Source organism: Hyperolius riggenbachi, chromosome 5 (assembly GCF_040937935.1).
Source record: "Hyperolius riggenbachi isolate aHypRig1 chromosome 5, aHypRig1.pri, whole genome shotgun sequence".
Taxonomy (NCBI): Eukaryota; Metazoa; Chordata; class Amphibia; order Anura; family Hyperoliidae; genus Hyperolius; species Hyperolius riggenbachi.
Window position 1 is genome coordinate 188,928,100 of NC_090650.1, and position 1,153,433 is coordinate 190,081,532.

Here is a 1,153,433-nt window from a genome sequence, read left to right on the forward strand (position 1 = left end):
AGTGCAAACAATACACTCGTAAACAATAACCAACTCTTCTCTGATACTTTCTATTCTTGCTAACAACACTATAGTAGTGTAAAATACGTGCAATTTGTTTTTCAGTAGTAAGTTTGTAAAGTGCAAAAATAATCAACTGTAAAACACTCACAAAAACAAACATTGTTTTCATAAAGTTTTTTTTTTCTTTAAGTTTTGATAGACCCCTTCTTTGATGATATTTGAACCACATTTATAAAACATGTGACTTTTGGCTGCCATGGTGAAGGTGAACAATATCCCAGCGCCAACATGTGAAACAAAAGTGTACTGCATGTGAAAACAGTGTTCATGAACAGCATAAACATGCTCTATTCTGCACTGTTTCCACATGTAGTACAGTGTTGTTTCTGCATGCTGACACCTGGATAATGCTCCTCTTCACCATGGCAGCAGATGGATACACACGTTTCATCAATGCATAGTGAATCTATCCAAAGTGCTTAGTGTTTGGCGTTAATTTTGAACTAAACTAAAAATGTGTAAACATGTTTTAGAACTGTTATAATTTAAGTAGGCCTCAGTTATTTGGACTGAGTTAGTCAAAAAGGCTTGATGAGCAGACCTGCCCTTTAAGGGGATTTTCTCTGAAGAGAGAAAATCTGCAGTTCTGTCAGCAGAACTAGAACATACCAAGAAGCTGTTCTGATCAAGGCCGCAGGTCTCCCTGACCTGGGCCTGGAACAATAAACATCAGTCATGTTTTGTAAATATTCACATTCCTGCATGTATGTCAAATGTCTCATCGATTATTAATCGAGTAGGCGGGTATGATGACACCATGAGTGGGTCCACCAATAGACTGATATAGGGGGTGGCGAAGATGATGTCATATTTAACTCTTTCCTAGCCGGTATTAAAGCTGGAGCAAGCAATGGAGAACTCACTTCTGCTTCTTCCTTCTGCACTAGCTCGCAAGGCCGACTGGGACCTAAGCATGTTCGTCCTTTCTGTAATCTGATATAATGTATGCTGTACATATGTAGTTTAGTGTAACGTAGTTAGGAAGAAGGTACCTGATTGACTTCAAGAGGGAGTCTAATCATGAGCTTATAACGCAACATGAAGATTGGCATGGCTAGGATATGATGAATGTATCTATCTGTATTCCTGTGACTTGAATAAATAACGGAAACATTGAAAGAAGCCTGAGCAAGTCTATATCCTGTTTGCTGTGTGGAGAGTCAAGTGATCTCACAGTCTGTGAGACGATGGTGTCGAAGCAAGGTGATAAGAACAGTTTATAACAAGAACAATCTTTTTCTTTAGAAAAATCAAAATCTAAATAATGTAAATATTTTTATTAAGCAAATTATTCTATATTTTCGGACAGCATGCCAACAATTTACTGTATCCAGTTGTTGATCATTTGGGTTTGGATTCCTAACTATAGGTTGCAAAATGTTGTAGGAAGTTAAATTTGAATTTTCGGTATTTGATCGGATTGATGTGGCTTGAGTGCTGGTGTAGAGTGTTTGAGTACTGACCATTGGCCTTGAGGGCATGAAATTACCTCTTTCTGACCCTAAGTTTGCATCGAATTGAGATTGGTACTGAAAGTTACCTTCATGCAGTTGAGGAATGCTGGATACATAGTAGGGATTATGTATTTGTTGTGGTCTTGGTGGCATGACCTGCTGAGAATAACCACCAAACATATCACTAGAACTTTCATTGGGAATATATTTATCTATTACATCAAGGATTGCCTTTCTGCACGATAAATTTAGACCTGAAGGTACCTTCTCTAAATATGGATGTAAACTAATCAAAAATTGCAAATTTGGACTCTCTTTGGCCCTTTCCTCTGTTGACTGCTGCTGCTCTCTTTTTTTTTATCCTCAACTTTTTCTTCAAAGTTTTGCACAGAGCTCAACATTTGCTTTTCATAGTCCTGCTTCAGGGTTTTACCTATTCTTTTTGTGGGAACGGTACAGGTAGATGTAGTAGGTCTTGGTCGGACTGTTTCTTGCTGTGAACTTGATTCAATGCTCACAGATGATCCAGGGGACTGTGTATCTTGAATTTCTATCATGTCTCCATCGGAAGCTTCTTGTATTGTATATTCTATTGTGAAATTCTGCAAAGTGTTCTCCACTTCTAGAGGGCTACATTCTGTACTGTACACAATACTATTCTTTGTGCGATTTGATTACGATTCTATTTACGATCCGATTAAATCCAACATGTCTAATCGGGATTTGATTCGATTCAATTTGATTTGCCATTGTTTTGCAATGGCAAATCCAATTGAATAGAATCGAATCCCGATCGGACATGTCGGATTTAATCGGATCGTAAATAGAATCGTAATCGAATCGCACAAAGAATAGTATCGTGTAGATTGGGCTTTATACTTAACGTACAGGAGGCAGTGTAGATTTTTTTTAATGGAAGAAACTGATTAAAGTTGTTCAAGTTTTATTGGAATCTAATATGGTGAGTTGCTTCTGCGTTTCTTTCTCTCTGTGTATAATGTTGTGATTGCCACTATTTGTTCTATTCGGCAGTTGCACCGCTGTTGGAAGTAAGTATCATGCATTGAAACATAGGTGCACATTCGCTCTGTTTTCTCTCTACCGTGTACATTTTTTTAATTAAGCTGCTGAAGTTACCCATCTGAATAAGGGCTCTATGTTCTCATTCAGATAGGTAACTACACCGTAGTTTAGTGAATCAAGTACAGATAATTATTCTAAACTTACGGTCCACTTTCAGTTGATGCTCTATAGCAGTGCTGTCCAACTGGCGGTCCATGGGCCGCATCCGGCCCACCAGGCCTCCTGCTGCGGCCCCCCTGCCATGCTGTGGCAGCGCAACTTTTTTTTTTTAAACAAAACCTTTCCCCTATGCTGCGGATTATAAATATTTACAGCCTCTCCCCTCTTTGTCCCCCGTGCTACCGCCTCTAACACACCACAGATCGGCGGCGGCGGCGGCAGCAGAAGATAGGAACCAGCCACACCAGTGTATGGCAGCCGCACAGGGGTCTTTAAGTGCTGGACGTGACCGATGATGTCACTTTCTCCATTCAAATTCACCGCGCGGCTGCCATGAGTGGCTCCGATCTCCTGCCCGCCGCTGCCGATCTGAGGTGAGTTACAGGCGGCAGCACGGGGGACAACGAGGGGGGCAGAGGGGGTGTAAATATTTTACCTCTGCGGCCAATCTGAGTATATTTTGTGGGCACATCTGCGGCCAATCTGAGTGCATTTTACCTCTGCGGCCAATCTGAGTATATTTTGTGGGCACATCTGCGGCCAATCTGAGTGCATTTTGTGGGCACATCTGCGGCCAATCTGAGTGCATTTTGTGGGCATATCTGCGGCCAATCTGAATGCATTTTGTGGGCACATCTGCGGCCAATCTGAGTGCAGGGGTCGACGGGTTTGAGGGATTGTGTCGGTCTGCCGGCCCTCCACCATGTGGTCTGAAAAAAAAACGGCCCTCCATGCCCGCGAAGTTGGACAGCACTGCTCTATAGAATTCCATCATTTTTGTATATTTGTATTTGTTTCTCTTCGAAGCGCCAGATCCACTTTTCGCTTCTTCTCTTTGTTTTTCAAATTCACGTTTATAGTTGTCGCGGACTGACTTCCATCTTCTCCTTAGATCTGCAACTGAAATTAAAAAATGTAATTACTACATTGCAAATACTATGTTAAAAATGCCATGTTGCAACACAGGGGATCAGGCCATGTGGCAGAATAAGGGAGCAGGCCATGTGGCAGCACAGGGGAGCAGGCCATGTGGCAGCACAGGGGAGCAGGCCATGTGGCAGCACAGGGGAGCAGGCCATATGGCAGCACAGGGGAGCAGGCCATGTGGCAGCACAGGGGAGCAGGCCATGTGGCAGCACAGGGGAGCAGGCCAGGGGAGCAGGCCATGTGGCAGCACAGGGGAGCAGGCCATGTGACAGCACAGGGGAGCAGGCCAGGGGAGCAGGCCATGTGGCAGCACAGGGGAGCAGGCCATGTGGCAGCACACAGGAGAAGGCCATGTGGCAGCACAGAGTAGGGTGGCCACTTGCAGAACCCCAAAAAGGAGGACATCACACCCTGAATAGGAGGACATCGTACTGAGCTCGATTCACAAAGCGGTGCTAACCCAGTTAGACACTTTAGGCGTGATAACCATTGCACCACGCTGGTGAAAAGCCAGTTAAGGCGTGATAAGTTTAGGTGTGATAAGTTTAGGTGTGATAAGTTTAGGCGTGATAAGTTTAGATAAGTGTAGATAGCGCGCAAAGTCCCGCACGCAAAGCAGCACCATTAAACTCTATTCGAAGTGCACCAGACTTTGCTAGCACAAAACTTTTGATCAGTTGTGCACTGCGGTGCTAACCCAGTTGGTGCTTAAACTTATCACGCCTAAACCTATCACACCTAAACTTATTATGCCTAAACTTATCACACCTAAACTTATCACACCTAAACTTATCATGCCTAAACTGAGTTTAGGCATGATAAAGGGCTTTTCACCAGCGTGCTAACTGTTAGCACCGCTTTGTGAATCAGGCCCTTAATCTGTTAACAGCGGTTCCCCATAAATACAGATAATCTGTATCAGCAACCCCAAAATAGGTACACCCAGCATAGGTAGCCAGGTCTATAGGTGTCCCCAGTATAAGTAGTCATGAGTATAGGTGTCCCCGGAATAGTTAGGCAGGTCTATAGGTGTCCCCAGTATATGTAGCCAAGTCTTTAGGTTCCCCCAGAATAGTTAGCCAAGTGCATAGGCATCTCTTGTACAGATAGCCAGGTGTATAGTGTTCCCAGTATATATAGCCAGGTCTATAGGCGTCCCCAGTATATTTAGCCAGGTCTATGGGTGTCCCAAGTATATGTAGCCAGGTCTGTAGGTGTCCCCAGAATAGTTACCTAGGTGTCCCCCGGCAGGAGGGGCGAGCTCAGTGAAGGGAGAGCGGTTTGTACAGCAGTGTGAAAGGGGGGACATCTCCCCCCCCCCTTTCCTCACCCTTGGGCTCCCCTTCCTCGCTCTACCCTCTAGAACTAAAGTTTTGGGGTGGCTGGCAGCGGGGAATTTACCTCTGCCTCCTTCCAAGGCAAAGCAGTAGTGATGTCCGGTTCATGAGTCATTTGAGCCTGTTCTTTCCTGTGAGTTTAATGATCCGACTCATCCACTGAACCGAATCAGTTCAGTGGATGAGACAGGAACTGCAGCTGATCACAGTGTGCACCTGCAGTTCCTGTCTCATCCACTGAACTGATTCGGTTCAGTGGATGAGTCGGATCATTAAACTCACAGGAAAGAACAGGCTCAAATGACTCATGAATAGAGTGACCAGATTTTTGTGGGTCCAACCTGGGACAGGGAGGGGGGCGCAGGGGGGAAGGGGGGCGGCGCACACAGCGGCGAAAAGTGGGGAGGACTGAGGAGTGCGCAGTGTTGAAGACCGGGGGGGGGGGGGACCGAAAAATGGGTGTGGCCATGACATTGTATGGGCGGAGCTAACATAATGATGTAACAGCGAGGCATAAGAAAGCAGTGTTTACGCCATGATGTGGACAAACGAGACTTTGCATCATAGGTGTGCAGAAACTGTGTGATGCTAATAGTATAACGTAACCACAAAGCAGCAAACATAGCCATCTTTAACCATTAAATAATAAATGCAGTAACAGTTATCCTGGACACCAGAAAATAAACGCAATGGGCAACATGTCAGTACAAAATAAACGCAATGCGGGCAAACATGTCAGTACAAAATAAACGCAATGTGGGCAACATGTCAGTACAAAATAAACGCAATGCGGGCAACATGTCAGTACAAAATAAACGCAATGCGGGCAAACATGGCAGTACAAAATAAACGCAATGCGGGCAACATGTCAGTACAAAATAAATGCAATGCGGGCAACATGTCAGTACAAAATAAACGCAATGCGGGCAAACATTTCACCCGAAAATTAACGCAATGCGGGCAAACATTTCACCAGAAAATTAACGCAATGCGGGCAAACATTTCCCCAGAAAATAAACGCAACGTGGGCAAACATTTCCTCAGAAAATAAACGCAATGCGGGCAAACATGTCAGTACAAAATAAACAGTACTTATCAAGTGAGACTGCGCTCAGTGTCCTATAATCACCGCTGCTCCAGGTGGCACACTATAAAGGAGAAAGATAATTCCCGCAATATTACAGTACAAAATAAACGCAATGCGGGCAACATGTCAGTACAAAATAAACCCCCCTCCCTGTCCCAGAAAATTAATGCAATGCAGGCAAACATTTCACCAGAAAATTAACGCAATGCGGGCAAACATTTCACCAGAAAATTAACGCAATGCGGGCAAACATTTCACCAGAAAATTAACGCAATGCGGGCAAACATTTCTCCAGAAAATAAACGCAATGCGGGCAAACATTTCCCCAGAAAAGAAACGCAATGCGGGGAAACATTTCCCCAGAAAAGACACGCAATGCGGGCAAACATTTCACCAGAAAAAAAATGCAATGCTGACAAACATTTCACCAGAAAAGAAACGCAATACGGGCAAACATTTCACCACAAAAGAAACGCAATGCGGGCAAAAATTTCACCACAAAAGAAACGTATTGGGAGCAAATTTCACCTGGAAAAGAAAGCATTTACTCACCTGGCAGAAGTCTCCGGCCTCTGGAGCGCTGCTCCCGGGACCACCTTCCTCCTGCTCGTCTCCCGCGCTGACAGGGCTACGGCAAGATGGCGCCCGAAGCCCTGTACTGGAGACACAAATAGTCTCCAGCACAGGGCTTCGGCAGCCATCTTGCCATAGCCCTGCTCGCCTGCCGGTGTCGGAACAGACACTGGAAGACTAAGGAGGCTGGAGCGGGGCTGCGGGCAATGAACTGGCACGGCGTCCATAGACGCCGCTGCCAGTACATGAGGATAGTAGAGTGGCCAGAGTCCCGAGGCCAGGATGTCCCGCTGCTGAAAGCGGGACGTTTCCCAGGACTTCATGCAGCCTGGGACAGCGGACCTACTCATGAACTGGACATCACTAGTACACAGCACTTGGAGCAAGGCAGAGGTAAGTCCTGCCCACTGCCAGTCACCCCAAAACTTTAGTTCTAGAAGGTAGAGCGAGGCAGGGGGAGCCCAAAGGTGAGGAAAGGGGGGGGGGGGAGATGTCCCCCCTTTCCCACTGTGCCCAGTGCTCTTCTCTGCACTCTCTCCCTCCAAACACACAGCCCAGCATCCAAAAAGGAGGACATCTGGCCGTCCTTCCTTGCCTTGCGCCGGACGGAGGACAAGCACTCCAAAATCCGGACTGTCCGGCCTAAATCCGGACGGATGGCCACCCTAACACAGAGGAGCAGGCCATGTGGCAGCACAGGGGAGCAGGCCATGTGGTAGCGCATGCAGATTACAGTATTAAAAAGGCAAGGCATATAAAATAGCATGGTATTTACACAAAACAACATGTATATTCTTACTTTTAGAATCCTTAGCTTTTTTTGTGAGATCATCCCAGCATCCTTCAAACTATTCAGTGGCAATCTCGATCCAGGCAATGTGTGCATTCTTGTTGTCCTTGTACTCCTCACTCCCCTTCCGATAAAGGCATGGATGGGCCTGGATTTGGGTTAAGAGCCCGTCAGTGGTGAACCACGCCATGCTGCTTCTTCTGTGGGCGTGAACAGGAAGAGAAAGAAAAGAAAAGAAATTGCTTCTGGGTAAAAAAACGCATTAAAATCACTTTCTATAGCAATTGGCACAGCGATTTTCATGCGTTCTTATCTTTTTCATTGAATCACAATCGCGGCAAAAATCGCTCCGCTGTGCAAACGCGCTTTTATAAAAATCGCATCGCGGTAGTGGAAAAGACCTACCGCGATTCCTATGTTATTTAGCAAACCCTAACAATTTTAAAATCGCTAGCGGTTTGCGATTTTGTGATTCTGCAAACGCAATCGCGCTAGTGGAAAAGGGCCCTTATTGACTGCAAAAGGCAACAATGATGACAGTGATTTAGGGGCATAGCAATAGGGGGTGCAGAGGTTGCGACAGCATCGGGGCCCTTGGGCCAGAGGGGCCCCGAAGGGCCCTCCCTGAACTTCAGTTTTAGCTCTCTATTGGTCCTGTGTTCATAATAATCACTTCTATAGATACTTTGAATAGTGGTAATCATTAAAGGATACCCGAAGTGACATGTGACATGATGAGATAGACATGTGTATTTACTAGCACACAATTAACTATGCTGTGTTCCTTTTTTTCTTTATCTGCCTGAAAGAGTTAAATATCAGGTATGTAAGTGGCTGACTCAGTCCTGACTCAGACAGGAAGTGACTACAGTGTGACCCTAACTGATAAGAAATTCCCCTTTTTATCTCTTTCTTGCTCTCAGAAGCCATTTTCTGTTAGAAAAAGTTTTATAGTTGGAATTTCTTATCAGTGAGGGTCACACTGTAGTCACTTCCTGTCTGAGTCAGGACTGAGTCAGCCACTTACATACCTGATATTCAACTCTTTCAGACAGAGAAAGAAAATAAGGAACACAGTATAGTTATTTGTGTGCTAGGCACTGTACATACACATGTCTATCTCATCATGTCACATGTGTTACGCTTGGTGGTATATTCTCCACAGTCAGCACGTGGTGTATATCCTGACGTGAAGGAGGTACACACGCTAGCACAAGGAACCAGGATATCCCCAGTTTAGTGAAGGAGAGGACTGACTGACAGGAGATGTGGCGCACAGAGCAGGCGTAGATCCGAACAGCCACAAACAATCCTTTTACTATAGTGGCTCAGCGCAAGGTAGCGCTGAGCGCATAAACCAGAACTCAGAAGATCAGGACAGGTAACAGAGTGAACACTTGCTGGACTAATCACTGCTTAAGTGACAGCAAGCGTCCATAACAAGAGAGACTGGAATGAGGCAGCTAATGCGATTGCAGTGGTGGCGTGCCTCACAAGGACAGGGCAGAATAGTTGGGAAATAGAGTCAAAGAAGGCAGACGTAATACCCACAAATATACAATAGGTATGATTCCCTAGCGTACTACGATTACAGCTATCAATAAAACTACAAACGACTGACTGACATATGTATATATCGGCAATAAACCGAAATATGACATAAGCAAGGAACACAAACTAAGAACTGGAGCAGGACAAGGAACAAGACTAAACTAGCTAAGCACGGGTGATCACGATACGCGCAACCAGTGCCGGCCCTAGACTTTTTGCCGCCTGAGGCAAAAAAAAAATTTCCGCCGCCACCCCCCCCCCCGTTTTGGGCGCTCTGGGGGGCCGCCGAGCTGGAGGGGTAGCTGGCAGGACGGGGGTATTGGGCCTAGCGGCGGGGAGGGGGTCGTACCCCCCCTCCCTCGCCTGGGTCCCCCGAACTGCGCTCCCCTCCAGCCTTACATAGAAGAAGCAGCCGCTATTTGTAAGATGCACGGGCGGGGAGGACTCACCTCTTCCCAGCGTGCGCTCCACTGACGTCACTTCCTGCAGCGTTGCAGGAAGTGACGTCAGTGGAGCGCACGCTGGATCGAGGAAGAGGTGAGTCCTCCCCGCCCGTGCCTCTTACAAATAGCGGCTGCTTCTATGTAAGGCTGGAGGGGAGCGGAGGACGGGGGACCCAGGCGAGGGAGGGGGGGGTCCGACCCCCCCTCCCCGCCGCTAGGCCCAATACCCCCGTCCTGCCAGCTACCCCTCCAGCTCTGCGGCCGGCTCCCCGCACGGACGGGCGGATGCCGCCCCTGGAAATTTTCCGCCTGAGGCAAAAGTTTCACCCCGCCTCATGAGCGGGCCGGCCCTGCGCGCAACCTACCAAAACGTGCTGGAAACTGACTGACTAAACACAGGATATAAACAGTTCGAGTACGTATATATCAGCGACACTGATGTATTAACGTAACACGAATACAAGGAAAATAACAAACACGCTAGTATGCGTATATATTGGCGATGAACCGATATATGATGCAAGACTAGCAAAGTAACAATTACTGATAAACAGAACAGGACTTAGAAGGACTCACTGACCCCTTTGCAGGAGTCAGTGCAGTCCACACGACATCTAGGAGTGAAGGGGGCCCAGGCAGAGTAACAGACTGATCTGAAACTATGATAGCCTGAGGAGCCCTGCAGGAAGCAGATCTTTATACTGAGGTCATCCAATGGGAGTAGACATGCAGATTCCCACACAGGTGAATGGTAATTATTCAATCCTGAGCTGGCCAGAACTGCAGAGCCACTGCAGATGGAATCAGCAACTAGTTTGAGTGCAAACCAAACTATGCAAGCAAATGCATGTAATGACATCAAAAACTGCTTGTCTTCAGTAAAACTGCAGCCAGCAGTACATGCTGCAGACGTGATCATAACAACATGTCACTTCTGGTATCCTTTAACAAACTGCTTCCCATTCCCTTCTTGCACCTCTGACACTGTAGTTGCCATTGGCAGGTTTTAGTGCGCCGTATCAATTGTTATGTACAGAGTGCTTGGGGGTCTCCAATGTAAAACTTGCATCGGGGCCCACAGCTCCTAAGTTACGCCACTGCAGGGATTGTATTATAAAGAAGACAGTATGCACCTGTGCAGGCTGTGGATCTTTTATGGCATCATAAACAACAAAAAAATAATGGTAAGTGTTTAGCGACACAGGCTGTACACTATCATTGATAATCCTACATTAACAAAAAGCCTCTGCACCCAATTACACACACACACCAGCAGCAGAAACAATGACCTGTTTACTAGAACATGGTAAAGTGAAATGGCTTCTAGCTCAGTGGACTGCCTTTTAGATAGAGCCTGTGTGGTCATTATGGGATAGCCCATGGAGCTCTCCAATTTTTTCTCAAATATTACTATTACTTGGTTCTGCCTGAACCAAACCAAACATATTTTTCAGACCATAAATATGCTCCTGACCATAAGATGCAACTAGGTTAGGACAAAAACCAGGAAAAAAAATATACTAAACCTGGTGCGTCCATAGTGCAGGGGCGTCTTGTGCATCTTCTCCCCCCAAATCCCCCCCATTAATATGTTCCTCTTGTACCTTATGTCCCCCTTGTGTACCTCTTCTGTCCCCCCTTTATACCTTTTGTGTCCCCCTGTGTCGCCTTTGTGTCCTCCTGTGTCCCTCTTGTGTCCTCCTCTGCCCCCTTGTGTCCTCCTCTATCCGCCTGGGTCCTCTGACCTCCTTTCATCCTCCTCTGTCCCCCTTGTGTGCTCCTCTGTCCCCATGCTCCGTATGGCTGGCTGTGTGCAGCAATGTCCTCAGTCTAGGCTTTCCTCCCTCCCTTTCCCTTTTATCCTAATGTATCATCCATTCTCTGGTGTGCTAATGTGCTCCATATGGCTGTCCGTGTGTGGCAATTTCCCCAGTCTAGCCTCTCCTTCTTCTGCCTGAGTGCCTGGGGATTGAGGAATGGAACTACCATTCCCAAACTCAATCACAGTGCACTTTGCACACCCCTCTGCCCAGTGATTGGGGAATGGGAAGAACTCTTCCCAAAACCAATTACAGTGCCCGATTGCTGAATGACACCTGCCAAAGCCAATGGCAGTTGTCATTCATTAAAAGTTTTTAAATAAAGACACTTACTATCTTTACAATTGCTACTTTACCTCAGATCAGTGATTCTGCTCATCTGAGGTGACAGCAGCAATTGATCTTAATTGTGCTGTGAGTTTTGATCACTTTTGATTAGAGATGGCCCGAACCTCCGATTTTCGGTTCAAGAACCAGGTTCGCGAACTTCCGCAAAAGTTCGGTTCATGCAAACTTTTGCAAACCGCAATAGACTTCAATGGGGAGGCGAACTTTGAAAACTAGAAACACTTATGCTGGCCACAAAAGTGATGGAAAAGATGTTTCAAGGGGTCTAACACCTGGAGGGGGGCATGGCAGAGTGGGATAGATGCCAATGCGCACCATGTCTAGAGTGCAGGCCGTGGCGGTTTTCAAGCCTATATGGTCGCCGGGCTGTGGTAGCTCAAGCTCAACGATAGAACAACAGTCACTGTCCAGCTGATCAAATTTGGTCTGTCCACAATGCAGCAAAACCCTTATTATCTTGGGTGTGCGACCCCCCCCCCTCCCCCGAGACACTCATATAGCCATCGGTCATTGCTTCATTGTGATACGCAAGCCCCTTCACCGCGGCAAGGCGGCAAGGTAATGATCACGAAGGGGAACTGGCACATGTACATGCCTTTTGTTTTGTTGTTGCAGCTGCAGTGCAGCCACAAAAATTACGCAGGCATGTACACGCACCAGAAAAATTATTATAGCGGCCGCTGCTACCAGCGGCCTTAAAAATTCAGGAATCCATCTGGAGTCCTGGACCCTGTTGGTGGTGGTGGAGAAGGCAGTCAAGCAGCCTGCGGGCAGAGGTGCTGTGTGGGGAGCGACTTAGTCTTGGGGAAGGCAGTCACACAGCGTGGGGGCAGAGATGCTGTGTGTGGGGACTGACTTAGTCTTGGGGCGGGCAGTAGGCCTCTGGGATCCATGCCTCATTCATTTTGATAAAGGTGAGGTCCTGAACACTTTTGTGACATAGATGACTTCTCTTCTCAGTGACAATGCCTCCAGCTGCACTGAAGGTCCTTTCTGAAAGGACGCTTGAGGCAGGGCAAGACAGAAGTTGCTTTTTTCTCCCCTGATGACGCAAGACTGCGAAACCGGTCGGGTAGGTAACAGGCGGCACCATTGTCTATTGATCTACGATTGACCATTACATGCGCGCTAATCTTCCGGGGTTCCCTGTTTATGGGCCCCGTATGTGAGTTATTGTTTTTATATCTACTGCCTTTTAAAGAAATGTTATCTAAATAAACGGGTTACGCTTAGATATTGCCATTTTTGTTTTCCTATATAAATTCCTGAAACTTTACCTCCATACAGATGTCCACTGGATCTTCATGACGTCTGATGTTCCCTGGACGTTATCTGTGACCTGAGCCATTTTAAAACCTTATAATGTGGGTTGTTGGGAGCTGGTAAGCCTTTTCTAGTTTTGATGTTTGGCGGATACCTACCTCTGAGCATTTGATATATTGTGGTGAAGAATTTATCATTCCCTACATATAATGACTTTCTAAACCTGCGCTGACCTTTGATGTATGCCTGACTTCTGAACTTTTGGACATTGTTCTTCTCATTCTTCTCAGCGGCGGTTCCATTGTCCCTTGGCGCCGTTATATTTGCTATTATACAAGACAGAAGTTGGATGGCAAATTGGGACAGCTCTGGCCACAGGTCAAGCTTGCGCACCCAGTAGTCCAAGGGTTCATCGCTGCTCACAGTGTCTACATCCACACTTAAGGCCAGGTAATCAGCTACCTGCCGATCCAGGCGTTGGTGGAGGGTGGATCCGGAAGGGCTAAGGTGAGGCGTTTGACTAAAGAATGTCCACATGTCCGACATCAAATTCCAGCGAGTCGGGCTATCGCAAATCAGGCGTCTCACCGGCAACTTGTTTCTACGCTGAATGACCGCAAAGCATGCCATGGCCGTGTAAGACCACCTGAAATGCCCACACAACTTCCTGGCCTGCTTCAGGACATCCTCTAAGCCTGGGTACTTTGACACAAATCTTTGAATGACTAGATTCAGCACATGTGCCATGCAGGGTACATGTGTCAGCTTTCCCAAATTCAAGGTGGAAATGAGATTGCTGCCATTGTCACACACCACGTTGCCCATCTCCAGCTGGTGCGGGGTCAGCCACTGATCCACCTGTTTGTTAAGAGCAGCCAGGAGAGTTGCTCCAGTGTGACTCTCCGCTTTGAGGCAAGACATGTCTAAGATGGCGTGACACCGTTGTACCTGGCATGCAGCATAGGCCCTGGGGAGCTGGGGCTGTGTAGCTGGAGAGGAGATCGCAGCACCAGTAGAGTTGAACTGCCACTCAGCCAAAGAGGAGGAGAATGACGACAGCGAAGAGGATGTAGCAGGAGGAGAGGAGGTGGCAGGAGGCCTGCCTGCAAGCCGTGGAGGTGTCACAAGTTGATCCGCTGCACAGCCACATACTCCCTGCTTGCCATCGGTCACCAGGTTGACTCAATGGCCTGTGTAAGTAATGTACCTGCCCTGACCGTGCTTGGCAGACCAGGCATCCATGGTCAGGTGGACCCTTGACCCAACTCTGTATGCCAGAGATGACACCAGTTGCCTCTCAACTTCACGGTACAGTTTGGGAATCGCCTTTTTAGAGAAATAATTGCGGCCTGGTATCTTCTACTGCGGTGTCCCAATCGCCACAAATTTTCGGAAGGCCTCAGAGTCCACCAGCTGGTAGGGTAACAGCTGGCGAGATAACAGTTCCGCCACGCCAGCTGTCAGACACCAGGCAAGGGGGTGACTGGCAGAAATTGGCTTCTTCCGCTCAAAGATTTCCTTCACAGACACCTGGCTGCTATGGGCACAGGAGCAGGAACCGCTCAAGGTCAGAGGTGGAGTGTGAGGAGGGTGGCTGTGAAAGTGCAAGGGATAAAGCGGCTGAAGATGCTGCACCTGAAGGAGGAAGAGGAGAAGGAGGGTGGCTTTTCTTTTGTGTGCTGCTTTTCCTCTGGTGCTCTTCCCATTGCAGTTTGTGCTTTTTCTCCATGTGCCTTAGTAAGGCAGTTGTCCCTACCCGGGTGTTGGCCTTTCCACGGCTCAATTTTTGGAGGCAGAGACAACAGATGGCATTGCTCCATTCTGAGGCAGACACATGAAAAAATGTACACACCGCTGAGCCCCCCTGGGGCGATGGCAATATGGTGTCATCAGCAGCTGACGTTGAAGGGCATGTTGACTGGTTGTCCATAGGTGGCGATACATGGTGCCGGACACTGCCACCAGCTGTTTCTGATGACGAGCTCCCCCTGCTTCTTTCAGCAACTCGTCTCCTCCTACTCCTCTCTGACTCCCCCTCTGAACTGTCCCCCTGTTCATCTCCTCTATTGGGAACATACGTGGGATCCGTATCATCGTCATCATCATAATCATCCTGCCCAGCTTCGCTTCCCTCAGACACCTCATAAACTGCACCAACAGCAGGTACTTCATCATCTTCACACGTTACGTCCATAGTGTCGCTGCCTAACTCAGACATATGAGGTGGTGTAACTTTCTTAGCGCCTTCATCTGGTTGTAACAATAATGGCTGTGAATCAGTTAATTCCCCACCAACTAACTCCTGCGAAGTGTCAAATGCAACTGCGCTGGTGGCTGCGGAAGATGAGGTATTCTGTGTTAAATAGTCAACCACGTCCTGACAATCTTGGGAGTTGATGGGACGTGCCTTCTTCTGAGCACTGTGCTTTGGTCGAGGGCCACATGAAATCACATCAACACGACCTCGCACAGACCTGCCGGGTGGCCTTCCTTTGGGTCTGCCTCTACCTCTGCCTGTTTTGTCCGTTGTGTCAATATCGGGGAGGATGAAGTAAAAGGTATGCACTGACTTGACTAATACAATGTGCAGTCACACAGGTGCAGTTAACAGGTATGCATGGAGTGGTATATCACAGTACGTGCACTCACGTAGGTAGGTAGGTGCACTGAAACAACAGGTAGGTATATGCAGTGATGAGGTGGGTGCACTGAACACAACAGGTAGGTAAATGCAGTGATGTGTATTACAATGTGCACCTGTCACACACAGACAGGTAGCGGTCAGGCACAGTGACACTGAATGCGCTCAACTCACGTAGGTAGGTGGGTGCACTGTGAACAACAGGTAGGTAGTTATATGCAGTGATGGGTGTCATGAATGATACCGAAATCAAGACGATTAGCAATTCTGTATCGTTCCGCAAAGCAGAGCGGAACGACATTTTTTCTTTTTAAATGTACAACAGATGTCTTTTCCTTCTCTTTGAGTGAAAGCAAACCCATCACCCACAATTAACTTGTTCAAAAGAATTCCTTGCTGGCCAGGGACTTAGAGGTGTGAAACCTAGCCAGAATCTGGGTGCAATACATCAAAGGGTGTTGTAGCTTGTCACTCTCAGCTGCTAACTGAGCACCAACAGGTCATTTCATCCAGGGGAAGCTAGCTCCACAGGGGTCCATTGAAGGGCTCAGACACAGAGGCACCGCTGGGGAACAGGTTTAAATGCATATGAGTTTTGATTTCAGTCTGTTAAATGAAAACCGTGTATAGCACAGCTATGAAATTAATATAGTCTTATTCGTTAAAATCTGCCCAATGTGCTGATATAAAATTCATAACAATAACTTGTCCGGTTATTGGTGTACGACCCTCCTTGGGGCCCGGTCAGCCTAACGCACTCATGCGAGATGTCATATTAATCGGTATTTTCTGACAATTATGAATCTGCTATCCACCCAAATATGACATGCATAGTTTATAAGTTACAGTATTTTACCATTTAAAGGATACCCCAACTGAAATGTGACATAATGAGATAGACATGTGTATGTACAGTGCCTAGTACACAAATAACTATGCTGTGTTCCTTTTTTTCTTTCTCTGTCTGAAAGAGTTAAATATAAGGTATGCAAGTGGCTGACTCAGTCCTGACTCAGACAGGAAGTGACTACAGTGTGACCCTCACTGATAAGAAATTACAACTATAAAACACTTTTCTAGCAGAAAATGGCTTCTGAGAGCAAGAAAGAGATAAAAAAGGGGAATTTCTTATCAGTGAGGGTCACACTGTAGTCACTTCCTGTCTGAGTCAGGACTGAGTCAGCCACTTACATACCTGATATTTAGCTCTTTCAGGCAGAGAAAGAAAAAAAGGAACACAGCATAGTTATTTGTGTACTAGGACTGTAAATACACATGTCTATCTCATTATGTCACATTTCAGTTGGGGTATCCTTTAAGGTCAAAATCCTCCTAGGAGGAGGTGGACTGTCATTGGTGGGTAATTCAGAGGGGGCAGGCGTTGCCACACCCCCAAACCAGCTTCATCAAAAGCACATTGCCAGCAGGCGGACTTCAGTCCTCCAAATCCCATCTTCACGAGAGCCTGCTGCTAACCAGAGGACCATGTGGTTAGTAGCCATCTTGGGACTGTAACATCTGCTTGGATTACAAAATACACCTAAAGGCCTATGATTCTGAACTAAGGAGTTTGAATTTATTTTCCCAGAAGGAAATATCCCCACACAGACTGCATTTCGGCTAAGTAAACCTTTCACAATTATTCTCTTTTATTTTAAGGTTTATGTGGATATGTTAATTAGTGTATGTAAATGTGTGTAATGCATTTTTATTATTAAACGTTTAACAATCGTTTAGCGGTTATGACCGGTTGCTAAACATACACAATCGTACTTACTCCTCTGAAAACGTTACCTTGTGTTCTAGAGTACCTTGTATTTATAACTCGTATGCTTGAATGGGGCACAGATAAAAAGGTCTGGCGCCAATCCCTGCATACAGCTAAGGCCCCGTTTACACTTAATCAGTTGGTACAAGTTTTTTTTTTCTTCTCCATAGCAGTGCATTGTGAAAAAGATTTCAGTTAAAACGTGTTAAGTGTGAAAGGTGCCATAGGAAAACATACTTACTTTGAAAATCAGTTGACATTTTGCTTATAACTGAGAGCAACTGATTAAGTGTAAACAGGGCCTAAGCGTTAACTTACATTGTTCGCAGTGTGCTAAAATATTTACAGTCCTGTGCTGACTCACAGGTTGTGGCAAGCTTTTAAATTGTACATATGTGGTGAATCCTTTGGAGTCAGGACGCTCCTCTCGGCTAGTCGGTTCATAGACTGCGAATCCACATATGGACATCTATGCGCAAAGCGACAATGAGACCGAGGTTCTGACTCTGAGTGATTTACCCGATCAAGGACCGGCCCGTGCGGTCTATGACAATGGGTGTTACAATGTGCACCTATCACACAGACAGACAGGCACAGTGACACTGCGTGCGCTCACGTAGGTAGGTGGGTGTACTGTGAACAACATGTAGGTAGGTATATGCAGTAATGGGTATTACAATGTGCACCTGTCGCACACACACAGACAGGTAGCGGACAGGCACAATGACACTGCGTGCGGTCAACTCACATAGGTAGGTAGGTGCACTGTGAACAACAGGTAGGTAGGTATATGCAGTGATGAATATTACAATGTGCACCTGTCACACACAGACAGGTAGCGGACAGGCACAGTGACATTGCGTGCTCTCAACTCACGTAGGTAGGTGGGTGGGTGCACTGTGAACAATAGGTAGGTAGGTATATGCAGTACTGGTAGAGAACAAAACAGGAAAAGGAAAGGAGCGCTCTCTGGTGCATTAACCTTTTTAATCACTCTTTCGCAAGATATAAAATAAACGTACACAATATAAATGTCAATAAAACTTGTCACACTCTAGGTGTATGTCACCATGTCCTGGAGATGGTATCTCTGCTTAAACGCCTCCACGCTATGGCCAGTAGTAGCAGGAATCCGGAATTCCGGTAGCGTCAGCGGGGCCAGGAGCACAAGTGATGTTGTTGTTGTTTGTTGTTGTTTCCCTTTACTCAAATCACTTCCTTTTCTTTCTATGTGGACCTGCCTCTTCCAATGACTCAGGCAATGTTATTGCAACCTGATATATAAGTCAACGATGCTTGGATTGGCGTGGATGAAGGATAGATGGGTGTGGATTGCAACAATATGCAGTACTGGGTATTGCAATGTGCACCTGTCACACACAGACAGGCAGCGGACAGGCGCAGTGACACTGTATGCGCTCACGTAGGTAGGTGGGTGCACTGTAAACAACAGGTAGGTAGGTAGGTATATGCAGTTAAGGGTATTTCAATGTCATCCTGTCACACAAAGACAGGTAATAGACAGGCACAGTGACACTGCGTGCGCTCACGTAGGTAGGTGGGTGCACTGTGAACAACAGGTAGGTAGGTATATGCAATGATGGGTATTACAATGTGCACCTGTCACACACAGACAGGTAGCGGACAGGCACAGTGACACTGCGTGCGCGCAACTCACGTAGGTAAGTGGGTGCACTGTGAACAACAGGTAGGTAGGTATATGCAGTACTGGGTATTACAATGCGCAGCTGCCTTTCACACACACAGGTAGTCACTGAATGTGCTGGGCCTGGCTGGCAGTGGCACACACACAGTATGAATTATCAAGACTGTCTATGAAACACAAGTGTCAGTGGGACACACACAGAAAAAAAAATAGATCACAAGAACAAGATTAGCCCTCAAAAGAGCTGTTGTGGGGTGCTATTTTAGCAATAAGGCTCCGTTTACACTTAATCAGTTGGTATGCGTTAGTATGCGATAGTATGTGTTAGTGCGCTTTGGTACGCGTTTTTCAATAGCAGTGCATTTGGAAGAAGATTTCAGTTAAAACGTGTTAAGTGTGAAAGGTGCCATAGGGAAACATGGGCATTACTTTGAAAATCAGTTTTCTTTCTGTTTTAACTGAGTGCAACTTATTAAGTGTAAAAGGGCCCTAAGAATCTGCAAGGAGCAAGCTAAGAAGCCTACAAGAGCCTAACTAATCTTTCCCTATGAGAGTCTGCTCTGTCTGCAGCAGCTGTCCCTTCTCTATTTACTGCAGGCACACGAGTGAGTATAATGGCTTTTATAAGGGTGGGAGTGGCTCCAGGAGGGAGTGTAGCCTGATTGGCTACAATGTGCCTGCTGACTGTGATGTAGAGGGTCAAAGTTGACCCTAATGGTGCACTATGGGGGCGAACTGAACTTCCGGAAAGTTCCCGGTTCGCCGCGATCGCGAACCACGGAAGTGGCCATTTGGGCCATCTCTACTGATTCATAGCCATTATTGTTACAACAAGATGAAGGCGCTAAGCAAGTTACACCACCTCATATGTCTGAGTTAGGATGAGGATGATGAAGTACCTGTTGTTGGTGCAGTTTTTGAGGTGTCTGATACAAGCAAAGCTGTGGAGGATGATTATGATGATGATTATGATGATACTGCCATGGATGTCACGTGGGTTCCCAATAGAGGAAATGAACAGGGGGACAGTTCAGAGAGGGGAGTCAGAGAGGAGTAGGAGGAGACGAGTTGCTGAAAGAAGCAGGGGGAGCTCGTCATCTCGTGGCAGTGTCCAGCGGCATGTATCGCTACCTATGAACAGCCAGCCAACATGCCCTTCAATGTCAGCTGCTGACGCCACCACCACAGTGCTATCATCCCAGGGCTCAGCGGTGTGTAAATTTTTTTGTGTTTCTGCCTCAGATGACAGCGATGCCATCTGTACTCTCTGCCACCAAAAACTGAGCCGTGGAAAGGACAACACCCGCGTAGGGACAACTGCCTTATGAAGGCACATGATGAAAAAGCACAAACGGCAATGGGATGACCACCTGAGGAAAATCAGCACACAACAGCAAAGCCACCCTCCGCCTCCTCTTCCTCCTTCAGGTGCAGCATCTTCAGCCGCTTTATCCCTTGCACCTTCACAGTCACCTTCCTCCACTCCGCCTCTCACCTTGAGCGGTTCCTGCTCCTCTGCCCACAGCAGCCAGGTGTCAGTGAAGGAAATATTTGAGCGGAAGAATCCAATGTCTACCAGTCACCCCCTGACAGCTGGCTTGGCGGAACTGTTAGCTCACCAGCAGTTACCATACCAGCTGGTGGACTCTGAGGCCTTCCGAAAATTTGTGGCGATTGGGACACCGCAGTGGAAGATACCAGGCCGCAATTATTTCTCAAAAAAGGCGATACCCAAACTGTACCATGATGTTGAAAGGCAAGTGGTGCTATCTCTGGCACACAGCGTTAGGTCAATGGTCCATCTGACCACGGATGCCTGGTCTGCAAAGCACGGTCAGGGCAGGTACATTACTTATATGGCACATTGGGACCTAGTTGTGACACCTCCATGGCTTACAGGCAGGCCTGCTGCAACCTCTTCTCCTTCTCCTCCTCCTCCTGCTACATCCTCTTCGCTGTCGCCCTCCTCCTTCTTGGCTCAGTGGTAGTGCTACTGTACTGGTGCTGCGATCTCCTCTCCAACTACACACCCCCAGCTCCCCAGGGCCTATGTTACATGCCAGGTACGACGGTGTCACGCCATCTTGGACATGTCTTGCCTCCAAACCGAAAGTCACACTGGAGCAGCTCTCCTGGCTGCTGTTAACAAACAGGTGGATTAGTGGCTGACCCCACACCAACTGGAGATCGGCAACGTTTTGTGTGACTATAGCAGCAATCTCATTTTGGCTTTGAGTTTGGGAAAGTTGACACATGTACCCTGAATGGCACATGTGCTGAATCTAATGTCTAAGTACCCAGGCTTATAGGAGGTCCTAAAGCAGTCCAGGAAGGTGTGTGGGCATTTCAGGCGTTCCTACACTGCCATGGAGCGCTTGGCTGATATTTAGTGGAAAAACAACTTGCAGGTGAGACGTTCGATTTGCGATAGCCCGACTCGCTGGAATTCAACGCTCCTCATGTTTGACCGCCTGCTACAACAGGAGAAAGCCATCAACAACTATCTGTACACCTACGGTCAAAGGTCAGGCTCTGGGGAGCTGGGGATTTCATTGTCAAGGTACTGGACACTCATGCACAATGCCTGCATGCTCATGCATCCGTTTGAGGAGGTGACAAACCTGGTGAGTCGCAGTGAAGGCCATCAGCAACTTGATCCCATATGCTTTCTTCCTGGAGTGTGCCGTGTGTAGAGTGGTGGATCAAGCTGTAGAGGAGCGTGAACAGGAAGAGGGGGAACAGTTGTTGGAACCATCACAACCAGAACAAGATTTGTCATCAACACCTGCAGCAGCACAGCGGAGGGGGGAGGAGGGGCAGGAGGATGAGTCTTCTGGGGAAGAGGAGTCAGATGAGGAAGGTATTTTTTTTTTATGAGGAGGCGGAAGAACAACCGCAGCAGGCATCGCAGGGGGTTTGTTCTGCTTACATTTCCCATGGTATTGTTTGTGGCTGTGCGGAGGAGGAGAACTTACCTGACATCACTGAGGAAGAGCAAGAGGAGATGGAGAGTAGGTTGGCATTCAACTTTGTGCAGATGGGGTCTTTCATGCTGTCCAGCCTGTTGAGGGACCCCCGTATAAAAAAACTCAAGGGAAATAACCTGTACTGGGTGGCAATGCTACTAGACCCTCGGTATAAGCACAAAGTTGCGGAAATGTTACCAAATTTCCAGAAGGCAGAAAGGACGCAGCACTTGCACAACAAGCTGGCAAGTATGCTTTACAGTGCATTTAAGGGTGATGTCACAGCACAACGGAATAAAGGTGCCACTGCCAGTAATCTTCCTCCTCCTCCCATGTCCATGCAGGCAAGGACAGGACACTCTAGCGATCTCATGGTGATGTCGGACATGCAGACATTCTTTAGTCTAATGCCTCACCTTAGCCCTTCCGGATCCACCCTCCACCAATGCCTCGACCAGCAGGTAGCCAACTACCTGGCCTAAAGTATGGATATAGACACTCTGAGCAACGTTGAACCCCTGGATTACTGGGTGCGCAGGCTTGACCTGTGGCCAGAGCTGTCGTAATTTGCCATCCAACTTCTGTCTTGCCCTGCCTTAAGCGTCCTGTCAGAAAGGACCTTCAGCGCAGCTGGACGTATTGTCAGTTAGAATAGAAGTCGCCTAGGTCAAAAAAGTGTTCATTACCTCACCTTTATCAAAATGAATGAGGCATGGATCCCGGAGGGCTACTGCCCGCCCGAAGACTAAGTTAGTCCCCACACAGCATCTCCACCTGCCTGCTGGCCGCTGCTGCCTACCTCAAGACTAAGACAGCATCTCTGCCTGCAGGCCGCTTGACTGCCTTCTCCGCCACCACCAACAGGGTCCAGGACTCCAGGTGGATTCCTGAACTTTTAAGACAAAACCAATATTTTTTTCTGGTGTGTGTACATGCCTGCCTAATTTTTCTGGCTGCACTGCGGCTGCAACAACAAAACAATAGGCATGTACATGTGTCAATTCCCCTTCGTGATCATTACCTTGCCGTGGTGAAGGGGCTTGCGTATCACAATGAAGAAATGCCTGGCTATATGAGTGTGTTCTGGGGCACACCTGACCCAAGATAATAAGGTTTTTGCTTCATTGTGGACAGACCAATTTCGATCAGCTGGACAGTCACTGATGTTCTGTCATTGAGCTACCTAAGCCCGACCATATGAGCTTGAAAACCGCCATCGCCTGCACTCTCGCCATGGTGCACACCAGTTCAGCTTGGCCATCGCTACACAAACAGCTGTTTACGGTGCATTACACAGTGAGTTTGGTCTGTCAGTGTGAAGCAGTACACTAATTACAGTACCTGATTGATGTATACACACGCAAGATGTTTTAAAGCACTTTATGCCTCCAATTTAGCAATGCAATGTGATTTCTGCCCTTAAAACCCTGCTGTGTGTCAAATCCGTAATTTTCCCTGGAACTTTTGGTGTGTATCCCACTTTGCCATGCCCCCCTCCAGGTGTTAGACACCTTGAAACATCTTTTCCATCACTTTTGTGGCCAGAATTAGTGTTTGTAGTTTTGAAAGTTCGCCTGCCCAATGAAGTCTATTGCAGTTCGCATGGTTCGCGCAAATGCAAACTTTTGTGGAAGTTTGTGTTCGATGTAAGCGAACCTAAAATCGGAGGTTTGAGCCATCTCTAGTCACATGTCCATAGTCAGAATATGACCAACAGAACACTCAGCGCAGCAGAGGGCAAGTGGGTTATCCTCCCCGGTGTCACAGCATAACAAAAGAACTGTCCCAGCAGGCCAACTTATCAGAGGTAGCTAGCCAACAGTGCTCATTCCCAATAGCAAACATGGTATAACAATAATGAATAGTACTTATCGTAGGGCCTTCAACCATGAAGCAGCCTCCTCTGGAGTAGAGAAGAAGCAGGTGGTTTCGCCATCCTGCACTCTCAATCTTGCCTGGAAAATAGTAGCATATTTAATTCCTTTGTCCTGCAGCTTTGCTCTGACAGCTTCGAAAGATTTGTGGAGGCGCTGGGTTTCAGCTGTAAAATCTGGGAAAATAATGAGCTTCCCGTTGTACAGCTTTAGATTCCCCACACGGTGGGCTTCTCGCAGCACCAGGTCACGGTCACAGAAATTGAGGAACCTGAAGGTGAAAGGCCTCAGCCATTCTCCAGATGGGAGCTTCCCTGGTGGCATTCTATGGGCCCACTGCACTACACACTGCTGAGAAAAGTTGGCCTCCGAGAGCAGCTTCCAAAGTAGGGCCTCAATGTATGCAGTTGTATCTGCCCCCTCTAGGAGTCCGATGATTCGGAGGTTGTTGCGCCGACAACGGGTTTCGGCATCCTCCGCCCAGGTCTCCAGACTGCGCATTCTTTACATCAGCATGTGGATGTTAGTGGAGTGAGAGGCCACATCATCAGCCGTTCTCTCCTCAAACTCTGTCAGGTGGCTTCAGATCTTTATGAAGGTCTTGCCGGATCAGGCCAGTGTCCGAGTGGATCTTGTCAATCTTGGCAGAAAGTTTGGCATCAAGTTTTGTGAGGACTTCAAGGAGGGAAGCATGATTCTCCTCTCTCTGCACTGCCATTGTCTGCACTCGCCTGCTACGCTTCTTTGTAATGGCTGCAGTCTGAGCTTCAGTTGCAGCAGTGGCGGAATCTCCAGTCTCCTTAAGATGTTTACTCTGCATCATGCAGGAGCCTTGCAGGGGCCCAGCCAGGGGCATAACTAAGACCCACTGGGGCCCCTTGAGTGCCCCCCCTGGGGCCCGCTCAGGGCCATTTTGGGGGGCTGAAGGGGTCACAGCATGAGGGGAAAGCCATGGCCACACTCGGCGGAGAGGGGGGACGGTCCCCCTCTCCCTCACCTCGGGCTCTGCGCTCCCCTCCAGCTTCAATAACAGTGTGTGTGCAGCGGCGGGCAGGGGAAGATCCACATACCTTCCGTGCCAGCTTCATACCCTAACTTTTTCTTGCTCACAAACTACATTTTGCTTGCTGCCTGCCATGACCTCTGCCTGCCGTGACCTCCGCCTGCCCATCAACTATGCGTCTGCCTTTTCCTGTCCACAGCCTGCTCTCTGCCTCCATCTATAAGTTGCAGTAAGGATCTGCACCTAAAAAAAGTATCTAAAATGATAATCTTTATTTATCTTTTCTTCAAATCATGTGCAATAATTGACTTCTTCAGGATACAATTGAAAGCATGGTATAGTATGCCGGGTGAGAGAGATGCACGGTATTGTGCCTGGCATACCGGCCATGCATTTAATTGTATCCTGAAGATGTCAATCATTTTGCATGCTTTTAAGAAGAATTAAATTAAGATTATGGTTTTGGGGTAGATACTTCCTGCATCTGATGGACTGTGACCAACCCCTGTGGCTTCAGGGTGGATCCAGCATGTCACACTTTCCATTGGTGCGGACCAAATCTGATTCTATTGTGCTTTGTCTCCATAGCATGCTCATTTGATCCCTCTACTTCTGGCAGGGTAAGCCCATGGGCTACAATCTGGTCTCTTTTTGTAGCAAAGAGTCCATGATTTCTTGTGGGTTACCTAGGTGAACACCAGATACCTGTCAGTATTAACTTCCACAACTTAGCTAATCGCATTCTTTCCACAGGTATCACAGCTAACAACATGCTAGACAAGTCACTTTAGTCACTCTAATAATCCACTCATTAGAGTCACTCTAATACTGCACAGCATGCTGTTCATAACTATCAAAATGTATTCTGTACCTGGGCACTGTGCTTTATAAAGGTAGGGATATACACAATAAGACATGTATCATAGATTAGATGTTACATTTTATTTTTAAAAAAGTTGTATTTAACAAAATTTACTAAAAACTTGGTAAACTTCTGAATTGATGTGTGATTATTTTGTCTGAAAAAGGCTGTTCTCTCTTTGGAGAATGACATTGGTGGGGGGCAGGCTGATGTGTGACTCAATTCAATAATCACCTTGGAATTCAGTCCAGCCACCTAAATAAGGTAGCACTTGCCGGTGCACTTTTCCTGTAGGTACACCACTCCTGCTATCCATCAAACTCCAACAATGTAGAAAAGGCACTCCATAGGCTTCAAACTTTCGTTTGTAGTTTATTCGAGCTTGGACACATACATGTTACGGGTCACCTGACTTGAGGAAGGGTCTGGTGACCCGTAACATGTATGTGTCCAAGCTCGAATAAACTACAAACGAAAGTTTGAAGCCTGTGGAGTTCCTTTTCTACATTGTTGATGTGTGACTCAAGCCTTGGCTGCAATACTTCATCCTGCACTGAGACATTGAAAGCTAATGGGGTGACAGTGCAGTGGACAGAACTAGGCCTGCTAAGATTTGATCTAATATTCAATGGTGCTAGGTGGCAGGGATCGATTACTATATCTTATATTGTATGTCTGACTTAAGTCCCATCTCAATAGCCAGTATGGTTAACTTATTTTTAATAGTACTTTTTCAGTCCTGTTAGGCCTCAATTCACTAAGCTTTATCAAACCCTTTATCGAACATTTGACAATTTACCAAATGAGTAAAATCTAATTTTGAATTCACTAAGGTGTTAGTATATTTATCGAATGTTTTATCGATAAAATGTTCAATAAATCTAGAACACCTTAGTGAATTGAAAATTAGATTTTACTCATGAGGTAAATTATCAAACGTTTGATAAAGTGTTTGATAAAGCTTAGTGAATTGAGGCCTTAGTGTAATTATTATTGGATGACTAAACTTGTTGCAAATAATATAAATTAATAGGAAGCATCTGTTGCTAGCAACATTGTTGCTGGCACAGAATGTTGATAGCATAACAGTTGCTAGTAACGTTAATAACTAATAGATTATAATAAAATAAACTTGGAATACAGCAGTGATTACTTAGGTGCTAAGGTATCGATGACAACAAATTACAGTGAAATTGGAGCCCATATAACAAGGAATCAGAATCTTATTTAATAAATAAGACAACATATATGTCTGTACAAGGAATACTAAATAACAGAAATGTAATCATCTAGCTGAAAACCTTGACAATGTACATTTTTTTTAATTTTATTTTTTTCTCCAGACTCCAGAGTACACCTGTTTTACATGACTATTACACATTAACACTTCAGTTACGTAGGAAGATTAGGAAAGAATTTGCAGTTGGCCAAAACAAGTTAATACAGCAGCCGGACGTCATATGTTTATTATCTATTCATGCCACTTCAAACACATCCTCTGAAGAAAAAAAAAAAAACTTTAGCTTGAAACCAGTGCCCTTTCTTATCTAAAGCAGATCTAGCCTGTCATTGCCTGGATAAGGTGACTTTGGAACATTTGTAAGGGGGGCTAAGGTTGATGGAATGTAATTTCCTTGTTATTCAGGAAGTTGTAAATCAAACTAAGTTCGTTACATTTTTTCTCAGGCTTTGTTTTGACAACTAAACTTGCTGTGTGCAGATATGGGCAGTTACGTGTCACTGTTAGGCAACAGTATAAAGGGAAGGTTACAGGGGGCGTAGTGACCACCCAAAGCAAAGACATTGCAGTTACAATCACAGTGTGTTTTACAAATAATTCTTCAGGCTAATTATTAATCTGAGGTAAAAGATTAATGCTTTTGGGCCCCCGGATATGCATTGTATATATGAAGAGAGGAGCTGACACACAACTATTTAGGAAGCTTTCTTGAGAGAGTTTCAGAGACTTCTCATCACCTAGCTATTTTAACAGTCTTAGGCAAAGCTCACTGAGTATACAGCTGTAAAAGAAGTCATCCCATCAGGCTAATGGCTAGAGAAGTCAATCCTTGTGCTTGGCTGTTACCAGCCTCCCTGCTTTTTATAGCAGTAGTCATTGCAGTGGCAGAACCATTGCACTGTGCTCAGTGTACGGAAGAAAAATTAGCTCTCTGTCCACAAGTACCTGCTGAATGCCCAGAGCTGGCACGAGAACCAGGCTGTGGGTGCTGTTTAACTTGTGCACTGAAACGTGGAGAGCAGTGTGGAGTATACACTGCAAGGTGTGGAAAAGGACTCAGTTGCCAAGTAAAACCAGGAGAGCCCAGACCCCTCCATGCACTTACAAGAGGACAAGGAATCTGCATGGATGCAGAAGAATTGGAGAAGCTAAGATCGAGTGATGCTACAGGTAAGCACATACAAGTTCAAAAACTTGTCAGATAAATATGACCGAGGTACTTTTAGTATGTAAAGGTAATTCTGTAGACATTTTTCTGCTATTTGTTAAATACTGATATGATAAATTCAAGAATAGTATAACATTGTGTTGAAATGCCTATATATCTTTAATGATAAATATCAGGTCAGTTTATGGTAATATGTTTGTTTCATACAGCTTAAAATACCTTTACGATGACTGCAGGAATCCACGTGCCTCTTCTGAATAATTTTTAGTATTACAAATAATGTATTTATAGCATACCAATATAATATCCAATATATTTATTACAGAAAAAAATAAACAAAGGTGTACATATATCAGTAAATAAAATGGTAATGTATCACTGTATGTAAAGCACTCTTAGGGATTATTAGATATATATCATGTTTCATATGTGTAAAATTAAGCTAAATATAAATGTGATGTACAATTCTTCACAAAAACATTTTTCGTGTATTAATTTTTGGTATACTTTTTTTGGCATGCTTTGCGAATTGCACATGCGTTTTCCATAGCATATATGCGATTCTGTGTAGTGTGTTCTTACCCAATAATGTAAGTTAATATCTCTGTCAATACATAAATACATTTTCACACACACACACACACCCCCCCCACACACACACACACACACACACACACACACACACACACACACACACACACACACACACACACACACACACACACACACACACACACACACACACACACACACACACACACACACACACACACACACACACACACACACACACACACACACACACACCTGTTTATCTTTTCTCATTTTGATGTGGGTAACAGTTATGTTTTTGCTTATTTATATGATAATATTCAAATTGTGGGCTTAACATTCTCAGAGAATGCAAGGTATTTTTTATTATTTCTCCCTAGCCACCTTATCAGAATAGCTTTATGATGAATAATAATGTTTTGAAACACAGGGTAAACTTTGAAGAGCTGGAGATAAAAGAGATCATGGGATATAGAGGAGGTTGCAAACTGTTCTATTTGAATTTAAAACAATTTACAGATGGTGTAGAGAGAGAAAAAAATTCCAAATACTCACAATCCTTGTAAATTGAGCCGTGTGAGTTAAGTGAGAGTTGAAGACTTTTTGATTTTGAATATTTGTGGCTAGGAGTAAACTATTTGCACTGTTATATGATCATTGTGAACTTCAAATTTCTGGACACTGCTCCTTGTTTTTTTGACCTATGCTCTACCTCATTGCATCAGTGAGGGAAAAGATCAATGTGTCATAACAGGTCCACCCCCCATCCCCTTACATACTTGTCTCAAGTTACAAATCCCTGTAAATGATGCATTTAAACATACACACATAATAGCATCATCATCGTTTAATCTCTAACACTTGTATACCTGCTTAAATGAATTAGTCAGCCCAATGCAAATCAAAATGAAATTCTCTTCTAAGTTTATTACTACATGGGTTAGTTCAAGTTCACACTGACATTCTCAGATGTTTTCCTCTGTTCCTATTGTGCCTGTAGATGAAGGTGATTGAAGAATGCGCTATTTTGTGCCAAGTAAAAAATGTCACTGGAAAACAATGAAGTTTTAGAATGACTGAGTAATACACTAGTTAAGAAGCTTTATCTGCTTACATTTAAGTAAGGCTCACATATTATGTACAATAACTATCAGAAGCTACATTCTTCCACAGAAGGTTTTTTTGTTAATTACTTTCTACCCCGGAGGAAGAGATGACAATTGAATACACTGCTAGGCACAGTTTATGGAAAGTTGAAACATTAGAATAATTTAATGCTGCCGGACACTTACAATCTCTGAATATTCATAATATAATATTTAGACTTTAATGGAGTAGCACAGGTTTATGTTACAGGAATCCTTCACCTGTATTTAATTTTCTCGTTATTTAAACTTTTTTGCAGAAGTAAAGGACTACCCAGAACATGAAAACACTGCTCCAGATGGACCTCACACAAGTGACCTCACACAAGACCAGCTTCCACCATTCCTTCGCCTTTTTCCTGATGGCTACGATAAACTTGATCCCTGGAATGCAATTACAGTATATGAACGAATGAAGGCTAAAAAGCTCTTTGAAAGGAAAAAACTAAAGGATCAGTACCAGGTCAGCTTTTAAATATCAGTGCTATCTCCTTGACATAAAAATGAGTGTATGTATTCTCGGGTTAGGTTCACAGTGGGACATTGCAGTGCAACTTTATGGGGGCAACTTAAAGCAGAAAGTCACACCGCAACAGTAAATCTATGGAACGTGTTCACAGTGCATGCGGTGTGTTGGGATTCAACGCACAACAGTATCCCAACACACTGCATGCAGTGCATTACTGCATAACACATGCATTAACAGAGGTAGTGAAGCATACTTTTTTCATTGACTGTATGCTTCACTGTATGCCACCTAAATGTTGCAGTATGTACGGTGCGACTTTTTCATTCCATTGTATCGCAGTCCTGTTGTACAGGGAACCCAACACAATGTCCCACTGTGAACCTAGCCTCAAACTCATTAAAACCTAGTGTGTTATTTTAATGTAGTAGGTTTAAAAAAAATAATAATTGCTTAATTCTTAGTGCCGTGATTCAGTGCTCAGGTTTCTTGCTTATCTTATGTGCAATATATATATTAAACACTTAGCAAGTGATAAAATACTAAAAAGTAGTTTAGAAAATTAATTTTACACAATTTATCTTGAGTACCGTGTCACTTGCTGTGTGTTGAATAAGTATTTAATTTATAAGAGAAAACTCAGGAAAATTGAAGGGTTAAGTAAAAGCAAAGAGCAGTCACTACGTGCATTACATAATTTCCAAGTAATAAGGGAAATATAATGTATTTAAAACTTCAGTAATATCAATGAAAACTGCATAGATTTGGCAGTAGTTCTGTATATGAATAGTTTAATAGCCTCATGTTTACAAACTTGCTGAAATCTTGCTGTGGTACCTAACTGGTGACCTGTCACATGTTATGACATTATTTTCTCAATAACTGGAGGAAGCAGAGAGCACACTGAAACCAAATTATTATTATAGATTTATAAAACAATGATATCTCCCATAGACTTTTATGCTGGGAATACTCGGTTTGTTTCTGGCGCTCAATTCTGCTCTCAATCGTTTTTGCCGCTCGATTCTGCAGTCGATTCTTTTATCTTCCGCTCGTTTTTCTTATCTTTTTCCATTCACTTCTATCAGAAATCGAGCGGCGAAAGGATTGAAAGGGAGATCGGACATGTCGCAAATGATCTATCGAACCATCTAATCACCTCAAAAACTAACCGTGTATTCCCAGCATTACAGAGAATTTAATAATGTTACTATCTCTCCCTCAAAGGTGCTCATAATCCAATCCCTACCATTGTTATAGTCTACAATAGTCAATAGCCAATTTTAGTGGTGAAAACTGACATCTCAGTGTATTTTTGGAAGGTGAGAAGGAACTGGAGTGCCTGCGGAAACCCACATAAACACAGATTCCATGCAGACAGTGTTCTGGCCAAGGTTTAAATCTGGGATTCTGGAATTTTGAGCACTGAATTTACTTTACTTCACTCAAGCAGCCGTATTAGAATATACATTTCTTGATTTTTTAAATTATAATAACTATATTATATTGAAATTTCTTTAGTAAAAATATTGCTTTATATTGACATCACCATTTTTTATCTTTGTTTACAGGGGCCTTGCCAGAAAGAACTTTACAAAGCAATGGACAGACTTGCAAAAGTGCAACAAACAACCGGAGAAGACTTGTATAGGTTTCACATCCCCAACTGTAACAGAAATGGTTTTTACCATAGCAAACAGGTACAATTCTTGAATTTATTTGCAACAAAGCCAACACATTTTTGTACAATAGAATTTATTTTTGTATAGCAAAGAAGAAATATGCAATTATATTTATTTCCATCTACCGGTATATTAAATTGTATTTGTTTACTACAAGTTTTTGTGATAAATAAATAAATATATATATCTATGTTTTATTTAGTGTGAGACTGCTTTAGATGGAGAACCAAGAAAATGCTGGTGTGTGTATCCATTAACTGGGAAGAAGATACCAGGTTCTCCCGAATTCAGAGGTGATCTTAACTGCCAACAGTACCTGAATGTACAAGAATAGGTGCGGGGAAGTTCTGCCAATGTACATATTCACAATTTGTGAACAACTACTGAACTATTTATTCAGACATATATTTTTCCTCAGACACTTTGTATTATGTATTTTTTCATACCTATTTATGAAACTTATTATGATCTATATATTTACATTATTTTTTACAAAAATGTAAATCAAACTTTTTATTTAACACATAAATTATGGTTTCATAATTGTAAATTGTTGATTGCTGTAATCTAATTTGTTATGACAAAAATGCAAACCGTTTTTTTTTTCATACGCACATACTTAACTTTGTATTTTTGTCATTAGGGACAGTTTTTAAAGAGTTCTAGGTTCTGCAGATTTGCCAATTTGCCACATTGCTTTGTGCAAAGACTTATGTATGTATGCAAATGCAGGTAACTGGACAATGTGTGGATGAATCAGCTTTGGTTTAGACTTATATCCCAGAAAAATCTGCAATGAATTTGAACTCAAACATTTTTCAGAAAATGGTCATCATAGGAGGAATATTGCAGTGGAGAATAAGAGGCATATCAAGGGTAATTACTTGGTGAGTTCACCATTAACCCTTTAAGAAACTGACCCAGTATCTTCTTTCTACATTTACTGTTTAAATTGTGTACACTAGAGCATACATTAGTATTTTATTTTTGGTATTTGGACTTGCTATTTATGCTTTTTTATGTGTTTTTTAGATACATAGTAATGACATTTTTTTTAATACTAATTAGTTGTTTCTGAGGTGTGCATTACAACTCCATTGTAAAACTATTTATTGCTATCATTAAGTTCAGTTTTAAACACACAATTAACAGTACAGATAAATTACAATTTTATCAAAGGACAACACCCTATCAAGTTAAGATAAACAGGTTTTCTCACAACAACTGGATATTTAAGAAAATACATAAATTATTAATTCAGTTTATCAGCCCAAAAGTGTTCAAATATTCCACAGCATGCACAATAATAAAAAAACTTCTAAAAGGGTTTGTTCCCGGCTCAAAATTATCATCTAGATCGCTTACAATAGAACTCTAGGCAAACGATAGAAACAGATAGGCTCTGTTCACTCTGGGAATTGCAAAATGCTAGCAAAATCACAAGCTTTTTGCAAAGCAATTTTCCTGTGATTTTTCATTGTACAGGAAAGTGATTTTGGATCGGTTGCATTTTGTGATTATTTAACATTGAAATGCAATCACTCCAAAATCGCTAAAAATTGCTGCATGAACCAAGTTTGAGATTTCAGCAAATCACTCATCGCTGGCGATCGCTACAGTGTGGACACTACCATTGATTTACATTCCCATAGTGCTTTTTTTAGTGCTAGTGATGTCAAGACAAGCTGAAATCACTATTGAAATGTTCTAGTGTAAGTGTGAAAGAGGCCTATGAGCTAATTGCAAAGAGCTGGGGAGGAGAGTTGGTGAGGGTGGGGGCCCAGTTCCTATTTCCATGTCAGGATCTAGAGGTCTTTATTCACTTTTCTTGAATGTCATTCACTAATGTACGTATTACTTTGCTAACATGTCAGCCATCATGGATACATTATCTTAACTGAATATAGTGTCCAGATCCTCAGCACCCCCCCCCCCCCCCCACACACACACACACACACACATTCCAAAAACATAATGATAGAATGTATCTGGCTAAGTCAGCTTTGGTATATAGTTTGTTGTACCAATGGATGTTCCTATGTCCATCTCCAAGAGAAGTTTTGCGTGTAGAACTTTTAACCTCCAAAACAGTTACTGAAAGAGACACTGAAGCGGAAAAAAAATATGATATAATGAATTGGTTGTGTACTACGAATAATTACTAGAAGATTAGCAGCAAAGAAAATATTCTCATATTTTTATTTTCAGGTATATAGTGTTTTTTCTAACATTGCATCATTCTCTAATATGTGCAGATTACACAACACTCAGCATTCAAAATGATTCTTTCAGAACAGTCTGTGAACTAATGACCTCTCCTCTAGCAGATAAAAAGAAAACAGTTGAGATAATAAAAGTCAGCAGACTGCCCTCTCCACGACTAAAAAAAGTCGTAGAGATTAATGGCTTTTTTGCATAGAGATAACAACTGGAGTTTCTTAACTCTTCCTGTACTGGAAACAATTAGACTGCTGTATCTGATCTTAATGTTTTATTTTTTAGCTGTACTACACATACAAATCATAATATCATAATTTTTTTTTCGCTTCAGTGTCTCTTTAAGTGTCTCTTTAAATAGCAGAATTACTACATGATATAAGTGACAATGTGCAAAGAAACTCACAGGAAACTGTAATAAATCCACCCCTTTTGTAATCATAATGTATACATGTATACATTCAGCAGGTTTAAGGTTTTTCATTAATAAAAATACTCCAGCAAGTAGATTAATGGCTTAATACATACACTCCCATATACTTAACACTTCCTACAGAACCTCCAGTGTTTCTTTTAGTATATTCTATACTGTTCTGTTAATGAGCAAATCAAAATAATATGGCAGTTTTTACATTTGACTACTTAAATATGTTAGTGCTAAAGAAAATTAATTAAGGTACATACACACGTCAGATTTTTCCAAATGACCAGTCATTTGGACGTCTGAACGACCAGTCATTTGGACGTCAAATCGGGCATGTGTACAAATGGTCGTTCAGCTGATAACACTGGTTTTGACCGATCCGCTTGGCAGGTCGGTCAAATCCAGCGTTATCAGCTGAACGACCGTTTGTACACACCCTGATTTGACGTCCAAACGACCGGTCGTTCGGACATCCAAATGACCGGTCGTTTGGAAAAATCCGACATGTGTACGCACCTTTAATTTATATCTTGGACTGTATTAATTTAAAGGATAAGTAGACTCATGAAATAGATCTAGTTAATTATTGTCAAACTGTGCAGTAAGGACAATGAGGTCTTGGTATAGTAGTGATGAAAAGGCACTGCACCGTGCAGTGTGCATAGTATTGAAGGGGAAGCACATGTAATCATAGCACAACTGGCCAGACCCAAATCATCCACAAGACAACCTAGATAGATGCATTAGACCTGCTAAACACCTTCTCTGAACCCTCTCTGCCACTTCTCTCCTTATCAAAACAATAGACAGGTGGCAGGCACAAGGAGCATAAAGGTAGCCATACATCTAGCGATGATGGGCAGATTTCACCAAGAAACAAATCTCTCTCTAATCAAATCTGATTAGAGATATGTCTGTTGGCTGCCCCCGCAGGCCGATTCCCAATTAATTTAAGGCATGAAATCTCTCGGGAATCAACCGAGCCCGCCACCTCACCGCAGTTGCCCTAATGTATGAATGTATGTAATATGTGCATTTGTACATTGCTTCTCCCGTGTCGCAGTGCCCGTCCTTCTTCTGAATCCTCCTCCGCTATTCCATAGCCGCATACACACTGCCGGCGTGGTGTGTGATGGCACACACGCTGGCCTGCTATGCACCAGCAGTGTGTATGGGGCTAACAGAAGAGCGGGGATTTAGAAGACGGATGGTTACTGCGACATGGGATAGGTAATGTATAAATGCACATATTACACACATTTATACATTGCGGGAACAGCAGCGGGGGTTTTATCGCATTCGTTGCTCGTCCCTGTATTGCTCGCCGTTACTGCCACGCACCCGACTGACCATGATGGCCCTACATATTGCAACATGCACGACCGACATAAGCGACCAAATTTGGGCCCAAATTATTTTTCATCCATTTCTGATTATAATAAACGATTTCGATGGTCAATCGGCTGCCAAGTCGCCTGATGTATGGCCACCTTAATTGATTATCTTTGTTAGGGTTCCCTTTCAGCTTCAAGGACAACTGAAGTAAGATGAATATAGAGGCTACCATATTGATTGTTGCCTGGCAGCCCTGCTGATCTATTGCCTGGCAGCCCTGCTGATCTATTCGGCTGCAGTAATGTCTTATTAACATCAGAAACAACCATGCCGCTAATCTTGTCAGATCTGACAACAAAGTCAGAAACACCTGATCTGCATATGTTTGTTCAGGGTCTATGGCTAAAAGTGTAAAAATATGGCAGCCTCCATATCCCTCTTGCTTCAGTTGTCTTTTAATTTATTTGTGCTGCTGCTTTTCCATTATAGTGATGTACATATTTTTTTCCTAACATGTAAATCTCCACTGACCCAGAGAGATAATTATAGTTTGCTAACCAACCAGCCAACCACTGTCATACTCAGTGGCTATGGATCAACTAGCTGAAAAGTAGATTTTCAGCTAGTTGATCAATAGCCGCTGAGTATGACAGTTTCATTTTTTCTCTCTTGCTGGGTACCCCAAGCGTAGAAAAAAATTGTACATTCATTTTTATCATTATTTCACTAATGAATATTGTTTTTACTTAGAAAATCCCCAATTACATACCTGAGGATTAAAGCAATGCTAATTGGGAAAGTATGTAAGTTGCTTCCTGGTAGAAAAAAGGTGCACAGTTTGTTTGAAAGCATCATAGAGGCTAGGTTCACAATGGGACATTTCGGAACTGTGTTTTAAAATTTTATAACGCAGCTTACCGCAATACAATAAAAAGTCTATGCGACATTCACAGTGCGATGTTAGCATTGCATGGTAACGTGTTGTGTTATGGTGATACACTGTTGCAGTGCGTTACCTCTAAACACACTTTACTAGGTACAGGAAAGCATACTTTTCATGCACTGCATGCTTTACTGTACCTACTTAATGCAACGGTAACGCAGCATTAATCTGCGTTACCACTGTTTTGTTGCGTTGTGATGTTGCATTTCAACTTTATAACGTCCCACTGTGAACCTAGCCTGATGCTTTTGACAATACAGGCTCCTATTCAATTACCTTTTCTCCTGAGTATTCTCTCAAGTATTCTATCAAGAGATAATTTTATTTTGTCTAGAAAATAACTTTTCAGCACATAAGAATTGAACAAGTTAGTAAAAAAGTAGTATCACGCTTATTTTGAGTATTTTCTTGCTGCTGTGAAGATATCTCCTGGGAGAATATGTAGGAGGAAGGTTTATTGAATATTGCCCATATAATTCTGCTTACTGCATTGGCTGCTTAAAGCCTGTAGTGAAATGGACATGGGGGCTGCCATTTCAATTTTCTGCCATTGACTATTACCTGGCTCTCTTGCTCATCTTCCTGGATTCAGTGGTGTCTGAATGACACACCTGTATGCAGCAGGAATGCAGCCTCAGGCCTAGTGCACACCAGAGCGGTTCGGTTGCGTTTTCAGATCCGATTGCCGATGTGGAAACGCTAGGGTAATGTATTTCAATGGGGTGGTGCACACCAGAGCGGCAGGCATTTTGCAGAAACGCATATTCCCGGGCTGCTGCAGATTTTGGATTGCCGAGGCGTTTCTGCCTCCAATGTATAGTATAGGAAAACCGCAAACCGCTCTGAAAAACGGCAGTTCAGAGTGGTTTTGCAGGCATTTTTGTTACAGAAGCTGTTCAGTAACAGCTTTACTGTAACAATATCTGAAATCTACTACACCAAAAACGCTTCGCAAAACCGCAAAATGCTAGGTGAAACGCTACAGAAAAATAAGAAAAAGCGTTTCAAAATCTGCTAGCATTTTGCGGATCTGCTAGCGGGTTTTGGTGTGCACTAGGCCTCCGTGGTTAGACATTGGTCAGAACACCTTATCTGTATACTGGTTTTAGGGCAGAGGCTTAAATTATAAGTAGCAAAGGATCAGGAGGGCAGCTAGCATAGTTTAAACGGAAATAAATATGGCAGCCTTAATATTCCTCCTACTAGAGTCACTTTAAGAATACATCTGCATTCATGAGCTCCAGTAGGTCCCTATAACATCAGAGAATTGGAGGGTTCAAATCCATTGATGTTGGATCTGCTTCCTTCCAACAAGATATTTTAGCGCAAAGCAGGTCATTTGGGCAACTGCGGCACTTTGGTAAAATGGGAGGCACATAGATCACAATGTTTATGAAAATTTGGTATGCAAATATATGCAGCTTAAAAACAAAACAATGAAATCCCTGGTCAACTAAATTCGATTGGTCCATTTTCAAACTGCATTCCTTTGCATACAAAATTTACATAATACTGCATCAACTCAGAATTACTTGCATCTCATTGGTTATCTGTAGTTTAGAGATCTTTGCTCTATGAAAGATGAAACATCTTTGCAAATGATCAGTTAGCAGTTAGAAATATACAGAAATAAACTGCCATGCGGCTTGGCATTATTTTTTAGAATGAAAACTGAAACTTAATACATATTTTTATTTTGTTTATATATATGTTTTATTGTTGATCAGAATTTATGAGAAAATGTACTTATGTGAACAATTTTTCTACATTCATAAACTTGTTGTTTATTTGACTTCCAGTCAGGTAACACATATTGCTGCTACTTTAATATATTTTATCCATAAAAATGTATTTTATTTTTGACACGATGCTGCTAATGATTTATTGTGCTCTTTTTATTAAATTATTGATATCTGTTTTGATCATTGAATTACTTTTTGCAACACAATAAAATATTTCACACAAGCAAGGATGGTGTGTTTTTGTCTGAATGCAAACCTTAATAATTTGCTTATAACCTGTTGTCATTGTTATATAGCATAAACAGATATAATTGGAATGGATCACAAGCTCCCATTACTCGCACCTGTGATTTCTATTCCCTCCTTTAGTTTTCTTCTTACTTCACTATCCTGAATACAGGGCCGGTTTAAGCAACAATGGGGCTCCAGGGCAAAATAAACCTGGGGGTCCCCCAACAGATACCCCAGAACAAAAATCTGCATTTAGGGTCCTTTTTTGCAGCTGGTATAGTCAGGGTGTGAAGCCCCAATTGGTCGGAGCTCCACATTCTGACTATCCCAGGCTGCATGGGGGACAAGGGGTTGAAAAGTTTCAGGAGGGGGGACCCCACAATTTAAAAAAAAAAAATTCCCACACTCTATAAATAAAAAAAAAAATTGGGAAAATAGGAAAAAATGCCAGGGATCTTCACACAGCCATATTGTGGCTATATAGCGATCCCTGGCCAAAGCGCTGCGTATGGACCCCCTGAAAACCCTGTCAGGAAATGTATTGCTCTTTCTTTTGATGCATGTAAAATTACACTACCGTTAGGTTTGCTACTAAAAGTGACATTTACCGCATTTAAAAGTATACTTTTTTCCTTCAAAACTTTAAAATCGATTTTCTCAAAAACTATAAGGAATTTTTGAAAAATTGTATTTCCCTCTTATTTCCAATGATCTCCTTAACATATCCTGCAAATTTAGGGTTTCTAGAATTTAAGGTGGATTTGCTATTAACCGTTAAATTTGGCGGGTTTTTAAACGTGAATTTTTTTCCTTTGAAAATTTAAAATCAATTTTCTCAAAAACTATAAGGTCTTTTAGAAAAAATGTTTTCCCTCTTGTAGCCACTGGGGGCCCCTACAGGCTCTGGGGCCCTGGGGCAATTGCCTCCTTTGCCTCTATGATAGCGCCGGCCCTGCCTGAATAACTGCTTAGACTATGTGACCTGGATTTAAATGGTTACAGCCACTTTATTAAAATCTATTAGCATATGCATGAATAATATAGCAGCATTGTTAAAATACTGTAATAACAGCAGACATAAAGCACAGCAAAATGAGCCTACATTTCAATAGTAGAGTCAAAATAAAGGAGGTGAAGAGGAAAAGAGCCTAAACCCCTGTGTTGGACAGAGGGAGCGATCTTGACAATACTGTGCAAGTCTGTGTAGTTGTCATCGAAGGGTGCTGCTCTCTTGGGTGCCACTCTAGGTGGTATATAATCTGCAGTAGACAGTGGGATGTGGGGGGATGGGTGGAAAAACAAGGGGTGGGGGAGAGCGCACTCAGGTTGTCATTCAATAAAAATGGCCAGCCGGCCGTGGAATATTCTCACCTGGATCTGTGGCTGACTGTCCCATACGGGGTGGCCAGCAGAAAGGCTTTGTCCCACTTGGACCGGGGACCAAGTCTTGGCAGAAGTCCTCCTCCACAAGGCATGAAGACGATAGCCTCCTTCAGAGCTGTAGTAGCAGGCTGCTGTTCTGGTATATTTTCCACCTAGCCTGAGTGCTGTGATGCCACTATAGGCGGCTGCACTGTCAGGCAGTCGTGGGTGGATTAAGAAATTTGAGTTTAAGCGATTTGCCAGTGCAAGTGTATGCAAGTAGGAAATAGACGGCGGCTGCCGTGTGAATCAAAAGTAAAAACTTTTATTGTAGCTAAGCAACGCTTTTCAGAGGGCTCAACCCTCTTTCATCAGGCTAAAATATTGTTACAATTGAGATGGGTTTATATACTATGCACTCTTCATTGATTGGTGTGACATGGAGTGGGAGATTATCCAATCCCACGTCAGTATGCTGATATGCTGGTGGACCATGATGCATTGTAGTTAAAATGAAGTCGCTGTGAGTGGGTTATTCTCATCGCAAGAAGGGTTTAAAAGGAAAGGAAGGGATGCTCTCAAATAGAGATCCATGGGTAAATGGATGCTTTGAATACTTAATTAGATAATTGAGGAACGTCCCACTTTATATGGATTATGTCATGTGTTAGTGCCACATCATTAAACTGTATAATAATATATCTATGGCTCATAATACATATGTATAATAATATATCTATGGCTCATAATACATATGTATTATGAGCCATAGATATATTATTATACAGTTTAATGATGTGGCACTAACACATGACATAATCCATATAAAGTGGGACGTTCCTTGCGATGAGAATAACCCACTCACAGCGACTTCATTTTAACTACAATGCATCATGGTCCACCAGCATATCAGCATACTGACGTGGGATTGGATAATCTCCCACTCCATGTCACACCAATCAATGAAGAGTGCATAGTATATAAACCCATCTCAATTGTAACAATATTTTAGCCTGATGAAAGAGGGTTGAGCCCTCTGAAACGCGTTGCTTAGCTACAATAAAAGTTTTTACTTTTGATTCACACGGCAGCCGCCGTCTATTTCCTACTTGCATACACTTGCACTGGCAAATCGCTTAAAGTGAACCAGAGACGAAGCACCCTTGTGTATTTTACCATAGAAATCAGTGGGAACATTAGAGAAAACATTTACCCTGCTCGCTGTTCAATCCTCACTGCTAAAAGTGTCTGTTATCTAGCTGAGATAAGAATCCCGGACTGAGCATTGAGTCTGGCTTTGCTATAATGACTCAGCTATAATGATTCCTGAGCAAAGCCAGCAGGGGGCAGGCTTGGACTTGAAGACACCAAAGAGAACACAGTCTCAGCTATAATTATTCTGTAGCAAAGCCAGACTGACTGCTTAGTCGGGATTCTTATCTTAGAGGTGATAACAGGCAAATTAAACAGAGAACAATGTAAGAGCAGATTAGGTGTTTACTGTCATGTTCCCACTGATTTATAAGGTAAAATACATGAGGTTGCTTCATCTCTGGTTCTCTTTAAACTCAAATTTCTTAATCCACCCACGACTGCCTGACAGTGCAGCCGCCTATAGTGGCATCACAGCACTCAGGCTATGTGGAAAATATACCAGAACAGCAGCCTGCTACTACAGCTCTGAAGGAGGCTATCGTCTTCACGCCTTGTGGAGGAGGACTTCTGCCAAGACTTGGTCCCCGGTCCAAGTGGGACAAAGCCTTTCTGCTGGCCACCCCGTATGGGACAGTCAGCCACAGATCCAGGTGAGAATATTCCACGGCCGGCTGGCCATTTTTATTGAATGACAACCTGAGTGCGCTCTCCCCCACCCCTTGTTTTTCCACCCATCCCCCCACATCCCACTGTCTACTGCAGAAAATAAAGGAGGGACCTCTGCAACCAGCAAACACTTGTCTCAAAGCTGCACTTCTCCACCTGCTCAACAACATCATGAAACCAAGTTCAGAAATGTTTTTGTATAGCAGAGATGGATGCACTGTTTTTTTTCCCACTCCTCCCTTACCAGTCAGCCATCTTTAGTTCAATCTACCTCCCGGAAAAGCCACCTCCTCACTTCCTATGTCTCCTTTTATTGACCAGCTGCTAAGACTATGCCACATTTACTCCTCCCCAGCTGCCCTGGCCTCGTGCTATTTATGTGCCTTAGAAGAGGGTGGGTGAGTGTTTCAGTTTTGCTTCTTGGAAATTTGCACTTGCTGCTTAAAGGGACACTTAAGTCAAACAAAAAAAATGAGTTTTACTCACCTGGGGCTTCCAATAGCCCCCTGCAGCTGTCCGGTGCCCTCGCTGTCGCCCTCCAATCCTCCTGGCCCCGCCGGCAGCCACTTCCTGTTTCGGTGACAGAAGCTGACAGGCTGGGGACGCGAGTGATTCTTCACGTTCCCAGACACATTAGCACCCTCTATGCTGCTATATGGTATATGATATATGCTATAGCAGCATAGAAGGCGCTATTGTGGCCAGGAATGCGAAGAATCACTCGCGTCCCCATCCTGTCAGCTCCTGTCACCGAAACAGGAAGTGGCTGCCGGTGGGGCCAGGAGGATCGGAGGGAGACTGCGAGGGCACCGGACAGCTGCAGGGGGCTATTGGAAGCCCCAGGTGAGTAAAACTCATTTTTTTTGTTTGACTTAAGTGTCCCTTTAAAGAAAACCTGAACTGAAAATTAAAAGTCAAAATAAACATACACAAGTCATACTTACCTCCTGTGTAGTCTTCTCCTCAATCTGTTTTTCCTCTCCTGCGTCCTGTTTGTCCACTGTGATCAATGAAATTCTCCGTCCTCCATTTTGAAAATGGCTATTACACCATAACAGCTTTCTGGTCAGCACACAGTTAAACTGTAACATCGCCCACTTGAGCCATGGGGAAGCATGGACCCATCAGTTCTACTCTCAGCTGTAACTGACAGCAACTGATATATTTCAGTTCTGACAAAATGTTGTCAGAACTGGAAGGGATCATTGTCAGAAGAAAATGGTGAGCTTCTGAGAGGAACTGATGGCAAAGTAACTATGTAATGTTCATTTGAAATTACTTCTTGTGTTTATTTTAAATAATTTTACTCAGTACAGGTTCCCTTTAAGCTACACTATATTTACATGTTTTCTGGTACCTGATTTGGCAGAAAGATGTGAATGAGTCTGCAGCTTTTGAAGTGATTACTATGACCTAACTTTTCCCTACTCTCACACAGAACCCTCCCCTGGTGGTTCCTAACTCTAAAGGGGCCCATACACCTAACGATTTTCCCGCCGATATACAGTCGATTCGATCACAGTGATCGAATTGGCTGTAAAATCGCAGCGCACACCGCTGACAGATTTCCGTCCGAAATCGATCGTTCCCGTTGATTCCACACAATCCGTCCGTGCGGAAGATTTTTCTCGATCGCCAGCGGGTCGGGAGTGCATCGATTGCGGCATTCGAATCACCGACGCAATACAGCGGGTATACATTACCTGTTCCAGCCGGCGTGAGTCCCCGCTGTCACTGCTGTCTTCTCCGCTCTGCTCTGGTCTGGTCTCCGGCATGCTTCACTTCTTCCTGCCTGGCAGGAAGTTTAAACAGTAGAGGGCGCTCTACTGTTCAAACTTCCTGCCGGGCAGGAAAAAGTGAAGCATGCCGGAGACCAGACCAGAGCGGAGAAGAAGACAGCAGTGACAGCGGGGATTCGCGCTGGCCGGAGCAGGTAATGTATACTTGGGGGGAGGGGGCAGGGGGGAGTGGCGGCAGCACCACCACCACCACAGATTATGAACGGTTTCAGGCTGAAATCGGTTCACAATCTGTTTGCAGTAAAGCTGGCCATACGATCCCTCTCTGATCAGATTCGATCAGAGAGGGATCTATCTGTTGGTCGAATCTGATGGCAAATCGACCAGTGTATGGCCACCTTAAGACCCCCTGGTGGTGCTTAACCCTAAGACCCGTGATGGTGCCTAACCCTAAGACCCCCGCGGTGGTGCCTGACTCTAAGAACCCCCCTGGTAGTGCCTTTCCTGAAGACCCCCCTGGTGGTGCCTGCCTAACCCTAATGCCCCCTGGTGGTGCCTAACCTTAATTCCCCATGGGGGTGCCCAATCTCTACCGCATTTCATGTCAATCATATATGTTATTTTGAACTGATATAACAGAATTAACTGATATAACCAAACCTGCTGTATAGCTGATCTTTAGACATCCTCGTTGTAGCCACATTTTACATTGTAAAGCAAAAGATTGTGTGCCGCACTATCCACCCAGCATGTGCACTGACCACAATATAAATCATAGATCCAGAGGAAAGAATGGTCAAATCACAGCACCATCTGTTGGAAAGTATTTCAACTACAGCTTTATTTCAAGATATTTCAACCACATAAAACCATTTAAAAAAAGGAATAATAATCCTCCTCTTTGGCAATCCTTATCAAAATATAAATATATATAATATATCTATAAACACGTGCTGCACACCCCAATATGGTTACAAATGTATGAACTTTTAATAGCAATTTAATAAAAATTCAGTGTTGCATGCAATTTAAACATAATAACGTTCCTGCTTGTATCTCACACACACGCACACCACATGCACTCACAGAAGGGCCCTTCTGATCTATAATGCGGGGATTTCTAAAATTTTAATAGTTTCCTTAGAGATATTGTCGTGTTTGTATTTGTATTAGTCTTCCCACTGTTAGGGGTTGGCTAATAGAAAATCCCCTGCTGCTATGCAAGTTCTCTGTAATTAATTCAATCAAGCTTGCTTCCACATAGAGATCCTGATGTTAATCAATATCACCATCGAACTCACAGTTAGTATGATCATACTAGAGCACTTTCCAAGTCCAGTCTCTTGTTATAAAAGACCAAACACTCACTGCTGGATCATTCTAATATAATCCTGCATTTTACAGTTTAGTACTTCTCCGATCCTCGCCCTGCCTCCCTCTCGCGTGTTTCCCTGGTCGTGTGTTAATCCCAGAGTCCCGCTGCTTAGACTTCTGCTCAGCTGGTTCCGGTCAGTGCTTTGTTCAGGTGACGTCACCCCTCTCAGGTTGTTGGATCTTTTTCTCTCCAGATTGCCGCAGCGCACTATGCGGCTGTATTGATCCCAACCTGCAACGGATCGTTTAGACTCATATACATGCAACCTTAACGCGTTTCAACCGTTAAACGACGGTCTTTATCAGAAGGATTTGGCATTACAAATGTCCGACTGGTCTTTCCTCTATATAGACTCCTAAGTGATCTCCGCCTCTATGTAAATTTTTTTCAAGCTTTGTTTTATTTAAAGTGACCTTGCTCCTATTTTTCTGCCACAGCCCACACATATTAAATCAATCTTCCACACCCAACAATCTATGCATTCATTCACATTTCTTTTAAAACTCAATAAAATTAAATTAAAATTAAAATAAAAGAACAGAATACAATGATATGGTGTCACTTAAAGAGGAACACCAGTGAAAATAATGTAATAAAAAAGTGCTTCATTTTTACAATAATTATGTATAAATGATTTAGTCAGTGTTTGCCCATTGTAAAATCTTTTAAATCCCTGATTTACATTCTGACATTTATTGCATGGTGGCATTTTTACTGTTGGCAGGTGATGTAGCTGCTGCATGCTTTTTTGGCAGTTGGAAACAGCTGTAAACAGCTATTTCCCACAATGCAGCAAGGTTCACAGACAGGAAACTGCCAGGAGTACGTACTCAGAGTTTCTTGTGGAAGGGGTTTCACCACAATATCAGTCATACAGCGCCCCCTGATGGTCTGTTAGTGAAATGGAATAGATTTCTCATGTAAAAGGGGGTATCAGCTACTGATTGGGATAAAGTTCAATTCTTGGTCTGAGTTTCTCTTTAAGGAAACCAAAAATTTCCATTTCACTATTCAAGCCTTTTGGTATTATTGTATCCAATTGAAATATCCATTTAGATTCAGTTTGTGACATTTTTTGTATGTAGTCACCTCCCCTCTCACTTTTCTTAACCAACCCCAACCCAAAGAAAACAGTACCTTTCAAACTTCCCCCATATATATATATAGGGTTTTGATAATGGGTGGCCCTCATTCTTCTTCTCGATATTTACTAAAGTGTTCACCGACTCTCTCCTGTAATGATCGTTTAGTTCTCCCAACATAACGTTTTTGGCACGGGCACTGGATACAATAAATAACACCATAAGTGGTACATGTGATACTGTCCCTGATCCTATAACTTGTTTGATCCAGTTACTCTTCCTCCACCACTCTACCCATATTCACTGTCTTTTTACAATCATTGCATAGACCACACCTTACAAAACCTCCCCTCCCTTCCTGTTTCATGGATGCGCCCCTTTTAGTCTCTGTAGCTGCTGTTGCAATCGACAATCCTATATTTGGGGCTTTTTTGAAGATAAGCTTAGGTCTATTTGGCAGTAATTCCCCAAAAACGTTATCCTCCTTTAACACATCCCAATGTTTTCGAATCGTTAGCAACTTTTGGGGAATGTGAGGAGTATTGTAACACCATGTTGAATTAATTACTATCTTGTGCATTCTTAACCATAGGTTCCAACAATTCCTCCCATGCTGTCTGTCTCACCTCCAATTTTGATTTATCCACCTGGTCTACAGGATAGCCTTTTTCTAAAAAACACTTTTTAAGGGCCTCTGCCTCCCTATCGTATTCCTCCAACATTGTGCAGTTACAGCGCAGTCTGGTAAACTGCCCCTTAGGTATATTGTCTAACCATCTAGGGAGGTGACAGCTTGTGTACAGAATGTAGCTGTTCACATCTACAGGTTTTTGGAATGTTCTTGTGTACAGATCACCTTCACATACATACAATTCCAAATCCAGAAAGCTGATAGTACTTTTACTTATATAAGCAGTAAATTGGATTCTCCAATCATTATCGTTTAATCTTCCAATATATTCCCTCGGTGATTGTTCATCACCCCTCCAGATCAACAACACGTCGTTAATGAAACGCCGCCATAGGACCAGATTCGCACCTGGAGGCCGATCACCATATCAGAACTCCTCTTACCAACGGGACATAAATAAATTTGCATAAGCAGGTGCGAACCTGGTCCCCATCAACGTTCCACTGACATGCAGATACCATTTTCCTTCAAATGCAAAATAATTGTGGTTTAAAATAAACCAAATGGAATCCAGCATAAAATGTCTATGTGTCTCATTTATCACATCACTTTTCTCAAGATAATATTCCACCACATCAAGACCTCTCTGGTGGTCTAGGATTGTGTACAAGGAGGTCACGTCCAAAGTACACAATATTAATTCACTGTCCCACCGCAAAACTCCCAAGACATTCAGCATATGTTTAGTATCTTTAATATAGGAATTAGTGTTTTTCATAATTTTTTAAAGAAAATAATCCACATAGCGTGAGAGATTCGTGGTGAGCGACCCCACCCCTGAAACTATTGGTCTCCCGAGTAGGTTTTTCAATTTTATATATATATATACATATATGTATATATATATATATATATATATATATATATATATATATATATATATATATATATACAGGTCCTTCTCAAAAAATTAGCATATTGTGATAAAGTTCATTATTTTCTGTAATGTACTGATAAACATTAGACTTTCATATATTTTAGATTCAAATACACACAACTGAAGTAGTTCAAGCCTTTTATTGTTTTAATATTGATGATCTTGGCATACAGCTCATGAAAACCCAAAATTCCTATCTCAAAAAATTAGCATATTTCATCCGACCAATAAAAAAAAAGTGTTTTTAAAACAAAAAAAGTAAACCTTCAAATAATTATGTTCAGTTATGTACTCAATACTTGGTCGGGAATCCTTTTGCAGAAATGACTGCTTCAATGCGGCGTGGCATGGAGGCAATCAACCTGTGGCACTGCTCAGGTGTTTGGAGGCCCAGGATGCTTCGATAGCGGCCTTAAGCTCATCCAGAGTGTTGGGTCTTGCGTCTTTCAACTTTCTCTTTACAATATCCCACAGGTTCTCTATGGGGTTCAGGTCAGGAGAGTTGGGAGGCCAATTGAGCACAGTAATACCATGGTCAGTAAACCATTTACCCGTGGTTTTGGCACTGTGAGCAGGTGCCAGGTCGTGCTGAAAAATGAAATCTTCATCTCCATAAAGCTTTTCAGCAGATGGAAGCATGAACCCACTTTTGAACCAGAAACAGCGGCAGAAGCGCCTGACCTGGGCTACAGAGAAGCAGCACTGGACTGTTGCTCAGTGGTCCAAAGTACTTTTTTCGGATGAAAGCAACTTTTACATGTCATTCGGAAATCAAGGTGCCAGAGTCTGGAGGAAGACTGGGGAAAGGGAAATGCCAAAATGCCTGAAGTCCAGTGTCAAGTACCCACAGTCAGTGATGGTATGGGGTGCCATGTCAGTTGCTGGTGTTGGTCCACTGTGTTTTATCAAGGGCAGGGTCAATGCAGCTAGCTATCAGGAGATTTTGGAGCACTTCATGCTTCCATCTGCTGAAAAGCTTTATGGAGATGAAGATTTCATTTTTTAGCACAACCTGGCACCTGCTCACAGTGCCAAAACCACTAGCAAATGGTTTACTGACCATGGTATTACTGTGCTCAATTGGCCTGCCAACTCTCCTGACCTGAACCCAATAGAGAATCTGTGGGATATTGTGAAGAGAAAGTTGAGAGACGCAAGGCCCAACACTCTGGATGAGCTTAAGGCCGCTATCGAAGCATCCTGGGCCTCCATAAAACCTGAGCAGTGCCACAGGCTGATTGCCTCCATGCCACGCCGCATTGAAGCAGTCATTTGTGCAAAAGGATTCCCGACCAAGTATTGAGTGCATAACTGAACATAAGTATTTGAAGGTTGACTTTTTTGTTTTAAAAACACTTTTCTTTTATTGGTCGGATGAAATATGCTAATTTTTTGAGATAGGAAATTTGGGTTTTTATGAGCTGTATGCCAAAATCATCAATATTAAAACAATAAAAGGCTTGAACTACTTCAGTTGTGTGTATTTGAATCTAAAATATATGAAAGTCTAATGTTTATCAGTACATTACAGAAAATAATGAACTTTATCACAATATGCTAATTTTTTGAGAAGATCCTGTATATATATATATATATATATATATATATATATATATATATATATATATATATATCATATCCATGGTTCAATAAGAACCGCTTCAATTATAGAACCCGGGTTCAAAGTGCATAAATTAGGAGGTAATGAAACTGATAGAGCCCAAGAAGTGCTTAGTGCAGACCGTAAAAAAAAAAATTTGTGCAAAGGGGAAATCACCAAATACATATACTGTAATCCTTAAACATACAACCGAAACCCACTAAAGTACATATCAGAATGGAGCAGCAAATGTACTAGACAATAGCACAATAGTGCAATGGACTGTGGAATACAGGGGCGTTGCTAGCCCCAAAGATCAGTGGCAAGTGCCCCGGATCTATTCTGGGGTGCCCCGGATGTCCCCCAGGCAGTACCCATCTCTGGCCACTTGGTCTCCAAACTCTGCAGACGTCACTTCTGGGCTTCTCCCCTTAGTGCCTGAGAAGGAATCAGAAGCTACAGCTCATAGCGTCTGATTCTCGAATGCTAGGGGGAGAATACCCAGCTACAAAAGATCTCTCCAGACTGGGAGACTAGATGGAGGAGATGAGTAGGTTCCCCCGCTGTGCTACTCTGCTGGGAAGGGGGGTTTGGGGGAAGTAATAGTGAGGACACACACAACAATGCTGCTCCACAGCTTCCAGCATGTCACTACAACACCCGGCATGCCCCATAGAGGCGCCACAGCACCCAGTATGCTCTATAAAGGCACCACAGCACCCAGCATGGCGCTACACAGCACCCAGCATGCTTTTTTTGTATTAAAAGGAGAGGGGGCTTCATCCAACATTTTTCTAGGCAGGCCTACTTAGACCACTGTTGAGTTCATGTAAATTTGGCCCCACCCATGACCACACCCACATTCTGGTGCATGGCCACACCGATTTTTGGCTGGAGTGCCCAAAAGTGCCCCAGATCTCTTAGGATCCTAGCAACACACCTGAGTGATACTACATTGGGTCTGTAGTAAAGTGAATGCCAGGTTTTTAGTCATCAGAGGAGGCCCAGGAAACATCCCCAGGATTGTCCCACAAGTATTGCGGGAGTCCACACCCGCTTTTGCAAGGGCTTTTACATTGTGCTAAAAATATAACCAACTTTGTGATATAACCAAATTTGTGACCTGTTGATATAAGGTTTGGTTCACATTAGCATTTGCCAACAGAACCGGCCGTACGGTTCCACTGTCCGTTCCGCTGAATGGACTAAGGAGTGCAGCAGGACCCAATTTTCATGACCGTTTCGCTCAGTGGAACGGAAACGAAGGGTTTTGCAGCACAATAGGAACTTATGGAAAACGGGAATTTTACACCACACTGGCTATAAAAACAGACCGTTCTCCAGGATCCAGATGGCCGAATCCATAACGCTCCGGAAAAAAAAGCAGATGTGAACAAGGCCTAACTGATCTTTACATGTCTTCTTTGTAGCCATCTTTATATAGCTGTAAAAATTCTTGGCTTCATCCAATGCCCTTTTATAGCCGAAAAAACTTGGGCACCCTTTTCACCAGCTTCTAGTCGCGCTACATGGCAAATAACTTTGAAGTCTATGGCGGTGCCCTTTTTACACAGACAACTCAGGCTCCCTTTTCAATCGATACCATTGATAATAGCAAAACACTAGATGTGGATCCACACAACTTAACCACCTCTGCAGGATTTATACATAGGCAAACTAAAAAAAGGAGGGCAAGTACAGTATGTGTAGGAACTGCATCAGGATATGGATGTCACACAATTACTATTGCAATGTATGTGTATTAGTGGGACGCATCCCCAAACAACAGTAAAAACAATAAAAACTGTGTAAAAGGGAGGGCAAACCATAAGGGCCTATTTCCACTAGTTCTACATCAGTTCTGCAGCAGTTTTTCAGCATCCAGAATCTGTGCTAATGCAAACAGGCCCGAAAGGCCTGTTTCCACTACAAGTGGATTCTGGATGCAGAAAAACTGACTCCAATGAATGCCTAGGGGCCTGTTTCTACTAAACGCTGACATGCTGCAGATTTCTGCATCACTATATGCGGATTCTGAATGCAGAAAACTGACTCCAATTAACGTCTATGGGCCTGTTTCCACTAACATGGTCATTGTTTGGGAAACAATGCATGAAATGCATGATGCAGAAATCTGCAAATCGTGTTTAGTGGATCAGGCCTATAGGCAGTGGCGTAGCATTCACTATAGCCACCATAGCGTTGCTATGGGGCCCCTACGCCACAGGGGCCCGTGCGAGTCAGGGGACTTTTTTTTATTATTATTATGCCGCCCGGGCCCCCCTCTGGGCCCCCCTCCCCCCGACCAATTCTGGAATAGCGCCAGGCTCCCCCGGCCCCCCTCTTCTGATAAGGTGGCTGGTGTGGAGGGGACTATGTGGCGGTGCATTGATCCTCCCTGGCGGCTGGGCCGACACTTACTGCATAGTTCCGGCTAGCCAGGGAGGGAGAAGGAGGACTTTCAGATGACGTGCGACCAGGAAAGCTGCGAGGAGGCTGCGAGGAGCGCCGACCTGAGCCCACACGCAAGGCATTGTAAGTATGTTGTGCTGAGCAGAGCTGCCTCAGTCACGGTGCCTGCAGCAGTGGACGGAGGTGGGTGGAAAAGGGGGCTGCCCGGCCCTGGGGACTTGGTGGCTGCTGCCACGTGCCACCTGACTACATATACTGGGCACATATAACACTGACTACATATACTGGGCACATATACCCTGACTACATATACTGGGCACATATAACCCTCACTACATATACTGGGCACATATAACCCTGGCTACATATACTGGGCACATATACCCCTGCCTACATATACTGGGCACATTTGATTTTTTTACACACAATTGACCATTTACAGAGATATTTCTCCCACCCAGCAGGGGTATGTGTAAAAATATACCCCAAAAAACATTGTACTACTTCTCCCGAGTATGGTGATACCGCATGTGTGACACTTTTTTGCAGCCTAGGAAGGCTAAGGGGCCCAACGTGCAATGACTACCTTTAGGATTTCACAGGTCATATTGAGACATTTGGTTTCTAGACTACTCCTCACGGTTTAGGGCCCCTAAAATGCCAGGGCAGTATAGGAACCCCACAAATGACCCCATTTTACAAAGAGAACATCCCAAGGTATTCTGTTAGGAGTATGGTGAGTTCATAGAAGATTTTATTTTTTGTCACAAGTTAGTGGAAAATGATTTTTATTGTTTTTTTTTTTTTTTACAAAGTGTCATTTTCCACTAACTTGTGACAAAAAATTAAATCTTCTATGAACTCACCATACTCCTAATGGAGTACCTTGGGGTGTCTTCTTTCTAAAATGGGGTCATTTGTGGGGTTCCTATACTGCCCTGGCATTTTAGGGGCCCTAAACTGTGAGGAGTAGTCTAGAAACCAAATGTCTCAAAATGACCTGTGAAATCCTAAAGGTACTCATTGGACTCTGGGCCCCTTAGCGCAGTTAGGGTGCAAAAAAGTGCCACACATGTGGTATCGCCGTACTCAGGAGAAGTAGTACAATGTGTTTTGGGGTGTATTTTTACACATACCGATGCTGGGTGGGAGAAATCTCTCTGTAAATGGACAATTGTGTGTGAAAAAAAATCAAAAAATTGTGATTTACAGAGATATTTCTCCCACCAAGCATGGGTATGTGTAAAAATACACCCTAAAACACATGGGGCTTGATTCACAAAGCGGTGCTAACAGTTAGCACAACGATAAGAAAAAATCCCTTGCGCTCCAATGCGAGGGGTATAGTCACATGCACAATTCCTCCCCACTCCTTGGTATGCTGTACTGTGCTGCTCCAAAGGATCAAGGCAATGTAAATCTGAAGGAAGAAATGGAGCGCACTATAGTGCATTACCAGGGTTGGGCTTTATTCGCAAATAGAATGATTATACTCACAAGATAAAAGTGTACAAAACGCCTCTCAGCGGTACAGCCAACCGCTTCACTCACTGGCAGTATGGCGGCGGCGCGCTGTGGCCAGCAGCGCGATCTCCGGTGGACAGGGACGCCGTTTCTTGAGAGTGGGCGTGGCTTGAGGTCAGCGTGCGTAAGACGTCATGACGCGTTTCGGCGCTCTGCGCCTTCGTCAGATGACGTCTATACGCACAGCACGCTATTTAACTAAGTCCCTGAGCCGTAGTCATGGCTCCAGGGAAGCTCTTGAATGTTAAATCTTTATTCAAAACGGAGACAATACTAAAAAAACCCAGGGTGGGCGGAAGTGGAGCTGTATGGAGGAATTTCTCCATACTTCGAAATACATGTTTATATAAATCGTTCAAGCAAGGAAATGTTAAAATTAAAATTAAAGGTTGGATGGGAGATATACTGGCTCACAGCGCGCCCTCCGTATCCTCAATAGATTATTCTATGTAAAAATTGTGTACAAATAATATATATATGCATATATATATATAAAAGAAGAAACTACAACAACATATACATTATACAAATTAGGAAGCAAATAAGGAGAATAATAAAAGCAATAAGAACAATAAAAGGCACACATTACAAGCCACAAATTAAAACTCAAATATGAATGAACATAATTAGATATGTCAATATTATGATGAATAAAACAAAACAGAGAGGCTAGCATAACAATCCAGGTATCATATCGACCTGGACATGCTCACCGATATAACCAGTAGTATCTAACCCAAAACGGTATATATAATATGAGCTTTTTCAAGAAAGAATGAATGAAGGTGTGTGACCAAATACATAAACAATATATATACATATACATACAACTAAGTCACCTAGATCGATGTATAAACATATAAATATACTACTGGACCCCACCTTTAGGATGGTCATAATGTGAATTGCGGGTTCAGATACACAACATGATATAAATGACAGGAATATTAGTGAAAGTCCTGATGTTATTGATATAAAAAGAGCAACAGGAGGCAGTGATACTGACCACACATGGTTGAAGGTGTCTAGTTATTCAGATGCGGGACCACTTCTTTTGCTCATACCCAATGGAATGGACTGGGGTGGTAAGGGATACCCTTGTGGGTGGGAGTGGATTTGACATAAAGGGGGGGGGGGGGAAAGCAAGGGGAAATGGGGAAGGGGAGGGGAAAACGACACAGAGGGTGGGGAAAGGGACAAACGGCATGGTGGGTCCGGAAAGGAAATATGGGAAGGGGGGAAAAAGGAAAAAGGGTAAACGTCCCCTCTGGGGACGTTTACCCTTTTTCCTTTTTCCCCCCCTTCCCATATTTCCTTTCCGGACCCACCATGCCGTTTGTCCCTTTCCCCACCCTCTGTGTCGTTTTCCCCTCCCCTTCCCCATTACCCCTTGCTTTCCCCCCCCCCCCCCTTTATGTCAAATCCACTCCCACCCACAAGGGTATCCCTTACCACCCCAGTCCATTCCATTGGGTATGAGCAAAAGAAGTGGTCCCGCATCTGAATAACTAGACACCTTCAACCATGTGTGGTCAGTATCACTGCCTCCTGTTGCTCTTTTTATATCAACAACATCAGGACTTTCACTAATATTCCTGTCATTTATATCATGTTGTGTATCTGAACCCGCAATTCACATTATGACCATCCTAAAGGTGGGGTCCAGTAGTATATTTATATGTTTATACATCGATCTAGGTGACTTAGTTGTATGTATATGTATATATATTGTTTATGTATTTGGTCACACACCTTCATTCATTCTTTCTTGAAAAAGCTCATATTATATATACCGTTTTGGGTTAGATACTACTGGTTATATCGGTGAGCATGTCCAGGTCGATATGATACCTGGATTGTTATGCTAGCCTCTCTGTTTTGTTTTATTCATCATAATATTGACATATCTAATTATGTTCATTCATATTTGAGTTTTAATTTGTGGCTTGTAATGTGTGCCTTTTATTGTTCTTATTGCTTTTATTATTCTCCTTATTTGCTTCCTAATTTGTATAATGTATATGTTGTTGTAGTTTCTTCTTTTATATATATATGCATATATATATTTTATGTACACAATTTTTACATAGAATAATCTATTGAGGATACGGAGGGCGCGCTGTGAGCCAGTATATCTCCCATCCAACCTTTAATTTTAATTTTAACATTTCCTTGCTTGAACGATTTATATAAACATGTATTTCGAAGTATGGAGAAATTCCTCCATACAGCTCCACTTCCGCCCACCCTGGGTTTTTTTAGTATTGTCTCCGTTTTGAATAAAGATTTAACATTCAAGAGCTTCCCTGGAGCCATGACTACGGCTCAGGGACTTAGTTAAATAGCGTGCTGTGCGTATAGACGTCATCTGACGAAGGCGCAGAGCGCCGAAACGCGTCATGACGTCTTACGCACGCTGACCTCAAGCCACGCCCACTCTCAAGCAACGGCGTCCCTGTCCACCGGAGATCGCGCTGCTGGCCACAGCGCGCCGCCGCCATACTGCCAGTGAGTGAAGCGGTTGGCTGTACCGCTGAGAGGCGTTTTGTACACTTTTATCTTGTGAGTATAATCATTCTATTTGCGAATAAAGCCCAACCCTGGTAATGCACTATAGTGCGCTCCATTTCTTCCTTCAGACTAACAGTTAGCACGCTGGTGAAAAGCCCTTTATCATGCCTAAACTCAGTTTAGGCATGATAAGTTTAGGTGTGATAAGTTTAGGTGTGATAAGTTTAGGCATGATAAGTTTAGGTGTGATAAGTTTAGGCATGCTAAGTTTAAGCGCCAACTGCGTTAGCACCGCAGTGCACAGCTGATCAAAAGTTTTACGCTAGCAAAGACTGGTGCACTTTGTATAAAGTTTAATGGCGCTGCTTTGCGTGTGGGACTTTGCAAGCGATCTAAACTTATCTAAACTTAGCATGCCTAAACTTATCACACCTAAACTTATCACACCTAAACTTATCACGCCTAAACTGGCTTTTCACCAGCATGGTGCAATGGTTATCATGCCTAAAGTCTTTTAGGCATGCTAACTGGGTTAGCACCGCTTTGTGAATCGAGCCCATTGGGCTCGATTCACAAAGCGGTGCTAACCCAGTTAGAGACTTTAGGCGTGATAACCATTGCACCACGCTGGTGAAAAGCCAGTTTAGGCGTGATAAGTTTAGGTGTGATAAGTTTAGGTGTGATAAGTTTAGGCATGCTAAGTTTAGATAAGTGTAGATAGCGTGCAAAGTCCCGCATGCAAAGCATCGCCATTAAACTCTATGCGATGTGCACCAGACTTTGCTAGCGCAAAACTTTTGATCAGCTGTGCACTGCGGTGCTAACGCAGTTGGTGCTTAAACTTATCATGCCTAAACTTATCACACCTAAACTTATCATGCCTAAACTTATCATACCTAAACTTATCACACCTAAACTTATCATGCCTAAACTGAGTTTAGGCATGATAAAGGTCTTTTCACCAGCGTGCTAACTGTTAGCACTGCTTTGTGAATCAGGCCCATTGTACTACTTCTCCCGAGTACGGCGATACCACATGTGTGACACTTTTTTGCAGCCAAACTGCGCTAAGGGGCAATGACTACCTTTAGGCTTTACAGGGGTGCTTACAATTCAGCACCCCCCAAAATGCCAGGACAGTAAACACACCCCACAAATGACCCCATTTTGAAAAGTAGACACTTCAAGGTATTCATTGAGGGGCATGTGAGTCCATGGCAGATTTCATTGTTTTTTTTTGTTACAAGTTAGCTGTAATGGAAACTTTTTATTTTTTGTCACAAAGTTTCATTTTCTGCTAACTTGTGACAAAAAATTAAATCTTCTATGAACTCACCATGCCTCTTAGTGAATACTTTGGGATGTCTTCTTTCCAAAATGGGGTCATTTGTGGGGTATTTATACTATCCTGGAATTTTAGCACCTCATGAAACAACAGAGATGCTTCAAAATGGGAAAATTCACTTTTTGCACCATAGTTTGTAAACGCTATAACTTTTACCCAATCCAATAAATATACACTGAATGTTTTTTGTTTTTTTTATCAAAGACATGTAGCACAATAAATTTGGACAAAAATGTATACAGAAATGTTACTTTATTTGACAAATTTTAGCACAGAAAGTTAAAAAAGTCATTTTTTTGACAAAATTCATGTCTTTTTTGATGAATATAATAAAAACTAAAAATCGCAGCGGCAATCATATAGCACCAAAAGAAAGCTGTATTAGTGACAACAAAAGTAGGTAAATTTCATTTAGATAGTAGGTTGTATGACCGAGCAATAAACCGTTAAAGCTGCAGTGGTCTGAATGGAAAAAACAACGCTGGTTCTTAAGGGGGGGGGGGGGGGGGGGTATAGGCTGAGTCCTTTAGTGGTTAATATCAACACATGTGCAAAAAAATTAAATAATTTTAAAGCAAATCTGAAGCAAAAATAAAGTTATGAGATGAATTGTATGTGTAGTATGGGTAATAAATAGAACGTAATTCGTAGATACAGAGCTGGCACTGCAGTGCACGTGCTAATTGAGCTGTAGCATTATTGAGTGTTTTTTGGGGTCGGTTGCATTGGTAGTGAAGAGTTAGCATTCAGGTGTGCTCAGGACATCAAGTTAGCAAGTATATTGAATCCAGTGGCAGGGGCGTCGCTAGAGCAAAAGATCCGAAGCACGTGCTACGGATCCCGCCCACGGTGCCACGAACCTCAGGGCACAGCACATAGTGCGCATTGTGCTGCTCCTAACCAAAGCGGTGGAGTATATTGACAAGCCGCTCCGGCTCTGCCCCTTCTCACTGTCGCCTGCTGCTGATGCGGCAGCTGTAGCTCCACCCCCCAGCAGTGTTTGAATGGCGCACGATATTACTGGGGCTGATGGGGAGCAACAGCATGCCGCTGGAAAAGAGAAGTGAGCTGCGTGGAGCAAGGAGGGAACGAGGAGAAGAGACTTGCAGCCAGAGCCTGCAGGAAGCCGTCACGGAGGATCAAAGGAGCAGCTAATTAAGCCAGCAGACTGCAGAGAGTCCGTGCAAATGATGAGGGGAGGAGGTGTGTGTGATGTCTATTTTAGTTCTCGTGTGTGTGTGTGTGTGTGTGTGTGTGCTGTGTGTGTCCCATAGTTCTTTCTCTGCTGCCTTAGTGTCTCTCTCTCTCTCTCTCTCTCTTTCTCTCTCTCTGTGTCCCTTGGTGTGTGTGTGTGTGTGTGTGTGTGTGTGTGTGTGTTTGTGTGTCTCCCTTAGTTGTTTTTTCTCTGTGCCTTAGTGTCTCTCTGTTGTATGGGTGAGTTGTGTATTGTTAATGGTTTTATGCATTCAAAATCTGTGGTGTACTGTTTTATGCAATCCAAATCTGTGGCGTACAGTTTTATGCAGTCTAAATCTGTGGTGTACCATTTGATGCAATCCAAATCTGTGGTGTACCGTTTTATGCTTTGCAAATCTGTGGCATACCATTTTATGCAATCTAAATCTGTGGTGTAACATTCTATGCTTTCCAAATCTGCGTTATACCATTTGATGCAATCCAAATCTGTCGTGTACCGTTTTAAGCTTTCCAAATCTGGGGCATACCGTTTTATGCAATCCAAATCTGTGTCATACTGTTTTATGCTTTGCAAATCTGTGGCATACCGTTTTATGCAATCCAAATATGTAGCGTAATGTTTTATGCAATCTAAATCTGTGGTGTATTGTTTGATGCGATCCAAATCTGTGGTGTACCGTTTTATGCTTTGCAAATCTGTGGCATACCGTTTTATGCAATCCAAATATGTAGCGTAATGTTTTATGCAATCTAAATCTGTGGTGTATTGTTTGATGCGATCCAAATCTGTGGTGTACCGTTTTATGCTTTCCAAATCTGTGGCATACCGTTTTATGCAATCCAAATCTGTGACGTACTGCTTTATGCAACCTAAATCTGTGGCATACCGTTTCATGCAATCCAAATCTGTGGTGTACCGTTTTATGCTTTCCAAATCTGTGGCATACCGTTTTAGGCAATCCAAATCTGTGACGTACTGCTTTATGCAATCTAAATCTGTGGCATACCGTATGATGCAATCCAAATCTGTGGTGTACCGCTTTATGCTTTCCAAATCTGTGGCATACCGTTTTATGCAATCCAAATCTGTGACGTACTGCTTTATGCAATCTAAATCTGTGGCATACCGTTTGATGCAATCCAAATCTGTGGTGTACCGTTTTTATGCTTTCCAAATCTGTGGCATACCATTTTATGCAATCCAAATCTGTGGCGTACTGTTTTATGCATTCCAGATCTGTAGTGTATGGTTTTTTTCAAGCATTCCATATCTGTGAAGTACTGTTTTATGCATTTCCTGTATGTTGTGAAACACTTTTTTGGCATGTGTATTTTAATTTTCAGGGGGAATGCTGCCTTATACAGTATGTGTGCGTTTGGAGGGAAAAATGTGTCTAATTGCTTTTAGAGTCACTTAGCCTAACTGTGTTTTATGAAAAAACTCTGGGCCTTTTTGAGTTTCTCTTATATTACAGTTGGCTATGCCCACTTCATAGCCACGCCCATTTTCTGGCGTGATATGGCCACGCCCATTTTTTTTTTGCCACGGCGTGCGATTCTCTCTAACCTTAGTGCCCCAAGGTGCCCCCGATCTTTTAGGAACCTAGCAACGCCCCTGTCCAGTGGTAAGAGATATGCCGTATTTTTCGGAAAATATAAGACGCTCCGGCATATAAGACGCACCTAGATTTAGAGGGCAAAAATCAGGGAAAAAATAAATAAACTAAACCTATGTGCGTCTATGGTGCAGGGGCGTCTTATGGACCTTTAACCCCCCCCAAACTATCTCTAGCTAAGCTACACTGCCCATCTAAACTAAATCCTGCTATACTACACTTTACTTACCCCTGCTGCACCCAACAACACTTTATTTCACTAACCCCTGCTACCGCTACCAACTACACCTCCCTAACTGACCCCTGCATCCAACCCAAACTACACTACACTTCACTAACTAACCCCTGCATCCAACCCAAACTACACTACACTTCACTAACTAACCCCTGCATCCAACCCAAACTACACTACACTTCACTTCACTAACTAACCCCTGCATCCAACTCAAACTAGACTACACTTCACACCCTTGCAGCATCTCACCTGATCCTGTCGCGGTGATCCTCCCTCGACTGCCATCACCGAGGGTCCCAGCAGCCATCATCCGAGGGTGCCAGGCTCCCAGCAGCCGTCATCGAGGGGAGGGTCATCCAGCCTTTCCTTCCAGGATCCCCCGCTTGTGTGTCCCAGCTGCCGGATGATCTTCGCTGCAGTCATGCGTGACCCGGCGCACGTGCGCCGCTCATCACACAGAAGGGGACACTGTAACTAAGAAGGGGACTCCGTTACTATGCAGGATGTCGGCGGGAGGGCAGTGCGTGTTTACCGAAAGGCTGCAGTCTGCATAGGAGACTGCAAAAAACCATGGGAAAGAGGCCCTCACTGGAGATAAAACTAATAACATATCACCCCTCACATCCAGATATGATGCAAAAAAATATAAATTTATTGAGGAATTATCCAAAAAAACATCATCAATTAACCACCCTGGCGTTCTATTAAGATCGCCAGGGTGGCTGCGGGAGGGTTTTTTTTTAAATAAAAAAAAAACTATTTCATGCAGCCAACTGAAAGCCCACTAGAGGGCGCTCCGGAGGCGTTCTTCTCATCGCCTCCGGCGGCCAAAAGTGACACGGAAGGCCGCAATGAGCCAGTATACATCATACCATAGCTGGGAATACATCATACCATAGCTGGGGATACATACATGAGTATACATCATACCATAGCTGGGAATCAAACCCAGATCTCACTGTGTGGTGGGCACGTCACCCTAAGCACTGTACCACTACAGAAGTAAGTGAAGCTAGCCTAAAATTTAACATTTATGCTCAATGCAATAGAACCATTAGGTTGCTTAAAGGAGAACTGTAGTGAGAGGTATATGGAGGCTGCCATATTGATTTCCTTTTAAGCTATACCAGTTGCCTGGCAGCCCTGCTGATCTATTTGGCTGCAGTAGTGTGAATCACACCAGAAACAAGCATGCAGCTAATCTTGTCAGATCTTACAAAAATGTCAAACACTAGATCATACCATAGCTGGGAATCGAACCCAGATCTCACTGTGTGGTGGGCACATCACCCTAAGCACTGTACCACTACAGAAGTAAGTGAAACTAGCCTAAAATTTAACATTTATGCTCAATGCAATAGAACCATTAGGTTGCTTAAAGGAGAACTGTAGTGAGAGGTATATGGAGGCTGCCATATTGATTTCCTTTTAAGCTATACCAGTTGCCTGGCAGCCCTGCTGATCTATTTGGCTGCAGTAGTGTGAATCACACCAGAAACAAGCATGCAGCTAATCTTGTCAGATCTTACAAAAATGTCAAACACCAGATCATACCATAGCTGGGAATCGAACCCAGATCTCAATGTGTGGTGGGCACATCACCCTAAGCACTGTACCACTACAGAAGTAAGTGAAGCTAGCCTAAAATTTAACATTTATGCTCAATGCAATAGAACCATTAGGTTGCTTAAAGGAGAACTGTAGTGAGAGGTATATGGAGGCTGCCATATTGATTTTAAAGAATAATTACATTTACTGACAAAACTGTTACTGTTTGTAAAATTCTGCTGAATCCAACAATACCAGATATGTATTGATATCCCACTTTTCCTGTCCTGGAATAGGTGCACCAATACAGGTAGCCAGATATAGGTGCAGCCAGTATAGGTAGCTAGGTATATGTGCCGCCAGTACAGGTGGCCAGATATTGCTGCAGGCAGTATAGGTAGCCAGGAATAGGTGCCACAGTATAGGTAGCAGGTATAGGTGCTCCAGTATAGGTAGCTGGTATAGGTGCTCCAGTATAAGAAGTAGGTATAGGTGCACCATGTATAGCTAGCAGGTATAGGTAGCAGGTATAGTTGCCCCAGCATAGGTATTAGGTTGAGGAGCCCCCAGTATAAGTAACAGATATGGGGGGCCACTGCAAGAAGGAGGCAGACATCATTCCTCCCTCCACATGCCCCCCCCCCCCCCCTCCTGTGGCCCCCCTGTATGGCTGGAGCAGCATGGGTGTGTAATCAACTCACCCGATTGCTGGCTCGATGAGGTGTTCCCGGCAGCTACAGAGTAGAGATGTCAGTGATGTGCTGACAGGGTTACTGTATAAACTAAATTGTGGCCCACAATATCAACACCAGCTTGAGGGAGCAGGATGGTGTTGTACTTTATTTTCTGGTTGAACTGGATGGATGGATGTCTTTTTTCAACCCAAATAACTATGTAACTGTAACAATAGTAAAAGCTAAGCATCCTAGTCTTAAGTTAACTGATGCCATACATGTGTTACATTTTCCACATTTTATACACATGTAGAATGAGCTGACATTTGCACAAGTAGATTTATGATACTAAAAAAGCTTTGCAGAAAACGTTTAACATGGTGTTTAGTTACTGTAATAGACTGACACCTTGTGGTCACAGTGTAGATAGACCACAAATAAAGCAACAGTGAATCAATTGTATCAATGCATATATTGGTAAAATCCAGCCCATAAACTTGAAAAGAAGAAGGAAGGAAATCCTGATACAGGTCTAATATGGGTCAGATGTCAAGTACAACCAAGAAAATGTATCTATCTATACACAATCACTCACAAACGCAAAGAATAGTGAGGATTGTGGGTTACTCCTCACAAAGAACTATTGGCCTTCAATAACAATCTCGGAACAATAAGTTAAAGAACGCAGAGTAAAAAAAACCCACAAAACAAGGACCATACAGTTTGAACAAGTAGTGCAACTGAACATCGGACCTGTACTTACTCAGGTCAGTAAAAAGTGAAAGGTGCAAAAGAGAGAATGAAGTGGCGATCAAAGATATATTAATTTGTCAACTTTAAAAAATATATATTAATATGAATGTAAAAATGAGAATTACTCATGCATATTCCATAGATTGTTTCGTCTTTGTTATCTCGTCCCCAGGACTAAGCTTGACTTTACAAACCCCACAAAATGTCCAATTTTCCACAGAGCCACCATGATACATAATTGCATGATGACACAGTTTACCTTCTAGATGATCTCTTGCTGAAAATGTAATTGTGGAAATATATTTTTGTAGACTTTTACGTCTTTTATGGTTTTTTTTTTTTTTTTTTTTGCCTGTCCTACATATTTTATTCCACAGGAACATCCCTAAGCAGAAATAACACCTGTACCTCTGTAATTCTCATTGGTACAACTGGTCATTTCTTTAACAGGAATCATGTATTTACATGTTGAACAATGTCTACAACTCTCGCTGAATTATTTGGTGAGGTCCTACTAAAATTACTGGAACATAACTAGCCTAGTGTCATTGAAGCCCTCTTCGCTGTAATGCTGGCTTTATTAGTAATATACTTTTTACTCATTGACGGTACAGTTTACATATACATGGAACAGATTTCTAATTACATTTCACATTACACATTAGGGATTGCTGAATCGGGTGGGGGCTGAGTTGAGGTCCAGAGCAGCTTAGGGGAAGAAAGCGTACCTGTATATATATATACAGGGCCGGATTTATCATAAGGCACTGTAGGCATGTGCCTACAGGCGCCTGATAATGGAAAGGTGGCTCACTCTCTCCCTGAGCCCCTCCCTCCTTCCCTATATCCAGTGTCCTGATGAGAGTGTAAATGAGAGGTTACTCGCCCTGCTCTCTGCATTCCACTGATGAGATCTCCCTTCAGTCACGGGCACCTCTAGCTACATAATACTGAGGATAGCTCTGGCTACCTAATACTAAGGGGCACCTGTAGCTACTTATGACGGGCAATGCAAGTAAGAGAGAATTGACAGCTGGGCCAGCCAGCACACTTGTGGTGCAGTTTGATAGGGGTTTGTAGGTTCATAGAGAGTGAAGTCAAAGGTGCCAAAACATCCGTGCCTATAGGCTCCTGTGAGGTAAATCCGGGCCTGTATATATATATACATATATATATATATATTATTTATTAGATTTATATAGCGCCAACATATTACGCAGCACTGTACAATAAATATATACAGTGGTTTGCAAAAGTATTCGGCCCCTTGAAGTATTCCACATTTTGTCATATTACTGCCACAAACATGAATCAATTTTATTGGAATTCCACGTGAAAGACGAATACAAAGTGGTGTACATGTGAGAAGTGGAACGAAAATCATACATGATTCCAAACATTTTAAAAAAAAAAAATAACTGCAAAGTGGGGTGTGCGTAATTATTCAGTCCCCTGAGTCAATACTTTGTACAACCACCTTTTCAGAATCAGAATCAGAATCAGAATGACTTTATTCGCCAAGTGCGACAGGCGCCGCCCTCGGAATTATTTGTGGACACAAGGCATATTGACAATGACAACAGTGCGAATAACACTACACATAGTACAATTTATAACGAAACATTACAGCATATTGGCAAGTGACAACAGTTCAAGTAGCACTACACATAGCACAATTTATAGAAAACATTACAACATACTGGCCAGTGACGACAGTGCAAGTAACCCTACACGTGGTACAGTTTATAAGGAGAACATTGCACCATAGCAGTGACACATCGAGCGGTTGTCACCATATAATGCAATGGTGTATACAGTGTTATGCAAAGATGACCATGTCATCCTATGGGCGCTCGTTCGTGCCCCTGGGTGCTGGAGGGGCTTAGGAGATGAAATTTGGGAGAGGGTCTGAGTTAAGGAGAGTGATCGCTTGAGGGAAGAAAGTATTCCTACGCCTGGTGGTTTTGGTGTAGATGGACCTATAGCGGCGTCCCGAGCGTAGGGGACTGAAGAAGTGATTACCAGGGTGGGAGGGGTCGAGTGTGATTCTATTTGCCCTAGACCTCATTCTGGATGCATGGAGAAGGTCCAGGGGTGGCAGGGGCGACCCAATGATCCTCGCAGCCACATTGATGACTCTCTGGAGTTTGAGCCTGTCCTTTGCATTTGCCCCCGAGTACCAGACAATGATGGCGGAGCAAAGGACAGATTCGATGGTCGCCGTATAAAAACTGGTCAGTAGCTCCCTGGGCATTCCAAACTTCCTCAGTTGCCTCAGGAAGAACAGTCTCTGCTGGGCCTTCTTTTGGGTTGTGGAGGTGTTCTCGTCCCATCTCAAGTTCTCCGTGATGGTGGTGCCTAGGAACCGTGCGCTGTGTACCCTGGTGACTTCGGTACCATCTATGATGACTGGGCTGGGTGGTGGGGCGTTCCTTCTGAAGTCCACTATCAGTTCCACCGTTTTCGCTGTGTTTAGTACAAGTTTGTTGTCTGAGCACTACCTGAGAATCCGCTCGATCTCACTGTGGTATTCCCGCTCCGATTTATCACCTATGAGTCCTACGATGGTGGTATCGTCCGCAAACTTGATGACCTTGACAGTGTCCACAGAGGAGGTGCAGCTGTTTGTATACAGGGAGAAGAGCATCGGTGACAGCACACACCCTTGCGGGGCGCCTGTGTTTGTGGTTCTCACACTGGAGGAGCAGTCTCCGAGTCTCACTAGCTGTGTCCTGTTCGTAAGGAAGTCCTTGACCAGGTGCAAAGGGTTGGGTCAACACCAAGCTTTTGCTGCAATTACAGTTGCCAGTCTTTTAGGGTATGTCTCTACCAGTTTTGCACATCTAGAGACTGAAATCCTTGCCCATTCTTCTTTGCAAAACAGCTCCAGCTCAGTCAGATTAGATGGACAGCGTTTGTGAACCGCAGTTTTCAGATCTTGCCACCGATTCTCGTTTGGATTTAGATCTGAACTTTGACTGGGCCATTCTAACACATGGATATGTTTTGTTTTAAACCATTCCATTGTTGCCCTGGCTTTATGTTTAGGGTCCTGCTGAAAGGTGAACCTCAGCCCCAATCTCAAGTCTTTTGCAGACTCCAAGAGGTTTTCTTCCAAGATTGCTCTGTATTTGGCTCCATCCATCTTCCCATCAACTCTGACCAGCTTCCTTGTCCCTGCTGAAGAGAAGCACCCCCAGAGCATGATGCTGCCACCACTATATTTGACAGTGGGGATGGTGTGTTCCGAGTGATGTGCAGTGTTAGTTTTCCGCCACACATAGTGTTTTGCATTTTGGCCAAAAAGTTCCATTTTGGTCTCATCTGACCAGAGCAGACATACTTACACCACTGCTAAGTTTATCTATATGTAGCTACACTAATGGCCTTGCTCACATTCGGTTGAATGGCCATGCCCATTTTGGCACAATGCACGTTGTGCTGCGCAGGCATCCCCACAGGGGCGCAAAAATTGTCTTTGTCCCTAACTGCTGAAAACCCTAGCTATGCCTCTGCTGACGTCACATGACGTCACTGTAATTAAAAGGCCTACCTGTGTGCAGGCATGGGCTTTTGAGTCTAGACGGACTCGAATTCTTAACTCAAATGAAGTCTAATGACTTCAGGTGTGAAGGGGGGGTTAAGTTACCCAGAAGTCTTTGGGACGTCGGCATTTCATTACGCGTCATAGGCGTAATGAAAGCCATGTTGCATGACTCACTACCGCGCTTCCTCTTTCAAACCGGAAGGAGAAAGTGCAGAAGTGAGTGGTGGAATGCAGCTTTCATTACGCATACGAGGTGTAATGGAACGCTGACGTCCCAAAGACTTCTGGGTAAGTTAACCCCTCCATCCTGCGGTCACACCTGAAGTAGTTAGAATTCTGAATTTGAGTCCATCTGGACTCGAAAGCCCATGCCTACTCACGTGGGCAAACAGCAAATTCCTTTCGGGTGATTGGCTAGTGCTCCAACTAGCTCTGATCCTGTGGACGTTATCTTCCTTCCAGTCCTGTCAGTCTAGACATAGCCATTACTGTGTAGTGATTGGCTAGCGATCCTGCTAGTTCTGTTTCTGTGGACATGACTATAGCAGTGGTTGCTATTAGTTACGCTCCTTCCTGTTCTGTCTTGTTTGTGCCTGTGTGAATGTTTGCTATCTCTAGGGCCGGATTTACCATAAGGCACGCGCCTACAGGCGCCTGATGATGAAGGGGCGGCTCACTCATCCTCCCCTAGCACCTCCCTCCTTCTCTATGCAGAGTCCTGAGTAGAGCTTAAAGGACAACTGAAACGAGAAGGATATAAAGGCTGTCATATTTATGTCCTTTTAAGCAATACCAGTTGCCTGGCTATCCTGCTGATCCTCTGCCTCTAATACTTTTAGCCATACACTGAACAAGCATATGCAGATCACATGTTTCTGACATTATTGTCAGATCTGACAAGGTAAATGGACAATTGTGTGTAAAAAAAAATCAAACAATTGTCATTTACAGAGATATTTCTCCCACCCAGCATGGGTATGTGTAAAAATACACCCCAAAACACATTATACTACTTCTCCTGAGTACGGCAATACCACATGTGTGGCACTTTTTTGCAGCCTAACTGCGCTAAGGGGCCCAAAGTCCAATGAGCACCTTTAGGCTTTACAGGGGTGCTTACAATTTAGCACCCCCCAAAATGTCAGGACAGTGAACACACCCCACAAATGACCCCATTTTGGAAAGTAGACACTTCAAGGTATTCAGAGAGGGGCATGGTGAGTCCGTGGAAGATTTCATTTTTTTTGTCGTAAGTTAGAAGAAATGGAAACTTTTTTTTTTTTTGTCACAAAGTGTCATTTTCCGCTTACTTGTGACAAAAAATAATATCTTCTATGAACTCACTATGCCTCTCAGTGAATACTTTGGGATGTCTTCTTTCCAAAATGGGGTCATTTGGGAGGTATTTATACTATCCTGGAATTCTAGCCCCTCATGAAACATGACAGGTGGTCAGAATAGTCAGAGATGCTTGAAAATGGGAAAATTCACTTTTTGCACCATAGTTTGTAAACGCTATAACTTTTACCCAAACCAATAAATATAGGCTGAATGTTTTTGTTTTTTTTTATCAAAAACATGTTTGTCCACATTTTTCGCGCTGCATGTATGCAGAAATTTTACTTTATTTGAAAAATGTCAGCACAGAAAGTTAAAAAAATAATTTTTTTGACAAAATTCATGTCTTTTTTGATGAATATAATAAAAAGTAAAAATCGCAGCAGCAATCAAATAGCACCAAAAGAAAGCTTTATTAGTGACAAGAAAAGGAGCCAAAATTCATTTAGGTGGTAGGTTGTATGAGCGAGCAATAAACCATAAAAGCTGCAGTGGTCTGAATGGAAAAAAAGTGTATGGTCCTTAAAGAGAACCCGAGGTGTGTTTAAAGAATGTTATCTGCATACAGAGGCTGGATCTGCCTATACAGCCCAGCCTCTGTTGCTATCCCAAACCCCACTAAGCTCCCCCTGCACTCTGCAATCCCTCATAAATCACAGCCATGCTGTGAGGCTGTGTTTACATCTGTAGTGTCAGTCTCAGCTGCTCTCCCGCCTCCTGCATAGCTCCGGTCCCTGCCCCTGTCTCTTCCCTCCAATCAGCAGGGAGGGAAGGGATGCAGGCGGGGACTGGAGTTCTGCAGGAGGCGGGGAGAGCAGCAGACTGACACTATAGAGATAAACACAGCCAGCTCTGACAAGCTGTTTGTCAGCAGCATGGCTGTGATTTATGAGGGATTGCAGAGTGCAGGGGGACCTTAGGGGGGTTTGGGATAGCAACAGAGGCTGGGCTGTATAGGCAGATCCAGCCTCTGTATGCAGATAATATTCTTCAAACCCACCTCGGGTTCTCTTTAAGGGGGGTAAAGCCCACGGTCCTCAAGTGGTTAAACAATGCCTGTTTTCTGGCAGCCCTGCTGATCTATCTGGCTGCAGTAGTGTTTGAATAACACCAAAAACAAGCATGCTGCTAATATTTCTCCCACTCAGCATAGGTATGTGTAAAAATACACCCCAAAACACATTATACTACTTCTCCTGAGTACGGCGATACCACATGTGTGACACTTTTTTGCACCCTAACTGCGCTAAGGGGCCCAAAGTCCAATGAGTACCTTTAGGATTTCACAGGTCATTTTTGTTTCAAGACTACTCCTCACGGTTTAGGGCCCCTAAAATGCCAGGGCAGTATAGGAACCCCACTAATGACCCCATTTTAGAAAGAAGACACCCCAAGGTATTCCGTTAGGAGTATGGTGAGTTCATAGAAGTTTTTATTTTTTTGTCACAAGTCAGCGGAAATTGATTTTAATTGTTTTTTTTCACAAAGTGTCATTTTCCGCTAACTTGTGACAAAAAAATTAAATCTTCTATGAACTCACCATACTCCTAACGGAATACCTTTGGGTGTCTTCTTTCTAGAATGGGGTCATTTGTGGGGCTCCTATACTGCCCTGGCATTTTAGGGGCCCTAAACCGTGAGGAGTAGTCTTGAAACCAAATGTCGCAAAATGACCTGTGAAATCCTAAAGGTACTTATTGGACTTTGGGCCCCTTAGCGTACTTAGGGAGTGATTGATGGGTGATTAGGGGGGTGATTAGGTGCAAACAGGGGCCTGGGGGGTGGGCAGGGAGGGGTCTGAGGGGTGCTGTGGGCGATCAGGGGGCGGGGGGGGGGAAATCAGTGTGCTTGGGTGCGACATAGGGTGGCTGCAGCCTGCCCTGGTGGTCCCTCGGACACTGGGACCACCAGGGCAGGAGGCAGCCTGTATAATACACTTTGTATACAATACAAAGTGTATTATACACTTTGTATCCGGCGATCTGGGTGCTAGTAACCCGCCGGCGCTTCCGAACGGCCGGCGGGTTACAGCACGAGGTGGGCGAAGCCAGTCCCCAGCGGCCGATCGCAACACGAATGACGCGATCGCGCCGCCCATGCCCGTAAAAGGACCGCCGCCATTTGTCTATACGCCGGTCCTTGCGGGGTCCACTTCCCGGCCACCAATTGTATATACGGCGGTCGGGAAGTGGTTAAAAGGAAATAAATGTCAGCCTCCATATTCTTCTCACTTCAGTTGTCCTTTAAATTAGAGTTTAGTCATGTGGCTCTCAGCATTCCACTGACAAGATCTCCCTTCATTCAGGGCACCACTAGCTGGCTACCTAATGCTAAGGGACACCTGTAGTTACCTATGACTGCTATGGAAGAAGTCACAGCTGTGGCAGCCAGCACACTTGTGGTGCGGTTCAGTGGGGGTTTCTGGGTTTCTGGAGGGCGAAGCTTAGGGTGCCAGGACATCTGTGCCTATAGGCTCCTGTGATGTAAATCCGGGCCTGGCTATTGCTGTGGCAGTGATTATATTGGCAAGCATTCCTTCCTGTCTGTCTGTCTGTCTGTTTGTCTGTCCTTGCCTATTCAGTGTGGCGGACATCAGATGCTCAGCGCTGTGGTTACGCTGAGCAACCATTGTGTCTCTTTTACTGTGGTGGTTATGAGAAGCTCAGAGCTGCGGTCACTCTGAGCAATCTAGTCCCCTGTCTCTAGTCTACTACTCCTGCTGTGATCTGTGTTGTCTCCTCCACAAGTGCATCCCGCACTATTGCCTGATTTTACCCAGCCTCTTGTACCTTACTTAATGTGATCTGGTAGAGTTCCTGTCTTCCTTTATACCTTGCACGCTGAAGTCTTGTGGGGTAACCGTAGTCGGGTAGGCGTACCGGTCTCCAGTTCGCGTGGGGGCATGGAGTATAGGTGAGGAGTGTGGTATTAGATTGGGGTATAGAGGCTGAAGGAAGGCGAGAGATCTGCCAGGCCTAACATTATAAAACATTTTTTTTAAAGCATCATAATGCATTTCCATACACTTCCTCAGTTGGCAGAAACTGCCTGTGCTATAGTGTTAGAATGAGCATTTTACATTCATACCTCCTAAATGCGTGTATGTTTGTCCCAGAGTAAATTGCACTGCAAATTACTTATTTCTTACATATCTGTCAATTTGACAGCTCTGAAACTGTTTCTGACAGCTTTTGGACTCGCTCATCTCACAGCTAATATTGGTGGTGCACCACATTGGCCAGCACCACATCACACCACAGAAATCAGCTTTCATATGACCCTGCGCCAGGTTGCAGTGACAAGGTCATATGCATAGAGCCATCCTGGATAGTGACGTACTCTCTGCTGGGCAGGAAGTACATCACTAGGATTCCTGCCATCCCGCTCATGCACGCATGTGCACCGCGTCGCACCGTGCTCCTGCTGAGCACACTGCCTGCATTGCCTCTTGACTGCATTACTGCATAATCCATGCGGTAATGTGCTGCAGCATTTGTGTTGGCATTGAAATCAGGGCCGGATTTGTACTTTTTACCGCCCTAGGCCACTGTCACCGGCCGCCCCCTTCAGTATAGGTAGCAAGATGACCCCTCCCCCTTCCCTCTAGCATAGGTAGCCTTATGACCCCACCCCTTCCCTCTAGTATATGTAGCTAGATGACTCCTCCCCCCTTTCCCTCCAGTATAGGTAGCCAGATGACTCCCTTAATCCCTCTTTTTCCCACTCCCCCCTTTCAGTATAGGTAGCCAGCTCACCTTCACATCGCAGCAGCCATCAGTGTCACGCATTTCTCTGCTTGTCTCCAGTGCAAAAGCTTCCTCTTCCCTTCCATCTCCAGTGCTGCCCAAGTCCACAGCCACCGGCCCCAATGCAAATGTGCACATAGAGCAAGGTGGCTGCTGCACAGGCGGCTTGCAGCAGAGTACCTGGCATTGCAGCAGTTGCAAACCTGAAAATGCTGCACCAGTTAGCCTGCTGCTTTGGTGCCCCTGCTAGTGTGGTGCCCTAGGCCATGGCCTAGGTGGCCTTGTCCTAAATCCGGCCCTGATTGCAATGATTGGTATACTTCCGGTGCACCACGTGGCATTGCGTGAAGTGCATCACGTGAGGTGTGCAAATCTACATAGACTTGCATGGTACATGTGGCAGGGAAGCATTGAGTGTGCAGGTGTGCAAGGTGCCTCAGGGTTTCCATTATACTTTTCAAAAGCACTCCCTGGCAAAGAATTGTACAAAGATGCTGTCTGGCCTGCCTACTCATGCCACACTGTTATGGCCATGTGACTGTGTCACTGCCTTTCAGCAAAACCTGGAAAATCGTGTGTAAATGTACTAATGAAACTGGGGCAAATACATGTCCTTGCAGTTTTACTCTGAGAAGTCTTGTCCACTTTAAAAAAGGTTGGGTCCTGGCTGCCACAATCCCTGCTTACAACAAGTAATGTGGGATGTGAAAGCAGGGTCAACCTTCTTGGCGCACTGTGCTTGCGCATCATAGCACATTAGCCGTGCTTTGCACAGGTACTGAACCTAGTGGTGCAGCAGCTCTTCCAAGCATACCCCGGATAAGAGAATTTACTGAGACATGCTCACTTCATTGGCAGCCATTTCCACCAATAGCCTACTGCCACCACCAGTAGGGGAAAGCTAGCCATTCAGCATGGTCAGCGTTATGCATGGAGGTACAGTTATACAGTTGTCCTATTTTTCCAGAGAGCAGTGGCTGCAGATGAAGACACTGTGCAAGGTACTAACCCCCTTTCAGCAAGACACAGAACACCAAAGTGTCATCTTTTTGCTTGATGATACCCTGTGTGGCCTAATGGAAAGTGGCAATCTCAGAGAAGGGGATTAGATGGGTGAGGAGGAAGAAGATAAGAGTGACATTCCATCAGCAGCATAAAGGGACAGTGACCAGCATCAGGAGTTGGGAGAGGAGGATGGAGGAAGAACATCATGATGATGATGATGATGAAAAAGACTGTTTTTTGGGATGCTAGACCTCCGCTCCCCCCCCCCCCCCCCCCCCGAGGCATTGTATGGGCGAGAGAAGAACAGGAAATGATGCAGCTTGAACAGGAGATGATGGATGCGAATGAGGTGGAGGAAGATGATTTGGCACCTACTAAGGAACAGGAGGAGGATGAACCCAGGGGACCCCTCATTCATATGTGAGTGTACATGTTGCAATGCCTACAGAAGGACCCTCACATTTGCAGCATCGCAAAAGCGAGATGATTACCAGATGGCCAAATATCAAAATTTTGCAGTTCTTACCCAACCCGACACAAGGAAAAAAAAACTCACCCATTTGAGCAAAGTACTATGCAACTGGCTGCATGAATAGTTTTCCCATCACAATCCACACAGAGATCTAATTATGGCAGACACTGCCTCCTGTAGCAGCAGCAGCAGTAGTAGCAGCAGGATTTGTACATCTAACACTTAGGCCAAGGCAGGGATGATTTTTCTGGATGCCTGACAAAACCTAATACAACCATCTCAAACCAGTAAAGTGCAGGGTCATAGCCATCGAGAATAGAGGAAGCACATGGTGCACAATTACGCTGGTTCTTTTCTGGCTTGTCCTGACAGTAGTGATGCTGTGGCTTGAAATCTACCTGCAGTTGTCATTGTATACCATCAAGCTTCTTTCACGTATATAGTGTTCTATCCTAAAGAACCCTCTGGCACTGGCAAAGTTGTCATGAACAGCTGATGATGACTTTTGCCTGAAAATTTCAATTGCCTCGTGTTTTTGAAACAATACAATAGGTGCGTTACTAGCAGTTATCATCCCCCCACTGCAGATGTCACTGATGGACTGGCACAAGGACTCTTGCCAACCAAAATGCCTCTGACTGTGAACCCGCACTGCTCCTGTGTGGAGTCTGTGGCTACCACCAACACAGTGTCTGATGACATTTTAATTTTTCTGCTAGTCAGCAACGTAGAGGGGTTGTTTTTCATCACCAATGTCATGCTTTCCATAATGCCAGATAGAAACCTACTTTACATTTCTGCTGTTTCAGAAGGCCAGGCAACTTCAGAAGAAAACCTCCAACACCTTCATTCTGAGAGGTAGTGTTGCCTTTGTCTAATTTTTATGCCAGGCATTGTAAGATTGATGGGTGGCATTCATGTCATCCAGTTCATGATGCAAACTAGTAATATTGATTAGCTTCATACCATGTCCTGGAGCAAAGACTACAGCAGTAGTGTTGGTGTGCACCATCTAGGTCTGGCACACATCCTTTTTGTGTAGTATTTCTGCTATTTGTATGTTCACTTCTGGTTGGTGTTGCTGATTCACTCCACCTAGATCATGCTGCCAGATAGCAATGCAGTACGTGGTCCATCTCAGAGCCCAACACTTACTCCTCCTGCTGCCACCACCTTTCAGCATTGACGCTACTTGTATGTACACTTATGGGTGGTATTGCTAATGCAATTCACCCAGCTTGAGCTGCAGCCTAGCAATGTGGTCCATACTACGCCTCCTCTTGCCACGTTTCAGTACTCCATAGATGCAATTTATTTATACATTTTTTTGGTGGCATTGCCAATTAGAGATGGCCCGAACGGTTTGCCGGTGAACGGTTGGGTGGTTCGCGTTCGCAGTGAACCAGGAACTTTTTTTCAAAAAAGTTCGGTTCGCCCATAGACTTGAATGCCCGCCGACTTTAGCAGTTAATAGCAAAGTCCCCTTACATAGTAAAAACACCAAATGTGCAGGGTATGTAGAGGAGGGCAGTGACTACAAGAGGAGAAATATTTTTTTCAAAAAGACCTTATACTTTTTGAGAAAATCGATTTTAAAGTTTCAAACAAGAAAGAGTCGATTCATTAAAAAAAAGAACTGATTCATTAAAAAGAACCGGATAATTCATGAACCGTTAGTATAACTTAGAATGCGTCCTGAGCAGGACATATAGGTGCCGGCTCCTGCTGTCTCTCCCCACCTGCCTTCACCTGTCACCCTCACCGAGGCTGGCACCCAGTGCATGGGTGCACCGGGTGCCAGGCTCGGTGAGGGTGACAGGTGAGGAGGTGGGGAGAGACAGCAGGAGCCGGCAGCTATGCGTCCAAAAGGACGCATTCTCTGCTATGTGGGAGGTGTCGGAGATCTTCACTCAGCTTTATTGAAGATCGCAAGATAAGAGGATACTGTATTCGTTGGATTGTTTACCGAGGATATTGGCGTGGGAATTTTTTTTTAAAGGTACAGGTAAGCATTTATGGTTAATTTAGAATAATAAAATACTTTTCTTGTGGTTGTGTTTTTATTTCATTTAACCCTTTGTGGAAATGGGTAAGGGGTACTTTGTACCCCTATACTAATTTCTCCTGGGAGGGGGGTGGGCATCTGGGGTCCCCTTCTTAAAGGGGACTCCCAGATGCCACCATGAACTCCCCCCCAGGGAGTCATCGCCCCACCTCCTCCTGGGGCACCTTAGGTGGGGAAGAGCCCCTTGCTTGGCCACCCCTCCCCCCCCCCCCCGGAGCCCTCCCATACCATGGACCATGCGGGCTGGTATATCTCAGGGTGCAAAGCCCCAGTCAGCTGGGGCTCCGCATTCTGGCTATCCCAGCCTGCATGGGGGACGAGGGGTTACAGAGGCTCGGGAGGGGGGACCCCACGCCATTTTTTTTTTCAGATTTCCCACACACAGCACATAAAATTAATTAAAAAAAATTTTTTTAAAGGACTTCTGAGGCCACAAATGTGAAAAAAGTTAAATACCTTTTCATAATTCAGATCCATGGAGGACGCCATCCGCGCCCTCCCGTTCATTCTGCCATGGCTCCCACAGTAATACCGGCCCCGGTCGGGTCCCGACCCGTTCAGAGCGGGTTCTCATTCCCCCCTCAATATGGCCGCCACAGATTGCCGCGACTGCGCAGTCCGCATAGACGCGATTGCGGCTGCGCAACTCTAGGACCTCCTCCCAATGCGTCCGATGTATGCACGCATATTGATGACGCAGCGGGAGGAGGCCCTAGAGCTGCGCAGCCGCAATCGCACCTATGCGGACTGCACAGCCACGTCAATCTGTGGCAGCCATATTGAGGGGGAAATGAGAACCTGACCTGTTCAGAGGGGTCGGGACCCGACCGGGGCCGGCATTACTGCGGGAGCCATGGCGGAATGAACGGGAGGGCGCGGATTGCGTCCTCCATGGATCTGGATTATGAAAAGGTATTTCACTTTTTTCACATTTGTGGCCTAGGAAGTCCTTTAAATATTGTTTCCTGCTATCCTTTTAACATATCTTGCAAAGATGGTGTTGCTAGGATGTAAGGGGCCTTTGCTATTAACTGTTAAAGTCGGCGGGTGATAAAAGTGCAGAATTCTGCCATTGGCTTTTATTGGACTTCCTATTTGACTTTCAAAAATCCCAAATCTTTTCAAAGGATGATGGCTCAGCAGTGGCGCATTTTCTAATATTGTAGAGACTCTTAGGGGGATCATGACTGGTGAGTTTCGGGCCCCTAGGCCAAAGACGTCATAGCCTAGGGTCACAAAAACTTGTTCATTTTGGCAATGTTAATGGTTCTGATGAACATAAATCGCAGCCATGGCCATTAGCAAAGTCAGAATCTCACGACATGTCTCACGCAGGTAGAAGGCATATTGTTGTACATGCACTCTAATGCTGGGTTCCCTACATCTCTGCAAACCAGAGTTACGGGGGTGCAAAAGTGCTAAATTCCCCCATAGGCTTTCATTGGGCCTACTACTCCACTTTCCAAAATCTCACATTTTTTCAAAGGGCGATGGCTCAGCAGTGGCACATTTTCTAGCATTGTAGGGACTCTTAGGAGGATCATGACTGGTGAGTTTCGGACCCCTAGGCCAAAGAGGTCATAGCTAGGGTCACAAAAACCTGTTCATGCTGGGTTCCCTACATCTCTGCAAACCCCAGAGTTACGGGGGTGCAAAAGTGCTAAAATCTCCCATAGGCTTTCATTGGGGCCCAGGTTTTGAGGGTACTAAAGCGCAGGTTTCTGCAAAACAGTATGGCTGAGCAGCCCCAAATTTTCAGGCTTTGTAGGGAGTTTAAGGGGGCTCAGGGCTGTTGAGTTTCGGGCCCTTACCTTACCGTTCGGCAGAAACCTGCGCTTTTGTTCCCTCAAAACCTAGGCCCCAATGAAAGCCTATGGGGGAATTTAGCACTTTTGCACCCCCGTAACTCTGGTTTGCAGAGATGTAGGGGACCCAGCATTGGAGTGCAAGTACAACAATATGCCTTCTACCTGCGTGAGACATGTCGTGAGATTCAGACTTTGCTAATGGCCATGGCTGCGATTTATGTTTGTCAGAATCGCCACCATTAACATTGCCAAAATGAAAAGGGTTTTGTGACCCTAGGCTATGACCTCTTTGGCCTAGGGGCCCGAAACTCACCAGTCATGATCCCCCTAAGAGTCCCTACAATGCTAGAAAATGTGACAATGCTAAGCCATTGCCCTATGAAAAAATGTGAGATTTTGGAAAGTGAAATAGGAGGCCCAATGAAAGCCTATGGGGGAGTTTAGCACTTTTGCACCCCAGTAACTCTGGTTTGCAGAGATGTAGGGAACCCAGCATTGGATCGCAAGTACAACAATATGCCTTCTACCTGCGTGAGACATGTCATGAGATTCAGACTTTGCTAACGGCCGTGGCTGCGATTTATATTTGTCAGAATCACCACCATTAACATTGCCAAAATGAACAGGTTTTTGTGACCCTAAACTATGACCTCTTTGGCCTAGGGTCCCGAAACTCACCAGTCATGATCCCCCTAAGAGTCCCTACAATGCTAGAAAATGTGCCACTGCTGAGCCATCGCCCTTTGAAAAAATGTGAGTTTTTGGAAAGTGAATTAGGAGGCCCAATGAAAGCCTATGGGGAAATTTAGCACATTTGAACCCCTATAACTCTGGTTTGTAGAGATGTAGGGAACCCAGCATTGGAGTGCAAGTACAACAATATGCCTTCTACCTGCGTGAGACATGTCGTGAGATTCAGACTTTGCTAACGGCCATGGCTGCAATTAATGTTCGTCAGAATCACCACCGTTAACATTGCCAAAATGAACAAGTTTTTGTGAGTCTAAGAGTCCCTACAATGCTAGAAAATGTGCCACTGCTGAGCCATCAACCTTTGCAAAGATTTGGGATTTTTGAAAGTGAAATAGGGAGCCCAATAAAAGCCAATGGCAGAATTCAGCACTTTTGCACCCCTATAACTCTGGTTGGTTATCACTAGTGTTGGGCGAACAGTGTTCGCCACTGTTCGGGTTCTGCAGAACATCACCCTGTTCGGGTGATGTTCGAGTTCGGCCGAACACCTGACGGTGCTCGGCCAAACCGTTCGGCCATATGGCCGAACTAAGAGCGCATGGCCGAACGTTCCCCGAACGTTCGGCTAGCGCTGTGATTGGCCGAACGGGTCACGTGGTTCGGACCCGAACGCGCTCTGATTGGCCGAACTGTCACGTGGTTCGGGTAAATAAATACCCGAACCACGTCATATCTCCGCCATTTGTCTGTGGGTTTAGCTTTGGGTAGGCAGGCAGGGTAGTTCGCGCTCCAGCCACGCTAGCCAGGGTCCCCCCCAGTCATTGTGTGTCGCTGCTGGGAACAGTAGTACACCGCTCGTTCAGCCACACTATATAGCATTCTGTGTACTGTTCTGTGTCTGCTGGGAACAGTAGTACACCGCTCGTTCAGCCACACTATATAGCATTCTGTGTACTGTTCTGTGTCTGCTGGGAACAGTAGTACACCGCTCGTTCAGCCACACTATATAGCATTCTGTGTACTGTTCTGTGTCTGCTGGGAACAGTAGTACACCGCTCGTTCAGCCACACTATATAGCATTCTGTGTACTGTTCTGTGTCTGCTGGGAACAGTAGTACACCGCTCGTTCAGCCACACTATATAGCATTCTGTGTACTGTTCTGTGTCTGCTGGGAACAGTAGTACACCGCTCGTTCAGCCACACTATATAGCATTCTGTGTACTGTTCTGTGTCTGCTGGGAACAGTAGTACACCGCTCGTTCAGCCACACTATATAGCATTCTGTGTACTGTTCTGTGTCTGCTGGGAACAGTGGTACACCGCTCGTTCAGCCACACTATATAGCATTCTGTGTACTGTTCTGTGTCTGCTGGGAACAGTGGTACACCGCTCGTTCAGCCACACTATATAGCATTCTGTGTACTGTTCTGTGTCTGCTGGGAACAGTAGTACACCGCTCGTTCAGCCAGACTATATACCATTGTTTACTGACACTATATAGCAGACTATATAGCATTGTGTGTACACCGCTCAGCCAGACTATATACCATTGTTTACTGACACTCTGTGTACACCGCTCAGCCAGACTATATACCATTGTTTACTGCCACTCTGATTCTGCTGGGAACAGTAGTACACCGCTCGTTCAGCCACACTATATAGCATTCTGTGTACTGTTCTGTGTCTGCTGGGAACAGTAGTACACCGCTCGTTCAGCCACACTATATAGCATTCTGTGTACTGTTCTGTGTCTGCTGGGAACAGTAGTACACCGCTCGTTCAGCCACACTATATAGCATTCTGTGTACTGTTCTGTGTCTGCTGGGAACAGTAATACACCGCTCGTTCAGCCACACTATATAGCATTCTGTGTACTGTTCTGTGTCTGCTGGGAACAGTGGTACACCGCTCGTTCAGCCACACTATATAGCATTCTGTGTACTGTTCTGTGTCTGCTGGGAACAGTAGTACACCGCTCGTTCAGCCACACTATATAGCATTCTGTGTACTGTTCTGTGTCTGCTGGGAATAGTGGTACACCGCTCGTTCAGCCACACTATATAGCATTCTGTGTACTGTTCTGTGTCTGCTGGGAACAGTAGTACACCGCTCGTTCAGCCACACTATATAGCATTCTGTGTACTGTTCTGTGTCTGCTGGGAATAGTGGTACACCGCTCGTTCAGCCACACTATATAGCATTCTGTGTACTGTTCTGTGTCTGCTGGGAACAGTAGTACACCGCTCGTTCAGCCACACTATATAGCATTCTGTGTACTGTTCTGTGTCTGCTGGGAACAGTAGTACACCGCTCGTTCAGCCACACTATATAGCATTCTGTGTACTGTTCTGTGTCTGCTGGGAACAGTAGTACACCGCTCGTTCAGCCACACTATATAGCATTCTGTGTACTGTTCTGTGTCTGCTGGGAACAGTAGTACACCGCTCGTTCAGCCACACTATATAGCATTCTGTGTACTGTTCTGTGTCTGCTGGGAATAGTGGTACACCGCTCGTTCAGCCACACTATATAGCATTCTGTGTACTGTTCTGTGTCTGCTGGGAATAGTGGTACACCGCTCACCCGTCACTGTATAGCATTGTGCTCTGTGTCGCTGCTGGGAATAGTGGTACTGTATAGCATTTCTGTACTGCCACTGTACTGCTGCCAGTCAGCGTGTACTGTAAGGATAAGTGAAATGAGGAAGAAATCCGGTGAAAGAGGGAGGGGCAAGGGAAGAGGTGTTTCCCCTGACGGTTCACGTACAGGCCACAGGGGAGCACCCAAGAAAACCCACTCAATACCGCCCATGTTGTCCAGGACAACAACCCTCACAAATCCAAAAGAACAGGACCAGATAATTACTTGGATGACCTCTCAAGCGTCCAGCAGTGGGTTAAGCAGCACCAGCACATCACGCACGAGGTCCGAGTCCTCAGCCAGTTACAAGGAGCCAGTGGGCACAAAGCTGACACAACCGGCAGCGACACCACGCACACAACTGCCAGATAACCAGTCCGATGAATTACCTCAGGACACAATGGGGTATTCGCAGGAGCTATTCCCAGCCCAACAAACTTCCACCTTTCAAAGGTCAATGGAGGAACAGCCAGAAATGTTGTGCCTGGATTCACAACCGTTAACTGTGGGAAATGCACCGCGCACTGAAATACAAGGCGAGTCCGAAGAGGACTCGGAAACCCAAATCCCAGAGCAATTTGGGCAGGAGGGGTTGCAATTGCAGGAGGTCGGCCGACAAGATCTGGAAGACGACGTTGGAGTGTGCTGCGCAGAGGTTGTTGTGGGGAGCTCTACTCCACGGCGGTGGCCCACAATGACATATGACGAGTTTGAGGAGATGGAAGAGGAGGGTATGGACAATGTGGACAGAGACCCAGATTTTGTTTGTGAACGAGAACATCGCCGTCGTAGCAGCAGCACAGATGAGTCTGTTGAAGAACACACTGCTGCACGAGTTCGCCTTGTGCCACAAGGTAGGCGGCGCGCAATTTCAGGCACCACAAGCGTGGAAGTTCAAGTGAGAGGCAAAAGAGGAGCAAACAGAAATCGCCAGCAAGGAGGCAGGTGCTCCAAAGTCTGGGCTTTCTTTGAAGACTGCACTGAGGATGTTACCATGGCGATTTGCAAGGTGTGCAAGACCCGCCTGAGCAGGGGGAAAAATATTAACAACCTCTCCACCACCAGCATGAGCCGTCACATGCTATCCAAACATCCCACTCTTTGGGCAAACGCGTCAGGACAGGGTACCAGAAACAACACTGCCTCCCTTGGGTTCACCAGACCCGCCTCAGCAGCAGCAGTAGCCCAGCCATTGCGTGGTTCACAACATTCACAAACATCAGACGACGCTGACACTGTCACTTTCCGGAGTAGTGCTCTTGAGGTCTCCCAGTGTTCATCAAACACAACAACCAACAGCCCTTCCGTGTGCAGCGCTACGGTTCAGTTGTCTGTGTCGGAGATGTTTGAGCGCAAGAGGAAATTGCCAGCAAATGACCCCCGGGCCGTGGCAGTAACAGCCAGCATAGCCAAGCTTCTGGCCTGCGAAATGCTGCCATATCGATTGGTGGAGACAAACAGCTTCAAGGGCATGATGTCAGTGGCCATCCCACGTTACGTGGTTCCCAGCCGCTACCACTTTGCACGCTCTGCAGTGCCTGAGTTGCATGAGCACGTGGTCAGCAAAATAACCCGAAGCTTGAAGAATGCCGTTGCCTGCAAGGTTCACCTCACCACTGACACCTGGACGAGTGCGTTCGGCCAGGGTCGATACATCTCCCTTACCGCGCACTGGGTGAACCTTGTGGAGCCTGGCAGCGATTCCTCACCTGCTACGGCACGGGTGTTGCCCACGCCACAAACAGCTGCACCGCCGTCCCTCCCACTGGATAACAACAGCAGCACCTACCTCTCTGACTCCTTCTCCTCCAACGCATCTCAAAGCTGTACCTCATCCGGAAACGCTAACCCAGCAGCAGTAGGATCGTGGAAGCAGTGCAGCACAGCTGTTGGCATGCGTCAGCAAGCGTTGCTGAAGCTAATCTGCCTTGGGGATAAGCAGCACACAGGGGAGGAAATTTGGAGGGGAATAAAGGAACAGACGGATTTGTGGCTGGCACCGCTGGACCTGAAACCGGGCATGGTTGTGTGTGATAATGGGAGTAATCTCATTCGCGCTTTAAGGTTGGCTAAGCTGACACACATCCCTTGCCTGGCGCACGTGATGAACCTAGTAGTTCAGCGGTTCCTGAGGACATACCCAGGCGTGCCCGATCTGCTGTTGAAGGTGCGTCGAGTGTCCAAACATTGTAGAAATTCCAGTACTGCTTCGGGGGCACTCGCCAAGATGCAGGAGCGCTTCAATCTCCCCCACCATCGCTTGCTGTGTGATGTCCCTACGCGCTGGAATTCTACGCTGCACATGCTAGCCCGCTTTTGCGAGCAGAAGAGTGCAGTGGTCCAGTACATGACGGCGCAGTACCGAGGCGCATCCGGCCAGCTGCCAAGCTTCTGTGGATCCGATTGGGCCAACATGTTGGACCTCTGCCAAGTCCTCCAAAATTTTGAGCAATCCACGTTGCTTGTGAGCAGTGACAACTCTTCAGTCAGCATTACCATACCACTGCTGTGTTTACTGAAGAGGTCGATGTTAAAAATCAAGGAAACAGCTGTCATGATGCAACTGGGGGAATCTGAAGGAGAAAACGATCAGCGTGATGGTACCAACATCAGGCCATCCGCCTCAGGGAACGCTGGCCCCAGCAGCTATGACGAAGAAGAGGAGGAGGAACAGCTGGAGTTGGAGCAGGAATTTCATGCCACCACTGACGAGGGCCAGAGCGGTGCACGTTGGACTTCCACAATTCAACGCGAATGGTCAGCAGAAGCAGACCAGGAGGAAGGTGACGACTATGATGCATCACAACAACTATCACAACGCTCACAAGAGGATGATGAGGATTCTGGTAGGACTCTGGCACACATGGCTCAATTCATGCTAGACTGCATTGAACGTGACCCACGCATTGTGCGCATTCTGGACAACACCAATTACTGGGTTTATACCCTTCTGGATCCACGGTACAAACACAATGTTCCAAAACTGCTTGAAGAAAGAGTCAGACAGGTCAAAATGGAAGAATACCAGCAGGCCCTTGTGGAGACTTTAGAGAGGAGATTGACATCCTCCCCCTCCTCTAGCCAGTTGTACGCAGACAGACTGACTTCCGCAAACCCAGGACGACCAGGAGGGCAGCAAACAACGCAAGCCGCAGCTAGTACCCAAAAGGGAATGGTATCGGCAGTGTCCTTGGAGTGGGAAAATTTTCTGACACCCATGCAGCCGCAGCCCACTGAACAGCAAGCGTGCAGATCCACCTCCAACACCGATCGCCTGGAGAAGATGGTCAAGGACTACATGTCAGATGGCGTAGCTGTGTCGAACCATCCATCTGCACCCTTCAACTATTGGGTATCGAAGCTAGACACCTGGCACGAACTGGCAATGTACGCAATAGAGGTGCTGGCTTGCCCGGCAGCCAGCGTTATGTCGGAACGCTGTTTCAGTGCTGCCGGAGGCATCGTCACAGATCGGCGTATCCGCCTCTCTACAGAAAATGCAGACCGTCTGACTCAAATTAAAATGAATCAATCCTGGATTGGAAATGACTACGCAACACTCCAGGACCCCAACCAAGTAACATGACCAATGAACATCTGGGATGGTGTTGCGTTTCCGGGCCCTGTTTATTGAACCTCTCATCTGTATTACATTTATGACTGCATGGCGGTACAAAGCCTGCTATCCGCACGCTTCTTGCCCTCATGCAAGGCCGGGGTTGTTGTGTCTCACAAAGCGTGGCCTTCTTCTCCTCCTGCGCCACCCTCCTCCTGTTCCATCACGTGTGCTACTGCTGGGTTAGCGTTGCCGCGTGGTCCCTGTTTATTGAACCACTTATCTTTATTACATTTATGACTGCATGGCGGTACAAAGCATGCTATCCGCACGCTTCTTGCCCTCATGCAAGGCCTGGGTTGTTGTGTCTCACAAAGCGTGGCCTTCTCCTCCTGCGCCTCCTCCTGTTCCATCACGTCTGCTGCTGCTGGGTTAGCGTTGCCGCGTGGTCCCTGTTTATTGAACCACTTATCTTTATTACATTTATGACTGCATGGCGGTACAAAGCCTGCTATCCGCACGCTTCTTGCCCTCATGCAAGGCCGGGGTTGTTGTGTCTCACAAAGCGTGGCCTTCTTCTCCTCCTGCGCCACCCTCCTCCTGTTCCATCACGTGTGCTGCTGCTGGGTTAGCGTTACCGGTCCCTTTTCCTGGAACCTCTTATATGTATTACATTTATGACTGCATGCCGACAAAAAACATGTTACCTGTGCAAAGAAAACAGACATTTCCCGCATTTAAAAGACAGTTTTCCCTTTGAAACTTTAAAATCGATTTTCTCAAAAACTATAAGCTCTTTTTGCTAATTTTTTTTTCCTCTTGTACCCACTCCCAAGGTGCACATACCCTGTAAATTTGGGGTATGTGGCATGTAAGGAGGCTTTACAAACCACAAAAGTTCGGGTCCCCATTGACTTCCATTATGTTCGGAGTTCGGGTCGAACACCCGAACATCGCGGCCATGTTCGGCCTGTTCGGCCCGAACCCGAACATCTAGATGTTCGCCCAACACAAGTTATCACCCGCCGACTTTAGCAGTTAATAGCAAAGGCCCCTTACAGCCTAGCAACACCAAATTTGCAAGGTATGTTAAAAAGATAGCAGGAAACAATATTTAAAGGACTTCCTAGGCCACAAATGGCAAAAAAGTTAAATGCCTTTTCATAGTCCAGATCCATGGAGAACGCCATCCGTGCCCTCCCGTTCATTCCGCCATGGCTCCCGCAGTAATACCGGCCCCGGTCGGGTCCTGACCCCTCCGAACAGGTTGGGTTCTCATTCCCCCCTCAATATGGCCACCACAGATGGCCGCGGCTGTGCAGTCCGCATAGACACAATTGCGGCTGCCCAACTCTAGACCCTCCTACCGATGCGTCCGATGTATGCACACATATTGATGACACGGCGGAAGGAGGCCCTAGAGCTGCACAGCCGCAATCGTGTCTATGCGGACTGCGCAGCCGCGGCAATCTGTGGTGGTCATATTGAGGGGGAATAAGAACCCGACCCGTTCGGAGGGGTCGGGACCCGACCAGGGCCGGTATTACTGCTGGAGCCATGGTGAAATGAACGGGAGGGCGTGGTTGGCATCCTCCATGGATCTCGATTATGAAAAGGTATTTAACTTTTTTCACATTTGTGGCCTCGGAAGTCCTTTAAAAAAAAATAAATATTATTTTTATGTGCTGAGTGTGGGAAATCTGAAAAAAAAATGGCGTGGGGTCCCCCCTCCCGAGCCTCTGTAACCCCTTGTCCCCCATGCAGGCCGGGATAGCCAGAATGCGGAGCCCCAGCCGACTGGGGCTTCGTACCCTGACCTATACCAGCCTGCATGGTCCATGGTATCGGGGGGGGGGGGGGCTCCGGGGGGAGGAGCGGCCAAGCCTCCCCTCCCCCCCGGAGCCCTTGTCAAATCCATGGACAAGGGGCTCTTCCCCACCTCCGGTGCCCCAGGAGGAGGTGGGGGGCGACAACTCCCGGGGGGGTTCATGGTGGCATCTGGGAGTCCCCGTTAAGAAGGGGAACCCAGATGCCCACCCCCCTCCCAGGAGAAATGAGTATAGGGGCACAAAGTACCCCTTACCCATTTCCACAAAGGGTTAAATGAAATAAAAACACAACCACGAGAAAAGTATTTTATTATTCTAAATCAACCATAAATACTTACCTGTACTTTTAAAAAAATTCCCACGCCAATATCCTCGGTAAACAATCCAACTAATACAGTATCCTCTTATCTTGCGATCTTCAATTAAGTTGATTGATCTCCGACGCCCCCCACATAGCATAGAATGCGTCCTTTGGGACACATAAGGACGCATAGCTGCCGGCTCCTGCTGTCTCTCCCCACCGGGTGCCATGCTAGGTGAGGGTGACAGGTGAAGGCAGGTGGGGAGAGACAGCAAAAAGTATAAGGTCCCACTATTCCACTTAAAATTCCCAGCAATTTTGGTGTTTATAGCTTTTAAAGGAGAGAACAGAGGTGCCAAAAGGATAAAAGGGGTTTTAAATGAGCTTAAAAGCCAAAAATTTGGTAATTAGAGGAGGCAGTGGTGGACTTACCTCCTCCAAGCAGACACAACACGACTGTACATTCAGTCTATTTATTAACGAACTCTAGATAAAACAAAGCAACGCGTTTCACGGGTCAGTGCCCGCTTCCTCAGGCAATAGAAATTTAATAAATAGACTGAATGTACAGTCGTGTTGTGTCTGCTTGGAGGAGGTAAGTCCACCACTGCCTCCTCTAATTACCAAATTTTTGGCTTTTAAGCTCATTCAAAACCCCTTTTATTATTTTGGCGCCTCTGTTCTCTCCTATATAATATTGTATCCACCCTGGGTGGAGGGTTGCGACCCTTTTCTACTATCTACAGAGAGCGACTTCTTATTCCTGAGTGTGGTCAGGATAATCTCCCTACCTGCCTTTACAGTGGTTGCCTATTGGTGACCCATGCTTGTGAGTATAACAACTATTACTCTTTGTCATTATCCCCTTTGTCAATACATACTACACTATTGGGGCTCTTGGTGTTCCTCTGTTTATCTCGCTAGCTTTTAAAGGGGCTTTGCTATTAACCGTTAAAGTCGACGGGGGTTTATTTTCCCACGTTCAGAAGGAGAATTTACATTGCAACTTTAAAATCGATTTTCTCTAAAACTATAAGGTATTTTTGAAATAATTTTTTTCCTCTTGTTCCCACTGCTCTACTTAACATTCCCAGCAATTTTGGTGTTTCTAGCTTTTAAAGGGGCTTTGTTATTAACCGCTAAAGTCAGCGGGCGTTTAATTTTCCCACGGTCAGAAGGAGATCTTTAAAATCAATTACTTTTGTGGCCAGCATAACTGTTTCTAGTTTTCAAAGTTCGTATCCCCATTGAAGTCTATTGCGGTTTGCGGAAGGTCACGCGAACCAAACCTTTTGTGCAAGTACGCGAACCTAAAATCGGAGGTTCGGGCCATCTCTATTGCCGATGCACTCCACCCAGCTCATGCTTCCAACTAGCAATTCGGTCCACTGCTTCCTCTTCTTGCTGCTCCCACTTTTCAGTACTCCATTGATGGAACTTGTTTGTATACTTCTGGGTGCCATTGCTGATGCACTCCACTCAGCTCACACTGCCAGCTAGCAATGTGGTCTGTGCTCCATCTCAGAGCCTAAAGCCTCTTTCTCCTGCTGCTGCCACCATTTCGTACATCATTGATGCAACTTAGTTCATAATAAATTGGAGCAAAGCTAGATGGTTAGCAGGCAGGCCATAGTAAAGGGAGTTGCAGTAGTGAGATAATTGTTGTGGCATATACAAGGATTTTTGTGCCATTCTTGGTGAGAAAGTAGTGAATACAGGAAATGTTCTTTAGCTGGACACAACAGGAGGTAGATAATGAGTCGATGGGGGGGTTTGAACAAGAGAGCTGTGCTAGTTAGTACACCAAGGCAGCATGCATGGGTTACAGTATTAGAGTGCTATCAACATTGATAGTTACAAGTGGGACTCATAATGGCCGATTTCAACTTCATTGTAATGTTCCATAATTTTGATTACGATCGTAATTGAATTTCAATTTGAATCACAATTTTGTTTATGCGTAATTAATAATTTCGAAAGCAGTTTTACTTGAAATGTACATTGTCATATTCATGCATGTATATATATATATATATATCTATATATATATATATATATAGATATATATATATATATATACACTCTGCAGCTTTCACAATTTGCTGCACGGCCATACAACTTAGCACACAAATAAATGCCTCCTTTCTTGCCACCAACAGAGCTTTCTGTTGGTGGCACCTGATTGCTGCTGTGTTTTTTTTAATTAATTTTATTAATTTTTTTAAAATTAAAATGCCTTCTTTAAAAAAAATTATCCCTCCCCCTTCCCTACCCCCCGAGATCCAATCATTGAGTGGCTCACAAATCATAAGTTTGTGAGCCACTTAAGGAGACAGCTCAGTGACAGAGCTGTCCCCCATACAGCACTGCAGGAGATCGCAGCGCTGTACATATAAATAATGGCTTTTTTTTCTTAAACAGCCTGCCAGCCGCGACCGCAATTGGAAGAATTGGAGGCCTAAAATTCTTGAAAAATGTTACTGCTTTTGGACTAAATCCAGACAGAATTGAACCACCAGGGAGGTTAAATGATGGTGTATCTGGGCCTATAGAGCTTTTTCATAAAGTTATTTTTCTATTTCTTATTTTCAAATTTTCTGATATTTTTATAAATGAAGACTCATGCCCTGCTTTTAGTTACAGCGATATGATAAAACCAAAATCCACCAAAAGCAGTATTCCAGCAGCATACAAAGTTCCAATTCATAGAGATCACTAAAGCAGGGGTTAAATAGAATGTATTCCAGTGTGTAAGGGCTGGTTCAGACGGGCGTTTTTGTGGCGTTTAACGCAGCGTTTCAGAAGCAGCGTTTTTTGGGATCTACTGCCATCCCATGCAAGTGAATGGGAGCGTTTAGAGCTGGCTTTTGCAGGCTTTCATGAAAGCCTGGCAGTAGATCCCAGCGTTGCGTCTAGTCTCAAAAGCAACATGCTGCTTTCAGAGGCAGTAAACGCGAGGAAACAATAGCAGAGACCAGAACTGCTAGCCTTGAACGCTTTTCAAAAGCTTTCAAAAGCTAGCTTTTAAACGCTGGCGTTTAAACACTGGCGTTTGAACGCAATGCCAAGCAAAAGCTCAGCAGACGCCCTTGTGAACCAGCCCTAATTTTATTTTCAGTTTATTATCAGAAAATAAAGACAACTAGTAACATTATCTTACCACACCCAAACTTTGCATCAGGCTTTGATAAGTATTTCATGAGTTAACAGTGAACATTTAAACACTAGCTAATTACAATCCTTTGTTTTTATAAAATGTGTTTATTGTGTATTTTTGTAAAGTTGTATATTTCATTTAAATTTAAAGAAATAAAAATAATATTACATAGCCATAAAAAGTATTTTCTTCAAATTAGAATCAACTAAAAACATTTTTGAAAACTCATCAGAAATGGCAGTAAAGTATAGTTTAATGTCTGTGTCAGCCTAAATTATTGCTTTTAAGACAAACATTTTATGCCATTTATTTTAAACATTTTTTTTTACATTTGTCAGCTAGTTAAAAAAATTGTAATGATTTATTACAATTTTTTTGCTTAGTTTCCCTGATAATTGTATTCATATTACATAGAAAAATTGTTAATGTGGCATTAGAAGTTTTCCTTTTGTTTTTCATGCCAGTGTCAGTGTTTAAAGTGCAATATTAAGGCTAGGTTCACAGTGGTCAGTTGCATAACATGCTTTAAAATGTGTGTGAACTGCAATGGAGACTGGCCATAGACTTTAATGCAAAGCCTGCATGCAGCGAGTTAAAATAACGTGATCAGTTACAACGCAGTACTGTGAACAGGCCCATAGAATTGTATGGGCAGTGAGTTGACATGCAGAATTATTCTGCAACACAACTGAGCACTGTGAACTAGAAGTAAAATACATAAATTTCTAAAATGTATAAGTTATCCATTCATGTGTAAATAATCTATAAACAAAACATGATGCTATGAAAGTGTTTTGTTTTTGGATTAATACTAGTATCCTCACTATTGCCTTTACTATAATTTTGTGTATTAAATGCACATGCAGTAATCTGTTGAAGATAAATGTAAAAAAGATATTTGAAACGTTACTTGTAAGTGAATTTGACATAAAGGCCAACATTGTTAATAATGTATAAAATCTAAAATAAGGCAATTTAATCACATATTAAAAATAGGGACATTTTTTACAAACTGATAAAAAAAAGAAAAATACCAAATAATATGGCTACATTGCTCCCTTATTTTCAGGGTACAAATTCCTAAATACAGTAAACAAAACATATTAAATGTATATTTAAAAGAATCTGACAGTAAAATGTACATTGCTTTACATGGTACAGCAATCAAATAATAGAGCACTGTGAAATGCACGTGCTTAAAGATTTTTATAGGTTTAAGTTTCTACACAAGAAAAATGTTGGTCCATGCATCATACAGAGGTGTGAAAGTGCAAAACAATTCAGCATATTTATATATGTCTTCAGTGTGATTTAACAATATGGACTATGATGAATTAACGTCAATGAAAAGTTAACAACATGGCAAATCCATATACCACAGTTCAATGTATAAACACAAACATACAGCTTTTTGAAAAATCTTTTAGCATGCATTTAAACCTGAATAAAAATTTGCAAATAGCATTTATATCACATGTAATACTTTTATTATAGGTGAATGTGCAAATTTGTATCAAACATTGTGCTTGGTAACAAAATACATAGACAATCATTGCAATAACTGGTTCAAATCAAAACACCATAAATCATCGGAAATTGAATTTTCATATTTACAAAGACAATTGAGTAGCTCTGCTTTTATTTAATTATGTTTGAACATAGTGAAAAATGTACAAAATATTAAAACATGCTGATTGGGGTATATGCATAGTGAAACTTAACCATTTCGCATGTCAGTGCATACATACCCAATGGATATTTTCTTGTTAATTATGTACCTATTAAGAAATTATAAAACAATAAGAAATATATATTTATATATATATACAAATTGTTTATGGTATGTAAAAGTTTTTACAATATCTCAAATTATTAAACCATAATAATTATGAATATGAACAATGATGTTGATTTATCTTGCCATTCAATAGTACGTATTTGGAAGTAAAAAATAACACAAATAAAGGTTTAAAGGAAGAAGTTGTGCAGTTAAACGACAATTTAGGTATGAATTGCCAGCAGAACAATCTAAACTATTGCCTTTTTTATTGCTTGTCACTTGTAGTGGAGTGATCCTGAGGAAGTAGTAGAAATTTGCAAGTATCAAACACTGGTATGTGTATCTTTCTTTTGATAAACACATATTTTTATAACAAATACATTTTGAATAGCACAATGGAGATTATGATAATCTGTTTTGTTTCGTTTCCTCCAAATTGTTGATAATATGCGGCAAACTTGTTAAAGCTCTCTGAATATCTTTTACATTTTGACTGGTGTACTCCTTCATATAGATTTCAGTTCTCAATGTAAGGCATTTTAAACAAAGACAGTTTTCCTCTTTCTGCACCATTTCAAAATTTAATTTACTTTAAACAGAACATAGGATTTGGCTCCCAAAAACCCAAATGCTTCCCAATCATTTCACAAACATTTGTTAAATTCCAAATGATTGCTACAGCTATTATTCAAGTTACAGCAATTCAGATATGAAAAGGAGACAAATTATTATAGTTTTGGGGACATCTCACTGTGAACTGAGCAATAAGTGGGTAGCCCAATCCAGGTGCTGCGCCTGTGTATTAATTTAACCACATTGCTTATGTAGGTAGAAAAATACAAAGTATTGTAAAAGTAATACCTTTTAATGGCTAACTGATAAAGTAAAATAATGCAAGCTTTCTGGGATCTAGTCCCCTTCTTCATACATATTTCCAGATGTAAGCCAGAAAGCTTGCATTATTTAACTTTATCAGTTAGCCATTAAAAGGTATTACTTTTACAAGTTTTTTTTTCCCACCTACATAATTTGTTTGACTAACATGGTACAGAACCATTTTTACTACTACCACATTGCTTACAAATATATAAATATCCTCTGGGTGCTTGGTAACCAGGTATACTTTCACTCTTAGACAGAGGTAAATGTATGTCTTATGCCTGTTATTCCCACCTACACCTTTTGAACGAGGACCACCAAAATCCTGGGTGGTTGCTAATTATTCATGAAAGTAGGAAGACAATCAATCAGGAAAATCTGTTCATTAGAAGTGTTTAGTGAGGGTTGAACAGAATAAATGTCATTCTTTAAGCCGCATCTACACGAGTAGATGTGGCCGCGATGCTCCTTATCAATCGAGCCGCTGATGCGGCTCAATTGATAAGATCCAACAGGACGGATCTTCGCACCGCCGATTCCCTGCTCGCTCCCCGCGAGGGGACAATGGCAGGGAATCGAGCGGAAGATAAGCGGCGCCGGCGGGGACAAGCGGGCACTAGCGGGGAATCGAATGCGGCGCACGCGCAGCGAGCGGGGGCGCGGCGGGCACGCGGAAGAGGCGATCCGACGGCTAATCGAGCCGCCGGATCACTGCCTCATCTACCCGTGTAGATGAGGCTTTAGGCAAGTTAAATCCACACTAACACATGATACTAGCTATTCATCATTTAGTCACTGGTGAGAAACTCTCACAGTTACAAAATATCTAATTAGCAGCTATTGCCTTTTAACTTGCTAGGACAGTGTAAACTTTCTGAATGAATGAGAACTGCATGTTGAGAGAATATTGTGCTTATTGTTGATCTTAAATGGGAAGGAATCATTACCATTGATAATTAGGACAACTTTTTACACCTTCAATCTCAATGTAAGGCTCATAGTGATACCTATAAAAATAGTAATGTCTCCTCAATCATAGTTACAATGGGCCCAATGCATGAACTACCAGTAATATTGTTGTGTGCCAGCAGAGTAATGCACACTGCACAATTAGCCCTACCCACAATAAATGGGTAATGCAAGCATTGCAATGGTAATGGGCATTACCTTAGCAATGCCTGCGCTACCCATGTAAGGCAAGTCACACTAATTGCTCAATGTGCGGTACTCTGCTCATGTCAGTACCAGTAATATTGACCTGTGCTTTCTGCACATGGAAATATCACTAGTGGTTCATGTATCAGGCTAAAAATAAGGAGGTATAGAAATGAATTATAGGTCAGAAAGTGTCTCAGCTCAGCTACCATCCATTCTTGCAAAGTTTTAGTCTCTAGCCCAGGAAAGGTGATATTACAGCTCTTAAATGTCTTAAATGAACACATATTTCTAAGAATTATTTTCAGAAATACCTCCCTGTGAACATATGCTTTAATTTAATATTACTTTATCATTAGGTTTACTACTGCCATTAAAACATCAGCTCCCATTTAAATGCCAGCTACTTCACATAGCAGCCATACAGCCATCACCAGTTGGATGCACTATATACCAGCTTTTGCTGGAAAAAACAGAGGCCCCTGAGGCGACCAGGCAACGTAGCATCGGCAGAGTTCTGTTCTCCATACTTTGCATGGATGGTGGCAGGCATATGATTTAGAGCTGCTATATACACTGAAAGCGGTAGTAGACCGGAATGTGGCTACAATGTAACCAAACTATGGGCTTTTTAATTACAGGACTGCTGAGGGGTAGGGTGAGTTGACTGGGAGTAGTAGTGCACCAGAGTTTGACGAATTTTGGGCTTTTTAATTACTGCTCTGGCTTTTTGTTTAGTGTTAGGAGTAATTGGGGGTGGTTAGTGTTAGGCATAGATAGGGGAGGGTTAGTGTAAAAAGGGTTAATAGAATATTACTGATGGTCTTCAGATGAGGATACTAGAATATTGGTAAAATTACCGAAACTCTACTATTGTGTATAGTAGAATATCAATACAATTACCTACTTTATTGTATGTACATGAAATACAGACCTCTGCCAAAAAAAGTCAAATTAAAACACTGAGACGTGCTTGCTAAAATACAGATTCTTGTTTAAAGAGGCACTGTATTGACATAGTATTATGCAGTTAATTATTAAGGATACCACATTTTATGGTAATTCTCCTGGTTTCAGCTTCAGAAACACTTCCTATATCTATATAGTGCTGTATATTGGTATGTAAACCCACCCTCCCAGTGTTACTCAGCCTAGGCTGTTCATTATGATCAAACCCCCTCCCCCCAGCATTCTGGGAGACCAGGTATATTTTCTGCTTTAGAACTCTCTTTAGAACTACTACTGGCTTTAGAACTCTCAATAAGCAAACATTTACACCTGCCAGTACTAAAGATGTTGCCACCTGTGATAAATTCCAGAATGTAAATCAGGTGAGGAAGGATTTTACAATGGGCCCGGCAAACACTGACTAGAACATGTATAAATGAATATTGTATTAAAAATAAGCATGTTACTTATCTAAGTAGGCTCATGTTCATATCAACATTGATCTTGTCTTGAAATCTTATTTACGGTCTTATTTCAATATTTGCAGCAATAAAAGATTGTGTTTATTTTCCATTGAATAGTGTGACTACTGATTTTTAGCCATCCTGACTGTCAATATTAAAGAGCTTTTACATTTCAAACCAGATCTTTTTCTAAAATATAAAAAAATCAAGGTCAATAAAATGAATTTACTAAATTGTAAAAGCCAAATCAAGATTCCATTATTGGCCCTCCATGTATATGATTTATTTAATAAATATGATGACACCACGCATTTGGGATATAAAGCTCTTGGCTCCCATAAACACTCTCAGGGTTATAACATTTGTAAACTGAGAAAGAATAATAAAAACTTGAATTTGGCTAAATACTGACAGTGGCACCTAGCAGCATGCTAGCAGTGTGAGGTTTTCTCTTTATGGTTCTATCAGCTATTGCCTCTGCAGCCAGGAGCAGGACACTTAGCTGCCAGAGACTAATGCAGCATTGTTTGTCAGGATGTGTGTGAACCCTACTGTTGACAGGCCGGATTGCCAGGGGCAGTAGAAGTACCACAGGTGATAATAACTGCTATTGCAGGGTGTGAATTCAACCTGCTGTCTTTCAAATAGGAGCTTCAGTGTGCAGGGTATCAAAGACAGTGTTAAAATAGTTAATGCTCGGTTACTACTTTGTATTTTGAATTTATGTGTTGAATCTACGTGTTAAATACAGGGAAACAATCTATTTCTTTGCTTCAAAATCAACCTGCCAGCCTGGATGCCCATTGACCCAATTAGCACTAGTGTAAAAGCTCACTGATACAATGTTTACATACAATATAAATGCTCACAAATGAGCTTTCCGAAGTCTATACAAATGATAAGTCAGCATGACCTTCGCATGGAGGAAATGGGATTATACTATTTGTGTGGTAAGGGTTTTTTTTTTCTTCCAGTAAAAGTGGTTATAATGTGAAATAATTTACCACAGGAAGTAGTTATTTTGAATTCAATACTTCCATTCAAAAAGGATCTGGATGCTTTTTTACCTTTTTAAGAACTAAGCAGTTTTCACCAAATCACCTCTAGTGAATAAATCCCAGCTTAAGAAACAGTTCTAATATCACATCTGATAAGTTTATAACCAGAGTGCCCATATGTTGCCTTTCTGTACCTGCAGCTACTAAAGTATCCCAACTGAAATATTTCACAGCAGACTTTGTGGGTACACCTGCTTGACTGCACATCACTATGCTATCAAACTATTGAGATGACGATTAACAGAGTTGTCAGCCTGCTGTTCCAGATGTCAACATTGTCAGAAACAGCTAGTGAATTGCTAGTAGTTTATTCAACATCAGAAAATCAAGGAGCTGATACACAGTTAAAAACAATATCTAAGTACATACATGGAACTAGAATAGCACTTATGCCTGTAGTTAGGCTTTAAGAAAAACATATCTTAGATTCCTACCTTAATCTGATGTGTATATACTGCCTTTGCAAATGCAAGATGTAACTGTTAAGGTCAGTACAAACACTGGAGTGTTCTCTGCCAAGGCTGCTGGTTGGGAGTATGAGAGGATTCGCTGGCAGGAGACTTGGGCGCAGGATACAGCCGGTACGGCTTATTCTGCTGCTGCACAAGTTCCCGGCGACATTAATTACTATTCCCCCTCTAGGTCAACGTGGATGGTGGGGAATTACAGTGTTTAAAAGTAACTTCAGCTCCGTCTTCTGACGGCACCAATGTTACTTACTTTGCGCCGCCATAGCCGAAATTCCTATTACGGTCTGTGGTGGCGCCAGCTGCACCCAAATCTCCTGCACTGGATTGCGAGTGTTCTGCTGGTTGGGGCCATTTCTGCCACAAATGTAGTGCATGTACTACAGCCCCAGAGATGGATTTACCAAAAGGCACTGTAGGCACGTGCCTACAGGGGCCTAATAATGGAAAGGCGGTTTACTCCTCTCCCCTAGTGTCTCCTTCCTTCCCTATGCAGAGTCCTGAGCAGAGTGCAAATGAGGGCTCATCGTTCACATCTAGGCGATTAATGGGTGACTGCTGATAATCGCCGAAGCGCTAGCACAATTAATATTGCAGTTATCTCACTGATGCAATTGCTGCAGATCGCTGATTAGCGACAATCGCAAACGCGTTACATGCAGCATTTTTTGGTGATCTGGTAGAGATCGTGATTAGCGTGCTATAGAAGTGCTAATAACGATTGCTCATCAAACGCAAATTTGTACTGTAATTTTACTGCGCTAATCGCGGTAAAATTACTGTACACATTTGTTTAACTTTTTAAGTGTGAAAGGGCTCTGAGAGGTTACTCAACCTACTCTTGGCAATCCATTGAGAAGATCTTTCTTTAACTGGGAGCACCTCTAGCTACCTAATACTTGGGAAGACCTCTAGCTACGCCCATAGGCGTCGGCAGGTCTTAAGTGGTTTCCCATGGAAACGGCCGATCGAGCGGCCTTTCCATGTCAGTTCACGGAGGGTGTCTCCGTGAACAGCCGGAGAGCCGCCGATCGCGGCTCGCTGGCAAAATGTAAACATGCGGGGAAGAAATCCCCGCTGTTTACATCATATGGCGCTGCTGCGCTGTAAGGCAGATCGGCGATCCCCGGCCTCTGATTGGCCGGGGATCACCGGCATCTGATAGGCGGAAGCCTATCCTTCAATGCGCAGGACGGAATTCCGTCCTGTGCATTACGTAGGAAGAGGGAGAAGGAGGTAAGGAGCGTGAGGGCGGAATGGCTGCGGAGGGGGGCTTTGAGGAGCCCCCCCCCGCAAAGCGCAGATGGCCGGCGGCGATCAGACTCCCCGGCAGGACATCCCCCTAGTGGGGAAAAAAGGGGGGAAGTCTGATCGCCCTGGCTAAATCCTGATCTGTGCCCACGCAGCACAGATCCTGCAAAACACCCCTGGTCCTTAAGTGGTTAATATTGAGGGTACTTCTGGCTACCTAACACAAAGGGGCTTGCGGTGGGGTTCGTTGGGGGGTTGTAGGTTCATTGAGGGTGAAGTCAAAGCTGCCAGGATATTTGTGTCTATAGGCTCCTGTGAGATACTATACTTTACAGCAAAATAATTTCTGTGTATGGGGACATAAAAATATGGAGCTGTTCTGTACACCAAATGGTGTGATCTATGCAACAAACCCTACCATTTTCCCATGATGGCAAAGAAGTGAAATTTGAATTTTCTGGCAAGGTCAAAAATTAAAAATTAAATAGAAACATAGCTGGATGCAAATTGAAATGGAAAAATCAGTTTTTGTAACACAATACAAAATAGCTTGTTTAACACAATTTTTTTTTTTTTTTGTAAAATGAAGTTTTTAGATTTCAAACAGAGAGAAAAATTATACTGCACAAACTTAGACAGTACCAATGAATGGAGCGCCTCATATTTTGAGTTGAACCAAGATGGAAGCTTCTTCACAGTATTGTTATATTGTTAACAATAATTATATAAATTAAATACACTTATTACTAATTATACAATTGCAATAATCATACTTTTACTTTTGGCCTTTTGAGATACATATACTGTATTTTATCATGTTTACTATATGCCAGTTAGTCCTGATGCCTTAGTTTATACTGTGCTGTGACATCAGATAAGACTAACAAGAGATCAATAAGGACCATTTTTCTATACTCCAGTCCAAGAGAACCACCAGTAGATTACATTTTGAGATTTTCTTTGAGGATAAGCAACTGTAGCAATAAAACAAACTATCAGAGGCACCCAAAGATATACTCTAATCTCTAAATTGTACAGTATAGGAGTAGATAATTCTTAGCTCCATAAAAGAACAAACCACATGGGTAGATATAATGATTTATTGATGCACAATAAGACAATGCGTTTCACGGGTGCTAGTCCGCTTCCTCAGGTCAAAAAAAGTGCCTAAAAAAGAGAGATATACACATATGTTCTAGTAGTCCACTAAAATTGAGACTTAGCTCACACTGTGCTATTATAAAACAACAAATCAATCTTTTAAGAGATATTTTACATAAAAATACATATTTATGTGTAACATGTGTGTCTTTGCAACACATCTTCATGGTACACAAACAGGTAATTATATACATCCAATAATACAATTTCACCACCTATGTGGCTATGCATAGTCCCTAAAAACGATTTATACCTACTAATAACGATTTTCTTGTTGATATATTATGTGAACATCCCTATTTTGTCCTTGTATTGGTATATGAGTTGTCTTATTTTTATGTTTATACATATGATGGTAATTCAATACTGTAAGTATGGTTCATTAATGATTTTAAATTAATATACAGTGGTTTGCAGTTTGAAGTTTTCCACATTTTGTCATATTACTGCCACAAACATGAATCAATTTTATTGGAATTCCACATGAAAGACCAATACAAAGTGGTGTACACATGAGCAGTGGAACGAAAATCATACATGATTCCAAGCATTTAAAAAAAAAAAAAATAACTGCAAAGTGGGGTTACAAAATGTGGAAAACTTCAAGGAGGCCGAATACTTTTGCAAACCACTGTATATGGCCACACAGGTGGCAAAATTGTGTTCTAATGGACTTGGATGTATATAATTACCTGTTTGTGTACCATGAAGATGTGTTGCAAATACACACATGTTATACATTAATATGCATTTTTATGTAAAAGATCTCTTAAAAGATTGATTTATTGTTTTATAATAGCCACTAGAACATATATCTATATGTTTCTTTTTTAGGTACTTGTTATTGACCTGCTGGGCTAGCACCCATGAAATGCGTTGTTTTATTGTGCATCATTAAATCGTTATATCTACCCATGTGGTTTGTTATTTTATGGAGGCAAGAATTATCTACTCCTATACAGTTTAATTTTGAGATTAGAATATATCTTTGGGCATCTCCGATAGTTCATTTTAGCTTTAGTTCCACCCTTCAGGGTTGAGTATTGGACACCTTGCGTCACAATAACCCAAGGAGAGCGATCGACCAGTAGCTGCACAGCAGACCTGGACTACCAAGCGGGAATGGTCAATTTCCCGCAGGCTCTATCGGTGGTTGCAGGAGCGTAACCCACCCTTGTGAGTATAAATCACTACACTATCCTTGGCCATATATCCTAACGATCTACACCATTGGGCCCCTGGTCTCTCTCATTGCAGAATCTTGGCGGTTGGAAGTTCAACCACCAAGAGCCACCTTGAATCTTCAACTGTAGCAATGTACCGGTCAGTAAGCAATTCTGCATAAATTACTAGTGGACAGTAAAGTAACTAATGAACTTAAGGCCTGCTGGGGGTAGTTGAGGGCGGGAGTTGAGAAAGTCTGCACTGTCAGTATACAGATTTTTGTTACTTTGAACACCCTGTTGAGAGCTGTCATTAGCTGTCATTAGTGTGCTTTGCTATTTAGAAACCCCAGAGTCATTGCAAGATAATTAATATTGTTATATCTCGTATTAAGATTAACAAATAGCATAATATAACATAATAGTATTTGAACATTCCCCAAAATAAGTAAATAAAGTGAAAATAAATATTCTTTCTTTTTACCCACACTCAAACAATGGGAATGTGTATCACACAGTAATAGCCATAAAAAGATCCATGTACATAGCCTTATAAATGGTGGTCTACTCAGAATGCTTCATCCAAAACAGAATTTTCAGTTATTAAAATAATCCTTCTACTATAATATAAAATGTAAATGACATAGCTGTTTTATTGGTGCCCAATAAAACATCTCCCAGATAAAGGAAATAGGAGGCATTAGGAAGCTTATGGCTCAACACACACCATACAATCTTGGTTGTACAGATTTACCAAATCTATGTAGTATAAGGGCTTATTGAAAATACATTGAAAGGAGTGTTTCGATAGGCTCTTATACTACATGAAAATGGTAAGATTGAACAACCAAGATGGCATAGTGGCTGTATAGTGTAATTTTCAGGAGACCTGAGTTCAAATCTGTTCAATAAGCCAGCACCTATTTAGTAGGAGACCTTGGGCAAGTCTCCCTAACACTGCTACTGTCTATAGAGCGCGTCATAGTGGCTGCAGCTCTGGCGCTTTGAGTCCGCCAGGGGAAAAGCGCAATATAAATGTTCTGTGTCTGTGTCTTGTATGTATGGTGTGTTGTGAGCCTAAGACAAACTGTATATATCCAGAACAGAGAATATATATTATACCACAAAGAGTGGATACATTATGTGTGTTTGATATTTGTATAAATCATAGATTTATAGAAAGCATCTAACTTTTGTTTACTCTGCCCTGGACTGACATGATTATGTGTTACTGGTGTATTGTCAGACTGGTATTGCTTATTAAAGTACTGTATTTTACCAAAAGCCGCTAAGTCACTTAGCATGTGGCACTTCATTCTCTTTGTTTTCATTAAAGAATTGTAAAGATCAATCACAGTCACATAAAGACATCTGAGGTTTTATTGCTACCCCATTAAAAATATACCTGAAGCTTTGAAAAATAATATATTTATGGACATAGATCAGCCTATTTAATACAAGGGTGTTTATTTTACCGCATCACCACAACTTTCAACCAGTATAAAATAGATTTAAAGGGACAGATGGCAAAGTGCATTAGTCCATAACAAGCTGCTACAATAATGTTACATCAGTTAAATAATGGTTGACTGGTCAACATGGCCTTGATCAAGACTCTCCAACGTACACTGTTCTATCAACCAACTACGCCTGAGAGAAAGTAAGCAGCATATGCATCATAAACCTCAATATACATAATTATTTCATATGATTAGTTATCAATAATAATTACAATACAAAGTTTAAAACCTGATGTATAAAACTATATACCAGACATCCCCCAGTTAAAAAGACAACTGCTGTACTATGCAGGACTACTTTTTTATACTTTCTACTTTGACACTCTTTACAAGACATCTTGTTTAAAATATTTGGATTGTGGGTCAACTGTATCTCTCCTGGGCCATTTCCAGTGTCAGAAGATCTGTACACTGCAAGCTGAAACTCAATGAAATCCTTCTCATAAAGATGTAACTTTCCAAAGAAAGTGGAAAAATTTCCATACAGGCAAGTATAAACTACTCTGCACACACTCACTCCCCCAACTATCACTGAATAATGTTGAGTGTAGGTTTTGATACATAGCAGACCAACCGCATATATTTTAGATTCTAAGCTTTGTACGTTTTATGGAAGCTTCCAAATCCATTTGAAAAACGCCTAATACAGCAAACAGTAGGCTAAGAGAGATCCCACAGGTATGATACTTCAATGGACAAGAATCATTTTATTTTGCTTTCCTCTAAACCAAAATACTGGAGTTGTGAGAGATTGATGTTGACTGACATAGTTTTTTTTCTTTGTATGCAATATAATATTCAGCTTATATATCTAAGACACAAATAAGTGATGCCCAAGACTTATTTTAACCCTAATGTTTCTAAGCAAATGATCTCTGTAAGTGATAGCCAGAATAGTACCAATAGCACAATTAGCCAAATGTAGCCCCTGTGACCATAAAATGAGAATTAATTGTGAATATGAATGAATCGTAAACATTCAAAAATATTCATCTTTCTGAACTACATAAAACATAAATTGAATAGCTAAAACATCACCTAGGCCTCTTTTACACTATACATTGAAAAACTGATAAATTTTAAGTTTCCATAGCAATGCATTGTGAAAAAGCTCTCAGTCAAATGTGTATAGTGGGAACTAAGCCATAAACATGGGCATTACTTTGAAAATCAGTTGTCCTTTCAGTTATAACTGAGAGCAACTGTTTAACTGTAAAAGGACCCTTAGGGTCCTTTTACACTTGATGCGTTGGTATGTGTTAGTACGCGTTAGTGTACGTTAGTATGCGTTTTTTCCATAACAGTGCATTGTGAAAAAGCTTTCAATTAACATGCGTATACTGTGAATTGATGCATAGGAAAACATGAGTATTACTTTGAAAATCAGTGTTCTTTCAGTTATAACTGAGAGCAACTGATTAAGTGTAAAAGGGCCCTAAGGATCATTTTACACTCAATCAGTTGTTCTCAGTTTATAACCGATTCGCCGCTACCCGCCATGCCGCCCCCTCCCCCCCAGACCCCATGCGCTGCCTGGCCAATCAGTGCCAGGCAGTGCTGAGGGGTGGATCAGGTCTCCCTTTGACGTCACAACGTCGATGACGTCATCCCACCTATCGCCATGGCGACGAGGGAAGCCCTAATGGAAATCCCGTTCAGAACGGGATTTCCGGACGGGCTTGATCGCCGGAGGCGATCGAAGAGGGTGGGGTAATGCCGCTGCACAGTGGCTGTCATGTGGCTAGCGCTAGGCTAGCTACATGATTAAAAAAATGTAAAAAAAATAGTGCTGCGCTGCCCCCTGGCGGTTTTAATTGACCGCCAGGAGGGTTAAAGTAATGTCCATGGTTTCCTATGGCTCAGTTCCCACTATACATGGTTTAACTGACAGCTTTTTTCCATTGCATGGAAAGTTAAAATGCATCAGTTTTTAGGCGTATAGTGTAAAGTGGTCTCAGACAAGGGTATATTGTTGTCACAGGAACCATAACCTTTGTTACATACATGGCTAAGAATTATCAAGGTGCAGTAACATCAGGCAGTCACTGATTATCACACTATCTGATCAAAAGATTAACTTTGGCAGATTAAAGGTCCGTACACACGCCGGACTTTAGGCAACGACGGGTCCGTCGTTGCCTCCCGCTGGGTGGGCGTGCCAGCGACAGTCCGGCGTGTGTACGCTCTGTCGTCAGACTGATACGGCTGTTTCTGAGCGATCCGCCGGGCGGATCGCTCAGAAACAGCCGTATCAGTCTGACGACAGAGCGTAAACACACGCCGGACTGTCGCTGGCACGCCCACCCAGCGGGAGGCAACGACGGACCCGTCGTTGCCTAAAGTCCGGCGTGTGTACGGACCTTAAGGAACATTAAAGGATTCAACAGATGCTTACAGTTTAATCTAAGTTACCAGTGTCATCTTTTGACGTGGCTGGCTTAACTTCCAGCATTTAAGGGTCAAGGATCAGGAGGAACAGCTCTAGTGTGGAGGGTTTAATTTTGGACACAAATTCTCTGAACAAGGGTGCCCACCAGCCCTACTGGACAAAAGTTAGTGACCTGGGCAGATCACCAGCTAGTTACAGGGTAATGACTAGGATTTATATTTTGCTCAGTTACATACACCATTTAAGGTGGTTACGTGTGTTCTGAATATTGTGTAATCTATTTGTCCCTGTGATAAGCAGTATAAGGGATAGATGAAAAAATGATCTGTTTGTATGACTCTCTGAGCTGATATAGCAACATTCAGAGCATTTATGATATACACTATTTAATCAGTGGGAAAGGGTTGAAAAGAAGTGGAATACATTAAGTAAATGTCACACTGACTGTCTTACTGGTACACACATAAAGTTTTATTTATTGAGGTATCTTTTTTATGTTTTACTACCTTGCATATTTTTGTATATTTACATTTTTTAGGTGCTTTATTTACATCCATTATTGCAAACGCTCATTGTTAGTTGGAATCTCTGGAAAGCCCTTACCTAATGATCCATGGAAAGAAAAATGCATGTTGTAAACATTGTTTTGAACTTAAGACATAAAGTAGGATATTATCTTCAAAAATAAAGTCAGTAACAGAAAAGTGGACTTCTGTTCTATTGCATGATAAACATCAGTAAACCTCATTACTGGCTCCTCCTTCTAAATACATAATACTCTTCATTAATAATGCACTTAAAATTGACAGAAAATGTGGTACTGGGTTGTGATTGAATTTGTGTAAAATTTTACAGGACAATGATTTCCCTGTCCCTTGTGTCTCCATCTGAACTAGATGGTCCTAGGATATGCAATTATTTTACTCCTGCTCTTGTGGCATCTTCTTGCTTACTCTCTGAAGGAACTGAAAAGACAACTGATTTTCAAAGCAGTTCCAGCTTTACCAACATGGCTTTATAGCCTAGTCCAGCAATCAGACTCACTTTCATTTTCAAGTACAAGAAATCTTGACTACTATAAAATTGTGTTTGAACTAGTGATGAGCTTTGCTTTTGGGCATCATTTATTTTTTTCAATGGAAGGAAAGAGTTTCCTTCTGCAAAATTATTTTCATGAAACTTTTGCTTTACAAGTATTTTACGAATGAAATATAATCACCAAGTAAATAAAAAACCAAACCCCTTTTAATTGTATTGGAAAGTGCTGTTTGTGCTAGTGGCTACTTCACACAAAAAATGCTTTCCTCTTCACTTTCCCAGGGTAGCCCTGACTAAACTGGGTAATTAGAGATAAGCAAATGCCTGACTGGACAGTGTGATATAGAAAAGGTGCTGACTGGAGGATAGTTCTGCCCAGCGAACATCTTTGTGGACATTGGACTGGTCAATGATTTGTTCCGCTGTGACTTGCCCCTTTCACTTCTATATTACAAGGTCAGTAGGCAGAATCAGTGCCACCCAAATGGTGAACAAAGTGCAACTACTGTCTACTGAGCACAATGGCTGAAGAAATGGCAAGTTTGAAGTTTCATTATAGAACCTCAAAAACCCTTATGGATACATATTATGTATTATGTATTTGCCTATAACCTTTTCTAAAATGTATTACTTATAAGAATTAATTCTCTATCTCCACAGCTATCCTGAAAACTAGTAATCAAGTAATCTGCAAGATGACTGTTAAAAATAAGTGACACTGCTGTTTCACCCATTACAGAATACCTGTTTTCTATTATTACTGACAATGTAGACTTATAATTATAAAAATGGTCCAGGGGTAAAATACTTATCTAAGCAGAATGTATAAAAACATAAGCAATGAATATTAGATAGGCAATGATGAATCTGAATAATTAATTATCTGTATATGATAATTACTGGATTACAATAAATATGAACAGGAACATTGCTTATCGTGAAACACTTATTCTGACTGATGGTTATGATGACAATTATTATTTTATTCATAAATCACCAACAAATTAAGCAATGAATAGTGTTCATTGATTATACACTCATCGAACACTTCATTTAGAATGCCTCTGCACCACCTGCCTATTCATGCATTGAACAAATGTGTTAAGCAGACCTTAAAATGTTGTGTTCACACTGGACAAATAGTTCTTCAGCAAGCCTTTGATATAGGAGTGGAGCTGCTACTGTGGAAGTGCCTAGTAAGTCCCTGCAGCTCTGTCCCTGTCATTCTTCTCTGCCCACTAACGTGAATTGTTTCCCCATAACAACATGTCAACATCCAAATATATCAGTGATTTTGACCATGATTGTTGGTGCCAGATGATAGGCTGATATGATTTTTTTCTGAAACCACTGATCTCCAGGCATTCCCATCTATAACACTCCATCTATAACACTCTCCGGAGTTTTCAAATGGCAAAAAATAAATAAGATAGTCAGTTCTGTGGATAGAAACATATTGTTGATAAAAGAAAATTAAAATGGCAATGAATAGACTAGTTTGAGTTAACTGAAACCTGTTAACAGTAAGTGTTATGTAACTACTAAACTACTATATACAACTGTGGTGAGCAGAAAAGCATTTTATAATGCACAATAGGCACACAGGTGAAAGGGTAGGAACTTGGCATCAACAACACAAACCCATAGAGCCAACGTGTCTTATGTCAGCGGCTAAGGCTGTTTTCTTTTTAAATGTGGTGAAATAGGAGATTAGTAGCATGCTATTACAAGAATATGGCAAGTGTATACAGGTAACAAATTTGTAGAAATTGAGTGATACAAATTACAATCACGCCAGAATCTACTATATCCTCAAATTAATGTTTCCAACATCTTGTTCAATTCCATGTCATGTTTTCAAAACATACTAATAAGTTCTCTGGCTTCCCCCTAAATTGGCTTTAACCCTATGATACACATATGACTATGTAAAGAATTAGATTGTGAGCCCATTTGAAAGACAGTTACAGTAAGTGACAAGACTATATACTCTGTACAGAGTTGCGGAAGTTGTTGGTGCTACATAAATACAAAATAATATTAATAATATTGCCATGAAGAATTAAGTCTCTTATGCGCTTTGAGTCGTTCAGGATAAAAGTGATCTACAAATGTTTTGTCATTTTAAAAGTCAAAAGGAAACCCCATCCAGTATTGGCATAGTGTTCCTAATAAAATACTCAATGATTCTATATTATCCCTGGTGCCTGCTTCATAGGATGACATTTTATTAGAAGCATGATTCCTCTTGGGGGTAGGTTTCTATATCTATAACCCTTTCAATTCTACAACCCCTCCAATTGCCCAGACAAAAGCTAAAGTGTAATGTCAAAATTATTTCCTGGTGTTTTCATATAGTGAGCTGTTGTATATAGTATAAAGGAAGCTTCATTAAATAATTCTAATTTTGGAATATTCAAATGAATTTTCTACTTTATGTTATAACTATCTAGTTTCATTGTCTGTATTCCCTGAAAATAATTTGTTATTTTCTGTTCAATATCTTAAATATAAATCTGACTATGCATATATTATTAGTAACACATTTAAAAGGGACAAAAAACTAAAAAAAAAAGCTAAAAGGGACAAAAAACTTAAAAAAACTGAATCACCTGGAGAATCATTCCTTTTTACCATAAAAATAATATGAATACAAATAATACATTATTTACCACATTTATGTTGTTATCTAGATAACATACCGGTGTATAAACAAGAAATGCCAAGGCATTTCAGAAGTCTTTCAGAAAACTTTCCGATTCAAACATATTGAATGCTTCAATTATTTTATGACTTTGGAAGCTCAGGACTTGTAAATCGGACTTGGCAAAAGGTTACACGCTATTTTGTATTTTTGTATTTGTCTATATATACCTTTATGCCAGTTTATTGCCAGCAATGTGTTAATTACATATTTGCCCTTTCTTGTCATTTGTAAATATTACCTTTTTTGTTAAAGGACCTGAGATATTTTCACAACAAATATATACTGTCTATAGTCTCTAAAGCAGTAGCAATATATAAAATAAAGTACCGGATTTATGAGCCATATGTTACCAATTCACCAGCACTCATCTATCCAGAAGAGATGCAGACATCTCTGGTCTACCCATGTTCAATACATTAAATGTTCTCATATTTTCCATGAAGTGCCTTAAGTGTACTGGTTCAGCTGCTTGCTTATTCCTCCTGCCAGGCAAGCTTCTAATACATACAGCTTTAGGTCCATCCCTGATTTTGCAATATTGTTCAAAGATAAAAAAAGCAAGCTGCATGAAGAATTAACTGAAACCATAGGCATTCTCAGCAGGTCACATCTCTGTCTGGATTTAATCATTACTAGATATGTTACATAAAGGTGGAAATGTTGGGAGTTTGTGTTTGCTCATAACAATGTCTGGGTGTCATTTGCAACATACTGAACTTTGTCTCATAATGAAATACTTTCAAAAACAAACCCAAAAATCAAGTGGTACCACTGCTTGCGATAATTTTTACCTAAATTATAAGATTAATTAGTGTACGCTCTTTTCGGTTATCTGTGTTTCCCCTGAGTCCAGTCTTTGTGTTCCTCATTTTCTGCTGCAGGTATATAATATACATTTTCATGCAAAGGTATAGGTTATGTGCAAAAAACAAGGATTCATGTATCACTGGAATTATCAGTTCATATCTGGACAAACTTCATCCAATGTGTGCAAAAGTATCCAATATTAAACATTTCAAGTGATCTAACTTTCAAATATTAGCACCTTCAAAAATGTTAACTTCTAACAAGCCGAAGTGGAAGTCCTAGGGAAATTGTACCAACATGTTGCTATAAAAGTTATGGATATTTAAACATAAGGAGTACATTCAATAAGGGGGATTACTTATCCCATAAGACAAAATACACCTATGACTGAAACACATTTGTTTCCTGCATTTTCATCCTTTCTGAAATAAATAAGTACCCTAAATGAATGTAGCCCAATGTGTATTTAAAAAGATATGTATAACAGACACACTCATTTTCATTATGCAATATCTGAATTTGGTTTTCTTAAATCTCATTACAATTTGGAACATGATGCTTGTTCCCTGAACACCTAACACAATTGTTAGCCCTTGTTTTTTTCCATTCTTATAGTCCCATAGTTCTCTTTGGTTGGATAAAATATCCTTGGTTTTATGACATCTCTTGATCCCATATCTTCTTATTACAAGAACAGGCAATAACATTAAGCTTACTGTAGATGGCGCAAACAATTATTTGTTTTATGCCTCTTCAACTGCAGGCACAGAAGGAAGGTAATGGAGAGTCTGATTTGCATGAGATGTTGTAGCGTGAAGTGAACCCGCAGCTGGGCTAGAAAGACTTGCTGCAGAAGACACAGATGGACAACTAGTACCCAACTTTGTTTGAATGTTTGATCTACCATAAGGGTACATTTTGCGTTCCAAATTAAGAGATCGAGTTTGTGCATTTATTCCATCTACTTTTCCCTCAAGGAAATATGTTAACATCTCTCCTTTGCCTTTAACAGAGACTTTACCTCGACAAACAAATTCATAATTGCATCTCTTTAATATTCGATGGACATCTTCAGTCACCTGAAAAGAAAAGTTCTTTTTCAGTTAATAGATTAAAAACTAGAGACTATTCTTAAAAAACATAAGTATGATAAAAACAACTTTACAGCTTCTAAGACAGGACCATATGGTTCTATAAAAATAATGGATGATCTCTAAATACAATCCCAGTATCAACGGTTATATCCAGAAGTGTTTCATGAAAGGACAATTACTGTTTATCATCCTAAATATCTCCCACTTTCTCTTAAAAAGCCACATAAAAAGGTTTAGGCATGGAACATAAACTGAGCTTTCATGAAACACTTCTGTTTCAGAGTATAACAGTGGATTTATATGCTTATATGCTTGAACTCACTACATGGTCACTGGAAGGCTTCTTGCACACTGCACACGATTCCGATTCCGCTTTTTAATCAGTTTTTACATCCGATTCAGATTCTGATTTGCAGTTTGCTCCTTGCACACTGCAAATCGGAATCTGAATCGGATGTAAAAACTGATTAAAAAGCGGAATCTGAATCGGAATCACGTGCAGTGTGCAAGAGGCCGAAGACTGCATCTCAAAATGTCCCATCAGGGGGTATAATAAGCTGTAAACAGTACCCAAGAAGACATGCAAGTAATAATTAGGAGGAGTAAGCACCTGAGTAAAAGCATGTTTTGAAAATATAGTTATGCATGAAGGAAAGTTTGCAGACTTTCGGAAGTTGCAAAGCAGCAACTCTGTTCAGTGCCTAACCCACTTTTCATTTTTTCTTTTTTTTTACTTCATCAAAATTGACAGCAAGTGACACTTTCTATTGTTAATCAATAAGTGTATTTGAGGTGGTAAAATCACCTGCATAATGAGAATCCATGACAGGAGTTATAGACACAGAAATCAAATCAGGCATAACATTTTTTTTAAAGTGAACCTTAACTGAGTGGGGGGAAAGTTGCACTTACCTGAGGCTTCCACCAGCCCCCTGGAGATGTCCTGTGCCCTCGCTGTCCTGTAACGATGTTCCGGTCCCCCGCCGCCACTAAGTTTCATTTTCGGCGACTGGCCAGTCAGCAGGCCAGTGCCCCTGCATGTCCCTCGATCGTGCTTCTGTCTCCATGGCCATCCTGCACCGCATGCCTGCGCATGTGCAGGATAGCGACCGGAGCACGATTGACGTACACGTGCAGCCATAGACGTGTAAGGGCATTGCTGCCGAAAACAAAACTTTGTGGCGGCGGGGAACTGGAGCATCGTTACAGGACAGTGAGGTCACAGGACGTCTCCAGGGGGTTGGTGGAAGCCCCAGGTAAGTGAAGCTTTCCCCCCCACTTAGTTAAGGTTCACTTTAAGTTTTTATTCTGTACCTTGGAGATATACTTAAACACAACAAGGTAAAATAAAATCATCTTACCTGAATTTTTCCTTGTACACCTGTACTATCCATTCTGCTAGCAACATTGACTGTATTGCCCCAAATATCATACTGAGGACGCCGGGCACCAATGACTCCAGCAACTACAGGACCAACATTTATACCTGAAAAAAATGACACTTTGCTGTGTTTGTCGCATATAAATGGTACCTGTTTTTAACATATGAGTACAAATTTTAGCTACATATCCTTATGGTCCTAGTTCACCTGTCCAGTCCTTACAAAGACCCTGAACTACCTGTATATAATATGCAGTTTCTGCAGTCTTTTCATGTTCTCACTAAACAGTTGAAGGAGTTTGACCTACCCCCCAACTAATTAAAAAGCTGCTTAGATCAATTGAGTCATGTGCAGCTACAATGGAGCTTGGCATAGCTGCAGGCATACTGCATACAACAGAACTACAGCTTGCTTTTTTATATGTATTACTGCCTAGTTAGTTCTAGCCCATGAGGTTGCAATGTGCATAGAAAATAAATGTTACACTGTGAGTAAAATCATTTTATTAGCATATGCATGTCATAAAGAAAATTTCCTACATAGAAAATATTAGTATATGGGAACTTTTGGAAATATTTGGAACTTCCTTAATTTTCAAGAGTGTATTGTTTCAATGGTTGCAAAGAGGCATCATATGAATCATTTAGCATGTTATAGAAATTCATGGCCATCTGGCTTTAACCACTTCACCACTGAGGGGTTTTACCCCCTGACCACCAGAGCAATTTTCACCTTTCAACGCTCCTTCCATTCATTCGTCTATAACTTTATCATTACTTATCACAATTAAACGAACTATATCTTGTTTTTTCCACCACCAATTAGGCTTTCTTTAGGTGGGACATTATGCCAAGAATTATGTTATTCTAAATGTGTTTTAATGGGAAAATAGGAAAAATGTGGGGAAAAAAATTATTATTTTTCAGTTTTCGGCCATTATAGTTTTTAAATAATGCATGCTACTGTAATTAAAACCCATGAAATGTATTTGCCCTTTTGTCCCGGTTATAAAACCGTTTAAATTATGTCCCTATCACAATGTTTGGCGCCAATATTTTATTTGGAAATAAAGGTGCATTTTTTTCAGTTTTGCGTCCATCTCTAATTACAAGCCCATAGTTTATAAAGTAACAGTGTTGTACCCTCCTGACATAAATATTTAAAAGGTTCAGTCCCTAAGGTAACTATTTATGTATTTTTTTTATTGTAAATTAAAAAAAAAATTAATTACAAAAAAAAAAATTGGGAGTGTGGGAGGTAATGAGTTAATTTTTTGTGTAAAAGTAATTTATTTGTATGCGAAAAATGTTTAGGGTGTAGTTTTACTATTTGGCCACAAGATGGCCACAGTAACTTTTTGTTTAATGCGACCTCCAAGCGTCCTTCCGGACTCTTGGAGGAAGTATTAGGAGGCTGGGTAAGTGTTTTTTTTTCACAATGATCGCGCTGCTCATCGGAGAGCAGCGGATCATTGCGGGGCTTAGATCAATGAACAGGAATGGATTTTCCCGTTCATTGATCTCCGGGCGAGCGGCGGGCGGCGTGTTTACGGGGGTAAAGTGGTTAAGGCTGATATAAACATTTTTTAAATAATGGTTTGAAAAATGGGTTGTGTTGCAATCAAAGATAATCTAATATTTTAAGGTTTCAAAATCTTTTTATTAGGATCATAAAGGAAAAAAACATTACAAAGCAATTATATAGACAAAACGCATATGAAGAGAGGGTCCAGTGACCCAATAGTCCTAACTAGGACTGCCGAAACATGCATTAAAACACATAAAGATACATCTCTAAAAAGGACATTGTGAACAGGTTCATATTGATAAATCGTGGATCAGAGAGATAAGCAAATCGAATGCACCAGTGTCGATTATAATGACAGTGATAGAGCCAGCCAGCTTAGAGAATGAAATGCATATCAATGGGGTATAGCCTACTAGAAAGCGAGAGTTTTAATATTTTTAATAAAGTGTACAAGCCCTTCACATAATAATATTTATAAAAAAACTCAGGCCCAGTTGGAGGAGGGTTTACATGGCATAATTAGTTCTAACTGCAAGACTGAATTTCATGGCCTTGATTCACTAACTGGCACTAAGCCGGTTAGTTTGCCTTATCACTTAGTAGGCACAAACTACAGCGCTAACCTTATCTGAGGTTAGTGTGCCTTATCTGAGGTTAGTGTGCCTTATATGAACTTAGTGCCCCTTAAGTAGATTTGTGCACACTAAAAGATGCACAAAGCTACATCGCGCACTGCACAGCGTAATGCGTCGATATTTGCGCGCTGTGCGATGATAATGTCGCACCCGCTACACCGTACATGATGCGACCTTAAAGTCGCATAGGATGCGACCTAAACGGCGCATCAGTGCACCATTATCATAGCATCCTATGCGGCCTTATGGTCGCATCATGTACAGTATAGCGGGTGAGATGTTATCGTGCAGTGCGTGATGTAGCTTTGTGCATCATTTAGTGTGCACAAAGCTACTTAAGGGGCACTAAGTTAAGATAAGGCACACTAACTCAGATAAGGCACACTAACTCAGATAAGGCACACTAACTCAGATAATCCACACTAACCTCAGATAAGGCACACTAACCTCAGATAAGGCACACTAACTCAGATAAGGCACACTAACCTCAGATAAGGCACACTAACTCAGATACTGCACACTAACCTCAGATAAGGCACACTAACCAGCTTAGCGCCGGTTAGTGAATCAAGCCCCATGGATGTTATTGAAGCTCCATTCCAAGCACTTTTTGCACAGCTTTTTGCATGTGTACACACTTAGTCACAACGTCTTGGTCAGAAGCAGAGATGCTGTTCACTAAGTTCCAATACAGGAACAGACTGTCAGTGTCATGGACTGCAGTCTTCTTAGGTGGACTGGATCAACTTAGCTATGTAAGGGTTCAGGAGAGAAAGGTACCTAATATTTACTTTTTCTCTTTCCTCTTGCAGTCTGAACAGTGGAAATGATGTACTAAAAAATAGCTGCAGCAGCACACCCATAGAGCATGAAAACTAACTAACCTGGTCATTTGATCAACATTTCAAAACATCAGTTTTAGCTGTAGAAGGTAAAAATATAAGATCTGAGAGAACTGATAGCTAGAGATGGTCCGAACCTCCGATATTCGGTTCGCAAACCGCAAACATGCACTTCTGCAAAAGTTCAGTTCACACGAACTTTCACTAACCGCAATAGACTTCAATGGAGAGGCGAACTTTGAAAACTAAAAACACTTATGCTGGCCACAAAAGTGATGGAAAAGATGTTTGAAGAGGTCGAAAATCTGAGTTTTTGCATGGATGAGTGGGATAGATGCCAAAAGTCCAGGGAAAAAAAATCTGGATTTGATGCAAAGCAGCGTTTTAAGGGCAGAAATCACATTGCATGCTAAATTGCAGGCCTAAAGTGCTTTAAAACATCTTGCATGTGTATACATCATTCAGGGAGTGTAATTAGAGTACTGCTTTACACTGACACACCAAACTCACTGTGTAACGCACCGCAAACAGCTGTTTGTCCAGCCGTGCTGGACTGGTGCGCACCATGGCCAGAGTGCAGGCCGTGGTGGTTTTCAAGCCCATATGGTCGCCGGGCTGTGGTAGCTCAATGATAGAACAACAGTGACTGTCCAGCTGATCAAATTTGGTCTGTCCACAATGAAGCAATGACCTTATTATCTTTGGTGTGCCCCCCCCCCCCCCCGAGACACTCATATAGCCGTCGGTCATTGCTTCATTGTGATACGCAAACCCCTTCACCGCGGCAAGGTAATGATCACGAAGGGGAATTAGCACATGTACATGCCTTTGGTTTTGTTGTTTCAGCTGCAGTGCAGCCAGAAAAATTAGGCAGGCATGTACATGCACCAGAAAAACTAGTATAGCTGCTGCTGCTAGCAGGGCCTTAAAAATTCAGGAATCCACCTGGAGTCCTGGACCCTGTTGGTGGTGGCGGAGAAGGCAGTCAAGATGCCTGCGGACAGAGGTGCTGTGTGGGGAGCGACTTAGTCTTAGGGCAGGCAGTCACATGGCGTGCAGGCAGAGATGCTATGTTCGGGGACTGACTTAGTCTTCAGGCAGGCAGTAGCCCTCCAGAATCCATGCCTCATTCATTTTGATAAAGGTGTGGTACTAAACACTTTTGTGACTTAGGCGACTTCTCTTCTCAGTGGCAATGCCTCCAGCTGCGCTGAAGGTCTTTTCTGACAGGACGCTTGAGGCAGGGCAAGACAGAAGTTGGATGGCAAATTGGGACAGCTCTGGCCACAGGTCAAGCCTGCGCACCCAGTAGTCCAAGGGTTCATCGCTGCTTATAGTGTCTACATCCACATTTAAGGCCAGGTAGTCGGCTACCTGCCGGTCCAGGCGTTGGTGGAGGGTGGATCCGGAATGGCTAAGGCGAGGCATTTGACTAATGAATGTCCGCATGTCCGACATCACCATGAAATCGCTGGAGCATCCTGTCCTTGCCTGCGTGGACATGGGAGAAGGATTACTGGCAGTGGTACCTTTATTGCGTTGTGTTGTGACATCACCCTTAAACGCATTGTAAAGCATAGTTGCCATCTTGTTCTGCAAGTGCTGCATCCTTTCTGCCTTCAGGTGAGTTGGTAACATCTCCACCACTTTGTGCCTATACCGAGGGTCTAGTAGCGTGGCCACCCAGCACAGCTCATTCCCCTTGAGTTTTTTTATACGGGGGTCCCTCAACAGGTTGGACAGCATGAAAGACGCCATCTGCACAAAGTTGGATCCAGATGCACTATCCATCTCCTCTTGCTCTTCCTCAGTGACGTCAGGTAAGTCCTCCTCCTCCCCCAGCCACGGGAATGTTGAGCAGCACAAGCCTGCTGCGGTTGTTCTTCTGCCACCACCTCCTCCTCCTCCAAAGAAACACCTTCCTCATCCTCCGACTCTGACTCCTCTTACCCACACAACTCTTCCGACTCCTCCTCCCCCCTCTGTGCTGCCGCAGGTGTTGAGGAAACATCTGGTTCTGATGAGAATTGATCCCACAACGCTTCCTCCTGTAACTGTTCCTGTTCACGCTCCTCCACAGCTTGATCCACCACTCTACGCACGGCACGCTCCAGGAAGTAAGCGTACAGGATCAAGTCGCTGATGGTGCCTTCCCTGCGACCCACCAGGTTTGTCACCTCCTCAAACAGCCGCATGAGCCTGCATGCATTTCGCATGAGTGTCCAGTTGTTGGGCCACAACATCCCCATCTCCCCAGAGTGTGTCCTTCTACTGTAGTTGTAGAGGTACTGGCTGACGGCTTTCTCCTGTTCTAGCAGGTGAGCGAACATAAGCAGGGTCGAATTCCTGCGAGTCGGGCTATCGCAAATCAGGCGTCTCACTGGCAACTTGTTTCTCTGCTGAATATCGGCAAAGTGTGCCATGGCCGTGTAAGACCACCTGAAATGCTTACACAACTTCCTGGCCTGCTTCAGGATGTCCTCTAAGCCTGGGTACTTTGACACAAACCTTTGAATGACTAGATTCAGCACATGTGCCATGCAGGGTACATGTGTCAGCTTTCCCAAATTCAAAGCGAAAATGAGACTGCTGCCGTTGTCACACACCATGTTGCCGATCTCCAGCTGGTGTGGGGTCAGCCACTGATCCACCTGTTTGTTAAGAGCAGCCAGGAGAGCTGCTCCAGTGTGACTCTCCGCTTTGAGGCAAGACATGTCTAAGATGGCGTGACACTGTTGTATCTGGCATGCAGCATAGGCCCTGGGGAGCTGGAGCTGTGTAGCTGGAGAGGAGATCGCAGCACCAGTAGAGCTGAAGTGCCACTCAGCCAAGGAGAAGGAGGAGGATGACAGTGAAGATGTAGCAGGAGGAGAGGAGGTGGCAGCAGGCCTGCCTGCAAGCCGTGGAGGTGTCACTAGGTCCGCTGCACAGCCACATACTCCCTGCATGCCAGCGGTCACCAGGTTGACCCAATGGGCTGTGTAAGTAATGTACTAGCCCTGACCGTGCTTGGCAGACCAGGCATCCGTGGTCAAATGGACCCTTGACCCAACACTGTGTGCCAGAGATGACACCACTTGCCTCTCAACTTCACAGTACAGTTTGAGTATCGCCTTTTTAGAGAAATAATTGCAGCCTGGTATCTTCCACTGCGGTGTCCCAATGGCCACAAATTTATGGAAGGCCTCAGAGTCCACCAGCTGGTATAGTAACAGCTGGCGAGCTAACAGTTCCGCCAAGCCAGCTGGCAGAAATTGGCTTCTTCCACTCAAAGATTTCCTTCACAGACACCTGGCTGCTGTGGGCAGAGGAGCAGGAACCGCTCAAGGTCAATGGAGGAGTGGAGGAGGGTGGCTGTGAAGGTGCAAGGCAGAAAGCGGCTGAAGATGCTGCACCTGAAGGAGGAAGAGGAGAAGGAGGATGGCTTTTCTTTTGTGTGCTGCTTTTGCTCAGGTGCTCTTCCCATTGTAGTTTGTGCCTTTTCTGCATGTGTCTTCGTAAGGCAGTTGTCCCTACGTGGGTGTTGGCCTTTCCACAGCTCAATTTTTGGAGGCAGAGAGAACAGATGGCATTGCTCTGATCTGAGGCAGACACATTCAAACATTTCCAAACCGCTGAGCCCACCTGGGGTGATGGCACTATGGTGGCATCAGCAGCTGACATTGAAGGGCATGTTGGCTGGCTGTCCATAGGTGGTGCTACATGCCACCAGACACTGCCACCAGCTGTTTCTGATGACGATCTCCCCCTGCTTCTTTCAGGAACTCTTCTCCTCCTACTCCTCTCTGAATCCCCCTTTGAACTGTCCCTCTGTTCATCTCCTCTATTGGGAACTCACGTGGCATCCGTATCATCATCATCGTCATCATCATCATCATCATAATCATCCTGCCCAGCTTCGCTTGCCTCAGACACCTCCAAAACTGCACCAACAGCAGATACTTCATCCTCCTCCTCCTCACACTAACTCAGACATTTGAGGGGGTGTAACTTGCTTAGCGCCTTCATCTGGTTGTAACAATAATGGCTGTGCATCAGTGATTTCCCTACCAAATAACTCATGCGAACTGTCAAATGCTGCCGATGTGGTGCTTGTAGTAGCGCTGGTGGCTGCGGAAGATGAGGTGTTCTGTGGTAAATAGTCAACCACGTCCTGACAATCTTGGGAATTGATGGGACGTGCCTTCTTCTGAGCACTGCACTTTGATCCAGGGCCGCACAAAATCACATCAGTAAAACCTCGCACAGACCTGCTGAGTGGCCTTCCTCTGGATCTGCCTCTACCTCTGCCTCTACCTGTTTTGTCCGTTTTGTCTACTAGTTCCTCTGGGGGAGTTGGTATCTCTATCTGTATTACTGTTGCACCAAACACCTATCTTTACATCTGGTGGTCCTGTGTCTCGCTATACTCGCATTATTGGTGATTCTGCAGATCACTACATAATCAGGTATAGCATCTGTATTATTGGTGATACTGCAGATCACCAATAATCAGAAAATCTGTTCTTGCTGACACCAATCGTTACAAAACAGCAGACCAAACATTATGGACGCACTGCATAGTCAGGTTGAAGTCCTGACCACCGCGGTAAACAATCTTACCGGGGTGATCAATACCCAACAGACTCACTCAACTGTCTGGGACAGTACAGGAACTTTAAACGACTATTGATACAGTGCGATCCCCTTCAGTCACAGACCTTCGTATGTCCGTACCCGAAAAGTTTTCTGGGCATTGATCTGACTTTCAGAATTTCAGAAACCGTGTGCTATCCTATTTTGAGTTGAGGCCCAATCTGTCAGGATCTGAGAACCAGAGGGTAACCTTTATAAAGACACTTTTGTCAGGAGATTCACAAACATGGGCATATAGTCTTCACACAGGGCATGAGGCATTATCCTCAGTTCAGGAGTTTTTTAAGGCTATGGCCGTTATATACGATGATCCGGATATTGCTATCATGGCTGAGAGGAAACTAAAGACTCTCAGGCAGGGTCGTAATCCAGTGGAGGTTTATGCCGCAGAATTTAGAAGGTGGGCTGTATCTGCTAGATGGGGAATGTATGCTTTATTACACTGTTTCCTGTCAGGACTATCCGATGCAGTTTCTGATTTGATGTTAGGTCATCCTGAGCCTAAATCTCTAGACGAAGCAATTTCATTGGCGTTGCGGGTTGATCGCCGCCTTCGCTATCAAAAACAAACCTGTGGGAGAAATGCTGTAAGATCTGTTTCCTACGCCCCTTCTCCACTATCGTCACCTCAGGACGAACCAATGCAGAGCGGTCAGTCTAGGTTAACACAAGTGGAGAAGAATCGCAGATGGTGAGAAAGAGGAGGGTCACATTGTGCAGAATTGCCCTAAAAAGTCGGGAAACGCTGCCGCCTAGGTGTAGTCAGAGGTAATACCCTAGGCGAGCCGTGTTTACCTCTAGATAATAACCGCTTACTCATCCCTTGCTCCATTACCTGGGAGGGGAGGGCCACGGCCACAGAAGCATTCGTGGACTCCAGGCTCTGCAGCTAATTTTATAGATTATGACTTTGTAAAAAAAATTGAGGATTCCCTTACTTCCTTTAGACCGTGTAGACAGCCTCTCTCCCAGACCCCTTATTGTTGTGTAATATAGGGGTTCTACATAAGGAGAAACTACAGTTCTTTGTCCTGCAAATGGCAACCTCTACCATAATCCTCGGTATGCCTTGGTTGCAACTACACTCCCCTTAGATCGACTGGGCTTCGGGTCAGCTACAGAGCTGGTCAGCCCATTGTCATCATCATTGTTTGGAGAAAGTTGCTGTTTGCACCACCAAGGTTCAGGTGAAAGGGTGCCAGTGCAGTATGCAGAATTTTCTGACGTGTTTTGTCCAAAATCAGCAGAGAAACTCCCACCACACCGGAGCTTCGACTGTCCCATAGAGTTAAGATCAGGTTGTATGCCCCCTAGAGGCCATCTCTATAATCTGTCGGGGCCAGAGAAGCTGGCTATGCAGGAATACATTAAAGAGAATTTGGCCAAGGGCTTTATCCGTCCTTCCCGGTCACCAGCAGGAGCTGGGTTCTTTTTTGTACAGAAAAAGGACGGTGGGCTTCGACCCTGTATTGACTATCGGGGTTTAAATAAGATCGCAGCGAAAAATCGCTATCCACTGCCTTTGATTGACAATTTGTTTGCTCAGGTGACTAATGCCAGTATCTTCTCTAAGCTAGACCTACGAGGAGCATACAACCTGGTACGCATTAGGGACGGTGATGAATGGAAGACGGCATTCAACACGCCCGATGGGCACTACGAGTATCTGGTCATGCCCTTCGGGTTACGTAATGCTCCTGCCGTCTTCCAGGAGTTGATCAATGATGTCTTTAGGGAAGTTCTGGGAAAATTTGTGCTAGTGTATCTGGATGATATACTGATTTTCTCACCCAATCTAACAGAACATCGGAAACATGTGAAGTTCGTTTTATGAAAATTGAGGAAGAACTCGTTGTATGCGAAGTTAGACAAATGCCTCTTTGAAGTCACTAAGGTCCCTTTTTTGGGATATATCATTTCCACTTCAGGTCTCTCCATGGATCCTGAAAAAGTCTCTGCTGTATTGGAGTGGCCTCAACCTGTAGGATTGAAGGCACTACAAAGATTTCTTGGCTTCGCTAATTACTACAGGAAGTTCATCAGAGGGTTTTCTTCTGTAGTGTCACCCCTCACCAAGCTTACCAAGAAGGGGGCTGACACTTACTATTGGACAGTAGAGGCACAGTCTGCCTTCGCTACATTGAAAAAGTTATTTTGTTCTGCTCCCATTTTGAGACACGTGGATGTCACCTTCCCCTTCATTGTTAAAGGGGAACTGAAGAGAGAGGTATATGGAGGTTGTCATGTTTATTTCCTTTTAGACAATACCAGTTGCCTGGCAGCCCTGCTGATCCTCTGCCTCTAATACTATTAGCCATAGCCCCTGAACAAGCATGCAGCAGATCAGGTGTTTCAGTGGTTCAGACTTATAAGTCTGATCTGACAAGACTAGCTGCATGCTTGTTTCTGGTTTTAATCAGATACTACTGCACAGAAATAGACCAGCAGGGCTGCCAGGCAACTGGTATTGATTAAAAGGAAATAAACATGACAGCCTCCATATACCTCTCTCTTCAGTTCCCCTTTAAGGTGGATGCATCGGAGATTGGGGTTGGGGCTGTGCTGTCTCAACGTTCTGGCCTTCAAGGCAAACTACATCCCTGTGCCTTCTTTTCTCGTAGGTTCTCTCCAGTCGAGAGGAGCTACGATATTGGCAATAGGGAGCTCTTGGCCATTAAGTTAACCTTTGAAAAATGGCCCATTGGCTGGAAGGGGCAGAACATACGATCACGGTCTATACTGATCATAAAAATTTGGAGTACATCGAAGGGGCCAAAAGACTTAGCCCCAGACAGGCTCGCTGGTCCTTGTTCTTTTTAAGGTTTAGGTTTGTCATCACGTATACACCGGGAAGTAAAAATGTCAAAGCAGATGCATTATCTAGGTGTTTTGAGCCTGAGACAGTTCAGCCATCAACCCCTGAGACCATCTTACCTCAAAGACTGGTAGTAGCAGCCACGGAAACCTGGGAAGACTGGGCGCTTACCCTAGGGCCTTACCAGCAAGATATTCCAGAAGGGAAGAACGAGGGGGTTCTGTTTGTGCCACTTCCTTTTCGCCTACAACTCTTGCAATTGTTCCATGCCCATAAGAATGCAGCGCATTCCGGGGCTGCTCGAACTCAGGACCTACTGGCCAGATGTGTATGGTGGCCTTCGTTGGCTCTTGATTGCAAAGAGTTTGTGAGAGAGTGCTCTGTGTGTGCCAGAAATAAGCCCTCTCGTCAAGCACCAGTAGGTACGCTACAACCTTCACCGGTGCCAAATGAACCATGGATTCACTTGTCTATTGACTTTGTAGGAGAACTCCCCAGGTCTGAGGGCAAGTCGGTCATCTGGGTGGTAGTTGATAGGTTCAGTAAAATGGCTCATTTTGTCCCTCTGAAGGGACTCCCCTCGGCCCAGGAATTGGCTGATCTCTTCATCCAGCACATTTTCCGGCTGCATGGCATTCCGGAGAATGTGGTGTCAGATAGGGGAGTCCAGTTTGTGTCTAAATTCTGGAGAGCCTTTTGCCACCAGCTCGGTATGGACCTGTCATTTTCATCTGGCTACCACCCACAGACCAGTGGACAGACCGAAAGAGTTAACCAGTCCTTGGAGAAATTTCTCAGGTGTTATGTGGCAGATGCGCAGTCAGATTGGGTAAAGTTCCTGCCATTTGCGGAATTTGAGCATAACAATCTGAAGAGTTCCTCTTCAGGTTTTTCTCCTTTCCAGGTGGTTTCGGGGAGATCTCCCAAATTCTCTCCTGTACCATACCTAGGCAGTCTATGTGCAACTGAAGGACCAGCGGTGAGCGGCATGGCGGCTGTCTCCGTGTCTCAGCCGGCGGCCTCCGCCGCGCAATTACATGGTGGAGTTTTGCCTGGTCCTTCAGTTGCACATAGACTGAGGGCTACGCGTGCACGCGCACCAGGCGACAGGACCTTTATGCAAATAGAAGGGGAGTCAGCTGATCGGCCGGTCAGCTGACTCCAGCAGTGCTTCTGATTGGCTGAGTGACTGGGGCGGCGCTGTGGGGCGCTCTCAGTATATATAGGACCTGCCTGTCAGTAGCTCCTCGTCTGCTGTTGCAAATGCTACGTGTTAGCACTCAGACCTTAGTCAGATCCCAAAGTGTGCTAGAACCAGCAGGAGCTGGGGATCCACACTTAGTCAGATTCTGTTGATAGTTAAAGTACTAATTGAATTGTATTATTTGTTATGACCTTCTGCTAGCCTTGACTACTCTTCTGCCTACTAATTCTGTGCTTCTGCCTGTCTGATCCTGTTGCCGACTCAGCCTAAACACTACTCTGATTTAGCCTTCTGTCTTTGTACCGTATCTGTCCGTTTGTTGCCGAATCTGCTTGTCTGACTCTCCTGCCCTCACCAGTGAGCCTAGTCCCTGGTGAGGGATTCTCTGTACAGCTTAATCACCTGCTCCTCAGGTGACCAGTAGCTGCAGTACAGTCTTAATCACCTGCTCCTCAGGTGACCAGTAGCTGCAGTACAGTCTTAATCACCTGCTCCTCAGGTGACTAGTAACCACGGTACTGTCCTCATCACCTGCTCCTCAGGTGATTAGGAGCTGCAGTACAGTCTTGATCTCCTGCCCCTCAGGTGATCACCTGCTGCAGTGCAGTCTGAATCACCCGCTCCACGGGTGATCAGTACACGTTGTCTTACTGTGCACCACTCGCTCCTTGGGTGAACTGATTACTAGTTCATCTGCATCTCCGGCTTGCTGGAGTGCTGATCCCTGTGTTCTATAGAGATATCTCCCTCTACTAGCTCCTCTGGGGGAGTTGGTATCTCTATCTGTAATCCTGTTGCACCAAACACCTATCTTTACATCTGGTGGTCCTGTGTCTCGCTATACTTGCATTATTGGTGATTCTGCAGATCACCAATAATCAGAAAATCTGTTCTTGCTGACACCAATCGTTACAAGGAGGAAGTATTGGTGATGGTGAAAAGATTCGACCAGGATATGGAGCCTGCATCACTTTCCACCACTTGCACAAACTTCTGTTTCCTCTTATTGAAGGGGTTTCCACTTTTTGGGGGTGCTTCACCTGCTTGTGATTCCCTTCTACCAGCTGCAAGGGAAGATGATTGGTGCCCAGAGCATGATGAAGCATTTTTGGAACTTTGATGTTCCCTGGGGTGCTGCCTCCATATCTTTATCCTGATCACATGCCAATTCTAAACACATGCTGGGTGCGCTGGAGGGTGCTGTAGATGTTCCCTTGCCGGTGGTAGATGACAAATGTGCTGTCTGCTACACAGATGGATGTGGATCCTCCATGTGTTCCTCCCCAGAAGCCATCTTTCATGTCTTCTGTCCTTGCACTGGGAGTAATCAGGAACAGGAAGTGATGTCACCCTTTGCATTTACCCCACGTCACGAGATTCCGATCGGGTTAAAAAAAACGTTTTAAAATAATGCAATCTTCCCTTTTGGGGAGCAAACAAGTTTGGAAACAAGAGTAGGTGACCATTTTTTATTAAAAACCAAAAGAAAATAAATTTGCGAATCACTCCGACATTTGCCAAGCCTGCCCACTACTTCAAACTAAACTACCACATTTATGGAAATTACTTGAGGGCAGGAACGCAGAATCTACGGCATAAACGAATGTAGACTCGATCACGATAGTGATCAAGACTACCAACGGTTCGATTAGATGGATAAAGCGAGATTATATCCAACATGTTCGATCCCATGTCGACTGTTTTTGAGATCTGGTAATCAAATCGAAGGTTAAAAAATTACTTTTCTTCCATCTGATTCTACACTCGATTCAATTATTTCAATCGATCGAAAGTGAAATCGAGAGCGTAAACTAAACGTGTACTCCCAGCATACCTTTTGGCTTTCTCAAGGAGGCGTGGTCACCTTTCACACAGCTCAGCACACACATCAGCCCACTGTAGCTAATCACCTTGCAATGGGCTCACAGCCAATAACTCCACTCACAAACAGGAGGTAGAGAAAAGTGATCTAGATGTAAACAGACACTCTTTCACATCTGAGTGTGTCAGAGTGAGTGAAGCACAGGGGAATCGACATAGGGACCAGAAACCTAAACCTAAGTTATTTATCTCATCAGAATTAAATCTATGTCAACGCATCTAAATATAAGCCAATCAAAGTGTGCAATTCATCTACCCCTCAATGAAGATATCAAGTATTTTCATAATAATTGCAGAAGTATTTATCCCAAACAGGGTCATACCCCCCCCCCCCACAAAAAAAAAAGAAAGAGAAATGGAGGAGGTATGCCAGCTGGGCCCCAGCAGTTCCCTCTGCATCAATCTAAAATGAAGAAAACAACCATCAACAAACACAAAACAAAACACTCATGAAATGTCTAAGCTATTAGACTTCAAAGGATGAAGGGGGCAGAAAAAGGCTATAGACCAGTACATTACTTTGTTTGTTACATAACATCTTTAGCATGCCCATGTTAATAATCATTCTGATTCAATGCCCATGTTTCCCACACTCCTTAATATCTATCCAAGGTGTTATTTAGTTTTCCAGTCAATAAGCCAATATTCCGCACCTCACATATATGTTTATATAAATGTATGTATACATGAGGAGAAGTTTGTTTCCATTAACCTGCTATTGAGCGTCTAGCAGCTTTTAGAATATGGGATATCAATTCATTATTTACAGTACAGATAGATACTGTAAATGGAAAAAGACCAAATTTCTCTTTTACACCTCCAGCATATACTTGATACTGTCAGGTATACTTGATTCAGATACTTAGGTCTAAAATACCATGGGTACATTATTTTGCACTGGTTCTTTTTAAGTTGAATACAGCTCTTTTTGGTAGCTCAGCAGATACACCAGGTCACTGGATGTACGTCCCTCCCTAAGAACTGTTCCCATTTTGACATACATACAGTACATGTTTAGGGTCTTGTTCATCTAAGGGGTTAACTAGAATTTGACAAATATCTGAAGTAAGACCCTTACAAGCAAATCATTCTCTGCACAACAATTGAAATCTATTCAGTTCATCAAAAATCAATGTTTTGTGCTTTTTATAAGCAAAAATGTTCATCTGAAATTAGCCAAAGTAACCCCTAGATGCCAAATAATTAATCTAGTTTGATACGCTACGATGAAAGTAATTTTCAGGTAGCTAATAATTAATTATAAAAGGATGTTGCTTATAGCTTTCTGAAAAAATAATTCCCTCTGCTGAGCTTATTTTTTTTTTTTTGAAGTTACTATTAACCACTTAAGGACCACAGTCTTTTCGCCCCTTAAGGACCAGAGCCTTTTTCTCCATTCAGACCACTGCAGCTTTCACGGTTTATTGCTCGGTCATACAACCTACCACCTAAAGGAATTTTCCCTTCTTTTCTTGTCACTAATACAGCTTTCTTTTGCTGCTATTTGATTGCTGCTGCGAGTTTTAGTTTTTATTATATTCATCAAAAAAGACATGAATTTTGGCAAAAAAATGATTTTTTTAACTTGCTGTGCTGACATTTTTCAAATAAAGTAAAATTTCCTATACATTTGAGCGCGAAAGTTATTCTGCTACATGTCTTTGATAAAAAAAAACATTCAGTGTATATTTATTGGATTGGGTAAAAGTTATAGCGTTTACAAACTATGGTGCCAAAAGTGAATTTTCCCATTTTCAAGCATCTCTGACTTTTCTGCGCACCTGTCAGGTTTCATGAGGGGCTAAAATTCCAGGATAGTACAAATACCCCCCAAATGACCCCATTTTGGAAAGAAGACATCCCAAAGTATTCAGTGAGAGGCATGGTGAGTTCATAGAAGATTTTATTTTTTGTCACAAGTTAGCGGAAAATGACACTTTGTGACAAAAAAAAAAAAAAGTTTCCATTTCTTCGAACTTGCGACAAAAAAAAAATTAAATCTGTCACGGACTCACTATGCTCCTCTCTGAATACCTTGAAGTGTCTACTTTCCAAAATGGGGTCATTTGTGGGGTGTGTTCACTCTCCTGGCATTTTGGCGGGTGCCTAATTGTAAGCACCCCTGTAAAGCCTAAAGATGCTCATTGGACTTTGGGCCCCTTAGCGCAGTTAGACTGCAAAAAAGTGCCACACATGTGGTATTGCCGTACTCAGGAGAAGTAGTATAATGTGTTTTGGGGTGTATTTTTACACATACCCATGCTGGGTGGGAGAAATATCTCCGTAAATGACAATTGTTTTATTTTTTTTACACACAATTGTCTATTTATAGAGATATTTCTCCCACTCAGCATGGGTATGTGGAAAAATACACCCCAAAACACATTATACTACTTCTCCTGAGTATGGTGATACCACATGTGTGGCACTTTTTTGCACCCTAACTGCGCTAAGGGGCCCAAAGTTCAATGAGTACCTTTAGGATTTCACAGGTCATTTTGAGAAATTTCGTTTTAAGACTACTCCTCACGGTTTAGGGCACCTAAAATGCCAGGACAGTATAGGAACCCCACAAATTACCCCATTTTAGAAAGAAGACACCCCAAGGTATTCCGTTAGGAGGATGGTGAGTTCATAGAAGATTTTTTTTTTTGTCACAAGTTAGCGGAAATTGATTTTAATTGTTTTTTTCACAAAGTGTCATTTTCCGCTAACTTGTGACAAAAAATAAAATCTTCTATGAACTCATCATACACCTAACAGAATACCTTGGGGTGTCTTCTTTCTAAAATGGGGTCACTTGTGGGGTTTCTATACTGCCCTGGCATTTTAGGGGCCCTAAACCGTGAGGAGTAGTCTTGAACCCAAATGTCTCAAAATGACCTGTGAAATCCTAAAGGTACTCATTGGACTTTGGGCCCCTTAGCACAGTTAGGCTGCAAAAAATTGTCACACATGTGGTATCGCCGTACTCAGAAGAAGTAGTATAATGTGTTTTGTGGTGTATTTTTACATATAACCATGCTGGGTGGGAGAAATATCTCTGTAAATGACACATTTTTGATTTTTTTTTACACACAATTGTCCATTTACAGAGAGATTTCTCCCACCCAGCATGGGTATGTGTAAAAATACACCACAAAACACATTATACTACTTCTCCTGAGTATGGCGATACCACATGTGTGACACTTTTTTGCAGCCTAGGTGCGCTAAGGGGCCCAACGTCCTATTCACAGGTCATTTTGAGGCATTTGTTTTCTAGACTACTCCTCACGGTTTAGGGCCCCTAAAATGCCAGGGCAGTATAGGAACCCCACAAGTGACTCCATTTTAGAAAGAAGACACCCCAAGGTATTCCGTTAGGGGTATGGTGAGTTCATAGAAGATTTAATTTTTTGTCACAAGTTAGTGAAAAATGACACTTTGTGAAAAAAACAATAAAAATTCAATTTCCGCTAACTTTTGACAAAAAATAAAATTTTCTATGAACTCATCATACACCTAACAGAATACCTTGGGGTGTCTTCTTTCTAAAATGGGATCACTTGTGGGGTTCCTATACTGCCCTGGCATTTTACGGGCCCAAAACTGTGAGTAGTCTGGAAACCAAATTTCTCAAAATGACTGTTCAGGGGTATAAGCATCTGCAAATTTTGATGACAGGTGGTCTATGAGGGGGCAAATTTTGTGGAACCGGTCATAAGCAGGGTGGCCTCTTAGATGACAGGATGTTTTGGGCCTGATCTGATGGATAGGAGTGCTAGGGGGGTGACAGGAGGTGATTGATGGGTGTCTCAGGGGGCGGTTAGAGGGGAAAATAGATGCAATCAATGCACTGGGGAGGTGATCGGAAGGGGGTCTGAGGGGGATCTGAGGGTTTGGCCGAGTGATCAGGAGCCCACACGGGGCAAATTAGGGCCTGATCTGATGGGTAGGTGTGCTAGGGGGTGACAGGAGGTGATTGATGGGTGTCTCAAGGTGTGATTAGAGGGGGGAAATAGATGCAAGCAATGCACTAGCGAGGTGATCAGGGCTGGGGTCTGAGGGCGTTCTGAGGTGTGGTGCGGGTGATTGGGTCCCCGCAAGGGGCAGATTAGGGTCTAATCTGATGGGTAACAGTGACAGGTGGTGATAGGGGGTGATTGATGGGTAATTAGTGGGTGTTTAGAGGAGAGAAGAGATGTAAACACTGCACTTGGGAGGTGATCTGATGTCGGATCTGCGGGCGATCTATTGGTGTGGGTGGGTGATCAGATTGCCCGCAAGGGGCAGGTTAGGGGCTGATTGATGGGTGGCAGTGACAGGGGGTGATTGATGGGTGGCAGTGACAGGGGGTGATTGATAGGTGATTGACAGGTGATCAGTGGGTTATTACAGGGAATAACAGATGTAAATATTGCACTGGCGAATTGATAAGGGGGGGTCTGAGGGCAATCTGAGCGTGTGGGCGGGTGTTTGGGTGCCTGCAAGGGGCAGATTAGGGTCTAATCTGATGGGTAACAGTGACAGGTGGTGATAGGGGGTGATTGATGGGTAATTAGTGGGTGTTTAGACAAGACAAGACAAGACAAATAACATTTATATTGCGCTTTTCTCCTTGCGGACTCAAAGCGGCAGAGCAGAGCAGCAGCCACTAGGGCGCGCTCTATTGGCAGTAGCAGTGTAAGGGAGACTTGCCAAAGGTCTCCTACTGTTTAGAGGAGAGAAGAGATGTAAACACTGCACTTGGGAGGTGATCTGATGTCGGATCTGCGGGCGATCTATTGGTGTGGGTGGGTGATCAGATTGCCCGCAAGGGGCAGGTTAGGGGCTGATTGATGGGTGGCAGTGACAGGGGGTGATTGATGTGTGATTGATAGGTGATTGACAGGTGATCAGTGGGTTATTACAGGGAATAACAGATGTAAATATTGCACTGGTGAATTGATAAGGCGGGGTCTGAGGGCAATCTGAGCATGTGGGCGGGTGATTGGGTGCCCGCAAGGGGCAGATTAGGGTCTAATCTGATGGGTAACAGTGACAGGTGGTGATAGGGGGTGATTGATGGGAAATTAGTGGGTGTTTAGAGGAGAGAAGAGATGTAAACACTGCACTTGGGAGGTGATCTGATGTCGGATCTGCGGGCGATCTATTGGTGTGGGTGGGTGATCAGATTGCCCACAAGGGGCAGGTTAGGGGCTGATTGATGGGTAGCAGTGACAGGGGGTGATTGACAGGTGATTGACAGGTGATTGACAGGTGATCAGGGGGGATAGATGCATACAGTACAGGGGGGGGGTCTGGGGGGGGGGGTCTGGGGAGAATCTGAGGGGTGGGGGGGTGATCAGGAGGGAGTAGGGGCAGATTAGGGACTAAAAAAAAATAGCGTTGACAGATAGTGACAGGGAGTGATTGATGGGTGATTAGGGGGGTGACTGGGTGCAAACAGTGGTCTGGGAGGTGGGCAGGGGGGGTCTGAGGGGTGCTGTGGGCGATCAGGGGGCAGGGGGGGAGAAATCAGTGTGCTTGGGTACAGACTAGGGTGGCTGCAGCCTGCCCTGGTGGTCCCTCGGACACTGGGACCACCAGGGCAGGAGGCAGCCAGTATAATAGGCTTTGTATACATTACAAAGCCTATTATACATACGTGCAGCGGCGATCCGGGTGGTAGTAACCCGCCGGCGCTTCCGAATGGCCGGCGGGTTACAGCGAATGGTGGGCGGAGCCAGTCCCCGGCGGCTGATCGCGTCACGAATGACGCGATCGCCGCATAGCCACTCCCGCAGCCACCCCCGCCGATGGGCGTATTGCGGTCGTTTGGGCCCGGACTTTGCCGCCGCTCATCGGCTGGGGGCGGTCCTCAAGTGGTTAAGACCAAAAAAAAAAACAATAACAGAGATTGTCACAGCCTCATATTATAATTGAGATATATAGCCCAAGAACAATACTGAACAGTATTTCTTTTTCTGCATTTTAACAACAAAAAGGAAATGTATTCTACTGACAGCCCATGTTAATCAAGGGCTTTGTTTACCTGATGCATTTTTGTGCTTGCAATAAAAAACAAAACAACAAAAGAAAATTGTCCACTTGCTGCATTATTAGGACAATGGGCCATATCCTATTCCAGGTGAAAAGTAGCTTGCAGATGCGAGCTACTTATCACCTTGCCATCCAATGAGGATTTGCGGGAAATCCTTTTGCCGGTTTCCTTCGTGCGATGGCCGGTCGTTAGAGAGCATTACTCAGGCGAAAGCCTGAGCGATGCCCCCTTTTACTGGACCATGGGGAGTGAGGTTTACGCTGTGGTGCTGTCTTTCAGCACCACAGCCTCACTCCCCACACATGCGCAAAGATGCTGCCATCTTCTGCAGCTGCATCTGGGGGTCTCCTTTAATAAGATAGTGCACCAATGGGGAGCCCCGGCTGCAGATTCAAAGATGCTTTGCCTGGGCTCCTATGCGCTAAGTAATTACAGTGACAGGTGCACTGTAATTATGCAACGGAACTTGCGGTGAGAGGCGGCGGGTAATTAGCGGCGGTATGTAGAATGACAGGGATGCCTGGTGCAGCTATCTGGGGGGCTTTAAAGATGTGTGGCGACCTGACGGGGAGCTCTGGCGGTCTCCTTATTAAAGCGGAATATAACCCTGCATTTCAACTTTGCTCTAAAACATTATTTACAGCATATTATATGCAAAAAGCATTTTTTTTTTACTAGACCAGCATTGAAAGGGTTAAACACAGAGGTTTTAAGTTCCGTGGAGAGATATGCAGACGTTCAGATAGTTACATTCTATTTAGTTATATGTATCTATTTAGAAATGTTACACACTCTTTGGCTGTCCTCCAACTCCTTCTCAGTGAGAGAGATGAGTCACATTCAACACTTAGATACATTTATGTAAACAAAATGTATCTATCTCAAGTTCGGATGCGTCTGCAGAAATCTCCAGGAACTTTAAAGCCCTGTGTAACCCTTCCAATGCTGGTCTAGTAAAAAAAAATGCTGGTTGCATATAATATACTGTAAATAATGTTTTAGAGCAAAGTTGAAATGCAGGGTTATATTCTGCTTTAAATGAGACCGCCAGATGCTGTGGTGATGACGTGCATTAGCTGTTTTAGACCTGTTTTTTTGCAGGTCTAAGCTAACGCTCATGTCTGCCGCCCAAGTGAGTTCTTTTCCTCCTGGGGTGGTCTTAAATTGAATAGGATTAGGCGATGACCCTATAGGCCCATACACACGTCGGATTTTAGCGAACGACCCGTCGTTTGAACGTTCCGTCGTTCGGACGTTTTCGCGTCAAATCCGACGTGTGTACAGACTATCGTTCGGGTGATAAGACTGGTTACCAACGATCCGCCGGGCGGATCGCTGGTAACCAGTCTTATCACCCGAACGATAGTCTGTACACACGTCGGATTTGACGCGAAAACGTCAGAACGACGGAACGTTCAAACGACGGGTCGTTCGCTAAAATCCGACGTGTGTATGGGCCTTATTGCTTAAATTAAGAACTCGCCAGTGCTTAACACTGGCGGCCCCATGTGTGTGATGAACTGTTCAGAGAATTGCATCGGGCTAATGTTTGCCTCTAAGATGTGAGTTTAGACAGGTATGTAAGCACAAAACAAAAACAGCATATTATGGTGCCTGCACAAGTTCTAGTTGATTTTATTATTTTATCTAATCAATTGGGAATAAAAAAATGTTAATATAGGTTATCAATTTACATTTTCATAATCTATTGAAACATAAATAATTGAGCTATATGTAAATATTTAAATTGCTTTTAATCAATTTGGCACATTTGTGTATGTTTTCATTTGAAGTCAATATAATTACTTTTAATAACTTTTTTTTATTAAAAACTGCTATGTTTGGCCATACCACTCCATATGATCGGTCAGACATGGTAAAAGCCACGGTAAAGTGTACCCGGGGCAGTGCAGGAGGGGCAGATGGGACACAGAGGCATGTTCCCTGCTGCATAACATGCCTCTGTGTGCCGCATAACCCCCCCCCCCCCCCCCCCCGCGCGATGCTCTCTGCTTCCCCAGCACTGCGCTATCACCCTCCCAAATTACCGACAAGCAACAAGTCAACATCTCGAGGGAGTAAGGGCGTTTTGTGAAGGAGAAGAACTTCCTGCTAAACGCTCTGTGAGATGGAGTTTCCAACGTCGTGATCCCAGGGGATTGCTGACCACAGAAGCAGCGAAGAGGATTGCGGGTACCTGATCCGCCCAGCCCCCTTCCCCTTCCCCCCCAGATCAGATAGTGTGTTCTTTTTTAGGAAAATTTGCCACCTCAGGTTCCCTTTAAGGTCACCCATGGTAAAGCATAAAGTATGTAGGGATTCATTGCAATGTCTTACTAATGCCATTATTATGTTTTTTAATGTTTTACTTACCCACTCTTAGAACAAAGTCATTGTAGGACTGATAGTTGATTTCATCAAGAACATCAAACATTTCAATTGAAAAATCTGCTAGTGTGCTTAAGTGGGAATAAATAGATTTTTTTGCCTGTTAAAGAAAAATTGTATTAGTCAAACCCATTTTTATGATGTAGGTACTATAAAATGTACAATATGTTTTATGTTCAAAATTTTTTATAAATAATATTTTGGCATAAATTATACATTGCACTGTGCTGTATATTATGCTTTGAGACTTACAAAAGAAGGCTGTGTGCATTCTTGATTAATAATTACAATAACTCAGTAACTTTTATTAAAGTCTAAGTTTGCCCAAAAGGATGAGGAGCCCCTTAGTAATGCTATGTCAGCCAATTCCTTTTAAAGTTTTTAGGGTATAACTTTACTTCAGTTCTGGCATTCAGTTCAGCATTAATCCTGGAGTCTATATGAGAACATAACTCCACATAGTGTAAACCAAGCTTTAATAGTATTCACTGTACTAAAAATTGCATGGACATAAATAAAAAGTTCACAGTGGCATACAAAAATAATCTATTACGACCTGGCGATCCTCCACCTATGCTGGAAGCCATAAATCAGGTATTCCAAACTTGCGTACGTCCTAGCTCTGCCCAACGTCTTTTGTCACCTGGACGTGACTAATCAGGGGCTGCAGTGTAAATGGAGGAATGCCAGGCCAGGGTGTGAACAGAAAAAGCTTTCTGCACAATTGTTCTAATGAATGTGCCTACTGAGCCACTAATAAGGAATCATACAAAGGTTTGTAGAAAAAGATTTGTAGACAGTCCCTATTCAGTGTGCATTAGGGTCTTGTGTACAGAGCCCTTCCCCCAGCTCCAATGAGAGGCTGGAGGCTCTACACAGCACAGCACCCGAGAGATACAGACAGCAGATTGACTGGCTGGCTCTGCTTCCCCCCTGCACTTGTCTCTACATGTGGGATTCTGCCATGTGGGATTCTTTTTTTTTTTATCCGATTATATTGACATAACACAACTAAAACAAACAAACAAAAAAAAAATCAAATCACATGAAACAAAAACACAAAAAGAAAGAAAAAGAAAAAGAAAAAAAGAGAAGAGAAGAGAGAAAAAAGAAAATGCCTTCACTGGTCTTACAGGCGTACGAAACGAAAAGTTAACAGAAATGGGTGCAAATCCAGCCGCTAAAGGCGATACCTGAAAGATTGACCCAGTACACCACTTATCAATGCTGTGCTGTGAATTCCTTTCCCCCTTTCTCCCTTTCTCTTCCTCCTCCCCTACGATTAAAGCAATTATGTCATAAGCGATAGTCATTGAAACCTAATACTGGTAGCCGCTACTATAACTGCTAAATAGCTGTGCCGCACCCAATTTTACATCTTGAGCTCAGCAAGTAACACCTAAAGGGACTCCGAGCACCCCCCACGGGCACACCCCCAAGACCTCGACTAGCACCGCAAAGTACCCAAAGATGCACACCAGTGGTGGGTTGAAATTTCGCACATGTTAAATTTTGCATTGAAATTTGCAATTACGCATCGTAATCGTAATGCGAAATTTTAGACAAAATCGTAATTCATTTTGAATGTATTAGTACTATTTCAAAATTTTGCGTAATGTAGTGGTTAGAGGTTAATAGCAAAGCCCCCATATATGCTATTGCTACTAATATTGCTACATATGTTAAGCAGAATAGTGGGTATAAGTCACACAAATAATTTTTCAAAAAGACCTTGTAGTTTTTGAGAAACTCGATTTTAAAAATACAAAGAAAAATGTTTTTTAAACTGTCCTTTTTCTAAGTTTAAAAAACATTTTTTACTTGCATTTTTAAAATCGAGTTTCTCAAAAACTATAAGGTCTTTTTGCAAAACTTTGACTTGTACCCACGATTCTCCTTAACATATGTAGCAATTTTGGTGTCAATAGCATGTATGGGGTCTTTGATATTCACTGCTAAATTCGGCACAAAATTACATGAAATTTCATGAAAGTTTATGCGAAATCACAAATGACTACACAAAATCAATTGAATTTGCAAATCGTAATTGCGTATAAGCGTAATTGCAAAAATTTACGTGAAATTTTGCGAAATCGTAATTTGTTGATTACGATCATCACTAATGCACACCCCTCTGCAGCCCACGCTCCCCTCCCTCACCCGACGCCCGAATCACCATCCCACACCAAACAGCCTTCATCCGATTCCAATCCAAAAATCGTGGCTGCCATCCTGACCATGCTACAACCTCCGGGCCACCTATGTCCCCCATAATAGAGAAGTGCATCACTGAACGAAGCAGGAAGAGGAGGAAGCGACACCCACGGCCACCGCAAGAGGTTCCTCCAGAGGGGCCAAAGCACGATCCTGCCGGAAGTCGTCCGGCTCAAAGGCACGCCCACAAAAGGGCACCCGGAGCCCCCCCAAGAGGGAGAAAGAAAAAAAAACACAAGGAGCAAGGTATCTGCCTCCTTAATGGCCTCCTTACTAGCAGCACAGTAATATATAAGAATAGCAAACCCTCTAAACATCAGTTTCTAAATTGTCCCGTAATTCCTTTATCGCCAGCAACTCATTATCTCTTTCCGGTTCTACGTCCTTGTCCGATTCTACATTCAAGAAAGATAAAATTTTACAGCGCCATTCTGCAAAACAGGGAAGTGTATCATCTTTCCATCTATCTACTATCATTTTCCTGGCAACCAATGAGCAAATGTATAAAATATTATTTAGGTTGTTCTCTATATTCAATCTTGTCTAACCAAATAAGGCCAAAATCTCATCATTCACAAAGTCTGGGCTGTAATATTTCTTGATAAAGGCTTCTATCTCTCTCCAAAAACCACAACGTTTATGACATTCCCATAACCAGTGTTTATAAGATGGGCTGGGGGCTCCACATCTCCAACAACCACTCTTTTCCCAGCTTCCTTGTACATCCATTTTTCTGGGAATACAATACCATCTGGAGACCAGCTTATATTGGGTTAACTGGACATTAGTGCTAGCTGGTAACCAGATGTCTTTATATACTCTATTCCAGTCTATATCACCCATCCTGCGCACTACTGCACATACGCTGGACTGGTAGATTACCTCCTTGATCACAATCTTTTTTCCAGAAGCACTGAGTCTCAATGTGTTGCGTATGTGCAGAACACTCCTGGCCATGGGAGTGTGGTCAAGGAGGCATGCCGCAGGCCAGCATGTGCCCAGTAGTTATAGACAATGAAAAACAGACCAAAGCGTTTTTTTTCTGTAGATTGATTTGGCATGGGGGAGATGGGGGGCACAGCCAGTTTGCCCAGTATGGGGCCCAGAAACTTCTGAAGGTGGCCCTGGTAGGTGGCTATTAGTAATGTACATGAACTTTTTTTTATTTCTTTTTGTTTTATAGGTGTAAATATCTCTACATGAATTTATGTTGATGTTGATGGTTGTGGTATTGTAGTCTATATGTTTATTTCTACCTTCTAGGTCAAAACATTTTAAATGGTATGTGTTGGCCTGGCTAGGAATGATAGTTTGCAAAGTGGGCAAAGTGAAAGCTGTTGTTGTATAGATACATGTATTTGTAAGTTAGCTTTCTGTACACTGATATGTGCTGTTTGTCATTTTTAATGGACACAGTTTTTGAAGTATTATTATTGATTTATTGATTTATAAAGCGCCAACTTATTCTGTGGCGCTGTACAAAGTAAGAAACAAACATGGGGTACATAATAATACAGACAATGGTGTACACCAATATACAAGATACATAATTAGTGACAAAATACAAAGAATGATACAAAATACAAATTATCGAATTGGTAATGACAGTGATAAAATTAACATGATGAATAAAATGTATAATGGTTACCAAGACACAAAAGGGGGAGAGAGCCCTGCCCTTGCGAGCTTACAATCTAAAGGGAACATTTTTTAAAGTAGTTATTGTGAGAAAACGCGGAAGAGCCGCCGCAAATACTCAGAGTGAGGCGGCTGATTCCGCGTCTAGCATGGCATCTGGAGTGTTTAGGCACGCATCCACTAGCGGGACGGAACGCGGAGAAACCGCCGCATGCCCAGCGGTCAGGGCGGCGGAGTCCGCGTCCGACGCGGCAGTCGGTACGCATAGGCCTACTACTGACACAGTGGCTGAGCGCGGGGAAACAGCCGCATGCTCGGTTGGCGGTGCGGCTGCCCCCGCGCTCGAACAGGCTGACACATTACAACACATGTCTGGTGTGGCTGGGACTGATAGTCCACACTGGTTCAGGAGGACGCGCGCGCGCGCAGAGAGGCAGGGCCTTTATGACAGTCAGAAGGGAGTCAGCTGACCAAGCCGGTCAGCTGACAATTTCAGCAACTTCCATTGGTCCAGCACTTAGGGGAGGCGCTAGTGAGCGCTGGTTTATATATACTGGGTGCTGGTCATTTCTCTGGTGTCTGGCGTTGCGATCACTACGTGGTAGCACTCAGACCTTGTCAGTATCTGTGTTATTAGACAGTTTCCAAGGTGTTGATGGCCAAGGATCTCACACCTTAGTCTAGGAAGTCTGTTATTATCTGTATTATATTCTAGATCAGTTTCCAAGGTGTTGACGGCCAAGGAACTCACACCTTAGCTTAGGCATTGTTGATTATTTGTTATGACCTTCTGCTTTCCTGACCATTCTTCTGATCTCTGATTTTGTACCTTTATCATTCTGATACTCTGTTGCCAAACCTCGGCTAGTCTCTGGATTCTGCACCTGCCTCCTGTCTCTGTACCTTATCTGTCCGTGTGTTTACGACCTGGCTTGTCCGACCTCGAGAACTATCTCTCCTGTTAGGAGATAGCTCGTAGATCTGTCAGTGACACTTCTCCATTGGTGTCACTCACGTTCTGTCCTTCCCACTGTCAGTCTGACTCCTCCCTGTGGAAAGTCCAGACTACGGAAGGAACCAGTTGTCGAGCAGTATTCCTATCTGCTCTTGCACCTGTCTTCCAGGTGCGATCCTCAAAGTATTACTGTTGTACCAAAACACTCTTATCACTCAGGTGTCCAGAGGTTAGAGATATATCTGATTATCGGTGATACTGCAGATCATCAATAATCTGGTATATATCTGCATTCTCGGTGATACTGCAGATCACCGGTAATCAGATCCTCTTTGTTTTACACCAATCATTACAGTCATTTTTTAAAGTGGAAATGAGCACAGAACTTCTAAAAGATCAGCAACAGCATAATAACCTTTTCAGAAAAACATTTCTTTGTTACAGCTGATACAAATCCTGGAATAAATCTGCAGTGTTTCTACTTCCTGATTCATGGAAGCAGACATATTGTTAACATCCTGTGCTTTCAAATGAGCTTATCTGTCTTATCTGCTAGGTGACACAGGGGAGAGATAAAATTACAACTTGTGATTAGACACAAATGAGGGGGAATTAGAAAGGCTAAACTCTCTAAATACATGAAGGGTGCATTTCTCTCTGTTTTCCTTCTCTCTAGTGCAAGAGTTCAGGTCCACTTTAAAGGACCACTACCATGAAACATTACATTTTGAAACACCCCCACAGTAGTTATATCAATCATACAGAATATTTACAGTGTCATTTACAGCAGGGGTCCCCAACCTTTCCTGGCCCGGGGACCACTTTCTGACCAAACATTTTTTCCGGGGACGACCCCGGGGGGGGGGGGGGGGGATTGTTGGGGGGGAGCGGGGGAGGGTGGACGTTGTGTGGACAGTGGAGTGGGTCACGGGGGGGGGGTGAGGGGGGGTTTGGTGAGGGTGCAGTGGCATAGCTAGCATAGTTGCCCCAGTATAGAGAGTTTAGTTGCCTCAGTATAGCTAGTATAGTGCCCCAGTATAGCCAGCATTGTGCTCCAGTATAGCCAGTATAGTGCCCCAGTATATCCAGTATAGTGCCCCAGTATAGCCAGTATAGTGCCCCAGTATAGCCAGAATAGTGCCCCAGTATAGCCAGAATAGTGCCCCAGTATAGCCAGAATAGTGCCCCAGTATAGCTAGTATAGTGACCCAGTATAGCCAGTATAGTGCCCCAGTATAGCCAGTATAGTGCCCCAGTATAGTGCCCAGTATAGCGCCCCAGTATAGCCAGTATGGGTAGGTGGTGCTTCCCGCCCGTCCCCGCGGCCACCGCTGTTATTACCTTAGCAGCGGCCGCTCTCCCCTCTCCGGCGTATGTATTTATTCAAGCAGCGTATCTCCCGGTTGCTCTGTGTGTGATGCGCAGGAAGCAGGGCAGTGGCTTCCTGTAGCGGCGATATGTATCGCCGTTACTATGGTAACCAAGCCCTGCTTCCTGCGCATCACACACAGAGCAGCCGGAAGATACGCTGCTTGAATAAATACATGCGCCGGAGAGGGGAGAGCGGCCGCTGCTAAGGTAATAACAGCGGCGGCCGTGGGGACGGGGGACGGGCGGGGGGAAGAGGACAGTCCTGCGGCCCAACTGGGAGCGTCCTGCGGACCACCAGTGGGCCGCGGACCACAGGTTGGGGATCCCCGATTTACAGTATTTCAATCTCTAACATGGCCCTTTAAAGATCCATATGACACTGTATACTGTATACGTCAGTCCCTGCATTCACACTGACGGATTTCTGTATCTATAAACTCATCATATGGGAAGACTTGTTGGTGGTTGTAAATAAAATAAATAACTGATGGTATAATCCTTTTTTTCCCCCTCGGCCCCAGTCTTTCTCAACTGCCATAAATTCTCGTGCAAACTCACTAGCTGACAAGGTCCCCGCAGCCCCCACCCTCTGCCCTCCAAGTATTCAGTGAGACAGCTATCAGCACAGCACGGACACGGCTGCGCAATAAGATACTCGAGCTGCTCTCCCCTGTTCAGTCTACTCAATCACCTCTGCTCTGCCTGCATGTAATGACACGCAGGCTGCGCAGGGACCTTGTCAGCTCGTGAGTTTGTAGGACATTTATGGCAGTGGGGAAGACTGGGGTCGAGAGGAAAAAAAAGGATTATACCATCAGTTATTCAGTTAATTTACAACCACTGGCTTACTCTATGATGAGTTATAGATACAGAAGTCCGTCAGCATGAATGCAGGGACTGATGTATACAGTATATAGAACTGCGCAGTAAGCTGCGCAGCAAGCCGCGGATAACGGGACGTTGATTGACAGCCGCACTTGATGCAGGCGCAGTAAGGGTGACCTCGCGGTCGTCCTCTGCAACGTGCGGCGAGAGCGGGACAGCGGCAGGAAGCGGAGGTGACAGCGTGGGACAGTCGGCTGCAAGGGGCTAGAGAAAGCCCGAGGTGAGTAAAGCAGATTTTTTTCAATTTACCTGTTAACTCATTTAAAGGGCCATGCTAGAGATTGAAATAAATCAAACGTGAGAATATTCTGTATGATTTATATAACTACTGTAGGGGTGTTTCAAAATGTAATGCTTCGTGGTAGTGGTCCTTTAAGTGAGACGTGAGCCTTTATTCAATTCACTTTTTGGCCCGCCCTGTTTCAGGAGGACAGCGGCGCAGTGGAGGAAGAGCTGTTGGCAGCGGTGGAGAAGGGGGGCAATCTTCCCCCCTTCTCTCACCTTTGAGCTCTCCCTCCCTCGCTGACTGTCCCCCTCCTAGGTGACTGGCAGTGGTGCTTGGCAGCGGGCGGGACTTACCTTCCGTCTCGCTCCTGCGCCGGAAGTTCTGCTGCTCTGGTCTGGACCAGACCAGAGTAGCGGCAGATCATCCCACGCCGGCGACAAGAGAAGACGCAGGTAAGTTCCGCTTACTGCCGCCTGCCACTGCGCTACATCTACTGGGGACATATACCTCTGGCTACATCTACTGGGCACATATATACCTCTGGCTACATCTACTGGGCACATATACATCTGGCTACATCTACTGGGCACATATAAATCTGGCTACATCTACTGGGCACATATAACCCTGGCTACATCTACTGGGCACATATACATCTGGCTACATCTACTGGGCACATATAACCCTGGCTACATCTACTGGGCACATATAACCCTGGCTACATCTACTGAGCACATATACCTCTGGCTACATCTACTGGGCACATATAACCCTGGCTACATCTACTGGGCACATATACATCTGGCTACATCTACTGGGCACATATACATCTGGCTACATCTACTGGGCACATATACCCCCTGGCTACATCTACTGGGCACATATACCCCCTGGCTACATCTACTGGGCACATATACCTCTGGCTACATCTACTGGGCACATATACCTCTGGCTACATCTACTGGGGACATATTACATCTACTGGGCACATATAACCCTGGCTACATCTACTGGGCACATATACATCTGGCTACATCTACTGGGCACATATACATCTGGCTACATCTACTGGGCACATATAACCCTGGCTACATCTACTGGGGACATATACCTCTGGCAACATCTACTGGGCACATACATACCTTTGGCTACATCTACTGGGCACATATACATCTGGCTACATCTACTGGGCACATATACCCCCTGGCTACATCTACTGGGCACATATACCTCTGGCTACATCTACTGGGCACATATACCTCTGGCTACATCTACTGGGGACATATACCTCTGGCTACATCTACTGGGCACATATAACCCTGGCTACATCTACTGGGCACATATACATCTGGCTACATCTACTGGGCACATATACATCTGGCTACATCTACTGGGCACATATAACCCTGGCTACATCTACTGGGGACATATACCTCTGGCTACATCTACTGGGCACATATATACCTCTGGCTACATCTACTGGGCACATATACATCTGGCTACATCTACTGGGCACATATACCCTCTGGCTACATCTACTGGGCACATATATCTCTGGCTACATCTACTGGGCACATATACCTCTGGCTACATCTACTGGGGACATATACCTCTGGCTATATCTACTGGGCACATATAACCCTGGCTACATCTACTGGGCACATATAAGCCTGGCTACATCTACTGGGGACATATACCTCTGGCTACATCTACTGGGCACATATAACCCTGGCTACATCTACTGGGCACATATAACCCTGGCTACATCTACTGGGCACATATAACCCTGGCTACATCTACTGGGCACATATAACCCTGGCTACATCTACTGGGCACATATAACCCTGGCTACATCTACTGGGCACATATACCTCTGGCTACATCTACTGGGCACATATAACCCTGGCTACATCTACTGGGCACATATAACCCTGGCTACATCTACTGAGCACATATAACCCTGGCTACATCTACTGGGCACATATACCTCTGGCTACATCTACTGGGCACATATACCTCTGGCTACATCTAATGGGCACATATACCTCTGGCTACATCTACTGGGCACATATAACCCTGGATACATCTACTGGGCACATATACATCTGGCTACATCTACTGGGCACATATAACCCTGGCTACATCTACTGGGCACATATACCTCTGGCTACATCTACTGGGCACATATACCTCTGGCTACATCTACTGGGCACATATACCTCTGGCTACATCTACTGGGCACATATAACCATGGATACATCTACTGGGCACATATACCTCTGGCTACATCTACTGGGCACATATAACCCTGGCTACATCTACTGGGCACATATACCTCTGGCTACATTTACTGGGCACATATAACCCTGGCTATATCTACTGGGCACATATAACCCTGGCTACATCTACTGGGCACATATAACCCTGGCTACATCTACTGGGCACATATACCTCTGGCTACATCTACTGGGCACATAAAAACCTGGATACATCTACTGGGCACATATACCTCTGGCTACATCTACTGGGCACATATAACCCTGGCTACATCTACTGGGCACATATACCTCTGGCTACATCTACTGGGCACATATAACCCTGGCTACATCTACTGGGCACATATAACCCTGGCTACATCTACTGGGCACATATAACCCTGGCTACATATACTGGGCACATATACCCCTGCCTACATATACTGGGGACATATACCTCTGGCTACATATACTGGGCACATATATCTGCTGGCTACATATACTGAGGACACTGGCTGTTTGCCATTATGTGCATTTACTGGTGAAAAGCTGTCTCTTATTATGTGCATTTACTGGTGAAATGCTGTCTCTTATTATGTGCATTTACTGGTGCAAAGCTGTCTCTTATTATGTGCATTTACTGGCGAAAAGCTGTCTCTTATGTTCATTTACTGGTGAAAAGCTGTCTCTCATTACGTGCATTTACTGGTGAAAAGCTGTCTCTCATTATGTGCATTTACTGGTGAAAAGCTGTCTCTCATTACGTGCATTCACTGGTGAAAAGCTGTCTGTCATTACGTGCATTTACTGGTGAAAGGCGGTCTCTTATGTGCATTTACTGGTGAAAAGCTGTCTGTCATTACATGCATTTACTGGTGAAACGCTGTCTCTCATTATGTGTATTTACTTGCCATGCCCACTTTAGTCGCCGCAAATTTCCTCAAACATGTTGCCCCCTACCCATTTGACTGCCCCCTCATATGTGCCAGTCTAGAACCGGCCCTGTACCCCTGCCTACATATACTGGGCACATATACCCCTGGCTACCTGTTCTGGGGACATCTCTCCCCCTGGCTACCTGTTCTGGGGACATCTATACCCCTGGCCACCAATTCTGGGGACACCTATAGACCTTGGGCTACCTATTTTTGGGGAACCACTGCTGTCAGATTAAATGTATTTTGGGGAACTGCTGCCAGATTATGTGTATGTTGGGGGAATCGCTGCTGCCAGATTACATCTATTTTTTGGGAACCACTGCCATATTATCTGTATTTTGGAAGAACCTCTGCCAGATTACGTGGATTTTTGGTGAAATGCTGTAAGATTACATGTATTTTGGGGGAAGGGGGGTAAACACTATGGCAGAGCTCAAACTTCCCTGGCAGACCTTTCACAGCAATATTAAAATCATGTATATTTGGCTCCACCCATGACCACGCCCACATTCTGGTTTGTGGCCACGCCCATTTTTTCGGCGCGGCGCAGGGGGTTTTGTCAGTAAAAAAAAATCTTTTGTCAGTAAATTTTTAGGTATTTGTCAGTAAAAAATAACGTGAAAGGTTGGCAACACTGCCTGCATGGGGGACAAGAGGTTACAGAGAGCTCGGTAGGGGGGACCCCACGTCATTTTTTTTCAGATTTCCCACACTCAACACATGAAAATAATAAAAAAAGTTTTTTTTTTTTTTTAAATATTGTTTCCTGCTATCTTTTTAACATATCCTGCAAATCTGGTGTTGCTAGGATGTAAGGGGCCTTTGCTATTAACCTCCTTAGCAGTATGCCTGACACTGTGTCGGGCATACCGCTTCCTGGCCCCAGGAGTTCCACATGTAAAATTAATGTGATCCAATGACTGAAAGCCCTTTAGCTAGCACTAGGCTAGCTAGTACAAGTCCCAGGAACCCCCCGATCCCCGCCGATTGCCGCCGATCCCCCCATTAATACTTTACCCCCCCTGGATCCAGCGATCGCGCAGCCTCCCTGCACAGCTTCGGTCTCTCTATGGGCTGGTGAGTTTCGGGCCCTTAACCCAAAGCGATCATATCCTAGGGTCACAAAAACCTGTTTATTTTTGCAATGGTACTGGTGACAAACGTAAATCCCTGCCATGGCCGTCAGCAAAGTCTGAAGCTCACGACATGTCGCATACAGGTAGAAGGCATATTGTTGTACTTGCACTCCAACTTTGGGTTCCCTACATCTCTGCAAACTAGAGTTATGCGGGTGCAAAAGTGCTAAAATCTCCCATAGGCTTTCATGGGGCCTAGGTTTTGAGGGTACAAAAGCGCAGGTTTATGCCGAACGGTACGGCTGAGCAGCCCCAAATTTTCAGGCTTTGTACGGAGTTTAAGTTGGCTCAAGGCTGGTGAGTTTGGGGCCCCTAAATCAAAGAGATCATATCCTAGGGTCACAAAAACCTGTTTATTTTTGCAATGGTACTGGTGACAAATGTAAATCCCTGCCATGGCCGTCAGCAAAGTCTGAAGCTCACGACATGTCGCATACAGGTAGAAGGCATATTGTTGTACTTGCACTCCAACTTTGGGTTCCCTACATCTCTGCAAGATATGGGGGTGCAAAAGTGCTGAATTTTGCCATTGGCTTTATTGAGCTTCCTATTTAACTTTCAAAAATCTCAAATCTTTTCAAAGGACGGTGGCTCAGCCGTGTCAAATTTTTTAGCATTGTAGGGACTTTTAGGGGGCTCAGGACTGGTGAGTTTGGGGCCTCTAGGCCAAAGAGGTCATAGCCTAGGGTCCCAAAAGCTTTTTTTTTTGGCAATGATGCTGGTGACGAATGTAAATCCCCTCCATTGCCGTTAGCAACGTCTGAAGCTCACAACATGTCGCATGCAGGTAGAAGGCAGGCATATTGTTGTACTTGCACTCCAATTTTGGGTTTCCTACATTTCTTCAAACCAGAGTTTGAAAAGCCAATGGCAAAATTCAGCACTTTGGCACCCCCATAACTCTGGACAAGTCGTAAACTTCAGACTTTGCTGAAGGCCATGGCGGGGATTTGCGTTTGTCACCAGTACCATAGCAAAAATAAAAAAAGGTTTTTGTGACCCTAGGATATATATATATATATATATATATATATATATATATATATATATATATATATATATATGTTTTTATTCAAATCAAATGTAATGCATACAAAGCAATAATAGGCTACATACATTCTCGGTACTGACAGGTGGAAAAGCCGATATGATTCGATCATAGTGAAATAATCTGTCAGTGAAAATTGATGCATGTATGGCCAGCTTTAGATTAGGGTTACTAATAACAAGATCGGGGTGAATAAATTGTGTGGGTAAGATGAGGACACAAAGTCACTATTTACAGAGGAGAGAAAAAGCAAGAGGCAGAGAGGGGAGAAAAGCTGAAAGAGAGGAAAGAAGATATTTGCCTCACCTGGGTTGCATTTATTTAGCTTTCCTGTATGACAAGAAGACACAGCCAGCCAGCACTATGGGTAGGGGGGAAACAAAGGTGAATGAGGGAGGGAGGCTGAGAATAGCCTGAAATTGAGCAGAGATCCTATCTGTATTGCAGCCACATCACACAGAGGCTACTTGCATGTAATATGACTCCTGTCCATGCCAATCTCTCACCCAAGTCCCGCAAGCAGCCCTTCTGGAGTCTAGGGACTGTCTGCCAGCAGCCCTCCTGGAGTCTAGAAACTGCAAGCAGCACTCCTGCAGTCTAGGGACTGTCTGCAAGCAGCTCTTCTAGAGTCTAGGGATTGTTGAAAACTTTTCAACCTAGACAATATCTTAAGTAGATGTGCAAATGCAGTAATTTTAACAATGGTGAGAGACCAGACAGATTTCCCACGAACCCTGCAGGCAAGCCTCTGCTCTGTATCATGCTGTGTATATTTACCAACTTGCCCACCCTCTAAGTGCTCTGTAATTTGTAAAAATTATTTCCCTCAGCCAGTCTAGTGGTTCACATTGCCTTATACAAAAACATGAATGCACCAGGCACTGTACCAGCCCTAAATCATTAAATGAGAGGCAGCCTGGGGGGAAATCTGCCCCCTTCCCCCCTGCCCATTCGTCCCCTGGAACAAGGGCCAAGGTACAGTATTTTATAATGGATAAACCTCACAAAAACTACAGAAGACAATGGGCCTGATCCAATTCATTTTTTCTCCTAACTTTTCTTCTAGGAGATCATATTTCATCTTCTGTTTAAAACTGTTCAGCACTCAGCAATTGAAAAGAACCAAACAAGAAGGTGAAAAAGTGCTGTCAACATTATTCTGAGTATTTTCTTGCTTGCTGGTGGCTTAAAAGGCATTTTACTGATAAGATGTAAAAACACCAAAGGAGAAAAAGTGAATAGGATTAGCACCAATGTATCTAAACAGGCAAACTGCAGCAGGTCACAGAAAATATGATTACTGTTTTATTGTTAAAGTGTACCTGAGACACAAATATAGAAAGATTTGATATTTACTCGGGGCTTCCTCCATTCCCATAAGCACCATTGAGTCCCTTGCTGTCCTCCCGACTGCCTCTGTTCTCCATCTATCGGTCCCAGTAATCTTGCTCAGTCGCATCAGTTGGGGTCTTCTATGCATGCACGGCCCACTGTGCATGCGCAGCAGAGCCCAACTGGCGCAGTTGAGACAGTTACCATGACTGACTGCAGCCGAATGGAGGCACTCAGGAGGACGGCAAGGCCCTGGGTACATATCAAATCTTTCTATATTTGCATCTCATGTTTACTTTAACCACTTGAGGACCCACCCTTTACCCCCCCTTAAGGACCAGCGTTATTTTTTGTGATCTGTGCTGGGTGGGCTCTGCAGCCCCCAGCACAGATCAGGTTTCATGCAGAGCGATCAGATCGCCCCCCCTTTTTCCCCCCTATGGGGATGGTGTGCAGGGGGGGGTCTGATCGCTCTGGTGGGCAGGCTAGTTGCGGGGGGGGGCACCTCAAAGCCCCCCTCCGCTGCAAAATTCCCCCCTCCCTCTCCTACCTGCTCATCCCCGGTGATCGGGGCTGCACAGGACGCTATCCGTCCTGTGCAGCCAGTGACAGGACGTCCCCTGTCACATGGCGGCGATCCCCGGCCGCTGATTGCCCGGGGATCGCCGATCTGCCTTACGGCACTGCTGCACAGCAGCGCCGTACAATGTAAACAAAGTGGATTATTTCCGCTTGTGTTTACATTTAGCCTGCGAGCCGCCATCGGCGGCCCGCAGGCTATTCACGGAGCCCCCCGCCGTGAATTGACAGGAAGCAGCCGCTCGCGCGAGCGGCTGTTTCCTGATTAATCAGCCTGCAGCTGGCGACGGACGCAGTACTGCGTCGCTGGTCCTGCAGCTGCCACTTTGCCGACGCACGGTATAAGCGTGCGGTCGGCAAGTGGTTAAAGTGAAACAGAGATGAAGCGCCTCATGTATTTTACCATATATTTCAGTGGGAACATTAGAGAAAAGACCTACCCTGCTCTATGTTTCATCCTTCACTGCTCAGCCTGCTTGTTATCACCCCTGATAAAATTCCCGACTGAACATTCAGTCTGGCATTGCTCAGGAATCATTATAGCTGAGTCTTCTCTGTCTTTTCAAGCCTATGCCTGCCTCCTTCTGGCTCTGCTTTCCTGTTCTGTTTATTTGCAGCATCACAGAGATGGGAGGAGCTGCTAATGTAAGGGAATATTGAAAAACTTTTTTTAATCTATATGTGTTAGTCATAAGAGGTTTTTAGAAATGGTGATTTCATTTTGCACACAGCCCACTAAATAATATGCTTTTCTGATGAACTGTGTTTTGCATGGAGTTTTAGTAAAAAAAGCACCAAAAAACGCCACACCAGAGCGGCGAAAATACCAGGTACAGTATTTATTTTGTAAAATCTATTGGAGGGTATGTTTATTTTGTGCCAAAGCTTTCATCTCTGGTTTCCTTTAAGTACATTTTCCCAATTAAAACATTTAATTGAAAATCTAACTGCTATGGTTTTGAAAGACAATTTTAGTTGTGGGTACAGTAAGAGAGTCTTTGAACTTAACCTTGGTCTGGGATTTTTTAGGTTCATATACAAGATCTTTTCTGTTAATCACTGACACCACTTTGGGATTCTTCCTCATCACATTCCTGAACTGTGAAGGATTGCGGAAAAGCCGCCGCGTGCTCTGACGGCGCGGCAGCTAGTTCCGCGTTCAGCCCAGCGGTTTCTGCGCGGCGACATGTGTCTGATGTGGTTCAGCCTTCCTGTGCACATGGGCTGAGGAATACGCGCGCGCGCGCCGAGAGGCAGAAGCTTTATGGGAAACAGAAAGGGGTCAGCTGACTCTACTGGTCAGCTGTTTCCAGGTCGAACGGCGGTTGGCTGAAGGGGACTGGGCGGCGCTGATCTGCGCTGCACTATATAGCTGCTTGTCCTTCAGTCTCACGTTGTCTGCCGTTGCGAATGCTTATGTGTTGGCACACAGACCACAGTCGGATCCTACAGTGTGTTAAGAGCCAGGTGGACCTGAGGATTCACACTGAGCTAGATTACTCTTGTGGCTTTACTGTTATGCTTTAGACCAGTTCCAGGGTGTTGTGACTACGGACCTCACACCCAAGACTAGGATCCAGTGTCAGTTCTATGTTATGCTTTAGACCAGTTCCAGGGTGTTGTGACTACGGACCTCACACCCAAGACTAGGATACTGTGTCAGTTCTATGTTATGCTTTAGACCAGTTCCAGGGTGTTGTGACTAAGGACCTCACACCCAAGACTAGGATACTGTGTCATTCCTATGTTATGCTCTAGACTAGTTCCGGGGTGTTGTGATCACGGACCTCACACCCAAGACTAGGGTATTCGGTAGGCTAATTCCAGGGTGTTGTGATCACGGACCTCACACCCAGAGCTAGGATTGTATTGTATGTGTATTTGCCTTAGCCCGGGTCCAGGGCATAGAGAATAGGCACTCACGCCAAGTTAGGGCAAGTCTTTTCATATTAGCAGCAGGGCTTCCTGCAACCCAGCCTGGGTCCCTCTCCTAGGGAGTCCTCAGGCTACAGGAATATTCCCCACAGTCAGGGGAGTATTCCTCAAGTCACTCAGGCCACCGGGGTCCCTGGTGGTCTATGCTCAGAGTTGTACTGTTACACCAAACCCTCACATTATACTGGTGTCCAGAGGTTATACATACCCGGGTTATTGGTGATACTGCAGATCATCCATAATCTGGTGTATATCTGCATTACGGGTGATTCTGCAGATCACCAGTAATCAGATTCTCTCTGCGTGTTGACACCCATCGTTACATGAACATTTATTTATGATTATCTATCTATCTATCTATCTATCTATCTATCTATCTATCTATCTGTCTATATACAGTATTGTACAATGCATTTTCACATTAAGTGACAGAGCTGCCTTTTTATATTTGAACATTCATGTATCATAACCAGGTTCTAATTCTGGTGGTGTAATAAAAGTGCTGTCTTCTAAAAGTGAATCCTAACTAATGCAAATAAAAAAAAAGAGTATTACATACACTGGGCAGCCTTTTTTTAATTACTGGATGAATCAATGTACAGAGGCGCCAGTAGGATAAAAGATACTAAAAGGTTTAAAACATCTAGGTGGCGGTGGTGGACCGACCGACCCAAAACAGACACGATGCTGTCAATTAAAGTCAACGAAAATTTATTCACATACTCCAACAAACACTGCGACGCGTCGCAGTGTTTGTTGGAGTATGTGAATAAATTTTCGTTGACTTTAATTGACAGCATCGTGTCTGTTTTGGATCGGTCGGTCCACCACCGCCACCTAGATGTTTTAAACCTTTTAGTATCTTTTATCCTACTGGCGCCTCTGTACATTGATTCATCCAGTGAACCACCCTTGGTGGAAGGGTGTTGTACCCTCCTTTTCTTCTATCACAGAGAGCGACATCTTAATCCTGAGTGGGGACAGGTTTATACTCCCCACCTGCCTATACAGTGGTTGCCTCAGCGGTAACCCTTGTTTGTAAGTATAATACTTACCTTTCATTTCTTCCATTCGGGCTAATACCTACTACACTATATTGGGCTCTCGGTTTATCTGCTTATATTTTTTTAATTACTGTGGGTGAACTAACATGGCACCAATTATCATAATTTTTGAGTTTTCCTTAGGCTCTGTTTTCCTATAATATGGCTGCTGAAACTTACTGCAGTAGATACCATCATGATAATCCATATAACCACAATGCAAAAGTACAGATCTTTGACTGCTCAGTATTATAATGGATTCTCTACACTTATCCCTGAATTGTATCCGACACTGACTTCAAACAAGAACATTCAACAATTATGCTGCATTAATTAGATGCTGCTATAATCCACTTCTGAGACAGGGTCATTTTTTAAAAATAGAAAAATAAAATGCGCAATAGATTCAGTTGTTACAGATACAACTTTTAGTCTTATTTGCTGGCGAGAAAGCAATATAAAGCAGCAGTCAAAAAGAAAAGAAAGAAAAGAAACCACAGTAAGAAACCGTCACCACAGTCCATACACTAACACAAATAGCAACAAGCACCATATGAAACAAAAAGGTTTTCAGTAAGAAATGTAAATAAAATAACATAAAACAGATATACTTGTTTCTTGTACCTTAGTTCCAGTTGTTGGGACAAGTCCTACTGCTCCCATATATGTGCTTCCAATTGTTTTTATTTTTTCAATATCTCGGTAGCATTCTTTTTCCATAAGCTGTGGACAAGCCAATATAATAAACATTTCAAAGCCATGTAATTTTTACTAAAATAGCTAAACTGTTACACTTAAAGTGATACTCCACACTTATTGATAGAAAAGCAACTGCCTCAGTTCAAATCTGTGCATCTAAAAAGATTAAAGATTAAGGTGCGCAAGTGAATAGTTTTAAAATAATGTATCTTTATTTTGCTTTCTCTCAAGAAGTATGTACATCATACATCTAACCTTCATACAAAACACACACCATTCATACATGGGAGTCTAGGTGGTGCCCATAAAAAGAAATAAGTTGCTCTTCTAAAAAATTGCTAAAAGAGCATACGGTAACTATAAATCGTACAGTCCTCTCCTTAAAAAATAAGCATATTCCAGTATATATAACAGAAAGGAGTTTCCGTTCAAAATTGCATTAAACAATACCACAGTTCCAATTGGCATATGTCAGAGACAAGGTATCAGTATTTTCCAACCAAGAGTGTAATGAGTATTGTCACCTGTATGACAGGTTCCTTCCTCCTGAATATTCCCACAGATGTCTCACTTACTTAACAGAAGTAGTCCACCCTCCACGGGATGACTCCAGGATTAACTCTACCGCTATGTCCGTATATGCAGCAAGCGACCCACATGCCGCTGCTGAAGCTGGAGCCGGCGGAGTATAGGTCCGTGACCGTGATCGATGCGTCCAGCTTCTACTGTGACGTCACTATTCTCAGTTACCTCGTACTTCTCGCGATAGTTCCCTTTCCGAGTTGCCTTCACTGCGGCTTGTCTAAAGGCGGAAACTCTGCACTTTTTTGCATTCCACAATACTCCTCACGTCTTCCTGGTTTAGTTGGGCAGCGGAAATAAGGCGGATAAAGCAGATAACCACGGGTACCAACCGAGAGTAGTCTCAATCACTGGATAGGTACTTAGATAGTCCTTGGGGCGCCCCTCCAGACCTAGATTGACATGTTTCGACAGCTACTGCTGTCTTCATCAGAATCAGTACCTTAGCTTAGCTTCAGTGGACTCCATCTTTATATCCCATACTTGCACCTCCCCTTCCTCCTCCGCCATTTTTATTATTCCATCCATTCTCAAAAATGTTTAGATAAGTATTATTCCTGTTGATTTCATATTGTGTATCAAAAACAAGAGGCAAAGATAAATAAACTATGTATGTATATACAAAAATATATGCAATAAAAAAGGATATAAAACTATAAAAAAATAAAAATCCAATCTTCTTTAATAAAGGGCACCACCCATACCCTAAGGGTTACCACCTAGTCTCCCCATACATACTATATATTGTTACATTCAGCCCTCTTATAAGAACCCAAAAATCTCCATATCTTCATTTAATCCTTTCGGGGCCTGAGTGTCAAGGTTGAAAATCCACCTACTTTCACTCCTTGACATCTTTGCTATAAAATTCCCACCCCTTGGGTCCCGTTCGATTATCTCTATTCCAAAAAAGACAGTACTATATACATTACATGCATGAAATTGTTTATAATGTTTTGATAAGGGGTGTTCCTCCCAACCCTTACGTATATTGTTAAAATGTTCCCCAATTCTACTACGAAGATCCCTTTTTGTGCGTCCTATATACTTTTTTCCACAGGGACATATTAAACAATAAATAACCCCTCTACTGTCACAAGTAATTAATTGATCAATTGTATAATCCCCATGTGGTCCCTCTACTAATTTTATTTTCGAATACCCCCTAGAGGAACGACAGTTCTTACATCTACCACATCTCACAAAACCCCCAGATGGGTCTTTATCTGGCCTACCCTGACCCACTGCCGCAGTTGCTATTTTGAGGCCCACATTTCCAGGTTTCCTAAAAACAAATTCTGGATATTCAGGTAATAACTCATTCAACACCTTATCCTCCCTCAGTACATTCCAATGTTTGGTAATCAATTTCTTCACTAGATGGCTTTGTGCACAATATTTTAAATTAATTTTTAGCGAATGATTATCAATTTTATCCTTCTGTCTTTTAACCAGTAGATCTTCCCTTTTCACTTGGTCTACAGCACACATCGCATCTTCAATTATGTTTTCCCCATATCCTTTTTCCCTAAATTTTTCACATAATTCATCCCTCTCCACCCTGTAGTTATTATCATCAGTACAGTTACATTTTAATCGAATGAACTGCCCTTTAGGGATATTATTAAGCCAGGCAGGTCGGTGGCAGCTTGTGGCAAGTTTGTAGCCGTTAACATCTGTAGGTTTCCTGTATGTGCATGTTTTTATTTCAGAATTTTCTATATATATATTTTCAAATCCAAAAAAATAACCGACTCCCGACTAGTAACAGAGGTAAAATGAATATTTCTACTATTTACATTAATATCTAGCAGGAACTTCTGAAGGGTCTCCTCCGTGCCCCTCCAGACGAATAGGACGTCATCTATAAATCTTTTCCAGAGGACCAGGTTCGCCCTGGGGCCACACGGACCCTGGATGTTAACCATCTCCCAGTGGGCCATGAATAAATTAGCATAACCCGGGGCGAACCTGGTCCCCATCGCCGTCCCACCCGTCTGGAGGAACCACTCCCCTCCAAACTGAAAAAAATTATGTTCCAATATAAAGCGAATTGCGTCTATAATAAACTGTTTCTGTTCCACCTTCAAACTAGGATCTCCCATGAGATAGTATTCCACGGCCTCAATTCCCTGGTCATGCCGAATAATAGTGTATAACGCTGTGACATCCATAGTCCCCAGTATCCAACCATCCTCCCACTCCAACTCCCCAAGGAGGCTGAGAACATGTCTTGAATAGTGTTGGGCGAACACCTAGATGTTCGGGTTCGCGAACGTTCGCCGAACATCGCCGCGATGTTCGGGTGTTCGCGCAGAACTCCGAACATAATGGAAGTCAATGGGGACCCGAACTTTCGTGCTTTGTAAAGCTTCCTTACATGCTACATACCCCAAATTTGCAGGGTATGTGCACCTTGGGAGTGGGTACAAGAGGAAAAAAAATATTTGAAAAAAAACTTATAGTTTTTGAGAAAATTGATTGTAAAATTTCAAAGGAAAAACTGTCTTTTAAATGTGGAAAATGTCATGTTTCTTTGCACAGGTAACATGCTTTTTGTCGCCATGCAGTCATAAATGTAATACAAAGAAGAGGTTCCAGGAAAAGGGACCGGTAACGCTAACCCAGCACAAGCAGCAGAACACGTGATGGAACAGGAGGAGGCGCAGGAGGAGAAGGCCACGCTTTTTGAGACACAACATCCCAGGCCTTGCATGAGGACAAATAGCGTGCGGATATAGCAATGCTTTTTGCCGCCATGCAGTCATAAATGTAATAAAGATGAGAGGTTCAATAAACAGGGACCGGAAACGCTAACCCAGCAGCAGCAGCAGCAGCACACGTGATGGAACAGGAGGAGGCAAAGGAGGAAAAGGCCACGCTTTTTGAGACACAGCATCCCAGGCCTTGCATGAGGACAAATAGCGTGCGGATATAGCAATGCTTTTTGCCGCCATGCAGTCATAAATGTAACAAAGATGAGAGGTTCAATAAACAGGGACCGGAAACGCTAACCCAGCAGCAGCAGCAGCAGCACACGTGAGGGAACAGGAGGAGCCGCAGGAGGAGAAGGCCACGCTTTTTGAGACACAACATCCCAGGCCTAACATGAGGACAAATAGCGTGCGGATATAGCAATGCTTTTTGCCGCCATGCAGTCATAAATGTAATAAAGATGAGAGGTTCAATAAACAGGGACCGGAAACGCTAACCCATCACAGATGGTCATTGTTCATGTTACTTGGTTGGGGTCCAGGAGTGTTGCATAGTCATTTCCAATCCAGGATTGATTCATTTTAATTTGAGTCAGACGGTCTGCATTTTCTGTGGAGAGGCGGATACGCCGATCTGTGACGATGCCTCCGGCAGCACTGAAACAGCGTTCTGACATAACGCTGGCTGCCGGGCAAGCCAGCACCTCTATTGCGTACATTGCCAGTTCGTGCCAGGTGTCTAGCTTCGATACCCAATAGTTGAAGGGTGCAGATGGATTGTTCAACACAGCTACGTCATCTGACATGTAGTCCTTGACCATCTTCTCCAGGCGATCGGTGTTGGAGGTGGATCTGCACGCTTGCTGTTCTGTGGGCTGCTGCTGCATGGGTGTCATAAAATTTTCCCACTCCAAGGACACTGCCGATACCATTCCCTTTTGGGCACTAGCTGCGGCTTGTGTTGTTTGCTGCCCTCCTGGTCGTCCTGGGTTTGCGGAAGTCAGTCTGTCGGCGTACAACTGGCTAGAGGAGGGGGAGGATGTCAATCTCCTCTCTAAAGTCTCCACAAGGGCCTGCTGGTATTCTTCCATTTTGACCTGTCTGACTCTTTCTTCAAGCAGTTTTGGAACATTGTGTTTGTACCGTGGATCCAGAAGGGTATAAACCCAGTAATTGGTGTTGTCCAGAATGCGCACAATGCGTGGGTCGCGTTCAATGCAGTCTAGCATGAATTGAGCCATGTGTGCCAGAGTCCTGCCAGAATCCTCATCATCCTCTTGTGAGCATTGTGATAGTTGTTGTGATGCATCATAGTCGTCACCTTCTTTCTGGTCTGCTTCTGCTGACCATTCGTGCTGAATTGTGGAAGTCCAACGTGCACCGCTCTGGCCCTCGTCAGTGGTGGCATGAAATTCCTGCTCCAACTCCAGCTGTTCCTCCTCCTCTTCTTCGTCATAGCTGCTGGGGCCAGCGTTTCCTGATGCGGATGGCCTGATGTTGGTACTATCACGCTGATCGTTTTCTCCTTCAGATTCCCCCAGTTGCATCATGACAGCTGTTTCCTTGATTTTCAACATTGACCTCTTCAGTAAACACAGCAGTGGTATGGTAATGCTGACTGAAGAGTTGTCACTGCTCACAAGCAACGTGGATTGCTCAAAATTTTGGAGGACTTGGCAGAGGTCCAACATGTTGGCCCAATCGGATCCACAGAAGCTTGGCAGCTGTCCGGATGCGCCTCGGTACTGCGCCGTCATGTACTGGACCACTGCACTCTTCTGCTCGCAAAAGCGGGCTAGCATGTGCAGCGTAGAATTCCAGCGCGTAGGGACATCACACAGCAAGCGATGGTGGGGGAGATTGAAGCGCTCCTGCATCTTGGCGAGTGCCCCCGAAGCAGTACTGGAATTTCTGCAATGTTTGGCCACTCTTCGCACCTTCAACAGAAGATCGGCCACGCCTGGGTATGTCCTCAGGAACCGCTGAACTACTAGGTTCATCACGTGCGCCAGGCAAGGGATGTGTGTCAGCTTAGCCAACCTTAAAGCGCGAATGAGATTACTCCCATTATCACACACAACCATGCCCGGTTTCAGGTCCAGCGGTGCCAGCCACAAATCCGTCTGTTCCTTTATTCCCCTCCAAATTTCCTCCCCTGTGTGCTGCTTATCCCCAAGGCAGATCAGCTTCAGCAACGCTTGCTGACGCATGCCAACAGCTGTGCTGCACTGCTTCCACGATCCTACTGCTGCTGGGTTAGCGTTTCCGGATGAGGTACAGCTTTGAGATGCGTTGGAGGAGAAGGAGTCAGAGAGGTAGGTGCTGCTGTTGTTATCCAGTGGGAGGGACGGCGGTGCAGCTGTTTGCGGCGTGGGCAACACCCGCGCCGTAGCAGGTGAGGAATCGCTGCCAGGCTCCACAATGTTCACCCAGTGCGTGGTAAGGGAGATGTATCGACCCTGGCCGAACGCACTCGTCCAGGTGTCAGTGGTGAGGTGAACCTTGCAGGCAACGGCATTCTTCAAGCTTCGGGTTATTTTGCTGACCACGTGCTCATGCAACTCAGGCACTGCAGAGCGCGCAAAGTGGTAGTGGCTGGGAACCACGTAACGTGGGATGGCCACTGACATCATGCCCTTGAAGCTGTTTGTCTCCACTCGATATGGCAGCATTTCGCAGGCCAGAAGCTTGGCTATGCTGGCTGTTACTGCCACGGCCCGGGGGTCATTTGCTGGCAATTTCCTCTTGCGATCAAACATCTCCGAGACAGACAACTGAATCGTAGGGCTGCACACTGAAGGGCTGTTGGTTGTTGTGTTTGATGAACACTGGGAGACCTCAAGAGCACTACTCCGGAAAGTGACAGTGTCAGCGTCTGATGTTTGTGAATGTTGTGAACCACGCAATGGCTGGGCTACTGCTGCTGCTGAGGCGGGTCTGGTGGTGAGTCTGGTGACCCCAAGGGAGGCAGTGTTGCTGGTACCCTGTCCTGCTGCGTTTGCCCACAGAGTGGGATGTTTGGATAGCATGTGGCGGCTCATGCTGGTGGTGGAGAGGTTGTTAATACTTTTCCCCCTGCTCAGGCGGGTCTTGCACACCTTGCAAATCGCCATAGTACCATCCTCAGTGCAGTCTTCAAAGAAAGCCCAGACTTTGGAGCACCTGCCTTGCTGGCAATTTCTGTTTGTGCCTCTTTTGCCTCTCACTTGAACTTCCACGCTTGTGGTGCCTGAAATTGCGCGCCGCCTACCTTGTGGCACAAGGCGAACTCGTGCAGCAGTGGGTTCTTCAACAGACTCATCTGTGCTGCTGCGACGACGGCGATGTTCTCGTTCACAAACAAAATCTGGGTCTCTGTCCACATTGTCCATACCCTCCTCTTCCATCTCCTGAAACTCGTCATATGTCATTGTGGGGGGCCGCCGCCGTGGAGTAGAGCTCCCCAGAACAACCTCTGCGCAGCTCACTCCAACGTCGTCTTCCAGATCTTGTCGGCCGACCTCCTGCAATTGCAACCCCTCCTGCCCAACTTGCTCTGGGATTTGGGTTTCCGAGTCCTCCTCGGACTCGCCTTGTATTTCAGTGCGCGGTCCATTTCCCACAGTTAATGGTTGTGAATCCGGGCACAACATTTCTGGCTGTTCCTCCATTGACCTTTGAAAGGTGGAAGTTTGTTGGGCTGGGAATAGCTCCTGCGAATACCCCATTGTGTCCTGAGGTAATTCATCGGACTGGTTATCTGGCAGATGTGTGCGTGGTGTCGCTGCCGGTTGTGTCAGCTTTGTGCCCACTGGCTCCTTGTAACTGGCTGAGGACTCAGACCTCGTGCGTGATGTGCTGGTGCTGCTTAACCCACTGCTGGATGCTTGAGAGGTCATCCAAGTAATTATCTGGTCCTGTTCTTTTGGATTTGTGAGGGTTGTTGTCCTGGACAACATGGGCGGTATTGAGTGGGTTTTCTTGGGTGCTCCCCTGTGGCCTGTACGTGAACCGTCAGGGGAAACACCTCTTCCCTTGCCCCTCCCTCTTTCACCGGATTTCTTCCTCATTTCACTTATCCTTAAAGTACACGCTGACTGGCAGCAGTACAGTGGCAGTACAGAAATGCTATACAGTGGTGGGTGAGCGGTGTACCACTATTCCCAGCAGCGACACAGAGCACAATGCTATACAGTGGCGGGTGAGCGGTGTACCACTATTTCCAGCAGCGACACAGAGCACAATGCTATACAGTGGCGGGTGAGCGGTGTACTACTATTCCCAGCAGACACAGAGTGGCAGTAAACAGAATGCTATATAGTGTGGCTGAGCGAGGTACACAGAGTGGCAGTAAACAGAATGCTATATAGTGTGGCTGAGCGAGCGGTGTACTACTATTCCCAGCAGACACAGAACAGTAAACAGAATGCTATATAGTGTGGCTGAGTGGTGTACCACTATTCCCAGCAGCGACACAGAGCACAATGCTATACAGTGGCGGGTGAGCGGTGTACCACTATTCCCAGCAGCGACACAGAGCACAATGCTATACAGTGGCGGGTGAGCGGTGTACTACTATTCCCAGCAGACACAGAGTGGCAGTAAACAGAATGCTATATAGTGTGGCTGAGCGAGGTACACAGAGTGGCAGTAAACAGAATGCTATATAGTGTGGCTAAGCGAGCGGTGTACTACTATTCCCAGCAGACACAGAACAGTAAACAGAATGCTATATAGTGTGGCTGAGCGGTGTACCACTATTCCCAGCAGCGACACAGAGCACAATGCTATACAGTGGCGGGTGAGCGGTGTACCACTATTCCCAGCAGCAACACAGAGCACAATCCTATACAGTGGCGGGTGAGCGGTGTACCACTATTCCCAGCAGCGACACAGAGCACAATGCTATACAGTGGCGGGTGAGCGGTGTTCTACTATTCCCAGCAGACACAGAGTGGCAGTAAACAGAATGCTATATAGTGTGGCTGAGCGAGGTACACAGAGTGGCAGTAAACAGAATGCTATATAGTGTGGCTGAGCGAGCGGTGTACTACTATTCCCAGCAGACACAGAACAGTAAACAGAATGCTATATAGTGTGGCTGAGCGGTGTACCACTATTCCCAGCAGCGACACAGAGCACAATGCTATACAGTGGCGGGTGAGCGGTGTACCACTATTCCCAGCAGCGACACAGAGCACAATGCTATACAGTGGCGGGTGAGCAGTGTACCACTATTCCCAGCAGCGACACAGAGCACAATGCTATACAGTGGCGGGTGAGCGGTGTACCACTATTCCCAGCAGCGACACAGAGCACAATGCTATACAGTGGCGGGTGAGCGGTGTTCTACTATTCCCAGCAGACACAGAGTGGTAGTAAACAGAATGCTATATAGTGTGGCTGAGCGAGGTACACAGAGTGGCAGTAAACAGAATGCTATATAGTGTGGCTGAGCGAGCGGTGTACTACTATTCCCAGCAGACACAGAACAGTAAACAGAATGCTATATAGTGTGGCTGAGCGGTGTACCACTATTCCCAGCAGCGACACAGAGCACAATGCTATACAGTGGCGGGTGAGCGGTGTACTACTATTCCCAGCAGACACAGAGTGGCAGTAAACAGAATGCTATATAGTGTGGCTGAGCGAGGTACACAGAGTGGCAGTAAACAGAATGCTATATAGTGTGGCTGAGCGAGCGGTGTACTACTATTTCCAGCAGCGACACAATGACTGGGGGGACCCTGGCTAGCGTGGCTGGAGCGCGAACTACCCTGCCTGCCTACCCAAAGCTAAACCCACAGACAAATGGCGGAGATATGACGTGGTTCGGGTATTTATTTACCCGAACCACGTGACAGTTCGGCCAATCAGAGCGCGTTCGGGTCCGAACCACGTGACCAGTTCGGCCAATCACAGCGCTAGCCGAACGTTCGGGGAACGTTCGGCCATGCGCTCTTAGTTCGGCCATGTGGCCGACCGGTTTGGCCGAACACCATCATGTGTTCGGCCGAACTCGAACATCACCCGAACAGGGTGATGTTCTGCAGAACCCGAACAGTGGCGAACACTGTTCGCCCAACACTAGTCTTGAATTCTCCAGGTAGGCTGGTGTGTCTCTAACATATTTCTGTAAGAATGTGTCCACGTACCTTGATAGATTAGAGGTAAGGGACCCAATACCTGACACAATCGGCCTACCCGGAGGATCCACCAGGGACTTGTGAACCTTCGGTAAATGATAAAAAATAGCCGTTCTGGGGTATGCAATATTAATAAATTCTAATTCTTTATCATTAATTATCCCATCTTGTTTAGCCTCCTTGAGCATAACCTCCAGCTGTTTACAAAAGGTGGCACTGGGGTCGCATCTCAACCGATTAATTTTACCTCTGTTACTAGTCAGGAGTCAGTTAATTTTTTGGATTTGAAAATATATATAGAAAATTCTGAAATAAAAACATGCACATACAGGAAACCTACAGATGTTAACGGCTACAAGCTGCCACCGACCTGCCTGGCTTAATAATATCCCTAAAGGGCAGTTCATTCGATTAAAACGTAACTGTACTGATGATAATAACTACAGGGTGGAGAGGGATGAATTATGTGAAAAATTTAGGGAAAAAGGATATGGGGAAAACATAATTGAAGATGCGATGTGTGCTGTAGACCAAGTGAAAAGGGAAGATCTACTGGTTAAAAGACAGAAGGATAAAATTGATAATCATTCGCTAAAAATTAATTTAAAATATTGTGCACAAAGCCATCTAGTGAAGAAATTGATTACCAAACATTGGAATGTACTGAGGGAGGATAAGGTGTTGAATGAGTTATTACCTGAATATCCAGAATTTGTTTTTAGGAAACCTGGAAATGTGGGCCTCAAAATAGCAACTGCGGCAGTGGGTCAGGGTAGGCCAGATAAAGACCCATCTGGGGGTTTTGTGAGATGTGGCAGATGTAAGAACTGTCGTTCCTCTAGGGGGTATTCAAAAATAAAATTAATAGAGGGACCACATGGGGATTATACAATTGATCAATTAATTACTTGTGACAGTAGAGGGGTTATTTATTGTTTAATATGTCCCTGTGGAAAAAAGTATATAGGACGCACAAAAAGGGATCTTCGTAGTAGAATTGGGGAACATTTTAACAATATACGTAAGGGTTGGGAGGAACACCCCTTATCAAAACATTATAAACAATTTCATGCATGTAATGTATATAGTACTGTCTTTTTTGGAATAGAGATAATCGAACGGGACCCAAGGGGTGGGAATTTTATAGCAAAGATGTCAAGGAGTGAAAGTAGGTGGATTTTTAACCTTGACACTCGGGCCCCGAAAGGATTAAATGAAGATATGGAGATTTTTGGGTTCTTATAAGAGGGCTGAATGTAACAATATATAGTATGTATGGGGAGACTAGGTGGTAACCTTAGGGTATGGGTGGTGCCCTTTATTAAAGAAGTTTGGATTTTTATTTTTTTATAGTTTTATATCCTTTTTATTGCATATATTTTTGTATATACATACATAGTTTATTTATCTTTGCCTCTTGTTTTTGATACACAATATGAAATCAACAGGAATAATACTTATTTAAAATTTTTTGAGAATGGATGGAATAATAAAAATGGCGGAGGAGGAAGGGGAGGTGCAAGTATGGGATATAAAGATGGAGTCCACTGAAGCTAAGTTAAGGTACTGATTCTGATGAAGACAGCAGTAGCTGTCGAAACATGTCAATCTAGGTCTGGAGGGGCGCCCCAAGGACTATCTAAGTACCTATCCAGTGATTGAAACTACTCTCGGTTGGTACCCGTGGTTATCTGCTTTATCCGCCTTATTTCCGCTGCCCAACTAAACCAGGAAGAGGTGAGGCGTATTGTGGAACGCAAAAAAGTGCAGAGTTTCCGCCTTTAGACAAGCCGCAGTGAAGGCAACTCGGAAAGGGAACTATCGCGAGAAGTACGAGGTAACTGAGAATAGTGACGTCACAGTAGAAGCTGGACGCATCGATCACGGTCACGGACCTATACTCCGCCGGCTCCAGCTTCAGCAGCGGCATGTGGGTCGCTTGCTGCATATACGGACATAGCGGTAGAGTTAATCCTGTAGTCATCCCATGAAGGGTGGACTACTTCTGTTAAGTAAGTGAGACATCTGTGGGAATATTCAGGAGGAAGGAACCTGTCATACAGGTGACAATACTCATTACACTCTCGGTTGGAAAATACTGATACCTTGTCTCTGACATATGCCAATTGGAACTGTGGTATTGTTTAATGCAATTTTGAACGGAAACTCCTTTCTGTTATATATACTGGAATATGCTTATTTTTTAAGGAGAGGACTGTACGATTTATAGTTACCATATATGCTCTTTTAGCAATTTTTTAGAAGAGCAACTTATTTCTTTTTATGGGCACCACCTAGACTCCCATGTATGAATGGTGTGTGTTTTGTATGAAGGTTAGATGTATGATGTACATACTTCTTGAGAGAAAGCAAAATAAAGATACATTATTTTAAAACTATTCACTTGCGCACCTTAATCTTTAATCTTTTTTGTGTAAACTATTGGTAGTGGGGTTTAGGGGCACACCCACTGTGTAATAGGTAGCTGCAGGTGGGAAGACGAACATTTAGGAGTTATAGATTAACAATCCAGAGCAGCAGCGCCATCTAGTTCTTCTATAAAAATCTGTGCATCTGTACATCATGCATATCTCACCTTACTTATCTTGAACCTTAACTGGAAAGAGAGCTAATGCATGGCATAAACATATAAGGAGAGATAATTCATGAGACAAATAAGGAGAGAGAAATCATGAGTTAAGCCAAATAAGGAGAGATAAACCATGAATTAAATAAGTTAAGAAGAGATTCAGTATTAACCTCCCTGGCGGTAATCCTGAGCTATACTTGGGCTAGCCGCGAGGAGCTCTAAGCAGAGTGGGCCTTTTTACTCACCTCCCGGGGGATCCAAACATTGGTAGCCGTTCTCCTTCCTCTCCTCCGAGGCTCTGAATCACTCTGGGGAGATTGCCGTCATCGATCTAACTATTCATTTACAGCACCATCCGAAGGACTGAGGTAAAATTGCAGTGCTGGAGCACAGGGAGGTGAGTGAAAGCAGGGGCAGCTGCAGGCATGATTTTGTTCTAATTTTGGGGTCTGAAAGGTTTCAAAAAGACCGTCAGGGGAGTTAAGTAAGGTGGGATAATTCTTAAGATAAGTTTTGAGATCAACCTGAAATATTTCAAACCTGTACCTTTTGTTTTATGTCCAGACATCCACATGCACAACTTAGATTCAATTTCCACCAGGGCTGAATTCGGCCCTAATCTGCAGTGTTTCCCCGTAGGTGAGTTGCACAGAGAAACACTGCCTATATGGCCAATGACTTACCATCCAGATCGCATGTTGTTGCGAATGCTGCAGATTTTCAGCATGCACCCGAATCTTGAACTGTGCATGGCACTGGTAAGCGATCTGGATGTGTGCTCGCATTACTTCAAATGCTGGCATACGAACTGCAAGATGCATGCTGGATAGTGGAAACTGGCCCTTAGTCTTCCTGCAAGCAAAGTGAGTACTGGGTGTGACAGTGTACTCCTTTGGGTGTTTCCCACAGGATTGGAGTCACTCAGGATTGAACAGAAAGATAGGTAAGGCTCTGAACACATGCCCACACCTGTGTATGGATTCATTTTCCCCATCACTGTACACTTCCGAAGTAGTGACGGTCACTGCGGGCAAACCATGGTAGCCTGTGTAACAAAGACGAGACCAGGAGCCAAATGATGCAGTATAATAGGATAAAATTGGCTCAATGATACAAGAGTAGTTATACAGTACTCACAAAGGTGGGTTGCAGAACCTGCAATCACCATGTATCGCCTATGGGGAAATCACAGTTCCCACTCCGTACTCCAGGACCTGCCGGAACTTGGTGGTTGCTTTCCTGGGGTCCTTACTAGCTGTGGATGGCACCCTACTAGTGGGAAGGACACTCCAAAGGAGGTGTAGTGGGCAATGAAAACCGTGGAGGTGCCCAAAAATAAATATCTCTTAGAGTATATGTTACAAAGACATATGTAAATACATGAGGTACCTCTCCAGATGAACCAACCCAGAAAAACAAGGGTTTAGATAAGGTAAGGTTTGTTCAAGCACAATTAAAACTAAAATGTATATAATAAAAAGCTATAAAAAGAGTGCAAGAAATAAACAATATTGAACTTATCCTTAAATAAAATGGGTGGCAGGATATGCCATAAATTATCGTTTATAATACTGATATTCTACTATTCCCCACTTTAACCTTTATTTTTACGTTTAGTAAAATAGACATCAGTAAAAGTAATAAAATATTAAATTTACCGATATTGTACTACTTCATTCATAGAGTAAAATATCTTTAATACATACTAATATTTTACTACAACCTAATCACTCCCTACTCTTACTCAGAACCCTCCCATGTTGGTGCCTTACCTTAACCCCTCTGGTGGTGCCTAACCCTAAGACCCTCCTGGTAGTACCTAACCCTAAGACCCACTGGTGGTGCTAAACTCTAAGACCCCCCTGGTGGTGCCTAACTTTAACCCCCCTTTGTGGTGCCTATCCTTATCCCCCCTGATGGTATCAAACTTACAAAGCAGGTTATTTTGGCGCTCAGCAGTCAGCTGAAGCTGGGAAACCCATAGCACTAATGTTATAGTCAGCAAACCGCGCAGGTGTAATTACGTGTTCTGGCAATTGCCGGACCCGGAATTACTACCGGAAATTTGAGCGGCAGCAGGGTGAGCCATCATTTGGCTCACCCTGCGCCCAACTCACCCAGCACCTTTATAATACATACGCCGAACTTTACCCCCCCCCCCCCCCGCTGTTGTTGCCTAACCTTAACCCCCCCTCTGGTGGTGCCTAACCTTAACCTCCCCGGAGGATGCCTAACCTTAATCCCCCATTTTGTTTGTGCAATATAAATTAGTATAGGATTGTTTATGGTTTTATTCAACAAAGAATTAAAAAAAATAATGGAGTAGTCAAAACGTAAAAATAAACTTTTTTTAATATATAAATTTAAGTAAGTTTGTTAAAAAAAGATAATTTGAAACATAGGTGAGAGTCACAAAAACTGCTCATTGTGGGGCAAAAAGTTGAAATGAAATATAAACTTTTTTTTTCTGAGAAAGCATAGGGAAAAGTAATAGATACAAATATACAGTTTTAGAAACAATTATAAGTGAAATCATTTGTTATTGTAATCGATAACTTTGGTATGGAAATGAAAGTTAAAGCTAACAAGCAATATAGTTGTTCTATATTTAGACAGTGCCCTTTTTGACACTTGGCGTCAATAGAGAAAATATTTCCACTGATGTAAAACTTCAGACAGCAGGGTTGAGAAAGGAGGGTGTCCAGCGATGTGACATAGTTCTCTACCTTTCACTCTGCTGCTGAATGGTATACTTCACAGGAATCAAATATAGCGGACTGCTACTGCATATAGAAGGGACAGAACAATGAATGTTTTGCTACACGGCCATTAGCTCAGTAATCTTGTGAGACGTGGACAATTCTCACGCTCCTTCTGTTAGAAAAAAAGGGCTCCTACTATTAGGGATGGTCAATAAGATGCAAATATTTTGAGCTGATTTAGGATTATGCAAAGTTTGTATGCAAATTTATGCAGCTTGAATATGGACCAATCAAATTTCACCTCAGCAGGATTTGATTTTTTTTTTATTTTCAAGCTGCATAAATTTGCATACAAAGTTTGTATAATGCTGCATCAACTCGAAATGATTTGCATCTCATTGACCTTTCATACCCACTATGCCTTGCAAACTGAAAGCTTCCTCTAAAGGTTCATTTCCACGGACAGTTGAACTGTGTGCTCAGCAAGCAGTTACCAGGCAACATTGAGAAGTTACTAGGCAGCAGCAAGCAGTTGCCAGGCAGCAGCATGCAGTTGTGAGAGTTTGAGAGGCATTTCGCTGCCTATCAACTGTCTGTGGAAAAAAGGCATTAGGGCCCTTTTCCACTAGCAGTCGCTAGCGTTCACGCTGAACGCTAGCGATTGCTGAATTGAAAAGCTAAAAATTTACCAGGGATTTCCCGATGTTTGTGGCCGCGATTTTGCTATGCTATGCACTGCATAGCAAAATCGCGGCAATAATCGTTCTGCCGCGCGTTCGCGTTCCTGTAAAAAACGAATCGCGGTAGTGGAAATGACCTACCGCGATTCCTATGTTAAAAAGCAAACCGTAGCGATTGTAAAATCGCTAGCGGTTTGCGACTTTCCGATTAAGCCAGCGCAAACGCGCTAGTGGAAAAGGGCCCTTACTCAGATGTGGCACCAAGGAGAGATAAAGAGAGCTGGCAGATACAGTGGAATGAGAAAGTTTGGGCAACCTTGTTAATGGTCATGATTTTCCTGTATAAATCATTGGTTGTTACGATAAAAAATGTCAGTTAAATATATCATATAGGAGACACACACACTGATATTTGAGAAGTGAAATGAAGTTTATTGGATTTACAGAAAGTGTGCAATAATTGTTTAAACAAAATTAGGCAGTTGCATACATTTGGGAACCACAAAAAATAAATGAAATCAATATTGATTAGATCCTCCTTTTGCATAAATTACAGCCTCTAATTGCTTCCTGTAGGTTCCAATGAGAGTCTGGATTCTGGTTGAAGGTATTTTGGACCATTCCTCTTTACAAAACATCTCTAGTTCATTCAGGTTTGATGGCTTCTGAGCATGGACAGCTTTCTTTAACTCACCCCACAGATTTTCAATTATATTCAGGTCTGGAGACTGAGATGGCCATTCCAAAACGTTGTACTTGTTCCTCTCCATGAGTGCCTTAGTGGATTTTGAGCAGTGTTTAGGATGATTGTCTTGCTGAAAGATCCAGCCAAAGCGCAGCTTCAGCTTTGTCACTGATTCCTAGACATTGGTCTCCAGAATCTGCTGATACTGAGTGGAATCCATGCGCCCCTCAACTTTGACAAGAATCCCAGTCCCTGCACTGGTCACAAAGCCCCCAACATGATGGAACCACCACCATATTTTACTGTAGGTGTTTTTCTTGGAGCGCTGTGTTCTTTTTCCTCCATGCATAATGACTCTTGTTATGCCCAAATAACTCAATTTTAGTTTCCTCAGTCCACAGCACCTTATTCCAAAATGAAGCTGGCTTATCCAAATGTGCTTTAGCATACCCCAAGTGGCTCTCTTTGTGCTGTGGGTGGAGAAAAAGCTTTCTCTGCATCACTCTCGCGTACAGCATCTCCTTGTGTAAAGTGTGCCGAATGGTTGAGCGATGCACAGTGACTACATCTGCAGCAAGATGATGTTATAGGTCTTTGGTGCTGGTCTGTGGGTTGACTCTGACTGTTCTCACCATTCGTCACTTCTGTCTATCAGAGATTTGTCTTGGTCTGCCACTTTGAGCCTTAACTTGAACTGAACCTATTTCCTCAATATGTTCCATAGCTGTCGAAACAGACAGCTGAAATCTCAAAGACAGCTTTCTGTATCCTTCCCCTAAATCATGATGGTGAACATTATTTGTCTTCAGATCATTTGAGAGTTGTTTTGAGACCCCCAAGTTGCTACTCTTCAGAGAAAATGAAAAGAGGAGGGAAACTTACAATTGACCCCCTTAAATACTCTTTCTCATAATTTGATTCACCTGTGTATGTAGGTCAGGGGTCACTGAGCTTACCAAGCCAATTTAAGTTCCAATAATTAGTTCTAAAGGTTTTGCAATCAATACAATGACAAATGTATGCACCTGCCTAATTTTATTTAAATAATTATTGCTCACTTTCTGTAAATCAAATACATTTAATTTCTCTTCTCAAATATCACTGTGTGTCTGTCTTATATGATATCAAATGGTAGCTGAACCAACTAAGGGGAATGCGTTACTGGATTTGATCATTTAAAATAGTCCAGATAATGTATCAAATGTATCAAATGTGCAGGTTCAAGAACATTTGGGAAATAGTGATCACAACATGATAACGTTTGATCTAGTGACTTATAGGCCGCGGGGCAGCGGGACAACTAAAACTATGAATTTTAGAAAAGCAAAGTTCAATCAACTAAGGCAGGCACTAAGTTTGGTGAACTAGGATAATGTAGTACAAGGGAGGGAAAATGAAGGGAAATGGCAAGCTTTTAAAATTATTCTCAATCAATATTGTAGTAAATATATCCCAATCGCTAGGGATATCAAATCTAACTCAAAGAAGTTTTACAAGTACATCAACTCTAAAAAAAGAAAGGTTGACTGTATTGGACTCCTAAAGGATGAGGGTGGGAACTAAATGGTGGATGATCAAGGTAAGGCAGTTATTAAATGCTTTCTTTGCTTCTGTCTTCACAAGGGAAACATCACTGTTGCAAATTACAGATGCAGAAGAGTCTCAATTTTCCATTTGTAATATTAAATACTTAACGCAGGAAGAAGTGAAGGCAAGACTAAATACATTAAAAATAGACAAGGCACCTGGACTGGATGGCATACATCCTCGGATCCTAAGGGAATTAAGTTCCGTTATCAAAAAACCTTTATCTTATCTTTTTTAGATTGGCGTACAGCCCACGTTTTCCCATTATTTAAGAAGGGCAAAAAATCAGATCCGGGGAAATTATAGACCTGTAAGCTTAAAGGAAACCTGAACGGAGTCAAATTATTAAAAATAAACACATGAGGTAACTTCAAATGAATATTACATAGTTACCGGGCCATCAGTTCCTCTCAGAAGCTCACCATTTTCTTCTTACAGTGATCTTTTTGCAGTTCTGACAACATTTTGTCACAACTGAAATATATCAGTTGCTGTCAGTTATAGATGATAGGACAACTGATGTGCTAGGTAATGTCCATGTTTCCCTATGGCTCAAGTGGGCAATGTTACAGTTTAACAGTGTGCTGACCAGGAAGCTGTTATGGGTTAATGACCATTTTCAAAATGGAGGACGGAGAATTCCCTTGATCACAGTGGACAAATGGGGCGCAGGAGTGGAGAAAAAGATTGAGGAGTTGATTACACGGAAGGTAAGTATGCTCGAGTCTATTTTGACTTTTAATTTTCAGTTCAGGTTCTCTTTAACATCAGTTGTATGAGGAGGGTTACTAAGAGATACTATACAAGACTTCATAGTAGAAAATAATCTTATTTCTCAGCATCAGCATGGGCTTACTAAAGACAGGTCATGTTTAACTAACATGCTCAGCTTTTATGAGGTAGTGAATGCTAATGTGGATATTGGGAATGCTGTAGATGTGATATACTTGGACTTTGCAAAGGCCTTCGACACTGTTCCCCACAAAAGTCTGGTGCAAAAGTTGAGGATACAAGGACTGGGGAAGAGTCTGTGTGCATGGATAGGGAACTGGCTATTGGACAGAAAATTCAGATATCTGGATAGAAAAAACAGAAGTGGCCTTTAAATTGCTTTAAAAACTTTTTTTTAGGGTAAATGAGGCATGTAGCATAATTATTTAAAGGGGAACACTAATTGATGATGTGGGGACTTAAAATCCCCCCCCCCCAAAAAAAGGCTGTCAATTAACATCAGGACTAGGTTCCAGACAGCAGTCGTGCAGCCCACATTGTGTCCAAAGTCCAACCGTACTACTGGGACGTGGCAGTTTTCAGCCCAACAACCTCCAAAAAATTCCGCAGCAATTGTGTTTTGAGTTAAATATAGGTGGTATCAGCACAGCAGCAGTGGCCTGTGGCACACTGGTGGTGGGAGCAGCAAAGGCAGCAGGAGCAGGGCAATGCAGCAGCAGCAGCAGCAGGTGTAACGTCTGCCAGGAGCATGCCACACGTGGTACTTGGCAGTGGCACGTGGCACTTGGCATGTGGCACGTGGCACTTTGCACTTGGTACGTGGCACTTTGCACGTGGCACTTTGCACTGGCAGGTGGCACTTTGCACGTGGCACTTTGCACTTGGCACTTTGCACTTTGCACGTGACACTTTGCACGTGGCAGGTGGCACTTTGCACGTGGCACTTTGCACGTGGGACTTTGCACTTGGCACTTTGCACGTGGCAGGTGGCACTTTGCACGTGGCACTGTGCACTTGGCACTTTGCACATGGCACTTTGCACGTGGCACTTTGCACGTGGCACTTTGCACGTGCCACGTGACACGTACCACGTGCAAAGTGCCCCTGCAAAGTGCCATGTGCCAAGTGCAAAGTGCCACGCGCCAAGTACAAAGTGCCAAGTGCAAAGTGCCACGTGCAAAGTGCCACGTGCCAAGGGCCCTGTGCCAAGTGCTAAGGGCTACGTGCCAAGTGCCGAGTGACAGTCAGACAGCAGAGGAGAAGACACTAACTGTCACACTGGCACTGCTCAGCAGCACAGCAGTTCTGTAGTAAACTAACACAGTAGTACTACTACTCTAACAACTACTAGCACTGACTGCAGTACTACAGTACTAACTACACAATAGCACAGTAATCCTATCCCCTAATCCCTAACCTAACCTATACTGTAGCTAGCTAAGGCTAATAGCTAGCCAGCAGGCAGCTGGCCTGGTCTGTGCACAGCACACACACAGACACATAGCAGCCTCAGCAGTCCTGCAGCACACACTCTGACTGTCACACAATGAAATCAAGCTAATTAACAATACAACAATAGTGTAGTGATAGTGAAGGGGTTAATCACTGAACAGCTTTAGGTTTATCACTGTGTACAGCACTTGCTAGGCCAGCAGCACTGGAGCATGTCTCTCAGTGAGCATTCACAAGCAAGGACGATATTTCTCATCATGGCAGCCCTCCTTATTATACAGGGGGGCCTTTCCAGGGTTCCTTTCTGTGATTGGGTGCCAGGGCTTAGGCTGGGAGCCGTCTGATTGGCTCAATGAGGTCAGATGGGGCTGCCCAGGGTTCCCCTCTGTGATTGGTTGCTAGGGCTTCTGCTGCGAGCCCTCTGATTGGCTCAATGACGTCCTGGACGTCATCTACTTACTTACAGTATCTTAATAGTCAGATTTCTGCGGATATCCGCGGATATCCGCATTGCCAGCCAACTATCCACAGATAGCTATCCGGATTTCTACAGAAATCTGGAATCTGAATCCGAATCGGATAGCAGAAAAAAGGTTGGATATCCGGGTTACCCAGATATCCGGAATCTGGATGAGCAGCACTGTTGAAAAATGTAAAGTCATGCATTTTAGTCGTACCAATGGTCTAACACCATACAAAATAAACGGGATACAAATGGGGACATCAAACCTGGAGAAGGACTTATGAGTACTCATCGACAATAAGTTAAAAATAATCATATTCAATGCCAAGCCGCTGCAGCTAAAGCTAATAACATTTTGGGATGCATTAAAAGGGAAATAAAAACTTGAGATGCTAACATAATATTGTCCCTGTTTAACTCTCTAGTAAGGCCACATCTGGAATATGGAATTCAGTTTTGGGCACCACATTACAGGAAGGATATTGCAGATTTAGAGCAGGTGCAGCAGAGACGGGCAACAAAATTGATATGAGGGATGTAAGGTCTCACTTACCAAGAAAGGTTAGATAAACTGGGTTTATTTAGTTTAGAGAAAAGACGCCTTAGAGGGGACCTATTTAACATGTATAAATACATCAGAGGGCAATATAAAAGCTTGGCGGATGAGTTTTTTGTCCCTAGGCCTTCACAAAGGACTAGAGGACATGATCTGCGCATGGAGGAAAAACGTTTCAGCCATTTATTTAGGAAAGGGTTCTTTACAGTAAGAGTGATTAAGATGTGGAATGCATTGCCACAGGAAGTAGTTACAGTATGGCAAATTCTACATCTGCATTTAAAGGGGGCTTAGATACGTTCCTTGCGTTGAAAGACATCCATGGCTATAATTACTTGGTAATGCCCAGTGATGTTGATCCAGGGATTTTATCTGATTGCCATCTGGAGTCGGGAAGGAATTTTTCTCCCTTTTGGGGCTAACTGGACCATGCCTTGTAAGGGTTTTTCGCCTTCCCCTGGATCAACAGGGATATGTGAGGGAGCAGGCTGGTGTTGTACTTTGTTTTCTGGTTGAACTCGATGGACGTATCTCTTTTTTCTTTTTTTTTTTTTTGCAATCAAAGTTTATCGAAGCATAATAAAACAGAGGGTATAAACAGGTAAAGGAATGAAATAAGTCATTCAATAAGGTAGCTGAGTTAACTTGGATAAAAAACCAAAGTATAATAATCCAGAGAATACAACGTTCAGTAAAGTGTAATACATAATAAGGATGTTAACATCATCTTGTAGATTCATAAGCATTGGAAATATTTCCTGTATCAAAACAAAATGAAACATATTACATGACTATGTTGCATAAAAATATAACACTGCTCCATACTCCATACTCCCGCACCAGAAAAGGAGGTGTTTACAGAGAACACAACAAAAGGATAGAAAAGAGAGAAGAGAGAGAGTTAGAAAGAGAAATAAGAAAGAGAAGGAATATATAAATCCCTTCTCTCTAGCTGTTGTTGTTCATGAATTGTTTGCATTCATCAGTGTTGAAAGTCATTCCAGATTGACCACGTCAGTGTATATGTCCTGATCTGTCCTGGGATTTAAGGATCATATGTTCCATTGTTTCAATCTGTTCTATTCTCTTAAAGTGGATCCGAGATGAACTTTTACTCATTGCATACTCTAAATTCCCTATAAACTAAACAAGCCACGCCCACAGGTTTTCAGAGAGCCAAGGCACTTTCAGACAGTAGCAAGGGCTCATGGGAGCTCAGTCTGGGCAGGAGGAGGGGGAGGTATTACTAGCCAGAGATTTCAGAGGCAGAGGGGAGGGGGAGGGGGGATTAGGTTTTTTTGTTCAAGATGCAGATAAGCCTGCCTCTGTGTATTGTTTACAAACAACATGGCTGCTGTCATTGTATCACAGGAAGAAATAATTATATTCTATTAAAGCTGTTTGCAGCTAGATTTGATGTGTAAACTATCAAAACTTTAGATAAGATATATATACAAGTTACTTGCTATAGTTAGTTTTTTATCTCGGATCCGCTTTAAGCCAAGAATGGATTGAAGGGGCCATTTGGGATTTCCAGTGTAAGGGGATCATAGCTCTGGCAGCGTTAATAAGGTGTATAGTAGCCGATTTCTTGTAAGATTTTAAGGATTCAAGTGTATTATGCAGCAGGAAATAACTGGGATTAAAAGGGATATGATACCCTGTGATTTTACCAATGATGCGATGGACTGTGGACCAAAATTGTGTGATAGATGGACAGGCCAAAAAGATGTGATACATGTCACTTCCGCTGGCTCCACACAGCTAACAGGAGTCTGAAAAAGCAGGGAAGATCTTATGCAATGCAAGGGGGGTCCTGTACCACCTAGTCAAAATATTAAACCCCAGTTCCTGGATGTTAACATTCAATGACCCTTTGTGGTAAGAATAAGTAAGAATATTTTATGCCATTGCTCTTCCTCAATTTCTTCCCCAAGATCCTTTTCCCATAACTCTGGATATTTAATCTTAGTCAGGATTGAAGGTGCCAGAAGCATTCGGTACAACGTAGAGATTAAGTGTCTGTGCTGAGTGAGACTTGTAATTAGATTTTCAAACGGTGATAATGGGGACGTACAGGCATTCATTTTCAAGATAGATTGTAGAAAATGCCTGATTTGAAAATATTGCCAGTTCGAAATTGAGCTGTTCTCTCTCAGCAAGGACATCTCCTGAATAGTCTTGACCCTACCCCGTATCACAAAATCTTTCACTCTAGGGTATGTTCTTCCTTTTCATTCCTTTTCCCATGACTTGTTTAGGGAACATAAAAAACTTTTGATTAAGTCATTGAGGCGAAAATGGGATATTTCGACATTGAAGTTCTATATTAAGGAAAAGGTAGTGCCCTGGGGCCTAAGAGAGCGGATAGTGCCGGCAGAACATCTACAGACAGAGCGGTTTATGATCATATGGAAGGAAGATTGTATTAGAAGAGGTATAGAAATCATGAATAGGATAGTAGATGAGGAGGAATTACAATTGGATGAACTAAATGAGGAGATTGAGGCAAGTAAGGATAAGTTGGATGTATATCAAAACAACCCCAAATTTGAGAAACTGAATAAACAACTGAAAGTAGATGTTGAAAAAAATCAAGAAAAAATAAAGAGGGAAAAGTTACAGAAGTTCCATGAGGATGTAAAATCCTGGAACAAAGGAGAATTTTATGAATGTCAGAGAGGGAGACCCAGGAGTAGATCGAGGAGTAGACAGTGGAGGAAGAAAAAGGAAGAGGAGGGTAAGGGGGAGGCAGGTGCAGGAAAAGGTGGGGCGGTGGTTTTTTTAGAACAGGAGACAGAAATAGAAGACGAAGAGGAAGAAGACGGGGTGATAGAAAAGGAAGGAATAGGGGTAAAGATTATCTTGAAAACACAGAAAGAGAACCAGAAGGAAGTGAAAAAGAGAGTCCAACCAGTGAGGGGACAGAAGTAACAGACGAACTAATGATGAATAATGATGTCATTAACTTGACGGATTTGGTTCTCACTGAGGACTGTTACAGTTTACTTAAAAAAGGTCTGTCTTTTGCACCATTCACTGGTGGGGATGAGTTTGATGTGTTTAAAGACCTAACATTCTTCTTAAAGAGAATCTGTATTGTTAAAATCGCACAAAAGTAAACATACCAGTGCGTTAGGGGACATCTCCTATTACCCTCTGTCACAATTTTGCCGCTCCTCGCCGCATTAAAAGTGGTTAAAAACAGTTTTAAAAAGTTTGTTTATAAACAAACAAAATGGCCACCAAAACAGGAAGTAGATTGATGTACAGTATGTCCACACATAGAAAATACATCCATACACAAGCAGGCTGTATACAGCCTTCCTTTTGAATCTCAAGAGATCATTTGTGTGTTTCTTTCCCCCTGCAGCTATCTTCCACTGAAGTGTCAGGCTGTTTCTTCCTGCAGAGTGCAGACAGCGCTGCCTGTATGTAATTCCTCAGTATGTGAAATCCCAGCCAGCTCAGAGGAGGATTTATCCAGCTTGTAAAAGATAAGAGAGCAGAGAGAAGCTGCCCTAATCTAAATATCACACAGGCAGTGTGCATAGAGGGGCCTGGATGGGGGAGATGCATCACAGAACCACAACACTGAAGAACTTGGCAGCCTTCCAGACACAGGCTGACAAGTCTGACAAGAGAGAGATAAGTTGATTTATTACAGAGACTGTAATAGTAGAAAGTGCTGCAGTAAGCCAGAACACATTAGAATAGCTTTTGGAACTTGTAGGATGATAAAAAACAGGATGCAATTTTTGTTACGGAGTCTCTTTAAGAAGAGTGGCCCTTAAGTTAATGTTCGATGAACAAGGAGACTTGGAAATGAATGAGGGAAATATTCAGGATTTGAGCCATGTGGTGGGTCAAATGTCAATCCAGGATCGGAGTGCCCTTAGAGATCTTGAATCCCTCTGGGATGAGGGAAAAGTTGAGGAAGGTAGTATTAAGGAATGGAGGGAACATCTGAACCCATGTCCCCAAAAGGTTCGAAAGAAATCGCGTTTTATGCCCCAATTGAATTATAAACTAAAAACTTTCCGGGATCTTGTACAGAAAGATATGGAAAAGATAAATTGGACCCCCCAAAAAACCCCCAAAAATGACAACTTAACTCCTGGGGAGAGACAAGCATTGGATTGGTTGAAAGAAAGGGATGACATTGTCATTCGTGGTAGTGACAAAGGAGGGAATGTTGTTCTCCTTAGTTCTGAGTTTTATAAAAAAGAATGTCTAAGACTGTTAAAAGATGAAAATACTTATTTAAGATTGAGAGAGAATCCATTTTTGACAATTAAGACCAAGGTGAATCTGTTGGTGGATGGAGGGAGAGATTTGGGGGTGCTCACGAAGAGGGAGGCGGAGTTCTGCAGCGTGACGACTTTTAGAGCCCCCATTTTCTACATAATACCTAAGATCCACAAGGATAGGATGAAACCCCCGGGGCGGCCGATAGTATCGGGAATTGGTGGACCATTGGAGAAACTGGGAAAGTTTCTTGATGGCAAATTAAAACCTTTGGTAGAGACTCTGCCTTCGTTTGTAAGGGATACTGGCGATGTGTTGGCCGTCCTGGGGGGCCTACCTGTTGGTGATGAAGATTTAATTGTAAGTGTGGACGTCGAAGGCCTATATACGTCGATACCCCATCAGGTGGGTTTGGCAGCTACGGCCTTCTTTCTCCGTGAGCGCTTCCCGGATTCCCCACTCCACAATGAGTTCATAGTGGAGGCGTTGCAGTTGGTCCTTGAGTACAACTGCTTCTGCTTCGATGGCCGCTACTACCGCCAGACCAGGGGCACGTCGATGGGGGCATCCTGCGCCCCGGCCTACGCTTGTCTCCACCTGGGGCTATGGGAGCGGCAGGATGTCTATCCCTCTGGGCTCTTCCAGAGGCATGTGCGCCTCTGGTTGAGGTTCATAGACGACGTGCTCTTGGTCTGGAGAGGCACAGGTGAACAATTGGGGCGCTTTATTGAAGAGTTGAATGTGAATGAAAGAAATTTGAAATTCACCTATGATTGGTGTCAAAGTGAACTGTCGTTTTTAGATCTAAAAATACGTAAGGAAAGAGGGGTTCTGGTAACCTCTACTTTTAGGAAACCTACGGCTGGGAATACTTTGTTGCATTACTCGAGCCATCATTTGGAATCACAGAAAAGGGCAGTACCAAGAGGGCAGTTCCATAGACATAGGAGGAACTGTACCAGTGATGAGGACTTCATGAGGGAGGGTTATGAGCTGAGTAGGAGATTAGTAGAAAGAGGGTACCCAGAGGAGTTGGTGGACCAGGAGTTTCAGAGGATGATGGAGAAAAAAAGAGAGGAGTTGCAAAAGGGTCGTTCACCTCGTAAAAAAATGAAAGATGGGCAAAACAAGAAAGATCCCCTAAGATTTGTGACAACATATGGGGCTCATTTGTATTCATTGCAAAGGATTTTACAGAAGCATTGGGGAATTTTAACACTCGATAAGAGAATAAAGAACTTTGTAGGTGAGAGACCCTATATGACAGCGAGGAAAGCCCCTAATTTGAAGAATAAATTAGTGAGATCGGAATTTGTGAGCAGAGACAGGGAAACTTGGCTTAATAAATTTCCACAAAAATTTGGGATGTCCAGCTGTGGCGATTGCAATGTGTGTAGTTTGGTGGAGAGAACAAAAACGTTTATGAATGCTAAGGGCACTAGATCATTTGAGATCAGAGATAACATCAACTGTAACTCAGAAAGAGTGGTCTATTGTATCAGGTGTCCCTGTAACCTACTGTACATACGGAAAACAAAACGGCGTCTGGGTACCCGAATTGGGGAGCATGTGAAGAATATCGAGAAAGCGGAAAAAGATAGCCCCTTGGGGACCCATTTTGCACGCTTTCATAACAGGGACCCCAGTAAGCTGAGATATAAGGGGATTGTGAAGCAAAAAGTGTCTCATAGAGGGGGTGACATAGAGAATGAACTTTACAAGATTGAGGCAACCTGGATCTATCGTCTGGGGACCAGAATACCAGATGGACTGAACTCTGATTTAAATATGGTCTATTTTCTGGAATAATTTGTTGGGGGTATAGTGAAGATTAAGAATATGACTCATGATGGTCAATGGATGTGAGAAAAGATATATTGTGACGGAGAGACAAGAATAATAAATGGTTAAATAAGAGAATTGTATGTGCTCTAGAGGAATCCCGCTTTGCCCTTCAGTATGACCACAAGAAAGATGGCTGAGATGAAGTGGGCGGAAACTGCCAGCGGAGGATGGTGTAGCTATAAAGGATGGAGAGCTACAGGAAAAGCCAACCCCTATTCACTTTGAGAAAGCCCCGTGGGCGGGGCGAAACGCGTCAGTGGGCGGGGACTGACCAGCACACGTGAGCGCTCACGAAGCCCGGGACGCCGGGCCACACCATGCAACTTCACGGCGGAAGATGATGGCAGCAGCAGGAAGCGGATTGGAGTGAGGTGACGCGGAATCGCGTCGGGCATTCATTGGAGCCCTGAGCTTTGCTCCCTCATGTATGCTGAGAAGCCAGAGATGTGTCCGTGAGTAGTGGGATGTTATCCCAGCCAGTATCAATGCAACCCTTGAAAGCGGAAGAACTGTATGCTCTTAGCCAGGCAAAGTGGCAGTTTGGACAGACATCCAACAAACGGGCAGCGATATAGCAAGTAATGAAGATAATGTCCATCTGTTAAGTGGAGAGAGGGTTAGAAACTCGTGCTATACCCCCATTACAGTGTGCCCAATCGGGTGTCAGTAAGTGGATAACACTACATGCAATTAGGGATAAGCCGGCCAACATTGAGCGACAGGACGCTGCAGCAGGGGGGTGCATGTTGAGGCCTCATGGTGTGCGCCTGGTGGTGGGCCCACTATTGTCACAATGTGAGTGTTAACCGATTGGCATGCATAGGCTGAGGCTGGGCGGCCAATTTGGTATTATATTATCACAGTGACAGTGGGATTCAAGTAAGAGGCAGTTCAAGTGCAGGTCTTTACTGTTTTTAGGATGTTTTAAAAATGTTTTTGTGATTCACCTTTTTATGACGTTTTTGCAAGTTGAAATTAAACAAATTTAAGCACATGAAGACTATCTGGTTTACTAAATTGGTAGGAAACAGTGTTTTGAGCAACCAGAGTGTCTCCTCCTTGGAGTGGTGCAAAATTTCTAAACATGAGGCCGCTGAATAAATTAGTGGGTTTGAAAGGAAGGGAATGTTTTTAGCTGGAGTAAAGTCTGGATTGGCGTTAAGAGGGGTAAGTATAAGCAGGCCCGGAAATTTAGTTAAGGCTAAAGCTGGTAGCCATCTTCTCATGGTTTTCACTGAGGCAGCAATGAGGGGATTTTGCCAGGAAGCCTGAGTCTTTGCAGGACAGCTGAACCATCCTAAAGATGCTGCTGAACAGTTAACAGTCTCCTGTTCTATCCCAACCCACAGTTTGGGATTCTCAGGGAGTGCCCATTCCACTACCCTAGGAAGCTGAGAAGCCATGTGATATTTCTGCAGGTCTGGAAGCCCCGTACCTCCTAAATCTTTTGGAATGTATAAGATAGTTCTCTTGACTCTGGGAGGTTTATCTCCCCAAATAAACCTATTGATCTTTGTCTGAAGATTCTTTAAAAAGCTGGGTGGGAGATCAATAGGAATACACTGACTGATATATAAGAACCTGGGGAGCAAATTCATTTTAACTGAGTCCATTCTGCCAAACCACAACATATAAGATTGTTTTCCTCAGTTTAATAAATCTGACTCAAGCGTCTTCCCAATTTTCCCAAAGTTTGTTGCGAAGAGATCTTTCAGATCTGGAGTGATATAAATTCCCAAATATTTGAATGAGTTCTCAGCCCATTGGAATGAGAAGTTCTCTTTACAGATTTTAACCGTCCCAGAATCAAGAAAGAGATTTAATGCTTGGGATTTATGAAAGTTGATTTTCAAGTTAGAGATGTGACCGAACTTTTGTATCAAATTTGGTAAAGAGATTAAGGGGTTTTGGAGAAAAAACAACAGATCGTCTGTGAAAGCAGCCACAACATGATGGGATGATCCCACTGTAATTCCCTGGATGTTAGGGTCTGATCTAATAGCATTTAAGAAGGGCTCCATCATAAGTATATAAATTAAAGGAGATAGGGGACAGCCCTGTCTCATCCCGTTCATGATGCAGAATGGCCTACATAACACCCCATTGATCTTTACACGGGCTGAGGGATTTGTGTACAGAAAACTAATCCATCGACACATAGCTTCTCCAATCCCCAGGCGTGACAGGGTGACATGGATATAATCCCACACCACCCTGTCAAACGCCTTTTCTGCATCAGTCGAGAGCATAAAAGCTTTCAAGCCCTTATTTTTAACAAACGCAATTATATCAATTGATCTCATGACATTGTCTTTTGCTTCACGTCCTGGGACAAACCCTGCCTGGTCTGTGTTTATATGGGCTGGTATAAATGGGAGTAGACGATTTGCCAGTATTTTTGCCAGAAGTTTAGCGTCAAGGTTTAACAGCGAGATGGGTCTAAGTATACTTAGGAGTAACAGCAATATGTTTCCTCTTGTTTCCACCCCATTCCTTGAGATTGTAAGCTCGCAAGGGCAGGGCTCTCACCCTTTTGTGTCATGGAATGTTATTAATTTAATTGCTTGCACTCTGTTAGACATTTATACATTTTAGTCATCATGTTAAATCAAATTGTAATCAGCAGTGCTGTATTTTGTATCAGTGTTCATACTGTATATCATTGTCTGTATCATTATGTATCCCTTGTTTGTTTTCTTACATTGTACAGCGCCAATGGGTTTTTTCGGCAATTTTCGGCAATTTTTGGAATAATTTATGGGATGTATCTAGTATTTATATTCTGAGATAACATTTTTCTTAAGGTTGTTCCTGTACTTTTCTATATTTTATGTGATTAAGGTTCTTTATATTTATGCATGAGCGGTGACCAATCAGAGCATATCAATATTTGTACATTTTTGCATATGTATATTTTACTGGTTTTTGTATTTTTTTACATATAGTGTTATGCACAGTTTACTTTAACTACTTGCGTATGTTGATACGCCACTCCCATCTTTTTACGCGTACGCTTTGTTAGCATTTATTCAGAGGTTTTTACGCGTTATTCTTCCACGCGTCCCTAGACTTTTGCGTATATTTTTACGCGTCTTCTCTTGTTGGCATTCATTGCGGATGCCTTTAGCATACTGTTTTCATGCGTTTTCGCGTTCGGGGTTTATGCGTACATTTTTACGCATCAGGTGATTTTTTCGCGTACATGGCAGTTCCCCATCAGGTCTGTTTTGGGTGTGGCTTAGCAGCCGTTTTTCTTATGGGAGTGTTTTCTTTCAGTGAGGTCACTTGTGGGTTGAACTTCCTGTGTACTGAAGTTCCCCATCAGGTCCTCCATTCCCTTGGTCTGCTCTGATTGGTCACTTCTCAAGTCTCATTTGTGGATTGGCTGACATTTAAATGTGTGGCCATATTTAAGAAGGTATGAGAACATTGTTTGTTATTATGAGCTTGCAACTTGAAGAAGAAGCATGTCGCTTCGAAACAGCGGGCTGTAGTTGCCTCCAGCTCTATCTTTGCCACATGATTTTACTGCACTAATAAAGAGCTAACTTTTTCACTGTAGCGGTGCTGCTGATATCTCTTTTTTCGCTATCTTTGAACTTGATGAGCAACAAGTTCTGATCAGCTATAGCACGCTTGTCTCCATTGAGAGTGCTGGGTCGAACCACTTGTTTGCATTGTACAGCGCCACGGAATATGTTGGCGCTTTATAAATAAATAATAATAATAATAAATAATAATAATAATATGTGCCTCCAGAAATTGGGGAGATGGGGTAGAGTCATCCGAGATTGCATTACATTCTGCAACAAAAGCTGGGGCCAGTTTTCCTGCGTATGATTTATACTTGTAAAACCGTCTGGGCCAGGTACTTTCCCTGACTTCAGAACCTTGACTGCCAGAAGAAATTCATCTTTGTGATCTGATTGTTCTAACTGAAGAGGATGCATACAGACACAAATTCTTGTATGCATTTTTATCTAGAGGGTCCTGGTGTAGAAGCCAGACCTTTTTCTTTTAAATTATATAGGGACTCATAAAATTGTCGAAACCCCTCTGCTATATCCTCAGATCTGTACAACTTATTTTGTTTGCTATCTACCAGTGATGTAATATGGGTACGGAGGGTCTGTTTCTTAAAGGGAACCAGAGAGGAACGGGGGGTTGAAAAAAGAAAATGATTTTATACATACCTGGGGCTTCTTCCAGCTCCATAAGCCTGAATCGCTCCCACGCCGCCGTCCTCAGCTTCCTGGATCCGCCGGTACCGGGCCCGTCACTTCCGGCGGACGCGGCCAATTGTCCGCATCACAGGGGCTCCCTCCATACATGTACGCATGCGGCAGCGCAGTAAGCAGCCACATGCGTATCTGTATGGAGAGAGAGCACCCTGTAATGCGGAGAATTGGCCGCGTCCACCGGCCGACTTGCCGACTCACGGCAATGACGGGACCCGGTGGCGGTGGATCCAGGCAGCGGAGGACGGCGGCGTGGGAGCGATCCGTGCGTATGGGGCTGGAGGAAGCCCCAGGTATGTATATTGAATCCTCTCTGGTTCCCTTTAAGGGCCTGTGCCAGGTATTTCCCGCTCTTGTTACCATGTTCATAAAAGATCCTTTTATATGATAACAATTTACGTCTCGCATCTGTATAGAGCAGTTTCTCCAGATTAGAGCGAGCCTTGTTTAGTTCCTCTAAATTAGAAACAGCCAAGGATCTCTTATGAACACGTTCCAGACGTTTTATCTCTTCCATCAGTTTCATGCTTCCCTCTTCTCTCTCCTTTTTCAATTGAGAGCCCACCCTTATAAAGTGTCCCCTCATTACTGCCTTGTGAGCTTCCCATATGGATATTTTAGATGATTGAGAACCATTGTTCAACTGAAAATAGTCATCAAGGACTTCTGCACTTTTCTGGGCTCTAGCTTTGTCAGAAAGGATGTAATCTGAATGACCATGTCGTATGTGTTTTGTCAGGGATTGAAAGGGTCAAGAACATCGGGGCGTGGTCTGATATTGATCTAGCACCGATTGTGGAACTTTTAACAAGGTTTAGATCTCTTTGTGTAATGATCTGGGGTAGATTTCCAGAGTCAGCGCACGCCGTGTGCGCTGAGCAGAGGAGAATCTCCACAATCACGGAAGCAGAGTACCCAGTAGATAGATGTATATATATATGGAGAGGAATTCCAACCAGCAGGTGGTGTTGTGGAGCACAGAGAACCAAAGTCTCTGCACATCCACAGATGTCAGATTGGAATTGTATGACTTGAGACAGAACAGAGCAAACAGAAACAAGACAGCAAGACAGAAGAGGCGTACGTTAAAAAGGGCCGCTGGGAAAAAAGGGCGCCGGGTTTTTAACGATAAGCATGGATAACGTTTAAAAATGTATTGTACTGTATTTCGTTTAAAATTAATGTTTTTTAAAGTTATAAATCATTAAATAATGTGCATTAAATCGGCAATTGTAAAAACGTTAATCTTTCGTTTAAATAGTGAAACGTATAATAACGTTTAAAAAAAATTACTAAGTAACCCTCCCTGTACCTACCCCTAACCCCTAGACCCCCCTGTTGATGCCTAAACCTAAGACCCCCCCCTGTTGGTGCCTAAGTAACCCTCCCTGTACCTACCCCTAACCCCTAGACCCCCCTGTTAGTGCCTAAACCTAAGACCCCCCTGTTGGTGCCTAAACCTAAGACCCCCCTGTTAGTGCCTAAACCTAAGACCCCCCTGTTGGTGCCTAAACCTAAGACCCCCCTGTTGGTGCCTAAACCTAAGACCCCCTGTTGGTGCCTAAACCTAAGACCCCCCTGTTGGTGCCTAAACCTAAGACCCCCCTTTTGGTGCCTAAACCTAAGACCCCCTGTTGGTGCCTAAACCTAAGACCCCCCTGTTGGTGCCTAAACCTAAGACCCCCCTGTTGGTTTTTTCGTTTAAAAATAATGTAAAAAAAAAAAAAAAAAAAAGTACTGTTTTTCGTTTAAAAATAATGTAAAAAAAAAAATATTGTACTGTTTTTCGTTTAAAAATAATATTTTAAAATGTATAAATCATTAAATAATGTGTAATCATGAGAAACAGTAATAAAACATTAAGTCTCCGGGCGCCGCTTTTAAAACGTTAGTTTTCTCCGGCACCCTTTTTTCCTATCGGGCGCCCATTAAACGATATTTATTATAGGAGTGAATGGCGGCGCCCGATTTGTCCATTAGCCTCAGGCGCCCGAATTTACTGTTACCCAGAAGAGAACTGGAACAGAAAGAGACTATGTGAATGTCTACCAATCTAGTCGCCGCCCAGCGACGGTAGATACTACACATCAGAACAGGCCAGAGTGAGCACACCAATCGCAGGAGAGGCGATTGTAACAGAGACACAAGACTGAGTAAAGACAGAACATAGGTGTAGTAAGAAAGACACAGCAAACCATTACAATCAGAACGCCAATGAAAATAACAAACGCGGTCGCCACACGAGAAGCGCAACAGCGACAAAACATGTTAATGGCGCGGTCTCCGCACGATAAGCGCAACAGAGACAAAAACGCGCCAACCCTGACTAACAAATGAACACAGAAAACACAAACAAACAAATAACAGAAACGCTTGCTAATCGGTTGCCTTACCTCAGGCAACAGCAAGTGTTTGCTCCAGACCGACAGACAAACAGACAACAGGAACAGATCAGATAGGATCCACTAGTCTTCTGCAAGAGCGAGTGCGATCTGCACACAGAAACAAGACTGAAAGGATCCACTGCTCTGCCGCAAGAGCGAGTGCAATCCGCACAACAAGACAGACAGAAGGAGTAACCAGTAGCAACCATAGCCGAGGTTATACTCCAAGATCCAGACTAGAAAGATCCACCGCCTCTAACGCTAGGGCGAATGCGATCTATGTTCAGGAAAGAACGATTCACTATCGCCAACCGCTGGCGACAGTACAATCGCAAGGACAAGACAAGACAGAATAGTCAATACAAATAATGTATAATACTAGCACACTAATAGGAATGCCGAATGCAATCCTCAATATTAACTTTACTAGAATGTCGAGAATATGATCCAAACAGAGTCAGGCTCAAGGTAGACTAACAAACAGTAACCTGATGACGAGCAAGGAATTCTGGGAGGAAGTGACATTTATACTCAAAACCCTCCAAGGAAGCCAGCAAGCAATTTGCATGACAAGTGGATGCAAATCCATCCACAGCAGCGAGCTGACAGAAAAGGCCTGTTTCCCCCGGACTTGCATTATGCAAGCTGCATAAGAAACTATCCAAATGTCCAGGGAAACAAGGCCAGCAGAGCAGATCGTGACAGTACCTCCCCCTTTAAAGACGGCTTCCAGATGTCTTTCAACATCAAGGAGTCTCCTTGTCACAAAACAACAATAACAAAAAAAAAAATTCAGCACGGCCGGGGCAGGCCTCCCGAACTGACCAAACCATGACGGAAACAGTCAGCCCCAGAACCCCAAAAACCATGCTCAGCAGTACACCAAGTTCCAAAGTGATACCCATGAGCACCGTGCCTATCAGAACAATGCCCACCGAGAGCCTTGGCATGACACACCCAATCCCCCACTTCAAGTCCAAAGAACCTAAGACCTTCAACCCTGTGCCCACTACAACGGTCTTCTCCAGCATAATACTCATTATTGGACCAGTCCAAAGTACCAAGGCAAGAACTCCCAGGAATCTCCCAGAATGACTCACAATTCCAAAGAGACCCCAAGAGATTAGAAGATCCCATAGAGCCACCTGGCGATCCAACAGGACCCCCCGCATGACTCAAGGAAATTCCCAAGCCAAAGTCACAAGGACAGCTGTCACAAACAGAGATTTTAGGAATCAGAACCGTATTGAGGCATGTGGCGCCACCGACGCCTTCTGGACAAGACACCACCAGGGGGACATCAGAGCACACAAGCACAGAGGGCACCTCCGGACACTCTGGGTCACGGAAAACATCTGGGCACACTGGAACAGGAGCAGCCACTGGGCAGGCTGAGGAACTGTAGACCTCAGAAACTGACACAGCCAGACCAGATTCAGAGCAAGACAAAAAACCATCACAACCAGTGGTCACCGGTACCGGACTTTCAAAAGGAAATTTGGATTCAGAGTTAGAAGTCTCTGAGGCTACACATGATTGAAGCTCCAAATGAGCCACAAAAGTAGTAGCATAATAGCGCTGTCCACTGAAGTGGACACTACTTCAGTGGGACTTAGGGCGCAAGAAGCAGATCCCAAAAGTGCTGCACCCTTAGGCAGGAACTTAGGGATCCCCAGAACCTCACATGAAATTTCAGGAGCACCCATTTCTAAATCTCCTGGTGAACTCAGTGATTCTGAACTATCCATGTCACAAGGCAGAACATCAAAAACTGCTTGACTTGCCAAAGGTCTCCTACTGAATAGGTGCTGGCTTACTAAACAGGCAGAGCCGAGATTCGAACCCTGGTCTCCTGTGTCAGAGGCAGAGCCCTTAACCATTACACCATCCAGCCACCAGTAATGAAAGTGCTAAGTCGATGTGACTTGATACATACGACCTGCACTCCAGGATTCAACTACACACCATCTACCTAATAAATGCTTAGGTACAGAGATAAACGTGGTGCTATTTACATAGTGCTATTTACATAGTGCTTGCATACTGGATATTACTTTCAAAGTTTGCTGTACATATATACAATGCAATAAAGTGCACCCCCCACCAACAAAGTTTCCCCCAGCAACACGCCTCTATCAGAGCCGTAATATCCAAAGACTTCCATGAGACACAGTATGTACACAATTCAGTGTCTAACCTGTGCTTAGAAGCACTGTACCCCGGTGCTCTTTTTAATTACTCAATTATTAAAATTGTACTTTTATGAGCGACCGACTTTTACCTCTATACCTATAGGGACTGTCCTTATGGAGTGAGTGTGCGAGAAAACAAATAAGCAAGAAATCTGCGAGGGTTATGTCTCAGATTCCTGTGTCTAGCATACTCAGCAGCCCACACAAACAGATCTTCTTGGAGAAGATTGTAAGCAATCTGAGCACTCCAAGTGGAAATTTTGGTGGCCTGGAATTCAGGATTCGCCAAGAATCTGGAACACTCTGATATAAAGTCATCTCTGATTTCAGAGTTCAGTGTCTTAAATCTTTTAAAGACACTAGTCCCATAGGAAACAAAATCGTACAATTCAGAAATTCCCTCTACACTGGGAATTTCGGTTTGGCTCCTCATACTGTAATGATCTGGGGTAGATTTCCAGAGTCAGCGCATGCCGTGTGCGCTGAGCAGAGGAGAATCTCCACAATCACGGAAGCAGAGTACCCAGTAGATAGATGTATATATATGTGGAGAGGAATTCCAACCAGCAGGTGGTGTTGTGAAGCACAGAGAAACAAAGTATCTGCACATCCACAGATGTCAGATTGGAATTGTATGACTTGAGACAGAACAGAGCAAACAGAAACAAGACAGCAAGACAGAAGAGAACTGGAACAGAAAGAGACTATGTGAATGTCTACCAATCTAGTCGCCGCCCAGCGATGGTAGATACAGCACATCAGAACAGGCCAGAGTGAGAACACCAATCTCAGGAGAGGCGATTGTAACAGAGACACAAGACTGAGTAAACACAGAACATAGGTGTAGTAAGAAAGACACAGCAAACCATTACAATCAGAATGGCAAGAAAAATACCAAACGCCCTAGCTAAACGCGGTCGCCGCACGAGAAGCGCAACAGAAACAAAACACGTTAATGGCGCGGTCTCCGCATGATAAGCGCAACAGAGACAAAAACGCACCAACCCTGACTAACAAATGAACACAGAAAACACAAACAAACAAATAACAGAAATGCTTGCTAATCAGTTGCCTTACCTCAGGCAACAGCAAGCGTTTGCTCCAGACCGACAGACAAACAGACAACAGGAACAGATCAGATAGGATCCACTACTCTTCCGCAAGAGCGAGTGCGATCCGCACACAGAAACAGGACTGAAAGGATCCACTGCTCTTCTGCAAGAGCGAGTGCGATCCCCACAAAAAGACAGACAGAAGGAGTAACCAGTAGCAACCGTAGCTAAGGTTATACTCCAAGATCCAGACTAGAAAGATCCACCGCCTCTAACACTAGGGCGAATGCGATCTATGTTCAGGAAAGAACGATTCACTATCGCCAACCGCTGGCGACAGTACAATCGCAAGGACAAGACAAGACAGAATAGGCAATATAAATAATGTACAATACTAGCACACTAATAGGAATGCCGAATGCAATCCTCAATATTAACTTCACTAGAATGTTGAGAATATGATCCAAACCGAGCCAGGCTCAAGGTAGACTAACAAACAGTAAACTGATGACGAGCAAGGAATTCTGGGAGGAAGTGACATTTATACTCAAAACCCTCCAAGGAAGCCAGCAAGCAATTTGCATGACAAGTGGATGCAAATCCATGCACAGCAGTGAGCTGACAGAAAAGGCCTGTTTCCCCTGGACTTGCATTATGCAAGCTGCATAAGAAACTATCCAAATGTCCAGGGAAACAAGGCCAGCAGAGCAGATCGTGACACTTTGTGACACAAAGAAGTAATCAATTCTGGAGTATTTTCAGTGGATAGAGGAGAAATAGGTATAGTCCTTTTCATTATGATGGGAAATTCTCCAAGGGTCCATCAATGTCATATTCTGTAATTTAGTTTTAATAAATTTTAGGGCTCTATAAGAGAGTGTTGATGAACCACCATTGGAGCAATCTTATAAGGGGTTCAGTGGTAGATTGAAGTCCCCTCCTAAAATAATAATGCCCCTGCTGAAATTAGATAATTTTGTTAACATTGAAGCCATAAAGGATGGCTTCATATTGGGAACGTACATATTAGCTAATGTGACCTCTTTGTTTGCTATTTTCCCTCTCACAAATAGATAGTGCCCTTCAGGGTCCTCCTCTATCCCCTCCTCTGCAAATGGGACATCTCTGTGGAGGAAGATGGACACTCCCTTTGTTTTGGATGTAGGAGAGGTTGCGTGAAATGCTAGTGGAAATTTGTAATTAAACTTCGTTGGCATATGGTTAGTGCGTAAATGCGTTTCCTGTAGGAACGCAAATTGAATCTTTTCCTTTCGTAAATAATCAAATACAATTGTACGCTTTTCCAACGTATTATGGCCATTAACATTGAGTTACATCATCCTCCACAGAGACTGACCTCCTGAATTCATATGCTTTACATTGTCAGATGTTATTTTGCTGGTACATGCAGGGTTCACAAGAGGAGAGAGGAGACCTGGACAGTCAAAGAAAGAATTAGCAGCAACGATAAGAAGTGGAAGTAGGAAAGAAAAGAAAGAAAAAAAATCTCTGGTGCGGGAGTAGGTGTGACCCAGACATATATACAGTATAGGTAGGCTGAAAAATCTGTTAGAGAGTATCCCACTTGAGTACGATTTGGAGAATCGCACTCACCACCTAAGTGGGTTATAAAAAGTCAGTGTATTTATAACACACTGTGTGGGGGGTTCGGAAGACGTGCCGAGACCTAGTCAACTATAAATTAACAATAATAACAGAGACAAAATTGTTGTATTATATTTAACAAATATCACAACCAATAAAAAAAAAGAGAAAGAAAGCTCAAAAACAAGTCTCTTGTCTTAAAGTTAGATCATAATTAATTGAACCGCTGTGTCTGCTGATAGTATGTGTACTTTTGAATCTAAGTCTAATACCGAGCGATAACCAGGCACTATGCTACATCAGTTCAGCTTACCCCTGCAAAGTAAGCAGGGCCCTGGAAACTGGTGCAGCCGAGAATTACCAGGATCATTAACGATTATTAATGTTATATATTTATAGAGGAGAAATAGGGGAGAGAAAATCTCCATAATTAAGTTATTGATCCCCCAAAACTATCCATGGCCAGAGCGGCTGGACTACGTCCTTATCAAGATCTTATCACCCTTGCATCTCTATAACAAAGATATGAAAAAGCATATAATGTACACCAAAATTAGGAGGAAAGGAGTAAGAAAGTTAAAGAAGAGGGAGAAGTAGAGAAGCAGAGCCTAAATGCATCAGAGTATTCCTATTTTAGTGTTATAGGCATATAGTTTCAATATCTACCTTTTTAATAGAATACTCTGTGATAGGATGCATAAGAGTACAGGAGAGATAGAAAGCAAAGATGATTGTATAGTTATTAGAAAAGACTCAGTACAGTCATATATCACATGATAAGAACATAGGTACAGCCTCACTATGACTCTTGTATACAGCAATGATAGCAAGAGGGGGCCTTTTGCTACCATTCACGTATATGTATGTTGCCTGCGGTAACTGCATGAGACTTTCCTTCCTGGTTTCATCTCCATTCCTACTTAACTAGGTGCTATGTGTAACAAGATATAACCTGAAGATATATAAACATAATACAGTCTCCCCTTTCTACTTATACCTCAGAGTCCGTATAACCTATAATAAACTCGTTATAACAAAAGGTTAGACTTATCCCTAAAATCTCCTGGTGTAGGCATAAAAAAAAAGTGGTCCAACATGGACAGAGAAGCATAAATATGAAGCATCTTCTAGGTGGCACCCGGATAGTGAAGGGGATATGAACATAGTTACCACCTCCTCAGTTGGAGAGACTCGTCCCGTGAGATTGATGCGTGTGTTCATGAAGGCATCGAAGAAAAAATACAAGAGTAGTGAGCACACCTCACTTGTGACTGATTGGAAACCTTAAGAGCTAGTCCTCTTCTTCCGAGGTGTCTGAATCCTGTTGCGAACGATCTGGGGTATCTTGAGATCTTGACTCTCTGCTTCTGGATCGGTGGCCTACGCTGGCCGATTCGGGTTGTGATCGGCGAGCACTAAAGGGTGCAATAGCCTCTATTCTTTGAAATGGAGAAGTATAGTCCCAGTTCGGAATATCTAGTGTTGGTAAATCCAGGTCTTTACAGAAATATTTGGTGTCTGCAGCAGATTTTAGCACGTGCATTTTACCTCCAACCATCACTGAAAGTGAAAATGGGAAATGCCAGCGGTACATTAAGCCTTTGTCTCATACCGCTTGCAGAAGAGGTTAAAGCATACGTCTTTTCACCAGGGTTAGCGGGGAGAGGTCTTGGTATAGTTGAATGGAGACCTCATTAAAAAGGATTGCATCTTGTGATCATGTCACCTTCATGATAGCTTTCTTTAGTGGAAAGGACTCCAGACAGCATATTATATCTCGTGCTTTTTCAGTGTCTGAACCTCGTGGGTGAAGAGCTCGATGTGCCCGGATAAAGGCAATCTCTGTGTCTGTAGGTCTCCCCAACAAGTTATTAAAGATAGATGTTAAGGCCTCCTGTAATTTCTCCGACGTCACCCCCTCGGGAACCCCCTTCACCCGAATGTTACATCTTCTCCCTCTATTGTCTAGATCAGCCTTTCTCAACCTTTTTTGGGCCGAGGAACCCTTAAAAATGTTTTCAAATCTCAGGGAACCCCTGCATGAAAATGATGCAGAGAAACATCGCCATTTTGATTGCAAACTTAAAATGTTTACTAATTAGCATTCTATCACCACTAATGTCATGTATTATGTACAGTAATGTTGCACATATAAATTGCACCAATTTACTACCATAGCCCATGCAGTAATCATCTCACATAATAAATTCATTAATAACCCCACATATAAATTGCACCAATCTACTATCATAGCAAATGCAGTAACCATCTCACATAATAAATGCATTAATTACCCCTGTATACAATGTAGCAATCAATCCACATATAAATTGCACCAATCTACTATCATAGCAAATGCAGTAACCATCTCACATAATAAATGCATTAATTACCCCTGTATACAATGTAGCAATCAATCCACATATAAATTGCACCAATCTACTATCACAGCAAATGCAGTAACCATCTCACATAATAAAATGCATTAATTACCCCTGTATACAATGTAGCAATCAATCCACATTTAAATTCCACCAATCCACTACCATAGCAAATGAAAAAATCATCATCTCACATAATAAATGCATTAATCACCCCCGTATACAAGTGGCAATCACCCCACATATAAATTGCACCAATCTACTACCATAGCAAATGCAGAAATCATCATCTCACATAATAAATGCATTAATCACCCCCATATACAATGTAGCAATCCATTTTACATATAAATGGCACCAATCAACAGGGGGCCTCCAGTATAGGTAACCAGGCAAAGGTGTCCCCAGTAAAGGTAACAGGCATAGGTGTTCCCATTATAGATAGGCAGCAATAGGGACCCCCAATATAGGTAAACAGACATAGGTGTTCCCAGTATAGACAGGCAGGAATGGGGGCCCCCAGTATAGGTAATCAGACATAGTTGTTCCTAGTATAGATAAGCAGGAATAGGGATCCCTAATATAGGAACAAAGGCGCAGGTGTTTTCAGTATAGGTAGGAAGGAATAGGGACCCCCAATATAGGTAAACAGATATAGGTGTTTTCAGTATAGATAGGCAGAAATGGGGGCCCCCAGTATAGGTAATCAGACATAGGTGTTCCCATTATAGGTAGGCAGCAATAGGGACCCCCAATATAGGTAAACAAGCAATCTGATTCACGGTTAGTGCAATAATGTTGTCTCTGCTCTTCATGATTAGCCTGCTTTACCCTGCTATTCTCAAATCTGTACACTCACTGCATCCTCCTGCTGTCAGCAACACGCTCTACAGTTCTCCCTCTCTTTTATCATCTCCACAGGTTGCTTCCCATGAAACTTTCTTATTTATACAACCGCGCTATACATTTCATACTCCAACTACCCATAAATCTAAATCCCACCCTATCCTTCGCTCTCTCTGCCTCCTATTACTCCTTGCTGCAGGTGACATTTCACCAAACCCCGGACCCTCTCTGCCGGCTCGCTCCTCACTCTTGCACACTAATCGCACTGCTAACAGCCAACCACATGCACACCGAAACTGCCACAACCTTATTAATATTCCTCTTCTCCCCCCTCCTCCCCCACCTATCTCTGCTGCTCTCTGGAATGCCCGCTCAGTCTGCAACAAACTTCCTTTCATCCATGACCTTTTCAATTCCAACGCCTTCACCTTCTTTGGGGTCACAGAAACATGGCTGACGCCTTCTGGCACGGTCTCACCTGCCGCCCTCTCTTATGGGGGATTCCACTTTAGTCACACGCCTAGAAGTGGGAATAAACATGGCGGTGGTGTGGGCATTCTTTTCTCTGATAGATGCTCCTTCAAGCCACTCACCCCCATTCCTTCTCTTTCTCTACCTTCCTTTGAAGTCCATGCAGTCCGTCTATACTCTCCCTCTAACCTCCAGATCGCAATAATCTACCGCCCTCCTGGCCCTCCTTCCTTCTTCCTAGATCACTTCTCTGCATGGCTCCTCCAGTTCCTGTCCTCCGATATCCCTACCATCATTATGGGCGACTTTAACATTCATGTTGACACCAACAATTCTGCCGCCACTAAACTTCTGTCACTTACTTCCTCCTACGGCCTGTCTCAGTGGTCCACTGCTCCAACTCACTCTAATGGTCATACACTTGACCTCATATTCACTCGTCTCTGTTCTATCACTGATTTCACTAATTCTCCTCTCCCGCTCTCTGATCATAACCTACTAAACTTCTCTCTCTCCTCCTCTCTTCCTACCACCCTGCCTCAAGCACGCTCATATACACGCAGGAACTACCGCAACATAGACATGCAATCTGTCTCTGATGCCTTGGCACCTCTCCTCACACATCCATTCACTGACCCTGACTCAGCAGCTGCACACTATCATTGCTCAATCACGCAAGTCATGGATAAAATCGCACCCCTCACCAATGTCCGCCCGCACCGTGTCAGTCGCCAACCCTGGCTGACCAAAGCTACTAAACAGCTAAAGGGGTGCTCTAGGGTAGCTGAACGCCGTTGGAGAAAAACTAATACTAATGAGGATTTCATTACTTACAAAAAAGAGTTGAACAAGTTTAGCCTGCTTTACCCTGCTATTCTCAAATCTGTACACTCACTGCATCCTCCTGCTGTCAGCAACACGCTCCACATTTCTCCCTCTCTTTTATCATCTCCACAGGTTGCTTCCCACGAAACTTTCTTATTTATACAACCGCGCTATACATTTCATACTCCAACTACCCATAAATCTAAATCCCACCCTATCCTTCGCTCTCTCTGCCTCCTATTACTCCTTGCTGCAGGTGACATTTCACCAAACCCCGGACCCTCTCTGCCGGCTCGCTCCTCACTCTTGCACACTAATCGCACTGCTAACAGCCAACCACATGCACACCGAAACTGCCACAACCTTATTAATATTCCTCTTCTCCCCCCTCCTCCCCCACCTATCTCTGCTGCTCTCTGGAATGCCCGCTCAGTCTGCAACAAACTTCCTTTCATCCATGACCTTTTCAATTCCAACGCCTTCACCTTCTTTGGGGTCACAGAAACATGGCTGACGCCTTCTGGCACGGTCTCACCTGCCGCCCTCTCTTATGGGGGATTCCACTTTAGTCACACGCCTAGAAGTGGGAATAAACATGGCGGTGGTGTGGGCATTCTTTTCTCTGATAGATGCTCCTTCAAGCCACTCACCCCCATTCCTTCTCTTTCTCTACCTTCCTTTGAAGTCCATGCAGTCCGTCTATACTCTCCCTCTTACCTCCAGATCGCAATAATCTACCGCCCTCCTGGCCCTCCTTCCTTCTTCCTAGATCACTTCTCTGCATGGCTCCTCCAGTTCCTGTCCTCCGATATCCCTACCATCATTATGGGCGACTTTAACATTCATGTTGACACCAACAATTCTGCCGCCACTAAACTTCTGTCACTTACTTCCTCCTACGGCCTGTCTCAGTGGTCCACTGCTCCAACTCACTCTAATGGTCATACACTTGACCTCATATTCACTCGTCTCTGTTCTATCACTGATTTCACTAATTCTCCTCTCCCGCTCTCTGATCATAACCTACTAAACTTCTCTCTCTCCTCCTCTCTTCCTACCACCCTGCCTCAAGCACGCTCATATACACGCAGGAACTACCGCAACATAGACATGCAATCTGTCTCTGATGCCTTGGCACCTCTCCTCATACATCCATTCACTGACCCTGACTCAGCAGCTGCACACTATCATTGCTCAATCACGCAAGTCATGGATGAAATCGCACCCCTCACCAATGTCCGCCCGCACCGTGTCAGTCGCCAACCCTGGCTGACCAAAGCTACTAAACAGCTAAAGGGGTGCTCTAGGGTAGCTGAACGCCGTTGGAGAAAAACTAATACTAATGAGGATTTCATTACTTACAAAAAAGAGTTGAACAAGTTTAAAACCGCTCTCTCTTCTGCAAAACAATCATACTTCTCCTCCCTCATATCCTCCCACTTGCACAATCCAAAGCGCCTGTTCAGTACTTTCAACTCCCTTCTCCGTCCACCCCCTCCTCCTCCTTCTTCATGCTTATCAGCTGAAGAATTTGCAACATACTTTACAGATAAAATTGCAAAAATCCGTAGTGTGTTTTCCACGCAGACATCAAACTCCATCTCCACTCCTCTTGTTGACTGCTCTCTTTCCAGTTTCTCTCCACTCTCTGAACATTCGCTCTCTTCCCTTATCTCCAAATCCCATCTAACCACCTGTTCTTTGGATCCTATCCCATCACATCTCATTCCACAGCTATCCACATCCCTCATCCCTGCCCTAACATCGCTGTTTAACCTATCCCTCTCCTCCGGAATTTTTCCATCCTCACTCAAGAGGGCTGTTGTAACACCACTACTTAAAAAACCATCTCTAGACCCCACCGAACTTGCTTACTACCGCCCAGTGTCACTTCTTCCATTTGCATCTAAATTACTTGAACGCCACATCCATGCTGAACTAAGTCAGTATTTATCTGCAAATTCCTTGCTCGATCAGTTCCAATCTGGCTTCCGGCCAAATCACTCCACAGAAACAGCACTCACCAAAGTAGCTAATGATCTCCTCACAGCTAAATCCAAAGGCTATTATTCCATACTCATCCTTCTAGATCTGTCATCAGCATTCGACACTGTCGACCACACTCTACTCCTACAGATCCTTTCATCTATAGGAATAAAGGACCTCTCTCTCTCCTGGATATCTTCCTACCTGTCTGGAAGGTCTTTCACTGTTTCCTATTCAGATCAGGCCTCCTCTTCACATCCTCTGTCTGTAGGGGTACCTCAAGGCTCTGTCCTCGGTCCCCTCCTCTTCTCCATCTACATGCACGGTCTTGGTAACTTAATCAGCTCATTCGGTTTCCAATACCACCTATATGCAGACGATACACAACTGTACCTCTCGGCCCCAGACCTTAACTCCCTCCTCACACGGGTTCCCGACTGCCTGTCCGCTATCTCCTCTTTCATGTCCTCTCGCTTCTTAAAACTCAATATGAATAAAACTGAACTAATAGTCTTTCCACCATCCCTGTCCACCCCTTTGCCTGATATTACAATAAATGTTAACAACACGTCTATAACATCAGTTCCCAAAGCACGGTGCCTGGGGGTAATATTTGATTCTTCTCTCTCATTTACTCCTCACATTAACTCCCTAACCAGCTCCTGCCATTTCCAACTGAAAAACATAGCACGTATCCGACCTTTTCTCTCCCATGACACAACCAAAATGTTAGTACATGCTCTTATTATATCTCGATTGGACTATTGCAATATATTGCTTGGTGGACTTCCAACTAACCGACTATCACCGCTCAATTCTGTACTGAACTCTGCTGCTCGACTCATTCATCTCTCCTCTCGCTCTTCCTCTGCTGACCCTCTCTGTCAAGCTCTTCACTGGCTACCAATTAATGAGAGGATTCAGTTCAAACTCTTAACCATAACCTACAAAGCTCTCCACAATCTCTCTCCCCTGTACATCTCCTCACTAGTCTCCAGATACCAACCCAACCGCAATCTCAGATCTGCACACGAGCTTCTTCTATCCTCTTCTACAATTACCTCCTCACATTCACGTGTACAAGACTTCTCACGTGCCTCACTCCTCCTCTGGAATGCCCTTCCACAACACATCCGCCACTCTCCCACCTTTGAAATCTTTAAACGCTCCCTCAAAACCCACCTTTTCCGACAAGCATATTCTCTAGCTTAGGCCATGCACCCACTAAATAACCTAATTACGCACTGCCTGTACATATACTGTATACTTCCCCCACCTCTTGTCTCCACCCCATTCCTTCAGATTGTAAGCTCGCAAGGGCAGGGCTCTCACCCTTTTGTGTCATGGAATGTTATTAATTCAATTGCTTGCACACTGTTAGAAATTTATACATTTTAGTCATCCTGTTAAATCAAATTGTAATCAGCAGTGCTGTATCTTGTATCAGTGTTCATATTTCCATGTATATCATTGTCTGTATCATTATGTATCCCTTGTTTGTTTTCTTACATTGTACAGCGCCACGGAATATGTTGGCGCTTTATAAATAAATAAATAATAATAATAAACAGACATAGGTGTTCCCATTATAGGTAGGCAGCAATAGGGACCCCCAATATAGGTAAACAGACATAGGTGTTCCCATTATAGGTAGGCAGCAATAGGGACCCCCAATATAGGTAAACAGACATAGGTGTTCCCATTATAGGCAGGCAGCAATAGGGACCCCCAATATAGGTAAACAGACATAGGTGTTCCCAGTATAGATAGGCAGAAATGGGGGCCCCCAGTATAGGTAATCAGACATAGTTGTTCCCAGTATAGATAGGTAGTAATAGGGACCCCCAATATAGGTAACAAGGCATAGGTGTTTTCAATATAGTTAGGAATGAATAGGGACCACTAATACACATAACAAGGCGGACACGCTACAGTGCACGCTGTCCCCCCTATTATACTCACCCAGTTACTGCTTCGTTCCTCAGCCATCTCCTGTTCACTTGCCGTCTCGCTCGCTTTCCCCGTCCACCACGCTGCTCTTCCGCATCACTGAAGGGCGTCCGCATGCTATTTCATCAGCGGTGGAATCCAGGCGATTCTGCACCGCAATAGTGGAAACAAGCCCTGACTCTTTCTAGTCCATTAAAAAGAAAGTCTGCAGGAATGCTCTCTGTAACACAGTTAAGATACATACAGACAGTGTATCTCTCACTCCTGCATCCACCTCCCTCTTCTTAGCTTGCAAAGTTGTCAGACACAGGCTGGGGCTGTAATGACGAATGTTATCTGTGTGATTTCTATTCAGCATCAAAACAGCAGAAGCTGCTTTCTAGCAGGGAAGGAATGAAGTGTACAGGTACATCTGTAGTTAACTTTTCTTCCATGATAGCATCATCATTTAAACAAACTTCTCTGCTAAAAAGCCTTTGGCTGGGAGAACACTTGTCTGTCAGTTTTCTGTGTGCGCTTTTCTGCATGCGATTTTTTACACACCATGGGCTTGATTCACAAAGCCGTGCTAACTGTTTAGCACGGGTGTGCTAGACAGTTAGCACGTGAAGTGCCGTTTGCAGACTTTTGCATGCACACGTCCGCGATCGCGCAAATCGCGGCACTTTGCGTGCGTAAAAGTCCGCAAACGGCACTTCACGTGCTAACTGTTTAGCTCACCCGTACTAAACAGTTAGCACGGCTTTGTGAATCAAGCCCCATGTGTGTCTGTATGTGGGAAAACGCAGGCATTTTTTCACAGAAGGTACTTAAATTAATACAGAAAATCCACACTCTGGATAGGAAAAACACCTTGAAGTATGTACTGGGCCGCCATTGATTTACATTGGTTCTCAGTTTTCTTGGGCAGAAAACACAGACAAGTGTGATCCCAGTCTAGAGTTCTGTTTGTGCTGTTTACTATTGGTTCCTGTCATTGCTGAGCTAATTTGCCTTAAGGTGCGTACACACGCACTACTATAAGGAACGATGGGTTCGTCAGACCCTCCTGCTGGGCGGGCGTTCCAGCGATAGTAGAGCGTGTGTACAGCCTGTTGGCAGACTGATAACACTGTTTCTGAACGATCCACTCAGTGGATCATTCAGAAACAGTGTTATCAGTCTGCCGACAGACTGTACACACGCTCTACTATCGCTGGAACACCCGCCCAGCGGGAGGGTCCGACGGACCCGTCGTTCTTTATAGTAGTGCGTGTGTACGCACCTTTAGTTTTATCACCCGAGTTATACCTGAACGTGGCCACAGCCGTGGTCAGACGGGAATCTTGTTAGTTTGACACATTGTGGCATTACCCGGCAGCAAAAAAAGATGCAATTCGCAGAGTGTGAGCAGGGAGGAGTAAAGTGTCTATTATCTTCAGGTTCACGTGCCGCATCTTCGGTGCAGGTTCTCGTCAGTGCTTCTTAGCGTCTGTTCTCCGTGGCGACAGCAAGGGTTTCTTATAATGTGGCCCATCAGTGAGACACTGGCTCGGAGAAATTTGGATTACTGGGGGGGTCGTCTGGCTATCCATACTGAGCGGGTATCTGGCTACCTGTACTGTGGAAATAGTGGTCTGTCTGGGTGGGGTGACACCTGGCTACCTGTTGGGGGGGGGGGGGGTCATCTGGCTACCTATACGGGGAGGGGGGGGGGTGACAGCTGGCTATATATACTGGGGGGTCACCTGGCTACCTATAGTGGGAGGATCACTTGGCTATCTACACTGGGGGAACATCTGGCTACCTTTACTGGGGGGTTATTTCACTATCTATACTGCAGGGACATTCGGTCACCTATACTGGGGGGACATACTTTCAACAGGGTTGCTGAGGAGGGGGGCCCTAAATTTATTGCTCTGATTGGGGCCCTGTGTGGTCTTAATCCGGCTTTGATTCGAGCTGGTTAACACACAGGGAACACATAGTAGCTGCTGCTTTAACAGGCAGAACTTGGGATCAATCAGAGGGCTACATTACATCTCCGTCTTAGTCACCTGGTAAATTTGAATGGGGATAGTGTGCGCACTGGGGCTTATTAACTTTGAAGCTAGTACTGAATTTAAGTTGCGCTTTAGCAGCGCAGCTTAATCTGACATCAGCATTTAAACATTGGGCTTGTCCACCATTTTGTCTGTGGCCCCTGGAGGACCCCCTGACAAGAGCTGGACCCCAGGTTGAGAACCACTGGTATAATACATACTTTGTTAGAGGGGTAAGTAACAGTTATCACCCATGGCAATTTTACCACTATTTACGGATTATGGTCTATTGTCTTTAAATTTCATACACTGTATTTTATAGCTTGTGACAATGTATCAGTGATTATCTGAGCTTAATACTATTACAAAGAAATACATTTGATATGCAGTTTACATATTATATCAAAATAATTTACAAAATCTCACCTCATCAAAATCAGCAATAATTTCATTTAAAAGTCGCAAACATTCCACTCCCATATTATTGCCATCAAGTTCAATGTAAAAATCATTAAAATTAGGAATGGAAGCAAACATCACACCAACTTGTGAATAGGATTGATAATAAAGATCCTGTAAGAAAAAAATGAACTGTGTTAGGAGTCACCATTAGATTGCCATTGTCTCATTTATGTATTATTAGGTGGGCAGACATCATAATCTGTCAAAGGTATCACACATGCGAGACAGTATGTTGTCTCCCAGGTGCTTGAATTCAGCACGTAGTGGATTGCATTGACAGATTGATAGATGATGCTGCAGAGGACACAGCTGTCATGGTACACATTGGCACCAATACCAAACTTGTGAAAGATGGAAGGTCAGAAAAAATGATTTCAGGGAACTAGGAGATAAACTCAGGGCAAGGACCACCAAGGTGGTGTTTTCTGAAATGCTGCCAGTATCACGTGCTTCGCCTGAAAGGCAGCAGGAGCTTAGGTAGTTTAACAAGTGAGTGAGAAGTTGGTGCAGGAATAAAGGGTTTGGGCTCTTGGAGCACTCAGAAGACTTTTCTGTCGGCTACAGACCCTACAGTAAAGTTACTCTGCACATCAATGGGGAGGTGCAGCTGTGCTGGAGGAGAGGATGGTTGGAGGACATTTTAATTTCAAATTTATTTTGTAAGGATAAATCAAAACTTATAAAGTACAGGTATTACAAAGTTGTTACGGATAAATAATCATACATTTTTCTAAATAAATCATAAGTTATAACAAGTCATACAATTAGTATAAACATGACAATAAAGTAGTGCTAGGCGTAATGGAAAAAACTACGCTTATGGATCATTACGCGTAATTTTACACTATTACGCATTACGGAATTACGGTTACGGCGTAGACATTTATCTACGTTTCGTGTCTGTAATTACGCATGGTCCTTACGCAATTACGCGTAAGAATACCGTAATGCAGGTTGTTACGGTACGGTCTTACGCGTAATTTCCTACTAGCAATTAATGCGTAAGGCCATGCTCCCAAGCGGAAAAGTTGACGCATGGATCAATGTTAGGTAGCCGCCGACTTTAAGGGTTAATAGCAAAGCCCCCTTAACCACTTGAGGACCTAGGGCTTTCTATCCCTTAAGGACCGGCCACTTTTTTTCCATTCAGACCACTGCAGCTTTCACGGTTTATTGCTCGCTCATACAACCTACCACCTAAATGAATTTTGGCTCCTTTTCTTGTCACTAATAAAGCTTTCTTTTGGTGCTATTTGATTGCTCCTGCGATTTTTACTTTTTATTATATTCATCAAAAAAGACATGAATTTTGGCAAAAAAATGATTTTTTTAACTTTCTGTGCTGACATTTTTCAAATAAAGTAAAATTTCTGTGTACATGCAGCGCGAAAAATGTGGACAAACATTTCTTCTAACTTGCGACAAAAAAAAAATGAAATCTGCCACGGCCCCTCTCTGAATACCTTGAAGGGTCTACTTTCCAAAATGGGTCATTTGTGGGGTGTGTTTACTGTCCTGACATTTTGGGGGGTGCTAAATTGTAAGCACCCCTGTAAAGCCTAAAGGTGCTCATTGGACTTTGGACCCCTTAGCGCAGTTAGGCTGCAAAAAAGTGCCACACATGTGGTATTGCCATACTCAGGAGAAGTAGTATAATGTGTTTTGGGGTGTATTTTTACACATACCCATGCTGGGTGGGAGAAATATCTCTGTAAATGACAATTTTTTAATTTTTTTTACACACAATTGTCCATTTACAGAGATCTTTCTCCCACTCAGCATGGGTATGTGTAAAAATACACCCCAAAACACATTATACTACTTCTCCTGAGTACGGCGATACCACATGTGTGGCACTTTTTTACACCCTAACTGCACTAAAGGGCCCAAAGTCCAATGAGTACCTTTAGGATTTCACAGGTCATTTTGAGAAATTTCGTTTCAAGACTACTCCTCACGGTTTAGGGCCCCTAAAATGCCAGGGCAGTATAGGAACCCTACAAATGACCCCATTTTAGAAAGAAGACACCCCAAGGTATTCCGTTAGTAGTATGGTGAGTTCGTAGAAGATTTTATTTTTTGTCACAAGTTAGCGGAAAATGACACTTTGTGAAAAAACACAATTAAAATCAATTTCCGCTAACTTGTGACAAAAAATAAAATCTTCTATGAACTCGCTATACTACTAACGGAATACCTTGGGGTGTCTTCTTTCTAAAATGGGGTCATTTGTGGGGTTCCTATACTGCCCTGGCATTTTAGGGGCCCTAAACCGTGAGGAGTAGTCTTGAAACGAAATTTCTCAAAATGACCTGTGAAATCCTAAAGGTACTCATTGGACTTTGGACCCTTTAGCGCAGTTAGGGTGCAAAAAAGTGCCACACATGTGGTATCGCCGTACTCGGGAGAAGTAGTACAATGTGTTTTGGGGTGTATTTTTACACATACCCATGCTGGGTGGGCGAAATACCTCTGTAAATGGACAATTGTGTGTAAAAAAATCAAAAGATTGTCATTTACAGAGGTATTTCTCCCACCCAGCATGGGTATGTGTAAAAATACACCCCAAAACACATTATACTACTTCTCCCGAGTACGGCAATACCACATGTGTGGCACTTTTTTGCACCCTAACTGCACTAAGGGGCCCAAAGTCCAATGAGTACCTTTAGGATTTCACAGGTCCTCACGGTTTAGGGCCCCTAAAATGCCAGGGCAGTATAGGAACCCCACTAATGACCCCATTTTAGAAATAAGACACCCCAAGGTATTCCGTTAGGAGTATGGTGAGTTCATAGAAGTTTTTTTTTTTTTGTCACAAGTTAGCGGAAATTGATTTTAATTGTTTTTTTTTCACAGAGTGTCATTTTCCGCTAACTTGTGACAAAAAATAAAATCTTCTATGAACTCACCATACTCCGTACGGAATACCTTTGGGTGTCTTCTTTCTAAAATGGGGTCATTTGTGGGGTTCCTATACTGCCCTGGCATTTTAGGGGCCCTAAACCGTGAGGAGTAGTCTTGAAACCAAATGTCGCAAAATGACCTGTGAAATCCTAAAGGTACTCATTGGACTTTGGGCCCCTTAGCGTACTTAGGGTGTAAAAAAGTGCCACACATGTGGTACCCGCCATACTCAGGAGAAGTAGTATAATGCGTTTTGGGGTGTATTTTTACACATACCCGTGCTAAGTGGGAGAAATATCTCTGTACATGACAATTGTTTGATTTTTTTTACACACAATTGTCCATTTACATAGAAATTTCTCCCACCCAGCATGGGTATGTGTAAAAATACACCACAAAACACATTATACTACTTTTCCTGAGTACGGCGAAACCACATGTGTGACACTTTTTTGCAGCCTAGGTGCGCTAAGGGGCCCAACGTCCTATTCACAGGTCATTTTGAGGCATTTGTTTTCTAGACTACTCCTCGCGGTTTAGGGCCCCTAAAATGCCAGGGCAGTATAGGAACCCCACAAGTGACCCCATTTTAGAAAGAAGACACCCCAAGGTATTCCGTTAGGTGTATGGCGAGTTCATAGATGATTTTATTTTTTTGTCACAAGTTAGTGAAAAATGACACTTTGTGAAAAAAAAAAACAATAAAAATCAATTTCCGCTAACTTTTGACAAAAAATAAAATCTTCTATGAACTCATCATACACCTAACAGAATACCTTGGGGTGTCTTTTTTTCTAAAATGGGGTCACTTGTGGGGTTCCTATACCGCCCTGGCATTTTACGGGCCCAAAACCGTGAGTAGTCTGGAAACCAAATGTCTCAAAATGACTGTTCAGGGGTATAAGCATCTGCAAATTTTGATGACAGGTGGTCTATGAGGGGGCGAATTTTGTGGAACCGGTCATAAGCAGGGTGGCCTTTTAGATGACAGGTTGTATTGGGCCTGATCTGATGGATAGGAGTGCTAGGGGGTTGACAGGAGGTGATTGATGGGTGTCTCAGGGGGTGGTTAGAGGGGAAAATAGATGCAATCAATGCACTGGGGAGGTGATCGGAAGGGGGTCTGAGGGGGATCTGAGGGTTTGGCCGAGTGATCAGGAGCCCACACGGGGCAAATTAGGGCCTGATCTGATGGGTAGGTGTGCTAGGGGGTGACAGGAGGTGATTGATGGGTGTCGCAAGGTGTGATTAGAGGGGGGAATAGATGCAAGCAATGCACTGGCGAGGTGATCAGGGCTGGGGTCTGAGGGCATTCTGAGGGTGTGGGCGGGTGATTGAGTGCCCTAGGGGCAGATAGGGGTCTAATCTGATAGGTAGCAGTGACAGGGGGTGATTGATGGGTAATTAGTGGGTGTTTAGGGTAGAGAACAGATGTAAACACTGCACTTGGGAGGTGATCGGACGTCGGATCTGCGGGTGATCTATTGGTGTGGGTGGGTGATCAGATTGCCCGCAAGGGGCAGGTTAGGGGCTGATTGATGGGTGGCAGTGACAGCGGGTGATTGATGGGTGGCAGTGACAGGGGGTGATTGATGGGCGGCAGTGACAGGGGGTGATTGATAGGTGATTGATAGGTGATTGACAGGTAATCAGTGGGTTATTACAGGGGAGAACAGATGTAAATATTGCACTGACGAATTGATAAGGGGGGGTCTGAGGGCAATCTGAGCGTGTAGGCGGGTGATTGGGTGCCCGCAAGGGGCAGATTAGGGTCTGATCTGATGGGTAACAGTGACAGGTGGTGATAGGGGGTGATTGATGGGTGATTGATGGGTAATTAGTGGGTGTTTAGAGGAGAGAATAGATGGAAACACTGCGCTTGGGTGGTGATCTGATGTCGGATCTGCAGGCGATCTATTGGTGTGGGTGGGTGATCAGTTTGCCCGCAAGGGGCAGGTTAGGGGCTGATTGATGGGTGGCAGTGACAGGGGGTGATTGATGGGTGATTGACAGGTGATTGACAGGTGATCAGTGGGTTATTACAGGGAAGGACAGATGTAAATAAAGCCCTGGCGAATTGATAAGGGGGGGTCTGAGGGCAATCTGAGCGTGTAGGCAGGTGATTGGGTGCCCACAAAGGGGCAGATTAGGGTCTGATCTGATGGGTAACAGTGACAGGTGGTGATAGGGGGTGATTGATGCTTGATTGATGGGTAATAAGTGGGTGTTTAGAGGAGAGAATAGATTTAAACGCTGCGCTTGGGTGGTGATCTGATGTTGGATCTGCGGGCGATCTATTGGTGTGGGTGGGTGATCAGATTGCCCGCAAGGGGCAGGTTAGGGGCTGATTGTTGGGTGGCAGTGACAGGGGGTGATTTATGGGTGATAGGTGATTGGCAGGTGATTGACAGGTGATCAGTGGGTTATTACAGGGAAGGACAGATGTAATTAATGCACTGGCGAATTGATAAGGGGGGGGGGGTCTGAGGGCAATCTGAGCATGTGGGCGGGTGATTGGGTGCCCACAAGGGGCAGATTAGGGTCTGATCTGATAGGTAACAGTGACAGGTGGTGATAGGGGGTGATTGATGGGTGATTGATGGGTAATTAGTGGGTGTTTAGAGAAGATAACAGATGTAAACAATACATTTGGGAGGTAATCTGACGGCGGGTTTGCGGGCGATCTAATGGTGTGGGTGGGTGATCAGATTGCCCGCAAGGGGCAGGTTAGGGGCTGATTGATGGGTGGCAGTGACAGGGGGTGACAGGGGGTGATTGATGGGTGATGGGTGATAGGCAGGTGATTGACAGGTGATCAGTGGGTTATTACAGGGAAGAACAGATGTAATTAATGCACTGGTGAATTGATAAGGGGGGGTCAGAGGGCAATCTGAGCGTATGGGCGGGTGATTGGGTGCCCGCAAGGGGCAGATTAGGGTCTGATCTGATAGGTAAAAGTGACAGGTGGTGATAGGGTGTGATTGATGGGTGATTGATGGGTAATTAGTGGGTGTTTAGAGGAGAGAATAGATGTAAACAATGGATTTGGGAGGTGATCTGATGTCGGATCTGCGGGCGATCTATTGGTGTGGGGGGGGGGGTGATCAGATTGCCCGCAAGGGGCAGGTTAGGGGCTGATTGATGGGTGGCAGTGACAGGGGGTGATTGATGGGTGATTGACAGGTGATTGACAGGTGATCAGGGGGGATAGATGCATACAGTACATGGGGGGGGGGGGGTCTGGGGGGGAGGTCTGGGGAGAATCTGAGGGGTGGGGGGGTGATCAGGAGGGAGCAGGGGGCAGGGGGGGGATAAAAAAAATAGCGTTGACAGATAGTGACAGGGAGTGATTGATGGGTGATTAGGGGGGTGATTGGGTGCAAACAGGGGTCTGGGGGGTGGGCAGGGGGGGTCTGATGGGTGCTGTGGGCGATCTGGGGCGGGGGGGGGAAATCAGTGTGATTGGTGCAGACTAGGGTGGCTGCAGCCTGCCCTGGTGGTCCCTCGGACACTGGGTCCACCAGGGCAAGAGGCAGCCTGTATAATACACTTTGTAAACATTACAAAGTGTATTATACACTTTGTATGCGGCGATCGTCGGGTTAACATCCCGCCGGCGCTTCCGTATGGCCGGCGGGATGTTGCGGCGGGTGAGCGGCGCCAGGCGGAGACGGATGACGCGATCGCTCCGCCCATGCCCCTACAAGGACCGCCACCATTTGTCTATACGGCGGTCCTTGCGGGGTGCACTTCCCGGCCGCCAATTGTATATACGGCGGTCGGGAAGTGGTTAATTGCTAAGAGTCTCAAATTTGGAGAATATATTAAGGAGATCAAAAGGAATAAGAGGAATTTTTTTTTTTTTTTTAAAAGACCTTATAGTTTTTCAGAAAATCGATTTTAAAGTTTCAAAGGAAAAATGTATACATTTAAAATCCGCCGACTTTAACGGTTAATAGCAAAGCCTGCTTAAAATTTAGGAACACCAAATTCCCAGGGTATATTAAGGGGTTCAGTGGGAATAAGAGGAAAATTTTTTTTCAAAAAGACCTTATAGTTTTTGAGAAAATCGATTTTTAAGTTTCAAGGGGAAAAATGTCTTTCAAATGCGGATCATTTATTTAAAGGGACAGGTAAGTATTAATGGTTAATTAAGAATATTAAAGGACTTTTTTCGTGGTTATGTTTTTTGTTCAATTAAAATACTTTTTCTAAGTGTTTGTGTGTTTATTTACTTTTAACTCTTAAAGGAAATGGGTAAGGGGTACAAGTACCCCTATACTCATTTCTCCTGGGAGGGGGTGGGCATCTGGGGGACCCCTTTTTAAAGGGGACTCCCAGATGCCACCATGAACCCCCACCCCCCAGGAAATCGCGGCCTCCACCTACACCGCCCATCGGAAGTGGAGAAGAGCCCCTTGTCCTTGGATTGGACAAGGGCTCGGAGGGGGAGGGGAAAGCTTGGCTGCCCCTCCCCTTCCGAGACCCCGCAATCCATGGACCATGCGGGCTGGTATAGTCAGGGTGCGGAGCCCCACGCGGCCGGTGCTCCGCATTCTGGCTATCCCAGCCTGCATGGGGGACAAGGGGTTAAAGAGGTCTGGGAGGGGGGACCCCACGTCATTTTTTTTTTATTTCCCACACTCAGAACGAAGTAAGTAAAACTCTTTCCACTTGGGTGAATCTATGAAAATAATACACTATTGTTACCTGTGCAAAAAAACCTGACATTTTCCGCATTTGAAAGACATTTTTCCCCTTGAAACTTAAAAATCGATTTTCTCAAAAACTATAAGGTCTTTTTGAAAAAAAAAATGTCCTCTTATTCCCACTGATCCCCTTAATATACCCTGGGAATTTGGTGTTCCTAAATTTTAAGCAGGCTTTGCTATTAACCGTTAAAGTCGGCGGGTTTTTAAATGTATACATTTTTCCTTTGAAACTTTAAAATGGATTTTCTGAAAAACTATAAGGTCTTTTTGAAAAAAAAAATGTCCTCTTATTCATTCTGATCTACTTAATATATTCTCCAAATTTGAGGCTCTTAGCATTTAAGGCGGCTTTGCTATTAACCCTTAGAGTCGGCGGCTTTTTTATATTATACGGGAGCGTAATATTACGCGATTACGGCAGACTGTGTAATTTCAATAGGAGTTTACGGTCTTACGCGTAATTTGTTATGCGTAATAACGTAACTTATGGTCTACGCGTAATTAATTACGTGTAATACTGTAACCTTACACGTAACGCTTACGGTGCATTTGTAGTGAATTACGATGCGTAATTACGCTAATGCGTAATTTCAGCACAGCACTACAATAAAGTGTACTTTCAAAAGAGTATGGATTAATTATTCTTATGTACTATAGCTGTTCTACTTACAGTATATCTATAAGTATTATTGTCTAGTTGTATATCCTATATAAATTTAAAAAAGAAAGGAAAATATAACATGGCTGGTAGGAACGTACAGCCAAAATAACAAACAATATTCGGTAGGCTCTCAAACGCAATGCTATCTCATACAATGATAATTGTTGTGGGTTGCATGTAAAATGTAATGGTTTGCTTAATGAACATCTATACTTTAATAGGCAGTTGGGTGAGGCGGAATCCTCATAATCTAGTTAAAGCATAATTCAAACATGTAGCTGATAGATTAGCTATCTAGGGTGACCAAACTCAGTGAAAAGGTGTCAAATTATCATTTAATATTGCATTTTTTTTTCTTTAGAGATATATGTACTCAATAGTTTGTTAATCTTTTTATTTATATGATTCCAGAATCTGGCCACCACTAGCCACCAAATATGCATAATATCTCCTCTACCTCCACAACCGCTAAAACAGGAGCCTGGAATATCACCATTGGCATGTAGTCTACTAGGTGTCATGTATGTCCTATGTAAAAGTGTAAAAGGAGTTTCTATGAGTGAGTAATATAAACTGTTTCTAGATAGACTGTCACATAGATCATACCATTCTTCAACAGTTAAAAGTAGATCGCAGGTTGGAGGACATTTTAAACTAGGACCTGGGGGGAGGAGGGAGAATTTAGAGAGTGCATGGGAACTAGCTAGAGTAGACAGACAATGGAAACCTGGGATTAGGGTCTGGAGAGGGAGGTGACTAAAAGAAGAATGAGGTGACTAAAAATAAGCAGGTAAGTGAGGGGTGACCATAGGATGAAAGTCACTTGATGAATCTCAGAAACTGGGAGGGGAAAAAAGAAACAAAAAACCACCAGGAGCACCAGATAGTGTATTATTTTCAGACATTTAATTAATTATTATTATTATTATTATTTAGTATTTATATAGCGCCAACATATTACGCAGCGCTGTACAGTGTATATATATATATATATATATATTGTCTTGTCACTAACTGTCCCTCAAAGGAGCTCACAATCGAATCCCTACCATTGCCATATGTCTATATTATGTAGTGTAAGTACTGTGGTTTAGGGCCAATTTTTAGGGGGCAGCCAATTAACTTATCCGTATGTTTTTGGAATGTGGGAGGAAACCTGAGTGCCCGGAGGAAACCCACGCAGACACGGAGAGAACATACAAACTCTTTGCAGATAGTGCCCTGGCTGGGATTCGAACCAGGGACCCAGTGCTGCAAGGCGAGAGCGCTAACCACTACGCCACTGTGCTGCCCACTACGGCACGGTGTGAAATATTAGGCAATCACAGTATAAGGCAGATGGAGAATTCCATCTCCATGCAGATTGGGTATCCTCTTCGGGATAGATTGATTTGCATACCAGAAAAAGGACCACTGGGTATTATTTTGTACACAAATTGTACACAAATGGAAAGAGGCACCCCAATGTTGTATGCAATGGGTAAACTTGGGTAATGAAACCATCTTACGTCAGGGGGGTGGTTTAAAGATAATTTTATTGGACACAGGGAAAGGCTACATGTTTTGACAGACCTGCCCGCTTACTTATGCAGCTAGACTGGGAGCTCCTAGGCTTTTTATTAAGGGAGTTGAGTTCAATTATCAATTAGACGCTTTATTTAATTTTCTACAGTTCTCTTTCAAGTGTTCAGTTCCCTATGACTGGCATGTAGCTGATGTTTTTCCAGAACCAAGAAACTACAGACCTGTAAGCTTAACATCAGTTATGTGAAAACTGTTTCAAAGGTATCCTAAGGGATACTATACAAAACCTTATAGCACAGAATAATCTCATTTGAATGTATCGACGTGTTTTCTAAATACAAGTCTTGTCTCACTAACATGCTCAGCTTTTATGAAGTAGTACTTAGCAGTGTACTTAGACTTTACAAAGGCTTTTGACACAGTTCCCCACAATAGCCTGGTGCAGAAGTTGAGAATACAGGACTAGGAGAAAATGTGTGTGTGGGGATAGAGAACTGGTTAAGGGACAGAAGGCATAAGAATGGTGGTAAACTGGTCATATTCAAAATGGGAAACTGTTAGTAGTGGGGTCCCGTAAGGGTCAGTACTAGGTCCAACCTTTTTAAATCTCCTAATGATCTAGCAGATGGAATATAGAGCAATATGGTAATATTTTACCTGATCATGCACCTCCATTACTGTGAACCCATGCTATGCACTTGAGTGAACCTAGCTTGCATAATCTCTATGCTCCATCCAGTGAGTGACTAAGCATTACCTTATGCTCATACTGTGCTGTGTGATCTGGTTTTCTTGTATTCCTGTACTGTCATATTGCTGTATGTCACCCCTAAATATTGTCTGTAACCTAATCTAATGCCCAGCGCTGCGTAATATGTTGGCACTTTATAAATACAATAAATAATATTAATATTTGCAGATAATACACAATTTTGCAGAATTATAAAAACTAAGCAGGATAGTGACATTTTACAACAGGATCTTGACAGGATGGCCATATTGGCAGAAAGATGGCAGGTGAAATTGAATGTAGATAAATGTAAGGTCATTGCACTTCAGCCGTACCAATCGTAGAGCACCACATAAGATAAATGACAGTTGGAAACATCAGACCTGGAAAATTACTTGGGAATACTGATTGCTAACAAGTTAAACTTCCATATTAAATGTCATGCAGCAACAACTTATTACATTCTGAGATGCATAAAACAGAAAACAAAATCACGAGATGATAGTATACTATTTTCTCTGTATAAACACTTGTGAGGCCACATCTGGAGTATGGGACAGTTTTAGGCATCACACTATAGGAAGGACATTGACATACTAGAAGAAGTACAAAGACAGGCAATTAAATTAATCAGAGGCTTGAAAGGTTTCACTTAAGGGTTGGACAAACTGGGTTTGTTTAGCTTGGAAAAAGGGCAGCTAAGGGGTGACCTGATTAACATGTATATATACATCAGCGGTTAATGCAGACGCTTGGCAGATAAGCTTTTTGTCCATAGGCTTGTACAAAGGACAAAGGGGCATGATCTGTGTATGGATGAATAAAGGTGTAATGCTCGGGGGTTATACTTTCTGACCACCCAGCGCAACAAGGCTAAGTAGCTGGATAATGGAAGAGGCTACACAGGCTGCCCAGCGCAACTGCAGCTCTGGGCTTCTGATATTGCTACAAATAAAACAAATGGCAGCATAGTGCGATGTTGCGCTGCCTTAGTTCGCACTGTGCTGCCTTAGCAATGGCAAGCATTCAGACAGGTACAAGACAGGACTATAGATTGGAACATAACTAGTAGCAACCGCAGCTCACAGTCACATCCACAGAAGTAGAGCAAGCAGGCTAACAACAGTCACCAGCAAGCATCCACCCAGGCAAGACTACAGGATAGAAAGTAACTAATAGCAACTGCAGCCTATAGTTACGTTCCCAGAAACTAGAGTAGCAGGAATACTACCAGTCACCAACGTGGCGATGGCAGAATCCAAGCTATCTGGATAATGGACTTCACTGATCCACCACGGATGCAGCGAATGTCCATCAAGCATGGAACTAGGCAATACACAATAATAAGAATAATAAGAAAAATAACAAACGACTCAACTAACAGATACATATATATTAGCAAGTCTGCATACATATTTATCAAAAAACTAGCTAAAGCACAAGTAATAAGGTCGCATAGAACTACAATAACAGAACTATAAAGAGTAACAAGGTGCCCAGCAGACCAGCGTACTGACCGCTATGACGGGCAGGGTCTAAAATGGGAGGCAGGCTTTTAAACCGGCATCAGCCAATGGATGCAAGTATGCAAATTTCCACACAGCTGAATGGTAATCATTCAATCCTGAGCTGGCTTGATTACCATTTGCTAGCTGGCTGTGAATGCAAAGGACTCCCATAAGAAATACATGCAGTATTATGTAACAACATGCATGCAGGAAATCCAGGGCTATCTGGTGGAATGATGACAGCATCCTGAGCTGCCCAGAACTGCAGAGTGATTGCAAATGACAATAAGACTTATTGCGAATGCACAACCGAATGCAAGCAGATAAGCCAAAACTGTTTGTTTGCAGCTCCACTGCCTCAGACAGAACACGCTACAGGAGGGATCCTTACAAAAGGTTTTGCCATCTATTTAGGAAGGGATTCTTTACAGTGGTTAAAATGTATAACAGTATTTTACCATATGAACTAGTGAAGGCAAATTCTATATAAGCATTCAAAAGCAAAAGAGGCTTGGACGCTTTCCTTGCATTTAAAGGGGTTCTTTCGCGAATGAGAATAAAAAATAAAAAGTGGTTTATGCATAAACTATTAAACATCCTTCTAAAATAGTGTAAAAAGTTTTTTTTAAAAATGAATGGTTCCATCAATACAACATGTAATGTAAACAGTGACGGATGACGGACTGGGAGGCTAATCCATTTGTTAGGGGTGTTTTTTTTTACTTTCATTTCACAACCATAACTCCTGCCTACCTAGATTTCAGTGGTATAATCTACTGCTAGCAGGAACCGCTGCCGTTATAACTGCAACAGCTGAGCTCTGCTGAGCTCCTCAATATGTGTTTACATTGTTGCTAGACAACCAGACGGCCTGTGCTGGGAGTCTTTTGTGCAAAGAGTCATAAGCTGCTTGCAGAATCAGCCAGAATCAGTCCCATCTACAGCATATGATTTTTTTTTGTCAGATTCGATTCAATTTGATTTGATTCATTGATTGGATTTGATTTAATCTGACATGTCCGATTCATGATTCGATTCAATTGGAACCATGAATCGAACATGTCGAATCATGAATTGAATCATGAATCGGACATGTCAGATTGAATAAAAAATGCAAAAATCTTGCATGTGTATACATCAATCAGGGAGTGTAATTAGAGCACTGCTTCACTCTGACACACCAAACTCACTGTGTAACGCACCGCAAACAGCTGTTTGTGTAGTGACGGCCGTGTTGGACTGGTGCGCACGATGGCGAGAGTGCAGGCTGTGGCGGTTTTCGAGCCCATATGGTCGCCGGGCTGTGGTAGCTCAATGATAGAACAACAATGACTGTCCAGCTGATCAAATTTGGTCTGTCCACAATGAAGCAACGACCTTATTATCTTCGGTGTGCCACCCCCCGAGACACTCATATAGCCGGTGGACATTGCTTCATTGTGATACGCAAGCCCCTTCACCGCGGCAAGGTAACGATCACGAGGTGGAATTGACACATGTACATGCCTTTTTCAGGAATAAAAATTCAAAACTCAGGAAACCGCCTGGAGTGGTGGCGGAGAAGGCAGTCAAGCGGCCTGCAGGCAGAGATGCTGTGTGGGGAGCGACTTAGTCATGGGGCAGGCAGTCACACGGCATGCAGGCAGAGATGCTGTGTGCGGGGACTGACTTAGTCTTCGGGCGGGCAGTAGCCCTCCGGGATCCATGCTTCATTTATTTTGATAAAGGTGAGGTACTGAACACTTTTTTGACTTTTTTAAGGCAGGGCAAGACAGAAGTTGGATGGCAAATTGGGACAGCTCTGGCCACAGGTCAAGCCTGCGCACCCAGTAGTCCAAGGGTCCATCGCTGCTCACCGTGTCTACATCCACACTTAAGGCCAGGTAGTCAGCTAACTGCCGGTCCAGGCATTGGTGGAGGGGGAATCCGGAAGTGCTAAGGCGAGGCGTTGGACTAAAGAATGTCTGCATGTCCATCATCACCATGAGATCGCTGGAGCGTCCAGTCCTTGCCTGCATGGACATGGGAGGATTACCGGCAGTGGTACCTTTATTGCATTGTGCTGTGACATCACCCTTAAATGCATTGTAAAGCATAGTTGCCAGCTTGTTCTGCGAGTGCTGCATCCTTTCTGCCTTCATGTGATTTGGAAATATCTCTGCTACTTTTTGCCTATACCGAGGGTCTAGTAAAGTGGCCACCCAGTACAGCTCATTCCCCTTGAGTTTTTTTATACGGGGGTCCCTCAACAGGCTGGACAGCATGAAAAACGCCATCTGCACAAAGTTGGATGCAGACGTACTATCCATCTCCTCTTGCTCTTCCCCAGTGATGTCAGCTAAGTTCTCCTCCTACCCCCAGCCACGAACAATACCACGGGAAAGGTGAGGAGCACAAGCCCCCTGCGACACCTGCTGCGGTTGTTCTTCCGCCTCATCCTCCTCCTCCAAAACAACACCTTCCTCATCATCTGACTCCTCTTCCCCAAACAACTCTTCCTCCTCCTCCCCCCCTCTGTGCTGCTGCAGGTGTTGAGGAATCATCTGCTTCTGCTGAGAATTGATCCCACAACTCTTCCTCCCGTTCCAGTTCCTGTTCACGCTCCTCCACAGCTTGATCCACCACTCTATGCATGTCACGCTCCAGGAAGAAGGCATATGGGATCAAGTCGCTGATGGTGCCTTCACTGCGACTCACCAGGTTTTTCATCTCCTCAAACGGCCACATGAGCCTGCAGGCATTTCGCATCAGTGTCCAGTACTTCGGCCAGAACATCCCAATCTCCCCAGACTGTGTCCTTTGACTGTAGTTGTAGAGATACTGTTTGACGGCTTTCTCCTGTTGTAGCAGGCGGTCGAACATCAGGAGGGTCGAATTCCAGTGAGTCGAGCTATCGCAAATCAAGCGTCTCACCGGCAAGTTGTTTCACCGCTGAATATCGGCAAAGTGTGCCATGGCCGTGTAAGACCGCCTGAAATGCCCAAACACCTTCCTGGACTGCTTCAGGACATCCTGTAAGCCTGGGTACTTAGGCACAAATCTATGAATTACGAGCACATGTGCCATGCAGGGTACATGTGTCAACTTTCCCAAATTCAAAGCCGAAATGAGATTGCTGCCATTGTCACACACCACGTTGCCGATCTTCAGTTGGTGCGGAGTCAGCCACTGATCCACCTGTTTGTTAAGAGCAGCCAGGAGAGCCGCTCCAGTGTGACTCTCCGCTTTGAGGCAAGACAAGTCTAAGATGGCATGACACCATTGTACCTGACATGCAGCATAGGCCCTGGGGAGCTGGGGCTGTGTAGCTGGAGAGGAGATCGCAGCACCAGTAGAGTTGAACTGCCATTCAGCCAAGGAGGAGGAGGAGGACGACAGCGAAGAGGATGTAGCAGGAGGAGAGGAGGTGGCAGCAGGCCTGCCTGCAAGCCGTGGAGGTGTCACTAGGTCCGCTGCACAGTCACGTACTCCCTGCTTGCCAGCGGTCACCAGGTTGACCCAATGGGCTGTGTAAGTAATGTACCTGCCCTGACCATGCTTGGCAGACCAGGCATCCGTGGTCAGATGGACCCTTGACCCAACGCTGTGTGCCAGAGGTGATACCACTTGCCTTTCAACTTCATGGTACAGTTTGGGTATCGCCTTTTTGGAGAAATAATTGCAGCCTGGTATCTTCCACTGCGATGTCCCAATGGCCACACATTTTTGGAAGGCCTCAGAGTCCACCAGCTGGTATGGGGTGTGGGCACTATGGTGGCGTTAGCAGCTGACGTTGAAGGGCATGATGGCTGGCTGTACATAGGTGGCGATACATGGCGCTGGACACTGCCACCAGCTGTTTCTGATGATGAGCTCACCCTGCTTCTTTCAGCAACTCGTCTCCTCCTACTCCTCTCTCACTCCCCCTCTGAACTGTCCCCTTGGTCATCGTGTCTCTTAGGATCCCACATAGCATCCATGGCAGTATCATCATCATACTCATCCTCCAAAGCTTTGCTTGTATCAGACACCTCCAAAACTGCACCAACAGCAGGTACTTCATCCTCCGTCTCCTTACACCTTACGTCCCTAGTGTCACCTAACTCAGACATATGAGGTGGTGTAACTTGCGCCTTCATCTTGTTGTAACAATAATGGCTGTGAATCAGTGATTTCCCCACCAAATAAGTTCTGCAAAGTGTCAAATGTAGTGGATGTGGTACTTGAAGTAGCGCTGGTGGCTGCGGAAGATGAGGAGTTCTGTGTTAAATTGTCTACCACGTCCTGACAATCTTGGGAGTTGATGGGACGTGCCTTCTTTTAAGCACTGTACTTTGGGCCAGGGCCACACGAAATCAGGTCAGCACGGGCTCTAACAGACCTGCTGGGTGGCCTGCCTCTGGGTCTGCCCCTGCCTCTGCCTCTACCTGTTTTGTCCATATCAGGGGGATGAAGTCAAAGTTATGCACTGACTTGACTAATACAATGTGCAGTTACACAGGTGCAGTGAAAGGTAGCAGTGACTGGTATTACAATACAATGTGCAGCTGTCACACAGGTGCAGTTAACAGGTATGCACGGACTTGTATACTAAACAGCATGCGGTCACACAGGTGCAGTGAACAGGTGCAGGGATTGGTATTACAAATGTGCAGCTGTCACACACAGGTACCGTGAACAGGTGCAATGACTGATGGTATTAACAATGCGTGCGCTCAGGTAGGTATAGGTAGGTAGGTGCACTGAACAGTGAACAGGTGCAGTGATTGGAATTACAAATGTGCAGCTGCCTGTCACACACACACACAAGTACCCTGAACAGGTGCAATGACTGGTGGTATTAACAATGCGTGCGCTCACGTAGGTATAGGTAGGTAGGTGCACTGAACAGTGAACAGGTGCAGTGATTGGAATTACAAATGTGCAGCTGCCTGTCACACACACACAGGCAGGTACCCTGAACAGGTGCAATGACTGGTGGTATTAACAATGCGTGCACTCACGTAGATATAGGTAGGTAGGTGCACTGAACAGTGAACAGGTGCAGTGATTGGGATTACAAATGTGCAGCTGCCTGTCACACACACAGGTAGTCACTGAATGTGCTGGGCCTGGCAGTGGCACAGTAGAAATTACCAAGGCTGTCTATGCAACACAAGTGTCTGTGGGACATAAAAAAAAATAGATCATCATAAGAACAAGATTAGCTCTCAAAAGAGCTGTTGAGGGGTGCTTTTTTTAGCAATAAGAATCAGCAAGGAGCAAGCTAACAAGCCTACAAGAGCCTAACTAAGCTTTCGCTATAGCTCTCTCTGCAGCAGCTCTCCCTTCTCTAATTACTGCAGGCACACAAGTGAGTCCAATGCCTGACACTGCCTGCCTTTTATAAGGGGGGAGTGGGGCTCCAGGAAGGAGTGTAGCCTGATTGGCTACAATGTGCCTGCTGACTCTGATGTAGAGGGTCAAAGTTGACCCTAATGATGCACTATGGGGGCGAATCGAACTTCCGGAAAAGTTTGCGGGTCTCCGCGATCGCGAACCACGGAAGTTCGCCGGTTCCCGTTCGCCAGCGAACAGTTCGGGCCATCACTAATTATAACAAATCTGATCTAAACCACATTAATGCCCATCTCTTTCAAACAGTTCATTCAAATATCACCTTTATACAGTTTTAATTGCCTTGTAAGGATCCCTCCTGTTGTGTATTCTGTCTGCTTATCTGCTTGCATTCGGTTGTGCATTTGCAATGGGTCTCAATGTAATTTGCAATCGCCTAGTTCCATGCTTGATGGACGTTCGCTGCATCCGCGGTGGATCAGTGAAGTCCATTATCCAGATAGCTTGGATTCTGCCTTTACCACGTTGGTGACTGGTAGTATTCCTGCTACTCTAGTTTCTGGGAATGTAACTGTAGGCTGCAGTTGCTATTAGTTACGTTCTATCCTGTAGTCTTGCCTAGGTGGATTCTTGCTGGTGACTGTTGTTACCCTGCTTGCTCTTCTTCTGTGGACGTGACTGTGAGCTGCGGTTGCTACTAGTTACGGTCCAATCTATAGTCCTGTCTTGTTCCTGTCTGAATGCTTGCCATCACTAAGGCAGCACAGTGCGAACTAAGGCAGCGCAACATCGCACTGTGCTGCCATTGAGTTATCGGAAGCCCAGAGCTGCAGTTGTTCTGGGCAGCTTGTGTAACCTCTTCCATTATCCAGCTCTTAGCCTTGTTGCGCTGAGTGGTCAGAAAGTATGACCCCCCCAGCATTACATGCCTAAATGTGCCCATTAATGATATAATTTCAGTAAATCATTGTATTGCATAAAAAAAGAAAAGCTGATGGGTCCAATTCATCCTGAACGATCACATTATTGATGATTTCCTTAACCACTTAAGCCCACAGGGTTGTAATTTTTTTGCATCTGAGTATCTTTCACTTCCCCTTCATTTGTCAATAACTTTATCACTACTCATCACAATGAATTGATCTATATCTTGTTTTTTTCGCCACCAATTAGGCTTTCTTTGGGTGATACATTTTGCTAAGAATTAATTTATTCTAAATCCATTTTAACAGGAATATTAAGAAAGAAATGGAGCAAATTCATTATTTCTCAGTTTTTGGCCATCATAGTTTGAAATGAATACATGTTACCGTGATTAAAACCCATGTATTTTATTTGCCTATTTGTCCCGCTTAAATCACGATTAAATCATGTCCCTATCACAATGTATGGCGCCGATATTTTATTTGGAAATAAAGGTGCATTTTTTCAATTTGCGTCCATTACTATTTACAAGCCTATAATTTAAAAACGTATAGTAATCCTTTGATATGCATATTTAAAAAGTTCAGACCCTTAGGTAACTATTTTTTTTTATTAGAATTTTTTTTTTGTTTATTAAAAATTTTATTTTGGTAACTTTTGGTGTGGGGAAGAAAACAGCTAATTTTTAACTGTAATTTAATGTATTTTTTTTTATTAAAGAATATATGTGGGTGTAGTTTACTATTTGGCCACAAGATGGCCACAGTCGAAAAAGTCCTGGAAGCATACAATGACGCTTCTAGGAACAAGAATTAAGACGGTGAACTTTTTTTTTGCAGAAATACCGCTGATGAGACATAGATCGGTGAATGGGAAGTATATTTCCATTCACTGATCGGGGGGCTAACGGCGGGCGGCGCCATCACGCGCACCACACACTGGAACGTGCACAGCCTATCTGGACGAACATATTCACCCAGGTAGGCTTAAGTGGTTAAAGAAGTGATTGTTCCGCTTGTCATGTTTTTTCATAGATGATTGCAAATTGGATTATTTATTGGTGCGAATAGATTAAATACAAACTTTTTTTTTTCAATCTAAATCTTCTCTCGCATTGATTCCTCTCTCACAGAAAAGCAAAAGAAAATACAGGGCTATTGTTAAATCCAAATTGTCAGTTATGCATATCAGAACAGTCTAATGCTAGGTACACACTATGCAATTTTCTGACAGATTTACTTTCAGATCGATTATTTCCAACAGGTCTGATCTGATTTACAGTGAAGAGAAAATCGATCGTAAAATCAATTGGAAATCAGATTGGATCTGTCGAAAACAATCAATCTGACAGTAAATTTGTCAGAAAATTGTCTCGTGTGTTCCTAGCATTAGAGTCAAAAGCTGTTCATCTATTAATTCTGAACTAAACTTTTAGGGTGCAAGAACAAACATGTTTGTGTACTAGCAAAAGCCTGTGGACAATAGAACCATTGTACAGCTACTGAATGGAACTTGTCAATCTACATGAAGCATTGAAGTAGTGATGAAAGATAAAGTATGCTTTTATTATGACATTTAGGGCTCTTTCACACTTGGACATTGCATTAGATGCGACGTTAAGGTCGCATAATGTGCCCCTAACGCAACGCATGTTAGCTTTGAAGTTGGACGTTATATAGAGCCGCATTATGCGTCTCTTCATGCGTCCGTGATGCATACTTTTTGACGCATACTATCGGACGAAAACGGCGCATGCGGCAAAAAAAAACAAAAACAACAGTACTGAGCATGTGCAAACATCCAAAAGCAGCCACATACGAGTATAATGCACAGCACACTGCACTTTCATTTATCCTGCTGCGTTATACTCCAACGCAATGTGGGCAGTGCACTGTGAACAGCCCATTGATATTTCATTGCTGTGAATTGGGCTGCGTTACAGGCTGCTCTAACGTGCGCCTGTAACGTCCCACTGTGAAAGCAGCCTTAACCTATAAATGCAGAAGGAGCTGGAAAAGTAAATTCCTAGCTCAGACATGGAGCTGGGTATCATGGGAATTAGTGATGATCTAAACAGTTTGCCGGTGGGTCAGTTCCTGGCGAATAATGTCCATTTGCCTGGTCGCTTTAAAGCCAAGATGGGAATCGGTCCAAAAAACCCCCCCAAACACTTACCTAAGGAGAGGGAAGGTTCTGAGTCCTACAGAGCCTTCCCGCTCCTTTCATGGTCCCCTCCCTTAAGTGCTGGCTGTCCCGTTTGAATCCCCCACCGTGGGGGACTTCAGAAGTCTTCAGGTGCCGAGTCCTCCCAAAGACAGGCAGCTCTATACTGTGCACATGCAAGAGAAGGCGCTCGCTTGTGTGCAGTATGGAGTGCCCCTTCTTCGGACAGATTCCCACTGACATTAATGCACACATATTCTGCAGGAGTACACCACCAGCTGTTTCCTGTCTCTAATTACTTGGACTAGTTAAGGCTGCCTTCTGCTCCAGTGAGTTGCCAGAACTTTGTAGTATCTTGCTGACCCGAGTCTCTAGAAAAATCCTTGTACCTGTAACCTGATCTGTTCCTGTTCCTTGCCCTGAGATTTGCCTTCCTGTTGCCTCTGTATATTCTGTCTGACCCTGATTCCTGCCTGCTCCTTTGTACTTTATTAATCGTTTCAGTGTCTGTATTGCTGCACACTGTGGTCATCACCTGTTCCTCCGTTCAGGTTTGTAACACGCTCTCCTTCCTACAGCGGCTACAGCACCTATCATGCACACTCACGCCAGCACCCTGCAGCACCCTGAATGCTGTGGGTGCTCCAGGGTGCCTGCATGAATGGGCATGATAAGTGTGGTGGGGGAAGGAGAGCCTCCCTAACATACCCTGCAAATTTGGAGTTTCTAGCACATACAGGGCTTTGCCTCCTAATTTACCACACTCAGTACATGAACTTTAAAATCGATTTTATCAAAAACTACAAGGTCTTTAAAAAAAAAAAATACCCCTTGTTCCTACTGTCCTCCTTAAAGGGAACCTGAACTGAGTAAAATTATTTAAAATAAACACATGACGTAGCTTTAAATAAATATTACATACTAACCTCACCGCCGGTTCCTTTTAGAAGCTCACCATTTTCTTCTTACAGTGATCCCTTCCAGTTCTGACAATATTTTGTCAGAACTGAAATATACCAGTTGCTGTCAGTTATATATCAGCAGCTGTCAGTTACAACTGAATGTGCAAGGTAATGTCCATGTTTGCCTTATGACTCAAGTGGATGATATTACAGTTTAACTGTGTGCTAACCAGGAAGCTTTTATGGGGTAATGGCCATTTTTAAAATGGAGGACGGAGAAATCCATTGATCACAGTGGACAAATGGGATGCAGGAGAGGAGAAAGAGATTAAGGAGTAGATTACATGGGAGGCAAGTATGATCTGTGTATGGTTATTTTGACTTTTTATTTTCAGTTCAGGTTCTCTTTAACATACCCTAACAATTTGGTGTTTCTAGCATGTGTGGGGGCTTTGCTATTAAGCTATCGGCAGCAGAGTCAGCAGCTATTAAACTTTAAAAATAACCATTAAAAAAGCGTTTGCACAAAATACGTATTTTTGGGAAACTATTTTGCACTTGATCCTCCTTCGCCATGCCACTGTTTTGGTACACAGGTTTTGGTACACTTTTTCTTACCTTTTTTAAAGAAATTGTGGCCGCAGAGATGCTCTGAAAGTTTTAGATGTTCGCCTGCCATATAAAACCTGTAAGATGAGGAAGTCAGCCCCCCCCCCCCCCCCAAAGAAATGAATTGTTGGTGGGGCTCTGTCCCTTTATTTTGGATAAAATGCCTTTAATTTGCATGATGAAATTTAAAATGTAAAGTTTCATCATCTACTATTACTACCACCCTACCACCACATTATACTTTTTCAAAAATACTATTTTATGAACATATGACATTTTAACAATATCATTTCTTTTTATACTAGCCTTTACTCTATAGTTAACTGATTTAATCCCAGACTTCCAATGCCTGCATAATCTGCTTTGTCTATCTTCTCTTTTGACTTTTTATTTTCAATTCAGGTTCTCTTTAACATACCCTGACAATTTGGGGTTTCTAGCATGTGTGGGGTCTTTGCTATTAAGCTATCGGCAGCAGAGTAGGCAACAATTAAACTTTAAAAATAACCATTAAAAAAAGTTTGCGTAAAATACGTATTTTTTGGCGACTATTATGCACTTGATTCTCCTCCGTCATGCCACTGCCCAGGTTTTGGTACACTTTTTTCACCTTTTTTTTTAAAGAAATTGTGGCTGCAGAGATGCCCTGAAAGTTTTAGATGTTTGCATGCCATTAAAGGCTATGGAGCTCATTGTGAGCGCAAAATTTGATGTTCGCCCCATTACTAATGGGAATACTTGTTACATTCCCAGCACGAAGCTGTCTGCAAACATCCAAAAGCAGCCACATACGAGTATAATGCACAGCACACTGCACTTTCATTTATCCTGCTGCGTTATACTCCAACGCAATGTGGGCAGTGCACTGTGAACAGCCCATTGATATTTCATTGCTGTGAATTGGGCTGCGTTACAGGCTGCTCTAACGTGCGCCTGTAACGTCCCACTGTGAAAGCAGCCTTAACCTATAAATGCAGAAGGAGCTGGAAAAGTAAATTCCTAGCTCAGACATGGAGCTGGGTATCATGGGAATTAGTGATGATCTAAACAGTTTGCCGGTGGGTCAGTTCCTGGCGAATAATGTCCATTTGCCTGGTCGCTTTAAAGCCAAGATGGGAATCGGTCCAAAAAACCCCCCCAAACACTTACCTAAGGAGAGGGAAGGTTCTGAGTCCTACAGAGCCTTCCCGCTCCTTTCATGGTCCCCTCCCTTAAGTGCTGGCTGTCCCGTTTGAATCCCCCACCGTGGGGGACTTCAGAAGTCTTCAGGTGCCGAGTCCTCCCAAAGACAGGCAGCTCTATACTGTGCACATGCAAGAGAAGGCGCTCGCTTGTGTGCAGTATGGAGTGCCCCTTCTTCGGACAGATTCCCACTGACATTAATGCACACATATTCTGCAGGAGTACACCACCAGCTGTTTCCTGTCTCTAATTACTTGGACTAGTTAAGGCTGCCTTCTGCTCCAGTGAGTTGCCAGAACTTTGTAGTATCTTGCTGACCCGAGTCTCTAGAAAAATCCTTGTACCTGTAACCTGATCTGTTCCTGTTCCTTGCCCTGAGATCTTTATTTGCCTTCCTGTTGCCTCTGTATATTCTGTCTGACCCTGATTCCTGCCTGCTCCTTTGTACTTTATTAATCGTTTCAGTGTCTGTATTGCTGCACACTGTGGTCATCACCTGTTCCTCCGTTCAGGTTTGTAACACGCTCTCCTTCCTACAGCGGCTACAGCACCTATCATGCACACTCACGCCAGCACCCTGCAGCACCCTGAATGCTGTGGGTGCTCCAGGGTGCCTGCATGAATGGGCATGATAAGTGTGGTGGGGGAAGGAGAGCCTCCCTAACATACCCTGCAAATTTGGAGTTTCTAGCACATACAGGGCTTTGCCTCCTAATTTACCACACTCAGTACATGAACTTTAAAATCGATTTTATCAAAAACTACAAGGTCTTTAAAAAAAAAAAATACCCCTTGTTCCTACTGTCCTCCTTAAAGGGAACCTGAACTGAGTAAAATTATTTAAAATAAACACATGACGTAGCTTTAAATAAATATTACATACTAACCTCACCGCCGGTTCCTTTTAGAAGCTCACCATTTTCTTCTTACAGTGATCCCTTCCAGTTCTGACAATATTTTGATTAAGGAGTAGATTACATGGGAGGCAAGTATGATCTGTGTATGGTTATTTTGACTTTTTATTTTCAGTTCAGGTTCTCTTTAACATACCCTAACAATTTGGTGTTTCTAGCATGTGTGGGGGCTTTGCTATTAAGCTATCGGCAGCAGAGTCAGCAGCTATTAAACTTTAAAAATAACCATTAAAAAGCGTTTGCACAAAATACGTATTTTTGGGAAACTATTTTGCACTTGATCCTCCTTCGCCATGCCACTGTTTTGGTACACAGGTTTTGGTACACTTTTTCTTACCTTTTTTAAAGAAATTGTGGCCGCAGAGATGCTCTGAAAGTTTTAGATGTTCGCCTGCCATATAAAACCTGTAAGATGAGGAAGTCAGCCCCCCCCCCCCCAAAGAAATGAATTGTTGGTGGGGCTCTGTCCCTTTATTTTGGATAAAATGCCTTTAATTTGCATGATGAAATTTAAAATGTAAAGTTTCATCATCTACTATTACTACCACCCTACCACCACATTATACTTTTTCAAAAACACTATTTTATGAACATATGACATTTTAACAATATCATTTGTTTTTATACTAGCCTTTACTCTATAGTTAACTGATTTAATCCCAGACTTCCAATGCCTGCATAATCTGTTTTGTCTATCTTCTCTTTTGACTTTTTATTTTCAATTCAGGTTCTCTTTAACATACCCTGACAATTTGGTGTTTCTAGCATGTGTGGGGTCTTTGCTATTAAGCTATCGGCAGCAGAGTAGGCAACAATTAAACTTTAAAAATAACCATTAAAAAAAGTTTGCGTAAAATACGTATTTTTTGGCGACTATTATGCACTTGATTCTCCTCCGTCATGCCACTGCCCAGGTTTTGGTACACTTTTTTCACCTTTTTTTTTAAAGAAATTGTGGCTGCAGAGATGCCCTGAAAGTTTTAGATGTTTGCATGCCATTAAAGGCTATGGAGCTCATTGTGAGCGCAAAATTTGATGTTCGCCCCATTACTAATGGGAATACTTGTTACATTCCCAGCACGAAGCTGTCTGGAAAGTGGTACACATTAGGGTAAAACACACAAAAAAATCAGTCAATTCTATTTGCAGACTGGTCATCTTTACTTAAAACATTAGTACCGTATAACCTTGAATATAAGTCGACCTCGTGTAAAAGTCGACTCCAATATTTAGGCCTCTTAAGCTGCAATTTTTCATTGACTCAAGTATAAGTTTACCCTGCAAAGTTAATAGCTGCACTTGGTGCAGAGGAAGAATTAGCAGCTGCACTTGGGGACCAGGAGGGGTTAATTACTGCATTGCATACAGTATTGCAGCCATTAACCCCTCCTGTCTCTTAAATGCCACCAATAACTCCTCCAGGCCCCCACATGCAGTAATTATTCACTCCCCTTCCTGCAGCCCAGTATTCCCCCATTCCCCTTTTCCTTGTAAATTGTTGTGGCCAGGACTTTCAGACCTGTGTTTTCTTACCATTTCCTTTATCAAGAAAGTGTTACTTACCACTGGGTAAATTGGAATGTCACTAACTTAGTGTTGCTCGTGACTCGTGTATAAGTTGACCCCTACACTTTTAATTAGTGAGTAAGGCCTAAATTTCTAGACATATAGCCAAGTTTATACAGTATTTACCATTTGTTCACAAAACATCATTGGAAAGCTAGAGTGATGCTGGAGATTTTTTTGTAATGATTACTACTGCAAATCAAGCACAGACGAAAGTGGTACACAGATTCAGGTGTCTGAAAATGAAAGCATCAATTAGCAGTACTTCAATACAGTGGCGTAGCAATAGGGGGTGCAAAGGTAGCGACCAAATCGGGGCCCTTGGGCCAGAGGGGACCTGAGAGGCCCACCCTCAAACACAGTATTAGCTCTCTATTGGCCCTGTGCTGGTAATAATCATTTCTATAGGTGCTTTTATTAGTAGTAATCATTAACAAACTGTTCCCCATCCCCTTCTTGCACCTCTGACACTGGTGTTGTCCTCGGCAGGTTTTGGTGTGCCTTATCAATTGTTATGTATAGATTGCTTGGGGGGGGGGGGAGGGGGGCAATGTAAACCTTGCACAGGGGCCCATAGCTCCTAAGCTACACCACTGCTTCAATATACTATTGATTATGATGTTCCTTTATTTGTGCTTGGAAGAATTAATTTACAGTACCTCAGAGACTTCAAAATTTACTTACCATGTTTCTTGGATTTGACATAAGAAAGTGCTGTGCAACGTGTGCTGGCAGAAGATTGAAGAGAATTCTTTTATTATCTAGTTTGACTCTCTCCATGTCATCTCTTTCCTCTTCTGCCTATAAAAACATTTCCACATCAAGATAGTTCAGCTAAATATAAAAGATACTGTTAATAAAAAAAGTCAAAGAAAATAAACATTCCATCTGTTTTGATGTCAAAATTTGACTACAAGTAATTATGATACACCACTAAGCATTTATTCTTGCAGCTAACACTGCTATATAAGCTATATTATAATTGTATGCAGCATAGAGGTGATTAAAGTTACTCTTGCATTTTACACACATAGGAAATGATTCATTAATCTTCCCTACTTCATTTAAAGGGTCTTTTAAGTCACGTAACACAATGAGAAAAACAAATATAGGATTCCAGGAAAGTCCTATTAAAGGATTAGGACTATAGATACAGATGTATGAAAATAAGGTTACTTTTACTTCTGGTATACTTGAAGTTCTGTTTCACCCTATATTTTTTATATTTGTAAACTTTTGAATTCATTAACTTTTGAATTCATTACTGGGAACGGGAAATTGGAATAAATCCCACTGAAGCTTTCTTGAGTTCTCTTGTGTCACTGACATAATCCAGTTGTATCACTCTGCATCATAATCCTTCCAAGGCTATAGATATACTGTATCCCTATATTGAACCAAGCTGTGGTGTGGCTTTTTTTGTAAAGATGTTGGTTACTAGCAGGAGTTATATGCTAGTGGAAATAGTTTTTACATTTGAAAGAGACTTATTTTGGGATGAGGGATTACATTAGGGTGGATATGGGAGGGAGGTCATGCAGGAAAATATGTTAGAGGAAATTGCTAGGCTATATAGAGGGAATACTGATTTATTTTGAGGGGGTAGGGGAGGAATAGAAGGGGAATTTTAGTAGATATGCAGATAAAAGCTAATTGACAGCTTTCACAAATAATACTCTAAGCAGTGGACAGATAGCTCCAGAAGCAAAACTAAAAAGTACCCTTGCTGTCAGAGGACAGATTTGCATATATCATTCCTGCTTGCTGGGATTTATTATCTTTATCCTCTTTATCCTTCAGCAGTGGTGTGTCTCTGCTAAACCTAGCTATTCATCCTTCTGGCAAGAAGTAGTTTGTTTTATGATTTTTTTTATTAGCTGTGCATAATTACATATTTGCTATAAATTTCCATCTTAAAAATAATCTTGTACAGTTTACAGTTATTTGAATCAATAATTAGATATTTTAATTTGAAGAATATTAACTCTGACAGCAAGGGGAGACCTAATAAACTGGTAATTAAAAATAATGTTATGCAAAACTGTGTCCTGGTTTAACTGTGTCTAATACAAGTGAATGCATATATGAAACATAATTTATGACACTTCTGTACTTGCCATGTATATTGCACTTTCATATTTTATGTGAATGTGATCATACTTTTACCTTTCAGGCAAAAGCAGTTTAGGCATATTAAAGTGTGATGTCCAGGGTTATCTCTTGTGCAGACAAAACATTCTGTTTGTTGTGAAACAGATTTTTTTAGCTTTACAACATCAGTGTGCTTACTGGCTGTCTTAAGTCAATCATTGTTAAAAAAAAAATAGAAAGTGGTGAGTTGTGTGGAACCGTGCTACATCACACTCAGAAGGTCTAATAATGTCTTTTATGGATTACAGCCCTACTAATTAGACTCCCTGAATAGTAAAAACTCACACCCCTTTTAATTATAGGCATTCCCAGGACCAGTGCACATTTTGGAAAACCCAGTTAGCTAAGGAAGGAAATTCAGCAGTATGCATCATAATTAACGCTTCAGACTGTTTACTTAGGGTCCAATCACAGCAGTTGTTAAAAGGTGTGTTTAACATTTATGAAGATACAAATTGCCCCCTTATTATCCAGGTTATATTTTGAAACTTTACATAATTCATGTATTCACTATATTAAATGTATGACAATCTTAAACCAATTATTATTAAAAAACAAACAGGGAGATGGTGAGTCATGTGGACCCCTGCTGTGTCAGAGGGAATAAGTCTAACAGACTGTGAATTGCACAGATGGTTTAAAAATTGAAGGAGATTTTAACTAGGAAATAGGGGTGAGGAGGGAAGATATAAAGAGAAGATATAGACAAAACAGATTATGTAAACATTGGACGTCTGGGATTAAATCAGTTAAATATAGAGTAAATGCTAGTATAAAAAGAAATTATATTGTTAAAATGTCATATGTTCATAAAATAGTGTTTTTGAAAAAGTAAAATGTGGCAGTAGTAATAGTAGATGATGAAACTTTACTAAGTTTCATCATGCAAATCAAAGGAATTTTATTCAAAATAAAGGGACAGAGCCCCCCCCCCCCCAACATTTCATATTTTTCTTTAGCTAACTGCCTCATCTTATAGGTTTTATATAAATTATGACGATGATGCTCTCTTCTGCTCTGTATTTGTATAGTCATAATATTCAGTGCCACTTTAAAGGTTGTAAACCCTTTGGCACTGGCTGGATAGTGTAATGTTTAACCACTTCAGGATCACAGTTTTTTTTTCCCTAAAAACCAAAACAACCAAAACAATTTTCACATTTTAGCACTCCTCCCATTCATTCAGCGATAACTTTATTGTTACTTATCACACTGAAATGATCTATATATTTTTTTCACCACAAATTAGGCTTTCTTTGAGTGTTACTTTTTGCTAACAATTATTTTATTTTATATGCATTGTAAAGGGAATAATAAAAAAAGTGAAAAATAATATTATTTCTCAGTTTTCAGCCATTATAGTTTTAAAATAAAATGTGGTTCGATACATAAAACCCACATTTTTTATTTGCCCAATTGTCTTGGAATTTAAAAAATTTTTTACACGTGTTTTATTTTGGGAACTATGGGGAAGGGGTGGAAGGGGTTAAAAAATAATAAATTGAGGAAACTAATAATAATTTTTTCTATGTAAAGTGTAATTATTATTTCATTATTATTAATATTATTATGGTGTAATTGGATGTATTTTTATTTTTTGCCCACAAGATGGCGCTACTGAAACTGTGTTCTCAAAGCGGATCTGAGATGAACTAACTATAACAAGTAACTTGTCTATATATCTTATCTAAAGTTTAGATAGTTTACACAGCAAATCTAGCTGCAAACAGCTTTAATAGAAAATGATTATTTCTTCCTATGATACAATGACAGCAGCCATGTTGTTTGTAAACATTACACATAGGCAGGCTTATCTGTATCTTGAGCACTCAGCCTGTGAAAAAAAACCGAATCCCCCCTCCTCCCCTCTGTCTCTGAAATCAATGGCTAGTAACACCTCCTCCTCCTCCTGCCCAGACTAAGCTCCCATGAGCCCTTGCTACTGCCAAGGCTCTCTGAAAACCTGTTTATAGGGAATTAGAGTATTAAAACAAAAACAAAAAAGTGTTTGGATTGAGGAAAGCCCTATAAACAATAGGAAAGGAACACAATTATGCAATGAGTAAAAGTTTGCCTCGGATCCACTTTAATAGAAACGTGGAAATGTCCGGTGCTTTTTTTCACTGTGACCTTGCAGCTCATTGCTGCAGGCTCTCAGAAATCACAGGCACGGTGATTGGGGTTGGGAACAGCTGATTCTCATACTCCAATCACAGAAGGAGGGGATTGTGATGGTGAGGCAAATGGAAACAGTGTGGGGATCGCGAACGTGGTGGTAAGTAAACAGTACGCATATCTAAGCCACTGATCTGCACATGAATTATACAGGAGCGTAGATATGCGTACCAAAGATACTGAAGTAGTTAAGGGCTCTGCCTCTGACACAGGCGACTCGGGGTTGAATCTTGGCTCTGCCTGTTCAGTAAGCCAGCAACTATTCAGTAGGAGACTTTGGGCAAGACTCCCTAACACTGCTACTGCCTATAGAGACTAGTTTCTGCAACTCTGGTGCTTTGAGTCCGCTAGGAGAAAAGTGCAACATAAATGTGATTTGTCTTGTCTTTAAAACTTTCTATATATTTATGAATGTGACCTGAAACATTACATTTTCAAACAAGTCCTGAAAGTAGATGAAGAAATCCTAGTTAAACAAATCAACCAATATTTGGTCATGTATGTATTAAAACAATGATTTAAAGGAATCCTGACCCCAGGCAAAACTAAGTTAAGCACAGGATCCATGCACCTCTGTGCATAGTCCTTTCCTCTCCTTGTTTCCACCCAGTTACTGTAAACATTACTTTAAAAAATGTATTTTCTTCTAAAGTCAAATTTTCAGACCGCAAGAGGCATTATTTTAACAAGTGGCTGAGTTGATGCAAATTTTATGTTAATTTTGTACAAAATCTTTGCAGGTTGGAATCGAGCCTGTCAAAATAATCAACTATTGCATTTAGCTTTTCCAATTCTAAGCTGCCAGCCAACATTTGCCTAAAATTAACATAAAATCTGCAATGATTGAAAATGATTAGCATCTCATTGAACAGCTTTACTTGAAAGGGTGCTCAGCCTCACAGCCCAGGTATTGGGAGACAAAGTGGTCTCCTACAGCTTATAAAATACCCACGTACTGTAGATGTCCACATATTTCACTGATCATGAAAACATGCAAAAACATACAGTGGGAAAGTTTGGGCAACGTTGTTAATCGTCATGATTTTCCTGTATAAATCGTTGGTTGTTACAATAAAAAATGTCAGGTAAATATATCATATAGGAGACACACCAGTGATATTTGAGAAGTGAAATGAAGTTTATTGCATTTACAGAAAATGCGCAATAATGGTTTATACAAAATTAGGCAGGTGTATACATTTGGGCACCACAAAAAAGAAATGAAATCAATATTTAGTAGATCCTCCTTTTGCAGAAATTACAGCCTCTAAACGCTTCCTGTAGGTTCCAATGAGAGTCTGGATTCTGGTTGAAGGTATTTTGGACCATTCCTCTTTACAAAACATCTCCTAGTTCATTCAGGTTTGATGACTTCCTAGCATGGACAGCTCTCTTTAACTCACACCACAGATTTTCAATTATATTCAGGTCTGGGGACTGAGATGGCCATTCCAGAACATTGTACTTGTTCCTCTGCATGAATGCCTTAGTGGATTTTGAGCAGTGTTTAGGGTCCTCGTCTTGTTGAAACATCCAGCCCCGACGCAGCGTCAGCTTTGTCACTGATTCCTGGACATTGGTCTCCAGAATCTTCTGATACTGAGTGGAATCCATGCGTCCCTCAACTTTAGCAAGATTCCCAGTCCCTGCACTGGCCACACAGCCCCACAGCATGATGGAACCACCACCATATGTTACTGTAGGTAGCAGGTATTTTTCTTGAAATGCTGTGTTGTTTTTCCTCCATGCATAACGCCCCTTGTTATGCCCAAATAACTGAATTTTAGTTTCATCAGTCCACAGCACCTTATACCAAAATGAAGCTGGCTTGTCCAAATGTGCTTTAACATACCTCAAGTGGCCCTGTTTGAGCTGAGGGCGGAGAAAAGGCTTCTTCTGCATACAGCATCTCCTTGTGTAACGTGTGCAGAATGGTTTAACGATGCACTGTGATTCCATCTGCAGCAAGATTATGTTGTAGGCCTTTGGTGCCGGTCTGTGGGTTGACTCTGACTGTTCTCACCATTCGTCGCTTTTGTTTATCCGAGATTTTTCTTGGTCTGCCACTTCGAGCCTTACCTTGAACTGTGGTCTTTCATTTCCTCAATATGTTCCTAACTGTGGAAACAGACAGCTGAAATCTCTGAGACAGATTTCTGTATCCTTCCCCTAAATCATGATGGTGAACAATATTCATCTTCAGGTCATTTGAGAGTTGTTTTGAGACCCCCATGTTGCTACTCTTCAGAGAAATTTAAAAGAGGAGGGAAACTTACAATTGACCCCCTTAAATACTCTTTCTTATAATTGCATTCACCTGTGTATGTAGGTCAGGGGTCACTGAGCTTACCAAGCCAATCTGAGTTCCAATAATTAGTTCTAAAGGTTTTGGAATCAATAACATGACAACAGTGCCCAAATGTATGCACCTGCCTAATTTTATTTTAACAATTATTGCGCACTGAAATATTATATTTTGATAAAGTTTAATTGACAAGGATCCTGTTGATTAGACTTGTCTGAGGTTGTTAAATTAGTGGAAGTAATCTCCCATTTGGAAATATTGGAAATGGTGAAGAAGGGATTTGTGGAGATGCGTCTTGTTTCTATTTAAGAACAGAAGTCTTTGACCATCATTTCTCTCTTTTAAAAGTTACTTGGTGGAGAACAGAGATTGGTATACACATGCTACCATCCCCCACTGAAATAGTAGCCAGCTTCTCCCCCACAAGGTAGCTAACCATCTGGTTCCTATTATTGAGAGTTGGGGGAGGACATTCCTAAGTACAAGGGAGCTATAGCAATGCTCTTTCAAAACACTGTATTGAAGATATATAGGAATTCTAACAGGATGGTATCTGTAAGACAACTATAGTATTTTTAGATTAGTGAGATATATGTGAGAACATATATATGTATATTAATGAGAAGATAGATTTTCATATTAACCTGCCTGGCGTTCTATTAAGATCGCCAGGCTGGCAACCGGACGTTTTTTTTTTAATTAAAAAAAAAAACTATTTCATGCAGCCAACTGAAAGTTGGCTGCATGAAAGCCCACTAGAGGGTGCTCCTAATCCGCACTTCTGATCGCCAGAGGCGATCAGAAGTAACAAGAAGGGCCGCAATGAGCGGCCCTTCTTGTTTTGCTTTCCATGGCGACGAGCGGAGTGACGTCATGGACGTCAGCCGACGTCCTGACGTCAGCCGCCTCAGATCCAGCCCTTAGCCCTTAGCGCTGGCCGGAACTGTTTGGTCCGGCTGCGCTGGGCTCGGGCGGCTGGGGGGACCCTCTTTCACCGCTGCATGCGGCGGATCGCCGCACTGCGGCGGCGATCAGGTAGCACACGCGGCTGGCAAAGTGCCGGCTGCGTATGCTCCTTTTTATTTCATTGAAATCGGCCCAGCAGGGCCTGAGCGGCACCCTCCGGCGTCTCTGGACGAGCTCAGCTTGTCCAGAACGCTCAGGAGGTTAATGAGTAAATTTGTTTAGTAGATAAGTTTAAATATGTTAGCAGATAGAAGTAGAAGTTAGTATCATTTGAATTAACCAATCAAAGGCAGCTTGGAACCTGAGACGTCAGGAACTCAGTGTTTATTTAAATTAAGGAAGAGGGGGGTTGAGACACACATGCTGGACATTCATACACTGACTGAAGACTCAGGGCACACATACAGACATTTGAGTCCTGATACTTTTACAGACATTTCAAGACAAAGAAACTTTATTTTATCCTTATTTTATTTTGAAATCTTTGATAACTATTTTTATTTTATTTAAAAGAATTGTACTATGGACTTTGTATTTTTATAATCTGATACAATAAACCTCACTTAAAGGTTACTTTTGCTCATCGCCTATTTGTCTGGAGAACAAAGACATTTGCTGAAAATATTCATAAAAGCTTCTACTATATTACATATTGGCGAGCCAGAACGACTTGGAAAACGATATTTTCACTTTCATCACGGGGGAAGATTGATATTTTGAAGAATTTTTATTCATTTTTGAACTTTGGTTTTGGCGGGAAAAATCTTCCTATCTCTGAAAGTGTTGGATGTTTTCCAAGAAGATCTACTGAAGCTTGAAGTAACGGTTGCAGAGGAGTGACGTTTTTTCCAGTGGCGGTTGAGAAGTCTACCAACTAGAGTCTGATAAGTATGGATTTTATTAATTTTTCCGCAGAGAAGAGTGATTTGATGTTTAAGGATTTAGGGACATTTACTAAAGATTCTGAGTTGTGGATTTCTATGTATAGCCAATGCATGGCTGCAAATGAAGAAATAGATTCTCCTAGATTTACTTTGTGTAAGATTAAAAAGAAGACGAAAAATGTAATGAAGTTAGTACAGATGTTTAATTCTTTGATTATTGGTGAGGCAAATGTGTCACAAGTTACCACAGACGTGCAATCTGCATCTCAGATCTGTACGGTTCAGCAGGAGTCAGAGGGCTGTCCAAATTGTGACATTTTAGCAGCATATTTAGAAGAGTTGGAGAGGCAAATATAATTTAGAACACAGCAAATGCTAGAAATACAGAGGAAAAATGTGATTTCTGTGATAACGAAATCTGGGACAGATACAGGCATTACTCCATTAAGGGCTCCACCTAGTGGGTGTCCTAGTAAACTGCATGTATTTCCAGATCCACTGACATGTATTGAGGGTGACAGCAGCGTGAATGCTGAGAATAAGGAGGATGAAGAAGAAGATTTTACTCCCAGGGAACTAATTAAGAAAGAAATGTTAGATAGAGCTAGAAAATTAAAATTAAAAATACATGATCAGTTGATGAAGATATTTAGGATGCTTCCAGCTTTTAATAAAAGTTTGGATGCAGTTGAATTGATGACAATATTTGAAGATTTCACCGACAGATTCAATTTATCTGAATTATAAAAGAACACTGTGTTCCGTTTGTGGTTACCTAGTCACATGAGTAAACGATTAGAACCAAGCGTTATTTTATCAGCTGGAGGTGAAGAAAGGCACCACAGTGAGGATGATAGACTAAGACAGTTATTAAAGTTCATGACTGGAGATGAAGTTCCAAATTTGGATTTGTTAGAGTCATTAAAGGTGACTCTTGAAACTGATCCTTTTGAATACAAACAGAAATTCTTAAAGATATATAACATGCTGTTTACAGTAGAGGATGAGTCATATTCGGCTTTAAGAAAAGCTTTTGTTAAGAAATTTCAATATTTGGATCCTATCTCAGCTACCATTGCTGTAGAAAAAGAGAATCGGAATCAAATAGCTGCGTTCACTGACAAAATTCGCAGGCAGATCAGAACTAAGAATATCAAAGCTAAAATTTCTGCTAATAAAAATGTTGAAATGCAGGGAGGAGACTTAGGTAAGGTCTCTTTTTCAAAACCAGCTGATGCTGCCCCCTGCACGAATGAGAAGGAGAAGCTGGTATACCAGAAATCTCCAATGGTTTGCTATTATTGCAATTAGCCTGGACACACCAAATGGAAGTGTTATAGGTTTTTCAGATATGTGCAAATGAGGAAGAATTTGGGTAAAGAGAATGGATTGGTCAATTCTCAATCCAAGCCTTCTGCACCAGCTGCAGAGGTAGAAGTTCATGCATATTCACCATGTGCACCTCTGATCAAACAGTTACATGAAATCAAGATCAGCTATGATGGTAATGATGATAATGACAGGTTTGAATCAGTGGGGCTGCTAAAAACTCCATGACTAGCAGAGGTTAAACCAATCAGGAACTTGGAATTTGTGGCACCTTTGTTTTTAGACAATTGCGGAAGACCATTTGTAAAAGGCATTTTACAAGGTGAGGAATTTTTATTTTTGCTAGACACAGGCGCTCAGATCAGTGTCACAACAAAAGATTTGCCATTGCAGCCTGGGGCACATACATGCGCAGTTGTGGGTTTTGACGGGAAGACAGAAAACAGAGCTACTTTGTGCAAAAATGTGTCTTTTGAAATTCCAGGTTATTTGCAGACTGAAATTGATATTTGGCATTATAAAGGGGCGTAGTCGATAATTGGTTCAGTTGAGATGACGAAAAGAGGCTGGGTTCTGGATCTGGGTAATGCAGTAATTTGGAAAGATTCTATCAATCGTAAACCAGTGTTGATAGACCCTAACGATTTCCATGAAGTGAGTAGCATTTGCATGACAGAAGTCAAAAACACCTGTTGTAAATGGCCTGAGGTTGATGACAATCCAAGTTTGACAGCTGTCATACAAAAGTATCCACAGCTATGGGCTCAGTTTCGAAGTGAAGTGGGAACTATGAAAGATGTTGTAGTCAACATTGAGGGCAAAGACCCTCCCCCACAAAGACAATACAAGCTGTCGCCAGATGCGATTGAACAATCGGTAAATTAATCAAAGATTTATTAGATCAAGGTGTTATAAGAAAGGCAAATTCTTTATGTAATGTGCCGATTTGGAGTGTAATCAAGCGCGATCAAACTTATCGTTTTTTGTTGGACTTACGTATGATTAATAAATATACTCCAAATATCACACAGATTGTGTCAAGTACGCCAGATGTCATGTCAAAATTGTCAGCTAATGCCAAATATTTTTTGAGTCTGGACATAGCCAACGGATACTTCTCCATTAAATTGGCAAGAAGTTGTCAATAAAAATTCGCCTTTACCTATAATGAACAATTTTTATTTACTCGTTTGCTTCAGGGTTTTCATTCTTCAAGTTCAATTTTCTGTCAAGCTATGACAAAGGTGTTATCAAAATTCTCGAGACCAGATTGTATTATATCGTACATCGATGAGGTTTTGCTGTTCACTGAAACAGAGAGTGAGCATTTGCAACTGCTAGATGAATTGTTCATGATTTTGTCAGAAGCAGGTCTGAAATTAAATACCAACAAGGTAAAACTTTTGAAAACTGAAGTGGAATTCTTGGGAGTGAAAATAGCCCATGGTGTAAGACAGACATTGCAAGAAAGGGTTAAAGCTGTCATGTCTCTTCCCATTCCAACCAGTCACAAAGCACTGAGACAATTCCTTGGTCTTGTAAATTACTCGCGAGAATTCATAGAAGGCTTTGCTGAAAAAGCAATCAATGAATTGTTGCAAGGAGAAAGTAAAGATTGTTTTGGTCCATGGGAAGACCGACATATGCAGGCATTTGAAATTTTGAAAAAGGCTTTGCAAAATGCACCAGCATTAGCAACAATTGATAAGTCACCAGAAGCTAGTTTTGCTATTCAAGTGCATGTTTCAGATGTGTCCATTTCAGTGGTTCTTTTGCAAAAACAAAGTGGAAATTGGAGAATATTGGGATATTTTTCTAGACTGTTGACACCTGTGGAAAAAGGATTTGATGTTTGTGTCAGACATCTGCTGGGAGTTTATTATGCAGTGAAAGCAACTGAACACATTGTGGGTTTTAATAACATCATTTTGCAGACTCCCCATTCTACTTTCAAACTTTTGCTAGAAAGGAATTTGCCAGGCGTGACTAACCAAAGATTCAATCAGTGGTTATTAGCTTTGTTGACAAAACAAATCCAGGTAGATCACAATGCTAAATACATTCTTCCTCAACTAATGGATTACCAAGGGCAAGAACATACATGTCCTAGTGAGAGTTTGGAAACGTTTGTCCCTCTCTTCCGGCGGGAAGGCCAAACGTTTGACGAGCCAGTGTTTGTAGATGGTTCTAGATATCAAGTTGATGGAAAATACTGTACAGGCTATGCGATCTGGTATCCTAAAAGAGGTTATGTGATCCAGCATAAATTACCTGGTCATTATTCAGCACAAAGAGTAGAATTGCAAGCTGTCAAAACAGTGCTGGAATTGGATGAAAATATGAATAAAAATAGTTTAGTGATTTACACTGATTGTTCTTGGTTGACACGTTCATTGCTAGACTATTTGCCAATTTGGAAGAGAAGAGGTTTTGTAGATTCATCTAACAATGCTCTTGTGTATAAAGACATGTTACAATCGATTATTGAAATTGCAGAAAGAAATCCTTTAGCTTATGCGATTATAAAGGTTCCCGCTCACAGAAAAGATGATAGTGAGTTGTCTGAAGGTAATAATTTGGCAGATATGTTGGCCAAGGAAGCAGCAATGAGAGGAGAAGAGATAGAACAGGGAAAGTCTAAATTGATTGTTGCAGCTGCAAGAAAAGATGATGATGTCACAAAGGTATCTTTTGCAGCAGAGCAGGCTAAAGATCCTTTTTTGGTAGCTCAAATGACAGATCCTAAATCTCCTTTTGTTTGCAAGGATCAAATGTTGTTTACGAACTGAGAGGAATTCTGTATCCAGTAATTCCTAAACATTTGCAAGTGGAATTTGTTAAATTCAATCATAATAGTTTGGGACATTTGGGCCAGGAAAAGTTGCTAGAAGTTTTGAAGGAGAAGTTCTATTGGGAGAAAATGGAAGAGACAGTGCAGAATGTAGTTAAATCATGTTTGATTTGTGCGCAGATAAATCCCAGGCCAAAAGGACAGAAACCACCTTTGCAGAGAACTCCACCTGCAGATGGTCCTTGGTCTGCATTGCAAATTGATTTTATAGGTCCATTGCCTATGGGTAAACAAGGTTTAAGATACGCGTTAGTTGTGGTTGATGTTTTTTCAAAATGGGTAGAAGTTATTCCCTTGAGGAAAGATGATGCATTGAGTACTGCTAGGGCTCTAGTCAGTCATGTGTTTGCAACATGGGGAATTCCACAAAATTTATCTAGTGATAGAGGAACACATTTTACCGGAAAAGTAATGCAAGCAATGTGTAATATCATGGGAATTAAGCAGCAGTTTCATGTGCCTTATCGTCCACAGTCAGCAGGCATTGTGGAAAGGATGAATAGGACAATGAAACAAAGAATTGCTAAAATGCTAATGGAAAAAGGAAATACTTGGGTAGATGCCATTCCTTTTGTTTTGATGGGTATTAGGAGCACTCCCAATGCAACTACTAAATACACTCCTTTTGAGTTGATGACAGGAAGGAAAATGCCACTTTTATTTCCTCAGGAACCAAGATTGTCTACTCCACAGAGAGAGGCTATAGAAAAAACAAAATGGTTACAGTTGTTGCAGGAAAATTTGAATGCAATTTTGCCACATGCTGCATCTCATATGCAGAAATTGGTGCCACCTCATTATTCAAAATTTGTGAAAGGGGCATTAGTGATGGTCAAAATGTTTAAAAAACCAGGACCATGGCATAGTAATTGGGAAGGCCCTTTTGAAATTATTGATACATTTGGCCAAGTGATGATTAAAATTAAGAGATCTCAAATCTTTGCGAAAAATGTTCGTAGGCAGCAAGAAATGTGGATTCATGTAGATCAATGCAAATTATATGTTCCAAAATAATGATGCTGCATTTGTTTGACAGGTATCATGTCTGGGCATAAATCCAAATGGAAGAAGATTGATCCAAAGAATGGATTAAAGGGGGATGCCATGAGAGACAAAGCAACAGACGTTTTCCTGATGTTTATTTTTTATGTGACTTTGATTACTTCAGTGATCCATTGTTTGACAGTGACTGTGAAAGCTGAAGAAACAAACTTAAGTTCTGAAGTTTCGATAAAGGACAATACACTATCCAGAGGAAAAGGCTATTCTTATGAAGAATTTTTTAAATAAAGTACTGTAGATACCAAAAATGACATTGTAGGATGTTTTTGCCTACGTTCGGATAATGATTGTTGTTTACCACTGTTTTTCCAACATACTACAAATATAGGTGTCCAAGCAGTGATAGAATCAAGAAATGTATTCACTAAATTGACAGGACAATATATCCATAATGATATAACAGGAAATATAAGTTGTAGTTTAACTGAATTTAATTTTTGGTACGTACAAATCAAGGGCAATGACACAGCAAGTTGGTCTGGAAATTGTACCAAAGGAACTGGGAGTGGGTATATGAAAGGGAGAAAAGGGGAAAAGGATGTTTTTTTGTCCCAAGGTGTAATGGTATTCTTATTTCCTGATAGTAATGCAATTAAAAGTGATGTTGAAGGAGATATCAATAGATTTTGGGAATTTCAAATATGTAAAGGAGATGTAGTAGCAAATATAAAAATTAATTTGACTGTGAAAAATATAGTGTATCCGGAGATTAAAGTTATGCCACGTTCTTTAGAAATCAAAGAAGGATATAAGGATATACAATTGATATGCAATACTAGTGTATTGTTACCTCCAAATGCGACTTTAACATGCAGTAAAAATAATGAATTTTTAGGAAATTTTTACAAGGGTAATATCCATGTAATTAATCAAGGTACTAAAGGGAGTGTAAAATGGATAGCATCTAAACTGATTTATTCTTTAAATGAAGTGGCTATGGAAGATGATGGAATTTATAAATGTTGTATTAGTCTACTAGGATTCCCTACTAAATGTGATATGACTCAAATCACAGTCAAATCTCCTGAAAGGACCATTTGTAATGATACAAAATTTTACAAGGCAAGTCCTTTCCAATTCAATCATTTCCAGACCAAACCACTGTTAAGAGAAGGAAGATTTGTGATATTGGAAGTGTAATATTTCAAGTTGGAAAATTTCCACAAGATATCCAATATGCCAAAATTATCTTGCAAATTCGATACATGGAATGGAACAATGGTTTGAAAATAGTTTTGAAACTTTTCCTAGGAACAAACGAGGCATTATAGAAGGTATTTTAGGAGGTGCAGGAACCATTGGTGCCATAACTAACAGCTTGGATGTAAATACTTTGAAATCTGATTTAGAAACAGTGGGTTTGTTGGGAGGTAAAGGATTAAAGGTGCAAAGGAATATAAACCAATTGATGGAGCATATGATAATACAAACTGCATCTGTTTTAGGTCCTTCTGTATCACATTTGCAAGATATAGCTTTAATATTGATTGATAGTGAACAAAAATCACAGTTGGCAAGGATATGTTTGGAAACCCAAACTGAATATTCAACAAATTTTAAAATTATAGCACAGGCTTTCCAAGGAGGAATAACACCTCTAGGAATATTACGAAATTTACCTAAGAAATATAAATATGCATTGAATCATATAGATTTGTGGATTAATAAATGGTATGGATGCAATCAGAATGAATGCATTAGTACATCAATGATACCAATAGCGGGTATTATTATTATTATTATTTATTGTATTTATATAGCGCCAACATATTACGCAGCGCTGCACAATAGATAAAAGGATTAACATACAAGGTAGGACATACAGGAAACTCACAACAAAACAAGATCATGCAAATGATTTGATAATAGTGTCATAGGTCAAAATAGAGACTGTTCTAGTCCACAAGAGGGGTGATTGTCAGTAAGATTGCATAATCAAGCTGGAAACACTAAGGGAGATAGCCCTGCCAGAGGCTTACAATCTAAAGGGTGGGGGTGGAGACAATAGGTGTGTCTGCGAGAGGGTGTCTAACAGAACATATTATGGTGCTGGTGTAGGGGGGTATGCGAGCATGAAAGGATGAGTCTTGAGAGCTTGTGTGAAGGTATTAAAGGTTGGGGCAAGTCTGGTGGCTGGAGGGAGCGAGTTCCAGAGAGCAGCTTATTGAGGGTGGGCCTGGCATTCCAGAGGCCACAGGAAACACGGAGCAAATGCCTAGGGGTAGGATGGATAGGAATAAGGTTATGCCGAGGGGGTGTGTGGGTAGAGTTTGGGGGGGAGGGAAGGGAGGTGCATGGGGGTTGAGGACCAAAAGGGAGTCTAAGGACAAAAGGGGAGAGGGTGCGGGGAAACAGAAAGGGGACAAGGTGTAGAAGGAGGTGGAGGTACAGCATGGGGTGATGGGGGAGAGCGAGATGGGGAGGGAGATAGCTTGGAAATGGTGGAGGGGTAAGGGAGTGAATAGGAGGGATCATTTTGTACTGATGGGATAAGGTAGGATGGGGTGTGGAGAGTGGAAGTATAGACGGGGGACAGCAGTTAGACCAAGATGAGATAAATGTCACCAATGATGTGGCTGAAGGGGTTCAGCAAAGTTGCATCAGTAATTAATCTGGTAAGGAGCAGTCCACAGGAGATCAGCAGTGAAGTTGGCAGATCATCATTGATGGCAAAAAAAAACAAAAAACAAATTATAGTGCCTGTGACTATATTAGGGGTTCCAGTTAGTGATACACAATTACTATATTATAAAATGTTTTATAATGATTTTGCCATGGATGAAGGAAGTAATACTGTTGATCAATTAGATTTATCATCATGTTTACATTTTCAATCAAAGGTTATTTGTCTGCCTAATCAGGGAAAACCTATTTATCATTCATGTTATCACAATCAAAGTCTGTGCACTGCAAGGATTGAAAGGATTAACACTCACACTGATTTAGTCACACACGTAGAACAAAGAAAGATTTGTTTTCAAGTAATGTCCAGTGAAGAAATGGTTAAAGGGCATTTTAAATCATGTGTTCATTCAGAAAAGTTAGTTAGAGGTTTGTATTGTGTAGAAGGGGATATAAATGCAGTTAGTTTAAATGATTTAATAATTAACATCACATCTTCGATATCTGAAGATGTTGATAGTCTCCCTATACAATATAATGTTTTACAAATAAATGAATTTCCCTGGGATAAATGGACAAAAGAAATAATTAAAGACAAAGGATTATTGTTAACCCTAACTAAAGAGTTGCATGCAGCAGAAATTAGATTTAACCATCAGCAAGGAATATTGGAAAATGTAGAACATGATTTTATTACATTTTCTAGTACGTCTTTCTGGAATAGTTTAAAAAAATCGATAAGAACTTTAGGAAAAACTTCAGTGTTATCAGCTGCAGGAAATTTATTATTACATCCTATATTCCTTTTGTTTATAATAATAGTATTTTGTATTATATGTCAAATAATTTTAGCGTTTAGAATTAGGAAATTTTATAGATTAATTAAAATAGAAATTAGGGAAATAGAATTATATATCAGAACTATGATTCAAAGGAAATTAAGACAATTGATTAATGTGGACAAAGATTAATGTGATTAATGTGGACAAAGATTCTGGAGAAAGAGGAGCTTTGACAAATCTTCATAGACCAGTATGAATGGATACGAATGTGATGTGAATGTGAGTAATGAATGATTTTATAATAAAAATATTGTAATATTTTCAAGGGGGAGATATGAAATATTATATTTTGATAAAGTTTAATTGACAAGGATCCTGTTGATTAGACTTGTCTGAGGTTGTTAAATTAGTGGAAGTAATCTCTCATTTGGAAATATTGGAAAAGGTGAATAGGAATTGTGGAGATGCGTCTTGTTTCTATTTACGAACAGAAGTCTTTGACCATCATTTCTCTCTTTTAAAAGTTACTTGATGGAGAAGAGATTGGTATACACATGCTACCATCCCCCACTGAAATAGTAGCCAGCTTCTCCCCCACAAGGTAGCTAACCATCTGGTTCCTATTATTGAGAGTTGGGGGAGGACATTCCTAAGTACAAGAGAGCTATAGCAATGCTCTTTCAAAACACTGTATTGAAGATATATAGGAATTCTAACAGGATGGTAGCTATAAGACAACTATAGTATTTTTAGATTAGTGAGATATATGTGAGAACATATATATGTATATTAATGAGTAGATAGATTTTCATATTAATGAGTAATTTTGTTTAGTAGATAAGTTTAAATATGTTAGCAGATAGAAGTAGAAGTTAGTATCATTTGAATTAACCAATCAAAGGCAGCTTGGAACCTTAGACGTCAGGAACTCAGTCTTTATTTAAATTAAGGAAGAGGGGGGTTGAGACACACATGCTGGACATTCATACACTGACTGAAGACTCAGGGCACACATACAGACATTTGAGTCCTGATACTTTTACAGACATTTCAAGACAAAGAAACTTTATTTTATCCTTATTTTATTTTGAAATCTTTGGTAACTATTTTTATTTTATTTAGAAAAATTGTACTATGGACTTTGTATTTTTATAATCTGATACAATAAATCTCACTTAAAGGTTACTTTTGCTCATCGCCTATTTGTCTGGAGAACAAAGACATTTGCTGAAAATATTCATAAAAGCTTCTACTATATTACACACACTTTCTTTAAATGCAGTAAACTTCATTTTACTTCTCAAATATCACTGTGTGTATCTCCTATATGATATATTTAACTGACATTTTTTTATGGTAACAACCAACAATTTATACAGGAAAATCATGACGATTAACAACGTTGCCCAAACTTTCTCACCCCACTGTATATTTTACCAAAGATTTTAGTCTGCAGTGGCAGTTCATCTGATGAGTAACAGGTAGCCAGTGCCACCCGTGTATAATATATCTCTATTCAGTACTGAAAATAAGGAATAATAAATACAAAAATACTTTGCATTATCTTTAAATACTGTGATAAAAATTACCTGAACAGCCCAGAGGTAATCTAGGCGTAGTTTCAAGTCCACCTGTCTAGAGTGGAGGGCTAAAGCACAAGAAAATAGCAAAATGGCTAGAATAGGTTCATAGCCTCGCATATAAAATGATCCCCGTCTGAATATATGAAAACAAGAAAAGAAAACAAAGTTTTATTCCAGATATCAATAAAAAGAGACATAATGAACATTCATCACAGGATTATAGATTAGCATGAACCTCTCTACAAGTAACTGAAAGTCTAATGGATAAGAATGTACAGTAAGTCCATCTCTTTTTATTGCATTTCTTTCTAACTAAACCATCTCCATGGCCTGCTTTACTGAGGGCCTGAGCCCACTAACGCAGTTGTGCGCAGTTGTATCCGCTTCTGTCCACTTTTCAGCATCTGTAACATTGATGTGTTGCTGAAAAGCGGACACAACTGCGCACAACTGCATTAGTGGGCTCAGGCCCTAATGCTAGGTACACACCATACAATTTTCTGTTAGATTCTTCTGTTAGATTTACCTACAACATGGAAAAAAGCTATCTGGCAGGTAAATCTATGAGAAAATCTAACAGAAAATTGTATGGTGTGTACCTAGCATAAGGGTTTCCAGTGGCATGTGATGATCTCCCCTCCAAAGGATTCATAACAGTATTTGAGCTGTTGAATTAGGTTTCTATGGTTGCATGTGGTGAATTGGAAGGCGGTCATTTGAAACAGTTACCTGCTCCCTCAGTGTAAATGACAAATATAAATGCAATCAATGTAACTTAAAAATATTTTTGGATAATATTCTGCATGTTGGTGCAATGCCACTGCAACTGAGATGCACAGACTGCTTCAATTAATAGGGAAGAGTAGAACATTCTTAAAAGATGCACAAGATGCAAATCTATGTTTACTGGGAGGTAAGATAGCAAATAAAAACCTAGTATCTGTCATTGGCTAGCATAGCTTCCACTTCCTGGGTGAGTTGTAATTTAATTTACATTTAAAATCAAATGTAAGTCTGCAGGTAAAGATCAGATGGCTAATGGTTCTAAGGTAAGTTCCTGTACATTTTGACGAAGGCAGACTATAGATATTGTAAAAAGGAATGCATTGGAACAAAGAGACATGATTTATTTGAGTTTTGGATGAAATAAAGAGAGGTTAAAAGGTTTGAACCTACAGTATGTTCATTTTTTTAGTACTGTATCTGTATCCATTGTTTAGATATTAATCCTTTTAATTAAATAGCACCAAGTTCTTCAGTGGTGCTGTACACACATTTTACAAGTGTCATATAAACAAACACGGGCAGTGCAAATAATATACTGTACAGTTGTATATCCCACCTTATATTTCTATACAAATGGGACAGAACAGCAATACTAAGATTAAGCATGAAAGAGAGCTACTAAATGAAAAAACTACTCTAGAGTATTATGGAAATAATCACTTAATTTGCTATTTTGCCAACATCATTCAGCCAGCCGAGACTGTCATTTCAGCAGTTTAATCTGACGGGTGAACCCTGGTTGTCAGCTGGCACACTAAGACCAGTAGCTTATGAAGAGAGCATCTAAGCTAGGACTGACGTAACTGTACAGTAGTATACCAATAAAATGCAGCAGATTTAGCGTCATGAAGAAAGGCATAGTGGGTACAAGTTTTAGAGTCTGAGACTGACATGCAGGTCCAAATAGTGGGCTGAATGTATGTGTGGGATGGAGTACTAGATAATACTGAGAGATCTGGGCGTATGGAGGTGGAGAAGGGGGATGGTGGCTGGGGGTGAGTTTTAAGACATGGGGCCTGATTTACAAAGCGGTGCAAAGTGTTTGCACGCGAGTGAAAACCCCTTTATCACGCCTAAACTCAGTTTAGGCATGATAAGAAGAAACTCGCGCGAATTTTCCGCGCGCAGGCGCGCACGCAGCACCCGGCGCTTCGCGCGAAGCTCCCATTAAGCCCTATGCGGTAGCTTCGCGCGAGTTAGAGCACAAAGCGGTGATAACTTTGCTAGTGCAAAGGTTATCACGCCTAAAGTCTTTTAGGCGTGATAACTGAGTTATCACCGCTTTGTGAATCAGGCCCCTGGTGTTGTGAGGAATTTGTTTTAGAAGTGGGTTTAAAGGATATGTAAAATATTAGAGAGAGTCTAGAGCAGGGGAGTCAAACTCAATCTCATAAGGGGCTAAAATCTAAAACATGGTCGTGGGCCAAACATTTATTAAGATATAACACTTATTGATATATAACACTTATCATATACTAAGTGGCATAACTATAGTGACTGGGGGGGGCCTGCTCCTCTCCATTCTGCAGAGTAACGCAGCAGTGGAGCAGTGTAATATTTACCTGCTCCAGTGTTGCTTCAGATCACCTCTGATCTTCCTGGCAGCCATCCACATGCTGCATACATCAGGCTCCTGAGACATGTCATATGATCGGTAGGAGGTATAGAAGCACTGAGTGTGCCACTGGCAGGAAGAGCAGAAGAGACATGACACATCGCTGGAGCAGGTAAATATTACACTGTCGGAGGGAGGGTGTATAGGTGTTGTGTATAATTTACCAGTACGCGTATAGGGGGTTGTTAACCTAAAGAAGGAGGCCATGCTAATTTCTTTGGGGTGTGTCCCGTGGGTCATTGCTGCACTTGGCTCAAGCTGACAATGTTTCAATCAGAAATACTGTCACCTGTGTGCTCCTTTGAGCAGGAAGGCACTGTGCTGCCTTTCTTTTGCTGCCTACTATGATGGACATTGGAAGCTCTTGAGGGACACATAAAATGGCAAGGAAGGCCACATTTGACCTGCGGGCCTTGTGTTTGACACCTGTGGTCTAGAGGATATATAAAAAGCAGCAAGCAGGAGGAGGAAAGAATGTGACTGATTGTGAGGGGGAAGGGATTTAAAGGACTCCTCCAGGCACTATTTTTTCCTATACCTTTGTAGGTGCTCAGTTGTAGAGCTTGTTTTGTCTATGTAAAACCAGTGGTGGCTCCAGCGTCAGATTATTATTATTTTTTTTGGGTGGGGGAGGGGGGAGAGGGGGTGGCACAAAGCGAGCACAATGGCAGGCTGATGGGACCCAGTGCAGCAGAGGACAAGAAAAATATATATCCAGTAATAATCTATTACATTATATAAAGTTTATGGAACAGTTATTACACTCCATGCACCATGTGGCCTCAGCGATTGGGGTGGGGAGGGGAGCATGGCAGCAGTTAATGGGCTGGGAATGGACAGCCCAGCAGAATTATTTATGCCCCCCTTGTACATGGTCAGAGACAGATTAAGACTGAATGGGACCCCAAGAAGAGCATAATTTCCTTACTTATAGTTTATCAGGTGAAAAGGTGCTCAAGGAAGTTGAAAGATCCCAGTCCATGGAAATGGGAGACTGCAATTCATTATACTGCCACAGAAGCAGTCTACCTTTTATCTGCAGGCCACCCCAATATTATTGAATCAGAATCAGAATCAGAATCTTTATTATCGCCAAGCACGACTGGGTCGTGCCCGGAATTGGTCTTGGCACGTACAGGGTACTGATACAGGATATGGGTACAGATAACAGGACAAGATAAGCAGTCAGAAAGGAACAGAACATTATACCAGATGCAGAGAAAGACAATGTAGCATAAGTTATAACACAAAGAAACACTCAAAAGCGCCCAAAAAGAGTCAGCTTGAGCTAGGGCGCGTCTATCCACGTGCAGAGTGCCTCAGTGCAGACATGGTGTTGTGGTGTGGGGATAGGCAGTTACGTGGAGAGAGTTCAGAAGGTTGACAGCCGAGGGAAAGAAACTGTTTTTATGCCTTGAGGTCTTGGTGAAGATGGACCGGAACCGGAGCCTCCGGCTCGAGGGGAGCTGACTAAAGAAGCGGTGGCCTGGGTGTGAGGGATCGCTGGTGATCTTTAATGCTCTGGAGTCAGAAGTTTTTGGGCCATACCAAACTTTTTTAGTTGGCGGAGAAAGAAAATTCTCTGTTGGGCTTTCCTCTGTGTGGAGGCAGTGTTGGCCTTCCACCTCAGGTCATTGGAGATGGTTGTGCCCAGAAGGCGGACGCTGGTGACTCTTTCCACCTCCTTGCCATCGATGCAGATTGGGGGCAGGGTGGGGGCGCATCTCCTGAAATCAACAATCATCTCCACAGTTTTCGCTGTATTTAGAACCAATCCGTTCTCTCTGCACCAGTGACAGACGCCTTTGACCTGGTGGCGGTACTCCTTCTCATCGTTATTGGTGATGAGACCGACAATGGTCGTGTCGTCAGCGAATTTGATTACTTTTACAGAGTCCGACGTGGATTTGCAGTTGTTCGTATATAGAGAGAACAGAAACGGCGACAGGACGCAGCCTTGTGGGGCTCCTGTGTTGGTGATCCTAGGTTGTGAGGAGATAGTGCCCAGCCTGACAACCTGGGACCTATTGGAGAGGAAGTCTGTGATCCACAGGAGTAGGGTGGGGTGGACTCCTATCGTGGCAAGATTGTCTTGCAGTATTCTGGGGCTGATGGTATTGAATGCAGAGCTGAAGTCCAGTAGGAGGATCCTGGCGTAGGAGTCTGATCTGTCCAGGTGATCATAGACGAGCTCCAAGCAGATGTTAATGGCATCGTCAGTGGACCTGTTCGCTCTGTACGCGAACTGGTGTGGGTCTAGCAGTCCCACTGTGGAGTGCTTAAGGAGGGGGAGCACCATGCTTTCAAAAGCTTTCATGATCACGAATGTAAGTGCCACGGGCCTGAAGTTGTTGAGGTCGAGGATTCCCTGCTTTTTGGGGACAGGGATAATGGTGGACCTCTTGAAGCACGCAGGTACTTTGCCTCCCTGGAGGGACCTCGTGAAGATGGAAGAGAGGGTGGGAGCAAGCTGACGAGCGCAAGTTTTCAGGCAGGCTGGTGACACTCCGTCCGGACCAGAGGCTTTCCTAGCATTTAATCTTAGCAAGTGTTTCAGCACATCCGCCTCTCTCACTGATGGTGGGGGCGAGTTTGGGCCCAGGGCGTCAATGTCAGAGGAATGTGCAGGCGGCTGTGGGAGTCCTGCAGGTGTTGGCTGATTCTCAAATCTGCAGTAGAAGTCGCTGAGACTCTCTGCCAGCTCATTGCTGGGTGTAGCATGCTGAGGGGGAGGCTTGTGATTGGTGGCAGCCTTAAGCCCTTTACATACAGCTCGTGAGTCATTTGAGGAGAGGTTTTGTTCCAGATTTTCTGCATAGTCCTTCTTTGCAGACCTCAGTGCCCTGTTTAGGTCATTTCTTGCCCTCTTGTAGTCCTCCTGGTTGCCGGACTTGTGTGCGGCTTCTTTGCTGCGTCACAGTTGTCGTAGTCTTTTTGAGAACCACGGTTTGTCGTTTGGATATAGTTTGAAGGATTTTGTGGGGATGCAGGAATACTCGCAGAAGCCAATGTACGACGATACGTTGTCTGCCCACTCGTCCAGGTTAGGCGATTCCAGAGCCTCCCAGTCTGTGCAGTCAAAGCAGGCCTGAAGTTGCAGTTTAGCCTCACTTGACCACACTTTGGAGGACTTAGTGACCGGTTTTGAGGTTTCCAGGCGCCTTTTGTAAGTAGGTACCAGGTGGATGATGCAGTGGTCAGATGAGCCTAGGGCTGACCACGGTGTCGCTTTGTATGCATCTTTCAGGGCCGTGTAGAAGTGGTCGAGGGTGTTGGCACTCCTGGTGGGGCAGGTGATGTGCTGGTGGAAGCGGGGCAGTTCATTACGGAGGTTAGCCTTATTGGACAGCTTTGTGATTCCCAAATCCCAGAATTGAATAGCTGAGTTTCCCCAAGTATCAGAATTTAAGTCACTATGCCCCTAGATGTACTTGAAGAAAAAAATGATATGAGCGCCACAAAGGAAACAAGATAGTCCGCTGCTAGAGGTATTCAAATCCACAATGGAATAACGTGGTCAAATATATAAAATCCTCAGCGCTGTAAATCACACCCTTCTGTTAAAACCTGGAGCAACCTAGTGCTCAAACAGGGGCAAGTCAGGGGCGTAGCAACAGGGGTTGTAGAGGTAGCGACCACATCGAGGCCCTTGGGCCATAGGGGCCCCATGGGGCCCTTCCTAAACCAAAGTATAAGCTGTTTATTGCTCCTGTGGTGGTAATAATCACTTCTATAGATGCTTTGAATGGTAGTAATCATTAACACACTGTCCCCATCCCCTTCTTGCACCTCTTATACTGTAGATAATAAATTGCTTTTAGATTTTGGGATACTGTGTTTGTTAGTCTCCAAATAAAGTTTTGCACTTATATATGGATCATTGAGGCCTCTGGAAGCTTTTCTTCTTCTTTTCTTTTTGATTGACTGTAGATGACCTTGGCAGGTTTTGTTGCGCCATATCAAGTGTTACGTATAGATTGCTTGGGGAGGCCCAATGTAAAATGTGCACTAGGGCACCGAGCTCCATAGCTACGTCACTGGGACAAGTGTTGCCACCACCAGGGCATAAACCACAGTACAGACTGTTAGTTGAAACAACAGGGGTTAACCATTTATTAAACTTACAATAAAAGAAGTTAAAACCATATAACTCACATTGAGGGCTCATGCACACTGGACCCTTTTTGCATAAAATCACTCCTCGGGTTTTTGTATGGACTCGGCAGTCACATACACCTTATACATGTAACCACTTTTCAGGTCAATCAGAGTAGCCCGTTCTCCTACCCTTTTTAACTTATTTTTTTGTGCTTTTAATAAATGGTTACCCCTGTTTAAACTAACAGCCTGCACTGTGGTTTATGCCCTGATGATGGCAACACTTGTCCCTGTTTGAGCACTGGGTTGCTGAAGGTCTTAACAGGAGGGTGTGATTTACAGCACTCAGCAGGGCCGGATTTACAGTTCAGGAGCCTATAGGCACAGACGCTCTGGCACCTTAAACCCCGCCCTTCACTACAAGCCACACCCCAAAGTCACGCTCCCATTTCTTACCAGCCAGCGTCTGCCTGTGAACTCGCACACATGACAGGACCAGTCTTTCATATGTACCCTTGTAAAAAAGACAACTTGCAGCCTAGACATGACCTCACCCCCTAATAAAACATTCCCCCTGTGCTGGAATTGGGCGGGGGAACTACCATTGCTTAACTATGGGAGGCTGCTTCTCTTGCCTCCCATCTATGTGGACTGCATAATGGGAGTCCGCTGTGACCAGGAGTTTAAAGATTCCACCTGTAGAATGTGCTTCTGGCTGTTGCAATGCATGCTGGGAGCTGTAGTTTGTAGATGCGAGTACATCTCCCAACATGCATAGCGACAGCTGGAAGCATGCTCCATGGGTGGAATCTTTGAACTCCAAATAATCGCTCTGGACTCTCATGTCACACTCCACATGGATGGAAGGGCTAGAGGACAGCCCCCCCATAAGCAATGGCGCTCCCCTCAACGGCACACTGCATTACAAACCTCCCTCATGGGGAGAATTAAACAAAAAAAAGTCCAGAGTCCAGTACACTTGAACACACACACACACACACACACACACACACACACACACACACACACACACACACACACACACACACACACACAGGATTCAGCGCAAGTTAACACACACAAACACACACACACACACACACTCCAGTACAAAGTAGCACACAAATGCGCCCACACACAGGATCCAGCGCAAGTTAACACACATGTTCCAGTACAAAGTAACACAAACATACAGGATCCAGTGCAAAGTTAACACACACACCACACACACAGAGGATTCAGTACAAAGTAACACACACACACACATACACACTGTACACACACACACACACACCACACAATCCAGTGCAAAGGTAAGACACACAGCAGACACACAGGATTCAGTGCAAGATCACACACACGCGATCCAGTACAAAGTAATACACATGCACACACTCTAAAACACCCTCCCCTCCCCAACAACTACAGGGGAAAGCAAAGTACTTCACCACAGTCCACAGATCTGCTCTCTCCGCATGAAGGTCCATCAAGAAGGCGGCGGCAGCATCAGGAAACACTCGCCCGACATGGCAGATTGACAAGCCCGTTGGCTGCAGTAAATGTGCCGCCGAATCTCCTGTACTAGTGGTGGCAGCCAGCAGGAGGGATTTCACGTTACATTGCCGGATGCGACAGAGTAGTTTGGCAGGCGCAATGCTCTGCAGAGTGGGGCGCGCCGGGTGGCCGTAGTGACCCCCTTTGATGACAGTGTGGCCACATGTGACAGGAAGGGCGCCGCTGTCGGGAACTGTCACTTCAAGACAGCGGGTGGGTGGAGAGGAATGCGTTCCACGGAGCTGCGCATCTCCAGGCTGTGCTTCTGCGTGCGCTAACGGCGCTCTGCTCTCTGCAGAGGGAGAGAGACAAGGGGACACTTCAGGCGGCTACTGACCCGCCTTTCACAAACGGGCTGCCTATAGGCACGCGCCTAGTGTGCCTTATGGTAAATCCGGCCCTGGCACTCAGAATTTTACATATATGCCCCTAGATGTGTAAACTAAATAGTCACATGCCTGCAGATAAAATAATCACATAGTCACGTGCCACTGCCTGCAGATAAAAGAATCAAGTTGTCACCCCTGCCTCCAGATAAAAGAATCAAATAGTCACATGCCTCCAGATAAAAGAATCAAATAGTCACACCACATGCCTCCAAATAAAAGAATAAAGTCACATGCCTATATACAGGCACGTTGTTGGGGCTAAAGATATGGGGCTCTAGCCCCAAATCTCCGCCCACTGTGCCCCATATGTTCAGGGCCATAGCTGGCCTTTGATATGAGCGACCGGAGTGGTCGCTCAGGGCGCCAGCTTCCAAGGGGGCGCCTATAGCTGGTTGCCTATACTGAGGGCACCTACACCTGATTTCCTATACTGAGGGCACCTATAGCTGAGGGCTTCCTATACTGAGGGCTCCAACACCTGGCTACCTATACTGGAAGCACCTACGCCTGGCTACCTATGGGGGGATGGAGACCTTCAACTGACTTCCTATACTGGGGGCACCTATGCTTGGCAACCTATATTGAGGGCACCTACACATGAGATCCTATACTGGGGGCACCTATACCTGGCTATCTACCTATACTGAGTCTGAGGGCGTTGGGTGGGGGACGCACTGCAGCTATAACACGTGGTGCAAATTGTCAGTGCTGTACTATCATTCTAAATTGGGGGGGGGGAGGCGGCTAACTGTCCCATTGATTGTTTTTATTAATATTCCTGAAAGGTTCTAGCCTTCATTTTTAAGTGTATTCAGGATAATGCACTCTTTCCATCCATGTGTGGTTATTAATAGTATTTTTTCTATTATACATATGTGACGTGTCATAGAGATCTGAGCATTTGGCATGATGTGTCACAACGTCAAAACGGTTGGGACCCACTGTTCTAGGAGATATCTCAGGAGAAATGGGGAATTGCATATGGGCATGTGTGTGTATACATGCGTGCGTGTGTGTATATGCACATGGGAAGAGGATGAAGGGGGGGGGGGCACAAAAATCAGGTTTTGCTCAGGGCACTGTGAAACCTAAGACCGGCCCAGTTCAGGGCAGGCAAAATGCTCATCATGCCTGGTTCTCATGTGGCGCCGGTGTTGTGTCTGATTACGCTGCCTGTTAATTTGCGCTGCCCCGCATGCGCAGTAGGAGACTGTGCGGCCACAGTTCCTATTTAATTATCCTGCTGGTGGTAAAATAATAAATATCTCCGCTTCCTCACACCCTACACTCCCCAAATTTTCAGGGTATGGAGGGGACCCCCTGAACTACCTCTGTGCCAAATTGCAGCCCCCGAGCCCCGCTAGTTCCCGAGATAGGTTTCTCTAATCTATCTCCTGCACCAGCGGGGCTCGGGGGCTGCAATTTGGCATAGTGGTCGTGCGGGGAATCCTCTCCCTACCCTGAAAATTTGAGGAGTGTATGATGTGCGGAAGCGGAGATATTTATTATTTTACCATCAGCAGCATAATTAACTTTACACTGAATATGCATGCTACTCAGTGTGGAAGGGAGCTTCCGGGTAGCGTGATCAGACACAACATTACCTGCGCTTCTGTACCCTCAAAACTTAGGCCCCACTGTAAGCCGATGGGGGATTTTAACACATTTGCACCCTCGTAACTCTGGTTTGCAGAGATGTAGGGAACCCAACATTGGAGTGCAAGTACAACAATATGCCTTCTACCTGCATGAGATATGTCGTGAGATTCAGACTTTGCTAACGGCCATGGCTGCGATTTATGTTCAACCAATACATATACATATATCCGCGCCAAGGATCTATGATAATCCAAAAAGCCGCCAAGAAGTTTAAAGTCTTTAGATAAACTTCCTTGACATACACTTCTGAATAAACTTCAGCGCTGATCGGCATCACAATTTCAATTCCACCACCATACACCCTTTAAAATGCAGGCTTACCAAGTGGATGAAAGACACAGATTATAAAGTCTAAGCGTTTGTAGTAACCATCCAACGATCATTGCTTCTCCAATATAAGTCAGAAGGATCCAGCCTTATTCATCCGTCAAAATAGTCCTCAGTGTAAAACCATAATAAAAAAATAGATCTAAGTGTACTCTGTTTAAAATACAACTTTTAATTGCTTCAACAAATACCAATAAAATACTCACATCCGGGCCCTTGTAACAGGGACCCACAATGTACAAGCACGTTTCTAAACATAAGGTGCCGTTCCTACCGTTCTTACATCAACCATTTGACAGATGAAGAAGGCTGGTTCCTTCTGACTTATATTGGAGAAGCAATGAGCTTTGGATGGTTACTACAAATGCTTAGACCTTATAATCTGGGTCTTTAATCCACTTGGTAAGCCTGCATTTTAAAGGGTGTCTGGTGGTGGAATTGAAATTGTGATGCCAATCAGCGCTGAAGTTTATTGAGAGGTGCGATTTATGTTCGTCAGAATCGCCACCAGTACCTGTTACGCTCGGTGGTATATTCTCCACAGTCAGCACGTAATGCATAACCTGAAGTGAAGGAGACACACACACGCAAGCACAAAGAACCAGGATATCCCCAGTTGTAGTGGAGGAGAGGACTGACTCCCATAGGAGATGTGGCGCACAGAGCAGGCGTGGATCTGAGCAACCACAAACAATACATAATATACAATAGATATGATATTCCTAGCGTATTATAATTACAGCTATCAATGAAACTACAAACGACTGACTAACATATGTATATATCGGCGATGAACCGATATATAACATAAGCAAAGAACACTAGCTAGGAACTGGAGCAATACAAGGAACAGGACTAGGAAGGATTCGCTACTTCTACGCAGAAGTGAGCGCAATCCACGCAAGGTAACAGGAACAGGACTGAACTAACTAAGCAAGGAGCAATACAAGGAACAGGACTAGGAAGGATTCACTACTTTTACGCAGAAGTGAGCGCAATCCACGCAAGGTAACAGGAAGAGGACTGAACTAACTAAGCATGGGTGATCACGATAAGCGCAACCTACCGAAACGTGCTGGAAACTGACTGACTGAACACAGGATATAAACAGTTCGAGTACATATATATCAGCGACACTGATGTATTAACGTAACACGAATACAAGGAAAATAACAAACGCGCTAGTATGCGTATATATCGGCGATGAACCAATATATGATGCAAGACCAGCAAAGTAACAAATACTGATAAGCAGGAACAGGAACTAGAAGGACTCACTGACTCCTATGCAGGAGATCAGTGCAGTCCACATGAATTAACATTAGAACTAGAAACACGATCTGGGGCCAAAGTGACAGCAAGACAGGCTGGTGCTGCTGAGACTATGATAGCCCATGGAGCACTGCAGGAAGCAGTCCTTTATATTGAGGTCATCCAATGGGAGCAGACATGCAGATTCCCACACAGGTGAATGATAATCAATCACAGGCTGACAGCAGGAAAGGGCAGACAAAGCTATGCAACCTGCAAGAAAGGGATTGCAGCTCCACTGCAACAGACAATGTTTGACTTCACAAGAGCATCTTAAACTGTCATTAACTTCAGATGGAATCAACACTCAGTGTGAGCGCAAGCAAAACTATGCGAGCAAATGCACGCAAAGAAATCAAAAACTGCTTGTCTACAGTAAAACTGCAGCCAGCAGTACATGCTGCAGAAGTGATCATAACAGTACCATTGCAAAAATAAACAGGTTTTTGTGACCCTAGGCTATGACCTCTTTGGCCTAGGGGCCCCAAACTCACCAGTCATGAGCCCCCTAAGAGTCCCTACAATGCTAGAAAATTTGCCACTGCTGAGCCATCGTCATTTGAAAAGATTTGGGATTTTTGAAAGTGAAACAGGGAGTCCAATAAAAGCCAATGGCAGAATTCAGCACTTTTGCACCCCTATAACTCTGGTTGGTTATCACCCGACTTTAGCAGTTAATAGCAAAGGCCTCTTACATCCTAGCATTAGCAACAACAATTTTGCAGGATTTGTTAAAAAGATAGCAGGAAACAGTATTTAAAGGACTTCCGAGGCCACAAATAGGAAAAAAGTTAAATACCTTTTCATAATCCAGATCCATGGAGGACATCATCCGCGCCCTCCCGTTAATTCCGCCATTGCTCCTGCAGTAATACGGGCCCCAGTTGGGTCCCGACCCCACCGAACGCCTTTAGGCATGCTAATTAGGTTAGCACCAAATAGTGAATCAGGCCCATATTGCGCTATGATCATTGTTATTGTTCTGAGGTAAATCACTGGTATGTCATGACAAGAGGAAGAAAGTACAGCAAGTGATACTGGTCGAGTGGCAAGGGGAGCCCAGTGAATGCCCCACAGGTCTGAGCAGGCTACTGTAGGGGTAGCCCAGCTGACTCGGTGAGTCGTGTACAATACGGGTGTCGGTGGAGGTTTACTCATGTAAAGTTGTTGATGCACTGATGTGATATAAAGGACTTTGTGAATTACTTGAGGCGGAACTCGGCCATCAATATATTAGCGAACCAAATTTTTCACCAAATCCCCGTTTAGTACATTTCAGCAGGATTTTGCTGTGCATATACTCTGTTTATTGATTTGTAACAAAGACTGTAACTGCATGCTGAATTACCTCCATATAAAAACATACAAAAAGTGTGGGTTTGATATTATAGGCCCCTTAATTGGTGTGAGCGCTTGAATGATAATATAAGCATGTTGTTTCTCTGCCTGCCAGCAGAGGACCCATTCCTCCAGAACTTGTATTCCTCTACAGATGGTCACCTGATATCTCAGCACTAGGATTTAAAGCAAGCCTAAGCACTAATCCAGTGCTAGTTCATCGTTTCTGTGTCCTGGCCCTCCTAGCCTGAGTTACCGGCCCTTGTTACCCGTGTCCTGAATATCCTGTATTCTTGCTTCTTGTTGTTATCCTGTGTATGACCTATGGCTTATCTTTTGACAATTCTTTGCCAAAGCGACTAAATTGTGTGGTTTGATCTCCTGGTTTATGACTTGCTTGTATGACTACCTATTAGTCTGTTCCTTGTGACCTGCGAATTGTCTTGTATACATATCTGTTACCGGCCCTTGTTATCCGTGTCCTGAATAGCCTGTATTCTTGTTTCTTGTTGCTATCCTGTGTATGACCTATGGCTTATCTCTTGACAATTCTTTGCCAAAGCGACTAAATTGTGTGGTTTGATCTCCTGGTTTATGACTTGCTTGTATGACTACCTATTAATCTGTTCCTTGTGACCTGCGAATTGTCTTGTATATATATCTGTAAATATCTCTTGAATATATTTACCAGGTTTCAGCGTTTGTGTGCACACTATTGTATATACACCAGGTTGCTCTGCATTGCTCCTTATACAGGGAGATCTATTGTGTATATACTCCGTTTGGCATCTGTATGCCTATTTGAAAACACCTGCCTGCAGGGTTATTATCTTGTGTTTATACCTGGATATTATTACATTGATTTCTGTTGCCGTGCATGAGGTTTAATGTATGCTGCTGATTACGTTTATTTATGTTATTTTGCCTTTGTTAATAAACTCTCATTATTCATTTATTCCTTGCCTTGGTATTTCAGTTATTTCCTCAACAGTGATATTTCCATTTGGTTGACATTTCATGCAGTGCTCATAAAGTGCTATGCAGGATGTGAAATGCATGATTCGTATGCAATCTTAACATGCCCAGATGGCATCTACCCCAGGGTATTAAAGAGAACGTGAGACATGGATAATGGTGGTATTTATACTTACCTGGGGCTTCCTCCAGCCAAGTTGTATTAGCTCTCGGTATTCAAGCCGGCCGTGCTCTTCTGCACCTGTGCGGCCCGGCTGCGCATTTTGTGCCTGTGCATCCAGAATACTGGGAGCTATTACTAATGAACAGAGCCACCAGAGAGGACAGTGAGGGAACCCTCGGACCTCATAGGGCTGGAGGAAGCCTCAGGTATAAATACTTCCATTATCCCCATCTCCCTTTAAAGGAGTTGAGTTATCAATAAGCCACTTTATCTTATTTTCTGTGATTCTCTTTCAAGTGGGTCAATTCCTTATGGCTGGCATACAGCGGATGTTTTCCCCTTATTCAAGAAAGGAAAAAAATCAGAACCAGGAGACTATAGACCTGCAAGGTTAACATCTGTTGTGTAAATTGTTTGAAGGTATCTTAAAGAGACACTGTAACATCAAAAAGATCCCCTGTGGGGTACTCACCTCGAGAGGGGGAAGCCTCAGGGTCCCAATGAGGCTTTCCACGCCATCCTCTGTCCCACGGGGGTCTCGCTGCAGCCCTCCGAACAGCGGCGCGACAGATCCGACAGCTTGTTCAATAGTTACCTTTCCAGGCTCCAGCGGGGGCGCTGTTGCGGCTTTCGGCTCCGAAGCTCTACTCCGCAGGCGCCGGAGACTTGCGCCTGCACAGTAGAGCAGACCCGACGGCAATCGGGTATTTCTTCCTATTTCGGAGCCGAGAGCCGCCACAGCTCCTGCGCAGGAGACGGGAAGGTAAGTATTTACATCACCACTGTTCGGAGGGCTGCAGCGAGACCCCCGAGGGACGGAGGATGGCGTGGGAAGCCTCATTGGGACCCTGAGACTTCCCCCTCCCGAGGTGAGTAGCCCACAGGGGAACTTTTTGATGTTACAGGTTTTCTTTAAGGGACGCTATACACAATTATGTAGCACAGAATAATTTTATTTCAGTTCGACAGCATGGTTTTACTAAAGACAGGTCCTGTCTCACCAACATGCTCAGCTTTTTTGAAGTGGCAAATTAATATTTAGATCTTCGGAAAGCTATCGATGAAGTGTACTTGGACTTTGCAAAGGCTTTTGACACTGTTCCCCACAATAGCCTGGTGGAGAAGATGAGGATACAGGGACTAGGAAGAAATGTGTGTATGTGGATAGAGAACTGGTTAAGGGATAGAAGGCAAAGAGTAGTGATAAAAGGAACATACTCAAAATGGGAAACTGTTAGCAGTGGGGTATTGCAGGAAGCCCGTACTAAGTTGGTCCAATTATTTTCAATTTATTTATCAATGACTTAGTACACAGCATACAGCGCAATGAAGCAATCTTTGCAGTTAATACAAAATTATATGCAGAATTATCAACACCAAGACCGATAGTAACATATTACAAAAGGAGCTTGACAACATGGCCATATTATAAGGCATGTGGCAGATGAAATGCACCTTGGATGTACAAATGGTAGATCACCAAGTTAAGTCATCGTATGCAATGCCAAGTGTGTAGATAAAGCATTTAAAGTTTTGGGATGCATAAAACAGGAAATAATATCTTGAGATGCTAGTATACTACTTCCTCTGTATAAATAACTTGTGAGGCTACTTCTGGAGTATGGGATACAGTTTTGGGCATCACATTATAGAAAGGAAGATCTCACTTACCAAGAAAGGGTAAACAAGGTGGGCTTATTAAGCTTGGAAAAAATGTTGAGGGTGACCTGATTAACATGTACTATATTAATACATCAGAGGGCAATACAAAAGCTTGGCGTAAAAAAAAATAGCTTTTCATCCCTAGGATTGTACAATGGAGAAGAGGACATAATCTGCGTATGGAGGAAAAAAGTTTTTACCATGGCATTTACTTAGACAGGGGTCCTACACAGTGAGTGTAGATAGAATCTGGAATATCTTACCTCAGGAAGTAGTTATGGCAAACTCTATCTATCTATCTATCTATCTATCTATCTATCTATCTATCTATCTATCTATCTATCTATCTATCTATCTATCTATCTACATTTAACAAGGCTTTCCTTGCATTGAATGACATCCATGACTATAATTACTAGGTCATTCCCTGGAGAATTGATGATTCAGGGATTTATCTGACTGCCATCTTTTAACTTTGCTTAGGCCTTGTAAGGTTTTTTCCTTCCCCTGGATCAACTGGGATATGTGTGGGTTCAGGATGGTGTTTTTTGTTTTGTTGAGTTTTATTTTTCTGGTTGAACTTGATAGACGGATGTCTTTTTTTTAAACAAACGAACTTTTTAACTATGTAATAAAAAATACTAATTTCTATTAATTAAAGTATACTTTAAATGAGACGCATATAGTGGCCGCCATATTTATTTCCTTTTAAACAATACCACTTGCCTGGTAGTGTTGCTGATCTTTTTGGTTGCAGTAGTATCTGAATCACACACCTGAAGCAAGCATGGGGCTAATCCAGTCACACTTCAGCCAGAGCACCTGATGTCTATGCGTGTTCAGGGTCTATGGCTAACAATATTAAGGTGGCCAATGGCCATAAAGCAGGTGACTTGGCGTAAGATCGACCATCCGATTTTATAATCGAATCTGATGAAAATCGGTGCCGCCAAGTGTATGCCTGATTGACAATGCAACCAATTTCGGTTACACTTCCTGTACATGCTGCTGGTGCAGAGCATGCCGATGCGCATGTGACATTGCATTTATAGGGAAAAGTGGTGCATTTGAAGACTGACAGGTACCGAAGACAGACATAGGTAATTGATAAATGCACATACATATAAATACACATTTATACATAGGTAAACCGTGGCAAGGGGGCGAGTACGGCAGGCGCGTTGGGCTCGGGTGATTCCGGAGAGATTGCAAGCTGAAATTGATCCAGAATCATCCTGCGGTGAATGGGCAGATGACAAATCTCTCTCTAATCAGATTCGATTAAGAGGAGTAGCAGGATAGTCAGACAGTATGCATAGTTTAAAAGGAAATAAGGAAATACATATGTCACCCTCAATATTCCTCTTACTTCAGGTGTGCTGTAATATATTTAGAAAAGTTCTTACCCTGTTGCTTTTCTGTATCCACTGAGTTCCAACACTACTATATATAAAATAGTAACAAAAAGTAGTAAAATCATTTTTGTCAATGAGGAAATGCGTAAAAAAATTGCCAGGGTTAAGGTGCCCACCACACAGGATAAGAAGGCATAGTGAGCAGTTTCACATGGGCGTTCCTCCATGGTTTTATTTTCTCCATTTGGAGAGATAATTACAATGGAGCTGCTGGAATTTGTTCTCCATGACCAAGACATGCAGCCAACCTGAAACAAATAGAAATGTTAGGAGTTGAATTCTACAAAACGTGTTATAAAATAGGAAACTAACTTCCTTCAAGAAATGTCTGATTATTCATAATGTCAGACTATAACTAATTAAATCATTGTTAAAATCACATTAAAGTAAAACATATTGGCCATAGTGTGCTAAGGAGGTAGACTGCACACTGCCCGAGCCTCAGTGCTACTTTGATGGCCTGCATTGAGTGTGTGGCAACAGGCACCAACAAAGTGCAAGCTAATGCAGTTTGAAACAGTGGCTGGTTGGTACTACAGTGGCTAGCATGGTTACATTATTGGCCATTAATGTATCTCTATATATCTAATACGCAGTAGTAACTATGTAGTTGAACTCTGTCCACTGTTGACCAAAACTTGAATGTCACCACACGGTGATGGTGGGGGGCATTAGGCAGCACTGGTGGGAGGCATCAAGGGGTAATCACCCGCCCACCGCGGCACACAGGAAGCAGTGGAGGGATTTGGGGGGAAATTAGTGGAGAGAGAGAAGATGTGAGGAACATATTTCTCTAAAGAATCGCACACATAGATGCACTGCTGCTCACACACCACAATCCCAGGCTTTGGATGGTAGTGGCATTTGCATTGTAGGCAGAGGTTGAGGTGTGTGCTTCAGGTGTATCCGTTCATGTGATTCTGTAGTGTAAGCGTGCAGGTGCGTCTATGCATGTGATTCTTGAAGGTGCCTATTAACGATACAATTTTTTCACTAAATACGAACTTTCAATGCGATTTTTACAAACGAATTGTACAGAAAATTCACCGTTTGTAAACGCAATTGATAGTGAATAATTCTTTGGTTGATTGCTTTATAGGATAAAATTGATCTGAAAGTTGGAAAATATGATCGAATTTGAAGAAAGAATCGTTCAGTAAATGTGAACATTCGATAACTGCATTCAGATTACTTACAATCATTCAAATTGCATCAAAAGATCACATTAGTAAAACATTGTACCATTAATGGGCACCTTTAGAGAAATGGGGGTTTACTGGTTATTAAATAAATGAGTGGAGGCTGGGCAATGCATTGGCTAGTACCACAGATTAATAGGAAGCCTCAGTGAGACATTTAAATGGCCACTGACAGGGCCCCTGATCATTTCAGCAGTGGGTTGCAGACGAGGCAGATGAGGCTTAGCAGCTGCAAGCAATGTGATAGAAGAGCAGAAGAAAAGGTTTATAGGAACTTGGCAGAACAGACTTAAAGAGACACTGGAGCGAAAAAAAAAATGATGATATAATTAATTGGTTGTGTAGTACAGATAATTCCTAGAACATTAGTAGCAAAGACAATATTCTCATATTTTTAGTTTCAAAGGACAGAGGTTGTTCGCAACATTGGCAATATAAATATAGAGTGTGCTAGGGTCCAAAAATGAATGTCAGCAACTTTAGAGAAAGAAGGCCCATATAAGCAGCACCACTCAAATGTACAAAATGTTATTCAAGAATTCACATTTTATATATATAATGACACATATGAAATTCAACAAAAGTTAAAAACAATAAAAACAGACCACATAATCATATATCACTGCTGCAATCAATCATGCCCTTAAACAAATAATATATGCATAAATATGCAATACAAAAGGTACAATAGTGCCTACCTGGTGGGCATCAGATTAGAGCCCACCAGTGGTGGGCTCTACGGGTTCAGTAATGTGCAATTGTGTTTCCGTAGAAGCTCAACAATACAACAATGGTGATCAGAATACAATACAAAAAAAGTGTAATTACAAAACAGTGCTAGTGCAATAAATATTAGTGAAAACAGTAGGTAATAATTAACTGCAATAATCAAATCCAAACAGGAGCAGCCTATGTAGGTAAAGTGCATAATAGGAATAGGTGGTGTTTTCTGAAATACTGCCAGTTCCACGTGCTCAGTGTATGCAAACTATTTGAGGGGTTACTAAGAGATACTATACATTACTTCATAGTAGAAAATAATCTTATTTCTCAGCATCAACATGGGTTTACTAAAGACAGGCCCTGTTTGACTAACATGCTCAGCTTTTATGAGGTAGTGAACGCTAATGTGGATATTGGGAATGCTGTAGATGTGATATACTTGGACTTTGCAAATGCCTTCGACACTGTTCCACACAAAAGTCTGATGCAAAAGTTGAGGCTGCAAGGACTGGAGAAGAGTCTGTGTGCATGGATAGGGAACTGGCTAATGGACAGAAAACAGAGTTATGGATCAAAGGACTAGAGGACATGATCTGCCACCCATCATCCCCCTAAATCCTCACCCAAATAACTATGTAACTATGTAATAGAAGTGTGCAAAAAAACTGAGATAGTTAGCCCAGGACGGTGTGAAGACAGGGCAGTGCTCAGTGTTTTTTAGTGTATTTTATAATATTGCATCATTCTCTAATATTTGCAGTTTACACTCTACTCAGCATACTAAATAATTTTACAGAGCAGGCAAGTAAACTTTTGAACTGTCCTCTGCAGAGAAAACGAAAATATAGTGACTGACAGTTATCCACTTGAGGACCGCAGTGTTAAACCCCCCTAAAGACCAGGCCATTTTTCATTAAATTGGCCACTGCAGCTTTGAGGCCAAGCTGCAGGGCCACACGACACAGCACACAAGTGATTCCCCCCCCCTTTTCTCCCCACCAACAGAGCTTTCTATTGGTGGGGTCTGATCACCCCCAGATTTTTGTTTGTTTATTCATGTTTTTGCGTGTGTTTTTTTTTAATAATTTTTTTTTTAAACTATTATACACCCCCCTCCCTCCCTCCCCCGCCAGCCAATCTCCGTGAACAGCTGTCATAGTGCCTCTGGAGGGGACAGCCGTGTCATACGGCTGTCCCCAGTACAGCGCTGCTGTAGATCACTGCGCTGTATGGGTAATTAGATGGTGGTTTTGCTGTCTAACAGTCTCCAGAGCAGCTATCGCTGCCCGGAGACTGAAGGCGGAGATGCTGCAAAACAGAGCCCAAGGACTTTACGCCGATCGGCGCCAGGCGGTCCTGGGGCTGCCGCCGCGGCCATGCTCATCGGCGTGAGGCGGTCGACTAGAGGTTAAGATAACAAGCTTCAGAAGACAGCAGCTCTCTACGACTTTGAAAGTCGTGGAGCTCAATGGCTCTTTTGCATAGATAACAACTGGAGTTTCTTAACTCTCCCTGTACTGGAAACAATATTAGACTTATGTCTCTGCGCCTGATGTTTTATTTTTTAGCTGTACTACACGTACAAATCATTATATCATAATTTGTTTTCCCTTCAGTGTCTCTTTAGAAAAGAAGAATCTATCGACCAAAAAAAAAAACATACACATAAAAACAACAGAAGAAGATGTAAGTATAAAATAGTTGGCATCACATCATAGACATATAGACATATACAAAGGAAGAAAGAGGGATACAGAATAGAAGAAACAAGAACATAGGTAAAGAAGAGAAAGAATACTGATGAAAACAGAACGGAGAAGATGAAAAAAAAAACAAGGGACATTTTATCTGTAGCCTATCACTGCCGATCACTTCTGTGTCCCCCAGTACAGCGCTGCCTTTGATCACAGCACTGTGCAGGTATATTAGATGGCGATTTTGATATCTAACAGTCTCGAGCGTGGCTGGAAGACTGAAGGTGGAGCGCACGCTCTCCTGCTAGCCCCATAGAATGGCCATTTACGCCAATCGGCGTGGAGCGGTCCTGGGGCTGCCGCTGCGTTCATACCAATTGGCGTGGAGTGGTCAGCAAGAAGTTAATGACCCTAATGAATTAAGTGTATTTTTGAAAAAATATTAATCTTCTTGCATAGTTATTCAACTTGTCTGCTGACTTTGCCTCCTGCCTTCCCTCTTGGTTTGGGTAATCTGTTATTCACTCCCCCTATTTCTTATATGTGCTAATTGATTTTTCTCTTTGGGATCACTACACTTTTCTATAAGGACACCTTTTCCTATGTGCAATTATGCTAGCTTTACATACTTCCTCTGCAGCCATCGGGATATCAAGCATTAGATTATAGCTGTATATCAATATATCTTCTGGCTAAATAAAAGTAACATATTTTCCATCTAGTTAGGCTCGTCCACTGACGTTGTGCCAAAACGTTGTTCCTCATTGTCTATAAGCTGGGATGAATGTTTTTTCATTCCAACATCCTAGGTAACGCACCACGCGTCTGTTTTGATGCGATGAGTGCACCTGGTTACCAGTGTGGACTGCAAAAATCGGAAGTGACTTCGTACGTTCCTGCTTTGGAGTGCAGACGTACTTTCACCTTGGCGCAGTGTGGAGGGGGGGCTGACCAATGGAGGATGGCTTGGTGTTTTACAACACTCGATTGTCAACAGAGGAGGTGAGCTCTCTCCCTGCCATGGAGCAGAGTCTATGAAAAAGTTAAATTAGTGTGAAACAATTGTCGACTACTTGTCCCTGTGACTGACAGCTGCCCCAGAATGGTGATTTATATACAGTATGTGTTTTACCATCTGTAACTACCATCTGTTTATACAACTGGATTAAATAAAAGCTTCTGGTACTGGTGCCCACGTTGTTTCTTTCTAATGATTTGTAGAGATGGCCCGAACGGTTCGCAGGTGAACTTCCGGGGTTCGCGATCGCGGAGAACCGCAAACTTTTCTGGAAGTTCGATTCGCCCCCACAGTACATCATTAGGGTCAAATTTGACCCTCTACATCACAGTCAGCAGGCACATTGTAGCCAATCAGGCTACACTCCCTCCTGGAGGCCCTCCCCCCCCTTATAAAATGCAAGCAGCGTCAGGCTCTCACTCGTGTGCCTGTAGTAATTAGAGAAAGGAGAGCTGCTGTAGACTCTCATAGGGAAAGCTTAGTTAGGCTCTTGTAGGCTTGTTAGCTTGTTGATTCTTATTGCTAAAAAGCACCCCTCAACAGCTCTTTTGAGAGCCAATCTTGTTCTTGTGATATATTTTTTTTTTGTGTGTGTCCCACAGACACTTGTGTTGCATAGACAGCGTTGGTAATTTCCACTGTGCCACTGCCAGGCCCAGCACGTTCAGTGACTACCTGTGTGTGTGACAGGCAGCTGCACATTTGTAATCCCAATCACTGCACCTGTTCACTGATTAGTCCGCCTACCTAGCTACCTACGTGAGCGCACGCATTGTTAATACCATCAGTCATTGCACCTGTTCACGGTATGTGTGTGTGACAGGTGCACATTTGTAATACTCAGCAGCACTGCATATACCTACCTACCTGTTGTTCAGTGCACCCACCTACCCACGTGAGCGCACACAGTGCGATATTTAATACCACCAGTCACTGTACCTGTTCACGGTATGTGTGTTTGACAGGTGCACATTTGTAATACCCAGCAGCACTGCATATACCTACCTGTTGTTTAGGGCACCCACCTACCTACGTGAGTGCATGCAGTGTGATATTTAATATCACCAGTCAGTGTAACTGTTCACGGTACGTGTGTGTGACAGGTGCACATTTGTAATACCCATCACTGCATATACCTACCTGTTGTATCAGTGCACCCACCTACCTATATGAGCGCACGCAGTGTGATATTTAATACCACCAGTCAGTGTAACTGTTCACGATACGTGTGTGTGACAGGTGCACATTTGTAATACCCATCACTGCATATACCTACCTGTTGTATCAGTGCACCCACCTACCTATGTCAGCGCACGCAGTGTGATATACCACTCCATGCATACCTGTTAACTGCACCTGTGTGACTGCACATTGTATTAGTCAAGTCAGTGCATACCTTTCACTACATCCCCCCGATATGGACAAAACAGGTAGAGGCAGAGGCAGACCCAGAGGAAGGCCACCTGGCAGGTCTGTTCGAGGTCATGCTGATGTGATTTCGTGCGGCCCTGGACCAAAGTACAGTGCTCAGAAGAAGGCATGTCCCATCAACTCCCAAGATTGTCAGAAACGTTTGACTATTTAACACAGAACACCTCATCTTTCGCAGCCACCAGCGCTATTACTAGCACCACATCCGTTCCATTTGACACTTCGCAGGAATTATTTGGTGGGGAATTAACTGATTCACAGTAACTACTGTTACAACAAGATGAAGGCGCTAAGCAAGTTACACCACCTCATATGTCTGAGTTAGGTGACACTATGGACGTAAGGTGTGAGGATTAGGATGATGAAGTACCTGCTGTTGGTGCAGTTTTGGAGGTGTCTGAGGCAAGCAAAGCTGGGCAGGATGATTATGATGATGACGATGATACGGATGTCACGTGGGATCCTAAGAGACAAGATGACCAAGGGGACAGTTCAGAGGGGGAGTCAGAGAGGAGTAGGAGGAGACGAGTTCCTTTTACGAAGCAGGGGGAGCTCGTCGTCAGAAACAGCTGGTGGCAGTGTCCAGCTCCATGTATTGCCACCTATGGACAGCCAGCCAACATGCACTTCAATGTCAGCTGCTGATGCCACCATTGTGTCATCACCCCAGGGGGGCTCAGCAGTTTGGACATTTTTTTTGTGTATCTTCCTTAGATCAGAGCAATGCCATCTGTTCTCTCTGCCTCCAAAAATTGAGCCGTGGAAAGGCCAACACCCACGTAGGGACAACTGCCTTACGAAGGCACATGCAGAAAAGCCACCCTACTTCTCCTCTTCCTCCTTCAGGTGCAGCATCTTCAGCTGCTTTCTCCCTTGCACCTTCACAATCACAGCCACCCTCCTCCACTCCGCCTCTCACCTTGAATGGTTCCTGCTCCTCAGCTTATAGCAGCAGTCAGGTGTCCGTGAGGGAAATCTTTGAGCGAAAGAAGCCAATTTCTGCCAGTCACCCCCTTGCCTGGCGTCTGACAGCTGGCTTGGCGGAACCGTTAGCTCGTCAGCTGTTAACATTACCAGCTGGTGGACTCTGAGGCCTTCCATAAATTTGTGGCCATTGTGACACCACAGTGGAAGATACCAGGCCGCAATTATTTCTCCAAAAAGGCGATACCCAAACTGTACCATGAAGTTGAGAGGCAAGTGGTGTCATCTCTGGCACACAGCGTTGGGTCAAGGGTCCATCTGATCACGGACGCCTGGTCTGCCAAGCACGATCAGGGCAGGTACATTACTTACACAGCCCATTGGGTCACCCTGGTGACCGCTGGCAAGCAGGGAGTACGTGGCTGTGCAGTGGACCTAGTGACACCTCCACGGCTGGCAGGCAGGCCTGCTGCCAACTCCTTTCCTCCTGCTACATCCTCTTCGCTGTCGTCCTCCTCCTCTTCCTTGGCTGAGTGGCAGCGCAACTCTACTGGTGCTGCGATCTCCTCTCCAGCTACACAGGCTCAGCTCCCCAGGGCCTATGCTGAATGTCAGGTACAATGGTGTCACGCCATCTTAGACATGTCTTGCTTCAAAGCGGAGAGTCACACTGGAGCAGCTCTCCTGGCTGCTCTGAACAAACAGGAGGATAAGTGGCTGACCCCGCAGCAACTGGAGATCGGCACCGTGGTGTGTGACAATGGCAGCAGTCTCATTTCGGCTTTGAATTTGGGAAAGTTGACATGTACCCTACATGGCACATGTGCTCAATCTCGTAATTCAGAGATTTGTGTCTAAGTACCCAGGCTTACACGACGTCCTAAAGCAGTCCAGGAAGGTGTGTGGGCATTTCAGGCAGTCTTACATGGCCATTGCACGCTTTGCCGATATTCAGCGAAGAAACAACTTGCCAGTGAGACGCTTGATTTACAATAGCCCGACTCGCTGGAATTCGACCCTCCTGATGTTCGACCGCCTGCTACAACAGGAGAAAGCCGTCAAACAGTATCTCTACAATTACAGTCATAGTACACAGTCTGGGGAGATGGGGATGTTCTGGTCGTACTGGACACTGATGCGAAATGCGGCCATTTGAGGAGGTGACAAACCTCGTGAGTCGCAGTGAAGGCGCCATCAGTGACTTGATCCCATATGCCTTCTTCCTGGAGCGTGCCATGCGTAGAGTGGTGGATCAAGCTGTGGAGGAGCGTGAACAGGAACAGGAACGGGAGGAAGAGTTGTGGGATCAATTCTCAGCAGAAGCAGATGATTCCTCAACACCTGCGGCAGCACAGAAGGGGGAGGAGGAGGAGGAGGAAGAGTCGTTTGGGGAAGAGGAGTCAGATGATGAGGAAGGTGTTGTTTTGGAGAAGGAGAATGAGGTGGAAGAACAACCGCAGCAGGTGTCGCAGGGGGCTTGTGATGCTCAACTTTCCCGTGGTATAGTTTGTGGCTGGGGGGAGGAGGAGAACTTAGCTGACTTCACTAAGGAAGAGCAAGAGGAGATGGATAGTACGTCTGCATCCAACTTTGTGCAGATGGCGTCTTTCCTGCTGTCCAGCCTGTTGAGGGACCCCGTATAAAAAAACTCAGGGGGAATGAGCTGTACTGGGTGGCCACGCTACTAGACCCTCGGTATAGGCACAAAGTGGCGGAGATGTTTCCAAATCACCAGAAGGCAGAAAAGATGCAGCACTTGCAGAACAAGCTGGCAACTATGCTTAACAACGTGTTTAAGGGTGATGTCATAGCACAACGCAATAAAGGTACCACTGCCAGTAATCCTTCTCCCATGTCCACGCAGGCAAGGACCAGATGCTCCAGCGATCTCATGGTGATGTCGGACATGTGGACATTCTTTAGTCCAACGCCCCGCCTTACCGCTTCCGGATCAACCCTCCACTAACGCCTCGACCGGCAGGTAGCCGACTACCTGGCCTTAAGTGTGGATGTAGACACTGTGAGCAGCGATGAACTCTTGGACTACTGGGTGCGAGACTTGACCTGTGGCCAGAGCTGTCACAATTTCCAACTTCTGTCTTGCCCTGCCTCAAGCATCCTGTCAGAAAGGACCTTCAGCACAGCTGGAGGCATTGTCACTGAGAAGAGAAGTCGCCTAAGTCACAAAAGTGTTCAGTATCTCACCTTTATCAAAATGAATGAAGCATGGATCCCAGAGGGCTACTGCCCGCCCCAAGATTAAGTCAGCATCTCTGCCTGCAGGCCGCTTGACTGCCTTCTCCGCCACCACCAACAGGGTCCAGGACTCCAGGCGGATTCCTGAATTTTTAAGGCCGCTGCTAGCAGCGGCTGCTATAATAATTTTTCTGGTGCGTGTACATGCCTGCCTAATTTTTCTGGCTGCACTGCGGCTGCAACAACAAAACAAAAGGCATGTACATGTGTCAATTCCCCTTCATGATCGTTACCTTGCCGTGGTGAAGGGGCTTGCGTATCACAATGAAGCAATGACCGCTATATGAGTGTCTCGGGGGGTGGCACACCAAAGATAGGTCGTTGCTTCATTGTGGACAGACCAAATTTGATCAGCTGCACAATCACTGTTGTTCTGTCATTGAGCTACCTCAGCCTGGCGACCATATGGGCTTTAAAACCGATATCGCCTGCACTCTCGCCATGGTGCGCACCAGTCCAGCACGGCCTTCACAACACAAACAGCCGTTTGTGGTGCGTTAGACAGTGAGTTTGGTGTGTCAGTGTGAAGCAGTACTCTAATTACACTCCCTGATTGATGTGTACACATGCAAGATGTTTTAAAGCACTTTAGGCCTCCAATTTAGCATGCAATGTGATTTCTGCCCTTAAAACGCTGCTTTGCGTCAAATCCAATTTTTCCCAGGACTTTTGCCGTCTATCCCACTCATCCATGCAAAAACTCAGATGTTAGACCCCTTGAAACATCTTTTCCATCACTTTTGTGGCCAGCATAAATTTTTCTATTTTTCAAAGTTCGCCTCCCCATTGAAGTCTATTGCAGTTCACGAAAGTTCGCAAGTTCGCATACCTTTGCGAAGGTTCGCAAACCTAAAATTGGAGGTTCGGGCCATCTCTAATGATTTGCAGTTCAAGTTAACTTTTACACGTGGAGGCACAGTGAAGATAAGTGGCTCTCTGGTTGTATCTAGGCACTAGTCTACCCAGAAGGTCATAGAAAGTGTGTATGAAGGTATACCTGTTTTGCTCATGGGTTTTTAACATTTGGGTTGGTATCAGTATTTTTTTTCAAACCTTTTGCTGCATTAGTGTGCAATGAGATTAGAGAGAGAGAAACTATTTTCCTCTCGTTTTTCTTTCTTTTTTTTTCTTTTTTTAAATATGACTATGAGATTTGCAATAAATAAAGGTAGTTTGGAAAAATTGTTTGTGCAATAGAGGCCTCTCTTAGGCCTGGTTCACACTTGCATTACAGTGGCAAACGGATCAGTGGAAACGGATCTCATCAATGGTCGATTGGATCCATTTTCACTCCGCTGCCACTCCGTTTCTGTTCCGCTGCTTCTGTTTCGTTTCCCCACATCCCCCCAAACCCCCATCCCCGAAGTGGGTTTTGCCCCATAGAATGGTCCGTTTTTTTTCACTAGTGTGAAGAAACGTTCCGTTTTCTCATTGCTCCCAGTGCAGCACTTCAGCTTCCGTTTTGTGAAGAACTCAACTATAACCAATAATCTAGGTACAAAATGATTGCATGTAGTTAAAGAGAGTCTGAAGTGAGAATAAATCTCGCTTCAGACCTCATAGATAGCAGGGGCATGTGTGCCCCTGCTAAAACGCCGCTATCCCGCGGCTTAACGGGGGTCCCTGATCCCCCAAATCCCCTCCGTGCTGGGGGGGAGCGCTTCTGCATTGGGGCAGGGCTAACTGCCGCAGCCCTGCCTCCCGCACGTCTAGCAGACGCGTACCTCCGCCTCTCCCCCGCCCCTCTCAGTCTTCCTTCACTGAGAGGGGCGGGGAGAGGCGGTGATACGCGTCTGATAGACGCGCTGTGAGGCAGGGCTGCAGCTGTTAGCCCTGCCTCCAGGAAGAGCAAAATCTACGACCAAGTTGGTCGTTGATTTTTCAGGGGGGGTTTTGGGGCTGAAGGGACCCCCGTTTAGCCGCGGGATAGCGGCATTTTAGCAGGGGCACACATGCCCCTGCTAACTATGAGCTCTGAAGCGAGAAAAAATCAAGAATAAATCTCGCTTCAGAGTCTCTTTAAATATAGCCTTCAATTCTATAAAATACATTATCAATAATATGCTCTTCATTTTAGTGAAAAAACAATGGGAAAACCATAACTAGTAACCAGTACACCAGCTACACCATATTTATATATTGCATTTACTTCTTATAATTCAAACATTATTACATTTTTTGTTGAGTGATTATATAAAAATTCTTTATTTTTATTCTAAACATCCAAAATGTATATCTTACTCACCACATATCCTTGTGCCACGGAATATATTAGAACTACTATGAAAATACACAAAATGGTTCGTATTTGTATTGTTAGGCACCCTGGAAAACACTGCACAAATAAAAGAAAAGTAAAGTATTAATGACAGCAGTGAACTTGAATAAATGGGAGATAAGCATTTGATTCTGTTCATACCGAAATGACGGTGAGTAAACGTAAAATTTATTACATATAAATAAGGGACATGAGCTATAGGCTCGTGAAACGGCTGTTAGACTTCGTTTTTTTCTCCCTCTGCCTGCAATGTCTGTTTGTATCTGTGGAAAATAAACCTTAAGCATCAGCTTGAGTGCCCAGCGCTGTCTTTTCTTCTATTGTCATACCGAAAAAGACCAAGAGACATCAGCTTCTCACCCCCTACTGTGAAGTCACCTTCATTAGCTATACAAGCACACATGGGTTGATCAATGGGGTGGTATTAGACTGAGAGGAGAAATGAGACTAAATTGTATGGCTTATGTTGTGATAAGCATAGTGTTACCTTATGGGCCTATTCACACTGGGGCGATTACTGCTAATCGCCGGCAATCGCTAGCGCTTTTTGAAGCGCTAGTGCAATATTAACTATATGGCTGTGATCTCACTGCTGTGATCATCGACAATTGGCAATCATCGGTGATTGCAAAATGCGCTACATGCTGCATTTTTTTTCCATGATTTGAGAGGGATTGTGCTTACAATGCTAAAAAAGCGATAATCACTATTGCTCAAAAATCGCGAAAGTGTACAGTGATTTTTACGGGTTAATTATGTAAAAATCGCTGGTGCAAAACACCAGCACTAATGGGCCCACTATGTCTGTGATAGGTATGGTGTCACCTTAGATGTCATTGTTAAACTTTGTAAATGTTGATGTGAAGCCCTTGTTAATTTTTAATGCAGATAATACTACATGTTGTATTAATTAGTAAGTATTAATTAGTAGGGTTACAACGTTCCAAGAGTACAAGGTTCTGTGCGCTGCATATTTGTTGTAAATATACATAAAATACTTGGCTGGTTGAGTCCTGTTGTTTCTTTCTATCAGTAAAGTGAGCTTTTCAAACACAGTACAAATCACCTAACTGCTCCCACCTCTTCCCTGATGCTGAGAAAGATTAATTGTATGTGGCCGGAACTGCAGATGCACCTTAGCAATCTGATTACCTTCCTGCCCATTGTTGTTCCTGCTCAGTGTGTAATAAAGCATTTAAAGGACCACAATCGCAAAAAAATGTAAAATTTAAAATACATGTAAACACATACAAATAAGAAGTGCATTTCTTCCAGAGTAAAATGAGCCACAAATTACTTTTCTCCTAGGTTGCTGTCACTTACAGTAGGTATTAGAAATCTGACAAAACTGACAGGTTTTAAACTAGTCCATTTCTTCATGAGGATTCTCAGCAAGTCTTTTATTCTTTATAAAGAGATTACCTGAAAATGATTTATACAATGATACTGGCCAGCTTCCCTGCTCGCTGCACACTTTTTTGGCAGTTTTACATAGCAACTGCCATTAACTAAGTGAGAATCCCCTGATAATCCCCCATGAGGAGGTGGGCTAGTCCAAAACCTGTTGGTTCTGTCAGATTTCTACTACCTATTATAAATGACAGCAACATAGGAGAAAAGTAATTTGTGGCTCTTTTTACTTTGGAAGAAATATATTTCTTATTTGTATGTGTTCACATGTATTTTACATTTTATGATTTTCACGATAGTGGTCCTTTAAGTCTTGCCGCACCTTACAGTGAATATATAAAATTCACACAAGGAGGAGGGACAGGCGATAAGACATTGTAGGAGTTGCAGGAAGTGGTCCCAGGCACAAACTTTCAATATCTTTACTGCAAAAATGTACAGATGTGCAAAGCAAAAATGGGAGGTAGAACTAGGGCTTAAAAGAGAACAAATCATCTTTTTAACATATTTGTTTATTGTGTTTAGTAAAAACAAAGCAAATTTAAAAATAAGCATTTTGTTTTTATGGCGCTCCTCTCCTACCTTCACATGGTAAAGCTTTTAAAGAAGACAGTAGGGCTGATTTCCTGTTGCCATTAACAAGTCTCTAAAACTATCATTAATATTATTATTGTTATTTTTTGAATGTATTTAATGCCAGCTTCGTCCATGGAGACAGGGGGTATTGGTGTGTTATCACACAAGATGCTATGTGATACAATACACAACAGACGTAGTCGGTAACAGGCTAGGGTCATACACGTTAGAGAAGATTGTTTCAGTACAGTGGACTAGACAGAATCAGAGTCGGTAACAGGCTAAGATCATACACGTTAGATCAGATGGCTGCGGTACAATGGACTAGGCAGAATCAGAGTCGGTAACAGGCTAAGGTCATACACGTCAGATCAGATGGCTGCGGTACAAAGGACTAGGCGAGAGAATGGTCAGTAAAGCTAAAGTCGTATCTAAGTCAGTCTGGCAGTCGCATTGAAATACAATAAATGAGTAATGAAAGTCGCATTGAAATCAATACATTTATCACAGAGTGACAAAGTGCACAGCAAAACCAGCGTACTAATTGCTATCACGGGCAACGAGAGACTGCAGCAAGGGAGTTTAAATACAGACAGCAAGGAACATAGACCAACCCCAAGGAATAAACAACCAATCAGATCAGCACACAGAACCCAGTGGACCAAAGGCAATCTCCTAGCAAGGTGTCAGCTGACAAGAATTCCGCAAAGGGCAAAAATTTCAACCATGATTCTTGACAACTGGAGACAAAACAACGCAAGTATTGTTCTAAGGTTTGGTTGGTCCTTTCAGTCTGACCATTGGTTTCGGGGTGAAATCCTGAGGAAAAAGAAAGCGCAATTCCTAAATGGGAGTAGAAGGCCCGCCAAAACTGTGAGACAAACTGAACACCTCTATCCGATACAATATTCTCAGGAATCCCATGTAAGTGGAAGATATTTTTAATAAATAAATCAGCTAGGACTTTAGCACAAGGTAGTTTGCGTAATGGAATGAAATGCGCCATTTTGCTGAATCTGCCGGCCACAACCCAGATCACACTGTTACCCTCAGAGGGTGGCAAATCAGCTATAAAATCCATGGACAAATGAGTCCATGGTTTCAGAGGAATAGGCAGCGGCAGAAAATTACCCCGAGGGGCAACCCTGGAAACTTTATTCCTGGCACAGACATCACAGGCACCGACAAAGGCTTTACAATCTTTCCTCAGAGAAGGCCACCAGACATGTTGGGATAATAACTCAAGAGTCTTAGTTTCACCCTGGTGTCCAGACAGTTTTGAGTCATGGAATTGGTGGATCACTTGCAAACGTAAGTGAAGAGGAACAAACAAAATGTCAGAAGGTACACCAGGAGGAATCTCCTTCTGAAATGGTGATAGGAGATTAGAGAGATCAGGGAATAACCGAGAATCTAAAGCAGCGATCACACAATGTTTAGGCAAAATGGGACACACTGGTTGAGAGGTTTCTGGTTCAAAACATCGAGACAGAGCACCAGCCTTGATGTTTTTGGAACCTGGCTTGTACGTAATGGTAAAATTAAATTGAGAAAAGAACATGGCCCAGCGTGCCTGCCTGGGATTGAGTCTTTTAGCTCCCTCAATATATTCCAGATTTTTATGGTCTCACTTATCAAGAAAGGTTAGACAAACTGGGTTTATTTAGTCTAGAGAAAAGACGCCTTAGAGGAGATCTAATTAACATGTATAAATACATCAGAGGGCAATATAATAGCTTGACAGATGAGCTTTTTGTCCCTAGGCCTTCTCAAAGGACTAGAGGACATGATCTGCACATGGAGGAAAAACGTTTTAGCCATTTATTTAGGAAAGGGTTCTTTACAGTAAGAGTGATTAAGATGTGGAATGCATTGCCACAGGAAGTCATTATGGCAAACTCTATACCTGCATTTAAAGGGGGCTTAGATGCTTTCCTTGAGTTGAATGACATCCATGGCTACAATTACTAGGTAAGGCAGAATGATGTTGATCCAGGGATTTTATCTGATTGCCATCTGGAGTCGGGAAGGAATTTTCCCCTTTAGGGGCTAATTGGACCATGCCTTGTAAGGGTTTTTTCACCTTCCTCTGGATCAACAGGGATATGTGAGGGAGCAGGCTGGTGTTGTACTTTATACTGGTTGAACTCGATGAACGTATGTCTTTTTTCAACCAAAATAACTATGTAACTATGTAACTATGGTCGATATCTACCGTAACTGGGTAATTGACCCCCTCCAACCAGTGCCTCCATTCTTCGAAAGGCCATTTTTACAGCCAGAAGTTCTCTATTCCCTATGTCATAGGGCCTGATTCACAAAGCGGTGCTAACAGTTAGCACCGTGGTGAAAAGCCCTTTATCACGCCTAAACTCTGTTTAGGCATGATAAGTTTAGGTGTGATAAGTTTAGGTGTGATAAGTTTAGGCATGATGGGCCTGATTCACAAAGCGGTGATAACTCAGTTATCACGCCTAAAAGACTTTAGGCGTGATAACCTTTGCACCACACTGGTGAAAAGTCAGTTTAGGCGTGATAAGTTTAGGTGTGATAAGTTTAGGTGTGATAAGTTTAGGTGTGATAAGTTTAGGCATGCTAAGTTTAGATAAGTGTAGATAGTGTGCAAAGTCCCGCACGCAAAGCAGCGCCATTAAACTCTATGCGAAGTGCACCAGACTTTGCTAGCGCAAAACTTTTGATCAGCTGTGCACTGCGGTGCTAACGCAGTTGGTGCTTAAACTTATCATGCCTAAACTTATCACACCTAAACTTATCATGCCTAAACTTATCACACCTAAACTTATCACACCTAAACTTATCATGCCTAAACTGAGTTTAGGCATGATAAAGGGCTTTTCACCAGCGTGCTAACTGTTAGCACCGCTTTGTGAATCAAGCCCGATAAGTTTAGGTGTGATAAGTTTTTAGGCGTGATAAGTTTAAGCACCAACTGGGTTAGCACCGCAGTGCACAGCTGATCAAAAGTTTTGCGCTAGCAAAGTCTGGTGCACTTTGCATAGAGTTTAATGGCGCTGCTTTGCGTGCGGGACTTTGCGCGCGATATAAACTTATCTAAACTTAGCATGCCTAAACTTATCACACCTAAACTTATCATGCCTAAACTTATCATGCCTAAACTTATCATGCCTAAACTGAGTTTAGGCATGATAAAAATGGTTATCACGCCTAAAGTCTTTAACTGGGTTATCACCGCTTTGTGAATCGAGCCCATAGTTGCGTTCAGCTGCAGAGAATTTTTTGGAGAAAAAAGCGCATGGATGAAGATTTTCTGGTTGGCCTTAATACTGAGAAAGCACCGCCCCTACACCAATCTCAAATGCATCTACTTCTATACAAAAAGGTATAATTGAGTAATGAAAGTCGCATTGAAATACAATACGTTTATCACAGAGTGACAAAGTGACAAAGAGAGACTGCAGCAAGGGAGTTTAAATACAGACAGCAAGGAACATAGACCAACCCCCAGGAGTAAACAACCAATCAGATCAGCACACAGAACCCAGCTGACCAAAGGCAATCTCCTAGCAAGGTGTCAGCTGACAAGCATGTCAGCTGACTATAATTACGCGTAGCCCGTCTGAGAGTATAAGAATTTCTCAGAGACGCGCACGTTCGCCTGGGGAGACTGGAGGAGCGCTCAGCCAGGACCGCAGGGGAGTTGGGGATGCGGCTGCAGGAAGAAGACTGCGAAGCGCCATCTTCAGAGCTGGCTGCGACCTCACTGGAGCCGCTGACAGGTAAGATCGTTACATGTGCAACTTTTATGGTTATGTAAGGCAGGGGAAACAAATATCATTATCTAAAATTGACAGTTTTGTCTATACTGCATCTTAGAATGTGACATGAAGGAGGAGGCTATCTCCTAAGAGATTCACTGATGCAAGCTATTAATGTAGTTAGATGAAAACCAGAAAAATGGTTTTGGATGACATCAGCATATAGGTTATACTAGAAATCAAATGAGCTAATTAGCTGACTGAGAACAGTGAATGTGCTTTGATAGTGTGCAACAGCAGCTAGCTTGGGGTGAGAAAAAGAGGATTAAGTTAGCAAGGGTTGCTCATAGGGATATCAAGGTTGCAATTATTTCCATACATGTGTGCAATGAAGCTGTGGATAGAAATTATGAAAGAAGAGTGAATCAGAGTAAGTTGTAGTCAGAGAGTGGAAAAGAGGAGTTTATGAAATTGTACAGGCAGCAGGGAAGATCAAGTCAATTCTGCGGCCATCAATGTGACTCCCTGCAGAGGAGTCGGATCATTGTTTGAGGTCAAAAGGAGGTGAGTGGCAGAAATGTGGAAGCAGCCGCATGGTTAATATAAATGGGAATGTGAGTAGAAATCAGTGGGTAGGATGCAGGATCCAAAATGGTTCAGAAAAAGAGTGGATGGACCATTTCAAACTAGATTTTAGCAGTTTGGAAGAAGTGAGGAGGATAGGCACAGACTGAATTAGTGTTAAGTGTTCTGACAGATGAACATCAGCCCCACCACCATGTTTATTTACTTGTGTGTGTGTGTGTATGTGGCTGAACTGTCACCATAAGTAAAAGCAAAATCCCTAGACTTAGTGATTGATAACTAGGCCCTATTGTTTTCCCTGGACTGTCTATATATACAGCTTCTCTTTCTAATATGTTAGCCTGGCTCACACAGGAGTCTTTAAACTTTTGCCAAGGCAACATTTTTGGTATTTTTGTTTTCTTTGGGTAGCATTCATTTTGAGTACACAAACTAAAATTGTACTTTAGCCTTACATTTCACTGCTTCAGTGAAATAATGAGATTGGGTAGGGTTAGAATTAGAGATATTTAGAAATACAAAAATGCAAAAAGAAAGTATAGATATATCATTTGATACATATACTACCACACAATTGAATTTTATTAAATTGACTTACCCTAACAATATGTTAAAAACAATAAAACATTTGAAAAGCATGAGCTTGGGTGCAATGATGGGAATAACATCTACCCACAATATGGTAATGCTAGAAACAATAATGAAGACTTTGTTTTAAAGGGAAGGTCCGAGCACTTTAAAAATAAAAAAATCCACTTACCTGGGGCTTCCTCCAGCCCCCTGCATCTGCCCTGTGCCTTTGCCGCAGCTCCGATGGCTCACGGTCCCCTGTGGTGGAGATGCCGACCTTGCCAGGTCAGCTTCTGGTCGGCTTCTTCTGCACTCCAGCATGCGGCTCACTAGCTGCACTGACGTCATCCGGACTGTACAGCGCAGGCGCAGAATTACTGCGCCAATGCAGTACAGTCCAGATGATGTCAGCGCAACTCTGAGAGCCGTTCGCGAGCTGTTCGCGAGCACAGTGGACATCCTGCACCGGAGAGGACCCCGGGCCACCAGCGGTGAGTGGAGCTGTGATGAGGGCACAGGATGGCTGTCAGGGGCTGGAGGAAGCCCCAGGTAAGTGGATTTTTTAAATTTTTAAAGTGCTTGGATGTGTCCTTTAACTTGAAAATTCACTTACTAGATCTAAATGTTGCATGATGGAAACATGATCTTTTCACTTTATGATCCAGAATTCATCCCATTACCCAAAGTATTTTGATTGGAATGTACAGTTAAAAAAGTTGTTTTAAATTACGTGGTCCAAGATAGATAATTATAATTTACTTGATGTAATCCCACATCACATGCAAATAGTATTGGTAATTTTTACATTATTATTAACTTGGTTTAACCTATTAACGCAAAACTGACATTTTAAAATGATCATTTTACTTTGAGGGAAAATCAGAGTACACCTGCAGATGTCATGGGGGAAAGAGGGAGAGGTGTGCACACGTGAACGCCCGCCAATGTACATGCATGCGTGCCTGATTTACGCAGCCAATGGGCTGACGCTAAGTGGTTCATTTTATGATATGAAATGAATAAGACTGTTAAGGTCAGTAAATTTTGCGTTCTATTTACCTGTACTCGTGTGACATGTAAGTACATAATACATGACACTAGGAAGCATATGCAGAACACCAGGAGGACAAGTACAATAGTGCTTCTGAAAAAAAATGAAGAACAAATAATCACAAATTTTATATCACTTATACTTTATTTACATGAAAATAAACCACTGTAGAGATATACACCTACTATATAATTGCTCACAAGAATACAATGCAACCAACATTTCTGTAAGTGTTCTCATTTATCTAGGTCATCGTGTATCAAAAGAAAAGGTAAGGCAGCTTCAGTTGGACTCCTTTTTCAAATCAGTCATTGTGGCTGCCATGATTGTTTCTACAATAATTTCATAAATTAATTCAATTCACTCTTTCCTATGTTTTCTCCTAGGTAGGACATGTAAAAAGTCAGCAAAAATTGTATTTAATTTCACTAATTCGGCCCCTAGCACTCTCAAGAATGGCGATAAGGCCCTTGATCTAAAACGTTTGGACACCCCTATCCTAGGCGACATCTTATCAATAAAATGTCCTTTAAGCCACCAGCAAGCTAGAAAATACTCAGAATAATTTCAACAGTACTTTTTAACCTATTTTGTGGTCATGCTTCAATTGCAAAGTTATTTTAAACTGAAAATGAGAAATGATCTCCTAGGAAAAAACTTAGGAGAAAAGGTGAATTGAATAAGACCCACGTTAAGCAGTAAGTACAGAACAGGTACAACAAGCACAGTTTACAGGAAGGACTTCCAGTCCCACTATCCTTTACAGCCAATCATGTTTAGAGATAGACTTCCGCAAAAGTTCGGTTCGCGCGAACTTTCGCGAATTGCAATAGACTTCAATGGGGAGGCGAACTTTGAAAATTAGAAACATTTATGCTGGCCACAAAAGTGATGGAAAAGATGTTTCAAGGGATCTAACATCTGAGTTTTTGCATGGAGAAGTGGGATAGATGACACAAGTCCCGGGAAAAAAATCTGGATTTGACGCAAAGCAGCATTTTAAGGGCCGAAATCACATTGAATGATAAATGACAGGCCTAAAGTGCTTTAAAACATCTTGCATGTGTATACATCAATCAGGGAGTGTAAATAGAGTACTGCTTCACACTGACACACCAAACTCACTGTGTAACGCACCACAAACAGCTGTTTGTGTTGTGACGGCTGTGCTGGACTGGTGCACACCATGGCGAGATTGCCCTTCCTCAGTGATATCTGTTAATGTCTGACTGCCTTATCAACTTTCGATGGTTCTTTCTCTACCATTGTTAAAGCTTACATCTATTTTTTAAATTAAATTTTCTGCTGGCTGTTCAGTACCTGTAATGAGAATCTGTTATGGAGGGCAAGTCTGCCATTGTGAGTGACCATGGGTAATGGCCAGGGAATCAGGATTCGATTCCGGTCCGGAGTGGGAGCCTGAGAACTGACTACCATCACCACACATTCAAGTAAGGACCCATTTGCTGTATAAGTAATGTACCTGCCCTGACCGTGCTTTGCAGACCAGGCATCTGTGGTCAGATGGACCCTTGACCCAACGCTGTGTGCCAGAGATGACACCACTTGCCTTTAACAAGAATCTGTTATGGAGGGCAAGTCTGCCATTCATTCAACTGTGTGAAACTTTCGATGGTACGTCTCAGTAGCATGGTGACCACGGGTAATGGCCAGGGAATCCTGGTTTGATTCCGGTCCGGAGTGGGAGCCTAAGAAACGGCTACCACCACCACACATCCAAGGAAGGCAGCAGGCACGCTGTGGGCAAAGGACCATGAAAGGCTACCACACATCCAAGGAAGGCAGCAGGCATGGCATGCACGTCCCGAGGTAGTGAATAAAAATTACAATACAGGAGGACTTTCGAGGCCCTGCTATATATGAAATCAATCAACTTTAAATCCTTTAATGAGAATCTGTTATGGAGGGCAAGTCTGCCATCCATTCAAGTGAAAGGTATGCACTGACTGCCAGGTATAATACAATGTGCAGTCACAGATGCAGTGAAAGGTATGCAGTGACTGCAAACAGCTGTTTGTGTAGTGAAGGCCGTGCTGGACTGGTGCGCACCATGGCAAGAGTACAGGCCTTGGCGGTTTTCAAGCCCATATGGTCGCCGAACTGTGGTAGCTCAATGATAGAACAACAGTGACTGTCCAGCTGATCGAATTTGGCCTGTCCACAATGAAGCAACGACCTTATTATCTTGGGTGTCCCCCCATCCCCCCCATCCCCCGAGACACTCATATAGCCGGCGGTCATTGCTTCATTATGATACGCAAGCCCCTTCACCGCAGCAAGGTAATGATCATGAAGAAGAATCTGCACATGTACATGCCTTTTGTTTTGTTGTTGTAGCTGCAGTGCAGCCAGAAAAATTAGACAGGCATGTACACGCACCAGAAAAAGTAGTATAGCGGCCTCCGGCCGCTGCTAGCAGCAGCCTTGAAAATTCAGGAATCCACCTGGAGTCCTGGACCCTGTTGGTGGTGGTGGAAAAGGAAGTCAAGCGGCCTGCAGGCAGAGGTGCTGTGTGGGGAGCGACTTAGTCTTGGGGCAGGCAGTCACACGGCGTGCAGAGAGAGATGCTGTTGGTGGGGACTGACTTAGTCTTGAGGCGGGCAGTAGCCCTCCGGGATCAATGCCTCATTCATTTTGATAAAGGTGAGGTACTGAACACTTTTGTGACTTAGGCAACTTCTCTTCTCAGTGACAATGCCTCCAACTGCGCTGAAGGTCCTTTCTGACAGGACGCTTGAGGCAGGGCAAGACAGAAGTTGGATGGCAAATTGTGACAGCTCTGGCCACAGGTCAAGCCTGCGCACCCAGTAGTCCAAGGGTTCATCGCTGCCCACAGTGTCTACATCCACACTTAAGGCCAGGTAGTCGGCTACCTGCCGTTCGAGGCGTTGGTGGAGGGTGGATCCGGAAGGGCTAAGGCGAATGTCCGCATGTCCAACATCCAGGGCTCTTGGAATTATGAGCTAGGTTTCACTTGTACATTGTTACTATCACTGGTCCGTTATATGCTCACAGTTTGTATCATTGCTTCAATTCATGGACTCAGTGTGCATTTACTGCATTCCTTGCTTGTGTGAACCTGTTAAATTCTCTATGTATTTTGTATAACCATTGTGTTAACAGCTGCTGATGCTTACAGGCTATACTAAGCCTTACATGCTTGTAATTTTGTTGTGCTTTATTTTTCTTAACACAATACAATGTTTGAGCAAATCACTACTTAGTGTGCGGATCATTTTGTATAGATTTAGTAAGTTATGGTTGTGGTCCTATCCACGATCCAGCACCCATGTTAAGCCTCATACAAGTTTATTGCTATGTTATGCAATTTTGTGCATCAGGTGTGCAACCTCTTTTTCGATTAAATGCGCATGTCCAACATCACCATGAGATCGCTGGAGCGTCCTGTCCTTGCCTGCGTGGACATGGGAGAAGGATTACTGGCAGTGGTACCTTTATTGCATTGTGCTGAGACATCACCCTTAAACGCATTGTAAAGCATAGTTGCCAGCTTATTCTGCAAGTGCTGCATCTTTTCTACCTTCTGGTGATTTGGAAACATCTCCACCACTTTGTGCCTATACCGAGGGTCTAGTAGCGTGGTCACCCAGTAATTGTCATTCCCCTTGAGTTTTTTTTATACGGGGGTCCCTCAACAGGCTGGACAGCATGAAAGACGCCATCTGCACAAAGTTGGATCCAGACGTACTATCTATCTCCTCCTCCCCCCAGCCACGAACAATGCCACAGGAATGTTGAGCAGCACCAGCCCCCTGCGACGCCTGCTGTGGTAGTTCTTCTGCCTCCTCCTCCAAATAAACACCTTCCTCATCATCCAAGTCTGACTCCTCTTCCCCACATGACTCTTCCTCCTCCTCCTCCTCATCCCCCCTCTGTGCTGCCGCAGGTGTTGAGGATACATATGGTTCTGATGAGAATTGATCCCACAACGCTTTCTCCCATAACTGTTCCTGTTCACGCTCCTCCACAGCTTGGTTCACCACTATACACACGGCACGACCCAGGAAGTAATCATACGGGATCAAGTTGCTGATGGTGCCTTCACTGCGACTCACCAGGTTTGTCACCTCCTCAAATGGCAGCATGAGCCTGCATGCATTTCGCATCAGTGTCCAGTTGTTAGGCCAGAACATCCCCATCTCCCCATACTGTGTCCTTCTACTGTAGTTGTAGAGGTACTGTTTGACGGCTTTTTACTGTTCTAGCAGGCGAGAGAACATAAGGAGGGACGAATTCCAGCGAGTCAGGCTATCGCAAATCAGGTGTCTCACCTGCAACTTGTTTCTCCGCTGAATATCGGCAAAGCGTGCCATGTAAGACCGCCTGAAATGCCCACACACTTTCCTCGACTGCTTCAGGACGTCCTGTAAGCCTGGGTACTTAGACACAAATCTCTGAATTATGAGATTGAGCACATGTGCCATGCAGGGTACATGTGTCAACTTTCCCAAATTCAAAGCCGAAATGAGATTGCTGCCCTTGTCACACACCAAGTTGCTGATCTCCAGTTGGTGCGGGGTCAGCCACTGATCCACCTGTTTGTTCAGCGCAGCCAGGAGAACTGCTTCAGTGTGACTCTCCGCTTTGAGGCAAGACATGTCTAAGATGGCGTGACACTGTCGTACCTGGCATGCAGCATAGGCCCCAGGGAGCTGGGGCTGTGTAGCTGGAGAGGAGATCGCAGCACCAGTAGAGTTGAACTGCCACTCAGCCAAGGAGGAGGAGGAGGACGACAGTGAAGAGGATGTAGCAGGAGGAGAGGAGGTGGCAGCAAGCCTGCCTGCAAGCCGTGGAGGTGTCACAAGTTGGTCCGCTGCACAGCCACGTACTCCCTGCTTGCCATCGGTCACCAGGTTGACCCAATGGGCTGTGTAAGTAATGTACCTGCCCTGACCGTGCTTAGCAGACCAGGCATCCTGGGTCAGGAGGACCCTTTACCCAACGCTTTGGGCCAGAGATGACACCACTTGCCTCTCAACTTCACGGTACAGTTTGGGAATCGCCTTTTTAGAGAAATAATTGCGGCCTGGTATTTCCACTGTGGTGTCCCAATGGCCACAAATTTACGGAAGGCCTCAGAGTCCACCAGCTGGTATGGTAACAGCTGGCGAGCTAACAGTTCTGCCAAGCCAGCTGTCAGACGCCAGGCAAGGGGGTGACTGGCAGAAATTGGCTTCTTCCGCTCAAAGATTTCCTTCACAGACACCTGGCTGCTGGGGGCAGAGGAGCAGGAACAGTTCAAGGTCAGAGGCTGATTCGAGGAGGGTGGCTGTAAAGGTGCAAGGGAGAAAGCGGCTGAAGATGCTGCACCTGAAGGAGGAAGAGGAGATGGAGGATGGCTTTTCTTTTGTGTGCCGCTTTTCCTCAGGTGCTCTTCCCATTGCAGTTTGTGCCTTTTCTGCATGTGCCTTCGTGGGTGTTGGACTTTCCACGGCTCAATTTATGGAGGCAGAGAGAACAGATCGCATTGCTCTGATCTAAGGCAGACACACAAAAAATGTCCAAACTGCTGAGCCCCCTGGGGTGATGGCACTATGGTGGCATCAGCAGCTGACGTTGAAGGGCATTTTGGCTGGCTGTCCATAGGTGGCGATACATGGCGCCGGACACTGCCACCAGTTGTTTCTGATGACGAGCTCCCCCTGCTTCTTTCAGGAAATCGTCTCCTCCTACCCCTCTCTGACTCCCCCTCTGAACTGTCCCCCTGTTCATCTCCTCTATTGGGAACACATGTGGCATCCATATCATTGTCATCATCATAATCATCCTACCCAGCTTCGCTTGCCTCAGACACCTCCAAAACTGCACCAACAGCAGGTACTTCTTCATCCTCCTCCTCACACGTTACGTCCATAGTGTTGCCTAACTCAGACATATGAGGTAGTGTAACTTGCTTAGCGCCTTCATCTTGTTATAACAATAATGGCTGTGCATCACTGATTTCCCCACCAAATAACTCCACGAAGTGTCAAATGCAGCGAATGTGGTGCTTGTAGTAGCACTGGTAGCTGCAGAGGATGAGGTGTTCTGTGTTAAATAGTCAACCACATCCTGACAATCTTGGGAGTTGATGAGACGTGCCTTCTTCTGAGCACTGTACTTTGGTCCAGGGCCGCATGAAATCACATCAGCACGACCTCGCACAGACCTGCCATTTGGCCTTCCTCTGGGTCTGCCTCTACCTTTGCCTCTACCCGTTTTGTCTGTTTTGTCCATATCGGGGGGGATGAAGTGAAAGGTATACACTGACTTGACTAATACAATGTGCAGTCACACAGGTGCAGTTGACAGGTATGCATGGAGTGGTATATCACACTGAGTGCACTCACGTAGGTAGGTGGGTGCACTGTGAACAACAGGTAGGTACATGCAGTGATGGATATTACAATGTGCGCCTGTCACACACAGACAGGTACCAGACAGGCACAGTGACACTGCGTGTGCACACGTAGGTAGGTGGGTGCACTGTGAACAACAGGTAGGTACATGCAGTGATGGGTATTACAATGTGCGCCTGGCACAGTAGTAATAATTATACAACCAAGGGGCCAAAGGCCAGCTGCGACTAACTGACAAGGCTGTATATAATGCAAGTGGGCCACACATAACTAAAAAGAAAAATAGATCACAAAAACAAGATTAGCTCTCAAAAGAGCTGTTGAGGGGTGCTTTTTTAGCAATAAGAATCAGCAAGGAGCAAGCTAAGAAGTCTACAAGAGCCTAACTAAGCTTTCCCTATAGGTCTCTGCACAGCAGCTCTCCCTTCTCTAATTACTGCAGGCACACGAGTGAGTCCAATGCCTGACGCTGCCTGCCTTTTATAGGGGGGGTGGGGCTCCAGGAGGGAGTGTAGCCTGATTGGCTAAAATGTGCCTGCTGACTGTGATGTACAGGGTGAAAGTTGACCCTCATGATGCACTATGGGGGCAAATCGAACGTCTGGAAAAGTTTGCGGTTCTCTGCGAACGCGAAGCACCGAAGTTTGCCGGCGAACCGTTCGGGCCATCTCTAATCATGTTATGCAACCTGCAGAATACAGAGAAAAAGTTGTATGTTAACTAATATCCTGGAACAGATATCCCATAAACAAGCACAGTTTACAGGAAGGACTTCCAGTCCCAGTATCCTTTACAGCCAATCATGTTATGCAACCTGCAGAATACAGAGAAAAGGTTGTATGTAGAGATGGCCTGAACGGTGCGCACGGCAAAAGGTTCCTGGCAAATTTCCGGGGTTCGTGATCGCAGAGAACTGCGAACTTTTCCGGAAGTTAGATTCGCCCCATAGTACATCATTAGGGTCAACTTTGACCCTCTACATCACAGTCAACAGGCACATTGTAGCCAATCAGGCTACAATCCCTCCTGGAGGCCCTCCCCCCCTTATAAAATGCAGGCAGCATCAGGCATTGGACTTACTCATGTGTCTGCAGTAATTAGAGAAGGGAGAGCTGCTGCAGACTCTCATAGGGAAAGCTTAGTTAGGCTCTTGTAGGCTTGTTAGCTTGCTCCTTGCTGATTCTTATTGCTAAAAAAACACTCCTCAACAGCTCTTTTAAGAGCTAATCTTGTTCTTGTGATCTATTGTGTGTGTGTGTGTGTGTGTGTGTGTGTGTGTGTGTGTGTGTGTGTGTGTGTGTGTGTGTGTGTGTGTGTGTGTGTGTGTGTGTGTGTGTGTGTGTGTGTGTGAGTGTGTGTGTGTGTGTGTGTGTGTGTGTGTGTGTGGCCCATCTGCATTATATTTATATACAGCCCTGTCAGTCAGTCGCAGCTGGCCTTTGGCCCCTTAATTCCTACTGTGCCACTGCCAGGCGCAGCACATTTAGTGACTACAAGTGTGTGTGACAAGCAGCTGCACATTTGTAATCCCAATCACTGCACCTGTTCACTGTTTAGTCCACCTACCTACCTACATACCTACCTACCTACATACCTACCTACCTACGTGAGAGCACGCATTGTTAATACCACCAGTCATTGCACCTGTTCACGGTACATGTGTGTGTGTGTAACAGGTGCACATTTGTAATACCCAGCAGCACTGCATATACCTACCTACCTGTTGTTCAGTGCACCCACCTACCCACGTGAGTGCACGCAGTGTGATATTTAATACCACCAGTCACTGTACCTGTTCACAGTACGTGTGTGTGACAGGTGCACATTTGTAATACCCGGCAGCACTGCATATACCTACCTGTTGTTCAGTGCACCTACCTTCCTACGTGAGCGTACGCAGTGTGATATACCACTCCGTGCATACCTGTTCACTGCACCTGTGTAACCGTACATTGTATTAGTCAAGTCAGTGCATACCTTTCACTTCATCCCCCCAATATGGACAAAACAAAAGGCAGAGCCAGAGGCAGGCCACCTGGCAGGTCTGTTCGAGGTCACGCTGTCGTGATTCGTGCGGCCCTCGACCAAAGTACAGTGTTCAGAAGAAGGCACGTGCCATTAACCCCCAATATTTTCAGGACGAAGTTGACTATTTAACACAGAACACCTCATCTTTCTCAGCTTCCGCATAGACATATCTTCCGCCTCCTGCTCTGATTCTGGCACCCCACTTAACACTCAGTCGGCCGCCAACACCAAAGTGCCATAACCCCAGGGCTCAGCGGTGTGGAAATGTTTGTGTGTGTCTGCCTCGGATGAGAGCAATGCCATCTGTACTCTCTGCCACCGAAAATTGAGCCATGGAAAGACCAAGACCGCGTAGGGACAACTACCTTACGAAGGCACATGATTATGAAGCACAAACTGCAATCGGATGACCACCTGAGGAAAAGCAGCACACAAAAGCAAAGCCACACACCACAGCGGAAGATAGCAGGCCACAATTTTTTCTCAAAAAAGGCGATACCTAAACTGTACCATGATGTTCAGGCAAGTGGTGACATCTCTGGCACACAGCGTTGGGTCAAGGGTCCATCTGACCACGGATGCCTGGTCTGCAAAGCACGCTCAGACCTGCCCTAAGACTAAGTCAGTCCCCACACACAGCCTCTCTGCCTGCACGCCATGTGACTGCCTGCCCCAAGACTAAGTCGGTCCCCACACAGTATCTCTGCCTGCTGGCCCCTTGACTGCCTTCTCTGCCCCCACCAACAGGGTCCATCAGTACTCCATGCGGATTCCTGAATTTTTAAGGCTGCTGCTAGCAGCGGCCACTATAATAATTTTTCTGGTGCTTGTACATGCCTGCCTAATTTTTCTGGCTGCAGTGCCGCTGCAACAACAAAACAAAAGGCATGTACATGTGTCAATTCCCCTTCATGATCATTACCTTGCCGCGGTGAAGGGGCTTGCATATCATAATGAAGCAATGACCGCTGGCTATATGAGTTTCTCGGGGTATGGGGGGGATGGGGGGACACCCAAGATAATAAGGTCGTTGCTTCATTGTGGACAGACCAAATTCGATCAGCTGGACAATCACTGTTGTTCTGTCATTGAGCTACCTCAGCCTGGCGACCACATGGGCTTGAAAACTGCTATTGTCTGCACTCTCGCCATGGTGCGCATCAGTCCAGCACGGCCGTCACAACACAAACAGCTGTTTGCGGTGCGTTACACAGTGAGTTTGGTGTGTCAGTGTGAAGCAGTACTCTAATTACACTCCCTGATTGATGTATACACATGCAAGATATTTTAAAGCACTTTAGGCCTCCAATTTAGCATGCAATGTGATTTCTGCCCTTAAAATGCTGCTTTGCGTCAAATCTAGATTTTCCCCCGGGACTTTTGGCATCTATTCCACTCATCCATGCAAAAACTCAGATGTTAGACCCCTTAAAACATATTTTCCATCACTTTTGTGGCCAGCATAAGTGTTTCTAGTTTTCAAAGTTCGCCTCCCCATTGAAGTCTATTGCGGTTCGCGAAAGTTCGCAAGTTCGCGAACGTTTGCGGAGATTTGCGAACCCGGTTCGCGAACCTAAAATCGGAGGTTCGGACCATTTCTAGTTGTATGTTAACTAATATCCCGAAACAGATATCCTGTATTGGGGCTTGTTTCAGGGATGAAGGTCAGCAATACAACTGAATTATGAGGAAAAGGAAGGGTTGTTCCTGGCATAAGCTCACAAGAAACTTTCTGCTAATCGGTCCCTCAGAAGATTTCTATAGCATACTGATATCTGCACATGGGCAGCACACAAATCTGCTAACACACTTTTCATTCACTTATAAGACTGTAGGAACTAACTCACTGATTAATTGTCCTGTATGCAATATCATTTGAAGATTTAAATTACAGAGATGTCTGAGAGGCTGTATAATTATTTTATAGTGAGAGTCTGTATGCATGAAAATGTGCGAGAGTCAACAATACCAGCATGTAAAAACATGATATTGAATACGTAAACTGTAAACATAAGATGGACATACAGTTGTGTTCAAAATTATTCAACCCCCACTGAAATTGAGTGTTTTGGCCAGTTTGACAATGATTTTGATCATTTCAGTCATCTTGTTTACAATTAAATCAAAGAGGCTCTTGTAAGTCAGACAAATATAACATACTGTAACATTTCTAATGAAATAACCACCAATTATCTTGTTTGTGCTCACATCATTATCAGTTTTATTCTACTACCAAGGGACATTCATTCTTAGTACTTAGTACAACATCCTTTTCCAGTTATAACAGCTTTTTACCACTTGCCGACTGGCGCCCACTACCAATAGGCGGCGGCAAAGTGGCACCCCAGGACCGCGTAGCGCCGATCGGCAGCGGCACCTGGGGGACTGATTAGCTGGGGATCGCGCGCATAGATGCGTGTGCATCCGCCGGTATCAGGCTCTGCCCACCCACAACGTCAACCCGACGGCCAATTAGCAGCGCTGGCGGGTTGTTAACCCTGCGATCGCCGCACACAAAGTGTATAATACACTTTGTAATGTATACAAAGTGTATTATACAGGCTGTCTCCTCCCCTGGTGGTCCCAGTGATCGAGGGACCACCAGGGGAGGAGGCAGCTGTGCATGTAAACACACCAGCACACTGATCCTGCCCCCCTGCCCCCTGATCACCCACAGCTCCCCTCAGACCCCCCACCCCCCCTGATCACCTCCTCAGACCACTGTTTGCACCCAATCATCCCCCTAATCACCCATCAATCACTCCCTGTCACTATCTGTCAACGCTATATTTTAGATTAGGCCCCAAACCTAAACTGCCCCCTGGGGGCTCCTGATCACCCTCCCACACCCTCAGATCCTCCCCAGACCCCCCTCCTGTGTACTGTATACATCTATTCTTCCCTGTAATCACCCAATGATCACCTGTCAATCACCCATCAATCACCCCCTGTCACTGCCATCTGATCACCTGCCCACACCCTCAGATCGCCCGCAGACCTGCCCTCAGATCACCTCCCAAGTGCATTGTTTGCATCTGTTATCCCCTCTAATCACCCACTGATCACCCATCAATCACCCATCAATCACCCCCTGTCACCACCTGTCACTGCTACCCATCAGATCAGACCCTAATCTACCCCTTGCAGGGAACCCAATTACCCGCCCACACCCTCAGACCGCCCTCAGACCCCCCCCCCCCCCCCCCCCCGATCACATCGCCAGTGCATTGCTTGCATCTATTCTCCCCTCTAATCACGCCCTGAGACACCCATCAATGACCTCCTGTCACCATCTGTTACCCCCTAGCACTCCTATCCATCAGAACAGGCCCTAATCTGCCCCCTGCAGGCTTCTGATCACCCGGCCAAACCCTCACCCGCCCCACCGCAGTGACAGAATGGTTTTTTTTTTATCACTGCTGGTCTCTATGACTTAACTGTGGCTGAGACCAACCGTTATGCCACACAATACGCAACCGCCAATCCAAGAAGCTACCATGCCCAGCCTTTTCGGTGGAAACCACTCCAAGTTTCCGAATGTAAATTTTTTTGGGGCCTTCTCCTTAACATGGGTCTAGTCAAAAAGAATGTTTTGCGGTCTTATTGGTCTACGCACCCAATACATCACATGCCCATGTTCTCTGCTGCCATGTCCAGGTCACGATTTGAGAACATCCTGCTCTTCCTGCACTTCAGTGCCAATACAACTTGTCATCTAAGAGGCCACCCTGCTTATGACCGGTTTCACACAATTCGGCCCCTCATAGACCACCTGTCATCAAAATGTGCAGATGCTTATACCCCTGAACAGTCATTTTGAGGCATTTGGTTTCCAGACTACTCCTCACGGTTGTGGGCCCCTAAAATGCCAGAGCAGTATAGGAACCCCACAAGTGACCCCATTTTAGAAAGAAGACACCCCAAGGTATTCTGTTAGGTGTATGATGAGTTCATAGAAGATTTTATTTTTTGTCACAAGTTAGTGGAAAATGACACTTTGTGAAGAAAAAAACAATAATGTAAAGATCGGTGTCAGCACACAGAGAGAATCTGATTATTGGTGATCTGCAGTATCACCAAGAATACAGATTTATACCTGATTATTGATGATCTGCAGAATTGCCAATAATACAAGTATAACTAACCTCTGGACACCTGATAAGTGTAAGTGTTTGGTGCAACAGTATAAGAGTCGAGACCACCTGAGGAGCAGATGACCCTAGACCGTATAATGAATATCTCCTGATGGGTTGGAGATACGCAGATAGTCAGTGATTCCCTGGCAGCTGTGAATCAGACTCTACTGCAGTCAAAGGACTCCAATGAGATTGAGTCCCTGACTGGATTGCAGAGAGGTCCCTCTGAGAGACAGGGAGTCCCTGCAGCTACTGGACACCCCACCGGGGGGGTGTCACAGGTAGAAGGGTCGGTCAGGCCGGGTCGGCAACACACGAGCAGATAAAGTACAGAGACAGAAGGCTGATTCGGTAACCAGGGACAGGCAGGGTTGGCAACAGGAAATCAGATGTGCAAAGTTACCGAATCAGAGAGCAGGAGCAGAGTCAAGAGAGCAATAGGTCATAACAGATATCAAGCAGAGGCCTAGTCTGGAGTGTGAGGTCCATGGTCTCAACACTCAGGGACTGATCTACAGAATAACACAGTAAAGACACAGTATCCCTAATCTTGGGTGTGAGGTCCGCGGTCTCAACACCCTGGAACTAGTCTTAAGAATAACACAGCAATAACACAGTAATCTGGCTAAGTGTGAATTCCCAGGTCCACCTGGTTCTAACACACTGAAGGATCTGACTATGGTCTGAGTGCTAACACATAAGCATTCGCAACGGCAGACAACCAGCCACTGACAGACGAGAAGTATATATAGCAGAGCACTCCCCAGCGCCGCCCAGTCCCATTCAACCAATCACCTACTGTGCTGGGATCAGCTGATCGTCCTGATCTGCTGATCCCTCTCCTATTGGTATAAAGGGCCTGCCTGTTAGCGCGCGCGTGCGTAGCTCTCCATCTATGTGCACTACTAGGCTCAGACAAACCAGACGCATGCCGTTGCGGAAAAAACGCCGGTCTGAACGCGGATTCAGCTGCCCCGCTGTCAGACCGCGCGGCGGTGTCTCCGCAATCCATTACAAATAAAAATCAATTTCCGCTAACTTGTCACAAAAATTAAAATCTTCTATGAACTCACCATACTCCTAACAAAATACCTTGGGGTGTCGTCTTTCTAAAATGGGGTTACTTGTGAGGTTCCTATACTGCCCTAGCATTTTAGGGGCCCTAAACCGTGAGGAGTAGTCTGGAAATCAAATGTCTCAAGATGACCTGTGAAATCCTAAAGGTACTCATAGGACTTTGGGCTCCTTAGCGCACCTAGGCTGCAAAAAAGTGTCACACATGTGGTATCGGCGTATTCAGGATTGTGCTTACAATTTAGCAACCCCAAAAATGCCAGGACAGTAAACACGCCCCAAAAATGACCCCATTTTGGAAAGTAGACACCCCAAAGTTTTCAGAGAGGGGCATGGTGAGTCCGTGGCAGATGTCTTTTTTTTGTCACAAGTTAGCAGAAATGAAAACTTTTTTTTAGTTTTTTGTTTTTTTTGGCACAAAGTGTCATTTTCTGCTAACTTGTGATAAAAAAATAAATTCTTCTATGAACTCACCATGCCTCTTAGTGAACACTTTGGGATGTCTTCTTTTCAAAATGGGGTCATTTGGGGGGTATTTATACTATCCTGGAATTCTAGCACCTCATGAAACATGACAAGTGCTCAGAAAAGTCAGAGATGCTTCAAACTGGAGAAATTCACAAACAATAGTTCGCAAACGCTATAACATTTACCCAAACAAAAAAAATCCAATGAGTGTCTATTTATTGATCAAAGACATGTTTTTGTAGCAAAATAAATTGAGACAAAAATGTACATAGAAATTTTACTTTATTTGAAAAATGTCAGCACAGAAAGTTAAAAAAAAATCATTTTTTTGACAAAATTCATGTCTTTTTTGATGAATATAATAAAAACAAAAATCCCAGCAGGAATCAAATAGCAGCAAAAGAAAGCTGTATTAGTGACAAGAAAAGGAGGTAAAATTCATTTAGATAGTATGTTGTATGACTGAGCAATAAACCGTTAAAGCTGCAGTGGTCGGAATGGAAAAAAAGTGTCTGGTCCTTAAAGGGACACTGTAGGGGGGGGGGGGAGGGGGGTGTCAGGGGAAAATGAATTGAAGTTACCCGGGGCTTCTAATGGTCCCCCACAGACATCCTGTGCCCGCACAGCCACTCACCAATGCTCCGGCCCCGCCTCCGGTTCACTTCTGAAATTTCAGACTTTAAAGTCTGAAAACCACTGCGCCTGTGTTGCCGTGTCCTCGCTTCCTCTGATGTCACCAAGAGCACACGGCGCAGACACAGACCATACTGGGCCTGTGCAGTATGCTCCTGGTGCCATCAGCGTAAGCAAGGACACGGCAACGCAGGCGCAGTGGCTTTCAGATTTCAAAGTCTGAAATTCCAGAAGAGAACCAGAGACAGGGCCGGAACATTGGGGAGTGGCTGCACGGGCACAGGATGTCTGTGGGGGACCATTAGAAGCCCCGGGTAACTTCAACTCATTTTTCCCCACCCTTCTACAGTATTCCTTTAAGGGGTTTTAAGACTGCAGTCCTTAAGTGGTTAAACGTGGACTGATGAAACAAAATTAGAACTTTTTGGGCCCTTGGATCAACGCTATGTTTGGAGGAGGAAGAACAAGGCCTATGAAGAAAAGAACACCTTGCCTACTGTGAAGCATGGTGGGGAGTCAATCATGCTTTGGGGCTGTTTTGCTTCTGCAGGTACAGGGAAGCTTCAGCGCATGCAAGGTACCATGAATTCTCTTCAGTACCAGGAGATATTGGATGAAAATGTGATGCAGTCCATCACAAACCTGAGGCTTGGGAGACGTTGGACCTTTCAACAGGACAATGATCCCAAGCATACCTCCAAGTCCACTAGAGCATGGTTGCAGATTAAAGGCTGGAACATTTTGGAGTGGCCATCGCAGTCACCAGACTTAAATCCGATTGAGAACCTCTGGTGGGACTTAAAGTAAGCAGTTGCAGCGCGCAAGCCTAAGAATGTGACTGAACTGGAGACTTTTGCCCATGAAGAATGGGCTAAGATACCCGTAGATTGCTGCAAGCCACTTGTGTCAAGCTATCCTTCACGTTTAAAAGCTGTTATAACTGGAAAAGGATGTTGTACTAAGTACTAAGAATGAATGTCACTTGGGGGTTGAATAAAACTGATAATGATGTGAGCACAGAAAAGACATTTGTGGTTATTTCATTATAAATGTTATGTTATATTTGTTTGACTTACAAGAGCCTCTTTGATTTAATTGTAAACAAGATGACTGAAATGATCAAAATCAATGTCAAACTGGCCAAAACACTCAATTTCAATAATAATAATTTGAATAATTTTGAACACACATGTAGCTGTTAACTAAGAGTCACTAGATCACATGTGTCGAACTCCAGGCCTGGAGGGCCCGATCCATGCCAGTGTTTAGGATGGACTGAAAAAGAGAAATGTGTTCTACCTGATGTACCACACCTTTCCTGATTCAGATCCATCAATTAATTTGAGCTGTACCAAAAATGTGTGAGGACCTCAGCCCGGGTAGGACCAGTTTGACATACCTGCTTTAGATGCAAGCTCTGAATGATTTGTTTCTACTTTGATTCTGAACCTCCCTGGCGTTACGCAGTTTCAATGTCTGCATCTTCGGGAGGATTTTTTCCTATAAAATGTTATTTATAGTGTTCAGCTAGCACTTCGCTAGCTAAGTGTGCCCCCCAAGTGCCTCCGGTACCCTCTGTTCACCCGATCGCTGCCGGTAATATTTACCCGTCCACGAGCCTGCGAGAGCCACAGCTTCTCCATGGCGACGATCGGACACGACGTCATCGACATCATGCGCAGTTCCGATCCTCCCCATAATGAAGCCGGGAGCTGATTGGGAGGCTGCGCCATCGCGTGATCCATGGGGGGTACGTATACCGGCCGGCAATCAGCGGCGATCAGAGGGGACCGGAGGCACTTGGGGGGTACATTTAGCTAGCGAAGTTCTAGCTGAAGACTATAAATAACATTTTATAGCCAAAAATCCTCCCGGGGCCATGCGATCCCCTGCAGCGGCTAGCCCGACACTGTGTCAGGCAAACCGCCAGGGAGGTTAAACAAACAATTAGAACGGATACTTCTATGAATGACGTTATGTCAGGGAGGCAATAGCAGCAATCTGAAATAAAAACAACCCGCCTATTAAGGGGGCCAAGAGATACCCATGACAATGATACAGTCACCTAGTGATATCACAACTGATGAGGTCCACCATTAAAAAATGCCCCTTAGCTTGTCTAGTTCAGCTCTAGCGTTTAATTACCTCCCTTAATTGCAATTTTCATCTGTGGGGCAGGGTGATGACTAACTTTTGCCGCAAAGGTGGCTATTCACCTTCTTCTCATCAGTACACAGCACACCCTCTGTTTCTGGTGGTTCTTCCTGCAATTTCGACTGCCATACACTTTCATGGGGCTGCACAAAGCAAAGAATCTGAGACTGCAAGAAGAGGTACCAGAAGTTGAAGTAAGACTGTGGTCCTAGCTGCAGGGGAGACAGCAATCTTGGATGCCATACACTTACATTGGGCTGCACAAAGCAAAGACTCTGAGACTGCAAGAAGAGGTACCAGAAGTTGAAGTGGGACTGTGATCCTAGCTGCAGGGGAGACAGCAGTCTTGGATGCCATACACTTACATTGGGCTGCACAAAGCAAAGAATCTGAGACTGCAAGAAGAGGTACCAGAAGTTGAAGTGGGACTGTGGTCCTAGCTGCAGGGGGGACATCAATCGTGGATGCCATACACTAACATTAGGCTGCACAAGGAAAATAAAGTGAGACCTCAAGAAGAGGTACCAGAAGTTGAAGTGAGACTGTGGTCCTGGCTGCAGGGGAGATAGATACTTTTGGCGAAAAGATAAGCCCTGTATCCACTCTGTGCATGGAAGCAGCATGGTGGGGGTGGGCAGGATGAGTAATAGCTCTTGCCTTATGCTAGTGCTGAATTAGTTGGCACTGCCCCACGCACTGCTCTTTATATCTTGATACGCTATCTGTATTTTCATGGGATTTGTGACTGCAATGCTGTTATACCATCATTGTCATTATTCCTTCTAACCACTATTTTTCCAAAGAGCTCTAAAATGGTAAAGTGTTATAAAATTACATTCATTACTTACTGTGGGATTATTAAAAGGTAGACGAGCCCAAATAAGGCAGCCAATATTAATGAAAGGACTACTGCACTGGTAAAATATTCATCATGAAGCTCGTGATACTGTTGGGAGAAAAGCAAACAAATTGTTAACAATAAAATTCACATTATTTTTATTGATTTATAAAGCACCAACATATTCTGTGGCACTGTACAGAGTTAGAAAACAAACAAAGGGTTACATAATACTACAGGCAATCGTATGCATCAAATATGGACACTGGTACAAAATACAGAAGGGGTTATTACAGTGACAATTGTAATATGGGGAATAAAATGTATAACAGATTGAAAGATACAGAATGAATAACAAATTCCAAGACACAAAAGGGTGAGAGAGCACATGCAAACACTTTTTCTTTTTGTAATTGGATAATTTGAAATATAAGACTCGTGAGAAGATAACAGAACCGGGGTGGAATTCTTCTTGCTCAGCATGGCTGCAAATCCATCCCATTTTAAAGAACATTTAACCAATGGCTAGATCAGCCTTTCTCAAACTTTTTAAACTGGAGGAACCCTGAAAATAACGTTTGGATCTTAAGGAACCCCTGCAAACAATTTTTTGATCTAGAGGAACCCCTGCATTTATTTTGCAGGAGGCATGGTCTTTAAAAAGTAGGTGAGGCTGTTTATTTCACTACCCCCTATAACACTGCCACTCATTACACTGTCCCCTTATCCTAGTGCTTTTTTTTTTATTAATGTGCTCATTATTATTCTTTGGTACAAAAAGACAGTCCGTGTACCACTTCTATGGTTGCTTTATTCCCTACATTAGCCACATACAGATGTAGACATGTCCAAATAGTGACAATACAATAAGATAAGATAAACCTTAGTCTGGAGTTTGTGCTGGGACGGATGAGGGAGGGTGACCAGGGGGTGATGGGACAGTCCACGGAGGATTGGCTGCATGTTTGAGATTCGCGGGTCTCCTGCATGTCCCCCCCCCCCTCGAGAAGAGGTGGCGATCGTGATCGCAAATTGACTCGACGTGAGTCCCGCGTGATTTTACGTTCAGAAGCAATGAGACCTCTAGCCCTCAATGATAGGCTGGAGTTGTCATGTTTCTTAGAACCTTGCGCCCGTGGGCCCCTCTCTCAGGAGGAATGAATATGATAGGTGTCTCCCTTATGAATAGGATCATAGTGAGTTTGGACCTGTCTAGGGGAAATGTCCATCGCAGAGACATGGTGGGTGCCGTACATGTTTGCCGCCGCTAGTTGGATGCTGACCCGGTGGGGCACCCCTTACGGGACAAAAAGTTGGTCGGAATGGGGAAGGGGGGAGGGTTTTTTTCCCTCTTTCCTCTCCTCCTTGGGCAAATACACCTGACCTTGCCTCCCCTCCGGTCACGCACATTTACTCTTGAAGCGCATCATCCCCAGATTTGGTAACACTAACAGGTCTTTTTTAGGTCCTCGCACTACCTTGCATGGCGGCTGGATGTCTTTGCCTCGGGCAGACGGAAGGCATGATATTTTTGCATGTACCCCCCACTTCCTATATTTTAGAAAATCTCCCTGTGTCCTATCCCCTTCACTCCTTAGTCAGCGGTTCGTATGGTACCGCTGATTATATGTCCTATTTACTCCGTGTGCAGTAGGAGTTTCTGTGGTCAGATTGGTCAGGCCAATCGTGCAAGATTATACCAATTATAAGGTAAATACACCGTGAACTTGGTCCCCTCACCTTCCCGATGTCCCCCAGCCTTCCAAGAGGTTTTTACGAGTAACGGGTTTTTAAAAGTATGTGTTTAAATAAAATAAGATCATTTTGTGCACTAGACAGGAGATAGTTGATACGTTGCTATAGCAACCACAGACGTGGTTGCTATATTTTGATTATACTTCACGGTGTGTATTTACATTAATATTTGCATATGTTGCACTTTCCACTAATCAAGTTATTTAATGTTATAAATGTTTATGCACAGTTTTCACAATCATGTTTATTGGGATCCCCATAAGCAACTTTAATTCACTTCTTCGCCGCTGTGCGGCGATCCTTCGCCCCTTTACCTGTAACCTCTGACACTTTAGCCTTTTGGACCAATGTCGTGCACAATGGGCGAGGTGTCATGTGCCGCCATTGCCCTGGACATACGCATGTGAGCAAGAGCCGCTCCGGCGCGAAACGGCTGTTAGTGCCGTCCCATCACTCCCTGGTCACCCTTCCTCATTCATCTCAGCATGTACTTCAGACTAATGTTTGGCTTACCTTATTGTATTGTCACTATTTGAACATGTCTACATCTGTCTTCGGCTAATATATAGGGAATAAAGCAACCATAGAAGTGGTGCACGGACTATCTTTTGGTACCAATAAATGTCAGTGTGTTTCCTGCCAATCACCGATTGCATGCATTATGCTGAACCCTTAAGCCACCAGTGCTGTCAAGATGGAGTATGTGATTAAGTGCTGAACTAAAGGTGCAGTGGATTACTTCACCCCGTTTGCTGAGTACTCATTATTATTCTGACCCCCAATTTAGTGCTTCTTTTTAAAATACCCCCTATTATAATGTGCTGTATTATACTTCCCCCCACGAAGGAACCCCTGTAGAGTACTCAAGGAACCCTGGTTGAGAAAGCCTGGTCTAGATACAAGGGCTTTCCAATAGCGACACTGTGAAATGAAGGGCTAAATGTTTTTTGCACACTGAGGAGGAACAGTGAGATAAGATTCTGCTCAGATGTAATGCTGGCCACAAAAAGTTAAACAATCAGAAGAGGGAGATGGTTAGCAGAGTCAGATAATCTGGGATGCAACCAGAGACTAGCTCTTTTATTATTATTATTATTATTATAAAGCGCGAATCATATTACGCAGTGCTGGACAATAGATTACAGGCTAACATACAAGGTAGGATATACAAGGAGCTCACAACAAAACAAGATCATGCAAATGATTTGATAACAGAAGTTCAGTTTCTTTGGTCAAAAATAGAGACTGTTCTAGTCCACAAGAGCGGTGATGGACAGTAAGATTGCATATACAAGCTGGAAACACTAAGGAGGAGGGCCCTGCCATCTTGCTCATTTCTATTTTATGTTGGTAAGGGTGGGATAGGGAGGAGTTTGGAAAGTTGCTTCTCCAGTTTAGGATGGCATTATGATCTTAAAATGGACCAAAATGAGTCAGTTAGCCAGGAATTTTAAACATAATTATAGCAACAAGTATAGACATGTGATGTACAAAGCTGTGCCATGCGTATAAATAAAGGTTTATTATTATATACATTAACAATAGTAGGTTGAACTAGGGCTTTAATGTGTCTCACAGAAGACTTTTTGCATATTCTCTATACCTATATATATTAACCACTTAAGGACAAGCAGGTGTATTAGAACGTACTGCTAGAGCCTCTTAACGGCTCCAGGACATTTTTTTAAGTTAGCAGTGCTGTTGCCGCTGTGCGCGTGCACGTGAGATCAGTAAAACAACAAACACAACATAGAAAAAATACACCTTTATTTCAAAATAATATATTGTCACCATACTTTGTACTAGGGACAAGCAGGTGTATTAGAACGTACTGCTAGAGCCTCTTAACGGCTCCAGGACATTTTTTTAAGTTAGCAGTGCTGTTGCCGCTGTGCGCGTGCACGTGAGATCAGTAAAACAACAAACACAACATAGAAAAAATACACCTTTATTTCAAAATAATATATTGTCACCATACTTTGTACTAGGGACATAATTCAAATCTTGTGATAACTAGGACAAATAGGCAGATAAAATGTGTGGGTTTTATGTACAGTAGCAGTGTTTATATTAAAACTTTAGGGTATGACATTGGAGAAATAGTGTATCTTTACATTTTTTTTCCTTGTTTTCCCCTTTAAAATGCATAGAAAATAAAGTAATTACTGCAAACAAATATCCACCCCAAAAAGCCTATTTGGCAGTGAAAAAAACAAGATATACAGATCATTGCATTGTGATTGATTAGTAGTGATTAAGCTATTGGCAAATGAAAGGGATGAACGCTGAAAGGTGAAAATCGCTCTTGTCCGCTAGGGTAAAAACCCCTTTAGGGTGAAGTGGTTAAATAATATCTTATTACTAGTGTAACCAGTTTTTAATCCGCAAACTGTCAAAACTCACCAGACACCGACACAGAGTATTGCATTCCCAAAATTTATTAGGACCAATAAATAAATACAGGTCCAAGTAAAAAGGAACTCTCTCGACCAATGGAAGTTATTACAATATATTTTCTACATATTCCAGATTTTTTTGAAATCTTCATACTTCTTCTTCCATTCTTCCATGGAAACTGAAAAGGAATTCCAGATTAAACACAATATTCTACACCACTGAACTTTTGGTGAGTATTCCAAGTAGATCTAGTTCATAAATTATCCTAAAATAATTGACAGACGTACTAATTTGGTCCCATATCTTCCATGTAGAGTTCAATTAAATTGACAAGCCCCCCCAGAAACAAAGCTAAAATTATAACATTAGAACAGTTTGCTGATCAGCAAAACCCTTATTTTCTTCAAACTCCCATCATCCCAAAATACCCAAACCCAAAATATTCAAGCATTTCTAGCATCTGGGTATTCAGTCTCTTTTTCTGAGCAAAGCCTGTATTAGGCACAGTTCATAATAAATAAAAAATAAGCTCAGAACAGGCCCTGACAGGTAGGTTAGTTGAATTGTAATTTCTAGTGTGTTTAGTCACACACACACAAAAAAAAAACAGTTTATTGCTGACCGTAGTAAATTCTCCTCACAGAGATACACAGTGAAGGAAACTGAGCTCAGTAAAACCTTAATAACAGGCAAGGGAATTTGAATAATAAAAAAAAATACTCTTCCTCAATCCCTTATATATATTGTAGGAAAACTGCTGCTTCTGCTCTGTTATCTGTCACTAAAGTCTATTTCTCTTTCGCATATATGGTGGCCTGTTAATAATAATCAGCTTTTTATACTCATCAGATCTAGCGATTATTCTTGCAGCCTCACTAACACAGAATCCCTGTTTCTTCTTTCTCTCCTGTCCTTTTTAGACATGGACACCTCTCTCAGGATATATTTCTGTCTCTGAATTTAGTTGTGGATAGCTGCAGAGGTCCCCCGAGGGATTTTTGCTGTCTCGCTGTGGCTCTGTCGCCTGCAGACCGCTCTGACCATCTCCGCTATGTCCCTTTTCTGTTCCTCTCATCGCTGCCACACAACAACTACGCAATACCTCAGAGAGACTGGCTATGTCCAGTCTCTCTAACGGCCCCCGTGCGCCGTCCCCTATTGGCTACTCGCGCTGTCAGCGCAAGCAGCTCCCTCCCAGAAATTTTGTATGCACTCGCTCCCTGCTGCGCATCCCCAGTTGCCTGGCACGCACCGAATGAAGTGCGTGCGACCATACCAGCGCACGCACTTCCTCTCTCCTTCTGCAGCCACCACGCTCCCCTGCCTGTCATCCCTCTGAGCCAGCAGCAAAAAAACAAAAACAAATGCTGCTGCTAAGAATACACAGCACACCCCACAGCCAAACCCACTCTCCACCCCATACACATTTCCCCCCATTCTTTAAGGATTGTAGTCCTCTACAATGTAATAAATTTATTAAATACTCTTCAGTACCAAAGAAATTCATCACACATGTACCTATCAGGTAATTTCCCCTGGTTGACTCTATTAGACTGTTGTATATAATCAGAATGTCCCAACCCCTCTACATCAATATCCAATGAGTCAGGAGACGGGTCACAGTCACTGGCAACTTTCTCAGGAGTGGAACACTGATCCTTCTTTGGGGGAGCCCACCACATCTCAGAAATTTCCTCTATTGGAGACACACCAGTCCCAGCTAGAGGTGATTCATTCTCGTTTGTTCATTTGGTAGAAGAGTTGGAAGAGGACTTGTACAACTTCAATAAAGATCGATGGATATGTTTAATTTTTCTAGTTCAATCTACTTGCTGTATCTCAAACATAGGAATATCCCTGTGAAGCTGTCTGGTAACAATTCATGGCTCAAATTGCCATACGGACAATAACTTCTCCCGTTGATGGGCTCCTTTGCGTTGCAATAGAACTTCATCACCCACTTGTATTATTGGGAAATTATTTTTCCTTTCTTCCTGCTCTTGGTGTTGACTTGGTGTTGGTCGACCATAACCAAAATATGATTGTACCCATCTATGGAGGTATCGATGGTTAAAAAAATCCATTGTCAGCACTTCCAATGGAGCAGAAGTATTCCATTTCATAGGAAAGACTTTAGCCTCGGCTCCTTTGTTAACCGCACATTTAGTACATTGTTGACACACCTGCTCTATGAACCATTTAGCATTGTTACAATAAAATCTGGTTTGGAATAGCTGTAAGGTCTTCTCAGTTCCCCAATGACCCAACCATTGATTTAATTGTGGTAAAATTTGTATGGCTAAAGTCTGCGACAATACCACTTGCCTAGTGGTCTGCAATTGGTGTTTCAAGTTTACCTCCCGGTACAATATATTTCCTTTTATGCTCAAACGTGCCCATTGCCTCAACAACTTCACAAGTTCTCGATCCAAAGTTTTCTGTGAGCTTAACAAAGGCTTCTTCTTCTCTTGAACCCAAAGCTTGAGTTGGCTGAGAATTGGATCTTCATCTTGTAGTTTGATCCAATTCCAATAGACTTCCAAGGGAGTTTGGATTTGTTGAAGAATCCCCACTGCAGGCTTTCCTCTCCTTCCTATTGAACTCTACTTCCTCTAATTCCAAATCGATATCAGTATCTGGTATTTCATAGGGATATCTGGATAAGGAATCTGCACACACATTTATTTTGCCCAGCTGATATTTGATGATAAAATCGAACTTAGCTAACCTAGCTACCCATCGCTGCTTAAGAGCTCCCAGTTTGGCCGTTTGTAAATAAGCGACAGGATTGTTATCAGTGTACACCGCAAACTTAGTTCCAGTTAGATATTCCGCAAAGTTCTCAGTTACGGCCCAGACCAATGCTAATAATTCCAGTTTGAATGAACTATAATTCTCCATTTTTTTCTCGGTTTCTCTTACACTTCGAGTTGCAAAGGCAATAACTCTTTCTTTTCCACTTTGAATTTAGGTTAAAATGGCTCCCACTCCTTTCATGCTAGCATCGGTATAAACCTTAAAAGGTTCATCAAAGTCAGCAAAGGATAGAATAGGAGGTGTAATGATCCGTTCTTTCAGCCAATTAAATGTTTTTTCTTGCTCCGGATGCCAAGAAATCAGTTCCTTCCCAGATTTAGCATTGGCTCCCTTCAAAAGTAAATGCAGAGGTCCTGCATGTTGGGCACATTTTGGAATGAATTTCCGATAATAACTAACCATTCCCAAGAAAGATCGTACTTCAGTAACAATGGTGGGAGGTTTCCAATTCCTTATTGCTTCCACCTTATCTGGGCTAGGTTGAACTCCTTTTTCAGTGATTTGATGACCCAAAAAAGAAATTTTACTTTTAAATAGATGACATTTTTGTGGTTTGAGTTTAAATCCAAATTTTTGCAATCTTTGTAATACCAACTGTAAGTGTTGGATATGTTGGGAAAAAGATGATGAGAATACGATAATGTCATCCAAATAGATCAACAAATGCTCATAATTATAATCCCCAAGACATGCTTCCATGGCTCGCTGAAACATTGCAGGGGCATTAGTGAGTCCAAAATGCATTCGATTAAACTGAAATAATCCCATGAGAGTTACAAAAGCAGATTTTCCTTATCTTGTGAATCCATGGAAATCTGCCAATAACCACTGTGTAGATCTAAAATCAGATGCTTGGTTCAAAACTAAAGGTATTGAAGAAGATATTAGAATATATCATCTACACAGTCTATGAGACACAAAAAATAGTAAAAAAAAACAAGCTCTAGATCTGGATATCTGGGTAGACCAGGTATCTGTGGGCTTATACAGCTGCCCCTCTCCTAGACACTACAAAATGGCCCTTGGTTTTTCACCATTTATGGTCCATTAAGAACAGACTGTTAAAAATATTTCAATATAAGATTATGTCCAGGTGATATTTAAACCCTTCTAGCATATAACAGCAACAGTAGGAACTGGGCTTTGCTAGAGATGTAACAGTTCCGACAGTGATCTATTGTGTATGTTCTGCCCCAAGGACATAAAGCTCAGAAATTAAAAGTAAAATGTTCTGCAAAGATGTAATGTGAGTTATTGACATATATGAAAATACGATATATCCTTCATGTATGTTTAGAGTTGATGGTTATAGAGTTATAGCTCACCGAGCCCCCTAGTGGTCAGTCTTTATATTATTAGTAAACTGCAAGGGTTCTTGGGATAGAAAGTTGAACAGCATTGTGGGATTGATTCCACCATTTTAGAACCCTGTCTGTGAACTGTGAGGAAGCACTATCCAGCCTAGGTCGAGCCTCTGTGCATATGGAGCATTGTGAGGGCCATTAATCTGTTCTCTTGCTTTGTGTACTTGTATCAAGTCTCTCCCAAGGAGCAAGATGCTGCCAAGCTTACACTTGAGTGCCTGACTACCTTTATGGCAGAAGTCTCAGCCATCATAAATGCCAGACCTTTAACTCCAGTCCCAAGTGACCCTGATGATCCAGTGATCCTTACTCCTTCAATGCTGTTTACTCAGAAGACTGATATTGTTGGTGTTTGGAGAATTTACTACTAAAGACCTTTACAAACATCAGTGGAGGCAAGTACAATGCGTTGCAATTACCTTCTGTGACAAGTGGAAAAACCAATACATTTCCACTCTGCAACCAAGAAAAAAGTGGCAAACTATTAAACCTAATCTTAAGCCTGGTGATGTTATGCTTGTGAGAGATTGCCAGACATCTATGAATGATTGACCTTTGGGTCTTGTTACAAAAACCTTTCAGAGTGAAGATTACAATGTCCGCAAAGTTGAAGTCAGAATACAACGACAAAAGGAAACCAGATTATTCCTCAGACCAGTAACTGAACTGATCTTACTGTTTTCTTCTGGATACTTTAGTAATTAGTGGCATCAGTAAATGCCAGACGGGGAGTGTTCTGCCCCAAGGACATAAAGCTCAGAAATTAAGAGTAAAATGTTCTGCAAAGATGTAATGTGAGTTATTGACATATATGAAAATACGATATATCCTGCATGTATGTTTAGAGTTGATGGTTATAGAGTTATAGCTCACCGAGCCCCCTAGTGGTCAGTCTTTATATTATTAGTAAACTGCAAGGGTTCTTGGGATAGAAAGTTGAACAGCATTGTGGGATTGATTCCACCATTTTAGAACCCTGTCTGTGAACTGTGAGGAAGCACTATCTACCATCTCTTCTCTTGTGGCAGCATTCTTGGTGAGTGACTTATTGTTTCTCACACCTAGTTATTGCTACAGCATCTACTCATAACAGAGACACTCTGTAGTATGCTTCTGCATTGTTAGATTACCCTGTGCTGTATTCTTATACTGTCTGCCAGGAGCCTGAATGAGCACATGTATAATGCTAAACTGCAATATTGTTTATTCATGCACTAATTGTTGTAATCATTATATCTACTATGAGAGCCTTATTATACATTTATCTGTTTTCTAGTTTCACCGCCTGTGATTTCAATAAATACAAGACTACTTCAATCAGTCTCACTTATTGGGAGCCAGGAAGGTTTAGCTGCATGTCTTAGCTACACATAGGTCACATGTGTAGGGACAGAACAGTGTATGTAGTGGTCATGCCCAGACATCAAATTATTTTGGAATAAAATTGAGAAATTTTGGGACACGCATAAGAGATAGTGCTCAGCTGAATTCGCCCTTAGCTTTGTTTGGGATTCTGAGTATAACCATAAAAGATACTCAGTGCCACTCCCTACTATTTCATTTTAAACTATGCTTTGCTAGAAGGTTGATATTTAAACATTGCCAAGGGCTGATTACTCCTAAGCTGCAGGACTGGGTCTCGGACATGAATAGACTGGTAGGTCTGGAGGACAATGAGGCAGAAGAATACCACCAGTTAATGGGAAACACAACATTAAAAGAACAATGGGGAGGTATATTACAGGGTGGAATATAAGGAGTAATAAGAAAGGGCTTCAAAACTAAAAATTGGAAATGTAAAACTGGCAGAGTCCCAGTGGATTAGCGTACAGCCCATGTTTTCCCATTATTTAAGAAGGGCAAAAAAATCAGATCCAGGAAATTATAGACCTGTAAGCTTAACATCAGTTGTATGCAAACTATATGAGGGGTTACTAACAGATACTATACATGACCGGTCCTGTTTGACTAACATGCTCAGCTTTTATGAGGTAGTGAACGCTAATGTGGATATTGGGAATGCTGTAGATGTGATATACCGTATATACTTTTATATCACACAACTCACAAAAATGGGAAAGAAATGGTCAAATGGGATGACAATTGGCTATAAATTTCACATTAGATTACAATAACAATGTTCTCATGCATCCTGCCAACAGTATTAAATTATTATGAACAAAGAATGAGGATTGGCTATTGGGTGCATGAGAAAATATAAAACAGCTTTATTGAGTATCAAGTCTAAAAACCTTCACATCATACAAATATTATATAATCTAGAGATATAAAACTATGGCTCAATTCCCTCAGGCATCGCCCAATGGAAAAAATAGAGGCTGCAGTCCTCAAAAGATCCCCATGTAGGAGTCCCACTCATAGGACCATGGAAAAAAGCAATACAAATGGATCAATGGATACCCTGGCGCTGGTGTGTTATTGCATATGACTCCAAAGGCAGTGTGGAACAGAACCTCCGCAGACAAATGGGCATTTGGTACCAAATCTTGGAGTAATCCAAAGCATGCAGCTGCAACAGTCTCCAAGCATAAATTGTGTAGATTTATCACATGCAATAGGATGAAGTAAGCCAAACCAATAGACAGCTTCAAGCTTGGCAAGCAAAGATGTTAGTATGCATTAGCATCAGATGTCACGACAGGTCACAATTCATATAGTGTCCACAGTATGGATGCTAGAATATCCCCCAATCGCAGGGACAATAGGAACAAAAAACCGCTTGATGCAGAGCATGACACCTGGATGGTTTGTTGCAAAAGCATGGATAGCGTAGCAATTCAAGCGTAAGCAGCAATACTGATGATAATGCCAAGCAGCTTAAGCACATGTGAGGTGGTGTCCCATAGTTACCATCCTGTTGCTGGGATCCATAGTGTCCATGGAAAGTTAGGTGGCTCCAAAGGTGATGTAAGGGCGATGCCAGGGAGAACTAAAGCTGTCTGGGTTTGCCTGACATGTTTCGCCGCCTCTCGCGGCCTTTTCAAAGGCTGACAGCAAAATACATGGAGTGAACGCCATAATGGCGTATTTAAACCCGTCGCGCGTGTCCTGGTCACGCCTACCCCCGCCTACGTATCAGTCCGCGTCCATCAACGTGTAGCCAGGACGCACGGGGCAATGGGAGGTCACAAACCACGCCCCCAATGTACAGGGGACGTGCGGACGTGCGCCCGCTGGAGCGCACGTGCGTCCCATCATACCCACCAGGAAGCGGTGAGCGTTGCAGCACGAGATGGAGGCAGAGCAGCGCCTAGAGGCAGAACAGAGGCGGGGAGGGGCGGGATACATAGACAAGCGCGAACATATTCAAAAATCTTTTAGAATATCCAGAACAGAATTGCAGCATACATGGCAAAAGGCCAAGTACGCCTTCATATATAAAGGATGTGTACCTGACCATGAATACAGATATACTCCCATATACGAAAACACATAGAAGTACCACGGCACTTCAGAATCAATATTCACACAGCAAAACATGATGCCAAGGTGAAGGGGCAGTCCAAAAAGAAAACCATTTTTACAAAAACAAAGCCAAAACGGCTGGGTCCACGTTGTGGCATACCCAGCAGACCAATAACCAGATTTATACCACAGAGGATGAGGAAGAGTGCAGACAAGATGAGGATGAGGCGCGGAAGCCAAGCAAATCCAACCTAGTTGGGCAGGAAAACCCGATAGTTAATACTATCGTTTAATCCTTTAGGTTCCGTTGCCCTCAAATTATAAATCCATCTGGATTCAAGTTGTAGCAATTTTCTGTCAATATCGCCACCTCTAGGATGTATGTGTATTCTGTCCAAACCCACAAATTTTATGAAACTGGGATTGCCCCTATGTTCAAGGTGTATATGTCTAGAGATGGGGGACTTGAAATTGCAGGTCGTGATGTCACTAACATGGTCCTTAATTCTCTCCTTAAAAGCCCTTGCAGTCTTGCCGATGTAGAAACACCCGCATTTGCAAAAAAGGAGATAGATAACACCTACCGTGTTGCAGTTGACAAAATGTTGCAACCACCATCTGCGGCCATTTGGTAACATCACTGACTTGCCAATTAGAAGATAGCGACAATACACACAACCCCCACATGTATATGTCCCAGTTACTGTACAATGTCTATTGGGCCCATCCTTGCCCCAGAAGTGACTAGAAGTAAGCATATCTCTCAATGTTTGGCTGCGTCTATACGTAATTTGTGGGACAGGAGCTATAAACTCTGAAAGATTTCTATCTGACGTCAGGACATGCCAATGCCGACGGAGAATCCTCTCCACCTCACTTCTCTGATCATTAAATCGAGTAATTAAACGTGTTGTCCCCTTTGTGTCAATTTCCTTAGTTTTTTTGGCAAGCAAGTTGGTACGACTTGCTGACTTAGCACGTTTGTAGGCTTTTTTAAGCCACCTATCCTTATATCCCCGCTCCCTAAAACGGGAGCGTAGTAATTTCGCTTCCTTTTCGAAAGTGAGATCCTCCGTGCAATTCCGACGTAACCTCAGGTATTGACCTGTGGGTATTCCTCGTATCGTGTGCTCAGGATGAGCACTGTTTGCATGTAGATATGCATTGGATGCTGTGGGTTTTCGAAATAGTTGAGTGGACAGGAGTCCCTCGGCACTGACATCAATCCTGACATCCAAAAATGGAATGGAGTGCGAATTGCACTCCATAGTAAACTTTAAATTCCAGTTGTTTCGATTGAGGGTCAGAACAAACTCATCCAAAAGGGTCCTTCCACCCGTCCAGAACATGACCACATCGTCGATGTACCTATGCCATGACAGAGATGGGAGGACAATTTTGAAAACTGTTCTATGGTTATGCTGGGGTTGATGCAGGAATTGGAAAAGGTGGATTTATCTGAGGTTGATCAAAAAATTTCGGATATATTGGATTCTTTAACTGATGTCCGGGAACATCCTCTATTTTTGACAAGGAACAGTAAACTGAAGTCTCATATTGAGAAATATAATAAGGAACTTGTCACCAGAAAGGATAATAAACTTGAACGTGACAAAACCGCTTATAAGCTTGGATACGCCTATAGATGGGGCAAATTGCCCCCTAGGGGCAAAAAACCAATAATTCCAAAAAATCCTCCTAAGAATCCGCCACGTAATCCGCCTGCTGAAACCCCGGCTGACCCTAGCATGGTAGAGGACTCTGATTCATCCGTGGGCGGGGGTAGTGAGGCCTCGGTGTCTTCCAGTGGGCAGGGGCCGCAAGTTCCTGGCCGACCATTGACCAGATCCGTCACGGGCGGCAATCTCCCCAAATCTAGTAAAAATAGGGACAGCAAGAAAAAGAAAGATAAGGATAAGGTTGAGGGTAAGAGCAAACCGAAAACCGGTCCTATTAATAAATACTTGACAACTAGTGCCAGTGATTCACAAGAGGAGGAAAGTGAGTCCAATTTGGGAGCATGTGGGGGTTCGGATTCTCAGTCCTCCTCTGCTGCTTTTTTAGGGGAGGACCGGGAACCGACCATTTAGTCCCCTCGGGGATGAGTCAACCCGGCAACCAATCTAATCTACAAGTTGTAAACATATCAGGCCAAAACTTATCACAGGGGGTTAATGACCTTCTGGCTAAGGGCCTCGGTTTTTGCCCTATCAGCAATTTGGACCGTTTTGAGTTTGTAAAGGACCTACATTTATTCGGACGAAACCTTACTTTGAAAACTTTATGTAAAAGGAAAAGCGAGTCCCCTCTAGGGGGAGCAATTACTGATTGGAAGGATTGGTCCAATCGGGATTATCGGGCCCTGATGGATCTGGTCAAGCTAAGCGAGGAAAATGATGAGATGGAGGATGGGGACCTTTTTGGTCTCAGCCCATCCAGTAATATGGCGAGCGAGCAGATTAACAAACAGCTCCGCCCAGGATCTACCGCGTTCCCCCCCTCCTCTATGTGCCCTAGTGTACATACATTTATTTCTTTGGTGGAAAAAGATATCCAGGGGTTATGGATTGAAAAAAATAAGATGACAAATCTCTCCGAAAGCGAGATCTCAGCACTTGCTGAGTTACGTGAAAAGAAGGATCTTGTCATCAAGCCATCAGATAAGGGGGGGAACGTGGTGGTCATGAGCACGGAGCAATACACTTACATGTGCCAGAGAATTTTGAGCAATGGAGAATGGTATCGGAGGGTCCCCGCATCCAGGGTCATCAGGAATCAACGGGCACTCTTTGACATCATTGATGATGCCATCATGAAAGGGATTATTACAGCCGAGGTTGGTTCATCCCTCAAGGTGGAACACCCGGTTGTACCAACTTTCTACGCTCTACCAAAAGTACACAAAAGCCTTTCTAGACCTCCGGGGCGACCCATTGTGTCTGGCAATGGATCCCTAACCGAAAAGGTTAGTGTGTATGTAGACAAACATCTGCAACCTCATGTGCATCGGTTGCCATCTTTTGTGCGCGACACACTGCACCTCCTGGGGATCCTGGAGGGTTTGCAGTTGCCGAGGGATACACTTCTGGTGACTCTGGATGTGGAGGCCCTCTATTCCAGCATCCCACAGGAAAGAGGAGTCATATCGGTAGGTAAATTCCTGTCCGAGATGGAAATTAGTGAGTTTCCACATAATCAATTCCTTTTAGACCTGCTGTCATTTATTTTGGGAAACAATGTTTTTGTTTTTTATGGGGTCCACTACCTCCAGGTGCAGGGGGCAGCGATGGGGACCACGTGTGCCCTGTCGCTTGCCAACTTGTACCTGGGGGATTGGGAGCGACACCTGTTCGGGGATGACGCCCTTGTCAAGTACCTGTGCCACATCGTGTCATGGCATAGGTACATCGACGATGTGGTCATGTTCTGGACGGGTGGAAGGACCCTTTTGGATGAGTTTGTTCTGACCCTCAATCGAAACAACTGGAATTTAAAGTTTACTATGGAGTGCAATTCGCACTCCATTCCATTTTTGGATGTCAGGATTGATGTCAGTGCCGAGGGACTCCTTTCCACTCAACTATTTCGAAAACCCACAGCATCCAATGCATATCTACATGCAAACAGTGCTCATCCTGAGCACACGATACGAGGAATACCCACAGGTCAATACCTGAGGTTACGTCGGAATTGCACGGAGGATCTCACTTTCGAAAAGGAAGCGAAATTACTACGCTCCCGTTTTAGGGAGCGGGGATATAAGGATAGGTGGCTTAAAAAAGCCTACAAACGTGCTAAGTCAGCAAGTCGTACCGACTTGCTTGCCAAAAAAACTAAGGAAATTGACACAAAGGGGACAACACGTTTAATTACTCGATTTAATGATCAGAGAAGTGAGGTGGAGAGGATTCTCCATCGGCATTGGCATGTCCTGACGTCAGATAGAAATCTTACAGAGTTTATAGCTCCTGTCCCACAAATTACGTATAGACGCAGCCAAACATTGAGAGATATGCTTACTTCTAGTCACTTCTGGGGCAAGGATGGGCCCAATAGACATTGTACAGTAACTGGGACATATACATGTGGGGGTTGTGTGTATTGTCGCTATCTTCTAATTGGCAAGTCAGTGATGTTACCAAATGGCCGCAGATGGTGGTTGCAACATTTTGTCAACTGCAACACGGTAGGTGTTATCTATCTCCTTTTTTGCAAATGCGGGTGTTTCTACATCGGCAAGACTGCAAGGGCTTTTAAGGAGAGAATTAAGGACCATGTTAGTGACATCACGACCTGCAATTTCAAGTCCCCCATCTCTAGACATATACACCTTGAACATAGGGGCAATCCCAGTTTCATAAAATTTGTGGGTTTGGACAGAATACACATACATCCTAGAGGTGGCGATATTGACAGAAAATTGCTACAACTTGAATCCAGATGGATTTATAATTTGAGGGCAACGGAACCTAAAGGATTAAACGATAGTATTAACTATCGGGTTTTCCTGCCCAACTAGGTTGGATTTGCTTGGCTTCCGCGCCTCATCCTCATCTTGTCTGCACTCTTCCTCATCCTCTGTGGTATAAATCTGGTTATTGGTCTGCTGGGTATGCCACAACGTGGACCCAGCCGTTTTGGCTTTGTTTTTGTAAAAATGGTTTTCTTTTTGGACTGCCCCTTCACCTTGGCATCATGTTTTGCTGTGTGAATATTGATTCTGAAGTGCCGTGGTACTTCTATGTGTTTTCGTATATGGGAGTATATCTGTATTCATGGTCAGGTACACATCCTTTATATATGAAGGCGTACTTGGCCTTTTGCCATGTATGCTGCAATTCTGTTCTGGATATTCTAAAAGATTTTTGAATATGTTCGCGCTTGTCTATGTATCCCGCCCCTCCCCGCCTCTGTTCTGCCTCTAGGCGCTGCTCTGCCTCCATCTCGTGCTGCAATGCTCACCGCTTCCTGGTGGGTATGATGGGACGCACGTGCGCTCCAGCGGGCGCACGTCCGCACGTCCCCTGTACGTTGGGGGCGTGGTTTGTGACCTCCCATTGCCCCGTGCGTCCTGGCTACACGTTGATGGACGCGGACTGATACGTAGGCGGGGGTAGGCGTGACCAGGACACGCGCAACGGGTTTAAATACGCCATTATGGCGTTCACTCCATGTATTTTGCTGTCAGCCTTTGAAAAGGCCGCGAGAGGCGGCGAAACATGTCAGGCAAACCCAGACAGCTTTAGCTCTCCCTGGCATCGCCCTTACATCACCTTTGGAGCCACCTAACTTTCCATGGACACTATGGATCCCAGCAACAGGATGGTAACTATGGGACACCACCTCACATGTGCTTAAGCTGCTTGGCATTATCATCAGTATTGCTGCTTACGCTTGAACTGCTACGCTATCCATGCTTTTGCAACAAACCATCCAGGTGTCATGCTCTGCATCAAGCGGTTTTTTGTTCCTATTGTCCCTGCGATTGGGAGATATTCTAGCATCCATACTGTGGACACTATATGAATTGTGACCTGTCGTGACATCTGATGCTAATGCATACTAACATCTTTGCTTGCCAAGCTTGAAGCTGTCTATTGGTTTGGCTTACTTCATCCTATTGCATGTGATAAATCTACACAATTTATGCTTGGAGACTGTTGCAGCTGCATGCTTTAGATTACTCCAAGATTTGGTACCAAATGCCCATTTGTCTGTGGAGGTTCTGTTCCACACTGCCTTTGGAGTCATATGCAATAACACACCAGCGCCAGGGTATCCATTGATCCATTTGTATTGCTTTTTTCCATGGTCCTATGAGTGGGACTCCTACATGGGGATCTTTTGAGGACTGCAGCCTCTATTTTTTCCATTGGGCGATGCCTGAGGGAATTGAGCCATAGTTTTATATCTCTAGATTATATAATATTTGTATGATGTGAAGGTTTTTAGACTTGATACTCAATAAAGCTGTTTTATATTTTCTCATGCACCCAATAGCCAATCCTCATTCTTTGTTCATAATAATACCGTATATACTTGCAAGCAAGCCGACTCGCATATAAGCCGACCCCACAACTTTTACCTGAAAAAAAAAAACAGGAAAAAATGATTGACCCTCATATAAGCCGGGGGTAGGAAATGCTGGCCGCATGATCCCCCCCAGTGTGTCCCAGTATAGCTAGTATAGTGCCCAGTATGGGTAGGTAGTGCCATAGTATAGCTAGTAAAGTGCCCAGTATAGCTAGTATAGTGCCCAGTATGGGTAGGTAGTGCCCCAGTATAGCTAGTATAGTGCTCAGTATAGCTAGTATAGTGCCCAGTATAGCTAGTATATTGCCCAGTATAGCTAGTTAAGTGCCCTGTATAGCTAGTATAGTGCCCCAGTATAGCTAGTATAGTGCCCAGTGTAGCTAGTATAGTGCCCCAGTATAGCTAGTATAGTGCCCAGTATGGGTAGGTAGTGCCACAGTATAGCTAGTATAGTTCCCAGTATAGCTAGTATAGTGCCCCAGTATAGCTAGTATAGTGCCCAGTATGGGTAGGTAATGCCCCAGTTTAGCTAGTATAGTGCCCTATATAGCTAGTATAGTGCCCAGTATAGGTAGGTAGTGCCCAGTATAGCTAGTATAGTGTCCAGTATAGGTAGGTAGGGCCCAGTATAGCGCCCAGTATAGCTAGTATAGTGTCCAGTATAGGTAGGTAGTGCCCAGTATAGCGCCCAGTATAGCTAGTATAGTGCCCAGTATAGGTAGGTAGTGCCCAGTATAGTGCCCCAGTATAGCTAGTATAGTGTACAGTATAGGTAGGTAGTGCCCAGTATAGCGCCCAGTATAGCTAGTATAGTGCCCAGTATAGGTAGGTAGTGCCCAGTATAGCTAGTATAGTGCCCAGTATAGGTAGGTAGTGCCCAGTATAGCGCCCAGTATAGGTAGGTAGTGCCCAGTATAGTGTCCCAGTATAGCTAGTACAGTGCCCATTATAGATCGGTAGTGCCCCCTCCTCTCCCGCCCCCCTGCGGCCGCTGCTATTACCTGAGCCACCGGCGCTGCATCTTCTATTATTCCCCTCTCCGCCCGTAAAAGTAATTCACAGCAGCGCGCCCGTGCTGTGATGACGAGGCAGGAAACCATAGAGAGAGAGAGCGGTTCCCATAGCTACAGGAAGCCGCTCTCTCTCTATGGCTTCCTGCTTCATCATCACAGCAGCCGCCGTGGGGCGCGCTGCTGCGAATTACTTTTCAGAGCGGAGAGGGGATTATTAGAAGATGCGGCGCCAGCTCAAGTAATAGCGGCGGCCGCAGGTTTGGAGCGGGGGGGGGGGGCGAAGACCACAGGTGACTCGCAAGCAAGCCGACCCCCCAACTTTTGACCCCATTTTTGGGGGTCAAAAATTCAGCTTGCTTGCGAGTATATACGGTACTTGGACTTTGCAAAGGCCTTCGACACTGTTCCTCACAAAAGTCTGGTGCAAAAGTTGAGGATGCAAGGACTGGGGAAGAGTCTGTGTGCATGGATAGGGAACTGGCCAATGGACAGAAAACAAAGAGTTGTGGTCAATGGATCATACTCAAAATGGGTGACTGTTAGCAGTGGGCTCCCACAGGGGTGTGTACTGGGTCCAGTGCTCTTCAGTTTATTTATTAATGACCTAGTAGATGCAGTAGTAAGCAATGTTGCTATTTTTGCAGATGATACGAAATTGTGCAGAATCATCAACTCTCAGGAAGATAGGGACATATTGCAACAGAATCTGGATAGGATGGCTATATGGGCACATAAATGGCAGATGAAATACAATGTTGAAAAATGTAAAGTCATGCATTTTGGTCGTACCAATGGTCTAGCACCATACAAAATAAATGGGATACAGTTGGGGACATCAAACTTGGAGAAGGACTTAGGAGTACTCATCGACAACAAGTTAAATAATCGTACTCAATGCCAAGCCGCTGCAGCTAAAGCTAACAAAATTTTGGGATGCATTACAAGGGAAATAAAAACTTGAGATGCTATCATAATATTGCCCCTGTTTAACTCTCTAGTAAGGCCACATCTGGAATATGGAATTCAGTTCTGGGCACCACATTACAGGAAAGATATTGCAGTTTAAGAGCAGGTGCAGAGACAAGCAACAAAATTGATACGTGGGATGGAAGGTCTCACTTACCAAGAAAGATAAACTGGGTTTATATAGTCTAGAGTAAAGACGCCTTAGAGGGGATCTAATTAACATGTATAAATACATCAGAGGGCAATATAAAAGCTTGGCGGATGAATTTTTTGTCCCTAGGTCTTCTCAAAGGACTAGAGGACATGATCTGCGCATGGAGGAAGAACGGTTTAGCCATTTATTTAGGAAAGGGTTCTTTACAGTAAGAGTGATTAAGATATGGAATGCATTGCCACAGGAAAAAGTTATGGCAAATTCTATACCTCCATTTAAAGGGGGCTTAAATGCTTTCCTTGCGTTGAAAGACATCCATGGCTACAATTACTGGGTAATGCCCAATGATGTTGGTCCAGGGATTTTATCTGATTGCCATCTTGAGTCGGGAAGGAATTTTTTCCCTTTTGGGGCTAATTGGACCATGCCTTGTAAGGTTTTTTCGCCTTTCTCTGGATCAACAGGGATATAGTATGTGAGGGAGCAGGCTGGTGTTGTACTTTGTTCTCTGGTTGAACTCGATGGACGTATGTCTTTTTTCAACCCAAATAACTATGTAACTATGTAAAACTGAATATATTGATTCAGGTGTTATTAAGTTTAGTTAAGGGACCGTGATATTTCTGTATCTAAGGAAGAATGGTTACAGACGAATATATGACCTTGTATGTATTTTTTCTTTGTCTTCTTTTTTGTTTAGTTTGTTGTATCTCATCTTCTTTCTTCTTCTTTTTTTTTCTTTTCCCCCCTCTATTTTTCTTTAACTTTTGTTTGATTTTATGTAGTAATATAATTAGCCTTCCTGGAGGAGTTTTGCTGCTTTTTTTTTTTTTTTGTAGTAGTAGTACATGACCTTTTCTACTTTTTTTCAAACAATGATGCAAACTATAGGTCAACAAAGGGGAAGGTCAGTGAAGCTCTTATCCCAGTTGAGCCTAAGGTTGATGAGGTACCGTAAGTTTGAAAAAAATGTAGTTCATAGAAGACAGCAGACAAAGGCAGCATTTTTTAGACAAATGAGATGAGAAATTATTGCTGGCATAGAAAATAAGATAGGCTTGACATTAGAGTAAAATATGACTGAGAGAATGGAAAAACTTTACAGAAACATTAAAATAAAAGGAATCAACATTATTGTAGATGAAAAACATCAAGTGAAAACATGTCCCAGCATTTTATAGTAGAGGTTTATCAGTCTATACAATGAACTGCTGCTCTACTAAGGCAGTGGGTGAGTAAATTAATGACCTGAGCACATCCTTGACTTCTTCATTAGTAAAACCCTTTTGATATTTCAGCCATTGATATTTCAGTTAGTGACCAGAGCTTCAGCTTGTGGTTAGTTCAAGTGCCAGAGACCAATGAGAGAAAAAAGCCATAGCCACAATTATAGAGCAAGTGACTTGTGATATGTAAGGGTTTTTCGCCTTCCTCTGGATCAACAGGGATATGTGAGGGAGCAGGCTGGTGTTGTACTGATTGAACTCAATGGACGTATGTCTTTTTTCAACCCAAATAACTATATGAAATTGTAGTTATCCACCATCAGTTTACCTCCCATTGCTTATGTCTATAGGTAGAGACCAAAGCTCACAAATAACATGTCTGTAAATGCAAGGCAAAGTGAAACCAAGAAAATAAAGTTATGCATAAATGTTCTCACTGAATCATGCTCATACAGAACTACAGTTTTAGTAACTGCTTGTAATTACCATAACTACAGGCTTAATCACACAGGACTGGTACACCCACATGAAGAAACAGCTTTGTTAGACAGAGGTTTCCCTCTCTCTCTCTCTCTCTCTCTCTCTCTCCTTTTTTGTTGCAGCATTCACAGAGATAACAGCAATTGCAACTGAGGTGTTTTAAGAAGAAACCAAATGTGCAGCTGGTTTATTTGAAATAAAGGCTCGTACCCACCTCACAATTTTTTCAGATGACTCTCCCCCACGACCGGCAATTTTTTGAGCGATCTCGCAATGTGGGTCCAGGAGCGCGATCATGCGAATCTCACTTAGCGTCACATGTCACATGTCGATAACGACCATCACGGCAGATCGGATCTTTAAGATTCCCAATGACTCCCACGCAAAGTACCATGATCGCTTCAAGTCTCATTTGCACCTGCCAAACATACCCACTGGCCAAAGATGAAGGAAGATGGATCAGGGGAGTTCTCCTCATCAAGATGTTGCTTGAACCATCTTTCTGCATCATGAGGAGAGTATGTGGCTTAAGGACAGGTCCCATTCTCAAAACTCAGAGTCTAGTTTTACAGTTACTCAATAACATACTGGCAAATGATATCTTAAAGGCAAAGGTCATCCAAATCATGACAGGGACTTTACATACTCTGCCAAGCATATTTTTTTTTAGAGCTTTGGAAGCTGATTTGCCTATCACCTGTTTCAACACTGAGTCCATGCTTCCAGAACAAGCCCAGAATGTTGTAAAAAAACAAATACAAATTGATGTGGACTACATATGCTACAGAGAGATTCTGACACAAATTCAGTACAGGGCCCAGTCTAAAGCCATATTCTTATTTAAGTTTTTCACAACCTAACTCCCTTGCAACATTACAGCAAATGTGAAAATATTACTTCTGTTAAAGTGTCTACATTACTTCCCTAAATAAATATACGTGTGTGGATCACAGAGCAACCATTTGCCCTGGATTCATCTAAAGGTACTGTAAAAGCACACAACTATCTGCAGCCCTGGCAGTCTGACCTGCCGTTCATTCAGGATGTGCTTACCAAAGAACATAGACTGTCTTGTGGACTATGGCAAACTTGCTCTCAACCAGAAGCCAGTAAAGTGTCTAATGTATTACAGAATTTCACTGCACAAAGAAGATATAGCCTTATGTACATACAACTTCCAGCTGCTTACAGTGCTTTGCTCCAAGTGATTGATGTCAAGGAGTTCCAACCCTTTATGGGTTGGGACATATTCTGATCAATCTTAATCTACAAGTAGACATTTTGAATTTCTCTGTGGCCCCTCTCCATGCCATGTTACTAACGAACTGTGGATATCTACTATCACTGACAGCCAAACTGATAACTAAGGAACAGTTAACTGAGGTTAGTTATCTAAAGAGCCAATGGTGGTTTGGCACTGAACCAGCCAATAATCCAGCTGAGTAACTTAATTTCTTAATAACATCTTATAATTGTCTGTAACTGTTATGTACATGCCAACAGCTGTGTTCTCTGTAATTATTCTGATTCACTCTATCTTTCTAACTTCCGCTATAATAAATAGGGTAAACCTCTCAAGTAATTCTTTTCTTGTGATGACGCTTCAGAACATTGTTTGCAGCATCACACTACGACGTAATATACTAAATGGTGACTGATACTATTATATTGTACAATATAGATTTTGGTCATTTACTTATTGCTGACCGTCCTTTAAGTGATTTGAACTGCTTGTGTATCATATATTTTTTTATTTATGAAATTTATCATTTGGACTGTACAGCCTTTTCAACACATCTTTTGATCCTCTTAGAAACTGTATTTTTTGGACTTATAAGAAGCTCCTGACCTTACGACGTACTTATTTTTAGAGGACAAAAACCAGGGGGAAAAATATATATACTAAACCTGGTGCATCCATGGTGAAGGGGCATCTTGTGGATTATGCCCCCTTTGTACCTCATGCCCCCTTGTACCTCTTATGTCTCCCTGTGTCCTCCTCTGTCCCCCTTGTGTCCTCCTGTGTCCCCCTTGTGTCCTCCTGTGTCCCCATGTGTCTGCCTCTGTCCTCCTTGTGACCTCCTCTATGCCCCTTTGTGTCCCCTTGTGTCCTGCTCTGCATGGGCACAGTACAGGGATTCTCCGACATTGGAGGTTCGTATTGGCAAGCATTCACAAGTCAGGAACTACCTGCATTTGGACTATAAGACGCAGTGACTTTTTTCCCCACTTTTTTGGGAAAAAAAGTGAGTCTTATTGTTCAAAAAAACCAGCCCATTAGTTTGAGCAGTCCTTCCTCTTCATCATATTTTATAATGCAGCTATATTACAAAGAGAGTACAATCAATTATTAATATTATTACAAAAATATTTACCGTAATCAACTTACTTTATGCTCACGTTCAATTTGCTTATATTTTAAACTTATAAAATTCAGATCTGACATCTCTGAATCAGTCTGTCGAGCTTCGATCAAACGACTGATATAGCGATTCACCCTTGTTCCTGGGGTATTGTGTATCACATTTGTAGAAAATGAGGAACGGTTCCTGAGTTTCTCAGAGGCTGTTCGTAAAGCTCTCCTCTAAGTCACATGTGAACAAAAAATAAATACATTATTAGTATGAAAGGTAGGAATATGCCAACAAGAATACAATCAACCATGTCTAGATTTGCAGTAGAGCCCGGGGTCGGACTGGGACACCAAGGGCCCACCAAGGAAGTTTCAGCCTGGGGCCCACCCCCTCTCCTCCTCCTCCCTCCCCCCCCCCCCATTTTGGGCTCACATACACACGTACTCTAGACATTTTGCATGACTTTATGGTAGGGAATAGATTGTGAGCAATTCTAAGGACAGTCTCCAATAGGAATATGTCTAAATGCGGCGCGCACTGGAACATCGGCGTGGTCATGATGAGTCATGGACAGACTTAAAAAAAAAAAATACAAAACACAAAATAAGTAGCGGTGTTATTCACAGAGATTAGGTCTGACCAGATACATTTTAGATAAAATATTCAAGTAGTTACATGCCTCATGATAATTCATCAAGTAGTCAAATGGCAGCAGATACCCTCACAAAATGCAATCAGGTTGGCTGCAGATACCCCCACACAATGCAATCAGGTTGGTGGCAGATACCCCCACAAAATGCAATCAGGTTGACGGCAGATACCCCCACAAAATGCAATCAGGTTGGCTGCAGATACCCCCACACAATGCAATCAGGTTGACAGCAGATACCCCCACAAAATGCAATCAGGTTGACGGCAGATACCCCCACAAAATGCAATCAGTTTGGCTGCAGATACCCCCACACAATGCAATCAGGTTGGTGGCAGATACCCCCACACAATGCAATCAGGTTGGCTGCAGATACCCCCACACAATGCAATCAGGTTGGTGGCAGATACCCCCACAAAATGCAATCAGGTTGGCTGCAGATACCCCCACACAATGCAATCAGGTTGGTGGCAGATACCCCCACACAATGCAATCAGGTTGGCTGCAGATACCCCCACACAATGCAATCAGGTTGGTGGCAGATACCCCCACAAAATGCAATCAGGTTGGCTGCAGATACCCCCACAAAATGCAATCAGGTTGGCTGCAGATACCCCCACACAATGCAATCAGGTTGGTGGCAGATACCCCCACAAAATACAATCAGGTTGGCTGCAGATACCCCCACAAAATGCAATCAGGTTGGCTGCAGATACCCCCACACAATGCAAACAGGTTGGCTGCAGATACCCCCACACAATGCAATCAGGTTGGTGGCAGATACCCCCACAAAATGCAATCAGGTTGGCTGCAGATACCCCCACAAAATGCAAACAGGTTGGCTGCAGATACCCCCACAAAATGCAAACAGGTTGGCTGCAGATACCCCCACACAATGCAATTAGGTTGGTGGCAGAGATACCCCCACACAATGCAAGTCCCCCCCAGCTTGGAAGGGGGGGCAGTGGGCACAGATCAGCGGGCACAGATCAGCGGGGAAGCCTCCCTCCCCTCCCTCACCTAGGCCCCCCCCTTCCGTGCACCCCCCTCCTCCAGAAGTGCAGCAAGTAGAGAGCGGAGAATAGCTTACCGAGCTTCAGATGAGTACTGCGAGAGCGTGATTGGACAGCGTCACTACACCAGACAGTGACCAGCAGGGCAGCAGCGGCATGCGGACTCGGAGCGGAGCGGAGCTAGCATCATCTCTGTAGCTATTCTCCGCTCGCTGCTGGCTGCACTTCTGGAGGAGGGGGGTGCGCGGAAGGGGGGGCCCCTAGGTGGGGGAGGGGGGGTTGCTTCCCCCCCTCCCCACCGCTCTGTGCCCAATTCCCCCCCTTCCAAGCTGTGCCCCCCTCCCTCTTAGCTCTGGGGCCCCCAGGAGGAGGGGCAGTCGGGGCCCACCGATGGGACCATCGGTGGTTCGGTGGCTCAGTCCGAGCCTGGTAGAGCCTCACAAGCTCTGTTCTATAGCAGAAATATTTCAAACAGGTGGTTCATGAAGACAAAACTTTGGATTTTTTTAGTGTGTTTGCATGTGTTTTAAAGGAATACTGTAGGGAGGTCGGGGGAAAATGAGATGAACTTACCCAGGGCTTCTAATGGTCCCCCGCAGACATTGTGTGCCCATGCAGCCACTCACCGATGCTCCGGGCCCTGCCTCTTGTTCACTTCTGGAATTTCTGACTTTAAAGTCTGAAAACCACTGCGCCTGCGTTGCCGTGTCCTCGCGCTCGCTGATGTCACCAGGAGCATACTGCACAGGCACAGACCATACTGCATAATAAGTTAATGGAACAGTATTGAGTGTGTGGTTTTGGCAGGTACCAGCTCTGGTAATTAGAAAAGCAAACACACCAAAAGCACAAACAACAGTATATGCTGCTCAAAACTGCACTTTATTGAAAAATATTAAAAAGCACACACACATTGGGCTTGATTCACAAAGCGGTGCTAACTGTTTAGCATGGGTGTTCTAAACAGTTAGCACGTAAAGTGCCGTTCGCGGACTTTTGCGTGCGCAAGTTGCCGCGATTCGCGCGACCCCTGACTTTTGCGTGCGCAATTTGCCACAAATTGCACGCGCAAAAGTCCACAATCGCGTGAATCGCGGCAACTTGCGCGTGCAAAAGTCCGCGAACGGCACTTCACGTGCTAACTGTTTAGAACACCCATGCTAAACAGTTAGCACCGCTTTGTGAATCAAGCCCATTATGTTGAAAATGTCAGAGCATTAAACTGACATTTGAAATTATTGCAATTGCAATACAACGTGCTGCAACTGTCGAGGACAGTAAAATTCCCACTAGAATAGCGTAATTCCCAATCAGACATCTGCTAATACATTGTAAAATTGGTATCTTGGTAAACTCCTGTATTCCATTCCTGTGAGGAGACCAGGTGGAGAAAAATTATATTAAGGTCATAACCACTCACAGAGAGAAAAACAGGCGTGACCAATATGATCAAATAACACCATAAACAACATACAGTTTGTTAAAAGCAGTACATCAACCTGGAAGTGCCAATTGGCCAATCAATCTCTTACCAATCTGTGTGTGATTGGGGATATCGGGGACACCCAATCCAATTACTGTGAGGAAACCAGTGTACTAGTAAGTAATTTGAAGGTTATAACCACTCACAGAGGATAAGTAGGTGTGACCAATATGATCAAAAATACACTATTCATGGAATACATGAAAAACTTGTGAACATATCAAAGCCGTCATAATTATCTGCATAAGTATATAACCAGAGCCAGAGCCACTAATAAACTGAAATAAAGTTGCCACAGATATACGGTTAGAGCCAAAGGAGTAAGCCAACTTATAATGACGCTGAGATTATACGACATCCAATAGTTTCAAGCACAAATGAGTCGATCCATAGTTCATATACATTGCCACAACGTTACTAGATAACAAACGTTGCCTCCATTGTTTCAACAGTGGGGCGTGGCAAACAGTGGCGTAGCTTAGGAGCTTTGGGCCCCGATGCAAGTTTTACATGGGGCCCCCCGAAGCACTCTATACATAACAATTGATACAGCGCGCCAAAACTTGCCAATGGCAACTACAGTGTCAGAGGTGCAAGAAGGGTATGGGGAACTGTTTGTTAATGATTACCACTATTCAAAGTATATATAAAAGTGATTATTATGAGCACAGGACCAATAGAGAGCTAATACTGCAGTTCAGGGAGGGCCCTACGGGGCCCCTCTGGCCCAAGGGCCCCGATGCGGTCGCAACCTCTGCACCCCCTATTGCTACGCCCCTGGTGGCAAAGTCCGGCATCGAGTGTATGATCAATTCAATAAATGCAATCTTGGTTGTCACAGTAGACAGATAATGTATTATAGCCAGTATTTTTCCCATGAACAAAGTTCTTAGTCCAGTGCGCTGATGTTTATCAAAACATAAGGCTCATGGGCGTAGGGCCCGAGGTTGCAGCAGTCGCACCCGCGACTGGGCCCGGCTCCTGCAGCCTGAGGGGAGGGGCCCGTGGCCCCCGCCTGTGCGTGTGTGTATACTGGCAGCGGCCGGCACTTCATTAACCTGGCGGGCTCCATTTCCGGCTCCCAGATACAGTGCGTGCAGACACATCCAGTCTGCCTGCCTGGTCTCCAGAGTAATTATCTCCCCTCCCTCGCTCTCTTCAGACAGCAGCGGCTGCTTCAGTGTGTGTGACTGCTATACGTCACACACACAACAAAGTCACGCTGTCTGGGCTGGCTCTGATCTCTGAGGAGATTACTCGTCATCTCCTCTCTGCAGCTGCTGTCACTCACTCCATCCTGATCTTCCGGACCGCACCCTCCACGCTCCAGTTGGCCCTTCACTGATCTCTGGCTGGCCTGGCTCCTCCCACATCCCTGGAGTGAGCTTCAGGTTCAGCCAGAGTCAGTGTGGGAAAGTCGTGTTTGTCGCCTGCAATTCTGCTGGACTGCTGCCATAGACAGTCAGTGGGGAGGTCGAGGAGTCTGGAGCTTTGTAAGTCCAGGCTGCATTGCCTCTCCTACTGTGTCCCTAGTCCCTATGGCTGTCTCCCCCCCCCCCCGTGTCCCTGTCTCTCCCTATGGCTGTCTCCCCCCCTGTGTCCCTGTCTCTCCCTATGGCTGCCTCCCCCCTGTGTCCCTGTCCCTCCCTATGGCTGTCTCCCCCCCCTCCCCGTGTCCATGTCTCTCTCCCTATGGCTGTCCCCAGTCCCCCCCCCTGTCCCTTTCTCTCCATATGGCTGTCTCCCCCCCTGTGTCCCTGTCTCTCCCTATGGCTGCCCGCCCCCCCCTGTGTCCCTTTCTCTCTCCCTGTGGCTGTCTCCCTACCTATGTCCCTGTGTCTCTCCCTGTGGCTGTCTCTCTCCTTGTGTCCTCGTCTCTCTCCCTGTGTCCCGGTCTCTCACGGTTTCCCTGTGTCTCTCCCTGTGGCTGTCTCTCTTCCTGAGTCCCTGTCTCTCTCTCTGTGGCTGTCTCTCTCCCTGTGTCACTGTCTCTCTCCCTGTGTCCCTTTCTCTATCCCTGTGGCTGTCTCTCTCCCTCTGTCCTTGTCTCTCCCTGTCCTCGTCTCTCTCCCTGTGTCCCTGTCTCTTTCCCTGTGTCCCTGTCTCTCTCCGTGTCCCTGTCTCTCTCCCTGGCTATCTATACTGAGGCACCTACTCTTGGCTACCTATACTGAGGCACCTATTCCTGACTACCTATACTGGGGCACCTATTCCTGGCTATCTATACTGGGGCACCTATTCCTGGCTATCTGTACTGGGAGCACCTTTTATTATTATTTAGTATTTATGTAACGCCAACATCTTGCTCAGCACTTTACAGAGTATGTCTGGTCACCAACTGTCCCTCAGAGGAGCTCACAATCTAATCCCTACCTGGCTACCTGCACTGGGAGCACCTATTCCTGGTTTACCTATACTGGAACACCTATACCTGGCTACCTATACCCTACGTACCTATACCTGGCTATTTATTGTAGGGGGGGGGCCCAGGTCCAAATTCTGCATCGGGGCCCTGAGGCTTGTAGCTACGCCACTGATAAGGCTTGATGCTCAGTTCCTTTGTCACACAAAGCCTCAAATATTAGGACACTCTTAAATCCGTGAGATACAAACGTGACCCCAGGGAGTAGTGTTCAACAGAGTAAAAGAGACTCAGGAAACCTGTAGCGCTGTTCTCATTGCAGTATAAATCAGGCAATGGGAACAATGCTGGTAGTTTTTACATGCTAATCACAGGAGCATATACAGTTCCAGGTGGTATAAGAAGCTGAGAGCACTACTCTTGTTTAGTGCGCAGGCTGTGAGTGCTGAGTTTCAAAAGGTGCCGCGAAAGGCGGCTAACTGACAGCCTCTGCGTATAGGTCATGTAATCACATAAAGTTCCAGATGGCGCAAAAAGAACTTGAAACACTTATCTTGTCTGATGCGCTGGCTTGTAGATGCTAGGCTGCGGAGACTACCACGAATGGCGGCTGATTGGCGGCTCTGTTGTGGCGAAGTATAACGGTGCTCGCAAAGTGGCAATGGCGGCGGCGTACATTAATCAAGTGGTGGCTCCCAGTATAGAGTGAAGCATAGCATGACGTCTACGCGTTTTGCCCAGCCCACCGGAGCTTCATCAGGACGTGCTACGTCATCACGTATGCCGACCCAGTCACCCTGTATTTATATTGCAAGGTGTAACTTGGCATTAAGCCAGCTAGACACCATCTAGTGGGTGAGACTGGATGTAGGCTCGGTGATGATATTTGGAGACATCTTGTGGTCAAATACAGATACTGCACATACATTTAGGTAGAACACTTTCTGAGTCCTGAGTAGACATAAAAAATTACACAGGTAAATGGGAATCACATTGACACTACACAACCCACTGATACCCACAGCTGTGCACAGTACTACAGCTATTGTTGGCCCATTCAGTTACAGGCACAGTAGCACTCCTGTGCATTCGTTTAGACTGTATTCTGATAGTACTATTGCATTTCTCTGAGTGTGACCCTACACAGCCCACTGATACCCACAGCTGTGCACAGTACTACTGCTATTGTTGGCCCATTCAGTTGCAGGAACAGTATCACTCCAATACATTAGTTTAGACTGTATTCTGATAGTACTATTGCATTTCAGTAGCACTCCAGTGCATTAGTGTAGACAGTATTCTGATAGTACTATTGCATTTCTCTGTGTGTGACATTACACAGCCCACTGATACCCACAGCTGTGCACAGTACTACTGCTATTGTTGTCCCATTCAGTTGCAGGCCCAGTAGCACTCCAGTGCATTAGTTTAGACTGTATTCTGATAGTACTAATGCATTTCTCAATGTGTGACACTACACCGCCCACTGATACATAGAGCTGTGCACAGTACTACTGCTATTGTTGGCCCATTGAGTTGCAGGCACAGTAGCACTCCAGTGCATTATTTTTCACTTGTTGCAGACACAATACCCCAAATAAAAAAATGACATGCAGAGGCAGGCCACCCTGCAGGGGTCCTTGAGGTCGTGCTGCTGTGATTTCCTGCGGCTCTGGAAGAATGCTAAGTGTTCAGAGGGCATGTACCATCAACACCCAAAGTTCAGAGGATGTAGTTGACTAGCTTACACAGCACACCCCATCTTCTACAGCTTCCGCACGGAATCTTGATGCACCATCCTCCTCCTGCTCTGATTTTAGCACCCCACAACAACTTATTTCCACTCACCTGGCAGCCACTACCACCACTAGCACCACAGCCGCTCCACCTGATGTGTCAGAGGAATTATTCACACATTCGTGTGATGAATTTATTGATGCACAACCATTATTGGCAGAGGATGAAGGCGATAAGGAAGTTACATAACCTAATATGTCTCAGGCAGGTGTCAATACACACATGGATGTAAGGTGTGAGGTTAATGATGATAATGTAGTACCCGTTGTTGGTGCCTTTTTGTAGGTGTCTGATACAAGTGAAGCAAGTGAAACTGCGATGAACCCCTGGACTACTGGGTGCACAGGCTTGACCTATGGCCTGAGCTCTCACAAGTTGCCATCAAACTTCTGTCTTGCCCCGCCTCAAGCCTTCTGTCAGAAAGCACCTTCAGGGCAGCAGGAGGGATTGTCACTGAGAAGAGATGTCGCCTAGGTCAGAAAACTGTTGACTATCTGACCTTCATCAAAATGAATGAGGCACGGATCCCGGGGGGGGTGTTACTGCTAGAGATGGCCCGAACAGTTCACTGGCGAACTTCCGGAGTTTGCGATAGCGGAGAACCACAAACTTTTCCGAAAGTTCGGTTCGCCCCCATTAGGGTACACTTTGACCCTCTACATCACAGTCAGCAGGCACATTGTAGCCAATCAGGCTACACTTCCTCCTGGAGCCACTCCCCGCCTTATAAAAGGCAGGTAGCGCTGGCCATCTTACTCACTCGTGTGCCTGCAATAGTGAGAGAAGGGAAAGCTGCTGCAGACTCTCTCATAGGGAAAGATTAGTTAGGCTCTTGTAGGCTTCTTAGCTTGTTCCTTGCTGATTCTTATTGCTAAAAAAGCACCCCACAACAGCTCTTTTAAGAGCTAATCTTGTTCTTGTGATCTATTTTTTTTCCTGTGTGTCCCACCGACACTTGTGTTGCATAGACAGCCTTGATAATTCATACTGTGTGTGTGCCACTGCCAGGCCCAGCACATTCAGTGACTACCTGTGTGTGTGACAGGTGCACATTGTAATACCCATTACTGCATATACCTACCTACCTGTTGTTCACAGTGCACCCACCTACCTGCCTGTCCGGTATCTGTCTGTGTGTGACAGGTGCACATTTTAATACTCATCACTGCATATACCTACCTGTTGTGTGCAGTGCACCCACCTCATCACTGCATATACCTACCTGTTGCGCCCCCTCCTACACTGCGCCCTGAAGCTGGAGCCTCTCTCGCCTCTGCCTCGGCCCGGCTCCATACCTACCTGTTGTGTTCAGTGCACCCACCTCATCACTGCAGATACCTACCTGTTGTGTTTAGTGCACCCACCTACCTACGTGAGTGCATGCAGTGTGATATACCACTCGATGCATACCTGTTAACTGCACCTGTGTGACTGCACATTGTATTAGTCAAGTCAGTGCATACCTTTCACTTCATTCCCCCCGATATGGACAAAACGGACAAACCAGGTAGAGGAAGAGGTAGAGGCAGACCAAGAGGAAGGCCACCCAGCATGTCTGTGTGAGGTCGTGTTGATGTGATTTCGTGCGGCCCTGGCCCAAAGTACAGTGCTCAGAAGAAGGCATGTGCCATCAACTCCCAAAATTCTCTTTAAAGGATTTAAAGTTGATTTATCTCATATACAGCAGGGCCTCGAAAGTCCTCCTGTATTGTTATTTTTGGTCACTACCTCAAGACATGCATGCCATGCCTGCTGCCTTCCTTGGATGTGTGGTGGTAGCCGTTTCTCAGGCTCCAACTCCGGACCGGAATCGAACCCTGATTCCCCGGCCATTGCCCGTGGTCACAATGGCAGACTTGCCCTCCATAATAGATTCTCGTTGAAGGTACTGAACAGCAAGTAGAAAATGTAATTTAAAAAAAATAGATCTAAGCTTTAACAATGGTAGAGAAAGAACCATCGAAAGTTGATAAGGCAGTCAGACATTACCTGATATCACTGAGTGAGGAAGAGCAATCTCGAAATGGTGCGCAGTAGTTCAGCACAGCCGTCACTACACAAACAGCTGTTTGAGGTGCGTTACACAGTGAGTTTGGTTTGTCAGTGTGAAGCAGTACACTAATTACACCACCAGATTGATGTATACACATGCAAGATGTTTTAAAGCACTTTAGACCTGCAATTTAGCATTCAGTGTGATTTCTGCCCATAAATCGCTGCTTTGCGTCAAATCCAGATTTTTCCCCGGGACTTTTGGCAAGTATCCCACTCCGCCATGCCCCCTTCCAGGTGTTAGACCCCTTGAAACATCTTTTCCATCACTTTTCTGGCCAGCATAAGTGTTTCTAGTTTTCCAAGTTTGCCTCCCCATTGAAGTCTATTGCGGTTCGCGAACTATCGGAGGTTCGGGCCATCTCTAGTTACTGTCTGCCGGAAGACTTGCAAATCAGTCCCCACACAGCTGTATATCACCTCTGCACGCTGTGGGACTTCTCCACCACCACCAACAGGGTTCAAGTTAATTCAGAATGTTTAAGGCCGCTGCTATAAAACCTAATTTTTCTGGCATGTGACGGTACATGCCTAATTTGGCCTCTGGTGCTACACAGTGGCTGCAACAACCAAAAAAAAAAAAAAGGAATGCACAGTGCTGCCCATAATTATTCATACTCCTGGCAAATTTTGACTTAAAGTTACTTTTATTCAACCAGCAAGTACTTTTTGATGGGAAATGACATAGGTGTCTCCCAAAAGATAATAAGGCTATGTACAAGAGACATTATTGTGGAAAAAAATCTCAAGTTTTATATACATTTGAGCAAAAAGTGTCCAGTCTAAAATTATTCATACCCTTCTCAATAATCAATAGAAAAGCCTTTAATTAGCTATTACAGCAATCAAAGGCTTCCTATAATTGTAGACCAGCTTTTTGCATGTCTCCACAGGTATTTTTGCCCATTCATCTTTAACAATAAGCTCCAAATTGTTTAGGTTGGAGGGTCTTCTTGCCATCACCCTGACTTTTAGCTCCCTCCACAGATTTTCAATTGGATTCAAGTCAATGTTGTCTGTTAACCATTTCTTCACCAATTTTGCTGTGTGTTTTGGGTCATTGTCATGCTGAAAGGTCCACTGGTGGCCAAGGCCAAGTTTCTCTGCAGACTGCCTGATGTTGTCATTGAGAATCCTCATGTATTGCTCTTTTTTTCATGGTGCCGTTTACTCTGTTTAGGTTCCCTGGTCCTTTGGCTAAAAAACACCCCTAAAGCATTAGGTTTCCACCACCTTGTTTGACAGTGGGGATGGTGTTCTTAGAGTTAAAGACTTCTCCTTTTCTTACGCCAAATGAAGGAAACATCATTGTGACCAAACAATTTAATTTTTGTTTCATCTGACCAGAACACAGAAGACCAGAAGTCTTCTTCTATGTCCAGATGAGCATTAGCAAAGGCCAAGTGAATTTTTGTGTGTCTTATCTGGAGAAGGGACATCCTCCTTTGTTCTGCATCCGTGGAATCCAGCAGTGTGCAATGTTTGTTGGATTGTCTGCCTTGAGACATTGCCACCAGCAGAGCCCATATTCACCAGGATGGCCTTGGTTTTGATCCTTGAATTCCTTCACTGTCCTCCTGTCCAGCACAGGTGTTACTTTTGGCTTCCAAACACGTCATCTGAGATTTTCCACAATGTAAAACATCTTGTATTTTTTAATAATACTTTGCACTGTAGCCACTGGAATGTGAAACATTTAGAAATGACCTTGTAGCCCTTCCTTGAGCAGCCACAATGTGCAGCCACAGGTCCTCAACGAGCTGCTTTGTCTTCGCCATGACTGTCCACAAACCAACTGCAGAGAGCTGCTGTTTTTCACCTGCTGAGTTGATTAAAACAGCTGTTCCCAATTAATCAGGGAAATTAGAATGCTTTAGAACAGCTTGGACTATTTGGAATGGTATAGAACTTTGGATTTTCCCACAGACTGTGACAGTTTGTGAAGGGTATAAGTAATCTTAGACTGGACACTTTCTGCTTAAATGTACATAAAAGCTGAGAAATGTTTTTTTCCCCCCACAATAATGCCTCTTGTACATCATCTTGTTATCTTTTGAGAGACACCTATGTCATTTCTTGTCAAAAAATTACTTGCTGTTTGAATAAAAGTAACTTTAAGTCAAAATTTGCCAAGGGTATAAATAATTATGGGCCGCACTGTACATGTCAATTTCCCTTCATGATCGTTACCTTGATGTGGTGAAGGGGCTTGCGTCACTTCAGGCGATCATTTAATAAAGCCTACTAGGCCAGCACTGGGCCCACACTGCAGAACCAATGTTTTTATGTTTTTCTTTACTGTCATTGAACTACCTCAGCCCGACCATAGTGGCTGGAAAACCGCCATCGCCTACACTCTCGCCAACATGCGCACAAGCACGGAGACCACTACACAAAGATTGCGCCGAGAGGACTAACATTTAAGTCTTGAGAGTGTCAACTATTAACAACTCTTTGCGGTTGTTTAAGGTGCGTTAAACTACGAGTTTGGTCTGTCAGAGTTTAGTCTGTCAGTTTGAAGCGGACATAACCCTTACACTATCACTACGTGTACACACTCCAGACATTTTTATGCAGCCCTTTATTCATCAAATGTAAGAATGTACTCTGTGATTTCTGCCCTTTAGGGATTGATACCCGACTGCGTCAACTACGTAATTTTCGGTGGGACTTTTGGCATGGATCCTCCTCTGGCCTGCCACAGTGCAGGTGTTGAACCCCTTGAAACAACTTTTCCATCACTTTTGTGGCCAGAAAGATTCCCTGTAGGTTTTAAAATCCACCTGCCCATTAAAGTCTATAATGGTTCGCACAAACTCAAACTTTTACGGAAGTTCAAGTTTGGTGTCCGCGAACCCAAAATTTGATGTTCGCGGACACTTCTATCTATGATTCACTTTTAGTGTTAAAATTAATAAATAGTTTGTTAATTTTATACTCATACATAATCTTGAGGATTTTTTTACATTTATTATATGTACTAATACTCAGAAGGATCCCACTTTGCAGCTCTTTCTGCTTTCCATTTGATTTTATTTGATAACATTAGGGCACCGGGATTCACTTTTTCATGTTTATTTTTGTCTCTAATCAGTCTGAATGGATCTGAGCTATAAATAAACTGTTTAGTGAATTAGTAAATAATCCCTTAGTAAACTGTCCAGTTCACTTGAAAATGCTTCTATAACTGGGTAGGAAGTAGGATTAAGGAGTGCTCTGTACTGTTTTCAACAGACAACCAAAGTTCTAAGTGGCTTTTCTTTCCCGGTATCTTCTACTGAAATGAAACTAAAATCGTTCGTACTGTGGCTAAGTAAGAGAAAGTAAAGCTTGGTACACACCATGCAATTTCTCGTCAGATAGATGGGTCGAATAGATAATTTCCGACAGCTCAGATCTGATTTCCAATCGTTTTTCCGATCGATTTGAATAGAAGTGATCAGAAAATCGATCAGAAAAATGATCAAAAATCCGATCGGAACTGTCGTAAATGATCTTTCGACCTATCTATCTGATGGGAAATTGTATGGTGTGTACCAGGCATTGCAATATATATTATATTTTTTTATGTGTGAGTGCATGTGTCTGGATGCTAAAGCACTCATGGAATAACAAATAAAAGTGAGTATGTACAGGTAGTATGTACAGGTAGGGGCATGTTCTTTGTTTGTTTTGTGCACAGGCATGGAATCATAGATCAGGGTAGGCGGAGTACAATATTGTGCAGTATGCAGATTGAGTTTTGAGCTATTTGAGGGCTTAAAAAAGTGATAGTGCTTTATAAGGTTGAAAGACATCATTAGCTTGTACTTTCACATTATTTTATACTCACATTGAGCGGCTATGCATTAGCATTATATTGGTGCAACCAAGTACTGCAGTGACTTAAGTGGAGTAGTCGGCAGAGACACCAGATTGAATCTACATCAATATAGTACATTACAAGTACTTTTTTGCTTTACTTTGCCTTGTCACTGATTTAAATATCTTGCACTCGTAACTGTACTTTAAGGTGGAATTGTAGCTGAACTTTTTTAGTTTTGAATTAAGTGGAATATAGGATTAGAGCATATGTCAGATTTTTATTCATAACTGGGATTTAGGGAGACTTAAAAAAAAAATAATTATCACACAAGTTCATTGGAAGCTGGAGGTGTGGTAACATTTCTACAGTACATTAATTATGCAAACAACAATAGTTTGGAAAAGATTTAGAGCATTTTTGATTTGTTTCAATGTCTGTGTCCATGGTGAGATTTCCTTCTTTTCTTGTCCCAGTGATCTATCCTCATATGGCCATAGACAGCAATAAAGACTTGACAGAAGCTCCTCACTCTTTTCAAAGCAAAACATAAAAAGGTTTGGCTGGAGATACACTTTAACTGGGGCACATACAGTACTATTACGTAAAGGGAATCTGAAGTGGAAATAAACCTATGAGACAACGGTCCATATGCAATTTGCTTTTCTCCTGAGTTTTCTCCTAGGTGATGATGTTAAACTTGTCAATAAAATGCCTTTTAAGCCACCAGAAAGCAAGAAAATACTCAAAATAACTTTGATAATGCCCTTTCACCTGCTTTTCAATACTTTTTCAGTTGAAAAGTGCTTAAAAGTTATTTTAAATTGAAGATGAAAAATTATCTCCTGGGAGAAAGCTTAGGAGAAAACGTGAATTGCATATGGCCCTATGAATTGCATGTGCAGTACAGCTAAGGAATAGAACATTAGAAACAAAGAAAAGAGTCTTATATTGTTTCCAGTGCAGGAAGAGTTAAGAAACTTCACTTGTTATCTATGCAAAGAGCTTCTATGATCAACTTTGATCAGCTACAGTGCTATTTTATGTACTTATGCATCAAAGAAACCATGAGAGACAGATTCAGATAAGGTTTTACTGCCAGGAAGTTCTAAGGGTCATTAGCTCTGTTCTGTAAATTGCATACCGGTATGTGACACAATGATGCAACGTTATAAAAAGAAAGCTATATAACTGAAAATAAAAATATGAGACTCTCTTCTTTGCTACTAATGATCTTTTTACTATCCGTACTACACATACAATTCATTATATCATTAGGTTTTTTTCAGTGTCACTTTAAATGTTTACTAATACAAACTAAACACGTTTTAAGTTGTCCAGTAATGCCATTCTAAGCAACCTGTACAGTTGTAAATATAAATGGAAATGCAAGCAGTAAATGTAATTACCTTATCGTCATCCTCACAAGTCATTACATTGGAAAATGGGATTTCCGCTTTAAACATTTTACGGCAATGCATAAGTTGAACTAATAGATAGCAGACAGTCTTGAATTTCATCCTTTTGGCAGGCTTTATATCAGACAGAATTAGTCCAGGAAATATCTAATAAAAATAAGAGAAAAACATAAATGTAATATTTATAGATGACTCATTTAATACAAACAGGATACCAAATATCATGCATACAGTTGAATTCATTTAGCACTTTGTGTCACATTTAACAATGCTATAATTTAACATTACAGTTTTATGTAGGCGAGTTTGAGATCTTCATTTCTCTTCAGCATACTCTACAACTGTGATAGCAAGTTGCATAGTGATGGAAAGGCAACAAAAAGAGTATTTCCCATGATTAAGCGTACTTATAGAAAAGTGCAATGTTTTCCACAACAGACAAATTGGTTTTGATAAGGATTTGTATTGCTAAATCCAATACAATTAGTTCTCACAGATTTATTTTCCCATGCAATTCCTCTGGTCTGCCAGTAGATGTCATCTACGGAGCCACACTTTGTGACCAAACACCTAGAATCTTGTATGCGCTTGACATTACTGCTGCTGGCTTACTAATTATTATTATTATTGATTTATAAAGCTCCAACATATTCTATTGCACTGGAGGGCAATGAAGAACACTATCTAATATCAGCACTTCAGCATACCAGGACTTTTAAAATGCTGTCTTTTAGGTGGCAAACGTTTTCCAAAATTGGTTGGGTCACATCAGACTATGGAGAGGAGTGCTGAAAAAGTTGGTGATTCACAATTTATGCTGATGGGATCATATGCATGCACCCATTTGTGTTTAATACATTTTGGACAGCCTGGGTTTATTTAGAAAAAAAAAACTCTCAGTGTGGCTGCTGCATATGACTGCAGTCTCACAACTGCAAATTTACTAATTATTTAGCAAAACTACAATTTCTAAGGTGAACCAGATGATAGCTTAAAACAGTTTCAACCTGATAGCAGACAGTAAAAAACAAAACAAAAAAAAAAAAACATCCAGGGTCTGCTGAATCACAACCTTAGTAAATCAACCCATTTGGAAGCTCTATAAGTAAATCCTTTTAATACTCAGTCTCTCTGTCTCTGTCTCTTACTATGGCAAAAAAAGGTACCAGTAGTGTCACACACTTCCCAAACATAAGGTCATCTATTACCTTTTCCCTAATCTGGAGGCTGCTAATGGTGAGAGGGGTGGGGATGGGACATAAAGATGGAATGGTAGGGTGGACTGGTAGGCCGAACAAGGTAGGTATAGAAGGAATAGGTGAGTGTTGAAGAGGATGTTATATAGGGGGTAAGAAAACAGATGGCCAGAGAAGAAGTACACAAAGTAAAAGTGGCAGGGCAGATGGGAGTGAGCCAGTGTTGGACTGGGAGGTGGTAAATCTAAGGAAATCTGCTTCCTGGCCAAGCAGCAGTAATCAGGTGTTGCTGCTCACAGTGAAGACTTGCTGCACATTTCTATTTGGAGTGATAATGCAGGGTTTCTGCTTTTGATAATCTATTGATTTATATGTGCAAATGTATACTTTTCTGCATAATTTTGTATCAACATTGTATTAGGTTGTTGCATTTTGTGGTTTTTTGTTATAGTCTATGATGTATTCTAGACAACTGGTCAATCATTGAATAGATAATTCTGACTTCAATCTATTCTGAAACTGACCAACTATCAGTCTCCTATCAATAATTGCCACACGAATCGTACAGAACATTGTGAATAACACTAATACTCTTGCTGACCACTAGATGGCAGCAAACACTTTTTAGTCACAATAACATACATTTGCAGTCTCCGTTCCATATTAAGAACAAGAAAATGATCACAGTATACCACGCTCTACTCAGCGTGCACATAACACGTTGTTGTCAATTATTTTTAATGATTTTTGTCATTATCATCCCCCAGGCCACACCGATATAACAATTATTTTCCTCTTCTTGTGCCCACATGAAACATGGTGGACGGGAGCTTGGCGCATGCGCACTGCGCCCGCATGACGTCAGAGAAGTTTACCTCCACCGCTACCCAGAAGTCCATCGCTCTGGCCTCAGTGCGACGTAAAGGTCGCACTATCACGCTACCATCATGTAATAGGTGCGCCGATAAGGTCGCACGTTGACACATATTGATGATGCAACGTTAGGGTCGCATCCCCGCCAGCCCCGCTCTCCAATTGGCTAGGGGGCGTGTTTACTCGCCTATTTAAACAGCAGTATGGGAACACCTGGGCACTGAGGCGCCAGGTGTGACCCAGACCTTTTGCTGGTGAGTGTTTTCAGATTCTATTTAATTTGATACCTGCCTTTTGCTTTTATACTTGTTGTTCACCTATAGTTTGTATGCACTTTTTGCCTCCCCTAGATGTATTATGCCCCTTTACCTGGACCCATTACAACCCCCCCCCCCGCCCCCCGCTAACACTTGGACACCTTTCAAACCTCCCCTCACCCCCCCCCCCCCCCTCATATATCGACCGACCACCATTATCGCCATTATCCACCCCCACTATTGCTCTGTATGAAAAAATACATACATTTCCTCACATACACTGCACACTAAATACCCATTGCACATCACTTTATATGATCATATTTCCATGCATTTGGTCTAATACACATCAATCTATGCCTTCATCTCCAGTTGTGTGCTCCAATAATCTATTGCCTGAGGAAGCAGGGATAAGCCTGTGAAACGAGTTGCGAACTCCCTGGAGTATACCAATAAACATTATACAGTTTACTGCAGCCAGATAGCTCTGAATTCCCTACATGTATGTTGTTGCTGCATAATATTGCATGCATTTGTAATGAGAGTCCTTTCCATCTGCAGTCAGCCTGCAGTCTTCAATCAGACTAGCACAGGATTGAGTGATTACCATTCAGCTGTGTGGGCATTTGCATGTCTGCTCTCACTGGGTGACGTTCATAGAAAAGTCTTCTCCTCCTCTCACCCCTTGCCTGTCATAGTATTCAGCTTTGTCTTAGCTGCTTGCTGGGGTCCATGTTTGAATCGTGAATTACCTTGTCTTGCCTTGCCTGGTTTAGCCTTGCTTGTGGACATCATTGTCTTTCTAGTCCTGCTAGTCTGGACACAGCCATCACTGCAGAGCAGGATAATCCACCAGACAACAGAGGCAGTTGCTTTGATTTAGTGAAAGGTCAGGGGCCCAGCAGCCCCAATAAAGATGTATTGTCCTTTTTGATGTAACCCTTTATGGTCCCTTAAAAACAAAGTCTTTAGTAATGCTCTCTGTAACATAGATAATAAAACACCCACAGACAGTGTTTCCTCCTGAATCCCCCCTCCCCTCCTTAGTTTAGCTGTCAGACACAGGATGGGGTCTGGAATGACTAATGTTATTTGTGTGATCTCTGTCCAGTGTTCTCCAGTCTCCACTAATAAAAATGTTTTGAAAACAAACAGCAGAAGTTTCTTGCTAGCCCAGGCTGTGGAAAACGCATATGCAATTCTGCCTAGTGTTGTACTATGCTTAGTTTGATCACCCAAATTATACCTGACTCCTGAGCGTGGCCACAGCCATACTCAGATGTGAATCTTGTTAGTTTGACATGCTGTGGCATTACCCTGCAAAATAGATGCAATTTGCAGAGTGTGAGCAGAGAGGAGCAACATATCTATTACAGGGGGGGAAGGGTGATTTAGGGCTGGTCTGGTGTCTGGTGTATTCAGATTTGTTGTTGTAACTAAGGCAATGTGAAACACAAGGCTAGCTGATAAAAGTGCAATTAGAGGGAAGGCAAGCTGGTAAATATACACAGCATGATGCAGAGCTTGCCTGGAGGGTCTGTGGGCAAGAATCTGTCTGGTCTCTGCCCATTGTTATAATGTCTGCATGTGTGGATAAGGTGTTAAACAAGTTGAAACGTTTTTGACAGTCCCTAGACTCCAGGAGGGCTGCTTTCTGACTTGTGAGAGAGACTGGCAGGGACAGGAGTCCTATTACAGGCAAGTAGCCTCTGTGTGACGTGAGACTGCAATACAAATAAGCTCTCTGCTCCATCTCAGGCTATTCTCAATTTCTCTCCACTCCTCCTCTCTCTGCGCTAGCAATTTGCGAGTGCGATTGTGTGAAGTGATTTTCAGATGATTTTGGAATGAATTACTACAAAAATGCTACATGCAGCATGTTTACCATTTTGAAAAAAATCACAACTCTGCTGTGGGAACACCAAAAGCCAATCGCTTTTTGAATCGCTCTTGGTGTGCACCAGCCCTCCCTCATTCACCTTTCTTTCCCTCTTCCCCTAGTGCTGGGTGTTTGTGTCTTCTTGTGTCATACAGGAATGCTAAATAAGGCCCCATTCACACTTAGAAGCGAAAAACGTTTTGCGGGACAGATTTTCCACGATTTCACGCGGAAAAATCACTGGACAATGCAGCGATTTCTCGGCAATCACGATTAGCGCTTCTATAGCACTGAAACGCGATTGCCGTGAAATCGCCTGAAAATGGTGCAGGCTACGCATTTGCGTTTCACGATTTTGGGCGATTTGCGGCAATTAGCGCAAATCGCCCCAAGTAAGAACAGGCCCATAGGGTTTTATTACACTAGCGCTTTCAAAAGCGCTAGCGTTCGAGCGTTTTGCCAAAATCACCAGCAAAACGCTCAAGTGTGAATGGGGCCTGAAAGTGCAATCCTGGTGAGGCAAATACCTTCTTTCCTCTCTTTCAGCTTTTCTCTCCTCACCGTTTCTCCCCTTCTCTGCACAAGGGCTCAGACACACTATACGCACTTTTCTCAGCGATTTTACCACGATCGCAATTTTACCATGATTTTAATGTAAGTCAAGTCAATTTGAGTATTTTTAAAAAGCTCTCAGAAAGCTCTGGTGGCTAAAAGCGCTCAGAAAATAAGCGCTCGCTTATAGTGTGTCTGAGCCCTTAGTATTTGTACGCTGCGGGTGAGTTGGGCGCCGGGATCGCCGAATGAAGGCTCTTCCTGCTGCCACTAAACTCCCTGGTGGCGTTAAATACTATTCCTCCTCCAAGTCATCGCAACTCTGAGGGAGGTGTAATTTGGGGTACGGCGATCACGGCGAATTTTCTTTACACGCCCCACGCAGCATATTATTGCTGCTATGGGGCTCCTGGTTTGAATAACTGGTGCTGAGCGCCGTGCACCAAAACCACCTGCTTTGCCTTCTCTCTCCTTTCTCCAATCTTGTTATTAGAAACCATAATCTAAAGCTGGCCATACATGCATCAATTGTTACAGGCAGATTCTTTCACTATGATCGAATTATAATGGCTTTTCCACCTGTCAGTACTGAGTATGGATGTGGCCTATAGGGTTTCATACTATAGTAAAGTGGGTTGTATACAGGCAGTGCCACTGACCACCAAAAAGGCATGGATGTTGAGGGTGGGGGGGTTGGGGGACAGTAATGGAAGGAGTGGTACCGAAACTTCAGAAATTAGCATTAGCGAGGCAGGGAACATGGTGCCAGGAGGGAGGTCAGTAAAGATGTGTTGCCTGACTGAGGGAGATGGTGGTCTGGTAAAGGGGGAGGGGATATCCAAGATGGAAGAGGGGCATATTTGAGGGATTAGTAGAGATGGTGGCGAAGGGGAGGACATAAGTGAGGAGGGGAGGGGGGAATGAGCCTTGGGTAATTAGTGGCCATACATCGGTTGACATCTGGCTACCTATACTGGGGGGTGACAGCTGGCTATACTGTATATACTGGGCAGGGCAGTTTCTAGGCTAAAATGCACCCAGGGCGAGGGTGTTAAAATTGCGCCCCCCCTGCAGAGCCAGGTATACATGCCCGTAGTATAGGTTAGCCAGGTCTAGTTGCACTCAGTATAGGTAGCCAGCTATAGGTCCCCCCCAGTATAGGTAGCCAGGCATAGTATAGGTAGCCAGGCATAGGTGCCCTAGTATAGTTGCCCCCAGTATAGGTTAGCCAGGTAGGTGCCTCCAGCATAGGTAGCCGGTATGGTTGCCCCCAGTATAGGTTAGATAGGCAGGTGCCCCCGTTATATGTTAGATAGGTAGGTGCCCCCAGTACAGGTTAGCTAGGTGGGTGCCTCTAATAAAGGGAGTCAGAATAGTTGCCCCCAGCATAGGTTAGATAGGTAGGTGCCCCCAGTATAGGTTAGTTAGGTAGGTGCCTCCAATATAGGTAGCCAGTATAGTTGCCACCAGTATAGGCTAGGTAGGTAGGTGCCCCCAATACAGGTTAGATAGGTAGGGGCCCTCCAGTATAGGTTAGATTAGGTAGGTGCCCCCAGTGTGGTTAGATTAGGTAGGTGCCCCCCAGTGTGTTTAGATTAGGTAGGTGCCCCCCCAGTGTGGTTAGATTAGGTAGGTGCCCCCCAGTGTGGTTAGATTAGGTAGGTGCCCCCCAGTATAGGTTAGATTAGGTAGGTGCCCCCCATTATAGGTTAGATTAGGTAGGTGCCCCCCAATGTGGTTAGATTAGGTAGGTGCCCCCCAGTGTGGTTAGATTAGGTAGGTACCCCCCAGTACATTTTAGATTAGGTAGGTGCCCCCCCAGTGTGGTTAGATTAGGTAGGTGCCCCCCAGTGTGGTTAGATAAGGTAGGTGGCTCCCAGTATAGGTTAGATTAGGTAGGTTTCCCCCCTCCCCCCCAGTGTGGTTAGATTAGGTAGGTGCCCCCAGTGTGGTTAGAGTAGGTAGATGTCCCCCAGTATAGGTTAGATAGGTAGGTGCCCCCCAGTATGGAGGGGGGAGGGCAGCCCGACCTCTCCCTCCCTTCCTCTCTGCGGGCCGCCCTCCGTGCTCCCCCCTCCAAGTGTGACTGCAGGGAAGCGCTGTGTACAGAGCGTAACTCACCTCCCTGGTTCCAATCGCCGCCGGTCTCCTCATCTTTTCATAGCCGCTGATACACACGCTGCTTCCTGTTTAGCCGGAAACAGCGTGTGTATCAGCGGCTGTGAGGAGAAGACAGAAGAGGAGACCGTCGGCGATTGGAACCAGGGAGGTGAGTTGAGCTCTGTACACAGCGCTTCCCTGCAGTCACACTCGGAGGGGGGGAGCACGGAGGGCGGCCCGCGGAGAGGAAGGGAGGGAGAGGTCTGCTGCCCTGCCTGCGGCTGACTCCCCCCTCCATTACAGCGCCCACACTCCTTCAGCGCCCAGGGTGCTCGCACGGGCCGCAAGGCCCTAGAAATGGGCCTGATACTGGGGGTCATCTAGCTACCTATAGTGGGGGGTCACATGGCTAACTAAACTGGGGGAACATCTGGCTACGTTTACTGGGGGGTTGTCTTGCTATCTATTTTGGGGGGACATCTGGCTACTACCTATAGTAGGAGGACATCCAACTACCTATACTGCAGGGACATCCGGTCTCCTATACTGGGGGGGGGGGGGCATGCTTTCAACAGGGTGGCTGAGGAGGAGGGGCCCAAATGTATTGCTCTGCTTGGGGCTCTGTGTGGCCTTTAGCATTCCAGCTAGTTCACATCCTTTGGATGTGACTGCTGTGGTTGCTATCAGTTACGCTCCTTCCTGTTTGTCTTGTTTGGGCCTGTGTGGATGTTTGCTGTTGCTGGGGCAGTGATTATGGTGGCCACTAATTATCTAATCTTTTTGATCCAATCTTATCTAATCTATGTAGTAAAAGAGTAAACTTACTGAGTATACTGAGTGAATACTTTAGGCAGACCCTTATATTACATAGAAATGGTAAGATTGGATGAAAAAGATTGGATCATTAGTGGCCACCTTTATGTTGGGTACACACCATGCGTTTTCCTGCTCAATCGGCGGATCAGTTGGGATCGATTCAACTATTTCCGACATGCTCGATTAGGGCTTCGATCATTCCTGCCGTTGATTTTGCATACTTAACATGCAAATCGACGCAGGAACGATCGAAGCCCGAATCGAGCACGTCAGAAATAGTCTAATCAATCCCGATTGACCCGTGGATCGAGCGGGAAAACGCATGGTGTGTACCCAGCATTAGATTGGCAAACATTTCTTCTGTCTATCCATTTGTCTGTCCTTGTTTACTCAGCGCTGCGGTCATGCTGAGCAACCATTGTGTCTCATTTATTGTGGCAGTTATTGGAAGCTCAGAGCTGCGGCCGCTCTGAGCAATCTTGCTCTCTGGTCTATAGCTACTGGAGACTTGACAGCTGCCTGCTCACCACCTTGCTGTATTATCATAGCTCCTGCTGTGATCTGTGTAATCTCCTCCACAAGTGCATTCCGCACTACAGTCTGCTATTACCCTGCCACGTTTGTCTTGCCTAGTGTGTCCTGGTAGTACGCTTCTCTTCCCGACCTAAGTTTCTATACTTTGCACGCTGAAGTCCTGCGGGGTAACCTGGTCAGGTAGACGAACTGGTCTCCCGTTCATGTGGGAGCTTGGCGTATAGGTAAAGAGCATGGTATTAGATTGGGGTATAGACGCTGAAGGAAGACCTGAGATCTGCCAGGCCTTACATTAATACATTCTCTGTCATTTTAGTGCAGTAACTTTGCTACTTTTTTCTCTAACTTTAACATTAATTTCATAAAAACCATAAGGTTTTTTTGGATTTTTTTCCCTTCTTGTACAGTACGCACTGTCTTACTCCACATAACCTGCAAATTTGGTGTTTCTACCACGTAAGGGGGCTTTGATATTAACCACTAAAGTTGGCGGCCTGTCGCCTGCCATTTACTGTAAGTCTATGGAGCCAACTGCGAAGAGCCAGTTCACGAACATTTGCGGTAAATTTGCGTTCGCGAACTGAAAAATTGATGTTCACTACATCACTAGGCACCACCTAGGGTTAGGCTAGGTGTAGGGTTAGGCAAAACCGGGGGCTTAAAGGAGTCATCAGGGAAAATTAATAAAATAAGTGCTACTTACCTGGGGCTTCCTCCAGCCCCAAGCTCCCAGCATGTCCCTCGCCGCAGCTCTCCCCGCAGCCATTCGCCGCAGCTCCGTCCCGGTCCCCGGCAATGACGTCAGGGCAACCTTAAGGTCGGCCTGTACTGCGTCTGTGCGAGCGGCGCTGTCAATCACCGCCACGTGGGCCGGAGCAGACTGCGCAGGCGCAGAACTACTGTGCCTGACGTCATCGCCGGCCTGACGTCATCGTCGGGGACTGGGAGCGAGCTGCGGCGAACGGCTGTAGGGAGAGCTGCGGCGAGGGACATGCTGGGAGCTTGGGGCTGGTGGAAGCCCCCGGAAAGTAGCACTTATTTTATACATTTTTCCTTTGATAACTCCTTTAAGGTTAGGCACCCGAAGGAGGGTCTTAGAGGTAAGCACCACCAGGGGAATTAAGGTTGTGCATGACCAGGGGGGGTTAAGGTTAGGCAACACCAGGGGGGTCTTAGGGTTAGCCACCACCAGGGGAGGGTTCTGTGTGAGAGTAGGAAGAGGTTAGGTTATAGTGAAATATTGGTAAGTAACAAAGATATTTAACTATATGAATGAAATTGTACAATATTGGTAAATTAAAGGATATTTTATCACTTTTACTGGTGCCCAATTTTTACTAAACATAAAAATAGAGGTTACAGTGGGGAATAATAGAATATCACTATTATATTACTGCATAGTATGGCGCCCATTTTACCTAACGATAACTTCAATGTAATTTATATCTGGCACCCTTTTTTACTTTATTATATGCACACGTGTATGGAGCATTTGAAAAGTGATTGTTTGCAAGAGTTGTTTTTGGTCAGTCTTTTGGTCAGTCTTTTTAACTTCAACTCAACCATTGGTTACCTAAACCCAATTCATTAATGAGAAGACTCTAAAACCTCCATTAACATTATCCCTTGTTGTTGCACTGACCACACACCTTGGCACTAACCCTTTCCTGTGCTGCTCTGAGGTGAGCAGGTTGTTTTAAATAACTGGGTAAGATTCCATAGATCACAGCTATATGTGATTAGAGGCATACTGCAGTTCTTGGCTCTGGGACTCCATCATATATTAAATAGCTGGGGAGATTACTGTAACTTGCGGGGGAGACAGCTTGAGGGGAGAAGCTCTACAAGATGCCACTGCACTATAGACGCCCCCTAGTTTTTTTTCCTTGATACCTAAGTTCGTCTTATGGTCAGGACCGAAAGGATGTCCAAAAAACATGGTACTTACTCCATGATACATTTCAAATGCAATTGTTATGCTATTGTAAAACATACCTTCCTTCTATGAGATGGCACAATAAAAAATGTTTCAATATTATGCTTTTTCAAGAAACTGTTTCTTTCATGACCATAACCTGGTTCCACTTCATAATCCCCATTTAGGCACTCTAAGGTAGTTTTTGTTATGTGAACCTTCCTAGAAAACAATAATACAAATTACAAGAATAAGATGTCAAATAACTTACTGTGCATTGATATGTGTATTCAGTATCAAGCAAAGTTTAAATGAGTAACACACTCATATTTGCATGTCATCAGACCAAGCATGTTATAGAGCAGAAATGGTCAATAAGATGCATATACTTTTGACCAGCATGCACATTTTATGTAAATGCTGAATATGATTGGTCCAGTTTCAATCTGCATATGGTTTGCATGAAATCTGCTGAAATCTGCAAGCTGATATTATTTTTATCTTATTGCCCATCTCTGTTATGGAGTAATTAGACAGTAATAAGACAGAAGCGTAGCAATGGGTTTTTTCACAAGCATAGTATTATAGTGAGTTCATAAAGCACTAATACATTTCCCATAGCAGTTTACACACTGCATTGTTCAGTTTATGTCTCTAACTGTTAGGGAGGTAGGAAGAGAATCTACACACTCCATAAGGTGAATATCCAAAATGTATTAGTGACCAAAAGGTTTATTGAATATAAAAGATCAGTACAAAATATACAAATGTATAAAGATACGTTAAGATAAAGAGTACATAACAAAATGTATATCAAAAATCCGTAAAGGATAGAATATAACAAACATAGTGTAAATTGTAATAAAAAGAGCTGATGTAAAACATACCCATGAGTAATGATTATAAGGTTCCGTGGCATGGATGTGCCGCCCGGAAGAAGAGGAGTATAGGTAGAGGAGGAGGAGTTTAAACACCAATTAGTGTGAAGAGAGGTTTGGGGTAAGAGGAAAGAGGGGTAACGGACTAGGGAGGGTAGGTTTTCATATATAAAAAGAAAAAAGGAAAAACAGACCAATTAGCAGTTAGAGTTGGGCCGAACCTCCGATTTTAAGTTCGCGAACCCTGTTCGCGAACTTTCGCAAAAGGTTCGGTTCGCGAAAAAGTTCGCGAACCGCAATAGACTTCAATGGGGAGGCGAACTTTCAAAGTTTAAAAGTTTCTATCAGCTGGAAAAATGATAGAAAACATGTTTCAAAAGCTCTAATACCTGGAGCCACACCTAATTGAGTGAAATACACATCTCTGCTGGAGGACCCCCCCCCCCCCCCCCTCCAAGCAAGGTCCTTTATACCATTTGCCTATCTACACTAATTAGTTATGGGACAGCTGCTACACACTCTGCTAGGAAGATTTTAATCTCCCTCCTCCCTCCTCCCTCCTCCCACCTCCCTCCTCCCTCCTCCCTCCTCCCTCCTCCCACCTCCCTCCTCCCTCCTCCCACCTCCCACCTCCCTCCTTCCTCCTCCCACCTCCCACCTCCCTCCTCCCTCCTCCCACCTCCCTCCCACAGGATCAGCAGGCGATTCAGGCAACTGGTATTATTAGACATTAGTCTATTAGCCGTCTGCCATATTTTAAAGGCCTGAGTTAAGATGGTGTTGGATTGGGTCTGGGTAGTAAGGGTGCCTTTTAATAGAGCAAATGGGAGGTTATTGGTGCTCTCGGTAGAGGAGAATCCCAGTAAGTCTGGAGGTTGCAAGGCGTTTGTTACAAACCAATGTGCTAAATGTTCTAGCTGCGAGACGATATAATATAGGAGGGGAGATGGCAGGGCCACTCCGCCTAATGAAGTGGGGCATTGTAATATTGCATGTCTAAGTTTGGCCCCAGATTTATTCCATACAATAGACAATATGAGGGATCCGAGCTTATTAAAGAAGAGTGCTGGGATATAAACAGGTGAATTATGCAAAATGTAAGAATTTTGGGCATGAGGACCATTTTAATCAAATTTATGCGGCCCATGACAGAAAGTGGCAGTTTTGTCCAGGAGATCAGTTTGTTTTGGGTGAGCGGAAGTAGGTGGGCTACATTGTCTTCATAGTAGCTAGCTGGAGAGGCCAGAACCGTCACCCCTAAGTATTTAAAGGAGGTAACCACTTGAAGGGGACATGGTAACGAGGAGGCCGAGATTTTCAAACCGTATAGGGGAAGGATCGCGGATTTACTCCAATTTATTGACAAGCCTGAATATACACCCATTTCCGTAATTAGATCAAAGGCGGTAGTAAGGGAGACATGGGGGTCTGCAAGGTACAGGATGGTGTCGTCAGCATATTGGCTGCTTTTTTTTCCTCAATAGTGCCTATTTTAAGGCCTATAATCCGTGAGTCTGCATGAATTTTACAGGCGAGTGGTTCAGCTGAAAGTGCATATAGTAAGGGGGAGAGGGGGCAGCCTTGCCTGGTACCCCTGCCTATTGGGAAAGGGTCTGAAATGTTAGAGTTGGTGCATACTTGTGCCATAAGGTCGTTATAAAGAATTTGCACCCATCTAATAAAGTTGTCTCCGAACCCAAACCTGGAAAGTGTTGCGAGTAAAAAGGGCCATTCTACGGCATCAAATGCCTTGGCGGCATCAAGGGAAATTACCACTCTGCTGCCTCTATTGTAGTGGTTAGCTTGAAGATTGGCAAACAATGTTCTAATATTAAGTGAAGTTTTCTTACCAGGCATGAAGGTTATGTATGAGGGATAGTATAACCTTGCTTAGTCTTGTGGCAAGTATTTTAGCAAGAATCTTGACATCTGTTGGAAGTAAAGAGATTGGACGATAAGAGTCACATATTGATAAGTCTTTTCCAGGTTTGGGAATCAGGACTATGAGAGCAGTACGCATGGATACGGGGACGGAGCCCTGCTCGAATGCAAATTGGAAGATTTGGAGGAGATGAGACAATATCGGAGAATTTTTTTAGGACTTCACTGGAAATACCATCCAGTCCAGGGGCTTTTTTATTGGGTAGTGAATTGATGGATAATTCGAGTTCATCCAGACTAATGGGGGCATCAAGTAGCTGAACCTGGTCCGGGGAGAGACGGGGAAGGGAAATCTCGGACAGGAAAATCTCGGCCTCCTCATGGGAAAAGGTGGATTTGGAAGTATATAGTATAATTTCTTAGAAATGTATTAGAAATGGAATCTGCACACTTTGGAAGGGGAACATCTAAAGTTTATTAGGCAACAACAGTATAGTTAAAGATGCTAACATGTTTTAGACCACATTTCCTTAGTCATAGCCCAATGTTTCTGACAAACATTTAAGCAGCTGGACACACTCTTTATAGGCAGGTCTACAAACCTTGCTCATTAATGGCTAAAATATGTTAATGTTTGTCAGTAACGTTGGGCTATGACTAAGGGCATGTGGTCCAAAACATGTCTGCCATCTTTTCCTATCCTGTTGTTGCCAAATACATTTTAGATGTTTACCTTCTGAAGTGTGCATATTCCCTTCCTACAAGTCTTCTGCTACCTACTTTTCTACACCTTGGTGGGAGAGAGGATTCGAGTGGTTCTTTTCAAAAACCTCATTACACTTCCTGTTTAAACTGACCTAATGATTACTAGAAATTTTCTTTGATAAACTTAGAACAGACTCAATTTGTTAAAATGTTTTTTAAAGTAATACTAAAGCCAAGAAAAAAAGCCTCATACTAAACTCTGGATCCTATAGAGCTTTCCCTGCTCTTGCTTGATCCCCTTGTTCCAGCGCTGTCACCCATGTTGCACATATTAAATCAACTGGTTGAAAATGCCTACGGGGATCCTCTGGAGTACTTGCATTTATGAGTGCTTCCAAACACAGGTGTTACATGCAGTACAGAACAGCCCATCTTCAGAAGCACTTGGGGATGCAAGTGCTTCTAAGGGCTCCCAGAGGTGGCAGATTCGAACGGGGGACAGCACTAGAACCTGGACACAGTGAGAGCATCAGGAAGGCTCTTAAGAAACCAGAGCCTTTGCTCTCCTTTAGATGAGTACGTTACTTTTGTCACTACTGATTTATTTTAATAACTGGATGTGTATGGGACTTCACTCATACACCTGCTAATTTACAAGCCTTTCATAAAACCTTACTATAGTATATCACATGAGATTTAAAAGGTAAATCGAATAGAAATAGCAATACCTCAACCTGTCTGTCTGTCTTTAATAATAGCTATGTTATTTTTAATCATTTTAGGTGATCTTCGTGAAATCAAAGCCCATCTCTGCTCTCAAATGCAACCCCCCCCCCCCCCCCCCCATGGCTTGCAGCACCCTCCGCACTTCATTTTATGGTGTACATTTAATAAAGGTGCACAGTAAAAAGGGCACAAGATAAAGCTGATAGTAGGTCTAGCATTTGCCCACATGACTGTGAATATGTAGAACTGACATGTACTGTATACTGTAGGTGTTTGCATGTGCAGGCTTTATGTGAGATTGAGAGCAGGTCCTTTTACATTTTTCTGTATTGTTTTCCTTGCCTCTTGAGTCCCTCCCATTCTAGTTATTAACTAGATGGAGTGGTCTGTCATACCTCTGTTTTAAATGACATGTCCAGGGTAGTAGCAGCAGCACACAAGCATTTTGCTGTGGTAATAACTGCCCCACTATGAGATTCTGGCATTTCCAAAGTGTTAAAGGTCACAACTGTCTGAAAACCTCTGTAAAGCCCCATATGGACACAGGACTTAGTTCCTCCAGATAAAGAGGAACTGTCGCGAAAATCGTAAAAGTTGAAACACATACAAATAAGAGTAAAATGAGCCATAAACTACTTCTCTCCTATGTTGCTGGCATTTACAATAAGTAGTAGAAATCTGACATTACCGACAGATTTTGGGCTAGTCCATCTCTCCATAGGGGATTCTCAGCATGACCTTTATTCTTTATAAAGACACTCCCTGAAAAAGATTTATGCAAATATGTTCGCTGCACACTTTTTTGGCAGTTGGACGGAGCAAATGCCATTTACTAAGTGCATTTTGAAAATGAGGAAATCCCTGTGAACCCCCCATGAGGAGGTGGGCTAGTCCAAAACCTGTTGGTTCTGTCAGATTTCTACTACCTACTGTAAGTGACAGCAACATAGGAATAAAGTAATCTATGGCTCATTTTTCTCTGGCAGAAACGTATTTCTTAATAGTATATGTTTACATATATTTTAAATTTTACGATTTTCGTGACAGAGGTCCTTTAACTACTTGACCACTGAGGGGTTTTTCCCCTTAAGGACCAGAGCAATTTTCACCTGTCAGCGCTTCTCCCTTTCTTTCGCCAATAACTTAATTATGTAATAATATTAATTATCAATAATTATGTGCAATGAGCAACAGTGCAAATGTGATTTGACAGTCACAGCATAGAAGGAGAAGAAATGGCCGGGTGAGTACGTGGGGGCGGACGGTGGCCGCCCACTCCCATTGAATTTTCGTGGCCCTGGGACTTCAAATGAAGTTTCCCAGGGCGTGATTATACTGCACCTGGTGCAGTAAGTAGTTAAACCAGGATTTTTACCAGTTAAACCAAAAGGAATTTGACAAGAAAGTCAAATAAGTTACTGACAGGAATGGAAATGTAATTAATATTAATTCATCTCAGAATCCTATTGGGATCACAAACAATGAGTACACCTACTGTATACTCAGTTTTTGCAGATTTTATCAGCACTTCAACATATATATATATATATATAAAACTAATGAGTTTGGAAAGTCAATTTTACCCTGTAGAAGCAGAGGGTACACCTTTAAAGCAAAGCACATTACTCAAACAGACTTCACTGCAGTCTGCAAGTTTCCTCTATCAGTTTACTGGCAGCAAAACAATTTATGTGCACATACTAGTGTGATATAGCTGTATCTTAGAAAAATGTTGTAAAACCGAATGCAATTTTGCACATTGCTCTGTGCCTCATCAATTTAAGTTATACACACTTAAAGGGGCACTATGGCAAAAAAATGTTATATTTAAAATATGTGCAAACATAGCCAAATAAGAAGAACATTTTTTTCCAGAGAAAAATGAGCAATACATTACTTTTCTCCTATGTTGTTGTCACTTACAGTAGTTAGTAGAAATCTGTCAGAAGCAACAGGTTTTGGACTTTAGGTATATGTACACAAGTATATGTACACTAACACTATTAGGTCCAGTATCTATAAAAAAAATTGAATTATGTATATCTTGTACTGTTGTTTTACTTGTACTGGTTTTTTTTTTTCTTTTAAACAATAAAAAGTTACCTGTAAAAAAAAAAACATTTAAAATACATGTATACATATAAGAAGTACATTTCTCTAAGAGTAAAATACATTGTACATTACTTTTCTCCTACGTTGCTGTCACTTACAGAAGGCAAATCTGACAGGTTTCGGATAAGTCCATTTTCTAATGGAGGATTCTCAGTATTTCCTTTATTCTTAACAAAAGCACTCCCTGCAAAGTATCTATACACAGGTGCCAACCAGCCTCCCTAATCACTTGCACACTATTCTGTTATTTGGACTGAGCAACTGCCAATCACTTAGTGCTTTTTAAAATAAAGAGAACCCTGATAATCCCCTATGAGGAGATGGACTACCTACTGTAAGTGTCAGCAACTTAGGAAAAAGGTAAATTTATAGTGCATTCTACTCTGGGACAAATGTACATTGTATATGTAGGCATACACATGTGTTTAATATTTTTCAATATTCTTGATATTGGTCCTTTTGACTGCAAATTCTCTTCTGCAAATTGGGCAGTTGACTCCTTCACATCTTTTTTTAAGTTCAAAGTTTAAACAGCAGGCAAAACAATGTTACAATGGTTAAAGTAAGGTAAAGAAAACAAAGATGTTGCCTTCTGCTTTATAGCAACTATACAAGGGAAGCAAGCATCAAGTATACTGTACTGTGCACCATTTTATTGCATGCTACTGCATGGGTTACGGCTTCTTATAATAATTGCACTGCATTGTTGAAACATTGCGTACTTGTAAAACAAACATAAATGTGATGAACATACCCAGGTAATCCACCAGCTTCCATTACATTGGCTAATGTAACATCATTTGACCAAACATCGTATTGCCATTTACGAAGCCCAAGGACACCACAAAGAACACGTCCTGTATGCAGTCCAACTCTCATATTGAGATCCACCTCAGTTGCTTCTGCAACAGATCTAAAGTAATTATATTAAATTTCAGTAAAAAAAAAATACACAGTAATACTAATACATTAGCATAGAAATATGATAACTTCACTTTTCTCGGTGCTTTGTGTGTGTCATTTTAGGATCCACTTTGTGTGTGTCAAGGCGTAGGTGTCAAGGAAAGACATGTACTTACTCCACCATGAAATATACTTATTTGAAGCACACACCCATGTCTGTCCAGACACACAAATAATTTGTAGACCTTGAGTTCCATTTATATGTAAATAAATAAAAGGTTATCAACCTACATTCTGCCCCTACGAAAATGTGCATGCTATTTAAAACAAACCTGTGAGGAAGAAAAGGTTTAAAGTTAGATAATTACCTAAGTAGTGGGAAGTCTCTGGATGGCCCAGAGGCTTCTCAGATCCTACTCGAGCCTAATACTGCAGCCGGCCAGGACCATCTTTTTCTTTTGGCTATGTGCATATCTGTGCATATGCGCGTTTGTACTGGGCATGCATGAGTAGGGTTCTACTTGTGCGTGGAGGAAAAAGCTGTGCATGAGTGGCTACGCCCTACTGGGCATATGGGGACTGTACTCGTGCATGCCAACAACAAATGCACTAGTTCATGAAAAGAGGTCGAGGTCGGCCACAAGAATCATATTTGACAAACTCTAACGAAGTATAAAACCTTTCACCTTCCACCCATCTACATTTAAGAGATAAAAAAGAGTGACTTTTTAGTACCAAACATTTGAGTAAAAGACCCACCACACCTATCGTCATTTATACCATAAATATTAAGAACAAATTTATGAACAAAACCCTTATTTAAATTTTTGAAATCCCCTCTTTTATTTTAGTCTTGAGAAAAAGTTTTTCATATCAGGACATAATAAAAAAAATATGACCCTTGACCAGTTTTAAAATTATTTAAATTTGACCTTAGGTGTAAGCCAACACACAACAGATCACGTGTCCTTACTTATTTAAGATTGCTGTGTTTGGTTTCTGTCAAACGTGGTGCTGTGCAAGCAATGTGCAAAGGACATTGTTCTAGAAATCTTGTGGTTTGTTAGATGTAATTTTGCAAACCTAAGCTATGCCATGTTCCTTTTAGAGTCAAGAAGCATTGTTCTGGGAATACTTCAGAATCAGAATCATTTTATTTTGCCAAGCACGACTGGGTCGTGCCCAGATTTGGGCTTGGTACAAACATGACTTAAAGTAGAGTGACCAGATTTTTCTGGGTCCAACCTGGGACAGGGAGAGGGGTCCCGGGGAGGGGGGGGGGGGGCAGCGCGCACAGCGCGCCGCGACGAAAAGTGGGGTGGACTGAGGAGCGCACATTGATGAAGACCGGGGGGGGGGGCTGCGAGGCGTGCAGCGAAAAATGGGCGTGGCCATGACATTGTATGGCCGGAGCTAACGTAATGATGTAACAGCAAGGCATAAGAAAGCAGTGTTTACGCCATGATGTGGACAAACGAGACTTTGCGTCATGGGTGTGCAGAAACTGTGTGATGCTAATAGTATACTGTAACCACAAAGCAGCAAACATAGCCATCTATGACCATTAAATAAATGCAGTAACAGTTACCCCGGAAACCAGAAAATAAACGCAATGGGCAACAACATGTCAGCACAAAATAAACGCAATTCGGGCAACATGTCAGTATAAAAAAAACGCAATTCGGGCAACATGTCAGTACAAAATAAACGCAATGCGGGCAAACATGTCAGTACAAAATAAACGCAATGCGGGCAACATGTCAGTACAAAATAAACGCAATGCGGGCAAACCTTTCACCAGAAAATTAATGCAATGCGGGCAAACATTTCACCAGAAAAGAAATGCAATGCGGGCAAACATTTCACCAGAAAAGAAACGCAATGCGGGCAAACATTTCACCAGAAAAGAAACGCAATGCGGGCAAACATTTCACCAGAAAAGAAACGCAATGCGGGCAAACATTTCACCAGAAAAGAAACGCAATGCGGGCAAACATTTCACTAGAAAGTAAACGCAATGCGGGCAAACATTTCACCAGAAAAAAAACAATGCGGGCAAACATTTCACCAGAAAAGAAACGTAATGGGAGCAAATTTCACCTGGAAAAGAAAGCATTTACTCACCTGGCAGAAGTCTCCGGCCTCTGGCGTGCTGCTCCCGGGACCACCTTCCTCCTGCTCGTCTCCCAAGCTGACAGGGCTACGGCAAGATGGTGCCCGAAGCCCTGTACTGGAGACACAAATAGTCTCCAGTACAGGGCTCCGGCAGCCATCTTGCCGTAGCCCTGCTCGCCTGCCGGTGTCGGAACAGACACCGGAAGAAGGAGGCTGGAGCGGGCCGCGGGCAATGAACTGGCACGGCGTCTATAGACGCCGCTGCCAGTTCATGAGGATAGAGTGGCCAGAGTCCCGAGGCCGGGACGTCCCGCTGCTGAAAGCGGGACGTTTCCCGGGACCTCATGCAGCCTGGGACAGCGGACCCCGAATCCGGGACGCGTCCTGGGCAATCCGGGACGTCTGGTCACTCTACTTAAAGGAGTCATCAGGCAATCTATCCTACCCCCCGATCTACTTACCTGGGGCTTCCTCCAGCCCCTTGCAGCTGACATGTTTCATGCTGCAGCTCCGCTCTCAGCCGCCGGCCCAGGGTCCCCGATGGTGTCTTGCCAGGCCGTCCTCTACTGCGCCTGAGTGAGCGCCACTGTGAATCAAGTCCACGTTGTCCGGACTGTACTGTGCATGCGCAGAACTACTGCACCTTTGCAGCACAGTTCGGACAAAGTGGAGTTGATTGACAGCGGCACTCGTGCAGAGGATGACCTCGAGAACGGTCTCTGCACCAGCAGGGACTATGGGCTGCCAGCTTAGATCGGAGCTGCGGCGTGGGACATGTCAGCTGCAAGGGGCTGGAGGAAGCCCCAGGTAAGTAGATCCGGGGGTAGGATAGATTGCCTGATGACTCTTTTAAAGAGGAACTATCGCAAAATCTTAAAATTAAAACACATACAAATAAGAAGTACATTTCTTCCAGAGTAAAATGAGCCATATATTACTTTTCTCCTATGTTGCTGTCACTTACAGCAGGTAGTAGAAATCTGACACTACCGACAGGTTTTGGGTTAGTCGTTCTCTTGATGGGGGATTCTCAGCATGGCCTTTATTATTTATAAAGACATTCCCTGAAAAAGATTTTGTGATGATCCGCTCAGCTGGCTGCACAGGCAGACAGCTGTTTGTCCATTCCTCTAGTCTGTGGGCTGCAGGTCTTTGGAACAGAGACCTGTCTTTCCATTGCAAGTTTCTGGTCTGTTCTCTTGCTGGGGAATTTGCATACATTCGTTATGCAAATCCCCTACCTGCCTTCTTTGATGACTGGCACTATAAGAGCTTTATGTTTCCCAGAAGGCTTGGCTGGTCATTTCCTTTCCATGGTCTGTTCCTGATGGACACTGCTGGAGTGTCAGCCATTGCTATCTAGTATAGTTAATTCCTGGGGGTTGCTTTAGGCTCCCCTTCTAGCCCAGTCAGGTTGTATTATCTGTATTGCCTGTTCTGTCTTGTCTTGCCTGTTGCCATTGTCCGGTCCCAAAGGTGGTCGACAGGAAATGGTTCTGATCTCTGTTCTTGGAGTATAGCTGGTGCAGCGGTTGCTACCAGCTATCTCTTCTGTTCTGTCTCCTGGGATCGCGCTAGCTACTTTTCGCTAGCGCTGGGGATCCTTCTGTTTTGTCTTCTGGGATCGCGCTAGCTACTTTTCGCTAGCGCTGGGGATCCTTCTGTTCTGCTACTCTGTACCTGGATCACGCTAGCCACTTTTCGGTAGTGCTGTGGATCCTATCTCTCATTTGTCCCTGTTTTCGTGTGTCTGTCTTGTCCGCTACGCTTGCTCGAGGCTCGGTGAGGTAACCGTTAAGCAAGCGCTCGCGTTCTCTGTTTCATGTTTGTCTGTTAATGGTTAGTTAGGCGTGCTTGTCTCTATTGTGCTTATCACGTGGAGATCGCGCATAACCGCGTGCACTGTTGCGAATGAGTGCGGTGTTCGCGGTTAGCTAGCGTTTGTTATTTTCCGTATCTCCTTATTGTATTATTTGCTGTGCCTTTGCTACCCTCGTATTCTATTCTGATCTGCCTTGTGTCACGTCTGGCGATCGCACCTCTCGCGATCGTGTTCCTATTTCATATCTGCTGTTGTGTGTGCGCGGTCGCGGGGTGGCGACTGGATTGGCGCACACACATACAACCTATCCCTTTGCTCAATCTCATTCGCAATCGCCTCTCTTGCGATTGCGTTCTGCGCTTCGTACAATTCCTGTCTGGCACTTGTGGAGGTACAGAGGATTGGTTCCTCTGCACTCCCCAGCGCCATCTGCCGACAGGAATTTCCCTCTACAGGTGCGTAGCACCTTTTGCTGGGTGCCTGCAAATATACGCTTGTGGAGGATTTCCGCCGTGTCAGCGCACGCGTTGTGCGCTGATCACAGAGAAAGTTCCACAATCGTTACAGATTTATACAAAGATGCTGGCCAGCCACCCTATTCACTGTACACTTTTTTGGTAGTTGGACCGACCAACTGCCATTCACTAAGTGCTTTTAAAGAGAAACTCCGACCAAGAATTTAACTTTATCCCAATCAGTAGCTGATACCCCTTTTTACATGAGAAATCTATTCCTTTTCACAAACAGACCATCAGGGGGCGCTGTATGGCTGATATTGTGCTGAAACCCCTCCCACAAAGAAATTCTGAGTACATACTCTTGGCAGTTTCCTGTCTGTGAATTTTGCTGCATTGTGGGAAATAGCTGTTTACAGCTGTTTCCAACTGCCAAAAAAAGCATGCAGCAGCTACATCACCTGCCCACAGTAAAAATGTCACCATGTAATAAATGTCAGAATGTAAATCAGGGATTTAAAAGATTTTGCAATGGGCAAACACTGACTAAATCATTTATACATAATTATTGTAAAAATGAAGCACTTTTTTTTATTACATTATTTTCACTGGAGTACCTCTTTAAAAATAAAGAAAACCCTGAGCATCCCCCATGAAGAGATTGGCTATTCCAAAATCTGTCGGTAATGTCAGATTTCTACTACTTACTGTAAGTGACAGCAACATAGGAGAAAAGTAATTTATGGCTCATTTTACTCTGGAAGAAACATACTTCTTATTTGTATATGTTTACATGTATTTTAAATTTTAATATTTTCACGACAGAGGTCCTGTAAGCATAGGATAGGACACACAATACATTAGAGACAACATTTCACATCCCGAGATAGCAGGGTTGCATATCTTCACAAAAACACAGTAATAATACACAAATTGACCTCAACTATATACAACGAGCAACAGTGCAAATATGATTTGCCAGTTACAGTATAGAAAGAGAAGAAACAGCCGGGAAGGGTGGGGGGGGGGGGAGGGGGAGGGATGCTGAGGAAGGGGGGAGTGTGTGAGCAGAGTTCAGAGAGTTGACAGCTGAGGGGAAAAATCTGTTCCTATGCCTTGAGAACCTGGTGGAAATAGACCGATACCTCCGGCCCGAAGGTTGCTGACTGAAAAAGCGGGTGACCTGGGTGAGAGGGATCATTGGGGATCTTCACTGCTCTGGAGCATAGTCTGGAGTTGTAGAGGAGGTCCAGAGGTGGTGGTGTTTTTTCCCGATGATCCATTCTGCTAATCTGATGACCCTCTGTAGTTTGCGTCTGTCGCTGACAGAGAAGCCAACATTCCAGACTACGATGGAAGAACAGAGGACAGATTTGATTGTGGCAGTGTAGAATCTTATCAGAAACTTCTGGGTCATACCAAACTTCTTCAGTTGGCGGAGGAAGTAGAGCCTCTGCTGGGCTTTCCTCTGGATGGAAGCTGTCATGATTTTTAAGTGTTTGCCTAATTTTACTGACATTGTTTTTACCAATTCCTCTGAGCATTGCTCGGTCTGACCTTTGAGTGACTTTGCTAGGACTGTATGCAATGTTTTACACTTGTGAATAAGCTTTCTTTCCGTGCCTTATAACCCTTTCCAGATTAATGGGCAGCAACAAAACCTCTGAGATTGGCTGTTTTATACCAAGAGCGCTTTTAAAGAGCTTTTCTGATTGCCAGCGTTTCCAGTGTTTTGAAATGCTCTTGGACAATGAAATCCAATAAGTGATTTCACACCAAATCACTATAAAATCACTCCGAAATCCTTAGTACTTTTTGGTGTGAAACAGCCCTTAATCTTCATTAAATACATGATATCTCATGTTGTAGTCTTTTGGAAGTTGTAGTTACCTAATATTAAGTGCCAGATTTTTTTTAATTATGGCCTATTGCACAAAGCTTTAGAACTGAAAAGAGAAAGTAATTTCATTTTCTCATGGCAGTATTAGCACTAATAAGTAAATTATTTTAAGGATGTACACTTTTCCAAAACAAACAAAAAACATGATTTTTGTAAGCAAATAACAAATTTATATATACAGCAATAAATACATGGATTGTGAGAGTTCAATGTTGGGGCATCTACATTCCAAGAATACTGAAAACATTGGTTTGTATATTGTAGGAAAACATACTATACACTACAACTCTGAGCAGAGGCACTTGGCTAGTGTTGGGCGAACAGTGTTCGCCACTGTTCGGGTTCTGCAGAACATCACCCTGTTCGGGTGATGTTCGAGTTCGGCCGAACACCTGACGGTGCTCGGCCAAACCGTTCGGCCATATGGCCGAACTAAGAGCGCATGGCCGAACGTTCCCCGAACGTTCGGCTAGCGCTGTGATTGGCCGAACGGGTCACGTGGTTCGGACCCGAACGCGCTCTGATTGGCCGAACGGTCACGTGGTTCGGGTAAATAAATACCCGAACCACGTCATATCTCCGCCATTTGTCTGTGGGTTTAGCTTTGGGTAGGCAGGCAGGGTAGTTCGCGCTCCAGCCACGCTAGCCAGGGTCCCCCCTGTCATTGTGTCACTGCTGGGAACAGTAGTACACCGCTTGCTCAGCCACACTATATAGCATTCTGTTTACTGCCACTCTGTGTACCTCGCTCAGCCACACTATATAGCATTCTGTTTACTGCCACTCTGTGTCTGCTGGGAATAGTAGTACACCGCTTGCTCAGCCACACTATATAGCATTCTGTTTACTGCCACTCTGTGTACCTCGCTCAGCCACACTATATAGCATTCTGTTTACTGCCACTCTGTGTCTGCTGGGAATAGTGGTACACCGCTCGCTCAGCCACACTATATAGCATTCTGTTCACTGTTCTGTGTCTGCTTGGAATAGTGGTACACCGCTCGCTCAGCCACACTATATAGCATTCTGTTTACTGTTCTGTGTCTGCTGGGAATAGTGGTACACCGCTCGCTCAGCCACACTATATAGCATTCTGTTTACTGTTCTGTGTCTGCTGGGAATAGTGGTACACCGCTCGCTCAGCCACACTATATAGCATTCTGTGCACTGTTCTGTGTCTGCTGGGAATAGTGGTACACCGCTCGCTCAGCCACACTATATAGCATTCTGTTCACTGTTCTGTGTCTGCTGGGAATAGTGGTACACCGCTCGCTCAGCCACACTATATAGCATTCTGTTTACTGTTCTGTGTCTGCTGGGAATAGTGGTACACCGCTCGCTCATCCACACTATATAGCATTCTGTTCACTGTTCTGTGTCTGCTGGGAATAGTGGTACACCGCCCGCTCAGCCACACTATATAGCATTCTGTTCACTGTTCTGTGTCTGCTGGGAATAGTGGTACACCGCTCGCTCAGCCACACTATATAGCATTCTGTTCACTGTTCTGTGTCTGCTGGGAACAGTAGTACACCGCTCGCTCAGCCAGAGTATATAGCATTGTGTTTACTGCCACTCTGTGTACACCGCTCAGCCAGACTATATACCATTGTTTACTGACACTCTGTGTACACCGCTCAGCCAGACTATATACCATTGTTTACTGACACTCTGTGTACACCGCTCAGCCAGACTATATACCATTGTTTACTGCCACTCTGATTCTGCTGGGAACAGTAGTACACCGCTCGCTCAGCCAGACTATATAGCATTGTGTTTACTGCCACTCTGTGTACACCGCTCAGCCAGACTATATACCATTGTTTACTGACACTCTGTGTACACCGCTCAGCCAGACTATATACCATTGTTTACTGAAACTCTGTGTACACCGCTCAGCCAGACTATATACCATTGTTTACTGCCACTCTGATTCTGCTGGGAACAGTAGTACACCGCTCGCTCAGCCAGACTATATACCATTGTTTACTGACACTATATAGCAGACTATATAGCATTGTGTGTACACCGCTCAGCCAGACTATATACCATTGTTTACTGACACTCTGTGTACACCGCTCAGCCAGACTATATACCATTGTTTACTGCCACTCTGATTCTGCTGGGAACAGTAGTACACCGCTCGCTCAGCCAGACTATATACCATTGTTTACTGACACTCTGTGTACACCGCTCAGCCAGACTATATACCATTGTTTACTGCCACTCTGATTCTGCTGGGAACAGTAGTACACCGCTCGCTCAGCCAGACTATATACCATTGTTTACTGACACTATATAGCAGACTATATAGCATTGTGTGTACACCGCTCAGCCAGACTATATACCATTGTTTACTGACACTCTGTGTACACCGCTCAGCCAGACTATATACCATTGTTTACTGCCACTCTGATTCTGCTGGGAACAGTAGTACACCGCTCGCTCAGCCAGACTATATACCATTGTTTACTGACACTCTGTGTACACCGCTCAGCCAGACTATATACCATTGTTTACTGCCACTCTGATTCTGCTGGGAACAGTAGTACACCGCTCGCTCAGCCAGACTATATAGCATTGTGTTTACTGCCACTCTGTGTACACCGCTCAGCCACACTATATAGCATTGCGTACTCTGCCAGTCAGTGTGTATATTGCTGGGATCAGTAATACTCCACTCACCGTCAACCACTATATGAGCTCAACATGAGTTCCCCAGAGACCTCCGCTGTGAGCAGCACTCCCAACAACAGCAACAGCCAACGCCCCACGCAAGCTATAACATCCACCCCAGCAGCCAGTGGTCAGCAGCAGCCCTCCCCGGAGGAGAACGTTGTGTCCATCAGTCCGTCGCCAGAGCGATTAATGAGGGCTGCCATTGAGGAGATGATGGGGCCTGATGTGGAGGAGGAGGTCTGGCTCAGGCCAGCATCCCAAGTTAATGTTGAGGACGATGAGGGGTCTGTGTCTGGGGATGTTGGGGTGGCAGAGGTGGTGGGTGGGTCAGACTCAGGAGAAGAGTTGTATGATGAGGATGATGATCGGGACCATCTGTATGTGCCTCAGAGTCCGACCCCGGAAAACATGTTGTATCGTGTGTTTAGGTACTAAAATCTGCGTTCCCTCCCAGTAGTGTTGGGCGAACAGTGTTTGCCACTGTTCGGGTTCTGCAGAACATCACCCTGTTCGGGGTGACTATATAGCAGACTATATAGCATTGTGTTTAATGCCACTCTGTGTACACGGCTCAGCCACACTATATAGCATTGTGTTTACTTCCACTCTGTGTCTGCTGGGAACAGTAGTACACCGCTCACCCGCCACTGTATAGCATTGTGCTCTGTGTCACTGCTGACAATAGTGGTACACCGCTCACCCACCACTGTATAGCATTTCTGTACTGCCACTGTACTGCTGCCAGTCAGCGTGTACTTTAAGGATAAGTGAAATGAGGAAGAAATCCGGTGAAAGAGGGAGGGGCAAGGGAAGAGGTGTTTCCCCTGACGGTTCACGTACAGGCCACAGGGGAGCACCCAAGAAAACCCACTCAATACTGCCCATGTTGTCCAGGACAACAACCCTCACAGATCCAAAAGAACAGGACCAGATAATTACTTGGATGACCTCTCAAGCGTCCAGCAGTGGGTTAAGCAGCACCAGCACATCACGCACGAGGTCCGAGTCCTCAGCCAGTTAAAGTCTGGGCTTTCTTTGAAGACTGCACTGAGGATGTTACCATGGCGATTTGCAAGGTGTGCAAGACCCGCCTGAGCAGGGGGAAAAGTATTAACAACCTCTCCACCACCAGCATGAGCCGCCACATTCTATCCAAACATCCCACTCTGTGGGCAAACGCGGCAGGACAGGGTACCACCAGCAACACTGCCTCCCTTGGGTTCACCAGACTCACCACCAGACCCGCCTCAGCAGCAGCAGTAGCCCAGCCATTGCGTGGTTCACAACATTCACAAACATCAGACGATGCTGACACTGTCACTTTCCGGACTAGTGCTCTTGAGGTCTCCCAGTGTTCATCAAACACAACAACCAACAGCCCTTCGGTGTGCAGCGCTACGGTTGAGTTGTCTGTCTCTGAGATGTTTGAGCACAAGAGGAAATTGCCAGCAAATGACCCCCGGGCCGTGGCAGTAACAGCCAGCCAGCATAGCCAAGCTTCTGGCCTGCGAAATGCTGCCATATCGAGTGGTGGAGACAAACAGCTTCAAGGGCATGATGTCAGTGGCCATCCCACGTTACGTTGTTCCCAGCCGCTACCACTTTGCGCGCTCTGCAGTGCCTGAGTTGCATGAGCACGTGGTCAGCTAAATAACCCGAAGCTTGAAGAATGCCGTTGCCTGCAAGGTTCACCTCACCACTGACACCTGGACGAGTGCGTTCGGCCAGGGTCGATACATCTCCCTTACCGCGCACTGGGTGAACCTTGTGGAGCCTGGCAGCGATTCCTCACCTGCTACGGCGCGGGTGTTGCCCACGCCGCAAACAGCTGGATAACAACAGCAGCACCTACCTCTCTGACTCCTTCTCCTCCAACGCATCTCAAAGCTGTACCTCATCCGGAAATGCTAACCCAGCACCAGCAGCAGTAGGATCGTGGAAGCAGTGCAGCACAGCTGTTGGCATGCGTCAGCAAGCGTTGCTGAAGCTGATCTGCCTTGGGGATAAGCAGCACACAGGGGAGGAAATTTGGAGGGGAATAAAGGAACAGACGGATTTGTGGCTGGCACCGCTGGACCTGAAACCGGGCATGAAGCTAGACACCTGGCACGAACTGGCAATGTACGCAATAGAGGTGCTGGCTTGCCCGGCAGCCAGCGTTATGTCGGAACGCTGTTTCAGTGCTGCCGGAGGCATCATCACAGATCGGCGTATCCGCCTCTCCACAGAAAATGCAGACCGTCTGACTCAAATTAAAATGAATCAATCCTGGATTGGAAACGACTACGCAACACTCCTGGACCCCAACCAAGTAACATGACCGATGAACATCTGGGATGGTTTAGCGTTTCCGGTCCCTGTTTATTGAACCTCTCATCTGTATTACATTTATGACTGCATGGCGGCAAAAAGCATTGCTGCTATATCCGCACGCTTTTTGTCCTCATGCAAGGCCTGGGTTGTTGTGTCTCACAAAGCGTGGCCTTCTCCTCCTGCGCCTCCTCCTGTTCCATCACGTGTGCTGCTGCTGCTGCTGCTGCTGCTGCTGCTGCTGGGTTACCGTTGCCGGTCCCTGTTTATGGAACCTCTTATCTTTATTACATTTATGACTACATGGCGGTACAAAGCATGCTATCCGCACGCTTTTTGTCCTCATGCAAGGCCTGGGTTGTTGTGTCTCACAAAGCGTGGCCTTCTCCTCCTGCGCCTCCTCCTGTTCCATCACGTGTGCTGCTGCTGCTGCTGCTGCTGCTGGGTTACCGTTGCCGGTCCCTGTTTATGGAACCTCTTATCTTTATTACATTTATGACTACATGGCGGTACAAAGCATGCTATCCGCACGCTTTTTGTCCTCATGCAAGGCCTGGGTTGTTGTGTCTCACAAAGCGTGGCCTTCTCCTCCTGCGCCTCCTCCTGTTCCATCACGTGTGCTGCTGCTGCTGCTGCTGCTGGGTTAGCGTTGCCGCGTGGTCCCTGTTTATTGAACCTCTTATCTTTATTACATTTATGACTACATGGCGGTACAAAGCATGCTATCCGCACGCTTTTTGTCCTCATGCAAGGCCTGGGTTGTTGTGTCTCACAAAGCGTGGCCTTCTCCTCCTGCGCCTCCTCCTGTTCCATCACGTGTGCTGCTGCTGGGTTAGCGTTGCCGCGTGGTCCCTGTTTATTGAACCACTTATCTTTATTACATTTATGACTGCATGGTGGTACAAAGCATGCTATCCGCACGCTTCTTGTCCTCATGCAAGGCCTGGGTTGTTGTGTCTCAAAGCGTGGCCTTCTCCTCCTGCGCCACCCTCCTCCTGTTCCATCACGTGTGCTGCTGCTGGGTTAGCATTACCGGTCCCTTTTCCTGGAACCTCTTATATGTATTACATTTATGACTGCATGCCGACAAAAAGCATGTTACCTGTGCAAAGAAAACAGACATTTCCCGCATTTAAAAGACAGTTTTCCCTTTGAAACTTTAAAATCGATTTTCTCAAAAACTATAAGCTCTTTTTGCTAAATTTTTTTTTCCTCTTGTACCCACTCCCAAGGTGCACATACCCTGTAAATTTGGGGTATGTAGCATGTAAGGAGGCTTTACAAACCACAAAAGTTCGGGTCCCCATTGACTTCCATTATGTTCGGAGTTCGGGTCGAACACCCGAACATCGCGGCCATGTTCGGCCTGTTCGGCCCGAACCCGAACATCTAGATGTTCGCCCAACACTACACTTGGCCCAGTTACAGACCTGCACTTTGCCTACTCCTACAATTTGCCTGATGAAGCAGGGTCAAACCTGCATAAAGCGTAGCATTTTCCCCTGGAGTATGTAAATAAATTTGTTCTGCTAAACTTTGTTGGCATATCTTGTGTCTGTTTGGAGGTGGTAAGTCCACCACTGCCTCCACAAATTTTAAACTTTTACATTTTTATTCTTCTGGCGCCTCTGTATCCCTGTTACATTGTTCTAAGTCCACCCTTGGTGGAGGGGTGTCATCCCCTTTTTTCCTGATCTACAGAGAGCGACTTAATCCTCAGTGGGGTCAGGTCTAATCTCCCCACCTGCTATTACAGTGGTTGCCTTTGAGGTAACCCTGTTTTGTGAGCATGTTTGTATTTACACTACCAACTTCATCCCGTATTACCAGTACATACTACCCTATATTTGGCTCTTGGTGTCCCTATCTTTATACTGTACACTACAGATGATTTAGATAATATACATACGCAGTATGTACACATTTAAAAAAGAGATTTGACAAAGGAACCTTTTACCCCTCGGACAGAGTGAGGACACTGGCTACACATGAAGGAAAGAAGAATTTACCAACAGCGTAGTTCAAGTGTAGTTCAAATGCAGTTCAGTGTAGTTCAAATGTTCAAGACATTAACAGAAGGTTTACATGGTGGAATGGTTTTTATGACACCCTATTTAACATGATTGTCTTAATTTCATGATCTTCAGAAACCTGCTGGACTTCAGATATACCTGCATGAGCTTACTGGCTAGAGCCTACTGATCACCCGACATCTACAGTAACTGTTAAATAGTAACCAGCACAAACACTATACTATACTACTATTACTATACTATTTACCTGCATCAGTGTTTTACTTCAGCTAACATCTGGAAATATGCTCGAAGGGGACTAGATCCCTGAAAGCTTGCATAATTTAACTTTATCAATTAGCCATTAAAGGTTCATACACACCTACCAACTATCTGTCCAACTATCTACCAAACTTGTCCGTTAAGCCCCATACAACTTTTGTTGTGAAACAAGTTGAAACAACAAAAAAAAAGTATTTTGCTATTGTTCAAAAAGCTGATAAGACTTATAAGAAGTCAATCCAACAGTTGGATTTATGTCTTATCAGTCTTATCAGCTGTTTGAACAATAGCAAAAGACTTGTTTTAGTTGTTTCAACTTGCTTCACAACAAAGTTGTATGGGGCTTAACAGACAAGTTTGCCAGACAGTTGGACAGATAGTTGGAAGGTGTGTATGAACCTTAACCCTTCAAGAAACCGATGAAACAAAATAATATTGTGTTTTCATTTAGCAGTTATTAACTGAATATAACGATGAAAGATACTTTTCCAACCCTTATTCTTATGGTTTCACCACTCTTGTCAATATTACAATATCACTTGATACTGCATTTTAAAGCTTTGGAATGTGTTGCCTTTTAAGTATCAATGCCAAATTCAGTGTCAGAACTAGTTGGGTGGATGATCATGCAATTAACATTGCTGCTGTCACTTCCCTATTGCTAGAGTAGCTCACATATGCCATGCACCCTGGCTGATGAAGCAGATGCTGGTTAAACAAAGGCTTTAACTGCTGTTCAGGCATTTCCATAGGTTTAAACCCTGACTGGGTGGGGCTACCAATCATTGTTGAGCACAATCTCCTGTGCATGCCAATTAAGTTTATTTTTTATCATTTCCATCATTTGTGTAGTGCTGACATGTTAGGAAGTGCTTTAAAGTATATAGTACAACCCAGTCACACAGTAAGCTAACTGGTTTATTTATGCTTGTCAGAAAAAATGAAAGCATTTAGAAGACACTAATGGAAACACTTGGAGCGCATAAAAATTGAAAAGAGACTGTCCTTGATGAATCTCAAATCTAGCGCCCTAAAATGCAATGCTAAGCACTTAGGAGTTGATGCAGGAAATCAAGGTAATATTGCAATACTACCCTTACCATCGATACGCTATTAGCGCAACCCAGGGTGCTTGATTAGCGTGGCCCACGGTACTTGACTAGTGCAACTGTTGCTATGGCAATTGTATGGTAGTCGAGTACTAATAGCCTAACTCGCAATACACAGTACCAATAATAAGGGTAATATTGCTGCATGCTGTTTGTGCATAATAATAATTCAAACATTTGTATAGTGCTTTTCTCCTGTTGGACTCAAAGCGCTCAAGAGCTGCAGCCACTGGGAGGTGCTCCAGAGGCCACCCTGCAGTGTAAGGGAGTCTTGCCTTGAACTCCTTACTGAATAGGTACTGACTCTGGCCAGGATTTGAACCCTGGTCACGCATGTCAAAGGCGGTGCCCTTAACCAGTACACTATGCAGCCAATGCCTAATATTGCATGGCAATATTAACACGATTTTCTGCACCAAGCCCTTAAGGTGAACCTAAACTAAACAGGACAAAAAAGAGTTTCACTTACCTGGGGCTTCTACCAGCCCCCTGACGACGACCTGTGCCCACGCAGTCACTCACCGATGCTCCGGTCTCCCGCCACGGCTAAGTTTCATTTTCCCCCAACTGGCCAGTTGAAGGCCACTGCGCCTGCACAGCCCTGGCCGTGCACATCCTAGATTGTGCTGCTGTCACGGTGGCTGTCCTACGTATGCGCAGTACGTGTACATAAGCATACATACGTGTGTGTGTATGGCTACTGCGCATGTGCAGAATGACCATGGTGGCTAGGGCTGCGCAGGCGCAGTGGCCATCGACTGGCAGTTGGGAGAAAACGAAACTTAGCGAGGACCGGAGCATGGTGAGCAATTGCAAAGGCACAGGACGTCAACATGGTGCTGGTAGAAGTCCCAGGTAAGTAAAACTCTTTTTGTCCTGTTTGGTTTAGGTTCACTTTAATGACTTATGCTGCTGAAGCAATTCCTCAAGAAAGGTGCAAAATAGTAGGAGCAATGTGTTTTTTTACATTTGCGTTCTACATTTTTTTAATGGAAAAAATATATACTATCTCAAATTTATATATATTTCATTGACAGTTTAAGTGTAAAAAACCTCCTGGCTAAAAATTATTTTATTATTTTTCACAGTTAGAATTTTTGTATAGATCTTTCAAACACTTGCCGTATCATAATTTTGTAGTACACATACTACAAGGCTGGGCGTTACATTTACATTTTTACCTGTAGTAGAATACAGTGGTGTAGCAATAGGGTTTGCAGAGGTCTCAACTGCACCGGGGCCCCTGGGGCCCTCCCTCAACCACAGTATTAGTTCTTTATTGGTCCTGTGCTTGTAATAATCACTTCTATAGATGCTTTGAATGGTAGTACAGTTGTTTTCAAAATTATTCAACCCTCAATGCTGTAAAGGGTTTTAGGGAATTTAGTGTACATTTGTAATTGTGTTCAGAATAAAATCTTGCAAGGACTTTTTAAAGAACCAAATGCAACTAAAATGACATCAATTGTTTTTGTAATACAGTATTAAATGTTTTTTTTGTGATTTCTTCATTGACACAATTATTCAACCCCTTAAAGACTACCACTCTTAAGAACAGAGGTTCATTCAAGTGTTGTTTCGCTCAGGTATTGAAAACACCAGTGGATGTTAACGAGCAGCAATCAAGCATAATAAGCACCAATTAGGCAGATTTAAAATGACTGTGATACTCAGCTCCTTCTAGACATTTACTGGTGTGTTTACAAACATGGTGAAGTCAAGAGAATGGTCCAGGAAGACAAGAGAAGAGGTGATTTCTCTTCACAGGAAGGGCAATGGCTATAAGAAGATTGAAAAGATGTTAAACATGCCAAGAGACACCATAGGAAGCATCATTCGCAAATTCAAGGCAAAGGGCACTGTTGAAACACTACCTGGTCGTGGCAGAAAGAAGATGCTGACTTCGACTGCTGTACACTACCTGAAGTGCAAAGTGGAGAAAAGTCCCCATGTGACCGCTGAGAAACTGAAAAAAGATTTGTCAGATGCGGGTACTGAAGTTTCAGCTCAGACAATAAGGCGCACACTGCTTAATGAAGGCCTCCATGCCAGAACTCCCAGGCGCACCCCCTTGCTGTCTCCAAAGAATAAGAAGAGCCGACTGCAGTATGCCAAACCACAAAAGTTTTGGGATAGTGTTCTGTGGACTGATGAAACAAAATTAGAACTGTTTGGGCCAATGGATCAATGCTATGTTTGGAGGAGGAAGAACAATGCCTATGAAGAAAAGAACACCTTGCCTACTGTGAAGCATGGTGGGGTCAATCTTGCTTTGGAGTTGTTTTGCTTTTGCAGGTACAGGGAAGCTTCAGCGTGTGCAAGGTACCATGAATTCTCTTTAGTACCAGGAGATATTGGATGAAAATGTGATGCAGTCCGTCACAAACCTGAGGCTTGGGAGACATTGGACCTTTCAACAGGACAATGATCCCAAGCATACCTCCAAGTCCACTAGAGCATGGTTGCAGATTAAAGGCTGGAACATTTTGGAGTGGCCATCACAGTCACCAGACTTAAATCCAATTGAGAACCTCTGGTGGGACTTAAAGAAAGCTGTTGCAGCACGCAAGCCTAAGAATGTGACTGAACTGGAGGCTTAGATATGGGCTAAGATACCCGTAGAGCGCTGCAAGACACTTGTGTCAAGCTATGCTTCACATTTAAAAGCAGTTATAACTGTAAAAGGATGTTGTACTAAGTACTAAGAATGAATGTCACTTGGGGGTTGAATAAAACTGATAATGATGTGAGCACAGAAAAGACATTTGTGGTTATTTCATTATAAATGTTATGTTATATTTGTCTGACTTACAAGTGCCTCTTTGATTTAAGTGTAAACAAGATGACTGAAATGATCAAAATCAATGTCAAAGTGGCCAAAACACTCAATTTCAATAAATGTGAATAATTTTGAACACAACTGTAATCATTAACAAACTGTTCCCCAATCCCTTCTTGCACCTCTGACACTGTGGTTGTAGTTGGCAGGTTTTGGTGCGCCATATCAATTGTTTTGTATATAGAGCTTATGCTTGGGGGGCCCAATGTAAAACTTGCACCAAGGACTATAGCTCCTTAGCTACACCACTAGAATATGAGTAATATCTACTTCACACACTAAAGACAGGTCAAACAGTACTCAGGAAATACTCGCAAAGAGACAAGGTTAAATTGCAGTACTCCATCTGTGTGTCCACTACAGCAGTCACAAGTCATTAGAAAATATAATGCAGGAGGAAACTGTTACACCTTTTATTAACCTTTACCAAATTATGTATCTGAGGAGATACAATAAAACTGCGTTACTCTACCACCTTACGGCTGTTTAGTGGCAAACAACCATATTTTGATTTGGAGAACAGGGTTCAGTGCATGAATATGAGTAATATATTGTCTTTCTTTTTTTTTTATTCCGTTAAACCTGGGTTCATCAAATTTTGGGCAATACATGCCCTTTAATGTTTTTCAGTTGTTTAAGGCTGTTCCAGTCTTTTGGGTCATTCTATTGACATTTTTAGCATGTATTTTATGCATGCATTTTAATCTTGGTGTGTGCTGTGTTTCTTATTTGAAGTTTCACTGTTCTCATAAATTGCTTTTAACCTTTTCTTCCATACACATATGCATAATAATAATATTATATTGTTGTCAGGGGTACAACATTCATTCCAGAAAGTGGTCTCATTTGCTATAATGCATTGTTTTCTCAATTCTGGTTGTACACCCTAAGCAGTGTGGTATTTACTTTCAATACCTGTGCGTATATAAATACATTTTAATATACACTGTATGAGATGAAATAATGTCTTCTTGCATTCAAATATCATGTAACTTGGAACAACTGAACCAATCAAATGCACTTCCTGACACTTTTTGATTGGCCCACTTCCAGTCTGCAGGCGATTTGCATGCAAGTTGGAATTATTTGCATCTTACTAACAATCTTTAGTGTATAATCTACCTAAGAATGATCACATGTTAAAAACTCAGCTGCCCTTTAAATTTAAAAAAATTATATTAATAATAATAATTAGATGTGTAATCAAGTGACGGAGCAGTATAATGTACAGCTAGTCTCTCTTACAAGCCACTCACTCAGCCCCTAATACAGAGTTTGAGGACATGGGGAGTGCTGCTGGAGTTACGCATTATCCCATCTGTAGGTAGTGGCAAGTCCTGAAAATGTAGCCCTGAAAATGCTGTAGCTCCAGCTACAAAGTGACTGACATCATGCAAATGATGTTAGGCTGGGATGAATCCTAAGATTAAGTGTGGTTGAATGAAATGTGGAAAGTCAGGTTATGTGGCTCCTCGAACTCCAAGCTAAAAGCATTATTGGCAAAGATGGGTTTGTGGAGTGAGAGCATTCAATTTCTCTCATCCCAATGGGCCAGGACTAGTGTAAACACCTTGGCTAGAAGAGACAAGGCAGAATGCTACAGGGTGCGGCAGCAATGTTCAGAGCATTCTCCCCTTGGGCATCAGTGTGATGGGGGAGGGACACATAAATTGGAAGTGAGACCGCAACATCCTCTTCCAGCATCAGTGGAAAGAAATGAGCTCTGAAGAAATCCAGCAAGTATAGAGTTCAAAGAAGGATAAGTAGGAAAACAGACCTGAAGAGGCCTCAGTGACAGCGTGAGAGGTGCTATGAAGTATCCTGGCACAATGAAAATATTAAACTATGTGTGAAGTCTGGGGAGCTGCATCAATGGCTGGAAGCAGATATAGACCAAAAAGAGGTAGCAAACACGCAGCAGTGAGATGGGAGAGTCAGTGCATCTGGCCACCCATTCCCTGTACCAAAGTCCTACATATAGCGAAGCAGCTGATGGTGTTCCAGCATTGCCATAGTATGCCATGTTTGTTTTTCTGTTTTTTTCCCCTAGGCTGTCGAGACACCCCACCCCATCCTATTCTGGAAAGGGTGGTGAAAGTGTGGGTGGGTGTACAATAAATTATGCAATTTGTGACTGAATAATTTGGTGTAGATCACTTAGACAGCTGGGTGTGTGCAGTGCTCTTGGTGACCATGCAGGTCATAACAAGGGGCCTTTAGCTGAACAGTCAAGCATGATAATAAAGTATTATTTGGTATAATAAATAAAACAGCAGCCATGTAATGTCCTTACTGCATGATATGTTGGTCATTGTTAATGGGCAAATGGGAGAGGGTCACCGCATCTGAAGTGCAGCATTACACTGATGCAGCAGGAAGTACAGGGTTTGGGTCTTATTGTGAATGGCAATGGGGCACCATTGAGTACAAAGGCAAGATCAAAAGGTAGTCAACTGGCACTGGAAAGAAGAAGGGGTGGCAAGGTGGTTCACGATAAATGGGATGTATTGTGCATGTTTTTTACATTATTTTTCATACCTAAGAGTCAAGAGCCCTCCAGATGTGCTAATACTGAATATATTACAGACAGCAACAACATAGGAGTAAGGGGCGTCCAGGTGTTAAGGCTAAGGCTATGATTGAAATTTCCAATGCATTAAGACAGTTAGGGATAGACAACGGAATACAAATAGTTCCAAATTGATGCAGGATTTTGTAAATTTTGAATGCAAATGTACACAGGTTGAAATAGACAAATCAAATTCCACCTTGGATTTGATTGGTACATTATCAAGCTGCATCAATTTGCAAACAAATTGTGCATAATCCTCCATCGGCTCGGAATTGTTTGCATCTCCTTGATCATACCTACTAATGACAAGGTCAAATGTGGAGAAAAGGAGAGCTTATGCTGGGAATAGACGGGTCGATTCGGCGGCCGATTAGCCGCCGGATCGACCCCAGCCGCATCCCCGCTCGTCCGCGCGGATCGATTGCTGCTCGTCCCCGCCGGCACTTCCTTATCAGCACTCGATTCCCTGCCATTGTCCGCCAGCGGGAATCGAGCGGGCGCGGGTTGAGCAGCATGATCGGGCCAGCTGAATATTATCAGCTGGCCGGATCAGCTGGTCGATACACGGTACAGAAACGTACCGTGTATCCCCATCATTAGGGCTTAGTGGTCTTCTCTGTGGATACATTTTAAATTACATGGGTAAACAAACTTATCAGGGCAGTCGGTCAGTTTGTTGTCATTTGAGGATATATAGTAACCGAAGGAATATCCCGCTGCACCAGATGGTTGGGTGAAGTAGAAACATCTTTATTCTTTAATCCAACATCATGACATACAGATAAAAGCTAGCTTTTATCTGTATGTCATGATGTTGAATTAAAGAATAAAGATTTTTGTACTTCACCCAACCATCTGGTGCAGTGGGATAGTCCTTCGGTTACTATTTGGACTTTGGCATTGATTATCCTGCTCCCATTTTGCCTGGTTAGTGTGAGTGTAGCAGCCTTTCTCTGTTCTCTACTTTGAGGATATATAGGTTGCATCTTAATGTGATTTGCATCAATATGGTTCCCAGACCTCCAGAAGGCAGTGGAGACAGTTTTTCAGGTTTGATGGATCTTGAATAAGTAAGTTACATCAAGCTCAGATTGGATGATGAGGCAGGGAAGGAGGTGTTTTTGTCAGATGTTGCAAAAGATGACTGTTTCATTTTGTTGGTGAAAATTAGTTGGACCCATAAATCCATGAGTTGTGGGACAGGTGTTTTCATATGAAAGGCTCCTCTTCCCTTTTAGGTTAGTGTTAAATGCATGCTTATACCACTGTGTATTGAATATTATGCACACTATTTCTATTACTATAGGAGCTGCTGTGGCTATTACACAAATCACAGTGTCTGAGTAGTTATTTTGCTGGGTAAGACAAGGAAAATTAAGGTTTTAAAGGTCCAGGGATGCTTGGAGGACACAGACCTGTTTCACTGCATGATAAGGTTTTCACACAGGGACAGCAGGTAAAAAAATGGCATTAAAAAATTTAACAGATGCACAATTCATCAGTCCACATCTCTTCATGAGAATGCCTTAGATAAACATATGAAAACTGGGAGCTGGATAATGAATTTGCTGTGGAGTATCCAGTATCTCCCTGGAGAGTCTTTACTCTTGTTTTTGTGTACTCCTGACTGAAACATTTCTCTAGCGTATTCATCAGATTAATACAAAACCTATTTTCACTGGATAATGAATAAGGCAGAATAGAAAAATAATTGCCATGAAGAACTCAATTTAGAAGAGGCAGCAAAAACAACTATGAAAATGAACTGAAATGTATGCCATAGCAGTCTTTGTCTTCGTCATTTAGTTTAACATTTCTACTAAATCCTTTAAAAAATAAAACAAAAATAATGTTTGTCTTGGCATACTCTATACCTATATAACAGGCCTGCAGTTTTATCCAAATTGAATATACATACATGCTTCACAGGAGTAAATGTGAAATACAAATAAATGATGATCCTCTGATTATGCTTACTCCTGTCAACCCAAATTATCAAAGCACAATAATTGTTTTCTCGTGAACTGTAATTAAGGACATGGATAGCTTTAAAATAGCTTTGCATTTAAAAATTACAATACGTGTTGCTTATTTAACTACAATTACTTGAGGCCTTTATTTTAGAATGTATAAGTAATGCCCAGCTGTGCTTATGCTTATCTCCTCCCATTACTTGTTGCATCTTAGCATGTCTTAGCATGTACTTGTTGCATCGTAGCTTTTGGTGAAGAGCTCCACCTGGATTTTCAGCTAGGGAGGGAACAGTCCAAGCCTCACACTCACACCATTGGTGTAACGATTGCGGAATCGTCTCCGTGGTCAGCGCACCAGACGTGCGCTGACGCGGCGGATTTCCTCCACAAGCGTATAATTGAGGACACCCAGGCTAGGTGCTATGCACCTGCAGAGGGAAATTCCTGTCGGCAGGTGGAGCTGTGGAGTGCAGAGGAACAGCTCCTCTGCCCTACCACACACGCCAGACAGGAATTGTACGAAGGGAAGAAACGCAATCGCAAGAGAAGCGATTGAGAGTGAGCACAGAGACAGATTGTGTGTGTGTGCATAAAATTAGTCGCCAACCAGCGACTGTGCACACACCACAGCAGATAAGAAGCAGGAACGCGATCGCGAGAGGTGCGATCGCCAGACGTGACACAAGGTACAGCAAGGCGGAGCACGAGAGTAGCAAAGGCACAGCAAATAATACAATAAGGAAATACGGAAAATAACAAACGCTAGCTAACCGCGAACACCGCACTCATTCGCAACAGTGCACGTGGTTATGCGCGGTCTCCACGTGATAAGCACAATAGAGACAAGCACGCCTAACTAACCATTAACAGACAAACATGAAACAGAGGTTGCGAGCACTTGCTTAACGGTTACCTCACCAAGCCTCCAGCAAGCGCAGCAGACAAGACAGACACACAAAAACAGGGACAAGCGACAGAAGGATCCCCAGCGCTAGCGAAAAGTGGCTAGCGCGATCCCAGAAGACAGAACAGAAGGATCCCCAGCGCTAGCGAAAAGTGGCTAGCGCGATCCCATGAGACAGAACAGAAGGATCCCCAGCACTAGCGCTAGGGCGAGTGCGATCCAAACACACGGCAGACAGAACAGATGAGGTAGGCAGAAACAACCGCTGTTCCAACCTACACTCCAGACTCAATCAGAAGGATCCACAGCCGCTAACGCTAGGGCTTGTACGATCCAAACACAAGACAGACGGAACAGGCAAAACAGATAATACAACCTGACTGGACTAGAAGGGGAGCCTAAAGCAACCCCCAGGAATTAACTATACTAGATAGCAATGGCTGACACTCCAGCAGTGTCTATCAGGAACAGACCATGGAAGGGAAATGTCCAGCCAAGCATTCTGGGAGCAGAATGCTTTTATAGTGCCAGTCATCAAAAGAAGGCAGGTAACGGATTTGCATGACTAATGTATGCAAATCCCTCAGCAACACAAGCTGCACAACTGACAGAAGGTCTCCTTTCCAGAGTCCTGCAGCAAGCAAACCTAAACAATGGTCAAAAGGCTGCCTGCCTGCGCAGGCAGCTGAGCGGATTCTCACAATTGGCCCCAAAGACTTATACGTTTTTGTTTTCTCTCCTGCACAATCTGCTTGTTAAGTGGGACAAAACAGTCACATCACTGAGTTTAGACATCTTGGGTGCTATAAAATTCTAATAATTCTGGTTTGCATGCAAATTTAATGCTGATTGGAACTAGACCAATTAAATACACTTTCTGTTGATTTTCACTGGTCCAATGCAGTGGTTGCTGAAAACGGCAATTTATAAGGGCGCTGCCTTTCAGCACATAAATAAAAATCTGTAAAATCTGGTGCTTATAGATGTACTTTCCTTGTGGTTGCTGCATACACTTAATGCATCCATTTACAGCAATGTAACAATCTAGTTCTCACACCTTATCTGGCACCCAGGAATCCCACAGAATAAACTCTCACTCGCATATAAAAATGAGTTTTCAATGTGACGTTTTGTGCATTGTGAAGGGTTGCTTCCCATCATGGCTTCTTTCTCTAAAAACTGTCTTCTCTGTTTGTCATAAATGTTGCACCATTAACCTCCTTGGCGGTAACCCCGTGTGTGACACGGGGTAAGCCGCCGGAGGGTGCTGCTCAGGCCCTGCTGGGCCGATTTACATAATTTTTTTTTTTGCTGGACGCAGCTAGCACTTTGCTAGCTGTGCCAGCAAACTGATCGCCGCTGCCCCGCTCCCGATTGCCGCTATCCCTTGCGGCGCGCGCCCCCCCCAGACCCCGTGCGCTGCCTGGCCAATCAGTGCCAGGCAGCGCCGAGGGGTGGATTGGGACTCCCAATGACGTCTTGACGTCGGTGACATCATCCCGCCCCGTCGCCATGGCGACGGGGGAAGCCCTCCAGGAAATCCCGTTCTTTGAACGGGATTTCCTGATCGGAGATCGCTGAAGGCGATCGAAGTGGGTGCGGGGATGCCCTGGGCTCGCTACATGATTTAAAAAAAAAAAACCTGCTGCGCTGCCTCCTGGCGGATTTTTTCATACCGCCAGGAGGGTTAAAAGAGGAGCAGTTTAAAAAGTTGCAGTCAAAAATGGACACAATTGTTATTTATCGTAATATAGATAGCCATTACACTATTTAGCAGATGGTGACTGTGATTAAATTGCAATGTATTGTATTATTGTTAGCGGGGATTGGGGGTGTTAAGGTTATGCACCACTAGGGGGGGGTCTTAGGGTTAGGCACCACCAGGGGTACTTAGGGTTAGGCACCACCAGGGGGGGTCTTAGGGTTATGCGCCATCAGGGGTACTTAGGATTAAGTATAACCAGGGGGGGGTTTGGGTTAGGAACCACAGGGGCGTCTTAGGGTTAGGCACCATGGGGGGTTTAGGGTTAGGCACCACCAGGGGGTCTTAGAGTTTAGCATCACTGGGGGGGGGGCGGGGGCTTAGGGTTAGGCACCACCAGGGCGGTCCTAGGGTTAGGCCCCAACAGGAGAGAGAGGGTTCTGTGTTAGAGTAAGGAGAGGTTAGGTTATAGTTAAGTTGTACATAATAGGTAAATTTACCGATAATGTAACACCTCAATTAAATTGTTAATTACCATTTTGTTATCGTCATTGTTATGTCACTTCACGCTTAAATTGTTATTTACCATTATTGTTAGTAATATTGTTATTTAATGTCGCTCCTAAATTAGTTTGCAACTTTTTCAAATGTATGCCATTAAAAATGCAATGCTAAAACAGTACAACTTCATTGTTAGCATTTTCATTGCTTACGGACCTAGCATGTAAAATATGGCAAGTGAGTATGAAGAATACACTTCATACCTTATGAATAAATTCCAGTGTGTAATGGTTATAGTACAGTGGTCTATATGAACCCTTACCTATGCAATTGAAGCAGCACAATAGGAGTAAAGTATGCTGGAGTTGTTGGTTTGCAACACATTGAAGGATGAATATAAAATCTAATAATCTTGTGGAACTATCCATAGAGCAGGAGCAAGTTAGCTCAAGTGTTGCATTTTGACAAGTCGCTTCTGCATTCATTGATGTGTGCTGTCCCATTAATTGAATTTGAAAGAGGTCCTCTCCCCAGCCCAGAGCATCACATTCACAAGTGCCAAACATTTCTGTAAATTGTATAGCAATGAGGGAGTGTGCCTGGACCCTGAGTCATAGCTGGTAAGGTATGCAGCTACAATGTGAGAATAAAAAAGCAAAGCCAAGTAAAGAATGTTTCGATTTAAAATGTCATGATTCATCACTCCCAAACTATTTCTTGCATGTTAATGCTGTTTAATGGAATGTGAATCACATGAAGACTAGAGATGGCTCGAACCTCCGATTTTAGGTTTGTAAACCCCGAACGCGAACCTCCGCAAAAAGTTTGGTTCGCGCAAACTTTTCGAACTGCAATAGACTTTAATGGGGAGGCGAACTTTGAAAACTAGAAACATTTATGCTTGCCACAAAAATGATGGAAAAGATGTTTCAAGGGGTCTAACATCTGAATTTATGCATGGCGGAGGGGTGTACACGCCAAAAGTCCAGGGGAAAAAATCTGGATTTGACACACAGCAGCGTTTTAAGGGCAGAAATCCCATTGCATGCAAAATTGGAGGCCTAAAGTGCTTTAAAAATCTTGCATGTGTATACATCAGTCAGGTAGTGTAATTAGTGTACTGCTTCACACTGACACACCAATCTCACTGTGTAACGCACCGCACACAGCTGTTTGTGTAGTGACGGCCGTGCTGAACTGGTGCGCACCAATGCGAGAGTGCAGGTGATGGTGGCTTTCCAGCCCATATGGTCGCTGGGCTGAGGTAGCTCAATGACAGAACAGTGACTGTCCAGTTGATCGAATTTGGTCTGTTCACAATGAAGCAACAACCTTATTATCTTGGGTGTACACCCTTGAGACACTCATATAGCCACCGGTCATTGCTTCATTGTGATAGGCAAGCCCCTTCACAGCAGCAAGGTAATGATCACAAAGGTGAATTGACACATGTACAAGCCTTTTGTTTTGTTGTTGCAGCTGCAGTGCAGCCAGAAACATTAGGCAGGCATGTACACGCACCAGAAAAATTATTATAACGGCCGCTACTAGCATCGGCCTTAAAAATTCAGGAATCCACCTGGAGTCCTGGACCCTGTTGGTGGTGGCGGAGAAGGCAGTCAAGCGGGCAGTCACACGGCGTGCAGGCACAGATGCTTTGTGTGGTGACTGACTTAGTCTTCGGGCGGGCAGTAGCCCTCCGGGATCCATGCCTCATTCATTTTGATAAAGGTGAGGTACTGAACACTTTTGTGACCTCTCTTCTCAGTGACAATGACTCCAGCTGCACTGAAGGTCCTTTCTGACAGGATGCTTGAGGCACGGCAAGACAGAAGTTGTATGGCAAATTGTGACAGCTCTGGCCACAGGTCAAGCCTGCGCACCCAGTAGTCCAGGGATTCATCACTGCTCACAGTGTCTACATCCACACTTAAGGCCAGGTAGTCGGCTACCTGCCGGTCCAGGCGCTGGTGGATGGTGGATCTGGAAGGGCTAAGCTGAGACGTTGGACTAAAGAATGTCCGCATGTCCGACATCACCATGAGATCGGTAGAGCGTCCTGTCCTTGCCTGCGTGGACATGGGAGGAGGAGGATTACTGGCAGTGGCACCTTTATTCCGCTGTGCCATGACATCACCCTTCAATGCACTGTAAAGCATAGTTGCCAGCTTGTTCTGCAAGTGCTGCATTTTTTCTGCCTTCTGGTGATTTGGAAACAGCTCCGCTACTTTGTCCCTCAACAGGCTGGACAGCATGAAAGACGCCATCTGCACAAATTTGGATGCGGACATACTATCCATCTCCTCTTGCTCTTCCTTAGTGATGTCAGCTAAGTTCTCCTCCTCCCCCAGCCACGAACAATTCCACGGGAACGTTGAGCAGCACAAGCCCCCTGCAACACCTGCTGCGGTTGTTCTTCTGCCTCCTCCTTCAAAAAAAAAAAACATCTTCCTCATCATCTGACTCTCCTCTTCCCTACACGACTCTTCCTCCTCCTCCTCCCCTCTCTGTGCTGCTGCAGGTGTTGAGGAATCATCTGCTTCTGCTGAGAATTGATCCCACAACTCTTCCTCCTGTTCCTGTTCACGCTCCTCTGGCTATCACAAATCAAGCGTCTCACCGGCAATTTCTTTCTCCGCTGAATATCGGCAAAGCATGCCATGGCCGTGTAAGACCACCTGAAATGCCCACACATCTTGCTGTTCCTCCAAAACGATCCAGCACAGCTCTTTTAATCAGAAGATTATTTTATTGGATCATAAAAATACAAATATTAAAGCTGCATAGTGGCTACGGTCCACCGTTTCGGACCATCACAGTCCTTGTTCACGCCACACAGCCAAATGAACAACTGCAGACATGCTCTTTATATAGTCAACGCTCCAAAAGGGCAACCAATCAGAGGAACCTATGCAAATGTTTGGACCTGATGGGGAACTACAGGGCTTGTCCACAAAGGGTACCGCCCTCCCACTCCATTGGTCAAACATTTTGAAATGTATGATGTCACAGCAGGAACATAAACACATAAATAGAAACATTTCTAACTCTGATCTATGGCACCTGTTGAATATCTAAAAAGATCCTGGGAGGAATCCAGGGCATCCTGATGCAGAGGGCATGGGTTTGGATGTGTCAAATACAGTATAAAACTGTAAACGAACAAACACCGAGCGCTGCCCGCCGTCACCATGGCAACCACCGTCACATGACAACCAATGCGGAAGGACGTACGCAATGACGCCTATACTGGCGTCCTATTGCCACCGCGATGCGGAAAAACAGACGCATAGTATGTGTATAAAAATACGAAACAGACACAAACAAAAATACGCATGCCCAGTGCTATCAATAGATGACCTGGACTCCACCCATAAAATAACACCCCTAGTTCAATAATGCATGGTAAAAATGTGCAAAAGAACCTATGATACATAAGTGACAAATAAGAAGGGGACCCAAAGGACACCCCCCACCCCCAAACAACAGACCCAGAGCCATAGAACATCTACCACACAAAATTTAAGTCGTATTCCTTATTTAGTCCCCCACGACCAATAGTCCCCAATTCCCTAATCCAGCGCGCCTCTCTTTTTAACAATTCTCTACCCCTATCACCCCTAAACCCACGGGGCACCCCATCAATAACTTGGACTCTGAGCTGACTAACATCATGTCTAAATTGGACAAAATGCTCTGAGACTGCATGATCTAAGCTTCTACCTCTAATATTGGATTTGTGTTTGGAAACACGATCTTTGAGCTCCTGTGTGGTTTTTCCCACGTAACAGCTGCCACATGGACATTTAAGCATATAAACAACAAAGCGTGAACAACAAGAAAAGCCAACCTCTAATCGCATATCTCTTACCAGAGGAAGGGTGAGAAAAAACATCACCTCTAATAATGCTATGGCACATGTGGCAGCTGAGACAAGGGAAGGTACCACACACGCGGGGCACCTGTATATTAGATCCACGGTTAGGGTCAGAGTGAACCAGCCTGGATCTTAAAGAGGGGGCCCTTCTGTAGGAAAATAAGGGAGGCTGCTGGAATTCAGGAACATGTGGGAGGGAATCTTTAAGGGTGCGCCAATGTTTCGTAACAATACGTTGTACCTCATCACTAATAGTATTAAAGGTAGAGGCGAATGCTATTCGTCCCTCATCCCTAGCCCTATTTCTCAACTTGTTCTTTCTCTTTTGGTATCTCATTAATGTATCAGGGGGATAGCCTCTGGACTGAAATTTTCTGCCCATCTCAACTAGTCTTCTCTCCCTCAATTGGGTGTCATCCACAATTTTCGTTACCCGATCATACTGGCTATTGGGAATGCTGACCACCTGATGACGTGGATGGAAGCTATCAAAATGAAGCACCGAATTCCTGTCCGTACTCTGGACGAACAGGTCCGTGCTAAGCTTCCCATCCTTCTTAAAGACACATGTGTCCAAAAAGGACACCTTCTCCCGGTCCGCGTTGACCACCAAACGAATGTATCTGCACTTGCTATGTAGATTTTCAACGAACGCTGTAAGGGTCGAACGTGGCCCCGCCGACAAACAAAAAATGTCATCGATGTACTGCCACCATCCTTTGGCGTACATCGTGAACAGTGGGTCATGATAAACAAAAGCCTCCTCCCAGAGACCCATAAAAAGATTAGCGTAAGAAGGGGCCACGTTCGACCCCATGGCAGTACCGCGTCGCTGCAGAACTTGCTGGACTTCTTCAGGACGTCCTGTAAGCCTGGGTACTTAGACACAAATCACGGAATTATTAGATTCAGCACATGTGCCATGCAGGATACATGTGTCAACTTTCCCAAATTCAAAGCCAAAATGAGATTGCTGCCGTTGTCACACACCCCGTTGCCAATCTCCAGTTGGTGCGGGGTCAGCCACGGATCTACCTGTTTGTTAAGAGCAGCCTGGAGAGCTGCTCCAGTGTGACTCTCCACTTTGAGGCAAGACATGTCTAAGATGGTGTGACACCGTCGTACCTGGCATGCAGCATAGGCCCTGGGGAGATGGGGCTGTGTAGCTGGAGAGGAGATCTCAGCACCAGTAGAGTTGAACTGCTACTCAGCCAAGGAGGAGGAGGACGACGACAGCGAAGAGGATGTAGCAGGAGGAGAGCAGGTGGCAGCAGGCCTGCCTGCAAGCTGTAGAGGTGTCACAACTAGGTCCGCTGCACAGCCACGTACTCCCTGCTTGCCAGCGGTCACCAGGATGACCCAATGGGCTGTGTAAGTAATATACCTGCCCTGACTGTGCTTGGCAGATCAGGCATCCGTGGTCAGATGGACCCTTGACCCAACGCTGTGTGCCAGAGATGACACCACTTGCCTTTCAACTTCACGGTACAGTTTGGGTATTGCCTTTTTGGAGAAATAATTGTGGCGTGGTATCTTCCACTGCGGTATCCCAATGGCCACAAACTTACGGAAGGCCTCAGAGTCCACCAGCTGGTATGGTAACAGCTGGCGAGCTAACAGTTCCGCCAAGCCAGCTGTCAGATGCTGGGCAAGGGGGTGAATGGCAGACATTGGTTCTTCTGCTCAAAGATCTGGCTGGCTGGCTGCTGCTGTGTGCAGAGGAGCAGGAACCGCTCAAGTTGAAAGGTGGAGTGGAGGAGGGTGGCTGTGATTGTGAAGGTGCAAAGGAGAAAGCGTCTGAAGATGATGCACCTGAAGGAGGAAGATGAGAAGGAGGGTGGCTTTTCTTTTGTGTGCTGCTTTTTCTCAGGTGGTCTTCCCATTGCAGTTTGTGCCTTTTCTCCATGTGCCTTCGTAAGGCAGTTGTCCCTACGTGGCTGTGTGCCTTTCCACGGCTCAATTTTTGGTGGCAGAGAGAACAGATGGCATTGCTCTGATCTGAGGCAGACACACAAAAAAAATGTCCACACCGCTGAGCCCAGGGGTGTGGGCACTATGGTGGCATCAGCAGCTGACGTTGAAGGGCATGTTGGCTGGCTGTCCATAGGTGGCGATACATGGCACCGGACACTGCCACCAGCTGTTTCTGATGACGATCTCCCCCTGCTTCTTTCAGGAACTTGTCTCCTCCTACTCTTCTCCGACTCCCCCTCTGAACTGTCCCCCTGTTCATCTCCTCTATTGGGAACCCACGTGACATCCGTATCATCATAATCATCCTCCCCAGCTTCGCTTGCCTCAGACACCTCATAAACTGCACCAACAGCAGGTACTTCATCATTCTCCTCCTCACCCCTTACGTCCATAGTGTCGCCTAACTCAGACATATGAGGTGCTGAAACTTGCTTAGCGTCTTCATCTTGTTGTAACAATAATGGCTGTAAATCAGTGAATTCCCCACCAAATAACTCCTGCTAAGTGTGAAATGCAGCGGATGTGGTGCTTGTAGTAGCACTGGTGGCTGCGGAAGATGAGGTGTTCTGTGTTAAATAGTCAATCACGTCCTGACAATTTTGGGAGTTGATGGGACGTGCCTTCTTCAGAGCACTATACTTTGGGCCAGGGCCGCACGAAATCACATCAGCACGACCTTGAACAGATCTACCGGGTGGCCTTCCTCTGGGTCTACCTCTGGCTCTGCCTCTGCCTGTTGTTTTGTCCATATCGGGGGAGGGGGGGGTGAAGTGAAAGGTAAGCACTGACTTGACTAATACAATGTGCAGTCACACCGGTGCAGTGAAAGGTATGCAGTGACTGGTATTACAATACAATGTGCAGCTGTCACACAGGTGCAGTTAACAAGTATGCATGGACTGGTATATTACACAGTGTGCGGTCACACATGTACTGTGAACAATTATGCAATGACTAGTATTACAAATGTGCAGCTGTCACACACGCACAAAGGTACCGTGAACAGGTGCAGTGACTGGTATATAATATAACACTGCTTGCGGTCACGTAGGTAGGTGCACTACTGAACAGGTATGCAGTGTATGGTATTACAAACGTGCAGCTGTCACGCACACAGGTACTGTGAAAAGGTGCAGTGACTGGTATATAATATAACACTGCGTGCGCTCACGTAGGTAGGTAGGTAAGTGCACTGAACAGGTGGGTATGCAGTTATTGGTATTACAAATGTGCAGCTGTCACACACACACAGGTACCGTGAACAGGTGCAGTGACTGGTGGTATATAACACTGCATGCACTCACATAGGTAGATAGGTGCACTGAACAGGTGGGTATGCAGTGATTGGTATTAAAAATGTGCAGCTGTCACACACACCGGTACCGTGAACAGGTGCAGTGACTGGTGGTATATAACACTGCGTGCACTCACGTAGGTAGGTAGGTGCACTGAACAGGTGGGTATGCAGTGATTGGTATTACAAATGTGCAGCTGTCACACACAGGTAGTCACTGACTGTGCTGGGCCTGGCAGTGGCACAGTAGGAATTACCAAGGGGCCAAGGTCCAGCAACTGCGACTGACTGACAGGGCTGTCTATGCAACACAAGTGTCTGTGGGACACACACACACACACAAAAAAAATAGATCACAAGAACAACATTAGCTCTCAAAAGAGCTGTTGAGGATGAGGAGTGCTTTTTAACAATAAGTATCAGCAAGAAGAAGCAACCTAACAAGCCTAACACAAGAGCCTAACTAAGCTTTCCCTATGTCAGCAGGTGCTCTCCCTTCTCTAATTACTGCAGCCACACGAGTGAGTGAAAAGGCTGACGCTGTCTGCGTTTTATAAGGGAGGGGGGGGGAAGGTCTCCAGGAGGGAGTGTAGCCTGATTGGCTACCCTGTGTCTGCTTACTGTGATGTAGAGGGTCAAAGTTGACCCTAATGATGTAGTATGTAGTAGGGATGTCGAACTGGCATATAGTTCGAGGTTCACCGTGAACGCGAACCACCGAAGTTCATGTGAATCAGTTCGCTGTCGAATCGTTCGGGCCATCTCTAATGAAGACTGACATGACTTAAAATGACTTTTGAAGAAGTGTCATCTTGTGCATTTTTCATGGCACAGATTTTGTGTTTTAAGAAAATTGACACTGAAAGGGCGAACTTTATTTACTGGAAAATGTACATTGGCTTTTATTATTATTATTTAGTATTTATGTAGCACCGTACATATTTATGTCACTAACTGTCCCTCAGAGGAGCACACAATCTAATCCCTATCATAGTCATATATCCATTGTAGTCTAGGGCCAGTTTAGGGGTAAGCCAATTAATTTATCTGTATGTTTTGGGAATGTGTGAGAAAACTGGAGGGCCGGAGGACAGGGTTGGCACTACAAGTAAGGCAAAGGGGTCAATTGCCCCCGGGCCACCGAGTCCTTGGGGGCCCCCCTTTGCCAACCAAAGAAGATGTCCACCTGTCTGACCCCGCCACGGCAGCCGCTGGATGCTTTGGCCTGCTGCCGCCTGCTTAGTGTCTGCGTGTGGTCTCACTGTCATGTACCTGGGTGGTGGTGTGAGTGATGATATGATTGAGCAGCCGGGGAGGTAGAGAATGGGACCATACGTACCACCTGACTCCTGGCGATGGTGGCCTCCTGGTATCCATGGTTCCCTTCCTGGCTCTTTTACACACCATAGTGGCGCTCCCCCCATCCCCCGATGTGGCACAGGCATGGATGTCAGTGTATTCACACCTGCGAGGAGAGAAGAAGGAGCGTATGCACGGTTGCTGGCTGCCGGATGAATGTGCCTGAGTCCTGACTGTGCTGGTAAGTCAGTCAGGCAAAGGCAATTAGATGCTGCCGGGTTGCTCATACTCCTCTCTGGGGCGGGGAGGAGAGCCCCCAAATTAACTTTGCCCCAGGGTCCCCGTGTTGCTTAAACCAACCCTGCCAGAGGAAACCCACGCAGACTCGGGAACAAGATAAAAACTCCATAGTTGCATAAAAACTCAGACAGTGCCCTGACTGGGATTAGAACCGACGAAAGTGCTATCCATTATGCCAAAGAGCTGCCCAAGGCTTGAGATTTATATCCCGCCCTTTAATACAGTCTGCAGTTGAGTCCGCTGTAGAGATAACCCGAACGGTTCGCCGGCAAACGGTTCCCGGCGAACTTCCGAAGTTTGCGATTGCGGAGAACCGCAAACTTTATCGGAAGTTCGATTTGTCCCCATAGTGCATCATGAGGGTCAACTTTGACCCTCTACATCACAGTCAGTAGGCAAATTGTAGCCAATCAGGTTACACTCCCTCCTGGAGCCACTCCCCCCCTTATAAAAGGCAGGCAGCATCAGCCATTTTACTCACTCGTGTGCCTGCAGTAATTAGAGAAGGTAAAGCTGCTGCAGACTCTCATAGGGAAAGATTAGTTAGGCTCTTGTAGGCTTGTTAGCTTGCTCCTTGCTGATTCTTATTGCTAAAAAACACCCCTCAACAGCTCTTTTGAGAGCTAATCTTGTTCTTGTGATCTATTTTTTGTGTGTGTGTGTGTGTGTGTGTGTGTGTGTCCCACTGACACTTGTGTTGCATAGACAGCCTTGCTAATTCCTACTGTGTGTGCCACTGCCAGGCCCAGCACATTCAGTGACTACTACCTGTGTTCACTGTGCACCCACCCACCTATGTGAGCGCATGCAGTGTCACTGTGCCTGTCCGGCACCTGTCTGTGTGTGACAGGTGCACATTGTAATACGAACTGCATATACCTGCCTGTTGTTCACAGTGCACCCACCTACCTATGTGAGTGCACGCAGTGTGATATACCACTTCGTGCATACCTGTTAACTGCACCTGTGTGACTGCACATTGTATTAGTCAAGTCAGTGCATACCTTTCACTTCATCCCCCCCCCGATATGGACAAAACGGACAAAACAGGTAGAGGCAGAGGTAGAGGCAGACCCAGAGGAAGGCCACCCGGCAGGTCTGTGCAAGGTCGTGTTGATGTGATTTCATGCGGCCCTGGCCCAAAGTACAGTGCTCAGAAGAAGGCACGTCCCATCAACTCCAAAGATTGTCAGGACGTGGTTGACTATTTAACACAGAACACCTCATCTTCCGCAGCCACCAGCGCTACTACAAGCACCACATCCACTGCATTTGACACTTTGCAGGAGTTAATTGGTGGGGAATTAACTGATTCACAGCCATTATTGTTACAACCAGATGAAGGCGCTAAGCAACTTACACCACCTCATATGTCTGAGTTCGGCGGCGACACTATAGACGTAACGTGTGAGGAGGAGGATGATGAAGTACCTGCTGTTGGTGCAGTTTTGGAGGAGTCTGAGGCAAGCGAAGCTGGGCGGGATGATTATGATGATGACAATGATACGGATTCCACGTGGGATCCTGAGAGACCAGATGACCAAGGGGACAGTTCAGAGGGGGAGCCAGAGAGAAGTAGGAGGAGATGAGTTGCTGAAAGAAGCAGGGGGAGCTTGTCGTCAGAAAAAGCTGATGGCAGTGTCCGGCAGTGTTCAACGTCAGCTGCTGATGCCACCATAGTGCCATCACCCCAGGGGGGCTCAGCAGTTTGGAAATTTTTTAGTGTGTCGTCCGTAGATCAGAGCAATGCCATCTGTTCTCTTTGCTTCCAAAAATTGAGCCGTGGAAAGGCCAACACCCGCATAGGGACAACTGCCTTACGAAGGAACCTGCAGAAAAGGCACAAACTGCAATGGGAAGAGCACCTGAGCAAAAGCAGCATACAGCAGCAAAGCCACCCTCCTTTTCATCTTCCTCCTTCAGGTGCAGCATCTTCAGCCGCTTTCTCCCTTGCACCTTCACAGCCATCCTCCTCCACTCCACCTCTGCCCTTGAGCAGTTCCTGCTTCTCTGCCCACAGCAGACAGGTGTCCGTGAAGGAAATCTTTGAGCAGAAGAAGCCAATTTCTGCCAGTCACCCTCTTGCCTGCAGTCTGACAGCTGGCTTGGCGGAACTATTAGCTCGTAAGATACTTTAATATATAAAAATTAGCAATAATCAAATTAAAACAATCTGGGGTAAAAAAGGGGATAAAAAAGGGAGGAAATGTTTTTTCTCGTGGTGACCCAAAATTGGTTTTTCAACAACTGTAGTAGCGTGATTGCACATAAAAATATTGTACCAAAATAGTGGTGATTTGGCAGTGTGACACTTGCACAGTGATTTTCCTATGGAGGGTAGAGGTTCAAAGTGACTGGTGCTTTAAAGTCCAGCGAGCAGTGTCCAGAGAACAATATAGCTACATGCAGTATTGTTAGGAAGTCTCGGGTGTTGGTAGTGAGTGATTATTCATTAGTGTCCTATTCGTTTAATGTGTCAATAAAATATCCAACACTTGTAACATGTAGATGAAATAGATCTCACCACTCTTAATCCATGCGCAGGCAGCGGGGTTATCTTCAAGGGAGCCGCTCGATCTTACCCGCCCCGGCCGGCGGCGAGGTAAGAGAGACTGGACGGCTTGGCTGCGTCAGGCTGGTTAGCCCGGCTCCCCTAGAGGGCGGAGGTGATGTTCAGCAGTATATTCCGACGGTGAGTAGTTCCGTCCTTCCGTGCGGCGTGAGCAGCCGCGAGTCTCCGATGTAACTCCTTCCCCTCTGTTTGTGTGACGTCACAGATGCAGCCACTGCTGACGTTTCGGGAGGAACGCCTCCCTTTCTCAAAGCTAGGCTGCTGAGGGGGATTGGAGACTCCCTTATGAAGCCTTGCCTAATTGAACAGTTCTTATATCAGAGAACCCAAGAATGATTTTTAGGAAATCAAAAAATTTAGGCAGTATACTGGCTCCTACTACTAAACGAACTGGAGTGAAGAAGAAGAAGAAGTGTGGATTCTGCAGGGCATGTCGAGAATCGGGCCCACCTGTTGAGAAAATTTACGATGTCACATCAACATCCAACAAAGAAACTTTTAAAATCAAAGATGTCACCAATTGTGACACAAAAGGAGCAATTTATGTGTTAACATGTCCCTGCCTAAAACACTATGTGGGAAGGACCAAGCGTACGTTAAAAGAAAGACTCAGTGAACACTGTACAAGCATTATAAAAGGAAATAAAAAACATCCTCTCTCAGCGCATTATAGGAAGGAGCATGGATGCTCCTTTAAGGGAACCAAATACTGTATAGTGGAGCAGGTAAATAGATCGTGGAGAGGTGGATATTATATGTTAGAAATGTCTCGGCGGGAGACCATGTGGATCTTCAACCTGAATACTTTGATACCACATGGATTAAACAAAGATTTAGATCTATATGCCTTTAAATAAGAACTGTTCAATTAGGCAAGGCTTCATAAGGGAGTCTCCAATCCCCCTCAGCAGCCTAGCTTTGAGAAAGGAAGGCGTTCCTCCCGAAACGTCAGCAGTGGCTGCATCTGTGACGTCACACAAACAGAGGGGAAGGAGTTACATCGGAGACTCGCGGCTGCTCACGCCGCATGGAAGGACGGAACTGCTCACCGTCGGAATATACTGCTGAACATGACCTCCGCCCTCTAGGGGAGCCGGGCTAACCAGCCTGACGCAGCCAAGCCGTCCAGTCTCTCATACCTCGCCGCCGGCCGGGGCGGGTAAGATCGAGCGGCTCCCTTGAAGATAACCCCGCTGCCTGCGCATGGATTAAGAGTGGTGAGATCTTTTTCATCTACATGTTACAAGTGTTGGATATTCTATTGACACATTAAACGAATAGGACACTAATGAATAATCACACAAACAGAGGGGAAGGAGTTACATCGGAGACTCGCGGCTGCTTACGCTGCACGGAAGGACGGAACTACTCACCGTCAGAATATACTGCTGAACATCACCTCCGCCCTCTAGGGGAGCCGGGCTAACCAGCCTGATGCAGCCAAGCCGTCCAGTCTCTCTTACCTCGCCGCCGGCCGGGGCGGGTAAGATCGAGCGGCTCCCTTGAAGATAACCCCGCTGCCTGCGCATGGATTAAGAGTGGTGAGATCTATTTCATCTACATGTTACAAGTGTTGGATATTCTATTGACACATTAAACGAATGGGACACTAATGAATAATCACTCACTACCAACACCTGAGACTTCCTAACAATACTGCATGTAGCTATATTGTTCTCTGGACACTGCTCGCTGGACTTTAAAGCACCAGTCACTTTGAACCTCTACCCTCCATAGGAAAATCACTGTGCAAGTGTCACACTGCCAAATCACCACTATTTTGGTACAATATTTTTATGTGCAATCGCGCTACTACAGCTGTTGAAAAACCAATTTTGGGTCACCACGAGAAAAAACATTTTCCTCCCTTTTTTATCCCCTTTTTTACCCCAGATTGTTTTAATTTGATTATTGCTAATTTTTATATATTAAAGTATCTTACGAATTTTTAATCAGCGCAGTCCGTTACATATTATTGTTCGCTACACATACAAGGTATTGGGATCCCTGAACGAGACTAGCAGCTTTTGGAGCAGGCGCAACACCATCTGAAAATTATCTTTTTACTAACAATCCCATTAGAGTTTGCAGCCTCCAATGGATATTTCGGTATCCACAAGTGCCAATTTATGGCAATATAGAAAGGATCGACTAGAAAGGCTTGAGAAATTCTTTAGCCATGATACCTCTAAACCTGCCAATCCGTTTGAGAATGAGGTTATTAAATCGCAATGCCGTTCACTTGAGAAAATGCTCACACAGGAAACAAAAAATCTATGGGAGGTTTTCACATTAGAAAGATATCTGTTGCACGATAAATGCCCGCCAGGTCTGGAAGTCAGAAAAGCTCTGTCTTTTGACCTGCAGTCCGAGACAGCCCAATTAGAATGGGATCGGATGTTCCATGGCTTTTCGTTACAAGTCATGGAGTTTATAATGGAATTGCGGAAAATCGATCTCATGAAAAGTGGAGAGGAAATCAGACAACTGTATAACAGGTTGGAACCTTTCCAAAATAACGAATTCTATAAAAATCTAGAGACCAACATACAAATAAGGCTAACCAATATGGAAGATGAAATCATCAAACGAAAAAGAAGGAAATTCGAGAGGGATGGACTGTATAGGGAAGAAAAGCAATTAGCAGACAATTCAGAGCCGGGGAAAGATAATATCTTGGAACCTGAGGAAATTTCCTCGGTTGAGGATTCGTTTGAGGAATCAGGAAAAGAAAATCGTGGCCAAATCTCACTAGATATATCACCGGTCGAAACAAACATCATACTCATAGAGATAGACAAGACACAAGTGGATCCCGCCCCCATCACATTAGAGACAGATATCCCTACCAATAGAAATATGTCCATTATGGTTGCTAGCACCAACCCTAGTGAAGAAGTCTATCAGTCTCCGTTTGGCCCTTTAGGGAATAAATTGAACACTATAGAATTACAAGAGACACTAGCCAAAGATTCTGTATCAAATACGCAGGGGGAAAATACCATCAAGGAGTCCACCACTAGAGATGTATCCATGCCACAATTGGAGGATGTCACAACAGTCGATCTAGGCAGAGGGAACCCAGCCTTAGATTCCAACAATCGATTAAATCAAGTGGGATTGGCAATACCTGTCCAACCTATTGAAATTGCTGATAGACACTCAGATGCAGAATCCTCTGACCAATTAGGTCAGGAAAGGACAGAGACACACCTTAGGCCCAATGAATCCGCATGCACAGCAATGAATGTGGAAAGACAGAGGATTCATGAGGAGGTGGGAGTATATACCAATATTCCCACATCAAATAGAGACAGTGCATTAGGAGCAAATCCCAAAGCCAATGTGCATTTTTTAGATTATCGCACCGCACTAAAATTCGGAATGCCGAATTTTCAAAGAGAGACAAGAAGTGTTACAAAACAACGACAACAAAGGAACCCCCCCCCCCCCCCGACAAAATGCACCAACAGAGAATGGAGCATTATGTCAAAGGAAAAGGGAAAAAACCAGGACAAGGGGGAGGAGGGGAAGGGGTTTATCTAAGAAATTACAAACAATAGAAGAGCCCCCAGTAAGTATAATCGAAATGGGAGACGGTGGGATTTTTAATCTTAGTCAGAAAATCCTCTCCCCAGTGGAACATGGAGTTCTATCAAGGGGTATAAAATTTGCACCAGGGACAAAACTCAATAAATTTGAGGCCTTCATTGGCATTAAGAAATTTATGAGGAAATTATGCCTAAAAAAGTATTTTTTAAAGCAAATAGAACAGCGGCCAGGAGAAAGTCAATTACAGGCAGATCAATTTAAACATTCTGGACTGAAGTGTAGATCCAAATACAATCCGGTTCAGGAAGCAAGTAAGACCATGAACACTTTTGAGACCCTGGTTTTGGAAGACATCAAAAAACTTAAGACCCATTTTATTGATAATTTAACATCTAGGGAAAGGCAAGCCATGAGAGGACTGCAGAACGACACCTCTATCATTATCAGGCCGGCGGATAAGGGAGGAGGTGTAGTCATACAGGATATTGAACAGTACCACCAAGAAGCATCCCGCCAATTGTCTAATCAGGACACTTACCAACTGTTATCGATGGACCCTACTTTTAAATTCCTCAGGAGATTAGAGAAGCTTTTGGGGGAGGCCAAGCTCAAGGGAATCATTAATGAAGATGAGTATACTTACTTATATGTGGACAGCCCTAGAATCCCTGTATATTACCACCTCCCCAAAATACACAAGGGCCTCACCGATCCACCGGGGAGGCCGATTATTTCTGGGATCGGCTCTATGACGTCCAACTTGTCCCAGTATGTGGATATTTACCTGCAGGAAATAGAAAAAAGTACCCCTACTTATATTAAAGATACAGGACACTTTTTGAGGATCCTTAACGAGAGTACGTGGAAGGACGAATACTGGCTGTGCACGGTGGATGTGAATTCATTATACACAGTGATACCTCATGAGAAGGGAGTAGAGGCAGTCCGGTTCTTTATGCAAGAGGCCCAGACATTACCGGAGGATCAAATTGAGTTTGTTTTGGACAGTATTCTATTCATATTAAAGCACAATTATTTCGTCTATGAAGGTCAGTACTTCCTCCAGGGCACCGGGACGGCGATGGGGACACGGTTTGCTCCCTCTTTCGCGAACCTATATATGGCCAACTGGGAACGTTTCCAACTATTTGGCCCAGGGGGCCCCGGACCCGCCCTGGTGCTCTGGAGGAGATTTATAGATGACGCCTTCTTCATCTGGCAGGGAAGTAGATCAAGTCTTGACGCTTTCCTGGGATGAATCAATCAGAATAGCTATAACCTGAAATTCACGGACAATTGCAGCCAGCAGCAAGTTAATTTTCTGGACCTCACAATTTATATAGAAGAGGAGAAGATACTTACCAAAACCTATCTAAAGCCAGTTGACACTAATAGTTACATCAGAATAGACAGCTGCCATCATTTAAAATGGCTCATGAATATCCCTGGAGGCCAGTTCTTAAGGCTAAGGAGGAACTGTTCTAAGGTCACTGACTTTAACGCAGAATCGGAAATATTACAGGAGAGGTTTGACAACAAAGGATACCCGGAAGAGTTAATAATGAGAGCTAAGGAAAGGGCTGAAAATACAGAGAGGAATAAGCTGTTGGAAGATAGAGAGATGCAAACTAGTCACAATGATCAACAACCAAGTTTGATCATGCAGTATTCCTCTCAAGCCCCACGGGTTAGGAAGATAGTGGGCAAATATTGGCATTTATTAAGAGAGGATCCTCTACTTACATTTATTTTATCAGAGAACCCAAGAATGATTTTTAGAAAATCAAAAAATTTAGGCAGTATACTGGCTCCTACTACTAAACGAACTGGAGTGAAGAAGAAGAATGGCTACTTTAAAAAGTGTGGATTCTGCAGGGCATGTCGAGAATCGGGCCCACCTGTTGAGAAAATTTACGATGTCACATCAACATCCAACAAAGAAACTTTTAAAATCAAAGATGTCACCAATTGTGACACAAAAGGAGCAATTTATGTGTTAACATGTCCCTGCCTAAAACACTATGTGGGAAGGACCAAGCGTACGTTAAAAGAAATACTCAGTGAACATTGTACAAACATTATAAAAGGAAATAAAAAACATCCTCTCTCAGCGCATTATAGGAAGGAGCATGGATGCTCCTTTAAGGGAACCAAATACTGTATAGTGGAGCAGGTAAATAGATCGTGGAGAGGTGGAGATTATATGTTAGAAATGTCTCGGCGGGAGACCATGTGGATCTTCAACCTGAATACTTTGATACCACATGGATTAAACAAAGATTTAGATCTATATGCCTTTGAATAAGAACTGTTCAATTAGGCAAGGCTTCATAAGGGAGTCTCCAATCCCCCTCAGCAGCCTAGCTTTGAGAAAGGGAGGCGTTCCTCCCGAAACGTCAGCAGTGGCTGCATCTGTGACGTCACACAAACAGAGGGGAAGGAGTTACATCGGAGACTCGCGGCTGCTCACGCCGCACGGAAGGACGGAACTACTCACCGTCGGAATATACTGCTGAACATCACCTCCGCCCTCTACCGGAGCCGGGCTAACCAGCCTGACGCAGCCAAGCCGTCCAGTCTCTCTTACCTCGCCGCCGGCCGGGGCGGGTAAGATCGAGCGGCTCCCTTGAAGATAACCCCGCTGCCTGCGCATGGATTAAGAGTGGTGAGATCTATTTCATCTACATGTTACAAGTGTTGGATATTCTATTGACACATTAAACGAATAGGACACTAATGAATAATCACTCACTACCAACACCCGAGACTTCCTAACAATACTGCATGTAGCTATATTGTTCTCTGGACACTGCTCGCTGGACTTTAAAGCACCAGTCACTTTGAACCTCTACCCTCCATAGGAAAATCACTGTGCAAGTGTCACACTGCCAAATCACCACTATTTTGGTACAATATTTTTATGTGCAATCACGCTACTACAGCTGTTGAAAAACCAATTTTGGGTCACCACGAGAAAAAACATTTCCCTCCCTTTTTTATCCCCTTTTTTACCCCAGATTGTTTTAATTTGATTATTGCTAATTTTTATATATTAAAGTATCTTACGAATTTTTAATCAGCGCAGTCCGTTACATATTATTGTTCGCTACACATACAAGGTATTGGGATCCCTGAACGAGACTAGCAGCTTTTGGAGCAGGCGCAACACCATCTGAACATGAACTATTAGCTCGCCAGCTTTTACCATACAAGCTGGTGGACTCTGAGGACTTCCGTAAATTTGTGGCCATTGGGATACCGCAGTGGAAGATACCAGGCCACAATTATTTCTCAAAAAAAGCGATACCCAAACTGTACCGTGAAGTTTAGATTTTTTGAACATTTTTGAAATGTTGACAGGTAAATCTAACAGAAAATTGTATGGTGTGTATGGTGTGTACCTAGCATTATAGTTTAAAATACAGAGCGTGTCTTGTAATTGAAAATATAAAAGAATTATGCAATATTATAAAAACCTATATCTCTAAAAATTAAAATATGAAACTATTTTCTTTGTTTTATTCATTATCAGTACTGCACATACAAATCAATACATCATAAGTTTTATTTTTTTGTTTTTTTTTACTTCAGTGTCACTTTAACCATGTGACAATCACGTCCAGGCAGCTGCTCTAGAGCTGGTGCGCACGATCGTGTGCATGCCTGTGCGCGCCCGTGCCACCCCTGGTATCCCAGTGATCAATGAATGGGAACATTGTTCCCTTTCATTGATCTAAGTCCCTGGCAGAAAAACCGACGGCTTCTCATCAGAGGCTGCGGTCCTTCTGACAAAAAAAAAAAGTTTCCCGTCCTCTATATGCTTCCTGGAAGCTAGCACTTTGCTTCCAGGGCTAAAAAAAAAAAATCTCACTGTGGCCATCTTGTGGCCAAATAGTAAAACTACAACTACATACATTAAATAAAATAAACCCACATTATTACATTTAAAACTGTTTACCGCCCACACCAAAAATTACCCAAATAAAATTTTTAATAAAAAAAAAAATTACCGTATATACTCGCATATATGCCGAATTTTTGACCCCCAAAAAGTGACCCAAAAGTGGGGGTCTCGGCATATATGCGAGTCATGATGCTAAAGTGTCCCCCCTCGCTCCGGTATGTGCCCCCTCTGCTGGAGCGGTACATGTAAAAACTGTTTTCCCCCCTGCGGTATCTGCCTCCTCTCTGACGCCGAGCAGATTCCTCCCCGAATCTCCTTCCTGTGATTTTCAGAGCTTCCTGCACTTACTTGTCCAGTCCTGAGCCCCCGTAATGATGTAGAGGGGTGACGAGTGCCAGCCTCACATGTCCGGAGCCCCGTAAGCTGTCTTCGGGTAGTGAAGAGCTGAGTATCAGCATCACGTGTCCGGGGATTCCCTTCTTCTCTGACACTCTCACTGTGTCTCATATCTATGACGCCATCTAGTGGCTTCTTGAGACACAGTGAAGAAGGGAATCCCCGGACATGTGATGCTGATACTCAGCTCTCCTCTACCCGCAGACAGCATTACGGGGCTCCGGACATGTGATGCTGGGACTCTGCACCCCTCTACACCATTACGGGGGCTCAGGACTGGACAAGTAAGAGCAGAAAGCTCTGCAAATCATGGGGGTAGGGGACAGAGACTCGGAGAGAAAACAATTATATGCATGTACTGTTCCAGCAGGGAGGGGCATGGACATAGCAGGGGTACATCATTTTTAAATAGCCACAGAGGTACTAGGGTGGGAGGGGGTGCATAGGCACAGTTGGGGGGGGAAATAAAATTGAAGAGAATCATTCTGATCCCTATTTTTTTAAATAGCAAGGGAGGCACCATTGCTGTTCTCAGTCTGCTGTAACAAATGTATTCTTGTGACAAGTTTGTTAGACCTGCTTGTCTTTGCATAGCAGGTCACTCTAAATAGTCTTTGTATATTGTACAGAGGCGCCAGCAGGATAAAAATTCATAAAAACTTTAAAATTGCTAGGAGGAAGTGGTGGGCTTGCCTCCCAAAAGCAGACCAGACGTCCTGTTCTTATATAAATAGACACATTTATTATACGATACCCCACAAAGGAAATGCCGTTTTGCGGGTCGAGCCCACTTCATCAGGCAAACAAGGGGTTAACAGGAATTCTGTAGTGTTAGGAATAGCGCCTCAGTGAGGCGCTATTCCTAACACTACAGAATTCCTGTTAACCCCTTGTTTGCCTGATGAAGTGGGCTCGACCCGCGAAACGGCATTTCCTTTGTGGGGTATCGTATAATAAATGTGTCTATTTATATAAGAACAGGACGTCTGGTCTGCTTTTGGGAGGCAAGCCCACCACTTCCTCCTAGCAATTTTAAAGTTTTTATGAATTTTTATCCTGCTGGCGCCTCTGTACAATATACAAATACATTGCGTCCACTCCTGGTGGATGGGAGTGCTATCTCCTTCTTTTCATCTCTACAGAGAGCGACTTTTTAGTCCTGAGTGAGGACAGGCTTAATCTCCTCACCTGCCTTTACAGTGGTTACCTGGACGGTAACCCATGTTTGTGAGTATAATTATTCTCACGTTATCATTTACCAACCATTCTTAACATACTGCACTATATTGGGCTCTCGGTTTTCCTTTTCAGTTACTCTAAATACTCTGATCACAATGTGGGAAGGTGGTCTGCCTAACATTGTTGGGCACACATGGCTGTGGGGAATGTGACTGCCTAGTATTGGGATCACATCTGGCTATTTATACTGGGGGTGGGGTGGGGGTGGGCTTATTTGCGAGTCAATGACTTTTTCCTGCTTTCTGGGGTAAAACTTGGGGGGTCGGCTTATATGCGGGTCAGCTTATATGCGAGTATATACGGTACTATAAAAAAAAACCTAAATAGTTGCCTAAGGGTCTGAACTTTTTTGATATGCATGTGAAGAGGGTATATGGTGAACATTTTTTAAATTATAAGATTGTATATAGTGATGGGCGCAAAACTGAAAAAATGCACCTTTATTTCCAAATAAAATATTGGCGCCATACATTGTGATAGGGACATAATTTAAATGGTGAAATAACCGGGACAAATGGGCAAATAAAGTACATAGGTTTTAGTTATGGTAGCATGTATTATTTTAAAGCTATAATGCCCAAAAACTGAGAAATAATATATTTTTTTTTCATTTTTTCTTAATATTCCATTTTAAAATGCATTTAGAAAAAAATAATTCTTAGAAAAATGTACCACCCAAAGAAAGCCTAATTGGTGGCAGAAAAAAACAAGATAAAGATAATTTTGTTGTGATAATTAGTGATAAAGTTATTGGCGAATGAATGGGAGGTGAAATTTGCTCTGATGCATAAAGTGAAAAATACCCCGCGAGCTGAAATGGTTTAAGGACAACTGAAGTGAGAGGGATATGGAGGCTGCCATATTTATTTCCTTTTAAACAATGGCTGTTTCAGGTGTATGATTCAGACACTGTGGTGTCCACAAATCCAAGGCCAAGTATAGGTGACACAAGTAGTTAATTAGTTTTGCATTGGTTAAAACTTACCAAAAAAACACTTTTTTTTAATATTACACTGTCACTTCAATTAAATTTTTCCCTGTAACTTTATTTGAACAACTGTTGCTAGCTAGGGCAGCACAGTGGCGTAGTGGTTAGCGCTCTAGCCTTGCAGCGCTGGGTCCCTGGTTCAAATCCCAGCCAGGTCTGCATGGAGTTTGAATGTTCTCCCCATGTCTGTGTGGGTTTCCTCTGGGCACTCCTGTTTCCTCTGACATCCCAAAAACATACAGATAAGTTAACTGGCTTCCCCCTAAATTGGCCCTAGACTATACACCTCACGATACATACATAGCCATACGACTATGGTAGGGACTAGATTGCAAGCCCCTCTGAGGGACAGTTAGTGACAATACAATATACTCTGTACAGTGCTGCGCAATATGTCAGAGCTATATAAATACTTAAAATAAATAAATAATAGCAGCAATCATTCAAAATGGGATCAGTGCACAAGCAAGGGAGTGGATTTTAGTGCTGGACGTAAGTCTCACATCCAGGAACCTGTAGTGTAGCTAGTGTAACCCCATTTAAAGAGTAACTGTTAGGCATAAAATACAAAATCAATTCTCTATTGCAGGCTATTAAATGGGTAAAAAGGATGCTAACCAGGCAATTTAAACGTTTAAAACGAATCTTACTTTTTTTCCCCCAAATAGCTTTTCTCTCCCCATGCCCCCAGGCTCTAACTGCGTACACAGACGCAAAAGAGAAGGGACATGCTGCTGAATCAGCCTGATTGGCTGAAGCATCTGTCACTCACCTCTCTCCTCTCTTGCCTTCTGCATTTATCCTCCCTGCTGTGCAAAATCAGTGCGAGGAGGAGGGGGATGGGGGGGGGGGAAGGGGATCTTTACCATAGAGCAAACAAGATAGCCACTGCCAGGAGGGGGATAGTCTTGCAAAAATAATGTCAAATAACTGACATCCATTAAGTGGACAGTGCAATACATCTATTAAGTAAGCAGAGCAAGTATTTATCTATTGACATATGTATTTTTTTTGGGGGGGGGGGGGGGGGTACTTATTATGGCTAACAGTTGCTTTTTAAAGACACTACAGTGTGCCATATTCCCTATCTGTAGTGTGTGCTTGTAAAAGTATCCCTCTTTTCTCTCCTCCTTCTAAATAGTTTTTTGAAGTACATATACTTTCTGTGTTATCAGTACAGAGCACATAGGGCTTGATTCCCAAAGTGGTGCTAACTGTTTAGCACGGGTGTTCTAAACAGTTAGCATGTGAAGTGCCGTTCGCGGACTTTTGCGCGCGCAAAAGTCAGCGATCGCGCGAATAGCGGCGCTTTGCGCTCGCAAAAGTCTGCGAATGGCACTTCACGTGCTAACTGTTTAGCACACCCGTGCTAAACAGTTAGCACCGCTTTGTGAATCAAGCCCATAGTGTATAGTGATGGTCATGTGATTTGTTTGATCAGCTGATAGATTTGCAAAGCTCTGATTCGCTGTGAGCATTCCTGCTTTAGAGAAAAATACAAACAACACACGTGCGCACAATATATCTATGGTTGCACCTGGTTCTCCCCTTTTACTAGTAAATTCAATATATCACAAGAGGTAGCACCACCCAGTATCATGATTTCAATACAATTCTAGTCCACTATTTCATAGTCATTAAATCCACTGCTGTGTAATGATCAGTCCATCAGCTGATATTTCTGTACTTCATAGTTCCTTGTTTATAACGTCAATCTTCCTTATTGTACAAGATGGAACACCCACTGTGTGAGATTCACTAACCGCAGAGACCTACTGACAGGTCAAATTACACCTTGGGACTGTTTCCGGCCGGGTCGTCCCCCACCTCCCTGGCTGTCTTGATACTCTCTATATCTCTACATCTTGATTAAAGTGTACCAGAGCTGGAATAAAGTAAACATTTTATAGATACCTGGGGCTTACTCCAGCCCCATGTGCACGGATCGCACCCACACTGCCGTCCTCAGTCTTCTCCGTCTTCTGTACCGGGTCCCATTACTTTCTCTAGTCATGGCCAGTCTGTGCAAGAGAAGTGTGCCCCAATCCTAGGATGCCGGCTTTCTGCAGCGCTAAAACAGCAGGGTGCCCCTGATGAGTCACAGCATGACAAAACATGTTAGGTGGAGCTTGGGTACGGAAGAGACACCTGCTAGTTGAGCCATGGAGCAGCCAGTTTTCTAGGATTGCAAGCGTGTGTGGCCTAGTATGCAGCGATACACATGGTCCAGGAGGTCATACAGAGACAAGCCTGCCAGCGGCCAACATAATGGAGGGAGAGTCCATACAAACAACTCTGAGCTTACAACTTACGCTGGGTATGTGAGTGCAATATGTTTTTATAGAGCAATAAATGTTATGGTTTTACACTACACAAGGCTTTTTGATTGAGGTACATGGGACGATTTCTTGCTGTGAATATATCTGTGGACTTAAAAGAGGTGTGGAGATATAGAGCGCATTAAGACAGCCAGGGATGTGGGGAGAACCAGGGAAGAGTCCCAAGGTGCCATTCAGCTCAGAACTCACTTTGCTGCACTCCTAACCATGTTACCAAGGGGGAGGGGGGGTATGGACACAGTAGGGGGGCACGTACTCGTTTAGAAGCACAACACATGAGTACAGCATCACTGTACTAATCATCCTGCTCCTTTCCAAGTAGCCCATAGGTACTCAGGGCCAGGGGCACAAGTCCTTCTGTGAACAGACTAAAACTGTTTACTAGCAGTGTCGGGGTGACTCGGGTAAAAGCCGAGGGGGTAACTTTTCAGCTTATTTTTTATGCTAATCCTTTGACTAAAGTTCATAAAACCTGTTGTGGTAAATATCATCTGCATGTACACCAAAGTCAAAGAAGAGCCTTTGTTTAATTATGGTTAGTGTAATGGTTAAGGGCTCTGCCTCTGACACAGGAGACCTGGGTTCAAATCTCGGCTCTGCCTGTTCAGTAAGCCAGCACCTATTTCAGTAAGGAGTTTCTTGGGCAAGTCTCCCTAACACTGCTACTGCCTACTGAGTGCGCTCTAGTGGCTGCCTCGCAAGCGCTTTGAGTCCGACAGGAGAAAGGCGCTATACAAATACTGCCATTATTATTATTATTATTTATGCAGATCCAGACGAAGCAGGCCTCCACTTCTGTTGTTTTTGCTGAGAAGTTGTACCAAGGAAGCGCTAGCACCATGGAGGATTGAAATGCTGGACAATCTCCAGTTACCTTTTCTTACACTGAGGAACAAGCGAGCAGAATACTGGCGATCACGGAGGATGACTCTAACTTCTTGCAAGATCCGGATATTAAATCTGTCAAACGTGAATTGGAGGCTTTACGTAAACGCCGCGTTGATTTAGATCTGCACGCCAAGACCCTCGCTGAATACTGCAGAGCCAAGAAGATCCCACGATCTGTACGCTCACCGATCAGCCCTATGCTTTTTGTCCATGATGCTGAGTTTTGCTCCATATGGGAGCGAATTTGGAATAAAGCATCTTTTGATGCAATGGTGCACACAGTAGCCCGTATCCAGCAGGAATTGCCCGTCATAGACGGAAAGATCAACAGTGCTGGAGACCAATTGAAAGCAACTATGGCTGCTGGCGAATACCAATCATATGTTGATGCTCTAAACAACAAAATGGAACAGTATAGGAAATCAGCAGTAGAGATCAAACGGTCCAAATACCATAGGGATACTTCTGACTATAAAACAGGATATGTTTATATCTGGCAGCGACCATCCCTTCCGACTGGCAATCGTAAATATTCCAGACCGCAACATCCAAAGGGAAAGAGAGGAGCTAATCCAACTGGCTCAGAACCTAATAATTCTTCTTCAAGTGATTTTTTGCCCTCGTCGAGGGAATACTCACCAACAACAAGAAGAGACGCCGCCGGAGAGGCGGCACAAGGTTCAAACGCAAACAGTCACAAAGGCTCCATGACACTACGTGCAAGGAAAGATCAGAAGGATCGAACCTAGTGGTTAATATATCTGGGCACTCTTTATCAGATATTGAGAAACGTGTTCTCAACTATGGCCTCTCGTTTAGCCCCACAAATTTGCCTAATTTTTTTCAGATAGATCAGGAACTTTTTCGTTTTTTTCGTAACATTAAACTTAAATATTTTTTTGGTACTTTTCCAGTGGAACCAAAGTCTGGACAGGATGTTGTGACCCCTAAGGAGGATCTGTTATCTCTTGCCGGCACGGGTTTGCGAAACAAAAGTAATTTTTCTCCCCCCAGTCACCCGGTGATTGACTCATATATCGAGAGAGTGAAGGAAGATATGAAGGCCATTGAATTGGACTTTTGTACTACTAGAGTCGATTATAATCTAACGAAGGAAGAGCATGCCACCCTTATCCAACTGAGTAGGAGGACTGAAATCACCATCCGCCCTGCCGATAAGGGGGGCGCGGTGGTGATTTTAGATAGTCAATATTATGTTCAGGAGATTCTGGAACAATTGGCACTGGTTGATGTATAGTCTAAGGTCGATGTTGATCCACTCAGAAGAATACAGTTACGTATCAAGGAGGTGTTAGATCAGGCAAAAGCTGATGAAATTATTGATGATGCCCTTGTACAATTTTTTTACAACAAGAGGCTCCCTGTACTCCATCTTTTTATACATTACCTAAGATCCACAAGGACCCACGCCGGCCACCTGGGCGACCTATTGTGGCCGGCGTGGGTTCGATATTTGTGCCATTGGCACAATATGTGGATCGAATTCTGCAACCTCTGGTGACCTCTCTGGAGTCCTACATTCGGGACACAGGGATGTTTCTAGACAAATTACGATCTTTTGGTCTTGTTGAGGAGGGTACCCTTTTAGTAACCTTGGACGTCGAGAGCCTCTACACCTCCATCCCACATGATGGGGGTGTGGAGGCGATCGAATGGTACCTCATGCAGTATTCCGACATGTCCTGTACACAGAGGAAATTTGTCATTGATTTATTGAATATCATCTTGCGATGTAATTATTTTTCTTTTCAGGGTTCCTACTATATGCAATTGAGAGGTACAGCGATGGGGTCGAATGTGGCCCCGTCCTATGCTGGACTTTTTATGGGGCAGTACGAAGAAAGTTTTGTTTATACCCACCCCCTTTTTCATCAACATGCCAAATGTTGGTTCCGTTATATTGATGATATTTTTTGTTTGTGGGCGGGGCCACATTCGACCCTGACAGAATTTGTATCCTCTTTGGCTGCTAGTTGTCCGGCAATTAGATTGACTGTAAATGGCAGTTTAGATGAGGCAATATTTCTGGACACAAGGGTGATTATGCAGTCGGGTAGACTGACTACCACCCTTTATACTAAACCTACTGATAGAAATTCCCTTCTTCACTATCAAAGTTTCCACCCACCCTCGGTAAAGAATGCTATCCCTCAGGGACAAATTACACGAGTAGAGAGAATAGTATCTGATCAAGATTCTTTAGAAACCCATAAAGAGCTAATTAAAACCAAATTTAGAGCAAGAGGTTACCCAGAACATACTCTGTCCCCTAACTCATGTCGTTCTAAAAAAACTCAGAAACAATTTCGTATGCCCTTTGAGTCAACTTATTCAGCCTGTAGTCAACAAATGGGCAGTATTGTTAGAAAACATTGGCACCTTTTGCAAGGAGCCTTCCCCCGGATACCGGAGTTCCACTATCCTCCTTTGCTTTCGTTCAAAAAGGCCCCCACCATCCGTGATAAAGTATTTAGACAACGTAGCTGTAATTCATTGAGTTCTTCCATGATTGTTAATTCATTATCCACTGGTTCAAGAATTGGTACTTTTCCCTGTTTAAGCTGCCATTTGTGCAGCCACATAGCAAAAGGTGGTACATTCACTCATCCATGCAAGGGCACACAATATACTGTTAGAGGTCGCTATTCTTGCGACTCCACTTATGTAGTTTATCTAGTTAAATGTCCGTGCGGCCTTGGATATGTCGGAATGACCACACAACCCTTACGAGACAGAATGGCATCGCATAAATCAGCAATCCGGAATCATGATACGACACAGGCTGTGTCGTCTCATTTTTCAACAGCTCAACATGGTGTGGCACAGATGAAGGTGCAGGTTATAGATAGTGTACCTTATGATTGGCGGGGTAGATTGAATAGAAAGGCTGAATTGGCACGTAGGGAAGCATCACTAAATGAAACATCACGAGGAGTTTGCTGATCACAAAATTTGTATTCAATAAGCACGCACAATGCATTGCTATACCCTCAAACCTCCCGTGAAATTGCACATACCCCAATTGTTGAACACCCCCCTTTACCCCAAACCCCAGTCAGGAATGTTGTTTGCCTGCAGGACTTATTTGCGTATACCAGCGCTGGTTTTTAGATCTCCTTTGGCCATATTTTAATTGCATAGGATGAAAGTGAACCGTTTTCTAAACGAATAGTCCTGCAGTGAAATTCCCATCTGGATTGGCAGTGTGAGGGGGTTAAATAGTCCCTTTAAAACAATTCCAGTACCTTAAAAACTTGCTGATGCAGGGATGAAGCCACCATTTGCCCGCGGACTTTACCCAAAGGCTTTTTATCTTACCGCTCTTGGGTCTTCAGGGAGCGAGGACTGAGCGCACGGGCGTCCCCGCCTGCTCCTTTCCGCCCTACCAGCTCCCTCATCACCAACCGTCTTTCTTCCTGCGGACTGATGTATGGAGATTTTGCCGCGGACTTTCGTCTGTTCAACGCGGGTCTGCTGTGACCTTTCCCCTGCTGAGGCAAGTAAGGTAGCCGGCTGTGCCCAAAACTTCTGCCGACGCGTTTCACTCGCTCCTTGCGAGTTTTTTCAAGGCATTAGGCATCAAATGGTGGCTTCATCCCTGCATCAGCAAGTTTTTAAGGTACTGGAATTGTTTTAAAGGGACTATTTAACCCCCTCACACTGCCAATCCAGATGGGAATTTCACTGCAGGACTATTCGTTTAGAAAACGGTTCACTTTCATCCTATGCAATTAAAATATGGCCAAAGGAGATCTAAAAACCAGCGCTGGTATACGCAAATAAGTCCTGCAGGCAAACAACATTCCTGACTGGGGTTTGGGGTAAAGGGGGGTGTTCAACAATTGGGGTATGTGCAATTTCACGGGAGGTTTGAGGGTATAGCAATGCATTGTGCGTGCTTATTGAATACAAATTTTGTGATCAGCAAACTCCTCGTGATGTTTCATTTAGTGAAGTTTTGAACTGTGCTATGCATAGAAGGTGCTAGAAGTAGTAAACGTAGGGAAGCATGGTGGATTCGAAAACTTAATGTTATGGGGTTGGGTGGGCTAAATCGAGAATATGATCTCAGTTTCTGTATATGAGTTATCCTTTGTGATTGTCTTTCTCTGCTTACTGTTTCTCCTACTGGTTGGCCTGTGTGATAATCTTGGGACGGCTGTGTTCCTCTCATTTTTTCTAGTGTTGTTTCTAATTTTTTCTTTTCTCTTTTTTCTTTTTTAGGAAAACTCCCATGTGTCTTGCTGAACGCATAGCGATGTGTGGTATCTTGCCTTTTTGTAAGTATAGGCGGTTGTTGTTTGCTCTGGGGACACCCTTTTGTCGTCATTGCATATTGTCACACTTGGTTGTGGTGACCGTTTCATGTTTGTGATGACGTTTTTGGTGGTCCCCAGGCACTTTTGTATACCGCTGCTATATCTTTAAATTTCACTTACTATCTTCTTTGCGGCTATATTGACGCATGTTAGTGAAATTTTCAGCGTTAAACGCGTACGGTTTTTACGCGTCAGACGCGTACAATTTTACGCATGCGGACCTTCTTATACGTACGTATGATTTTGCCGTCTGGATGATTTTCCGCGTATAATGCGTACGTTTTTCCGCATGCGGACGGTTGTATACGCATGCGCTAGGCGTTGGCAAGTCTGGGAGGTGTGTTTTTGGTGATGTCATTCTTTTCAGTTCCCCATCAGGTCCACAGCCCTCCTGAGTGCTCTCATTGGCCAGCCAGATTTTAAATTGATTGGTTAATTACTTGTATAGTTCCTATTTAAGGAGGAGTTGTTCCTCTACTTGTTTGTATGGCTTCTGGCTTTGAAAAAGAGCTACTGAGCTTGAAACAGCGGGCTGTCAGCCGCTAAAGCCATTTTTTACTGATGACTTGTCATTTTTTATGACTTTTTCAATAAAGAGCTAATTATTTACTGAAGGTGGTGCCTGCTTCGTCTGGATCTGCATCTTTGGATCATTGGTACAGTGGTCTTAAAGCTACGGCACACCCCATATCCTTTTGCATGGGTGCTCCTCCACTTCTGTTGTTTTTGCTTATTATTATTTATGAGCAGCAGCTGATTTGTATGGAATATAGACTTGCAAATCATCACAACCAGTTGGCTAATTGTCCTGCACTTCTGTTATCATTGTATATTTGTTACGCATACCACTTTGCATAGTGCACTGCCTTCTGAACTGAATTTATAAGGCACACACGTGTTACTGTACATGTGAGGTTTTTTTTATACCTTGGATATAGTAACTGAAATCTACTATGTGTAATTTTAAAGTGGCCATTCATGGCCCAATCTAAATTAACAACTTATCTAAAAAATCTAGCAAATCAATTGAACCTGTACATATCAGTAAGTCAACATAGCAATTACCACTTAAACCTATTTGATTGTTCTAAATAAATGTTTCACCAGTTAGTTTTGACATGAAGAGATAAACTGAATTGATTGATTTGAGTCGAGATTGCCAGTTTGCTTCATTCTGTCTGTGTCAATTTGTCTAAATTACTAGATTTTTCCAACTAAATTAATACATGGGGTAGAGGTGGGCATGAGGGTAAATTTTATTTTGCATATCTAACAAGCAATGATGCAGGAGAAAAGAGCCCTGCCCACTTCAACTGTACACTACCTTGTATGGTCAACATGTAATTCCATGGACTTACAATACCTAATGTCTACATTTTGTGGACATCAATTTACAGATAAGGTAATTAAAGTTGATAGTTTTTGAATTTAAGTAAATTACAGGATAACTGTATCCAGATGATACATAATATACTAGAGAAATAAGTCGATATTTAAACCTGTATGTAAAAGAATATTTCTAAAACATTATACTATAGCAACAAAAATAGTACAATGATGTTTACAGACAGAAATATGAGAGACAATACTAACTGACAACGAAGAAGGTACTCACGCAACACATACACACATTTGTATGGTTTACACCCAGGATGCAAGGAATATTTTTGTTCTATCTATATTTTTTTATCTTCCTATCTAATTATTTATCTGTTTATTTTTCCTCATTGGAAAACTAACTTATGCTAGGTACACACCATACAATTTTGTGTTAGATAGATGGTTCGATAGATAATTTCGACATGTCCGATCTTATTTTCGATAATTTTTCTGATCGATTTCTCATAGAAGAGAATGGAAATAGATAATAAAAGATAACAGATTCGAATAGGAAATCGATCGGATGGTAAATCGGACGAAAAACGCATCTTGTGTACCCAGCATTAGCCAGGTTGGTTGCACTTCAGTGCTCCTGCTCTGTTATTAGTGCACTGTTATCTAGTAACTGTAAATGTTAAAGCTTACACAGACAACAGGGATAGGCTGCATGTGGTTTCCCGTCCATAGCTAAGTAGGACAATTTGTGTGGTTTGTATTTGTCAGAATGCAACAAGATCAGCTTACTCCATGAGGCAACAGCAGAGATGGGACAAAATACACGTAATATGCCATATCATAACCAGGGGTAATTACCTTCTCCCCCAGAACTGTAATTTAAGAGTTCTGAAGCTGCCTTCCTGTCTATACACATAACATGCTTGATTCAACTAAAAATGGTCAGATTTGGACATTGCCATCTCAGACCTGTGGGGAACCTCTAAAGTGTGAAATAATAATTTCAGAAAGAAATAGAAAATCTCCCTTGAGGATGTTTTACAGCTGATTCTGTACTCCCTCCATCTCTACTACTTTTCTCGGTGGATGTGAAAGAACAGACTTCTAATGTCCCTAGCAGATGATATAGAAAAACATACCTTACTACTTAATAACTTTACATCATCATCATTTATACATCCAATATCACCCCAAACCCCTCCTCATGTTAGTATTGATCTATGCTGCTCTGTTTAAAGGAACTTCCCAAATTAAGCACTGTACTTTGGGGGAGTACAGAAGTTTGTCACTGGTGCAGAAACTGAAGGAAATCTCTTCAGCACAGGAACAGGTAGAAATGCAAGCAAATACAATACAGTTTTCAAGTATGCTTTAAAAAAAAAAAAGTATTACTGCTCTCCTGTTCTGTTTCATAGTTGTCAATCAAACAGTAAGACATAAGATACAGCCAGTAGGGGGGCATAACGAACATGTTTTGGCTGAAATTGGGCAATAGGACGAACAGCTTTGTAAGCTTAAAGGAGCAGCAATAAAAAAATTAAACCAGTTTTAATTTTTTTTTTAATTTTAGAGACTAAAAAAGTGAAAGTTCCTTCCACATACCAGCTCTGTCTCTTTGACTAGCACTGTAACTATTGGCATACAAGTATAACTTTCCTTTCTAATGGGTTTTTACATTTTGGAAAAAGAAAAAAAATATTGTGCACCTTACACCTCAGCTGAATACCATACAAACTGTAATGTTGAACTGTATCTCCATAACATAAACCTTTAAAGGAGATAACATATCAAACGACTACTTTCACTAATGTATTCCTGAAACTGAATTTGTATTTTTTTCCATTCACTGTATTTCAATTTGGAAAGACTGTGAATCAGAGATGGTGTTTATATAGGCCAAATATGGTCTCATCATATTGTGGTACAGCAGTTATACTTTTGGCAGTGTATGGAAAAAACATTCTTTTACATAAATTTACATGCATAGTCTATAACTAAAATGCTAAAAAACTATATGACATTAAACAGCTACAAGGAATTTACTATGTGTCACAAATGAAGCAGGACTAGCACACACTATTACAAAACATTAAATTTAATGAAACAATGGATTTAGGTACTGACACATTCAGGTCCAGAACGCGAGGCTTGAATCTGGATCAGGACACAAGTAGACATAAAAAAAGCAAATTAGTATGTGCATACATGAGCCACAGTAAAAATGAGATCAGAGATGGACAAACAAATTCTGTGTTACAAAAGAAAAAAATAATGACACAGGATTAAAATCATATCAAAAGACTGGGCCAGCCAAAGGCCATAACAGGGAGTCATTCTAAATATAATGTGTATATATATATATATATATATATATATATATATATATATATATATATATATATATATATATACAGGATCTTCTCAAAAAATTAGCATATTGTGATAAAGTTCATTATTTTCTGTAATGTACTGATAAACATTAGACTTTCATATATTTTAGATTCAAATACACACAATTGAAGTAGTTCAAGCCTTTTATTGCTTTAATATTGATGATTTTGGCATACAGCTCATGAAAACCCAAATTTCCTATCTCAAAAAATTAGCATATTTCATCCGACCAATAAAAGAAACGTGTTTTTAAAACAAAAAAAGTCAACCTTCTGGTTCAAAAGTGGGTTCATGCTTCCATCTGCTGAAAAGCTTTATGGAGATGAAGATTTCATTTTTCAGCACGGCCTGGCACCTGCTCACAGTGCCAAAACCACTGGTAAATGGTTTACTGACCATGGTATTACTGTGCTTAATTGGCCTGCCAACTCTCCTGACCTGAACCCCATAGAGAATCTGTGGGATATTGTGAAGAGAAAGTTGAGAGATGCAAGACCCAACACTCTGGATGAGCTTAAGGCCGCTATCTAAGCATCCTGGGCCTCCATAACACCTGAGCAGTGCCACAGGCTGATTGCCTCCATGCCACACCGCATTGAAGCAGTCATTTCTGCAAAAGGATTCCCGACCAAGTATTGAGTGCATAACTGAACATAATAAAAGGCTTGAACTACCTCAGTTGTGTGTATTTGAATCTAAAATATATGAAAGTCTAATGTTTATCAGTACATTACAGAAAATAATGAACTTTATCACAATATGCTAATTTTTTGAGAAGATCCTGTATATATATATATATATATATATATATATATATATATATATATTTTAAGTTCTCTCAATGTATAGTTTTTAATCTAGCTATTAATGCCGCTGATTATTTCCTCCAGATTTATAGAATAGCTTTAAGCACTTAGGTCATATACAGTATGTTCTGACTTCTGAATCTGAAGTGTGCACTGCCCTGTTTTATTCAACTAGTATAACACATACATAGATTACTAATTATTTTCCTATCTATTTCAAATAAAATATGTAGGGGTATGAAAAAAATATCCATTCTCATTTTACTTCATTACAATTTATAACAAAAATAAATATTACTTGTAATCACATTCAGCATAAAGGTGTAACACACAAAAGCAACTGTTAGAATCATATATTTTTCCACCACTTGAATTTTATAGACACATTTTAAACAATACTGCATGTTCTTATCAGAGTGTAAATCATATAAAACAGCATAATTGGAAATATTTGGCAAAAATCCACCCTGGGACAAATGCATGTTATAAAAATACTCGTATGTATGAACATTCCATTTTAGAAGCAAATGTTACAAGGAATGATTTACTACAGTTGGAGAGCAGATGAGAATACGGAACAACATAAATGATACATGCTAAATGGCTTTGTTTAAATTTAGTACTATTAGGTAGGAAAAGCTTGCAACCATCACCTGGGTCTTATCACATTAGTAAATTAGGTGCCATGTGATTGCAGTCATATGTATGCACCTGCAGTGAGAATTTTTAAATAAAATCAAGGCCGCCCTCAATAAAGAAGAGTATTTTTTGCTTGGGTGCATGCATGCAACGTCTATCGCATAACGTCTAGATTTAAGTTCACACAGCTGGCTACAAGGCAGTACATTCACTGACTGTCAAAGAAAAAGGTGACAGTGGTACAGTGCTTAACACAATGCTGTACAAATTAAGCCCAGTTTGGGTGGGGGACAATCAGTTGCAAGATTAGCCATGTTGCTGTAGCTGATAACTACCTAGTTCTAGCCAATCATCAGAAATGTATATGCTGAAAACCTTAATTCCCAAACCTTTCAGAAATTATTTGCTATATTCTGATATGACACAAGCAACAGTTACAACTCAAGGAAGAGTTGCAAACTTATTAAACAAAATAGCAGATACTTTTAAAAAACATGGATCAAGTATGTTGGACCCTTTATATTCTTCAGAAGCTTGCATTTTTTCCCCTGCGTGCCAGCTTTATTTACTAAGGTAGTTTGTAAAGCACTTCTTCCAATGTAACCCAAAGACACCAAAAGGATGCCTTATCAAGAGACACAAAAGCTTTCTCTGTGTTTATGGAAGGATTCAGTACCCACTGTGGAACTTCTAATTGAGCTAAGTAATACACAGATATTTATTATTATTGTTGATTTATATAGCGCCAGCATCTACAATTACTAATTGTTAAAGCAATCTTAACTATTACCAGGGAAAGGGCTTTGGGTAAAATGGAAAAAGGTGAAGGTTTTGAATAGACTACTTAAATGTAAACAAGTGCATACTGGGCAATTTGAAAACAGTTAGACACTGTTAGCTTTCATATTTCTTTATAGGTGAAAAAGTAACACTGCAATCTATTTGCACTATTTCTCATTTTAAGGGTTTATGAAAAGAAAGCTCTAGACATTCAGTAAATCTATTAGAATATTTAAAAATAAGTATTGTCAGGCAATGAAATCTTTGCTGCATTAATTTATGAACAATGTATAACAATTAAATATGTTAGAAATCTGAATTACTATTATATAAAATAAAAAAATAAACTAATACCATATAAACTACTAGAGAGCAGAGAGCCACATACTGTTTTTTTCTTTCATGTAATGCCAGGAGCTAAATAAATAAAAAGAGTATTATTTAGCCTCTTCTAATACTTCTATGCAGCTGGCTGCAACTTAAAATAAACACACACACACACACACACACACACACACACACACACACACACACACACACACACACACACACACACACACACACACACACACACACACAATTTCTAACTCTTCTCTTCAACAGAGCTTAATACAGAGGCTTAATACAAGGGCCTACTTATGCCACGGTCAGGGGTTACTGTTACTTCAGCATCTCACTGTCCCCATGACTCATTTCAGCTTCTTTATATTTCCCCCACAAACTTTTACATTTTATAAACATTACATTTTTTTCTCCCATAGCTGGTTTGAAGTAAAGTAAGTACAGTATGTGTGTGTTTGTGTGAGTGTGTGTGTGTATTGCAAGGGCTAACAATTCTTGGGATGATACCATTGCTTAAAATAAATATGTCACAAGCCCATCTGTCTTAGAAGGCTCAAATTTAAATTTCATGCTTTCATACTCCCACACATACATTAGCTAAAAAAAGGTGATGGCATAATGAAGCTTAGTCTCAGCATTCAGAACTACTACCATGCAACTTCTAAGTCTATACAGCTTTAACCATCCACAGCTTCTTTAAAGAGACTCTGTAACAAAATTTTCAAACTTATTTCTTCTATCCTATAAGTTTCTATACCTGGTCTAATATGGTCTGGATTACTGCAGCATTTTCTAGTTGTACTGTCTCTGTAATATATCTAATCTTCTTTTTTTTGTCAAGCTTTGTCGACCCAGGGAGGAAGGGGCTGTCTTTTTTGTAATGGAGACAAGTTATGCACCCCCTCCAGGCTCTGATTGCTTTGTTTATTCTTCACAGACAGCATCCCTGCTCTCAGTTTCAGTTTGTCTGTGATGCAGTTTTTGAGGCTGAGGGGGGAGGGAGCTGCCTGTCACATGCTGAGAAACTGTGACTAATCCCAGGCTGGAGTGCAGAAACTTGTAGTATATGTATATATCTATATATTTACACACACATCACACACACTTGGTTAGCAGCCATGTTTTTCATTTGTAAACACTGCCTAAAAGTGGCAATTAATTAAAAGCCAGGATTGCAGTGGGGATCGGCGGAAATGACAAATAGGGACCCAGGAGATCACAGTGACTCGATTGGTATGGGGTTTTTTTTGTACAAATCGGACAGTACAGATCCTCCTTTTCTTTGTCTCTTCTTTTCTTTGTCAAGCTTTGTCGACCCAGGGAAACATACATACACACATATTAGTGTATGTGTGTGTGTATATATCTATATATCTATATATGTACACACACATCACTTCCTGGTTAGCAGCCATGTTTTTTTGTTTGTAAACACTGCCTAAAACTGGCGGTTTGCAAGATTCACCTGTTCGCGAACATTTGCGGAAGTTTACGTTCGCGAACCCAAAATTTGATGTTCGCGACATCTCTCCTAAAGGGTGCAGTGTAGGAAATGAGAAGGATGACTGTAGGAAAGAGAGGTAGAGAGAATTCACTAAACACCTCAATGGAGCTGTGTGACTTTCAAGACTCCAGGCACCATGTGCTGTTAATTTGAGGAGAGTAACTTCTATGTTATCCATATGGGTAATATTATAGTTTTCAGATGCTGATAATCTGGATGACATGTGTAGAGATGGCCTGAACGGTTCCCGGCGAACTTCCGTGGTTCACGATCGCGGCGAACCACAAACTTTTCCGGAAGTTCGGTTCGCCCCCATACTGCACCATTAGGGTCAACTTTGACCCTCTACATCACAGTCAGCAGGCACATTGTAGCCAATCAGGCTTCATTAGCTCCTGGAGCCACTCCCCCCCTTATAAAAGGCAGGCCCCGCCGGCCATTATACTTACTCGTGTGCCTGCAGTAAATAGAGAAGGGACAGCTGCTGCAGTGCAGACTCTCTCATAGGGAATGATTAGTTAGGCTCTTGTAGGCTTCTTAGCTTGCTCCTTGCTGATTCTTATTGCTAAAATAGCACCCCACAACAGCTCTTTTGAGAGCTAATCTTGTTCTTGTGATCTATTTTTTTTTCTGTGTGTCCCACTGACACTTGTATTGCATAGACAGCCTTGATAATCCATACTGTGTGTGTGCCACTGCCAGGCCCAGCACATTCAGGGACTACCTGTGTGCGTGACAGGTGCACATTGTAATACCCAATACTGCATATACCTACTACCTGTTGTTCACAGTGCACCCACCTACCTACGTGAGTGCATGCAGTGTGATATACCACTCCGTGCATACCTGTTAACTGCACCTGTGTGACTGACTGCACATTGTATTAGTCAAGTCAGTGCATACCTTTCACTTCATCCCCCCCAAAATAGACAAAACAAAAGGCAGAGGCAGGCCACCTGGCAGGTCTGTTCGAGGTCGCGCTGTTGTGAGTACGCCATCTGTACTCTCTGCCACCAAAAATTGAGCCGTGGAAAGACCAAGACCCGCGTAGGGACAACTACCTTACAAAGGCACATGATTACAAAGCACAAACTGCAATGGGATGACCACCTGAGGGAAAGCAGCACACAAAAGCAAATCCACACACCACAGTGGAAGATATGCAATTATTTCTCAAAAAAGGCGATACCCAAGCTGTACCATGATGTTGAAAGGCAAGTGGTGTCATCTCTGGCACAAATCGTTGGGTCAAGGGACCATCTGAACACGTGGTCTGCAAAGCATGGTCAGGCCTGCCCGAAGACTAAGTCATTCCCCACACAGCATCTCTGAAGCAGGCTGCTTGACTGCCTTCTCCGCCACCACCCACAGGGTCCAGGACTCCAGGCGGATTCCTGAATTTTTAAGGCCGGCTATACTAATTTTTCTGGTGCATGTACATGCCTGCCTAATTTTTCTGGCTGCACTGCGGCTGCAACAACAAAACAAAAGGCATGTACATGTGCCAATTCCCCTTAGTGATCATTACCTTGCCGCGGTGAAGGGGCTTGCGTATCACAATGAAGCAATGACTGCCGGCTATATAAGTGTCTCAGGGCGGGGGCACACCCAATATAGTAAGGTTGTTGCTTCATTGTGGACAGACCAAATTCGATCAGCTGGACAATCACCTCAGCCTGGTGACCATATGGTGCGCACCAGTCCAGCACCGCCGTCACAACACAAACAGCTGTTTGCGGTGCGTTACACAGTGAGTTTGGTGTGTCAGTGTGAAGCAGTACTCTAATTACACTCCCTGATTGATGTATACACATGCAAGATGTTTTAAAACACTTTAGGCCTGCAATTTAACATTCAATGTGATTTCTGCCCTTAAACCGCTGCTTTGCGTCAAATCCAGATTTCCCCCTCAGGACTTTTGGCGTCTATCCCACTCATCCATGCAAAAACTCAGATGTTAGACCCCTTGAAACATCTTTTCCATCACTTTTGTGGCCAGCATAAATTTTTCTAGTTTTCCAAGTTCGCCTCCCCATTGAAGGCTATTGCGGTTTGCGGAAGTTCGCGTGAACCAATCTTTTTGCGGAAGTTCGCGAACCCGGTTCGCGAACCGAAAATCGGAGGTTCGAGCCATCTCTAGACATGTGCATATTTGCAAGCTTGAATGGGAATACAGAATATAAAAAGCAGGAATGACTACATACTAGCCATCCTCCTGGACACAAAGTATAATCATAAGAAGCTGGACTTTTTTCTAGCATCACTATGTGAGGCCAAGATGGGACAAATGAAGAACTATTTTTCCATACGCTAGGATAACTCTATTCCTGAAGAAGGTGAGAACATTCCATCTTCTGAGTCCATGCCAGGTAATTCCATTATGTACTTTCAGCATGCAGGAAATTGACATAGGGCGGCCAGAGCGTCACGCTGATCTGTTCCATCCACTGCACCAGTGCGGGGTCAAGTGCATGAGTGATATTGGTTGGATTGAAAGGGTGGTGGGCTAAGAGTAAAGTGGTGTGGGGGAGTAACCAGGACCACAGTGACACTTAATGACTGGTCACTGCCACAGAACCCTCAGCCAGAGACTGGAAAGAAAAAAAAAGGGAAAGAAAAGTTTATAAAAGAAACTAGTTGACCTAAGCCCGTTTAAAAACGGGCCCTAGGTCTGTGTTTCTCAGCGCGCGCACATGCCACCCGCCGCCGCGTGCACCGCACCCACCACACACCTGGCTGCCCGCTGACCCGCCGCACACCCGGCTGCCCGCTGAACCAAAGCACACCAGGCCACCCGCTGGCCCGCCGCACACCCTGCCACCCGCTCACACGCCACCCACTCGGCTGCCCTCTCACACGCCGCCCGCTTGGCTCCCTGGTCCCATCCTCCTGTCTCTGTGAGGCTGGGTCCATGCTGCGCACAGCAGTTCAGCACGGACAACGCTACACAAAGACAGAAAACGCAGGGACACCGGGAGATTATTATAGAGGATAGCTTACTTAGACAAAAGGCATAAAGTTTTAAAGGCATAAGTTGGTCCATCATATCCTAGTTTTCTACAATATTTTAGTATTAAACAAACTTCTTAAAATTGTTCATTCATGCAGTTTTATAGCCAAGGATAAATAAGGATTATTACGCAATTGCGCAATAAATTTGACAATAAATATGGGAAAATGTTCGTACAATTGCACAATAAATGTAACAATAAATATGGGAAATCATTCTTGATACAGTCCTCATCATATCCTCATAGAATTAACGGCCCATATGTAATTAACTTTTTCTCCTGAGTTTTCTCCTAAGAAATAATTTTTCATCTTCTGTTTAAAATAACTTTTTAGCACTTTGCAATAAAAAAGGTACCAAAGAGTAGATGAAAAATCATTAACAATCATTAGGTACTAAACACATATGTTGTAACACACATAGTCCAAACATTCACATAGAAAGTATGTGTATGTTTTCCGCATTGACAGTGTGAACCCTGCCTAAGTTAAAAAAAGCACCTTCACAAGCCAGAATAATCCAGTGGTAGAGTCTAAATGTTTAGCATCAACCATCATTTCTTATTACACAGTATTTTTATTCCTCCATGGAAGATACATGTTTGTGACAATGTATGTTTGTTGCTTTTTCCAATTGCGTTCCTACCTAATGGCAATGTTGCCTGAACTTTCTACATATTGAAGCAAAAAAGGCATTTGCCTTCATAGATTATTCTAGCTAAGAAAGAAAGAAAGAAAGAAAGAAAGAAAGAAAGAAAGAAAGAAAGAAAGAAAGAAAGAAAGAAAGAAAGAAAGAAAGAAAGAGAGAAAGAAAGAGAAAAAGAAAGAACGAGAAAGAAAAAGAAAGAAAGAGAAAAAGAAAGAAAGAGGAAAAGAAAGAAAGAAAGACCATTGGGTATTTTGTCTGTCTCAGTCAAAGCCTTCTCTCATATATGGCTAATAGGGATGGATAGGGAGATGCTAATAATTCCAAGTTGATGTAAATTTGTGCAGCTTGAAAATAGTCCATTAAATCCCCAATGAAGGCTCCTGCATTTGATTGGACCACTTCCAAGCTGCATATACTGTATTTGCATACAATTGTCGTAACATTTGCATCAACTCTGAGCTATTAGCATCTTATTAATGCCTGGAAGAGTTCTCTGGAGCTGCCCCTAAACTCTGTGATTGTGATCCTCTTACTAAGATTGAATGTCAAGGAGCCATGCTGAGATGGCTTTCAGAACTCAAGCTCATCACTGCCTATACTAAGAGCAATACTAAGAGTAATTAGTAGGGATGGCCAATGAGATACAGATAATGCTTGAAGATACAAATTGTATGGTAACTTTATACAGATTTATACACTTGAAAATGGACTTATTAAATGAAGAAGCTGTTATGGGTGCAAACCAAATAGGTAGCAAGTTTTAATACATTTAGTTCAGGTTTGCTGGATCACATCAACCCTACACTGCTCTCCAGTATAGCTGCCCCCACAGTATAGGTAGCTAGGCATAGGTGCCCCCACAGTATAGATAGCCAGGTATAGGTGCCCCCAGTAAAGGTAGCCAGCTATAGGTGCACCAGTATAGGTAGCTAAGTGTAGGTGCCCCAGTATAGGTAGCCAGGTATAGGTGCTACCATTATAGGTATCCAGGTATAGTTGCCCCAGTATAAGTATCCAGGTATAGGTGCCCCCACAGTATAGATAGCAAGGTATAGGTGCCCCCCACAGTATAGGTAGCCAGATATAGGAGCCCTCAGTAAAGGTAGCAAGTATATGTGTCCCCAGTATCGGTTAGCAAGGTATAGGTGCTTCCAATAAAGGTAGTCAGCTATAGATATCGTGCCCCCTGAACCCCCCCTCTGCAGAAATCCCCATGCCATTACTCACCAAGCCTCTTACCTGCGCTGATCACAGAAGCACTGACCACAGCTGCTCCTGCTACTCACAGCTCTGGTCTTCTCTCTGCGGAGTCAGCGTTATAATGTTGATCGGTGTCATGACGTCATCAACATCATGATGTCAGACACTCCGTGCAGTAAAAGGAGATGTTTGCGGCAGCGGCAAAAGCTTTGATCTGGGCTGCTGCGATCAGCACGGGTAAGAGGCTTTGTGAGTAATGGTGCAGGGATCGCTAAAGAGAATTCTTGCGTATCTATAGCTGACTACCTTTATTGGAAGCACCTGCAACTTGCTAATAAATTTGGGGACAAAATATGCACTAGAAAACCTCCTGTGTCGGGCATACCACTTTTAACAAAATGTTCTTGCCCGACACAGTGTCGGGGCATCCTGCCCAGGAGATTAATCAACAGTTAGCACAGACATATGCATGCAGTGGGGGTGACAACCTTACTGCATGTATGTTTGTGCTAAATGTTGATTAAAGGTAACCTCAGCATGAACAGTGCCTCCTCTCTCTCCTTCACATTGTAACACGAGCTCTGCTTTTCTGAGAGCGCACTCTTGTGGTTACAAATCCGGTTACGGTCCAGCGCTATTCCCCAGCTGCATCTGATGCCAGTGCTTTTTGATCTCTCCCTTCAACCTTTTTCCCCTTCCACACAAGATACAATGAACGAGGGCAGTAGTATAACAATAGGGGCTGCAAGGGATGCAGCCGAGAGGAACAGGGCTGTTTTTGGAGGCAGGAGGGATCACAGTGCATTAGGGGAGAGCAATGGCTACCAACAATGGCGAGGAGGGGGACCATTCCCCCCCCCATCTTGGTGCTCCCCCTCCAGCATTAATTGGCAGCAGCAGCAGTGAGCAGGAACCTCTTCCATGCGTTCCATGCGCCGGAGGTTTCTTTCTGGAACTGTCTGATGCTACTTACTGTTTATCAGGTGGCGCTTACAGAGATCGGACTTGGTGGCGCATGGAAGAGGTATGTCCGCATTCCATGCCCGCTGCTGCCAGTTAATGCTGGAGGGGGTAAGCGCTGAAGGGAGAGCCCGAGGTGAGGGAGGGGGAAGTGGCTATACTGGGGGCACCCATGCCTGGCTATACTGTGGGCACCTATACCTGGCTATACTGTTGGCACCCATGCCTGGCTATACTGTGGGCTCCTATATCTAGCTATACTGAGGGCATCTATACCAAGCTATAATGAGGGTACCTATACCTGGCTATGCTGAAAGCACCTATACCTAGCTATGCTGGGGGCACCTATACCTGGTTATACAGAGGGCACCTACACCTAGCTATATTGAAGGCACCTATACCTGGCTATACTGGTTGCAGCTATTTTCAGGGCACCTATACCTAGCTATACTGGGGGCACCTATACCTAGCTATACTGGGAGCAACAATACCTGGCTATACTGGGGGCACCTATACCAAGGGCACCTATATCTGGCTATACTGGGGACGGGCACCTATACCTGGCTATACTGGGGGCACCTATACCTGGCTATCTGTACTGGGAGAGCCTGGCGGTGAGGTCCATGCGCTGAAACCATCTGCTTCGGCACTTATACCTGGGGGGCATCCAGATTTTTGCAGGAAGGCCCAGTGATTTCTAGTTACGCCCCCGAGCGAGTACATAATGCAATGCATGCTGTGCATGTTAAAACATGTTTACATTATTTTTGTAGAATTGTCAATTGTTTTGTACAGTAACTGCATTTTTTGCACACTGATTAAAGTAGGTTAGGAAAACCTGATCTGTAACGATGCAGATATGTGTGCATGCCCATACAGTTGTATGGGCAGTATTTTCACATGTGGCATCACAGCATAATGTGATACAGCATGACACACCACAGCACGACCCAACACAGCATGATGCAACACATATAGGGCTTGATTCACCAAGCTGTGCTAATGCATAGCATGACCGCGCTATGCGTTTAGCATGCAATGTAACGCGTGTGAAGCTTTATGCGCGTAAAGATTTACAGGCGCACGGTAACGTGGCAAAGTGCACGCCTTAACGCGTGAACACCTTCATTAGTGCGCGCATGTACATCTTTACGCATGTAAAACCTTTACGCGGGTCACGTGCGTACTTTGCTTGCTAAACGCTCAGCACGGTCATGCTGCTGCGCGTTAGCACAGCTTTGTGAATCAAGCCCATAGTGTGAATGAATCCTTAGCAAAGACTAATATTTTTTGTTCCTGGGATTTGACTCTGTATGGTTTTGTATAAAAAAGTATACTTTATTTGGTATGTGTGTATATTAAAGGTTAATTGAAAAAAATAATGAAATGAGCATTTAATTAAATATTTAAATGTATTTTTCTACATTTGTCCAAAAATGTTTTTTTTAGATGTCATTTTTAAAATCCAAACCATTATTTACATGCAAAGTTTGGCAAAACATTCACAGATCTTTTGGTAGTATTTACAAAAAAAGTAAGTGTTTATGCAATCCTCCTGCTAAGAAAAATTGCAAATAAATAAAATAATAATTAAAAAAAAAAGAACTGGTTTACATAGTGTTACTTACGTAATGGTGTCAATCATGTCCAACCCCATTTCAACACAACAATGTGCATGATCAGTTTTAGGCTGCGTTAATCCAGACACACAGTAGTAACAGTCTCCAAGTATCTTAATTCTTCGACAGTGATTTTCCTGTTACAAATACAGTGGTAATTAACTCTCATCTTAATACATATTATACATATTATGCTAATACGTGATATAAATGGCTTTTAGCACTTTATATGATTGTTTAAGAAGAATTTTGCTGACCTTCACACTATCACATGATTCTCAAACAACAAATCCAGAACAATAGGAAGTGCCAAGTAAAACAAACAAAATGTATATTTAGAGAAGGTAGGAAGATAAGTAAAACTCACCTCCCCAATGATTCACTGATAGCGTTTTTTCAGAATTTTGATCAACAACAAGATAGCACGTGTAAGACAACACGTTTCACAGATAAAAGCTGCTTCCTCAGGTCAAGGTAAGTGTTTTAAAAGCAGTCACTGGTATTTCTGCGTGCTGATCCGGATAGGCACTCATATGCAGATACAGATGGCTGCTTTTAAAACACTTATCTTTGAAGTTAGATTAAATCAAATAACCTTATCCTTACTACATTTTGACCCAAAAAATGCTTTATACTTCGGAAAAGTACCTATCTAAACATTGTAGTAGCAGTAGAGTATTGTACCATGTTATCCATCATTAGAAGCAAAAAGTTTTAAATCAGGATGATACCATCTATGGGACAAATCAGGTAAAAATCTTATCATTAAAGGGGTTCTGTAGTGGTTATTAAAAACAAAAAGTGTCACTTATCTGGGGCTTCTACTGGCCCTCTGCAGGCATCTTGTCCCGCGCCGGCCTTAACGATCCTCCGCTCCACGTGCCCTGACTCACATCCAAATTATTTGTCTAACTAGAAGAATGCCACTGCGTCTGCGTGGCCATAGGCACGCGCATCCTCGCTCCCGCTCACATTTCCGAGAGCTTCATGCACAGTATGAAATGTTCTCGTATTGTGCCAGAGCAGGAAGCTACCGGAGACACGAGTGGGAGTGAGGACGTGTGTGGCCATGGCCATGCAGATGCAGTGGCATTCGTCTAGTTAAACGAATAATTGGGAAGTGACCCGTGGCGGGGGACTGGAGGATCCTTGAGTGACGGGGCAGTACAAGATGTCTCCAGGGGGCCAGTAGAAGCCCGAGGTAAGTGACACTTTTTGTTTTTAAAAACCACAACAGAACCCCTTTAAAAAGAAAAGTAAATCCAATTTTATCCAGCAGATTAACAGACCAGATGACAATACACCAAATGACACACAAAGCATATCTAGGGTGTTCTCCAAATTTACGAAGATTTATATAACCTGGACAGGTCATGTCCAGGTTATATAAACTTTTGTTAAATTGGTAACCATGCTAGAATACCATTAATCCCCAAGGAGAGGAAATCTAACCAGGAGTGTGCTCAATTTAGACCAATTTCGCTATTAAATTGTGATACCAACATTCATGCAGAAATTCTAGCAAATAGACTCAGCATAGCGGCTGATAGAGTTCTGGTTATACAGTGTAACTGTTAAGTCTTGGTGGGTTTTCTCTTCAGTCCCTGTTGACCCTCCCACGAAGGAAGAGGCGTTACCCAGTAGTGGAGTCTAGGTGACCACGGGTCTTCACCCACACCCCCTTGAGGGGAGTGCAGGACCACAACCCCAGGAGGGGGAAGTGGAACTTAGCTGCCTAGTGCCCTACCAGGTCACTACTGGGATTGCCTCAGCGAGTGGTCAGGAGAACAGGTGACACTAATTGTGGAGTATGCTTGGTCAGACGATGATTGTAAATCCAGGCTAGGCAGAGTGCAGCAGAGGTCGAGGTCACAAGCCAAAGGTCAGGGCAGGCGGATATCAGCGGTAATCGGGTACACAGGCCAAAGGTCAGGGCGGGCGGCAGACAGCGGGAATCCAGGAACAAGCCAGAGATCAGGGCAGGCAGAGATCAGCGGTAGTCGGGGTCACAGGCCAAGGTCACAACAGGAAATCAAATCAGGATCAGCAATACAGGAACACGGTTCACCAATAGGCTAGCCAAACTGTCAGAGCGAGCAGCACTGCAGCAAAGGGCAGTGCTGCTTATATAGTTGAAATTGGCGCCGAAATTAACGCCCTGCGCATGCGCGCCGCAACTGAAGTGAGCATAGGACAGCGAATGAGCCCCTGCGCGTGCGCACAAGGGAAGGCATCCTCGAATGTCGCGACCGGCCGCCATGGTGAGTGTGACAGTAACGATCGGTGTAACACAGAGAGGATCTGATTACCGGTGATCTGCAGTATCACCGAGAATACAGATATATACCCGATTATTGATGATCTGCAGTATCACCGATAATCAGATATATCTCTAACCTCTGGACACCTGAGTAATATAAGTGTTTGGTGCAACAGTAATACTTTGAGGAAGATCCCCGTAAAGTGGATACAAGGCAGTATGGGATACTGCCTGAAGGACAGGCTCCTTCCTTGGCCTGAGGCTCCCAAATGGGGGGAGTCAGGCTGAGTGAAGGAAGGACCAGAGTGTGAGTGACACCAAGGGTGGGGTGTCACTGACAGATCTGTGAACTATCTCTAAACAGAGGAGATAGTTCTCGAGGTCGGACTAGCCAGGTCGGCAACAGACAGACAGATAAGGTACAAAGACAGAAGGCTGATTCGGTATCCAAGACAGGCAGGGTTTGGCAACGTGATATCAGATATGCGTGGTACTGAATCAGAAAGCAGAGGAATGGTCAGGAAAGCAGAAGGTCATAACAGATAATATACAATGCCTAGTCTCGGTGTGAGCTCCGTGATCATCAACCATCAACACCCTGGAACTAGTCTGAAGAATAACAGAATAATCATACAAGTCCCTAATCTGGGTGTGAGGTCCGTGATCATCAACACCCTGGAACTAGTCTGACGTATAACAGAGATATAACACAAGTCCCTAATCTGGGTGTGAGGTCCGTGATCATCAACACCCTGGAACTAGTCTGAAGTATAACAGAGATATAACACAAGTCCCTAATCTGGGTGTGAGGTCCATGATCATCAACACCCTGGAACTAGTCTGAAGTATAACAGAGATATAACACAGAATCTAACAAAAGGTCTGAGTGCTTCCACGTAGTGATCACAACGGCAGACAACCAGAGAATGACCAGCACCCAGTATATATAGCAAAGCGCTCTCTAGCGCCTCCCCTAAGTGCTGGACCAATGGGAACTGGTTGAATCGTCAGCTGACCGGCTAGGTCAGCTGACTCCCTTCTGGCTGTCATAAAAGTTCTGCCTCTCTGCGCGCACGCGCGTCTTTCTGAACCTGTGTGGACTATCAGTCCCAGCCACACCAGACATGTGTTGCAAATCACCTGCCATGCTGGATGCGGAATCCGCCGCACCGCTATCACGGCATGCGGAGGTTCCTCCGCGTTCGGCCATCTTACTGGATGTAGGCCTATGCGTGCAAACCGACGCTTTGGACGCGGAATCAGCCGCCCCGTTCTGAGTACACGCGGCAGCTTTTCCGCATTTCCTCACATACAGCAATCAGACTTTATGAAGAATAAGCAAATTCAAGATAATATTTACTCAGCAATAAACCTAATTCACAATGTAAATAAACGGGTCTGGTCTGGAAGCAGTGATGGTAGCAGTAGACAAAGAAAAGACCTTCAACCGCCTGTCAATAGAATTTGTGTTTGCAATTCTGGAGAAATTAAGCTTCAAATTGAATTTTATCAATAAAGTTAAAAGACTATATGCAAACCAAAGTGCAGGGATCAACCTAAAGGGCATATTTGAAATTAAGAATAAGTTTAGACAAGGATGTCTCCTATCTACCTGGTTATTTAATTTCAATTTAAAAGCTATAATTATATCAATCCAGAATGATAAAGACATAAAAGGTATAACAACATACATAGATGTGTGCTTTGAGTACCATTATCTAATTTTAGTATTCAGCAAAGGTTTTTAATAAGGGTGTACCAGTAAGGAAGGGGTTGAGGTTTGGCTTCAGGAATAAACAGTCATTAGAAATGGCACATGGTGCTGTGCTTGGTTGTAGCTGAATAACATATCTCTGTAAGTGCTCATTCATGAAAGTTTTGCCCAGGGGTCAACAGGTGTGTATGCAGCTTTACACTAAACGGGTATACACGTATACACGCCTAGAGATGGCTCGAACCTCCGATTTCCGGTTCGCGAACCTCGAACGCAAACTTCCGCAAAAGTTTAGTTCACGCTAACTTTCGCGAACCGTAATAGACTTCAATGGGGAGACGAACTTTGAAAACTAGAAACATTTATGCTGACCACAAAAGTGATGGAAAAAATATTTCAAGGGGTCTAACACCCAAGTTTCTGCATGGATGAGCGGGATAGACGCCAAAAGTCCCAGGGAAAAATCTGGATTTTTGGATCTGGATCTGGTCAGAGTGCAGGCGATAGTGGTTTTCAAGCCCATATGGTCGCCGGGCTGAGGTAGCTCAATGACAGAACAACAGTGACCGTCCAGCTGATCGAATATGGTCTGTCCACAATGAAGCAATGACCTTATTATCTTGGGTGTGCCCCCCCCGAGACACTCATATAGCCAGCGGTCATTGCTTCATTGTGATACGCAAGCTTCTTCACCGTGGCAAGGTAACGATCACGACGGGGAATTGACACATGTACATGCCTTTTGTTTTGTTGTTGCAGCTGCAGTTCAGCCAGAAAAATTAGGCAGGCATGTACACGCACCAGAACAATTATTATAGCAGCCGCTGCTAGCAGCTGCCTTAAAAATTCAGGAATCCGCCTGGAGTCCTGGACCCTGTTGGTGGTGGCGGAGAAGGCAGTCAAGCGGCCTGCAGGCAGAGATGCTGTGTGGGGAGCGACTTAGTCTTGGGATAGGCAGTCACTTGGCGTGCAGGTGCTGTGTGTGGGGACTGACTTAGTCTTGGGGCGGGCAGTAGCCCTCCGGGATCCATGCCTCATTCATTTTGATAAAGGTGAGGTAGTGAACACTTTTGTGACCTAGGCGACTTCTCTTCTCAGTGACAATGCCTCCAGCTGCACTGAAGGTCCTTTCTGACAGGACGCTTGAGGGAGGGCAAGACAGAAGTTGGATGGCAAATTGGGACAGCTCTGGCCACAGGTATAAATAGTTGGTTGTTAAATATATCATATAGAAGAAACACATAGAAGACACACACAGTGATATTTGAAAAGTGTAATTATGCTTATTGGATTTAAAGAAAGTGTACAATAATTGTTTAAACAAAATTAGGCAGGTGCATAAATTTGGGCACTGTTGTCATTTTATTGATTCCAAAACCTTTAGAACTAATTATTGGAACTCAAATTGGCTTGGTAAGCTCAGTGTCCCCTGACCTACATACACAGGTGAATCCAATTCTGAGAAAGAGTATTTAAAGGGGTTAATTGTAAGTTTCCATCCTCTTTTAATTTTCTCTGAAGAGTAGCAACATGGGGGGGAGGGTCTCAAAACAACTCTCAAATGACCTGAAGACAAAGATTGTTCACCATTAGGGTTAAGGGGAAGGATACAGAAAGCTGTCTCAGAGATTTCAGCTGTCTGTTACTACAGTTAGGAACATATTGAGGAAATGGTAGACCACAGGCGCAGTTTAAGTTAAGGCTCGACGTGACAAACCAAGAAAAATCTTGGATAAACAGAAGCGACGAATGGTGAGAACAGTCAGAGTCAACCCACAGACCAGCACCAAAGACCTACAACATCATCTTGCTGCAGATGGAGTCACTGTACATCGTTCAACCATTCATTGCACTTTACAGAAGGAGATGTTGTATGCAAGAGTGATGCAGAGGAAACTTTTTCTTCGCCCACAGCAGAAAACAGAGCCATTTGAGGTATGCTAAAGCACATTTGGACAAGCCAGCTTTATTTTTGGAATAAGGTGCTGTGGACTGATGAAACTAAACTTGAGTTATTTGGGCATAACACGGGGTGTTATGCATAGAGAAAAAAACAACACAGCATTCCAAGAAAAATACCTGCTACATACAGTAAAATATGGTGGTGGTTCCATCATGCTGTGGTATTGTGTGACCAGTGCAGGAACTGAGAATCTTGTCATAGTTGAGGGACACATGGATTCCACTTAGTATCAGCAGATTCTGGAGACCAATGTCCAGGTATCAGTGACAAAGCTGAAGCTTCGCCAGGGCTGGATCTTTCAACAAGACAACGACCCTAAACAGTGCTCAAACTACACTAAGGCATTCATGCAGAGGAACTAGTACAACGTTTTGGAATGCCATCTCAGTCCCCAGACCTGAATATAATTGAAAATTTGTGGTGTGATTTAAAGAAAGCTGTGATTGCTCGGAAGCCATCAAACCTGAATGAACTAGAGATGTGATCCAAAATAACTTCAACCAGAATTCAGACTCTCGTTGGAACCTACAGGAAGCGTTTAGAGACTGTAATTTCTGTAAAAGGAGGATCTTCTAAATATTGATTTCATTTTTGTTGTGGTGCCCAAATTTATGCACCTGCCTAATTTTGTTTAAACAATTATTGCACACTTTCTGTAAATCCAATAAACTTCATTTCACTTCTCAAATATCACTGTGTGTGTGTCTCCTATATCATATATTTAACTGACATTTTTTAACAACAAACGATTTATACAGGAAAATCATCATGATAGACAAGGTTGCCCAAACTTTCATATCCCACTGTAAATTAATAGCTGCATTTCCTATAGTGGGTGTTCTCATGCCTGTTATTTTATTGGGTGACTTTGACACTCAAATTTACTGTAATAGCCGCTATTAGAGGTGCTTTACATGGTCGCCTATGACGGTTCTCCATTAGTTTTAGGTATACTGTAGATTGGGGAGGATTGGCATTAGGAGTCTGTATGGGGTTGCTACAGTTAGGCATAGATAGGGGAGAATTAGTGTTAAGCATAAATAGGGCATATCTTAAATAGCGGTTCATGGAAAAATATCACGTTAGTGTGCGTTAGTATATGTTACTGCGATTTGGTATGCGTTTCTAACATAGCAGTGCATTGGTAAAAAGATTTCAGTTACAATGCGAATAGTGGGAAGTGTGCCATAGGAAAACATGGGCATTACTTTCAAAATCAGTTTTCTTTCAGTTTTAACTGAGCAGCTGATCAAGTGTAAAAGGGGCCTTAGAGTGATAAATGAAAATGCCAATATTCTTTTTGCATTCATTTTCGCGAAAATAATGTAAAATTTGGCTTTCCCGCAAAAATGACTTTGAAAATGATTTTGTAATACTTGTGTTTTCTTACTTTTTTTTCTAGTCTTCACTTTGAAAGGTGAAATTTGCTCTTAACTAATGAATGACAACTTCCAGTTTTGGCGAAAATTCATATATTCAATATTTTTAAAATTAAAAATAGCATTTGACTTGACTTTGGCAAAAATTTGCAAGCAACACTGATGCCTAACCCTAACCACCCCTCAACTACTCCTAACCACACATCATCTACTCCTAACACTAACCAGGTGTGATGTACGGATTCACCGGTGGAAATGCCTGCAGGGCAGTCCGCCATCCACGCGATCATACAAAAATGAGTACACAAAGCCTGTGTAGGAGCGCTTCTTTAACTACATCACCTTCTCCAGCATGAGTATCTATGTCCCTGTATATAAACAAATATAAACACGTGTAAACACTTGGTTCTGTCTTCTATTTTTAGAACACACTAATTCTGTATCAACATCTTCTGGCCAAAAAGTAAAACCACATCCAAATACCCTATTATACACCTTCCCATATAAAAATGAAATACATTTTCATTATTTTTCAGCCCAGGCAGACCTCTGCTACACAGGAACGGTTGTTTATCTATCTCTCCCTGACAAGGGTGCCATAAAGCAACAGATTCCCATTACAGTCATTGTTCCCTAGAGGGAGCTCAATGAACCCTAAATCAGAGCTATATTATATAGCTCCAAGATCTACTCCAAATGATTTTGATAAGAAGAGGGACACTATAGCTACGGTCATAAAGCTATATAAAAAAGTCAGAGACATTCGACAGGCCTGTACGCTAGAAGTAGTGACCCTTAGTTAAACTTTGACATATAATTCCACAATTCAATGGATATTGCAGAACCGCTGGGGCCCAGTCATTCAGAATTTACAGTGCGTAATGCGACAAGTACAATACATACCTTCTGAGAAGTTAATCGATTGAATAGCCGCCTCACAGCCTGAGATATCGATTCCCTAGACAGAGCAGGCATCACCCCAAGGGAGTTTGATATCGATTGGTTCAGAGCATGATGATGGAATGTAAAATGTTGGTTTTCATATCATATGTCAGATAGCCACTAAGTTATGACATAATTGGAGAAAATACCCAATTCGGTCCCTAAGACAATAGGAGCTGAACTTCAGCCTAAGGTCAGATTGCTAAGGGTGGGAGAACATCTCTTGTTACCATCCACACCCTCCAGCAAAAAAAGGGTTAAATTGACTGGACACACAGGCTGAGAGAGAGACTCCAGCCAGCCATATACCATCACAGATTGGCTATTTTATCCATGGACTTCTATCCACAGAGTTTTCCATAATTGGACTTTATATCTTCTTTTGGACTTATTATTGCAAAGGACATACGGTAACTTGACACATTGCTCAGACTGTAATTAGTTAATATTTTCACTTTTAATACTTATTATTTTTTCTATATCGATTTGCTTCAAGTGCTATATTTAGTTCTGCATTATTTCTTTAAATAAGCGATTAAACATTTTTCGTCTAAGTGCTGTTCTGAAAAGCTTTGCGAAGGATTCACATCTCCTAAGAGAAATTGTTGTTACCATAACCTTTTTGATAATAATATTGTTAGTTTTGCTATCTCTAGAAAGGTTGTGAATTAACCCATTTTCCTACAGGATTTAGCTAGAGTTAGACTTAGCATATTCGCACGCTTTATTGCGTTATTGGTGGCAGCGACCTGGTCTCTATAAGAGATCACAGATTGTATTGATTGTACATACAATCAAAATTTTAACCAATTCAAAAGGTTACTTTGCCTGCAATGCTGACTGCCTTCAGGATTTCCTCTGGGTCTGAGGCTGGCTGAATGGTAAACTGCGGCAAAGGGAACAGGAATTGGAGGGTGACTGCACATACATTACATTGTCAGCAGCGGTGCGACCAATCTTTGGTGTCAGTCTGTTCACCGTATTTCAAGCCATCGGATGCAACTATTCACCCAATGGTAATGGTGCAGAATTAGACAGGATTGGCGCGCGTTGTCACATTATTATCTGATGATCCGGCAACCTGTCTTTTAACGTCAGCTTGCTCACAGTCCTTCAAGCCATCAGAGGAGATTATTCCCCGATGTTACTAGAGTAAGTTAGATGGGATCGCAGGGCTGGACATCACACCAACCCCTATCTAAATAAACTGCAAAAAAAAAAAAAAAAGCCATAGGTGCACCTTGAGAATAATGGATTGCTGTGCATCTAGTCTGTTATCATATTAGGTATATGTGACCTCATTTTGATCATAATGATGAGTTGTAGTATAAATTTTGATTTGTCTAATAGGTTGAATCCCTGCCACATTAAAACAGGTAGGGGCAGAGTTGGTAGCTTACAAAACACCCACATTTGAATAGCCCTGCTCGTTAGCTTTCCATAATGGTGACATTTGTGGCCTTTTCTGATGCCCTGACTCTTCTGGGGCTTTGCAAACAAAGTATGGCATTAAAATACTATGTGGAAAAAAAATTGGCCTGTACAAAGCCACGTGCACACTGTGAAGTTGATGGCCTGCTGCTTAACTAGCTATCAACTGAGAAATATGTGGTATTATTTTAACCACGATAAGTTGTAGTATAGATTTAAAGGAATACTATCGATTGAAACGACTTTTTTTTTAATACTCTATATTAGTGTACACATTATCACTAGTGCTAGGGGCACTTTATTTATTCACCCAGGTCTCTCTGTCGCTATCCTTGCTTAAAAATTCATTTCTCACACAGCTCATAGTAGTTTGGGTCACCCTGAGCTGCTTGGTTACTCTGTCACACAGCTCACAAATATATTTCACTGTGTCACTCACAGCATGCAGCAGACATGAGGAGAAATAGGCTGATCTGAGGTGGTAACAGGTAACTAAATGAGCCAGAATATTGCTGGAATATAACTAGCTATACCACGAGTCTGTGTTTACACTCAGACTGGCTACCTGCTTGAGGTGATTCACTCCAGGCTGCATCCACTTTACAAGCTGCTGAGAGGGGCAGACCACTGTCTACAATTAGCATTATTAGTATCTTTATCAGTCAAGAGAAGCAAAGATAAAAAAACACACATTGCTAGAATCTTTAACCCCTTACCACCATATCAATAAGATTCTTTCAGCAAGGTGATAATTAAACTATAAACTGAGGAGTTGATAGCAACTCCCCTGTGCAGACACATGGTCTAGCCCTCTGGGAGCTCAGTATTAGATACATTTTGTATCCAACACTGACGCCAAAACTGACGGAGGATTTTACAGCTGAGAGGAACAGCTGTGTGAGGAATCAAATTGCTCCTAATACTTGTCCTAATGTGTGCTACAACATACAGCATTTAAAAATAAATGCATACATCGATAGTATTCCTTTAAGGGTGTTTTAGGGTTGAAGCCCATGTCTTGTGAATTCTTTTCAGTGCCAAATTCAATTTAAAAGCATTTTTTTAATTTTTATTTCATATATCTCTGTACCCCCCCCCCCCCCAAAAAAAAAAAAAACTTGTAAAAATAAAATAATGTGACATAATTTAGAATACATAATTGTTATCTTAGGGATCCCGCTTTTTAAATACGTATGCCTTGAGGGTCTGGGTTTTTTTGTAATTAGCACCTGAGCCAAAGCAGATGTAAAAGCTTACAGCATGCAAATACTGTGCTTATCTTTCTGATTTATATGGCATGCTTATAAATAATAATTTGGCCTTGGCCACTTGAATCACCCACAGGCATGACACATCCATGATATTACTACAAATTTACCTTTTTTGAGAGGAAATCCATTGTAGTTATTGATCACCTGAGCAAGCAGTGTTATGGTGAGGGTGAGAGAGCTGCAGAATTGCAGAGCTCTACCCTACAGTATCTTAAGGTGAAAAAATCAATTGGTTAAACCCACCCTGAATCAAGTCTCCCTCAAAGTGGTACCTGTAAGCAGGGGTGCTCGGATAGTACTTTTTAAAATCCGAATTGATTCGGATCTGGATACCCAGATATCCAGATCCGGTTTGGATATCCGAAATCGACCTGTTAGATATCCGCGTGAACGCGGATATCCGGACGCATTATCTGCGGATATCCGACCTATTCGGATATCTGGATAGAAAAAACGGAAGTGCCCTTTAAATGGCTTTAAAAGCATTTTGGAAGGTGAGAAATACCTCCACCCTCCTCCTCCTCCTAACTGTTCATGGATCTTGTCTTCCAGGGATTTGTAGGATGTCAAAAGCAAGCTCACATACATTGGCCAGGAATCTAACTCAGGTCAACTGCTTGGAAGGCAGCTATGCTCACCACTATACCACCAACATTGCAGGCTGAAGTCAGCCAGTTCACTCATCTCTTAAACTACAAGAAAGGCCCAGGAGTACTCTTAGCTACCGTAATATCTATGTTATGGCAGGGCCCTTATTACAATTTCTTACAGGGCTATGGAAACTGTTTTGCCCATGCGATAAAGCGAGGTGGAAAAAGGAAATCATGCCTAGCAGAGGATGGTTTCGATCCATCAACCTCTGGGTTGTGGGCTCAGCACGCTTCCGCTGTACCACTCTGCTGCCACACAGTGAATGCTTCGTTGTAGAAAAAAGTGGCGTTAAACTTCTTGGAGCAGACTTACTTCCTCCCTCCAAAAGACACACATACATCCCCATAAAATCATGTAGCGGCAACTGCATGCACAGTCTCTCTGGTGCAATTGGTTAGCGCATTTGGCTGTTAACCATTCTCTTCGGACAACTGTTGAACACAAAAGGCAAGGCCATCCCAGGGTTGGTGGGCTTGAACCACCAACCTTTCGGTTAACAGCCAAATGCGCTAACCAATTGCACCACAGAGACTGTGCATGCAGTTGCTGCTAAATGATTTTATGGGGATGTATGTGTGTCTTTTGGAGGGAGGAAGTAAGTCTGCTCCAAGAATTTTAACGACACTTTTTCCTACAATGAAGTATTCACTGTGTGGCAGCAGAGTGGTGCAGTGGAAGTGTGCTGGGCCCATAACCCAGAGGTCAATGGATCAAAACCATCCTCTGCTAGGCATGAATTCCTTTTTCCACCTCACTTTATCGCATGGGCAAAACGGTTTCCACAGCCCTGTAAGAAAGTGTAATAAGGGCCCTGCCGTAACATAGATATTACGGTAGCTAAGACTACTCCTGGGCCTTTCTTGTAGTTGAAGAGATGAGTGAACTGGCTGGCTTCAGCCTGTAACGTTGGTGGTATAGTGGTGAGCATAGCTGCCTTCCAAGCAGTTGACCTGGCTTTGATTCCCGGCCAATGTATGTAAGCTGGCTTTTGACATCCTACAAATCCCTGGAAGACAAGATCCATGAACGAGGAGGAGGGAGAAGGAGGAGGGTTTTTATCTTTGTAATCGGTTTCGGATCCGGATATCTGCAATATCTGCGGATATCCGGATTATGCGTCCAAATATCCGCAGATAGCTATCCGGATATTTTAAAAAATCCGGAATCTGAATCGGATAGTGTATGAAAGTTTGGATATCCAGGTTACCCGGATATCCGGAATCCGGATGAACATCCCTGCCTGTAAGTAGGCCACAAAGCATCTGTCCTTTAGTTACAATAAATTATTAGAAAAATGTAGTCTGTCTCTGTGAAAACATTCTTAAAAGTGCACACTGACACAGAGACCCTGATTCTGACTTCCTCAAGGTGGCCATTGATAATACAATCTTGGTTGTACAATCTTACCACTTCTATATAATATGAGGGATAACTACAGTCAGGGCAGGGCGTAACTACAAATCATGGGGGCCCCCAGCAAAATTTTGAAGGGGCCTCCCAATGTTCACACCCTTTCCCTTCACCCTTTCTGCCCCGGTGACACTCACAGCCCAGGGGCCTATTTTGCAAGTGTCATAAAATAAGTGTGGCCATCATCATTTACACACCTAAAACAAGTGCAGCCATAAAAATACCTGATCTAAAGGATTGACTCCCTTTATTGGAGAAAGGGAAGGTTAGCAACTGCTCACAGCTGTGGGCCCCTCTACAGTTACAAGGGTTGCTCCCCTGTAGTTAAGCCCCTGCCTACAGAATCCATTCAAAATATATTCACTCTGGTTATACTTCCACTACATGGATTTGGTAAGATTGGACAATCCAGATTGTATCATTGATGGGCACCTTTACTTAGAAAGTCACTAACCTCAGACATGCATTTTAGTCAGTTTTGAACTACATTCTTCCATACTTTGTTCAAGTTAATATGCTTCACTTCGGAGTAAACCAAGGATCAGGAGGTTAGCCACGGGCCAGCAAACTGATTAGCAATGGAAGCTTTCCTGTTTCTAACCTTACGGGTTCTACATATGGACAAAAAACAAATACAGATCATCTCCTTATACAGGATACCTGCTTGGAGCTTCCTTCTGTTTAGCATCTGCATTTAATGTCTATGTTATTAGAAGTTACAACATAAACAAAGCAAAAGTACACAAGGCAATGAAGGGTTGTTTCAAATGAGATGGGCTCTCATGCTGATTATTGCTGAATGTGTTGTGCAGTCTACATTAACCACTTCCCGACCGCCTAACGCACAGGGGCGGCCGGGAAGTGGAGCCCTTAAGGACCGGCTCACCCACAGAGGCGGCGGTCCTTGTAAGGGCATGGGCGGAGCGATCGCGTCATCCGTGACGCGATCCTCTGCCAGCGCCTGTCACCGCTCGCCCGCCGCAACATCCCGCCGGCTATACGGAAGCGCCGACGGGATGTTAACCCCACGATCGCCGCATACAAAGTGTATAATACACTTTGTAATGTTTACAAAGTGTATTATACAGGCTGCCTCCTGCCCTGGTGGTCCCAGTGTCCGAGGGACCACCAGGGCAGGCTGCAGCCACCCTAGTCTGCACCCAAGCACACTGATTTCTCCCTCCCCTGCACCAGATTGCCCACAGCACCCCTCAGATCCCCCTCTGCCCACCCCCCAGACCCCTGTTTGCACCCAATCACCCCCCTAATCACCCATCAATCACTCCCTGTCACTATCTGTCAACGCTATTTTTTTTTTATCTCCCCCCCTGCCCACTGCCCCCTCCTGATCACCCCACCCCTCAGATTCTCCCCAGACCCCCCCCCCTGTGTACTGTATGCATCTATCCCCCCTGATCACCTGTCAATCACCTGTCAATCACTTGTCAATCACCCATCAATCACCCCCTGTCACTGCCACCCATCAATCAGCCCCTAACCTGCCCCTTGCGGGCAATCTGATCACCCACCCACACCAATAGATTGCCCGCAGATCCGACATCAGATCACCACCCAAACGCAGTGTTTACATCTATTCTCTCCTCTAAACACCCACTAATTACCCATCAATCACCCATCAATCACCCCCTATCACCACCTGTCACTGTTACCCATCAGATCAGACCCTAATCTGCCCCTTGCGGGCACCCAATCACCCGCCTACACGCTCAGATTGCTCTCAGACCCCCCCTTATCAATTCACCAGTGCAATATTTACATCTGTTCTTCCCTGTAATAACCCACTGATCACCTGTCAATCACCTGTCAATCACCCCCTGTCACTGCCACCCATCAATCAGCCCCTAACCTGCCCCTTGCGGGCAATCTGATCACCCACCCACACCAATAGATCGCCCGCAGATCCGACATCAGAGCACCACCCAAACGCAGTGTTTACATCTATTCTCTCCTCTAAACACCCACTAATTACCCATCAATCACCCCCTATCACCACCTGTCACTGTTACCCATCAGATCAGACCCTAATCTGCCCCTTGCGGGCACCCAATCACCCGCCTACACGCTCATATTGCCCTCAGACCCCCCCTTATCAATTCGCCAGGGCATTATTTACATCTGTCCTTCCCTGTAATAACCCACTGATCACCTGTCAATCACCCATCAATCACCCCCTGTCACTGCCACCCATCAATCACCCCCTGTCACTGCCACCCATAAATCAGCCCCTAACCTGCCCCTTGCGGGCAATCTGATCACCCACCCACACCAATAGATCGCCCGCAGATCCGACATCAGATCACCACCCAAGCGCAGTGTTTACATCTATTCTCTCCTCTAAACACCCACTAATTACCCATCAATCACCCCCTATCACCACCTGTCACTGTTATCCATCAGATCAGACCCTAATCTGCCCCTTGCGGGCACCCAATCAACCGCCTACACGCTCAGATTGCCCTCAGACCCCCCCTTATCAATTCGCCAGTGCATTAGTTACATCTGTTCTTCCCTGTAATAACCCACTGATCACCTGTCAATCACCCATCAATCACCCCCTGTCACTGCCACCCATCAATCACCCCCCCCAGATTAGACCCCTATCTGCCCCTAGGGCACTCAATCACCCGCCCACACCCTCAGAATGCCCTCAGGCCCCAGCCCTGATCATCTCGCCAGTGCATTGCTTGCATCTATTCCCCCCTCTAATCACACCTTGAGACACCCATCAATCACCTAAATGGGGTCATTAGTGGGGTTCCTATACTGCCCTGGCATTTTAGGGGCCCTAAACCGTGAGGAGTAGTAGTCTTGAAACAAAAATGACCTGTGAAATCCTAAAGGTACTCATTGGACTTTGGGCCCCTTAGCGCAGTTAGGGTGCAAAAAAGTGCCAATCATGTGGTATCGCCGTACTCGGGAGAAGTAGTATAATGTGTTTTGGGGTGTATTTTTACACATACCCATGCTGAGTGGGAGAAAGATCTCTGTAAATGGACAATTGTGTGTAAAAAAAATTAAAAAATTGTCATTTACAGAGATATTTCTCCCACCCAGCATGGGTATGTGTAAAAATACACCCCAAAACACATTATACTACTTCTCCTGAGTACGGCAATACCACATGTATGGCACTTTTTTGCAGCCTAACTGCGCTAAGGGGCCCAAAGTCCAATGAGCACCTTTAGGCTTTACATGGGTGCTTACAAATTAGCACCCCCCAAAATGCGAGGACAGTAAACACCCCCCACAAATGACCCCATTTTGGAAAGTAGACACTTCAAGGTATTCAGAGAGGGGCATGGTGAGTCCGTGGCAGATTTCATTTTTTTTTGTCGCAAGTTAGAAGAAATGGAAACTTTTTTTTTGTTGTTGTCACAAAGTGTCATTTTCCGCTTACTTGTGACAAAAAATAATATCTTCTATGAACTCACTATGCCTCTCAGTGAATACTTTGGGATGTCTTCTTTCCAAAATGGGGTCATTTGGGGGGCATTTATACTATCCTGGAATTCTAGCCCCTCATGAAACATGACAGGGGGTCAGAAAAGTCATAGATGCTTGAAAATGGGAAAATTCACTTTTTGCACCATAGTTTGTAAACGCTATAACTTTTACCCAAACCAATAAATATACACTGAATGGGTTTTTTTTTATCCAAAACATGTTTGTCCACATTTTTCGCGCTGCATGTATACAGAAATTTTACTTTATTTGAAAAATGTCAGCACAGAAATTTAAAAAAAATCATTTTTTGCCAAAATTCATGTCTTTTTTGATGAATATAATAAAAAGTAAAAATTGCAGGAGCAATCAAATAGCACCAAAAGAAAGCTTTATTAGTGACAAGAAAAGGAGCCAAAATTCATTTAGGTGGTAGGTTGTATGAGCGAGCAATTAACCGTGAAAGCTGCAGTGGTCTGAATGGAAAAAAAGTGGCCGGTCCTTAAAGGGGTTCTTCCGCGAATGAGGAAAAAAAATCAAAATGGTTTATGCATAATCTATTAAAAATCCTTCTAAAATAGTGTGAAAAGTTTTTTTAAAAAATGAATGGTTTCACCAATACAACATGTAATGTATACAGTGACGGCTGATGGGACTGTGAGGCTAATCCATTTGTTAGGGGTGTTTTTTTTGTTACTGTCATTTCACAAGCTGCTCCCTACCTAGTTTTTATTGCTGTAATGCAGGGCTATGATGAAGTGCTGTGGAATGGCAGTTACAGCTGTTAAAATAACGGCTGTGCTGCTCTGTAGTTTCTGCTTGTACTTCCTTACAGAGCTGACCCCCCTCCCCCGCCTCTCCCTGTAGGCAGAGGTCGGGCAGCTCTTCGGAGCAAATCATGTGTTTACCTCGTTGCCCGGCAAATAGACTTCAGCGTCTGTGCAGAGGACTTCCTATCCTCTGCACGGCAAGTTAGCTGCCTGAGCTACAGTTCATTGTTACACAGTGAGTCAGCACTCATGCCATCTGTTAATTTAGCTGCAAGGAGAAGCACACTGTGTAACAATGAACTGTAGCTCAGGCAGCTAACTTGCCGTGCAATGGATAGGAAGTCCTCTGCACAGACGCTGAAGTCTGGTTGCCGGGCAACGAGGTAAACACGTGATTTGCGCCGAAGAGCTGCCCTACCTCTGCCTACAGGGAGAGGCGGGGGGAGGGGGGGTCAGCTCTGTGAGGAAGTACAAGCAGAAACTACAGAGCAGCACAGCCGTTATTTTAACAGCTGTAACTGCCATTCCACAGCACTTCATCATAGCCCTGCATTACAGCAATGAAAACTAGGTAGGGAGCAGCTTGTGAAATGACAGTAACAAAAAAAACACCCCTAACAAATGGATTAGCCTCACAGTCCCATCAGCCGTCACTGTATACATTACATGTTGTATTGGTGAAACCATTCATTTTTTTGAAAAACTTTTCACACTATTTTAGAAGGATTTTTAATAGAACATGCATAAACCATTTAGATTTTTTTTCCTCATTCGCGGAAGAACCCCTTTAAGGGGTAGAAAACCCTAGGTCCTCAAGTGGTTAAATGTGAAGAATAGAGATGGCCAGAACTACTGTTCGCCAGCGCACAGTTCCTGTTTGACTCCTCACTCCAGAGCCACCAGGCATGCCAGCATGACAGGCATTTTACACTCTGCCTGTGTGCTGTGAGAAGCAGATTAGGGAAAGAGCTGTGCTGCTGATAGGGAGAGCAGAAATTATGCCTCTGTTCTGTGTCCCCAGAGGAGTTTATTGCTGCTAGTACAGAATCCTGATGATCCAAGAGCCCTTCTATGGGCTGGCACATTTTTATCTTGTTTTTTACTGTTGCTATTGCTGTGCTGTTTGTGTCCACTCTGCAGAGCACAGACAGGTGTTAAGACTCATTTATATGAGTCTTGGTGTTCACACTATGTCTACGCACCTTTTTCTGGAGTATATCTCTGTGAGGTGCTGGGATTTATTCTTTGCATTATGTTAATCTTGCTAATGTATGTTTATTTATGTGGTTGTTTTTTTTATAGATAGTGCTTTGTGCTATGGGCCTGATGAAGGGCTTTGTGCCCGAAATGAGCGAGTTGTTGCCTCATTTGTATTGCACTAAGTCTACACTAGCTTTTTTTGCTGTTATATTCCTGTTTTGGAAGATATTGTATGTCCATAAGGAGCTTCTTACAGAGAGATTTTGTGGAACTTTTTTTGTGTATCCATGTCAATAAATAATTTTTGATATTTTTGTACCAAAAGACTTTGCATGAACTATTTATGGTCGACTCTGCAGAGCACCTCAGCGGATGTAAGAGACAGGTGTACACAGTACTGCCAGCATTGTGTAAAGTGAAGTATCACTCATTTAGATCATAAGGCATAAGCACTACTACTACTATACTGACCCCTCACCTATCGTGTTCACTTTTGGCCTGCCTGTATAAAGACGCACTGTCAGGGGCCCCCTATATCATGTGTTATTGTAGAATACAGCAGAATGCTACCTGTCAGTTGTCACCTGAGGGAAGTGCCACTCATTTATACCATAAGTACTACTACTGCTGTACTGACCCCTCACCTATCTTATTCACTTCTGGTCTGCCTGTATAAAGCCGCACTGCCGGGGGTCCCCTATATCGTGTGTTAATTATAGAATACAGCAGAATGCTATCTGTCATGTAAGCTGTCACCTGAGTGAAGTGCCACTCATTTACACCATAAGCACTACTACTACTGTACTACTGTACTGTACTACTACTACTACTGTATTATTGTGTTGGCACACCCAAGACTAAATGAAAAGAGAAGGAGGAGAGCGCCGGCACTGCTGTCATACACTTTATTCAGTAACCATTGCGAAATACAATACAAAAGTATCCATATAAAAAATAGGCAACACATACCATGGATGACTGTGAATGGTGCGGTGGGTGCAGGGGGTGAAGAGCCTTATGGCCGTTTCGCGCGTTTGTGCTTCTACGGAGGCTGATAAGACTATATGGTCGTTTCTTAATTGTGATCAGACTAAATTCGATGGCCTGCATACGTTTTGGCAAACACACTTTTTTATGATCACCTCAGGAGATCAATAAAGCTTACTGGGCCAACACTGGGCCCACACTGCAGAGTCAGTGTTTTTTTGGTTACTTAACTGTCGTTAAACTACCTCAGACTTTTAAGTGTGTTATACTGGGGAAATCATGCTTAGACCTGTGGTTGGGATATGACAGTAAACAGAGAAACTATGACTGGATGTGGTACGTGTGGCAAATAATGGTAACAATGAATATATTATGAAATATTGGATTTTACAAGGTTAGGGATCTGTTGTATAAGGCACCAGGTCATATTTGCCAATGTTTATCTTGCCAAGGAGTAGAATCACATTCAATGCATTTCTATGTTGTGAAAGAAGCCTTAATTTGAAATGACAAAATGAACAAAATAAAATGACAAGAGAAATGTGAACCTTACTGTTGCCAATTCATCAAACTTTCCAAAGAGTTCGTTTAACAGCTTTACGAGCTCTTGTGCTGTACATTGGGATGCCAAGCTTGTAAAGCCGACAATGTCTGCAAATAATATGCTGGAAAAGAAGAAGAAGAAGTAAAATTAGAATGTTTATAGCATATCAGATAAATTACATGCCTGTTACCTATGCAGCCTTTCCTTTTCTGACACACCACATTAAGATTAATGTGGCCATCATCACCTTTTAAGGATTAATTAATTAATGAATTTCAAGCTTATGAAGGAATACGAATAGGCTCACCTTGGAAAATTAAATATGGGATAAGTAGATATTGACTATAATATACTGTATACTGGTCAATACATTAGTATACCTAATATTGCGTTTTATTGATCCTGTAATATAACCCTTTGTCTATGCTTTGCACGCTGTGCAAAATGGAATTAAAAACAGTGTGATGGTCTGAAGATCATTTAAATCCTATTTTTAATAAAAAAGACAAAATATTATCGAATGTAATATTGGATAATTTGTATTTTTCATGAACATTTTTTGCTCGTCTTGAATTAAGGATGATTAATAAGATGCTAATTTTCTGAGTTTACAGAAATTTTATTGCAACCTGCAAGCAGTTTTGAAATGAGACTACTCAAGCTGGCAGCTAATTTTTTTGTCTTATTTCGAGATGCATGCAATCACAACAAACTTGCAATTAACTCTGAAAATGTACATTTCATTGATAATTTCTATATTGGATATTATTCTAGCAACTGTTATGCTTACTGGGATTCACAGAGATCCAGCAGCATTTTTGTCCTCTGCTGGTCCCCACTTATTCTACGTCACCGGACACAATCATTATAAGCATGCATGTACAAGGCCCCAGTTATCCTGATGGAGGATTGATGCAGGCATGGCTACAGCACTGACAGCAAAGCCAGGGTTGTTAAAACCTGGCTTAACAACACTCTGTACTGTTTGCTTTCACAGCTCCTATGTGGTTGTCACATTGTTCCTAGTACCCAGTCTCCCTGGACTGCTCTAGTTTTTCTTGTACCGTGTTTGTCCTTGTACAGCCTGCCTTTCAGTCTTGTTACCCTGTCCAGCCTCATTGACAATAGAAAAACCGGCACCATCCAAAGTTGCTCTTTTAGTATTTATTGCACATGTGTCATGGAATAAATACAACGTTTCGGAGTAACATACTCCTTTCTCAAGTTCATGACATATTGCATTCATGTTACAAAACAGTTCTTATATACAGCCTATGTCTAAGTGCAGCCAATCAGCACACTGCACAAAGTATCCAATAAGCGCTCCTCTACGAGCGCAGACATGATGGAAAACTGTAGACTGACATTAGGAACCAATCACTGAAGAAAACTACCTCACGTGATCGCAGGACAGGACGGGGCAGGTATAGATAGGCACCTCCTCTAATGACGAGGGAGCGCCCTTCCTCTGCCCGACGTCATAATGCCCACCCCCACCTGGTACGGACCAGATGGGAGACAGGCTTGCCAGACGTCATGGCCAGACACACCTCCCGGCCACGGCGTCAGCCTATGGACACCACGCCGACAAGAGGAATGTACGCTGGCCACGCCCATGCACCAACGCTGCCCACACTCCCCGTTGCCATGGCGACCACCACACAAACAGCGCGATGTAAACATCACCCCGTAGTGCGCCGGTCATCACCGACACGGAGAGGGCGACAGCGCGGTCGTCACATTCAATAACAGACAACAGTGTGCACGACAACAAGTTTGAAGTTTTTACCCTGTCCAGCCTGCAATGTAATTTCTGCACTTTAGAGATAAAAACACTTTAGAGATAAAAACACGACTCTGGGTCAACTACGTAATTTTTGGTGGGACTTTTGCCATGGATTCCCCTCCAGCATGCCACGGTCCAATTGTTAGGCCCCTTGAAACAACTTTTCCATCACTTTTGTGGCCAGAAACAGTCCCTATAGTTTTAAAAATAGACTGCCCATTGAAGTCTATGGCTATTCACGAACGTTTGTGGCAAATTTGCAAAATGCTATGTTCGCAACATCACTAGTGAAGAACCAAACAGGTCCTAAATTCCCCCGAAACTTAAATAGGGGCCTTGGCAGTAACAAAACAGTTGGAGTGTCTCATAACTAATTATGTTAATTGGCAGCAGGTCAGTATCATGACTGGTTATGAAAAGACTAAAACAGAGAGTAAATAGTGCAGCAATGTAAAAATTCTATTCCTTACAAAGAATGGATGGAGTTCATCAACTACATTTCTTAATATCATTAAAAGATTATGAGAATGTTTGTCAAAGGTACAAGGGTGACAGTTTATGCTGGATAGCTATGATCTTCAGTCCCTCAGGTGGCACTGCATAAAAACAAACAAGATCCACCATGTTTTGTGAATGAAATAGGATTTTGGAAGATGCTTCAGGCACTGAGGCTGGAGTGCAAATGCTGTTAGGCACAGGACATGGTGAGTAAAAGTGGGCTTTATGCAATGCTATTACTTTATTTTACAGGTATTTATGCATATGTGAAAGTGTATATGTAGTGGAGCAGAGCTTTTACTTTACTATACAGTATATGCAAGTATGTAAGTATGAATATATACTCAAGTACAGGGCCGGATTTCTACTTTTTACTGCCCAAGGCCCACTGTCACCAGCCGCCCCCTGACCAAGAGTATCTTAACAACTGGTCCAGTGCTGGGACCCTCTGAACATATTCACTGCTGCTTGGGGCCCTCTTCTTCCTCAAGGCTGCACTTCCCTCTGTGTACAAGCCCCATTATATTGGTCAGACTTGAGTATGATTTGTACATGCCCAGAAGCACAAAGCCACTTGCTTCGTGCTACTGGGCATGTACCTGCACATACACATTACGGTTGCGCTTGTAAATGCGGATCAGAATCAGAATCATTTTATTTTCGGCAAGTAAATTTGCACCTACAAGGAATTTGTCTTGGCAGTTGCTTAACAAACACAAACAAAGACAATACAAGGACAGACAGTGTGAATATTACAAGTCAAGGACATTATGCAAGTATAGTGGCAGTAAGCAATGTGAGAATTGTTCATTTTCAGTTCTGTGCTGATTACTTTCAAGTCCTAGCAGCTTTATCGTGGTTCAGCATTATGGCCTAGTGCACACCGAGCGGTTTTTGGAGCGATCCGCCGGCCGCATCCGCCTGTAAAAACACTTGGCTAATGTATTGCAATGGGATGGTGCACACCGGCGGTTTGAAGTTTTTGCCCAGCCGCAAACGTGCCTCCTGCTGCACGTTTGCGGTTTGCAGAAGTGTTTCGTCCTCACTGTAAAGTATAGGAAAAGCTCAAACTGCTCTGCAAAACGCTACTTCAGATCGGTTTGCCAGGCGTTTTTGTTACAGAAGCTGCTCAGTAACAGCTTTTACTGTAACAATATGTGTAATCTGCTACACAAAAACGCACCCAAAACCGCTAGGTATGTTTAGAAAACCTCTCTAAACATGCCTAGAATCGCTCTGAAATCAGCTCCCAAAACCGCTAGCATATTGCGGATCTGCTAGCAGTTTTGGTGTGCACTGGGCCTAAGTATGTCTACTGCTTGAGGAAAAAAGCTGTTCGGCCCAGTGCACACCGAGCGGATCCACTGGCTGCATCCGCCTGAAAATCCGCTTGGCTAATGTAATTGAATGGGCTGGTGCACACCGGCGGTTTGAGGTTTTTAGCAAACCGCAAACGTGCCTCATGCTGCACGTTTGCGGTTTGCAAAAAACCTCAAACCGCCGGTGTGCACCAGCCCATTCAAATACAATAACCACGTTGATTAACAGGCGGATGCGGCCGACGGATTGCATTCAAATCCGCTCGGAAATCAGCTCCCAAAACTGCTAGCATATTGCGGATTCAAATCCGCTCGGTGTGCACTGCGCCTTTTTCTCGTACTCCGAACCCAAAACCACTAGCGTTTTGTGGATCTGCTAGCGGTTTTGGTGTGCACTGGACCTTCCTGTTCCTGGAAGTTTTGGTAGCGTAATGGTTAAGGGCTCTGCCTCTAACACAGGAGACCAAGGTTTGAATCTCAGCTCTGCCTGTTGAGTAAGCCAGCACCTATTCAGTAAGGAGTTATTTGGGCGAGACTTCCTAACACTGCTACTGCCTACTGAGTGCGCTCTAGTGGCTGCCTCGCAAGCGCTTTGAGTCTGACAGGAGAAAAGCGCTATACAAAAAAAGGAATTATTATTATTACACACTCCGTATAGGAAATCTAATGATCTTCTCTCCCATGGACTATGGGGAACTGGAAGAAGCCCCAGGTAAGAAAAATGCATAGTTTTAAACACAGCTCAGGAGTACTTTAAAGAGAACCAGAGATTACATATAGTGCTGTATTTTTACTTACCAGGGCTTCCTCCGGCCTCATAAGCATGGCTGTGTCCCTTGCCATCCTCCTACGATGTCCCGTTCAGCCGTGGTGAGCACCGGTAAGCGGCTCAGTGACGTCAGCTGCAGACTTTCTGCGCATGCACGGACCTTCTGCGCAAGCGCAGAAGGCTCCGGCTTACGTCAGTCAGATTGAGACCGACAGACGCCGAGACGGGAATTAACTGCGGCAGAACGGCGGCACTGAGTAGGATGGCGAGGGACACAGCCATGCTTATGGGGTGGAGGAAGCCCTGGGTAATTAAAAATACAGCACTATATGTGATCTCTGGTTCTCTTTAAAGAATAAAAAAAAACCACCACACAATTTCAGAAAATTCCCAAAAAAACTAAGCAAAAACTAAACAGGAGTTACACATACTTGGGGCTTCTTCCCGCAGCAGGGGTGGGATACTACTTCTTGCTCCTCAGTTCCATTAGACTCCTCTCTGTTTGCTATAGCCACACTTAAAAAGTTGCAACTGGCATGCAATCTCCTCCATTATGCTTCCAAGCGGCAAGACAACCGTGGTCCGGAGCATTCTGCACATGGGTAGTTTCGAAATAATCCAAATCGCACAAACACAGAACCTCACTGGCCGTCCCTGCTGTGCACAGTCACTGGGGAGCATGGTTGAGGAGGTGCTGTGTACATAGAGCTACATACACACGGGGGACATGAGACCAGGGAGCGACAGCTCCCTGCAGCGACAGCGATCCACACGTCTCGCCAGAAAGGCAGAGACACGGCAGAAGCTGTCTGTGAATGGAGCATCCCTGGCCGGATGCTCCATTCACTCGCGTAGGTCTCCTGTCGCTAGTCCGCCTACAGACGCGGACTAGCGACAGTTGCGGCGACAGCTCTAAGTAGCGACCTGTCGCCGCAACACGCGCATGCCACGTGGTTGCGGCGACAGCTGTAGCCCGTGTGTCAGAGTCTTAGGACATGCATGTACCACAGATGACTGTGCCCAGTTGCAGCTTCTTAAGAGAGGTGACAGCTATATGACAGAGAGGAGTCCTAAGGAACTGAGGTGCAAGAAGGGGGGGGGGGGGGGGGGCTGGCAGAAACCCCAGAAATGTCCTGTTTGTGCTGTTTTTAGCTTTACATCTTGTTTAAAACACATACAGTACTTCATCTTCATTACCTTACATTGTTCTGGGTCCCCTCCTCCACACTGAATCACAACATGCTTTCTCACTCTCTGTGTCACACCAGGACCCGGCAGCTGTACAATTCCTTTGTTATTATTATTATTTATTGTATTTATAAAGCGCCAACATATTACGCAGCGCTTTGTTATATCTGATCCTGCTTTATCTCTAGTTCAGTCATGTGGAAAACGGGAGGAAATGAGCCCCCTTACACCTTCGTGTCTGCTGACACTTGCATGCTTCAAATTGCCAGGGGACAGTGAGTGCACACAAGCAAGGGGGAGGAAGCGGGGGCGGGGCAGCCTCACCATTTGACTTCTATTAGAGAATGACAGCGGGCAGGACTGCAGTGATGCAGCCGCTGCTCCTGTCGCACACAAAATAGTAAAGCTGTCCCTGTCTGTAACTGCTGCTGCTGCACACAGAGACATGTTACTGTGTGCAGAGCAAAGCAGGAGGCGGCTGCAGACAAACAAGGCACTCGCAATACTTTACTATGGGGAATAGTGTCGGTGGCTGTGGACCCTGGTTGGCAGGTTGACTGCTTAGTTTTTCAACCCGCCCCTTCCTTGGCTACGCCCTAGGCACGTGCCTCCCAAGCCTTCCCACAAATCCGGCCCTGCTCAATAGAGATGGGAAGTTCGGATCTTTTCAATGATCCGGATGATTTGAATCGGATCATTGAAAAGATCCGGATCTTTGATCCGAATCTCGGATCATTTTACTACCGAAGCATTCGGGGGTGAAATGAATAGCAGGACAGGTATTTCCCTGCTGTGGACAGGAGAAGGGGAGGGGGGTGGACACACAGAGAAGGGGAGAAGATGGACAGAGGGCAGGGAGTGGACAGAGAAGGGAGGAGGGACGAGCAGAGAGCAGAAATGTTTGTTTACACACAATACCCACATGCTGCAATCATATGCTTTACATGTATTTCACCTATATGCTCATCTGTGTACTTTGAATGCAAACGTCGCACAGTGAAAGAAAGCATTCCCCAAAGCATTCCCAGAAGTAAAGTGCAGCTGTTTAGAGCAGTGCAGGAGGATCATATTGAGCTGCAATCACAGTGCCTGCAAAGTTACTGAGCTGTGCTGAGCTGAGCCAAAAGCTTCCAATGTGTTCACTGTGCACAACTACGGAACAGACAGTCTATAATGAGCAGCACGTTATAGCCAGTATGTGTGCTCTACACATATCTGGCAGTGGCAGCCATGTCCCCTCTCTCTCATCTACCTGTCTCCCTGCAAGGCTGGCTCCCCTCCAACAGAGCGATCCATCTCAGCTCTGCTTCCAGGACCCCGCTGCCTGCTGAGAGGGGGCGTGTCGCTCCTCGCCCGCCCCTTTTGCGATCCGAATCACTAATTTTGATGATTCGGATGATTCGACTCACAAAATAGATTCAGATCAAAGATCCGAATCGTTCATGATCCGGACAACACTACTGCTCAAGTATGAATATATAACATATATTCTGGGATTTAGGTAGCTGGTGGTTATTACTTAAGAGTGTGTCTGTGTCTGTGTATGTGGTAGTGGGCTGGCGGCCATAAGTTAATAAAATGTATATATTTCTACAAGCTGAAATATTATACAAGAGTGTATGTGCAGGGGAAGTGAAGGTCAATAATGAAGTATACTATAAGAACTCTGTTTACACTTTATTCTGCAATTATGTAATTTTCATGTTCAGTTAGATGGAAGATCGTAGATATGATCTCAAACTGAACATGTATTTTGGCTCCATTTTTTACACTGACTTACCACTTTCATTGGTATCCTTATTGGGGAATCCCCTTTTAACCTGTCTGTAGTTGGGCTATATAGAGTGGTGTGTGCACTGACAATGTGCGTGTACTGGTCAGCTCAGTCAGGGGAGAGCACTCTCCATGCAGAATAGGGACACTGTGTCTGTAACTGATTTTAAAGCTTTTTAATTAAATAATGTTTGTATTTCTTTGAGTAACCATATGGCCATTGTTGATATATTTGCTGAGAAGCTGGCAGAAATTAATGGCATGTATATGTGCAAGAGGGCTAGCAGTGATTACTTTGCCCACAACTCAAGTGTATATGTGTTGGCTGACATACATTACTTACCTCTGTTTATAAATGTAGTGATCTGTGTTTCTAAATGTAGTAACCACCAGCATAAAAAGAGGAATCCACAGTAACAATCGCTGCACACTATGTCACAGCTAGAGATTGCCCGAACCTCCGATTTTCGGTTCGCGAACCGGGTTTGCAAACTTCAGCAAAAAGTTTGGTTCGCGCGAACTTCCGCGAACTGCAATAGACTTCAATGGTGTAACGATTGGTGTCAGCACGCAGAGAGAATCTGATTATTGGTGATCTGCAGTATCACCAAGAATACAGATATATACCTGATTATTGATGATCTGCAGAATCAACGATAATACAGATATATTGCTAACCTCTGGACACCTATAGGTATGTGAGTGTTTGGTGTAACAGTAGTACTTTGAGTGATGCACCTGCTGAGCAGGTGATAATAGGCAGTAAAGGAATACTGCTCTTGAGGGCACAGGAACCTTCCAGCAGCCTGAGACTCTCCAAGGGGTGGAGTCAGGCTGGAGGTAGGAAGGACCAGAGAAGGAGTGACACCTGAAGGTGGATGTCACTATCTGATCTGGAGACTATCTCTTAAGAGGAGAGATAGCTCTCGAGGTCGCACACGCATGGTCGGCAACACACGGACAGATAAAGTACAAAGACAGAAGGCTGATTCGGTATCCAAGGCAAGCAAGGTCTGGCAACGGAATATCAGATATGTGAGGTACCGAATCAGAGATCAGAGGGATAGTCAGGAAAGCAGTAAGTCATAACAGATATCAACAATGCCTAGTCTGGTGTGAGGTCCTTGGTCTCTACACCCTGGAACTAGTCTGATGAATAACAGATAGCTAACACAAGTTCCCTAGTCTGGTGTGAGGTCCGTAGTCTCTACACCCTGGAATTAGTCTGAAATATAACAGATTGATAACACAAGTTCCCTAGTCTGGGTGTGAGGTCCGTGGTCTCTACACCCTGGAACTAGTCTGAAGTATAACAGATAGATAACACAAGTTCCCTAGTCTGGGTGTGAGGTCCGTGGTCTTTACACCCTGGAACTAGTCTAAGCATAAACAGAATAACAGTACAAGTAATCTGGCTCAGTGTGAATTCCCAGGTCCACCTGGTTCAAACACACTGTTGGATCTGACTAAGGTCTGAGTGCTTCCACATAGTGTTCGCAATGGCAGACAACTTGAGACTGGCCAGCAGTAACTATATATGGAGTAGTGCTCTCCGGCACCACCCCTAATTTATCAACCAATAGTAACCTGCTCTGGAGTCAGCTGATCGGCGTGATCAGCTTATCTCTCCTTGCCCAGTATAAGAGTTCTGCCTCTCAGCGCGCGCGCGCGTATTCCTAAGCCTGTGTGCACTAACAGACTCAGTCACACCAGACACACGCTGCCGCGTGCAAACCGCCGCGCTGGACGCGGAACCAGCCGCCTTACTGTTGTTACATGCGGCGGCTTTTCTGCATTCTGCCCTGTTACCAGACGCACGCTTCCGCGTGCAAACCGCCGCATTGGACGCAGAATCAGCCGCCTCCTTAGCAGCACATGTGGCGGCTTTTCCGCGTTCTCTCACAGTACCCCCCCCCCCCCCCCCGCCCCCCGAGGAGTGGACTCCGGACATCTCCTGCCCGGCTGTTCAGGATGCAAGTTATGGAACTCCCTTTTCAACTCCTCTGCGTGCATGCGACATTCTGGCACCCAAGTTCTCTCCTCAATGCCATGCCCCTTCCAGTGCACTAAATACTGCACGGAGTTCTGCACAAGCCGGGAGTCTAGAATCTTCTCTATTTCATACTCAGGTTGGTCATCAATCAACACAGGGGGGAGGGGGAGTGGAATCCATGTGCACTGCCGGGTTGAGCAAGGACACATGGAACGATCTCACACCTCGCATGCTGGTAGGGAGAGCAATAGCATAAGTGACATCATTGATTTTCCTGGTCACTGGAAACGGACCCACAAATCTGGGACCTAACTTGGGGGACAGTTGCTTCAGAGCCAAATGTCGTGTGGACACCCAGACCAAGTCTCCTGGAAGGAATTCCCACTCTATGGAACGTCTCTTATCAGCCTGTTTCTTCTGACTCTGAAAAGCCCTCCTCAAATTTCTTTCTACCATTCCCCAAATCTGTTTTAAGGACTTCTGCCAATCCTCCAGGGCTGGAAACGGAGTGGTAGCCACTGGTAATGGGATGAACTTAGGTGACCTTCCTGTCACCACCTGGAATGGGGAAAAACCTGAGGAGCAGCTTTTCAAATTGTTGTGTGCAAATTCTGCAAATGGCAGGAATTTGACCCAGTCGGTTTGAACATCTGCCACATAACACCTCAGAAACTGTTCCAGAGACTGATTGGTTCTCTCGGTCTGGCCATTGGTCTGTGGGTGGTAGCCTGATGAAAAAGATAGCTCCATGTCTAACTGATGGCAGAATGCCCTCCAAAACTTAGAAACAAATTGGACTCCCCGATCTGACACTATATTTTCCGGAATACCATGCAGCCGGAAAATATGTTGGATGAAGAGACCGGCCAACTCCTGAGCTGAGGGGAGTCCTTTCAGAGGGACAAAATGGGCCATCTTGCTGAATCGATCGGCTACCACCCAAATGACCATCATGCCCTCAGACCTGGGGAGTTCGCCCACAAAATCCATGGACAGATGGGTCCATGGCTCACTCGGGACTGGCAATGGTTGCAATGTCCCAACAGGTGCCTGACGGGAGGGTTTGCTCCTAGCACACACTGCACATTATCTTACATACTCTTTGCAGTCAGTTGCCAATGACGGCCACCAGGCACATCTCGCAACGAGGTCCTGAGTTCTGGTGGCCCCGGGATGCCCAGCATTCTTGTGGGAATGGAACAACTGCAGTATTTGTAGACGAAAAGGCAATGGTACAAACATGATCCCCTCAGGCTTCCCCTCTGGTACATCCTGTTGGAACGGACCCAACGTTTCTGTCCAGTCCCTCCAGGTCTCAGTGGCGGCCAGAACCACTTTCTGAGGAAGAATGGTTTCTGGGTCTGAGGGCTGTGCTGTCTCGAGCTCAAAACATCTGGACAAGGCATCAGCTTTGATGTTCTTACTACCAGGGGTATACGTGATTACAAATCTGAATCTCGAGAAAAATAATGACCACTGGGCCTGTTGGGGGCTAAGTCTCTTAGCGCCCTCAATGTACTCCAAATTCTTGTGGTCAGTATAGACAGTAATGGTATGTTCTGCACCCTCTAGCCAATGTCGCCATTCCTCAAAGGCCAACTTAAAGAGACACTGAAGCGAAAAAAAAATGATGATATTATGATTTGTATGTGTAGCACAGCTAAGAAATAAAACATTAAGATCAGATACGTCAGTGTAATTGTTTCCAGTACAGGAAGAGTTGAGAAACTCCAGTTGTTATCTCTATGCAAACAAGCCATTAAGCTCTCCGACTAAGTTAGTCGTGGAGAGGGCTGTTATCTGACTTTTATTATCTCAACTGTTCCTGGACTATTTACTTTTCCTCTGCTAGAGGAGAGGTCATTACTTCACAGACTGCTCTGAAAGACTCATTTTGAATGCTGAGTGTTGTGTAATCTGCACATATTATAGAATGATGCAATGTTAGAAAAAACACTATATACCTGAAAATAAAAGTATGAGAATATTTTCTTTGCTGCTAATCTTCTAGTAATTATTCATAGTACACAACCAATTCACTATATCATATTTTTTTTCACTTTAGTGTCTCTTTAATGGCTAGAAGTTCCCTATTGCCTATATCGTAGTTCTTCTCTGCGGGTGAAAACCTACGTGAAAAATAGGCACAGGGATGTAATTTTCCCTGCAACCCAGAACGCTGAGACAGCACAGCCCCTACCCCTACCTCTGAGGCATCTACCTCCATGATGAAGGGGAAGGTGGTGTCGACATGTCTCAAAATGGGTGCAGTACAGAACAATTTCTTCAGAGTAGAGAAAGCAGCATGGGCCTCAGGGGACCAGTGATGAGTATCTGCCCCTTTCTTTGTGAGACTGGTGAGAGGTGAGATCACCATAGAGTACCCCTTTATGAACCTCCTATAGTAGTTGGCGAACCCCAGGAACCGCTGGAGAGCCTTCAGTCCCACAGGTTGGGGCCACTCCAAAACAGCGGAAACCTTTCCAGGGTCCATAGAGAGGCCAGAGGTTGAAATTATGTACCCCAGAAAGGCAACAGAGGTCACTTCGAAAATGCATTTCTCCAGCTTAGCGTACAGCATATTTTGTCTCAACTTCCGTAACACAAACTTAACATGCTATCTGTGCTCTGAGGTTGGATGAGAAGATTAGTATGTCATCTAAATATACTAAGACGAATCTGCCCAATACTTCTCTAAAGACTTCATTAATCAGCTCTTGAAAGACGGCCGGGGCATTACACAACCCGAAGGGCATCACCAGGTACTCGTAGTGCCCGTCGGGCGTGTTAAAGGCCGTCTTCCATTCATCACCGTCCCTGTTCCGCACAAGGTTGTAAGCACCCCTTAAATCCAGTTTCAAGAAAATCTTAGCATTGGTGACTTGCGTAAATAAATCGTCTATTAAAGGCAAAGGATAGCAATTTTTTACTGTAATTTTATTTAAGCCCCGATAATCAATGCATGGGCGGAGGCCTCCATCCTTCTTTTTCACAACAAAAGAACCCTGCCCCTGCCGGGGACCGAGAAGGGCGGATGAAACCTTTAGCTAAGTTATCTCGGATGTATTCCTGCATGGCCAATTTCTCTGGCCCAGATAAATTATAGAGATGACCTCTAGGGGGCATACAACTAGACCTGAGATCAATGGGGCAGTCAAAAGGACGGTGTGGAGGAAGTTTATCTGCTGACTTGGGACAAAACATGTCCGCAAATTCTGCATACTGATCTGGCAATCCTTCCATGTGAATCTTGGTCTTACCAAAGGTTACTTTCGCTAGACAATGATGATAGCAATGGGCAGACCAGCTTGTTAGCTGACCCGTAGCCCAATTGATCTGAGGTGAGTGAATTTGTAACCATGGCATGCCAAGAATGATCGTGGAGGTTGCCATTCGTAACACAAAAAATGGTAAACTTTCTTTATGCAACACCCCTATTGTGACCCCCAAGTCTGGGGTCTGGGAGAGAGGGTGGTTACTCTGCAGGGGGGAATCATCCACTGCAGTGACCCAAATCTGTTGTTTTAGTACGGAGATTGGAATCCCCAAGTTCTTAGCAAATTCATAATCCATAACATTAGCTGCTGAGCCAGAATCTATGAAGGCCTCCGTAGTCTCTGTCTTATCCTGCCAGGATATAGTACAAGGGAGAAGAACATGTTTATCATCTAGAGGTAATGACTGCGCGCCTAGGGTATTACCTCCGACTAGACCTAGGCGGCAGCGTTTCCCAACTTCTTGGGACAATTCTGCACTTTATGACCCCTCTCTGCACAGTATAGACAGAGCTGCTCTGTTTCTCTGTGTCTCCGTTCCACCCGAGACAATATCGACCGACCAATCTGCATTGGTTCCGGTGGAGGTGAAGCAGGTAAAGATGGAACAGAAGGAGACGCTGCGTAGGACAAGTATCTCACATTGTTCCTACCCCGGGTCTGTCTTTGGTATCGTAAGCGACGATCAATTCTGATGGCCAATGAAATGGCTTCATCGATGGATTTGGGTTTAGGATGACCCAACATTAACTCTGAGACCGCGTCTGACAGCCCTGACAAAAAACAGTCTAATAATGCAAATGAGCCCTATCTGGCTGAAACTGCCCATTTCCTGAATTCGGCTGCGTAATTTTCAACCGGATCTCTGCCCTGCCGCAACGTCTTGAGCTTCCGCTCTGCGGTAGAGGCAATGTCCGGGTCATCATAAATTATAGCTAAATGCCTCAACCGAGGCCAACGCGCTATCACCTGGCTGGAGATTATATGCCCAAGTCTGGGAATGTCCTGACAATAGTGTCTTGATAAATGTAATTCTCTGTGCTACAGTTCCTGAAGAACTAGGTCTCAACTCAAAGTATGATAACACTCGGTTTTTAAAGTTCCGAAAGTCAGATCTGTGGCCAGAAAACCTTTCAGGTACAGACATACGTATGTCTGTGCTAGTAGGAGATTGCACTGTATCCACAGCCGTCTGTAGGGCTTGTGTAGACCCAGACAAGGCATTGATCTGGGTCTGATGATTGTCCAGCACTGAGGTGAAATTTTCCACCGAGGTGGTGAGTGCATCAAGACGGCTGCGGAGTACGTCCATTTGAGTTTGGTCTGCTGTTCTGTAACGATTGTTGTCAGCACGCAGAGAGAATCTGATTATTGGTGATCTGCAGTATCGCCAAGAATGCAGATATATACCTGATTATTGATGATCTGCAGAATCACCGTTAATACAGATATATTGCTAACCTCTGGACACCTATAGGTATGTTTGGTGTAACAGTAGTACTTTGAGTGATGCACCTGCTGAGCAGGTGATAATAGGCAGTAAAGGAATACCGCTCTTGAGGGCACAGGAACCTTCCAGCAGCCTGAGACTCTCCAAGGTGTGGAGTCAGGCTGGAGGTAGGAAGGACCAGAGAAGGAGTGACACCTGAAGGTGGATGTCACTATCTGATCTGGAGACTATCTCTTAAGAGGAGAGATAGCTCTCGAGGTCGTGCACGCCTGGTCGGCAACACACGGACAGATAAAGTACAAAGACAGAAGGCTGATTCGGTATCCAAGGCAAGCAAGGTCTGGTAACGGAATATCAGATATGCGAGGTACCGAATCAGAGATCAGAGGGATAGTCAGGAAAGCAGTAAGTCATAACAGATATCAACAATGCCTAGTCTGGGTGTGAGGTCCTTGGTCTCTATACCCTGGAACTAGTCTGATGAATAACAGATAGCTAACACAAGTTCCCTAGTCTGGTGTGAGGTCCGTGGTCTCTACACCCTGGAACTAGTATGAAATATAACAGACTGATAACACAAGTTCCCTAGTCTGGGTGTGAGGTCCGTGGTCTCTACACCCCGGAACTAGTCTGAAGTATAACAGATTGATAACACAAGTTCCCTAGTCTGGGTGTGAGGTCCGAGGTCTCTACACCCTGGAACTAGTCTGAAGTATAACAGATAGATAACACAAGTTCCCTAGTCTGGGTGTGAGGTCCGTGGTCTCTACACCCTGGAACTAGTCTAAGCATAAACAGAATAACAGTACAAGTAATCTGGCTCAGTGTGAATTCCCAGGTCCACCTGGTTCAAACACACTGTTGGATCTGACTAAGGTCTGAGTGCTTCCACGTAGTGTTCGCAACGGCAGACAACTTGAGACTGGCCAGCAGTAACTACTGGCCAGCAGTAACTATATATGGAGTAGTGCTCTCCGGCACCACTCCTAATTGATCAACCAATAGTAACCTGCTCTGGAGTCAGCTGATAGGCGTGATCAGCTGATCTCTCCTTGAGCAGTATAAGAGTTCTGCCTCTCAGCGTGCGCGCGCGTATTCCTAAGTCTATGTGCACTAACAGACTTAGCCACACCAGACACACGCTGCCACGTGCAAACCGCCACACTGGACGCGGAACCAGCCGCCTTACTGTTACATACGGCGGCTTTTCCGCCGCATTGGACGCGGAATCAGCCGCCTCCTTAGCAGCACACACGGCGGCTTTTCCGCGTTCTCTCACAATTGGGGAGGCGAACTTTGAAAACTAGAAAAATGTATGCTGGCCAGAAAAGTGATGAAAAAGATGTTTCAAGGGGTCTAACACATAGAGAGGGGCATGGATGAGTGGGATAGACGCCAAAAGTCCCGGGGAAAAATCTGGATTTGATACAAAACAGCGTTTTAAGGGCAGAAATCACATTGAATGCTAAATTGCAGGCCTAAAGTGCTTTAAAACATCTTGCATGTGTATACATCAATCAGGGAGTGTAATTAGAGTACTGCTTCACACTGACACACCAAACTCCCTGTGTAGCACACCGCAAACCGCTGCTTGCGTAGTGACGGCCGTGCTGAACTGGTGCGCACCATGGCCAGAGTGCAGGCCATGGCGGTTTTCAAGCCCATATGGTCGCCGGGCTGTGGTAGCTCAATGATAGAACAACAGTGACTGTCCAGCTGATCAAATTTGGTCTGTACACAATGAAGCAATGACCTTATTATCTTTGGTGCGCCATCCCCCGAGACACTCATATAACCGGCGGTCGTTGCTTCATTGTGATACGCAAGCCCCTTCACCGCGGCAAGGTAATGAGCTTGAAGGGGAATGGGCACATGTACATGCCTTTTGTTTTGTTGTTGCAGCCGCAGTGCAGCCAGAAAAATTAGGCAGGCATGTACACGCACCAGAAAAATTATTATAGCGGCAAAAATTCAGGAATCCGCCTAGAGTCCTGGACCCTGTTGGTGGTGGCGCAGAAGGCACTCAAGCAGATTGCGGGCAGAGGTGTTGTGTGGGAAACGACTTAGTCTTGGGGCAGAAGGCAGCTAGTCACACGGCGTGCAGGCAGAGATGCTGTGTGTGAGGACTGACTTAGTCTTCGGGCAGGCAGTAGCCCTCTGGGATCCATGCCTCATTCATTTTGATAAAGGTGAGGTACTGAACACTTTTGTGACTTAGGCGACTTCTCTTCACAGTGACAATGCCTCCAGCTGCGCTGAAGGTCCTTTCTGACAGGACGCATGAGGGAGAGCAAGACAGAAGTTGGATGGCAAATTGGGACAGCTCTAGCCACAGGTCAAGCCTGCGTACCCAGTAGTCCAAGGGTTCATCGCTGCTCACAGTGTTTACATCCACACTTAAGGCCAGGTAGTCGGCTATCTGCCGGTCCAGGCATTGGTGGAGGGTCGATCCGGAAGCGCTAAGGTGAGGCATTGGACTAAAGAATGTCCGCATGTTCGACATCACTATGAGATCGCTGAAGCGTCCTGTCCTTGCCTGCGTGGACATGGGAGAAGGATTACTGGCAGTGGTACCTTTATTGCGTTGTGCTGTGACATCACCCTTAAACGCATTGTAAAGCATAGTTGACAGCTTGTTCTGCATGTGCTGCATCCTTTCTGCCTTCTGGTGAGTTGGTAACATGTCTGCCACTTTGTGCCTATACCGAGGGTCTAGTAGTGTGGCCACCCAGTACAGCTCATTCCCCTTGAGTTTTTTTATACGGGGGTCCTTCAACAGGCTGGACAGCATGAAAGACGCCATCTACACAAAGGTGGATCCAGACGTACTATCCATCTCCTCTTGCTCTTCCTCAGTGATGTCAGGTAAGTCCTCCTCCTCCCCCCAGCCATGAACAATACCATGGGAACGTCGAGCAGCACTGCCCCCTGCGACGCCTGCTGCAGTTGTTCTTCTGCCACCGCCTCCTCCTCCTCCAAAGAAACACCTTCCGCATCATCTGAGTCTGACTCCTCTTCCCCACATGACTCTTCCTCCTCCTCCCCCCTCTGTGCTGCCACAGGTGTTGAGGAAACATCTGATTCTGATGTAAATTGCTCCCACAACTGTTCCTGCCGTAACTGTTCCTCTTCACACTCCTCCACAGCTTCATCCGCCACTCTATGCACGGCACGCTCCAGGAAGTAAGCGTACGGGATCAAGTCGCTGATGGTGCCTTCACTGCGACTCACCAGGTTGGTCACCTCCTCAAATGGCCACATGAGCCTGCATGCATTTCGCATCAGTGTCCAGTTGTTGGGCCACAACATCCCCATCTCCCCAGATTGTGTCCTTCTACTGTAATTGTACAGGAACTGGGTAACGGCTTTCTCCTGTTCTAGCAGGCAAGAGACCATGACCAGGGTCGAATTCCAGTGAGTCGGGCTATCACATATCAAGCGTCTCACCGGCAAGTTCTTTCTCCGCTGAATGTCTGCAAAGCGTGCCATGGCCGTGTAAGACTGCCTGAAATGCCCACACAACTTCCTGCTTCAGGACATCCTCTAAGCCTGGGTACTTTGACAAAAATCTTTGAATGACTAGATTGAGCACATGTGCCATGCAGGGTACATGTGTCAGCTTTCCCAAATTCAAAGCGGAAAGGAGATTGCTGCCGTTGTCACACACCACGTTGCCGATCTCCAGCTGGTGCGGGGTCAGCCACTGATCCACCTGTTTGTTAAAAGCAGCCAGGAGAGCTGGTCCAGTGTGACTCTCCGCTTTGAGGCAAGACATGTCTAAGATGGCGTGACACCATCCTACCTGGCATGCAGCATAGGCCCTGGGGAGATGGGGCTGTGTAGCTGGAGAGGAGATCGCAGCACCAGTTGAGTTGAACTGCCACTCAGCCAAGGAGGAGGAGGAGGATGACGGTGAAGAGGATGTAGCAGGAGGAGAGGAGGTGGCAGGAGGCCTGCCTGCAAGCTGTGGAGGTGTCACAACAAGTTGGTCCGCTGCACAGCCCCGTACTCCCTGCTTGCCATCGGTCACCAGGTTGACCCAATGGGCTGTGCAAGTAATGTAGCTTGGCAGACCAGGCATCCGTGGTCAGGTGGACCCTTGACCCAACGGTGTGTGCCAGAGATGACACCACTTGCCTCTCCACTTCACGGTACAGTTTGGGTATTGCCTTTTTAGAGAAATAATTGCGGCCTGGCATCTTCCACTGCGTTGTCCCAATGGCCACAAATTTACGGAAGACCTCAGAGTCCACCAGCTGGTATGGTAACAGTTCCACCACGCCAGCTGTCAGACGCTGGGCAAGGGGGTGAAAGGCAGAAATTGACTTCTTCCGCTCAAAGATTTCCTTCACGGACACCTGGCTGCTGTGGGCAGAGGAGCAGGACCCCCTCAAGGGCAGAGGCAGAGTGGAGGAGGGTGGCTGTGAAGGTGCAAGGGAGAAAGCGGCTGAAAATGCTGCACCTGAAGGAGGAAGAGGAGGAGGAGGAGGAGGGTGGCTTTTCTTTTGTGTGCTGTTTTTGCTCAGGTGCTCTTCGCATTGCAGTTTGTGCCTTTTCTCCATGGGCCTTCATAAGTCACTTGTCCCTACTTGAGTGTTGGCCTTTCCATGGCTCAATTTTTGGAGGCAGAAAGAACAGATGGCATAGCTCCAATCTGAGGCAGACACATTAAAAAATGTCCAAACCACTGAGCCCCCCTGGGGTGATGGCACTATGGTGGCATCAGCAGCTGACGTTGAAGGGCATGTTGGCTGGCTGTACATAGGTGGCGATACATGGTGCCGGACACTGCCACCAGCTGTTTCTGATGACGAGCTCCCCCTGCTTCTTTCAGGAGCGCGTCTCCTCCTACTCCTCTCTGACTCCCCCTCTGAACTGTTCCCCTGTTCATCTCCTCTGTTGGGAACATACGTGGGATCTGTATAATTGTCATCATCATAATCATCCTGCCCAGCTTCGCTTGCCTCAGACACCTTCAAAACTGCACCAACAGCAGGTACTTCATCATCTTCACACGTTACGTCCATAGTGTCGCCGCCTAACTCAGACATATGAGGTGGTGTAACTTAGCGCCTTCATCTGGTTGTAACAATAATGGCTGTGTCAGTTAATTCCCCACCAATTAACTCCTGTAAAGTGTCAAATGCAACGGATGTGGTGCTTGTAGTAGCACTGGTGGCTGCGGAAAATGAGGTGTTCTGTGTTAAATAGTCAACCACGTCCTGACAATCTTGGGAGTTGATGAGACGTGCCTTCTTCTGAGCACTGTACTTTGGTCGAGGGCCGCACAAAATCACATCAACACGACCTCGCACAGACCTGCCGGGTGGCCTTCCTCTGGGTCTGCCTCTACCTCTGCCTGTTTTGTCCGCTGTGTCCATATCAGGGGGGGGTGGGGATGAAGTAAAAGGTATGCACTGACTTGACTAATACAATGTGCAGTTACACAGGTGCAGTTAACAGGTATGCACGGAGTGGTATATCACACTGCATGCACTAACGTAGGTAGGTGGGTGCACTGAACACAACAGGTAGGTATATGCAGTGATGGGTATTACAATGTGCACCTGTCACACACAGACAGGTAGCGGACAGGCACAGTGACACTGCGTGCACTCACGTAGGTAGGTGGGTGCACTGTGAACAACAGGTAGGTAGGTATATGCAGTAATGGGTATTACAATGTGCACCTGTCACACACACACACAGACAGGTAGCGGACAGGCACAGTGACACTGCATGCGCTCAACTCACATAGGTAGGTGGGTGCACTGTGAATAACAGGTAGGTAGGTATATGCAGTGATTGGTATTACAATGTGCACCTGTCACACACAGACAGGTAGCGGACAGGCACAGTGACACTGCGTGCACTCAGGTAGGTAGGTGGGTGCACTGTGAACAACAGTTAGGTAGGTATATGCAGTACTGGGTATTACAATGTGCACCTGTCACTCACAGACAGGTAGCGGACAAGCATAGTGACACTGCGTGGGCTCAACTCACATAGGTAGGTGAGTGGGTGCACTGTGAACAACAGGTAGGTAGGTATATACAGTAATAGGTATTGCAATGTGCACCTGTCACACACACAGGTAGTCACTGAATGTGCTGGGCCTGGCAGTGGCACACACACAAAATGGATTATCAAGGCTGTCTATGCAACACAAGTGTCAGTGGGACACACAGAAAAAAAATAGATCACAAGAACATGATTAGCTCTCAAAAGAGCTGTTGTGGGGTGCTATTTTAGCAATAAGAATCAGCAAGGAGCAAGCTAACAAGCCTACAAGAGCCTAGCTAATCTTTAGTCAAGATAGATAAGGCACCTGGTCCAGATGTCATCCACACCAGGGTATTGGTTATTGATAGGCTTCTTTACCTTATTTTCTGCAATTTTCTTATAAGGGGTTAGTTCCCTATGACTGGCAAACAGCTGATGTCCCGGTAATCCTGCTCAGTCACACCAGTTGGCTCTTCTGCGCATGTGCAGCCCCTCCATGCATGTACAGAAGAGCCGCCTGCTGTGACTGAGCAAGATTACTACGACTGATTGCGGCTGAACAGAGGCACCTGAGAGGATGCCAAGGGATGCATCCACGCTCATGGGGATGGAGGGAGCCCTGGTTGAGGATACAATCTTTATTATATTACATCTCTGGTTTCCTTTAAGAAGGGGTAAAGATCAGAACCAGGAAACTACAGGCCTGTAAGCTTAAAACCAGTTGTGTGATAATATTCTAAGGGATGCTATACAAGACTTTATAGCTCAGAATAATCTCATTTCAGCTCATCAACATAGGTTTACTAAAGCTCAAAACGCAGTACAAGCGCCACTCAAATTCATATGTAATAGCAATAAAGTCCCACAAATTCCACAACATTTTTTCCTTTTCATCCTCTGCAAATGTTTGAAGGTTCCTATACGTGTATATCACAGTACACCTCCACCACACACATTCAGAAGCCATTCACCAGATGCGATGACCACCAAGGTCTAGTAGTGCATTGGGGATTTTTTCAGGTCACCTCTGATCGCCAGGATCAGATACAATCCACTTCCTATTCCACCTTCAATATCCCATTCACGGCCAACGTGATAACATCAAATAAAAACCTCTCATATCGTATTAAAGAGTAACTGTCAGGCTGCAAAAGCTAATTTAAACCTCTATTCTCCTGTGTTAAACAGTTTAGAAGGAAGCCAAACAGGCAATACTGAAGTTAAAAATCTCTCTTACTGTGATGTGTGCTAAACAGCAAGGCTGTTATTCCCAAGCTCTGTAAGGAGGCCGGCAGGACGCATAACAGATACTGCAAAGCATTCTGGGGCTGCTTCTCCCCAGTGCACTACCTTGGGTCATCCCCTTCATTTTCCTATCATGCCCTAAGGCTGCTTCACAGGCTCATGTTACAGCAGCTTCTAACAGCATCAGCCTAAACTCACAGCACTGAAAAATCACAGGGCACATGTTCCGTTAGAGCAGTGCTGTCCAACTTCATGGGCATGGAGGGCCATTTTTTTTTTCAGACCCCATGGTGGAGGGCTGAAGGTTCTTGCTAGAGCCGCAAGCCCCCCCCCCCCCCCCCCAGAAAAAATGCAATTAAAGCAGTGCTGTCCAACTTCATGGGCATGGAGGGCCATTTTTTTTCCAGACCCCATGGTGGAGGGCCGAAGGTTCTTGCTAGAGTCGCAGGCCCCCCCCCTCCCCCCCCCCCCCCGGAAAAAATGCAATTAAAGGATAATTAGATTGGCAGCACTTTTCACAAAATGCAATTTAAAATAATGGTGAAGTTGTGTGGCGAAAACACGAGGGTTCCATTGCCGAAAAATGGGTGTGGCCATGGACCAGAATGCGGGTGTGGCCACGGGTGGAGACAAATTTACATGAACTTAGCAATGTGGGACATTAAATTAGGACAGTGGTGGTGAACCTTTTGGAGGCCGAGTGTCCAAACTGCAACCCAAAAGTCACTTATCGCAAAGTGGCAACAGCAATTTAAACTACATACAAACGTTTTAACTCATACATGAACATTATGGAAAATCCAAGTTGAAAATAAACTGTGAAGATAAACAATATCATCCATCCTACTCCTGAAAAATGTGTTTTTTTCTTTAGAACCTCCCAGTTTTATTTTCCGTTTTAAAAAGCTAAAAAAGTAGGTTTAATGCTATTGTCTCATGATGACGATTCAGCTTTTCCATAGTCTCACAGTTCGCAATCATGTGACCCCCAACAAGACAAATTCAGCAATCATGAGGCCCCCAACAAATCATGAGGCCCCCAACAAGACAAATTCAGCAATCATGATGCCCCCAACAAGACAAATTTAGCAATCATGAGGCCCCAAAAAAATCATGAGGCCCCCAACAAGACACATTCAGCAATCTTGAGGCTCCCAACAAGACAAATTCAGCAATCGTGATGCCCCCAACAAATCATGAGGCCCCCAACAAGACAAATTCAGCAATCATGAGGCCCCCAACACGACAAATTCAGCAGTCATGAGGCACATAAATAGACAGCATTTCACATAAATAAGCAGACTGCCCCTTTAATATGGTAGACACCTCTCACCTGGCTTCTAAATTTTCCTCTACCGGCTGCTGTGCCTGGCAATAGTGTTTTGGGCCGGATTGGGGATGATGTGTGGGCTGAAATGCCAGGTGACAGGTGTCCCCCCAGTTGAGGTAGTGACAGGTGTCCCCCCCCAGGTTAGATAGTGACAGGAGCACCCCCCAGCTAGATAGTGACAGGAGCCCCCCCCCCCAGCTAGATAGTGACAGGTGCCCCCCACTTAGATAGTGACAGGTGCCCCCCACTTAGATAGTGACAGGTGCCCCCCACTTAGATAGTGACAGGTGCCCCCCACTTAGATAGTGACAGGTGCCCCCCACTTAGATAGTGACAGGTGCCCCCCCCAGCTAGATAGTGACAGGTGCCCCCCACTTAGATAGTGACAGGTGCCCCCCCCAGCTAGATAGTGACAGGTGCCCCCCCTAGTTAGATAGTGACAGGTGCCCCTCACTTAGATAGTGACAGGTGCCCCCCACTTAGATAGTGACAGGTGCCCCCCCAGATAGATAGTGACAGGTGCCCCCCACTTAGATAGTGACAGGTGCCCCCCCAGCTAGATAGTGACAGGTGCCCCCCCCAGCTAGATAGTGACAGGTGCCCCCCACTTAGATAGTGACAGGTGCCCCCCCAGCTAGATAGTGACAGGTGCCCCCCTAGTTAGATAGTGACAGGTGCCCCCCACTTAGTGACAGGAGCCCCCCCCAGCTAGATAGTGACAGGTGCCCCCCACTTAGATAGTGACAGGTGCCCCCTACTTAGATAGTGACAGGTGCCCCCCCAGCTAGATAGTGACAGGTGCCCCCCCTAGTTAGATAGTGACAGGTGCCCCCCACTTAGATAGTGACAGGTGCCCCCCACTTAGATAGTGACAGGTGCCCCCCCAGCTAGATAGTGACAGGTGCCCCCCACTTAGATAGTGACAGGTGCCCCCCCCAGCTAGATAGTGACAGGTGCCCCCCCCAGCTAGATAGTGACAGGTGCCCCCCACTTAGATAGTGACAGGTGCCCCCCCAGCTAGATAGTGACAGGTGCCCCCCCTAGTTAGATAGTGACAGGTGCCCCCCACTTAGTGACAGGAGCCCCCCCCAGCTAGATAGTGACAGGTGCCCCCCACTTAGATAGTGACAGTTGCCCCCCACTTAGATAGTGACAGGTGCCCCCCCAGCTAGATAGTGACAGGTGCCCCCCCTAGTTAGATAGTGACAGGTGCCCCCCCAGCAAGATAGTGACAGGTGCCCCCTACTTAGATAGTGACAGGTGCCCCCCCAGCTAGATAGTGACAGGTGCCCCCCTAGTTAGATAGTGACAGGTGCCCCCCACTTAGATAGTGACAGGTGCCCCCCACTTAGATAGTGACAGGTGCCCCCCCCCAGCTAGATAGTGACAGATGTCCCCCCCCCCGTTAGATAGTGACAGGTGCCCCCCCAGTTAGATAGTGACAGGTGCCCCCCCAGTTAGATAGTGACAGGAGCCCCCCCAGTTAGATAGTGACAGGAGCCCCCCCAGCTAGTGACAGTTGCCCCCACCAGTAGCGAGCCCGTTACCTCTGTGTCCCCGCGGGCCTCTCCGGTGTCCCCGCTGGCCTCTCCGGTGTCCCCGCTGGCCTCTCCTGTGTCCCCGCTGACGATGCCGCTGCTGCCTCACAGATCAGACCTCACAGATCGCGGCGACTGAAGCAAGCAGAGCGCGCGCATGACACCCGCGCAGCAGAACGTCACATGCGGAAGTGAGTAATGATTCACTTCCACATGTGACGTACTCCGTGCGGGTACCACGCGCCCTCTGTTTACCTCAGTCGCCGCGATCTGTGAGGTCTGATCTGTGAGGCAGCGGCAGCGGGGGGACATAGGAGAGGCCACAATAAGAGGGAGCAGGCATGGCGCCCATAGCGCAAGCCATGCCTGCATCCCAGGGAGACGAGCGGGCCGCAGCAGGTGGCCTGGCGGGCCGGATGCGGCCCGCGGGCCGCCAGTTGGACAGCACTGCGTTAGAGTATACTGCATGAGTCCGCTATTGTTCCTAGCCATATGGCTAATTAATATTCACTGCACAGTAGTGTTGTCCATTAGGATCTTTTTGTGAGTCGAATCATCAGGAAGCAGGGAGGATATGACATCACAATTGGCTTCATAGGAGACAGACAAACATGGAACCTGCCATGAGCTGTCAGGAGCATCATTCTCTGCAAATCCTATATAAAAATTCTGTGAAATCCAAACGTGGACAGTGAAATGCATATGTAATATAGGTAGAGCCAATATTTAGCTACTGATATATGTGTGTTTTTTCTCTGAGACCCTATACCTAACAGCTCCTCTTTAAGGTCAACCACCACTTTGCTTATATACCCTAAAATTAGACCCACCAAGTGAGAACCTAGATTTTCCCTTTAGGTTTTTCCCTTCAAACTGAGACTACTTTTTACTATGTTAAAGTCAGAGCTCATCCAAATGCCATAAAGCCATAAATACCAGGTATACACAAGCCTCACATGGTTTCTACAAGTGTTTATTGCCTCAGGCACAAATCCAATTTGCACTCCTGCCAGGCTTGTTTTTTCCAGGTGACCAAACATTATGTTTTTACATAAATGTTGGTTCAGAAAATTGAAAGTTACATTTTATAGAAAGCAAATGACCACATGTGTTAGTGACATTAAAGGGGCACTATGGTGAAAAGTAAAGCATTTGGATACCTCTTCAGGCAGGGAGCAAAGTAATGACAGCAGCATTAAACTGTTAATTAACTTTGCATTAAAATTATATACAGAAACATATTTATTCACATGGCGAAAGCTCATATCCCATCAGCAAATGATGGGGCAACTTTTGTTGAGGACAGGTTACTGGGTGTGGCCAGCTGTGATTGGAATAAGTTACGGCTGTGTGATCATTCATTCCATGTCTCCATGATAGTTGAGAAATATTTGTTTTTTTATGTGGCTTTAAATGAAGGTACTTTGTCCGTTTGATTTTTAGTATTATCTTTAACCATATTATGCGCCTCCCAATGGATATCCCGAAACAGAAGATTAAGTAACCTTCCTGTTTTGGAAACTGTCTGTAATGTTTTTTTTTCTTCTTTTCATTTTGCAGGAGACACATGCTGACTGATATATACTGTATGTATATATCCTATAAATATAAACTATACTAAGTCAGCATTTGTCTCCTGAAAAAGAACAAATCATTAGAAAGCACATAATTGACCTGAAAGCTATAACATCTGGATCATTGAATAACTCATGTAAAGGCACCTTCTGTTCCTGTGCCTTGCAGCAAGAAATGATGGTAGAGTTAATGTGACTGCTTACAGTGCACAAAGCTGTGGGTTGGTTTAATACCAGCATAAGTCACAAGGTGCAGTTTCTTTAAGTATTTTAAATTCCCTCCATACAGTAATAGCTAACATGCACAGAAGTGTGCAGTAACTGAAGGTCTATAAATGATTCTGTAGAATTAAATTTCACTTAAATTCGCTCCCAGAAAGAATTAGCCAAAGTGGAGAGACCCCACCTGTTCCTGCTAGCTTCTGGTGGGAAAGATGCTGCCACCATTGCATAAATTACATTTCTGAACATATTTTATCATAAGTTAAGTATTGAGTGCTGAGTTAATTACATTAATGTCTGCAAAGGTATCTACATGCTGCAATAGTTGTTATTGTGCTCCTCTAATTGTCAATTGTAATTGTACCCAGCATATAATGTACTGCGTTAAAGTATAATTCCACTGTGGTTGAGCAATAAACAACCTGGTAATTCCAGCTGTACAATTTGCAAGGCTGTTGTTTCACACTAAATACACAGTCATTCAGCCCGAACATAGCTCTTCCATCATGACGGTAACACAGTCTGTCAACTGTGACCCTGTCCATGTTGCTACCAGTTTTGGTTTCCATCTTCTAGTAGTGGTTTGCACTATGATGATCTGATAACATAATTTACATGTAGTTTTCACTCACTCAAACACAACACCTCCTGTTTTGTGCAGTACATAGAAGAAAAGGAAACACCTGGACAGTGTACTAAAATACAGAGTACAAATTTCATGCTATAAAATTAAGTGAAGTTTGTACTTATTATGTCAAACTGATTGCTGCAAACTAAAATAGAAAAATAAAGGCACAAAATATGCAGGCTGGGCACTATCCAAGTTACTGACTTTATTATGTTAATCTAAATGAATACATAAAGTCAAGTGTAACTATGAAGACTGGTGAAAGGAAGTGGAGTGCTGAGGGGGAGAAGGGACTGACACTGATGTCCACTTTAGGAATAATGGACTTGAACCAATTTATGCAAAATGGATGTTTATAAATAAAAACAAATCTTTTATAAATAAAAATTAGTGCAAATAGGATGTTTAATGAATGTCCATTCTGTAGAAATGCATGTACACACACAGTGCGGGAGTGCGTGTGCATGTGCACATGCCCATCTTAACCCTGCTATGGATGGCGTGAAGTGCCTAAATATTGTTACTAATGTAACGTTGATATATCATATGCTGCCTGTTTTCTTTATCTGACTTTAGCACAACTTTAAGCAGTCAGTAAAGTAATAAGTACATTTCAGAAAATGTCAGCTTCAGTTACACCTACAAGAACAAGGATTGTTCTTGCCATCTGGAGTTTTGCAAAATACAAGTTAATTGGATGATGTTCTATGTTGTGAAACTGTTGAGTCAGATGATGACTGTGAATAAATCTTTGATTGCTGTTAGCTGTTACTATAGTGGTCACGCTAAAGGGAATACTAAGTTGTAATCATATATTATACATAGTTTAATGCTGCATTTGATGCACATTATATAGTTCATTTGTTTGGAACAACCTGCTATATTTATCTGGGTGACTAATGCACCATATTAAATAAAACTAAAGTTTCTCAAAAAACAGACAGCTCAAACACTCTTGTAAAATGCAAATATAATTTTTATTTTTTAAAAGAGGATTTTTATTAAGTTTTGCATAAAGTAGACAAAACAAAATCATACAAATGAACCAACATAAAAACAAGAAAGACAACAGCATCCGTCCAGTTAGTAGCCACCAGCCAAAATACCTAAACAGTATAATATTGCACAGACCACAGAACATTACAGAGTAATGATAAGTACTTATATAATGACAGTATCGCAGGGCACTATAGCATATGTGCCTTCTATATTCAGTCAAAGATCTCAATTCCATTCATTGATAATCCTGTACCGACATATTTATGTCCAGGTTGGGGACCGCGGAGTCCAAGGCATCTATCCATTTGATCCATATTTTATCAAATTTTTTGAATTGGTTCCGTACTTGGTACGTTAATTTAAATAGTGGAAGAACGTGATTAATTAATTGCTTCCATTCCGTAATCAGCGGGGGGGAAGGACGTTTCCATCCCAATACGATTACCTTCCTTGCATAAAATAGCAAATATAATTTTACTTGCAGTTTGTGATAAAAAAAAAAAAAGCAACAACAACAAAAACAACATATTTATACATTTTTAGTGGGACTATATCTGGTCTGGTAATTTGTTTGCAGTCTTTTTTAGGCAGTCCTGAACAGGACTAGGGCAGGGACTCTGTGAGACAACCAAAACGGTTTGAAGTACAACAAGTGCAGTTGATGGTGGGACAATGTATGTTCTTTCCAGCAGACATTTCCCAGAATAGAATTTTAGTCATTGACATGTGCACATTGCTGTAACTCCTGAATGGTACTGTATGGTAGGCTAGCACCTCTTAAATTATAATTGTATAAACAAAGCACTGCAGATGATTATGGAGAAACATGCAACTTTGTGGCCATGCATATTATTTAGAGCTGCATTTTTCTGTTTCATAAGTGGATTCAGCTTTAAACTATTTTATTGTGGTTACTGATTGTAACCACAACTGTGGAATGAAATGCAATACATACACTGGTTATGTTTAACCTCCCTGGTGGTAAGCCCATGCTGAGCGGGGCTATGCCACGCAGGAGGATTTCTCAGGCCCTGCTCGGCCGATATGCATGAATTTTTTTTGCAACACGCAGCTAGCACTTTGCTAGCTGTGTGTGCATTCTGATCGCCGCCGCTACCCGCCGATTAGCCGCCGCTCGCCGCGCCGCCCCCCCCCCCCAGACCCCGTGCGCTGCCTGGCCAATCAGTGCCAGGCAGCGCTGAGGGGTAGATTGGGACTCCCAATGACGTCACGACCATGGCGACGGGGGAAGCCCTCCAGGAAATCCTGTTCTTTGAAGGGATTTCCTGATCGGAGATCGCCAGAGGTGATCGAAGAGGGTGGGGGGATGCCGCTGCACAGCGGCTATCATGTAGTGAGCCCTGGGCTCGCTACATGATTTAAAAAAAAATAAATAAAAAAAACTGCTCTGCTGCTCCCTGGCGGTTTTTAATAGACCGCCAGGAGGGTTAAACAAAACATATTAATTTCCCTTTTCAGGTTACGTATATGCTTTTAACTTGTATACAGCTTACTGACTCCCTTTGACTCTTAGATGGTTTCTCTTTTTACAAGATGAAGTGTTTACTTGTGTACTATCTGTACTACATTTTCCCTCAAATTGTCTATTGTACAAACACCACAAAAGATGTTAGTACTATTTACAGTGGAATGCGAAAGTTTGGGCAACCTTTTTAATCGTCATGATTTTTCTATATAAATTGTTGGTTGTTACGATAAAAAATGTTAGTTAAAAATATCATATAGGAGACACACACAGTGATATTTGAGAAATGAAATGAAGTTTATTGGATTTACAAAAATTGTGCAATAATTGTTTAAACAACATTAGGCAGGTGCATACATTTGGGTACCACAACAAATAAATGAAATCAATATTTAGTAGAGCCTCCTTTTGCAGAAATGACAGCCTCTTAACGCTTTCTGTAGGTTCCAATGAGAGTCTTGATTCTGGTTGCAGGTATTTTGGACCATTCCTCTTTACAAAACATCTCTAGTTCACTCAGGTTTGAAGGCTTCCGAACAGCTCTTTTTAACTCACACCACAGTTTTTTAATTACATTTAGGTCTGGGGACTGAGATGGCCATTCCAGAATGTTGTACTTGTTTCTGTAGCCCCTGCACTTGCCACACAGCCCAAGAGCATGATGGAACCACCACCATATTTTACTGTAGGTAGCAGGTGTTTTTCTTGGAATGCTGTGTTGTTTTCCCTCCATGCATAACGCCCCTTGTTATGCACAAATAACTCAATTTTAGTTTCATCAGTCCACAGCACCTTATTCCAAAATTAAGCTGTCTTGTCCAGATGTGCTTTAGCATACCTCAAGAGGCTCTATTTGTGCTGTGAGTGGAGAAAAGGCTTCCTCTGCATCACTCTCGCATACAGGTAGGTGAACAGAGGCGCCAGCAAGATAAAAGTACATAAAATTTTTAAAAAATTGCTGGGAGGAAGTGGTGGACTCGCCTTCGTTAAAGCAGACACCAAGGACTGTAAATATATAGATATACACATTTGGCGGGCACAGCCCACTTCTTCAGGCAATAAGCAGGGGATAAACAACCGCAATTCAGTTATAGCAAGAAAAACAAAAGTTTGCTTTCCTAAAACAGAAAGAATTTGCGATAATTCAGGTTGGAGTGAGCTCGAGATGTCTCCCAGGCACCACTGCTGAATATATACAAATTAACCATTGTACCCTTAGAAGTTAAACACACCTCCAGAACCGCTGGAATGCAATGATGTGTCAGCTTGTTAATATGTACAGAGCCATAATAATCCAACATGCATACAGACTGTTTCGGATTGTTTGATCCTCATCAGTGCATGGCATGGATTAATTTGGCTCTATGGAATAGGCAAGCAGAGCGCCTCTGCTTGCTATAACTGAATTGCTGTTGCTTATCCCCTGCTTATTGCCTGAAGAAGTGGGCTGTGCCCGCGAAACGCGTTGCATCTTTGGGGTATTTTCAATAAATGTGTATATCTATATATTTACAGTCCTTGGTGTCTGCTTTAATGGAGGCGAGTCCACCACTTCCTCCCAGCAATTTTTTAAGAATTTTATGTACTTTTATCCTTCTGGCGCCTCTGTTTACCTACCAATATATTTGAGTCCACCCCAGGTGGAGGGGTGATCTACCCCCTTTCTTCCTATCTACAGAGGGCGACTTCTTAATTCTGAGTGAGGACAGGTCTAATCTCCTCACCTGCCTAATGAGTGGTTACCTAGGTGGTAACCCGTGTTTGTGAGTATTACCATCTCATTGTTTCATTTATCCAATCAATTTTGACATACTACACCATATTGGGCTCTCGATTTCTCTTCAACTTTACTCTCGCATACAGCATCTCCTTGTGTAAAGTACACCGAATGGTTGAACGATGCACAGTGATTCCATCTACAGCAAGATGATGTTGTAGATCTTTGGTGCTGGTCTGTGGGTTGACTCTGACTGTTTTCACCATTCATCGCTCCTGTTTATGCAAGATTTTTCTTTGTCTGCAACTTCGAGCATTAACTTGAACTGAACCCGTGGTCTTCCATTTCCTCAATATGTTCCTAAATGTGGAAACAGACAGCTGAAATCTCTGAGACAGCTTTCTGTATCCTTCCCCTAAACCATGATGGTGAACAATCTTTGTCTTCAGGTCATTTGAGAGTTGTTTTGAGACCCCATGTTGCTACTCTTCAGAGAAAATTAAAAGAGGAGCGAAACTTACAATTGACCCCCTTAAATACTCTTTCTCATAATTGGATTCACCTGTGTATGTAGGTCAGGGGTCACTGAGCTTACCAAGCCAATTTGAGTTCCAATAATTAGTTCTAAAGGTTTTGGAATCAATAAAATGACAACAGTGCCCACATTTATGCACCTGCCTAATTTTATTTAAACAATTGTTGTGCACTTTCTGTAAATCCAATAAGCTTAATTTCACTTCTCAAATATCACTGTGTGTGTCTCCTATATGATATATTTAACTGTCATTTTTTATCATAACAACCAAGAAAAAGAAAAAGAAAAATAATAATAATAAGAAGAAGAATAAAACAGTATTACAGATATCACAATGAGGGAAGTAAGATCAAAAAGATCAGGATGTCACTGTAACGAGGAGTGTCTTGACCAGTGCAGCACTTCCTGGATGTCAGACGTGATCGCGGGAACGTGCCCCTCGTCTCTACACCGTGTTAATCTTCGCCTCTCCCCGCTTTGTCTGGCCAGAATTGAAGGTGGGTTGAGGCAACAGTATCTGACTACAATCATCCTGCTGCCTGGAGGGTAATGTACAGAATGACTGGATTTAACCGCTGGTAATTTATATATAGTAAGCAATAGCAGCATGCAGCTTTGCGGAAAAACAGACTTATGCATTGCAATGCTTTAAAAATTTCATAACATATTCACTATTGAGTGGACTGATAGAATCCTGTTGGGAAATGCATTGAAGTGTTTAATCTTCAAGAAGTCAAATCTTAATTGTGGCGCTTTAATAACAATTTATATTTATAGGCTGCAGAAAGAACTATGAGGTTTGCTCTATCCCCACCGATTTTGGAAAAAACAATATGATAAAAATTCTTTCTGTGCCTTGATTAATTTTCTATGATGCCAATTACTTCAATAAAACATTTATTAAAAAGAATCAATTGATTTACATTTCATAATTGATCAATGTCTTCCAAGCTTGTACTGACATCAGTTGACCTCACCACACACAAAACCAACTTCCACACTGTCCCATTCACACTTCTATTGGTTATATCCTCTGCACAAAAGCCAGCATGTGCCGCCCGTATATGTACAGAGTAGTGTTGGGCGAACACCTGGATGTTCGGGTTCGGGTCCGTTCGCCGAACATGGGCCAGATGTTCGGCATGTTCGGCCCGAACCCCGAACTCCCCGAACATCCCGCTTTTGGGGGCCCTATGGGGTCGCAGGCATAAGGGGGGAGCATGCCCCGGTCGCGGGTGGGGGGGGGGGGGTCGGAAATTCCCCCCACCCCCTCCGCTAGCGCTCCCCCCTCTGCCCGCTTCCCCATAAAAAAGTTTGATGAAAGTACCGGTGGCTGGCCTGGCAGTAGAGTGAGTGAGGAGGAGGAGTCCGGAGAGTGACGCGTTGAGGCCGGGCAGCGGGCGGTTCAGCGGTAGTACCCTTGTGGTACTTCCGCCCTTTCTCTGACCTCACGTCCTCTGCATACGAGGGTACACGTCACGCGTACCCTCGTATGCGTCATCACGTAGAGGACGTGAGTTCAGAGAAAGGGCGGAAGTACCACAAGGGTACAACGCTGAACCGCCCGCTGCCCGGCCTCAACGCGTCACTCTCCGGACTCCTCCTCCTCACTAACTCTACTGCCAGGCCAGCCACCGGTACTTTCATCAAACTTTTTTATGGGGAAGCGGGCAGAGGGGGGAGCGCCAGCGGAGGGGGTGGGGGGAATTTCCGACCCCCCCCGCGACCGGGGCATGCTCCCCCTTATGCCTGCGACCCCATAGGGGGGCAGTATTCGGCCGAACAGGGCCCTGTTCGGCCGAACAGGGGCCCTGTTTGGCCTGTTCGGCTGGGCATTGAGCTGTTCGGGCGAACCCGAACTAAAAAGGCCGAACACCATGAGGTGTTCGGCCGAACTCGAACATCACCCGAACAGGGTGATGTTCTGCAGAACCCGAACAGTGGCGAACACTGTTCGCCCAACACTAGTACAGAGCACTATCCCCACATAGGCCTCAATTCACTAAGCTTTATCAAACACTTTATCAAACATTTGATAATTTACCTCATGTGTAAAATCTAATTTTGAATTCACTAAGGTGTTATAGATTTATTGAACGTTTTATCGATAAAACATTCGATAAATATATAACACCTTAGTGAATTCAAAATTAGATTTTACCCATGAGGTAAATTATCAAACGTTTGATAAAGTGTTTCATAAAGCTTAGTGAATTGAGGCCATAGCGTGCTTTATGGCAGCTTAAAAAATGTGTACTTTATTTGTTGTGGCAGCGTAAAATGACACCCTAAGAGTGTATATATAAATGCTGTCTGTTCCAATAAAAACTATAAAATTACAAATTCATCAACAATTCATCAAAAATTCATCAGGTATCCTCTTCATAAACTTAGCACCATTTCAGTGGTTATTGGCAATCTATACTGTATCGATAGTCCTTATTCCCATTCATCATACAGCAATGGCTGCTGCACCCAGGGGCGTAGCAATAGGGGGTGCAGAGGTATCGACCGCATCGGGGCCCTTGGGCCAGAGGGGCCCCGAAGGGCCCTCCCTCAACTACAGTATTAGCTCTCTATTGGTAGTGTGCTCATAATAATCACTTCTATAGGTACTTTGAATAGTGGTAATCATTAACAAACTGTTCCCCATCCCCTTCTTGCATCTCTGACACTGTGGTTGCCATTGGCAGGTTTTGGTGTGCCGTATCAATGGTTATGTATAGAGTGCTAAGGGGGCCCCATTGTAAAACTTGAATCGGGGCCCACGGCTCCTTAGCTATGCCACTGGCTGCACCGCAATTATGCGCTTATCTATGAGGCTCGCATATCCTCAACAGGAGAGCAGGGGAATCCGGAGCTAACATCCAGAGTCAGAAAGTCGTGCAGTTCGGCTCTCTAAGCTCCTTAGTCCCGGCCGGAGACACCCTGAAGCTCGGAGCCACTTGATGATTCAGATTGTGTTTCCGTGGAACCGGAAGTGTTGGGGAGACATCACCGCACTTTTCCACCAATCGGAGCTTATGTGTTTCGATAGGGAACGCCTATCTTCATCAGGGCCTCTCCCGATTGCTTCTCTCCCGCCTCCCACAATCGTCTCCATAGTAACTCATTTGTCTCGGCAATAGTTCTGTTCATGCTGATCGTTTTCTTTATAACTCCTGTGCAGTTCCAAACATAATTTTCACTCTCCCATATTTTTAGAAAGTGAACAGGTCCACGTCATTGTTTAATCCATTGGGAGCCAAACTGTTTAAGGTGTATATCCATTTGGTCTCCTCTCTTTTTTTTATAAAATCGCCACCTCTCCACTCCTTTTCTACTTGTTTTATAGCATAAAACTTTAATGAACTCAGATTGCCATTGTGTTTTTCTTTAAAATGTTTACTTAAAGGAAATTTTTCACTGCCACCTTTAATGTTATTGATATGCTCTCCGATTTTTGACATCAATTTTCTCTTAGTTCTGCCCACATAATGCTTGGGACACCCACATTCCACTACGTATATCACTCCCATACTCATACAATTTAAATTGTCACCGATATGGAACTCCTCATTTGTTACATACGATTCAAATTTCTTTATGGGGTATACATGCTTTGTGTTTTTGCATGGATTGCAAAACCCACATCTTCTAAAAAGGCCCCACGTATTTAAGGGACAAGAAAAATAATACGCGGGCCTTTTTAGAAGATGTGGGTTTTGCAATCCTTGCAAAAACATGCATGTAGACCCCATAAAGAAATTTAAATTGTATGTAACAAATGAGGAGTTCCATATTGGTGACAATTTAAATTGTATGAGTATGGGAGTGATATACAGTACAAAGTGGAATGTAGGTGTCCCAAGCAATATGTTGGCAGATCTAAGAGAAAATTGATGTCAAGAATCGGAGAGCATATCAATAACATTAAAGGTGGCAGTGAAAAATTTCCTTTAAGTAAACATTTTAAAGAAAAACACAATGGCAATCTAGTAGTAGTAGAAAAGGAGTGGAGAGGTGGCGATTTTATCAAAAAAATGTCAAGAGAGGAGACCAAAAGGATATACACCTTAAACAGTTTGGCTCCCAATAGATTAAACAATGATGTGGAACTGTTTGCTTTCTAAAAATATGGGAGAGTGAAAATTATGTTTGAAACTGCACAGGAGTTATAAAGATAACGATCAGCATGAACAGAACTATTGGCGACTCCGAGACAAATGAGTTACTATGGAGATGAGTGGGGGAGGTGGGGACACAGAGAATAAAGGAAGGAGGGAGAGAACCAATCGGAAGAGGCCCTGATGAAGATAGGTGTTCTCTAACGAAATGCGTAAGCTCCGATTGGTGGAAAAGTGCGGTGACGTCACCCCAACACTTCCGGTACCACGGAAACACTATCTGTATCATCAAGCGGCTCCGAGCTTCAGGGTGTGTCTGGTCAGGACTAAGGAGCTTGTAGAGCCGAACTGCCGGACTTTCTGACTCTGGATGTTAGCTCCGGACTCCCCTGCTCTCCTGTTGAGGATACACGAGGCTCATAGATAAGCGCATAATTGCGGTGCAGCAGCCGTTGCTGTATGAGGAATGGGAGTAAGGACTATCGATACAGTATAGATTGCCAATAACCACTGAAATGGTGCTAAGTTTATGAAGAGGATACCTGATGAATTTTTGATGAATTGTTGATGAATTTGTAATTTTATAGTTTTTATTGGAACTGACAGCATTTATATATATATATATATATATATACACTCTTAGGGTGTCATTTCACGCTGCCAAAACAAATAAAGGACACATTTTTTGAGCTGACATAAAGCACGCTATGTGGGGATAGTGCTCTGTACATATACGGGAGGCACATGCTGGCATTTTTGCAGAGGATATAACCAATAGAAGTGTGAATGGGACAGTGTGGAAGTTGGTTTTGTGTGTGGTGAGGTCAACTGATGTCAGTACAAGCTTAGAAGACATTGATCAATTATGAAATGTAAATCAATTGATTCTTTTTAATAAATGTTTTATTGAAGTAATTGGAGTCATAGAAAATCCATTAAGGCGCGTAAAGACTTTTATCATATTGTGTTTAATCTTCAATCTATGGATTTATGATATCTCTGATAGAGGTTGTGACACGATAACCTTTTAATACTTATTACTTATCTACATGTGAATTTCTTAAGTGGAAAAAGACTGATTTTTTACTGGGATATCACTTTGCAACTTTTTTGGCCCAAACAGCTCTGTCACACTCACCGTATCAGGCTCCCGCGGCGTTCCCGGACCCGTTCCCTTGTATGCACGCGCAGGGGTTCCCTGGGGTTTTCCTTTGTTTACTTCCTGACCGACGGCATCTGGTGTCACGCACCAGCGCATGCACCGAAAAGGTCGCACCAACGCATGCGCGAATAAGTAGTGTGAATTTCTAGCGTTCTGATTGGCTCCCACATTATTTAAGCAGCACTGCCCTCAGTGACAGTACTGCTCATGCTGACAGCTTGGCGTAAGCCCCGTGGTGACTCTACTGCTTCCTGCTATTATCCTGATTGATTACTGGTTTGACCCTTGGCTTGTGACCCCGACCTTCGTTAATTGCCACTTGCCCCAACCCCTGGCTTGTGACCTGACTCCGTTGATTGTTGCCTGCCCGACTCTGTCTGTCTAACTACGTTTTCTCCTCCTAGAGTCACTGTTCTCCCAACCACTAGCTGAGTGTAACAACTGGTGTCAGCAAAACAGATTTTCTGATTATTGGTGATCTGCAGTACCACCAATAATACAGATGCTATACCTGATTATGTGGTGATCTGCAGAATCACCAATAATGCTAGTATAGCCAGACACAGGACAACCAATGTGAGATAGTGTTTGGTGCAACAGTAGTGAGTAAGAGGAGATCTCCCAAGGAGCTGGTGACTCAGACAGTACCGCAGCCAATGATCACCTGAGGAGCAGGTGATTCCGACTGTACTGCAGCCAGTGGACACCTGAGGAGCAGGGACCACTGACTTTGCTGCAAGGATAATCACCTGAGGAGCAGGCGATTAAGACTATACTGCAGCCAGTGGACACCTGAGGAGCAGGAACCACTGACTGTGCTGCAAAGGATGATCACCTGAGGAGCAGGCGATTAAGACTATACTGCAACTAGTGGACACCTGAGGAGCAGGTGTTACAGACATCGCTGCAAGGGCTGATCACCTGAGGAGCAGGTGATTAAGACTATACCGCAGCTAGGCTAGCGGACACCTGAGGAGCTGGTGTTACAGACAGTGCTGCAGCTGAGCTTCACCTGAGGAGTAGGTGAAATCTACTAGAGATCCCTCACCAGTGGCTAGGCCCACCGGTGAGGACAGGAAGGTCAGACAAGCAGAGTAGGCAACGTATGGACAGATAAAGTACAAAGACAGAAGGCTGATTCAGTGTTACGTTCAGGCAGAGTCGGCAACTGGAATCAGATGGGCAGAGGTACAGAATCAACAAGCAGGAGAGTAGTCAAAGGAAGCAGAAGGTCATAACAGATAATAAAATGCAATTAGTACTTTAAGCTATCAACAGAATCTGGCTAAGTGTGGATCCCCAGCTCCAGCTGGTTCTAGCACACTTTGGGATCTGAGCGCTAACACGTTAGCATTCGCAACAGCAGACACGGGGCAACTGACAGACTAGTACTATATATACAGAGATGCGCCGCCCCAAACACTCAGCCAATCCAAAATACCGTTGGAGTCAGCTGACTTGGCAGATCAGCTGACTCCCCTTCTATTCGCATAAAGGTCCTGGCGCGCGTGCGTAGCCCTCAATCTATGTGCAATAGAAGGACCAGGCAGAGCAGCAGCATGTAACTGCGTGGCAGAGGCCGCCGGCTGATACACGGAGATAGCCGCCATGCCGCTTGCCTCTGTGGCGGTATCTCCGCTATCTATTACACTAAGGTTATCCCAGTAGTGACCTGGTGGGCACTAGGCAGCGAAATCCTGCTCTCCCCACCAGGGGGCGTGGGCAAAGACCCGTGGTCAGTTAGATCCCACTATTGGGTAACCCCTCTTCCATCAGTGGAAGGGTCAACAGTGTCTGAAGATAACTGGGCCGAAGATAACAAGCTCACTGCAGTGAGTGTGAGTGAGTTTGTGTGTATGGTGGCACTTAGTTTTAAAGGGGACAGGTGTGGTTTCAGCTTAAGGTCAGTATTTTCCATGCTATTTGTATAAGATTGGAATAAAAGTTATAGCACTTTTAATTAGCGCTGTGGACGTGAGTTAGTATTACAGATATAATTATACGCTGCTCAAAAAAATAAAGGGAACACTTAAACAACACAATGTAACTCCAAGTCAATCACACTTCTGTGAAATCAAACTGTCCACTTAGTTTGCAACACTTATTGACAATCAATTTCACATGCTGTTGTGCAAATGGAAAATACAACAGGTGGAAATTATAGGCAATTAGCAAGATATCACCAATAAAGGAGTGGTTCTGCAGGTGGTGGCCACAGACCACTTTTCAGTGCTTTCTTGCTGATGTTTTGGTCACTTTTGAATGCTAGCGGTGCTTTCACTCTAGTGGTAGCATGAGACAGTCTACAACTCACACAAGTGGCTCAGTTAGTGCAGCTCATCCAGGATGCCACATAGAGCTGTGGCAAGAAGGTTTGCTGTGTTTGTCAGCATAGCGTTCATAGCATGGAGGCACTAACAGGACACAGGCCAGTACATCAGAAGACCTGGAGGAGGCCATAGGAGGACAAGAACTCAGCAGCAGGACCTCCGCCTTTGTACAAGGAGGAACACGAAGAGCACTGCCAGAGCCCTGCAAAATGACCTCCAGTGGGCCACAAATGTGCATGTGTCTGCTCAAACGGTCAGAAACAGACTCCTTGAGGGTGGTATGAGGACCCGTCGTTCGAAAGTTGGGGGTGTGCTTACAACCCAACACCATGCAGGAAAATTGGCATTTGACATTTAAGATTGGTATATTTGCCACTGGCTCCCTGTGCTTTTCACAGATGAAAGCAGGTTCACACTGAGCACATGTAACAGACGTGACAGAGTCTGGAGACAACGTGGAGAACGCTCTGCTGCCTGCAACATCCTCCAGCATGACAAGATAATGCTAGACCTCATGAGGCTGGAGTGTGTCAGCAATTCCTGCTAGACAAAGGCATTGAGGCTATGGACTAGTCAGCCCGTTCACCAGACCTGAATCCAATTGAGCACATCTTGGACATCATGTCTTGACCCTATCCACCAATGCCATGTTGAACCACAGACAGTGCAGAAGTTGGGGGATGCTTTAGTCCAGGTCTGGGAGGAGATCCTTAGGAAACCATCCGCCACCTCATCAGGAGTATGCCCAGGTATTTTAGGGAGGTCATACAGGCATGAGGAGGCCACACACATTATGAAGCCTTATTTTAAATTACTTACATCAAAGTTGGATCAGCATGTAGTGTTTTTCTCCACTTTAATTTTGAGTCCAGATCTTCATGGGTTGATAAATTGTATTTCCATTGATAATTTGTGTGTAATTTTGTTGTCAGACCATTCAACTATGTAAAGAATGAAGTATTTAATAAGAATATTTCATTTATTCAGATCTAGGATGTCTTATTTTTTGTGTTTCCTTTATTTTTTTGAGCAGCGTATTACATAACAAACTCTGAGATTTGTCATTTCTTTGTTCTCAGATAAAATATGTTACCTTCCTGTAAATGAGCACTACTTTTAATAGGTGAAAGTAGTTACTTGCTAGCCCTGAAGGTAGAGGCCTTTTGAATCCTAGAAAAAACTTAACAAAAGTGATGAGTGAATATGGTTTTTACTTTGCCAGTATTTTTACAGAAATAGCATATTTACCCCCAAAATAGAATATTCACAAAACAATATATTGCATTTTCAAAAAAAAATGACCATTTTCGTGAAATGCAATAGTGTAAGATAAATCACATTTCTGCAAAAATGACCATTTTCACAAAAATAACTTTTTCAATAAACATTCTTGTCATGTGAAACTTCTGTGCAGTCATGAATGAAACTTCTGTGCAGTCAAGATGAAATATTTCTATTTTTTTCTTTTATTATAAGCTTGTAAATAGTGATGGATGCAAAACGGAAAAAATGCACTTTTATTTCCAAATAAAATATTGACTCCATACATTGTGATAGGGATATAATTTCAATGGTGTAATAACCGGGACAAATGGGCAAATACAATACGTGGGTTTTAATTATGGAGGCATGTATTATTTTAAAACTACAATGGCCGAAAACAGAGAAATAATGATTTTTTTCAATTTTATTCTTACTGTTAAAATGCATTTACAGTAAGGTAGCTCTTAGAAAAATGTACCACCCAAAGAAAGCCTAATTGGTGGCGGAAAAAACAAGATATAGATCAGTTCATTGTGATAAGTAGTGATAAAGTTATAGGCTAATGAATGGGAGGTGAACATTGCTCGGATGCATAAAGTGAAAACGACTGAGGGCTGAAGTGGTTAAAGATGCATACCTTTCTGTAGCTTGTGCTCTCCTCTATTATTTGATGCCTCAATCGCCATTCTACACCAAATAGTTTTCGTTCGATTTCAATTTAAAAATCGCGGCTGCCATCTTGGCTATGTTATAACTTCCGGGTCACCCTTGTCTTCTCAGAGAAGTGCATCACTGAATGAAGCAGGAAGAGGAAATGACACGCATGGCCTTTGCAAGAGGCTCCTCCAGAGGGGTCATAGCACGACTTTGTTGGAAGTCGTCTGGCTTAAAGGCATGCCCATGAGAGGTGCTCAGTGTCCCTTTAAGAATTTGTTTTACAATTGCTTGTTTGCTATCTCTGATACTTTCCTGCAGAAGTTGCTGAAAAGTCAGTATTGCCATACTTTCTGCACTAGGATGACAACGGGTTTGACAACGAGTAATTCACGCTGATTCTAATCCTTCCTTTTCCACATGATGGCGAATACACCATAAACTGACACCAACCATCAGAATTCAGTGTTAAAGGCTGGGTATTAGCACAATTTAACATGTTTTATACACACATTTCTAAAGGGTTTGAATGCTTTCTTACATTTGATTGGAATCCAATGGACACATGTCTTTTTTCAACCTAAACAACTATGGCCCTGATTCAATTCATGTTTATCTTAAGTTTTTTTCTAGAAGATAATTTATTAGCTTCCTTGACAAAGCCTGACAAACACTGCGCAGGAGCAGAGATATTTACTTACCGCAGGATATACCTACTAAACTTAAATATAAGCACCTTTAACCTCCCTGGCAGTAGGATTATTTTCAGATTTTAGAATCTAAAAGCGGCCCACTTTTTTCACATGTTTTTACATCCTAAAATCAGAAAAATATCATACCGCAGTGAGATCTGTGGCAGCCCTGCACTTACTCACATTCCTGGGATCCAGCTCTGCAATTCTCCCTCCGTCTTCAGGGTGGCACAAGTGTTGGAGCAGAGCAGAAGCAAAAGCAGTTGTTTCTTGCTCCTCTGCATATCTTGTTGCCATGGTCATGTTGGTTTGTAGCACATGTAGGGAGTGGGAGCAGGGAATAGATTAGGCCACACATCACTTCCTCTGTGAAGATGAACTACTCTGCGAGCCAATGCCATCAGTGTTTTTTGGGGGACACCATTTTTAAGGTACAGGCAAAGGAACCAAAAAAAAATGTATTTTAAAGCTAATGTTTTATCACAAATGCTCTCCTACCTATTTTTGGGGAGTCTTTTAATGTTTGTTCTTTAAGTGAAACACCCTCCCTCAGCACAAATTGGCTACTTAACTTAGTAGTGGAACGCCTCTGGATAGTCCTGGAGCCCACTGTTTCAGTGCTGGGTCACGCTAAACCTATTCGGCAAGAGCTTGTGGCCATGCTCCCACATTGTTCAAAAACATCTGGGCTGGGCATGTTCAAGTAAGGTTTGCACATTGTCATGAGAAGAAAGCCAAACAAAGCTAAAATCATTTCACACAACTGAGCTCAGTCAGATGTGTAAAATGATCTTATTTGTAAAACTGTGGCAGTATAACTTTACAATCAGTTTAAATACAGATATTTATTGTATATTGTTTCAGAGCTCTAAAGTTTATGATGTACCTAAAATAGGGAATTGTTCACAACTGAACATTTTAACATGTACTTTCAGGTATGAAAATGAAATGCAAAGCCATGTTGTACTAGAGAACATGAAGTAATAATATTAGAAGAAATGCAACTTGCAGTGCCAATCATAATCTGTAACAAACTGTTCATGAGTCAAATAAGAAGGCTGGGGTTACACAGCTATCCATCTGTTCACCATCTGCTGTAATATAAGAGCTGATGTTAATTATTTAGTTATATCATGAAAGTAATTGAATATCTACCCTCAGGATAACTGCCAAGTAAACCAGATGCAGACACATTACGTGATGATTAGCAATTTGAGGTAAGTATTGCACATATTATACCTCCTACATGTCTTCTGGATAAGTATATAAAAATAGTAATGTTCATAAAATCTGGCGTTGCATGGTAAAGCTAAGTAATTAACGTATGTTATTATTTTAAAGGCTCGTTTATTCAAGTTTTGTAGAATACTGTAAAAAAAAAAAAAAAAAAGAAAAGAAAGTGACAGTTTTAACTATGTTCAGTATTCAGCCACAGTGGATTATCAACCTGTCAAAAAAAAAAAAAAAAACACACAAAATGCACAAGAATGCAAAGGGTCACAGGTGACCCTTAGTATTAGGTAACTAGAAGTACCCTCAATATTAAGTAGCTAGAGGTGCCCCCAAGTATTGGGTAGCTAGAAAAGCCCCTGGCTGAAGGGATATGTCATCAGGGAAAAGCAGAGAGCCAGGTGAGTTACCTATCATTTATGCTCTGCTTAGGACTCTTTATAGGGGAGGTGGGAGGAAGGCACTGGGGGAGGGGAGTTAGCCACCTTTCCATCAACAGGCACCTGTAGGCACATGCCTACAGTGCTTTATAGTAAATCCGGCCTTGCTTTTCTGTGTTACTTCATTGTTTCAGTGCAATAAAAGGAACGTTTTTCAGATTGGGTCAAGCGTGTGCTTGTGTTTTCGACCCCTTGGCTGTTTAAGGGTTGATAGGCTACTTTACTTATCCTTCCTATCCTCAAACCATTATTTGTAGGGATGGGACGACGAATCCGGCGAATCCACGAATCCCTCGAATATTAGGAAATATTCGAGATTCGTGGATTCGAATTCCGACGCCATTTTCCGCTCGCCGAATCCCGACGCTATATCGCCGCGCATCCGCCGCTTCCCCCGCTCGCAAGTGTCCTCCTCCCGCTCCCCGCAGCCTCCTCCGCTCGCCCGCCGCATAAATAAGAAGCAGCAGCCTCTCACCTCCAGCGTGGAGCCCGGAGCGGCAGACCTCCTTCAGACTTCCTTATTCCCCCTAGTGACTGGCTCTTACTACGTCATCAGTAAGAGCCGGTCAGGCAGCCACTAGGGGAACTAGGAAGTGAAGTCTGCTGCACTGTACTCCACGCTGGAGGTGAGAGGCTGCTTCTGCTTATTTATGCAGGGGGGCGAGCGGAGGAGGCTGCGGGGAGCGGGAGGAGGAGGATATGACCCAGCTACCTACTGCAGTGTAGGTAAGGTAGCCCACCCAGCCTGCTAACTACACTGATCCCCCCAGCCTGCTACCTACACTGATCCCCCCAGCCTGCTACCTACACTGATCCCCCCAGCCTGTTACCTACACTGAGCCCCCCAGCCTGCTACCTACGCTGAGCCCCCCAGCCAGCTACCTACGCTGAGCCCCCCAGCCTGCTACCTACACTGAGCCCCCCCAGCCTGCTACCTATACTGAGCCCCCAGCCTGCTACTTATACTGAGCCCCCCAGCCTGTTACCTACACTGAGCCCCCCAGCCTGCTACCTACACCGAGCCCCCCAGCCTGCTACCTACACTGATCCCCCCAGCCTGCTACCTACACTGAGCCCCCCAGCCTGCTACCTACACTGAGCCCCCCAGCCTGCTACCTATACTGATCCCCCCAGCCTGCTACCTATACTGAAGCCCCCCATAGCCTGCTACCTATACTGATCCCCCCAGCTTGTTACCTACACTGAGCCCCCCAGCCTGTTACCTATACTGAGCCCCCCAGCCTGCTACCTATACTGAGCCCCCCAGCCTGCTACCTATACTGAGCCCCCCAGCATGCTACCTATACTGAGCCCCCCAGCCTGCTACCTATACTGAGCCCCCCAGCCTGTTACCTATACTGAGCCCCCCAGCCTGCTACCTACACTGAGCCCCCCAGGCTGCTCCCTTTACTGAGCCCCCCAGCCTGCTACCTATACTGAGCCCCCCAGCCTTTTACCTATACTGAGCCCCCCAGCCTGCTACCTACACTGAGCCCCCCAGCCTGCTACCTATACTGAGCCCCCCAGCCTGCTACCTACACTGAGCCCCCCAGCCTGCTACCTATACTGAGCCCCCCAGCCTGCTACCTATACTGAGCCCCCCAGCCTGCTACCTATACTGAGCCCCCCAGCCTGCTACCTACACTGAGCCCCCCAGCCTGCTACCTATACTGAGCCCCCCAGCCTGCTACCTATACTGAGCCCCCCAGCCTGTTACCTATACTGAGCCCCCAGCCTGCTACCTATACTGAAGCCCCCCATAGCCTGCTACCTATACTGATCCCCCCAGCCTGTTACCTACACTGAGCCCCCCAGCCTGTTACCTATACTGAGCCCCCCAGCCTGCTACCTATACTGAGCCCCCCAGCCTGCTACCTATACTGAGCCCCCCAGCCTGCTACCTATACTGAGCCCCCCAGCCTGCTACCTATACTGAGCCCCCCAGCCTGTTACCTATACTGAGCCCCCCAGCCTGCTACCTACACTGAGCCCCCCAGCCTGCTACCTATACTGAGCCCCCCAGCCTGCTACCTATACTGAGCCCCCCAGCCTGTTACCTATACTGAGCCCCCCAGCCTGCTACCTACACTGAGCCCCCCAGCCTGCTACCTATACTGAGCCCCCCAGCCTGCTACCTATACTGAGCCCCCCAGCCTGCTACCTATACTGAGCCCCCCAGCCTATTACCTATACTGAGCCCCCCAGCCTGCTACCTACACTGAGCCCCCCAGCCTGCTACCTATACTGAGCCCCCCAGCCTGCTACCTATACTGAGCCCCCCAGCCTGCTACCTACACTGAGCCCCCCAGCCTGCTACCTACACTGAGCCCCCCAGCCTGCTACCTATACTGATCCCCCCAGCCTGCTACCTATACTGAAGCCCCCCATAGCCTGCTACCTATACTGATCCCCCCAGCCTGTTACCTACACTGAGACCCCCAGCCTGTTACCTATACTGAGCCCCCCAGCCTGCTACCTATACTGAGCCCCCCAGCCTGCTACCTATACTGAGCCCCCCAGCATGCTACCTATACTGAGCCCCCCAGCCTGCTACCTATACTGAGCCCCCCAGCCTGTTACCTATACTGAGCCCACCAGCCTGCTACCTACACTGAGCCCCCCAGCCTGCTACCTATACTGAGCCCCCCAGCCTGCTACCTATACTGAGCCCCCCAGCCTTTTACCTATACTGAGCCCCCCAGCCTGCTACCTACACTGAGCCCCCCAGCCTGCTACCTATACTGAGCCCCCCAGCCTTCTACCTATACTGAGCCCCCCAGCCTGTTACCTATACTGAGCCCCCCAGCCTGCTACCTACACTGAGCCCCCCAGCCTGCTACCTATACTGAGCCCCCCAGCCTGTTACCTATACTGAGCCCCCCAGCCTGCTACCTATACTGAAGCCCCCCATAGTCTGCTACCTATACTGATCCCCCCAGCCTGTTACCTACACTGAGCCCCCCAGCCTGTTACCAATACTGAGCCCCCCAGCCTGCTACCTATACTGAGCCCCCCAGCCTGCTACCTATACTGAGCCCCCCAGCCTGCTACCTATACTGAGCCCCCCAGCCTGCTACCTATACTGAGCCCCCCAGCCTGCTACCTATACTGAGCCCCCCAGCCTGCTACCTACACTGAGCCCCCCAGCCTGCTACCTATACTGAGCCCCCCAGCCTGCTACCTATACTGAGCCCCCCAGCCTGCTACCTACACTGAGCCCCCCAGCCTGCTACCTATACTGAGCCGCCCAGCCTGCTACCTATACTGAGCCCCCCAGCCTGTTACCTATACTGAGCCCCCCAGCCTGCTACCTACACTGAGCCTCCCAGCCTGCTGACTATACTGATCCCCCCAGCCTGTTACCTATACTGAGCCCCCCAGCCTGCTACCTACACTGAGCCCCCCAGCCTGCTACCTATACTGATCCCCCCAGCCTGCTACCTATACTGAGCCCCCCAGCCTGCTACCTATACTAAGCCCCCCAGCCTGTTACCTATACTGATCCCCCCAGCCTGCTACCTACACTGAGCCCCCCAGCCTGCTACCTATACTGATCCCCCCAGCCTGCTACCTATACTGAGCCCCCCAGCCTGCTAACTATACTGAGCCCCCCAGCCTGTTACCTATACTGAGCCCCCCAGCCTGCTACCTACACTGAGCCCCCCAGCCTGCTACCTATACTGATCCCCCCAGCCTGCTACCTATACTGAGCCCCCCAGCCTGCTACCTATATTGAGCCCCCCAGCCTGTTACCTATACTGATCCCCCTAGCCTGCTACCTACACTGAGCCCCCCAGCCTGCTACCTATACTGAGCCCCCCAGCCTGCTACCTATACTGAGCCCCCCAGCCTGCTACCTATACTGAGCCCCCCAGCCTGCTACCTATACTGAGCCCCCCAGCCTGTTACCTATACTGAGCCCCCCAGCCTGCTACCTATACTGATCCCCCCAGCCTGCTACCTACACTGAGCCCCCCAGCCTGCTACCTATACTGATCCCCCCAGCCTGCTACCTATACTGAGCCCCCCAGCCTGCTACCTATACTGAGCCCCCCAGCCTGCTACCTATACTGAGCCCCCCAGCCTGCTACCTATACTGAGCCCCCCAGCCTGCTACCTATACTGAGCTCCCCAGCCTGCTACCTATACTGAGCCCCCCAGCCTGCTACCTATACTGAGCCCCCCAGCCTGCTACCTATACTGATCCCCCATAGCCTGCTACTTATACTGAGCCCCCCAGCCTGCTACCTATACTGATCTTCCCAGCCTGCTACCTGTACTGATCCCCCCATAGCCTGCTACCTATACTGATCCCTCCAGCCTGCTACCTATACTGATCCCCCCAGCCTGCTACCTATACTTATCCCCCCATAGCCTGCTACCTATACTGAGCCCCCCAGCCTGCTACCTATACTGATCTTCCCAGCCTGCTACCTGTACTGATCCCCCCATAGCCTGCTACCTATACTGATCCCTCCAGCCTGCTACCTATACTGATCCCCCCAGCCTGCTACCTATACTTATCCCCCCATAGCCTGCTACCTATACTGAGCCCCCCAGCCTGCTACCTATACTGATCCCCCAGCCTGTTACCTACACTGAGCCCCCCAGCCTGCTACCTATACTGAGCCCCCCAGCCTGCTACCTATACTGATCCCCCCAGCCTGCTACCTATACTGAAGCCCCCCATAGCCTGCTACCTATACTGAGCCCCCCCAGCCTGCTACCTATACTGAGCCCCCCAGCCTGCTACCTATACTGAGCCCCCCAGCCTGCTACCTATACTGAGCCCCCCAGCCTGTTACCTATACTGAGCCCCCCAGCCTGCTACCTACACTGAGCCCCCCAGCCTGCTACCTATACTGAGCCCCCCAGCCTGCTACCTATACTGAGCCCCCCAGCCTGCTACCTACACTGAGCCCCCCAGCCTGCTACCTATACTGAGCCGCCCAGCCTGCTACCTATACTGAGCCCCCCAGCCTGTTACCTATACTGAGCCCCCCAGCCTGCTACCTACACTGAGCCCCCCAGCCTGCTACCTATACTGATCCCCCCAGCCTGTTACCTATACTGAACCCCCCAGCCTGCTACCTACACTGAGCCCCCCAGCCTGCTACCTATACTGAGCCCCCCAGCCTGCTACCTATACTGAGCCCCCCAGCCTGTTACCTATACTGAGCCCCCCAGCCTGCTACCTACACTGAGCCCCCCAGCCTGCTACCTATACTGAGCCCCCCAGCCTGCTACCTATACTGAGCCCCCCAGCCTGCTACCTACACTGAGCCCCCCAGCCTGCTACCTATACTGAGCCGCCCAGCCTGCTACCTATACTGAGCCCCCCAGCCTGTTACCTATACTGAGCCCCCCAGCCTGCTACCTACACTGAGCCCCCCAGCCTGCTACCTATACTGATCCTCCCAGCCTGTTACCTATACTGAGCCCCCCAGCCTGCTACCTACACTGAGCCCCCCAGCCTGCTACCTATACTGAGCCCCCCAGCCTGTTACCTATACTGAGCCCCCCAGCCTGCTACCTACACTGAGCCCCCCAGCCTGCTACCTATACTGATCCCCCCAGCCTGCTACCTATACTGAGCCCCCCAGCCTGCTACCTATATTGAGCCCCCCAGCCTGTTACCTATACTGATCCCCCCAGCCTGCTACCTACACTGAGCCCCCCAGCCTGCTACCTATACTAAGCCCCCCATAGCCTGCTACCTATACTGATCCCCCCAGCCTGCTACCTACACTGAGCCCCCCAGCCTGCTACCTATACTGAGCCCCCCAGCCTGCTACCTATACTGAGCCCCCCAGCCTGCTACCTATACTGAGCCCCCCAGCCTGCTACCTATACTGATCCCCCCAGCTTGCTACCTACACTGAGCCCCCCAGCCTGCTACCTACACTGAGCCCCCCAGCCTGCTACCTATACTGAGCCCCCCAGCCTGCTACCTATACTGAGCCCCCCAGCCTGCTACCTATACTGAGCCCCCCAGCCTGCTACCTATACTGAGCCCCCCAGCCTGCTACCTATACTGAGCCCCCCAGCCTGTTACCTATACTGAGCCCCCCAGCCTGCTACCTATACTGATCCCCCCAGCCTGCTACCTATACTGATCCCCCCAGCCTGCTACCTACACTGAGCCCCCCAGCCTGCTACCTATACTGATCCCCCCAGCCTGCTACCTATACTGAGCCCCCCAGCCTGCTACCTATACTGAGCCCCCCAGCCTGCTACCTATACTGAGCCCCCCAGCCTGCTACCTATACTGAGCCCCCCAGCCTGCTACCTATACTGAGCTCCCCAGCCTGCTACCTATACTGAGCCCCCCAGCCTGCTACCTATACTGAGCCCCCCAGCCTGCTACCTACACTGATCCCCCCATAGCCTGCTACTTATACTGAGCCCCCCAGCCTGCTACCTATACTGATCTTCCCAGCCTGCTACCTGTACTGATCCCCCCATAGCCTGCTACCTATACTGATCCCTCCAGCCTGCTACCTATACTGATCCCCCCAGCCTGCTACCTATACTTATCCCCCCATAGCCTGCTACCTATACTGAGCCCCCCAGCCTGCTACCTATACTGATCCCCCAGCCTGTTACCTACACTGAGCCCCCCAGCCTGCTACCTATACTGATCCCCCCAGCCTGCTACCTATACTGAAGCCCCCCATAGCCTGCTACCTATACTGAAGCCCCCCATACCCTGCTGCCTATACTGAAGGCCCCTATACCCTGCTGCCTATACTGAAGGCCCCTATACCCTGCTACCTATACTGAAGCCCCCTATACCCTGCTGCCTATACTGAAGGCCCCTATACCCTGCGGCCTATACTGAAGCCCCCTATACCCTGCGGCCTATACTGAAGGCCACTATACCCTGCTGCCTATAATGAAGGCCACTATACCCTGCAACCTATACTGAATGCCCCTATACCTTGCAACCTATGGTGAAGGCCCCTATACCTTGCTAGCTATACTGAAGACACCTTTACCTAGCTACCTATACTGCGGGCACCTATGCCTGGGTACCTATACTGCGGGCAACTATACCATGGATCGCACAATTTTTATGTGCAGGATTCGTTAGATTCGGGATTCGAAAGGTTCGAGATATTCGAGAACCTTTTTAGATTCGGATCCGGATTCGGATTTGAAGAAATTGTGGATTCGTCCCATCCCTAATTATTTGACTCTTGGTTGCCTGTGAGGTCTTAGTCATATTCGTGTCTGATGCGAGTTCATTGATAAAAAAAAAAAAAAAGAAAAAAAAAATATATGTTTACACGTAAAAAGATATGGTAGAGCCTCCTAAGACCAGGGCACATCTGAATGACTGACTCTATCAGTGCCAATCAGGGTGTTGATAATAGACTACTGATGAGAGAAGACACTGTCAAGAGTCCACAAACAATCATATAAAAATATCAGCGCAGGTCATACTGTCTCTTAAAACTTCACCGTGGTACTTGAGCTTCCTATGCATTCCTGTGATCGCCATCACCCAGATGATTAAAAAGGGACTTACCAACGGCCAACAACCCACATTATAAGGTTGTATGACTCGTGTTCATTAATCAGAGAACCAAGCAGTGGTCTGCCAGAAAGCCAAAGGCTTTCCAATCCCTCAGTAGGAAGCAGTCCAGTACCAGGATTTAAGCATAACATGTAAAAAGAGTACCACTAGAGATGGCTCGAACCTCCGATTTTAGGTTTGGGAGCCTCGAACGCGAACCTCCGCAAAAAGTTTGGTTTGTGCGAACTTTTCGAACCGCAATAGACTTCAATGAGGAAGCAAACTTTGAAAACTAAAAACAATTATGCTGGCCACAAAAGTGATGGAAAAGATGTTTCAAGGGGTCTAACATCTGAGTTTTTGCATGGAGGAGTGGGATACATGCCAAAAGCCCCGTGAAAAATCTGGATTTGACGCACAGCAGCGTTTTAAGGGCAGAAATCACATTGCATGCTAAATTGGAGGCCTAAAGTGCTTTAAAACATCTTGCATGTGTATACAGTGCTTCACACTGAAAGACCAAACTCACTGTGTAACGCACCGCACACAGCTGTTTGTGTAGTGATGGCTGTGTTGGACTGGTGCGCACCATGATGAGAGTGCAGGTGATGGCGGCTTTCCAGCCAATATGGTCGCCGGGCTGAGGTAGCTCAATGACAGAACAGTGACTGTCCAGCTGATCGAATTTGGTCTGTCCACAATGAAGCAATGACCTTATTATCTTGGGTGTGTGTCCCCCCCTCCCCCCCGAGACAAGCATATAGCTGGCGGTCATTGCTTCATTGTGATACGCAAGCCCCTTCACCGTGGCAAGGTAATGATTACGAAGGGGAATTGACACATGTACATGCCTTTTGTTTTGTTGTTGCAGCCACAGTGCAGCCAGAAAAATTAGGCAGGCATGTACATGCACCAGAAAAATTATTATAGTGGCCACTGCTAGCAGTTTATTTATTATAGTGGCCTTAAAAATTCAGGAATCCACCTGGAATCCTGGACCCTGTTGGTGGTGGCGGAGAAGGCAGGCAAGCGGCCTGCAGACAGAGATGCTGTGTGGGGACCGCCTTAGTCATGGGGCAGGCAGTCACACGGCGTACAGGCAGGGGTGCTCGGATACCCCTTTCCAAAATCCGGATTGTCCCGGATCCGGATACCCAGATATCCGGATGCGGATATCCGATCTGGATAGAATTGGATATCCGACCTCAGTATCCGGGATATCCGGGTAAATTCGGATATCTGGATAGAAAAACCGGAAGTAGCCTTTAAATTGCTTTAAAAACTTTTTTTTACGGTAAATGAGGCATGTGGCATCATTATTTTTTAAAGGGGATCACTAATTGATGATGTGGGGACTTAAAATCCCCCCCCCCCAAAAAAAAATGGCTGTCAATTAACATCAAGACTAGGTTCCAGACAGTGGTCGTGCAGCCCACATTGTGTCCAACCGCACAACTGGGACATGGCAGTTTTCAGCCCAGACACCTCCAAAAAATTACGCAGCAATTGTGTTTTGGGTTAAATATAGGTGGTATCAGCACAGCAGCAGTGGCAGCAGGAGCAGGGCAATGCATGCTGGATGTGGCACTTGGCAATGGCACGTGGCACTTGGCAGCTGGCACTTTGTACTTTGCACGTGGCACTTTGCATGTGACACTTTGCACTTTGCACTTGGCACGTGGCACTTTGCCAAGTGCCAGGTGCAAAGTACCACGTGCAAAGTGCCACATGCAAAGTGCAACGTGCAAAGTGTCAAGTGCCACGCTACACGTGCCAAGGGCCACGTGCCAAGTGCAAAGTGCCGATTGACAGTCAGACAGCAGAGGAGAGGACACTAACTGTCACACTGGCACTGCTCAGCAGCACAGCAGTTCTGTAGTAAGCTAACACAGTAGTACTACTACTCTAACAACTACTAGCACTGACTGCAGTACTACAGTACTAACTACACAATAACACAGTAATCCTATTCCCTAATCCCTAACCAAACCTATACTGTAGCTAGCTAAGGCTAATAGCTAGCCAGCAGGCAGCAGCTGGCCTGGTCTGTGCACAGCACACACACAGACACATAGCAGCTGCAGCAACTCTGTAGCACACACTCTAACTGTCACACAATGAAATAAAGCTAATTGACAATACAACAATAGTGTAGTGATAGTGAAGGGGTTAATCACTGAACAGCTTTAGGTTTATCACTGTGTTCAGCACTTGCTAGGCCAGCAGCACTGGAGCATGTCTCTCAGTGAGCATTCACAAAGCAAGGACGATATGTCTCATCATGGCAGCCCTCCTTATTATACAGGGGGGGAGCTGGCCAGTGTTCCTTTCTTTGATTGGGCCCAGGGCTTAGGCTGGGAGCCCTCTGATTGGCTCAATGAGGACAGGTGGGGCTGGCCAGGGTTCCCCTCTGTGATTGGTTGCTAGGGCTTCTGCTGGGAGTCCTCTGATTGGCTTAATGACGTCCTGGACGTCATACAGTATCTCAATAGTCAGATTTCTGTGGATATCCGCATTGCCAGCCACCTATCCACAGATAGCTATTTCTGTGGAAATCCGGAATCTTGAAACAGAATCAGATAGCTGAAAAATGGTCAGATATCCGGGTTACCTAGATATCCAGGTTACCTGGATATCCGGAATCCGGATGAGCACCCCTGCGTGCAGGCAGAGATGCTGTGTGTGGGGACTGACTTAGTCTTCGGGTGGGCAGTAGCCATCCGGGATCCATGCCTCATTCATTTTGATAAAGGTGAGGTACTGAACACTTTTGTGACTTAGGCGACTTCTCTTCTCAGTGACAATGCCTCCAGCTGTGCTGAAGGTCCTTTCTGACAGGACACTTGAGGCAGGGCAAGACAGAAGTTGGATGGCAAATTGGGACAGCTCTGGCCACAGGTCAAGCCTGCGCACCCAGTAGTCCAAGGGTTCATCGCTGCTCACAGTGTCTACAACCACACTTAAGGCCAGGTAGTCGGCTACTTGCCGATCCAGGCGTTGGTGGAGGGTGGATCCGGAAGGGCTAAGGTGAGGCGTTTGAGTATAGAATGTCCGCATGCTCGACATCACCATGAGATCGCTGGAGCGTCCTGTCCTTGCCTGTGTGGACATGGGAGGAGGATTACTGGCAGTGGTACCTTTGCGTTGTGGTGTGACATCACCCTTAAACGCATTGTAAAGCATAGTTGCCAGCTTGTCCTGCATGTGCTGCATCCTTTCTGCCTTCTGGAGAGTTGGTAACATGTCCGCCACTTTGTGCCTATCCCGAGGGTCTAGTATCGTGGCCAACCAGTACAGCTCATTCCTCTTGAGTTTTCTTATACGGGCGTCCCTCAACAGGCTGGACAGCATGAAAGATGCCATCTGCACAAAGTTGGATCCAGACGTACTATCCATCTCCTCTTGCTCTTCCTCAGTGACGTCATGTAAGTCCTCTTCCTCCCCCTAGCCACGAACAATACCACGGGATTTAATAGCACAAGCCCCCTGCGACACCTGCTGCGGTTGTTCTTCTGCCGCCGCCTCTTTCTCCTCCACAGAAACAGAGACACAACAGCTAGGTATATGCTGTGATGAGGTGGATTCACTTAACACAAAAGCTAGGTATATGCAGTGATGAGGTGGCTTCGCTCAACAAAACAGCTAGGTATTTTCAGTGATGAGGTGGGTTCACTCAACACAAAAGGTAGGTAAGTATACGCAGTGATGAGGTGGGTTCACTAAACACAACAGCTAGGTATATGCTGTTATGAGGTGGATTCACTTAACACAAAAGCTAGGTATATGCAGTGATGAGGTGGGCTCACTCAACAAAGCAGCTAGATATATGCAGTGATGAGGTGGGTTCACTCAAAACAAAAGGTAGGTATATGCAGTAATGAGGTGGGTTCACTCAACACAAAAGGTAGGTAAGTATACGCAGTGATGAGGTGGGTTCACTCAACACAACAGCTTGGTATATGCAGTAATGGGTATTACAATCTGCAGTTGCCTATCACACACACAGGTAGTCACTGAATGTGCTGGACCTGGCTATGACTATGGGGCGAATCGAACTTCCGGGGAAAGTTCGCCTTCGCCGGCGAAGGTGAACCACCCAAAGTTCGCCTGGAACCGTTCGCCGACGAACCGTTCAAGCCATCTCTAATTACTGAAGCCACACGAGTGAGTGAAAAGGCTGACGCTGCCTGCCAGGAGGGAATGTACCCTGATTGCCGCATATAGTTCGCGGTTCACCGCGAATGCGAACCATCGAAGTTCGCGGAAATAAGTTTGCGGTCGAACCGTTCAGGCCATCTCTAAGTGCCACTCTTAGTGTAATCGTTTATTTTGATAACAAGAATAAAAAGATTAAAAACCTACATATGGGGCCCAAGTTATAAAATGTTGTGCTTGTGTGCTGGTCAGCAGCCAGTATGAAAAAGGTGCCGCCTGTCTCCTTCCCATCTGAATGACTACCAACAGAGGTGTATACAGCCAACATGCACACCTTGTTTTCAAAACAGATATGCTACCATTTCTCCTCTGTTGTCTAAAAAAATGTGTAAACCATTTTATGGTCAGCTGCTCCCATTTTCACACTATGCTTGTTTGATAATTAGTTCGAGGTTAGGATCCCTTCCAGAAGTATGGCCTCATCGTGGTGGAAGGATCCAGTAAGGAACACTCTGCATGCAAACTGTTTTGGAAGCTAACATCCTCCATTAATGTTAATTTTGGTGCATCTGTTTTGATGTGTATCCTGGGAGTTTTGTAATAGAGTTTTCCATGGGATGGTAGTTTGGGGGGATGTGGGGCAGAGGTTGGAGTGAGCATCATTATTTACCTTCAGGATGCTGCTCCATCACATGCATTGTATGCAGGCAATCTGTAGCCTGGCTGAGAGACAAACCTGCAGCAATGGTGTATATGATGTGGGTGCATACATATCCTGGCAAGGAGAAGGAGTAGAAGTGAAGCCACTGCTAGACTTCCTCGATCCGATCCAGCTGCAGCTTTAAATTGCCCCGAGGCTGCTGCACAGTGAGGAGGTGAACAGCAAAAAGTAGAAGTTTTGGCTTTTAATTTGAGTGCATATGAGTCCTAGCCGGGAGGAAGAGTGGATGGTAAGCCGGTGTTGCTTTGCTGTGTTTTATGAAATTAATATAAATCATGTTTTTCACGTTAATACATAAAGGAAATGACCTTACCGTACAATCTGGATTGGCTTGATGAAGTCTAGCAGCAGCTTCACGTCCACTTCTTCTCTTTGCCGGGACTCATATGCGCCCATATCTTTTATGCACCCAATCAAATAGCTAAACTTCTACTTGTTGCTGTTTATAGGGATGCTCATTCAGATCGCGCAGAATTGAAATTTCTGCATTTCCGGAAAACGGAAATTGGATTTCTGTGGAAATCTGATTTACCGCAACTGAGTAATTTTAACTCCATCACAGAACTATGTGGTATTGGACCAATCAGAGAATGCAGAATTTTTCTGCAAAATTTGTATTTCAGATTAATCACAAAACTGATTTTCCATTTCTTCCATTTTTTCAATTTTCTTCATTTTTGTAGTATCTGATGCAAAAAAATGACTATTAAAATATTCATTGGAAAATTTGAATTCTTAATTTCTGCAAAATCGGAAATGGGCATTTCCGACCATCCCTAACTGTTTACCTGGGTGACATAGAAATGTATGCGATTGGCTCGAGGATCCCTGTGCCTGAGCAGTAATTATTGGCTGGACATAACTTTAATTTTAGCTAGTGCACATCTTCCAGAATGTACAGATCTCTGTTGGAGTGTCTGTTACCACACTATTGAAGCCATAATCCTAATAAATAATAACCTGAACATTTGTATAGCGCTTTTCTCCTGTCAGACTCCAAGCGCTCAAGAGCTGCAGTCACTGGGACACGCTCAAGAGGCAACCCAGCAGTGTTAGGAAGTCTTGCCTTGAACTCTTACTGAATAGGTACTAACTCTAGCCAGGATTCAAACCCTGGTCTCCCATGTCACAGGTGATGCCCTTAACCAATACACTATCCAGCCACCTGCTATTCAGCTGCACAAACTGAACTCTAGCTTCTGAAGAGTCGCTACTATTGTTGATAGCTAGATAAAATAGAGTGTGTTTAACCGTTTTATTTGCAGTTATTAGTCTCAGTATAGTTAGGACTCCTACCCTTCTGTAGGAGTGGTGGCAGTTATACCCTGAAATAGTGTGTAAATTGTATTACCGTAACTCACAAGCTCCCTTCTGATCGGTCTGCTGCGGTTTCTGCGCACCGATTGCGACCACAGATTGCATGGTCTCTGTGTCTCTGTGCTGAAACCGATTGGAAGGCATTGTGCGGTCCGGCTACTAGGGGGCGTGTGGTAGTGGGCCTGGGGCAGCTCCTGCCCCAAGGCCTCTATTCTCCTCCCATGTCATACCCCTGTCGCTTAGCGACGGCTGCTCTGGGGGCTTCCTTGACCTGGGCAGGCCCCATACGAGGCCTCAAGTACTAAGAAAGAGACTGTGACAACCATTAATACTGCTATACTGGTTTACCCAATAGAAGTGTACTTCTTCATTAAATTATGGTAGAGTTTTTATATAAAGGCTAAAGTTTCAGCTTAATGTAGTGGTTACAGCTATAGCTTTAAAAAACATATGCATCCACTATTGGCTAAAGCATAGCAATCTTGCAGCTATTACAATGTGGTGATTGCTGCATCATGTAAAACACATACATAGGGTAGTAGTGCCAGCATAGAAATACTACAACGATTGATATAACAGCTGTAAAATATATTAGAGCAAAAAACAACAATTATTGCGGGATATCAACCTAAGAAAGATCCAATTCTGTCTCACCTATCAAATTACATGTGATAAATCCATAATGCATCCATCCAAATTACATGTGATAAAATGATTCAAAATACACTATAGGGAGCCTGCATTATGCAAAATGTATAACAAATGTATTAGTTGCCTATTAAATACACCAACAATACCACAGATTTTTAAAACCAATTAAAACTCGCGTTACCACAGCAACCACTACATCAGGCCGGCCAGGCTATTCAAAAGACTCATAGGTGCACCTATTTAGATCTAAAGTTACCGGTATAAATCGCATTAAATGTCTTCAGGCCCCTTTAAGTCCTGTCGAGTTTGCGGCAGATAGTCATCCCACAAAGGCAATATCTTCAATCCATCCTTTTTGCATATAAACATTCAAAAAAAACCTCTTAACCTAAATGTCTCTTCACGAGAACATCCCGATTACATGTAGCAACTAGCTACACAACCCTATCTTGTGCCAAGCTTCCACCGGGGCAGGTTATGAAATGTGACATCTAGCAATAGGTGAACTTAGTGGACTGACTTACAAACTATGTCATCTCCATCAGCTCCACAGCATATCAAACAAAGTCCGCACACAGGCTGGTACTCACGCGCCTTGACAAGTTAACAGGGACCTGTCGCCGCTTCTCGTTTGATTTATCCTGGCCAAAACAACTTGCTGGAGAGACGGCCATTTGAAAGATTACTCACACCGATCACGTCCACCAGGAGCAAAGCTGGCAAGGGAAGAGGGGCGGAGGCTAGGGTGGATCGATGTGGCCGGGATTCCCGGCAGGATGACGTCACTAGACACGTGACGCGTTTCGCCAATAGGCTTCTTCAGACGTGTACGCGTGCAGCTGGGCTTGAAGCCTTCTTATATCCAGCTAAAGCTACGCCCTTTGCACGCTCAACTCAACTGTGTATTGCTATGGTGACTCAAAAACGAGCAGACTCCTTCTAGTGTCTATTTTTGAGATGACAGCCAGAAGATTTCTGTAACGATCGGTGTCAGCAAGAACAGATTTTCTGATTATTGGTGATCTGCAGTATCACTAATAATACAGATGTTATACCTGATTATGTGGTGATCTGCAGAATCACCAATAATGCAAGTATAGCAAGACACAGGACACCCAGGGGTAAGATAAGTGTTTAGTGCAACAGTAAATATAGATAGAGATACCCACTATCCCAGAGGAGCTGGTAGAGGGAGGTATCTCTATGGAACACTGGAATCAGTACTCCAGCAGGCTGGAGACACAGATGAGTTAGTGATCGGTTCACCCGAGGAGCGGGTGGTGCACAGTAAGACAACGTATACTGATCACTCGTGGAGCGGGTGATTCAGACTGTACTGCAGCAGATGATCACCTGAGGGGCAGGAGATCCAGACTGTACTGCAGTTTCTGATCACCTGAGGAGCAGGTGATGAGGACAGTACCATAGTAGCTAGTCACCTGAGGAGCAGGTGATTAAGACTGTACTGCAGCTATCAACCTGAGGAGCAGGTGATTCAGACTGTACTGCAGCTATCAACCTGAGGAGCAGGTGATTCAGACTATACTGCAGCTATCAACCTGAGGAGCAGGTGATTAAGACTGTACTGCAGCTATCAACCTGAGGAGAAGGTGATTACTAAACTGAGAATCCCTCACCAGAACTAAGCTCACTGGTGAGGGCAGAAGAGTCAGACAAGCAGGATCGGCAACACACGGACAGATACGGTACAAAGACAGAAGACTGAATCAGAGTGAGGTATAAGCTGAGTCGGCAACAAGAACAGATAGGCATAGGCACAGAATCAGAAGAGTAGTCAAGGCAAGTAGAGGGTCATAATAAATAATACAATTCGATTAGTACTTTAAGCTATCAACAGAATCTGGCTAAGTGTGGATCCCCAGCTCCTGCTGGTTCTAGCACACTTTCGGATCTGATTAAGGGTCTGAGTGCTAACACGTAGCATTTGCAACAGCAGACAAAGAGCAACTGACAGGCAGGTCCTATATATACTCAGAGCGCTCCACAGCGCCGCCCCAGTCACTCAGCCAATCCGGAGCACTACTGAAGTCAGCTGACCGGCTGATCAGCTGACTCTCTTTCTACTTGCATAAAGGTCCTGTCGCCTGGCGCGCGCGTAACCCTCAGTCTATGAGCAACTGAGGGACCAGGCAAAACACCAACATGTAACAGCGCGGAGGAGGCCGCCGGCTGAGACGCGGATACGGCCGGCATGCCGCTCACCGCCGCGGCGGCCTCTCCACTATCCATTACAATTTCTTATAGAAAAGTATGTAAGTTAGTCCACTAAGTTCACCTATTGCTGGATGTCACATTTCCCATTTTATAACCTGCCCCGGTGGAAGCTTGGCGCAAGATAGGGTTGTGTAGCTAGTTGCTACACGTAATGGGGGTGTTCTCGTGAAGAGACATTTAGGTTAAGAGGCTTTTTTGAAAGTTTATATGCAAAAAGGGTGGATTGAAGATATTGCCTTTGTGGGATGACTATCCACAGCAAACTGCACAGGACTTGAAGGGGCCTGAAGACATTTAATGCGATTTATACCGGTAACTTTAGATCTAAATAGGTGCACCTATGAGTCTTTTGAATAGCCTGGCCGGCCTGATGTAGTGGTTGCTGTGGTAACGCGAGTTTTAATTGGTTTTAAAGATCTGTGGTATTGTTGGTGTATTTAATAGGCAACTAAATTATATTAGAGGCTCAATGTAGTGGATATTAGTACAACAGATGGTAGCACAGTGTTTTAATTCTCAAATGGTTGCCTTATTATAGTGGACAAATGTATACGCTATACACAAAACTATATAAAAAAATTCTAACATAAATCATCATTTGCGTGCATGGACGTAACAATCACCCCGTGACCCCTGCCATTGCAGGGGGCCCCCATGGCTTTGGGGGCCTCTACCCCTCCTTCTCCCCACTGCAAGTGCAGCCAATTAGCAAAGAAACCTCCCCATTTGCACACCAAATCCGTGTGCAGGTGGGTGTGTAATTTTTTCCTGCTTCCAGACGCTGTTTCACAGCAGAACACTCGGCTGCCATTCGCTGGCTCCCGATCAAGTGGAGTTCGGGGATCAAGGGCGCTACATGATATCATTTTTGCAGGGGACCCTATTAAGTCTAGTTACATCCCTGTTTATATGCATGGCATTTCAGTGTTGTGACAGTTCCTTTGGGTTTTCAAATAACCTTTCTTAAACTCCTTAGAAAACTATATCCACAGTAATAAATGCAGATAAAACTGCAGCATTATATCCACCACTGTGATCAAAACTATGTAGCAGAGAAAATACCGGCATAAGGGCTATTTTATCCACTAAAGGATTTTGTATCAGTACTCTGTAGTGGATAAATTATCCACCGTGTCACTATTTTATCTGCTACATAGCTGAGCGTCTATGAAGTAGCCGAAACCATGGAGTCACCCTTAAAGAACTGCACTTAAAGGAACACTATCAATACCCAAGTGTAGTGATGGCTCGAACCTCAGATTCTGGGTTTGCGAATCTCGAACGCGAATTTTCGTAAGCATTTGTGAACAGACTGTTCGCAGCGGGCACCACAGACTTGAATGGCAAGCGAACGGCCGCCGATTTTAGCGGTTAATAGCAAAGCCTTATTACATAGTAGAAACACCAAATTTGCAGGGTACGTGGAGGGGGACAGTGACTAAAAGAGGAAAAAAATTCCTATAGCTGAGAGCGCATCCTATGCGGATGCTAATATCGCCGCCGGCTCCCGCTGTTCTCCCTGCCTCCCACACCTGTCACCCACATTAATGTTAGCACCCAGTGCACCCATAGGATGTGCTCTCAGCTATACTTAGTATAGCTGAGAGCTGCGGCGGGGGTGACGAAGATCGAAATATTAGAGGATATTGGAGTGGGACCTTTTCTGAGGATAGTGGGAACATTTTTTAAAGGTACAGGTAAGTATTTCTGGTTAATTAAGAACATTAAATGACTTTTCTCGTAGTTGTGTTTTTTTTTTTCATTTAACCCTTTATGGAAATGGGTAAGGGGTACTTTGTACCCCTATACTCATTCTCCTGGGAGGGGGGTGGGCATCTGCGGTCCCCTTCTGAAAGGAGACTCCCAGATGCCACCATGAACCCCCCCAGGGAGTTGTCACCTCCACCTCCTCCTGGGGCACAGGTGGGGAAATCTCCCTCCCAGGCTCTCCATCGGTTCCTTAACAGATCAATGGGGATCCTCCTAATCCCCATTGGTCTGTTAAGGAACCAATGGGGAGCCTGGGAGGGAAATTTAAAAATGCTTTTTGCTCTCAGCTATACTTAGTATAGCTGAGAGGGCATCATATGCGGATGATAATACCGCCGCCGGCTCCCGCTGTCCTCTCCACCTGCCCACACCTGTCATCCACAACCATGCTGGCACCCAGTGCACCCATGGGTGCAAGCATGGATGTGGGTGACAGGTGTGGGAGGCAGAGAGGACAGCTGGAGCCGGCAGCGGTATTAGCAATTGCATAGGATGCGCTCTCAGCTATACTTAGTATAGCTGAGTGCTGCGGCGGGGGCGGTGTGTGTGTCGGTGGCCGGCAGATTTTCAATCAACTTAAGATCATAAGATTAGAGGATCTTGGTGTGGGACCTTTTCTGAGGTACAGGTAAGTATTTCTGGTTAATTAAGAACATTAAAGAACTTTTCTCGTAGTTGTGTTTTTTTTTTCATTTAACCCTTTATGGAAATGGGTAAGGGGTACTTTGTACCCCTATACTCATTTCTCCTGGGAGGGGGGTGGGCATCTGGGGTCCCTTTCTTAAAGGGGACTCCCAGATACCACCAAGAACCCTCCACCAGGGAGTCGTCGCCCCAGCTCTTTCTGGGGCACCGGAGGTGGGGAAGAGCTCCTTGCCCATGGATTAGACAAGGGCTCAGGGGAAGAGGGAAGGCTTGGCCGCTCCTTTCCCCCAAAACCCCCTCCCCATACCATGGACCATGCGGGCTGGTATAGCTAAGGGTTCGAAGCTCCAGTCGGCCAGGGCTCTGCATTATGCCTATTCCAGCCTGCATGGGTGACAAGGGGTTAAAGAAGCTCGGGAGGGGGGACCCGACAACATTTTTTTCAGATTTCCCACACTCAGCACATTATTTTGTTTTTTAAATATTGTTTCCGCTATCTTTTTAACATATCCTGCAAATTTGGTGTTGCTATGATGTAAGGAGCCATTGCTATTAACTGCTAAAGTCAAAAAGTATAAGGTCTTTTTGTAAAAAAAATTTCCTATTGTTCCCACTGTTCTTCTTAACTAGAGATGGCCCGAACCTCCGATTTTAGGTTCGCAAACGGAGTTCGTGAACTTCCGCAAAAGGTTCGGTTCGCGCGGACTTTCGTGAACTGCAATAGACTTCAATGGGGATTCGAACTTTGAAAACTAGAAACATTTATGCTGGCCACAAAAGTGATGGAAAAGATGTTTCAAGGGGTCTAATACCTGGAGGGAGACATGGTTGACTTGGATAGACATCAAAAGTCCCAGGAAAAAAAACTGACGCAAAGCAGTGTTTTAAGGGCAGAAATCACATTGAATGCTAAATTGCAGGTCTAAACTGCTTTATAACATCTTGCATGTGTATACATCAATCAGGGAGTGTAATCCCTCCTCCTGTCTTGTCTTGTCTTCCAGGGATTTGTAGGATGTCAAAAGCCAGCTTACATACTTTGGCCGGGAATCAAACCCAGGTCAACTGCTTGGAAGGCAGCTATGCTCACCACTATACCACCAACACTACATGCTGAAACCAGCCTAGCATGTACCATTGTGATATATACCCAAGAGAAAAATGAGCTTGCTTAGTGATTTAAAGTATGTCAAAAGCAACCTCACATACATTGGCCAGGAATCAAACCCAGGTCAACTGCTTGGAAGGCAGCTATGCTCACCACTATACCACCAACACTACATGCTGAAGCCAGCCTAGCATGTACCATTGTGATATACCCAAGAGAAAAATGAGCTTGCTTAGGGATTTGTAGGATGTCAAAAGCCAGCTTACATACATTGGCCAGGATTTGTCACGGTCAGTTACCTGTCCAGGTGAGGCGTCTGGCACATGCAAGTGCTGGCAGGCGTCCTGGGGGGTCCCGGCGGGCCTCCTTGCAGGGTGGTCTGTCGGTGCTCACCGGTTCGCGTTGCGTTGTGTGGTGTGAGCATTGGCGCCGAAAGGCGTTGGTGTGAGGGCCATGTCTTTGCACATGCACACGTTCGTGTATGCGCATGCGCGCACAGCACGTTGCGCCGTGCGCGCGTGACGCCTTACGCCATGCGCGCGTTGCGCGGTGCGCGCCAAAAGGCCTATTTAAGCCTGGAGAGCCCAGACCTCTGTGCTGTAGTATTGCAGCTACTTTGGTTCCCGTGACCTGACATTCTGTCTGCCTGTGTACTGATCCTGCTCCATGCTGACCTTGGCTTGTCTGACTATCCGCTCTGGCTTTGACCCTTGCTACGTACGACTACCCGCTCTGCTGCCGAACCTTGCCCGTCTGAGAACCCGCTCTGTTGCCGAACCCTGCTTGTCCGACTACCCGCTCTGTTACCGACCCCGGCCTGTTCACGGATCTGCTCTCCTGTCTTACCAACTACAGGATCTGCGTGTCAAGACCAACATTGGTGTACGGGTCATTGCAGTACCAGACCCGTCCTGCGGAAGTCTCCAGTTCCGGTTTACTCCAACTACTGGTTCTGCGAGCACTTCTGCCCCGTGCCAACCAGAGTACCCTGTTCCCAGCTCAGGGCCTTTTGTTGGTAAGTTGCAGGAGTTGCTGCCCTCAGCATAACGGTCGCAATAACTCCAGGTACGTGACAGAATACTACAGCTACGACATGGAGACCACTGAGGCAGTGAACGTTCTGACTACCCTATATGAACAAATGGCAGCCCTGACTGATGCCATTAAGGAACTACAGACCAGTCACTTACGCCTGGAAGGAAGAGTTGGTGCACTAACTGCAGCCGGGGTACAAGCTCCAGTAACTAACCCTCCCCCAGTCAACAATACAACTTCTGCACCTCCAGCTGCAACACCTCCTCCTGAGCCACGTGTACTCATGCCTGAACGTTTTCTTGGAGACAGAACTAAATTCCGTGCCTTCCGTCACTCCTGCCAGTTATATTTTAGCCTGCAACCTCGCACTTACTTCTCCGAGGAAATCAAGGTGGGACTCATCATTTCCTTACTTCAGGGTGAACCCCAAGCATGGGCCCATAATCTCATGGATCAGAAGCATGCGTCCCTAGCAACTTCGGAGACCCTGTTCGAGGCTATGGCCGTTTTATATGATGACCCGCAGCGCGGTGCTACTGCTGAGACCGCATTAGGTTACTTACGTCAAGGTCGTCGGACGGTGGAAGAATACACTTCAGAGTTCTGCCGCTGGGCGGCCGACACGTACTGAAATGATTCTGCTTTAAGATATCAATACCGGAAGGGACTTGCAGCCCATATCAAGGATGAACTGTCTAGAGCTGATGCTCCCGCTACTCTGGAATTATTAATCACTGCGGCAGTTCAAATTGACAGGCGGTTCCGGGAACGCCAGTTGGAAAGGGCCAGTGAGCGTAATCCACGTTTCAACTGGGTACCTTCCTTCCCTACCAGCTCTTCTGCTCCTGTGACAACTGAAGATCAGCCGGATCAGCCTGAGCCAATGCAGATCGGTGTAATCCACCCTCGTCTTCCTCCAGAAGAAAGACAGAGAAGACGTCAAGGAAATGTATGTTTCTATTGTGGTGCAGCAGGCCATTTCCTAGAAGCATGCCCGGTTCGTATGCCTGGTAAGAAGCAACCGCCATGGATACGTCCTGTAGGTAATTTCCAGATTATCCGACCAGCCTCTAATCATTTCTCTGTCCCTGTTTCTTTTCAGTTAACCGGAGGAAACCTTGAAGTTTCAGCCATCATTGACTCCGGCGCATGTAGTTGCTTTATGGATATTACATTTGCTACCACTCATCAAATTCCTATGCAGTATAAGAAGAATCCCCTTCTCATTCACCTAGCTGATGGTAGTGAAGTCAGCTCTGGACCTGTCATCTGGGAGACATTACCCATAGCCACCACTATTCAAGGGTTACATGAGGAATCTCTCCTTACGTCACCTCTACATCCCGTCATTTTAGGATTACCGTGGCTTCAGGCGCATAACCCTGCTATTAACTGGTCTTCTGGCACCATATCTTTTCCCTCTACCTACTGTGACAAGAGTTGTATAAGGGAAGGTCAGGATCAGTAGGTACTCTTCTTTGTACAACTTTGTTACAAGAAGTCATACCTGAACAATACCATGCCTTCCATGACGTTTTTGATAAGAAGAAAGCAGACGTACTACCTCCTCACCGGCCATACGATTGTCCCATCGACTTACTTCCTGGTTCAGCCATCCCCTTCAGGCGAATGTTTCCTCTGTCAGAGCCAGAACAGGAGGTGTTGAGAGAATACATTGAGGAAAATGTAAGGAAAGGCTTCATTCGACCTTCAAAGTCCCCTGCTGGTGCTGGAATCTTTTTTGTACAGAAAAAGGATGGGACTCTCAGACCTTGCATTGATTACAGGGAATTGAACAAAGTCACGATCAAGAATAGGTACCCTTTACCACTGATGCCAGAACTATTTCAGAAACTACGTGATGCTAAGATCTTTACAAAGCTGGATCTCAGAGGGGCCTATAATCTAGTAAGAATAAGGGAAGGAGATGAATGGAAGACCGCCTTCAGATCACGCTACGGCCATTACGAATATCTGGTCATGCCCTTTGGGCTCTGTAACACACCAGCCACTTTTCAGCACTTCATTAATGATGTACTAAGGGAATTTATCGATCACTTTTTAGTAGTCTACTTGGATGACATCTTGATTTTTTCAGCATCTTTGGAAGAACATAGGAAACAAGTCTGTCAGGTACTGGAACGATTACGATAGCATAGTCTGTATGTGAAGGCCGAGAAATGTGAGTTCAAACAACATAAAATTCAATTTTTGGGACTCATTATTTCTGCTGAGGGGTTCACCATGGATCCACAGAAGGTCCAAGCCATTCTGCAGTGACCAGCTCCCGTCAACCGGAAAGCAGTTCAAAGATTTGTAGGGTTTGCAAATTTCTACAGGAAGTTTATTAGGAATTTTTCTGCCATCATCTTACCCATTACAAGTCTAACCCGGCAACACATTCCGTTTAAATGGACTGCTGAAGCCCAGTGTGCCTTTGAAAAGCTCAAGAAATTATTTACTTCTGCATCCATTCTCAGACACCCTGACCCAGTGTTACCATACATTCTTGAGGTGGACGCTTCAGACTCGGCAGTGGGTGCAATCTTATCTCAGAGATCAGGTGAAAAAGCCATGCTTCATCCCATAGCATTCTTCTCTAATAAATTATCTGATGCGGAAAGTAACTATGACGTGGGGGACAGGGAGTTCCTGGCTATCAAATATGCCTTAGAGGAATGGAGGTATTTATTAGAAGGAGCATCCCAAGATATACTGATTTACACGGATCATAGGAACCTGGAGTACCTGAAGACGGCAAAGAGACTCAACCCCAGACAGGCGAGATGGGCACTTTTTTTTTCAAGATTTTCGTTTCATATCACATATCGACCTGGTTCAAGAAACACTAAGCCAGATGCGTTGTCTCGCATGTTTCCTGAAGATGATACGTCACCTGTAATGGACACTGTTCTTTCCAAACAGAACTTTCTATTGATACAACCCAATCTGATGGAGCAACTTCGTCGGAATTCTTCAAATCCACCAGATAAAATCAAAGCACAGTTGGTGGCCAAGGATGGCTTGTGGCTCTTCAACAATAGGATCTTCGTGCCTGAGGATCATCGTTGGGAAGTGTTCAAACTATATCATGACCATCAGTGGACTGGACATTTTGGCAGTGCAAAGACATGGGAATTAATTTGGCGCACTTTTTGGTGGCCAGCTCTGCGAAAAGACTGTGAGAAATATGTTAAGTCTTGTCAGGTTTGTAATCGGAGTAAGGGTTTGAAGCTTAAACCATAGGGGTTGTTGGATCCTCTGCCTGTTCCTCCTAGACCATGGCACTCAATTTCTATGGACTTCATTGTAGAATTACCAAATGCGGAAGGTTCAAATACAATTTTTGTGGTGGTGGATCGATTGACAAAAATGGCGAACTTCATTCCCATGACGGGCCTACCTTCCTCCAGAATCACAGCTACAGTATTCATCAAAGAGATCGTACGTTTGCATGGGGTTCCTAACAACATTGTGTCAGACAGAGGGACTCAGTTCACGTCACAATTCTGGAAAAGTTTATGCCAATTACTCAATATACAGTTGCATTTCTCATCCGCTTATCATCTCCAATCCAACAGACAAACAGAACGCACCAACCAGACATTGGAACAGTACCTCAGATGCTTCATTTCAGGATTACAGGATAACTGGTCTCAGTTGTTACCATCTGCGGAATTTGCTTATAATAACTCTGTACATTCTTCTACTAAACAAACCCAGTTCAATAAACAGACGCATTTGCACACCCATATGTAAAGAATGGCGTGCAAGGTACAGGAATAAGAGTAATGTGAACAGGGAGACAAGGCTGTACACAAACTGCACCACCAAAACAATATTCAGAAAAGTACAAATTTTATTGAACATCAAAAGACCATAAAGACACTTAAAAGGGGGTCATATAACCCTCTACGTCAAAAACCCATTATAAAGACACATGATAATGCCATAATAAATAATGCTTCACCTCAATATAATAAATGCAGCCTGAAAAAACAATGCACTTTAGCCTGAGGCTCAAAATAAGAGCCCCAAGTAAAGAATAGAGACCCGGGTCATGCACTGGAAACAGTAGCTAATAAGGTGTGAGTGAAAAAGAAAGAGAATAGGTGAAAAGATCTATCACCTAACGTGCAGTAAGGCATATGCTCATAGACATGCTGTTAAATAATGTGATATAAACAATCAAATGATGGTGAGCAAATATGCAGCTGGATAACATGTGACTACCAAATGGTATAGCATACTGTACCGACCAGAGATTCCACAAAATGAATGATAATGATCTCAGGTAGAGGGAGGCATGTGAGCCTCATAGATCTTTTCACCTATTCTCTTTCTTTTTCACTCACACCCTATTAGCTACTGTTTCCAGTGTATGACCCGGGTGAAAAGATCTATGAGGCTCACATGCCTCCCTCTACCTGAGATCATTATCATTCATTTTGTGGAATCCCTGGTCGGTACAGTATGCTATACCATTTGGTAGTCACATGTTATCCAGCTGCATATTTGCTCACCATCATTTGATTGTTTATATCACATTATTTAACAGCATGTCTATGAGCATATGCCTTACTGCACGTTAGGTGATAGATCTTTTCACCTATTCTCTTTCTTTTTCACTCACACCCTATTAGCTACTGTTTCCAGTGTATGACCCGGGTCTCCATTCTTTACTTGGGGCTCTTATTTTGAGCCTCAGGCTAAAGTGCATTGTTTTTTCAGGCTGCATTTATTATATTGAGGTGAAGCATTATTTATTATGGCATTATCATGTGTCTTTATAATGGGTTTTTGACTTAGAGGGTTATATGACCCCCTTTTAAGTGTTTTTATGGTCTTTTGATGTTCAATAAACTAATGGACTAAGATATTTAAATAACAGGGATAATAGAGGCGCCAAACAAGTATAAAATTGGTTAAAAACCGTCTAAAAGGAGGGAAATGGGTGGATTCACCTCGCCCAGATACACCAAATGACCAGGCTAGTTCAGCCGTAAGATCTATAAATATATTTATTAAAACAATTCTCCAATAGTGATGCTTCACTATTGGAGAATTGTTTTAATAAATACTTTATATTTTATACTTGTTTGGCGCCTCTATTATCCCTGTTATTTCAATACCAGGAGTAGTCTTAGCTACCCTAATATCTATGTTACGGCAGGGCCCTTATTACACTTTCTCTTACAGAAATCTTATGGAAACCGTTTTGCCCATGCGATAAAGTAAGCTGCAAAAATGAAATCATGCCTAGCAGAGGATGGTTTAGATCCATCAACCTCTGGGTTATGGGCCCAGCACGCTTCCGCTGCACAACTCTGCTTACGTTGTATATAACCTTCTAGTTTAAGAAGGGTACATTAGTTGAAATAGTTCCACTACTATCTATGTTACAGCAAGGGAACTTCAGCCTAAACAAACATACTGTCATTAAGTTACATTAGTTATGTTAATTAGAATAGATAGGTAATATAATTTTTTACCCACCCTGTTTTAAAAGAACAGGCAAATGTTTGTGATTCATGGGGGCTGCCATCTTTGTCATGGGGGCAGCGATCTTTTTGGTTGAAAGGAGGTGACAGGGAGCAAAACACACTTCTTCCTATTGTCCTGTGTCCTGATAACCCCTCCCAGCTGCATGCGCTAGGCTTCAAAATGTCAAATTCAAAATGTAAAAAAAAAAAATTGCACCAAAACAGCAGAACGAGAACAACAACATCAGAAATACCATCATGCTTTGCACAGTATCAGGGGAAAAATGCACCGGGCAGTTTTCTTCTGTGCAGCTAAAAATGAGGCTTGTATAAGAGAAACAAAATTCTGATGCTGTGAAACTGTTAAAGAAAAACCAGGCCTTTTCAGTGCTGCTGAGTCGATTTTTAGTCTGGAGGTTCACTTTAACCAGTTCGGCCTATCTGGACGAGCTTCCTCGTCCAGATAGGCACTGGTGCTGCCGCCGGCTCGTGCGCGCGATCGGGCGCGCCCCCGCGCGCGCTCCCGCTGCCCGCCGCTAGCCCCCCGATCAGTGAATGGGAATATAATTCCCATTCACCGATCTAACTTCCCCGCAGAAATACCGACGCTTTCTCTCCAGAGAGCGCGGTATTTCTGCCCCCAGGAAACAACTTCTCAGCATTTTAGTTCCTAGATGCGAGCTGGTTCGCATCTAGGACTTTTTTCACTGTGGCCATCTTGTGGCCAAATAGTAAACTGCACCCACATACATTTTTGATTAAAAAAAAACATTATTTTACATTTAAAATTAGCAGTTTCCCTCCCACACCAAAAATTACCCACATACACTTTTTTTCTTTAAAAAAAAAAAAAAACAACAATTAAAAAAAAAAAAAAAACAACATAAATAGTTACCCAAGGGTCTGAACTTTTTAAATATGCATGTCAAGAGAATATGTTATTATATTATTTAAAATTATAAGCTTATAAATAGTGATGGACGCAAATTGAAAAAATGCACCTTTATTTCTAAATGAAATATCGGCACCATAAATTGTGATAGGGACATCGTTTAAATGGTATAATAAGCGGGACAGATGGGCAAATAAAATACATGCGTTTTAATTACGGTAGCGTATATTAATTTCAAACTATAATGGCCAAAAACTGAGAAATAATGAATTTCTTCCGTTTTTTTCTTATTCTTCCTGTTAAAATGCATTTACAGTAAAGTGGCTCTTAGCAAAATGTATCACCCACAGAAAGCCTAATTGGTGGCGGAAAAAACGAGCTATAGATCAATTCATTGTGATAAGTAGCAATAAAGTTATAGGCGAATGAATGGGAGGTGAACGTTGCTCGGATGCATGAGATTTTCGGACCGCGGCGCTGAACCGGTTAAGGGGCTATGGCCACCAAGGGGCTCATGTGGTAAAGCAAGGTGTAAAAACCAAAGTACACCTAGCAGAGGATGGTTTCGATCCATCAACCTCAGGGTTATGGGCTCAGCACGCTTCCGCTGTGCCACTCTGCTGCTGTACAGCAGATGCTTCATTGTAGGAAAAAGTGAGTGAGACCGCTTAGCCATACGGAAAAATGGGCACTCCTTTGCCTACTTCTTTCTGGCCTTTTTCATCATGAAAGGATCATAGAAATATATGTAGAAATTTTATATATACAGGTTTTGTTTAAAGTGGCATTAAACTTCTTGGAGCAGACTTTTTTCCTCCCTCCACAAGACACACATGCATCCACATAAAATTGTTTAGCAACAACTGTGTGCACAGTCTCTGTGGTGCAATCAGTTAGCGTGTTTAGCTGTTAACCGAAAGGTTGGTGGTTCAAGCCCAGCGAAAGAAAGAGATGATTCTACATCGCTATCTGGGGTTCTCTTTGGACAACTGTTGAATGCAGAAAACAAGGCTGTCCCTGGGTGGGCTTGAACCACCAACCTTTTGGTTAACAGCTGAATGCGTTAACCGATTGTGCCACAGAGACTGTCCATGCAGTTGCTGTGGAATTATTTTATGGGGATGTATGTGTATATTTTGGAGGAAGGAAGGAAGTCTGCTCCAAGAAGTTTCAGCATGTAGCGTTGGTGGTATAGTGGTGAGCATAGCTGCCTTCCAAGCAGCTGACCTGGGTTCGATTCCTGGCCAATGTATGTGAGCTGGCTTTTGACATCATAAAAATTCCTGGAAGACAAGATCCCTGTTAGTTACAAGGAGTGCTCGTAAGTTAACAGTGCATGCTACTCTGCACTACCGCAGCATAGCTAGCGTGCGCTGAGCTCGTGCTAAACTCATTAAGCTGCGCTGCTTTAACTGATGAATAATGAGTCAAGTCCAAGGTGCCCAAATTAACAGCTGTGGAGGGGTATTCACAGAGCATCAACACCCTTCAGCACACTCTCCGGGGCACTACAGTTCCCAGCTCCAATTAAAACAATGGAGTTCAGCTAAAATGTAGATGAACTCTGGAGCACTAGTGATCCCAGTACCACTTACTGCATGTCGACATTGTAAGAGCAGGAGTTTGGCGCCCACCGTGCAAGAGTGTGTCGCTTCTTGGCCTACTGGACTTGGCTGTTGTGTAGCCGACAATTTTGTTTAGCTTAGTGTTTAAGCATTGTGGTTCAGTACTGTCAGAGGCCCTGGCCTTGGTCAGTAGAAAAGATTAAGCTCTTCTGACTATTGGCTACAGTACTCCTCTATACAGATTCCACTGAAACATACTATGTTATTGGCTAATGAGAAGCCAATCTTATTTTCCAAAACTTCATCTTGCTCTCTTTTCTACTGCTCATATAATAGTCAAATGTGGGTCTTTATATTTTCTCTTGCAGCAGTTCTACAATTCAAGCATAGCCTCTGCTGCACAGAAATTGATTTTCAAATGTAGTGACTTCTATAATTCAACTTTCTCCCAACATTCAATGTGATAACAGGGGTAGGGAGTAATACTTTTTGAACCGTACTTGTCATGCACATCTTCTGGTTCCACTACAAATAGTGGCATACAAAATTGTACCGGCACTTACATTATAATTAGGTGTATTGGCATGTTTACTATGGTGTAGGCATGAGCGGTGTACCGTATGGTCGGCATTAATGTGGTATGTTAATTAGGTGTAGACAGGCATTACCAGCATTTAATGTGGTAAAGTGGTGCACATTATTAATAATGATTAATGTGCTGTTCGCCCAAAGTAGCCATGCACTTCTCAAAACCGTTTCTGTTTTTTCGGAGTACAGAGGATAGCTTGCCATGATGGTTTGATTATCGATCTGCCTGCATAGCAGCTACATTATTTGCATGCCAAATATAACTGATTCGGTGGTCACAATGGGGGTGGAATGTATATGCTACTTGCAAAACTCTAAGGATTCAGATTTACCATTCTGTATGTTAGATAAAACCTGTGGCAATGGTGAGAGATATCAAATGTAGTACTTTATATACCACTGCCTGTGCCTACTCTGCATTTCAAGCCAGCACCCATGCTTTTAAAAAGATATTTTATTTTCACAACAACAACAAAAAACTATGACATACTTTACGTCAGTGATACATTTCCATTTCTTTTAGCATTTACTGTAGCTACAACAACAAAAAAATCCAAAAATGCAAATGTCATTTTTTTTAAGCCATTAAACCTGTACTTCTTTGATGCACTCATTAAAGTCCCCCCTTCCTCCATGAGTAGCACGAGTAATTAACTGCACAGTACTGAGATACATTAGAACTGGTCCTGCATACCCGCTGTAATCAGCAAACCCTGATACACATCTCAAGTTTATTACTGTTAAGAGCTCCATGAGATGGCTGTATTTAACTCTACAGATGAAACCAGATTATTCATGTGTGCAGAAATCCTTGTCATGTATAGATCTGAATTGAGGGGACTGCTTTTTTACTCAACAAAAATGGAATGTTATTATCAGCATTTTAAAGAATACAAGTCACTCATAATATGAATACACTCCATTGTTGAATACACTCTATTGTCATAGTCATTATACACAATAAAAAAAACCTTTATTTTGTAGTAAACTTGTTTTTTGTTAAAAATCAGCCTGTCATTTTTCTGATCAATGTGACTGTAGAAAATGATGAGGTCTAAACCGCTTTCTTGTATTGGTGAATCGGGTGAACTGTTTATTCTTGTGTGGCAATTCCTATCTTTGCTGGGCAGCTTCTCACTATAAAGAGAGGTGAAATAAACACTGTGGCACCAATCTGTGACAACACTGTGCTGTAAAATGTGCTGTAATGGATGATTTTTGCTAAGGGAAACAAAGAGTTAAAGCAATTCAGCTTAATGGAGCTTTCAGTTACAAGATAGGTAACTTGGGCACCGCACGGCACCCGTGATTTGGGCATCACCATAAGTCGTAATGTGAGTTACGGCTGTAGCAGTGCTCACCGAGTAATTTGAGCACTAGCAATGGCCAGAGCACAAATTATGAGAAAAACTGTGAAATTCAGGTGCCAGCAATAGCTTGAGCACAAATCCTTGGGGACCTGAAAAATTAGGTAGTCAACATAGTAGGGGAATAGTTAAAAAAAGAAAAAGGAGATTAGATTGAGCAGCGTTTTATCTATCAATTACATTATATTCTGTGATAAAATGTCCATGTTTTCACACATACAGACACACATGGTGTCCAGAAAACACACACAGAAAACAGACAGGCGAGTGTGCTCCCAGCCTCAGCTTATTACACTCACTCTGTCCATCTCTGATGGAGCAGAACTGGCTCTGCAGACTCCAGCATCACTACAGTACACAGCACTTGGGGAGAGGTAGAGAGGTTGGGGGCTGGGCACTATACACAAAAGCCTGCTGCACACTGAATAGGGGCTGTCTACAAATCTCTGCAAAACTTTGTATGATTCCTTGTTAGTGGCTAAGCAAGTGCAGTCATTAGAACAATTGTGCAGACAGCAGAAGGTTTTTTCTCTCTGCACACTTAGTTGTCAGTGTCTCAGCACAGGGAAAATAAACTTCTCCCCCTACAGGGCCCCCTGCAGCTTCTGGGTCCCCCTGTGGCTGCATCCCTTGAAAGGTCTATTGTTACGCCCCTATGTTAAATACATTCATAAATCTCATCCTCTCTGTTTCATTGGTAAAGCCAGAATAAATTAAGACGTAATAGTAACATTTACCACACTCCTTTCCCTCCCTTCAGATTCACCACAAATACTGTACTGCTGCTGGTCCTGCCTATATATATAAACCTGTCCATATTATGCATTGGCTTCTGAGCCTGTGATCACAGTGAGCCAATTATTATTATTATTTAGTATTTATATAGCACCGACATCTTCCGCAGCGCTGTACAAAGTATATTGTCTTGTCACTTAACTGTCCCTCTGAGGGGCTCACAATCGAATCCCTACTATAGTCCTATGTCTATATTGCGTAGTGTATGTATCGTAGTCTAGGGCCAATTTTAGGGGGAAGCCAATTAACTCATCTGTATGTTTTTGGAATGTGGGAGGAAACCAAAGCACAAGGAGGAAACCCACGCAGACACGGGGAGAACATACAAACTCCTTGCAGATGATGTTGGACGGGGATTCGAACCGGGGACCCAGCGTTTCAAGGCGAGACCTGTGCTGCCCCAATCACAGTGATCACAGAAAACAAATGAAAAAAGGGCTCTGGTCCTTAAAGTTGAGATGGGGCCACAGAAATAAAATATACATACCTGGGGCTTCCCCTCTGGCCTGATCGCTCCCACGCCATCCTCTTCTGACTGCCTGTTTGCATACTGGCTCCAGAAAATCTGTCAGTTGAGGCCAGTTGGAGCATGCACAGTGCAGCCAGATGCGCTCCCACTGTCTCCCCAGTAGTACTGTGCAGACACAAAGCACCCTTGGCGATGTGAACACGGTGGGAATGCATGCGCTCCCGGGCGGCAAATGCGCAGTTGGCCCCGGACTGAAGGAAGTTCCGGGGCCAACTGCAAACAAATGGTAAGTCAGAGCAGGACAGCGTGGGAACGATCAGGCTGGAAGGGGCTGGAAGAAAACCCAGGTATGTATATTTTATTCTGGTGGCTCCATCTCTGGGTCACTTTAAGGGGTCAGAGCTGCACCATCCTCAGTAGGTGGGTTAGAAGTTAAAAAATAAATAAAACTGAGGCAAAAAGTGCTGACCACATTTCCTCACCCACCATGTCATTCAAATGTTAGGGCCCATATACAATTCACATTTTCTTTCAAGTTTTCTCTTAGGTGATATTTTCACACCTTATCAATAAAATGCCTTTTAAGCCATCAGCAAATGAGAAAATGCTCAGAATAAATTTGACAGTACTTTTCACATATTTTTAGGATTTTTTCAATTGCAAAGTGCTAAAAAGCTATTTTAAACAGCAGAGGAAAATTATTTTGTGGGAGGACACCTGGGAGAAAAAGCGAACTGAATAAGGGCCTAAGGACCCCAATCCAATTCACTTTTTCTTCTAAGTTTTCTCGTAGGTAATATTTCACATCTGATTAATAAAATGCCTTTTAAGCCACCAACAAGCAAGACAATACTCAGAATAATGTTTACAGTACTTTTTCACCTACGTTTTGGTACTTTTTCAATTACAGAGTACTGAAAAGTTATTTAAAACAGTAAGCGAAAGAGTGAATTGGATCAGTCCCTAAGCATCTTAATTAAAGTTCCCCAATATCACTTTACAATATGTTTAACATTTTAGGCCCATATGCAATTAACTTTATCTCCTAAGTTTTCTTCTAAGAAATGTTTACATCTTGTCAACAAAACACATTTTAAACTACCAACAAGCAAGAAAATAGTCACAATAATTTTAACAGTACTCTTTCACCTCTCTTTTTGGTACTTTTTTAAGGGCAAAGTGCTGAAAAGTTATATCAAAGTGAAGATGAAAAATTATTTTCTAGGAGAAAACTCAAAAGAAAAAAGTTAATTGCATATGGGCCACAGTGAGCTTTACCTCACACAGATATTTGGCCTGATGCTATTCCAGGTGATTCTATTCTATTGCCAGTTTCACTCGTGCAATGGCCGATCATTAGGGAGCATTACTCAGACAACAGCCTGAACGATGCTCCCTTTTTCCAGGTGATGAGGAGCGAGGCTTTGCACTGTGGTGCTGTCCTTCAGCACCACAGACTCTCTCCCCACACATAAGCACACCTGCCAAATATCCGCCGCCATCTTCCACCACTGCATCTGGGGGTCTCCTTTAATAAGCCCCTCATGTAGTTCCTCCATCACTCCAGAGCAATTTACCTTCTGCCGCCATTCAACCGCCGCCTCTTGAGGCAAGTCACATCGTATAATTACAGTGTATGTGTAACTGTTATTACTCTCTCTCTCTCGCACAGAGCCCCGGCAAAGCATGAACTCCAATGATTTGAGAAAGGCACTCCACAGGCTTCAAACTTGCGTTTGTTTATTGAGCAAAAGACACATAAGCCCCGGCAAAGCATCTTTGAACATCCAGGGCTCCCCATTGGTCCACAGTCTGAGCCAATGAAAATGGTCGAGACTGTGGACCAATGTGGAATCTTGGCAGGAGGTTCAAAGATGCTTTGCCGGGGCTTTGTGCGAGAGAGTAATTACAGTTACACATACACTGTAATTACACGACGTGAATTGCGGCGAGTAGAGATGGCTCAAACTTTTTGCCAGCGAACAGTATTCTGCGCACTTTCACTATTCGCATTCACAGCAAACAGCGAACATTTGGAGTGTTCAGCCCGCCCCCTATGCAACATCATTGAGCTAAACTTTGACCCCTTAACTCTGAGTCAGCAGACACATGGCAGCCAATCAGCTAGCACCCCATCCTGGACCCCCAACCCTCCTATCAAAAAGCAGTTGTGGTGGCCATATTGGATTCATTCTCTGCTGGCTGCTGACTGTTAGTGAGAGCAGGGTCAAACTTGCTGCAGATAGGTAGGGAAGGCATTAGCTAGGCCTGTGTTCTTGTTCCTCACTTGCTGTGAAAGCCACCCAAACAGGCCTTTTGAGGGCTAGCACATCAGTCTCCTGTGTTTTTTTGTGTGTGACACTCTACAGCCCACTGACACCCAGAGCTGTGTGCACACTACTGCTGTTGCCTCATTAAGTTGCACGTACAGTACCACTCCTGTGCATTATTATTTCCCCTGTATTCTGTGTACTATTGTATTTCTCTGTGTGTGTGATTTCTGCCCTTTAGAGATTAAAACCCGACTTTGCGCCAACTTCATAGTTTTTTGGGGAATTTTAGCATGGATCCCCCTCTGGCATGCCACAGTCCAGGCATTAGACCCCTTGAAACAACGTTTCCATCACTTTTGTGGCTAGAAAAAGTCTTTGTAGGTTTTAACATTTGCCTGCCCACTGAAGTCTATGGCAGTTCAGTAAATGTGCGGAACCCAAAATTTGGGTCATGATTCACAAAATCGTGCTAAGTGTTAGCACGGCAGTGAAAAGCCGCTTATCACATGCAAGCTGCATATTCACGCGCTAATATGCGCGTAAGAGTTTGCGCACATAAAGTTTAGCTTTTCGTGCGCAAAGTTTTGCGCAGAGCGCTTCACGTGCAAAATCAGCCGCTTCATGTGCTAAGTAGCGTGATAAGCATACGTTGCACATGAAGTGGTGATTTTGCACATGAACAGAGCGCATGGCGTAGCGCGGTGCATGCTCTAAAATAGCACGCGAACAGTAACAGCTTTGTCCGTGCAAATTACTTAGCATCCTAGTTTGCACATGCAAAGCCTTAACATGTGCTAACTGAGTTAGCACTGGTTAGAGAATCGAGCCTTTGATGTTCACATCTCTAGCGGCGAGAGGCAGTGGTGGGAGGTAAATTGCTATGGGGTGATGGAGGAACTACATGGGGGGGGGGGGGTTCAGAGATGTGTGGTAGCCTGACGGGGAGCTCTGGGGGTCTCCTTATTAAAGGATGCAGCAGCGGTGATGTGCATTAGCATGTTTAGACCTGCTTTTTGCAGGTCTAAGCTAACGCTCATGTCTGCCGGGAAGCATCACTTCCCAGAGGCATGCAAAGTGTAGGTTAGGGTGTAAAGAACTCGCTGGGTGGTAATATCGCACAAGCAAGTTTTTTTTAACACCCTGTCTACAGTAGGGCTAAATGCAATTGGATCAGGCGACGATAATTATTGGACTCACCAGCGGGTAACTCTGGCGAATCTGACAATTGCATCAGGCCCATTGTGGGTGAATCTTCTCTCTCCTGGAATTGAATCAGGCCCAACGTCTTTAATAAATGTATAAAGAGAACAAGATAAATAACATTTTTATTGCGCGCTCAGTAGGCAGTAGCTGTGTTAGGGAGTCTTGCCCAATGACTCCCTACTAAATAGGTGCTGGCTTACTGAACAGGAAGAGCCAAGATTTGAACCCAGGTCTCCTGTGTCAGAGGCAGAGCCCTTAACCATTATACTATGCAGCCAATAAATTGTACTACTTAGTATCTACATAATACTGTATATAGCTATCAAAACATCATGCTCACTTTAAAAAGCAACATGCCTGAGTGATACAAGCTTATCATTACCCCTTCAAAATATTTTCAGGTAGCGCCTTGTGCAACACAAAGGGCTTGATTTACAAAGCCGTGATAACTCTTATCAAGGTTGCGCTAGCGTTATAGCGTGCGTAACGTTTTTCACACACACACGTGAATTTGTGCGCGAAATCACGGGCGTATTCTCACGAAAATGGATGCGATTTTGCGTGCAAATTCGTGTTTGCGTGCGAAAAAAGTTACGCGCATTATATTGTGCGCAAAACGTTAGCTCAACCGTGATAACTGTTATTACGGCTTTGTGAATCAAGCCCAAAGTCTGAGCTCCCCACAGATGAATGCTACATGGTGCCACCTGACACTATCCCTGGAAGCTATGACTTGTGGAAACGGAATCAGGAAATTTGGGCTACGGAAAACCATGCGCCATAGGCGCCCATACAAATATGGTTTGTAGAAGAAAATTTGGGTGCCTGCTACAAACACGTTTTGAATGGGCATCTATGGTGGCACTTGATATTTATTGCTTAATGCTGCACCTTTGAAGTCCATGCAGTCTGACTATACTCTCCCACTAACCTCCAAATTGCAGTTATTTACCACCCTCCAGGCCCTGCTTTTGTTTTCTTAGATCATTTCTCTGCCTGCCTTCTCCAGCTCCTGTCTTCTGAAATCCCTACCATCATCATGGAAGATTTTATCATTCCTATTGATATCATCATTGAATAATGTATCGTAATTGAATGCGAATAAACATATGTCTCCAGCTGAGCACAGTGAGCGCCCTTACTGGTGTGCTAGGAACTGTCTACAAATCTTTCTCTAAAAAACTATATATGACTCCTTATCAGATGCAGTCTTTAGAACAACTATGCAGAGAGATTTTTCTTTCCCCTCCCTTAATTGTGTCTCTCAGGACAGGGGAAAAAAAAAACCTTTTCTTTCTGGACTGCCTGTGGAATGAAATGCCTTTGAAAGCGCCCCATCCTGACTTGATGACCTGGCTTTGGCCTCTCCTGCGTATGTTTCATCCCGGCCCTGGTCAGCATATTAAGGGTACACCATACAAACAGTATACAGCGTGGAGTTAACCACCCTGGCGTTTTATTAAAATTGCCATGGTGGCGGCGCAGCAGTTTTTTTTATTTTTTTATTTTTTAAATCAGTAGAGGGAAGGCTCGTGTGAGAATAGGGTTAGGTTTAGCGATAGTAACATATTGATAAAAGTTACCAATATTTTACTGTTGGAATTAGCACTGCCCAATAGTAGAATATCAGAAATGTTACCAGTATGCTACTAGCTGTTTTCTCTGGCGCCTAAATTTCGCCACCACCCTCCGGTAATGTGTGTTTACCCACTTCATGTCATGGGCTTAAGGGTTAACCTGTGCGTGAGGATGCACGTGTGCATGTGCACTCCAGCAACATGTGCATATGTGCTTTAGTGGGACAGTCGGCTCAGGAGTACTGCGCAAACGCAGAACGCTCCCAGCTACAACTAAGGGAGCAGGATGGAGTGGTGTGCAAACGGCTGGGCCGCGAATGTGCATTAAGCCCCAATTCCCAAAGTTACTGGGAGCAATAACGGAAGATGCAGGAGGCGGAGGATAGTGGTCGAGGGACAGATCAGGCTAAAGGGGGCTGGAGGAAGAGCCAGGTATGTACACATTATTCTTTTTATTTCATCTCAGGTTTACTTTAAATAGATCAATATATTATCGTTTATGAGACAGATTTACTTTTAACCAGTTGCCGCCCACAGTGCTACCCCCCCTAAAGACCAGGTCATTATGTGAAGTACTGGGCTGTGCAGGCTTTTCAGCCTCCTGCACAGCCCAGCTTGGGAGCCCAGAGATCGGACTCACTTCCTTTTTTTGTCCCTAAGGGGACATGCCGCCGGAGGGGTCCGATCGCTGCAGCACTTTGGTTTTTTTCTTTTTCTTCGCCTCTATGAGGCTCTCTCTCCCTCCCTCCTCCCTCTTCTCCTCCGTGAACAGATTTGGAACAGGACGGTGACCCGTCTTGTTCCGCCTCTCATAGGCATCAGCCTATGAGAAGACGGCACTCCCCGGCCAATCAGAGGCCGGGGATCGCTGATCTTGTACAGCGCTGCGGCCCCTGGTAGCGCTGTATGCTTGTAAACAAAGGGGATTTTTTTCCCCTTACGTTTACAAGCAGCCTGCTATCCGCGATCGGTGGCTAGCAGGCTATTCACGGAGCTACGTTCCGTGAAGCGGCAGGGAACGATCACGCATGCGTGCGGCCGTTCCCCAGAACTTGATGCCAATTGACATTAGGCGGTCCTGGGGCTGCCGCCGCGTTCACGCACATTGGCGTAAGGTGGTCTTTAAGTAGTTAAATTGTTAGTTTTCCGTTTGCTTGATTGATATAATTAAAGATTACGATTCATACCATAACATAAAAAGTTATCCAGGATGCCCATTTTTACATTAATTATCCTGATTTCAGTATTATTATTTATCAAATATTAGTATTGCTAACATATTACACAGAGCTGTACAATAGATAAAAAGGGGTTATCCGAGTAGGAAATACAAGTCTCACAGAACAACAAACTATGGAATTGGGGTATTTGATACAATAGTTCAAGTCAGTTCTAGTCTGTGAGAGGGGTGTCCACTAATGAGGGAGTGTGATTGAGCTGGAAACACTAGGGACTTGATTCACAAAGCAGTGCTAACCTACTTAGCACGTCTAAAGTCTTTAGACGTGCTAACCAGGGTGCTAAGTAGGTTAGCACCGGATTTCTCAATCAGATCGCGCGCTAAGTACCGCACACAAAGTTTTGCGCGCGCAAAGTACTATGCGCGCTAAGTCCCATAGGCTTAATGGGCACTTCGTGCGGTGCGCCCTGCTTTCTGTGCAGTGCGCGCGTAAAGTTTTGCGCGCATAAAGTTTTGTGCTGATAAAGTTTTGTGCGCGAAAAGCTCGTTTAGACGTGCTAAGGGGGTTTTAACAGGCGTGCTAACAGTTAGCACCGCTTTGTGAATCAAGCCCTAGGTGGGAGGGCCCTGCCAAAGGCTTCCAATCTAATGGGTGGGGGTAGCGATACATTTAGTGTGTCTGTTGAGAAGGTGCTCAGCAGAATGTATTATGTTACTGATGTTTAGGCAAGCATGAAAAGATGAGTTTTTAGGACTTGTTTGAAGGAATTAAAGGAGGGGGGAGTCTAATGGCTAATGGGAGCAATTTTCAAAGAGTAGTGGCAGCCCTGGTGAAGTCTTGCAGTCGCACGTGGGAATGTGAAGTGCACATTGTGAACAGGTGCAGGACATTGGGGCTCAGAGAGGCAGGCAGGTAGGTGCCTGTAGACAAGATCAGATAGATGTGGGTAAGATATAGTTGCATAGTTATTTGGGGTGAAAAAAAAAAAACATACGTCCATCTAGTTCAACCAGAAAAGTACAGCACTATCCTGCACCCTCACAAATCCCTGTTGATCCAAATGAAGGTGAAAAACCTTTAAAAGGCATGGTCCAATAAGCCCCAAAAGGGAAAATAAATTATTTCCCTACTCCAGGTGGCAATCAGATAAAATCCCTGGATCAACACTACTGGGAATTACCTAGTAATTATAGCCATGGATGTCTTTCAATGCAAGGAAAGCATCTAAGCACCTCTTAAACACAGATATAGAAATTGCCATAACTACTTCCTGTGGCAAGACAGTCCACATTTTAATCACTCTTACTGTAAAGGACCCTTTCCTAAATAAATGGCTAAACATTTTTCCTCCATGCGCAGATCATGTCCCCTAGTCCCTTGCAAAATCCTAGGGACAAAAAGCTCATCCGCCAAGATTTTATATTGCCCTCTGATGTATTTATACATTTTATATAGAACTCCTCTAAAGCGTCTTTCCTCTAGACTAAAAAACCCCAGTTTACCTAACCTTTCCTGGTAAGTGAGACCTTCCATCCCTCGAATCAATTTTGTTGCTCGTCTCTGCACCTGCTCTAAAACTGCAATATCTTTCTTGTAATGTGGTGCCCAGAACTAAATTCCATAATCCAGATGTGGCCCAACTGGAGAGTTAAATGGGCAATAATATGCTAGCAACCAGTGTTTTTATTTCCCTTTTAATGCATCCCAAAATTGTATTTGCTTTAGCTGCAGCAGCTTGGCATTTACTATGATTATTTAACTTGTTGATGAGTACTCCTAAGTCCGTCTCCAAGTTTGATGTCCCCATGTGTATCCTGTTTATTTTGTATGGTGCTAGACTGTTGGTACAGCCAAAATGCATGACTTTACATTTTTCAACATTGAATTTAATCTGCCATTTATGTTCCCATAATGCCATCCTATCCAGATCCTTTTGCAATATGTCACTATCTTCCTGAGAGTTGGGGAGTCTGCATCATTTTGTATCATCTGCAAAAATATCAACATTGCTTTTTACTAGGTCATCAATAAATAAATTGAAGAGTACTGGACCCAGTACTGACCCCTGTGGGACCCCACTGCTAACAGTCAATCACCCATTGTGAATATTATCCATTGACCACAACTGTTTGCTTTCTGTCCATTAGCCAGTTCCATCTTCCTTAGTCCTTGCATCCGCAACATTTGCACCAGAGTGTTGCCTTTGCAAAGTCCAAGTATATCACATCTTCAGCATTCCCAATATCCACACTAGCATTCACCACCTCATAAAAGCTAAGCCTGTTAGTCAGACAGGACCTGTCCTTAGTAAACCCATGATAATGCTAAGAAATAAGATAATTCTCTGCTATGAAGTCTTGTATAGCATCGCTTAGTAACTGTAATGATCTGCTCTGCTGTCTGCACAGGCAGGCAGCTTTTTGACCATTTTTCAGGTCTGCATGCTGCAGGTCCCTGGAAAGGAGACCTGTTTTCACTCTGCAAGTTTCAGACTTGCTGTTCTGGTGAGGGATTTGGATTTACTTATCTGGTTATTGATAGTTCTGCCTCTTTTGAAGGCTTGCAGTATAAATGCCATTTCCTCCCAGAATTCCCTGCTGGTCATAAAGGTTTGGTTCTGCTGGACTTACCTTGAGTTTCAGCCCTCTGCTATTGTTTGCTAATATTGTCTTAGAGTAATTATCCTTGGGAGTGCACTAGCATTCCTTCTAGCGCAGTCAGATTGTTTATTATCTGTATTGCCTAGTTCTGTCTTGTCTGTTTGGATTGCATTCGCCCTAGTGGTAGAGGCGGTGGATCCTTCTGTACTCTGTCTTGGAGTGTAAGCCAGAGCAGCGGTTGCTACTGGTTACTCCTTCTGTCTGTCTGTTTGGATTGCATTCGCCCTAGCGGTAGAGGCGGTGGATCCTTCTGTACTCTGTCTTGGAGTGTAAGCCAGAGCTGCTGTTGCTACTGGTTACTCCTTCTGTCTGTCTTGTCTGGTCCGTGCGATGGTACTGTCGCCAGCGGTGGCTGACAGTTAATCGTTCTGTCCTGTTCCTAGATCACATTCGCCCTAGCGTTAGAGGCGGTGGATCTCTCTTGTCTGAACCTTGGAGTTTAACCTTAGCTGCGGTTGCTACTGGTTACTCCTTCTGTCTGTCTTGTCTGGAATGAAACGCTTGCTGTAGTCTGGGTGAGGCAACCGATTAGCAAGCATTTGCGTTCTCTGTTTATTTTCACTTTCCGTGTTTCATTTGTTAGTCAGGGTTGGTACATTTAGTCACTGTCGCGCTTAACGTGCGGTGACCGTGACTTGAACGTGCTTTGTCGCTATTGCGCTTAATGTGTGGTGACCGCGTTAAGCTACTCCTGTCAGTTCCTTCGTGTTGGATTGCAGTTTGCTAATTGGTTCTGTCTTTATTCATTCTATGTTTTGTCTTTACTCTGTCTTGTGTCTCTGCTAGCAATCGCCATTCTTATGATTGCTTTCTCACTTTGGTCTTCGCTGTTGTTTGTCAACCATCGCTGGGTGGTGACTAGATTGGTGGACATACATACTTTCTGCCTCTGTGCTCTCTCTCTCGAGTGGCTATCTTGCCCTGTATTGCTTCACTTCGTACAATCTCCATCTGGCATCTGTGGTTGTACAGAGGCCGAGTTCCTCTGTACTCCACAGCTCCATCTGCCGGTTGGAATTCCTCTCTACAGGTGCATTTGCACCAAAGCTGGGTTCCCTTTTCCAAACGCTTGTGGAGGGTTTTCGCAGTGTCAGTGCACATGTTGTGCGCTGACCACGGAGATAATTCCACATTCGTTACAGTAATGTGAGAGAACGCGGAAAAGCCGCCGCGTGTACTGGCGGCAAGGCGGCTGATTCCGCGTCCAGCGCGGCGGTTTGTCCGCAGCAGCGTGCGTCCGGTGTGGCTGGGTCTGTTAGTTCACACAGATTGCGGAATACGCGCGCGCGCGCTGAGAAGCAGAACCTTTATGACAAACAAGGAGGGATCAGCTGACCAGGTCGGTCAGCTGACCTCAAGGCAAGTGGCTATTGGTTGATCGCTGATGGGTGGCGTCGGAGAGCGCTGCCCTATATATATAGTCACTGCTGGCCAGTTTCAGATTGTCTGCCGTTGCGAACACTTACGTGGAAGCACTCAGACCTTAGTCAGATCCCACAGTGTGTTTGAACCAGGAGGACTTGGGAATTCACACTGAGCCAGATTACTTCTGTTTATCATTGTGTTATACTTCAGACTAGTTCCAGGGTGTAGAGACCACGGACCTCACACCCAAGATTAGGGACTTGTGTTATTATTGTGTTATACTTCAGACTAGTTACAGGGTGTAGAGACCACGGACCTCACACCCAAGATTAGGGTCTTGTGTTATCATTCTGTTATACTTCAGACTAGTTCCATGGTGTCGAGACCACGGACCTCACACCCAAGATTAGGGACTTGTGTTATCATTCTGTTATACTTCAGACTAGTTCCAGGGTGTCGAGACTACGGACCTCACACCCAAGACTAGGGATACTGTGTACCATCATATTATACTCCAGACTAGTTCCAGGGTGTAGAGACCACGGACCTCACACCCAAGACTAGGCATTGTTGATATCTGTTATGACCTATTGCTTTCCTGACTACCCCTCCGCTCGCTGATTCGGTACCACGCATATCTGATTATACGTTGCCAACCCTGCCTGCCTTGGATACCGAATCAGCCTTCTGTCTGTAACGATTGTGGAATTCTCTCCGTGATCAGCGCACAAGATGTGCGCTGACACTGCGGAAATCCTCCACAAGCGTGTAATTTGAGGGAACCCAGCAAAAGGTGCAATGCACCTGTAGAGGGAAATTCCTGTCGGCAGGTGGAGCTGTGGAGTGCAGAGGAACAGCTCTGCCCTGCCACACACGCCAGACAGGAATTGCACGAAGGGAAGAAATGCAGGGCAAGATAGCCCTGAAAGAGAGACATCAAAGCGACAGAGGGTATGTGTGTCCACCAAACTAGTCGCCACCCTGCGACGATGAACACACAACCATGAAGACAAAGTGAGAAGGCAATCGCCAGAGATGGCTATTGCTAACAGCGACACAAGACCGAATAAGCACAGATGAGGAATGTATGTATGTCCACCAATCTAGCCGCCACCCTGCGATGGCGGACACACAACAAGGGAAACCAAGTGAGAACGCAATCGCAAGAGAAGCGATTGCGAAAGAGAATGAGCACAGGGACAGATTGTATGTGTGTGCACCAAACTAGTCGCCAACCCGCGACGGTGCATTCACAACAGCAGATATGAAGTAGGAACGCAATCGCGAGAGATGCGATTGCCCAAGGTGACACAAGGCTACAGCAAGGCAGAGCACTAGAGTAGCAAAGGCACAGCAAATCATACAATAAGGAGATAAGGAAAATAACAAACGCTAGCTAAACGTGAACACCGCACTCATTCGCAACAGTGCACGCATTTATGCGCGGTCTCCGCGTGTTAAGCGCAACAGAGACAAGCACGCCCAACTAACCACCGACAGACAAACATGAAACAGAGGACGCGAGCGCTTGCTTAACGGTTACCTCACCGAGCCTCCAGCAAGCGTTCGTAGCAGACAAGACAGATACACGAAAACAGGAATAAGTGAGAGAGACGGATCCACAGCACTAGCGCAAGGCAAGTGCGATCCAGGTGAGACAGATTAGAGTAGATAGCTGGTGCAACCGCTGCTCCAGCTATACTCCAAGAACAAAGATCAGAATGACTTCCTGTCGACCACCGCTGGGACAGAACAATCGCAACAGACAAACAAAACAGATATGCAATCCTAACTGCACTAGGGAAACTTCCTAGTGCAGTTCCAGGAATTACTCTAAGCTAATCTTCAAACAATGAGCAAGGCTGAAACTCCGGGAGTGTTCCACAGGACTAACCCTTATGACCAGCAAAGGACTCTGGGAAACATAGCTCTTTATACTGCCAGTCATCAAAGGAGGCAGGTAGGGGATTTGCATAACGAGTGTATGCAAATTCCTCAGCAGCAGAACAGACCAGAAACTTGTAATGGAAAGACAGGTCTCTCTTGCAGAGACCTGCAGCCCACAGACTAGAGGAATGGTCAAACAGCTGTCTGCCAGTGCATCCAGCTGAGCAGATCATTACAGTACCCCCTCCTCTAGGGTCGGATTCCAGACGAGCCTCTAAACTGATATTTGCAAAAGACTCTAACTGAAGACTCATGAAGGTCGAGGCAGCCCGACAAGGCCGAATTCCAGAGTCAGCCCACCCGAAACCGCCCTCATCGGAAGGAGAAGCCACCGAAACATGCCCATCAGCACCACAAGTCTCAGCGTAACACCCAGTACTGTGAATTCCAGAGAAGAAGCCATCGACACCCACCGAGCCATGCTCACCACCTTCCAAGGACCGTCCAAAAATACCAAACCTGCCACAATACCCATTCGAAGTGTCCCTTTCCACAAAGCACCCACTGTTGATCTCATCCAAGGTACCAGGAAATATTTCTCCCAGGATCTCCCAGAACACTTTGAAGCTCCGCAAAGATCCCAGGCGGGCAGAACGATCACCAGGCTCACATGGAGAACTATCAAGAACCCCTATGGAACCAATGACAATTCCGGATTCAGAATTACCAGGAAAGCATCAAGAACAGGGCCTTCAGGGACCACCTCTGGGCATGCAGGCAGGCAGGCAACATCAGAACAGGTTTCCACCGAGGAAGCATCTGAGCAGGCTGGCAACCGAGACACACTTGGGCTTTCTGGGTCACAGAACACATCGGGGTACACTAGCCCAAGGGGAACCTCAGGACACGTCGAGGAACTGCCAACCTCAGAGTCTGTCACGACAAGACCAAAACCAGAACCGGGCAGAGAATCATCACGAGCAGTGGTCACAAGCACTGGACTTTCAAAAGAAGGCTTGGACTCAAACCTAGAAATCTCTGTGACAATAATATCATCATTGACTACATATGAGTGAAGCTCCACCAGAGCTGCAAAGGTAGTCAGCACAACAGCAATGCCTACTGAAGTGGGCAACACTTCAGAAGGACTTAGGGGGCAGGAGACATCTCCTACAAGTTCTGCACCCTTTGAGAGGAACTCGGAGGTCTCCAGGACTTCAGACAAGACCTCAGAAACATCATTTTCCAAGTTTTCTGAGAAGGATTCTGAACTATCCATGTTACAGGGCAAAACTGGAACTTTATTTTGTAGACAGGGTAGATGTCCCAGGGAAGGTTCCACCATAAACTGAGACTGAATTTCATCATCATGAGCGGAATGTACAGGAATATTTACTGGAACACACACTGACTCCCTAACTTTAATCTCACTGCACCCAGAATTCTGCGTAGCAGTCAAACTAGCTTGCAACTCCAGAACTGCAGAAAAACAGGTGAGTATAGTAGCAATACCTAGACGAGCCTCTAGGGACACTGCAGGAGACTCTAAACAAGGCCATATTAACTCATCCAGAGTACAGGGTGCAGAATCAGCATTTTCCTCAGAACAAGAAAGGGACTCACAAATGTCAGTGTGAGTGGAGATCATGTTTTCATTCATGGTACAGGGCAGATTCAGAGAAAGCTTCTCTGGGCAAAGCAAAGAGGCTCAGCATCAGATTCGCAAAACCGAAGCGCTGTCTCACTCTTAGATTCGGCTAACAATGTCAAATCCGAGGAGTCAGAACGCAAAACTTGCGAATCAAGAATCGCTTTAGGTTGTGAAACTGACGCTTCCATAGCGCAAACCTCCGCGATCTGCGGGGCAGACTGTAAGGCGTTCAGGACAGAAACACTGGAGCAACTGTCACCAGGCAACGGGTCCTTACAGGTGTGAACAGGGTGAGACAAAGACGCATTTGCAGTAGAAATAGCAACAACATCAGGAAAAACTTTATTAGACATATTAATTTTACTTTTGATGCTGCATACTTTAGGAATTTTCCCCATAGCAGGATCACAGATGGAAGATCTTAAAGATCTGTCTCTAAATGACAAGGGGTCCCACAAATCCTTGAGAAAACTGGCACATTCATGCTGATCACAATCTGCAGGAACATCAGAGAAACAGGCATCAGATCGCAGAGAGTCAAACTGCACGCAGTCAGGAGAGAATCCTCCAGGATTCGCACAGGAATCAACCACAGTGGCACACCCACTCATTTCAGATCGCACAATGTCAAGACTCACATGCTTTACCCCAGAAAGGCAGGAACAATCATCCGACAACGATGTCTCTTTATTGCAATCAATTGATTGGTGTGTGTGCAACTCATCCAAAATCGTCTGCCATACATAAATCACCAGATCCACATCACCCTCGTCACATTCATCGGAATCAATCAAAAGGTACATAGAATCGAGACAATCATTAAAGACATCTTCGCTTTCTGCGATGTAAAAATCGCAAAAGGCTTTCCAATCAAAATCAAAATACTCCATCAAGGCCCCAATGTCCCATGAGGCAAATGGAGGTTCAAACAGGCCAGTATCCAGATAATCTCCATATGGGTGGAGTTCAGGAACAAGAACAGATTTTTTAACTGCTTTAATATAGTGTGCGATCCTAGCTATAATAGGATCCACATAAGCTTTGGATTGGGACAAAAAACCCAGAGACTGAGCAACATCATGGTAAACATCATTATCATACTGAATGGTTTTGCACATTTCAGACTTGACAGAAATAACCTCTTTATTTGTGGTTGCTAGGGGCAACAAATCTTTTGGCTGACAAGCCAAATCAGCAGATTGGCCTGCAAGCACCAACTCATTGACATATGGTAATGACACAGAAATGTTGCATAATCTAATCTGATCAGCATCATGCTCTGCAGGAAAAAACTCATAGAAATAACCTGGCAGGGGAATTCTAAGCTTACGAGAAAATACATGACTCAGAGATCTGTGAGGGTTATGTCTCAGATTCTCGTGTCTGGCACACTCATCAGCCCACATAAACAGATCCCCTTGGAAAAGATTGTAAGCAATCTGACCACTCCAAGTGGAAATATTGGTGGCCTGAAATTCAGGATTTGCCAAGAATCTGGAACATTCTGATATAAACTCATCTCTGGTTTCAGAGTCCAGTATCTTAAACCTATTAAAGATACAGGACCCATATTTGACCAAATCGTACAAATCGGAAATTCCCTCTACACTGGGAATTTCGGTTTGGGCTGGTCATACTGTAATGATTGTGGAATTCTCTCCGTGATCAGCGCACAAGACGTGCGCTGACACTGCGGAAATCCTCCACAAGCATGTAATTTGAGGGAACCCAGCAAAAGGTGCTATGCACCTGTATAGGGAAATTCCTGTCGGCAGGTGGAGCTGTGGAGTGCAGATGAACAGCTCCTCTGCCTTGCCACACACGCCAGACAGGAATTGCACGAAGGGAAGAAACGCAGGGCAAGATAGCCCTGAAAGAGAGAGATCAAAGCGACAGAGGGTATGTGTGTCCACACATACCGTCCTGCGACGATGAACACACAACCATGAAGACAAAGTGAGAAGGCAATCGCCAGAGATGGCGATTGCTAACAGTGACACAAGACCGAATAAGCACAGATGAGGAATGTATGTATGTCCACCAATCTAGCCGCCACCCAGCGACGGCGGACACACAACAAGGGAAACCAAGTGAGTACGCAATTGCAAGAGAAGCGATTGCGAAAGAGAATGAGCACAGGGACAGATTGTATGTGTGTGCACCAAACTAGTCGCCAACCCGCGACGGTGCATTCACAACAGCAGATATGAAGTAGGAACGCAATCGCGAGAGATGCGATTGCCCGAGGTGACACAAGGCTACAGCAAGGCAGAGCATGAGAGTAGCAAAGGCACAGCAAATCATACAATAAGGAGATAAGGAAAATAACAAACGCTAGCTAAACGCGAACACCACACTCATTCGCAACAGTGCACGCGTTTATGAGTGGTCTCCGCGTGTTAAGCACAACAGAGACAAGCACGCCTAACTAACCACCGACAGACAAACATGAAACAGACGCGAGTGCTTGCTTAACGGTTACCTCACCGAGCCTCCAGCAAGCGTTCGTAGCAGACAAGACAGATACACGAAAACAGGAATAAGTGAGAGAGACGGATCCACAGCACTAGTGCAAGGCGAGTGCGATCCAGGTGAGACAGATTAGAGGAGATAGCTGGTAGCAACCGCTGCTCCAGCTATACTCCAAGAACAAAGATCAGAATGACTTCCTGTCGACCACCGCTGGGACAGAACAACCGCAACAGACAAACAAAACAGATATGCAATCCTAACTGCACTAGGGAAACTGCCAAGTGCAGTTCCAGGAATTACTCTAAGCTAATCTTCAAACAATGAGCAAGGCTGACACTCCGGGAGTGTTCCACAGGACTAACCCTTATGACCAGCAAAGGACTCTGGGAAACATAGCTCTTTATACTGCCAGTCATCAAAGGAGGCAGGTAGGGGATTTGCATAACGAGTGTATGCAAATTCCTCAGCAGCAGAACAGACCAGAAACTTGTAATGGAAAGACAGGTCTCTCTTGCAGAGACCTGCAGCCCACAGACTAGAGGAATGGTCAAACAGCTGTCTGCCAGTGCATCCAGCTGAGCGGATCATTACACTGTCTTTGTACTTTGTCTGTCCGTGTGTTGCCGACCTGGCTTGCCCAACCTCGAGAGCTATCTCTCCCCTTTAGGAGATAGTCTCCAGATCAGCTAGTGACATCCACCTTCAGGTGTCACTCACTCACTGGCCCTTCTTACCTTCAGCCTGAGACTCCACCCCTTGGAAGATCTCCGGCTGCTGGAAGGTTCTCGTGCTTCTCAAAAGAGCAGTGTTGCCCACACTGCCAAGGACCACCTGCTTAGCACTATATCTGTATTATTGGTGATTCTGCAGATCATCAATAATCAGGTATATATCTGTATTCTTGGTGATACTGCAGATCACCAATAATCAGATTCTCTCTGTGTGCTGACACCGATCGTTACAGGCCCATACAATTGTATAGGCAGTTAGTTGACTTGCAGAATTATTCTGCAATGCAAATGAGCACTGTGAACTAGCCCTCATGGTAATTTTCCTGGTTTAGCATTAAGAACACTTCCTATATCTATGCAGTAGTATCCCTTTATAGTAAACTCCAAGGGATTGGGCAAAATAGCCTATATCAGAAGTTTACTATATCAGAAATGGTCATACTCAAGCACATGATGTATACTATAGCACATTATCTTAATTCAGTCAATAATTGGGAGTTGTTTTTCTTTTCAGTGCTTCAGCAAGCGAGCACAGGCAGTCTAATCTAGATCAAAATGCACAGTGCTCAATATGTGGGGATTTGCACGCAATAATCACGCAACAGCTTGCACAGGAGGCACCAGTTAATACAGATACAGTACTGATAGTGTTTCTCTACTGTTCACATTTTTGTGCAGCCTAGATGATACTGTAGCGTTGCAGTCATGCACAAACAAGTAACAGACAACAGGCAATTACCTCAGTAATCAGGTATGTATCTGTATTCTTGGTGATGCTGCAGATAACCAATAATCAGATTCTCTCTGTGTGCTGACACCGATCATTACAGAACGGCAGACCAAAACCAAATGGGCGCACTGTATAGTCATGTTGAAGTCCTGACCGCCGCAGTAAACAATCTTTCCGGGGTAGTTTTGAACCAACAGAACCAGATCAGCCAGCTATTTGGGCTATTCAGGAACTTCAATCAGCTATAAACTCAGTGCGATCTCCTCCAGTCATGGACATTCGTATGCCCGTACCTGAAAGGTTTTCTGTCCATAGATCTGACTTTCAGAATTTTAGAAATAGAGTGTTATCATACTTTGAGTTGAGGCCTAATTCGCCTGGAACCGTGGCACAGAGAATTATGTTTATTAAGACTCTGTTGTTAGGGGATTCCCAGACCTGGGCATATAGTCTCCCGACAGGGCATGAGGCCCTAGCCTCTGTTGAGGAATTTTTTAAAGCAATGGCTATAATTTATGATGATCCGGACATGGCCTCTACCGCTGAGCGGAAGCTCAAGACGTTGCGGCAGGGCAAGGGTCCGGTTGAAAATTACGCTGCTGAGTCCAGGAAATGGGCAGTATCTGCGAGATGGGGGTCATTTGCACTTTTGGATTGTTTTTTGGCAGGGTTGTCGGATGCAATTAATGATGTGATGATTGGACATCCTGAGCTCAAATCTGTAGACAATGCAATTTCTTTGGCCGTGCAGATAGATCGCCGTTTGCGCTACCAGAAACAGATTCGTGGTAGGAATGTTGTAAGGTCTATCTCAGACAACTCTTCTCGATCTTCGTCACCCTCTGACGAGCTGATGCAAATCGGATATTCAGGGCTGAGTCAGGTGAAGAAGAGTCACAGAAGGCCAAGAAAACGCGATCTATATGGTGCTAAGGGGCCAGGAGAATGCTGCCGTCTGGGGTTGGTCAACACCATACCTCTTAACACTGATCGTCTGCTCCTTCCCTGCTCTATTACATGGGAGGGTCAGACTAGTTCCGCAGAAGCCGTTGTGGACTCCGGTTCTGCAGCAAACCTCATTGATTACGATTTCGTAAAAAAATTGGGGATACCCCTGGTCCCATTAGACCGGCAGATTCTGGTCACTGCAGTGGATGACTCTCCGTTGCAGAGTGGTCAGACTCTCTTCCAAACCCCCTTGTTGTCATGTTGTTTAGGGGGCGTTACATGAAGAGAGATTACAGTTCCTGGTGATGCCCATGGCAACCTCCACCATTGTTCTTGGTATGCCCTGGTTGCAACTCCATTCCCCACAGATTGACTGGGCTTCAGGACAGTTACTGAAATGGTCAGCCCATTGTCATCAGCATTGTTTGGGGAGAGTTGGGGTTGGTGCTATCAAGATACAGGTCAGAAAAGTGGCAGTGCAGGTCAAAGCAGAAGCTTTAATTAAATGTTCCGAGCCTAAGACCGGCCTACCTCGAAAGGTGGTCAGGGCACCTGCGGAGATGGTGGAGGACTGGATGCCTAATCTGGGCCCTTGCCAGCGAAACATTCTAGAGGGTAAAACATCTCGTCAGACCTCACCGGGTACATTACAACATTTACTAGTGTCAAGGAAACCCCGGGCTCAGAAAAATCAGACTAGTAAGAGAAAGTCTGTAGAGTGGGAGTTTTCCCCTGGGGACATGGTGTACGTATCCTCTTGGCATGGGGCCCTGAAGCGAGTATCACCCAAACTGGGTCCTACATTCATAGGACCATTCCCAGTGACCAGGAAAGTTAATTTTGTCACCTATGCTGTCGCTCTCCCAGCCAGTATAAGAGGTGTAAGATCAGTCGCATGTGTCTCTGTTGAAGCCAGCAGTGCACGTGGATTCCCCTCCCTCCCTCCCTGTGATGGGAAAAAAAACATCGGAATGTGAGACCGAAAAGATTCTAGACCCACATTCTGGGAACCTGGGGACAGGTGTCTTCACTCTGCAGGTTTCAGAGTTGCTCTGCTGGTGAGGAATTTGCATCCACTTGTCATGCAAATTGCTTAGCTGCTTCCTTTGATGGCTTGCAGTATAAATGCCATTTCCTCCCAGAATTCCCTGCTGGTCATGATGGTTTGTTCCTGCTAACTTACCTGGAGTCTCAGCCTCTGCTTATTGTTTGCTATATTGCTATCTGTCTTGTCTTGTCTGTGCGATTGCACTGACGCCAGCAGTTGGCGATAGTGAATCGTTCTGTCTTGAACTTAGATCGCATTTGCCCTAGCGTTAGAGGCGGTGGATCTTTCTGATCTGTATCTTGGAGTATACCCTCGGCTGCGGTTGCTGCTGGTTGCTCCTACTGTCTGTCTTATTGTGTGGATCGCACTCGCTCTTGCGGAAGAGCAGTGGATCCTTTTCAGTCCTGTTCCTGTGTGCGGATCGCACTTGCTCTTGCGGAAAAGCAGTGGATTCTATCTGTCTTGTTCCTGTTGTCTGTTTGTCCAGAATAAACGCTTGCTGTTGCCTGAGGTAAGGCAGCCGATTAGCAAGCGTTTCTGTTATTTGTTTGTCTGTGTTTCTGTATTCATTTGTTAGTTAGGGTTGGCGCGTTTTGTCTCTGTTGCGCTTCTCGTGTGGAGACCGCGCTATTAGCGTGCTTTGTCGCTGTTGCGCTTTTCGTGCGGCGACCGCGCTTAGCGAGTGCGTTTGTTATTTTCCTTGGCGTTTTGATCATTATTGTTTGCTGTGTCTTTCTTACTACACTTAAGCTCTGTCTTTACTCAGTCTTGTGTCACTGTTAGCAATCGCCAATCTTGCGATTGCTTTCCCACTTGGTTTTCGCTGTTGTGTGTTCGCCGTCGCCGGGTGGCGACTAGATTGGTGGACATACATACATTCTGTCTCTGTGCTCACTCTCTTTCGCTAGGGACCTTCTTGCCCTGTATTGCTTCCCTTCGTACAATTCCTATCTGGCATCTGTGGCAGTACAGAGGCTGTATTCCTCTGCACTCCACAGCTCCATCTGCCGGTGGGAATTCCCCTCTACAGGTGCACTGCACCACTAGAGATGGGCCGAACGGTTCCAGGCGAACTTTGGGGGTTCGCGTTCGCCTGCATCAGGCGAACTTTTGCGGAAGTTTGATTCGCCCCATAATGCTGTATTGAGCAAAATTTTTAGCCTCCATTTCACTGTCACTACGCAACCTAATGGTTCTATTGCATTGAGCATAAATGTTAAATTTTAGGCTAGCTTCACTGACTTCTGTAGTGGTACAGTGCTTAGGGTGATGTGCCCACCACACAGTGAGATCTGGGTTCGATTCCCAGCTATGGTATGATCTGGTGTTTGACATTTTTGTAAGATCTGACAAGATTAGCTGCATGCTTGTTTCTGGTGTGATTCACACTACTGCAGCCAAATAGATCAGCAGGGCTGCCAGGCAACTGGTATAGCTTAAAAGGAAATCAATATGGCAGACTCCATATACCTCTCACTACAGTTCTCCTTTAAGCAACCTAATGGTTCTATTGCATTGAGCATAAATGTTAAATTTTAGGCTAGCTTCACTTACTTCTGTAGTGGTACAGTGCTTAGGGTGACGTGCCCACCACACAATGAGATCTGGGTTCTATTCCCAGCTATGGTATGATCTGGTGTTTGACATTTTTGTAAGATCTGACAAGATTAGCTGCATGCTTGTTTCTGGTGTGATTCACACTACTGCAGCCAAATAGATCAGCAGGGCTGCCAGGCAACTGGTATAGCTTAAAAGGAAATCAATATGGCAGCCTCCATATACCTCTCACTACAGTTCTCCTTTAAGCAACCTAATGGTTCTATTGCATTGAGCATAAATGTTAAATTTTAGGCTAGCTTCATTTACTTCTGTAGTGGTACAGTGCTTAGGGTGATGTGCCCACCACACAGTGAGATTTGGGTTCAATTCCCAGCTATGGTATGATGTATACTCATGTATGTATCCCCAGCTATGGTATGATGTATACTCATGTATGTATTCCCAGCTATGGTATGATGTATACTGGTTTTTAAAATAGTATAATTCCCTGGCAGAAGAGACCCTCCTCCCTCCGGTAGAAGGGTGGTGGAGGGAGGAGGCCAATTAAAATCTCCCTAGCAGAGTGTGTAGCAGCTGTCCCATAACTAATTAGTGTAGGCAGGCAAATGGTATAAAGGACCTTGCTTAGAGGAGGGTGGGTGGGTCCTCCAGCAGTGATGTGTATTTCACTCAATTAGGTGGGGCTCCAGGTATTAGAGCTTTTGAAACATGTTTTCTATCATTTTTCCAGTTGATAGAATTTTTTTAATCTTTCAAAGTTCGCCTCCCCATTGAAGTCTATTGCGGTTCGCGAACTTTTTCGCGAACCGAACCTTTTGCAGAAGTTCGCGAACAGGGTTCGCGAACCTAAAATCGGAGGTTCGGCCCAACTCTATGCACCACAGCTGGGTTCTGTTATTCAGACGTTTGTGGAGGATTTCCGCAGTGTCAGCGCACATGTTGTGCGCTGACCACAGAGATAATTCCACAATCGTTACAAAAGCCCTTAGAAGCCCCCATGAAGAAACAGACTAGTCCATAACTGCATATGAAGTCCATAACTTCATAACTAGTCCATAACTAGTCCATAATTAACTCCATAACTAGTCCATAAGACGCTTCTGACCTTAAGATGCACCTAGGTTTAGACGACAATAAGCAGGGAAAAAAAACATATACTAAACCCGCTGCATCCATGGTGCAGGGGCATCTTGTGGAGGTTTTCTTTATGTAGGACTACTCACCTGACGCTATACTATCCAGACACAACAAAATTGATATTTTATCAATGTGAGTTATCTCAAACTAAGGTGTTGTCATTACTACTATTAATACAGTCAGCAGAGCCTCCTGTGCTTCCAGCAACATGCCTGCCTCATGCAGAGGACACGCGTATAAGTCAGCACAAGTCACACACAGAACACATATCACTCACAGTGCAGCAGGTCAGAATTGTTCACCGGGTTGTTGGCGATTATAAAAAATATGCCCTTCGCTCTCAGACATGCTGTCCCGGTGAATAATATCAACAATGCTGTCACCCTGCCTTGACTTGAAAACCTTGCTATCACAGACCAAGGCTGAATTTCTCTACTCACACCATGACGTCACTGACAAACAGGTAAGATGGTGCTGTCCTGTAAGAGCGTTGCTGCCCTTAAGAGATATCTGCTGCTGTTGCTGCTGGCTTAGTAGAACTGCAAGTTCTGGTTGCTGGTGAGATGGGCACAGCTTGACCCTGGGTGGGTAAGGCTATGCCATCTCACCGGCAGCCGGAACTAGCAGTTCTGGGTGTCAGATAAGCAAATCCCAGCTCTGAACCCAGCCTGGGAAACCTGCGGCTGCAGCATGGGGGCAGCTGGGTGTACTGAGGCTGCATGCTTCAGTAAGATGGGGTGCTGCCACCAGACCTGCCGATCAAGGCAGGCCCACTGCTCCCTTTGATTACTGGTGCCGATGGTCTTGCAGGCGGGACCGCGGCTCCGCCATTGTGGCCAATCACTGCACTTGTTACATAGCAGTGTGTGAGGATCCGCGTGGCTGCCTGCGCAGGCAGGCAGCCTTTTGACCACTGTTCAGGTCTGCATTCTGCAGGTCTCTGGAGGAGAGACCTTTTGTCAGTATTGCAGCTTGCTGCTGAGGAATTTGCATATGTTTGTCATGCAGATTGCCTAGCCACATCCTTTGTGGGCTTGCTCTATAAAGAGCTATGTTTCCCACAGTAAGTTGCTGGTCATAAGAGTTAGTCCTGTGTAACACTCGCCTGGAGTGTCAGCCTTGCTCTTTGTTTGAAGATTAGCCTAGAGTAATTCCTGGGACTGCACTAGGCAGGTTTCCCTAGTGCAGTTAGGATTGCATATCTGTTTTGTTTGTCTGTTGCGATTGTCCTGTCCCAGCGATGGTCGATAGGAAATCGTTCTGTGTGTCTGGGTGCTAACCGGAACAGCAGTTGTTACTGGTAGCCCCTTCTGATCTGTCTTCCTGGATCGCACTAGCATCTTGCGCTAGTGCTGTGGATCCTTCTGGTCTGCTACTCTGTACCTGGATCGCACTAGCATCTTGCGCTAGCGCTGTGGATCCTTCTGTTCTGACTTCCTGGATCACACTAGCCACTTTCGCTAGTGCTGTGGATCCTATCTCTCGCTTGTTCATGTTTTCGTGTGTCTGTCTTGTCTTCTACGAACGCTTGCTGGAGGCTCGGTGAGGTAAACGTTAAGCAAGCGTTCGCGTCCTCTGTTTCGTGTTTGTCTGTCGGTGGTTAGTTAGGCGTTCTTGTCTCTGTTGTGCTTATCACGCAGGGACCGCGCATAAACGCGTGCACTGTTGCGAATGAGTGCGGTGTTCGCGTTTAGCTAGCGTTTGTTGTTTTCCGTATCTCCTCATTGTATGATTTGCTGTGCCTTTGCTACTCTTGTGCTCTGCCTTGCTGTAGCCTTGTGTCACCTCTGGCAATCGCCTCTCTCGCGATTGCGTTCCTGCTTCCTATCTGCTGTTGTGTATGCACCGTCGCGGGTTGGCGACTAGTTTGGTGCACACACATACAATCTGTCGCTTTGCTCTCGCTCCTTCAGGGCTATCTTGCCCTGCGTTCCATCCCTTTGTGCAATTCCTGTCTGGCGTGTGTGGCAGGGCAGAGGAGCTGTTCCTCTGCACTCCACAGCTCCACCTGTCGACAGGAATTTCCCTCTACAGGTGCATTGCACCTTTTGCTGGGTTCCCGCAAATTATACGCTTGTGGAGGATTTCCGCAGTGTCAGCGCACGTCTTGTGCGCTGATCACGGAGAGAATTCCACAATCGTTACAGTATGACCAGCCCAACCAAAATCCCCAGTGTAGAGGGAATTTCTGATTTGTACGATTTTGTTGAATATGGGTCCTGTATCTTTAAGAGGTTTAAGATACTGGACTCTGAAACCAGAGATGACTTTATATCAGAATGTTCCAGATTCTTGGCAAATCCTGAATTTCAAGCCACCAGCATTTCCACATGGAGTGCTTAGATTGCTTACAATCTTTTCCAAGAGGATCTGTTTGTGTGGGCGGATGAGTGTGCCAAACACGTGAATCTGAGACATAACCCTCGCAGATTTCTGAGTCATGTATTTTTTCGTAAGCTTAGAATTCCCCTGCCAGGTTATTTCTATGAGTTTTTTCCTGCAGAGCATGATGCTGATCAGATTAGCTTATGCAACATTTCTGTGTCATTACCATATGTTAATGAGTTGGTGCTTGCAGGCCAATCTGCTGATTTGGCTTGTCAGCCAAAAGTTTTGTTGCCCACAGCAACCACAACTAAAGAGGTTATTTCTGTCAAGTCTGAAATGTGCAAAACCATCGAGTATGATAATGATGTTTACCATGATGTTGATCTGTCTCCGGGTTTTTTGCCTCAATCCAAAGCTTGTGTGGATCCCACTATAGGTAGGATCGCCCACTATATTAAAGCAGTTAAAAAATCTGTTCTTGTTCCTGAACTCCACCCATATGGAGATTATGTGGATACTGGCCTGTTTGAACCTCCATTTGCCTCATGGGACATTGGGGCCTTGATGGAGGAATTTGATTTTGATTGGAAAGCCTTTTGCGATTTTTACATCGCAAAAAGCGAAGATGTCTTAAATGATTGTCTCGATTCTATGTACCTTTTGATTGATTCCGATGAATGTGACGAGGGTGATGTGGATCTGATGATTTATGTATGGCAGACGATTTTGGATGAGTTGCACACACACCAACCAATTGATTCCAATAAAGAGACATCGTGGTCGGATGATTGTTCCTGCCTTTCTGGGGTAAAGCATGTGAATCGTGACACTGTGCGATCTGAAGTGAGGGGGTGTGCCGCTGTGGTTGATTCCTGTGCGAATCCTGGAGGATTCTCTCCTGACTGCGTGCAGTTTGAATCTGTGCGATCTGATGCCTGTTTCTCTGATGTTCCTGCAGATTGTGATCAGCATGAATGTGCCAGTTTTCTCAAGGATGTGTGGGACCCCTTGTCATTTAGAGACAGATCTTTAAGATCTTCCATCTGTGATCCTGCCATGGGGAAAATTCCTAAATTTTGCAGCATCAAAAGTAAAATGAATATGTCTAATAAAGTTTTTCCTGATGTTGTCGCTATTTCTACTGCAGATGTGTCTTTGTCTCACCCTGTTCACACCTGTAAGGGCCCGTTGCCTGGTGACAGTTGCTCCAGTGTTTCTGTCCTGAACGCCTTACAGTCTGCCCTGCAGATCGCGGAGGTTTGCGCTATGGAAGCGTCAGTTTCACAACCTAAAGCGATTTTTGATTCGCAAGTTTTGCGTTCTGACTCCTCGGATTTGACATTGTTAGCCGAATCTAAGAGTGAGACAGCGCTTTGGTTTTGCGAATCTGACTCTGAAGCATCTTTGCTGGGTCCAGAGAAAGTTTCTCTGAGCCTGCCCTGTACCATGAATAACAATATGATGTCCAATCACGCTGACATTTGTGAATTCCTTTCTTGTTCTGAGGAAAATGCTGATTCTGCACCCTGTACTCTGGATGAGTTAAGATGGCCTTGTTTAGAGTCTCCTGCAGTGTCCCTAGAGGCTCGTCTGGGTATTGCCACTATACTCACCTGTTTTTCTGCAGTTTTGGAGTTGCAAGCTAGTTTGACTGCTACGCAGAATTCTGGGTGCAGCGAGATTAAAATTAGAGAGTCAGTGTGTGTTCCAGTAAATATTCCTGTACGTTCCGCTCATGATGATGAAATTCAGTCTCAGTTTATGGTGGAACCTTCCCTGGGACATCTGTCCTGTCCACAAAATAAAGTTCCAGTTTTGCCCTGTAACATGGATAGTTCAGAATCCTTCTTAGAAAACTTGAAAAATGATGTTCCTGAGGTCTTGCCTGATGTCCTGGAGACCTCCGAGTTCCTCCCAAAGGGTGCAGAACTTGTAGGAGATGTCTCCTGCCCCCCAAGTCCTTCTGAGGTGTTCCCACTTCAGTAGGCATTGCTGCCTTGCTGGCTACTTTTTCAGCTCTGGTGGAGCTTCAGTTATGCGTAGTCAATGATGAGTTTTTGTCAGATACCATTACAGTCACTGAGACTTCTAAGCCTGAGTCCGAGTTTTTTTTTTTAAAGTCCTGTGCTTGAGACCACTGCTCATGATGATCCTCTGCCTGGTACTGGTTTTGGTCCTGTTGTGCCGGACTCTGAGGTTGGCAGTTCCCCGACATGTTCTGAGGTTTCTCCTGTGCTGGTGTACCCCAATGTGCTCTGTGACCCAGAAAGCCCAAGTGTGCCTCGGTTACCAGCATGCTCAGATGCTTCCTCGGTGGAGACATGCTCTGATATGGCCTGCCTGCTTGCATGCCCAGAAGTGGTCCCTGAAAGTCTTGATCTTGATGGGTGTCCTCGTAATTCTGAATCCAGAATAGTCATTGGTTCCATAGGAGGGCTTGATAGTTCTCCATGTGAGCCTGGTGATTGTTCTGCCCTCTTGGGATCTCTGTGGAGCTTCAAAAGGTTCTGGGAGATTCCGGGAGAAATTTTGCTTGGTACCCTGGATAAGATCAACAGTGGCTTTTGTGTTGTAAGGCAGGGGTCCCCAACCTTTTTGAGCCCGGGGCCCCCTATACCGACCAAACTTTTCTCTGGGGCCCGGGGGAGGGGGGCGGGGATTTGGGGGTCGTGGTTAGTGGCGGCGGCAGTCCCCCTCCTGCCTTTTTTCCCCCGATTGTGAGTGTAGTATATACACTCGGCCCCTCAGAAAAACTGCCCAGGGACCACCAAAGGGGCCGCGGCCCCCAGGTTGGGGACCCCTGTTGTAAGGGACACTTCGAACAGGTATTGTGGCAGGTTTGGTATTTTCGGACGCTCCTTGGAAGGTGATGGGTATTGTCTGGAGAGGGTCGATGGCTTCTTCTCGGGCATTCACAGTCCTGATGGGTGTTATACTGAGACTGGTAGTACTGATGGGCATGTTTCGGTGGCGTTTGCTTCCGATGAGGTCGGTTTCGGCTGGACTGACTCTGGAATTGGGCCTTGTCGGGCTGTCCTGACCTTCATGAGTCTTCAGTTAGAGTCTTTTGCAAATATCAGGTTAGAGGGTCGCCTGGAATCCGACCCTAGGGGGGGGGGGGTACTGTGAGGATCAGCGTGGCTGCCTGCGCAGGCAGGCAGCCTTTTGACCACTGTTCAGGTCTGCATTCTGCAGGTCTCTGGAGGAGAGACCTTTTGTCAGTATTGCAGCTTGCTGCTGAGGAATTTGCATATGTTTGTCATGCAGATTGCCTAGCCACATCCTTTGTGGGCTTGCTCTATAAAGAGCTATGTTTCCCACAGTAAGTTGCTGGTCATAAGAGTTAGTCCTGTGTAACACTCGCCTGGAGTGTCAGCCTTGCTCTTTGTTTGAAGATTAGCCTAGAGTAATCCCTGGGACTGCACTAGGCAGGTTTCCCTAGTGCAGTTAGGATTGCATATCTGTTTTGTTTGTCTGTTGCGATTGTCCTGTCCCAGCGGTGGTTGACAGGAAATCGTTCAGTGTGTCTGGGTGCTAACCGGAACAGCAGTTGTTACTGGTAGCTCCTTCTGATCTGTCTTTCTGGATCGCACTAGCATCTTGCGCTAGTGCTGTGGATTCTTCTGGTATGCTACTCTGTACCTGGATCGCACTAGCATCTTACGCTAGCGCTGTGGATCCTTCTGTTCTGTCTTCCTGGATCGCACTAGCCACTTTTGCTAGTGCTGTGGATCCTATCTCTCGCTTGTTCATGTTTTCGTGTGTCTGTCTTGTCTGCTACGAACGCTTGCTGGAGGCTCGGTGAGGTAACCGTTAAGCAAGCGCTCGCGTCCTCTGTTTCGTGTTTGTCTGTCGGTGGTTAGTTAGGCATGCTTGTCTCTGTTGTGCTTATCACGCGGGGACCGCGCATAAACACGTGCACTGTTGCGAATGAGTGCGGTGTTCGCGTTTAGCTAGCGTTGGTTTTTTTCCGTATCTCCTCATTGTATGATTTGCTGTGCTTTTGCTACTCTTGTGCTCAGCCTTGCTGTAGCCTTGTGTCACCTCTGGCAATCGCCTCTCTCGCGATTGCGTTCCTGCTTCCTATCTGCTGTTGTGTATGCACTGTCGCGGGTTGGCGACTAGTTTGGTGCACACACATACAATCTGTCGCTTTGCTCTCGCTCCTTCAGGGCTATCTTGCCCTGCGTTCCGTCCCTTCATGCAATTCCTGTCTGGCGTGTGTGGCAGGGCAGAGGAGCTGTTCCTCTGCACTCCACAGCTCCCCCTGTCGACGGGAATTTCCCTCTACAGGTGCATTGCACCTTTTGCTGGGTTCCCGCAAATTATACGCTTGTGGAGGATTTCCGGAGTGTCAGCGCACGTCTTGTGCGCTGATCACGGAGAGAATTCCACAATCGTTACACAGTGAATACTGATAGGACACCGCTACTGAACGTGTGATGGAGCCAATCACAGTACAGTGATTGGCCCCAATGATGGAGCCGTGGTCCCGCCCATGAGATTATTGGCACCGGTAATCAAAGGGAGCAGCGGTCGGCCATGGTTGGTGGGTCTGGTGGCAGTGCCCTTGCCTGATTGAAGCTTACAGCCTCAGTATTCCTGGTTGATTAGTGGTGTGCCACTGCTTCCCCTCTAACTAGCCAAGAGTGTGCATTTCCCATTTCCTGGGTCTGGTGGCAGCTGACTTCTGTTATTCGCTATGTGGGATAGTTGGTGCTGGTCCTAATTGTATTAATCACACCATAAGACGCATTGAACCCCCCCCCCCCACACACACACACACAACACACACACACACACAGACACACACACTTTTGGTTAGAAAAAAATATGGTCAGGAAAATATGGTAATCACCCTCTGATCTGTCACCAAACAATGGATGTTTGACCATATGTAAATATTTAATGCTGCATACAGTGTTTAAACTAAAGTATATTAAAGCAAACCTTTATAGTCCAGAGGCTTCCAATGTGTTCCTTCGCCTTACTGCCAATGGCTGGGACCCTCTTTTTGTTTGTACTTGCACATGTGCAGTATGGACATACTTGAACACGAAGGACAGAGAAGCTGCCAATATGAATTGGGATCCTGCGCAGCAATGGTGTGGTTGAGGAGCAGATGGGAAACCTCTGGACTAATATCTAACTTTGTTTTCTGCGATAGTAAAGGTTTCCTTTAAACTGATCATGAACATGTCTGTAAACAAAAATACAAACATATATAGATAAGGTGTCCAGGAGGATGGATAAATTAATACTAGTGTTCTCAATAGAGATCAGTTAGAACAAAAAACAATTATACAGATAGAGAACTAGATAGAATCAGATAATATTGCAAAATACTTATAATCTGTTATAATTTTCAATGACACTTTTATTATATATTTGCATGTAACTATATAATATTTGTAATATTTTTACACTTAAATGTCAATCTTACCTAACATTGTCATGTCTTTGAATATAAATCTTGTGGAAAATTCTCTCAGGTGGCTTCAGAAAATCTTCTTTCATTTCCATGGCAACATTTCTAGGTAAAAGGCTCATTAAAAGACGTTCCTAACGGGGAAAAAAAGAGCATATTGGAAATAGTCTATTTATATTTCTTAGTGTTTACCAATACAAATATTCATATACCCGAAACATTCAAAGATGAAAATTAATTATTAGAAGTATAAATGATAATTTGAAATAGTTTTCAGGCTACCAATATTTAATGGTTGCTCTAAAGTTCACAAAAGATGATGCACAAAACATGTAGATAATTCCGAAGTGCAGCTAGATTATCAGTGAGGTCTAGCTTCCACTATGCTGGCGTGCATCTTGCAGGACCTGCTGCAGCGGCTTAGTATCCAGTGCATTGTATCAGTAGCCGATACCCCCTTTCCCATGAGAAATCTATTCCTTTTCTCAAACGGATCATCAGGGGGCTCTGTATGGCTGATTTTGAGGTGAAACCCCTCCCACAAATAATGTCAGTGCCTCACAGCTCTGAGGTCCTGACATCACACTTTGGGAGCCTTGTTGCATTGTGGGAAATAACAGCTGTTTACAACTGCCAAAAAAGCAAGCAGCAGATACTTCCAGTGACATTGCCTGCCAGCAGTAACAATGTCACCATGTGATAAATGTCAGAATGTAAATCAGGGAGAGGAAAGATTTTACAATGAGCAAACACTGACTAAATCATTTATACACACTTATTGTAAAAATTAAGCACTTTTGTATTACATTATTTTCACTGGAGTTCCTTTTTAACGGTTTTGTTACATTGCTACCTTGTTCTGCCACAAAGGGTGCAGCACATGCACCATCTGACCCATGTCATAGATAGATCTGTCTTTGCCACAGTGGTCCATTGTTTGACAACATCTACACAATCTACATGCAGCTTACACTGCTATGTTATGTTAAAGTGTTCACCAGAAACCTGTCCTTTAGACCGCCGACCTACTAGTAGCAGTGGGATCACACACATAGCATTGCATTAGCAAGAGCTTTTCAAATCACACTTGCTTAGAAAATCCTTAGAAACGTACTGCTAGTGAGTTCCAGGTCTTATTTTGCTTTGAGAGGATGCATACTTGCACTGTTTACACTCTGTATAACAGTTTTCCTTGCTGATATCACACTGATACGTGAAGAGGCTAGCGTAACAAGTGCAAATCACAGTACTATTGAGAATATCGTAATCAGAGACAGGCTGAGATCATTCACGTGAGTCAGATGTCTATGGTACAGAAGAGCTAGGCAAAATCGTAGTCAAATATCAGGTCGAGTCATACACATAAGTCAGATGTCTGTTGTATTGGAAGGATCAAACAGAAGCGAAGTCAGGGACAGGCCGAGTTGTACACAGTAATCAGATGGCAGTAATATAGAAGGGCTAGGCAGATTCGTAGTCAAGAGGCAGGCAAAGGTCTGTACACAAGACAATATACAATATTACAATAATATACAAAACTGACTGACTAGAGTACATATATATCGCGCTGATGCGCAATATATGAAATCTAGCTCTCAAACTCTCTAGCTGAACTAACTTTCATCTGAACAACATTGCAAAGATCAAACATCTGATTCCCCCAGAGGATCTTCCAACCCTAGTTCACGCCTTCATTACATCACGGCTGGACTACTGCAATGCCCTTTATGCAGGCCTCCCCAAAAAGGACCTGCGTCGCCTGCAATTAGTGCAGAAAGCTGCTGCCAGATTGCTAACAAACCAGCCTCGCCACTGTCACATTACACCGATCCTTCGCTCACTGCACTGGCTACCAGTAGAATGAAGAATACTCTTCAAGATTGGACTGCTGACATTCAAATCCCTGCACAATCTGGGCCCTGGATACATGAAGGACTTGCTGAAGCTGCACCACACCTCCCACAACCTCAGATCAGCAAGTTCTATAAACTTGGTCACTCCCAGAGTGCACCTCAAAAAATCTGGAGACAGAGCCTTCTGTCATGCTGCCCCTACTCTTTGGAACTCCCTGCCACACCCAGTAAAGACAGCACCATCCCTGGAGCTATTCAAATCTAGACTGAAAAGCCACCTGTTTAGCCTGGCATTTCCAGACTTATAAAATTCTTCCTCTGTACCACGATGGTCTGAGCCATGCTTATGCGCTTTGAGTCCTACGGGAGAAAAGCGCTTTACAAATGTTATTTTTTGTTGTTGTTGTTGTTGTTGTAGCTAGGGCCAAGAACCAGTGAACTGATTAGTATCAAGGCCAGTGAGCAAATGACTCACTTAGCCTAATATACCCAAGAGGCAAAGCAAAGCCCGCCCTGAGAATCACATCACCTCCAGTTAGACACGCCTCCTAAGCCTATAAGGGCCACTCTGCCCTGCGCGCGTCCGACAGGACGAATTGCGCATGCGTGTCTGCTGAGCCACCGCTGGAGGGATGCCGGTGACGCCACCAGAAGCCAGCTGATTGGAAGTACCACCACGCTTGGGAACGCCGCCGGAGATGCCGTGGGAGCCGCTGCTAGAAGGTAAGATTGTTACAGCTGATCTGTGGAAGTTCTGTGTATAGCTACCATGACACAGACTTCACGATATGGAGACCACTTTTTATCCTACTATCTATATACTGTTCTGACCGGAGTAATAAAAATGTATTGTACATAATTAAGATAAGCTAGGGGGAACTCTGGGGACATTTATCAAGAGTGTCTGAGACAAAATATTGGTAGGTTTTTAGAAATCCATGCAGAACTGTCTCAGATACCTTAAGAAATCACTAAATAGTGCAGTTTCCTTCTTAACTACTTAAGGACCATAGGCTTACACCCCCCTAGTGACCAGGCTCTTTTTTTACAAATTAGGCCACTGCAGCTTTAAGGGCTCTTTGCAGGGCCATACAACTAAGCACACAAGTGACCCTGCCCACTAAGACAGTTTTCTGTTGGTGAGCTCTGATTGCTGCCGGCATGTTTGTTTATTTATTTTTTTGTTTATACTGATAATGGAGCAGAGATTGCAGGGGATTGGCATGCACGTTTGCCTGCAATCTCCGGCCCCAGGACTTCACGCCAATTGGCGTTGAGCGTTCCTGTGGCTGCCACCGCATTCACACCAATTGGCGTGGAGCGGTCGGCAAGAAGTTAAACTGTTAGGAATAGGAGGCGTTAGGAAGGTATCTCAGACAGTGAAGTGTGTGAGGGAAATTGCTGCTGTTGAGGTAACCAATACATCTGTTGTATTGCATCAATGTCCATCAGTGGAAGGGTTAAGAACAGATCAGCTTTATCCAGTTCGGCCTATCTGGACGAGTTTCCTCGTCCAGATAGGCACTGGTGCTGCCGCCGGCTCGTGCGCGCGATCGGGCGCGCCCCCGCGCGCGCTCCCGCTGCCTGCCGCTAGCCCCCCGATCAGTGAATGGGAATATAATTCCCATTCACCGATCTAACTTCCCCGCAGAAATACCGACGCTTTCTCTTCAGAGAGCGCGGTATTTCTGCCCCCAGGAAACAACTCCTCAGCATTTTAGTTCCTAGATGCGAGCTGGTTCGCATCTAGGACTTTTTTCACTGTGGCCATCTTGTGGCCAAATAGTAAACTGCACCCACATACATTTTTGATTAAAAAAAAACATTATTTTACATTTAAAATTAGCAGTTTCCCTCCCACACCAAAAATTACCCACATACACTTTTTTTTATAAAAAAAAAAAAAAAAAACAATTAAAAAAACAAAAACAAAAACAACATAAATAGTTACCCAAGGGTCTGAACTTTTTAAATATGCATGTCAAGAGAATATGTTATTATATTATTTAAAGTTATAAGCTTCTAAATAGTGATGGACGCAAATTGAAAAAATGCACCTTTATTTCTAAATGAAATATCGGCACTATAAATTGTGATAGGGACATCGTTTAAATGGTGTAATAACCGGGACAGATGGGCAAATAAAATACATGCGTTTTAATTACGGTAGCGTATATTAATTTCAAACTATAATGGCCAAAAACTGAGAAATAATGAATTTTTTCAGTTTTTTTCTTATTCTTCCTGTTAAAATGCATTTACAGTAAAGTGGCTCTTAGCAAAATGTATCACCCACAGAAAGCCTAATTGGTGGCGGAAAAAACAAGCTATAGATCAATTCATTGTGATAAGTAGCAATAAAGTTATAGGCGAATGAATGGGAGGTGAACGTTGCTCGGATGCATGAGATTTTCGGCACTGCGGCGCTGAACCGGTTATATTATTCAGTAAGAGGGAGGAGCCCTTCACAAATCATTCCTAGTCTGCACTGCACAATAGAGATGGCCCGAACCTCCGATTTTCGGTTTGCAAACCGGGTTCGCGAACTTATATACTTCAATGGGGAGGCGAACTTTGAAAACTAGAAACATTTATGCTGGCCACAAAAGTGATAGAAAAGATGTTTCAAGGGGTCTAACACCTGGAGGGGGGCATGGATGAGCGGGATAGATGCCAAAAGTTCCAGGGAAAAAACTGTATTTGACACAAAGCAGCGCAGAAATCATATTGCATGCTAAATTGCAGGCCTAAAGTGCTTTAAAACATCTTGCATGTGTATACATCAATCAGGGAGTAGAGTTGAGCTGAAATTTTCATAATTTCGCATTACTAAAATTACGCATGCGAAATTTGCGATTACGATACGAAATTACAGTAGCGTAATTGCCATTAAAATCGTAATTGAAAATACCGTAAGCGTAATTTTCAACGCATAATTTCGCGTTTCGTTCATGCCGTAATTTCGCATTAAACGCTACCGTAATTTCGCGTTAAACCGTAACGCTCCGTATAATATAAAAAAGCCGCCGACTTTAAGGGTTAATAGCAAAGCCCCCTTAAATGCTAAGAGCCTCAAATTTGGAGAATATATTAAGGAGATCAGGAGGAATAAGAGAAAAAATTTTTTTTTTCAAAAAGACCTTATAGTTTTTGAGAAAATCGATGTTAAAGTTTCAAAGGAAAAATGTAAACATTTAAAAACCCGCCGACTTTAACGGCTAATAGCAAAGCCTGCTTAAAGTTTAGGAACACCAAATTCCCAGGGTATATTAAGGGGATCAGTGGGAATAAGAGGAAAACATTTTTTTTTAAAAAAGACCTTATAGTTTTTGAGAAAATCGACTTTTAAGTTTCAAGGGCGAAAATGTCTTTTAAATGCAGAAAATGTCAATTGCACAGGTAACAATAGTGTATTATTTTCATAGATTCCCCCAAGTGGGAAGAGTTTTACTTACTTCGTTCTGAGTGTGGGAAATATAAAAAAAAAACGACGTGTGGTCCCCTCTCCCAGACCTCTTTAACCCCTTGTCCCCCATGCAGGCTGGGATAGCCAGAATGCGGAGCACCGTCCGCGTGGGGCTCCGCACCCTGACTATACCAGCCCGCATGGTCCATGGATTGGGGGGTCTCGGAAGGGGAGGGGCATACTTACCTGTCCCTTTAAATAAATAGAAGGAACCCCATTGGTCTGCTAAGGACCAATGGGGCTCCTTGGAGCCCAAATACAAAGATGCTTTAGAGAGCTCTGAGCTATATAGCTCAGAGCTCTGTCGGGTCCGTGCAGCGCAGACGCGTATGCGGCGGCGGCGAGTGACGTCGGGTGCGGCGTAGTTACAATGTAACAAAGTTGTTACATTGTAATAACTTTGTTACATTGTAACTGATAGAACATTTCCGAGGCTATTTCGAAGGATCATTTATTTAAAGGGACAGGTAAGTATTAATGGTTAATTAAGAATATTAAAGGACTTTTTTCGTGGTTATGTTTTTTGTTCCATTAAAATACTTTTTCTAAGTGTTTGTGTGTTTATTTACTTTTAACTCTTAAAGGAAATGGGTAAGGGTACAAGTACCTCTATACTCATTTCTCCTGGGAGGGGGGGGTGGGCATCTGGGGGACCCCTTTTTAAAGGGGACTCCCAGATTCCACCATGAACCCCCCCTCCAGGAAATCGCGGCCTCCACCTCCACCGCCCATCGGAGGTGGAGAAGAGCCCCTTGTCCTTGGATTGGACAAGGGCTCGGAGGGGGAGGGGAAAGCTTGGCTGCCCCTCCCCTTCCGAGACCCCCCCAATCCATGGACCATGCGGGCTGGTATAGTCAGGGTGCAGAGCCCCACGCGGCCGGTGCTCCGCATTCTGGCTATCCCAGCCTGCATGGGGGACAAGGGGTTAAAGAGGTCTGGGAGGGGGGACCCCACGTAGTTTTTTTTTATATTTCCCACACTCAGAACGAAGTAAGTAAAACTCTTCCCACTTGGGGGAATCTATGAAAATAATACACTATTGTTACCTGTGCAAAAAAACCTGACATTTTCTGCATTTAAAAGACATTTTCGCCCTTGAAACTTGAAAATCGATTTTCTCAAAAACTATAAGGTCTTTTTGAAAAAATTTTTTTCCTCTTATTCCCACTGATCCCCTTAATATACCCTGGGAATTTGGTGTTCCTAAATTTTAAGCAGGCTTTGCTATTAACCGTTAAAGTCGGCGGGTTTTTAAATGTTTACATTTTTCCTTTGAAACTTTAACATCGATTTTCTCAAAAACTATAAGGTCTTTTTGAAAAAAAAAATTTCCTCTTATTCCTCCTGATCTCCTTAATATATTCTCCAAATTTGAGGCTCTTAGCATTTAAGGGGGCTTTGCTATTAACCCTTAAAGTCGGCGGCTACCTAACATTCATCCATGCGTCAACTTTTCCGCTTCGGGAGCATGGCCATACGCATTAATTTCGTAATACCCGTTGCAATGCGAAAAATACGCTTACGCAAAATTTCGCGAAATCCTTCTTCATTACGATTATGTACTTACGGCCATAAACGTAATTACACTAATTACGCGAAATTTCGCGAAATCGTAATTACGCCATTACGCTCATCTCTATCAGGGAGTGTAATTAGAGTACTGCTTCACACTGACACACCAAAATCACTGTGTAACGCACCGCAAACAGCTGTTTGTGTAGTGACGGCCATGCTGGACTGGTGCGCACCATGGCCAGAGTGCAGGCCGTGGCGGTTTTCAAGCCCAGTGCTTTAAAACATCTTGCATGTGTGTACATCAATCAAGGAGTGTAATTAGAGTACTGCTTCACACTGACACACCAAACTCACTGTGAAACGCACCGCAAACAGCTGTTTGTGTAGTGACGGCCATGAGGGACTGGTGCGCACCATGGCCAGAGTGCAGGCTATGGCAGTTTTCAAGCCCATATGGTCACCGGGCTGTGGTAGCTCAATGATAGAACAACAGTGACTGTCAGGTAGATATATTCAGTACTGGGTATTACAATGTGCACCTGTCACACACAGACAGATACCGGACAGGCAGAGTGACTCTGCGTGCACTCAAGAAGGTGGGTGGGTGCACAGTGAACAACAGGTAGGTATATGCAGTGGGTAATACAATGTGCACCTGTCACACACGCAGGTAGTAGTCACTGAATGTGCTGAGCCTGGCAGTGGCAAACACACAGTATGAATTATTAAGGCTGTCTATACAACACAAGTGCCAGTGGGACACACAGAAAAAAAAATAGATCACAAGAACAAGATTAGCTCTCAAAAAGCTCTCTCTTCTTCAATAAGAATCAGCAAGGAGCAAGCTAACAAGCCTACAAGAGCCTAACTAAGCTTTCCCTATGAGAGACTGCAACAGCTATCCCTTCACTAATTACTGCAGGCATGCAAGTGAGTGAAAAGCCTGACGTTGCCTGCCTTTTATAGGGGGGGGGGGGGGGCTCCAGGAGGGAGTGCAGCTTAATTGGCTACAATGTGCCTGCTGACTGTGATGTAGAGGGTCAAAGTTGACCCTCATGATACACTATGGGGGCTAACCGAACTTCCGGAAAAGTTTGCGGTTCTCCGCAAAAGCGAACCACAGAGGTTCCCCGGGAACCGTTCGGACCATCTCTACTGCACAAGCTGTGTAGAAATGCTGTTAAGCACATCTTAATCTGTGGCAGTTTAGGGATGGATGTGCACTTTTCTTAACAGTAGTGCAGAGCTAGAAATTCATATTAAGTTGCCTATATTAAGTAGGATTTAGGAATTGTTTTATTATTATGCAGAACTGTCCTCCCTGCTGGCTAGAGTTGTTTAACCTCCTTGCCGGTTATCCCGAACACAGTTCGGGGTAACCTGCGCAGGAGGATTTCTCAGGCCCCGCTGGGCCGATTTGCATAATTTTTTTTCCTACACGCAGCTAGCACTTTGCTAGCTGCGTGTAGTACGCGATCGCCGCCGCTCGCCGCCGATTCGCCGCTACCCGCCGCGCCGAGCCGCCCCCCCCCCCCCGCCCCAGACCCCTGCGCAGCCTGGCCAATCAGTGCCAGGCAGCGCTAAGGGGCGGATCGGGATTCCCTCTGACGTCACGACGTCCATGACGTCGGTGACGTCATCCCGCCCGGTCGCCATGGCGACCGGGGAAGCCCTGCAGGAAATCCCGTTCTCAACGGGATTCCCTGCATACTCTGATCGCCGAAGGCGATCGGAGTGGGTGGGGGATGCTGCCGCTCAGCGGCTATCATGTAGCGAGCCCTGGGCTCGCTACATGATTTAAAAAAAAAAAAATTAAACAAAAAGTGCAACGCTGCCTCCTTGCCGGATTTTTTAGAACGGCAAGGAGGTTAAGAAGAAAAAACTGTTGGTGATGCTTTTAGGGATGGATTTGCACTTTTCTTAAAGGACCACTATCGCGAAAATTGTAAAATTTAAAATACATGTAAACATATACAAATAAGAAATACGTTTCTTCCAGAGTAAAATGAGTGATGAATTACTTTTATCTTTTATCACTTACAGCAGGTAGTAGAAATCTAACATTACCGACAGGTTTTGGGCTAGTCCATCTCTCCATAGGGGATTCTCAGCATGGCCTCTATTCTTTATAAAGACAATCCTTGAAAAAGATTTATAAATAGATGCTGGCCAGCTCACTGCACACTTTTTTTTGACAGTTGAGCAGTGCAACTGCCTTTTGCTAAGTGCTTTTGAAACTAAACAAAACCATGAAAATCCCCCATGAGGAGATGGGCTAGTCCATAACCTGTCGGTTCTGTCAGATTTCTACTGCCTGCTGTAAGTGACAGAACCATAGGAGAAACATATTTTATGGCTCATTTTTCTCTGGAAGAAATGTACTTCTTATCTGTATGTGCTTAAACGCATTTTAAATGTTATGCTTTTCACGATAGTGGTTCTTTAACTATAGCGCAGCTCTCGAAATTCACACTAAACTGCTACTATTAAGCAGGGATGAGCAGAAACTACGCCAGTGCGAATTTACGCATCGTAGTTCGCATCTACGCATCGTAGTTCGTCGGTGAAGTTTCAAAACTACGCTTACGAATTTACGCGTAGCTAAGTACTGCTACGCATAGCTTACGCCCACTATGTGTAGTTACATGTGTATTGCGTAGTGAACTAAAAATGCGTTACTCGGGTCTAATTTTCCGCGTGCGATTGTATGCTTACAAATTTATGCATTGGAAAGGGGAATTTTCTGCATGCGGGCATAAGCATCAGTATAGACTACGCTTCGCACTACGCGTAATTATGAATTTAACGCAATTTTAGTCTACAAAATGCATATGAAGCGAATATTTGATTTCAAAGCCGTAGTTTGGCGGAGCGTAATTGCATAAAACTACGTGTAGTTCCAGCGTAGCGAAGTTGGCTGACTACGACCATCCCTGCTATTAAGTAGGATTTAAGAAGTTTCTTATTATCATGCAGAACAGTTCCTCTGCTGGTTAGAATGGTTTAAGAAGAAAAAACTGTCGGTAATGCTTTGATAAATCTGGCCCTCTGACTCTTATGCGTGCGTCATGTTAAAGTGACGCTTTTCCTGCTGTTACTGTAGGTACAATTCCTCTCCTACCTGTCCTTTGGTTAAAAAAACTAACTAAAAACTTTGTCTGTTCAAGATGACATGGCAGCACTAGCAATGCCTTCTTTAGTGATGTTTTGCTATATCCCCTATGCCCTCTTACAATATCTATTATTGTGCCTTGGTAGTGGGTATTGTTACCATTCAAAATGCTGTAAGCAGAGATGTTTTTTAAGAATGTAATAATAGTATCTAAAGTATGATGGACTTGAATTTCTAGATCCAAAAAACATATAGCTTGGTTTAAATTGGTTATTATCATCACTGAATAATTACTTAATTGTGAATTACTTCACAGAGATTGTATGCCAGTTCCTAGACATTATAGACAATGTTAATTGTCTATAAAAAAACTGTCGGTAATGCTTTGATAAATCTGGCCCTCTAACTCTTATGCGTCATGTTAAAGTGACGCTTTTCCTGCTGTTACTGTAGGTACAATTCCTCTCCTACCTGCCCTTTGGTTAAAAAAACTAACTAAAAAACTTTGTCTGTTCAAGATGACATGGCAGCACTAGCAATGCCTTCTTTAGTGATGTTTTGCTATATCCCCTATGCCCTCTTACAATATCTATTATTGTGCCTTGGTAGTGGGTATTGTTACCATTCAAAATGCTGTAAGCAGAGATGTTTTTTAAGAATGTAATAATAGTATCTAAAGTATGATGGACTTGAATTTCTAGATCCAAAAAACATATAGCTTGGTTTAAATTGGTTATTATCATCACTGAAAAATTACTTAATTGTGAATTACTTCACAGAGATTGTATGCCAGTTCCTAGACATTATAGACAATGTTAATTATTGAAACGTATCTCAATGTCTTTTTTTAAACATGAGCTGCGTGTGGTTCGATATTAGATGGAGAGAATCCAAAGACATAACAACAAAAGTTTTTTGCAAGCTTTCGAAACTTTAAGTTTCTTCTTCAGGCATGATGCAGAATTGGGTCAGACCTCTCAATAACTACCATATATTATTAAAAACATATGTTCTATATTTTGGAAAATTTTGCAGGTTAGTACTGCACTTCAGTCCTACACTAATGCAACTATTGTAATAATTTATAGATAGCAGACTATTCCATGGTGACGTTCATAGCCACAAGATTTTTACCACCCAGGACCGCCTAACGCTGATCGGCATAAAATCCTTGGGGCGGGGATTGCAGGAGATTGCGCGCGCTGATGAGAGCATCTCTGCATGAATGGCGGAACTCCGCCATCAGCCTCCCGTCGGCGATCGGCACTAGGAGTGTCAAGTAGGGCAGCAAAGAAGACACTTCTCTCCCCAAAAAACATCAGGGACAGATTGATCTTCTGCAGAAAGTATGGTGAATGGACTGTTGAGGACTGGGGCAAAGTCATATTCTCAGATGAAGTCCCTTTCCGATTGTTTAGGGCATCTGGAAAAAGGCTTGTCAGGAGAAGAAAAGGTGAGCGCTACCATCAGTCCTGTGTTATGCCAACTGTAAAGCATCCTGAGACCATTCATGTGTGGGGTTGCTTCTCATCCAAGGGAGTGGGCTCACTCACAATTTTGCCAAAAAACACAGCCATGAATAAAGAATGTGTGATGATTTGCTCAGCTGCCTGTGCAGGCAGCCAGCCTTTTGACCATTGTGTAGGTTTGCATGCTGCAGGACTCTGGAAAGAACAGCTTCTGTCAGTTTTGCAGCTTGTGCTTGCAGAGGAATTTGCATACGTTGTCATGCAAATTGCCTGGCCACATTCATTGGAGGCGTGTACTATAAGTACTATGTCTTTCCCACAATGCTTGGCTGTTCATAAGGATTTCGTCCTATGTAACACTCCTGGTGGGGTGTCAGCCTTGCTCTCTGTTTGGACATCAGCTTAGAGTAATTCCTAAATCTGCGCTAGGCAGATTTCCCTAGTGCTGTTAGGATTGTATTATCTGTATTGCCTGTTCTGTCTTGTCTTGCCTGTTTGCCATTGTCCTGTCCCTATGGTGGTTGACAGGAAATGGTTCTGATCTCTGTTCTTGGAGTATAGCTGGTGCAGCGGTTGCTACCAGCTATCTCTTCTGTTCTGTCTCCTGGGATCGCACTAGCTACTTTTTGCTAGCGCTGGGGATCCTTCTGTTCTGTCTTCTGGGATCGCGCTGGCCACTTTTCGCTGGCGCTGGGGATCCTTCTGTTCTGCTACTCTGTACTTGGATCGCGCTAGCCACTTTTCGCTAGTGCTGTGGATCCTATCTCTCGCTTGTCCCTGTTTTCGTGTGTCTGTCTGCTACGCTTGCTGGAGGCTCGGTGAGGTAAGCGTTAAGCAAGCGCTCGCGTCCTCTGTTTCATGTTTGTCTGTTAATGGTTAGTTAGGCGTGCTTGTCTCTATTGTGCTTATCACGTGGAGACCGCGCATAACCGCGTGCACTGTTGCGAATGAGTGCGGTGTTCGCGGTTAGCTAGCATTTGTTATTTTCCGTATCTCCTCATTGTATTATTTGCTGTGCCTTTGCTAACCTCGTATTCTGTTCTGATCTGCCTTGTGTCTTGTCTGGCGATCGCACCTCTGGCGATCGCGTTCCTATTTCATATCTGCTGTTGTGTGTGTGCGGTTGCGGGGTGGCGACTGGATTGGCACACACACATACAACCTGTCCCTTTGCTCATTCTCATTCGCAATCGCCTCTCTTGCGATTGCGTTCTGCGTTTTGTACAATTCCTGTCTGGCATTTGTGGAGGTACAGAGGATTGGTTCCTCTGCACTCCCCAGCGCCATCTGCCGACAGGAATTTTCCCTCTACGGGTGCGTAGCACCTTTTGCTGGGTTCCTGCAAATTATACGCTTGTGGAGGATTTCCGCCGTGTCAGCGCACGCGTTGTGCGCTGATCACGGGGAAAGTTCCACAATCGTTACAGTATGAACAGCCCAACCCAAAACCCCAGTGTAGACGGAAATTCCGATATGTACGATTTTGTCGAGTTTGGATCCTGTGTCTTTAAGAGCTTTAAAAGGCTTAATTCAGAGACCAAGGCGGAATTTCTTTCTGAATGTGTGAGGTTTTGTCTGAATCCCACCTTTCAGATTTCTGATCCGTCCACATCGGCTCTTCTGTTTGCCTATGTGCTCTTAAAAGACGATTTGTTCACCTGGGCATATAATCTGTTCAAAATCAATTCTTGGAATGGTAATCTGTATCAGTTGCTTGCAGAGATATTCTCTCACTGGTTTAAATTGCCTGGCTTACCACCTGCTCTGATTGAGTGTGTAGCTGCTGATAAGTCAGCTGATCTTTCCCTTCCATGCAAAACTTTTCAGTATGACAATCAGTTCAATGTGTCTGTTGCCACTTCAGGTTTTAAACAGCAGACATGCAAAGTGGCGAAAAAGAGAAAAACTAAAAGACGCAAGCATCGGAATAAAACACTTCCTATTGATGTTTGTAATGATGTTGTTCCGTCTCCGGCTTTTTTGCCCCAATCCAAAGCTTATGTGGATCCTGCTATAGGTAGGAACGCACACTACATTAAAGCAGTTAAAAAATCTGTTCTTTTTCCTGAACTCCAACCCTATGGAGATTATCTGGATACTGGCCTGTTTGAACCCCCATTTGCTTCCTGGGATGTTGGGGCCTTGCTGGAGGAATTCGATTTTGATTGGAAAGCCTTTTGCGATTTTTACATCGCAAAAAGCGAAGATGTCTTGAATGCTTGTCTTGACTCTATGTACCTTCTGATTGATTCCGATGAATGTGACAAGGATGATGTGGATCTGGTGATCTATGTATGGCAAACGATTTTGGATGAGTTGCACACACACCAACCAATTGATTCCAATAAAGAGACATCGTGGTCGGATGATTGTTCCTGCCTTTCTGGGGTAAAGCATGTAAGTCTTGACTTTGTGCAATCTGAAATAAATGAGTGTGCCGCTGTGGTTGATTCCTGTGCGAATCCTGAAGGATTCTCTCCTGACAGTGTGCAGTTTGAATCTGTGCGATCTGATGCCTGTTTCTCGGATGTTCCTGCAGATTGTGATCGGCATGAGTCTGCCGGTTTCCTCAAGGATGTGTGGGATCCTTTGTCATTTAGAAACAGATCTTTGAGATCTTCCGTCTGTGACCCTGCTATGGGGAAAAGTTCTCGACTATGCAGCGTCAAAAGTAAATTTAATATGCCTAATAAAGTTTGTCCTGTTGATGTCACTATTTCTTCTGCATATGAGTCTCTATCTCACCCTATTCACACCTGTAAGGGCCCGTTGCCTGGGGACAGTTGCTCCAACATTTCGGTCATAGATGCCTAGCAGTCTGCTCCGCAGATCGCGGAGGTTTGCGCTATAGAAGCGTCAGTTTCACAACCTAAAGTGAATTTTGATTCGCAGGTTTTGCGTTCTGATTCCTCGGATTCAACATTGTTAGCCGAATCTAAGAGTGAGACAGCGCTTCGGTTTTGCGAATCTGATGCTGAACCCTCTTTGCCTTATTCAGAGACGCTTTCTCTGAACCTGCCCTGTACCATGAATAACAATATGATGTCCAATCACACTGACATTTGTGAGTCCCTTTCTTGCTCTGAGGGAAGTTTTGACTCTCCACCCTGTACTCTGGATGAGTCAACATTGCCTTGTACAATATCTCCTGCCCTGCCTCTAGAGGCTCGTCTAGATATTGCAGCTATTTTTACTTGTTTTTCTGCAGTTTTGGAGTTTAAAGCTAGTTTGACTGCCACACAGAATTCTGGGTACAGTGAGAATGAAGTTAGGGAGTCAGTGTGTGTTCCAGTAAATATACCTGTACATTCCCCTCATGATGATGAGATCCAGTCTCAGGTTATGGTGGAACCATTCCTGGGACATCTGCCCTGTCCACAAAATAAAGTTCCAGTTTTGCCCCGTAACATGGATAGTTCAGAATCCTTCCTAGAAAACTTGAAAAATGATGTTCCTGAGGTCTTGTTTGATGTTCTGGAGGTCTCCGAGTTCCTCCCAAAGGGTGCAGAACTTGTAGGAGATGTCTCCTGTCCCCCAAGTCTTTCTGAGGTGTTGCCCTCTTCCGTAGGCATTGCTGCCTTGCTGGCTACCTTTTCAGCTCTGGTGGAGCTTCAGTCATGTGTAGTCAATGATGATATTACAGTCACAGAAATTTCCGAATTTGAATCCGAGTCTTCTTTTGAAAGTCCAGTGCTTGAGACCATTGCTCGTGATGATTCTCTGCCCAGTTCTGGTTTTGGTTTCCTCGTGCCGGACTCTGAGGTTGGCAGTTCCCCGACATGTCCTGAGGTTTCTCCTGTGCTGATGTACCCCAGTGTGCTCTGTGACCCAGAAAGCCCAAGTGTGCCTCGGTTACCAGTGTACTCAGATGCTTCCTCGGTGGAGACATGCTCTGATTTAGCCTGCCTGCTTGCATGCCCAGAAGTGGTCCCTGAAAGTCTTGATCTTGATGGGTGTCCTCGTAATTCTGAATCCAGAATTGTCATTGGTTCCATGGGGGTTCTTGGTATTTCTCCATGTGAGCCTGGTGATTGTTCTGCCCTCTTGGGATCTCTGTGGAGCTTCAAAAGGTTCTGGGAGATTCCGGGAGAAATTTTGCTTGGTCCCCTGGATAAGATCAACGGTGGCTTTTGTGTTGTAAGGGACACTTCGAACAGGTATTGTGGCAGGTTTGGTATTTTCGGACGCTCCTTGGAAGGTGGTGGGTATTGTCTGGAGGGTGTCGATGGCTTCTTCTCTGGCGTTCACAGTCCTGATGGGTGTTATACTGAGACTGGTGGTACTGATAGGCATGTTTCGGTGGCTTCTGTTTCCGATGAGGTCGGTTTCGGGTGGACTGACTCTGGAATTGGACCTTGTCGGGCTGTCCTGACCTTCATGAGTCTTCAATTTAAGTCTGTTGCTAATAGCAGTTTTGAGGGTCGTCTGGAATTCGACCCTGGAGGGGGGGGGGGGTACTGTGATGATTTGCTCAGCTGCCTGTGCAGGCAGCCAGCCTTTTGACCATTGTGTAGGTTTGCATGCTGCAGGACTCTGGAAAGAACAGCTTCTGTCAGTTTTGCAGCTTGTGCTTGCAAAGGAATTTGCATACGTTGTCATGCAAATTGCCTGGCCACATTCATTGGAGGCGTGTACTATAAGTACTATGTCTTTCCCACAATGCTTGGCTGTTCATAAGGATTTCGTCCTATGTAACACTCCTGGTGGGGTGTCAGCCTTGCTCTCTGTTTGGACATCAGCTTAGAGTAATTCCTAAATCTGCGCTAGGCAGATTTCCCTAGTGCTGTTAGGATTGTATTATCTGTATTGCCTGTTCTGTCTTGTCTTGCCTGTTTGCCATTGTCCTGTCCCTATGGTGGTTGACAGGAAATGGTTCTGATCTCTGTTCTTGGAGTATAGCTGGTGCAGCGGTTGCTACCAGCTATCTCTTCTGTTCTGTCTCCTGGGATCGCACTAGCTACTTTTTGCTAGCGCTGGGGATCCTTCTGTTCTGTCTTCTGGGATCGCGCTGGCCACTTTTCGCTGGCGCTGGGGATCCTTCTGTTCTGCTACTCTGTACTTGGATCGCGCTAGCCACTTTTCGCTAGTGCTGTGGATCCTATCTCTCGCTTGTCCCTGTTTTCGTGTGTCTGTCTGCTACGCTTGCTGGAGGCTCGGTGAGGTAAGCGTTAAGCAAGCGCTCGTGTCCTCTGTTTCATGTTTGTCTGTTAATGGTTAGTTAGGCGTGCTTGTCTCTATTGTGCTTATCACGTGGAGACCGCGCATAGCCGCGTGCACTGTTGCGAATGAGTGCGGTGTTCGCGGTTAGCTAGCATTTGTTATTTTCCGTATCTCCTTATTGTATTATTTGCTGTGCCTTTGCTAACCTCGTATTCTGTTCTGATCTGCCTTGTGTCTTGTCTGGCGATCGCACCTCTGGCGATCGCGTTCCTATTTCATATCTGCTGTTGTGTGTGTGCGGTTGCGGGGTGGCGACTGGATTGGCACACACACATACAACCTGTCCCTTTGCTCATTCTCATTCGCAATCGCCTCTCTTGCGATTGCGTTCTGCGTTTTGTACAATTCCTGTCTAGCATTTGTGGAGGTACAGAGGATTGGTTCCTCTGCACTCCCCAGCGCCATCTGCCGACAGGAATTTTCCCTCTACGGGTGTGTAGCACCTTTTGCTGGGTTCCTGCAAATTATACGCTTGTGGAGGATTTCCGCCATGTCAGCGCACGCGTTGTGCGCTGATCACGGGGAAAGTTCCACAATCGTTACAGAATGGTACCAAAACACCCTCCAACAGCAACTTCTTCCAACAATCCAACAACAGTTTGGTGAAGAACAATGCATTTTCCAGCACGATGGAGCACCGCGTCATAAGGCAAAAGTGATAACTAAGAGGCTCGGGGACCAAAACATTGAAATTTTGGGCCCATGGCCTGGAAACTCCCCAGATCTTAATCCCACTGAGAACTTGTGGTCATTCCTCAAGAAGCAGGTGGACAAACAAAAACCAACTAATTCTGAGAAACTCAAAGAAGTGATTATGAAAGAATGCTTTGCTATCAGTCAGGATTTGGCCCAGAAGTTGATTGAGAGCATGCCTAGTCGAATTGCAGAGGTCCTGAAAAAGAAGGGCCAACACTGCATATACTGACTCTTTGCATAAATCTCATGTAATTGTCAATAAAAGCCTTTGAAACGTATGAAGTGCTTATAATTATATTTCAGTACATGACATAAATAACTGAAACAAAGATATAAAAGCAGTTTAGCAGCAAACCTTGTGAAAACTAATATTTTGGACAGTCTCAAAACTTTTGGCCAGGACTGTCCCAAGTACAGCACTGTGATCTACAGCAGCACTGTACTGGGGACAGCCGTGTGACACGGATGTCCCCCTGCGAGACAAGATAGTGATCGGCTGTCATAGGCTGATGCCTATGACAACAGAAAAAAAAACAGTATATAAACAGTATTTATTTAAAAAATAAACATTTATAAACAAATTAAAAAAATAAACAAACATCTAGGTGGCTATCAGACCCCACCAACAGAAAGCTCTGTTGTGTGCTGAGTTGTGCGGCCCTGCAGTGAGCCCTTAAAGCTGCAGTGGCCCATTTAGTGAAAAATGACCTGGTCTTTAGGAGGGTTTAACACTGCGGTCCTCAAGTGGTTAAAGAGACACTGAAGCGAAAAAAAATGATGATATTATGATTTGTATGTGTAGCACAGCTAAGAAATAAAACATTAAGATCAGATACATCAGTGTAATTGTTTCCAGTACAGGAAGAGTTGAGAAACTCCAGTTGTTATCTCTATGCAAACAAGCCATTAAGCTCTCCGACTGGAGAGGGCTGTTATCTGACTTTTATTATCTGAACTGTTCCTGGACTATTTACTTTTCCTCTGCCAGAGGAGATGTCATTACTTCACAGACTGCTCTGAAAGACTCATTTTGAATGCTGAGTGTTGTGTAATCTGCACATATTATAGAATGATGCAATGTTAGAAAAAACACTATATACCTGAAAATAAAAGTATGAGAATATTTTCTTTGCTGCTAATCTTCTAGTAATTATTCATAGTACACAACCAATTCACTATATCATATTTTTTTTCGCTTCAGTGTCTCTGTAAATGAGATTGAAATCTATCCCTGACATTTTTTGGGTGCATGACTGCTCCTTGAAGGTGTAACCTAGCAGTACTGGCAATTTATCTACCCATTCTACATATCTCCTTTCTGGAATGTGTGCAGGGCCTGTTCTCTCATGAAGCAAGGTGAAACATTTGCATAAGGCACAGTGATTACAGGGGCAGCATGTTTGTACTTGGTTTACACTAACAGCATGCAGTCAGAGTAGGAGGAGAAGCGAGAAGAGAGAGAGGTGAAGAGGAGATCTTCGGGGAAAAGCAGCTCATTTTGCTGTGTTAGGAGTCTGACAGTGAGTGGGGGGGGGGGGGGGGGGGGGAGTTCTTCAGTGTTTCATTTGACTTGCACAGCAGAAGGGAGGAGGTGGCACTGCTGCCCTGACTGAGGAGGAATGGAGTGGCTGAGGGTGAGCAGTTTGTTTCAGCAAAAAGTCTATAACCGGCCCTGAACGTTGTGTCAGTTAAATGACCATTTGGACCAATTTTAAATATGATTTGAGTTGAGCACTGTTATTTTGGTTGTGATCAATATACCCGGTTGATGATAGCACTCTAACTATACCACTCCATAGGGTAATTGTATAATACTGATATTGCACCACACCATGTCCTAGAAACACAAGTAGTGTAGTCTCTTTAGGGAAACTGCAAAATGTAAATACAAAGAAGAACTACATGATGCTGTAAGTGAGCGCTGGGGAAATAAGTGTAAATATATAGAGGAGAAGAAATTATTATAAAAATACAAAATACTTTATTCATCACCAGTAATATAAACAGGCTATGAGTAGTATGAGTAGTATGACATTATGCTGGGAGTCTGCTGATTTGAACTGCTCTGGACTGCGCTGATGCTAAATTTACAGTCCTTATTGCGGTGGTGACTTTCTCATATCTTGATGACTCAGAATGGCCTTTACATTGCACTTGATTGATGGAGATGTGGCTGCATAAGGAACTCTTCCTGGCGGACTGTCATTAACTCATACTCCTTTTTGAATGGCTGTGTACTTATCATACATAAAGTTTACTCGGGGTGACTACCCATCATTTGTACAACACTTGGTTTAAATCAACAGCACTGTACTACAGATACGTCATCTCATTGGGAACTATCTAGGTGGAATCTGCATAAGGATTATATCCTGGCGGACTTTTTTTCCTCCTTGTTGCTACTAGAGGAACTATACACCCAACAGATATTCCCTTTATCAAACAGTCCATAAATGTACATCAACAAATGTTCAGTTGCAAATTGAGTGGCACTTTATTGATACTCATGGTACCATTTTTGAACAGGGGATCCCCTATATGTACATTTTTTTGAACTAGCTAGTTCTTAATATATTTAATGGTCCTTCCTGGTGCCTGCCTTGTGGCTGATGTAATTAAAATCTATGGCCCTGAGCGAAAATGTATTCTCACATGTAGGGGTGTTCTGGTCAATTTTATAGCCTGTTTATATTACTGGTGATTAATAAAGTATTTTGTATTTTTATAATAATTTCTTCTCCTCCACATCTTTGACCAAAAATTGTCTTGCTGGAGTCTTAGACTCAGGAGGTATCACTATCTGAAAGGCTAATAATTTTGACCTTTTTGTCTTAGTGTAAAATATATAGCTAGATTTCAACCAGTTCACCCCAAGGGTTTTTATCCTAACGGACCAGAGCAATTTTCAGTTGTCAGTGCTCCTCCCTTTTATTCCCTAATAACTTTATTACTACTTATCACAAGAAAATGATCTATACCTCGTTTTTTTTTGCCACCAATTAGGCTTTCTGTGGATAGTACATTTTGCTAAGAATTTTTTTATTCTAAATGAGTTTTAATGAGAAAAACAGAAAAAAAAGAAAAACATCATTATTTCTCAGTTTTAAGCCATTATAGTTTTAAAATTAAACATTCTCCTGTGGATAAAACAAACACGTTTTATTTGCCCAGTTTTCCCGATTATTAAACCGTTTAAATTATGTCCCTATCACAATGTATGGCGACAGTATATTATTTTGAAATATAAGTGTTATTTTTCTGTTCTGTTTTTTTTTTTGTTCTGGCCATAATTACAAGCCCCTATGTAATAAATTAAAATTAATTTCCCCCCATAAAATATAGATTAAAAAAGCTGAGTCCCTAAGGTAACTTTTTTTTTTTTTAAGCTGATTTTTTTTTACAAGTGTTTTTTTTTTTGGAGGGGGGGGGGGGGGGGGGTGGAAGTGTAATTTTATTAATGAAGTGTATGTACTTGAAAATGTATGTATTTTGTAGATGTAATATACTTTTTGGCCACAAGATGGCGCTAGTGAACACTCGTTATAGGAAGTGTTCACTCCAGGCACTGCGATTGGGTAGAGGACCGTTCAATCCTCTTCCCCAATCACTCAGCACGGGATCCCGATGGAAACAGCAGCGGTAGCGGCGCGCACACGGCGGTAGCAGCGGCGGGAAAATGTGACGCATTAAAACGTTATGTTGCCGTTAATAGAGGTACGCATGACGTTTTAATACGTTAGGATGGCGGTAAATGGTCAAATACGGTATCATTCTAAAAGCACTTCTCATGCTCTTCTCATTTCATACACAAGTTGCCCCAACTTGTGTATGAAAAGAGAAGAGCATGAGAAGTGATTTTAGAAAGATACCGTATTTGAAATCACATTATTACATTATTATCTCACTGCAAGCAAACAAGATAAGCCTCTGTGACCCAGAGGTACAACTGGGATTTTTGGAATCACAAATTATCTAATTGTCACAGTAGATCATTTTCCTACCTCGCAGATACCTTTTACAGCATCTTGCGACCTTCCATTAAAGAGAGTCTGAAGCGAGAATAAATCTCGCTTCAGACCTCATAGATAGCAGGGGCGCGTGTGCCCCTGCTAAACCGCTGCTATCCCTCGGCTTAACGGGGGTCCCTTCACCTCCAAATCCCCCTCCGTGCAGCGGGGGAGCGCTTCCTGGTTGGGGCAGGGCTAACCGCCACAGCCCTGCCACAGCCCTGCCTCACGCGCGTCTGTCAGCACGTATCTCCGCCTCTCCCCCGCCCCTCTCAGTCTTCCTTCACTGAGAGGGGCGGGGGAGAAGCGGCGATGCGCCGCTGATAGACGCGACTGGATGCAGGGCTGCAGCCGTTAGCCCTGCCTCCAGGAGCGACCAAGTCTGCGACCAAGTGTCGCAGTGGGGGGTTTGGGGGTGAAGGGACCCCCGTTTAGCGGCGCTATAGCGGCGGTTTAGCAGGGGCACATGTGCCCCTGCTAACTATGAGCTCTGAAGCGAGATTTATTCTCGCTTCAGAGTCTCTTTAAGTGGGCTGTGGCAAAGTGGAACTATTCCAACAAGAATTACTACTTTTTGGGTGTGACAAACTCTGGTTGTGTCCTATTATTGTCTATCATTTGAAATAAAGAACATTTTCTTTCTCTCCCTCGTACAAAAACGATTTTCTCCCACTCTTTTAGTCTGCCTCTGCTTACACTGCTGATATTATGTGTTCTGTAAACAACTACTTTTCTATGACAAATTCTTGAAAAAATACAAAGCAGGAGAGGAGTACAGAGACATGCATCAAATATATAATGCATAAAGAAAAGCACACCGATAAGTAATGCCTGCAGTAATAAGAATCAAGACAGGGATATTACTGTAAACCATGAGACCCAGGAGTCAAGTCATTTAAATACTGTATATTTGAGGTCATTTTTTATAAACAGTATATGGTACAAAGACTGTATTTTAGATACCACTTAGTCACCATTTTAGATACCACTTTAGTCTTACCACTCTATCAGCGCTGAAAATTGTGTTAAACATGACTCTGCATTCTGCAAAGCACCAGTGTGTTCACCAAGTAAGATAAGTGCTACTATTTGAAACTGATGTCTCTTTGTAAGGCAGAGGAGATTAATTTTTTCAGCTCTTGCTAGATCTGGTACTGTGGGTGTATACCTGCAGTGCCTTTAAATGCTGACAAGCTTATCCTGCAGATACTTTAATAGCCAGGCCCTACCTGGAAGTGAGCACATTCCCCCCTTGGATTCTGGAGAGGTTGTGTGGGTGGTGAGGCCTCGGGGGAAGGGGGGGAGAAGATGTCAGGCGCTTAGGGTGTAGCTTGCAAGTGGGGTTCCTGTGTGGTGAGAGTGCTTAGGACCCTTACTTTTTCATTGCAGATATTAATCCTCATGTCCCCCGCTCTTACTAGTATGCAGTAATCAGACGCAAAAGAAAAGTTGCAATGCAGGCTGGGATGGGGGGAGATCTCCTTTACCTTTACCTTTCTCCACAGACACAGCTAGTTCAGCCTGATTGGCTGCAGCCTGTGTCACTCTCATGCCTATTCCTCTCATTGGCTTTCTCCGGGTCTGCCACCATCCGCCCCCTCCCTGCATTCCAGCCGCATCGAAAGGTATCTCCTTAGCTTCAGTGGGCAGTGGGCACCTCCGCATCCATGGGGTGCCCCCGGCCCTGCTACCATTTCCATAGGGATTCCCTGCATTTACCTACAACCCTGTAGCATCGCCGCTCGCTCAGTGCTCGTCCCTCAGCATTATAGAGCTTAGCGGGGAAGAATATATGCTGCGCATACAAACTCACCTCAACATGGTTCCAGGCGATGGAGCTGCATTTATTTTTTCCCGCTAAGCGCTGTAATGCTGCAGGACAACCAGGCATGCTGCAGGGTTGAGAGTAAATAAAGGGGGAATCCCTATGGGTATAGTAGCAGGGCTGGGGGTTCTCATGGATGCGGGGATGCCACTGATGTGGTGCTCGCTATTGCTGTGGGGAGGAGAGGGGGGGGGGGGTAAGGGAGAAAAGGACGTCAGCCTTGGCTTCAGCTGGAGGGACTAAAGATGGCCCATGCCAGCAAACAGATTCTCTCTATTTACCTTTTTTTATTTTATAAAATTCACTGAAATCAACACGTGAACAGTGCAATACATATGTTATGTAAGTAGAGCAAGTATTTATCTACTTATATATGTAGTTTTTTTTTCTGGCATAGTATGGCTGACAGCTCTTCTTTAACAAACCACTGCACACTATATGAACACAGAGGTTTCGGTTGTCCTGATATTATTCTAGTCACAGTACAACTGTACATACAGCAACCAACTCATGTTTTATAGAAAGACTTGCAGGATTTGGCAGTATAAACAGTATCTACCTTGGGCTTTTGCTATACACTTGAGGCAATATGGAAAATCTGTCTATGTGCTCTTCGTGCCAATACAAGGTTTCAGTCCTTCAAGCTTTTCCCCGGTGCATGAGGATAGTTCAACCATGTGCTGTTACAGAGTACCACCATATGTCCATAGCATTTCTTCTGTTTTACTAAAATCCTATTTAAAGCCTTTTTTTAGTAGATGACAAACTGCAGTAAGTAAGACTGTAGATTGTCTCAGTATGCTAGCAAAAAAAAAATTAAAAACTCAAGCAAACCGAAAACACTTAATAATAAGCATACCACTAATAATGTTCTTACAGAATCCATCAGAAAATCCTTTGAATATGTAGACATCTAGGGAGTCTAGGGAGTCTGATGGTGGATTGTGCATTTTTAAAGCAGTTCACAAATTTAGGTTGTTGATGTACAGAGGCTGCACATCAGCTTTTTTTTCTTTTCTTTTTTTTCTTTTTCTATTTACTTGTAACAGCTTTCCCTTTCCTACCAGGGTTATAGCAGCTATCTATAATTTCCTTATGATTGCTGCTTTGTGGCAACAACATTTCATGTAAAACACGTCACTGTCATGTAAATTCACATGGGTATACTTTTGTACATTTAGTACTGCCAATTTACTGTATTGCATTCTATTACCACCATGGGGAACCGATTTGTTAGTGCTTAAAGTCCAGTGAAAATAATGTAATAAAAAAAGTGCTTCATTTTTACAACAATTATGTATAAATGATTTAGTCAGTATTTGCCCATTGTAAAATCTTTTAAATCCCTGATTTACATTCTGACATTTATTACATGGTTACATTTTTACTGTTGGCAGATGATGTAGCTGCTGCATGCTTTTTTGGCAGTTGGAAACAGCTGTAAACAGCTATTTCCCACAATGCAGCAAGGTTCACAGACAGGAAAATGCCAGGAGTACGTACTCAGAGTTTCTTGTGGGAGGGGTTTCACCACAATATCAGTCATACAGCGCCCCCTGATGGTCTGTTTGTGAAAAGGAATAGATTTCTCATGTAAAAGGGGGTATCAGCTACTGATTAAGTTAAAGTTCAATTCTTGGTCGGAGTTTCTCTTTAAAGCACATGCTCTTATTATTATTATTATTACTAGTAAAAAGGCCCGCCCATTAAAAAACGGGTGCTAGGTCACAGCCGATATCCCCAGACCCCCCCCCCCCCCCCCACAATGCACGCACATACACGTCCTGCTTGCTCGTTCCCCACCCATGTCTGAAGTATATGCACACAGTGAGCTGCTTGCTTGGCAGTTGGAAAAATCTGTTATTTCCCGCAATGCAATGAAAACCTCTGTGAACTACAGAAAGAGAAATGTCAGGTCCGGCCCTGTGTCCTAACTGCCCTGGCTGCGCACATGTTCAGTACAAAAAAGCCAGGGACACACAACCATTCAGTTGATGACGCAGGGACACTTGCATTTTATTATATAGGATTATTATTATTGTGTAATAGTATAGCACTAACATATTCCATAGTGCCTTACAGATTACCCCTAGTCATCATGTCAATAATTGAGCTCAAAGGAGATCACAATGTAATCCCTACCACAATTATTATTGTTACTTAGCATTTATATAGCGCAGACATCTTCCGCAGCGCTGTTAAGAGTATAATGTCTTGTCACTTAACTTTCCCTTAGTGCAGCTCACAATCTAATCCCTACCATAGTCATATGTCTATGTGTGTACAGTGTAGTGCATGTATCATAGTCTTAAGGTGCGTACACACGCACTACCGCAATGAACGACGGGTCCGTCAGACCCTCCTACTGGGCGGGCGTTCTAGCGACAGTAGTGCGTGTGTACAGTCTGTCAGGCAGACTGATAAGGCTGTTTCTGAACGATCCGCTGAGTGGATCGTTCAGGAACAACCTTATCAGTCCGCTGACAGCGCGTACACACGTGCTCCTGTCGGCTGAACGTCCGCCCAGAGGGAGGGTCCGGTGGACCCGTCGTTGCCGTTAGTAGTGTGTGTGTACGCACCTTAACCTCCTTAGCGGTAACTCCGAGCTGAGCTCGGGGAAAGACGCCACGGAGGATATGTCAGCCCCTGGTGGGGCGATTTCTGATCTGCAAAGTGCTGTACGCACAGCTAGCACTTTGCTAGCCGCGCGTCCAGCTCGATCACCGCCGCTCTGCGGCGATCGTCCGCATGCAGCGGCGGAAGAGGGCCCCCCCGCCAGAGCCCTGCGCAGCCCGGACCAATCACTCCCGGGCAGCGCAAAGGGCTGGATCGGATGGGTCTGACGTCATTCCGATCGTAGCCATGGCGACAGGAGAAGCCAAACAGGAGATTCCATACGCAATCTCCTGTTTACTTTTGTTGCCGGCGGCGATCGGACTAGAGGGACACATGCGCCCTCTAGTGGTGTTTCATGTAGGTAGCTACATGAAACAAAAAAACAAAAAAATTCAAAAAAAAGTGCAATGCAGCCTCCTTGGTGGAAAAATTGAACCGCCAAGGAGGTTAAGGCCAATTTAGGGGAAAGCCAATTAACTTATCTGTGTTTTTGGGATGTGGGAGGAAATTAGAATGCCCAGAGGAAACCCACCAGACACGGGGAGACCATACACAAGGCCTTAAATATTGCTGCAGCTGAGAATGATGAGACTATTACCTGTATTTGTATATTCCTGCTACAGTCGGTGGCTGACATGTACAACACTATCTGAGAGAAATACAATAGCAGGGTATGACAGTAGAAAGAACACTGGACAAATCATCCCTCTATCCCCTAACACCGCTGATAATTTTAAAGTAGACCTCAAGCAAAAAAATAAAATCCACATTGCAGCACAGTGTGCTGGCAATGCGGCACCAGGGGGTAGAGCTACCACTCACAGCTGCCACAGACAGACCTAGAGTGCTATGAAAAAAACAACTGGTTTTGTTGATTAGCCATATACCCCTGCTGAAACACTGCCCTTGCAAATACTGCTAAGAGATCTACTAGCAGCGGCGTCGCTAGGGCCTTTGATGCGGGGCACCAACCACGAACCTGTTGCCATGGTGCCCCGGATCACACTGAGCGGCAGGAGGGGGCACTGGGTGGAGCGGAGGGGGAGCAGGCATAGCTTTGTTAAAAACTCACCTTCCGATCTTCGCAGGCACAGCTTCCATCTTCCTCCCTCAGTGTCCGTCGCCTTAGTTACAGCGCCCCCTGTGATGACATCACAGGGGGCGCTGTTACCAATGTAAGGGGCGCTGGGGGAGGAAGTCTTAATGAGATGGAGGCTGCCTGCGGAGATCGGAAGGTGAGTTTTTAACTACGCTATGCCTGCTCCCCCTCCACTCCGCCCAGCGCCTGCTTACTCGGGGGCTTACTCGGGGGGAACCTTCCTATCTAACCTACACCTAACCTAACCTACACTGGGGGAAGCTACCTATCTAACCTATATGGGGCGCATCTATCTAACCTATACGGGTGGCACCTACCTATCTAACCTCTACTGGGGACATCTATCTATCTAACCTATACTGAGGGGCACCTACCTATCTAACCTATACTGGTGGCATCTATCTATCTAACCCAGGGTTTCTCAACACGTGGTTCGCGTACCCCTGGGGGTTCGCGAGACCACTGCCGGGGGTACGCACAGTTGCTAGTAACTTATTAAACTACACTTCCTTCCGCTGGAGCTGCTATTTTGCTATTTACAGCTCCTCTCCAGCTCCTGCAATGCCCACTGCTGATTTCTGCTGATTAGATCATGCTATAGGATCAGAGCAGAGAGGAACAAAAGCAGCACCCCCCTTTTCTTTTCCAGGCATAATCAGCTCCTCCAGTACTCCTTCACCCCACCCTCAGGAATGTGAGAAGAGGAGCGAGAGATACAAATGACCACGTGCGTGCTGCAATAGCGGAGACAGACAGAGGGACAGAGCTGTGTGAGTTGGAGATGCTGCTTATGCTGACTGAGAGGTGTGTGTGTGTGCTGACTATATGTGTGAGAGGTCTCGGATTCCGAATTTCGAGTTTGCCATCGGAATTTGGCAGTTCCGAGTAAGCTCTCGAAACCCGAAAATTCAGCAATTCCGAGTACCGAATTCGCGTTTACATTGAAGTCAATAGTGCTAAATTCCATGGTTAATTGTAAAGCCCCCTTACATGCTATCATCACCAAATTTGGCATGTATGTTAAGCAGATGAGTAGGAACATGGTAAAAAAAAAATTGTGAAAAGACCTTATAGTTTTTGAAAAAATCGATTTTAAAGTTTCATAGGAAAAACGTTTTTTAAACTGTGTAAAATGACACTGCTGCAGAACAGGTTACTGCATTTCGAGTTCTGTATACATATTGTATACATTTCATGAAAACAGAGAGCGTGGGGTCCCCCCTCCCAAGCCTCCTTAACCCCTTGTCCCCCATGCAGGCTGAGATAGCCAGAACGCGGAGTCCCGGATACGTGGGCCTTCGCACCCTGAGCTATGCTAGCCCGCATGGTCCATGGTATGGGGGGGCTCTGGAGGAGAGGGGCGGCCAACCTCCCCCTCTCCCCCAGAGCCCTTGTCCAATCCATGGACAAGGGGCTCTTCCCCACCTCCGGTGCCCCCGGAGGAGGTGGGGGCCGCCGACGTCCTGGGGGGTTCATGGTGTCATCCGGGGTTCCCCTTTAACAAACGGACCCCGTAAGCCGCCCCCTCCCCAGGAGAAATGAGTATAGGGGTACACGGTACCTCTTACCCATTTCAGCAGAGTTAAAAAAAGAAATAAAAACACGACATTGAAAAAAGTCCTTTATTGTTCTAAATTAACCAGGGATACTTACCTTGGGATAATCTCACGCCAGTAACCTCAGGAGTGTTCCCACGCCAGTATCCTCTTATGACATCCCACCTCCCTCCCACACTGACGAACTCCCACCACTGAATGGTCACAGTCAGTCTCTGCATCTGTATAGCGGAGGCTGAGAACACGAAAATTTTGCCTTTAAAACAAGACATTTCGGCAAACAGTGATGCAATCAAAATGGCCACTGGGAAATCCCCGATCGCTGGAGGCCACACTAGAGTGGCGAAACCAGTGATTTTTCACATAGATGGTGGGTCCAGGTGACCAGAGCAGGAGGTTCCCTAATCCCCTGGACCCACCCATTCATGTGAAATAACGCGTTTTCTGACACTCTGAGGTGGCCTCCGGGGAACGGGGATTCCCCAGCAGCCATTTTGTTTATGACACTGTTTGCCGAAAATTCTTGTTTTAGCAAACAATTTTCGTGTTTCTAGCTTATGCAATACAGATTGCAGAGGCTGTCTACAGCCATTCATCCCCAGGAAGGAATTCTGCAGGATCGGCAGGTGCGCGGGACCTCCTAAGAGGATAGAGGGGGGCACAGCGCAGGAAGGTGGGAAAGTGAGCACAGAGCGGCGGGGAGAGGGGGAAGCCTCCCCTCCCTCACCTAGGGCCCCCCCTTGCGCACTCCCCCCCCCCCCCCACCTCCAGAATTCCAGCCAGCCGCTGGTCTGGTATTCTGCACTGACACTGTCCAATCACGCTCTCGCAGTACTTCCTGTGAGAGCGTAATTGGACAATGCAATGCAGGAGACCAGACCAGCAGCAGCACACAGAGCTCTTCTCTCGGTAAGTGATTCCCGCTCGCTGCCAAGTTTCCAAGTTTAGATAGGCAGGTATATAGGTGTCCCCAGTATAGATATACCCAGGTCTATAGGTGTTCCACAGATCAGTTAGTGGGGGCCCCCATGCTGGAAGGGGGGCAGTGGGCACAGAGTGGCGGGGAGGAGTGGAAGCCTTCCCCCCTCCCTCACCTAGGGTCCCCCTTCCGTGCTCCCCCTCCAAAATTGCAGCCAGCAGCGGCAGCGAGCAGGAATCACTTACCGAGAGAAGAGCTCTGTGTGCCGCTGCTGGTCTGGTCTCCTGCATTGCATTGTCCAATTACGCCCTCACAGGAAGTACTGCGAGAGCGTGATTGGACAGTGTCAGTGCAGAATACCAGACCAGCGGCACACAGAGCTATCACTCTCAGTAAGCCGTTCCGCTGGCTGGCTGGAATTCTGGAGGTGGGGGGGTGAGTGTGCAAGGGGGGCCCTAGGTGAGGGAGGGGAGGCTTCCCCCTCTCCCCGCCGCTCTGTGCCCACTTTCCCACCTTCCTGCGCTGTGCCCCCCTCTATCCTCTTAGGAGGTCCCGCGCACCTGCCGATCCTGCAGAACTCCTGGGGATGAATGGCTGTAGACAGCCTCTGCAATCTGTATTGCATAAGCTAGAAACACGAAAATTGTTTGCTAAAACAAGAATTTTCAGCAAACAGTGTCATAAACAAAATGGCTGCTGGGGAATCCCCGTTCCCCGGAGGCCACCTCAGAGTGTCAGAATACGCGTTATTTCACACGCCCTTTAGTTTGTAAGCTCGCAAGGGCAGGGCTCTCATCCTTTTGTGTCATGGACTGTTATTTATTTAATTGCTTGCACACTGTTAGACATTTATACATTTTAGTCATCATGTTAAATCAAATTGTAATCAGCAGTGCTGCATCTTGTATCAGTGTTCATATTTGATGTATATCATTGTCAGTATCATTATGTATCCCTTGTTTGTTTTCTTACATTGTACAGCACCACGGAATATGTTGGCGCTTTATAAATAAATAATAATAATAATAATAATAATAATGAATGGGTGGGTCCAGGGGATTAGGGCACCTCCTGCTCTGGTCACCTGGACCCACCATCTATGTGAAAAATCACTGGTTTCGCCACTCTAGTGTGGCCTCCAGCGATCAGTGATTTCCCAGTGGCCATTTTGATTGCATCACTGTTTGCCGAAATTTCTTGTTTTAAAGGCAAAATTTTCGTGTTCTCATAGTGTTGGGCGAACACCTGGATGTTCGGGTTCGGGCCGAACAGGCCGAACGCGTACCCTCGTATGCGTCATCACGTAGAGGACATAAGGTCAGAGAAAGGGCGGAAGTACCACAAGGGTACTACCGCTGAACCGCCCGCTGCCCGGCCTCAACGCGTCTCTTAGTCGATCGGACTCCTCCTCACTCATCTCATCACCACAGCCAGCTAGCCACCACTAGGTACTATTAACTTTATGCAAACTTTTGGAGAGGAGAGGGGGAGGTTGGCCGCCCCTCTCCTCCAGAGCCCACCCATACCATGGACCATGCGGGCTGGTATAGCTCAGGGTGCGAAGCCCCACGTGGCCGGGACTCCGCATTCTGGCTATCTCAGCCTGCATGGGGGACAAGGGGTTAAGGAGGCTTGGGAGGGGGGACCCCACGCTGTCTGTTTTCATGAAATGTATACAATATGTATACAGAACTCGGAATGCAGTAACCTGTTCTGCAGCAGTGTCATTTTACACAGTTTAAAAAACATTTTTCTTATGAAACTTTGAAATCGATTTGCTCAAAAACTATAAGCTCTTTTCACAATTTTTTTTACCATGTTCCTACTCATCTGCTTAACATACATGGCAAATTTGGTGATGATAGCATGTAAGGGGGCTTTACAATTAACCGCAGAAGTTAACACTATTTAATTCAATAGAAATGCACTCGGAACACAAAAATTCGGAACACGAAACTCGGTTTTCGCATGTGGTACACGAAATTTCGACGAAATCGGAATTCAGCTGTTCCGATCAGCCCTACTGACTTTATGTGTGAGAGGTGTGTGTGTGCTGACTATGGGCCTGATTCACAAAGCGGTGCAAACTTTTTTGCTGACTTTTGCGCGCGCAATTTGCTGCCACGATTCGCACGAATCGTGGCAAATAGCGCGCGCAAAAGTCCGCGATCGCGCGAATCGCGGCATATTGCACGCGCAAAAGTCAGCGAAAAAGTTTGCACCGCTTTGTGAATCAGGCCCTGTGTGTGTGTGTGTGTGTGTGTGTGTGTGTGTGTGTGTGTGTGTGTGTGTGTGTGTGTGTGTGTGTGTGTGTGTGTGTGTGTGTGTGTGTGTGTGTGTGTGTGTGTGTGTGTGTAAATTGCTTGTGTTCTCACCACCCTGTGCCAGCCTCAGCCAGCACCTTCACCTGTCCATCACCACCTATCACCCTGTGCCAACCTCAGCCAGCACCTTCACCTGTCCCTCACCACATATCACCCTGTGCCAGCCTCAGCCAGCACCCTCACCACCTATCACCCTGTGCCAGCCTCACCCAGCACCCTCACCTGTCCCTCACCACCTATCACTCTGTGCCAGCCTCACTCAGCACTATCCCCTGCTCCTCACCAGCTATCACCCTGTGCCAGCCTCAGCTAGCACCCTCACCTGTCCCTCACCACCTATCACCCTGTGCCAGCCTCAGCCAGCAGCCTCACCACCTATCACCCTGTGCCAGCCTCACCCAGCACCCTCACCTGTCCTTCACCACCTATCACCCTGTGCCAGCCTCAGCCAGCACCTTCACCTGTCCCTCACCACCTATCACTCTGTGCCAGCCTCACCCAGCACCCTCACCTGTCCCTCACCAGCTATCACCCTGTGCCAGCCTCAGCTAGCACCTTCAGCTGTCACTCACCACCTCTCACCCTGTGCCAGCCTCAGCCAGCACCTTCACCTGTCCCTCACCACCTATCACTCTGTGCCAGCCTCACCCAGCACCCTCACCTGCTCCTCACCAGCTATCACCCTGTGCCAGCCTCAGCTAGCACCCTCACCTGTCCCTCACCACCTATCTCCCTGTGCCAGCCTCAGCCAGCACCCTTACCTGTCCCTCACCACCTATCACCCTGTGCCAGCCTCACCCAGTACCCTCACCACCTATCACCCTGTGCCAGCCTCACCCAGCACCCTCACCTGTCCCTCACCACCTATCACCCTTTGCCAGCCTCACCCAGCACCCTCACCACCTATCACCCTGTGCCAGCCTCACCCAGCACCCTCATTCTCCCAAGTGTGTGTGTGAGTTTGCGCACACACTCGCCGGGGGTACTTTGCAGAGATGGAGTAGCAGTAAGGGGTACTTGGTTTCAAAAAGTTGAGAAACACTGATCTAACCTATACTGGGGGAACCTACCTATCTAACATACAATGGGGGAACCTACCTATCTAACCTACACTGTGGGAACCTACATATCTAACCTACACTGTAGTCACCTACCTATCTAACCTCTACTGGGGGAACCTACCTATCTAACCTATAATGGAGGCACCTACCTATCTAAACTACACTGGAGTCATCTACCTAACTAACCTACACTGGAGGCACCTACCTATCTAACCTGTACTGGGGGAACCTACCTATCTAACCTACACTGGAGGTACCTACCTATCTAACCTATACTGGGGGCATCTACCTATCTAACCTATACTGGGGGCATCTACCTACTTAACCTATACTGGGGGCACCTACCTATTTAACCTATATCGGGGGCATCTACCTATCTAACCTATACTGGAGGCACCTACCTATCTAACATATACTGGGGGAACCTACCTAATTAACCTATACTGGGGCACCTACCTATCTAACCTATACCGGGGGAACATACCTATCTAACCTATACTGGAGGCACCTACCTATATAACCTATACTGGGGGTACCTACCTATTTACAGCCAAGCAAAGCCCCAGGGCCCCAGCCCAGCAAAGCACAGCCCCCAGCAAAGCAAACGGGCAGCCTAGCAAAGCCTCCTGGTCCCAGCCCAGCAAAGCGTACAGCCAAGCAAAGCCTAGTAAAGCCCCCAGCCCAGCAAAGCCCCCCAAAATGTCCCCAGCAAATTGCCCAGCCCAGCAAAGACCCCAGCAAGTCACTCAGCAAAACCAGACTCAATATCACTGCCAGCCAATCTAGCACAGCATCACCGTCAGCCAGGCCGGAACAGCATCACTGCCAGCAATGCCAGCACAGCATCACCACCAGCCAGGCCAGCACAGCATAGCATAACCACCAGCCAGGCAGTCCAGCATAACCGCCAGCTGAGTATAGCACACAGGCCAGCCAGCCAAAGACAAGACAAGACAGAAGCCAGGTAGATGGCTTTTAAGTTATATTTAATATATTATACATATATTATATGTTATATTAAGTTATTTTTAAGTTAAGTTATATTTAAGTACTGCTATGGCCCCACCAATGACCACGCCCACTTTCTGTGGCATGGACACACCCATTTTTTGCCCAATCATTCCCTCTTGGTGCCCAGGGGTGCCCCTGATCTCCCATGTCTATTTGAAAAGGGCTCCTGGAAAAAAGGGCTCCTGTGTAGTTCATATATACTAAATTCAGCTACAAAAAGGGCGTCTGGTGTAGCCCAAATGCCAACTACGGCTACAAAGGGCACATGGTGTAGCCCATATATGCCAACTTTGGCTACAACGGGTGTCTTGTGTAGCCCATATGCCAACTTCGGCTACAAAGGGCACATGGTGTAGCCCATATATGCCAACTTTGACTTCAAAGGGTGCCTGGTGTAACCCATATATGCCAAATTCAGCTCAGCTACAAAGAGCACCTGGTGTAGCCGAAAAAACTAGTTTTAGTTTATTTAAAAGGATGCTGTTATAGGCAAAATTTGTTGGGCTATAAAAGGGCTCTAGATATAGCTAAGAAAAGTGATTATTATAACCTAACTGCTCCCTACTCTCACACAGAACCCTCCCCTGATGGTGCCTAACTCTAACCCCCTAGGTGGTGCCTAACCCTAATACCCCCCCATTTGGTGCCTTACCCTAAGACTCCCCTGGTGGTACCTAACCCTAAGACTCCCCAGGTGGTGCCTAACCCTAAGACTCCACAGGTGGTGCCTAACCCTAAGACCCCCCTGGTGGTGCCTAACCCTAGGACCCCCCTAACCCTAAGACCCCCCCCCCTGCTTGTGATGCCTATTCCTACCCTCCCCTGCACCCTCTAAATCAAAAATCTTGGCTATAAAACGGTGCCCTTTTGTAGCAGAATAAAAAACCTTGTAGCTTAAAACCTTGTAGCTGAATAAAAAATATGGGCTACAAAGGGGTTCCCTACTGTAGCTAAAAACCTTGTAGCCAAATAAAAATATGGGCTACAAAGGGGTGCCCTACTGTAGATGAAAACCTTGTAGCCCAAAAAAAAAAAAATATGGGTTACAAAAGGGCGTCCGCTTATAGCCTATATCAAAACTCGGGTGCCCTTTTCTCCACCTTGTAGCCCATATTTGCAGAAATAACATTGATGTCTATGGAAGAGCCCTTTTCATACAGGCAGCTCAGGAGCCCTTTTCAATGGTTCCCGATCTCCCAGAAACCTAGAAATGCCCCTGTCTACTAGATTGCAAAAATGGAGGATATTGGCTTCCAAAATGGACTACAGAGACTTTGTACTATACTAATGCAGCAGCATTAATATTCCCTCCTTATTAATTGGTCCCTACTTGACATACTCCAGTATGTAAACACGCAAACACTTCAACAGCTTGAGCCTGAGATTTAAGCTGAGGCACTTTCTGGTGCTTCTGTTAAAAAAAAGTGAACACATGCATTCAAATAAATCAGTGTCATGTACCCAGGGAGCAACAAATGGCGCCACTCACACTAATAAATATAAGGCCTAAACGTAGCGTAGGGGCAAGAGAGCTACAGCCAGACCACCATGACTGCTAAGACAAACAAACAAAAAACAAACAAACAAAGGGTAGCAATGCTCATCCTTTTGGGACTTCCAGTTTGGAACCTAAGATTCTCAGTTTTTGCAACCTAGTTGTTGTCATTACTACTAGATGTTCATTGACCATTCCACTCAGCACCTGCTTTCCTTTAGGTCGCATTCAGTGGGACGTTATAGACGCACGTTATAAAGTCTTATAACACAGCTTACTGCACTGCAATGCTAATCCTATGGGCTGTTCACAGTGCAACGTTAAAGTAGCATTAAAAAATGTTACATTGTGGTAACTCACTGCTTGCAGTGTGTTACCTCTTAACGCAGATACGTTGTAACTTTAACGTCTCATTAAAACGCAACGTCCCACTGTGAATACAGCTTTAAAGAAAACCAGAGACCAAATAAAAAAAAAGTTTTATATATACCTGGGGCTTCCTCCAGCCCCATGCGGTAGGACACCCACACAGTCCTAGCAGGATTAGCATGACTACTAGTCCTAGCAGGATTAGCATGACTACTATTGATAATAGCAATCTCATTACAATTACACACAATTTTACATACATTTTAACAATTATGGCCATTCATAATTACAATTTGGACATTCAACAGATTTTGTGTAATCTATTTGTAATTTTGTGTATTTATGCAAAGTTTTCCCTAATTGTGTGCCAACTTAAGCGGTTAATAGCAAAGCCCCCATACATGCTATGGTGACCAAACTTGCTATGTATTTTAGGGGGAATAGTGGAAACAAGAATTTTTTAAAAAGACCTGGTTATTTTTGAGAAACTTGATTTTAAAACTGCAAAGAAAAATGTTTTTTTTAAACTCAAAGTTTAAAAACATTTTTCCTTTGCATTTTCAAAATCTATTTTCTCAAAAACTAAAAAGGATTTAAAAAAAAAATGTGCCTTGTTTCCACTATTCCCCTTAAAGGGAACCTAAACTGAGAGGGATATGGATGCTTCCTTTTAAACAATACCAGTTGCCTGGCAGTCCTGCTGTTATCTCGCTGTTGTTTCAGGTCTGTGACTGAATCACAGACCTGAGACAAGCATGCAGCTAATCCAGTCTGACTTCAGTCAGAGCACCTGATCTGCATGCTTGTTGAGGGGCTGTGGCTAAAAGAATTAAAGACACAGGATCAGCAGGAGAGTCAGGCAACTGGTGGTATTTTAAAATGAAAAATCCACATCCTTTTCAGTTTAAATTCCCTTTAACATACATAGAAATGTTGGTGACAATAGCTTGTATGGGGGTTTTGCTATTAATTGCTAAGTCAGTATGAAATTATACAAAAATTAAGCAAAATTGCAAAATTATGGTTCCTGATTAAGTTTACAAACAAAATGAATTACCAGTATGATTTTCCTGAAAATTCACATTACAATTTTGAATCACAATTGCGAATTATGATGCAAAATTACTGTTAAGACTTGTTTGTGTATTTGCTTTAGCAGCAATGGTGGTCTGGCTGCAGGCTGTAGCTCTTTTGCCACTATGCTCAGCACATGTATTTCTTGGTATAAATGTTGCAGTTTGTCACTCCTTGGTGAACTGAGACCTTTTGTTTAAAGGACAACAATCAAAGCTTAGGCTGCCGTCAGAACAGCAGTTATAGAAAGGAGCAGCATAGGCAAGATAAATAGTAGTTGTGCTTTTTCCCCCCCTCTCTGTCCCCAATGTATCTTGCAAATGGGTCCCACTGATGTGGCGTCGGTGTTAAAGGCAGAAGAATCCATATACCTGAGGGGATGCTGTTATGTGTGAAAGTTTCAGTATGAGATCCCATGCTTCCCCCTCACTGCAGTGCTAAACCCACATGTGCAGCATCAGGAGTGAGTGAGTGGGACTAGAGAAAACTACCCTCACTTCCTCTCCTCTGATGCCGTGGGTGGTTTTAGTACTGCAGCAATGGAGGAACACTTTTTCCAGAATCTGATGCTGAAACTTTCACACATAATGGCATCCCCTCAGGCACATGCATGGAAGCGGAAGATAATTAAAAATCCCCTTGTTTTGTCCCAGTTCACATAATCAAACTACACAAATTGCAGTTTTTAAGTGATTACATTATTACAAAAACGTATCCAAACCTACACCACTCTATGTAAAAGAGTACTGTAATTGCCCCCAATCCAAATAACTGGTTGTACCCCCTTAGCAGCAACAACTGCAATCAAGTGTTTGACATAACTGGCAACGAGACTTTCATACTGCTGTGGAGGAATTTTGTCCCACTCTTTTTTTGTAGAATTGTTTTAATTCAGCCATTTTAGAGGGTTTCCAAGCATGAACCACCTTGTTAAGGTCATGCCACACATTTCAATTGGATTCAAGTCCAGACTTTGAGTAGGTCACTCCACAACCTTCATTTTGTTTTTTAAGCCATTCAGAGGTGGACTTGGCGGTTTGTTTTGGATCATTGTCCTGTTGCAGAACCCAAGTGACTTCAGCTTTAAGGAAAACTGAATTGAAAAGAATATGGAGGCTGCCATATTTATTTTCTTTTAAACAATACCAGTGACTTGGCAGCCCTGCTGATCTATTTGGCTGCATTAGTATCTGAATAACACCAGAAACAAGCATGCACTTATCTTCTGAGATCTGACAATAATGTCAAAAACATCCGATCTACTGAATGCTTGTTTAAAGGGACTCCGAGCTCAGAAAAAAAAGGAAAGTTGTACTCACCAGGGGCTTTTTCCAGCCCAGTGCTGGTCGGGAGGTCCCACGCCGGCGTCGTGGCTCCTCTTCTTCACCCCGCTCCGGAATGGCCGACAGGCCGCAGCCCAGGCGACACTCTCCCGAGTGTCGGGCTGCTCCTTCCGCATATGACGCGGATTACGTCACACGCCGGCCGCCTCGCGTCATCACGCTTTGTTCGCGCATGCGCAGTACTTTCACGCCGGCCGCCGTGATGACGCGAGGCGGCCGGCGTGTGACGTAATCCGCATCATATGCGGAAGAAGCAGCCCGACACTCGGGAGAGTGTCGCCCAGGCTGCGGCCTGCCAGCCATTCCGGAGCGGGGAGAAGGAGAGGAGCCAGGACGCCGGCGTGGGACCTCCCGACCAGCACTGGGCTGGAAAAAGCCCCTGGTGAGTACAACTTTCCTTTTTTTTCTGAGCTCGGAGTCCCTTTAAGGTCTGTTGCTAAAATTATTAGTGGCAGAGGATCAGCAGGATAGCCAGGCAACTGGTATTGCTTAAAGGGAAATAAACATGGCAGCCTCCATATCCCTCTCAATTTAGTTGTTTAAGTTCGCAAATGATTGCCAGACATTTTCCTTCAGGATTTTTTGGTAGACAAAAGAATTCATAGTTTCATCAATCCTGACAAGTCATCCAGGTCCTAAAGCAGCAAAGCAGGCCTATACTATCACACTGCTACAATTTTCTCCCCGTAAAGGATAAATTGGTCCAAGCCTTCCCCTGTATCAACTGGTATATGTGAGAGTGCAGGAGAGAAAGGTGCCTAATGCTTACCTTTTTTAAATATTATTTTTTATTATTCTGGTTGGACTTGATGGACCAACCTATTTTTTCCAACCAAACTAACTGTGTAACTATATAATATTGTGAGTTTAGCTTTTGAGTTTCTCTACTGACCACTTAACTTTACATCACTATTATGTACAGTTTAAGATAAATATGATGTAAAAGAGAAGTGCCTAGGCTAAACTGTTACAAGAAAACAATGTTGTTTATTCATTTATAAAACTATATATCTGCAATTATTAATTTTATTCATAATTTACTCAGTTTCAGTTGTCCCAATTTATGACAGGTGTACCTTATCAATTCCATTTAAGCCTTAAAGGGAACCTGAAGCGAGAGGTATATGGAGGATGCCATATTTATTTATTTTTAAACAATACTAGTTGTCTAGCATTCTGTCATCAGTAGTGTTTGAATCACACACCTGAAACAATCCAATCTTCATGCTTGTTCAAAATCTATGGCTAAAAGTATTACATGGAGAGGATTAGAAGGACTGCCAGGCAGTTTGGCTTTGTAAAATATATATATATATATATATATATATATATATATATATATATATATATATATATATATATATATACAGTATATATATTATCCCTCCCACTTCAGGTTCCCTTTAACCTCCCTGGCGGTATTGATGGTTATACACGTCAATACAAAACATGCTGTGAACAATATTGACGTGCATAAATGTCAATACTCTCCTGCACTGCATACTAGACCCTTGCTTGACACATTTTGGCAAGTTACAGGAAAAAAAAGGTTATGAAAATGAATTGGATCTCTGTTTGCACAGACATCCTGGGGAAATTGAAAGCCAGGGAAGTTATCCTCTTGAGGACCAGAGGTTTATACCAACCTAGTGACCAGGCCATTTTTTACAATTCGACATTTCATAACTTTAGCTGTTAATTGCTCGGTCATACGACTAAGCACCCAAATTAATTTGACCTCCTTTTCTTCTCACGAGCTTTCTTTTGGTGGTATCTGATTGCTGCTGCTAGTTTTAGTTAATTTTATTTAATCAAAAAAGACCTACATTTTATAAAAAAAAATATACATACAGGTTGGCTTCCCCTTTAATTGGCCCTAGACTAAAATACTCACCACTCACTCTAGAAAAGGAAGTATCCAAATATATGAAAAATAAAATCTCATTTTTTATTAATCACAAATATAAAATTTCAAATGATTTTCATCAAAAAATCCAGAACACCCATTCCACACCACAGAGGGGGCCAGTATGATTTACACACAGGCTGTCATGTTCATTATTAGAGTACAATGTTGGAGCTCACAGCAAAAAAAAAGGTTTAAATCGCAAGCAGTTCCTAAAAGAAGGATTCACAGATGGTTAGAGTTCCTAGAACTAAATCCAGAATAGCAGCAGAATAGGGATCACTGTTCCTGTAGTAAACAGTAGTAGATGTAGAAGATCCTCATAGATATAGCAATCATTAAATCATAGGCCCTTCATAGCACCTGGATATACAGTTAATCAGCAGAGTTCAAAGAATAAGACATCCATCAAACATACTGTTTACGTGACTCAGTAAGAGATTCAATAAGGATTCAATCAGAGAGGTTACTGTACTCAAAGTTGTCAGCATCAAAGATATTTGTACCTAGATAGGCAGATGTACAGTACAAGTCCGCCAGGGATTTCTCCCTTATGCAGGCCTCCAATCCGTATTGGTCACGTGATGGTAGTCAAAAAGTCAAAGAGTGATGTGGGCCTTATGATTGATTGTCACTTTTCAATTGTGCTGCACTGTGTAAAGCTCAATATTCAATGGCAAGTCCGCTTGCAGTCATTTCATGGCAGATATAGTGCAAAAGGGATATACTCATTCATCTTGTGTAGTATCTCCAGGCCAGAAATAGTCCCCCGTGTGTGGAGCTGGGCTTCTAGTAGGCAATGAGCCCTGGATTGCCGACCGTTTTCCCTGGCAAAGTCGCCAGCATCATGAGGGCAGGCTCATCGGAGGTTCCCCCAAGTGTGAGCGCCGGCCTAATATGGTGCCGGGCGGCCCAGGGACGCAACGCCGGCGTCTGATCCGCTCCTCCACGCTGCATCACGTATTGCGTGCGCAGACGTTGGGAACAAGCCGAGGATGGCAACACGGGTCCGCGCCGTCCACCAGCCACATCGTGCGCCATCTTGTGGTGTAGATGGATATTACCACAGTGAAGCTAAATATGGCTCCAAGGCACCCAATGGCTGGAGGGCGAGCGCGGATCCGCGGCAGCCCAAGAAAGGCCGCCCTTACTGACTACCTAGGGCCGCCCTGATGCCATACCACAGGGGGCCCCCCTCCGACGGAGAGCAGTCCAGCACCGGGGTACCTAGGGGTCACGCACCATGGGACAAAAGTGTAGATAAAAACTTAGGGAACATGTCATTCTCATATACGGAGTACACAAGTATGACCCATGGGCGCAAGGACCCCCTGGCCCCCCAGCCTCCATTATGAGACCACTGCAGGCTGGGGGCCCCCCATGGGCCATAGCGACCACACAGGAGGGAAAAGAAAACCTCTCAAAATGTAATAAGGTCACATCAATTCACAAATTATATACAACGAAAAACAAAATAACCAATAATATTTACAAATTGTCAAAAGCACTAAATTGGTGTCTAAATAAGAGTAATACCCCAATTGACAACTAGGTCAATTGTACTTTAATTGCAATCATAATCCACAATTTTAGTTCTATTCAAGCTGAAAAGGGTGGGTAAGTAGCCCGGGGCCCCCCCAGTGACCCTACACCAAGGACATCCACCCGGGGAGAGGCGACACAGTGGGACAAGCTTATAACAGAGATCCCAATGGTTGGCTCCAGGCCAAACATGGCTACAAAATGTCAGCTGGGGGCGAAGGCCCACCCACTCCATTTGGGGGTGCATTGTTGGGCCCAAGGGAGGGGCAAAAGGAGACAGCAGGTCTCCCAAGAGAGGAGGCTATATCTCCAAATGGAGTATTTAAAGAAATGGAGCAAAGTCTATGCCTTCATTCAGGCCCGGTGACCGAAAGGCTTTCCGTTTATGTATCCAAAAGGCCTCGCATTGGAGGAGCCTGCCGTCCCAGTCGCCCCCACGAGGGTCCAGGTGCACCCTGTCCAGTCCAAAGATGCGAGTCTTGGCTGGATTTGCATTCTGACAACTGGCAAAGTGTCGTGCTACTGGAGTATCATGGGATTCACTGATCCCATATGTATGTTCATAGATTCATCTTCTAAAGGCTCTACCTGTCTTGCCCACATAGAAAGCGCCACATGGGCATATGAGCAGGTAGATAACCCCTTCTGTTCCACAGTTGGTATAATGTCCAGTAGTCAACATTTTATCCCGTGCTCTCAGAACACACTGTCTACCCACAAGAACATATCGACATTGATTGCATGAATGACAAGGGTATGTGCCCAAGACGGTGCATTTGCATAATTTACCTGCATCATTCTTCCCCGTATAGCGACTGCGAGTCAATCTGTCTCCCGCTGTGGGAGCCCGTCTGAATGTAAGCATAGGTGAAGCCGGGACAAGAGTGGAAACTTTTGGGTCCAACGTGAGCAAGGACCAGTGCTTTTGAAGTAGAGATCTGATCTGTTGATGTTCACTGCAATACTTAGTAATGAAAGAAAGTCCTTTATTCGATCGATCTCTGGGCCCTGAAGGTTTATATAACAGATCAGATCTTGTAGTTTCATTAGCTCTCTGATAGGCATTCTTAAGGTATTTTTGGGGTAACCTCTAGCTTTAAATCAGTGTTGTAGATCATTATCTGAGGAATAGAAGTCAGAGTCCTCCAAACAGTTACGTCGCACCCGAAGATATTGGCCTATCGGTATGACACGTATCTGATGGGTGGGATGGAAACTTTTAGCGTGTAAAAGAGAATTGGCCGCAGTCGGTTTTCTATACAATTTAGTTTGAAGCATTCTGCTCTCATCTATATAGATGGTCACATTAAAGAAGGGGATGCTGCACAAATCTTTTGACATGGTAAATCTTAGGTTGAATGCATTGACATTGAGCAGTTGCACCAAATTGGTCAGGTCATGCTCACTGCCTGTCCAGATAAGAAATATGTCATCGATAAACTGATGCCAAGTGAGTACACTGTAACAATGTTCAAAGACAGGAAATGGCTGTTTACAGCTGTCTGTAACAGCCAGAACAGCTAGAAACAGCTACATAACTTGCCCACAGTAACAATGTCACCATGTAATACATGTCAGAATGTGAATCTGGGAGAGGAAAGATTTTACAATGAGCAAACACTGACTAAATCATTTATCCATAATTATGGTAAAAAATGAAGCACTTTTTTTACTACATTATTTTCACTGGAGTTCCTCTTTAAAGTCACCCATGCTGGCCTCCACTCTTGACATCGGAACCCTCTCATACCAATCTGGATTGTTCAAGATCTCATAACACATTTGCTCATACCGGTCCTTGGCCATGAGGACCACATTGCCACCCTTGTCTGAGGGCTTAATCACCAAATTAGGAGCCATAGAGAGCTCAGTTATAGCCCTCTGCAGATCAGGGGACAGATTAGAGTTGGATCCACCTCCCACAGGGAGTGATTCAAGGTCTCTCATTACTGATTGTGCGAAGACCTGTATGGAGAGAACAGTAGATAGAGCAGGGAAGAATGTAGACTTTGGTCTCAATCTGGCTCCATCCGGTGCCTCAACCGTGGAGCCAGATGAAATCAAATCAACGCCAACAGTATCACTTGTGGAGTAACAACTATTCTGCAAGCTCATCAAGTTCTTAAGTGCCTGTTGATCCTGAGATGTAGTGAGGGCGGAGGGATCACCTTCACCCCCCCCCCCCAAACATGACCTTTAGGGCCACACGTCTGCAAAAAAAGTGTATATCTCTCACCAGTTCAACTCTGTCTAGGTTGGTAGTAATGGCAAATCCCAATCCCAAATTGAGAACATGGTCATCATTAAGTATAAAATCCGATAGATGTGTTTGTGAAACATCTTGAATTTCTGAGGAGCTGGGGTTGGTACCCCCAGATTAGATTCACTTTGTGAAGAAGCTGAAGAGCCTGGTGATTAATTGGGAAGTGTATTAGGACCTTTTGGATTAGTATTAGGTTTGGTAGGTCTAGGTTGAATTGGTTTGTTAGGTAGTGATGGTGTTGGTTGCGGGCGAGGATTGGGTTTCCATTTTCCATTTATAGGCCTGGCCCATTGCATAGTTCAATCTGTCACGTTCAAATTTCCTTTCCTTCATGTCCACTATGCCTCTGTTATAGCTTCCAAGTGTTTTTAAGTTTCTCCTTTCTCTGTTGGAGAAATGGGTGTTCTCTGAAAGGCTCTAATTTAGAGTCAAATTCCTTAATTTGATCATCAACACAAGTGATTTCCACTTGATGTAATTCTATCATTAGCATCATAATTATTTTGGAACAGCCTTCAAAGTTCAACTCCCACTTCTCCTTAAAGGCGGGAGTAAGTTGTTTAGATTGTGGAAATATTTGAACACGCATCCCCATAGGGGCAAATTTGGCCTTTATATATTTATTGAGGTAGGTGATGTCCCACCTCTTTTTAGATTTTATTTCGTCAAGTTTTTGCAATTTAAAGAAATAATGAGAGATCTCCACCTCAATTTTGTGGGTTGATTGGATATTAGTGCTCTCTGCCTGGATTCGCTCCACTATATCATCCCAGCCCAGGGCTGTAGCCATGGCCCTCACTGTACGGGGGCCCCCCGCCACCGCCACCAAGTCAGCCAAGGGAACTATATAGACACACCAATAAAGAAAAAGATTACATTTAAGAATCCACATCTGACCCACCTAAAGAATGGGTGCTGCCACCCTTAACAAGTAGATTTTCACATTATGGGTCTCAAATTTTAAACTAAGGTGCTTTCTTTGAGTCTAAGACTCTTGAAATTGTAAACCACTCACTCTAGAAAAGGACCAAAATAAAACCAAAATAAAAAAAATAACTATGTAACTATGTTTTGGGAATATTATCAAAGCAAAGCAAATCTGTGACATGTAAAGCAAAAGGATAATATTGTATGGTGTGCTATGATAATTTAAAAATGTATTTCTTTGAATTTCCACTGCAGTTGGCAAGTAATCAGAAATGGCCATCACCAGCTATGTTTTTGAATTGACTACAAGTATGTGACATTGCAGAAAACAAACCAAATATTACCTGGAGTTGAAATTTCTTGAAAATGTTATTGGCACTATTGAAAATTGTTGCAATAGCAGTGCATTTTCTAGTGTAGTGTGACATGAATACTAACTAATATTAACACTCTTGGTGCAGTGTTAATTAGTGAGTAAGTTGCCCTCTGTGCAAACATATTTTTGTGTTTTTACAAACCACTGATATTGAGTGGCAATATTCGTGCCATCTACTGCCTACATTTACATAAATAAATGTTACGCCTATTCTACATCCTCAGTGCAACATTGTTGGTACCACCATATACATATATATATAAACTTCCACTTTTGTGTGAGATAGTATGCAAACTGACAAAAAAAACCCCAAAAAACTTAATTGACCTGTTTTTCATTTTCATCCTCCAGCCTGAGTCTGTCTTCAATGCAGTTTCTGGCCTGAAGGAAAGCCTTTCTCTGGGCTCTTTCTGTCAGAATCCGCACAAAGACCCCGGACAAATTCACACTGACAAAAAGAATGGCATTGGCCACAAGCTGTGAAAAAAAAATAGTTATTATTAGACATATATTATAAGACAAGCTCTTGTGTGAAAACAGAGGTGTACAGTATATCCTCTAACAAAAAAAATATGGAACACATAAAGTACAATCTTACTACATAAAATATACATTTCCAATTCATTTTTTGTTTGTATATTATTGGAAAAAGTCTCAAAAACAAAATTAACACAATTGCTTATATAAAAAAGGTTATGATAACTGTTGAGCTTCATATGAAACGGTCTCATAAAATACTGTATGACTTATTTGACAAAAAAAAAAATCATACTTGTCAACATAAAGCTAATTCCTTAAAAAACAACCATATGGAAAAGGAGTCTTTGAGACCCATCTCAAATCTAACTACCTATCCCAACCAACTTATTTAGCAGTGGTGAGCTGAGAATTTTCCTAATATGCAATATCTTCTCTCATACCTAACAAGATTGATCCCAGGTAAGCTGAAACTTTAAGGCCTCTTTCACACCAAGAGGGGCACGTTATGGTCGCATAACGTGCCCCTAACGCAACGCCTGGTGGTGTTCAAGGAGGACGCCAGAGTGAGCCGCGTTATGCAGTTCTTTGTGCGCACTGCGTCTCCGTGGCACTGATTGGCTGGCAGGACCACGTGATGCGGAGTGCACAAAGCGGCCGCTCCAGGAAGAAAACACTGAACGTCAGCAGTGCAGTGAATATTAATTAGCCATGTGGCTAATTACTGTGCATGGGCAAGCAATCTAATGCACAGTATGCTGCACTTTCACAGAACGTGCAGCAAACAGCCCATTGCTTTTACATTGCTGCGAGTTGGGATGCGTTACAGGCTGCACTAACGTGCGCCTGTAACGTCTTACTGTGAAAGCAGCCTTAAGGACCACTATTGCAAAAATTGTCAAATTTAAAAAACAGGTAAACATATACAAATAAGAAGTATGTTTCTTCTAGAGTAAAATGAGCCATAAATTACTTTTCTCCTATGTTGTTGTCACTTACAGTAGGTAGTAGGAATATGTCAGAACCGACAGCTTTTAAACTTGTTATTCTCTTCGTGGGGGATTCTCAGAAAGGTTTTTATTCTTTAGACACACATTCCCTGATAATAACTTATATAAAGATGCTGGCCTGCTCGCTGCACACTTTTTTGGCAGTTGGGCAGAGCAACTGCCATTCACTAAGTGCTTTTAAATATCTATTCATAAATGCTTGCAAAGTTATGAAAAAATGTTGATAAACAAAACCTTAAATTGGTAAATTACATTAAAACCCGTACTAAGTCACTTTATCATTTAGCTAAAACTATAGACCTAAAATTATTTTAAAGTGGACCTGAACTCTTGCAACAGGACTGAAGAAATACATAGAGAAATTAACCCTGTATGTATTTAGAGAGTTTAGCCTGTTTAATTCCCCCTCATTTGTGTCTAATCACAAATTGTAATCTGATCTCTCCCTTGTTTTACATAACTGCCTATGGCAGAGATGGCAGATACGACCATTTGAAAGCGCAGGCAGTTAACAATATGTCTGCTTCCATGAATCTTCATACATTGTCATACAGGAAAAGGGTAGTGTATTTTTCCCTTACAGGTCACCCTTTAAATTTCACATGATGCCAATTTTTTAAAAAAAAAGTAGACTTATTATTTACCATTAAATGTATTTCAATTTGCATTTTATAGTGAGCTGGCAAAGTTTACTAGTGCAAGAAATGATTACTAAATCCTTTTAAAATGTATTTCCAAATGGATTGTTATATGAGGTAATGTAAAGAAGAAAAAACAATTTTAAACAACTTGTATTTTATTACAATCACTCTACCATGTATTACTGGGGTTAACATAAAATAACTAATCTTGTGATAGTAGTCCTTTAAGGAAGTTGAATTCAGTTATTGATAAGCCACTTTACTTTATACATATATGTGCGTGTGTGTATGTGTCACAGGGTCCACTGCGCTGTCTGATCCCCCATCTGATCCCCCCATCTGGAGCCAAATGTATATATATATACACACTAGCTGGTTACCCGGCATTGCGGTATGTATTTGGCTAGTGTTGGCTCTGCCCACTTTTTCTAATCCTAACACACAATTACTCAATGACCTAGTTTGTGAGCTTTGCGGTCTTTGGCATCAATGATTTGCATTGAAATTAGATAAATCTAATTGGGTATGGCTCCTTTTCTGAATTTGAACCCCTGTCACGAAAAGGCCAACTGTACCAGGTTTGAGGCTTGTGCCATTAACAGTGCAAGAATGGCAGCAATGGAATATTTCCCCTTGAAAATCAATAGGTCAATTTTGATTGGCTTTTGTAGGCCCCACCCACTTTTCTGAATATTAATCCCAGTCACCCAGTGACCAACTGTGCAAAGATTGAGAACTCTACCATTGACAGTGTAAGAGCGGCTGCAGCTTACATTCTGCCAGTGCAATTTGTATTTGTCTTCGCCCACTGATAACCTGGCATTTCCTGGGAATGTACTTGGCTGGTGTTGGCTGTGCCCACTTTTTCTAACCCCAACATACAATTACTCAATGACCAAGTTGGTGAGATTTGTGGTCTTTGGCATGAATAATTTGCATTGAATGAAACAAATCTGATTGGCTGTTTGTGGCTCTACCTCCTTTTCTGAATTTAAACACCAGTCACCCAATGACCAACTGTACCAGATCTGAGGCTTGTGCTATTAACAGTGCAAAAATGTCAGCAATGAAATATTCCCCTTTAAAACTTAATAGGTGAATTTTGATTGGCTTTTGTAGGCTTCACCCACTTTTCTGAATATTAATCCCAGACACGCAGTGACCAACTCTGCAATACTTGAGAACCCTACCATTAATAGTGTAAAAATGGCTGCAGTTTACATTTTCCCAGTAAAAATTGTGTTTGTCTCTGCCCACTGATGACTCGGCGTTTCCCGGTTATGTATTTGGCTACGGCCCCTTTTTCTAACCCTAATACACAATTACTTAATGCCCAAGTTTGTAAGCTTTGCAGTCTTTGTCATCAATAATTTTCATTGAAATGAAACAATCTGATTGGCTGTTGGTGGCTCCACCCCCTTTTCTGAATTTGAACCCCAGCCACCCAAGGACCAACTGTACCAGGTTTGAGGCTTGTGCCATTAACAGTGCAAGAATGGCAGCAATGAAATATTTACCTTAAAAATCAATAGATGAATTTTGATTGGTTTATGTAGGCTCCTCCCACTTTTCTGGATATTAATCCCAGTCACCCAGTGACCAATTGTGCAAAGTTCTAGAACGCTACCATCAACAGTGTAAGAATGGCTGTTGTTTACATTTCCCAGTGAAATTTGTATTTGTCTCCACCCACTTTTTGATTATGGGAATGAAAAGTATTCTATATGTTATTCCAGGTAGTTTACTATGTGTGTTTCAAATTTCATTCAAATCTGTTCAGCCATTTTTGCATGATCGAGTAACAAACATCCAAATATTCCAAACACGAACTTTCCGATATATAATATTAGTAGGATTGAGCGCTACCTGGTAAAGTATTGTGTCAGGGCCCGTTTCCACTTGTGCGGTGCGAATTAGTAGTGGAAAACGGAAAATGAATTTGTATGCGTATGCGAATTTTACCGGAAATTTTACCGCAAATTTGCGGGCGTTTTCTGATATGTTAGTAAGTATGCAAATTTAACCGTGTCAGTGCCTGTGTGCTTTTACATTACAACGCCCGCAAATTCGCAGTAAAATTTGCATACGAAAACGCATGCAAATTTACTATTAAATACATTGTAAGTGAATCGCATAGCGGTATGCGGTATGTGAATTCTGCGGGGTCTACCGTGCAGATTTTTTCTGCACAGGAAAACGATCAGTAATCCTGTGGAAACAGGCCCATCCACTTGTATTGTCTATGCAAATCTGCATGCAGGAAACGCATGCAGATTCGCTCTAGTGGAAACGGGCCCTCAGTCCATTTACAGCTACCTATCATTCCTGCTACTGTTCTATTACTGCCATATTCTACACTATTTCATTATTACTGCACTCCTTACAGTTGATCTTTTGGTTTTATTTATTTATTTATTTATTACTTCCACTATTTGTTTTTATTGGGAATACTTGTATTATTCAATTCCTCTCAGGTGTTTACTGGGTTTAGCCTGTTAGTAAATACATTTTATAATTTATACTAATGTGTATTTTATATTCATTTATAGATAATTTTATGCACTTGTGAATCTGATAAAGAGTCCCCAACTCAAAACAAGCTAACATTGTCACCTACAGGTAGTCACACTATTTTTGACAGTACTTTATTGTTTTTTTCCTTGTAGCTCCTAGGAATATTTATATGTCAACGTTTAACCAAAATTAATTTTTGTATTCAAAAAAACTTTTGTATCAAGAAAGGTTGGATATAGTGTTTTTGGAAAGTCGGTTTTCTGATTATGATGAGAGACTAACATCCTTTGGTTACAATAATAATTTTAGAAGGTGCAGTAGAACACCATTAAAGTGAATGGGATTTTTACAAAAAAACAATCAGCCAGATACTTATCTAAGTTGTGTGCAAACTATTTGAGGCATTACTAAGAGTTACTATACAACTTCATAGTAGAAAATAATCTTATTTCTCAGCATTAAAATCAGTTTACTAAAGACAGGTGATTGACTAACATGCTCAGCTTTTATGAGGTAGTAAATGTTAATGTGGATATAGGGAAGGCTGTAGATGTGATATACTTGGACTTTGCAAAAGCCATCGACACTGTTCCCCACAAAAGTCTTATGCAAAAGTTGAGGATGCAAGGACTGGGGAAGAGTCTGTGTGCATGGATAGAGAACTGTCTAATAGACAGAAAACAAAGAGTTGTGGTCAATGGATCTTATTCAAAATGGGTGACTGTTAGCAGTGGGGTCCAACAGGGGTCAGAACTGGGTCCAGTGTTCCCCAATTTATTTATTAATGATCTAGTAAATGCAGTAGAAAGCAATGTTGCTATTTTTGCAGATGATACAAAATTGTACAGAATCATAAACTCTCAGGAAGATAGTGTCATATTGCAGCAGGATTTGGATAGGATGGCTATATGGGCGCATAAATGGCAGATAGAGACAAAGTAAACCTAGGATTAAATACACTACTTTAGCCATGCCTAAGGATAGAGGAGGCCTAGGAGCTCCCATTTTGTGGAACTATTACTTAGCAGCCCAAATTTCCCAGTTAGCTGTGGTTAATTCGGGAAGAGCAGCTCCTTTGTGGGTTGACTTGGAATCACAATTGATAAACCCTCTCTCCATGTCAGCTTCCATGTGGGCAAAATATATTTTTTACCAGTCTATTAACAAGAACTCCCCTCCCTCAGCTCACTCCTTTATATTGTATCTATAGCAATAGAGTCAGCACCGTCCAGTATTCTTAAGCTCTATTATTAGTTAAAATAGCATGATGTATGCTGCCAGCGACAGCCCCGCTGTTTCGGTCCTAAGACCTTTTTCAAGCTGTTCAGTTCGTGCATCAAGCTACAAAATAAAATCAGTGAACATATATAGGCACAGTTCCATATGTCAGCCAATCACAAACAGACACACCTGGCCAATCAGGACGCAGAGGCCCTCACACGGACCTGATAGAAAACTGAGGTCCCAAATATGCTAATTATTTCAGCCCAGGGTAGCCAAATAACTCCGCCCATTTCACAACTCCTCCCCCTAATAGCAATGCAAGGAGGTACATGGTGATCACTGTCGCCCCTATTCATTATATCCTTCTGGATCATAAGGGCATCAAATGTCACATCCACACATACCGAAGTATTCCCCCACCGAATCCCAGAAGTCCAGGATCGAGCGGCTCGTCTCCGCACACCGCCAGCACTTCCGCGTACAGACGTCCAATGACGTCAGTGACATGTGACCAAGTCACATGATCCAACCTCCAGGGGGCGTGCTAAAGCAGTAAACTTCACGTCCCCTAGGCAACGTATGCAAGCGTCTCCCTGGCAACATAGCCACCGCACGCTCGCTGCATAATAACAAACCGCTGCCTCTCACAAAAAGGAGGAAAAAGAAAAAACAATTATGCAGTGCTATGATGTACAGAGACTCACCACTCCATCTAGACAAACAGGGTCGGTCCTATCCTCAGGGATTTCTTTACTGAATGACCTTCTGCGTCCCTTGGCCAAGAGTACCTGTTAAAGTAAACACAATATTAAAAGATCCATACTCCACCACAGAGAAAGCATAGACACCTCAATCTATACAGCAATCATATACACGGTAGTAAATCGTATTCTTTATTCAAACCTCCTCTCCCCATTGTTCCCAATCTTTTAATCCATCCCGCCTCCTTAGTGAGCAACAACTTCAAACGATCTCCCCTCCTCAATGTTAAGGGGACCTGATCTATCACTTGCACCCTCAACTGCGCCACAGTGTGACCATAATTTTTAAAATGTAAGGAAACTGCCTGCTCCTCACATCCACCCCTGATCGCCGTTTTGTGCGACGAGATCCTATCTTTGAATGGTTGGGTCGTCATGCCGACGTACCCCAAACCACAAGGGCACTTAATCAAGTACACCACAAACCTCGATTCGCAATTAAAACATCCATTAATATAATATTTATGTCCGCTCAGTGGATGTGTAAAGCAGTCCCCTTTAGTTACATGGCTGCACATGTGGCAATTAAGGCAGGGATATGTTCCCCGTCTATTTGTTCTCTCCTCCGATTGAACATAAGTATGCACCACCTTATCCCTAATGGATGGTGGGCGTCGGAATGACATGAGGGGCGGATATCTAAACTCCTCTACATGGGGAAAGGATTCCTGTAAGATCTTCCAATGTTTCCTAATAACAGTCCCTATCTGATGACTAAGACTGTTATAGGTAGTCACAAAAGGTATTCTCAACCTACTTACATTATTACCTCCTCTCCCCCTCCTCCTATTACACACCTCCTCTGGATAACCTCTTTTAGCAAATTTCTTTTGCATTTGTTCAATTCTGATGTTGCGTTTCTCTGGGTCAGCCACCAATCGTTCTACCCTCATTAATTGTCCACTAGGGATATTATCCTTCACATGCTGAGGATGGAAGCTCCCATACTCTAAAATGGAGTTACGATCAGTGGGTTTGGTGTACAGGTCCGTGAGTAATCTATCACCAGACCTGTACACCAATGTATCCAGGAACGCAATCTGATCTATTGCCACATGCGCAGTCAATTTAATACAAGGACACCTCAGATGTAGCTCTTCTAAAAACGCATCTAGGGTCGAACGCGGCCCCACCCACACGCAAAAGACATCATCAATAAATCTAAGCCAGCATTTAGCATGCTTGCAAAATAGGGCATTACTATAAACAAATGCTTCTTCATACTGGCCCATAAACAAATTTGCGTAGGATGGAGCCACGTTCGACCCCATCGCGGTGCCTCTCTGCTGTACATAAAACTGTCCCTCAAAAAGGAAGTAGTTGTCTCGAAGTATGATCTGTAATAATGATACCACAAACTTTCTTTGAGAATTAGACAACTCCGAATACATCATAAGATACCATTCGACAGCCTCTACACCTCCATCATGTGGGATGGAGGTGTAGAGGCTCTCAACATCCAGCGTTATTAACAACGACTCCGATGTCAATGCAGGTAAAAGATTTAATTTCTCAATAAACATATGCGTATCCCGCAGGTAAGAGTCTACTGACTGAACCAAAGGCTGCAGCAACCTGTCTACAAATTGGGCTAAGGGTACGAAGACCGAGTCGACACCCGATACTATCGGCCTTCCAGGTGCGACACCAGATTTTTGTGAATCTTCGGGAGTGTATATAGTATAGGAGTCCTCGGATGAGACTTAACCAGGAATTTAGCACACTCCTGGTCAATAATGTCCTTCTTCAAAGCATCCTCCACTAAATCACCGATTTTCTTTTGGATCATAAAGAGTGGATCAACATCTACTCTCCTATACACCTCCTCATTAGCGAGCTGTTGTAATATCTCACTTTGATAATAAGAGGTGTCCAGCACAACCACCGCTCCCCCCTTATCCGCAGGTCGTATCGTAATCAATTTATTGTCCTGTAAAGACCTAAGTGCTTGGGACTAAGGAATAAAAGTATGTTTAATCCACCAAGTCACCCCATGATTGAGACGTTTATATCGAGGGTGAATATGGAGTTGCAAAAGTTGGAACAGGAACACGGCAGGAGGAACTTTCATGTAACTCCAAATTTGACAATTGGAGAAAGAGAAGCACTTAGGTCTTTACAGGACAATAAATTGATTACGATACGACCTGCGGATAAGGGGGGAGCGGTGGTTGTGCTGGACACCTCTTATTATCAAAGTGAGATATTACAACAGCTCGCTAATGAGGAGGTGTATAGGAGAGTAGATGTTGATCCACTCTTTATGATCCAAAAGAAAATCGGTGATTTAGTGGAGGATGCTTTGAAGAAGGACATTATTGACCAGGAGTGTGCTAAATTCCTGGTTAAGTCTCATCCGAGGACTCCTATACTATATACACTCCCGAAGATTCACAAAAATCTGGTGTCGCACCTGGAAGGCCGATAGTATCGGGTGTCGACTCGGTCTTCGTACCCTTAGCCCAATTTGTAGACAGGTTGCTGCAGCCTTTGGTTCAGTCAGTAGACTCTTACCTGCGGGATACGCATATGTTTATTGAGAAATTAAATCTTTTACCTGCATTGACATCGGAGTCGTTGTTAATAACGCTGGATGTTGAGAGCCTCTACACCTCCATCCCACATGATGGAGGTGTAGAGGCTGTCGAATGGTATCTTATGATGTATTCGGAGTTGTCTAATTCTCAAAGAAAGTTTGTGGTATCATTATTACAGATCATACTTCGAGACAACTACTTCCTTTTTGAGGGACAGTTTTATGTACAGCAGAGAGGCACCGCGATGGGGTCGAACGTGGCTCCATCCTACGCAAATTTGTTTATGGGCCAGTATGAAGAAGCATTTGTTTATAGTAATGCCATATTTTGCAAGCATGCTAAATGCTGGCTTAGATTTATTGATGATGTCTTTTGCGTGTGGGTGGGGCCGCGTTCGACCCTAGATGCGTTTTTAGAAGAGCTACATCTGAGGTGTCCTTGTATTAAATTGACTGCGCATGTGGCAATAGATCAGATTGCGTTCCTGGATACATTGGTGTACAGGTCTGGTGATAGATTACTCACGGACCTGTACACCAAACCCACTGATCGTAACTCCATTTTAGAGTATGGGAGCTTCCATCCTCAGCATGTGAAGGATAATATTCCTAGTGGACAATTAATGAGGGTAGAACGATTGGTGGCTGACCCAGAGAAACGCAACATCAGAATTGAACAAATGCAAAAGAAATTTGCTAAAAGAGGTTATCCAGAGGAGGTGTATAATAGGAGGAGGGGGAGAGGAGGTAATAATGTAAGTAGGTTGAGAATACCTTTTGTGACTACCTATAACAGTCTTAGTCATCAGATAGGGACTGTTATTAGGAAACATTGGAAGATCTTACAGGAATCCTTTCCCCATGTAGAGGAGTTTAGATATCCGCCCCTCATGTCATTCCGACGCCCACCATCCATTAGGGATAAGGTGGTGCATACTTATGTTCAATCGGAGGAGAGAACAAATAGACGGGGAACATATCCCTGCCTTAATTGCCACATGTGCAGCCATGTAACTAAAGGGGACTGCTTTACACATCCACTGAGCGGACGTAAATATTATATTAATGGATGTTATAATTGCGAATCGAGGTTTGTGGTGTACTTGATTAAGTGCCCTTGTGGTTTGGGGTACGTCGGCATGACGACCCAACCATTCAAAGATAGCATCTCGTCGCACAAAACGGCGATCAGGGGTGGATGTGAGGAGCAGGCAGTTTCCTTACATTTTAAAAATTATGGTCACACTGTGGCGCAGTTGAGGGTGCAAGTGATAGATCAGGTCCCCTTAACATTGAGGAGGGGAGATCGTTTGAAGTTGTTGCTCACTAAGGAGGCGGGATGGATTAAAAGATTGGGAACAATGGGGAGAGGAGGTTTGAATAAAGAATACGATTTACTACCGTGTATATGATTGCTGTATAGATTGAGGTGTCTATGCTTTCTCTGTGGTGGAGTATGGATCTTTTAATATTGTGTTTACTTTAACAGGTACTCTTGGCCAAGGGACGCAGAAGGTCATTCAGTAAAGAAATCCCTGAGGATAGGACCGACCCTGTTTGTCTAGATGGAGTGGTGAGTCTCTGTACATCATAGCACTGCATAATTGTTTTTTCTTTTTCCTCCTTTTTGTGAGAGGCAGCGGTTTGTTATTATGCAGCGAGCGTGCGGTGGCTATGTTGCCAGGGAGACGCTTGCATACGTTGCCTAGGGGACGTGAAGTTTACTGCTTTAGCACGCCCCCTGGAGGTTGGATCATGTGACTTGGTCACATGTCACTGACGTCATTGGACGTCTGTACACGGAAGTGCTGGCGGTGTGCGGAGACGAGCCGCTCGATCCTGGACTTCTGGGATTCGGTGGGGGAATACTTCGGTATGTGTGGATGTGACATTTGATGCCCTTATGATCCAGAAGGATATAATGAATAGGGGTGACAGTGATCACCATGTACCTCCTTGCATTGCTATTAGGGGGAGGAGTTGTGAAATGGGCGGAGTTATTTGGCTACCCTGGGCTGAAATAATTAGCATATTTGGGACCTCAGTTTTCTATCAGGTCCGTGTGAGGGCCTCTGCGTCCTGATTGGCCAGGTGTGTCTGTTTGTGATTGGCTGACATATGGAACTGTGCCTATATATGTTCACTGATTTTATTTTGTAGCTTGATGCACGAACTGAACAGCTTGGTCTTAGGACCGAAACAGCGGGGCTGTCGCTGGCAGCATACATCATGCTATTTTAACTAATAAAAGAGCTTAAGAATACTGGACGGTGCTGACTCTATTGCTATAGATACATTGGGGTATCCTGTGCAGAGATACTGCGGGTCATAGCACATCATCTATCCTCTCCTGGGTGCATGCTTCAGATTGGAGAAAAACTCCTTTAGGAATAAGTGTAGTTATAAGTATAGTTTTCAGGCCCCTGTTTCCTGCATGACTCATCGCCTAAGAAATCCAGACTTCCCCTCGGTCACAACACAGCTAATTTTCAGTGATGGTTTGACAAGGGCCTAGTCACGGTGGGTAAATTTTTGAGGGCATTCAAAATTATGTCTATTTCTCATTTTTATGAAGAGTTTTCTGTCCCGTCCCCTACCGAACCACTATAGAGCCAAACAGATGTTTAATTTTTTGAGACTTTTTGATAGAGAAAATGAGACTGTAATAATCAGTGTAAGCAACAACCAGATCTCTGATTATGTGGCGATCTGCAGTATCACCAATAATGCAAGTATAATACACAGACAAGTGTGATGCTTAAATGCACTGTGTGTTTTGGTGCAACAGTAATTACTGACAGATTTGGCAGGAGCTCACTAGAGGAGCTGGCGGGCACTGTCAGTACAGCGAACACCTCACCAGTGACGAGGGCTCACTGGTGAGTAGAGAGGTCAGACAAATCGAGTTCGGCAACAGGCAGGCATATTCAGTACAGAATCAGAAGGCAGAGAGTAAACGGTAACCAGGCAGAGTCGGCAGTAAGATCAGATAGGCTAAAGTACAGAATCACTAAGCAGGAGGGTAGTCAAACAAAGCTAGTAGTCATACACAGATAATCAAATACAATAAACTAACTATAGATAGATGTATATTGCAAACACTGCATATACATCTATCATGAGCCGGAACCTGACTAGGTCTGAGTGCTCACACGAGGCATTTGCAACAGCAGACACCCAAGGAATGAATCCTCCGGGCTTAAGAGCCCGAGGAGAGCCTGAGGCAGGCCCCCCCTGTGCCTGGTCAATCAGGAGCGGCGGGCGCCTGGCGTGACGTCAGCTGACCCTCCGGTCAACTGAGCCGCCTCTTCCTCGCATAAAGGTCCAGACGGTGCACGCGCGCGCACGCGTCAATGCAACCTTATGAGAGCCTGATATACCTTTCCTCGGCGTGCTAGACGCCCGAGGCACGGGTGGCGAGACGGACAGGGACACAGAGGCAGCTGCTGTGGCGGTGCTGTTCGCCGCAGCTGCCTCACCAAATGTTACAGTACCCCCCCCCCCCCCCTTGAGGCGTGGACTCCGGACACGTCCTACATGGTTTCTCAGGATGCAGTCTATGGAATTCCTGTCTCAACTCCTCAGCATGCATTCGATTACCCGGAACCCAAGATCTCTCCTCAGGCCCATACCCCTTACTATGAACCAGATACTGAACCGAGTAGCGCACCCAACGTGAATCCAAGATCCGTTCAATCCCATACTCTGGCACTCCGTCAATCACCACAGGGGGGGGGGGGGAGAGGAATCCACATGTGCAGCCGGCTGTAATAAAGACACATGAAAAGATTTCACACTTCTCATACTGGATGGCAATGTCACTGCATAAGTCACATTATTGATTTTTTTGGAAATGGGATATGGGCCGATAAATCTGGGACCCAACTTAGCCGAAGGCTGCTTAAGGGCAAGATGGCGGGTTGAAATCCATACCAAGTCCCCTGGTACAAACTCCCATTCTGGTGACCGTATCTTATCTGCTTGAGTCTTCTGAGTTCGAAAAGCTTTTCCCAGATTACTTTTAACCATGGACCAAATTCCCTTCAAAGAACTCTGCCAATCCTCCAAAGCAGGAAAAGGAGAGGATGCCACTGGTAACGGAGAGAAGATCTCCCCGAGACCACCTGGAAGGGTGAGAAGCCGGAAGAAGTGTTTCTTAGATTATTGTGTGCAAACTCAGCGAATGGTAAAAACTTTGTCCATTCCTGCTGAGCATCGGCCACATAACACCTCAATAATTGTTCCAACGACTGATTAATCCTCTCAGTCTGACCATTGGTCTGTGGGTGGTAGCCAGATGAAAATGACAGATTCATACCCAGGTGGTGACAAAAAGCTTGCCAGAACTTGGACACGAATTGGACCCCCCTATCTGACACTACATCTTCCGGGATGCCATGCAACCGGAAGATGTGTTGAACAAAGAGTTCTGCTAATTCTTGTGTAGAAGGGAGTTCTTCCAGGGGAATAAAGTGGGCCATCTTGCTGAACCTGTCAACTACCACCCAAATTACCGTTTTCCCTTCCGACCTAGGTAGTTCGCCCACAAAGTCCATGGATAAATGAGTCCATGGTGCTTCAGAAATGGGCAAAGGTTGAAGGGTGCCTGCTGGAGCCTGTCTAGAAGGTTTACTCCTAGCACAGACCGAGCAGTCCCTCACAAATTCCTTGCAGTCTAGGGATAAAGACGGCCACCATACACATCTAGACAGCAAATTCTGCGTCCTGGCTACTCCTGGGTGACCTGCAATCTTGTGAGCATGAAATAACTGTAAGATCTGTAATCGTAAGTGTAAAGGTACAAATAACACCCCTTCAGGTTTCCCCTCAGGAACTTCCGTTTGATACGGTCTTAAGGTGAGTGCCCAGTCCTCCCATGTCTCAGTGGCTGCTACAACAATTTTCTCGGGCAGAATATTTTCAGGAGTTGAGGGGAGGATTGACTCTGGCTCAAAACATCTGGATAGAGCATCTGCTTTGACGTTCTTACTTCCAGGTTTATAGGTAATTACAAATCTGAATCTCGTGAAAAATAGGGACCAGCAAGCCTGTCGAGGACTGAGTCTCTTAGCCCCCTCGATGTATTCCAAATTTTTATGGTCGGTGTAGACCGTAATGACATGTTCTGCCCCCTCAAGCCAATGACGCCACTCCTCAAATGCAAGTTTAATGGCCAGCAATTCCCGATTTCCAATGTTGTAGTTTCTCTCAGCCGGAGAGAATTTCCATGAGAAAAAAGCACATGGATGCAATCTACCTTGATACCCAGAGTGTTGTGACAGGACAGCTCCAACCCCAATCTCGGATGCATCCACCTCCACTATAAACGGACAGGTGACATCCACATGTCGTAGAATTGGGGCAGAGCAAAACATACTTTTCAAGGTAGAAAAGGCTGAATGTGCTTCCACTGACCAATTTTAGGTGTCTGCCCCCTTCTTGGTAAGATCAGTGAGGGGCGCCACTACTGAGGAGAATCCCTTAATAAACCTCCTGTAGTAGTTGGCGAAACATAAAAATCTCTGGAGTGCCTTTAGGCCTGCAGGCTGTGGCCACTCCAAGATGGCAGAAACCTTCTTGGGGTCCATGGAGAGACCAGAAGTAGAAATGACATAGCCCAGAAAGGGAACCTCTGACACCTCGAAAAGACATTTCTTGAGTTTAGCGTATAGATGGTTCTGTCTAAGTTTCCTCAAAACAAATTTCACATGGTTTCTGTGTTCAGACACATTTTGAGAATAAATTAATATATCGTCAAGATAGACTAGAACAAAACGCCCCAACACCTCTCTAAAGATCTCATTAACAAATTCTTGAAAGACTGCAGGGGCGTTGCACAGCCCGAAGGGCATAACTAAATACTCGTAATGCCCGTCGGGCGTGTTAAAGGCCGTCTTCCACTCGTCACCCTCCCTGATGCGTACCAGGTTGTATGCCCCTCTCAGATCTAGCTTAGAGAATATACCAGCATCAGTAATTTGAGAAAACAAATCGTCAATTAACGGAAGTGGATAACGATTCTTTATGGTTATCTTATTCAATTCCCGGTAGTCAATACATGGGCGAAGCCCACCATCCTTCTTCTGTACAAAAAAGAAACCTGCTCCGGCCGGAGACCTTGAAGGACGGATGAAGCCTTTAGCCAAATTTTCTTTCATGTAATCTTGCATGGCCAGTTTCTCAGGACCAGAAAGATTATAAAGATGACCTCTAGGGGACATACAACCTGGTCGTAAATCAATGGGGCAGTCAAAACTCCTGTGAGGAGGGAGCTTGTCTGCTGATTTAGAGACAGAACACATCTCAGCATACTGTGAAGGTACACCTTCTATCTGAACCTTGGTGGTACATACGGCTACATTCTCCAAACAATGCTGGTGACAGAACGGAGACCAGCTTAACAATTGACCGGAGCTCCAATCAATGTGTGGAGAGTGTTTCCTCAACCACGGCATACCTAGGATAACAGTAGAGGTGGCCATCTTAAGGACAAAAAACTGTAAGCTTTTTTTGTGTAATACCCCCACATGACATAAAAGAACTGGTGTCTGTGAGAGGGCCTGCCTGCCCTGCAAAGGAGAATCATCCACTGCTGTAACAAAAACTCTCCTGTCCAAAGGAACCAGCGGTATCCCCCATTTCTTAACAAACTCTGCGTCAATAAAATGAGCCTCAGATCCCGAGTCTATAAATGACTGGGTAGACAAAACGCGGTCTTCCCAGGTAATAGAACAAGGGAGTAGTAACCGTTTATCAGGTAGAGGTAAGACTGGCTCGCCGAGGGTAGTACCTCTAGCTACACCTAGGTGGCAGAGTTTTCCGCCTTCTTTGGACAGTTCTGGGCTAAATGTCCTTTTTCCGCACAGTATAAGCAGAGGCCTTCTTTACGTCTCCGGGATTTCTCCACCTCAGATAATCTGGACTGACCGATTTGCATCGGTTCATCAGGAGGTGTAGGGGGAGAAAAAGAGAACGGAACCGCTTTAATAGCAATTTTACCCCGAGACTGTTTTTGGTACCGGACACGGCGGTCGATCTTAACTGCCAGTGCAATGGCCTCATCCACTGATTTTGGTTCAGGATGGCCGAGCATTAAATTTGACACTGAGTCAGACAAGCCGGTCAGAAATAATACAAGGCGAACTGACCCCTCCTAGCCGATACTGCCCACTTTCTGAACTCAGCGGCGTAGGTTTCTACTGTGTTATGTCCCTGCCTGAGGATCTTAAGTTTCCTCTCAGCGGTCACGGCGATGTCCGGAACGTCGTAAATGATCGCCATTAAGTCGAAAAATGTCTGTACTGAGGTCAAAGCCTCATGACCATTAGGCAGACTGTAAGCCCAGGTCTGAGAGTCCCCAGTTAACAAAGTTTTAATGAAGGTTATCCTTTGACTCTCAGAACCTGAAGATACTGGTCTTATCTTAAAGTACGAGAGACATCGGTTTCTGAAGTTACGAAAATCAGATTTATGCCCTGAAAATTTCTCGGGCATGGGCATTCTGGGCTCGGTAACTGGAGGGGACTGCACTGGTGCTGCTGCTGTCTTAAGGGTACGTACTTCCTCAGACAGCTGGGTGATCTGAGCCTGTTGAGCATTGACCGTCTCGGTTAAGGCGTTCACCGCAGTGGTCAATGCTGCGACTTGGCGGCACAGTGTGTCTATAGACGTCATGGTCTGCTGTTATGTAATAATCAGTGTAAGCAACAACCAGATCTCTGATTATGTGGCGATCTGCAGTATCACCAATAATGCAAGTATAATACACACACAAGTGTGATGCTTAAATGCACTGTGTGTTTTGGTGTAACAGTAATTACTGACAGATTTGGCAGGAGCTCACCAGAGGAGCTGGCGGGCACTGTCAGTACAGCGAACACCTCACCAGTGACGAGGGCTCACTGGTGAGTAGAGAGGTCAGACAAATCGAGTTCGGCAACAGGCAGGCAGATACAGTACAGAATCAGAAGGCAGAGAGTAAACGGTAACCAGGCAGAGTCGGCAGTAAGATCAGATAGGCTAAAGTACAGAATCGCTAAGCAGGAGGGTAGTCGAACAGAGCTAGGAGTCATACACAGATAATCAAATACAATAAACTAACTATAGATACTGTAGATGTATATTGCAAACACTGCATATACATCTATCATGAGCCGGAACCTGACTATGTCTGAGTGCTCACACGAGGCATTTGCAACAGCAGACAACCGAGGAAAGAATCCTCCGGGCTTAAGAGCCAGAGGAGAGCCTGAGGCACGCCCCCCCCTGTGCCTGGCCAATCAGGAGCGGCGGGCGTCTGGCGTGACGTCAGCTGACCCTCGGGTCAGCTGTGCCGCCTCTTCCTCGCATAAAGGTCGTGACGGTGCGCACGCGCACGGGTCAATGCGACCTTATGGGAGCCTGATATACCCGTCCTCGGCATGCTAGACGCCCGAGGCACGGGTGGCGAGATGGACAGGGGCACAGAGGCAGCTGCGGTGGCGGTGCTGTTTTGCCTCACCAAATGTTACAGAGACACTTATTTATACTCCCTTTGAAACAAGATGTAGGGGTCGCTCTCTGGACAGAGGTTTTATTTCAGAAAGATATGCTATGCTCCTCAATTTTGATCTGGAACCTAAACTGAAATGTCAGACTGACTGGGAGAAGGATTGCGGTATTGGCTTATCCGATATTAAATGGTCCCACTGTTGCTCTTAATTGACCAAGAACAGCCTATTTTACTCACCCTTTGAAACCTCCTTAAAGTGAACCTTAAGCCTATTAAAAAAATTAGATTAACTCACCTGGGGCTTCCCTCAGCCCCCTGCAGCCGATCGGTGCCCTCGCAGCTCCGGTCCAATGCCTCTGGACCCGCCGGCGAACACTTCCGGTTTGGCCGTCACTGGCCGACAGGCATGGGAACGCGAGTGATTGTTCGCATTGCCAGCCTGTATATCGCCCCCTATGCTGCTATTGCGACCTACTGGCCGCAATAGCAGCATAGGGGGCGATATACAGGCTGGGAACACGAACAATCACTCGCGTTCCCATGCCTGTCGGCCGGTGAAGGCGAAACCGGAAGTCGTCGCCGGCGGGTCCAGAGGCATCGGACCGGAGCTGCGAGGGCACCGTTCGGCTGCAGGGGGCTGAGGGAAGCCCCAGGTGAGTTAATCTCATTTTTTTTAACAGGCTTAAGGTTCACTTTAAAGCTTCTCCACAGAGTGCACTACACCCCTTCGAGGCTGTACCTGTTCTCCCCTTCATACTCAGAACTATGTTTCCAAGGTTGCTCTTTCAGTGGGGATACCTGGCACATTTGTTGGGCATGCCCCCAGCTCAGACTTTCTGGAAGAATGTATGGAGGGGAGTGGACTTAATCTTTGGAAAATCTATCCCTTTCGATCCTACCATTACACTTTTGGGTAATAAACCTTCCAGCTTACCTTACGCCTTCCATAAACTTCTTCAGTTTGTTATGACAAAGGCAAAAAGGCATTTGGCTTCTAATTGGCGTTCCTCCTCCCTTTCGGTTGAAGCAGTTTTTCAGGGTCTGAATGACACTATGTTGTCCGAACACATCCTGGCTAAACTATACAATAAAATGAATAACTTTTTTAAAGTATAGGATCCATGAATTACTTGGCAAGACAACCAAGGCTTGTCTTATACACTTCGCTTCTTTTAGGACTTGGATACGTGCGGGTTTTTCTTTTACCTTTTCTCAGAACCTTTAGGGTATTTGATCTAGACATGGGTCTTCATTTGTTCTTCCCTTTCCCCTTCCCTTCCCTCCCTTTTCTCTCCATTCCTTTCCTTCCCCTTCCTTTTCTTTCCACTGATGGGGTCCATTGGCATGTTGTGGAATACCCACCCATGGTCCCATCTTATAATTACAATACGCTCTCACTTATCTATATCCTTGCGTGGAAAAATATGACATACATCATAAAGGAGAGATACATCACTACAGGGTCTAAGTACAAAAAATCTTGTCCTGCCGCAAACATCTTGTTATATTTATGTAAAAAATGGTTCTTTACAGTAAGAGTAATTAAGATCCGTGGAATGCATTGCCAAATTCTATATCTGCATTTAAAGGAGGCTTAGATGCTTTCCTTGCGTTGAAAGACATCCGTGGCTATAATTACTAGGTAATGCCCAGTGGTGTTGATGCAGGGATTTGATCTGATTGCCATCTGGAGTCGGGAAAGAATTTATTCCCTTTTGGGGCTAATTGGCCATGCCTTGTTAGGTTTTTTTGCCTTCCTCTGGATCAACAGGGATAGTTGAGGGAGCAAGCTGGTGTTGTACTCTATTTTCTGGTTGAACTAGATGGACGCATGTCTTTTTTCAACCCAAATAACTATGCAACTATGTAAGAAGAGGGAAGGCTCTAGGTCTTATAGAGCCTTCCCGCGACTCTCATGGTCCCCACATTCCAGCGCTGGCTCTCCCAGTAGCAATATTCAACCAAATTGGTCAAATACTGCTTTCCACTGCTGAAAGAGGCTTTCAAATGTCTTCGGGAGCCCGAGTGCTCCCAAAGACAGGCGGCTCCATACTACACCTGCGTGAGCACACTCTCTCTCTTGCGCGCACTCATGCAGGCGCAGTAAGGAGCTGCCTGTCTTTGGGAAGACTGCCGAAATCCCCCGCAGTGGGGGATTCAAACGGGGGAGCAGCCGCTTAAACGAGGGGACCAGATTTCCGCTTATGGAAAAGTGCTACAGTATATAAAAATCATGCCAATAATATTAGCGCCCCCCCCCCCAGGATAGATAGCCTGATTAGTCCCCAGTATCAGCCCCCCCAGTATAGCCAGACGTGTCCCCCAATATCAGCCCCCCCCCATATAGCCAGATGTGTCACTATTTTCCACCCCCAGTATGGAAAGACTCAATATAGCCCATATGTGTCCCCCCCACATATGGTGCTATTTCTGGGGGCACATTATAGCCAGATGTGCCCCCAGGAATAGCACCGCCTCCCCATTACAGCCACATGTGCCCCCAGTATTAAATTCCCCCAGTTACCCAGATGTCACCAAGTTAAAATTTCAACCACCTTTCAGATGTCTCTTCCCCCCTCATATGGCCCATAGCCAGGCATGCACCCCCTTGCCAGTCAACCCCCTCCGTGGTTAGAGTGCCTAAAAAAACAGCAGCAAGCAGCCTTTCACACCTTACCTCATTCCTGTGACCTTCTTGCAGCCTGAGCCGCCATTTGCCACTCTGCAGCTAGCTCCATTTTGCTGAATATCCACGTCCTGGCTTGATGATGTCATCAAGCCGAGACTTGGATATTCAGCATCATGGGGCTGAGAGCAGTGTAGTAAATGGAGGCTCAGGCTGCAGGTTGATCGCTGGAATGAGGTAAGGTGAGAGAGGCTGCTAGCTGCTGTTTTTTTTTTTAGGTGATCTGGACACAGAGGTGGAGAGATGAAGGATCACCGCTGTTGGCTACACTGGTGATTGTTCATCCGCGGTTGGGTCTCTAATTGGCTTAAAGGATTAGTAATGCAGCTGAAAGTGCCGAGGCCATGCACAGGAGCACACCCAATCATGCACAGGTATGCTGCAATGTAAAATCGTATATCTATGTCCTCATGGCTTTGATGAAGTCACAGAGGACGTAGATATACTGTAGTGGTGGAATAAGTGGTTAAGGATATTTTTAATATTCCCAATTTTTGCAATTCTTGTTGGACAATGGACAACAATTTGTATAATTTTAGTTTCAATGTTTTCTGTGAGAGGGAAATATTGTGCATAGGAAAGTGTCTGTCTATTACAAGCAAACGGGTAAAATGGAGGGATTAAGAGATTCAACAGAGGTTTTAAAGAAGTTCTTCAGACTGCAAATCTTACAGGTTATCCTTGAAAAGTTTATACCTCAGAGTTCTTACATGTTCACAGAGCAACTGCACATGCAACTACGCATCGCTAGCTGAGTTAATGGCAAACATATGCACACTTAACTTTATGAGGCATACTGTACATGCATACATACAACTTCCACAATGTCCAGTGCTTCTCATCATCAGTTGCTAAGACTGTTAAAGTGCAAAAAGATAAAGGCATATACTGATCAGAAACACAGTGCTAGAGAAGTTCATGTTCAGACTGGATCTCTAGTTGGAGTTAAGAGACTTGGAATACTGAAACAGGGACAACAATGAGGATATTACACCTATGAACTTTCTGATGGGCGTATATGGAATACTAGGATGTCTTGCACCTGTTAGGTAGCACTTATTAGAGGTTTCTGTAACGATCGGTGAAGCACAGAGAGGATCTGATTACCGGTGATCTGCAGTATCAAGGGGAATACAGATGTATACCAGATTATAAGTGATCTGCAGTATCACCGATAATCCGATATACTAGCTAACCTCTGTTCACCTGAGTAGAGTGTAGTGTTTGGTGTAACAGTAACACTTAGAGGACTAGGCCTCAGTACAGCAAAGAGTACTGCACAGATTCCTTCCGCAGACCTGAGCTCTCCAAGACGGGAGGAGTCAGGCTGACAGTAGGAAGGATATTCTGAAAGGAACCCTCAAGAGTAAGGGTCACTAACAGTGTGAAGAACCGCCTCTAACAGCAAGGTCGTTTCTCGAGGTCGGACTAGCCAGGTCGTACACACACGGACAGATAAAGTACAAGATCAGGAGGCAAAAGGCGGAGTCAAAGTACAGGCAGGGTTCGGCAACGGGGTATCAGATAGATCGAGGTACAAGATCAGGAGGCAGAAACAGAGTCTAGAAACGAGCCGGGGTTTGGCAACAGAGTATCAGAAATATCGAGGTACAAGGTCAGAGTTCAGGAGAATGGTCAGGCAGGCAATAGGTCATAACAGATAAACACAATCAAACTAGTACTTTAGCTATCAACAATCTAGCTAAGTGTAGGATTACAGCTCCAGCTGGTCCCGGCACACTTGCGGATCTGACTACGGATCTGGGTGCTCCCACATAAGTGATCGCAACGCCAGACACCCAACAACTGAACAGCTGGCTGTATATATACACGGAGGCCTCTCCAGCACCTCCCTAAGTGCTGGACTAATCAGGAGGGGAGCCAGGGTCAGCTGACCAACCTGGTCAGCTGACTCATCCCTGGCTGGCATAAATGTTCTGCCTCAATGCGCGCGCGCGCGTCATTCTTAATCCAGAGGGACTACGAGTCCCAGCCACAGCAGCCCCGCTCTGCAATGTCTCCGCAGCGGGGGCATGCGCACTAACCGCCGCGTCCAACGCGGCGGTTTCTCCGCTCCCATTGGGTCCCTGCACGGAGACAGCCGCCTCGTGCTGAGAGGAGGCGGCTGCCTCTCCGTGTGCAGCAACACTGTGTGCGGAAAGAACCGCCTGCCGCTGGCTCCTGGCGGCGGCTCTTCCGCGTTTATTTACAGTACCCCCGCCCTGAGGAGTGGACTCCGGACAGCTCCTTCTAGGCTTTTCTGGATGTAAAGCATAAAACTCCCTCACTAACTCATCCGCATGCATACGGTTTCCAGGTACCCATTGCCTCTCCTCAATGCCATACCCTTTCCAATGTACGAGATATTGTACCGAGTTTTGTACCATGCGTGAATCTAATATCTTTTCCACTTCATACTCAGGCTGGGCATCTACCAACACGGGAGGAGGAGGAGTGGGACCCACCTGGACTGCTGGTTTAAGAAGGGACACGTGGAAGGACCTTACCCCCCGCATGCTGGTGGGAAGGTCAACGGTATAAGTAACATTATTAATCTTTTTTACTACCGGAAATGGACCGACAAACCTGGGGCCCAATTTATCTGAGGGCTGTTTCAGGGCCAAATGACGTGTGGACACCCAAACCAAGTCTCCTGGCTGGAAGCTCCACTCTACTGAACGTTTCTTGTCAGCTTGACCCTTCTGAGTAACAAACGCCTTTTGTAAACTATCTCTCACCGTATGCCAAATGTCTTTAAAAGACCTCTGCCAGGCCTCTAGAGCTGGAAACGGGGCGGAGGCCACTGGCAACGGTGAGAACTTGGGCAATCTACCAGACACAACCTGGAACGGAGAGAATCCGGTGGAAGAGCTTTTCAAATTGTTTTGTGCGAACTCCGCGAAGGGCAGAAATTTGACCCAGTCGCTCTTTGGGCCTGATTCACAAAGCGGTGCAAACTTTTTCGCGGACTTTTGCGCGCGCAATTTGCCGCGACTTGCGCAATCGCGGACTTTTGCGCGCGCAATTTGCCACGATTCACGCGAATCGCGGCAAATTGCGCGCGCAAAAGTCCGCGAAAAAGTTTGCACCGCTTTGTGAATCAGGCCCTTTGTCTCCGCAACATAGCACCTCAAAAATTGCTCCAATGACTGGTTGATTCTCTCCGTCTGCCCATTGGTCTGTGGGTGGTAGCCCGATGAAAATGACAGCTTCATGCCCATTTGTTGGCAGAATGCCCTCCAGAATCTAGAAACGAACTGGACTCCCCGATCCGACACTATGTTTTCCGGAATGCCGTGCAGTCGGAACACATGTGTAATAAACAGGTAAGCCAACTCCTGGGCCGAAGGGAGTCCTTTCAAGGGCACGAAATGGGCCATTTTGCTGAAGCGGTTGACTACCACCCAAATGACCGACATACCTTCTGACTTAGGAAGTTCACCCACAAAATCCATGGACAGATGAGTCCATGGCTCACTCGGGGTGGGTAAAGGCTGCAAGGTACCCACAGGTGCCAGCCGGGAGGGTTTACTCTTAGCACAAATCGCACATTCCCTCACGTATTCCTTGCAATCTGGCTACCAGATCCTGTGTTCTAGATGCCCCAGGATGCCCATCATTTTTATGCGCATGGAACATCTCTAGAACCTGGAGACGGAACGGTAGCGGAATGAACAGCACCCCTGCGGGCTTCCCTTCCGGGATGTCTTGTTGCGGCTAGTACCAACCTCTGGGGAATAATAGTCTCTGGAATGGAGGGCTGTGCTGTCTCTGACTCGAAGCACCGGGATAAAGCATCCGCTTTGACATTTTTGCTACCCGGGGTGTACGTAATAATGAAAGAGAACCTGGAGAAAAATAATGACCAACGAGCCTGACGAGGGCTCAACCTCTTAGCCCCCTCAATGTACTCTAGGTTCTTGTGGTCAGTGTAGACCGTGACCATATGCTCCACTCCCTCTAACCAATGTCGCCATTCCTCGAAAGCTAACTTAATGGCTAAAAGCTCTCTGTTGCCAATATCGTAGTTCCTTTCCGCAGGGGAGAACCTATGGGAGAAGTAAGCACAGGGGTGCATTCTACCCTGAAAGCCAGATCGCTGAGACAGCACAGCCCCCACCCCGACCTCCGAGGCATCCACCTCAACAATAAATGGAAAAGATGTATCCACATGTCTGAGGATGGGTGCAGAACAAAATAGGCCCTTCAGGGTGGCAAAAGCCTGTAACGCCTCAGGAGACCAGTGAGTGGTATCTGCCCCTTTCTTGGTGAGACTGGTAAGTGGCAAAATGACCGTAGAGTACCCCTTTATGAACCTCCTATAATAGTTGGCGAAGCCAAGAAACCGCTGAAGAGATTTCAAGCCTACCGGCTGAGGCCATTCCAGAACAGCGGAGACCTTGGCAGGATCCATAGACAGGCCTGTGGTGGAAATTATGTACCCCAGGAAGGCGACAGATGTTACTTCGAAGATACACTTTTCTATTTTTGCGTACAATAGGTTCTGCCTTAGCTTGTTCAAAACAAACCTCACATGGGTCCTATGTTCAGAGAGATTGTTGGAGAAAATAAGAATATCGTCTAGGTAGACTAGAACAAATTTCCCCAACACCTCTCTGAAGACCTCGTTGATGAGTTCCTGGAAAACGGCCGGGGCATTACATAACCCGAAGGGCATCACCAGGTACTCGTAATGCCCGTCCGGTGTATTAAAGGCCGTTTTCCACTCATCGCCCTTTCTTATGCGCACCAGGTTGTACGCACCCCGTAAATCCAGCTTAGAAAAGATCTGGGCGCCCGTGATCTGAGTGAACAAATCGTCTATCAGGGGTAGCGGATAGCGATTCTTTACTGTAATTTTGTTGAGACCGCGGTGATCGATGCAAGGCCGCAGGCCTCCGTCTTTCTTTTTTACGAAAAAGAAGCCTGCCCCAGCAGGCGACCGGGACGGGCGAATGAAACCTTTGGCCAGATTCTCCCTGATGTACTCTTGCATAGCCACTTTTTCGGGTCCCGACAAATTGTACAAATGACCCCGGGGGGGTACACAACCAGAACGGAGATCAATGGGACAATCGAAAGGGCGATGTGGAGGTAATTTATCGGCTGCTTTGGGGCAGAATACATCCGAATATTCAGCATACTGGTCTGGTACACCTCCCACCTGAACTCTGGTTTGCCCCAATGTTAACTTCCCCAAACACTATTGAAAACAATGAGGAGACCAGGAGGTTAACTGACCCGTGGCCCAGTCTATTTGTGGTGAATGGATCTGCAACCACGGCATGCCTAGGATAATAGTGGAGGTTGACATGTGTAACACAAAAAATTGTAACTGTTCTCCATGCAATACCCCTATGGTGAGCTTCACCACCGGAGTCTGCAACAGAGCACGATTCCGTTGCAGAGGGGAATCGTCCACTGCTGTGACCTGAATGGGGGGTCTCACGGGAGTGAGTGGAAGACCCAACTCCTGAGCAAATTCGATACTTCATAAAATTAGCCGCTGAGCCAGAGTCAATAAAAGCTTCAGTGGATACAGATTTATCCTCCCATGTAACTGTACAAGGGAGAAGCAATTTTTTCTCTTTAAGGGGTGAAATTTGTGTGCCCAGGGTGTCACCCCCCACTACTCCTAGGCAAACTCGTTTCCCGACCTGTTAGGGCAGTTTCGCACCCTATGCCCTGCTGCTGCACAATACAGGCACAGCTGTTCCGTCATCCTCCGCCTTCGCTCCACCTGGGTCAATTTCGATTGACCAATCTGCATTGGTTCGGGTGGAGGCAAGGCCGGAGGGGATGAGACAGAGGGAGACGGTGTTACTAAGGGTGCAGCAGAGGGTGCCGCATAGGATGTCGCCCTTACACGGTGACTGCCTCGAATTTGCCTCTGATGGCGTAATCGACGGTCGACTCGGATGGCCGATGTGATGGCCTCATCGACTGTCCTGGGTTCGGGCAAAGTTAACATTAAATCGGAGACCTCCTCCGATAACCCAGACAAGAAGTAATCCATCAGGGCAAAATTATCAAATCTGGCAGTGACTGACCATCTGCGGAATTCTGCCGCGTAATCCTCGACTGAGCCCTTTGCCTTGCCGCAAAAGATTGAGCTTGCGCTCAGAGGTAGCCGCAAGGTCAGGGTCGTCGTATATCACGGCCATGGCCTTAAAAAATTCCTCTACCGAAGTTAGAGCAGTATCAGTGGGAGGCAGATTGTATGCCCAGGTCTGGGAGTCACCGGTTAACAATGTTTTAATAAAAATGACCCATTGGGTCTCAGTCCCCGAGGATCGGGGTCTCAGCTCGAAGTATGACAACACTCTACTCCTAAAATTCCGGAAGTCAGACTTGTGGCCGGAAAATTTATCAGGTACAGGCATACGTATGTCATCACTAGGAGAAGATCGCACTGAATCAACTGACGTCTGAAGGGTTTGCACAGAGCCTTTTAGTGCATCAATTAAGGCTTTGTGCTGGCCCAGTGCTTGATGGATGGTATCCACCGAAGTGGCAAGCACAGTCAGAGGGTCAGCGCGTGCGTCCATCAGTATTGTGGTCTGGCGTTCTGTAACGATCGGTGAAGCACAGAGAGGATCTGATTACCGGTGATCTGCAGTATCACGGGGAATACAGATGTATACCAGATTATAAGTGATCTGCAGTATCACCGATAATCCGATATACTAGCTAACCTCTGTTCACCTGAGTAGAGTGTAGTGTTTGGTGTAACAGTAACACTTAGAGGACTAGGCCTCAGTACAGCAAAGAGTACTGCACAGATTCCTTCCGCAAACCTGAGCTCTCCAAGGAGGAGTCAGGCTGACAGTAGGAAGGATATTCTGAAAGGAACCCTCAAGAGGAAGGGTCACTAACAGTGTGAAGAACCGCCTCTAACAGCAAGGTCGTTTCTCGAGGTCGGACTAGCCAGGTCGTACACACACGGACAGATAAAGTACAAGATCAGGAGGCAAAAGGCGGAGTCAAAGTACAGGCAGGGTTCGGCAACGGGGTATCAGATAGATCGAGGTACAACCTGGTCAGCTGACTCATCTCTGGCTGGCATAAATGTTCTGCCTCAATGCGCGCGCGCGCGTCATTCTTAATCCAGAGGGACTACGAGTCCCAGCCACAGCAGCCCCGCTCTGCGGTGTCTCCGCAGCAGGGGTATGCGCACTAACCGCCGCGTCCAACGCGGCGGTTTCTCCGCTCTCATTGGGTCCCTGCACGGAGACAGCCGCCTCGTGCTGAGAGGAGGCGGCTGCCTCTCCGTGTGCAGCAACACTGCGTGCGGAAAGAACCGCCTGCCGCTGGCTCCTGGCGGCGGCTCTTCCGCGTTTATTTACAGTTTCATTTGATGGAAGACATGACCATATTGTTGCTGATAATGACCAAACTGGAGAATATAAGACAGAACTAACCAGGCATACTCAAAAAGTCAAATGGTCGCCTGTGTAGACAAAGGACTATATGATGTAGTTAAAGTGTACCTGAAACAAAAAAGTGCCCCTATGGGGTACTCACCTTAGAAGGGGAAAGCCTCTGGATCCTAAAGAGGCTTTCCCCATATTCTTCAATCCCTCCCAGCGCGGGGACCCCCAAAATCCTGCCTGTTGGCATCTTGCAGAGCCCCAGTAGCTCCATCCCAATTGGCTTTCTTCAGAAAAAGTCGGGCAGAATCAGGCCATTGTCACTGCCCAGATGCAAACCATCTGCACCTGCGCAGTAGCACAGACCCAATCAGGCCTGGCTATTTCATCTGGAGCCCTAGTGGGGGTCCAAGCGCAGGATCAAGAGGATGGAGGAGGACAAGGAAGCCTCTTTAAGATCCAGAGGCTCCCCCCCTGATATGAGTACCCCCCAGGGGATATTCTTTTTACATGCTAGTTTTAACTTGCATAGCATTGTTTTATGTTTTAATGTGGTATTAGCAAACTTGACAATTGTTTAAAGAAGCTTTTGTAAAAAAAAAAGGGAAATATTTGGTGTTCATACATATGGCCTGTAGATAGGCTGGTTTTAGCACTTGTAATACTGATTAAGATTATCTGGACTGTTGTGGGTTGTTGGTTCCTGTTATGCTCTGGCTAAGGACACAGAGTAAAGACACTGTTTATGTAAAGAGCTGGTAAATCCTGTAAATAAACCTAGTTTCAGTTATCCTGCCATGTGACTACTGAACAAAAAACAGAGCAGAAAAATAACTGCTTGAACCCAACACCCTAAGGGAGGAAGCCAGAACAAATTCTGTGACCAGAGAAATGTCTGTACGAATGGAACGATAAGGCTGGCTTATATCTATCTAGGAGACTGAATAAAAAATGTCATAGCAACACATAAATGCAATTAAAGACAAAGCAGATTCTAAAAGCGTTTCGTAAGTTTTGTTCAGATCTCTATAATATAGAGAAACAAAACATTAAAAAGGAAAATGTCCCACAGAGACAGAATTTTATAAAAGGACTCTCTAGGTAAGCATGACCTTCTGACCCTAGACGCACAGATACTTAGAAAGCTAGATCAGCCATTCACAAAAAAATGTTTTGTTTTTCTTCTTACAAAAACAATCTGAAATTTGGCAAGAGCCCTGGACCTGGTGGTCTAACTGACCTTCATTATGTAAGACCTTTTCAAAAGTCCCATTTCTAAATGCTTTTAATGCAACAAGCTACTATCCCAAACCCCCACCTCAGCTACTAGAGGCGCATATCACAATAATACACAAACAAGGAAAAAAAGCCTATCAATTATCTCAGTTACAGACCCATTTCATTACTAAACAATGACCTAAAATACTTGCAAAGATTCTGTCCAGTAGAAGTCCTCCAATGATACTTTATCAAATAACACCTCATCATATTGGATTTGTCCCTTGTAGAGAAGGAAGGAACAATACCACCAAGGCTTTTGACATACATCACTGATTTTCTCAGCAATCTGTGGAGGGATGCTGAGAAAGCATTTGCCAGATTGTCTTGGGAAAATAATTCCAACATCCATGGGTCACAATCAAGTATCAGGAATGTGGACACTGTCTTAATACTGTCTTAATTTTGGTAAGTGGTTAAGCGCTGTCCATTGAAATTAATGGACAGCCATCGGTACGATTGTTTATTGTCATTAGCGTAAATACTATGCTCGATCCCATCATCATTTCCCATCATCTCCTTTCATCCTGGATGCTACCCGTAGCATCCAGGTTCAGCTACCCACAGCATGTGTCCCCCTGTGGTGGTAAAAATGCAAAGCATTTACTTAATGCAGCCAAACGTTGACAAGAGCTTTTCTGCTTGCCAGCAGAAAAGCATTTGAATGAGCTGCCAGGATGTTGCAGGCTGCTGGTTCACACACTTGTCTGAAGCACCCCTTAGGCAGTGGTTTAGAAGGGTTACAAAATATTAAGAATTAGAAGAGCTGGTACATAGTGCCCATAACACCACAGATAACTTTTTGCAAACTTGGGCATGCTGGCTTGAGTATGCTGCTTCAAAAACTGTGCAAACATTATGGATTAAAATTCATAGTTGGTATGATAATGTTCCTCTTATATTTTTGTCAGGGCTCAGTTCTACAGTATATTTAAAGTTTAACTTGTTTAATTAGTTAATATTTGGATTTACTTGTTGGACAGGTGAGAAACAGACACATAACTACAATGGATGGCAGAGTTTCCATGTTTATATGTAAATAATATTACCATGTTTATTTCAGTTCTCTTTTTTACATTATACTGTTTGCTTTTGCTTATTCGATTGTGTAGGCATACATTATTAAAACTTTATTGAAACACAAAATATAATTAAAAGTTTAAACAGAGACGACTTGAAACATGAATTTATACTTAATTTATTATCAATGAATAAATATATGCTAATCAATACAGCACAATTTTCTTGCAAGTTAACTTATCCCTTAGTACAAAGGTAGTGGGTGTAGAGTGATAAAATGTTCTCATAACAGAATACCCAGTCTCTATGACATTGATCTTCTGTCCTTCATTTAAAATTAGTAACCCCACCTATATGTCATGGCCTTAGATCCAAGAATATTCATCAAAGGTTGTAAGGGCTTTTCAAAAGGAAAATAGTCGAATTGACAGATCCTCAAAAATCAAAATTTGAGTGTTGTTGAATGTGATCTCATTCTGGGTGTGTCCAGCTGCCATCATTTCCTCTTAGATCCTAAAAAAATCACTCTGCATATGCTGTCATGTGCTTTTCTGGAATACATGTTTTTGTGTCCCAGTACCCTATGTCCAACTCAATTAAACTGTGTTTAGGTTTTTGAATTAATATGTTGAAGATACCTTGAACAACACTACGTAGAACAGATACATTAACTGCTTTGTGAAATCCCTTGATTCTGATATTGTCTAAATGGTTTCATCTCTCTGCATCATCTCATTGACATCAACGGGAGACCTGTTCATTTGTGCTAAGATGATAGGTATCAAACCTTCGAGGTCTGCTGCAAAATATTAAGAGGAACATTTTTAGTATAGAAGTGATAAGTAACATAAAGTTACAGATCCACATAGAGGTAAATAAATGTAACATATTTACACATTTGAATTAGTTATGGTACAGAAAGAAAATTACAAAACAGTATTTAGGTCAACTGAAACAGATGCATGAAAGCTTTAAGGTTCTCATTGGGCATGAATGGGGCCTTTTTGTATCAACATATCAAAATAAACAAAATATGCTGCTGTTCATCAGTATGAGGAGACATGAAGTTAGATTTCTATCTAATAGTATCCACACATGGTCTAACACACTGTGCATATTTACCAAACCATTGAATCTGTTGGATGCTACCTGAATATATTCCCTAGAGCATGATAATGTGAAAGTAAATATGTCAACATATAATGCACAAATTAGCACAAAGATCAACAGACATATTTTAAAATCTGGATGTCTCAATATATCCTAATTTACCTAGAAGCTCCTCCACGCTGCTTGACAGATGGTCACTGTGCTCCCCCATGAAAGCTGAAAGATCTGTTAATATATACATTTTCATCAAGATCAAGTCATAAAAAATGGAAAACATATCCTAAAGGAAAAAACAGTCTATTTAAAAGGTACTCCTCCTTCATTGAAAAATTATATAGCCTTTATCAGTTGTATACAAACAATTGTGTAATTGAAGGTTATTTAAACCTGCATTTTATTTTAATTTGTAGCTTGCAATACTTTTGTAAAACCTTCACATTTGACTTCTAGGCACGAATGGCCACAGTATAGTGTTTGGTTTACACACTGTATCTTTGCATTGAAAATTATCATTGGATTTCATCTGCTCATACAGTACCTTTAGAGACCAGGCAATCTGGAGTCGATCACATTTACCGAGAAAATTTACAATCCCATTTAGCATTCTTTGTTGTGAAATTATTTTGTATTATCTGCAGTCTTTATTTTAAAGTGGAGAAAACCCATTATAAAGAGTTATAAAAGTCTTAATAGTCCCAAACACATAGTTAATTAGTTTCCTCCCAAAACTGAACTTAAGGCCTAAAGTTGCCCATAACGATGTGATGATGTGATTTTAAACAAATTTTTGTATTTTCGATAAAATCATTCACATTGAAAGATAAAGTCGTATTTAATCGATCCACTGCATGAAAGAATCCAAATTATTTGTGATGTCAGTTGTAAAATCGTGTCCATAAAAAAAAAATCTGCCATGCTGATTATTGTCACTTATTGGATTAATGTAGTGACAACATGTTATGAAGTGCTGGACAATAAATAAGGTTACACACAATCATAATAGAGGTGACAGAAAACACAATACAGGTAATAAGCAATAAGATACACAATGCCAAATCATGCACTGGGGTAGAAGCCCCAGTGATTCAATTTCATATTATTCTATGGGCTGGATGCATAATCAAGTATGATACACAAGGAGGGAGAGCTCTGCCAAAGGCTTACAATTTAAAGGTAGCGGTGACAACATGATAGGAGTGGGCTACACCGAGACATTAGAGGCAGAGAGAGTGAGGGCATTGGCAAGGTGGGGTAGGCGTTCATGTAGAAGTGAGTTTTGAGGGTTTATTTGAAGCTGCTGAAGGAGGGGTTAAGCCTGATGGGCTGTAATAGATAGTTCCACAAGAAAACGGTGGCTCTAGTGAAGTTCTGTATAGTCATGCATGGGAGTGCGAGAGATGTATGCTGTGGTTAGGAAGAGGTTGTTGGAAGAGGGAAGTGTGCAGCCAGGTGTGTATATGCTGATCAGGTCAGAGACGTAAGTCAGATAGGACTTTTGCACAGATCTGTAGGCCAGGCATAAGATCTTGAAGCTGAGTCTGAAGCAGATCAGGAACCAGTGGAGGGATTTGCATATGTGAGTTGTGGAGACAGTGCGGTGGAAGGAGTAAATGAGTCTGGCTGCTTGCGTTCAGGATGAATTGTAGGTGGGCAATGTGGTTCAAGGGCAGGCCTGACAGGAAGGCACTGCAGTAAGGAGATGCAGGAAGGAGATGATGAGGGCATGGATGAGGTGTTTTGCATTGTCCTGGGTCAAGAAGGGGTGGATTTTGGAGATTTGCGTAAAAGGAAATTGCAGTCCCAAGTAGTGGTTTGGATGTGTGGTGTAAAGAAGAGGGCTGCGTCCAGATTGACCAGGCAGCAACCCTGTGCATTCGGGTGGATGATTGTATCATTGACAGTGACATAGATGTTGGCAGGGGTTGATATAGCACGAGCGTGAAAATTAGGAGTTCTGTTTTAAATTTTAGGAACAATTACTGACATCCAGGATGAGATGGTTGAGAGGCAGGTATATACCTTTTCCATGGTGGTGGTGGAGAGGTCCTTGGTATGGAGGTAGATCTGGGTGTCATCTGTGTATAACTGGTAGTTAAAGCGAGAACAGCAAGGAAAAAAATCCTTGGGGGACCCCAACCAAGAGTGGGGTGGGGTTGAGGAGGAGCCATGGAAGGAGGTCCTAAACTAATGATTTGAGCTGTTCAACAAGTTCTTCAAAGAAATAATTGATAATTTGAACCTTCCAAGATCGATAGGGACCACCAGCTTCTCAGTTTTTATACAATATAATCTGAAATAATTGATTGATAATACAATTGTACAGTTAATGGGCACCTTTAGACTATGGTAGGTATAGAAGATGTAGACTGTAGTAAATGAGCTATATTATGAGGTCTTCAGAGGGAGAGTTAGTGATATGACTATGTGCTCTGCAGAAAATGTCAGCTCTAGTCTATATAAATATTTGATAATGATAATAAAGAGGCCTTTAGCAAAGTACTGTTTTAGTTTAAGAACAAGGAGCAGTCACATTTACCTTGCCACACTTTGCCTTCTGGCTCAACTTTGTATTTTTAATACACTTAAATCTGCAATGCCCGGAATCAGGAATCTAGCCCTGTTGCGAGGAGGACTAACGCAGTATGTTTAGAGGGAAGTATATCTATAGAGCCCTATAAGGTAAGTATGGGGGAGTTTTAGAGGTTGTGGGGCCCAACTTTCTATTAGGCAGGGATGGCAGGAGGAAGAAAGGACAATAAAATATTTCCTGGTGCTGGGATTAGAAGACACAAATGTATCACTAGTCCTATGTTTGCCCACAATGGAAGAAATTGATTTCATTTGTATATAGGCTTCTAGATTAACCAATGCCAAATAAATACCTTCAGGCTACTTTCACACTTGCGGGAGGGGGGACCCCACGTCGTTTTTTTTTTAAATTTGGTATCAATTTTTATTTTTTTAATGTTCTGAGTGTGGGAAATAAATTTTTAAAAAAACGGCGTGGGGTCCCCCCTCCCGAGCCTCTGTAACCCCTTGTCTCCGATGCAGGCTGGGATAGCCAGAATGCGGAGCCCCGGCCGACTGGAGCTTCGCACCCTGAGCTATACCAGCCCGCATGGTCCATGGTATGGGGGGGCTCCGGGGGGGAGGGGCGGCCAAGCCTTCCCCTCCCCCCCAGAGCCCTTGTCCAATCCATGGACAAGGGGCTCTTCCCCACCTCCGGTGCCCCAGGAGGAGGTGGGGGCGACGACTCCCTGGGGGGTTCATGGTGGCATATGGGAGTCCCCTTTAAGAAGGGGACCCCCAGATGCCCACCCCCCTCCAAGGAGAAATGAGTATAGGGGTACAAAGTACCCCTTACCCATTTCCACAAAGGGTTAAATGAAATAAAAACACAACCACGAGAAAAGTCCTTTAATGTTCTAAATTAACCACAAATACTTACCTGTACCTTTAACCCTCTGGGGGATAATCCCGAGCTGAGCTCGGGGTAAGCCGCCACAGAGGTTTTCTCAGGCCCTGGTGGGCCGATTTGCATAATTTTTTTTTTGTTGCACGCAGCTAGCACTTTGCTAGCTGCGTGTATATACCGATCGCCGCCGCTCCGCGCTGATTCGCCGCTACTCGCCGTGCCGTGCCGCTCCCCCCCCCAAGACCCCCTGCGCAGCCTGGCCAATCAGTGCCAGGCAGCGCTGAGGGGTGGATCGAGACTCCCTCTGACGTCACGACGTCGTTGATGTCGATGACGTCATCCCGATCGTCGCCATTGCGACAGGGGAAGCCAAACAGGAAATCCCGTTCTGAACGAGATTTCCTGTTTGCTTTGTATGCCGGAGGCGATCGGAGGGGGTGGGGGGATGCCGCTGCACAGTGGCTATCATGTAGCGAGCCCTGGGCTCGCTACATGATTTAAAAAATAAAAATTTTTTAAAAATAGTGCTGCGCTGCCTCCTGGGCGATATAATTGTATCCCCCAGGAGGTTAAGAAAAAAATCCCACGCCAATCAGGTCCCATGACAGTATCCTCTATCTTGCGATCTTCTGATACATCTTGATTGAAGATCTCCGCCGCCCCGACAACACACACGCCGCCTCCGCCGCACTGCTCTCAGCTATACTAACGCATTAGCGCTAGCTGCCGCTGCCCTTCCTTCCTCCCCTCACCTGTCACCCTCACCCATGCTGGCACCCAATGCACCCATGGGTGCCAGCATGGGTGAGGGTGACAGGTGTGAGTGAGAGAGGCAGGGAGAGCAGCGGCAGCTAGCACTAATGCGTCTATATAGATGCACTCTCAGCTATACTTAGTATAGCTGAGAACAAAAAGCATCTTTAAATTTTGGCTCCAAGGCTCCCCATTGGTTCCTTATCGACCAATGGGGATCCTCCTGATCCCCATTGGTCTGTTAAGGAACCAATGGGGACCATTGGAGCTAAAATTTAAAGATGCTTTTTGCTCTAAGCTATACTAAGTATAGCTGAGAGCAGTGCGGCGGAGGCGGCGTGTGTGGCGTCGGGGCGTCGGAGATCTTCAATCAACATGTATCAGAAGATCGCAAGATAGATGATACTGTCGTGGGACCTAATTGACGTGGGATTTTTTTCTTAAAGGTACAGGTAAGTATTTCTGAAGATCGCAAGACAGAGGATACTGTCGTCGTGGGACATAACAGATTATAGCGTGGGACCTTTTCCGAGGATAATGGCGTGGACATTTTTTCTTAAAGGTACAGGTAAGTATTTCTGAAGATCGCAAGATGGAGGATATTGTCGTGGGACCTAATTGGCATGGCAATTTTTTTCTTAAAGGTACAGGTAAGTATTTCTGGTTAATTTAGAACATTAAAGGACTTTTCTCGTTGTTGTGTTTTTATTTCATTTAACCCTTTATGGAAATGGGTAAGGGGTACTTTGCACCCCTATACTTATTTCTCCTGAGAGGGGGACAGGCATCTGGGGTCCCCTTCTTAAAGGGGACTCCCAGATACCACCATGAACCCCCCCCCAGGGAGTCGTCGCCCCCACCTCCTCCTGGGGCACCGGAGGTGGGGAAGAGCCCAAGCCTTCCCCTCCCTCCCCCGAAGCCCCCCCATACCATGGACCATGCGGGCTGGTATAGCTCAGGGTGCGAAGCCCCAGTCAGCCGGGGCTCCGCATTCTGGCTATCCCAGCCTGCATGGGAGACAAGGGGTTACAGAGGCTCGGGAGGGGGGACCCCACATCATTTTTTTAAAAAAAACTTCCCACACTCTGAACATAACCCAAAAATTTAAATTTAAAAAAATAAATAAATACAATTTTTCATTTTTTTTTAAATATTGTTTCCCAGTATCTTTTTAACATATCCTGCAAAGATTTAAGGGGACTTTGCTATTAACTGCTAAAATTGGCGGGAATTGTTTCCGCCGCGGAAATGTCAGTACACGATTTAAATAGATACATTTTCCTCTTTGAAGATTTAAAATCGATTTTCTCAAAAACTATAAAGTCTTTTTGAACAATTTTTTTTCGTCGTGTTCCCACTATTCTTCTTAACATTCCCTACACATTTGGTGTTTCTGGCATTTAAAGGGGCTTTGCTATTAACCGCTAAAGTCGGTGGGCGTTTAATTTTCCCACGGTCAGAAGAATATTTAAAATCGATTTTCTCAAAAACTATAAGGTCTTTTTGAAAAAAAAAATTTCCTCTTGTTCACAATTTTCTGCAAATTTGGTGTTTTTAGCTTTTAAGGGGGCTTTGCTATTAAACATTAAAGCCGGCGGGCAGATATTTTCCAAACGGCAGCAAAGCAGGGTTTAAAACGATAAATATCGTTCAGGCAGGACAAAAAAAAAAAGTTTTAAAACGATAAATTTCGTTCAAAAGGTCGGCGCCGTTTTTTACCCTTTTAAAACGATAAATATCGTTTGATAATGTAAGTGAATGGGGCGCCATTTTTATCTAACGGTGCTGGGCGCCATTTTTCACTGACCCGCTTCTTTACAGTACATGAGTACAGTACAATACATAAGTACAGATTTTTGTGATAATTATATATTTTTGATCTATGTATGGTGATTTTTTTGTGACTTAGTAAAGGGATTTGTGCAATATTTATATTTTTCTGTGCACGAGCTATATGATTGATTGTTCACTATTACACAGTGATCCCAGTCCCTGAAGAGATTTCCGATTTCAATCGGTTTAAGAGAGTGGTTTTAAATGGTTTTAACTCTTGGTGTTTTTGGATAAGTCCTAAATAAACTTTCATATTTTTGCATCATATCTGGATGTGAAGTGTATTTGTGTTTACATACTGTCTCTAGAGAAGGCATCTTTCCTATGGATTTGCTTCTTTACAGTACAGTCTCCAAAGTGTTTGTTTTCTCATGTGGGCAGTAAGACCATTATAAAAGCATTACCACTTTGCAGTAACATCCTGTACAAGTGTACTACTGTAAAGAAAAGAAAGAGAAGCTGAGAGCCAGTGGCGTAACAATAGGGGCTGAAACCCCTGCACCGCGGGAAGGCCCAGGACACCTCTGGGGCCCGCTCAGGGCCGTTTTGAGGGGCAGAAGGGGTCATAGCAAAAGAAGAGAGCACTGGCCCCCACATCAGCGGGGAAGGGGGCCACTCCCCCCCTCCCTCACCTCGGGCTCTCCCCTCAGCGCTACCCCTCCAGCATTAATGGGTGGTAGGAGCAGCGGCGGCATGAACACAAGCATACCTCCATGCTTCCACCGTGGACGTACAATGTTTATCAGGAAGTAGCGTCAGACGCTTAGACATCGGACCTCTGTGGTGGAAGCATGGAGATATGCTTGTGTTCCTGCCGTCGCTGCTCCTACCTAGTGTTGGGCGAACAGTGTTCGCCACTGTTCGGGTTCTGCAGAACATCACCCTGTTCGGGTGATGTTCGAGTTCGGCCGAACACCTGACGGTGCTCGGCCAAACCGTTCGGCCACATGGCCGAACTAAGAGCGCATGGCCGAACGTTCCCCGAACGTTCGGCTAGCGCTGTGATTGGCCGAACGGGTCACGGGGTTCGGGCCCGAACGCGCTCTGATTGGCCAAACGGTCACGTGGTTCGGGTAAATAAATACCCGAACCACGTCATATCTCCGCCATTTGTCTGTGGGTTTAGCTTTGGGTAGGCAGGCAGGGTAGTTCGCTCTCCAGCCACGCTAGCCAGGGTCCCCCCCAGTCATTGTGTGTCGCTGCTGGGAACAGTAGTACACCGCTCGCTCAGCCACACTATATATAGCATTGTTTACTGCCACTGTGTACCTCGCTCAGCCACGCTATATATATAGCATTGTGTTTTCTGACACTCTGTGTACACGGCTTAGGCTAGCCTGACTAATATAGCATTGTGTGTACTGCCACTGTGCACCTCGCTCAGCCACGCTATATATAGCATTGTGTGTACTGCCACTGTGCACCTCGCTCAGCCACGCTATATATAGCATTGTGTGTACTGCCACTGTGCACCTCGCTCAGCCACGCTATATATAGCATTGTGTGTACTGCCACTGTGCACCTCGCTCAGCCACGCTATATATAGCATTGTGTGTACTGCCACTGTGCACCTCGCTCAGCCACGCTATATATAGCATTGTGTGTACTGCCACTGTGCACCTCGCTCAGCCACGCTATATATATAGCATTGTGTTTTCTGACACTCTGTGTACACGGCTTAGGCTAGCCTGACTAATATAGCATTGTGTGTACTGCCACTGTGCACCTCGCTCAGCCACGCTATATATAGCATTGTGTGTACTGCCACTGTGCACCTCGCTCAGCCACGCTATATATAGCATTGTGTGTACTGCCACTGTGCACCTCGCTCAGCCACGCTATATATATAGCATTGTGTTTTCTGACACTCTGTGTACACGGCTTAGGCTAGCCTGACTAATATAGCATTGTGTGTACTGCCACTGTGCACCTCGCTCAGCCACGCTATATATAGCATTGTGTGTACTGCCACTGTGCACCTCGCTCAGCCACGCTATATATAGCATTGTGTGTACTGCCACTGTGCACCTCGCTCAGCCACGCTATATATAGCATTGTGTGTACTGCCACTGTGCACCTCGCTCAGCCACGCTATATATAGCATTGTGTGTACAGCCACTGTGCACCTCGCTCAGCCACGCTATATATAGCATTGTGTGTACTGCCACTGTGCACCTCGCTCAGCCACGCTATATATATAGCATTGTGTTTTCTGACACTCTGTGTACACGGCTTAGGCTAGCCTGACTAATATAGCATTGTGTGTACTGCCACTGTGCACCTCGCTCAGCCACGCTATATATAGCATTGTGTGTACTGCCACTGTGCACCTCGCTCAGCCACGCTATATATAGCATTGTGTGTACTGCCACTGTGCACCTCGCTCAGCCACGCTATATATATAGCATTGTGTTTTCTGACACTCTGTGTACACGGCTTAGGCTAGCCTGACTAATATAGCATTGTGTGTACTGCCACTGTGCACCTCGCTCAGCCACGCTATATATAGCATTGTGTGTACTGCCACTGTGCACCTCGCTCAGCCACGCTATATATAGCATTGTGTGTACTGCCACTGTGCACCTCGCTCAGCCACGCTATATATATAGCATTGTGTTTTCTGACACTCTGTGTACACGGCTTAGGCTAGCCTGACTAATATAGCATTGTGTGTACTGCCACTGTGCACCTCGCTCAGCCACGCTATATATAGCATTGTGTGCACTGCCACTGTGCACCTCGCTCAGCCACGCTATATATAGCATTGTGTGTACTGCCACTGTGCACCTCGCTCAGCCACGCTATATATATAGCATTGTGTTTTCTGACACTCTGTGTACACGGCTTAGGCTAGCCTGACTAATATAGCATTGTGTGTACTGCCACTGTGCACCTCGCTCAGCCACGCTATATATAGCATTGTGTGTACTGCCACTGTGCACCTCGCTCAGCCACGCTATATATAGCATTGTGTGTACTGCCACTGTGCACCTCGCTCAGCCACGCTATATATAGCATTGTGTTTACTGCCACTCTGTGTACACCGCTCAGCCAGACTATATACCGTTGTTTACTGACACTCTGTGTACACCGCTCAGCCAGACTATATACCATTGTTTACTGACACTCTGTGTACACGGCTCAGCCTGACTATAAAGCATTGTGTGTACTGCCACTGTGCACCTCGCTCAGCCACGCTATATATATAGCATTGTGTTTTCTGACACTCTGTGTACACGGCTTAGGCTAGCCTGACTAATATAGCATTGTGTGTACTGCCACTGTGCACCTCGCTCAGCCACGCTATATATAGCATTGTGTGTACTGCCACTGTGCACCTCGCTCAGCCACGCTATATATAGCATTGTGTGTACTGCCACTCTGTGTACACCGCTCAGCCAGACTATATACCGTTGTTTACTGACACTCTGTGTACACCGCTCAGCCAGACTATATACCATTGTTTACTGACACTCTGTGTACACGGCTCAGCCTGACTATAAAGCATTGTGTGTACTGCCACTGTGCACCTCGCTCAGCCACGCTATATATAGCATTGTGTTTAATGACACTCTGTGTACACGGCTTAGCCAGACTATATAGCATTGTGTGTACTGCCACTCTGTGTACACCGCTCAGCCAGACTATATAGCATTGTGTTTACTTCCACTCTGTGTCTGCTGGGCCTGGGAACAGTAGTACACCGCTCACCCGCCACTGTATAGCATTGTGCTCTGTGTCGCTGCTGGGAATAGTGGTACTGTATAGCATTTCTGTACTGCCACTGTACTGCTGCCAGTCAGCGTGTACTGTAAGGATAAGTGAAATGAGGAAGAAATCCGGTGAAAGAGGAAAGGGCAAGGGAAGAGGTGTTTCCCCTGACGGTTCACGTACAGGCCACAGGGGAGCACCCAAGAAAACCCACTCAATACCGCCCATGTTGTCCAGGACAACAACCCTCACAAATCCAAAAGAACAGGACCAGATAATTACTTGGATGACCTCTCAAGCGTCCAGCAGTGGGTTAAGCAGCACCAGCACATCACGCACGAGGTCCGAGTCCTCAGCCAGTTACAAGGAGCCAGTGGGCACAAACCTGACACAACCGGCAGCGACACCACGCACACAACTGCCAGATAACCAGTCCTATGAATTACCTCAGGACACAATGGGGTATTCGCAGGAGCTATTCCCAGCCCAACAAACTTCCACCTATGAAAGGTCAATGGAGGAACAGCCAGAAATGTTGTGCCCGGATTCACAACCATTAACTGTGGGAAATGCACCGCGCACTGAAATACAAGGCGAGTCCGAGGAGGACTCGGAAACCCAAATCCCAGAGCAAGTTGGGCAGGAGGGGTTGCAATTGCAGGAGGTCGGCCGACAAGATCTGGAAGACGACGTTGGAGTGAGCTGCGCAGAGGTTGTTCTGGGGAGCTCTACTCCACGGCGGCGGCCCCCCACAATGACATATGACGAGTTTGAGGAGATGGAAGAGGAGGGTATGGACAATGTGGACAGAGACCCAGATTTTATTTGTGAACGAGAACATCGCCGTCGTAGCAGCAGCACAGATGAGTCTGTTGAAGAACCCACTGCTGCACGAGTTCGCCTTGTGCCACAAGGTAGGCGGCGCGCAATTTCAGGCACCACAAGCGTGGAAGTTAGAGTGAGAGGCAAAAGAGGAGGAAACAGAAATCGCCAGCAAGGAGGCAGGTGCTCCAAAGTCTGGGCTTTCTTTGAAGACTGCACTGAGGATGTTACCATGGCGATTTGCAAGGTGTGCAAGACTCGCCTGAGCAGGGGGGAAAGTATTAACAACCTCTCCACCACCAGCATGAGCCGCCACATGCTATCCAAACATCCCACTCTGTGGGCAAACGCGGCAGGACAGGGTACCAGCAACACTGCCTCCCTTGGGTTCACCAGACTCACCACCAGACCCGCCTCAGCAGCAGCAGTAGCCCAGCCATTGCGTGGTTCACAACATTCACAAACATCAGACGACGCTGACACTGTCACTTTCCGGAGTAGTGCTCTTGAGGTCTCCCAGTGTTCATCAAACACAACAACCAACAGCCCTTCCGTGTGCAGCGCTACGGTTCAGTTGTCTGTGTCGGAGATGTTTGAGCGCAAGAGGAAATTGCCAGCAAATGACCCCCGGGCCGTGGCAGTAACAGCCAGCATAGCCAAGCTTCTGGCCTGCGAAATGCTGCCATATCGAGTGGTGGAGACAAACAGCTTCAAGGGCATGATGTCAGTGGCCATCCCACGTTACGTGGTTCCCAGCTGCTACCACTTTGCGCGCTCTGCAGTGCCTGAGTTGCATGAGCACGTGGTCAGCAAAATAACCCGAAGCTAGAAGAATGCCGTTGCCTGCAAGGTTCACCTCACCACTGACACTTGGACGAGTGCGTTCGGCCAGGGTCGATACATCTCCCTTACCGCGCACTGGGTGAACCTTGTGGAGCCTGGCAGCGATTCCTCACCTGCTACGGCGCGGGTGTTGCCCACGCCGCAAACAGCTGCACCGCCGTCCCTCCCACTGGATAACAACAGCAGCACCTACCTCTCTGACTCCTTCTCCTCCAACGCATCTCAAAGCTGTACCTCATCCGGAAACGCTAACCCAGCAGCAGTAGGATCGTGGAAGCAGTGCAGCACAGCTGTTGGCATGCGTCAGCAAGCGTTGCTGAAGCTGATCTGCCTTGGGGATAAGCAGCACACAGGGGAGGAAATTTGGAAGGGAATAAAGGAACAGACGGATTTGTGGCTGGCACCGCTGGACTTGAAACCGGGCATGGTTGTGTGTGATAATGGGAGTAATCTCATTCGCGCTTTAAGGTTGGCTAAGCTGACACACATCCCTTGCCTGGCGCACGTGATGAACCTAGTAGTTCAGCGGTTCCTGAGGACATACCCAGGCGTGGCCGATCTTCTGTTGAAGGTGCGTCGAGTGGCCAAACATTGTAGAAATTCCAGTACTGCTTTGGGGGCACTCGCCAAGATGCAGGAGCGCTTCAATCTCCCCCACCATCGCTTGCTGTGTGATGTCCCTACGCGCTGGAATTCTACGCTGCTCATGCTAGCACGCTTTTGTGAGCAGAAGAGTGCAGTGGTCCAGTACATGACGGCGCAGTACCGAGGCGCATCCGGCCAGCTGCCAAGCTTCTGTGGATCCGATTGGGCCAACATGTTGGACCTCTGCCAAGTCCTCCAAAATTTTGAGCAATCCACGTTGCTTATGAGCAGTGACAACTCTTCAGTCAGCATTACCATACCACTGCTGTGTTTACTGAAGAGGTCAATGTTGAAAATCAAGGAAACAGCTGTCATGATGCAACTGGGGGAATCTGAAGGAGAAAACGATCAGCGTGATGGTACCAACATCAGGCCATCCGCCTCAGGGAACGCTGGCCCCAGCAGCTATGACGAAGAAGAGGAGGAGGAACAGCTGGAGTTGGAGCAGGAATTTCATGCCACCACTGACGAGGGCCAGAGCGGTGCACGTTGGACTTCCACAATTCAGCGCGAATGGTCAGCAGAAGCAGACCAGGAGGAAGGTGACGACTATGATGCATCACAACAACTATCACAACGCTCACAAGAGGATGATGAGGATTCTGGTAGGACTCTTGCACACATGGCTCAATTCATGCTAGACTGCATTGAACGCGACCCACGCATTGTGCGCATTCTGGACAACACCAATTACTGGGTTTATACCCTTCTGGATCCACGGTACAAACACAATGTTCCAAAACTGCTTGAAGAAAGAGTCAGACAGGTCAAAATGGAAGAATACCAGCAGGCCCTTGTGGAGACTTTAGAGAGGAGATTGACATCCTCCCCCTCCTCTAGCCAGTTGTACGCCGACAGACTGACTTCCGCAAACCCAGGACGACCAGGAGGGCAGCAAACAACGCAAGCCGCAGCTAGTGCCCAAAAGGGAACGGTATCGGCAGTGTCCTTGGAGTGGGAAAATTTTCTGACACCCATGCAGCAGCAGCCCACTGAACAGGAAGCGTGCAGATCCACCTCCAACACCGATCGCCTGGAGAAGATGGTCAAGGACTACATGTCAGATGACGTAGCTGTGTCGAACAATCCATCTGCACCCTTCAACTATTGGGTATCGAAGCTAGACACCTGGCACGAACTGGCAATGTACGCAATAGAGGTGCTGGCTTGCCCGGCAGCCAGCGTTATGTCGGAACGCTGTTTCAGTGCTGCCGGAGGCATCGTCACAGATCGGCGTATCCGCCTCTCCACAGAAAATGCAGACCGTCTGACTCAAATTAAAATGAATCAATCCTGGATTGGAAACGACTACGCAACACTCCAGGACCCCAACCAAGTAACATGACCAATGAACATCTGGGATGGTGTAGCGTTACCGGTCCCTGTTTATTGAACCTCTCATCTGTATTACATTTATGACTGCATGGCGGCAAAAAGCATTGCTGCTATATCCGCACGCTTTTTGTCCTCATGCAAGGCCTGGGTTGTTGTGTCTCACAAAGCGTGGCCTTCTCCTCCTGCGCCTGCTCCTGTTCCATCACATGTGCTGCTGCTGCTGCTGGGTTAGCGTTGCCGGTCCCTGTTTATTGAACCACTTATCTTTATTACATTTATGACTGCATGGCGGTACCTCATGCAAGGCCTGGGTTGTTGTGTCTCACAAAGCGTGGCCTTCTCCTCCTGCGCCTCCTCCTGTTCCATCACGTCTGCTGCTGCTGGGTTAGCGTTGCCGCGTGGTCCCTGTTTATTGAACCACTTATCTTTATTACATTTATGACTGCATGGCGGTACCTCATGCAAGGCCTGGGTTGTTGTGTCTCACAAAGCGTGGCCTTCTCCTCCTGCGCCTGCTCCTGTTCCATCACGTGTGCTGCTGCTGCTGCTGGGTTAGCGTTGCCGGTCCCTGTTTATGGAACCTCTTATCTTTATTACATTTATGACTGCATGGCGGTACAAAGCATGCTATCCGCACGCTTCTTGTCCTCATGCAAGGCCTGGGTTGTTGTGTCTCACAAAGCGTGGCCTTCTCCTCCTGCGCCTCCTCCTGTTCCATCACGTCTGCTGCTGCTGGGTTAGCGTTGCCGCGTGGTCCCTGTTTATTGAACCACTTATCTTTATTAAATTTATGACTGCATGGCGGTACAAAGCATGCTATCCGCACGCTTCTTGTCCTCATGCAAGGCCTGGGTTGTTGTGTCTCACAAAGCGTGGCCTTCTCCTCCTGCGCCTCCTCCTGTTCCATCACGTCTGCTGCTGCTGGGTTAGCGTTGCCGCGTGGTCCCTGTTTATTGAACCACTTATCTTTATTAAATTTATGACTGCATGGCGGTACAAAGCATGCTATCCGCATGCTTCTTGTCCTCATGCAAGGCCTGGGTTGTTGTGTCTCACAAAGCGTGGCCTTCTCCTCCTGCGCCACCCTCCTCCTGTTCCATCACGTGTGCTGCTGCTGGGTTAGCGTTACCGGTCCTTTTTCCTGGAACCTCTTATATGTATTACATTTATGACTGCATGCCGACAAAAAGCATGTTACCTGTGCAAAGAAAACAGACATTTCACGCATTTAAAAGACAGTTTTCCCTTTGAAACTTTAAAATCGATTTTCTCAAAAACTATAACCGCTTTTTGCAAAAAAAAATTTTCCTCTTGTACCCACTCCCAAGGTGCACATACCCTGTAAATTTGGGGTATGTAGCATGTAAGGAGGCTTTACAAAGCACAAAAGTTCGGGTCCCCATTGACTTCCATTATGTTCGGAGTTCGGGTCGAACACCCGAACATCGCGGCCATGTTCGGCCTGTTCGGCCCGAACCCGAACATCTAGATGTTCGCCCAACACTACTCCTACCACCGATTAATGCTAGAGGAGGACCACTGAGGGGAGAGCCTGAGTTGAGGAAGGAGGAAGTGCCCCCCCCCCCACCCTGCCAATGTGGGGGTCAATGCTCTCCCCTCATGCTGCAACCCCTCCTGCCCCCAAAACGGCCCTGAGCGAGACCCAGGGAACGGAGGCATCCAAATTTTCACAGGGCGGCCCAGTGATTTCTAGTTATGCCCCTGCTGAAAGCAGAAGCTTTGTAGCAGTATCTCCTGTTGCAACACTTGTTTCTACACTATTGCTGATTTTACTGGATCCTTATATACTGAGAAGCTAAAAGTCACAAATAAGAGAGAACTCAGTACCAATAAGAAAACTACAAAATAAGGTTAGATCTCATAGTTTACAATTTTATTGGTTTGTGGGTGTGATTACAGTCATTTACCTAAAACGGTAATGTGTTAAATGTATTAAACCTTTGTAAATTATGTAAATTCTGTTCCTCTGTGAGTTTCCATTTCCAGCGCAAATTACTGAAGTAAATTACTTATATAGCATTTATATAACATGGTTTAGTACTGTATTTTGTGGCACCAAAATAGTCCACATAATAAATAGTATGATTTCCTCAGATGACTATGGAGTGTATTTGAACTGTACATTTATGAATGTGTCTAAAAGCCTTTTGGTTATCAGCTTGTGCTAAATAATTTCATCAAGTGTATATAGCTAAACAATAATAAGCTTCATCATTTATACATTAACAGAGGAAAGCTGTTGTCTGAATATATCAGCTTATGAAAATCCCCACTGTCTCTGATGTAACTGCCAAAACTTAAAGAGAAACTCCGACCAAGAATTGAACTTTATTCCAATCAGTAGCTGATACCCCCTTTTACATGAGAAATCTATTCCTTTTCACAAACAGACCATCAGGGGGCGCTGTATGGCTGATATTGTGGTGAAACCCCTCCCACAAGAAATTCTGAGTACGTACTCCTGGCATTTTCCTGTCTGTGAACCTTGCTGCATTGTGAGAAATAGCTGTTTACAGCTGTTTCCAACTGCCAAAAAAAGCATGCAGCAGCTACATCACCTGCCAACAGTAAAAATGTCACCATGTAATAAATGTCAGAATGTAAATCATGGATTTAAAAGATTTTACAATGGGCAAACACTGACTAAATCATTTATACATAATTGTTGTAAAAATTAAGCACTTTTTTTATTACATTAGTTTCACTGGAGTTCCTCTTTAAGTTGGATAAGAAATTATTCAGTTACTGTCTAATTGGCTCACAATGATCAACTGGTAAGAAGCCAATTAAATTGGCTCCTTATCGATATGAGGAGGCTCAGCTTTTAAATGACAGCCAAGTCTTTGTTGGCGGTGAGCAAGAATCAGCTGTGTGTATGGTCTTTCCGCACTTCAAACTTACCACCTGGAAAAAACAGCATGAAATTCACTGTTCTTTCTATTGGTATATGTACATTTCTACTACTTACTACTATTGCATTTAAAAAAAAATTCTTATCGCGCCTAAACTTATCACGCCTAAACTTATCATGCCTAAACTGGCTTTTCACCAGCATGGTGCAATAGTTATCACGCCTAAAGTCTCTAACTGGGTTAGCACCGCTTTGTGAATCGAGCCCATTGTCTTTTTGAAAGATTTTTCCCCTTTTTCCCACCATTCTCCTTGGGAAATTGGGGGATTCTAACATGTATGGGAGGTTTGCTATTAAAGTCAGCGGTAGTGCCTTTAATGTACTCGCGAGACTGTTTCCATGAAATTTGCAGAATGATGGTACATTGGACGAACTTTTTGCGATAATGTCAGAGGGGTTCTTGCTTACCCTATTTAGAAACTAATGGTTAGTAGAGTTCTGGATAACAGTGTTCAACACTTTATTTCTAATGCATTTTAGAGTAATGTTTTTCTCCACTCTTTCATTCTTGTTAATTAAGGGAAAATGTTTTATTCTCTCACTTGAAAGAAAATGGAAAGGGTGATTCACATTAACTAATGTAAATTAATTAAAAAAACAAGCATAGGAAAGTATTTTCATCTTGCTTTCTGCATTCAGCTGCAATAATGTCCAGGAGCTCCATCAGGGGATCATTGATAATTCCTGACTAGGATTTTTTTTAGTCCATTTGTGTGGACCAATATGATATTGGCAAGAAAATTCAAATAATCCTACGGAAGCAAATTCAGGTTTTCACCTAGAAGTGAAGTGATTTACTTCAAACAGCTAATCATATCAGGAAATTATAACAATGGGAATTGTAAAGATAGGAATTACCCAGCAGATGTCTTGGTGTCTGATGTGAATAAAGGAAGGATTACTTCTCTATTTTTCAGGCAAGTGCATGGTAGCAGAATGGATATTCAGTAACATGGTAAGTTAAAGTGTTACTGTACTTATGCTTAAAGGAGTACTGTAAGAAAAAAAGGAGAGAGTTTAAGAGTTTAACTTACCTGGGGCTTCTAACACACCCTTGCAGACGTCCTGTGCCTGCGCCAGGACAAAACAATCAAGCAAGGAGCAAGGACTCACACAGCCAGGGCCGCGCAGGCGCAGTGACTTGCTACATTAAAATTGCAAAAGCCGGAAGCGAGCCACAGCGGGGTACCAAAGGATCATTTTGTCCTGGCACAGGATGTCTGCGGGGGGCGGTGGAAGCCCCAGGTAAGTAACTTTCTCTCTCTCTCTTTGTTTTTTTTATTACAGTTCTCCTTTAAAGTACACCTGAACCCTTGAAGTCATATATTTAGATTTTCTCCTCTAAGACAGGATTATAAACTTACCGTACCTTTACTAAGTAGCTCCATGCCTCAGACTTCTTCACTTGCCTTGTCAGTTTTTCCTCAGTGGTCAACAGTAGCCAACTCGCTGCACTGTCTCCCTTACTCATATGTAAATAGAGGAACAGATAGCAAGAAAAAGAGAAAGAGAAGGGGAGAAAGAAATTGTTAGACAGGCAGAATGAAAAGAAAAGAGGAAGTGTAAAAAAGAGAGCTAATTTAACTTATCTGGTGGAATGTTGTGAGAACTGATGCCTAGCTGCTCCTTAGTTGGGATCTGCTGTTTCTTTCCTGTATTTCAGAGATCAGGTAAGATTTTTTTTATTATTTTAATTTCTAACGTGTAGTATAGGAAAGTATTTTCTTCTTGCTTTCTGCATTCAGCTGCAATAATGTCCAGAAGCTCCATCAGGGGATCATTGATAATTCCTGACTAGGATGCCTAGCTGCTCTTTAGTTGGGATCTGCTGTTTCTTTCCTGTATTTCAGGTCTAACAATAAGGAAAAACAAGATGTGTTATACTTCATGTAAGCATGTCATTCCAAAAGTAATAAAACAGTATGCAATAAATAAAAGCAAACACTACCTTCATCAGCATCATCATTACATCATTTTCTTCATTATCATGCTTCACCTTTTTCTCCAGCTTTCTTAACCTTATAGTCAAACTCTTCATCTGCATAATTTTCATAATCTTCATTTGTGCTCTATTCCTTGTCATTATCCTCATAATTAAGTTTATTTTCATCCTTAAAGAGAACCTGAACTAAAAATAAAAAGTCAAAATAAACATACACATGTCATACTTACCTCCTGTGTAGTCTGCTCATTAATCTCGTTCTCGTCTCCTGCGTCCTGTTTGTCCACTGTGATCGATGGAATTCTCAGTCCTCCATTTTGAAAATGGCCATTACCCCAGAACAGCTTCCTGGTCAGCACACTGTTAAACTGTAATATCATGCCAGGGTTGCCAACCGTCCGTAAAAGTACGGGCAGTCCGTACTACAGACAGGGAATTTCCCCTGTCCGTACTTGTCCGTACTTCTAGGAAGGCGTCCGTCTAAAATGTAAACAGCTGCGACAACTGCAGCTACACACAGCACATGGGCAGCTCAGTAAGAAGCCCCAGGTTTCTATTTCCTTATTCCCTCCCTCCAATCAGCAGTGCTCTTTGTGGTGCTTCTGCCTCTCTCCAGCCACTGAGAGAGAGACAGAGAAAAGCAGCCTAGAGAGCCCGCCCCCCACACTCCCGTTCAGAGCAGTGCACCACGTGGGTCCAGAACTTCAGGAGTGATCCATCATGGTCCCAGTCAGGTTAGAGATGCTGATTAATGGCCGATTCACCCTCTGTCCTCCTCAGTTGCTCTCCCCCAGACAGCAACAGCAGGTAACCAGCAGCACCACTATATAAAGACTAGAGAAAACTAGCTCCTTGCAACATTCCAGATGGGTGGAGGAACGGACAGACAGCATGAGAGGTGATAGAGCTCAGCTATGCACAGTTGTTTACATTCAGATGGGCAGCAGCTGAGAGACAAGCAGTGCAGGCTCAGTGACATGCTGTATTTGAAGCAGCATGCTATGTCTCTGAACTTAAAAGTGCAGAGCTGTGCAGTCACATCACCTCTCCTGCTGCTGTGTCTGTCTCCTCCCAGGTAGATGTGGAAAGCAGTTACCCTCTATGTGCTGCAAAGGCTGGGATTTGAGTGCCTGTATCTGATCCTCTGATCATAATGTTGTGGTCTTCCTACAATCAGAACCACACTACAGAAAATAGTGGGACATTATTGAATCCACCTGTCTTAGTTTCTGCAGTTGTCTCACCGTTTGTGCCCTATTCCAATGCAAAATCATCCTCCCTTACTATATGTTTCTCACTTTTCCTCCAGGAGTAGCCTCGCCTCTCTGTACCATGTGCTATCATCCACCCCTCCTCTCACCCTCCATTTAGCTTCTTGTGGTCACTGTGTGTGGCAGACCTTTTGCAGGGCAGCATTGTGTGTCATAGACCACTGCAGGGCAGCATTGTATAAGTGGCAGACCTCTGCAGGGCAGCACGGTGTGTGGCAGACCTCTGCAGGGCAGGACGGTGTGTGGCATACCTCTCTGCGGGGCAGCATTGTGTGTGGCAGACCTCTCTGCGGGGCAGCATTGTGTGTGGCAGACCTCTCTGCGGGGCAGCATTGTGTGTGGCAGACCTCTCTGCGGGGCAGCATTGTGTGTGGCAGACCTCTGCAGGGCAGCACTGTGAGTGGCAGACCTCTGCAGGGCAGCACTGTGAGTGGCAGACCTCTGCAGGGCAGCACTGTGTGTGGCAGACCTCTGCAGGGCAGCACTGTGTGTGGCAGACCTCTGCGGGGCAGCACGGTGTGTGGCATACCTCTGAGGGGCAGCATTGTGTGTGACAGACCTCTGCGGGGCAGCACGGTGTGTGGCAGACCTCTGAGGGGCAGCATTGTGTGTGACAGACCTCTGCGGGGCAGCACGGTGTGTGGCAGACCTCTGCGTGGCAGCACGGTGTGTGGCAAACCTCTGCAGGGCAGCATTGTGTGTGGCAGACCTCTGCAGGGCAGCACTGTGTGTGGCAGACCTCTGCGGGGCAGCATTGTGTGTGGCAGACCTCTGCAGGGCAGCACTGTGAGTGGCAGACCTCTGCAGGGCAGCATTGTGTGTGGCAGACCTCTGCAGGGCAGCACTGTGAGTGGCAGACCTCTGCGGGGCAGCATTGTGTGTGGCAGACCTCTGCAGGGCAGCACTGTGTGTGGCAGACCTCTGCGGGGCAGCACTGTGTGTAGCAGACCTCTCTGCGGGGCAGCATTGTGTGTGGCAGACCTCTGCAGGGCAGCACTGTGAGTGGCAGACCTCTGCGGGGCAGCATTGTGTGTGGCAGACCTCTGCAGGGCAGCACTGTGTGTGGCAGACCTCTGCGGGGCAGCATTGTGTGTGGCAGACCTCTCTGCGGGGCAGCATTGTGTGTGGCAGACCTCTTCTGGACAGCACTGTGTGTGGCAGACCTCTGCTGGACAGCACTGTGTGTGGCAGACCTCTGCCGGACAGCATTGTGTGTGGCAGACCTCTGCCGGACAGCATTGTGTGTGGCAGACCTCTGCCGGACAGCATTGTGTGTGGCAGACCTCTGCAGGACAGCATTGTGTGTCGCAGACCACTGCAGGGCAGCATTGTGTAAGTGGCAGACCTCTGAGGGACGGCACTGTGTGTCAGTTCAGTAGGACTGTTTCACATGAGCCTTATGCAGTAATCACCTGCTTCAGCTATGTTTCCCTCCTCTCAAAATTAACAAGTTTCCTAAAAAAAAGCCCGCTAATGACTCCGCCCCCTGACTCCACCCCCTGTCCGTCCAAACCTTGGGGTGTCCAGATTTTTTGACCATTTTGTCCAGGAAAAATAAGAAATTGGGTTGGCAACCCTGTATCATGCACTTGAGCCATAGGGAAACATGGACATTACCTTCCACATTCAGTTGTAACTGACAGCAGCTGATATATAACTGAGAGCAACTGGTATATTTCAGTTCTGACAAAATATTGTCAGAACTGGAAGAGCTCACTGAAAGAAGAAAATTGTGTGTTTCTGAGAGGAATGACGGTGAGGTAAGTATATAATATTAATATGCAGCTACGTCATGTGTTTATTTTAAATAATTTTACTCAGTTCAGGTTCCCTTTAAGCTCTATAAATCTGCCTTCAGCATTCAATGCCATTGGTGCCAGTAAGAGATCAGATAAGATTTTTTTATTATTTTAATTTCTAATGTGTAGAAAATTAGAGAGATGAAAAAAAAAAAACGTGAAGAGGAACTTTACCCAACCCCAAGTCATGTGTGATTGTAAAAGATACTGAAGTCTGAATTCTTCTTTTGAAACATTGGTCTTTCCATCATTTCATCATGCCTCTGTGCACTTCCATGTCCTTCCTTGTGTAACTTTACAATTATAAAATCCCCACAGAAATATATATAGTGGAATACTATGACTCATTCAGCCTCAGACTCACTGAGAAGAATGCCTTTCTCCAAATGTGGTCAAATTGTCTTTCTTCCTTGTGTAGATCATGTCATCTTGTCTTTTGTACAGGGCTAGAAATAAAAAGCTCATATACCAAGCTTTTGTATTCCCCTTATATGTATTTATAGCTGTTTATCAGGTTACCTCTCATATTTTTTTTCCAAGCTAAATCAGTCCAGTTTGTCCAGTGTTTCTTGGTAATTGAGACCTTACATCTCTCTGATTAATTTAGTTGCCCATATTAGTAGTACCTGTTCTTAAACATCAATGTCCTTCCTATAGTGTAGTGTCCAAAACTGTATCCCATACTCCAAATGTAGTCTCACAAGTGATTTATACAGAGGAAGTAGTATAGTATACTAGCATTTCATGATTTTACTTCCCATTGTATGCATACCAGAATGTTATTTGCTTTAGTTGCAAATACTTGGCATTTTATATGGCTGCTTAGCTTGTCCTTCTCCAAGGCTGATGTTCCCAGCTGTATGCCATTTATTTTATATTAATGTATGTGTCTGGCAGATTGGACTCCAAGAATCGAGAAAAAAAAAGAAAGAAGAGAAAGAAAGAAAAAGAAAGAAAGAAGAGAACACCAAGAGAGCCAATATACTGTAATATTTAAAAATTAGTGATGGCAGAACCATTCACTGTGTGAACAGATCCCTGAGATGACTAGTTCAGCACTGCACTGCATGTCTTATCATTCAGAGGAAAAGGTTTCCATAATGCTGGTGTGTGTTGCCTCCTCCCTTCTCAGGCACCAACTTCTACTGTCAGAGCTCTAACTGTGGCACTAACCCTGCATCACCTACTTCTTGTGGTAGGACAAAGTCCCAGGGGTTGCCTGTTGGGGTGAAGTATGGTAGGAACTCTGTGGTCCCTGAGCTCCTACATTAGCCATGAGAGCCTGATAAGAACCCCAAACATGATGGCTAAAGCAAAGAATGTGTGGATTTGCTTGTTTCCCATCAGAAGCCTTTTTGGGTGGTGGATCGAGGAACACTGGCTAGCTATAGCAAGTACTGGGATAATCTAAGGTCAACCAAAAACTAGCACTGTTGCCCTGTGGTAGAAGTTAAATTCCAAAGGCTAAGGGAAAGAACAGAAACAGAATGAACTGACAAGACAGGCATTCAAAAGTTAAAACCTTAGCGCCCGGCTTTACTGCTGAATTTTCAGTGACACAGTTCCACAAACTGCTAAGCAGCCTCTTGAAAATACACTGTCAACAACATCCAGAAGCATTTTACAAGCTTACCTGGTGACAGCAGAAAGCAGCATAGCTTAGCCTTGCATAGCTCAGTAAAGAAACAAGACAGCATGGAGCTAGTTAGCAGTGCAGGTTGACGATACTTGAATGTCCATGTGAAGAGGGGGGCCTCATAGCCCACTGTGCCTTACAGCTGTTTCACCTCCGTTCGTTTGGCCTCATCAGAGGATCACTGGTAGTCAGGGCTCCCCTTGTGGCAACCATCGCTCCAAGACCCTCATCCTGATGCTCGTGTGGACCCTCGTTGGCTTCTAGTGTGGCGACGGTCAGCGTCTTCCGCCTTTTGATGTCACGCCAGACCTCCTCCAACTTCCGCGCTTCCGTGTCTAAGACCTCACTCCCGCTCCAGCTGTTGCCAGGCAATGGCTCTGCATAGCAAGGCCTATTTTAAAGCGCTCTTTAGGCCATTTGGTAGCCATCTTCTAAATTGCAATCTCTTAGTTACTCATTGCACCCTCCTGCCCAGCACTCATCTGCTACCGAGAGAGACAGTAAAAACGGAGAGACCCCTGTCCCAAGCCATTTTTAATCCACCTAGTGTACATTTTCTTCACCATTTTAAACTGCCTTTTTAAACTGCCTCAGAGAGGTATAACATATCTTACATATATCATATATCAACAGTATAATCATCTCATTTACAAGCTCAACAATTTACACATCCTCATTACTAACAAGGAGAGTGAAAGGGAAAGAACACAGACAGAAAATTAGAGTGCCTGGAAGCGTTAGGTGGCAGGCCCACAACTAAGATCATGTGCTCAAGTCTAATAACCTACACACCATAAATCAAATTATTACTGTAGCTGAAACAAAGAAAACTCAGAGACATCTTATGTTGATGACTTTTGGCATAAAATAGAAAACAAAAAATGGATTTAGGTCTTAGGTCTTAATGAAACAAGTAAGACTGATTATGGGTACGTAAAATTACCAAATGACTATACCTTTCATTATTCTGGTACAGCTGAAGAAAGTGCTGAATGCATAAATGGAACCCTCATTAATAAAAATACAAAGAAAAGTGTAATGGAATGGACACCTATCTCATCATATACAATGATGCAGGCCCACTTCAGATCATAGGTGAAAAATGTGACCTTAATACAGTATTATGCTCCAACTAATGCATCAGCCATATAGAAGAAGGAAGAAATTTACCAAAAAGTACATGAAACACTAGGGAAGGTTAAGAAAAGACAAATGGAGAAAAGAAGGGAGAAGAAAGAAAGAAAGGAAGGAAGAAAGAAAGAAAGAAAGAAAGAAAGAAAGAAAGAAAGAAAGAAAGAAAGAAAGAAAGAAAGAAAGAAAGAAAAGAAAGAAAGAAAGAAAGGAAGGAAGGAAGGAAGGAAGGAAGGAAGGAAGGAAGGAAAGAAAGAAAGAAAGAAAGAAAGAAAGAAAGAAAGAAAGAAAGAAAGAAAGAAAGAAAGAAAGAATAGAAAGAAAGAAAGAAGGAAGGAAGGAAGGAAGGAAGGAAGGAAGGAAGGAAGGAAGGAAGGAAGAAAGAAAGAAAGAAAGAAAGAAAGAAAGAAGAAAGAAAGAAAAGAAAGAAAGAAAGAAAGAAAGGAAAGAAGAAAGGAAGGAAGGAAGGAAGGAAGGAAGGAAGGAAGGAAGGAAGGAAGGAAGGAAGGAAGGAAGGAAGGAAGAAAGAAAGAAAGAAAGAAAGAAAGAAAGAAAGAAAGAGAAAGAAGGAAGGAAGGAAGGAAGGAAGGAAGGAAGGAAGGAAGGAAGGAAGGAAGGAAGGAAGGAAGGAAGGAAGGAAGAAGGAAGGAAGGAAAGAAAGAAAGAAAGTTTTATCAATTTTTGTGTCAGTCATGATTTGTTTATTGGAGGGCCTTTGTTCCTGGATAAAATATATTATAAAGTTGCATAGGTATAGACAGACCATAATATAGAAAAACAAGCTGATCACTTTTGCAACAACAAAAAAATTCAGAAGATCCTTGAAAAATGTAAGAAATAGAAGAGGTGCAGATATTGGAGGTGACCATCACCTTGTGATAGCAACAGACTAACCAGCAAGCTCATGGTGACCCAGAACTGCATTCCAGCGGTTCTGGAGGTGTGTTTAGCTTCTAAGGGTACAATGGTTAATTTGCATATATTCAGCAGTGGTGCCTGGGAGACATCTCAAGCTCACTCCAACCTGAATTATCGCAAATTCTTTCTGTTTTAGGAAAGCAAACTTTTGTGATAGCAAGGTAGAGGTATAAATACTAATACTGGCAGCATGGAAGAAGCTTCCATTAAGAGGGGAGAAATCTGACCTACAGAAACTGAAAGACATAAATAAAAAAGCAAGAGTTTAACTACTTGAGTACCAGAGGTTTATACCCCCTAGTGACCACTGACCAGGCTATTGTTTACAATTCTGCACTTCAGAACTTTAACGGTTTATTGCTTGCTCATACAACTTACCACCCACATGAATTTTACCTCCTTTTCTTCCCACCAATAGAGTTTTCTTTTGGTGGTATCTGATTGCTACTGCCAATTTTCATTTTTTTTTATTAATTAAAAAATGATCATGTAAAATTAAACAAACAACAACCCCTATTTATTTTATCCCCCCCCCCCCCAATTAGCCCTAGACTTTAAAACATACACTACAGATTAAATACATAGGCATATGCCTATGAATGGGATCAGACTGTGAGCCGCTCCGAGGGACAACTAAGTGACAAGGCTGCTCTAGATCGCAGCGTTGTACACACGTTTTTTTACTATTTTACAAGTACCTTACAGCCTGCCAGCTCTGATCGTGGCTGTCAGGCTGATCACAGTGGCCCCCTGTGTTTACTGCAAGGAACGTGTGCTCAAGTGAGCACTTGTTCCCTGCAAATTACGCCACTTGCGAGATCACGCCATATGGCGTGACTGAGGAATGAGAGGGCCATTTTGTGGCCGTCATCCTGCATTAAAGAGTAACTGTTAGCCCAAAAAAAATCAAATTTAAATCTCTATTGCAATGTGTTAAATAGTTTGTAAGGGAGCCAAAAAGGCAATGCTGAAGTTAAAAAGCAATCTAATTTTTTTACTGTGTGACTATCATTCAGCCTTTTCCCCAAGCTCCTAAGGAGGACGCAAGGCCGCATAACAGATACTGCAGAGCATGCAGAGCATGCCCATGTCTGCCCGACCCCCCTCTCCCCCCCAGGACCAGGTGCCGATGTCTGCCCGACCCCCTCTCCCCCCCCCAGGACCAGGTGCCGATGTCTGTCCGCTCCCCCCCCCCCCCAAGAGCCGATGTCTGTCCGACCCCCAGGACCAGGTGCCGATATCTTCTCACCCCAAAAAGCTGACACGGAGAGAGAGCGGGAGCGGAGTACATCTACACACTTCCAGCGCCCCCACCGCAAGTTTGCCCTGTTGCCGTGCATCTCTCTCTCTCCTGCTCGTGATTCTCTCACATGTGACTCGGCGGCTGAGCTGCGGTGGCGGCGCTGGAAGTGTGTAGATGTACTCCGCTCCCGCTCTCTCTCCGTGTCAGCTTTTTGGGGTGTGAAGATATCGGCACCTGGTCCTGGGGGGTCGGACAGACATCGGCTCTTGGGGGGGGGCAGGTTGGGGGGGAGCAGACAGACATCGGCACCTGGTCCTGGGGGGGGGGAGAGGGGGTTGGGCAGACATCGGCACCTGGTCCTGGGGGGGAGAGGGGGGTCGGGCAGACATGGACATGATCTGCAGTATCTGTTATGCGGCATTGCGTCCTCCTTAGGAGCTTGGGGAAAAGGCTGAATGATAGTCACACAGTAAAAAAATTAGATTGCTTTTTAACTTCAGCATTGCCTTTTTGGCTCCCTTACAAACTATTTAACACATTTAATAGAGATTTAAATTAGATTTTTTGGGCTAACAGTTACTCTTTAAGTGGTCGCAGAGAGGTTAAGCTTGAATTGGGAAACTGTTTCCAGGCACTTGCTCAATTGCCAGCAGAAGAGACGGATGTCAAAACAGACTAGAATCATGTAAAAAAGTACTTTAGAAACTAGCAAAAACATGTTAGAGTATGAATAGCCCACGATACATGCGAAAAGATAAACTATAAAACAACTTAAAAATAAAGTAAATCAAAGCTAAATGACAAGAAAAATCAAAAGCACAACTGGAATATAAAAAAGTGGACAGACAAATAAAGAATGGAATAGGAAGCAGAGGAGGCGGAGCTAAAAAGAGATATAAAGGAGCTCTACAGTATTAGTAGGAAAGTATTAGTGTTGATCGAACACCCAGATATTTGGGCTCGGGTCGGCTCGGCCGAACATGGTCCTGATGTTCGGGATATTTGGCTGAATACCGAGCCTAATTGAAGTCAAACTTGAGCATGCCTCGGATTTACGCATAGATTTTAGGCTCAGAATAAAAGCAGGGACTCATGTTTGCAGAGCAGTGCGCCAATTATACTTGACTGCCAATAAAACAAATAAAACTCCAAAAAAAAGGCATACATGTATGGGGAAAAACTGCACGCTTAAGGCCAATGCAGTTTATCGCCATGCATTTATACATTTTATACAAATGAGATCCTGAAAAGCTGCCCTAGTACCAATGGGACCGGCAACGCTAACCCAGCACACATAATGGAACAGGTACAGTAGAACAAGGCCACGCTTTGTGACACAACCCAGGCCTTGCATGAGGACAAAATGCAGGCTTAAAGCAATGCATTTTGTCGCCATGCATTGATAAATATAATAGAAATGAGATATTCCTGAAAAGCAGTCCTACCAATGGGACCGGCAACGCTAACCCGGCACACATGATGGAAGAGGAGGTACAGGAGAACAAGGCCACGCTTTGTGACACAACCCAGGCCTTGCATGAGGACAAAATGCAGGCTTAAAGCAATGCATTTTGTCGTCATGCATTGATAAATATAATAGAAATGAGATATTCCTGAAAAGCAGTCCTGCCAATGGGACCGGCAACGCTATCCCAGCACACATGATGGAAGAGGAGGTACAGGAGAACAAGGCCACACTTTGTGACACAACCCAGGCCTTGCATGAGGACAAAATGCATGCTTAAAGGGAACCAGAGATGAACGTTTCACACAAAATAAACATATCAGTCGATAGCTGGTAAAGAATAAATGCTCTACCTGATCATTTCGCCGCTCTGGTGTGCCTTTTTTAGTGTTTTTTATCCATTATTGCTCCAGGAAAAATCAAATATGGCCGCCGGCTCATATCCCTTCTGCTTCCGGGTTATGAGTTGTTCTGGATGTGCTGTCTAGGCTATTTGAGACTAGGCTGCTATTTAGGCTATATGAGAAAGGCTGCTGCAGCCTTTCATCTCTGTGCTTTCATTTTGGTATGATGTGCAGCTGCCTGTAGGAAGTGTCTCTCATAGGAATGAAACTGCAGTCATCATCAGTATCTATGAAGACAGAGTGGACACAGAGCACACAGATCATATTGCAGGCTTTTGCAGCCACACTTGTCTGTTTCAGAGATTCTCTCTCAGCAGGAGCAGCCCCTCCCATGTCATCACAGCTCTCAGTATGCAAAGCAGGAAATCTGAGCCAGGAGGTGGCAGGCTTGGGCTTGAAAAGACTCCACAGAAGAGTGACTCAGCTATAATGATTCCAGATCAAACCTAGACTGAGCCAGTCAGGGATTCTTATCACAGCTGCTAATAGACTAATTAAGCAGATACGAATGAAACTAAAAGCAGGGTAGGTGTTTACTGTCATGTTCCCACTGATAAATGTAATAAAATACATGAGGGTGCTTAGTCTCTGGTTCTCTTTAAAGCAATGCATTTTGTCACCATGCATCGATAAATATAATAGAAATGAGATATTCCTGAAAAGCAGTCCTAGCAATGGGAACAGCAACGCTAACCCAGCACACATGATGGAAGAGGAGGTACAGGAGAACAAGGCCACACTTTGTGACACAACCCAGGCCTTGCTTGAGGACAAAATGCAGGCTTAAAGCAATGCATTTTGTCGCCATGCATTGATAAATATAATAGAAATTAGATATTCCTGAAAAGCAGTCCTACCAATGGGACCGGCAACGCTAACCCAGCACACAGGATGGAAAAGGAGGTACAGAAGAACAAGGCCACACTTTGTGACACAACCCAGGCCTTGCATGAGGACAAAATGCATGCTTAAAGTGAACCTGAGGTGAGAGTGACATGGAGGCTGCCATATTTATTTCCTTTTAAGCAACACCAGTTGCCTGGTTGTCCTGCAGATCCTCTGCCTCTAATACATTCAGGCATAGTTCCTGAACAAGCATGCAGCAGATCAGGTGTTTCTGACAATAATGTCCGACCTGGCAAAATTACCTGTGTACTTCTTTCTGGTTTAATTTATACACCACTGCGTCCAAATAGATCATTATGGCTGCCAGGTAACTGGTATAGTTTAAAAGGAAATAAATATGGCAACCTCCATCTCATTCTCACCTCAGGTTCACTTTAAACCAATGCATTTTGCCGCCATGCATTGATGAATATTATACAAAGGAGATATTCCTGAAAAGTAGTCCTATTCCTATCTGGGACCGGCAACGCTAACCCAGCACAGATGTTCATGGTGCTTGGTCGGGGGGTGTTGCGAAGTCGGTTCCAATCCACAATTTATTCATTTTTATTGTGTGTAGAGGCGAATACGCCTATCTGTTAAAATCACAATATGCCAAGATGCCAGTAACTGTGCAAATACACAAACAAATCACCCTTTCAAACATTCACATACACATAAGAAGGGCCCTTCTATCTGTTTTTGTTCAAACTCCCCTATAGAAATCTGATCAGCTTCTAACATTAAATCCCTTCCCAGAGGATCAATGCTTCTATATAGTTCTTCCGTTACGACATAAATGGTGGTAACAATTTAAAGTTCCTTTTAGGAGAGCACTGTGTTGTAAGCTTCCAAGTTCAGGTATAAATTTCAACTTGTTCAATATATCTTAGAGAGTGTCTGCATCAACTCACGTGACCAGTGTCCTGGATGATCTGCAGCAGTTACTCACAGAGATTTGCTCGTGTGCATAAACATCTCATCACTGGGACCTTCCTCACTCATACAAGTTTCTTCTGCCCGCTGTCTTCCTAAGCGTTTCTCGGCGTCCTGTTGCGGCATACGTGGGTTCCGTTTGTCAAACACAGAGCCCCGCTCGTCGCACTTCCGATCAGCTGATCCGGCTTGCGTATTAGGTTGGGTGACGTATTAGGTTGGGTGACTGCATAAGGGTGGAGCCAACATGGAGTTACTGCAATATAAATAGAGATGAGAGGACCAACCACTCTAGCATTACTAAATCCTCCTGATGAGGGCCAACGCTATTGGCTGAAACGCGTAGAGGTCATTCTAATGCAAAATCTGCTAAGGAGCCCCAGGACTGAGCAGGCTGTGTAAGCGCGCAGCAGCCGCTCGTGAACGAAGGTCCAGAGGCTTACGAGGTGACGTCACCCAACCTAATATGCAAGCCGGATCAGCTGATCGGAAGTGCGACGAGCGGGGCTCTGTGTTTGACAAACGGAACCCACGTATGCCGCAACAGGACGCCGAGAAACGCTTAGGAAGACAGCGGGCAGAAGAAACTTGTATGAGTGAGGAAGGTCCCAGTGATGAGATGTTTATGCACACGAGCAAATCTCTATGAGTAACTGCTGCAGATCATCCAGGACACTGGTCACGTGAGTTGATGCGGACACTCTCTAAGATATATTGAACAAGTTGAAATTTATACCTGAACTTGGAAGCTTACAACACAGTGCTCTCCTAAAAGGAACTTTAAATTGTTACCACCATTTATGTCGTAACGGAAGAACTATATAGAAGCATTGATCCTCTGGGAAGGGATTTAATGTTAGAAGCTGATCAGATTTCTATAGGGGAGTTTGAACAAAAACAGATAGAAGGGCCCTTCTTATGTGTATGTGAATGTTTGAAAGGGTGATTTGTTTGTGTATTTGCACAGTTACTGGCATCTTGGCATATTGTGATTTTAACAGATTTTGAATAAATTGTGATATGGTATTTTTTAAGATTAGCGCATGTTATTGACATTTTTATGATCTATTAATCTCTTGTTTGAGGGTGGAGGGATTCCCTCATATAACGTGCAGCTTAGAAGTTGGATTGCTTAGCGCCAATTGTGACAGATATTTGACGAATACGCCTATCTGTAACGTTGCCTCCCGGCAGCACTGAAACAACGTTCATACATAACACTGGTGGCAGGGAAAGCCAGCACCTCTATTGCGTACAGTGCCAGTTCTTGCCAGGTGTCTAGCTTAGAGACCCAATAATTAAAGGGGACTGATGGATCCTTGAACACGGCTACGCCATCTGACATGTAGTCCTTGACCATCCTCTGCAGGCGAGCGGTGTTGAAGGTGGAACTGCGCAAATGCTTTTCTATGGGCTGCTGCCTGGGTGTCAGAAAACTTTGCCACACCTTGGACACTGCCGATACCATTCCCTTGTTTGCACTAGCTGCAGCTTGTGTTGTTCTTTGCTCCCCTCCTAGTCCTAGGTTAGCGGAAGTCAGTCTGTCAGCGTGGCTGGAGGAGGATGCAAATCTCCTCACCAATTTCTCCACAAGGGCCTTCTGGTACTCTTGCATTTTTACCTGTCGGACACTTTCTTCAATCAATTTTGTACCGTGGATCCAGAAGGGTATAAACCCAGAACTCCACATCAGCCAGAATTCGGGCAATGCATGGGTCGCGTTCAATGCAGCCTAACATGAACTGAGCCATGTGTGCCAGAGTCCGAACAGGTTGCTCATCATCATCATCATGTTCTGTGCTTGCTTGTGATGCACCATCACCAGCATCATGCCCACCTTCTTCCTCGTCTTGAAACATGCATGCAGCTAATCTTGTCAGATCTGACAATAATGTCAAAAACAACTGATCTGCTGCATGCTTGTTCAGGGTCTATGGCTAAAAATATTAGTGGCTGAGGACCATCAGGGCAGACAGGCAACTGGTATTGCTTATAGGGAAATACATATGGCAGCCTCCATATTGCTCTTGCTTCAGTTGTACTTTATGGTCTGTGGTTTTGTCTATTGTATGGCAGAAATCCAGAGCTAAGCTACGATACCAAATTTTGCAATGTGCAATTGATTTAGGGGGTGCAGCATTGCCCGTTTTTGAACTATACTACCAGGCATCACAGTTCGAACAGATCTCACACCGGTTTATTACAAATCCCTTATTCGCCCCTGAACCCCTAGGTTACTCCCCAAACCTCCCTTTTGCCCTCCTTAAAGACTGCCTTACTCAATTAAGTACCTCTAATTCCATCCTCCTCCAAGCTAAAACAATCTGGCAACTTGGTACCTGCAACTATCTCATGCTTTATGGGCTCAATTTCCACAAAGTCTCCCACATACAGGTACCTCCCCGGTTCTTGAGCTCCTAATGGATGGTCCAATAAATCACCACATTGGTCCCCTATATTCGTTATTTATTGAACATATATCTAAACCAATTAGTTTAGCGACCTTATCTAAATGGACATCACTCAATGTTGCCATTGATGAGGAGGACTGGGAAGACTGCCTTTTATCCACACGTCAGGTATCTCCTTGTATCAGGGAGCCCCTGACTCAATTGTATATCATCCATCAATCACACCTCAATCCTGCTCAAATTTCTAAATATTCCCCTTCAACCCCAAATCTCTGCCCTAAATGTAAAGCTTTAAACCCCACTTTTCTCCATTTATTATGGCAATGTCCCCCCCTAGAAGATTTTTTTCAAGCAAGTCATAGCTTTTTTGCATGATGTCATGGGTTCCCCTGTCCCCTTGATATAAAAACCTGTAACTTGAATATTTTAGATAAAAATGTCTCTAAGTTTGACAAGGTGCTCCTTATAGAAACTTTGTTTGTGTGAGGAAACGCGGAAAAGCCACCGCAAGGGCTCAGAGTGAGGCGGCTGTTTCCGCGTCTAACATGGCGGCACAACACGAAGAAACCGCCGCAGGCCGCATGGGCAGAGTGGTGGAGTCCGCGTTGGATGCGGCGGATTGTACGCATGGCAAAGCAGATGGCATTGCGGCTGGATGCGGGGAAACCGCCGCTCGCTTAGAGAGCGGGGCGGCGGTCCCCGCGCCTGAATCAGTGGTCACATTGCAAAGCATGTCTGGTGTGGCTGGGACTACTAGTCCACACAGGTTCAGAAGGACGCGCGCGCGCGCTGAGAGGCAGAGCTTATATGACAGCCAGAAAAGGGTCAGCTGACCAGGCGGGTCAGCTGACATTTTCACCACCTGCCATTGGTCCAGCACTTAGGGGAGGCGCTCTCTGGTTGTCTGCCGTTGCGATCACTACGTGGTAGCACTCAGACCTTGTCTGTATTTGTGTTCTAGCATAGTTTCCAAAGGTGTTGACGATCAAGGAACTCACACCTTAGCATTAGGAATATTGAACTGTATTATTTGTTATGACCTTCTGCCTGTCTGACCATTCCTCTGAACTCTTATTCTGTACCTCGCTATTTCTGTTACCCTGTTGCCAATCTCTGCTCATTCCTGGACTCTGTATTGGCCTCCTGATTCTGTACTGTGCTATTCTGATACTCTGTTGCCAAACCCTGTTTGTTTATTGGATTCCGTATCTGCCTCCTGAATCTGTACCTTATCTGTCTGTGTGTTAACGACCTGACTTGCCGACCCCGAGAACTGGCCTTACTGTTAGAGGCAGTTCACAGACCTGTTAGTGACACCCTCTCCCACAGGTGTCACTCTCGCTCTGTCCTTCCTCCCCTCAGCCTAGCTCCTCCCCCCTGGAGAGTCTAGGCCAGAGGAAGGAACATACTTCTGGAGAAGTACTCAAAGTATTCTGTTGCATCTAAACACTCACTTGTTCTATCAGGTGTCCAGAGGTTAGTAGATATATCTGATTATCGGTGATACTGCAGATCACCAATAATCAGGTATATTCTGTATTCTCGGTGATACTGCAGTTCACCGGTAATCAGACCCTCTCTGTGTTACACCGATCGTTACAGTTTGCAGCTAAACAATGTATTGCCTTTCACTGCTTGTCCCAGACCTGCCCTACGCTAGACGACTGGTAAGCTAAGGTTAACCGTTCCTTGCCTTACAAGAAACTGATCTACCAACACAGGAAACAGATTCCTGGCAAATAACTTAAAGTTTGGGAACATTGGATTTCCAAATTATAAATGCTACTATGTTAATATTTTTTATACTTCTTTTACTCCCTGTGATTCCTTTTCCCCTTTTTTCTTTACCCTTGATGCTGTGTTTGTGACATGTGTTACTACTACGCTTTAACAGTATGATTCTTTGCTTTGTACTGTCTTGTTATTTAATTAACTTTTGGTTGATGAAAAAAAAATAATTTAGAAACTGCAAACAAACATAGGAATCCACATAGTTTTTCTTTCTGATCGGCGGCAGTCACTGTATGGTCATAATTTAGGGTCAGTAAGGATGCATCACTTATTGCAGGGTGACATAGCTTACTGGTCTCTTCCTTCTTGGTTGTAACATAGGATGTATGGATCATTACCTCAAGTAAATATCTAACATTGAGACAGCTAATTTTGGCGCAGTGCTGTGCCGATGATTTGGGTGGTAAGTTACTAATTTGGGCACAGGCAATAGCCAGAGCTCAAACGAGCAAAAAAGAGGTAATTAGTCCGTTGGCAATAAAAATGTGACCTCCTAAGGTTGCCACAACTCAGTGAGGAGTTTGGATAGAACAGGGTGAGTTGTATGTTGGTTTCATCCTTTGTCCAAATTTCCCCAAGCCATTTTTGGTTGTACACTCTAGCTGGTTGTACACTCTAGCATAGGCATGGGCGCTCTACAACGATATTACCATCATTGTATCTACAACGATATTACCATCGTTGTACACTCTAGCTGGTTGTACACTCTAGCATAGGCATGGGCGCTCTACAACGATATTACAATCGTTGTATCTACAACGATATTACCATCGTTGTATCGCTCTACAACGATATTACCAACCTTGTTCATGGTGCACCATGGGTGGAGTGTTTAAGAGTGTGGGTGCATTTTAGTCATGCCTAAAAATACGCTGATGTTGCTGCTGAAAAGCTGGCATGAGTTGTTCAGTTATATCGAAGGACATAATTTGTGTAATTTGTGTATAATTACCTATATGGGGTAATTTATGACCAAAAGTATGAATATAATTAAAACAAAACTTTTACTTGTAAGTTAAGTGTCCCCAGAATCAATGCCTGCAGTCACAGGAGACCTTTATCTGTCTGCAGTGTTGGGTATTTGAAATTACCAAATCTAATAGGACATTTCCCTGATTGCTTCAGTTACCATTTTGGTCAACTAATTGGCTTGTAGTGTTGCCAGAAATCTGCAGCTTTTACTAGAATGAGTAGCTGTGTGATTCGATAGTTGAAGTCACCCATAACCATGACCTCCCTTTTGCTTGCAGATTTTCCAATCCAATTAGGCTTAACCACCCAGCACCCACCGCACCACCAGGTACCCCACTTCAATCTTTATTCTCCAATTGTGCAAGCCAGCCACGCTTTTGTATGTATGCTTACATTTTTCTATGCATGAAGCCAAGAATAAACGCAGCTTATTTGCAGTGCCGGTTTCCTTTGCCTGCCTATCCTCCCTGCAACTCTGCATAATCTTATACCAGAGCACGCTCAGCTGCAATAGGGCACCTGTAAGACTACTCAAGCACACTTGCCACATCCATAGTGCCAGCCCGCTTTTTTCTCTATATATTGTTGCAGATTTTCCAATCAGCAGCTGCAGCTTTGCAGTATCAATGTTTTGTGGTGGCTTACTACAGCACACCCAAGCAAGTGGAAACTGTTATTTACAGTGAATATTTACCCAGGCTCCACATCTTCACAACCTTCATCCATTTCTTAATTTATGGTAGCTGTAAATAATTTTTGTTTGCTTTCCAGTCATGGCTATCATACATCCTTTTCTCTGTTATGCCCACAATGTTGATTATGGCTAACAATCTCATTCCTTTTATCTTCAAGGCTCCTAGCATTGGGTACACTTTATATTTTTACCACTAATTTTTCCAGTCTTCGTTACATTTAATAGGTCACATAATAGATTAATCACCTCTGTATTCTTTATACTCTACCCCTCCCCCGCCCCCCCCACCCCCCCTGCTCTTCATCCCTTTTAAATGCTAGACTCTCATTATCTATTTAACCTAGATTGTCATTCTTTCCTCCCCAGATCCTAGTTTAAATCTCCTTCAATCTTCTAGCCATCTTCTTCTCCCCCATTAAAGCTGCACCCTCCACATTCAGGTGCAGTCTATCCTTACTGTAAAACCTATAGTCAACTTCAGTCTGGCCATTTTTCCAGGCACCTAAATACCTCCTCACTGCACTCATTTATCAGCCACTTATTTAAGATCTGTTTCTCAAGTGAAGCACATGGCACTGGTAGTATTTTCAAGGTCCTTGATTTTAGTTTATTTCCTAATACCATGACATCATTTTTGAGGACCTTCCATCGCCCACTTTGTCATTGGTACCAATGTATGCCATGGGATCCGCTATATGCCGAATTTGAGCACCAGGGAGATTATATATTATGCTGCAATACCACTATTCTATAATCAACATTATCCCTAATATCATGCAAACAAGCATGCTTATTAGGAAGAGTAAAAATCAATTAACCCTTTGCACTCTGCATGCTGACAGCTTGTGCTGGTGTATACGCATGGTGCACATGGACACATAACGTTAGCTCCCTTGTGCGATTAGTAAGATGCACTGTCTTTCCCAGGAGAGGAAGTTAGGATTTGTGCTCCTAATCCATTGATAGGTTTGATGCAATTAATGTGTTTGCATGTCTGCACTATGCATGTTACAGGGCCAGAGTTAGGACACCTATGTTTACCTGGGCACTTCTGCGCAGTATAGGTGACTAAGCATAAGAATGCATTCTTCTGTGAACTAAAACCCTGGCTTTTAATCTAGCTGTAGGGATAACAGTTGTGCCTGGATGAGTAAATCTGTGAATGCATTTGTTTGAACATTTGCATGTGAGAGTGCGAAGGGTTAATTGATTTTTGCTGTTTCTGGCCACACCCCCTTCAGCACCTCCCTTTCCCTAATAATTTATTTAATGTCCTAACTAGAGGCGATGTGCCTGGATATATGTATGTTTATTAGGAAGAGTAAACTCAAAGATCTAGCCTTACGTAGAAGTTTCAGGACTTCAGGCTGTCATTGCCAGCAAAGGGTTTTCAACCAACTATTAGAAATTAACGTTTTATTTCCAGTTATTTAATTTGTCCAATTACTTCTGACACCATGAAATGTAGGGATTGTGTTAAAAATGCCTCACATTTTATGCTAAGCTGAAAGTCTGTACTTCAACTGCATCTGAGCTGTTTCATTTAAAATTCATTACGGTAATGTACAGAACCAAAATTAGAAAACAGTTGTCTCTTTACCAATATTTATGGACCTAACTGTATAGTCAGAAACCCACCCACCTATGATACATGTATGTGGAAATGTGTAGCATGGATTTATAGCATAATACTGTATGTATGTACCAATAATCAATTAAACAACATGGCTTAGCAAATTAGGCATCCCCCTTTTATTTTTTATTTATTTCCTTTTATAGGTGAATTGTAGTTAACAACACAAAATAGTAACACAATTTCAGACTGGCAAAAGGAAAAGAGGAATACCATGGAAACAGTTGTTCTATTCAAGACAAAAACCTTTGCATTCTCTGCTCCCTAATCATACAGGAAATCTAAATATAGATATTTTGTAAATACCCTGAGAGAAATTTCAGAGTCACATTTGTATGAAATAAATATTTTTCTTTAAACACATCTAGATTTTATCAAATTTCACAAAATACCCATAGCCCTGACAGGATTAACCACTACTGAAGAGATGAGTTTAGCTCCTTGTGAATTCATACTGTCACAGTGTCCATTCTTATCAGAGAAATGTTCCTGTGCTTTTCAGGTATAATGTAATAGTGCAGTTTGCTAATATAATAAACTTTACTATAAACAAAATGAAACAGATTTTTTTAGCTGTGATTGGGAAGAAAGTCAGTCACTTTCTGTTACTTTTAAGAATCATTTCATATTGCATCTGCCGAATTCCATTTAAACAGACAATATCATTGCATACCAATCTTTAATGTATGGTTGCCGTGGATGTCTAATACGCAGTGTGACTTTGTCACCGTTACATTGAGAACATGCACAGTGTTGAAGATCCCAAACACTATCACAATGTACAGAAAGTAAGCAGAAGTTTCCGCAACATGGACAATTGCATTTTAAAAGGTAAATAAGGGAAAAAGTAAAAAAAAAAATACACAATTTATCCACTTTTATACATTAAAGCTTTAATGTAAAAAGTTCTATTGTACATCAAACCAACACAATTTATTTGTCTATCCCTCCTGTTTACTTTAACAATTAATTTATTTTGATAATGTACTTGATGTAACAATTAAGTAATGTATACAATCTGCTACTGTCTGCTCCTGGAATGTGTATTTCAGACTTGTTTACTAATTAACTCTGCCATTGAATTCCCTGGGAGGAGGAGAGGGGTTTGCTGTCATGATTTTAAGCAGCTCGGGGTGACCCAAATAGAGATGGCTCTAACCTCCGATTTTCGAACTTGAACTTCCGAAAAAGTTTGCGAACCTGCAAACTTTTTGAATCGCAATAGACTTCAATGGGCAGGTGAACTTGAAAAACTACAAACACTGTTTCTGGCCACAAAAGTGAAGGAAAAGATGTTTGAAGGGGTCTAACACCTGGAGGGGGGCATGGCGGAAAATTACGGATTTGCCGCACAGCAGGGTTATAATCCCTAAAAGGCAGAAATCACATTGCATTGCTAAATTGGAGGTCTAAAGTGCTTGAAAACATCTTGAGTGTGTATACATGGATCAGCAGTTAGTGTAAGTAGTGTACTGCTTCACACTGATAGACCAAACTCACTGTGTAACGCATCGCAAACAGCTGTTTGTGTAGTGATGGCCTTGCTAGACTGGTGCGCACGATGGCGAGAGTGCAGGCGAAGGCAGTTTTCAAGCCCATATGGTCAGGCTGAGCTAGCTCAATGACAGAACAACTGTCCACAATGAAGCAACGACCTTATTATCTTGGGTCAGGTGTGCCCCCCAACACACTCATATAGCCGGTCATTGCTTAATTTTGTGATACGCAAGCCCCTTCACCGTGGCAAGGTAACGTTCACGAAGGGGAATTGACACATGTATATGCCTTTTGATTTGTTGTTGCAGCCGCAGTGTAGAGATGTTGCGAACTGTTCGCTCGGCGAACATCTCTGGGGCTTTTACTACTTCCGGGTCGCTCTGACCCGGAGTAGTACGTCCTAGATCACGCTCCTGTTGCCGGGCACTCTCTGCGCATGTGCGTGATGTCGTTCATGACGTCACGCACATGCGCAGAGAGTGCCCGGCAACAGGAGCGCGATCTAGGATCTAGGACGCGCTTCGCCGGGCAGCGCAGGCGTACTACTCCGGGTCAGAGCGACCCGGAAGTAGTAAAAGCCCCATGTATTCAGAGATGTTCTACCGCAGTGCAGCCAGAAAAATTAGGCAGGCATATACATGCACCAGAAAAAAATATTATTGTTTTTGTTAGCGGCCGCTGCTAGCCGTGGTCTTAAAAATTCGGGAATGTACCTGGAGTCCTGGTCTGGACCCTGTTGGTGGTGGTGGAGAAGGCACTCAAGTGGCCTGCAGGCAGAGATGCTGTGTGGGGACTGACTTAGTCTTGGGGCAGGCAGCAGCGGCCGGCAAGCAGAGATGCTGTGTGGGGACTGACTTAGTCTTGGGGCAGGCAGTCACATGGTGTGCAGGCAGAGATGCTGTGTGTGGGGACTGACTTAGTCTTCGGGCAGGCAGTAGCCCTCCGGGATCCATGCCTTATTCATTTTTATAAAGGTGAGGTACAGAACACTTTTTTGACCTGACTGCTGGTGGTATAATACAAAGTGCAATCACACAGAGGCAGTGAAAGGTATGCACTGAATGTGCTGGGCACAGTACAGCAATTAGCAAGGGCCAGCTGCGACAGACAGGGGTGTATATGCAGTGTCAGTGGCACACACACACAAAAAAAAACAGAAGAACATTAGCTCTCCAAAGATCAGTTTTGGGGTGCTTTTCATCAAGAAATATCAGCAAGGAGCAACCTAACAGACCTCCTAACTATCGTTTTCCCAATCTCTCCAATGTCTCTCCCTTCTCTCACTAATACAGCAGCACACAGAGTGAGAACATTGCTGACGCTGCTGCCTTTTATAGGGGGGGGGGGGGGGGGGCTCCAGGAGGGAGTGCAGCCTGATTGGCTGCCATGTGTCTGCTGACTGTGATGTAGAGGGTCAAAGTTTAGCCCAATGATGTAGTATAGGGGGCGGGTCGAACTCGCTAAGTGTTCACGGTTCACCGCGAACTCGAACCAGCTAAGTTCGTGGGAACAAGTTCTCCTGCGAACTGTTCGGGCCATCTCTAGACCCCAACCACTAGGAATGTATAGGGGGATAATAGAGATCGAAAATCCCTCCTACTAATAAGCAATGCTTGATGAAATTTGCCCTCTTAAAACAGAAGGAAACTTGCAATAATTCAGCTATAAGTGAACATTTGGGGTTACCCACAATGCACCACTAATAAATATGCAAATTATCTATTTTTGCCCCTGTAAGCCAGGCAAGCATCCAGAACTGCTGGTGTATAGTAAGCCTATAGCTTTAAACATTACACAGCCAAATCAACCCCACATATAGACAGCCTGTTTCAGACTTTTAGTCCTCATCAGTACATGGCAGGGATTGATATGGCTGTATAGGATAGGGCTTGGACCAGTACAACAGATTAACCAAGCAGCTTGGGGTGACCCAAACCACAAGGAACGTATAGGGGGATAAAAGAAACTGAAAAGCACTCTCACTAATAAGCAATGCTTGGTGAAATTTGCCTTCTCAAAACAGAAGGAAACTTGCAATATTTCAGCTATAAGTGAGCATTTGTGGTTACCCACAATGCTCCACTAATAAATATGCAAATTATCTCTTTTCGCCCCTGTAAGCCAGGCAAGCATCCAGAACCACTGGTGTATAGCAAGCCTATAGCTTTTAATATTATACAGCCACATCAACCCCACATGTAGACAGCCTGTTTCGGACTTTCGGTCCTCATCAGTACATGGCAGGGATTGTTATGGCTGTATGGGATAGGGCTTGGACCAGTACAACATAGTAAGCAAGCAGCTCAGGGTGACCCAAACTACTAGGAATGTATAGGGGGATAAAAGACACCGAAAAGCCCTCCTACTAATAAGCAATGCTTGGTGAAATGTGCCTTCTTAAAACAGAAGGAAACTTGCAACTATTCAGCTATATGTGAGAATTTGTGTTTACCCTCAATGCACCACTACTGAATATTCAAATTATCCCCCTATACATTCCTAGTGGTTTGGGTCACCCTGAGCTGCTTGGTTACTCTGTTGTACTGGACCAAGCCCTATCCCATACAGTCATATCAATCCCTGCCATGTACTGATGAGGTCCAAAAGTCCAAAACAGGCTGTCTACATGTGGTGTTGATGTGGCTGTGTAATATTAAAAGCTATAGGCTTGCTATACACCAGCAGTTCTGGATGCTTGCCTGGCTTACAGGAGTGAAAAAGAGATATATTGGATATTCAGTAGTGGTGCATTGTGGGTAACCACACATGCTCACTTATAGTTGAAGTACCTGTCCTGATTTTACAACTCTGTAGTGCAGGGCCGGCCCGCTCATGAGGCGGGGTGAAACTTTTGCCTCAGGCGGCAAATTTCCAGGGGCGGCATCCGCCCGTCCGTGCGGGGAGCCGGCCGCCGAGCTGGAGGGGTAGCTGGCAGGACGGGGGTATTGGGCCTAGCGGCAGGGAGGGGGGGTCGGACCCCCCCCTCCCTCGCCTGGGTCCCCCGTCCTCCGCTCCCCTCCAGCCTTACATAGAAGCAGCCGCTATTTGTAAGAGGCACGGGCGGGGAGGACTCACCTCTTCCTCGATCCAGCGTGCGCTCCACTGACGTCACTTCCTGCAACGCTGCAGGAAGTGATGTCAGTGGAGCGCACGCTGGGAAGAGGTGAGTCCTCCCCGCCCGTGCGTCTTACAAATAGCGGCTGCTTCTTCTATGTAAGGCTGGAGGGGAGCGCAGTTCGGGGGACCCAGGTGAGGGAGGGGGGGTACGACCCCCTCCCCGCCGCTAGGCCCAATACCCCCGTCCTGCCAGCTACCCCTCCAGCTCGGCGGCCCCCCAGAGTGGCGGAAAAATTTTTTTTGCCTCAGGCGGCAAAAAGTCTAGGGCCGGCCCTGCTGTAGTGATGTTATCAGGTCAGAGATAAATAAACTGTGTTATCTAAGTTTTTGTAGGAAGGACTTATTTTCACATCATAAGCCCGCTGTCTGGGTGTCACCCTGGACTCCGCACTCTCCTTCACTCCCCACATTCAAAACCTCACAAAGTCCTGCAACTTCCACCTTCGTAACATCTGTAAGATTTGCCCTTTCCTGACCTCCGCCACCACCAAACTCCTCATCCATGCCCTCATAATTTCCCGCCTTGACTACTGCAATGCCCTTCTTTCTGGTCACCCTATGACCCGAAAAGCCCCACTGCAGTCCATCATGAATGCGGCAGCCAGAATTATCCACTCCTCCCATCGCTCCACCAGGTCGGCTCCCCTCCGTGAATCCCTCCACTGGCTTCCAATCCAGTCCAGAATCAGATTCAAGATATTGTGTCTGACCTACAAATCCGTCCACAAAACCTGTCCAAAGTACATTTCTGATCTTACTCAGAGATACACACAAAGCCGCTCACTCCGCTCCTCCAATGAACTTCGCCTGACCGTCTCCCGCATCACTCAGTCCCATGCACGCCTCCAGGACTTCTCAAGAGCCGCTCCAACGCTATGGAACTCCCTACCTCCACCCATTAGGGCAGCCCCCTCCTTCAACACCTTCAAGAAGGCCCTCAAAACTCACCTTTTCACTCTGGCCTACCACCCCTCACAATTGCTCTAAACCCACAGATGAACTCTGGTCCCCTACCTCTCATGGCCCTACCTCTCCCTCTAGATTGTAAGCCTTTGGGCAGGGTCCTCCTCCTTTTGTGTCCTACCTGATCATGCACATCCATTACTGTAAACCCATGCTATGCATTTGAGTGAACCTAACTTTCCTAATCTCCATGCTCCCATCCAAAGACTGACTAAGCATTACCTTGTACTCCTACTGTGCTGCATAATCTGGTCTTTCTTGTATTCCTGTATTGTCATATTGCTGTATGTGACCCCTAAATATTGTCTGTAACCTAAATTAATGTCCAGCGCTGCGTAATATGTTGACGATTTATAAATACAATAAATAATAATAATAATAATAATAATAATAATAATAGGGACAGCAAGAGGTTAAAGTTAAAAACATGACTTTTTTTTTTTAAGTTACTGAAAATGATAATACTCAAGATTTTCATTTCACTTAGCTGCTAAAGTGCTAACTGATAAAACTGTTATTGCCCTCTACGCAAAAACAAAGTTGCCCAGATATGGATAATAAATATCATAAAACTCCTTTAAGATATGAATAATAACTATTTTTATTAACGACAAATCCACAAAATGAATCAAAATGTAAAAATAAGTAAAATAACCCCCTTTAAACTAAATTTACCGTATTTTCCACTGTATAAGACGCACTTTTTCTCCTCCAAAAATGGGGGAATACAGTCCTTGTCTCTTATACGGCAAACGCAAGGAATCCTCGACTTAGGAACGTCCACCAATATGAACCGCCGCAACATCTGGGACTTCCTGCCTGTATGTCTGGTTCCCCTCGCATGCCTCTGCTCCCTCTTCTGCCCCCCTCCCTCTCCTGGCCCCCCGGGTGTGTAGCAGCAGCTGCTTACCTCATCCGTCATGCCCGCGGGGCCTGCAGACCTCTATGTTCTCCATGCGGCTTCCTCTAGTGACGGGCTTATAATGGTCGCGACAGCAGTCCCTGCGGGCATGGCGGATGTGGTAAGCTGCTGCCACTACACACCCGAGGGGCCAGGAGAGGGAGCAGAGGCACCTGAGGGGGGGCAGGAGAAGGAGGAGGGCCAGGAGAGAGAGTACACGGGGGAGCCGGGTAGGACAGGTGAACATGGGAAGACACATTGAGGAGACAGGACAACACATGGGGGAGACAGGAGGACACAGAAGAACACATGGGGAGACAGGAGGATACAAGGGGGAGACAGGTGGACACAGGAGGACACATGGGTCCGACAGGAGGACACATGGGGGAGACAGGAGGACACATGCAGGACACAGAAGGACACCTGGGACCGGCATGGGGACACAGGAGGACACATAGGGAGACATGGGAACAAAGGAAGACACGGGAGAACATCTGGAGCAGACATGGGGGGACAGGAGAACAAATGGGGGATGGGATACAGGAGGACACGGAAGAACACATGGGGAGACAGGAGGACACATGAGGGAGACAGGAGGACGCAAGAGGAGACATGGGGAGACAAGTGGACACATGGGGAGATATGGGAACACAGAGGACACCATTTGAGGGAAACCATGAACAAGACGCTCCTGGAATATGGACGCATCAAGTCTAATGAGTCAATGATTACGTCTTTAATAATGTCTGTAGGATAGTACTCACTTAAGTACGTTGTGATTATAAATAGTGAATATTCTTAAATTGCTCAATAGTCCATAACATACATCAAAACCTGCAAATAAAAAAACAATGTGCCAAAAATATACATTATCTGTGCAAAAAGAGCAATGGTGTCAATAAATGACAGATAAAAAGTCTGTACATAAAGTGAAATCAATGCGGAATCAAAATTTAAGCTGCATAAAATTTGCAGTAATATGAGAAATAAAGTGTAAGTGCATAAGTAGGTTGTGCCTACCGGATGACTAGAATCAGCAACGCGTGTGAAAAGATCAGCCTTACGTGCTTCGCAGTGGCTGTTGCTTCAGTGGAGGCTAATGTTTGGTTTTCTGTTGGAAAGTGTTCTTATTTCTGGAGTGGAGCCATATGGTATTGCTGATTACATGGCCACACACATGACGATCTCCTACAATGCCCCCCAAAATGGCACACAGTAGCTGCGTCTGAGTAATGCCGATACCAAATGCATTATAGTGAGGACCCCGTATGGTCACAAGTAAAATTATATCCTAAAAGGATATACAAACTACAGTATTGTGCAGTGTATAAACTGTGGTTTCTCCCACAGAACACAACTATGACATCGGTAACAGAGAATTATTGGCCATCAAATGGGCATTTGAGGAGTGGAGACATGGGTTGGAGGGAGCCTCTCATCCAATTACGGTCTACACTGACCACAAAAATTTGGAATATATTGAAGGAGCCAAGAGACTGAACCCTCGTCAAGCACATTGGGCTCTATTCTGTTCTCGATTCAATTTCATTCTAACTTACAAACCAGGTTCCAAAAACATTAAAGCAGATGCGTTATCACGCAGTTTTGAAGCAAACTCCACTGGATCAGAGGCCCCAATCCCAATCCTTCCATCTCAATGCATTATAGCCTCCATGACTAGTACAGTCCTCTCCAATGATTTATCTGACCTTTTAAAGCCTTTTCAAAAGTATATTCCTTCAGGGAAACCACCAGGGAAAATGTTTGTTCCACATCAATTTTGACTCAAAGTTCTCCAGCAGTTTCATGTCTCTAAAACTGTGGGTCACCCTGGTGTAAAAAAAGATGTTAGAATTATTAGAGAGACATGTTTGGTGGCCTTCTTTGAGAATGGATACTGAGGCTTATGTAAAAGCTTGTTCAGTTTGTGCTCACAGTAAATGTTCCAGGGTTCCTCCAAGTGGTTGTTTGTTACCTCTGTCTATACCTGAAAAACCCTGGACTAATATCTCCATGGATTTTATAGTAGACTTGCCCTCCTCTCATGGGTTTACAACTATCTGAGTTGTAGTTGATCGCTTTAGCAAAATGGCTCACTTTGTACCGTTAACTAAACTTACATCTACCAAAGAATTAGCGGAACTCTTCATCAATCACATTTTTCGTCTGCATGGTATTCCTGAAAATATTGTGTCCGATAGAGGGGTACAGTTTGTAGCTCAGTTTTGTACGTGTTTTTGTCAATGGTTGGGTATTTCGTTGTCTTTTTTCTCAGGATTTCATCCTGAATCTAATGGCCTGACTGAAAGAACCAACCAGACTCTTGAGCAATTTTTACGTTGTTATGTATCTGAAAATCAAGAATCTTGGGCCAACTACATTTAATTTGCTGAGTTTGCCTTTAATAATCTGGTTGATTCTTCCACTAGGATGTCACCATTCCAGATTGTGACAGGGTCACACCCTAAGTGTGAATCTTTATCCACTCCATCATCTAATCTTCCAGCATTAGAGGATTGGTTAGGCTTAAAGGGAACCAGAGACGAAGCACCCTTGTGTATTTTACCATGTATATCAGTAAGAACATTAGAGAAAACACTTACCATGCTCTCTGTTTCATCCTCACTGCTAAAAGTGTCTGTTAGCAGCAGTCACAAGAATCCCAGACTGAGCATTCAATCTGGCTTTGCTGGGAATGATTATTGCTGAGTCATTATAGCAAAGCCACAAGGGGGCAGGCTTGGGCTTGAAATAACACCACAGAAGACAGACTTAGCTATAATCTTTCTGTAGCAAAGCTAGACGGAGCAGCCTGACTGCTCAGTCGGGGATTCTGATCAGATGTGATAACAGTCAGATTACACAGAGAACAATGAAACAAAGGGCAGATTAGGTGTTTACTGTCATGTTCCCACTGATTTATAAGGTAAAATACAAGAGGGTGCTTTGTCTCTGGTTCTCTTTAATGGCCGAATTATGGGGAAAGGTCAAGAAAAACTTGGAGAAGTCTGTTAAAAGTCAAAAGAAATTGGCTGATCTTCACCGCTCTGCGGAACCTAAATTTGTACCTGGAGATCTGGTCTGGGTCTCCACTAGAAATATTCCATCGCGCCAGCTAGCCTCCAAGTTGGGTCCTCGTTTCATCGGTCCATACCCCATCCTGGAAAAAATTAATCGTGTCACCTATAGAGTCTCTTTACCTCACTCTGTCAGAGTAGTGAACACCTTTCATGTTTCTTTATTACAATCTGCTAAGGATGCTGTTCCTTCCACCTCCCCAACTCCGCCTATTATGGTTGAAGGTAATCCTAAATATGAAATTGAAAGAATTCTTGATCCTCGCAAAATTAGGAGTTCTTTACAGTATCTCATCGAATGGAAGGGGTATGGACCAAAGGAGAGATCATGGGTACCTGCTTGCCAGATTCACGCTCCAGAATTATTTCTGATTTTCATAGTAATAATCCAGGTAAACCAGGGGCTGAGTGTTCGTTGACCACTCCTCAGGGGGGATAATGTAATGAACTTGCCTGCCAGCGGTTCCAGCGATGGCAGTTCAAATGGCGGAGTGTGGCCGCGAGCTTCCTCCTCTGATCCCTCTGGCGGCATCCCCGGCACCCCTGCGGCGGTGACTGTGAGTGAGAATCCCCCCTGTGTCCCTGGGCGGGCGGGCGCGCACGGCTCAGAGCCGCTCTTATACTCTCCGACGTCGGCAATAGTAGTGTCAGCTGATAGTTTAGATCAGCTGACACTCAGGCAGGGAGGGATGCTGTGTGATGATTGGCTCTGTGTGTGTGGCCGGTCACTGATTGGGGGAGTGATGGTATTTAAATCCTTGGCTCACATTCAGTCTTTGCCCGTGATAGTAATCAGTACGCTGGTCTGCTGGGCACTTTGTCACTCTGTGATAACATTGTTAGTGTATTTCAATGCGCGTTTGTTACTCAATTATTGTATATTAATGCAACTGCCTGCCTGACTTTAGATTTGACCTTAGCTTTACTGACCACTCTCTAGCTTAGTCCTCTGTACCTCAGCCATCTGATCTTCTGTGCATGACCCTAGCCTGTTAAACGACCTAGCCTTTGTCTCAGCCTCTCTACCTCAGCAATCTGATCTTCCGTGTATGACCTTAGCCTGTTAAACGACCTAGCCTTTGTCTCATCCTTTGTACCTCAGCCATCTGATCTCTCGTGTATGACCCTAGCCTGTTAAATGACCTAGCCTTTGTCTTATCCTTTGTACCTCAGTCATCTGATCTCACGTGCATGACCTTAGCTTACGTTTTGACTATGTTCTATCTAGACATCTGTGTATACATTTAGAACCAAGCGTGATACCTTGTCTGCTTACACATTGTGTAGTGATACACATAGCACCTAGCATGACAGCCAGCAACAATAGTATATGGGCTGTGGTGGAGGTCATTTCAGCGCCATGTGTTGTCCGTGTAGTGTCTGAATTGGGTGCCACTATGTTGCAACGCTATAATCCGCAACACGCACATGAATTACTTCTTCCTCCAAGTTGCCACAACTTAAAGGGTAAATAATATTTAATGCTTTTGGGAATTTCAGTGGCAGCAAGGTGAGCCGTCATTCAACCTGAGCCCAACTCACTGACGGCGTACTAATACGTGTGCTGTGGCGTATGCTCAATTGGTACTAAAGAATACCCAGATAGCAAAATTACATTTAGCATTGCTTTTTAATAAAGGGCCTTTTGGTCTCTTTTAGCCCTTTATACCCACCTAGTGCTTCTGGGCCACCATGGGCATTCCTTAACACTGGTCCATGCCCTATACCATAGAGCCATATCTTTCCATGCCATGCACTGATGAGGACCAAGAAGTCAGAAACAGGCTTTATGCATGTTGGATTGATGTGGCTCTGTAAAATGTATTAGCTATAGGCTCACGATATTTCTATGTTTTGTATGATTTACCTATAAGCAGCTTGCTTACAAGACAACAAAGCGAAGTAAGCAGTATAAATATAGGCACATTTTAAAGTGCTGGTGAGGGTTACATGTTTTCTTTTACAGTAAGCATGAGGGAATAAGGAGTGCCGAGGAGACTGCTAAGCTGCAGTGATGGCCAAAACCAAAAATATTTAATATATTATCAGAGCAAGGAGGTAGGTAGGGTTAGGTAATCTTTTTTTTCCTGAAGATTGAGAGCTAGGCACTAGCTTTAAGAACACCCATTCTCCTTGGAACTGTCAGATTTCAGAGATTGCCACTTGGCTTGAACTGGCCACAAAAGTAGCTCTATCAAACACATCAAGGCAGGGCTACAGCCTGTGTGCGCAGGCCAGGATGGGCGCTGTAAATTATCTGGCAGTCCAGGGAAAAAAAATATTTCTCTGTCCTGGGAGATTGACAACTAAGGGTGCAGAGAGAAAAAGCTTTGTGCTCTCTGCACAATTGTTCTAATGACCGCATCTGCTCAGTCACTGATAAGGAATCATACGAAGTTTTGTAGACAAAGATGTGTAGACAGTCCCTCTTCAGTGTGAGGCAGGGTCTTGTGTACAGAACCCTTCCTCCAGTTTCTTCACCCCCCCCTCCCCCCCAACACAGTAATGATGCTGGAAGAGTCTGCAGAGCCAGTTCTGCTCCATCAGAGGTGGATAGAGTGAGTGTAATAAGAACCTTAAGCTGGGAGCACACTTGTCTGTCATGTCTCTGCGTGCGTTTTTTTTGTATGTGTTTTCTGCACACTGTGTGTGTGTCTGAACGAGTGAAAAGTTAGCACTTGGTCCTGAATATTCCTTGTAGCAGCAGGCATGAGGGGGATAGGTAGGGGTCACACAGCACTGAGACCCTTAGCCAAGTCTGTTACTTTGCTGGAGCAATGGCTGAGCACGCTGCATATCTGGCTGCTGTGGACAGTTGTTTGTTATTTCCAGCAGGAAGCATGTCAGTGCTGTGGAGGGTGTTATGTGTTCATCAGGGGGTACAGGGGTGCCTGGGGGATTGGAGAGGCACAATGTTTCTACAGTTTTATGCATTTCTGCCTCACAGTTAAATGATTGTGTTTTGCACTGTGTCTGATGGGATTCTGGATGTGGAATATTCCTGGCTGCTGTAAACGTTTTAGCAGAGATGGGAGTCTAGAGCAGGGCTGGATTACCGACCAGGCAACAAAAGCAGTTGCTTGGGGCCCCATTCAGAATCAAAGGGGCCCCATCAGCACATAAACCAGCCCTCGCCATCCTGTCAGTGGTGGCTGGATGGTATAGTGGTTAAAGGGACTCTGAGCAGTGCAGTAACTATGGAAAGATGCATATCATTTTAAAGCTCTCTTTCTCCTCTTTCCAATGATATACAAACCACCACCCTATGCCTTTTAGTTACGGCAATTTCGTGAAAATAGCGAAAACTAAAAGGTGTAGTTTATCTATCATTGGAAAGAGGAGAAAGAGAGCTTCAAAATGATATGCATCTTTCCATAGTTACACTGTATTACACAGGACGACTTTTCTCCAAAGTCGGCAGCTCGATTCAGCACAATGCAATGAAATATAAGGAACCCAGGGGGATATAATTACAAACATCATGCTGGTAGGTGTGAGGATGTAATTAATTAGTTGTGGGTATGCTTAAAGGCATACCCACAGGCACTGCTCGGAGTCCCTTTAAGGGCTCTGCCTCTGACACAGGAGACCAGGGTTCGAATCTCGGCTCTGCCTGTTCAGTAAGCCAGCACCTATTCAGTAGGGGACCTTAGGCAAGTCTCTCTAACACTTCTACTGCCTATAGGGCGCGTCCTAGTGGCTGCAGCTCTGGCGCTTTGAGTCTGCCAGGAGAAAAACGCGATATAAATGTTATTTGTCTTGTCAAATGATGCCATGTGCTGCTGATTGTCTTCAGAGCCAGGCTCTCCTCCTAGGTCCCCCTCCTGCTACTGTGCGCTCTGCTGCTGCCCACTCCTCCCTCCCTTCCCACAGAGAACCACAGCTGCAGCAAGAATGATAGCAGCAGATGGCAAACGCTCACTCACCTATCCATGATCCAAGCGATAGAGATCCCGTCATCTGAAACCCATCTGTCTCTTCTACAGTGCAGCCGCTCGCTCTGAACTTCCTGATTCTCAGATTAGACAGGAAGTAGGAAGTAGTAATAGTAGTAGTAACAGAGCGACAGCACTCTAGAGGAGACAGATGGGCTCCGGATGACGGGACCTCTATTGCATGGATCGCAATAAGTGAATGTGAGTCATCTGGTGCTGTCATTCTCCCCCGCTGTGGCTGCCTTCTCTGTTGGACTATCGTATTCAGGGCCTGCGCTACCATAGAGGCAAAGGAGGCAATTGCCCCGAGGGCCCCAGAGCCTGTAGGGCCCCCCAGTGGCTACCAGAGGAAAAACATTTTTCAAAAAGACCTTATAGTTTTTGAGAAAATCGATTTTAAAGTTTCAAAGGAAAAAAAATACACATTTAAAAACCTGACGACTTCAACGGTTAATAGCAAATCCACCTTAGATGCTAGAAACCCTAAATTTGCAGGATGTGTTAAGGAGATCATTAGGAATAGGAGAAAAAGAACATTTTTTTAAAAAGACCTTATAGTTTTTGAGAAAATCGATTTTAAAGTTTCAAAGGAAAAAAGTATACTTTTAAATGCGGTATATGTTACTTTTAGTAGCAAACCTAACGGTAGTGTAATTTTACATGTATCAAAAGAAAGAGCAATGAATTTCCTGATGAGGATTCCTGGAAACCCCTGTGCAGCTGCAGCGCTTTGGCCAGGGATCGCTATACAGCCACAATATGGCTGTATGAAGATCCCTGGCATTTTTACCTATTTTCCCAATTTTTTTTTTTTATGTTTAGAGTTTGGGAATTAAAAAAAAAAAATCATGTGGGGTCCCCCTCTCCTGAAACTTTTTAACCCCTTGTCCCCCATGCAGGCTGGGATAGCCAGAATGTGGAGCTCCGACCGATTGGGGCTTCACACCCTGACTATACCAGCTGCAAAAAAGGTCCCTTAATGCCGATTTCTGTTCCAGGGTATCTGTTGGGGGGCCCCCCAGGTTTATTTTGCCCTGGGGCCCCATTGTTGCTAAAACCGGCCCTGATCGTATTCACTGGGATGGAGGCTGCATGGTGGCTGTCTAGTTTGGGAGGAAATCGGTTGTTTGGTGGTGGGGGTGGTTATGTAATTATGTCTGAGGAACGGCTTCCGGTTTGGCGATGTCCAGAGCTTTCTGCTATTGCCAGGCTGGAGATGCAGGGGGAAAGTACTGCTACTGTGATATCTGGCGCCATCTTCACAGGGTTACCCCAGCCCCTGAGTGCAAATGTCCCAGCCATTCATCTCTCACTCTGCATTTTGCCGCTGCTATTCCCTGCATTGTGCACCCACAGAGGAAAGCAGGCTGTTGCCCACAGCAACCAGTAGCTCGGCTGCCTCGGTGTGTGCGGCATGTTGCTGTGCAGCTGCATCTTCTGATTCTATTACGACATGATGGGGGGGGCCCAAATCAATTACTTTGCTTAGGGCCATATTTAGCCTTAATCCACGTCTGAGGAGGAGACGAGTTGCTGAAAGAAGCAAGGGGAGCTCTTCGTCAGAAACAGCTCGTGGCAGTGTCCGGTGCCATGTATCGCCCCCTATGGACAGCCAGCCAACATGCCCTTGAAGGTCAGCTGCTGCCGCCACCACCACAGTGCCATCATCCCATTGCTCAGCAGTGTGGAAATTTTTTGTGTGTCTGCCTCAGATGTGCATGCTCTAACAATATGCCAATCAGATGTAAATAGACTCTTTAAAAGACAAAACACCAGGAAAGCAATGGGGCCAGACACTATCTCTGCGAAATGCTTGAATCTCTGTGCTGACCAATTAGCGCCTGTATTCACAGACATGTTCAAAGCATCTCATGAACTCTCAATTGTTCCTGCCAGCTCAACTATTGTACCAATTCCAAAAAAAACAAAACCTACATGCTTAAATGATTACAGGCCTGTTGCCCTGACTTCACTGGTCATGAAAGCATTTGAAAAACTGATAATGACTTATCTGAAATCCATCACAGATCCCCTGCTGGACTCTTTGCAATTTGCCTACAGGCCTAATAGATCCACATACGATGCCGTGAACATGTGTATGCATTATGTACTACAACATCAAGACACCCCAGGAACCTACACCTGGATTTTATTTATAGACTTCAGCCCTGCATTTAAAGAGAAACTCCAACCAAGAATTGAGCTTTATCCCAATCAGTAGCTGATACCCCCTTTTACATGAGAAATAGAATGATTTTCACAAACAGACCATCAGGGGGCGCTATGTGACTAATTTTGTGCTGAAACCCCTCCCACAAGAGGCTCTAAATACCGCGGTACTCTGGGCAAACTGCCACAATGTAACAATGTTCACAGACAGGAAATGGCTGTTTAAAGCTGTCTGTAACAGGCAGAGCAGCTAGAAACAGCTACATAACTTGCCCACAGTAACAATGTCACCATGTAATACATGTCAGAATGTGAATCTGGGAGAGGAAAGATTTTACAATGAGCAAACACTGACTAAATCATTTATACATAATAATTGTAAAAATGAAGCACTTTTTTTTATTAAATTATTTTCACTGGAGTTCCTCTTTAATACCATAATCCCATCACTGCTGCACAGCAAGCTCTCCCAGCTACACATACCTGAATCCATCTGCAAATGGATAACCGACTTCTTAACCGACAGAAGACAGCGTGTTAGACTTGGTAAACTCACATCAAGCTCTCTGACAGTCAGTACTGGTGCACCCCAGGGCTGTGTGCTTTCCCCACTGCTGTACTCACTTTACACCAATGACTGCATCTCCTCAGATCCATCTGTTAAGCTTCTGAAGTTTGCAGACGACACAACAGTTGTTGGTCTCATACAAAACGGGGATGATTCTGCATACAGGCATGTGGTGGGACAGCTTTTCTCCTGGTGCAGCAGCAACAACTTGGAACTAAATGCTCTCAAAACTATGGAGATGATAATAGACTTTAGGAGATCTCCCCCCAGCACCTCCCCTTAACCATAAATGGATCCACAATAACCCAAGTAGAGTCATTCAAGTTTATTGGGTCCACGATCTCAAACAACTTAAATTGGGACAACAACACTGCCACTATTGTCAAAAAACTGCCACTATTGTCAAGAAAGCACAACAGAGAATGTACCATCTACGGCAGCTGAAAAAGTTTGGCCTACCTCAAAATCTAATGGTGCAGTTCTACACTGCAATCATCAAATCCACGATAACATCATCTATGACTGTATGGTTCGGCTCCTGCTCAGCATTAGAAAAGGGGAGGCTGCAGCGCATCATCCGATCAGCGGAAAGGATAATTGGCTGTAGCTTACCTTCCCTGCAGGATCTTTACGCTAGCAGGTGCAGAAAGAGAGCAACCAAAATTGCCTCTGACCCCTCTCACCCAGCTCACTCCATCTTCTAGCGCATGCCTTCAGGAGTAAGTTTCCGGTCAATCGCTACCAAAACCTCTAGACACAAGAACAGCTTGTTTCCTCAAGCGGTAGCCACACTTAATGCTGAACCACGTTAGAGCTGCTAGGACTTAAAGTAATCAGCACAGAACTAAACATGAACAATTCTCACATTGCTTACTGCCACTATACTTATAATGTCCTTAACTTGTAATATTCACACTGTCAGTCCTTGTATCGTTTTTGTTTGTGTTTGTTAACCAACTGCCAAGACAAATTCCTTGTAGGTGCAAACTTACTTGGCGAAAATAAATTGATTCTGATTCTGATTCTGTACTCTCTGCCACCAAAAATTGAGTCGTGGAAAGACCAAGACCTGTGTAGGGACAACTGCCTTACGAAGGCACATGATGAAAAAGCACAAACTGCAATGGGACAACCACCTGAGGAAAAGCAGCACACAAATGCAAAGCCACTCTCCGCCTTCTCTTTCTCCTTCAGGTGCAGCATCTTCAGCCGCTTTATCCCTTGCACCTTCACAGCCACCCTCCTCCACTCTGCCTCTCACCTTGAGCGTTTTTTGCTCCTCTGCCAATAGCAGCCAGGTGTCTGTTAAGGAAATCTTTGAGCGGAAGAAGCCAATGTCTGCCAGTCACCCCCTTGCCCGGTGTCTGACAGCTGGCTTGGTGGAACTGTTAGCTTGTCAGCTGTTACCATACCAGCTGGTGAACTCTGAGGCCTTCTGAAAATTTGTGGTGATTTGGGCACCACAGTTGAAGATACCAGGCCGCCAGGGGCGTAACAATAGACCCTGCAAGGGATGCCTCCGCAGGGGGGCCAAGAAGCCACAGGGGGCGCGTGGGGGGAAAAGTTAGAGAGACTGACAGCTAAGGGCATGGAGAAAAAAAAAACGTATTCTGCTCTCACAGCATTGTTATATTGACTGTGTCCACCACACAGAAAAGGACTCATCCACACTTTGGAATTTGTACACTGTCCCTGCTCCCTAGGGTTCATAAAAAAACATCTGTCTCTCACTGCAGAAAAGTTCTAAAGACTTGACAAAGACTTTACAACTTTTTTTCAAAATGTGACTCCTTTGTTTGTAGACTTTCCCTTTTCAGCAAAAGGATCCATAGATTCTTATCACAAGGCTAATGACTTTATGGCCTCTGAATAGTTTTACAAGGCAATGGAGTAGAGACTGATGTCTGACTGTCCCTGCCTCATTGAGAGCTTGTTGTCTCATAAGATCCCGTAATAACAGTATCAATCAGTGACATTCTGAATGTTTTGCCAAAGTTACATTGATACTATATCTTATGTTCAGCATGTCATTGTTGTTCCTCCATATAGCATGTGCTCTCGTGTAGTAAAATAATAAGGCTGTGTGTGTATGTATGTACTGGGAACAGGGAGGGACTTGTCGGCTGCTTGGGGCTGGAGGAAGCCCTGGGTAACTAGATCTAGGGGTAGCATAGATTGCCTGACGTTTCCTTTAAAGGGGAACTGAAGAGAGAGGTATATGGAGACTGTCATGTTTATTTCCTTTTAAGCAATACCAGTTGCCTGGCAGCCCTGCTGGTCTATTTCTCTGCAGTAGTATCTGAATAACACCAGAAACAAGCATGCAGCTAGTCTTGTCAGATCTGACTTTGAAGTCTGAAACTCCTGATCTGCTGCATGCTTGTTCAGGGGCTATGGCTAATAGTATTAGAGGCAGAGGATCAGCAGGGCTGCCAGGCAACTGGTATTGCTTAAAAGAAAATAAACATGGCAGCCTTCATATACTTCTCTCTTCAGTTCCCCTTTAAGTCTAAGTGTTTTTATCTGCATGGGGAAAACACATTGGTCCTCAGTTTTCCTGTGCAGAAACCAAGGGGGGTGGGGGGGGGGGGGCATCCAAAGTTTTGCGGGGGGGGGGCATCCAAAGTTTCGCAGGGGGCCCAGTGATGTCTAGTTACGCCCCCTGCAGGCCGCAATTATGTTTCTAAAAAGTCGATACCCAAACTGTACCGTGATTTTGAGAGGTAATTGGTGTAATCTCTGGCACACAGCGTTGGGTCAAGGGTCCATCTAACCACGGATGCCTGGTCTGCAAAGCACAGTCAGGGCAGGTACATTACTTATACAGCACATTGGGTCAACCTGGTGACTGCTGGGAAGCATGGAGTACATGGCTGTGCAGTGGACCTAGTTGTGACACCTCCACAACTTGCAGGCAGGCCTGCTGCCACCTCCTCTCCTTCTCCTCCTACTTCTCCTGCTACATCCTCTTTGCTGTCGTTCTGCTCCTCCTCGGCTGAGTGGCAGTGCCACTCTACTGCGGAAGTTCGTGAACCGAAAATCGGAGGTTCGGACCATTTCTATTGGTGGTGGCGGAGAAGGCAGTCAAGCGGCCTGCAGGCAGTGATGCTGTGTGGGGACCGACTTAGTCTTGGGGCAGGCAGTCACACGGCGTGCAGGCAGAGATACTCTGTGTGTGGACTGACTTAGTCTTTGGGCAGCCCTGAGCGTGCTTTGCAGACCAGGCATCCGTGTTCAGATGGACCCTTGACCCAACGCTGTGTGGCAGAGATGTCGCCACTTGCCTTTCAACATCACGGTACAGTTTAGGTATCGCCTTTTTTGAAAAAAATCTTCCACTGCGGTGTGTGGCTTTGCTTTTGGGTGCTGCTTTTCCTTAATTGGTCATCTCACTGCAGTTTGTGCTTTGTAATCATGTGCCTTTGTAAGGTAATTGTCCCTATGCGGGTCTTGGTCTTTCCACGGCTCAATTTTTAGTGGCAGAGAGTACAGATGGCATTGCTCTCATCTGAGGCAGACACACAAAAAAAAATTCCACACCGCTGAGCCCTGGGGTGATGGCACTTTGGTGGTGGTGGAGTGTTAAGTGGGGTGACAGATTCAGAGCAGGAGGAGGAAGATATGTCACACTTCCATGCGGAAGCTGAGAAAGATGAGGTGTCCTGTGTTAAATAGTCAACTACGTCCTGACAATATTGGGGGTTGATGGCACGTGCCTTCTTCTGAACACTGTACTTTGGTTGGGGGCCGCATGAAATCACGACAGCGCAACCTCGAACAGACCTGCCAGGTGGCCTGCCTCTGGCTCTGCCTTTTGTTTTGTCCATATTGGGGGGGGGTGAAGTGAAAGGTTTGCACTGACTTGACTAATACAATGTACGGTTACACAGCTGCAGTGAACAGGTATGCAGTGACTGCTGGTACAACAATGTGCGGTTACACAGGTGCAGTGAACAGGTTGCAGTGACTGGTATTACAAATGTGCAGCTGCCTGTCACACACACACACGGACTGCAATGACAGGTGCAATGACTGTTGGTATTAACAATGCGTGCGCTCACGTAGGTATAGGTAGGTAGGTGCTTTGAACAGTGAACAGGTGCAGTGATTGGAATTACAAATGTGCAGCTGCCTGTCACACACACAGGTAGTCACTGAATGTGCTGGGCCTGGCAGTGGCACAGTAGGAATTAAGGTGCCAAAGGCCAGCTGTGACTGACTGACAGGGCTGTATATAATGCAAATGGGCCACACAAAAAAAAACATAGATCACAAGAACAACATTAGCTCGCAAAAGAGCTGTTGAGGGGTGCTTTTTTAGCAATAAGAATCAGCAAGAAGCAAGCTAACAAGCGTACAAGAGCCTAACAAGCTTTTCCTAATGTCTCTGCAGCAACCTCTCCCTTTCCTCTAATTACTGCACGCACAAGAGTGAGTCCAATGCCTGACACTGCCTGCCTTTTAAAAGGGGGGGGCTCCAGGAGGGAGTGTAGCCTGATTGGCTACAATGTGCCTGCTGACTGTGATGTAGAGGGTCAAAGTTGACTCTAATTATGCACTATGGGGCGAATGAACTTCTGCAAAAGTTCGCAGTTCTCCGCGATCGTGAACCACAAAAGTTCGCTGGGAACCGTTCGGGTCATCTCTAATTCCAGGCAAGAGGTCAGTTCAGGCAGCAGACAAGGGAGGTCCAGTAATCAAAGACAAGTCAAAGTCCAGATAATCCAATATAAACAGCAGGTAACAGCACACCCAGCAACCAGCAAGCTAGAAGCTATCACGGGCAAGATGCAAGTGTAGAGTGACCAGACGTCCCGGATTGCCCGGGACACGTCCCGGATTCGGGGTCCGCTGTCCCAGGCTTAATGAGGTCCCGGGAAACGTCCCGCTTTCAGCAGCGGGACGTCCCGGCCTCGGGACTCTGGCCACTCTCTCCTCAATGAACTGGCAGCGGCGTCTATAGACGCCGTGCCAGTTCATTGCCCGCAGCCCCGCTCCAGCCTCCTCTTCCGGTGTCTGTTTCCGACAACGGCAGGCGAGCAGGGCTACGGCAAGATGGCTGCCGAAGCCCTGTACTGGAGACCTATTTGTGTCACTAGTACAGGGCTTCGGGCGCCATCTTGCCGTAGCCCTGTCAGCGCGGGAGAGAAGAGCAGGAGGAGGAAGACGGTCCCGGGACGGAGCAGCGCGCCAGAGGCCGGACACTTCTGCCAGGTGAGTAAATGCTTTCTTTTCCAGGTGAAATGTTTGCCCGCATTGTTTCTTTTCCAGGTGAAATGTTTGCCCGCATTGTTTCTTTTCCAGGTGAAATGTTTGCCCGCATTGTTTCTTTTCCAGGTGAAATGTTTGCCCGCATTGTTTCTTTTCCAGGTGAAATGTTTGCCCGCATTGTTTCTTTTCCAGGTGAAATGTTTGCCCGCATTGTTTCTTTTCTGGCGAAATGTTTGCCCGCAGTGCGTTTCTTTTCTGGCGAAATGTTTGCCGCATTGCGTTTCTTTTCTGGTGAAATGTTTGGCCGCAGTGCGTTTCTTTTCTGGTGAAATGTTTGCCCGCAGTGCGTTTCTTTTCTGGTGAAATGTTTGGCCGCAGTGCGTTTCTTTTCTGGTGAAATGTTTGCCCGCAGTGCGTTTCTTTTCTGGTGAAATGTTTGGCCGCAGTGCGTTTCTTTTCTGGTGAAATGTTTGCCCGCAGTGCGTTTATTTTGTACTGACATGTTGCCCGCATTGCGTTTATTTTGTACTGACATGTTTGCCCGCGTTGCATTTATTTTATACTGACATGTTGCCTATTGCGTTTATTTTCTGGTGTCCGGGGTAACTGTTACTGCATTTATTATTTAATGGTCATAGATGGCTATGTTTGCTGCTTTGTGGTTACGGTATACTATTAGCATCACACAGTTTCTGCACACCCATGATACAAAGTCTCGTTTGTCCACATCATGGCGTAAACACTGCTTTCTTATGCCTCGCTGTTACATCATTACGTTAGCTCCGCCCATACAATGTCATGGCCACGCCCATTTTTTCAGCGCGGCGCGCTGCGCGCGCCGCAGCCCCCCTCCCCCAGTCTTCGCCGCTGCATGCTCCTCACTCCTTCCCACCTTTCGCCGCGGCGCGCTGCGCGCGCCGCCCCCCCCCCCCCACGTCCCCCCCCCCGTCCCAGGTTGGACCCACAAAAATATGGTCACTCTATGCAAGTGTCACAGCAAGGTTTAAATACTGACAGCATCCAATCAGTTGCCGGCCACATGCACACAACAGCCAATCACACGCAGGCATTAATCTTGTTTAAGTATCAGCAGAAAGAGAGATCAGCTGACTCGAGTGGCAATACATGTCAGCTGAGTAACCAGTAAACATCCTGACTGTGTGTCAGCTCAGCTATAGCATAGTGGTAAAGAGCACTGCCTCTGATATGAGAAACCAGGGTTCAGGGTCAGCATCAAATATTACTATTTATTACATAAACCCCTGCCTAAGTGTCAGCTGACTCTACCTCTGTTGCCGCCTTTCACCATACTGCGGCCGAGAGGAGCGATCCCTTACAAATACACTATCGTGTGACAATTTTTTGGAAAAAGACAGTTTGATTACTCTGCAAGCATGGGTTAGAAAAACTGATCTGCCACCACCTGAAAAATGATTTATTAACTCAAATTTCATAAAGTTAGGTTCCAACTCAGACTTAATTTGAACTATGGTTTCCAGTGATCCCCTGGAGTCCATTACTATGGGAAACTAACTTGCACTTCACTATGACTGCCTTTACATGAAGTCACTGCTCTGAAACGTTGTCAAAAGACCGTCAATATTACTCCATCATTGAGACTTCTATGAAGCTACTCCACAGAGCCTATTTTATATGCTGTAAATAATCTTTTAGAGCAAAGAAGAATGCCCACAATGCGCTTTGAGCCCTATGGGAGAAAAGCGCTTTACAAATGTTATTGTATTGTATTGTATTGTAGTTTACACCAGTATTAGCCCAAATAAGTAAATAAGTCAAATTAATGTTAGAGGAGTTGTGGACAGCTTGGCATGTTTAGTGGGATTGTCACATTTCTGAATATTTATTCTGAATATTCTGAATTATCCCTATCATCCCATCTATTTACTTGTTTGGAAATAAACCACATGATCTTACGTTCCCAGCGCATAGATTGTTGCAGCACATTACCACAGCTGCTAGATTGCGTCTAGCCAAAAAAGCTCTTAAAAGCTCCCTGTCCTTAAAGGGGGTCAAAAACAGAGTCATCCAACTGGTGCTGTGTGAGAAACTTCTAGGGATCAAATACAATAGATTTCCCTGTTTTGAGAAAACATGGACCCCCTGGGTTGACTAAAGTGTTAATGGAGGTTTGGGCTTGATTCACACAGCGGTGCTAACCCAGTTAGCACGCCTAAAAACTTTTAGGCGTGCTAACCTTTGCACCAGCTGCTGCTGATCGCGTGGAAAGTCCGGCGCGCAAATTTTTGCACGCGCAATCGCACAAGTGCACGTGCAACGCCCATAGGGTTTAATGGGTGCGTCGTTTGCGCAAGTTTCTTTTTATCACGCCTAAACTGAGTTTAGGCGTGATAAAGGGCTTTTCACAGGTGTGCTAACAGTTAGCACTGCTTGGTGAATCATGCCTAATGTATTTCAACTCTGAAAACTGTATGATTGCTTTTAACATACAGTATTCTCCTTAGAGCCTGATGGAACTTCATATATCCATAACTGTTGTTAATATCTACACTGGACATGAATAACAGTTGGAAATGTTAGTTATATTGTTTTGATTAATTCTGCATGTTACTTTGATTGATATTATGATCCCTGCATAGGATCAAATTATTTTGTATCTGTTATTTACTCATGTGTGTAATCTCTTCATGGTTCATTGGCTATGTCAAATAAAAACTTTTGAAACTAATAATCACACTGCTAATGGGCACCTTAAAGCTTTGTACAGTGACTGTGACCTTTGGGGCCCCTGCCTACCCACACGCACATCATATTCAGCCCTCTGGGCCGTTGAACTGCCTGCTCTGGGCCCCTGAACCGTCAAGCTCTATGTAAGGTTTCACCGAGAATCAGTGGTCCATTGTACAACTTATGCACAGTCCAGCCTCCAGATTTACTAATGGCCTATACACACCATACAATTTTCCAGTGAGATTAATTGATAATTTCTAGAATGTCTGATCTGCTTCCGATCAAAAAAAGGTCATTTTATGCAGTAGTAGTCTCGAAATCAATCCCTTTCTTGTTTAGAAGCAGATCAGACATGCTGTAAATTATTGATCAATCCGTCAGGAAAATTGCATGGTGTATGTAAGCTTTAAGGAGCCTAGATAGCATTACTGTTAGCCAAACAACATTTGAAAACAGAAAACAATACCAGCAACCCCTATATCCATCATAAGACTAATCGACCAATGAGGAAGCTGATAAAGTCACAGCACCCCAGAGGAAAAGAGCCAGGTGCTGCACTTAATGATTTATACACTGCACAGAGGAGACCCGATCTGCTGATTTACACTTTAAACCCCCTTATCTTTATAGCTGTGGTAGAGCTGGACCTGGTTCTTTACCGCTCAATGAGCTTCACATAACTTGTGCTGTGCAATTACAGCTGTCACAGCTGAATGGGCTGTGTGAAGGAGCAGGAAGAATTTCATGGGACTAAGAAGAATACAGAATGATCTGTAGTTGCTCCTACAGTGTGCATCATTGACAGTCACTGCCTCACCTCACTTCCTCCATGCAGGGACAGCTGTGTTTGCAGACTTCAGGGGAATGGTGGGCGGGGTTAGTCTCTGCACAGAGGCTATATTACCGGCAATAAAACACACGTGAGCCGCCTCTTACATGTCAGCAGCAGCTTGCAAACAATCCCTAAAGGTAAATCCGGTCCTGGGCCCCAAGGAGCACAAGTCAAGGGGGAGATCTGGGGGGCCCTGAAGTGCTCAGGGGCTCTGGGGCAAATGCCAAATTTGCCACTATGCTAGCGCCGGCCCTGCTCCTGGGCTTGCTTTCTTTTGCCTTGGCAGGCAGAATACACTCCATGGAAGATGTCTCCCAAGTTTACAGTTTGACTTAAACAATCTAATGGCTGTGTGATTTACATAGGTAATAAAACTGAATATGGATAAATGGATAACGGTTGCTTGTGAACTAAAAATATGTATGCCATATATATGTAGGGAGTGGGAGTAACACTGGGTGAATCTATGTTGGAAAAGGTTGTGTCCTGGTTAATTATAGACTCAATAACAACATGTGCTGCTGTAGTTTATAAAGCTAGCAAGATTCTTCTTGTATTAAAAAAAAATGTATTTGTCATTATATGAGTACACAGCATTACTAAGACAAAACATCAAGCAAACCGCAACTTGAATAGCGAATGTATTAGTATGCCACTCGGTCAGTTGGGCGCAGGGTGAGCCGAACGATGGTTCACCCTGTTGCCGCTGAAATACAGGGTGATGTTAAATACTTTTCTCCAAGTTATAGTAACTTATAGGAGAAAGAAGTGATTTGATCAACGGCACCTGAATTACACTTAAAATCCTGCTGCACGGCCATAGACGCTTTAACATTTAAAGCGGAATATAACCCAGAATTTTTTCTTTGCTCTAAAAGATTATTTACAGCATATAATATACTAACACAATGTTTTTTTTTAGTAAAAAACAGCATTCAAAGGGTTACATCACAGGGCTGACTCTTTCTTCTGCAGGGAGAACCAGCATCCGAACTGCTTATAATATTATCTTGTGTACACATTCTTTACTTGTTACATTTATGTAAACATTCTCTGGCTGTGCAGGACTTCAGCTGATGAGTGCTGAAGTGAAAAACAGAAATAACTGCTGGCAGCATTTACAACAGAACAACAGTTATAAATAAAATGCACCAGCAGCTTTCAAAGTAAATTACCTGAACTTTGGGAAGTTATAATATCTAAATGAATATTAATTCTTGTGCACAAAAGCAAATATGATAATTGTATGGGATATAAAAAAGTAGGAAAACACATTTTTGTTGAAAATTTTGTCAGAGTTTTAAACCGCTTTAATCTATGGTGGCGCCCAGGTCAGGCGCAACACGGAAAAAGCACGTGACGAAGGGACCTGTGTCGACTTGAATATGTTATTTGTTTTTCGGCAACTATTACCAAAATAGATGAGCCAGTAAGTTATAATAGTGCAATGGGGCAAAAAAATAATGTAGTACCACATAACCAACTTATTGCAGATTAGGTAATTTAGGTGTTGCCATATCACATATCACCTAGTGTGTCAATAGGCATGACAAACTGTTGGTATGCAAGTCACTTTGTAGTGTCATCATCTGGGGCTAGGGCTGAGCACTGGGATGCATTTTCTTACTTTTGTAATAAATATTAAAATCCCAGTTCTTAGCAGAGACATGCGGTCTTGGCTTTATGCATTTCTTTCTCAATTATTACTTTAGAATGACTAAAGTACTATCACATTTGTTAAGGCTCTGTTGAGTATGTAACAACTGAAAGCAGGTTATGTTGACTGCTAATTAAAATGATTATTCTATGAAAAAGATAACAATAATTATGGCTAATAGCATACCAGTGTTCTACTAGATTAGAAAAGGGACACAGAACTTGGACTGCCTGATAATACTAGCAGCCCCCTGCAGATTTTATACTACTGTATACATATTTTCTTAACCCTCAAACTACAGCACAGTCAATTATACATACTGTGCGCAGCCTAACTGCTAATGAGAGCTTTGCATTCTTGCATTGCTTGTGCAGACACGACCACCCAGCTGTGTAAAAAGTCTCTAGTTGATGGTAACCAGGGCAACATCTTATATGAAGCTTGTAACTCTGCAGGTCAGGTACTGTCATCTCTGCAGGCTCATTATGAACAACACTTGTACTGTCTTATTATGCAAACATATAAAACCATTCATTTCTGGTTCCTTGGAAGCTACCCTGGGTAGTTGCACAGCACAGATCTCTGCCCAGTATCGGCCAAAAGATTAACCATCTTCAGACTAATGATATAAGATCAGAATCATGGAAAATTTAGGTGCAAAAAATAATATATATATCTCACTAATATGTGAAAGTTTGGATGTTTGAATGTTTGGTTGTTTGTTACTCAATCACACAACAATGGCTGAACAGATTAGAATGACATTTGGCACACACATAGTAAGGTACCTAGAATAACATATAGGATACTTTTTATCCCCATAACCTGCATCTGCATCTGCCTATTTTCTGCATTTTACATTACAGTAAAAATCCGCCGACTTTAGCGGTTAATAGCAAAGCACCCGTAACTCCTAGAAACACCACATTTTCAGGGTCATTTAACAGAATCTCCTGAATAAGATGCAAAAAAAGTTTTCAAAAAGACCTTATAGTTTTTGAGAAAGTCAATGTTAAAGTCAGGCGGAATTTCCGCGATTTTCGGCGGAAATTCCTCATTGAAATGCGGAAATTGGTAGCGGAAAGCGGAATCGGTAATTGGCAATGGCGGAATGCGGATTTACAGCGGAATCGGAAATTGGCATTTCCGACCATCCCTAGGCTGGAGCCCCAGCCAATCAGATTTATTTCATTTTAAAGCAAATTATTGATGCCAAAGCTCACAAACTAGGTCACTGAGTTATTGTGCTTCAGGGTTAGAAAAAGTGGGCGCAGCCAACACCAGCCAAATACATAGGGAACGCCGGGCCATCAGCTAGTATATATATATATATATATATATATATATATATATATATATATACATACTGTACAGTATATCTCACTAGTGTTATAAATGCGAAAGTTTGGATGTTTGTTACTCAAACACGCAGCAATAGCAATTACAGGTCAAAAAAGACTCTGTTTGATCCAAAAGCTACAGGCCAAACTCTAATAGTAAGACAGATGTTAAGCATCCTTCTTGTCATTACTTCTCAATGCAGCAGATCCTGTAGTCCAATTCATAGAACTAGATATATAGCAATATTAGGTATCATGTGTAATATTCAACAAGTATCAACATTTATTATCTCAAAAATATGTGATAAAAATACAAGCATTTAAAATCAAGTGTGTTGCAGAGCCTGAAATACACACTTTCCTGACTGGCCAGTAAATCAAGCACACAGGTCCAGTCAGCCTGTCCATACAACCTAGCCTATCAGTTAATGCAGCATTTGCTGTATAGGTAGTGCTGGATAACTACTATAGGAGCTCAATAATCTATAGGAGCTCTATAAAAGTCAGCCCAGTCTGCTTAGTGAATCTATTTGGATTTGCATATAGCCAGACAGCCAGCCATACTATAAATCTGTTGTCAAATGGCAATCAGTCACAACCTTCACTATGCTTAGCTAACTGGTTGCATATAATATTATCAGATCTCACCAGCGTCTTCTCTCATAAGACAATACTGCTTGTGCTCCAGTAGGTCTCAGGCTGTTTTGTGGCCCTTCTCCCTTGCTGTGCAGTTAAATAACTCGATATAGCGCGGACAAAAAGCCGACTTGGCGTCCTAGTTAGGCTCTCACATGTAATCCTAGCGCTTAAACAGGTCAAAACTCCAGCCTCGGATCACGTAATCACACGAGGGAATCGCCTTTGGGCATAGACAGGACTAGCCGGTCAGGTGTGATCAGGCTCCGCCCACTTAAAAAAAAACGTGTTTCACGCCATGGGCGTTTCTTTAGGTTGTATCACACTCCCCCTGTACTACCTTCTTTATGCCGAGACAGCATCACCTCGTCACTTCCTACTCCGACGTCATTTGTTTAAGGGTTGGCATGGTAACCGTCCATACTAGCGTCAGGATGTTACTTCAAACAGCCTTTCTGCATACTGCAGTTCATGGAAAGCATAAGCCAAGGAATTTAAATAAACACAAAGGATTCAAATAAAATACATCTGCACCCTTAATAATCCAGCTATAATTTGAATTAAATTTAGTTTCAAACAGGGAATTATATTGGAAAGACGGCCCTACATCCTACCTAGCGGCACACATAGCGCAATCAACCATATGCATTCAAGAAGGCTCTGAGATCAAGCTCTCTATTGAGGCCATGTGGATACAGGGTGTTTAATCTACATATCCACATGGCCTCCTTACAGTACAGCACATCATCAAAATCCCTCCGTCTATTAGAAATATTTAATTAATACATGCCCCTCACAGTTGTTCCATTCAAATTGCTATTATGAAATTCTGCATAATTGACAGCTAAAAAGCTTTTTTCTTCATTTATGTCCTCAATCAATCGAAAATGTTCCAATATTCTATCTTTCATCATCCTTTTGGTTTTCCCTATATATTTCAGATCGCAGGGACATTCGATCATATAGACCACTTTTTCAGTCTGACAATTAATATGCAATCTTATTTCATATCGATTATTTCCCAAACTATTGCAAAAATGTTTGTTATCAGTTCGTGCCTTATCAGAGTTAATGTGTCTTATTAGAGATAACGGGCCTTTTTAGAGTTGGCTTGCCTTATCAGAGTAGCATAGCAAGCGCTACAAACTTATGCCTGCTAATTGGCAATGACGAGTGCTCCACTTGTCCTGCCCTGAGCCCCTGTGGGTCCAATCACTTTAAAGGATATTATCCCCGCACTTTGATTGGCCCAATAGGCTAACTGTCACTTGACCATCACTTGACAGGCATACCATCACTTGACAGGCAGCCTATTGGGCCAATCAAAGAGTGGGAATAATGTCCTTTAAAATGATTGGACCCACAGGGGTTCAGGGCAGGACGGATGGAGCTCTCGTCATTGCCAATCAGCAGGCATAAATTTGTAGCGCTCACTCTGTTACTCTGATGAGGCACACTAACTCTGATAAGGCACGTTAACACTGATAAGGCACACTAAACGTGCAGTAAAGGGAGCTATAGTGATAGTGAATCAACCCCTGTATCATATTTCTTTTATTAAAAACACATGTCAAAATGCAGTAAAATGCACTTCTTCTGTGTCTCAATTGAAATACATTTTCTTTATGCCTCAATGGCAGAATATGTATGAGTGAAGCTCCACCCCTACCAAATAACAGGACCCTAGCTATAAAAGTAAGTGATCCCAAGCGAGAAGCATACTCATTTGTTGTCTTCACCTCTGAACAGGTCCTTAGGGCCCGATCACACTGCACGCGTTTCCAGCCGCGTTTTGGAAATGCGTGCAGGTGGCCAATACGCACGACATCAGACATTGCATAGAGTGCAATGTCTGATGTTCACACTGCATGCGTTCCAGACCTGTGCGGTCCGGGAACGCATGCTGCACGCAGATTTTGCTAAAACGCGTGGCTGTCCCATTCACTTTGTGTTTCATCCCTATTAATTATTATTTTTACTCTTACACCGCTAACTATCCTGTGGAATCTCAGCCAGGTTCAATCTTTCCTAGTCACAGCCCTGATGTCTAGACTACATTTTAAATTATTGAGGGTTCCCCATATCTGGGGTGATGGTGGGAGCTTGATCTAAATGATCTTTTGCACCATTTTATGGCTGTTCTGCATGACTTAAATATGACTGCAGACAGGCTCGTACTGACCCACCGAACTGCCGATGTTTCCACCAGTGGGCCCCGCCTCCTGGCTCCTGGGGGCCCCAAAGCAGGCACAGCGCAGGAAGGGGGGAAATTGGGCACTGAGCGGCGGGGAGGGGAGAAGCTTCCCCCCCTCCCTCACCTAGGGCCCCCCCTTCCGCCGCTTTGTGCCCCCTGCACCTCCTACCAAGCTGGGGGGGACTTAGACCTGCCTACCTAACTGGGGACACCTGTGACCTGACTACCTAAACTGGGGGGGGGGGGCTCCAGGTGAGGGAGGGGGTCCCTCTGTGCCCACTGCACCCCCTTCCAGCATGGGGGCCCCCACTAACTGGGGACCTGCCTTTGTGGGGATATCTGCCGCCAATCTAATTGTATTTTGTAGGGATATCTGCTGCCAAATGGATTGTATTTTGTGGGGATATCTGCTGCCAATCTAATTGCATTTTGTGGGGATATCTGCCACCAATCTAATTGCATTTTGTTGGGATATCTGCCACCAATCTGATTGTATTTTGTTTGGAAATCTGCCGCCAATTTGATTGCATTTTGTAGGGATAGCTGCCGTCAATCTATTTGCATTTTGTGGGGATATCTGCTGCCAATTTGATTGCATTTTGTGGGTAATCTGTCGCCAATCTGATTGCATTTTGGCGGAAAATCTGCTGCCATTTGACTACTTGATGAATTATCATGAGGCATGTAACTACTTGATTATTTTATGTAAAATTTATCTGGTCAGACCTAATCTCTGTGAATAACACCACTACTTATTTTGTGTTTTTTTTTTAAAGTCTGCCCATTACTCATCATGACCACGCCGATGTTCCAGTGCGTGGTGACACCCATTTATTTTTGCTCCGGCGCGCATGAGGACATATCCCTATTGGAGACTGTCCTCAGAAGTGCTTACAATCTATTCCCTACCATAAAATCATGCAAAATTTCTGGAGTACATGTGTTTGTAAGCCCAAAATGGGGGGGGGGGGGAGGTAGGGGGGGAGGGAAGGTAGGGGGGGCGGCTGAAACTTCCTCGGTGGGCCCTTAGCTTTATACTGGGCAAGTAAGTATGTCAGGTCCCCCTAACAGCGTGTGCTTGTGTTAAACGTCAAGCATAACTTTTGTTGCCTGAATATCACTGTAGTTAATGTAATATGTGGATACTCTGTAGTTTGTCTGTTGTGATGTGTAATGTGTGTGCTATGAATGCATACTGTTAACTTTGATGGTTTAGTTTGAAAAATTTGATTGATCACCTAAATTTAAAACACTGCTGGCTGGGGACACTTTGAAGTTGGGACACACTGCTGGGGACACTGGGAAGCTTTCTTGGCCAAAGCTGGCAAAGAGGCAAAAGGGACATTTATCCCTGGGCCCCTGGGCTCTGCAGGGGCTCCTGTGCTGCTGGACCCACAGTTTTCTCCCACCAATTCACACCATGTTCCCCTTAGGGTCCATGTATTTAGCAATTACATGGTGTTTTTTTCCCCTTACAGTTGAACAAATGTGATTGTTCACATAAATTTGTATCAGCCAAATATATCAACAGGGCAGCCAGGACACTGGTATTGGTTAAAATTAAAATAACCATGGAAGCCTGACTTCAAGTTCCTTTTAAGGCTGGTACACGCATACAATTTTTATTGGAAACTGTACATTCTGAAACATCATTTGAGAGATTACCTGAAAAAAATTATACTACATAAAGATTTAAAAACAGACACTTATTGTCCAATCAAAGTTGGATGTGTAATGATCGGTGTCAGCACACAGAGAGAATCTGATTATTGGTGAGCTGCAGTATCACCAAGAATACAGATTTATACCTGATTATTGATGATCTGCAGAATCACCAATAATACAAGTATAACTAACCTCTGGACACCTGATAAATGTAAGTGTTTAGTGCAACAGTAAGTGAGTCTGGACCACCTGAGGAGCAGGTGACTCCAGGCTGTATAATGAGTATCTCCTGATAGGCTTGGAGTACACAGAGCATCAGTGTTCCCCTGAACTGTTGGGAATCAGACTCTACTGCAGTCAAGGAACTCCTGAGAGATTGAGTCCCTGACTGGATTGCAGAGAGGTTCCTCTGAGAGACAGGGAATCCCTACAGCTACTGGACATCCCACAGGGGGGGTGTCACAGGTAGGAAGGTCGGTCAGGCCGGGTCGGCAACACACGAGCAGATAAAGTACAGAGACAGAAGGCTGATTCGGTAACCAGGGACAGGCAGGGTTGGCAACAGGAAATCAGATGTGCAAAGGTCCCGAATCAGAGAGCAGAAGCAGAGTCAAGGGAGCAATAGGTCATAACAGATATCAAATAGAGGCCTAGTCTAGAGTGTGAGGTCTGTGGTCATCAACACTCAGGGACTCATCTAAAGCATAACACAGCAATGACACAGTATCCCTAGTCTTGGGTGTGAGGTCCGTGGTCTCTACACCCTGGAACTGGTCTAAAGTATAACACAGAAGTAACACAGTGTCCCTAGTCTTGGGTGTGAGGTCCGTGGTCTCTACACCCTGGAACTGGTCTAAAGTATAACACAGAAGTAACACAGTAATCTGGCTAAGTGTGAATTCCCAGGTCCACCTGGTTCAAACACACTGAAGGATCTGACTAAGGTCTGAGTGCTAACACATAAGCATTCGCAACGGCAGACAACTAGCCACTGACAGACGAGAAGTATATATAGCAAAGCGCTCCTCAGCGCCACCCAGTCCCATTCAACCAATCACCTGCTGCGCTGGGATAAGCTGATCGTCCTGATCAGCTAATCCCTCTCCTATTGGTATAAAGGGCCTGCCTGTTAGCGCGCGCGCGCGCGTAGCTCTCCATCTGTGTGCACTACTAGGGTCAGACAAACCAGACGCAGGCCGCCGCGGAGAAACCGCCAGACTGTATGCGGATTCAGCCGCCCCGCTGTCAGTCCACGCGGCGGTGTCTCCGCAATCCATTACAATACACCTTTAGGACTGATTCACACTGCAAGAGCTTTTTAAGTGCTAGTGATTATAAAAGCTCTTCTATCCTAATGCAATGCTATGTGGCATTTTTACAAAATCACATCACACCGTAACAAATTGCACACACAATTAACTACATCTGGAATGACTGCGCACTCTATTTATGTGCGTAAGTACCGTAATTGCTATACGTGTGATTGAGCGCGTGCGCTAATACTTACGCGCGTGCTAAAAAATTGCGCAGTTTAGTGAATCAATCCTTTAGAGCTAATGTAAATGTAGCTTCAGGAATGGTTCTTCTTTCCCTTAGGTCTGAGAAAGGACCAAGTGGCATCAACCCAAACAATCTCTTCATGGCTCATACAAATCAACAAAGCCTCTCATAGGGCTATGACCTTGTTAATCCAGATGGCATCACAGCACACTGCACACATGGCACAGCTGCCTCCTGGGCCACCTTTGCTAAAGTTTCTCCAGCAAAGTTTTGCCAGGCTGCCAACTGGTCCTCTGTCCATACTTTCATTGCCCACTACAGAGTTGATCCAGCAGCTTCCTCTTCTTCAGTTGAATTTTGAAAGAACATTACAAACCTTAATTGAAATTATTTTTGTTCACCAAGTCTTGTCCCTCCCTCTACTTTTTTTCTTCTAGTTAAATTTCATATTTATGCTGCCATGGAGGCACATGGAAAATGGAAGATTGAATACTCACCTAATGGTAATTTTCCTTTCCATGGGCCCGATCCAATTCCCTTTTTCTCCTAAGTTTTATCCTAGGTGATATTTCACATCTTATCAATAAAATGCCTTTTAACCAGTTCACCCCCAAGGGTTTTTATCCTAACGGACCAGAGCAATTTTCAGTTGTCAGCGCTCCTCCCTTTTATTCCCTTATTCCCTAATAACTTTATTACTACTTATCACAAGAAAATGATCTATACCTCGTTTTTTTCGCCACCAATTAGGCTTTCTGTGGATAGTACATTTTGCTAAGAATTTTTTTATTCTAAATGCATTTTAATGAGAAAAACAGAAAAAAAGAAAAAAAATCATTATTTCTCAGTGTTCAGCCATTATAGTTTTAAAATTAAACATTCTCCTGTGGATAAAACAAACACGTTTTATTTGCCCAGTGGTCCCAATAATTAAACCGTTTAAATTATGTCCCTATCACAATGTATGGCGACAGTATATTATTTTGAAATATAAGTGGTTATTTTTCTGTTTGTTCTGGTCATAATTACAAGCCCCTATGTAATAAATTAAAATTAATTTTCCCCCATAAAATATAGAATACAAAAAGCTGAGTCCCTAAGGCAACTATTTTTTTTTTTTTTTTAAGCTGATTTTTTTTTTTACAAGTGTTTTTTTTGGGGGGGAGGGTTGGAAGTGTAATTTTATTTATGATGTGTATATACTTGAAAATGTATGTATTTTGTAGGTGTAATATACTTTTTGGCCACAAGATGGCGCTAGTGAACACTCATAGGACGCGTTCACTTTTTTTTTTTTTTTTTTTACACTATATTAAACTGTTACATTTCCTGTTTATGTGAATGGACGTAGCCGCTGTTCGCGGTCACGTCCATTCACTCCAGGCACTGCGATTGGGTAGAGGACCGTTTGGTCTTCTTCCCCAATCACCCAGCACGGGATCCCGACGGTGATGGCGGCGGAAGCGGCGCACACACGGCGGTAGCAGCGGCGGGAATGCGCGACGTATTAAAACGTCATGTTGCCGTTAATAGCGGTAAGCATGACGTTTTAATAGGATGTCGGTAAATGGTTAAAGTGGTATGAAACCCAGCATTTCTTTTTGCTCTAAAAGATTATTTACAGCATATTATACCACCATTGTTTTTTACTAGAACAGCATTTAACTAGTTAAACACAGGACTTACAAGCTCCCTGCAGGGAAAGCTAGATGCATCCGAACTGGATATAACATTATCTTGTGTTTACTTAATTTTATCAAGTGAGGAATGTAAACATTCTCTGGCAATTCAGACACCCCAGAACACAGACAGATACTCAGAAATGGAAGCAAGTTGGTGGAGGCACCCTTAAAAACGTATCTGAACGTCAATATTGAAGTAATAATTAAAAAAAAAAGGAGATCTCTTACCTCACTAGAAGACTCACATAGGTGTAAAAGGGAGTCTTTATTAAAAAGTATAAGGTTAAACTGTAGACAACGCATTTCACGGGACGCAGGTCAATAAAACAGAAAAACGTAAGTGATAGCTGTGCAGTGCCAGGGCGCATATATAACCTCTCTGAGGTTCTACCCTATCACTGGTGAGAGTAATCCACCATTGTATAGGACCAAAGGAGTAGAGCGACCACCCAATTCCAGCGTGTTCCCGGGATACCGAGCGGAAACAGGTTTTTTCCACATGCATTGTCGTTGGTTGCAGAAGTGCAACCCATGTTTGTGAGTATAATTACCCACACTACCCATTATTATAATTTGTCCTAACGATATTACACCATAAGGGCTCCTGGTCTCACCCTCTCCATAGGCCAAAGATGATCTCCTCCATAGTGTGGTGATCACCGAGGACCTACACAGAAACTTTAGATACTCAGAAAGCATTTCTAGGTACATTACAATATGAATACACCAGTTATGAATAACATTGGTCCTGACAATATTGGGGGTTGATGGCATGTGCCTTCTTCTGAACAATGTACTGTGGTCGAGGGCCGCACGAAATCACGACAGCGCGACCTCGAACAGACCTGCCAGGTGGCCTGCCTCTGCCTTTTGTTTTGTCCATATTGGGGGGGGGGGGATGAAGTGAAAGGTATGCACTGACTTGACTAATACAATGTGCAGTCACACAGGTGCATTTAACAGGTATGCACCGAGTGGTATATCACACTGCGTGTACTCACGTGAGTAGGTGGGTGCGCTGAACACAACAGATAGGTGTATGCAGTGATAGGTATTACAATGTGCACCTGTCACACACAGACAGGTACCGGACGAGCAAAGTGACACTGCGTGCGCTCACATAGGTAGGTGGGTGCACTGACTGAAGTGAACAACAGGTAGGTATATGCAGTGATGGGAATTTCAATGTGCACCTGGCATACACACAGGTAATCACTGAATGTGCTGGGCCTGGCAGTGGCACACACAGTAGGAATTACCAAGGCTGTCTATGCAACACAAGTGTCAGTGGGACACACACAAAAAATGATCACAAGAACAAGATTAGCTCTCAAAAGAGCTGTTGAGGGTGCTTTTTTAACAATAAGAATCAGCAAGGAGCAAGCTAACAAGCCTACAAGAGCCTAACTAAGCTTTCCCTATGAGAGTCTGCAGCAGCTTTCCCTTCTCTAATTAATGCAGACACACGAGTGAGTCCAAAGCCTGATGCTGCCTGCCTTTTATAGGGGGGGGGGGGGGGGAGTGGCTCCAGGAGGGAGTGTAACCTGATTGGCTACAATGTGCCTGCTGACTGTGATGTAGAGCAGTGTTTCTCAACATTTTATTGGTATGTACCCCTTTTAAAACCTTGAATTTACCAAGTACCCCCTAGCATAGTAAACATTATCACAAGTACCCCTTGACAAATATATATTCAATTATAGTACATGATAATTGGTACCAAACAATTTCCAAGCCTTAACTATTGCTTTTAATTATCTAAAATACTATTTTGGTGTTGTCTATATAAGATTTATCATTTTTTAAAACTCAAAATGTGTTATTCTTGGTTAAGTAAATCAAACCCGAGTACCCCCTGGAACCATCAGAAGTACCCCCTGGGGTACGCGTACCGCATGTTGAGAAACTAGGATGTAGAGGGTCAAAGTTGACGCTCATGATGCACTATGGGGGCGAACCGAACTTCCGGAAAAGTTTGCGGTTCTCCGCGATCGCGAACCCCGGAAGTTAACTGGGAACCGTTCGCCAGCAAACCGTTCAGGCCATCTCTAATAAAAAGTAGGAAAACATGTTTTTATTAAATATTATGTCAGAGTTTTATACCACTTTAAGCCACCAGCAAGCAAGAAAATACTTTAGTTTTAGAATAGTTTTGAAAGTACTTTTCACCTACTTTTTTAATTGCAGAGTGCTGAAAAGTTATTTTAAATAGAAGATAAAAATTATCTCCTAGGCGAAAATGGAGGAAAAAAAGTGAATTGGATCGGGCCCAATGTGTATCTCCATGGCTGAATATAGATTTCCCTAGTCCCTACCTTTCCTTTTCTTTTGTTGACTTTTTCTATTCTACGGTTATGGCTAGTCACTGAGAATGCTACTCGCTTGGGGTCACTTACTTATAGCTAGGGTCCTGTTATTTATTAGGGGTGGAACTTACCCCATACATATGCTGCCACAGAGCTGCACATGGAAAGGAAAATTACCCTTAGGTGAGTATTCAATTTTTGTTATGTGCAATTCACATACTTTTCACAGAAATTTGCAGCAAGTTGTGCGTTTCAAAACACGCACATTGGAAAATGCAAAGATAAGCTTTTTTTTATACGGCCCATAGACTTTCATTATGTGCAAAAACGCATGCATTTTCCACAATGTAGGCCGTTCTGCTAAGCATGCTTCTAGCCAGGGGCTTAACAATAGACTGCGCAAGGGATGCAGCCGCAGGGAGGGCCCAAAGCTGCAGGGGGCTCCATGGGGGGAGAAGTTTCTTTCCCCATCCTGAGACACTGACAACTAAGGGCACAGAGAGAAAAAAAACCCACTGTACTCTCTGCACAATTGTTCTAATGACTGCATCTGCTCAGCCTCTGATAAGGAATCATGCAAAGTTTTGCAGACAAAGATTTTTAGAAAGTCCCTATTCAGTGTTCAGCAGGGTTTTGTGTACAGCACCAGACCCCAACCTTTCTACCACTCCCCAAGTGCTCTGTACTGTGATGCTGGGGAAGTGTGCAGAGCCATTTTTGCTCCATCAGAAATAGACAGAGTGAGTGTAATAAGCTGAGGCCAGGAGTTTTGTCTGTCAGCTTTCTATATGCGCTTTCTGCACGCCATGTGTGTCTGTATGTGTGAAAACATGCACGTTTTATCACAGAAATGAATGTAATTGATAGAGAAAATGTGTGCAGTGCTTCACTGCTGGCTGTTTTTATCTGCATGTATAACACATTTAAGTGTGTTCTAGCCAATGGAATAACATTGGTTCTCAGTTTACCTGTGCAGAAAGGGGGGGGGGGGGGTATTGACAGGGCCCCATTTAGCCAGATAAAGTTACTGTATCTTGCAAACTAATGTTAAACCTCATTTATTTGTAAATTATTAACACTGTTTTTGTTTTTTTGCCTAACCTGCTATGATTGTAAGCAGGTAAACCTTGCCAGCCAGCTCACATTGTCAGTTCCTCGCTCCCTCCTGGCATAGGGAGTTGTCAGTGACCTCCTGTTGGTACACAGCTCCGAATCCTAGTTCATTCATTGCACACAGCATTGTGAGGCTTCAATACTTCAATAGTAGGACACTTACCATTCTCCAGAGCTTTTGTCTTTTAACGTTGACTGATGTGGCTGTAACTATTATGTGAGAAATGGACACCATGAACCCAAAAACAATTGCCAGCAGGGTCCTAACTGGAAGCAATGAATAGGAACCAAACATCACCAGCATCAATTGCCACATTCCTTGATAAGATGTTGAGGGGGGTTCCAAACCATAAGATCCCAGTGAAAAAGGGCAACACAAGAAGGAAAAAGTGAAGCTGAAAAGCAAAGTAAGCTTGACGATTTGCTGAAGCTGCGTTACCTGGAGATATTTGACATTTGTGACAATGAAAAGAGATACAAAAATGATACAGTGCACAGGGTGAGACCCTTTGGAAATGGTTAAGCTAGGTCCAGACGTTAACTCCACCAATGCTAAAGTCGCTGTCATGATAATTAAAACAGCAAGAGCCTTCAAGGTTGAGGTTTGCTCCAGCTTTAGGTTGTAATTCTGGAATAGAGATTCCAGCTCTTTGCAGTCAAACTCGTCTTCACATGCGATGGCATCCAGAGGGAGGGAGGGGGAACAGTGGCATTTCTTCCTTCTGGTTTTGACTTTCTGAAATGGTATTTCCTCCATATCAGTGCCATTCATAAATCCAATTCGAAAACACAAAGTCCTTTTCTTCTGTTCATCTGAGCTGACAAGTGATCATCTGAGAGCACATCAGCGGGGCTGACAGCGCTGGTGCCGGGATGAAGGTAGATTAGACTGTACCAACGTACTCTGTATCAGATGGATGGATGGCTAGGGGTGCATGGGGATTCTATGGCATCTGAGGGCTCAGGGAACTGATGAGAGCAAATGCACAAAAAGGCAAACAGACTTTGCATATATTGTATGGTGTTGGAGAAAGAGTCAGTTATAGAAATGAATGTGTGAGAAAAAAATTAGAGAAATGCTTGTTGCTGCAGTGACTATGAACGAATCAATGAGGCAAGTTGTGAAATAAGAAGACAGCGACACAGAAGATAAGAACAAAACAACTAGGCGTAAAATCTGGTAAATAGAATGAAAAGGTAATCCCCTTGCTACATCCAGGAGCATGTCACTGAGCTGCACTGTCTGCTGAGCGTCTGCGCACTAGATGCTTGGGAAGCCAGACACGTCTCTGCTGAATCCGAGCAGATTGACAAGCAGAAAACACAGATTTGACAACATGACCACGTTTGATTCTGCTTTGCAAACATCCTCCACTCCTCCCCCTCTTCTATATCTGGTATAAAAAGGGCAGGGGCTTCCATTAGTTCAGATTAGGCATTTACCTAAGGCGTCATAATAAGAGAGGAGGTACCAGAGAAGAAGCTTTATAGAGAGAAAAACGAATGCTGGTGTTATGTATGTAACTTGGCATCCCCACCGCCCCCACAGCTGTGCATGCATGTCTTCTATCTATGAAAACTTCATCCCCCTCTTGCTGGATGTCACATGTTACATTGCATCCCAACCCTGTGCTCTTTTCACACTGATGTTACTGAAAGAGGACAGATATGGCTACTATCTCCTCGTGTTGGATTTTTGTAATAGCTCTAAGCTTACCCACAGATGCTCACACATACTATAACAATTGTATAAACACATTTTTTAAAATTAATACTAAAAAGATGCAAATACTATAAAAATGTAAAAACAGAAAAGGAGATGATTGTTTTACATTTATATTGCTGTTACACCAGCATCTTCTGAGGCACTGTATTCTAGACAGTATATATACAGTAGTTATATAGGCAATAATAAACTACAGATACACAGTTATACAGTTGTATAGTTTAAAGTTAATATAGGGGGACTAATTAACTTATCAGTATGTCTCTGGGATGTAGAAGGAAACCAGAATGCCCAGAAAAAAACCAATACAAATATGGGGAGAATATAAAAACTTTATGCAGACAGAATCCAGGGACTCTAGCACTACAAAGTGATAGTGATATCTATTCTTTTGCTCAAAACACTTATAACTACCTGTTTCTCCTCAGTGCACCTCTCAATCTTGTGATCTTTTAATATTATGGTTTCATAATAATTGCGATCTCCTGGTGGATCACTTCAGCCGAGCGGTGGTCAAGAGCATTGTTTTCCACACTTATCCTGACCCACCGTGTGACTTCACACACCCCCACCCCCACACACTGAGCAATGTAGTGTAGCAAGAGTACAGAGTAGTGAAGTATGAGGATGACAGAGCAATGAAGCAGGAGGATGAGGAGGACAAAGCAGTGAAGCAAGAGGATGAGGAGAACAAAGCAGTGAAGGATGAAGAGAAGAGTGCAGTGAAGCTGGGCAATGAGGAGGACAGAGCAGTGAAGGATGTGGAGGACAAAGCAGTGAAGCAGTGAAGCAGGAGTGAAACAGGATGATGAGGAGCACAGAGCAGTGTAGCAGGAGGGTGAGGAGGACAGATCAGTGAAGGATGAGGGAGACAGAGCATTGAAGCAGGAGGATGAGGAGGACAGAGCAGTGAAGCTGGGAGATCAGGACAGAGCAGTGAAGGATGAGGAGGACAGAGCAGTAAAGCTGGGAGATGAGGAGGACAGAGCAGTGAAGCAAGAGGATGAGGAGGACAGAGCAGTGAAGCTGGGAGATGAGGATGACAGAGCAGTGTAGCAGGAGGATGATAGAGCAGTGCAGCAGGAGGACAGAGCAGTGAAGCAGGAGGATGAGGAGGACAGAACAGTGAAGCACGAAGAGGACAGAGCAGTGAAACAGGAGGATGAGGAGGACAGAACAGTGAAAGATGAGGGGGACAGAGCAGTGAAGCATGAAGAGGACAGAGCAGTGAAACGGGAGGATGAGGAGGACAGAACAGTGAAAGATGAGGGGGACAGAGTCACAGAGCAGTGAAGCATGAAGAGGACAGAGCAGTGAAGAAAGAGGATGAGGAGGGGAGAGCAGTGAAGGATGAGGAGGGGAGAGCAGTGGAGCTGGGAGATGAGGAGGACAGAGCAGTGTAGCAGGAGGATTACAGAGCAGTGAAGCAGGAGGACAGAGCAGTGAAGCAGGAGGATGATGAGTTCTTCAGACTTAGGGTGCTGGGGCTTCCCCCAAGCTGGAGGGCACAGAGGACAAGCTGCCATCACTGCAGCAGTCTGCTTGTTGGCTGAGGGAGGCTTCGCCCCCCTCTAGAAGTGCCTTCTTCTCATCCTTGTTCTGCACCACCCATTGTAACATGAGGGCATCCCCATTCTGCACACACCTAATTAGCGAGGTGAGGGGGGGGAGCGAAGTGGCAACTGGGCACATTTTATTAATTGCAGGGAAAGGAGACCAGAAGACCTCTCTGCATTAGAGGGAGGAGCGGGTCATTCGAGGAGTGGAGCTACTTCTCCCACATTAGGCACATGTAGGCATGAGCCTACAGTGCCTTATAGTAAATCTGAAACCCTTTTTAAAATATTCATGTTGAGTAATGATCACGGCCATGAGTCCTCTCGGCCTATGAGCGTGTTACATTCCGCAGGCACAAAGTACGTCCCACAACTCAGCAGTAGCATGGAGCCACATGGAGCCACTCCCGCATGCCTTTTTTCTCTGTGAACGAGCAGCTCCATGCTACTGAGCAAGAGCAAACGTTACTGGTGCCTGCGCAGTGCAGCTGTGCTCATACACAGAGGGGAGTGTGAACACAAAGAAGAAGAAGGTCCCGGATGGCAATGGGGGCTTCCCCACAACAGTGATAATTATCTGTTTTTGATTAAAACATTTTTTGTGGCTGCAGGTTTCCTTTAAACATTACACAGCTAGTGGTGCAGCATAATAAATATTCCATTGGATTTCTGCTGAAATCTGATAAACATATAATAGTTCCCCAGTGGCGTACCTACCATAAGGCTGCAGGTGCTCACAGCACCCGGTATAGCCATGGCTAGGGGTGCCGCTGTAGTGCTCAGTGCAGGGGACTGTACTACTTGCTGCACTAGATGTAGCACCCCTACCCCTTCCTGTCCTGTGAGCAATGTGTCTCCTCACTCTCTACACACAACCTGTAGTGAGAGAATGTGCAGAGTAGCAGGGTGAATAGAGATTGCTGTGCTGCAGCTGGGACATTAGCAGGGAGAGGTGGCAGGATGTGTTTAGTGCTTCAGAAGTTGCCTGTCATTAGTAGCCATGTTCACTGGCTGCTGTAATACCAGAGTGCCCTAGATACTCTAATCAATAGATTGTCTTGATCAGAGTAATTAATGAATAATGCAGGCAGTCTGCTGTTGCAGAAGCCAGTGATACAGGTGCTGACAGCTGACTTCTGTAGTGAGCAGAGAAGAAATCCAGGCAATTTAGATTAGCTTGATTACAGGTAATCGTATCTCTTTTTCCAGCCCCCTCCCACCCTGTTGTCTTCCCCCATGACCCTTTCCTCTTTTCAGATTTTAGTGGCTTCTTTTAATAGCATATCCCTTCCAAACAGCACTGGTGATATCTGCAGTCCTGGTGAGAGGTCTTCCTGCCATTTCTCCTCCCCCACCAGGCTCTCTGTCTTGTGCCTCTACCTCTTTATCCCTACCCCCCTCCTCCCATGCAACCCCTCTTTTGTATGTCCCCCTGTTCTGACTGATCTTAGAGGAGATCACAATCTAATTGTGCCATAGTCTAGCCTAATGTCCTACCACATTATTATTGTGTATTTATATAGCACTGACATCTTCTGCAGCACTGTATAGAGTACAGAGTGACATAACGGTCATTTCAGTCCACATCCTGACGACTCCTTTTCCCCAAAAATCCCCCCCAATTTTTTTTGGGAGGGGGGGAGTGTCTGTAAATAATTAGCACTGGGTGTCCAATTCCCCAGGAACGCCACTGTAGTAATATAAAGTTCCCTGATAAAATATTGAAACCTTCAGTTCTTCACTGATCAAAAATCTTCAAGGGTTAAACATGAGGAAAGCTGGAGATCACAGGCATGTTCTCAGGAAGATTATCCTCTGTTTCAGTTGTGTTCCAAGTTCTTTTTTTGTGCTGCTTGTGCACACTGGTTACCTCCTCAGTTCCTGTAGGGCTGATTCACACTACAAGAGCTTTTGAAGTGCTATATGACTCTTGGAGCTGGTGCACACCAAGAGCGCTTCTGGGCATCCTACATTCCTCAACAGCAATAAAGCCGGCCTCCGTTTGACTTCCCAACATCACCCCACCTCCATCAATTTTCTTGACTTAACCATATTTATAGAACATGACAAAATCAAAACAAAAACCTTTTTAAAACCGTAGATACTTTCATCATCGCCCCTGGAACCAGAATACTCCCTACAATCAGTTTCAACATATCTTCAGGAATTGCACCGACCCACACGATTACAATATACAATCCGACATCCTAACTAAGAAATTTTCAGATAGATAATATCCTAAAAAACGTATTCGCGATGCCAGACACAAAGCCAAAATACCGCCCCCCACCACCCAGAACATACCCAGCACCGATGTCCCCAATAACCCCCCACCTAGATTCATAACCAGATATTGCAAAGAACATCAAGGCATAAAATCTATATTACAAAACGCTGGGAAATTCTCCTCCAGGATCCATACCTTAAACCAATATTACCCACCCGTCCCCTCATCACATACAGACGAGCCCCAAACCTTCGTAACCTTTTAGCTCCCAGCAAACTACGTTGCAATAAAACTAACCATACATCTGTTTCCAATCCACCGATGCCGGGCTCATGGTCCTGCAGCCAGACCCGTTGCGCAGCATGTACATTTGTACTGAACACCTCCACTTTCATGTCCAATACCACTGGTATCCAATATAGTATAAAAAGACGTATATCTTGCCAATCCAAATTCATCATTTATCTGATCTCTTTTGCCTGCCGTCTCCAGTACGTAGGCAAAACCACACAGGAGGCACGTAGCAGAATAGGCCAACACAAAAGAAATATTCTTAACAAATTCCCCCTGCACAGTGTTTCACGTCACTTCCACCAGATTCACCACGGGGACCCCAGCACCTTCACTATCACCCTAATAGATGAAATTAATGCAACAGAACCAGCGGCCTATGACAAACTGAAAAAATTGGAGATGTACTGGATCCAAATCCTCAGGACTCTAGTTCCTGAGGGCCTTAGCGAAGTTTTAGAAAAAATCTATTGAATTATTACTATCCACATTCCGTTAAGACTTTTTAACTAGTCCTCTCTCTTAATTCTTTCTATATTTTATATTTACATTTTTATAATTTTTATATGATGTTATATGATATGCACTGTATATAAATTGTTCATATAATTGGTTTTATACTAAATTATCAGTCCAAACAGCTGTTGACAGTCAACAACTCCCTTATTTCCCCAACCCCCCCTCCTCTCCCCCCCCTTTTTGTTCCCCCCCTTCCCCCCTAAAATCCCCTTCCTTCCCCCCACCCCCCATTTTTCTTCTTCTTTTTAGGTATTCTTTCCTAATTTAGGTAACTATTCATTTTTATATATGTATCAATTAATTTTATATCTTTTTATATTTTTTATCTTATATATCATTTTTATTGGATATTTATTGGATGATCTATGCAAATGTTGTAGTTGTTGTGTCTATTTCTACATTAGGCAATGAAGCCCCGACCTTAGTACTATAATACCAGATCTTGTCATGCTTACCACTGAGGCTACCATTCCTCAGTTAAGAATTTTTCAAACACAATCCCCCCTTTTTTTTTCCTTTTTCCCCTCCTTCGCCTAGCATTTTATCACTGGTTACATCACTGGCCTGTCCACACTGTCCACATGGCAGTCCCTGATTGGCCCACACTCACCCAACACCTATTTAAGCTGCTATAGCTTGCTCTTCCATTACAGAGGCGCTTAACTTTAATCCTGATCTTTTGGAATCTTGACTCCTAGTTTGTATAATTATGCTTTACACATCCTTAGAGTGATACCAGCAAAACCTTTATTACCTTTAGTTTAGTCACTCCTTATTCAGGACAAATACCTGATACTGAATACACTATTATGTATTACTAAACACCTACTACTTCAATCCACATGCAGCACATGGATGTTGTATTAGATCAGTTAAAACAATCACTCATTTCCTGCAATTTCTCTGCATTGCCATGTTTGGCTATGGGTTGTTCCGAGATACATTTGTTCTGAGATTTGTTTTATTATTGACATACTGAATATACAAAATCCATAGTTTTGCATTTGAACTCAATTTATTGAGTTAATTGAGGGAACCATATGCATTGCCATGTTGGGCTATGTATATGTGTTTTTCCAAGATACATTTATTCTGAAATTAATTAAATCATGGGCTTACCTTATATATTTAATCCATAGTTTTGCATTCGAACTCAATTTATTATATTGAAATCACTATTTTTGAATATTATATAATAACACATTTATGATTGTACGAGTGTATTCATACTTTGGTCTCTGGCATTTTCAGTTTGATACTCCTCCCTATATTGCCTGATGAAGCGGGGTTGAACCTGCGAAACGCGTTGCATTTCTTTTTGGAGTTCCTAATAAATGTGTTTGACTGTCTGAATCGCAGTCGTTGTCGTGTCTGCTTGAGGGAGGTAAGACCACCACTTCCTCCTTCAATTTTGCCATTTAAATTGTTTTTTAAGCTCATGTAATCTAATCTTATACTTTTGGTGCCTCTGTTCATTGTATACAATTTTTAAAATGCTTTCGGGGTGAATACCGTTTAGCTAATGAATATCAATAGGATAGTGCACACTAGAGCGGTTCATTTTTTCCCCAAACGCAAACTCGGGACCTGCACCATTTTTTAGATTTCTGGGGCGTTTCTGCCTCTATGTAAAGTATAGGAAAGTGTAAAATCGCTCTGAAAAATGCTAGATCACAGCGATTTTCCAAGTGTTTGTGTTTCAGAATCTGTTCAGTTACAGCTTTACTGTAACAAAATATAAAATCTGCTACACAAAAACGCTCCCAAAAATGCTAGGCATGTTTAGAAAATCTCTCTAAACATGCCTATAATCGCTCTAAAAAACCTCTTCAAAAACCGCTAACGTTTGCGGATCCGCTAGCGTTTTTTGCTGTGCACTGGCCCTTAACCTCCGTTGCATTGCATTTCTATTTTTACAGGGAACACAATCAGGGGCGTAACTAGACATCACTGGGCCCCCCTGCGAAACTTTGGATGGGGCCCTCTACCCCCCTCGCTTTCTGCACAGGAAAACTGAGGACCAATGTGTTTTCCCCATGCAGATAAAAACACTTAGACTTAAAGGAAACTTCAGGCAATCTATGCTACCCCCTGATCTACTTACCCAGGGCTTCCTCCAGCCCCTTGCAGCCAACAAGTCCCTCGTTGCAGCTCTGCTCCCAGTACATACACACACAGCCGTATTATTTTACTACATGAGAGCACATGCTATATGGAGGAACAACAATGACATGCTAAACATAAGATATAGTATTCATTCACTGTAACTTTGGCAAAACATTCAGAATGTCACTGATTGATACTGTTATTACGGGATCTTGGACTTCATTGAGACAACAAGCTCTCAATGAAGCAGCAACAGTAATGCTGGGCATACACGAGTCGACCCAGCGGCTCGATTAGCCGCCTGATCGACTCCCGCCACATCCCCGTGTGTCCCCGCTCATCCCGCAGGCGGCCGGATCGATTCTCGCTCGTCCTCACGGGTGCTCCTTATCTTCCGCTCGATTCCCAGCTATTGTCCGCCCGCGGGGATCGAGCGGGGAATCGATCCGGCGGGTCATCGGACCTGTCAGAAATTATCAATCGAGCCATCAGCGGCTCGATTGATAAGGGCGCAACGGCCGGTGTATGCCCAGCATAAGACATTAATCTCCACTCCATTGTGTTGTAAAAGTAATTAGAGGCTATAAGGTCATTAACCCATGCGAGATAAGAATCTAGGAATCCTTTCTGCTGAAAAGGGAAAGTCTACAACTTTCAAAATATTCAACTCAAAATGTGACTCCCTTGTTGGTTGTACATGGAGTCATCAGAACTTAGCTACAGTGTGAGACAGATGTTTTTTACGAACCCTAGGGAGCTGGGACAGTGCACAAACTCCAAAGTGTGTATGAGTCCTTATCTGTGTGGTGGACACATGAAGTCAATATAACAATGGTGCGAGAGCAGGATACGTTTTTTCACTCCATGCTCTTAGCTGTCAGTCTCTCAAAATTTTCCCCCCACGGGCCCCCTGTGGCTTCTGGGCCCCCCTGAGGAGGCATCTCTTGCAGGGTCTATTGTTACGCCCCTGAACACAATTCAACTCCCCCACTGTAAATGTAGCCTTAAGCTTTGTACGCACATGAAATCGAAGTCTTTGGAAAACAAAAAATCCATGATCGATCTGCCGATAACCATTATCAAATACTTTGCAAAAGACCCCCAAAATAGTTTTCTCTAAATCTTTTAAATTCATCCCAACAGATATTGTTTAACAATGATCATTTGTAAAAGTAGGAGTGTACTAGATCTTCTCAGTAAGGGCTTGTTCACGCGGCAGGCGTTTTCGGGTTTTTTCACCCGCATACGCTTTTTAAAAACGTCCCCTGACTGCATGGACAATGAATGTCTATGTGAAGGGTCATATCAGTGCGGGTAGTGCGCTGTGCAGCTAGCAAAGCAGTGCGTGTACCATTTTCAGGGCGATTCCACCTCAATGGAAGGTATAGGAAAATCGGAAAATGCAAACAAAACGTGCAATAAGGCGATTGTGCTCGCGGGTTTGCTTCCACAGATATTTAAACGAAAAGTGTTTCCGGGTCAGCCTGCACTTCCTGTTTGTTGGCAGAGCTGGTGCTTGACAAAAACCGAAGATGAGTCGCAGGGGTTGGTTCAACATGGGAGACCTGATTATGCAGGTTGAAAATTATCCATTTCTTTATGACAAAGGCATCCTAATTGTAAAGATAACTGCAAGACCAATGAGATCGTTGCTTTTTTATGGAAGATGTATGGTACCAATTATTGGAAAATAGCAAGGTAGAGAAAAGTAAGTTATTTCTGATTTTTTTTCCCCTTTACATATGTAATACTTGTTATGATGAACTGAAGAAGGCAATACTTGTGGCATGTACTTTTGAACAGCCATGCTTATTAGTAATGTAATTAGCGACCACTTACAATGCATGCATACTTTTCTATAGACAGAAAGATGCAATGTGTGTTGTAAGATATATATATATATATATATATATATATATATATATATATATGTATATATATATATATATATATATATATATATATATATATATATGTAACCTGCAATGTGGAATAATATGCTATAATGCAATATGCTGAAATGCGCCTCTTTAACCTCTACATAGTAAGCAATGTCCCATTTATAACACTCACATACCCACCACTTGTTAGCAACAATGGCAAATGTGTTTTTTACACATTTCCTAACTTTTTTAGTACCTTTTTTAAATATTTTGACTTAACTTGTGTGATTTCATCTGTGAAAGGCCTCACAGCAATGTAAGAGAGGTCAAAGGCCTCATCATCCAGGAAGGTGCAGGGATAGGCAGGTGCACGGGTGTTAGGCCAATGCCATGGCCCATGGATGTGAAGTTGACTCTCCAGTAGTTCCATCCACTCATGTGTACCGGTGTACAACACGATGCTTTACATGTTGCCCTTCAACTACCTGTGTGTACAATGTAGTGCTGCATATGTATATCCTGTTGCTAGTAATCTTCACATTTAAATAAATTATTGATATGAATGTATTTTATTTTCAGTTGAACAATTGAGGACCCGATGGAAGTCTGTTTGTGATATTTATAAGAAAGATGTGGAGAGACAAAAGAGGGAAGAAAGAAGTGGTGCTGGCACTAGCAAACACAGATTTGTCACGTTCTTGGAGTTCCTCAAGTCACATATGACCACTGGAGTGTAAGCATGGGCACTGATGCAGGGATAAGCCATGATGCTTACAATGAATAAGGTGAGGTTTATTACTATTCTCTTTTCTTAACAGTACTGAAGACAGTTTACCTGATGAAGATACTCCAGGATCTTCAAATGAAAATTTAGATATCAGTGGCCCTTCATCACAGAGTACTAGCACAACATCTGTGCAGGAAGAAGAGCCCAACTTGCCCATGCACTCCCCAGACAGCCCATCCACACATGTCACTACCAGTTACACGTAATGTGTCGAAAAAAAGTAGACCCAGCTTTCAGTACAGAAAATCAGGAAGAGGCATGAGTAGAGCAGAATATGATATGAAAATGGTCAATTCCATAGAAAAAGCTGTCACAAATATAGAAAACAGAAATCAAACTTTTGATGCACTGAATGAGCCCTGTACTCAATTCCTCTTGAGTCTAGTACCATCTTTGAAAAAACTTCCTGAGGAGAAATTGTTGCTAGCTAAACATGATATGATTGAGGTTTTGAACAAATATATGACACCAGACCCACCTTTGGAAAACCAAAACAATGCAGATTATGGCCTTAGTCATATGGGTCAACATCATGAGCCATACCAGTAGTACCCAATACAGCAACCTTACTATAGTCAACCTGTCTATAACTCTCATCATTACTCAATTCCAAGTATGCTACCTTATCCTCATATGTCTGCACAGCAGTACTATCCACCCATCCGACCACCTATGCCTCCAAGAACATCCAGCCCACAAGAACCCTCTCCTGACACACCGGGTTATACAGATCTAAGTGGTCAAGGTAGTGGTTACAACAGGCCACACCAAGAGTTCCCAGCCAGTGAGACACACAGTATCTCACCAGAATTGTTTGTAGATGATAATTAATGTGACCTTCTTCCATTTAGATTGTATTTTTTTTATGTTATTGTTGACATTTTATGGTGAGAAGATTTTACTGTTATTTCTTATGTTAAATTTAAAAAATGACATTTTTTACAATGTCAGTGTAAAAAATTGTTTTCTGCAGAGAAAGTGCGGTTGACACTACAGCGGGAAAAATGAGCTATAGCAGGGAGCTGGCAGGGCTCACTTTGCTTCACTCACTACGGTGAGACTAATCGTGGCAACAAATCTGTATGAAGGAAAGGAGAGGAGGAGAAGATCAGCACTGCAAACCTCCTTTTATTGCATAGTGAGGAACATTCAGCAAATACACAAACAGTGACAAAGTTGCAACATACCAGTGCCAGAAGCAATGTGGGTGACGGTGGGTTCAGAGCACCGATAGCTTATCAGTGCCCTGAACCCACCGTCACCCACATTGCTTCTGGCACTGGTGTGTTGCAACTTTGTCACTGTTTGTGTATTTGCTGAATGTGCCTCACTATGCAATAAATGGAGAGTTGCAGTGCCGATCTTGTCCTCCTCTACTTTCCTTAAAAAATTGTTTAGCTCATACTCTGGGTACAACATATAGGCTGCATCAACAGTGTAGGTCATTGTTTAAGAGTGGGCCACAATTGTCCTGCCCATATTGCAGCCTCTTCAGCACAAAAAAAATATGTCATTATTATAAGTGTACCGTTGTAATTTTTTTGGTTTCACATATAACAGTTCCTGCTGTAAACTTTTTTTTTTTTTTTTAAATGGCAGCCTTTAAAAAAAAAAAAAGTAAAACAATAAAACAAAACCATTTGTCCCCTCTTTTTTTAGATAAGCTAAGGTATTGCAGGTTGACGAATGTGCCTTTAACATTTGTAGAAGTGTGGGTATAGTGGGCGCAAAGTGTTCGCCTATAGCTGTCGGTAAGGAAGTAGGTGATAAATATGGTGAAATTTGACTAAAACAACAAATATGAGGTGCAATTGGCTATGAGGGGACATTAACCCATTCGCGTTCCGTCGTTTTCACGTGAGAAATGTTCACCTCCCATTCATTAGCCTTTAACTTTATCACTACTTATCACAATGCACTGATCTATATCTTGTTTTTTCCACCACCAATTAGGCTTTCTTTGGGGGGTACATTTTGCTAAGAGCCACTTTATTGTAAATGCATTTTAACAGGAAGAATAAGAAAAAAAATGGAATTAAAGGAATAAAAATTCATTATTTCTCAGTTTTCAGCCATTATAGTTTTAAAATAATACATGCCTCCATAATTAAAACTCACGTATTGTATTTGCCCATATGTCCCGGTTATTACACCGTTAAAATTATGTCCCTATCACAATGTATGGCGACAATACTTTATTTGGAAATAAAGGTGCATTTTTTCCATTTTGCATCTATCACTATTTACAAGTTTAAAATAAAAAAATATAGAAATATTTAATCTTTACATTGATATTTAAAAAGTTTAGACCCTTAGGTAAATATTTACACGTTTTTTTTTTATTGTAATGTCTTTTTGTTTTTTTTTACAGTAAACATTTTATTTGGGTTGTTTTGGGAGGGTGGGAGGTAAACAATAGATTTATAATGTAAATGTGTGTTAATTTTTTTTTTCTTTCAGGTGTAGTATTACTTTTTGGCCACAAGATGGAGGCCATGAGTTTGTTTACATGACGTCACTCTAAGCGTAGCACACGCTTAGAGTGACCCATCGGGGAGGGAACAGCCAGAAAAAGCACAGCTTCCGAGAGAAGCTGTCGCTTTTTCAGCGGGGGAGAAGAATCAGTGATCGGGCACCATAGCCCGATACATTGATTCCTTGGCTACCGAATCCGCGTCCGGGAGTGCGCGTGCACGCGCACGATCGGCCGCGGGAGCGCGCCATAGGTTAAATACCTTACACGTTGTACTACAGAAACACATGCAAAAAAAAAAATTTGAAAACCACCTGACTATAATCAACCAGGTGTATACACATAACTTGTAAGGGTGAACACACAAAACAAGGTAAATTGAGTGACATTGAGCCATGACATGTCTGCTGACATTCATGGGATGCACCCAGTACTGACAAGGCCTGGCCCTTCGACTCATGAAGACATCAACACACAAAATAACAAGCAACTCAAAGACAGAGGAGCTCAGTGAGGACCTGTGGCTGTGCATTGTGGCTGCTCACAAGTCAGGAAAGGGCTACAAGGCCATTTCCAAATATTTTCAAGTTCCAGTACCTACAGTGCAAAGTATTATTAAAAAATACAAGATGTTCCGCACTGTGTAAAATCTCAGAGGACGAAGCCGGTCGGAAGCCGAAAGTGACACCTGTGCTGGCCAGGAGGATAGTGAGAGAGGAAAAAAAGAATCCAAGGATCACCACTAAGGCCATCCTGGTGAATCTGGGCTCTGCTGGTGAAAATATCTCAAGGCAGACAATGCACGAGACACTGCACACTGCTGGGTTCCACGGATGCAGACCAAGGAGGATGCCACTTATCTAGATAAGGCACACAGAAGCTCGCTTGGCCTTTACAAATGTTCACCTGGACAACGAAGAAGACTTCTGGTCTTCTGTGTTATGGTCAGATGAAACAAAAATTTAATTGTTTCATCACATTCATGTTTCCTTCATTTGGCCTAGAAAAGGAGATGCCTTCAACCCAAAGAACACCATCAACCATAGGTGGGAATCTAATGCTTTGAGAGTGTTTTTCAGCCAATGGACCAGGGAACCTAATCACAGTAAATGGCACCATGAAAATAGAGCAAGACATGAGGATTCTCAACAACAACATCACACAGTCTGCAGAGAATTTTGGCCTTGGGCACCAGTGGACATTTCAGCATGACAATGACCCAAAACACACAGCAAAAGTGTTAAAGAAATGGTTAGCAGACAACAACATCAATGTCAAGTCCTGACTTGAATCCAATTGAGAATCTGTGCAGGGAGCTAAAGATCAGGGTGATGGCAAGAAGACCCGCCAACCTGAAAGTTTTCGAGCTCATTGCTAAAGATGAATGGGCAAAAATATTTGTGGAGACATGCAAAAAGCTGGTCTGCAATTATAGGAAGTGTTAGATTGCTGTAATAGTCAATAAAAGCTTTTTCTATTGATTATTGAGAAGGGTATGAATAATTTTGGACTGGACACTTTTTGCTCAAATGTAAATAAAAGCTGAGAAATGTTTTTTCCCCATAATAATTCCTCTTGTACATCGTCTTATTATCTTTTGGGAGACACCTATGTCATTTCCCGTCAAAAAATACTTGCTGGTTGAATAAAAGCAACTTTAAAGGGAACCTAAACTGAGAAGGATATGAATTTTTCTTTTTAAATTAATACCAGTTGCCTTACTCTCCTGCTGATCCTGTGGCTCTAATACTTTTAGCCACAGCCCCTGAACAAGCATACAGATCAGATGCTCTGACTGAAGTCAGACTGGAATAGCTGCATGCTTGTTTCAAGTGCGTGATTTAGCCACTATTGCAACCAAAGAGATCGGCAGGACTGCCAGTGCCAGGCAACTGGTATTGTTTAAAAGGAATCCATCCATATCCCTCTCAGTTAAAGTACCCTTTAAGTCACAATTTGCCAGGGGTATGAATAATTATGGGCAGCACTGTATCTGTGGTCTTTGGCTTTAAAAACATAATTGTTTGCATGCACTGTTATCACCAAGGTTGGTGTCACCCATTACCCCAAAGTAACACTATCATCCCCATATGACAAGACAATAGAAGTTTCTATAAGTGTGTGTTTATATAATATATATTTAACATAACTAGGCAGTGTTACCCAGCTTCTGTACTGGCTGGGCTGGCTTTCTGCTGGGCAGGCTGGCCTGCCGCCAGGTTATCTGGCAGTTCCCCCAAAGCATTACCTGACCTTTAAGTGAATCCCCTCCCATTCTCCCACAGGCCCCCCATTGAGGCACTACAACTCCCAGCAAGCCCCCATAGAAGAACCAAAACTCCCTGCATGCCCCCATAAAGGCATCACAACACCCAGTATGGCACCACAGCACCCAGTATGCCCACATAGCACCACAGCACCCAGCATACCCCCGTTTTATGCACCACAGCTCCCAGAATGCCCGCCATTGAGGCACCACAGCTGACTCTGCCTGGGGAACATCAGGGGCACCCCAGAATAGTTCCGGGGCACGTGAAATACAGCAGGACAGAGGAGGCAATCACTTGCTAGTGACTCCAGGATCTGTAAAAAGTGCTATAAAGTATCCTGTCCAGCTAGCATTTGTAACCAGATACACTACCTAATATGTGTTTCTCTTACTATTTGAAACACGCTACTAGAGTTATCCCAGTAGCCTAAATTTCGCTGTAGTGCCCATTTAACAATTTGTGGACCGCAACCCATTTTAAAACGTTTTGTTGGTCAATCTTAACGTACCAACAGACAGTGTTCCCTGAACCAATCAAAGTGCCTGTAAGAGAAAGATCATGGTGTCAACAAGAAGCCAATGATCTTTGCTGTAAGAACACTGTCTGCGTGCTGTGTTTAGCACAAAGACTAGTGACATCTAGTAGTAAGAAAAAATATGTATACAAAAGTAAAAATACACATTTTACAATATGTACAACAAATAAAATAAATGAATACCTCCTTCCCCCCTCCCCCATAGTTAGCAAAATAAAACAGTAAAAAAAAAATAGTTACGTTAGGGACGCCACTTTTTTTTTTTTACTATGTATGGCATGAGGGTATACTACTGTTATATTTGCATATATGGGCTTGTAATTAGTGCCGAACGCAAAACTGAAAAAAATGCACCTTAATTTCCAAAGCGCTGTCAGGTGAAAATTGTTCTGTAAAAACCCTTGGGGAGTGAAGTTATTAATAATCTCCCTGTATGTAGAAAAAGAGGCCCCTCAAAAAGCACCACTCCAGCTTCAATGTTAACAATTACAAAAAGTCTTTATTAAGCATAATCAGTCACAAACTCAGGGATTCAACCTGACAATAAACTTTAAAACCATGATAAAATGTCCCATAAAATATCTCCATGCTGATAAATATTGCTTGCTATAATAGTATATAGAAAAAATCTATCTTGCAACAATAAATCATAGATCAAAAAACAAGACAGCAGCTTCTCAATAGAAACTGCTGCCTGTAAGAACTCGGGTTCAGTATTGCGGTACTATAACTTTAAGAGGCAATTGAAATGCACAACACCATGCAAAAATATCAAAATAAATGCAGTCTTACAGTAACTTCAACATTGTATGTGCAAATAAGCTCCTAATGAGATCTGACAGTGCAGCAGCCCACAATTGTGTACATAGAGAAAGTGCAATAGGGCAATACTTAGCCGAGTGGAGATTGGAGATGCAAGCGTGCAGCAGGAGAGACGGAGGATCCCCTCGAAGCTACCCCACTAGTTACGCGGGCGCAACCCCGCTTTGTCAATTTTATTGGTGGTATACACTAAGTGTTATCTTTCACTTTATTTATTTTTTTATGGTGTTGTGCATTTTAATTGCCTCTTAAAGTTATAGTACCGCAATACTGAACTATATACTATTATAGCAAGCAATATTTATCAGCATGGAGATATTTTATGGGACATTTTATCATGGTTTTAAAGTTTATTGTCAGGTTGAATACCTGAGTTTGTGACTGGTTATGCTTAATAAAGACTTTTTGTAATTGTTAACATTGGTTGTTACGATAAAAAATGTCAATTAAATATATCATATAGGAGACACACACAGTGATATTTGAGAAGTGAAATGAAGTTTATTTGATTTACAGAAAGTGCCTAATAATTGTTTAAACAAAATTTGGCAGGTGCATAAATTTGGGCACCACAAAAAAAAAAGAAATGAAATCAATATTTAGTAGATCCTCCTTTTGCAGAAATTACAGCCTCTAAACACTTCCTGTAGGTTCCAATGAGAGTCTGGATTCTGCTTGAAGGTATTTTGGACCATTCCTCTTTACAAAACATCACTAGTTGATTCAGAATATAAGGGAAGACGCCGAGAGCCCAGTATAGTGTAGTATGTACTGTAAATTGGGTATGGAAGGTAAGTATAGGTGGGTTATACTCACAAACAAGTGTTACCGTCCAGGTAACCACCACTATGAAGGCAGGTGAGGAGACTAGACCTGTCCCCACTCAGGATTAAGAAGTCACTCTCTGTAGATCGGGAAAAAGGAAGAATTCCCCTCCACCAGGGGTGGAAACAACTGCAATAGTAGTACAGAGGCGCCAACGGGGTAAAAACAATATTTCTTTAAAATTGATAAAATGAAGTGGGTAGCGGTGGACTTTCCCCTCCAAAACAGACACAAAAAATGCCTTTTTAAGCAAAAATCAGTTTATTTACATACTCTGAACAAGGTGCAACGCGTTTCGTGGGTATATCCCACTTCCTCAGGCAATAAATAGGAGCATATCACCAATGCAGTCCGGTACGTAGCCTGGCACCTCTGGCTTCTTAAAATGGCAATTTTTTTGTGTCTGTTTTGGAGGGCTAGTTGATTCAGGTTTGATGGCTTCAGAGCATGGACAGCTCTCTTTAACCTCCTCAGCGGTATGGACGAATATGCACGTCCATCACCGCCGGAGGTCGCCGCTCAGTCCCTGCTGGGCCGATTTTAATGAAATAAAAAGCAGCACATGCAGCCGGCACTTTGCCAGCCGCGTGTGCTGCCTGATCGCCGCCGCTCTGCGGCGATCCGCTGCGAGCAGCGGCGAAAGAGGGTCCCCCCAGTCGCCCGAGCCCTGCTCAGCCGGAACAAAAGTTCCGGCCAGCGCTAAGGGCTTGATCGGAGGCGGCTGACGTCAGGATGTCGGCTGACGTCCATGACGTCTCGTCGCTATGGCGACGATGTAAGCAAAACAAGGAAGGCTGCTCATTGCGGCCTTCCTTGTTTATTCTGGTCGCCGGAGGCGATCAGAATGACGCTTCCGGAGCGCCCTCTAGTGGGCTTTCATGCAGCCAACTTTCAGTTGGCTGCATGAAACAGTTTTTTTTTTATTTAAAAAAAACCCTCCCGCAGTCGCCCTGGCGATCTTAATAGAACGCCAGGGAGGTTAACTCACACCACAAATTTTCAATTATATTCAGGTCCGGGGACTGAGATGGCCATTCCAAAATGTTGTACTTGTTCCTGCATGAATGCCTTAGTGGATTTTGAGCAGTGTTTAGGGTTGTCATCTTTTTAAAGATCCAGCCCCGGCACAGTTTCAACTTTGTCCAGGGGCGTAACTAGGCCCCACCGGGCCCCCCTGCAGAACTTCAGAGCGGGCCCCCCCTCCCTGGGGCCCGGTTGTGGCCATTTTGTGGGGGCTGGAGGGGTGGCAGCATGAGGGGAAAGCCTGGGCCACAGTCGGCGAAGAGAGGGGAAGTCCCCCCCCTCTCCCTCACCTCGGGGCTCTCCCCTCTGCGCTCCCCTCCAGCTAGTTACAGTGTGGGCAGCAGGCAGCGGCGGGCAGATACATACCTTCTTCCATGCGTTCCACCGCATACTCCTCGCTCTAGCGGCTGACGTCACTTCCGGAAGTGACGTCAGCTACTAGAGTGAGGACTATGCGGTGGAACGCACGGAAGAAGGTATGTATCTTCCCACCTCTGCCCGCTGCCCACACTGTAACTAGCTGGAGGGGAGCGCAGAGGGGAGAGCCCCGAGGTGAGGGAGAGGGGGGGAACTTCCCCTCTCCCCGCCGACTGTGGCCAAGGCTTTCCCCTCATGCTGCCACCCCTCCAGCCCCCACAAAACGGCCCCGAGTGGGTGGGAGCAGGGGCTGCAGGGCCTATTGTTACGCCAGTGGCTTTGTCACTGATTCCTGGACATTGGTCTCCAGAATCTGCTGATACTGAGTGGAATCCTTGCGTTCCTCAACTTTGACAAGATTCCCAGTCCCTGCACTGGCCACACAGCCCCACAGCATGATGGAACCACCACCATATTTTACTGTAGGTAGCAGGTGTTTTTCTTGGAATGCTGTGTTGTTTGCCCTCCATGCATAACACCCCTTGTTATGCCCAAATAAATCAATTTTAGTTTCATCAGTCCACAGCACCTTATTCCAAAATGACGCTGGCTTGTCCAAATGTGATTTAGCATACCTCTGTGGCTCTGTTTGTGCTGTGGGTGGAGAAAAGCCTTCCGCTGCATCACTCTCGCATACAGCATCTACTTGTGTAAAGTGCGCCGAATGGTTGAACGATGTACAGTGACTCCATCTGCAGCAAGATAATGTTGTAGGTCTTTGGTGCTCGTCTGTGGGTTCGCTCTGACTGTTCTCACCATTCGTCGCTTCTGTTTATCCAAGATTTTTTTGGTCTGCCACTTCAAGCCTCAACTTGAACTGAGCATGTGGTCTTCCATTTCCTCAATATGTTCCTAACTGTGGAAACAGACAGCTGAAATCTCTGAGACAGCTTTCTGTATCTATCCCCTAAACCATGATGGTGAACAATGAGACCCCCATGTTTCTACTGTTCAGAGAAAATTAAAAGATGAGGGAAACTTGCAATTGATCTCCTTAAGGAGGCACTAAAGTAAAAAAAAAATGAGTTTTACTCACCTGGGGCTTCTCTCAGCCCCCTGCAGCTGATCGGTGCCCTCGCTGTGTCTCTTCGATCCTCCTGCTACTTCTGGTTTCGCCGTCAGGACCCGATAGGCTGGGAACGCGAGTGATTCTTCGCGTTCCCAGCTACAATATCGCCCCTACTGTTATTGCGGCAAGGAAGGCCGCAATAGCAGCATAGGGGGAGATATTGTGGCTGGGAACGCGAAGAATCACTCGCGTTCCCAGCCTGACGGGTCCTGACGGCGAAATCGGAAGTAGCCACTGGCGGGGACGGGAGGATCGGAGAGACACGGCGAGGGCACCGATCAGCTGCAGGGGGCTGCAAGAAGCCCCAGGTGAGTAAAACTCATTTTTTTTTTTTAGACTTAAGGTTCACTTTAAATACTCTTTCTCATAATTGGATTCACATGTGTATGCAGGTCAGGGGTCACTGAGCTTACCAAGCCAATTTGAGTCCAAATAATTAGTTCTAAAGGTTTTGGAATCAATAAAGCGACAACAGTGCCCACATTTATGCACCTGCCTAATTTTATTTAAACAATTATTGCACACTTTCTGTAAATCCAAATAACTTCATTTCACTTCTCAAATATCACTGTGTGTGTTTCCTATATGATATATTTAACTGACATTTTTTATCGTAACAACCAACGATTTATACAGGAAAATCATGACAATGAACAAGGTTGCCCAAACTTTCGCATCCCACTGTATCCCTATCTCTGCCGCTGGCTCAGTCTCAGCTTGCAGCTCTGGATGCACAGCATCTTGCTATGTATCATTGTCAGTCACCCAATACGATTGCAGCCTGCAGCTCTGGACCCACCGCATCTTGTTATGTATCCTTTTCAGTGCCCCATACTTTTGTTGCAGCCTGCAACACTAGATTTATAGAATCTTGCAGTGAATACATGTCAGTTACCCCTGGTTGGGTTGCAGCATGCACATCGGGATGAACAACATCTTGCTGTGTATCCCTGTTGCTGTGTATCCCTGTCTGTGTCTTCAAAATGGTCACAACCTGCAGCTCTGGATACACAACATATGGCTGTACATCCATGTCAGTGTCCACAAGTGTCTGAGGCAGCTTGCAGTTCAAGATAAACAACATAGTGCTTTGTATCCCTATCTGTGACCATAATGGCAGTATACCAGCGATCCAATCTTAGACACAGGTTGTTTGAAACATTTACTATTGAATGAAGGGCTAGATTTAGCATAAGGCACTTTAGGCACGTGCCTACAGGCGCCTGATGGTGGAAAGGCGGATCACTCCCCTTCCCAAGTGGCTCACTCCCTCCTTACCTATGCAGTCCCAAGCAGAGTGTAAATGAGAGGTTACTCACCCAGCTCTTTGCATTCCATCTCCCTTCATTCGGGGGCATTTAAATATCTGGTGAACAGGTTATTGCAGATGCATTTACCCCTTTAACAGGAGGAGCAATTGAATACCAATCTCTTGTGCAACAAACTAAAGAACCAATTTCTCACAATGCATGTCAACATGTATTGAAGTATCAAAAACACACAATCACCCCAATATAAACAACCCCTCCCCCTAAAAACAATGCCTGTATGGATTGGAGCGCTCCTCATTCACACACATACACATGCAACCAAAAGTCCTTGGCCAGTAAACTGTGGTAACTAGTTTGATATAGCAGCGGATAACTTAAGCAGATCCTGATAAGACTCAGCCTCTCACACTGAAGTCTGTTAGGAATATTCCCATGTCACAGGTCTAATAATGTGCTTAGGTCTTTTGAAGGGGGACAGCAGTCTTCCACAAACAATAATCAAACCTGTTCCACTGGGTGCTACGATCACATAATCGTTTGCATGCTAGTTTTGCATTAAAGCACAGTCCGCTTTGTTTAGTTCATCCAACGCTGCACAGCAGCACTCACCACCTCGTCATGAGTCGCACTGTTTCATCTAGACGCAGCAGTCCTGGACTTGTATCCGCGGCCCCCCGTGGTTTACACTGTCATCACTTGCTGTGCTGAAGAGTGCTTATGGTGGATCTTTCCTGGCCGGCCAGACTATAGTTTTCCATGTGGGTAGAAGGATGCTGAGCATCACACGCTCTCGCTCCGGCGGCATGTAGCCACGCCTTGCATACGTGTTACGCCCACTCACATCACGTGGGATTCTTCAGTGCATCTGCTGTGGACCTCTTCATTCGGGGGCACCACTCTTTACTTAAAGTGTACCCAAATTAAAAATACAAGATTTCAGAAATAAAATCTATTTTCTAAATTATAATAATAAATAGCAGCCTTTTTTCAGCTGCATAATGACAAATATAAAATATTTTACATTTATTGGAGGAACCCCTCCCTTCCTTTCAAATTGCCGGGTTTTTCCGGCAAACTGGTGGAGTAGATGGTGCCTGGCAATGGAGGAATTGCTAATGGCTGCCCCCAGTATAACCCTAGCTATGAAAAGAGAAGGGTGAAAAGCATGCACTGAAATGATCATAGGTTTGAAGGAGTGTTTATTTATCTTTGTATGTGTCAGAGTGGTGCAACTAAATATTTTTAATTTAAAAAATGTTTGGTTTGGGTCCGCTTTAAAGAGACTCTGTAACAAAATTTTCAGCCTTATTTCTTCTATCCTATAAGTTCCTAAACCTGTTCTAATGTGGTCTGGCTTGCTGCAGCCTTTTCTAGTTGCACTGTCTCTGTAATAAATCTAATCTTCTTTCCTTTGTCAAGCCTTGTCAAGGCAGAGCGGAATGCACTGCTCTGCTGTGATAGGGAGAAGTTATACACACCCCCTCCACGCCCCCTGCAGGCTCTGTGTGTATGCTGTGTGTATGAGTCAGACAAGGTCTCTGCTCACAGCCAGCATCTGCAGGCTCAGGAGCTGTGGCCTTGTGAACAGCAGTGAGTGCAGAACAATTAGTTCAGAGCTCAGACAAGCAGCTAAGGCAACAAGAGGTGTAACATTCCAGCAACCAAATCACGTTTGAGAGGAACCTCTGCAAATAGGCACCTGCTCTGATGATGTATTTCCTGTTTGGCGGCCATCTTCATTGTTTACAAAAACAATGAAGAAAACAGTGATTTTATCACTGAGAAAGCAGCGGGGAGCCGCGAAAATGTCACAGAGGGGGCTAGGAGAAGACAACAAACAGGCTGGTATGTTTATTTATGTAAGATTTTCACAGTACAGATTCTCTTTTATGCTGAGGGTATCTCTGGCTATCTAATACTAAGGGACACCTGTAGCTATCTGTGATGGGCAAGGCAAGTAAGGGAGAAGTGACAGCTGGGACAGCCAGCACACTTGCAATACAGTTTGGTGGGGATTTGTTGGTTAATGGAGGGTGAAGTCTAGGGTGCCAGGACATCTGTGCAATATGGGATCCAGTGATTTAAATCCGGGCCCGCTTGAATGTGACATTTAAAGATGTCGCCAACATCAAATTTTGGGTTTGCGAACGTTGAACTTCCGTAAAAGTTAGAGTTCGTGCGAACCACCATAGATGTCAATGGGCAGGCAAATTTTAAAACCTACAGGAACTCTTTCTGGCCACAAAAGTGATGGAAAAGTTGTTTCAATGGATCTAACACCTGAACTGTGGCATGCCGTAGGGGGATCCATGCCAAAGGTCCCACCAAAAATTACGTAGTTGAGTCATGTTTAATTGCTAAAGGGCAGAAATCACAGTACATTCCTAAATTTGAGGAATAAAGGGCTGCTTTAAAATGTCCAGAGTGTGTACACATGGTGGTGTGCACACAGCTCTGGTTGTCAGTGGGCTGTGGAGATATGCTATAGTAATATCAGAATACAGTGGAAAAAATAATGCACTGGAGTGGTACTGTGCCTGTAACTTAATGTGGCAAACAATAGCAGTAGTGTGCTGTGCACACAGCTCTGGGTGTCAGTGGGGGTGTTGCGTGCGTACACACACAAAAAAAACACAAAAACAGGAGAATGGTGTAGTAGTCAGGGATGCTCAGCAGAGCTCGAATATTCGAGTAGCTCGAATATTCGAGCTCTTTTTCAGCTTATTCAGCTATTCGAGGTCGAATACCGAGCTCAAATAGCTGCAGCTATTCGAATGGGCTATTCGAGTGAACTCGAATAGCCCACTCACTATTCGAGCTATTCGAGCAAACAGCGCTATTCGAGCTCGAATACCGAGCTTGAATAGCGTCATAGCCCAGATTGATGTCCTTAGAGCCAATCAGAGGGCTCCTAGGCCCTCTGACAGCAGCCAATCACAGAGGGGGACCCTGGCCAGCCCCTACCCTATAAATAGCGGCCACCATGTTCAGTTTTTCCGTCCTTGCCTGAGACTTGTACAGAGAGAGATCTGCTCCTTTGTGCTTTGGCTTAGCAAGTGCTCTATAGTGGTCAATTACCTAGCGTTTTTGCTCACATACACCTGCTATATACACCTATATTGTTGTTAGCTAGATAGAGATTGTATTTTAGTTAGTAGCTTGTGTGTTACATAGACACAGGGCCGGGCCGAGGCATAGGCTGGAGAGGCTCCAGCCTCAGGGCGCAGTGTAGGAGGGGGCGCACAATTCATTCAGCTGTCATTCCTAATTGTGTTTGAAGCAGAAAGAAATAAGAAAAGGAGATGCATGGAAGTGACTACAAGCCAGATAACTAGAGATTAAGGTGTTGGGGGCTCTAGGGCACCTTAGTCTAATAGCAATCAGTGTGTGACTGCTGGGGTCGGAGGGATAGGGGGGCGCACTTTGGTGTCTCAGCCTTGGGTGCTGGAGGACCTTGTCCAGGCTCTGCATAGACACAGCTGCTGCTGCAGGCAAGCTTACACAGCTTTAGGCCTCAGGGCCTTGCCTGTGTGGGCAGCTGTCCTCCTGTCCTCTGTTAGTTTATTTCTCATCTATACCAGTCAGTGTTTCTGCTGTGTATTCTACCCTGTCTTGTCCTTTACTTACTGAGTGATTATTGTATTTTGTAGTTATACTACTGTACTAGGGACACTCACTGTTACTGTTCATAGCTCCTGCGTGTGTGTGTGCGTGCACTGTCTGTAGTGTACACAGTACATAGTATTCCCTTCTACTGAATCATCTGATTACTACTGAATCTGATTATTGTATTTTCTAGTTGTACTTACTGTACTAGGGACACTCAGTCACTTTTCATAGGCTAGCTCCTGCGTGTGTGTGTGCGTGCACTGTCTGTAGTGTACACACACTCTATTTCCTTCTACTGAATCTGATTACTACTGATTATTGTATTTTCTAGTTAGTGTACTAGGGGACACACTCACTGTTCACTGTTCACACTTACTGATTACTGAATTATTGTATTTTGTATTTGTACTGTACTAGTAATCACTTAGCGATCTAATCACTTAGTGATTAGTGTCACCTCACCCACTAACCCACTCCATTAAAGTACCCCACTTTTTCACCCACCCTTTTAAAAAACTTTTTTGTTTACGCCCAAAACATCTAAGATGTCTGGAAGTGGCAGCCAGCGCGGTTTGGGCAAAGGGAAGGGCAGCAAGGGAATTTAGGAGGAGAGGGAGCAGCATTGTGGCAAGCCACGGCCACGCCACCATGCACAGTTCCGCAGCAGCTGCGTCAGTGGCTAACATTCCGCCTATAGCCACTGGCCGTGGACGCCTTGGGCGCCGCCCAGCAGGAGCATCTGCAACTCACGCTGCAGAGACACAGCAGCAGCAGCGTGTAGTACCTGCTCCTATTTTCCTCCAGCCGGGTCGGAAACGTCCCATTGAGGAAAAGGATGCAGCCACTGTGGTGCAACTGATGACGGAGGATGAGCAGCCCGCCATCAGCTCTGCATCCGAGGCCTCCACCCTTACCACCACCACCACCCCTGTTCGCAGCAGCCGCCCAGCAGGGCCTGGGGAGGAGGCCAGTTCACCGTCAGTTGGCGATCTGTCATTCAGCAGTCTTTTGACCCCAGGCATCATGAGTCAATTGTCTGCTGTTGTTGGCGATTTTGAGGAGGAGATGCTGATGGGCACTTTCGGGGAGGAGGGATTGGACAGCAAGACTGTGGCGACAGTCAAGCAGCCCATCCATGCATCAGGAGAGGAGTTTGGGGGGTCATCATCCCAGCAGGACATGTTTCAGGAGGGGGAGGATGATGATGATGATGATGACGGGGTGACAGACAAAGACTGGGTGCCGCCACCACCAGCACCTGGGGATGTCATCATCAGCAGCTCTGAGGAGGAGGAGGAGGATGCGCTTGTGGGCCTTGCAAGGAGGCGCATCATTGCAAGCATTGGCAGCAGTAGGCAGGTCCCACAGCCTGCTGGTGTCTCAGGCTCAGCAGCAGCAGCAGCAGCAGCATCTGCCAGTACCACCACCAGCCGCACCCAAGCTCCCCCCCCAACCACCACAGGGAGACAGGCAGCAGCGGCTCCAGGCCGTAGGGGGGTTTTCTTGTCACTAATCTGGCAATTTTTCACCATGCCCACAGTTGACAGCAAATACGCCACTTGCAACCACTGTCAGCGGAAGTTGAGCAGAGGTGCAGACCCCTTAAAGTTCAGCACCAGCTCTCTGATCAACCATCTTGCTGCTAAACATTACCACCAGCATGAGGAGTTCCAGAGGCTGAAGGCATCTGGTGCTGGCAGTGGCACCACACCCATCACTGCACAGCCTTCAGCAGCAGCAGCAGCAACAGCAGCCACCCGCCCTCCTGCTCCTCCAGCACCACCAGCAGGAGTGCGGAAATGCACTGCTCCTCCCCCCTCTGCAACTCCTGCCGCCGACACTGAGGCCTGTTCTGGCAGCCAGTCCTCAGTGGCCTCCTCTGCTGTCTCCGCTGATTCCCGTGCTAGCAAAAGGCAATGCCAGAGCCTTTTGAGCGAGTCCTTCCAGGGGGTGGTTAGGGCTCTGCCTCCCAGCAGCCGTCGCGTGCGGCAGCTGAACGGCTTGCTGGCACGGGCCATGTGCTCCCAACTCCTGCCGTACACGCTCGTGCAGGAGGGGAGCGACATGCGTGCGCTGCTTGCTTGTGCAGCCCCAGACTGGCAGCTCCCCAGCAGACACTTCTTCGCCCGCCAGGTCATGCCTGCACTGCACCGCTTTGTCATGGCCAATGTGGAGCAAGGGCTGGAGCACGCGGTTGGTGAAAGGGTCCACGTCACCATGGACTCCTGGAGCAGCCGCTTCGGGACAGGCCGCTACCTGTCCTTCACTGTCCACTGGGTCAGCTTGGTGGAAGGGGGTGAGGATGGGAGAGCAGCAGCGGGCACAGCAGCAGCAGCAACACAGTGGGTGGTGCCACCCCGCAGGGTCAGGGGAACTGCAGCAGGTTCCTCCGATCCTCTGCCATCCTCCGGCACACCTGGCCAAACCCTCCGCCTCAGCAGCAGCGTGAAGCCACGCCACTGCCAAGCGCTGCTGCAGTTGGTCAGCCTTGGGAAGACCAAACTGACGGCAACCCATGTGTTGGCCAAACTCCAGGAGCAGGAGAGGATTTGGCTGACCCCCAGAGGCCTCAGAGTTGGAGAGGTGGTGGCCGACAATGGGGCCAATCTGGTTGCCGCAATCGACAGGGGAAACCTGACCCACATCCCCTGTCTTGCCCACGTGCTGAACCTGGTGGTGAAGAAGTTCTTGCGCACCTACCAGGGGATGGGCGAACTGCTGGAAACGGCAAGGAATGTTGTGTGTCACTTCCGGCGCTCGGCTGCAGCCTGTGCGAGCCTGGAAGACGTGCAAAAGGAGCTGGAGCTGCCACGCCATCGGCTGATCCTTGACGTTCCAACTCGCTGGAACTCCACCCTGGCGATGTTGGAGCGTCTGGTTGAACAGAAGCACGCTGTCAACCAGTACCTTGCCCTGGCCACTGTGTCCGCCGCTCAGAAAAGGGACAAGACCAGCAACATCCCGTCCATCGTCCCCGATGACGACTGGGGGCACATGCAGCAGGTGTGCTTAGTGCTGGCCCCCTTTCTGCAGGCCACCAACATGGTGAGCAGGGACCATGCTATGGTGTGCGAGTGGGTGCCCCTGGTTTGTCTGCTGAACAGGGCCCTCGATGCTTTGCTGGAACAGGGAGCGGCAGCCTTGGCCCAGCAGGAGCGGCATGCAGCTGCACAGTCCACCTCTGAGGGGGAGGAGGAGGAGGACTTGGTGGAGGTCCCTGACCTTGCTGCTGATGAGGGGGATCAGCACAGCGCAGCTGAGTTGGTGCGGGGGTGGAGAGAGGATGAGGCGGCAGAGGAAGAGGATGAGGACAGCACTGCCGTCGATGTGCCAGCACACGTGGCCCGCCTCTTCCCAATGGCAGCGCACATGCTGACGTGCCTGCGCAAGGACCCCAGGGTGATCCAGATGAAGCAGAGGGAGGACATCTGGATCAGCATGATGTTGGACCCGCGCCTCAAGGGGAAGTTGAGCCAGTTCCTGCCTCTTGCAGGAGGAGACCCAGCGCTACAAATAAGGAGCTTGCAGCAGGCCCTTGTTGAGCGCTTGGAGGAAGCCTTCCCCCAGCCTTCCACCCCCACTGTCCAGCCAACACAGAGGCAGCAGCAGGTGCCTGCATCCAGCAGCAAGCGCCCCACAGACCTGCTGTCTCTCAGCAACGAGCTCTACAGGACTGTAGAGGCTCCGGCAGCAGTGACTAGAGAGGAGGTGCATGCAGCAGCATCCTCCTCCGGTCACAGCCAGCGCCTGACCCACATGGTGGCTGACTACATGGGGTCCTACAGCGGGCTTGACAGCGTTGCCCCTGTTGATCCCATGGAGTATTGGGTCAAGCGCCTGGAGATCTGGAGCGAGCTGGCGCAGTACGCCCTGGAAGTGCTGTCCTGTCCCCCTTCCAGCGTGCTGTCCGAGCGCTGCTTAGGTGCAGCTGGTGGCGTGGTCACCGAGAAACGCTCACGTCTGTCTCACAAGTCTGTGGGCAGACTGATGTTTCTCAAGATGAACCAGGCATGGGTGGAAGGCGAGTTCCTGGCCCCTGTTGTCGGCGAGAGGGGGACATGAACTGGCTGCTGGAACCATCGTTAATATGCCTTACCACCCTTTACCACCTCCTGGCTCCTGCTCACTACTAAGCCAGCCTGGTTCAGTTTGACTATTACGTCGCCTGTAGCCACACATTTTACACCTACAGTGGGCTGCTGTGTACTGCCCTTCTGCTGTCTGTCTGCTGTGTTTCCCACTGCCAGGGTACACAGATTTACCTTCTGCTGCTGCCACTCTGCCACCAGCTATTACGTCCAACAATAGCTATATCTGTGTAATTTGCTGTAAAAAAATAAAATAAAAATAAACCATTAAAAAAAAAAAAGGTTTACTTTTTCTGAGGTGCCCGGGTTGAAAACGGTATTGTCCCAGTTGTGTATTGGACACGATGTGGGCTGCACGACCGCTGTCTGGGACCTCCTGTTGTGTTTATTTACAGCCCTGGTATCACCGCTAGGTACCAGGGCTATTATGTCACGCTGCCTACCTGCTGCCACACTCACACTACTCCTCCATTCCTCCTGCTGCTGCTGCTGTCGGTCTGTGTTTCCCACTGCCAGGGTACACAGATTTACCTTCTGCTGCCACTCTGCCACCAGCTATTACGTCCAACAATAGCTATCTGTTAAATTTGCCGTAAAAAAAAAAAAAAAAACAATAAAAAAAAAAAAAAGGTTTAATTTTTCTGAGGTGCCCGGGTTGAAAACTGTGTGGTCCCAGTTGTGTATTGGACATGATGTGGGCTGCACGACCGCTGTCTGGGACCTCCTGTTGTGTTTATTTACAGCCCTGGTATCACCGCTAGGTACCAGGGCTATTATGTCACGCTGCCTACCTGCTGCCACACTCACACTACTCCTCCATTCCTCCTGCTGCTGCTGCTGTCGGTCTGTGTTTCCCACTGCCAGGGTACACAGATTTACCTTCTGCTGCCACTCTGCCACCAGCTATTACGTCCAACAATAGCTATCTGTTAAATTTGCCGTAAAAAAAAAAAAAAAAACCCAATAAAAAAAAAAAGGTTTAATTTTTCTGAGGTGCCCGGGTTGAAAACTGTGTTGTCCCAGTTGTGTATTGGACACGATGTGGGCTTCACGACCGCTGTCTGGGACCTCCTGTTGTGTATTTATGGGCTGGTGCCACCGCTAGGTACCACAGCCTATTATGTCTCGCTGCCTGCCTCATTGACTGCCTGCTGCCACACAATCATCCTCCTCCTGCTGCTGCTGCTGCTGAATTTACCTCCTGCTGTCTGTGTGTTTCCACTGCCAGGGAGCACATACAATGGCGCTTCCACCATGCGCCACCAGCTATTTATTACGCTCAAAAATAGCTGCATTTCTTTAAAAAAACGAAAAAAATATATATACTTTTTAATACTTTGTGATATTATTTTTAGAGGTGTCCGGGTTGAAAACTGTGTTGTCCCAGTTGTGTATTGGACACGATGTGGGCTTCACGACCGCTGTCTGGAACCTCATGCTGTGTATTTACGGCCTGGTACCACCGCTAGGTACCACAGCCTATTATGTCTCGCTGCCTGCCTCATTGACTGCCTGCTACCACACAATCATCCTCCTCCTGCTGCTGCTGCTGCTGAATTTACCTCCTGCTGTCTGTGTGTTTCCACTGCCAGGGAGCACATACAATGGCGCTTCCACCATGCGCCACCAGCTATTTATTACGCTCAAAAATAGCTGCATTTCTTTAAAAAAACGAAAAAAATATATATACTTTTTAATACTTTGTGATATTATTTTTAGAGGTGTCCGGGTTGAAAACTGTGTTGTCCCAGTTGTGTATTGGACACGATGTGGGCTTCACGACCGCTGTCTGGAACCTCATGCTGTGTATTTACGGCCTGGTACCACCGCTAGGTACCACAGCCTATTATGTCTCGCTGCCTGCCTCATTGACTGCCTGCTACCACACAATCATCCTCCTCCTGCTGCTGCTGCTGAATTTACCTCCTGCTGTCTGTGTGTTTCCACTGCCAGGGAGCACATACAATGGCGCTTCCACCATGCGCCACCAGCTATTTATTACGCTCAAAAATAGCTGCTTTTCTTTAAAAAAAAATATAGAAGAGAAATAAGTGAAGAAGAAGAAGACGATATAGAAGAAGAAGAAGATATAGAAAAAGAAGAAGAAATAGAAAAATAATAATAAGAAGAAGATATAGAAAAAGAAGATATAGAAAAAGAAGATGAAGAAGATGAAGAAGATGAAGAAGAAGAGGAAGAGGAAGAGGAAGAGGTATATACAGTACTGAACAGAATTTTGGACACAACTTCTCTTTCCACCTTTTTTTTTTTTTAAAGGAACATCCCCACATAATCACTTGCTGTTGTTACTTGGAAAAAAAGATGTTTCTTGCATCATTCACCCCCAAAACAAGTGTTGGAAGCTATTTAAGGCCAATTCGAATAGTCAGCTCGAATAATGAGCTCGAATACCGACTCGAATAGTGAGCTCGAATTTCGAGGTCGAATCTAATAGTAAAAAATATTCGACTCGAATATTCGACAGAACTCGAATAATTTACTATTCGAATTCGACCTAACTCGAATAATAAAAAGGGGTATCCGAGCATCACTGGTAGTAGTCCTCAAACTGGCTATTTGGGGTTCTTTCACAGCAAGTCAGTCAGCGAGGAACGAGAAAACAGGCCTAGGTTACTTTCCCTATCTGCTGCAGCAATGCTCTGTCCCTTTCTCTCACTACAGCAGCCAGAGACTAAATCCAAAATGGCCAGCACAACTGCGTTTTTAAAGGGGGGGTGGAGGGTCCAGGAGGAGGTGCTAGCTGATTTGCTGACACGTGTCTGCTGACTGTGAGGTAAAGGGTCAAAGTTTAGCTCAATGATGATGTATAGGGGGCTGGTCAAACACGCCATGTGTTCACCGTCCGATGCAGGCCCGAACAGCTGATATTCACCGGGAACTGCCCACCGGCGAACCGTTTGGGCCATCTTTAGTGACAGTTTACAGCAGAGGTACGCACACAGCCGGCTACATCTATACAGATGTTATCCAACGGACACCCATACTAAAAGTCTTCCACCGAACCTCTTGCACAGTTGCTATCTATGTACACTAAACGCCAGTATCATGATGCACTAAGACCAGGTACCAGTAGTACAACATCTGTGCAGAGTGCAGATGTTGCTGCCTCTGTGTGGATGTGTGGATTTGTGCTGCACACGGTAAAATCCAAGATACATCTCAACATGTGTCTCCGATCGGCTGTGCTTTCAACTAAGCCAATATACATAAAAAATATTTACAGTCTAACACAAGAGAATTGGTTCATATCAGATAAAGTGTACATTCTGTATGAAATTATTGTTCAAAATGCAATGCTCTCGTGTAATTTATACAATATTTGACAAAATGAAACATATATATATATATATATATATATATATATATATATATATATATACAGTGTATTCTCTCTCTCTCTATCTATCTATCTATCTATCTATCTATCTATCTATCTATCTATCTATTTATCTATCTATCTATCTATCTATCTATATATATGTATATATATATATATATATATATATATTTCTGCTATAAAATTGTCTTTGCCAATGGTATTATACATTTTTCCACAGTTTCTTACATTTGTGAAATGTCCCTTTATGAAATTTACAGTTTGAACTCGGCGCTCCCAAGATTACGACATGCGCACATTCGTCACATAGCACAGTTCATGAAGAGAGACACACAGGCTGCATGGGAAGAGCTCAGACTGTAAATTTTGCACCTCCTCTCTCGGCTGCTCTACCGTCATGTAGGGCACCTTAGTCAATGATAGCAGGTCTCCTGGGTGCCTGACGCTGCTGATGGCCGCAGGCACCGGCTGCTGTCCTGGCTGGATGGGGACAGAGGGGGTGAAAGGCTGGGGGAAGGCTTCCTCCAATCGCTGAACAAGGATCTTCTGCAACTCCCTTGTTCGCTGCTCACGGTCTCCAGCAGGCAGGAACTGACCCACCTTCCCCTTCAGCCGTGGGTCCGGGATCATGCTGATGCAGGCGTCCTCCCAAGCACGCATCTGCTTGACCCTGGGGTCTGAGCGCAGGCAACGCAGCATGTGTGCTGCCATGGGGAACAGGGTGGTCCTTCCAGCAGAGACATCAGGGTCAGTGGCCGCAATGCTGTCCTCCTCCTCCTCTGACCCCTGAGCCTCTTCCTCCTCTCTCCACCCACTGCAGCTGTGCTACGCTGTTCCCCTCAGCAGCAACATCCATGACCTCCAACTCCTCCTCCTCCTGCTCCAACATCTCAAAATCCTGTGCAGAGGTGGACTGCGCAGGTGGCTGCTGTTCTAGCTGGATCAGGGCCTCCTCTCCCACATCTACCAGATCACAAAGTGCCATGTCCAGCAGACAAACAAAGGGCACCCATTGGCAGAGGGATGCCCGCTCCTTGCTCACCAGGTTGGTTCCCTGCAGGAAGGGAGCCAACACCAAGCAGACCTGCTGCATCTGCCCCCACTGTGCGTTGGAGAGGAGCTGAAGTTTGGTGGTGCCAGCGAAAGTACCATCAATGATGTGGAAGTTGACAGCCCTCCTCTGCTCAAACAGCCGCTCCAACATCGCCAGGGTGGAGTTCCAGCGAGTTGGCACATCGATGATTAGCCGGTGTTGTGGCAGGCCCCCGCGCTGCTGCATGTCAGCCAGGTTTGCTGTGGCAGCTGCTGAGTGGCGGAAAGTGCGTACAATTTTCCTTGCCGCTTCCAAAAGATTGTCCATCCCCTGGTAGGTGCACAGGAACTTCTGCACCACCAGGTTCAAGTCGTGGGTCAAGTGTCCCCTGTTGATGGCAGACAGCAGGTTGGCCGCATTGTCGGACACCACCATCCCGACTCTGAGGCCTCTGGGGGTCAGCCACGTCTTCTCCTGCTCCCTGAGTTTGAGAAGGACATTGGCTGCCATCAGTTGGGTCTTCCCAAGGCTGACCATCTCTAGCAGCGCTTGGCAGTGGCGGGCCTTCACGCTGCTGCTGAGGTGGGTTCGCTTGGCGGCAGGAGCTGCTGCTTCTCCCCTGACCCTGCATGGTGGCACCATATAGTGGGCGACTGGTTGGCGCATTCCACTAGGCTGACCCAGTGGGTTGTGAAGGACAGGTAGCGGTCTGTCTCGAAACGGCTGCTCCATGAATCCATGGTGACGTGGATCCGCTCACTCATGGCGTGATCGAGCGTGCGGCCCACGTTCGCCATAGCAAAGCTGTTCCCCACAAAAGTCTGGTGCAAAAGTTGAGGATGCAAGGACTGGGGAAGAGTCTGTGTTCATGGATAGGGAACTGGCTAATGGACAGAAAACAAAGAGTTGTGGTCAATGGATCGTACTCAAAATGGGAGACTGTTGGCAGTGGGGTCCCACAGGGGTCTGTTCTGGGTCCAGTGCTCTTCAATTTATTTATTAATGACCTAGTAGATGCAGTAGTGAGCAATGTTGCTATTTTTGCAGATGATACAAAATTGTGCAGAATCATCAACTCTCAGGAAGATAGTGTCATATTGAAACAGGATCTGGATAGGATGGCTATATGGGCACATACATGGCAGATGAAATTCAACGTTGACAAATGTAAAGTCATGCATTTTGGACGTACTCATGGACTAGCACCATACAAAATAAATGGGATACAGTTGGGGACATCAAACTTGGAGAAGGACTTAGGAGTACTCATTGACAACAAGTTAAATAATCGTACTCAATGCCAAGCAGCTGCAGCTAAAGCTAACAAAATTTTGGGATGCATTAAAAGGGAAATAAAAACTCAAGATGCGAGCATAATATTGCCCCTGTTTAACTCTCTAGTAAGGCCACATCTGGAATATGGAATTCAGTTCTGGGTAGTGTTGGGCGAACACCTAGATGTTCGGGTTCGCGAACGTTCGCCGAACATCGCCGCGATGACCCGAACTTTCGTGCTTTGTAAAGCTTCCTTACATGCTACATACCCCAAATTTGCAGGGTATGTGCACCTTGGGAGTGGGTACAAGAGGAAAAAAATTTAGCAAAAAGAGCTTATAGTTTTTGAGAAAATCGATTTTAAAGTTTCAAAGGAAAAACTGTCTTTTAAATGCGGGAAATGTCTGTTTTCTTTGCACAGGTAACATGCTTTTTGTCGGCATGCAGTCATAAATGTAATACATATAAGAGGTTCCAGGAAAAGGGACCGGTAACGCTAACCCAGCAGCAGCACACGTGATGGAACAGGAGGAGGGTGGCGCAGGAGGAGAAGGCCACGCTTTGAGACACAACAACCCAGGCCTTGCATGAGGACAAGAAGCGTGCGGATAGCAATTTGCATTTTGTCGCCATGCAGTCATAAATGTAATACAGATGAGAGGTTCAATAAATAGGGACCAGCAACGCTAACCCAGCAGCAGCAGCAGCAGCACACGTGATGGAACAGGAGGAGGCGCAGGAGGAGAAGGCCACGCTTTTTGATTCATTTTAATTTGAGTCAGATGGTCTGCATTTTCTGTGGAGAGGCGGATACGCCGATCTGTGACGATGCCTCCGGCAGCACTAAAACAGCGTTCCGACATAACGCTGGCTGCCGGGCAAGCCAGCACCTCTATTGCGTACATTGCCAGTTTGTGCCAGGTGTCTAGCTTCGATACCCAATAGTTGAAGGGTGCAGATGGATTGTTCAACACAGCTATGCCATCTGACATGTAGTCCTTGACCATCTTCTCCAGGCGATCGGTGTTGGAGGTGGATCTGCACGCTTGCTGTTCTGTGTGCTGCTGCATGGGTGTCAGAAAATGTTCCCACTCCAAGGACACTGCCGATACCATTCCCTTTTGGGCACTAGCTGCGGCTTGTGTTGTTTGCTGCCCTCCTGGTCGTCCTGGGTTTGCGGAAGTCAGTCTGTCGGCGTACAACTGGCTAGAGGAGGGGGAGGATGTCAATCTCCTCTCCAAAGTCTCCACAAGGGCCTGCTGGTATTCTTCCATTTTGACCTGTCTGACTCTTTCTTCAAGCAGTTTTGGAACATTGTGTTTGTACCGTGGATCCATAAGGGTATAAACCCAGTAATTGGTGTTGTCCAGAATGCGCACAATGCGTGGGTCGTGTTCAATGCAGTCCTAGGCCGAAGAGGTCATAGCCTAGGGTCACAAAAACCTGTTTATTTGGGCTATTTCAATGGTAGTGATGCTGACGTACATAAATCTCAGCCATGGCCGTTAGCAACGTCTGAATTTCACGAAATGTCTCATGCAGGTAGAAGACATATTGTTAGACTTGGATTCCAAAGATGGAGTCCCTACATCTCTGCAAACCAGAGTTACAGGGGTGCAAAATTGGTAAAATCCCCCATAGGCTTTCATTGCCTCCCTATTTCACTTTCCAAAATCTCACATCTTTTCAAAGGGCAATTGCTCAGCAGTGGCAAATCTCCTAGCATTGTGGGGACCCTTAGGGGGAACATGACTGGTGAGTTTCGGGCCCCTAGGCCGAAGAGGTCATAGCCTAGGGTCACAAAAACCTGTTTATTTGGGCTATTTCAATGGTAGTGATGGTGACGTACATAAATCTCAGCCATGGCCGTTAGCAACGTCTGAATTTCACGAAATGTCTCATGCAGGTAGAAGACATATTGTTAGACTTGGATTCCAAAGATGGGGTCCCTACATCTCTGCAAACCAGAGTTACAGGGGTCCAAAATTGGTAAAATCCCCCATAGGCTTTCATTGCCTCCCTATTTCACTTTCCAAAATCTCACATCTTTTCAAAGGGCAATTGCTCAGCAGTGGCAAATTTTCTAGCATTGTAGGGACCCTTAGGGGGAACATGACTGGTGAGTTTCGGGCCCCTAGGCCGAAGAGGTCATAGCCTAGGGTCACAAAAACCTGTTTATTTGGGCTATTTCAATGGTAGTGATGGTGACGTACATAAATCTCAGCCATGGCGGTTAGCAACGTTTGAATTTCATGAAATGTCTCATGCAGGTAGAAGACATATTGTTAGACTTGGATTCCAAAGATGGGGTCCCTACATCTCTGCAAACCAGAGTTACAGGGGTCCAAAATTGGTAAAATCCCCCATAGCCTTTCATTGCCTCCCTATTTCACTTTCCAAAATCTCACATCTTTTCAAAGGGCAATTGCTCAGCAGTGGCAAATTTTCTAGCATTGTAGGGACCCTTAGGGGGAACGTGACTGGTGAGTTTCGGGCCCCTAGGTCGAAGAGGTCATAGCCTAGGGTCACAAAAACCTGTTTATTTGGGCTATTTCAATGGTAGTGATGGTGACGTACATAAATCTCAGCCATGGCCGTTAGCAACGTTTGAATTTCATGAAATGTCTCATGCAGGTAGAAGACATATTGTTAGACTTGGATTCCAAAGATGGGGTCCCTACATCTCTGCAAACCAGAGTTACAGGGGTCCAAAATTGGTAAAATCCCCCATAGGCTTTCATTGCCTCCCTATTTCACTTTCCAAAATCTCACATCTTTTCAAAGGGCAATTGCTCAGCAGTGGCAAATTTTCTAGCATTGTAGGGACCCTTAGGGGGAACATGACTGGTGAGTTTCGGGCCCCTAGGCCGAAGAGGTCATAGCCTAGGGTCACAAAAACCTGTTTATTTGGGCTATTTCAATGGTAGTGATGGTGACGTACATAAATCTCAGCCATGGCGGTTAGCAACGTTTGAATTTCATGAAATGTCTCATGCAGGTAGAAGACATATTGTTAGACTTGGATTCCAAAGATGGGGTCTCTACATCTCTGCAAACCAGAGTTACAGGGCTCCAAAATTGGTAAAATCCCGCAATAGGCTTTCATTGGGCCTACTATTTACCGTTCCAAAATCTCACACCATTTCAAAGGGCAATTGCTCAGCAGTGGCAAATTTTCTAGCATTGTAGGAACTGTTAGGGGGATCATAACTGGTGATCGTCACAGATCAGCGTATCCGCCTCTCCACAGAAAATGCAGACCGTCTGACTCAAATTAAAATGAATCAATCCTGGATTGGAAACGACTACGCAACACTCCCGGACCCCAACCAAGTAACATGAACAATGAACATCTGTGATGGGTTAGCGTTTCCGGTCCCTGTTTATTGAACCTCTCATCTGTATTACATTTATGACTGCATGGCGACAAAATGCAAATTGCTATCCGCACGCTTCTTGTCCTCATGCAAGGCCTGGGTTGTTGTGTCTCAAAGCGTGGCCTTCTCCTCCTGCGCCACCCTCCTCCTGTTCCATCACGTGTGCTGCTGCTGGGTTAGTGTTACCGGTCCCTTTTCCTGGAACCTCTTATATGTATTACATTTATGACTGCATGCCGACAAAAAGCATGTTACCTGTGCAAAGAAAACAGACATTTCCCGCATTTAAAAGACAGTTTTCCCTTTGAAACTTTAAAATCGATTTTCTCAAAAACTATAAGCTCTTTTTGCATAATTTTTTTTCCTCTTGTACCCACCCCCAATGTGCACATACCCTGTAAATTTGGGGTATGTAGCATGTTAGGAGCCTTTACAAAGCACGAAAGTTCGGGTCCCCATTGGCTTCCATTATGTTCGGAGTTCGGCTCGAACACCCGAACATCGCGGCCATGTTTGGCCCGAACCCGAACATCTAGATGTTCGCCCAGCACTACACGTGACCCGTTCGGCCAATCACAGTGCTAGCCGAACGTTCGGGTAACGTTCGGCCATGCGCTCTTAGTTCGGCCATATGGCCGAACAGTTTGGCCGAACACCATCAGGTGTTCGGCCGAACTCGAACATCACCCGAACAGGGTGATGTTCTGCAGAACCCGAACAGTGGCGAACACTGTTCGCCCAACACTAGTTCTGGGCACCACATTACAAAAAAGATATTGCAGTTTTAGAGCAGGTGCAGTGACGAGCAACAAAATTGATACGTGGGATGGACGGTCTCACTTATCCAGAAAGGTTAGATAAACTGGGTTTATTTAGTCTAGAGAAAAGACGCCTTAGAGGGGATCTAATTAACATGTATAAATACATCAGAGGGCAATATAATAGCTTGGCGGATGAGCTTTTTGTCCCTAGGCCTTCTCAAAGGACTAGAGGACATGATCTGCGCATGGAGGAAAAACGTTTTAGCCATTTATTTAGGAAAGGGTTCTTTACAGTAAGAGTGATTAAGATGTGGAATGCATTGCCATAGGAAGTCGTTATGGCAAACTCTTTACCTGCATTTAAAGGGGGCTTAGATGCTTTCCTTGCGTTGAAAGACATCCATGGCTACAATTACTAGGTAATGCCTAATGATGTTGATCCAGGGATTTTATCTGATTGCCATCTGGAGTCGGGAAGGAATTTTTCCCTTTAGGGGCTAATTGGACCATGCCTTGTAAGGGTTTTTTCGCCTTCCTCTGGATCAACAGGGATATGTGAGGGAGCAGGCTGGTGTTGTACTTCATACTGGTTGAACTCGATGGACATATGTCTTTTTTCAACCAAAATAACTATGTAAAAAGCGGTGCAGTGCTGGGATTGCCGTTCGGGAGAAATAGTGGCGACTGGGGATTTGCCACTCTGGGATCCGCAACTGCAGGAGTGCTCTCATGTCACTCCCCTCTGCACAAAGGAGTATGGCAGGAGCTGGGAGCACATGGCCCGGGCAAGCAACCCATTCAACACTCGGATGCGCCTGTTGGTGGGAGGCAGCACCTTGGTCACACCGGGAAATCACTCACTGAGAAGGGTCTGGTGGCGTTTGCCTGCATGGGAGGAAGAGGAGGCGACTGTGGAGGGAGCAGATAATGAGGCCACTGAGGACTGGCTGCCTGTGTGTGTGTGTGGGGGGGGGGGGGGGAGCAGTGAGTTGCTGTGCCCCTGCTGCTGATGCTGGATGAGCAGGAGGGTGGAATGCTGCTGCTGCTGCTGAAGTCTGTGCAGTGGCTGTCTGACTCTGACCACTGCCTGCGCCACTGTCCTTCAGCTTCAGAAACTCGCTGTAGTCTTGAAAATGTTTTGTCTCCAAGTGGGTCTGCAGGCACGAGGTATCCAACTTGTTGAGATCGCGACCTCTGCTCAAACTGGCACTGCAACTGTGGCAAATGGCACGGGTCTTGTCGTCTTCGCACACAGTGAAGTATCGCCAGACTGCGGATTTCAACTTGCCCTTCAAGCTTGAGGGCTGAGGAGCTTTTTTGCCTTTGGAGGGCTGTTTTTTTGTGGAAGAGCTTTGGTGCGGGTGGTGGTGGTAGCGGCTGAAGCAGCAGGCTGTGGCTCCTGCCTTCCACACCCTGTGCTGGCCGCCATGCTGCTGTCGCACCTCTATGCCAGAAACGCCTCCTCCGATGATGATGAGCTGCCTTCAACCAACTGTGCTGGTGGTTGCACATAGGGACGATCCAGCACCTCATCATCATCATCCCCAAACATCCCTCTGAGCCCGCCTCAACCAACTCCTCTGCCCCAACATCCCCTGCATCAGGCCCATCCTCCTCCTCCTCATCAAATTGTGGTTGTTGTGCGCCAAAAACAAACTCCTCCACCTCATACTCCTTCTCCTTGCATGCCCCATCATCTTTTCATCAAACTGCTCCACAACATCCCTGAAAACGCTTGCGGTCCCTGGGGTGAAGAGCGAGCTCAGTGAGGGCTGGCTGGTCACTGGGGTCGACGTGACCTCAAGCGGTGGCGGAGGCCTGCTGCGGACCGGAGAGCTGGTGGGGGTGGCACTGGTCTCGCTGCCACTGGAGGTCTGGCTGATAACAGTGGCTTGCTGCTCCGCCATCATTTCCACCACAGCCTGTGCCTGAATCTCTGCAATGGGCCGAGGGCGACGACCTGGGGCAAAGATGGATGCAACACGCTGCTGTTGCGCCTCTGCTCCCTCCTCCACAACTCTGCGGTCAGTGGCTGTCGGCGGACCAGTCACAGACCTGCTGCTGTTGGCAGTGGCTGCAGCAATGGCGTTGCCTCTCCTGGTGGTGCCTCGCCCTTTACCTCTGCCAGTCATTGTGCAATAATATAAAAATACAATAAGAAAAACAATAAATATATATATATATATATATATATATATATATATATATATATATATATATATATGTGTGTGTAAAGGGCGGGAAAGGATGTAAACTTTAATAAAGAGTCTCGGTTGGTGGTGGCTGGTGAAAAAAATTGAAGTTTTTTTTTTTTTTTTAAATAGTAGTAGTACTGACAGACAGTAGTGTAGTCTACACTCAGTCGTCGATAACTAACTCGTGTGACAGACGGTAACAAATAAAAGTCTGTCACACACGGCCGCAATCAATAGGGTTAGGCAGAGATGTGACAGGCAGTCAAAGATCAGATGCTGCCCTCTGTAAAGTAACTAGCATTACTGAAGCTAATAAACGCACAGACTAACAACAGTACAAATTAGGTAAACTAGTACATAGGTAAATAACAACTAACTATAATCCCTAGTAGTAGTGTAGTAGACTAGTAGTCGACAACTAACTCGTTGACAATCAAAGTCTGTCACATACGGACACAATCAATAGGGTTAGGCAGAGATGTGACAGGCAGTCACAGATCACAACAGATGCTGCCCTCTCTAAAGTAACTAACACAGTACTGAAGCTAATAAACTCACAGACTAACAGTAGAAATTAACTAAACTAGTACTAATACACAACTAACTATAATCCATTACCTACCTAAGCTAGTAGTAGGCTAAGGCTACCTAGTCTAGCAGGCCTAGCCTGCACACAGACCTAACACTAGCCTAGCACAGTATACAGTATACACTAGCTGACTGAAAACAAATCAAATTACTAGCTATCTATAAATGAGTACAATATAAGTGTTCATGAGGTGTAAATTAGCAAAAACGCTTGGTTTAACAATAGGAAAGCACCTGCTCAGACACGTAGCAGCACTGGAGATGCTCTCAGTACCGCTCAGTCACACAGCAAGGACGGGCTCCGCAACATGGCCGCCACCTTATATAGAGGGGGGGAGGGCCAGGCTCCACTCCTCTGATTGGTTGCTAGGGCCTCGGCTGGGGGCCTTCTGATTGGCCCGATGACGTCATCCCCTGGATACCGAAGCAGAATTCGTGATCACGTGAATTTGAGAGCGCCTATTCGGGTACATTCGAATTCGGCAGCAACACAGCTCTTCGAATTTGAATTCGGCAACCATGAAAATCTACTGTGATCACGGGTAAATTCGAATTTGTGATGCCTGGCGAGCACCCCTGCTTCTCACAGTGCAACACCATTTAATAAAATAAACATATAAAATGTAAAAGCACTCACAAACATCAGGTGATTTCAATAGCATAAAGTTTTGACCGAGCTCTCCCCTGTGCGCCGCTCCACAGGGGCGTAGCAATAGGGGTCGCAGAGGTTGCGACCGCATCGGGGCCCTTGGGGCAGAAGGGCCCCGAAGGGCCCTCCCTCAACTACAGTATAAGCTCTCTATTGGTCCTGTGCTCATAATAATCACTTTTATAGATACTTTGAATAGTAGTAATCAATAACAAGCTGTTCCCCATCCCCTTCTTGCACCTCTGACACTGTGGTTGTCCTTGGCAGGTTTTGGTGCGTCGTATCAATTGTTATGTATAGAGTACTTGGGGGGCCCATTGTAAACCTTGCATCAGGGCCCACAGCTCCTTAGCTACGCCACTGCCACTCCGGATCAGCGCTCAGCAAGATGTCAGCCCTCTCATGCAATCAAACTTTCCTGTACCTGGTAACATGTGTGTTTAGAGGTAATGCACTGCTGTTTTTATTGCAGTGATACAATTTTATAACACAGCTCTGCAACGTCCCACTGTGAACTGAGCCTGAGAGATTACCTACACAATATGCTCATAGTATTTCAAATGTGTTGACCCTCATACGACAGCAGCAAAATTGGCCAATCATAATTAAAAGCGTGTACTTTAAAGGGGAACTGAAGTAAGAGGTATACGGAGGCTGCCATATTTATTTCCTTTTAATCAATACTAGTTGCCTGGCAGCCCTGCTGATCCTCTGCCTCTAATACTATTAGGCATAGGCCCTGAACAAGCATGCAGCTGATCAGGTGTTTCAGACTTTAAAGTCAGATCTGACAAGACTAGCTGCATGCTTGTTTCTGGTGTTATTCAGATACTACTGCAGAGAAATAGACCATCAGGGCTGCAAGGCAACAGGTATTGATTAGAAGGAAATAAATATGGCAGCCTCCATATACCTCTTACTTCAGTTCCTCTTTAAAGGGAGCCCGAGGTGGGCTCATAAAATGTAAAAATAATATAGGGGGCTGAGCAGATCAGGTAGCCACCAAAACCGCCACTCTCCGCCACTGCTGTGAGCCGCACTGGCCCACTTTCACTTTCATGACTTCTGGGGCACAACGCTGGTTGGAGAGAAAACTCTCTCTCCCAGCGTGCAGGGAGGCGGGGGAGCGGTGGGGACGTGGCCAGGGAGAGAGAGCTGCCCAGTGGCAGCTCTAGAAAGCCTGTAGGAACTCCCCTAGCGGGCGTTTTGAACAGGGAATCCTTCTCCTCTATTTTCCCAGCGCGGCGGTGGAGGGGGGGGGGGGGGGAGAGAGCGGCAGTGTGAGGACACAGAGGCATGTCATTAGGCAGAGAACATGCCTCTGTGTCCCATCTGCCCCCAAGGAACCGTCTCAATTATGAATAGCCAATCACTGACCTATTTTACCAATTCCATGTAGTACTAGAGCTTACTATCTGCTCATAGTATTCAATATCTGTTGACCCTCATACTACATGGAGGGGAAAAAATTGGCCAGTGATTGGCCAATTATAATTCAGGCCTGGAACCCACTACAAGTCGCAAATCGCTAGCACTTTTAATTAGCGTTTTGTAAGCGATTTCATAAGCGTTTTCCAGCGATTTTGGTAGCAATTTTAAAAAGTGTAAGCTTTTTGCCAGCCATTGTGATTGCGATTTGCGATTAGCGATTTTAATTCTGATTGGTTGTTTCCAATTGTTATTATTTTTTTTTTACAATTTGCAGTCATTTAAAATCACACACAAATTACTATGTGTAGTGAATAGCGATTCATGAGTGATTTGCCAGCACTTCAATACTTTAAATTGAAGCGCAAATGCGCCCAAAATAATGCTGCATGTCCTGCGATGGTGATTTTGCTCATCGCAATCGCTACTGTGGAATTTGTTACATGTATTTGCATTGGCAGAGCGTTTATGGAAATCACCATCGATTTAAAGCGATCCCTAAACGTTTAAAAAAGCGCTCTAGTAGCTTCCAGCCATTACACTTGATTTATCCTTTTCCAAGATGCACATAATTGCTAAAATTAGCATACTATTTGTACCAACTCAGAATCATTAACATCTCCCCAGTACAGACATAATACTTTACTTTGTACCTTCTGTTATGTCTTTGGGCTAGTTCACAGTGCTCAGTTGGGTTGCAGAATAATTCTGCATGTCAACTCACTGGCCCATACAATTCTATGGGTCTGTCTTTAGTACTGCACTGTGACTGATTGCGTTACTCTAACTCGGTGTATGTAGGCTTTGTATGAAGGCATTATTTTAACTCGCTGTATACAGGATTTGTATTACCTTGCATTGCGGGAACACAATGCAACACAGTGGGAAAGTAGTGCCACACATTATCCGAGCATTGGGTTGCATACAGTGAAGCATACAGTGAATGAAAAGTAAACTTCACTGTACTGTTAATGCCGGCATTATGTGGTTAACGACCGGCATTCAGGGTGTTAGGATACCACACTCAAATCCCGCAGCAATGGCCGCACTATGAACATCGCATTACTTTTGCATTGAAATGCGATGTTCTGCCTTATAATTTGGCCGTTACGACACACTGCAATAGCCCACTTAGACTTCTTAATATATACAACAGTTTTATATGGTTTATATTAACCTTGATAGTAAATCCATCCGAGAATGCGCTCAAAGCTAGCCAGGCAACCAGACTGACTTTCCATTTACCAATACATAATTTATTTATCATAAGGGTAAATTAAACACACTATTACCAAGTGCACAGAGTTTAGAAATAATAACATAGCAGCCAGAGGTGTAGATAAAGATCATGGGGCCCCATAGCAAAGCTTTTATGGAGCCCTCAGATGAAGGCACTTTTAAGCAATACGACCTGCCCCTACCCTATGGATATCAGTTAATGAGGCAATTTATATTCTCATGCAATCAGCACAGCACATAGTTCATGGGCACTGATGTGGAGAAACACAAGAAAGTTAATGGTGAATACATAAGTACCACCTGGACCCCCTCCTCTCCTGGGCCCCATAGCAGCTGCTATTGCTACACCCTGATAGCAGCAGTTCCTATAAATGCTGCTTCTTATCAGCAGCAGGTAGCATGGGACTGGACAGGAGACCTCATTTCACACTAGGTGGTCTTTTTTTATCTATTATGAATAAACATTATGCTTTAATACTCTGGTAAAGCTAAGTTCACAGTGGGGAGCTGTGTTGTGTTCCCTATAAAACCCGGAACTCAAGGCAATGGAGGGGAAAAGCCGCATTGCATTATATGCTCGTTGCATCGCATACAGTGAAGAATACAGTCAATAAAAAGTATGCTTCACTATTGACGTGCAAGTCATGCAGTAATGCACTGCATGCTCCACATTGGGATTCCAGAGTCCATGGGATCGCATCACACCACATGTAGTCTGAATGTTGCACAGACTTACAACTGCAGTGCATTACTGCGTGTTAAATTGTTTCAGCTACATTGCACTGCAATGCCCCACTGTGAACCTGCCTTAGCAGTAGAGTGTGGCCCAACATCACTGTATTACATTATGGAGTGTACTAATAACAGTTCCGCAGTGTATAACTCACATTAGAAATCACATAGCATTTCCCTAGTCATGCAAATCCACATTCAAGGTTTGTTTCAACCAGATTTACTGACAAATACCGACTTTATACTTTCAGTTTTTCATGACTCTTGAAAGCGTATCAAATAAGTTATAGAGATGAAGACTGTTATTTTTTCTTAGAGCTGCCTAACCTGCTATGATTATAAGCAGGTAAACCTTGCCAGCCAGCTCACATTGTCAGTTCCTCGCTCCCTCCTGGCATAGGGAGTTGTCAGTGACCTCCTGTTGGTACACAGCTCCGTCTCTTAGTTCATTCATTGCACACAGTATTGTGAGGCTTCAATACTTTAATAGTAAGACACTTACCATTCTCCAGAGCTTTTGTCTTTTAACGTTGACTGATGTGGCTGTAACTATCATGTGAGAAATGGACACCATGAACCCAAAAACAATTGCCAGCAGGGTCCTAACTGGAAGCAATGAATAGGAAACAAACGTCACCAGCATCAATTGCCACATTCCTTGATCTGATGATGAGGGGGGTTCCAAGCCATAAGATCCCAGTGAAAAAGGGCAACACAAGAAGGAAAAAGTGAAGCTGAAAAGCAAAGTAAGCTTGACGATTTGCTGAAGCTGCGTTACCTGGAGATATTTGACATTTGTGACAATGAAAAGAGATACAAAAATGATACAGTGCACAGGGTGAGACCCTTTGGAAATGGTTAAGCTAGGTCCAGACGTTAACTCCACCAATGCTAACGTTGCTGTCATAATAATTAAAACAGCAAGAGCCTTCAAGGTTGAGGTTTGCTCCAGCTTTAGGTTGTAATTCTGGAATAGAGATTCCAGCTCTTTGCAGTCAAACTCGTCTTCACATGCGATGGCATCCAGAGGGAGGGAGGGGGAACAGTGGCATTTCTTCCTTCTGGTTTTGACTTTCTGAAACGGTATTTCCTCCATATCAGTGCCATTCATAAACCCAATTCGAAAACACAAAGTCCTTTTCTTCTGTTCATCTGAGCTGACAAGTGATCATCTGAGAGCACATCAGCAGGGCTGACAGCGCTGGTGCCGGGATGAAGGTAGATTAGACTGTACCAACGTACTCTGTATCAGATGGATGGATGGCTAGGGGTGCATGAGGATTCTATGGCATCTGAGGGCTCAGGGAACTGATGAGAGCAAATGCACAAAAAGGCAAACAGACTTTGCATATATTGTATGGTGTTGGAGAAAGAGTCAGTTATAGAAATGAATGTGTGAGAAAAAAAATAGAGAAATGCTTGTTGCTGCAGTGACTATGAACGAATCAATGAGGCAAGTTGTGAAATAAGAAGACAGCGACACAGAAGATAAGAACAAAACAACTAGGTGGAAAATCTGGTAGATAGAATGAAAAGGTAATCCCCTTGCTACATCCAGGAGCATGTCACTGAGCTGCACTGTCTGCTGAGCGTCTGCGCACTAGATGCTTGGGAAGCCAGACACGTCTCTGCTGAATCCGAGCAGATTGACAAGCAGAAAACACAGATTTGACAACATGACCACGTTTGATTCTGCTTTGCAAACATCCTCCACTCCTCCCCCTCTTCTATATCTGGTATAAAAATGGCAGGAGCTTTTACCTTAAGGCGTCATAATAAGATGGGAGGTACCAGAGAAGAAGCTTTATAGAGAGAAAAAAGAATGCTGGTGTTATATATATATAATATGGCATCCCCACCGCCCCCACAGCTGTGCATGCATGTCTTCTATCTATGAAAACTTCATCCCCCTCTTGTTGGATGTCACATGTTACATTGCATCCCAACCCTGTGCTCTTTTCACACTGATGTTACTGAAAGAGGACAGATACGGCTACTATCTCTTCCTTTTGGATTGCTCACACAATCTTTGACAATTGTACAACTACTCATTTTAAAATGAATAGTCCAAAGATGCAAATCCCATCAAAATGTAAACAGTTAAAGGGAAATAATTATTTTACATTAATATTGCTGTTGCACCAGCATCTTTTGAGGCACTGTACCCAAGGAGTAATAGTGATTATCATAATCTGCAAATTGCGATTATGCAATATTTTGTGGAAACTTTTGCAATTACGGCCACATGTAATTATGATTTCAAAATTAGGTTTTTAAGTAATCCACTTGTAATTTTACATAATTACTTTAGCAGTTAACAGCAAAGCCCCCATACATGATATTGTCACCAAAATTGTTGTGTTTATTATGAGAAATAGTGGGAACAAGTGAAAAAATCGTTCAAAAAGACCTTGCAGTTTTTGAGAAAATCTATTTTAAAAATTTCAAAGCAAAAACTTTTATTAAACTTTGTAAAATGTCATTTTGCTGTGGTACACTTTAAATGCTCATTTACACTGAGGCGATTTCCGTCATTTACCGCCGAATGCCGAAACGCCGGTGATCTCTAGCACTTTCAAAAATACTAGTGTAATTAAAAGTATATGGCAGTGATTTCACTGCCGCGATTGCTGGCAATTCACAATAAACACAAACACGGTGCATGTAGCACCTTTTAGCCATTTTTTAGTGATCGCAATTGAAATGTTAAGAAACCATGAATTATCATCTCTCAAAAATAGCAAAAATGGCCAGTAAGAAATACGTGTTAACTGTGAAAAAATTCCCGTCACAAAACGCCAGCAATTTTGCAAGCGTTTTGTGATCCCCAGTGCGAATGGGCCCTTAGGCAGGGGTCATAGTTACTTAAAGTGGACCTGAACTCTTGCACAGGACAGCAGGAAAGCATAGAGAAATGCACATAGTATATATTTGCAGAGTTTAGCCTGTTAAATTCCTCCTCATTTGTATCTAATCACAATCTGTAATTTACTCACTCCCGTGTCACATGACTGCCACGGCACAGCATTAGAAAGTACAGGATGTTAACAATATGTCTGCTTCCATGAAAACAGGAAGTAGAAGCAGTGCAGATTTATTTTAGGATTTGTATCAGTTGTAACAAAGAAATGTTTTCTATAATCCTCCCTAGCAGTATGGACAGATATGTCCGTTCATAAAAACTTGCTGTGAACAGTATAAACGTGCATACACATCAATACTCTCCTGCACTGTATACTAGACCCTTGCTTGACACATTTTGGCAAGTTACAGGAAAAAAAAAAGTTTTAAAAATACATGTTATCACTTTTTGCACAGAAATCCTGGGGAAATTGAAAGCCAGGGAGGATTTTAAACAGGGCAGTTTCTAGGCTAAAATGCACCCAGGGCGAGGGTGTTAAAATTGCGCCCCCCCCCCCCCCCCCGCAGAGCCAGTTATGTATAGGTTAGCCAGTTCTAGTTGCACTGAGTACAGGTAGCCAGTTATAGGTCCCCCCAGTATAGGTAGCCAGGCATAGTATAGGTAGCCAGGCATAGGTGCCCCAGTATAGTTGACCCCAGTATAGGTTAGCCAGGTAGGTGCCTCCAGTATAGGTAGCCAGTATAGTTGCCCCCAGTATAGGTTAGATAGGTAGGTGCCCCCAGTACAGGTTAGCTAGGTGGGTGCCTCTAATATAGGGAGTCAGAATAGTTGCCCCCAGCCTAGGTTAGATAGGTAGGTGCCCCCATTATAGGTTAGTTAGGTAGGTGCCTCCAATATAAGTAGCCAGTATAGTTGCCACCAGTATAGGCTAGGTAGGTAGGTGCCCCCAATACAGGTTAGATAGGTAGGGGCCCTCCAGTATAGGTTAGATTAGTTAGGTGCCCCCCAGTGTGGTTAGATTAGGTAGGTGCCGCCCAGTAAAGGTTAGATTAGGTAGGTGCCCCCCCCAGTGTGGTTAGAGTAGGTAGGTGCCCCCAGTATAGGTTAGATTAGGTAGGTGCCCCCTAGTATAGGTTAGGTAGATACCGCCCAGTGTGGTTAGATTAGGTAGGTGCCCCCCAGTGTGGTTAGATTAGGTAGGTGCCCCCCAGTGTGGTTAGATTAGGTAGGTGCCCCCCAGTATAGGTTAGATTAGGTAGGTGTCCCCCCCCCCAGTGTGGTTAGAGTAGGTAGGTGCCCCCAGTATAGGTTAGATTAGATAGGTGCCCCCCAGTGTGGTTAGATTAGGTAGGAGCCCCCCCCCCCCCCCCCCCCCAGTGTGGTTAGATTAGGTAGGAGTTAGTTAGATTAGGTAGGTGCCCCCAGTATAGGTTAGATTAGGTAGGTGCCCCCCAGTATGGAGGGGGGAGCCGCGGGGAGAGCAGCCCGACCTCTCGCTCCCTTCCTCACTGCGGGCGCCCTCCGTGCTCCCCCCTCCGAGTCTGACTGCAGGGAAGGGAAGCGCTGTCACCTCTGTGTAGGGAGGGGCAACTCGCCTCCCTGGATCCAATTTCAGCCGGTCTCCTCTTCTGTCTTCTCTTCATACTAGCCGTTGATACACACGCTGCTCCCTCCCTGTAGCCGGAAGCAGCGTGTGTATCAGTGGCTAGTATGAAGAGAAGACAGAAGAGGAGACCGGCTGCGATTGGATCCAGGGAGGTGAGTTGCCCCTCCCTACACAGCGGTGACAGCGCTTCCCTTCAGTCAGACTCGGAGGGGGGAGCACGGAGGGCGCCCGCAACGACGAAGGGAGGGAGAGGTCGGGCTGCCTTCCCCACGGCTGACTCCCCCTCCATTGCAGCGCCCACAACTCCTTCGGCGCCCAGGGCGCCCGCACGGGCCGCACGGTCCTAAAAAGGGGCCTGATTTTAAATGTTATTATGCTTTCGCGTATCTTTTAGAGCAGAGAGGAATTTCTGAGTTTAGGTCCGCTTTAACCACTTCAGCCTTCAGGCCTTGTTCACATTGCATTAACCCACCTCACTGCATCTAACTACCTTTTGTGTTGAGTGAACCCACCTCACTGCATATAACTACCTTTTGTGTTCAGTGAACCCACCTCACTGCATATACCTAGCTGTTGTGTTGAGTGAACCCACCTCACTGCATATAACTACCTTTTGTGTTTAGTGAACCCACCTCACTGCATATAACTACATTGTGTGTTCAGTGAACCCACCTCAATGCATATACCTAGCATCCCCCTGAGATAGACAAAATGGACAAACCAGGTAGAGGAAGAGGTAGAGGCAGACCCAGAGGAAGGCCACCTGGCACCGGCAGGTCTGTGCAAGGTCGTGTTGATGTGATTTTGTGCGGCCATGGCCCAAAGTACAGTGCTCAGAAGAAGGCACGTGCCACAACTTCCCAAGATTGTCAGGACGTGCTTGAGTATTTAACACAGAACACCTCATCTGCCGCAGCCACCAGCACTACTACAAGCACCACATCCGCTGCATTTGACACTTCGCAGGAGTTGCTTGGTGTGGAAATCACTGATTCACAGCCAATACTGCTACAACAAGATGAAGGCGCTAAGCAAGTTACACCACCTCATATGTCTGAGTTAGGTGGCGATAGTATGGACGTAACGTGTGAGGAGGGCGATGATGAAGTACCTGGTGTTGGTGCAGTTTTGAAGGTGTCTGAGGAAAGCAAAGCTGGGCAGGAGGATTATGATGATTATTGTACGGATGCCACATATGTTCCCAATAGAGGAGATGACCAGGGGGACAGTTCAGAGGGGGAGTCAGAGAGGAGTAGGAGGAAACGAGTCCATGAAAGAAGCAGAGGGAGCTGGTCCTCAGAAACAGCTGGGGGCAGTGTCCGGCGCCATGTATCGCCAGCTATGGACAGCCAGCCAACATGCCCTTCAATGTCAGCTGCTGATGCCACCATAGTGCTATCACCCCAGGGGGGCTCAGTGGTTTGGAAATTTTTTAACGTGTGTGCCTCAGATCGGAGCAAAGCCATCTGTTGTCTCTGCCTCCAAAAATTGAACTGTGGAAAGGCCAACACTCATGTAGGGACAAGTGCCTTACTGGAGAAAAGCACAAACAGCTATGACAAGAACACCTGAGGAAAAGCAGCGCCCAAAAGACAAGCCACCCTCCGTCTCCTCTTCCTCCTTCATGTGCATCATCTTCAGCCGCTTTCTCCCTTGCACCTTCACAGCCACTCTCCTCCACACTGCCTCTGCCCTTGAGCGGTTACTGCTCCTCTGCCCACAGCAGCCAGGTGTCCGTGAAGGAAATCTTTGAGCGTAAGAAGCCAATTTCTACCAGTCACCCTCTTGCCCGGCGTCTGAAAGCTGGCGTGGCGGAACTATTAGCTCGCCAGCTATTACCATACAAGCTGGTGGAATCTGAGGCTTTCTGTTAATTTGTGGCCATTGGGACACCGCAGTGGAAGATACCAGGCCGCAATTATTTTTCTAAAAAGGCCATACCCAAACTGTACTGTGCAGTTGAGAGGCAAGTGGTGTCATCTCTGGCGAAGAGGGTTGGGTCAAGGGTCCACCTGACTACGGATGCCTGGTCTGCCAAGCACGGGCAGGGCCGCTACATTACGTACACTGCCCATTGGGTCAACCTGGTGAGCGATGGCAAGCAGGGAGTACTTGGCTGCGCGGCGGACTAACTTGTGACACCTCCATGGCTTGCAGGCAGGCCCCCTGCCACCTCCTCTCCTTCTCCTCCTGCTACATCCTCTTCGCTTTCATCCTCCTCCTCCTCCTTGGCTGAGTGGCAGTTCAACTCTAGTGGTGCTGCCATCTCCTCCTCTCCAGCTACACAGCCCCATCTCCCCAGGGCCTATGCTGCATGCCAGGTATGACGGTGTCACATCATCTTATACATGGCTTGCCTCAAAGCGGAGAGTCACACTGGAGCAGCTCTCCTGGCTGCTCTTAACAAACAGCTGGAGCAATGGCTGACTCCACACCAGCTGGAGATCAGCAACGTGGTGTGTGACAACGGCAGCAATCTCCTTTCCGCTTTGAATTTGGGAAAGCTGACACATGTACCCTGCATGGCACATGTGCTGAATCTAGTCATTCAAAGATTTGTGTCAAAGTACCCAGGCTTAGAGGACGTCCTGAAGCAGGCCAGGTAGTTGTGTGGGCATTTCAGGTGGTCTTACACTGCCATGGCACGCTTTGCAGACATTCAGCAGAGAAACAACTTGCCGGTGAGACGCTTGATATGTGATAGCCCAACTCGCTGGAATTCGACCCTTCTCATGTTCTCTTGCCTGCTAGAACAGGAGAAAGCCGTCACCCAGTATCTCTACAATTTCAGTAGAAGGACACAATCTGGGGAGATGGGGATGTTCTGGCCCCCGAACTGGACACTGATGCGAAATGCATGCAGGCTCATGCGGCCGTTTGAGGAGGTGACCAACCTGGTGAGTCGCAGTGAAGGCACCATCAGCGACTTACTTCCTGTAGCGTGCCATGCATAGAATGGTGGAACAAGCTGTGGAGGAGAGTGAAGAGGAACAGTTACAGTAGGAACAGTTGTGGTAGCAATTTACATCAGAACCAGATGTTTCCTCAACACCTGCGGCAGCACAGAGGGAGGAGGAGGACGAAGAGTCATGTGGGGAAGAGGAGTCGGACTCGGATGATGAGGAATGTGTTTCTGTGGAGGAGGAGGAGGCAGCGGCAGAACAACCGCAGCAGGCATCCCAGGGGGCTTGTGCTGCTCAACGTCCCTGTGGTATTGTTCGTGGCTGGGGGAGGAGGAGGAGGACTTACCTGACGTCACTGAGGAAGAGCAAGAGGAGATGGAGAGTATGTCTGGATCCAACTTTGTGCAGATGGTGTATTTCATGCTGTCAAGCCTGTTCAGGGACCCCTGTATAAAAACAACTCAAGGGGAATGATCTGTACTGAGTGGCCACGCTACTAGACCCTCGGTATAGGCACAAAGTGGTGGACGTGTTACCAAGTCACCTGAAGGCAGAAAGGATGCAGCACATGCAGAACAAGCTGGCAAGTATGCTTTACAATGCGTATAAGGGTGATGTGACAGCACAACGCAATAAAGGTACCACTGCCGTAATCCTTCTCCCATGTCCACACAGGCAAGGACAGGATGCTCCAGCGATCTCATGGTGATGTCGGACATGCGGACATTCTTTAGTTCAATGCCTCGCCTTAGCGCTTCCGGATCCACCCTCCACCAACGCCTGGACTGGCAGGTAGCCGACTACCTGGCCTTAAGTGTGGATGTAGACACTGTGAGCAGCAATGAACCCTTGGACTACTGGTTGCGCAGGCTTGACCTGTGGCCAGAGCTGTCACAATTTGCCATCCAACTTCTGTCTTGCCCTGCCTCAAGCGTCCTGTCAGAAAGGACCTTCAGCGCAGCTGGAGGCATTGTCACTGAGAAGAGAAGTTGCCTACGTCACAAAAGTGTTCAGTACCTCACCTTTATCAAAATGAATGAGGCATGGATCCCGGAGGGCTACTGCCCTAAGAAGTCAGTCCCCAAACACAGCATCTCTGCCTGCAGGCCGCTTGCCTTCTCCGCCACCACCAACAGGGTCCAGGACTCCAAGTGGATTCCTGAATTTTTAAGGCTAGCAGCGGCCGCTATACTAATTTTTCCGGTGCATGTACATGCCTGCCTAATTATTCTGGCTGCAGTGCAGCTGCAACAACAAAACAAAAGGCATGTACATGTGCCCATTCCCCTTCGTGATCCTTACCTTGCCGCGGTGAAGGGGCTTGCGTATCACAATGAAGCAATGACCGCCGGCTATATGAGTGTCTTGGGAGGGTGGCACACCAAAGATAATAAGGTCGTTGATTAATTGTGGACAGACCAAATTTGATCAGCTGGACAGTCACTGTTGTTCTATCATTGAGCTACCCCAGCCCGGCGACCATATGGGCTTGAACACCGCCACGGCCTGCACTCTGGCCATGGTGCGCACCAGTCCAGCACTGCCGTCACTACGCAAACAGCTGTTTGCGGTGCGTTACACAGTGAGTTTGGTGTGTCAGTGTGAAGCAGTACTCTAATTACACTCCCTGATTGATGTATACACATGCAAGATGTTTTAAGCACTTTAGTCCTGCAATTTAGCATTCAATGTGATTTCTGACTTTAGAACGCTGCTTTGTGTCAAATCCAGATTTTTCCCTGGGACTTTTGGCATCCATCCCGCTCATCCATGCCCCCCTCCAGGTGTTAGACCCCTTGAAACATCTTTTCCATCACTTTTGTGGCCAGCATAAATGTTTCTAGTTTTCAAAGTTCGCATGCCCATTGAAGTCTATTGCGGTTCGCAAAAGTTCGCACGAACCAAACATTTTGCGGTAGTTCGTAAACTGGGTTCGTGAACTTAAAATTGGAGGTTCGGGCCATCTCTAACAGCAACGAATAAATCAAGAGTTATGCACTGCAAGCACCCCACTGCCAACAGGCCAATATGAACGCACCATCACAAAATAATTGCACCGCCTAAGCAATGCAATTATATTGTCCGACACAATGCATCACAATGTGTCAATGTGAATGTAGCCTAACTTGCACATTTCTATTGTTGAGGGTGTTTTTATTTATACAGTGCCATCATCTTCTATAACAGTGCACAGAGCACACAATAGGTTCATTAATAGTTACATACAATAGCAAAGTCAGTACAGGTATATATTTATATACATAAATAATGCAAAGTATAATAACAACAACTAACAATGCAAGTACATGCTTTTTTTACCTCCACCCAGTGTAAGCTTTGAAAAAAGTATTTAGGATGGCCGATGGCACAATTACACCTAGCTACTTCTATTCCTAACAGCTATGAAGACAAACCTTCTAAAATGAATGAGGCCTTTTTTAAGTGTGCAGTTTTAGTTATCTTGCTCCATATACCTTACTGTATCAAACATTTAATTTTTACTGCTTGGACCTTGTGCACCCTATTTGCTGGTGCTGCTAGTGTACAAAACCTTGCAAATATTTGCTCAGTACACTGCAATTTTTATTATTAAGAGCACACACACACTTTTTTTTCCTTCTCATTTGTGCATTGAGCTCTCTTGTGTGTTTCAAGTATGCTTCAGTGACCTATTTTCCCTTAAAATATGTTGTATTCTTCTTTGGAAAAAAGGCATACTTTTGTCAGGCTTAAGAAGTAGAGCACATAATATTCAACTGCTTTGTCCACAGCAGCAAAGTGCAGCTGCATCTTCATAAAAACGAAGGTCTGAAAGTGTCACTTCCATTACAGTTCCAAAAGATTTTGAATGTAATATAATGTATTTCTGAGGATGGGGGGCAAAACCATAAAAATTGTGTCATAAAAATCGTGCACAACTTGTGGATTCAGATGTGCCAGTGTATAGCAGTCTCAGTGCCACACAGACTCATAATTCAGATTGCATAGAGTCAGTTCAGCTTATGTTGCCCTTATCAGTGCACAGTAAGGACTTCTATGTGTAGTCAAACTTTGGAAAGAAGCATTAGAAAATCAGGCAACTTAAAGAAAGCAGCTGGGTTTCTAAAATAGACTAAAGGCTCAGTAATATCATTGCAAAGTTCTGTAGTTACTTCACTAAAAAGGTATGTTTTCCATGTCCATTTCTATCATACATCTAGAAAAGAATAAAAAATTATTAATTTGTTTCCCCTTATTTCTTAGACATAACACAAAGTGGGAAGATTTTGACTCTCATGTCCTTGGCTTAACACACCTAACAATCCAGTAGTGATACATTCTCCTCCTTCAATGTCCTACACCATTCCAAGAGCGTAGGCGAAATGGTAAGGATGCCATCTGCTTGCTCCCTGCCAGTCTTGCTCCTTTTCTGTGCAGTGTGCACAGTGTGTGTATGTGTGTGTGGGGAGAGGGAGGGGGGGGCAGAATCACAGTATAGTACTAGCACAAAGGCCAGGGTTATTTAACCTAGTGTTGGGCGAACACCTAGATGTTCGGGTTCGCGAACGTTCGCCGAACATCACCGCGATGTTCGGGTGTTCGCGCCGAACTCCGAACATAATGGAAGTCAATGGGGACCCGAACTTTCGTGCTTTGTAAAGCTTCCTTACATGCTACATACCCCAAATTAGCAGGGTATGTGCACCTTGGGAGTGGGTACAAGAGGAAAAAAAATATTTGAAAAAGAGCTTATAGTTTTTGAGAAAATTGATTGTAAAGTTTCAAAGGAAAAACTGTCTTTTAAATGTGGAAAATGTCATGTTTCTTTGCACAGGTAACATGCTTTTTTTCGCCATGCAGTCATAAATGTAATACAGAGAAGAGGTTCCAGGAAAAGGGACTGGTAACGCTAACCCAGCACCAGCAGCAGCAGACGTGATGGAACAGGAGGAGGCGCAGGAGGAGAAGGCCACGCTTTGTGAGACACAACAGCCCAGGCCTTGCATGAGGACAAGAAGCGTGCAGATAGCATGCTTTGTACCGCCATGCAGTCATAAATGTAATAAAGATAAGTGGTTCAATAAACAGGGACCACCCGGCAACGCTAACCCAGCAGCAGTAGACGTGATGGAACAGGAGGAGGCGCAGGAGGAGAAGGCCACGCTTTGTGAGACACAACAACCCAGGCCTTGCATGAGGACAAGAAGCGTGCGGATAGCATGCTTTGTACTGCCATGCAGTCATAAATGTAATAAAGATAAGTGGTTCAATAAACAGGGACCACGCGGCAACGCTAACCCAGCAGCAGCAGACGTGATGGAACAGGAGGAGGCGCAGGAGGAGAAGGCCACGCTTTGTGAGACACAACAACCCAGGCCTTGCATGAGGACAAGAAGCGTGCTGATAGCATGCTTTGTACCGCCATGCAGTCATAAATGTAATAAAGATAAGTGGTTCAATAAACAGGGACCACGCGGCAACGCTAACCCAGCAGCAGCAGACGTGATGGAACAGGAGGAGGCGCAGGAGGAGAAGGCCACGCTTTGTGAGACACAACAACCTAGGCCTTGCATGAGGACAAGAAGCGTGCGGATAGCATGCTTTGTACCGCCATGCAGTCATAAATGTAATAAAGATAAGTGGTTCAATAAACAGGGACCACGCGGCAATGCTAACCCAGCAGCAGCAAACGTGATGGAACAGGAGGAGGCGCAGGAGGAGAAGGCCATGCTTTTTGAGACACAACAACCCAGGCCTTGCATGAGGACAAAAAGCGTGCGGATATAGCAGCAATGCTTTTTGCCGCCATGCAGTCATAAATGTAATACAGATGAGAGGTTCAATAAACAGGGACCGGAAACGCTACACCATCCCAGATGTTCATTGGTCATGTTACTTGGTTGGGGTCCTGGAGTGTTGCGTAGTCATTCCCAATCCAGGATTGATTCATTTTAATTTGAGTCAGACGGTCTGCATTTTCTGTGGAGAGGCGGATACACCGATCTGTGACGATGCCTTCGGCAGCACTGAAACAGCGTTCCGACATAACGCTGGCTGCCGGGCAAGCCAGCACCTCTATTGCATACATTGCCAGTTCGTGCCAGGTGTCTAGCTTCGATATCCAATAGTTGAAGGGTGCAGATGGATTGTTCGACACAGCTACGTCATCTGGCATGTAGTCCTTGACCATCTTCTCCAGGCGATCGGTGTTGGAGGTGGATCTGCACACTTGCTGTTCAGTGGGTTGCTGCTGCATGGGTGTCAGAAAATTTTCCCACTCCAAGGACACTGCCGATACCATTCCCTTTTGGGCACTAGCTGCGGCTTGCGTTGTTTGCTGCCCTCCTGGTCGTCCTGGGTTTGTGGAAGTCAGTCTGTCGGCGTACAACTGGCTAGAGGAGGGGGAGGATGTCAATCTCCTCTCTAAAGTCTCCACAAGGGCCTGCTGGTATTCTTTCATTTTGACCTGTCTGACTCTTTCTTCAAGCAGTTTTGGAACATTGTGTTTGTACCGTGGATCCAGAAGGGTATAAACCCAGTAATTGGTGTTGTCCAGAATGCGCACAATGCGTGGGTCATGTTCAATGCAGTCTAGCATGAATTGAGCCATGTGTGCCAGAGTCCTACCAGAATCCTCATCATCCTCTTGTGAGCGTTGTGATAGTTGTTGTGATGCATCATAGTCGTCACCTTCCTCCTGGTCTGCTTCTGCTGACCATTCGCGCTGAATTGTGGAAGTCCAACGTGCACCGCTCTGGCCCTCGTCAGTGGTGGCATGAAATTCCTGCTCCAACTCCTGCTGTTCCTCCTCCTCTTCTTCGTCATAGCTGCTGGGGCCAGCGTTCCCTGAGGCGGATGGCCTGATGTTGGTACCATCACGCTGATCGTTTTCTCCTTCAGATTCCCCCAGTTGCATCATGACAGCTGTTTCCTTGATTTTCAACATTGACCTCTTCAGTAAACACAGCAGTGGTATGGTAATGCTGACTGAAGAGTTGTCACTGCTCACAAGCAACGTGGATTGCTCAAAATTTTGGAGGACTTGGCAGAGGTCCAACATGTTGGCCCAATCGGATCCACAGAAGCTTGGCAGCTGTCCGGATGCGCCTCGGTACTGCGCCGTCATGTACTGGACCACTGCACTCTTCTGCTCACAAAAGCGGGCTAGCATGTGCAGCGTAGAATTCCAGCGCGTAGGGACATCACACAGCAAGCGATGGTGGGGGAGATTGAAGCGCTCCTGCATCTTGGCGAGTGCCCCCGAAGCAGTACTGGAATTTCTACAATGTTTGGCCACTCGACGCACCTTCAACAGAAGATCGGCCACGCCTGGGTATGTCCTCAGGAACCGCTGAACTACTAGGTTCACCACGTGCGCCAGGCAAGGGATATGTGTCAGCTTAGCCAACCTTAAAGCGCGAATGAGATTACTCCCATTATCACACACAACCATGCCCGGTTTCAGGTCCAGCGGTGCCAGCCACAAATCCGTCTGTTCCTTTATTCCCTTCCAAATTTCCTCCCCTGTGTGCTGCTTATCCCCAAGGCAGATCAGCTTCAGCAATGCTTGCTGACGCATGCCAACAACTGTGCTGCACTGCTTCCACAATCCTACTGCTGCTGGGTTAGCGTTTCCGGATGAGGTACAGCTTTGAGATGCGTTGGAGGAGAAGGAGTCAGAGAGGTAGGTGCTGCTGTTGTTATCCAGTGGGAGGGACGGCGGTGCAGCTGTTTGTGGCGTGGGCAACACCCGCGCCGTAGCAGGTGAGGAATCGCTGCCAGGCTCCACAAGGTTCACCCAGTGCGCGGTAAGGGAGATGTATCGACCCTGGCCGAACGCACTCGTCCAGGTGTCAGTGGTGAGGTGAACCTTGCAGGCAACGGCATTCTTCAAGCTTCGGGTTATTTTGCTGACCACGTGCTCATGCAACTCAGGCACTGCAGAGCGCGCAAAGTGGTAGCGGCTGGGAACCACGTAACTTGGGATGGCCACTGACATCATGCCCTTGAAGCTGTTTGTCTCCACCACTCGATATGGCAGCATTTCGCAGGCCAGAAGCTTGGCTATGCTGGCTGTTACTGCCACGGCCCGGGGGTCATTTGCTGGCAATTTCCTCTTGCGCTCAAACATCTCCGACACAGACAACTGAACCGTAGCGCTGCACACGGAAGGGCTGTTGGTTGTTGTGTTTGATGAACACTGGGAGACCTCAAGAGCACTACTCCGGAAAGTGACAGTGTCAGCGTCGTCTGATGTTTGTGAATGTTGTGAACCACGCAATGGCTGGGCTACTGCTGCTGCTGAGGCGGGTCTGGTGGTGAGTCTGGTGAACCCAAGGGAGGCAGTGTTGCTGGTACCCTGTCCTGCCGCGTTTGCCCACAGAGTGGGATGTTTGGATAGCATGTGGCGGCTCATGCTGGTGGTGGAGAGGTTGTTAATACTTTTCCCCCTGCTCAGGCGGGTCTTGCACACCTTGCAAATCGCCATGGTAACATCCTCAGTGCAGTCTTCAAAGAAAGCCCAGACTTTGTAGCACCTGCCTTGCTGGCGATTTCTGTTTGCTCCTCTTTTGCCTCTCACTTGAATTTCCACGCTTGTGGTGCCTGAAATTGCACGCCGCCTACCTTGTGGCACAAGGCGAACTCGTGCAGCAGTGGGTTCTTCAACAGACTCATTTGTGCTGCTGCTACGACGGCGATGTTCTCGTTCACAAACAAAATCCGGGTCTCTGTCCACATTGTCCATACCCTCCTCTTCCATCTCCTCAAACTCGTCATATGTCATTGTGGGGGGCCGCCGCCGTGGAGTAGAGCTCCCCAGAACAACCTCTGCGCAGCTCACTCCAACGTCGTCTTCCAGATCTTGTCGGCCGACCTCCTGCAATTGCAACCCCTCCTGCCCAACTTGCTCTGGGATTTGGGTTTCCGAGTCCTCCTCGGACTTGCCTTGTATTTCAGTGTGTGGTGCATTTCCCACAGTTAATGGTTGTGAATCCGGGCACAACATTTCTGGCTGTTCCTCCATTGACCTTTGAAAGGTGGAAGTTTGTTGGACTGGGAATAGCTCCTGCGAATACCCCATTGTGTCCTGAGGTAATTCATCGGACTGGTTATCTGGCAGTTGTGTGCGTGGTGTCGCTGCCGGTTGTGTCAGCTTTGTGCCCACTGGCTCCTTGTAACTGGCTGAGGACTCGGACCTCGTGCGTGATGTGCTGGTGCTGCTTAACCCACTGCTGGACGCTTGAGAGGTCATCCAAGTAATTATCTGGTCCTGTTCTTTTGGATTTGTGAGGGTTGTTGTCCTGGACAACATGGGCGGTATTGAGTGGGTTTTCTTGGGTGTTCCCCTGTGGCCTGTACGTGAACCGTCAGGGGAAACACCTCTTCCCTTGTCCCTCCCTCTTTCACCGGATTTCTTCCTCATTTCATTTATCCTTACAGTACACGCTGACTGGCAGCAGTACAGTGGCAGTACAGAAATGCTATACAGTACCACTATTCCCAGCAGTGACACAGAGCACAATGCTATACAGTGGCGGGTGAGCGGTGTACTACTATTCCCAGCAGAAACAGAACAGTAAACAGAATGCTATATAGTGTGGCTGAGCGAGGTACACAGAGTGGCAGTAAACAGAATGCTATATAGTGTGGCTGAGCGAGCGGTGTACTACTATTCCCAGCAGACACAGAACAGTAAACAGAATGCTATATAGTGTGGCTGAGCGAGGTACACAGAGTGGCAGTAAACAGAATGCTATATAGTGTGGCTGAGCGAGCGGTGTACTACTATTCCCAGCAGACACAGAACAGTAAACAGAATGCTATATAGTGTGGCTGAGCGGTGTACCACTATTCCCAGCAGCGACACACAGCACAATGCTATACAGTGGCGGGTGAGTGGTGTACCACTATTCCCAGCAGCGACACAGAGCACAATTCTATACAGTGGCGGGTGAGCGGTGTACTACTATTCCCAGCAGACACAGAACAGTAAACAGAATGCTATATAGTGTGGCTGAGCGAGGTACACAGAGTGGCAGTAAACAGAATGCTATATAGTGTGGCTGAGCGAGCGGTGTACTACTATTCCCAGCAGACACAGAACAGTAAACAGAATGCTATATAGTGTGGCTGAGCGGTGTACCACTATTCCCAGCAGCGACACACAGCACAATGCTATACAGTGGCGGGTGAGCGGTGTACCACTATTCCCAGCAGCGACACAGAGCACAATGCTATACAGTGGCGGGTGAGCGGTGTACTACTATTCCCAGCAGACACAGAGTGGCAGTAAACAGAATGCTATATAGTGTGGCTGAGCGAGGTACACAGAGTGGCAGTAAACAGAATGCTATATAGTGTGGCTGAGCGAGCGGTGTACTACTATTCCCAGCAGACACAGAACAGTAAACAGAATGCTATTATTATATATAATAGAATGCCTCATTCATTTTGATAAAGGTCAGGTACTGAACACTGTCGTGACTTAGGCGACTTCTCTTCTCAGTGACAATGCCTCCAGCTGCACTGAAGGTCCTTTCTGACAGGACGCTTGTGGCAGGGCAAGAGAGAAGTTGTATGGCAAATTGGGACAGCTCTGGCCACAGGTCAAGCCTGCGCAACCAGTAGTTCAAGGGTTCATCGCCACTGCTCGCAGTGTCTACATCCACACTCAAGGCCAGGTAGTCGGCTACCTGCCGGTCCAGGCATTGGTGGAGGGTGGATCCGGAAGTACTATGGTGAGGCGTTGGACTAAAGAATGTCTTCATGTCCGACATCACCCTGAGATCGCTGGAGCGTCCTGTCCTTGCCTGCGAGGACTTGGGAGGAGGAGGATTACTGCCAGTGGTACCTTGATTGCGTTGTGCTGTCACATCACCCTTAAACGCATTGTAAAGCATCATTGCCAACTTGTTCTGCAAGTGCTGCATCCTTTCCGCCTTCTGTTGAGTTGGTAACAGGTCCGCCACTTTGTGCCTGTACCGAGCTTCTAGTAGCGTGGCCACCCAGTACAGGTCATTCCCCTTGAGTTTTTTGATACGGGGGTCCCTCAACAGGCTGGACAACATGAAAGAGGCCATCTGCACAAAGCTGGATGCAGACGTACTCTCCATCTCCTCTTGCTCTTCCTCAGTGACGGGACGCAACTCCTCTTCCTCCCCCCAGCCACGAACAATACCACGGGAACGTGGAGCAGCAGAAGCCCCCTGTGACGGCTGCTGCGGTTGTTCTTCATCCGCCGCCTCTTCCTCCTCCACAGAAACACCTTCCTCATCATCATCATCCGAGTCTGACTCCTCTCCTTCCCCACACGACTCCTCTTCTTCCTCCTCCTCCCCTCTCTGTGCTGCCGCAGGTGTTGAGGAAACATCTGGTTCGGATTAAAATTGCTCCCACGACTCCTCCTGCCATAACTGTTCTCGTTCACGCTCCTCCACAGCTTTATCCACCACTCTACGCACGGCACGCTCCAGGAAGTAAGCGTAGGGGATCAAGTCTCTGATGGTGCCCTCAGCGCGACTCACCAGTTTGGTCACCTCCTCAAAGGGCTGCATGATCCTGCATGCATTTCGCATCAGTGTCCAGTTGTTGGGCCACAACATCCCAATCTTCCCAGATTGTGTCCTTCTACTGTAATTATACAGGTACTGGGTGACGGCTTTCTCCTGGTCTAGCAGGCGAGAGAACATGAGCAGGGTGGAATTCCAGCGAGTCAGGCTAGCGCAAATGAGGCGTCTCACCGGCAAGTTTTTTCTATGCTAAATGTCCGCAAAGCGTGCCATGGCCGTGTAAGTCCGCCTGAAATGCCCACACAACTACCTGGCCTGCTTCAGGACGTCCTCTAAGCCTGGGTACTTGGACACAAATCTTTGCATGACCAGATTCAGCATTCAGCACATGTGCCATGTAGGGTACATGTGTTAGCTTTCCCAGATTCAACACGGAAATGAGATTGCTGCCGTTGTCACACACCACGTTGCCGATCTCCAGCTGGTGCGGGGTCAGCCAGTGCTCCACTTGTTTATTAAGAGCAGCCAGGAGAGCTGTTCCAGTGTGACTCTCCGCTTTGAGGCAAGACATGTCTAAGACTGCGTGACACCATCGTACCTGGCATGCAGCATAGGCCCTGGGGTGCGGGGGCTGTGTAGCTGGAGAGGAGATTGCGGCACCAGCCAAGGAGGAGGAGAAGGATGACGACAGTGAAGAGGATGTAGCAGGAGGAGAGGAGGTAGCAGGAGGCCTACTTGCAAGCCGTGGAGGTGTCACAAGTTGGTCCGCTGCGCAGCCACGTACTCCCTGCTTGCTGCCATCGGTCACCAGGTTGACCCAATGGGCTGTGTACATAATGTAGTGGCCCTGCCCGTGCTTGGCAGACCAGGCATCCGTGGTCAGGTGGACCCTTGACCCAACGCTCTTCGCAATAGATGACACCACTTGCCTCTCAACTGCACAGTACATTTTGGGTATGGCCTTTTGTGAAAAATAATTGCGGCCTGGTATCTTCCACTGCGGTGTCCCAATGGCCACAAATTTATCGAAAGCCTCAGACTCCACCAGCTTGTATGGTAATAGCTGGCGAGCTAATAGTTCCGTCACGCCAGCTGTCAGACGCCGGGCAAGAGGGTGACTTGCAGACATTTGCTTCTTACGCTCCAATACTTCCTTTATGGACAGCTGGCTACTGCTGTGGGCAGAGGAGAAGGAACCGCTCAAGGGCAGAGTTGGTGTGGAGGAGGGTGGCTGTGAAGGTGCAAGGGGCAAAGCAGCTGAAGAAGATGATGCACCTGAAAGAGGAAGAGGAGAAGAAGGGTGGCTTGTCTTTTGGGTGCTGCTTTTCCTCAGGTGTTCTTGCCATAGCTGTTTGTGTCTTTTCTCCAGGTGCCTTCGTAAGGCACTTGTCCCTACGTGAGAGTTGGCCTTTCCACGGCTCAGTTTTTGCTGGCAAAGACAACAGATGGCTTTGCTCCGATCTGAGACACACATGTTAAAAAATTTCCAAACCGCTGAGCCCCCCTGGTGTGATGGTGCTACGGTGGCATCAGCAGCTGACGTTGAAGGGCATGTTGGCTGGCTGTCCATGGCTGGCGATACATGGCGCTGGACGCTGCCCCCAGCTGTTTCTGAGGACGAGCTCCCTCTGCTTCTATCATGGACTCGTCTCCTCCTACTCCTCTTTGACCCCCCTCTCTGAACTGTCCCCCTTGTCATCTCCTCTATTGGGAACATATGTCACATCCGTATAATCATCATCATAATCCTCCTGCCCAGCTTCGCTTTCCTCAGACACCTCCACAACTGAACCAACATCAGGTTGTTCATCATTGCCCTCCTCACACGTTACGTCCATACTATCGCCACCTAACTCAGACGTATGAGGTGGTGTACCTGCGCCTTCTTCTTGTTGTTGCAGTAGTGGCTGTGAATCAGTGATTTCACTACCACCACCAAATAACTCCTGCGAAGTGTCAAATGCAGTGGATGTGGTGCTTGCACTAGTGCTGGTGGCACTGGCTGCGGGAGATGAGGTGTTCTGTGTTAAATACTCAACCACGTCGTCACAATTTTGGGAAGTGATGGCACGTCCCTTCTTCTGAGCACTGTACTTTGGGCCAGGTCCACATGAAATCACAGCAACACCACCCCGCACAGACCTGCCGGTGCCAGGTGGCCTTCCTCTGGGTCTGCCTCTACCTCTTCCTCTACCTGGTTTGTCCATTTTGTCCATCTCGGGGGGATGCTAAGTATATGCAGTGAGGTGAGTTCACTCAACACAAAGGTAGTTATATGCAGTGAGGTGGGTTCACTGAACAGTAAAGGTAGTTATATGCAGTGAGGTGGGTTCACTCAACAATTAAGGTAGTTAGATGCAGTGAGGTGGGTTCACTGAACAATAAAGGTAGTTATATGCAGTGAGGTGGGTTCACTCAACAATAAAGGTAGTTAGATGCAGTGAGGTGGGTTCACTGAACAATAAAGGTAGTTATATGCAGTGAGGTGGGTTCACTCAACAATAAAGGTAGTTAGATGCAGTGAGGTGGGTTCACTGAACAGTAAAGGTAGTTATATTCAGTGAGGTGGGTTCACTGAACAATAAAGGTAGATATATACAGTGAGGTGGGTTCACTCAAAAGTAAAGGGAATTATATGCAGTGAGGTGGGTTCACTCAACAATAAAGGTAGTTAGATGCAGTGAGGTGGGTTCACTGAACAGTAAAGGTAGTTATATGCAGTGAGCTGGGGTCACTCAACACAAAAGGTAGTTAGATGCAGTGAGGTGGGTTTACTGAACACAAAAGGTTGTTATATGCAGTGAGCTGGGTTCACTGAGCAATAAAGGTAGTTATATGCAGTGAGGTGGGTTCACTGAACAGTAAAGGTAGCTATATGCAGTGAGGTGGGTTCGCTGAACAGTAAAGGTAGTTAGATGCAGTGAGGTGGGTTCACTGAACAATAAAGGTAGTTATATGCAGTGAGGTTGGTTCACTGAACCGTAAAGGTAGTTAGATGCAGTGAGGTGGGTTCACTGAACAGTAAAAGTAGTTAAATGCAGTGAGGTGGGTTCACTCAACACAAAAGGTAGTTCGATGCAGTGAGGTGGGTGCACTGAACAGTAAAGGTACTTATATGCAGTGAGCTGGGTTCACTCAACACAACAAGTAGTTATATGCAGTGAGCTGGGTTCACTCAACAGTAAAGGTAGTTAGATGCAGTGAGGTGGGCTCATGCAACACAAAAGGTAGTTACATAGTTATATAGTTATTTTGGTTGAAAAAAGACATACCTCCATCGAGTTCAACCAGTACAAAGTACAACTCCAGCCCGTCCCCACATACCCCTGTTGATCCAGAGGAAGGAGAACAAACCCCCACAAAGCATGGTCCAATTAGCCCCAAAAGGGAAAAATTCCTTCCTGACTCCAGATGGCAATCAGATAAAATCCCTGGATCAACATCATTAGGCATAACCTAGTAATTGTAGCCATGGATGTCTTTCAACACAAGGAAAGCATCTAAGCCCCCTTTAAATGCAGGTATAGAGTTTGCCATAACGACTTCCTGTGGCAATGCATTCCACATCTTAATCACTCTTACTGTAAAGAACCCTTTCCTAAATAAATGGCTAAAATGTTTTTCCTCCATGCGCAGAACATGTCCTCTAGTCCTTTGAGAAGGCCTAGGGACAAAAAGCTCATCCGCCAAGCTATTATATTGCCCTCTGATGTATTTATACATGTTAATTAGATCCCCTCTAAGGCGTCTTTTCTCTAGACTAAATAAACCCAGTTTATCTAACCTATCTTGGTAAGCGAGACCTTCCATCCCACGTATCAATTTTGTTGCTTGTCTCTGCACCTGCTCTAAAACTGCAATATCTTTTTTGGAATGTGGTGCCCAGAACTGAATTCCATATTCCAGATGTGGCCTTACTAGTTATATGCAGTGAGGTGGGTTGACTGAACAATAAAGGTAGTTAGATGCAGTGAGGTGAGTTCACTGAACCGTAAAGGTAGTTAGATGCAGTGAGGTGTGTTCACTGAACAGTAAAGGTAGTTAGATGCAGTGAGGTGGGTTCACTGAACAATAAAGGTAGTTATATGCAGTGAGGTGGGTGCACTGAACAGTAAAGGTAGTTATATGCAGTGAGCTGGGTTCACTCAACACAACAAGTAGTTATATGCAGTGAGCTGGGTTCACTCAACAGTAAAGGTAGTTAGATGCAGTGAGGTGGGTTCACGCAACACAAAAGGTAGTTATATGCAGTGAGGTGGGTTGACTGAACAATAAAGGTAATTAGATGCAGTGAGGTGGGTTCACTTAACAGTAAAGGTAGTTAGATGCAGTGAGGTGTGTTCACTGAACAGTAAAGGTAGTTATATGCAGTGAGGTGGGTTCACTGAACAATAAAGGTAGTTATATGCAGTGAGGTGGGTTCACTGAACAATAAAGGTAGTTAGATGCAGTGAGGTGGGTTCACTGAACAGTAAAGGTATATGCAGTGAGCTGGGGTCACTCAACACAAAAGGTAGTTAGATGCAGTGAGGTGGGTTTACTGAACACAAAAGGTTGTTATATGCAGTGAGGTGGGTTCACTGAGCAATAAAGGTAGTTATATGCAGTGAGGTGGGTTCACTGAACAGTAAAGGTAGTTATATGCAGTGAGGTGGGTTCACTGAACAGTAAAGGTAGTTAGATGCAGTGAGGTGGGTTCACTGAACAATAAAGGTAGTTATATGCAGTGAGGTGGGTTCACTGAAGCGTAAAGGTAGTTATATGCAGTGAGGTGGGTTCACTCAACAATAAAGGTCGTTAGATGCAGTGAGGTGGGTTCACTGAACAATAAAGGTAGTTAGATGCAGTGAGGTGGGTTCACTCAACACAACAGGTAGTTATATGCAGTGAGCTGGGTTCACTCAACAGTAAAGGTAGTTAGATGCAGTGAGGTGGGTTCACTCAACACAAAAGGTAGTTATATGCAGTGAGCTGGGTTCACTCAACACAACAGGTAGTTAGATGCAGTGAGGTGGGTTCACTGAACAATAAAGGTAGTTATATGCAGTGAGCTGGGTTCACTCAACACAACAGGTAGTTATATGCAGTGAGATGGGTTCACTCAACAGTGAAGGTAGTTAGATGCAGTGAGGTGTGTTCACTCAACACAAAAGGTAGTTATATGCAGTGAGGTGGGTGTACTGAACAGTAAAGGTAGTTATATGCAGTGAGCTGGGTTCGCTCAACAGTAAAGGTAGTTAGATGCAGTGAGGTGGGTTCACTCAACACAAAAGGTAGTCATATGCAGTGAGGTGGGTTCACTGAAGAGTAAAGGTAGTTATATGCAGTGAGCTGGGTTCACTCAACACAACAGGTAGTTAGATGCAGTGAGCTGGGTTCACTCAACAGAAAGCTAGGTATATGCAGTGAGCTGGGTTCACTCAACACAACAGGTAGTTAGATGCATTGAGCTTGGTTCACTCAACACAACAGGTAGTTAGATACAGGTACTGGGTATATGCAGTACTGGGTAGTACAATGTGCAGGTCCCTGTCACACACACAGGTAGTCACTGAATGTGCTGGGTTGCTGGCAGTGGCACACACAGTATGAATTAGCAAGGCTGTGTATGCAACGAAAGTGTCAGTTTGACACACAGGAAAAAAACCCCAAAGTACAGGATTAGCTCTGAAATGAGCTGTTGAGGGGTGCTATTAAAGCAATAATAATCAGCCAGGAGCAAGCTAATCAGCCAAGAACCTAACTAATCTTTCCCTAGGAGAACAATCTGCAGCAGCTCACCCTAGTCTGTCTAATAGCAGGCAGACGAGTGAGTGTAATGGCCGGCGAGCCTGCCTTATATAAGGGGAGGGGGTGAGGCTCAAGGGCTTAGTGTAGCCTGATTGGCTACAATGTGCCTGCTGACTGTGATGCAGAGGGTCAAAGTTGACCCTCATAGTGCATTATGTGGTGAATTGAACTTCCGCAAAAGTTCGCTTGGTCTAGACGAACACGAACCACCAAAGTTCGCCTGGAACCGTTCGCCGGCAAACCGTTCGCTACATCTCTAACAATGATATACATCAAATATGGACACTGGTACAAAATACAGAACTGGTGATTACAATGACAGATGTGACATGATGAATAAAAAAAACAATAACACAGAGTGTAAGCTATTAAACAAAGTAAATTCCAAGACACTAAAAAGGGTGAGAGAGCCCTGCTCTTGAGAGCTTACAATCTAAAGGAATGGGGGGAAACAAGGGGTGAGGAAGTATATAGTATACACACAGGAAGGGCATGATTAGGTTATTTAGTAAGGAGTACAACTAGACATGAGGTCGAAGGGTGAGTGGCCTAAGTTAGAGCATATGCTTGTTGGAAAAGGTAAGCTTTGAGAGTGTTAAACTTTTAAGATTGCAAAGGTGGGAGAGTAACGGATGTGCTGTGGAAGGGAATTCCAGAGGAGGGGTGTGGCACGTGAGAAGTCTTGTATATGTGAATGTGAGGAAGTAATTCTAGAAGAGGATAAAAGAAGCTCATGTGCAGATCTGAGATTGCGGTTGGGTTGGGTTGGTATCTGGAAACTAGTGAGGAGATGTACAGGGGAGAGAGATTGTGAAGAGCTTTGTAGGTTAGGGTTAAGAGTTTAAACTGGATCCTTTGGTTAATTGGTAGGCATTTGACAAGATGTTTTGTAAAATCAATTATTTTCTGCATTACTGAATGCGCTTTTGCTTAGTGAATTAAGCCAATTGGCCCCCCATGCTCCTCATACAACATGGGACATCTCAGAAGATGTAATTGCCACTATGGAACAGCATTAGGTAGGGGCAGCTTGCAAACTTGTGGTCCCCCTCTTTTGCCACGAATAAAGATATATATATATATATATATATATATATATATATATATATATATATATATATATATATATATATATATATATAATCATGGCTGAAATTGTTGGCAGCCCAGAAATTTTTCCAGAAAATCAATTATTCCTCACAGAGAAGTATTGAAGTAACACGTTTTGCTATACACATGTTTATTCTATTTGCATGTATTGGAACAAAACAAAAAAAGGGAGGAAAAAAAGCAAATTGCACATAATGTCACAAAAACCGCCCAAAAATGAGCTGGACAAAATTATTGGCACCCTTAACTTAATATCTGGTTGCATACCCTCTGGAAAAAATACTGAAATCAGTCGCTTCCTATAACCATCAATAAGCTTTTTACACCTCTCACCCAGAATTTTGGATCACTCTTCCTTTGCAAACTGCTCTAGGTCTCTCTTATTAGAAGGGCACCTTTTCCAGTTGTGTTGTAAAGGGGTTGCGGGGAAAGGACCCCCCCCCCCCCCCCCCCCCCCGGTCCATTGTAACAACTCACTTGATTCCAGTGCGGGAGCCTCTCTTCTCTGCTCTCCTGCAGCCCTCTGATCCTCCTGCTGTGTATCTCTCTACCTCATCGGTCTATCTACCTCCTTCCAGTATGTCACATGGTGAGTTCACCCAACATACAGGTAGATAGAAAAGGCAGAGAGATACACAGCAGGAGGATCAGAGGGCTGCAGGAGAGCAGAGAAGAGAGGCTCCCATGCTGGAATCAGGTGAGTTCTCACAGAAACGCTGCGCTGATGGTCTGCAAGTCTGCTGTGAGATAGCTATAGGCCCGCCTCCCATGTGGCTATTAGGCCCCACCCAACATGGTTAAGCCTACTCCCCCATCAGGTCCCTGTTAGACATGTGCCCCATGGAAGAAAGCAAGGTTGTCAGTTTCCTCCAATGCAGCTATCACTGGTGACAATAAAGAAATGTAAGTGCTGCCTGCTGTGGCCTTCTGGTTCACTCACTGATTTCTGCTAATCTTCACTTCTCACTGTCACCCCTTCCTGCTTTTATCACTGTTTGTCACCCATCCCACTGTCATGCTACTTGCCACTGTTGTCACTTCTTATCACCCTTTGCCACTGTCATTGGTGCTTGTTGTCGCTTGTCACCCCTTTCCACTGTTACCCCTTCCTGCTGTTATAGCTGCTTGTTGCCCCTTACACTGTCATCTAGGCCCATCACCTCTGCCACTACTAAAATCTACCTAACACTACCTGCCGGACATTACAATCTACCAATCACTAGGGAAGATGGTGCCAAGCAGTGGTGGGCCAAAATTTTGCATATGCGTAATTTCGCCTCGAAATTTGCAGTTACGCATTGTAATCGAAATTCAAAATTTCAGAGAAAATTGTAATTAATTTCATATGTAATAACAGTATTTCAAAATTTCGCATAATTTTTCGCGTAATTTTCGGGAAATTTCTCATAATTTTGTGTCGGCTTTAGAGGTTAATAGCAAAGCCAAAGTGATATATATTGTTGTGGCGCTTGTTCCTAAAAAAATCAATTGAATTGGCCGCACTGAGTTTATGAGGTTACTCACACCTCATTTGATACACCAAACAATACTTCAATACAACTCATGCGCTCTAGTAAAGCATATCACTCTGATTTATTATGTTTCATAAAATCTGCATAGCATAAAAATCATAAAATATAGCATAAAATATACACAAACCATCTACATTTGCATCCTATTAAAACATCTCAATTCCTCCTTCTAATAGTATCACCTCAAAGGACATACACAAAATTGATATCCTCATCAGTTACCCACAGAATGGTTCACTGAGCACCTCATTGAAGATAGATTGCAAACGCTTGTACTTCGTGACTTTTCTATAAATTAGGCAGTCTCTGCTAATGTGCACACTTATCATATGGCCATACAATTGCTATAATGTTTAATAGCAGAGAATCTGATTCTTACTGCTCGCATATACACAGTGTCTCCATTTGTATTCACTTCTACCCCTCTTGCGGTTCTGCTGCTCTTGCAGTTCTGCTGTTCTTGCATCCACTCACATGTCTTGGAGAGGAAGGGGGGGGGGGGGCATAGGCAGACACAGATTCCAAGTCTCACAAGATTCAGAATGACAACTTGCTTATCAGCTGTACAGTCCACCGCTTCACTCGCATGCGGATAGGCAACAACGTGCTGTGGCCAGCAGCGCGATCTCCAGAAACCGGGGAAGCCGTCTCACTGTAGGAGTGGGCGTGGCTTGTGGTTAGCGTGCGTATGAGATCATGACACGTTTCGCCGCTCTGCGCCTTTGCCATGGCTGTTTCTTATGTCTAGTACAATTTTCTGTTAGATTTTCTGTTATGCTGTATACACACGGTTCGTTCGATTCCCGTCGATTCGTTTATTTCCGACATGTCCGATTTGCGTTTCGATAGATCGTTAGGTCGATTTGCCATACTTTACATGGCAATCGACCTAAAAATCATCAAAATGCGCTCGTAAATGTTTGGGAATAATCGATTCGTTGGGAATCGAGCTGCGCATTCGATGCGGGAACGAACTGTGTGTATTCACCATAAGATTTTCTATAATTAGATTATTTTCTGTAAAGTACTAGTAGAGACTGGTCATTATCTCTGGTGCAGAGTCTTCTGGTTATCTCCTGCTGAGTAGAACAATGCCTAATTGCTAGGCAGAAAGATGGTTAGATAGATAATTTCAAACATGTTGGAAATTATCTATCTGGCAGGTAAATCTAACAGAAAATCTTACAGAAAATTGGATGGTGTGTACTAGGCATTACAGAACTTGTTTCCTTGTACTTGGTGTTATAAACTGTTCTAATCACCTTTCGATCCGGCACCAGCAGCTTCTTTCAGTTGCGTCTCACAGACTGTGAGATAACTTGACTCTCAACACAGCAAGCAGGAGATAGACTTTCTCAGGCTTCTTCAATATTCACGTTATTTATTCAGGAAACAGAAATACAGATAGTATCAACTGTATCATCATATCCTAGCCAAGCCAATCTTCATGTTTAAGTTCTTGGCGTTACAGCTCTTGATTACCTTCCTAGTGACTGTAATCAGGTCTTCTTAGATCTATTCTAAGTTACATCTAGACTACCTATGTACAGCATACATTATATCAGATTACATATAGAGTAAAGATACTTAGAGGTCCCAGTCAGCATCTAGGTAGCATGAAGTAGGAAGCAGAGCAGGAATCAGAGTCAGAATGCCCTTTGTCCGCTCGTCCCGGGTCTTTAATACCGACTAGGAAAGAGTTAAATGTGATCTCATCTTCGTCCTCCCACAGACCAGACTATTGGCTGAGCCCCCTCGTGGTGTCATAATACCCACCTACTCGATTAATATTTAATGTCCCTTTTCCCTTACTTACTGGAATGTGGTATTTTGGTAAATATGGCCTATGTTGATTGTTCTTGTGGTGTACAAGTTGAGGTCAGTGTAGGCCAGTGGCCTTCTTTCAGGAACATGTTCTCGGTATCTGCGTGTATCATCTGCTACACGCAGACACTGAGATGCTTCTGCCTGAATCACAAGAAACTCTATTTATTTTAAAGGCATACTCTGCGGACAAGCCTTTTACATAAAACTCAGGCCAAATAACTGAGGCCTACTTAAATTATAACAATCCCTCCTAAAATGGCTTGATCCGCAGATCCCAGCTTCTGAACCCAACCGTACCTGGTTTCTTTTCTTTATGTTTCACTTTTTGATGTTCGTGCTCACACAACTTCTCTGCTCTAGGTGGTTATCTTTATCTCTTGGTCTTCCTGTAACCAGGCTCTCTGGGTGTCACTTGCGTATCACTCACAAACTTGCATGACCACAGAAAAGTGAAACTCGTTTGTCTGTTACACAACGGAGCAGTGCCAGGTGCCTTCAAAAAGAGCGCCTTTATATAATCAGCTCCATCACCGGTACTACTAAACCTATACCCGTAACCCTGTATATCCCCATCCAGACGACCAGTGGGTGTAGGAAGAAATTTTGAACTGCAGAGGCCCAGTCTGAGTGTCCCTGGAACATCGCCGGAAACCTTTTCCACCAGGCCAGACTGGAACTCACTTGCTTATTTTTGTGTTTTACCTCGTTAAGATCACCTGGATCATGGTGAAATCTTACCTCTAACTTAGTGTACTGTCTGTTTAACCGTTGGAACAAAGTGTGGTCGTCTTGGATCAAACCCTGTTCCCCTTTGTCCCATGTCGTTTTCTCATTCAGGATGGGAACTTCACGTGAAACTTTGAACTTTAGAGTTCTCTCAACAATTTGAGAAATAACATCATCAAACCTGGATGACTGGATCCATATGGGATCTCCGCTCACACAATATGTTCCCCTTGACAGATCCCCCTTATCGGAGCAATTATTAAAATGTACCTTGAATGTGTCCTTAGACATGATGCTAAAAAAACAAACCTTTCCTTCAGCCACCGGAACTATCAGTTTGGCTTCAGGGTGAATCTTTTGAATGGTAGCCTCGCATTCTGTGTTATTGAGCCAGCAGGCTTCTTCACTAAATTTGACTTGCCCCGGCAAACACAGGTACCTCTGTGAGAATTGCCCACATGAGGACAAATCTACTTGTTTCACCTCCTCGTCTAGCACCAAAAAAGGTTGACCTCTCAGGTCATGGTGTAAGACATGTGTTGAGGTGGGAACTAAGGAAGTGGCGGTGCCTAAAGAAATGTTGCACCGTTTCCATTTGTTCACCCAAACATCTCGAAGCTTCCATGCAAAAGATCCTTCTCCAGAAAAATCGATATACCTCCCCTTGTCCAATCTCCGTTGTACAGGATCTTTTAGCCTCTCCCTGACAAAATATGTCCCCAACTGTCCTGATTGGACCTCTTCCCCCCTTATGTCCTGAGGCACAATATGTACCTGAGGTCGGGAAGACTGTACTCTCTGCAATATTTCAATTAAGAGTACCTCTTCACTTATCCAACTAGCATGAGGATAAATGGCTGCATATGGACTGTGTAATATTGTCCCCTGTTATGACCCGTGTAGTGAGAATGGGGTTCCCTGTGTTGGCTCTCCCTCCCCCGGGAACGCTCTCCCCACCCTCTTTGTCATCTGGAAATGTGGCTTGATCTCGATTTTTACTTCTTGTTTCGAGAACCACCACCCCTCGGCTTTCCAGCCTTTACGTGTGTATAGTTGTTTCAGAGACACCCTCTGTTGGCAACCTCAGAGTGTGATGTTGTCCCCTGCGTCTCTCCGGTAGGAGAATTGACGCCTCGTGCTCGTTCCTCTCCAATCTGGAACCATCTCACTCTGGATAACCAAGACAAGGTACCCCTGAATCACACACTCCACCTTTTGCATGTACCCATTGTACTGCAATGTACCTTTTAACAAAACTTTGGATCGGTGCATCGATTCTGGGAGTGTGGCATTCAATAGCAGATTTACACTGCCATTCAATTCATACTGCCCGCACACCTGACCCTTCAGACCTTTCACCCATAATTGTGCCATGAAATTTGTTTTCACCTGGCACAAGTGCTCTTTTCCTCCATCCCTGCTTGGTCCATCTGTGCCAAGCGGAGGGAGGTGTGAAAGGATTAGTACCTTTGTCACCAAACATTAACATGCTTGGGCCTTGCATTCTCATTAACCCCTTATTATACATGAGAATGTCCTCTCTTCATTCTCCTAGGACGAAATGGCAGCCTAGGATCACCATCAGCACGGTACTCTTCATTATAAAAGCACCTCCTTGGGAAAGAAAAACATTAGCAATTTGCACTATGCTTTGCTCAGTCAGTTTTTTTAGTCGTTTTCCAATCTCATGAATCTCGTTTTTTAGTCTCTTTCCAATTTCAGGAATCTCGTTTTTTAGTCTCTTTCCAATTTCAGGAATCTCGTTTTTTAGTCTCTTTCCAATTTCAGGAATCTCGCTGTTCTCCAACCTCAGATTGGCATCTGGAACCTTTCACTTATCCGACTGACATCTCCATCTTTGCTGCCAGCACTGCAGCTGTCTCGAGTCCATATTGCCAAACTCCTGAAATCGAAATACAAACAATCAATTTTATTAATGATTTGGGATTCGCCCTGCGGCTTGTACTCTGTACACTTTAAATTGATCAATATATATCGTAATTGATCTCGTTGCTTTATGGTTCTCATGAACTCTGTTTACTCTTTTTGGTAGATTGGAGTTAAACTTCTCTACCCTACCTAAGTACTATCCTAAGTACTTACATGTGTAAAATATGCTCCCGCGGACTTCACCTTTGGAAGCTCTCACCTCATTGCAGGCTCCCTCCACATCCCCCCCCCATCTGTACATACGCGGCCGTCGCATTCACAGATTACGGATGCCACACCTGATGCTGCTTTGCAGGTGAGCCTGCAATGCTCTTACTCATTATCGCATTTACTTATCTAGAACCTCATTGCGATACCAGCTCTGCTAGAAGTTCTGTGTGTTGTACCCTCTGACCAATGTTTGCCGTCTACTACCCCCATACTACAAAAAAAAATGGCTGCCTCCCAGTAGGAAGGAGCACTTTGCACTTAAACTACACAGGGTGCAGGGCTAAGCATTCCAGCGTCAAATGCCTGTATGCAGATCCCTGAATGCCCACTTGGTAGGTAGTCGTCTGGCAAACCTGTACTGATACACTGTCACTCTGTAAATGGCAATTCTTTCATCTTTATAATTGCCCCCTGAACTGCTGCCAGTTCTTGTTTTTTGTGCTACACTTGATAGGAGCTGGAAAAAACATATTTGACCAATCAGTGGACGAGAAAAACGCACAAACAGCCCCAGCCCAGCAGTGACCTCTTAGTCAAGCTCTGGCCCTGTCCACGACAAAAACCGGAAAAAAACGTTACCGCTCTGCAGCCACGGCGACGGATATCTGGATTGGTCAACTCCCTTTTTTTCCTACTCCGGCACCCCCTGATGCACTGTCCCCCCTTTTACTCTATTGGGAACTCATGCTGCACCACCCGTTAAGATGCCTCACTTAAAGGAATAATCCCATAAGCCACTCACTACAGATACTTTCCTGATCTGCACTGCACTTGCAAATCCCACCCTGGGAAATATCTGACTTGTACGTGTCTCCCTGCCCCTAGCTGGGAAACATTTCCTATCTGTGACCATGCTAGTCTCGCAGCAACTGCTTGGTGCACGTATTCTGGCATTCCTTTCCCTGGACCCAGGCTCTGAGGAAATATTCCGGGATCCGAGATACTCAGTAGAATGTCTCACTATTTCTACCCTCCCTTCCTTTCAGCTGCTCTGCCCGGAGCCGCGAGCACAGCCTGACGTGACGTGGATCCCCTAGCCCCTCCTCCCCCCTGCCATGACGTGTGGGGGCCATGACTCTTGGGGGCGGGCCCTTCCCAATGCCGCCATTTTGAGTTCTGGACTGCCAGCTAGGATGGCTGCTATCAATCTCCCATAGCAACTTCTTAATCCTATACACAGTAGGAGAAAAAACAAATCAACAGAACAAACATTTCATGCCTAGTAACACATTGCATCAATACCTATTGCAGAAATCAGCATTCCGCTACATACACTCTCGGATGCCTGCAAAAACCTGAGACAAAACCTCCGTCCCAGCTGTAATCCTAAATGTTATTAGACCTAAGAATACCCAGCAACGTAGGACTTTCTGCAGCCTGCAAAACATCTCACAAACACCCCTACAGACAGAAAAAAAACATGCTGACCGAGAAAAATGCCAAAGTACAGAAGCACTCCACCTACCATCTCAGCTGTGGCTATAAACTTTTTCATATCTTCAAAGCGACCCAGAGACGTGGGCTGTGCATTCCTGTCTACCCAGCTCACCGAAAAGAAAAAAACACATACTGCCAACAGTTAACACGTGCTTTAAACCCTACACACTTCTAGAACTCACAGCTTACAACTGTCTCTCACTCGCTTATCTCTCTCTTTCTCTACCAGCCTCTCTCTCTCTCCTCTACTCCTTGTAGAATGCCACCCCCCCTTATCTCTCCTGCGGGGGACAGTTCCCATACTCTCGCTGTGAAACACAGGAGAAAGAGAGAGAACAAAAAAAAACCTGAAACTGCATGTAGCTGCCACTAGCATAACACGAGAGAAAAAAAAAACAACACATGAAGACCAGGAAAAACACACTATACAAATGAAACACAGCTGGAACAAACTGTCAACATGCAATACAGAAACATTAAAGCCAGTACTATGTACGCTTTACACCGAAACTGCACATTAAAACACAAAACTCTGAAAACAGCACTATAAAAAAAGAAGAAGTACGCAGCCTCCAGCAGCTGCACCTAACACCGAACACATTATCACTTCCTTGTACAATAAAGATAATGCAATATAACAACGTAAACTATACTTGCCTGATCCCAGACTTGGCAATTCATCAGCTTTTGCAACTTTCTCGCGAAACTTCTGATTGGACCCCCTGGAACTCCTGAGCGTAATCTCTCTGGCTCAGTGGATCGGCTTCTCCCGCGGCAGTTGCGGCCGGCCTCAGAGCGTTCCAGCACCTGCGATCCTGTTTTAGGCTTCTAACTGCATGTGCACCTGCAGCTTAAGTTTAACGTCCAAGAGTTTCGCCGCTGATTTCCTCGAATTGCAGCCCGTGTGCTGTCTCACGCACACCCATACCACTTATCAGCTTGATAAGCTTTTCAGTCCGCGTGTCTACTCTGCTTGTTTCGCTGTGGAATATCTTGAAAACTTCGGCCCCTGGCCCCTGTCTGCCTGTTTTGCTAGACAGCGAAGGGTTTTAGCACCACTGTTATAAACTGTTCTAATCACCTTTCGATCCGGCACCAGCAACTTCTTACAGTTGCGTCTCACAGACTGTGAGATAACTTGACTCTCAACACAGCAAGTAGGAGATAGACTTTCTCAGGCTTCTTCAATATTCACGTTATTTATTCAGGAAACAGAAATACAGATAGATACAGTTCATCATATCCTAGCCAAGCCAATCTTCATGTTTAAGTTCTTGGCGTTACAGCTCTTGATTACCTTCCTAGTGACTGTAATCAGGTCTTCTTAGATCTATTCTAAGTTACATCTAGACTACCTATGTACAGCATACATTATATCAGATTACATATAGAGTAAAGATACTTAGAGGTCCCAGTCAGCATCTAGGTAGCATGAAGTAGGAAGCAGAGCAGGAATCAGAGTCAGAATGCCCTTTGTCCGCTCGTCCCGGGTCTTTAATACCGACTAGGAAAGAGTTAAATGTGATCTCATCTTCGTCCTCCCACAGACCAGACTATTGGCTGAGCCCCCTCGTGGTGTCATAATATCCACCTACTCAATTAATATTGAATGTCCCTTTTCCCTTACTTACTCGAATGTGGTATTTTGGTAAACATGGCCTATGTTGATTGTTCTTGTGGTGTACAAGTTGAGGTCAGTGTAGGCCTGTGGCCTTCTTTCAGGAACATGTTCTCGGTATCTGCGTGTATCATCTGCTACACGCAGACACTGAGATGCTTCTATCTGAATCACAAGAAACTCTATTTATTTTAAAGGCATACTCTGCGGACAAGCCTTTTACATAAAACTCAGGCCAAATAACTGAGGCCTACTTAAATTATAACACTTGGCAATGATGCAATGCACAGCAGTTCTAGACACTGTGAATCACCTAGAAATGGCAAGTTTATCTTTCCCCTTATCATGAGCCTCTACCATCTTCTTTCTGAGTTCCAGTTACTTTGTTTTTGGAATGGTGAGTAATTTCAAATGTGCAGGTGCCCTGTTGCTTGGAGTCTTTTTATGCTGATTTTTTTTTTAGGAAGCCAATTGACTGAAGGTGTTGTTAGGTAGACAACTGACTGCACAGTTGTGGTTTCAAAGTTGATTCATGGCTGTCTGTTTGTTTTGAATGCAAATATTCACATCAGCCTAATATTTTTGATCACCCCATTTTTATTATATTTGATATAACGCAAACCTAAAAATGTATTTTGCATTACAAAATGTACTAAAAGCTACTAAATAGAACTGGTGAATGTTTGATTATATCAAGTTTCATCAATGTTGCAAACATTGGGAAGAAGTCTAAAATTTTGGTGCAACTGTGTATTGTGTCCACTCTTTAGCTATGCCACTGAAAGGTGTCACTGCCAATGTAGAAATTCATATAAACACACAATACACAACAAGTTTGATAAACATACAGACAGTAAAGTCGATCACTGAGGAAGAAAGTGCAGGAATGTAGTGAAGAAGCACTTCGTCAGGAAAAGTCTCCGATGATGCACTCCACCTTTCTGCAATATGTATGAGACGTGTGTGTGGGGATCGTTACCGTGGGAGCAGTACACCCAGCTGTTCCCTTTATCCACTCCTTCTCTGGTAAGACTGATAAGACATATGCATTAATTATGCAACTCATTTCATACAGCTGCCCATTGCACTTTGACTTCAGGATCCAATCTAGCTATCTATTTCACAACATGTCTGCTCTTTCTACCTCTTTTATCTACCTGTATGCCCACTGGTACCTGGAATCCACTACTGCTCTTCCTTCATTGCAACTAAACACCCAGTGCAACTTGGCACCTACTGCTCCTTACCACTCACTGTTATTTAAAACCCAATGCTATTTTCCATCCAGTCCTGCTTAGCTCATAAAGCCCACTAGAACTATCATGGAAATGTGATAGCCTACATGTAACACCACTTTGCACGCACAGTGCCTTGGCATCCAGTACCAGTACTGCTTAGCTGATAAAGCCCACTAGAACCATCATGGAAATGTGATAGCCTACACGTAACACCACTTTGCACCCACACTGCCTTGGCATCCAGTACTGCTTTGCACCCACTAACAATACTAACTACAACTCCGTACTCACTGCAAGTTGTTACTCTGCACATATGTTACTTAGCACAAAGTTGTTTGGAAAACAGAAGTTATTTGTGATAATTCAGCTTTAAGTGATCAACTGTGGTTTCGCATGATGGTTCACTCCTGAATATGCAAATCATCTCTTTATGCCCCTGAAAGCAGGGCTGCACATATTTAAACTGCTGGTGTTTAGTGAGCCTGTAGGTATTACATTTTACAGATCCATGTAATCACTGTGATTGGCCCAATGAATGAGCTCCTGATCAGTGCATGGAACTCAGCTGTCATTACTGGGTTTAGCCATGGATTGAGTGAGCGCTGGAGCAACGGATGCTAGGAGCCAGTGTTGTTAAATCTATGCAGTGTCAGGCTTGAGAAACCACATGCCCACATAGGGCGGTCAACAGGTATTTAAAAAGTCTGCTAAAAGTTTGCACCACTCAACTGGATTGCAACAAAGCATAGAAATAATTACCAAAAAAACGAATGAATTAGGGCAGTTTATATCAATAGTGATTCAGACCTATACTCACTACTCTAAAGTACCTCTTCCTACCACTGCCTGGATTCCTTATTCACTAATGCAGCACATTCTTACCACTTGTGGTGCAATGTGGCATCATTTAAAAATGTGTCTGGATGCATTTTCGAACAGGGGCGATGGATGACCACCATCATTTGAACTTAATGTGGCCATGCCACTCTGTATAAAACTGTGGCTAGCAGCTATGCCAAGCTATTTGCGCTGCTGTCTCTATGAACTGGCACTTCATTTGTGCTTTTGTTGCTTACAACAATAAACATTTATATACCTTACCTGATGTGCTGGGGTTATGTGTGAGCATGTTACCTGTCGTGGCATGACCATGTAGGATATATATATATATATATATATATATATATATATATATATATATATATACTTAGTGTTGCAAGCCCAGTTTTTTTTATTGTTTAGAATTAACACTGTGCAGGTGAAGTGGACAGATTTGAGCCTGCAATTCTATACCAACCTTTCTCATGCCCTTACTTAATTAAGTGATCTTCCCTGTGGACATGGTACATTGTATAAGTAAAAATAATACAATAAGCCAGATGAGTGAGTCAGCTGTGTTTGTGTGCTTCTATGTGTGTGCATGTACGTGTGTTTTGTGTGTGTGTTTGTACATGCGTGCATGCATTTGTGTGTAGGTTTGTGTGTGTGTGTATATAAGTGTATGTGTGTGGATATTCATTGGATTATGTCACTGTGTATAAAAGGAATCACAATTAAAGAAACCTTTCCGGAGAGAACTATGGAGACTTCTATCGCTGGCAGCCTTTTAAAAATTATAAAAGCCTGAATTCCATGCTGAGCAAGAAAATAACAAAGCTAGAAGCAACTTGACAGCCAAGAATTCACTAAGTATTAGATCAGTTTAGTATGTTTCCTTTTTATATAGTTAAAAATGGTGTTTCTTGTACAACCTGCCTCTACTACACAAAGGCACACAGCATGGATGGTGCTTGTGTAGCAGCAGACAGCATTGTTCAAAAGACCAGTAGAATTGTTAGGTTGAGCTTTCCTCTACTCTTTCATGAAAATCATCTTAACATTTTATTCAGTGCTTTTGCTCCATGTATTTATTAGTCTTGTCATATTTTATAGTCTCTTTAGAGAACAATCTCACAACCTGGGGCGTAACTAAAGGGGAGAAGCCCCTGCATCGTGGGAAGGGGGGGGGGGCTGAGAGAACTCTGTTGTGGCAAACCAGAATGATGATGATCTAAAAATATTGCAAGTACCTTTTGTTTTAAGAAGACAAATGTATATTTAGTATAGCTATTTAGTAGGGTGCTGTTAGGGTCCTTTTAGTCCATTACAAAAAGCCTGTGGTTCTTGTTCACTATGCCTTATTGCGCACTCAGTATATCATAACATACAGTGCTGCCTATAATGCCCAGAAGGAGGCACAGGAGGACAGAAGGAGACAGAGTGGGACTGAAGGAGGGACGGGGGGCAGAGGTAGCACAAAGGGACAAAGAAAGGCACAAGGGGACATAAGGTGGTACAGGGGGACAGAAGGAGGCACAAAGGGGTAAAGAAGGAGGCAGAGATGGCACAGGGGGACTGAAGGAGGCACATTGAGAAAGAAGGAGGCACAAGGAGAGACAGAGGGAGGCATATAGGGAGACAAAAGGACAAACAGGGAGTCAGACATGGCACAAGGGACTGAAGGAGGCAAAAGGAGACAGAATGAGGTACAAAGGGGGGGGGGGGAAGTGCACAAGGCACAGAGGGACACAATGGCAGCTGCCGGCAACGCACATTAAGCAGATGCAGGCTGCAGCAGAAGAAAGTAATAGAACACCCATGGGGTGGGGCTTAGTCAGGGAGTGTGTCAGAAAATCTCATATTAATGCAGAGAAATTATCTTTATCTTGCTTTAGGTTGATTATCTATGTTTTAAAATGTTCTGCAGATTATTTAAGTTAATTTCACGATTTTATGATTATAAGCAGAGTTCTTCTTTAATCAGTTAGATTTTTGGTTAGAGTAACCCTTAATGTCATTTTCTGCAGTAAGCTGTAAGTAAGGCCAACCACATGCACTGCAGAAGCTAAGCCTGCTATACGCTGATATATTAATGATGTATAGAGATCATGTATAGTGATCACAGAGTTATTAATTAATGAGTTGATCAATGATAGACTTATATAATAAGGTAAATAAGTTTGCTTTCTGTATATTTTAGCATGTATTAAAACAGATGGCTGTTTGTTATGAATACAAAAGCAAAACAATAAGCCATGTGATTAAACAATAAGCCATGTGAACAAGACAGTACAACCTGTGACCACAGGGGGCGTTCAGGAAATCCCTGTTAATTATTGATGTACCAAAGAACATGCCAAGTTCCAAGATTAAGTTAAGAACATATGCATATATCTTGGCATCCATCAGATCCAGAAAGATGTCATAAGGACAGCACTTGGGTCACCATTTGTGTCATAAGTTCTAATTAAAATGTTATTGATGTCTTTTTGATTAGAAAAGACGTAGATTGCTTACGTTAATAAGTCAAGTAGCGTCATATATGTACGCACCTGCTCAGATAACCCGCTAGTTCAAAATGTCACAAAATGTCAGAATGTACCAGCTAAAAATAAGTTTGAGTTCTGTGCGTCACCATAAAATCCCCTAACCGATGCCATCTTAGAAACTTTACAATAAAAAGCCCTGGCAGGCTGGTATATTTGATCTTTGAGCCTGAAACTCTACTGAGATCGACTGAGGCCTAGAGACTCTACCTTCCACTGTGATTCTAGAACACAGGAGAGGTAATATGCATTATTCTTGGTGAATTTATTGACAATAGCTTATATAAATGTTAAAGACTTGTCATTTCAAACTTCAGCAGTTTTTTAAGTTTTTTAGATAACTTTTTTATGCTGTTCTTCATATACAATCAGTTAGCATTACTATTTAAATGCAATTGCAAGCTCAGGGACAACTACCTAGCTTTGATTGATTAACCACTTAACATCTCAGTCGTTTTCAGCTTATGCATCCGAGCAATGTTCACCTCCCATTCATTAGCCTATAACTTTATCACTACTTATCACAATGAACTGATCTATATCTTGTTTTTTCCACCACCAATTAGGCTTTCTTTGGGGGGTACATTTTGCTAAGAGCCACTTTACTGTAAATGCATTTTAACAGGAAGAATAAGAAAAAAAATGAAAAAAATCATTATTTGTCAGTTTTCGGCCATTATAGTTTTAAAATAATACATGCCTCCATAATTAAAACCCACGTATTGTTATTGCCCATTTGTCACGGTTATTTCACCATTTAAATTATGTCCCTATCACAATGTATCGCGACAATATTTTATTTGGAAATAAAAGAGCATTTTTTCCGTTTTGCATACATCACTATTTACAAGCTTATAAAAAAAAAAAATAGAGAGAAATATTTCATCTTTACATAGATATTTAAAAAGTTTAGACCCTTAGGTAAATATTTATGTGTTTTTTTTTTTTTATAGTAATGTTTTTTTTGTTTTTTTTTATTAAACATTTTATGTGGGCATTTTTGGGAGGGTGGGTTTTAAAAGTGTTTTATTTGGGGAAATATTGGTGTATTGTAATGTTTTTGGGCATTTACATGTAGTTTTACATTTTGGCCACAAGATGGCAATCTCGATTTTTTTTACATGACGTCACTCTAAGCGTACAATGTACGCTTAGAGGGACACAGCTTCAGAAAGAGCGAAGTTTCCGAGAGAAGCTGTCGCTTTTTCAGCGGGGGAGAGGAATCAATGATCGGGCTCCCCAGCCCGATACATTGATTCCGTGGCTACCGACTCCGCGGCCGGGAGTGCGCGTGCACGCGCGCGATCGGCCGCGGGAGCGCGCGGGAGCGCGCCTGTCCTCCTTGACGTTTTTATACGTCAAGGAGGACAAAGTGGTTAAGATATATCTACTTAAAGTTCTTTATACAAGAATAGAACTCTATATATCATTTTTTTAAGGATAAAGCTATATTTGTGTGTATCATACACTGTACAATCTTGAAATAACAATTATCAATGGAGGATAAAATCTGCAGCAGAAGAATTGCTATATTGATATGATATGGACTGTATATATGCTTTATCTATTTTTATATCAATATAATTTTATAAAATGAATCAGATGATGTCACGGACGGTTGCGGGGCCGCAGACGCGTCCTGGAACCGCCCGTGAAGAAAAAGCGATCGCACTCGATTCTCTGCATCGATTGCGCTTCAGATCAATAGAATCGGGATTTATTGTGTAGGAGAGTCTGCAGTCTTTTCTCAGCAGAGAGATAGCATAACCTTAACTGCAGGATGGCTCTTTTGATATGCTAATGAGCAGGGACAAACTCTTGAGTTCAGAAAGCTTGTCCCAGCTGATTTCACATTCAGATGCTAATTACAGGAACCATAAGGTTCCTTTCATACAGGGCATCCTGGCTGCAGCCAAAAGCAGGAAGAAATGAATGTTGTATATGGTTCTGTGCATATTTAAGGAATACCGTTCAGGTGAGGAATGTGAAAGTTATATCATTCTGCTGGTCCGGATCTTGTGAGTATTTTGATATTAAATTGGGGCCACTGGCATAACCAGAATTCGGGGGATTCCACTGTTTTTTAACCGGGCATGCAAACACGCCCAGGTTTGGTATCATATGATCTGGCCTAGTCTGAGAAATATGAAAATATGGTGGTCATGTGTGTAAGGAAAGCGTAAGCCGAGATATGACAAATGTCATATTTGGTGGGCAGAGAGCCCCCAGCCAGGGGGCTCACCGCCCCTGTCCAACCCCTGGGCTGTACTTGAGGCTCCACCTAAAGGTGGGCATTGTTCAAAAGTCTTTGGAAGGAACTCCTCAGGCAGTCCTCCACATTCCATCTGTACAGAGCTGTCTGGTGCTAGCCAGAGGACACATGGCTAGCGGCCATCTTGATCGGCCATCTTGTCTGAATTGAAACAAAGGACATCCTCCATTTTGTTTGGATTTTAAATCTTGCTGAACTTGGAGTTCATCTCTGGAACAAAGAACTTTGCGAACTTGAAACCGTTTTGCTTGGACTTGATGATTTTCCCACAAAAGGACATATTTCCACAAACCCTAAGTATTTTCTCCCTTTTATTTTTCATACTGGCTATTACTGTTTTAATAATTGTTGATTTTAATAATTGTCTGTATATATTAATTAGTTATATTGCTTTCAATAAACCGACGCTATCGTCAGTTGTTGTTCTAGCTACCCTACTATTCAGCACGCACAGAAACTGAACTCAGATCTCTGGAGAGACGCTACTATTGTTGTTGTTGGCTAGACAGAATACAGCGTGTTTTAACCGTTTTTATTCGCAGGACCAGTCAGTCAGTAAATTGGGTCCACTGGCCCCTACCAGTGGTGGTGGCAGATACCCTGGAATAGTGTGAAGGTTGTAATTACCCATATCTCACAGGCTCCCTTCTGGTTTGGCTGCGGTTTGTCCCCACGGTTCCTGCACATTGACTGCGACCAGAGTTCGCACGATCCGTGCGTTGGCACCGTTTGGAAGGCCATTTGCGGTCTGACCACCAGGGCTCCTGTGACAGATGAGTGTTGCGTATTTTTTCCAGAGGTAAACCTGTTAACCTATAAATATTCTGTTTCTAGTGAGCTACGCACCCACTACTGACTAATTTTGATTATGACGACTTGATTATGACGACAGATGGCACCCCAGATGTGTTAACAGGTTCCCTGGAATTAGATATATTCACATGATCCACCACCATTGCAGACCTTGACATCGCACCCTTTCCACCCTCAGACCATCACCTTCTCACCTTCAACCTCCTCACGGTAGGCACCTCCAAACTACCCGCCCACCCATCTGGTCGATGGCAGCGAGACCTGTGCAAGCTCAACCCTAGCGTCCTTGCTGACCCCCTCAATGCCCTCTTCTCCAATCTCCCCACCCTAAATTGTCCTAATCTTGCTGCAGCTCAGTATCGCCAAACTCTCTCATCAGCCCTAGAGAAAGCTGCTGCACCAATATTTTGACACAACCGACCCCCTACCCCCTGCCCTGGTGCACTACCCATACTCGCAACCTCCAGAGGAAAACACGCGCCACTGAATGGAAATGAAGGAAAACTGGACTTAACCAGGATTTCCTACAGTACAAGACTAACCTGCTGCAGTTCCACACTGCCCTTGCTCATGCGAAGCAGGAATACTTTACCAAGCTCATCGGAGCACAAGCTTCCAACTAGTGATGGGCGAACATCCAGATGTTTGGGTTCGAGAACGTTCGGCCGAACGGTGTCCCGATGTTCGGTACGTTCGTGCCGAACACCGAACATAATGGAAGTCAATGGGGACCCGAACTTTCCTGCTTTGCAAAGCCTCCTTACATGTAACATAGACCAAATTTTCAGGGTATGTGGACGGGGGGGTGGGTATTGTAAGGCTTGGTGGTGTATTCTCCACAGTCAGCATGCAACGCATGAGCTGACGTAGAGGAGGTACACACACTAGCACAAGGAAACAGGCTATCCCTAGTATAGTGGAGGGGAGGACTGACTCCAATAGGAGATTGTGGCGCACAGAGCCGGTGCAGATCCGACAGCCACAAACAATGCTTTCGCTATAACGTCTCAGCGCAAAGTAGCGCTGAGCGCACAAACCAGAACTGAGGAGATCAGGACAGGTAGACAGAATGAACGCTTGCTTAACTAGCCACTACTTAGTGACAGCAAGCGTCCACAATAACACAGACTGGAATGAGGCAGCCAATGCGATGCGGCGATGGCATGCCTCACAAAGACAGGACAGGATAGTCAGGAAATAGCAGGATTAAGATAGATGAACGTAACACAGATAAATATACAATAAGTATGTTTTCCTAGCGTATTACAATTACAGCTATCAATGAAACTATTTGTAACGTCTGACTAACATATGTATATATCGGCAATGAACCGATATATGACATAAGCAGGAACGCTGACTAGGACTGGAGTAATACAGGGGAACAGGACTCAGAAGGATTTGCTATCTCTTCGCAGAGATGAACGCAATCCACAAACGGTAACAGAACAGGATTCAGAAGGATTCGTTATCTCTTCGCAGAGATGAACGCAATCCACAAACAGTAACAGAACAGGATTCAGAAGGATTCGTTATCTCTTCGCAGAGATGAACACAATCCACAAACAGGACCAGGAACAGGATAACTAGCTCAGCACGGGTGCTCACGGTACACGCAAACTACCAAAATGTGCTGGAAGGCTGACTAACTGAACACAGGAAATAAACAGTTTGTGTACGTATATATCAGCGACACTGATGTATCAACGTAACACGAATACAAGGAAAATAATAAACGTGCTGGTATGCATATATATTGGCAATGAACCAATATATGATGCAAAACCAGCAAAGTATCTTTAGAACAAGAAACACGATCGGGGGCTGAAGCGACAGCAAGACAAGCTTAAACTGAAGCTATGAAAACCCAAGGAAACCCTGCAGGAAGCAGATCTTTATACTGAGGTCATCCAATGGGAGCAGACATGCAGATTCCCACACAGGTGAATGATAATCAGTCACAAGCTGACAGCAGGGAAAGGCAGACAAAGCTATGCAGCTTGCATGTAAAGAGATGAGAACTACCTGAGCTGCAGCACTACTACTTCCAGCAATGCCTGCTGCAGCAGCGATCATTACAGTACCCCCGCCCTTAAAAGCGGATTCCAGATGCTTTTCAAAACTGAAATTCCCAACAAAACAGTCTGACTGATAATTCATGATGACCGGGACAGCCCGGCAAGATCGAATTCCAGAATCATTCCCCACAAGACTGGACCCATCAGAACCAGAACCTACAGAACCATGCCCATCAGTACTACAAGCCCCAGTGTGACACCCATCAGAACCATGATTTCCAGAAGAAAGCCCTCCGAAACTCCCTGAGCGAAACCCACCGCCTTCCAGGAACCGTTCAAAAACGCCAAAGCCTTTGCAGTGCCCACCGGGACTGTCTTTACCAACACAAAACCCACTGTTGAACCAGTCCAAGGCACCAGGACAAGTTTTCTCAGAGACCTCCCAGAACACCTTGAAGCTCCAAAGAGATCCCCATAGGTCAGAACGCCCCTTAGGCTCACATGGAGAACTATCAAGAACCCCTATGGAACCTAGGGCGATTCCCGAGTCAGGGCCACAAGGACAAACATCAATATCAGGGCTTTCAGGGACCAGAACCATCTCTGGGCATGCAGGCAGACTGGCAACATCAGAACATGTTCCTACTAAGGAAGCATCAGAGCACGCTAACACCTTAGACACACTTGGGCATTCTGGCACACAAAGAACATCTGGGCACACTGACACAAGAGAAACCTCTGGGCATGTCAAGGAACTGTGAGCCTCAGGGTCAGCCAAGACAGGACCAAAACCAGGACTGGCCAAAAAAAAATCATCATGACTAGACTTCGCAACTACTGGACTTTTACACGAGAATGCAGGATCAGACTTAGATGTCGCTGATTCCAGCAAAGTCAGTAACAAATCAGATTCAGGGGCACTAACAAGACAGGACAAATCTTCTGATGTATGCACTGAACCAGATAGGGACTCCACAACTACCTCTGGACTGGACTGAGACTCATCTAATACACTGGATTGGAGCTCATGAGGCGCTGCAGAACAAGTCAGTATTGCAGCAGCCCCCACCGGACTAGGCAAAACTGAGGAATTCCCTGGACAGGAAGGGGACTCTGGAACCTCTGCCACAGCGGCCAGAGAACCAGAATCTTTCAGGATACAGGGCTGGGTTTCAGGAACACTCATCAGACCGGACTGAAATTCTGAGATTTCTATTATTTTGACCAGAGAATCAGAATTATCCATGTTACAGGGCAAGACTTCTGAAACATTCAGAGGACAGGGCTGGAATTCCTCGATGTTACAACACTGGAGAGGGACTCAACAACATTGGTTAAATCAGACTGTGTACAGAGCAAAGTATCTTTAGAACAAGAAACACGATCGGGGGCTGAAGCGACAGCAAGACAAGCTTAAACTGAAGCTATGAAAACCCAAGGAAACCCTGCAGGAAGCAGATCTTTATACTGAGGTCATCCAATGGGAGCAGACATGCAGATTCCCACACAGGTGAATGATAATCAGTCACAAGCTGACAGCAGGGAAAGGCAGACAAAGCTATGCAGCTTGCATGTAAAGAGATGAGAACTACCTGAGCTGCAGCACTACTACTTCCAGCAATGCCTGCTGCAGCAGCGATCATTACAGGTATAAGAGGAAACTATTTTTTTCCGAAAGGACCTTATAGTTTTTGAGAAAAACGAAGTTTCAAAGGGAAATTGTCTTTTAAATGCGGAAAATGTCCGTTTTTTTTGGCACAGGTAACAACAATCTTGTATTATTTTCAAAGCAAAGCAATGAGTTTTGTCGCCATGCAGTGATTAATAAATAGAAATGGGATATTACGGAAAGTGGCAACGCTAAGCCATCACAGATGTTCATGGTCCTTGGTCGGGGTCGGACTCGGGGAGTGTTGCGTAGTCGTTTCCAATCCATGATTGATTCATTTTAATTTGTGTCAGCCGGTCTGCATTTGCTGTGGAGAAGCGGATACGCGGATGATGCCTCCGGCAGCACTAGAGATGAGCCGAAATTTTCGAAATTTCGAACTGCTTTTATTACGAATGCGAAATTTAACATTACGACCCAAATTCGTAATTTCGTAATTAATTTTCAAATCGTAATTTACAATTTCGTAATCGAAATTTCACTCCCGTAATGACGAATTTCGTGTCTCCAACCGAAATTTTACTTTTTCAGGTTTGTAAGGGTTTCTATCCCTCTAGATGCCTAAAATGAATAGCACAGCCAGCCAGCCAGCCAGCCAGCCTCCTCCTCCTCCTCCTCCTCCTCCTCCTCCTCCTCCTCCTCCTGCGGCGTAGCAGGAAGTGACGTCAGTGGAGCGCACGCTGGCCTGGAACGAGGAAGAGGTGAGTAATCCCCGCCCGTTGCCTCTTACAAATAGCTGCAGCTACAGCACTGACCTTTTTAAAGCTGGAGGGGAGCGGAGGACGGGGGACCCAGGCGAGGGAGGGGGGGGTCCGACCCCCCTCCCCGCCGCTAGGCCCAATACCCCCTTCCTGCCCGCTATCCTCTCCAGCTCGGGCGGCCCCCCACACACATGGACGGGCCGCCCCCCCAGAAGTGCCGCCTGAGGCAAAAGTTTCACCCCGCTTCATGGGCGGGCCGGCCCTGCGTGGGATGGCAAGCGCCATCATGCGCTTGAAGCTGTTTGTCTCCACCACGCGATATGGCAGCATTTCGCAGGCCACAAACTTGGCTATGCTGGCTGTTAGTGCCACGGCCCGGGGGTCATTTGCTGGCAATTTTCTCTTGCACTCAAACATCTCCGGGACAGACAACTGAACCGTAGGATCGCACACTGAAGGACAGTTGGTTGTTGTTGTCGTGGTGGTTGAAGACTGGGAAACGTCAAGAGGACTGTTGCGGAAACTGACATCGTCGTCTACTACGGATGTTTGTGCACCACGTAATGGCTGGGCTGCTGCTGAGGAGGGTCTGGTGACAACGGAGGCAGTGTTGCTGGGGGCTGGAAGCGAGCCGCTACCCTGGCCTTGCGTGTTTGACCACAGAGTGCTATGTTTGGCTACAATGTGGCGGCGCATGCTGGTGGTGGAGAGGTTGTTGACATTTTTCCCCCCGCTCAGTCGGGTCCTGCACACCTTGCAAATCACCATGGTAACATCCACCCTGCAGTCTTCAAAGAAAGCCCAGACTTTTGAGCTCCTGCTTTGCTGGCGAGTTTGCTTCGTGCCTCTTTGGCATCTCACTTCTACGGCTACGCCTGCTGTGTCCGAAATACCCCGCCTACTTTGTGGCACACGGCGAACTCTTGCAGCAGTGGGTTCTGCAGCAGACTCATCTGTACTGCTGCTATCCCGACGGCGAGGTTCTACTCGATAATCCGGGTCTGTGTCCACATCGTCCAAAACCTCCTCTTCCATCTCCTCATCTGTGACTGTGTCTGTGTGCAGTGGACTAGAGCTCCCCAGAACACCCTCTGCGCACCTCACTCCCATGTCTTCAAGATCTTCTTGGTGGACCTCCTGCAATTCCAATTCCTGCGCACATTGCTCAGGGATTTGGGTGTCTTCATCCTCGCCTTGCATTTCAATGAGTGGTGCAGTTTCCTCGCACAATGGTTGTGAATCCGGGCACAACATTTCTGGCTGTTCCATTTTTTGTGGGGGTAGGAGTGGGAATAGCTCCTCCGAAGAGCCCATTGTGTCCGGAAATAATTGTTCGGACTGGTTATTTGGCCATTGTGTGCATGGTGTAGCTGCTGGTTGTGTCACCTTTGTGCCGACTGGCTCCTTGTAACTGGCAGAGGACCTCATGCGTGACAAGGATGTGCTGGTGCTGCTGCTGCTTAACCCGCTGCAATTCGCTTGAGAGGTCAACCAATTCACTATCCGGTCCTGCTCTTGTGGATTAGTGAGTGTTGTTTGTCTGGCACACATGGGTGGTATTGAGTGGGTTTTCTTAGGTGCTCCACTGCGGCCTCTACGTGAACCGTCAGGGGAAACACCTCTTCCCTTGCCCCTCCCTCTTTCACTGGATTTCTTCATTATGGTTGTACTGGTCCCAGCAGTACACGCACACTGACTAGCAGTACAGTGGCAATAAGACAATGCTATATAGTATGCTATATACTGGTGACGGACGGAAGTACTACTGATCCCAGCAGTACACGCTGACTGTGGCAGTACAGTGGCAATAAGACAATGCTATATAGTATATACTGGTGACGGACGGAAGTACTACTGATCCCAGCAGTACACGCTGACTGTGGCAGTACAGTGGCAATAAGACAATGCTATATAGTATATACTGGTGACGGACGGAAGTACTACTGATCGCAGCAGTACACGCTGACTGTGGCAGTACAGTGGCAATAAGACAATGCTATATAGTATGCTATATACTGGTGACGGACGGAAGTACTACTGATCGCAGCAGTACACGCTGACTGTGGCAGTACAGTGGCAATAAGACAATGCTATATAGTATGCTATATACTGGTGATGGACGGAAGTACTACTGATCCCAGCAGTACACGCTGACTGTGGCAGTACAGTGGCAATAAGACAATGCTATATAGTATATACTGGTGACGGACGGAAGTACTACTGATCCCAGCAGTACACGCTGACTGTGGCAGTACAGTGGCAATAAGACAATGCTATATAGTATGCTATATACTGGTGACGGACGGAAGTACTACTGATCGCAGCAGTACACGCTGACTGTGGCAGTACAGTGGCAATAAGACAATGCTATATAGTATGCTATATACTGGTGACGGACGGAAGTACTACTGATCCCAGCAGTACACGCTGACTGTGGCAGTACAGTGGCAATAAGGCAATGCTATATAGTATATACTGGTGACGGACGGAAGTACTACTGATCCCAGCAGTACACGCTGACTGTGGCAATACAGTGGCAATAAGACAATGCTATATAGTATGCTATATACTGGTGACGGACGGAAGTACTACTGATCCCAGCAGTACACGCTGACTGTGGCAGTACAGTGGCAATAAGACAATGCTATATAGTATATACTGGTGACGGACGGAAGTACTACTGATCCCAGCAGTACACGCTGACTGTGGCAGTACAGTGGCAATAGACAATGCTATATACTGGTGGCGGAAGTACTACTGATCCCAGAAGTACACGCTGACTGGCAGTACAGTGGCAAATAGACAATGCTATATACTGGTGGCGGAAGTACTACTGATCCCAGCAGTACAAGCACGCTGACTGGCACTACAGTAGTATGACTAGGAGGCTGGGGGGACCTGGCTAGCCTAGCTGGTGAGAGAGTCTAACCTGCCTGCCTACCCAAAGCTAAACCCAACTTCAAGTGGCGGAGAAATGACGCAGTTCGGGTATTTATTTACCCGAACCACGTGACCCGCTCGGCCAATCGCAGTGCGAGCCGCGCGTTCGAGCCCGAACCACGTGACCCGCTCAGCCAATCACAGCGCGAGCCGAGCGTTCAGGGAACGTTCAGCGATGTGCTGTCAGGCCGAACATAAGTTCGGCCACATGGCCGAACGCATGGTCGAACACCACGAGGTGTCCGGCGGAGTCCGAACCGAAGTCAAACAGCCCAAAATCCGGGCGAACCCGAACAGTGGCGAACACTGTTCGCCCATCACTACTTCCAACCCCCGGTGTCTTTTTCCCACTTTCAACTCCCTGCTTAAACCCACCCCCCACTCTCCATTTCCTCCCTCTCTGCCACATATTTTGCCACCCACTTCACCAACAAAATTGTCTCCATCCGTCAGGAAATATCCAATCTCCAATCTTCACCTCCCATCCCCTCCCAACCATCTCCTCCTCCACCCTATCCTCCCCTCACATCCTTCACTCCTACTACCACCGAGGAAGTCAACCACCTACTGCAGACTTCCCATACCACTACTTCCCCTCTTGACCCCATCCCTTCTGATTTACTCCAGCCTCACTTCATTGAATTGGCCCTAGTCCTCACTACCCTGTTCAACCTCTCCCTATCCACAGGCACCTTCCCCTCTGACTTCAAGCAGGCCATTGTACTACCCCTGCTCAAGAAACCCTCTGTAACGATTGGTGTAGCAACACAGACGTCTGATTATGTGGTGATCTGCAGAATCACCAATAATACAGACTCTATACCTGATTATGTGGTGGTCTGCAGTATCACCAATAATGCAAGTCTCCTCCTCCTTGACCTTTCAGCAGCTTTTGACACAGTAGATCATCCCCTACTCCTCCAGTCCCTCCAGTCCATGGGCATTCACGATCTTGCCCTGACCTGGCTTTCATCCTACCTCTCCAACCGCTCCTTCACGACTGCCTTCAATGAGTCCTCGTCCACCCCCAACCAACTCTCGGTGGGAGTCCCCCAAGGCTGGGTGTTTGGCCCCCTACTGTTCACCCTATATACATCCTCCATTGGCAAGGTTATCTCCTCCATGGGTTTTAACTATCATCTGTATGCAGATGACACCCAGATCTACCTCCACACCCCTGACATATCCATCACTATCCTGGACAAGGTCTCCTCCTGTCTATCAGCCATCTCCTCCTGGATGTCCGCTAAGTTCCTGAAACTAAATCTAGACAAAACCGAATTTATGATCTTCCCACCCCGGTCATCCATGAACCTCCCAGATGTGCATGTCACTGTTAACCACACTACCATTCGCCCTACCTCTCAAGCCCGCTGTCTGGGTGTCACCCTGGACTCCGCACTCTCCTTTACTCCCCACATCCAAAACCTCACAAAGTCCTGCAACTTCCACCTTCATAATATCTGTAAGATTCACCCTTTCCTGACCTCTGCCACCACCAAACTCCTCATCCATGCCCTCATAATTTCCCGCCTTGACTACTGCAATGCCCTTCTTTCTGGTCTCCCTATGACCCGAACAGCCCCACTGCAGTCCATCATGAATGTGGCAGCCAGAATTATCCACTGCTCCCATCGCTCCACCACGGCGGATCCCCTCCTTGAGTCCCTCCACTGGCTTCCTATTCAGTCCAGAATCAGATTCAAGATACTGTGTCTGACCTACAAATCTGTCCACAAAACCTGTCCAACCTACATTTCCGATCTTACTCAGAGGTACACACCTAGCCGATCTCTCCGCTCTTCCAATGAACTTCGCCTAACTGCCCCCCGCATCACTCAGTCCCTTGCACGCCTCCAGGACTTCTCAAGAGCTGCTCCAACACTATGGAACACCCTACCTCCATCCATTAGGGCAGCCCCTTCCTTCAACATCTTCAAGAAGACCCTCAAAACTCACCTTTTCACTCTGGCCTACTACCCCTCACAAGTGCTCTAAACCCACAGCTGAACTCTGGTCCCCTACCTTTTCGTGTCCTTACCTCTCCCTCTAGATTGTAAGCCTTTGGACAGGGTCCTCCTCCTTTTGTGTCCTACCTAATCATGCACCTCCATTACTGTGAACTCATCTGAGTGAACCTAACTTGCCTAATCTCCATGCTCCTCTCCAGTGACTAAGCATTACCTTGTACTCATACTGTGCTGCATGATCTGGTCTTTCTTGTATTCATGTATTGTCATTTTGCTGTATGTCACCCCTAAATATTGTCTGTAACCTAAACTAATGCCCAGCGCTGCGTAATATGTTGGCGCTTTATAAATACAATAAATAAATAAATAATAAATGATGGAAATATAGATCATGGTGAATTTAACCCGGGAAAATAAGCTAGCAAAGTTTTTATATGGTTTGACATGTAACTGTAACCATAACCTGAAGCAAAGAAGGAAGAATTCTTGTGCTTTTTTAATTTCAGAGAGGACATTTTTTGTTACAAGCACACTCAAGCTACGGTCTATAGAAGACTTTAATAAATAATATTTGAAGTTATTTTTATCTGAGAAGAGAAGCGCTACCTACATATTCCTATATATCTCTGACGAGAGATTAAGACAGGATGAATCTAGCAGCTTTTTATTCAAAAGCAACATGCCGTTGATATCTCAGAATACAGAGGAAATATTTGAGAAACACGGACAATGTTTATATTTCTCCGTTGAACTCAGCGACACTAAAAAGAAGATTGTGCGCAATAGATGATTCTAGCAAGAGTGGCATACCGTATTTCTTAACAAGAAGAGGAGAAACAGTTTTTGTTTTGTTTTTTTACAAGATATTTTTATGAGAAGTACAGTACTTTATAACGGACATGTAAACACATATTGTGATGAAGCAAATTCCCATTTTTCTTCAAGCAACTGTAATGCAACGACTCTTTAAAAGTACAAGGTTGAATGCAGTGGACTTCATAAGTGGATTGTTATTCATTTTTTCTGTGTCTCTACTGTGTCAGAAGGCACGCATTGGGCTTGATTCACAAAAGAGTGCTAACTGTTAGCATGGCCGTTTTCGCACGAATTTTCGCATTGCGCGCGATCGCGAATTTTCGCGCAAAACGATAACGGTTTCACGAGCAAACGCGAATTTTACCGCGAAATCTATATCGTTTAGCGCGAAAATTCGCTATCGCGCGCAATGCGAAAATTCGCGCGAAAACGGCCGTGCTAACAGTTAGCACTCTTTTGTGAATCAAGCCCATTATCAGAACTGTCCTACAAAGACATAACAATCTTTCAGCAACTCACAGCTCGAAGGAGAGACCAAGTTTTACAGATATTTTTCAACTGAAAGTTGGAAAAAAAAAAAGAGTATGATAATCCTTGAAACATACAACCAAACAACTACACAACTTACATGGAATTTCACCAAGCCAATAAGTTGTATAAAGTTAATTGTAAGTTGTATAAAGTTAATTGTAACTACAACAGTAGTTAATATTCCAAGGCAAGAGAATATACTCCGTGTTTTGTAGAAAAATCTTGCAAAGAAAAAAAAAATACACAGAAATCAGTGGACACACTCAGAGCAGCAGAGCAGAGGTTGATAAACAAAGTCTCCTCCAGAGTTTGCTCCCCCGCCCTTATAGTAAATCTGCACAGATTTTATTTATTTTTTCACGTATTACTAGTGCAAATATTAAGGAACAGTTTATGCCATAGAAAGATAGAAAGATGATATAAGATACAGTCATGAAGATTAAGTTTTTTTATTTTATTTGATTTATTTTTCTTTTTTATTTATTTAAAAAAAAAAAAAAAGACAAAGTTTCGTGCAAGGAGTGATGAAGACTCGGATACAGGGCTGATATATTTAGGTATCACACACAGATATTCAGAAAGTAGGCATAAAAGAAGAAGATTTTTATTTTTTCTACCCTCAAAGGGGGGAATTCTATATATTTTGAGGCTAGAATTGTACAGAGAAGCATTAAGGCATTCTATACATCAGTAAAGAGACTATGTCATTTTAGAAGAATGGAAAATGTTGCTACAGGACTTAAAAGTCTCACAGGATAATTTATTTTATCTGGCCCACCAAGACTTTAAACAAGCATCCCATGTAGGCTGAGAAGAACCTTGCTAACACAAGCGAAGACAGCTACATGGTAGAAGACTATGCAAAGATGTCAACATGAAGACAAGCCACTGAAAGAGACTATGCTGTAAGAAGATCTAATTTGAAACAGCTGAATATCAAGACAATTGGATGGAGTACTGAAAATAAGTGTGAGGACTGAGAAGGACTTTTACTTCTTTAACAACTCTAACCACTGGTTTGAAACACTGGATGATAACAGATCAAGATAGCACTAAGAGGGGTAGGCCACTTGGGAGACAAGAACCGAACATAGACAGAAGAAGAAGGGCATTAAGATAAAGTAAATTATAAGGTGAGTGAACAAACTGAAGAAATTAGAAGATAAAGATGGTGATTGAGTTTACAGGTAAAAGCAGACAAAGTAGAAGATGATGAGAAGATTTGAGATGAAGATTTGAAGACATATCAAGATCTCGAAGAAGATTATCGTATAATGGAAGAAGATGGCCTACATAATACCTTGAGAAGATGAATGAAACATAGATAGATGTTTTTATTTTTGACATAAAGAAGTCTGTGAAGAAAGGGAACTATCTACCTGTGCAGTGATACATGGACATGCTAAAAAAAAGTAGATACCAAGAGACCGAAGAGAAATTTCTACAGTTGAAACAGGAAGATGACTGTTAGAATACAGACATACAGCAACCAAGCTAGTTCTGCAGAAATCTGCACTACAACATCTGCACTACAACATATGTTTTGAATGTAAAAGCAGCAAAGGACTAGTGTGAAAGTGAAGCCTAGATGGACAATGATCTTTTAAAAGGTACACAAAGGAGAAACATGTGAAGTACACTGAAGCAATGGAAGAATTGTGTCAGATAGTATAGTAATAAAGAGTGTAATGAAGATTAAAGGACATTATTTTTTTCTGTTAATATACCTTACAAAGAACAAGATAGAAGTAAAGCTAAGACAAACCATGACATATGAAGACACATATGAAGACATAAGTGATATACTATTTTTGAGGCACTATTTGAAGCATGTAATTTTTTTCTGCAGAAGAAAAATAAATACTGCTTTGATTTTTACAGATGAACCATGGCAAAGCTAAAAGAGACACCAGCAAGGAAAGATTGAACTTTCTGCCATAACTTGAATACTTGACCAAACTAGTAAGAATACAACCTGCACCAAGTAACATCAAAATATAACATTTTTGTTTCAGAATCACATGTGAGAAGGTAGTTATTTTATGCTGAAGGTCACCAAGAATATTGCATATTGTATATGTTTTTCCTCTCTTTTCTTTTTTTATATTTTAATAGGTGCTGAAACTGACATCCTATTCTCCAATCCATAAAGATGCCACTACTGTGGTGTTTTCTGTGTCTGCCGCTAGCCCACTACTACTGTATATTGAAGTGGAGCGGCATAATCTACAAGGAAAACTTCAAAATAAATTGATCTTGATGCATCAACAATATGCCCAGCACTTGAACAAGACTGACTGTTGGATCTGTTCACATTCTCCACTATCCGCAAAAATCATGCCTTACCTAGCAATTCCAGTACCGCTAGAAGAATTAGTAAATACTACACATGCAAGTTATGGAGGGTCTTCTTGCCATCACCCTGATCTTTAGCTCCCTCCACAGATTCTCTATTAAATTCAAGTCAGGACTCTGGCTGGGCGACTGCAAAACGTTAATGTTGTTGTCTACTAACCATTTCTTCACCACTTTTGCTGTGTGTTTTGAGTCATTGTCATGCTGAAATGTCCACTGGTGCCTAAGGCCAAGGTTCTTTGCAAACTCCCTGAAGTTGTCATTGAGAATTCCTAATGTACTGGTGTTTTTTCATGGTGCCGTTTACTGTGATTAGGCTCCCTGGTCCATTGGCTGAAAAACACCCACAAAGCATTAGGTTCCCACCACCATGTTTGACAGTGGGGATGGTGTTCTTTGGGTTGAAGGCTTCTCCTTTTTTATGCCAAATGAAGGAAACATCATAGTGACCAAACAATTCAATTTTTGTTTCATCTGACCATAACACAGAAGACCTTAAGTCTTCTTTGTCCAGAGGAGCATTTGCAAAGGCCAAGCAAGCTTTTGTGTGCCTTATCTGGAGAAGTGGTGTCCTCCTTGGTCTGCATCCCTGGAACCCAGCAGTGTGCAACGTCCATTGGATTGACTGCCTCAAGACATTGCCACCAGCAGAGCCCAGATTAATCAGGCTGGCCTTGGTGGTGATCCTTGGATTCTTTTTCACCTCTCTCATCATCCTCCTGGCCAGCACAGGTCTCACTTTTGGCTTCTGACCCAGTTCCACAGTGCGGAACATCTTGTATTTATGGATAATATTTTGCACTGTAGCCACTGGAACTTGAAAACTTTTAGAAATGGCCTTGTAGCCCTCTCCTGACTTGTGAGCAGCCACAATGCACAGCCGCAGGTCCTCACTGAACTCCTTTGTCTTAGTCATGACTGTCCACAAACCAACTGCAGAGAGCTGCTGTTTTTCACCTGTTTAGTTAATTAAATCAGCTGTTCCCAATTAATCAGGGTAATCAGGATGCTTTAGAACAGCTTGGACTATTTGGAATGCTATAGAATTTTGAATTTTCCCACAGACTGTGACAGTTTGTAAAGGGTACAATTTTGGACTGGACGCTTTTTGCTCAAATGTAAATAAAAGCTGAAAAATGTTTTTTTTTCCACAACATTGCCTCTTGTACATCTTATCTTTTGGGAAACATTGTCAGTTCTTGTCAAATGGTTGAATAAATATACTGTAACTTTATGTCAACATTTGTCAGGGGTATGGATAATTATGGGCAGCACTATATAACTATACTCTAAGATTGAACTTGATGGATGTATGTATTTTTTAAACCAAACTAATTATGTAACTATGTAATATTTAATTACATAGTCTAGGTTGAAAAAAGATATAGGCCCATCACGTTCATCCTCACTAAATCTCAATCCAGAGTAAAGAAAAGCCACAAGGACAGAAACTATCTCCCTGGCTGGATCAAGGTATCATCCTCCCACATATAGCAATCATGCAGTCAATCATGGGCATGGATGCCCTTCAAAGTTAGGAAAACATCCATGTCCTTTTTTAAATGTCTGTGTAGAATTTTTCATAACTACTTCCTGTATAAGATACTCCACATCTTAACTAATTCTACTATAAAGTAGTGTTAATTGCTAATTTTCACCAAAAACCATTTTCTCGTCAAAAATGCTATTTTCATGAAAATACATTGTATTCTCCCAATATGGTCAAGGGAAAACAAATACGGAAGAAAAGAAGGGTCCGCTTCAATGTCACATCAGGTTTATCAGCTAGAACCTCTCCTGTGGAAATTTTTCAGGATTTGTTAGAAAAATAACTAGTTGATTTGGCAGGTGTGTCACACCTGGGACGGAAGTATAATCTTACTAAAGATGAATTTAAGGCCCTAAAGAATCTGCAGGCCAATGACAAAATTATCATACAGATTGCAAATAAAGGTGGGGCGGTGGTTGTCTTAAACAAGTCAGACTATCGGGTAGAGGCATTGAGACAGCTCAATGATGAGCAGACTTATATGCGCCTGCCAGATGACCCCACTAGAGAGTTCCAGGCTCAACTTCTTGGCCTTTTGGGATATGGTAAGAGTTTGGGAGTTTTGGAACATAAACTTGTTGAATATTTGGGTGTTTTACACCCTACTGTTCCCATCTTTCATCATCTCCCAAAGATTCACAAGCGGGGCGCTCCTTCAGAGGGCAGGCCCATTGTGGCGGGCATTGGCTCTCTGGGGGAGCGCCTGAGCAACTGGGTGGATTCCATATTGCAGCCACTGGTAAAGAAATTGCCAGGATATCTTAAGGATACAAAGCATTTATTATCGAGCATGGATGCGGTAGGATGGGAATCCAGTTTTAGCTGTATTGCAATTGATGTAAAGTCATTGTATTCCTGCATACCCCATTACAGCCCTTCATTTCCATTTAGAAAAATATTCAGCTTATAGCTCTGATTTGCGCATTTTTATATGTGCTGCTGCCCGCCGTAACTGCTCAGACGATACAGCACTGACCAATGAGTTTACAGTGCTAGAAAGGCATTTGCGGGAGAGAGGTTGATTGAGAAGTGAAAACGTCGGGCTTTGTCCACTTCCCGAAATCATTTAGTGCAGGATATAACCTATGTACGTAACTCTGGGGACAACATAGTTTTTGTCGGGCACGTGCACAGGGGGGTGCTTTGGGTGCCCAGGCACCCTCCGTTTTAAAATCTTCAAAAAAGGCCCCCTCACCGCGCAAAATAAGCTCCGCCCCACCCCGCCCGCGATAAGCCCCTCCCACCCACGGGAAGCCCCGCCCGGGACACTTTCAAGTGAAGAGGCCCAGACAGGAATCCTAGTGTGGCATACTGACCTCTCCCTCCACCTAGGACCCATACTGACCTCTACCTCCCCCAGCACCCATAGTGACCTCTCCCTCCACCTAGCACCCACAGTGACCTCTCTCTTACCCAGTACCCACAGTGACCTCTCCCTCCACCTAGCACCCACAGTGACCTCTCCCTCCCCAGCTCTAGCAGTGATCCTGCCTACCCCAGCACCCACACTGACCTATCCCTCCCCCAGTACCCACAGTGATTTTTCCCTCCCCCAGTGGCTACCCTCCTGTCCCCTGCAGCACCCACAGGGACCTCCCATCCCAAAAGCAGCACCTACAGTGACCTCTCCCATTCCTAGCGCCCACAGTGGCTTCTCCCAACACCCAGCATCCACTCCCTCCTCGAGTAACCACACTGACTTCTCCCAGCACCCACAGTGGCCTACCCTTCCCCCAGCACTCACACTGACCTCTACCTCCCTTAGCAGCAACTATGCCATTCATAGCAGCACCCATAGTGACCTCCCACCCCCTGCACCCACAATGACCTCTACCTCCTGAGACCCACAGTGATCTCCCCCAAAGGACCCACAGTGATCTCCCTTTCCTCCAGCACCCATACTGACCTCTACTTTCCACAGCACCCACAGTTACTTCTCCCCCCAGCACCCACAGTGACCTACCCTTCCCCATCAACAACACTGACCTTGAGCTCCCCTAGCAGCAACTATGCCATTCATAGCAGTACCCACAGTGACCTCCCAACCCCTGCACCCACAGCAATCCCACCAATATTCAGCACCCACATTACACTCAACCAGTAACCCCCACTATAGCAAGCACCCAGTACTTGCACCAAGCACCCTGCACCCAATACTCACATCCGGCCTCAATATGGCACTTAGTACTTGCATCAAACAGCCACATGACACCCAATACCTGCACCCCTTCACCCTATAGCTGGCACCCAGTACTCACACCTACATGGCACAGTACTTGCACCCCGCTCTGACATGTCACTCACTACTCACACCTGCACACAGCCTCCACATGGCACCCACTCACATAACCAGTACTAGCACCCGAAGTACCTGCACTCAGAACCCACGTGACACACAACACCCACCCAGAGCTAGCATCCAGTGCCGGCATGGCACCAAGTATTTGCACCTATGTGACACCCAGTACCTGCACCCAACACCCACATGTTTCATCTGCAGTAGTTCCAGTTGCACTAAGACTCCACTTGGTGCCCAGCACCCACAGCAAGCACTCACATATGACATCCAGTACTTGCACCCAGAACTCAAAAGGGACTGAGTACCTGCAATCAACACCTACATGATGGTTGATACACACCCATACAGCCAGAATCCACATGACACCCTGTGCCAGCACCCAGAACCCACATGGCACCCAGCATCTGCCTTTAGCACCCGCATGACAACAAATACCCCACTAGCCAGCACCCATCACCCATATGTCACCATGTACTCACTCCTAGTACCCACTTGGCACTCAGTATTTGCACCTAAGACCCACATACCCCCATAATCAACACCCACATGGCACAGTACTCACACGTCACTAAGTTCCAAAGCCATTATATGCACCTAGTAGCCATCCATGGCCAGCACCCAAATAGCACCCAGTACCCATCCTTGGTCTAAACCCATATGACACACAGTACTCTCCCATGGCACACACCCAGACCACACATGGCACTCCCTACTCACTTATGTCCAACACTCACATGGCACCCTGTGCCAATTAGCACTCACATGGCACCCACTATTGTTTATCACTATCTGCTACTCATTCAGCACCCAATACTGCATAGCACCCACTGCAAATAAACACCCAATACAAACTGGACCTTGGTACCCACAGCAGCTTGACACAGACTTTACTTTGGCATCTCGGCACCCACTGCAACTTACCACAAAGTGAACCTTTGCATCTTACCATCCACTGCATCTGGGCACCCACTGCACCTTGGCACTTACTGCAGTTTTGCATCTACTAATGCTTAGCAACCACTGCATATTGGTATCCACTTCTTTGCCTGAAAAGAGGCTTCTATGCTGATCAAGAGGGACAGAGGTCCCAATAATGAAAGGTGAGTCTGTGCCTCCACTGTGGGCTCCACTGTGCCCACTCTAACCCACTAACAATGGGCACTTATCACTGCTGATTTGGGGGTGGTAGGCAGCACCAAAAGAGTTGGAAGGAGACACAAAGTCTGTCTGATACTGCTATAAAGGTGTGTGTGTGTGGGGGGGGGAGGGGGTTAAGACTGCCCTATGCATTTTGGAGAGGGGGTATTACATACACAATTTAGCACAATTTATCGATTTCAAATTTGAGCACCACACCCTTGAGGATCCTCTGCATGGCCCTGCCCTTTCCTGCAGCATCCACACTGACCTCTACATTTCCCATCAGCCACCCCTTCCCCTCATAGCTGGCACCCAGATCTCACACTCACATGACACCAAGTATCTGCACCCAGGCCTAACATTGCACCTAGTACTCACACCTGCACACAGCTTCCACATGGCACCCACTATCTGCACCAAGTATCCACTTAACCCGTACCCAAAGTACCTGCATTCAAAACCCATGTGATGCCCAAAGCCCACCCATAGCCAGCACCCAGTAGAGACATGGCGCCAAGTATTCGCACCCATGTCACACCCGGTACCTGCACCCAGTACCCACATGACATCCAGTACATGCACCCAGATCTTACATGGCACTAAGTTCTTGCAATCAACACCCGCATGACACTTGATACCCAACCATAGCCAGAACCCACATGACACTCAGTACTTACACCCAGAACCCACATGGCACCCATCATCTGCATTCAGCAGCATGACTATCAATACCCCCCCTAGCCAGAAACAAGGAAGGGGGGGTGAATGCGGGGGAAGTCATTGCCAGGTCCCTTTTTAAATTTGAGCACCCCCCACTTAAGGACCCTCTGCACGGCCCTGTTTTTTGTTACCAGGCACCTATAGCACTGAGTACCCACAAATTATTCAGATAATCAAGAAATATTTGCCAGTGTTAGAAGGGGATAATGAACTACAGCTTTTTCTTAAAAAGGGCATAAGGTTCTCAAGCCACAGAGCACCGACTCTGGGCCGTCTCCTGTCGCCCAGCCTGTTGGTCTCAGAGCCACAGCAACCTACATGGCTATCATCACAGGGCTCTTATAGATGTTGTGTCTCGACATGTCGGTACTGTTCTATGCACAACCAGACTCATACTATTACATCTTTGGCAAATGGTCAGGTTTTTAATATGAGGCACTTCATCAACTGTGATACTAAAAATGTCATTTACATGGTTATGTGTTCTGAGTGTTCTATACAGTATGTGGGATGTACCACCAGGCCCCTTAGGGCCAGAATTTTTGAGCATTTCTTGGGGGCGGGGTGGTCCACCACAAATATATCAAATGTTGCCAAACACTTTTGTCATGTTCATGGAGATGACATGTCCGCCTTCTCGTTTCAGGGCATAGAAAGAGTGTTCTTGCCAAAAAGAGGAAGGGATCTACAGGCTATAATTAAGAAGAGGGAAGAGTTTTGGATTTTCCGTTTGGGGACTAGAGCTCCAGGGGGCTTGAATGCCAGATGGGACCTGGCACTGATTACAGTCTAACCCCTTTTTCCTTATTCCCCCTCCTCTTCCCCCACCTCCCCCCCCCCCTTTTTTTTCTCCATCCTTTTCCCTTTTTCCAATTTCTATTTCCCTCTTGTACCTCTGGTATTTTACTGTTTGGATCTTACATAGGGGTATTCAAGTACGTCTGTTTCCTCTTTTTGGGTTACAGTAAATGAAACACCTTTATAAATTGTGTTCCTGTTTTCCCAAGTATTCTCCTGATGAAAAAGCATTTTTAATTTTGTGTAATCATTGTTTCTTATCGATACATATAAATGTATATATATATATATATATATATATATATATATATATATATATATATATATACATATTTTAACTTTTGTATCATGTTTTATGGACAGGAAGTGGTGTTTCAGCCTGCTCCTTCCACCCTTGAGTGCGCGGGCCAGGGTTGACATCCCTCCTCATCTTTTCCTTTATAAGTTCTTGTGTATAAGCTGTGAAATGTGCTATGATTAAGGACCATTTTAGGTCTGATACATGTCAGCTAAGTGTTCCTTTTGCTGTCCTGGGATAAGTCCCTAATAAACCTGATGTGACATTAAAGCGGACCCTTCTTCTTTTCCTTGATCTGCAGGGTGGTTGCCCAGGTCCAGCTCTGTTCGTATTGGAGTGCAGCGGTATACCTGCTTCCTTGAAAAACAAATACCATGGAAACCGCAAAATTGTGTTCCCAAATATATCTGTAATCAGGCTTGGCAAGTTATCAGCTCACAGCTCAGCTCCTATGCCCCAGTCTATCCCCATCTTCTTCACTCTGTGTGGCACGTTCCCGCTTGAACGGAAGGTGAGGAAACAACACCTGCCTGACTTCGGTTACACCCAGGCCTTGTAGGTGCAAGGTAAACAAAGTGAAATAAGCAAAGACCAGTAACAAAATTCAAATTTGTGGCGCTGGACAGATTGAATGAATTAGGCTGCAAAGGTAAAAAAGGGTTAACTCTCATCCTCACCTTCAAGAAAAATATATAAAATAAAATACCTGCGCCTCCAATAGTATAGTACTATATGTCCTTAATAAAACCGTCTCATACAGTTTAATAGTGGTGAAATAGAAAAATCAACTGAGATTAATGACAACAATAAGCTCACGCACACTTGCATACAAATTGCTTAACCCTCCTGGCGGTTTGTCAAAATCCGCCAGGAGGCAGCAAATACGTTTTTAAAAATTTTTTTTTTTTCATGTAGCGAGACGAGGTCTCGCTACATGATAGCCGCTGCTCAGCGGCATCCCCCCAGCCCGGGGCGGGATGACGTCACCGACGTCATCGACGTTGTGACGTCAAAGGGGACTCCAATCCACCCCACGGCGCTGCCTGGCACTGATTGGCCAGGTAGCGCACGGGGTCTGGGGGGGGGGGGGGGCGGCGACGCGTATAGCGGCGGATCAGCGGGTAGCGGCGGCGATCGGGCACTGCACGCAGCTAGCAAAAAAAAAATTATGCAAATCGGCCCAGCGGGGCCTGAGCGGTGCCTCCCGGCGGCATAGCACGGGCTTACCGCCAGGGAGGTTAAAGGGACTCCGAGCAGTGCAGAAACTATGGAAAGATGCATATCATTTTAAAGCTCTCTTTCTCCTCTTTTCAATGATATATAAACCGCCACTGTACACACTTTAGTTTTCGCTATTTTCGCGATTGAAATTGCAGCGGCCGCGATTTCAATCTAAAAGGTGTAGGGGGACGATTTAGGTGTCACCAGAAAGAGGAGAAAGAGAGCTTTAAAATGATATCCATCTTTCTATAGTTACTTGTATGACACATGACGACACTTTCCCCAGTGTCAGCAGCTCCATTCAGCAGAATGGAGATGCTGACTTTAGGAAAAAGTCGCCCTGTGTAATACAATGTAACTATGGAAAGATGGATATCATTTTAAAGCTCTCTTTCTCCTCTTTCTGGCAACACCTAAATTGTCGCCCTACGCCTTTTAGTTTTCTCTATTTTCGCGATTGAAATCGCGGCCGCGGCAATTTCAATCGCGAAAATAGCGAAAACTAAAAGGCGTACGGTGGTGGTTTATATATCATTGGAAAGAGGAGAAAGAGAGCTTTAAAATGATATGCATCTTTCCATAGTTTCTGCACTGCTCGGAGTCCTTTTAACCGTTCAGCAGGCTGACAATCTTCCTTGCCAGATCTCCCAAAACGGCCTCCAATCTATCTATCAATAGTGCACTATTGAGCCCACAATCCCCACAGACCTCAATTCCTCCTAATAATGTAGATTAAAAATAGTCCAGTGACTAGTGTCCTCTCCAATCTTATTTCCAAATAGCACTTACACAAATCCGCATGGCGGGTATATTTCATGGAGCAGCACTCTCCTCACTAAGGCATATATTCCGTTCTCCGCAATGGCGGAAAAGAGTCTTAATAGTAGCAGTGAATAATACACTCACGGAACTCTTGGGATATGAAGATAGACAGAGATAATCAAAGTCCGTATAGTTCAAACGGCTTGAGTCCCGGCCGGTGACTCTCCAGATGGTGTTTGGTTTTTTGCCGTATAGACCCAATGGCTTGCGTGAATCCCGGTACTGTCTGCCGGAAATTCAGGTGACGTCACCACACGTTCAACAGCCAATCAGCTTACGCGTTTCGGTAGGTCCGCCTACCTTCTTCAGAGCTGGCTCTCATTGGGTCTGTCGCCTTTTCACACTCTGTCATAGCTCCACCCTCCTATCTCGTTCCTTCCCACTGTTCCGCTCATTCATTAATTTTATCAATGGCAGGTATATATCACTGCATTTATTCAAAAGCGAATAGCTCTACATGAGAGTTCAAACCCCGTGGGGCTAGGCTGTCCAGCGTATAAATCCAATTGGTCTCAGCTCGGGACATTTTTTTAATAAAATCTCCTCCTCTCCAATCTTTTGCCACTATTTGTATGGCATAGAATCTAAAAGTCTGCAGGCTGCTTCCATGATGTTCCGTAAAGTGCTTGCTTAATGGATGTTTTTTACTTTTCTTCCTAATATTATTTATATGTTCTCCGATCCCCGACAGGAGCTTTCTCTTAGTTCTCCCGGCATATTGTTTATTACAACCACATTCTATAACATATATAACACCAGTTGTTGTACAGTTAATTTTATTCATTATTTCGAATTCTTCTCCTGTCACTAATGACCTAAAGTTCTCAATGGGTGCTGTATATTTAGTATTCTTGCACTGGTTACAAAAACCACACCTCTTAAAGGATCCTCCTTCTTTCTCTCTACCTCCTTTTTGTAACACCGTGGGTGCAATTATACTTTTAATATTTTGAGCTCTCTTAAAAACAAACCTTGGTTTGTCGTTCAAAATACCGTTTAGGGTTTTGTCCTGCTGTAGAATGTGCCAATATTTTTCTACTATATTTCTAACATGCTTAGATTGATAATTGTACTGCAACTTAATGCATACAGGTGGAGTTTCAACCCTCTTTATTTTTACTTCTAGAAGGTCCTCTCTTACATAATTTTTTTTACTGTTTCTACTGTGTTATCCAATTCTTGAACATCATATTTTTTCTCAATAAATCGTTCTTTCAGTATCTCTACCTGATTTACATAATCTGATAGTTCCGTACAGTTTAATTAGACCATTCTCCACAAAGATATTTAAATCCAGATAATTCACCTCTCTACTGCTGTTCTCACATATAAAGGTTAGGTTGTAGTCATTCTTTACATTTAACCAGCTAATAAAATTCTTTAAACTTTCCTCCCCCCCTTTTCCAAATAAACAGTGTATCATCAATAAAACGTCTCCACAGCACGAGGTCCGCCCCGGGGCCCTCTGGTCCCCCTAATATCATCTCCTCCCAATAAGCCATAAATAAATTAGCGAACCCCGGATCGAACCTCGTGCCCATGGCTGTCCCAATCCTCTGTAGATAATACCTTGATTCATAACAGAAATAATTATGAGACAGTATAAACACTCCAATATAAACTCTATTTGGTCATTTGTTTTAATAAAATCTCCTCCTCTCCTATCATTTGCCACTATTTGTATGGCATAGAATCTAAAAGTCTGCTGGCTGCTTCCATGATGTTCCGTAAAGTGCTTGCTTAATGGATGTTTTTTACTTTTCTTCCTAATATGGTCCTCCGGGATCTCAGTGAGATTATTCAAAACATGTCTCACTGCTTTCACCCCCATATCATGATTGATTACAGTATACAATGAGCTGATATCAGCCACACACAGCAGATATCCCTCTTTCCATTCAAAATCCTCTAAAATTCGTAGGACATGCCCAGTGTCCTTCACATAGGACCCTGTCTGAACCACAGCTTTCTGCTTAGACGGGGGAATACGGGAAAACATAAACAAGGCACACCACCAAGCCGCATCCACATCCAGCACAACGGACTCTTAAGGGGAAACTTGTTCTGAAAAATACAATTAAATTAGAGAGCAATTAACCAAATCATATAATTAATTAAATTCAGTACATAAGTACTATAGTATATCACATGATGAGAAAAACCTTTTTATTATGAAAAAATAATATAGAAAAAAAAAAAAAAGGACAAATAACAAAATACATTTGGCTGCAAAAATATATAGAAATGCAAACCTATGTTGGGAAAACTGCCAGTGGCCCCCATGCCCCCCAAATCAACCCTAAACATGACAAGTGGAGGGCAAGCCCCGCCTAACCACCCCACATCCCCCAAACACAACCCACTTATCACAAGCAGATAAGTGAGGCATAATCCTCACAAAAAGGAGCATATTTAACCACTTAACAGCCGCCCACTGCACAGGGGCGGTCGGAAAGTGGATGCCGCAAGGACCAGCTCATGCCCAGAGTCCTTGTAGGGGCATGGGCGGAGCGATCGCATCATCCGTGACGCGATCCTCCACCGGGGATCGGTAGCCGGCCATTTAGTATCCGCTCGCCGGCCACTTAGCAGCGCCGGCGAGCGGAGGAATATACAAATCCGGTCAATCAAATGCGTATAAGGCACTTTGTTAGGTAAACAAAGTGCCTTATACATGCTTCCTCCTCGCCTCGTGGTCTCATTGTTCCAGAGACCACCAGCGAGGAGGAAGCACTTGTGAGTATACACTGCACACAGCTTTTTTTTGCCCACAGCCCCCCTGATCTCCCACCCCAGCCTTCATACCCCCCCTGATCACCCCAGCAGACCCCTGCCCAGCACCCTTGCACCCCTCTAAAACCCCCACCCCCCCACCTATCACTAACTAGCGACGCTATCCCCTGCATTAGGTCCCTAACTGCCTCCTAATCATCCCTGACCCCCCCCACCTTTAGATCACCCCCACACCCCATCCCAGACTACCCCCCTGTATACTGTATACATCTGTATACAGCTACCTTACCCCCTGATCCCCCTCTGATCCCCCTCTGATCACCTGTCTATCACCTGTCCATCACCCCTCAGCACCCCCACCCATCAGAGCAGACCCTAACTGCCCCACGGGGGCAACCGATCACCTGCCCAGACCCTCGATTGCCCTCATACCCCCCTCCTGATTACATCCCCTGTGCATTGTTTACATCTGTCCTCCCCAGCAATCACTAACTGATCTGCGATCAGTAACCCCCTGTGTCTGCCTCTCATCAGATCAGGACTCAGTCTGCCGCGTGCGGGCTCCTGATCAACCCCCCCCCCCCTCAAATCGCCCTCAGACACCCCCCCCCCCCCCCCCTAATCACCGTCCGAGTGCATTGTATTTGACTGTGCTGTGATTGTATTCGATTGTGCTGCGATTGTATTCGATCGTGCTGCGATTGTATTTGATTGTCCCGTGATCTGCTTCGATTGTCCCATGATTGTTTGATTGCCTCTGAGACCCCACTTCCCAACAACCCCCACCCCACCACCACTCCCACCTCCAATCACCTTCCGAGTGCATCAGATTTGCTTGTGCTGTGATTGGATTCAATTGTGCTGTAATTGTATTTGATTGTCCCGTGATCGGCTTCGATTGTCCCGTGATTGTTTTTTTTTTCTCAAATAAGTTTTTATTCAAGTTTTTTATCATATATAACCAGACAATAAAACGAAGGAGAAGTATAGAGCATCAGAATCACAGTTATTACATTGGTGTAATAAAAACAAGCAGACTATCATCCACAGGAAATAAGAAATAGTAAGGCTCTCTCCGCGGTGGCAGTCAAGTAAGAGGTGGTCCTGCACGTGTAGTCCATTTGAGTGAGACCAAGAGATATGAAATCTCAGTGGCTGGATTTGGAGGATCTATGCAGAATTGTCCAACCTAAATTGCAGGTAACGATGGTTCATCACCAGTACACGGAGTTTCAGTATAGTCATACTGTGTGTGCGGGTGCTCCGGAAAGGGAAACAAGGGAAAGAAAGGAGACAGAGAGAGGAAAGGGGATAAGGTGTGGATAAAAAGGGGAGGGGGGTTCTGCTGCGCCTTGAAACTTTTGTGGTGAAGTTGGGGGTTTCCCAAAGCCACATACAGTTGGGTCATGTATCATTGACGGTTTCCAGTCAGGAGGAGATAGAGGCCTGACCTCTTTCAGAGTCCCTAAAGTCTATCCAAACTGCCCATCTCTTAGTGAAGGCCTCAGCATTGTCTTGTACAGGTGTATATAGGTCTTCCATACGCATGATGTTATTGAGCTCTTTGAACAGCTCAGTAATGGTTGGGATTGTAGTAGATTTCCAGTATCTAGCTATTAATAGTCTAGCTGATATTAATAACTGTGGGGTTAGGGATTTTTTAATGGTAGAAGATCTCCCTGGGAGTAAAGTAAGTAGTGCTGTTGAGGCCTTCAGGGGCAGAGATGTGCAGTATAGGAATTGGTGGATCCTAAAAACTTTTTCCCAGAATACCTGAATTAACCACTTAACGACCGCCTAACGCCGATAGGCGTCGGCGGGTCGTTAGTGGTATAGCATGGAAACGGCCGCTCGATCGAGACTGTCTCCGTGAACAGTGTGCGAGCCGCCGATCGCGGCTCGTACGCATAATGTAAACATCCGGGGAAGAAATCCCCGCCTTTTACATCAAAATACCCTGGTCCTTAAGTGGTTAAGGGGCAAGCCCACCACATGTGGAAGTATGTGCCAACTGCTCGGGAACATCTCCAGCATAGGTTTGAAGAACTTTTGTTAAATTTAGCTACCTGTACTGGGGTCCGATACCATCTTGCATATATTCTAAAATTTCTTTCCTGAAAATTTAGGGAGACTGAGGTTTTGTGAGTTAAAAGAAATATTTTTTCCCAGTCCTCTGCAGGCAGGGGCTGCCCCAAGTCCCTGTCCCAGTCATCGGTTAATTTCAGGAGATCCTTTTCACTATTGGCACATACCAAGTGCGTGTAAATGAGAGAGACTTTGTGCTCTATTGAGTTAGGTGTTGCACAGAGGCGTTCAAAGGGGGTTACATTTCTGTGGATGTTGGCTCTGGTTATCAGGAATTTGTAGAACCTGGAGATTTGCATCCAGAGTAGCCAATCTATACGGGGAGGAGTATCAGGATTGCCCAGACTGTCTTTGGAGATGAGAGTGCCTCCTGCTAAGATGTGTCTAAGTTGGGGCCAATAGTTCCGATCCCACCCCAGTATGGAGCGTTCCCTGACGCCCACAGCGAGGAGAGGGTTATCTAGTAGGGACATGAGTGGACTGTATTCATAGGATAGTTTCAGGCCTTCTCTGAGGTCATTCCATCTTTTAATGACAATTAATGACCAGTAGGCCGAGCTTTCTACCCCCAGGTTAACGGATCGGGGCGCCCACAGTAAGGCCCTGGGATCTAGGTGAGATAGGTCTGCTTCAAGGGTGACCCATTGTTTACTTTTCCTGTCCTGGAACCAATTTAAGATGTGGGTAAGTACGACCGCATTGTAGTAGGCTTTTATGTCTGGCAGACCCATACCGCCTTCGGACTTAGGTCTGGTAAGGATTTTGAATTTTGTCCTATGTGTTTTTCATTGCCATATGAAATTTAACATTAAAGATTGGAGTTTTTTTAGATATATTATAGGCAGACTGATGGGTAGGGCTTGTAGGGTGTAGAGAATTTTGGGTAGGGTGTCCATTTTGATGACATTGATTCGGCTAGACCAGGTGAGTTTGAGCTTAGACCAATTGTCCAGTTCATGTTGAAGTTTAGTTACCAGTTTGGGGTAATTAAGGTGAAAGAGCTGTGTTGGGTCGTTAGGGATAAGCACTCCTAAGTATTTAATGTGGTTGAGTTGCCAGCGGAATGTGAAGGAGCTCTGGAGGTTATTTATGGTGCGTACAGGTAAGTTGACATTAAGTATTTCTGTCTTACTAATGTTAATTTTAAAATTACTGATGTTCCCAAATTTCTCTAGCTCAGTTAAGACGTTAGGGAGTGCAATATGTGGGTTTGAGATATATATTAAAAGGTCGTCAGCAAATAGGGAAAGTTTATAATGCTGTTTATTTATATGTAGACCTTGGATCGATGAGTTTTGTCGAAGTGCGATGGCTAAGTGTTCCATACAGATCACATAGAGTAGCGGGGAGAGGGGGCACCCCTGTCTGGTTCCATTTGCTATTTTGAAGGCATCCGATAGGGTCCCATTTATTTTGATTTTTGCGCTAGGATTCTTGTATAGAGACATTATTTTACTTTTACAATTGGTGCCTAGTCCCAATTGCTCCAGTGATAGCTCAAGGAAGAGCCAGTGGACCCTATCGAATGCCTTCTCAGCATCGACTGACATAATGCATAGAGGGGAGTTTGTTTTTTTGGCATGGTGGATTAGAGAAACTGTTTTCAGGGTGTTGTCCCTGGCTTCCCTTCCCTTGACAAAACCTGACTGATCTGTGTGAATGACTTCAGGGAGCAGGGCTTTCAACCTTTCGGCCAGGAGCTTTGCAAAGAGCTACAAGTCGATGTTGATCAGTGAAATAGGCCTGTAGTTAGCACAGCTAGTGGGGTCCTTGTCAGGTTTGGGAATGACGGTGATGTGTGCTGTTGATGTTTGTGGAGTGAAAGTGTGAGAATCATCAATGGAGTTGAAAGTTTTGAGTAGGATTGGGGATAGTAGGGAGCAAAATTGTTTATAGAAGGGACCCGTGAGGCCACCTGGGCCAGGGCTTTTCCCTTTTTTAAGCGCTCTTATACCGGAGATCACCTCGTCTTCTGTAAATTCTTCGTCCAGTGTCTGGAGGGCTTCTGCGGATAGTGAGGGAAGGGGGGTAGAGTTAATGTATTCAGTTATTTTCTCCTTTAGGCGAGCCTGGTCCATGTTGTGGTATCTACCTTTGATGTTATAAAGGGTGGAGTAATAGGTATGGAATTCTTTGGCAATGTCGGATGTCTTGTGCTTAGTCTGGCCTTTGGAGTCCCTAATGGAGAATATATTTGTGGAGGAGGGATTGGGATGTAAATATTTAGCCAAGAGAGTGCCACACTTCCCCCCTTGGTGGAATAGGGTACTGCGAAGTCTCTCTCTAGCAGATAAAGTTTGTTGGTCAAGCATAGTTAAGAGGGAATTTCGGGTGTTGGATAGTTCGAGGTCTTTCGGGGGAGTATAGTTATCCTTAAGTTCCTGTTCTAATGCATTAATTTTTTGAAGAAGTTGGGTAATTTGGGCCATTCGCTCTTTTTTAAGTCTGGCGCCGTGGGCGATAAATACTCCCCTAAGGACGCATTTTAAAGTTTCCCATTTGATGGTGTAGGAGGTATCGTCGGATGAGTGGTCACTACAGAAGTTTTCAATAGATTTTTTAATGTCTGCGACGCAGGTGGGATCTTTTAGTAAATTGTTGTTTAACCTCCATTGGTTCTGGGGTCTGGCTCGCTTGTTTATGGTGAATGAGCAGAAGATGGGCGAGTGGTCAGACCAAATTCTGTTGCCTATGGACGCCTGAATGTCCTCCTCCAGAAGTCTTTGAGAAATAAAGATATAATCAATTCGGCTATGGGTATGGTGAACAGAGGAGAAGAACGAGTAATCTTTTTCTGCAGGGTGGAGGATCCTCCAGGCGTCAACCAGGCAAAGAGAGTCTAATTTAGTTTTTAGGTCTAGGATGATAGATTTAGGAAGGGAGGGTCGTTGTGAGGAAGAGTCCAGTTGGGGGTTAAAGCAGAGGTTGAAGTCTCCACCTAGTATAGTGATGCCTTCGGCAAAGTTAGTTAATTTAGATAGGTAGGATGAGAGTGTGCAACCTTGATTTGAGTTTGGGAGATAGAGATTTGCTAAGGTATATTTAGTTTCGTTTATTTGAGCTATAAGAAAGAGATATCTTCCCTGTGTGTCAGAGAGATCTTTTAGGATAGTTATGTTTAGGTTTTTGTGGAACCCTATAGAGACCCCTTTGGCTTTATTAAGGGGGCTAGTGCTGTGGTACCATCTGTTATAATATCTTGATTTGAATGTAGGAACACAGCCTTCTTTGAAGTGTGTTTCTTGCAGGAACAAGATGGAGGCTTTGAGCTTATGCATGTGATGCAGAACTTGTGCCCTTTTAGTGGGGGAATTGAATCCCTTAACATTATACGAGGCTATCTGGCATCTATCCATTTTTAGTATCTATTGGGGAATGTGGTTCGGAGTGCTCCATTATTGGTGGTAGTGGGAGACATATCTTTAAGATATACATGTGGATGTAGGCGCAGCGGTGGGTGGGGGATAGGACGGAGGGGAGGTAAACAGAGAGTTTCAGTAATAGGAAAGATAAAGCAACAACAGATAACAATCAACGTAAAAATCATGCTAAAGATCAGCCTGAGTTGTGGTGGAGTAAAGTTCGAAGAACACCACATAGGCATTGCGAGCAATACCGATGCAGTGAACGATTTGGTGGGAGGTGGAAGCATATCGCCCGGGACAGACACTCCCATCAAGCCGTGACTCTTATGTAAAACGTGAAATCATAAACAGCTCTTAATTTGGAGTTATAAAGGCATAAACTGAACCAAACCATAGCATATCCAGGGGGGAAGACACTGGTTCCGTGTGGGGGCAGTTGGTACCTTGGGTGTAGGTGATCTAAGGCCCGCTTTCCCTGGGGAGAACCTTAGCAAATCAATCGTAGCGATAAGTAATTAAAACCGGACAGCCTTTCTTTCAGGTGCTTCATCCGAAACCGAATGTCAGGTGTAATTGTAATGGGGAATGAGATCACGCTTTAATAAACAGGTATCAGAGTAGCGTGGTGACACAGTAAAAATTAGGGGGAGCGGTGGGTAATGCGGACTGATGGAGGCTCACGGACCCGTGTGGGAATTTTGTCACTAGGTTCAAATACCCAGCTATCAAGTTCTTACCCCCTGGAATGCTAATGTAACATTTTGAGAGAACCAGAACAGCAGTCTGCACCCTAGGTAGCTAGGGTACGTGGCAGCTAAAAGTTCCCAACCCTGTAATCAAGGGAATCTAGGGAGTATGATGTTTTAAGCTATTAAGGCTGGGAATGACATTTAACAAGAGTTTGCATAGTATGACAATACAGTAATGTAATGCAGAAGGGTATTAATTAGCTTAGCGGTTTGTGTTAGATCTTTGCGGCCTGCTTCTATTCGAAACTCTCTTCCATTTCTCTCTCTGCGGCATGGCCAGAGTTGATGTTTGGATTGGCCACTCATCAAGCTCTATTTCTGGAAGATCAAAAGTGTCTCTGACTTTTTGTAGGTCTTGAGGGGAGTTAAGAGTGACGGATTTTCCATCTTTGCTTATGTGAACAGAGAAAGGATATCCCCATCGGTGTAAAATGTTGCGTTCCCTGAGGGCCTCAAGCAGCGGTTTGATGGCTTTCCGTAGTTGTAAGGTTAGGCTTGAGAGATCAGGCAATAGATGTATTTTTGCGCCATCAAAATCTATTTCACCCTTCGTGCGGGCAGCCTGCATAATTGCTGTTTTTTCTTTGAAGAAGTGGATTCTGCACACTATATCACGGGGCCTGGCCGGGTCAGTGCTTGTGGGCCCAGCCGTTCTGTGAGCTCTGTCTATTTCAATTTTGTTCCCGGCTGGTGCATCTAGGAACAGATTAAAGATGGCCTCAGCCGATGCCATTATGTCAGGGGCATGGGTAGACTCGGGGACCCCTCTGATGCGGATATTGTTCCGTCTTTGACGGTTCTCTAAGTCATCTATTTTCATGTATAAGGCGGAGATGTGGCCCGAGTGTGCATTGATGGTGTTTTGCTGGGTTTTCAGGGTAGTGTTAGTGTCTTCTTGTTGTTTTTCCACATCTTCCACCCTCTTAGTCACATGGCTGAAATCATGGCGAAATTCAGCCATTTCCTGTTTATAATTTTCCATGATACGCATTACGCAGTTCTCAAGATCTTGTTTGGTCGGCAGGGACCTAATATATTCATGCAAATCGACTTCAATGTACGATTCCGCTCCATCAGAGGTGGGGAAAAAGGAAGGTGGCTGAGTATGATTGGGGGCCCTTGGGGAGTGATGCGGAGTGCCCACATTTCCATTGCTGGGAATGTTCTGCGAGTGTGCAGGGCTCGTACCTTGTTTTTGGGATTTGTCTCCTTTCTGCAGTTGGCTGTTGTTCACCCTGCCCGGGGATGGAGCTAGACTGTGCGTGTCAGAGCCAGAGTCACCATCGGTAGGGCTGTTGTTGTTCGGTGTCTGCATGCCTTTTGGAGAGCTTTGCGGGGTGAGCTTCATCAGCTTTGTTCCCTCGCGGCCATTTTGGGAGACTTGCGGATGGTGGATCGTCTCGCAAGGAGACGCAACTGTTGGGCTTGAGCGTCTCGGCGGCCGGTTATCGTTGCTGGGAGAGGGAGCGGAGCAGTGAGAGGCGTTGTCAGGATCAGAAGGAGGTAATCCGTTGTTCACGACGGGAGAACCCCGCTTTGTGCTGCCACTTGGCGCCTCGGTCATTGTGTCGGCCTCACGTTCTTGGAGTCTCCTCTCGAGCGGGCGAAGGAACCGTCTGATCTGAGAGTGAGACGGCCTAATCTGCTTGGCTTTGCTTCCCTTCTTCTTATTGCTGCCCATTAATGTGTTTTGGTTAGAATTTGAACTGTATTGAGCTGTTATGGAGTCAGGGCTGCGGGAGCTCTCGGTGGAAGCGTCCTCACGCGGCCATTAGCAAGCCACGCCCCCGTCCCGTGATTGTTTGATTGCCTCTGAGACCCCACTTCCCGCCACACCCAACCCCACCCTCCCCCCCACCACACCTAACCCCACCCTCCCCCCCACAACCTCCAACCACCACCTTCCGAGTGCATCAGATTTGCTTGTGCTGTGATTGGATTCGATTGTGCTGTAATTGTATTTGATTGTCCCGTGATCGGCTTCGATTGTCCCTTGATTGTTTGATTGCCTCTGAGACCCCACTTCCCGCCACACCCAACCCCACCCTCCCCCCCACCACCTCCAACCACCACCTTCCGAGTGCATCAGATTTGCTTGTGCTGTGATTGGATTCGATTGTGCTGTAATTGTATTTGATTGTTCCGTGATCGGCTTCGATTGTCCCGTGATTGTTTGATTGCCTCTGAGACCCCACTTCCCGCCACACCCAACCCCACCCTCCCCCCCCACCACACCCAACCCCACCCTCCCCACCACCACACCCAACCCCACCCTCCCCCCACCACCTCCAACCACCACCTTCTGAGTGCATCAGATTTGCTTGTGCTGTGATTGGATTCGATTGTGCTGTAATTGTATTTGATTGTCCCGTGATTGTTTGATTGCCTCTGAGCCCCTACTTCCCACCAACCCCAATACCTCTCAAATACTCCCTTTTGCTAGGTAGGTGCTCTTTTTTTCTGGGTAGTCTCGGAGGAAAACCCCATAAATTTAGCAATCCACAATGGCAAGAAGGGGGATTTCCGATGAGGAGGTATACAGGTACATGGACCAGTCGGATGAGAGCTTTTGGGAAGCCTCATCCAACGATTCGTCCGGGTCCGAATTTGAACCTGTGGAAAGCAGTGGTTCTCTGACCGAAAGTGATGACGAGGCTTTGGTCCCGGCTAGAGCCAGGCATACCAGACCCCATGTCGTTAGACCACAGGTGGCGCAGGATCCGCCTCAAGGGCAGCAGGGTGGTGCTAGCGCTCATGAGAGTTTTCTTGGTGAGGCAGGCACCAGCAGTGCAGCATCTCCTGGACTTAGTACCAGTACTTCCGTAGACACTGGTGAAGTCGTGAGCGCCAGCATGGAAGTTGAAACTGGTACGGTGGCACGTGCAGTAGTACCCCCGTCGCAGCCACCAAGAAGGAGATGGGCCCGTAGTACCCATAGACTCCCAGAGGTGCTGGCACATCCAGATTGGCAATCCCCTGATTCCGCCACACCCGTAGTGCCCCCTTTCACCGCCCAGTCCGGAGTCCAGGTGGCGACAGCTCATCTAGGAACGGCCCTAGACTTTTTGCAGCTGTTCATCACCCAGGTTCTCTTGGACTTAATTGTGGTTGAGACCAACTGTAAAGCCACACAATTCATCATTGAGCACCCGGAGAGCAGCTATGCCCAGCCTTTCCGGTGGAAACCAGTCCAAGTTTCCGACATTAAAATCTTTTTGGCCCTTGTCCTTCACTTGGGACTAATGAAACAGAATGTATTGCGGTCGTATTGGTCTACGAACCCAGTACATCATGTTCCCTTGTACCCTGCTGCCATGTCCAGGACATGATTTGAGTCCATCCTGCGCTTCCTGCACTTCAACGACGACGAAACTGTGATGAAAAGGGCCACCCTGCTTATGACCGGCTCCACAAAATTCGGCCCCTCATAGACCACCTGTCATCAACATTTGCAGATGCTTATATCCCTGAACAGAACATCTGCGTAGACGAGTCCCTCTTACGCTTTACCGGGCACCTTGGCATCAAACAGTACATCCCAAGCAAGCGCGCCCGGTATGGGGTGAAACTGTATAAGCTCTGTGAAAGGGCCACAGGCTATACATGTCGTTTTAGGGTCTATGAGGGAAAAGACTCAAAATTGGAGCCGGTCGGATGCCCTGACTACCTGGGGAGCAGTGGAAAGGTTGTGTGGGACTTGGTGTCACCCTTGTTCCAGAAGAGGTACCATCTTTATGTGGACAACTATTACACAAGTGTGGCCCTCTATCAGCACTTAAAGTTAGAAGGAGTCCGATGCTGTGGCACTGCGCGGCCTAGTCGCCAGGGCTTCCCCCAACGGGTTGTTACCACCAGACTTGAACGGGGGCAGAGGGCCGCCTTGCGTACTGAAGACCTGCTCGCGGTGAAATGGAGGGACAAGAGGGACGTTTACTTTCTGTCCACTATTCACACAGACACGACAGTCCAAATTCAACGGGCAACTGAGGTCATTGAAAAGCCCCTTGTCATCCACGAATATAATGTCAACATGGGAGGGGTGGACTTCAATGACCAGAGGTTAGCGCCCTATTTAGTTTCCCGGAAAACAAGACGCTGGTATAATAAAAAAGTGCCTTTTTATCTGATTCAATTGGCAGTTTACAACAGCTTTGTTCTCTATAGTATGGCTGGAAGAACTGGATCTTTCCTTCAATTTCAGGAACAGATTTTTCTGGACATCCTGTATCCAGGAGGTGCCAGCCCCCCCCCCCCCTCCCCAGATGCAACTAGCCGACTGCATGGAAGGCATTATGCCTATCAGCTTCCGAGTACCCCAGGTCAACGCATCCGAAGAAAACGTTATCGTGTCTGCAGCAGTACTAGAAGAAGGACTGACACCAGTTTTTATTGTCCCAAATGTCCTGACCAGCCTGGCCTATGCGTAGGGGAGTGTTTTGAGAGGTACCACAAGCAGGTACACTATTAGAACCTAGGGAACTCCAGACACAGGAGTAGGCACACACTCAGTGGTCTTTCGCACATTGTCCCAGGGAGAGGAGAGGTAAGCTTGAAAACCAAACAAACAGGTAAGTATAAAAGACGGAAAAAGGATCGGTTTCCATGCTTGATATTGCTGATCTGTCCTGGGTTGGCGATATAAGACGGCATGTTTGAATTTCCCTTGAGTGTGGACACCCCGGTTTATATGTGATTTACTTTGGGCCTATGATGATACTTTAATGCCACACAGAGTCATCACTATTGGCAGGCATATTGCTGTATACTACAGGAATAATGCTGTATACTAAAGTTCTGAGGCCCAGTCACATAAGTTGGTGGCTCACCCTGAGTGCAGGGTGGCACGGGGTGTCTCTCTCCTGAGGTTATCACTGCCATTGATGTGGAGGAAGATCTGCCATTGATGTTTTTTTTTCCTTTCAGTCCAGAGTGCATTACCCGTATACCCAATATAAGGAGTATAGCAGAAACTCCTAATACTGGCCATACATGTAATGGTTGCAGAGACCCTAAAATGCCAGGACAGACTCCACAAATGACCCCATTTTGGAAAGAGGACACCCTAAAGTATTATGTGAGGTGCATGGTGAGTTCATAGAAGATTTTAGTTTTTGTCACAAGTTAGCAGAATTTTTTTTTTTTTACAAAGTGTCATTTTCCGTTAACTTGTGACAAAAAAAAAAAAAATTTCAATGACCTCACCATTCCCCTCATGGAATACCTTGTTGTGTATTCTTTCAAAAATGGGGTCATTTGTGGGGTTTGTTAACTGTCCTGGCAAGTGGGCGGGGTGCTAAATTTTGAGCACCCCTGTAAAGCCTAAAGGTACTCATTGGACTTTGGGCCCCTTAGCGCAGTTAGGGTGCAAAACAGTGCCACACATGTGGTATCGCTGTACTCAGGAGAAGTGGTATAATGTATTTTGGGGTGTATTTTTACATATACCCATGCTGGGTGGGAGAAATACCTCTGTAGATGACAATCTTTTGATTTTTTTACACACAATTGTCCATTTACAGAGATATTTCTCCCACCCAACATGGGTATGTGTAAAAATACACCCCAAAACACATTCTACTACTTCTCCCAAGTACGGCGCTTTTTTGCACCCTAACTGCGCTAAGGGGTACAAAGTCCAATGAGTACCTTTAGGATTTCAAGGGTCATTTTGCGGCATTTGGTTTCCGGACTACTCTTCACGGTTTAGGGCCCCTAAAATGCCAGGGCAGTATAGGAACCCCACAAATGACCCCATTTTAGAAAGAACAACTACCAAGGTACTCTGTTAGGAGTATAGTGAGTTCATAGAAGAGTTTATTTTTTGTCACAAGTTAGCGGAAATTGATTTGTATTGTTTTTTTTTCACAAAGTGTAACTTTCCGCTAACTTGTGACAAAAAATAAAATCTTCTATGAACTCACCATACTCCTAACAGAATACCTTGTGGTGTCTTCTTTCTAAAATGGGGTCATTTGTGGGGTTCCTATACTGCCCTGGCATTTTAGGGTCTCAGGAGAAGTAGTATAATGTGTTTTGGGGTGTATTTTTACACATACCCATGCTGAGTGGGAGAAAGATCTCTGTAAATGGACAATTGTGTGTAAAAAAAATTAAAAAATTGTAATTTACAGAAATATTTCTCCCACCCAGCATGGGTATGTGTAAAAATACACCCCAAAAAACATTGTACTACTTCTCCCGAGTACGGCGATACCACATGTGTGGCACTTTTTTGCAGCCTAACTGCGCTAAGGGGTCCAAAGTCCAATGGGCACCTTTAGGCTTTACAGGGGTGCTTACAATTTAGCACCCCCAAAATGCCAGGACAGTAAACACAACCCACAAATGACCCCATTTTGGAAAGTAGACACTTCAAGGTATTCAGAGAGGGACATGGTGAGTCCGTTGCAGAATTAATTTTTTTTGTCGCAAGTTAGAAGAAATGGAAACTTTTTTTTTCTTTTGTCACAAAGTGTCATTTTCCGCTAACTTGTGACAAAAAATAATATCTTCTATGAACTCACTATGCCTCTCAGTGAATACTTTGGGATGTTCTTCCCAAAATGGGGTCATTTGGGGGGTATTTATACTATCCTGGAATTTTAGCCCCTCATGAAACATGACAGGGGGTCAGAAAAGTCAGAGATGCTTGAAAATGGGAAAATTCACTTTTTACACCATAGTTTGTAAACGCTATAATTTTTACCCAAACCAATAAATATAGGCTGAATGGGTTTTATTTAATCAAAAACATGTTTGTCCACATTTTTCGTGCTGCATGTATACAGAAATTTTACTTTATTTGAAAAATGTCAGCACAGAAAGTTAAAAAAATCATTTTTTTGACAAAATTCATGTCTTTTTTGATGAATATAATAAAAAGTAGAAATCGCAGCAGCAATCAAATAGCACCAAAGAAAGCTTTATTAGTGACAAGAAAGGGAGCCAAAATTCATTTAGGTGGTAGGTTGTATGAGCGAGCAATAAACCGTGAAAGCTGCAGTGGTCTGAATGGAAAAAAGTGCCTGGTCCTTAAGGGGGGTAAAGCCCACGGTCCTCAAGTGGTTAAGACTGTCATTAAGAGGCTGAGTGACTTTAAGATTATAAATCCAGCGACATTCTCGCTGTGTCAGGATTTTGTCAAAATCGCCCCCCCCCCAGTGGTGGATGTATCCTATCAACTGCACTAGCAGATATGCGATTAGATGGATTCAATTTGCATGCTATGACATGTCTAGCGACCGGAGGACCTAAATTGTGGTTCTCCACATCATTGACATGTTCATAGATACGGCGACGTAAATTTCTGGTGGTCTTGCCAATATAGAAGGCGCCACACCTGCACCAAAGTACATATATGACGCCCTCCGTAGCACAATTAATGAAATGTCTAATTTTTACGGTCCTATTGACTGATGGAAAGTCATTGGACCGACCTACTTTAATGTAAGGGCACTGATTGCAGGAACCACATCTGTAAATTCCCCAATCAGTGCATGAGTCCCCACGTTGACTGCCCTGGTAGTGACCACTAACCAATTTGTTTGAAATAGTGGGAGCTTTCCTGAATGTCACTTTTGGTTTGTCTGAAACACATTGGCGTATCCTCACATCATCAGTGAGGACATGCCAGTGTCTTTTTAAGATTTTGTAAAATTGCTTTTGTTGTTTATTATATTTAGTAATAAGAGGGACAGTATCAAGGAAACTATTTCCCCTTCTCGATTTTTTCTAAACTATAAGGGTGTCTCGATCCGAATTGACCGCTCTTTTGTATGCCCTCCTAACACTAGATCTAGAATAACCTCTAGCCTCGAATCTGGAATTTAATTGGGATGCCTCCAATCTGAAATCCTCCAAATTGGAGCAATTTCTCCTGGCCCTTAAATATTGGCCTACAGGTGTACTGCTAATAATATGTGAAGGGTGGAAGCTTTCTGCGTGCAATATTGTATTAGACGCAGTCGGCTTCTGGTATAATTTTGTAATGATGGTGCCATCGTCTTCCATCCCTATGAGAAGATCCAGGAAGGGCAACGATGACACATCATAAGTACATGTCAATTTCAGATTCAAAGTATTGGCATTCAACATTTGTACAAACAGTAACTCCTCACCTCCTGTCCATAACATAAATATGTCATCAATATACCTGTGACACACATCAATGTGGCATAGGTATTCGACAATGTCATCATTAGAAAAAATGTCCGCCTTCCAACCCCCCAGGTACAGGTTAGCATACGACGGGGCACAGGTTGTCTTAATCCACTAAAAGGACAGACCAAATCCGAGCACTCAGAGACTTAAAACTTCCATTTAATAAATCAATGGAAGTGATAAAAACTCACACCAACACTTGAGTGGAAGATGGCTGCCTGTGTAGCTCTGCTTATTTCATTATTATTATTATTTATTGTATTTATAAAGCGCCAACATATTATGCAGCGCTGGACATTAATTTAGGTTACAGACAATATTTAGGGGTCACATACAGCAATATGACAATACAGGAATACAAGAAAGACCAGATCATGCAGCACAGTATGAGTACAAGGTAATGCTTATTCACTGGAGGGGAGCATGGAGATTAGGCAAGTTAGGTTCACTCAAATGCATAGCATGGGTTTACAGTAATGGAGGTGCATGATCAGGTAGGACACAAAAGGAGGAGGACCCTTCCTAAAGGCTTACAATCTAGAGGGAGAGGTAGGGACACGAGAGGTAGGGGACCAAAGTTCAGCTGTGGGTTTAGAGCAATTGTGAGGGGTGGTAGGCCAGAGTGAAAAGGTGAGTTTTGAGGGCCTTCTTGAAGGTGTTGAAGGAGGGGGCTGCCCTGATGGGTGGAGGTAGGGAGTTCCATAGTGTTGGAGCGGCTCTTGAGAAGTCCTGGAGGTGTGCATGGGACTGGGTGATGCGGGGAACGGTCAGGCGAAGTTCATTGGAGGAGCGGAGTGAGCGGCTTGGTGTGTATCTCTGAGTAAGATCAGAAATGTAGGTTGGACAGGTTTTGTGGATGGATTTGTAGGTCAGACACAATATCTTGAATCTGATTCTGGACTGGATTTCATAAATACACACGGTGGTATATGGAGCATGCGCCAAATGTTACATTAGGGCTGGCCACATTAGTATAGGACTCAATGTCCTTTGCATTTGTCTTGCACAAGACACTCAGGGTATAATCCAATTTATTTTTTCTCCTAAGTTTCTCCTAGGTGATACTTTTTCATCTTCTGTTTAAAATTACTTGTCAGTACCAAAAGGTAAGTGAAAAAGTAGTCACTGTATTTTGTTGCTTGCTGGTTGACTTAAAAGGCATTTTGTAGCTAAGATGTGAAAATATTATCACACAAATAAAGTGGAAAGATATGCACTGGTAATACAGTGTGCTGGGTCTAGCACAGTACAGCAAGGGCCAGCTGTGAGTGTGACAGACAGGGCTGTATCTATGCAATGTCAGTGTCACACACACTCAAAAAAACACATCAGAAGAATATTAGTCATCAAAAGAGCAGTGGTTGGCCAGTGCAATGGTTAAGGACTATGCCTCTGACACAGGAGACCTGGGTTTGAATCTCACCTCTGCCTGTTCAGTAAGCCAGCACTTATTCAGTAGGAGACCTTGGGCAAGTCTTCCTAACACTACTACTGCCTATAGAGCGCGTCCTAGTGGCTGCAGCTCTGGCGTTTTGAGTCTGCCAGAAGAAAAGCACAATATAAATGTTCTTTGTTTGTTTTTTGGGGTGCTTTCAGGAGCAAGCTAAGAAGAGCCTAACTAACACTTTCCCTATCTCCAACAATGTCTCTTCCTTCCTCTCACTACAGCAGCAGCAGCAGACTGAGAAAATGGCCGATGCTGCTGCATTTTTATAGGCGGGGCGGGGGTCCAGGAGAGAGTGCAGCCTGATTGGCTGTCATGTGTCTGTTGACCGTGATGTAGAGGGTCAAAGTTTAGCCCAATGACGAGGTATAGGGGGCTGGTCGAACTACCCACCGGTCGATCCGTTTAGGCCATCTCTATTTGAAATTTGGGTAGTTGCTGCTTTTCATATGTGAGGTGATTAATACAGTTTACATGTGGGGTGATTGCTGCATTCAATTTGTCAGGTAATTGCTGCATTTAATTTGTGAGGGTCATTGGTGCATTTGAAATTTGAGGTAGCTGTTACATTTCATATGTAAGGTGATTAATGCATTTTACATTTTGGGTAATTGCTACCTTTTTTGTGGGGTTAATTGCTGCTTTGCATATCTGGGTTGACTGCTGCATTTCAAATATTGAATAATTAATGCCTCTCATATGTGAGAGTAATTGCTGTTTTCCATACATGGGGTATTTGCTGCATTTTATATATGGGAGTGATTGCTGCATTCTATATGTGAGGATGATTGCTGCATTTCAAATGTGAGGTAATTCCTGCATTTCATATAGGAGAGTAATTGCTGCATTTGTAATGTAGTGTTTCCTTAACTAAAACCTCAGTATTCTGTATAAATTGCCATGTTGGCACTTTGTGATATATACGTGGATTTTCAGGTTGCAGTTTGGGCCATCACTGCGTTAGGTCCTTGTTCTTATACCTGATCCCTTCCCACTATTGTGCATAGCTTCCCTTGACCCCTCCAACATCTATCATGACACCAATACCCTATACTGGGGAACACCTGTGCCTACCTATACTGAGGTGGCTGTCTAAACTGGGGGACACCTTGGGTACCTATACTGGTGGGAAACCTTGGCTATCTATACTGGGGGTGGATACCTAGATGAGGGGACACCTTTGGCTACCTATTATTATGGGAGAAGAGGCCTCTGACCAGGGGGAAAAAGGGAGGCTGAAGCCGCTGGACACCATGGTACAGTGACCAGGGAACCAATGATATATGATATGCGTAAAGGTGTGGTGTGTGCATTACTTTAAACATTTTTTTTTTAACTTTCAAATTGATTTTACACATATTATGTTTTTATCTTGAGTTGTATACGTGTTGAGCGAAAGGATGTCTAGTGTAAACCTTATGAGCTGATTTACAAGAGGCAGTGCAGTGGGCAGGGAAAGCCTTATGGTCTGTGGTTCCCTATCTATCTCACAGTGACCCGCATGAGAGTGAGATATGCACTGGGTGGATTGCAATATTGTTACCATCTACACTTTGATGTAATGTTCTGTTCCTTTTGAAGTATTTGTTCCCTGTGGAGATGGCTGACTAGGTGAAGATGCAGGAAGCTAACTAAATCCCTATACATTAAAATATACAAGGGAAAGTATAAGGAAAATAAATGTGAATGTATAAAATAAAGTTTTTTTGTGACATGGGTGGTCAATTATATTGTCCTCTACCAGTGGGGACCAAAGAACTTGAACTCTTTGATGGTCTGACCAACCTGAGACCGGTTTGTAAGACACATTGATATCTTGTATGATGTTTTATCTAAGTATATCTATCAACACTGTCACTTTCATTCTCTATAAACATGTTAAGCATTATATTGCCAGGGATTTTAACACTGTGTTAATCTCCTTATTTGATCTTGTTTCATGATTTCAGATGTCATTTTTAGCTAAGCATGTGAATTAATTACACTACAGTTGCAAAATATATTTTGAGCTTACTGTAATTCCTAACTAAGGGTATGTAGCTATGTAATTAAACAAAATACAGAGATTTTTACTTTTACTGAGGATTTCATTCCAATATTTACTGAGGATTTCATTCCACATTTATCTTTATGAGATTACAGTGCTGTGTTTTTTCCTGCCAAACAACCTTCCCACATAAATGATTTGCATAAATCCATTTAATGCTATTTAGCATCTGATCCCATTGTTACTATAAATACTTTGGATTGAACTGTGCAGCTTAGTGAGGTAACCTAATTCTCTTCTTGTCTCATCTATTTTTATGACTCTTAAAAAGCTATACACGTGAGCATTAACTGTGGTTGGGTCTAAGCTTGTCTACTCGCAGATATAACTTACATTTCTTTCACATTCTAAAATGATTGCTCTGAGAAAAGATTAAAAAGAAAAAGTGTACTTTAAAATGAACCTTAAACAGGCTGAAAATGTTTTGCTGTTACTGCAATTCATTAGAACTTCTGTTTTTATAAACACCTCTCAGTCGATATTTTGTTTCTTTTAAATGTAAGAACAGTTTCTTGTAATAAACTCTTTGAGGTTTTACGTAGGTGTCTGCAAAATACTACATACATTTTTTCACACTATAACATACTATAACAGATTAAGCAGTCATATGGCAGCCAATAAGCTACTCCCTCCTGGACCACAACCCCCCCTATAAATGTGCCAGCACAGCAACCATTTTACAGTCTGCCTGTAGCTGCTGTGAAGGAGACTAGGGACAGAGCTGTACTGCTATTGGGGAAAGTGTTAGTTAGGCCTCTGTTCTGTGTCCCCACTGTTAGGACAGCATCCTGAGCACCCAAAGAGCCCTTCTAAGGGCTTGTACTGGTACATAGGTTAACTTGCTACTATGATATTGCAGTTCTGTGTATCTGTCTGTCCATAGTAGAGATGGCCTGAACGATTCACCGGCGAACTTGTTCGCACGAAACCCAGCAGTTCGCGGCGAACCACGAACACATAACGAGTTTGACCTGCCCCCTATACCACATCATTGGGCTAAACTTTGACCCTCTACATCACAGTCAGCAGACACATGGCAGCCAATCAGGCTGCACTCCCTCCTGGACCCCCGCCTCCCCTATAAAAAAGTTAATGCGTCTGGCATTTTTTCACTCTGTCTGCTGCCTACTTAGTGAGAGAAGGGAGAGGTTGCTGGAGAGATAGGGAAAGCGTTAGTTAGCGCTTGTTAGTTTGCTCCTTGCTGATATTTGTTGCAGAAAAGCACCCCTCAAAAGCTCTCTTGAGAGCTAATGTTCTTGTGATGTGTTTTTTGTGTGTGTGTGCGCCACTGACACTGCATATATACAGCCCTCTCTGTCGCAGCTGGCCCTTGTTATGCTGTGCCAGGCCCAGCACAGTCAGTGCATACCTTTCACTGCATCTGTGTGACTGCACATTGTATTATACCAGTCACTGCATACCTTTCACTGCATCTGTGTGACTGCACACTGTTTTATATACCAGTCACTGCATACCTTTCACTGCATCTGTGTGACTGCACACTGTTTTATATACCAGTCACTGCATACCTTTCACTGCATCTGTGACTGCACATTGTATTATACCAGTCACTGCATACCTTTCACTGCATCTGTGTGACTGCACATTATATTATACCAGTCACTGCATACCTTTCACTGCATCTGTGTGACTGCACATTATATTATACCAGTCACTGCATACCTTTCGCTGCATCTGTGTGACTGCACATTGAAATATACCAGTCAGTGCATACCTTTCACTGCATCTGTGTGACTGCACACTGTATTATACCAGTCGAAATTCTTCTTCACAGTTTGGGGTCCACTGGACAGTTTGTGGTTGTTTTTTACCCGTTGAATCAGTCATAGGTTTGACTAGGGTACTATAGTTTGGAACAAACTTCCTATAGTATCCTGCCATCCCCAGAAATGCCTGCACCTGTTTCTTGGTGACAGGTCGCGGCCATGACAGGATGGCGTCGACCTTTTCTGTCTCAGGCCTAAGTTGCTGACTTCCTACCCGGTGTCTGAGGTACTGTACCTCGGTCATGCCAATTTGACATTTACTGGGCTTTATGGTCAGATTGACAGACGACAGTTTTCCTAATACCTGTGCTAGGTGGTCAAGGTGGTCCTCCCAAGTTGGGCTGAATACTGCAATATCATCCAGATATGCAACTGCAAAACCATGCATTCCTTCCTGCAGATCATTCATAGCCCGCTGAAAAGTGGCCGGAGCATTCTTCATACCGAAAGGCATCACAGTAAATTTGTAGAGGCCAAAGGGTGTGAAGAATGCGGTTTTCTCTTGCGCGTCAGGCGCGAGGGGAATCTGCCAGTATCCACGGCTCAAATCCATGATCGTTAGATAGCTGGCAGATGCCAGTTGATCTAGCAGCTCATTGATTCGAGGCATGGGACCGCAGTGGTGCTTGCCAGGCATCACAAATTCGAATTTACTCGAAGCCGAATTCGAAGAGCTATGCTGCTGCCGAATTCAAATGTACCCGAATAGTGCTCTCGAATTCGGCCGTGATCACGCGTGATCACGAATTCGGCTTCGGTTTCCAGGGGATGATGTCATCGGGCCAATCAGAAGGCCCCCAGCTGAGGCTCTAGCAACCAATCAGATGAGGGGAGCCTGGCCCTCCCCTCCTCTATATAAGGCAGCGGCCATGTTGCGGAGCCCGTCCTTGCTTGTGACTGAGCATACTGAGAGCATCTCCAGTGTGCTGCGTGTCTAGCAAGTGCTTTTCAACTGTTAAACCAAGCGATTTACCTCCTATACACATTCTCAACACATTGGTTATATTGATTTATAGTTAGATAGTGATTTGATTGTTATAGTTCAGTCAGTGTATTTACTGTATACTGCGCTAGGCTAGTGTTAGTCTGTGTGCAGGCTAGGGCCTACTAGCCTAGGGAGCCTAACCTACTACTAGCTTAGGTAGGTTAGGGATTATAGTTAGTTGTGTACTAGTTTACTTAATTTCTACTGTTAGTCTGTGAGTTTATTAGCTTCAGTACTGTGTTAGTTAGTGGCTGTGTACAGGCCAGCATCTGTTGTGATCTCATCTGACTGTGACTGCCTGTCAGCTGTCATCTCTGCCTGACCCTATTGATTGCGTCCATGTGTGACAGACTTTGATTGTCAACATCGGTCGCACGAGTTAGTTATCAACTACTAGTCTATACTACACTACTACTACTAGGGATTATAGTTAGTTGTTATTTACCTACGTACTAGTTTACCTAACTTGTACTGTTGTTTGTCTGTGAGTTTATTAGCTTCAGCACTGTGTTAGATACTTTACAGAGGCCAGCATCTTTTGTCATCTGTGACTGCCTGTCACATCTCTGCCTGACCCAATTGATTGCGTCTGTTTGTGACAGACTTTGATTGTCACCGTCGGTCACACGAGTTAGTTATCGACCACTAGTCCATACTACACTACTACTACTAGGGATTATAGTTAGTTGTTATTTACCTACGTACTAGTTTACCTAACTTGTACTGTTGTTAGTCTGTGAGTTTATTAGCTTCAGTACTGTGTTAGTTACTTTACAGAGGCCAGCATCTTTTGTCATCTGTGACTGCCTGTGACATCTCTGCCTGACCCTATTGATTGCATCTGTGTGTGACAGACTTTGATTGTCACCATCGGTCACACGAGTTAGTTATTGACTACTAGTCCATACTACACTACTACTACTATAGATTATACTTAGTTGCTATTTACCTACGTACTAGTTTAACTAATTTGTACTGTTGTTAGTCTGTGAGTTTATTAGCTTCAGTACTATGTTAGTTACTTTACAGAGGCCAGCATCTGTTGTCATCTGTGACTGCCTGTCACATCTCTGCCTGACCATATTGATTGCGTCTGTGTGTGACAGACTTTGATTGTCACCATCGGTCACACGAGTTAGTTATTGACTACTTGTCCATACTACACTACTCCTACTAGGGATTATAGTTAGTTGTTATTTACCTATGTACTAGTTTACCTAATTTGTACTGTTGTTAGTCTGTGAGTTTATTAGCTTCAGTACTGTGTTAGTTACTTTACAGAGGCCAGCATCTGTTGTCATCTGTGAGTGACTGCCTGGCACATCTCTGCCTGACCCTATTGATTGCGTTCCTGTGTGACAGACTTTGATTGTCACCATCGGTCACACAAGTTAGTTATCGACTACCAGTCCATACTACACTAGTACTACTATGGATTATACTTAGTTGCTATTTACCTACGTATTAGTTTACCTAATTTGTACTATTGTTAGTCTGTGAGTTTATTAGCTTCAGTACTGTGTTAGTTACTTTACAGAGGCCAGCATCTGTTGTCATCTGTGACTGCCTGTCACATCTCTGCCTGACCATATTGATTGCGTCCGTGTGTGACAGAATTTGATTGTCACCGTCGGTCGCACGAGTTAGTTATCGACTACTAGTCCATACTACAGTACTACTACTAGGGATTATAGTTAATTGTTAGTTACCTACGTACTAGTTTACGTAATTTGTACTGTTGTTAGTCTGTGAGTTTATTAGCTTCAGTACTGTGTTAGTTACTTTACAGAGGGCAGCATCTGTTGTCAGGGCCGGGCCGAGGTAAAGGCGAGAGAGGCTCCAGCCTCAGGGCGCAGTGTAGGAGGGGGAGCACAACTCCCTCAGCTATCATGCCCCTATTGTGTTTATAGCAGAAAGAAATAAGAAAAGGAGATACCTGGCAGTGACTGTAAGCCAAATAGGTAGAGATTAAGGTATTGGGGTGCCTCTTAATCTAATAGCAATCAGTGCATGAAGGCTGGGGTGGGAGGGATGGAGGGGCGCACTTTGGTGTCTCAGCCTTGGGTGCTGGAGGACCTTATCCCGGCTCTGTCTGTTGTCATCTGTGAGCCACCGTTTCCAGCCAGACCTCCAGTGCCAGCGAGACCAGTGCCACCACCACCAGCACTCCGGTCTGCAGCAGATCTCCACCACCGCTTGAGGTCACGTCGACCCCAGCAACCAGCCTACCCTCACTGAGCTCGCTCTTGACCCCAGGGATCGCGAGCGTTTTTAGGGATGTGGTTGCCCAGTTTGAGGAGGAGATGACGGGGGCATGCAAGGAGGAGGAGGAGGAGTTTGAGGTGGAGGAGTTTGTTGTTGGCGCAGAACAACAACCTGATTTTGCTAAGGAGGAGGAGGGGCGTGATGCAGGGGATGTTGGGGCAGAGGAGTTGGTTGAGGCAAGCTCAGAGGAAATGTTTGAGGATGATGATGATGCGCTGGATCGTCCCTGTGTGCCACCACCAGTGCAGTTGGCTGAAGGCAGCTCATCATCGGAGGAGGAGGCGCCTCTGGCACAGAGGCGTGGCAGCAGCATGGCGGCCAGCACAGGGCGTGGAAGGCAGGAGCCACAGCCTGCTGCTTTAGCCGCTACCACCACCACCCGCACCAAAGCTCCTCCCAACAAAAAAACAGCCCTCCAAAGGCAAAAAAGTTCCTCAGCCCTCAAGCTTGAAGGGCAAATTGAAATCCGCAGTTACTTCACTGTGTGCGAAGATGACAAGACTTGTGCCATTTGCCACAGTTGCGGTGCCAGGCTGAGCAGAGGTCGCGATCTCAACAAGTTGGGTACCTCGTGCCTTCAGACCCACTTGGAGACCAAACATTTTCAGGACTACAGTGAGTTTCTGAAGCTGAAGGACAGTGGCACAGGCAGTAGTCAGAGCCAGACTTCAGCAGCAGCAGCAGCAGCATCCCACCCTCCTGCTCATCCAGCATCAGCAAACACACTGTTCCCCTCCCCCCCCGGGCAGCCAGTCCTCAATGGCCTCATCATCTGCTCCCTCCACAGTCGCCTCCTCTTCCTCCCGTGCAGGCAAATGCCGCCAGACCCTTCTCAACGAGTCATTTCCCGGTGTGACCAAGGTGCTGCCTCCCAGCAACAGGCGCATCCGGGTGCTGAATGGGTTGCTTGCCCGGGCCATGTGCTCCCAGCTCCTGCCGTACTCATTTGTGCAGGAGGGGAGTGACATGAGAGCGCTGCGGCAGTTTGGGATCCCAGAGTGGCAAGTCCCCAGCCACCACTACTTCTCCCGCGATCCCAGCACTTCATCGTTTTGCTATGGTGAATGTGGGCCACGCGTGAGTGAGCAGATCCACATGACCATGGATTCATGGATCAGCCATTTTGGGACAGACTGCTACCTGTCCTTCATGGCCCACTGGGTTAGCCTGGTGGAATGCACCAGCGAGGAAGCAGCAGGTCCATCCTCGGGTGCATCAGCAGCAGCAGCACCAGTCGCCCACTATGTGGTGCCACCACGCGGGGTCAGGGGAGAAGCAGCAGCTCCTGCCGCCAAGCGGAACCACCTTAGCAGCAGAGTAAAGGCCCGCCACTGCCAAGTGCTGCTGGAGATGGTCAGCCTTGGGAAGACCCATCTGACAGCAGTCAATGTGCTCCACTATCTGTGGGAGCAGGAGAAGACGTGGCTGACCCCCAGAGGCCTCAGAGTCGGATTGGTGGTGTCTGACAATGCGGCCAACCTGCTGTCTGCCATCAACAGGGGACACTTGACCCATGTCCCCTGCATGGCCCACGTCTTGAACCTGGTGGTGCAGAAGTTCCTGCGCACCTACCAGGGGATGGACAATCTTTTGGAAGCGGCTTGGAAAATTGTGCGAACTTTCCGCCGCTCAGCAGCTGCCACAGCAAACCTGGCTGACATGCAGCAGCACGAGGGCCTGCCACGACACCGGCTATTCATCGATGTGTCAATTCGCTGGAACTCCACCATGGTGAGGTTGGAGCGGCTGGTTGAGCAGAGGAGGGCTGTCAACTGCCACACCGTTGAGGGGACTCTCTCCGGCACCACCAAACTCCAGCTCCTCTTCTATGCACAATGGGGGCAGATGCAGCAGGTCTGCTTGGTGTTGGCTCCCTTCCTGCAGGGAACCAACCTGGTGAGCAAGGAGCGGGCATCCCTCTGCCAATGGGTGCCCTTTGTTGGTCTGCTGGACATGGCACTTTGTGATATGGTGGATGTGGGAGAGGAGGCCCTGATCCAGCTGGAACAGCAGCTGCCTGCGCAGTCCACCTCTGCGCAGGATTTTGAGGTGTTGGAGGAGGAAGAGGAGTTGGAGGTCATGGATGTTGCTGCTGAGGGGGAACAGCAGCAGCAGTGGTGTGAGGGTGGAGAGAGGATGAAGAGGCTCAGGGGCCAGAGGAGGACAGCGTTGCGGCCGCTGACCCTGATGTCTCTGCTGGACGGACCACCCTGTTCACCATGTCAGCGCACATGCTGCGCAGCTTGCGCACAGAACCCAGGGTCAAGCAGATGCAAGCTCTGAAGGACGCCTGCATCAGCATGATCCTGGACCCACTGCTGAAGGGGAAGGTGGCTCAGTTCCTGCCTGCTGGAGACCGTGAGCAGCGAACAAGGGAGTTGCAGCAGCTCCTTGTTCGGCGACTGGAGGAAGCCTTCCCCCAGCCTTCCACCCCCTCTGTCCCTGTCCAGCCAGCACAGCAGCCGGTGTCTGCAGACAGCAGCAGCGTCAGGTGCCCAGGGGACCTGCTGTCATTGTCTAAGGCGCTCTACATGACGGTAGAGCAGCCAGCGCCTGACCCGGATGGTGGCCGACTACATGGGGTTCTTCAGCGGGGTTGACACCGGCAGTGAGGAGCCTGTGGACCCCTTGGAGTACTGGGTCGAGCACTTGCAGATCTGGAGTGAGATGGTGCAGTACGCCCTGGAAGTCCTTTCTTGCCCCCCTTCCAGCGTGCTGTCCGAGAGGGGCTTCAGTGGGGCCGGTGGCGTGGTGACCGAGAAGCTCTCTCGTCTGTCCACAGAGTCCGTAGACAGACTGACATTCCTGAAGGTCAACCAGGCCTGGATTGAAGGCATGTTCCAGGCCCAGGTTGTCGGCGACAGGAGGACATGAGGTGCCTGGGAATTAATCTGTGACCACTGACAACATCAACCTTCAGTCCCCTGCTACTTTGGCCTGGTTTTCCTTTAGGTGCTGTGGTACCAACGCCCGTTACATTGGCTGCTGCCACACGTCACTCCTCCTCCTCCTGCTGTAGTTAACCTCCTGCTGTCTGTGTTCCCACCGCCAGGGTCCACAGAATTATGCGCTGCTGCCATGCACCACTAGCTATTATGCCACTACAATAGCTACATTTTGTTGTAAAAAAAATTCTGAGGTGTCTAGGTTGAAAACTGTGCTGTCCCAGTTCATTGGGCACAATGTGGGCTGCATGACTGCTGTCCGGAACCTCCTGTTGTTGGTGTTTATTTACAGCCGTGGTACCAACGCTAGGTACCATGGCCCGTTACATTGCCTGCTGCCACACGTCACTCCTCCTCCTCCTGCTGCTGTTGTAGTTAACCTCCTGCTGTCTGTGTTCCCACCGCCAGAGTCCCCAGAATTAAGCGCTGCTGCCATGCACCACTAGCTATTACTTCACTACAATAGCTACATTTTGTTGTAAACAACAACAAAAAAATTCTGAGGAGTCTGGGTTGAAAACTGTGCTGTCCCAGTTGTGCATTGGGCACAATGTGGGCTGCATGACTGCTGTCCGGAACCTCCTGCTGTTGGTGTTTATTTACAACCGTGGTACCAACTCTAGGTACCATGGCAGCTTACATTGCCTGCTGCCACATGTCACTCCTCCTCCTCCTGCTGCTGTAGTTAACCTCCTGCTGTCTGTGTTCCCACTGCCAGGGTCCGCAGAATTATGCGCTGCTGTCATGCACCAATAGCTATTTTCGCCACAAATTTAGCTACTGTATGCTGTTGAAGAAAATTTTTTACAACAGTTGAGTTCTGTAAGGGAAAAAACATTGTTTGGTACAAGAGGAAGAATATGAACACAAAAGAAAAAAAAGATGGTGGTGGTGAAGAAGGATAATAACCAGGTGAAGAAAAAGAAGAAGAACCAGGTGGTGAAGAAGAAGAACCAGGTGAAGAAAAAGAAGAGGAAGAACCAGGTGAAGAAGAAGAAGAACCAGGTGAAGAAAAAAAAGAAGAACCAGGGGAAGAAAAAGAAGAAGTAGAACCAGGTGAAGAAGAAGAAGAACCAGGTGAAGAAAAAGAAGAAGAAGAACCAGGTGAAGAAGAAGACGGTGAAGAAAAAGACGAAGAAGAACCAGGTGAAGAAGAACCAGATGATGATGAAGAAGAAGAACCAGTTGATTGAAGAAGAAGAAGAAGAAGAACCAGATGATGATGAAGAAGAAGAAGAAGAAGAAGTAGAAGAAGATGAAGAAGAACCAGGTGAAGAAGAAGATGAAAAACCAAGTGAAGATGAACCAGAAGAAGAAGAAGAAGAAGAACCAGGTGAAGAAGAAGAGGAACCAGGTGCCAGTGATGAAGAAGATGATGAAGATGATGGTGATGAGAAAGAAGATGGTAAAACAGAAAAAGAAGACGGTGAAGAAAATGATGGAGAGAAGAAAAAGAAGAAGGTGAAGACGGTGAAGAAGAATAAACAAGAAATGCAGAAAAAAAGTTTTCCATCACAATTTATTTTTAAAAAAATTGTCTTGAAGGCCATCTGAATTCGTGATCACGACTATTACCCGAATTCAAGTACCTATCACGAGGCAAATTCGAATTCGAATCAAATTCGATGGGCGTGATCGCGGCCGAATCCAAATTTGACCCAGACCTGAATTCGAATGTGGACAACTAAAGTGGTTTGCCCAGGTGTTCCCAAGAATGTGTGCCTATAGGTGTTTAGCACTTCTGCCAGCTGGGCTTGTTGGGAGTGCAAAAGATGGGGGTTGACATTCAAGTTGGTACACTGAAGTAAAAAATTGCTCCCGGCAACCGGCTGGTTATCTTGAGGGTTGGCCTTTTTGCGGGAGCTTGTACACGTAATAACAAATGCTTCACCTAATCCACACACTTCTCCATAAGCTGTAAAGGTCATAGCATGAGACGTGCAGCAAGTACAGTAGTGCAGAGCACAACTAACGGACATAAAGCACATAAAGAGATGACTGTGCACCTGTCTCTTTAAGACCTTTTATTCAGCATACAGCCACGCATGCAACAGTTTGCCAAATAGTAAAGATGCATCAAACCTGGGTGGTGGAGGGTGTCTGGTGAGCTGGGAAGGGTGACCAGGGGTGAACAGGACGGCACTACAGCCGTTTCACGCCAAAACCGGTGCTTGCTCACGTGCAATGTCCTTGACATTCAAGTTGTTTGCCACCTATCGTATGCTCACTAGCAAGTCAGGCAGTGGATCGGCCTCTCCCTGTTCTAACTGACTGCACACCGCTAGCACATACTGGGTTCGGTCCTCATGGGTTTTTAACATGTTCACATGAAACTATTTATGTCGCTTACCTCCCAAACTCACCAGGTAAGTGACTGGGGTTACCTTTTTCAAGATGGTGTACGGTCCTTCATATGCAGCCTGCAATTTGTTTTGCCTCACAGGAAGCAGAGCGAGTGTACACCTTATCACCTTCTGCAAATGATCGGTCCCAGGCAGTACGGTCATACAGGGCCTTTTGCTTGGCCTGGGCCTTTGTCATGTTATTATCAGTCACCATGGCAGTGAGTGACTCCATTTTGTCCCTGAATTTAAGGACATACATTTAAGGACATAATCCACCACTGAGACTTCTGAAGGGTCACTTTTGCCCTCCCAGGCCTCAAAAATCAATTTTAATGGCCCACAGTCATCTCGGCCATACAGGAGTTCAAAGGGCGAGAACCCTGTGGACTCCTGCGGCACTTCTCTGTAAGCAAATAGTAAATAAGGCAAGTTTCGCTCCCAGTCCTTACCTTGTGACTCAGCAAACATTGTCAGCATCTGCTTTAACGTGCCATTGAATTGTTCACACAAACCGTTGGTCTGTGGGTGATAAGGACAGGAGACCACATGTGTCATTTGTATTTTCTCACAGAAGACCTCCATTAGCTTAGACAGAAAGCAGGAGCCTTAGTCAGAGATCATCTGCTGGGAATCCCACACGCACGAAGATTCCAATTAAGGTGTTTGCTACGGTCTCAGATCTAAAGGAAAACAGTGCCACTGCCTCTGGATAACGCATAGGCAAAAGCAGGGGGGATAACAGCTGTCAAGAATCCCCCCCTCAGTCCGGGGCCTTTGCGGTGTCTGGGTACAGGCACAAGTTGATACACCAGAATATCTGCAGGCATCCTGCAGATCACAGCACTGCCCCCTTTCTTTCCCTGAATCCCTGCTACAGTTGACTTTGGAAGTAGCGCCAGTGTGTGTATAGAGCATGGAGCAGCAGTGTGTATACAGAGCATGGATCAGCAGTGTGTGTACAAAGCATGGAGCAGCAGTGTGCGTACAGAGCATGGAGCAGCAGTGTGTGTACAGAGAATGAAGCAGCAGTGTGTGTACAGAGGATGGAGCAGCAGTGTGTGTACAAAGCATGAAGCAGCAGTGTGTGTACAGAGCATGGAGCAGCAGTGTGTGTACAGAGCATGGAGCAGCAGCATGTGTGTACAGAGCATGGAGCAGCAGTGTGTGTACAGAGCAAGGAGCAGCAGCAGCGTGTGTACAGGGCATGGAGCAGCTCTGGGGAACTTAACAGAGTCAGGTATGAGCACAGCCCTGTGTCCTGCTGTGTGAATGCTTCACTTTCCCCTTCATTAGCAATGTCGGCTTTACTCATTATTATCTGTATCCAAACTACTTCTGATTGATCCCGTTTTCGGTCAATCACTTGGATGGGAAATTGCATTATGTATACCCAACATGATGTCCTATCATATTATTATACTGTATGGTGTGTGGCTAAGGGACACCTTTCAGGAATCCCCCCCTTGAAAATCCTGGGTTTGCCCCTGTAACGGGTGGCATAATCCACACACGTTAAAATGTACTGCTTGCCAGACCTGCTTGCAATGGGCAGAGGGCCTATTATGTCCACTGCCACCCTCCGGAAGGGCTCATCAATGATTGGCAGTGGGCACAAGGGAGCTTTTCGGGTACTCCCAGTCGTTTTTACACTCTGGCATGTGGTACAAGATCGGCAGTAATTAGTCACATCCACTCGTATCTTAGTCCAGTAAAAGTGTTTCTGAACATGTGCTCGGGTTTTGTGTATGCCCAGGTGTCTCGCCAGTGGGATGTCATGTGCTGTCTTGAGCACATTCCCTCTGAACTCACTGGGTACCACTAACCACCTCGTGTTCTCACCTGTGTCACTCTGTACAGCTTCGCTGTACAGCCTGCCATTGTCCCAATACACTCTGAATTGAGCCCCCTTGAGCTGGTGGCTTAGCGGCCTGGGCCCTAAGCTCTTCCAGGGTGGTTGTCGCTCTGCAAGGCCTGCAAGAATGCAGGACTACAAGTCTCAGCTAGCTGACCAGTCACATAAGGGGTCAGCTGAGGAGAAGTACCTTCCCTGGGCTCAGAGTTAGGCGAAGAGGCCTGCTCTGAGCTCAGGTCACTGGAAACACTGGGAGTGTTGGCCAGCACATTTACACATGCATTGTCATCACACAATATGTAACTTTCAACATTATGACAGGCCTCTCAGTCAGAGTGATCAGAGTAGGCCGGGACCCCCTCTGGTGATTCTGAGCTGAGGCTCTTAGCCATATGGAGTCGGGAAGGAATTTTTCCCTTTAGGGGCTAATTGGACCATGCCTTGTAAGGGTTTTTTCGCCTTCCTCTGGATCAACAGGGATATGTGAGGGAGCAGGCTGGTGTTGTACTTTATACTGGTTGAACTCGATAGACGTATGTCTTTTTTCAACCAAAATAACTATGTAACTATATATTACGGGTAATGGCTGGGACAGGTACAGGATAATCGACATCACAGTCATCCTTGACACAAGCATTTTCATCAGTAATGACAGGTGCAGAAACATGAAAATGACAATCAGTGGGTTGTATGTTTATATCTGATACCTCCCGCCTAGCTGCGTTAGGCATGGTAGAAAAAAAAAACAGTTAAAGTGACCCGTCCCCCGGTTTCCCCAAAGGTTTGCACAGTACCTGGTTTTGTTCAGGGAGTCTGGCTTGGGCCTCCTCTGTGTCCGCAGGGTACACATAATGGCACACAAGAGTGCCAAGATCCGTGCCAAGCACGATTTCAACAGGAATATCATCCAAGACCCCAACAACCCGCTCTTGACATCTTACTCCCCAGTCGATCACAACTCGGGCTTGGGCAACATGGGTGTGAGTACCTCCGACTCCTGTCAGGGTGAGGTACTTCTCTGGGAGGATATCCTCCTCCTTAACAAGGCTTGAGCGAACTAGGCTAACATCTGCTCCTGTATCACGGAATCCGATGAAGGTCTGCCCGTAAACAAAAACAGGCTGGTGGTTGCTGGATCCATGTTGCATTTTGAGGACCACCGACGAGCACCACATTGGATGGAGTTGCGGCGTTGCTGACCACTGCTGAGCCAGATGGCGGTGCGGAATTGCTAGCCCCCTGTGGGCTAGATGGCTGGGCCAGCTTCCTCGAGTAGCAGTTTTGCTTGGTGTGACCGGGCCTGCGACACAGCTCGCACCAGGGCTTCCTTGACTCACGTTTTGCCTGGCCAGCAGGCCAGCCTTCTGTCCAGTTATGGGACATGGCTCTGTCCCGGGCAGGTACTGGGGATTTACGGCCACCAGGTATCAGGGATTTGTGAATATCTGGTACCGCCTGTCTGTGGGTATCCGGGACTGCAGGTGTGATGAAGAGCGGAAAAGCCGCCACATGTTCTGACAGTAAGGCCTCTGATTCCACGTCTGATGCGGCGGTTTGTCCGCGTCAGCATGCATCTGGGTTGTCTGGAACTGGTGGTGCACATGGGAGGAATGGCGTGTTTCCCCGCAGCAACATGTGTCTGGGCAGTCTGGACCTAGTAGTGCACCCAGATGGAGAGCTACACGCGCGCGCGCTGCAAGACAAGCTCTTTATACCAATAGGAGGAAGATCAGCTGATCAGGGCGGTCAGCTGATCCCTGCTCAGTCAGTGACTGGTTGATGGGAGCTGGGCGGCGCTGTGGAGCGCTTTACTATATATATCTCCTGCTGTTACGTTGCTGGTTGTCTGGCGTTGCGAATGCTTTTGTGTTAGCACTCAGACCTTATTCAGATCCTTCAGTGTGGTGGAACCAGGAGGACCTGGGAATCCACACTTAGCCAGTTACTGTATATCATCTGTGTTATTCTCTAGCATAGTTCCAGGGTGTTGAGATCACGGCCCTCCCACCCCAGACTAGGAATACTGTATATCCTCTGTGTTATTCTCTAGCATAGTTCCAGGGTGTTGAGATCACGGCCCTCACACCCCAGACTAGGAATACTGTATATCATCTGTGTTATTCTCTAGCATAGTTCCAAGGTGTTGAGATCACGGCCCTCACACCCCAGACTAGGAATACTGTATATCTTCTGTGTTGTTCTCTAGCATAGTTCCAGGGTGTTGAGATCATGGACCTCACATCTCAGACTAGGCCTTGTTCTGATATCTGTTATGACCTGTAGTGTTTCTGACTATTCTTCTGATCTCTGATTTGGTACTTTGCATATCTGATACTCTGTTGCCGACCCGGCCTGTCTGACCTTCTGGCTGTCACCCCCCGCAGGGTGTCCAGCCTTTCCGCAGGGGTCCCCTGCTCTACAGAGGGGACACTGCTCCTTATCAATCAGGGACTCCCTCTCCAGGTGTCCTTGACTGCAGTAGAGTCTTCTCTACTTATTGGACCACCTGCTACCCCGGTGGTCCAAAGGTTACTGTTGCACCAAAACACTTACACACTCAGGTGTCTAGAGGGTAGACATATTTGATTATTGGCAATTCTGCAGATCCCCAATGATCAGGTATATCTGTATTCTTGGGGATACTGCAGATCGTCAAGAATCAGATTGTCTCTCTGGTTGCTGACACCTATCGTTACAGAACGCCAGACCAAAACAATATGGACGCACTTAGCACTCGTCTGGACACACCACCTCAGTGGAAAATCTCATCAGAGTGATGGACGGTCAGCAGGCCCAGATCTCTGCTTTATCTGGGTCACTACAAGTCCTACAGACGACTGTCAATTCAGTGCGATCCCCTCCAGTCACAGACTTGAGAATATCTGTACCGGAAAAGTTTTCAGGCCATAGATCTGACATTCAGAATTTTAAGAATCGTGTGATGTCATATTTTGAATTGAGGCCTAATCTGTCAGGGACAGAGGCACAGAGAATTACCTTTATGAAAACCTTACTCTCAGGGGATGCTCAAACCTGGGCGTATAATTTACCAACAGGGCATGAAGCACTTAGGTCAATTGAAGAATTCTTTAAGTCCATGGCCATAATTTACGACGACCCAGACATTGCGTCTACCTCTGAGAGGAAGCTAAAAACCTTGCATCAAGGCAAGGATCCAGTGGAGGTCTATGCGGCTGAGTTCAGGAAGTGGTCAGTGTCGGCTAGGTGGGGGGCTTTTGCACTACTAGATTGTTTTTTATCTGGGTTGTCAGACGCAGTTTCTGGACTGATGTTGGGATACCCTGAACCTAAGACACTTGAGGAAGCAATCTCTCTGGCAGTGCGTGTGGATCGTCGGTTACGATACCAAAAGCAAACCCGTGGTAAAGACAGGGTTAGATATGTCTCTTATGCCACGTCTCCACCTACCTCACCACCATCTGAGCCAATGCAAATTGGTCACTCCAAATGAACTCGTTCAGAGAAGAATCGTAGGAAGACGGAGCAGCTTTGTCTGTACTGTACAGAGGAGGGTCATATAGTGCGGAACTGTCCCAAGAATTTGGGAAACGCTGCCGCCTAGGTGTAGTCAGAGGTAATACCCTGGGCATGCAGTCTTTACCTCTACATAATGATCGTCTGTTACTCCCTTGTTCGGTCACATGGGAGGGTCAGACTGCTTCTACGGAAGCCTTTATTGACTCTGGTTCAGCAGCTAATTTTATCGATTACGAGTTTGCAAAAAGATTGGGTATACCCATGCTTCCCTGGAATCAACCAATCTTGGTCACTGCGGTAGATGACTCTCCTCTGCAGAGTAACCGCCCCTTGTCCCAGACTCCTAATGTAAATTTCAAGGTGGGGGGTTTTACATGGGGAGAGTCTGCAATTTCTGGTCTTGCATATGGCAACCTCTACCGTCATTCTTGGCATGCCCTGGTTACAAATCCCCTCACCTCAGATAGACTGGGTTACGGGTCAGCTAACGAGCTGGTCGTCCCACTGTGATCATCATTGTTTAGCGAAAGTAACCCTGGGTAATACCAACGTTCAGGTTAAAGGTGTACCAAGACAATACGCAGAATTTGCTGATGTCTTTTGCCCAAAGTCAGCAGACAAATTTCCCCCCCATCGTGCCTTTGATTGTCCTATCGATCTGAGATCTGGTTGTATGCCACCCAGAGGTCATCTTTATAATCTATCTGGGCCAGAGAAACTAGCTATGCAGGAATACATCAGGGAAAACTTGGCGAAAGGGTTCATACGTCCCTCTCGGTCACCAGCAGGGGCAGGGTTTTTTTTCGTGAAGAAAAAAGATGGAGGTCTCCGCCCTAGTATTGATTACAGAGGACTGAATAAGATCACTGTGAAAAATCACTACCCTTTACCATTGATTGACGTTTTATTCACACAGGTGACCAACGCCAAGATTTTTTCTAAGCTATATCTCAGGGGTGCATACAATCTGGTTTCGCATCAGAGATGGGGATGAATGGAAGACGGCCTTTAACACACCCGATGGGCATTACGAATACCTGGTGATGCCCTTCGGGTTGTGCAATGCCCCAGCCGTCTTCCAGGAGTTAATCAATGAAGTTTTCAGGGAAGTGTTGGGGAAGTTTGTTCTGGTTTATTTGGACGATATACTAATCTTTTTGTCCAACCTTGCTGAACATCGCAAGCATGTCAGATGGGTATTAGAGAGGTTACGACAGAATCAGCTGTATGCCAAACTAGAGAAATGCCTCTTTGAGGTAGAGTCGGTAGCCTTCCTAGGTTACATCATCTCCACTTCTGGTCTCTCGATGGACCCAGGGAAGGATTCTGCTGTCCTGGACTGGCTTCAGCCCATGGGGCTGAAGGCACTCCAGAGGTTCCTGGGGTTTGCCAATTACTACAGAAGGTTTATTAAGGGGTACTCTACCATCATCTCTCCTCTCACCAGTCTCACCAAGAAGTGGGCTGATACTCATCATTGGTCACCTGAGACTCATACGGCCTTCTCGACTGTAAAGAAGCTGTTCTGTTCTGCCCCAATACTGAGGCATGTTGACGTCGCCTTTACCTTCATTGTGGAGGTTGATGCCTCAAAGGTGGGGGTAGGAGCGGTGTTGTCGCAGAGGTCAGGATTGCAAGGCAAGCTACATCCATGCGCTTACTTTTCTTGCAGATTTTCACCTGCCGAGAAAAATTATGACATCGGCAACCGGGAGCTCCTAGCCATTAAATTCGCTTTTGAGGAATGGCGACACTGGCTGGAGGGTGCAGAACATGTTATCACGGTTTACACAGACCATAAGAATTTGGAGTATATCGAGGGGGCTAAGAGACTTAGCCCCCGTCAGGCCCGGTGGTCCCTGTTTTTTTCTAGATTTAGATTTATAATCACGTATACTCCCGGAAGTAAAAGTATCAAGGCCGATGCACTCTCTAGGTGTTTTGAGCCCGAGTCAGTGCAGTGTACTGATCCGGAGACTATCCTGCCTCCAAAGGTAGTCCTGGCAGCCACTGAGACTTGGAGAGGTTGGTCAACCACTTTGAGTCCCTATCAACAGGATGTTCCAGAGGGGAAGCCAGAGGGGGTCATGTTTGTGCCACTGCCCTTTCGGTTACAAATTCTACAGTTTTTTCACTCTCACAAGAATGCCGGTCATCCTGGAGCCACCAGAACTCAGGATCTACTGGCTAGATGTGCCTGGTGGCCTAGTTTGGTGTCTTATTGTAAGGAATTTGCAGGGCCGGCCCTAGACTTTTTGCCGCCTGAGGCAAATTTAGGAGAAAGCTGCTGCACCCCCCCCCCCCCCCCCGCCCGTCCGTGGGTGCGGGGGGCGGCCGCCGAACCGGAGGGGTAGCGGGCAGGTCGGGGGTCTTGGGCCTAGCGGTGGGGAGGGGGGTTGGACCCCCCCTCCCTCGCCTGGGTCCCCCGATCTGCGCTCCCCTCCAGCCTGTAATTAGGATGCAGCCGCTGCCCGATCGTAAGAGGCACGGGCGGGGAGGACTCACCTTATCCGCGTTCCATCGTGCGCTCCACTGACATCACTTCCTGCATCGCCGTCCACTTACAATACAGTGGGTGGCGATGCAGGAAGTGACATCAGTGGAGCGTTCGCTGGAACGCGGAAAAGGTGAGTCCTCCCCGCCCGTGCCTATTACGATCTGAGCATTAGCCGCTGCTTCCTAATTACAGGCTGGAGGGGAGCGCATATTGGGGGACCCAGGCAAGTGAGGGGGGGTTCCAACCCCCCTCCCCACCGCTAGGCCCAATACCCAAGACCTGCCCGCTACCCCTCCGGCTCGGCGGCCGCAACCCCCCCCCCCCCCGGGCGGGTGCCGCCCTAGAAGTTTGCCGCCTGAGGCAAATGTTTCACCCCACCTCATGAGCGGGCCGGCCCTGGGAATTTGTAAGGGAGTGCACGATCTGTGCGAGGAGTAAGCCCTCTCGTCAGGCTCCCGTGGGCACGTTACAGTCTTTGCCAGACCCCAATGAACCTTGGACTTATATTTCCATGGATTTTGTGGGTGAACTCCCTCGGTCTGAAGGCAAATCGGTCATTTGGGTGGTAGTAGATCGTTTCAGTAAGATGGCGCACTTTGTCCCTCTGAAAGGACTCCCCTCGGCCCAGGAACTGGCTGATCTCTTCATCCAGCACATCTTCCGGCTGCATGGCATTCCGGAAATTGTAGTGTCAGATCGGGGAGTCCAATTTGTTTCAAAATTTTGGAGGGCCTTTTGCCATCAATTAGACATGGAACTCGCATTCTCATTAGGCTACCACCCTCAGACCAACGGCCAGACCGAGAGAGTTAACCAATCCCTGGAACAATTTCTCAGGTGCTATGTTGCTGATGCGCAAACGGATTGGGTAAAGTTTTTGCCGTTTGCAGAGTTTACGCACAACAATCTGAAAAGCTCTTCTTCTGGGTATTCCCCTTTTCAAGTGGTGTCAGGTAGATCAGAATCAGAATCAGAATCAGAATCATTTATTTCGCCAAGCATGACTGGGTCATGCCCGGAATTGGTTTTAGCATCACAGGGCAGCTTCACAGAAATAAGTTACAGCAGAGGCATGAACGTAAACAGTGATCAGACAATAAGTTACAGCAGAAACATACAGTGAACGTAACAGTGATCAAACAATAAGTTACAGCAGAAAAACATACGGTGCAGAAAACCCGCGAGGCAGGATCACATCAAGAGCAAAGCAAAATACATGGAAAGATCACAGTACAGTAACGGCTCTTGTCCAATGGGTAGCGGCAGCAAGTAGGTGCTTCTGCATGGGATTTATAGGGAGTTCAAGAGTCTCACCGCTGTGGGGAAGAAAGTGTCTCTATGCCTTGATGTCTTTGTGAAGATGGACCTGAACCTCCGTCCCGATGGGAGCCGTCGGAAGAAGCGATGACCTGGGTGTGATGGGTCATTGACAATCTTTGCTGCTCTAGAGCTCATCCTAGAGTTGTGGATGAGCTCCAGAGGGGGGAGAGGTTTCCCGATTATTTTCTCCGCTGATCTGATGACCCTCTGAATTTTGTATCTGTCGCTGGCGGTGGCGCCAGCGTACCATACCAGTATAGAGGTACAGAGGACAGACTCTATGGTGGCCGAGTAGAAGGATTTAAGAAGTTCTTGGGCCATGCCAAACTTCTTTAGTTGTCGCAGGAAGAAAAGTCTCTGCTGGGCCTTCTTTTGGGTTGTGATGGTGTTCATCTTCCAGCTCAGGTCATCACATATGGTTGTACCCAGGAGTCGAGCGCTGGGAACGATTTCAACTTCAGCCCCGTCAATAAGAATCGGGCGGGGAGTGGAGCTCTGCCTTCTGAAGTCAATAACCATCTACACAGTTTTGGTGGTATTGAGCACCAGTTTGTTCGCTCTACACCAGTGATAGATTCTGTCCACCTCCCCTCGATAAGCCTGCTCGTTGCCATTACTTACGAGGCCAACAATGGTGGTATCGTCGGCAAATTTGATAACCTTAACAGAGTTGACCTCGGAGGAACAGTTGTTGGTATAGAGCGAGAACAGAAAAGGTGACAGGACACACCCCTGAGGGGCTCCGGTGTTGGTAATTCTAGGCCTGGACGAGATGTCGCCCAGCTTGACGACTTGGGACCTGCCTGTAAGGAAGTCCGTGATCCAGCAGCGGAGGGAGGGGTGTACACCGAGTTCCACTAGGTTGTCATGCAGTATATGAGGACATATGGTGTTAAAAGCCGAACTAAAGTCAAGGAGGAGCATCCTGGCATATGAGTCCGGGCTGTCCAGGTGGCCGGTGATGTACTCCAGGCAAATATTGATAGCATCGTCTGTGGACCTATTAGTTCTGTATGCAAACTGGAGCGGATCCAGACAGTGCAGTGTGGAGTTCTTAAGGAGGGATAAGATCACTTTCTCAAAGGTTTTCATAACGACAGAAGTGAGGGCCACAGGTCTGAAATTGTTAAGGTCTGAGACTCCTTGTTTTTTTGGAACAGGGATAATGGTGGACTTTTTAAAGCAGGTTGGGATTTTGCCATCATTCAGGGACTTGGAGTATATGGAAGTGAGGATAGGGGCCAACTGCCGCGAGCAGGTTCTCAGGCAGGCTGGGGACACCCCATCCGGACCCGAGGCTTTACTCGCGTTCAGTGTGGATAGGTGACGCAGTACCTCAGCCTCACCCACTACTGGGGAGGGGGAGCTCGGGCTTGAAAGGAGGGCGGCTGGGGGAGCCCGATACCCCTGCTGTTCTGTCAGGTCCTCAAACCTGCAAAAGAATCTGCTCAGTTCCTCAACTAGCTCAGTGCTTGGTCTTGCGTGAAGAGGGGGAGGTTTGTAATTTGTGGCCGCCTTGAGCCCCTTCCAAACAGCCCGTGGGTTGTTTGAGTTGAGATTCTTCTTAATCTTATCCGCGTATTCCCTTTTAGCGACTCGCAGCTCTTTGTTGAGGGAGTTCTTTGCTATTCTGAAGTCCTCTATGGAGCCGGACTTATGCGCAGCTTCTTTCTGCTTTCGCAGCTTCCGTAGCTTGAGTTTTCTCCTTTGCCAGTCGCATCAACTCCTTTTCCAGCTCTGGGGGACTGGCAGAGGGCCTTGAAAGAGATTTGGGGAATGGTTAAGAGGAACCTAGGGAAAGCTTTCCAAACCCAGAAGAAGCAGGCAGATAAACATCGGTTGGTAGAGTGGAGATTTTCCCCTGGAGATCTGGTGTGGGTATCCAATTTGGCCTTGAACCAATTGTCACCCAAGCTAGGTCCTACATTTATAGGACCATTTTCAGTGGCCAAGAAGATTAATAATGTCACATATGCTGTTGATCTCCCACCCAGCATGAAAGGTGTGAGATCGTTCCATGTGTCCCTGTTGAAACCAGCTGTACAGGTGGACTCCCCTCCCCCCCCCCCACCCCTGTGTTGGTGGATGACCAACCAGTGTATGAGATTGAAAAGATTCTGGATTCTCGCCTGGTGCAGAATTCCGTGCAATATCTGGTCCACTGGAAAGGATATGGCATAGAGGAGAGATCTTGGGTGCCAGATTGCTGCATGCAAACACTGTATTAGCATCTGCACCAACGGAAATAATGACGTGCCGTGATCAACCCTGGAGTCTCAGGTATAGTCCGTATCAATAGCCAGGATCCAATAGCCAGGTCCGTATCAATAGCCACTAGTTACCCTGTTATCAACCTAGTAGATTTTCCCACTGTGGACTATTTTCTATTAGAACTGATGCATATGCGGACGTTGCAGGCCCCTTCCTGATTGGAGGGGAGTTGTGTCGCGTCATTCAGTCTTAAATGCGGACGCTGTCGGCGCAGCACTGATTGGTCCAAGTATTTCTACGCATGGACGCCTTGCGGCATTCCGTCCGCGTTGGTGACGACGCTGAACGTAGTCTTAGGTGCGGACGCCGTCGGCGCCGCACGTATTGGCTAGGAGACCTGTTCTATGAGCGGACGCTGGCGGCGATCTTCCTATTGGTCTAGACTAGAGGGCTCACGTTGTGGGGACTTGCGGATTGGCTGGGAGGAAGAAGGAGCGCTTCCATGAAGGGACAAATACGGTGGATAGTCGGCAGGGCTTTGGATCAGCCGACCCCGCTATAGCATCTAGCACAATGACTGGAGGAGTCCATTGGAGGTGGTTTACACTTCCCTGGACAAACAAGGTAGTGCTTTTGGTGCGTGGATCCTTTTGGAGGGCTTCCTGAAGCTTGACCAGCCATACGTAAGTTATATTCAGCTGTGCAGCGCTTTACTATATATATCTCCTGCTGTTCAGTTGCTGGTTGTTTGGCGTTGCGAATGCCTTTGTGTTAGCACTCAGACCTTAGTCAGATCCTTCAGTGTGGTGGAACCAGGAGGACCTGGGAATCCACACTTAGCCAGTTACTGTATATCATCTGTGTTATTCTCTAGCATAGTTCCAGGGTGTTGAGATCACGGCCCTCCCACCCCAGACTAGGAATACTGTATATCCTCTGTGTTATTCTCTAGCATAGTTCCAGGGTGTTGAGATCACGGCCCTCACACCCCAGACTAGGAATACTGTATATCTTCTGTGTTGTTCTCTAGCATAGTTCCAGGGTGTTGAGATCATGGACCTCACACCTCAGACTAGGCCTTGTTCTGATATCTGTTATGACCTGTAGCGTTCCTGACTATTCTTCTGATTTCTGATTTGGTACTTTGCATATCTGATACTCTGTTGCCGACCTCGGCCTGTCTGACCTTCTGGCTGTCACTAGTGTTGGGCGAACACCTAGATGTTCGGGTTCGCGAACGTTCGCCGAACATCGCCGCGATGTTCGGGTGTTCGCACCGAACTCTGAACATAATGGAAGTCAATGGGGACCCAAACCTTCGTGCTTTGTAAATCTTCCTTACATGCTACATACCCCAAATTTGCAGGGTATGTGCACCTTGGGAGTGGGTACAAGAGGAAAAAAAATATTTGAAAAAGAGCTTATAGTTTTTGAGAAAATTGATTGTAAAGTTTCAAAGGAAAAACTGTCTTTTAAATGTGGAAAATGTCATGTTTCTTTGCACAGGTAACATGCTTTTTGTCGCCATGCAGTCATACATGTAATACAGAGAAGAGGTTCCAGGAAAAGGGACCGGTAACGCTAACCCAGCACAAGCAGCAGAACACGTGATGGAACAGGAGGAGGCGCAGGAGGAGAAGGCCACGCTTTTTGAGACACAACATCCCAGGCCTTGCAGGAGGACAAATAACGTGCAGATATAGCAATGCTTTTTGCCGCCATGCAGTCATAAATGTAATAAAGATGAGAGGTTCAATAAACACTTAAACAGGGACCGGCAATGCTAACCCAGCAGCAGCAGCACACGTGATGGAACAGGAGGAGGCGCAGGAGGAGAAGGCCACGCTTTTTGAGACACAACATCCCAGGCCTTGCATGAGGACAAATAGCGTGCAGATATAGCAATGCTTTTTGCCGCCATGCAGTCATAAATGTAATAAATATGAGAGGTTCAATAAACACTTAAACAGGGACCGGCAACGCTAACCCAGCAGCAGCAGCACCAGCACACGTGATGGAACAGGAGGAGGCGCAGGAGGAGAAGGCCACGCTTTTTGAGACACAACATCCCAGGCCTTGCATGAGAACAAATAGCGTGCGGATATAGCAATGCTTTTTGCCGCCATGCAGTCATAAATGTAATAAAGATGAGAGGTTCAATAAACAGGGACCGGCAACGCTAACCCAGCAGCAGAAGCAGCAGCACACGTGATGGAACAGGAGGAGGCGCAGGAGGAGAAGGCCACGCTTTTTGAGACACAACATCCCAGGCCTTGCATGAGGACAAATAGCGTGCGGATATAGCAATGCTTTTTGCCGCCATGCAGTCATAAATGTAATAAAGATGAGAGGTTCAATAAACAGGGACCGGCAACGCTAACCCAGCAGCAGCAGCAGCAGCACACGTGATGGAACAGGAGGAGGCGCAGGAGGAGAAGGCCACGCTTTTTGAGACACAACATCCCAGGCCTTGCATGAGGACAAATAGCGTGCGGATATAGCAATGCTTTTTGCCGCCATGCAGTCATAAATGTAATAAAGATGAGAGGTTCAATAAACAGGGACCGGCAACGCTAAACCAGCAGCAGCAGCAGCAGCACACGTGATGGAACAGGAGGAGGAGGCGCAGGAGGAGAAGGCCACGCTTTTTGAGACACAACATCGAAGGCCTTGCATGAGGACAAATAGCGTGCGGATATAGCAATGCTTTTTGCCGCCATGCAGTCATAAATGTAATAAAGATGAGAGGTTCAATAAACAGGGACCGGCAACGCTAACCCAGCAGCAGCAGCAGCAGCACACGTGATGAAACAGGAGGAGGCGCAGGAGGAGAAGGCCACGCTTTTTGAGACACAACATCCCAGGCCTTGCATGAGGACAAATAGCGTGCAGATATAACAATGCTTTTTGCCGCCATGCAGTCATAAATGTAATAAAGATGAGAGGTTCAATAAACAGGGACCGGCAACGCTAACCCAGGCCAGCAGCAGCAGCAGCACACGTGATGGAACAGGAGGAGGCGCAGGAGGAGAAGGCCACGCTTTCAGACACAACAACCCAGGCCTTGCATGAGGACAAGAAGCGTGCGGATAGCATGCTTTTTACCGCCATGCAGTCATAAATGTAATAAAGATAAGAGGTTCCATAAACAGGGACCGGCAACGCTAACCCAGCAGCAGCACACGTGATGGAACAGGAGGAGGCGCAGGAGGAGAAGGCCACGCTTTCAGACACAACAACCCAGGCCTTGCATGAGGACAAGAAGCGTGCGGATAGCATGCATTTTGCCGCCATGCAGTCATAAATGTAATAAAGATAAGAGGTTCCATAAACAGGGACCGGCAACGCTAACCCAGCAGCAGCACACGTGATGGAACAGGAGGAGGCGCAGGAGGAGAAGACCACGCTTTCAGACACAACAACCCAGGCCTTACATGAGGACAAGAAGCATGCGGATAGCATGCTTTTTACCGCCATGCAGTCATAAATGTAATAAAGATAAGAGGTTCCATAAACAGGGACCGGCAACGCTAACCCAGCAGCAGCACACGTGATGGAACAGGAGGAGGCGCAGGAGGAGAAGGCCACGCTTTCAGACACAACAACCCAGGCCTTGCATGAGGACAAGAAGCGTGCGGATAGCATGCTTTTTGCCGCCATGCAGTCATAAATGTAATAAAGATAAGAGGTTCCATAAACAGGGACCGGCAACGCTAACCCAGCAGCAGCACACGTGATGGAACAGGAGGAGGCGCAGGAGGAGAAGGCCACGCTTTCAGACACAACAACCCAGGCCTTGCATGAGGACAAGAAGCGTGCGGATAGCATGTTTTTTGCCGCCATGCAGTCATAAATGTAATACAGATAAGAGGTTCAATAAACAGGGACCGGAAACGCTAACCCATCACAGATGGTCATTGTTCATGTTACTTGGTTGGGGTCCGGGAGTGTTACATAGTCGTTTCCAATCCAGGATTGATTCATTTTAATTTGAGTCAGACGGTTTGCATTTTCTGTGGAGAGGCGGATACGCCGATCTGTGACGATGCCTCCGGCAGCACTGAAACAGCGTTCCGACATAACGCTGGCTGCCGGGCAAGCCAGCACCTCTATTGCGTACATTGCCAGTTCGTGCCAGGTGTCTAGCTTGGATACCCAATAGTTGAAGGGTGCAGATGGATTGTTCAACACAGCTACGCCATCTGACATGTAGTCCTTGACCATCTTCTCCAGGCGATCGGTGTTGGAGGTGGATCTGCACGCTTGCTGTTCTGTGGGCTGCTGCTGCATGGGTGTCAGAAAATGTTCCCACTCCAAGGACACTGCCGATACCATTCCCTTTTGGGCACTAGCTGCGGCTTGTGTTGTTTGCTGCCCTCCTGGTCGTCCTGGGTTTGCGGAAGTCAGTCTGTTGGCGTACAACTGGCTAGAGGAGGGGGAGGATGTCAATCTCCTCTCTAAAGTCTCCACAAGGGCCTGCTGGTATTCTTCCATTTTGACCTGTCTGACTCTTTCTTCAAGCAGTTTTGGAACATTGTGTTTGTACCGTGGATCCAGAAGGGTATAAACCCAGTAATTGGTGTTGTCCAGAATGTGCACAATGCGTGGGTCGCGTTCAATGCAGTCTAGCATGAATTGAGCCATGTGTGCCAGAGTCCTGCCAGAATCCTCATCATCCTCTTGTGAGCGTTGTGATAGTTGTTGTGATGCATCATAGTCGTCACCTTCTTCCTGGTCTGCTTCTGCTGACCATTCGCGCTGAATTGTGGAAGTCCAACGTGCACCGTTCTGGCCCTCGTCAGTGGTGGCAGGAAATTCCTGCTCCAACTCCAGTTGTTCCTCCTCCTCTTCTTAGTCATAGCTGCTGGGGCCAGCGTTTCCTGAGGCGGATGGCCTGATGTTGGTACCATCACGCTGATCGTTTTCTCCTTCAGATTCCCCCAGTTGCATCATGACAGCTGTTTCCTTGATTTTCAACATTGACCTCTTCAGTAAACACAGCAGTGGTATGGTAATGCTGACTGAAGAGTTGTCACTGCTCACAAGCATCGTGGATTGCTCAAAATTTTGGAGGACTTGGCAGAGGTCCAACATGTTGGCCCAATCGGATCCACAGAAGCTTGGCAGCTGTCCGGATGCGCCTCGGTACTGCGCCGTCATGTACTGGACCACTGCACTCTTCTGCTCGCAACACCTCTGCGCAGGATTTTGAGGTGTTGGAGGAGGAAGAGGAGTTGGAGGTCATGGATGTTGCTGCTGAGGGGGAACAGCAGCAGCAGTGGTGTGAGGGTGGAGAGAGGATGAAGAGGCTCAGGGGCCAGAGGAGGACAGCGTTGCGGCCGCTGACCCTGATGTCTCTGCTGGACGGACCACCCTGTTCACCATGTCAGCGCACATGCTGCGCAGCTTGCGCACAGAACCCAGGGTCAAGCAGATGCAAGCTCTGAAGGACGCCTGCATCAGCATGATCCTGGACCCACTGCTGAAGGGGAAGGTGGCTCAGTTCCTGCCTGCTGGAGACCGTGAGCAGCGAACAAGGGAGTTGCAGCAGCTCCTTGTTCGGCGACTGGAGGAAGCCTTCCCCCAGCCTTCCACCCCCTCTGTCCCTGTCCAGCCAGCACAGCAGCCGGTGTCTGCAGACAGCAGCAGCGTCAGGTGCCCAGGGGACCTGCTGTCATTGTCTAAGGCGCTCTACATGACGGTAGAGCAGCCAGCGCCTGACCCGGATGGTGGCCGACTACATGGGGTTCTTCAGCGGGCTTGACACCGGCAGTGAGGAGCCTGTGGACCCCTTGGAGTACTGGGTCGAGCACTTGCAGATCTGGAGTGAGATGGTGCAGTACGCCCTGGAAGTCCTTTCTTGCCCCCCTTCCAGCGTCCTGTCCGAGAGGGGCTTCAGTGGGGCCGGTGGCGTGGTGACCGAGAAGCTCTCTCATCTGTCCACAGAGTCCGTAGACAGACTGACATTCCTGAAGGTCAACCAGGCCTGGATTGAAGGCATGTTCCAGGCCCAGGTTGTCGGCGACAGGAGGACATGAGGTGCCTGGGAATTAATCTGTGACCACTGACAACATCAACCTTCAGTCCCCTGCTACTTTGGCCTGGTTTTCCTTTAGGTGCTGTGGTACCAACGCCCGTTACATTGGCTGCTGCCACACGTCACTCCTCCTCCTCCTGCTGTAGTTAACCTCCTGCTGTCTGTGTTCCCACCGCCAGGGTCCACAGAATTATGCGCTGCTGCCATGCACCACTAGCTATTATGCCACTACAATAGCTACATTTTGTTGTAAAAAAAATTCTGAGGTGTCTAGGTTGAAAACTGTGCTGTCCCAGTTCATTGGGCACAATGTGGGCTGCATGACTGCTGTCCGGAACCTCCTGTTGTTGGTGTTTATTTACAGCCGTGGTACCAACGCTAGGTACCATGGCCCGTTACATTGCCTGCTGCCACACGTCACTCCTCCTCCTCCTGCTGCTGTTGTAGTTAACCTCCTGCTGTCTGTGTTCCCACCGCCAGAGTCCCCAGAATTAAGCGCTGCTGCCATGCACCACTAGCTATTACTTCACTACAATAGCTACATTTTGTTGTAAACAACAACAAAAAAATTCTGAGGAGTCTGGGTTGAAAACTGTGCTGTCCCAGTTGTGCATTGGGCACAATGTGGGCTGCATGACTGCTGTCCGGAACCTCCTGCTGTTGGTGTTTATTTACAACCGTGGTACCAACTCTAGGTACCATGGCAGCTTACATTGCCTGCTGCCACATGTCACTCCTCCTCCTCCTGCTGCTGTAGTTAACCTCCTGCTGTCTGTGTTCCCACTGCCAGGGTCCGCAGAATTATGCGCTGCTGTCATGCACCAATAGCTATTTTCGCCACAAATTTAGCTACTGTATGCTGTTGAAGAAAATTTTTTACAACAGTTGAGTTCTGTAAGGGAAAAAACATTGTTTGGTACAAGAGGAAGAATATGAACACAAAAGAAAAAAAAGATGGTGGTGGTGAAGAAGGATAATAACCAGGTGAAGAAAAAGAAGAAGAACCAGGTGGTGAAGAAGAAGAACCAGGTGAAGAAAAAGAAGAGGAAGAACCAGGTGAAGAAGAAGAAGAACCAGGTGAAGAAAAAAAAGAAGAACCAGGGGAAGAAAAAGAAGAAGTAGAACCAGGTGAAGAAGAAGAAGAACCAGGTGAAGAAAAAGAAGAAGAACCAGGTGAAGAAGAAGACGGTGAAGAAAAAGACGAAGAAGAACCAGGTGAAGAAGAGCCAGATGATGATGAAGAAGAAGAACCAGTTGATTGAAGAAGAAGAAGAAGAAGAACCAGATGATGATGAAGAAGAAGAAGAAGAAGTAGAAGAAGATGAAGAAGAACCAGGTGAAGAAGAAGATGAAAAACCAAGTGAAGATGAACCAGAAGAAGAAGAAGAAGAAGAACCAGGTGAAGAAGAAGAGGAACCAGGTGCCAGTGATGAAGAAGATGATGAAGATGATGGTGATGAGAAAGAAGATGGTAAAACAGAAAAAGAAGACGGTGAAGAAAATGATGGAGAGAAGAAAAAGAAGAAGGTGAAGACGGTGAAGAAGAATAAACAAGAAATGCAGAAAAAAAGTTTTCCATCACAATTTATTTTTAAAAAAATTGTCTTGAAGGCCATCTGAATTCGTGATCACGACTATTACCCGAATTCAAGTACCTATCACGAGGCAAATTCGAATTCGAATCAAATTCGATGGGCGTGATCGCGGCCGAATCCAAATTTGACCCAGACCTGAATTCGAATGTGGACAACTAAAGTGGTTTGCCCAGGTGTTCCCAAGAATGTGTGCCTATAGGTGTTTAGCACTTCTGCCAGCTGGGCTTGTTGGGAGTGCAAAAGATGGGGGTTGACATTCAAGTTGGTACACTGAAGTAAAAAATTGCTCCCGGCAACCGGCTGGTTATCTTGAGGGTTGGCCTTTTTGCGGGAGCTTGTACACGTAATAACAAATGCTTCACCTAATCCACACACTTCTCCATAAGCTGTAAAGGTCATAGCATGAGACGTGCAGCAAGTACAGTAGTGCAGAGCACAACTAACGGACATAAAGCACATAAAGAGATGACTGTGCACCTGTCTCTTTAAGACCTTTTATTCAGCATACAGCCACGCATGCAACAGTTTGCCAAATAGTAAAGATGCATCAAACCTGGGTGGTGGAGGGTGTCTGGTGAGCTGGGAAGGGTGACCAGGGGTGAACAGGACGGCACTACAGCCGTTTCACGCCAAAACCGGTGCTTGCTCACGTGCAATGTCCTTGACATTCAAGTTGTTTGCCACCTATCGTATGCTCACTAGCAAGTCAGGCAGTGGATCGGCCTCTCCCTGTTCTAACTGACTGCACACCGCTAGCACATACTGGGTTCGGTCCTCATGGGTTTTTAACATGTTCACATGAAACTATTTATGTCGCTTACCTCCCAAACTCACCAGGTAAGTGACTGGGGTTACCTTTTTCAAGATGGTGTACGGTCCTTCATATGCAGCCTGCAATTTGTTTTGCCTCACAGGAAGCAGAGCGAGTGTACACCTTATCACCTTCTGCAAATGATCGGTCCCAGGCAGTACGGTCATACAGGGCCTTTTGCTTGGCCTGGGCCTTTGTCATGTTATTATCAGTCACCATGGCAGTGAGTGACTCCATTTTGTCCCTGAATTTAAGGACATACATTTAAGGACATAATCCACCACTGAGACTTCTGAAGGGTCACTTTTGCCCTCCCAGGCCTCAAAAATCAATTTTAATGGCCCACAGTCATCTCGGCCATACAGGAGTTCAAAGGGCGAGAACCCTGTGGACTCCTGCGGCACTTCTCTGTAAGCAAATAGTAAATAAGGCAAGTTTCGCTCCCAGTCCTTACCTTGTGACTCAGCAAACATTGTCAGCATCTGCTTTAACGTGCCATTAAATTGTTCACACAAACCGTTGGTCTGTGGGTGATAAGGACAGGAGACCACATGTGTCATTTGTATTTTCTCACAGAAGACCTCCATTAGCTTAGACAGAAAGCAGGAGCCTTAGTCAGAGATCATCTGCTGGGAATCCCACACGCACGAAGATTCCAATTAAGGTGTTTGCTACGGTCTCAGATCTAAAGGAAAACAGTGCCACTGCCTCTGGATAACGCATAGGCAAAAGCAGGGGGGGATAACAGCTGTCAAGAATCCCCCCCTCAGTCCGGGGCCTTTGCGGTGTCTGGGTACAGGCACAAGTTGATACACCAGAATATCTGCAGGCATCCTGCAGATCACAGCACTGCCCCCTTTCTTTCCCTGAATCCCTGCTACAGTTGACTTTGGAAGTAGCGCCAGTGTGTGTATAGAGCATGGAGCAGCAGTGTGTATACAGAGCATGGATCAGCAGTGTGTGTACAAAGCATGGAGCAGCAGTGTGCGTACAGAGCATGGAGCAGCAGTGTGTGTACAGAGAATGAAGCAGCAGTGTGTGTACAGAGGATGGAGCAGCAGTGTGTGTACAAAGCATGAAGCAGCAGTGTGTGTACAGAGCATGGAGCAGCAGTGTGTGTACAGAGCATGGAGCAGCAGCATGTGTGTACAGAGCATGGAGCAGCAGTGTGTGTACAGAGCAAGGAGCAGCAGCAGCGTGTGTACAGGGCATGGAGCAGCTCTGGGGAACTTAACAGAGTCAGGTATGAGCACAGCCCTGTGTCCTGCTGTGTGAATGCTTCACTTTCCCCTTCATTAGCAATGTCGGCTTTACTCATTATTATCTGTATCCAAACTACTTCTGATTGATCCCGTTTTCGGTCAATCACTTGGATGGGAAATTGCATTATGTATACCCAACATGATGTCCTATCATATTATTATACTGTATGGTGTGTGGCTAAGGGACACCTTTCAGGAATCCCCCCCTTGAAAATCCTGGGTTTGCCCCTGTAACGGGTGGCATAATCCACACACGTTAAAATGTACTGCTTGCCAGACCTGCTTGCAATGGGCAGAGGGCCTATTATGTCCACTGCCACCCTCCGGAAGGGCTCATCAATGATTGGCAGTGGGCACAAGGGAGCTTTTCGGGTACTCCCAGTCGTTTTTACACTCTGGCATGTGGTACAAGATCGGCAGTAATTAGTCACATCCACTCGTATCTTAGTCCAGTAAAAGTGTTTCTGAACATGTGCTCGGGTTTTGTGTATGCCCAGGTGTCTCGCCAGTGGGATGTCATGTGCTGTCTTGAGCACATTCCCTCTGAACTCACTGGGTACCACTAACCACCTCGTGTTCTCACCTGTGTCACTCTGTACAGCTTCGCTGTACAGCCTGCCATTGTCCCAATACACTCTGAATTGAGCCCCCTTGAGCTGGTGGCTTAGCGGCCTGGGCCCTAAGCTCTTCCAGGGTGGTTGTCGCTCTGCAAGGCCTGCAAGAATGCAGGACTACAAGTCTCAGCTAGCTGACCAGTCACATAAGGGGTCAGCTGAGGAGAAGTACCTTCCCTGGGCTCAGAGTTAGGCGAAGAGGCCTGCTCTGAGCTCAGGTCACTGGAAACACTGGGAGTGTTGGCCAGCACATTTACACATGCATTGTCATCACACAATATGTAACTTTCAACATTATGACAGGCCTCTCAGTCAGAGTGATCAGAGTAGGCCGGGACCCCCTCTGGTGATTCTGAGCTGAGGCTCTTAGCCATATGGAGTCGGGAAGGAATTTTTCCCTTTAGGGGCTAATTGGACCATGCCTTGTAAGGGTTTTTTCGCCTTCCTCTGGATCAACAGGGATATGTGAGGGAGCAGGCTGGTGTTGTACTTTATACTGGTTGAACTCGATGGACGTATGTCTTTTTTCAACCAAAATAACTATGTAACTATATATTACGGGTAATGGCTGGGACAGGTACAGGATAATCGACATCACAGTCATCCTTGACACAAGCATTTTCATCAGTAATGACAGGTGCAGAAACATGAAAATGACAATCAGTGGGTTGTATGTTTATATCTGATACCTCCCGCCTAGCTGCGTTAGGCATGGTAGAAAAAAAAAACAGTTAAAGTGACCCGTCCCCCGGTTTCCCCAAAGGTTTGCACAGTACCTGGTTTTGTTCAGGGAGTCTGGCTTGGGCCTCCTCTGTGTCCGCAGGGTACACATAATGGCACACAAGAGTGCCAAGATCCGTGCCAAGCACGATTTCAACAGGAATATCATCCAAGACCCCAACAACCCGCTCTTGACATCTTACTCCCCAGTCGATCGCAACTCGGGCTTGGGCAACATGGGTGTGAGTACCTCCGACTCCTGTCAGGGTGAGGTACTTCTCTGGGAGGATATCCTCCTCCTTAACAAGGCTTGAGCGAACTAGGCTAACATCTGCTCCTGTATCACGGAATCCGATGAAGGTCTGCCCGTAAACAAAAACAGGCTGGTGGTTGCTGGATCCATGTTGCATTTTGAGGACCACCGACGAGCACCACATTGGATGGAGTTGCGGCGTTGCTGACCACTGCTGAGCCAGATGGCGGTGCGGAATTGCTAGCCCCCTGTGGGCTAGATGGCTGGGCCAGCTTCCTCGAGTAGCAGTTTTGCTTGGTGTGACCGGGCCTGCGACACAGCTCGCACCAGGGCTTCCTTGACTCACGTTTTGCCTGGCCAGCAGGCCAGCCTTCTGTCCAGTTATGGGACATGGCTCTGTCCCGGGCAGGTACTGGGGATTTACGGCCACCAGGTATCAGGGATTTGTGAATATCTGGTACCGCCTGTCTGTGGGTATCCGGGACTGCAGGTGTGATGAAGAGCGGAAAAGCCGCCACATGTTCTGACAGTAAGGCCTCTGATTCCACGTCTGATGCGGCGGTTTGTCCGCGTCAGCATGCATCTGGGTTGTCTGGAACTGGTGGTGCACATGGGAGGAATGGCGTGGGGGCCGCCGCGTGTTCTGACGGTAAGGCGGCGGATTCCGCGTCCAGTGCGGCGGTTTCCCCGCAGCAACATGTGTCTGGGCAGTCTGGACCTAGTAGTGCACCCAGATGGAGAGCTACACGCGCGCGCGCTGCAAGACAAGCTCTTTATACCAATAGGAGGAAGATCAGCTGATCAGGGCGGTCAGCTGATCCCTGCTCAGTCAGTGACTGGTTGATGGGAGCTGGGCGGCGCTGTGGAGCGCTTTACTATATATATCTCCTGCTGTTACGTTGCTGGTTGTCTGGCATTGCGAATGCTTTTGTGTTAGCACTCAGACCTTAGTCAGATCCTTCAGTGTGGTGGAACCAGGAGGACCTGGGAATCCACACTTAGCCAGTTACTGTATATCATCTGTGTTATTCTCTAGCATAGTTCCAAGGTGTTGAGATCACGGCCCTCACACCCCAGACTAGGAATACTGTATATCTTCTGTGTTGTTCTCTAGCATAGTTCCAGGGTGTTGAGATCATGGACCTCACATCTCAGACTAGGCCTTGTTCTGATATCTGTTATGACCTGTAGTGTTTCTGACTATTCTTCTGATCTCTGATTTGGTACTTTGCATATCTGATACTCTGTTGCCGACCCGGCCTGTCTGACCTTCTGGCTGTCACCCCCCGCAGGGTGTCCAGCCTTTCCGCAGGGGTCCCCTGCTCTACAGAGGGGACACTGCTCCTTATCAATCAGGGACTCCCTCTCCAGGTGTCCTTGACTGCAGTAGAGTCTTCTCTACTTATTGGACCACCTGCTACCCCGGTGGTCCAAAGGTTACTGTTGCACCAAAACACTTACACACTCAGGTGTCTAGAGGGTAGACATATTTGATTATTGGCAATTCTGCAGATCCCCAATGATCAGGTATATCTGTATTCTTGGGGATACTGCAGATCGTCAAGAATCAGATTCTCTCTCTGGTTGCTGACACCTATCGTTACAGAACGCCAGACCAAAACAATATGTACGCACTTAGCACTCGTCTGGACACACCACCTCAGTGGAAAATCTCATCAGAGTGATGGACGGTCAGCAGGCCCAGATCTCTGCTTTATCTGGGTCACTACAAGTCCTACAGACGACTGTCAATTCAGTGCGATCCCCTCCAGTCACAGACTTGAGAATATCTGTACCGGAAAAGTTTTCAGGCCATAGATCTGACATTCAGAATTTTAAGAATCGTGTGATGTCATATTTTGAATTGAGGCCTAATCTGTCAGGGACAGAGGCACAGAGAATTACCTTTATGAAAACCTTACTCTCAGGGGATGCTCAAACCTGGGCGTATAATTTACCAACAGGGCATGAAGCACTTAGGTCAATTGAAGAATTCTTTAAGTCCATGGCCATAATTTACGACGACCCAGACATTGCGTCTACCTCTGAGAGGAAGCTAAAAACCTTGCATCAAGGCAAGGATCCAGTGGAGGTCTATGCGGCTGAGTTCAGGAAGTGGTCAGTGTCGGCTAGGTGGGGGGCTTTTGCACTACTAGATTGTTTTTTATCTGGGTTGTCAGACGCAGTTTCTGGACTGATGTTGGGATACCCTGAACCTAAGACACTTGAGGAAGCAATCTCTCTGGCAGTGCGTGTGGATCGTCGGTTACGATACCAAAAGCAAACCCGTGGTAAAGACAGGGTTAGATATGTCTCTTATGCCACGTCTCCACCTACCTCACCACCATCTGAGCCAATGCAAATTGGTCACTCCAAATGAACTCGTTCAGAGAAGAATCGTAGGAAGACGGAGCAGCTTTGTCTGTACTGTACAGAGGAGGGTCATATAGTGCGGAACTGTCCCAAGAATTTGGGAAACGCTGCCGCCTAGGTGTAGTCAGAGGTAATACCCTGGGCATGCAGTCTTTACCTCTACATAATGATCGTCTGTTACTCCCTTGTTCGGTCACATGGGAGGGTCAGACTGCTTCTACGGAAGCCTTTATTGACTCTGGTTCAGCAGCTAATTTTATCGATTACGAGTTTGCAAAAAGATTGGGTATACCCATGCTTCCCTGGAATCAACCAATCTTGGTCACTGCGGTAGATGACTCTCCTCTGCAGAGTAACCGCCCCTTGTCCCAGACTCCTAATGTAAATTTCAAGGTGGGGGGTTTTACATGGGGAGAGTCTGCAATTTCTGGTCTTGCATATGGCAACCTCTACCGTCATTCTTGGCATGCCCTGGTTACAAATCCCCTCACCTCAGATAGACTGGGTTACGGGTCAGCTAACGAGCTGGTCGTCCCACTGTGATCATCATTGTTTAGCGAAAGTAACCCTGGGTAATACCAACGTTCAGGTTAAAGGTGTACCAAGACAATACGCAGAATTTGCTGATGTCTTTTGCCCAAAGTCAGCAGACAAATTTCCCCCCCATCGTGCCTTTGATTGTCCTATCGATCTGAGATCTGGTTGTATGCCACCCAGAGGTCATCTTTATAATCTATCTGGGCCAGAGAAACTAGCTATGCAGGAATACATCAGGGAAAACTTGGCGAAAGGGTTCATACGTCCCTCTCGGTCACCAGCAGGGGCAGGGTTTTTTTTCGTGAAGAAAAAAGATGGAGGTCTCCGCCCTAGTATTGATTACAGAGGACTGAATAAGATCACTGTGAAAAATCACTACCCTTTACCATTGATTGACGTTTTATTCACACAGGTGACCAACGCCAAGATTTTTTCTAAGCTAGATCTCAGGGGTGCATACAATCTGGTTCGCATCAGAGATGGGGATGAATGGAAGACGGCCTTTAACACACCCGATGGGCATTACGAATACCTGGTGATGCCCTTCGGGTTGTGCAATGCCCCAGCCGTCTTCCAGGAGTTAATCAATGAAGTTTTCAGGGAAGTGTTGGGGAAGTTTGTTCTGGTTTATTTGGACGATATACTAATCTTTTTGTCCAACCTTGCTGAACATCGCAAGCATGTCAGATGGGTATTAGAGAGGTTACGACAGAATCAGCTGTATGCCAAACTAGAGAAATGCCTCTTTGAGGTAGAGTCGGTAGCCTTCCTAGGTTACATCATCTCCACTTCTGGTCTCTCGATGGACCCAGGGAAGGATTCTGCTGTCCTGGACTGGCTTCAGCCCATGGGGCTGAAGGCACTCCAGAGGTTCCTGGGGTTTGCCAATTACTACAGAAGGTTTATTAAGGGGTACTCTACCATCATCTCTCCTCTCACCAGTCTCACCAAGAAGGGGGCTGATACTCATCATTGGTCACCTGAGACTCATACGGCCTTCTCGACTGTAAAGAAGCTGTTCTGTTCTGCCCCAATACTGAGGCATGTTGACGTCGCCTTTACCTTCATTGTGGAGGTTGATGCCTCAAAGGTGGGGGTAGGAGCGGTGTTGTCGCAGAGGTCAGGATTGCAAGGCAAGCTACATCCATGCGCTTACTTTTCTTGCAGATTTTCACCTGCCGAGAAAAATTATGACATCGGCAACCGGGAGCTCCTAGCCATTAAATTCGCTTTTGAGGAATGGCGACACTGGCTGGAGGGTGCAGAACATGTTATCACGGTTTACACAGACCATAAGAATTTGGAGTATATCGAGGGGGCTAAGAGACTTAGCCCCCGTCAGGCCCGGTGGTCCCTGTTTTTTTCTAGATTTAGATTTATAATCACGTATACTCCCGGAAGTAAAAGTATCAAGGCCGATGCACTCTCTAGGTGTTTTGAGCCCGAGTCAGTGCAGTGTACTGATCCGGAGACTATCCTGCCTCCAAAGGTAGTCCTGGCAGCCACTGAGACTTGGAGAGGTTGGTCAACCACTTTGAGTCCCTATCAACAGGATGTTCCAGAGGGGAAGCCAGAGGGGGTCATGTTTGTGCCACTGCCCTTTCGGTTACAAATTCTACAGTTTTTTCACTCTCACAAGAATGCCGGTCATCCTGGAGCCACCAGAACTCAGGATCTACTGGCTAGATGTGCCTGGTGGCCTAGTTTGGTGTCTTATTGTAAGGAATTTGCAGGGCCGGCCCTAGACTTTTTGCCGCCTGAGGCAAATTTAGGAGAAAGCTGCTGCACCCCCCCCCCCCCCCGCCCGTCCGTGGGTGCGGGGGGCGGCCGCCGAACTGGAGGGGTAGCGGGCAGGTCGGGGGTCTTGGGCCTAGCGGTGGGGAGGGGGGTTGGACCCCCCCTCCCTCGCCTGGGTCCCCCGATCTGCGCTCCCCTCCAGCCTGTAATTAGGATGCAGCCGCTGCCCGATCGTAAGAGGCACGGGCGGGGAGGACTCACCTTATCCGCGTTCCATCGTGCGCTCCACTGACATCACTTCCTGCATCGCCGTCCACTTACAATACAGTGGGTGGCGATGCAGGAAGTGACGTCAGTGGAGCGTTCGCTGGAACGCGGAAAAGGTGAGTCCTCCCCGCCCGTGCCTATTACGATCTGGCAGCGGCTGCTTCCTAATTACAGGCTGGAGGGGAGCGCATATTGGGGGACCCAGGCAAGTGAGGGGGGGTTCCAACCCCCCTCCCCACCGCTAGGCCCAATACCCAAGACCTGCCCGCTACCCCTCCGGCTCGGCGGCCGCAACCCCCCCCCCCCCCCGGGCGGGTGCCGCCCTAGAAGTTTGCCGCCTGAGGCAAATGTTTCACCCCGCCTCATGAGCGGGCCGGCCCTGGGAATTTGTAAGGGAGTGCACGATCTGTGCGAGGAGTAAGCCCTCTCGTCAGGCTCCCGTGGGCACGTTACAGTCTTTGCCAGACCCCAATGAACCTTGGACTTATATTTCCATGGATTTTGTGGGTGAACTCCCTCGGTCTGAAGGCAAATCGGTCATTTGGGTGGTAGTAGATCGTTTCAGTAAGATGGCGCACTTTGTCCCTCTGAAAGGACTCCCCTCGGCCCAGGAACTGGCTGATCTCTTCATCCAGCACATCTTCCGGCTGCATGGCATTCCGGAAATTGTAGTGTCAGATCGGGGAGTCCAATTTGTTTCAAAATTTTGGAGGGCCTTTTGCCATCAATTAGACATGGAACTCGCATTCTCATTAGGCTACCACCCTCAGACCAACGGCCAGACCGAGAGAGTTAACCAATCCCTGGAACAATTTCTCAGGTGCTATGTTGCTGATGCGCAAACGGATTGGGTAAAGTTTTTGCCGTTTGCAGAGTTTACGCACAACAATCTGAAAAGCTCTTCTTCTGGGTATTCCCCTTTTCAAGTGGTGTCAGGTAGATCAGAATCAGAATCAGAATCAGAATCATTTATTTCGCCAAGCATGACTGGGTCATGCCCGGAATTGGTTTTAGCATCACAGGGCAGCTTCACAGAAATAAGTTACAGCAGAGGCATGAACGTAAACAGTGATCAGACAATAAGTTACAGCAGAAACATACAGTGAACGTAACAGTGATCAAACAATAAGTTACAGCAGAAAAACATACGGTGCAGAAAACCCGCGAGGCAGGATCACATCAAGAGCAAAGCAAAATACATGGAAAGATCACAGTACAGTAACGGCTCTTGTCCAATGGGTAGCGGCAGCAAGTAGGTGCTTCTGCATGGGATTTATAGGGAGTTCAAGAGTCTCACCGCTGTGGGGAAGAAAGTGTCTCTATGCCTTGATGTCTTTGTGAAGATGGACCTGAACCTCCGTCCCGATGGGAGCCGTCGGAAGAAGCGATGACCTGGGTGTGATGGGTCATTGACAATCTTTGCTGCTCTAGAGCACATCCTAGAGTTGTGGATGAGCTCCAGAGGGGGGAGAGGTTTCCCGATTATTTTCTCCGCTGATCTGATGACCCTCTGAATTTTGTATCTGTCGCTGGCGGTGGCGCCAGCGTACCATACCAGTATAGAGGTACAGAGGACAGACTCTATGGTGGCCGAGTAGAAGGATTTAAGAAGTTCTTGGGCCATGCCAAACTTCTTTAGTTGTCGCAGGAAGAAAAGTCTCTGCTGGGCCTTCTTTTGGGTTGTGATGGTGTTCATCTTCCAGCTCAGGTCATCACATATGGTTGTACCCAGGAGTCGAGCGCTGGGAACGATTTCAACTTCAGCCCCGTCAATAAGAATCGGGGGCGGGGAGTGGAGCTCTGCCTTCTGAAGTCAATAACCATCTACACAGTTTTGGTGGTATTGAGCACCAGTTTGTTCGCTCTACACCAGTGATAGATTCTGTCCACCTCCCCTCGATAAGCCTGCTCGTTGCCATTACTTACGAGGCCAACAATGGTGGTATCGTCGGCAAATTTGATAACCTTAACAGAGTTGACCTCGGAGGAACAGTTGTTGGTATAGAGCGAGAACAGAAAAGGTGACAGGACACACCCCTGAGGGGCTCCGGTGTTGGTAATTCTAGGCCTGGACGAGATGTCGCCCAGCTTGACGACTTGGGACCTGCCTGTAAGGAAGTCCGTGATCCAGCAGCGGAGGGAGGGGTGTACACCGAGTTCCACTAGGTTGTCATGCAGTATATGAGGACATATGGTGTTAAAAGCCGAACTAAAGTCAAGGAGGAGCATCCTGGCATATGAGTCCGGGCTGTCCAGGTGGCCGGTGATGTACTCCAGGCAAATATTGATAGCATCGTCTGTGGACCTATTAGTTCTGTATGCAAACTGGAGCGGATCCAGACAGTGCAGTGTGGAGTTCTTAAGGAGGGATAAGATCACTTTCTCAAAGGTTTTCATAACGACAGAAGTGAGGGCCACAGGTCTGAAATTGTTAAGGTCTGAGACTCCTTGTTTTTTTGGAACAGGGATAATGGTGGACTTTTTAAAGCAGGTTGGGATTTTGCCATCATTCAGGGACTTGGAGTATATGGAAGTGAGGATAGGGGCCAACTGCCGCGAGCAGGTTCTCAGGCAGGCTGGGGACACCCCATCCGGACCCGAGGCTTTACTCGCGTTCAGTGTGGATAGGTGACGCAGTACCTCAGCCTCACCCACTACTGGGGAGGGGGAGCTCGGGCTTGAAAGGAGGGCGGCTGGGGGAGCCCGATACCCCTGCTGTTCTGTCAGGTCCTCAAACCTGCAAAAGAATCTGCTCAGTTCCTCAACTAGCTCAGTGCTTGGTCTTGCGTGAAGAGGGGGAGGTTTGTAATTTGTGGCCGCCTTGAGCCCCTTCCAAACAGCCCGTGGGTTGTTTGAGTTGAGATTCTTCTTAATCTTATCCGCGTATTCCCTTTTAGCGACTCGCAGCTCTTTGTTGAGGGAGTTCTTTGCTATTCTGAAGTCCTCTATGGAGCCGGACTTATGCGCAGCTTCTTTCTGCTTTCGCAGCTTCCGTAGCTTGAGTTTTCTCCTTTGCCAGTCGCATCAACTCCTTTTCCAGCTCTGGGGGACTGGCAGAGGGCCTTGAAAGAGATTTGGGGAATGGTTAAGAGGAACCTAGGGAAAGCTTTCCAAACCCAGAAGAAGCAGGCAGATAAACATCGGTTGGTAGAGTGGAGATTTTCCCCTGGAGATCTGGTGTGGGTATCCAATTTGGCCTTGAACCAATTGTCACCCAAGCTAGGTCCTACATTTATAGGACCATTTTCAGTGGCCAAGAAGATTAATAATGTCACATATGCTGTTGGTCTCCCACCCAGCATGAAAGGTGTGAGATCGTTCCATGTGTCCCTGTTGAAACCAGCTGTACAGGTGGACTCCCCTCCCCCCCCCCACCCCTGTGTTGGTGGATGACCAACCAGTGTATGAGATTGAAAAGATTCTGGATTCTCGCCTGGTGCAGAATTCCGTGCAATATCTGGTCCACTGGAAAGGATATGGCATAGAGGAGAGATCTTGGGTGCCAGATTGCTGCATGCAAACACTGTATTAGCATCTGCACCAACGGAAATAATGACGTGCCGTGATCAACCCTGGAGTCTCAGGTATAGTCCGTATCAATAGCCAGGATCCAATAGCCAGGTCCGTATCAATAGCCACTAGTTACCCTGTTATCAACCTAGTAGATTTTCCCACTGTGGACTATTTTCTATTAGAACTGATGCATATGCGGACGTTGCAGGCCCCTTCCTGATTGGAGGGGAGTTGTGTCGCGTCATTCAGTCTTAAATGCGGACGCTGTCGGCGCAGCACTGATTGGTCCAAGTATTTCTACGCATGGACGCCTTGCGGCATTCCGTCCGCGTTGGTGACGACGCTGAACGTAGTCTTAGGTGCGGACGCCGTCGGCGCCGCACGTATTGGCTAGGAGACCTGTTCTATGAGCGGACGCTGGCGGCGATCTTCCTATTGGTCTAGACTAGAGGGCTCACGTTGTGGGGACTTGCGGATTGGCTGGGAGGAAGAAGGAGCGCTTCCATGAAGGGACAAATACGGTGGATAGTCGGCAGGGCTTTGGATCAGCCGACCCCGCTATAGCATCTAGCACAATGACTGGAGGAGTCCATTGGAGGTGGTTTACACTTCCCTGGACAAACAAGGTAGTGCTTTTGGTGCGTGGATCCTTTTGGAGGGCTTCCTGAAGCTTGACCAGCCATACGTAAGTTATATTCAGCTGTGCAGCGCTTTACTATATATATCTCCTGCTGTTCAGTTGCTGGTTGTTTGGCGTTGCGAATGCCTTTGTGTTAGCACTCAGACCTTAGTCAGATCCTTCAGTGTGGTGGAACCAGGAGAACCTGGGAATCCACACTTAGCCAGTTACTGTATATCATCTGTGTTATTCTCTAGCATAGTTCCAGGGTGTTGAGATCACGGCCCTCCCACCCCAGACTAGGAATACTGTATATCCTCTGTGTTATTCTCTAGCATAGTTCCAGGGTGTTGAGATCACGGCCCTCACACCCCAGACTAGGAATACTGTATATCTTCTGTGTTGTTCTCTAGCATAGTTCCAGGGTGTTGAGATCATGGACCTCACACCTCAGACTAGGCCTTGTTCTGATATCTGTTATGACCTGTAGCGTTCCTGACTATTTTTCTGATTTCTGATTTGGTACTTTGCATATCTGATACTCTGTTGCCGACCTCGGCCTGTCTGACCTTCTGGCTGTCACTAGTGTTGGGCGAACACCTAGATGTTCGGGTTTGCGAACGTTCGCCGAACATCGCCGCTATGTTCGGGTGTTCGCACCGAACTCTGAACATAATGGAAGTCAATGGGGACCCAAACCTTCGTGCTTTGTAAATCTTCCTTACATGCTACATACCCCAAATTTGCAGGGTATGTGCACCTTGGGAGTGGGTACAAGAGGAAAAAAAATATTTGAAAAAGAGCTTATAGTTTTTGAGAAAATTGATTGTAAAGTTTCAAAGGAAAAACTGTCTTTTAAATGTGGAAAATGTCATGTTTCTTTGCACAGGTAACATGCTTTTTGTCGCCATGCAGTCATACATGTAATACAGAGAAGAGGTTCCAGGAAAAGGGACCGGTAACGCTAACCCAGCACAAGCAGCAGAACACGTGATGGAACAGGAGGAGGCGCAGGAGGAGAAGGCCACGCTTTTTGAGACACAACATCCCAGGCCTTGCAGGAGGACAAATAACGTGCGGATATAGCAATGCTTTTTGCCGCCATGCAGTCATAAATGTAATAAAGATGAGAGGTTCAATAAACACTTAAACAGGGACCGGCAATGCTAACCCAGCAGCAGCAGCACACGTGATGGAACAGGAGGAGGCGCAGGAGGAGAAGGCCACGCTTTTTGAGACACAACATCCCAGGCCTTGCATGAGGACAAATAGCGTGCAGATATAGCAATGCTTTTTGCCGCCATGCAGTCATAAATGTAATAAATATGAGAGGTTCAATAAACACTTAAACAGGGACCGGCAACGCTAACCCAGCAGCAGCAGCACCAGCACACGTGATGGAACAGGAGGAGGCGCAGGAGGAGAAGGCCTTGCTTTTTGAGACACAACATCCCAGGCCTTGCATGAGAACAAATAGCGTGCGGATATAGCAATGCTTTTTGCCGCCATGCAGTCATAAATGTAATAAAGATGAGAGGTTCAATAAACAGGGACCGGCAACGCTAACCCAGCAGCAGCAGCAGCAGCACACGTGATGGAACAGGAGGAGGCGCAGGAGGAGAAGGCCACGCTTTTTGAGACACAACATCCCAGGCCTTGCATGAGGACAAATAGCGTGCGGATATAGCAATGCTTTTTGCCGCCATGCAGTCATAAATGTAATAAAGATGAGAGGTTCAATAAACAGGGACCGGCAACGCTAACCCAGCAGCAGCAGCAGCAGCACACGTGATGGAACAGGAGGAGGCGCAGGAGGAGAAGGCCACGCTTTTTGAGACACAACATCCCAGGCCTTGCATGAGGACAAATAGCGTGCGGATATAGCAATGCTTTTTGCCGCCATGCAGTCATAAATGTAATAAAGATGAGAGGTTCAATAAACAGGGACCGGCAACGCTAAACCAGCAGCAGCAGCAGCAGCACACGTGATGGAACAGGAGGAGGAGGCGCAGGAGGAGAAGGCCACGCTTTTTGAGACACAACATCGAAGGCCTTGCATGAGGACAAATAGCGTGCGGATATAGCAATGCTTTTTGCCGCCATGCAGTCATAAATGTAATAAAGATGAGAGGTTCAATAAACAGGGACCGGCAACGCTAACCCAGCAGCAGCAGCAGCAGCAGCAGCAGCACACGTGATGGAACAGGAGGAGGCGCAGGAGGAGAAGGCCACGCTTTTTGAGACACAACATCCCAGGCCTTGCATGAGGACAAATAGCGTGCGGATATAGCAATGCTTTTTGCCGCCATGCAGTCATAAATGTAATAAAGATGAGAGGTTCAATAAACAGGGACCGGCAACGCTAACCCAGCAGCAGCAGCAGCAGCAGCAGCACACGTGATGGAACAGGAGGAGGCGCAGGAGGAGAAGGCCACGCTTTTTGAGACACAACATCCCAGGCCTTGCATGAGGACAAATAGCGTGCAGATATAACAATGCTTTTTGCCGCCATGCAGTCATAAATGTAATAAAGATGAGAGGTTCAATAAACAGGGACCGGCAACGCTAACCCAGGCCAGCAGCAGCAGCAGCACACGTGATGGAACAGGAGGAGGCGCAGGAGGAGAAGGCCACGCTTTCAGACACAACAACCCAGGCCTTGCATGAGGACAAGAAGCATGCGGATAGCATGCTTTTTACCGCCATGCAGTCATAAATGTAATAAAGATAAGAGGTTCCATAAACAGGGACCGGCAACGCTAACCCAGCAGCAGCACACGTGATGGAACAGGAGGAGGCGCAGGAGGAGAAGGCCACGCTTTCAGACACAACAACCCAGGCCTTGCATGAGGACAAGAAGCGTGCGGATAGCATGCATTTTGCCGCCATGCAGTCATAAATGTAATAAAGATAAGAGGTTCCATAAACAGGGACCGGCAACGCTAACCCAGCAGCAGCACACGTGATGGAACAGGAGGAGGCGCAGGAGGAGAAGACCACGCTTTCAGACACAACAACCCAGGCCTTACATGAGGACAAGAAGCGTGCGGATAGCATGCTTTTTACCGCCATGCAGTCATAAATGTAATAAAGATAAGAGGTTCCATAAACAGGGACCGGCAACGCTAACCCAGCAGCAGCACACGTGATGGAACAGGAGGAGGCGCAGGAGGAGAAGGCCACGCTTTCAGACACAACAACCCAGGCCTTGCATGAGGACAAGAAGCGTGCGGATAGCATGCTTTTGCCGCCATGCAGTCATAAATGTAATAAAGATAAGAGGTTCCATAAACAGGGACCGGCAACGCTAACCCAGCAGCAGCACACGTGATGGAACAGGAGGAGGCGCAGGAGGAGAAGGCCACGCTTTCAGACACAACAACCCAGGCCTTGCATGAGGACAAGAAGCGTGCGGATAGCATGTTTTTTGCCGCCATGCAGTCATAAATGTAATACAGATAAGAGGTTCAATAAACAGGGACCGGAAACGCTAACCCATCACAGATGGTCATTGTTCATGTTACTTGGTTGGGGTCCGGGAGTGTTACATAGTCGTTTCCAATCCAGGATTGATTCATTTTAATTTGAGTCAGACGGTCTGCATTTTCTGTGGAGAGGCGGATACGCCGATCTGTGACGATGCCTCCGGCAGCACTGAAACAGCGTTCCGACATAACGCTGGCTGCCGGGCAAGCCAGCACCTCTATTGCGTACATTGCCAGTTCGTGCCAGGTGTCTAGCTTCGATACCCAATAGTTGAAGGGTGCAGATGGATTGTTCAACACAGCTACGCCATCTGACATGTAGTCCTTGACCATCTTCTCCAGGCGATCGGTGTTGGAGGTGGATCTGCACGCTTGCTGTTCTGTGGGCTGCTGCTGCATGGGTGTCAGAAAATGTTCCCACTCCAAGGACACTGCCGATACCATTCCCTTTTGGGCACTAGCTGCGGCTTGTGTTGTTTGCTGCCCTCCTGGTCGTCCTGGGTTTGCGGAAGTCAGTCTGTTGGCGTACAACTGGCTAGAGGAGGGGGAGGATGTCAATCTCCTCTCTAAAGTCTCCACAAGGGCCTGCTGGTATTCTTCCATTTTGACCTGTCTGACTCTTTCTTCAAGCAGTTTTGGAACATTGTGTTTGTACCGTGGATCCAGAAGGGTATAAACCCAGTAATTGGTGTTGTCCAGAATGTGCACAATGCGTGGGTCGCGTTCAATGCAGTCTAGCATGAATTGAGCCATGTGTGCCAGAGTCCTGCCAGAATCCTCATCATCCTCTTGTGAGCGTTGTGATAGTTGTTGTGATGCATCATAGTCGTCACCTTCTTCCTGGTCTGCTTCTGCTGACCATTCGCGCTGAATTGTGGAAGTCCAACGTGCACCGTTCTGGCCCTCGTCAGTGGTGGCAGGAAATTCCTGCTCTAACTCCAGTTGTTCCTCCTCCTCTTCTTAGTCATAGCTGCTGGGGCCAGCGTTTCCTGAGGCGGATGGCCTGATGTTGGTACCATCACGCTGATCGTTTTCTCCTTCAGATTCCCCCAGTTGCATCATGACAGCTGTTTCCTTGATTTTCAACATTGACCTCTTCAGTAAACACAGCAGTGGTATGGTAATGCTGACTGAAGAGTTGTCACTGCTCACAAGCATCGTGGATTGCTCAAAATTTTGGAGGACTTGGCAGAGGTCCAACATGTTGGCCCAATCGGATCCACAGAAGCTTGGCAGCTGTCCGGATGCGCCTCGGTACTGCGCCGTCATGTACTGGACCACTGGACTCTTCTGCTCGCAAAAGCGGGCTAGCATGTGCAGCGTAGAATTCCAGCGCGTAGGGACATCACACAGCAAGCAATGGTGGGAGAGATTGAAGCGCTCCTGCATCTTGGCGAGTGCCCCCGAAGCAGTACTGGAATTTCTACAATGTTTGGCCACTTGTCGCACCTTCAACAGAAGATCGGCCACGCCTGGGTATGTCCTCAGGAACCGCTAAACTACTAGGTTCATCACGTGCGCCAGGCAAGGGATGTGTGTCAGCTTAGCCAACCTTAAAGCGCGAATGAGATTACTCCCATTATCACACACAACCATGCCCGGTTTCAGGTCCAGCGGTGCCAGCCACAAATCCGTCTGTTCCTTTATTCCCCTCCAAATTTCCTCCCCTGTGTGCTGCTTATCCCCAAGGTAGATCAGCTTCAGCAACGCTTGCTGACGCATGCCAACAGCTGTGCTGCACTGCTTCCACGATCCTACTGCTGCTGGGTTAGCGTTTCCGGATGAGGTACAGCTTTGAGATGCGTTGGAGGAGAAGGAGTCAGAGAGGTAGGTGCTGCTGTTGTTATCCAGTGGGAGGGACGGCGGTGCAGCTGTTTGCGGCGTGGGCAACACCCGCGCAGTAGCAGGTGAGGAATCGCTGCCAGGCTCCACAAGGTTCACCCAGTGCGCAGTAAGGGAGATGTATCGACCCTGGCCGAACGCAGTCGTCCAGGTGTCAGTGGTGAGGTGAACCTTGCAGGCAATGGCAGTCTTCAAGCTTCGGGTTATTTTGCTGACCACGTGCTCATGCAACTCAGGCACTGCAGAGCGCGCAAAGTGGTAGCGGCTGGGAACCACGTAACGTGGGATGGCCACTGACATCATGCCCTTGAAGCTGTTTGTCTCCACCACTCGATATGGCAGCATTTCGCAGACCAGAAGCTTGGCTATGCTGGCTGTTACTGCCACGGCCCGGGGGTCATTTGCTGGCAATTTCCTCTTGCGCTCAAACATCTCCGAGACAGACAACTGAACCGTAGGGCTGCACACTGAAGGGCTGTTGGTTGTTGTGTTTGAAGAACACTGGGAGACCTCAAGAGCACTACTCCGGAAAGTGACAGTGTCAGCGTCGTCTGATGTTTGTGAATGTTGTGAACCACGCAATGGCTGGGCTACTGCTGCTGCTGAGGCGGGTCTGGTGGTGAGTCTGGTGACCCCAAGGGAGGCAGTGTTGCTGGTACCCTGTCCTGCCGCGTTTGCCCACAGAGTGGGATGTTTGGATAGCATGTGGCGGCTCATGCTGGTGGTGGACAGGTTGTTAATACTTTTCCCCCTGCTCAGGTGGGTCTTGCACACCTTGCAAATCGCCATAGTACCATCCTCAGTGCAGTCTTCAAAGAAAGCCCAGACTTTGGAGCACCTGCCTTGCTGGCAATTTATGTTTGCGCCTCTTTTGCCTCTCACTTGAACTTCCACGCTTGTGGTGCCTGAAATTGCGCGCCGCCTACCTTGTGGCACAAGGCGAACTCGTGCAGCAGTGGGTTCTTCCACAGACTCATCTGTGCTGCTGCTACGACGGCGATGTTCTCGTTCACAAACAAAATCTGGGTCTATGTCCACATAGTCCATACCCTCCTCTTCCATCTCCTGAAACTCGTCATATGTCATTGTGGGGGGCCGCCGCCGTGGAGTAGAGCTCCCCAGAACAACCTCTGCGCAGCTCACTCCAACGTCGTCTTCCAGATCTTGTCGGCCGACCTCCTGCAATTGCAACCCCTCCTGCCCAACTTGCTCTGGGATTTGGGTTTCAAAGTCCTCGGACTCGCCTTGTATTTCAGTGCGCGGTGCATTTCCCACAGTTAATGGTTGTGAATCCGGGCACAACATTTCTGGCTGTTCCTCCATTGACCTTTGAAAGGTGGAAGTTTGTTGGGCTGGGAATAGCTCCTGCGAATACCCCATTGTGTCCTGAGGTAATTCATCGGACTGGTTATCTGGCAGTTGTGTGCGTGGTGTCGCTGCCGGTTGTGTCAGCTTTGTGCCCACTGGCTCCTTGTAACTGGCTGAGGACTCGGACCTCGTGCGTGATGTGCTGGTGCTGCTTAACCCACTGCTGGACGCTTGAGAGGTCATCCAAGTAATTATCTGGTCCTGTTCTTTTGGATTTGTGAGGGTTGTTGTCCTGGACAACATGGGCGGTATTGAGTGCGTTTTCTTGGGTGCTCCCCTGTGGCCTGTACGTGAACCGTCAGGGGAAACACCTCTTCCCTTGCCCCTCCCTCTTTCACCGGATTTCTTCCTCATTTCACTTATCCTTAAAGTACACGCTGACTGGCAGCAGTACAGTGGCAGTACAGAAATGCTATACAGTGGTGGGTGAGCGGTGTACCACTATTCCCAGCAGCGACACAGAGCACAATGCTATACAGTGGTGGGTGAGCGGTGTACCACAATTCCCAGCAGCGACACAGAGCACAATGCTATACAGTGGCGGGTGAGCGGTGTACTACTGTTCCCAGCAGACACAGAGTGGCAGTAAACACAATAATGCTATATAGTGCTGGGTGAGCGGTGTACACAGAGTGGCAGTAAACACAATGCTATATAGTGTGGCTGAGCGAGCGGTGTACTACTGTTCCCAGCAGACACAGAGTGGCAGTAAACACAATAATGCTATATAGTGCTGGGTGAGCGGTGTACACAGAGTGGCAGTAAACACAATGCTATATAGTGTGGCTGAGCGAGCGGTGTACTACTGTTCCCAGCAGACACAGAGTGGCAGTAAACACAATAATGCTATATAGTGCTGGGTGAGCGGTGTACACAGAGTGGCAGTAAACACAATGCTATACAGTGTGGCTGAGCGAGCAGTGTACTACTGTTCCCAGCAGACACAGAGTGGCAGTAAACACAATGCTATATAGTGTGGCTGACCGAGGTACACAGAGTGGCAGTAAACACAATGCTATATAGTGTGGCTGTGGCTGAGCGAGCGGTGAACTACTGTTCCCAGCAGACACAGAGTGGCAGTAAACACAATGCTATATAGTGTGGCTGAGCGAGGTACACAGAGTGGCAGTAAACACAATGCTATATACTGTGGCTGAGCGAGCGGTGTACTACTGTTCCCAGCAGACACAAAGTGGCAGTAAACACAATGCTATATAGTGCTGGGTGAGCGGTGTACACAGAGTGGCAGTAAACACAATGCTATATAGTGTGGCTGAGCGAGCAGTGTACTACTGTTCCCAGCAGACACAGAGTGGCAGTAAACACAATGCTATATAGTGTGGCTGAGCGAGGTACACAGAGTGACAGTAAACACAATGCTATATAGTGTGGCTGAGCGAGCAGTGTACTACTGTTCCCAGCAGACACAGAGTGGCAGTAAACACAATGCTATATAGTGTGGCTGAGCGAGGTACACAGAGTGGCAGTAAACACAATGCTATATAGTGTGGCTGAGCGAGCAGTGTACTACTGTTCCCATCAGACACAGAGTGGCAGTAAACACAATGCTATATAGTGTGGCTGAGCGAGGTACACAGAGTGGCAGTAAACACAATGCTATATAGTGACGTGGTTCGGGTATTTATTTACCCGAACCACGTGACAGTTCGGCCAATCAGAGCACGTTCGGGTCCGAACCACGTGACCCGTTCGGCCAATCACAGCGCTAGCCGAACGTTCGGGGAACGTTCGGCCATGTGCTCTTAGTTCGGCCATGTGGCCGAACGGTTTGGCCGAACACCATCAGGTGTTTGGCCGAACTCGAACATCACCCGAACAGGGTGATGTTCTGCAGAACCCGAACAGTGGCGAACACTGTTCGCCCAACACTAGCTGTCACCCCCCGCAGGGTGTCCAGCCTTTCCGCAGGGGTCCCCTGCCCTACAGAGTGGACACTGCTCCTTATCAGTCAGGGACTCCCTCTCCAAGTGTCCTTGACTGCAGTAGAGTCTTCTCTACTTATTGGACCACCTGCTACCCCGGTGGTCCAAAGGTTACTGTTGCACCAAAACACTTACACACTCAGGTGTCTAGAGGTTAGACATATTTGATTATTGCAGATCCCTAATGATCAGGTATATCTGTATTCTTGGGGATACTGCAGATCGTCAAGAATCAGATTCTCTCTCTGGTTGCTGACACCTATCGTTACAGCAGGTTTCCGAATTTCCGGCACCCGGGTTGCGACAATCATGTCCGCCAGCTCAGCGGTTTCTTTGGCAGACTGAGGCTTCCGCTCCAACACAAACTGCTACACGTCTGCAGCACATATAGCGAGGAACTGATCATGGCTCATCAGATCCACAAGAGCATCAAAAGTCTTTTCTTTGAGTACTCAAATCCATTGATGGAAGGTGGTGCCCAGGTGGCTAACCACGTCTGCGGGTGCCTTCTGCAGGGCATGAAACTTTTTCCGGTAGCGATTATAGCCTCCTTGATAGCTTTATAATCGCCGTCTTGATCGGTGGGCATCTCGGCATAGGCATCCAGCGCTTTACCAGTCAGCTGGGGTGTCAGATGGATGGCCCACTGTGCCTCTGGGATGCAAAACTGGCGGCATGCTTTCTCAAATGACCGCAGATAGAGATCAATGTGTACACCCTTTTCCATGACAGGAAATTTTGCTTTGGGGGTCACAGGCACAGGTATACCCCCTGTAAGAAGAGGGCTAGGTAAGGAAAGCTTGCTGGCCTGGTTTACCTTAGCCATTTCCAGTTCATGCTGGAGCCGTCTCCCCTCTCTCTGGATTTCGAGTTGCAATCGTTGTTCATCAGACTGGAATCGCCTCTCTTCGAGAAGGAACTGCAGGTATGCATGGTCGCTGTTATAATTTAAGTAGGCCTCAGTTATTTGGACTGAGTTAGTCAAAAAGGCTTGAGGAGCAGACCTGCCCTTTAAGGGGTTTTCTCTTAATGAGAAAATCTGCAGTTCTGTCAGCAGACCTAGAACATACCAAGAAGCTGTTCTGTGGACAAGGCCGCAGGTCTCGCTGACCTCAGCTTGTACGCCACTGGAACAATAAACATCAGCCATATTTAATAAACATCCACATTCCAGTAAGTAAAGGAAAGGTGACATTAAATATTAATCGAGTGGGTGGGTATTATGACACCACGAGGTGGCCCAACCAATAGTTTGGTCTAGGGGAGGGCGAATATGATGTCACAGTTAACTCTTTCCTAGTCGGTATTAAAACGGAGGTGGGCGATGAGAGCTCACTCTGCTTCATACTTTCATGCCCTCCATCTCTGACTTCTACTGACTGGAACCCAATTATTTCTCTAAGCATGTTCATTCTTTTCTGTAATCTGATATAATGTTTGCTGTACATAGGTAGTCTAGATGTAACATAGAGTAGATGCAAGAAGACCTGGGTACCTTCAGCAGGAGAGTACTCACGCAGCTGTAACGCAACATGGAAGATTGGCTTTGCTAGGGTGTGAGGAACTGTAACTATCTGTATATCTGTTTCATGAATAAACTCCTTAAACGTTGAAGAAGCCTGAGAAAGTCTATCTCCTGCTTGCTGTGTGAGGAGTCATGTTTGCAAACTCCTGCTGATGAGTTTGCTGGTGCCGGAGCAAAAGGTGGTTATTACAATTGGTGCCGTGAACCCAGCTGCGCTGTCTAGCAGAAAAGGCAGGCAAGGACCGGGCCAGATGTCAGTCTGTTATCTAGTTTTCAAGATATTCCACAGCGACACAAGCGGAGTTGACGCGGACTGGAAAGAAAGCTTATCAAGAGGATAGGTGGTGTGTGGGAGGCCGCTAGAGAGGCCAACACACGGACTGCAATCCGAGTGATGATCAGCGGCGAGTCATGGACCTGTTTTATTTGGATTGTAATGTACACGCAATCTAGCCGAACAAAGGATTCCGTGGTGAGGTATCCCAGGCAGAGGTTTTGAGCAAGTTACCTTCGGGACCGGAGAATCCGCTGAGAGAACGCTCAGTAAACGCTCACCGAGGTCCATCGACTCGTGGAAAGAACTTGCCGTCAGCTGATTGGATTGGAAGTCGGTACAAGTCTGTAGAGCCAGGCAAGTATAGCGTTTCGTTTATTTGGTTTTGTAGCAATGTTTGTGGTCTGTTATATATTGACAGTGTTTTTTTTCTACAGCTGTGTGTTATCTTTCTGTGTTATGCTGGTAGCAGCGTATATAGTTTCGGTTTCTCTCTGTGCAGTTCTGGGCGGGGAGGGAGGCCAGCGATGTTTATTTTTCTCCCGAGCTCTGTCGAGCAGATGGTGGATAGTGAGGAGAGCAGTTAGGGGGAGAAATAGAGAGGAAATGTTGGTGTACGAGAGCCCAGAATAGTGGGAATACTGGTTCCAGTTAATGCTATTAGTTAGTTAGTGCTATGTAATGTTTCTGTAATCTCAGCATGATTCAGTGTCATGGGTTTTATTGTTTTTTTTCTTGCGGATCGCAGAGCGTAGGTTTAGTGGGAAGGGGGGCCAATACAGTGCATCCTCCCACCTCCCCTCTCCACAGATTGGGGGAAGCACGGTTAAGGTTTGTGTCCGTGGATATCTGCTAACAGCTGGAAGATTTGTTAAGTTTCTGTCACTCCACATTCCAGGCAAAGGTTTATGATATGAGTAAAGTTTCGGTGTAGTTGTGGAGAATTCCTTCTGTTCAGGATGTTTTTTTTCAGCCGTCATAAGATCGGAGTTCTGTGGGAAGCGTTTGAGTGCACAGGGTTGTGTGCATGTTTTTTTGTTCCTCCATCTACATGTCCAAGATGATTTGCGTTTTTTTTCTCGGAAGGAGATAGGAAATTTCACACACTGCTGTGTCTGTTTTTGCAGGTATCTGAGAAATATATATGCTGAAATGTTTAGTGTGCATACTATGCATTGTATGTTCTAACTGTTTTTTTTCTCCTAATGTGTATAGGATTAAGAGGTTGCTACGGGAGATTGATAGCAGCCATCTTGGCTGGCATGCCATGACTCAACATGGCGTCTGGTTTCTGAGAAAGCCACTCCCATCTGCATGATGTATCAGGAGGGGAGGGGGCGAGAAGTGCCCACTGATAGGCATGCCCCGATGGCAGGGGGGAGGATGTGCTGGGGGGATCCCATGTCCCATGTCACAGCTGTGCACAAGGCGCCGTGCACGGAAGCAGCTGGTGGGAGGGGGGGGGGGTCCAGAGTGGGGACAGTAGAGAGATTCTACTCAGTTTCTTGGCTTCCAGATGATTTCCTCAGAAGAAGTCTGGACACAGGGAGTGTCCGCATACGTGAGCCAAGCAAGTTGCAGGCTCATGGATAGGAAGTGTTTCCCAGCTAGGAAAACACGTATAAGTCAGATAGGTAGTGATTTGCAAGTGCTGTGCAGATCAGGGAAGTATCTGTACTGGGTTGCTTATGGGATTATTCCTTTAAGTGAGGCACCTTAAAGTGCGGTGCAGCATGTGTTCCCCATAGAGATAGGGGGACAGTGCATAGTTGGAGAGGGGGAAAGGAAAAGAGAGAAAGAAAGGAGTTGACCAATCCAGGTGTACTCGCGGCGACTGCAGAGTGTTTGTTTCGGGGGGTTTTTTTGTGTCAGGGACAGGACCAGAGATTGACAAAGATGTCATTGCTGGGCTGTTAGCGTGTTTTTCCTCACCCACCGATTGGTCATAAATATAGATATATTTTTTTTTCTCTTCTTTTCTCCAGCTCTGATTCAGTTTAGCACAGAACAGAACTGGAAGCAGTTCAAGGGGCAATTATAGGGATGCAGCAATTGCCATTTACAGAGTGACGGTGTATAAGTACAGTGTTTGCCATTTGACTACCTACCAAGTGGGCATTCAGGGATCTGCATACAGGCATTTGACACTGGAATGCTTAGCCCTGCACCCGGTGTAGTCTAAGTGCAGAGTGCAACTTCCTACAGGGAGGTACAACACACAGAACTTCTAGCAGAGCTGGTATCGCGATGAAGTTCTAGATAAGTTAATGTGAAAATGAGTAAGAGCATTGCAGGCTCACCTGCAAAGCAGCAACAGGTGTGGCATCCGTAATCTGTGCATGCGACGGCCGCGCATGGACAGATAGTGGGGGATGTGAGAGGAGCTGCAATGAGGTGAGAGCTTCCAGAGGTGAAGTCCGCGGGAGTATATTTTAAACAGGTAAGTACTGAGGATAGTACTGATGTAGGGGGGTGAGGTGTAACTCCAATCTACCAAAAAGAGTAAACAGAGTTCATGAGATGAGAACCATAAAGCAACAAGATCAATTACGGTATATATTGATCAATTTCAAGTGTACAGAGTACAAGCCGCATGGCGAATCCCAAATCATTAATAAGAATTGATTTGTTTGTATTTTGATTTCAGGAGTTTGGCAATATGGGCTCGAGACAGCTGCAGTGCTGGCAGCAAAGATGGAGATGTCAGTTGGATAAGCGAAAGGTTCCAGATGCCAATCTAAGTTTGGAGAAACACGAGATTCCTGAAGTTGGAAAGAGACTAAAACACGAGATTCCTGAAATTGGAAAGAGACTAAAAACCGAGGTTCCTGAGATCGGGAAACGTCTAAAAAACTGACTGAGCAAAGCATAGTGCAAAGTGCTAATGTTTTTCTTTCCCAAGGTGGTGCTTTTATAATGAAGAGTACCGTGCTGATGGTGATCCTAGGTTGCCATTTCGTCCTAGGAGAACGAAGAGAGGACATTCTCATGTATAATAAGGGGTTAATGAGAACACAAGTGCCAGGTGCAGACAAATTTCATGGCACAATGTGGGTGAAAGGTCTGAAAGGTCAGGTGTGCTGGAAGGGTGACGTGAACGGCAGTGTAAATCTGCTATTGAATGTCACACTCCCAGAATCGATGCACCGATCCAAAGTTTTGTTAAAAGGTACCTTGCAGTACAATGGGTACATGCAAAAGGTGGAGTGTGTGATTCGGGGGTACCTTGTCTTGGTTATCCAGAGTGAGATGGTTCCAGATTGGAGAGGAACGAGTAGGAGGCGTCAATTCTCCTGCCTCAGAGACGCCTGGGACAACATTACACTCTGGAACTACCAACAGAGAGTGCCTCTGAAACAACTATACACACGTAAAGGCTGGAAAGCCGAGGGTTGGTGGTTCTCGAAACAAGAAGTAAAAATCGAGATTGCAGAGAGTACATTCTTCCCGACCTAAGGTACGCATTTTGCCCCAGGACATAAGGGGGGCAAAGGTCCAAGCAGGACAGTTGGGAAAGGCGTTTGTCATTGATATGCTAATCAATTTCCCAGAAGAAAGAGTACCTACCGTATTCTTCTGGGGAGGGCCACAAGGGTTAGCATGGGACGTGAGTTGGATGGATCCGGGGACTTTTTGGAGTAGAGAGGTAGAATCCTGGGATACATCAGGTAGCACCCCGGGGACTCTCTATGACGGAAGGGTGATGGGACTAAAAATGGGGAGTTTAAAAATAGCGCCCTTACTCCGGGAGGATGATGGACCATGGACATATGGTTTTTGCATCCCACAGTCCCTAGAGTTTAAGGGTCCAAATAGATCTTGCATAATGAGAAGGGGAACCGTGACAGTAAAAGTGGGGGTTCCAACAACGCCTAAAGCTCAGGTAGTCACCCTGCCAGGGACTACTCAGGAACCCCACCTGCCGTCATGTGAGACACATCAGGTTGTAAAAAGTGGCCCTTTTCAGTTAAATCAACTGAGGGCGACTCCAGTTATCATGGAGGCCCAGCTTCAATTGATCACTTGGCAGATTAACTTAGAAGAGTGGGTAATATCTAATATATACCCTAACTGCAGCACTGTCACTGCCACCCTGGTACAGGCTTTTATGTCATGGGCACATTCCACGGGGAATAGCGTAGCCAGAAGAAGGTCCCGAGATTTAACAGATACACTCTTGGGAGGAATGGGGGCTGGAATGGGGGTAGCAAACAGTGCAGACATAGAAGGGATGACGGAGGTCATTCAACAATTAGGCACATTGGGACAACAAAATGTGGGTACCCAACACCATCTGAACTTGGTTTTGGAACAGTTAACGCACAACACCTATAGAGTTCGGGGGTACACTCAAAGGCACATTCAAATAATTCTTCAGAAGATGATTGAACATGCTAGGGGTACTGCATGGGAGACAGCATGCCTGTCAATGCAGACCGAGTTAACAGCAGATTTTAAGATAATGGCTCAAGCCTTATCAGAAGGTAAAACTCCTTTACAGCTGAGACTTGACAAGGAGTGTTTTGTCGATTTTCCAAGGGAAGGATCTTTTGCATGGAGGCACCGAGAGGTGTGGATAAACAAATGGATGGGGTGCGACAATTTTTTATGCACCGCTACTTCCTTAGTTCCTACCGGCGGAGAAACTCAGGTAGTTTTTCCAGTAGTATCCCTGGGTACACCTGTTTCCTCAACACATGTCTTACACCATGACCTGAGAGGTCAACGGTTTTTGGTGCTAGACGGGGAGGTGAAACAAGTAGATTTGTCATCATGCTGGCAATTCTCAGAGAGGTACCTGTGTTTGCCGGGGCAAGTCCGATTCAGTGAGGACGCCTGCTGGCTCAATAACACAGAGTGCGCAGCTGCCATCCAAAAGATCCCTCCTAATGCCAAACCAATATCTCCGGTGGCCGAAGGAAAAGTGTGTTGTACATTTTCATAATTGTTCCGATAGGGTTGGTCTTTTAAGGGGAACATATTGTGTGAGCGGAGATCCCATACGGATCAATTCATCCAGGTTTGACTACGTGATTCCTCAAATTGTGAGGAGAACTCTAAAGTTCAAAGCTCCACAGGAGGTGCCCATCCTGAGGGATAACACGCCATGGGACAAATGGGTACAGGTTTTGACACAAGATCACACTTTGTTAAAACGGTTAAACAAACAGAACACTAAATTAGAGGTGATATTTCGTCATGATCAAGGCGATCTTAAAGAGGTTGAACACAAATATAATCAGGGGAGTTCCAGTCTGACCTGGTGGAAACGGTTTCTGGCAATATTCCAGGGACATTCGGACTGGTCCTCTGCAATTCAGAATTTCTTCCTACATCCACTGGTCGTAGTGATGGGGGTGGCAATCTTGGGAATCATTATACAGGTGGGTTTGTGTGTAAAATTACGCAAACAAATTAACACGGTCGAGAGATTGGTGCCTCATAAACAATCTCATGAACCAATATTTTCAAATTAAGGGATATACAGGGTTACGGGTATAGGTTTAGTAGTACCGGTGACGGAGCTGATTGTATAAAGGCGCTCTTTTAGAAGGCACCTGGCACTGCTCCATTGAGTAACAAACACACAAGTTTCACTTTTCTGTGGTCATGCAAGTTTGTGAGTGATACGCAAGTGACGCAAATGCTGAGCATGTGGTATAGAGGGACTTAGAAGTAGGGCCTCCCCAGAGAGCCTGGTTACAGGAAGACCAAGAGGTCGTGCTCTCTCTCTTCAAGGGGTAACCACCGAGAGCAGAGAAGTTGTGTGAGCACGAACATCGAAAAGTGAAACATAAAGAAAGAAACCAGGTACTGGTAGGTTCAGAAGCTGGGTTTTGCGGGTCAAGCCGTTTTAGGGGGGATTGTTATAATTTAAGTAGGCCTCAGTTATTTGGACTGAGTTAGTCAAAAAGGCTTGAGGAGCAGACCTGCCCTTTAAGGGATTTTCTCTTAATGAGAAAATCTGCAGTTCTGTCAGCAGACCTAGAACATACCAAGAAGCTGTTCTGTGGACAAGGCCGCAGGTCTCGCTGACCTCAGCTTGTACGCCACTGGAACAATAAACATCAGCCATATTTAATAAACATCCACATTCCAGTAAGTAAAGGAAAGGTGACATTAAATATTAATCGAGTGGGTGGGTATTATGACACCACGAGGTGGCCCAACCAATAGTCTGGTCTAGGGGAGGGCGAATATGATGTCACAGTTAACTCTTTCCTAGTCGGTATTAAAACGGAGGTGGGCGATCAGAGCTCACTCTGCTTCATACTTTCATGCCCTCCATCTCTGACTTCTACTGACTGGAACCCAATTATTTCTCTAAGCATGTTCATTCCTTTCTGTAATCTGATATAATGTATGCTGTACATAGGTAGTCTAGATGTAACATAGAGTAGATGCAAGAAGACCTGGGTACCTTCAGCAGGAGGGTACTCACGCAGCTGTAACGCAACATGGAAGATTGGCTTTGCTAGGGTGTGAGGAACTGTATCTATCTGTATATCTGTTTCATGAATAAACTCCTTAAACGTTGAAGAAGCCTGAGAAAGTCTATCTCCTGCTTGCCGTGTGAGGAGTCATGTTTGCAAACTCCTGCTGATGAGTTTGCTGGTGCCGGAGCAAAAGGTGGTTATTACAGTCGCCAGTGTCCCTTAGGTGCTGCAGTAGCTGCTGTTCCACCCGATCAACGAGGATGGCCCTGGGCTGTCGGTCCCTCTGCGATTGTCATCCGCAGCATCTCTGGGTGCATCAAAGTCCCTGTGGGTACTTTGTCTCCTGAGCTGGGTCTGCAACCTCAGCACTTTCAAGATCAGGAGTATCGGGTCTCGTTGGACCGGATTCTGGCAAGGCATCCATCGCCTGGGCGTCTGCTTCCATGAGGATGCTCCTCAGTGCAGCTTGGGTTTCTCCCTGAATATCGATCCTCCCGCACCTGACAATAGTTTTGTAGGTTGGGTAAAGGACATGTTTTGGTAACTGACTTGCTCAGACATAGCCAAATAAAAACTGTAACAATCTGGTTCAATGCTATATCAAGTCTTTGGGCTTGATTCACTATGCGGGGCTAACCTACTTAGCACGTCTAAAGGCTTTAGGCACGCTAACCAGGGTGCTAAGTAGGTTAACACCGGTTTTCTCAATCAGATCGCATGGTACAAAGTTTTGCGTGCGCTAAGTCCCATAGGCTTTAATGGGCACTTCGCACGGAGCGCCCTGCGCTCTGTGCAGTGCGCGCGTAAAGTTTTGCGCACATAAAGTTTTGCGCGCGTAAAGTTTTGTGCGCGAAAAGCTCGTTTAGATGTGCTAAGGGGGTTTTCACAGGCGTGCTAACAGTTAGCACCGCTTTGTGAATCAAGCCCTTTGTGCTCAGAGCTTAAGCCCTGTAGAAGAGTTACTTAAATAACAATGTTCTATTGTTCTGAAAGTGATCTCCAAACAGCTGCAAACACTATAACAGCAATTTGGGCTCTGCCCCACCGCTGCCTACCAATGTGACGTATGCGCAATCACCCTCCAATTCCTGTTCCCTTTGCCGCAGTTTACCATTCAGCCTCAGACCCTGAGGGAATCCTAAAGGCAGTCAGCACTGCAGGCAGAGTAACCTTTTGGATTGGTTGGTGAGTCCACACACATTACAACTTCGATTGTATATACAATCGATACAATCTGGGATCTCATATAGAGGCCAGGTCGCTGCCACCAATCCGCAGTAAAGCTTACTGTTGTGCTAAGTCTAACTCTAGCTAAATCCTGTAGGAAAAAGGGATAATTTGACAACCTTTCTAGAGATTCTCAAAACTGTTATGGTAACGTCTCTTAGGAGATGTGAATCCTTTTGGCAGAGATTTTCAGAACAGAACTTAAATGAACAATTTATAATTGTTTATTTAAAGAAATAATGCAGAACTAAACATAGCAAATGAAACAAATTGATACCGAAATAATAAGGATTAAATGTGAAAATAGCTATTGATAGTCTGAGCAATGTGTCAAGTTACCGTATGTCCTTTGGCGGTAATAAGTCCAACAGAAGGTATGAAGTCCAATTAAGGAATAGTTCTGTGGAATGGATAGAAGTCCTTTGATAGACCAACCAAATCCGTGATGGTATAAGGATGGCTGGAGTCTCTCTCCATCTCACATCTTGTGCGCATTTTTGTGGGATCGCATGGGGCTCGTAGACAAGATCGTGACAGGTCATACAATCAAAATTGTACTGTGTGTGGACTCTCCAACCCAAAAGGTTGCTTTGTCTGCAATACTGATGGCTTTTAGGATTCCCTCAGGGTCTGAGGCTGAATGGTAAACCGAAGCCAAGGGAACAGGGGTTGTAGAGTGACTTCGCATTCATCACATGCACCAATTACTTTAGCTGTTTGACAGGTGTGCACACACTGCTGCTTCTGCAGTACCTTGCACAATACTCTCCTAAGTGCTTTTATTTCTCTCTTGATTGTTATATTGCAGTACTCTGCGTCCAATGACTGTCCAGTGCAGTGACTTTAGCGGGGGGACATAGGTGTGCACACTGCTAGTGGTGGTACAGTACCTTGCACAATACACCTCATCATAAGTGGGGGTTTTCTCTTTTGATATTGTTATATTGCATTTCTGTGTGGCTGAAACTGCACAGTGCACCACTGACTTATTATTTGCAATTCTCTGTGTCCAGTGCACACGTTAGTGGTTGCGGACCGGTCTGCTGGTGGTAATAGTAGTGCACCGACTACATAATCCAATAATCCTTAACCACCACTACTGGCGTCATCTAGTATCCGACGACAACTGCCCCCTGCATTGGTTCTGTATTGTGAGTGATTGTTGCAGATAGCATTCCATAAACCCTATTGGTCACCCGACCTATCTTAACCTCCTTGGCGGTAACCCCGTGTGTGACACGGGGTAAGCCGCCGGAGGGTGCCGCTCAGGCCCTGCTGGGCCGATTTTCATAATTTTTGTTTTGCTGGACGCAGCTAGCACTTTGCTAGCTGCGCCAGCACTCTGATCGCCGCCGGCCCCTGCCCGATCGCCGCTATCTGCTGCGGCGCGGGCCCCCCCCCCCCTCCAGACCCCAGCGCTGCCTGGCCAATCAGTGCCAGGCAGCGCCGAGGGGTGGCCCGGGACTCCCAATGACGTCCCGACGTCAGTGACGTCGGTGACGTCATCCCGCCCCGTCGCCATGGCGACGGGGGAAGCCCTCCAGGAAATCCCGTTCTATGAACGGGATTTCCTGATCGGAGATCGCCGAAGGCGATCGAAGCGGGCGGGGGGATGCCGCTCAGCAGCGGCTATCATGTAGCGAGCCCTCGGCTCGCTACATGATTAAAAAAAAAAAAATTTTTTTAAAAACTGCTGCGCTCCCTCCTGGCGGTATTTTTCATACCGCCAAGGAGGTTAACTGAACCAGTTCCTCCTCACTGGCAGGGTATTTTTTGGGATATTTTAATATTGTGAAATAAAAAAATGACAGGCAGAGGCAGATCACACCACAGGGGTCGTAGGGGTCATGCTGCTGTGATTTCCTGTGGCCCTAGAATAATGTCTAGTGTTCAGGGGGCACGTACGCTGAACCCCCAACGCTGAGGAAATACTTGATTGGCTTAAACAGCACACCCCATCTTCTACCACTTCCTCTAGGAACCTTGCTGCACCTTCTGCTCTGGTTTGGGCACCCCACAACTTACCACTTACCCCACCACCTCTACTAGCACCACAACTGCTTTACTTGATGTGTCAGAGGAGTAATTTAGACTTCACTTTGAGGAAATGAGTGATGCTCAAGCATCATTGCCAGAGGATGGAGATAAGGATGTTACACCTGATATGTCACAGTCAGGCACCATTACACAGATGAGCGTAAGGTGTCATGATGATGTACCCGTTGCTGCTGCCTTTTGTGAGTTGTCAGCAGGGTTGCTCGTAAATTACGCCAGCGCGAATCTAAGCGTCGTAGTACGCAACTACGCATCGTAGTTCGTAGGCTAACTTTAAGAACTACACGTACGCATTTCCGCGTAGTCGTAGTCCCGCTATGCGAAGCTTCGCCCGATACGCGTAGTTGACGTATGTATTGCAAAGTCAACTACGCGTGCGGTAACTGCATCTATATGGATCATTGGCACTGGCAAACAGCATGTATCAGCACCTATGGTCAGCCAGCCAACACGCCTTCTAACTTCTGCTGTTACCACCGCCAGAATGCCATCATCCCAAAGCTTACCAGTGTGGCAATTTGTTTTCTGTGTTTGCCTCTGACAACAGCAAAGCCATTTGCAACCTGTGCCATAAGATTCTGAGTCATAGGAAGGTTAATTCCCACCTAGGTACAACTGTTTTGCGAAAACACTTGATCATCAATCACAAATGACAATGGGCTTGATTCACAAAAGTGTGCTAAGTGTTAGCATGCCAGTGAAAAGCCCCTTAGCATGTGCAAACTGCCTCTTCACGCATAAAGTTTTGCACGCAGTGCTTCGTGTGCAAAATCAGCCGCTTTTGCGTGCTAAGTAGCGTGATAAGCATACTTTGCATGCGAAGCTGCTGATTTTGCATGCGAACGGTACGTAGCCCGCTGCGCCATAGGTGCGTGTGCTAAAAGAGGATGCGAACAGTAACAGCTTTGCCCGTGCAAACTACTTAGCACCCTAGTTTGCACGTGCAATGCCTTAACACGTGCTAACTGGGTTAGCACTGGTTAGTGAATCAAGCCCAATTGGAGCAACACAGGAGGATAAGCAGTACACAACATCAAAGACACCCTCCTCCTAGTCCAGCTTCTTCAGCCACGTCAACCTCTGCTCTCCTTGTCCCTTCTCAACCCCCCTCCACTCCGCCTCTCACCTTGACCAATTCCTGCTCATATGCCCACAGTCAGGTTTCTGTGAAGGACATTATTGAGTGTAAGAAGCCGATATCTCTGAGTCACCCCCTTGCCTGGCATCTGACAGCTGGCTTGTAGGAACTCTTAGCCCACCAGCTGTTACCATCCCAGCTAGTGGACTCTGGGGCATTTAAAAAATTGGTTGCAATTGGGACACCACAGTGGAAGGTACACGGCAGAAACTATTTCTCCAAAAAGGCAATACCGAACCTGTGCCGAATGTGCAAAGCCAAGTCACCACATCTCTGGCACACAGTGTTGGGGCAAGGATCTATCTGAACACTGATACCTGGTCTTCAAAGCATGGTCAGGGCAGGTATATCACCTACACTGCACATTGGGTAAACCTGCTGACGGCTGGGAAGCATGGAATGCGTGGCTCTGCAGTGGAGTTGGTGACACCACCACAAATTGCACGCAGACCTGCTGCAACCTCCTCTTCTTCTCCTACTCCTCCTCCATCCTCTTCACTATAATCCTCAGCTGAGTCCTCCTCTGCTGCTGTGCCCTTCTCTACTACAACTGCACACGACCAGCCCCCCAGGGCCTTATTCCACATCCCAGGTACGATGGTGTCATGCCGTCTTGGGGATGATGTGCCTGAAATCCAAAAGTCACACCAGACAAGCTCTTCTGTCCATCCTGAACTTACAGGTCGGTCAGTGGCTGACCCTGCACCAACTGGAGATCGGAAAAGTGGTGTGTGACAACGGAAGCAATCTGATGGCAGCATTGAATTTGAGAAAGTTAACACATGTGCCCTGCATGGCACATGTTCTCAATCTTATTGTCCAACACTTTGTGTCTAAGTACCCAGGCTTTAAAGAGAGTCTGAAGCGAGAATAAATCTCGCTTCAGACCTCATAGTTAGCAGGGGTATGTGTGCCCCTGCTAAAACGCCGCTATCCCGCGGCTTAACGGGGGTCCCTTCACCCCCAAATCCCCTCCGTACATCACGGAATCTCTTCCGCATTGGGGCAGGGCTAACCGCCGCAGCCCTGCCTCCCGCGTGTCTATCAGATGCGTACCTCCGCCTCTCCCCCGCCCCTCTCAGTCTTTCTTCACTGAGAGGGGCGGGGGAGAGGCAGCGATGCACGTCTGATAGACGCGCTGAGAGGCAGGGCTGCAGCCGTTAGCCCTGCCTCCAGGAAGAGCAACATTTACGACCAATTTGGTAGTTGATTTTGCAGGGGGGTTTTGGGGGTGAAGGGACCCCCGTTTAGCTGCGGGATAGCGGCGGTTTAGCAGGGGCACACATGCCCCTGCTAACTATGAGCTCTGAAGCGAGAATTATTCTCGCTTCAGTGTCTCTTTAAGAATGTCCTTAGGCAGTCCAGGAAGGTGTGTGCCTGGGTTTATATGAAAAGGGCGCCTGTAAAAAAGGGCGCCTGGTGGAGCCCATATATACCAATTTTGGCTACAAAAAAAGGCGCCTGGTGTAGCCCATATAAACTTTGGCTACAAAAAAGGCGTCTGGTGTAGCCCATATAAAAACTTCGGCTACAAAAAAACTCCGGGATGTGTTAATTACTATTCCCCCTCCATGCCACCATGGATAGTAGGGGAATGAAATAATTCGGCTTCCAGCGCTTGTAGCCCATATAAAAATTTCAAAAATCTATTAACCCTTCGCACTCTCACATGCAAATGTTCAACCAAATGCATTCACAGAATCACTCATCCAGGCACAACTGTTATCCCTACAGCTAAGTTAAAAGCCAGGGTTTTAGTTCACAAAAGAATGCATTCTTATGCTTAGTCACCTATACTGCGCAGAAGTACCCAGGTAAACATAGGTGTCCTAAATCTGGCCCTGTAACATGCATAGTGCAGACATGCAAACACATTCATTGCATCAAACCTATCAATGGATTAGGAGCACACATCCTGATGTCCTCTCCTGGCACAGACAGTGCATCTTACCAATCGCACAAGGGAGCTAACGTTATGTGTCCATGTGCACTATGCACATACACCAGCATAAGCTGGTGACAGGACCGGTCTGACGAGACTGACTTGTAACTGGACTGAATGGACTGACTGGACAGGACTGAACTGACTGACAAAACTGTCATAGCTGTGTTGTACTTTGGATCAGTTCCAGGGGGTTGAGACCAGGGACCTCACCCCCAGGCCTAGGAATTCTCTGTCATAGCTGTATTGTACGTTAGATCAGTTCCAGGGTGTTGAGACCAGGGACCTCACCCCCAAGCATAGGAATTCTCTGTCATAGCTGTATTGTACTTTAGATCAGTTCCAGGGGGGTTGAGACCAAGGACCTCACCCCCAAGCCTAGGAATTCTCTGTCGTAGCTGTGTTGTACTTTAGATCGGTTCCAGGGGGTTGAGACCAAGGACCTCACCCCCAAGTCTAGGAATTCTGTGTCGTGGCTGTGTTGTACTTTAGATCAGTTCCAGGGGGTTGAGACCAAGGACCTCACCCCTAAGCTCAGGATTGTTGTGTCATTATTCTGTTATACTTTAGACCAGTTCCGGGGGGTTGAGACCAAGGACCTCACCCCCAAGTTTAGGATATTGCTACTCTGTTATTGCTATTTGTTTGGACTAGTTCCCGGGTGTTGACGCTACGGATTTCACACTCAGACTAGGTTATTGCTTCTGTATTGATCTCCAGTGTATGACTCTTGACTATTACGCTGACCCTGATCCTGCCTTCTGATCCTGTACTTTCGCCTATCTGCCTGCCTGTTGCTGAATCTCTGCCTGATTACCGATTATTCTCTTGTTTCACGATTCTGTACTGATACTTACCTCTCTGTTGCCGAGCCTTGCCTGACTGACCATTCTCCTCGCCAGTGGGCCCTCGCCACTGGTGAGGTGTTATCTACATATAAACACAGACCTGATTAAGATACTTCACAAAATTTCCCTCACAAGGGGATAAAACTTAACATTTATTTGTTTCCATTAAAATTCAATGAGGTAGGCTGTCACCATCGTTACTTTAAATACAAGTTGATACAGTGGATTTTATAAGGGGTGTAGTTCCCCCTCCTACTTCAACTTGAAATAGTCAATATTACTACTTAAACAAAACCCCCCACCATATATGACCACCCAACATGTTTCACTTCCTACTTGGAAGCTTTTTCAAGGGAACAAAGTGCCGTGCTAACAGTGCATATAGTGTTAGGATGCATTACAAAGCAGTAGATTAAAATAAAAGCATATTTAGTAACAAAGCGTATAGGCCTATGACAGCAGCCTAAATAAAATGGCCGTCAGAGCCCTCCTTTTATAGTGGCTAGAGGTCACATGGGGTGGGAGTAGGACACTCCCCCATTATCCATGAACTACAATTGGTGAAGACCCCTGTCAATCAACTGTTATCCAATCATCGGAGGGCCCTATAGATCCCCATGATGTTGCAAAAGAACATTTAGATATTAATATGCGACAAGAGAAGAACATATCCATGTAGAATACTGTCTCACCTAGCCATGGCTTTAAAGTAGTCAGAAACCGAGGTGTGGAACATAGAGAAAAGTCAAAATTAAGAGAACGCCGGGAATCCGCTGTTCCCATTGGTCCCCCAAGGTCACATGGCGTGCATAGATTTGACCAACCAGAGGGCAGCCAAAGCAAACGCCTCTCCGTGTAGAGCTGATGATTCGTCCATACATATGCGGCCAATCGTACGCATAGTAACTACGTCCGCCATCGCACCATTGGTCAGTGAGATGGCGGCGGGCGGAGTGGGAGGCGCGTCATACGGCGTCATTGTCTAACATTGTTACAGGCAAAGAGGCGGTGGACAGGCTTGCTACGGTATACGCCCTGCCTTCCGCTATAGGTCCACACGGCGGGAGGGGGGCGTGCAAGCCATGTGTAAACAAACCCTGCCCACTCCTCGTAAGTTACCCAACACGCTAGTAAAGAGATGAATACGAGTATATATATTATTGAGGAATGATGCACAAGCTAAATCCATAATTCAAGTGCCCTTTCTGAGAACAGAAAATAAAGAATACGCGTAAATACTTGATATATATGGACATTACATACCCTCAATATACATGCCCAAATATCCATATGCGAGTGATACCTCGAGCCTGCTGGACAATAACTCCGATTCTGAATCTGCTGATAACATATTTGATTAATCCAATTATAGAAACCCAAATGGGACGTATATTCGAAGCCCAGCGGTGGACATCTATAGGTAGGTATTAACAAGGACATGTTCATTGTTCGCACACTATACTTAGTAATTTCTCCAAGAAGGTGGCAACAACAGGGGGGTGGGCTGATGTCATAACCGACCAAAGCGATGTTAATTGTCTACACAAGGTGAGTGTAAAGATCAATACCAATAAAACAGAAATTCTTTTTACCAATGTACATTAATAAGATGAGCTAGAGAAGTACAGTGGGGCAAATAAATACATAAAAATACATAAAGCAGGGGGGATCTACACAAAGGGAGTGAATGTAAATCCCTCATTCATCCCTCCAGGGGAGAGAGTGCCCATCCTGTATATCCAGCGGGCTTCTATTTGTCGTAATTTTAAGTCCAGGTTACCCCCCCTTGGGCCCAACCTCCATTGCTGGATCACCCAGTATCTCAGTCCAGAGGGGTCCCCTTCATGACATTCCAAAAAGTGTCTTGCAACAGATGTATTGCGTTTATGCTTAATATCCCCTATATGTTCCAAGATACGTGTTTTAACTGGTCTTGTTGTTTCCCCTATATATACAAATGGACAGGGACATCTTAATGCATAGACCACCCCCTCCGTTTCACAGTTATAGAAGTCCTAAATATCGAAGACCCTTCCATTTTTAGGGGCCTCAAATTTTTTACATTTCTCCACATAGTTGCACGCTTTGCAATTTCCACACTTATACATTCCATTTAAATCATTACTTAGCCAAGTCTTCTTCTTTCCTTTAGAGTCTTGCTTTGTTAATGACAGGAAGGAGTGTGTAAGGGAATCTCCCAGATTCCTACCTCTCCTATATGTGAATTGTGGGTAGGTCGGCAAAATCGCTTTCAATTGAGGATCTAACTGTAATAGGGACCAATGTTTCTCCATTATTCTTTTGACACTTTGTGATTGGTTAGTGTATGTATTGATGATTCTCGTTTTGCCCAAATCTGTTCTCTCTCTCACTTTGGGAACAAGAAGTTCTCGTCTATCTATGTTTCTCGCTTTTTCCTCTGCTGTATGTAGTACGCTATCAGGATATCCCCTTGCCTTAAATCTTCTTTTGAGAGTACAGCACTCATTATCAAAATCCTTCTGACTTGAACAGTTTCTTTTCGCCCTCAGGAATTGCCCCTTCGGGATCCCTTTTTTTAGGGGTTCAGGATGGTAACTATCCCATGACAAGAGGGAGTTTGTGGAGGTTATTTTTCTATAGATTTTGGTATCAAGACCTCCTTCCTGGTTTTTGGAAATCTGTACATCCAGGAAGTTCAGGGTGTTATTATCAATTTCATAGGTGAAAAACATACCAATTTCATTCCTATTCAATAGTGACACTAACTCAACAAACATGTCTCTGGGGCCGTCCCACAGAATGAACACGTCATCTATGAAACGGCCCCAGAAGACAATATGGGAGGCGTAAACTGCTAACGCCTCTCCGAATACAATGGTGTCCTCCCACCACCCAAGAAATAGGTTGGCGTAGGAGGGGGCCACAGCTGTGCCCATCGCACAGCCCCTCTCCTGTAGATAGAATTGATTCTGGAATAGGAAATAGTTGTGTGTCAATATGAATTGCAATAATTGTAGGATAAAGATGGAATGTTCCCTCATATGTATGCTTCTTGTTTTCAGATAGTAATCTACGGCCTCAAGGCCAAGATTATGCCCAATGTTGTTATATAAGGCCTCCACATCAAGGCTGGCCAGCCATGTATTCTGAGTGATTTTAATGTCATTCAGCTTGTTGAGTAGGTCCATTGTGTCCCTCAGGTAGGATGGTAAAGTCTCCACAAAAGGGCGCAGAAAGCAATCAATGTATTTACTAGCTGTTTCTGTTATACTTCCGTTCCCAGACACTATTGGTCGTCCTGGGGGATTGGTAATACTTTTATGTACTTTGGGGAGTGCGTAGAAGGTGGGTACTGTTGGACATTTATTCACAATAATCTCAAAGTCCTTCCTATCAAGAATGCCTCTATCTCTTGCCGTTGTAAGAAGATCCTCCAGTTCTTTCTGGAAGGTTTCAGTGGGATTTACCCCCAGTTTCTTATATTGCTTAACATCCTTCAATAATTTTTGGCACATCTGTACATATTTTTCTCGTGTCATGAGTACAATATTGCCCCCTTTATCTGATTTTTTTATTATGATTTGATCGTTTTTCATTAAATTCTCTAGGGCTCTTTCCTCTCTTACACTTAAATTAGATTGCCTTTTATGTAAGTGTGTCACAGAATTACTGGCCAGGTCTTCCAGGTCTTTAACAACAACATCTAGGAAGCATTGAATAGACGGATATGTACTAATGCTTGGACAGAATTTGCTTTTTGTGGGTAAATCGCTTGTTAATGTGTCCAGTTGTACCACCCCTGTACTATTTTCATCCAGTAGAGAATTCAAGGTTCTTAGTGCAAGTTCATCTCTTTCATTGGCTTTTCTGTTCATCATGGTCGGTGTATTCATGAATTTATGAATTGCAAGTTTTCTGGCAAAAAGGTTTACATCTTTTATGGTTTCAAAAAGATCAAAATTAGGAGTGGGTACAAAAGACAGTCCCTTTGACAGGACTGAAATCTCGGTCTGATCGAGTACATACTCAGTGAGGTTGATAATTGACATTTTCTCCTCCTGAATCCTACTTGCTACCACTCCTCCTCCCTCTGCACCCTCCGGTGGGGTTTGTATCCCCATCTGTTCCTGTTCCTTAGACTCCTGGGGGTATCTCCCGAGGGTAGTTTTTGACCCCTCGGTTTCCCTCTCCCCTTTGGTTTTATGGGGGGGCACATCTGGATCCCCTGATTCTGACCCTGTGCTTTGTTCATTCTCAGACTCTGTTTCTGTTTCAGTTTCTCCACTATTTGGCCTTTGTGGTGGGTTTTTAGGTTGTCTAGGGTTACGCTTCCAGTTATATATCTTGTCATGTTTAAAATCATTCACATCCCTCACATATTTACTGTGTTTCTTGGTTTTAATCATTTCTTTATGAGAATGTACTTTGTTTTGTAATTTCTGTTCAAGTTCTTTAAATGACGGGTTGGTTTTAAAATTCATAACTTTTTTATGCTCCTCTGCTAGCCTATTATTGATGGTTTCCAGGGATTTTAACTCAAAATCCCTGAGATATGTCATAAGCTCCAACGTTTGTTTTGTTTTTAAATTATTCCATCCCTTCATGAACTCTGCATTCTCAGTGTGTTTGTGTGGTATTACTAAATTTCGTAACCCACGTACCGTGATTTTTTCTTTTAAGTACGTATTGAAGCTGGAAATCTCCCACCAACTACGATTGTGGTCCTTGTATATATTAAAGATCTTTTTAAAAGCCTCATTAATTTCTGAATCAGGGGTCGGAACAGTGACCGGATTGGGGTTAACATTCCCCTCAAAATTAGAGAAAACCTCCTTAGCCTCAGCTATCAGTTTATTAACATCAGGTATCGAATCTAAAAAGCCAGCCATAATGGAGATATAACAAATCCCCTCTTGAGGTAGATGGTGTCAGGACACCAAACAAAATCAATATATAAACACAGACCTGATTAAGATACTTCACAAAATTTCCCTCACAAGGGGATAAAACTTAACATTTATTTGTCAAATCATAATAAAAAAATCAGATAAAGGGGGCAATATTGTACTCATGACACGAGAAAAATATGTACAGATGTGCCAAAAATTATTGAAGGATGTTAAGCAATATAAGAAACTGGGGGTAAATCCCACTGAAACCTTCCAGAAAGAACTGGAGGATCTTCTTACAACGGCAAGAGATAGAGGCATTCTTGATAGGAAGGACTTTGAGATTATTGTGAATAAATGTCCAACAGTACCCACCTTCTACGCACTCCCCAAAGTACATAAAAGTATTACCAATCCCCCAGGACGACCAATAGTGTCTGGGAACGGAAGTATAACAGAAACAGCTAGTAAATACATTGATTGCTTTCTGCGCCCTTTTGTGGAGACTTTACCATCCTACCTGAGGGACACAATGGACCTACTCAACAAGCTGAATGACATTAAAATCACTCAGAATACATGGCTGGCCAGCCTTGATGTGGAGGCCTTATATAACAACATTGGGCATAATCTTGGCCTTGAGGCCGTAGATTACTATCTGAAAACAAGAAGCATACATATGAGGGAACATTCCATCTTTATCCTACAATTATTGCAATTCATATTGACACACAACTATTTCCTATTCCAGAATCAATTCTATCTACAGGAGAGGGGCTGTGCGATGGGCACAGCTGTGGCCCCCTCCTACGCCAACCTATTTCTTGGGTGGTGGGAGGACACCATTGTATTCGGAGAGGCATTAGCAGTTTACGCCTCCCATATTGTCTTCTGGGGCCGTTTCATAGATGACGTGTTCATTCTGTGGGACGGCCCCAGAGACATGTTTGTTGAGTTAGTGTCACTATTGAATAGGAATGAAATTGGTATGTTTTTCACCTATGAAATTGATAATAACACCCTGAACTTCCTGGATGTACAGATTTCCAAAAACCAGGAAGGAGGTCTTGATACCAAAATCTATAGAAAAATAACCTCCACAAACTCCCTCTTGTCATGGGATAGTTACCATCCTGAACCCCTAAAAAAAGGGATCCCGAAGGGGCAATTCCTGAGGGCGAAAAGAAACTGTTCAAGTCAGAAGGATTTTGATAATGAGTGCTGTACTCTCAAAAGAAGATTTAAGGCAAGGGGATATCCTGATAGCGTACTACATACAGCAGAGGAAAAAGCGAGAAACATAGATAGACGAGAACTTCTTGTTCCCAAAGTGAGAGAGAGAACAGATTTGGGCAAAACGAGAATCATCAATACATACACTAACCAATCACAAAGTGTCAAAAGAATAATGGAGAAACATTGGTCCCTATTACAGTTAGATCCTCAATTGAAAGCGATTTTGCCGACCTACCCACAATTCACATATAGGAGAGGTAGGAATCTGGGAGATTCCCTTACACACTCCTTCCTGTCATTAACAAAGCAAGACTCTAAAGGAAAGAAGAAGACTTGGCTAAGTAATGATTTAAATGGAATGTATAAGTGTGGAAATTGCAAAGCGTGCAACTATGTGGAGAAATGTAAAAAATTTGAGGCCCCTAAAAATGGAAGGGTCTTCGATATTTGGGACTTCTATAACTGTGAAACGGAGGGGGTGGTCTATGCATTAAGATGTCCCTGTCCATTTGTATATATAGGGGAAACAACAAGACCAGTTAAAACACGTATCTTGGAACATATAGGGGATATTAAGCATAAACGCAATACATCTGTTGCAAGACACTTTTTGGAATGTCATGAAGGGGACCCCTCTGGACTGAGATACTGGGTGATCCAGCAATGGAGGTTGGGCCCAAGGGGGGGTAACCTGGACTTAAAATTACGACAAATAGAAGCCCGCTGGATATACAGGATGGGCACTCTCTCCCCTGGAGGGATGAATGAGGGATTTACATTCACTCCCTTTGTGTAGATCCCCCCTGCTTTATGTATTTTTATGTATTTATTTGCCCCACTGTACTTCTCTAGCTCATCTTATTAATGTACATTGGTAAAAAGAATTTCTGTTTTATTGGTATTGATCTTTACACTCACCTTGTGTAGACAATTAACATCGCTTTGGTCGGTTATGACATCAGCCCACCCCCCTGTTGTTGCCACCTTCTTGGAGAAATTACTAAGTATAGTGTGCGAACAATGAACATGTCCTTGTTAATACCTACCTATAGATGTCCACCGCTGGGCTTCGAATATACGTCCCATTTGGGTTTCTATAATTGGATTAATCAAATATGTTATCAGCAGATTCAGAATCGGAGTTATTGTCCAGCAGGCTCGAGGTATCACTCGCATATGGATATTTGGGCATGTATATTGAGGGTATGTAATGTCCATATATATCAAGTATTTACGCGTATTCTTTATTTTCTGTTCTCAGAAAGGGCACTTGAATTATGGATTTAGCTTGTGCATCATTCCTCAATAATATATATACTCGTATTCATCTCTTTACTAGCGTGTTGGGTAACTTACGAGGAGTGGGCAGGGTTTGTTTACACATGGCTTGCACGCCCCCCTCCCGCCGTGTGGACCTATAGCGGAAGGCAGGGCGTATACCGTAGCAAGCCTGTCCACCGCCTCTTTGCCTGTAACAATGTTAGACAATGACGCCGTATGACGCGCCTCCCACTCCGCCCGCCGCCATCTCACTGACCAATGGTGCGATGGCGGACGTAGTTACTATGCGTACGATTGGCCGCATATGTATGGACGAATCATCAGCTCTACACGGAGAGGCGTTTGCTTTGGCTGCCCTCTGGTTGGTCAAATCTATGCACGCCATGTGACCTTGGGGGACCAATGGGAACAGCGGATTCCCGGCGTTCTCTTAATTTTGACTTTTCTCTATGTTCCACACCTCGGTTTCTGACTACTTTAAAGCCATGGCTAGGTGAGACAGTATTCTACATGGATATGTTCTTCTCTTGTCGCATATTAATATCTAAATGTTCTTTTGCAACATCATGGGGATCTATAGGGCCCTCCGATGATTGGATAACAGTTGATTGACAGGGGTCTTCACCAATTGTAGTTCATGGATAATGGGGGAGTGTCCTACTCCCACCCCATGTGACCTCTAGCCACTATAAAAGGAGGGCTCTGACGGCCATTTTATTTAGGCTGCTGTCATAGGCCTATACGCTTTGTTACTAAATATGCTTTTATTTTAATCTACTGCTTTGTAATGCATCCTAACACTATATGCACTGTTAGCACGGCACTTTGTTCCCTTGAAAAAGCTTCCAAGTAGGAAGTGAAACATGTTGGGTGGTCATATATGGTGGGGGGTTTTGTTTAAGTAGTAATATTGACTATTTCAAGTTGAAGTAGGAGGGGGAACTACACCCCTTATAAAATCCACTGTATCAACTTGTATTTAAAGTAACGATGGTGACAGCCTACCTCATTGAATTTTAATGGAAACAAATAAATGTTAAGTTTTATCCCCTTGTGAGGGAAATTTTGTGAAGTATCTTAATCAGGTCTGTGTTTATATATTGATTTTGTTTGGTGTCCTGACACCATCTACCTCAAGAGGGGATTTGTTATATCTCCATTATGGCTGGCTTTTTAGATTCGATACCTGATGTTAATAAACTGATAGCTGAGGCTAAGGAGGTTTTCTCTAATTTTGAGGGGAATGTTAACCCCAATCCGGTCACTGTTCCGACCCCTGATTCAGAAATTAATGAGGCTTTTAAAAAGATCTTTAATATATACAAGGACCACAATCGTAGTTGGTGGGAGATTTCCAGCTTCAATACGTACTTAAAAGAAAAAATCACGGTACGTGGGTTACGAAATTTAGTAATACCACACAAACACACTGAGAATGCAGAGTTCATGAAGGGATGGAATAATTTAAAAACAAAACAAACGTTGGAGCTTATGACATATCTCAGGGATTTTGAGTTAAAATCCCTGGAAACCATCAATAATAGGCTAGCAGAGGAGCATAAAAAAGTTATGAATTTTAAAACCAACCCGTCATTTAAAGAACTTGAACAGAAATTACAAAACAAAGTACATTCTCATAAAGAAATGATTAAAACCAAGAAACACAGTAAATATGTGAGGGATGTGAATGATTTTAAACATGACAAGATATATAACTGGAAGCGTAACCCTAGACAACCTAAAAACCCACCACAAAGGCCAAATAGTGGAGAAACTGAAACAGAAACAGAGTCTGAGAATGAACAAAGCACAGGGTCAGAATCAGGGGATCCAGATGTGCCCCCCCCCATAAAACCAAAGGGGAGAGGGAAACCGAGGGGTCAAAAACTACCCTCGGGAGATACCCCCAGGAGTCTAAGGAACAGGAACAGATGGGGATACAAACCCCACCGGAGGGTGCAGAGGGAGGAGGAGTGGTAGCAAGTAGGATTCAGGAGGAGAAAATGTCAATTATCAACCTCACTGAGTATGTACTCGATCAGACCGAGATTTCAGTCCTGTCAAAGGGACTGTCTTTTGTACCCACTCCTAATTTTGATCTTTTTGAAACCATAAAAGATGTAAACCTTTTTGCCAGAAAACTTGCAATTCATAAATTCATGAATACACCGACCATGATGAACAGAAAAGCCAATGAAAGAGATGACCTTGCACTAAGAACCTTGAATTCTCTACTGGATGAAAATAGTACAGGGGTGGTACAACTGGACACATTAACAAGCGATTTACCCACAAAAAGCAAATTCTGTCCAAGCATTAGTACATATCCGTCTATTCAATGCTTCCTAGATGTTGTTGTTAAAGACCTGGAAGACCTGGCCAGTAATTCTGTGACACACTTACATAAAAGGCAATCTAATTTAAGTGTAAGAGAGGAAAGAGCCCTAGAGAATTTAATGAAAAACGATCAAATCATAATAAAAAAATCAGATAAAGGGGGCAATATTGTACTCATGACACGAGAAAAATATGTACAGATGTGCCAAAAATTATTGAAGGATGTTAAGCAATATAAGAAACTGGGGGTAAATCCCACTGAAACCTTCCAGAAAGAACTGGAGGATCTTCTTACAACGGCAAGAGATAGAGGCATTCTTGATAGGAAGGACTTTGAGATTATTGTGAATAAATGTCCAACAGTACCCACCTTCTACGCACTCCCCAAAGTACATAAAAGTATTACCAATCCCCCAGGACGACCAATAGTGTCTGGGAACGGAAGTATAACAGAAACAGCTAGTAAATACATTGATTGCTTTCTGCGCCCTTTTGTGGAGACTTTACCATCCTACCTGAGGGACACAATGGACCTACTCAACAAGCTGAATGACATTAAAATCACTCAGAATACATGGCTGGCCAGCCTTGATGTGGAGGCCTTATATAACAACATTGGGCATAATCTTGGCCTTGAGGCCGTAGATTACTATCTGAAAACAAGAAGCATACATATGAGGGAACATTCCATCTTTATCCTACAATTATTGCAATTCATATTGACACACAACTATTTCCTATTCCAGAATCAATTCTATCTACAGGAGAGGGGCTGTGCGATGGGCACAGCTGTGGCCCCCTTCTACGCCAACCTATTTCTTGGGTGGTGGGAGGACACCATTGTATTCGGAGAGGCGTTAGCAGTTTACGCCTCCCATATTGTCTTCTGGGGCCGTTTCATAGATGACGTGTTCATTCTGTGGGACGGCCCCAGAGACATGTTTGTTGAGTTAGTGTCACTATTGAATAGGAATGAAATTGGTATGTTTTTCACCTATGAAATTGATAATAACACCCTGAACTTCCTGGATGTACAGATTTCCAAAAACCAGGAAGGAGGTCTTGATACCAAAATCTATAGAAAAATAACCTCCACAAACTCCCTCTTGTCATGGGATAGTTACCATCCTGAACCCCTAAAAAAAGGGATCCCGAAGGGGCAATTCCTGAGGGCGAAAAGAAACTGTTCAAGTCAGAAGGATTTTGATAATGAGTGCTGTACTCTCAAAAGAAGATTTAAGACAAGGGGATATCCTGATAGCGTACTACATACAGCAGAGGAAAAAGCGAGAAACATAGATAGACGAGAACTTCTTGTTCCCAAAGTGAGAGAGAGAACAGATTTGGGCAAAACGAGAATCATCAATACATACACTAACCAATCACAAAGTGTCAAAAGAATAATGGAGAAACATTGGTCCCTATTACAGTTAGATCCTCAATTGAAAGCGATTTTGCCGACCTACCCACAATTCACATATAGGAGAGGTAGGAATCTGGGAGATTCCCTTACACACTCCTTCCTGTCATTAACAAAGCAAGACTCTAAAGGAAAGAAGAAGACTTGGCTAAGTAATGATTTAAATGGAATGTATAAGTGTGGAAATTGCAAAGCGTGCAACTATGTGGAGAAATGTAAAAAATTTGAGGCCCCTAAAAATGGAAGGGTCTTCGATATTTGGGACTTCTATAACTGTGAAACGGAGGGGGTGGTCTATGCATTAAGATGTCCCTGTCCATTTGTATATATAGGGGAAACAACAAGACCAGTTAAAACACGTATCTTGGAACATATAGGGGATATTAAGCATAAACGCAATACATCTGTTGCAAGACACTTTTTGGAATGTCATGAAGGGGACCCCTCTGGACTGAGATACTGGGTGATCCAGCAATGGAGGTTGGGCCCAAGGGGGGGTAACCTGGACTTAAAATTACGACAAATAGAAGCCCGCTGGATATACAGGATGGGCACTCTCTCCCCTGGAGGGATGAATGAGGGATTTACATTCACTCCCTTTGTGTAGATCCCCCCTGCTTTATGTATTTTTATGTATTTATTTGCCCCACTGTACTTCTCTAGCTCATCTTATTAATGTACATTGGTAAAAAGAATTTCTGTTTTATTGGTATTGATCTTTACACTCACCTTGTGTAGACAATTAACATCGCTTTGGTCGGTTATGACATCAGCCCACCCCCCTGTTGTTGCCACCTTCTTGGAGAAATTACTAAGTATAGTGTGCGAACAATGAACATGTCCTTGTTAATACCTACCTATAGATGTCCACCGCTGGGCTTCGAATATACGTCCCATTTGGGTTTCTATAATTGGATTAATCAAATATGTTATCAGCAGATTCAGAATCGGAGTTATTGTCCAGCAGGCTCGAGGTATCACTCGCATATGGATATTTGGGCATGTATATTGAGGGTATGTAATGTCCATATATATCAAGTATTTACGCGTATTCTTTATTTTCTGTTCTCAGAAAGGGCACTTGAATTATGGATTTAGCTTGTGCATCATTCCTCAATAATATATATACTCGTATTCATCTCTTTACTAGCGTGTTGGGTAACTTACGAGGAGTGGGCAGGGTTTGTTTACACATGGCTTGCACGCCCCCCTCCCGCCGTGTGGACCTATAGCGGAAGGCAGGGCGTATACCGTAGCAAGCCTGTCCACCGCCTCTTTGCCTGTAACAATGTTAGACAATGACGCCGTATGACGCGCCTCCCACTCCGCCCGCCGCCATCTCACTGACCAATGGTGCGATGGCGGACGTAGTTACTATGCGTACGATTGGCCGCATATGTATGGACGAATCATCAGCTCTACACGGAGAGGCGTTTGCTTTGGCTGCCCTCTGGTTGGTCAAATCTATGCACGCCATGTGACCTTGGGGGACCAATGGGAACAGCGGATTCCCGGCGTTCTCTTAATTTTGACTTTTCTCTATGTTCCACACCTCGGTTTCTGACTACTTTAAAGCCATGGCTAGGTGAGACAGTATTCTACATGGATATGTTCTTCTCTTGTCGCATATTAATATCTAAATGTTCTTTTGCAACATCATGGGGATCTATAGGGCCCTCCGATGATTGGATAACAGTTGATTGACAGGGGTCTTCACCAATTGTAGTTCATGGATAATGGGGGAGTGTCCTACTCCCACCCCATGTGACCTCTAGCCACTATAAAAGGAGGGCTCTGACGGCCATTTTATTTAGGCTGCTGTCATAGGCCTATACGCTTTGTTACTAAATATGCTTTTATTTTAATCTACTGCTTTGTAATGCATCCTAACACTATATGCACTGTTAGCACGGCACTTTGTTCCCTTGAAAAAGCTTCCAAGTAGGAAGTGAAACATGTTGGGTGGTCATATATGGTGGGGGGTTTTGTTTAAGTAGTAATATTGACTATTTCAAGTTGAAGTAGGAGGGGGAACTACACCCCTTATAAAATCCACTGTATCAACTTGTATTTAAAGTAACGATGGTGACAGCCTACCTCATTGAATTTTAATGGAAACAAATAAATGAGGTGTTATCTACGCCAGCTCCGCTGGTTAAGCAGCTTTGCTAGGCTATAGTTTAGCCCTAATTATCTGCTCATTAGGTACCTGTCACTTTTAGTATTTCCGTATCACGTAGGCTGCAGTCAGTCTGACTCATCCACCCCTCGGGTGTTCATTTGCCTGCAGTATATTCTGAATCACCCGCTCCTCTGGAGATTCGGCCTCTTCAGTATTGTTTCTCCAGCCTGCTGGAGGTTGTACGTCCGTGCACATTCGGTGTACTGTTTATACCTCACCAGCCCCTCTGGTGAGGTCTCATTAAAGCATTATAGTGACGGTTACACCGATCACTACACAATCTGCTCTCAGTCTTGCTATACTGGCATTATTGGTGATTCTGCGGATCACACATAATCAGGTATAGCGTCTGCATTCTTGGTGATTCCGCAGATCACCAATAATCAGACATCTGAGGTGTGGCACTCAATCGTCACAGGGGTCTATTCTTGGCCATTTGATGTCTTCAGCCAGGTATTTAATAGCCAAGAATTGGAAAGTTGACACCAAACTGGGGGCAGAAGACCTGACCGAAGCCCTCAATGACACAACGAGGATGGAGGAATTAGTAATGTCGGCACAAAATAAGATGGGGAAGTTTTATAGCCAATGGGCAGTTTGGTTGGAGTTCAGAGAGAGGCTCGGGGTAATGACTTTGATTGGAGATCGTGGGAAGCTGGCGGAGGATAGTATGTAGTAGGATCTGAAGGCTGTGCATTTGGTTGAAGAATCCAATTGGACTAGCATTCCCCCCCCCCCCCCCCTTTTTTTTGTTTTTTTTGTTTTGTGTTTGTTTTGTGTTATTCTGTGTTGTTTTGTGATTGGTGTGTGTGTGTTTTGTTCTTATTTAAATTTGGGTCTGGAGTATTTCATGGACCACCAGGATTTTAGCTATAGAGAACACACCCAGTAATGTGGTGCTGCTGTTGAGTTATGTTTGTATTGTTACGTTTTGGTGGTGCTGCTTTCTATCATTGATTGTATACTCGGGAGGAAATTTCCACTAGAAATAGGTCTAGCCTATTGATGATTAGGATTGTTTCAGATTCTATATTTTTTAGATAGTTTTTTTTCTCTGCCATACTGTTGATGAGGTATTTTTAATAAGTGATTTAATGTTGCATTTTACTTGATAAGTGTTCTTTATGCCTCATATACATTTGAGTTCAGTCTAATGTGTACACAGATTTTCAAGTTAGTATTCAGTTGAGTACTTTTTCTATGAAGTCATTCATATACAATGTTTAATCTTCTGCTACTGCTTCAACTTTATTACTGGTATCATTATTTCTTACATACTGGAAACTCAATAAAAACAAGAAAGAGAAAAAAAATGAGTTTCCTCTCCAACCTCAGGAACTGTGCTATGGAGGACTGCCAGGAAACAAGGTGGTAGGAGAAAGAGAAAGTAATATGATGGACATATATACAGTTGTGGCAAAGTAACAACTCTCCTGCTCCTGCTTCCTTTTGCACAACTACACTCACCTAAAGGATTATTAGGAACACCATTCTAACACGGTGTTTGCACAACTACACTCACCTAAAGGATTATTAGGAACACCATACTAATACAGTGTTTGACCCCCTTTCGTCTTCAGAACCACCTTAATTCTTTGTGGCATTGATTTAACAAGGTGCTGAAAGCATTCTTTAAAAATCTTGGCCCGTATTGATAGCATAGCACCTTGCAGTTGATGGAGATTTGTGGGATGCACATCCAGGCACAAAGTTCCAGTTCCATCACATCCCAAAGATGCTCTATTGGGTTGAGATCTGGTGACTGTGGGGGCCATTTTAGTACAGTGAACTCATTGACATGTTCAAGAAACCAATTTGAAATGATTCAAGCTTTGTGACACGTTGCATCATCCTGCTGGAAGTAGCCATCGGAGGATGGGTACATGGTCATGAAGGAATGGACATATAAACATGGCATATAAACAATGCCCAATTGGCACTAAGGGGCCTAAAGTGTGCCAAGAAAACATCCCGCACACCATTACACCACCAGCCAGCACAGTGGTAACAAGGCATGATGGATCCACGTTTTCATTTTGTTTATGGAAAATTCTGACTCTATGGAGACCCATCAGACCAGGCAACATTTTTCCAGTCTTCAACTGTGCAATTTTGGTGAGCTTGTGCAAATTGTAGTCTCTTTTTCCTATTTGTAGTGGAGATGAGTGGTACCCGGTGGGGTCTTCTGCTGTTGTAGCCCATCCACCTCAAGGTTGTGTGTGTTGTGGCTTCGCAAATGCTTTGCTGCATACCTCGGTTGTAATGAGTGATTATTTTAGTTAACATTGCTCTTCTATCAGCTTGAATCAGTCGGCCCATTCTCCTCTGACTTCTAGCATCAACAAGGCATTTTCGCTCACAGGACTGCAGCATACTGGATGTTTTTCCCTCGTCACACCATTCTTTGTAAAACCTAGAAATGGTTGTGCATGAAAATCCCAGTAACTGAGCAGATTGTGAAATACTAAGAATGGCCCCTCTGGCACCAACAACCATGCCACGCTCAAAATTGCTTAGATCACCTTTCTTTATCATTCTGACATTCAGTTTGGAGTTCAGGAGATTGTCTTGACCAGGACCACACCCCTAAATGCATTGAAGCAACTTCCATGTGATTGGTTGATTAGATAATTGCATTCATGAGAAATTGAACATGTGTTCCTAATAATCCTTTAGGTGAGTGTATATCTTCAGTGATCCTCTCTGCTAAAAGACCAGCCACAAGTCTCACCACCAGCACTCAAATCGCTGTGAATGTTATTAAAGTTGGCTTGTAATATGTTTTCAGCTTGTTATTATTAAATAAGCTTTTCAGTCTTAAATATAGGTCATCTAGATTAGAAAATATTATCTCTGAAGTTTCCAGCATTATCTAACTGTGGTAGTTAAGAAATGATTTAAGAAGCACATTTGCATACATTATTTAAGTGAACACAACATACACAGAAATAATGCTTGAAAGTAAATCCAAGAGCTTAACTTTTACACATTACTGCAGAGGGTAAAGAAAATGTAAGTTAAAATGTATATACAGGAAATAGAGATATACAGCTGTCTGATTAATGGAGTGATGACTGAAGAGCTCAGTGCTTTGGGGCATCTAGTTTGTGTATAACGTCCTCAATTTTAATTTCATTCAGGTAGCAATCTACAATTCAGTTTAAAGCGGATCCGAGATGAAGAACTAACTATAACAAGTAACTTGTCTATATATCTTATCTAAAGTTTACACAGTTTTACATAGCATATCTAGCTGCAAACAGCTTCAAAAGTTTATGATTGTTTATTCCTGTGATACAATGAGGGCAGCCAGGTTCTGTTTTTCACATTGTCACAGGCTGAGGGCTGGAGATGCTATCAGCTTGCCTGTGTGTAAATTCAGTCCCCTCTCCTTCTCCCTCCTCCCCTCTGCCTCTGAAATCAATGGCTAGTAAAATCCTCTTCCTCCTGCCCAGACTGAGCTCCCGTAAGCCCTTGCTACAGTGCCAAGGCGCTGTGAAAAGCTGTGGGCGAGGCTTGTTTAGTTTATAGGGAATTAGAGTATTAAAACAAAACAAAAAAAGTATTTGGCTTGAGGAATGCCCTATAAACTATATGAAAGGAACACAATTATGCAATGAGTAAAAGTTTATCTCGGATCCACTTTAAAGAGACTCTGAAGCCTTACAAAATATCTATTTTTACTTACAATTCCTATAGATTAGTATGGCGCTAGCTGAAACGCCGCTATCCCACGGCTGAATAATGCTTCTTTCCCCCAAATCCCCGGGGCAGAAATCCACAACTTTCTTGGTCGTGGATTTTGCTGCCCGGGGAGGCAGAGCTTTCCGCTCTAGCTCTGCCTCATGCGTGTCAATCTGTGCGCGTATCTTCGCCTCTCCCCCGCCCCTCTCTGTGAAGGAAGATTGAAAGGGGTGGAGAGAGTCGGCGATCAGCGTCGATTGACACAGCAGAGGCAGAGCTAAAGTGGAAAGCTCTGCCTCAAACAGGAAGCGATCCCCGGATTTTTCCCCAGGGATTTGGGGGAAAAGAAGGATCATTCAGCCGCCCGGGATAGCGGCGTTTCAGCTTGCGCCATACTACTCTATAATTGTAAGTAAAAATAGATATTTTTTTAAAGCTTCAGACTCTTTTTAAAACCTTATCCAAAAATCTCACTGCTAGTAAGAGAGCCACTTCTCACTATGAATTAACTGAATTTCTCTCAAGTTGTCAACCTTCCTACCCACAAGAAAGGTCACACTCCATATCTCATATTTAATTCAAGACTTTTAATAACAAATATGAAAATAAAAACTGTGGTAGCATCTGACGATCATGCCATCCACTTCTCCCTTACAGCAACGGCTGTAACAGCAGGTGAAATAAAGCATAAAAATATTGTTACTTGAGCGGTCTATTAGCATAACACATTTGGAGCACCCTCTGTCTCAACAGTTAACAAACCAACCCCGCCAGTGCCACACAACACTGATTTTTTCGATTTCCAAGGAGTCTTTTTTTTTTTACATTATTTGTATTCAGAATGCCAGAATGTAGAATTTTACTGCGGTAATGGGAATACCACAAACATTTTAGGCCATTCACAAGACTTGGAAATACTCTGTAGTATCCAAATCTTGTGATTGGTCTGAAATTACCACAGTAATCTGTTTTTCGCAGAAAAAAATCTACAATCTCCGACTGGTCCAATTCTTACGAGTTTTGTGATTGGGCTAAAATTACTGAGTTGCGGTCATGCGGTAAAACTGATTTGTGATCCGGAATTCCGGAACTGCAGACAACTCAATACTGTGAAATCTAAATGAGCATCCCTAGTGAGCAGTTCATGCATACAGATCCACTAAAATGCTTTTTTGAGAAAACATCTCTATTTGCAAGATAGAGTGAAGTGCTTGAGCTGCTACATATGCTACACTGTGTTCCAAATTATTATGCAAATTGTATTTAAGTGTCATAAAGATTAAATATTTTGTTTGTCAAATAAACTGATGGATGGTATTGTGTCTCAGGGCTCTTTTGATCACTGAAATCAATCTCGGACACCTCTGATAACTAGTTTGCCAGGTGAGCCCAATCGAAGGAAAAACTACTTAAAGAGACTCCGTAACAAAAATTGCATCCTGTTTTTTATTATCCTACAAGTTCCAAAAGCTATTCTAATGTGTTCTGGCTTACTGCAACACGTTCTACTATCACCATCTCTGTAATAAATCAACTTATCTCTCTCTTGTCAGACTTGTCAGACTGTGTCTGGAAGGCTGCCAAGTTCTTCAGTGTTGTGGTTCTGTGATGCATCTCCCCCCTCTAGGCCCCTCTCTGCACACTGCCTGTGTATAATTTAGATTAGGGCAGCTTCTCTCTTATCTTTTACAAGCTGGATAAATCCTCCTCTGAGCTGGCTGGGCTTTCACATACTGAGGAATTACATACAGGCAGAGCTGTCTGCACTCTGCAGGAAGAAACAGCCTAACACTTCAGTGGAAGATAGCTGCAGGGGGAAAGAAACACACAAATGATCTCTTGAGATTCAAAAGGAAGGCTGTATACAGCCTGCTTGTGTATGAATGTATTTTCTATGTGTGGACATACTGTACATCAACCTACTTCCTGTTTTGGTGGCCATTTTGTTTGTTTATAAACAAACTTTTTAAAACTGTTTGTAACCACTTTTAATGCGTCGAGGAGCGGCGAAATTGTGACAGAGGGTAATAGGAGATGTCCCCTAACGCACTGGTATGTTTACTTTTGTGCGATTTTAACTTTACAGATTCTCTTTAAAAAGGGTGTTCCACATTATTAAGTAGACACCCATTTTCAAGCTATATGAGGAAGAAAAAAATATCTCTCTGCTACCGAAAAGTGTGAAATAGTTAAATAACTTGGATAAGGTATGAAAACCTTTATATTTATATTTTCATAAACGTAAGCTTGATCATTGAACTGTTAAAAGATTTGTGGCTGACTCAGAGCACACACGGGTTTGTGCAGATAAAAGCAAAGTGAGGAAGGGTTCTGCCAAACAAATACATCAGATTAAGAGAACAGATGCTAAAATGTAATTACAAAGAAGCAAACACAAATTCATACCACCCAACTGTCCCTCTTTTGGAGGGACAGTCCCTCTTTGGGAGCCCTGTCCCTCTGTCCCTCTTTCCTCCTCATTTGTCCCTCTTTCAAGACTTTGTCCCTCTTTCTATGGAAATATATGTATTTTTCTACTGAAAAATGTGTTTAATTGCCTCTGAACTTTAGTCCCATCTTTTAAATCGATATATTTCTTATTTTCAAATGTTGATATGAAGGATAATGCAGGATAGAAAGGACCAGTGGGGTTTGAATTGAAAAAAAACATATTTTTCTTAAGGAAATCTTTATGGTATGCCAGACTAGGTGTGCACTGGAGGCGTGACCAGGGGTGCGGCGAGGTGTGGCTTAAGTGTCCCTCTGTCTCATCTCAAAAAGTTGGGAAGTATGTCAATTTAAGCTGCTGGAGCCTCTGCAGTCCAGCGAATATCCAAGTGCGGGATTCTCCAGAGATTTTATTGCATAAACATTCTATTCAACTACCCCTAACCTAAGTTCACAGGCAGAAACCGCTGCAGTGGGCCCAGAACAACAAGAACACTGATTTACAAACAGTCTTGTTGACTGATAAGCGCAGTGCAACTCTTCATGGTCCAGATGGATGGAGTGGTGGATGGTTGGTTAACAGCCATCACATCCCAACAAGGCTGCAATTTCAGCCAAGGAGGTGGTGGAGTAATGTTTTGGACTGGAATAATGGAAAGATCCAAACACCAGCTCTTGGAGGCTAATCTGACACCCTGCAAAGAAATTCAAGCAGAGACTCACAAGTTCAGTGGATGCAAGAATTGTAATGCTACTATCAAATAAGGGGTCCTATGTTCATATGTAACTTGACCTAAGATGTTTTTAATTGAAATACAGTAGCTTTTGATTTCAGTAAATATGACCTCCTAAAGCTGCAAATTCACCAAATTACCTTTTTTGAGTTATTTACAGCCTATAAAATGTTTTGAAACTCTGTTATGTGTAATAATTTGGAACAGCACATTTTAGTGTTTTTATTTTTGAAAAACATACCGTTATCATTAGGAAGTTTATTCAGCAACATTCCCATTATACTCTAATCGTTGATGACTCAAAATAATGCTGACTGTCACTTGCATCAACTATTTAAGAAAATTAGAGAAAAATATAATTTGCATAATAATTTGGAACGTTTAACATTTTAATTTGGTGTATATCCACTTTACCACCAGGGGCGTAGAAACACGTACCGCCCCGCCGCTACCGCCGCTGTCCGTGCTCCCGCTTGCTCGTGCGCGCACTCCCGCGTTTGTGCACGCCTCCGCCCGCTTGCCCGGAGATCAATGAACGGGAAAAACCGTTCCCGTTCGTTGATCTCAGCCCCCAGCAATGATCGGCTGCTTCTATGAGAAACAGCGCGATCATTGTGAAAAAAAAAAAGTTTCCCAGGCTCACTGATCGTCCTGTAAGCGTACCTCCGAACAAAAAAGTACTGTGGCCATCTTGTGGCCAAATAGTAAAACTACATCCAAAAACATTTTTCATATATAAATACCTAGTTTTACATTATAAATTAACTCATTACCTCCCACACTTACCCAATTATTATTTTTTTTGTAATAAAAAGAAAAAAAATTACAATAATAAAAAAAAACATAAATAGTTACCTTAGGGACTGAACTCTTTAAATATTTATGTCAAGAGGGTATAAAACTGTTACTTTATAAACTATGGGCTTGTAATTAGGGATGGACGCAAAACTGAAAAAAAATGCACCTTTATTTCCAAATAAAATATTGGCGCCAAACATTGTGATAGGGACATAATTTAAACGGTGTAATAACCGGGACAAATGGGAAAATACAATACGTGGGTTTTAATTATGGAGGCATGTATTCTTTTAAAACTATAATGGCTGAAAACTGAGAAATAATGAATTTTTTCCTTTTTTTTTCTTATTCTTCCTGTTAAAATGCATTTACAGTAAAGTAGCTCTTAGCAAAATGTACCACCCAAAGACAGCCTAATTGGTGGTGGAAAAAACAAGATATAGTTCATTTCATTGCGATAAGTAATGATAAAGTTATAGACGAATGAATGGAAGGAGCGCTGAAAGGTAAAAATTGCTCTGGTGGATATGAACATTAATTTTATTAGAGATGAACTGCATTTGGGTATGTCCAGAAATCTTCCCACCCACAACTATCATTATATACATAACATATATCTTCTATCCTCATCTTTCATCACCTCCTCTAACACCCACTTCTAGGACGTCTCAAAAGTTTCTCTCCTTCTTTGAAACTCTATTCTATAATATGCGCTGCACCTTAAAACCTGCAAGCGCGCATCTTTCCTGCATGCTTTCAGTCTGTCATAAGTTCCTTTCAGAGTTATGTCTGTGTCTGCTTGGCACCCTACCTAGTATTTACTCCCCTCACCCGCTTCAGATTAGAAGCTAATTAGGGCCAAGTCCTCCCCCTTGAGTTTTTCATTTGATGGTGTACCTGTATTGTTGAATGATCTCATACCATGCATTTACTGTGTATGTATTTATGTACATGTGCTGCTGGATTTTCTGAATGTACCTTGCATGAACAATATATGTATGTATTTCTGGGGTTCATTATTGTCTGTGTTGTACTCTGTGCTGTACCATAGAATATTATAGCATTATATGAATAGTAATTGTAATACAATTTCAGCCTGCCATACGATATTGCTAAAATTTGATTTAATACATCCTCTTGAAGTTGCATGTTCCAAAAATTCTGGAGCTTTCTTACACATACTGATTGTATGATGGAAGAGCACTTGATATAATACTACTGATTTATTAGGCTTGATTTGGCTGCTGTGCAGTTTAATTGCATGTGGTGGTTAAATTAACATAGACATAAGTCCTCTTTATGTAGGCCATAACCATTAGGTTATTGCTCTTGAGAGAACGAAAACATATTTTGGTACTGTATAAATAAATAATAGTGTAAATAATTTATATTATTCTTCATGCACTAGTGGTCTAATTTCATTAAATTCCTTTGTCCTTAAGTGTCCTCCTTTCTAGAATAAGAGATTAAAAACTCACTGCAGCAACAGACGTTTGATGCCTTTTATGTTCCATTCTCATTTTCAAAAAATAACAGGGTCTTTAAATCTGTATTCCAGGGTAGCAATTAACCAATTTGGGGCCATGTGCCCCAAAAGCTACACCGCACTTGTGGCTGCCTAGGCCTGATGTGGCGTCGTTTTAACGCCACTGGCTCTTGCTCACAGGACAAGATTGCGAATCCCCGCCGCCGTACCTTGGTTAGGAGCTGGTTTCATTGGCTCCTGACTAACTCATCACTGTGAGGCAATCACAGTGATCAGGAAGTAAAAAGAAAATTAAAAAAGGTTTTGGTCCTTGAGGGGCCACAGCCTGTCAGCTCAAAAGAGGTTAAAAGATCACAATATCATTTCTAAAAAAAATTTATAAAAATAAAATAAACCCATTTTAAATGAAACTGAAACTGTAACGATCGGTGTAACACAGAGAGGATCTGATTATCGGTGATCTGCAGTATCACTGGGAATACAGATATATACCCGATTATAGATGATCTGCAGTATCACCGATAATCAGATATATCTCTAACCTCTGGACACCTGAGTAATATGAGTGTTTGGTGCAACAGTAATACTTTGAGGAGAGCACCAGTAAAGGGGTGCAAGGCAGTAGGAGATACTGCCCAAAAGCAGGTTCCTTCCACTGGTCTGAGGCTCCCCAAGGGGTGGAGCCAGGCTGAGAGTAGGAAGGACCAGAGTGTGAGTGACACCAAAGGAGAAGTGTCACTGACAGGTCTGTGAACTATCCCCAAACAGGGGAAATAGTTCTCGAGGTCGGACAGGCCAGGTCGGCAACGGACAGACAGATCAGATACAGAGACAGGAGACAGATACGTGGTCTAAGACAAGCAGGGTTCAGCAACAGAGTATCAGATATAGCAAAGTACCAAATCAGAGTTCAAGAGAGGTCAGGAAAGCAGGAAGTCATAACAGATAATAACAATGCCTAGTCTGAGGTGTGAGCTCCGTGATCTTCAACACCCTGGAACTAGTCTGAGATATAACAGAATGGTAATACAGTTCCCTAGTCTTGGGTGTGAGTTCCTTGATCATCAACACCCTGGAACTAGTCTGCAATATAACAGAATGGTAATACAGTTCCCTAGTCTTGGGTGTGAGCTCCTTGATCATCAACACCCTGGAACTAGTCTGAAGTATAACAGAATGGTAATACAGTTCCCAAGTCTTGGGTGTGAGTTCCTTGATCATCAACACCCTGAAACTAGTCTGAAGTATAACAGAATGGTAATACAGTTCCCTAGTCTTGGGTGTGAGTTCCTTGATCATCAACACCCTGGAACTAGTCTGAAGTATAACAGAATAACAATCACACAAATACTGACAAAAAGGTCTGAGTGCTACCACGTAGTGATCGCAACGGCAGACACCAGAGAAGTGACCAGCACCCAGTATATATACTATAGCGCTCTCCAGCGCCTCCCCTAAGTGCTGGACCAATCAGAAATGGTTGAATTGTCAGCTGACCGGCTTGGTCAGCTGACACCCCTCTGGCTGTCATAAAAGTTCTGCCTCTCCACGCGCGCGTGCGTCCTTCTGAATCTGTGTGGACTATCAGTCCCAGCCACACCAGACATGTGTTGCAATGTATCCGCTGTGCAGGGCGCGGAACCAGCCGCACCGCTATCCGAGCACGCGGCGGTTTCTCCGCGTTCCGCCATGTGGCCTTGCTCTGAGCACCTGCGGCGGCTTTTCCGCGTTTTCTCACAGAAACGTTTTTTGTGTTGCTCTGCATGCATCTTATTTAGAGTATCCTGTCTTCTGTGTTCACAAAACTGGCAAGCTTGGCACCTAATAAAAATAAGTCAATGAATTTGGGTGCCTGATAGGGCCCAGTGAAGTTTTGTACATTCTGAAAGTTTTTGGCGTTTGGAAGGTCGTGGAAGGTTAGGACAGGCAAATGGAAAAAGGTTTGTAGGGCCTCGGGGTGTGCTAGGATCAGCTTAGGTTAAGTAGAGATGATGAAATCATCACTGATATGCTCGCTAAACTTTCCTTGAACCTCCGATGGTCTCGCAAAACTGGCATTATAATGGCTCCAATGCATTTGCTATGCTTCAGTAGTCCGAGAACAGTATGCTGTATAGTTTCAACACTGCCTGGCAATGTATATACTTCAGGGATCCATTCTCCTCTGTATGTGGCCATGCAGGAAGAGTGGAGAAAATGGAAGTGGAGGCAGTAGAAGGACTGTAAGATACAAATGAACTGATGTCCATCAACAGCTCATGAAAAGCAGTGATGGCTGAAGGAGAAATGCAGTGTCTGCTGGGTATCTTCCAGAGGGAATGGGGGTGGGGGGTGGTAGGAGTGCATGGAAGCACATGCCACTATCTCACAGGGGGGGGGGGCTGTGTCCACAATCTTGTATTACGTCGTGCGGCACGCAAATTTACATGAAGTTAGCAATGGTGGGACATTAGATTAGGACCGTGGTGGCGAACCTTTTGGAGGTCGAGTGCCCAAACTGCAACCCAAAAGTCACTTATCTATCGCAAAGTGCCACTGCCAACAGCAACTAAATACAAACGTTTTAACTCATACATGAATATTATGGAAAATCGAAGTTGAAAATAAACTGTGAAGATAAACAATTTCATCCATCCTACTCCTGAAAAATGTATTTATTTTTTTAGGACCTCCCACTTTTATTTTCTGTTTTAAAAAGCTAAAAAAGTAGGTTTAAAGCGGATCCGAGATGAAAAACCAACTATAACAAGTAACTTGTCTATATATCTTATCTAAAGTTTAGATAGTTTACACAACAAATCTAGCTGCAAACAGCTTTAATAGAATATGATTCTTTCTTCCTGTGATACGACAGCAGCCATGTTGTTTGTAAACATTACAAAGAGGAAGGCTTATCTGCATCTTGAGCAAAAAAACCTAATAAGTTCATCTCGGATCCACTTTAATGCTAATGTCTCATATGATGATGATTCAGCTTTTTCCATAGTCTCGCAGTTAGCAATTATGTGACCCCCAACGAGAGAAATTCAGCAATCATGAGGCCCTCAACAAGACAAATTCAGCAATCATGAGGCCCCCAACAAGACAAATTCAGCAGTCATGAGGCCCTCAACAAGACAAATTCAGCAATCATGAGGCCCCCAACAAGACAAATTCAGCAATCATGAGGGCCACAACAAGACAAATTCAGCAATCTTGAGGCTCCAAACAAATCACGAGGCCCCAAACAAATCATGAGGCCCCCAACCAGACAAATTCAGCAATCATGAGGCCCCCAACAAGACAAATTCAGCAATCATGAGGCCCCCAACAAGACAAATTCAGTAACCATGAGGCCCCTAACAAGACCAATTCAGTAACCATGAGGCCCCCAACAAGACAAATTCAGCAGTCATGAGGCACATAAATAGACAGCATGCCCCCTTAATATGGTAGACACCTCTCACCTGGCTTCTGAATTCTGCTCTACTGGCTGCTGTGCCTGACTGGCCTGGCAATATTGTTTTTGGCTGGATTGGGGATGATGTGTGGAATTGACCTGAGACCTTAAAGACTTTCTGCCTCTTTGTGCCTGCCGTCTCCCATCCTGTGAGTAACTTTCATCGATTATCTACAGCATCTATGCTCAATAGACTATATTTTTCTACATATACTATATATTATATCTTCAAACTCCTAAACAAAGGACTGTGTTTTCAAATCCATGCTGTCCATCCATACATCTCTGTGTAAGGACAATTCAGTCTATACAGGCCCTTTGATCTCTGCAGGATACCAGCCACAGCTGTGAAAGTTCACACCTTGACTTTAAATAGGGCCTTTCTTAGCAGGAGCCCTGAGCTGTCTCTTGTCCATCCTAATGTGTAAACATCAATATTCAGCACAGACACTTCTAGCTGTATACCAACCAAGAAATATATATCCAATTGACAAATCAACAATAATTCTACTTAAGTCTGTTGGAATCTACAGAAAGACAAAGAGAGGATCCAGGGGACGTGGGAAAAGACGTTATTCACTGCAGAACCAAAATAACTCTGTGACAAAATCTACAGAGTACACCCAGACTCAGCCAACAACCCTAATAGCTCCAGCACAATCCAGCAGAGATGACAGCCACACATCTGGAGACTGTTCCCTCCTGGAGTCCTCAAACTCAGACCTCAGCTCCCAGGGTAGCCCCATCAAGGCTGTCCTCTGCAATGTCAGATCAATAAACAACAAAACAGCAATCATACATGATCTAATAGAGTCTTCTGATCTGGCCTGCCTGACTGAAACCTGGCTTTCTGAACCTGTTGGCCCCACCCTGGAGGCAGCTGTGCCAACAAACTATTCCGTGATATACTGCAACAGGAAAGAACGCAGGGGAGGAGGGGTTGCACTTTGCTTTAGATCAGCTTTGAAAATCAGACCACTTACTGTAGGTCCTACCAACTCGTTTGAATGCTTGTGGGTGCAACTTTCAGCTGAGGAAAACATTAACATATTGCTGATCTACCGCCCACCAGAAAAATACTCACACTTCCTTGAGGAACTTGTAGACCTCCTATGCAACCTAACACTGGAACACCCCAGATGGATTGTTCTTGGAGATTTCAATACATGGGTGGACGACTCCTCTTCACAATTTGGAAAAGAGCTACCTCGTGCCTTACATGAACTGGGCTTCCTCCAATCAATCAGCTCTGCTACTCACAGGAAAGGTCACACTCTGGACCTTATATTCCATACTGGGCTGTCAATAGCCAATGTGGAAATTAATCCTGTTGCCTGGTCAGACCATCACACTATCCACTTCTCCCTCTCAATACCAGCCGTCAAACACCAGGTCAAGAATCAAATAAAATATCGCCGCTTAAAAGGGCTAACACCTCAACATATGCGAGATAACCTTAGCTTTGATGAATTGACTGACTCCGGCTTGGACCCTGATACTCTGGTGTTTAAATACAACAAATGTGTGTCCTCCACCTTTGAGACCATTGCTCCTCTGCGCACCAAATATCTTACTCCACACCATCATGCACAGTGGTTTGATAACGCTATAAAAGAGCTGAAAAGACAAGGCCGAAAACTTGAGAGGCTGTGGCGCAAATCTCAGTCCCCAGAAGACAAACATGCCTTAATCTTCCACTTGAAGAGCTACCAAAAGGTAATCACGGGAAAAAAATCATCCTTTCTATCACAAGAGATTGCAAATGCAGTTAACAAACCAGCCCAACTGTTCCGCACAGTGGAAAAACTCTGCAACCCAGCATGTCAAAAACTTAATATCGAGTCTTCAAAGGACCTCTGTGACCAATTTGCCCATTTCTTCACAGACAAAGTCTCCGCTATAAGGTCCGCCATCCAACTTACAGCATCTGAGCCTAATATAACGCCGAAGACCATTAGCAGAGACAACGTAACACCTTGGTCAAACTTCAAAGAAATTGATGAAGAAGTCACATCAAGCATCCTCCTTCACGTCCGCCTAACTACCTGTGACCTGGATCCTGGCCCAACACAGTTCATGTTGAACTGCCCCGACCTCTTTGTACCGGTATTCCTCAAAATTGTTAACTGTTCCTTACAATCAGGGATATTTCCTGCTTTACTGAAGGAAGCAATCATCAGGCCTCTCCTCAAAAAACCCTCCCTGGACCCAGATGCAATGACCAGCTACAGACCTGTCTCTAACCTCCCCTTTCTGGGCAAGCTAATTGAAAAAGCTGTATACCTCCAGCTAGAAGCCAGAATCCTACAAAATAACAGTTATGACCCATTCCAGTCTGGCTTCAGGAAACACCACAGCACTGAAACTGCCCTCATCCAAATATGCAACCACCTGCTCATGGCAAGAGACAGAGGAGAGTGCTCGATCCTCATACTGCTAGACCTTTCTGCAGCCTTTGACACAGTTGACCATGACATCTTGATAAACAGGCTACAGGAATACTGCAGCATTGATGGCATAGTACTTCAGTGGTTCCAATCCTTCTTGAGTGGCAGAACCCACAAAGTGTCTATGAGGCCCTTCCTGTCCACCCCTGTAACACTTAAGTATGGGGTGCCCCAGGGCTCAATCCTCTCTCCCCTGCTTTTCACGATTTACATGCTACCGTTGGGAAAACTAATCCAAAAACATGGTCTGACATACCACTGCTATGCAGACGACACCCAACTATATCTTTCCTTCAAGCCTGGTGTGACAGACCCAACTCTAACTATAAACGCCTGCTTACGTGAACTACAGCAATGGATGAATGACAACTGGCTGAAACTAAATGCAGACAAAACTGAAGTCCTTCTGATTGGAGGGCAGAGCATGATAACAAAACAACTTAACTTGCAGTCTTCACCACTGGGAATAGGAGGCACGGATCTACGCAGCTCTGATCATGTGCGTAGCCTGGGAGTTCTAATTGATGGGGATTTAAACTTCAGAACTCAAATCTCTGCTGTGGTGAAATCATCCTATTTTCACCTGAAGAACATTGCAAAAATCAAGCACCTCATACCCCCAGAAGATCTGCCAACCTTAGTCCACGCCTTCATCACATCCCGACTGGACTACTGCAATGCTCTCTACACTGGCCTTCCAAAAAAGGTCTTGTACCGCCTACAGCTGATACAGAATACTGCTGCCAGACTGCTAACCAACCAACCCCGTCACTGCCACATAATGCCAGTCCTGCATTCCCTTCACTGGCTACCTATAGAATGGAGGGTCCTATTCAAGATCGGTCTACTGACATTTAAATCCCTGAATAATCTAGGCCCTGGATACATGAAAGATATGTTACAGCTGCGTAGCAATCCCCGCATTCTCAGATCCACAGGTTCTAATAATCTAGTCATACCCAGAGTCCACTTGGAAACTTTTGGTCCCAGAGCCTTCTGTCATGCTGCCCCTACGTTTTGGAACTCCTTACCTCAACAGATCAGGACAGCCCCATCCCTGGACGTGTTTAAATCCAGACTGAAAACCCACCTGTTCAGTCTGGCATTTGCAGAAATATAACTTTTGTTGTGTGAATACTTCATCCTACTAATTACTGAATCTGAGAGAGCCTAAGCGCTTTGAGTCCTATGGGAGAAAAGCGCTATAGAAATGTTATTGTATTGTATTGTATTGTATGTGTGGGCTGAAAGGCCTGGCAGTGATGCTGTGGCCTGGCTGGCGGTGATGCTGTGGTCGGGCTGGCGGTGATGCTGTGGCCTTTTTGACAGTAATTCTGGGCTGGTTGGCTGGTGGTGATGCTGGGTTGGCTGGCCTGGATAGTTTAGGTAGTGACAGGTGTCCCCTAGTTTAAGTAACACCAGGGGCCTCCCAGTTTAGGTAGTGGGTAGTGACAGCCCCCCCCCCCCCAGTTTAGGTAGCGACAGGAGCCCCCCAGTTATGGTAGTGACAGGAGCCTCTTAGTTCAGGTAGTGACAGGAGCCCCCAAGTTCAGTTAGTGACAGGTATTTACAAGTTTTGGTAGTGACAGGAGTCCCCTAGTGTATGTAGTGACAGGTGCCCCCCAGTTTAGGTAGTGACAGGGACCCCCCAGTGTATGTAGTGACAGGAGCCCCCAGTTTGGGTAGTGACAGGGCCCCCCAGTTTAGGTAGTGACAGGTGCCCCCCAGTTCAGGTAGTGACAGGAGCCCCCCAGTTCAGTAAGTGACAGGTACCCCCAGTTTAGGTAGGACAGGAGCCCCCCAGTGTATGCAGTGACAGGTGCCCCCCAGTTTAGGAGGTGACAGGGACCCCCCAGTGTATGTAGTGACAGAAGCCCCTAGTTTAGGTAGTGACAGGGCCCCCAGTTTAGGTAGTGACAGGTGCCCCCCAGTTCAGGTAGTGACAGGTGCCCCCCAGTATAGATAGCCAGGTCTACAGGTGTCCCTAATTTAGGTAGCTGAATCTATAGGTGTCCCCAGTGGCAGCAGAGAGAGAAAAGGGAGCGTGTGCACAGCGGGGAAGAGGGGACGTCTCCCCCCCTTCCCTCACCTTTGGGGCTTCCCCTCTCTCTCGCTCTCCCCTTTAGAAATCAGTGGTGCGGCCAGCAGCGGTGGAAACCCTTACTCTATTTTCCAGTGCGAGTGAGCTCTGTATCTGTGCACCGCTGCTCTGGTCTAGTCCAGACCAGCGCTGCGGCGCACAGAGAGAGAGCTCACTTGCGCCGGGTAATATAGTAAGTGTCCAGCCGCTGCCGCCCACACCACTGATTTCTAAAGGGGAGAGCGAGAGAAAGGGGGAGCCCCAAAGGTGAGGGAAGGGGAGCGAGATATCCCCCCTTCCCCACCGCTGTCCACACGCTCCCTTTTCTCTCTTCGCTGCCACCCCAGGGTGGGTGGGCAAGTCATTTCTGGGTTCAGGTGGCTGGGGGGGGGGGGCAGCAGCTGGCCAGGGGAGTGCACATGCCCCATTTTGCCCTACGTAGGGACGCCCATGATGGCAGGAGCTATAATGCCAGCAGTTTTACCAAACCTGTGTGCAATAATGTTTGCATTACTTTATGACAGAGCAAGTTTTCTGGAGTACCCAGCAAGAAGTGAAAAGCTGCATCTGACCCCATGGAGTTCCTGCTTCCCTGATCTGTAACTTCTTTGTCGTTTTCCACTTTCCACATATAGTTGCTGAAGAATTCACTTATCTGTGTTTCAAAGACTGGATCTAAGTGTCTAATTAGCTCTTATCAGCAGCTGTGAATAGACCCCAGGAGAGCTCTGCCAAGACAGCTCTCTATTTAGTAAACACTGAGGCTTAACCCTTTCAGTGCTCCCTGCAAAAGTGAAACCTAAGGTGCGTACACACGCCCTACTAAATGCAACGACGAGGGTCCGGGACCCTCCCGCTGGGCGGTGTTTAGCTGTCAGTATGCGCCTGTGTACGCGCTGTCGGCGATCTGATAAGGGTGGGTGGGCTGCAGACAGCGCATAGTACACACGTGCATACTGTCGGCTAAAGACCACCCAGCGGGAGGGTCCGGCAGACCCGTCGTTGTATTTAGTAGTGCGTGTATATGCACCTCTAGTAAATCTTCAGGTTTTTTGAATCAAGATGGCTAACACGGTACAATACTCTACTGCTACATAAATGATAAATTAACCAATTTTATTTTGGCTGGGAGCCCACTAGGCAATGCAGAAAATCCTACATTTTTTGCACTATGCATTTTAAATTTTTGCTGCATTTTTGGTGTATTCTTGTTTGCGTTTCTCATACGTTTTTGGTGCGTTTTGGCATTTCAGTTTTTATTATTTTCCCTAATCAATGCAGTAACCTCCAGAATCATATAAAAATACATCAAAAACGCATGTAAAAACACATTCCTCTGCGTCTCTATTGACATACAGTACATTATGTGCATTTTATGTGCGTTTTTTAAAGTAATGCAGCAAGTTGTGCGTTTTTAAAAACACACAATGTAAAATGCACATGTATGCCTTTTTACATGCGGCCAATAGACTTTCACTAGCTGCAAAAATGCTACAATTTTCCACAACCGTTGGATAAAGGTTATCATGCTGTAGCTAATCTTTAAGAGCAGAAGTCCTGAATTTAATTCCACTGTAGGGCTCCTCTCTCACACGGAACTGCAAAAAATTGCATTGCTATTTTTCACAATTTTGCCATGATTGTGTTTTGTGATTCTTTCTGATTCCAGTGAATGAGAAACACAATGCAATTGCCAGGAAAATGTTAAATCCTGCATGATTCCAATCAGTGAAAATCGCAAATGTTCCATAATCTTCTCTGTGAGCAATCCCACAGGTGATAAACAATGCTCAAAACTTGGCTAAAAGCACCCAATTGAGAACGGGGGCTTAGTAGTGTGAAATAAATCAGTAAAGGTATACAGTGGTATGATAAAGTTTGGGCAACTTTGTTAATTGTCATGATTTACCTGTATAAATCGTTGGTTGTTACGATAAAAAATGTCAGTTAAGTATATCATATAGGAGACACACACAGTGATATTTGAGAAGTGAAATTAAGTTTATTGGATTTACAGAAAGTGTACAGTAATTGTTTAAACAGAATTAGGCAGGTGCATACATTTGGGCACCACAAAAAAGAAATGAAAAAAATATTTAGTAGATCCTCCTTTTGCAGAAATTACAGCCTCTAAACGCTTCCTGTAGTTTCCAATGTGAGTCTGGATTCTGGTAAAGGTATTTTGGACCATTCCTCTTTACAAAACATCTCTAGTTCAATCAGGGTTTGATTTCTTCCGAGCATGGACAGCTCTCTTTAACTCACACCACAGATTTTCAATTATATTCAGTTATGGGGACTGAGATGGCCATTCCAGAACGTTGTACTTGTTCCTCTGCATGAATGCCTTAGTGGATTTTGAGCAGTGTTTAGGGTCATTGTCTTGTTGAAAGATGCAGACCCGGCACAGCTTCAGCTTTGTCACTGATTCCTGGACATTGGTCTCCAGAATCTGCTGATACTGAGTGGAATCCATGCGTCTCTTAACTTTGACAAAATTCCCAGTCCCTGCACTGGACACATAGCCCCACAAATGTAGGTAGCAGGTGTATTTCTTGGAATGCTGTGTTGTTTTTCCTCCATTCATAACGCCCCTTGTTATGCCCAAATAACTCAATTTTAGTTTCACCAGTCCACAGCTCCTTATTCCAAAATGAAGCTGGCTTATCCAAATGTGCTTTAACCTATCTCAAGCTGCTCTGTTTGTGCTGTGGGTGGAGAAAAGGCTTCCTCTGCATCACTATCACATACAGCATCTCCTTGTGTAAAGTGCGCAAAATGGTTTAACGATACACAGTGACTCCATCTGCAGCAAGATGATGTTGTAGGTCTTTGGTGCTGGTCTGTGGGTTGACACTGATAGTTCTCACCATTCGTTGCTTCTTTTTATCCAAGATTTTTCTTGGTCTGCCACTTCGATCCTTAGCCTGTGGTCTTCCATTTCCTCAATATGTTCCCAACTGTGGAAACAGACAGCTGAAATCTCTGAAACAGCTTTCTGTATCCTTCCCCAAACCATGATGGTGAACAATCTTTGCCTTCAGGTGATTTGAGAGTTGTTTTGAGACCCACATGTTGCTACTCTTCAGAGAAAATTAAAGCGGAATATAACCCTGCATTTCAACTTTGCTCTAAAACATTATTTACAGTATATTATATGCAACCAGCATTTTTTTTTTACTAGACCAGCATTGGAAGGGTTACACAGGGCTTTAAAGTTCCTGGAGATTTCTGCAGACGCATCGGAAGCTCAGATAGTTACATTTTGTTTACATAAATGTATCTAAGTGTTGAATGTGACTCATCTCTCTGACTGAGCTGGAGGACAGCCAAAGTGTGTAACATTCAACACTTAGATACATTTATGTAAACAAAATGTAACTATCTGAGCTTCGGATGCGTCTGCAGAAATCTCCAGGAACTTAAAAGCCCTGTGTAACCCTTCCAATGCTGGTCTAGTAAAAAAAAAAATGCTGGTTGCATATAATATACTGTAAATAATGTTTTAGAGCAAAGTTGAAATGCAGGGTTATATTCCGCTTTAAAAGAGGAGGGAAACTTACAATTAACCCTCTTAAATGATCTTTCTTAAAATTGTATTCACCTCTGTATGTAGGTCAGGGGTCACTGAGCTTACCAAGCCACTTTGAGTTGCAATAATTAGATCTAAAGGTTTTGGAATCAAGGTTTTGGAATCAACAAAATGAATACAATTTATGCACCTGCCTAATTTTATTTAAATAATTATTGTGCACTTTCTGTAAATCCAATAAACTTCATTTCACTTCTCAAATATCACTGTGTGTGTCTCCTATGTGAAATATTTAGCTGACATTTTTATCGTAACAACCAACAATTTATACAGGGAAATCAATCAATTAACAAGGTTGCCCAAACGTTCGCATCCCACTGTAAATCTAGTGATTATTAATATTATTTGCCTGTTTGTCCCAGTTATTAAAATTTTTCCCTATAATGTATGGCATCAATATTTAATTTGGAAATAAAGGTGCATTTTTTCAGTTTTGCGTCCATCCCAGATTACAAGCCCATAATTTATAAAGTAATAGTAATATACCCTCTTGACATACATATTAACAAAGTTCAGTCCCTAATTTATGTATGTTTTTAGATAATTTCCAACATGATATTACTTTTGGTCATTTTACCGCTCGATTTCTCACAGAAGTGAATACAAAAAAAAATGAAAAAAGAAGTGAAAAACAAATCGAAAATCGATTGAACAGAAAATTGACTGAAAAAACGAACTGTGTGTACCTAGCATAACACAAGTACAGCAGCTAAAAGTTTGATTCTGCAAATCTCCCTACTGGCTACACACAAACAATAGTACTGTACAATAATACTAATTAAGGCTAATCACTTTACCTACAATAAACCTGCTCTAATTGTCCCTGAAATAGATAAGGTTCTAGCTCTGTCTGCCTCTCTCTCCTAATAGCTGTTGTTAGGTGCACATGATGCAATTTTCTGACAGATTTACTGTCAGAATCAACTATGTGCGATCTGATTTCCAATTGATTTTATGATTGATTTTCCATAGAAGCGAATGGAAAATTGATCGCAAAATCAATCAGAAGTTAAATCAAACTTGTTGGAAATAGTCAATCTGCCAGTAAAGCCTCATCTACACGGTACAATTTTCCATCAGATTGATTGGTGATCTGATAATTAATTGCGTCGTGTGTAGACATCCAAAAAGTTTCAGATCAATTTTGTGATAGATTTTGCATTGATAAGTACCCTAAACTTATTGCAAAATCTATCACAACCCTATTGGACCAGTTGTAAATTATCTAATAGATCCGTCTAATAAATCCGATCTGGCAGAAAATTGTACTGTGCAGATGAGCCTTTAATCTGTCAGAAAATTGCATTGTGTGTACCCAGCATTAGAGATGTCCCGAACCTCCAATTTTAGGTTTGCGAACCTAAGCAAACGTTCGCAAACCGCAATAGACTTCAATGTGGAAGCAAACTTTGAAAACTAGAAACATTTATGCTGGCCACAAAAGTGATGGAGAAGATGTTTCAAGGGGTCTAACATCTGAATTTTTGCATGAATGAGCGGGATAGACGCCAAAAGTCCTGGGGAAAAATCTGGATTTGACGCAAAGCAGCGTTTTAAGGGCAGAAATCACATTGCATGCTAAATTGGAGGCCTAAAGTGCTTTCAAACATCTTGCAAGTGTTTACATCAATCAGGGAGTGTAATTAGAGTACTGCTTCACACTGACCCACCAAACTCACTGTGTAACGCACCGCAAACAGCTGTTTGTGTTGTGACGGCCGTGCTGGACTGGTGCGCACCATGGCGATAGCGGTTTTTAAGCCCATATGGTCGCCAGGCTGAGGTAGCTCAATGACAGAACAACAGTGACTGTCCAGCTGATCGAATTTGGTCTGTCCACAATGAAGCAACGACCTTATTATCTTTGGTGTGCCACCCCCCGAGACACTCATATAGCCGGCGGTCATTGCTTCATTGTGATACGCAAGCCCCTTCACCACGGCAAGGTAACGATCACCTAGGGAATTGACACATGTACATGCCTTTTGTCTTGTTGTTGCAGCCGCAGTGCAGCCAGAAAAATTAGGCAGGCATGTACATGCACCAGAAAAATTATTATAGCGGCCGCTGCTAGCAGCGTCCTTAAAAATTCAGGGATCTGCCTGGAGTCCTGGACCCTGTTGGTGGTGGCAGAGAAGGCAGTCAAGCGGCCTGCAGGCAGAGATGCTGTGTGGGGAGCGACTTAGTCTTCGGGCAGGCCTGAGCATGCTTTGTAGACCAGGCATCCATGGTCAGATGGACCCTTGACCCAACGCTGTGTGTCAGAGATGTCACCACTAGCCTTTCAACATCATGGTACAGGTAAGGTATCACCATTTTTGAGAAAAAATTGCGGCCTGGTATCTTTTACTGCATTGCTTTTGTGTGCTGCTTTTCCTCAGGTGGTTATCCCATTGCAGTTTGTGCTTTGTAATCATGTGCCTTCGTAAGGTAGTTGTCCGTATACGATCTTGGTCTTTCCACGGCTCAATTTTCGGTGGCAGAGAGTACAGATGGCATTGCTCTCATCTGAGGAAGACACAAAAAAATGTCTGCACCGCTGAGCCCTGGGGTGATGGCACTTTGGTGGTGGTGGCCGACTGAGTGTTAAGTGGGGCGCCAGAATCAGAGCAGAAGGAGGAAGATATGTCACGCTTCCATGCCGAAGCTGAGAAAGATGAGGTGTTAAGTAGTCAACTACGTCCTGACAATATTGGGGGTTGATGGCACGTGCCTTCTTCTGAACACTGTACTTTGGTCGAGGGCCACAGGAAATCACGACAGTGCAACCTCAACCAGACCTGCCAGGTGGCCTGCCTCTGCCTTTTCTTTTGTCCATATTGGGGGGGATGAAGTGAAAGGTATGCACTGACTTGACTAATACAATGTGCAGTCACACAGGTGCAGTTAACAAATATGCACAGAGTGGTATATCACACTGCGTGCACTCACGTGGGTAGGTGGGTGCACTGAACACAACAGGTAGGTATATGCAGTGATGGGTATTACAATGTGCACCTGTCACACACAGACAGGTACCGGACAGGCACAGTGACACTGCATGCACTCACTTGGTAGGTGGGTGCACTGACTGAAGTGAACAACAGGTAGGTATATGCAGTGATGGGTATTACAATGTGCACCTGTCACACACGGACAGGTACCGGACAGGCACAGTGACACTGCGTACGCTCACGTAGGTAGGTGGGTGCACTGACTGAAGTGAACAACAGGTAGGTATATGCAGTGATGGGTATTATAATGTGCACCTGTCACACACAGACAGGTACCGGACAGGCACAGTGACACTGCGTGCGCTCACGTAAGTAGTTGAGTGCACTGACTGAAGTAAACAACAGGTAGGTATATGCAGTGATGGGTATTATAATGTGCACCTGTCACACACAGACAGGTACCGGACAGGCACAGTGACACTGCGTGCGCTCACGTAAGTAGTTGGGTGCACTGACTGAAGTAAACAACAGGTAGGTATATGCAGTGATGGGTATTACAATGTGCACCTGTCACACACAGACAGGTACCGGACAGGCACAGTGACACTGCGTGCGTTCACGTAGGTAGGTGGGTGCACTGACTGAAGTGAACAACAGGTAGTCACTGAATGTGCTGGGCCTGGCAGTGGCACACAGGCCTATATGTGGAGTGGATGTCTCTAGACAACAGTATTGATTTAGATAACTAATGAGACACCGCTAAGCATATTTTCACATGATCCCCCAGGCAAACAATTGCTTTATATAGGATTACCTTGACATGTGACTCAATTTAGGATGAAATGTTATTTAGGGGCCTATGACCCTGATTGGCTGCTTGCTTTTAATTGTTTTTAACGTTGAGTTGGCTATGAATAAATAATTTTTCATTTTGATCCTATTGTCTCAGGCTCAAGTCTTATATATTATTTTTGCTTATTTGCTATTTATTTATGATTAATGAGGGGGAGCTTTGTTCTTTCATGCTATAGTACGTGAGTATTACGCCACGGTAGCAATCAAAACTGAAGATGCAGATGCGGTGACTAGCCTAGTGAGAAAGGACAGTTTCCGTTCTCATAGGCTTTTATTGGACACATTTTACAGTCTGGGAAAATGTGCCAAGTTGGGACTCTGTGTTCTGTCTCACGTTGCATAACAAACTGATCTGTTTTTTTAACAACCCGGAAGCACATCCTATTTTTAACATAAGATCTGCTTCCTGCATTTAAAGAGAAACTCTGACCAAGAATTGAACTTAATCCCAATCAATAGCTGATACCCCCTTTTACATGAGAAATAAATTCCTTTTTACAAACAAACCATCAGGGGGCGCTGTATGGCTGATATTGTGGTGAAACCCCTCCCACAAAGAAATTCTGAGTACGTACTCTTGGCAGTTTCCTGTCCGTGAACCTTGCTGCATTGTGGGAAATAGCTGTGTTTTAGCTGCCAACCACGGGAGCACGACCAGGGTGCACACAGCTCAGGGCCTTGCGTGCACAGTAGCCGCCGACTGGCGGCAACAGCCCAGCATTGCTGGGGTCACCGCTGCTGCCTGGAGAGGATCAGGAGGACATTGTGGGCACAGTAGGAGTCCAGGGGACTGGAAGAAGCTCCAGGTAAGATTTTTTTTTACTTAAGTGTCCATTTAAGCCCTGTACAGGCACTTGATTAAAGTTGGCTGAGGTAGCTGATAGCGACCGCCTCAGCTGATAATCAAGCGTGTGTACAGTGGCACCCAATCAGCGACCCACAAGCAATCCGCCTGACGGATCAACTAACCCTCTAAATCGAAGACTCCTTTGAAGATGCCACTCCGCAGCCTGCTGTGTGACATCATCCCTCCGCCTCCCCACACAGCACGTTGTCAGCTATACAACTGACTTGTGTCTGTGCAGCCTGGCCCGGGGATGTCCCCGACTCCTGGCGATCAACTTTGCTCAAAGGTATGTATGCACCTTTACATGCAGTACAGAGTCAAAAGGGGAAGACACTGCTCAGGAGGACGTCATGGGCACAGTAGGAGTCCAGGGGGCTGGAAGAAGTTAAAATCTTTTTTGGGGGGGAGGGGGGGCTAAGTCCCTATAAGAATAGGAGGCCCCTCCCCCCCTAAATATAGGTGGCCAGATGCCCCCCAGCCCATCCCCTTAGTATGTAGCCAGGTGCTCCACCTTGTCAGATGACCACCCCAGGCCTTGTGGTATACCTGGTTTCTCCCTCCCCTCAGTATGCAGCCAGATGCTCCCCTTTTCCCCAAGTAGTCAGATGATCCCCCTTAAACATAGGTGGCCAGAAGCCCCCACCGAGTCCCCCTTCCCTTGCCCTTCCCTCCCATCCCACCCGCCTCCAAGTAGTCAGATGTGCCCCCTTAAATATAGGTGGCCAGAAGTCACCAATGAGTCCCCCTCCTACCCCCACCTCCAAGTAGTCAGATGCCACCCCAACCCTTTGCAAGATGCTACCCCAACCCTTTGGTATATGTAGCACCCCTGCCCCTCATTATGCAGCCAGATGCCCCCACCGAGTTCCCTTAAGTATCTTCTCCCCGCCCCCCTCCCCAGCAAAGTCTCACCTGCTTCGCTCCTCCTGTCCCAGCACTTGTCCGCCTTCTTCAGAATCAGACTTTATTTCGCCAAGCATGACTGGGTCATGCCCGGAATTGGATTTGGCACAGATACATACCATGTTTCCCCGAAAATAAGACACTGTCTTATATTATTTTTTTCTTCAAAATTAGTGCTAGGGCTTATTTTCGGGGAGGTCTTATATTTTATGGGGGTAGCGAAAACCCCCTTGTGTATAGCCAGATCCCCATCCCCTTGTTTATGGCCAGATCCCCCCTTTAGCCAGGCCAGACCACCTAAGGCACAGTCAGACCCCCACCCCTCTTATGTATAGCCAGATCCCCCCCCCCTTGTTTATTGACAGACCCCTAATATATTGAGACCCCCTAATGTATAGCCAAATCCTCCTTATTTATAGCCAGACACCCTTAATAGCCAGATAACCCCCCCTCCCTGCATATCCAGATCCAACTTGTGCATAAGTCCCCCCACCGCTTCCCCCGTGGCTGCTTTACCTCGTGCAGGATCCCCTCCTTTAGAAATTCGCAACCCAGTGTTCATAGTTAGACCCCCGGCAGCGTAAATCAAACCGCAGCAGATCAGCAGTGAAGTCAGCTAGAGCTTCAGTGTAACAGTACTTCGGTATGCAGAAAGTAAACAGAGAAGCCACTTCCTGTATACGGAGGCGCTGTTACACTGAATCTGTAGCTGCTTTCACCGCAGATCCCAGCTGATCTGCGGTTTGAATAATTGTTGCCCGAGGTCCGACTATGAGCACGGGGATGCAACTTTCTAAACGCGGGGCCGGCAGGAGGTAATGAGGGGCTTCGGGTGGGAGGGGGCTAGGCGTGGGATGTGGGTCGGGACTGCCATTGCCACTAGGGCTTATTTTCAGGGAGGGCTTACATTTCAGGCATGCTGCTGCAGATCTGCTAGGGTTTACTTTAAGGGTAGGTTTTAATTTCGGGGAAACACGGTAGCTCCGAGAGGTACATAGACAAAAAGGCAGGAATAAGCATCAGAAATACAGAAAGCGTTAGAAGTACAATAAGATCATGACAGTAATACATCGCACTCAAATATGTAGATACACAAATATACACAGATGCACAATACATTCAGTGTCAGTATGCATTTTTCAGAAACAGAAAACATTGTTGAAGTCTACCAAAGGTGCAGGAAAAGCTAAGCAGTTTAAATGTGATGACTGGTGGCTGGTTGTTTGAAAGGAAACATGTTATTTTTGCACTAGGTATGATAGAAGACAGAAAAAACACAGGGACACCGGGAGCCCGATATCGTGTGATAACATCTCAACAATGGGACTATAAAGTAAAAGATGATATACTCACAAAGGTAGGTTGCTTTTGAAGGCAACCACCATCAGCATATGTGGAGAAGTACCGTCTCCACTCGGCCTTTTCGGTCGCTGCTCCTAAGACAAAAGTGGTGCCCTATACCAGGATAGGAGCAACCTCCCTAACCAGTAGGGTATAAGAGTTCAGGAAAAAACAACAATAGGAGGCGCCCTCTAATATAGCACAATAGCACTTAACTGTTTCGAAGATTATATATTCACAGGGTAAGAGTAAATAATCCTACCTGTGCTGAAGATACTCAGACCGGTAAATTGATCAACAATTTTTTATTGATATTTCGAAATAAGCACTTGGACAACGCGTTTTGCTTCCTCAGGTCAAATAAACGTGCTTCAGGAAAAAAACAGGGATGGCACCAGGGCCGGATTTGTACTCTTTACCGCCCTAGGCCACTGTCACCAGCCGCCCCCCTTCAGTATAGGTAGCGTGATGATCCCTCCCCTCTTCCCTCTAGTATAGGTAGCCTTATGACCCCCCCCCCCCCTGTATAGGTAGCCAGATGACTCCTCCCCCCTTTCCCTTCACTATAGGTAGCCAGATTACTCCCTCAATTCCTCTTTTTCCCACCCCCGCACCCTTCAGTATAGATAGCCAGCTCACCTTCACACCGCAGCAGCCATCAGTGTCACTCATTTGTCGTCTCCAGTGCAGAAGCTTCCTCTTCCTTTCCATCTCCAATGCTGACCAAGTCCATAGCCGCCGGCTACAATGCTAATATGCACAGAGAGCAAGGTGGCTGCTGCACAGGCAACAAGCAGCAGAGTACCTGAATATGCTGCACCAGTTTAGCCTGCTGCTTTGGTGCCCCTGCTCCTGTGGTGCCCTAGGCCATGGCCTGCTGGCCTTGGCCAAAATCTGGCCCTGGATGGCACTCAGAATCATATATATATAAAAAACTAATAAATAATGTATATTGCATAAGAAAAAGTATTAAAATCATAAAAACATTGCATACAAAACATATAATCATACCATCAGATACTGCATACACATAATATATAAAAAGTCCAATCATATCTAGAATGTAAAACATATAACAAAATATATATATAGAAAGTATATATGATATATAACCTTATGGATACATCTATATGAGACCAACATATCTCTAATACATCTCATCTATTTGCAGGCAGAATGATATTATTCAGAACATATGGATAAATGGGATTACCAAATGAAATATGTCGATATTTATAGTATACTTTGGCCGAGCCCAGACCTAATGGGAACGGATCAGAGGTATATATAAATGTTAGAAGGGACGGGGTGAATGGTCCCTAGTGCTTTATTATAACGAATAGGGCTAGTGTGGAGTTGGGGGCCCCTGTCGTAGGGTGGATGGGTGGGCTGGTACACTTAGTTGAGGGGAGGACAAGTAGGGGAGTAAGAGAGAGATGATTGTTCCCCGGGGTGGACGAAGGGGGTAAATAAACCTATGCAGAGAGGAAAAAAACAGAGCTTACCTTAGAAGCTATAGTGGATCGCTGGGCTCCATGACGGGCGCACGATCCGTGTGCCTATAAAACTGTTCAGGCACTTCCTAGAGTGAGTCACGTGACGTGCGCGGACCTGCGTCACGTCCAGAGTACAGAATTCCGTCACGTGACTAGGGGCAAGAAGGGGCGGAAGTGCCAGACTGGCCATGTGTGCGGCTATACAGCAACGGGCAGAAGTGACTGAGCGGCCATGTGTAGAGTGGCAGGGTCAGAGGGAAGAATTATACAGTGGCCATCTTGTGTGAGATGTGGGGCGGAAGTAGCTGGACGGCCATATGTAAGGTGGCTGGGAGAGAGGGAGGATATAAAAACATACATACGGATGCCATCTTGTATGGGGCAGATAGTAGAAGTAAATGGTGACTGAGATCTACTGGACCTATAGGGTGGCCATGTTAAATGTGGCGATATTAGGATTGTAGTTATAATAACAATGGTAATAAGATGCCTTGGTAAAAAACGTTATCTGATAAATGAATATATATAATACTGTAATTACAGTGTGGTTTAAGATTAGTGGGGGATAAGGGGGAAAAAAGGTGGAATAGGGGGGTTCTTATGGTAACATTATTATTTGAGGGAAAAAGTTAGAGTATGGACCATACTTTGAGGTTCATATACTTTATGGTAATTTACACTGCAGTGTGAATGATAAAAGTAGAGGTACAAAAGTAATACAAAAGTAAAATATATATATATATATATATATATATACACTTGAGAATTCATATGGGGACTGGGTCCCAAAAGTAAACGACATAGACGTACATTCAGGTAATGATTTTATACTGTAATATATTACAGAACATAAAGTAAGAAAGGGTTTTCTTTACATCAGAAATTATGTTTCAGGCAGATGTTAAGGCCATCTGGCTGTAGGGTCCTCAGTTTGAACACCCAGAACATTTCTCGGGCTTTTAATGTTCCAAAACGGTCTGGGACCCCCTCTGCGACTTGTTCAATAGGGCAAAGTCTCGCTGTTTTATGACTGCAATTGTGTATGTCTTTAAAGTGTCGGGACAGACCGTGTTTAATAAAACCCTTAAGAATGTTGAGTCTGTGCTGACCCCACCTGTCCCTCAGGGATTGGGTGGTCCTCCCTACATACTGTTTCAAGCACATGCATGTAATTAGGTAGATTATAAATTTAGAAGCGCAGTCGATGTGTCCATGGATCTCATATGTCTCACCCGTGACTGCAGATGTGATCTCTGTTTGCCCTTCCTCGATTTTTTGGCAGCATAGGCATCTTCTTTGTTTGCATCTCCATGCCCCTTTCCTTCTCCCTGCACCTGTCTGGCTATCTGGTATCGTTGTGGTTCTAATCCTGCTGGGAGCTAGCGTATTTTTTAGAGTTTTGGCTCTTCTGAAGATACACCTAGGGGCGTTATTGAGGTCTTCTCTCAAGAATGAATCATTGAGTAGAAGTGGCCAATGTTTCTTTAAGATGCTCTTAATAGCCCCATGGTTATTTGCGTATCTGGTTATAAACAAGGGTTGGGAGGTAGTGTTCGTGAGTTCCAAGGATGATCTTGGTGCTGTATTCTTCTTATTGAGTAGGGAGCGTTGGTCGGTATTTCTAGCTTTGTTTCTAGCTTCCCTTATTAGAGACTTTAGAAAATGTTTTTGTTTGAACTTCTTTGTTAGGATACTGGCCTGTGTGTCGTATGTTCGTAGTTCTGTGCAGTTTTTACGAATACGTAAGTATTGTCCATACGGTATGTTATTTTTCCAGGGTTTGTAATGACGGCTCCTGTAATCAATATATCCATTTGCATCCACCGATTTAAAATGATTGCGGGATTTGATAGTATCTCCTTCATTATATAGCACTACATCGAGATATTCTATTTTTATCCTGCTAGTGTTTGAAGTGAAAGAAATTCCCCAGTTATTGTCGTTCATATAAAGCACAAAGTTATTGGTTGAATCTAAATCACCTTCCCAGGCGAAAATTAGGTCGTCAATATACCGACGATAGTAGACAATGTTTGTGGAGAAGGGATTGTCTGGTCCCAGTAGTAAATCTTCCCGCAGTCCCATTGTCAGATTCGCATAGTTTGAAACATAATTGGCTCCCATTGCGGTTCCCCTCTTCTGTACATATATGGTGTTAAGGAATTTAAAAAAATTGTGTGTTAGGGAAAATTCCGTTGCCTTAAGAAGAAAGAGCTTTTGTTTCCCCGGCATATCAAGATCTCTGTTCAAGTAGTTCCAGATAGCCCTAAGTCCAACTTGATGGTGTATGTTCGAGTATAGTGATGCCACATCTAAGGTTAGCCATCTATAGGTTTGTTTCCAACTTATTCCCTCCAGTTCTTGCAACAGCTGGGTCGAATCTTTGAGGAAAGATGGTAATGCCTGTACATACGGTTTGAGGTGTATATCTATAAGTTCTGACAAATGAGAGGATAATGAGTTAATTCCTGCTATGATGGGTCGACCAGGTGGGTTTGTGACAGATTTATGTATCTTCGGCAGGTGATAGAAGTGAGCCATGTTCGGGTTGTCGATGAGGATGTAATCTCTTTCGGCCTTATTTATTATCCCCTCTTCCTTAGCAGCCTTCACCAAGAGCCTCAGTTCTTCCATATATGTCGGAGTGGGATCTTCATCCAGGATAGTATAGTATTCTCGATCACTCAAAATCCTCTCTGCCTCCTTAATATGGTCGGCTTTGTCCATAATCACGATTCCTCCCCCTTTGTCAGCGGACTTAATAATCAGAGACTCATTTTTCTTCAGGTTTTGGATGGCTCTGGATTCCTCCTTTGTGATGTTATATTTTGTCCCAGACTTTTCAAGGTTTCTAAATTCTTCCATGACCTGTGCATAAAAGCTTTCCACATAAGGCCCACGATAAGTTGTTGGATAGAATTCTGACTTGGTTTTGAGGTTTGTATGTATATATCGTTCTAGTCCCAACTCTGTTTCGTTGATGAATAATCCGTCCATTCCGTCAGAATTTGGGACAATAGGGGTCAGATTACCATTTTCATTATTTGGATGATTTTTTAGTTTCTTTGTTGCAAAGTATCTTTTTAGTGTTAACTTTCTTGTGAAATCATTTAGGTCAACAAATAACTCATAAAGACTAGCTGTTTTGGATGGACAAAAGGATAGGCCTCTGCTTAAGACTGATATCTCTGTTGAGTTTAGTTTATGAGTACTGTGGAACAAGTTTAGTGGCTCAGAATCAAATACAACTGGATGTACCTCCTCTAGCTCTTCTTTTTTAGAGCTTCCCACCATCTTGGGAGGTACCCCCATATTAAGGCCACAAATTCCGAACCCAGTAACACACCAAGTTTATATGCACACAACTTCCCCCAAAAACCTAAATACGACCTCAATGAACCACCAAGAAGGAGGAGGAAAAGGGGCCACAGAGGAAGGAGGAAGAAAAATGGCCGCCAAATGGGAACAATCAAGGCTACTGAGAAGGGAAAAAGTAACGAAGAAGGAATAAAATCCATCTTCAATCTATCTACTCATAAACTAAACTCAACAGAGATATCAGTCTTAAGCAGAGGCCTATCCTTTTGTCCATCCAAAACAGCTAGTCTTTATGAGTTATTTGTTGACCTAAATGATTTCACAAGAAAGTTAACACTAAAAAGATACTTTGCAACAAAGAAACTAAAAAATCATCCAAATAATGAAAATGGTAATCTGACCCCTATTGTCTCAAATTCTGACGGAATGGACGGATTATTCATCAACGAAACAGAGTTGGGACTAGAACGATATATACATACAAACCTCAAAACCAAGTCAGAATTCTATCCAACAACTTATCGTGGGCCTTATGTGGAAAGCTTTTATGCACAGGTCATGGAAGAATTTAGAAACCTTGAAAAGTCTGGGACAAAATATAACATCACAAAGGAGGAATCCAGAGCCATCCAAAACCTGAAGAAAAATGAGTCTCTGATTATTAAGTCCGCTGACAAAGGGGGAGGAATCGTGATTATGGACAAAGCCGACCATATTAAGGAGGCAGAGAGGATTTTGAGTGATCGAGAATACTATACTATCCTGGATGAAGATCCCACTCCGACATATATGGAAGAACTGAGGCTCTTGGTGAAGGCTGCTAAGGAAGAGGGGATAATAAATAAGGCCGAAAGAGATTACATCCTCATCGACAACCCGAACATGGCTCACTTCTATCACCTGCCGAAGATACATAAATCTGTCACAAACCCACCTGGTCGACCCATCATAGCAGGAATTAACTCATTATCCTCTCATTTGTCAGAACTTATAGATATACACCTCAAACCGTATGTACAGGCATTACCATCTTTCTTCAAAGATTCGACCCAGCTGTTGCAAGAACTGGAGGCAATAAGTTGGAAACCAACCTATAGATGGCTAACCTTAGATGTGGCATCACAATACTTGAACATACACCATCAAGTTGGACTTAGGGCTATCTGGAACTACTTGAACAGAGATCTTGATATGCCGGGGAAACAAAAGCTCTTTCTTCTTACGGCAACGGAATTTTCCCTAACACACAATTTTTTTAAATCCCTTAACACCATGGGCTTGATTCACAAAGCGGTGATAACTCAGTTATCACGCCTAAAAGACTTTAGGCGTGATAAGCGGTGCAAAGCTGAGTTATCACCGATTTGTGCTGCTCTTCGCGCGAAGCTCCCGCGCGCAAAGTTTTGCGCGCGTAGCGCACCGCGCTGCGCGCGCAAAGTCCCATAGGGCTCAATGGACGCTGCGCGCGAAGCACGGCACACTGCGCGCGCAGCGCGGTGCGCTACGCGCGCAAAACTTTGCGCGCGGGAGATCGCGCGAGTTTCTTCTTATCACTCCTAAACTGAGTTTAGGCGTGATAAAGGGCTTTTCACAGGCGTGCAAACACTTTGCACCGCTTTGTGAATCAAGCCCCATATATGTACAGAAGAGGGGAACCGCAATGGGAGCCAATTATGCTTCAAACTATGCGAATCTGACTATGGGACTGCTGGAAGATTTACTACTGGGACCAGACAATCCCTTCTCCACAAAGATTGTCTACTATCGTCGGTATATTGACGACCTAATTTTCGTCTGGGAAGGTGATTTAGATTCAACCAATAACTTTGTGCTTTATATGAACGACAATAACTGGGGAATTTCTTTCACTTCAAACACTAGCAGGATAAAAATAGAATATCTCGATGTAGTGCTATATAATGAAGGAGATACTATCAAATCCCGCAATCATTTTAAATCGGTGGATGCAAATGGATATATTGATTACAGGAGCTGTCATTACAAACCCTGGAAAAATTACATACCGTATGGACAATACTTACGTATTCGTAAAACTGCACAGAACTACGAACATATGACACACAGGCCAGTATCCTAACAAAGAAGTTCAAACAAAAACATTTTCCAAAGTCTCTAATAAGGGAAGCTAGAAACAAAGCTAGAAATACAGACCAACGCTCCCTACTCAATAAGAAGAATACAGCACCAAGATCATCCTTGGAACTCACGAACACTACCTCCCAACCCTTGTTTATAACCAGATACGCAAATAACCATGGGGCTATTAAGAGCATCTTAAAGAAACATTGGCCACTTCTACTCAATGATCCATTCTTGAGAGAAGACCTCAATAACGCCCCTAGGTGTATCTTCAGAAGAGCCAAAACTCTAAAAAATACGCTAGCTCCCAGCAGGATTAGAACCACAACGATACCAGATAGCCAGACAGGTGCAGGGAGAAGGAAAGGGGCATGGAGATGCAAACAAAGAAGATGCCTATGCTGCCAAAAAATCGAGGAAGGGCAAACAGAGATCACATCTGCAGTCACGGGTGAGACATATGAGATCCATGGACACATCGACTGGGCTTCTAAATTTATAATCTACCTAATTACATGCACGAGCTTGAAACAGTATGTAGGGAGGACCACCCAATCCCTGAGGGACAGGTGGGGTCAGCACAGACGCAACATTCTTAATTAAGGGTTTTATTAACCACTTGAGGACCTAGGGCTTTCTACCCCTTAACCACCCTGGCGTTCTGATTAAATCGCCAGGGTGGCTGCGGGAGGGTTTTTTTTAAATAAAAAAAAAACTATTTCATGCAGCCAACTGAAAGTTGGCTGCATGAAAGCCCACTAGAGGGCGCTCCGGAGGCGATCTTCCGATCGCCTCCGGCGCCCAGAATAAACAAGGAAGGCCGCAATGAGCGGCCTTCCTTGTTTTGCTTATATCGTCGCCATAGCGACGAGCGGAGTGACGTCATCGACGTCAGCCGACGTCCTGACGTCAGCCGCCTCCGATCCAGCCCTTAGCGCTGGCCGGAACTTTTTGTTCCGGCTACGCTGGGCTCAGGCGGCTGGGGGGACCCTCTTTCGCCACTGCTCGCGGCGAATCGCCGCAGAGCGGCGGCGATCAGGCAGCACACGCGGCTGGCAAAGTGCCGGCTGCGTGTGCTGCTTTTTATTTCATTAAAATCGGCCCAGCAGGGCCTGAGCGGCAGCCGCTGGCGGTGTTGGACGAGCTGAGCTCGTCCAGACCGCTCAGCTGGTTAAGGACCGGCCACTTTTTTTCCATTCAGACCACTGCAGCTTTCACGGTTTATTGCTCGCTCATACAACCTACCACCTAAATGAATTTTGGCTCCTTTTCTTGTCACTAATAAAGCTTTCTTTTGGTGCTATTTGATTGCTCCTGCGATTTTTACTTTTTATTATATTCATCAAAAAAGACATGAATTTTGGCAAAAAAATGATTTTTTTAACTTTCTGTGCTGACATTTTTCAAATAAAGTAAAATTTCTGTATACATGCAGCGCAAAAGATGTGGACAAACATGTTTTTGATTAAAAAAAAACCCATTCAGTGTATATTTATTGGTTTGGGTAAAAGTTATAGCGTTTACAAACTATGGTGCAAAAAGTGAATTTTCTCATTTTCAAGCATCTATGACTTTTCTGACCCCCTGTCATGTTTCATGAGGGGCTAGAATTCCAGGATAGTATAAATACCCCCCAAATTACCCCATTTTGGAAAGAAGACATCCCAAAGTATTCACTGAGAGGCATAGTGAGTTCATAGAAGATATTATTTTTTTGTCACAAGTAAGCGGAAAATGACACTTTGTGAGGAAAAAAAAAAAAAAGTTTCCATTTCTTCTAACTTGCGACAAAAAAAAAAATGAAATCTGCCACGGACTCAACATGCCCCTCTCTGAATACCTTGAAGGGTCTACTTTCCAAAATGGGGTCATTTGTGGGGTGTGTTTACTGTCCTGACATTTTGGGGGGTGCTAAATTGTAAGCACCCCTGTAAAGCCTAAAGGTGCTCATTGGACTTTGGACCCCTTAGCGCAGTTAGGCTGCAAAAAAGTGCCACACATGTGGTATTGCCGTACTCAGGAGAAGTAGTATAATGTGTTTTGGGGTGTATTTTTACACATACCCATGCTGGGTGGGAGAAATATCTCTGTAAATGACAATTTGTTAATTTTTTTTACACACAATTGTCCATTTACAGAGATCTTTCTCCCACTCAGCATGGGTATGTGTAAAAATACACCACAAAACACATTATACTACTTCTCCTGAGTACGGCGATACCACATGTGTGGCACTTTTTTGCACCCTAACTGCGCTAAAGGGCCCAAAGTCCAATGAGTACCTTTAGGATTTCACAGGTCATTTTGAGAAATTTTGTTTCAAGACTACTCCTCACGGTTTAGGGCCCCTAAAATGCCAGGGCAGGAACCCCACAAAAGACCCCATTTTAGAAAGAAGACACCCCAAGGTATTCCGTTAGGAGTATGGTGAGTTCATAGAAGATTTTATTTTTTGTCACACTTTGTGAAAAAAAACAATTAAAATCAATTTCCGCTAACTTGTGACAAAAAAATAAAAACTTCTATGAACTCACCATACTCCTAACGGAATACCTTGGGGTGTCTTCTTTCTAAAATGGGGTCATTTGTGGGGTTCCTATACTGCCCTGGCATTTTAGGGGCCCTAAACCGTGAGGAGTAGTCTTGAAACGAAATTTCTCAAAATGACCTGTGAAATCCTAAAGGTACTCATTGGACTTTGGGCCCTTTAGCGCAGTTAGGGTGCAAAAAAGTGGCACACATGTGGTATCGCCATACTCGGGAGAAGTAGTACAATGTGTTTTGGGGTGTATTTTTACACATACCCATGCTGGGGGGGAGAAATACCTCTGTAAATGGACAATTGTGTGTAAAAAAATCAAAAGATTGTCATTTACAGAAGTATTTCTCCCACCCAGCATGGGTATGTGTAAAAATACACCCCAAAATACATTATACTACTTCTCCCGAGTACGGCGATACCACATGTGTGGCACTTTTTTGCACCCTAACTGCACTAAGGGGCCCAGGGTCCAATGAGTACCTTTAGGATTTCACAGGTCATTTTTGTTTCAAGACTACTCCTCACGGTTTAGGGCCCCTAAAATGCCAGGGCTGTATTGGAACCCCACTAATGACCCCATTTTAGAAAGAAGACACCCCAAGGTATTCCGTTAGGAGTATGGTGAGTTCATAGAAGTTTTTATTTTTTTGTCACAAGTTAGCGGAAATTGATTTTAATTGTTTTTTTTCACAAAGTGTCATTTTCCGCTAACTTGTGACAAAAAATAAAAGTACGGCGGCACCACATGTGTGACACTTTTTTGCAGCCTAGGTGCGCTAAGGGGCCCAACGTCCTATTCACAGGTCATTTTGAGGCATTTGTTTTCTAGACTACTCCTCGCGGTTTAGGGCCCCTAAAATGCAAGGGCAGTATAGGAACCCCACAAGTGACCCCATTTTAGAAAGAAGACAAGGTATTCCGTTAGGTGTATGGCGAGTTCATAGAAGATTTTATTTTTTGTCACAAGTTAGTGAAAAATGACACTTTGTGAAAAAAATCCAATAAAAATCAATTTCCGCTAACTTTTGACAAAAAATAAAATCTTCTATGAACTCGTCATACACCTAACAGAATACCTTGGGGTGTCTTTTTTTCTAAAATGGGGTCAGTTTGTGGGGTTCCTATACCGCCCTGGCATTTTACAGGCCCAAAACCGTGAGTAGTCTGGAAACCAAATGTCTCAAAATGACTGTTCAGGGGTATAAGCATCTGCAAATTTTGATGACAGGTGGTCTATGAGGGGGCGAATTTTGTGGAACCGGTCATAAGCAGGGTGGCCTTTTAGATGACAGGTTGTATTGGGCCTGATCTGATGGATAGGAGTGCTAGGGGGGTGACAGGAGGTGATTGATGGGTGTCTCAGGGGGTGGTTAGAGGGGAAAATAGATGCAATCAATGCACTGGGGAGGTGATCGGGAGGGGGTCTGAGGGGGATCTGAGGGTTTGGCCGAGTGATCAGGAGACCACACGGGGCAAATTGGGGCCTGATCTGATGGGTAGGTGTGCTAGGGGGTGACAGGAGGTGATTGATGGGTGTCTCAAGGTGTGATTAGAGGGGGGAATAGATGCAAGCAATGCACTGGTGAGGTGATCAGGGCTGGGGTCTGAGGGCATTCTGAGGGTGTGGGCGAGTGATTGAGTGCCCTAGGGGCAGATAGGGGTCTAATCTGATAGGTAGCAGTGACAGGGGGTGATTGATGGGTAATTAGTGGGTGTTTAGGGTAGAGAACAGATGTAAACACTGCACTTGGGAGGTGATCGGACGTCGGATCTGCGGGCGATCTATTGGTGTGGGTGGGTGATCAGATTGCCCGCAAGGGGCAGGTTAGGGGCTGATTGATGGGTGGCAGTGACAGCGGGTGATTGATGGGCGGCAGTGACAGGGGGTGATTGATGGGTGGCAGTGACAGGGGGTGATTGATGGGTGATTGATAGGTGATTGACAGGTAATCAGTGGGTTATTACAGGGGAGAACAGATGTAAATATTGCACTGGCGAATTGATAAGGGGGGGTCTGAGGGCAATCTGAGCGTGTAGGCGGGCGATTGGGTGCCCGCAAGGGGCAGATTAGGGTCTGATCTGATGGGTAACAGTGACAGGTGGTGATAGGGGGTGATTGATGGGTGATTGATGGGTAATTAGTGGGTGTTTAGAGGAGAGAATAGATGGAAACACTGCGCTTGGGTGGTGATCTGATGTCGGATCTGCGGGCGATCTATTGGTGTGGGTGGGTGATCAGTTTGCCCACAAGGGGCAGGTTAGGGGCTGATTGATGGGTGGCAGTGACAGGGGGTGACAGGGGGTGATTGATGGGTGATAGGTGATTGGCAGGTGATTGACAGGTGATCAGTGGGTTATTACAGGGAAGAACAGATGTAATTAATGCACTGGTGAATTGATAAGGGGGGGTCAGAGGGCAATCTGAGCGTGTGGGCGGGTGATTGGGTGCCCGCAAGGGGCAGATTAGGGTCTGATCTGATAGGTAAAAGTGACAGGTGGTGATAGGGGGTGATTGATGGGTGATTGATGGGTAATTAGTGGGTGTTTAGAGGAGAGAATAGATGTAAACAATGGATTTGGGAGGTGATCTGATGTCGGATCTGCGGGCGATCTATTGGTGTGGGGGGGTGATCAGATTGCCCGCAAGGGGCAGGTTAGGGGCTGATTGATGGGTGGCAGTGACAGAGGGTGATTGACGGGTGATTGACGGGTGATTGACAGGTGATGGACAGGTGATTGACAGGTGATCAGGGGGGATAGATGCATACAGTACATGGGGGGGGGTCTGGGGAGAATCTGAGGGGTGGGGGGGTGATCAGGAGGGAGCGGGGGGCAGGGGGGGGATAAAAAAAAAATAGCGTTGACAGATAGTGACAGGGAGTTATTGATGGGTGATTAGGGGGGTGATTGGGTGCAAACAGGGGTCTGGGGGGTGGGCAGGGGGGGGGTCTGATGGGTGCTGTGGGCGATCTGGGGCAGGGGGGGGGAAAATCAGTGTGCTTGGTGCAGACTAGGGTGGCTGCAGCCTGCCCTGGTGGTCCCCCGGACATTGGGACCACCAGGGCAGGAGGCAGCCTGTATAATACACTTTGTAAACATTACAAAGTGTATTATACACTTTGTATGCGGCGATCGTCGGGTTAACATCCCGCCGGTGCTTCCGTATGGCCGGCGGGATGTTGCGGCGGGTGAGCGGCGCCAGGCGGAGGCGGAGGATCGCGTCACGGATGACGCGATCGCTCCGCCCATGCCCATACAAGGACCGCCGCCAATTGTCAATACGGCGGTCCTTGCAGCGTCCACTTCCCGGCCGCCAATTGTATATACGGCGGTCGGGAAGTGGTTAAACACGGTCTGTCCTGACACTTTAAAGACATACACAATTGCAGTCATAAAACAGCGAGACTTTGCCCTATTGAACAAGTCGCAGAGGGGGTCCCAGACCGTTTTGGAACATTAAAAGCCAGAGAAATGTTCTGGGTGTTCAAACTGAGGACCCTACAGCCAGATGGCCTTAAAATCTGCCAGAAACATAATTTCTGATGTAAAGAAAACCCTTTCTTACTTTATGTTCTGTAATATATTACAGTATAAAATCATTACCTGAATGTACGTCTATGCCGTTTACTTTTGGGACCCAGTCCCCATATGAATGCTCAAGTGTATATATATATATATATATATATATATATATATATATATATATATATATATATATATTTTTTTTTTTTTACTTTTGTATTACTTTTGTACCTCAACTTTTATCATTCACACTGCAGTCTAAATTACCATAAAGTATATGAACCTCAAAGTATGGTCCATACTCTAACTTTTTCCCTCAAATAATAATGTTACCATAAGAACCCCCCTATTCCACCTTTTTTCCCCCTTATCCCCCACTAATCTTAAACCACACTGTAATTACAGTATTATATATATTCATTTATCAGATAACGGTTTTTACCAAGGCATCTTATTACCGTTGTTATTATAACTACAATCCTAATATCGCCACATTTAACATGGCCACCCTATAGGTCCAGTAGATCTCAGTCACCATTTACTTCTACTATCTGCCCCATACAAGATGGCATCCGTATGTATGTTTTTATATCCTCCCTCTCTCCCAGCCACCTTACATATGGCCGTCCAGCGACTTCCGCCCCACATCTCAAGATGGCCACTGTATAATTCTTCCCTCTGACCCTGCCACTCTACACATGGCCACTCAGTCACTTCCGCCCGTTGCTGTATAGCCACACATGGCCAGTCTGGCACTTCCGCCCCTTCTTGCCCCTAGCCACGTGACGGAATTCCTCTCTGCATAGGTTTAATTACCCCCTTCGTCCACCCCGGGGAACAATCATCTCTCTCTTACTCCCCTACTTGTCCTCCCCTCAACTAAGTGTACCAGCCCACCCATCCACCCTACGACAGGGGCCCCCAACTCCACACTAGCCCTATTCGTTATAATAAAGCACTAGGGACCATTCACCCCGTCCCTTCTAACATTTATATATACCTCTGATCCGTTCCCATTAGGTCTAGGCTAGGCCAAAGTATACTATAAATATCGACATATTTCATTTGGTAATCCCATTTATCCATATGTTCTGAATAATATCATTCTGCCTGCAAATAGAAGAGATGTATTAGAGATATGTTGGTCTCATATAGATGTATCCATAAGGTTATATATCATATATACTTTCTATATATATATTTTGTTATATGTTTTACATTCTAGATATGATTGGACTTTTTATATATTATGTGTATGCAGTATCTGATGGTAAGATTATATGTTTTGTATGCAATGTTTTTATGATTTTAATACTTTTTCTTATGCAATATACATTATTTATTAGTTTTTTTTGTATATATATGATTCTGAGTGCCATCCCTGTTTTTTTCCTGAAGCACGTTTATTTGACCTGAGGAAGCGACTGATGTCGCGAAACGCGTTGTCCAAGTGCTTATTTCGAAATATCAATAAAAAATTGTTGATCAATTTACCGGTCTGAGTACCTTCAGCACAGGTAGGATTATTTACTCTTACCCTGTGAATATATAATCTTCGAAACAGTTAAGTGCTATTGTGCTATATTAGAGGGCGCCTCCTGTTTTTTCCTGAAATGTTATTTTTGCAGTCTGCTACTTTGCAGGTGGTAGGGCACTGATAGAAGGTGGAAGAATGTTAAGGGAGTTCAGGAGGCTAAAGACCAAAGGGAAGAAAGAGTTCTTGTGTCTGGGGGTCTTGGTGAGGATGGCCTGAAGTCTACGGCCCAAAGGTAGTGGGGTGAAAAAACAGTGGCCTGGGTGTGAGGGGTCACTTGCGATCTTCAGTGCCCTGGCACGCAGTCTTGTTTATACAGGAGGCAGAGGTCTCCCAATGATCTTCTCCGCTGACCTGATGATCCTCTGTAGTTTATGCCTGTCGCTGGCAGTGGCTCCCGCATACCAGACCAGGATGGGGGAGCAGAGGATCGATTCACTGATGGCTGAGTAGAAACAAGTTAGAATCTCCTGCGCCATGCCGAACTTCTTCATTAGTATTGGGCGAACATCCAGATGTTCGGGTTTGCGAACTTTCGACCGAACAGTGTCCCGATGTTCGGTACGTTCGTTCCGAATCCCGAACATAATGGAAGTCAATGGGGACCCGAACATTCCTGCTTTGCAAAGCCTCCTTACATGCAACATACACCAAATTTTCAGGGTATGTGGACAGGGGGGGGGGGGGGTATAAGAGGAAAACATTTATTCAAAAGGACCTTATAGTTTTTGAGAAAATCGATTTTTAAGTTTCAAAGGAAAAAATATCTTTTAAATGAGGAAAATGTCAGTTTTTTTGGCACAGGTAACGACAATCTTGTATTATTTTCAAAGCAAAGCAATGCATTTTGTCGCCATGCAGTGATAAATATAATAGAAATGAGATATTCCGGAAAGTGGCAACGCTAACCCATCACAGATGTTCATGGTCCTTGGTCGGGGAGTGTTGCGTAGTCGTTTCCAATCCACGTTTGATTCATTTTAATTTGTGTCAGACGGTCTGCATTTGCTGTGGAGAGGCGGATACGCCGATCTGTAACGATGCCTCCGGCAGCACTGAAACAGCGTTCGGCATAACGCTGGGTGCAGGACAAGCCAGCACCTCTATTGCGTACATTGCCAGTTTGTGCCAGGTGTGTAGCTTAGAGACCCAATACTTGAAGAGTGCAGATGGATTGTTCAACACGGCTATGCCATCTGACATGTAGTCCTTGACTATCTTCTGCAGGCGATCGGTGTTGGAGGTGGAACTGCGCGATTGCTGTTCTGTAGGCTGCTGCATGGGTGTCAGAACATTTTGCCACACCAAGGACACTGCCGATACCATTCCCTTGTGGGCACTAGCTGCAGCTTGTGTTCGTTGTTCCCCTCCTCGTCCTGGGTTTGCGGAAGTCAGTCTGTCGGCGTGGAACTGGCTAGAGAAGGAGGAGGATGTCAATCTCCTCTCTAATGTCTCCACAAGGGCCTGCGGGTATTCTTCCATTTTGACCTGTCTGACACTTTCTCCAATGAGTTTTGGAACATTGTCTTTGTACCGTGGATCCGGAAGGGTATAAACCCAGTAATCCACGTCATACCAGAATTCGAACAATGCGCGGGTCGCGTTCAATGCAGTCTAGCATGAATTGAGCCATGTCTGCCACAGTCTTAACAGAATCCTCACCATGTTTTTCTGAGCTTGATTGTTGTGATGCACCCTCATCATCATCACCAGCATCACGCCGTCGCCCACCTTCCTCCTCGTCTTCTTCTGCTTTCCATTCCCGCTGAATCGTGGAAGTCCAACATGCACCGCTCTGTCCCTCGGCAGTGGGGGCATCCAAGTCCTGCTCCAACTCCAGCTGTTCCTCGTCCTCTTCTTCATCATAGCTGGGACCAGCGTTTCCTGAGGCAGATTGCCTGATGTTGGTATCATCATCACGCTGATCATTGTCCTCTTGAGATTCCCCCACTTGCATCCTGACTGCGGCATCCTTGATCTGCAACATTGATTTCTTCAGTAAACACAACAGTGGTATTGTAATGCTGACTGAAGAGTTGTCACCGCTCACAAGCAACGTGGATTGCTCAAAATTTTGGAGGACTTGGCAGAGGTCCAACATGGTGGCCCAATCAGATCCACAGAAGCTTGGTAGCTGTCCGGATGCGCCTCGGTACTGCACCGTCATGTACTGGACCACTGCACTCTTCTGCTCGCAAAAGCGTGCTAGCATGTGCAGCGTCGAATTCCAGCGCGTGGATACGTCACACACCAAGCGATGGTTCGGTAGATTGAACTGCTCCTGCATCTTGGTGAGTCCCTCCGAAGCGGTACTGGACTTTCGGAAATATTTGGCCACTCGTCACACCTTCAGCAGAAGATCTGCCACGCCTGGGTATGTCCTCAGGTACCGCTGAACAACTAGGTTCATAACGTGTGTCAGGCAAGGGATGTGTCTCAGCTTAGCCAACTTTAAAGCGCGAATGAGATTACTCCCATTGTCACACACAACCATGCCTGGTTTCAGGTCCAGCGGTGCCAGCCACAAATCGGTCTGTTCCTTGATTCCCTTCCAAATTTCTTCACCTGTGTGCTTCCACGATCCTATTCCTGGGTTACCGATGCCGGATGAGGTACAGCTTTGAGAGGCATTGGAGGAGAAGGAGTTAGAGTCAAGGGGTGCTGTTATCGACCCTGAGGGACGCCGGTCCAGCAGTTTGCGGCGTGGGCAACACTCGCGCCGTAGCCGGTGAGGAGGAGTCGCTGCCAGGCTCCACAAGGTTCACCCAGTGCGCTGTAAGGGAGATGTATCGACCCTGGCCAAACGCACTTGTCCAGGTGTCAGTGGTGAGGTGAACCTTGCAGGCAACGCCATATTTCAAGCTTCAGGTTATTTTGCTAACCACGTGCTCATGTAACGCTGGTACTGCACACCGCGCAAAATAGTAGCGGCTGGGAACCACGTAACGTAGGATGGCCAGCGCCATCATGCACTTGAAGCTGTTTGTCTCTACCACGCAATATGGCAGCATTTCGCAGGCCAGAAACTTGGCTATGCTGGCTGTTGGTGCCACGGCCCGGGGGTCATTTGCTGGCAATTTTCTCTTGCGCTCAAACATCTCTAGGACAGACAACTGAACCGTAGGATCGCACACTGAAGGGCAGTTGGTTGTTGTTGTTGTCGTCGTTGAAGACTGGGAAACGTCAAGAGCACTGTTGCGGAAACTGACGTCGTCATCTACTACGGATGTTTGTGCACCACGTAATGGCTGGGCTGCTGCTGAGGAGGGTCTGGTGACCACAACGGAGGCAGTGTTGCTGGGGGCTGGAAGCGAGCTAGTACCCTGGCCTTGCGCGTTTGACCACAGAGTGCTATGTTTGGCTAGCATGTGGCGGCGCATGCTGGTGGTGGAGAGGTTGTTGATATTTTTCCCCCTGCTCAGTCGGGTCCTGCACACCTTGCAAATCACCATGGTAACATCCTCCCTGCAGTCTTTGAAGAAAGCCCAGACTTTGGAGCTCCTGCTTTGCTGTTGAGTTTGGTTCATGCCTCTTTTGCGTCTCACTTCTACACTTGTTGTGTCTGAAATTCCCTGCCTACTTTGTGGCACACGGCGAACTCTTGCAGCAGTGGGTTCTTCAGCAGACTCATCTGTACTGCTATCCCGACGGCGAGGTTCTACTCGATAATCCGGGTCTGTGTCCACATTGTCCAAAACCTCCTCTTCCATCTCCTCATCTGTGACTGTGTCTGTGTGCAGTGGACTAGAGCTCCCCAGAACACCCTCTGCGCACCTCACTCCCATGTCTTCAAGATGTTCTCGGTAGACCTCCTGCAATTCCAATTCCTGCACACATTGCTCAGGGATTTGGGTGTCTTCGTCCTCGCCTTGCATTTCAGTGAGTGGTGCATTTTCCTAACACAATGGTTGTGAATCCGGGCACAACATTTCTGGCTGTTCCATTGAACTTTCACAGGAGGAAGTTTGTGGGGGTGGGAATAGCTCCTCCGCATAGCCCATTGTGTCTGGAAATAATTGTTCGGACTGGTTATTCGGACATTGTGTGCATGGTGTAGCTGCTGGTTGTGTCACCTTTGTGCCCACTGGCTCCTTGTAACTGGCAGAGGACCTCGTGCGTGACAAGGATGTGCTGGTGCTGCTGCTGCTTAACCCGCTGCTGGACGCTTGAGAGGTCATCCAATTCATTATCCGGTCCTGCTCTTGCGGATTAGTGAGGGTTGTTTGTCTGGCACACATGGGTGGTATTGAGTGGGTTTTCTTAGGTGCTCCACTGCGGCCTCTACGTGAACTGTCAGGGGAAACACCTCTTCCCTTGCCCCTCCCTCTTTCACTGGATTTCTTCATTATGGTTGTGCTGATCCAAGCAGTACACGCACGCTGACTGGCAGTACAGTGGCAATAGACAATGTTATATACTGGTGGCGGAACTACTACTGATCCCAGCAGTACACGCTGACTGGCACTCTGGCAGTACAGTGGCAATAGACAATGCTACATACTGGTGGCGGAAGTACTACTGATCCCAGCAGTACACGCTGACTGGCAGTACAGTGGCAATAGACAATGCTATATACTGGTGACGGAAGTACTACTGATCCCAGCAGTACACGCTGACTGGCAGTACAGTGGCAATAGACAATGCTATATACTGGTGACGGAAGTACTACTGATCCTAGCAGTACACGCTGACTGGCAGTACAGTGGCAATAGACAATGTTATATACTGGTGACGGAAGTACTACTGATCCCAGCAGTACATGCTGACTGGCACTCTGGCAGTACAGTGGCAATAGACAATGTTATATACTGGTGGCGGAACTACTACTGATCCCAGCAGTACACGCTGACTGGCACTCTGGCAGTACAGTGGCAATAGACAATGTTATATACTGGTGGCGGAAGTACTACTGATCCCAGCAGTACACGCTGACTGGCAGTACAGTGGCAATAGACAATGCTATATACTGATGACGGAAGTACTACTGATCCCAGCAGTACACGCTGACTTGGCAAAATAGACAATGGCAAAATAGACAATGTAATATACTGGTAACGGAAGTACTACTGATCTCAGCAGTACACGCTGACTGGCACTCTGGCAGTACAGTGGCAATAGACAATGTTATATACTGGTGGCGGAACTACTACTGATCCCAGCAGTACACGCTGACTGGCACTCTGGCAGTACAGTGGCAATAGACAATGTTATATACTGGTGGTGAAAGTACTACTGATCCCAGCAGTACACGCTGACTGGCAGTACAGTGGCAATAGACAATGCTATATACTGGTGACAGAAGTACTACTGATCCCAGCAGTACACGCTGACTGGCAGTACAGTGGCAATAGACAATGCTATATACTGGTGACGGAAGTACTACTGATCCCAGCAGTACACGCTGACTGGCAGTACAGTGGCAATAGACAATGCTATATACTGGTGGTGACGGAAGTACTACTGATCCCAGCAGTACACACTGACTGGCAGTACAGTGGCAATAGACAATGCTATATACTGGTGGCGGAAGTACTACTGATCCCAGCAGTACACGCTGACTGGCAGTACAGTGGCAATAGACAATGTTATATACTGGTGGCGGAAGTACTACTGTTTCCAGCAGTACACGCACGCTGACTGGCACTGCAGTACAGTGGCAAATACACTATGAGGCCCTGGCTAGCCTGGCTGGTGAGAGAGTGTAACCTGCCTGCCTACCCAAAGCTAAACCCAAACAGAAGTGGCGGCGAAATGACGTGGATCGGGTATTTATTAACCCGAACCACGTGACCCGCTCGGCCAATCGCAGCGCGAGCCGCGTGTTCGTGTCCGATCCACATGAGCCGCTCAGCCAATCACAGCACGAGCCGAACGTTCGGGGAACGTTCGGCCATGCGCTGTCAGGCCGAACACATGTTCGAACGCATGGCCGAACACCATGAGGTGTCCGGCGAAGCCCGATCCGAACCCGAACATAGAAAAATCTGGGCGAACCCGAACAGTGGCGAACACTGTTCGCCCAACACTATTCTTCATTTGGCGAAGGAAAAAGAGCCTCTGCTGGGCTTTCCGCTGGGTTGCTGTGATGTTGGCCTTCCAACTGAGATCGCAGGAGATGATAGTGCCCAGAAGGTGAGCGCAGGGCACTCTGGCCACCTCGGTGCCGTCAATGTAGATGGGAGGCGGGGGGGGGGGGGAGAGCGGACCTCCTAAAGTCGATTATTAGCTCGTAGAGATGGCCCGAACGGTTCGCCGGCGAACTTCCGTGGTTCGCGTTCGCGGAGAACCGCAAACTTTTCCGGAAAGTTTGATTCGCCCCCATAGTGCATCATTAGGGTCAACTTTGACCCTCTACATCACAGTCAGCAGGCACATTGTAGCCAATCGGGCTACACTCCCTTCTGGAGCCCCACCCCCCCTTATAAAAGGCAGGCAGCATCAGGCACTGGACTCACTTGTGTGCCTGCAGTAATTAGAGAAGGGAGAGCTGCTGTGCGGAGACCTATAGGGAAAGCTTAGTTAGGGTCTTGTAGGCTTGTTAGCTTGCTCCTTGCTGATTCTTATTGCTAGAAAAGCACCCCTCAACAGCTCTTTTGCGAGCTAATCTTGTTCTTGTGATCATTTTTTTTTCTTGTGTGGCCCACTTGCATTATATACAGCCCTGTCAGTCAGTCGCAGCTGGTCGTTGGCCCCTTGGTAGTATAATTACTACTGTGCCAGGTGCACATTATAATACCCATCACTGCATATACCTACCTGTTGTTCACAGTGCACCCACCTACCTACAGGAGCGCAAGCAGTGTCACTGTGCCTGTCCTGTACCTGTCTGTGTGTGACAGGTGCACATTGTAATCAGAGATGGCCCAAACCTCCGATTTTTGGTTTGCGAACCAAGTTCGCGAAATTCTGCAAAAGTTCAGTTCGTGCAAACTTTCGCGAACCGCAATAGACTTCAATGGGGAGGCGAACTTTGAAAACTAGAAACACTTATGCTGGCCAGAAAAGTGATGGAAAAGATGCTTCAAGGGGTCTAACACCTGGAGGGGGGCATGGCGGAGTGGGATAGACGCCAAAAGTCCCAGGGAAAAATCTGGATTTGACGCAAAGCAGCGTTTTAAGGGCAGAAATCACATTGAATGCTAAATTGCAGGCCTAAAGTGCTTTAAAACATCTTGCATGTGTATACATCAATCAGGGAGTGTAATTAGAGTACTGCTTCACACTGACACACCAATAGAGATGGCCCGAACCTCCGATTTTAGGTTCGCGAACCTACAGCAAAAGTTCGGTTTGCGTGAAATTCCGCGAACCGCGATAGACTTTAATGGAGAGGCGAATTTAAAATATTAGAAAAAATTCTGCTGGCCACAAAAGTGATGGAAAAGATGTTTCAAGGGATATAATACCTGGAGGGAGACATGGTTGAGTGGAATAGACATCAAAAGTCCCAGAAAAAAATCTGGATTTGACACAAAGCAGTGTTTTAAGGTCAGAAATCTCATTGAATGTTTAATTGCAGGCCTACACTGCTTTACAACATCAGGAAGTGTAATCTTCCACTCCTCCTCCTCCGGTGAGTTGGCTTTTGACATCCTACAAATCCCTAAGCAAGCTCATTTTTCTCTTGGATATATCATAATGGTACATGCTAGGCTGGCTTCAGCATGTAGCATTATAGTGTGTTGTGTTGGTGATATACTGGTTAGGATAGTAGCCTACCATGTGGTAGGCCTAGGTTCGATTCCTGGCCAATGTATGTGAGTTGGCTTTTGAAATCCTACAAATCCCTAAACAAGCTCATTTTTCTCTTGGATAAATCATAATGGTACATGCTAAGCTGGCTTCAGCATGTAGTGTTGGTGGTGGTATAGTGGTGAAGAGAGCAGCCTACCAAGCACTAGACCTGGGTTCGGTTCCCGGCCAAGGTATGTAAGCTGTCTTTTGAAATCCTACAATTCCCTGGAAGACAAGACCCTCCTCCTCCTACGGAGGAAAAGGAGCTGTGGTGGGGTGCAATATAAGGAACAACAATCAGCCAGGTGCAAGCTAACAAGCCTACAAGAGCTTAACTAAGCTTTCCGTCAGCAGCTGTCCCTTAACTACTTACTGTAGGCAGGCGAGTGAGTAAAACGGCAGGAGAACCTTGCCTTTTATAAGGGGGGAGGGGTGAGGCTCCAGGAGGGAGTGTAGCCTAATTGGCTACAATGTGCCTGCTAACTGTGATGTAGAGGGTCAAAGTTGACTCTCATGATGCACTATGAGGGCAAATCGAAGTTCCGGAGAAGTTTGACCATGAACCACCGAATTTCCCCGGCGAACCGTTCGCTGGCGGACCGTTTGGGCCATCTCTAATTGTAATACCCATCACTGCATATACCTACCTGTTGTTCACAGTGCACCCACCTACCTACGTGAGCGCACGCATTGTCACTGTGCCTGTCTGGTACCTGTCTGTGTGTGAGAGGTGCACATTATAATATCCATCACTGCATATACCTACCTGTTGTTTTCAGTGCACCTAATTATCTACGTGAGTGCACGCAGTGTGATATTTAATACCACCAGTCACTGTACCTGTTCACGGTATGTGTGTGTGACAGGTGCACATTTGTAATACCCATCACTGCATATACCTACCTGTTGTGTTCAGTGCACCCACCTACCTACGTGAGTGCACGCAGTGTGATATACCACTCCGTGCATACCTGTTAACTGCACCTGTGTGACTGCACATTGTATTAGTTAAGACAGTGCATACCTTTCACTTCATCCACCCCAATATGGACAAAACAAAAGGCTGAGGCAGGCCACCTGGAAGGTCTGTTCGAGGTCGCTCTGTCATGATTTCGTGTGGCCCTCGACCAAAGTACAGTGTTCAGAAGAAGGCACGTGCCATCAACCCCCAATATTGTCAGGATGTAGTTGACTATTGAACACAGAACACCTCATCTTTCTCAGCTTGCGCACGGAAGCGTGACATATCTTCCTCCTTCTGCTCTGATTCTGGTACCCCACTTAACACTCAGTCGGCCGCCACCACCAAAGTGTCATCACCCCAGGGCTCAACGGTGTGGAAATGTTTGTGTGTGTCTGCCTCAGATGAGAGCAATGCCATCTGAACTCTCTGCCACCGAAAATTGAGCTGTGGAAAGACCAAGGCCCGCGTAGGAACAACTACCTTACGAAGGCACATAATTACAAAGCACAAACTGCAATGGGATGACCACCTGAGGAAAAGCAGCACACAAAAGCAAAGTCACACACCAAAGTGGAAGATACCAGGCCGCAATTTTTTCTCAAAAAAGGCAATACCTAACCTGTACCGTGATGTTGAAAGGCAAGTGGTGACATCTCTGGCACACAGCGTTGGGTCAAGGGTCCATCTGACCACAGATGCCTGGTCTGCAAAGCACGCTCAGGCCTGCCTGAAGACTAAGTCAGTCCACACACACAGCATCTCTGCCTGCACGTCATGTGACTGCCTGCCCCAAGACAAAGTCGCTGCCCACACAGCATCTCTGCCCGCAGGCTGGTTGACTGCCTTCTCCGCCACCACCAACAGGATCCAGTCATGTGTCGCTTGCCTTTTAAACTGGCTTTTTGAACTGGTGCAAGTTTTTTGAAGTGCAGCATGGTTCGCAGAGTGTTACCTACGAGTTACCATCTGAGGCAGTCAACCTCCATAACTCTTGATGGACTTGGAGAATTGGTTCTATCAAAAGGGACTGCGATGTCCAGAAGTTAAACCACAATTGTCCATCTTAAAAGTCTAGTGTAGGGGCCACCTGATTGCATGTGGAAGCGCTTGTAAGTGTGAGTGCATCATCAGCTGATGTATCTAACGACCGACAATTGTCACTTTTTTAAGGCGGAATAGGAGGAGTTTTTCAGGGCTGTATTTATTGGATAACTTAATAAAAGTATATATGTGAGATTGCAGACACCTGGTGATTTTTTGCTTTGAGGTGGACCTCTTAAAGCAGGCAGGGACTCTGCCCTCTGTCAGTGACTTGCTGAAGTTGGCAGAGAGGATAGGAGCAAGTTGCCACGAGCAGGTTTTGAGGCAGGCTGAGGACACGTCGTCGGGGCCCGAGGCTTTCTTGGTATTTAGTGTGGACAGGAGGCACCGGACATCTGCCTCACCCACCTCCAGGGAGAGTGAGTCCTCATTTGGGTTGCTATTCTCGGGGGATGGAGGTAGAGTGGTAGGTGCCCCCCAGGCTTAGCCTGACCCTTGAACCTGCAGTAGAATGTGCTCAGTTCTTCAGCTAACTCAGAGCTGGGTGATGCATGTTGCGGGGGAGGCTTGTAGTTAGTGGCAGCCTTCAGCCCTTGCCAAACGTCTCGTGAGCTGTTCGAGCGCAGGTTCTGCTTCATCCTCTCAGCGAACTCCTTTTCTGTGGCTCTCAGCTCTTGTTTCAGAGTGTTCCTTGCCTTCCTGAAGTCCTCCTAGCTGCCCGCCTTGTGTGCTGCCTCCTTGCATTTCCGCAATAGCCGTAGCTTGTTGGAGAACCACAGTTAATTATTAGGGTAGACCTTGAAGGATTTAGTTGGGACGCAGGAGGCCTCACAGATGCTGATGTATGAGGTGATGTTGTCTGCCCACTCATCTAGGTCTGGGGCCGCCAGGGACTTTCAGTCCGTACAGTCAAAGCAGGCTTGAAGGGGGAGCTTGGCCTCGCTTGACCATACCTTGGAGGACCTCACAATCAGTTTTGCCGATTCCAGGAGCCTCCTGTAGGTGGGGATGAGAAGAACAAGGCAATGGTCAGAGGAGACAAGTGCCGCTCAGTGATAGCCTTGTAGGCAGAGCCGGGACAAGGTCCTCCAACACCCAAGGCTGAGACTCCAAAGTGCGCCCCTCCATCCCTGCCATCCCAGCCATCACACACTGATTGCTATTAGACTAAGAGGCGCCACATGGCCCACAACCTTCCCAACACCTTAATATCTAGTTATATGGCTTGCAGTCACTGCCATGTATCCCCTTTTCTTATTTCTTTATGCTTCAAACACAATTAGGAATGACAGCTGAATGAATTCTGCGCCCCCTCCTACACTGCACCCTGAGGCTGGAGCCTCTCCAGCATATGCCTCGGCCCGGCCCTGCTTGTAGGCATCTTTCAGTGGTGTGTAGCAATGATCGAGGGTGTTCAGACCTCTGGTTGGGCAAGCAACATGATGATCGTAGCGTGGCAGCTCATGTTGGAGGTTTGCTCTGTTGAAATCTCCCATGACGATGAACAGTGAGTCCAGGAGGGATGTTTCCCACTGCGAGATGGTGTCACTGAGGGTACTCAGGGAAGATTTGACGTCAGCGTCGGGGGGACATACACTCCGACAAGGACAGAGGAGGAGAACTCCTGTGGTGAGTATGCCGGCTTGCAGTTCACGAGTAGAATTTCTAGGTCTGGGGAGCACCTCCAGTCAAGTACTGGTGGGGTGGGGCACCATGCAGAGCTGATGTAGAAGTTGATGCCACTGCCTCTTTTCTTCCCAGAGAGGGCAGGGTCACGGTCCCCGATGATGAGGCTGAAGCCTTGAAGGTGTAGAGCGTTCTCCGGGATGTTCTCATGTAGCCAAGTCTCCGTGAAGCAGAGTACTGGGGTGTACCTCCGGAGCTCCCACCTGCCGCAAAGGAGACGTAGTTCATCCAGTTTGTTATGGAGGAAGCGGACAAGAGTACAGAGGGGACCTCAGACTCTTCCTCTTGAGCCTCAAGTGAGCCCCGGCTCGACAGCCCCTATGCCTCCAGCCTGCTCTGGGCCAAGGAGCAGTATCCAGGACTTGCTGGATGTAGTTATGGACCAGGTTTGGCAGGAGCTTGGCTTCAGGGAGTAAAGGGCCACATTGTTCCCACCAAAGAAGTTTTTCCCTGGAGTACGTGGTGCGTGTGGTGGCGTGACCGTTGGTAGGAGTGGGGCACCAATGGGGGGTGAAGGAGCACGGCATTGTGCAGGATTGCCAGCCACAGAGACAGTTCGGATCAAATCAGTATATATCAAGTTCCCCTCGCCGCTCCTCTGCCCGAGTGACAGTCTTTACTCATTCATTTGCAGACACCAGCATGGCCCGCAGTGATAAGTGAGGCGAGCAGTGAGCCAATGGCAGCGCTGTATACTTGGTCCCGCTCCCTCACTCATCACTGCATGCGGGCCATGCTAGTGTCTGTAAATGAATGAATGAGTAAAGCCTGGGCTGCAGAGCGGCGAGGGGAGCTTTAGGTGGGTGAGCACCGGGACAGGAAGCGGCCGTGCTACGTGCACTTAATTAATACGGCGGCGGCCACCAGAGACACTTGCTGTGCAGCTGCCGACTTAAGGGGCAATTGTGCTGCGGGTGGGTGAGTGACATCAAAGGGGGCCCGCCTTTGCCCCATAAGGCGCCTATAGGCTCGTGCCTATAGTGCCTTATGGTAAATCCGACCCTGGCTCCGTCCACATCCTGACGACTCCTTTTCCCCCAAAGTTTTCAGCAACATGCTCAGAGCCCCAATCCGTCAACCCTACCATCAAAAAAATTGGTTGTATGTTAATAATCAGCACCGGGTGATGGTGTCAAATTCCCTGGGTACATCACTGAGACTGATGTTTTCTTATTTATTTCTTATCTTCATGTATGGTCATGATCTGGATAAGTTTGATTATACATCAATTACTTTTGCAACGCTGGCTCGCTGTTCAATTACATTATTAATGAATTGTGGGCTTCAGAGGTGTGAATTAAAACCGGTTTCAAATGTTTTATTTTGCATATGTATTCAATCTTTACTACATTAGTTATATGCTGTTTAAGTGTGATATCTGAGTGTGTGCTCTATTTCAGACAAAACATTTACTTACCGTAATAAACTTACAATGTATGTGCATTTACGTTACACTATTTTACCATATGACATTACATGAAATTTAGTGCATGATGCACTAAACCACAATCACATATTTTATTGTATATCAATGTGTTATTGCATGTGTTATTTAGTTTTACGTATAATTAGTTTGAGTATAATTTTGCATTATTAAATGGAAAAATATGTAATACTCACATGCTAATTGTATACTTGCATGTTAATTTTAGCATTGTAAAATGTTAAGGCCCTGCATCCTGAACAAATAATGAGCATTGCCTTAAAGGGAACCTAAACTGAGGATATAGATTTTTATTTTTAAAATAATACCAGTTCCCTGAATCTCCTGCTGACCCTGTATCTCTAATACTTTAAGCCACAGCCCCTCAACAAGCATGCAGATCAGGTGCAGTCAGACTGAAGTCAGACTGGATTAGCTGCATGCTTGTTTCAGGTGTGTGATTCAGCCACTATTGCAGCCAAAGAGATCAGCAGGACGCCAGGCAAATGGTACTGTTTAAGGCTCCTTTCCCACCAGGACGTTGCATTTTAGGGGAAGTTATGGTCGCATAACTTGCCCCTAACGCAACGCCTGGTGCTGTTGGAGCAGGCGCTACCAAGAGCAGCATTAAAAGCAGCTCTTGGTGCTCAGAATGGAGCTGCTGACTTTAGGAAAAAGTCACCCTGTGCAATACAATGTAACTATAGAAGATGGATATCATTTTAAAGCTCTCTTTCTCCTCTTTCTGACGACACCTAAATTGTCGCCCTACGCCTTTTAGTTTTCTCTATTTTTGCGATCGAAATTGCGCTTGCTGCAATTTCAATCGCGAAAATAGCGAAAACTAAAAGGCGTAGGGCGGCGGTTTATATATTATTTGAAAGAGGAGAAAGAGAGCTTTAAAATGCTATGCATCTTTCCATAGTTTCTGCACTGCTCGGAGTCCCTTTAAGCCGCTAGAACGTACAGTATGCTGCACTTCAAACGAACGTGCAGCATACCCTGTAACGCAACGTGGGCACTGTGAACAGCCCATTGATTTTTCATTGCTGTGAACAGCCCATTGATTTTTCATTGCTGTGTAACGTCTCACAGTTAAGGTTCCCTTTAAAGACACATGAATTGGGATTGAATGCTGGCACAGTGATCTCTACATAAAGTCAGGTGTTTCACCCCCTGTGTATTCTGACTTTCATCTTTCTGCGTACTTGTTTCAGCTGAGTGACTGACAGTATTATAGTCAGAAGGTCAGAATTTTACCCAGGCAAGTAGTCATTTCAGGAGGTCAGAATAGCAGCTTCTGCACTTCTCTCTTGACAGGTGTGCTTTAGTAAAATGTGACTACCCACACATTTATTGTTTTCAGTTCATTTGGTTGTTATAAATATGGATAATGCAGGAGATGGGCCTATGCCAGCATTTCCATCATTCATTTTTAATGCAGATGAAAGAGTGCTGTTAACTACAGCATTGTTTTCTATGATAAAAAATAAAGTGCCTAAAGCATTCTACCTAACATACTATACAGCATGTTGTAATAATACAATTTATAACAGGTCAATCAGAAAAAGGACCACATAAAACTAAACAATAAACCAAGTAACATTTTGATGGCTGTACAAGAACACAAGAATATGAATAAGAAATTACAGAGAGAAAAGCTAAAATCATAATTAATACTTGCTATTTATATACTGTCAATAAGAAATGAAGATATATCCAGAAAATCTTAGATTTTTTTTTTACAATTTACCATAAGTAGTTGTAATTTAAGTATTCTGCAATGAAACACATATTCAGTGATCGCCACAATGCTTACTTGAAAGCTACTTTCTTATTGGAGTTAATTTTTTTCTTCTTAATTGTGTATTAACCACTTGAGGACTGCGATATTAACCCCCACTAGTGACCAGGCCATTTTTTACTTAATTGGGCCACTGCAGCTTTAAGGCAAAGCTGCAGGACCGCACAACTCAGCTCACAAGTGATTCCCCCCTCCTTTTCTCCCCACCAACAGAGCTCTCTGTTGGTGGGGTCTGATCGCCCCCACACTGTTTATTTTTTTTATAAACATTTATGTTTTTTATTTTTAAATACATTTTACAATTTTTTTTTACTTTACCCTCCCTCCGTCCGTCTCCCCTGCCAGCCAATCACGCGATCGGCTGTCATAGGCTTCTGCCTATGAGAGCCGATTGCTCTCTTGTTCCCCAGGGGTACAGCCGTGTCACACGGTTGTCCCCAGTACAGCGCTGCTGCAGATCGCAGCGCTGTACAAAGTAGTTAATAGTCTCCCGAGCGGGGATCGCCACACGGAGACTGAAGGTGGGGCGGCGCTCCACCCCCCAAGTAGGAGATGCGTGCGCAGCGTGCGCCTGCGATCTCCTGCTAACCCCATAGAAGACTGTTCACGCCAATGGGCGTGGAGCGGTCCTGGGGCTGCCGCACTACTCACTGCTCAATTGGCGTGGAGCAGTCGGCAAGAGGTTAAGGATAAGTTTATCAGCTATTGGGGCTTGATGCACAAACCACCAGCGTAACTACCGGGGATGTGACCCCATCAGCCGCAGGGGGGCCTGGGGCCGCTCGGGGGCCTGCCAGCCGTGTGCGGGGGGAGCGCTGCTGGCAAGGGAGCCTGTGATCGTCTGCCCTGAGATCTGATATTCACCTAAGGTAATTAACTTTTTTTCTATGGCTCAGCTCGTAAGTCCTTTAAAGCTATAGAAGTGTTGCAAGCGCCCCCCGCCGAGACATAGAGTTTTCTCATGTCGCCTTCTGCCTTTCAGTCCAGTACATCGGACGGAGTAATCAAGTGGTAAGGTGACATGTTTCGAAAGATTTAAGATTGAGGCATCGACCACAGGAGCATTTTGGAGAAAAGGAGTGTCTTTAAGGGGGTATAATTTTGCCCATCTATTAGTAAAGGAAGATTTATTTTCCACTTTTGCCCACTGTTCCATAATGACTCCCTTGATTTCTTTCATCAGAGGAAAAGATGGACCAACTTTTGTCAAGTGCGAATAATACTTTGCGATTTCTGTAGAAATATCATCATTCATCAGGATCCGTCCACTGTAAAGCTTCTTTAATAGCTGCAATTAGTGGTTCCACCAACGAGAATTGGAAGTTAACCTGCTCTTCCACTTCTGAATTGGAATGTAGGGATTGTACCAGATCCAATGCAGGCTCAGATTAAGGGTTAACGTGTCTTGGAGTTCATCTGCATCATGAGACACAGAAACATTCGCAGAAGTAGTAGAAATCTGAGATGCTATCTCTTCTCGGACAGACTGTCTTATGAGTTGAAGCACTGTGAAAGAGTCCACAGCACTGTTAGAATTTTCTTCCAAACACTTGTTACAAACAATTTTTCCTGGTAACGCTTTATTGTCACACATCCAGCAATCTGTCTTCTTAGGCCTTGGTGGTGAGGTATAATAACGAGGAGAAGGAGAGCGTCTTTCCTGGACCTTGACCTTGATCTATAGGTGATCTTTCATAGCGAGTCTTTGACCTACTTCTGTTATCCTTCCACGAGGAGCAATGCTTAGAAGAGGATTCGTAGAGTTTCGAAGAAGTTTGAGAGCGATGTTTATCCATGTTTTTAGGTCTAGAGGGGTTAAAAGGAATACTAATTAGCATCCACAGAGCCAAGACCCTCCTTTTTTTTTTTTCTTCTTTTTTTTTTTAAAGCTCCATACCTGCTAGCTTGTTGCTGATCTTTCGTGTGCCCCATGCTAAAGGAAAATTGGCTGCAATTAAGAAAGAGAGAAAAAAAAAAGGTAGAAAAGAAAAGAACTCAAAGCAACACTGGCAAGTACTGTATATTCCTGCGTATAAGACTACTTTTTAACCCTTGAAAATCTTCTGAAAAGTTGGAGGTCGTCTTATACGCCGGGTGTCATTTGATGCAAGGTGATACGCCCTATCCTGTTACCGCCTCTCAGATCTCCCTGCTGAGGGAGCGCAATTTATTCTTCCATACCGCTCTTATAAACAGGTAGACAAGGAGAGCTGACCAGTCTACTTAAGGAGAGTTGACTAATGCAACAAGTCAATTGACTATATACTGATGTATATATATATATATATATATATATATATATATATATATATATATATATATATATATATATATATATATTGGGTAACGCATACAGTACAGCATCTGTTCATATACAGCACCAGTATATGATTCTTAATTTGGTGTGCGTTGGAAGAGGGGTAGTCTTATATGGCGAGTATATCCCAAACTCTATACTTTAACTGGAAAAGTTGGGGGGTCGTCTTATACGCCCAGTCGTCTTATACGCCGGAATTTACGGTATATTGAAAACAATCTATCAATATACCTTTTGCCAATATAAAGTTTTGCTATAGTAGTTGCTGGTTATAGGGACCAGGGAACCTGCAGGCTTGCTGGGTATAGCTGCACTGACAGGAGCTTCATGAAAAAGCACCTGCCAGGCTGAACACGGCCATTTAAATAGGAAATCTGGCGGTGAGCATGCTCAGAGCGAGCTGCCCACAACCAAGATGGCCGCCGTGCACCAGGAAGAAGGGCAAGGGGGCAGAACAAAAGTTCCTGCCACTGGCGTAACAATAGGGGATGCGACCCCTGCCGGCCCTAGGGCCTGCTCAGGGACTTTTGGGGGGCAGGAGGGGTCGCAGCATAAGAGGAGAGTGTGGCAGATCGGTGGGGAGGAGGGAAATTCCCCCCTCCCTCACTCACCTCGGGATCTCCTCTCAGCGCTCCCCCTCCTGCAATCATTGGTGGCAGCGGGCAGGCAGCAGCAGCGGCGGCGGTAGCGGCAGGCTGAGTACATTACCTCCTTCTCGCCGGAGCTCTTCCGTTCTCTAAGAGCTTCATGCAACTTCCTGTTCTCTAAGAGCTTCATGCTCTTCCGTTCTCTAAGAGCTTCATGCAACTTCTTGTGTAAACAGAAAGTTGCTCTTAGAGAACGGAAGAGCTTCGGCGAGAAGGAGGTAATGTACTCAGCCTGCCACCGCCGCTGCTGCTACTGCCTGCCCACTGCCACCAATGATTCATGTATAAGAGGGAAATTTAAAAGAGGGACGGCACTACACACGGCTGATTCTGCATTGGTCGGCAGGGTACTCCTTGATAGTGAACCCACGGTGGTAAACTGCGTGCTCAGGATATGTACATAAGTGACTCTTGTATGCTAAGGAAGAAAGGAGAGACGTCCGGCACTGCAGTTAACGAATTGTGCTTTAATGCTTGTTCAGACTGTGATCATAGAAGTGCATACACAATACTTGTCAGCATATTCAAGGCAGATGATACAGTCCTACCGTGGGTATGTGGCAGCGGGTGCAGGGTGCAAATCGGGCAGCCTAACGGCCGTTTCGCACGGCGGTGCTTCTTCTGAGGCTTTTCCACTGTGGAAAAGCCTCAGAAGAAGCACCGCTGTGCGAAACGGCCGTTAGGCTGCCCGATTTGCACCCTGCACCCGCTGCCACATACCCACGGTAGGACTGTATCATCTGCCTTGAATATGCTGACAAGTATTGTGTATGCACTTCTATGATCACAGTCTAAACAAGCATTAAAGCACAATTCGTTTACTGCAGTGCCGGACGTCTCTCCTTTCTTCCTTAGCATGCCACCAATGATTGCAGGAGGGGGAGCGCTGAGAGGAGAGCCCGAGGTGAGGGAGGGGGGAGAATTTCCCCCCTCCCCACCGATCTGCCACACTCTCCTCTTATGCTGCGACCCGTCCTGCCGCCCAAAAGTCCCTGAGCGAGGCCTAAGGGAGGGGCCCGGATTTTTTTTTTTGCAGGGGGGCCCGGGGATTTCTAGGTACGCCCCTGGTTCCTGCATAAAATATACTGCAGTTCCTCGCACGCGCGAGAAGGCGCCAGCAGGATCTCCATTAAGCAGACACGCTGCCCTGCTCGTTCCCCTCGGGAGTTACAGCCTGCCCGCACTGTCAGAGCGATAGAAGGACTACGGCTCTGCTACCCAGCTGCCGCCCAAGCACCAAGAGTCTGCCACACCGGACAGCCAAGACGAGGTAAGAAAGAAAAACAGAGAGAGAGAGGAAAAGCAAAGTAATGAAAAAATGCAGCCATGCACATCCTCCGCATTTAGCAGAGATAACACAGGGACCAGCCACCTGACCTCTCTGAAGTGCATTTAGCACCCACTGGAGTCTTCCCCAGGGAAAGGGATAAACGATACCTGTAAAAAAAAATAAATGTAAATAGTGTCTACAGGGAGGGGAGAACCAGGATAAAAAGAATGGTGGGCTAGCTTACAGGCAAAGAACTTATAGTTATGGTGTCCAATAGGGTTAGGGGGAGGGGCCATAACCCAGAGTATTCTGCCATGGAAGCACCATATATATATATATTTACACACATATTTATATTTATACACATTAACTAAAAAACACAGAGCTGCCGCTAAAGTGCTTAAAACACTATTTTGCGTTTTACTGTTATGCTATTTAATGTTTAAAGAGACTCCGTAACAAAATTTTCATCCCTTTTTCTTCTATCCTACAAGTTCCTATACCTATTCTAATGTGATCTGGCTTACTGCAACCTTTTTTAAATGCACCCTCTGTGAAACAACTCAATGTTTCTTAATTCTGTCAGATTTGTCCGCTTCTATCTGGAAGGGGCTGTCTCCTCAGTAATGAGGACATGTTATGCACGCCCCTTCCATGCCCTCCCGTGTGGTGTGTTTACATTGCACCTCCTGATGAGTGAGGGAGCTGCGGAGACAGAGAGTGTGACAGGCAGAGGCTGGAAGAGCCTGTGTAACGAGCTGAAGGCTTCGATAAACAAGCCTGTCACGCTTCATTGGATCACAGCGGCAGGGGGGACAGAAGGTAAATACTGACTTCACACGTCCGGCTGCAATACTTGTGAGTTTACAATGAATAATCTTTGTATCTGTCCCCCTGCGGCTGTGATCCAATGAAGCGTGACAGGCTAGTTCATCGGAGCCTGCAGATCCTTACACAGGCTCTCCCAGCCTGTCACACGCACACTCTGTCTCCGCAGCAACCCTCCCTTCTCCACCTCACAGAACGAAGGTGGGATGTGTAATGTAAACAGAGAGGGCAGCTGATTAGGATCCAGCAGCACAAGAGGGCATAATGCACATGCAGTAACCTACGCTCCTCTCGTGCTGAGATGTCCAGTGGACTGACTACTTCCGGTTTTGGCGGCCATTTTTTTTGTTTATAAACAAACTTTATAAAACAGTTTTTTATGATGTTTAATGCGGCGGGGAGGGGCGAAGTTATGACAGAGGGGAATAGGAGAGTTTCCTGAACACATAGGCATGTTTTTTTATACTGCACTTTTTTAATACAGATTTTCTTTAACATTAAAACGCAAAGTAGCATTTTAAACACTTTGGTTAGCCGCACGCCAGAAAGTTACAGTTAACAACAGTAAATAATGATTTACCATTGTTCTGTATGGCGCGCCAGAAAGTTACATTGAAGCTATGTGCCATTTTTCCTGTCCCTGGTCTACCTTCCATGGTGCAGTTCACTGGAGCCCCAGCAGAAAGGAAGATGGGATGCTGCTGCTGCTTTGGTGAGTTAGCGCTGCTTTGTCCTGTGTGTTCCCCTGCCCTCCTGTCTCCCTTCCTTCCTGTGTGTTCCTCTGCTCTTCTATCTCTTGTCTCCCTGCCTCCTGTGTTCACCTGCCCTCCTGTGTGTTCCCCTGCCCCCCCCCCCGTCTCCCTGCCTTTCTGTGTATTCCTCTGCTCTCTTGTCTCTCTGCCTCCTGTGTTCCCCTGCCCTCCTGTGCGTTCCCCTGCCCACCTGTGCGTTCCACTGCCCACCTTTGCGTTCCCCTGCCCAGCTGTGTGTTCCCCTGCCCACCTGTGCATTTCCCTGCCCTCCTGTGCGTTCTCCTGCCCACCTGTGCGTTCCACTGCCCTCTTTTGCGTTCCCCTGCCCACCTGTGGATTTCCCTGCCCTCCTGTGCACTCCACTGGCCTCTTGTGTGTTCCACTGCCCACCTGTGCATTCCCCTGCCCAGCTGTGCGTTCCCCTGCCCATCTGTGCATTCCCCTGCCCTCCTGTGTGTTCCCCTGCCCTCCTGTGCGTTCCCCTGCCCAACTGTGCATTCCAATGCCCACCTGTGCATTTCCCTGCCCTCCTGTGCGTTCCCCTACTCACCTGTGTGTTTAGGGTTGCCAGGTCAGCTGATGGAGAAAACCGGGGGGGGGGGGTTAGGGGCGGAGTCAGGGGCGGAGTCAGAAGCGCACTTTTATGTAGAGTGGGGCTAAGCAATGGGCTTTTTAAAAAATGTTTTTTACAGTATTTATATCGCACTGACATCTTCTGCAGCACATTACAGAGTACATAGCCATGTCACTAACTGTCCTCACCAGTACATGCACATAAGAGACCACTTTTCACCAGTAAATGCACATAATAAGAGACCGCTTTTCACCAGTAAATGCACATAATAAGAGACAGCTTTTCACCAGTAAATGCACATAAGAGACAGCTTTTCACCACTAAATGCACATAAGAGACATCTTTTCACCACTAAATGCACATAAGAGACATCTTTTCACCACTAAATGCACATAAGAGACAGCTTTTCACCAGTAAACGCACATAAGAGACAGCTTTTCACCAGTAAATGCACATAATAAGAGACAGCTTTTCACCACTAAATGCACATAAGAGAAAGCTTTTCACCACTAAATGCACATAATAAGAGACAGCTTTTCACCAGTAACTGCACATAATGACAAACAGCCAGTTGTCCCCAGTATATGTAGCCAGGGATATATGTGCCCAGTATATGTAGCCAGAGGTATATGTCCCCAGTATATGTAGGCAGGGGAATATGTCCCCAGTATATATAGCCAGCGGTATATGGGCCCAGTATATGTAGCCAGGGTGTATATGGGCCCAGTATATGTAGCCAGGGTGTATATGGGCCCAGTATATGTAGCCAGGGTGTATATGGGCCCAGTATATGTAGTCAGGGGGTATATATGCCCAGTATATGTAGGCAGGGGAATATGTCCCCAGTATATATAGCCAGGGTGTATATGGGCCCAGTATATGTAGCCAGGGTGTATATGGGCCCAGTATATGTAGCCAGGGTGTATATGGGCCCAGTATATTTAGCCAGGGTGTATATGGGCCCAGTATATGTAGCCAGGGTGTATATGGGCCCAGTATATGTAGCCAGGGTGTATATGGGCCCAGTATATTTAGCCAGGGTGTATATGGGCCCAGTATATGTAGCCAGGGTGTATATGGGCCCAGTATATGTAGCCAGGGTGTATATGGGCCCAGTATATTTAGCCAGGGTGTATATGGGCCCAGTATATGTAGGCAGGTGTGTCCCCCCCCCCGCCCCCCCTCCAGGAGGGAAGCAGTCAGCGCAGAGAAGAGGGAGAGCGGTGAAGAAGGGGGCCATCCCCCCCCCCCCTTCGCTCACCTTAGGGTCCTCTCCCTCCCTCGCTGTCTGCTCCGATCGGTGTGTGCGGCGGTGGCTGGCAGAGGGGCGGAACTTACCTTCCGTGTCTCCTCCGTCTGGTCTCGTCGCAGGCGCCGCGCGGGATGAGTTGCCACTACTCTGGTCTGATGCAGACCAGAGCAGCGGCTGCGGCACCAGAACTTCCGGCCAGCGCTTGGAGCGACACGGAAGGTAAGTCCCGCCCGCTGCCAAGCGCCACCGCCAGTCAGAGACAGCCACACACAGATCGGAGGAGACAGCGAGGGACGGAAAGCATCTAAGGTGAGAGAAGAAGGGAGATGGCCCCCTTCTCCGCCGCTGCCCACCGCTTTCCCTCCACTGCGCTGCTCTCCTCCTGCTACAGGCGGCTGTCAACACTGACAGCCGCCGGAAAAGGCATAAAACCGGACATCTTAATTGTCCGGTTTAACATGCCTTTTTGCACCGGACACAGCGGCCAAAAACCGGACTGTCCGGTCTAAAACCGGACACCTGGCAACCCTATGTGTGTTCCACTGCCCTCTTTTTGCATTCCCCTGGCCACCTGTGCGTTTCTCTGCCCTCCTGTGCATCCCACTGCCCTCTTGTGCGTATCACTGCCCACCTGTGCGTTCCCCTACCCAGCTGTGCATTCCCCTGCCCAGCTGTGTGTTCCCCTGCCCAACTGTGCGTTCCCCTGCCCATCTGTGCATTCCCCTGCCCTCCTGTGCATTCCCCTGCTCTTGTCTCCCTGCCCTCCTGCGTGCTCCCCTGCCCTCCTGTGTGTTCCCCTGCCCTCCTGTGCATTCCCCTGCCCATCTGTGTGTACATCTGCCCTCCTGTCTCTTGTCACCCTGCCTCCTGTGTTCCACTGCCCTCCTGTCTCCCTGTCCTCCTGTGTGTTCCCCCGCCCTCCTGTCTCTTGTCTCCCTGCCTCCTGTGTTCCCCTGCCCTCCTGTGTGTTCCCCTGCCCTCCTGTCTCTTGCCTCCATGCCCCCTGTGTTCCCCCTGCCCTCCTGTCTCCCTGCCCTCCTGTGTGTTCCCCTGTCCTCTTGTCTCTTGTCTCCCTGCCTCCTGTGTTCCCCTACCCTCCTATCTCTTGTCTCCCTGCCCTCCTGTGTGTTCCCCTGCACTCCTGCGTGTTCCCATGCCCTCCCATCTCTTGTCTTCCAGCCATTCTGTGTGTTCCCCTTCCCTCGCATCTCTTGTCTCCTTGTCTCTGTTATGGATGTTATGTTTATCCAATTGCAACTCTATGATATAGGACTGTGGGGTTTACTTCCTGTTTCCAGTAATTACTGTTATTATGTTACTGGTCATTCTTCTAATAACATGGCTCCTGCACAGTAGTCATTTGTGCTGTCTTTATTTACACCACATGAAACATGATGTCAGAAGTATCTGAATCTGTGCTGCTTCTGCACATTTGCCTCTGAGAGCCTGACAGCCCTTTAGTGTGTTTGTGCCTCTAGTCTCTTGTGCATGAAAGTAAGCATTTGACGCAGGCCAGAACAGCATGATGGCAGCTAACAGTAGGGTGACCATATTTTGATTTCCAGAAAAGAGGACGATCACAACAGCATGTAGGTGTGGTCATGGGTGGGGCCAAATATACAAGAGCTTAGCAGTGTGCTGTCCAACTTCGCGGGCGTGGAGGGCCATTTTTTTTCCAGACCACATGGTGGAGGGCCAGCTTGCCACAAAATGCAATCAGATTCGCAGAAGATTTCCCAACAAAATGCAATGAGATTGGCAACAGATTTCCCCACAAATGGAATCAGATTGACAGCGTATTTCTCTATAAATGCAATGAGATTGGCAGCATATTTCCCCACAAATGGAATCAGATTGGCAGCATATTTCCCCACAAATGCAATGAGATTGGCATATTTCCCCACAAATGCAATGAGATTGGCAGCAGATTTCCCTACAAATGCAATGAGATTGGCAGCAGATTTCCCCACAAATGCAATGAGATTGGCAGCAGATTTCCCCACAAATGCTATGAGATTGGCAGCACATTTCCCTACAAATGCAGTGAGATTGGCAGCACATTTCCCCACAAATGCAATGAGATTGGCAGCACATTTTCCCACAAATGCAATCTTATTGGCAGCACATTTCCCCACAAATGCAATCTTATTGGCAGCACATTTATCCACAAATGCAATCTTATTGACAGCTGATTTCCCCACAAAATGCAATTAGATTGTCGGCAGATTTCCCCACAAAATGCAATCAGATTATCGCCAGATTTCCCCACAAAATGCAATCAGATTATCGCCAGATTTCCCCACAAAATGCAATCAGATTGTCGCAAGATTTCCCCACAAAATGCAGTATATGTAGCCAGGTCTATAGTGGGCTAACATTAATTACCTGGAGGGAGGGTGGTTGGGCAGGCTAGCATGCTATTTGCGGTGCAGGCACTGCACTGGGTAGGCAGTTAGGTAGCCGGGTGGGAGGGTAGGCATATAGGTAGCCGGGTGGGCAGTTAGGTAGACAGGTGGGAGGGTAGGCAGATAGGTAGATGGGTGGGAGGGTAGGCAGATAGGTAGACGGGTGGCAGGGTAGGCAGATAGGTAGATGGGTGGGCAGTTAGGTAGCTGGGTGGCAGGGTAGGCAGATAGGTAGCTGGGTGGCAGGGTAGGCAGTTAGGTAGCTGGGTGGCAGGGTAGGCAGATAGGTAGATAGATAGGCAGTTAGGTAGCAGGGTAGGCAGATAGGTAGCTGGGTGGCAGGGTAGGCAGATAGGTAGCTGGGTGGCAGGGTAGGCAGTTAGGTAGCTGGGTGGCAGGGTAGGCAGTTAGGTAACTGGGTGGGAGGGTGGGCAGTTAGGTAGCTGGGTGGGAGGGTGGACAGTTAGGTAGCCAGTTGGGAGGGTGGACAGTTAGGTAGCCAGTTGGGAGGGTGGGCAGTTAGGTAGCCGGGTAGGCAGTTAGGTAGCCGGGTGGGAGGGTAGGCAGTTAGGTAGCCGGGTGGGAGGGTAGGCAGTTAGGTAGCAGGGTGGGAGGGTTGGTAGACGGGTAGTTTAGTGGGGTAGGGGCCCGACTCCTATCCTCCCTGCCTCACCTGGGGTCCCCCTCCTTTTATGAGTGGCGGGAGAGTGGCATATACAGCAGGCTCCGGCGGGGTAATCAGATACTAGATGTCCAGCTGCCTCCCGGGTTACGGTGTCTCCTCTGTATGCTGCTCGCAATAAATCAGGAAGCAGTGCGAGCGGCATACAGAGGAGACAGCGTAGCCCGGGAGGCAGCTTGACATCTAGCGTCTGATTACCCCACCGGAGCCTGCTGTATATGCCGCTCTCCCGCCGCTCATAATAGGAGATGGTCCTCCGAGGTGAGGGAGGGGGGATCGGAGTCGGGCCCCAGGGGTGAGGGGGAAAAAATGTGGTGAACCTCGGCCCCGGACATTTCAAAAACCCGGGAGGACGGCCCGGATAGGTCTGAAAAAGTGGACCTGTCCGGGCAAAAGAGGACGCCTGGTCAGCCTAGCCGGGAGGACAGCTCGGACAGGTCTGAAAAAGTGGACCTGTCCGGGCAAAAGAGAACGCCTGGTCAGCCTAGCTAACAGCATTCCACTACCTGAGCTGATGAGAGTAAGCGGAAACGTCTCTGATAACTGGGACACCTTCAGGGCTGAGTTTGATGACTACTCCCTAGCAACAGGGTTAAATGAGAAGCCTGACGCAGTCCAAACAGCAACTCTAGGGAGGGTGATGGGCAGTGAATGCCTCCATGTTTACAAGCATAAACTAAACCTGACAGAGGAGAGAAAGAGTGACACCAAAGCTATCCTGGATGCATTAGAAGCAGTCTTCAGGGCTTCTAAAAATGTCATATATGAAAGATACATATTTGGCAATGGCTGCTGCAAGCAAGAAGATGGTGAATCAATAGACAAGGTTGTCACACGGCTAAGAGAAAAATCTGCAAGCTGCGATTATGGCTCTTTGAGAGATGAACTAATTTGTGATAAAATAGTTCTGGGTATCACCAATGAAAACACACCCCGCCACTTGAGGAAACGTGATTTAGATCTGCAAACAGCACTTGATATATGTAATACTGCAGAACTCACTGACAAGCATATGCAAGCTATAGAGCTGGATAAAATGACTGACAATATCAATGCAGCCTCCAAACAGCACAAGTTTCAGCACAAGAGTCGCCTGCACAATTCGCCTGAGGGGAAGCCTGCATCATGCAAGTACTGTGGCAGTTTGCATGTACAAGTAAAAGAAAACTGCCCCCTGCATATGGGAAATTCTGTACAGCCTGCAGTAAACCAAATCACTTTGCAAGAGTTTGTCTCTCCCGTGACATGAAAGCAAGGAAGCTGCACACAATTCAGCAAATTCCTGATTCTGAGGATGCACAACTGCTCAGCACTGATATGGTTTACTCTTCAGAATGCATCGCTGCTGTAAACACAAAGGGCAAGAATGGTTTGTAAACCTCAGATTGAATAATATAATCCAACCCTACCAGCTGGATTCAGGTGCAACATGTGATGTAATGAGTTTAAAGGACAAAATAAAAGAGAGCTGACTACTAAGCACTCAGACCTGGGTTCAATTCCTGGCTAAGACCTGGGTTCAATTCCCAGGCCAAGGTATTTAAGCTGGCTTTTAAAAGCCTACAAATCTTTAAGCAAGCTCATTTTTCTCTAGGATATATCATAATGGTACATGCTAGGCTGCCTTCAGCATGTAGTGTTGGTGGTAGTATAGTGGTTAAGAGAGCTGACTACCAAGCACTCAGACCTGGGTTAAATTCCCAGGCCAAGGTATGTAAGCTGGCTTTTAAAAGCCTACAAATCTTTAAGCAAGCTGATTTTTCTCTAGGATATATCATAATGGTACATGCTAGGCTGGCTTCAGCATGTAGTGTTGGTGGTGGTATAGCGGTTAAGAGAGCTGACTACCAAGCACTCAGACCTGGGTTCAATTCCTGGCCAAGACCTGGGTTCAATTCCTGGCCAAGGTATGTAAGCTGGCTTTTAAAAGCCTACAATTCCCTGGAAAATGAGACCCTCCTCCCTCCGGGAGGAGGGAGTGAAGGGAGGAATACACTGCCTGAGGTTGTAAAGCAGTGTAGGCCTGTAATTGAACATTGAATGAGATGTGTGACCTTCAAATAGGGGTTTATGTGAAATCTAGATTTTCGCCTGGGACTTTTGATGTGTATGTCACTCAATCATGTCTTCCTACAGGGATTAGAACCCTTGAAACATGTTTTCTATCATTTTTCCAGCTGGTAGAAATTTTTCTAAATTTTTAAGTTCGACTCCCCATTGAAGTCTATTGCGGTTCGCGGAAAAACCAAACCTTTCGCGGAAGTTCGCGGACAGGGTTCGCGAACTGAAATTCGAGGTTCGCAACATCACTATAGAGGATATTAAACGCTTCGTCACCTCTGCACCAGTATTGAAATACAATGATGTTACTAAGCCTGTTGCCATACAAAGTGACTCTAGCAAAAATGGCCTAGGTTCTTGTTTTTTGCAAGGTCAACCGCTTGCATATGCGTTCAGAGCTCTTTCATCAGCTGAGCAAAACTATGCTCAAATTGAGAAGGAATGTTTGAGTATTGTATTTGCCTGCCGACGCTTCCATCATTATCTTTATGGGCAGGACTCCATTACAGCTTAAACTGATCATAAACCTCTGATAGCCATATTCAAGCAGCCCCTTTTGTGTGCTCCCAAGCATTTGCAGAGCATGATGCTTACATTACAAAATTACAATCCCAATATTGTCTACAAGTCAGGATGTGAAATGTAAATCAGCGATACTTTGAGCAGAGCTACATGGGATAATGTGACACCTGGAAGTGAGCATGAGCATCAAACTATTCGTCTGCTGCAACAGGAGCAAATTTTCTTTGCCGATATCAACCAAGCGGACTATCTTAATGTCACCGCTCAGCGCCTACAGCAACTCATACAGCACACTGACGGTGACGCAACGTTACAAGCTCTAAAGTCTGTTGTCTTGAGTGGGTGGCCAGATGATAAGGAGGCAGTTTCTGCAACTGTAAGGGAATATTGGTCCCTCAGAGATGAGATCAGCGTACAAAATGGTATCTTGTACAAGGGTCCAAGGGTGATAGCGCCGAAGTCACTGAGAGCAGAGATGTTATTACGCATACACTCCAGCCACATTGGAGGTGAAGCATGCTACAGACAAGCTCGTGGTACGCTTTACTGGCCTAACATGCAAGGTGAAATCAAAGATTTTGTCAGTAATTGTCCTACCTGCAATTAATATGCCCACTTACAACAGAAGGAAACCATGATGTTGCATGAGATTCCGACATGTCCACGGCAGATCATCAGTATGGACTTGTTCAACTACGCTGGCGAAGAATACCTGTTATTAGTTGACCATAATTCAGACTTCTGGGAAATAGATCTTCTTCCTGATTTGTCTACTGAAACCACAATTAAGCGGTGCAAGTCTCAGTTTGCCCGTTATGGCCAACCAGATAAAGTGATCTCCGATAATGGCCCTCAGTTTTCAAGCCTGCAATTTAGAAGATTTGTCAATGAATGGGAGTTCGAGCATGTTACTTCATCGCCACGTCATCCACAGGCGAATGGGAAAGCTAAAGCAGCTGTAAAGATTGTTAAGAACTTATGCAAGAAAGCATACAGTGATGGTAAAGACTCATCGAAGGCCATTCTGCATTGGAGAAACACTCCAACCGAAGGCATGGATAGTAGTCCAGCGCAAAGACTGATCTCAAGGAGGTTAAAGACTTCCTTACCGGTAGCAAAGAAGCTTTTGGAACCTTGTGTCGTACAAGGTGTTGAAGAAAAGTTATGATTTAAGAGACAAAAGTCAAAGGCTCGTTATGATACATCTGCCAGGGATTAGCTGGAGTTGAATATTGGAGAACAAATCCGTATGAAACCTTTACCTGGGGATCAAACGGGCCTTTGGAGAATGGGTACTTGTTTGCAAAAAGTTGCACCACGCTCGTATCTTGTGGACATTAATGGAACTCTTTATCGTCGCAATCATGTGGATTTACGAGTGGCAGAAAAACCTACATCACAATACCCGATTGATAAGCCAGACTCTCTTAGTACAACAGTAACACCCGTTGACTGTGAGGAATGTACAGAGGGGGTGCCTCAGACCAGTGGTACTGACAGTCCTGAGCAAGCTAGTACACCTACGAGCAGTCAAATGCGGAGTATGTCAGCAGGAGATGAGAAGAGCCCAGAAACTTCCAAGAGGGCTAAAGGACTTAATCTATAGAATATAGAATGCATTATGTTTATGTCTCTTCAAATTTAGAATGTTCATTTATTAACACTTAAAAAAGGGGAAGATGTTATGGATGTTATGTTTATGCAAATGCAACTCTATGATATAGGACTGTGGGGTTCATTTCCTGTTTCCTGTTTCCAGTTATTACTTGTAACGATTGTGGAACTTTCTCCGTGATCAGCGCACAACGCGTGCGCTGATACGGCGGAAATCCTCCACAAGCGTATATTTGCAGGCACCCAGCAAAAGGTGCTACGCACCCGTAGAGGGAGAATTCCTGTCGGCAGATGGCGCTGGGGAGTGCAGAGGAACCAATCCTCTGTACCTCCACAAATGCCAGACAGGAATTTGTATGAAGCGCAGAACGCAATCGCAAGAGAGGCGATTGCGAATGAGAACGAGCAAAGGGACAGATTGTATGTGTGTGCGCCAATCTAGTCGCCACCCCGCGACCGCGCACACACAACAGCAGATATGAAATAGGAACGCGATCGCGAGAGGTGCGATCGCCAGACGTGACACAAGGCAGATCAGAACAGAATACGAGGTTAGCAAAGGCACAGCAAATAATACAATGAGAATAACAAGGAAAATAACAAACGCTAGCTAACCGTGGACACCGCACTCATTCGCAACAGTGCACGCGGTTATGCGCGGTCTCCACGTGATAAGCACAATAGAGACAAGCACGGCTAACTAACCATTGACAGACAAACATGAAACAGAGGACGCATACGCTTGCTTAACGGTTACCTCACCGAGCCTCCAGCAAGCGTAGCAGACAAGACAGACACACGAAAACAGGGACAAGCGAGAGATAGGATCCCCAGCGCTAGCGAAAAGTGGCTAGCACGATCCCAGGAGACAGAACAGAAGGATCCCCAGCGCTAGCGAAAAGTGGCAAGCGTGATCCCAGGAGACAGAACAGAAGAAATAGCTGGTAGCAACCGCTGCACCAGCTATACTCCAAGAACAGAGATCAGAACCATTTCCTGTCGACCACCGTTGGGACAGGACAATGGCAAAAGAACAAACAAACAGATAAACAATCCTAACTACACTAGGGAAAACCTGCCTAGCGCAGATTCAGGAATTACTCTAAGCTGATCTTCAAACAAAAAGCATGGCTGACACTCCCGGCAAGAGTGTTACACAGGACAAAATCCTTATGAACAGCGAAGCATTGTGGGAAAGACATAGTACTTATAGTACACGCCTCCAATGAATGTGGCCAGGCAATTTGCATGACAACGTATGCAAATTCCTCTGCAAGCACAAGCTGCAAAACTGACAGAAGCTCTTCTTTCCAGAGTCCTGCAGCATGCAAACCTACACAATGGTCAAAAGGCTGGCTGCCTGCACAGGCAGCTGAGCAAATCATCACATTACTGTTATTATGTTACTGGTCATTCTTCTAATAACATGGCTCCTGCACAGTAGTCATTTGTGCTGTCTCTATTTACACCACATGAAACAGTCTCCTGGGTTCTCCCCTGCCCTCCTGACTCTTGTCTCTCCACCTCCTGTGTGTTCCCCTGCCCTCCTGTGTGTTCCCCTGCCCTTCCGTTTGTCCCTTGCCCTCCTGTGTGTCCCCTGTCTCTTGGCTCCTATCTCTTGTCTCCCAACCCCGTCTTCTGTGTGTCCCCTGCCTCTTGTGTATACCCCCGGTCTTCTGTGTATACCTGTAACATCTGTAGGAATGGCGGCTGGGGACACGCAGGGTGTACCCACAGCCGCCTTTACTTCCTCTTCTCAGACCTCATCCGTTCCATCGGCGCCTAGCACGCCGGGAACGGTATTGTCATCTGCTCATAGGGTCGCTGTCTCACGCGGGCGCGCGCGGAGACAGGACTTTTTTGCTGGGAGAAGGCGCGTCAGCTGACCTGCCGGTCGGCTGACGTCAGAGGTGACTCTCGCCGCTCGGATTGGCTGTTCCGAGATGGGCGCGGCTGAGAGTCTTCCTCTGCTTCATAAAGCCTTCGTTCACCATTCGCAAACTGTTTGCTGTCGTGAATACTTTGTGTTAGCGCTCAGACCTTAGACTAGCTTCCAGGTGTTGAAACCAAGGACTTCACACCAGACTAGGAATTGTGATATTGTTATTTGATTACCTGTGTATGATTCTGGCCATACTGGCTATGAGGTGTTATTATATGCCCACCAGCTCCTCTGGTGAGGTGACGCGTGTTACTGATAGTGCCTTTCCAGCTCCTCTGGTAAGGTCTTGTTAAACTATACAGTTACCGTGACAGATAGTACCTTACCAGCTCCTCTGGTAAGGTCTTGTTAAACTATACAGTTACTGTGTCTGATTATACCTTACCAGCTCCTCTGGTAAAGGTCTTGTTAAACTATACAGTTACCGTGACTGATAGTACCTTACCAGCTCCAACCTTACCAGCTCTTAAACTATACAGGCATTTATCAATGATAGTACCTTACCAGCTCCACTGGTAAGGACTTGTCAAACTATTCCGTTCTGTTGTAGCTAGTACCCACCAGCTCCCCTGGTGAGGGCTTGTGTTGTTTCCAGTTAGTACTCACCAGCTCCTCTGGTGAGCACTCAGTACCTTCTTATAGATCTCGCCAGCTCCTCTGGTAAGGTCTTGCTTATCTTAGCCTCTACTTGTACAGATAGTACCTTACCAGCTCCTCTGGTAAGGTTCAGTCAAACTATTAAAGTACAGTGTTGTTAGGCCTCCCAGCTCCTCTGGGAGGCTCTATCTTCTATTGTTTACTGTTGCACCAATCACTATCACCCAGTACCTAGTGAGCTATACTTGCATTATTGGTGATTCTGCAGATCACCACATAATCAGGTATAGCGTCTGTATTATTGGTGATTCTGCAGATCACACATAAGCAGACGTCTGAGTTGCAACACCCATTCATTACAATACCCTTGTCTCCTGTGTCCCCCCCTGCCTCCAGTCCTCCTTCTCCTGAGTGTCCTCCTGTCTCATGTCAGCCTGCTTCTGTGTGTCCCCCTGCCTCCTGTGCCCCCCCCCTCCCCCCTGTCTGTGTGTCTCCTGTCTCTTGCCCCCCTGTCTCCTATGTCTTCCTTGCCTCCTGTGTGTATCTCTGTCTACTATCCCATGTGTGTCCCCTTGCCTCCTGTATGTCCTCCTGCCACCTGTGTCCCCCCCCTGCCTCCTGTCTCCTGTGTCTCCCCCTGTCTTTTGTCCCCTGTGTGCCCCCCTTTCTCTTGTCTTCCTGTCTCCTGATTTCCCCCTGGCTTATGTCTGCCTGCTTCTGTGTGTCCCCCTGTTTCTGGTCCCCCTGTCTGCTGTGTGTCACCTGGCTGTGTTCAGGCCCTGCAGATTGTTTTGGCATGTGATGAAGGGGGGGGGGGGGGAGGCAGTTCGTTTGCCCAGTAAGGGGTCCAGAAATTTCTGAAGGCAGCCCTGCTAGGAATGTTAGAGCAGTAGTGGGCTCACTATGGCTGTGTGTGTCTCAGAAGCTTTTGCAGGGCTGGGGAGTCTGTCACACAGCTGCAGGGAGGCAGAGAGGAGAGAGGCTTCCACATGTTATCAGCCTGCTCTCTGCCCACTATTAGTAGCTTGCAGTGAGCGGCTCCAGCTGGTCTGACACACTGATGATGACTACTGAATGTTTAACCACTGATTGAGATTGAGCTTGCTTTGATTTATTGATCCATGTGAAGTCTGTACCAGGTTGTTCACATCTGTGGTAACGGTTTCTTTATCTCACATCTGTGGTAACAGTTTCTTTATCTCATATCTGTGCCGTAACCTTTCTGCATCTCTCACATCTGTGGCATAACGATTCTGCATCTCACATCTGTGGCAAAACAATTCTGCATCTCACATCTGTGGCATAACGATTCTGCATCTCACATCTGTGGAGTAATGTTTCTGCTTCTCACATCTGTGGGGTAATGTTTCTGCTTCTCACATCTGTGGGGTAATGTTTCTGCTTCTCACATCTGTGGGGTAATGTTTCTGCATTTCACATTTGTGGTGTATTTGGAGCAATGTTGAGAAATGTTGCCTTATGTGTGTTTCTTGGGGGGAAACGTCTTATTGCCCTTTAGGTCACGTTACTCGTTTTCCACCACCCACATCATGGCCGACCATTTTTTGCATACCGCACTCTTCCTTTGTCCTTGGTTCCCCAAGGTGCTCCGGATGTATTAGGATCATAGAATCGTTTGAATCCCATCCAGATCAACATCTGTCAAGAGTTTGTATGTTCTCCCCGTGTCTGTGTGGGTTTCCTCCGGTAACTCCGGTTTCCTCCCACATCCCAAAAACCTACAGATAAGTTAATTGGCTTAACCCTAAATTGGCCCTAAAAATCTAATAACCCTTCGCACTCTCGCATGCAAATGTTCAAACAAATGCATTCACAGATTCACTCATCCAGGCACAACTGTTATCCCTACAGCTAAGTTAAAAGCCGGGGTCCCAGTTCACAGAAGAATGCATTCCTATGCCTAGTCACCTATACTGCACAGAAGTACCCAGGTAAACATAGGTGTCCTAACTCTAGCCCTGTAACATGCATAGTGCAGACATGCAAACACATTCATTTCATCAAACCTATCAATGGATTAGGAGCACACATCCTGACGTCCTCTCCTGGGACAGATAGTGCATCTTACCAATCGCACAAGGGAGCTAACGTAATGTATCCATGTGCACCATGCACATACACCAGCATAAGCTGTGTGCATGCTGACAAACACATACAGGGGAGGAGGGAGTGCACTGGATTAGACCCTAGCCACAGGGGTCAGTAACAATTACGTTAGCTCCCTTGTGCGATTGGTAAGATGCACTATCTGTCCCAGGAGAGGTTGTCAGGATGTGTGCTCCTAATCCATTGATAGGTTTGATGCAATGCATGTGTTTGCATGTCTGCACTATGCATGTTACAGGGCTAGAGTTAGGACACCTATGTTTACCTGGGTACTTCTGCGCAGTATAGGTGACTAGGCATAGGAATGCATTCTTCTGTGAACTGGGACCCCGGCTTTTAACTTAGCTGTAGGGATAACAGTTGTGCCTGGATAAGTAAATCTGTGAATGCATTTGTTTGAACATGTGCATGCGAGAGTATAAAGGGTTAATAGATGTTTGCTGTTTTCTAGCCACACCCCCTTCAGCACCTCCCTTTCCTTAAAGGACTTACGAGGCCAAAATGTCTAAAAAAAGCAAAGTACCTGTAAGCTGTTTAAATGCACGGAGGACGCCGTCCGCGCCCTCCGTGCAGTTCCGCTGGGTCCCCTTCCTGAGATCGCCCCCCGCGCCGACCCCGACCCCCCAGGCCGGGTCGGGCTCTCGTGCCGCTCTCAATATGGCCGCTTCCATTGGCCGCGGCTGCGCAGTCCGCCTGGCCGCGAGTGCGGCTGCGCAGCTCTACGGCCAACCCCCCGAACCACGCACTGTAGCGTGGATCGGAGGGGTTGGCCGTAGAGCTGCGCAGCCGCACTCGCGGCCAGGCGGACTGCGCAGCCGCGGCCAATGGAAGCGGCCATATTGAGAGCGGCACGAGAGCCCGACCCGGCCTGGGGGGTCGGGGTCGGCGCGGGGGGCGATCTCAGGAAGGGGACCCGGCGGAACTGCACGGAGGGCGCGGACGGCGTCCTCCGTGCATTTAAACAGCTTACAGGTACTTTGCTTTTTTAGACATTTTGGCCTCGTAAGTCCTTTAACTTATTTAATGTCCTAACTAGATGTGATGTGCCTGGATATATGTATTTTGTTCTTGTTACTGACCCCTGTGGCTAGGGTCTAATCCAGTGCACTCTCTCCTCCCCTGTATGTGTTTGTCAGCATGCACACAGCTTATGCTGGTGTATGTGCATGGTGCACATGGATACATTACGTTAGCTCCCTTGTGCGATTGGTAAGATGCACTATCTGTCCCAGGAGAGGACGTCAGGATGTGTGCTCCTAATCCATTAATAGTTTTGATGCAATGAATGTGTTTGCATGTCTGCACTATGCATGTTACAGGGCTAGAGTAAGGACACCTATGTTTACCTGGGTACTTCTGCGCAGTATAGGTGACTATCCATAGGAATGCATTCTTCTGTGAACTGGGACCCCGGCTTTTAACTTAGCTGTAGGGATAACAGTTGTGCCTGGATGAATAAATCTGTGAATGCATTTGTTTGAACATTTGCATGCGAGAGTGCGAAGGGTTAATAGATTTTTGCTGTTTTCTAGCCACACCCCCTTCAGCACCTCCCTTTCCTTAACTTATTTAATGTCCTAACTAGATGTGATGTGCCTGGATATATGTATTTTGTTCTTGTTACTGACCCCTGTGGCTAGGGTCTAATCCAGTGCACTCCCTCCTCCCCTGTATGTGTTTGTCAGCATGCACACAGCTTATGCTGGTGTATGTGCATGGTGCACATGGATACATTACGTTAGCTCCCTTGTGCGATTGGTAAGATGCACTATCTGTCCCAGGAGAGGACGTCAGGATGTGTGCTCCTAATCCATTGATAGGTTTGATGCAATGAATGTGTTTGCATGTCTGCACTATGCATGTTACAGGGCTAGAGTTAGGACACCTATGTTTACCTGGGTACTTCTGCGTAGTATAGGTGACTAGGCATAGGAATGCATTCTTCTGTGAACTGGGACCCCGGCTTTTAACTTAGCTGTAGGGATAACAGTTGTGCCTGGATGAGTAAATCTGTGAATGCATTTGTTTGAACATTTGCATGCGAGAGTGCGAAGGGTTAATAGATTTTTGCTGTTTTCTAGCCACACCCCCTTCAGCACCTCCCTTTCCTTAACTTATTTAATGTCCTAACTAGAAGCGATGTGCCTGGATATATGTATTTTGTCCTAAATTGGCCCTAGACTACAATACATACACTACACTACATGATATAGAAATATGACAATAATAGGGACTAGATTGTGAGCCTCACTGAGGCACAGTTAGTGACAAGACAATATACTCTGTACAGCACTGCGTAATATGTCGGTGCTATATAAATACTTAATAATACTTATATTACTTATCTTGGTAGTATTTGGCTCCACCCACATCATGTTTTCACCATGCCCAATTTGTTTTGTGGTGTCTCTACCCATTTTCATTTTTACCTTAAAAACTATATATTTATCATTTTGCCGTATGCGCCCTTTTTTCCTGTATTGTTCTACAGGTACGACAATTCACAAGCACAGTTCTTCATGCTTTTCTCCCAGGCCACCCCTACTCCCCAGCAGTTAGCTTTCATTGGTCGCCTGCTTTAAGTGCCGGGGCTGCCAGGGAGGACTCAGAGTCAGAAGAAGCCTGGAAGTGCACGAAGATTAACAGATAGTCCTGGATCGTACGGTATACTGCGGCAGGGGAAGCCCGGAGCATGGACCTCTACCGAGCTGGCAGGGGCAGAAGATGCCACTTACCTGTTACAAAAATCCAATTTATCCCCCGTTGTCTGTGCTCTGCCCCTTGCCTGGAGTATAAAAGTACACAGGCTGAAGCAGCGGATGGAGAAGTCAGTAGCGGTGGTTGGTGGTTCTGGGGCCGAGTGCCAGGGCTTATTGGTGGATAGGTTCCGAAAGCATTTTTTAGCCTCCAGTGTGCGGATACTTCCATCCACTGCCTGTATCCAGAAAAAAGAAAGCAGAACCCATCTGCACCCAAGTCTCACTTCAATGAGTCATAGACACCAGGGGTATATATAACTAAAAAATATCATTTATTAGTACACTTAAAAGAGTTAATATTAGACATACAATTATAGGTGATCCGAGTGTCTGGGCAGCTGAGGGAGAAATATGTCATTATACAGCAGCAGGTATACAACAATAGGCCATGATTCAAACTAAGGGGTAGTAGCAATGCACCCCAAATATTGGAAAATAACCCATATGGCTAAGAAGTCCTTGATGTAAGGATGCTAGGATGCAAAGAAGTGTAATAGCAGCAATAAGTTGACACAGAGTTCCTGACCACAAGCAGGCAACTGATAGTACTGTAAAGTTCCTGTCCACAAGCAGGCAACTGGTTGTACATAAAACTCCTGTCCACAAGCAGGCAGTTAATGGTTTTGAAGGATCAAGGATTGCCTATAAGCCGTGATGGAGCCCAAAATTTCAGGTGAGTAAGCGTTATGACAGCAAAGATCCAGCACTAAGTTCCCATCCAGAAGCAGGCAACTGTGTATCAAAAGGATCTCAAGATGTAATAAAGAAACACTGTATCCTGGAAATGCAACATTATAGCAAAAGGAGGCAGTCCAGAGTTCCTGTCCAGAAGCAGGCAACTGATGTGGATAGTATGGTTGGTTTGGATAATTCAGTAGTATCCACCATTAACATATAGTGGCACATAGCATATTCATTGCATCATACAAACAGAGTACGGCATCCATAGGATCAAATGATAGCTCAATATGAGTGGTATATAGAAGTCCCAATGTGAGGCAATAGAATGGGCCTCAACATATATGATGAGAAAAGTTTATGGTGCTGTTGCAGGCTTACATGTCCTTGTATAGATGCCAGGTGCCAACCTCCATGAGGGATCGTAAGTGATGCTGCTGTAAGGGTATCCCCAAGCCGCCCAGACCTTGTCTAACGGTTTCGCTGAAAGATTCTGCTCATCAGGACACAGACCGCCAGGTGTGTATGTCAGGAACAGTCTCCATACGCCTTAAATGGCTTTTACGTCGAGGAGGCCCAAGCCGCGTGACTTCCGTGGGCGCGGCTTCTGCGCTCCAGCGTGGTCCGTCCGTCCGGAACTGACACACGCACACACACCCGATGCGTACACTGCGCCGTTCCGGCCGGTAGCCTGGCAACAAAGTGGGCCGGGCCAGGGGCCGGACAATGCTTGCCGATCCCGCCCTTCCCCCTGCCAGGCTAAGTGCTGGATGTGAGGGCGAAGGATGGAGCAGACCCTAAAGGGAGGGGAGGGGAGAAAAAATAATAAAAACACACGTACACTTGAAGGGAAAGGAAGGGGAAGAAAACGGAGTATGCTCCAAAAAACCGTCGCCACCACGCAGCACAACGGACTCTTAAAGGAGACCGAACCTGAAACAAGAAATACTATATTAAGTCAGAGTATCATATTGCTCATACATGAATAGAACGAAAACACGAAAATACATTATTGTTGAGAACATCTCATGTCAACAAAGAGAAGATTAACACTGTAATGATACTATAAAGAAAAATTTGTGTATATTGTAAAGAAAAAAGCAAAAAAAGGCTGCAAAATTATAGAGAATACAGCCCTGAATTTGGGGTGCTGCAAGCGCCCCCCCCCCCGCCCAGCCCGAAGAGTCCCAAGCAGAGGCGGAGGTGCGCCAAACCCACCCCGTCCATCCCCACCCCCCGACATACCCCCCGCCCACCCCAACCCCCAGAAACGCATACTACCCTCATAAAAGTATTATATAGCTCACAGAAAAGGGGCATATTTTAAACTGTCATTAAGTCCTGGGGATTTAGTTGCCTTGAGGTTATAGATCCAACGACACTCACGTTGTGTCAGGATCTTATCAAAATCACCTGCTCTTAAAGGTGGATGTATCCTATCCACAGCACTGACATAAATTTTATTGAATGGATTCAATTGACATGCTATGACATGTCTTGCGACCGGTGAGCCAAAATTATGGCTTACCACGTCGTTGACATGTTCATAGATTCGGCGACGTAAATTCCTAGTCGTTTTGCCTATATAGAAGGCGCCACACACGCACCAAAGTACATATATGACACCCTCTGTGGCACAGTTAATAAAATGTCTAATTTTTACAGTCCGATTCACATGTGGAAAGACATTGAGTCGACCCACCTTAATGTAAGGGCACTGATTGCAGGAGCCACATCTGTATATCCCCCAGTCAGTGCATGAATCTCCTCGTTGGCTCCCTTCATAGTGACTTCTAACAATTTTGTTTGAAATAGTGGGGGCTTTCCTAAATGTCAATTTAGGTTTGTCTGAAACACATTGGCGTATCCTCACATCGTCAGTGAGGACATGCCAGTGTCTCTTTAGAATTTTATAGAATTGATCCTGTTGTTTGTTATACTTAGTAATGAGGGGGACAGTATCAAGAAAACTGTTCCCTCTCTTGGGCTTTCTCTGGACAATAAGAGTATCTCGATCTGAGTCCACTGCTCTTTTATAGGCCTTTTTGATGCATGACCCCGAGTATCCTCTAGCCTTAAATCTAGAATTCAGTTCTGTTGCTTCCAGCTTGAAATCCCCCAAGCTGGAGCAGTTTCTTCTGGCCCTTAAATATTGACCCACCGGTATGCTGTTAATTAGATGTGCAGGGTGAAAACTTCCTGCATGTAATATAGCATTGGAGGCAGTTGGTTTCCGATACAACTTTGTAGTGATAGTCCCATCTTCCTTTACCCCCACTTGGAGGTCGAGGAAGGGCAACGATAATTTGTCATAAATACATGTCAATTTTAAATTCAAGGTGTTAGTATTTAGCATATTCGCAAATTCCAGGAGGAGTTCTTCCCCTCCTGTCCACAGCATAAAAATGTCGTCGATGTACCTGTGCCACACATCGATGTGACACAGGTACTCGACAATGGCATCATTAGAAAATATATCCGCCTCCCACCCCCCCAGGTACAGGTTGGCGTACGACGGGGCACACGTTGTCCCCATCGCCGTCCCCTGCACCTGGAGGTAGTGGGAGGTACCAAACACAAAATGATTGTGTGTAAGTAAAAATTCCAATAGTTGAAGAAGAAAGAAGGAATGATCCTTCTCTGTGCAAGGTAAAGTATCTAAGTATCTAGCCACAGTGCGGAGCCCCCCACCGTGGGGTATACTCGAGTATAGAGCCTCAACGCCCAATGTGACTAAGAGGACACCAGGCGGCGCACACACCCCATCAAGGACCCGGAGCATGTGGGAAGTATCTTGTACATATGAAGGCAATGTTTGTACATGTTTCTGCAAATGGAAATTCAAGTATTTGCTTATATTTTCCGTCAAGGAGCCACAGGCCGATATGATCGGTCTTCCCAGGGGGTGCACCAAAGATTTGTGCACTTTGGGCAACGCATAAAATGTTGGTATTGTAGGATGTTGAATTTTAAGAAACGCAGCCGTTTGTGGAGAGATAGTACTCTGACTAGCTGCGTGATCAATGATGGAAAAGAGCGCCACCTGGTCCCTCAGCACATTGGACGCGGAGGCCCTTGAATACCATTCACGATTCCTCAAGATGCGCAAGCACATCTCCTCATATTGTTCGTTCTCCAAAATCACGACGTTGCCCCCCTTATCGGAGGGCTTAATCGTGATTTGTGACATCTGAGACAATTCCTGTAAAGCCTCAGATTGGGTAGTCGTAAGGTTGTTGTTATAATTTAAGTAGGCCTCAGTTACTTGGCCTGAGTTTTATGTAAAAGGCTTGTCCGCAGTGTGTGCCTTTAAAATAGATAGAGGTTTGGTGATGCAGGCAGAGGCATCTCAGGGTCTGCGTGTAGCAGAAGATACACGCAGATACTGAGAACATGTTCCTAAAGAAGGCCATCGGTTTACTCTGACCTCCACTTACAGGACAGGAACAGTAAACATTGGCCATGTTTACTAAACATTTACATGCCTGCATCTGGGTCAAGTGCCTCATTGATTATTAATCGAGTAGGCGGGTATGATGACACCATGAGTGGGTCCACCAATAGACTGATATAGGGGGTGGCGAAGATGATGTCATATTTAACTCTTTCCTAGTCGGTATTAAATCTGGAGCGAGCGATGGAGAACTCACTTCTGCTTCTTCCTTCTGCACTAGCTCGCAAGGCCGACTTGGACCTCTAAGCATGTTATTCCTTTATGTAAGCTGATATAATGTATGCTATGTACATAGGTAGTTTAGTGTAACGTAGGTAGGAAGAAGGTACCTGATAGACTTCGGTAGGGAGTCTAATCAAGAGCTTGCAATGCAACATGAAGATTTGCATAGCTAGGATATGATGACTGTATCTATCTGTCTTTCTGTGACTTGAATAAATAACGGAAACATTGGAGAAGCCTGAGAAAGTCTATATCCTGTTTGCGGTGTGGAGAGTCAAGTGATCTCACAGTCTGTGAGACGTAACTGTAAGAAGTTACTGGTGTCGAAGCAAGGTGATATAAGAACAGTTTATAACAGTGGTGCCGTGAACCCAGCGCTGCCTAGCAGAAAAGGCAGGCAAGGACCGGGCCAGATGTCAGTCTGTTATCTAGTTTTCCAGGACTTCCACACTAACAAGCGGAGGAGACGCTGAGACGCTCGCTAGAAACTTATCGAGAAGAGATAAGTGGTGCTGCCAGGCTGCGAGAAAGCCGGGCGCACGGAATGACGTTCGAGTAATTACAGTGGCGAAGGTTCGTGGACTGAATAATATAGGTGTGATTGTACACATGCCTAACGCCAGAATCCAGATCGTGGGCTGTCCCGGGCGGCGGCTTGGGGTGCAAGTGCCGTAGTGGTGGTCGATCTGCTGAACGAAGGAATCAGTAGCCCGAGGGGGTCCAGAACTTCGCGAGCAAAACTTGACCGATGCTGTAACGAATGGACATTTCGGGAGAACGTCTCAAGACACTGGCAAGTATAGTGTTTCATTTGTTTAATTCTAATGCAAGTGTTTGGTATTACATGTTGACAGTTTGTTCCAGCAGTGTTTTCTGTACCTTTTCAAGTGTGTGTTCTTACTGGTTTTTTTTCTTCTCTCGTGTTATGCTAGTGGCAGCTGCATACAGTTCAGGTTTTTTTTTCTCTCTCTCTTTCTCCTGTGTTTCACAGCGAGAGTATGGGAGGATGGCCAGCTGTGGGGGAGCTGTCCCCGCAGGAGAGATAAAAAGAGGGGGGGCATTCTACAAGTAGTGGAGGGGGAAGAGAGAGGAGACTGGTAGTGAGGAAAGTGAGAGGGAGACAGCTGTGCGTTTTTAGAAGGGTTTAAAGCACGTGTTAGCTGTTGGAAGTATAATTTTTTTTTCTTCTCGGGGAGCTATACAGATGCAAGCAGCCCACGTACCTGGGTCGCTTTGAAGGTATGCAACAGTTAGAGTGACAGCTGAGATAGTGGGTGGTGCTACTGTATGGGGCTCGGACGTAGTTTTTTTCTTTTTTTTGTCAGCAGGGGTGTTCGGGAGATGTTCTGCTGGGTAGAGTCTGTGGTTCAGAGATAGGAGACTCCACGGTGGAATTTCTGGTATTTCTCTTTTGGGATGTTTTTCCATCCGAGAGTGTGTAGAGCGGTATGCTTAGCTTGGGGAAGAGCTTTTTCTGCTGAAATGTTTAGTGTGCATATACATTGTATGTATGTTCTGACTGTGTTTTCTCCTAATGTGTATAGGATTAAGCGGTTGCTACGGGAGATTGATAGCAGCCATCTTGGCTGGCATGCCATGACTCAACATGGCGTCGGGTTTCTGAGAAAGCCACTCCCATCTGCATGATGTATCAGGAGGGGAGGGGGCGGGAAGCGCCCACTGATAGGCACGCCCCGATGGCAGGGGGGAGGATGTGCTGGGGGGATCCCACGTCCCATGTCACAGCTGTGCACAAGGCGCCGTGCACGGAAGCAGCTGGTGGGAGGGGGGTCCAGAGTGGGGACAGTAGAGAGATTCTACTGAGTTTCTTGGCTTCCAGATGATTTCCTCAGAAGAAGTCTGGACACAGGGAGTGTCCGCATACGTGAGCCAAGCAAGTTGCAGGCTCACGATAGGAAGTGTTTCCCAGCTAGGAAAACACGTATAAGTCAGATAGTCCCCAGGGAGTGATTTGCAAGTGCTGCGCAGATCAGGGAAGTATCTGTACTGGGTTGCTTACGGGATTATTCCTGTAAGTGGGGCACCGTAATGGGTGGTGCAGCATGAGTTCCCAATAGAGTATAGGGGGGGACAGTGCATCAGGGGGGTGCCGGAGTTGGAAAAAAGGGAGTTGACCAATTCGGGTTTCCGTCGCCGCTTCTGCAGAGCGGTAACGTTTTTTTCCGGTTTTTGTCGTGGACAGGGCCAGAGCTTGACTGAGTGGTCTATGCTGGGCTGGGGCTGTTTTTTTTGTGCGTTTTTTTCGTCCACTGATTGGTCAAATATGTTTTTTCCAGCTCCTATCAATTGTAGCACAAAGAACAAGGACTGACAACAGTTCATGGGGCAATTATACAGATGATAAAATTGCCGTTTACAGAGTGACAGTGTATCAGTACGCTGTTTGCCATGGGACTACCTTCCATGTGGGCATTCAGGGATCTGCATACAGGCATGTGACGCTGGTATGCTTAGCCCTGCACCCTGTATAGTTTAAGTGTAAAGTGCTCCTTCCTACAGGGAGGCAGCCATTTTTTTGTGAAGTCTGGGGGTAGTGGCACGGCAAAACATGGATCAGAGGGTACAACACACAGAACTTCTAGCAGAGCTGGTATCGCGATGAAGTTCTAGATAAGTAAATGCAGGGACGGAGGAAAAGAGCACTTGTGCCAGGAGAAAGCAAATTTCATTGCACAAGGCGGGTGAAAGGTCTGAAGGGTCAAGTGTGCGGGCAGTGGGAATTTAATGGCAGTGTAAATCTGCTATTGAATGCCACACTCCCAGAATCGATGCACCGATCCAAAGGTTTGTTAAAAGGTACATTGCAGTACAATGGGTACATGCAAAAGGTGGAGTGTGTGATTCAGGGGTACCTTGTCTTGGTTATGCAGAGTGAGATGGTTCCAGATTGGAGAGGAACGAGTAGGAGGCGTCAATTCTCCTGCCGGAGAGACGCGGGGGACAACATCACACTCTGGAGCTACCAACAGAGAGTGCCTCTGAAACAACTATACACACGTAAAGGCTGGAAAGCCAAGGGTGGGTGGTTCTCGAAACAAGAAGTAAAAATCGAGATCAAGCCACATTTCCAGGTGACAAAGAGGGTGGGGAGAGCAGTCCCGGGGGAGGGAAAGCCCACACAGGGAACCCCATTCACACCACACGGGTCACAACCGGGGGCAATATTACACAGTCCATATGCAGCAGCTTATCCTCAGGATAGTTGGGTAAGTGAAGAGGTACTCTTAATCGAAAGATTGCAGAGAGTACAGTCTTCCCGACCTCAGGTACATATGGTGCCTCAGGATGTAAGGGGGGAAGAGGTCCAATCAGGACAGCTGGGGACATATTTTGTCAGCGAGAGATTGGACAAGGGGAGGTATATTAATTTTTCTGGAGAAGGATCTTTTGCATGGCAGCTTCGAGATGTTTGGGTGAACAAATGGAAACGGTGCAACATTCCTTTAGGCACTGCTACTTCCTTAGTTCCCACCTCAACCCGTGTCTTACACCAGGACCTGAGAGGTCAACCTTTTTGGTGCGAGACGGGGAGGTGAAGCAAGTAGAGTTGTCCTCATGTGGGCAATTCTTGCAGAAGTACCTGCGTTGGCCGGGGCAAGTCAAATTTAGTGAAGATGCCTGCAGGCTCAATAACGCAGAGTGCGAGGCTACCATTCAAAAGATCCACCCTGAAGCCCAACCGATAGTTCCGGTGGCTGAAGGAAAGGTTTGTTTTTTTAACATAAGGTCTAGTGATACATTCAAGGTATATTCTCATAATTGTTCCGATAAGGGGGAGTTTCCAAGGGGAACATATTGTGTGAGTGGAGGTCCCATATGGATCCTGTCATCCAGGTTTGATGACGTTGTTGCTCAAATTGTTAAGAGAACTCTAAAGGTCAAAGTTTCACGGGTAGTTCCCGTCCTGAAAGAGAACACGACATGGGACAAAGGGGAACAGGGTTTGATCCAAGACGACCACATTTTGTTACAAAGGTTAAACAAACAGTACACGAAGTTAGAGGTAAGATTTCACCATGATACAGGTGATCTTAACGAGGTAGAACACAAAAATGAGCAGGTGAGTTCCAGTCTGCCCTGGTGGACAAAGGTTCCGGTGATGTTCCAGGGACACTCGGACGGGGCATCTGCAGTTCCAAAGTTCTTTCTACACCCACTGGTCGTCTGGATGTGCATGACAACTTTAGGCATCATTATCCAGGTGAGGTTGCGGGTTAAAATTACGTAAAATAAATTAACCTGGTCCAGAGATTGGTGCCTCATAAACAATCTACTGAACCAATAGTTTATATTAAGGGATCTACAGGGTTACGGGTATAGGTTTAGTAGTACCTATGATGGGGCTGATTGTATAAAGGCGCTCTTTTAGAAGGCACCTGGCACTGCTCCGTTTTGTAACAAACAAACGAGTTTCACTTTTCTGTGGTCATGCAAGTTTGTGAGTGATACGCAAGTGACGCAAATGCTGAGCATGTGGTATTGAGGGATTTAGAAGTAGGGCCTCCCCAGAGAGCCTGGTTACAGGAAGACCAAGAGGTCTTGCTCTCTCTCTTCCAGGGGTAACCGCCTAGAGCAGAGAAGTTGTGTGAGCACGAACATCGAAAAGTGAAACATACAAGAAAGAAACCAGGTACTGGGAGGTTCAGACGCTGGGATCTGCGGGTCAAGCCGTTTTAGGGGGGATTGTTGTAATTTAAGTAGGCCTCAGTTACTTGGCCTGAGTTTTATGTAAAAGGCTTGTCCGCAGTGTATGCCTTTAAAATAGATAGAGGTTTGGTGATGCAGGCAGAGGCATCTCAGGGTCTGCGTGTAGCAGAAGATACACGCAGATACTGAGAACATGTTCCTAAAGAAGGCCATCGGTTTACTCTGACCTCCACTTACAGGACAGGAACAGTAAACATTGGCCATGTTTACTAAACATTTACATGCCTGCATCTGGGTCAAGTGCCTCATTGATTATTAATCGAGTAGGCGGGTATGATGACACCATGAGTGGGTCCACCAATAGACTGATATAGGGGGTGGCGAAGATGATGTCATATTTAACTCTTTCCTAGTCGGTATTAAATCTGGAGCGAGCGATGGAGAACTCACTTCTGCTTCTTCCTTCTGCACTAGCTCGCAAGGCCGACTTGGACCTCTAAGCATGTTATTCCTTTATGTAAGCTGATATAATGTATGCTATGTACATAGGTAGTTTAGTGTAACGTAGGTAGGAAGAAGGTACCTGATAGACTTCGGTAGGGAGTCTAATCAAGAGCTTGTAATGCAACATGAAGATTTGCATAGCTAGGATATGATGACTGTATCTATCTGTCTTTCTGTGACTTGAATAAATAACGGAAACATTGGAGAAGCCTGAGAAAGTCTATATCCTGTTTGCGGTGTGGAGAGTCAAGTGATCTCACAGTCTGTGAGACGTAACTGTAAGAAGTTACTGGTGTTGAAGCAAGGTGATATAAGAACAGTTTATAACAGTTGTCACTACCTGTCTGAGTGTATATGGAGTCCAGATCTTTTAGTACCATCTCAACAAACACACTAACCCTGGGACTTGCTGACAGAGAGGGAAAGTAACGTGATTTGTTTTTTAATTTGTTTTTGTCAGAATCGGTTTGCATGGGATCAAGTTGCTCCTCTGGAATATAACCTTCTTCCCAGAGGGCTGTTAGGTCTCGCAAGGCCCTATAATCTTTTTTTGTAAAATCTGACCAGTCACGAATAGCTCCACCTAGTGGGGCTTCTTCCCTCTGCATATGTTGTAACCTAAAATTATTTTGCGGGCAAACAGATTCAAATCCTTTGCACATTCAAATGTATCAATATTTGTTGACAGAGAGAATCCCAGTCCCAGGGACAATACCTTGATCTGTTCATTTGTAAGAGGGGCATGACTGAGATTAATTACTGTATTAGGGTGATCTTGTAGGTCACTATTTATTTTCTGGGTTGTAGATACTGTTCCATATTCTTTTTCTTGGAGGCCTGGTTGGAGGATAAAAGTGTTATGTTCTGTTGTGTTGATGTCTGTGGTTTTAATTTAGTTTTTTTGGGATCTTTTCCTTTTCCTTTTGCTACCTCTTCCGATTCTCCTAAAAAAACATCAGGATGGCCGGAGGAGTCTGTGACTACTGTGGGGGATGGTGGGGTCATTTCCTTTCTTTTAATTGGTAAATTAGGAGTGTGAACTAAACTGTGCAAGGTGCTAGGTGTTGCTTGGGGATGGACTTGTGATTCATCTTCACTGGAAGTGATGTCGGTGGGAAAATCTGAAGCATCTGAGCCCTCATTGGGTCCAGATGGCTCTTTAGGAGTTTGTGGTTTAGGATGTGGTTTTTTAGGGAATTTTTTGTCCTCCCAATGATAGGCCTGGCCCATTCTATATACTAGTCTATCTCGTTCTAGTTTGGATTCTTTTTTATCAATAATCTCTAGATTATATTTATGAATGTGTTTGGTCAAAACCTCATTTCTAGAGGTAAAAACCGGGTTATTTTCATGTCCTTTTAGTCTGGAATTTAGAGCCTCGAGCTGTATGTCCAAGGAACTGAGATCCATCTGCAACAACTCCTTATTATACGCAAGTGCAATCTGTGAACTATTTTCAAAATTGTCTTCCCACTTCTTCTTAAAGTCCCCAGTTATATGTCGTGAGTGAGGAAAGATCTGGACTCTCATATGGTAAGGGCTAATTTTATCAGTCATATACTTGTCAATGTAGACACAATCCCAGTGTTTCCTGGATTTGGCTTCCAGAAGTCTCTGGAGTTTATTGAATCCATACAAAATTTCCTTGTCTATCAAAGGGCCAGAGGATGTTGGTTTTTTGTCCCTTTGTAACTGGGAAATGAAGCTGTCCCACTGGAACATGGTTCAATTCCCACGTAAAATCAATCTGATCTAAAGAACAGAAGAACAAAATAGGAAAGAGAGGGTGAAGCAAATCCGGGGGAGGAGGGGGGCAGGGGGAGGGAAAGGAGAGGGAGGAGGGGCAAGCCACACGCACCCCCACACAATAATGGGACCAGGGCTAGACCGGGGGGCCAGCAGCAGCAATCCCCCCCCCCCCTCCAAAAAAAGGAATCAAAAACTGTATATATTCAAAGAAGAAAATTTCTTATTTAATAATCTGTTAGTGGAATATGGTGGGTGAATCACATGAATGGGCATTGGTCAAAAGGAGACCTAAGGAATATGTATATATATGTGACTCATCCAACACCAGACCACTGTTTTTTCTCCCCTCCCCTCCCTTTAGGGTCTGCTCCATCCTTCGCCCTCACATCCAGCACTTAGCCTGGCAGGGGGAGGGCGGGATCGGCAAGCATTGTCCGGCCCCTGGCCCAGCCCACTTTGTTGCCAGGCTACCGGCCGGAACGGCGCAGTGTATGCATCGGGCGTGTGTGCGTGCGTCAGTTCCGGCCGGACGGACCACGCTGGAGCGCAAAAGCCGCGCCCACGGAAGTCACGCGGCTTGGGCCTCCTCAACGTAAACGCCATTTAAGGCGTATGGAGACTGTTCCTGACATACACACCTGGCGGTCTGTGTCCTGATGAGCAGAATCTTTCGGCGAAACCGGTAGACAAAGTCTGGGCGGCTTGGGGATACCCTTACAGCAGCATCACTTACGATCCCTCATGGAGGTTGGCACCTGGCATCTATACAAGGACATGTAAGCCTGCAACAGCACCATAAACTTTTCTCATCATATATGCCTCACATTGCTCACATTGGGACTTCTATATACCACTCATATTGAGCTATCATTTGATCCTATGGATGCCGTACTCTGTTTGTATGATGCAATGAATATGCTATGTGCCACTATATGTTAATGGTGGATACTACTGAATTATCCAAACCAACCATACTATCCACATCAGTTGCCTGCTTCTGGACAGGAACTCTGGACTGCCTCCTTTTGCTATAATGTTGCATTTCCAGGATACAGTGTTTCTTCATTACATCTTGAGATCCTTTTGATACACAGTTGCCTGCTTCTGGACGGGAACTTAGAGCTGGATCTTTGCTGTCATAACGCTTACTCACCTGAAATTTTGGGCTCCATCACGGCTTATAGGCAATCCTTGATCCTTCAAAACCATTAACTGCCTGCTTGTGGACAGGAGTTTTATGTACAACCAGTTGCCTGCTTGTGGACAGGAACTTTACAGTACTATCAGTTGCCTGCTTGTGGTCAGGAACTCTGTGTCAACTTATTGCTGCTATTACACTTCTTTGCATCCTAGCATCCTTACATCAAGGACTTCTTAGCCATATGGGTTATTTTCCAATATTTGGGGTGCATTGCTACTACCCCTTAGTTTGAATCATGGCCTATTGTTGTATACCTACTGCTGTATAATGACATCTTTCTCCCTCAGCTGCCCAGACACTCAGATCACCTATAATTGTATGTCTAATATTAACTCTTTTAAGGGTACTAATAAATGATATTTTTTATTTATATATACCCCTGGTGTCTATGACTCATTGAAGTGAGACTTGGGTGCAGATGGGTTCTGCTTTCTTTTTTCTGCTTTCCTTAACCCAGTCACTCTGAGTCATATTTTTAGGCATCGATTACATATATATGTAGAAAACAGTGGTCTGGTGTTGGATGAGTCACATATATATACATATTCCTAAGGTCTTCTTTTGACCAACGCCCATTCATGTGATTCACTCACCATATTCCACTAACAGATTATTAAATAAGAAATGTTCTTCTTTGAATATGTACATTTTTTTGATTCCTTTTTTTTTTGAGGGATTGCTGCTGCTGGCCCCCCGGTCTAGCCCTGGTCCCATTATTGTGTGGGGGTGCGTGTGGCTTGCCCCTCCTCCCTCTCCTTTCCCTCCCCCTGCCCCCCTCCTCCCCCGGATTTGCTTCACCCTCTCTTTCCTATTTTGTTCTTCTGTTCTTTAGATCAGATTGATTTTACGTGGGAATTGAACCATGTTCCAGTGGGACAGCTTCATTTCCCAGTTACAAAGGGACAAAAAAACAACATCCTCTGGCCCTTTGATAGACAAGGAAATTTTGTATGGATTCAATAAACTCCAGAGACTTCTGGAAGCCAAATCCAGGAAACACTGGGATTGTGTCTACATTGACAAGTGTATGACTGATCAAATTAGCCCTTACCATATGAGAGTCCAGATCTTTCCTCACTCACGACATATAACTGGGGACTTTAAGAAGAAGTGGGAAGACAATTTTGAAAATAGTTCACAGATTGCACTTGCGTATAATAAGGAGTTGTTGCAGATGGATCTCACTTCCTTGGACATACAGATCGAGGCTCTAAATTCCAGACTAAAAGGACATGAAAATAACCCGGTTTTTACCTCTAGAAATGAGGTTTTGACCAAACACATTCATAAATATAATCTAGAGATCAGGCCCGCCATCAGGGGGGGACAACCATCACAGGAGTCACGGGCCCCGGGCCTCCAGGGGGCCCGCCCCCACCCCAATGCGCAGCGCATGGCCGGATTTCTGCATAGGCTATAAAGGGAGACTGGAGGGCTGGGGCGCCTGGCTCCCAGCAGAGCGATCCCCATGTAACACCTGCGGGCTGCGGCTGCTACCCACACAGCTCTGCATATGTTCTGCAGACTGCCCGCTGTGCACAGGAAAGGGGGAAGAGCTTCTTGGCACTCAGTAGCACCACGTGACTACAGAGTTTTCAGCCCTGCTGTTCTCACTCACCTCCACCCCCGTCCTTCCTGCTTCAGCAGGTATCAGCGTCACCGTGAGGAAGAATCTGAGGATAAAAGTAAGTTGCACAGCCGAAAAGTGCTTCAGTCTCCTGAAAACGTGTTGTGTGGCTATGAAGCATGCATGTGCATACACTGACTCCTGTGACACCCACTGCCCTGCATGAATTAATCATTCATTCTGATCCACATATACGCTGATCAGAATGATTAATAGTTCAAGCAGTTCAGTGTACAGAGGTCAGTGATGCACACAACATGCTGGTAGCTGATGTCTAATAATAATCACGAGTAGAGACACGGGCACTGTGCGAGCCCCCGAACAATTTAGATCAAGAGATTACTTTCCAGCTGCATGCTTCCTGGTCTCTCCTCTCTCCCCCTTGCACTGTCTGTGTGGTCTCCTCTCCCTGCCAGGTTCTGCATCTCCAGGCAGAGGGTTATTATGGTGGCAAGCTTTGTCCCTATGAAATAGGACTGGTGAGATATCTCCTCTTGCTCCATTTCCCTGCTGCCTGTCTCCCCTGTTCCTCTACCTCTTTGCATCCCCCTTTTCCTCTCTCTCCTATACTAGCCCCCCCCCCTCCCTCTACCTTTTCTATGTCCTTGTCTCTTCTTAGGTTTCCCATACTTCTCACTCTCCCCTCTCTCTGATCCTCCCCAACCATTGTCTCTCAATTAGTCACACTAAAATAAAAAGAAAGGGGAAAAAATAATATACTGTATGTAGAATTGATACCTTCCCCAGAGCTTTTCAATTATGTCAGCAACTGTACCTCAAATGAGCTGCTACCATAGTCATTGCCTGATGCCCTACTACTGATGTCATGCCTACCATATTATGTACTTATATAGCACTGACCTAATTCTGCAACACTTTACAGAGTACATAGTCATGTCACTGACTGTCCTCAGACCTCACAATCTACTACCACAGTCATGGTCTAATGTCCTACCATATTATTCTTTATTTATATAGCATTGACATCTTCTGCAGCACTTTAGAGTCATGTCACTGACTGTCCTCAGAGGAGCTAACAATCTAATCTTACCATAGTCATAGTCTAATGTCCTACCATATTATTATTATTATGTATATAGCACTGACGCCTTCTGCAGCACTTTACAGAGTACATAGTCCTGTCACTGACTGTCCTCAGTGGAGCTCACAATCTAATCCTACCATAGGCATAGTCTAATGTACTACCATATTATTATTATGTATTTATATAGCACTGACATCTTCTGCAGCACTTTACAGAGTACATAGTCATGGCACTGACTGTCTTCAGAGGAGCTCACAACCCCCCCCCCCCCCCACCTGAGTCCCGTCCTCTCGCGCTCTCCCTCCAGATATTAGATTAGTGTCAGTTGCAGCAGGCAGGGAATGAGTCACCTGACTTCCACGTTCCAGATACCAGAGCACTGCGTGCCACAGGTCTTCTCTGCCTTCAGTGCCAATCACTGTTTTTCCTGATTAGCTAAAGTACAGTGAGCAGCATTGAAGGCAGAGAAGACCTGTGGCACGCAGCGCTCTAGTATCTGGAACGTGGAAGTCAGGTGAGTCATTCCCTGCCTGCTGTCACTGCTAACTTATACTGGGGCAACTATACTAGCTACCTAAACTGGTGGAAACTATACTAACTACATATACAGGGGGCAACAATATTGGCTACCTATACTGGTGTCAACTATACCTGGATACCCTCTACAGGGGGCACCTATACCTTGCTACCTACCTACCTATACTGGAGGTGAACATTTTTGGATGCTGTGCGATCATTCCAAATCGGAGGTGGGGGGGGGGGGGATGGTTGGCGGGGGGCCCAAGCATGATGGTGTGAGGGGCCCAAAAATTTCTGATGGCGGCCCTGCTAGAGATTATTGATAAAAAAGAATCCAAACTAGAACGAGATAGACTATCATATAGAATGGGCCAGGCTTATCATTGGGAGGACAAAAAATTCCCTAAAAAACCACGTCCTAAACCACAAACTCCTAAAGAGCCATCTTGACCCAATAAGGGCTCAGATGCTTCAGATTTTCCCACCGACATCACTTCCAGTGAAGATGAATCACAAGTCCATCCCCAAGCAACACCTAGCACCTTGCACAGTTTAGTTCACACTCCTAATTTACCAATTAAAAGAAAGGAAATGACCCCACCATCCCCCACAGTAGTCACAGACTCCTCCGGCCATCCTGATGTTTTTTTTAGGAGAATCGGAAGACGTAGCAAAAGGAAAAGGAAAAGATCCCAAAAAAACAAAAATAAAACCACATCAATACAACAGAACATAACACTTTTATCCTCCAACCAGGCCTCCAAGAAAAAGAATATGGAACAGTATCTACAACCCAGAAATTAAATAGTGACCTACAAGATCACCCTAATATAGTAATTAATCTCAGTCATGCCCCTCTTACAAATGAACAGATCAAGGTATTGTCCCTGGGACTGGGATTCTCTCTGTCAACAAATATTGATACATTTGAATGTGCAAAGGATTTGAATCTGTTTGCCCGCAAAATAATTTTAAGATTACAACATATGCAGAGGGAAGAAGCCCCACTAGGTGGAGCTATTCGTGACTGGTCAGATTTTACAAAAAAAGATTATAGGGCCTTGCGAGACCTAACAGCCCTCTGGGAAGAAGGTTATATTCCAGAGGAGCAACTTGATCCCATGCAAACCGATCCTGACAAAACAAATTCAAAAACAAATCACGTTACTTTCCCTCTCTGTCAGCAAGTCCCAGGGTTAGTGTGTTTGTTGAGATGGTACTAAAAGATCTGGACTCCATATAAACTCAGACAGGTAGTGACAACCTTACGACTACCCAATCTGAGGCTTTACAGGAATTGTCTCAGATGTCACAAATCACGATTAAGCCCTCCGATAAGGGGGGCAACGTAGTGATTATGGACAATGAACAATATGAGGAGATGTGCTTGCGCATCTTGAGGAATCGTGAATGGTATTCAAGGGCCTCCGCGTCCAATGTGCTGAGGGACCAGGTGGCGCTCTTTTCCATCATTGATCACGCAGCTAGTCAGAATATTATCCCTCCACAAACGGCTGCGTTTCTTAAAATTCAACATCCTACAATACCAACATTTTATGCGTTGCCCAAAGTGTACAAATCTTTGGTGCACCCCTCGGGAAGACCGATCATATCGGCCTGTGGCTCCTTGACGGAAAATATAAGCAAATACTTGAATCTCCATTTGCAGAAACATGTACAAACATTGCCTTCATATGTACAAGATACTTCCCACATGCTCCGGGTCCTTGATGGGGTGTGTGCGCCGCCTGGTGTCCTCTTAGTCGCATTGGACGTTGAGGCTCTATACTCGAGTATACCCCAAGGTGGGGGGCTCCGCACTGTGGCTAGATACTTAGATACTTTACCTTGCACAGAGAAGGATCATTCCTTCTTTCTTCTTCAACTTTTGGAATTTTTACTTACACACAATCATTTTGTGTTTGGTACCTCCCACTACCTCCAGGTGCAGGGGACGGCGATGGGGACAACGTGTGCCCCGTCGTACGCCAACCTGTACCTGGGGGGGTGGGAGGCGGATATATTTTCTAATGATGACATTGTCGAGTACCTGTGTCACATCGATGTGTGGCACAGGTACATCGACGACATTTTTATGCTGTGGACAGGAGGGGAAGAACTCCTCCTGGAATTTGTGAATATGCTAAATACTAACACCTTGAATTTAAAATTGACATGTACTTATGACAAATTCTTGCTGCCCTTCCTCGACCGCCAAGTGGGGGTAAAGGAAGATGGGACTATCACTACAAAGCTGTATCGGAAACCAAATGCCTCCAATGCTATATTACATGCAGGAAGTTTTCACCCTGCACATCTAATTAACAGCATACCGGTGGGTCAATATTTAAGGGCCAGAAGAAACTGCTCCAGCTTGGAGGATTTCAAGCTGGAAACAACAGAACTGAATTCTAGATTTAAGGCTAGAGGATACTCGGGGTCATGCATCAAAAAGGCCTATAAAAGAGCAGTGGACTCAGATCGAGATACTCTGATTGTCCAGAGAAAGCCCAAGAGAGGGAACATGTTTCTTGATACTGTCCCCCTCATTACTAAGTATAACAAACAACAGGATCAATTCTATAAAATTCTAAAGAGACACTGGCATGTCCTCACTGACGATGTGAGGATACGCCAATGTGTTTCAGACAAACCTAAATTGACATTTAGGAAAGCCCCCACTATTTCAAACAAACTCGTTAGAAGTCACTATGAAGGGAGCCAACGAGGAGATTCATGCACTGACTGGGGGATATACAGATGTGGCTCCTGCAATCAGTGCCCTTACATTAAGGTGGGTCGACTCAATGTCTTTCCACATGTGAATCGGACTGTAAAAATTAGACATTTTATTAACTATGCCACAGAGGGTGTCATATATGTACTTTGGTGCGTGTGTGGCGCCTTCTATATAGGCAAAACGACTAGGAATTTACGTCGCCGAATCTATGAACATGTCAACGACGTGGTAAGCCATAATTTTGGCTCGCCGGTCCCAAGACATGTCATAGCATGTGAATTGAATCCATTCAATAAAATTTCTTTCAGTGCTGTGGATAGGATACATCCACCTTTAAGAGCAGGTGATTTTGATAAGATCCTGACACAACGTGAGTGTCGTTGGATCTATAACCTCAAGGCAACTAAATCCCCAGGACTTAATGACAGTTTAAAATATGCCCCTTTTCTGTGAGCTATATAATACTTTTATGAGGGTGGTATGCGTTTCTGGGGATTGGGGTGGGCGGGGGGTATGGCGGGGGGGGGGGTGGGGATGGACGGGGTGGGTTTGGCGCACCTCCGCCTCTGCTTGGGACTCTTCGGGCTGGGCGGGGGGGCCGCTTGCAGCACCCCAAATTCAGGGCTGCATTCTCTATAATTTTGCAGCCTTTTTTTTGCTTTTTTCTTTACAATATACACAAATTTTTCTTTATAGTATCATTACAGTGTTAATCTTCTCTTTGTTGACATGAGATGTTCTCAACAATAATGTATTTTCATGTTTTTGTTCTATTCATGTATGAGCAATATGATACTCTGACTTAATATAGTATTTCTTGTTTCAGGTTCAGTCTCCTTTAAGAGTCCGTTGTGCTGCGTGGTGGGTACGGTTTTTTGGAGCATACTCCGTTTTCTTCCCCTTCCTTTCCCTTCAAGTGTGTTTTTATAATTTTTTCTCCCCTCCCCTCCCTTTAGGGTCTGCTCCATTCTTCGCCCTCACATCCAGCACTTAGCCTGGCAGGGGGAAGGGCGGGATCGGCAAGCATTGTCCGGGCCCTGGCCCGGCCCACTTTGTTACCAGGCTACCAGCCGGAACGGCGCAGTGTACGCATCGGGTGTGTGCGCGTGTGTCAGTTCCGGACGGACGGACCACGCTGGAGCGCAGAAGCCGCGCCCATGGAAGTCACGCGGCTTGGGCCTCCTCGACGTAACAGCCATTTAAGGCGTATGGAGACTGTTCCTGACATACACACCTGGCGGTCTGTGTCCTGATGAGCCGAATCTTTCAGCGAAACCGGTAGACAAGGTCTGGGCGGCTTGGGGATACCCTTACAGCAGCATCACTTACGATCCCTCATGGAGGTTGGCACCTGGCATCTATACAAGGACATGTAAGCCTACAACAGCACCATAAACTTTTCTCATCATATATGTTGAGGCCCATTCTATTGCCTCACATTGGGACTTTTATATACCACTCATATTGAGCTATCATTTGATCCTATGGATGCCGTACTCTGTTTGTATGATGCAATTAATATGCTATGTGCCACTATATGTTAATGGTGGATACTACTGAATTATCCAAACCAACCATACTATCCACATCAGTTGCCTGCTTCTGGACAGGAACTCTGGACTGCCTCCTTTTGCTATAATGTTGCATTTCCAGGATACAGTGTTTCTTCATTACATCTTGAGATCCTTTTGATACACAGTTGCCTGCTTCTGGATGGGAACTTAGAGCTGGATCTTTGCTGTCATAACGCTTACTCACCTGAAATTTTGGGCTCCATCACGGCTTATAGGCAATCCTTGATCCTTCAAAACCATTAACTGCCTGCTTGTGGACAGGAGTTTTATGTACAACCAGTTGCCTGCTTGTGGACAGGAACTTTACAGTACTATCAGTTGCCTGCTTGTGGTCAGGAACTCTGTGTCAACTTATTGCTGCTATTACACTTCTTTGCATCCTAGCATCCTTACATCAAGGACTTCTTAGCCATATGGGTTATTTTCCAATATTTGGGGTGCATTGCTACTACCCCTTAGTTTGAATCATGGCCTATTGTTGTATACCTGCTGCTGTATAATGACATCTTTCTCCCTCAGCTGCCCAGACACTCAGATCACCTATAATTGTATGTCTAATATTAACTCTTTTAAAGAGACACTGAAGTGAAAAAAAATATGATATAGTGAATTGGTTGTGTACTATGAATAATTACTAGAAGATTAGCAGCAAAGAAAATATTCTCTTACTTTTATTTTCAGGTATATAGTGTTTTTCTAACATTGCATCATTCTCTAATATGTGCAGATTACACAACACTCAGCATTCAAAATGAGTCTTTCAAAGCAGTCTGTGAAGTAATGACCTCTCCTCTAGCAGAGGAAAAGTAAATAGTCCAGGAACAGTTGAGATAATAAAAGTCAGATAACAGCCCTCTCCATGACTAACTTAGTCGAAGAGCTTAATGGCTTGTTTGCATAGAGATAACAACTGGAGTTTCTCAACTCTTCCTGTACTGGAAACAATTACACTGATGTATCTGATCTTAATGTTTTATTTCTTGTGCTACACATACAAATCATAATATCATCATTTTTTTTCCGCTTCAGTGTCTCTTTAAGTGTACTAATAAATGATATTTTTTATTTATATATACCCCTGGTGTCTATGACTCATTGAAGTGAGACTTGGGTGCAGATGGGTTCTGCTTTCTTTTTTCTGCTTTCCTTAACCCAGTCACTCTGAGTCATATTTTTAGGTATCGATTACATATATATGTAGAAAACAGTGGTCTGGTGTTGGATGAGTCACATATATATACACACCTCCTGTATCCGCCTGTGTACTTTTATACTCTAGGCCAGGGGCAGAGGATGGCACAAAGGGGTGGATGGATCTCTGCTGCGGGGACAGACTACAGGGGGAGCTCAGGGCACAGTGGGCAAAGTGGCACAGGGGGAGAGGAGACCCCGCGTCCGCCGAGGATTAGATTTGCCCATAGTAAAATATCAGTATTTATTATCGATATTTTACCTTTTATACAAAAATATTGGTATTTAATGATATTTTACTAAGTTTTTCCACACGACTTTATTTATCGGATCCTATGTAGCCATCCTGCTAACATGGCTATTGAGTACCTGTACAAAGTTTATTCTATGTATAATCATATTGCTGGTTCTTGTAGTTCTATGAATATTCAGCTCTCAAACAGTTAATTGCTGAAACTTTGCTGTTTTTGTAGTTTTTCTCTTCCATAGGAAGGTTCCTGCCACTAATAGGAGAGCAGCTTTCAGACTGTGGAGCTTTTTAGCCAATGAGAGAAATACTTTCCTCAGAGGGGAAAGGGAAAGTACCGGAGGAGAGGGAGAGCAGGGGTTTGCTGGAGGAGAGTAATGCAGAGAGATCTGGGGTGGATCGCACAGAGCCACACCCAGAGTTGTGCTGTATGTAAAGTAGCACCCCTTCTCCACACTGAACAGTGACTGTCTCCTATCTGAAGAGGAATATCACAGACCAGAGAGGTCAGGCTTCATATGCCTGACATCTGGATAAACTGTAAGCCAACTACTGTTATTTCTACTGTGTGAAGGAAGCTAAGACAGCAGCGATCAGCTGATAGTGGAGCTAGATTATTGGTATGTTGCATCATCATCCTGCATTGCAGTCCCTGCAGATTTACATGGAGTTTTCAGTGAGTGATTTCTGTGCATTTTGACTTTCACACAGACAGGCATCCCAGGGCCTTATACAACGCAGATACAGCAAAGGACTAGATACAGAACTGTTTTACTTGCCTGACAATCTATTCTGGAATGTCTAGGCCTATTTGAAGAGGATCCAAAGAGGATATAGGCTTATTTGAAGAGAATATATACTGTATCTAATAGGCAGCTTGTGTCAGCTTCCTGGTGTTGCTCTCCTGAGTGAAACCTTCCACTGCAGCCTTGTGGATTACATATACTGTTTTATATAAGAGCTCCAACTGCCAGCCTTGCTGCTTAGACTAACACTGGCCAGTGTTCTGGGAAATAAGATTAAAGTACCCCTAACAATATACTTTTTATACGGTTTTAGTATATATGTCACAACACCATTCTCTCCCCCTCCAGCGCCCCCTGCGTCCCCCGCTCTGTTCAGCTGTTGATAATGGGTGGAGAGGAAGTGGCAGTTCTTGGTGGCTGGATGGTGTAATGGTTTAGGGCTCTGTCTCTGACACAGGAGACCAGGGTTCGAATCTCGGCTCTGCCTGTTCAGTAAGCCAGCACCTATTCAGTAGGAGACCTTAGGCAAGTCTCCCTAACACTGCTACTGCCTATAGAGTGCGTCCCAGTGGCTGCAGCTCTGGCGCTTTGAGTCCGCCAGGAGAAAAGCACAATATAAATGTTATTTGTCTTGTCTTGTCTCCTCTCTGCCGTCTTTAGTTCCTTTCCCTCCACTCCTAGCTTATAGTCTGTGATATCTGTTACAGCACACAGTGTGCAGAGGAGCTGTGCTGTGTGTGGGCTTGAGGTAATTGAGATCAGAATGATAGTGTACTAATAGCTGTTTTAGTACACTATTATTCTAAACTCAATTACCACAAGCCCGCACACAGTGCAGCTCCTTTGTGCGCTGTGAGCAGTAACACATATCAGGAACTATAAGCTACAAGTGAAGGGGACGATACTAAAGATGGGCAGAGAGGAGGAAAAACTGCCACTTTCTCTCCGCCCATCATCGATGTTCTTCTCAGTTGAATATTATAGCTAAGCAGAGCAGGGTTCCATGAGGACAATGGAGAGGGGAGAATGGTGCTGCAACATATGTTACAGCACCACAATCAAAACAGTGTATAGTTCAAAACACTGTTTAAGGGTACTTTTCAAGTAAACCTGCTCTGCTCTAAGATGGCGGCCCTGTGAAAGGCTCTGTGAACGTGTATAGATGAGAAGAATAGGAGAGGAAGTAGAAGAGTAACAGAGGAGACTCAGATTTCAAGTTACCCTTGTGACTAAATAAGAAGGAATAATAAGACCTTGAGAGTGAATAATTAGGTCACTAACTCCAAATTTGAGTTTCTGCTGTCTGAATTGCTATGATAATTTAAGGGATACCCACATAACACAATAATGTCAACCCTTAAAATATACTGTACTGTATGTCCATTTTGGTTGAAACAGAGTCCATGACACAGCTGCCGGCATGATTTGCAACATCCACTCTGTGTGGTACTTTCGGCCCCCTTAATTGTCATATTACTGCCACAAACATGAATCAAATTTATTGGAATTCCATGTGAAAGACCAATACAAAGTGGTGTACACATGAGAAGTGGAACGAAAATCATACATGATTCCCAAAAATTTTAAAAAATAAATAACTGCAGAGTGGGGTGTGCGTAATTATTCTGTATATATATATACAGTATATATACTGTACTGTATGTCCATTTTGGTTGAAGCAGAGTCCATGACGCAGCTGCCGGCATGATTTGCAACATCCACTCTGTGTGGTACTTTCGGCCCCCTTAATTGTCATATTACTGCCACAAACATGAATCAAATTTATTGGAATTCCATGTGAAAGACCAATACAAAGTGGTGTACACATGAGAAGTGGAACAAAAATCATACATGATTCCCAAAAATTTTAAAAAATAAATAACTGCAGAGTGGGGTGTGCGTAATTATTCAGCCCCCTTTGGTCTGAGTGCAGTCTGTTGCCCATACACATTGCCTGATGAGTGCTAATGACTAAATAGAGTGCACCTGTGTGTAATCTAATGTCAGTACAAATACAGCTGCTCTGCGACGGCCTCAGAGGTTGTCTAAGAGAATATTGGGAGCAACAACACCATGAAGTCCAAAGAACATACCAGACAGGTCAGGGATAAAGTTATTGAGAAATTTAAAGCAGGCTTAGGCTACAAAAATATTTCCAAAGCCTTGAACATCCCACAGAGAACTGTTCAAGCGATCATTCAGAAATGGAAGGAGTATGGCACAACTATAAACCTACCAAGACAAGGCCATCCACCTAAACCTGCTCTGCTCTAAGATGGTGGCCCTGTGAAAGGCTCTGTGAACAGGTATAGATGAGAAGAATAGGAGAGGAAGTAGAAGAGTAACAGAGGAGACTCAGATTTCAAGTTACCCTTGTGACTAAATAAGAAGGAATAATAAGACCTTGAGAGTGAATAATTAGGTCACTAACTCCAAATTTGAGTTTCTGCTGTCTAAATTGCTATGGTAATTTAAGGGATACCCACATAACACAATAAGGTCAACCCTTAAAATATACTGTACTGTATGTCCATTTTGGTTGAAACAGAGTCCATGACGCAACTGCTGGCATGATTTGTAAATTTTCACTTGCAGCATTATGTATGGGAAAAAACAGCATTCATCAAGGATACCTGTGATTACATAAAAATAAAATACTGGGAAATATTGGTGGTTTTCGAGTAGGGCAACTCTTATGTGCTTTTTATATTACATCTGTTAATACCCTTATACCATATGATGCTGCGCTAACTGCTCTGTTTAGTAATGGATGAACATCGCAACTAAACATTCGGCGGACCCCATTGACTTTAAGGACAGGCAAACTTCAAGAAACTTCTGGGCATATTTTTAGCCACAATATATTTAAAAAATGTGTCCAAAACTCAGGCAGTGGCATGGCAGAGGGGCTCAATGGCAAAATCCCCTCTCTACCCCTACCTCCCACCCCCATTTACGTATTTTATGCATAAACTTTTTATTGTTGGTATGTGAAAACATGAAAAATCACATTTGGTTTCTAGAATTTTTTTTAGAATAGCCACTGTGTTTTCCTACCTAAAAAAATGTTAGTAGTAGCCACTGTAACAGAGGCCTCAAATATTTTGCATTTACCTGCCTAAGAATTGTTAGATTCAGCCACTGTAGCAGAGGCCTTAAATATTTGTCATGTACCTGCCTAAAACTGTTAGTTGCAGCCACTGTAGCAGAGGCCTTAAATATTTGGCATTTACCTGTCTAAAAATTGTTAGTGGCTGCCAGTGCAGCAGAGTAACCAATAGAACTGGCCCTGCAGCTGCAGCATAGATCTGCTGTGTACTCTGGCCACACACACTTCCGCTTGCCACTTGCTTTTCTCACCTCTTTGGGGTGTGCGCTTGAGGCAATGGAAGGTGGGGACGTAAGCACACAAGCCGCTACACAGTGTTGCATACATCCCTGAAGCCGCATTGTCATAGCAACGTTGGCTTAACAACAGTGATGCTGGAGATCCACACACAGTGTATGATAGCACTGTGTAGAGTGTCATGTAGGGAGCAGAATATGTAGAGCTGGCCTGGGGGGGGGGGGGTGAGTAATGTTATCTCAGTGGGCCACTCCAAAATGTTGCGTTGACATCGCAATGCTGGCAAACGAACATGTTGCCACACAGTATAAAGTACTTCTGGGAATCCGGGCTGCCATGGCAACTTTTGAAAAGTCAGCTCCGTTCAGCAACATACACTCTGTGTGGTACTTCTATGTATATAGCTACAGTGGTTTGAAAAAGTATTCGGGCCCCCTTAAAGTTTTCCACATTTTGTCATATTACTGCCACAAACATGAATCAAATTTATTGGAATTCCATGTGAAAGACCAGTACAAAGTGGTGTACACGTGAGAAGTGGAACGAAAATCATACATGATTCAAACATTTTTTTTACAAATAAATAACTGCAGAGTGGGGTGTGCGTAATTATTCAGCCCCCTTTGGTCCGAGTGCAGTCTGTTGCCCATACACATTGCCTGATGAGTGCTAATGACTAAATAGAGTGCACCTGTGTGTAATCTAATGTCAGTACAAACACAGCTGCTCTGTGACGGCCTCAGAGGTTGTCTAAGAGAATATTGGGAGCAACAACACCATGAAGTCACAGGCCGAATCAGGAGAGCACTGATCAGAAATGCAGTCAAGAGGCCATTGTGACTCTGGACAAGCTGCAGAGATCTACAGCTCAGGTGGGGGAATCTGTCCATAGGGCAACTATTAGTTGTGCACTGCACAAAGTTGGCCTTTATGGAAGAGTGGCAAGAAGAAAGCCATTGATTTCAGAAAAGCATAAGAAGTTCCGTTTGTAGTTTGCCACAAGCCATGTGGGGGACACAGCAAACATGTGGAAGAAGGTGCTCTGGTCAGATGAGACCAAAATGGAACCTTTTGGCCAAAATGCAAAACGCTATCTGTGACGGAAAACTAACACTGCATATCACTCTGAACACACCATCTCCACTGTCAAATACGGTGGTGGCAGCATCATGCTCTGAGGGTGCTTCTCTTCAGCAGGGACAGGGAAGTTGGTCAGAGTTGATGGGAAGATGGATGGTGCCAAATACAGGGCACTCTTGGAAGAAAACCTCTTGGAGTCTGCAAAAGACTTGAGACAGGGGCAGAAGTTCACCTTCCAGCAGGACAACGGCCCTAAACATAAAGCTAGGGCAACAATGGAATGGTTTAAAACAAAACATATCCATGTGTTAGAATGGCCCAGTCAAAGTCCAGATCTAAATCCAATCGAGAATCTGTGGCAAGATCTGAAAACTGCTGTTCACAAACGCTGTCCATCTAATCTGACTGAGCTGGAGTTGTTTTGCAAAGAAGACTGGGCAAGGATTTCAGTCTCTAGATGTGCAAAGCTGGTAGAGACATACCCTAAAAGACTGGCAACTGTAATTGCAGAAAAAGGTGGCTCTACAAAGTATTGACTCAGGGGGCTGAATAATTACGCACACCCCACTTTGCAGTTTTTTGTTTTTTTTTAATGTTTGGAATCATGTATGATTTTCGTTCCACTTCTCATGTGTACACTACCTTGTATTGGCCTTTCACGTGGAATTCCAAAAAATGGATTCATGTTTGTGGCAGTAATATGACAAAATGTTGAAAACTTCAATGGGGCCGTATACTTTTGCAAACCACCGTATATTGCTCTGTTGGAAGTGTTATGGGATATTATACTACAGAGAGGTTACATAAAATAGTTAGCCAGTTGTGACAAGAAGTCCAGGACCTCATTAACGCTAGATTTCTGATGTAATAGTATCTCCTTGGGATGTACCATTAGACAAACAAACAACAAACAAACACAGAACACTTATATCGCGCTTTTCTCCTGGCGGACTCAAAGCGCCAGAGCTGCAGCCACTAGGATGCGCTCTATAGGCAGTAGCAGTGTTAGGGAAACTGGCCCAAGGTCTCCTACTGAATAGGTGCTGGCTTACTGAACAGGCAGAGCCGAGATTCGAACCCTGGTCTCCCGTGTCAGAGGCAGAGCCCTTAACCATTACTCCATTCAGCCACTTTCTATGAATGAAAAGGTATATACAATCCATTACATCATTTATCATACTGGCAGATATATTGGTTACTGCAAAATCTTTTAAATTACTCAACCTCTTACTTGAAAAAATTACTGGAAAGGTAAACCAGATTTGCAAAAATGAATGTTTAATGTCAATAATGGATGAAAATGGGCTTAATTCACTAAGCTTTATTAAACACTTTATCGAACGTTTGATAATTTACCTCATGGGTTAAATCTAATTTTGAATTAACTAAGGTGTTATATATTTATTGAATGTTTTATCGATAAAACGTTGAATAAATCTATAACACCTTAGTGATTTCAAAATTAGATTTGACCCATGAGGTAAATTATCAAACGTTCGATAAAGCTTAGTGAATTGAGGCCAATGAGTTGCAATCTAACTGAAATTGGGACTTCTGGAAGCAGGGGTCTTTGTTATAAAAATATACTGGTTATCCACAGCTTTGCTATAGAAATGGGGAGACCTGGGGAATGTTGGTATAGTTTACACGTTACAGTTTATTCGAGTTTCACTTTAATACTATTTTTATTATATACAAAAACAATGATTCTATACATTCTTACAAAAAGTATATTATGTTGCATTGGTGGAATAACTATTAAAAGTTGCATAAAAAATCCATAATTTGTAACTTTGCCTTGCACCTTTGTTTTATAGGTACTTACCGTACTAATCTTTAATTCACCGACACTTACAGTATTATTGAAGTTATTTTTAATAATATTCATTTTCATTTTGGGGTTTTTTTATAAGAAAAAAGATACATTAGGAAGAGCAATTCTTTATATTCTATATAGGCCTTTTTTCTGATAACTGTATTAGCATTTTACATCTTTACATTTCCACACATTGGTTTAAATGTGAAAACATCCTTTGATATTACTTGCTGTCATTTTGAGTATTCAGTTAAACTTGACACAGTGATCATAATGACATTCTATGTTGGCTTGCTCCAGAAACCCATTCCCTCAAGACTAAGGTCAGTGGGAAACACTGCAATTTTGTTAAATTACTTATGTGAACTGTAAGTACATTGCATTAAAAATTTAGATAAAGCTTTCAAAAAAGTGAATATTTAAAATTTTCAGGCTGAAACTTTTAAAATGGTACACTTAAGGGATAGTTTTGTACTAGGTTCTCTTTTATATTTTTAGAATATCATTATAGCTCTGGAACGCAAACTCATGCACACATATACTGCTGCTGTACTGCGCAGGTGCAGGGCCACATGGCATGTGTGCATGGGGGCCGCAACATTTCATTAAAATTAGCGCCTGTTATTAAACAAATGGGCCTAATTACACACAGATATATATATATATATATATATATATATATATATATATATATATATTTTATTTTTTTTTTATTGACCACTTTTGGCATTCAGGATGCATTCTACCCACCAGGGGAACAGCTGAAATGTACAGAAACTATAATCTATTATGGTCTCCTATACATCTGCAGCCGCTGCACTAAAATGAGTATGCATGTTTGCCTATACAGTATATCCCCATGCATTGCATTGCGGGTATGTTGCATGTGTCCTTTCTTTAACCCCCTTGGCGTTATGATTCTTTCCAGATTTTAGTGTCTAAAAGCGGTGCAATTTTTTTTCCATGCTTTTAGATTTTAAAACCTGGAAAAAAATCACTTCTTACTTCAACTTCACTGAATTGTAATATCTGTAAGGCCCTGTTCACACTTGCGGTTTTTTAAAAACCGGAACGGATGTCCGGACCGCACCGGATCCGGACCGGACCTGATCCGTACGGTTCCTATCCGGATCCGTTCCGGATCCGGTCCGTTTGCATCCGTTTTCCGTGCGGTATGAACACGGTTGCGGTCTGGATCCATTTGAGATAACAAGCTGTATAATAATACCTGGGGTCTGGGAGGTCGGCAGAAGCTCTGGGGTCGTTGTAGGGCCTCACCTCCTCGTTATCAGACGTATCGGACATGTTGCTGCCGGGGAGCTCCAGCGTGAGGTCGCTGCTGCTCCACTCTGTGGGCGCTGGGCCCATGTGTCCCCGTCCAGGATGGCCGCTGTAGCATGGAGGAAGCATGGGAGGTGGGGTGGAGCGTCCGTTTTTTACAGCCAGTGTGTTGTGCGCTCTCCGGTTCTCATTGGTTTGTATTGGCCGGATGCAACAGTTAAGGCAATACTAAATAAATAAAAAATAGACAAGGCACCTGGCCCGGATGGCATGCATCCTCGGGTCCTAAGAGAATTAAGTTCAGTTATAGCTAAGCCCCTTTATCTTATCTTTTGTGACTCTCTTGCAACTAGCAGAGTCCCAGTGGACTGGCGTACAGCCCACGTTTTCCCATTATTTAAGAAGGGCAAAAAATCTGATCCAGGAAATTATAGACCTGTAAGCTTAACATCAGTTGTATGCAAACTATTTGAGGGGTTACTAAGAGATACTATACATGACTTCATAGTAGAAAATAATCTTATTTCTCAGCATCAACATGGGTTTACTAAAGACAGGTCCTGTTTGACTAACATGCTCAGCTTTTATGAGGTAGTGAATGCTAATATGGATATTGGGAATGCTGTAGATGTGATATACTTGGACTTTGCAAAGGCCTTCGACACTGTTCCCCACAGAAGTCTGGTGCAAAAGTTGAGGATGCAAGGACTGGGGAAGAGTTTGTGTGCATGGATAGGGAACTGGCTAATGGACAGAAAACAAAGAGTTGTGGTCAATGGATCGTACTCAAAATGGGAGACTGTTAGCAGTGGGGTCCCACAGGGGTCTGTACTGGGTCCAGTGCTCTTCAATTTATTTATTAATGACCTAGTAGATGCAGTAGTGAGCAATGTTGCTATTTTTGCAGATGATACAAAATTGTGCAGAATCATCAACTCTCAGGAAGATAGTGTCATATTGCAACAGGATCTGGATAGGATGGCTATATGGGCACATACATGGCAGATGAAATTCAATGTTGACAAATGTAAAGTCATGCATTTTGGTCGTACCAATGGTCTAGCACCATACAAAATAAATGGGATACAGTTGGGAACATCAAACTTGGAGAAGGACTTAGGAGTACTCATCGACAACAAGTTAAATAATCGTACTCAATGCCAAGCCGCTGCAGCTAAAGCGAACAAAATTTTGGGATGCATTAAAAGGGAAATAAAAACTCGAGATGCTAGCATAATATTGCCCCTGTTTAACTCTCTAGTAAGGCCACATCTGGAATATGGAATTCAGTTCTGGGCACCACATTACAAAAAAGATATTGCAGTTTTAGAGCAGGTGCAGAGACGAGCTACAAAATTGATACGTGGGATGGAAGGTCTCGCTTACCAAGAAAGGTTAGATAAACTGGGTTTATTTAGTCTAGAGAAAAGACGCCTTAGAGGAGATCTAATTAACATGTATAAATACATCAGAGGGCAATATAATAGCTTGGCGGATGAGCTTTTTGTCCCTAGGCCTTCTCAAAGGACTAGAGGACATGAGCTGCGCATGGAGGAAAAACGTTTTAGCCATTTATTTAGGAAAGGGTTCTTTACAGTAAGAGTGATTAAGATGTGGAATGCATTGCCACAGGAAGTCGTTATGGCAAACTCTATACCTGCATTTAAAGGGGGCTTAGATGCTTTCCTTGCGTTGAAAGACATCCATGGCTACAATTACTAGGTTATGCCTAATGATGTTGATCCAGGGATTTTATCTGATTGCCATCTGGAGTCAGGAAGGAATTTTTCCCTTTTGGGGCTAATTGGACCATGCCTTGTGGGGGTTTTTTCGCCTTCCTCTGGATCAACATGGGTATGTGGGGGACGGGCTGGAGTTGTACTTTGTACTGGTTGAACTCGATGGACGTATGTCTTTTTTCAACCAAAATAACTATGTAACTATGTAACTATGTAACAGTCCGGCTCCGCTCCGGATACGTCTGCCGGAGGTGCCGGACCAAAAAATAGCGCATGTTGGATCTTACGCTAGAGTCCGGATCCGGTCCGGCTCCGGTCCGGACGGAACGGACGCATGTGAACGGACGCATAGACTTTCATTGCTGTGCCGTGCGTCCGTTCCGTCCGTTCCGCATGCGGTCCGGCTCCGGCACGGCGATTCCGGACGGCGACCGCCAATGTGAAACGGGCCTAAGGCAGTGACTGAATAGAGTACTGGTTAAGGGCACTGCCTTTGACATGGGAGACCAGGGTTTAAATCCTGGCTACTGTCAGTACCTATTCAGTAAGGAGTTCAAGGCAAGACTCCCTAACACTGCAGGGTGGCCTCCTGAGTGCGTCCCAGTGGCTGCAGCTCTTGAGAGCTTTGAGTCCGACAGGAGAAAAAAGCTATATAAATGTTCAGATTATTATTATTATTATTAAAACAAGTGTAGAGATTTCAGCAACACATATGTTTTGTCGGGGCCAGACCAGGGGTGTAAGGAAACTGGGGGGCAATTGAGGCATTTAGGGGGAATCTAGGGAATACACAATATTTCCTTTACATACTCCTATTGGTTGTACCTGAGCAACCAATTAATTTCTGAAAAGGCCACATATGACATGACTTAAGGGAGGTGAAGCTGCTACTTCAGTGTAAAGGAAGGACATTAAAGGGGAGACAGGGGCTACTGCACGTGTAAGCTGGGCTGTAGTTGGGCACCTGCAAAAGAAACAGTGGAGCTTCTGACTAGTGTTGGGCGAACATCTAGATGTTCGGGTTCGGGCCGAACAGGCCGAACATGGCCGCGATGTTCGGGTGTTCGACCCAAACTCCGAACATAATGGAAGTCAATGGGGACCCGAACTTTTGTGCTTTGTAAAGCCTCCTTACATGCTACATACCCCAAATTTACAGGGTATGTGCACCTTGGGAGTGGGTACAAGAGGAAAAAAAATTTAGCAAAAAGAGCTTATAGTTTTTGAGAAAATCGATTTTAAAGTTTCAAAGGGAAAACTGTCTTTTAGATGCGGGAAATGTCTGTTTTCTTTGCACAGGTAACATGCTTTTTGTCGGCATGCAGTCATAAATGTAATACATATAAGAGGTTCCAGGAAAAGGGACCGGTAACGCTAACCCAGCAGCAGCACACGTGATGGAACAGGAGGAGGGTGGCGCAGGAGGAGAAGGCCACGCTTTGTGAGACACAACAACCCAGGCCTTGCATGAGGACAAGAAGCGTGCGGATAGCATGCTTTGTACCGCCATGCAGTCATAAATGTAATAAAGATAAGTGGTTCAATAAACAGGGACCACGCGGCAACGCTAACCCAGCAGCAGCAGACGTGATGGAACAGGAGGAGGCGCAGGAGGAGAAGGCCACGCTTTGTGAGACACAACAACCCAGGCCTTGCATGAGGACAAGAAGCGTGCGGATAGCATGCTTTGTACCGCCATGCAGTCATAAATGTAATAAAGATAAGTGGTTCAATAAACAGGGACCACGCGGCAACGCTAACCCAGCAGCAGCAGACGTGATGGAACAGGAGGAGGCGCAGGAGGAGAAGGACACGCTTTGTGAGACACAACAACCCAGGCCTTGCATGAGGACAAGAAGCGTGCGGATAGCATGCTTTGTACCGCCATGCAGTCATAAATGTAATAAAGATAAGAGGTTCCATAAACAGGGACCGGCAACGCTAACCCAGCAGCAGCAGCAGCACACGTGATGGAACAGGAGCAGGCGCAGGAGGAGAAGGCCATGCTTTTTGAGACACAACAACCCAGGCCTTGCATGAGGACAAAAAGCGTGCGGATAGCATGCTTTGTACCGCCATGCAGTCATAAATGTAATAAAGATAAGTGGTTCAATAAACAGGGACCACGCGGCAACGCTAACCCAGCAGCAGCAGACGTGATGGAACAGGAGGAGGCGCAGGAGGAGAAGGCCATGCTTTTTGAGACACAACAACCCAGGCCTTGCATGAGGACAAAAAGCATGCGGATATAGCAGCAATGCTTTTTGCCGCCATGCAGTCATAAATGTAATACAGATGAGAGGTTCAATAAACAGGGACCGGAAACGCTACACCATCCCAGATGTTCATTGGTCATGTTACTTGGTTGGGGTCCTGGAGTGTTGCGTAGTCATTTCCAATCCAGGATTGATTCATTTTAATTTGAGTCAGACGGTCTGCATTTTCTGTGGAGAGGCGGATACGCCGATCTGTGACGATGCCTCCGGCAGCACTGAAACAGCGTTCCGACATAACGCTGGCTGCCGGGCAAGCCAGCACCTCTATTGCGTACATTGCCAGTTCGTGCCAGGTGTCTAGCTTCGATACCCAATAGTTGAAGGGTGCAGATGGATTGTTCGACACAGCTACGTCATCTGACATGTAGTCCTTGACCATCTTCTCCAGGCGATCGGTGTTGGAGGTGGATCTGCACGCTTGCTGTTCAGTGGGCTGCTGCTGCATGGGTGTCAGAAAATTTTCCCACTTCAAGGACACTGCCGATACCATTCCCTTTTGGGCACTAGCTGCGGCTTGCGTTGTTTGCTGCCCTCCTGGTCGTCCTGGGTTTGTGGAAGTCAGTCTGTCGGCGTACAACTGGCTAGAGGAGGGGGAGGATGTCAATCTCCTCTCTAAAGTCTCCACAAGGGCCTGCTGGTATTCTTCCATTTTGACCTGTCTGACTCTTTCTTCAAGCAGTTTTGGAACATTGTGTTTGTACCGTGGATCCAGAAGGGTATAAACCCAGTAATTGGTGTTGTCCAGAATGCGCACAATGCGTGGGTCGCGTTCAATGCAGTCTAGCATGAATTAAGCCATGTGTGCCAGAGTCCTACCAGAATCCTCATCATCCTCTTGTGAGCGTTGTGATAGTTGTTGTGATGCATCATAGTCGTCACCTTCCTCCTGGTCTGCTTCTGCTGACCATTCGCGCTGAATTGTGGAAGTCCAACGTGCACCGCTCTGGCCCTCGTCAGTGGTGGCATGAAATTCCTGCTCCAACTCCAGCTGTTCCTCCTCTTCTTCGTCATAGCTGCTGGGGCCAGCGTTCCCTGAGGCGGATGGCCTGATGTTGGTACCATCACGCTGATCGTTTTCTCCTTCAGATTCCCCCAGTTGCATCATGACAGCTGTTTCCTTGATTTTCAACATTGACCTCTTCAGTAAACACAGCAGTGGTATGGTAATGCTGACTGAAGAGTTGTCACTGCTCACAAGCAACGTGGATTGCTCAAAATTTTGGAGGACTTGGCAGAGGTCCAACATGTTGGCCCAATCGGATCCACAGAAGCTTGGCAGCTGTCCGGATGCGCCTCGGTACTGCGCCGTCATGTATTGGACCACTGCACTCTTCTGCTCACAAAAGCGTGCTAGCATGTGCAGCGTAGAATTCCAGCGTGTTGGGACATCACACAGCAAGCGATGGTGGGGGAGATTGAAGCGCTCCTGCATCTTGGCGAGTGCCTCCGAAGCAGTACTGGAATTTCTACAATGTTTGGCCACTCGACGCACCTTCAACAGAAGATCGGCCACGCCTGGGTATGTCCTCAGGAACCGCTGAACTACTAGGTTCATCACGTGCGCCAGGCAAGGGATGTGTGTCAGCTTAGCCAACCTTAAAGCGCGAATGAGATTACTCCCATTATCACACAGAACCATGCCCGGTTTCAGGTCCAGCGGTGCCAGCCACAAATCCGTCTGTTCCTTTATTCCCTTCCAAATTTCCTCCCCTGTGTGCTGCTTATCCCCAAGGCAGATCAGCTTCAGCAACGCTTGCTGACGCATGCCAACAGCTGTGCTGCACTGCTTCCACGATCCTACTGCTGCTGGGTTAGCGTTTCCGGATGAGGTACAGCTTTGAGATGCGTTGGAGGAGAAGGAGTCAGAGAGGTAGGTGCTGCTGTTGTTATCCAGTGGGAGGGACGGCGGTGCAGCTGTTTGCGGCGTGGGCAACACCCGCGCCGTAGCAGGTGAGGAATCGCTGCCAGGCTCCACAAGGTTCACCCAGTGCGCGGTAAGGGAGATGTATCGACCCTGTCCGAACGCACTCGTCCAAGTGTCAGTGGTGAGGTGAACCTTGCAGGCAACGGCATTCTTCAAGCTTCGGGTTATTTTGCTGACCACGTGCTCATGCAACTCAGGCACTGCAGAGCGCGCAAAGTGGTAGCGGCTGGGAACCACGTAACGTGGGATGGCCACTGACATCATGCCCTTGAAGCTGTTTGTCTCCACCACTCGATATGGCAGCATTTCGCAGGCCAGAAGCTTGGCTATGCTGGCTGTTACTGCCACGGCCCGGGGGTCATTTGCTGGCAATTTCCTCTTGCGCTCAAACATCTCCGACACAGACAACTGAACCGTAGCGCTGCACACGGAAGGGCTGTTGGTTGTTGTGTTTGATGAACACTGGGAGACCTCAAGAGCACTACTCCGGAAAGTGACAGTGTCAGCGTCGTCTGATGTTTGTGAATGTTGTGAACCACGCAATGGCTGGGCTACTGCTGCTGCTGAGGCGGGTCTGGTGGTGAGTCTGGTGTACCCAAGGGAGGCAGTGTTGCTGGTACCCTGTCCTGCCGCGTTTGCCCACAGAGTGGGATGTTTGGATAGCATGTGGCGGCTCATGCTGGTGGTGGAGAGGTTGTTAATACTTTTCCCCCTGCTCAGGCGGGTCTTGCACACCTTGCAAATCGCCATGGTAACATCCTCAGTGCAGTCTTCAAAGAAAGCCCAGACTTTGGAGCACCTGCCTCCTTGCTGGCGATTTCTGTTTGCTCCTCTTTTGCCTCTCACTTGAACTTCCACGCTTGTGGTGCCTGAAATTGCGCGCCGCCTACCTTGTGGCACAAGGCGAACTCGTGCAGCAGTGGGTTCTTCAACAGACTCATCTGTGCTGCTGCTACGACGGCGATGTTCTCGTTCACAAACAAAATCTGGGTCTATGCCCACATTGTCCATACCCTCCTCTTCCATCTCCTCAAACTCGTCATATGTCATTGTGGGGGGCCGCCGCCGTGGAGTAGAGCTCCCCAGAACAACCTCTGCGCAGCTCACTCCAACGTCGTCTTCCAGATCTTGTCGGCCGACCTCCTGCAATTGCAACCCCTCCTGCCCAACTTGCTCTGGGATTTGGGTTTCCGAGTCCTCCTCGGACTCGCCTTGTATTTCAGTGCGCGGTGCATTTCCCACAGTTAATGGTTGTGAATCCGGGCACAACATTTCTGGCTGTTCCTCCATTGACCTTTGAAAGGTGGAAGTTTGTTGGGCTGGGAATAGCTCCTGCGAATACCCCATTGTGTCCTGAGGTAATTCATCGGACTGGTTATCTGGCAGTTGTGTGCGTGGTGTCGCTGCCGGTTGTGTCAGCTTTGTGCCCACTGGCTCCTTGTAACTGGCTGAGGACTCGGACCTCGTGCGTGATGTGCTGGTGCTGCTTAACCCACTGCTGGACGCTTGAGAGGTCATCCAAGTAATTATCTGGTCCTGTTCTTTTGGATTTGTGAGGGTTGTTGTCCTGGACAACATGGGCGGTATTGAGTGGGTTTTCTTGGGTGCTCCCCTGTGGCCTGTACGTGAACCGTCAGGGGAAACACCTCTTCCCTTGCCCCTTCCTCTTTCACCGGATTTCTTCCTCATTTCACTTATCCTTACAGTACACGCTGACTGGCAGCAGTACAGTGGCAGTACAGAAATGCTATACAGTACCACTATTCCCAGCAGCGACACAGAGCACAATGCTATACAGTGGCGGGTGAGCGGTGTACCACTATTCCCAGCAGCGACACAGAGCACAATGCTATACAGTGGCGGGTGAGCGGTGTACTACTGTTCCCAGGCCCAGCAGACACAGAGTGGAAGTAAACACAATGCTATATAGTCTGGCTGAGCGGTGTACACAGAGTGGCAGTACACACAATGCTATATAGTCTGGCTGAGCGGTGTACACAGAGTGGCAGTACACACAATGCTATATAGTCTGGCTGAGCGGTGTACACAGAGTGGCAGTACACACAATGCTATATAGTCTGGCTGAGCGGTGTACACAGAGTGGCAGTACACACAATGCTATATAGTCTGGCTGAGCGGTGTACACAGAGTGGCAGTACACACAATGATATATAGTCTGGCTGAGCCGTGTACACAGAGTGGCAGTACACACAATGCTATATAGTCTGGCTGAGCCGTGTACACAGAGTGTCAGTAAACAATGCTATATATAGCGTGGCTGAGCGAGGTACACAGTGGCAGTACACACAATGCTATATAGTCTGGCTGAGCGGTGTACACAGAGTGGAAGTACACACAATGCTATATAGTCTGGCTGAGCCGTGTACACAGAGTGTCAGTAAACAATGCTATATATAGCGTGGCTGAGCGAGGTACACAGTGGCAGTACACACAATGCTATATAGTCTGGCTAAGCGGTGTACACAGAGTGGCAGTACACACAATGCTATATAGTCTGGCTGAGCCGTGTACACAGAGTGTCAGTAAACAATGCTATATATAGCGTGGCTGAGCGAGGTACACAGTGGCAGTACACACAATGCTATATAGTCAGGCTGAGCCGTGTACACAGAGTGTCAGTAAACAATGGTATATAGTCTGGCTGAGCGGTGTACACAGAGTGTCAGTAAACAATGGTATATAGTCTGGCTGAGCGGTGTACACAGAGTGGCAGTAAACACAATGCTATATATAGCGTGGCTGAGCGAGGTGCACAGTGGCAGTACACACAATGCTATATAGTCAGGCTAAGCCGTGTACACAGAGTGTCAGAAAACACAATGCTATATATAGCGTGGCTGAGCGAGGTGCACAGTGGCAGTACACACAATGCTATATAGTCAGGCTAAGCCGTGTACACAGAGTGTCAGAAAACACAATGCTATATATAGCGTGGCTGAGCGAGGTGCACAGTGGCAGTACACACAATGCTATATAGCCAGGCTAAGCCGTGTACACAGAGTGTCAGAAAACACAATGCGATATATATCGTGGCTGAGCGAGGTACACAGTGGCAGTAAACAATGCTATATATATAGTGTGGCTGAGCGAGCGGTGTACTACTGTTCCCAGCAGCGACACACAATGACTGGGGGGGACCCTGGCTAGCGTGGCTGGAGAGCGAACTACCCTGCCTGCCTACCCAAAGCTAAACCCACAGAGAAATGGCGGAGATATGACGTGGTTCGGGTATTTATTTACCCGAACCACGTGACCGTTCGGCCAATCAGAGCGCGTTCGGGCCCGAACCACGTGACCCGTTCGGCCAATCACAGCGCTAGCCGAACGTTCGGGGAACGTTCGGCCATGCGCTCTTAGTTCGGCCATGTGGCCGAACGGTTTGGCCGAGCACCGTCAGGTGTTCGGCCGAACTCGAACATCACCCGAACAGGGTGATGTTCTGCAGAACCCGAACAGTGGCGAACACTGTTCGCCCAACACTACTTCTGACCAAGGGAGGGGACTACACATAAAATGCAGAAGTTGGAAGACAGGCTTTTTTAGTGCATGTTATTACAGACTGTGGTCCCATTTTAACCTGATTATACAGCATTTTGTGAAGATGTACCTCAGCCTTGAAACTTTACAATAATATGCATATAGGTTTTGTGGTCAATTTTGTAGGTCTTTACATACTGCAGCTGAGCATTACAACAGCAAAAACACCTACCCCACAAAAGTGTGTCTAAAAAATATTTAGGGTAGCATCTGCACACTCTTCGCAAAGGCCACTAAACGCATCAGTTGAGACCTGGCTGGGCAAAATGTTGTCAATACTTTTGTTTTCAGTTTTTTGGGGGTTTTATTAGCTCCTCTGGCATTTGCCCATTTGAGGGTCATTTATGTGTGGAAAATAATTTAGTGTTTGTTGTGACTTTAAAGCCCTTGCCAGCATTTTACCTCCCTTATTCCCATACTGATAAAAGCATCTCTGACATCTCAGTATCCTGTACTTTGCTTTGGTGAATAAAAGCTTTATCTCTCTCAATTGTTAACTGCCTCGAAAGAAAGCTTTTATATTGTATCTCTTACTTATTTATCCTTGGTAAATGATCTGCCAACTGATTCTCTCTATCTCTCTTGGCTCTACTTCCTTCTTATTTCAATTTCCTCGTAATTACACATCTATGTGCTCCCATGACATCATTGGGGTTAGATCTGTTGTGTCATTTGTCTCAAAATAAGTCTGTATTTCTTCTATGACTTTCATCAATATATCTACTTCTTGTAACAGAGAGCTATTGAGTCTCCAAATAGGGCTTTTTATTATACTCTCTTTAATCCTGATCTCCAGGATCACAGGAGAGTGATCCGATATTGCTACAGTGCCAATTTCCGATTTTACCAATTCAAAGATCAAATTGTAAGATAGGAAGAAGTAAGGCAAACCTGCATATGAGTTATGTGGACATGAATAGTGGGTGTTGTTTCTATTTGTTGAGTGCCAAATGTCAACAAGTTGACTACTACTGTATGTAACTTAGGACTTTTTTTAATCTTCTGATTGCCACATATTTCAAGCTACTTTTCCCCACAGAAGAGTATCCAATACACAGTTAAGGTCTCCCGCTAACACCATCACCACTGCAAACTCATTAAATTAATTAAAAAATAGAGATGGCCCGAACGGTTCCCGGCAAACTTCGGTGGTTCGCAACTTTTCCGGAATTTCGATTCGCCCCATAGTGCATCATTAGGGTCAACTTTGACCCTCTACATCACAGTCAGCAGGCACATTGTAGCCAATCAGGCTACACTCCCTCCTGGAGCCCCCCCCCCCCCCCTTATAAAAGGCAGGCAGTGTCAGGCTTTTCACTCACTCCTGTGCCTGCAGTAATTAGAGAAGGGAGATCTGCTTTGCAGAGACCTACAGGGAAAGCTTAGTTAGGCTCTTGTAGGCTTCTTAGCTTGCTCCTTGCTGATTCTTATTGCTAAAAAAGCACCCCCCAACAGCTCTTTTGAGAGCTAATCTTTTTCTTGTGATCTATTTTTTGTGTGTGTGTGTGTGTGTGTGTGGCCAACTTGCATTATATACAGCCCTGTCAGTCAGTCGCAGCTGGCCTTTGGCTCCTTGGTGGTATAATTACTACTGTGCCAGGTGCACATTGTAATACCCATCACTGCATATGCCTACCTGTTGTTCACTTCAGTGCACCCACCTACCTACGTGAGCGCACGCAGTGTCACTGTGCCTGTCCGGTACCTGTCTGTGTGTGACAGGTGCACATTATAATACCCATCACTGCATATACCTACCTATTGTTCACAGTGCACCCTCCTACCTACGTGAGCGCACGCAGTGTCACTGCGCCTGTCCGGTACCTGTCTCAGTGTGACAGGTGCAATTTATAATACCCTTCACTGCATATACCTACCTGTTGTTCACAGTGCACCCACCCACCTACGTGAGCGCACGCAGTGTCACTGTGCCTGTCCGTTACCTGTCTGTGTGTGACAGGTGCACATTGTAATACCCATCATTGCATATACCTACCTGTTGTGTTCAGTGCACCCACCTACCTACGTGAGTGCACACAGTGTGATATACCACTCCGTGCATACCTGTTAACTGCACCTGTGTGACTGCACATTGTATTAGTCAAGTCAGTGCATACCTTTCACTTCATCCCCCCAATGTGGACAAAACAAAAGGCAGTGGCAGTCCACCTGGCAGGTCTGTTCGAGGTTGCGCTGTCATGATTTCGTGCGGCCCTCGACCAAAGTACAGTGTTCAGAAGAAGGCACATGCCACCAACCCCCAATATTGTAAGGGCGTAGTTGACTATTTAACACAGAACACCTCATCTTTCTCAGCTTCCACATGGAAGTGTGACATATCTTCCTCCTCCTGCTCTGATTCTGGCACCCCACTTAACACTCAGTCGGCCGCCACCACCAAAGTGCCATCACCCCAGGGCTCAGCGGTGTGGAAATTTTTTTGTGTGTCTGCCTGCCTCAGATGAGAGCAATGCCATCTGTACTCTCTGCCACTGAAAATTGAGCCGTGGAAAGACCAAGACCCGCGTAGGGACAACTACCTTATGTAGGCACATGATTACAAAGCACAAACTGCAATGGGATGACCACCTGAGGAAAAGCAGCACACAAAAGCAAAGCAAAGTACAATGGTTAATTTGCATATATTCAGCAGTGGTGCCTGGGAGACATCTCGAGCTCACTCCAACCTGAATTATCGCAAATTCTTTCTGTTTTAGGAAAGCAAACTTTTGTTTTTTTTAAAAGCAAAGCAACAAACCGCAGTGAAAGATACCAGGCTGCATTTTTTTCTCAAAAAAGGTGATAACTAAACTGTACCGTGATGTTGAAAGGCAAGTAGTGACATCTCTGGCACACAGTGTTGGGTCAAGAGTCCATATGACCACGGATGCCTGGTCTGCAAAGCACGCTCAAGCCTGCCCAGGGACTAAGTCAGTCCCCACACACAGCATCTCTGCCTGCACGCCATGTGACTACCTGCCCCAAGACTAAGTCACTCCCCACACAGCACCTCTGCCCGCAGGGCGCTTGACTGCCTTCTCCGCCACCATCAACAGGGTCCAGGACTCCAGGGGGATTCCTGAACAGCAGCGGCCGCTATACTAATTTTTCTGGTGCGTGTACATGCCTGCCTAATTTTTCTGGCTGCACTGCAGCTGCAACAACAAAACAAAAAGCATGTACATGTGCCAATTCCCCTTCATGACCATTACCTTGCCGTGGTGAAGGGGCTTGCGTATCACAATGAAGCAATGACCGACGCCGATATGAGTGTCTCGGGGGGGGGCATACCCAAGGTAATAAGGTCGTTGCTTCATTGTGGACAGACCAAATTTGATCAGCTGGACAGTCACTGTTGTTCTGTCATTGTGCTACCTCGGCCCAGCGACCATATGGGCTTGAAAACAGCTATCACCTGCACTCTCGCCATGGTGCGCACCAGTCCAGCATGGCCATCACAACACAAACAGTTGTGCGTTACACAGTGAGTTTTGTGTGTCATTGTGAAGCAGTACTCTAATTACACTCCCTGATTGATGTATATGTTACGGCCAGAGCCCGAAGTCTGGCCACTTCGGGTTCTGGCCAGTCAAAATGAGAAGTGGCCGGCTGATGCGGCCAATGTGAGAAATGTGGCATCATTTCGGACTTTGGCCGGCCAGAACACATTGTGACTGTATGCGGCCGGCCAAGTCCCAAAGTCCTGCTTCCTCGGCTCTTCCCCGCCTGCACTGTGCTACTCAAACCTCAGATCAGGGCGACCGGACCGGAGAGGCGGAGAGAGGCAAAGCACACAAGTGACCCGCAGGACGTGAACACTTTAGTGCGGAAGCGCCAGTCATTTGGCACTTCCGCATGTGAAGTGTACAGGTCCGGGCGGGTAGCATGCATGCTGCTCTGCCTCTCTCCGCTTCTCCCCGCCTCTTCGGTCGCCGTGATCTGAGCGCACAGGAAAGCCCCCCTCCCCGCCATGCAAAGCGCACAGGAAAGCCCCCCCCCCCGCCATGCAAAGCACATAGTAAAGCCCCCTCAGTCATGCAAAGCGCACAGGAAACCCCCCCCCCCCCAGTCATGCAAAGCACACAGAAAAGCCCCCCCCCCCCAGCCATGCAAAGCACCCCAGCCATGCAAAGCTCTTGGTAAAGTACCCCAGCCATGAAAAGTGCGCAGCCCAACGATTCCCCCCCCCCATGCAAAGCACCCAGCAATGCAAAGTGCACAGCGAAGCTCCCACCCAGCCATGCAAAGCACCCAGAAAAGCCCCCCAGCCATGCAAAGCACCCCCAGCCATGCAAAGCTCTTGGTGAAGCACCCCAGCCTTGCAAAGTGGGCAGCCCCCCCCCCCACACACACACACACACACACACCCTCAGCCATGCAAAGCGCTCAGCAAAGCAACCCAGCATTGCAAAGTGCACAGTGAAGCTCCCCCCCAGCCATGCAAAGCGCCCCCAGCCATGCACCCCCCCCCCCTCATCTGTGACTAATCACCACTGTAATTTGATCTCTCCCCTGTGTCACTCGACTGCCACGGCAGAGCAGCTAATTTTAAAGCGCAAGATGTTAACAAATTTGTCTACTTCCGTGAAATAAGGAAGTAGACACGCTGCTGTTTTGTTGCAGGATTGTGTATTAGCTGTGACAAAGATTTTTTTTTTTCCTGTGAAGGTTATTATGCTGTTGTGTATCTTTCAGAGCACAGAGGAAGTTCCGAGTGCCATTCATGGTGCTGGACAGGACCCGGGATGTTCTGGGATTTGTGCGTTTTGGACTTTGGCCGACTGACTTTGGCCGTTTCTAGAACTGGCCGGCCAATGTCAGAAATTCCCAGCATTTTGGACTTTGGCCAACGTCAAATCAGCCAGTTCTAGAAACGGCCGGCCAATTCTAGAATTGGACGATTTCTGGTTTTGGCCGTAACATATACACATGCAAGATGTTTTAAAGTATTTTAGGCCTGCAATTTAGCATTCAATGTGATTTCTGCCCTTAAAACGCTGCTTTGCATCAAATCCAGATTTTTCCTCGGGACTTTTGGCGTCTATCCCACTCATCCATGCAAAAACTCAGATGTTAGACCCCTTGAAACATCTTTTCCATCACATTTGTGGCCAGCATAAGTGTTTCTAGTTTTCAAAGTTCGCCTCCCCATTGAATTCTATTGCGGTTCGCGAAAGTTCACGCGAACCAAACATTTACGGAAGTTTGCGAACCGAAAATAGGAGGTTCAGGCCATCTGTATTTAAAAACAGGTCCAGGAAATATACTTGTCCCCTTTTTGGAGCATAAAACGCACCAATCATATGTTTTTGTATATTAAACATAGCTTTGATCAATAGGAATGTCCACTGCCCATCTGTGTATGTCTCTATCCCACAGTTGTCAAACTCTGGCCCGTGGGCCAAATTTGGCCCGCAGCGCCAGAAAACTTGGCCCGCAGCTACTTGTTAAATTAACATTAGCTGTGGTCCACGGCGCTTTCAAAGCTGGCCCACAGCCACGCTAGAGGGTCCGCCCCATCCCGCCCATCATCCTCACGTGAGTTGGTAGAGCTTGCTACGCTCTATCACTCACCTGCTCCGCCTCTGGACTTGCTCCACCTCCTGTCACCTCCCGATGACGGCCCATCTCCCTCCCTCCTCTCTTCGCTGTGGGCGGCGGGCCGTTGTCCTCTCTGGTGCGGCAGGTGGCGGCAGTTCTGCACACCAGCGTGACCCATGCACTGATCACAGGAGAGCTGTGTGTCCCTGGCTGCTGACGCACGTATGCAGGAAGTTCCTGTATACACGCGCCAGCAGCCAGGGACACACAGTTCTTCTGTGTCATTCTCCAGTGCAGGGCTCACGCTGGTGTGCAGAATACAGAACTGCCTCCACCTGCCGCATCGGTGAGTGCAACGGCCAGCGGGCTATTACTGGGACATCTTCCTACCTACCTATACATGGACACCCACTTTTTGCCTGGCTACCTACAGTGCGGTACCTACATTTTGCCTGGCTACCTATACTGAGGCACCTACCTATAGCCTGGCTATCTATACTGAGGCACCTACCTATAGCCTGGCTATCTATACTGAGGCACCTACCTATAGCCTGGCTATCTATACTGAGGCACCTACCTATTGCCTGGCTACCTATACTGAGGCACTTACCTATAGCCTGCTACCTATACTAAGGCACCTACCTATAGCCTGGCTATCTATACTGGGATACCTACCTATTGCCTGGCTACCTATATTGGAACACCTACCTATTGCCTGGCTACCTATATTGGCACACCTACCTATTGCCTGGCTAGTGGCTACCTATGCTGAGGCACGTACCTATTGCTTGGCTACCTATACTGGGGCACCTACTTATTGCTTGGCTACTTATACTGAGGTACCTACTTATGCCTAGCTACCTATACTGAGGCACCTACCTATGCCTGGCTACTTATACTGAGGCACCTACCTATTGCCTAGCTACTTACACTGGCACACCTAGCTATTGCCTGACTACCTATACAGAGGCGCCTACCTACCTATACTGAATCACCTACCTGTGCCTAGCTACCTATACTGGGACACCTACCTATTGCCTATCTACCTTATACTGGGGCACCTACCTATGCCTAGCTACCTATAGTGGGGCACCTGCTAAGCCTGGCTACCTATACTGAGTCACCTACTTATGCCTAGCTACCTATAGTAGGGCACCTATGTCTGGATAACTATACTGGGGCACCTGCTATGCTAAGCTACCTATTCTGGGGCTCCTATGCCTGGCTACCTATACTGGTGGCACATACCTGGCTAACCTTTACTCTGGGCAACTATGCTTGTTAACCTAAACAGTTTTTTTTTGCACCGCAGTTATGATGTGTGGTGCAAATTGTGGGGTGTTGTGCGATCATTCTAAATGGTAGGGAAGGGGGAGAATAAATATGGCTGTCGGCCCTCGACCTGGTTTAAGTTTTAACTTCCGGCCCTTCGTCTATTTGAGTTTGACACCCCTGCTCTATTCCTACAGTATTTACCCTTTTTTTTTCTTGAGAAAATAATTGTCACCCCCTTTGTTTTCAAATCTGGTAAGTTACTATAATAGGCTACTGGGTAGCATCTATTAGTAAGTTTCAGGTGAACTGCTCCCTTAAAGGACATACGAGGTTAGGGCTTTAAAAATATCTTTACTTACCTGAGGCTTCTTCCAGCCCCTACAAGTTACTCTGTCCCTTGCCGCAGCTCCAGTCCTCTCCTGTCTCCTGCTATCATCCTTTGGCAACCCTAGGACGGGTCAGCTCCTCTGCACACGTGTGGGTGTGTGCCCATACCATTCGCTATTGCGCCTGCAACACCTCGAGCGTACAGATGCAGTAGGCTTGGGATGACATGGGCGTGCTTGCAAGTGGTGCGGGCACACGCCACACATGCGTGGAAGGCCAGACCCGTCCTGGGGTTGCCGATCTTCACAGACAGTGGGCGATGACTGGAGCTGCGGCGAGGGACAGAGTGACTTGTAGGGGCTGGAAGAAGCCCCAGGTAAGTCAAGATATTTTTAAAGCCCAGCCCTCCCCTTGTATGTCCTTTAAGATGGGTCCCCTAAATTAAAACTAATAAGTGTCTAGTCTCAATGCAGGCTATCATGGAGAGTTGATCTTTTTTCCTGTATATTCAGCCCCTGGGCATTTCGCCAAAGGCATTTTCACATCAAAAATGTCATTTACGTTTGAGATTTTTTGCAAAAATACGCTTACATTTCTGCATTTTTGCTTTTGAAACTTTCAATGTAAATTTGCTAACATTTTTGCATTTTTGTCTAAAGTTTACCGACTATAGTGGTTAATAGCAAAGCCCCCTTACCAGGTAGAATCCCCAAATTTGCAGGGTATGTTAAGAAGAACAGTGGGAACAAGAGGAAAAAAATTGGCATGGGGCACCTGAGGTGTGGAAGAGGCCCTTGTCCATGGATTAGACAAGGGCTCCGGGGGGAGGGGAAGGCTTGGCCGCTACCCCCCCCCCCCAGAGCCCCACCCAGGGCTGGGCCGAGGCATAGGCTGGAGAGGCTCCAGCCTCAGGGCGCAGTGTAGGAGGGGGCGCACAATTCATTCAGCTGTCATTCCTAATTGTGTTTGAAGCAGAAAGAGATAAGAAAAGGTGATATATAGCAGTGACTGCAAGCCAGATAACTAGATATTAACCACTTCCCGACCGCCTAACGCACAGAGGCGGCCGGGAAGTGGAGCCCTTAAGGACCGGCTCACCCACAGAGGTGGCGGTCCATTTAAGGGCATGGGCGGAGCGATCGCGTCATCCGTGACGCGATCCTCTGCCGGCGCCTGTCACTGCTCGCCCGCCGCAACATCCTGCCGGCTATACGGAAGCGCCGGCGGGATGTTAACCCCGCGATCGCCGCATACAAAGTGTATAATACACTTTGTAATGTTTACAAAGTGTATTATACAGGCTGCCTCCTGCCCTGGTGGTCCCAGTGTCCGAGGGACCACCAGGGCAGGCTGCAGCCACCCTAGTCTTCTCCCAAGCACACTGATTTCTCCCCCCCTGCCCCAGATTGCCCACAGCACCCCTCAGACCCCCCCCCCTGCCCACCCCCAGACCCCTGTTTGCACCCAATCACCCCCCTAATCACCCATCAATCACTCCTGTCACTATCTGTCAACGCTATTTTTTTTTTTATCTCCCCCCCTGCCCACTGCCCCCTCCTGATCACCCCCCCTCAGATTCTCCCCAGACCCCCCCCCAGACCCCCCCCCCTGTGTACTGTATGCATCTATCCCCCCTGATCACCTGTCAATCACCTGTCAATCACCTGTCAATCACCTGTCAATCACCCATCAATCACCTCCTGTCACTGCCACCCATCAATCAGCCCCTAACCTGCCCCTTGCGGGCAATCTGATCACCCACCCACACCAATAGATCGCCCGCAGATCCGACATCAGATCACCACCCAAACGCAGTGTTTACATCTATTCTCTCCTCTAAACACCCACTAATTACCCATCAATCACCCATCAATCACCCCCTATCACCACCTGTCACTGTTACCCATCAGATCAGACCCTAATCTGCCCCTTGCGGGCACCCAATCACCCGCCTACACGCTCAGATTGCCCTCAGACCCCCCCTTATCAATTTGCCAGTGCAATATTTACATCTGTTCTTCCCTGTAATAACCCACTGATCACCTGTCAATCACCTGTCAATCACCCATCAATCACCCCCTGTCACTGCCACCCATCAATCACCCCCTGTCACTGCCACCCATCAATCAGCCCCTAACCTGCCCCTTGCGGGCAATCTGATCACCCACCCACACCAATAGATCGCCCGCAGATCCGACATCAGATCACCACCCAAGCGCAGTGTTTACATCTATTCTCTCCTCTAAACACCCACTAATTACCCATCAATCACCCATCAATCACCCCCTATCACCACCTGTCACTGTTACCCATCAGATCAGACCCTAATCTGCCCCTTGCGGGCACCCAATCACCCGCCTACACGCTCAGATTGCCCTCAGCCCCCCCCCTTATCAATTCGCCAGGGCATTATTTACATCTGTCCTTCCCTGTAATAACCCACTGATCACCTGTCAATCACCCATCAATCATCCCCTGTCACTGCCACCCATCAATCACCCCCTGTCACTGCCACCCATCAATCAGCCCCTAACCTGCCCCTTGCGGGCAATCTGATCACCCACCCACACCAATAGATCGCCCGCAGATCCGACATCAGATCACCACCCAAGCGCAGTGTTTACATCTATTCTCTCCTCTAAACACCCACTAATTACCCATCAATCACCCATCAATCACCCCCTATCACCACCTGTCACTGTTACCCATCAGATCAGACCCTAATCTGCCCCTTGCGGGCACCCAATCACCCGCCTACACGCTCAGATTGCCCTCAGACCCCCCCTTATCAATTCGCCAGTGCATTAGTTACATCTGTTCTTCCCTGTAATAACCCACTGATCACCTGTCAATCACCTGTCAATCACCCATCAATCACCCCCTGTCACTGCCACCCATCAATCACCCCCTGGCACTGCCACCCATCAATCACCCCCTGTCACTGCCACTCATCAATCAGCCCCTAACCTGCCCCTTGCGGGCAATCTGATCACCCACCCACACCAATAGTTCGCCCGCAGATCCGACGTCAGATCACCTCCCAAGGGCAGTGTTTATATCTGTTCTCTACCCTAAACACCCACTAATTACCCATCAATCACCCCCTGTCACTGCTACCTATCAGATTAGACCCCTATCTGCCTCTAGGGCACTCAATCACCCGCCCACACCCTCAGAATGCCCTCAGGCCCCAGCCCTGATCACCTCGCAAGTGCATTGCTTGCATCTATTCTCCCTTCTAATCACACCTTGAGACACCCATCAATCACCTCCTGTCACCCCCTAGCACACCTACCCATCAGATCAGGCCCTAATTTGCCCCGTGTGGGCTCCTGATCACTCGGCCACACCCTCAGATCCCCCTCAGACCCCCTTCCGATCACCTCCCCAGTGCATTGATTGCATCTATTTTCCCCTCTAACCACCCCCTGAGACACCCATCAATCACCTCCTGTCACCCCCCTAGCACTCCTATCCATCAGATCAGGCCCAATACAACCTGTCATCTAAAAGGCCACCCTGCATATGACCGGTTCCACAAAATTCGCCCCCTCATAGACCACCTGTCATCAAAATTTGCAGATGCTTATACCCCTGAACAGTCATTTTGAGACATTTGGTTTCCAGACTACTCACGTTTTTGGGCCCATAAAATGCCAGGGCGGTATAGGAACCCCAGAAACGGACCCCATTTTAGAAAAAAGACACCCCAATGTATTCTGTTAGGTGTATGACGAGTTCATAGAAGATTTTATTTTTTGTCAAAAGTTAGCGGAAATTGATTTTTGTTTTTTTTTCACAAAGTGTCATTTTTCACTTACTTGTGACAAAAAATAAAATCTTCTATGAGCTCGCCATACACCTAACAGAATACCTTGGGGTGTCTTCTTTCTAAAATGGGGTCACTTGTGGGGTTCCTATACTGCCCTGGCATTTTAGGGGCCCTAAACCGTGAGGAGTAGTCTAGAAAACAAATGCCTCAAAATGACCTGTGATTAGGACGTTGGGCCCCTTAGCGCACCTAGGCTGCAAAAAAGTGTCACACATGTGGTATCGCCGTACTCAGGAGAAGTAGTATAATGTGTTTTGGGGTGTATTTTTACACATACCCATGCTGGGTGGGAGAAATAACTCTGTAAATGGACAATTGTGTGTAAAAAAATCAAACAATTGTCATTTACAGCGGTATTTCTCCCACCCAGCATGGGTATGTGTAAAAATACACCCAAAAACACATTATACTGCATCTCCCGAGTACGGCGATACCACATGATTGGCACTTTTTTGCAGCCTTACTGCGCTAAGGGGCCCAAAGTCCAATGAGTACCTTTAGGATTTCACAGGTCATTTTTGTTTCAAGACTACTCCTCATAGTTTAGGGCCCCTAAAATGCCAGGGCAGTATAGGAACCCCACAAATGACCCCATTCTAGAAAGAAGAAACCCAAGCGTATTCCGTTAGGAGTATGGTGAGTTCATAGAAGATTTTATTTTTTGTCACAAGTTAGCGGAAAATGACACTTTGTGAAAAAAAACAATTAAAATCAATTTCCGCTAACTTGTGACAAAAAAATAAAAACTTCTATGAACTCACCATACTCCTAACGGAATACCTTGGGGTGTCTTCTTTCTAAAATGGGGTCATTAGTGGGGTTCCTATACTGCCCTGGCATTTTAGGGGCCCTAAACCGTGAGGAGTAGTCTTGAAACAAAAATGACCTGTGAAATCCTAAAGGTACTCATTGGACTTTGGGCCCTTTAGCGCAGTTAGGGTGCAAAAAAGTGCCACACATGTGGTATCGCCGTACTCGGGAGAAGTAGTACAATGTGTTTTGGGATGTATTTTTACACATACCCATGCTGGGTGGGAGAAATACCGCTGTAAATGGACAATTCTGTGTAAAAAAATCTAAAGATTGTCATTTACAGAGGTGTTTCTCCCACCCAGCATGGGTATGTGTAAAAATACACCCCAAAACACATTGTACTACTTCTCCCGAGTACGGCGATACCACATGTGTGGCACTTTTTTGCACCCTAACTGCGCTAAAGGGCCCAAAGTCCAATGAGTACCTTTTGGATTTCACAGGTCATTTTGAGAAATTTCGTTTCAAGACTACTCCTCACGGTTTAGGGCCTCTAAAATCCCAGGGCAGTATAGGAACCCCACAAATGACCCCATTTTAGAAAGAAGACACCTCAAGGTATTCCGTTAGTAGTATGGCGAGTTCATAGAAGATTTTATTTTTTGTCACAAGTTAGCGGAAATTGATTTTAATTGTTTTTTCACAAAGTGTCATTTTCCGCTAACTTGTGACAAAAAATAAAATCTTCTATGAACTCACCATACTCCTAACGGAATACCTTGGGGTGTCTTCTTTCTAAAATGGGGTCATTTGTGGGGTTCCTATACTGCCCTGGCATTTTAGGGGCCCTAAACCGTGAGGAGTAGTCTTGAAACGAAATGTCTCAAAATGACCTGTGAAATCCTAAAGGTACTCATTGGACTTTGGGCCCTTTAGCGCAGTTAGGGTGCAAAAAAGTGCCACACATGTGGTATCGCCGTACTCAGGAGAAGTAGTATAATGTGTTTTGGGGTGTATTTTTACACATACCCATGCTGAGTGGGAGAAAGCTCTCTGTAAATGGACAATTGTGTGTAAAAACAATTAACAAATTGTCATTTACAGAGATATTTCTCCCACCCAGCATGGGTATGTGTAAAAATACACCCCAAAACACATTATACTACTTCTCCTGAGTACGGCAATACCACATGTGTGGCACTTTTTTGCAGCCTAACTGCGCTAAGGGGTTCAAAGTCCAATGAGCACCTTTAGGCTTTACAGGGGTGCTTACAATTTAGCACCCCCCAAAATGTCAGGACAGTAAACACACCCCACAAATGACCCCATTTTGGAAAGTAGACCCTTCAAGGTATTCAGAGAGGGGCATGGTGAGTCCGTGGCAGATTTCATTTTTTTTTTTGTCGCAAGTTAGAAGAAATGGAAACTTTTTTTTTTTGGTCACAAAGTGTCATTTTCCGCTTACTTGTGACAAAAAATAATATCTTCTATGAACTCACTATGCCTCTCAGTGAATACTTTGGGATGTCTTCTTTCCAAAATGGGGTCATTTATACTATCCTGGAATTCTAGCCCCTCATGAAACATGACAGGCGGTCAGAAAAGTCATAGATGCTTGAAAATGGGAAAATTCACTTTTTGCACCATAGTTTGTAAACGCTATAACTTTTACCCAAACCAATAAATATACACTGAATGGGTTTTTTTTAATCAAAAACATGTTTGTCCACATTTTTCGCGCTGCATGTATACAGAAATTTTACTTTATTGTTTAACTGTCAGCACAGAAAGTTAAAAAAATCATTTTTTTGCCAAAATTCATGTCTTTTTTGATGAATATAATAAAAAGTAAAAATCTCAGGAGCAATCAAATAGCACCAAAAGAAAGCTTTATTAGTGACAAAAAAAGGAGCCAAAATTCATTTAGGTGGTAGGTTGTATGAGCGAGCAATAAACCGTGAAAGCTGCAGTGGTCTGAATGGAAAAAAAGTGGCCGGTCCTTAAGGGGTAGAAAGCCCTAGGTCCTCAAGTGGTTAAGGTGTTGGGGAGGTTGTGGGCCCTGTGGCACCTCTTAATAGCAATCAGTGTGTGATGGCTGGGGTGGCAGAGATGGAGGGGCGCACTTTGGTGTCTCAGCCTTGGGTGCTGGAGGTACTTGTCCCGCCTCTGGCCCCACCATACCTTGGACCATGCTAAGGAGAAAAGTGGGTGCAAGATAAACATTTTGTTTTTCAGAAAGACCTTATAGTTTTGGAGAAAATCGATTTTACAGTTACAATAGAAAAAAAAAATATACACCTATATGTGGTAAATGACAGATAATGTAGCAAGGGCAGGTACATAACTTACACAGCCCATTGGGTCAACCTGGTGACCGATGGCAAGCAGGGAGTAAGTGGCTGTGCAGCGGACCAACTTGTAAAACCTCCACGGCTTGCAGGCAGGCCTCCTGCCACCTCTTCTCCTCTTCTGCTACATCCTCTTCGCTGTCCTCCTCCTCCTTGACTGAGTGGTAGTTCAACTCTACTGGTGCTGCAATCTCCTCTCCAGCTACACAGCCCCATCTCCCCAGGGCCTATGCTGCATGACAGGTACGACGGTGTCACGCCATCTTAGACATGTCTTGCCTCAAAGCGGAGAGTCACACTGGACCAGCTCTCCTGGCTGCTCCTAACAAACAGGTTGATCAGTGGCTGACCCCACATCAGCTGGAGATCGGCAACGTGGTGTGTGACAACGGCAGCAATCTCCTTTCCGCATTGAATTTGGGAAAGCTGACACATGTACCCTGCATGGCACATGTGCTGAATCTAGTCATTCAAAGATTTGTGTCAAAGTACCCAGGCTTAGAGGACGTCCTGAAGCAGGCCAGGAAGTTGTGTGGGCATTTCAGGCGGTCTTACACGGCCATGGCACGCTTTGCGGACATTCAGCGGAGAAACAACTTGATGGTGAGACGCTTGATATGTGATAGCCCAACTTTCTGGAATTCGACCCTGGTCATGTTCTCTCGCCTGCTAGAACAGGAGAAAGCTGTCACCCAGTATCTGTACAATTGCAGTAAAAGGACACAATCTGGGGAGATGGGGATGTTCTGGCCCAACAACTAGACACTGATGCGAAATGCATGCAGACTCATGCGGCCGTTTGAGGAGGTGACCAACCTGATGAGTCGCAGTGAAGGCACCATCAGCGACTTGATCCCATACGCTTACTTCCTGGAGCGTGCCGTGCATAGAGTGGTGGATCAAGCTGTGGAGGAGCGTGAACAGGAACAGTTACGGCAGGAACAGTTGTGGGAGCAATTTTCATCAGAATCAGATGTTTCCTCAACACCTACAGCAGCACAGAGTGGGGAGGAGGAGGAAGAGTCACGTGGAGAAGAGGATTCAGACTCGGATGATGAGAAAGGTGTTTCTTTGGAGGAGGAGGTGGCGGCAGAAGAACAACCGCAGAAAGCGTCGCAGGGGGCTTGTGCTGCTCGACGCTCCCGCGGTATTGTTCGTGGCTGGGGGGAGGAGTAGGACTTACCTGACATCACTGAGGAAGAGCAAGAGGAGATGGATAGTACGTCTGGATCCAACTTTGTGCAGACGGCGTCTTTCATGCTGTCCAACCTGTTGAGGGACCCCGTATAAAAAAAACTCAAGGGGAATGAGCTGCACTGGGTGGCCACGCTACTAGACCCTCGGTATAGACACAAAGTGGCGGACATGTTACCAACTCACTAGAAGGCAGAAAGGATGCAGCACATGCAGAACAAGCTGGCAACTATGCTTTACATTACGTTTAAGGGTGATGTCACAGCACAATGCAATAAAGGTACCACTGCCAGTAATCCTCCCATGTCCACGCAGGCAAGGACAAGACGCTCCAGCGATCTCATGGTGATGTCGGACATGCGGATATTCTTTAGTCCAATGCCTCGCCTTAGTGCTTCTGGATCCACCCTCCACTAATGCCTGGACCAGCAGGTGGCCGACTACCTGGCCTTTAGTGTGGATGTAGACACTGTGAGCAGCGATGAACCCTTGGACTACTGGGTGCGCAAGCTTGACCTGTGGCCAGACCTGTCACAATTTGCCATCCAACTTCTGTCTTGCCCTGCCTCAAGCATCCTGTCAGAAAGGACCTTCAACGCAGCTGGAGGCATTGTCACTGAGAAGAGAAGTCGCCTAAATCACAAAAGTGTTCAGTACCTCACCTTTATCAAGATGAATGAGGCATGGATCCCGGAGGGCTACTGCCCGCCTGAAGACTAAGTCAGACCCCACACACAGCATCTCTGCCTGCACACCGTGTGACTGGCTGCCTGCCCTAAGACTAAGTTGCTCCCCACACAGCATCTCTGCCCGCAGGCCGCATGACTGCCTTCTCCGACACCACCAACAGGGTCCAGGGTCCAGCAGCGGCCGCTATAATAATTTTTCTGGTGTGTGTACATGCCTGCCTAATTTTCCTGGCTGCAGTGCAGCTGCAACAACAAAACAAAACACATGTACATATGCCCATTCCCCTTTGTGATCATTACCTTGCCGCGGTGAAGGGGCTTGTGTATTACAATAAAGCAATGACCTCCGGCTATATGAGTGTCTCGGGTGGTGGCACACCAAAGATAATAAGGTTGTTGCTTCATTGTGGACAGACCAAATTTGATTAGCTGGACAGTCACTGTTGTTCTATCATTGAGCTACCAGTTTGGGGCCCCTGGGCCAAAGAGGTCATAGCCTAGGGTCACAAAAGCTTGTTTTTTTTTGGTAATGATGCTGGTGACGAACATAAATTGCCGCCATGGCTGTTAAAGTCTGAAGCTCACAAAATTTTGCATGCAGGTAGAGGGCTTATTGTTGTACTTGCACTCCAATTTTGGGTTCCCTACATTTCTGCAAACCCGAGTTATGGGGGTGCAAAAGTGCTAAAACCTCCCATAGGATTTCATTGGGGCCTAGTTTTTTAGGGTACAAAAGCGCAGGTTTCTGCTGAACGGTACAGGCTTTGTACAGAGCTTAGGGGGCTCAGGGTTGGTGAGTTTCGGGCCCCTAACCCAAAGAGATCTGTAACAATCAGTGTTAGCAGGAGTAAGATTCTGATTATATGGTGATCTGCAGTATCACCAATAATGCAGACACTATACCTGATTATATGGTGATCTGCAGAATCATCAATAATGCAAGAATAGCGAACAACAAATGTGATGGCTTTAATGCACAGTAGTGAGTTGGTGCAAACAGTAGGTACTGGTAGAATTAGTAACACCTCACCAGAGGAGCTGGTGGGCACTATCAGTACAGCGAGCTCCTAACCAGTGACAAGGGCTGACTGGTGCTCGGCCAATCAGATGCAGCAGGCGCGTCCTGTGACGTCAGCCGACCCGCAGGTCAGCTGACGCGCATCTTCCAGGAAAAAAGCAGTGAAAAAGATGGATATACCGCTACACTTGTGGTGGTAACTGAGCTGGACCTGGGCAACCACCCCACAGGTCAAAGTAGAACGAAGAAAGATTTGGTCCGCTTCAAAGATACTCCAACAGTTTATTTGGGACTTATCCCAGAACAGCCACAGAAACATTCTTGCCCAAGAGAGGGGGGGACTTGCAGGCCCTAGTTAAGAAGAGAGAGGCATTCTGGATTTTTTATATGGAGACAAGAGCCCCACGGGGCCTAAATGCGAGATGGGACTTGGCACTTATTACAACCTAGTTGTCCCCTTTTTGGTCGATCCCCCCAACTCTGGGGACATCACCATTTTTATTGTGTATCTTTACTACATCCCCCCTGGTTTGCATTTAGATCAATTTTTGTATATTATTACTGATATATATCATGTATGTTTTGATTGCAGTATTGGGGTACTTCTAGCAAACCAATCTTTTATGCAGTGTTCTCCTCTGAGGTAAATAATATTTTTCTCTTTTATATTTCGTTGTTTCTTATATTGCATTTTATTTCTATATTTGTAACATGAGGAGGGAAAGGAGGTTGTATTCTGCTCAACTCCACCCCTTAGTAGGTGGATCTGGGCCAACCACTCCCCTTGCCATGCCTTTTAAAACTTGTGATGAGTTTGCCATAATTATGCTATGATTAAGGACCACCATAGGTCCGAAACATGTTAGCTGAGTGTTTCTGTGGCTGTTCTGGGATAAGTCCCAAATAAACTGTTGGAGTAACTTTGAAGCGGACCAAATCTTTATTCGTTCTTCCTGGAATAAAGGTCGTGCCGGTGCACGCGCGCCCACTCTATTGCGACATTATGGGCATGCGACAAACCCTTCCTTGGCGTGCTAGACGCCTGAGGCACGGGAGACAGGGCAGGGAGGAGAGGAGAGGCAGCTGCGGTGGGAGCGCTGTTCGCCGCAGCTGCCAAAATCCTATTTGTGACAGTACCCCCCCCTTGAGGCGTGGACTCTGGACACATCCCACATGGCTTCTCATGATGTAATTTATGAAACTCCTGTCTCAACTCCTCAGCATGCATATGATGCCCTGGCACCCAAGACCTCTTCTCAGGCCCATACCCCTTCCAATGAATCAAATACTGAATCGAGTTGCTGACCCAGCGTGAATCCAAAATCCGCTCAATCTCATACTCCGGCTCTCCATCAATCACCACAGGGGGGAGGGGGGAGAAGAATCCACATGCACAGCGGGTTTCAGCAAAGACACATGGAAAGACTTTATACCTCTCATACTGGATGGCAGTGCAATCACATAGGTCACATCATTGATCTTTTTGGAAACGGGGTATGGGCCAATAAATCTGGGACCTTATTTAACTGAGGGTTGCTTCAAGGCCAAATGCCGGGTAGAAACCCACACCATGTCTCCTGGTACAAAATCCCATTCCACAGAGCGTCTCTTGTCTGCCTGTTTTTTATGAATCTGAAAAGCTTTCTGAAGATTATTCTTTACCATTAACCAAATCTCCTTCAAGGATCCCTGCCAATCCTCCAGTGCAGGAAAAGGAGACGACACCACTGGTAACGGGGAAAATTTGGGACACCTCCCCGTGACCACCTGGAAAGGTGAAAAGCCCGAAGAGGTATCCTTCAAATTATTGTGCGCAAATTCTGCGAATGGTAAGAACCCTGCCCATTCTAATTGGGTATCAGCCACGTAGCATCTCAAGAACTGTTCCAATGACTGATTGACGCACTCGGTCTGGCCATTAGTCTATGGGTGGTAGCCAGACGAGAAAGACAGATTCATACCCATATGCCGACAAAAAGCTCTCCAAAACCTAGATACGAACTGGACTCCCCTATCTGACACCACATTTTCCGGAATGCCATGTAGTCGGAAAATGTGTTGGATGAAGAGCTCTGCTAGTTCCTGAGCAGAGGGGAGTCCATCTAGGGGAATGAAATGAGCCATCTTGCTGAACCTGTCGACTACCACCCAAATGACCGTCTTTCCCTCAGAATTAGGGAGTTCACCCACAAAATCCATGGATAAATGGGTCCATGGTTCTTTAGGCACAGGCAAGGGCTGAAGTGTGCCCGCTGGGGCCTGTCTGGATGGTTTGCTCCTGGCACACACAGAACAGTCTCTTACAAAATCCCTACAATCTAGGGGCAAAGACGGCCACCTTGCACATCTACCCAGTAACTCTTGTGTCCTAGCCACTCCTGGATGACCTGCATTCTTGTGGGCATGAAATAATTGCAGGATCTCTAACTGTAAATGTAATGGTACAAACAACACTCCCTCAGGTTTTCCCTCGGGAACCTCCCGCTGATACGGTCTCAAAGTGACTGACCAGTCCTCCCATGTCTCTGTGACTGCAACCACAACTTTCTCGGGTAGGATGTTTCTAGGGGTTGAAGGCTGTACTGACTCTGGTTCAAAACATCTAGACAGGGCATCTGCCTTTATGTTTTTGCTTCCCGGCTTGTAGGTTATAATAAATCTGAACCTCGTAAAAAATAGGGACCACCGAGCCTGTCGGGGACTGAGCCTCTTGGCCCCCTCAATGTATTCCGAATTTTTGTGGTCGGTGTAAACCCTAATAACATGCTCAGCTCCTTCGAGCCAATGTCGCCATTCTTCAAATGCAAGTTTAACCACTTAAAGACCACAGTCTTTTCACCCCTTAAGGACCAGAGCCTTTTTCTCCATTCAGACCACTGCAGCTTTCATGGTTTATTGCTCGGTCATACAACCTACCACCTAAATGAATTTTACCTCCTTTTCTTGTCACTAATACAGCTTTCTTTTGGTGCTATTTGATTGCTGCTGCGAGTTTTAGATTTCATTATAGTAAACACAAGAAAGGTTTGGATCAGCACCCATCAAAAGTAGAGAGAAACGTGTGCCCAAGCTTATAGCATTCCACACCACTGGAGCCGTTGATTCAGTAAATCCACATGGAGCAGGCACCAGCGATGAAAGTAATCGTCTCTTTATTGATCACATCAGTTTTTTAAAAGCAGCAGTATAACAACGACAGACCGCTGTTTCGAGCCACCATGCTCTTTATCAAGTTGCCAAGACTGCACTACAAACAATCACCTTCACCACTCCTTAAATACCATATCAGCACCAATCAGTGGTCAGCGTTTGAATCATCCAATCACAGTGTAAAAACAGCAAGGAGGACCTGATGGGGAACTGTGTGATACACAAAAATTCACACCCCCTAGGCCAAACCACTCCCACTGCCTGTAAATATAAAAGATTAAGCATACTAGGGGCCAGGTACCAGCGCCAGCAACAAAGGGACCGTCAGAAAAGGCTTAAACAGTCAGATGACTCTACGTCAGAGGAAGTAAATCCAACAGAGAGATTGGTTGTAAACATCTCTGGACAACCACTGTCTACCGCTGAGGAGAAATTATTGAATTATAGTCTTGGGTTTAGTCCAACAAATCGACCTGATTTTTTCCAGCTCGAGCAGGAACTTTTCAGATTCTACAGGAACATTAGACTTAAGGCTTTTTTTAGTACTTTACCAACTTTTTCTCCTGATGCACAGCAGAATTTCGAGGAGAAACTTACACTGTCCTCTAGTGGGCTATGCTCAAAGAGTTCCTTCATGCCTCCTGCCAATGCTTTGGTGGACCTTTTTGTGTCTAAGGTTAACGATGAAGTGAGGGACATTGAGTTATGGTCCACACAGGATAGAGTTACTTTAAATCTTACTAAAACGGAACTAAGAACTTTAAGAGCTTTGGAATCTAGAAAGGATATAGTCATCCGCCCCGCGGACAAAGGCGGGGCAGTAGTAATACTCGATGCTGATTATTACAGAAAAGAGATTTTGAGACAGTTAGCCCAAGTAGCAGTATATGGAAAGGTGGATAGGGATCCTGTTGGGATGATATCAATTAAAATTAAAGCATTGATAGAAAAGGCTCTTGCTGATGATATAATTGATGACGAGCTTGCAAAATTTTTGATTAAGGAACACCCAGTTACCCCTGGTTTTTATACGCTGCCGAAGATTCATAAGAATCTGGAGTCCCCGCCGGGCCGACCTATCGTGTCCGGCGTGGACTCCATTTTCGTCCCGTTGGCACAGTATCTTGATAGGTTTTTGCAGCCGATTGTGATCTGCTTGGAGTTGTATCTCCGAGATACTTCCTGTTTTCTTGACAAATTGAGAGGAGTTGGAGACATTGATGGGGACTTGCTTTTGGTCACATTGGATGTCGAAAGCCTCTACACCTCCATCCCACAAGATGGGGGTGTAGAGGCTGTTGATTGGTATCTTACGACTCATCTCGATCTTTCAAACAAACAAAGGACTTTTTTCCTTGAACTTTTGAGGATCGTATTGCATTTGAATTACTTTAAGTTTGAGGACAAGTTTTATGTTCAACAGAGGGGAACGGCGATGGGGTTGAACGTGGCCCCGTCCTACGCAAATTTATTTATGGGTTTATTTGAAGAGTCGTTCGTCTATACCGATGTGCTGTTCCGCCAGCATGCCAAATGCTGGTGGAGGTACATCGACGACATTTTGAATCATCCAATCACAGTGTAAAAACAGCAAGGAGGACCTGATGGGGAACTGTGTGATACACAAAAATTCACACCCCCTAGGCCAAACCACTCCCACTGCCTGTAAATATAAAAGATTAAGCATACTAGACAGCCTCACCTATTAGAGATAAACAATTATCCTATCTCCCTAACATTCCTGCTGTACATAGAGAGAACCTCCACATCGCCGCGTAGCCCAAAATCTTGAAACGCCACTCGCGCCATCGCCAGCCAATCAGCTGTTCCAAGAACCAGCCAATGAAAGACCTCCGTCTAACAAAGCGGCAACCAATCCGCATCCACATGCGTCCTGACCAATGAGCGATGCGTACGTCACGGCGCATCTAAACGGCAACCAATCCGCATCAGTATGCTTCCTGGCCAGTAAACGATGCGTACGTCATGGCGCATCCAGGCGGAGGCCAATCCGCAACCATATGCGGTTCAACAAGTAAATAGTGCGTATATTATGATGCATCCGGACGCTGGCCAATGAGCATCTAGGCTCAACTGACCAATCACGCGTCCTTAATCCCCGCATGATAGGTAGACTATCAGACCAAAGGTCCCGCCTCTTCAAGCAGAAAAACCAATGGGCATCACACTGGCTGCCTAAGCAACCATACACAGCAACAACAGGCTCTCCCCATGTCAGCAGTGAGGGCAAGAAAAACATTCAATACTGCACGTTAGCTATATCTTACACTGTAATATCAAAATTGATTCAAACGCCTCACACTAACCAATTAAAACATAAAGTATGTAATCAAAAAAGAGACAAACATACCACTCGGACATAGACGGTTTCAGATGCAAAACGACAAATCGTAATCTAAATTTAAACCTCCATTACCCAGATGCTTCACGTCTGGATAATTCTTTATCACGATCCCGCCCCCTCCCCACCCCATTGGAACCCCATCAATAATTTGGACTCTTAACTGAGAGACATTGTGGTCTGCCTCAGCAAAATGCCTAGCCACAACTTGTGTATTATCTCCATTTCTAATAGCTGATTTATGTGACGAGAGTCTGACTTTAAGGGCTTTAGTGGTTTTACCCACATAGGCTTGTCCACAAGGGCACTTAAGTAAATAGACAACGTAAGTAGAATTACAATCATAATATTCTCTAATGGTAAATGGTGTACCCTTGGAGGGGTGTCTAAAGACATCTCCCTTGATAATGGAATTACAAAGGTGGCAACTAAGGCAGGGGTATGTGCCCTTTCTCCCCTCCCTGGGTTTATATGTCCTAGCCCTTGTGTGTACCAATTTATCCCTGATTGTAGGAGCCCTCTTGAAGGATGTTAAAGGGGGATAGCAACATTCTGGGACCCTGGGGAAAGCTTCCCTTAGCAAGTGCCAATGTTTCCTAATCACATTAGTGATCTGTGTGCTACAAGTATTAAAAGTGGAGACGAAGGGCATCCGGAATGAGTTATCTCTGGATTTTCTGTTTCTATGGGGAGTATTGAATGTATGCATAGGGTACCCTCTGTTTCTGAACTTTTGTCGCATTTTAGCTAGCTGTACTTCTCTGTTAGCCCCCTCTGGTATAATTCTAGCTACTCTCTTTAGTTGACTTCCCGGGATAGAATTTTTAATCTGAGTGGGATGGAAGCTGGAGTAATGTAGGACCGAGTTCCTGTCAGTGATTTTAATATAAAGATCTGTATTTAACTTGGGTCTCTCTCTATAAACCACTGCATCTAAAAAGGAGACACTCTGCACATCAACATGTGCTGTGAGGCGTATTGTAGGACATCGTTCAGAGAGGGAACTCAAAAATGTATCAAGGGTCGAACGCGGCCCCGCCCACAAACAAAAAATGTCGTCGATGTACCTCCACCAGCATTTGGCATGCTGGCGGAACAGCACATCGGTATAGACGAACGACTCTTCAAATAAACCCATAAATAAATTTGCGTAGGACAGGGCCACGTTCGACCCCATCGCCGTTCCCCTCTGTTGAACATAAAACTTGTCCTCAAACTTAAAGTAATTCAAATGCAATACGATCCTCAAAAGTTCAAGGAAAAAAGTCCTTTGTTTGTTTGAAAGATCGAGATGAGTCATAAGATACCAATCAACAGCCTCTACACCCCCATCTTGTGGGATGGAGGTGTAGAGGCTTTCGACATCCAATGTGACCAAAAGCAAGTCCCCATCGATGTCTCCAACTCCTCTCAATTTGTCAAGAAAACAGGAAGTATCTCGGGGATACAACCCCAAGCAGATCACAATCGGCTGCAAAACCCTATCAAGATACTGTGCCAACGGGACGAAAATGGAGTCCACGCCGGACACGATAGGTCGGCCCGGCGGGGACTCCAGATTCTTATGAATCTTCGGCAGCGTATAAAAACCAGGGGTAACTGGGTGTTCCTTAATCAAAAATTTTGCAAGCTCGTCATCAATTATATCATCAGCAAGAGCCTTTTCTATCAATGCTTTAATATTAATTGATATCATCCCAACAGGATCCCTATCCACCTTTCCATATACTGCTACTTGGGCTAACTGTCCCAAAATCTCTTTTCTGTAATAATCAGCATCGAGTATTACTGCTGCCCCGCCTTTGTCCGCGGGGCGGATGACTATATCCTTTCTAGATTCCAAAGCTCTTAAAGTTCTTAGTTCCGTTTTAGTAAGATTTAAAGTAACTCTATCCTGTGTGGACCGTAACTCAATGTCCCTCACTTCATCGTTAACCTTAGACACAAAAAGGTCCACCAAAGCATTGGCAGGAGGCATGAAGGAACTCTTTGAGCGTAGCCCACTAGAGGACAGTGTAAGTTTCTCCTCGAAATTCTGCTGTGCATCAGGAGAAAAAGTTGGTAAAGTACTAAAAAAAGCCTTAAGTCTAATGTTCCTGTAGAATCTGAAAAGTTGCTGCTCGAGCTGGAAAAAATCAGGTCGATTTGTTGGACTAAACCCAAGACTATAATTCAATAATTTCTCCTCAGCGGTAGACAGTGGTTGTCCAGAGATGTTTACAACCAATCTCTCTGTTGGATTTACTTCCTCTGACGTAGAGTCATCTGACTGTTTAAGCCTTTTCTGATGGTCCCTTTGTTGCTGGCGCTGGTACCTGGCCCCTAGTATGCTTAATCTTTTATATTTACAGGCAGTGGGAGTGGTTTGGCCTAGGGGGTGTGAATTTTTGTGTATCACACAGTTCCCCATCAGGTCCTACTTGCTGTTTTTACACTGTGATTGGATGATTCAAACGCTGACCACTGATTGGTGCTGATATAGTATTTAAGGAGTGGTGAAGGTGATTGTTTGTAGTGCAGTCTTGGCAACTTGATAAAGAGCATGGTGGCTCGAAACAGCGGTCTGTCGTTGTTATACTGCTGCTTTTCAAAAACTGATGTGATCAATAAAGAGACGATTACTTTCATCACTGGTGCCTGCTCCATGTGGATTTACTGAATCAACGGCTCCAGTGGTGCGGAATGCTATAAGCTTGGGCACACGTTTCTCTCTACTTTTAATGGGTGCTGATCCAAACCTTTCTTGTGTTTACCATTGACTTACACCACAATGGATCATAGCACCATGGGAGATAATGAATCAGATATCGGTCCTGATATCTTTTCGTTCACTGGTGAACAGGCCACTCGGATATTGGCGTTGACAGATGGCGAAGTTCTCTGATGGTGTCCTTCACACTGACTTATACGTTAAGCCCACTGACAGGAATGCTATCCTGTCATACAAGAGCTTTCATCCTATTAACACCATTAGGTCTATACCCCAGTCCCAATTTAGAAGGGTCAATCGCATAGTGGTTGATGACACTCGGAGAGAAATCCGGTTTAATGAGATGTCTCAGAAATTTTTAGCTAGACATTACCCTGAGGACCTGGTTGCAGAGGCGCGCAGGACGGCTGTGTGTACATCCAAGAGACCTGGGAGAGATGCTGGTAGTCGCATCCCTTTTGTTTCTCAATATAATGTCCTAAGTGTGGACATAGCACGCATAATTAAAAAACATTGGCCCTCTTTAGGCCTAGCATTTCCCCAGGTCTCTGAATTCCATATCCCTCCTCTTTTTTCATACAAAAGGGCCCCCACTTTGAGGGACCAACTGACCCATGCTGATATGGGGTCACTTGTTAGGCCCCCTGAGGGATCTAGAAAAGGCATGTACCCTTGCCTTAACTGTGTCCACTGCAACTCGGTCATCAGGAGTGATGTCTTTACTCACCCTAGATCAGGTAAAAAATATCATATTAGGGGTACCTACAATTGTGACTCAAGATTTGTAGTATACATTCTAAAATGTCCTTGTGGCCTCATATATGTAGGAGAGACCACTCAAAAATTTAAAGTTAGACTGTCAGCACATAAGCATGCAATCCGAGAACGCCTCGTGGACCAACCGGTTGCCTGTCATTTTTTTCAGTGCAAACATACTGTTAGTCAGCTGCGCTGTCAAATTATTGACAGCGTGCCCTTGCTAAAACGAGGTGGTGATAGAAACAGGCGTCTGTTGCTCCGTGAGGCTTTCTGGATTCGCACTTTGGATACCCTAGAGCCCTGCGGCATGAATCGGGAATATGATCTAACACCATTCATGTAATTTCTCATGTTATACATTACTACTTATGTTCCTGGCCTTATGTTATCTATATGCTGTGTATCTGTGGCGATGTTATTATCTCCATATGTGTTCTCTACTGTGCTGTGTATTGGTGCTTTTATCTGCTTCTTTAGTATGATGCTTCTCTGCATGTGTGTGTGTGCCTGCCCCCTATGACTATGCTGCTACAGCCTCCTCTCCATCTCTATGACAACGCGGCCAGCTCGGCGCCGCTGTTGCCAGTCAGGGAGACGCAGGGCCGGCTGATTGGTGGATTATTTCCACATGACCAGCCGGCGTTACGCGGTGACGTCATCCTTCCGCATTTAGGAAGTACACGGAGAGCTCCGTGTGCTTCCCTCTCGTCTCCCTGGTAACGCTATGACGTTACATCTTCGTCCCGCCCGGATGTTCCCCATCAGGTCCGCTGACCAGGGGGAGTTACCATCTCCCGGATGTGGCTAGGAGGCTGTACCGAGTTCGGCATGTCAGGCGGGGCAGACGCACATCTAGGGTGAGTTACACCTACCATTGGTCAAACTATATACACATAAGTTCCCCATCAGGTCCGTTTTTGCTATAACGGATGGGGATTGGCTTGTGAGGTCTGTAAGCCTTGTTATTGGATAGTTTAAATTTGTGATGTGGTATTTAAACGTGATTATTATTGTAGCACTTTGAGACTGTCATGGCTTGAGAAAGGAGCAAGCTGAACGCTCCGAAACGTCGCTGTTTTGTATATTTTGCCATCTATATACATATGACAGTCTTTAATAAAAAGTTTAAGAGCTTATGTTGGTGCCGGCTACATCCTCTTCTTACATGCTGCTCAAATGGTGATTGAGCTTGCCTGGGCACATCTACGTATATTTTTGTGGGGTTGTGCATTTCTTCAAAAACTTCAAAAACTTCGACAGATGGCGAAGTGACATTTCTTCAGAAACCGGATGCCAAGCCTTTGAAACGTGAATTGGAGATGCTCAAGAAGCAAAGGATTGAGTTGGATCTGCATGCCCTCACCCTTACAGAATACTGCCGCAGTAGAAAAATACCAAGAGCTATGCGAGCTCAGGTGGCTCCACAGTTGTTTATTAAAAATAAGAACTTTTGCTCCATATGGGAACGGATCTTTAACAAAGCATCTTTCGACGCCATGTTGCATATGATCAACACTATACATCATGAGCTGCCGGCCCTTGATGTGAAAATACTTGATATAGCTGGTCAACTTAGACCCTTGCTTTCTGAGGAGGAGCTGAAACTCTTTACAGAAAATCTGGAGAAAAAGTTAGATGCTTATAGGTTATCAATTGAAGAGGTTAAAAGGTCCAAATTTAACCGTGACGTGTCCGACTACCAAACAGGATATGTATATTCCTAGCAAAAAATGGTCCCTGTCAACTCTAGACGACCAAGAATGAAGCCGAGGATCCTAGGGGTGGTAGGCCCGGCTCTGGTAACTCTGCTCCTGATTCATCTGATACAGATTTTTTACCGGAATCGAGGGGCTCCTCTCCTCAAGGAGGAGGAAACGCAGAGGCGGGGCCAGGTACCAGCGCCAGCAACAAAGGAACCGTCAGAAAAGGCTTAAATAGTCAGAGGACTCTACGTCAGAGGAAGTAAATCCAACAGAGAGATTGGTTGTAAACATCTCTGGACAACCACTGTCTACCGCTGAGGAGAAATTATTGAATTATGGTCTTGGGTTTAGTCCAACAAATCAACCTGATTTTTTCCAGCTCGAGCAGCAACTTTTCAGATTCTACAGGAACATTAGACTTAAGGCTTTTTTTAGTACTTTACCAACTTTTTCTCCTGATGCACAGCAGAATTTCGAGGAGAAACTTACACTGTCCTCTAGTGGGCTACACTCAAAGAGTTCCTTCATGCCTCCTGCCAATGCTTTGGTGGACCTTTTTGTGTCTAAGGTTAACGATGAAGTGAGGGACATTGAGTTACGGTCCACACAGGATAGAGTTACTTTAAATCTTACTAAAACGGAACTAAGAACTTTAAGAGCTTTGGAATCTAGAAAGGATATAGTCATCCGCCCCGCGGACAAAGGCGGGGCAGCAGTAATACTCGATGCTGATTATTACAGAAAAGAGATTTTGGGACAGTTAGCCCAAGTAGCAGTATATGGAAAGGTGGATAGGGATCCTGTTGGGATGATATCAATTAATATTAAAGCATTGATAGAAAAGGCTCTTGCTGATGATATAATTGATGACGAGCTTGCAAAATTTTTGATTAAGGAACACCCAGTTACCCCTGGTTTTTATACGCTGCCGAAGATTCATAAGAATCTGGAGTCCCCGCCGGGCCGACCTATCGTGTCCGGCGTGGACTCCATTTTCGTCCCGTTGGCACAGTATCTTGATAGGGTTTTGCAGCCGATTGTGATCTGCTTGGAGTTGTATCCCCGAGATACTTCCTGTTTTCTTGACAAATTGAGAGGAGTTGGAGACATCGATGGGGACTTGCTTTTGGTCACATTGGATGTCGAAAGCCTCTACACCACCATCCCACACGATGGGGGTGTAGAGGCTGTTGATTGGTATCTTATGACTCATCTCAATCTTTCAAACAAGCAAAGGACTTTTCTCCTTGAACTTTTGAGGATCGTATTGCATTTGAATTACTTTAAGTTTGAGGACAAGTTTTATGTTCAACAGAGGGGAACGGCGATGGGGTCGAACGTGGCCCCGTCCTACGCAAATTTATTTATGGGTTTATTTGAAGAGTCGTTCGTCTATACCGATGTGCTGTTCCGCCAGCATGCCAAATGCTGGTGGAGGTACATCAACGACATTTTTTGTTTGTGGGCGGGGCCGCGTTCGACCCTTGATACATTTTTGAGTTCCCTCTCTGAACGATGTCCTACAATACGCCTCACAGCACATGTTGATGTGCAGAGTGTCTCCTTTTTAGATACAGTGGTTTATAGAGAGGGACCCAAGTTAAATACAGATCTTTATATTAAAATCACTGACAGGAACTCGGTCCTACATTACTCCAGCTTCCATCCCACTCAGATTAAAAATTCCATCCCGGGAAGTCAACTAAAGAGAGTAGCTAGAATTATACCAGAGGGGGCTAACAGAGAAGTACAGCTAGCTAAAATGCGACAAAAGTTCAGAAACAGAGGGTACCCTATGCATACATTCAATACTCCCCATAGAAACAGAAAATCCAGAGATAACTCATTCCGGATGCCCTTCGTCTCCACTTTTAATACTTGTAGCACACAGATCACTAATGTGATTAGGAAACATTGGCACTTGCTAAAGGAAGCTTTCCCCAGGGTCCCAGAATTTCGCTATCCCCCTTTAACATCCTTCAAGAGGGCTCCTACAATCAGGGATAAATTGGTACACACAAGGGCTAGGACATACAAACCCAGGGAGGGGAGAAAGGGCACATACCCCTGCCTTAGTTGCCACCTTTGTAATTCCATTATCAAGGGAGATGTCTTTAGACACCCCTCCAAGGGTACACCATTTACCATTAGAGAACATTATGATTGTAATTCTACTTACGTTGTCTATTTACTTAAGTGCCCTTGTGGACAAGCCTATGTGGGTAAAACCACTAAAGCCCTTAAAGTCAGACTCTCGTCACATAAATCAGCTATTAGAAATGGAGATAATACACAAGTTGTGGCTAGGCATTTTGCTGAGGCAGACCACAATGTCTCTCAGTTAAGAGTCCAAATTATTGATGGGGTTCCAATGGGGTGGGGAGGGGGGCGGGATCGTGATAAAGAATTATCCAGACGTGAAGCATTCTGGATTAAGAAATTGGGTGTCCTTGGTAATGGAGGTTTAAATTTAGATTACGATTTGTCGTTTTGCATCTGAAACCGTCTATGTCCGAGTGGTATGTTTGCCTCTTTTTTGATTACATACTTTATGTTTTAATTGGTTAGTGTGAGGCGTTTGAATCAATTTTGATATTACAGTGTAAGATATAGCTAACGTGCAGTATTGAATGTTTCTCTTGCCCTCACTGCTGACATGGGGAGAGCCTGTTGTTGCTGTGTATGGTTGCTTAGGCAGCCAGTGTGATGCCCATTGGTTTTTCTGCTTGAAGAGGCGGGACCTTTGGTCTGATAGTATACCTATCATGCGGGGATTAAGGACGCGTGATTGGTCAGTTGAACCTAGATGCTCATTGGTCAGCGTCCGGATGCGTCATAATGTACGCACTATTTACTTGTTGAACCGCATGTGGTTGCGGATTGGCCTCCGCCTAGATGCGCCATGACATACGCATCATTTACTGGCCAGGAAGCATACTGATGCGGATTGGTTGCCGTTTAGATGCGCCGTGACGTACACATCACTCGATGGTCAGGACACATGTGAATGCGGATTGGCTGCCGCTTTGTTAGACGGAGGTCTTTCATTGGCTGGTTCTTGGAACAGCTGATTGGCTGGCGACGGCGCGAGCGGCGTTTCAAGGTTTTGGGCTACGCGGCGATGTGGAGGTTCTCTCTATGTACAGCAGGAACGTTAGGGAGATAGGATAATTGTTTATCTCTAATAGGTGAGGCTGTCTAGTATGTTTAATCTTTTATATTTACAGGCAGTGGGAGTGGTTTGGCCTAGGGGGTGTGAATTTTTGTGTATCACACAGTTCCCCATCAGGTCCTCCTTGCTGTTTTTACACTGTGATTGGATGATTCAAACGCTGACCACTGATTGGTGCTGATATGGTATTTAAGGAGTGGTGGAAGGTGATTGTTTGTAGTGCAGTCTTGGCAACTTGATAAAGAGCATGGTGGCTCGAAACAGTGGTCTGTCGTTGTTATACTGCTGCTTTTACAAAACTGATGTGATCAATAAAGAGACGATTACTTTTATCGCTGGTGCCTGCTCCATGTGGATTTACTTAGTTTTTATTATATTCATCAAAAAAGACATGAATTTTGTCAAAAAAATGATTTTTTTTTTACTTTCTCTTTCTTATTTTTTTCAAATAAAGTAAAATTTCTGTATACATTTTTGTCTAAATTTATTCTGCTACATGTCTTTGATAAAAAAAAATCCATTCAGTGAATATTTATTGGTTTGGGTAAAAGTTATAGCGTTTCAACACACACAAGCAATAGAACACAGCAGTACATGCATCCAGCTACATTTGAAATTGGTCAGCAGGTGCTCGTCAGCCAATCAGGATGCACTGTCATACACCCTTTACCTGCCATACCACATCTAGCAGCCATTAGCATTCAGGTGGGAGGCTTCAGTTGGACGCCATCGCAAGATTGCGTCGCTAGCAGGACCGCCCCGTGCAGGCATTCCTCCCACAGGGGTCCCTCCCTAACCGCTCACCTGTCCGCCATGTCCTAGAGCTGAAAGAAAACGTTTAAAAACACACGATTGGTTCACATGATGGCCAGGGGGCCCGGGCCCCTCTCACTGGCCGGGGCCCCAAGGCCAACACGCGATACCTGGAGGGGAGTGCAGGTGGGCCTGGACCTCTCACACCCAGGCTCTGGACCTCTCACATCCAGAAAACCCACCAACACTGCCTCCATACTGAATGCTAAATCCAACACACACAAGCAATAGAACACAGCAGTACATGCATCCAGCTACATTTGAAATTGGTCAGCAGGTGCTCGTCAGCCAATCAGGATGCACTGTCATACACCCTTTACCTGCCATACCACATCTAGCAGCCATTAGCATTCAGGTGGGAGGCTTCAGTTGGACGCCATCGCAAGATTGCGTCGCTAGCAGGACCGCCCCGTGCAGGCATTCCTCCCACAGGGGTCCCTCCCTAACCGCTCACCTGTCCGCCATGTCCTAGAGCTGAAAGAAAACGTTTAAAAACACACGATTGGTTCACATGATGGCCAGGGGGCCCGGGCCCCTCTCACTGGCCGGGGCCCCAAGGCCAACACGCGATACCTGGAGGGGAGTGCAGGTGGGCCTGGACCTCTCACACCCAGGCTCTGGACCTCTCACATCCAGAAAACCCACCAACACTGCCTCCATACTGAATGCTAAATCCAACACACACAAGCAATAGAACACAGCAGTACATGCATCCAGCTACATTTGAAATTGGTCAGCAGGTGCTCGTCAGCCAATCAGGATGCACTGTCATACACCCTTTACCTGCCATACCACATCTAGCAGCCATTAGCATTCAGGTGGGAGGCTTCAGTTGGACGCCATCGCAAGATTGCGTCGCTAGCAGGACCGCCCCGTGCAGGCATTCCTCCCACAGGGGTCCCTCCCTAACCGCTCACCTGTCCGCCATGTCCTAGAGCTGAAAGAAAACGTTTAAAAACACACGATTGGTTCACATGATGGCCAGGGGGCCCGGGCCCCTCTCACTGGCCGGGGCCCCAAGGCCAACACGCGATACCTGGAGGGGAGTGCAGGTGGGCCTGGACCTCTCACACCCAGGCTCTGGACCTCTCACATCCAGAAAACCCACCAACACTGCCTCCATACTGAATGCTAAATCCAACACACACAAGCAATAGAACACAGCAGTACATGCATCCAGCTACATTTGAAATTGGTCAGCAGGTGCTCGTCAGCCAATCAGGATGCACTGTCATACACCCTTTACCTGCCATACCACATCTAGCAGCCATTAGCATTCAGGTGGGAGGCTTCAGTTGGACGCCATCGCAAGATTGCGTCGCTAGCAGGACCGCCCCGTGCAGGCATTCCTCCCACAGGGGTCCCTCCCTAACCGCTCACCTGTCCGCCATGTCCTAGAGCTGAAAGAAAACGTTTAAAAACACACGATTGGTTCACATGATGGCCAGGGGGCCCGGGCCCCTCTCACTGGCCGGGGCCCCAAGGCCAACACGCGATACCTGGAGGGGAGTGCAGGTGGGCCTGGACCTCTCACACCCAGGCTCTGGACCTCTCACATCCAGAAAACCCACCAACACTGCCTCCATACTGAATGCTAAATCCAACACACACAAGCAATAGAACACAGCAGTACATGCATCCAGCTACATTTGAAATTGGTCAGCAGGTGCTCGTCAGCCAATCAGGATGCACTGTCATACACCCTTTACCTGCCATACCACATCTAGCAGCCATTAGCATTCAGGTGGGAGGCTTCAGTTGGACGCCATCGCAAGATTGCGTCGCTAGCAGGACCGCCCCGTGCAGGCATTCCTCCCACAGGGGTCCCTCCCTAACCGCTCACCTGTCCGCCATGTCCTAGAGCTGAAAGAAAACGTTTAAAAACACACGATTGGTTCACATGATGGCCAGGGGGCCCGGGCCCCTCTCACTGGCCGGGGCCCCAAGGCCAACACGCGATACCTGGAGGGGAGTGCAGGTGGGCCTGGACCTCTCACACCCAGGCTCTGGACCTCTCACATCCAGAAAACCCACCAACACTGCCTCCATACTGAATGCTAAATCCAACACACACAAGCAATAGAACACAGCAGTACATGCATCCAGCTACATTTGAAATTGGTCAGCAGGTGCTCGTCAGCCAATCAGGATGCACTGTCATACACCCTTTACCTGCCATACCACATCTAGCAGCCATTAGCATTCAGGTGGGAGGCTTCAGTTGGACGCCATCGCAAGATTGCGTCGCTAGCAGGACCGCCCCGTGCAGGCATTCCTCCCACAGGGGTCCCTCCCTAACCGCTCACCTGTCCGCCATGTCCTAGAGCTGAAAGAAAACGTTTAAAAACACACGATTGGTTCACATGATGGCCAGGGGGCCCGGGCCCCTCTCACTGGCCGGGGCCCCAAGGCCAACACGCGATACCTGGAGGGGAGTGCAGGTGGGCCTGGACCTCTCACACCCAGGCTCTGGACCTCTCACATCCAGAAAACCCACCAACACTGCCTCCATACTGAATGCTAAATCCAACACACACAAGCAATAGAACACAGCAGTACATGCATCCAGCTACATTTGAAATTGGTCAGCAGGTGCTCGTCAGCCAATCAGGATGCACTGTCATACACCCTTTACCTGCCATACCACATCTAGCAGCCATTAGCATTCAGGTGGGAGGCTTCAGTTGGACGCCATCGCAAGATTGCGTCGCTAGCAGGACCGCCCCGTGCAGGCATTCCTCCCACAGGGGTCCCTCCCTAACCGCTCACCTGTCCGCCATGTCCTAGAGCTGAAAGAAAACGTTTAAAAACACACGATTGGTTCACATGATGGCCAGGGGGCCCGGGCCCCTCTCACTGGCCGGGGCCCCAAGGCCAACACGCGATACCTGGAGGGGAGTGCAGGTGGGCCTGGACCTCTCACACCCAGGCTCTGGACCTCTCACATCCAGAAAACCCACCAACACTGCCTCCATACTGAATGCTAAATCCAACACACACAAGCAATAGAACACAGCAGTACATGCATCCAGCTACATTTGAAATTGGTCAGCAGGTGCTCGTCAGCCAATCAGGATGCACTGTCATACACCCTTTACCTGCCATACCACATCTAGCAGCCATTAGCATTCAGGTGGGAGGCTTCAGTTGGACGCCATCGCAAGATTGCGTCGCTAGCAGGACCGCCCCGTGCAGGCATTCCTCCCACAGGGGTCCCTCCCTAACCGCTCACCTGTCCGCCATGTCCTAGAGCTGAAAGAAAACGTTTAAAAACACACGATTGGTTCACATGATGGCCAAGTTATAGCGTTTACAAACTATGGTGCCAAAAGTGAATTTTCCCATTTTGAAGCATCTCTGACTTTTCTGACCACCTGTCATGTTTCATGAGGTGCTAAAATTCCAGGATAGTATAAATACCCCCCAAATGACCCCATTTTGGAAAGAAGACATCCCAAAGTATTCACTGAGAGGCATGGCGAGTTCATAGAAGATTTTATTTTTGTCACAAGTTAGCGGAAAATGACACTTTGTGACAAAAAAAATAAGTTTCCATTTCTTCTAACTTGCGACAAAAAAAAAAAATGAAATATGCCACGGACTCACTATGCTCCTCTCTGAATACCTAGAAGTGTCTACTTTCCAAAATGGGGTAATTTGTGGGGTATGTTTACTGTCCTGGCATTTTGGGGGCTGCCTAATTGTAAGCACCCCTGTAAAGCCTAAAAGTGCTCATTGGACTTTGGGCCCCTTAGTGCAGTTAGGCTGCAAAAAAGTGCCACACATGTGGTCTTGCCGTACTCAGGAGAAGTAGTATAATGTGTTTTGGGGTGTATTTTTACACATACCCATGCTGGGTGGGAGAAATATCTTTGTAAATGACATTTGTTTAATTTTTTTTACACACAATTGTCCATTTACAGAGAGATTTCTCCCACTGAGCATGGGTATGTGCAAAGATACACCCCAAAACACATTATACTACTTCTCCTGAGTACGGCGATACCACATGTGTGGCACTTTTTTGCACCCTAACTGCGCTAAGGGGCCCAAAGTCCAATGAGCACTTTTAGGCTTTACAGGGGTGATTTCACAGGTCATTTTGTGACATTTGGTTTCAAGACTACTCCTCACGGTTTAGGGCCCCTAAAATGCCAGGGCAGTATAGGAACCCCATTTTAGAAAGAAGACACCCCAAGGTATTCAGTTAGGAGTATGGTGAGTTCATAGAAGATTTTATTTTTTGTCACAAGTTAGCGGAAATTGATTTTAATTGTTTTTTTTCACAAAGTGTCATTTTCCGCTAACTTGTGACAAAAAATAAAATCTTCTATGAACTCACCATACTCCTAAAGGAATACCTTTGGGTGTCTTCTTTCTAAAATGGAGTCATTTGTGGGGAGTGCTACTACAATTGTCCATTTACAGAGAGATTTCTCCCACCCAGCATGGGTATGTGTAAAAATACACCCTCAAAACACATTATACTACTTCTCCTGAGTACGGCGATACCACATGTGTGACACTTTGTTGCAGCCTAGGTGCGCTAAGGGGCCCAACGTCCTATTCACAGGTCATTTTGAGGCATTTGTTTTCTAGACTACTCCTCACGGTTTAGGGCCCCTAAAATTCCAGGGCAGTATAGGAACCCCTATTAACCAGAAATACTTCCCTGTTCCTTTAAAAAAAGTTCCTACGCCAATATCCTCATATATGTCCCGCGACGACAGTATCCTCTAATCTTGCGATCTTCAATTAAGTTGATTGAAGATCTCCCCCGCCCCCACATAGCAGAAAATGCGTCGCATAGGACGCATAGCTGCCCGCTCCCGCTGTCCTCCCTGCCTCCTCCTGCCACCCATGGGTGCACCAGGTGCTAGGCTAGGTGAGGGTGACAGGTGAAGGCAGGTTGGGAGAGACAGCGGGAGTCGGCAGCTATGCGTCCTGCACAGGACACATTCTAAGCTATACTAACCGGTTCATGAATGAGCCAGTTCTTTTTAATGAATCGGCTGTTTTTAATGAATCAAATTAATCAGCTCTGTAACTTTTCCTTTGAAACTTTAAAATCGATTTTCTCAAAAAGTATATGGTCTTTTTGAAAAAAACAAACATGTCCTCTTGTTCCCACTGTTCTTCTTAACATTCCCAGCAAATTTGGTGTTTCTAGCTTTTAAGGGGGCTTTGCTATTAACCACTAAATTCAGCGGGCTTTTAATTTTCCCTCAGTCCTCTTGTAGTCACTGTCCCCTTCTACATACCCTGCAAATTTGGTGTTTCTACTATGTAAGGGGACTTTGCGATTAACCGCTAAAGTCGGCGGGCATTAAAGTCTATGGGAAAAATGCGAACCCAAACTTTTTGGAAAAAATTTGCAGTTCACCTCGAACGCGAACACCTGAGGTTAGTGCAAACTAGTTCGGACCATCTCTAACCGGCAAGCAAGAAAGTACACAATAACAGTACTTCTTCACCTACATTTTAGCACCTTTTCAATTGAAGAGTGCTAAAAAGTTGTTTTAAACAGAAGATGAAAAAATTTTCTCCAAGGAGAAAACTTCTGCTCTGCGGCAACTGAACCGATATTCTTAGACAGTAGCATCAGATAAGGAGTATTGTGGCAATTGCATGACATCCACTTGAGACATTAGCATAAGCTATTAAGCATCCAGTAAGAACCAGTACACTGTACAGGGTGTCACATCTTTATTCGAAATAGTGATACAACCCATTATTATCCAGTATTAAACCCATCAGAATTTTGTGAGAAATCCTTTGCTTTTATTATATTATAGAAGAGTAGAAAAAGAAGGATAAAAAAATGTTTGTTTGCTATGCTGAGAATGCAGAATAATCCAGAATGCTGTATCCAGAAATAGGAAAATGTTGTTATCAGCAACAGTGTAAGTTTTGAAAAGTCTAAACAAAATGATGCCTGCTGTCAAAGCTCTGCAGTGGGGGGGAAACACCCCCCGCCTGAAGAGAGGGAGGGAGGAGTCAAGCTCTCTCCTGCACTGTGATCGTAGCCTGCTGCCAAAGCTCTTAGGGGGCACCTATACCTGGCAACCTATACTGGGGGCCCCTATTTCTGGATAGCTATAATGGGATCACCTATACCTGGGTACCAATACTGGTGGCACATCTGTCCACCAATATAGGTGGAGATTTATACTAAGGAAACACCCGCTACCCATACTGGGGCCCATCTGGCCACCATTAGAGATGACCCGAACATCCGATTTTCGGTTCATGAACCTCCAGCAACAGTTCGGTTCGGGTGAACTTTTGTGAACCGCAATAGACTTCAGTGGGGAGGCGAACTTGGAAAATCAGAAAAATGTATGCTGGCCACAAAAGTGATGGAAAAGATGTTTCAAGGGGTCTAACACCTGGAGGGGGGCATTGCAGAGTGGGATACATGCCAAAAGTCCCGGGGAAAAATCTGGATTTGACGCAAAGCAGCGTTTTAAGGACCAAAATCACATTGAATGCTAAATTGCAGGCCTAAAGTGCTTTAAAACATCTTGCATGTATCAATCAAGGAGTGTAATTAGAGTACTAATAAGAAATTAGGAACGCTTATGGGTAAACAAGAAGGATATACACCAAAAGGATAAGGGTACACACCCTATATACTGTATATGCAATCCTGCTGCTACCTCAGCACGTTGGAGTACCGTCAACTCCAACCTTGAATCGAACAATCTACAAAAATTTGTGAGAAGCGCCAAAGATTGCAATAAGAAAGGACCTCTTTTATTAATCAATAGTTAAAAAGTTGCATCTGTACACAAAGGTAGTTACACCATCTATTTATTACACTTGATGTTCATACACCCTTCATTCATACATAGGCAGTATACTGATGAATTTTATCAAAAACTATATATATATATATATATATATATATATATATATATATATATATATATATATATATATATATATATATATATATATATATATATATATGTACAGTGTGTATAAAAAAAGATATTTAAAAAATTCCTGATGTGGAAAAAAAAGAAAGTAGAAAAGGTTCTCAGAAAAATATCTCAGAAAAGTATTCTAAAAAATTCAATCACAGATCACAGATAAATTATATGGTCTCCCACTCCTCCAGAACACCTGGAAATCCTTTAGTATGTGGACTACTGATAGTCAAACAATTTCCAGGGTAATGGTAAATTCCTTCTTGTAGAATAACCATAAGAATAAATGTACACTAGGTCAATACAATATTTGCCTTAGTACAAAGTTCTGGTCCTTCGTTAAGACAGTATTCAATAATTTACTCGCGAGCTCCACCGCTGTCACACGCAGACTATGCCTGCTCCGGTATGGTTCTCTGGCTTCTCTTCACAGTTTGATGTGGCGCGACAGCCTGTCACTTCTACTCCGCTGTACTCCTCGCCGCAACTCTTGCCGCCAGTCCTTCCGGTTCAGGGGTCAGTCAATGACGTCACTTCCCTGCATGTCACTGGTGGCTTCCTTGCACTCCAGTCACGCTCCGGCTGTCCTCAACTGTAGATGTGCGTGTATACTGCGCACTATTATATACAATTAAAATGCAAACTTCCAATTAGATCTTATGGGGCACCCCAGTCAATCCTATTAACATGTTTCAACACTCACGGGTGTCTTCTTCAGAATTAATTGACAATTTATTCCAATTTATTCTGAAGAATCCTGGCCTGCACGGACATGGGAGGAAGATTACTGGCAGTGGTACCTTTATTGCATTGTGCTGTGACATCACCCTTAAACGCATTGTAAAGCATAGTTGCCAGCTTGTTCTGCATGTGCTGCATCCTTTCTGCCTTCTGGTGAGTTGGTAACATGTCTGCCACTTTGTGCCTATACCGAGGGTCTAGTAGCGTGGCCACCCAGTGCAGCTCATTCCCCTTGAGTTTTTTTATACGGGATTCCCTCAACAGGCTGGACAGCATGAAAGACGCCATGTGCACAAAGTTGGATCCAGACGTACTATCCATCTCCTCTTGCTCTTCTTCAGTGACGTCAGGTAAGTCCTCCTCTTCCCCCAGCCACGAACAATAACACGGGAACGTCGAGCAGCACAAGCCCCCTGCGACGCCTGCTGCAGTTGTTCTTCTGCCACCGCCTTTTCCTCCTCCAAAGAAACACCTTCCTCATCATCCAAATCTGACTCCTCTTCCCCACACGACTTTTCCTCCTCCTCCCCCCTCTGTGCTGCCGCAGGTGTTGAGGAAACATCTAATTTTGATGAAAATTGCTCCCACAACTGTTCCTGCCATAATTGTTTATCTTCATGCTCCTCCACAGCTTGATCCACCACTCTACGCATGGCACGCTCCAGGAATTAAGCTTACAGGATCAAGTCGCTGATGGTGCCTTCACTGTGACTCACCAGGTTGTTCACCTCCTCAAATGTCCGCATGAGCCTGCATGCATTTCACATGAGTGTCCAGTTCAGGGGCCAGAACATCCCCATCTCCCCAGATTGTGTCCTTCTACTGAAATGGTAGATGTACTGGCCTGCTAAAAGATGTCCTCTTAGCCTGGGTACTTTGACACAAATCTTTGAATGACTAGATTGAGCACATGTGCCATGCAGGGTACTTGTGTCAGCTTTCCCAAATTCAAAACGGAAAGGTGATTGCTGCCGTTTTCACACACCACGTTGCCAATCTCCAGCTGGTGCGGGGTCAGCCACTGATCCACCTGTTTGTTAAGAGCAGCCGGGAGAGCTGGTCCAGTGTTACTCTCCGCTTTGAGGCAAGACATGGCTAAGATGGCGTGACACCGTCGTACCTGTCATGCAGCATAGGCCCTGGGGAGATGGGGCTGTGTAGCTGGAGAGGAAATCACAGCACCAGTAGAGTTGAACTCAGCCAAGGAGGAGGAAGAGGACAACAGCCAAGAGGATGTAGCAAAAGAGGAGGTGGCAGGAGGTCTGCCTGCAAGCCGTGGAGGTGTCAGAAGTTGATCCGCTGCACAGCCACATACTCCCTGCTTGCTATCGGTCACCAGGTTGACCCAATGGGCTCTGTAAGTTATGTACCTGCCCTGACTGTGCTTGGCACACCAGGCATCCGTGGTCAGGTGGACTCTTGTCCCAATGCTGTGTGCCAGAGAATACACCACTTGCCTCTCCACTTCACGGTACAGTTTGGGTATCGCCTTTTTAGAGAAATAATTGCAGCCTGAAATCTTCCACTGAGGTGCCCCGATGGCCACAAATTTACGGAAGGCCTCAGAGTCCACCAGCTGGTATGGTAACAGCTGGCGAGCTAACAGTTCCGCCAAGCCAGCTGTCGGACGCCGGGCAAGGGGGTGACTGGCAGAAATTTGCTTCTTCCACTCAAAGATTTCCTTCAAGGACACCTGGCTGCTGTGGGCAGAGGAGCAGGAACCACTCAAGGTCAGAGGCGGAGTGGAGGAGGGTGGCTGTGAAGGTGCAAGGGAGAAAGCGGCTGAAGATGCTGCACATGAAGGAGGAAGAGGAGAAGTAGGGTGGCTTTTCTTTTGTGTGCTGCTTTTGCTCAGGTGCTCTCCCCATTGCAGTTTGTGCCTTTTCTCCATGTGCCTTCGTAAGGCACTTGCCCCTACGTGAGTGTTGGCCGTTCCACGGCTCAATTTTTAGAGGCAGAGAGAACAGATGGCATTGCTCCGATCTGAGGCAGACACATTAAAAAATTTCCAAACCGCTGAGCCCCCCTGGGGTGATGGCACTATGGTGGCATCAGCAGCTGACGTTGAAGGGCATGTTGGCTGGCTGTCCATAGGTGGCGATACATGGCACTGGACACTGCCACCAGCTGTTTTTGACAACGAGTTCCCCCTGCTTCTTTCAGGAACTCGTCTCCTCCTACTCCTCTCTGACTCCCCCTCTGAACTGTCCCCCTGTTCATCTCCTCTATTGGGAACATACGTGGGATCCGTATCATCGTCATCATCATAATCATCCTGTCCAGCTTTGCTTGCCTCAGACACCTCAAAAACTTCACCGACAGTAGGTACTTCATCATCTTCACACGTTACATCCATAGTATCGCCGCCTAACTCAGACATATAAGGTGGTGTAACTTGCTTAGCGCCTTCATCTGGTTGTAACAATAATAATTCCCCACCAATTAACTCCTGAGAAGTGTCAAATGCAATGGCTGTGGTGTTTGTAGTAGCACTGGTGGCTGCGGAAGATGAGGTGTTCTGTGTTAAATAGTCAACCACGTCCTGAGTGACAATCTTGGGAGTTGATGGGACATGCCTTCTTCTGAGCACTGTACTTTGGTTGAGGGCCGCACAAAATCACATCAACACAACCTTGCACAGACCTGCCGGGTGGCCTTTCTCTGGGTCTGCCTCTACCTGTTTTGTCCGTTGTGTCCATATCGGGGGGGATGAAGTGAAAGGTATGCACTGACTAATACAATGTGCAGTCACACAGGTGCAGTTAACAGGTATGCACGGAGTGGTATATCACACTGTGTGCACTCACGTAGGTAGGTGGGTGCACTGAACACAACAGAGAGGTACATGCAGTGATGAGGTGGCTGCACAGAACACAACAGGTAGGTATATGCAGTGATGAGGTGGCTGCACTAAACACAACAGGTAGGTATATGCAGTGATGGGTATTACAATGTGCACCTGTCAACCACAGACAGGTAGCGGACAGGCACAGTGACACTGCATGCGATCAACTCATGTAGGTAGGTGGGTGCACTGTGAACAACAGGTAGGTAGGTATATGCAGTACTGGGTATTACAATGTGCACCTGTCACACACACACACAGACAGGTAGCGGACAGGCACAGTGACAGTGCATGCACTCACGTAGATAGGTGCGTGCACTGTGAACAACAGGTAGGTAGGTATATGCAGTACTGGGTATTACAATGTGCACCTGCGGACAGGCACAGTGACACTGCGTGCCCCCTCAGCTCACGTAGGTAGGTGGGAGCACTGTGAACAACAGGTAGGTAGGTATATGCAGTAATTGGTATTACAATGTGCACCTGTCACACACACAGGTAGTCACTGAATGTACTGGGCCTGGCAATGGCACACACACAGTATGAATTATCAAGGCTGTCTATGCAACACAAGTGTCAGTGGGACACACAGAAAAAAAAAATAGATCACAAGAACAAGATTAGTTTTCAAAAGAGCTGAAAGAGCTGTTGTGGGGTGCTATTTTAGCAATAAGAATCAGCAAGGAGCATGATAACAAGCCTACAAGAGCCTAACTAAGCTTTCCCTATAGCTCTCTCTGCAGCAGCTCTCCCTTCTCTAATTACTGCAACCACACGAGTGAGTGAAAAGGCTGACGCTGCCTGCCTTTTATAAGGGGGTGGGGCTCCAGGAGGGAGAGTAGCCTGGTTGGCTACAATGTGCCTGCTGACTGTGATGTAGAGGGTCAAAGTTGACCCTAATGGTGCATTATGGGGGCGAACCGAACTTCCCGTTCTCCGCGATCGCGAACCACCGCTGGGAACCGTTCACCGGTGAACCGTTCGGGCCATCTCTAGCCACCATTACAGGGGGAGGGGGCTTATACCTGGCTAGCTATACTGTAGCCACGCCTGACCACCATACTGTGGGGAGGGGGGCTTATAGTAAGGGGACACCTAGCTAACTATACTGGGGCACATGTGTCCTCCTTGCCTCTGCCACCATTCGCTGGGACCCTCAGGAGTATCTAGGCCACATTCCTCTGCAGTTATAAATGCGGCTGTGCTGCACTCACACAAGCATGGCCGTGCCTGTGCGGTAGTATGGAGCCACTAGTGCTCGAGCGGCTCCAACTTACTGTGCAAGTATGGTCATACTCAACTTACAAAATCATGTGTGTAAATAAATGTGCATTATTACCACAACCGCATTTAATTATGCATGATTTCAGAAGCACATTAATGACTTCACACACGAAGCGTCATATTAACCCTCCTGGCAGTCTATTAAAAACCACCAGGGGGCAGCGCAGCAGTTTTTTTTTAAAATCATGTAGCGAGTCTAGGGCTCGCTACATGATAACAGCTGTGCAGCGGCATCCCCCTACCCGATTCGATCGCCTCCAGCGATCTGCGATCAGGAAATCCTGTTCAAAGAACGGGATTTCCTGGAGGGCTTCCCCCGTCGGCATGGCGACGGGCGGGATGACAGGCGGGATGACGTCATTGGGAGTCCCGATCCACCCCTCAGCGCTGCCTGGCGCTGAAAGGCCAGGCTGCGCAAGAGGTCTAAAGGGGGGGGGGGCAGCGTGGCGGGTAGCGGCGAATCAGCGCGGAGTATCGGCAATCGGTATCCACACGCAGCTAGCAAAGTGCTAGCTGCATGTAGCAAAAAAAAAATTATGCAAATCGGCCCAGCAGGGCCTGAGAAATCCTCCTGCACGGCTTACCCCGGCTTACCCCCGAACTACGAACTTAACCTTCCTTGCGATAACTACTATGGGATTACCGCCAGGAAGGTTAAGGAATACAAAAAACATGTGTCTGCAGGTGGAAACATAAAAAAATAGGGAAACTTTAAGCTTAAATAAACATGCACAAGCTTCAATAAACATAAACAATAAAAATGCCCCTTGGTGTTTGTCCATGTACCAGTATGTCCATCCGTGGGGTATTCTTGACTAATTTGAAATAAGTTGATTAATAGAGATGAGCAATATTGCCCTAACCAGTTTTGTGAATCTGTTTGTGAAATTGCACCAATTTTCGTGAAATTTTGATTAACTTAACTATGGTATCACCTTTCCTACTCTATTTATATTGTAGGGTGGTTTGTATATTTTTTTGCTTGTTAGGAGCTTAGATGATTTATAAAGTTCGGTGAAAAATAGATGAGGTAAAGAAATTTATGAGAAAACTTTTATGGATTAACTTTAATGTGAGAAATGCTGTCTTGCATAATTCAATGGTAACGGTTTTAGTTTTGGCAGAAGTGTTAAGGAAAGCACCTATATGTAAATATGTAAGGGGGTCATGGTCCAAAACTGCTTTTCAAAAAGTCTTCCATGCATACAAGACTGTGAATCTTTGTACTGAGAGAGACAGCCTATTAAATTATGATGATAGAAATAGATGAGCCATGTTGTTTCAGATGCATAAATACATAATGCTGAAGTGTCTGATCTGTAAGGAAAGCAGAGTGAAGACAGGCACTTTGGGAACAAAGCAGGTTCACTTTCAGTAATGTACCAGGAAATTATTGCAACACAAACTGAAAGAACATGAACACTGAGAAGTGTAAGGCCATAGTTAGATCTCCTGTAAGGAGTGTAGAAACACTGTTGGAACAGTTTTTGCTATAATTTTGGCCCTTATTTTGATGTTCGGAATTTTCAAGTCAAAGAGATATCATCAACTCAGCAAGTCAGGTTACTATGAAACTATCATTAATTTGGGCCTGAAATATTATAAAAGCTCACTAGCAGAAAGAATGCATTATTTGTAGGCTTGCTAAATGCTTACTATTGCTTGTTGTTTTTAAAATATTTTCTGTTGGTGCGTACTTGTAGATTGCTACTAGTATTGGTAAAATTACTGATATTCTACTGCCTAGTTACGATTGTACAATACTTGTAATCTTTACCGATATTTTACTATTACCTAACCCTACCCTGATATAGAACCCTCACCCCTCCAATGCCTAACCTTAACCCCCCATGGTGGTGCCTTACCTTAAATTCTAGTGCCTACACACTAGGTAAATAGTGGCTTTAAATGGCTATAAGTGGTTATAAATGGTAAATAGTGGTTATAAAAAAAATCACCATTTGTTTTTAATATTGATGCCTATGGCAGATCCGTTTTTAAAGGACAACAGTAGCCAGAAGGATTTTTTTTTCAAAACAAGGCTGTTTTTTCCCCTTTTAAAGTCATTGGGATTCAATTAAAAAAAATGGTAGCAGCGGGAAGGCTCTAGGAGGAGCGAGAATGCTCCATGGGACCCAGAGCCTTACCTCTCCTTAGGTAAGTATCTGGCTTTTTTTTTAAACCAGGTTCCCATTGACTATGCAAGGCTATCCTACTGATCCTTTGCCTCTAATTTGTTTAGCCATAGACCCTAAACAAGCATGCAGCAGAATAGGTGTTTCTGACATTATTGTCAGATCTGACTAGATAAGCTGCATGGTTGTTTCTGATGTTATTCAGGCACTACTGCAGCCAAGTAGACCTGCAGGGCTGCCAGGCAACTGGTATCCTATAGAGATGGCCCGAATGGCTCGCCGGCGAATGGTTCCAGGCGAACTTCCAGTGGTTCACGTTCGCCATGTAACGCAAACTTTTCCGGAAGTTCGGTTCGCCCCCATAGTGCACCATTAGGGTCAACTTTGACCCTCTACATCACAGTCAGCAGGCACATTGTAGCCAATTAGGCTACACTCTCTCTTGGAGCCACTCCCCCCCTTATAAAAGGCAGGCAGCGTTGGCTATTACACTCACTCATGTGCCTGCAGTAATTAGTGAAGGGACAGCTGCTGGCAGACTCTCATAGGGAAAGAGTAGTTAGGCTTGTTAGCTTGCTCCTGGCTGATTGTTACTGCTAAAATAGCACCCCTCAACAGCTCTTTTGAGAGCTAATGTTCTCCTGATGTGTTTTATTTTTTTGTGTTGCCCACTGACACTGCATTATACAGCCCTATCTGTTGCAGCTGGACCTTGGTAATTGCTATTACTGTGCCAGCCAGGCCCTGCCTAACTATCTATACTGGGGCACCTACCTATGCCTACCTAACTACTGGGGCACCTACTTACCTATACGGGGACACCTACATATGCCTACCTACCTACCTATACTAGGCACCTACCTATGCCTACCTACCTATACTGGGTCTCCTACCTATGCCTAGCTAACTACTGGGGTACCTACCTATGCCTATCTACCTATACTGGGACACCTACCTATTCCTAGGTAACTACTGGGGCACCAACCTATGCCTACCTACCTATACTGGGACTCCTACCTATGCCTACCTACCTATACTGGGACTCCTATCTATGCCTAGCTAACTACTGGGGCACCTACCTATGCCTACCTACCTATACTGGGACTCCTACCTATGCCTACCTACCTATACTGCAACTCCTACCTATGCCTAGCTAACTACTGGGGCACCTACCTATGTCTACCTACCTATACTGGGACTCATACCTATGCCTACCTACATATACTGGGACTCCTACCTATGCCTAGCTAACTACTGGGGCACCTACCTATGCCTACCTACCTATACTGTGGCACCTACCTATGCCCACCTACATACAAGAAGATAGTAAGGTCGTTGCTTCATTGTGGACAGACCAAATTTGATCAGCTGGACAGTCAGTGTTGTTCTATCATTGAGCTACCACAGCCCGGTGACCATATGGGCTTAAACACCTCCACGGCCTGCACTCTCGTCATGGTGCGCACCAGTACAGCACGGCCGTCACTACACAAACAGCTGTTTGCGGTGCGTTACACAGTGAGTTTGGTGTGTCAGTGTGAAGCAGTACTCTAATTACACTCCCTGATTGATGTATACACATGCAAGATGTTTTTGAAAGCACTTTAGTCCTGCAATTTAGCATTCAATGTGATTTCTGCCCTTAAAACGCTGCTTTGTGTCAAATCCAATTTTTTCCCCGGGACTTTTGACGTCTATCCCCCCTCCAGGTGTTAGACCCCTTGAAACATCTTTTCCATCACTTTTGTGGCCAGCATAAGTGTTTCTAGTTTTTAAAGTTCGCCTCCCCATTGAAGTCTATTGCGGTTCGCGAAAGTTCGCGCGAACCGAACCTTTCATGGAAGTTCGCGAACCGAAAATTGGAGGTTAGGGCCAACTCTAGTGTCCTATCTAATAATTCACCTGTGTCTCTACGTCCCTGTGTGTGTGGGTTTGTGCTGTGCTCTACTGCGCATGTGCACAGACAGCCTTGGCACAGGAAGCAGGACGGGCCAGGGGGCTGAGCAAGTGTGCAGGTGCGCGTGCGCGGCGGGAGGGTGCGCGCATGCACGCTGACTGTGCGGCGGTGGCAGCGGTCACGGGGGGGGGGGGGGGCTGCTAGAGGAGGGGAGGTTTCGACACAGACCTAGAGGCCGTTTTTAAACGGGCTTAGGTCTACTAGTTGTTCATAAGGAAATAAATATGTCAGCCTCCATATTCTCACAGAGCACAGGAGGCATTTTTTTTACCTGCTTTGCTGTGGGTTCCAGTAACAAAAAGGAGTCAAACATTCTGGTGATTCTGCCCAATCCCCTACCTTGGTATTTGTACAGAGATTTGAAGGTGACATGCCTAGGTATTCACTACCCAATTTTGCAACTGTACTAACAGTGTTAGACTTTGGTTAAAAGCTAGGGTTAGTCTTACAGCAGAGCTTACAGTTAACATAAGGTTTAAGAAAGGAGTACAGTTTGAGAATCTTGAAGGATATTTTTAGTCTATTTGGTCAAAAGACCACAATTTCACTTCTCAGTGGAGCTTAAATTGTGGCACCCAGTGGCAGTTGTAACAACATTCTACAACAACAAAAAATGCACCACAATACTGTCTACTTCACTCCTCAACATAACACAGAATGATAGTTTTACTTGACAAGCTATAATTTGCCAAGTCTACCTCTCCATCCAATTACTGTACAGGGCCGGCCCGCTCATGAGGCGGGGTGAAACTTTTGCCTCAGGCGGCAAAGTTCTAGGGGCGGCATCCGCCCGTCTGTGGGTGCCGGCCGCCGAGCTGGAGGGGTAACTGCCAGGACGGGGGTATTGGGCCTAGCGGTGGGGAGGGGGGTCGGACCCCCCCCCCCCCTCGCCTGTGTCCTCCGATCGGCGCTCCCCTCCAGCTTTAAATGTAGTGTAAGCAGCCGACAGACAGTAAGAGGCACGGGCGGGGGATCACTCACCTCTTCCTTGTTCCAGCGTGCGCTCCACTGACGTCACTTCCTGCAACGCCGCCAACTGTATTGTACGTGGCCGGCGTTGCAGGAATTTATGTCAGTGGAGCGCACGTTGGAACAAGGAAGGTGAGTGATTCCCCCGCCCGTGCCTCTTACTGCCTGTCGGCTGCTTACGCTACACTTAAACCTGGAGAGGAGCGCAGTTCGGGGGACCCAGGCGAGGGAGGTGGGGTCCGACCCCCCACCCCACCGCTAGGCCCAATACCCCCGTCCTGGCAGCTACCCCTCCAGCTCAGCGGCCCCCCACGGGGGGGGGGGGGGGGGGGGGTTGGGCACTGGCAATTTTTTCAAAACTTGCCTCAGGCGGCAAAAAGTCTAGAGCCGGCCCCCTGTTACTGTACCAAGTAAAGATCTAATTATACATTTTGCCACTACAGTTAAGTGTTGTTTACTCAACTGGGTGTTTGTAAATATTAACTGAAAATCATTAGTAAGATAACTTACATAAAACACTGTGATACAAATAAATGACATTGACATAAGGCAATGTTCCTTGTAATCATCAAAGTTCATGCATACCCAGTATTGAATATCAGATTGATGTAAACATATGTAGGAGTATTTTGAAAAGACTGCAGATGGTAATCTAGAGCTGCATTAATATTAGTAGAAAATGTAAAAGCACAAATGCCCAGTTATCTTTGTTTGTATTATATCTTAAATTATAAATTAAAATGTTTTTATTTTATCAAATGGGCTGAGGCAGGTAGAGGCCAGTGTCCTTTCATAGGTCTGAGACCAATGGAAGTTGATCAGGTTTCCCTGTCTTGCCTTGAGTGTCAGTATGCCTGTCCTGATGCGCCACGCTCTGTTGATAGGATCCTCCATACTGGCACACCCTGATGATTGGGGTGTACATAGAGTATGTGTACCTCTTTTCTGAAAGCCTGGCCGGCTTGTAGGAAGAGCTGGTATATGTACTCTCAAGTCATCAGGGAAAACATCCCAGATGGCGCTGCAAAAAAAAATAAATAAGATTCAATGTGCAGGAGATATGGGCAAAGTAGAAATAATGTAAAGGATATAAAATTAAATCAATGACTTTTTGCGAGCACAGTTAACGCATAGATGTGGTTTATGCTACACAGCTAATGCTGCCATGATCCTGAAGAGACATACAATAGTTCACTAGATTTAACCCTTCAATGAAGCATCATTAGCCATCAAATTGCCAACAGAAAGTAAAGTAGTTTCAATGGGTTGAGTGTTAATTTCCTTTGTATCAGGGCCTACAGGGAATCAGAGGAGGACTGGGATCTTTTAGCCTGGGGGGTGAAACAAAATCTAGAGGCCCTTTCATGGCAGCCCCAGCCCAAATCTTCCTTGTGTGCAAATGTGTATAGTGTACAGGCTTGTACACACATCCAGCAAAGTGCACAACCAACTCCACGGCATGACCGACCCCACGACCAATAATTTTCCGCAAACTTCTTGACTCGAGGGACACATCAGTTTCTTAAGTTTAAGCGAAGCACCAGAATAGCAGTGAGTGCGGCACACTTAGTGCAACTCAGCAAAAAATAGATGTGACCATTTCAGGATGTGGGCAGAGCTAAGTATAATGTAGCAATGTAACGCCCCTCAGACAGCAAGACACATAATTCAGCAGCGTTTTCTTTTACAAAATACATATGTTGTGGCAGCATTACCACACAAAATACACGTAATGCGGCAATGTTCCCACAAAGTACACGTAAAGCAGCAGGGTTCCAACAAAATACAGGTCCTTCTCAAAAAATTAGCATATTGTGATAAAGTTCATTATTTTCTGTAATGTACTGATAACCATTAGACTTTCATATATTTTAGATTCATTACACACAACTGAAGTAGTTCAAGCCTTTTATCGTTTTAATATTGATGATTTTGGCATACAGCTCATGAAAACCCAAAATTCCTATCTCAAAAAATTAGCATATCATGAAAAGGTTCTCTAAACGAGCTATTAACCTAATCACCTGAATCAACTAATTAACTCTAAACACCTGCAAGAGATTCCTGAGGCTTTTAAAAAGTCCCAGCCTGGTTCATTACTCAAAACCACAATCATGGGTAAGACTGCTGACCTGACTGCTGTCCAGAAGGCCATCATTGACACCCTCAAGCAAGAGGGGAAGACACAGAAAGAAATTTCTGAATGAATAGGCTGTTCCCAGAGTGCTGTATCAAGGCACCTCAGTGGAAAGTCTGTGGGAAGGAAAAAGTGTGGCAGATAACACTGCACAACGAGAAGAGGTGACCGGACCCTGAGGAAGATTGTGGTGAAGGACCGATTCCAGACCTTGGGGGACCTGCGGAAGCAGTGGACTGAGTCTGGAGTAGAAACATCCAGAGCCACCGTGTACAGGTCAGGAGTGTGCAGTAAATGGGCTACAGGTGCAGCATTCCCCAGGACAAGCCACTTTTCAACCAGAAACAGCGGCAGCAGTGCCTGACCTGGGCTACAGAGAAGCAGCACTGGACTGTTGCTCAGTGGTCCAAAGTACTTTTTTCGGATGAAAGCAAGTTTTGCATGTCATTCGGAAATCAAGGTGCCAGAGTCTGGAGGAAGACTGGGGAGAGGGAAATGCCAAAATGCCTGAAGTCCAGTGTCAAGTACCCACAGTCAGTTATGGTCTGGGGTGCCATGTCAGCTGCTGGTGTTGGTCCACTGTGTTTTATCAAGGGCAGGGTCAATGCAGCTAGCTATCAGGAGATTTTGGAGCACTTCATGCTTCCATCAGCTGAAAAGCTTTATGGAGATGAAGATTTCATTTTTCAGCACGACCTGGCACCTGCTCACAGTGCCAAAACTACCGGTAAATGGTTTACTGACCATGGCATTACTGTGCTCAATTGGCCTGCCAACTCTCCTGACCTGAGCCCCATGGAGAATCTGTGGGATATTGTGAAGAGAAAGTTGAGAGACGCAAGACCCAACACTCTGGATTAGCTTAAGGCTGCTATCGAAGCATCCTGGGCCTCCATAACACCTGAGCAGTGCCACAGGCTGATTGCCTCCATGCCACGCATCATGCTACGCATCATTGAAGCAGTCATTTCTGAAAAAGGATTCCCGACCAAGTATTGAGTGCTGTCACGTTCCGTAACAACTAGAGAGGACAGAGAGTGACTGATCTCTGGAGATCTGCAGTATCGCCAGAAATACAGATATACCTGATTATAAGTGATCTGCAGTCTCACCGATAATCCGATATATACGCTAACCTCTGTCCACCCAAAATGGGGTGTAATGATTGGTGCAAACAATAATAGCGTATTGTTCTGTGGCGAGGGCCACAGAACACAGACTACCGTCCAGCGGCAAGGGCCCGCTGGCGGGGATGGTCGACAAGCAAGGATCGGCAACAGGTAATCAGAAATACGAGGTACAAAATCAGGAGGCGGAGGCGGAGTCTAGAAGGCTAGCCGGGGTTCGGCAACAGAGATCAGAGATACGAGGTACAGAGACGGTAGGCAAGAGAGTAAACGAGGGCACAGCAAGGTAGGCAACGGGAAATCAGATAGGCAGCAGTACAGAAGGATTAGGCAAACTCAGAGTCAAGGACAGGCAAAAGATCAAAGACACAGGTAAATACAATGGTATATTTCTTCCAGTACCTATATATTGGCGTAACCAATATATAAGTATACTGTGGATCCGAGAGCTAGCACAGAGTGTGATCGCTACAGCGGACAAGGAGTACTGACAGTCTGCTGCTTAAATGCAGATTGTTCCTCCAGGAACCCCCACCCCCCGGATGATGTCAGCAAGGGGCGGAGCGTGCCTCAACAGGGGCGGATCAAGGCAACCTTCTCCTCAGGGCATAAAGGGCCTGACGCTCCGTGCGTGAGCGCGTTGCCCGGCCCTGCAATGATGACCTGTGGCTGTGACGGCCGCCGGCGCCGCCAGCTGATGCCGACCGGAAGTTCGGGGATCCGGTGACGTCAGCGCTGCGAGCGGCGTCCATACTGGCCGCCGCTGAAGAGGTGAGTCTCTCCCTGACAAGTGCATAACTGAACATAATTATTTGAAGGTTGACTTTTTTTGTTTTAAAAACACTTTTCTTGTATTGGTCGGATGAAATATGCTATTTTTTTGAGATAGGAATTTTGGGTTTTCATGAGCTGTATGCCAAAATCATCAATTGTTGTGTGTAATGAATCTAAAATATATGAAAGTCTAATGTTTATCACTACATTACAGAAAATAATGAACTTTATCACAATATGCTAATTTTTTGAGAAGGACCTGTACACGTAATGCGGCAATGTTCCCACAAAATGCACCTAAGACGGCTGTGTTCCAAAAAAATGCACGTAAGGCGGCAGTGTTCCCACAAAATACATGTAAGGTGGCAATGTTCCCAGAGAATGCCCCTAAGGCGGCAGTGTTCCCACAAAATACACCGGCAATTATCCAAAAATATACATAAGGTGGCAATGTTCCCACAAAATACTCGTAAGCAGGGCCGGATTTCTGGAAAGGCCAGAAAGGCCACGGCCTAGGGCGATAAAATTAGATAAGATAAGAAGGGCGGCATGACTTGGAGAGAGAAGAGGTCATATGTCAAAGTAAATCATCTCCTCTGTTCCCGCAGCGCAGCCATCCAGCGCCCTGCTCTGCACTAATAGCTGAATTCCAGAGTTTCCCAATCCCTGCATCTCTCTCTCACTTCCTGATGTGTTAAAACAATCAGGATCAATCATAACGGTCATCTGATAATCCATTCCTTTCTTTGTATGATAGACTTACAGATCGATGTGAGAAATACCAGAGATTTACATTACAAAGCAGATAGAACTAAGTTCCGGTGAGTTTTAATGCACGCATTCCCAAACATCAGTGAGCTCTGCAGTTTCTTCTCCTCTTTTTACAACTTTGACACTGACCTCAGCAGATGTTAATTTATCTAATTCTAATTTATGACTGTTGTTAAGACTTTTTTTTTCCTAGCTAGCAGTGGTCTCTTCTGTTCCTTAGTTAACTCTTTCCTGACTCATTTTCTGTGCTCCAGCTCCTAAAATCTATGAGACTGCAGGATAAAAAATGCTGTTTTCTTCCCTTTCATTGCTAAATTGTCATTTTAAATGACACCTGAGCAGTGGTGCTCATCCAATATTTGGGTATCCGAACTACCCAGATAATCTGAACTTTTTCCACTATCCGAACTTTGAATAGCAATTCGGATATTTTTAAAATCTGAATAGCACTATCCGAGCAAACTCGAATTTCCCATCTGAGAGAGAAAGGGATTTTAAGTCCCCACATCATTAAAAAAACATGATGTTACATGCCTCATTTACCCTGAAAAACGTTTTAAAGGCAATTTAAATAAGCCTTCTTCAGACTTTGTTCCCGTATACTGTCAATATGTTAGAGCACACCACCATATGTACATTCAGCATTCAAAAGAGATGCATAGATTTTTCAGCAAATATAAATAAATGTCATTCAGATGTTTTAAAGTGAAGCTGAACTCTTGCACAGGACAGAAGGAAAACAGAGAACTGTACCATGTATGTATTTAGAGAGCCTGTCTAATTCCCCCTCCTCTGTGTCACAAGTTGTAATTTAATCTCTACACTGTGTCACCTGACTGCCAAAACAGCTAAGCTCATTTGAAAGCACAGGATGTTAAAAATATGTCTGCTTCCATAAAAGCAGGAAGTAGACACACTGCAGATTTATTGCAGGATTTGTATCAGCTGTAACAAAGAAATGTTTTTATTTAAAGGTTATGTTGTTGCGTATCTTTTAGAGCAGAGAGGAAGTTCTGAGTTCAGGTCCACTCTAATTACAACAGAACAGCCAAAGTGGGTCCTGACAGGATGTTTGCTACTTACCTGTTCTCTGTTTTTGATTGGCTTCTCTCCATCGCACTGCCCTGCCACCTGTTTGTGGCTCTGACTGCAGCCAGTGGCACAGAGGACAAAGAAGCAGCGCATGCTCTGGTCACTCGCGCTCCCTGTCACCTGTCTGTGGCTCCAACTGCAGCCAGTTGCACAGAGGACAAAGAAGCAGCGCATGCTCTGGCCACTCGTGCTCCCTGTCACCTGTGTGTGGCTCTGACTGCAGCCAGTCGCACAGAGGACAAAGAAGCAGCGCATGCTCTGGTCACTCGCGCTCCCTGTCACCTGTCTGTGGCTCCAACTGCAGCCAGTTGCACAGAGGACAAAGAAGCAGCGCATGCTCTGGCCACTCGTGCTCCCTGTCACCTGTGTGTGGCTCTGACTGCAGCCAGTCGCACAGAGGACAAAGAAGCAGCGCATGCTCTGGCCACTCGCACTCCCTGTAATTTCTCGCTCCTGCCCAGATGTGCACAGCAACCGAGGCCGGTACAGTGTTATAATAATCTGAACATTTGTATAGCGCTTTTCTCCTGTCGGACTCAAAGTCCTGAACACTATCGGCTGCTGTGCACATTCGGGCAGTAGCGCAAATTACAGGAATTATTTGTTGAATGGGGGGCAGAGCAGCACAACTGAAATGAGTCCATTGAAACCAATGATCGCTAGTCAGTGTTGGACAATTTTTTTGTAATTTTTTTTCGGGGGGGGGGGGGGGGGGGGTGCGCTTGGTGACTGCAGGCCTAGGGCACTGGAAAGTACAAATCCGGCCCTGCTCGTAAGGTGGCAGTGTTCCCTTCAAAATACATTTAAGGCAGCAGTGTTACCACAAAATACTTGTAAGGTGGCTGTGTTCCCATTAAATACACGTAAGGCGACAATGTTCCCACAAAATACATGTAAGGTGGCAAATGTTCTCAGAAAATGCACCTAAGGGGGCAGTGTTCCCACAAAATGCACCTAAGGCGGCAATGTTCCCACAAAATACACATAAGGTGGCAATGTTCCCACAAAATACTTGTAAGGTGGCAGTTTTCCCACAAAATACATTTAAGGTGACAGTGTTACCACAAAATACATGTAAGGCGGTGTTCCTATTAAATACACATAAGGCAGCAATGTTCCCATAAAATACTCGTAAGACGGCAGTGTTCCCACAAATACTTGTAAGGTGGCAATGTTCCCACAAAATACTCGTAAGGAGGCAGTGCTCCCACAAAATATTAATAAGGCGTCAGTGTACCCACAAAATACACGTAAGGCAGCAATGTTCCCGCAAAATACACATAAGGTGGCAATGTTCCCACAAAATACACATAAGGTGGCAATGTTCCCACAAAATACAGGTAAGGCGGCAGCGTTCCCACAAAATACATACAAGGCGGCGGTGTTCCCACAAAATACTTGTAAGGCGGCACTAAGGCGGCCAATGTTCCCACAAAATACATGTAAGGCGGCAGTGCTCCCACAAAATGCACCTAAGTCGGCAGTATTCCCACAAATGCACCTAAGGCAGTAATGTTCCCACAAAATACTCATAAGGCGGCAGTGTTCCTACAAAGTACATTAAAAGCAGCAGTGTTCCCACAAAATAGATGTAAGGCAGCAGTGTTTCCACAAAATAGATGTAAGGCGACAGTGTTCCCACAAAATACTCGTAAGGCGGCAGTGTTCCCACAAAATACATTAAGTAAGGCGGCAATGCTCCAACAAAATACACATAAAGTGGCAATGTTCCCACAAAATATACATAAGGTGGCAATTTTCCCACAAAATACTCGTAAGGTGGCATTGTTTCCACAAAATAAATTAAAGGCGGCAGTGTTCCCACAAATAGACGTAAGGCGGCAGTGTTCCCACAAAATACATTAAAGCTGGCAATGTTCCAACAAAATACACGTAAGGTGGCAATGTTCCCACAAAATACATGTAAGGTGGCAGTGTTCCCACCAAATATTTGTAAGGCTGCAGGGTACCCACAAAATACACGTAAGGCGGTAGTGTTCACACAAAATACACATAAGGTGGCAATCAGGGGTGCTCAGCAGGACCCCGAATGCGAAGTTTCCCCGAAAATTCGGGTGTTTTTTTGGGTTTGCCGAATGCGAACCAGAACCCGAATGCTGCAATCCGAGCCGAACCCGAATACGAAGCCTGACGAATGTGTGCACTCGAATTTGGCCGGATGGAGCTGTGGGTTCGGTTTCGGCTTTGGGATTCGGGGATGACGTCATTGGGCCAATCAGAAGTCCTCCTGCCAAGGACCTGGCAACTCTAGCAACCAATCAGAGGAGGGGAGCCTGGCCCTCCCCTCCTCCATATAAGGCGGCGGCCATCTTGCGGAGCCACGCACTTGTATGACTGCTGCTGGTACTGAGAGATTCTCCAGTGCTGTGCTGTGTCTGAGCAAGTGCTTTTCACTGCTAAACCTAGCGTTTTGCTTCCTAAACACCTCCTAAACACATTTATTGTTGTCTTATATAGTTAGCTAGTATTTTGATTGTTTTTAGTCAGCTAGTGTATAGTGTATACTGTGCTAGGCTAGTGTTAGTCTGTGTGCAGGCTAGGCCTGCTAGCCTAGGTAGCCTTAGTCTACTACTAGCTTAGGTAGACTAGGGATTCTAGTTAGTTGTGTACTTAGTAGTACTAGTTTAGTTAATTATTACTGCTGTAGTCTGTTACTTTATTAGTTTCAGTACTGTGTTAGTTAGTTACTGACTGTGACAGGCCACCACCAGCATCCGTTGTGAGTGACCTGTGACTGTTTGTCACCTGCCCGAACCTATTGATCGATTGATTGCGTCTGACCGTGTGTGACCGATTGTAATTGTCACCGACTGTCTGCACACGACTTACTTTTAGCGTAGTACGCTAGGTGTTTCTTAGTTACCTGCGTGCGTACTACTACTAGTGACTACTACTATGCTACTAGTCTACTAGTACCCGTTCACTTATTTTTTTTTCACTGTTACTGTGTGATTTTATAATCATCTGTAGTGTGTGTAATAAATAAGAGTTACAACACATACAGGCCACCACCAGCATCCGTTGTGAGTGACTTGTGACTGTCTGTCACCCGCCCGAGCCTATTGATCGATTGATTGCGTATGACCGTGTGTGACCGATTGTAATTGTCACCGACTGTCTGCCACACGACTTATTTTTAGCGTAGTACGCTAGGTGTTTCTTAGTTACCTGCGTGCGTGCTACTACTAGTGTCTACTACTATACTACTAGTCTACTAGTACCCGTTCACTTATTTTTTTTTACACTGTTACTGTGTGATTTTATAATCATCTGTAGTGTGTGTAATAAATAAGAGTTACAACACATACAGGCCACCACCAGCATCTGTTCTGAGTGACTTGTGACTGTCTGTCACCTGCCTGAGCCTATTGATCGATTGATTGCGTCTGACCATGTGAGAGATTGTAATTGTCACTGACTGTCTGCCGCACGACTTACTTATAGCGTAGTACGCTAGGTGTTTCTTAGTTACCTGCGTGCGTACTACTACTAGTGTCTACTACTATACTACTAGTCTACTAGTACCCGTTCACTTTTTTTTTTTTCACTGTTACTGTGTGATTCTATAATCATCTGTAGTGTGTGTAATAAATACAAGTTACAACACATCGAGGCCACCACCAGCATCCATTCTGAGTGACTTGTGACTGTCTGTCACCTGCCCGAGCCTATTGATCAATTGATTGCGTGTGACCGTGTGTGACCGATTGTAATTGTCACCGACTGTCTGCCGCACGACTTACTTTTAGCGTAGTACGCTAGGTGTTTCTTAGTTACCTGCGTGCGTACTACTACTACTACTGCCTACTACTACTACTAGTCACCACCAAGTCACCACCAACACAGACTTTATTAAAGTTTACACCCTTTCCCGCCCTCTTCTACTTATTTTTTTTACTGTATTTGTATAGTGCACAATGACTGGTGTTATAATTTAAGTAGGCCTCAGTTACTTGGCCTGAGTTGTATGTAAAAGGCTTGACCGCAGTGTATGCCTTTAAAATAGATAGAGGGTTGGTGATGCAGGCAGAGGCATCTCAGGGTCTGCGTGTAGCAGAAGATACACGCAGATACTGAGAACATGTTCCTAACAGAAGGCCATCGGCCACTCTGACCTCAACAGGAACAGAAAACATTGGCTATGTTTACTAAACATTTCACATTCCTGCATCTGGGTCAAGTGCCTCATTGATTATTAATCGAGTAGGCGGGTATGATGACACCACGAGTGGGTCCACCAATAGACTGATATAGGAGGTGGCGAAGATGATGTCATATTTAACTCTTTCCTAGTCGGTATTAAAGGGGGTGCGAGCGATGGGAACTCACTTCTGCTTCTGCTTCTTCCCTCTGCACTAGCTCGCAAGGCCGACTGGGACCTCTAAACATGTTATTCCTTACTGTAATCTGATATAATGTATGTTGTACATATGTAGTTTAGTGTAACGTAGTTAGGAAGAAGGTACCTGATAGACTTCAAGAGGGAGTCTAATCAAGCCGCTATAACGCAACATGGAAGTCTGCTTTGCCAGGAGATGAATGTATCTATCTGTATTCCTGTTTCCTGAATAAATAACGTAAGAAGCCTGAGAAAGTCTATATCCTGTTTGCTGTGTGGAGAGTCAAGTGATCTCACAGTCTGTGAGACGATGGTGTCGAAGCAAGGTGATAAGAACAGTTTATAACAATTGGTGCCTGAAATCCTTCCCTGCCTAAATATACAGGCAGACGGGGCCGGGGCCGACGGAAAATGGTTTCAAGATATTCCACAGCAAAACAAGCGGAATAGACGGACACGGACTGTAAAGCTTATCACGCTGATACTGATAAGCTGGTGTGAGAGTGTGCATTGCGTGAGCCAAGCAAGCACACGACGGGCTGCTGCAATTCGTGGAAACCAGCGGCGAACCGCGTGGATGTTAAACTTTGACTGGAAGTGCACATCAGTCATAGCCAAAACCGGGTCGCAGGTGACTGGAAGCTCCGAGGCCGGCTGGCAGCTGCCGCTGGAGATCGATCCGCTGAGCCAGTGTGGGTACACAGAGATGGCTCAGTAATTCCAGGGGGTCCACTCAAGGTTCGTGAAGTTGCCACAAGCTGGTCGAATTCGCAGGCTTACAAAGTCTTCTGCTCAGGCAAGTATAGCGTTTCGTTTATTTGGTTTTGTAGCAATGTTTGTGGTCTGTTATATATGTTAACAGTCTGCATGATGTGTTTTTTTCTACAGCTGTGTGTTATCTTTCTGTGTTATGCTAAAGTGTGGGCAGCGTATATAGTTTCGTTTTCTCTCTGGGCAGTTCTGGGCTGGGAGGGATGCCAGCGATGTTTGTTTTTATCTCGTGCTCTCTCACGCAGATGGTGGATAGTGGGGAGGGCAGTTAGGGGGAGGAATGGAGGGAACATAGTTGGGATAACGAGAGCAGCCCAGAATAGTGGGGATACTGGTTCAAGTCAATGCTATTAGTTCGTTAGTGCTACGTGAAGCTTCTGTAATCTCAGCATGATTCAGTGTCATGGGTTTTATTGGTTTTTTTTCTGGCGGATCGCAGAGCGTAGGTTTAGTGGGAAGGGGGGCCAATACAGTGCATCATCCCACCCCCCTCTCTACAGATTGGGGGAAGCACGGTTGAGGTTTGTGTCCGCGGATATCTGTTAACAGCTGGAATGATTTGTTAAGTTTCTGTCACTCCGCATTCCAGGCAAAGGTTTATGATATGAGTAAAGGTCGGTGTAGTTGTGGAGAATTCCTTCTGTTCAGGATGTTTTGTTTCAGCCGTCATAAGATCGGAGTTCTGTGGGAAGATTTTGAGTGCACGGGGTTGGGTGCATGTTTTTTTTTCCTCCATCTACATGTCCAAGATGATTTGCGTTTTTTCTGGGAGGAAGATAGGAAATTTCACACACTGCGGTGTCTGTTTTGCAGGTATACGAGAAAAATATATATGCTGAAATGTTTAGTGTGCATATGCCTTGTATGTTCTAACTGTTTTTTTTTTTCCTGATGTGTATAGGGTTAAGCGGTTGCTACGGGAGATTGATAGCAGCCATTTTGGCTGGCAGTCCAGGACTCAAAATGGCGGCAGTGGAGAGAGCCCGCCCCCGAGAGTCATGGCCCCCACACGTCATGGCAGGGGGGAGGAGGGGCTGGGGGATCCACGTCACGTCAGGCTGTGCTCGCGGCTCCGGGCAGAGCAGCTGAAAGGGAGGGGGGTAGAAATACAGAGACATTCTCCTGTGTGTCTCGGTTCTCACAGTATTTCCCCAGAGCTTTTCCCTGGGTCCATGGAAAGGAATGCCAGAATAGGAAGTGTTTCCCAGCTAGGTGCAGGGAATCACGTAGCAGTACTGATCAGAAATGGGTCTGTACTGTGTTGCTTATGGGAGTATTCCTGTGAGTGGGGCACCTTAATGGGTGGTGCAGCATGAGTTCCCAATAGGAAAGGGGGGACAGTGCATCAAGGGGGTGCCGGAGGTGGAAAAAAAGGGAGTTGACCAATCCGGGTTTCCGGTAACGTTTTTTTTCCGGTTTTTGTCGTGGACAGGGCCAGAGCTTGACTGAGAGGTCTATGCTGGGCTGGGGCTGTTTTTTTGTGCGGTTTTTTTTTTCGTCCACTGATTGGTCAAATATGTTTTTTCCAGCTCCTATCAATTGTAGCACAAAGAACAAGGACTGACAACAGTTCATGGGGCAATTATACAGATGATAAAATTGCCGTTTACAGAGTGACAGTGTATCAGTACGCTGTTTGCCATGTGACTACCTACCAAGTGGGCATTCAGGGATCTGCATACAGGCATGTGACGCTGGTATGCTTAGCCCTGCACCCTGTGTAGTTTAAGTGTAAAGTGCTCCTTCCTACAGGGAGGCAGCCAGTTTTTGGTAGTTTAGGTGGTGGCACGGCAAACATTGATCAGAGGGTACAACACACAGAACTTCTAGCAGAGCTGGTATCGCAATGAAGTTCTAGATAAGTTAATGCGACCATGAGTAAGTGCATTGCAGGCTCACCTGCAAAGCAGCATCAGGTGTGGCATCCGTAATCTGTGCATGCGACGGCCGCGCATGGACAGATAAGGGGGGATGTGGAGTGAGCTGCAATGGGGTGAGAGCTTCCAAAGGGGAAGCGAGCTTCCAAAGGTGAAGTCCGCGGGAGCATATTTTAAACAGGTGAGTACTGAGGATAGTACTGAGGTAGGGGGGTGAAGTTTAACTCCAATCTACCAATAAGAGTAAACAGAGTTCATGAGAACCATAAAGCAACGAGATCAATTACGATATATATTGATCAATCTAAAGTGTAAAGAGTACAAGCCGCAGGGCGAATCCCAAATCATTAATAAGAATTGATTTGTTTGTATTTCGATTTCAGGTGTTTGGCAATATGGAATTGAGACAGCTGCAGTGCTGGCAGCAAAGATGGAGATGTCAGTCGGATACGCGAAAGGTTCCAGATGCCAATCTAAGCTTGGAGAACAGCGAGATTCCTGAGAGTGGAAAGAGACTAAAACACGAGATTCCTGAAATGGGAAAGAGACTAAAAACCGAGGTTCCTGAGATCGGAAAACATCTAAAAAAACTGTCTGAGCAAAGCATAGTGCAAATTGCCAATGTTTTTCTTTCCCAAGGTGGTGCTTTTATAATGAGGAGTACCGTGCTGATGGTGATCCTAGGTTGCCATTTCGTCCTAGGAGAACGAAGAGAGGACATTCTCATGTATAATAAGGGGTTAATGAGAATGCAAGGCCCAAGCATGTTAATGTTGGGTGACAAAGGTACTGATCCTTTCACACCTCCCTCCGCTTGGCACAGATGGACCATGCAGGGACGGAGGAAAAGAGCACTTGTGCCAGGAGAAAGCAAATTTCATGGCACAAGGGGGGTGAAAGGTCTGAAGGGTCAAGTGTGCGGGCAGTGGGAATTTAATGGCAGTATAAATCTGCTATTGAATGCCACACTCCCAGAATCAATGCACCGATCCAAAGGTTTGTTAAAAGGTACATTGCAGTACAATGGGTACATGCAAAAGGTGGAGTGTGTGATTCAGGGGTACCTTGTCTTGGTTATGCAGAGTGAGATGGGTCCAGATTGGAGAGGAACGAGCAGGAGGCGTCAATTCTCTTACCAGAGAGACGCAGGGGACAACATCACACTCTGGAGCTACCAACAGAGAGTGCCTCTGAAACAACTATACACACGTAAAGGCTGGAAAGCCAAGGGTGGGAGGTTCTCGAAACAAGAAGTAAAAATCGAGATCAAGCCACATTTCCAGGTGACAAAGAGGGTGGGGAGAGCGGTCCCGGGGGAGGGAAAGCCCACACAGGGAAACCCATTCACACCACACGGGTCACAACAGGGGACGATATTACACAGTCCATATGCAACAGCTTATCCTCATGAGAGTTGGGTAAGTGAAGAGGTACTCTTAATCGAAAGATTGCAGAGAGTACAGTCTTCCCGACCTCAGGTACATATTGTGCCTCAGGACGTAAGGGGGGAAGAGGTCCAATCAGGACAGCTGGGGACATATTTTGTCAGCGAAAGATTGGACAAGGGGAGGTATATTAATTTTTCTGGAGAAGGATCTTTTGCATGGCAGCTTTGAGATGTTTGGGTGAACAAATGGAAACGGTGCAACATTCCTTTAGGCACCGCCACTTCCTTGGTTCCCACCTCAACCCGTGTCTTACACCAGGACCTGAGAGGTCAACCTTTTTTGGTGCTAGACAGGGAGGTGAAACAAGTAGAGTTGTCCTCATGTGGGCAATTCTTGCAGAAGTACCTGCGTTGGCTGGGGCAAGTCAAATTTAGTGAAGATGCCTGCAGGCTCAATAACGCAGAGTGCGAGGCTACCATTCAAAAGATCCACCCTGAAGCCCAACCGATAGTTCCGGTGGCTGAAGGAAAGGTTTGGTTTTTTAACATAAATGATACATTCAAGGTATATTCTCATAATTGTTCCGATAAGGGGGCGTTTCCAAGGGGAACATAATTGTGTGAGTGGAGATCCCATATGGATCCTGTCATCCAGGTTGGATGACGTTGTTTCTCAAATTGTTAAGAGAACTCTAAAGGTCAAAGTTTCACGGGTAGTTCCCGTCCTGAAAGAGAACACGACATGGGACAAAGGGGAACAGGTTTTGATCCAAGACGACCACATTTTGTTACAAAGGTTAAACAAACAGTACACTAAGTTAGAGGTAAGATTTCACCATGATACAGGTGATCTTAACGAGGTAGAACACAAAAATGAGCAGGTGAGTTCCAGTCTGCCCTGGTGGACAAAGGTTCCGGTGATGTTCCAGGGACACTCGGACGGGGCATCTGCAGTTCCAAAGTTCTTTCTACACCCACTGGTCGTCTGGATGGGGATGACAACTTTAGGCATCGTTATCCAGGTGAGGTTGCGGGTTAAAATTACGTAAAATAAATTAACCTGGTCCAGAGATTGGTGCCTCATAAACAATCTCCGGAACCAATAGTTTAAATTAAGGGATATACAGGGTTACGGGTATAGGTTTAGTAGTACCTAGGAGCTGATTGTATAAAGGCGCTCTTTTAGAAGGCACCTGGCACTGCTCCGTTTTGTAACAACCAAACGAGTTTCACTTTTCTGTGGTCATGCAAGTTTGTGAGTGATACGCAAGTGACGCAAATGCTGAGCATGTGATATTGAGGGACTTAGAAGTAGGGCTTCCCCAGAGAGCCTGGTTACAGGAAGACCAAGAGGTCTTGCTCTCTCTCTTCCAGGGGTAACCGCCTAGAGCAGAGAAGTTGTGTGAGCACGAACATCGAAAAGTGAAACATACAAGAAAGAAACCAGGTACTGGTAGGTTCAGACGCTGGGATCTGCGGGTCAAGCCGTTTTAGGGGGGATTGTTATAATTTAAGTAGGCCTCAGTTACTTGGCCTGAGTTGTATGTAAAAGGCTTGACCGCAGTGTATGCCTTTAAAATAGATAGAGGGTTGGTGATGCAGGCAGAGGCATCTCAGGGTCTGCGTGTAGCAGAAGATACACGCAGATACTGAGAACATGTTCCTAACAGAAGGCCATCGGCCACTCTGACCTCAACAGGAACAGAAAACATTGGCTATGTTTACTAAACATTTCACATTCCTGCATCTGGGTCAAGTGCCTCATTGATTATTAATCGAGTAGGCGGGTATGATGACACCACGAGTGGGTCCACCAATAGACTGATATAGGAGGTGGCGAAGATGATGTCATATTTAACTCTTTCCTAGTCGGTATTAAAGGGGGTGCGAGCGATGGGAACTCACTTCTGCTTCTGCTTCTTCCCTCTGCACTAGCTCGCAAGGCCGACTGGGACCTCTAAACATGTTATTCCTTACTGTAATCTGATATAATGTATGTTGTACATATGTAGTTTAGTGTAACGTAGTTAGGAAGAAGGTACCTGATAGACTTCAAGAGGGAGTCTAATCAAGCCGCTATAACGCAACATGGAAGTCTGCTTTGCCAGGAGATGAATGTATCTATCTGTATTCCTGTTTCCTGAATAAATAACGTAAGAAGCCTGAGAAAGTCTATATCCTGTTTGCTGTGTGGAGAGTCAAGTGATCTCACAGTCTGTGAGACGATGGTGTCGAAGCAAGGTGATAAGAACAGTTTATAACAACTGGCAGAGGTAGAGGGCGAGGCACCACCAGGAGAGGCAGTGCTATTGCAGGAGCCACTGCCAGCAGCAGCAGGTCTGGGACTGGTCCGCCGCAAGCCACTGACCGCAGGGAGGAGGGAGCAGAGGCGCAACAGCAGCGTGTTGCGTCCATCTTTGAGACGGGTCGTCGCCCACGGCCCATTGGGGAGAGTCAGGTGCAGGCTGTGGTGGAAATGATGGCGGGGCAGGAAGCCATCTTTTCCAGCCAGGCCTCCAGCACCAGCGAGACCAGTGCCACCAGCACCAGCACTCCTGTCCGCAGCAGGCCTCCACCAGTGCTTGAGGCCATGGTCACGGTGACCCCATCGACCAGCCTGCCCTCAATGAGCACGCTCTTCTCCCCTGAGACTGTGACCATGTACAGGGATGTTTTGGAGAAGTATGAGTTGGAGATGATGGGGCCATCCAAGGAGGAGGAGGAGGAGTTTGAGGTGCAGAAGTTTGTTGTTGGCGCTGAGGAGGAGGGGCGTGATGCAGGGGATGTTGGGGTAGAGGAGTTGGTTGAGGCAGGCTCACTGGATATGTTTGGGGTTGATGATGATGACTTGATAGATCCTTCCTATGTGCCACCAGTACCATCAGCACAGTTGGTTGAAGGCAGCTCGTCACCGGAGGAGGAGGCATCTCTGGCGCAGAGGCATGGCAGCAGCAAGGCGGCCAGCACAGGGCATGGAAGGCAGGAGCCACAGCCTTCTGCTTCAGTCGCTACCACCACCCGCAGCAAACCTCTAACTAACACCAAAAAAGCACAATCCTCCAAGGGCACCCAAAAACCCCAGCCCTCAAGCTCAAAGAGCATGTTGAAGTCCCCAGTCTGGTGGTACTTCACCAAGTGCAATCCATGCAATTTGCAACAGTTGCAATCTCAATCTCAGCAGAGGTCGCGATATCCACAAATTGAGTACCTCGTGCCTGCAGACCCACTTACAGAGCAGACATTTTGAGGACTTTAATGAGTTGGAGAAGCTTATGCAAAGTGGTGAAGGCAGTGGTCAGAGCCAGACAGCCACTGCACAGATTTCAGCAGCAGCAGCAGCAGCCAACCCTCCTACCCATGCAGCAGCAGGAGCACAGCAGCAACTCACTCCCCCCCCCCCCCCCCTGGCAGCCAGTCCTCAGTGGCCTCATCAGCTCCCTCCACAGTGGTCTCATCAGCTCCCTCCACAGTGGCCTCCTCATCCTCTCGTGCAGGCAAACGCCGCCAGACCCTGCTCAGCGAAGCATTCCCTGGTGTGACCAAGGTGCTGCCTCCCGCCCACAGGCGCATCCGGTTGCTGAACGGGTTGCTTGCCCGGGCCATGTGCTCCCAGCTCCTGCCATATTCCTTTGTGCAGGAGGGGAGTGACATCAGAGCGCTGCTGCAGGTTGGGATCCCGGAGTGGCAAGTCCCCAGCCACCACTATTTCTCCCGCAGAGCAATCCCAGCACTGCACCGCTCTCCCATGGCTAACGTGGGCCGCACGCTGGATCACGCTGTGAGTGCGCGGATCCACATAACCATGGATTCGTGGAGCAGCCGGTTTGGGACAGAGCGCTATCTGTCCTTTACGGCCCACTGGGTCAGCCTGGTGGAAAGCCCGAGCGAGGAAGCAGCAGGTCCATCCTCGGGCACAGCAGCACCAGTCGCCCAGTACGTGGTGCCACCGCGCGGGGTCAGGGGAGAAGCAGCAGCTCCCGCCGCCAAGCAATCCCGTCTCTCCAGCAGCGTGAAGGCCCGCCACTGCCAAGTGCTGCTGGAGATGAAAAGCCTGGGGAAAAACTCCTTGACGGCATCAAACGTGCTTCGGTACCTCAGGGAGCAGGAGAGGACGTGGCTGACCCCCAGAGGCCTCACTGTGGGATTGGTGGTGTCCGACAATGCCGCCAACCTGGTGGTGCAAAAGTTCATGCGCACCTACCTGGGGATGGAGGAGCTGTTAGAAGCGTCGCGGAAAATTGTGCGCACTTTCCGCCGCTCAGCAGCTGCCGCAGCAAAACTGGCAGACATCCAGCAGCAGGAGGGCCTGCCACGACACTGCCTCATCATAGATGTGCCGACTCGCTGGAACTCCACCCTGGCGACGTTGGAGTGGCTGGTTGAGCAGAGGAGGGCTGTCAACCGGTACATCTATGATGCCACTGTCACCGGCACCAGCAGCAGAAGCAACACCACACTCCAGCTCCTCACCAACATGCAATGGGGGCAGATGCAGCAGGTCTGCTTGGTGTTGGCTCCCTTCCTGCAGGGAACCAACCTGGTGAGTGAACAACAGGCATCCCTCTGCCAGTGGGTACCCTTTGTTTGTCTGCTGGACAGGGCACTTGGTGATTTGGTGGATTTGGGAGAGGAGGCCCTGAAGCAGCTGGAACAGCAGCCGCCTGCGCAGTCCACATCTCCGCAGGTATTTGAGTCCCTGGAGGAGGAGGAGGAGGAGTTGGAGGTGCTGGACGTTGCTGCTGGGCGGGAACATCGGAGCGCAGCAGCAGTGGTGCGAGGGTGGAGAGAGGAGGAAGAGTTTCAGGGGCAAGAGGAGTAGGAGGAGGAGGAGGATGCTGACCCTGATGTCTCTGTTAGACGGTCCACCCTGTTCCCCATGGCAGCACACATGCTGCGCTGCCTGCGCACAGACCCCAGGGTCAAGCGGATGCAAGCGAGGGAGGACGCCTGCATCAGCATGATCCTGGACCCACGGCTGAGGGGGAGGTGGGATCAGTTTCTGCCTGCCAGAGACCGTGAGCAGTGAGCAAGGGAGTTGCAGGAGATCCTTGTTCGGCGACTGGACGAAGCCTTCCCCCCGCCTTCCACTCCCTCTGTCCCTGTCCAGCAGCCAGCAGCACAGCAGCAGGTGCCTGCGGCCAGCAGCAGCATCAGGCGCCCAGGAGACCTGCTGTCATTGACGCAGGCGTTCTACATGAAGGTACAGCAGCCAAGAGAGGAGGTGCGGGCAGCAGCCACCTTCGGTGAGAGTCACAGCCAGCGCATGATCCGGATGGTGGCTGACTACATGGGGTCCTTAAGTGGGCTTGACACCGGCAGCGAGGAGCCTGTGGACCCCATGGAGTACTGGGTGGAGCGCTTGCACATCTGGAGGGAGCTTGCGCAGTACGCCCTGGAGGTATTGTCTTGCCCCCCTTCAAGCGTGCTGTCTGAGAGGTGCTTCAGTGCGGCCGGTGGCTTGGTCACCGAGAAGCGCTCTCGTCTGTCCACAGAGGGCGTGGACAGACTGACATTTTTGAAGATTAACCAGGCCTGGATAGAAGGCACGTTCCTGGCACCTGTTGTCGGCGAAAGGAGGACATGAGGTGCCTGCCTGGGAATTACAATACATTGCCTGCTGCCTGCCATACGTGACGACTCCTCCTCCTCCTGCTGGCCTGCTGCATTGATTTACCTATGAATTTATTTATGTATTTATTGTATTTCTACCTGACTCTTCCTGCTGCTGCTGGCCTGCTGCATTGATTTACCTATGAATTTATTTATGTATTTATTGTATTTCTACCTGACTCCTCCTGCTGCTGCTGGCCTGCTGCATTGATTTACCTATGAATTTATTTATGTATTTATTGTATTTCTACCTGACTCCTCCTGCTGCTGCTGCTGGCCTGCTGCATTGATTTATTTATGAATTTATTAATTGATTTATGTATTTATTGTATTTATAAAGCGGCAACATATTACACCAAGCTCATTTTCATCCTGCTGCTGTCAGTGGTCCCACCACCAGAGTCCACACTATGCATTGCCTGCTGCTAGTGCCACACGTCACTCCACCTCCTCCTCCTCCTGCTGCTGCTGTTGTATTTATCCTGCTGCTGCTGTCAGTGGTCCCACCGCCAGGGTCAACACTATACATTGCCTGCTGCCAGTGCCACACGTCACTCCACCTCCTCCTGCTGCTGCTGTTGTATTTATCCTGTTGCTGTCAGTGGTTCCACCGCCTGGGTCCACACTATGCATTGCCTGCTACCAGTGCCACACGTCACTCCTCCTCCTGCTGCTGCTGTTGTATTTATCCTGCTGCTGTCAGTGGTCCCACCACCAGGGTCAACACTATACATTGCCTGCTGCCAGTGCCACACGTCACTCCTCCTGCTGCTGCTGTTGTATTTATCCTGCTGCTGTCAGTGGTCCCACCGCCAGGGTCAACACAATACATTGCCTGCTGCCAGTGCCACACGTCACTCCTCCTCCTGCTGCTGCTGTATTTATCCTCCTGCTGTTGTATTTATCCTCCTGCTGTCAGTGGTCCCACCGCCAGGGTCCACACAATACATTGTCTGATGCCAGTGCCACATGTCACTCCTCCTCCTGCTGCTGTATTTATCCTCCTGCTGTCAGTGGTCCCACTGCCAGGGTCAACACAATACATTGCCTGCTGCCAGTGCCACACATCACTCCTCCTCCTGATGCTGCTGTATTTATCCTCCTGCTGCTGTATTTATCCTCCTGCTGTCAGTGTTCCCACCGCCAGGGTCCACACTATGCATTGCCTGCTGCCAGTGCCACACGTCACTCCTACTCCTGCTGCTGCTGCTGTATTCATCCTTCTGCTGTCAGTGGTCCCACCGCCAGGGTCCACACAATACATTGCCTGCTGCCAGTGCCACACGTCACTCCTCCTCCTCCACCTGCTGCTGTATTTATCCTCCTGCTGCTGTATTTATCCTCCTGCTGTCAGTGTTCCCACCGCCAGGGTCCACACTATGCATTGGCTCCGCCCCTAGGAAGTCAGTGTGAGTGTGGCTGTGGAGGAGAGAGGACCTCTCCCGGTGAGCTCCAGCAGAACCAGCTGCTGGGGAGCTTCTTTGGAGTTTCCTGCTTGAGACCTAGGACCCTGCCAAGGCTACGCAAGTAAGAAGGGGAGAAGGACTTCTGTTGGAGTGGTTTAGGCTCCCCTGAGCTGGAAGGCTCTGGGAGGCCTGAGCTAGTGGAAGCATCCCTGTCCTCCATAATAGAGGCTCATAAAGCTGGGGGCAGTGGTTTTGTCAGTGAAACAGTGAATACTGAGGTGGAATGGCATAGAGACGTTAAAAAAGCAAAAGAAGGTTTGGAGAGCTTGCAATATGAACTTAAAAAGAGGGTAAACAAGTATGGACAATCCTGGAAATCCTCATTTTTGAGCAGTAACCCACAGTTGGTCAAACTGAGGAAACAGATAGAGGAACAAAAAATGTTGGTGAAAAGCCTGGAGGAAAAAGGCGGAATGTTTGGTGAAGGGCTGAGGAATCAGCAAAGATTTAATCAGATGAAAGGAAAAGAAGAGATGAATATTGATGAAGGTGTGAAAGCAGTCAATGAGGTGCCGGAGGTAAAACCATCAGGAATGTTGTTTTCACAGCAAAGTGGAGTACAAGCTGCAGGATACAGTGGATTCTTTGGTGCAGCAGTACCGGTAACAAGCAGTTTTTCTGCACAAGATGTGCAAAATGTACAAACAGAAAATGGTTTGCAGCAGAATGGGAACAGTGTTTCTCAAATAAGTGTGCAGTTTCCAGGACAATACCAGGCTTTTCCTGGTGGGCCTTATGGGCAATATAACATGCAGAATGTATCATATATGCATAATCATGCTAGTATGTTAGGCATGCAGCAGCAGAATGTTCCATATTCTCACCCTCCCTTTTTTCCCTATGTAAACCAAAGCTTGAATCCTCATGTTGTTTTCCCTAGTGTGTCAAATCCCTCCCTGGTTTGTGGTTCCCCTGTCTCTGTATCCCCTGTGAGTGTTTCCCCGGCTGCTTTTGGAATGCAGAATTTGAACTTGCCTGTGGGTAATCTTGCAATGTCTGGGACTGAAAATAGAGCGCAGCGGACAGCTGACAGTTCTATTTTTGGAAATGTTCCCTCGAGGGAGACCCCTGCAGTTTGCTCTGGGGGAAAGCAGGGATCTCCCTTAGTCAAGATGGCATCGGGTGTCTCTTTCGGCCTGGGGGCGGGGCTTGGCGGCTCGTCGCTGTGGGGAAACAGTTTGGGGGGTACAAGCGCCTTTTGGGGAGGAAAGGGGAGCCCGGGGACGGCGGTTTCAGGTGTGAAGGACTTTCCTTCACCCCCGGAGAAAGCGGCGAGTAATGGTGGAAGTTTGCCGAAAACCGGAAGTGATGCTGGAGCGGGCCGCATCACTTCTGGTACGGCGAAAACAAGCGCAGCACAGTCTGGAACCTCAGGAGGGATGACAGAGGGAGAGAGTGTGGCGGTTCAAGCACAGAAGGAAAGGGGCACGAGTGACAAAGGTGGTGAGGACAATAGGGGACAAAATACTGGCAGGATTGACCAGGTAAAAGATAGTAGTTTAAAAAATGGTGGTGCTTTGGTGGGGAAAAGAAGAGTGGAGGGGACAAGAGAGGGTGGAAGGGTGGGAAAAAAAAGATTGGTGGATCATGAGGAGGGGGAGGGGGGGTTGAATGGAACAGGTAAAAACATGATACAAGAAAAAGGGGTTGCTGTAGAAGCAAGTGTGCAGCAGAAACAGAATAATGGGAGTACATGCAAGTAAATGAAAGAACAATGTCTTATGCGCAAATGTTAAAGAAAACAAATGATGGGTGTATGGCAGTTGCCAAAAATGATGAGTATGGAATGTCAGCCCGGAATCGCCGGAATTTGGTGCGGGTTTGTTATGGGAGTGGTGATGGAACAGTATATAACCGAAAAACGTTTATACAGTTATTGCTAAAAATGGGTTTCAAGGCGGTGGATTTTTACGCTATCTTGGCTCCTGAAAATCCCCCCTCATTTTTTGATGTCAGCTTCTTGTCCCCGACGGGTCTGGACACTTTCTGGGAGAAATATGAAAGGGTTTGGAAAACAAGTGAAGAGTGGAAAGGTTTGCTTCCCCAGATTGTGTCCAGGCAGTCGTTGGACAAGAAGGTGACAATCGTGGTCCCGAATGAGTCCATTCCTGTACATGATTTATTAGTATGGTTAAAGAATTATGGGGTACCTTTGTCTGCTCCAAAAAAGGTAATGGATGAGTTTGGGATCTGGGGGGGGTGGTTGGGAGCTGATGGTGAGATTGGACAGAGTGGGGAACGTGGTAAAGCACATCCCCACTTCTGTCTTTATTGGTAGGGACAGAGTGACGTTTTTTTATCAGGGGCAGCCTCGGGTTTGTTATAAATGCGGTTCACGCAGCCATTATAGCATATCTTGTAAAGAGTTAAAGTGTTTGCGATGTCATGGTTTAGGCCATTTGGCAAAAGATTGTAAAGACATCAGGTGTAGCATTTGTTTGAAAATTGGTCATCCCTACTCGCAGTGCCCTGAATCACTATCCAATATGGGAGAAGATGTATTGAAGGAAATGGAAAAAATTTTGAAAGAAAGTGAGGAAGAGGTTGCCCCTGATGAGGAATCGTCACGGTCCGAATCCACTGCCTTGAAACCCCAATCCATTATCCCGCCTTTTTTGTCGGTGTTGAAATCGGCAATTTTACCCCCTCCCCCGCCTTCCTTGTCCCCCGATAGTTTTAAATCTTTGGGAAAGCCTGAAGGTGAAGAATCTAACCATGCCTCCGGTCTTGATGATTCTGGAGGAGAGAAAAATATATTCTCCTTTCCTAAAAAGGATACTTCTGTGGAGGAGGTGAAGCTGCCTGAGGAAGAGAAAGGTGAAAAGGGAAAGATGTTTAAAAAACCTGGTGAAAATATATCAGGTGGGAAGGGCCCAGAGAAAGAGAAGGAGAAAAAAGGGAAAGAAAAAATTAAACAGAAGGTGGGAGAGAAGGAAAAAGGGGAGGAGGTGTCTGAACTTTCAACAGGGACAGAAAAAGGAAAATAATGAGTAAAAAAGATAGAAGGAGAATGTTGTCTGGGAAAAAGTCTAAAGAGAAACTAGAAGAGATTAGGAAAGCTAAAGTCACTGTAGTTAAAAATAAATATGAGTCCTTGTCTGATCATTCGGATCAGTCCTTAAATAGTGATAGTGATTTATTTGAAGAAGAGGATGATGTCTCGGTTAAGGGGAAAACGGAAGACATGGAAGTATCTTCCTCTAAGGAGGAAGAAAGTACAGTTTGAAGAAAGGGTAAGCAATTTCCTTTTCATTTATCCTGATGGAGGTTCCCCCCCCCCCCCCCCCCCTTTGAAACTAGCAACCATTAATGTTGCTAGTATGAGATCTGTAAGTGCTCGTAAGGAAGCCATATTTTTTCTCGGTCAGTTTGATGCCGACATTTTATTTTTGCAAGAGACCAGGCTTCAAACATTGTCTGACATTCATGAAGCCAAGAGGGATTGGTACTTTGGTCCCTCTTATTGGTCTCTTGCGGCTGAGCCTTATACTGGGGTGGCGGTCCTTTTTAAGACCGATATGGTAACTTTCCGGCGGGTAAGTGAGATTGAGATGGGGAGATGTTTGGTCATGGACGTCTCTGTGAGGGGGCAGGACTTGAGGTTGATTAATATCTATGGACCTCTGTCTGAGAGGGAGAGGAAGCGCCTCTTCGCAGAGATCAAGCCATTTCTGTTTACAGCCGAGGAGGTGGTCTTTGGTGGTGATTTCAATACCGTAGTTAGGCTCAAGGACAGGAGAGGTGCCAAGACCCGCCTGGGGTATGACAGTAATTTTTTGAATAGTATGGTTAGGGATGCTGGTCTAGTGGATGTGCATATAAAGCACATCCCAGATGACACAGGGTTCACGTATTTCTGTGGTGAGCGTAAGAGTAGGATAGATAGGTTTTTTGTTAAAGAGAGCTCTGCTACCTCATCTCCAGGGGTGCAGGTGGTAGAGTTCTCTGTTCACTGTATACTGTCTATGGTATTGAATGTTTCAGATGTTCCTCCTAAGGGAAGGGGTATTTGGAGATTAAATTCGTTACTATTGAAGGAGGAAAGTGTAAGACAATCTTTCAGGGATTTTTTTCAGGCACAGGTTACTTTGGTGGACTGTTGTGACAGTAGGTCTGAGTGGTGGGAGATGGTTAAGAAACGGGCAGTAGGTCTGTTCAAGAACCTAGCAAAAAGGAGAGCATTTGGTAAATATGTTACCTACCAGCGTCTGAGACGGAAACTGGAAATCGCTGTTTCGGGGGATGGTGATCCTGTAGAGATCGTAAGGATCAAGGGTTTGCTGCGCAAGAGTCAATATGATCGGCATGCTTCTTTGCTTCTGGAAAGGGATTATGGTAAAAATCACTCGCCAGACCCTTATCAGAATTGTAAACAAGGTGTAGCAGTTAAGATCATTTATGGTCTCAAGGATAGTACGGGATCTCTGGTAAAGTCCAGAGCAGGGATTCTGGAAATCGTGAGATCTTTTTATGCAGAACTTTTGGGTAGCAGGTCTCTTGATGAAACAGTGATGGAAACTTTCTTGTGTGATATTCCAGGGCTGGTAAATGTGGATGTTCCTCTTGCGTTCTTGATGGAAAGAATTTCTGCTGAAGAAGTGGTGAAAGCCATAGAGCAACTTGCTATAAAAAAAACTCCAGGGCCAGATGGCTTGACGGCCGAATTTTATAAGGTTTTCAAGGACATTTTGGCCCCTGAATTGGCAGAGGTTTACAATCGCAGTCTTGCAGAGGAGGAGCTTCCCCCCTCTATGAGAGAATCAGCAGTTATTCTTTTGTCAAAGGGTAAAGATTCTTCAATGATTGAGAATTGGCGGCCCATCAGCCTTCTCAATGTTGATCGAAAGATTCTGGCTAAAATAATTTTTTGGCGATTGAGCCAGGTGGCAAATATGGTACTTTCTCGCCAGCAGCATTGTTCTGTCCAGGGGAGAAGTACTCTTTCAGCCGTATTAACGGTCCGGGAGATTCTGGAAAGATGCAGGGCTGCTGGTTGGGGGAAATACTTGCTGGCGTTGGATCAAGCTAAAGCTTTTGATCGTGTTAATCATGAGTACCTGTGGATGCTCCTTAATAAATATGGTCTGCCGGGGAGGTTTATCAATTGGCTTAAAGTTTTATATAAAGGTGCTGAAAGTTTCCCGCTTGTCAATGGTTGGGTTGGACAGACCTTCGAGGTTAGATCTGGGGTGCGCCAGGGGTGTCCTTTGAGTCCCTTGCTATATGCCTTCGCCATTGATCCTTTCATAAGAAGGATTGAGGGTGGAGCGTTGTGTTGGGTGCCGTCGGGCATTGCTGGTGTACCTCCTCTCAGGGTTGTGGCCTATGCGGATGATGTGACTGTGGTGATCTCTGCACAGGAGGAGGCTGAAGGCGTTTGTGCAGAGGTTGCCCGTTACTCATTAGCATCAGGTTCCAAGATCAATCAGGATAAGTGTGAGGCTTTCTGGATGGGTAAGGAAAATGAGAACTTCTTGCTTCCGGTCTCTTTTCCAGCACCAAAGAAAAGATTAAAATACTCGACATAGAATTTGGCCCAGGTGACTATGATCACCAAAATTGGGAAAGCAGACTAGGATGTGCTGAGGTTAAGGTGGTCCGATGGAAAGGTTGACGATTGACTTTCAGGGAAAGGATTGACATAATCAAAACCTATTTGATTCCAATTATGTTATATGTCAGCTTTGTCTGTATTTTGCCAGTGTCTCTTCACACAAGGATCTACAGCTTGTTTTTCCAAATGCTTTGGGGAAATAAGATGAACCACGTTAAGAGGAATATCACTTATCGATCAAGGCAGAAGGGTGGCCTAGGAATGGTCAACCCAGTGGTTTTCTTTTCTCTGTTATTTATTAAAAACAACTTTGGTAGAATGTATGCAGAGGAACTGCCTGGATGGATGGGTATTTTCCAGTCCTGGTTTAAACCTTTTTTCAGGCAGTGGGAAGAAGGAGGTTTGGTGAAAAGACTGAGAGCCAGTACGGACTATCTTCCGGCCTATGTTGCACCGTGTCTGAAAGTGATCCGGCAATGGGAACTGACGAAGGAGGATATTATTTCGATCCCTAGGAAATCCCTGGTGGAGAGAGTAGTTGAGACCTTTTTTCAGGATCCATTGGCCCTGAGAGATTGCCCAAGCCCAATTATGGAGGAGGGTTTGCGCTTGCTATGTTCTCCCAGGATTCCTAACAAATTCAGGGATTTGGCTTGGCTTTCCTTTCATGGTAGGCTCTTTGTTAGAGGAAATTTAAAGTTCATAGGAGATCGGGATCGTGGTTGTCCTCATGAGGAGTGTGGAGGTGTGGAGGAGACCATGGACCATTTTCTATTGAACTGTTCCTTTAAGAAAGAAGTATACAAACAGGTGGGTAGGGCTTTAGGTATTCCTTTCCTTGAGCGGCTTAGTTACGCGGAGTGGACATATGGTGCATTCAATAACCGGGGGTCATTTAATTTGGACACTTTATTTTTAGTTAGCTTAGTGATTCGGTATTACACTTGGAATGCACGGTGTCAAATTACGATCCATCAGAAAGTCCTCCCTGTCCAGGTGGTGGTGCATGGCATTATTGGTGAGGTTGGGAAAATTCGGGGTCTTGAGGAGAAGAGGTTGAGTCAGGAGGAATGGCGTCTGCTTTGGCAGAACGTCAGACCTCCTTGATTTGGCCAAATCTCCTTGTGGTGAGCTTTCTATTTCTTCTCACTTAGTTAGAAATTGACATTTGAGGAATGGCTTGCAAACATAGGTGGAGTGAGATTGCTTAGTCTTTCTTACTGATATATATAAATAGTGTAAATATGATGTTGTGATATTGAAGTTAAAGAATTTTTGGTTCTTGAGTTTTCTCCCTTTTCAGGAAAATGGACTTGATATGGACTGAATATTAAGCTATTTTGAGGCAAGAGGCCTAATGTTTGTTATTGTGTTTATTTGGTTACTTTCATATTTTTGTATAAAATAAGTTGTGGTATTCTTTAATAAAGAATTACAATACATTGCCTGCTGCCAGTGCCACACGTCACTCCTCCTCCTCCACCTGCTGCTGTATTTATCCTCCTGCTGCTGTATTTATCCTCCTGCTGTCAGTGTTCCCACCGCCAGGGTCCACACTATGCATTGCCTGCTGCCAGTGCCACACGTCACTCCTCCTCCTGCTGCTGCTGCTGTATTTATCCTCCTGCTGTCAGTGGTCCCACCGCCAGGGTCAACACAATACACAATACTCCTCCTGCTGCTGGCCTGCTGCATTGATTTATTTATGAATTTATTCATTGATTTATGTATTTATTGTATTTATAAAGCGGCAACATAGTACACCGAGCTCATTTTCATCCTGCTGCTGTCAGTGGTCCCACCACCAGGGTCCACACTATGCATTGCCTGCTGCTAGTGCCACACGTCACTCCTCCTCCTCCTCCTCCTGCTGCTGCTGTTGTATTTATCCTGCTGCTGCTGTCAGTGGTCCCACCGCCAGGGTCAACACTATACATTGCCTGCTGCCAGTGCCACACGTCACTCCACCTCCTCCTCCTCCTGCTGCTGCTGTTGTATTTATCCTGCTGCTGTCAGTGGTTCCACCGCCAGGGTCCACACTATGCATTGCCTGCTACCAGTGCCACACGTCACTCCTCCTCCTCCTCCTGCTGCTGCTGTTGTATTTATCCTGCTGCTGTCAGTGGTCCCACCGCCAGGGTCAACACTATACATTGCCTGCTGCCAGTGCCACACGTCACTCCTCCTGCTGCTTCTGTATTTATCATCCTGCTGTTGTATTTATCCTCCTACTGTCAGTGGTCCCACCGCCAGGGTCCACACAATACATTGCCTGATGCCAGTGCCACATGTCACTCCTCCTCCTGCTGCTGTATTTATCCTCCTGCTGTCAGTGGTCCCACCGCCAGGGTCAACACAATACATTGCCTGCTGCCAGTGCCACACGTCACTCCTCCTCCTGCTGCTGCTGTATTTATCCTCCTGCTGTCAGTGTTCCCACCGCCATGGTCCACACTATGCATTGCCTGCTGCCAGTGCCACACGTCACTCCTCCTCCTGCTGCTGCTGCTGTATTTATCCTCCTGCTGTCAGTGGTCCCACCACCAGGGTCCACACAATACATTGCCTGCTGCCAGTGCCACACGTCACTCCTCCTCCTCCTCCTGCTGCTGCTGTATTTATCCTCCTGCTGCTGTATTTATCCTCCTGCTGTCAGTGTTCCCACCGCTAGGGTTCACACTATGCATTGCCTGCTGCCAGTGCCACACGTCACTCCTCCTCCTGCTGCTGCTGCTGTATTTATCCTCCTGCTGTCAGTGGTCCCACCGTCAGGGTCAACACAATACATTGTCTGCTGCCAGTGCCACACGTCACTCCTCCTCCTGCTGCTGCTGTATTTATCCTCCTGCTGCTGTATTTATCCTCCTGCTGTCTGTGGTCCCACCGCCAGGGTCCTCACAATGCATTGCCTGCTGCCAGTGCCACACGTCACGTTTTTAGTTTTGTTTTTTTTAAGTACACCTATTTCAATGGGATTTCCCTTTAAAAAAAACACCAAAAAAAAAACCCCGAATTCGCGAACACGAATTTTTACCGAATTTTGAGGCGTAACCCCGAATCGAATATGAATCCGAACCGAATTTCATGGTAGAAGGCGATTTCGAATTTGAATGTCATGCGGACCCGAATTTGAATGTACCCGAACCAAATTTTGGTACATCTGAGCATGCCTGTAGTGGTTAGCTCTTTCGCCTTGCAGCGCTGGGTCCCTGGTTCGAATCCCAGCCAGGGCACTATCTGCAAAGAGTTTGTATGTTCTCTCCGTGTCTGCGTGGGTTTCCTCCGGGCACTCCGGTTTCCTCCCACGTTCCAAAAACATACGGATAAGTTAATTGGCTCCCCCTAAAATTGGCCCTAGACTACAGTACTTACACTACATAATATAGACATATGGCAATGGTAGGGATTAGATTGTGAGCTCCTTTGAGGGACAGTTAGTGACAAGATATATATAAATATATATATACACTGTACAGCACTACGTAATATGTTGGCGCTATATAAATACTAAATAATAATAATGCCTGGTGGCAATGTTCCAACAAAATACATGTAAGGTGGCAATGTTCCCACAAAATACACGTAAGGTGGCAGTGTTCCCACAAAATACACGTAAGGTGGCAATGTTCCCACAAAATGCACCTAAGGTGGCAGTGATCCCACAAAATACACATAAGGTGGCAATGTTCCCACAAAATACTCGTAAGGCGGCAATATTTCTGCAAAATACTTATAAGGTGGCAGTGTTCCCACAAAGTATTTATAAGACGGCAGTGTACCCACAAAATACACGTAAGGCAGCAGTGTTCCCACAAAATACACATAAGGTGGCAATGTTCCCACAAAATATTCGTAAGGTGGCAGTGTTCCCACAAAATACACATAAGGTGGCAATGTTCCCACAAAATATTCGTAAGGTGGAGGTGTTCCCACAAAATACTTGTAAGATGGCAGAGTTCCCACAAATACTCGTAAGGCAGCAGTGTTCCCATAAAATACACATAAGGCAGCAGTGTTCCCACAAAATACTCGCAAGGCGGCAGTGTTCCCAAAAAATACTCGTAAGGCAGCAGCGTTCCCACAAAATACACATAAGGCGGCAATGTTTCCACAAAATACACGTAAGGCCCTAGATAAGCTTTACTTACGTAGGGAGTCAGTAGAACAGATGGGATAAGGGCCATTGAAATACAAAAGAAGGAGAAAGAAGGGGGGGGGGATAAAATAAAGTGGGGAAAGACATTTAGTGAATCACAGTCCACCCTACAAATAGCATAATAGCTTCCCAACCCAGTACACCCTTAATGGCATAGTAAGTACCAGAGAGACCTTTCCTCAGACCTATTAGTGTAATGACATACTGCATAGTGAGTATAAAAGGGGACCCTTCCCTAGACCAAGTGCCGAGACCCTACATGGAACTCAAACAAATAGATTCACATCCCATCTGTAGTTCAATCCCTTGGGTTCTCTAGTGCCCAGGTTAAAGATCCATCTTACTTCATGCTCTAATAATTTATTTTCTAAGTCCCCCCCTCTGCTATCCAAATAGACCCTTTCCAAACCTTGGAAAGAGAAGTGACTCAGATGGCTCCCATGACAGGAACAAAAATGCTTAGCCACATTAGAGGGATTCAAGCAGTTAATGTTGCCTGCACCACAATAATGCTCCGCAATCCTAGTCCTCAAAGGTCCCATGGTGCAGCCAACATACTGCTTTCTACACAAATCACAGTTAATGAGGTACACTACCCCCTTAGTGCCACAATTAATATACTGTTTAAGGCCAAACACCTTTCCATTGCCGAAACAGCAGTATTGCCAGTGGAGTGCACCCTGCAATACCTACACATCCTCACCCCACATTTGTAAGAGCCCTGGTACCTCAGCCAAGTCGACCCTTGACCAGACCCCCTATCCTCATACAAACTGGGAGACAGTGTGGGTGCTCGCTTGCTAACAAACCTGCATTTGCCCTCTACTATCGGTGCTATCTCTGGATCCGCAAACAAGATAGGCAAATGGGTCTTAAGAATTTTTACACAGAAGAGTACTCCGTACTAAAAACAGTAGAAAATGTGATGGTGTCACCACCCTCATCCCCGGCTTTCTGCGAGTTGTTGGCCAGAAGTGCAGGTCTACCCTTAGCCAATACCTTATTTTTGGACTTTTCAACATATTTCTGGGGATAACCCCGCTGGAAGAGTCTTACCTCCGCTTTGCAGATCTCCTCTGAAAAGCGATCGGGGTCAGAACAATTCCTCACTATTCTCATGATTTCCCCAGTGGGGATACCGCGAATAGTGTGATTGGGGTGATAACTACTGGCCAACAAGGTAGAATTCCCACTGCAAGACTTACGGTGGGTGGTAGTGGTGACCCTACCATGGGAGCCCTCTAATTGAAGATCCAGAAATACCATAGTAGTGGGATGAATGGACGAGGCAAAAAGGAGATTAATATTATTATTGTTCAAGTAGGAGACAAATTGCTCAAAATCGGCAACCTGTCCGATCCAAATCAGTACAAAATTGTCAATGTAGCGACCATACCAAAGTATGTGTTCAGAAAACATATTCTCATCCGAAAAAAGTTTGGTTTCTTCCCAAAAGCTGAGAAGGTTTTTTAGGTTGGTTAAAGAAGGTGAGAAGTGGGCCCCCATTGAGGCTCCCCGCTATTGTAAAAAGAATTCCCCGTTAAACAAAAAATAATTATGCGAGTGTACAAATGACACCTCCTCCACAATAAAGTATTTCAGATCATGACTATAATCACTATATCAATCGAGATGGTACTGTAGCGCTTCTAGAGTGGTATAATGTATCAAACTAGAGTACAAAGCTTGTAGATCCAAGGTAGCCCACTTATAATCCACCTCCCATTTTGCATCTTCCAATTGTTGTACTACATGCTTGGTGTCCCTGAGAAAACCAGGAAGTCTCCGAACCAAGGGCTGCAAATGTCTGTCCAACCACTACCCAAGGCGCTCCGTAAGAGAACCAATACCAGCTACTATAGGTCGTCCCAATACAGGACCCTCCTTATGCACCTTGGGAAGATGGTGGAACACAGCAACCCTTGGCTTGAAGGTTGTTAAATAATCCACAGTCTTTGCTTCGATTACACCCAGGTGCACTATCAACATAACATATATTCTTGTTTGAACTTAAAAGTGGGATCAATGGACAGCTTGCAATATGTATCCTGGTCAGAAAGTTGGCGTGGAGCCTCCTGTCTGTAGTCCCCTGAGTTGAGGACGACAATTTGATGATAAGTGCATTATCTACACCAGAAGCTCCAGGCACATTACCCTGCAATAACACAAGGTGTGAGACCTGCCCTTATATCTTATGCACAAGCCAAATACAAATACCAAACTCACAGAAATATCATCTAATGCAAGACCAATTTTCCTGTGAGTCATCCAATGTTGTATACATGATACGCTGCATGAAATAGCCCCTCAAAAGGAATCTATATAGGAGAAACAGGACAAAAACTGCACACAAGAATGAACCATCACCGCTTTAAAATTAATGAGGGTAAAATGGGCACACCAGTGGGTCAAAACTTCTGTGAACCAGGACACAGCATGCAAGATCTCAAAGTACTTATTCTTAAGGGCAACTTCAAAAATGAACAAGCAAGAAAGATTTCTGAGTACAAATTTATGAAGATGTTTAAGACATTAACAGAGGGTTTAAATTGTGGAATGGGACATCCATCCAAACATGTTCAACTCCTTACTGAACTACCTATTGTCTAATTTGAACAAACATGAAAACTCCTTGCTTCTGAAAGTGAATATGGCAGCAAAATCTATAATTGCTAAACAGTGGAAAGATAAGTTATTACCATGGGAGAATGTAATAAATAAAATCCATAATATATGCATAAATGAATATCTGTCTAGCCTACTTCTAGAAACAACCGCCAGATATCTTGACATATGGGATCCGTGGCTTAGGTCGGAGCATGGCTCCCATATATGCCATCAATTGGGGAATAACATCATATGATAACTACACTGGCCCCTGTATCGTATATTTCATTTTGTCTACAAGACTGACTTCATACTCTATCCATTTAAGAATAGGCCTAAATTACCTAAGCCACAGAACAACATAATCAAACCACAATATTATATATATGTCATAGCACTCCGACACCAGCATCAGTATTCCTATTACTATCACCAATCGTACATTATGTGCTTTTCTTCGTTATGTTATATGTCATCTGTTATTTACTTCTTATTTACCTCTACAATATGGGAAAAATTCCCTCCAGAAGGACTGATTGTTACTCATTTTGTCACACCTGTTGAGATGATTTCTATATTATGGTTTTCCTATATCTGTATGTAAATCTTATCATCAATAAAGCACTTTTGAAAGTAAATTGTGGAATGGGATTCATGACTCCTTATGCAACATGATTTACTTGGCTTCATAATCTTCAGAAACCTGCTAGATTTCATGTTTGCTTGCATGAGCTCACTGGCTACAGCCTGCTGATCACCTGACATCTAACTGGTAAACAGTAACCAGCACAACTGCCATCTTTGTGTTTTACTATTTACCTGCATCAGTGTTTTACTTTAGCTTACATCTGGAAATATGCCTGAAGAAGGGGACTAGATCCCAGAAAGCTTGCATTATTTAACTTTATCAGTTAGCCATTAAAAGGTATTACTTTTAAAAGACTTTGTTTTTTTCTACCTACATAATCTATTTTGGAAAAAATGTTCTTAAGTATAATGCTCCGTGTGAACCTGTTCATGTCCACTAATGTACCGAAAAGGTCAAAGTGCCTGGCGGGAGCGAAGGACAGACCATGTGACAGGACAGATTGCTCATACTCGTTAAGAACATAATTAGATAGATTTATCACATTACTTATTTCTTCTTCCTGTCCCTTTGCGGATACCGTCTTTGAGCCCTGCCCACGTGATCTCCTCCCCGCCCTTCTGACCCTCCTTCTGAATGTCCCGATTTCTTTTTCTTTTTGTGTTGTTTCCCCTTTGGAAGTCGATAATATGAGATCCTGTCCCCTTCAGCACCTAAAGGGGCAGGCAGCGTACCGTCCCGGCCATGGCCCTCGTCCCCCGAGAAGACAGACGCAGCTGATGACCGACGATCGCCAGAGATGCCAGAGGCATCTGATGCAGCGTCTGACACCTCGGGGGAATTGAACGATACCTGCCTACCACTCACGGGGTGGCGGGGATGTTGTCGCTTCAAAATTGGTCTCGGGGTACGTCTAGATTTAGTGGACCATCTTCCCCACTCATAAACCGTATCAGTCTTATAGTCCTCCAGGTCTCTCTGGTACTTAATTTTCTTAATCTCCATAATAGATTGCTCCAATTTGGCCAAACTATCCTTCGTTCGTTTGTCCAAATCCTCATATAACTCAGTTGAATCAAATTCCTGGATGCTAGATCTAATCTCTGAAATTTTCAACTCAATTTCCGACAATTTCTGTTCTTCATAACTAATAATAAGCCTCATCAGGCTAATCGAACATTCGGTGAGTATCTCATTCCACTCAATTACAAATTTATGAGAGAAGACTGTGGTAGGGATCTTCTTAATGCGCAAACCCCTTGGAACCCTGCCATCATTTACGTATTGTTTTAGACTGGTCAGGTCCCACCAAAGCCTTGTCTCATCCTGCATAATAGTCTCCAGCTGTTTGAACAGCAATCTTAGATCTGCATCTCCTGAGACATGTTTGGCCCCATTAGAGTCTGAAAACACACATGCAAACTTACTTAAACGCTCTAGAGTACCCTCCAAAGAATATTCAGCACTGTCTCTCCTCCTCATCATCATCACTAATATTTTCTGAATCTACAGGATTGGAAAAATCTGCAGTCAAACCCCCCACATCCCCACAATTGGCCCTACAATCAGATGCCATTCCAATTGCTATTTAAATACACAACTATTATAATAATTGCAAAAACAAAAGATCAATGAACAGTCAAATTACATATAAACCAGTCCCCAAACTGATGAGACAGTACCTTGGAAAATGCTACATAAAAAGGTTTCTACCTTATCATTTTAAATTGCCCAGTGAAAATTACATTGGTATAATTTAGCTCATAAGCAAAAATAAATAAACATTAGAAATTTATACCATAAAGATGTTACAGTGATGCTGGATATGTCCATATATTCCTGATAAGATTACACATTAAGGACCTTAGATAGTGCAACTGAGCATATCTGTGATCACCACCACTTCAATAATATGTCCAAGAAGTGAGTGGGTGAGAAGGAAAAAGCTCGAAGCTGCTCAGTCCAGAAACCCCCCATAAGACAAGTGTATAGTGTTGAGTGTTCCAGAGTGGCACAGGCTCAGCATAATTCACTTAGAAAAACAAGAGACTAATACTCACGAATACTTAGACCACCCAAGAAGCGATACAGTTCAGCGTCTATACTCAGTGTCCATATCAGAAATCCTCCGGTAAGTACGCTGACACCGCACTGTGCAAGATGGCCAAACACACTGTACAGTGGTACCCGGATAACCTCAAAGCATGGCCTCCAATGGAAACGGATGTCTCCTCCCACCGCTCCAGCCGACAGCCAATGGCAGGATGCGTTGCTCCGCTGTGCACTCGGTCCGGACAATCACCACTCCCCGCAAAGAGCCCCAGACAGCGGCAGTGGGCACGAACAGAATGGAACCCGCAATGTCTCCAGAGCGGACCGGATGGCAACCAATTCCCAGCAGGTAACACTCAGCAGCAGCAGGAAGCCAGCTTCAATATAACAAACACACTGAGGTCACGCTCCCACAGGATATATGGGCAGACTCACGTAGTGTAACACATGGCAACCTCAGAATCTTCAGAAGCCAGGACAGCTTTGTCAGTAGAATAGATGGGCTCACAGGAATCCAGTGAAGGGGGTACCAGCGTCCCCAGCTAATCCAGCACACATAATCACCAGGGATCAGACAAAGTGGCGCTGATTAGAGTACACAGATGAGAGGCACCAAAGGGTTGAGGGAGCTCAGTCAAAGTAGCTGACACAAAATTATCAAGAACAGACAAAAGTTGACAGCTCCACCTCACCTGGATATACGTGCCGTGTACTAATGGGAAGGGTGCTGGAGGGAGGGCAGCCAGCCCTAAAGCAACAAATGTTCAAAAGATGTCTCCGCACTCCTTCCATATAGTAAAATCAATTGGTTTTATTGGATCATGGTAGAAAAGTAGCAAAAATGGAACAGCTAATAGGATAACAGAGGCGCCAACAGGATAAAAAACACTAAAAGAATTTAAAAACTCATCTTGGTAATAGAGGAGGCAGTGGTGGACCCACCTCCTCCAAGCAGAACACATGACTGTGGATTTTCAGTCAAAACAATTTTATCGGATACTCCAAATAAAGTGCAACGCGTTTCGTGGGATACAAACCCGCTTCACCAGGCAATAACAGATAGGCGTAAACAACATCTGCCAATATCATCAAGACAGAGGCGCTCAGTGTTAATGATATTGGCAGATGCTGTTGTTTACTCCTATCTGTTATTGCCTGATGAAGCGGGTTTGTATCTAACGAAACGCGTTGCACTTTATTTGGAGTATCCAATAAAATTGTTTTGACTGAAAATCCACAGTCGTGTGTTCTGCTTGGAGGAGGTGAGTCCACCACTGCCTCCTCTATTACCAAGATGGGTTTTTAAGTTCTTTTAGTGTTTTTTTATCCTGTTGGCGCCTCTGTTATCCTATTATCTACATCAAGTCCACCCTTGGTGGAGGGTTGTACCCTTCCTTCTTCTACTACAGAGAGCGACTTTTTAATCCTGAGTGGGGTCAGGACAATCTCCCCACCTGCTTTGACAGTGGTTTCCTACTTGGTAACCCTGGTTTGTGAGTGTTAAATTAATATTATTAATCTTCCAATTATACATTACCAGTACATACTACACTATATTGGGCTCTTGGTGTTCTCTCTTTTTCTCAAAAATGGAACAGCATGCAAGCTGACACGTTTCTGACCCTACCGGGTCCTTAGTCGTAGCTGCAATGACATGTTACAAGCAGTCTTAAATACCCAGAAGCCACACCACCTTCCCACCACACCTATACAGGTGATTGAACATCCTCAGATGTTAGACCCCTTGAAACATATTTTCCATAACTTTTGTGGCCAGCATAAATGTTTCTAGTTGTCAAAGTTTTGCAGAGGTTCGCGTTCAAGGTTTGCAAACTGAAAATCTGAGGTTTGAGCCATCTCTAGGGCTAATGTCATCGGCTGTGGGAGGAGTTTGAAGATCAATGGTGGGAGGAAGATTATGGCTGTAGTGGTGAGGGAGAGCAAGAGGAGCAGGCTTCCCAGGGAGCTTCTTACTTTTCTGCGGACCCTGGCTTTGTCTGTGGCTAGGGGGAACAAACTGTGGTGGAGGATGTTGCCCTGGATGAGGAACAGGTGTTCCTCAAACCTCGTTAGAATGGGGTAGTTCTTGCTGACGTTCCTGAGGAAGGACCACCGTATTAAAACCATGAAGGACACGGACCAGTACTGAGTGGCAACCTTTTTAGACCCTCGGTACAAGCAAAATATGGCAGCACTTCCACACCAAGCTGAGATAGATGCTGTATTCTGCTTTTCAGGGTATTAGCACAGGAAGAGCCATTTCCAGCCAAAGCGGTGCCAATAATACTCCCCCGCCTGCAAGAACACTGCGATTTGCTGCTGATGGTGATGTGGCAATCATGTCCGATGTGACATCCTTCTCCTGTACAGCACCTCAGTAGGGTGCTTCTGTATCCACCCTCAGGGAATGCCTTGACCAACAGGTATCTGACTACCTAGGATTAACGATCACTGTGGACACTCTGAGGAACGTCTGGACTTCTGGGTGTGCAGACTTGACCTGTGACCAGAGCTGACGCAATTTGTCATGGAGTTTTTGGCTTGCCCCGCCTCAAGTGTCCTGTCAGAAAGGACATTCAGTGCAGCTGGAGCGATTGTGACAGACAAGGGAAGTTATCTAGCACACAGTAGTTTTGTTACTTTTATAAAAATGAATGATGAGTCGTGGATACCACAACCGCCACAACCCAGTACCCTGTTTGTTCCTACTTCAATTTGCTTTACCCCTCAAAAAAATAATATTATTCCCCTGGCACATGCCACTTACTTCTGGCCTCTATCTCATACAGAGCTTGCAATTTGAATATTTATTCAGCAGTTAATATCCCATTTTTTCTGGCCTCTGTCTCATACAGACGCTGAAATTCAAATAGTTATTTGTCAGGTAACTGCCCAATTTTCCTGGTCTCTGCCTCATACAGAGGCTGAAAGTCAAATATTTATTCAGTTGGAAACTGTTCAATTTTTTAAATTTGCAAATTTTTCAAATTTACAAATTTGCCCTTAATTGAGCCCACAAGGCTAAATTTGAAGACAGATGAGTCAAGTTTAGCTTGGTGATGCACACATCCTCTTGTTTTTGCTCAGTTAATATAATATCAGCACACTTTGGCCTTGATTCACTAAAGGGTGCTAAGTGTTACCACGCCAGTGAAAAGGCACTGAGGACGCGAAAACGGCCACTTCAAGTGCTAATATGCACGTGCAAATGATAGCGCTGCACAGTGTGCGTGAAATGGTGCGCGCAAAACGCCGCACCGTTCACTCGCAAATAGCCTGAAAAGCAATTTTATACGCGCACGGTGCGATGTTTCGCGTGCACCGGTGCGACGTTTCAGGCGCACCAACTTAACACGCAATCAGTAACAGCTTTGGACGTGCAAACTACTTAGCACCCTAGTTTGCACTTCCAAAGCTTTTAGGCGTGCTGTGTTAGCACCCTTTTGTGAATCAAACCCTATATCTGTTATTCTCTGTGGAGGACATCCCTGATTAGTCTTCTTAAAAGTTCTATCAGAATTGAGCAAAAGTGCATCCTAGCATGAATCTAGTGCCCATATAAACACGTCACAGACTGTTTCATATTACTGTGGCAATAATAAAGTCTCAGTCAATGTAATTTACTTGTATCCACAAATTATTAAATATGTAAAAATGCTACAATAAAAACAGAGGGCCTGAAATAAATATATATATTGTATAATAAACACATGTATAATATAATATAAACATTTTCAATATATACAGTATCTCAAATATTAATATTTCCATATACAGGTAATCAAATTGGACTTTTTTTTTTTCGTTTCTTTACATAGTTACATAGTTACTTACATAGTTACTTTGGTTGAAAAAAGACATACGTCCATCGAGTTCAACCAGTACAAAGTACAACTCCAGCCTGCTCCCTCACATATCCCTGTTGATCCAGAGGAAGGCGAAAAAACCCTTACAAGGTAAAAATTCCTTCCCGACTCCAGATGGCAATCAGATAAAATCCCTGGATCAACATCATTGGCATTACCTAGTAATTGTAGCCATGGATGTCATTCAACGCAAGGAAAGCATCTAAGCCCCCTTTAAATGCAGGTATAGAGTTTGCCATAACGACTTCCTGTGGCAATGCATTCCACATCTTAATCACTCTTACTGTAAAGAACCCTTTCCTAAATAAATGGCTAAAACGTTTTTCCTCCATGCGCAGATCATGTCCTCTAGTCCTTTGAGAAGGCCTAGGGACAAAAAGCTCATCCGCCAAGCTATTATATTGCCCTCTGATGTATTTATACATGTTAATTAGATCTCCTCTAAGGCGTCTTTTCTCTAGACTAAATAAACCCAGTTTATCTAACCTTTCTTGGTAAGTGAGACCTTCCATCCCACGTATCAATTTTGTTGCTCGTCTCTGCACCTGCTCTAGAACTGCAATATCTTTTTTGTAATGTGGTGCCCAGAACTGAATTCCATATTCCAGATGTGGCCTTACTAGAGAGTTAAACAGGGGCAATATTATGCTAGCATCTCGAGTTTTTATTTCCCTTTTAATGCATCCCAAAATTTTGTTAGCTTTAGCTGCAGCGGCTTGGCATTGAGTACGATTATTTAACTTGTTGTCGATGAGTAACCTTTTTTTTTCGTTTTTGAGAGAATTCAAAGAAAAAATGGCTTTTAAACTTATATAAGCAGGTAGAGGGGGAAGAGGTGACACAGAGGGGGACACTGGAGGCACAGAGAAGCACAGAGGAGGTACAGGGGACTAGTGATGCTCATCTGGATTCCGGATATCAGAACTACCCAGATAATTGGAACTTTGAATAGCAATTCGGATATTTTTTAAAATCCGAATAGCACTATCCAACAAACTCGGATTTCCCATCTGAAATCCGAAATCCGGGCGGATAGTTAGTTCAGATATCCGAGCAAAAGCCAAAATCACCTTCAAGGGCAAAAAATCCCTTTCAAAGGCATAGAGAGAGAGAGAGAGAGAGAGAGAGAGAGAGAGAGATAGAGAGAGAGGTCACTTCCAGTTTTCTATCTGGATATCCGAATCCAGACAGATATTGGGTTCAGATATCCGAATTTACTTGGATACCAAAAAGTTCGGATTTGGATATCTGATTCGGGTCTGGATATCTGGGTATCCGGATCGATTCGGATTTTGAAAAGGGATATCCGAGCAGCACTGCAGGGGACAGAGAAGGCACAGTGTTCCGACTTAAAGAGAACCAGAGATGAAGAAGATATAGATCTATACACACCTGAGGCTTCCTCCAGCTCCATAAGCCTGGATGGCTCCCAAGCCGCCGTCATCCTCTTCCTCTGTCCGCCGATACCGGGTCCCGTACTTTTGGCCAGTTGAGCCAGTTGACGCAAGCACAGTGCGCTCCCTCCGTACTACGCAGGAGCACACGTACAAATCCAGAGGGAGCCCCTGTGCATGCGTACAACTGGTCACGTCCGGCGGAAGTGACAGGACCCGGTACCGACTGTACAGGCAGCGGAGGACAGAAGCATGGGAGTGATCCAGGCTCATGGAGCTAGAGGAAGCCCCAGGTATGTATAACATCTTTTACCATTTTTAGGCTTACCCTCGTCTCTGGTTCCCTTTAAGAACAGATTCAGGTTAAGAACGAACCTATCTCATTCGTTAACCGGGGACTACCAGTAGTATTAAAGATATTTCTAGTCATATGCATGTCATTATTTCCATATTCAAAAAAACAGTATATCAGGTGGGTTGGCCCAGTGAGCTTCTACTAGTGTCCAGCAGATAATAAACACTCCTGCTATATTTTTAACTTGTACACTTTCTCTGACTTTTTCAGGATTTTAGGAGTAATTTTCAAAAAAGATTATTCCTGTCAAAAAGTATTTTATCTAACAGAGCAATATTTTACTACATCTAAAACACTTATATTTGACAGTTTTTCATGTGTCACTAGTCTTGTTTTTTTACCCCTTTATATAAAACTCAAAACAAGACAATTCGATTAATCTGTAACAACACTATTCTATTGTGAAGTCATACAAGGTTAGAAGAAAGAGAGATTAATAACGAGAACTTAGCTTTGATCTCGCATGATATTGCTAAAATATATAATTGAAACTGAATCTAATACCCTACGATTATTTGTTAATATCTTTAAAATTGCAGTCATATGCCACATGAGATACTGTGCAGCCTACAGAATTTACATTTCACACACCATATTTTCCACTCTTATGTACAAATAGAAAACAAGAATAAAACATGCAGATTAATTAATGTATTTTACTTTCAAACCGCATTAAATATCAAAGACTTTCAAATGCAAATGTCACTTTCTGGGTTTTTTTTTTTTTTTTATTTTGTTTAGCATACCATATGCCCATGAAGAGTAGGTGGCTAAAACCATCCTTCATTATATAATGCAGAGCCCAGAAGGGATTGGAAATAACGTTATAAATATTCAGTGATTTAAATCTGAAGCTGCCAGTTTGTTTCATTTCACTTTTATGTGTAATAAGCACAGCTGTTTAACCCTCCAAGTCTGGAAAAGCTGGATATCTTTTGATAGAGAACATAACAACAAATATTCTGACCAGAAAAACTGTGGGTACAGGTGGGATCATAAAGATTAAGCAAGTACATTGTTAGTGATGTTCTGATTTGTGTTTTCCAATTAAGATCACCTTAATCCTGTTTCCATATTCCCTCAGATGTTAACAGTAGACTCCTCCTAGCATTGTATTTCTATCAGACACATGGGGATGTGCCTACAGACAAATATCATTACATAGGGGTGTGTTAACCTGTCTATAGCCAATTAGAATCCCACTTCTAATCATTTAGCTTGACAGGAAACTATTTTTAAACACTGTATTACTTATGGCACTGCAACAACTGTCAGGGCGGATAATCAATTAAATTATATTGCTTGGTTAAAGCTTTGCTACAGTATACAACTACCACCCCCTCAAGTCCGCGTACATCAAAAAAGGGCGTCGGGAAAAAAGGGCGCGTGGTGTAAACGATAAGCAGTATTATCGTTTATAAAAATATTGTGTAGAATTTTATTTACAAATAGTGTTTTAGCAATTTATAAATCATTAAATAATGTGTATGAAATCGGCAATTCTTAAAACATTAATCTTCCCTGTTTGTAAACTGAAACTTATAATTACGTTTGTTAAAAAAAACCAGTATTATTTGTTTAAACATTGTAATTATATATTGTTATGAATCATCTTGATTTATCGTTTATTATTATAACAAAATGTGAAAATATTGTTTATAACAATGATATTAATATAAGTACATTCATAATAACTGTTGATTAGTATTATTAAAATTGTACTAAAACTATACCTAATCCTACTCTCACACAGAACCCTCCCTGTACCTATCCCTAATCCCTAGACCCCCTGGTGGTGCCTAAACCTAAGACCCCCTTGGTGGTGCCTAAACCTAAGACCCCCCTGGTGGTGCCTAAACCTAAGACCCCCCTGGTGGTGCCTAAAACTAACCACCCCAAAGCCCTCCCTGTACCTATCTCTAACCCTTAGACCCCCTGGTGGTGCCTAAACTAAGACCCCCCTGGTGGTGCCTAAACCTAAGACCCCCCTGGTGGTGCCTAAACCTAAGACCCCCCTGGTGGTGCCTAAACCTAAGACCCCCCCTGGTGGTGCCTAAAACTAAGACCCCCCTGGTGGTGCCTAAAACTAACCACCCCAAAGCCCTCCCTGTACCTATCCCTAACCCCTAGACCCCCTGGTGGTGCCTAAACCTAAGACCCCCCTGGTGGTGCCTAAACCTAAGACCCCCCTGGTGGTGCCTAAACCTAAGACCCCCCTGGTGGTGCCTAAACCTAAAACCCCCTTTGGATAATAATGTTTCACAAACAATAATAAATAAAAAATTTAAATAAAAAAATTTAAATCATTTTTTTGTGTGGATAATAATGTTTTAGAAATGTTTTACAAATAGTGATTGTAAAAAATATATTGCAATTTACGTTAGGTACTGATCGCTTTATTTTGTGAATAATAATGTTTTACAAACAGTAAGGGTTAAAATGTTAAATAATGTTTTAATTAAAGAGGATAAATATGTTCAGTATTTTTATAAACGTTAATCGTCACGGGCTCATTTTGTAAAGTTAAATCATCACAAGCAGAGTTATAAAACATTAAAAATCTCCGGGCGCCGTTTGTAAAACGTTAATAATCTCCGACGCCCTTTTTTCCCTATTCGGCGCCCATTAAACGATATTTATAATGGGAGTGAATAGGGCACCCTTTTTGTCCACTTGTTTCATGCGCCCAAATCTCCTGCTTCCCTCAAGTCCTCCTATTCCCTCCCTTTATATTCAGTTTAGACAACCAGTAGATTTATTACAGGTATAAAGATGATACTTTAGAGAGCTATAATTGGTCTGAGTAAGATTTTGTATAGAGAAACATGAAAAATATTAAAAACATAAGTAAAAGATATAGGGGGTCTATTCTCCAAAAATATGTCTATATGTCTTCATCGCATCATGCATTGTGAAGTCATGTTTTCTTTGATTTAATGTTTGTCTATTCAGAAAGGCTAAAATAATGAGAATTGTCTTGATTCTAAATATAAAAATGTAGTATATAAAAGTAACATAAAGCTGTAATTCACAAAACAATTTATGTGAATTATTAATGGTAGCACAAGTGTAAACCTATAGTTCAGCTTCTTCCTGGAGGTATTAGGCGGAAATTTCTGTCAGAAGAGTTGACATTAGTGAAGAAGCCTTTTGATTCAGGTAGAAATGAATTTCATGTTATCCTGTTATGCAAGGCATAGGAAGGACATGAAAAAAGAGTAGTTTTAATCTCTGCGTGAGTCTTCAGGGAGAAATCAGTTCTGGATGAATACACTGATCTTAAGGTGGAAATCAAATTTCAACTGTCAAGGCCTCTGATCTGGTTGCTTTATGCACAGCTTACAAGTTACTACAAAAGCAAGACTTGCAGATGCAAAGCAGTGCGAGCTCTTAAAAATAGTGGCCTACCTTCATTTTTTGGGAAAGCACACTGCCAAAAGGAATCTGAGAAAATTGTTTAAGTCCTGACCACCACATGACCATAAAGATATACTAGAAAGATTAACTTTTGCACCCAAACCAATCGGTTAATTTTTTACATTGGGAAATATAGACTAAGACATTTTATAAACAGGTGGATACTAATAGCTATACTCTTTTAGAGAGTTGTTGTAACAGGCGGCGGGGACACCGCCGCAGCGGAGAGCGGCGTGTCCACCACTTCCGCATCTCAGCCGGCGGCGTTCTCCGCTGCTCAGTCATAAGGTCCTTCAGCCGCGCATAGACACAGGGCTGCGCACGCGCGCCCGGCAGCAGGACCTTTATCTCTTGTGAAGGAAGGTCAGCTGACTCTCCAGTCAGCTGACCTCAGGAGGCCTCCTGATTTGCTGGGCTTCTGGGCGGCTCGGCTGAGTGACTCTCAGCATATAAGGAGCTGGCTGTCAGTTGCTCCTTGTCTGCTGTTGCGAATACTACGTGTTAGCGCTCAGACCCTTTGATAGCTATAATTATAATTCATTGTAGATTGTTTGATTATCTGTGTATGACTCTAGGCTCCTTTTGACTATTCTTCTGCTCAGTGATTCTGTACCTTAGCCCATCTGATCTTGCTGCCGACTCGGCCTGTTTACTGTTTCCTCTCTGCCCTCCGATTCTGTACTGTATCTGCCTGTCTGTTGCCAACTCGATTAGTCTGACCACTCTACTCACCAGTGAGCCCTCGTCACTGGTGAGGTGTTCGCTGTACTGACAGTGCCCACCAGCTTCTCTAGTGAGGTATTGCCAAATCTGTCAGTACTTATTGTTGCACCAAAACACCACTGTGCATTAAAGCTGTCACACTTGTCTGTTTACTATACTTGCATTATTTGTGATTCTGCAGATCACTATATAATCAGGCATAGCATCTGTATTATTGGTGATACTGCAGATCACCACATAATCAGAAATCTGTTTCTTGCTGACACCAATCGTTACAGTTGTCATTTGTTTAATCTTTTCCTCTGTGGTATTCATGCTGTTTGTGGTGTGATTTTTGGGAATCCTTTCACAAGGTTGCTCAAGATTGCCCAAATATTTCTATTTCTATACTATACCCATGCAGATTAAAACAAAAAATGCTATTAAGACACTCTCTGGTGGCAGCCAAGCTGTCTATCCTGAAATTTTGGAAGCGAATTATTCCACCTTTTCTGTTAGATTAGTATGCGTAGGCAGTGTGAATCTATAATTAGACATGGTCCGAACTGTGCGGCGGTGAACAGGAACCAGTGAACTTCCGTGCTTCGTGTTCGCGGAGAACCGCAAACTTTTGCGGAAGTTCGATTCACCCCCATAGTGCATCATTAGGGTCAACTTTGACCCTCTACATCACAGTCAGCAGGCACATTGTAGCCATTTAGGCTACACTCTCTCCTGGAGCCCCACCCCCTTTATAAAAGACAGGCAGCATCAGCCTTTTCACTCACTCGTGAGGCTGCAGTAATTAGAGAAGGGAGAGCTGCTGCAGAGAGAGCTATAGGGAAAGCTTAGTTAGGCTCTTGTAGGCTTGTTAGCTTGCTCCTTGCTGATTCTTATTGCTAAAAAAGCACCCCTCAATAGCTCTTTTGAGAGCTAATCTTGTTCTTGTGATCTATTTTTTTTTTCGTGTGTAGAGCCCACTTGCATTATATACAACCCTGTCAGTCAGTCGCTGCTGGCCTTTGGCACCTTAATTCTTACTGTGCCACTGCCAGGCCCAGCACATTTAGTGACTACCTGTGTGTGTGACAGGCATCTGCACATTTGTAATCCCAATCACTGCTCCTGTTCACTGTTCAGTGCACCTACCTACCTATAACTACGTGAGCACACGCATTGTTGATACCACCAGTCATTGCACCTGTCATTGCAGTCCGTGTGTGTGACAGGCAGCTGCACATTTGTAATCCCAATCCCTGCACCTGTTCACTGTTCAGTGCACCTACCTACCTATACCTACGTGAGTGCACGCATTGTTAATACCACCTGTCATTGCACCTGTTCAGGGTACCTGTGTGTGTGTGTTGACAGGCAACTGCACATTTGTAATACCAGTCACTGCAACCTGTTCACTGCACCTGTGTAACCGCACACTGTTGTACAAGCAGTCACTGCATACCTGTTCTCTGCACCTCTGTAACCGTACATTATATTAATCAAGTCAGTGCATACCTTTCACTTCATCCACCCCAATATGGACAAAACAAAAAAGGTAGAGCCAGAGGCAGGCCACCTGGCAGGTCTGTTCAAGGTCGCGATGGCATGATTTCGTGTGGCCCTCGACCAAAGTACAGTGTTCAGAAGAAGGCACGTGCCATCATCCCCCAATATTGTCAGGACGTAGTTGACTATTTAACACAGAACACCATCTTTCTCAGCTTCCGCACGAAGCATGACATATCTTCCTCCTCCTGCTCTGATTCTGGCACCCCACTTAGCACTCAGTCGGCCACCACCACCAAAATGCCATCACCCCAGGGCTCAGCGGTGTGGACATTTTTTTGTGTGTCTGCCTCAGATGAGAGCAATGCCATCTGTACTCTCTGCCACTGAAAATTGAGCTGTGGAAAGACCAAGACCCGTGTAGGGACAACTACCTTACAAAGGCACATGATTACAAAGCACAAACTGCAATGGGATGACCACCTGAGGAAAAGCAGCACGCAAAAGCAAAGCCACACACCGTAGTGGAAGATACCAGGCCGCAATTTTTTCTCAAAAAAGGCGATACCTAAACTGTACCGTGATGTTGAAAGGCAAGTGGTGACAACTCTGGCACATTGCGTTGGGTCAAGGGTCCATCTGATCACGGATGCCTGGTCTGCAAAGCACACTCAGGCCTGCCCCAAGACTAAGTCGGTCCCCACGCAGCATCTCTGCCTGCAGGCCGCTTGACTGCCTTCTCCGTCACCACCAACAGGGTCCACCAGTACTCCAGGTGGATGTACATGCCTGCCTAATTTTTCTGGCTGCACTGCGACTGCAACAACAAAACAAAAGGCATGTACATGTATCAATTCCCCTTCATAATCATTACCTTGCTGCGGTGAAGGGGCTTGCATATCACAATGCAGCAATGACCGCCGGCTATATGAGTGTCTCAGGGGGGTGGCACACCAAAGATAATAAGGTCGTTGCTTCATTGTGGACAGACCAAATTCGATTAGCTGGACAATCACTGTTGTTCTGTCATTCAGCTACCTCAGCCTGGTGACCATATGGGCTTGAAAACCGCTATCGCCTGCACTCTCGCCATGGTGCACACCAGTCCAGCACGGCCGTCACAACACAAACAGCTGTTTGCGGTGCATTACACAGTGAGTTTGGTCTGTCAGTGTGAAGCAGTACTCTAATTACACTCCCTGATTGATGTATACACATGCAAGATGGTTTAAAGCACTTTAGGCCTCCAATTTAGCATGCAATGTGATTTCTGCCCTTAAAACGCTGCTTTGCGTCAAATCCAGATTTTTCCCCGGGACTTTTGGCGTGTATCCCACTCCGCCATGCAAAAACTCAGATGTTAGACCCCTTGAAACATCTTTTCCATCACTTTTGTGACCAGCATAAATGTTTCTAGTTTTCAAAGTTCACCTCCCCATTAAAGTCTATTGCGGTTCGCAAAAGTTCGCAAGTTTGCAAACGTTTGCGGAGGTAGGGTCAGATTTTTTTTTTTTTACAGCCCAAGGTCAACTATCACCAGACCTGGTCTGTCCACAGTCACCCTACATTAGAGTTTGCAGGTAGCAGCAGGCGGCCAGGGATGGACTGGGTCTAACTGCATCTGTGGCTCATTAGAGATGGCTCGAACCTCTGATTTTCAATTCGCGAACCTCGAACTCGAACTTCCGAAAAAGTTTGCGAACCTGTGAACTTTTCAAACCGCAATAGACTTCAATGGGCAGGCGAACTTGAAGAACGACAAAACATTGTTTCTGGCCACAAAAGTGGTGGAAAAGATGTTTCAAGTGGTCTAGCACCTGGAGGGGGGCATGGCGGAGTGGGATACATGCCAAAAGTCCTGGGGAAAATTACGGATTTGACACACAGCAGGGTTATAATCCCTAAAAGGCAGAAATCACATTGCATTGCTAAATTGGAGGCCTAAAGTGGTTGAAAACAACTTGCATGTATATACTGTACATGGATCAGCAGTTAGTGTAAGTACTGTACTGCTTCACACTGACAGACAAACTCACTGTGTAATGCACCGCAAACAGCTTTTTGTGTAGTGATGGCCATGCTGGACTGGTGCGCAACTGCGCACGATGGCGTGAGTGCAGGTGATGGCGGTTTTAAAGTCCATATGGTCGGGCTGAGGTAGCTCAATGACAAAACAACAGTGACTGTCCAGTTGATTGAATTTAGTCTGTCCACAATGAAGCAATGACCTTATTATCTTGGGTGTGCCCCCCCAACCCACTCATATAGGTCATTGCTTCATTGTGATACGCAAGCCCCTTTACCGCGGCGAGGCAGCGATCACAAAGGGGAATTGACACATGTACATGCCTTTTGTTTTGTAGTTGCAGCCGCAGTGCAGCCAGAAAAATTAGGCAGGCATGTACACGCACCAGAAAAATTATTATTATGTTTGGTAGCAGCTGCTGCTAGTAGCAGCGGCCATAAAAATTCAGGAATCCAACTGGAGTCCTGGACCCTGTGTAATAACCGGGACATATGGGCAAATACAATACGTGAGTTTTAATTATGGAGGCATGTATTATTTTAAAACTATAATGGCTGAAAACTGAGAAATAATGATTTTTTCCGTTTTTTTCTTATTCTTCTTGTTAAAATGCATTTACAGTAAATTGGCTCTTAGCAAAATGTACCACCCAAAGAAAGCCTAATTGGTGGCAGAAAAAACAAGATATAGATCAGTTCATTGTGATAAGTAGTGATAAAGTTATAGGCTAATGAATGGGAGGTGAACATTTCTCAAGTGAAAACGACGGAACGCGAATGGGTTAATGGCCGCCGACTTTAGCGGTAAATAGCAAATTCCCCTTACATAGCAAAAACACCAAAATTGCTGGGAATATTAAGTGGAATAGTGGGAACAAAAAGACCTTATACTTTTTGAGAAAATCAATTTTAAAGTTTCAAAGTAAAATGAGTCGATACATTAAAAAAAGAACCGATTCATTAAAAAGAACCGCATGATTCATGAGCGCTTAGTATAGCTTAGAATGCGTCCTGAGCAGGATGTATAGCTGCCGGCTCCTGCTGTCTCTCCCCACCTGCCTTCTCCTGTCACCCTCACCTAGCCTTGCACCTGGTGCTCTAGGAGGTCCTAGAGCTGCGGTACAACAAGTACAACAATATGCCTTCTACCTGCATGAGACATGTCGTGAGATTCAGACTTTGCTAACGGCCATGGCTGCAATTAATGTTCGTCAGAATCTCCACCATTAACATTGCCCCCCCCCCCCCCCCCCCGTAACTCTGGTTTTCAGAGATTTAGGGAACCCAACATTGGAGTCCAAGTACAACAATATGCCTTCTACCTGCATGAGACATGTCGTGAGATTCAAACTTTGCTGACGGCCATGGCTGCAATTTATGTTCGTCAGAATTCGCATAGCAAAACCTGCGCTTTTGTACCCTTAAAACCTAGGCCCCAATGAAAGCCTATGGGGGAATTTAGCACTTTTGCGCCCCCGTAACTCTGGTTTGCATAGATGTAGGGAACCCAGCATTGTAGTGCAAGCACAACAATATGCCTTATTCCTACATGAGACATATCGTGAGATTCAGACTTTGCTAACGGCCATGGCTGCGATTTATGTTCGTCAGAATCTCCACCATTAACATTGCCCAAATAAACAGGTTTTTGTGAACCTAGGCTATGACCTCTTTGGCCTAAGGGCCCGAAACTCACCAGTCTTGATCCCCCTAAGAGTCCCTACAATGCTAGAAAATTTGCCACTGCTGAGCCATCGCCCTTTGAAAAGATATGAGATTTTTGTAAGTGAAATAGGGAGCCTAATGGAAGCCTATAGGGGAATTTAGTACTTTTGCACCCCCGTAACTCTGGTTTGCAGAGATGTAGGGAACTCAACATTGGAGTCCAAGTACAACAATATGCCTTCTACGTGCGTGAGACATGTCGTGAGATTTAGACTTTGCTAACGGCCATGGCTGCGATTAATGTTAGTCAGAATCACCACAATTAACATTGCCAAAATTAACATGTTTTTGTGACCCTAGGCTATGACCTCTTTGGCCTAGGGGCCCGAAACTCACCAATCATAATCCCCCTAAGAGTTCCTACAATGCTAGAACATGTGCCACTGCTGAGCCATCGTCCTTTGAAAAGATTTGGGATTTTTAAAAGTGAAATAGGGAGCCCAATAAAAGCCAAAGGCAGAATTCAGCACTTTTGCACCCCTATAACTCTGGTTGGTTATCACCCGTCGACTTTAGCAGTTAATAGCAAAGGCCCCTTACAGCCTAGCAACACCAAATTTGCAGGATATGTTAAAAAGATTGCAGGAAACAATATTTAAAGGACTTCCGAGGCCACAAATGGGAAAAAAGTTAAATACCTTTTCATAATCCAGATCCATGAAGGACGCCATCTGCGCCCTCCCGTTCATTCTGCCAGGGCTGCCGCAGTAATGCCCGACCCTCCGAACGGGTCGGGTTCTCATTCCCCCCTCAATATGGACGCCACAGATTGCCGCGGCTGTGCAGTCCGCATAGACGCGATTGCGGCTGCGCAGCTCTAGGCACTCCTCCCGATGCCTCCAATGTATGCACGCATATTGATGACGCGGTGGGAGGAGGCCCTAGAGCTGCGCAGCAGCAATTGCATCTATGCGGACTGCGCAGCCGCGGCAATTTGTGGTGGCCATATTGAGGGGGGAATGAGAACCCGACACGTTCGGACTGGTCAGGACCCGACCGGGGCCGGTATTACTGCAGGAGCCATGGCGGAATGAATGGGAGGGAGCGGATGGCATCCTCCATGGATCTGGATTATGAAAAGGTATTTAACTTTTTTCACATTTGTGGCCTCGGAAGTCCTTTAAAAAATGTTTTCAATTATTATTTTGTATGTGCTGTGTGTGGGAAATCTGAAAAAAAAATGGCGTGGGGTCCCCCCTCCCAAGCATCTGCAACCCTTTGTCCCCCATGCAGGCTGGGATAGCCAGAATGCGGAGCCCCGGCCGACTGGGGCTTCGCACTCTGAGCTATACCAGCCCGCATGGTCCGTGGTATGGGGGGGCTCCGGGGGGGGGGGAGGGGTGGCCAAGCCTTCCCCTCCCCACCCAGAGCCCTTGTCCAATCCATGGAAAAGGGGCTCTTCCCCACCTCCGTGGTATGGGGGGGCTCCGGGGGGGGGAGGGGTGGCCAAGCCTTCCTCTCCCCACCCAGAGCCCTTGTCCAATCCATGGAAAAGGGGCTCTTCCCCACCTCTGGTGCCCCAGGAGGAGGTGGGGGCGACGACCCCCTGGGGGGGGGGTTCATGGTGCCATTTGGGAGTCCCCTTTAAGAAGGGGACCCCAGATGCCCACCCCCCATCCCAGGAGAGGAGTACAAAGTACCCCTTACCCATTTCCACAAAGGATTAAATGAAATAAAAACACAACCACGAAAAAAGTCCCTTAATTTTCTTAATTAACCAGAAATACTTACCTGTACCTTTAAAAAAAAAATCCCAGTCCTTTAATGTCCTCCCACCGACCCCTATCTTCAATATTGGGACATCCCTTATTTCTGCATGGCAATGCTGATCGAAAAGCGTTCCTTAAATGGAGAGACGCTAACCTTACCCTGATCTATGATTTAGTAACAAACAAGGGTGTCAAACCATTTCAAGCATTAATTGAGGGAAAGGGGTTTCCAAGAGCTGAGATCTTTAGATACTTACAAGTAAACACTTTGTGCAAACCTTAATTAAAGGGACTGATTCTTTATTGACTCACACTAATTTTGAGCATAGATGCTACCAAAATCCTACGGCTTCAGGTATGATCTCCTCTATCTATGCTTGCTTGATTGCGTCTCCAAAAAACTGCAGACCAGCATACGTGCAAAGATGGGGAAAAGAATTGAATCTTAATTTTGACATTGAGGAGCTGGAAGTACTTTGGCATCATGTGCATAAATCTTCTATTTGCTCGAATGTAGTTGAGACTAACATCAAGGTCCTATTTCGGTGGTATTTTACACCAAATAGACTAGCGAAATTCAATAACAATAATTCTGCTCAATGTTTTCGTGGTTGCCCCCAAGAGGGCTCGTTTTTGCATGTGTGGTGGAAATGCCGCAAAGTAAAAAGATTATGGCATAGAGTTTATCAGATAATTTACTATATTACTGGAAACTCCTTCCCTAAATCTCCTGAGATAGACTTATTGGGTTTTAAACCAGAGGGAATCTCGGCGAGACAATTCAAATTAGTAACACACATTTTATCTGCAACCTGTAATGATTGGTGTCAGCACGCAGAGAGAATCTGATTATTGGTGATCTGCAGTATCACCAAGAATGCAGATATATACCTGATTATTGATGATCTGCAGAATCACCGATAATACAGATATATTGCTAACCTCTGGACACCTATAGGTATGTGAGTGTTTGGTGTAACAGTAATACTTTGAGTAACGCACCTGCTGAGCAGGTGAACATTGACAGTAAAGAAACACTGCTCTGAGAGCACAGGAACCTTCCAGCAGCCAGAGGCTCCCCAAGGCCAAGGGGAGGAGTCAGGCTGAGGATAGGGAAGGCCAGAGAGTGAGTGACACCTGACGGTGGATGTCACTATCTGGTCTGGAGACTATCTCTTAACAGGAGAGATAGCGCTCAAGGTCGGCCTCGTCTGGTCGGCAACACACTGACAGATAAGGTACAAAGAAAGAAGGCTGATTCGGTATCCTAGACAAGCAGGGTCTGGCAACGGAATATCAGATATGCGAGGTACCGAATCAAAAGACAGAGGAGTAGTCGGAAAAGCTATAAGTCATAACATATAACAAACAATGCCTATTCTGGGTGCGAGGTCCTTGGTCACAGCACCACGGAACTAGTCTGAAGTATACACAGATGATAATACAGTTCCCTAGACTGGGTGCGAGGTCCGTGGTTTCAGCACCCTGGAACTAGTCTGCACAGGACAAGTACCTCACATTGTCCCTACCCCGGGTCTGTCTTTGATATCGTAAACGACGATCAATTCTGATGGCCGATGAAATGGCCTCATCGATGGATTTGGGCTCAGGATGACCCAACATTAGATCAGAAACTGCGTCTGACAACCCTGATAAGAAACAGTCTAATAGAGCAAATGAGTCCCATCGAGCTGACACTGCCCACTTTCTAAACTCCGCAGCATAGTTTTCTACCGGACCTTTACCTTGCCGCAATAACTTGAGTTTCCGTTCAGCGGTCGAGGCAATATCCGGGTCATCGTAAATTACAGCCATCACTTTAAAAAATTCCTCTACCGAGGTTAGGGCTTTATCCCCAGTGGGAAGATTATACGCCCAAGTCGGGGGATCCCCTGACAATAGAGTCTTAATGAAGGTTACTCTCTGGGCCATGGTTCCTGAGGAATTAGGTCTTAACTCAAAGTATGATAACACCCTATTTCTAAAATTCCGGAAGTCAGATCTGTGGCCAGAAAACCTTTCAGGCACAGGCATACGAATGTCTGTGCTAGGAGGAGATCGCACGGTATCCACAGCCGTCTGATAAACTTGTACAGTCCCAGACAAAGTGTTGAGTTGAGTCTGGTGACTGTCCAGTACTCGGTTGTAATTCTCCACCGTAGTGGTGAGTACATCGAGACGGCTGCGGAGTACGTCCATTTGGGTTTGGTCTGCCATTCTGTAACGATTGGTGTCAGCACGCAGAGAGAATTCGATTATTGGTAATCTGCAGTATCACCAAGAATGCAGATATATACATGATTATTGATGATCTGCAGAATCACCGATAATACAGATATATTGCTAACCTCTGGACACCTATAGGTATGTGAGTGTTTGGTGTAACAGTAATACTTTGAGTAACGCACCTGCTGAGCAGGTGAACATTGACAGTAAAGAGACACTGCTTTGAGAGCACAGGAACCTTCCAGCAGCCTGAAGCTCCCCAAGGGGAGGAGTCAGGCTGAGGATAGGGAAGGCCAGAGAGTGAGTGACACCTGACGGTGGATGTCACTATCTGGTCTGGAGACTATCTCTTAACAGGAGAGATAGCTCTCAAGGTCAGCCTCGCCTGGTCGGCAACACACTGACAGATAAGGTACAAAGACAGAAGGCTGATTCAGTATCCTAGGCAAGCAGGGTCTGGCAACAGAATATCAGATATGCGAGGTACCGAATCAAAAGACAGAGGAGTAGTCGGAAAAGCTATAAGTCATAACATATAACAAACAATGCCTATTCTGGGTGCGAGGTCCTTGGTCACAGCACCACGGAACTAGTCTGAAGTATACACAGATGATAATACAGTTCCCTAGACTGGGTGCGAGGTCCGTGGTTTCAGCACCCTGGAACTAGTCTGAAATATAACACAGATGGTAGTACAGTTCCCTAAGCTGGGTGTGAGGTCCTTGGTCTCTACACCCTGGAACTAGTCTGAAGGTATAACACAGATAATAACACAGTTCCCTAATCTGGGTGTGATGTCCTTGGTCTCTACACCCTGGAACTAGCTTAAGCATAAACAGAATACAATTCAAATAATCTGGCTAAGTGTGAATTCCCAGGTCCACCTGGTTCAAACACACTGAAGGATCTGACTAGGTCTGAGTGCTTCCACGTAGTGATCGCAACGGCAGACAACTTGCAAGTGACCAGCAGAAACTATATATGGAGTAGTGCTCTCCAGCACCACCCCTAATTGCTCAGCCAATAGTATCCTGCTCTGGAGTCAGCTGATCGGCGTGGTCAGCTGACTCTTGCTGCTTTGTATAAGAATTCTGCCTCTCAGCGCGCGCGTGTATTCCTAAGCCTATGTGCACTAACAGACTCAGCCACACCAGACACACGCTGCTGCGTGCAAACCGCCGCGCTGGACACGGAACCAGCCGCCTTACTATTGTTGCATGCGGCGGCTTTTCCGTGTTCTGCCCTGCCACCAGACACACGTTTCCGCGTGCAAACCGCCGCACTGGACGCGGAATCAGCCGCCTCCTTAGTAGCACATGCGGCGGCTTTTCCGCGATCTCTCACAGTACCCCCCCCCCCCGAGGAGTGGACTCCGGACATCTCCTGCCCGGCTTCTCAGGATGCAGGTTCTGAAACTCCCTTTTCAACTCCTCTGCATGCATATGACATTCTGGCACCCAAGTTCTCTCCTCAATGCCATACCCTTTTCAATGCACTAAATACTGCACGGAGTTCTGCACAAGTCGGGAGTCAAGAATCTTCTCAATCTCATATTCAGGTTGGTCATCAATCAACACAGGGGTAGGGGGGAGCGGAATCCACGTGCACTGCCAGCTTGAGCAAGGACACATGGAATGATCTCACCCCTCGCATGCTGGTGGGGAGATCAATGGCATAAGTGACATCATTGATTTTCCTGATCACAGGAAACGGACACACAAATCTGGGACCTAACTTGGGAGACAGTTGCTTCAGAGCCAAATGTCGTGTGGACACCCAGACCAAGTCACCTGGAAGGAATTCCCACTCTATGGAACGTCTTTTATCAGCCTGTTTCTTCTGACTCTGAAAAGCCCTCCTCATGTTTCTTTCTACCATTCCCCACGTCTGCTTTAAGGACCTCTGCCAATCCTCCAGGGCTGGAAATGGGGTGGCAGCCACTGACAATGGGGTGAACTTAGGTGATCTTCCAGTTACCACCTGGAATGGAGAAAAACCTGAGGAGGAGCTCTTCAAGTTGTTGTGTGCAAATTCTGCAAATGACAGGAATTTGACCCATTCAGTCTGAACATCTGCCACATAACATCTCAAAAACTGTTCCAGAGATTGATTGGTTCTCTCGGTCTGGCCATTGGTCTGTGGGTGGTAGCCTGATGAAAACTCCATGTCTAACTGATGGCAGAATGCCCTCCAAAACTTCGAAACAAATTGGACTCCCCGATCTGACACTATATTTTCTGGAATACCATGCAGCCGGAAAAAATGTTGGATGAAGAGATCGGCCAACTCCTGGGCTGAGGGGAGTCCTTTCAGGGGGACAAAATGGGCCATCTTGCTGAAACGATCGACTACCACCCAAATGACCGTCATGCCCTCAGACCTGGGGAGTGAGCCCACGAAATCCATGGACAGATGGGTCCATGGATCCCTCGGGACTGGCAGTGGTTGCAATGTCCCAACAGGTGCCTGACGGGAGGGTTTGCTTCTCGCACACACTGCACATTCTCTTACATACTCTTTGCAGTCAGTTGCCAATGAAGGCCACCAGGCACATCTCGCTACGAGGTCCTGAGTTCTGGTGGCTCCAGGATGCCCAGCATTCTTGTGAGAATGAAACAACTGCAGTATTTGTAGACGAAAAGGCAGTGGTACAAACATGACCCCTTCAGGCTTTCCCTCAGGTACATCCTGTTGGAACGGACTCAACGTCTCAGTCCAGTCCCTCCAGGTCTCAGTGGCGGCCAGAACCACTTTCTGCGGCAGAATGGTTTCTGGGTCTGAGGGCTGTGCTGTCTCAGGCTCAAAACATCTGGACAAAGCATCAGCTTTGATGTTTTTACTACCAGGGGTATACATGATTACAAATCTGAATCTCAAGAGGAACAATGACCACCGAGCCTGTCGGGGGCTAAGTCTCTTAGCGCCCTCAATGTACTCCAAATTCTTGTGGTCAGTATAGACAGTAATGGTATGTTCTGCACCCTCTAGCCAATGTCGCCATTCCTCAAAGGCCAACTTAATGGCTAGAAGTTCCCTATTGCCTATATCTTAGTTTTTCTCAGCGGGTGAAAACCTACGTGAAAAATAGGCACAGAGGAGTAACTTTACCTGCAACCCAGAATGCTGAGACAGCACAGCCTCTACCCCTACCTCTGAGGCATCTACCTCCACGATAAAGGGGAAGGTGGTGTCAACATGTCTCAAAATGGGTGCAGTACAGAACAATTTCTTCAGAGTGGAGAAAGCAGCATGGGCCTCAGGGGACCAGTGGTGAGTATCTGCCCCTTTCTTTGTGAGACTGGTGAGAGGTGAGATCACCGTAGAGTACCCCTTTATGAACCTTCTGTAGTAGTTAGCGAACCCCAGGAACCTCTGGAGATCCTTCAATCCCACAGGTTGAGGCCATTCTAACACAGCTGACACTTTCCCAGGGTCCATAGAAAGGCAAGAGGTTGAAATTATGTACCCCAGAAAGGCGACAGAGGTCACTTCAAATATGCATTTCTCCAGCTTAGCATACAGCATGTTTTGTCTCAACTTCCGTAACACAAACTTGACATGATCTCTGTGCTCCGAGAGGTTGGACGAGAAAATTAGTATGTCGTCTAAGTATACCAAGACAAATTTGCCCAATACCTCTCTAAGACCTCATTGATCAGTTCTTGAAAGACGGCCGGGGCATTACACAACCCGAAGGGCATCACTAGGTACTCGTAATGCCCATCGGGTGTGTTAAAGGCCGTCTTCCATTCATCACCGTCCCTGATCCGCACAAGGTTGTAAGCACCCCTCAAATCCAATTTCGAAAAAATCTTAGCATTGGTGACTTGAGTAAACAAATCGTCTATTAAAGGCAAAGGATAGCGATTTTTTACTGTGATTTTATTTAAGCCCCGATAGTCAATGCAAGGGCGTAGACCACCATCCTTCTTTTTCACAAAAAAGAACCCTGCCCCGGCCGGAGATCGAGAAGGGCGAATAAAACCTTTAGCTAAGTTTTCTTGGATGTATTCCTGCATGGCCAACTTCTCTGGCCCAGATAAGTTATAGAGATGACCTCTAGGGGGCATACAACCAGACCTGAGATCAATGGGGCAATCAAAGGGACAGTGTGAAGGAAGTTTGTCTGCTGACTTGGGACAGAACACGTCTGCAAATTCTGAATAGTGATCTGGCAATCCTTCCATGTGAATCTTGGTTTTACCAAAGGTTACTTTCGCAAGAAAATGATGATAGCAGTGGGCAGACCAGCTGGTTAGCTGACCCGTGGCGCAATTGATCTGAGGCGAGTGAATTTGTAACCATGGCATGCCAAGAATGATCGTGGAAGTTGCCATTCGTAACACAAAAAATGATAAACTTTCTTTATGCAAGACCCCTATTGTGACCCCCAAATCTGGGGTCTGGGAAAGGGGGTGATTACTCTGCAGAGGGGAATCATCCACCGCAGTGACCCGAATCTGTTGTTTTAGTGGGGAGATCGGGATCCCCAATTTATTAGCAAATTCATAGTCCATAAAATTAGCTGCTGAACCTGAATCAATGAAGGCCTCAGTAGTCTCTGTCTTATCTTGCCAAGATATAGTGCAAGGGAGAAGAAAACGTTTGTCATCTAAAGGTAACGACTGCGCGCCTAGGGTATTACCTCCGACTACACCTAGGCGGCAGCGTTTCCTGACTTCTTGGGACAATTCTGTACCGTATGACCCCCTTCTGCACAGTAAAGACAGAGCTGCTCTGTTTCCCTGCGTCTCCGTTCCACCTGAGATAATCTCGACCGACCAATCTGCATTGGTTCCGGTGGGGGTGGATCAGGTGGAGATGGAGCAGAAGGAGACGCTGCATAGGACAAGTACCTCACATTGTCCCTACCCCGGGTCTGTCTTTGATATCGTAAACGACGATCAATTCTGATGGCCGATGAAATGGCCTCATCGATGGATTTGGGCTCAGGATGACCCAACATTAGATCAGAAACTGCGTCTGACAACCCTGATAAGAAACAGTCTAATAGAGCAAATGAGTCCCATCGAGCTGACACTGCCCACTTTCTAAACTCCGCAGCATAGTTTTCTACCGGACCTTTACCTTGCCGCAATAACTTGAGTTTCCGTTCAGCGGTCGAGGCAATATCCGGGTCATCGTAAATTACAGCCATCACTTTAAAAAATTCCTCTACCGAGGTTAGGGCTTTATCCCCAGTGGGAAGATTATACGCCCAAGTCGGGGGATCCCCTGACAATAGAGTCTTAATGAAGGTTACTCTCTGGGCCATGGTTCCTGAGGAATTAGGTCTTAACTCAAAGTATGATAACACCCTATTTCTAAAATTCCGGAAGTCAGATCTGTGGCCAGAAAACCCTTCAGGCACAGGCATACGAATGTCTGTGCTAGGAGGAGATCGCACGGTATCCACAGCCGTCTGATAAACTTGTACAGTCCCAGACAAAGTGTTGAGTTGAGTCTGGTGACTGTCCAGTACTCGGTTGTAATTCTCCACCGTAGTGGTGAGTACATCGAGACGGCTGCGGAGTACGTCCATTTGGGTTTGGTCTGCCATTCTGTAACGATTGGTGTCAGCACGCAGAGAGAATTCGATTTTTGGTGATCTGCAGTATCACCAAGAATGCAGATATATACATGATTATTGATGATCTGCAGAATCACCGATAATACAGATATATTGCTAACCTCTGGACACCTATAGGTATGTGAGTGTTTGGTGTAACAGTAATACTTTGAGTAACGCACCTGCTGAGCAGGTGAACATTGACAGTAAAGAGACACTGCTTTGAGAGCACAGGAACCTTCCAGCAGCCTGAAGCTCCCCAAGGGGAGGAGTCAGGCTGAGGATAGGGAAGGCCAGAGAGTGAGTGACACCTGACGGTGTGTTACAATCTGCATCTGCTGGTAGATTCCTGTATGTACTACCTCTGCTTCACCAGCAGATGTCACCAGCCTCTATGAAGTTACAGCCTGAACTTTCCTCTGCCCACCAGCAGAGGGTGGACTCTCTGGAGATCTCTTCACAGACAGGAAGGAGGCCTGGACTGTCACATGGCCTTTCAGCATGGTATTTAGGCCACACCTGAACACTCAGAACTTGCTAGCTCTTTGTTCCTGATCCTAGCCATCCTGTCCGGAGTTCCCTGTTCCTGATTACCTTGTTCCTTGATTCCCTGCTGTATTGATCTCCCGTGTTTTGACCTTGTGCTTGTATACCGACAACTCTTTGCCTAGCGATTACTGTACTGTTTGATCTCCTGTGTATGACCTCTGCTTGCCGACTATCCGTGTGTCTCCTCCTCGATTGTAATCTGTATTTTGTATATATATTCCTAGGTTTATGTTGTATTACTATTCTGGATCCAGGGTCTGTGTGCACACAATTCTATACACTGGATCTACTCTGCATAGCTCGCTTATGCAGAGAGGTCCTTGTATAAACCCTGATTTTCATACCTTGTATGCTTATTGTATATATCTGCCAGTATTCTTTGATGCAGTGTGTTGTATGTGTGTAGAATACATTGCCTGCAAGTTGATACTGATTGTTTCTGTGCATGAGGTGAATGCACAGTATTTCTTTATTTTCATTTAATAATAAATCCTTATTATTCATTTACTCCTGGTTTGGCAGTCTTTTCCTAAACAGTGACATCTCTGCCTGGTTGCGGGTTTGTGCGTTGGTTTCTGTTTGCTCCAGGTGCAGCGCACAAACTCCATGCAAATTATAACAGAAGAGCTAGCCAAACAATTTGTCACTAGGAAAAGGTCTGAGATCCTGTTTCTCCAGCCATGATTGACATGGATTTAAAGCACCTGTCTGAATATGCTATTCTAGCAAGAGACAAAAGGAAACTTTGCTATTATACGTTTGCAGACGATTCATTTGAGGATCTGCAGCAGCTGATTTCATGGGTTCAGTCTGTGAGTAATGAAAGAACCTTTCCTTATGATTTAAAAGACTTTTTGTCGGTTTTGCATGAATGTTGTTCTGAAGCCCAACAAAATTCAGTTGCTTATTCCACAATGCATGTTCCGGGTAATTTATCAGGCCCCATTAATTGTCCTGCTGCCCCTTTGAATCAAGCCAAATCCTGGCCAGTAATTAACCAGATTCAATCAATTAAGCCCACTCATAATCCTGCTACTTCCATTAATACTGGAATCTCTTTTGTTTCAGCTATGGAAGTTGATTGGACTATTCAGCACAATAACTTCTACTCCTTGCTAGCAGAGGAAGACCAATATGAGTCCAATATTATGCAGCAGGGCAACTCTGCAGAATCTGAGATGCAAGCATTGTTGCAGATTCTGCAAACCCTAATTGCAGTAAGAGACCCTTCTACCTCCTGGACTCAAGTTAGATCCCTGCCTGTCTATTGCAATAACAACTCCTCTTCAGTAATAAACCAAACCAAGCCAATTAAAACTAATCATATTCCTGTCACTTCCAAACAGACAGTTCAGTCCTGCAATTATGCTCAGGGTAATCTGCAAGCTCCCATTAAGAGTGATTGGGATCCCCCATTCAGTAGATGGGAAATTAATGCACTAAATGATGAATTAAAGTATGATTGGGAATCATTTAGTGAATTCTATTCCACAAAAGAAAAGACATTTTTGGATGCATGTATAAAATCTGCAACTTCTCTGATGAACCTGAATGTTTGCAAGTCTGACCGTGTACTTCCTTTGATTGATGAATGGAAAAAGATTTTGCATAAAAAAGATCCTTCTGAGTTTTCTGGTAGTCAGTTTGTGCAGCATTCAGCAGCCAATGTTAACCCTGTCAGTTCCAGCAATAAGTTTGTCAGCTTTGATCCAGTATTCCATCCTGAACAGATTGATCAGATGTATGGTTACCTTAAGAGTGACTGGGATCGATTTCTTGAGTTCTATCTAGAAAAAGGTGATTCATATATATTTGCATGCATGCGTGCTGTCCAGTCTATGGTTGATCACAAGACTTGTAAATATGAATCAGGTTCTGGTCTAGTAATCGCTTGGCAAAGAATTTTGTCTCATTCTTATGATTATCAGAGCACACCACCTGTTAATTCTGCCCCAGGCATCAAGGGAGAGACATGCTCTCTGTCCTCAGTAACCTGTTCCACGGACTTGGAATTACCTGTATCCAAAAATCATAAAAGAACTGCTCCTTTACAAACTGCGGTTAGATCCACTCCATGGTCATTCCAGCTACCTACATCATACCTGCCCTGTTTTTCTGCACATCAGGACTTTGTTAAACTCACCCCTGCTTCCAGACTGAGTCAAAAATCTAAGTTCAAACGGAAATATTTTCCTACAGCCTCCATCCTTCCAGTTACCACCGCAAAGACTCCAACAGTTATGTTGCCAGTTTCCGCAGATCCACAAACTGTATCTTTACCGAAACATAATCCATCTTCACTCCAGCCTGCTGTCCCTGTTATGCCAGTTACCTCAGCTCTGCCTGTACCACTTACCTCAGTCGTGCCAGTTACTCCTGTCGTGCCAGCGCCAGTCTCCTCAGCTGTGCCAGTCTCCTCAGCCGTGCCAGTCTCCTCAGCCCTGCCTGTGCCAGTCTCCTCAGCCCTGCCTGTGCCAGTCTCCTCAGCCCTGCCTGTGCCAGTCTCCTCAGCCCTGCCTGTGCCAGTCTCCTCAGCCCTGCCTGTGCCAGTCTCCTCAGCCCTGCCTGTGCCAGTCTCCTCAGCCCTGCCTGTGCCAGTCTCCTCAGCCCTGCCTGTGCCAGTCAGCTCAGCAGTACCAGTGTCTGTAAGCTCAGCAGTACCAGTGTCCGTCGGCCCAATGTTTTCCCTTTCAGAAGATTTGGCAGTATCCTTGTCGGTCGGCTTGGCAGTGTCCCTGTTGGTCAGTTTGGCAGTGACCCAGTCAGACAGCTTGGCAGAACCTCTGTCAGTTGGTCCGGCAGTGGGTCCTCCAGACGTCTCAGCAAGTCTCCTGCCAGCTGCTCCGGCAAAGTCTCAGTCTGCCGTTCCAGCAGAATCGTACTCCACAGCTCAGCCAAAGGCCCAGCCGGGTGCTCGATCAGTTGGTCTGCCAGTTGCTCGATCTGAGGTTCAGCTAATTGCTCTGCCAAGGGTCTTGTCAGCTATGCAGCCAGTGGTCCAGCCAGTCGCTCAGCCAAAGGTCCAGCTTTCTCGAGTCTCTGCTGATGCCCTTTGCCCTTCAACTTCTGCTAGAGCACAGACTTATGCTGAGGCTCAACCCGCACAGATGTCTGACACTCAGGCACCACAGACCCCTGTTAATGCCCTGTTTCCACAGACTCCTGCTGAGATCCAGCTTCCTCAATGCTCGGCTGAAAGAGGGCTCCCACAGTCTTCTGCTGAGGCTAAGCGCACACTCATTTCTGCTGATGGCTTGTCCTCAAAGACATTTTCTGGTACTCAATTCCCACAGATTCTTCCAGATACCCTGCATTTACAAACTGTTGTCCAGTCTGCTGCTTTGCCTGCTCTATTGGAAAATGACTTTCAGTTTATCCATCCTGATGGCCTCCAGTCCGCTGTTCCCGATGGCCTCCAGTCCGCTGCTCCTGATGACCTACAGTCTGCTGTTTCTGCTCCTGATGACCTACAGTCTGCTGTTTCTGCTCCTGATGACTTACAGTCTGCTGTTCCTGCTTCTGATAACCCACAGTCTGCTGTTCCTGCTCCTGATAACCCACAGTCTGCTGTTCCTGCTCCTGATAACCCACAGTCTGCAGTTCCTGCTCCTGTTGCCTCCAAGTCTGCAGTTCCTGCTCCTGTTGCCTCCAAGTCTGCAGTTCCTGCTCCTGTTGCCTCCAAGTCTGCAGTTCCTGCTCCTGTTGCCTCCAAGTCTGCAGTTCCTGCTCCTGTTGCCTCCAAGTCTGCAGTTCCTGCTCCTGTTGCCTCCAAGTCTGTAGTTCCTGCTCCTGTTGCCTCCAAGTCTGCAGTTCCTGCTCCTGTTGCCTCCAAGTCTGCAGTTCCTGCTCCTGTTGCCTCCAAGTCTGCAGTTCCTGCTCCTGTTGCCTCCAAGTCTGCAGTTCCTGCTCCTGTTGCCTCCAAGTCTGCAGTTCCTGCTCCTGTTGCCTCCAAGTTTGCAGTTCCTGCTCCTGTTGCCTCCAAGTCTGCAGTTCCTGCTCCTGTTGCTTCCAAGTCTGCAGTTCCTGCTCCTGTTGCTTCCAAGTCTGCAGTTCCTGCTCCTGTTGCTTCCAAGTCTGCAGTTCCTGCTCCTGTTGCTTCCAAGTCTGCAGTTCCTGCTCCTGTTGCTTCCAAGTCTGCAGTTCCTGCTCCTGTTGCTTCCAAGTCTGCAGTTCCTGCTCCTGTTGCCTCCAAGTCTGCAGTTCCCGCTCCTGTTGCCTCCAAGTCTGCAGTTCCCGCTCCTGTTGCCTCCAAGTCTGCAGTTCCCGCTCCTGTTGCCTCCAAGTCTGCAGTTCCCGCTCCTGTTGCCTCCAAGTCTGCAGTTCCTGCTCCTGTTGCCTCCAAGTCTGCAGTTCCCGCTCCTGTTGCCTCCAAGTCCGCAGTTGCTGCTCCTGTTGCCTCCAAGTCCGCAGTTGCTGCCGATGCCCTCCCGTCTGCTGCTTCTGCCGATGCCCTCCCGTCTGCTGCTCCTGCTGGTACCTCTCCTGATGAGATCCTGTCTGGTACCTCTCCTGATGAGTTCCTGTCTGGTGCCTCTCCTGGTGGTATCCTGCTCCTCCTGTTTATGGCCATTATGCATCCCTTCCTGATGGCATCCAGTTTTCTGTTTTATTTGATGACCTCAGATGCCCTGCTCCTGTGGATGTCCAATCTATGGCTCTTCTTGGTGTCCTTCATTTTTTTGTTTCACCCAAAGTTCTTCAGAGGGACTTGCAACATGTCCTATTGCCTCTGGGTCCTTTTGTCCAGTCAGCCTGGTAATACCCGGGTTGTGGCCTCATGTGCTGACCGATTTATGGCCTGCCTCTTTGCCAGTATTTTCTGGGACCCAGGTGGGCATAAGTCCAAATGGAGCATCCGGAGGCTGCTCCTTGAGGGGGGGGTAATGTTACAATCTGCATCTGCTGGTAGATTCCTGTATGTACTACCTCTGCTTCACCAGCAGATGTCACCAGCCTCTATGAAGTTACAGCCTGAACTTTCCTCTGCCCACCAGCAGAGGGTGGACTCTCTGGAGATCTCTTCACAGACAGGAAGGAGGCCTGGACTGTCACATGGCCTTTCAGCATGGTATTTAGGCCACACCTGAACACTCAGAACTTGCTAGCTCTTTGTTCCTGATCCTAGCCATCCTGTCCGGAGTTCCCTGTTCCTGATTACCTTGTTCCTTGATTCCCTGCTGTATTGATCTCCCGTGTTTTGACCTTGTGCTTGTATACCGACTACTCTTTGCCTAGCGATTACTGTACTGTTTGATCTCCTGTGTATGACCTCTGCTTGCCGACTATCCGTGTGTCTCCTCCTCGATTGTAATCTGTATTTTGTATATATATTCCTAGGTTTATGTTATATTACTATTCTGGATCCAGGGTCTGTGTGCACACAATTCTATACACTGGATCTACTCTGCATAGCTCGCTTATGCAGAGAGGTCCTTGTATAAACCCTGATTTTCATACCTTGTATGCTTATTGTATATATCTGCCAGTATTCTTTGATGCAGTGTGTTGTATGTGTGTAGAATACATTGCCTGCAAGTTGATACTGATTGTTTCTGTGCATGAGGTGAATGCACAGTATTTCTTTATTTTCATTTAATAATAAATCCTTATTATTCATTTACTCCTGGTTTGGCAGTCTTTTCCTAAACAGTGACATCTCTGCCTGGTTGCGGGTTTGTGCGTTGGTTTCTGTTTGCTCCAGGTGCAGCGCACAAACTCCATGCAAATTATAACACGGTGGATGTCACTATCTGGTCTGGAGACTATCTCTTAACAGGAGAGATAGCTCTCAAGGTCGGCCTCGCCTGGTCGGCAACACACTGACAGATAAGGTACAAAGACAGAAGGCTGATTCAGTATCCTAGGCAAGCAGGGTCTGGCAACAGAATATCAGATATGCGAGGTACCGAATCAAAAGACAGAGGAGTAGTCGGAAAAGCTATAAGTCATAACATATAACAAACAATGCCTATTCTGGGTGCGAGGTCCTTGGTCACAGCACCACGGAACTAGTCTGAAGTATACACAGATGATAATACAGTTCCCTAGACTGGGTGCGAGGTCCGTGGTTTCAGCACCCTGGAACTAGTCTGAAATATAACACAGATGGTAGTACAGTTCCCTAAGCTGGGTGTGAGGTCCTTGGTCTCTACACCCTGGAACTAGTCTGAAGGTATAACACAGATAATAACACAGTTCCCTAATCTGGGTGTGATGTCCTTGGTCTCTACACCCTGGAACTAGCTTAAGCATAAACAGAATACAATTCAAATAATCTGGCTAAGTGTGAATTCCCAGGTCCACCTGGTTCAAACACACTGAAGGATCTGACTAGGTCTGAGTGCTTCCACGTAGTGATCGCAACGGCAGACAACTTGCAAGTGACCAGCAGAAACTATATATGGAGTAGTGCTCTCCAGCACCACCCCTAATTGCTCAGCCAATAGTATCCTGCTCTGGAGTCAGCTGATCGGCGTGGTCAGCTGACTCTTGCTGCTTTGTATAAGAATTCTGCCTCTCAGCGCGCGCGTGTATTCCTAAGCCTATGTGCACTAACAGACTCAGCCACACCAGACACACGCTGCTGCGTGCAAACCGCCGCGCTGGACACGGAACCAGCCGCCTTACTATTGTTGCATGCGGCGGCTTTTCCGTGTTCTGCCCTGCCACCAGACACACGTTTCCGCGTGCAAACCGCCGCACTGGACGCGGAATCAGCCGCCTCCTTAGTAGCACATGCGGCGGCTTTTCCGCGATCTCTCACAGTACCCCCCCCCCCCCCCCCCCCCCCGAGGAGTGGACTCCGGACATCTCCTGCCCGGCTTCTCAGGATGCAGGTTATGAAACTCCCTTTTCAACTCCTCTGCATGCATATGACATTCTGGCACCCAAGTTCTCTCCTCAATGCCATACCCTTTTCAATGCACTAAATACTGCACGGAGTTCTGCACAAGTCGGGAGTCAAGAATCTTCTCAATCTCATATTCAGGTTGGTCATCAATCAACACAGGGGTAGGGGGGAGCGGAATCCACGTGCACTGCCAGCTTGAGCAAGGACACATGGAATGATCTCACCCCTCGCATGCTGGTGGGGAGATCAATGGCATAAGTGACATCATTGATTTTCCTGATCACAGGAAACGGACACACAAATCTGGGACCTAACTTGGGAGACAGTTGCTTCAGAGCCAAATGTCGTGTGGACACCCAGACCAAGTCACCTGGAAGGAATTCCCACTCTATGGAACGTCTTTTATCAGCCTGTTTCTTCTGACTCTGAAAAGCCCTCCTCATGTTTCTTTCTACCATTCCCCACGTCTGCTTTAAGGACCTCTGCCAATCCTCCAGGGCTGGAAATGGGGTGGCAGCCACTGACAATGGGGTGAACTTAGGTGATCTTCCAGTTACCACCTGGAATGGAGAAAAACCTGAGGAGGAGCTCTTCAAGTTGTTGTGTGCAAATTCTGCAAATGACAGGAATTTGACCCATTCAGTCTGAACATCTGCCACATAACATCTCAAAAACTGTTCCAGAGATTGATTGGTTCTCTCGGTCTGGCCATTGGTCTGTGGGTGGTAGCCTGATGAAAACTCCATGTCTAACTGATGGCAGAATGCCCTCCAAAACTTCGAAACAAATTGGACTCCCCGATCTGACACTATATTTTCCGGAATACCATGCAGCCGGAAAAAATGTTGGATGAAGAGATCGGCCAACTCCTGGGCTGAGGGGAGTCCTTTCAGGGGGACAAAATGGGCCATCTTGCTGAAACGATCGACTACCACCCAAATGACCGTCATGCCCTCAGACCTGGGGAGTGAGCCCACGAAATCCATGGACAGATGGGTCCATGGATCCCTCGGGACTGGCAGTGGTTGCAATGTCCCAACAGGTGCCTGACGGGAGGGTTTGCTTCTCGCACACACTGCACATTCTCTTACATACTCTTTGCAGTCAGTTGCCAATGAAGGCCACCAGGCACATCTCGCTACGAGGTCCTGAGTTCTGGTGGCTCCAGGATGCCCAGCATTCTTGTGAGAATGAAACAACTGCAGTATTTGTAGACGAAAAGGCAGTGGTACAAACATGACCCCTTCAGGCTTTCCCTCAGGTACATCCTGTTGGAACGGACTCAACGTCTCAGTCCAGTCCCTCCAGGTCTCAGTGGCGGCCAGAACCACTTTCTGCGGCAGAATGGTTTCTGGGTCTGAGGGCTGTGCTGTCTCAGGCTCAAAACATCTGGACAAAGCATCAGCTTTGATGTTTTTACTACCAGGGGTATACATGATTACAAATCTGAATCTCAAGAGGAACAATGACCACCGAGCCTGTCGGGGGCTAAGTCTCTTAGCGCCCTCAATGTACTCCAAATTCTTGTGGTCAGTATAGACAGTAATGGTATGTTCTGCACCCTCTAGCCAATGTCGCCATTCCTCAAAGGCCAACTTAATGGCTAGAAGTTCCCTATTGCCTATATCTTAGTTTTTCTCAGCGGGTGAAAACCTACGTGAAAAATAGGCACAGAGGAGTAACTTTACCTGCAACCCAGAATGCTGAGACAGCACAGCCTCTACCCCTACCTCTGAGGCATCTACCTCCACGATAAAGGGGAAGGTGGTGTCAACATGTCTCAAAATGGGTGCAGTACAGAACAATTTCTTCAGAGTGGAGAAAGCAGCATGGGCCTCAGGGGACCAGTGGTGAGTATCTGCCCCTTTCTTTGTGAGACTGGTGAGAGGTGAGATCACCGTAGAGTACCCCTTTATGAACCTTCTGTAGTAGTTAGCGAACCCCAGGAACCTCTGGAGATCCTTCAATCCCACAGGTTGAGGCCATTCTAACACAGCTGACACTTTCCCAGGGTCCATAGAAAGGCAAGAGGTTGAAATTATGTACCCCAGAAAGGCGACAGAGGTCACTTCAAATATGCATTTCTCCAGCTTAGCATACAGCATGTTTTGTCTCAACTTCCGTAACACAAACTTGACATGATCTCTGTGCTCCGAGAGGTTGGACGAGAAAATTAGTATGTCGTCTAAGTATACCAAGACAAATTTGCCCAATACCTCTCTAAGACCTCATTGATCAGTTCTTGAAAGACGGCCGGGGCATTACACAACCCGAAGGGCATCACTAGGTACTCGTAATGCCCATCGGGTGTGTTAAAGGCCGTCTTCCATTCATCACCGTCCCTGATCCGCACAAGGTTGTAAGCACCCCTCAAATCCAATTTCGAAAAAATCTTAGCATTGGTGACTTGAGTAAACAAATCGTCTATTAAAGGCAAAGGATAGCGATTTTTTACTGTGATTTTATTTAAGCCCCGATAGTCAATGCAAGGGCGTAGACCACCATCCTTCTTTTTCACAAAAAAGAACCCTGCCCCGGCCGGAGATCGAGAAGGGCGAATAAAACCTTTAGCTAAGTTTTCTTGGATGTATTCCTGCATGGCCAACTTCTCTGGCCCAGATAAGTTATAGAGATGACCTCTAGGGGGCATACAACCAGACCTGAGATCAATGGGGCAATCAAAGGGACAGTGTGAAGGAAGTTTGTCTGCTGACTTGGGACAGAACACGTCTGCAAATTCTGAATAGTGATCTGGCAATCCTTCCATGTGAATCTTGGTTTTACCAAAGGTTACTTTCGCAAGAAAATGATGATAGCAGTGGGCAGACCAGCTGGTTAGCTGACCCGTGGCGCAATTGATCTGAGGCGAGTGAATTTGTAACCATGGCATGCCAAGAATGATCGTGGAAGTTGCCATTCGTAACACAAAAAATGATAAACTTTCTTTATGCAAGACCCCTATTGTGACCCCCAAATCTGGGGTCTGGGAAAGGGGGTGATTACTCTGCAGAGGGGAATCATCCACCGCAGTGACCCGAATCTGTTGTTTTAGTGGGGAGATCGGGATCCCCAATTTATTAGCAAATTCATAGTCCATAAAATTAGCTGCTGAACCTGAATCAATGAAGGCCTCAGTAGTCTCTGTCTTATCTTGCCAAGATATAGTGCAAGGGAGAAGAAAACGTTTGTCATCTAAAGGTAACGACTGCGCGCCTAGGGTATTACCTCCGACTACACCTAGGCGGCAGCGTTTCCTGACTTCTTGGGACAATTCTGTACCGTATGACCCCCTTCTGCACAGTAAAGACAGAGCTGCTCTGTTTCCCTGCGTCTCCGTTCCACCTGAGATAATCTCGACCGACCAATCTGCATTGGTTCCGGTGGGGGTGGATCAGGTGGAGATGGAGCAGAAGGAGACGCTGCATAGGACAAGTACCTCACATTGTCCCTACCCCGGGTCTGTCTTTGATATCGTAAACGACGATCAATTCTGATGGCCGATGAAATGGCCTCATCGATGGATTTGGGCTCAGGATGACCCAACATTAGATCAGAAACTGCGTCTGACAACCCTGATAAGAAACAGTCTAATAGAGCAAATGAGTCCCATCGAGCTGACACTGCCCACTTTCTAAACTCCGCAGCATAGTTTTCTACCGGACCTTTACCTTGCCGCAATAACTTGAGTTTCCGTTCAGCGGTCGAGGCAATATCCGGGTCATCGTAAATTACAGCCATCACTTTAAAAAATTCCTCTACCGAGGTTAGGGCTTTATCCCCAGTGGGAAGATTATACGCCCAAGTCGGGGGATCCCCTGACAATAGAGTCTTAATGAAGGTTACTCTCTGGGCCATGGTTCCTGAGGAATTAGGTCTTAACTCAAAGTATGATAACACCCTATTTCTAAAATTCCGGAAGTCAGATCTGTGGCCAGAAAACCTTTCAGGCACAGGCATACGAATGTCTGTGCTAGGAGGAGATCGCACGGTATCCACAGCCGTCTGATAAACTTGTACAGTCCCAGACAAAGTGTTGAGTTGAGTCTGGTGACTGTCCAGTACTCGGTTGTAATTCTCCACCGTAGTGGTGAGTACATCGAGACGGCTGCGGAGTACGTCCATTTGGGTTTGGTCTGCCATTCTGTAACGATTGGTGTCAGCACGCAGAGAGAATTCGATTATTGGTGATCTGCAGTATCACCAAGAATGCAGATATATACATGATTATTGATGATCTGCAGAATCACCGATAATACAGATATATTGCTAACCTCTGGACACCTATAGGTATGTGAGTGTTTGGTGTAACAGTAATACTTTGAGTAACGCACCTGCTGAGCAGGTGAACATTGACAGTAAAGAGACACTGCTTTGAGAGCACAGGAACCTTCCAGCAGCCTGAAGCTCCCCAAGGGGAGGAGTCAGGCTGAGGATAGGGAAGGCCAGAGAGTGAGTGACACCTGACGGTGGATGTCACTATCTGGTCTGGAGACTATCTCTTAACAGGAGAGATAGCTCTCAAGGTCGGCCTCGCCTGGTCGGCAACACACTGACAGATAAGGTACAAAGACAGAAGGCTGATTCAGTATCCTAGGCAAGCAGGGTCTGGCAACAGAATATCAGATATGCGAGGTTCCGAATCAAAAGACAGAGGAGTAGTCGGAAAAGCTATAAGTCATAACATATAACAAACAATGCCTATTCTGGGTGCGAGGTCCTTGGTCTCAGCACCCCGGAACTAGTCTGAAGTATACACAGATGATAATACAGTTCCCTAGACTGGGTGTGAGGTCCGTGGTTTCAGCACCCTGGAACTAGTCTGAAATATAACACAGATGGTAGTACAGTTCCCTAAGCTGGGTGTGATGTCCTTGGTCTCTACACCCTGGAACTAGTCTGAAGGTATAACACAGATAATAACACAGTTCCCTAATCTGGGTGTGAGGTCCTTGGTCTCTACACCCTGGAACTAGCTTAAGCATAAACAGAATGCAATTCAAATAATCTAGCTAAGTGTGAATTCCCAGGTCCACCTGGTTCAAACACACTGAAGGATCTGACTAGGTCTGAGTGCTCGCAACGGCAGACAACTTGCAAGTGACCAGCAGAAACTATATATGGAGTAGTGCTCTCCAGCACCACCCCTAATTGCTCAACCAATAGTATCCAGCTCTGGAGTCAGCTGATTGACGTGGTCAGCTGACTCTTGCTGCTTTGTATAAGAATTCTGCCTCTCAGCGCGCGCATGTATTCCTAAGCCTATGTGCACTAACAGACTCAGCCACACCAGACACACGCTGCTGCGTGCAAACCGCCGCGCTGGACACGGAACCAGCCGCCTTACTATTGTTGCATGCGGCGGCTTTTCCGTGTTCTGCCCTGCCACCAGACACACGTTTCCGCGTGCAAACCGCCGCACTGGACGCGGAATCAGCCGCCTCCTTAGTAGCACATGCATCGGCTTTTCCGCGATCTCTCACACAACCAAGCAAGTCATAGCAGCTTCATGGAGAACTTGTACCCTCTCATATCAATCTGTACTACAACGGTTGGGGCAGGCTATGTTCTTTGACAAAGAACAATACTTTCATGTTCTACCCCCTCCCTCACTAGGTACTTTATAAGCTCGTAACATTATCTTTGTCTAATTTTGATGTCTAGGCTTGGACCCCTGGTGAGCCCTTCTTCTCCTTTTCTTTCTTATCTTCCTTTTTTCTTCTTGTCTTTCTTTCCTTTTTGTTCTCTTCCCAACTATAATAGCCATTGAGTGCCTTAAACGTGATGTTCTTTTTAGATTCCCAAGTGCTTAGGTGTGCTTTATAGCTTATTAGCTACTCTAATTAGTATTCAAAATTGATCATTTCTTGTGCCACTGATAGTATTTTTTTTTCCTTTTTCTTTAACCTGCCTGGCGTTCTATTAAGATCGCCAGGCAGGCTGCGGGAGGGTTTTTTTTTAATAAAAAAAAAACTATTTCATGCAGCCAACTGAAAGTTGGCTGCATGAAAGCCCACTAGAGGGCGCTCCGGAGGCGTTCTTCCGATCGCCTCCGGCGCCCAGAATAAACAAGGAAGGCCGCAATGAGCGGCCT

The 1,153,433-nt window shown here is 45.1% G+C and overlaps 2 protein-coding genes and 1 long non-coding RNA gene across 6 annotated transcripts; 1 reads left to right on the plus strand and 2 right to left on the minus strand.

The window, feature by feature from the left end:
• Window positions 1-3,217: 3,217 nt before the first annotated feature.
• On the minus strand, window positions 3,218-29,243 carry LOC137518527 (uncharacterized). The gene is made up of 3 exons (XR_011020843.1): window positions 29,194-29,243; window positions 7,483-7,673; window positions 3,218-3,659 (listed from the first exon to the last, which is right to left on the minus strand). It is a non-coding gene; the product is annotated as an uncharacterized lncRNA (long non-coding RNA).
• Window positions 27,311-34,843, plus strand: IGFBP1 (insulin like growth factor binding protein 1). Its single transcript, XM_068236504.1, has 4 exons — window positions 27,311-28,088; window positions 30,044-30,246; window positions 31,821-31,949; window positions 32,134-34,843. Exons 1-4 carry the CDS (start codon window positions 27,728-27,730, stop codon window positions 32,263-32,265), a joined length of 825 nt encoding a protein of 274 aa, XP_068092605.1. The 5' UTR covers window positions 27,311-27,727; the 3' UTR covers window positions 32,266-34,843.
• Window positions 34,844-107,306: 72,463 nt separating this feature from the next.
• ADCY1 (adenylate cyclase 1) lies at window positions 107,307-750,377 on the minus strand. Of its 4 annotated transcripts, none has more exons than XM_068236507.1 (21): window positions 749,200-750,377; window positions 595,283-595,432; window positions 549,927-550,045; window positions 444,222-444,333; window positions 424,238-424,365; window positions 412,454-412,483; window positions 354,709-354,867; window positions 347,733-347,874; window positions 337,522-337,677; window positions 322,990-323,184; window positions 298,980-299,077; window positions 281,267-281,351; window positions 273,297-273,386; window positions 261,798-262,054; window positions 244,521-244,647; window positions 226,489-226,605; window positions 200,151-200,297; window positions 150,738-150,836; window positions 132,544-132,658; window positions 110,586-110,710; window positions 107,307-109,209 (listed from the first exon to the last, which is right to left on the minus strand). In XM_068236507.1, the coding sequence occupies exons 1-21, from the start codon at window positions 749,806-749,808 to the stop codon at window positions 108,874-108,876; spliced, it is 3,396 nt and encodes a 1,131-aa protein (XP_068092608.1). In that variant the 5' UTR covers window positions 749,809-750,377; the 3' UTR covers window positions 107,307-108,873. The 4 variants fall into 4 exon arrangements, with proteins under 4 accessions (XP_068092608.1, XP_068092607.1, XP_068092609.1 ...); XM_068236506.1 differs by lacking the exon at window positions 749,200-750,377 and adding an exon at window positions 702,729-703,425; XM_068236508.1 differs by lacking the exons at window positions 412,454-412,483; window positions 749,200-750,377 and adding an exon at window positions 702,729-703,425.
• Window positions 750,378-1,153,433: the final 403,056 nt, after the last annotated feature.

Excerpts from the sequence above, each read along its gene's own strand:
- ADCY1 (XM_068236507.1), bottom strand. The coding sequence starts at position 749,808 with ATGAATGGCACTGATATGGAGGAAATACCGTTTCAGAAAGTCAAAACC. Across the intron at positions 444,334-549,926 it reads CAAAGACATGACAATGTTAG|CATATTATTTGCAGACATTG; the intron begins GTAAGATTGACA and ends CTTCTTTTCCAG. Across the intron at positions 109,210-110,585 it reads GTGTACAAGGAAAAATTCAG|GTGACTGAAGATGTCCATCG; the intron begins GTAAGATGATTT and ends TTTTCTTTTCAG.
- IGFBP1 (XM_068236504.1), top strand. The coding sequence starts at position 27,728 with ATGGCTAGAGAAGTCAATCCTTGTGCTTGGCTGTTACCAGCCTCCCTG. Across the intron at positions 28,089-30,043 it reads AAGATCGAGTGATGCTACAG|AAGTAAAGGACTACCCAGAA; the intron begins GTAAGCACATAC and ends ACTTTTTTGCAG. Across the intron at positions 31,950-32,133 it reads GTTTTTACCATAGCAAACAG|TGTGAGACTGCTTTAGATGG; the intron begins GTACAATTCTTG and ends TGTTTTATTTAG.